Source organism: Callorhinchus milii, unplaced genomic scaffold (assembly GCF_018977255.1).
Source record: "Callorhinchus milii isolate IMCB2004 unplaced genomic scaffold, IMCB_Cmil_1.0 Scaffold25, whole genome shotgun sequence".
Lineage (NCBI taxonomy): Eukaryota > Metazoa > Chordata > Chondrichthyes > Chimaeriformes > Callorhinchidae > Callorhinchus > Callorhinchus milii.
In genome coordinates, this window is record NW_024704766.1 from 1,374,088 (window position 1) to 2,523,135 (window position 1,149,048).

The 1,149,048-nt window shown below is 44.5% G+C and overlaps 19 protein-coding genes, 1 long non-coding RNA gene and 1 other non-coding gene across 40 annotated transcripts; 10 read left to right on the top strand and 11 right to left on the bottom strand.

The window, feature by feature from the left end:
- The first annotated feature begins 2,506 nt into the window (after positions 1-2,506).
- On the top strand, positions 2,507-548,650 carry LOC103180278 (opioid-binding protein/cell adhesion molecule homolog). 6 transcript variants are annotated; one of them, XM_042343963.1, is made up of 10 exons: positions 2,507-2,545; positions 309,229-309,325; positions 449,111-449,343; positions 494,558-494,683; positions 533,024-533,158; positions 535,809-535,929; positions 536,571-536,722; positions 537,438-537,473; positions 543,254-543,289; positions 547,568-548,650. In XM_042343963.1, the coding sequence occupies exons 1-10, from the start codon at positions 2,512-2,514 to the stop codon at positions 547,666-547,668; spliced, it is 1,071 nt and encodes a 356-aa protein (XP_042199897.1). In that variant the 5' UTR covers positions 2,507-2,511; the 3' UTR covers positions 547,669-548,650. The 6 variants fall into 6 exon arrangements, with proteins under 6 accessions (XP_042199897.1, XP_007894231.1, XP_042199895.1 ...); XM_007896040.2 differs by lacking the exon at positions 2,507-2,545 and having other exon boundaries at positions 308,970-309,325; XM_042343961.1 differs by lacking the exons at positions 2,507-2,545; positions 543,254-543,289 and having other exon boundaries at positions 308,970-309,325.
- On the bottom strand, positions 231,751-237,653 carry LOC103180279. Its single transcript, XR_006085773.1, has 3 exons — positions 237,634-237,653; positions 233,248-233,318; positions 231,751-231,884 (listed from the first exon to the last, which is right to left on the bottom strand). It is a non-coding gene; the product is annotated as an uncharacterized LOC103180279 (long non-coding RNA).
- A 13,429-nt stretch (positions 548,651-562,079) lies between the features above and the next one.
- On the top strand, positions 562,080-580,102 carry LOC103180280 (otoancorin). The gene is made up of 25 exons (XM_007896041.2): positions 562,080-562,158; positions 566,323-566,439; positions 567,728-567,756; positions 568,285-568,451; positions 568,863-569,026; positions 569,485-569,606; positions 569,888-570,024; positions 570,301-570,412; positions 570,881-571,096; positions 572,076-572,246; positions 572,525-572,674; positions 572,863-572,918; positions 573,242-573,347; positions 573,504-573,622; positions 573,935-574,073; positions 574,227-574,420; positions 574,817-574,910; positions 575,358-575,523; positions 575,945-576,126; positions 576,454-576,606; positions 577,015-577,163; positions 577,607-577,746; positions 578,252-578,349; positions 578,864-578,996; positions 579,615-580,102. Exons 2-25 carry the CDS (start codon positions 566,373-566,375, stop codon positions 579,674-579,676), a joined length of 3,126 nt encoding a protein of 1,041 aa, XP_007894232.2. The 5' UTR covers positions 562,080-562,158; positions 566,323-566,372; the 3' UTR covers positions 579,677-580,102.
- A 22,605-nt stretch (positions 580,103-602,707) lies between these two features.
- Positions 602,708-602,779, top strand: trnav-uac. The gene has a single exon. It is a non-coding gene; the product is annotated as a tRNA-Val (tRNA).
- Positions 602,780-603,509: 730 nt separating this feature from the next.
- LOC103180281 (sialic acid-binding Ig-like lectin 6) lies at positions 603,510-614,976 on the top strand. The gene is made up of 10 exons (XM_007896043.2): positions 603,510-603,862; positions 604,741-605,073; positions 605,973-606,263; positions 606,538-606,846; positions 608,239-608,334; positions 610,104-610,131; positions 612,624-612,664; positions 613,677-613,736; positions 613,824-613,930; positions 614,293-614,976. Exons 1-10 carry the CDS (start codon positions 603,814-603,816, stop codon positions 614,446-614,448), a joined length of 1,470 nt encoding a protein of 489 aa, XP_007894234.2. The 5' UTR covers positions 603,510-603,813; the 3' UTR covers positions 614,449-614,976.
- Positions 614,977-647,774: 32,798 nt separating this feature from the next.
- On the top strand, positions 647,775-651,253 carry lim2.1 (lens intrinsic membrane protein 2.1). Its single transcript, XM_007896044.2, has 5 exons — positions 647,775-647,833; positions 649,029-649,222; positions 650,120-650,269; positions 650,438-650,572; positions 651,000-651,253. Exons 2-5 carry the CDS (start codon positions 649,048-649,050, stop codon positions 651,059-651,061), a joined length of 522 nt encoding a protein of 173 aa, XP_007894235.1. The 5' UTR covers positions 647,775-647,833; positions 649,029-649,047; the 3' UTR covers positions 651,062-651,253.
- Positions 651,254-657,588: 6,335 nt separating this feature from the next.
- Positions 657,589-664,077, top strand: bsx (brain-specific homeobox). Its single transcript, XM_007896139.2, has 3 exons — positions 657,589-657,853; positions 661,856-662,046; positions 663,808-664,077. Exons 1-3 carry the CDS (start codon positions 657,589-657,591, stop codon positions 664,075-664,077), a joined length of 726 nt encoding a protein of 241 aa, XP_007894330.2.
- Positions 664,078-671,435: 7,358 nt separating this feature from the next.
- jhy (junctional cadherin complex regulator) lies at positions 671,436-689,784 on the bottom strand. 4 transcript variants are annotated; one of them, XM_042343929.1, is made up of 10 exons: positions 689,754-689,779; positions 686,812-686,938; positions 685,031-685,570; positions 681,530-682,283; positions 677,261-677,380; positions 675,609-676,378; positions 674,823-675,114; positions 672,964-673,050; positions 672,370-672,507; positions 671,436-671,837 (listed from the first exon to the last, which is right to left on the bottom strand). In XM_042343929.1, the coding sequence occupies exons 3-10, from the start codon at positions 685,372-685,374 to the stop codon at positions 671,634-671,636; spliced, it is 2,709 nt and encodes a 902-aa protein (XP_042199863.1). In that variant the 5' UTR covers positions 685,375-685,570; positions 686,812-686,938; positions 689,754-689,779; the 3' UTR covers positions 671,436-671,633. The 4 variants fall into 4 exon arrangements, with proteins under 4 accessions (XP_042199863.1, XP_042199862.1, XP_007894237.2 ...); XM_042343928.1 differs by lacking the exon at positions 686,812-686,938 and having other exon boundaries at positions 689,754-689,784; XM_007896046.2 differs by lacking the exons at positions 686,812-686,938; positions 689,754-689,779 and adding an exon at positions 686,321-686,347.
- Positions 688,639-689,358, bottom strand: LOC121850753 (vegetative cell wall protein gp1-like). Its single transcript, XM_042343824.1, has one exon. The coding sequence runs from the start codon at positions 689,356-689,358 to the stop codon at positions 688,639-688,641; it is 720 nt and encodes a 239-aa protein (XP_042199758.1).
- A 488-nt stretch (positions 689,785-690,272) lies between the features above and the next one.
- On the top strand, positions 690,273-704,859 carry LOC103180284 (beta-galactosidase-1-like protein 2). The gene is made up of 19 exons (XM_042343932.1): positions 690,273-690,430; positions 694,258-694,455; positions 694,827-694,895; positions 695,284-695,379; positions 695,685-695,793; positions 696,129-696,221; positions 696,583-696,664; positions 696,977-697,038; positions 697,478-697,559; positions 697,656-697,793; positions 698,068-698,148; positions 698,642-698,748; positions 699,378-699,524; positions 699,660-699,731; positions 700,055-700,133; positions 700,468-700,555; positions 701,303-701,414; positions 702,077-702,193; positions 702,771-704,859. Exons 1-19 carry the CDS (start codon positions 690,285-690,287, stop codon positions 702,843-702,845), a joined length of 1,953 nt encoding a protein of 650 aa, XP_042199866.1. The 5' UTR covers positions 690,273-690,284; the 3' UTR covers positions 702,846-704,859.
- A 2,880-nt stretch (positions 704,860-707,739) lies between these two features.
- Positions 707,740-713,314, bottom strand: LOC103180285 (galactosylgalactosylxylosylprotein 3-beta-glucuronosyltransferase 1). Its single transcript, XM_007896048.2, has 5 exons — positions 713,197-713,314; positions 712,426-712,940; positions 710,869-711,165; positions 709,599-709,707; positions 707,740-709,461 (listed from the first exon to the last, which is right to left on the bottom strand). The coding sequence occupies exons 1-4, from the start codon at positions 713,306-713,308 to the stop codon at positions 709,621-709,623; spliced, it is 1,011 nt and encodes a 336-aa protein (XP_007894239.1). The 5' UTR covers positions 713,309-713,314; the 3' UTR covers positions 707,740-709,461; positions 709,599-709,620.
- Positions 713,315-851,440: 138,126 nt separating this feature from the next.
- cdon (cell adhesion associated, oncogene regulated) lies at positions 851,441-919,453 on the top strand. 4 transcript variants are annotated; one of them, XM_042343851.1, is made up of 21 exons: positions 851,441-851,565; positions 856,516-856,664; positions 897,318-897,455; positions 897,643-897,918; positions 898,252-898,398; positions 898,915-899,058; positions 899,765-900,052; positions 900,199-900,468; positions 901,365-901,715; positions 903,039-903,325; positions 903,708-903,882; positions 904,684-904,818; positions 906,612-906,818; positions 907,426-907,607; positions 909,480-909,585; positions 911,573-911,695; positions 912,097-912,321; positions 913,057-913,331; positions 914,147-914,226; positions 915,254-915,510; positions 916,618-919,453. In XM_042343851.1, the coding sequence occupies exons 3-21, from the start codon at positions 897,380-897,382 to the stop codon at positions 916,785-916,787; spliced, it is 3,774 nt and encodes a 1,257-aa protein (XP_042199785.1). In that variant the 5' UTR covers positions 851,441-851,565; positions 856,516-856,664; positions 897,318-897,379; the 3' UTR covers positions 916,788-919,453. The 4 variants fall into 4 exon arrangements, with proteins under 4 accessions (XP_042199785.1, XP_042199784.1, XP_042199786.1 ...); XM_042343850.1 differs by lacking the exons at positions 851,441-851,565; positions 856,516-856,664 and adding an exon at positions 878,829-878,890; XM_042343852.1 differs by lacking the exons at positions 851,441-851,565; positions 856,516-856,664 and adding an exon at positions 878,829-878,890 and having other exon boundaries at positions 915,257-915,510.
- A 4,589-nt stretch (positions 919,454-924,042) lies between these two features.
- Positions 924,043-930,611, bottom strand: LOC103180288. The gene is made up of 8 exons (XM_007896051.2): positions 930,040-930,611; positions 928,876-928,937; positions 927,734-927,875; positions 926,934-927,190; positions 926,301-926,463; positions 925,629-925,712; positions 924,964-925,071; positions 924,043-924,337 (listed from the first exon to the last, which is right to left on the bottom strand). Exons 1-8 carry the CDS (start codon positions 930,238-930,240, stop codon positions 924,161-924,163), a joined length of 1,194 nt encoding a protein of 397 aa, XP_007894242.2. The 5' UTR covers positions 930,241-930,611; the 3' UTR covers positions 924,043-924,160.
- A 1,647-nt stretch (positions 930,612-932,258) lies between these two features.
- chek1 (checkpoint kinase 1) lies at positions 932,259-940,505 on the bottom strand. Of its 2 annotated transcripts, none has more exons than XM_042343982.1 (13): positions 940,406-940,505; positions 939,377-939,464; positions 939,031-939,254; positions 938,724-938,788; positions 938,406-938,475; positions 937,813-938,001; positions 937,133-937,237; positions 936,414-936,509; positions 935,994-936,105; positions 935,324-935,501; positions 934,610-934,741; positions 934,260-934,361; positions 932,259-934,118 (listed from the first exon to the last, which is right to left on the bottom strand). In XM_042343982.1, the coding sequence occupies exons 2-13, from the start codon at positions 939,439-939,441 to the stop codon at positions 934,023-934,025; spliced, it is 1,434 nt and encodes a 477-aa protein (XP_042199916.1). In that variant the 5' UTR covers positions 939,442-939,464; positions 940,406-940,505; the 3' UTR covers positions 932,259-934,022. The 2 variants fall into 2 exon arrangements, with proteins under 2 accessions (XP_042199916.1, XP_042199917.1); XM_042343983.1 differs by lacking the exon at positions 940,406-940,505 and adding an exon at positions 940,325-940,345.
- Positions 940,506-941,539: 1,034 nt separating this feature from the next.
- On the bottom strand, positions 941,540-953,379 carry stt3a (STT3 oligosaccharyltransferase complex catalytic subunit A). Its single transcript, XM_042343935.1, has 18 exons — positions 953,308-953,379; positions 951,271-951,393; positions 950,837-950,897; positions 950,218-950,339; positions 949,610-949,755; positions 948,879-948,969; positions 948,558-948,664; positions 947,692-947,856; positions 947,020-947,200; positions 946,431-946,586; positions 945,660-945,751; positions 945,082-945,237; positions 944,419-944,607; positions 944,089-944,205; positions 943,650-943,752; positions 942,964-943,152; positions 942,542-942,657; positions 941,540-941,830 (listed from the first exon to the last, which is right to left on the bottom strand). Exons 2-18 carry the CDS (start codon positions 951,356-951,358, stop codon positions 941,792-941,794), a joined length of 2,118 nt encoding a protein of 705 aa, XP_042199869.1. The 5' UTR covers positions 951,359-951,393; positions 953,308-953,379; the 3' UTR covers positions 941,540-941,791.
- A 769-nt stretch (positions 953,380-954,148) lies between these two features.
- Positions 954,149-963,858, bottom strand: ei24 (EI24 autophagy associated transmembrane protein). Of its 2 annotated transcripts, XM_042343955.1 has the most exons (12): positions 963,779-963,855; positions 963,073-963,105; positions 961,934-962,071; positions 961,122-961,273; positions 960,422-960,482; positions 959,791-959,857; positions 959,311-959,435; positions 958,393-958,512; positions 957,692-957,803; positions 957,266-957,377; positions 956,853-956,927; positions 954,149-956,258 (listed from the first exon to the last, which is right to left on the bottom strand). In XM_042343955.1, exons 3-12 carry the CDS (start codon positions 961,973-961,975, stop codon positions 956,093-956,095), a joined length of 1,032 nt encoding a protein of 343 aa, XP_042199889.1. In that variant the 5' UTR covers positions 961,976-962,071; positions 963,073-963,105; positions 963,779-963,855; the 3' UTR covers positions 954,149-956,092. The 2 variants fall into 2 exon arrangements, with proteins under 2 accessions (XP_042199889.1, XP_042199888.1); XM_042343954.1 differs by lacking the exon at positions 963,073-963,105 and having other exon boundaries at positions 963,779-963,858.
- Positions 963,859-1,003,447: 39,589 nt separating this feature from the next.
- On the top strand, positions 1,003,448-1,008,654 carry LOC103180294 (sodium channel, voltage-gated, type III, beta). 3 transcript variants are annotated; one of them, XM_007896057.2, is made up of 6 exons: positions 1,003,448-1,004,430; positions 1,005,446-1,005,609; positions 1,006,739-1,006,964; positions 1,007,471-1,007,609; positions 1,008,048-1,008,139; positions 1,008,314-1,008,654. In XM_007896057.2, the coding sequence occupies exons 1-5, from the start codon at positions 1,004,376-1,004,378 to the stop codon at positions 1,008,112-1,008,114; spliced, it is 651 nt and encodes a 216-aa protein (XP_007894248.2). In that variant the 5' UTR covers positions 1,003,448-1,004,375; the 3' UTR covers positions 1,008,115-1,008,139; positions 1,008,314-1,008,654. The 3 variants fall into 3 exon arrangements, with proteins under 3 accessions (XP_007894248.2, XP_007894247.2, XP_007894249.2); XM_007896056.2 differs by having other exon boundaries at positions 1,003,450-1,004,430; positions 1,008,310-1,008,654; XM_007896058.2 differs by lacking the exon at positions 1,003,448-1,004,430 and adding an exon at positions 1,004,459-1,004,597 and having other exon boundaries at positions 1,008,310-1,008,654.
- A 4,358-nt stretch (positions 1,008,655-1,013,012) lies between these two features.
- Positions 1,013,013-1,094,815, bottom strand: gramd1ba (GRAM domain containing 1Ba). Of its 4 annotated transcripts, XM_007896060.2 has the most exons (23): positions 1,094,363-1,094,815; positions 1,089,521-1,089,598; positions 1,082,920-1,082,946; positions 1,053,927-1,054,134; positions 1,042,324-1,042,344; positions 1,036,398-1,036,421; positions 1,026,315-1,026,399; positions 1,025,728-1,025,831; positions 1,023,812-1,023,907; positions 1,023,081-1,023,161; positions 1,022,564-1,022,679; positions 1,022,090-1,022,246; positions 1,020,961-1,021,138; positions 1,020,571-1,020,609; positions 1,019,714-1,019,857; positions 1,019,320-1,019,438; positions 1,018,727-1,018,869; positions 1,018,054-1,018,157; positions 1,017,508-1,017,711; positions 1,017,184-1,017,274; positions 1,016,054-1,016,161; positions 1,015,373-1,015,493; positions 1,013,013-1,014,708 (listed from the first exon to the last, which is right to left on the bottom strand). In XM_007896060.2, the coding sequence occupies exons 1-23, from the start codon at positions 1,094,683-1,094,685 to the stop codon at positions 1,014,622-1,014,624; spliced, it is 2,658 nt and encodes an 885-aa protein (XP_007894251.2). In that variant the 5' UTR covers positions 1,094,686-1,094,815; the 3' UTR covers positions 1,013,013-1,014,621. The 4 variants fall into 4 exon arrangements, with proteins under 4 accessions (XP_007894251.2, XP_007894252.2, XP_007894260.2 ...); XM_007896061.2 differs by lacking the exon at positions 1,036,398-1,036,421; XM_007896069.2 differs by lacking the exons at positions 1,082,920-1,082,946; positions 1,089,521-1,089,598; positions 1,094,363-1,094,815 and adding an exon at positions 1,062,710-1,062,871.
- Positions 1,094,816-1,107,701: 12,886 nt separating this feature from the next.
- LOC103180297 lies at positions 1,107,702-1,121,495 on the bottom strand. 2 transcript variants are annotated; one of them, XR_006085767.1, is made up of 4 exons: positions 1,121,445-1,121,495; positions 1,117,375-1,117,505; positions 1,114,280-1,114,469; positions 1,107,702-1,109,730 (listed from the first exon to the last, which is right to left on the bottom strand). XR_006085767.1 is itself a non-coding variant. In XM_042343950.1 (4 exons), exons 1-4 carry the CDS (start codon positions 1,118,012-1,118,014, stop codon positions 1,109,646-1,109,648), a joined length of 504 nt encoding a protein of 167 aa, XP_042199884.1. In that variant the 5' UTR covers positions 1,118,015-1,118,168; the 3' UTR covers positions 1,107,702-1,109,645. The 2 variants fall into 2 exon arrangements, 1 of the variants encoding a protein (XP_042199884.1); XM_042343950.1 differs by lacking the exon at positions 1,121,445-1,121,495 and adding an exon at positions 1,117,915-1,118,168 and having other exon boundaries at positions 1,114,280-1,114,467.
- Positions 1,119,038-1,142,871, top strand: LOC103180299 (CXADR-like membrane protein). Its single transcript, XM_007896072.2, has 7 exons — positions 1,119,038-1,119,400; positions 1,135,903-1,136,060; positions 1,137,071-1,137,275; positions 1,138,948-1,139,115; positions 1,139,413-1,139,535; positions 1,140,227-1,140,368; positions 1,140,841-1,142,871. Exons 1-7 carry the CDS (start codon positions 1,119,358-1,119,360, stop codon positions 1,141,136-1,141,138), a joined length of 1,137 nt encoding a protein of 378 aa, XP_007894263.1. The 5' UTR covers positions 1,119,038-1,119,357; the 3' UTR covers positions 1,141,139-1,142,871.
- An 811-nt stretch (positions 1,142,872-1,143,682) lies between these two features.
- On the bottom strand, positions 1,143,683-1,148,304 carry smfn (small fragment nuclease). Its single transcript, XM_042343947.1, has 7 exons — positions 1,147,970-1,148,304; positions 1,146,693-1,146,776; positions 1,146,529-1,146,606; positions 1,146,071-1,146,182; positions 1,145,446-1,145,554; positions 1,145,056-1,145,109; positions 1,143,683-1,144,192 (listed from the first exon to the last, which is right to left on the bottom strand). Exons 1-7 carry the CDS (start codon positions 1,148,258-1,148,260, stop codon positions 1,144,057-1,144,059), a joined length of 864 nt encoding a protein of 287 aa, XP_042199881.1. The 5' UTR covers positions 1,148,261-1,148,304; the 3' UTR covers positions 1,143,683-1,144,056.
- Between the last annotated feature and the right edge of the window lie 744 nt (positions 1,148,305-1,149,048).

Genomic DNA, 1,149,048 nt, shown 5'->3' on the forward strand with positions numbered 1-1,149,048 from the left:
TCATTCAGAGTATCGCCTTATTCTGTTGTGAACAAGTCTTTTTCTGCTTTAATAACGTAGGGAGGGACAAGCAGGAAAAAACTATAAAAGGGTAATAATAATATAATAATGATAATAACCCTTGCATTTGACATAGCGCCTTATCAAGTCTTCGAGACGTCTCACAGTGCTTCACAGAATACTGTAAAGTGAAATGACTGTATATTTTGTGGGCGAAACGCGGCAAGTGAACTAATAAAGTATTTATGCAGTTAAAGCTCCACATGCTAAATATGTGAGCACTTTGGTTACAAATATAGAAATAGGAAATCCCAGGCCACTTCCATCCACCAATTCTATTGAACTGTTAAGTGAATCTTCTTGAACTATAATTATAGATGTGTTGCATTGAAGGTCACATCAATCTGTTGTGTAAGAGGAGATATTCTCCTGTGTTATTTCGTTCTTTCGCTTACAGCATAAAAAAAACAGCCCCAAATACTGCTCTTAGCATAAATAAGGCTCTTAGCATCTGGAACTCTCTTCTACAAAAGGCTGAGGAGACTGAGGTGGATAGATTTTTGTTAGGTCATGTTATCAAGGTCTATGGGGCAAAGGTGGGGAATTCGAGTTGAGGTACAGATCAGTCATGATCTTATAGAATGGTGGAACAGGCACGAGGGGCTGAATGGCCTCCTCCTGTTCCTATGTTCTTAAAATAACTGGACTTACAGAGGATTTAAGAAGGATGAAACATTTTTTTTGGTGGGGGAGAAGATTCTTGTGTCTCCTGCCTTCCTCTCTGAAGTTGTGTCTTACCAATCCAAGGGCCATTCAATTGGAAGAGGGGTGGAAGGGTGGGGGGGGGTGCAATTGACTCAACCTGATCAGGACGTCTCTCAAGCCGACATCAGCCTACAACCCATCTGCGCACAAAAAAGGCTCCATTTAAATTTCTTTGGTTGGCCAACAAAATAATTGTTTCTTGATTGAACGGTTCTTCATTTACGGCACAAACCTACGCTATTTTGATATTTCTACGATTATTTTGTCGGTCAACACCCCCCCCACCCCCCAAAAAAAAACCAAAAAACAAGCCAACCCTCTCTGTTCTTCATTGCAATGGTGCTGGGGAGAGAACACGTTTCTATTTCACCATCGGATACTTCCAAGCCATCTCAGGAACCATCCCCTCTGCCCCGCACATCAGAAGGTTACCGCCTGCTGCCACACTCTGACACATTTCCCACATCTGAACATGTTCGTGGTCTCGCGGATGCAAGGCTGCCAATTAGAACCACACAGACGCTACTGGGAGCCGATTGCTGTCTCTCCGCCTCCACTCCATACAGGACCCCTACAGCCAGGAGTGAGAGGAGAGTTTCAACCCATCGCTGCATTGCAAGCCAGGAACCGGAGCTGAAATAGCGACTTGCATTGTGTGTACAGTCAAGGTAATTTGGTAGAGTAGGGGTTGGAACACTCGCCTGGCAAGCGAGAGGACTTTGGGTTTCGATTCCCCGGCCCAAACAAAACCTTTCCCTATTCCACACACCTCTTTGTACCGAGCAGTAAGTCAGAACTTGGTTGTTAGTCGATTGGCGGATCGTTTGCCGGGGGTAATAATCCCTCGAAAAACAAAATTTCGTCACTCAAGTCCCTGTTTGTGGGACGCTGCTGTGCGCAATTGGCTGCCGTGTTCCGCCCACAAAGTATACGGTCAATTCACTTTACGGTGTATTCTGGGAAAACGCTTTGAGACGTCTGAACGACACGAAAAGCCGTCATATCAAGTGGAAGGATTATTATTATTATCATTACTATCATGTGCAAATATAATCCTTGCATTTGATACGGTGCATTATCGCGGACATCTCAAAGTGCCCAGCAGGATTTTACTGTAAAGTGTGGTGACTGTGTATTTCTGGGCAAATGCAGTGGCCAATTTGCGTGCGGCGAAATCCCACAAACACTTCGTGGAGCGAGTGACCAATTTTATTTGGGGGGTGGTGGGCGGTGGGGGGGGATGGTCGGGCGGGACACTAAGAGAGAGAGAGAAAAAAAAACCCTTCTCTTTTCGAACAGCGCCAAGGGATCTTTGACATCCACCCGAGCAGGCAAAGAAATCCTGTCCGAAGAACCAATTTCCTCATTCCAATGATTGCAAAATGTTGGCTCTGGAAGATTGTCAGGGAAGATCAGGGAAACAGGACTTTAAACACAGGCACCAATCAGAGGGGATGAAGGCAGCAATGTGGTTGTGAGTGGAAGGGAGAGAGTGTCTATCTTGTAGTAACCCAATGAGATAGAGTGGGTGGAAGGGGTGGACGTGAATTGGATGCTTATGCACTCACTAGCCTGTGTGAGCTTGTTCAGACTGTATCTCTGGCTCTCTCTCTCTCTCTCTCTCTCATTGAATCTGCTGGATTTTTACGCTTCGAGGTCACTCCACAGCAAGTCTAGGGAAGGAAAAAAAAACATTAATAATAAAAAAAAAGAGGGAAAATGCACATTTCAGTCTGTTGGATCTCCATGGTGGCAATGGCATTGCTGCTGCTCTCACAAGGTACTGAAGGAGTGAATGAATGAATCGCTGTTAAATAAACTGATGCGTTTTAATTCACCCAGAATGGATCAGAGAGCTCGCTTGATATGTGTTGACACGTAGCAAATTGGATCCAACTTGCATTGAGCAATAACTCTCAGGGCTTCTAAAATGCATGTTGCAAATCAGTGTCATTTGTCTGTAGCATTGCTTTCCTTTTTTTTTCCCCAAAAAAAAACTCATTCCAATGCTGTGCAATTTCCTGCTGTTCGATGGGATATTGCGACTGAGAAATAATGTGTGGATTTATTTTTCTCCCTTCTGTTTTGAATGGCAAAAAAAAAAAGGTTGATGTTGAATGGCTTTATTTAACCTTGGAGGAGATCTGGAGTGAGAGGCACAAATCCATTGGCTTCAACTGAGCATTTTTTTTTATACGTTGCATTATTCTGGTGTTGGTTCAACGCATCGAATTGGCTGTTTGGGTGAATATTGGGGGTTGCGGTGGGACCCACAAGTCGTTAAAGTGCGCATTTGGGGGTTTTCTTTCGAAGTGGTAAACTTTTTTTTTATTTGATGACCTTTCTTTCCTCTTTCCTCCCTCCTGCCCACCCCACCCCACCCTGTGATATCCAGCTGGGAATGAGCATAGCTGTATTAAAGCTGCATTCGTTTTTTTTTTAAACTGTCCAAATGCAATTCCCCCCCTCCACCCCCTCTCTGACATAAAACTGGACTGTCAATGGGGAGTGGGTGAGAGGAGGTGCACTGAGTCAGGGGGCGAGGTTGCAGGATTTTGTGGTTGTGGGGAAAATGTATTGAAACCAGAGAGTACTTAATGCATCCTTTTACTGCACATCCCTCCATCACACACAGACACACAGAGCATCCCTCCTCCCTCTGACACACACTCCCCCTCTCCCTCTACCCATCACTTACACACACAATCATTGCCCCTCTCTCTCTCCCTCTGTCCCTTATGCACAATCCTTACACTGCAGACTTGAGCTGAATGGCTTGTTTTAGTGCAGGAGGGGTGGGGGGGGGACTGTTTCTGAGCCAACTTTATCTGCTGTGTAATAGTTAAAGGGACAACTGCCCTCTTACGTTTGCTGACTGTTAACACAGACCTTCAGATGCATTGTGTATTTCACCTTCAACGCTTTAAGTTTATCTGTTCTGTGCCATACACACAGACAGCGGTGTGTGTGTGTGTATGTGATCAAGTTTAGATGCTTTCCCCCCCTTTTTTTAAAAAAAACCCAGGATTTTGATCCACTTAAATGTGCAATGTATACAGGATTATTGCAAACCCCTCTCTGGCTAATCCCCAACAATTAGTTTAATTGCTAAACTAAACCTGATTTATTTGAGTGTGTGTTTTTTTATGCTTTTTTGGGGGGGAGTGAAATACAGGTGAACTGTGAATTCTAAGGGCTCAGCTATATTGGTTTGGGCGGTTGCAGTGTTTGGGGGATGTTTGATGAGACAATCACATTGATTTATAGGTAAATAATCAGTGCTGCTGATGATTTTAATCATTAAAACATGTCAACAGCTGCTGTGAATCTTAACCCACCACAGGAACTGTCTATTCAGCACCCATCTCTTGACCAGCCCAAGCTGGAGCTCACTTGCTTTCGATTCCCATTGCAAAGATTTTATTTGTCACCTGAAATGTGTGCATTTTTTCCTTCAATGCAAGAGGCAAAACGTTGATGTAAGATGCTTTAACCTTGCAGGAGATTTGCTGCACCACAGGCAGGGGCTATCATGTTGCAAACTGTTGTAATTGCAGGCAATTGCAATAAAATGGATGGGGGAAATTGCCTTCAACCCACATTGGGTCACTCAAAGCCAACAGACATGATTGGAACAGGGTGGCGTCAGTCAGTCAGTCAGTTAAATGCAACTGAATTGTATTGTGAAGTAATTACATGCTACCAGTTAGTGAAAGCTCACTTTCCCACTGCCTGTCTGATATCTGAAGAGTATCCGATGGGTTATTACTTGAGCTGCTAAAGTTTGGATCAATTGGTTTGTTTCAAAATGCTGAGGATTTTTGATCGAGTGGATAGGGAGAAGCTGTTTCCTCTGGTGGGCGGGTAACCAGAGGACACAGACTGGCGATAATTGGCAAAAGAACCAGAGGGGGAAACGAGGAGAATTTTTTTTTACACACTGCGAGTTGTTGCGGTCTGGAATACACTGCCTGAAAGGTTGGTGGAAGCAGATTTGATAGGAGCTATCAAAAGGTAATTGGATAGGTACTTGAAAAGGAAATAAATTTGCAAGGCCTATGGGGTAACAGTGGGACTAGATGGATAGCTCTATCATTTATCGGCACAGGCCTGATGGGCTGAATGGCTTCCTTCTGTGCTGTAAGATGCTCGGATGCTATGAAATGGTGTTTCGTTTAGTGGAATTTTCACTTACATTTGGTTTAGAGGGGTTTCTTTTCTGTGTTATTGATCTACAGATGTTTCTGTTGTTTGCTCAATGAGTCTGTGAGGTAGAATAAATGATGTCACTGCCCTTGTGGATTTATGGTGAGAGCGCTTTGCCTGTCGACTCGAATTTGGAATCAGTAGGCAACTTTGGAGCCCAAAGCTCTTCCATGCTTACCAGTATTTTTTTTAATATTTGAATTGCATCGATAAATTTTCAATTGCAATCCATTTTATCGGTATCAAAATGTGACAGACTTTATTTCAAGTTGAGCAATTCATAATTATAAATGTAAATTTGTATTGCATTATATCTGTTGTATATAATAAATCATGTATCCATCACCAGGTGCAGCTAATATGCACTCAAATAAATGATATTTATCTGTTCTCTCTCTCTACATATATACTATAACATGTTTCATTGATATCTGTTAATTATCCATTTCCTCCACATTGTAGCAAGACATTGAACCAAACACTGTGAAATGAGGTTAAGTCTATCTTTAGACATTGTCATGGGGTGGTTAGTAAATATAGGTTTATTCTGGATAGTATGTGGCTCAGTGTATACAGTGAAGGTCTCAACCTGGAGTTCACTGCTCTATTTCTACTGATGTTTGTGTGACACCCAGAATTATTATTGCACATCCACAAAAATTATGATGTCGATCTTTTATTACTTCCTGCGTAGGAAGAACACCAAGTTAATTGGTATTTTCTATTTTATTACATAAAAACAAAATAAAAGGAGAATTGGAAACGTTGAACATTATCTTAAATTGCTGAGTTTTTAATTGAACTTTTAACATGTTGAATCTTGATGGTCTCTAATTGCCGCTAATGTGAGAGTTTGCTGCAAATGAAGCAATCAGCCTCGCTCCAAAATCACTTGTGTTTTCCTCCAAGTGTTTTATTTGGTTTTAACACTCTGATATTCCACGTGAAAGAGCGCAACATTTTGTGTGTATAGTATTGTTTATTAGGAAGGAGATGACTTCTTAATTAGTTTTTTTTAATAAAAAAAATCTGGTTTCAAAGTGCAACTAAATCAAGAATCGCATCAATGTTCAATCGAGACAATATCTGTAACTGTTCCATTCCTCAGTATTATTCCTCCTACAGAGGGCAGAATGGTTTAGTTTGGGCTGAAATCTTCATAACTCCTACCATTAAAGCTTTGTCATCAACAGCAATGTGATAGAAAGTATTGAGTCAATGAATCCATTGATTCCACATGACTTATTCTGTATTGGACTCAAATAAGTGATTCTGTTTGGTTAGATGTTAATCCACAGATATACTTGTGAGTGTTTCCTGTACTGTTGAGTTGTCATTCAGCTCGTGAAGGGGTCACTGACCTCAGTCACTTTTATTCTGAGATGTTACATAGATTGTTATAGCTGATCAAACACACGATTGAGAGAGCATCTGCTCAAGGTGTTTAAGAATATGGATGGATTTTGATGGATGTTTCCACGTCTTAGTGAGACATAAACCAAGAGGGCGAAAGCATAAGGCAACCACTTGTAGACCTGATGGGGAGTTTAGGAGGGACTTCTTCACGCAGAGGGTGGTGAGAATGTGGTACCCGTTGCTGGAAGCAGTGGTTGAAGCAAAAACCTTGCAGCGTTAACAGGAGCTGAATGGGATGACTCCCTGCCCCCAGTGACTGGTCTGACTTTCCAACCCCCCCCCAGTCAGGAGCTGAATGACTGATTTGATCTGAAGGATAGTTGGACTGGACGCCAAGAGGAACTCCTTACTTTCTCTTTCCAAATAGTGTCATGGCGTTCACCAGAAGAGTGGCAGAACAGGACCTCAAGTTAATGATTCATTCAGGAAATGACCAATTGAGTGACACCGGGTTATTTATTCAGCACTCATGGGCAAGTTGCCATTGCAGGAAAATGGATGGAAAGGGAAAATTATTGGCAAGTGTTTTCGATGCATGCTAAACGATGCAATGTGCTTTCCCTAATTAGTGGAGATAGACTGAGTGTTGGAAAGCTGAATCAGGGGACTGGGAAGCTTGAATCAGGGGTTGAGAATAGACAGCAAGGCAATCAAAATTCGAGAGAAAAGGTTAGGTTAACACTCTGAACATGATCCCTTATACAAGTAAGAAAAGAGCAAATTCTGATTTAGAAACAGTTGCCCTTCAAACGAGTTTTCCTGTGTGTTTTTTTAAATCAATTACTCCGTACTTATCCCTTGTGTATAAGGGCGAAAGCTTCGGCAAGTTTCCTTACTCCTCGCACTTCTAACACAACCGACTAACAACCGGGTTCCTACTTATTGCTATAATCAGAAATCACACGTAAGGAAATTTGCCTAAGGTTTCTCCCCACCTGGAGATAGAACCCGGGTCCTCTCACTTGCGAGACAAGTGCTCTAACCACTACACTACAGAACTCCATAAAAGCAATGGGACCCAAACTCTTTAGGAACAGTGCAATGAGCTCCGGTTTTCTGTGAGTGTAAAGGGATCGGCTGACCTGAAGCAACTGTAATATGGGATTCCTGTATGTTATCTCCACAGTGCTTTGTCCCTGGGAGTCACAAAGTTAAGGCATAATTTGATTTTCCAGAAATGTGTGCTATACACCCAGTTGTGAGCAGGAGCAAAGCATTAGTAGCTTGTATACTGGTCTTTTTTTATACTGGGGAACCTAATGGATTACTGTACTTTCCAGGGATTACACTGTAGTGGATCATTGGATTTTGCCCCAGTAAAACGTCTTGCCGACAAGCAAAAATAGGTGAGTTCAATGGAACAGTGATTCACACGAGCAAGTTTTATAACAACATTCATCACTTTTTGGGGGTTTTCTCACTCGCTGGTTCCTCTGATCTCTCTTTTTCCCCTGAGTGAACTTATTCTTTGGTAACGCAAAAAGAAATATTACATTTGCTAACCAGACCATAGACTGGGCACTCGAGTGCTCACACAGTAAACCTCACGTAAGTTGTATCGGTTGGTACCAACCATTTAATGTGACTTATGCAAAGTATGAGTTATGTGTAACTTGCACAAGTCGTATCAAATAATAGTTAATAATTACAGTTGATATAGTGCCTTATCACTTTGTTCAGACGTCTGAAAGCGCTTCATGGGCTGTATAGGATAGACTGCAAAGTGGAATAGTTGTTTATTTTGTAGGTGAAATGCGGAGCCTTATGTGGGGTATGAACACCAGCAAAGTTAAGTTGGGCCGAATGGCCTGTGTCTGCGCTGTAACGTTCTCCATCCTGGAGGAAGTATGCTATGAAACAACTGATTGCCAGGTTCAGGCAAGGACTGGATCCATAACCCGGTATAAAACAGGTTGAGATTTTCTGCTCCAACACTTGTTCTGTCATAAATTCCTTTTTGGAGCAGTTCCAAGGCAGCAGTTAACATCTAAACAGACAAAAGCTGCCTCTGTGACTACAGAGTATTAAGAGAAAGAGTTATGTTTCTGAGAGGAGCGAGGGATATAGGAAGGAGCAGAGAGAATCGTGAGAGGGATGTTGATGTGTACCTTCTGCCGACGATAGTTTTTTATTGCCCGTTGACTTCGCGCATATTTCTTCTGGGCTTTAAATGTATTTTTTTTTAAAAAGTCACTTCTCATTCGTGTGCTATGTGTCTTCCTTCCAGGGAGAGTGAGCATTCCGGGCCAGACACGAGACTTTCCATGTGTGTGCGCAACTCTTGTCAAGTTTGAATAATCTTTAATAAGCACAGTGATGGAGCGCCACACCCAGCTGACCAAATGCACGCTTACAGTATTGGTGTCAACCTGGTTCAGCACTCTCACATTGCATGCCTCTGATTGAGAGCTGCAGGATCAAGCTTCTCGTTGACTAATTTAGCTCATAAACTAGGAGCAGGTGGTTGGGTGGGGGAGACCAGATTAAGTTGGTCATTCACTTCTTCTCTGTTTGCGGGACATTGCTGCCTACCAATCATTTGCTGTGTCCAACTGCAAGTACACAGTCGCTTACAGGAAAAATTCTGTGGAGCCACTTTGAGACGTATTGATGTTTTCAACTTTAAATCAATGGCAAGTATTGTTAACGTGCCCGTGTTTTATCTCAAAACGTCCCAGAGCGTTTGGAACAAGGTAAGTGCCAGCTGGTTATTCAAATTGGAGAGAGGGGTGTTCTTTGGTGATTTACCCAAGGGTGATCGGGCCAATTATAGCCCCCAAATGATACTATGACCGAGATCAGCGAAGATGGATTGATCATCCTAGTCTCTTTACTCAGCTGTTCTCTGAATAATCACTGGACTTCAAAGTAACTTGTTGTGTGGAGAGGTTTGAGACTCTTGGACCTGAAAAGGAAAAAGATCAAGCGCCAGGTATTTTAGTCAAATCCACTTTTCCCAGAGAGAAGCTTTGCTGATCTGTGACCTGTTTGCCTGAGCCGGAAAAGCCTCTGAATCTGTAATCTCACGTTTGCACATTTTTTGCAACTCTTCTGCAGTGTAAATACATGTCCCTATCTATAAATCTCTCTTGTTTTCCATTTCCATCCATCAATGTTCCTTTTCTTTGATGGTGCGCGTGTGTTGTGAATGACTGCATCTTCTTAATGGAAAGAGAACCCGAGTTGAATGGAATCTCTTTGATGGTGAACCTTTTTTTACGCACAGTTTAGTTGTTTGCTGAAACCCCGGTGCTGAGAAGATGAGAAGCTGTTCATATATTTGTAGATGGACACGGCAGCCAATTTGCACGCAGGACACCCCACAAATAACCTTGAAACGTGGACTTTGGTTGGGTGGGGGAAATGGGCTTTGAACTGCCAGTCTAAGATGGTACTCTAGCGCAATATGAAGGAAACATATCGGTGGTGCTGTCTTTTGGTTGAGACGTTAAAGCTGAGGTCTCGTCTGCCTGTTCAGACAGACACTAAAGATCCCATGACTATTTGAAAAGAAAAAGGGATTTTCTTCTGGTGTCTTGGCCAACAGTCTTTCAGATCAATTGATCATTCACTTCATGACTCTTTGCAAGACCTGCAGTGCGAAATTAACTGTGGTATTTACCTACAAATAGGCAATCAGTTCACTCTTTACCGCAATTAATTGTGAAGTGCTTTCAGTCTGTGTGCCTCTGTGGATGCAATATTAAAGGTAATGCTGTTAGAGTTATTATTTGCATAGGTAATATTTTTATAAATACATAATAATTTGAGTTGATATAGCACTTTTCATATTAGGAAGCTGTTCTGTTCAAGGGATATTACTGTCATGTCTTGGCTGTGTATTTGTAGGCGAAACTCAGCGGTTAATTTGTGTACAGCAATGTCTCGCAAACTGCCATGAAGTGAGAGCCCAATTCTATCTGGGGGATTGTCGGTCAGGACACCAGGAGAGAGAAACTCCCTTCTCTTTTCAAATAGCGCCGCGGGATCTTTAACGTCTACCTGAACGGGCGAACGGGACTGCAGTTTAATGATCAATATGAAGGACGGCACCTCCAAGAATGCAACGCTTCTCCAGCACTACACTGGAGCATCGCCTAAACCATGAGCTCAAAATCCCAATGTGGGGCTTGAAGCATAACTGCTGACTCTGAGGTGGGAAATGTGACCAATCTGAGCCAGGCTGACACCTCAAATACAGCACTGTAGTTTATTGGTTTATTAGATTGAATACCTCTTCACAATCCCTTCGTGTTCTGCCAACTCCCTACCTCTCCGACCTGCTTATCCCCCAACTCACGACCCGCTACCTCCGTTCAACTGGCTCCGGCCTCCTGCTTGTCCCTCGTGTCCTCCGTTCCACCATCAGTGGCCGAGCCTTCAGCCACTACGCCCCGAAACACTGGGACATTCTCCCTCAAACCCTTCACCTTGCCCCATCCTTCCTCATCTTCAGGTAACGCCTGAAGACCTTCCTCTGTGCCCGGCATACAGTCATTTCCTTTCCCACCCCCCCCCCCGTCTCCATGCTGTGCTCCTCCACTATCAAGCGCTCTGGGACGCTACTCTCTGTGAGGGGTGCTGTATAAATAAATGCAAGTCGATGTTGTTGTTGGACTCTGTCTGTTGTCGGCTCTTTGTGGAACCTGTGGGTGGGATTTATCGGTTGTGTAATTACAAACCTGGCAAAACTCTGAGTTTTATTAGACACAGAATAGCAAGTACTTGGGTTTGCGGCTGTTCTGTTCTCCCACGGGAGAGAAGGCGAGCACTGTATGGGTGGACTGAATGTTCTGTGTCGACAGAGCTATTCTACCTTGGGCAACTTTCCATACTCAACATGCCTCTGTTTACCTAGCAGTGAATAGGAACAAAGTGTGATTGATTGGTGGGTCACTTTCCAGGGTAATCCCCCACCCCCCCCAAAAAAATGGGGTCACTCAATCCGTGACTGTTTATGGGATGCTGCTGTGCACATTGGCTGCCATGTTTGGCCCCAAAAATATACAGTCAGTTCACTTTACAGCATATTCTGTGAAGTGCTTTGGGACGAGATAAGGCGCTACGTTAAATGCAAGTATTATTAGAGATAATCGCTCGGAAATGCTGAGTTCATTCACCTCAGCTTTCCCTTCTTGATCGGATTCTAACATGGATCCTTTACTGTGGCTGATACTCATTCTCTAGATCCAAGATTGTTTTCCAACAGCCTGGATGCTTGGCTAGGGAACTAATGATGAATGGGAGCGAAGGGAGATGAATCATTTTTTTTCTCTCTCTCTCTGGCTGCTAAATATTTTAGAAGATTTTTAAAGAAAAGGAACTTCGAAAAATAAAAGTGTTCTACCTTGCCGCACAGTTTTCTCATTCCTGCCATTGGACCGGCTCCAGGACCCAATGGGAGAGACAGCGGGTTCATTTACCATTGTATCTTAATCATAAATCTTCATGTTTTCAGTGTTACAGCCTCCACGCAACCTACATCTAAAAGCTCTGCATCTGAGAGGAACATGTTCTGCCCTCACCCTGCGCTCACGATAAAGGATGAGATTTCAACAAGAAAGCTCCTGTCAGTTTCAATCCGTTGCATGTACAGGATGTTTACTTTGAAATGAAGATCCAACTCGCAACTGAGGACAAGGACTCGCATTTGATAAACCGTTGCGTTTAATACAGCGCCTTTCTATGACCGAGTGTGTGGGCGGGGGACATCTTAAAGTGCTCCACAAGATTTTACTGTAAAGTGTAGTGACCTTGTGTCTCGTAGGCGAAGGTGGCAGACAATTTGCGCACAGCAATGTCTGCTTGGATTGGTGTATGTAACCAGTTGAAAGGAAATTCCAATCAACATTTAGTAGCGTTCCAGTTTGCCCATTAACCTCGCAGCTACAAAGTGTTTTGCATTTCAAAGTTGTTATGGGTCTATATCGCTGACCCAGACAGCAACGTTCGAGCAGAATCTAATGTTTTGTGATTGGAGATGCTGACTGGCTTTATTCCGTGGGATTGCTGTGATGAAAGTCGATCTGGGCCAAACGATCGATCAATGAACAGGAGCTGCCCTCGAAATGGATGTGCTGAAATTGAAAACAAATGTGGCTTCTGTTTATTCTGTTGACCAAGGTACCAGCAGTCGGGAACCGGGATTCCTCCCATGACGCTCCTGTTAACCCTCCAAGCCAAAGCCGTAACGGGTAAGGCGGTCCTAGCGGGAAAGCTTGCAAAACAGTGCTCTCAAAGGCAAGCTCTGTGGTTTTCGCTGGTTAGACTTCAGCAGTTACTGCAACTCACACCCTTTCTATTTTGCTAACTTGGATCCCATATACTTTGGGATTAGGTAAGCAGGATAATAATAATAGTAATCCTTGCATTTGATATAGCGCTTTTCACTCATTACTCACGGGAGATGGAGAGAGTGCACATTCCGTTCCAGACGCAGGGAAAGTGTAGGTGGGTTAGGGAACTTTGTCTGGTTTGAATACTCCTCAAGTATGGCGTTGATGAAAAAAACATCTGCGTAACCACTTCAAATTGCCAGATTGACGAGAGAGTTTTATCGGTAAAATGTCCAATCTTGCCATCCTATTTCTTGTGAGCGTTGCTATAAAAAAAATTCAGGGTATTTGCAGATATTTATGCTTATTTCTCAATGAGACAACAATAGACACAGGAGGACATTGTGCTTGTGCTGTCTCTCTGAAAATACCATCCAGTTGTTTCCCCTGCTACGCTCCCCCCACGACCTTTAATATTTTTTTCTATTCATTTGCTGAATTCCCTTTCAACTGCTTTAATGGATTGTGCGTCAGCTATCACTTTTCGCTGGCCAGTGCGTGTCCGTGTAAAAGAAAGAAAAAAAAGAATTACAACCTTTCTCCTTTTGCTTATTATTTGTTGGCGATCTTACATTTATGCCCATAGTTCATTTTTAATTTTGTTAAAACTTCGCTTGATGTCGCATTACTCCGGAACCTCACGGGCTGGCGAACCGGCTCAGTCGATAACGCTCTCGATTCTGAGTCGGAAGGTTGTGGGCTCAAACCACAATCTGTTAGCTCGGTATCGAGGCCGACATTCAAATCTAAACCTGGGGGGGAGCGCTGCTGTGTCAGAAGTGCCGTCTTTCTGATGAGGTCCCGTCTGCCTGTTCAGGTAGATGTTAATGATCCCATGACGCTATTCAAAAAGAGGAGTCTCTCCCTCTCTCTCCCCACCTTCCCCTCCCTACAAATAACCGCCAAATCACTTTGAGGTTATTTGTAGGGCATTGGAAAAACAGTCACTATGCTTTGCAGTAAAATCCTCCGACCTACTTTTTGGAGCAAGACAAGGCTCTGTGTAAATGCAATTATTGTATTAATAATAATCCTTCCATTTGATACAGCGCCTTATCACGTCGTCGAGCTGTCTCGAAGCACTTCACAGAATATACTGCAAAGTGAATTGACTGTATATTTTGTTGGCTATTATTGGTATTGGATATTTATAACTAAATTTTTGGTTGTGTGGATGACGTGCATCTTGCAACACGGTGGTTAATAATTGTATGAATCACCCGATGGCTTCCATTTTAAGTCATTTTTGTATCCGTCTCCTTTGCTTGGCATCTGAAATCCAAGCCTTCAATCTTCCATTTGGAGCTCGGAGCTGATGCTTTAACCTTTGTCGAGGTCTAATCACTCTAAGGAAGGATGTGCTGATGTGTATTTTTTTCCTCAACAAATGTCCTCAATAGCTGTCAGTCATGTTTGGTGATTTACAGACATTTAATGCAAATCTTGTCAGTCCAATAACTTTTGACTACCTGGACGTGCTTGATGATGCAGGACCCAAAGAGAACTATTGCATATGGATTAGTTTAAATGCTTTTAAATGTGCTGGCTTATGCATCTTGCGTTGAACTGCAAACCATCTAATACGATTTAATTGAACAATTATTGAATTTATTCATTTAATAACTTCATAACCAGAACTAATGGTTTGCCTGCAATATGAACTCCCAGTGGAGCGTGGAGTGTTTTTTTGCTACCCAAATAAAGTGAGATATTAAAAGCCAAATCTTTTATTAAGGAAGGTTGATAGCAATTCCCTGAACTAACGGGGGGGAAAAAAGGCTTTCTCTCCCCTGTGACCTTTTGTGAAAGTTTAATTCCTCTGGGTGTTGTGGACTGCGATTTGCTGGCAATTAATCCAGCACAGCATCTCGTTGAATGTGCTTACGTATTCTGTGGAGTCTTGCAGTGTGTTAGAGCACTTACTTCGCAAACAAGAGGACCCGGATTCAATTCCCGGGCGGGGCAAAACCTTTGGTAAGTTTCCTTACTCCGCTCACGCGTCTGTTTACCTCGCAGTAAGTAGGAACCCGGTTGTTAGTTCATTGGCAGGCGGATTGCTTTTCAGGGATAAAAATCCCTCAAAAAAAAATTGGGACACTCATTCCACAAGCATCTGTGGGACACTTCTGTGTGCAGTTGGCTGTTGCATTTTGCCCATAAAATAGTCAATCGACTTCATAATATATTCGGTGAAGCCCTTTGAGACATCTCATCGATGTGATAAGGCGCTATATCAAATGCAAGTATTATTATTATTATTAAAGGGTATTGCAGCACTCACCCATTTTGTTTCCATCTCCAGCTGTGAACGGTTCTGCAGCCTGCTTCGGTTTCGTTCAGGTGATGATAGTAGATCGTGTTTCACTAGCGTTGGCGGTCTCAAGTGGTTGACAGACTTTAACGAGTTTTACAGAGAATGTTATTTGGAAGAGGGAGAAAAATAAACCTGCTTCTCTTTTTATTTTCTCTCTCTCTCTATTCTGAGAACTCCCGACCTCTTGAATGTCAGAGAAAAGATGTCTAAAACAAAGCACAGCGAGAGGATAATTAACAAGCAGATCAGGTTAGGTTACCAGGAAGGGTGGTTGAGGCCAGAATACTGAACTTAAATGCCTCAAAAGCATTGAAAAGCATTTTGAGACGTGCTGTTTTCTAACATGAAAGGTGCTGCATTGATATAAATTATATTGGATTAAACAACACAGCTCAATGCCACAGTGGGAGGGAGGTAGGCTGGGTATTGTTGAAGGATGAGATCGAGTGGGCTGCAAGGTCTTCTTAATCGAAACCTCTCTTGTGATCTTGCACTACAACTACGCTGACACTGAGTGCGTGCGTTACGGTAACTTGCTTTGACTTTTCTTCAAATGCCCTGAAGATGCGACCTAGATTCCGAGCAGCGTTGACAATCGTGGGAACATCGCTTTGACCAGAGTTGGGCTTATCACAAGATTGGTTTTGGGTGAAGAAGACATCTGATCTCATCCCTTCAGAAAATTCAATCTACCGACCTCCCCGTCACAGCATCGAGCTGCTTTTCAAATGAATCCCAGTGGCCCGGCCTCAACTACCCTTCCCGGCAACGCTGTTCCTGTCATTAATTACACTCTGCGTAAAGAAAAACTTCCTGGTGTCTGACCTGAAATTTACAACTCTAAACCCAGAACCTCTTGTTCTAATGTCTCGGTGCATCCAAAAGTATTGTTCTTGGTTTATTTTTTCAGTCTGTTAATAACAATAATAATATCCCTTGCATTTGATATAGTGCCTAATCAAGTTTCAAAGCGCTTCACAGAATATACTCTAAAGTGTAATGACTGAACGATTTTGTGGGTGAAACACGGCAGCCAATTGCGCACAACTTTGTCCCACAAACAGTCATGGATTGAGTGACCAAATTATTATTGTATTTATTTTTTAGGGGAGGGATTATTACCCTTAATTGTTACCCCTTGATGATTGCTGCTGAGTGGGTCTTCTCTCAAGGCTCAAGAGCTCCAAGCAAATCACTACAAGTGGGTTTTCCTAATGGGCCTAAACATATAGAATTGGTTGCACAAGAGTGTGATAAACAGTATCTCAAGGAGTTAATGCCTTCTGGCACGTTTGCATGCATTTTTAAATGGCGTTTTCAATTTCCCGAACACAACTAATGGTTGAATTTAAGTGGAAGGTTTAAAACAATATGACTGGTAGTTTCAGAGGTATTACTTTGACAGGCGCTTTTTAATCTCTCTCGATTCTATTGCATGGCACACAGCCCACCACAATTGCTTTATAATGTGGGTTGTTTAGTAAAGTGTAATCTGAAAGGCTATTTCCAGCTTTTATTTCATTATAGAGTACATGCTTTAGAAATAAAATATTACCAGGCAATCACTAAAAAGCTGCATTCTCCTCTCTGTGCATTTTGTGCAGTAAGTTTTATGAGTGTAATATAAGTGTCAAAATGACTTGTCGCTTCAGAATCAAAGTCCTGTTTAGTGCATTTTGTTACTAACTCTACACCCGAGTATTCAGAGAGAGTATATCTTCTGCTATATTTAGGCTGCAGAGGAATATGAACTCTTCAATCGCACCCAGCCTTTGCCTGAGAGACCACTTTGTCTCCAATTTACTTTTTCCCATAGTCTAGTGATATTGTAAGTCCAGAGAGATACCTTAGGATGAACCAAGGCATTAGGTCTACTTGCAATCCTGCAGAGTAGGGATTAGAGCACTCGGCTCACCAGCAAGAAGACCTTAGGCACGTTTCCATACGCCTGTGTTTACCTAGCAATAGGTAGGAATCCGCTTGTTAGCCGATTGGTGGATCGCTTTCCAGGGTTAATAAGCCCTTAAAAACAAATTAAATAAAGTGATTTGACTGTATATTTTGTGGGCCAAATGCATCAGCCAATTGTGCTCAGCAGTATCGAACAAACAGTCGTACAGTGAGTGACCACTTTTTTTTGAGGGATTATTGTCTATTGGAGAAACTCGCTAACCACTTGAGTGAACAAGGCCTCGGCAGATTTGGTATACAGTAATATAATCTTTGCATTTGATGTAGTGCTTAGAACATCACAGCCCTGCACAGGTAAGTGTTGTCAAGTGTAGGTTTGCATGCAAGTCTCGGGAGAAACTCCCTTTGCTATTTGAATGGTTTAACTTCCACTAGAAGCAGGCAGACGGGACCTGGGTTTAATGTCTCATCCCAAAGATAATCAGCACTTACCCATAACTGCACCGCAGTATCAGCCTGGAATGTCAGCTCGCTCTACGCTATGATTTGGGACTTCAACTCGCAACCTTCTAACTCAAACACGAGTGCTATCAATGTAGTCGAGCTGACACCTACATTATGTAGAGTGCAGACACTCGTTCGTGATCTAATCTCGATCACAATAAAAACCCAAATAACAATTCTTCCAATTGGTACGGAACCTTTCACGTCAGGACGACATCTTAAAAATATTGCACTGCAGTGTCAGCCGAGACTGTGAGCTCAAAGTCCCGATGTAAAGCTTTGATCTCACATTCTGGATTGTTTTTTTTCCCCCCCAAAATTAAGACCAACAGCAACAAATTACATTTACACAGAGCCTTTCACCTCAGGAGGACGTCCCAAGGTGCTGGATAGTCCGAGGTTTGCACCCGAGCTGATGGTTGGGATCAGGAGGGGAAGAGGGTAGGGGTAGGAGGGTGACCGAAGGCATGGTCGAAGAGGAGGATCTTCAGAGGGGCTTTGCAGGAGGTAAGAGAGGGAACCAGAGATGAAGGGGCTGTCAGTCTGGTTTGGATACTCCTAAGCATGGGAAGCGTAGGGCTGGGCAGATGTTTGTAATATAAATTTTCTTGTTGTACGTTTCACCAACTGCCACATGCATAATAGGCTTTGAAAAATTAAACTTTTATTGGCTGAGAACAGGAAACCTTGTGATTTTTACATCAAAAAGTCCTTGTTTTGCCGCTCGGAAGGCATCTGTTTGTGAATTTCATAGGAAACCATTCGGTCCAGATGCCTCGTGACAACTGTTCATTTGTTCAAAGTATGTTTGACACAAACTGAACGGTTCAGAGGAATACTCTTACTGCTGTGTATTGGAGAGCAGATGTAATCTGTGCTACTCAGTGAATGTTTAATCTGTGCCGGTTCCCATTGCAGTCTGCCTTTGGTAGATATGAAAATGTCACTTTTATTTGATTGAACTGGGAAGCCACATTACTGCAAATTGCTGATGGGGGAATTCTGTTTATCAGCCGAGCACAGCTCTGGCGCTTCAGTACATAGTCCTGTAGCGTAGTGGTTAGAGCACTCGCCACGCAAACAAGAGTACCTGGGTTTGATTCCCGGGCAGGGCGAATGCCGAGGCAAGTTTCCTTACTCCACGCGCCTCTGTTTAACTGGCAGTATGTAGGAACCCAGTTGATAGGCGATTAGTGGATCGTTTTCCAGGGGTAAAAATCCCGCAAAAACGAATAAATTAATAAAAAGTTGGTCACTCAAAGCCCGACTGTTTGCCCGACGCTGCTGTGCGCAATTGGCTGCCGCGTTTTGCCCCTAAATACAGTTAATCCACTTCACAGTATATTCTGTGACGTGCTTTGAGTCTCATAAGGTCTTTTATTATTATTATTATAATAACTAGAGCTCTGTGATTATATGTGCGCCGCTTCTATTGTGACTCTGACTTCCAAAGTGCAGACGGCAATACACTTGAGTAGTCGCACTCTCTTCCAGAGAGAGAAAAGGTGTTTTGTAGCAGCTGGTTGACTCTGAGCTTTATGACCTTGCCAGTGTGGTTTTAGGTGTCAGTCTGGCTCAGCTGGTAATACTTGCTTCAGAGTCAGAAGGTTGTGGGTTCAAGCCCCCACGTCAGGACTTTGAATTCATAGTCTAGGCTGATGCTGCGCTTGGGGTTGTCGACTTGCTGGAAGTGCCGTGCTCTGGATGAAATATTAAACCGTGGTCTCGGCTACCTGTTCAGGTGGTGGCATACACATGTGGAACAGGCTGTCAGGAAAGGTGGTTGACGTCAGTTCACGGCAACTCTACGTTGAGCGGAGGGCAGGATGGATCTTCTTGAAGGATGAGATCAAATGGGCCGAGGATCCTTCTCCGTCTGAACCAGTCGTGTGATTCTTCTGATCTCAATCCTTTCGTGAAACTGAGTAAGGATTGTGGGTGTGTGTTCAATTACGTATAACATGCTTCTATTTTCCCTGCTGGTGAAGCTGACATAGCTGTAACAATAGCAGGCATATTAGTGGGCAGGTGATGATTTCTTTGCTTAAACACTGTGTGTGACAGGCGGACAAAGCGGTGGCTTAGTAATCCCTGATACATGAAGGGAAAGAGCACAATAGTCTTCTGGAGAGAAGCTCTTTGAATGCAAAACTGTGCATCAATCTCTCGCCAAGCCGAGGGATCTCTCTGAATCGTGGATTGGCAGTGTTGAGTCAGAATACTTCCCACAGTTTCCTTTCCATTTTCTGTGGTTCGAAGAACAGCAAAATCACACAAACAGCTAAGGAGTGATTGACCAATTTTATTTGGGGGAATTGTTGGCCAGGGTACCAGGAGAGAGAGAGAGACTCCCTTCTCTATTTGTCACTGCGCAACTATATGAAATGCAAATAATATTATAATTAAGCACTATTATGAATGCTAGATAGTAGGGAAAAATGGACCATTTGCCCATTTTTGGGTAGGATAGCATTTGAAAAGAACTGAGCCATTTGAACATCTGGGTTAATATTGACTGAAATGTATTCTGACCGTTCAACTCTATGCCGGAAAAGACAGCAGATGATTGCTTTGCAGTTTTTTTTTTAACACACCATTTAAAACGCATGAGCTGCTTTCGTGTATTGCCTGAGAAAGTGGAATGATTTCCTAGAGCCACAGAAATTTACAGTACAAAATAGGCCCATCAGTGTATCCTGTCTGTGCCGGTTCTCTCCAGAGTAATCCTTTCAGTCCCACTTACTTGCTCTTTTCCCGAACCCCTGCAGCTAATATTAATTCCTGGGCACGGCAAAACCTTGGGCAAGTTTCCTAACTCCACACACCACTCTTTGCCCAGCAGTAAGTAGGAACCTGATTGTTAGTCCATTGTGAATTATTTTCTGGGGTTAACAGTAGCCCCTAAAAAATATATATACACATATATATAATTTGGTCACTCAGTTGATGACTGTTTGTGCGACACTGGTTTGCGCAATTACCTGCTGCGTTTCGCCCACAAAATAGTCAATTCATTCCAAATATAATATATTCTGTGAAGCGCTTTGAGACGTCTCAATGACATGATAAGACGCTATGTCAAAGGCTGTTGTTATTAATTAATAATTGCACCAGGCAGGGCACTCGACATCCTAACAAACCTCTATGTATTTTTTTTAAAAAAACTCAATCTCCCACTTCCCTCCCTCATTATCTTATTCAGACGCTGTTTGTGGTCTTTTACTTTCGTACATCAGCTACAGCACTCATTGTGTTTCAGTCAACCCAAAAGTCCTCCTCCAAAGGTCAGGCTCCCTTCTAATGTCACAAGCAGTCGTGCAGAAATATTAGTACAGCATCAAAGCCTCTTTGGGAAGTGGGGATTGTGATGCATTGTGCTGTTAGAAACTCCAGCATAATAGCACGCTGCTTCAGGTGACATTAGACCCAGCGCGAATGAACGCCTGGGGCACAAATTACTGCATTGATTTTTATTCCAAGCAGAAGAGGCTTGTATGGATTTAGCTTTAGGGATGAATGTTTGGAAAGCTTTAAGCTTGTGTTGACGAGTGACCCCGGAACAGCACAGACGCAGAACGGAGCTTGCTTCCCTTGGTTAGGAATATCCTGCCCTTCGTTCAAGGCCCATCTCGAGATGTACCTCTTTGAAGGCATTTGGGGTTATTTTTCCACTCTCCCCGCCTGCCCCTCCCCACCTCCTCACCCAGCTCGGGTGCCCATCTAGCATGTAAAGATTCTCAATCTACAACAAGAATGTATTGAGTAAATAAAAGGCGAAATACTGCAGATGCTGGAAATCAGTAATAAGAACAGAAGTCGCTGGGAACACTCAGCAGTTCAGGCAACATCTGTGGAGAGAAGAGTTCTGACTTTCCTCTCTCCATAGACACTGCCTGACCTGCTGAGTGTTGCCAGCGACTTCTGTTTTTATTTGTATTAAGTAAATTGTTAATTGTAAGCTCAAAATCCTCCAGCCATAACCCCATACACATGGTCCCACTCTCAATATCCTTTTATAGATCCCGTCTTCTTTTGATTATGTCTTTGTTAATTGCTGTGACTTGGGGCAACAACGACAAATTACATTTGTAGAGCGCCTTTCATGTCGGGGTGCCGTGCCAACCCACAACCTTCTGACTCGAAGGTGAGAGTCCAACTAACTGAGCCACGCTGACACCCTGTAGAGTGCTGGACACATCCAGTCTTTTAGTCACTCGTTTCTTTTAACAACCTCCTCAAAGTGAGTTTGTTGTTTCCGTCTGAGATTACAGAATGGTGAACTGCAGTTCAGTCAGAGCTTTGCCTTGTGAATGTCCTGTCATCTGATAGACCAGGACAATTGCCAGAACCCAAATTTCATAAGAGCATTAATGGATTTGGGCTCAAATCTTTCTCTGGTAAAACTGATAGCCCAAAAAAAAAAAGCCTTCACGGGCTAATCCACAATACTTCAGTGTTATTGAGTAAAGTGGCGCTTGCTATTTTTAGCTCGCTTTGCATTCTGGCAATCTCTGTTTGTTCATGCGGTGATGGTACGAAAGGAAACCACACTGCTGCTATGTTTATCTCTGTCATCAAATTACTTTCGTGAATTGAGGTAATTCTTGAAGCAATAATCAGAAATTTAAGCAGAGTCCTGAAGTGGTTAAAGCACTCCCCTCGCAAAGGAGAGGAGCCAGGTTCAATTCCCGGGTGGGGCAAAACCTTAGGCAAGTTTCCTTACTCAACACACACCCTTTGCTTACCTGGCAGTAAATGGGAACCCTGGCTGTTAGTCAATTGGCGGATCACTTTCCGGAGGTGATAATCTTTTTTTAAAAAATTTGATCACTCAATCTATGGCTGTTTGTGGGACACTGCTGTGCGCAAATGGCTACCACGTTTCGCCCACAGTATGGTCACTCCACTTTACAGTACATTGTGTGAAGCACTTTGAGACATCTCAACAGCCCAAGTATTATTATTTATCATTATTATTATTAATGGGCCTATTGGTCTCATTCTGCACTGCAAGTGTCTGATTCTAGGGTACGGGGTAGAATTTTGCTTATTAACGCAAGGAATGGGTTCAGAGACAAGAGCACATACTGCTGCTGAATCCATTTCCATGTTGTGCTACCACAACATAGCTCTGGCACATTACTCATTGTCAGAACATCGACAAATGTCTTCTATTTTGTGAGCGGAGATGATGAGGGTTGTTTGGAGGAAGAACACGTGACCTTTAATCACATTCGCCAGCCCCATCTGAATGCCAGCCACAACACGTGTTGGTTCAAACCATTTAATTGCACCAATATTGCATTGATTGATGATTTGCATGGCTTCTCTCATCCTGAAGGGAAGCCAAGGGGATGTTTGGAGCCCCAACAGCACATGAGTTTCTGAAGTAGGAAACTAATGTGGAAAGGCATAAATCATTGAATGTTTACTGCACAGAAGGTTCCTCAACTCATCGACTAACAATAGAGTGCTTACTTACTGCTTGGTAAACAGAGACGTGTGGAGTAAGGAAACTTGCCTAAGGTTTCGCTCCGCCTGGGAATCGAACCTAGTCCTCTAGCTATAATAATCCTTACATTTGATATAAACCTTTAATCACGTCATCCAAACATCTCAAAGGACTTTGCAGGATTTATTTTAGAGGGGAGTGAGTTTTGTAGGTGTCATGCTGGCTCCCTCTCCGGAGATCTGCTCAAAAGCTTGGGAACTTGAGATGGACTCTTTAACGATGACTAAAGAGCTATGTTTACACAACTTATGATCTTGGTGCTCTGTGCACTGATGCTAAATGCTTCTGTCGGGCCAGTTGGCTCTGAGTCAAGGCGATTCGGAGCCAGAACTATTGATCGAGGTCCTGATCCACATCACTATCGCACCGGCATTGGAGACTTCCCAATTGACAGTGTGACTGTGGGGTAAGTGGATCTGTTTGGAAAAGTATGCCTGTGTCTCCTAGAGTTTATTCTCATCTGGCCATGACCTTCCCAGAATAGGTCGTAGAACCATAGACATTTACAGCACAGAAGACCATTCGGCCTGTCAAGTCTATGCAGGCTCCTTTACGCGCAATCCTTTCAGTGTCCTTTCCTGCCTGTTTTCCCCCCAATACCTCTGTATGGTTTGTCTCTTTTAAATTTGCGCTGCCTTATCTAGGATAATACTACCAATCCTTGCATTTGATATAGCCCCTTATCATGACTGTGAGACGTCTCAAAGCGCTTCACAGGAGAGACATACTGTGAATTGGAGCGACTGGCTATTTTGTGGGTGAAAAGGGATGTTGTTGGTTGCTTCCCAAATCACCTGCCTCCCTTCATTCTCATGTTGTTTACATGAATGCGGGTCCCCTTGGCCTGTGAGCTGCCGCTTCTCCTACCTCTGGTGACACGTCGCTGGGAGCAGGGCTTGGCTTGTGTGTGCCTTTTTTTGCTGGAATTATATTAAGTGCAAACATTGACATTCACAGGGGAGAAATCCAATCTCTGGCAGAGGCTGGATGTAAACAGGCTCTGGGGACATAGAGTTGCTGTTACAGAGTTGGCCTGATTTGTATCTATGAGATCACGGCTAAATAAGTACGGGTAAAATCCAAGTTCATCAGAATCTGTAACAGAAAACTGACTGGAGCTCAGCACTGTTACAAGGTGCAAATAGTAAAGCCACTTCATCAGAGATTAAGGGTTTTATTAACGTGTCCTGAGATTAAGATCGACAGAAAGTTCGTCTTGTTCTGGGATAATAGATGGTTGTCAGACACAGAGAAGGGATTTGTCCAGGGGTTCAGTTGCAAATCAGTCTGAAACAATAAAGCTTGAGTGGTTCAGTGTTCCCTGAACCCGAGCTTTCTCTCTGGCGGTTCTGTGTTTTGTGTAACGCAACCACTTAGTATTCTGATGGTTAAACTGTTTGGAAGTAATTTGGTGTTGCACTGCTGGGGTTGGTGATCAAAGCTTGTGGCGGAAAAAGGAATGGAGAAATCTTGACGCATTGTCATGTGACTTCTACTGTACCAGCAGTCTATGCAGGAAAGTCTTTTATATTGTTATAAAATCATTTATAACAATAATAATCCTTGCATTTAATATAGCGTCTTCTCGCGTCTTCGAGATGTCTCCAGCGTCTCAAGGAATATACATTAAAGCGAATTGACTGTATTTTGCGGGCGAATTGAGCACAGCAGTGTCCCACAAACAGACTTATTTTTGGGGTTGGGGAGGGGGAGGTCAGTGACCCGTGCATGCTCAAAACCCATCACCCTAGAAATTTATGGCGCAGAAGAAGCCCATTCGTCCCTGATATCTGGACCGCTCCCTCGAGCAGTCCTTTCAGTCTCACTTACCCACCCTTTTCCCCCCCACACCCCTGTAAGGTTTAAGGTATTTCTCCAGTCCCCTCTTGAAGGCCAACATGGATTTAGCTTCATCCCCTGTTGCTGGTAGAGCATTCCATATCCTGGACACATCCGGCTTACCTAATTCTTTGAGACATCCTCCTGACATGAATAGCGCTGCATCAAATGCATTTGTTTTTAATTATTTTTCACTCTTTCTTTCTCTTAGCTTTTTCCTGTTTCTCTCTGTTTTATCTCTTTTTCTCTCTATTTTGTTTCTTCTTTCGCTCCACTTTTAAATCGTTCTTTCTCTACATCTCTCCCCAGCAATGGGCTCCATCCTCTGAACTCGGGGGTTAAACTCCACTGAATTGTAGATGACAAGACACCGCAAACACATCCATTTGCATCTGTTTCTGACAGTGGAGCCTGGTGGAATACAATACATTTCCCCAGTACACAAAGCACCAGCTGTAATGTTGTGCCTACAATGCGTAATACTCACCAAGAGTTCAAGTTTGCTATTCATAAGGCTTTCTTTTTGTACAATGGATAATTTTGATGCATCTTTTATCGTATTACTGAAATAGTTTTTGACTAAAGGCCAGGCTCCAATGCGGTCTTGAGGGATCTCTGTCTTGTAGGAAATGCTGTCCTTGGCTAGGACTCTAATCGGAGCTCCCATCTGCCTGTTCTGGCTATTCAGATAGAGATTATATTATGAAATAAAGATAATAATTTCTTTCTAAAGCAAATTAGATAGATTTCTTTTAGGAAATAATTATCTTGGGATACAGAATGATTCATGACATGCGCATGCAACTGCCAGGATGGTGGAAGATGAATTGATTGGTCCTTGGTCCTTTTGTCGAGCAATTCTTACATATTTTTTTTCTGAAATGCTTCGCATGATTTTGCGCGAGTTTGTATTTCTGGGTGAACGCAGCAGCCAATTTAGGCACAGCAATATCCTACAAATAGCTGTAAAGTGAGTGACCAATTTTATCTGGACAGTTGACTGCCAGGACCGGGGGAGAGAGAAACTCCTTTATTTTTTTTCAATTCGTCTTGTGGGATCTTCATCATCCACCTGAACAGGCAGACGGGACCTCGGTTTAACGTCTCATTCAACTGGATGGCACCTCCAGCAATACAGGGGGCTCCCCCATCATTGCACTGGAACTTCAGCCCAGACTGTGAGATCAGAGTCCTGATGTGGGGCTCGATCGCACAGCCTTCTGGCTTTGAGTCTGCAGTGTTAACAGTGTGAACATACACGCTGCTTAACAGTGGCCGAGCCTGATGCCGAGTCGATGGGAGGGAGGAGATGAAAGTAAGCACGATCAAAGAGGAAGGTTTTCAGGCTTGATCTAAAAGAGGGGAAGGAAGAGGCAAGGCAGAGGGATTGGGAGAGAGACTTCCAATGCTTCAAGTTATAGTGGCTGAATGTGCGGTCGCCGATGGTGGCGGGGACGAGGGGCAAGCAGGAAGCCGGAGCCAGCCGAGTGAAGGCAGTGGGTAGTGGAGCGAGGAGAAAGCAGGTCAGAGAGGTAGGGCGATGCCCAGGATTTTATCATTAAATGGTCAATATAAGGCAGTATTGATCACTTCTGAACTACTGGAGTCAAGGTAGAACTGTTAGAATCAGTGAATGAGGACTGCTATCAATGCTATCATTTCTTCTCTAGAAATCCCAGTAATAATTGATTTACTGAATTCAACCAGACATAAGAATTGCTGCACGGAAGAAGACCAAGGTCCATCCAGTCTGCCTTGCACCATCCTTGCAGTCACTTGCACATTGAGGTCGTGTCCCAAAGCCAGGCAATGGACTAGTTAATGGAGATTTATAAAGATGAACCCTCAGTGTTTCGGCAATAGTTCTGAATCGATGGGCAATACCTTCCTCGCGTTGCAACAAGAAGTATTTTTAGTTGGATGAACAAAAGACGCTGCATTCTACGTGATTATTTCTGACAAATGGCATTACTGCTGTCTGGGGTGGTGTAATTATGACCTGTGAGTGACAATCTCGCAGTCCGTGAGCTTTAAAAGGTGAACACCAGCTGCATTCTCACTGCGATCAGCTTCTTATTGGTATCTTGCAAAGCAGCCGGTTTATTGATAAGCTCAATTCTTGTCTGTGGCAGAATACAATATGTACTTCAATGGGAATACCACAATCCCTCACCCTATCCAACCAATTTATTTGACCGCTCTTTTGGCCACCTTCTTCCCCCTTCATACTCCAACCCCCCCCCACCCCAAACTCGGGGGCCCAGTTAGCTACGTGAAGTGCTCTGAGATCTTCTCTTGATGTGAAAGCTATTGTATTCATGAAATTTTTCATAATAAGCCAAACATTCCCCCCCAAATATAAATAAACATAATTTGGTCGCTCAATCCACAATTGTTTGCGGGACACTGCTGTGCGCAATTGGCTGCCACGTTTTGCCCACAAAATATACAGTTAATCCACTTTACAGTCACTACATTCTTTGCGATGTCTCAATGACGCGATAGAGTGATATATCAAATGCAAGGATTATATTATTATTTATTATTATTGTTAGCCTACAAAGCAGATGCTATAAATTGGCAGTAATTACCTGCAGAAGCTTTGAGATGTTTTGTCCTCTGCGTTCTGTGTTGAGCTACGGTTATTATTTTATTAATATTTATCATCTCCCAGACAGAGTGTGGGATGGGAGAGAAGGTGCTTTGTAAAATCAGCAACATGCTGGTTCAGAAACATCGTTACCAGAGAGTGCCCATAGCACAATGTCATCTCTCATCCAGCAAGGCTGTGGATTGTTGGAACAGATTACAGGCAGTACAGTAATACTGTGGAAATCGATATGTGACGTGGTTTAATTGATGATCGGTGTCTGCATTGATGGTGCTTATCTCCCAGGGATCGCGAAGGCAGGTTCATAATGAAAGGATGGAGTTGATACACGGGTGAGAACACTCTCCGTGTAATGGTCTTTTTGCGAAACCATTAATCTTAACCTTCATATCTGCAGCCTGGTTTTCATAAACCTTAGCAACGTTCCGCAGGGAGTGGATGCACCAATGGAGCTTTCAATCCTGTTACCATTATATATAAAAAAAATCAAATACTCCTTGCATTATATGTCAGGAGGATGTCTCAAATCCCTTCTTACAGTTGATTGGAAACTCAATTTTGGGGGAGGGAGGATTGGGGAGTGGAAGTGAGATGACCGAAAGCGCTGTCAAAAAGACAGATTTAAAGACGGGTTTAAAGGTGGGGGAGGGAGGGAAAGGATGTATATTTATTCAACAAAATCCAGGATTCTCCAGTCTTTAGAGAAGACGTTTCAAAGGGGACCTCATGGAGGTGTGTAAAATTTTAAATTGGATTGAAAATGTGAATCCAGATCAATACTTTCCGAAGAACAATGTGGTCTGGTTAATTAGTGACCTGCGTAAACCTCCTCGCTCTCAGCAATGCGATCGACAGTCTGTGATAGTACGCAGCACTATCAGGAAGCGCTCACTTGTCAATAATAATAATCCTTGCATTTGATATTCCAGATGCCTTAAAGCACTTGACGGAATACACTGTAAAGTGAACTGACTATATATTGTAGAAAGTAAGCAGCAAGAGACACACCTCCCGCAATGCTGAACTACCCCAACACTGCACTGGAGTGTCCGTCTGGACTGTGTGAGTTTTATAAAGGGAAAGAGTATTTGAAGAACAACAACAACTTGGATTTATGTAGTGCCCTCCACACCGGACCGCATCTCAGAGCGCTTTACAGTAATGGATCCTGGGGCCGAGCCGGGGGAGAGGGGAGGAGCCAGGGGAGGGGGGGGGAAGTTGACCAAAGGCGCGGTTGAAAAGAAAGGTCTTCAGCAGAGACCTGAAAATAGGAAGAGAGGGAGTGAGACGAAGGGAGTGAGGAAGACAGTTCCAGAGCCTCGGGGCGTAGTGGCTGAAGGCACGGCCGCCGAGGGTGGAGCGGAGGACTCGGGGGGACGAGGAGGAGGCCAGATCCGGATAGGGCCAATTCCAGAGAGAGAGAGCATTAGAATTGGGATGAACGTAGATAGCAGCAATGAAGGATTTTCTACTAGCACATGCTGGATAGCAGGGAAGCTCTCCAACTGTGCTGTAATTTTATAGAGTGTTTGGAGTTCAGTTTTCTTTCTCCATCTTGCTGTGTTTAATGCAGTATCTCATATTAATCTTTGATTTGCTGTCTGCATTAAACTGCTTCTGTCATTTTGTTGTGACATTATAACATCTACTCCCGGCTCCGATCAACATCTCTGCACTTTGGAATTTCAGTGTATAAAACCTGAGTTCAGTGTGTGTGTGAGAGAAATCGATATGATAATTACTAAGGATCCTTGCATTTGATATAGCGCCTTATCAAGTCGTCTCAAAGTGCTTCACAGGATATACTGTAATGTGGATCGACTATATTTTGTGGTCGAAATGCAGCAGCCAGTTTGCACACAGCAATGTCCCACAAACCATCATGGAGTCAGTGACCAATTTTAATCATAATATTCGTTATGCAACACTTCACCTTGGGATGTCTCAAAGTGCTTCACGGGAACTGTCAACTTTTCTAACAATGTATTTTGTAGGCAACATTTCTTCACTCAGAGGATAGCGAATTTATGGAATTCACTACCCCAGAAGGCTGTAGAGGCTCTCAGTCCTTGAACATCTTCAAGGCTGAGACTGATAGATTGTTAAAAAATAGAGGGATTAGGGGATAGGGGGATAGGGCGGGTAATTAGAGTTAGGTCAGAAGATCAGCCATGATCTTATCAAATGGCGGGGCACAGGCTCGAGGGGCCGAATGGCCGACTCCTGCTCCTAATTCTTATGTTCTTAAACTCAGCAGCCAGTTTGCACATAGGGGGCTTTTAAAGATGGATCGAGTGTGGGTCAGGCAGAAGGATTTTGGGAGAGGGTGTCGATAACAACAGATTGTCACGTAAGGAACAAATAGCCGCACGTGTGTGTGACAGTGAATGCGAGTGAGAGTGTGTGTATGTGTGTGTGCATGTCTGTCTGTCTGTCTGTATCTCAGATCTGTGTGTGTGGGTGTGTATATATATGCTGTTGGCATCTCCCATGTTGTCTGCATAACCACCACTTCATTGTGAAGCTTTACTTAAAACAATCTTGCTTCGGGCAATTCGAAGACACAGTAAAACAAGACACTATTACAGCAATTTGTTCTAAATTCTCCTCTGCATCCAGGCAGCTCTCTGTACAGACCCGCTCTAATGACTGACCTATTGATTTCCACAGAATCTTCTCGTGAGTCACGTACATTTGCGCCTGCAAGCTTGCTAAAATATTTGCCCATTATTGAGCCTTTTTCTTTATCCATGTGAATAGGAATATGAGTCCACAGGAACAGGAGTAGGCCATTCAACCCCTCGGGCCTGTTCTGCCATTCTATTAGATCACAGCTGATCTGCACCTCGACTCCAAATCCAAATAAAAATTTAAATTTCAATAAAACTTTGAGTTTTCTATCACAGTGCGACAATAAATGTTTCTGACGCGCATTCAAAATGTACATTTTCTCTCCATCTCCACTCTTTAGTTCCCTTGTTTTAAGCAAATCTTGTGGGCAATGGCGGTAGTGCTGGCTTGGATATGTCCATCACTGGTTGCCCGTGAGAAGGGAATTCTTTAGAACTGCTGCGTTCACACTTCTGGTCGCAGTGATTTAAGGGGCTACTCAGACCCCAGAGGCAATGCGGGGGTCAATGAGGATGATCCCAAAGGTTGGAAGAATGAGCCAAATAGCAGCTTATTTATCAGACAAGACAGGACTTTGAGAAAATATGTATCAGAGGGTACCTCATAGAGATGTACGGAATTTTAAATTGGCTTGAGTTTCAGAAGAACCGAGGCAGTAGCACAAGAGGACGGAGGTTTAGAGTTGCAAAGGTGCAATTGTAGGACACATATCAGGATGCTTTCCTTCACTCTGAAGGCAATGAACGACTGGAACAGGGTTGCCTGGAAGGGGTGGTTGAGGCCAGGACACTGGGACTCGTTTAAAAAGCAGTTTGATGCCAGAATCAGAGGTCGGTGGTGTGGGTGGTTTTGGAGGGATGAGATTGGATGACAAACCGATTTTGTGAACCTATTGGGAAGATTGTTATGGAGCTTGTTGGTAAGCGAGTGCCTCCTGATAGCATTGTGGATGACTCCATCCATCATATTCCTGAGTGGGAGGTGGTTTATGTGGTTGTTAATTAGTCGGATCACATTGTTCTTCTGCAAGTATTGATCTGGGTTTACTTTTACAAGCCAATTTAAATTGGTAGACACCTCTATGAGGTCTCCTCTCAGAAATCTTCAAGACTGAAAAGCCTACTGAGCTTGTCCAATAAATACGCTGCTCATAGCTCATTCCTATAACCCTGGAGATCATCTCCTCTGCACCACCTCTAGCCGCCTTATATCACAGTGACCGGTACTATGATTGCAGGAAGTTAAACGCACGTTCTTGTGCGGAGGAGACATTGGGACAGGTTTCCACATTGTCTACGGATGCCAGTGTTACAGCTGCACTGAAACAGCCCGGCCGGGAGCAGCAAGCTCCGGGAGGGATGTTATCATGGTGTCTGCAGTGTTCAGTGTAGTCAACCAACACTCTACAGCACACGGAGCCAATGTGGCCACTCGCATCTGTGGTCACTGGGACCTTGAGGGAGGACGAATAAAATCATCCACTTGGAAAATCTTTGGCTGAAGATCCTGGCAAACACTTTGAGCCTTGTCCTTCTCCTTCGCTCTGGGGAGCTGCACTCCAGTGCGATTTAGAATGTTAATAGAGACTTCTATAATAATGACGATAATCCTAGCATTTGATACAGCACCGTATCACATCTTCGAGACGTCTCAAAGCGCATCACAGAACATATTGTAAAGTGGATTGAGTGTACGTATTTTGCGGAGAACAATTCTGCACAGCAGTGTCCCACAAAAAGTCGTGGATGGAGTGACCCCAATATTTTTTTTTAAGCGATTATTACCCCAGGAAAGCGATACGTCAATTATCTATCAACTGGGTTCCTACTTATTGCTAGGTAAACAGAGGTGTTGTAGAGTAAGGAAACTTGCCTAAGGTTTTGCCCTGCCCAGAAATTAAACTAGGTCCTCTCGTTTGCGAGGCGAGTGCTCTAACCACTACACTACGAGACGGCATTCTCTTCCTTATTATGTCTCAGTTTCTTGGTTGCTCTTTGGCATCGAGCAGCTGCCAATTTAACGTCCAGTTTTTGAACTTATAATTGGAAATTTAGATGAGCTGCAGTCCTCAACAATGGGAACCTTTGTCCTTGTGGATTTGCATACTAATGTACAGAGTTCGCATTTGAAATTGTGGTCCATTTTACCAACCACCACAACACAGCCCTCTCTCTGTCCAAGGTGAAAATAAACCTGCTAATCTAATTGAAAATTGATATTTTGCAAACACCTACTCCTGGCAAGAGCAGAACGATGGAATACTAATTATCTCATCAGTGCACACTTTGCAACTATAAATGTTGAATGGCACTTCCAAGAAAGATCCTTTGTAAAATGCACGTTTAACCCTTTTGTGAAGTTCTGTAGCGTATTGCTTACAGCAGTGTCCCACAAACAGCCATGAAGTAAGTGACCAATTTTATCTATCTATTTATTGGAGGCATTATTATCCCTGGAAAGATTATTATCCTCTGCCTATCGATTATCAAAATGTACAATTAATTCACTTGACAGTAAAGGGCTTTGGGACATCTCAAAGATGTGGTAAGACGCTGTATCAAATGCAAGGATTATTTTTTATTATCAAACATGTTCCTACTTACTGTTAGGCAAACCAAGGTGTGTGCCTAAGGTTTCTTCCCCCCCCCCCCCCCACCAGGAATCAAACGTGGGTCCTCTCGCTTGTGAGATGAAATACTCTTAAAAGGTGACGACAGGGTTGTTTGTGTCAAAAGTGAGTTTGTAGCCTTGATAACTTTTAGTTTTCTTGCCGGGGACAAAGTGCCTGATGTTGCACATCTGAACTTGGGCCGTTGCCATCTGAATGTGTTAGATAACATCAAAGACACTGGCAGCTCACTGTTGATATCAGCAGCCAGATCTGAAGTGTTGCTGTGTCGAGTGATCCCACCATAAATTTGCACAGAAATCTTTGGCTCTTTGTGGGGCATCGCTGTGCACAAATTGGCTGCCGTGTTCGCCTACAACATACCCAGGGACTGCATTTTACAGGGCATCCTGTGAAGCCATTGGAGATGCCCTCCTGGTGTGAGAAGCCAGCCTGGCTCATCAGCAGGACTCGAAGCCAAAGCCCGAGCCTGTAGGATGGTCCCAGATGGTCAGTTCAAGGCAATGGGGGAATGGGGAGGAACACTAACCAATAACTCAATGGAGAGCCATGACAATTGTGATGAATGGAATCGCCTCGGTCTGGTCTTTGTATCGTCAGTTTACTGTCCTTTATTTTTCTCTGACTCAATACTTTGCAGGCTTATTGAGTGCTGTTCGGGTCGATCAGCCCAGGTCTTTGCACGGAAAATCCTTCAACCATCATTCTTTCAAATTGCCCAAATAACAACAAATGGTCCAGAAAGAAACGGGGCAGGAATACAGAGAGCTCCTGCAATCTTAAGTGGCAGGGTTGAACGATGGGCCAAAGTACGCTAGCGAGAGAGAATATTGACCCAGGCTTTTTTAAATGCAACTTGGATAGTTTCAGAGTGGGAGAGGTTATATTTTGCTTACTGTGAGGCAAATCCAATTAACAAGTAATTCAACCTTTAGAAAGTAGATTCCTGGGCGGGGAGAAACCTTAGGCAAGTTTTCTTTCTCCACACGCACACCACTGTTTAACTAGCAGTAGGTAGGAATATGGTTGTCAATCGATTAACGGTTTGCTTTCCAGGGCTAATAATCCCTTCAAAAAATAATTTATAAAAATGCATAATCCCTGACTCTTTGTGGGACATTGCTCTGTGCCATCGGCTGCTGCGTTTTGCCCACAAACTAAATCAATACAGTATATTCTGTAAAGTGCTTTAAGACGTGATAAGGCTCTGTATCAAATACAAGGATTATTATAATTATGACCTCTTCAACTGCGCCAATGGTCAATTTTCCTCCTTGCTTCCCCCTTCCCCCTACCAGGAGCGGTAGGAGAGGACCTGAAACCACAGTTCAAGAGATAGGTCTTAAGGAATTTGTGTTGTCCAACCCCACCACTGTGTAAGTGCATGTTATTGTCATTGCTTATTCCTGGCATATCAAAATAAATCTGCAGAAAGACTATTATCGTGAGCAAGTCGTAAATGTATGGAACAGGCTCCTGAGGGAGTCAGTGGAAGCAGAAAGTGGCGATTCTTCCAAAAGCGAATTTGATAGATTTATTTTACAGTGTACGGTTGGGACGCGACAAGTACAGGCGACTGTTTAGGATGGCGGAAGGTGAACAAACTGGATGGACCTTGGTCTTCTTTTGTCCAGCAAGTTCTTGTGTTCTTGCGCATCGAAGTACAGATGGGAGCGACTGTCGATAGGTGACAGAGTTTTTGCTGTCCTGGTAAATTGAGCTTGGGTTCACCTTCAGCAAACTGGCTCGGAATCTCAGCCACGAAGGCAGTTCTCCCAGTCAGCATCCCGATGTAATCAGCCGGCAGCTAATCCAGTTAAACCTGGTTATGCCAAACCCAATTTAAATGTAAAATTGAATTGGCCGAGAAATTTAAATACGGAATTCAATATTCCAAAAGCTTTTCAATGAATCTTAAAACTGTGCTGATTATTCACCTTCAGGGATTTATTTATTTATTTATTTTGGTCAGCCGGATGCCTGACGCGTGCAGACAACTTAAGAGTGTCCAAACCAAACTGAGAACTCCAGGTGTCCCACCTACACCTGGAAATCCCAGAGATTGATTATTGGAACAGAAGGCGCACTCTCTCTCTCTCTCTCTCCCTGGAGGGCAGTGTCCTGCTTACTTAATTCCAGAAAGTATTAGGCGCAGGTTGGCAAGAGCCAAGGCTTGGGGGGAGCCCAGTGTGTGTGTGTGTGTGTGTGCATTGGGGTAACTGCTGGAGTCTAACCAGCTAAAACTGCATAGCTTGCCATTGATATCGCCAATCTGGCTAACCTTTCCTGATGCTCGGACCAACCTACCTGCTTGGGCTTTGGCTTGGAGGGTTAACAGGAGCTTAATTCAGTGACCTTCAGCGAACGAAGGTCATTGCTAAACAACTAATGCTCAACCTCCTTTATCGGTTCAACCTTCTCTGGTTGATCCTGGAGAGCTAAGGAAACAGGTAAGGCCTGAGAGAACGCGAGGGAAAATTACCAGCTCAGACATATTGGAATATGATGGTAATAATAATAATCTTTACATTTACAAGAGCGAATTTTAAATCGGGAAAAATCTCAAAGCCCTTCGCAAGATTTACTCTTATAGTGTAGTGACTGTGTTTTGTAGGGTTGCCGAGTCATACACAGCAGCGTCCCACAGACATCCCCAAAGTGGACAACCTTTCCTTGGCTCTTCTTCGGGGTCCCTTTCTAATAGGAAAGAAATCTAAATGGCAGAATTGTGCAATGGTAAATTCTGTATGAACAATGCCTCATTAAGTGAGAGTTAAAAGTATGTTTGGCGTGCTGCTGAGTGAACGCCCACTGAAAACTATTGTGTGTTTGTCTCTGTATGAAAATCCGTCTCTGGGGGATGGGGGCAATAGTCAGAAATCATGCAGTGTGAGGCAGCAGAAATTGAAATGGTGCAACGTGATGGATGAATAACAAGGCATTGTTATCTCCTGTGGTTTTCCGCAGTGATTTCAATCTACAATGTTTGTTTCACATTCGGGTGCTGTTACCTAGACAGCCTGTGGACGTGCATGGACGAGCAACGCATCCGTTCCTCAACCCAAGTGCCTTGAACTCTAAAAAGGTGATTATCGAGATCTTAAAGCAAAGAGAGCCGATCGATGCTTTTTAAGTGCACCAGAAACTGTCGAGCTTTATTTTTACTGCAATGAATCGGCGAGAACTTAAGACCTTTCAGAGCAGCGACCCGCCAACTCGCAAGGGCACAAGGAGCGCTTTGTACATCAACGAGAATAATATTCCTCGCATTTGATACAGCGCCTGCCTTATCAGGTTGTCATGACATCTCAAAGCGCTTCCTGGGATATACTGTCAACTGGATTGACTGTATTTTGCGCAGAGCAAATTTGTGCACAGCAGTGTCCAACAAGCATGTTGAAGTGAGTGGATAATTCTATTTAGGGGGTGGGGTGGTGGGTTGGGTGGAAAATCTGTTGGCCAGGACACCTCCCCTTATCTTTTCGGATAGTGTAGTGTTTTGCAGGCAAACGTGCAAGCACGTACCACAGACATATCATTGTCCAGAGATTTCTTGAAGCTCATTGCCACTGGAAAAAAAAACAACAGCTGCTCGGGAGACATGTGGAGCTAAACTGCGGAATGCAATTCCTGTCGGGGTGTGTCTGTGTGTTGCACTGGTCCTGACACTTTCACTGCCTTTCAGATACATCATCCAAGGCTTTATACACCTCAGTGTTGTTGCAGTCCAGTCTTTCTGGGACTTAAGCTATGACCTAGGTTGGAACATAGTCTCAGACAATAACACACAAAGGACTTCCTGTATTGGTCTTTGCTGTGACAACAAAGACAAACTAGCTTAACGTTCTTTAGCCCACAGATATATTACATGCTTGACGCTTATTCTCCTGCGAACTTGTATATGATGTGCAGTTGGATGGATTTCTCTGGAGCTTAATTTGGTTCTCCGCAGTTCTTAACAAGGAATCGGCTTCCAAATAAAGACTGAATTGTTGCACCGATAACAGAATAAATGTCCCTCACCCTGTATCAATCTGTTCTGATGCTTCATTTCATTGTTCCTAGTGTGAGGACGGATCGTATATCCAGCGCAGTATATACTTAGGCAATAGATTATTCATGGAGAACAGGAATTGATCGAGCAGAGAGCTTGAGTGGGGGAAAGAGCCCCAGCACAGACCATAATAATAATCCTTACGTTAGATATCATGCCTTTCACATTCGGAGGATGTCTCAAAGAGCTTCACAAAGTATAATGTAAAGTGCAGTGACTGTGTATTTTGTAGGTGAATGCGACAACCAATTTGTGCACAGCAGCGTCAGTCAAATTGCCAAGAGTTGGATGACTGATTTTATTTGTGGGGGGATTGATGGCCAAGGAATACTCCCTCTTCTCTTGACGAAGACCGCAGACTGAACAGGCAGACTGCGACTTGGTTTAACGTTCCATCCGCCGGACGGCACACCTGGAAAAGCAATGCAGCGTTGTCAGCGCTACATTGGAGTGTCGGCAAAGACTGTACGAATTCCAAGTCTCCCCAGCGAGCCTGTTCAAAGCATTTATTATCGCTCACTATTTCAGCGTATGGAACAGGCTCCTTCCCTCGGGAGACGGGCGGTAGAAGTAGAAAGTGTGGATTTTTTTCAAAAGCAAACGAGAGATATTTCTTTGTGGAAATAATATCTCGGAATACAGTGCGTTGTTTGGGACGTGACATGTGCAAGCGGCTGCCAGGATGAACCTTAGTCTTTATTCATCTAGCAGTTCTTATGTTATTATAATAATAATCCTCGCATTTGATACAGCGCCTGATCACATCTTCGCGACGTCTCAAAGAGCTTCACTGAATATTACTGTGAAGGGAATTGACTGTATATTTGGTGGGCGAAATGTTCTTAAGTCGATGTGGTGATTGAAGCCGCAGTGTGTGATTCAGAGGTGAGAGTGCTACCGGCTGAGCCAAGCTGACACACGATGGGGATAGGGGGCAGTAGGGGAATGGGATTAGAGTAGATTGTTCCAGTGGGACAGTCAGCATCAGCAAGTTTTTGATGGTTCTGAGGGTCTCCTTCTGTGTTGTAACCTTTCTTTGATTGACATTTCCAATATTCTGGTTTGCTTTCCTGTAGTGCCTTGGTAATCTCACCATCGTTGAGTTTGTGCTCATCACTGTTTAGATCTACGTCGCTCCCCAGCAGAAAAGCCAAATACATTTCACACCATCAAGCTTTCTCCCTGGTTGTCCAACCCCCTAGCAGAACCTTCTGCGTGTGGTCTTACAAACCTAACATGATATCTCCCCTGGGGTACAGTGCATCAATTGTATACCAGAATCCTGGTCATGTGAATAGCATCCTGACAGAAACACTGTACAAGTTCTGTCATCTCACAATTATCTCTGGGACGTTGTCCTGCACGAAGGATAAATTGTTGTCGGCGATGTCCTCGTGACTGTTTGGGGAAACATCAATTGTGCCAAGTGAAAGGGAATCGATTTCATCTGGTTTAACATGTAACTCAGCCTTTAAATGAAATTTCCCTACATTCGGACTGAAACTTTGAAACCTAAAATGTGTGAAAGTACCATTACCCAACGATAGACATCAGTGGGTTGTTGATTGTGCGGAGGCGATGTGAAGAGAGGCTCTGTTACAAAGCAATAAGATAAAACAGCAACAAGGCTAGGTCACGGTTTGTGGAGATTGCAGCCTCGCTTCCCCTCCCCACCCCCCCGCCCACGTGAGTCTTTTTAACAGAATAAAACTACAGGGAAAAAAAACACATCATGAAATCTTTTGATAATGCTCAATGAGTGCTGGAATCCAGATTGGCTGTTGACCGAAGCGGTTTGGGGAAATGGCAGTGTGATGGTCAATTTTGGCGAGACTTCCCTGTCCCCTGTGTGTTGAAGTCCTGTAGCGATTGTAGTTCGAGCACTCGCCTGGCAAGCGAGAGGACCCATGTTCGATTCCTGGGCAGAGCAAAATCTTAGGCAAGTTCCATTACTCCACTTTACAGTACATTCTGTGAAGCACTTTTTCTGTGAAGCACTTTGAGATGTCTCTACGATGTGAAAAGCTGTTGCATCAAATGGGCCAAAGGCCATTCTTCATCCAAACTTCTCTTGTGATCTTGAGAGACACACAAAGTCATGGAAACACCAGGACAGAAGGCTTCGCAGCCCATTGTGTCTACGCAGGTTTCTCGCTACATGGCTAGTACTATCTACCTTAATCCCAATTTGATTACTTCTCTCAAACTGCATTCCAGTTACCTTGCAATGCAACTCTTCTCTCTCTCTCTCTCTCTCTCTTTCTCTCTCCCTTTTCCTTTCTGTATCTGTTGCAAACCATTTTCCTGTGAAGCTCGCGATCGCTGCAGGAGTACAAAAAGCACAAATTGTTTCTCCAACATCTCCTCACCAAGCTCCAATTGCACCAACTGTTCACCAAAGGATGTTTTTTTGTCCGTCAGCCTGGCCCTTTGTTGATCGCTCTCTCTCTCTGGAGCCCTTGAGAAATGGGTTCCTGCTAACAGTCCTCAACCGCTGTCAATCTCCATGAGGTCAACTTTAAAAATTCAATCATGTGTGCTTGTTTCTATGAAACGTTTAGAGGCAGCTTCTGTAGAGTGTAGCAGACTGCATGTGTGTGTGCTGACTTGCCCTGTACTATAGGCTGAATTCTAAGATAATCTCCAATAATAATAATCCTTGCATTTGATTTAGCGCCTTATCACCTCTTGAAGCCGTCTCAATGCGCTTCACAGGATACAATGTAAAGTGGATTGACTGTATTTTGTGGGCGAAATGTGGCAGCCAATTGCGGACAGCAGCGTCCCCACAAACAGTCGTGGATTGAGTGACAATTTTATGCTTATTACTTTGTTTTCCACGATCGTGCAGAATTGTGCTGCATTAGCTGTGGCATCGCCCTTTGTATGACATGTTAAACTAAGGTCCCGTCTGCCTGTTCAGGTGGACGTTTAAGATCCCTTTCCGCTATTCAGGCAAGGAAGGGAGTTTCAACAGTGGCCAATAACACCCCCCCCCCACCCAAATAAAATTGGCCACTCACTTCATGGCTGTTTGTAGCACGATTCTGTGCACAATTGGCTGCTGTGTTTGCCTACAAATACACAGTTACTACCCTTCACAGTGAATACCGTGAAACACTTCGTGACGTCCTCCTGACATGAAAGGTGCTATATCATATGCATGGATAATATTTTTTTATCATCAATATGCCTCTCAAACATGCTACCTTAGCTCGATTAGGATGCTTTTAGACTCTGCGTGTAAATTGTAAGCTAGCTCTTTATCAAGACAAGCGTTCGACTTCCCAGAGCTTTCAAGGTTAGCTCCCCGACCGTTTTGCAGACACATAATTTCATAGGAAACAAGTTAAATAATGTAATGGGTATCTCGTAATGTGTGACAGGAACCTAAAGTGTACAAGTTAAATTTTGACAACAATGCCACTGATAATTTACTGGTGCTGGTTTTCCTCTGGTATGTTCCCTCTGGGCTGTGAGGAATGGAAGTTGCTCTATGAATAAATCTGCGGCTGAAAAGGAAAACGGTTTTGTCATGTTTCTTCTCCAATCGTGAGTGTCTAGAGAGTTGTGAAAGATGTTCCCTCTCTGCTTTCTGTTTTGTGCAAAATCTCACGGCTGAGAACAAACAGTTGTAATAAATACGGCAACATTTACCGCATGAGGCTGCTTAACATGGGAGACCTGTTGAAAAGTCTCTCTCTTCTTCGTCCAGTGCTCCCGTATTTGTGCGCACTCATGGCGAGATTCAGCTATTTGCTTCGAACAATCTTCTCTGTTGCCGCTCAACGACTTGATGAAACCGCTCGTGAAATCTTTGTCAATTTTTGTGCAGTTTCTCATTTTGGGACGTTTGCATTCCTCAAAGCCCCACGTGAAGTGTGGCTGTGAAGTGTGGCTGCCGTACAGTCCGTGGGTCTGTAAAAGCTCTGTAGACATTAACTTCTTTCTTCCTTAACCCGTGCCACAGGAGAGATTTGGGTGAGAATGTTCAAAATCCCAGGACATTGTTTCAAAGGAGAAAGGAGTTTCTCTGGAACTCTCTTCCTCTACCCTACCGCCTCCTTTTTCCCCCATCTTCAGGTCATACCTGAAATGCAAGTTGTTGTTGTTGATGTTGTTGCTCCAAGTGTCCCGGAACAACAAATCGCACAGATTAAAATTTACCATTGGCTTTATGGCTATTTGTGTGGACATTTCAGGGTGTAAATTGCCTGCCATGTTCACCTATAATAGTCGTCTCACTTTTGTGCACAATGCCAGAACAGCCTAGCACCACCTAAAATCATTTGAATATTGGGTGTTAATTAAGATTTCCTTCTTTCCAAAGAACTCAACTCCACCAGGTGACCCGTGTCTAAAGATCTCATTTCATGGTGACAGTTAGTTGTAAGAGAATGTCAAGTGATTGGCCTTTAACTGGAGTCCTGGTGGAAATGCTCTTTCTCAATCAAACATCCCACACAGGGCATTAAGCACTGATTCACCATGAAATGTGAAACGTCAGTGTCTCTCACTTGCCACTTACAAAATCATGTATTTGCTCCGGGTGTCTCAGAGCAGAGTACCGCTCCGAGTTCAATTCCCATCGGGTTCCTGGGAACTCCGGCTAGGACCATGAGGTTTGAGCCATTAAAGTCCAATGTGCTGCGATTTCTAATGGGATTCTTCAATAAGGATGTGTCTCGCACTGACTTGTGGAAACCTCTGCTCTGGCACTTTCAGAGAGCAATTCCCAGTTGTGCGCCCGCGTGTGTGTGACCCACTTTTGTATTCAGGAAGGAGCCCCTGCTTAGCTCCATTATTAAGGAAATCCTTTTGGGAATCAGCATATTATCCATCTCCGTGCCAGCCTGACTCATCGGTAGGACTTGGAGGGGCAGACCAGTCATTTAGAGGAAATACCGGAAATTGCGGTTGAAGGAAAAACCGCCAATGCATGAAAGAGAAAATTTGATGCAGACCTGAGGGAGCAGGGAATAGGAGTGATGGAGTCTAAGAGTTGGCACAGACAAGTTGGCCTGAATGGCCTGTTTCCGTGCTGTATCTCTCTCTGTGACTCCATATGCCTCTTTTAAGGGTTAAACATGGAACGATCACACAGTTAGCTGGGTTGAAATTCATTCTTGTGGCTCCAACATGCACACAATGTACCCGAAAAAAATAATCTTGCTACAAGCAGATCCAGATTACATCCCTGTGAGGCGCTGGGAACAGTCTCAGACTATTGTACTGAAGATATTATCTGTTTGCTTCAGCAGGTCAGCACATTTTCTCACACAGTGCCCGTGATTGTTCGCACGGCGATAAGGCAGGTCCATAATTAATGTGTTCACAGCATAATGATTGTATTCTGAATGCAACACAAGAATTGGAGTCAGATATTAAAAGCTCTACTTGATGGTGCAAATGGAGGCTGTGGGTGAGAGATAATGCATATTTGGCATTCTACGCCCAGGGTAATGTTTCTATCGCTGCACTCGTCATTTTTTTTTTCCTGAGCAAAGCTTATCTCGACCGCTGACATGTTAACTCAGAAACTGTTGGAGGAAACTGAGAGCTTCTATTTCGTACAGTCATCGCATGTAAAGAGTGCTTCACATCGGGATCAATCGACCCCAGTAAAGTGTGACCTACCTATACACTGTCCTACCCTTCACTCTTATAATAATAATCCTTGCATTTGATATAGCGCTTTTCACGTCTTCTCGACGTCTCAAAGCGCTTCACAGAATAGACTGTAAAGTGAATTGACTGTAGATTTGTGGGCGAAACGCGGCAGCCAATTGCGCACAGCAGCGTCCCCCACACACAGCCGTGGATTGAAAATGACCGATTTATTATTGTTTTTTTGTTTTGGATTTGATTATTAGGAGTGTGGAGCAAGGAAACTTGCCCAAGGTTTCGCCTCCTGCCTGGAATTGAACTCTTGGCTCATCTGATGGGTTAATGATCCAACACCAGTCACAGTGTTTGTCTAATTATCTAATGTGAAATTAACAATGGGAAACGAAGCAAAATAATGATGGGTGTCAGCCTGGCGCAGCTGGAGGCTCTCTCACCCCTGAGTCAGAAGATTGTGGGTTCAGGTCCCACATTGCGACTTGGATCGCGTAGTCCAGGCTGATGCTCCAATGCTGGGATAGAGATGTGCTGCATTGTTGGAGGTGCTGTCCTTTGGGTGAGATGTTAAACTGATGTGCCAAAGACTGTTAAAATTCCATGGCACCATTCAAAAAGAGACGCGAGCTTCTACCTTCCAGTGTCCTGGCTGACAATCCCCAGATAAAATTGGTCAATCTCTTCATGGCTGTTTGTGGTGAGATTGTTTGGGTGGAAATTGGCTGCTTTGTTTGCCTACAGAACGCACAGTAAATCCTGCGAAGGTCTTACGCAGTGTGAAAGGCACTGTAGTGAATGCAGAGATAATTGTAAATGACAGGATCTCACACAGGTGAGGGATCCACGGTGTTATGTCCCGACACCATAATTATGAGAGGCAGCAACAGTGCAACAAAAATAGAACGTAGGCAAACAGGAACCGGAGGAAGCCAGAGCAAGAGAGAAAAAGTACAGAGCATATCAGTGCCTCACACATCCATTCCTATATCTCAATAATAATAATAATAAAAAGAATAATCCTTGCATTTAATATAGCGCCTTATGTCACTGAGATGTCTCGAACCGCTTCAGAGAATATACTGTAAAGCCAATTGACTATTTTGTGGGTGAAACGCGGCAGCCAATTGCATACAGCAGTGTCCCACAAACAGTCATGGATCGAGTGACCAATTTTGTTTTGAGGGTTTATTACCCACGGATCTCCCGATTGACTAACAACCAGGTTCCTACTTACTGTGAGGTAAACAGAGGTATGTGGAATAAGGAAACTTGCGTAAGATTTCACATAGCCTGGGAATCAAACCTAGGTCCTCTCACTTGCGAGGCAAGTGCTCTAGCCACTATGCTATAGGACACCTTTCCTCTATTCCTGTATCCAATGGATTGAAAATAAAGATTTCTCAATGGGAGTAATGTGTCTCGATGCTTCAGAACTTGGAACGAAAGCAGTGAATGATAGAAACTGGCTGATGAACTCCATCGCTCTATGTTTAATAACCAAATATATCTTGTCTGAGAAGCTGACATTTATTTTTGCAGCTCGCTGGGTAAGGCTCATCTCAGGAGAGAATTATTTTACTGGTGAACTTGTCTGAAATCAAAGGGACTTTAGATTGGTAAAAGGGGAACTAAATCATGGTCTGTGTCACCCAACACGATGAGCTGATGAATGGGTTGCTTGAAATGAATTCAATATTGAAGGGTATGAGTAGCGAGAAGGAGCACGTGGGATTAGATTAGGTGACTCACGGAGAGAAAAGTACCATAAAGCTAGAGAAATGTACGAGACAGCAGGAGGCCATTCTACCCAGTGTGTTAGTGGGTGTTTGCTCCCCCAAGCAAGCTATCTGTCTTAATCCCAATTCCTCGCTATCTCTCCATATGCTCTGATACGGCCTCCACAACCAGTTATCAAATTACCTTTGAAATGCCCTCAATTGACTCTGTTAAAATAACCACTTCAATCCATGTTCTGCCGATCGTGCACAATGTTTGTTTTAGTGCCGCCAACATCAGAACGTCACAAAGGGCTTCTCAGATGATTATTGTTTAATGAGTGTGCATTTGTCTCAGTGCCTAGCAGTAAGTAGGAACCTTGTTGTTAGTCGATTGCTTTTAACTGATAATAACAATCCCTCCGAAAATAAATAAAATGATTTGGTTAATCAAGCCGTGGCTGTTTGTGGGACACTGGTGTGTGAAATTGATTGCTGCGTTTTTCCCACAAATTGCAGTTAATCCACTTTACAGTATATTCTGTGAAACGCTTTGAGGCATCTCGATGTAAATCCTTGCATTTTGATATAGCGCCTTTCATGTCGGGAGCACGCCTCAAAGCGCTTTGTGGGTTTAATTCAATTCATGACTCACTGAGCACAAATTGCCCCAATGTAACTGCTCCAACACACATCAGAACAACGCCTTGTGTGTTAGCTAACATAAACTGTCCTTTTTGCATCTCCCCCTGATTTCCCACATTGCCCAGAGAAATTTGGGTTACAGAATTGGACAATCTGAGCTGAAAACAATATTTCACGGGGGGGGGGGGAAATATCTGTGTAATGTCAAAAAGCAAGCTTTTTTTTGTTGTTTACTTTAGGCGAGGTAGCGTCTTCTGGGACTGAACTCCAGGGTGATATGAAACCTTATTTATGCCAGTTGAATCTATTTCATTCAATTAGATTCCAGTGGTGGCTGCAAGATTTGGTACAACACTTTGAAGCAGTGAGTCACCCAGTTATGTGTAGCCCAGAGCGTTCAGCTCAGAGCGTTTGCGTGCGTGTGTGTCTGTGCGGGATCTGGTTCTTCAGGCTTAATATTCCACCCAGGCTTATTAATAATCCCTTGTTTTGTCTCATCATAATTTGATGATCACACAGAGCTGTGGGAAGTTCTCCAATCCATTCTTAATTTGGAAGCTGTTTTTCCACATTTATAAGAAATAATCCTTACATTTGGTACATTGACTAATCAGGTCATCGAATCGACTCAAAGCGCCGTCAGGATTTTACTCCAACTGTACTTTGTGGGTGAACACAGCAGCCTATTTGCAAACAGCAATGTCCAACAAACAGCCGTGAAGAGAGCGTTCAATTTTTTATCTGGAGGATTCTTGGCCAGGACACTGGGAGAATTTTTTTATGATTGAATATGACCTTTCAACACTGCAGTTCTTCCACAAAAAATATACGGTCAATTCACTTTACAGTATATTCTGTGACGCTCTGAGATACCTCAATAATCAAATGCAAGTATTATTAATCTCGATCGTAAAAGTTAAGTTACGATGGGCTTGTAAGCTAAGGCATGGCGAAATTGTATGGAATCTTGAAGTGTATTGGTAGACCATTTGCCTTGCAAGTGAGAGGACCTGGGTTTAATTCCCGAATGGGTGAAACCTTAGGCAAGTTTCCTTAGTCCATACGCCTCTGTTTACCTAGCAGCAAGTACAAACCCAGGTATTAGTCGATTGGTAGATCTCTTTCTGGGGGGAATAATCAATTTAAAAAAAATGTAATAATTTGGTCACTCATTCCACAGCTGAAGTATTTTGAGGCATCTCAATGACATAAGGCGAGGTCATGTCAAATGCAAGGATTATTGTTATTATAAATTTGGGGCTTGGATGTGGGTGTATAACAGGTGCATTCAGTTCCCTTCATTTTCTTTCTCAACTCCAGCTTCCATGGAACCCATCAGTGCTGAGCTTTGGTCCATGGCAAAATGCAATGTGTTTTGACATTGCATAAAAGCAATTTAATGTTTTGTGAGTTGTATCTAGTTTTACATTTGTTGACCTGTGTTTACAAACTCCCAACTGACTCGATTACGAACATCTTTGACATGAGTTGAAACACTTGGAATTCATTCGAAGGGAAAATTTTCTCATTGCCGAATGCTTTTTGGATAGAACCTCAGCCCTGATAGTTGCGCACTACTCACCATCATTGAGAGGTAACTCAAGGATGAATTACTCAGCCTGTAGGCCATAAAATAATAATTATATCATCCTTGCATTTGATATAGTGCCTTATGTCGCTGAGACTTTGCAAAGTGCTTCACATAATGTGTTGTAAAGTTAATTGACTGCATATTTTGTGGACAAAACCTGGCAGCCAATTGCATACAGCAGTGTCCAACAAACAGTCATGGATCGAGTGATCAAATTTTTTTTTTGGAAGGGATTGTTGAGCTCAGAAAAGCGATCTGCCAATCGACTAATAACTAGGTTCCTTCTTACTGTTAGGTAAACAAGTCAAATGCAAGGATGATTAGTATTATAATTGTTGAGACATCACAGAATATACTGTAAGTTGGGTGTACATTTGGGTGGATGGGACGTGTGTGGAGTATAAACACTGTCGGGGACTAGTTGGGCCAAACGGCCTATCCCTGTGCTGTATCTCTGTATGCAACTCATGTAAATATTTAAGGTTCCACAGACCCATTTGTGCACCAATGCCCAGGGAGTGAATCCTTACTCGGCTGCTATTTCAGCTTGATTTACTCCGATTTGAGAGCACCACAGATGAGCTGTTAGATGTAACATCTGCTGGCATTGGGGAGCTGTGCCTCTCATGGTGAAGGGGGATTGATCGAGAAACACGAAAACAGAAGGTCGAAGCAAAAAGAAAGGATCGACTCAGTGGAATTCACAGAATGATTGTGCCGTACGTCTTTCCATTCTATCTTTCCACCATCCTTCTTTCCACTCTTTATCTAGCAGCCATCTTTCTTTCTCTTACACTCTTTTCCATGTGCCTCCCTGACACCAATCCGTTTGTGGAACTCTGTAGCTCACTGGTTACAGCGCTCGCCTCGCAAATGAGAGGACCTGGGTTCGATTTCCGGGCAGGGGGCGAAACCTTCGGCAAGTTTCCTCACTCCACACGCCTCTGTTTACCCGAGCAGTAAGTGGTTGTCAGTCGATTGGTGCATTGCTTTTCTGGGAGTAATAATCCCTTCAAGATTTAAAAAAAAACCTAAATAATAAATACATTTTGGTCACTCAGTCCACGACGGTCTGTGGGGACGCTGCTGTGTGCAATTGGCTGCCGCATTTCACCCACAATATACACAGTCCATCCACTTTACAGTGTATTCTGTGATGCGCTTTAAGACGTCTCGAAGACGCGATAATGTGCTGTATCAAATGCAAGGATTATTATTAGTATGTTTACAGTCTGTCACTGAAAAGTAGACACTTTGTCCAAGTAAAGGAATCAGCTGCATCTAGTACTTTGGCTATTCTCAGATGAACATCAAATGGTCACTGGAACGAAAGCCTTTGGGGCTTTCAATCAACTGGGTGCACAGCCTTTACTTGCTAATGGTTTATTCACTGTTAATTCAGTCAGAAAATTGAAAATTGCCTACAAGCGTCAAACACATTCCTTTTATGCTAATAGACCTATCTCCACACGACAGCAATCTCCAGGGAAATGGAGTCTGATGTACCTCGGGGGAGTCAGACCGGCTTGTTGACTGTAGTGGGTAAAGTTGGTATAATTGCTTTATTTTCTTTGGAATGCGTCACAAATCCTTGGGGTGGAAACATAATAGACTGTATTGTGTGTATGTTGTCGCTCCTAACATAATAGTTTGTTAGGTCACTTCCCTGAGGACCTCTCCTCCTGCAGAGACAATGACATTGTCTTCAGGGTCCAGATCTGAACAGTTATTATTATTATTGGCAATAATAATAATATTGCCAACAATAATTATAATAATCTATGGATTTGATACAGCTCCTTGCATTTGATAGTAGTGTGCCAGCTGCTGCTGCTGATTAATAATTATTAAGAATATTATCCTGCTGCACCAGATCACAGGATATTCTGTGAAGCGCATTGAGACGTCTCAAACAACATCAAGGATTATTATTTCAGAAGTCGAATCAATTAACTGTCACAAAGTAATGAGCATATATATCCCTAGTGACTGATTCCTGCCATTAACCTCAATTGCTTTCCCCCTTCAAACTGGAACGTCAGTCAACTTCCGAGTTGCAATTTTTCTTCGCGAAAAAAGGTGTAAAAACTGATTTGAGAAAAGAGATTGTTTTTCAGATGAACTGGAAACTGTTTTATTTGCGTAGCCCATCCAGGTAAACCCCAGCCAGGTCCAGCAATCAATTCTCCTCACGCTAACTTCAACTCTTCACCAATCTACACAGGCCATTTCAGACTTCCTCGAACGTTTTGTGTGACACTTGTTTGATTGCTAAGTGTTGTGGCTGTAAACGTACCTGGGACCGAGCGACAGTCTGCATCTGGAATCCGAATCTTTCAATCATTGCACTGGAAAAGTGTGACTCCTGTTTGATTCCTCCCGAATGTTTTTCATTCGCTTCACGGCTGTTTGTTAGACGTGACTGTGTGCAAATCGGCTTCCACCATCGCTCAAGAAACACAGTCACTGCACTTACAGTAAATTCTTTGAAGCGCTTTGAGGCTTCCGCCCAAAGTGAAAGGCGCTGTATCAAATGCAATAATCATTATTCTTTTTAAATCGAGAGAAATGGAACAGTGCCTGATGGAGTCCAAAGGCTTATGCAAAACAATTTAATGGAAAAGAATATAGTTTTCGCTTTCGAATTTGTAAAGAAGCCAAACTCAACTGCGGGGTTGTAATTTGCATGTAATGCATTTTAATTCTCCCTAATAACTTTTGTTTTTAAATTATTCATACCAAAGTTTCGGCTAACTGCATACACGGATATTGCCAGTGCTAATGGCACATCGCGTCTTGTTTCTTTTTACATTTTATCCACCTTTTCCGCCCGCCCCACCCCCACAGTGTTTGTTATTAATGACCTGGAGCCTGGTCCGGTGCAGGTTATGAAGTGTTTAGTGCGGTCACAGCTTAATTAGATTTCAATCCGTTTTGAGAAGTTTCCATTTTACGAATCAACCCACAAAGTATCATTCAGTGAATTGCTGTGGTTGGGGAATAGTTAGATGCTGGTTGAGAAGATTATTGGAGACCTGACAGAGGTCCTCAGGTGATGAATATGTAACCCATTAGCTCCCCTGGTCGGTGAGTCAGTAACGAGAGGGCAATAATGTAAGCTAATCACGGTATGAATTAAAGAGAGGTTAGAAAACGATTGTTTACACAGAGGGTGGGTGGCTGTAATATGTAATCTGTGCCAAACCCCATCTTAGTCATTAATTAGTTAGGCTGCAGTTCCGTGTCCAGTTTTGGGCACCCTACAATAGGAAGGATAACTGGGTCTGTTTTCACTGGACCAGAGAAGGTTGGAGAGAGATTGTATCGAGGTCTTCAAATTGATGAGGGGTTTTGATAGTCAATGGGGGGAAATTGTTGCCCAAATTGGGCAGCCTCGTTCATCTACAAAATGCAATCGCTGCCTTTCACAGTAAATCTTGTGAGGCTCTTCGAGATGTCTTTTTGATTCGAAAAGCACTGTATCAAATGAAAGGATTATTTATCGTTTTAAGATTGTGTGGCATTTTAACAGTGATTGCAATGTTGGAAAAACACCTACAGAGAGAGTCTCACACACACACACACACACAGACAGAGATAAACAGTGTGTGTTTTCAGCCTCACCACATTTCTGAGATAAAAGATGTGATTCTCGGGAGAGGTACTTTCATTTTTATTTTGAAGCGCAGTGTGAGCTGCAGTGGCATGAAGCCAAATCGATCCCCTCCACTTCCCGATGGGCGAATTATTGATTATAACAAGGGATACTGAACATTATTGATTAGTGCGGGATTCAGGGATTTAAACCAGTGATGCACCTTATAGTGAAACCTATTTCAAGTTCTCAACACCTCTTGTGAAATGGACTATTAAAAGATTCTTTCTTGGGGAGTATTGGAATTGCTGATATCTGTGACTTGGGACAAGGATTGAATAATAATCATAATCCGGATACATTATAAAGTGCCTTTCACTTTGGGAGGGCATTTCAAAGCACAAAAACAAGCACAAAAAAAACTCGGCTAAGTTTCCTGACTCCACGCACCTCCGTTTACCTGGAGGTACGTAGGAGGTACCTGGTTATTAGTCGATTTGTAGATTACTTTTCAAGGGGTCCCTTCAAAAAAATAAATAATTTGGTCACTCAATCCGCGACTGTTTGGCTGCCGCATTTCGCCCACGGTCACTTCACTTTACAGTATATTCTGGAAAGCACTTTGAGACAACGCGATAAAGCACTGTATCAAATATAAGGATTACTATTCCTCTTATAGAACCGTAGATGTGCTAATCGGCCCCCCCCCAAAAAAAAAGCCTGAGCGAAAAGCAATCTCACCCATGCCTGCAGAAGATTAGTTCCTCTTGCTGTTTAATAATTCTAAACGATTCATTTAATCTTGCCTAGAAGTTGGCAAAAGACCTTATTTTTTTTCTTTGGCACATCCATTACCTCAGCACTGAGTTAGAGATGTGACTTCAATCTTAGTTAAGTGGGGGAGAGAATCTATCTCCCAGGTCCCTCATTTATAACTTATATCATCTACAACATGGATGGAATCAAATGAGCTGAGTGTAGAATCTATTTGAATTTAATTACAATAAACCATTGCTATAATATGCTCATTGCGAGTGCACCAAATAATTCATCAATGTGAGGTTAGCATGTAGTAATAAAAACCCTTATCAAACAGACTCAGAAATGTACTCTTTCATGGACTTTTTAAAGATCTAATGTTGTGCAGGTTGGTCTGTGGTTAACGGAGTAATGCAACTTAAGGCTGGTAAACGATTCTGAGGCTTTCAATGAGATTTCACTCTGGGAGAAGGGGGAAGAAGAGGTGAAGTGCTTCACAAAATATGCTGTAAAGTGAATTGACTGTTCAATTTGTAGGTGAAACACGACAGCCAACTTTGCCCAGCAGTGTCCCACAAACAGCCGTGGATTGAGTGACCAAATTATTATTAGTAATTTTTTTTTAAAAGAGATTATTGCCCCTGGAAAGAAATCCGGCAATTGACTAACAACCTACTGCTAGGTAAACAGATGCAATTGATGGTGTCAGTAAGGCAACGTGCCTAAGGTTTCGCCCTGCCCGGGAATGGAACCTGAGTCCTCTTGCTTGCGAGCGAGCTCACTAATCACTAAGCTAAAAGAGTCCACTGGAAATGCATATTAATCATTGACAGGCCTTCCATCATGAACTAGGCTCCCTGGCCAATGTACCGATAGACCCACTGTCTGCCTGGTCTGGTGCCTTGATTATTCTTGAAAGAGAGATCAAAGGTTTCATTATTGACTTTGATCATTTTAAAAAGGACGATCGAAGAGTATGGAGTATTGATCTAAGGCAGTTTCTCCCAACGAGCTCTTACAGTGTTACTCAGTGACTTGCAGTCCCTTTTATGTGGGAGAATAACTTAAATTTGGCCCCTCTCAGGAACCCAAAGATTCCTTCAACACATCAACACTAAATCTCTTTAATTTGGGCATCTTCAGTGCCAAGCCAGTAACACAAAGGTGCTATATAAATGTATATTGTATTATAATTTTCAATAACTGGTCAAAACCTTTCATCCTGGGCCTGCAATTTATAATAATAATAATCTTTGCATTTGATATTGATACGTTATCACATTTCACCCACAAAATACACAATCCACTTTACAATCTATTCCATGAAGCGCTTTGAGATGCCTCAGCGAGGTGATAAGCCGCTTTTCCAAATGCAGGTGTTATCATCATCCTGTGAAGCGCTTTGAGATGTCTTTCTGACGTGAAAAGCACTGTCGCAAATAGAAGGAATATCATCAAATTGTCAGTGTGCTGTTAGCTTCGTCCACATCCTAATCTCACTTTTATTAAAACAATTTTTCCTGAACTTTCTGTATCATTCTGTCTGGGATATTGAAGCTGTGTTGTGTTGAGGTGTTTTGAAAAGTGTGTTTTATTGCACTTGTTGAAAAAAAAACATATTATGCTGCAGTTATTTTTTTTATCAACACCGAAGATAAATGAGAATATTCCCTGATCTGATGATGGACACAGTCTTCTTAGCAAACACTGGACTAGTGTTTGTAGAACGGGTGCTGCTTTCTCAGCCTGCAGATGTGATTGGGATAAGTCTATTTCTTTACTTTTAAAATGCCTCCTGGCTCTGGACTCTCTGTGATTTCCTACATCATCAGTCCCCATCTCTGCCCTCCCAATTGTGACCCCTGTCCAATCTACAAACACATAGTCAAAAGGGGTTGGTGTTTAGAGAGAGGTGTTTTGAAAGCAATTGGGAGATACGGACAGTGTAAGATGCAAGGATTCATAGATCCGCAGAATGGAGGCAAGTTGACTTAAGACTCACTCACCAATGGTGCTCATCTCCCTCCAACACCCTGACCTCTCGTTCCATTTCCGTAAAGTGCTTTAACATGTTAAACCACATGAATGGTGCAATATACGAGCATATATTGTTGTTCGAACCTTTAAGTGAAATATGAGATATTTACCGTTGTTAGATAATGGACCAAATCAGTTGAACCTCAGCCAAGGTTTGAAGTAGATGGATCCATTTCCCTTGATCTTTGTCTCCTTTCATTTCCCAGCAGATTGCATTGCCCTTTTCTCTCTGTGTTTAATCTTGTATAGAACCAATGGTTGACGCAAGCACTTCATAATCTCAATTGGCATTAATTTAGTGTAGGAGGAAATCTGATGAAAATGAGTTTGGCGTGTAATTGCAATATTTTGAATTTACATCATACATCGTCCACCTAACCCACATGTGCTGTAGTTATTTGACTGATAAATGAAGGATTTGAAGAGATAAGAATCAGACCTTGTGGACCTTTTAATAATACTTGTATTTACTATAATGCCTTTCACTTCAGGGGGCTGTCTCAAAGCACAGGTTTTCCATAGAATAGGGGTCCCACAAGCGAGAGGACCCGGGTTCGGCTCTCGGGCAGGGAGAAACCTTAGGCAAGTTTCCTTACTCCACACGCTTATGTTCACTTAACAGTAAGTAGGAACCCCGTTGTTAGTCAATTGGTGGTTAGCTTTTTGGGTAATAATCCCTACAAAGAAAAATGGTCACTCAATCCACGACTGTTTGTGGGAAACATCTGCGCGCAATTGGCTGCCGCGTTTCGCCCACAGTCCGTACACTTTAGAATATATTCTGTGAAGCGCTTTGAGACATCTTAACAACATGATAAGGTGCTATATCAAACACAAGGCTTATTGTATTGAAACCAACACCCACTTTCAACCAGAAAGGAATGGGTTTGTGTTTGTAGCTTAAAGGGCTGTTTTTTTTTAAAAACACCAAAGGGAAGTGATGAATTGATTGGAGAATACCAGTGCTGTCTGGATTTAACAGGAGCTGTCTTTTTGGCCAGACTGATGAACAGTAATTGTTCCAAAATAATGGTGCTTCAGTGAATTCCAATGATTAGATTTCATGGGATTGATTAAAAGTATGAATTCATCAGGAACGGCTGAGAATTAATCTTGAGACTCTACTCAATTACGATTTTTTTTCTGTAAACACAACCGTGTGAACATTTTACCTTGGACATAAAATAGTTTTCATTTCATCATTAATATTCGGTGTTTGTTACAGACCGGGATCGCTGGAGAGAACCAATAAAACCGACGTGTTGTTTTTATCGCTTGTTACTCGTTGGTATTTCAGAAATCACATTGATATGGCACCTCACATGTCAGGAGGATATCTCAAAGTGCTTCACAGGCTTTACTTTGAGACATCGGGACTTGGAACTCAAGTTCTGGTTCCTGAGCCGCGCAGTTCCAGTGTTGTTTCAAAAGAGTAGGGCATTCCTCTCTCCAGGTGTCCAGCCAAACAATCCCTCAAATAAAATTGACTGCTTGAAAGTAATTATTCACATTGATGCTTAGTATTAATTAATAGCGTTGGTTAGCAGAACACAAAGTGCATGTTGCTGTTAGATCAAAGCACAGCAAATAAAATTGGTTTGGGGACCCTGGATGGTTTTGGTACCTGTGAAGATTGCTGCTTGGTGCAAACCAGTTTAGGTCTGCGGACAGTGCTGAGGTCTCAGTAGCAGTATTTCTTAACTGATTTCTTAATGTGAAACAATGAAATGTGCAAAATTATCAGATTCCTAGAAGGTGCGATGTTTGAAAACTCTGTTTGTGGATGTTAGGAGATCAGACTTGGCTCTTTTACCCTTTTACCCTCTTTCCCACCTCCAAAGGTGGTTATAGTTAGAATAATTTGCCCACAAAATATACGGTCAATTCCCTCTACAGTATAATCTGTGAAGCGCTTTGAAACGTCACAACAACGTGATAAGGCGCTGTATCAAATGCAAGGATTATTATTATATAACAGGTTTTTGGTTAATTCTTTCTGCCAAAATGATCACTCAGACTGTTGGGAAGAGGACATGAAGGTTAAGTGGATTACACCTGGAATTTAACTTCGGATGTCTAATCCTTTTTCATCAGGCAAACTCCACTACTCAGATGGAGCTGAATAGATTCGGGCCGGTTTAATTTGGAGTTGGTCTCTCAAACAATGGAAGGTGTTTTATGGGCACACAAGCGTAATGGCACATGTTAATTGAGATGAGGAGGAAAAGCAAAAGCTGTCAATAGACACTGCACGCAGCCCAAGCTGAACTGTGTTCAGTAAACCAAATTGGGAACAAGTACACTCAGCACGATCAAAATGGTTCTTCTTAGAGATGCAGGAAATCTTGGAACATCCACCAAACAGCCTTGAACTTGGCTTACAAGACACCGTCATTGGTGGTGCAACTGGGAGAGAGTGTGAGGGAGGGAGGGAGGGAGGTATGACTGATCTCTGAGCTAGGAAAGAGAAAATAAAATAATTCCCACCCCCTCACTGTCTCACAAGCACAAACCTCAACAATAAACCTTATCCTCAATTATAGCTGCATCCGACAGCTGTAAAGCGCATTATTCTAAACGTGCAAAATATAAGTAGATTTTGTGGGAATCCAACAAGAGTAATGCGGTGCTACACTGCCTTCCCTGGTAATCCAATGTTCCTCGAGGAAGTTTGCCAGAAAGTGAAATATTCTGTTTGCGACCACAATACAGAGGAATATTATCTTCAGAACAGCACTGCGGAGGTTCTGTGCTTCATATGGTTAGCTTTACAAGAGCAAGCAAATGGATTCTGAAAACCCTAATTTAACCACCTTGATGACGTGCAAAGCATAACGGATACCTTCAAGTGAATTTCAAGGACATAATCCAATCTCAGGGTTCAGGTGCCGCCTGTCAATAGCCTTGGCATCACGCAAGGTTTCCATGTCATGTGAGTCTCTCGATTGGATTATTGCCGTGAAATTCTCCTGAGAATATTCATTGTTCTGCGGAACTCGGAGCAGAAGAATCCAGTTTGCATCGCCACATTTACAATGTGACTGGAGTGTATGACTCCCAAGTGGAGTCCTGTAGCTCAGTGGTTAGAGCACTCGCTTTGCAAGTGAGAGACCCGAGTTCAATTCCAGGCAGAGGGCTAAACCTTGGGCAAGTTTCCTTACTCCACACAGAGCCTAATAATAATCCCTCCAAAAAAAAACAATAATAAATTGGTCATTTTCAATCTACGACTGTTTGTGGGACATTGCTGTGCGCAATTGGCCGCCGCGGTCGCCCACAAATATACAGTCAATTCACTTTACAGTGTGTTCTGTGAAGCGCTTTTGGACGTCGTCCTGACTTGAAAAGCGCTATATCAAATGTAAGGATTATTATTATTGTAAGACCCAGTTCAGAATTTACGACGACTTGCATTTATTGGGTGCCCTTTCATGCAGGACACCACCTCCGAGCGCTTAAGAGACCCAAACCTTGCCTCTCGTGTGTTGTGAGTTATAGGGTGCTAAGTAACACTAAGGTGCTTTGGATGCAACAATTAATAATATTTAATAATAATAATCCTTATATTTGATGTAACACCTTGTCACGTCAAAGTGCTTCACAGAATATACTCTAAAGTGAATTGACTTTATAGACACAGCCATGTCCTACAAACAGTTGTGGATTGTGTGACAAAATTCTTACCAAAACAAAATTGGAAGGATTATTGCCCCTGGACTAGTTTCCTACTTATTGATACGTAAACAGAGGCATGTGGAGTAAGGAAACTTGCCTAAGGTTTCGCCCCATCTGGGAATTGAACCTGGGTCCTCTCGCTTTCGAGGCAACTGTTCAGTTGCTTCTTGGTGCCAGTCTGCCAATAGGCAGTTATTTTCCTGAATAAACCAGCTGTTCCTCTGGGCGCATGAGCAATTTCTTTTCAGTTGAGGTTTAAGGTTAGCTGATCTAGAGATCTTCACTGGCAGTAACATCCCTTTGTATATTCTGGCCCGTTGGAAGACTCTTTTATTTGGGAGAAGAAAAGATTAGCCTAGGGGGTTCATAATGTGTCAGTAAACTTTGACTAACGCCGTTTTTTTTTAATTGAATTGTGAACTTATGACAGAAGTGCCAAGTATTTACAGAGAAACCTCAAATAAAAATCTTTTGAATTTTTTTTGATTTACAGTGAAAACAACCGCGTGTGTGTGTGTGTGTGTGTGGGGGGGGGGGGGGTGGGTGGTTCAGTATGACTAAGTGTAATGCTATATCTTCTCAATGTCAGCCTGGCTCAGTTTGTAGTAGCACTCTTTCCTCTGAGTTCGTAGTTTGAGGGTCTAAGCCCCACTTCGTGACTTTGAGCTCACGGTCGAGGCTGGCTCAGTGTTGAATATTAAAAAAAAATTAGATGCATTAAATTTATAATAAAAACGCAGCAATAATTGGGTCTAAGTTATGGTCTATCTTAACTGTATTCCTTATTGAGGAATTCCAGTGGACTCGAGAACTGTCTCCAGAAATAAATAAGTTGGAGGGCATTTCTCACAGATGCAGCGTTTCTGCTTACTAATTATCTACCTATCTGTCGCCCTCTCTTAAACATTCCCATTGATGGTACCTTATCAGTTTCCGAGGCAGTGGCTCCCATGTATTCACAACCCTGTGTGTGTGTGAGTGAGTGAATGCTTTGTGCATTCACCTCCAACTGTCCTCAACCTAATTTCGATTATCATCTCCTCGTTTTGGTTCCACTATTTCTCTCGTCGGTTCCTTGCGTCATGTTAAACACGTCAATCACGCAGCACCTTCACCTCCGCAGCTCAAAAGGAATATAACCTGAGTCCACCCAGCCTCTTGATCATCACCAAGGATTTCTTGTCCCCAGGTATTAATCTAGTGAATTGCTGCTGGAAGCCCTCCAGGTCGAGTGTATCTTTCCTAAGATTGGGTCGGCCCCTCATTCATCACACGTGACTTTCCAGTGAGACTTGCAACAAGCTCGGGGTAGAAGTGTGCTCGCTCAAGACTGAAGCGGTCTTCTTTCCGCCACCATCTCTAAGGGAATGTGAACTGATACCCCGTGGTGTGTGATGAATTGCTTGATGAATTATTAGCAAGTTTTGCCATCGGAGTTGTTGGCAATTGCTGTACTCTTTGTTAGGAGGGAACATCTTCCACTGGATGGATGGCACCTTGCCATTTCATGTTTTCCGAGTCTTTCTTCACCATTTCCCTGCCTCCTATTAAATTTTTTATTTTGGTCAGCCAGGTGTCTGACATGTACCGAAACCGTCGCTATATTTAAGAGTTTCCAAACCAAATTAACAGTTCCATATATGCACGGCACCTACACAGGGACATTTTTTTCTGGATCTGGAACACAATGTGCATTCCCTATCTGGAGGGAAGCATCAGACGCAAGAGTTATCAGAATATAAAACAGGCAAATCTACTTCTGACCTGGGGGCAAATTCAGTCCACATTCTAGGTGCTGGGACCTGTGAGTGTCTGTGTGTTTCGGCTCTGTGATGCCAAGTTGCTGTGATCGGAACATTTCAACTCCAAACGCAATCACACCAAGTTAATCTTCTCGGTGGAGCACTGAGCCGGGACCTGATGAATTTTGCTTCCTATTCCTCATGGAAATTGTACAAACCCTCCCAGCGTTGCATCCTAATGAAAGGCTAATGATTTGTGAGCTGCGCTGGGATCTCGGCTGCACTCCAAGCTACATAAGCACTACAGTGCTTTTATAACTGACTATCGCAATACTTTATGACCTGTGTTGAGGAGAATTACAGGTTTTACAGATCGAGCGCATGTTCTGCTGCAAATGCAGGCATAGATCATCGCAAAGAGTGAATCAAAGCTTCGCTTGGACTGTAATCGGTGGGATTAGAGGAGCAGAGATACCGTGGGCTGGGGGGGAAAGGGATGGACAGGCATATATTGTGCCCACAGATTCTTCTTTACTTCTTTCCCCCTCCCCAATTACGATCAGTGATGTGAGACTATGGAGAAGCTAGAAACAAGTAGTCAGAAATACATTTCGCCTGCTGCTCCCTCCATCCATGTTACGGAAGATGTGCTGAACATGGCGACGGGTCATTATCTGCCATGAAAATGATGGTACTCTCGCACTCACACACACGCCGACACACACTCAACACCCGCCCCCCCCCCCACCACCCAAACCTCTGGACGTCTAAATGCACTTTGTACTAAATACAAGGCATCGTATCTAACGCAACAATTGGGATCTTCAACGTCCACTTGAACAGGCAGAGGGAGCTTAGTTTAACGTTTCACCTGAAGGACGGCACCTCTGACAATGAAGTCCTCTGCCTGTCTCCCCCTCCCTTCCAATTCAACGGCTGAATTGCACCAGAATAAAATAGCGATGCAGAGTATTCGGCCACACTTGGTCGCTTATCACCTACTGAAATGACGAGTGGGAAAAAGACATTGTGGGACAATCAAATGTACATGTTCGACAACGGAGAGTGAAACTGTGTAAATGTTCACATTATTCTGCTGTGTATAAGTATTGGCGCTGAAGACTATTTAATATTGGAACGATTTGTCAGTAAATATCTCAGGTTTGCCTTTCACTAACCGCAGCGGAAAGCCATCTTCGCTGGAGAGCAATGTACTCTGAGCAGCTCTGCTTGCCGCAGCTGAAATCTCGATGGCTTCAAGTGAAGCCGGCGTAAGATTGAAACTCTGAATGATTGATGATGAGTGCTTTGAGTCCCCTGGTGAGACTGCAGTCTTCCCTCGCTCCCGGGATATCTTACTGTTTTCAGGATGTTGATGGGAAAATTTCCTGTGTGGATTTAGCTGAGTCAATTCCGTGCAGTTGTCCTGTTTTATGTTCTTTCAGACGAAATGTGTAACGTTGACACTTCATGTTTACCAAAATAACTAGTTAAAAAAAAATTTGGCCGCAGAAATCAAGCAGTGTGTAATGTAGAGGTGTCCACACGCCTTTGTTTAAATAGCAGTAAGTAGGAGCCCGGTTGTTAGTCGATTGACGGATCACTTTCCGGGGGTAATAATCCCTTTTAAAAAAAACGATTTGGTCCCTCATTCTGTGAAAATTTTCAAGACTAAACTGGATAGACTTTTGTTAGGTCACGGTATTCAGGGATATGGGCAAAGGCGGATAATTGGAGTTGAGTTACAGATCAGCATGATCTAATAAAATGGCGGAACAGGCTCTAGGGGCTGAATGGCCTCCTCCTGTTCCTATGAGGTACATTAGCTCCAAGGAGACCTCACTTATCTCCCCCTTTAAGAGATTGTCTAATCTTCCAGTCCATCTCCTTCCCCACATCCCCTTAATATTCCTCCACTTCAAGTATCAATCGAATTCCCTATTGAAGGAATGTGTGGAGGCTGTTTCACTAACAAGTGTGGAAGAGAATTACACATCCCAACCATTCCCTGTGCAAAAAATAATCTAACCTCCCCTTTGTTCCTTTTTTGTGATCATCGTGAGTTTCTGTTCTCTCGTTACTAACTCACTGACCAGTAGAGGGAAACATATCTATTACCTATTTCCATTGTTGTAACCCTTGTGATTCTTGAAGACCTTGAATCAGTTCATCTCTTAACCCTCTTGTGTGTCAAGAAAAATGCTAACTTGTCAGGCTGTTTAATGGCTAATCTGCATGTTTTCAAATTAATCCATCCTCCGCGCTTGCTTAAATAGTCGTGTACCATTTGCTTAATGCCGGCTAAATTAATAATATTCTCGGATAACGTTTATTAATAAGGGAGACTTTGCCTTTTAACCAGATTACAGTGTCCAAGAAACAAAGGGAAAGTTTAATATACTTTATTCATTCAGAAGCTTCACAGGTTGATGTTGAAGTCTAACTATATTCTGTGAAGCGTTTTGAAATGTCTGAACGACACATGCAAGGATTATTATTATTAATAATAGTGCTTTCAGCCCCGATGCCCCAAAGCTTTGGAACTCTCTCTCCGAGTCGCTGTGCCTTGCCCCCTCCTTACCCTCTTTTAGGGGAAGGACTGAAGACCTTACTCTTTGGACAATTGGACAATTTAAAATGTAAATTAACAGTGTGGCATGATTTGATAAGATAGTTATGAAATGTCGCAAATTTCATTCCCGATTTGGTACGCTGATTAGGAAACGTCACAAATTTACCCCTTGTAGTGTTTTTCTCTCTCCCTCTCTATCATGAATTGCAAGTTGTTGTACTGGAACAAACATGCCAAGATAAATCATTTGACCGTGGGAGAGAGAGAAAGGGGGACTCAAGGTCCAAGATGGGAAAATTGGCGAGTCTTTCCAGCTCGTCATATCTAAGGGGTTGTCTTTTCTGGCAGATAAAAGGAGGAATTTTGAATTTTAATATCCGACAAGTAAACTAATGAGAATATTTTCATTGAGGAGCTTTCTGGTTAGTTTTGACCAATGAGTTTTCTTTCTCTCCTCCCCGCAGAATATTACACTGTTTTCAATTGGAATTCACAGCTGTTGTTAGCTCCTGTGGGTGGACTGAGTCTAATGTCTGGGCCTTCGTTAAATACATGATCCCTTAAAAAGAATGGGGTCACCGAATCCATGACTATTTGTGGGACATTGCTGTGTGCAAGTGGCTGCTGCATTTTGCCCACAAAATATACAGTCAATTCCCTTTACAGTATGTTCTGTGAAGCTCTTGGCGCCTTATCACGTCGTTGAGAGGTTGCAATCTCAAATGCAAGGAATATTATTATTTTATCCGGACATGAGTTCACATCCATAATTCAACCCCAACCTTTGATTGTGCCCATGAGGTCCGGACACGGTCAATTTCCTTTCCAACCACCATCTCTTTCTTCAAAGATCCGCAAAAGACGAACAGTCACAAATTTGCGTTAGCATTTATTTATTTGTATCTTTAATTGCCATTTTGAACAGCAGATGTGCACAGTGAGAGTGTACATATGCTAAAATGACAGCGCGGCTATTCTGTTGCAAATACATGAGCCAAATCTAGTCTCTTTAATGGCTTCGGTGCCTGCCATGCCTTTTTGCATATTAACGCGAGGTACACCGAGAGTTTGTGTGATATTGATGTAATTATTTTTAATTATTAACCATCAAAAAGTTGTTCTAATCTGTAGCAAGTCATGTTGAACCTGATGTAAATTGATGCTGGTGAGGTGGGACTTGTTTAAGAAACAGTCTGTCGTTGTAATGGGCAGTTGATTAATTGGATAATAATAATTGATTGGATGGATGTTCTGGAAAGATGAGAGAAAAAGGCCCAAATCGCTTTGTTCATCCGTACTTCTCTTATGATCAGGTGGAGTCTTGAAAGGAATTGGATAAAGCACTCACCTCGCAAGAGAGAGGACCCAGGTTCGATTCCTGGGCAAGGCGAAACCTTAGACAAGTATCCTTACTCCACACACGCCTCTGTTTACCGAGCAATGTGATAAGGCACTATATCAAATGAAAGGATTATTATTATTATTGCTCGTCGCTAATCAGTTTGCCCATCTCACAAATTATTGCCTGGGTGTGGTGGTAAGCTGGTAGCAGTCTGGCTTCTGCATATTTTCCTTTCATCATTAAACTGAAGTTTATTCTGACACAATGAGCGATGTCGTCCTTCTCCGCTGGCTGTGACGGAGCTATCAAAGGAACCATTCTTCACGATCTGACACTGGAAAACTTCTAAAATTCAGCCTTAATTGGCAGTCGCAGTCAATAACAGTGGATGAGATAGAAAATCAGGGAAGAATCACAAACACGCAGTCACTCTGATTCACAGTAAATCCTGTAAGAAGCGCTTTGGGATGTCTTTCTATCTCGAATGGGTGTATCAAATGCAAGGATGATGATGGTGATTATTAATAATTTCATTATTATTTATTAATATTATTACTAATATTATTGATGAAATTATTCTTCTTATTCTTAATATTATTCATAATATTATTACCAAGTTCATCCATACGTGAGCTCCAGACTATCCAGAACTCTGTAGCCCATGTCCTCTCCCGCACTAGACTCTGAGCCCTTCCTTGCTCAGTCCACTGTCTTCTCAAGACGTCAAGACCCTCCTCTTCGACCGTGCTTTTGATCTCCCTGCTTCCCCCCCTTGCCCTCCACCCTCCCCCACCCTGACCCTCAGCTCGGGTCTGTAGCTGTCTGTCCAGTGTCTTGGGACGTCCTCCCGACATGAAAGGCGCTACACAAATGCAATTTTGTTGTTGTTGTTCTCGTCTTCCAGTGAATCAAATACACGATCCTCGTCCCTCACTTTCAGATCCCTCCATGGCTTCTTCCCCACCTTACGCGCGTGTAAAATGCACAAACACTCCCTGGAATGATGCGCCCATCTTACATAATCATCAAAGGTATTACATGAGAGGAGAAAAGGGGAAGATATCTAAAGGCGTGGTTAAAGCGATAGGGTTTAATGGGATTTAAAGACCAAGACACAGGGCGAGATAATAATCCTTACATTTGATATAGCGCCATATCACATCATCGAGATGTCTCAAAGTGCTTCACAGGATTCACTGTAAAGTGACTGTATTTCGTCCGGTGGAAGGAATGGAGTTGCAGAGATGTGGAGTGTAAGGTCTGAAAGCTCACTGAAGGTCCCGCAGATAAGGTGGAGGACGGGATAAATCGGACACTCTCGGCTGTTTGCAGGACGTTGCTGTGAGCAAATTGACTGCCACATTTGCCGACTGACACCCAGTCACTACAGTTGACAGCAGTTCGCTGTGAAATCCGTTGACGTGTTTCAAATCAGATGCGAAGATGAATATTAAACGGATGCTGTGTCTGTTTTCCAAATCTATGACTGACTTACTTGCTTCGGCGACCTCAGCGTTCGCTTGTATACACGTTACCTCAACGTTTGCTATCAATCTGTGTCTTGTCACCGAGAGTAAAACAACCGGGCCTCTCCCTCTCCGAGGAAAACTAAATTCAGTTTGTGAACTAATTCCAGCCATTACATTAATTTCCCTGTTAATTATTGTGCTCTTCTCTTGGCTGTTCCCACTGGGAATTCTCACAGAGGGATTTGCTCTCTGCCTCTGCCTCACCAGCCCACCGAGATAATTGGATAAATGTGTCAGAAGCTGTATTGAAATTCTTTTTTGTGCGATTAGCACAGAATCTCTTATCATTTCCTACACCCTCTTTGTCCGTCCTGAGTCACCGCTGTCACCTCCAGTGCACGGGCGTGTTTGTGGAGTCCTGTAGCGTAGTGGTTAGCGAGCTCGTCTCGCAAGTGAGAGAACCCATTTGGAGCTAACCTGAGGCAAGTTTTTTTTGAGGGATTATTACCTCCAGAAAGCGATCGACCAATCGACTAACAACCGGGTTCCTACTTACTCTTAGGTAAACAGAGGTGTGTGGAGTGAGGAACCTTGCCTGAGGTTTCGCCCTGCCCGGGAATCGAACCCAGGTCCTCTCGCTTGTGAGGCGAGTGGTCTAACCACTGCGCTACAGGACTCAACAACTGGATAGGAATGTACAGATACAAAGCTGGTGAACTGTGAGGCAAATGGAGTGGTGCTATAGTTGCGAACAGGAATGTTTCTTCCCTGGCTAATGATCTTCGGTAATGAAGAGGAAGGAATGCTGACCCTTGCTGTAGGTAATGAAGCCGACATGAATAGTGCTTGGATTTCTCAGAGGGTGAAAGCGAGCAGCTTTGTAGCTAGCAAGGCTGCCTTCAATGGGGGAAAAAGAGCAGGAGTAATGGAATGGGACCATGTACAATTAGTATTCTTCATTAGTTTTCTATTTTTGTTGGGAAGTGAAAGGCCGAGAGAGAGAAAGAGACGCGTGAGNAAAAAAACCTTGACATAAATTAATCATATTCTGACATATTGTAGAATTGAATTAGTTTGTGATTTATTGCCTGTAATGGTGATATTCCTCTGTGCTTGTCTATCTGCCCTGATTTATTGAGCACCGTGTTATGCAAACTAATGTCTTCGTTTCCAATGTAAAGCTATTGGGAATATCTCGGAACCAGCTCCGCCACAAAACATGGAAAAGGACGAGGAGATAGTCCTCTCAAATGTAAATTAAAAAATAATAATTCTAATAATAATAATCCTTGCATTTGGTACAGCTCCTTATCACGCCTCGCAAGCGAGAGGACCTGGGTTCGATTCCCGGGCGGGCTGGAACCTTAAGCAAGTTCCCTTACTCCTCACGCCTCTGTTTAACTAGCAGTTAAACAGGAACCCAGTTGCTAGTTGGTTAGCAGATCACTTTCCGAAGGGTAATAATCCCTTCCAAACATAAATAAATAAATTTTAAAAATTGTTCGCTCAATCCACGACTGTTTGTGGGACACAGCTGTGCGCAATTGGTTGCCACATTTCACCCACAAAAAAATACACTACAGTATATTCTGAGAAGTGCTTTGAGATGACTGAACGACGTCTCAAAGCACTTCAGAGAATATACTGTGAAGTGTATAAGTATATATCCTGTCAACGATGTGATAAGGTGCTGTATCAAATGCAAGGATTATTATTATTAGTGATGAATTTCCCTCTTGGGAACAGAAAAATTGATCTACCGAGGAATGGTACATGGCAGTGCGGGTCAGGCAGAGAGTAATGTACAATATTGGCATAGAGTTCCCATATTGAGCGAGTTCGCCATTTTCTGTTGGGTTACATTAAACAAAGTTGAGTTGTAATAACTTGTCATTGATATGTATAAGACTATCAGAAAACAAAAAAGAAACTTTAGCTTTGCATAAACCCCGTGCTCACTTCATCTCCATCAGACAGATACTTTGGGTTTGTTAATAACAAAAGCTTTTTTTTACTGTAATTTGCAAAACTGTGCAAGAGATGCCATCAATCACACCACTGATATGATCACATCAACTACCAGTAAGGAAATTAGTTTATAATGAATTTCGCATTGGCTAAGGTCACCGTTTCAAAGCCTCCCCATCTCAATGTACAATCCACATGTGTGCAGGATACACCCCAATCTACGTCCTCCTCCTCCAACTGCGACTCCAGATCTGATGATGTTTTCTCAGCTTGTCTGGCAGACATCAGAAGCCTGGATGACCACAAACTTCCTGCTGCTGAATGTTAACCAGCGGAAACCATACCCCTTGGTTCTCCACCTCCCCAACCTCCCCGGCCTATCCCTCAGATTCACTGAACCCAGCAACCCAGGTTCAGTGTCCTTCCTCCGCCGCATCCGGTCCCAGTTGTTTTCGTTGTTGTCGCGTAAAACTCTTGTCTGTGAATCAGAAAGTTGTGGGTTGAAGCCCCGAGTTGGAACTTTTAGCTCATAGTCCAGGCTGACGCTCCATTGCAATCCTTGGGGGAGTAATTGTTGGAGGTGCTGTTCTTCAAGTGAAACTTTAAACCAAGCTCCCTATCTGCCTGTTCTGGTGGACGTTAAAGATCCCACATCACGACCCGATAAGAGAAGGGAGTTTCCCTCTCCCGGTGACCAAACCAACAATTCCTCAATTAAAATTGATCAATCACTTCCTGCCTTTATGTGGGATGTTGCTGTGTGCAAATTAGCTGCTGCGTTAGGCCTATAAAATGCAGTCACTACACTTCGCAAGAAATCCTGTCAAATGCTCTGAGAAGGTTTAACAATATGATAAGGCGCCGTGACAAATGCAAGAATTGTTATATAGTTTGCCTTTGGGGGAATGTGATATAACTTCAGATCAATCGCACTTATTAAACTGCAATTGTCATAAATTCAATTGAGGAACCTTTTGTTATATTTCTCTCAAATAACGTCAGCTTCGGTCATTTTGCTTTGAAGCTTAATTCGGTTATGTGTGCGCGTGTTTGTTGAATTGCAAGCTGTGCTCTCTTGTCCAATATCCTTGTCCAAGTAATGAGGTTGGGTGAGAGAAGTGTCAATTAAGGAATGTGTGGGCTTGTGGACAGAAGGCTACTTCTTGGGGGAAGAAAAATGCAACACTAGACTTGATTAAACCTGACACTTTCCTCCGTTATTGTAACACGCTAGGAATTTTCACAGCAACTCTGGCTTCCACACTTCATATGTATTTCATATTAAATATCTTAGGACACAGTGTATAGTTTGGGACATGACATGTACAAGCAACTGCCAGGAAGGTGGAAGTCAAACTCTTATGCTCTTATGTTCATGTCTCGAATAGCGATAATAATATTAATAATCATTGCATTTGACGTAAAATCTTTCAAGCCCAGAGCACATCTCAAAGCGCTGCACGGGATATACTGTAAATCGGTGTATTTTGTATGCAAATGCAGCAGCCAGTTTGCGCTCACAGCAATGTTCCACAAACAGCCGTGATGTACATCTTCAGTTTCATCGGGGGAATCGTTGGCCAGGACACAGCGAGAGAGAGAGAGAGAGACTACCTTCTCATTTTGACTAGTGCCATGGAATGTTTAACATAAGCACCATCCTGGCAATCACATGCAAATGTTATGTCCCAAACTATATACCGCATCCCGGGATAATTTGCTAAAAGAAATTGACCTAAATTGAACATTCGCCTGGACAGGGACCTCGGTTGAACATCTCATCCAAAGGATGGATTGATGGAATAACATCAAGTGATGAGTGACACTCAATATATATACCGTGCATTCGGCTCAATCACTTAGATTGCTGGTACTGACGAGAGTCTATTAGCTTGATGACTTTGTTTCTCTTAAAAATCAAGGCTTTCAGAATTGATATTAAGCATAAATTGAATAATGACCTCCTTTTCCCAACAAAGGGGTTTGTTTTTATGCATTCAGCAACTTTTCAAACACAGTATCCCAAGATATAAATCATGTCAAGTTCTCCCTGATTTTCATTTCACACATCCACACCTTTTCCCTCCCGTCTGTGTTTTATTAATGTTTACTAAGTAACTTGGTTAATGAATAAGTAAATTATTAATTCAGCTCATTGAAGCGGGAATATTTGCTTCAAAGTCGTGCACAACTTTGCTAAGTGTCTCAATGGTTCATAGACTCTCAACTTGTCACTGCTTGAGGTATCAGCCTCGTTCAGTTGGTCACACTCTCGCCTCCGAGACCTGCCTCTTCGACCGCACTTACTATCATGATCCCAGGGGTAATAATTCCTCCAACAAAATAATAATAATAATTTGGTCAATGAATCCACAAACTGTTCGTGGGACACTCCTGTGCTCAATTGGCTGCCGCGTTTCGCCCACAAAACATACAAGCTATTCACTTCAAAATATATTCTGTGAAGCGCTTCGAAACGTCCCAGATGGGTGATAAGGCGCTATATTAAAGCAGTTTATTATTATTATCGTCTTGTTGCCTACACTATATCAATTGCACTCACCATCACAGCCCTACAGTATTACAAATGGTCTTATGCTGCTCAATATCCAATCGTTTTGCATTCCTGGCATCAGTAATTCTTAATACTCAGTCAAACAAGCTTTCGAATATTAATATTGACGATAAGTTCGAAAGATCAGGAAGGGCATTTTTCTCCAATTCCCCCGGTGTGCTTGTTCATTATTCTCAGCAGCAGATTAATATAGGTCGTGTTTAAGTCTATTGAGCTCCCTGTATAATGATCTTCACAAAAGAATTTAGTATTCCAACAGTATCGTGAATGTTATTCACTAAAAATGCTGAAACCTTGCATTAACTTATTATTTGTAATTCGGTTGTATGAGTCTCTCAAGTCCTTATGCATTGGATTTACTCTGACTCAAATATCTTAGCTGTGATTAAATTGACTTGAGGAAAATTGACATAAATATTTGCTCAATGCCAACTGACAATGTTAATATTGTGGATTTGATATAATTTGATGCAACATCGTATAGTGCAGGAAATGAAGACTGTTAGTCAACGGAAGACTTTGTCTAACTGAGCTTGATGGTAAATATTAGCTCCGTCACCAGTAGTAGTAGTAATAATAATAACAATCCTTGTATTTGATACAGCGCCTTATAACATCGTCGAGATGTCTCAAAGCGCTTCACAGGATATAATGTGAAGTGGAGTGTCTGTTTTTTGGGGCAAAACACGTCAGCGTCCCACAGGCAGTCGTGGAGTGAGTGACCAATTCAATTTGGGGGATTGCTGGCCAGGAGACCAGGAGAGCGCTTTTCATTTAGAATGAAACTATGGGATCTTTAACGTCCACCTGAATAGGCAGATGGGTCCTCGGTTTAACGTCTCATCTGAAGAACGACACCTCCAACAATGCCGTGCTCTCCCTGGCATTGCACTGGAGCATCAGCCTGGACCGCGAGCTCAAAGTCCCTTCGTTGGGTTTTGCACCCACGACCTTCTGAGAATGCTACCAACCGAGTAATTGGTACTACTAGTTGAGCTTCCCCAATTCTCTGCTCTTTCCCCACTCCCTTTAATACCCATCATCTGCACGAGCTGTCCAGTGCTTTTTTAAATCCCCATTCCTGATAGGATTCACACTTTAAGAATCCTGGATTATGTTAATCTGTCTCTATCCTCTTAGTCCGGTATTGGTTTAATTTCAATCTTTCCACCTCATTCTCACTAATACGTGTCAGGCCCCAAATTCCACTTCGTCTTCGCCTGAAAAACTACTTGGTCTTAAAATCTAAGATTTAAAATTTTAATTGAAAATTTAACAGAATTGTGGAAAAATTCTGTCCACAAAATAGCCGGTCGATTCACTTAATAGTGTAGGCTGTGAAGTGCTTTGAGACATCTCAACAACATAAGGTGCTATATAATAATAATAATAATAATCATTGCATTTGATATAGCATCTTATCACATCATCGAGATGTCTCAAAGCACTTCACAGAATATACTGTAAAGTGAATTGACTGTATATTTTGTGGCCAAAATACTGTATCAAATGCAAGGATTATTATTATTATAATTTTATTCTGTTCTGGTTATGAGCAAAATAATAGATCGCCTCCTTCCAGCGATGAGCAAGAAATAATATCCAATCTGAATACTTCAGAAAGTTACACAATGTCCTTAGTTCACAGCCAGAATATTCCTAATTACCAGTAAAGGTACTTAGCCGAGCAAATTTACTTCGATGCTCATAAATTCCAGTGCCAATAGCTGGTATGAAATTTAAATAAACAAAACACTTGGGATGTCAAAAATGAATTTACCACTCCAAATATCCATAAAATAAATGCACTGATGTGTAAATTCAGAATAATATGGACCATCAATTTCATAAGGTAGCCGTTATTTGTAATGAACCCAATAATGGGATTGCCCTCTATTGAAATATCTATGGTCCTATCAGTGGTGAATGAACACATTTTCCTCATAAAGTGTTTGTGCTCCTTTTTTTTTCTGTTTATCATCAGCAAATGTTAATGTTAGATGTAGTCATGCAACGGATTCTTTCAGCAAAGAATCTGCCCAGCCATCGCTTCTCTTTGCTTTGCTTTCCTTCCCCTCCACGTCTGTTTGTGGGACACTGCTCTGTGCGCAATTTGGCTGCTGTGTTTCGTCCACAAAATACACTCGATAGTGCATTCTGTCAAGCGCTTTGAGACGTCTCGATGACATGGAGACGATGGCACGGAGTAGCAGAATGTCGCAGAGATAGGTTGCTGCCAGAGTGAACGGATGCACAGGCGAGGATGGAGACTTTGAAATCCGTCCATTGGGAGCTAGGGAACCAGTGTCCATGGAGCCTGACAACAACAACAACAGATTAGACTTGAATAGCACCTTTCACATCAGGAGGGCATCCCAAAGTGCTGGACGGTCAAGAATGGGCACAAGGACTGGTCACATTGTTTATTTTCCAGCGCTCTGAAATTGCGATGCGTCTAAATAAACCCGCGCCCCTCCCTCATTTTTTGTTTCCAATAAAAATCTCCTCCCTCCGTAAAACCTCTTCTGCCTCAACCACTGTTTTTTTGCTTTATATAATGTTTTTTTTTAATGAGAACTAGCAAAGTCTGCAGCTCCCGGCAGATTAATCTGTAAAATCATGAAATGAGATAATGCCAAATCACTGAATTTTTAAACTGATCTCTCGCTAATTAATTTGGGTTTTGAATGTCAGCCTGGCTCCGTCTCTAGCACTCTTGTACTCTTGTCTCTGAGGGGTTTTATTTTGTTCAGCCGGGTGTCTGACATGCGGGAACCCATCAACGTGCTTAAGAGTCTCCAAACGAAGCTGAGACTTCCGTGTCTCCCACCTCCACGTGGGAATGCCCATGTATTGAAATCGAATGCGCACTCTCTCCCTGGAGGGATGGACCCTGTTTACCTAATTATAGAAAGATTAATAGGAGGGGATGATGCAAGGGATAAAAGGTTCTGCTTTGTTCACGAGGATGCGAAAGATTAGATCAGAAACTAAGGGAAGAATTTTAGAAGGCATCGAGGGACATCTAAATCCAAGGTAGAGAAAGGTATCGGATGAAACATAATGAAAGTTTGTCATCATTGGGCAGCAAGTGAAACACGGTATGATTGAGTCTGGGAGATTGTTTATTGTGTGTCTGGGGGATGGTTTAAGATACAGTCTCAGCCCTATACACGCCCTCTGTTTACCTAGCAGTGAGTAGGAACATGGTTCTTAGTCGAATGGCGGGTCACTTTCCATGGGATAATAATCCCATCGGGGGAAAAAAAAATGTTTCACTCAATCCACAACTGTGCGCAATTAGCTGCCGCGTTTCGCCCACAAAATACCCAGTCAATTCACTTTACAGTGTAGACCGTGAAGTGCATTGAGGCAGCTCGACACGTGATCAGGAGCTATATCAAATGCAAGGATCATCATTATTATTATTATTAAGGAACAGTGCAAAATTTAACCCCAAGTCTCAATAGGCAAGGCACGTGTAACATTACTTTGTTCCCGACAACGATTATTTCTGTGAAAACAGGAATAAATATAATGTGTACAGCGAGACCACAGGGTACTCTGCAACGTGATGCTTCATTCTGTGCGTTTGCTCATTAATCAGTGCCCGCACTCTCCTTTCTTTTAAGCCGTCACGTTTTGCTCAGCCTGTGAGGTTCATTTAGGCCTGCGTCTACTTAAGCGCAATGCACGCAGCTTCTCTCGCTATTAAACCACAAAAAAGCATCTGCTCTGCTGTTTAGGAAAGCCTGATCTAAATCTCGGCTTAGCCCTCTCTGCAGCAATGTGAAACCTGTGTGATACCGGGAGCCACATCCTTGATTGGCGAATTCTATCCCTTTTCTGCATATTTAAGTTTCATCGAGTTCTCTTTGAGTTTTCTTTTATCTTTCTCCTCGCTTTCTCTCCAAAACGCTGCACCCCCCAACACCCTCACCCCACCCCAAGGCCCCGGACTTTTACCAGCAATAATGATAATAATCCTTGCATTTGATACAGCGCCTTATCACGCCGTTGAGACGTCTCAAAGCGCTTCCCAGAACATATTGCAAGAGCGGAGCGACTGTATCTTGTGGGTGAAATGCGGCAACCGGTTTGCATACAGCAATAAGTTTCACGTTTAGATGTGTCAGAGGACGTCCTCCCGAGGTGAAAGGCGCTCTATAAATGTCATTATTTTGTTGTTGTTGCGCACAACTGCCATGAAAGTGATCCGGTAACGGCTGGACCTTTTAACCAGTTATTTCTGGGTCCCCGAATGATGTTGCGAAATGCACAGTCACTGCACTTAACAGCAACACCCTTCTATCTCTTCGTTTCCCAGTACTGAACCAGGCAGTTCTGCGGAGCTTGCGTTGGCTCAGGGCTGGGAGACGACGGGACGAGCGAGAGGAACCCCTAATGTCAGAGGAAATAAAATTGTCCGGCAGCTGTAGATTTCCATAATATTCATTAATACGTAAACGAGGGCAGATGTTGGGTTGTGTGGCAGATGACTGGTGTTCCAGAAGGTGTTGGAGGTGGAGGAATTATAATAATGATTATAATAACAGTCCTTACATTTGATGTAGAGCCTTCATCTCGTCGTTGAGACGTTCTCAAAGCGCTTCGCAGAATATTCTCGATTGGCGGATTTCTTTTCCGGGGGTAATAATTCCTTCAAAAAAATATAATGACAATAAATTGGTCACTTCAATCGACGACTGTTTATGGGACGCTGCTGTGCGCAATTGGCTGCTAAGTTTCGCCCACCAAAATACAGTCAATTAACTTTACAGTATATTCTGTGAAGCGCGTTGAGACGTCTCGAAGACGTGATATGGCGCTATACCAAATGCAAGGATTATTATTATCTGTCTAGTTCCCTCTTGAAGGCCAGTATGGATTCTGCCTTAATCACATGGAATATGGTACCACAAAAAAGTGTTAACGGGCAAGAAATGGGTTAAGAGTATATCATAAATCTGACTCCTGTAATCCTTCCTCAGACTTTTCCAGGTTAGAAATATAACGGCTCTTGGATTTGAACCTAATCCGTGTTCAAAGTTTAATCATTGTTGAGTTATATTCGATGTGCTAACTCATCCAACACCCTGTGGCCTCACTGACATGACTGTTTCTAAGTGGGATAAATATTATTAATAATCTGTACGTGTGATATAGCATTGATCACATTCAGAATTCCCCCAAGTGCTTCACAGCTAATTGCTATCGAGTGTATCCAGAGATTTGCTGGCCCGGACACCAGGAGAAACTCTCTTCCCTTGGGATCTTTGACATTCAAGCAGCTGGGATGTGGGTTAAACATCTCATCGAAACAATGCTGTCTCCATCAATCCAGAACTCCCCCAGCACTATAATAACAATGATTATTATGCTTATATTTGACACAGCACTTTTCATGCGCAAATGATGTCTCAAACACGCCACAGGATTTATTGTAAAGTTTGTGAGTGTATAATAATAAAAATAATAATAATCCGTGCGTTGATATAGCACCTTATCACGTTGTTGAGACATCTCAAAGCTCTTCACAGAATATACCGTAGCGACATTGCACTCTACAGCAAATGTGACAACCGATTTGTGCACAGTGATGTAGCGCCTTTACAGTATATTCTGTGACGAGCTTTGAGACGTCTCAACAACGTGATAAGGCGCTAAATCAAACACAAAAAATATTATTATTATTATTATTCATCTGACACCATTCATTGCTGCATTGGAGTGCCCAGCCTAGACTGTGGGGGCGTGAACCCGTAACCTACTGACACAGAGTTGAGAGTGCTATCAGACTGCTATCTGCTGCAGTTTATAGCACGCTGACTTTCGGGTCAAGTTTGTTTGCAATCTGGACCCCATTTGGTTGATCAGCTTTTACAGCTGTTGAAGGTTTCTTTTTCACACCCTAGTGAGAAACTGATTACTTTTTCGCACGGAACAAAAGCTCCCAGTGAATGCAAATTAATATTGCCCGCGTGAGGCAGAGTTCAGTGTAAATGAGGCAGTTGATATCGCATCCAGTTGTAAAACGAACACTTGTACTTTATGTCACGTCTTATTGCGTTGAAATGCCTCGCTTAATGAGATATGTAGGCATCTCCGACGCAGTGCTGTGGGTGTGCTGTATTGTCAGATGAGACGCCTCTCCCGGCATCCTGGCCAACAATCCCCCAGATAAAATTGAGACATCTCGAAGACGTGATAAGGCGCTATATATATCAAATGTAAGCAGTATTATCGTTACTAAAATCGGTCACTCACTTTGTGGCTCTTTGAGGGACGTTGCTGTGTTGAAAATTGGCTGCTGCGTTCACCTACAAAATACACAGTTGCTACACTTCGTTATGAATTCTGTGAAGCGCTTTGAGACATCTCAATGACATGATAAGGCGCTATATCAAATGCAAGTATTATTATCATTTATCTGCAGAGCTAACGTGCACTAGTGAAGTCTAGTATTGCACTGGAGCATTTTTGTGTCATTCCAGAGACAGAGGTCAAGGACTTATATATTGAAACCAAAAACTATTATAAGATGAGCAAGTGCTACCGATTGAGCTAAAATATTGTCACTGCACATCACCTTTTATCTAAATCTTTTAGTCGGGGAAAGACTGACCTAATGATGTCTCCAAACATCATAAGTGATGGCTCAACGATTGATTTCACGCTTACAAAATCATTTCAGACACTCTCGTCCCTAATAAATGCAAAGCAGATTTCTCAAGAAACAGGCAAATTGAGACTCTCCTCTCTCCTTAGTGAGAGCAATGGGTCTCAGGGGATTGGGGAATCTTGGTTTAATGGGGATTGAATGTAGAGCTCAGAGCAATCACAGAGTTTGTGTTAAGGTGAGCGAATGAGGACTGAAGTCATCAGTGAGATAGGTGTTCAGTGACTTTGGTGCTGGGAGTTATTAGCAATAGCTCAAACCATTTCAAATAGTTGTACAAGGGCAGTCAGGTTAGAACGCACAATGGTTAAGCATTGGGATTGCTTAGGTTTCTGGCTGTTTAAGTTCTTGTAAGATCGGCAGAAAACACGACTTGAAAGCGAAGACTGAATTTGACACATTCTGGAGGCTCCGAACGTAAAATGTTATCCTTGTGTTTGACACAGCGCCTTTCACATCGGGAGGACGCTTCACAGCATTTTACTGAGATGTCAAGTGGAATCCTGTGGCGTTGTGGTTAGCGTGCTCATTTCGCAAGCGAGAGGACCTGGGTTCGATTCCCGGGCATGGCGAAACCTTCGGCAAGTTTCCGTACTCCACGCGCCACTGTTTGCCTAGCAATATGATTTGACCTATGGCTCATAACGTCCAGCACCAAAGCCACTGAACACCTATCTCACTGATGACTTCAATCCTCAATCGATTGTGAGTCGATTGGTGGATCGCTTTCCGGGGGTAATAATTCCTCCCCCAAATAATTTAATTTGCTCACTCTATCCACGACACCGCTTTGCGCAATTGGCTGCCGCGTTTTGCCCACCAAATACACGGTCAATCCATTTTACAATATATTCTGTGAAGCTCTTTGAGACACCTCAATAAGGCTCTGTATCAAATGCAAAGATTATTATTATGTAGTGACTGTGTTTTGCAGGTGTACACGGCAGCCAATTTGCACATAACAACATCCCACAAACAGCCACAAAGTGAACGATCAATATTCCTAATGAGGCTATGAGGAGGATTAATTATGAAGATGTGAGAAGCTGGGATTTTTTGCCCATTATTATTTATATCTGCTGATAGTTTCCTTTGCTCGCTGTTTGCCAAAGGGATTTGAATGAACATTCTTTTTTAGACAAACGGATAAAGGGTAATTATTCCAATCATATAATTGTGCCACCGTTTACCTCTCTTACCCAGAATAGTTCTCATGTCACTGCGCTGCTCAGAAGATGTATGTTGTGATTGTGCATTGACAGTTTGAGGACTAAATGAGCTCCAAAAGTATTATACATTTAAATATAAACCCTTGTTATTCTCAACCCGACGCAGTAACCTCACAGTGATGGAAGTGGGATGTCAAAACGAATATCCTCAAGGTGTCAGCTTGGCTCGGATGGTAGCGTTCTCACCTCTGAGTCAGAAGGTTGTGGTTGTGAAGAATTTCTTCACTCAAAGGGCGGTGAATGTATGGAACTCACTACCCCAAAGGGCTGTTGACGCTCAGTCCTTGGACATATTCAAGACTGAGATAGATAGCTTTCTTATTGCAAAAGGGATTAAGGGATATGGGGTAAGGCAGGGGGTCAGGTTATTAGCTGGAGTTAGATTAGAAGATCAGCCATGATTGAATGGCGGGGCAGGCTCGAAGGGCCGAATGGCCTCCTCCTGCTCCTACATGTTACGTTATGTTCAAGCCCTCCCTGTGTTGGGACTTTGAAATCATAGTCCAAGCTGACGATCCAATGCAATGCTGGGGGGGGGTTGCTCTGTGTTTCAGGAGGTGCCATCCTTTGGATGGAATGTTAAACCCAGGATCTCATCTGCCTGTTCAGGTGGATGTTAAAGATGGTTAAAGGTGGTGCTACTCAAAAAAAAAGGGAAGTTTCTCTCTCTCGGTGTTCCGACTCACAATCACCTTCAAAATACACAGTTCCTACACTTTACAGTAAATCCTGTGAAGTGTTTGAGACGTCCTTCTTGTATATGAAAGGCGGGGCACTCCGAGCCGGGAGGGAGTGGGAGGGGGGGAGGTGCCCGTAGGCACGGTCAAAGAGGAAGGTCTTTAGGCGCGGCTTGAAGATGGGGAAGGAGGGGGCAAGGCAGAGGGATGGAGGAAGTGTTCCAGAGTTTCGGGGCGTAGTGGCTGAAAGTGTGGCTTTAGCTCACAGCTAACCTGATCAAGGAAAAGTTTGCCCTATCCTGGTTTGTTCTCATTCAGGCTCATCACTCTTCGATATATATATATGTTATCCTCAATTCTCTCTGCCTCGCCTTTCTTTTTTTCTTGTCTTCTTGTTTGAGCTGGCTACCTCTCTCTCTCTCTCTCTCTCTCTCTGTATACCACTCTCCTCTCCAGCTTCAGATCATCCATCTTCCCTGGTTTGTCACTGTTGAACGATGTTCAGTCAGATGTGTCCATCGCACTCAACGCTTATTGTCACCGGTGACAAATTGCTGATCGGACGGATATTTCCCATGTGAAACCAGTGCACTGGCATGCCTTGCCCTGCCAAGCCTTCCACATTCATGGCATATTAACACTCAGAATATTGTTCACAGTCCATGCCGAGACACTGATCAATGTACTGGAATGACTTTACACCTGGAGTGGTTCAGTGCCAAATGATTTGCTGTCTCTACCACTTGTCAGCCTGGCTCAGTCAGCCACACTCCCGATCTGAGTCAAGAAGGTTGTGGGTTTAAGCCCCATGTTGGGACTTTGAACTCCCAGTCTAGGATGATTGGTTTTAGCTGGTGAGATTAGAGCAGTTACCCCAACGCACACTGTGGGGTCCCCCCCCAAACCTGGGCTCTGGACAACCTGCGCCCTAATACTTTCTGGAATCAGGTAAGCAGGAGCGTGAGCCAACGCTGTGAGCTCAGCTCTTGTCACGGGGCTTGAACCAACGATCTTCATCAAAGCCTCACTTCTTATAATCTTAACGCTTAGCTTTAAACCTTCAACGTGAGTCTCCATACTTCCAGAATATGCTGATCTCCGTTGAACGGTCTCAAGAGCTGCCCCGGATGACTTGCGAATACAAAACTGCAACGAGCGGATGAATGCTAACCGGTTCGCGAAGGAGTCAGAAGTTCATTCCACAGTCACCAGAAACACTGAGATACTCTGCATTGTCTGTTTCAATCAGGATCATCGCTGGGTTCCTGCGGAGGCTTTGGAGTGCCTGCAGGGTCCATGATGATAGGAAATGGTGTTGACCAGGAGCAGAACAGACGAGGGAGAGACAGACAGAGAGAGAGTCTGGCTTTTAAGACTCGGAAGTCTGTCAGGTTCTATTTACAGTGTACTTGAAGCTTGTTCGCTCATTGCCTCCTTCCTACACATCCCGAACGCTGTTAACCCCTTTGGCGCCAATTGCAATAATGCAACTCAGGCATGATCTAACAGAATGGCAAAACAGGCTCGAGGGGCTGAATGGCCTCCCTCCAGTTCCTATGTTCCACCTGGATTGCAGACAGCATACACATCAATAGTTAAACGTTAAGGTTATCGATAACACATTTGATCGGTTGTGTTTTTCATTGACCGGTCTAATTTACTGTATTTCTCAACAACAACAAATTACATTTTGTACAGTGCCTTTCATGTCAGGAGGACATCCCAAGGTCCTGGACGGTCAGGGATCTGCACCCGAGCTGGTAGTTGGGACCAGAAGGGTGGAGGGTGAGGAGGGTAGGAGGGTGACCGAAGGCACGGTCAAAGAGGTGGGTCTTGATAACAGGATGCTCAATAAGCAAATCAAGTGGTGCAAATGTTAGACAGAAGTGCTTTACTCCCACTTGCAGGGATTTTCATTCCGATCCAAAACTGGGTTCGGAATTCAAATGGAATTTCTAATTCAGTAGCATTTAAGAAATACCGTAGGTTAGATCCCAGAGCCTTGCCCCGGGGCTCCCTTCCTTGTGAGACCTGGATTCACACGGATTTACAAACAAAACTGGATGAGTTCAATGAGTTCAATGGGTGACGGTGTTTTCGATCGAGATGCAGGTTGTCAATTTTTACGATAATAATAATCCTCGCATTTGACAAATCGCCTTATCGTGTTGTCGAGATGGCTCAAAGGATATCTCAGGATTGTACCGTAAGGTGGTGTGACTGTATTGTGTGGGTGTACGCGGCAAATAACACGCGCGCAGCCAGGTCCCACAAACAAGTATGGAGTGAGGGGCCAATTTTTAGTTGGTTGGGGGATTGTTGGGATCTTTAAACGCCACCCGAACAGGCAGACGGGATTTAACATCTCATTCGTAGGATGTCACCTCTGACGATGCGGCACAAAGCCCCCAGCGCTGCATTGAAGTGTTAACCTGGGCTCCGAGTCCCAGACCCGAGCGACTGAGCCAGTCCTGACACTTGTAAAGAGATGTAGATATTGAGAACGAGCGGAGTCCTCCTCCCATTCGCAGTCGTGTCAGAAGCTGCTACAATGCAGTAATTCATCAAGTAACTAATTTTCTTTGTCAACACAAATGTTAATATCGGTTCTTTGTGTTTGCCCTTCCAATATTTGCTCAGAGGATCCTTTGAGGTCGGATGGAATTCCTGCTGCTTGCATTAATTAAAACTTCTGCTGGTTGGAGCAGAGAGAGAGAGAGAGAGAGAGAAAGAGAGCAGTGATTAAGGAATGTGAAATAGATTTTGCGCATTGTGCATTTGTCAACTTCTTCTGCTCTTTTTTTTTTTAATTTTTTAAAATATTTTTTATATTTCGCCCACAAATGTACGGTCAATCCACTTTACAGTCTATTCTGTGAAGCGCTTTGAGACGTAGAGAAGACGTGGAAAGCGCCATATGAAATGCAAGGATTATTATTATTATTATTATCTCCCTTCCCTCCTCTCGTAGTGGCAAGCCAAGACTCCCCCCGTTCTGTCTGTGTCTGTTGTCTATCAAGACAGAATCCTATCCCCTTCTCAGGTTAGCCTTGACTGCTACCTTTCTCACAAAGGGAAAGATTCAAAATGGGTTTGAGACATGAAACAAGATCTTGTATTTATAGCTTCCCCCTTTATTTATTTATCTATTTATTGATTTATTTCGTGAAAGACTTACCTGGTTAACCACGCTTTCGGCCATTCTTGCCTTTGCTTCCACCCCCAGCCATTTCTGTTGATCCTCTTTGAATGTCCTTCCGACGTTGAAATTCAACTAGATCGAATTTATGGGCCCTCGACTGATCTGTGTCAATCATAATAACGCTTGCATTCGATATGTAGTGCAATATCATGTCATCAAAAAAATCAAATCGCCTCACAATACTTCACCATAAAGTGTAGTGACTGTGTGATGCTCTGCGCAAATTGGTTTGCCCACAAAATACACAGTCACACCATTTTACAGTATATCCTGTGAAGCGCTTTGAGATGTTTTGATGATGTGAGAAGGCACTCTATTGGGTGCAAGGATTTTTTAAAAAAAATTAGTAGCGAACAATTTACACACAGCGACGTCCCACAAATGGAAGTGAATACCTGATTTTATATGGAGGATTGTTGGCCGGGAAACCGGGGGAGAGAAACACCCTCCTCTTTTTCCAAATAGTGCCCTACGACATCGTTAACATCTCCTCGGGAAGGCGGACGGGACTTCAGTTTTAACGCCTCAACCGAACAGTGAGCACCGCCAAGAGTCCAGAGTCAGCAGAGGCGCAAATCCTTCTGCAGCTTCATAATTTCTCTTTTGAGTTAAAATCAGTCTCGTTAGCGTTGATAGTTGTAATATTTTCTTTAACAAGATGTTCTGCTGATCAAAGACCAGCTTGTACCAATTAGTGATTTACACATATACGAGATGCTCCCCATGTTTACAGTTTGTCCTCATCGTGTTGGGCGCCCGACACAATCACCTGCTGTTACTGTAATAATAATCCTTGCCTTTGATACGGGGCTGATCACGTCTTCTGTTATTTTTATTTGCTGTTATTTTGCAGCGAAAAATCTGTACAGACGCTCCAGTTGGTGCTGGGAAAACGCTATATTGTTCGAGGTGATGTCCTTCAAATGATGCATTAAAACCCAACTCCCATCTGCCTCTTCAGATGGACATTGTAGATAATAATAATAATAATAATAATCCTTGCAAAGGATAGAGCGCCTTATCACGTCGTCGAGACGTCTTACAACTCTTCACAGGATATACTGTAAAGTGAATTGACTGTGCATTTTGTGTACCATGTGTAAGGATTATTAAATCTACTTTTGTTTTTTGAGTAGGGTTAATAGAGAACCGATCGTGAATAGAAACGAAGGCAATTCGATCAGTTGCTGTCTCGTGTCACAGATTTATGAATGGAAGCAAGTCAGAGAGTAGATTGAATTGGAATCTATCGCTGAACTTTGCCACCAGCTATTTTCCAAGCACAGCGGCGTATCCATGGATCAGATAACTGACCGCTTCTGAAGCTGATTATATGACATTTGTAGCCTGTAGCTGTGTAGCCATATAAGACAGGTGCTTTATTATGGATGAGGTTTAGAGCTGGGTCCCGCCATTTAATAAACCCGATCGACGCACAGGAAGATTCGGTTTGACTTTCAAGATGTTAAAGTACGCTTTAGTTTAACTACAATTAGAACGCACACTCTGCCCCCCCCCCCCCCCCCCCACCAAGCCTTGACTCTTGCGAACCTGCTCCTAATACTCTCCGGAATTAGGTAAAGCAGGAGGCGTCCCTCCAGGGAGAGAGAGAGAGCGCATTCCATTCCGACAATCCAGGAATTTCCTCGTGTAAGTGGGATGCATGGAAATCTCAGTTTGGTTTGGATTCTCTCAAGCACGGTGATGGGTTTCCACCTCTTCTCACATCTTTCAGACACCCGGCTGACCTACAAAAAAAATTTGAACGCACATTTCCTGTAGCTGTTTGCTGTTTCCTCCAGCAACGGAGCTCTCTTTGATCGGGTTAAATCAATGAGTTGCTTTTTTGCAAAGTTTCCCAGTGGCCAGGCCAACATTCCTCTGGATAAACCTGCCACTCACTTCACAGTTTATGGGGATCTTGCTGTGCGTAAACGGATGACCGTGTCTGCCTACAAATTGTACAAACAATGGACATTTACTGTGCACCAATGCATTGCCCCATTCACCTACAAATACACAGTAAATCCTGTGCAGCGCTTTGAGCCATCCTTCCTCTACGTAAAATAATCCTTGCATTTGATGTAGCGCCTCATCACGTCTTCGAAACGTCTCAAAGCCCTTCGCAGAATATATTGTAAAGTGCAGTGACTTTGTATTTTGTGGGCAAGAGTGGAGGCTAATTTGCGCACAGCAGTGGATTGAGTGACCAAATTACTTTTTATTTTTTTGGAGGGATTATTATTCCCGAAAAGCGATCCACCAATTGGGTAACCACCAGGTTCATACTTACTGCTGGGTAAATAGAGGCATGTGGAGTAAGGAAACTTGCCTAAGACTTCACCCTGCCCGGGAATCAAACCCGGGTCCTCTCGCTTGCGAGGCAAGTGCACTAACCACTATGCTTCGTGACTCCATTTTATTATTGTTACAACTACACAATCGCTGCACTTGACAACAATTTTCTGTAAAGTACTTTAGGGCGTTTGATGTTTTAGAATCTGGAGCAAAAAGCCAGTGATGTTGTTTCGTGCCAATTCTGTTGCCGAGTTTATCCCTAAAGGACCGTTTCACAACGGTCAAAGGCCAATATTTGTGGGACGGATTTATTAAAGCCAAAGGAAAGGGCCACGTTTGCATTAGTTTTGTCCTTAGGGACGTCATTTCCATTGATTGAAAACTGTGGACGTGTCTAAGTGGCAAAAGACAAATGCTTGACATCTACTTTGTACCTAACACAGTGAAAGCTCCTTCTTCATTGATCCACAGCAAGGCAATCTGACAAGCCTTTCCATCTGCCTTGCAGACAGAAGCCATCTCTTCACTTTTATCTCTCAAGCACAAACTTGTGAGATCTGATAAGTTTCACGTCGACATTGACCGCTCTGCCACCCCCCAACCCCTCCGCACTCACACCCTTTGTGCTCCATGTCCATTGTGCAGCTGATGAAGATTGAGCTGAGCACTGCATTGAGAAAATTGAGAGCTCGTTCTGAGAACTGAAGGAGGGAGCTTGGAAAATAAATCTACTGAGTGATACTATTTGTGAGTGGTGCTTCATTTTTAGTTGCGAGCTAGCTAGAAATCACAGCACGGAGGGAGGCCATTTGGCTCATCAAGTCTCTGCCGGTGCCTACTACTTCACCTCAGCTAAGTATCCCGATTCCCTTTTTTTTCTGCCCTACGCAAACCCAATCCTCTCCTCGGATTGTTTCCGTCCAGCGCAATGCATATTTCCTTTTGAAGAGAGTTTTCGTTAACGCAGCCTAATCTGTGTTGAAGTACCCCCATCGCACAGTTTTGTTCTTCAATGAAAAATGTAATTGTAATTTTGAATTGCCGGCTCCCGCTGACACATGCTGCCTGGCTCGCCATGTGATTTGGTGGAGAGATAGCACCAACCAATAGCACCATGTCAATCAGGCGATTGAACAGCAGGCTGTGAGCACACAGCAAAAAAATAACATTCAGTCGAACAGTCATCTAACTGAGCTTCAATATCCCTTTGTATAATGTTATTGGATCTCGGGAATAAACAAGACCATTTTGGTGGATAATAAAGCGGGAGTGTTTGCGCTTATCGCATTTGCTTCCAGATATCAGGTTGGCTGAATCTCTATCTCGGGAAATTATGTTCTGACTCGCATTTGATTCATTGCCTTATCATGTCGTTCAGGCATCTCAATGTTCTTCACAGGATTTTATTGTGAAGTGCAGTGACTGTGTATTTGGAGACGAACCTGGCAGCCAATTTGCACTCAGCAATGTCATGGAGCCATGGAGTGAATGAACAGTTTTAATAATAATATAATAATCCTCGCATTTGATATAGCGCTTTTCACGTCGGGAAGACGTCCCAAAGCGCTTCACAGAACACACTGTAAAGTGAATTGACTGTATATTTGTGGGCGAACGCGGCAGCCAATTGCGCACAGCAATGTCCCACAAACAGTCGTGGATTGAAAATGACCAATTTATTATTGTTTTTGGTTTTGGAGAATTATTATTAGGCTCTGTGTGGAGTAAGGAAACTTGCCCAAGGTTTCGCCCTCTGCCTGGAATTGAACTCGGGTCTCTCGCTTGCAAAGCGAGTGCTCTAACCACTGAGCTACAGGAGTCCACATTATCTGATGAGGGATTGTTGGCCAGGACACTGGGAGAAACATTCTTCTGTTTTCAAACAGTGTTATAGGTTCTTTGTCGTCCACCTGAAGAGGCAGACAGGACACCAGATTACACCTCCTACAATGCAGCTGCGAAGCGAACACGCTAACCAATACGCTAGGGCACCATTATTATCGTGACAGTCCCATTTTGCATGCGGTTACGGTATAGACATCGACAGGCTTTGGTGACAAAGCGAGGCACAAACTGTCGCCCTGCAAACAGCGCTGGAGACCCATTCGTTTCCACGCTGTCCTTGCAAAGCTGGTGAGAGCCATTAGGTGGTGTTAGCTACAGTGACTAATGGAGCACATTCCAGTCCCTTTTGATTGTATTGTCCATTTGGAAACAGCTACACAAGGCCATCCTGGTGACAAATGATTCAGTAAAGTTCTGTTTACAGCCTGGATTTGATGGAGTAATAGCGGTTCTCCCCGGTTAGAAGCTGTTTATCGTTGTTCAGTTACACAATGTGTTCGCCTTGATCCCAATGCTTCCATATGTAATGTATCATTGAATTACATTTATCAATGTGGCTGCAATACATTCCCATTTGTTTTGAGCAGCTAAAACACTAGCAATTCCCTGCATAGTCGCTTCTCCGAACAGGGTTACGAACAATTTTTTTTTTAGGGGGGGGGAGGCTGGGGTTTTTTTTTCATTAAAAAAATCGTTTCAAATAAGGTTTCCCAAAACCCTAATTACTTTAAAATCCCAGTCATGAAATATTACACTGAGGCTCAACGGTAAGTAGCGTCTAATTAAATATGTCACTTAATACGCTTGTCAGTAATTAGCCTTCTTTGATCGGCTGGTTTTACTCCATCCTTTAAAGTGATATTAGCCAAATGGGGATTGCCTGACAAGGTTAGTTGCAGAAATGTTTCCTAAATTAATCCACTGTCCAGCTCCATGTCTTATTTCCCCACCGTGGCTAAGCAAAGCTACCTGGTAACTGTCTTGAAACTGCCTTTGCTGCCTCGATGAATGTCGTTCTGAATCCCATTCAATATCAGTATTGTAAGACTGGAGAGAGACCAACGTATTTAATAATATAATAATAATCCCTTAAAACATTTTTAAAAAATAATAAGAATTTAGTCGCTCAATCCACAACTGTTTGTAGGGACGCTGCTGTGCGCAATTGGCTGCCGCGTTTCGCCCACAAAATACACAATCACTCCACTTTACAGTATATCCTGTGAAGCGCTTTGAGACGCCTCAACATCGTGATAAAGTGCTGTATCAAATGCAAGGATTATTATTATTTTCAGCTGTTTGCGTAGTGTAGACATACAAGGCCTCGTAGCTTTATCCATCAGAGAACGAATCAATCTCACATGAAGAGCTAAAAGGAAATCTCATTCCACAGCCCATTCACATATTGATCCTTCAGTGATCATCAAAAAAAAATCCCTCTGGTTTGGTTTTCAATCTCTTGACTTTGGTTCAGGAGTATTGATCAGCGAGAGGAGGAGATAAGGACTTGGAGAGCTATTGGCACTGACTTGCTCAGCAACCAAAAAACAGGGGCTGGAATCCATTTGATTCGAGTTGTTTTGTGCACTTAAACCTGTGTTAGGATAAAGAATAAAGGACGATGGGGTCAAGCACTTCTGCTGAAAATCAGATTAAAGTGCACTTTCAAACGAAAGGCTTTCAAACACTCCCGCGTGCAATCAAAGCGGAATGTAAAGCCACTGTGCGATAGTGACAGTAGCAGAGCACGACGCTGAGCCGGGGGAAAGGTGATCGTAAGCACGATCGAAGAGGAAGGTCTTCAGGCGTGATCTGAAGAGAGGGCAAAGTGAGGGATTGAGGCCAGGGGTGTCGTGGCTGAAAGCACGGCTGCCGAGAGTGGAGTGGAGGGGGTCGAGGGATGTGCAGAAGGCCTGGAGCTGGCCGAGTGAAGAGAGTGGGCTATGAGCAGGTTGGAGAGGTAGGAAGGTACCAGGGCATGGAGTAATTTGTAGATGAGTGTGAGGATCTTGGAATCGATCCGTTCAACAGTTCAGTGGGTGAAAAGCAGTGCAAAGAAACAACAGAGTAAGTGAGATGGTTCTCCCTTGAGGTATTAATCTGGCAACAAGAGACACTAAAGTCATTGGTGACGGGCTTTCAGGAAAAAAAAATTGTATTTTCCAATTCACATTCAATTTAAATATCAGGATTAATCAGCCAAAGACGAAATTCATGTTGGCTCAGACTTCTTATCTCATTCACCCAGCCTTTTGCTCTTTGATCTCCCATTAAAAATAAATGGGAGAGAGGGAGAGAGAGAAAGAAATGTAAATGTATATTTCGAGTAACTGAATATCGGAAGTTGGATCAGTGGATTTAAGAATTATCACGGTAATTACATTGAATATTTAATCAAAAAATGCTTTGTTTCCAGAAATTAGCATGGGGCAGAAAAAAAATCTTAAAGAAATGAAATACGCTGTCATAAGTAATCATCGGCTGCGTTGAAACCAAATTTTCGCTAACCTTTCCTCGAGGTGTCAAATAGATTTCAAATTAAAGAATTTTTTTTATGGGTGTGATGATGTGCCAGCCTGGCTCTGTCGGTAGCCCTCTCCCCCCTGAATCACAAGGTTGTGGGCTCGGCTGACACCACCAACAAATTGAGTTCATGTAGCATCTTTTAGGTCGGTTGGATGTACCAACGCGCTGGACAGTGAAGGGTTTGTACCGAGCTGGGGGTCGGATTTTGGAGGGTGGGGGCCAAGGGTGTTGTGGGGGCGATGGGAGGATGACCGAAGGCACGGTCAAATTGGAAGGTATTGAGATAGGCCCTGAAGGGAAGGAGGGAGGGGGTGAGGTGAAGGGACTCTGGGATGGAATTCGAGCGGGTGGGGGCAGAAAGGCTGAAGTTGCTAAAATTCCAATCATTTAAAGTTTGTTCTTCCCCAATTTTGATGGAGACGCATCAAGAGAAATGGGCGTTTTGGTGATGTGGACATGGGGGGGAAAAAAAGTCAAAGTAAGGAATGGCATTATTGGGCTAATATTGTGGTATATCCTAAAGGAATTTCTTAATTAAGAAACGCAGACGTCCACGATTCTGACACTTGGGAATGAAATCCAACGCTTGCTTATTTTCAGAGCAGCCCTCCTTCGGACTGCAGCGACGTACATCTGATTTGTGAATTAAGAAAATCCTGCGAAGAACCGTCGCAAAAATTGACCGGAATATTTCTTTTTAAATGCCACAGCCGAGCGGTATTTAAAGAGAGCTTGAAATCGCTAAGTTAACCAAAAAAAACCGACAACAACTTGCATTGATATCGCGCCTCTCACTCAAGGGTAGAGTTCTAGAGCACAGATCCTAATCCTGATGGATCCTAAAAGAACTCGTCTCGTTCCCGTTTTACTTTGCACGTACGTACGTAGACAGTTGTCAAAACTAAATCGCAAAATCAGACTTCTGGGCAGTAAATAATTTAAGCGACTTCACTTTGAAACAAATTTGGAGCTCAAACATGAATCAAGTCAGGTAAATATTAATTAACTCTGTTAATTAATGGAGCTGAGTGAGTGGGGGTGAGGTGCGTGGGAGTGGGGGCAGCGTGGAATCGAATGTGGAGGGGAATTTACAGCAGAGAAAGTTAAGGGGAGATTTAATAGAGGCTTTCAAAATAACAAGGGGTTTTGATAGGGTAAACTGTCTCTGACGGGTGGGTCGGTAACCAGAGGACACAGATTTAACATGAATGGCAAAAGAACCAGAGGGGAGACGAGGAGAGCTATTTATTTATTTTATCCAGAGAGTTGTTATGATCTCGAACGCACTGCCTGAAAGGGGGGATGGAAGCAGATTCGATTGAAGCTTCAAAAAAGGGAATTGGATGTATACTCGAAAAGGGAAAATGTCCAGGGCTACAGGGTAAGAACGGGGGGGGGGGGGAGTGGGACTAGTCGGTGGCTCTTTCAAAGAGTCGGCGCAGACACGATGGGCCGAATGGCCTCCTTCTGTGCTGTAAGATTCTATGATTCTATGAGACAGTGTTGAGCGAGCGGACATAGGATATCCTGCTGCCAGCGAACACATTTGCTGCTGTTGGCTTCCTGTTTGCTTAAGACAGAGTAGGGAGATTCTGGCAGCGATGAGCTCCTCACACAGAGCTCCCACTGTTTGCTCTGCCGTTCCGAAAAGATTCAAACTCCGTCTCTTTTGACAAGTGGGGAACCGGTTGCCGTGGTGAATAAAGATGATGTATGGAGGCATTCGGACAACAAGAATCCAGTCAATTTGCGGAAATAAACACATCCCTCCCTCCCCCCCCCACCCACCACCACCTCCCCCCCACCCCCTCCCAAACTGCTTCTCTGTAGAGTGCATAAGAGCAGATTCCATCAGCTTTTAAGTAACGCCACTCACAATGGGAGCTTAAATTAAAAGGAAAAATTCAACCCTTTTCCTCAAAAAAGTCAAGCTGCGGAAGCTAACAATTTGACTTTCCATTAAAAATGGCTCCCGTGTGTTTGATTCGACTTTGAGAGGTCTGAAAAATACCTCGTACCTCAAGCTAATAGCTCTATCATTTGCCGTGATAGAATTTATTTATTTTTTGAGCGTGGGGAAGGAAGTGAAAACGAATCTATAAACACTTTACAGTATAGTCCGTTTCCATTTTCCACGTTTCGCCCACAAAACATACAGTCGATTCACTTTACAATATCTCCTGTCTCGAGACAGGATAAGGCACTATATCAAATGCAAGGATTATTATTATTATGGCTAATCTGAAAAGCGCTTTGAGACATCTCAACAGCACGATAAAGCATTATAGCGATTGCAAAGAATTATTATTAAAAAAAATCTCAAACTGTTTCACAGAAGACGTGTGCGCAACAATTGCAAATTAATTTGAATTCAGCGGAATGAGCCAACGGGAAGCTAATAGCTGTGCCCTCTTGTTTGCTTTCATGAGTTGTTGTTCTAATGAGGCTTGGGGATGTTGGCTGCATTGGATGAACTCGGGAGATGCACAAAGTCTTAAAGCTGCACAACAACAGCAGAGAAAGAAAGGGTTTGGGTCTTGGCTCCACTCTTTGGAGGTCTCTCTTCGTGCAAAGCAATCCCAGAGGAATTTGGAACCACTTCATGCGATTGGCAAGCAACACCACAGCTCTGCCATCCTGCCTCCACGTTAACCATTTTTACATTCACTCTGATCAGGACTTCTAACTGCAATACGAAGCAAATGCAGCGCAGTTTTACAATTACACAGCGCCTTTCGTGCCAGCAGAATGTCTCAAGCAATAATAATAATAAAAATAATTAGTGATCCTTGCATTTGACATAGCGCCTTATCATATTTCAGTCAATAGGAATCCAGATAATTCGCGGAATGACATCCCCCCCTCCTCCCCCCCAACTCCGCAAAAATAAACTGCCTCTCTGTTGTGCACACAAGAGCGGATTCGATCAGCTTTTACGTAAGCCGCACCACTCGCACTGGAGCTTAAGTTAAAAAGAAAAATTCAATTCCATCCTGCGCCTTGCCTCAAAAAACACAAGCTGCGGACACTAACAATTTGACTTTCCATTCCAAGTGACGCTTATCTTTTACGTTGGGATAGCCACATCAATAATACAACACATTCTATTATTATTATTAACAACACTCTCCTCCCTCAATCCCTACTCCTTGCCCCTTCCTTCCTCATCTTCAGGTCTAGCCTGAAGACCTTCCTTTTTGCCCGCGCTCACCGCTGCTCAGAGTAGCGCTCCGCCAATGTCAAGCGCTCTGGGACGTCGCTCTGCGTTGGACACTATACAAATGCGAGTTGTTGTTGTTATTGCCTGGTTCCATCCTAGTTAATACTTGCTCTCTCCTGTTCATCCTTAGATGGTCTTTCTGTTAGTTCCTTCCTGTATGTTCTTGTATTGCCTTTTTTATTGATATCGATGTTTAGGCAAAATATTTGTGCAACCCAATTCTGACCATCACAGCTCTTTATCTTCTCATTGATTTTAAATTAAACCCATTCAATCCTTCAGATACAGGGTTTCAGTACCTTAGACTGATTGTCTTTGCAAGTCCCAGGTGCACTGACCCATTAACTCTCCATCACTTGATTTTACGTTCCCTTGCGTGAGGCCCATTAATCCCTGACCAATGGGGCCGGCAGAAAAAAAATCACTTTGTGTAATTCACGGCTGATTACCTTTCTCCCTTAAGAGAAATCCCCCAAAAAAACCAACTTTGCCTGTGTCTCGTATGGCGTGATTGATATTTGCGATATATTTATATATCTTTGGAGTCCTTTAGTGTATCGGTTACCACTCCTGCCTCGCAAGCGAGAGGACCTGGGTTGGATTCCTGGGAAGGGAGAAACCTTACTCCACAAACGCGCCTCGGTTGACCTAGCAGTATGTTGGAACCCGGTTGTTATTCGATTGGCGGATCGCTTTCCCTGAAAAAATATATATTGGTTACTCAATCCACGACTGTTTGTGGCACACTGCTGTGCACGACTGGCTGCCGAGTATCGCCCACAAAATACACGGTCAATCCGCTTCACAAAATGCTCCGTGAAGAGCTTTGAGACGTCTCAGTAACGCGATGAGGAACTGTATCAAATGCAACGATCATTAGGGATGGGGAAGGAAGGGATAAGGCGGGGGGATAGAGAGCGAGAGAGTGTTCTAGAGATTGGGGTGGGGTAGTGGCTGAAATTAAAATGTACTTAACGGCAATATGTTGCCCAGCGGATCCTCGCGCATTGCAGTTATTCACGTGTCCAATATAATTGCTGACACTCTGCGGGTTGTCACTTGTAATTGTGGCCTGCTTTCACAAGTTGCCTCACTTTGGAGAAGTGGCAGCTGTGGACCGTTGCTGAGAGCGCTGGTGACAGTAAACGGGTTTGAAATGCACCAGGCGGACGACTTTTCCTTCGGTTAATCAATACTAAAAGCTTTCAAGGAAACGCAATTGTCCTCACAGTGTGAAAGCCAGCATCACCTGGACGGACTGCGAGGGCTTTGAAGCCAATGAGGAGCCTCAGCTCTCTCACGTCCGAGGCTCTGCATCGGTTTTCGTGACGTCCTCTGTCAGGTCTGAACGCCTGACTGGAATCAACTCGCCTCGCGAGTGAGAGAACCTGGGTTCATTTCCCAAACAGGGTGAAACCTTAGGCAAGTTTCCTTACACCACACGCCTCTGTTTACCCAGCAGTAAGAAGGAACCTGGTTGTTAGACGATTGCGGGGTAATAATGGCTTCTAAAAAAAAATGTGGTTACCGAATCAACGATTGTTTGTGTGCAATTGCCTGCAGTGCTTCGCCCAGAACATATACAAGCAATTCACTTTACAGTATACCCTGTGAAACGTTTTGAGACATCTTGAAGATGTGATAAGGTGCTATATCAAATGCAAGGATTATAATATACATTCAATGTAACCCCTTATCACGTCGTTGAGACGTCTCAAAGTGCTTGACAGAATGTACTGGAGAGTGGATTGACTGCGTGTTTGTAGGCGATACAAATGTACTTCATGATGTGAAAGCTGCTGTATCAATGCAGGAGTTTTTTTTTAAAACTAGAAATCCTCTCTGACAATATTTTGAGCATCGCTCTCCAGGCAGAAGAGAGATAGGTAGCAAGGTTGGATTTCATGAAAAATTCATCCGCTTGCAGGTCCATTTGTAAATAAATATTTTATTGGTAAAATAAGTGCACTCGTCATTCTGTCCCTCAGCAGAGCTGCCTCTTACCAGTAATTATATCTGCGTACCCTTTGGAGAGAGAGAGAGAAAAAAAAGCGCGATGCTGGTTTTCAATTTATAAATATTGTCCAATTTGTGATGTTTTGCGAGTCCTGGGTGATTGAATTGTTGAGTAGGTGTTGAATTTGTTATGTGTAAATGACTGCCTATCAAGCTAGGTCATTAGGTGCCGCGCTTGTGCTGAATACCCAATGACGGTGGGTGGTGGGAGAGAGATGGACAATGCACTGTGGGTCTTTGGCTCGGTTGCGGTGAAGTCCTTGAAGCCGGGAAATGGAACGAGCGCTGAGAGTAGACAGAACAAAGCCCTCGCTGGATCCAAGTAGAGCCATAGAAATTTACAGCACACAGGAACCTTTCAGTCCTACTTATCTGTCCTTTCCCCAAACCCCTGTAGCTTACTCCTTGTTAGGTGTTGATCTAGTTCACTTTTGAAATCTGATATGGCAGATCACTCCACATCCTCAGTCCTCTGTGCACGAACAAGATTTCTCCTCACCTCCCCACAAGCTAATAATAATAATGATTGCATTAGATATTTCTCTTTAACACATGGTTAAGACGTCTCAAAGCGCTTCCCAGAATAGACGGTAAAGTGAATTGACTATATTTTGTGAGTGAAACGCCGCAGCCAATTGCGCACAGCAGCGTCCCCACAAACAGTCGTGGATTGAGTGACCAAATTGTCATTATTATTTATTTTATAGGGATTATTTCAGAGGCATGTGTGTGAAGTCAGGAAACCTGCATAAGGTTTCGCCCTGCCCGGGAATCGAACCCAGGTCCTCCCGCTTGCGAGGCGAGTGCTCTGACCACTGAGCTACAGGGGTTGAGGTTGATTACCAGGCAACAATGCTGTGTAGAGAATGGCACTTAAAATATTGGGCAAGGAGGAGGCAAGGCGGAGGGACTGAGGTAGTGAGTTCCAGAGACTATACTTTACAGCATATCCTGCAAAGCAGTTTGAGATGTCCTCATGATATGATGAGATCTATACCAAATGTAAGGATTTTATTATTGTTATTTATTCATAGCAGTAGCATTATTATTAAATTAGCCCTTTAAATCTCTGAACCTCTGCTCTCTTGGCTGCCAAAGTGCCTTGAAAAACATCTCTGAGGAGACCTCATAAAAGGACGCAAGACACTAAATAGTTATCTTCTCATTCCTTGTAGCCTATTTCTCTGAGAATGGGATCAGACCAGTGATGGGTTTGATGATATTTTGTTCCCAGTCGTAATTTTGCTGCCAATTTTTATTTTGTTTTATTAGAGATATAAAGAACAGTGCATTTGTCAGGAGTCGATACTGACGGACAATTTGATGCTATGTGAAGTGAATTTTCAGAGTCTAATTTCCACAGGAAATAAACCTGACTCAAATTCCCCTTGAAGGACACGAAGGAAATGGAAAAAAATCTCAAAAGGAGATTTGATGGTAACAATTTTGAGCACGAGTTGACCATTGGTCAATCTCACACACGATCCAAATTCCCATATGGTTCATTCAATAAATCTCCATTCCTGCAAACCCTGAATCCTGTTAGAAATTGAATCGTATCAACGCCTTGGGATGTCCTCCCGATATCTTTCCTTTCAAAAACTTTTAAATGGCCCAAAAGTACCATCCAGGCTCTGCCTGTCGGACCAATTTGTATTCAAATTTAAGATTGTCCGGAATTGTGCGAGTTCTTCACATTAATTTAGAAACCGGTTCTTTTTAAGAACTGTGGAAAACCAACTTCCAAATTATTATTTTTAATAATAATACTCCATTTGCCTTAACACATCGGTGGTAAGCACTCTGAGACGCTACCCCGCATGAGGGCTGCTACACAAGTGCAAGTTGTTGTAGTTGTTACCACATCAGTGCAGTGCATTTACTCCATTTTGTGGGCGAAATGTGGCAGTCTTGAACGTGAACACCCAAGTTTTTCGAGGCGAGTGCACCAGCCACTGGACTTCAGGACTCTGAAGTAGTATCTTCTGTTGCTTTTATGGAAGCACAAATATATCGGCATCATCCCCTGGTGTTTGAGGATGCTGACGAACATCTGGCACAGTAATGACAGTGAAGAACTGAGCCACTGGCGATGTTGTTTGCTCGGATTGATACAGATCTCACTGCTTTAATATACAGCTGCTCAGAAAGGTCTTGAATGTCTGCATCAGATCAATAATATTTATACAATTAACAAAAACTATGGGGCTCTTGCAGTTGCCATAAATGCTAACTAATAATAATAATACTCGCATTTGATGTAGCGCCTTATCACGTCTTCGAGACGTCTCAAAGCGCTTCACAGAATAAATTGCAAAGTGAATTGACTGTGTATTTTTTGGGTGAAACGGGGCAGCCAATTGCGCGCAGCAGCGTCCCACAAACAGTCGTGGATTGAGTGACCAAATTATTATTATTATTCATTATTTTGAAGGGATTGTTACCCCCGGAAAGGCGATCCGCCAACCAACTAATAAAGAAACAGGTTCCCACTTACTGCAAGGTAAACAGAGGTGTGCGGAGTAAGGAAACTTGCCTTGTCTTAGTTTTGCCTTGCCAGGGAATCAAACCAAATCCTCTCACTTGCGAGGCGAGTGCTCTAACCACTATGCTATAGGGCTCCACAAATCCCATTGGTACTACAAGGCGTTAAATTCATCTCTTACTTTAGAGGCTGATTAAATTCCCCCGCTGTTACGCCAACTTCTTGAGGACTCTACTGCTGTCATTTTTCTCTCGTCCGCCACTTTCACTATTGCCTGCGTCGGGATTGCAAGCTCCTTCAAAGCGGTTGTATCATTAGGCATAGTTTCCGGCCTCAGCGTGTTTCAAACCTTTGAAGAAATAAATAATCATCGTAATGCGATTCAGCTTTTTTTTTTTACCAACTTACCTAAATTATTCCCCGTTCAAGAGGAAAGCTTCAAATATATATAACAAAAAGAGTCTGCTTCAGAGGTTTACGCTGCCATGTGAGAGGGCTGATGGTTTGCTCGCGATTCACAAAGACTCCACTTTACACTGCAATCAATTCTAAAGCACTCAATTGTGGGGCTCATCATCCTGTAGAGCAACAAATCCCATTTATCTTCAATCAAATGTGGACTTCAACTCAGAGTGGTATTAGAGAAAGTTTATAACACAGAATGAAGCCATTTAACACAACTTGGCTGTGCTGATGCTTGCTCCATCACTACATTTTCCCGACCTGTTCCCTTTATGTCTTTTGATACTATTTTTCCTGCATATTTGACCCATTGGCTTTATCATACCAATATGAACTCAGCTTAATCCTCCTTCAAGGCCCATTTCAAGACCGTTGTCTTCGACTGCGCTTACGATCAACCCCCTACCCCTATCCTGCCTGCCCTCCACCCCTCTTGATTCCAACTCTCAGCTCGGATACAAACCTTTGACTATTTTTGCTCAAGTATTTGGCCAATTGCCTTCATAATACCATCATGAACTCAGCTTAATCAATAATTTGCGGTAAGATTTTCCCTCTTTGAACAATCTCTCTGCCCCCAAAGCATTTTTTTTCGAAACTTCCATTATTTTTTCTCTTGGTGATAACTGATCAGTTCAAGGCCCAACTGCAGATGTGAATGGAACCGGCATCCACTGCCTTTTGTTGTCGTGTAGAATTTGGTAAATTGTTGAATTTAGCGTTAAGTTTGCCAGTTTTCTTTTTAAAAAAGCATACCGGCTCCGAAATTAAGGCTGCAGTTAATAATCTGTCGCTGTAAAATGTGACACAAGTCTGCAATCCAGAAATTACTCCCTTCAGAGTCTGTAGTAGTCTACAGGTTTTTTTTTAATTGCAAATAATTAATTGTGGAATCCAGAATCCTGACCTTTACTTGACGGTCACCTTTTCAAAGCGCAGAGTTTTACGCTAATTATTTCTGAATCTTTCACGGAGATTTATTCCGTAACATTTTCACACTTTGTCGCATGGTAAATTTACTTGTTGACAGAGTTCCACCATTCAATTAATGCAAACTGAAAGACTGTATCTTCATGGTCATAAACAAAATCCAGTGATAAGCCCATTCCCCAGTGTGAGTGGAATGAGCTATGATCAGGCTGAATAACAATAATCTCTGTAATTGGAGATCGTGGAGTCCTGTAGCTCAGTGGTTACAGACTCGCCTCGCAAGCGAGAGGACCCAGGTTCGATTCCCGGGCAGGGTGAAACCTTAGGCTTACCAAGTTTCTTTACTCCACACGCCTCTGTTTACCGAGCAGTAACTGGGAACCCGGTTGTTAGTCGATGGGCGGATCGCTTTCGGTGTGTAACACTTCCTTAAAAACAAATGATTATTACTCAATCCACGACTGTTTGTGGAACACCGCTGTGAGTAATTGGCTACGGCGTTTCGCCCGCAAAACACACAGTCAATTCGCTTTACAATATATTCTGGGATTCGGTTTGAGACTTCTTAATGATGCGACGAGGATTTGAATTTGATATAAATGGCCTAATGTTTTGCCCCGCTTCTCGTTTCTTCTCGCTTGCCAGGCGAGCGCTCCCAACACTACGCCACAGGACTCCATAACGAGAAAGACAATAATCATCTCACTGCACATCACACTGTCCACCCATCATTCGGTACCAAGCATTAACGTAGAATGCCACTGTGATCTCAATCACTGCTCGTACCTAGCACAGAATGATGGGTGCTCGATTTCAAATAAGGCAACTTGATTATCCCCGTTTTATTTCTCTCCGCGGAAAGTAGGGGTCTCTCCAGAACATCTATTTATCTTGTTTGTACGCAGTTCATTTACATTGGGGCCCCGACATCGCTATCTTATATCGGCAGCTGCTGACAAGATGGATGAGTACAATTATATCTTGCAAAAGAGGAGCCCTCTGCACAGAGGAACGTGAGTTATTACAAGGTGCGGAGGGGGCTGAAATGGACTTGGAGTTCAGAGCTGAGGAGATAGCATCTGGGAACCAGATGTGATAGGTTATTTCAAGTATGCAGGCAACTAATTATTACTTCATTAACCTGACAACTGGAAGCTAAAGATTGCTGCCCCGTGGAGCGATGGTCGGGTTATGTACGAGACGCTGAGAGCTATGTTTCTGCAGGTGTCGGAGGAGGGAGGGAGGGAGTCAGATGAAAGCTGAATTCTGTAGCATGGTGGATAGTGTGCTCACCTCGCGTAGGGCGAGACTTTAGGCAAGTTTCCTTACTCCACAAGTCTCTGTTTATCTAGGAGCTCGGTTGTTAGTCGATCGGCGGATCGCTTTCTGGGGGTAACAATTCCTCCAAAAAAAAATTATAATTTTGTCACTGAATCCCACGACTGTTCGTGGGACGCTGCTGTGCCCACAAAATGCACAATCACTCCAATTCACAATATATTCTGTGATAAGATGCTAATAGCAAATGCAAAGATTATTATTATCATTATGATTATTATTATAAAGCCATTGTTTCCTCTGTTACCACGGGATTGGACTGCCAAGGCTTTCCTTCAAGCTGAGAATTCCATGCAAATCCCAGAGATAAATTTGGGAATGCAATGCGCTCTCGCTCTCGCTCTCCCTGGAGGGACACATCCTGCTTACTTAATTCCAGACAGTATTAGGCAAGTTGGCAAGAGGAGCCAAGACTTAGGGGGAGCCCAGAATGTGTGTTGGAGGTAACTGCTGGAGTCTAACCAGCTAAAACCTTACAGCTTACCATCGATATTGCAGCCCACTGAGACAGGCTGACAGCCAACCATTAAGTCATGCATGTTTCCAGTTTCTAACACTGGTAATGAAAATGAGTTTTTATTTTCTCATTAGCCACTGGATTTACAATGTAACGTTGATACGAAAAGTGCTTAATGTGAGATAATAGATCCTGAGATATCTTGGGAAAGTACAGGGAGGAAGCGAAGATGGATGTAGCAAGAGTCAAACAACATTAAAAAAAATGCTCAAAGCAGTTTAGCAAAAAAAAACTGCATTAACTCAGAATTAATTCAGTCAAAATCAATAGTACTTACCAAATCAAGGAGCATCGTTTAATAACAGCTTTAAATCTTTTGGAGAGTTTTTGAATCTTAAAAGTTGATTTACGGTGAAGGAAATGTTAATTCACCTGAATTTCTACTGTCAAGTCCTTGCATTTGATACAGCGCCTTATCACATGGTTGAGACGTCTCAAAGGGCTTCACAGAACATATTTTGAAGTGACTTGACTGTGTGTTTCGTGGGCGATCTGCGGCAGCCGCTTTCACGTCGGGAGGACGTCCCAAGGCGATGGACAGTGACAGCATTTCAGACCCGAGCTGGGGTCGGTGGGAGGGAGGGGAGGGGAAGGGGGATGGCCGATGGCATGGTTGAAGAGGAGGGTTTTGAGGCGGGACTTGAAGGTGGCTAAGGAGGGGGAGAGGCGGAGTGACTGGGGGATGGAATTCCAGAGGTTGGGGTCAGAGTGGCTGAAGGCTCTCCCGCCAATGGTGGGGCGGGTGGGTCAGGGGACGTGGAGCAGCCGGAGCCGGCTGAGCGGAGGGAGCGGGCGGGTTAGGCAGGGGGTTAGGAGGTCGCAGAGGTAGGGTGGGGTTTGAGTGACCAAATTTTTTTTATTATCCCGGGAAAGCGATCTGCCACACTATATGTTATGAACCATCAATGCAGCGCTCCCCGAGCACTGTTTTGTCCTGGCCAACAGTCCCCCGACATAAAATTGGTCAGTCCCTCCATGGCTGTTTGTGGGACATGGCTATCCACAACTTGCTTCTGCCTTTAGCCCACAAAATACACAGTCACTACACTTAACAGCATATCCTTTGAAGCTATTTGAGACGTCTCAACAAGAAACTATATCAAATGCAAGGATTCTTATTCCTCTTATTATTATTACATCATCGTTTCAGCCAAGACTGTGTGAGTTCAAGGTTCTGAGGTGGGGCTTGAACCCACAAACCGTTGACTCCGAGGTGAGAGTGGGACCGACTGGAGCCCAGGCCGACAACACCCAGGAACAAGTCAATGCGCAGTTCGCTAGACGCTGCAGAGGCTCTGTACGGCTTGAGGAGCAACCGGATGTGTCCGGATCACATTCATCTCAATGGAATGTACTGCACGGATCATAATTTCTAACCTTAGTGTAAACCAACCGTCAGCTGGTTGTCTGACTGCATTGTGCCGCTCCACTGACTCCAAAGCTTGACTGAGGGAAGAGCAAAGGACCGTTGGAGTAACACTGAGCCTGTTCCTGGGAACAGTTAAAGGCATCAGTTAACCCCATTGATGATACGGAAGGTACAATCAGCCAGGGTTTCTGCTCTTAATTGCTCGTCCGCTGGTCTTTGCTGGAAAGTCAGAGTATTTGGACATCGGAGATCCAAAATTCCACTTGGTTTTATAAATGATGATAATAATCCTTGGGTTTGATGTTGCGCCTCCTCATGTCGTTGAGACGTCTCAAAGCGCTTCACAGGAGATTCAGTTATATGGGTTGACTGTGGGCAAAGCGCGGCAGCCAATTGCGTACAGAAGTGTCCCACAGACAGTCGTGGAGCGAGATATCGATTTTTATCTTATTCTGCGGAATTTTAAAATGGAGGGTTTTTAGCAGAAAGAGAGAGTGAGAGTGATAGAGAGAGAACGAGAGAGTTTGGGGAAGGGGGGGGCGGGGGGGTGGAAACATTCCCCTGAAGGAAAGCTGAGATGGACAAGGTGCAGCTGAGCTGCGTGTTTTACTGTGAATGAACGCAGAAACTCACAATCCCCACTGACCACAGGGCACTGAAGCAAACTAATTACATTTGCCAGTGGAATCAACTTAAGTATATCCAAAGCGCTTGGCGGAGGTCTGAAAGTGACCTTCGTTGCTTGGCTCTGCTTTGGGTTACTGTACAAATCGTTCTTTTCCTTCCCCCTCGATATCCACCTTGGGCTAGGAGCACTGAGTCCACCATTAATTACATTTAATAACAGAATTATGAAGTTAAATGGACGGGGATTGCAGCTGAATCAATATTCCTTCTTTCCCCAAACCCAAGTCTCTCCCAAGTTTCGTGAAATAAAATTACACACGTTATGCAGTTTGGGGCACGACATTCGAGGATGGTGCACGGAGAACTGGATCGATCTTGGTCTTCTGTCACCTAGCATGTTCTTATGTTCTTATGCACGTTCGAGCTTTTACTTTTGAGCGCTCTGGGACACTGCCCTACATGAGGGGCGCTGAATAAATGCAAGTTATTGTTGTTAGTTTAACCAAGTTTGCAAACACCGCGTCTTTAATATTTAAGTCCATTGGCGGATTGCTTTCAAGGGGTAATAATAAAACAAAACAATGTAAAAAAACCGAATAAATGAATAAATTATTTGGTCACTCAATCCACGACTGTTTGTGGGGACGCTGCTGTGCGCAATCGGCTGCCGTGTTCCACCCGCAAATTCACTTTACATCGCTTTGCGATGTCTTAACAATGCGGTGAGGCGCTGCATCAAACGCAAGGATTATTATTATGAATTTCTTTTGCATTTGCTCACACTTCTCTGTTCCGTTATCTCAACAACTTAACTGCTGCGTTTCGGGCTCCCCTTTTATCCTTCTGAAGATGAACAATGTTAAGGTAAAGTTCGAGAGAGACGGTCAGTCTCTGCTCACTCGCAGAAGCAGCGGACCTTGGTGTGAAAGATGTCCTGCATGTTGTTGTTGTTGTTAACTCTCGCGCTCTGGATTACTGCACACAAATCTGGTCGCTGCAACATGAGGGGATTAGGACTTAGAGGGGTGAACAGGATGATCCGTTAGTGTTAGAGGAAAGAGCTGTGATCAGCGATTAGACAAGCTGGTGCTCTTCAGCTTTGCACGGAGGTGTCTCAGAGGATCTGACAGTGGCAGAGAAGATTTTAAATGGGTTTGAGAAAGTTATGGCAGTACTTCGTTATGCACAAATAAGGACAACGAAGGACACAGAATTCAGGGTTGCAAAGGGCAATTTCAGGACTGACCCCAGGAAGTGTTTCTATATTTCTGGTCTCCTGTAGCTCAGTGGTTGGAGCGCTCGCCTCACAAGCGAGAGGACCCGGGTTCGATTCCCAGGCAGGATGAAAGGCAAGTTTCCTTACTCCGCACACAAGCCCCTATTTACCCAGCAGTAAGTAGGAACCCGGTTGTTAGTCGATTGGCGGATTGCTTTTCTGGGGTTAATAATCCCTTCAAAAAATAATAATTTGTCATTCAACCCACGACTGTTTGTGGGACGCTGCTGTGCGCAATTGGCTGCCGTGTTTCACCCACAAAATATGCAGTGAATTCACTTTACAGTGTATTCTGTGAAGTGCTTTGAGACGTCTCAATTGTTGTTGTTGATACTAAACACCATGTTGTACTAAACATCAGCCTTGCCGAGGTGGACGGTAAAGATCCCGAGGTACTATTCGAAACGAAAAGACAGTTTCTCCCCGTGTCGAGGCCAACTGAGTAAATTGATTATTCACGGCTGGTTTTGAGACCTTGTCGTGGTGCAAATTGACTGCTGTGTGTTTTGACAAATATATCACAGAATTTAAAGTAATTGTAGAGAAGCATTTTGAGTTGTTTTGACGTTACATGTGCTATATCAAAGGCAAGGATTATTATTATTATTATTTATTTATCATTTCTTTTCTTGTGTAACCTTGATGACAACAGCTCTTGTTTTGCACTTGAATTGCAAGCTGTCTACCCCGCTATCCTTCAGAACTGAAAGACAGGAGTTTTATTGTGCGGAGTACAAACCTAACGTGGCTGGTTTTGTTGTAGCTTTTCGCTCCTACAAAGACATTGGAAACCATAGTAAACCATTGAGGTCTGAGTGAATCCGACGAATTCTCTTACTCAGCTGTAGGAAACACCTTCAGCTGCAATTGTTTGCTGTTGATGTGAAGAATTAAATCTTCCTTTCTACTCGCTTTGAATTAAGCAACCTTACCATTGCGTTCAAGAAAGCAATAAAAAAGAGGCCCCGATTGTATGGCCATTTTTTATTTTGCAGGGCAATTATTATTTTGGACAAACACCCAACACCCTTACCACTTAAAAAAAAAGCTTTTCCAATGAGTTCAGCTATTTCTATTACCTTGCAATGTATCACACTTTTTTTATGCTAACTTGGACCGTTTGATTTTGAAAGAAAAGGCAAGTAAACGAAACTGAAATACACAGTGAATAATTTCTGTAATTTTATGGCCACATAATGGGCTTTTGAAATGTGTTTTATGAGACTATTTTTGCTTCTTTAACAGCGCGGTGATTAATGTGGTTTAATTACAGTCCCATAACTTTTTTTTTACTCACATCACCACATCTTGGCATATTGTGACACGTTCATGGTCTCAGGAACTATCTGAATCTAACCACAAGCCACTCGACCGAACAAAATATATACAATTTAGCTGTCTGTCTTTTGGATGGTTTCACAATTAGATATAAAAAAAGATGTCACAAAGAAAAAAAGTCAAAAGAATCGTTTGCTTCCTGTCATTGTAGACAGGCTGCGTGTTCTAACAAGGTGACAGCCTGGCTTGGTCGGTAGCATTGCACTCTCGTCCCCAAGACGGAGCGATGTGGGTTCACGCCCCTCCTCCTCCAGGACAGATGTTGAGCTCACAGACTTGGTTGGTGCTCCAGTACAGGCCTGAGGGAGGTGATGTTTTTCCAGAGGTGATTTTGGAATCGGCCAGACCCACCTTCTGGGACTCCATCCCATAGTCCCTCAGCCTTGCCCCCTCTCTTGTCTCCTTCAAGGCCTAATTTCAAGACCCTCCTCTTTGACCGTGCCTTCAGTCACCCTCCTACCTCCACGCTCCCTGCCCTCCACCCTTCCTGATCCCAACCCCCAGTTCGGTTCCAAATCACTGACTGTCCAGCACCTTGGGACGTCCTCCTGTCTTGTAAGGTTAACAGATGCTGAGTGGGGATGAGTCCCTGCTCCCAGTGACTGATGTGGAAAGTGACCTGTTTGTGATCTGTAATGAGATTGTTACTCCTCAACTCACTGCTGGCTCTTAAAATACCTTGCAAAGTTTCCAAAGGTCATTGCCAAGCTAAACAAGTGGAGAGAGAGTTTTAATTAGTTTATAATCAGATGAGCTGGTTTAATTATCTCATGCCAATGCGTTTAATTGTAATATTCCTTTTAGCAAGCATGAGCAGATCTTTCAACTTGGAGAAAGAGGGGCATTTTCACATTGAGGCACGATGGATAATTTGCTCTTGCATATAAACATTAGTGTAAATGAGAGCTGACAGGATTGATTGGTGAATGCAATAAGCTCTGTGTTACACAGACTGTTAATCCTGATACTCTGTTGATATTGAGCTGGCTGACTCTTTGCCTAGTGTTTGGTTTGCAACTGCAGATTACAGTAAATTATGTTTCAGATGAAAATCATCTGCTCTCAATAATTGGATATGTGCTCAAATTTGCGGGGACTTGCAAATAGGAAGACGCGATACAATATGCACCTTTCACATCAGGAGGACAGTCTCAAAGCGCTTGACACCACGGTTTGTGGGGTCGCTGCTGTGTGCAATTGGCTTCCGCGTTTCGCCCACAAAATGCACTTTGAGACATCTCAACGCAGTGGTAAGGCGCTGCGTCAAATCAAGGATTATTATTGTTGTTGTTATTCACTCTGTTGCGAGCATTGAAATCATTGGTCACTGAAGACAGCTGAGAGGAGACCTGAAGCTCTCAAACAGCTCAACGCAACTCAAGTCTTTAAAGACCCGAATACGTGAGATGAAAGCAGTGTGTTTTACTTGAATGGGCATCGCACCAACAAGTGAAGACAAAGTTAATGAGCTTTAAATGAGAGGTGAGTCAGAAACGAGTGGGCATAAATTTGCGTATGATCAGTGAAGGAAAAGGGGAGGATAGTATGATTTATTCTTGCATACAGAGATGTCAATCACTCTACATAATGTCATGATCCTTGCATTCGAAATAGTTCCAATCACGTCAAAACCACTTCACTGTTTTTTTCCTGTAATGTGTAATGACCGTGTATTTAGGTGAACGTAGCTATTTGTACACAGCGATGTTCTATGATAGTAATAATCTTTGCATTTGATATAGCACCTTATCATTTCATGGAGTCGCCTCAAAGAGCTCCACAGAATATACTGTCAAGTGAATTTGCTGCATATTTTGAGGGCGAAACGAATAGTGAATGATCAGTTTTATATGGAGAACGGGTGGATTACGGAGAGAAACTTCCTTCTCTTTTCCAATAGTGCCACGGTGACCTTTAACTTTAACGCCAACCTCAACAGGAGGATAAGACCTGGGTTGAACGACTCAGCCAAAGAAAGGCACCTCTAACAATCAGCACAACCCGCAACCCCCTCCCCCCCTCCCACCCCCAGCACTGCACTAGAGCATCAGTTTTTACAGTGAGCTTGAGGACCCAAATGTGGGGCTTAATCGCAGGCAGGGATCGATTCTTCGGATGAGACACACTGAGGTCCTGTCTGCCTGTTCGGCTGGATGTGGACGATTCCCTGGCCCTGTTGAAAAATAATCTTGGTGGGGCCAAAAAGAATTTCGAACGAGAGTGAGCAGAGCTGGTGTGGAACTTGCCATATACAAACACAGTCATTGCAACAGGTAAGCGCTCGGTATTAGCTCAGGGCTCTTTGCATTGATTGTAAAAACATGTAGCGCAAAGTAATCCAGTCCCCGGTGGGCAAAGTAAAAAGGTAAATATTGTTGGGGGGTGAATACCCTGAGGCCTTATCTTTGTGCTGTGGGCAGGCACAAGACTGTCAGTCAGAAATTGAAGCATTGCGTTATCTGAGTACTTGCACATTGCAATACCTTTGGTAAGTTTTACAGAGCAGCGCTGTTGAAATCACTATCAGGACTGACGTAGCAGTACACAGAACCCAAAAATCTGCAACACGTTCAGACTCCATTCGATCCAATGTACTTGCGTCGGTGTTTGCTCCTGCAATGAAGTTACCCACTCTCATCCCAACTCCATGCTCTTGCCCCTTACCCTTCTCTCCATGTGTCTATCTGATTCCTTTGTTAATGATTGCAATCACCTCTGCCCTCTCGCTGTCCCCTGTCGAATCATTCCATATTCTGATAACCCTTCAGCAGAAAGAAAGTTTTGTAATTTCCACCTTCACGTTAAGGTTAAGCCTGGCTCAGTGGGGACACTCTCACGCCTGGAGTCAGAAGGTTGTGGGTTCAAACCTCACAGTGGGACTTTGAACTCACACAGTTTTGGCTGATACCCCAAGTTTGGTGTTGAGAGAGCACTGCATTGTCAGAGGTGCCGTCCTTCGGGTGAGATATTAAATCGTGGTCCCACCTGCCTGTTCAGGTGAATGTTAAACATCCCATGGCACTATATGGAAAGAGAAAGGAGTTTCTCCCGCTGTCCTGGGACAACAATTCCCCAAACGGACACGGTGATTCATTTCATGGTTTGTTGTTGTTGTTTATTATTATTATTTATTATTATTATCATCCTGTTTTAAACCAAAAGAACAGACCATTCGATTCAAATCTGCATTGTTGTTTTTCTCCACAAAGTCTAGATTCTACCTTTTATATCAGTCCAAAAATGTAAATATTATTTGGACTGTTTATGAAAAAAAAATGATGTGTTAATCTTTATCTCTGTGGTATTTAGATTCACATTTAATTAACTAGAAGCTTGGTTTTGTCAATAATTATCCTTCCCAGTTTCTCTCTCAATGGGGTTCCACGACCTATCTAGTGACTTCAGTTCCCTTTAATCTATTTAACATCATCCGGCATTCATCCAAACTTTTATTCATGTAAATTATCCTTCTTCTCGTTCAGACTTATTGTTTAATTCAGGCTTCAACTGCAAATGTTCTGTTGCAATATCTTCATTAGCAAATAATAATAATCCTTACGTTTTACATAGAGCCTTATCGCATCGTTGAAATGTCAACTTTGGGGTTTGAGCTCACAACAACCCTTTGATCCAGAGGCGAGAGCTCTACCAAGAAAAAAAGTGAATCTCTCCGTGTTGGCTTTCAATGGTGAATGCCATTCTTTAGGATTGAAAGAAGGGCAATTTGTTTAATGAAGAACTTTAATTGTACCGAGAAAGAAAGGATGGCGTCGTTGAGCTGGTTGGATGTATCGTGTCTCTAGTGGAGCACTTGTGAACGAGTTACTTGATACTGACCCAATCGAGTCCGTGATCACGTACACTTTTTGGGGGGAATCAGCCGGGTGTCTGACACACGCGCACACCCACCACCATGCTTAAGAGTCTCCAAACCAACCTGAGATCATGGCCACAAGCAGACCAGGGGAATAGCGACTGGTTTTGCATTGGCTTCACACATTGTCGTAAATGTCAGATTTTAATGAGATTTTACAATTTGACAAAGAGCTCAGTGTTCAGACGGTACATCTCCATTAAAAACTTTGCCATTTAATTAGAGGGGATGAAAACGGCAATTGTCAATGCCTAATCTGATCACCTTTTAATTGGAGATAGCCGGCAGGTGTAAGTCAATACAAACGGCACAGCGACTCTGAGATTAGAAAACCACCTGGATTCCTCAGGGTATGAATCATTCAGGCGTAGAAAAATATTATCGTATTGCATGGAGCGCCTTATCATTTCATCAGAAGGCTTCATGGGATTCCTACTGTAAAGTGCAATGATTTTGTAAGCCAGACAATTTATAATAATAATAGTCCTTGGATTTAATATAGCGCCTTATCACGTCGTTCAAGAAGTCTCAAAGCTTGCAAGCTTAAGATGGTTAGGCTTCAGCAAGTACCCCAACGCACAATCTGGGTTCCCCCAAGCCTTGGATCTCGGCAACCTGCGCTTGATACTCTCTGGAATTAGGTAAACAAGATTACTTTGCTGAGTTAAGAGAGAAAGTACATCCTATTCCAGGCACAGGTCCATTTCCGTGTGTGGACGGCATGCATATGTGGAACTCTCGGTCTGCTCAGAACGATGGGTTTCCGCATTTGCTCGGCACCCGTCTGACTGAAATCATAACTGAAATGGATGAATACCTTCAAGGACAAAACGTAGTGCAGTTTTAGGACATGTGAGCCTCGAACATCAATTTTCGCCCACAAAACAGGCAGTCAATTCAGTTTACAGTATACAACAGCAAAATTACATTTGTAAAGCGCCTTTCACATCGGGTGTACGTCCCAAGGCACTGGTATATTCGGCGAAGAGGTTTGAGACGTCTAGAAGACACGATCAGCCGCTATTGCCCACTGCAAGGATTGTTTTTATTACATATATGTATATATCGTTTAAAAAGTAATTGACGAAACAACCAAAAGATAAAATCTGAATACAGAGTGTGCCAATCTACATCCCCTGTGCAGTGAGTCTCAGCTTCACACAGCTTCCAGTTGCTATTGATTGTGTTTCTCTTTGTTTTCACCTTGCCAGAAGCATCCAGTCTGTGCCAGAGAAAGCAGTAAATCAGCCGTATTCACCACCTCCATCTCTCAGAGCCTAAGTATGAGACACACAGTAGTCAGAAACTGGCTCCTGTATAAAGTTCTACACGACGTGTACACGTACACTTAACGATGGCAGGTTTAACAGCTTCCTGGAAGCAACATAGTCTAATGTGGGCAATTGGCTGCCGCGTTTCGCCCACAAAATATACAGTCACTCCACTTTACAGTATATTCTCTGAAGCGCTTTGAGACGTTTCGAAGACATGATGAGGGGCTGTATCAAATGCCTGGATTATTATGTTATTATTATATTATTAGAATGCGTTTGCTGAGACCTTTGGGACAACTGACACTGTCTCAAGCCAGTGACTTTCATCATAATAATAACCCTTGCATTTGATATCGCGCCTTACCACGTTTTCGAGACGTCTCAAAGGGCTTCACAGAATATAGCGTGAGGCAAATTGACTGTGCATTTCGCGGGCGAAACGAGGAGGAAGAACAATTTCATGAGGCGGGAGAACGATCGAGAAGCCGAGTTTAGAAAAATCTGCCAGGATTACTTTGCCTAAACTATCCTCTGAACAGGCAGACATTTTCTCGGCAAGTTAACAAGCAGCTGAAATATTGGATGTGATTCAATGCTCTCCTTCATTACCTCTGTTGTTGCTGGCTGGCACACTGTTACCCATAAGCAATCTTTTTTTTTTTTAATTTGAAAAATGGCTTTTCAGTGGAATTCAGTAATTTGATTGAAAAGTGCATATGGAGGCATTATCTGACATGGTTGGAATCTATTTTGAGACATCTGTTACATAATTTCTTCCTGCTTCTATGTTGAAAGGAACATTGCCATCAGAATTCTGGCTTGGAAGCCAGGAATCCCTTCGCTGTGAACGCAGACAGATTGTTATTCACTGTGCCTTGGGTTCGCTTAATGCTGATTTAGAAGCATGACCTCATCATTCAAAGTGCCCAAGTCCCCGATGGTTCGTCCGTCATGAGAGAATAGGATTAAGACTGTTTAAACACAGCTATCTTGCTTTGAAACTCAGTCACCAAAACTGCTGTGCCTGACCGCTTACTCCATTTCAAGATCCACGCGCCTCGACTTCAAATCCCTTCGTGCCCTGACACCCCCCTCCCCGTCCAACCTGCTTATCCCGCAACCCACTGCCCGCTGCCTCCGCTCGACTGGCTCCGGCCTCCTGCCTGTGCCTTGTGCTCTGCATTCCACCACCGCACGTTCAGCCCCTATGCCCCTGGACCACTCTCCCTCAGTCCCTCCGCCATGTCCCTTTCCCTCTATCAGTTCCCCATTGTCAGATCGAGCATGAAGATCTTCGTATTTCGACCGTGCCTACGGTGGCCTCCCCCTCTCCCCCTCCCACCCCTCCGCCCAGGCTCGGTGTCGTGCTCCACCACTGTCAAGCGCTCTGCGACGCTCGCTACCCCGTGTGAGGAGTTGCTGTGTAAATGTAAGTCGTTGAGGTGGGAGGTACTCGAGGTCACCCCGATTTGGTGGAACAACAACAACAACATTCCATTTATAGAGCGCCTTTCACGTCGGGAGGACGTCCCAAGGCGCTGTACAGTTGGGTCAGGACCCGAGCAGGGGGGAAACGGTCAGGGAGAGGGGAGGGAAGGGAGGGGGTGAGGAGGGAGTAGAGAGTTGAGAGGGGAGCTGAAGGCACGGTCAAAGAGAAAGGTATTGAAGGAGGAAAGGGAGGAAGCGGCGAAGGCACTGGGGGATAGAGTTCCAGAGCCTCGGGGCTGAGAGGCTGAAGGCCACCGATGGTAGGGCGGTTGGGGCGGGGAATGTGGAGCAGACCGGAGCCAGAGGAACGGAGGGTACGGGCAGGTAAGTAGGGGGATAGTAGGTCAGAGAGGTAGGAGGGAGCGAGGCCGTGAATGGCCTTGTATGTGAGGATGAGGATCTTGACTTCGATCCTCTGGGGGATGGGGAGCCAGTGGAGGCGAGGGTGAGGGCGAGGGTGAGGGCGAGGGTGAGGGCGAGGGTGAGGGTGAGGGCGAGGGCGAGGGTGGGAGTGATGTGGACAGTACACGAGCTGCAGAGTTCTGAATGACCTGCAGTGTGGAGGGAGGGCCGGGAAGTCCGGTGAGGAGAGAGTTCCCATAGCCAGACTTGAGGCGATAAAGGTGTGGACCAGAGTTTCAGCCGCGTGAGGGGTGAGGTAGTGCTGTAGTCTGGTGATGTTCCGGAGGTGATGGAAGGCGGTGCCAGTTGTGGTGCGGATGTGAGGGAGAAAGGACAGCTCAGGGTCGAACAGAACCCCGAGGTTCCTGATGGCTTTGAGAGGTGGAGAGTGCGGCCTTGGAGCTGATGGTGTCGGCGCCTGAGGTGCGGAGGCGCTGACGTGAGCCAATCAGGAGGGCCTCAGTTTTGCGCACGTTGAGCTAAAGAAAGTTGTCTCTCGTCCAGGACTCGATGTCAGACAGACAGCTGTCAGGACATCGGGGGTCGTGGAGTTGAGGGTAGAGGAGGAAAGGTAGAGTTGGGTGTCATCCGCGTACATGTGGAAGTTAACCCCATGTCTGCGGATGATGTCACCACAGGGGGAGCATATAGAGGGTGAAGAGGAGGGGACCGAGGACAGAGCCCTGAGGGACACCGCACGAGTTAGTGGATGAGATCGTTGATGACCAGGGCCTCGTTACAGAGCGGACGTTTTGCAGTCCGATGTGGAGGGAGCGGTTGAGAGAAGGGTGTGCGGGGAGGGAGGGGGGTCCAGGTTGTGAGGCAGGGGTGGGGGGATGGGGATGAGGGAGGAGAGGTTGGCTCCCCGGGTCTTTGTCCGGGATTGAGGCAGAGAGATCCAGAGGTTTGCGACATAGTGGCTGAAAGCACGGCCGCCGATGTCGGGGCAGGTAGATGGGTCGAGGGACACACAGATAACTGAGCGAAGGGGGCAGGTAGAGGAGTGGGTTGTGAGCAGGTAAGGAGGTGATAGGGGGTGCATCACTTCAATTGAGACGTCTCAAAGGTCTTCATGGAACGTATTGTAAAGCGAATTGCGAATTTTGTGGGCGAAACCCGGCAACCAATTGCGCACAGCAGCGTCCCACGACAAACAGTCGCGGATTGTGCGACCAAATTTTAAAAAAATGTGCTTGAAGGGATTATTACCCCCGGAAAAGCGATCCGCCGATTGACTAACAACCGGGTTCCTGCTTACGCCTAGGTAAACAGAGGCGTGGGGTGTAAGGAAACTTGCCTAAGGTTTCGCCCCAACCCGCTCCGGAATCGAACCCAGGTCCTCTCGCTTGCGAGGCGATATCAGACGTTATGTACCCGTTGTGTCCTGCTTACTGCTAGGGAAACCGAGGCTGTGAAAGTTCTCCATCTCAGGATGAGTTTCGGGAGGGAAGGGGCATCCACACAAGCTGGCAACAACTGTACGTTAAATGTGCAGCTGGCAGGGTTCCTGACAGTGACGTGTTGTTTCGGGAGTGAACTGCTGAACGGTGCAATCCTTCAGTGGAGCAGTAGAGCGAGCGGATATTTGAATAATCGCTCATTTCTCAGTTTCTCAGCATGTTTCACCTGTGCTTAGCCTCACGGAAGTCTCTGGGTAGCTCACACCTGCATCATTGACCGAGCGTTCAAGGTGAATGGTATTAGTCAATGGATCTCTGCCAGACTCTCGCATCTAACTCCAGCCAACTCGACTCACTAAACTTTTCCTCTTCTTCTTGTGATGTTTTCGGTGCTAAAACAAAAATCTCCATTCAGGTTACCACAACTTGCATTTACACGGCGTCCCTCACGCAAGGAGAGCGTCCCAGAGCGCTTGACAGTGGCGGAGCACAAAGCCCAGCTCGGGAAAGGGGGGGGTGTGAGAGGTGACCGTAAGCGCAGTTGAAGTGGAAGGTCTCCAGGTGAAGACCTGAAGATGGGCGATAATTACAACATCATTACAATTGACATTTTTACAGCGGTCCTGATGTTGGGGGGTGGGGGGGCGGGGGGATGATGCCTCAAAGCACTTCACAGTGTTGGCTGTGCACCCAAATTTTGAGGGTGAGTTTTGAGATGCGTCTTGAAAGACGAGAGATAGGGAGCGAGTCAGAGGGACTCGGATGGAGTTCCAGCGACCAGCAGCAAAACAATACTTCTAATTTATAATCCTTGCATTTGATACAGCGCCTCATCATGTCTTCGAGACGTGTCAAAGCGCTTCAGAGAATATACCGTAAAGTGGAGTGACTGAATATTTTGTGGGCGAAACGCAGCAGCCAATTGCGCACAGCAGTCTCGCACAAGCAGTCGAGGATTGAGCGACCACATGTTTTAGAAATCGATTTAGCAATCGACTAACAGCCGGGCTTACCGCGAAGTAAACAGAGGCGTAGGGACGGGTAGGGAGTTAGGAAACGTGCCTAAGGTTTCGCACCGCCTGGAAATCGAGCCCGGGTCCTCTCGCTTGCCAGGTGAGCGCTCTAACCGCTCTGCTACACAACTCCACAAAATGCTCATTGAATTTATTGATGGAGATTTAATATGCCTTTCTGTGGGCGTGTGACTGTTCTACAGCAACGCTACTGTTCAGGTCGCATCTCTCAATACCCTCGGATTGTTCTGCTTCACTGCTACGCCACATTCTCCTCCTCCTCTTAGGTATTAATATTTTCAGCCGTGCTTTCGTGAGTGCTAGTTTGGGCTCGGCTGAATGGCACTAAAATACGAGTGTGTGCTGTGTACATCTGGTGGCCTCAATGGGCATTCAATCCCCTTTCAAACCTCGGCGCTCATTTGCTTTCGACGTGGAATAAAATAAAAATGTGATTAGTTTTTTGAGCACGAGCAACACTTCGGTGTGTGCAGCAGAAACCACCGCTGCTGCCGTGGCCATCGAAGTTCAACTTCAAATCCAAACCTGTTCTCCAATTACAGTTCGGGCATTAATCGGCACCTCCGCAACTGTCAAATCGTGCCATCGCCTTGAGTAGCGGTTAGAGAGCACTCGCCTTGCAAGAGAGAGGACTCGGGTTCGATTCTCTTAAAATAAAAGTTTGGTCACTCAATCCACAACTGTTTGTGGGACGCCGCTCTGCACACTCGGCTACCACTTTTTGCCCACAAAATACACAGTTAATTCGCTTTACAGTACATTCTGTTTAGCGTTTTGAGACATCTCGAAGATGTGATAAGGCGCTGTATCAAATGCAAAGGATTATGATTACTACCGCAGATATCTATTTGGGTAAATTTGCCTGCAGTCAGATTTGCCAAGACTGTAGATTGACCCAGCAATGCTCTGATATGCCAATCGCGTTTCTCGAAATCAGGTTTCTTTACACCACTCAAGAAGGGAAATCTGAATTATTATTGACCCAGTCCAGAGGGCTGACTTACAAACCAGATTTGACAGACACACGGAGAGGCTCTCGCATTTAAACAACTATTATTCACCTTCCGGTAAAGTGAGGCCTTGCATTTTAGACTTCACGTTCCTGAAATTCTCCATAAATAACAATAAATGCGTTGGATACTGTACTAAGAGTGTCAAAACACCTCAAAGTGCTTCACAGGTAATTGCTGTTAAGTATACTGACTGACTGGTTGATTCACCGGGGAACCATTTTGCACACGGCAAAGTCTCACAACAGCCATGAAGTGAACGATCAAATGCAATAAAAATACTAAAGCTTGCATGTGAAGTAGCACCTTGTCATGCCGTCGAGATGTCTCAAAGCGACTGTGTAATTGTAGCTGAACACAGCAGCTGATTTGCACACACACAACGAACATCCCACAAACAGCCACAAAGTGAATGACGTGACCAGTTTTATCCGAGGTGCTCGTTGGCCAGGACACAGCCAACAACCAATGTGGGACATTGTGCTGCTGTGTTTGCCTACAAGTACACAGTCACTCCATTTCACAGTAGGTTCCTGTGAAGTGCTTTGAGATGTCCTTCTGACGTGAATGGGCACCATACCAAACGCAAAGATCATTATTTTTATTATTATTGTTAATAGACTGGCTAACAACGTGCACGTACAAAATACACAGTCATATGCTTGGGAGTATATCACCGTGAGGTGCTTTGAGACGTCCTCCTGATGTGAAAGATGCCGTATGAAATGCAAGGATCGTTAATGTTGCTTTAAAGCTGTTGCCTTGGGGAGTAAAATAACACGTGGGAAACAGCTAACTTTGTGCCAGCAATTATCCTGGTCAATTGAACGCAGCCACAATGGTGAGGTGTTTGACTTGCAGTGTAAGTCCCTAACCACAGGTCCATCTTGTAATATTTGCATTGAACAGATTTTAGTAAAGAGGCATTTTGGTCTCAGGTTTCCTTCCAGTGAAGCAGGCAAATGGATGCGGGGTAGTTTTACTCAGAGTGAAATCTTCTTGCGGTCTAGGTTTTTCTCGCGCGCGTGTGTGTGTGTGTCGCAGGAAAAAGCTAAACAGGAAACTCCAAATTGATTCGACATTTCGCTACTCGGTTTCTGAAACAGAGATCACGTTTCAGAACTTATTGCCTTCCCGGTGTCGGAGTCAGTTCTGGCATTGACGACCTGAAGCTCAGAGGTTTTGTATGAAAACAATTTAACTATGTCGCTTTGTATCTTGATTGTTCAACTCTGAAATCGAGCACCTTGGCTATGTCTGTCAGTGACTCCAATACAACTACAACAACAACTTGCATTTGTATAATGATAATAATCCTCGCATTTGATACAGCGCCTCATCATGTCTTCGAGACGTCTCAATGCGCTTCACAGAATACACTGTAAAGCGAATTGATTGTATACTTTGTGGACGAAACACGGCAGCCGATTGCGCACAGCAAAGCCCCACAAACAGTCGTGGATTGAGTGACCAAATTATTATTATTTCTTTATCTATTAATTATTACTGATAGCTCCCTTCATGAGGAGTAGTGTCTCAGGGTGTAGTAATTGAGCCCTTAATATCAAGTTCAGGACCGTGTTTTGTCAATAATTTGTAGTAAAAACAAATGATCTAAGGCATTTGTAACATCTCTGAACAGGATCTCTTAATAAGGAATAAAACTGGGGTAAATGAGGATTCCCCTCCCCTTCCCACCCCCGGAATGTCAGAATAAATCATTTTATTAATAACAATGGTAATTATCCTTGAATTTGATGCAGCGCAGATGTCTGAAAGTGCTTCCTTCACATGAAGCTTTTATTGTAGGCTGAGGGTTTCTGATGTAGCTAAAGGCAGCATTAATTAGCGATATTTCTTAAAAGCGCCCTTAACATTTCTTCACTGCCCTGGGATGTCTTTCCGACATGAAGGGCGCAATACAACTGTTATTTGTTGTTGTTGTTGGTGGTATTGTAGTAGCTGTCAGCCTGGCTCAGTTGGTAGTGCTCTCGCCTCTGTGTTAGAAGGTTGTGGGTTCAAACCCCACGTTGGGAAGTTCAGCTCGTAGCCTGGTCTGACGGTGCACGCTGTGCGCGGAGAGGCTGGGGAGGCTCCGATTCTTTCCATTGGACCAAAAAGAACAAGTTGGGATATGATCAGTGATTAGGAGAGGGATAAATGGTGAGGAATTATTTCCGGTGTTTGGGAGAGGTTCACTGCCACCTAGGGTTTACTTATACAAGTACAACCTGGGTTGAGGATTTGGCACGGGATTTTCTGTCACAAAATCACGGAGCGGTGGGAATTGGATAGGAACTTAAAAGGAAAAAGTGTGCAGGGCTGTGAGGTAAGAGTGGGGGGGCAGTGAGTGGGACTAGTCGGTGGCACAGGCACGATGGGCCGAATGACCTCCTTCTGTGCTGTAAGATTCTACGATTCTTACGGTCACCATAAATTTGGTGAGCGTCTCGCGGGTTTAGGGAGAAATGTTGGGAGAGAAAAACTATTTGAGTCATGCTCGTGGGACCATTATCGTCCACCTGATCGGGCAGATGGGACCTTGGTTTAACATCTCATTCTGATGGATTGGTCACACCTTGAATAATATAGCCATAGATAGCCACAGTAGTGGTGGCAGATGACCATACTGAATCCTGGCTGTATGTTTGACGTGCAACTCATGATGCTTCCTGCTTCAGAGTTTTGAAGAGCATTTAAAGATTCGTCCATATGGCTCCCCTTCTGCTTTCACAGCCATATTCAACCTTGGGCAGATGGCAAATTTGATGGCGTCTTCCGAAGGCCCAGATGAAATTGGTGACTGATTCCAATTAGACCTGTGAATTCTGGAGAATCCCGTCCTCTCCGATCCGCTGCCGCGTCTGTGGATTTGCAGGGCCGTCCAACAAGCTGTCAGTGTGCCGGCTGCAAGGCACACAGCGCTACGCTGATTCAGTATCGCAGCCAAGTAGCTGCACATGACCTTCTAGTCACCTTCCAACTCTACATCTCCTTTAACACTCCTGTAACATCTCTACCACAGATACGGAGGGTCTGATTAATAATAATAATAATAATAATCCTTGCAATTGATATGGCGCCTTGTCACGTCTTCGAGACATCTCAAAACTCGTAATATACAGTCACTCAGATGAGCCCTGCCTGGGCTGATTTGAACCTGTAGCATAGCGCTTAGAGCCCTTGCCTCGCAAGCGAGAGGACCCAGCTTCGATTCCCAGACAGGGCGAAACATTAGGCAAGTTTCTTTCCTCCACACGCCTCTGTTTACCAACAGTAAGTAGGGACCCGGTTGTTAGTCGATTGGTGGATCGCTTTTCCGCGGTTAATAATCCCTTAAAAAAATAATAATAATTTGGTCACTCAATCCACGGCTGTTTGTGGGGACGCTGCTGTGCGCAGTTGGCTGCTGCCATTCGCCCACAAAATATACAGTCAATTCATTTTACAGTACATTCTTTGAAGCGCTTTGAGACGTCTCAAACAGGTGATCAGGCGCTGTATCAAATGCAAGGATTATTATTATTTGGCTAATCTCAATGGGACTTGAAATTCTCAGCATTGAGGGAGGTTATTCAACCGGGGTTATCTGTTGCATTATTATCATTGTACTGCATTATCATATAAATTGTATTGTAGTATCACTGTCCTGTATTATCACAGTGTAATGCAATTTATATTTATATTGTTTTTCATGTCGGGAGGACGTGAAATCATTCCATATTGTCAATCCCAATTTTCCAGCTTTGTCCACATGATAATAATAATAATATTCCTTGCATTTATTGTCAAGAACAACTTGTATTTTGTATAGCAAGCTTCACGTTGGGTAACATCTCGTAGCACTTTAAAGAATGTCGGAACACGTTAGCAAGATGTCTCAGAGCCCTTTACAAGATATTACTGTCAAATGCAGTGACTGTGCATTTTGTAGGTGAACGGGGCCAACAATTTGCACATAGTAACAGCCCACAAACAGCCGTGACGTGAATGACCAATTTAATCTGGAGGATTGTTGTCCAGGAGCGAGAAACTTCCTTCTCTTTTTGAAAGTGCCTTGGGCTCTTTAACATCCACCAGAACAGGCAGAGACAGGTTTAAGGTCTCTTATGCCTCTGACATTGCAGTGCAACCCCCCCAACCCCCCCCCCCCACATTGCACTGGAGCATCAGCAAAGCCACCAAAGAGACAAAGTTCGGAGGAGTAATGAGCAATGGCAGAGCTTAACAGTAGCGGAGTCGGTGGTGGGGGGACGGTCAAAGAGCAACGAAATCAAGCGAGACCTGAAAGTGGAGAGAGAAGGGGAGTAATTGAACAGAGGAAGTCATTGTAGAGCACAGAGAGATTATTTCTGAGAACTTCTGAATAGAGAGAGAGAGAGAGGTTAATGAGTAGAGCAGAGCCATTTTTAAAAAAAAAAAAATATGTTTTTTCGAACCTCCCCCCACGAAAGAATCGTCGTGATCGCAAAAACCTTTTTTTGTGTAATAAGGAAAAAAAACCCCGCGGGCTTCGATAGCGCTACCTTGCACGTTATTTCAGGTGACTCACACGCTCTCTCTCTCTCTCTCTCTCTCTCTCTCCTCTCCCTCTTGCTTCCTCTCCTGCCTCTCTTGCTGCCTGTGTTTACTGCGGCACAGGTAACAGGGTCTGCAATCATTTTCTGTTAGTGATAGCTGGGAAAATCTTGCGCTAATGTTCTGTGGGTTAATCTGGGTGCAGTGGTAACAGGTGGCCGGCTGTTATTTTAAGATCCGACCAGATGGCCAGTGGCTCCAATGGTGCGTTTCCATCTCTCTCTCTCTCCAGTGTAAAAAAAGCATCATTCTTCTTCCCTGCGGTGTTTAATATTGCATTTGCTCATTTCTATGCGTTTCAGGATGGACTGAAAACTGTCAGTCAGCGCCTTCTGTCTTCATTCCCAACACACGAGAGAGAGAGGGAAAGAGAGGCAAAGGTATCCAGTCTCTCTCTCTCTCTCTCTCTGCCTTTCCCTCTCATCAGCACCAACCAAAAGAGCAGCTTAACGTGAAGCAGAGGGGCACCGATCTGCAGGTTTCACTCACGCTGTGGGAGCATCTGCCACCGAACAGCCATTTCAGTCTCTCCCTCAAAGCTTACATTTATTCCACGATAATAATAATAATAATCCTTGCATTTGATATAGCGTTTTCACGTCGGGAGGACGTCCCGAAGCGCTTCACAGAATATACTGTAAAGTGAATTGACTGTATATTTGTGGGCGAACGCGGCAGCCAATTGCGCACAGCAATGTCCGACAAACAGTCGTAGATTGAAAATGGCCAATTTAATTATTGTTTTGGGTTTTGGAGGGATTGTTATTAGGCTCTGTGTGGAGTAAGGAAACTTGCCCAAGGTTTCACCCTCTGCCTGGAATTGAACTCAGGTGCCGTTGTCCACGACAGGGAAATAGTCACTTGAGCTGGAATGGGGTCGGGATGACACGACTGCTTCACTGAACAAATTTGCACTTTCCAGTCTGTTAACCTTAATCATAAACCACAGGGAGGGAGGGAAGAATCGTCTCGCGAAAATGATCGCGCACAGAGAGAGAGAGAGAGAGAGAGAGAGGGGGAGAGAAAGAAAAAAAAAGGACAAATCATCAGTGCCTCAAGCATAATGTTTTTTTTTCATCCGAGCTTTTTATTCCCTCCACTGTAAAGGAAACGCACGTACGCGTTTGCAAACTCCAGTGGTTGCTGTGAATTTCTGAGCTCTCCTGTGTGTAATAAGAGCTTTGTCATCTCATTGTCGGTGCAGCGTTCAAACTCATGAACCCGGGGGGGGATGAGGGAGGCCATTCAGCCCATCGAGTCTGTTCCAACCATTTATTAGATCTTCAATGGTAATAATAATGATATTTACATTTGACATTGATCCTTAACACGACGTTGAGATGTCTCAACGTGCTTCACGGAATATACTGTAAAGTGAATTAACTGTACATTTTAACACATATTTTAATATATTTTAATATATGACATGTTGTATATTAATATATAAAATATATATTTTTAATATTTTTCATTTAATATATTTTAATAAATAATATTTTTAAATCACTGTTTCTCTGCCTATTACCCACTTACCTGCCTGAACTAATTATTTCACGCATTCCAGATTAAAACTGGATTTGAGGGATCCCAAACCCACTATTCTACTATCATAAGCTTTAAGACAAACATGGGTTAAGACGAGGTGGAATGCGAGTCCTACAGTGTCTTTGCCTATTGATTTTTCGTTCTGAGAACTTCTATTTTTAAAAAAACGTAATGACTTAATTATTAAGAAATAAACTCCTGATAGCTTGTCACTGCAAGTGGCGAGTCAGGCATATGCGTGAATAGATAAATAAATGTGTCTGGGATATCGACAGCGCAATGATTTAAGTGGTAGTGTTTTGCGCCCAATCCTACCATCAGCGGCCGGGCTTTCAGCCTTTCCGCACCCTCCCTTTGGAACTCCATCCCACAATCCCTTCACCTTGCTCCCTCCATTGCCTCCTTCAAGGCACGACTCAAGATCCCCCTCTTCAACTGTGCCTTCGGCCGCCCTCCTGCCTCTCTGCCCTCCCTCATCCCAACCCCACCCCTCCCCACGCTCGGGTCCTGATCCCCAACTGTTCAGTCCTCCCAACGTGAAAGAGCACTTACAAATGTAATTTTGTTGTTGTTGTGGTGACAAGTTAAGCCAGGGTCAAGTTTTCTCTGGTTTCAATGATCTCTCAGATAAAGATTAGTCCTTCATTTTGTTGCTGTGCACAAATTGGCTGTGGTGTTCACCCACAAAACACACAGCGCATCTCCATTTGGCAGCAAATATCACTCAAGCACTTTGTAACATTTTGATTTGATCAGGTGCTGTATCCAACACAAGATTTATTGTTATAAATAAAATAAAAGGCTGTGGCCTGGCTTCCAATCTCCTGGAGATTCGGGTTAGATTTGATCGCCAACGCAATTGCCTTGCAGTTCTTTCTTTCCTTATTGGATTATGTGAACGACACAGCCCACACGACTGGGTCAGCCAACTTCTCCTCATTCCTGTCTCATCTGACGAGTATCAGTCTGTTCAATCGCTTGTCTCTGCCATTTGTCAGACCCTCAACAATCCCATCACTGGTTCCGTCCAACAAAGTGCCTCTGCCTTGCTCTCTCTCTGTCTTCCTCTCTCCTGTTTAACCCACCTCTCTGGAACCTCCCTCTACCCCACATTTATCAATGTATCACCTGAATCATCGGTCTAAGGTTTCAAACTTAAGAAAGGCCATTTAAAAAATTCACTCTCAATTTTGAAATTGATTTTTATTCCCCGGGCACAGTTCTTCTTTAAAAACGGTCCTAAGGCTCGGACCGGGAGGAATTGCGGGCCTCTGAATCCTACGGGGTTTTATTATCTACTAAGTCAGGCACCAAATTGACTCTCTGCTTTACGTCCTGCCACTTCATTCAGAGAAAGCATTTATATCTGCTGAATGCACTTACTCTGGGCCTATGATCTGCTAAAGACTCCGATGCTAAGCTAAATGAAAGGAAATGGGAAGAAAGTGAAAACCCATTATCTTCCTCAACAGAACCCAGTAGCGCAAAAAAGGGTGAGAGGAGGATTGTTCCAACCTCGGCTTTATCTCTCCTCTGTGTTTCTGGCGAGAAGCATCGATTCGCCCAAATGGGCTGGATTATCAATAATTTTCCTGGCAGTGTGATGAGGTGTGAGATACAGGGTTAATTTTATGCAAATTTTATTTGAATTGCTGTTGGAATTGGATTGATTCTCAAGTTTGCGCAGTGTCCTGAGACAATACTGGTGCAGCGTGTTTCCCTGTTCTGGCCTTTTACACCTTTTCCTCTTAAGATTTCCTAATACCACACCGACTGTTGCAGGGAGAAGGTTAGAATGAATGAATCAATGAATTGCAGAATGCGTCCCTCCAGGGAGAGAAAGGGCATTTCCATCCCAACAATCTATCTCTGGAATTCCCATGTGTAGGTGGGAATTCACGGATTAACATCTCATCTGAAGCACAGCACCTCTATATTGGAGTGTCAGCTTAGACCGCGTGAGTTCAATGTCCCAACGTGGGGCTCAAACCCACAACCTTCTGGCTCCGAAGTGAGAGCGCTACCAACCGAGCTAAGCTGACATTCAACGACCTTAAGCCATGTTGTTTCTTGTAAAGTTATTTGGAAAATGGGAACAACCGACTTGAAAACACTTCAGTTTAAACAACACTGTCAGTTAACGTAGTACAATGTTCGTGTCACCCCCACTAACTCAAATCTGCTTGACGTCGGTGGAGAAACTGAAGGTTAACATGATGCCAGTAAACAACTGCAATTTGAAAGCAGGTTTCTGATCAGCGGTTTCAGCCTTGGGGTCACTGAGCCGTGAGAAATCTGGGAATATTTACTCTACATTTCCTCACCTTGACTCTTGCCAGCAATATTTGTTCATCAGCCTCGGGGAGCAGTAATACTATTACTGGTGAAATTATTATAATAATCCTTGCATTTGTTATAGAAACTTATCACTTTGTTGAGACATCTCAAAGCGCTTCATAGAATAGACTGGAAAATGAATTGATTGTATATTTTGTGGGCAAAATGAGGGTATCCAATTGCACACAGCAATAATGTAATTGCAAACAGTTATGGATTGAGTGACATTTTTTTGGAGGGTTTATTACCCCTGGAAAGCGATCCGCCAATCGACTGATAACCGGGTTCCTACTCACTGTTAGGTAAACAAGGCGTGTGGAGTAAAGAAACTTGCCTAAGGTTTTGTCTCACCAGGGAATCCAACTTACCTCTTATATCAGTCATAGGTCTCAGTCAGCCTGGCTCAGTCAGTAGTAATCCCACTTCCGAATCCGAAAATTGTGGGTTTCAAGTCCTACATCAGACGTTTGAATTTACACCCTCGGCTGACACTGCAATATAGTGTTATCAGATCTGTAATGTATACAGGTTTAATGTCTAATCTGATAGACATATAACAACACAGCACACCTGCAGCATTGTATTGGAGTGTCAGCCTAGACCGTGAATTCGAAGTCCCTTTGTGGGACTTAAACCCACAACCTTCTAACTCTGCGGTGAAAGTGCTACCAACTGAGGCAAGCTGACGCTGTTATTACGATCATTATTATAATTATAATATCCGTCAATGGAGTGAGCTCAAAATTCACCAAAAGAAATGAATAGTCAACAAAGAGCTTTGAACCAGTTATGTCCCCGATAGACTGACTTCTGAAGGAAATGGTGAATCTCTCTTCCAAGTAAAATGTGACATTTTAGTGATTATAATATCCACTTTAAACTTGAAAGAGGGATTTGAATAGCTTCCTTCTTTGAAATGTTTGATTTCTGTTTTTTATTTAACCTCCCTTTTCACCTTTATTATTTTTTACCACTTTCAATCTCATCTGCAGTTGAAGATATTTCAGAGTGGGAGGTAACGTATATAAAAAAAACACCCATCAGTACTTTTTAACGGAGGCGCGAAGCTAAGTTTTCTTGAGGTTAAATATTTAAGCACCCATTGATTTTCTTTTAGATATAGAAGGAATAGCAACAATTTTGGATTATTTGTTTTTCCCTGGTAAACACAGAATGTCCGTCCATCGATATATCAGCAGCAGTAGGATTGGTAGAGCAGGGAAGGAGGAATGGAGATGAAGGAAAAGGAAGAGTAAGGGAGCAGTAATGAAGGAAGAGGAGTGATGGAGGAAGAGTGATGAATAATAAAAATAACAACCCTTGCATTTGGACCAGCGCCTTATCACGTCGTTGAGTTGTCTCAAAGAGCTTCACAGAATATATTGCAAAGTGAATTGACTACAATTTATGAGTGAAACGCCGCAGCCAATTGTGCACAAATGGCCAATTATATCAAATGAGATGGAGAAAGTAAAACAAGAAAACAAGAGGATGAGTTCAGAGTTGTGAGCGGCAAGTTTAGGGCAGAAACCAGGAAGCATTTATTTAAATGAAGGACAGTTGAATGGCTGGAATAGGTTCGGAGCTGTAATTTCCCCTCCATCCCATGTTCTCTCCACACCCCCCCCACACACACATAACATACAACAATTCATTGGAAGAGGCCAACATAAGAAAGACGTTGAATGTTTTGATCTATGATTTTTAGGTTTTCAGCAACAACAACAACAACAACAAGATTCCATTTATAAAGCGCCTTTCACGTCAGGAGGACGTCCCAAATGTGGCTCTCACTGCGTTTACAAAGTCAATGAACCTGACCTCAATCTGCACAGTCTGTAATCAATGCTGCTTTGCACCAAATCAAATTAGAAATCCCAATTCCCTGAATTCAGACCTATTCCCTTCTCTTCTCTGATGTAGAAGATGAAAGGGGGGCGCGGGAAGGTTTACTGCATTGATCAAATGCTGATCCCATTAGTGTCATGTCCAAACTTGCCATAAATTACAAATCGCCCATTTTATAATTATGCACGTCTTTGCAAATGAAGCAGAACATGAGTCATCACATCCCCAAATGAGCAATGATTTTTTCAATTAGTGTCATTTTTTATTTTGGACCTTTAATGAAATAAAAATGAAATTCTGGGGTTTATATATTGTCGCATTGGATGGTACGTTTCTGAAAAGACTTTGGTTAGGCTGTGGCTGGAATGATGTGTCCAATTTTGAGCATCATATTCTAGAAAGGATATCGCAGCCATGGAGAAGGCATCCCACCCATACATGGAAATTCCAGAGATAGATTGTTGGAATGGAATTGCTTACCTAATTCCAGAGAGTTATAGGTGCAGGTTTGGCAAGAGCCAAGGTTTGGGGACCCTTATATTACATCAGTGAAATGTCTCAGTCAATCCTGTTTGACAGGATTTACTGTAGAGCATTGTGACTGTGTATTTTGTAACTGAATGGAGCAGCCAGTGATCCGCAAACAGACATGAAGTGAATGATCAATTATATTTGGATGCTAGTTAGCCAGGACACCAGGAGAGAGCAGCTCCCTTCCAAAGGACGGCACCTCTGACAATGATGTAACGCACCCCTAGCACTGCCCTGGAGTGTCAGACAAGACTGTGAGCTCAAAGTCCTGACATGGGGCATGAGCCCACAACCTTGTGACTCGGAGAAAAGAGAGCGAGACAGCGACTGAGCCAGGCTGACTTTCAATTGAATTGAATTTGAACCTATTTGAAAATCGGACCTGCGTAACTACGCTTTATATGCAACCAGAGATTGTTGAAGCCTATTCATCTTGATATGATGCGCAGTTGAAAATTCAATCATCCAATTTGTCAAATTCTGCCCATTAAACAAAACCCATCCGCACTGAGGTATTAGGAATCAATTTGGTTTCTGGGACAATGTCCATTTGAAAATGATGTTCGCGTTAACTCGAGTAAATCTTCATAGTTTGTCATATCTACTGTGAATGGGAAAGTCTTCACGAGGAATCGTAGAACCACTGCAGCATTTTTTTTCTCACAAACTAAATAATAATAATAAGCCTTGCATTTGATATATCACTTGTTTGAGAAGCCTCAAAGCGCTTGATAGAATATTCTGTAAAGTGAATCGACTGAATATTTTGTGGGTGAAATTGTGGACTCCACTGAAAGCAACTGAAAGACTGCATTGCAAATAGGGTGACGGATAGAGCAGGGGACATTGAGTAGGTCAGTATCAGCCGATCAAAGGGAACGCGTTTCAATGATACAAATGCTTAGCTCCGGATTCCCGCTTGGGTTGAGCCTGTGTGTGTTGTAACGGGAACCTGTCAGGAGGAATTTATGGAAGCTTTGAGAGAAACTTGGGTTTTACATCAGGAGGGACGTGGTGATCAACCACAGGCTGACAAAGAACTCCGGTTCAGGAGAAATTGGAGCGCGCTACAGATTAAATGCTTAATCATTCACTCCAATGAATAGGCCTTCACTGAATGGATTTACAGCCGCACAGTGTATGCTGAGAGCTGCAGCGAGGGAATTAAATTGGAACCGGAGTAGAGTCTTAGTAAAGTGTGTGGGGGGGTGGGGGTGGGGCATGGGGGCTTCAGCAAATGTGTTTGTTACGTGGCTTAAACGTTATGAATTGTAGACTAAGCCACCACATTACAGTGACATTTGCAATTGCGATTGAGGTGCCCATCTCGCGGGCTAGTGTCTCGGAGAGTTTAACACAGGTGAAGATGACACCGAGTTGGGGAGAAAGAGAGAGAGAGAGAGAGAGAGAGAGAGTGCAGTGATGGACGTGTGCTGCACTGTTGGATGAGATGTTGAGCCAACGTCATCTCTGCCTGTTAAGGCGGGCATTGAAAGAAAATCTCGTGGCGCTACTCGAACAGAGAAGGGCATTTCTCCCGGTGTACTGGCGGACAATTCCCTAAGACGAAAATGATCGTTCAAAAACATAGTCAATTCACTTTACAGTATATTCTGTGAAGCGCTTTGAGACGTCTCGAAGATGTGATAAGGAGCTGTATCAAATGCGAGGATTATTATTATTATTCGCTTCACGGCTGTTCGTGGGATATAATTGTGTGCAAATTGGTTACTGTGTCCGCCTACAAAATACAGTCTGAAAACAGGTTGAGGTGGGTGGGGGGCGCGGGGAAGAAGAGAATAGTGTGGCAGGAAGATTGAGAAGATCAAAGGATGTATACATTTTTTCCCATTTTCCAGGCTTAGTTATCTGATTTTCCTATTGATTTTCACACCGAAACAATTTAAACCTGAAAACCTAATTGGGTAACTTGCTCTTTTGTCAAAATGGCCACACGGAATGTAACAAACCCTGACGCGCATTGCTTTGAGAGTGACTGAGGAAGTCTTCTTATTGACTGTATTAGAGATGAAGGTAGAAGACGCGGACAATGTATCCTGAATTGTGTTTGCTCCGCGTTTCCAAATGGAACCATTAGATCATATTCAACTCGTCTTCAATGCAAAAGGTTAGTCATTTAGGTCGAGAAATTGCCTCAATGGAATTCGAAAATGAGAATCATTATGTTTTCACACTTTCAGATTATCTTCTTAACAATAGGCAGTTTTCATAGAAACTGAGATTCCTGAAGGGAGTTGATAAGACATCTCAGAGAATCGAAGAAATGGACCCAAACATTTACTCTATTTCGATTCACCCCTTAACTACCTCACAGTTTGAAATATAATTGGTTGGATTTCATTGGACCCTCTCCCTGGCCCACTCTGCCTGAGAGTGTGTTCCCAACCAGCCTAAAATCAAATTCACCTGCGTTCAATTATGCTAATAATAATCCTTGCATTTGATAGAGCGCCTTATCATATCGGTGAGATGCTTCAAAGCGTAAATGGGACTGAAAGGATTGCCCTTTAAAAGGGCCAGCACGGATACGATGGGCCGAATGGCTGGTGGTGTAAATGTCTCTAGTTCTGTTGTTCTTGCCTGGAATCTACCTGAGCCGGTCTCCATGTTCAATCATTACAGTGACCAATTTAATAAGGTTCCAGGGCATTCGGGTTAAATGGTTTAAGGAAACAGAGAGAAAAAGGAAGGGATGGACGTATTGGAGACTCAGCACATGACAGCATACGAGTGTTTTTCAACCTTGGAGATGAGCAGGGTCAGACACGGAAATCCCTTTCCTCATTTTAAACTACTCAGCTATGATGAGCTGTAGCTTAGAGTAAAGCCCTTATAAACTGATGGGATGTGACTTTGCACTGAATGCTCTGTGCCCACACAGAAATGAATAGCCTCGTTTAATCTGTTCATTATTCCCACAGTGTGACCGAAAATTATTAATGCCTATTAACACGTTTCCGTGCTCACGTGAGGAAACTGGATACTTAGCGACGGCTCTTGATCATCATCAAAAAGCCAAAAAGCATTCAAGTGTATTGGTTTCTCGACTCAAGATTTCTCACCCAGATTGCCTATGCTTTGTAGCACATCACAATTCATCGATTTTGATTCAGGATAAGTGACTTCTGGTTGGGGGTGAGGTGGCGGATTCCGTAGCCGAATGACTTTGGTGGACAGCTCACAAAAAAAAACCACATGCCCAGGAGTATAGAGAGCACAAAGTGCCAATAGAGGAAAGGGTTGTGTGCATTATTCCTGAACTTCCCACTTGATACAACGCCTTTCACGTCCGGAGGACATCTATAATAACAATAATCCTTGCAGTTGATAAGGTGCCTTATCACATCTTCGGCACATCTCGAAGTGCTTCACGGAATATATTGTAAAGTGGATTTTGAGGGCGAAACGCGGCAGCCAAATGGCTTGCAGCAGTATCACACAGACAGTCGTGGATTGAGTTTTATAGCAGCCAGGAGCAAATAGTCTTTCCCCACCATTTGTGAAGAGGGGAAAAAGGAAAATAAATCATCATTTTTAGTTGCGCAGTGAAGTGTTTCAGGAGCATTGTCAACCCAGATGGTGAAGGGAAAGGTTCATAAGTTGATATTTTTCCCAACTTATTCTGTGAGTCATTTTGAGACATCTCAGTGATGTGATAAAGCACTATCTCAAACCCAAGGATTATCATTATTATTATTGTAAAAGTGCTCGTCGCAAAGAGAGGATGTGTACTTAATCACTCTTCAATCAGAGTTGAACTTTTCGCGTTGACCTCTTTTTGTAGAATGAAATTAAAACAATCTCATATCTGGCGCTTCAGTCATTCTGATTATTCCACCTAAGTCCCTCTGGTGAGTGAAGAGATATAAAGATTGAGCGAGGCATTGGATGGAGCAGCTATGTGATAGTGCTTAGTTATAAAATCTTGCTAATTGCTTTTTGCTTGACAATAAAAGTCTTGTTAAATTGCTGAAGATTTACACTATCTGGAGTTGTGTAAACATTCTTAATTAATTCATTAATACCTCAAGTGTGTTGAGAGGCGTCTTGTGTTTTGACGGTAATTCCAGAGAGATTTGTGTTGCACATTCTGGAAAGTTAAGACTCTATTGCTGTGTGCAAATTGGCTGCCATTTTTGCCCACAAAATACAGTCAAAAAACACTTTACACTGTATCCTGTGAAGCACATTGATGACATGATGAGGTGCTTTATCAATTGCAAGGATTATTATTATTATTATTTATCACATCATCAAGACTTCTCAAAGTTCTTTACAGGATTTTCCTATAAAGTTTAGTGACTGTGCGTTTGCGGCAACCAATTTGCACACAGCAATGTCCCACTAAACAGCCATGAAGTGACTGCCCAATATTATACAGGAGATTGTGGACCAGGACACTGGGAGAGAGAAATTCCCTTCTCTTTTTGAATAGTGCTATGGGATCTTTAACATTCGCCTGAAGAGACATAGAAGGAACCTCACCCGAAGGATGACTTAAATGATGAGATCAAAGTCCTGACACAAGGCTTGAACCCACAACCTTTTGACTCAGAGACACAAGTGTCGGAGTCTGACACCTGCTCTAACAATGTTAACACTGGTGGAACAATTTCATGTTAAATCAAATTAATGGCGGAATAGAGTGTTGGGTGTCCTGACGGGCTGTGTGTTGTGGCTCGTCTTGTCAGCCAGTGGTGTACAGGCTGTCGTACAAATGGGCATGAAAAGACCAATCTGACAGCAATTACCCTTTCACATGCACATTATTAGTCATTATTAATTCACCAGTAGACACATTACAGAGACAATGGTGCTCAGCAGTCACAGGGAGACAGCAGGAGGTAAAGGTGAATCGTGGTTCTGTTCACCCAATTCTCAGCTTCATCACTGAACACCTTGTTCAACAGATGTGCTGCATATTAGTCATGTGCTCAAAGCGTCGCAGTTGAACGGTATCATCACTCGGTTTTCTCCCAGTCCCACATGTTTTCCCCCCATAATAAATCTCTCATTACAACACATCGGGGTCTAATGTGCCGTGATTTGGAGCAGGAATTCTTAATAAGCGAACAAACAAACAACTTCCATTTACAGAACAGTTTGCCATGAAGGGTGGTAGAGGCCTGGACACTGGGACTAATGTAAAAAGCAGCTTCGTGCTGTAATGGGGGAAGGGTAGAGACATCTCAAAGTTCTTCACACAATGTACTGTAAAATGGATTGACTGTATATTTTTGGGGCCAAGGTGGCAAACAATTAACACACAGCAATGTCTCACAAACAGCCATGAAATAAATGAAAGACCAATTATATTTGAGAGATTCTTGGCCATGATAGTGGGAGAGAAACGTCCTTCTCTTATGACTGGACAAATGGCTTCACTCTGTCCTGAAAACGTCTTATCATTTCTATCTTGAAGCCTGAAGGAAATCACCTGACATTAGCACATTGACAAAACATCAGCGGTTTTGTTAATATAAAGGACAGTTCTCATTGATGGATGGATATTAGACACCAATATTAATGATGCAAGGCTTGATTGATGGGAAGGACAGGGAGATACATCAGCCACCATCCTACTGCGTGGGATTCATTAAAACAGACCTGGGCTGCTCCCAAATATTCAGCGGAGAAAAGGAAACAAGTTTAATTGAATTTGGATGAGGCAGCAGATGGCAGCTGGCAAGTGTGGTGTGGTTCAGCACCATTAGGAGAGGAGCAGAATATTTGGAGCTAAAGCTCTTGTCATTTCTGGCATTCTACGATCGGAACAACAGCATGAAATTCGTCATGTTTTAGAATGATAGTTGTGACAAGGCCTCATTAATAATCATAATCCGTACATTTGATACAGTGCCTTTTCACGCCATTGAAATGTCTCAGACGTACTTCACAGGATATGTTGTAGAGTACATTGACAGCGTAGTTTGTGGGCGAAATTATGAAAATTCACAAGTTTCGCCGAAATAATAATATTAATGATAATTTGCGCATTTCACAATCAGGAAGAAATCTTGAAACAATTCACAGGAGTTTAACTGTAAAGTGTAGTGACTGTGTATTTCCTCGGTGAACACAACAGGCAATTTGCACATAGCAGTGCCCCACAAACAACACATTTTATTTAGAGGGGATGCTGGCCAGGATGTCGGGAGAAACTCTCTTCTTTTTTCAAATAACCCCATGACATCTTTAATGTCCACCTGAACAGGCAGTCAGGCGTTTGGTTTTTTAACGCTGCATCCGAAGCACAGAACCTCCGAAAATGCAGCATCTCCCCAGCACCGCATTGGAGTGTCAGCATTTCAAGGCTGAAGAGCACCAAATTGGCAAATCACTGCTCGCAGCTCATCTCTAGAAACACTGGAGTATATCCTAACTCTCTCTAGCTTCATATCTTTCGCCCACAAATATACGGTCAATTCACTTTACAGTCTGTTCCGTGAAGCGCTTTGAGACGTCGAGAAGACGTAAAAAGCGCCCTATCAAATGCAAGGATTATTATATTATTATATATTAGAAGTGCAGGCAGTGGTCCAGATGTGGGCTGACGAAAGCACTGAACAGATGTGGTATGACCTCTGGAGATCTCGGCTCAACTGATTTTCCAGCGTCCACACAGAGCTCAGTATTCTGCGTAGAAAAAAATAAGATGTGTTATAACCGATTTGAAAGGATAATGATCACATGAAATCCGGTGTCAAATGTGTAATTTTCTGCCCTTGTAGTGAAGGTCACATCATCCTTAAAGCATCACTTTTCCCATTAGCTTCCCATTAAGGGTTCTGAGATGCCGTCCGGCGTGAAAGGCGCTGTATAAATTCAAGTTGTTGTTGTAGCTTTCCCAAAGCGATTCTGTTGGGGAGAAAACAGAAATTACAAAGCTCCAACAGAATGTAATCACTGCGCACGCAAAATAGTAATTAGTGTTTGCAAAGGCAGCAAAGGAGTCTCGAATGTGAGAGACGGAGGGAATTGAGTGAGATGTTCAAGAAAGTGCAGCTGTGGGTTCTATATCTAATGGATCACAAGTGGGTAAGATTGCGAGACAAGTGATGAAGGCAATAACTCGCAAATTGTGTTGTTGGGAAATGGGGCAAATGTACTTTCATTCTGTCCTTGGCCCACGCCCAAAACCCAACGCAAGTTAAAAGCCACAAAAATAAATTAGACTCAGGCTATTGATAAAGCCAGACTGGGATATTAACTAATTTGTCACCAAACTTTGTTGTCATAGCTGTTGAAATTGTTTGCGTTTTTTTAAACCATTTTATCCGTTTTGCTGCTCACCGAAGTGATGTGTCAATTACAAGGTCTAATTTCGTAACAGTAGGGTAAATATTGCAATCTGTGACGGGTGATAATTATCCCTTGATAATTATCACTCGTCGAGAGTCGGAAGGTGGGGCAAACGCTCTTTAATTGTGTCGCTGGATAAAACCCAACGCAAGCTAAATACAGGTACTTCAAAATTAATGAAGTACATGCAGTCTTTTTTTCCTAGCGATTAATGACAGGGTTGAGACTACAGTTCTGGTCACCCCAACACAAGGTTATTTCCAAGGCCCCAGAGGCAGCATAGAAGAGAGCAATGAGGTTGATCCCCAGTCTTAGAGGAATGAGATATGACTTGATAAGCTAATGTTTCTTCAGTCTTCCAGCGAAGACGTCATGTAGACGTGTATAACATATTAAATAGGATTGAAAAAGTAAACCCAGATCAATATGCAAAAAAGACAGTAGAACAGGAGGACATGGTATCAGAGTCACAAAGAGCAATTTCAGACAGATGGACAGACGCACACACTCCCGCCAGGAACTTTTTCTTTACTCAGCGGATAATTAACGACAGGAACAGGCCACCAGAAAGGGTGGTGGAGGCCAGGACACCGGAATCCTTTCGAGAACAACTTGATGCTGTGATCGGGGGACGTTGGGCAGATGTTCTGGAGAGATTGGTATTGACATACAACAATGTCCCACAAACAGCCTCGACGTGAACAATCAATGTTTAACTGGTTGGTCAGGACACCGGGAAAGGGGACATTCCTTTCTCCTCTCAAGTGGATCAACGTCAACGACATGTCAAGCGACTGCCAGGTTGGTGGAAGGCGAACTAGATGACCTTGAGCCCTCTTTCGCCGAGCAAACTCTTACGTTCTTATCTCACCCTTGGTTGAATATCTCATCTGAAGGATATCACGCAGCTCCAACGATGCAGTGTCTCCCAACAACACAATGGAGTGTCGATCGAGGCTATATGAGTGCCCTATAGCTCTGTGGGCTCGATTATAGCATGAGACTTGCTTAGTGTGAGTCTGGATAGTGAGGGTATTCAACCTGCGCTTCCAGTGTGCCTTTTATGAGTGTTACATTGATCCATTCTGCCACTAAAGCAGCTTGCCTCAACATGTAACTTATTTAGTTCTTCATCAATCTATCGACCCGATTCATCAATTTCATAAAGTGCTCTACAAATGAGATTATTCTTGCAATAATCTTCCAAGTCCAATCAAGCACCAGATTATTTATTCACTGAATCTAGTTTCTTGGCCAGAAAAAACATTCTTCCGAGCAACCCAGCTTTTAATTGTCCGCCCTATCAACAAATTGCCTTAGTGTGATCATCCCTTGCTTTAGGGAATAGAGGGATAAAGATCAGAGACAAATAGGAGGGGAGGCGGCTCGTAGAATATAAAAACACCGGCACAGACAAGTTGGGCCAAATGTTCCTGTTCTATATCATGTAGTGCTGAGATCATTTACCTCGCAAGTGATTGGACCCAGTTTCAATTCCCGGGCAGGGCAAAACCTTAGGCAAGTTTCCTTACTCCACACTCCTCTGTTTACCCCGCAGTAAGTAGGAACCCGGTTGTTAGTCGATTGGCGGATCGTTTTTCCGAGGGTAATAATCCCTTCCAAAATAAATAAATAATTGGGGATTACTTGTGGGACAGTGCTATGTGCAAATGGCTGCCGTGTTTCGCCCACAAAATACTCAAGTAACTTTACAGTATATTCTATGAAGCGCTTTGAGGCGCAATAAGGCGCTGATTCAAATGGAAGGATTATTATTATAAATAGCACGAATAAAAAGGACGATTTATAGAAACTGGCAGCGTTGGCACAGACAACTCTCGCTCCCTTCCTACTACGATGCAGAAAAACAGTCTTGATGAAAATTCGGCTGTCAGATTTCAAAAATGTTCAGGATGTTAACGACACAAAACTCACAAGGAACACTCATTAATAATGTAAATGACGTATGGTCTTTTTGTGTAGCTTGAATAATGCATGTATGGGATAGCTTCAACAGAATACTATGTTACACGCTGAAATCCATCTCAACTGAGACTCTACTCTCCATTCCAATCCCAGTGTTGGGTCTATATTTGTCAATGTTGAAGTAGAGCTCATCAACTGATCAAACTATAAGGCAGCATCTACAAACCAGTCATTTTGTTCCCCTACACTACGCTTTACAGGATTTCCTGTGAACTGCTACGAGACATCTTGGCAATGTATAGAAGACGTGAAAAGCGCTATATCAAATGCAAGGATCATCATTATTATTAATGTGTAAGGCTCTATATCAAATACATAGTTTACTATTATATGGAGCATTGCAGCACGGAGACAGGCCTTTTAGCCCAACTAGTACTTGCTGGAGTTTAGAATATACACAAGCTTCCTTCCCTCTTATTCCCCTCTTTTTATATCCATCTATAAAATTTCTCCAGCATGTCTATGTCAAATTTCATCAGAGTAATAGATAATGGAGTCCTGTCGTGTTGTGGTTAATGCACTTGCCTCACATGAGAGAGGATCTGGGTTTGATTTCCAGGCCAAGAAATATCTTAGGCACTTTTCCTTACTCCGTAAAGCCTCTGTTTACCTAGCAGTAAGTATCTGGTTGATAGTCGATTGGCGGAAAACTTTCTGGGGAAATAATCCCTTTAAAAAAAATCGGGTCACTCAATCCATGATGGTTTGTGGGGGACGCTGCTGTGCGTAATTGGCTGCCGCGTTTCGCCCATAAAATATACGCAGCCAATCCACTTTACAATATATTCTGTGAAACACTTTGTTGAGGCGTCTGAACAACGTGATGAGGTGCTTTGTTAAATGCACAGATTATTTATTATGAATATATTGATGCTTTATTCTTCAACCAAAGCTTCGGGCAGCGAGTTCCACATCCACATTCTACCACACTCTGCGTAAACAAGTTCCTCCTAAACAACCTTGCAGATCTGCTGGAGGCTATCTTTTGTTTGTAGTTCCTCATTTTAGACTCACTAACAAGCAGAAATAATCCATTAATGTCCATCTATTGAATCCTTTCATGATTTTAAACCTCCCTATCAGGCCTGCTCTCAAACATCTCATCTCCAGAGAGAGAAGCTCGAAGCTGCCCAATCTTTCTTGATATCTAAATCCACTCATCCCTGGTAACCTCCGAGCAAATGTTCTATTTGAACTGCATCACTTTTGCTTTGAATGAAGAAGGTTTCCCGGTCTGTTTGATCTCATCTTTCTGGCTCAAAGAATTGTGTCCTGGCCAACAATTTCCCCAAATAAAAATTGGTCATTGACTTCATGGCTATTTGTGGGTTCATCACTGTGCGCAAATTGACTGCCTCATTTCACCCACAAAAAACACAGTGTCTCTCTACTTTCCAGTGTGTCCTGTTTGGCATTTTGAGACAACCTCCGGTAATGAAAGGCAGTATATCAAATGTAACTGGTGTTTGTCTTTAGTTTGTCCTCCAACAAGGACATAAGTATTTGCTAAGCGAAAAAAGACCGAGTTTCATCCAGTTTGCCTTCCACCATCCTGACAGTCGCACGGCACGATATGTCGTGTCCCAAACTATATATTATACCCCGAGATATTATTTCCTAACAAAAATCTATCTAATTTGTTCTTGAATGAATCAACACTCCTGGTTCTACCATCTCCCTCAGGAACCTGTTCCATACGTTTACTGCTCGCCGCAGTGAAGTAGTGTTTCCGCAGACTTGTTTTGAATTTTCTCCCTTCAATCGCAGGTCGTGTCCTCTGGTTCTAGATAACTGAGCAAGTGTTAGATACAAACCAGCTGCTTCTCTCCCTTCATTTCTGGAGACTAATTAGTGGAAGCACATTTTCCAATAATTACTGAACCTAGGATGAAATACACTCGAAGGATTTAAGGATGTTTGAAACCGCTGATAAGAATATTATCGCTGGGAGACAGAGAGCTAGGCTGGATTATTTTGTTCTAATTTGAGCTCAATCTTTGAAATCTGCGGTCGAATATTGATTCTGTTACATTTAACAAATGTGATCGCGATAACAACCACATCAAATTAACCAGCTTGCGTTAGTGTTAATTTTGCTGGTTAACCTCGGGTGTCTCCCAGCTCTGTTTATTGAGATGTACTCAGGATATATAAAAGGAATTGGGTGAGCAGGATGCATCCCTCCGGGGAGAGAGAGAGCGCCTTCCATTCCAACCATCTTATCTCTGGGATTCCCACGTGCAGGTGGGACGCATGGAATTCTCAGCTTGGTTTGGATGTTCTTAAGCAACGGCGATGGGTTTCCGCGTGGGTCAGACACCCACCCGGCTGACACCTCAAAACATTATACAACGTTAAGACCTGTTAGGACCACTGTGTCTTTAAATGTGAAATGCAGCGTCTTATCACGTCATCGAGATGTCTCAATGGGCATCACAGATTATATTGTAAAGTGAATTGGCTGTGCATTTCGTGGGCGAAACACAGCAGACAATTGCGCACAGCAGTGGCTGAATCTGTTGCTCTGTATTTACTGCTTAGCCGCACTGATTGCATTTTCACAGCTCACCAAGCTGAAAAGAACAGCATCTGGTATCAGTGCCGAACAACTGCTCAAACTTTAGAAGGAATAAACACAGTGCGTGGAGCTCACACGTTTAGATAATCAGCAGCGATCTGACACATTCACCTCTGCAGTTTTGCAATGAGATTCCAGCTCTGACTGAGAAGGTCTATGAAACGGAACCCAATGCTGTCCAGCGAATGTGTGTATTATTCCCTTCAGATATCGCTAGGGACCGACAAAGGAATATAATAGCGACAGCTTCCATTTTAATGGCTACTTTCACAAAACAGTGACCAGTTTTCATCTCACTCAGCTCCTGTTAACCCTGTAAGCCAAAGCCCTTATGGGAAGGGTGGTCCTTGCTGGAGAAGCAGCGGGAAAGCTTGACATACAGCGATACTAAAGCCTTCAGACTTGGAGTCGAGAGCGTCTGACTGAGCCAGGCTGACACACCTGGTTTATTTAAACCCTGTGGAGCGATAGGACAGTGAGCAGCTGGTATCATTCTGTATTACACACCCCTAAGTTGGGCATGTTGATTACAACCGAGGAACAAGTTTCTGGCAGATTAATAGAAACAAGGTCAATGGGACATTTGATTCTGTTGCAGTCAGTGAGATGAACAAAGATAATAACAATAATAATCCTTGCATTTGATACAGCGCCTCATTCACATCTTCGAGACGTCTCAAAGCGCTTCACAGAACATAGCGTTTGACTGCATATTTTGTGGGCAAAAAAATGTAAGTGTCCACAGTCGATGATTTATCGTGTGGTTCTGGCTCAGCCTGTGCATTGGTAGTTTGAAGCCTGCACTAATTCCCTGTTCTCACAAACCACAGCAGGCATCCTGCTGAGGTGTTCAATTTAAGGTCCTGCAGAATGATGCTAAAAATACTAAGAGCATGTACTCCTTGGATGGGAAAGAGAACGAAAGAGAGAGAGAGAGAACACGGGTGATGTTTAGAAGTCACGAGAGGCATTAGTTGACTTTTTGCTGACTTTCCCACACCTTACTACATTGCCAAATGAGTTCAAACTCCATAAATCTTGCTCGAGCTATTTCGTGCTCTGGCCAGAACGTACTGCAATACTGAGAGCTAATAGGAGGTCCCTGGCCCTTGGGACAGTGCAGAGGCGAGTAATGAGACGATTTGTTACTCGCTGTCGGGATGACAAGTGCTGAACCATGAGATAAGGCAGAGCGAGGGGCAATATGGAGCTGTATTATCTGCTTAGCGGGTGGAGAGATTGGAAGGGAAAAGTATATCGTTCGACAAATATATCCCCAAATTCAAAAAATGAGAACAAACTGACACGGGTTCAGACTTGTAAAGGGCATTTTAAAGACAGGCACAGGAAGTATTTCTGTACCCAGAGGGTATTTAACAGTTTACCAGGAAGTTTGGTTGAGGCCAGGACCCTGGACTCATTTAACAAAACAGCTTGATGTGGTGGGAGGATGATAGGGTGGGTGTCGTGGAAGGATGAGATCAGACGGGCCAAAAGGTCCTCTACATCCAAACCAATCCTGTGAACTTGTGATCTAGTTCCAATAGACCAAGTCTGTTTTCCCAGGTCTATTTTTCTGGTAATGGGATGGAGTCCCCACATGTGTCTCGGAGTTGTTATTAAGGAATTGCTTACTAAGGAAGAACACTGTGTGTTTTGTAGGTTAAGAAACTACTACAAACTACTGGAAAATGTACCATCTGTTACATGATCCCAGGTCATAAGTGAGTCAGTCAAACAAGGTCTGTATCTGTAAACCTGGTTCGTACAATCAAAGCTGAGGAGCCCTGACAAATTTTTCCTTCGCTTATTCATCAGTCTCCAGCAAGTTCCTAACAGAACAGGGAGTGTGGCTTGGAGCTACACGTTCCCAGCTGTCAATTTCAAGCACTCTCCGAACCAGCATAAAAGCTTGTGGTATCAAACACTCAGCGCAAACGGCAGGCTAATAAATAACCGAAAATCCCCTTTTCAGAGCACAATTTTTTGATTAAAAAATCCCAAATAGTGACTATTTGTCAATGAATATAAATGCGTCTGACACTTGCACCCTGCTTTTTATTAGATTTAGTGCGGAAATGTTTGCAGATGGAATAATATGGTTTGCCGCGTGCCTTTGCCTTCACAGCATTACGGGAATTTGACTCAAATTCCATTTCGGTCCAATATCTGACCACTTACTCAAGATTGCTTCGATGATTGAAAGTATCTTACATCCATTTAGAGGATTCCGTGTGACAGTGCTAAATTCCATCTGAAATATTTTACCTGCATCCCCAACAGCTCCGTGCTGTCGAGCTTGGGCAGGTTGTAATTTCATGCCTTGTTTATCACTTGCAGAAAAATGTTCTGCTAAAGATACAGTTCTCCTTCCACTCCAGCGAGCTCCAGTCACTTATCACTGCATCGCAAATTGGTCTGATTGTCTTTGTGAGCGAACTCAGACCATTGAAGAAAGTGAGGAGACACTGGGAGCTGAAACCCCCCGAGCTCAGCCGCGAGCACTCTCGTCTCTGAGTCAGACACTTGTGGATTGCAGCCCCACGTCACGACCTTGAGCTCGCTACCTTGGCTGACAAACAACCCTGCGCTGTGCTGGGAGAGTGTTGCATTAGTCAGAGGTGCTGTCCTTCAGATAAGACCTTAATTCGAAGCCCTGTCTGTTCAGGTGAATGTTAAAGATCCCATGAAGCTATTCGAAAAGCAAAGAGAGTTTCTCTCTCCTGGTGCCCCGGCAAACACTCCTCACAGATAAAATTGGTCACTCAACTTCACGGCTGTTTGTGGAAAATTGCTGTGTTGTAAATTGGCTGCCAAGTTTGCCAACACTTCAGAGTAACTTCTGTGAAGCGTTTTGAGATGTATTTTATATTTAATCAAGAAAATGTATTTTGTTGGCCGACCATATGTTGCAATGGTAGGGCTTTGGTATTAAACGACTCGCCAGGATCTAAAACTGGCCCCGCACCTCTCAATTGGCTGAATGGCCTCATCCTGTTCCTGTTTTTATACATTCCTAAAATGAAACACAGGAAAACAACTTTATATTCTACGTTTAGATGAATCTAAGGCACAAGATTTTTAATCCATTAAAAAATGACCGGAATTAATTTTTTTCAATTTACTTTATTTAGTTCATTTCTTGATGAACTGTGCGGACAAACCTAAATGTTTTTTTTTCTTCTTCTCAATTCTAGGTAAGTTCAAATCGTTAATCCTCCCAGCATTGTGGACGGACGGCTTATGGGATGTGGGTTGGCTGGTAAGGTAAGAGTGGAATCACGAACAACGAAAGCAGCTCATAGCATTGCAGTTGTTGAGACGTTGTGGTAGAACGGGTTGGACAGCAGGTACAAGGCTTTACTGTGTTGAAACAATACATTGGGAAAATTGTGCGTGTGTGCGCGCGGTTTGCTTTTGATCAACCGTTGTATTTCTTTCTGCTGTAGAGCGCAAATATTTTGAGGAAGCACCTTGAAAGAGATGTTATCTCGGGGTCCTTAAATGGAGCTGTTTCTTCAAATTGACATGAATTTAATCTTAACGTCAAACTGCACCGCGTGCCCTTAACAACAATGAAGACAACGACAACGTGCATTTATATCATGAGCTTCCCACAGGATAGTGTCTCGCAGTGCTGAAACAACGGGCTCAGTTAGATACATTGGATATTTATTACAGCGAATATAGAGTTGTGTAGCTAGTAGAGCACTAGCCTTGCCAGCGAGAGACCTGGGTTCGATTCCCAGCAAGGCAAAATGTTGGGCAAGTTTCCTCACTCCACACACCTCGGTTTACTTAGCAGTAAGTAGGATCGCTTTTCCAAGGGTAATAATCCCTTGAAAAAAAATACATAAATAAAAATGATTTGGTCACTCAACGCACGACTGTCTTGTGGGACACCTCTGTGCGCAATTAGCTGCTGCGTTTCGCCCACAAAGTATAGAAGTGCATTCACTTTACAATATATTCTGTGAAGCGCTTTGAGACGTCTGAATGACGTGATAAGGAGCTATATCAAGTGCAAGGATTATTATATTGCTACTTGATGAAACAATGTCAATGGTAAAGTCCTTGAAAGCCTGGAATGAAATCGACTGGGTCATGGATCATAGCATGTCGGTGGGAGGGGAGAGGGGTGGGTGGGGGGAAAGAGGGGAATCAATCCCTCTTGCACATTGCAAGTCTGTTCACTGTGATGAATTTACCTTTGAACATACCGCAGTTCATCATCTGCCTAAACTTCACACAATAGGTTTCCTTGCTTCTCCCGATCATTGGTGATTCTTTCAGATCCATTGCTATGCCCTGCAGCAGTAAACAGCGATACATAAAGAGAGAATGGGAGATCAATTCCAATTACCAGCAGGTTACAATTCCCTTTTCTTTCGGCAAATATAGAAGACGGGGAAAAAAAAGCTCGCGCTTGAATACAATTAGCCTCTTCAGCAATTCACTTCAGCACAGTACCTAACAACTCAAAACTTCACAAGTCGAACTGTATCACAATCTGGCTCTTTTCATTTTAAGAGGTGAGCCACCAATGTAATGCACGGCTCCAGACTCACTGAACCTGAGCTGTGCGAAAGGACGTTCAGAAGAATTAGCGTTCGGTAGGTACGCACTATAGACACTCTCTATTTTCCTCCCCGTGATACATTCTCCTATCTGACTGTGGGTTAGTCATACAATATATCACAGGAAACAGTAATGGAGATGTTGATAGCAATTAATTCTGTATGGATTTAGTCTATCACAAACGCAGTGGAAAACTTTGGGAACCTCAGATCCAAAGTTGCCTCATTCTTCCACACATACTACACGGCCTATATTTCTGCGAAGTGTCTTCCAAGTTATTCCGAACCAATTTTTCTTCATTAAAACCGAGGGCACAATCTACACACCAGGTGGAAAACATACATAAAGGCACGGCTCTCTGGGAAGGGCAAACACTGCAGTTATTTTATTTCAAAGTATCGTGAATTGTTGAACAAATAATTGTGCTGTTCACGAGATTACAAAGTCAGGATAAAGTACAGCCCATTTGAACTGTTGATGGTCTCTCTTTGAAGGTTAATCTGAAGTCGGAAAGACGAGTCTGTCAGACTCCTCGTCACTGTAGTAATATTTTGAGTCTATTTAATTTGAAAGTTGTCCGTTTCTAGGCTTTTTTTTTAACGTGCGTGTTGAGAAATTCCTCTTAGGTTTCCAATCAACCTATTCGTGAAGCATTTTTAGAACTTGGAAAATTCGACAAGATCTTCATTACGAATCTTGTCTTCTGGAAGCATCTCATAAGAATTGCAGGAGTGAGGGCTGAATTCAGTAAGCTGCCAAATTCTGATCGTCTTAAAATACTGCACAAATAGAGTAAATTTCACCCCGTTATTTGCTTGTTTGTAGATGTTTGGGTGGTTGCGGTTATGTTGGCTTGACAGTGGTCAGTCAGAGATGCCTACAGCAGTTTGGGTGTCCAATGGTTGATGTGTTGAAAATATGTACGATACTAAGTTTGCGGAAACTCATATCCGTTTCGATGTGCTAATTCAAATCTGTTACTAAACGACACGAATATCATCCCATGTTACGCCATATTTGCAAAGTACTTTGTAGATATTGGCAGGTGGGTCATTAACCAGGGGACACGGACTTAAAGGCAATTGGCAAAGCACCCGGAGGTGCTTCAATAGTAGCTTTCCAAAGGGAATTGGATAGATATTTGAAAAGGAAAAATTCACAGGGCTATGGGGTAAGAGCGGTGGAGTGGAACTAGTCGGTAGCTCTTTCAAAGAGCCAGCACAGGCACGATGGGCCGAATGGCCTCCTTCTGTGCTGTAAGATTCTGTGATGCTAAGAAGGAAAGAGGGATGACTGACTGGGTATTGAAGTTAGTGCTTCTCACCTGTGTGTACAAAAACGAGAGACCAATGTGAGCATGTGTTTCAGTGAGTTTCCTGTGACTGACAGGTTTGTTGTGTTGTGGTTTGATTGTAATGGCTCTGAGCTCACCATCAAGTCAACCGACCACATCTCATCTCTTCCAACTGTGCGGTTCAAGCCCCTTGGCGTCTGTGGTCAGTTGAGCCAGGCCGCACTTGCAGGCAACAAATTGAGTTGTGTCTCAGCTGGTGGGGCAAGTTGTCCAGAGGGAAAACCTCGACCGTAGCAATTGACTCCAGGAAAACAGAGGGCAATCGGTGTCCATGTAACCGTACTCAAGTGACATGAGTGAAGTCAGACCAGGAGCAGCTATTATCAACCGTTTCGATTTTCACCATAAGGCTGAAGAAAGAGGATGTCTCGACATGTGGTGTAAAATATGACATTAGAGGTATTTAAATCCATCCAGCACGTAGCTAACAGCATTAATATAATTCATTATTCACAGTATTTTGACCTATTTGCGTGGAAATGTGTGAAGGGACCTGGAGACCTTCAGTCTAGTCTAGAATATTGATTCGAGAAGAGTTAGAGGGTAGGTTGGCTCTGGGGAGGAGAGTGAAGCACACAGAAGAAAACATTGACGTGGTAAGAGATTTTTACTTCCTCCTGAATGGAAGAGTGAGCTGAGAGCAGGTTATATAATATAGTGTGTCAAGCTGGATCAGTTAGTAGCGCTCTTGCCTCTGAGTCAGAAGATTGTGGGTTCAAACCTCCACGTCAAGGGCTTTGAACTCATAGTCTAGGCTGACACTGAAATACAGGGCGGGGGAGAGTGACATATTGCTGGATAAGGTGTTACACCAAGATACTGTCTGCCTGTTCAGGTGAATGCTTAACATACCACGGCGCTAATCGGAAAGAGAAAGGAGTTTCTCCCAGTGTCCTGGCCGACAATATTCCCAGAGGTTAAAAAAAAAATCTGACATTCACTTTATGACAGTGTGGCGACTGTGCAAAAAATGTCGCAGCCAATTTGTCCACAAACAACTGTGGAACCTTGGGGCAAGAGTATGCTTTGGGGTATCTGCTGGAGTCTAACCGGCTAAAACTGCATAGCTTGCCATCGAACGCACTGTCTGGCGAGCTTTCCCGCTGCTGGTCCCGCTAGGACCCACCCTATCCATTAGGGCTTTGGCTTGCAGGGTTAACAGGAGCTGAGCAGACAGTTCCCTGCTTTCAAATAAAAAAGAAATGTGTTTCATTTGATTAATGAGGAATCGCTTTACATTGCTGTGACCTTCGTTGTGTAATAAAGTTGGTGAAAGTGAAGAAGGAACTATTGGGCAGGTTTGATTTCTGTGAGTTAGAAAACAGCCCATTGAAGCTTGAAACAAATGTCTGTCTCCTCGAGTAGCGATTAGTTAACCGTGCTTGAGTGTTCGTTGACTGTTATTGACTGCAAAGTCCTTGAGACGCCAAAACACAGAATTTTGGTCATTAATCATTCATTATTCCTGCATAGATTTATTGACTGCTTTTGTTGTGGTTCTCAGCACCACACACAGATAAAACCCAATGTTTTCTGATGCTAAAGCCGGAAATGATTGCCTTTGAAATGAAGAACATAATGCTCTTTTATCTTGGATAATTGAAGGGATTATGTGTACCGCCGAACATTAGCGTAATACGTAGTGCCCACGGAAATCCCCATTAAAATATCAAAATAATAATCTGTGCCTTTAATACAATGCCTTACACTTCACAGGGATGCCTCACTTCGCTTCTAACGTGTAGTGACTGTATTTTTCAGGTGAACACAGCAGTTACATTTGCACACAACAATGTCATGCAAACAAACACGGGGTGAATAATTGATTTATCCAAGAGATCGTTGGCCAGGGAGAGAGAAACTCTCTTCTCTTTCTATATTGTATCACTGGGCTTTAACACCTCCGAACAGGGTGAGTTGGTGAGCAGATCATATATAATATTGTATAATAATTGACACAGTGCTGTATCATGTCATTGAGACGTCTCAAAGCTTCACAGAATACACAGAATACTACTTCCTACTAACACAACCTTCGGCTGTGTCTCCCTCTGGCACAAAGTGGAGACAACCGCGCTGGGCAACAACTTGCATTTATACAGCGCTTTTCACAGAGGAGAAGCTTGAGCGCGAGATTCCTGTTTCTCTTGTCCCTGTCCTTGTCAATCTTCACTGGTTCTCCAATTCCCAGCAGATCGATTTCAAGGTTCTCAACCTTAACTACAAACCAATCCGCTCCCTAGTACCGTCAAGGCTGTTCTGACATTAAATAGCATTCACGTCACATCTTTATTTATATAGACATGCTGTTAACCTTCTCCTCGCTATGTCTCCGTACCCTGCCTTGATGACAGATAAAGGACAATTTTGAGGTCAGACACCAGGAATTATTTATTTACCCAGAGAGCAATTAACAACTGGAACAGATTTACCAGGAAGGGTGGTTGAGACTTGGACCTTTATCTCTCTGGCCTTGTCTTAGCCTATTCATCGAATCATCTTCTCCTCACCACTGCATATCCCAACCCTCTCCACGCCAACATCTTCCTATAACCCCAACCACTGGAAATCCCTCCCTTTAGCACGCTGCCTCGCCCGTTCTTTCTGTGTTTGAGTCCAACCTTAAATCCTATCTCTTCGACTGTTTGTGGGACGCTGCTGTGTGCAATTGGAAGGACCGTTGTTAATATTATCATCCCTGTGAAGTCCTCTGAGACATTACCCTACACGAAGGGAGCTGTATATGGAAAGCAAGTTTGGGACAGACCAGATAGATCTTTTTCTGCTCCTACATATTCCTATCTTTCTACCTTCCTGTTCAACAACAGCCTTCCCGCTGTGCCAGACTTATATTGTTCAATTCATGCAAACCGGTTCTCTTCCAGTCCCCGTTGAGCGAGCTCGCTAATTAAAGGAGGGTTTGCGTTAATGCTCACACAACACCTGGAAACAAATTCAAACAGCCAAGTCGCTCTACATTCAAGACTCCAGTTGTTCACTGCCCACCCACAGCCTCCAGCCAGCATCAATTACATCCAACCAATGGCGATGAGGTTTCAGAAGGAACATGTTCTGTTACTTTGATCGCTTTTTCTCGCCCTCTATAAATAATAAGAAAGAGTGTGCCGTGCTTAACCCTGGAGATTGAATAATTTTAATTAGTTCTGTTTCTTCGCAGTGGTGTGAAGCGATGGTGAACTATATGCTGCCCACTGCGACAAAGTCACTTTGAACGCACGCTTTGCCTAATTAGAGGTGTTGAAGGGAGTATAGATAGTTCTCCAAGGCTTGAGTATGTGATGGTTCCATTGGTACCTCCAAGTGACCGTTCATCTTGTGCCAACGACGACGACAAGTTGCATTTACACAGAGCCCTTCACACAGGATGACATCCCAGAGTGCTTAACAGTGACAGTGGCACGATTACGAGCCAGGGGGAGGAGGGAGGTGACTGTAGGCACTGTCGAAGAGAAAAGTCTTCAGGCGCGATCTGACTATGGGGAAGGAGGGGGCAAGGCGGAGGGAAAGAAGGAGAATGTTCCAGATAGACAATATACAAATTACATTTGTAGAGCACCTTTCACGTCAGGAGGACATCCCAAGGCGCTGGACAGTTAGGGATCCTCTCCTGAGCTGCTAGTTGGGATGAGGAGGTGTGGAGGGTGGGGAGGGTAGTGGTCGAAGAGGAAGGTCTTGAGACGGGTCTTGAAGGTATAGGTACATCAGGGCATGGAACTCAACTAGCTATGTGTGGGGAAGGGAAACATGACCAAAAGCGAGGTCAAAGGTAAGTCCTTGAGATGGACTGTGAACGAGAGAGTGATGGACTGACTTTGGGATGGGAGTTTCAGAGAGCGGGGGCAGAAAGGCTGAAAGACCGTCCATTAATGGTGAAACGGGTAAGGTGGGGACGAGAAGCAGGCTGGTGCCCGCTGTTCGGCTAAGTCGGTAGGGTTTGAGAAGGTCCCAGTAGTGGTGCGGTTTTAGGGCTGCTCAAGTTAGTGGTGACGATAACAGTCACTTTCCCATTACGTGACCTCTCGGGTTTCTGACACCCTTTAGTAATAATAATCCTTGCATTTGACGTAGCGCCTTATCAAGTCATCCGAGACATCTCAAAGCACCTCACAGAGTATACTGTAAAGGGAATTTTTGGGTGAAACGCCACACACAGTTGTGCATAATTGTCCTTTGATCGTGAAGTGCTTGCACTGTTGAGTTTGTGTCGGTCGGGATAAAGAAAAGGGTGAGTGTTGAATCCGACAGTCATAGAATCGCTCATTATCACAGATTTTCCTCACTCCAACAGACAGCAGTAAGATCCCAATGGAAGAGAGGAGATTAAACTGTGTGTTGCGGAGGGAGAGAGGGATTGATGTTTGTTGGCACACATGCAGTCGTATTAATGGAGAGCAGCGATCCAGAACACACCCAACAGTACATTGTGGTGGAGATAAAGATTCATAGCAGCAATGATATGGAGCAGAACTCTGATTCGTTTCATTGTAATTACAGCCGATACCTCTCCACAGTTTCTCTCCATTTCATTCCCGTCTCCATCAACTAACTGTCCTTTGTGGAGTCCTGTAGCATATTGGTTAGAGAGCTCTCGCCTCGCAAGCGAGAGGACCCGGGTTCGATTCCCAGACCAGGGCGAAACATCAGGCAAGTTTCCTTACTCCACACACACGCACACACACGCACACCTCTGTTTATCTAGCAGTAAGTAGCAACCTGGTTGTTAGTCGATTGGCGAATCGCTTTCTTTGGTATTAATCCCTCAATAAACAAACGTGGGACGCTGCTGTACACAGTTGGCTGGCTGTGTTTTGTCCACAAATTATACAGTCAATCCACTTCACCCTGTATTCCGTGAAACAATATGTTTTGAGACGTTGATTCACCAAAACAAAAGCAAGGAACAAAATCTCCCTGTCCTGTTCTATCCCAAAACATCTATTTATCGATCGTCGGGCTGATAAAAGGTTGTGCAGAAAGCAAGCTGTCAGCAAAATGGGAGCTTTAAGCGAAAATCTGGTGAGAAACTCATCTCTGTGAATCACACACCCAAGTCTGACATAACAAGACAATTGAAAGCATTTCTCAAACGCTGGTTAATGATTATTCATTTATATCTCAGTAAAACAAAAAGGTTTGTACTTCCAAATTTAGTGTGCTTCACCCCCCCAGCTGTCAACTTTGAATACCAAGGCTTTTTCTGATCATCTCTTTTTTTCACCCTTCAGCGTGTTAAAATGATTACGCTCTTTACTGGTGTTTTATTCAGCTGTCGTTCGTCTGCGTTGGGGGAGAGAAAGAGAGAGAGAGAGAGAGAACAGCTTTGTGTGGTGTAACCTATGGGGGGGATGGGAGAGAGGGGGTTGGGTTGGGAGAGGGGTTGTGGGGGCGGGAGGGGGCGCGAGGCGAAGACACGAGACAGCCTCGGAGAGAGGGCGTTCATCTGGGAACTGATTTACAGCGATATCAATTTGAAACAGATTGGAAGAAGCTTAAAATTATGCATTAGACAGGAGAAGTCGAGTTCTCCTGAAAGCGTGGCTGGAATCTTAATGCCCCGTGTCCCACGCTCAGCCCTGGAGGGGCTGAGTCACACGGGGTCGAACCTCGGCATGTTCTGACCATTTCCCAATCTCTAAATCTCTTAAAACTCCCGGCACTCGACGGGGGAGATAAACATTAAGTAATAATTGTGATAATATAACAATGATTTTCCTCCCATTTGATACAGAGCCTCATCGCGTTGTCGAGGCATCTCGATGTGCTTCACAGAATATACCGCAGAGCGAATTGCCTGTGTATTTTGCGAGCGAAACTTGGCAGCCAATTGAGCACAGCGGTGTCCCATAAACAGGCGTGGATTGATTAGTATTTTTTTTAAGGGCTTATGACCCCCGAGAAAAACAATCGGCCAATCAACTAACAGCCGGGTTCCTGCTCACTGCTAGTAAACAGAGGCGTGTGGAGTAAGGAAACTCACTCGAGGCTTTGCCCGGGAATCGGAAACCCTTCATTGCGAGGCGAGTGCTCTAACCAATACCCTACAGGACTCTACAGGAATACTTAAATGTAGAGACTTCAAACCCCAACGGATCACATTCCAACACAGGGCCTCATAATGCTCAGGCCAGAGTGAGGCTCAGACCTGTGTCTAAGCAGATTAATGGGGGTTTTGTTTAATTGGGTTTATGATAAAGGACATGTCCCAGAAGTGCCCCTGAGGAGGGAGCAACCCCAGAGCGTGCAGAGAAAGATTGCTGCGGGAAATTGCTCTGTCGGGGGAAAAATAAGATTATGTGTGTCTTCCAACTCAGTGATGCNTTTTTTTCGCAAAGTGCTGTCAAAAACCAGTCAGTCTGTCACAATAGGGTTCCTCAGGTAATAAGACCGCACTCTTGGGTTTATTGTGCAAGTCTTTTGGATTTGCACAGCAAACCTGCATTAGATGCTGTCCTGTCATGTTTGTTTTTCAAGAGAAACCTCTAAACAGGAATTTTCTCTCACCGGGTTGTAGGAAACCCGTTATCCCCTCATAGAACGGTAGAAATGTACTGTGCGGAAGGAGAGAATTCAGCCCATCGAGTCCGTAGGTGTATGTTAAAGATCCCGTGGGTAGTATCTGATCGAAGAGGAAGGAGTTTCTCTCTCCCAGTCTCCTCGATAGAATAAAACTTCCTTCCATCTGATGTGAAATTGCCCTGCACAACCGTAAACCTGTGTGCTCTTGTTCTCCTGGCCTGATGCAGTGAATCTCTGTTGAAATATTTGGTATGTATAGCTTTGTGATGTTCTTCATCCTCTGGGCAGAATATTCACATGGATTAGTGCCAAGGCTTCGTGGAAAATCAGCAGTGAATTAACACATGTGGATTAGCATCAATTTACAAGTGGCCCAAAGCAGACAATCATGTTTTCTTGTCTGCTTTCCAGAGACAATCTCCAGGTTTTACAATCACATGTTAATAATAATAAATAAAAATCCTTGCCTTTGATACAGAACCTTATCAAGCTTCCCCGCTGCTTGTTCAGCTAGGACCACGCTTTCTCTTAGGGCTTCGGTTTGCAGGGTTAACAGGAGCCGAGTGGGAAGAATCTCAGTCCCAATCTTCCCCCTCTAAATCCTGCCACCAAGCCAGACTACCTTGCCTTGTCTTGCCATGGGCAACACCAAATTATGTTTGTACAAAGTTCGGAGGACATCCCAAGGCGCTGAACAGTCAGGGATTTGGACCCGAGCTGGGGGTTGGGATCAGAAGTGATGGAGGGCAGGGAGGTAGGGATAAGAGGGTGACCGAAGGCATAGTCAAAGAGGAGGGTCTTGAGATGGGTCTTGAAGGAAGTAAGAGAGGAAGCGAGACGAAGGAACTGTGGGATGTAGTTCCAAAGGGTGGAAGCAGAGAGGCTGAAGGCCCGACCATGGATCAGGAGCTGAATTGGTGATGATCGAGCAGGCAGCCTGGAGCTTGCCAGGTTAGACCAGTCCATGTAGGAAAGAGAGGAAGAGTGAATGCGTGTGCATCTGGTCAGTGATGTTTGAAGTGTAATGTATGGTAGTTATCCAAGCTGTCCACGGCATCAATCGACCTTATGTACATGAAATCAATGTGAAAAAATGATTCCTTCACTGGATTGTGACTAATGATTTCATTTCTATGCAATAAACAGCAATAAGTGACAGATTAAGTCAATGAATCACCAGCCCAGCATTTAGTCACTCCACATGCCCTCTGAACATCTGACAGATGATGCAGTTTTTAATTATGTCCCCAGTATCCAGGGACCACATGTTGCCTTCGGATCTCGAGAGAAATTAATCAGTGGCAGAAAAAAAAAGTTTCTTAATATTTTCTTTTTGAAACGAAGACTTTATTTGTGTTCTCTCCAAACCCTAATTCGTTTTGGTTTTGGGTGGTCGCTCATCAGTAAGACAGTCGATGAGAATTACACCTCAACAATTTATCCGTGTCTCGGGGCCTGGATGGTGGTGGGAGACACTTTGCAGTTGATCCGTTCATTTCCATTAATCATGTTGGTTGGTGCTAAGTTTCTTGTGCAACCAATTCATCCTGACTATTGTTCTTTTCCAATCTGCCGTGTTAATTGATGCCTTACGGTTCCATTGACGCTCAAAGATTCATTGTGGAGTCCTGTAGGGTAGTGGTGAGAGCGCTTGCCTCGCAAGCGGAAAAGGACTGCCGTGCGCAATTGGCTGCTGCGTTTCGCCCACAAAGTACGCAGTGAATTCACTTTACGGTATATCCTGTGAAGCGTCTTGAGAAGTCTCCACGACGTGATAAGGCGCTATATCAAGCGCAAGGATTATTATTAATAATAATAATAATAACTGCGCAGTGTTACAGTTGCGTTGGCAAAGCTGGATTCCTCGGCTGCAGTAACCGGGTCGATTTATTCATATAAAGGTCACTGGGGGAGTACAGGTACGTCTTGTCTTTGACCTGAGGTGGGAGTCAGTTGCCGGAGCACGGAACCTCGACCCAACATACCCAACCACAGGCGGCTGGAAGGCTGACGAGCGCTGATGTCTGTACCTCTGGCCCTGTCCGTCCTCGCTCGTTCCTTGTCGCTGACGTTATCAGCTTCCGGTGTCAAGCTGTGAAATCAATAGGGAAAACGGGGAGAGAGACTTGACATATGCCGAGTCTGTCTGTCTTCTTCCCCTATTGGGGGTGTGTTTGGTGAGGCATTGCCCAGCTGCCTCCATGTCCCTCTTCTCGGGATGGTCAGGCTGTGGTCACTCAATCCACCGACTGTTTGCGGGGACGCTGCCGGGCGCAATCGACCGCCGCGTTTCGCCCCCAAAATTAAATGCAGTCAGTTTGCTTTTACGGTATATTCTGTGAAGCGCTTTAAGACGTCTTCAACGATGTGTTAAGGCGGTATATCGGGCGCAAGGATTGTAGGATGATTAGTACCGTTGCTTAAGAGTCTCCAAACCAAGCTGAGAATTCCATGCATCCCGTCTACACATGGAAATCCCACAGAGAGATTGTTGGGATGGAATACGCTCTCCTTTTCTCTCTCTCTCTCCCTGGAGGGACACATCTTGCTTACCTAATTGCGGTGAGTATTAGGCGCAGGTTGGCCAGAGCCGATTGATATTATCAATGGATAAAGATCGTTTCGTTTGGGTTTTATTTCTTACGGTTGAATCTCTCATTCCGGAGCCGAGGATTCCTTAAATGATCTCTTCCGGTTAATGGAGGGAGAGAGAGAGAGAGAGAGAGAGAAAGAGAGAGAGAGAATATTCTTCCGCAGTTTCTGCAGGCAAGCCTCCTGCCTTTCCGCACGTGACACTCTGACAGTACACGTTCTGGAGGGATTTAGTAGCGCAGTCCCTTTAATGTAACCAGTAGATTCCATAGCGTGTCAAGGGTTTGACTGCAATCTCACACACAGAGAGCGAGAGAGTGCGAGTAGGTGTGTGCTTTGCAATTTATTGCCGTCGTAATAGCATAAAATAAAAAAATAGGACATGTAATTTCATGTAATGTCAGTTTTTTTTATATATCCTTTATCTACTGATGTAATCGAGCCCGTGTTGATTCAGAAGCCTCACTGGAATTAATTTAGAACCGAGTGTGGTGGTGGAAATTGAAAGCGAGCGATCTCATCAGCATTTAGAGTGCAGGCATTGGGTATCTCACACACGTGTTACACAACGTCAGGCTGAAGGCTGTATCTCAAGAGCCGAGTGACAGTGTGCGAGTCAATCGCGGAGTACGTACAATGCACATTATCTTATTACACATTACATTACGTCCAGGCTGTAATACGTCTGGACGATCGACCGATACGACCAATTTCGCCCACAAAACGCACAGTCAATTCACTTTACGGTATATTCTGTGAAGCGCTTTGATACTTCTGGAAGACGTGATCAGGCGCTGTATCAAACTCCAGGCTTAATCATTATTATTATTGTTATTCTAATACAAGTAACGGGGTCACATTGAAGGTAAATAGAATTTTTTTTTAATCACTCACTCGCTCACTCCTTTCGCTTTCGGAGAGATAAAAAAAACACCAAAGGGTGAAAAATGCATCGTTCGGTGAACCCCGTTCCTGGCACGTTTCCCCAGGGACACGGGCGCTGGGAGCAGAAAGTGTTGATTCCTTCGAGAACAAATTAGATGGCTTTCTGTTTGGAAACAGTATCTCGGGATAATGGTGTATAGACTGGGACGTGGCATGTGCGAGCGACTGCCAGGATGGTGGAAGGAGAACTGGATGGACTTTGGTCTTTCGTTCGTCCAACAAATCATTATGTTCTTATTTCTGAAGCGTCCCTCGTGCTAATTAGCACAAGCAACGCATTATGAAATGATGCATGTTTCACCCCATAGTTCTTTGTCTACAATTCAGGAAGCAGATAGGTGTCTCTTGTTGTGTGACAGTGTGTGTGTGACAGTGTGTGTGTGTGTGTGTGACTGTGTGTGTGTGTGTGCGCACGTGAGAGACACTGTGTGTGGGTGGTGTGTTACTGCGTGACAGTGTGTGTGACAGTGTGTGTGTGACGTGTGTGTGTGTGAGAGGTACTGTGTGTTGGTGGTGTGTTACTGTGTGATGGTGTGTGTGACAGTGTGTGTGACTGTATGTGTGTGTGAGAGAGACGCTGTGTGTTGGTGGTGTGTTACTGTGTGACAGTGTGTGTGACAATGTGTGTGTGTGTGTGTGTGTGTGTGACTGTGTGTCAATGCCTGTGAGCCGTTGGCTTCGCAGCTAACAAAAACCTTCCAATTAAAAGTCAACTCCATTTACGTCACATTCCCACCCTGTGGGACCATTCCCTCAGCAACAATATAAAGCTGCTTTATATTTTTTTGCCCCATTTTCCATCGCTTCTGGCCCGAGCTGATGCTCTGCGTTGGATGAAGCCGACTCCAGAATTTCCCACGTTGGCTCGGGAAAGCAGAGGAAACGAAAACCCGAATCAGTTGGTCCTGAACGCCCGTATAGCGCTGTTCCACAGCCCCAGTCTCTGCTCTCACGGCTGAAAACTATCACAACGCAACACACATCTCGCCTTCGGCGATGGCTATCACTGACATCTGGTGGTGAGAAGTGGATCTGGAAATGATACGCACACAACACACGCAATAGTAACCAGCTTTATTCACAAGATCACACCAGACGAAGAAAGCCCACCGCAGCCTCCCCTTCCCCAAAACCCATCCCGCTCTCCTCTCATTACAGTTTAAGTGTCGTGACTGTGTATTTCGTAGGCAAATTCCAGCGCTGTGCTGGGAGGGAGAATTGGGTGGGAGGTGGGTGGCGGTGGTGGTGGTGGAGGTGGTGGGGTGGAGGGGTGAGCACTGCAATGTTGGAGATGCCGTACTTTGGACGAAGTGTTTAACTGAGGCCCCGTCTGCCTGTTCAGGTGGACGTTAAAGATCCCGTGGCGCGATTCAAAAGAGAAAGGAGTTTCTCTCTCCCGACGTCCTGGCCGACAAATCCTCCAGATAAGCTTGGTCACCCGGTCCATGGCTGTCTGTGGCTCATTCTCCTAAAAAAGTAACTCCACCTTACTGTATGACCATTGAAATGCTTTGAGACAGACACACCCTCCTGATGTGAAAGGCGCTATAAAAATGCAAGGGGCGTTATTCTAACTGCTGTTTTCTCTCGCGCACAGTGGCAGAGATTAAAATAACCCACAATTTGTTTACCCGCCTTCGCTAGAAATCATTTTTCTTTGTGTAGTTGTGGATTATAAATTCAAAATTCCTCTACGCAGCAGCGATAGAAAGGCCAAGGAGCCACATGTTTACCGTCAGAGAGACATCACACTGCTAATCCCATTGCAGGAACGCCAACCGAATTTTACTTACAACTGTGTCGGGGATAAATCTGTCACGTTATTTTGCTCAACTCAATTGAGCAGAACTTCAGTCCCGATCGACATTTAACCTCAAGCCCGGTTTGTATATTTTGTGGCCCAAATTCTAACTCAAAAGCGAAACTGCTTTTCTGCTACCAACTGAGCCAGGCTGACACACTGTCAATGGGCTTTGAGTTGCCAAGCCTGACACCTTCCCGACATTAAAGGTGCTATATAAATGTTAATGTGTATTGGATGTGTCGAAATGGCCGCGAGTCATTCCATGACAATAATCTCGCTGAAAGACAGCTGTGGAATCCCAAAGTGCAGGAGCACACATCTCACACAGTTTGCTGAAGGAGCAAATAAATAAACCAAGGACTCCTTCAGGCCCACAACAGGCACAGACGTCTCACACAGGACCTCTGTGGTGATGTGCAACTTGCTGAAGTCAACCCAGAAAACGCAGGCACGAGAGGCAGTGCAGAGGAGAGCAACGAAGCTGATCGCCGGGGGTTAGGGGTGGGGGGAAACGTGTTACGAGCAACGATTCGACAAGCTCAGGCTCTTCAGTCTTGAGAGAAGACATCTCGGAGGGGACTCGAGGGATGCGCAGAAGATTCTAAATGAGATTGAAAAAGCGAAACCCGGATCAATGCTGCAGGACGTGCCAACACAGTAGAACAAGAGGACGCTGGTTCAGATTCTCACAGGGTGGTTTCAGGTCAGACACCAGGAAGTATTTTTCTTTACCCAGAGGCAGCCAATTGAGGCACAAAGGTGTCCCACCAATAGTCGTGGGTCGAGTGACCAAATTATCATTATTTTTCTTACTTATTTTTTGGGGGAGGGGTTATTACCCCCAGAAAATGATCCGCCAATCGGGGTTCCTACCTCCTGCGAGGTAAACAGAGGCGTGTGCTTGGAGTAGGGAATCTTTCCTAAGGTTTTGTTCCGCCCGGGAATCAAAGCCAGGTCTTCTCGCGTGCGAGGCGAGTGCTCAATAACCACTGCGCTACAGTAAAGGGTTACAGGATGCGGAGGGCTGCTGCATCAACGAAGGTGTTGTCAGGTGTTTCGTTCCAGATTTCCGGCATCTGCAGCACGTTTGCGTTTTGAGGCTGTTTGTCATTGTTTGATTCACGAGTGCAATCCGTGTTAATTCTTGCTCTTTGCGGCTTTGATGTTCAACCGTTCCCAAATAAGGAGAACAAATCTGAGTCTTCTCTCAATGTCGATGCTGTTGACGCGCCTTTGAATCCGTAAGAAAGCAATTACGCACAGTAAGCATTATGGCAAACACACGCACACACACACACACTCTCTCTCTGCTTCCACAGGCTGGAAATGAAGCTAATTAAATGTGATGAGATTATAATGGTTAAAGGCAAGGAGAATATCAGTCATTTCAATGTCTGCACTCCATCCTGTACTGAGCAAATAAAAGATTGCTTCATATTCATCTCCAAGTGGGTTAGGAGCGAAGGAAGAGAGCTTATTACAAAGATACACGTTTCGTTCACGAAACACGCAGTCAATTCACTTTACAGTGCATCCCGTGAAGCGCTTTGAGACGTCTCGAAGACGTGATAAGGCGCTATATCAAATGCGAGGATTATTATTGTTTGTTACTACAAGGTGCTCAAAGGGAGTACAATAAACAGCAATCTTTACGTTTAATATCGCGCCTTTCGTACCAAAACTTTCAAGACACAAGGATGATGGGATCGAACCCGGGTCCTCTTGCTTGCGAGGCGAGCACTCTAACCAGGACGGCACAGGCCCTTTTTTACAGACCAAGTAATCCCAGTTCTTTGACGTGACAATTAGGAAACATGGCACTTGATCAGTCTGCGTACGACACAAGAGAGAGAGCCAACTGCGTCCGCTGGAAAGGTTCCTGGCGTTGGATTGACTTGAGACCCAACGCCAAATCCTGTGCAGGTGCTGCCCTCCGGTGGATCGCCCCTGTAAAACGCTACATCTTTGGGGGCCACAATTTTTCCTCTCTGTTTTGGGGTAAACCGAACTACAGTTCTCAGTTTCATTTTTATTTCCGAAGCGGAGTCCTGGAAGCTCAGCGGTCAGAGCCCTCGCCTCGCGGGCCAGAGACCCGGGTTCGATTCCCGGGCAGGGCGAGATGTCGAGCAAGTTTCTTTCTTTACTCCACAAGCCTCTGCTTACCTCGCTGTTGGCGTTAATCGATTGGTGGATCGCTTTTCGGGGGGGGGGGGGGGGGGTGGGGGGTAATAATACCCCTAAAACAAAATTGTGGTCGCTCAATCCGTGACTCGATTGGTTGGCTACAGCGTTTCAGCCACAAACGACACAGTCACTTCGCTTTGTGAAGTGCTTTGAGACATCTCAGTGTCATGATCTGCCAATCAACTAACAACCGGGTTCCTCCTCACTGCCGGGTAAGCAGGGGCGTGCGGAGCAAGGAGACCTAACGATTTAAGGTTGATAAGCGGTCATACCGTTGTCTGAGAGCCCGAGATCAAGTGTCTGTCTGAGATGCAGTTTTAATTAAAGTTCTCAAGCCACACGCGAGGTGAATCTTGCGATATTTGTTTACAGAATTTCTTAATTAAGAAATCTATAAAATCTGTCTCTCAAGCTCGAGGAGGCCGCTGCAACTCTTAAGTATTTTTCAAGCCGAGCTGACTTGATGTCCTACCGCAATCCGATTTCCTTTGGGATTTCTTAATTAAGAAACGCCATTAAGAAACGTCGCAGCATTGACCTGACCGACGCTTAACAGAACTATTGCAGGGAACCAAATAAAAAGTGAAAATTGAGAGTCTGTAAAATAGCATTACAACGTAAAGCGCATCAGTCCTCTGCGATAATAATAATGATCGTAATAATCTTTGCATTTGATAAAGCGCCTTACACATTGCCAAAACGTCTCAAGGCGCTTTACAGAATGTATTGTTTTGTGCCGGTAAACATGGCAGCCAATTTACCTACTTTTTTTAATTAAAGAAATCATTTCCAATGATGCCAATAGTGCCAGCGCTCATCACCGTGATGGGCTGAAGAGTCGTCGCAATTGGAACTCAGATCAAATTGCACAACAGTGATGTTTACGGCTACAAATCCCTTCACGCCCTGGCACCTCCCAACCCCTCTGACCTCCTTTCTCCCCTCTCCACTACCCGCTGCCTCCTGCTTGTCCCTCGCCCCCTCCGCCCCACATCACTGGCCGTGCTTTCGGTCACTACACTCCGCAGCTCGGGAACTCTCTCCCTCAATCCCTCCGCCTCACCCCCTCCTTCCCCTCTTTTTAGATCACGACTGAAGACCTTCCTCTTTAGCCGTACCTACAGTCACCTCCTTCCTCCCTCTCCCCAGCTCAGCATCAGGCTCCGCCACTGTTAAGAGCTCAGAGACACTGGCCTGCGTGATGGACGCTGTTGTTGTTAATCCGTTTAGCCCCAATCATGTGAAGCCCTTTGAGACGTCTGCCTGGTTTGAAAGGCGCTGTATTAAATGCAGAGATTATTAATCCTCGCAAGAGTTCTATGGCACTGGGTCGCATTAAGTGGCGAACCGGCGGAGATTAATTCCTGTGAAATGTAGATTTCGATATTTTTTTTAGTACAGAGAGGTACAGATGTTCGATTTTTGCTGCGAACTGAATCCTCGAGCATTTTGTCGGCATTAAACAGGCCCCGAAGTATACAACTAGACTTGTTCAGAAATTATTGACTCTCAAGATTGCACTTCAGAACCCTGTCCCTTGTTACTCATCAGAGAAGCCGCCTTTCACAGCATTCCCAAGGTCAGTGCAGACTGCCTAACCCTTCACTGCAGAATGAGATGCAAGATACTGGGAACTCACGGTGAGCACGGTCCGAATGATTGACCAAGTTAATATTAATCCTCGCATTTGATGCAGCGCCTTATCACGTCTCAAAGCGATTCACGGGATATGCCGTAAAGCGGAGTGACTGTGTATTTAGTGGGCGAAAAGCGGCAGCCGATTTTGCGCACAGCGACGTCCCCATAAACAGTCGTGGATTGAGTGACCAAATTATTATCATTTTGAGTGGGGGGGTGGGGGGGTGGAGGCGGGGGGGGTTGGGGTGTGGTGGGATTATTATCTATGGAAAGTAATTCACCAATCAACTAACAACTGGGTTCCTACTGACTGTTCGATAAACAGAGGTGTGTGGAGCAAGGAAACTTGCCTTAGGTTTCAGCCCTTCGGGGAAATGAATAAGAGTCCTCTCGCTTGCGAGGCGAGCGTGCTGACCGCCAAGCTACGGGTTCGGGGTAAGTGCCGAGAGTGTGGTGGTGGGGGTTTGGGTAATCAACTGGAGTGCGAGAGAGAGTGCGAAAGATTCACAGGGGTATGTATTGGCGTATGAACCCCTGACAAAGCTCGATCCAGTAACAAATAACAGAGGGTCCCGCTGTGTGAGAGTGAGTGAGAATGAACTCTCTATTTATAACCCCACGTGAATTTGTTGAGATGGGATTTGACGGGCTTTTACCTCGCGGGTGGGGGGGAGCAATGAGCTGCCGTGTTTCGCCCACAAAATACATTGTCAAATCAACTTTCCAATATATCCCGTGAAGCGCTTTGAGACGCCTCGAAGACGTGATAAGGCCTGACATGAAATGCAAAGATTATTATTATTATTATTATTATCATTATTACTACAGTGTTCGTAAACAGGGATTAACAATCCGGGGTCTGACCAATCTACTGAGCAATGACGTGCAGTTGATTGTCACGAAGCAGCTGCATCTGGATAACCCCCGAAGAATGTTAAAGCAGGAATATCAGAGCCTCAGATGTTTCAATCTTTATTCCGGGGGAGGTGACACGAATGCTGATTGCCGGTGAGCACCGGGTTCAAAAGAGAGACGCACAAAGTTCATTTCTTTGGTGGAGGCATAAGCGGAAACCGTTTCCCTTATTAGCTCACTCGCACGTCCACGACATCGGAAATCAGAATAGATTTGTAACCCTGCAGCCGAACAGCTGTTGGGAGTAATGAAATCACCGCTGTGAGAGGGGAAGGGAGCCACGAGCAGAGTTTACTCATGTATGTGCCCTGGGAGGTCAATTCACTGCATCTCCGTAATTCATTGAGAAGAGTTGCTGCGAAGAGCTAGGCTTCAATTTGTCCCTGTTTATCGACTTGTCTTGAGCTGCCTACCCCCCTTGCCGCGTGTGGAGTCCGTTGCTTTACGGTATGCCGCGTGTGCTGCGAGGAGCTTTGAGACATAGGAACGTTAGGAACACAGGAACGGGAGGAGGCCATTCAGCCCCTCGAGCCTGTTCAGCCATTCTATTAGATCATGGCTGAACGGTACCTCGAGGCCAATTCGTCAGCCTTTGCTCCAGTCACTGAACAGTCAAACCAAGAGAAATCACAGTGACCTGAACAGGCGGAGTATCAAATGTAAAGATTATTCTCTCTCTCTCTCTCTATATATATATACACACATTTGAAAACAAGAAGGAAAAAAAGCCGTCTTTCTTTTTCGAACCCCTTTCTCCCACCTCCGAATCCGCGAGCTTTTTAATCTGCTTTGCGTAATGTTGCAGCGTTGCGTGCAGAAGCTGTGAAGGGCCTGAGAGACATCCTGCGGTAGATTAATCGCTGCTCGTTGTTTTTGATGGATAAATTTGTGAACCAAAATATGACTGGGTTATGTTTTTATACATAATACATGCGTATATATATATACATATATATTTACACACACATACACACACTCACGCACCACTGGCGCTTCACTAAGGGGATTCCGTTAATTCTCTCGCAAGCTCTCATCACGGATGTGCTCTGTAATCTGCTCGGATAGATTCCCTTCCCGTCGCTGCTGTTCAGAGCTCTCCCCCCGCAGCAGCTGAAGGCCCCAGTACTCACACCGGGTGCCTGTCTGTCCCGCGTTCCCAGACACCGGATCAGCTACGAAAACCTTCATTTACATTAACATCTTAATTTTCTCTGGCTCGCTGACGAGCTTGGCTCTGAGTCTCAGGGCCCGAGGGCCTCATTAGCTGAGATACAGCCTCTCCTGCTAGACTCTACAGCAGGAACGTCTTACTTGATGGAACTGGGAACTGCCTCAAATGAAGGACACTCAAACGGCTTGAGGGCTCCATTGCCCATTTCTATGTGTGTGTGTGTGTGCGTGTGTGTGGAGAGGAGGCACAGGGGGAGGGGGGGGAAAGGATCTTGTCAGTTCATCTCTCACTGTCCAAGACCTACCTCTTCATCAATACCCTCCTCTTCGACCGAGCCTTCGGCCACCCTCCTAACCCTCCCCTCCCCGCCCTCCACCTTTCCTGATGCCAAACCACACCCCCACAAACCCCACCACCACCCCGCTCGGGTCAAATCCCTGACAGCCCTGGGCATTGGATTTGGGACATCCTCCCGGCGTGAAAGGCGCTGTGCAAATGCAATCTTGTGTTGCATTTTGTATCGTGCGGAAATTGGCAACCTTCCGATCCAGAGTTTTGTTCGATAATGCGTCACTGAAGCAGTGTCGGTCAAACTGCGCTCCACTTGCCCGACTCCGGTGAGAGCTCGCGTATCAACAGACTTGTTAGACTGCCGCAACTCTGAAAGCGGAACCTCATGGCTGAGAGCGAGTTAGAGTGAGCAGCGATGAAATGCGTTATCTTCAAAGTGAAGAGCCATTGAGATGATAGGAGGGAGACAGCGCATCGGGACAGTCTTAATTTGACCCCCGAGTGGATTGAAATACAATGTAAATTTCTGTTTGCGGGGAAGCTGCCGTGCGAAACTGGCTCCTCTCTATGGCCTTAACCTCTTTTTTTGGTCTTATTAAGGAAACCCAGTAAGAAACACCGCAAATTCGACCCTAGTAATGTCACGTTGTAAGGGATGAAAGTGGTGCAGTGGCAAGGAGCGCCCTGGTTTATTTATGAGGCCATTAGGAAGAGAGAATTCGACACAGACGTTAGGAAGATTTCTCCCCACGGGGCAGAGCACTGTAATAAGGTTTTGCCGAGCGCGTGTTCTTCTGCGGGTGATGGCTCCAGACTCCATCGCCTACCGACCAATAGGTGGGCGTGGGGGAGAGCAGGGTCTTAAGCGTGGAGTTTCGTGCTAATGCCGTTCCCGAGGGCTGAGCTATTACGGAGACGTCATTTCGCTGTGAAGGTTACAACTCGCAGCCGGGGCTGCGGAATTCATTTCAAGTCTCGGTACTTTCCAATTCGCATCCCGGAGTCTCCTCTCACTCCGCCTCTGTCTCCAGCTCCCACCGCTGCAAGTGATAGATTGATTAATCTGCCAGACTGCCGCTCTGCGCTTACAAAAGCGAACAAAAGTGCTGGCCGGCGCTTTTGCTAACAGCCCCCGGGTCATTATTAGGCGGCAGGCACTGGGCCGGGCAGAGCACAGGCACTGGGCCGGGCAGAGCACGGGCACTGGGCCGGGCAGAGCACAGGCACTGGGCCGGGCAGGTGGTAGTTAACAGGGTTTGCTCGGAGCTGAACTATCTCCAAGGTGACATCTCTGGCAGCACAATGTCAGAGTTGAGTCAGTCCTCTGTTGGGGTGAGATGCTGCCTGAGCCACGTGGCTTCACAGTATTCCAGGGCACTCACTGCTGATGGCAGCCCAGCCCGGCCCAGCTCATCGGCAGGACCTGGAAGGGCCGACCAGTCACTGGGGGCAGGGAATCCTCCCCCTCAGCTCCTGTTAACCCCACAGCCAAAGCCCTAACGGGGAGGGTGGCCCTAGCTGGACAAGCAGCGGGAAAGCTTGGCCAGACAGGGCTCTCAATGCAAACTACTCAGTTACCCCTGAAGCACACTCCGAGGGCTGACCAACATGCTACGGGACTCCACAATGAAGGCACAGAAGGTGTTCGTTCAGTCACTTGACTTCCCAGCCAAACCAGAGAGCCAGCCAAACCAGCAGCGGCTTTTTCCCCACACACAAGCAAACACTCTATCTCATCTTATAGTCTTTTCTTTTATAATTAAACTTTAGCAGACTTTTAGCTGCGCTTTCTTTTTACAATTTATCTTTACCGGTCTTAAAGTTAATAAAAGATGGAGATGCAGGCGTCAGTCTACTAAGAGGGGCTGTCACTCTGTGTTTGTAGCAGGAAGTTGGTTGGCAGTAATGTAATGGATGATTGACTGAACAGATTGCATCAGATCATTCTTAATCACCCCTGGAGCACAGCACAGGAATCCCAGAGTATTAACCCATCAGTGAACTAGTTAACCACCGAAGCATTGGAGGCTTCTAGAGTTATAGAAAACACAGGAGGCGGCTGTTGAGCCTAACGAAACAGTTTGCCTTATTTTTGTGCAGTTTTTTTTTAAGCCGTTATCACTCCTTCCTACTGTACGTGCCCTCGAACCATTTAAAGAGTCGTCCCATTCGGAACCCCCTTACCTCTCAGTCACCACCGTCGCGAAAAAATATTTAAAAAAACAATAGCAATCCTTGCACTTTGTGCAGCGGCCTTTCACGTCAGGACGACATCCCAAAGCGCTTCGCAGGATATGCCGTAAAGTGTAGTGGCTGCGTAGTTTGCGGGCAAACACGACAGCCAATTTGCACACAGCAGTGTCCTGCAAACAGCCATGGCATGAGTGACCCATCGTATCTCGGGGATTGTCAGCCAGGACACTGGGAGAAAGGAACTCCCACTGGGAGAAAGGAACTCCCTTCTCCTTTCGATTAGCACCGTGGGATCTTTTAGCGTCCACCTGGACAGATAGACAGGACCTGGGTTTAACGTCTCATCCAAAGTACAGCACCACCAACAATGCAGCGCTCCCACTCACCCCCGACCTCCTGCTCTCTTTTATTTTCTGTTGCCAAGGGTTACACGTCTCTGAATCAAGTGAAGGAAAGGTGAACCACAGCAACGCACAACACAGTGGAAAGAGGGTTGTTCAGCACATTTTTTAGCGGGTCTGAGCATTCGCTCTCCCAGGAAACCTCATCCCGATTCCCCCGTTCATGCCAAATTGAGGTTGGTTGAGAGATGGGACGTAATTCCCATCCTGGCTGTAAAACCAGGAATCAGGGGCGATGGGTGGCCGGGGAGGAAGGTACCGGTAACTCAAGGATTAAAGAAGCCAGCCTTACTGAGTCCTGGTGTCACTGTAAAATGCCTGCGGAGAGGCAGGGCGCTTGCTGTGTCTGATGAGGTGCAGTGCTCCAGGGCAGTCAAAAGACACACGTTAAATTGTTGACAGCAATAATTGTGTTACAGCTTCAGGAAAGTAAATACAAAACACTTGAGAAGGATGGCAAACCACAACAAACACAACAGCTGGTCCCAGGTTTGTTTGCTCTGCTTCTGCCAGGCCAATAAGTGACTGATAATGACCATCTCTCCCCCCCCCACCCCCACACACACGCGCACTCAGTTGACGTTGGAACCGATGTAAATTGCCACTGGTACAAAGCGGTCCTTCCTTCCTCCAACCTGTCCGCCCCAGCGTGAGAGAGAGAGTTTTCAGCCGATCTACCGCACTCTCTGGAGCTCCATCCCAATAATAGCCCCTCCTCGCCCCCCCCCCCCTCCCACCCCTCTCCATCTTCAGGTCACGCCTGAAGACCTTCTTGTTACTTACCGCTGGGCAAACAGATGGTGTGTGGAGTCAGGAAATTACGTAAGGTTTCGATCTGCCCGGGAATCAAACCCGAGTCCACCCGCTTGTGAGCCAAGAGCGCTCTAACCACTGTGCTTCTGGACTTCACAAGCGAACACACGTGCGGACTGGGTTCCAGCGCTGCTGAGGCATAAAGAAAGAGAACGCCGTAGAGACGGCGTGGAATGCGAACGCGTTTGGCGTGTGCCCTGTTAGCCAGCGAGCATTAAACTGGAACTGTGATTTATGGCGTGTCAGGAGACTGAAGGAAACGACACTAATGGACTCATTTGCGCTGCTCGCACACTGAGCTGAACCATAGGATCAGATCCCACCGACGAAGGGAGAGGTATCGGGGGATTCCAGGGAAACGCAGTGAAGAAAATGACGCCATTTAATTTGCATCCGTCAGGGAACCTGCTCTCACTGTTCTTCCTCTCGGTTATTTTTCTTGCAGTCTTCCCCCGCTCCATTTCCTCCCTCCGCCCCCACCCCACTCCCCTGGGGAGAATGTTGTTAAAGAGCTTCTCTGCGTACCGTTCAGAATCCTGGCTTTCGAGTTGTTCCCAATGACTTAAGAGACAACCTGCTCCTCGACCGTGTTACCAACCCCCGCCCCATGGAACTGAGTCCTGCCACCGTCATGTGTTCTGAGACATTATTTTGCGCTCTGAGGGGCGCTATAGAAATGCAAGTTGTTGTTGTTTTCCAAAGATCTTTGACGTCCACCCGAACAGACACGTAGAGGGCTTTGTCTTATTGTCTCATCAGAAGGACTCTGACAATGCAAACCCTTCCCCCAGGACTGCGTCAGCAAAGTGTTAGCCTTTGTGAGCTCAAAGTCCTTGACGTGGGACTTGAACCGACTTGTGAGAGCGCTGCCCAACTGAGCCAATCTGGCAAGTTGCAGCAACCTCTTAAATTTTGACTTAATTTGAAAGTTCGCCCACAAATACACAGTCAACTGACTTTACAGCATATTCTGTGAAGCGCTTTGAGACGTCCAGAAGACATGAAAGAGCTCTATATCAAATGCAAGGATTATTATTATTATTATTATTACTAGTTCGCTTCTTTTTATGAACTGCAGAAAATCATCTCCCAATAGAGACTGAGTTTAAGACTTTTCTGGAATTTCGTCCCCATCTAAAAACTTTAAGGCAAAATAATGGTGTTGAGGAGGACAAGATAAGATCTTGTCTCTCACCGACTGGTTGGCGGGGATGGAATTGGACCATGTAGTGCTGAACCCGACCACGAGATGGCAGGCAATCCATGTCTGCCGGCTTTAAATGGCGTCTGCAGGCCCCTGGAAGCTCGCTGGAATCTGGATCGTTTCATTATCCATAACCTTTCTGATTGAGGTGATAGGGACACCGAGCCCTGATAGCACCAGCTGACATTTGCCAGCCAGTTTCAAAGTGAAATCTTTGTTAACGCTGCCTTTTCAACCTAATTGATTGTAACACTCAGTTTGAAGCGGTCAGCTTCTTCTGCCTGAACCTTCCCATTGAGGGTCCGTTTGCACCGGAGTCAGACTGCACAGTAAGCATTGCCTGGACAGCTAATTCCCACGTCGGCTGTGTCAGCTTGGCTCAGTTGGTTGCACTCTCCCGTCGGTGCCAGAAGGTTATAGATTCAGGCCTCACGTCAGGGAGTTTGAGCAAAACTGACACTCCAGCGCAGTGTTGGGAGAGCACAACATTGTCAGACATGCTTTCCCTTCTGTTTGAGTCCATGGCACTGTTAGAAAAGGGACATATTCCCCAGTCTCCCGGCTGACAATCTTCCAGATCAATCGATCATTCACTTACTGGCTGTTTGCGGAATGTTGCTCTGCATAAACCAGCTTCCACGTTCATCTACAAATACACAGACACTACACACTTTACATAATAAAAATAATAGTAATAATAATAACGATAATAAGCCTTGCATTTGATATAGCCCCTCATCACATCGTCTCAAAGCGCTTCACGGAATATACTGTAAAGTGGATTGACTGTGTATTTTGTGGGCAAACCTCGGCAGCCAATTGCGCACAGCAGCGTCCCCACAAACAGCCGTGGATTGAGTGTCCAATTTTTTTTTTGGAAGGTATTTATTACCCCAAACAGTGTTCCACAAATCTAACAGCAGGGTTCCTACTTGCTGCTGGGTAAACAGTGGTGTGTGGATTAAGGAAACTTGCCTAAGGTTTTGCCCTTACAAAGGTTACAAAGGCATCGAAATATTCTATTGTAAATGAGTCCCGTGTCCTTGGCTCATACACTATTCCTGGCAAACTGTCTCAGTTGTTAATTGCCGAAATACTTCCCGGTGTCTTTCCTAAAATTGCTGTGGAAACCTTTTGGAGCAGTTGCAGCGATTTCGAGCCCCAGAGCTGATGTTGATTTGTGAATTGTTGTTCCTTCTTCTGTGTCATTGTACAACCCGCCTCTTCCATAATTCATTGCAAAAGCCAAGCAATTATTAGGGAGGAAGTTGTTTCGGAGCTGCTGATTTTCCATTGTTTTCAAACTGCATCAATTATTGATGTGCCTACGGTGCTCGATAAGGTAGCTTAAGAACGTAACTCTACTGTTACTGCTCAAGGGACTGTACGCTGTCTCTCTGATACTGTTGTTGGCGTAGAGAGGGTTTTGCTTGCTCCGTAAATGCACTAATACATTTAACACCGTTCCAGCAGTGTCTGTGTGCAAGAGGAAATCTGTTTAATCTTCTGGTTTACGCGATGCTTTCATGTTAAACTGCGTTGAAAGCATCTCTCTCGTTTTCCACAGACAATAGGAAAGTCCCTCTGTCATTCGGTTGGCCAGACTCCTGTCGTTTGGATGAGACGTTAAACTGAGGTCCCTTCTGTCTGGTCAGGTGGACGTTATGAAGGAAGCTTCTTTACAGGAGGGGGTTTCAAACTGGTGGGGGAGTNGGGGGGCGGTGGGGTGCGAATAGTAACTGAGTAAGAATTGTCTCTTGTCTCACTGGCATTTTGCCCAGGTCGGGGTGTGGGTTGGAGGAGAGAAGCCATGAGGATTATTTCTTATTACATCAATGTAAGTTGTGGCACATGCAAGTTACTTATCTTTTCAAGCAATGCTTTGGAGGCAATTGGTAACGTTTAAAGGACCTTGGAACTTGTTGAATTTACAGTGATCGTTGTACTGAATGCTCACTGTATCATTGTACTGAAAACTCCATCTTGTGATCCTGTGATAATGGGTACAGTTTGCCCTCATCGAGAGGAAACTAACCTCAGGTTGAGAGGACTGGATACGTACATCTGGCATTGACACATAAAGCACATTTTCTCGTTTGTGCTGTGATGTCTTGATTTCCATTACCTTGAAACTCGCAACATCTGTGCCATGACTGAAGCTCCCGGGTTTTGATACAGAGAGATATAAAGCCTGTTCTCCTGTTCAATTTTTTCTCCCCCTGAAATATCCTCCTGGGGATTTTCCTAACCTTGTGCGATTTAAAATAGAGCCTATCGCGGGCAACTTCTTAATGACTATTTAGGTCTCCCGAGATGAGCGAACTTACCAGGAATTCGCGAAAGGTTATGGATTCGAGATAATTATCTCCATTTTTGGAGCTCTCACACCACACGCGCGCGAGAGAGAGAGAGAGAGAGAGTGAGGCAGGCAGGCAGGAGAAAGTGCAGAGCACAAAGGGAAACGAGAATGAGCACAGGGAGGTGCGTGACACAAATGGGCAAATGTATTGCGTGCCAGACTGTACAGCAGTCTGTGATCTCGGGTCCTTACTTGAAATGAGATGTGACAGGAAAATGCACCGGGTGAAAAAAACAGGAGCGGATCATTTATCTTTATCAGCCTGGTAGCTCTCTCGGCTCGGAGTCAGACGTTTGTGGGTTTAAGCCCCCACGTCGCGACTTTGAACTCACCTCGTCCAGGCTGATGCTCCAACGCAGCATTGAGAGCGGGGTCATGAGAAGCGAGACACCCTTCGGAGGAGACGTTAAAACGAGGTCCCGTCTGCCTGTTCGGACGGACGCTTTGCATCCTTGAGTCTGTGCAATTTAGAGAGAGGTACAGCCCCTTTTCGTGTCTGGAGGATGTCCCAAAGTGCTCCGTAGGATATTCTGTACCGCGGAGTAATTATGTCGTAAAGTGAAGTGATTGTGTGTTTGTCGGCGAACCGAGGAGCCAATTTTGCACCCAGCGACCTTCCCCCCTCATTGAACACTATCAATTATTATAACTATGAAACGCTTATGCGTCAAGCAAAATCTGCAGTGTATAAAGAGCCACAGATGTGAATAATTCCGTAACTGCAACATCTGTCTGCGCGCAGTGTGGATTGCGAACGCTGACAGCTGTTGAAGGGTGTTTGTAATTGAGTTGTATCTCTCTCTCTCTCTCTCTCTACTCTCTTACAGCAGAGATTCTGGTGCTGGCTCCCAGGTGACACCGCAGTCCCTGAATGTTTTTCCTTCGCCATATGTTGGCACTTCTTACTGGAGGATTTAAAAGCACACCTCGCTTTTTTTTAACTCGACCAGCAAACTCCGCACAGCGCCCGAGTGGGTGAGCAGGTGCCAGTTAGCGAGGCTTCCTAACCCCATTTAACAAGTGGACTTAACCCTTTCGGTCTCTCTCTTTCCTTTTGCGACGTCCCAGTCACCAGAATGAGCCGATCGTTCCATTCCATTCCCGCGTCTGTAATGCGGAGGAGGTGTCGAAGGAGAAGTCCTGTAGCGTAGTGGTCAGAGCCCTTGCCTTGCAAGCAAGAGCGAGGGCCTGGGTTCAATTCCCGGGCAAGGGCGAAACCTTTGGCAAGTTTCCTTATTCCACGCGCCCGGGTTTACCCAACAGTAAGTAGGAACCCGGTTGTTAGTCGATTGGCAGATCGCTTTCTGGGGTTTAATAATCCCTCCAAAAAAAAAAAAATAGTTGGCCACTCAGTCCACGACTGTTTCTGGGGACGCTGCTGTGCGCAATGGGCTGCCTCGTTTCGCCCACAAAATATACAGTCAATTCGCTTTACAGTATATTCTGTGAGGCGCTTTGAGACGTCTCGACTACGTGATAAGGCGCTGTATCAAATGCAGGGATTATTATTATTATGTGATGTTAGCTGTTTTCCGCTTCACCTCTGCACTGACATTGTTCCAGTGGAGCTAAAAAGGTGAAAAGTATTTCAAAATAGTTCAGTGGTTAGAGCACTCGCCTGGCAAGCGAGACATCTGGGTTCAATTCCAGGCAGAGGGCGAAACCTCGGGAAACTTTCCTTACTCCACACAGAACCTAATAATAATCCCTCCAAAACAAAACAATAATAAATTGGTCATTTTCAATCCACGGCTGTTTGTGGGACACCGCTGTGCGCAATTGGCTGCCGGGTTTCGTCCATAAATATACGGTCAATTCACTTTACAGTCTATTCTGTGCAGCGCTTTGAGACGTCGAGAAGACGTGAAGAGCGCTATGTCAAATGCAAGGATTATTATATAAAATGGATAAATAATAAAATTCCTAACTTTTGATGCAGCACCTTTCAAGGCAGAAGGATCGATGTCTCAAAGCATTTCACAGGATTTTCTGCAAAGCGAAGTGACTGTGTGTTTGTAAGCAAATGCAGCAGTTAGTTTGCACACAGCAACGTCCCACAAATAGCCATGACGTGAGTGACAATTTTATCTGGGGGGATTGATGGCCAGGACACCAGGAGAGAGAAACTCACTTCTCTTTGGAATTGTGATGATATGGCTAAACTATATCTTGGATGTTATCAACAATAATGGAGAACAAGCTGTGGTTTTAAGGATGTCATTCAATCTGCAGCATCTGCTCATATTTATAAACGTTGTAAAGCGTCAGGCTTTATCAGATCGCAATCATTGTATTTTGACCTTGTACGCTTCAAAGGGAAATTTGATAGGTATTTGGAGAGGAACCAATATAGAGGGGGATGTTGAAAGAGCAGGTTCCTGGGATCGGTGTAGATATCACCAGAAGTGCTAACATCAGCCTTGTCTTCATTGGCTCAGTGCTGCCTATTATTCATTTGCCTTTAATAAATTTGTTCAATTACTTGTTTTTGACGTAGCGCCTTATCACATTGTTGAGACATCTCAAAGCCCTTCACAAAATATACTGGAAAGTGGATTGACCGTGTATCTTGATGCCAAAACGCGGCAGCCAATTGCACACAGTCGTGTCCCACAAAGAGTCGTGAACTGAGTGAGCACTTTTTTTTATCAGAAAGATTATTACACCTGGAAAGCGATGTGCCAATTATTAATAATGGAGTTCCTACTTACTGCTAGATAAACAGAGACATGTGATGTAAGGAAACTTGCCTAAGGTTTCTCGCTGCTCGGGAATCGAACCCAGGTCATCTCGGTTGTGAGGCGAACACACTAACCTTTACGCTGCAGGGGGACAAACTGAGTACAGTAACGGTCGACTTAAGAAGTATTTGCATTTCATTTTTCCAAACCTCTCCGATCACACACACACTCACATACACACGTGCCTGACATGTCCACTATGAGCTTTAGCTGACGGAGTTCAATTAGCAAAACCTTTGACAAGTCAATGAAGAGGTGAGTTTTTTAATGAAACATCACCAAGATGTACATCTTCAGTCATTGCTCTGATTTTTAACACTGAACCCTACAAAGCTTCAAGCAAAGTTATGCAAGAATCAAGCAGCATTGATGTTTAATTTAAGAGATTGAAGTATGTTGGCAGACATCTTGTGCAGCCCATGTATAATTAATTGGAGAAGAAGCCTCTGTAAGCCAATGAAAAGAACGCCGTTGAGATGTAATATTCCGCTCGCAAAGTTTAAATGCCCAGGTTCCTTTCATGTTCCACATTCACAATGATTTCGCTTTCTCCCTCTGGATTTCCACTGTCGGAACGAGTGTTGGGCTATGAAATTTAAAATAACAATAATAATAATAATAATAATTCTTGCATCTCATACAGTGCCTTTCACATCGGGAATACATCTCACAACTTCACACGATGTACTGTGAAGCGTAGTGACTGTGTTTATAGGTGACTGCAGCAGTCCGGTCTTGCTTGACCAATTTTAGCTGTTGGCCGCGACACCTTGGGACATCCTCCCGACATGAAAGGGCGCTGTACAAACATAATTTTGTTGTTGTAGTTTGTTGTTGTGGTGGTGGTGGTGGTGGTATCCTTGTCGTCTGTCTGACCCAACCCAGACAGGACCCTGGGTTAAATGTTGAACGACGGCTTACATTTATACAGCGCCCTTCACATGGGTAGTGTCCCGGATTCCTTATGCGACGGACAGCACATCCAACAATGCAGTGCTCTGTCCAGCACAGCACCGGAATGTCAGCGTAGCATAGCAGTAGCAGTCCTTCGATACGGTGCCTGCAATGTCTCAGAGAGCTGTAAAGTGTGAAGATCGTAAGGTCACACCTTCAACTTGCAATCCAGTCGCACCGAACACCAGCCAGGCCGCAAATCACCATCTCCAGCTCCCTGGGTCTCTTGATTAAGTTCAGCTTCTCTCAGACAGGAACATGGCAGTTTAACCATCAATGATCCCCGCAGCTCTTGGCCCGGAATCCTGGAAGCTATTGGGAGTGAAAGTGCAATTAATTTTTAATACTTTTTACCTCTGACGCCGTCTCTATTTGGCGGACTTCATCTTGGCAGGGAAGCGAAAGTCGAATTCAAATGTCTGTTTGGATGTTTAGATCCTGTGCGGTGAGGGGTGGCAGGAACACGAGAGTTTAAAGCATCTCTTAAGTGATGCACTCTTTCCCTTTTCAGCCATCCCAATCCAATCCGCATCAGGACTGTGAACTTGCACAGTCTCGGCTGACACTACAGAGAGCTGCATTGCTGTAGGTGCTGTCCTTCGGATAAGACGTTAAACCAAGCTCCCATCCGCCTGTTTAGGAGGACTTTAAAGATCTCATGGCACTGGTCGATAAGAGAAGGGAGTTTCTCCTGGTATCCTGACCAACAATTCCCCTGATAAAATTGATCTGTTTGCGAGAAATTGCTGTGCGCGAATTGACTGCTGCGTTCGCCTACAAAATACGCAGTCACTACACGTTACAGAGCATCCCACGAAGGGCTTGGAGATGTCCTCTTCGCCGTAAAAGGTGCCATATCAAATGCGAGCATTATTCTATTGTTATTCCCGGTTTACCTCCTGCAGGAAATCCCACCCTGCACTAAAACGTACAGTTAAAATATCCAAGTCCACAATCCACGAATTCACTCGGTTCAAAATGTTCGTTGGTGCTTTTTCGATCTGCACCATTTTGTGCAGAATGCTCTGACTCAAGATTGCCGATGGCACCTCTTCACGTAGCTGATGTCCGCTCGCTCTCTGTTTCTGTCAGAAATGCCTTGACAGAGAAGGTTAGAGAATAACGTTGGTATAGCACTGCTTGCTATTTTTAGCAACACTCTTTGCCGACCAGCTTGTGTTCTTAATATGTTTCACGAACGGGTCCAAAAAGATATCCCACTCAGAGGATGGGCAGTGTGTGTTTGTGTGCGCGCATCCCAGCACTGACTCAAATAGGTTTTGTGGAGCAATCTGATGATGTGAGCCGCTATCTTACTTTTGTTTGATCTCTAGTTCGTTCTGCCTTGCCTTTTCGGGAGACACCCACATTCTGATCACTCCCTTTTCTGAAGCTAAGTTTTCTTTATTTGGGGGGATAGGGTTATGGTAGGAAGTCCTGTAGCTCAGTGGTTAGACCCCACACCTCGCAAGCCAGAGGACCCAGGTTCAATTCCCGGCAGGGCGAAACGTTAGGCAAGTTTCCTTACTCCACACACCTCTGTTTGCCTAACAATAACTTGGAATCCGGTTGTTAGTCGATTGGCGGATTGCTTTTCCGGGGGTAATAATCTCTAATAATAATTTGGTCACTCAATCCATGACTGTCTGTGGGACACTGCTGTGCGCAATTGGCTGCCGACGTGAAAGGCGCTGTCCAAGTGTGATTTGCTGTTGTCGTAAATTTCTAAAAGAGAAGACAGGGAAGACCCTAACAACAAAACAACAGAAGAATTTACAAGATGAAAAAGCCCAAGGTCCATCTGTTTCGCCTTCCACCATCCTGGCAGTCGCTTCACGCTGAGCTATTATTTTCTAATGGTAGGGATCGAAATGGAAACGGATTGAGTACCATTTTGATCAACACCGACACCACCAATAACCACAACAACAAATTGCATTTATAATCGCTCTCGCCTTTCAAGTCAGAAAAAGGTGCTGGAACCAAACTGGGGCCTGGAGTCAAGAGGGTTGGGAGACAAGAGCAGGTGGGAAGATGACCGAAGGCACGGTCGAAGAGGAAGGTCTTGAGATGGACCTTGAAGGAGGCGAGGGAGGCCAAGCGACCTACTCTCTCGTTGTGTGCTATTGTGGCTCCTGAACTCTCTCTCTCTCCCGCTGCCGTTCCTGCTCTCTCACTATGAGTGAACATAGTGGCAAAGCAAAAACAGCAGCAGACAGGGAGGGATGTGAGTGCAGACTGACTGCGTGGCAGATAGCAGGCCGTGCCTTAATGGGCATCTCTGTGATTTCTTAATTACCTCCCCAGACAGTCAACAGGATTTGCCTGATCGGATCAAATGGATAAAGAGATTGTTCTTTTTTTTCTTTTACACTCACCTCACTAACGTTCCTATTAAAAGGATTTTGATGTTACGCTTCCCCTCTTAACAGTCATTGAATTTCTATCCAATAAAAAGACAATCGCGCACACACACACACACAGATACACGCACACACACATACACACACACACACGTGTACACACGCACATATTCATGTTGTGCTGGAACCCTTCCACACAGCTGTGAAACAATTTTCAAAGCTCGTTAGAAAAATGCACCCAACATCTGATTACGTATTGCACTTGTTTCAGATCTTATTATGCCTGTGATCTTAAGCAGTGAGTCATATACTCTCCCATCAGGCTGTGTCCGTGCATACACGTAGCTGTGCATTTGAGTATAAGTATGTCAGAGTGCGCTGGTGTGTGTGTGTGTGTGCGCGCGCGAGTGTGAGAATGAATGTGTTCATTTGTGTGTGTGTGTCAGTGTTTGCGTGTGTGTGTGTATGTGTGTGTGAATAAATGTGTCAGCATAGTTGTATGTTTCGGTGCATTAAGTGTATCTATATGTATGAGTGCTGGTGTGTTAGTATATATGTTTGTGTGTATGTGTGAGAGTGGATGGAGGAAGCGAGAAGAGGGGCTGTTGCCAATTGCCACAGGCTTTGCCTGTTCATTGAGTGACTGTGAGCCGCGCTGGGTGATGTGGCAGAGAGGCTGTGTATGAGTTTCCACGTCAGTGATTTGCTGACGGATGGCTGGAGTCCACTGACTGTCTTGGGCCTGCGCTTAGACAAAGTGCTGGTGACGGGACTTCTTTCAGGGTGACACGAATCGTCAAAGTTCAAGAAGCAGCCATTAATCCATTGTGAAGTTTTGACAGATTGTGCCCGGTACATCCTCACTGGCTTTCTTTATTTGTTTCAAAGGGTCCGTCAATAGGGTCCCTTCTTTTGTGTACATTGTCATTTTCCATTACTCCAGCCAGTAAAGCTGTTCGTTGCGATGCCTTCACACCCCCAACCATCACATTACTACAGATTATCCCTAGTCAGTTTGTGTTATGACTTGGGGCAGATTGATCCTGGGATGGAGAGCAGAATCACACTGCAGACAGTAAAGATGGATTTAACAGGCAGCTCGAGGGGTGTCAGCCTGGCTCAGTTGGTACCACTCTCACCTCTGAGGCAGAAGATTGTGGGTTCAAGCCCCCACGTCAGGCCAGGCCTTGGAGCTCACATCGTCGAGAACAATGCTGGCCAACCAAATAGATGTCCTTGTTTGAATATTTCTTGATTGATAGCCGCACCATGGTAATCGGTAGCTAATCGAAACAAGGCATTGATTTGGAAACTATTTCTAAGCTGGCGTTCCGGTGTAGTGCTGGGGGTTGGGTATTGCTTTGTCAGAGGGACCGTCCTTCAGAGGAGATGTTAAACAGAGGCCCTGTCTGCTTCTTCAGGTGGATGTTAAAAATCCCATGGCACCTCTTGAAAAGAGAAGGGAGTTTCTTTCTCATGGTGTCCTGACCAACAATTCCCCCAAATACATAATCCCTCAAGAAAAAAACCAATAATAATTTGGTCACTCAAACCACGACCGTTTGTGGGGACGCAGCTGTGAGCAATCGGCTGCCGCCTTTCACCCATAAAATATACAGTCGATTCACTTCACGGTATATTCTGTGAAGCGCTTTGAGACGTCTCGCACACGTGATAAGTTGCTATATCAAAATGCCAGGATTATTATTATATTGATTTGGAAACAAAAAAGGCCATAGATGCTGGCAGTCTGAATCTAAAACCCGTCCCATCACAGAGACAAGGCATCAGACATATTTATAGGTTAATGCTTTCAAAGGAATGATCATTGCATTTCTAATGTCCGAGTCAGAGAAGCTCATCACATCTTCTGCAGAAATTGTATTCAATTTTCCTTGAACTTCACGGTTTGTGTTGCACAGTGAAGCAGTGATTGAATTAGCAGCCGAAATTGTGTAACAGTGCCTCAGAGATTGGATCTGCAAACACCAAACACATTGTGAGCCTTATTTAGCTCAACCCTTCATGAAGTATTCATCTTATTCTTTTGCTTATCAAATACATTTTGATTCTCGTTGCTTTGGGAATCCCATTGTAACATGGATGTCAACACTGGGAGCTGGTCGAAGCAGCCTATAGAGAGATTCACGTCAGGATTCGCAACTCATATAAGTCCAGGCTGACACACCGATGCGCTTCTGGGGGGGAACACTGCATTGTCAGCGATGCCATCGTTCGGATGAGATACTGAACCGTGAAGTTTCCTTACTCCACACACGCGCCTCTGTTTACTTAGCAGTCAGTATGACCCCAGTTGTTAGTCAGTCGATTGGAGGATCGCTTTTCCGGGGGTAATAATAATCCCTCCAAAAAAAAAATTTGCCGTTCAATCCATGACTGTTTGCGGGACGCTGCTATGTGCAATTCGCTGCCGTGTTTGGCCCAGAAAACACACAGTCACTTCACTTTTTTCAGCATATATTGTGTGAAACGCTTTGAGACGTCTCAATTCAAGGATTATTATTATTATTATTACATTAGTATTGTGGTCAGGCGGAGGTGACACAGGAAGTTGCAGGAAATCGCAACGTGGTCACCGTGGAGAGGTGAATGTCACGGAGATAAAGATCAGCCTGTAAATTGGGCAACAGGCGGCTGGTTGGTTTCCATGGCACCGTAACCAATTTCAGCCACAAATTTTCTCTCTCTCCCGCTTCAGGTACAGTGCAGCAAGATTCAAAGCAAAGTTCTCTTCACTGAAAAGTGGTAGCTTGCCTTCATTGGTAATACTCTCATCTCCGGGTCGGAAGGTAGTGGAGTAAAGCTTGATCTCCTTGCTCACACTCCAGGGCAGGACTGTATGTAGGGTTTTGTTGACGGAGGTGCAAGACATTATACCTAAGTACCGTAATAACATAATAATCCTTGCATTTGATATAGCGCATTATCCCGTTGGTGAGAGGCAGGACCGGAATTCGGAATAAGCCAACACCGTCAGGCAAGGAAGGGAGAACTTCCATTGGAGATGATTGGTAAAGTGATCCGAGTGAGAATTGGGGGGTAGGATAACATTTGTGACGTCCTGGCCTACAATCTTCTGAATAAATTGATCATTCGCTTCCAAGTTTGCGGACTCTGATGTGTGCAAATTGGCTGTCACAGATAAATGCACAGTAACTACTCTCAACAGTAATTATCCGTGAAGTGCTTTGAGATGTTTTGACGTTAGAGTCGCGTTTCAAACGGAAGAATTATTATTACTATTTTGATTATTATTATTATCAAAGGGAATAAATAGGAAATGTGAAAGGCAACAAGCAACGCCATAAAAACACAGCGACTCTAAGAGTGCCGTGAACGGATTGCTAAAAATTGACAACAAAATGATCTATTTATCATAAAGAACTTCAGGAAACGAAGCTACATCCATTATCCCATCTCTACATTTTGCACGTATGGCAATAGCTTGACTGAACTATTTAAAATTCGGTAATTAAGTTCTCAAAAGCTGTGTAGAATGAAAATCCGAGCGTCGGTTCCAATCATCAGCAAAAAGATTTCTCGTATCAGAATAAGTACAAATGAGACTAGTTTCCCTGTTGAAAACCCACAGCCAGAGGGTGATGCAAAGATTGTATCTGAATTATATTCATCATTATGCAGACCAGGGAAAAGATATTTAATAATCGCACAAAACAGACAGTTGTTCCACATTACAATGGATCCTGTGAAGCGCTTTAAGACGGCCACCCCACATGAAAGATGCTGTACTAAATATAAAGATTATGTTTATATTAAGGTAAACATAATAAATAAATCTGACTCCGAAATTCTATACTCGGTAAATAAAATTTAACGTCAACTACAACTTCCACGGTGAATTCCACGTTCTCACCATCCTCTGTTCCTCCTAAACTCCCTATTCAATCTGGTATTCGCAGTCTTTATATTCATCAAATAAATGACAAATTGGTCACTCAACCCACGACTGTTTGTGGGGGACCCTGCTGTGTGCAATTGGCTGCTACGTTTTGCCCACAAAATATACAGTCGATTCACTCTACAGTGAGTGCTGTGAAGCACTTTGAGATGTCTCGAAGATGTGATAAAGCGCTGGAACAAACGCAAGGATTATTATTATTTAGTCTGTTGGAAAAAAAAGGGCTGCAGGGTTCTACGATTCCTCACGAGGACTCATTATGATGTTGTCTTGTTACGGGTTCCACCGCCAAGTGAATGCTTACGCTTTGTGTCGTTTTTGTGTCGTTCCTAACTTTTGTTTTTCGTCGCATACTTCGAGTCGCTCAGGGTACCACAAGCGTCGAAACAGGCTGCGCGCTAACCTTGTCAATCAGAGCACATTGTCCTCTCAGCAATAAGTTTGAGTGTTTCACAGAACACTTCACCCCGAAAATAATGCCTCTTCAAATCACTCCACAGTCAGCTCCATCCTGAAAAACACAGATGAATTGTGAGTTCCAATCATAGTAATTTACAGTCGAGTTTTGTTTTTGTTGTTCAATTTACGTCCCTCCTCTTCTAACTTCTGCAAGATGATTCAAGGGCCCTTTGGTTTCTGGCAGTTTGGCACTTGTGGTGTGGGTTGGTGTCAGCAAGCCAGTGTTAGAGCTTGATTCTTTCCTCACTCATGTTTAACACTGGTTCTTGGAGGCCTGCAGCTCAGCGGTCAGAGCACTGGCCTTGCACTCGCCTGGGCTCGATTCTCAGCAGGGCGAAATGTTGGGCGAGTTTCCTTATCCCACACGCCTCTGTTTACCGAGCAGTAAGTAGGAACTCGGTTGTTAGTCGACGGGCGTATCGCTTTCCTGGGAAAATAATCCCTCAAAAAAGAACCAATATTAATTTGGTCACTCAATCCACGCCCAAAAATATACAGTATATTCTGTGAAGCGCTTTGAGCCGTCTAGAAGACCTGAAAAGCGCTATATCAAACGCAAGGATTATTATTATTATTATTATTCTTTACTGCTGCAATTGCTGAAAAGCAGGAGGGGCAGGTGTCAGGGGAGAAAGGGGAGGTGAGCGTAGGGGCACGGTCGAAGAGGAAAATCTTCAGGTGAATTCTGAAAATGGACAAAAAGGGGCGAGGTGGAAGGAGGCAGGGATTGAGGGACATGCATATGACCCAGATCAGCTTGAACGAAGCTGGCGCTCTTTGGTTCTGAAGACTGTGGGTTCAAGTTTGGCTTTGGGAACTTGAGTTCGCAGTCCAGTCTGAGCTTCCAGTCCAGTACCAGGAGAGAGCTTTATTGCTGGAGGTGCTGTCTTTTGGGTGAGACGCTTTGCCTGCCTGTTTGGGTGGACATTACAGATACTGTGACACTCGTCTCCTGGTGTCCCGGTCAACAAACCGCCAGAGAACAATTCTCTGTGAAGCACTTTGAGATGCTTTAATGCAAGGATTATTATTTATAAGAGTGAATTCAGTGCAGGCTTCGAATGTGTTTGTTTCAAACATATCCTCAATCTTACCAAACTCCGCACACCCATCACGCCAGGCTCCGTTGATTTCAAGATCCTCACACTCACCTCCAAATCACTCCATGCCCTGCCATCTTCTTGCCTCCCTAACCGCCACCTTTGCTTGGCTGGCACGGGCTTCCGCATGAGCCTTTTGTGGGACATCTCTTTGTGCAATTGGCTGCTGCGTTTCGCCCACAAAATATGTCCAGTCAATGTACTTTACAGTAAATTAGCAGCTCTGTTACAACTTCATCCCCAATAATTGCTTGGCTTTTGCCATGAATTATGGAAGAGGCAGGTCAGACATTGACACAGAAGAAGGAACAAACATTCGCAAATCAACATCGGCTTTAGCTCTGGGGCTCAAAATCGCTGTAACTATTCTAAAAGGTTTTCGCAGCAATTTCGGGGTAGACACCAGGAATTGTTTGCTAGGAATAGTGTTTGAGCCTAAGAGACAGGACTCATTTAAAATAAAATGACTTGATGCCTTTGCAATCTGTTTAAGGGCGGAACCTTAGGCAAGTTTCCTTACACCACACACCTCTGTTTACCCACAGTAACTAGGAATCTGGTTGTTAGTCGATTGGTGGATCACTTTCTGGGGGTAATAATACCTTCAAAAAAATATGTGGTCACTCAATCCGCAAATGTTTGTGGGTCATCACTGCTGTGTGCAATTGGCTGCCATGTTTCACCAACAAAATGCAGTCAATTGACTTTTGCAGTATATAATGTGAAATGCTTTGAAATGCCTCAATGACTGGATAATGCAAGGATTATTAATGGTATTGAACGCAGCAGCCCCAATTTGCCCACAGCCACAAACAGCCACGAAGTGAATGGAAGATCGTTGGCCAGGACGCTGGCAGAAACTCTCTTCTCTTTTCAGATCATGAACCGTAAAGACGCTTTTATAAGGCGGAATAGTTCACCGGCAGAAATGTTTGGAATTCTTTTATTGATGACTACTCGAGTTTTAGATGAAACTTGCGCAAAGAGAGGAAGGTTAACGCACAGTGAAGCAAAACTATTTACATGCCTACATATAAAGGAGAACAGTTTTCAATTTATTCTTAGACTCAACAATTGTGCTTGTGTCTGTTCCACTTGGCAATAATTGATATTTGACAGCCAGCTGGCATTCAGGAGGCGAAGGAGTGGAGCTTTATAATCAACTGAGGATAATTCAGAGAGAGTGCCAACATCCCATTAAAAAATCAAGAAACCTGCTACAAGGGAGGCAGCGTAAGTACATGAGAAAGTTCCCACTACACCCCATCTCAGTGTCTCCAAATTCAAATTGATTCTAAATACGATGCGCTTCTAAAGCATAATGCGCCATCTTAACAATGCAAATATGCTCACATCAGTGTCATTTTATATGAAAATGTAATCTGATTTGCCACCTGCTTATACTCCCTGCTGTGCCCTGCGTGGAATATGTAATTAAACTTTCATTTTCTTCACCTGAGAGTTATTTCCGTTTGCAACTTCTATCTATTCGTGTCATGTTGCCTTAGAGTGGGGCGAGATGGAAGCGGGGGAGGGGGTCAGGTGTGGGGGGGGGTGGGTGTCGGAAGGGAGAGAGATTGATGGAACTGCTTCCAAGGCCCACAAGATGGTTGTCGGGTACAACTTTCACGTTGGAAGGAGTAGGAGACGGAGGGGGAAGGCATTCTCCACAGACCCCAGAGACAGCGTTAGGAGCTAGCAATGAGGATGATCCCCAGTATTAGTGGAATATGCTTTGAGCAATGTCTATCATGAGCAAACAACTACAACAAATTACATTTATATTGCGCCTTTCACCCCAGGGAGGACATCCCGGGGACCTCATAGAGGTGTCTACAATTTTAAATGGGATTTGAAAAGCTAAATCCAGATCAATACTTTAGGGCGCACCGAGACAGGAGAACAAGAGAGACGGGAGCTCACACCAAGACAACTCCCATGCTATCAGCAGAAAATGGACATTATGGTGAGTGCTGATCTCTTGCTCAGGAAAACCTCAACTGTTTTTGCCTTGTTCAGCCACCTGCTACTCTTCGCCCTTGTGGACTGTTCTGTTCCTGGAGTGGGGCCTGGGTTTATTTGGAATCGTATCTCTGTTTTGTCCCACTTGAAGGAGTCGGGGAGGATGTGCAGTGAATCGTGACAAATACAGCTCCACAGTTTGGCCATTTTTGGACACAGGGAGAAGGTCACTCACTCACTTATACATAATAGGTTGCATTCTATACGCAGATACATATATACGTGCATGTGCACACACACATACATATATTCATACATACATACATGCATAAACATACATACACACATACATAAACACATTCACATGCATACAGATACACAAATACATTTGCATCCACACAGATACATACATGTACAAACACACACAGATTCATATGTAAACACACACACACACGTATGCTTACACATGCATTCATCCACCTACACACATGCACACACAGGCACACTGACAAAAATGCTTATGCTCATGCAAGGAAGCGGTAGTGCGAGAAGAGAGATGCTAATGAGTGTGAAACTTCCGTTGGGCCCACACGGTTGTGGATCTGAACTAATACGTAATAATATCTCGCTTGTGTATGAATCTTGGTCGCTCCTCAGTAAGAGTGACTCCCCTGTCTGGCCTTTAAGTGCTGCACTATCACTGTTCTTGGTCGAGTTCAGAACAACTGTCTGACCTGGGTAACAGGTTTGACGTAACAGGTCTCAGCACATCAATGTCAGGAGTTGCTATGAGGCTGACAGCTCCTGCTTCCTTCAGCTCAGGGGCTCTGTGACTCACAGCTGATCTGGGTGAGAAGGTTTTGCCAGGATCAGGCACCTCACCCATGGCTGATCCTGGGAGGAAAACACAGGCAGGGAGTGAACGTAGACAAAATGGCATTTAACTCTTTGAATGTACACAATCCTTTGTAAGATCAACATCGTAATGTCTATTCGTATAATATTGGAAATAATAATAATCATCATCACTTTCTCAATTAGTATAGCATCTCAAATGTCAAAACTGTGTTTTGCATCAAAAATACACAGTCGATTCAGTTTATAGTATATTCTGTGAAGCACTTTGAGACGTCTCGATGGTGTGATAAGGCGCTGTACCAAATGAAAGGATTATTATAGGATTACTATCATAGATGAAGTCTTTCTTACAAGAACGGCTAGATTGCATTGCCAGGAAGGGTGGTAGAGGCCAAGTTGCTAGAAATTATTTAAGAATCAGTTTGACGTTGCGATGGGAGGATGGTAAGGGCGGGGATGCTGAAAGCGTGAGATAAAATGGGCCGAGGGGGCTCATTCTCTTCATGTGCGCCTCTCTTGTGATCTTGTGAACTGGTTTACCGAAAGGGATGTGGGAATTCCTTAATTGAATTTGGATGAAACTGGAATAAAATAAGATTTCAATTAATATTGCCGAAGGAGCATTGTTGAAGTTGAGCGAGTACAGTAATGATTTGCTGGAGTCTCACCGCTGGGAACAACACTCCCAGCAAAGCTACACGTCCAATTCGCTCTGTTGCTGAAGCATTCCGACTCACTCCACATACCGTGTGATCCGTACAGTTTCTATCACTGTTTTTCTTGAAGACACACACTCCAGTAATCAGTCCAAGGCGGCAAATAGTGTGGGATACATCTCACGTGGGTTTCGGAGTCGTGTAGCGGTTAGAAAGCTTACAAGCGAGAGGACCTGGGTTCGATACCGGGCAGGATGAAACCGTAGGCAAGTTTACTTACTCCACACGCCGCTGTTTACCGAGCACTGAATAGGAAGCAAAGGGATAATTAGTAAACAAGCAAATGGGGAGGTTAGGAGAAGTTCTTTCACGCACAGAGTAGTTAGGATATGAAATGCTCTGCTAGGAGCAGTGGTTGAGGCAGGATCCATATTGGCCTTCAAGAGGGATCCAGATATGTACGTTAAAAAGAGTTAGCTACAGGGGTGTGGGGAAAGGGTGGATAAGTGGGACTGAAATGATCGTTCTTGAGGGAGCCGATGGGCCGAATGACTTTCTTGTGGGCCGTAATTTGTTAGGGTTCTGTGGTCCTAAGCTGACACATCAATTACCATGATCCCATAGGCAATGTGCTACAACAGTAAAGTATGTTGTTTTCACATGGGGCAAGAGGATTTTTCACATATAACTCATTTACTGCACAACAATTGAGTCGACGACAGGATCATTCGGCTCAAATCTCTGCTGTGCGTTTGGTGGAACACCGAGGAGTCCTGCACTTCAGGATAACTGTCAGTCAGGCAATAAATAACAACGCGTAGTATATAAGCACATTGCATGGATGTCCTCTCGGAGCACCTTACCTGCTCCACGTTCCCTCCTTTCAAACTCTTTTATTTAGGCGGCGCAATCATCACAGAGCAAGACACGACCCATCAGGTGTCTGTACTGTTACGGCCTACATTCAACCGTTTTTTTTGTATTGAGAGAAATATGCACATCTCTGCATGAAACTCAAGACTTCCTAAACAGAAGTGACATGTTTGTTTGGGCTCCAATGCAGTTTATTCCAATTTACAGAAAACATAATATGTATACATGTGTGAGGATAACATTATGTTTTCTATCTATATGTATATATACATATAGGTAGATAGAGTTATTCTCACACATGTGGAGTCCTGTTGCTCAGTGGTTAGAGCACTCGCTTCGCAAGCCAGAGGACCTGGGTTCGGTTCCCGGGCAGAGGAAAATGTTAGGCAAGTTTCCTTACTCCACATGCCTCTGTTTACCTAGGTATAAGTAGGAACCAAGTTGTTAGTCGATTGGTGGACACTTTCCTGGTGTAATAATCCCTCCAAAAAAAATGGTCACTCAATCCATGACTGTGTGTGGGACACTGCTGTGCGCAATTGGCGATACGTCAAATATAACGACTATTAATATTAATTGTCCTTGAAATACATTTTGATATGATAGGCGCTCTATCAAGTGAAAGAATTAGTGTTAGAACAATTTTGAGAGCCCAAATAACAGGACCTTAGCCACTTTCCTCCAAAAAGAGAACATATCCAGTTGATTGAGAAGCAATGTGTCTCAGAGTCGCTGAGCATGGGCTCACTGGGGAAATATCCCGCGTTCCTATGTTAGTGTGCGACCTGTTCTTTTCACACCAGCACACACTTTATCAAAAGCCAGTGCTGAACCAGTTGTATAATGATTGCTACAAGCATTGTGTCACCGTAATCAAAGAAACCTGACTGCAATCTGCAGGCTCAGGTTCTGATCAAATATTTATAATTAATTCCACAGAGAAATATCCTGGCTGTGATGCATTGTTCCATTTATTTTTCATTTTGTACCGTAAACAAGTTGAGCTTCCTGAATTGTCAACAGCTGTAACACAGCATGTTTCTTCTGCACCATATTGAACTGATCCACTACATCATGCGAACATTTGTGATTCTGTTTTTCCGCCTTTCTCTTGTCAGGTATTCGTCTCAATGCTCTCTGCACCTGTATTACTAACGACAACAACTTGCATTTAACTAGCGCCTTTCATGTGGGGCAGTGTCTCGGAGCGCTTAACAGTGGAGGAGCCTGACGCCAAGCCAGGGCTGTGGGGTAAGAGTGGCGGAGTGGAACTAGTTGGGTGGTTCTTTCAAAGAGCCGGCACAGGCACGATGGGCTGAATGGCCTCCTTCTGTGCTATACGATTCCACGTGTCTCTGAGCTTTGTGTCAGCCTGTGATCCATTACACATTAGTGATCCATTAGACCTGCAGAAAGTGATCTTATGGAGAGTGCAGTCAGCTGGATTCAGTACTTGCCAACGTGATGGAGAGGCTGAAAAATACAACGGAAACAGAAAGGGACTTTATTTCTGTACCAACATAAAGACCGAGGGTAAACATTAAGGCAGTGATTTTGATTAAATAGATTAGCAACTACTAGATTTAATTGTCTAGGAAGCTGTGGAGTCCTGTAGTGTATTGGTTAGAGCACTCGCCTCGCAAGCGAGAGGACCCGGGTTTGATTCCCGGGCTGGGCGCAACGTTGGGCATGTTTCCTTACAGTATATTCGCTTGTTAGTCGATTGGCGGATTGCTTTTCCGGGGGGTAGTAATCCCTTCAAAAATCAAATTTAAACAAATGTGGTCACTCAATCCACGACTGTTTGTGGGGACGCTGCTGTGTGCAATTGGCTGCCGCATTTCGCCCACAAAATACACAGACAATTCACTTCATAATGTATTCTGTGAAGTGCTTTGAGAGGTCTTGAAGACACGATAAGACGCTATATCAAATCATTATTATTATTATCTAATTCACTGAGATGTTCTGTGTAAGGTCAAGTCCCAACGAACATTCAAGACTTTCAGAGTCTTTGTCGCAGACGGATAAACTGGATTCTTATAATATCTCACGCCCAGTGCTAATTGTCAGGGCTAATGAAAGCTGCCATTAGCCTTTTTATCTGTTAAACCACAGAATATTCAGAATGTCATAGCTTTGATGTATATTCTTGTTGCAGATCATTAAGGAAAAAGCTAACAGCTGTATTGAATAAATGCAACAGTGGATACAGGCTGTCTCGAATTAAGACTTGATAATGAACAACAAACGATACATAATTCTCCAGAGCATTAACAATAAAAACACACTTGCTCACTTCCAAATATTTTGACAAAGACTCGGAGAAAAAAGGCATTTGACTGTGAAATGCTTCGTGACATCTGGTTCCTTCCTCTTTCTTACCCACGTGCAACTCGGTGCAAGAACAAAGTCTTACTCCATCCCACTGCGGAGCTCCATCCCACAGTCCCTTCGCCTCGCTCCCTCTCTCCCTTGCCTCCTTCGAGGCCCGTCCCGAGACCTTCCTCTTCGATCGTGCCTTCGGTCACCCTACCCCCACCCTCCCTGCCCTCCACCTTTCCTGATCCCAACCGGGGAATGTGGAATCCCGTAGCGTATTGGTTACGCTAGCGAGAGGACCTGTGCTTGTTTCCCACCCTGGGCGAAACCATACACAAGTTTGCTTACTCCACAAAGTCAATTCCCTTTACAATATATTCTGTGGTTTACAGGATGACAGAGATGTCCCAACGACGTGATAAGTCGCTGTATCAAATGCATAAGCCCCAAATTCCTGACTGTCCAGCACCTTCGGACGTCTTCCTGACATGATAGGCACTGTACACATGTGATTTGTTGTTGTTTGTTGTTAAGAATGATAATGACAGGGCGCTGAGCGCAGTTGAAGAGAGAGAGAGAGTTTAATTTGATTAATACTAAACCGGCTATTAAACTCACAAAACTCCTTTGATCGTCTGTGAGCGTGATGAATGTCCCATCCTTTCTACTGCAGCAGGGAAAGTGTGAAATCCGCAGCCAATACCAATCTAAGTGAGATGCCTTGTTGCTTTCACAAGCTAAGTGGTGCGTTTGATAAATTGGCTTTGGGTTGCTAAAATATGATCCCCAGAGTCCAGCGCCTATCGTACTCAGAGTTTCTGAGTTTCTGAAGCTTAAGCCTGACATCCCTCTGCTTCTTTGCAAGTCAAATGAGCGGTGGCGGGAGCACAATGATTAATGGCGGGATGATCAATCCTTTGTAATGCACGAAGATGCCTTAAATACTTAACCCGAGTACTTCAGCGAGGATAACCCCTCCATCAGCACAAGATTACGAGCACTGAACTCACAATAAACTTCTGACGCTATTGCCATTTCCTTGGGTAATCTGTAATCATTTTTTATTCAATTGGTATTCGTGAGGCTGAAAACATTTTAATTAATACTCACAAATGCACTTAGAATGGGGCTGCTCCCACCGTTGCAGTCGATACATAAAATGGGAAAGAACTTTACAGCCACTTATCATGTCGGCCTTACCAAAATATTGAAAGACCTGTATCTCAATGCTCTTCGCAACAAATACTGTCAAGCGTAGTGACCGTTTTCATATCGTAGCGCAGTGGTTAGCGATCTCGCTTCATAAGCAAGAGGACCCAGGTTAGAATCCCGAACGAAGCAATAAAGCGCCCTATCGCGTCGTCGAGACGTCTCAAAGCGCTTCACAGAATATATTGTAAAGTGACTTGACTGAGTGTTTGTGGGTGAAACTTGGCAGCCAATGGCACACAGCAGTGTCCCACAAACAGTCATGGATTGAGTGACCACATTTTTTTTTTGGAGGGATCATTACCCAGGAAAGCGATCCGCCGATTGACTAAGAACAGGGTTGCTGCTTACTGCTGGGTAAACAGAGGGTTGTGGAGTGAGGAAACTTGCCTCAGGTTTCGGTCTGCCCGGGAATCGAACCTGGGTCCTCTCGCTTGCGAGGCGAGTGCTCTACCCAGCACGCTACTGAACACTCTGAAGGCAGGGAGGAAAGTGACAGATGGGGTAGTAATGAGAGGAAAGATCCAGAGAGCGGGGACACAGTAACTGAGAGCTGGGCCACTGATGGTGGGACGGAGTGTGTGAGATACACGCACCAGGCCGGTCTGATGTAGCAATGGGAACAGAGTGGAAAATCAGGATAGAGTGTGTGCGGTGCTGATATCCAAGCCTTCGAAATCCGTCAGTGTGCTCCTGAAATGTTTGGTTAGTAAATGATATTTTCACAGCTGCTTGAATGCGACAATGTTCCTTTCTCTTTTTGGGGAATGAAATGGCTCGCCGCCTCCTTGCTCAGACAGTGGTTTGCAAAGCAGCGCGTGAGAGCAACTCAATCTGAATCCCTTTCAACCAGTTTCCGATGATTTAATAAATGGTTTTGCTGAAGCAGCGTCGCGGAATTGGTAGTGATTGATACGTTTTTTTATTGCACGTTGCCTGCGGAAGGAATTCCACGCCGTGCAGCCCAGGACCTTTGGCCTTTGCGTGTTTGGGCTGGCATTAAGCAGAGTGTGAGAAAGCGGACGGCTGGCATTGCATTAAACGGCAAAATCTGCATCAGAAAAGGCAGAGATCTGGTCGGTATGTGGTAGGGCATTTGTGCTGGATAAATCAATCCACTCTTGTTCTGGATGAAACGAATACAAACTCATTTCGTGGAATTCCCATAGCGCAGTGGTTAGAGCACTCGCCTCGCGAGCAAGAGGACCCGGATCAATTCCTGGGCCAGGCGAAACATTAGACAAGCTTCCTTACTCCACACACACTCGCCTCTGTTTACCTGGCAGCAGTAAGTAGGAACCCGGTTGTTAGTTGATTGGCAGATTGCTTCTCCGGAGATAATAATCCCCTCAAACCAAATCAATAAATCAAAAAGTCATAATTTGGTAACTCAGTCCACGACTGTTTGTGGATACACTGCTGTGCGCAGTTGACCACTGCATTTCGCCCACAAAATACACAGTCAATCCATTTTGCAGTTAATCCTGTAAAGTGTTTGGAGATGTCCTGTATCAAATGCAATGATTATTATTATCATCATCATCACAAGGCTGCGGTGTACGTGTGCAATTAGATGCCTGATATATCTTTTTTTCCCTGAGTGCCACATTTCTGTGTGGTGGTATGAGTCAAGCTGTTGTGAATCATTTTGCAAGCCAAGCATAAATTGCATGAGCAACGACTGGATAAAGGACAGTGGTGCATTGTCTCGTCATTTGGCACATGTGAGCCCCACTGAAGTGCTCGCCCTCTCTGACAATGATCAATGCTGATCCCTTAGACCTCCTGCAATCAGCACACAGGACTGAGTCAACTTGTTCCATTAGGATTTAGGAGCACAAAGCAATCGCCAGCAGTTGCGATGAGCAGCCGATGACTTCTGCTGGATAATTAAAACCTTTTTCAAATACGTCAGACCCTTGGTGCTGATACCCGATATTTTGATTCATAAAGTCATCCTGCGCTTTTCATGAAATCGGGAGTATAATTAAGACGGCAAATTAAATTGCTGAAATCAATAGGCAACCAGCTTAGGACAATAGTTATGCCCAGTTAATTCCATATTTTCAGAGTGTCCCTTAAATCATTGTCGTCTTTATATAATAGTAATGTAATAATCTTTGCATTTGATACAGCGAGTTATCAAGTCGCTGAGATGTCCCAAAGCGCTTCACAGAATACACTGTAAAGTGGATTGACTGGATTCACTGTGTATTTTGTGGGAGAAACATGGCAGCCAATGTCCCACAAACAGTTGTAGATTGTAGGTTGTTGGAGACCATTTGGCATTTCGTGACTGCTGGTGGTAATTCCCCCCATTGGAGCTATGAGCCTTTATTGCCATTCTCCAACACATTCCACGTACCCTTTGATATTTATTCATCCAAATTTTTTTTTACAAAAAAAAAAGCAGCTATGGAGTTGGCTACAACAACTATTTGTGGCTAGGCATTCCACATTCCAACATCTCTCTGTCTAACAAAGATTCTTTTGACTTCCTTTTCATCAGACAGAGGATTGTGAAGTGTGGAATGTCTGTGGAGAGAACCCTTTAAGAGATGACGACAATTAATTGAGTGGAGTCCTCTAGCTTCGCGGTTAGCGCGCTCGCCTTGCAAGCAAGAGGGCCCGGGTAAGTAGGAAGCTTACCCGGCAGTAAGTAGGAACCCGGTTGAGGATTGGTGGCCAGGACAACAGGAGAAATTCTCTTCTCTTTTTGAGAAGCGCCACAGGATCTTTAACGCCCACCTGGACAGGCAGACAGAACCTTAATTCAACATCTCATCGAAAGGACGGCACCTCAGACAATGTGCCGCACACTCAGCAATGCACAGGAGTGTCAGCCTGGAGGGTGAGCTCAAAGTCCCTTCATTGAGCTTGAATCCATTCTGACTCAGAGGGAAGAGTGCGATCAATTGAGCCAGGCTGTCACCTACAAATAAACCCTTTTGTTCCTATTTTCCTATAATTCCCGGTCTCTGTTATTGGATGAATTCGGTACCACCTTATTTCATATTCCTTCTTATAAGTTTCAAATGAACCAACGATAGAACATCAATAGATTTGCCCCATGGTTTGAGTTTCCAATTAAACCTTTCAAATGTAATTGTGAATTCCGATCAGACTGTCACCTGATCGGAAGGTTGTACAAGGGAATATCACCCTGTCAATGTAAGGTTCTGTTGATTGAATTTAAGAAGAAGAGAGGTTATATTGACTGAGTTTACACTGGGCAGAGAAATTAACAGGTTTCATGATGTCAAAATATTCAGGGAAGCTCCAAGTAATTCAATCCTATATTATTGGTGACACCTATTAACCTCTTGTTTGCCTAATCTTTTGCTCAGCGTATTCCATTAATCTTTGTTAATGCAGCATAAAGGTAAATCGACAGGTGCGTGAAAAATAGAGGTTGGAAGGGGAATGGGACAGAACAATGGGATTGAATAAACATTTCAGAGGGGAGACGAGGATAAATGTGTTTTACCCAGCAAGATGTTGGTCTGGAATGCATGGCCTGAAAGGGAGGTGGAAGCAGATCCGATACTAGCTTTCAAAAGGAAATTGGATTGGTACATGAAAAGAAAACATGTGCAGGGCTATGGAGTAAGAGCGGGGGAGTGCTGTAAGATTCTATGATTCTATGAATACCTCGATGTTTCCTCTCAGAGAGGATTCAGCATCACTGAGGCACAGAGATGAAAGCAGTTAAACACTTGATCGTCAATCTAGGAGAACCAACAATTCAAAATGTTTGGAGATTCATTACCACAATGTAAACTGCTCTGCTGAGTTGAAGTTTTTTTTTTTCCCCGCTAGTGTTAAAATGGGAACCATTGCATTGTTTTTGATTTCCAACTCCCTCACTCATCAAAATGAGGTGCAACAAACAGTCTTTGATTTATTCATCAACATCTGGGCTAAATGGGGTTATGAGAGCAATTTGAGAGGCAAGAGCATACAGAGCCATTTGAAAAATATTTTCTCCTTGATTTTTTGTCAGCTTTATCCAGAAGAGTAATTACTTTGCTCCTTTTCTGCTCAATCCTCTTTGTGGGAATGTCTCTGATCATCACCACAGATTACGCGGAGAAAGATTAGTTTGTGTCCAGTTTGTCGGCCGACACTGAAGTTTCACAATTAGAAAAACACCAAGCGATTTATCTAAGCGATCACTAAGCGATCTCCGAGACTGAGACATCACTCTTCCTGCCTGGAAGGAATGCCGGAGGGAAGCTCAGAACTGGATTGTAAGGTTTTTGAAATAAAATCCAGATTTTTTGTCTTAATGAATCTCCAGAGCATTCAACTTCAGAGAATAATTATTAGCGACTCAAATCGCACACAGCTTTTTTTTTTGGATAACTTAAGTTGTACATCATTTATGGAAAGCGAGCAATAAGGGGTTCATATTTGATCAGTTGTTTTCTCATTTGGAACGGTATTGCAAAGTGGATTGACTGTGTATTATTTGTAGGTGAAAAAATTAAGAACAAAACCCCACTGGTTGAAAAAGATGTGATCTTCAGTAAATTCCACAATAGTCTGGAGTTCTGTGAGATATTTTGATGATATATATTTACTGTTGATATGAGATATGTGCCAGAGAAGATCACAAGATTGGTTCAAATACAGGAAGCCCTTCGAACCATTTGATCTCATCCTTCAAGAATAACCAGCCTCACATCCTCCCATCACTGCATGAAGCTGTTTTGAAAATAAGTCACATTCTGCTCTCATTCACTCTTTCCTGGCATCCTGCTCAGTTGTTAATTAATCTCTGGGTTAAAAAAAATACTTATTGGTGTCTATCCTGAAATTGCACCTTGTAAGTCTAACTCTGCGTCCTCTTGTGCTTTCTATTTGTAGGACCGATAGTGAGCAAAATCCACTTGATGTGCCCTTTCATACTCCATTATTCAGAAAGGGATTGAAAAGCATTACTTAGAGATTCATCATTGATCCGAAAGGCTTATTGTGCACATCCGTCCACTGCACTGAGAACTTAAACCAGGAGAGTTGGAATTTATCTTTAATTTCACACAAATATGAAGTTCCTCTTTGACCTCATTTCACCTAGTCTGTGCCATTGAAGACAGTTTGACAACCTTGAACTGGGTTTGGGGCTTTCGAGTGCTTTGAGTCAACCTATTTCCTGGTCTGTCACCTGCCAGTTCCTGTCACGCGTTAAACCCGGCAAAGATAATATGACACTCCTGACATACATTCTGTCACAGTTGTCCACAATTATACTCTTCTTGTCGGTCACATTCAGAGGAAATTTCTGATGAAATTAGATTAATACATTTTGAAACCCATTTTAAAGCATGCCCTTGGCTAAATTGCTCTGAAGGGGGACAACTGAAATAATGTCCCAGTAAATCTGTATTTAAGGAAATCAACTGGAGTCATTTGACTGAAGATTCAGGCTGGGACAATCCTTGCATTTGATATAGAGCCTTATCACGTCGTCGACACGAAACAGTGACCCAAAAAGAGCAAGAGATTAAAATGGAAATGTTTTATTAAAAAAATCTTGGTGTCCACCCCTATCTTTGATGTTGGGTCCTCTCCTGCACCAGGCGCTGTGACCCCATCACACCCATCCACGCTTGGCTGCATTGGCTCCGAAGACAACTGTGAGAAGTGTCACAAAGTTCGACACTTTACCAAATTTTCCGGCAACTTAAATAGGGTCAGGGTTTTCCGCTCGACCATGAGATGGCACTCAGCTTTGAAGTCTCACACAAATACCCAAGAGGTTGAGTATGGTACAAACATCACAACGTTTTATTTGGCTGCGGCTTTAGCTGGTTAGACTCCAGCAGTTATCCCAACCCACAGTCTGGGGTCCCCAAGCCATGGCTCTTTCCAACCTGTGGCTAACGTGATAAGGCGGTGCATCAAATGCAAGGATTAATATTGTAAGAAAAGCTTAAAACAACCTGACCATTCCATCCCTGTGATTTCTATGGATCTTATAGACCAGTTTCCACTCGCTCCAGTTCAGACGTAACATAAGATGCTGGAGGAAAAGAATACTGCATTGGTTAGAGATACACATGGGGCACTTTAAACGTAGCGCTTTTACATAATCACTCACACCAGCAGAATCGTTCAGAAACTATTGTACAGCAAACAGAAATTTAAGACAAACACAAAGCCATTAGCAAGACACCAAAAATAGCAGCACAGCTTGCATCCATTACAGGCCTTTTCAAATCAACTGGGATCAATGATAAACACATCTTCTCACTGGCCTAGAAATGTTGGCACAACTTGAAGGATAGTTTCATGTATTTATCTTGGTGCAGGTGGTAAGATGGATCTCTATAACCACAACATTCCCGCCTTCTCAGCCTAATTTTCTCAAAATGTCAGCGTGGCTTGGTTTGTAGCACTCTCCCATCTGAGTCAGAGGGTTGCGGGTTCCAAGTCCCAAGAAGGGAAATTGAACTTACAGTCTAAGGTGACACTCCACTGAGGTGTTGAATATTGGGGGTTGGGGGGCAGGCTTTAGGGGTTTTCTCTCTGTGTCCTGGCCAACAATCCTCCACATAAAATTGGTCACTCACTCCATGGCTATTTGTGGGATGCTGCTGTATGCAATTGGCTGCCTTGTTTCATTGGCATAATACAGTCACTCCACTTTACAGTATTTCCTGTGAAACGCTTTGAGACAACTCAACGATGTGATAAGGTGCTATATCAAACGCAAGTATTATTATTATCAAGATATAGTAAAAATAAATAATTTTTATGTGGCGTAAATTTCAATTGTAAATGGGTCTCCGCCTGGAGTCTTAAGTTAACTACAGTCGACGATTGTTTGGATGGTAATCGCGTATTCGCTCGATCTCTCTGGATAACCATCGAACGATCCAAATAAAGTTCCAAGCGCACTCAAGTAATGAAAATTGAAATCGTAATTCGCGGATATTAATTATTAAATAATTGTGTTCGTGCAGAATGATTTATGCCTTGCCTTTTGCAAAGCGCAGAATCCCTGTCAGATGCCATTACATCGCCAAGCCCTGAGAGGAAATCCTTAATTTCCAAGGAGTTTTTTTTTTAATGTTGACCAGATGCAGCGAAGCACATTAAAGTTTGGGAACTAATGATGTGTGCATAGGCCACTAGCTACAGCACAATTTGAACCCCTGAATGGGTAACGACACGCTCTGTGAAAGTCTGAAAGAATGTTGTGTACATTTGTAAGTGGTGCACTGGGCTACCAGTGCTGGTGTGAAGGCAAAATTAAAGAGCCCGTGGGGTAGAGAAGATTAAAGAGTCTACTTGTAAGCGAGATACATCATCACACTAACAATTTACACTTCGGTTTCTCCTCTAATCCCACACACAGTGTCTGCAGNTTTTTATTCTCTCTGTGTGATTTGAGCGCTTGAAAACAGCGACGCNAAAAAAAATCAGAACCCAAAGCATTTAAAATAATCCCCTCACATCCCATTGAATATTTGAGAGATGGAGTTCTGGAGGTCAGAGGGGTGTAGTATTGGGGAACTCGGCTCCCGATGGTGCTGTGGGAAGGTAGGGAACGCGACCAATGCAGCAAACCTGAGTTGTCAACCCGGAAGAGCAAGCAGAGGAGTGGAGTCAAAGGAGATCAGAGAGATAGAGAGCTGTTGGCTCTGTGAAGGGATTTCTAGATGAGAGATACATTTCTCCAATGCATTTCGCGGTTTTGTTCATCGCTTCTTATTCTTAACTGATAGGACTCTTTCATCCACTGTGAGCAGAGAACAACAACAAGTGCCTTTCACGTGGGATGGATATCCCAAGGCACTGAAGATGTTGAACTGAGTCACAATATAAAGTAATGAAGCAACTTTGAACTTTTCCTTAACTTGCATTTCATCCAATGCCAATAACTTTGAAATATCTCAAAGCATTTCCCAGGTAATTGCTGGCAATCGTAACGGCTGCACAGTTGTAGGCAGTCACGACAGCCAATTTGTGCATAACAGGTGACATAAGCAGCCATCAAAGGTCACCAATTAATTTGGAGATTTGTTGCCCATGATATGGGAGAAGCTCTGTTCTCTTCTACAGTTTTATTGGATCCTTAACGTCCAACTGATCTGCCACCTAGTCATAGGCTGCAAGACGATTTTATCATCAAACTTATGATTGTGAGGTCTGTGGAAAAGCGGTTTATTTTAAGAACTGTGGAAAACTGGCTTCTAAATTAATACTGAGTTTAAGATTTTTCCAACAATCCTTTGCTATTATAAATTTTAAGACAGAATGATCTACTAGGCTGAAGCCCGGTGGAATTTTGGAACTGTATGGATCGAACCCAAGTATTTTACTCTCAGGACTCTGCTCTCAGATTAAAACTGTTTTTTGGCTTATTGAGCAGGGTGGCCTAACTGGCAGCCCGCGGGCCAAATCCGGCCAGGGTGATGATTCGATCTGGCTCGCGAATTATTTGCACCTTCGCTGTCCGATGAGCAAGCACAGGCGACACTCAGGAGACAGTCACCAGGGTGTCAGACACTGCCCAGCTACGGGACCAGCCAGCAGGTGTTTCTCAAATCCGGCCCCTGGCCCTCAGCAGCCAAAAGGTTTGACCAGCGTGCCTTATTCCAATTGACCCAAGGAAACAGCCTGTTGTGTCTATCTGTCCATCATATTCCTCCTCAGATCTGTGCAATCGCTGAAGAGCACTTTGCTACTGACTCAGTCTCACAATGATGGGAGGGCTTCTTACTCTGCCTTCCTCATGGCACCAGAGGATGATGCAGCCATTAAGTGTCGGGGGCTTTGTGTAAGTCATGTGGATAACCCATCTCTATACTGCTCAGAGGAAGGAAATTGCTTTTCAACTCCAGAAGCCTGGATAATGATCCAGCAGTGAAGTTCACACCAAGAGCATATAGTGAACATATGGCCCAACAGTATATAGTGTGTAGACACCATGGTCCCAGATGTTTCTGTATAGACAGCGAGAAAGAGCATTATTAGTGGGGATATTGTGTTTCATCCAATTTATATGAGACATGGCACTGTTAACCAAAACTAATGTGATTGAGTTGCACAGAAGCAACATCAATCTTCTTTTCGTGCTTGTGGCATTAACTTGTGAAAGTCTATCTGAAGAGATGCAATAGCTAGCGGTGATTGTTTCCTAGTAGATTTTGGACTCCTGTTCCCCATATCTGAAGCATATAATTACTCTTTGTGTCAGTCAGGCCTGATAATCCCATGTGTAGTTTACGTTATTTCAAGTCTTACAGCGACTCACATTTCTTCGAAAAAACATATTGCAGTTTCAGATGAAAGATTCTCCTAAAAAACCGGGGTGACATGTGGAAGGAACAGCACAATGTCACGTTCTGGAGTTTACAGCAGATCCCGGGTTAAAAAAAATAAGTCACCTGAACCTAAATTTACACCAGTTTCAAAGCATTTTCACAGTGTCCGGAATTCAGCATTTTTTTAATTACAGTCTTAATTTTCCAACATAATTTTCGGCCGTTTCTTTTGAGATTTTGTTTCACCCACAAAAGACACATCAGCAGAGTTGATCTATCATTGCCTCGTCAGTGATCAAAGCATACAGAAGCACCAAGGTAAAGATTAGTCTAATTAGCTAAACCCATAACAACTTCATGAACCATCACATTTGCACGTTAATTCATTGTAGTGTAACATTTAGCCGTCTCGATAAAATGTTGCCTTCACCCGGTTGTGTGTTTGAGCAACAGCTGTATAATGCTGCATTTTCCCTGCTCCGGATGTTTCCAGCTACCTTTTGGGTGAGCTGGGGGCGCCTCTGGGTCTGTTTCCTACTATGGGAGACACCAATTTGTCGCAATAACACGTGCGGCCCCTATTACACCAGCAATTATGAATAACAACGATATTTTATAAGCAGGGTCTCTTTGGGATTGAGTTGGCTCCAATTTATTGCACCTGACAATGGAAGGTTAGAGTTGAGTCAATCCTATGTATGGGTAGTCCGACACGCGAGCCAGACAGCACTCGGAGACACTATTGATGGAATGGCCAGCCTGGATGATTGGCAAACCTAGACACTGGGGAATTCAAATTTATACCACTCGCTTCTCGATGACCCTGCAAATCAATAGGTGGCCCCAGCTGGACAAGCAGTTTTCCACTTTACCGATGGAAAGTTGTGCAGTTGTAGCTGATTGAAGTCCAGCACTGCCCCCATATTCACTCCGTTTAGGTGCCAACCCACACTTTTGAAGATTATTTTGCAAGGAACAGCACAAATTGGAGCTCCATCAGTTCTGTTCAAGACTGCGGCCTTCCTCCCATTTCCCCATCCCTCCACCGTTCCCATGGCTAGTACCGCAGCTGATGAATGATCCAGAGGAACTTTAATTAATTACCACGAATAGAATTCCTCAACTTGCTTAATGTTACCAACTCTCGGAGTTTGAAAATACACTTTAAACGTCTCTCGAGTCATTACCCAAACGCGCACTAGGAAATTAAACTTCAAATTAGGTACTGTACTTAATAATAAGTTTAAACAGAAAACAATTTACATCTAACAATAACTTTCATCACATTCTTACAGTTGTTATTTAAATCTAATAATATAATATACTTCATAATATAATCCTTGCATTTGATAGAGTGCCTTATCACGTCATTGAGACGTCTCAAAACCCTTCACAGAATATTTTGTAAAGTGAATTGAACATTTTATGGGCAAAATGTGGCTGCCAATTGCACAAAGCAGTGTCTTGGATTGGGTGGCCAGCTTCTTTTTTGAGGGACTATTGCCTCCTCCCCCGAATGCGGTCGACCAATTAATCGACTAACAACCGGGTTTCTGATTACTGCGAGGTAAACAGAGGTGTGTGGGAATATGGTTTCGCTCTGCCCGGGAATCAAAGCCAAGGGCCTCTTGCTTGCGAGGTGAGTACCCTGACCACTGAGCTACAGCACTACCAAGACTATCGCAGAGGCTTGACTCAGACAGTCTGGTATGTTACCAACGGAGCCCGCTCTGGCTTAAAGAGCACCTGCTTACCAGCCTCCCAGTCACCAGTTGGTCATTAGACATAATAATATAAATAATAATAACCCTTGCATTTGATATAGCGCCTTATCGTAAAATGCTTCACGGAATACGCTGTAAAATGAATTGATAACTGATAAGCACATGAATTGAGTTGAGAACTTTGCGCTCTTGGAAAATATATGTTGCGCAGTGACTCTTTATCACTTCCCAGATTTTGATCCTCATTAAAAGTAAGGAACTCTGACTGAGAACATTGATTATCATGTTTTAATGCCTGGTGCATACCAGATGGAATCTGGTAATGATCCCCTATTTTACGACTTCATTGCATTAAATTGCTCTCCACTTAATATGCGTTTAATGGATTTTTGACTGATGTCAACGTTAGGTGATGTTCCATTGTTCGAAACAAATACTCAGAATGAACACTTCAAAAGTTTCAACCCTCAGAGTAAATTGTAAGTGGCTTTGTCAGCAAGTTGTAGCTTTGTTCACTACATGCTTATTTGAATTTAATACCGAGTTGCTTCAATAATCCACCCACGTTATTGTTGGGCGAGCTATTAGACATTCTAATAATAATATTAATAAACCTTGCATTTGATATAGCGCCTTATCACATCTTCGAGACGTCGTAAAGCCCTTCACGGAATATACTGTGAAGTGAATTTTGTGGACGAAACGGGTCAGCCAATTATTCAGAGCAGTGTCCCACGAACGGTCGTGGATTGAGTGCCTAAATTATTATTAGCATTTATTTTTTGGAAGGGATTATTACCCCCGGAAAAACGATCCGTCCGCCAATTGACTTAACAACCATTCCGTTGGGCTCTTCTGAATTCCATCCCAGAGTCCCTTCATCTCTCACCTCTCCTCCCAAGCTCATCACCTCATCTTTCGTACAGCACTTCCCCCACATTCCACACTCCTCAGCTTGTCTTCCCCTCCCTGTTTCAGGCTCCCACCAAGCTGTGTGAAGGGTGTTTGTCGGCCAGGAGACTGGGAGACACTCCTTTCTCTTCTAAGTAGTGCCATGCGATCTTTAATGCCTCTTAACAGACAGATGGAGCCTTGGTTTAACATCTCATCTGAAGGATGACACCTTCAACAATGTAACACACCCCCAGCACTGCACTGGACCGTCAGCTAAGACTATGTGAGTTCAAAGCCCTGATGCGGGTTAATCTCCTGACTCAGAGGCAAGCATGCTCCGAACTGAGTTGGGCTAACGCACTAAATAAAGGCCTTGCCTTTTTGTCTGCTGCAGTGACCTAAAGTAATACAGGCACGTGAAAAATATTAACTTTGCTGATGTAAAACTGTAAATGTGGCTCTCAGGAAATCAACCGGCATGCACTTGTCAAGCTCTTGTTGGTCAATTGCTACTTCCAATCCCATTGCTTGGTCAATGGTAGCTGTAAGTATCATTCTGGTAATTGGACAACGAGATGGTTCGCTGGTAATCTCTAGCACACTTCATTGATCGGCAAAGCTTGACTGAAGTGCTCTGGATTCAGTAAACGAGAAAGAAAAATCAATGTCGGAGTTCAACAAATAATTCGAACCTTCATTATCCTTCCACAGAGAAAAAAAGGAACTGATACACATTCATCATTTCAGACAATCGTAACATTTTATATACAGATATACTGAGACCACGGTTTAATAAATGGTTGTATCACAAAAGGGCATACAAATGAACACATGAACGAATGCAACAATTGTCCCAACATTAAACATAATTAAGATCTTTAACAACCGTACAGATTGCTTTTATACAACACCTTTCAAGTAAATAAATATCTCAAGGTGCTTCACAGAGATAGAGTGAGACGCTGAACTGGGTGGTGGTGGTGGGGAATAGGAAGCAGGTATACTAATAATAATAATAATCCTTGCATTTAATGTAGCGCCTTATCACATCTTCGAGACGTCTCAAAGCGCTTCACAGAATATACTGTAAAGTGAATTGACTGTTTTTTTGTGGGAGAAACGCGGAGGCCAGATTGCGCACAGCAGCGTCCCACAAACAGTCGTGGATTGGCTCCCTATCAACGAATGGATCAGTTTCACGATCCTCACACTTGTCTCAAAATCCCTTTCTGCCCTGGCACTCTCCGTACCGCCCCGACCTGCTTACTCCCCAAGCCAACCTGGTGCCTCCGCTCGACTGGCTCCGTTCCACTGCTTGTCCCTCATGCCATCGGTGGCCGCGCTTTCTATCCCTCCGTCTCGCCCACCCTTCCGCATCTTCAGACGCTCATCTCCCCCAGTCCCCCAGCTCGGCTGCCTTTACCGCCACTGTCAAGCGCTCCCTGACGCTACTTCCCCAAAGGTAATGTACGAGGAGAGTGATGTTGCCCTAACTCTTGTAACTGTAACAGATGTTTCTCCCCTTACCCCGTCCCCTTTCTGTTACATTTCATTAGACAACTCATCGGCTGCTCAGGACTGTGACAGAACTGTCAGTTGCACAAATCTAGCCTACACCTGTCAGCGATCCATCAGATTGCAGATTTATTTCAGAATGTATTTTTTATTAATAGAGGCAGCTTAGCTTATTACTTTTCGATGGACCATACGGTATCTAGGCGACAGCTGTGACTCATTCAGGATTCAAGAGATATTAGACTCCTGACAAACTCTATACCAAACAGCAAATAAAGGCAGATTTGATGGAAAGGGTTAACCCTTTGCTGAAATATACTGACTCGAGGACCTTCTTTTCGAACGGTACTGTACCTTGTGAAGCGTACAGATTTGCTGCTGCAATAATAAACTGAGTGTTAATGCTTCAGTTGGTTTTACCCATTCAATCTTGTTTTAATCCAAGCTTGAACACTCATCCACTGAAGCTGTTTAAGAGTTGGCACCCACGCTATTACTTAAAATATAAAGCTTAAAGCTTGAATAATAATCCTTACATTTGATAGAGGGTCTTTCACGTCGTGGGGACATCCATCTTAAAGTGCTTCGCAGGACACAGCGTAAAGTGGAGTGACTATATTTTGTGGGCGAATACGGCACTCCACACCACCATCAAGAACTGTCACATCTGCGATGGTGGGGAACTCAATCACAGAGTGTCTCTGCCTCCACACTCCCTGCTTTCGAAACTCCCGACCTGACCATCCGTGTTTCCTCCCAATTTCCCCCTCACCCCCCCGTGCAGCTGCGTAAAATGTTTTGAGTCTCATTCCAATGCTTTCGCCCATAAAATATTCAGTCAATTCGCTTTACAGTATATTCTGTGAAGCGCTTTGAGACGTCTCGAAGACGTGATAAGGCGCTATATCAAATGCAAGGATTATTATTAGAAGGTGAAAGCTACAACATAAGTTACTGCTGTTTACTCACTGACCAGTGAAAACGCTTTCTACCTATCGACCATCAAATCCCCTCATCATTTTAAAGATCTCAAACATCTCTGTTCCAGTGAAAATAGACTCAGTTTCTTGCTCCAGTCTATCGCTGATAGGTCAAACCAATCATTCCTGCTATCATATTTATCCAACAAGCAAAGTAGGCGCGAAATAATGGGTCAAAGTTTGGAATGATTCAGAGCAGAGAACGTCATTAGATTCATGAACAAATTGGATAGATTTCTGCTGGAAAATAATATATCGGGATACAGTGGATAGTTTGGGCCACAACATGTCAAGCAACTGCCAGGATAGTGGAAGGCAAACTAGATGGACCTTGGTCTTCTTTCGCCTGGAAAATTGTTATGTTCTGATGAATTTACTGGGAAAAGGCATAACAGTATTGGTAGGTTCAAGGCAAGTGTTGCCAAAACAGCAGCACATCAGCCTCTCTGAACACAGCCTAACTCCACAACCAGATGTTTTTCAAACCTGAAAGGCATTTGTGTGTGTGAGTGTGTGTGTGTAGACATTGTGACATCCAGCTTCCTCCTTAGCAAATATAAACTATTTACTCATAGAATAGCAATGAAAATTGAGGAGGGAAACAATCAAACAACATCTGCTTCCGTCAGTGGGCTTTTTGTGTGCGCGCTTACTCGAGCTATTTTGTGAAACGACAACGAAAGGCATCAATCGTTGTCTGGCTGACATCGGGAGCGCATCTGATTGTGGGGATTGTGGACTGTGATAGGGAGCGTGCTACAATGCGTCCTTCAGTAACCTAGAAGTGGATCATCATATTGTGAAGCAAGAGGACCTGGGTTCAATTCCCGGCCAGGGAGAAATGTTAGGCAAGTTTCCTTACTCCACACACACGCCTCTGTCTACCCAACAGAAAGTAGGTCGTTAGTCGATCGGCGGATCGCTTTTTCCGGGGGTAATAAATCCCCTCAAAACCCCCCCAAAAAATTGGGTCAGTCAATCCATAACTGTTTGTGACTGCTGCTTTTCGGCCACAAAATACACAGTCAATCCACTTCATCGTGGACTTGTCTTGTCTTCAGGCAGATGTATGATTGTGGCGGTACTCATGGAGTTGATCCTGCCTGGGGTCTTGTCTGTGGTATCAGATTTTGCCGTTAGGGTAATTCATTCTCATGCAACACTGTGTGCATTTCCAGGGACACATTCCATTTGCACAATCATTGCTTCGCTCCCTGTCCTTGATCGGAGCAGGTTCCCCAGCGAGTGTCATCAGCGTGGAATCTCTGTGCATAATCACTGCGGACACTTCCAGTTTCCTCCACCATAGTCTCTGTATCCGATTAACCTCCTTTTCCTTGAGAATCGCAATAATCTACGGTTGTCTTTTCAGCTGTAGAATCATTAAAATTCCTGACATTCTTTGTTTTAGACATCCAGCAAACTCCGGATAACTTCTTTCAATGTTAACGATTTTAATTCAATTTTAACTGCTTCAGTGAGCGAGTAATACATGTATGGAACAGACTCCCTAGGGAGACGGTGGAAACAGAAAGTGTTAATTCTTTCAAGAACAAATCAGATAGATTTCTTTCAGGGAATAATATCTGAAGACAGTATATAGTTTGGGATATGACATGTCAAGCGACTGCCAAGATGGTGGAAGGTGAGCTGGATGGACCTTGCTCTTCTTTCGTCTAGAAAATACTTATGTTATGTTCTCGTCACTCTGAGGAAAAAGGGCTCAGTGATGAGATATCTGGAGTGGTGAGTTAGGCTTGTGTATCAATACATGAATAAATGCTAGGTAAGCAGAAGCGTGTGGAGTAAGGAAACTTGCCTAAGATATCGCCCGGCCTGGGAAACAAACCTGGGTCCTCTCGCTTGTGAGGCGAGCGGTCTAACCACTACACTACAGGACTCCATGTTACTTTCTAAATCCTTACTTGTTTTAGGGATATCCTGTTCATTTTTTGCCATAACAGGAAGACGGACGGTCTATGTTTGTCATTAATACCATATAGCTGTCCCTACAGATGTACTTTCCATTGCTTTTGCACAATAGTAACCCGATCGTCTGGGCATCAGCTTAAACAATACAGCTTGCCATTTGGACCTCTACTAGGTTAATAGCGACACTGCTCGCTACCCCTGGAGAACCAGCAGAGAAATGTAAAAGCCAATTGTAAGGTCAAGAGAAAAACTGCCATTGAGGGTATGAACAGGGAGAGGAACAAGATTGATTTGATGTGCTGTGAATGCAAGAGGTGCCATTGCCGGCTCAAACACACTGAAGTGTAGGCAGCTCGGAGTTACACTTAAGCTCTCCGGCAGGGTCTAAGGTCCCTGGGCAGGTGGGCAGGCAAATTTATTTGATTGGATGTTTCTCTCGGTGTCACGGCCGATAATCCCCCAAGTAAACTCGGACAGTCACTTCACTGGCTGTTTGTGGACATAGCCATGTTCAAATTGGCTGCTGCTGCTAATACTTGTGAGGTTATGTCATAGTTTGTCGATAGTTCAATTTCTCTGATTTGAAAATAATCTTTTCCATTTGATACCTCCCTGCTTGTCCCACATGTCCTCTGTTCCACCATTGGTGGCCGTGCTTTCAGCCACTACGTACCCAAACTCTGGAACACTCTCCATCTATCCTTCCACCTTGCCCCCTCCTTCCCCATCTTCAGGTCACGCCTGAAGATCTTATTCTTTGACGGCGCCTTAGGGCACCTCTCCCAGCTCAGGGTCGTGCTCTGCCACTGTCAAGCACTCTGGGATGCTATCCCGCATGAGGGACACTATGTTAATGTAAGTTATTCTTGTTGCTTTCATCTACAAAATATTTGGTGACTCCATTTCACAGTGAAATCTTGTGAAGAGCTTTGGGACGTCCTCTTGATGTGAAAGACGCTGAATCAAATGCGAGGATCATTATTATTATTTATTATGAACAAGGCACGTTTTTATTTAATTCCACTTCCTCCCAGATCACTGCACTTCATATAATGCCTTGAGGCAAGAAGGTGGAATTATTCCACTCAGTGTCGCTGTCAATATTCTTTTGTCATCCGCCAAGATAGACAATTCATTTCAAGTCAAGCCCTCTGGATAGTGTCCATCGTTCTTGTCTCCCAGAGAGATTGCTTTCCTATCACACAGCACTCCGTACAGTGGCAAAAGCCATTAAGCTGATGGAACCAAGTCTGAGTGACAGAGCTCCAAGAAACAGCCTCTTAATCTTCACTGAAGAGTTGAGTCTGCATTCACTCACTTTACCAGGCCATGAATATTTCATCGAGATTATCCCCTGAGCTTTGTTTTCTGATTAAGGACGTTGAGATCCTTCACGACTCAATATTGATTATTGCACGAAACAATGGAACATTTTATAACTGATGGTGGCTCGATTTCCTCCAAGCTCTCTATGGTCTATCCCGAGATCTCTGCAGAAAAGATGTGCACTTTACAGTGAATCCCCTGAAGCGCTTTGAAATGCCCTCTAATGGGAGAGGCGCTATATCAAATGCAAGGATTATTAGGATTAGTATGTTATTGCTCGGCGAGGACAGAATTGGGGCTCGTCATACGATGCTTCCCAGTCAGATCCCTTGACAACCAATCTTTGTCAAAGCTTACAAATGAATACCAATCATCCTGGTGAGGTAAAGGAGAACATTGTAAAACAGTACTGTTTTATATTAACAGTGATGTCTCAAAATGCTTTAGAGGGTTTACTGTAAACTGTGGTGACTGTGTTTGTAGTCAAACACAGCAGCTAATTTGCACACAGCAGTGTCCCACATAGAGCCGTGAAATGATTGACCAATTTTATCTGAGGAATTGTTGGCCAGGGCAACGGGAGAGGGAAACTCGCTTCTCTATTTGATTAGTGCTGATTTTTTAAAGATCACTTGAACAGGAACGGACGAGATCTTGGTTTAATGTCTCATCCGAAGGACGGCACCTCCATCAAAGTGCACTCCCCCAACAAAGCACTGGCGTGTCAGCCTAGACTGTGACCTCAAAGTCTTGAACCACAACCTTCTACCTCAGAGGCGAGATTGGACACGTTTCCTTCAGGGAATTGACTTGAACTCTGAGAGTTAAAGATCCTGGTTATCTTTGGTCGACTGCAAAAGAATTTCAAAGCATTTCTGTCACCAGCCATAGCTTGAGCTTACATTTTGAATGATGTTCTTCAGGCTGCACCTAATATTTGGTTTAATACTCATCTGTCACAGCAGTGCTGCTCAGACTTTTATAACTTGAGGATATGAACTTCCGAGCTCAGAAGCTTGATATTTACTAGGGATTATTTGTCTTGAATAGCTGACAGCTCTGGCTAAAATTGGAGAAATTCAGAAAATATACCAATTGCGAGGAGTGCATTGATTTTGCTCAATATGTCAAACCCTGCTCTGACCTACGTGACTCCACAAGCATCTGGGTAAAGGAAACTGGATAGAATAATAATAATAATAATAATCCTTGCATTTGACATAGCGCCTTATCACAATGTCGACACGTCTCATAGCGCTTGACAGAATATACTGTGAAGTGCAGTGACTGTGTATTTTGTGGGCCAAACATAGCAGTGAATTGCGTACAGCAGGGTCCCACAAACAGTCGTGGATTGAGTGACCAAATTATTATTATTATTTTTTTGGAAGGGATTATTATCCCGAGTTGTTAGTCGATTGGAGGATCGCTTTCCGGGAGTAATACAGGTTTAGAGTTATAAAGGGCAGTTTCAGGACAGATACCATGGTGAGTGTGCTGGAGGGATGAGATTTTCTACATCCAAACCAATCTTGTGATCTTGTGCATGTCCTGTGAAGGACTTTGAGATGTCCTCCCGAAGGCATTGGGTCATAATAAAATGAAAGGGTTTGAGAGGATAAACAGAGAGGAACTATTTCTGCTCGTAGGTGATTCAAGGATAAGAGGGCGTGAAGTGAAGATTATAACTAGAAGCGTGAAAGGAAAAATCAGGATAATATTTTTCTCTCTCCCAGAGGGTTTCCAGAGTGCGGAATGAATTGCCTGGGGTGTCTGTGGGAGCAGAGTTGATTGTGACATTGAAAAGGGAATTAAATAAGCAGATGTAGTGGAAGGGTATTAGAGGGTGTGGAGAAAGAGCAGGGAATTGGGAATTAGCGTAGATGAACTTCACTGAAGGAGCAAACGCCAACACAAATACAATGGCTCAAGTGGCCTCCTGCTGTGCTTTCATTTGCATAGCTCTTTGCCCAGTTCTGTCGTTAACAACAATAATAGTCCTGGCATTTGATATAGCGCCTGAGACGTCTCAAAGCGCTTCACAGAATATACTGTAAAGTGAATTGTGAATTGACTGTATTTTTTAGGCAAAACACGGCAGCCAATTACGTACAACAGTGTCCCACAAACAGTTGTGGATTGTGCGACCAAATTATTATTATTATTATTATTTTGAAGGGAATTATTACCCCCAGGAAAGCGATCTGCCCATCGACAGGATCTTACTTACTACTAGGTAAACAGAGGAGTGTGGAGTAGGGAAAGTTGCCTTTTTGCCCTGCCTGGGAATCGAACTCGAGTCCTCTCGCTTGCGAGGCGCGCGCTCTAACAACTACACTATCGTTCTTCCTGTGTCTGGAAAGAGAATGGGCCGTCTCACCCTGGGGGCACCTGATCAACGTCAACACCACTGGCTGGGATACCCTTCGCGATCATTATTGTGTGATCCAATACTCTGGACTAGTGTGGTCCAACCTTTTGGCTGCTGAGGCCCGGATTCCCTATTTGAGATGCAGTTGGACCATTCTGCTCAAGGCTGTGAGCAGAGGAGGAGGATTGAGATTGCTTGAGACACAACACCTCCCTACACAAGGAAGAAGTGAGGGCCTACCTTACTTCAGAGCTTCGCTGTGGAGCGGCATCGAGTCATTTCATTGTGTAAGTTGCACGTATTTAGTTTCATCAATCACGAAAGGGAGGTAGGATGGGGGGTGGGGAGCAAAGGAATCATGGTGGAAGGTAGGAAATCAGACTAAGTGCATCCACATAAATCCATTGTTAACAATAATTATTGACTCTAATGCCTACAGCAATTCAGGAAAAACACTTGCACTGACGCTGTTTGAAATATGTCCCCTTTTGGTGCCAGTATTACATCTTTTTTTTCTTCTATGCTAATGCATTACATAATTAGTTAGATTAATTTTCTGTAAGAACTAATTAGATTTGCTGCCAAAACGCTTGTCGTGCACATACTGCACTTCCCCAAACAACATTTAGTCTTTTCGCAACCCTTTTTTAAACAGTAACTGTGATCCTTATTAATTTTTAATTGCTCGTGCGCAGCTACAAGTGTATGCTTTGTAGCCCCTTTCTTCCTTTCTTTCTTTCTTTCTTTCTTTCTTTCTTGCTTCCTTCCTTCCTTCCTTCCTTCCTTCCTTCCATTTGTCAACACTTTTAAGTGTTTTATTGCCACTTTAAGTAACGCGCGGCGCACAAGATGAGTTTCCAGACTGTACACGTATTAACCCGCAGACAAATTGTCCCCCATTAGGCCAGATGCCACCGACATTTACAATGAGTCAATCACAGCAGAGGTCAGGCACAAAATAACTGTACAACAAGTGAGCTCGAAGGGGTCTCAACTCCTTCCAAAATACAAAGATTCAAAAGTCGAGTGAAGAGTCATTTTCTTTTCATGTTTTAAGGAAAAGTTGGGAATGCACTAAAATCTTCTAATTAAATGGTGCCACCAATTGCAATTAAACTCTTCTAACTAACGAACAAATGAACCAACCAACCAACTAACTAGTTAACTAACCACCGAACTAATCCTTGCATTCCGTGCAAAGGATTCAAATTGTTGGGCTGATGAACATTGCTGTGTTGTGATGTGTTAAACATACAGTCAATTCACTTTGCAGTATATTCTGTGAAGCTCTTTGAGACGTCTCGAAGACACGATAAGGTTCTATATCAAATGCAAGGATTATTATTATTCTATTAATTAACACTACAGTCCCAATTAACACATGTCAGTTGTGCCTCTGGCTCAGTTGGTAGCACTCTTGCCCCTACACCTGAAGGATTTGAGAAGTTCACATCCCGCATTTGGACTTTGAGCTCACAGTAGGTTGACACACAACACAGTGTTGGAGGAACGCTGCATCGGATGAGATGTTAAACTGAGCCCCCGTCTGCCTGTTCAGGTGGACAATAAAGATCCCGTCGCGCTATTTAAAAAGCAAAGACAGTTTCTCCCGGTGCCCAGGCCAACTATCCTTCACTTCATGACTGTGTGAGATATTGCTGGGTGCTCGCAAAATCACGTTCACCAGTTTTGATCAAGTCGATAGGGAGAAATTATTTGCACTGGGCAATGAGTCAGTGATCAGACTCCAGCAATTTAAAGCCATCACCAAAGGAGAAAAAGGGGGAGATTTTAGAAGGAACTTTTTTTTCCCCAGAGTGAGGGGTGTGGAATGGCCTGCTGGATGCGATGGTCGAAGCAGAATCCAGATTAACTTTGAGTTCCTCTCTAAAGTCCTGTTGTTTCTAAGGGAAGACCAATAAATCGGGTAAAGCTCTTTCCTTTTGTTGGGAAGTTAGCGATGTGGAAATCGGTGACAAGTAGCATAGACTCAGGATTGTTAACAGGGCGATTTTCGAGTTGTAAAGGGCAGAGTTGTAGAAGGAATCTCTTAACTATGTGTAATTATACACCACCACAGGCAGCCATTGAGGGCCTGGTCAATGGAATCATTCAAAAGGGAATCTGACAAGTTTCGGAGCAGCGAAAACATTTGAGGGGGAAAGTGGGATTAATGAAACGATTAATAAAAGGAACAACAACAACTTGGATTTATATAGCGCCCTCCACGCCGGACGGCTTCTCAGAGCACTTTACAGTTTCGGATCCCGGGGCCAAGCCCAGGGGGAGGGGGGGGAGGTGACCAAAGGCGCGGTCGAAAAGAAAGGTCTTCAGCAGAGACCTGAAAATGGGCAGGGAGGGAGCGAGACGAAGGGAGTGAGAAAGGCAGGTCCAGAGCCTCGGGGCGTAGTGGCTAAAGGCACGTCCACCGAGCGTGGAGCGGAGGACTCGGGGGACGAGGAGGAGGCCAGACCCGGAGGAACGAAGGCAACGGGTACTGTGCTGAGGAGTGTTACTGGATGATTAAGTCAATAATAATATTTATAAGTGATTAACAACTTATACACTTATACAACACCCTCCACAACACAGGGTAGTGTCTCAGAGCGCTTAACAGTGGCGGAGCCTGACCATTAGTTTCACAATTCCCTGTGATCAGGACCATGGAGATCTTAGGCGCCCTCTGCCCCCACTCTTCTTGATAACTGGTGATAATATCACACGGCGCATGTTAACACCAAAGACATTTATTTCATTAAAGGAATGTGATGGCCCCTAGGCACAGAGTGTTCTTTAACGATCTTGCCCGCCTCCATATCTCACCCCACCCATTAGCACGGTCACTTTCAGAAAGACAGACAATTAACATTGAATTATGGACAGCTTTGCACCCTGACCTGCCCAATGGGAACTGGCAGCCCTCCAAGATTCTGCTGGAATGTTGTTAAAGTGCTTTGAGATGTTACCCTGCATCAAAAATGTTCCAAGTGTCAGTTTCTATAAAATCCAGACACAAGCAGACCTGCAAGATTCAATGACTTCATTCCTCCGTCATGAAGTCCTGTAGCCTAGTGGTTAGAGCACTCGCCTCGCAAACCAGAGAACCTCGTTCCGGGCAGGGCGAAACCTTAGACAAGTTTCCTTACCCCTCTAGCAGTAAATATGAAACCGGTTGCTAGTCGATTGGTAGGTCACTTTCCGCGGGTAATAATCCCTTCAAAAAATAAATAAATAATGATAAGAACTTGGCCAATCAATCCACCAATATTTGTGGGACATTGCTGTGCGCAATTGGTTGACGCGTTTTGCCCACAAAGTACAGAATCAATCCACATTACAATATATTCTGTGCAGTGCTTTGAGATGTCTATAAGCAGAAAAATTAAGGGGAATTTCTTCACTCAGTGACATTCGAGCTTTGGGGTGAGCGGAGGGAGTCAGCATTCCTGTTTCCGATTCACAAAAGACTTTATAACAATCTATCGCTGGAATTTCCACGTGCGGAATTTTCTGGATTTTCTCAGTTTGGTTTGGATTCTCTTAAGCCTGGCGATGTGTTTCCGCACGTGTCTAAGACAGCCGGCTGACCAAAAGAAAAGAAACATTGAGAGCTGTTTATAAACTCTTGAGAAGCACCGAACAGTGATGATATTAAAGGATGAGTCACACATCTCAATTGTGTGAAGGAGCTGATTCTGATATCCTGTGCGTGTGTCGTTAATCCTGATCTTGCAATGATTCACGCGCTACTGAATGTAGGTGTCTTGCTATAAATAGCCCTAAGAATATTAGTATTTTTATTAAAAATGCTAAAACCATGCTAACAAGTAAACAATTGAACTTGTGAGCACGTAGCATAATCTTTTCTCTATTAACGTGCTTACCGAATTGTGGAAGGTAGTGCTAGAGGTTTTCTTACCCAGTTGCTGTTTATACCCTTCACTCTCCGCCGATCTGTTGCTAGCTTTGGTGTTAGCTTGCCTTTGTTGGTAGCTTTCTCATCTCTCGGTCAAAAGTTTGCAGGTTAGAACCCCACGCAGTCTGTGGTGACTCTCTAGTGCATTATTTTAGGAGCGCTGCATGGTTGGAGGTGGCATCCTATGGATGAAATGTTAAACCATCTGTCTGTCTGTCTGTGGCTCGAACCTTCAACCTTCTACGAGGCGAGAGTGTTAAACCAACTGTGCGAGGCTGACACTAATGAGCCTTAAGCTTCGCATGTTGCTTGGAGGAGCTCAATAAGATCAAAGCTACTTGTCTACTCTCAATGAGAGCCCAACAGATCGCTTCCAGGGTTGTCCAGTCTCTCTTCATTATTGTTATTTCAAAAAGATATTAGGCTTCACTTGCAACGGTGAACGTTTCCTTATTCGGGGATGAGTCTCGCAGAGTTGACTGCCAGAAGACAGCCTGATTTTTACAGATGTATTTAAACGCCTTACATGGACATAATAGAACGGTCTGATCATTAAATTTCACTCGCTGTTTGCTCTTCATCAGCAAACTCCAGAAACAGAGACGTGAAATGTCCGACACTATTTATTCCCCTGGTAACTGCCAGTGAATGAGAGAACTCAGAAAGCCAACCGAGCAGCTGTGACACATACGCATACGCTCACGCACACATGCACTCACACTCGCACACATGCTCACACACGCACAATCATACATAAATACACATGTGCAGACACACATGAAAAAGACTATCTGTTAGCAAATATGAGCTACTGTTAGGTTAGTGAATCTTATTGCGAACCATGTTCTCATCTCATTCTGCTCTTGTGTAGGGAGAGGGTAAAGAAGAGAGAGAAATGCTGAGAGAGAACCGAGCGACCATGTTCTCTTGCTTCTCCTTCTGCTCTGCTATAGGGAGAGGGCAAAGGAGAGAGAGAAAAGGTGATAGATAAGTGTGAGAGAGAGTGAGAGAGAGAAACAGAGAGAGACCAAAGGTAAACCCATGGAGAGAGCTGCTTAATAAGAGTCCGAATGCTGTACCCGGCAGAGTTGCTCAGCTTTCAAGATAATTGCTTCTCTACTTGAGAAAAGTTCACTGATGTTGGCAGCTGGTCAAACGTCCAACTTCAAACAGCTTGTTACTTTAAGGGGCGAGTTCAGGCTGAGATGATGCACCCTTCTCTTCGCTTTGTTCACAGTTAAATGGGTCTCACAGAGCACAAGACTATTGATGCAACGCGGCAAAGGAAGAGTTTATGCACTGAGAAATAATAATAATAATAATATGTGCATTTGATATAGCTGCTTTTCACATCTTCGAGAAGTCTCGAAGCCCTTCACAGACTATACTGCTATTATTGTCTGCACAGATGCACAAAAGACCACTCCATCCTCATACACCGCCTCTCCGCTTTACTCAATCTTCACGGATTTCCCTAATAATAATCCCTCCAAAACCAAAAACAATAATAAATTGGTCATTTTCAATCCACGACTGTTTGTGGGACATTGCTGTGCGCAATTGGCTGCCGCGTTCGCCCACAAATATACAGTCAATTCACTTTACAGTGTGTTCTGTGAAGCGCTTTGGGACGTCCTCCCGACGTGAAAAGCGCTATATCAAATGCAAGGATTATTATTATTATTATTATTATTATTATTATCTGCCTTTGCCTGGTTCAAATCCTATCTCTCTCACCGTCCCCACTTTGTTGCCTCTAACGGTTTCTCCTCCAGCCCCCGCACTGTCACGTCTGGCGTCCCCCAGGGCTCTGTCCTTATCTCCTCTTTAATATCTACATGCTCCCCCTCGGTGACATCATCCGCAGACATGGGGTCAACTTCCACATATATGCGGATGACACCCAACTCTATCTTTCTGCCTCCATCCTGATCTCCAGGACCACTGCTGTCCTGACAGACTGTCTGTCTGCCCCTACCCTCAACTCCAGGACCACTCCTGACAGACTGTCTGTCGGACATCAAATCCTGGATGAGGGCAAATTTCCTACAGTTGAATGTGAACAAGTCTGAGGCCCTCCAGATTAGCTCTCATCAGCACCTCAGCACCTCAGGCTCCGGCAACATCAACCTCCATGGTTGCACACTACAACTCACCAGTCAGTCAGGAACCTCGGTGTCTTGTTCGACCCTCAACTGTCTTTTCTCCCCCATAATCAAGCCATGACCCGCTCTGCCTTCCCTCACCTCTGTAATATCGTCTGACTCCGCTACTACCTCACCCTTCAGGTCACTGAGACTCTTGTTCATGCCTTCATCACCTCCAGGCTCGACTATGCAAACGCTCTGCTTGTTGGCCTTCCCAACTCCTCCCTCCACAGGCTGCAGATAATCCAGAACCAAATCCTCTCCCGCACCAAACTCCATGACCCCATCTCCCCTAAGATCCTGGTCTTACATACAAAGCTCTCCATGGCCTCGCCCCACCCTACCTCTGCGACCTGCTAACCCCCTACCAACCCGCCCGCTCAGCCGGCTCTGGCCTGCTCCATGTCCCCTGACCCACTCGCCCCACCATTGGCGGGAGAGCCTTCAGCCACTCTGCCCCCAACCTCTGGAACTCCATCCCCCAATTACTCCACCTCGCCCCCTCCTTAGCCTCTTTCAAGTCCCACCTCAAGACCCTCCTCTTCGACCGTGCCATCAGCCACCCCCTTCCCCCCCCCCGACCCTACTCAGGTCTGAAATGCTGTACTCTGTCCAGCACTTTGGGAAGTCCTCCCAACGTGAAAGGCGCTGTACAAATGTAATCTTGTTGTGGTTCCTCTTCGACCGTGCCTTCGGTCACCTCCTTCCTTCCCTGGGCTCCGCCACTGCCACGGGCTCTGGGACGTTACGCTGCGTGAGGCGTGCTACATAAATGCAAGTTGTTGTTGGTGTTGTTTATAGGCAGCATCTTTCAAGTAGGATAGCGGCTCGGAGAGCTTTACAGTGGTGAAGTTGGACTCCAAGCAACGGAGAAACAGGAGGGTTAGGAAGACTGAAGAAATAGCGAAAGTCTTGACCTGGGTAGGCCTTGTTGTGGTGTCTCTGCAGACTCCCATCACCGAATGAGATGGACAGTAGAAATTGGTACAGAGCCAATGCCAAACAAGTGAGCTCTCTGGCCCAAGTCTACTAAAAGTTTGAACACATTTCTTTTGTTTTTCCGCTGCCTGATTCTCTTTCTGTCGAGAAACTCGGATGGGATGGAGGGCTTGAAGCACGAGTGAACTGTCAGCCAGTATTCTTCATTAATATGTAACTATTTCCTGCAGTGATTCCCAATAAATTATCATGTCACTGCAACCAGGAAGGCTGCAGGGAAGCAAATCAGTGACAGATCAACTGAACCCATTGTTGTGACTGGTAGAGTGAGGTTTATCAGAACGTTTTGCTAATAGTTGATATAGGATATGATTAATCAGCTTGTGGGAGTTTGAGGGATGAACTACAGCAAGATTAGTTTCCTGTTAACACACAGCAATCCTGAAATTCCACAGAGTTTTAGCCTGGAAGTCCAATTCTTCTTAAAACTTAGGATCACTTAGAATCGAGGAACAGTTTTAGACTCAATCATAATTTTTTCCAACTTCCCAAATTAACAACAACAACAACAACAACAGCAAGATTACATTTGTTTCATGTTGGGAGGACGTCCCAAGGCGCTGGAAAATTAAGGTCAAATTTGAGAATTTTCCATAGTTCTTCATGGCCTACATTTTAAGACAGCATTGTTTTAAGGGTAAAAGTATGTGGAATTTCAGGTTTAGCCTACGCAGAAAAGTTAATAGCATAGATAAAGAATGCCTTCATACATATTTTTTGTAGGATTATTACCCCCAGAAAGTGATCAGCCAGTCAACTAAGATGCGGGTTCCTACTTACCGCTCGGTAAACAGGCGTGTAGAGTAAGGAAACTTGCCTAAGGTTTCGCCCTACCCAGGAATCGAACCTAGGTCCTCTCGCTTGCGAGGCGAGTGCTCTAACCACTAAGCAATAGGACTCCACATCTGTTCTCATCCTTCCTGATCACCCATCCTACCGTCCTCTCATTATAGCATCAAGCTGTTAGTGAAACTTCCCTGGATTCATTCTATTCCATTGAGCAATTGGGAAGGGAAGAGTTGTGACTGTGCCACACAAATCTGCTGGAAGAGATAAATAAATGAGATCAGGAGAACAGAATTTATTTGCATTTTCAAAAGGCATTTGATACATTGGTTCAAAAGCACCTGACAAGAGGTAAGATTAAACTTGTCAGACATTTCCGAGATTCTCGGCTCTTCAAACCTTTGATAAATGATGTGAAGACAGGAATAATTGCTAATAGTGCAAGCACTGTCGATGGTAACATACTCCCTACTCCTAGTACATCAAAGATTGATAGCATTGAAAAGAGATTTGGACCAATTAAACAAATGGCCTAAAACAGGTGTATCTTTATTAATGTACAATATAAAAACACTGTAAGCTCACACATATCGAACAGAAAACATGAAACATAGAGGACCTGAAAGAGGTGTACACAATTATGAAGGGTTTTGACAGGGCAAATAGGGAGAAGTTATTTCTACTCATTGGGGACTCAGTGATTGGAGGACAGTGATGTAGGATTGTCACAAGGCTGAAAGCAAGGAGACTTTAGGGGACTTTTTCATGCAACAAAAACTTGCATTTATATAGCACCCTTCATCCAGGGCGGGGTCTTGGAATGCTTAGAGTTGTTAGGACGTGTTGAGTGACGTGATAGAGGCAGAGCTCATTGTGGGCTTCAAAAGGGATTCAGAGAGGAGTATATGAGAGATAACGGCTTGAAGGAGTGTAGGGATAGGGTGGGGCATTGGGATTGAATGAACAGCTTACTCTGAGACCTGGTACAGACTCGATAGGCCAAACGGCCTCCGTTTGGACTGTGAATTTCTATGGTCTATGACTTACAAGATGAAGGGATGTCTTATTTCCAAATATGAAAAGGATTGAGGGTGTATCTGTTGACCATTCACAGAATATGGCGAGTCAATGTGAAGCACGAGTCATGTGCTGGGAACTGGGACCCGTCTCAGCGACACTTGATTGTCTTGTAGACGCAGCCTTTGCTGAGGCGCATCGAAACACCGGCTGGTGTGAAATTCATGACAAGTCATGTCTAATTATCACTGGTGATTCGTGGCATTTCATGACTTGTTTGCTGCGATAGTGTCTCAGATGTCATCCCGTTGAGTTCCACTGATTCATCTTTGTGGTTGAACTGTGATTCAAAGTTATTACGATTTGTAATACCGAGGTTCTGCCTGTTCTGTGTTGATTTGCTCCGTGCTGACAGTCACTTTGGGGCAGGGAATCATCCCACTCAACTCCTGTTAACCCTGTAAGACAAAGCCCTCACGGGGAGGGTGGTCCTAGCTAGACCAGCAGTGGGAAAACTTGCCGGGTAGTGTTATCAATGGCAAATTATAGGGTTTTAGCTGGTTCGACTCCAGCAGTTACCCTAACCCACACACTGCAGTCCCCAAGCCTTGGCTCTTGCCAACCTGTGCCAAATTACGTTCCGGAATTAGGATGCATCTCTCTGGGGAGAGAGAGCGCATTCCATTCCCACAATCTATCTCTGGAATTTCCATGTGTAGGTGGGGGGTGCATGGGGAAGTCTCAGTTTGGTTTGGATGCTCTTAGGCAACGGTGATGGGTTTCTGCATGTGTCAGACACCCGGCTGACACCCCTCCTCACTCTCCCCCCCCCCTGCAGTGGGTGAGCAGGCACATTGAGAATGACATCTGCCGTAAACACAATCTTCGTACGTTTATAAATAGTGAACGTATCCCGACACAGGAAGAGAGCACTTTGCGAGCTGCAGTCTCTCTTATTTGTGATTCCGTCCTTAACTGTCTGACAATTAAAACCACAATTACATTATTTTCTATTATTATTGATTTCCAGCAGAGCAACACGCTTGCTAACCTGTGAAGGTCATCATTCGCTAGGCAGGGAGTTGAAGTTGATTCCTGACTGCTGCTGTGTGTTCTCTCCCACCCGTGGTTACCCCTATTTTCTCTGCTCCCCAAGGTACCGTCTCAGAGACAATAGGCTCTCGTTGTCGCACTGTCTCTCCTGTTCATTAGCGGTAACATGATAGGAGGCTAACAGTATTTTTGCAGCAATTACCCTCTAGAGAAATTTGTGTGTTGCCTTCATTTAAAGAAGAAAATATAGTCTTGGTTGGAAAATGATTTAAACTGCAACAACAACAACAAATTACATTTATCCAGCGCCTTTCATGTCCGGAGGATGTCCTGAGGTGCTGGAAAGTCAAGAATTTGGACCCAAGCTGGGGGGTTGGGATCAGGAGGGGTGGAGGGCGGGGATGGAAGGGGTAGGAGTGTGGCCGAAGGCACAGTCAAAGAGCAAGGTCTTGAGACGGGCCTTGAAGGAGGCGAGGGAGGGGGAGAGGTGAAGGGATTGTGGGATGGAGTTCCAAAGAGTGGGGGCAAACAGACTATGATCCTTCCACTCTCTCGCTCAACCTCCCTTACCTCCATGGGTTGACACTTTCCATTATCTGTCTGAAAGTCTTCAAGACAATGAAAGGCAGCTTTGAGCTCCAAGTCGAGGACGACAGTCCATTGCAATGGTGGGGCGAGAACTGCTTTTTCAGAGATGCTATCCTTTGTAAAAGACTTTAAACCAAACCAGGGGGATGCTAAACAATATGAAGACATTCACATTGGAAAGAAAAGGGAGTTTCTCTGGTGTCCTGGTATTTTTAATTTATTATTTATTTAATCCACTTTACAATATATTCTGTGAAGCACTTTGAGATGATGATTCAATGACGTGATAATATATCAAATGCAAGGATTATTATTATTAGTAGTAGTAGTTGGTTATAAATACCCAGTCATTAAACCTGACAGCAATTCCCTTTGAGATGTTTTGGTATTATAAACGCCGGGGATTAATATTTATTTTTATTCTCAAATGTGCAAGTTGCTACTGCTGTGAAAATGATAGAGAGATTTTAAGATCTATGTCTCCAATCTATGGTCTGGTTATAACAGAGATCCTGCTTAACCGATGTGAGTTTAACATATCATTTTAAAATAAGTCTTCCTTCCTATATGAGGAATGGCAACATTAATTCATCCAATCTCTTGTGGGTAAGGAATGATTAGTGAATTGGAGATAGCTGACTATATTATCACTGATGAGGTTATTCCTATCGTTGCAGTAATGGATGAGGAAGATTCATTGCATACCATGTTGTTAACTCTGATTTCACATTTGCCTGTTAAATGTCATTGAAATGATTGTCATCAATTTTGAAGGTCGGATTCACTGTGTATCGTCAGGAAGATTGATTGACAGAGATACTCCTAGTTTATCTTTTTATGCTCATCAATTGTTCTGAGATTTCCTGCCATACATAGGCAAGGTCAAAGCACTTAAGGTTGCAAACTCGGTTTAGCTGGATATTCTCTGGAACCGCAGTAGATTTAGGGTATGTTACACGATATTGTGGGCAGCGCTCGTTTCTCTGAATATTATTTTTTGTAGAATAAAATAGATCATCAAACCTTCGGGATGAGCTTCTCAGTAGCAATTTGTTACTCGTGGTCTCTGAGTGTTGGTGTCAATGCTGCTGTTGAACCCGTCTCAGCCATAAGAGAACATCTCTCATGCTCTCTCCTTCCTTTGCATCTCTGGATTTCAACCATTTGCCCATTCCTTCTCATTTTAGCTTCTGACACCTCCAGAGATTAAACAACTGTTTGCGGGATGAACAGAGACCGGGTCGCTTTGGAGAAGGCTTGTCGGGTCGAAAGGCCTTCACCTCATTCCAGGATACGTTCCTTTTCTTCACCTCTCTTGAAATTTGCAAGTAGCAGCAATAATAAAACTATAATAATAATTATAATAACCATCCTTGCATTTGACACAGCCACATATCACAGCGTTGAGACATCTCAAAGGGCTTCACAGAATATACTATCAAGTGAATTGACTTCTGTGGGCCAAAGCAATGCAGTTGCGCACAGCAGTGTCCCACGAACAGCCGTGGATTGAGTATCCAAATGATCATTTTTATTCACTTATATATTTTTGGAATGGATTATTACCCCAGTCAGCGATCTGTCAATTGACTAATAACCGGGTTCCTATTTACTGTGAGGTAAACAAAGCCTCGTGGAGTATGGAATGGATTATTACCCCAGTCAGCGATCTGTCAATTGACTAATAACCGGGTTCCTATTTACTGTGAGGTAAACAAAGCCTCGTGGAGTAAGGAAAGTTGCATAAGGTTTCGCCCAACCCGGAAATCAAACCTGGGTCCTCTCACTTGCGAGGTGAGTGCTGTAACCACGATGTTACAGAACTAAAAGGTTGATTGCCTATTTCAGGACTAAAAATATTCAACGTTCACATTTTTTTAAAAAAGAAAGCACCAAGATTCGTAAGAAGTATGAGCGAAACGGATGAAAAACAATCCATGAGACAGGCCAACCCTATAACTCACCTCAGGAATGGTCCTGAATTCACTGCCTGTGCCTATTCAGGAATTATTTTCCACAACTCATCACTTCCCAACATATATTTATTACTCACTTGTAGAGAGAAAGAAAGAGAGAGCAGCGAAAATAAAATTAGATCCACCGACGCTGCAATAAATCCCACGAGTATCCTTGCGGCTACTTGCATTTTTTATGCTGCCTGTTAAATAATAATATTATTATTAATAATAGTATGTGATCATTCCTACATTTTATACAGCGCCTATCGCTTTGGGAACATGTCTCAAAGCGCTTCACAGGATTTGCATTTTACCCAAATAGAAACTCAGGTACCTTTGGATTTGTAAGAAAAGCATTGGTACTGTAAACGGAGCTGAAAAATTGAAAGATGTAGCAGTAAAAACTGTCTTGATCTGAGCATCTCTCACTTCCTCACTGGCATTGTGTCACTGAAAAGCACTGTGCTTATAGGCAGAGTATTTCTCCATTACTAAATCAGAAGTGGCATAAAGTGATGGGCTTTCTGAGGCCAAGGCCCATTGATTGAAAGATTTGGTCACCGATGGTGGCACAGAGGGAATGAACGTGTGGTGTTTCATGGCCTATGTCACTCTCTGACTGGGAGCAGTGAAATGCAGCACACTGTGGGACGGTTTACATTATTAGCCTGTTAGAGCAACACGCTACATGTTTATTTCAAAGCAGTGTCATTGCACAAGTTTCCTACTGGATGAAAATCCATCCTGTTTAGTATCTCCAAACACACTGCGCTCGACACATCTGTACCTCTTCAAAGCCACGGGAGGTTTCCGAGAGGGTTGGATGCCAGAAACTCCCCAATGCCAACGACCCTGAAATGACTATTTAAAATGTTGTATTGAAGAGATAATGTGCGTGATTCGACGGTGCTTTGGCTTTGTCAGTCCTAATCCCTGACTGTTCAGTGCCTTGGGACGTCCTCCCGATACGAAAGGTGCTTTACAAATGTAATTTTGTGTTGTATATTTGTCATATCAAGGTTCTCTCTTGATTCGGAGATTGAGACATCAACTCAGTAGCAGGAAAGTGCTCAAGGGAATCGAATGAATAGCCTCCAAGTAAACACGTTACAAATCTCCAATTGGACGTACAAATTTGTATCACTAAAAAAACAATCACTCTCCTCCAAAGGACGAAGCTAGGACTCGTATTTGTTTTATCGAGTGGTGAAGAGGCATTGTTTAGAAAGGATATCAGACCGAAAAAAAATATTCGTTTGAGTTTCTAATGGCTCTGTCATTTTTAACGACTCACTAATTGAAGCAGAATGAGACGGGTTTGAGTGATGACACTCATTTCGAGAAGCTCGTGACATTGTTGCTGGAAATAACGCAAAGGAAAATGACTGCAGCTAATTATTTGCTGCTGCTTTTTCCTCTGGATCTGTGTGCACAAAGGAATTTATTAATGTGTGGGAAGAAGGAAAGAAGGAAGGAAGGAAGGAAGGAAGGAAGGAAGGAAGGAAGGAAGGAAGGAAGGAGGGAGGGAGGGAGGGAAGGAGGGAAGGAAGGAAGGAAGGAAGGAAGGAAGGTATATTTTATGATAATAATCGTTGCATTTGATATAACCCCTTATCAGGTCGTCGAGACGCTTCACAGGATGTAATGTAAATTGATTTGATTGTATTTTGTGGGTGAACGCAGCAGTCATTTGCACATAGCCATGTCCCACAAACAGCCGTAAAGTAAACGACCAAATGAATCTGGAAGATTGTTGGCCAGGAAACCAGGAGAAGCTCCTTTCTTTTTTTCCAGTATCGTAGTGGGATCTTTAAACGGTCACTTTAAGCGCTCCGTTACGCTACCCTGGGCGAAGGGCGCTGTATAAATGCAAGTTGTCGTTGCATCGGCCACTGGAACAGGCAGACAGCTGCTTTGCGTGAAAGCCTCATCCAAAGAACGGCACCTCTGACAATGCAGCGTTCCCCCAGGACCGTACTGGAGCGTCGGTTTCGACGGAGAACTCAAGTCTTGGCGTGCAATTCGGAACTCAACAAGCTCCTGACCCGGGAGGGGCTGATTGCCGCCAAACCGAACCAAGCCGAGACGTTAGCAGTGCCATGTTCTGTACTCTGCCATCTCCTCAAGAGCTGTGCATGGTCACACTTGGCGGAGCAGGCACGAAATAGAGGACATATGGTACAGACCTAAATTGACAGAGTTACAATGGCGTGACGAACACAGGTAAAGCGTTACTATATCTTTGAATAATGAGTGCAGCTCCCAGCAGAAAGTATTTTTAGTTTCAGTCTCACTCACTCAGCACTTTCCTGCCTTCTGTTTTCATGTATAAATATAGTTTTGCCTCTTTTCGTTTCTGGGTCTCTGTAGGACTGTTTTCCAGCCAAGATGCTGATCAAACACTGACACTCAGGGTCCTTGCACTCTGTGACCTGCCAGAGGTATCTCACTTGTCAATGCCCTCATCTTCCCTGTGGTGGAGCTCCGTGCTTGAGATTGCTACCTCTCTCCCCTCCTTTGCTGACTGTTGTGATCAGGTGTTTTTCCCCAGGAAAGCACAGAACATAGAAAGGATATTCAAGCCAGTTCCTTGTAAGACCCCCATTGCTGATGTGAACTCCACCACACCAACTGTTCCTTGATGTCTCGTATTGTGGTACCACATCTGAGTAGGTGAAATGCTTCAATTTGATATATTGCCTGGAAGATCTACACATCTCGATGTGCTCCACGGAGAATTGCTATCATATAATATATATTGTGCACAGCCTGCTCCCACAAACAACTGTGAAGTGAATGACAACTATTTGAAGGATTGATTGTTGGCCAAGGCAATGGGAGTTACAAAATCTCCTCTCTCTTCATCAAGAAATATTACAGGATCTTTAATTTCCTCTTGAACAGGCAGATGGGACCTTGCTGTGGCTTCTCATCTGAAGGACACCACCTCTAACAATAATACGCTGGAAGTCCAGCCTAGACTGCGAACTCAAGCGCCATTATTGGGCTTGAACCTTTGGAAAAGACATTAAACGGAAATCAGGTCTGCCCATTCAGGAGAACATCAAAGATCCCATTAAAATTGATCATTCACTTTGTGGCTGTTTGTGTGACCCAAACTGCTGTACCCAATTGGCTGCCACGTTTCGCCCACAAAATTATACGGTCAATTCACTTTACAGTATATTCTGTGAAGCGCTTTGGGACATCTCAAAGACGTGATAAGGCGCTATATCAAATGCAAGGAGTATAACTATTATTATCTAATTTTAAAGGTTCGCACAGATTTTGTTTTGATGGTTTCAACCTTTTCTTCCCCCTCGTTTGCTGTTCAGTTAATTTCCTCTCAATAAATCTGCAGTCTTCCTCAGCTCTGGCATTCATTTCGCCCATCCCCCTTCCTTCCTCTCTCTTTTTTGAACGAATGCTTGCACACGCCTCCAATCCCTTCAGCGCATATTTAATAAATCTCAGCTTTCTCCAAGGTGAAAGATGCAGAACCGCTTACATTGAGCTCCCCTGAAGCTTTCCTAATTTGTCTTCCGGAGCCTTACGTCAAGACATTGAGGCAACTCTCTGAATGCTGGCTTGGATCAACACCTGCTTCACATTTTTCAAACTCTCAGCAAATCGACACAATCTGTGGGGCTCCATGTTCCAGACGTACTGAAACTTAGCATAAGTCGGTGATCAAAAGCACGTTCGAAGAGGAAGGTCTTCAGTCGTGATCTAAAAGAGGTGGAGGAGGGGGCCATGGCGGAGAGATTGAGTCACAAAGCTTTGGGGTGTAGGGAGGAAGGGAGTGTAGGCAGCGATTGAAACCCGTGTCCTCTAGGGCTTGTCTACTCACCAAACAAACTGTACCACCGGAGAAGCCACACATCAGAATATTTAACCAGAAGATTGGATTGACCAGATTGTCAGACAAATCTTTCCAACTGATACGGTCGCATACAAGAGTAGGATGAAACAGAGTTCAATTGGACACACGGTGTCTAACGGGGCAGTTTATTCTGCTGGAAGCAAAGCGATATTGCCTGGATAGTCTGCATTTTAACAACAGTTTCTCAGGGATGTAATACTTTAATGTACACTCATTGGAGTAATTAGTATCAAAGCAATAAAAGATGCAAATCTAGATGGAGATTGGGGACTTTGCTGAGGGAGATTGTTTCAACGAACACACCATGCTTTGTGATTCGAGTTGCTAAATGTCACACTGAACCTGATTTTAATAATGCAATTCTTTCAGGATGTGACAAGACAAGTTGTCGAAACGCCTCGAGGGCACGAGACCTTAAATCTCAAGCAAAGTTATTACCGGATTAAAAATTAATATTGGCTCCGATTCCACTGTGTAAGAAGGGTGAGATCAATAAGGAGGCAATGCTTCCCAACTAAAGCGTTGGTGCACTTTAACGCATCAAATCAACCAAATAATAATAATACTTGCATTTGATACAGCTCCTTACCATGTTGTTGAGACATCTCCAAGGAGCTTTATAAAAGCCAGCACAGGCAAGATGGGATGAATGACTTCCTTCTGTGCATTTCTGAGGTTCTATGTTTTCACACCATACAGAGGAGTTAATGACTTGCCTGCGATTAGTTCCAATGTATCTGTTAATTTAATATCTAAAAAAATGTTTCCGTCTATAAATACTTTGAATCACACTTTTCACGTCTCTGTGACGCACATATTCATGCCGCACTTAAAAGGGCCACGAGTTCAAGATGCTCGCACAAAGAATTAAATTGCGATGTTAAAAATATTTCTTTCAATGCAATTTACATTTACACAGCGGCATTCACTTCAGGAGGAATTCTCAAAGTGTTTGACACAGAGGGTGGCGGGAATGTGGAATTCTCTGCCATAAATAGTTTTAGAAACAAATCTGATCCATGAATTCTTTCAAAGGGGTACTTGAATCTTCAGGTACTTGTACCTATTGGAGGAACCAACCACAGGAAGAATATTAATTATTATAATAATAATCCTTGCATTTGATCATCATGCCGTTGAGGCATCTCAAAGAGCTTCACAGAAGATACTGTCAAGTGAATTGACTGTATATTTTGTGGGCGAAACATGGCAGCCAATTGTATACAGCATCGTCCCATAAACATTCATGGATTGAGTGACCAAATTATTGCTATTATTTACTCATTTATTTATTTTAAGGGATTCTTACCTTCAGAAAAGTCATCCGGCAATCGACTAACGACCGAGTTCCTACTTACTGCTCGGTAAACAGAGCCGTGAGGAATAAGGAAACAGCTCTATTAAATCTCCTGTTAACCTTCTCTGCTCTGAGGAGAACAATCCCAGCGTCTCTAGTCTCTCTACATAATTGAAGTCCCTCATCCCCTGGTATCATTCTGGTAAATTTCATTTGCACTTTATCCAAGGCCCTAATACCTTCCTAAAGTGTGGAGTGCAGAGTTGGACACAATGCTGCAGGTAAGGCCTAACCAGCGATTGTCAGGGTTTAGTATAGTTTCGTCATATCTCTAGCGAACAAGGTTCCGTTTCTGCCCCATAGAAAGCGTTCGAGTGACGCTATTGATTTCTTCAACTGATTTTAAAGGAGACAACGGTAACAGAGAAAAAAAAAACAAGTGCGGTCCATACCCAATAGGGAATAGCGACAGGCATTTAGAGTATGATGGCTGGCAGCGAGCCCAAAACTGTGATGTTAAAATAATGTCGGAGTATTGGCAGAGGACAGGAGCTAGATTCTCGTAACACTTTAGGCATTAAAAATTTATCCGAGTGTTCACTCATCTACGTTGACACTCATCATTTGCTTGTTGACAGGCTGTATAACTTGAAATAATCTGTGAGTTGAAAGCACTTGTATTTTGGTGTGGAAATGGGAGAGACACAGACCGCTCAATACCAAAGGTGAGAGCACAGACACAATGATGGAAACACGACCACGCCTCAGGTCTTTATTTCTTCTTCATTCTTTCACCCTTTGCAATTAGCTGAGTAAAAGCGTAGGAATGGGGGGAATAAAATAGAACACTGTAAATAAAATATACCATCAATAAAAAATAACCGTTACTTACTGGGGACTTTGAAACAAATGTAAAAAGCAACGAAAGCATTGAGCACGTGGACTGTGAATTTTTAATGCCCCAACTATAGTTTGGGGCCATTAGATAGATTGAATGGTGCACTTGTACCTTTGTGCGGGAATATGAGATACCAACACCTGACATTAATACATAGTTTTCAAAAGTAAACTATGGAGTCTTACAGCGTAGTGGTTAGAGCACTCGCCTCGCAAGCGAGAGGACCCGGGTTCGATTCCGGGGAGGGGGGGGGGGTTGAAACCTTAGGCACGTTTCCTTGCTCCACACTCCCCTGGTTACCTAGCAGTAAGTAGCAACTCAGTTGTTTGTTGATTGACAGATCACTTTCCGGGGATAATAATCCCTTCAAAAAGAAAATCCCTCCATTCAATCCAGGACTGTTTGTGGGACAGTCCTGCGGCAAATGGCTGCTGCGTTCTGCCCACAAAATATACAGTGTATCCTGTGAAGCGCTTTGAGACGTCTCAACATCATGATAAGGCGCTATATCAAATGCAAGGATAACTATTATTGTGGTTTCCAATGGCCTGGTGATATATTAGTTGGGAAGCCATCCTGAGCTTCAGTATCGCACAGCAAAGCAATGTTGAGTTGTGGATGTTTTAACTCCAGGTCCTAGTGCCACTTATTGCGATGGGAACCACAGCAGGTTTCATGCCACGAGGAGAAATAACAATTACATGTCACGCCTTCGAATTAGTTAACTGCACCCAATCCAGATCGGTGGGCCTTTAACGGTAACATTTTAAGAGTAAAGAACTATGAATTCCCGCAATCGCTTCAAAACCAGCATAAGATGAATTCCAGGTGCCCCCAATGTTCCAATGTTCCACACTCAGAATTTATGATTTATAATAAGGACCCGTTAATAAATCATTCCCCTAAATTAAAATGCGACCGAATCCACAGAGGGCTTTAGAGTTACTCTAAAGTAGATTTATAGACATGTGGAGAGCATTTGCTCATAATCCCAGTTACCGAACATTAATCATTGTGCATGCGATGGGTGTGCTGAATCACCTCCATTTTCTCAAAGTGCACTGTGAACCCACACACCGCAGCGGGAAAGCTCATTTTGGAGTCAGGCAACGTAGTGGTTAGAGCGCTCACCCTCGCAAGCGAGAGGACCCGGGTTCGATACCCGGGCGGGGCGAAACCTTAAGCCAGTTTCCTTACTCCACACGCTTTCTGTTTGCCTAACGGTAAGTAGGAAGTCAGTTGTTAGTCAATTGGCGACTTGCTTTCCGAGGGTTTTAATCCCTCCAAAATGAACAAAAAAATGTGGTTTGATGTGATAAGTCACTATATAAAATGCGAGAATTATTATTATTGTTGTTATCACAATATTATACTTTTGTATAAATCCTGTGAAGCTCTCTGAGACCTCCTACTAATGTCAAGGGTATTGTATCAAATGCACAAATTATTATTATAGCTGTAAAGATGGATATTTCTCTACAAACGGAGTCTCTGCTTGACAGCAATTGCCAGTGCAAGTGTTCCAAGATGCTCCAAGGTGGAAGAGGCTCGGTACAAAATGCAAACTCTTTGTTTTGTGCATTGTTACTGCAGCAAATCCTTGTTTTCTGGAGAGGTTAACCTGTAAAGTGTTGCTGGAAATGAAGCTGGAGGCTTGGATCAGGCACAAAGGACGTTTAGGTATGTGCTGTGCTGGAATCAGAACTCGGAGCTGATCATATTACTCGTTGCGGCTCTTGTTGGAGTACCATTGCTGACCTCTGCTCCAGCTTGCTGCAGATTGGTTGTCCTAGTAATAAACACAGTTGATCTGCCACCTGCTGTCAATAACAGACAACGTTTGGCCAGCACCCACCTCTGATCCCATGGGAATAGCGCGCAAACTTTTTTTCAAATGGATAAAGACGTCTGAAATGATTGCATCCAGACTCGCAGCCACTTATATCGGACGTTGCTCTATTACTGAGAGCCCAGAATTCACCTCACCTGTGTGACCTCTGATGGGATCGTATTTTACAGCCCAGAAGAAGGTCATTTGCTGCCCATTGTGTCTGTACAGATCAGCCACGATCTTACAGAACGTCGGAACAGGCTCGCAGGGGCTGAATAGCCGACTCCTGTTTCTGTGTTTCTACGTTGGCTCTCCGAAAGAGTTCTCCATTTAATCCTATTCTGCATCTCTTCCTCCCAACGTACCGTAAAGATGGGTATTTCTCTACAAACACAGTCTCTGTGGTTGACGGTAATTGCCGTCGCAACACGCTGACATGGTTCAAGCAAAATGTACAACCAGCAAGCAGTAAAATTGTTTGTGGGCATCCTCTCGACATGACTGGGATCGTTATCTACCCCGCCTTAGCCTGCAAAACCTTTGTGCCTTCAAATTCTGCAGAACTGTGCAAAATTCTTAAAACCGAATTTGAAAGAAAGTACTTTTTGAGGACGACGGAACACCAAGCTTTCAAATTGTGATTGGATTTGAGAATTTTCACAGTCCGGCGCGCTTTGAAGCTGAGACTGAGAGCGATAATAATAATAATAATAATAAATAATCATAACCCTTGCATTTGATACAGCGTCTCAAAGCGCTTCACAGCATATACTGTAAAGTGAATTGACTGAGTATTTTGTGGGCGAAACGTAGAGTAGAAATTGCTAATTGCGAGGCCAGATAACTTGCAGATAGTTCCCGTAATCCCAATAGTGATGACTTTATTAATGATGACAATATGATTTAATAGTTTAATTTAATGTTCCTATCTCTTCAGGCCGTGGCGAAATGCTGTGACATTTACTGGCTGTGTAGCAGCAGTGCTGAGAATGTCGCGGGTGATTTGGTGTGCAAGGCTCCTCAGCAAAATATTATTCTGCTGTGTGAAACAGCTTTTAACAATGAATCAATAAGTGTAATTGACTTGGAGGTATAACTCTGCCACTTTTCCATGGTGTTGTAACATGCAGCTCGCGGGTTCAAGCCAACATTTCCTCTTGTTTTGCCTCACCATTCCGTTAATACGAGGGCTGTTTCTCTTTAATGAAATTCAGAAAGTGTTAAGAGGCGACCCTTTCCAAACTGGCAAGCTGCTCCCTGAATAAACACAAGCCGATCCCTTCGGATCGATGGATGCGGCAGGATTGAAGGGTTCCTGTGATTTTATTGTGGGGCAAACAATCCTTCCAATTGATACAGCACCTATCACGTTGTAACATCTCCAAACGATTCACGGGTAAATTAGGGTCAAGTTTCGTGGCTTTGTAGTTATAGGAAAAGGTGACAGCCAATTGTGCACACTAGCAATGCCTGACAAACAGCCATGAAGTGAATGACAAACGCATCTGGAGGATTATTGCTGATTTTGGAAATTAGGACTGATGCGCTTTGGAAAGAAGAATAAAGAAGTCGACGATGGGCAAGTGCTCTAACCCATACACCGCAATAGAGTCCTGCGGCATATTGGTTAAAGCGATCGCCTTGCAAACGAGAGGACCTGGGCTTGATTCCCGGGCAGCGCAAAACCTTAGGCAAGTTTCCTTGCTCCACACGCTTCACAAAATATACAGTCAATTCATTTTACAGTATATTCTGTAAAGCATTTTGAGACGTCTCAATGACGAGGTTCTACCATCTAGAGTATAATAATAATTATAATACTTGTATTTGATCTCCACATCATTGGGTCTCGGTGTCTATCATTCATTCCCTGGTTAAAATTAATTAACCCATTTAAAATCCTATGTTTTTATTTTTTCTAAATTTTTAAAAAAATCTTTTTTGGTGCCATGTCGTTGACAGTGAAATCTTTAAAGGAAACCTTCTTCGGTGTGTACAAGTTCCTCACCGTGATTTTCACGAAGAAGCTTGTAGACGATTGACAGTCTTTCCATTTCAGGTGAAGAATAAGGATACCATTGTCATGTATAAACAGCGCAAAGTGCTTGTCACATCTCCAAGAGATTATGGTGATGCGTTCAGGATATTGAGTGAAGGAAGAGTTTTAAATATTCAGAAAGCCTCATGAAAACTTGATGACGGACAAGCACTACAAAAGGTGGCGGGGAAGGGAAGGGTGAATCAGAAAAAAAAAACATAGTTATTTACTTTCAAATACATTCGCGGTAAGGGTGAAATCAGAATATTGCTTATGCTGCGTATAAAATTGGAATAATATTAATGTTAGAAGTTAGCAGCTGCCTCTACATCAATCCTTTACAGTGTCTAATAAGCTGTCTCCGATATCTCTGGTGTGCCTGACTCAAGCCTTTAAATCTCTTTGCATGGCTGGCATCTTGCCAAGTGCCCTGACCCCCATCCTCTCCACCTTCTCACCACCAGGTACTTTCTCCCTTTTAAGCACCACCATCTATTCAGTTCCACCCCACAAAATACAGAGTCGCTTCACTTCTCAGTATATTCTGTGAAGCGCTTTGAGACGTCTCAACGATGTCAAAGTGTCATGCCCCGTCAATTCAGTGTTGGGCTCCGTCTTTGAAACCAAAGAAGTGGTTTGAGCCCAAAGTGCCTTCTTTCTGAGATCATGTAACAATGAGCCAGTTGCTATGACCAGCTCGATGATCAAACAGACACAGCACGGTTTAAACCTTCAATCCATCTACCGCACGACCCAATGAATCGCCTTACAGCTCTATCAATGTCAAACAGGGACCTAAATCAGATGGGGCACAAACATGAGTGTATTGATGAACGCTAATCTCAGATCAGAACAAAAGCACTGACGGTCGTTCTCTCAATCAACCTTATCCAAAAGAGGTTTCAATTTCCGAAAAGGTCCCGTCGCTAGATTTTTATCTCCGCAGGTTCTGTGATGTGGAATGTCTGTGTGCAATTATTTCTTCTGAACGCTATCAGAAATGGGAAGGCTAAATTGATATTTATATTGCTCGGGCTAATCGTTGATAAGCAGAGAGGTTTGCTTGTGTCTTGTGCAATAATGGACCCATCACTTCCCATTTTATAGCGGAACTGCAGGCTGTCACTGCACAGGAACATTTGAAATGATGCCGCCTTATCTCTGGCTTTCCCTCACAATTAGATGTTGGTGCATCAAGTGCCTCTCTTCTCTGAAGTTTGCGGAATTATTTAAATTCCTTTCCTGGGCCTTGTGAGTGAGATAAAAAAGGCTCAAAGCCGAATCAGAGAAAGGGGGAAAAAAAAGGCAAAGAGATAGATCTTCGCTGTGTTGGTGAATCACAGTTCGCTGAAGCGAAAATAACATGGATTTTGTAGCTTGTTACTTAGCAACAGTGAAGTAGTTCTGGTATCCTCAGGGGTCTGGATGTATTCAATGGGTAAGGAAGCTCCTGAAATTAGTTAGAGGGGCAGAAGATGTCCAGCAATGATTTATCTTAATATGTAAATCGATATGCAGCATCACATACCTCACAAGATCAGAGAAAGATTGGTTTGAATGAAGAAAGCTATTTAGCCCATTTGATTTCATCCTTCCAGAACACCCACCCTACCATCTTCCATTCAAAGCATGTTTTGCCCATAAAATATACAGTCAATTCACCTTACAGTATATTCTGTGAAGCACGTTGAGACATTGTGAAGACCTGAAAAGGCGCTGTAACAAATGCAAGGATTATTATTATTATTATTATTGTTATTATTATTGTTATTATTATTAAGCTGTATTTTAAATGAGTCCAGTATTCCGGCCTCAACCACTCTTCCCATCATCCCTGTTCCAATTGTTAATTACATTCTGGTGAACGAAAAAACGCGCGATGAGGCGCTATGTCAAATGCAAGAATTATTATTATTATTATTATTTTATTATTATTATTATTATGACCGTGATCTGGGTTTACCTTTTCAATTCTGTTTAAAATGTTATACACTTTCATGAAGTCTCCTCCACGACTTATAATAATAATAATAATAATCCTTGCATTTGATATAGTGCTTTTCACGTCGGGAGGACGTCCCAAAGCGCTTCACAGAACACACTGTAAAGTGAATTGACTGTATATTTGTGGGCGAACGCGGGAGCCAATTGCGCAGAGCAATGTCCCACAAACAGTCGTAGATTAAAAATGACCAATTTATTATTGTTTTTGGTTTTTGGAGGGATTATTATTAGGCTCTGTGCGGAGTAAGGAAACTTGCCCGAGGTTTCGCCCTCTGCCTGGAATTGAACTCAGGTCTCTCGCTTGCAAAGCGAGTGCTCTAACCACTGAGCTACAGGACTCCACAAGACTGAAGGAACATCTTGATTCATTGCTCATAGCTTACTCCTCTAACACTAGGGATCAACCTTGTTGCTCTCCGCTCAGGTCTGGGCAGCCCGCTTATATCACAGTGACCAGAGCAATATGTGCCTTGAGTATGAATTCTGAGGATACGAATCCAACTGCTTTGGCAATATAGCTCAGCATTTCTGTTTGCCTTGTTTATTGCTGGCTCTCCCTGTTTTGACATAGTGAGCAATGAGTCAACTAAACAACTCTTAGATCAATTTGAGCTCCCCCCTTGGCAAAGGGTACGTGTGTCTTATCCTTATTTCCTGTCTGTAGCACCTTGCTTGCATCTGTTTCTTAACAGGCATCTGAAGAAGAAATGTGGGACTATCCAATTTCTGAAGTCGTGGAGGAGACTTCAAATGAGCTAAAGAATCTTTTCCTGCAAAAAGAATCACTACAACAGGCACTAATTACCGTGATGAGCTTTGAGAAGGTTTGATGTGATCATATGCTTCTACAAGGACTTCAGTACTTTCTTTCCTCTCATTTATAATAATCCCTGCATTTGATGTAGAGCCTTATCCCGTTGTCAAGACTTCTCAAAGCGCTTCACAGGGTATGCCGTAAAGTGTAATGACTGTGTATTTTGTAGGGAATATGTGAAAGAACATTTTCACTTTGCCTGAAGAGTGCCGTCTCAGGAATCGGCAGCAGAGTTGTTGAAAAAAAGCAGAAGAATTTTGCATTCTCTGCAATGCTCCTTGATCCCACGAGGGACAAGAACAAGGAGAGAAGCCCAGGACTTGAAGGCTCAGATCTTGTTTTACTTGTGGGAACTATCGATTGACCAAAGTTTATTCTGTTAAAATGTTTGTTTAGTTGTATCAGATTATTTCATTTATCTTGCTTAGAAATTGATTGAAAAAATAGTTTTAATCTCAATGCAGATTCTTGGGAGGAAGGAATCACTGATAATAGTAGACAGTGTTTCATGTGATTTTCATGACTCATATTTTGTTATAAGTGATATAGAGTATACCTGTCAGCCTGGCTCAATTGGTAGCACTCTTGTCTCTGAGCCAGAGAAGGGCATGCTTTCAAGTCCCTACCATCCTGTACGCTCCCTCTGCTCAGCGGGCTCTGGCCTGCTTCACATCCCCCGCCTCGCTCACCCCACTATCGGCGGGCGGGCCTTCTGCCACCCACCCCATTGGAACTCCGTCCCGCAGGCCCTCCATCTCGCCCCCTCCTTCGCCACCTTCAAGACCTACCTCAAGAGCCTCCTCTTCGACCGTGTTTTCAATCTCCCTGCCTTCTGCTTTTTTCTTTTTCTTTTCTTTTTATATGATCTTCTCTTCCAGGTGCCAGATGTATTGAGCTCCACCCATTACTCTCAACTCTCCGCAGAAAGTTCCTGCTTCGCCAGTCCCTGATATCGGAAAAAATAATCAAAGGAAGAGTTCAGGAATATTCCTCTGTTCCTTTCAAAGCAAGTGCTGCAATTTTCATTCCTACCACCCAACAGAGCATCTGGAATGAGCAAAGGCCTTGCATTCACCCAAGATCACAAGATGGGTTCAGATGAAAAAGGCCTTCTCATTCCAGGTTACCCACCCTCCTATCTTCCCATCAAAAAAGTTGTCTTTCACATGAGTCCAGCAGCCTATTGTCGTGTATTTGTGAAGCAGTCTCCAGTGGTACTCTGTCAAATGCAAGCGAGAGGACCCAGGTTCGATTCCCGAGCAGGGCGAAACCTTAGGCCACTTTCCATATTCCACACCCCTCGGTTTACCAAGCAGTAAGCAGGAACCCAGTTATTAATTGATTGGCGGATTGCTTTCCATGGGTAATAATCCCTCCCCCCTCCCCCAAAAAATGTGTGCGCTCAATCCTTGGCTGTTTGTGGGACACGGCTGTGCGTAATTCGCTGCTGCGTTTCGCCCACAGAATGCACATTCACAACAGTCAATACATTTTACAATATAATAAGTGAAGCGCTTTGAGATGTCTCAATGGCGTGATAAGGAGCTATATCAAATGCAGGGATTATTATCACTATTATAGATGTCTTTTAGAAGTCTGGATACATCATGTCAAATGGCTTCCCTCAAATCAATAGTGAGATGTGACCTCCACAAAAAGCCTAAAAAGTTGGTCAAATGAGGTCTAACCTCTCTGAACCCATATTGCCTGTCATTTATTAGATTATTTTATGCGGGGCAATTTTTGATCTTCTTTCGCATGATTGATTTGTTGAATTTCCCAATTATTGAAATCTTGTCCAGAGCTGCTAGATATGATTCTATCAGGTTTCTTGAATATGGAAGCCATATTTCCTCGGTTCCACTCAATTGGAGACTTCACCAGCAATGCTTGAGTCACTCATAATGTCTGTCAATGCAACACAAATCTCTCGCCTAGTCTCCTTAAGTATCTTGTATTCAGCCCAATAGTCACAATTCCTTTCTTGTTACAAGCCATGTAAATCTTCCTTTTTTTTATTCGTAATTTGCCTTTTTATTTTCCGGTTGATCTGTATGGCTACGTTTCCGTTTAATTTGCCCTGCTGCACTTGAGATTTGCGCTGCTTGCTCCTTGAAATGTTTTTGAAAGATGTCTACAATGAGAGGATGGTAGGATCGGTATTCAGGAAGCATGAGAACAAAAGTAGTGGCTCGTAGCATAGTGATTAGAGCACTCTCCTCGCAAACAAGAGGAACCGGGTTCGATTCCCAGGTGGGGGCCGAAACCTTAGGCAAGTTTCCTAACTCCACACACACACACACACTCACCTTTGTTTACCAGCAGTAAGTAGACCCGGTTGTTAGTTGCTTGGTGGAGGGCTTTCCAGAGCTAATAATACCTTAAAAAAAATTTGGGTCCTTCAATCCATGACATATGTGGGACATCGCTTTGCACTATTGGCTGCCACGTTTCGCCCACAAAATAGTTCGATCCACTTTACAATATATTCTGTGAAGCACTTTGAGTCTCAGCATCGTGATTAGGCGCTACATCAAACGCAAGGAATATTATTTAGAATACTAGTAATTATTATTATTACTATTATCTGAGTCACTGAATAGCGCTGTGGCATGCAGCAAGTTAGTGTTACCCCACTGGTGATGTGTTGTTACCATAATAATCGGATCAGAGTGGGAAGGAGGAGGTGACCGTAGGTACGGGCGAAGGGGAAGATCTTCAGGCGCGACCTAAAGATGGGGAAGGAGGAGAGGGGGGCAAGATGGACGGAAAGATTAAGAGTCTTCCAGGGTTTCGGGGCGTAGTGGCTGAAAGTATACTAGTTGAAAGCGGATAAATACAATGTCACATAGGAACTAACCTGCAGACCAGTGGACGTCTGACACAGACGTCCATCAAAAGGTTATTATTTTCTTGATTAACGTGCCTAGACAACCAAGGCTAGCCTCTTGTCTTTTATCCACCAGACCATCTTTCTAAAGATGTCCGTACAGAATAAAGAAAGGGGTGAGAGCGAGCGTGAGCTGGTTCATCTGTCACAGTCAGACGGTTCGGTCTTTGATGGCTCTTTGATGATTTAAACCTCTCCGACTCAGAACAGAAATGGCATCAATCTTGCCCTGCACAATCCTGTGTTAATAATGAATTATTTTTGGCTACGCTTTCCGCAGCTAATTACAAAGCCCTTAAAATAGAGAATTGACTGCAAAATACTAGAGGTTGTGGGCTTGGGTTATATCTCTCTCTTCTCCCTACGCATCTCTAAGCTGAAAACTCTTTAAATTCATGAAAAACTCACACTGAATAATGCATAACAGTGTGATAAAGTCAATGTGCTCATTGATTTTTATTTTGCTTCAGTGTTACATGATAATACCACCGCTATTAATGTTAAGCCACTGTAGTGTGATGATTGAACGATGTATGTATGTGAGCGCGGCTACATGACCAGCAATTGAAAATTGATCCTTCCATTTAGCCCATAGAGTATGCAAAGCAACGATGCATGTATCATAATTCTGCCGTTCAGATACAAGCGAAGTGTTTATGCAAAGCATTTCTCACCTTGCAACATTTAGACCCTTTTCTTGAAATAAATAGTCTCTGGGGACCAGCAAGTGCGTGGAAGCTGACTTTTATTAATGAACAAGGCAATGCTCCACATATATTTGTCTCTAAGGGGGTTACTGTACTTTATTCTTTAAGCATCTCACCTCCTTCTCTGTGTGTGTGTGTGTGGTGTGTGTCTGTGTGTGTGATGTTAAACCTCATTACAAAGCGTCAGCCCAAATCAGTTGGTAGACTCTCGCCCTGAGGTTGGAAGGTTATGGGTTCAAACAACATGTCAGGGCCTTTGAACTCATAGTCTAGGCTGATGTTCCAGTCCAGTGCTGGACGAGTGCCACATTGCCGTCAGAGGTGCCGTGCTTCGGCTGAGACGTTAAACCTGAGTCCGGTCTGTCTGTTCAGGTGAAGAGCTCATGCGATTACACAGCAAAACAACAACAACATTATTCAAAAACAGAAGGCAATTTCTCCCAGTGTCCTGATAAAATTGGTCATTCACTTCATGACTGTTTGTGGGACACTGCTGCGTGCAAACTGTGCGCAAGCTGCCTCATTCGCCAACAAAATTCACAGTCTCTACACTTTACAATAAAAATCCGGTCAAGGGCTTTGAAACATTTGTTGGAAACATTTCAAAATGCAACGATTATTATTATTATTATTATTAATAGACCGAGCAATTACACATAGTTTGTGCAACTCGCATAATTCCACCCACGAAAATAATATACAGCCAATCCACTTTACAGTCTATCCTTTGAAGCACTTTGAGCTGTCTCGATGACGTGAAAAGGCAATATATCAAATCCAAAGATTATTATTATTATAATAATTAACCACAAGGTCATGTGCGTCGGGAAAATAATTCTGTGTACTTCAGTTGCAAATGCAGTTGTGCACCTACTGCATTAAACCTAAATTTGTAGGTCCTTTCAAGAGCAGAGCCGGTAATGGAGTTAGTGCAATAGAGTTAATATATTCCAACGTAAAACAATCAGTGTTATTATGGGAACAGTATCTTGCCTGTAACTACTGGGTGATAAAAAAATTTGTATCAATTTTCCTCGTAAATTCTGTAATCAAAACAGCGATTTACTAATGCGGCAAAAAAATGTTTTGACAACTTAACGGCAGTGGAAACAATGAAGTGCTCTGAAGCCTTTCCTAGCGGTGCAGCGTGTGCCGATGCACGAGGAGGAATATTGAGACGCAGGCAAATCCAATACCTTGGACATCGCGGCGAGATTCTTCTGCTAACCCGCTGCAGAGCCTCTGAAAGGCCGCAGGAATCTCAGCGTGTAATTTACTCCAGGGGTAATATGTAAGCTTTAACCACTTTTGGTTTTCAATGGGTTTTTGCCCACTTCTCTGTCTGGGGCTCGCCCAGTCCAAGGGACACCACGTCCGAAAGCTGCCGAAACGAAGCCACTGAAATCAAGCTGATAGTAATAATATTAATCCTCCAATTCGATGCAACGCCTGAAAGCACTTCACAGACTATACTGTGAAGTGTGTATTTTGCGGGCGAAACCTGCGACTGTGGGATGGAGTTCCTAAGGGTGGGGCAGAGAGGTAATAATAATAATAATAATAATAATAAAAGCCAATAGGCCTATTTAAGAAGTAGTATGGTACTGCGATGGGAAGATGCTAGAGGGTGAGATGAAATGAGCCGCATTGTGACCTCCAATTTGACTCAATTCCAATCTTCCACTGCCAAGCATTCCGCCTCGCAACCAGTTCAGCTCCAAGGAGACCTCATTTACCTTTCTGAGCTAAACATCCACTCAGTGGGTTTTATACAAAAAAAAATCCAGGAAAGCTGGGACTCAGGATTCAAGCATTCAGCAGCTTAACTAAGCAGATTGCTCTCTCAATAGAGTGATGTATGAAATGAGATTTCAGCTAATGCAATCACATAGCTGGAGCTCACTGCTTGCAACAAGAGCAACAAATTCTGCACATAACTAATGGCTCTTTTGTTTGTTGTTTTGACACCGAACAGCAATAAGCATCGCTGATGGAATATTAATGTCAGAATGAGAATTAATTAACATAAAATACAGAGACACATTAAGTAGTATGCATACAAACGATAAGGGGATTAAAGATTTCCATAGGGACGCTACCAGGAATATATCTTGAAACAGGGAAATTCGGGCAAAAGTCTTCCGAAAAAGTGCTGAAATCTAGGACAAGGGAAACATATTCCTTTTGGGGAAGGCATGGATGTAATGTTAAACCAAAATCCCGTCTGCCTGTTCAGATGGATGTTTAAAAATAGCAGGTAGTATTCACAAAGAGGAGGGAATTTCTCCTGGTGTCCAAAACTTCTGATGAAACCGATCGTTCACGTCTTGACTGTTTGTGCGACTGAGCGGTGCGCAAGTTGCATTGCTATTTTCACCTTCGACAATGGGGTAAGAGAGGTGCCGGGTACAAAGTAATTTGTAGGTGAGTGTGAGGATCTTGTGATCGACCTGTTCTGCGATAGGGAACCGGTGGAGCCTGGCAAGGACTGGGGTGATGGGGTTGTCGAGTTTGGTTCGGGTGAGGATATGGGCGGCACAGGTTTCAATTAATTGAATTCGCTGCACTTCACAATAACAACCCTGTGAAGCGATTTGAGTATTTTGATTTGATTTTGATGACAAGGATTATTATCGTGCTGAAATTGGTTGACAGTTGTCAGGGAGGCCTAATTTGCGATGCACACTGAAGAGTGAACTGTTGATTTGCAAATGTCAACCGAGTGCCAAAGGGAGTGGAGGGAGGAATGCAGTGATAGAGGTTTCAATCTCCTTCCCTGCAATTTTTCAGGTTCTGAAAACATTGCAATTTAGACAGCAAAACACAAGTAAATAAGTTTCAAAAATATATTATTAATAATAGTAGTAATCCTTGCATTTGATATAGCACCTTATCACACCGTTGAGATGTTTCAAAACACTTTACAGAATACGATATAAAGTGGATTGACTGTGTATTTTGTGGGCGAAATGTGGCAGCAGCGTCCCCACAAACAGCAGTGGACTGAGTGACGGAAAGCGAACTGCTAATCAACTAACAACCTGATTCCTACCACTGCTCGGTAAACAGAGGCGGGTGTGTGGAGTAAAGGAACTTACCAAACTCTCGACCCGCCCGGGAATCTAACTCAGGTCCTCTCACTTGCGAGACGAGAGCCCTAACCACTATGCTATGGGACTCCCAATATGTTCCCAATACATTCAGTGAAAGATACTGATGTATTTTACAAATCGGAATAACACTATCTGATACAGCTCTGAGCGTCAATGCAGGAACAATGTCTAAATAAAGAACATGATGTAAGCGCTCGTATATCTTGGCTGACAAAGTCCCAAAGACAAATTTAGTTTTGCTGACCCAGTAATTGCTAATAATAAAAATAATCCTTGTGTTTGATGCAACCATATGCCACCATGTCAAAACGTCTCAAAGTGCTTCACAGAATTTACTGACGAGTGCGATTACCATTAACACAGCAGCCAGTTTGTCCCACAAACAGCCGTGAAGTGACTGACCAATGTTATCTGGATGATTGTTGGCCAAGGCACTGGGAGAGAGAAACTTCCTTCTCTTTTCAAATAGTGCCACGGAAATATTCAATGCCAAACTGAATAGGCAGGTGGGGCCTCTATTTAATGTCTTGTCCAAAGGACAGCACCTCCAACACCCGATTGGAGTGTCAGCCGAGACTTTGAGCTCAAAAGTCCGATATGAGGCTTGGACCCACAGCCTTATGACAGAGAAAGAAAAGTGCTACCAACTGAGCCAGGCAGTGTTTATGTTTATTTTTATTCTGCTGCATAAATCTGTACTGTTTGATTTAGGAACCTTTTTGAGATCTGCTTTGAACACTTCCTGGCACAGACTATCACACCCCAGACCATGGCAGAACACCAACAACTCACAGAGACTCACGCTCAAAGCCTTCGCTCAAAAGGCTGTGAACAGTAGGATGTCTTAATGGTCATCCCACTCCGCTCCTGTTAATCCTGCTAGCCAATTCCCTAATGTGTAGGGTGGTCTTAGCTGGTTAAACAGTGGGAAAGCTTGCCAGACAGATTGGCAAGCTATGTGATTTTAGCTAATTAGACTCCAGCAGTTACCCCTACACATATTCTAGGGTATTAGGTAAGCAAGATGCATCTCTCCAAGGAGAGAGTGCGCATCCCATTCCAACAATCTATCGCTTTACATGTTTAGGTGAGGGTCATGGAAACCTCAGTTTGGTTTGGATACTCTTAAACACGGTGATGGGTTTCCTCGTGTGTTAGCCACTCGGCTGACTGCAAAAAAAATTATGATAATAATAATAATAGTCCTTGCATTTGATATAGCGCTTTTCACGTCTTCTCGACGTCCCAAAGCGCTTCACAGAACACACTGCAAAGTGAATTGACTGTATATTTGTGGGCGAACGCGGCAGCCAATGGCGCACAGCAATGCCCCACAAACAGTCATGGATTGAAAATGACCAATTTATTATTGTTTTTGGTTTTGGAGGGATTATTATTAGGCTCTGTGTGGAGTAAGGAAACTTGCCCAAGGTTTCGCCCTCTGCCTGGAATTGAACTCAGGTCTCTCACTTGCAAAGCGAGTGCTCTAACCACTGAGCTACAGGACTCCCCAATGATCTGGATTGAAAAGGGTTAACAGTTTAATTGATCAAATCCTCACAAATTCCAACACTTTGAGAAACTAACAACGATGCAAAAGACTAATTAACGGTATCCAGGCACCAATGCCTGATGTCCACGTTGCTATGGAGATTGTTTTCTCTATCAAACCCTTCCCCACTCTCCTCCCTTCAGAAAATCACTCAATCCCCAGACTGGGTCACTGATATTGCACAGTAACAATCTCCTCATTAAAAGTGATTGCAATTTTGAGAGGTTTTGTTTGTTGTTGCATGCGGGAGATCATCATTGACATGTCCAACAATTAAGCAAAAGAAGAAATCAACTTGTTAATTTTCCCTCTGTTATTTTTATCCCGACACTTTGGATGTTTGCTTGTTGTGTTTCTATACTTTCTTTGGACTAAACTCTAATTCAGGAGAATAATAATAATAATAATAATAAATAATAATCCTCGCATTTGATACAGAGCTTTTCAAGTCAGGAGGATGTCTCAAGATGCTTCACATGATTTACTTTAAGGGGCAGTGACTGTTTATTTTCTAGGCAAATGTGTAGAGTTATCAGTTATAATGCAATACAAATTTACATTTATATCGCGCCTTTCATGTCGGAAAGATGTCCCACATAGCTTAATAGTACCCCTGGGTAAATAACCAAGCTGGTTATTATTTATTAATTTTAAAGGGGGAGTGGGGGGGGGGAGTGTGGTTAAAGCTGCCTGGAGGTAATGGCAGGTAGGGCATTGAGGTAAGGGACAAGGCACTGGGGAAGTGACAAATAGGATTTTTTGGGTAACAAGTTAGCTGTTAAAGACTGGTGCCCGAGAGCTCTTGAATGGAATTATTCGGAGCAGTGTGTCCTTTAGAGAAGGACGTCATTCCGATCGGCATCTGAACTCACTGAACCCATATCGAGCCAGCGCAGAAGCAGCAAAGAGCTGTGCAACTGACTCAAGGTATTTGTGCAAGTGCGTAAATGAATGTTAGTGTGGTTAATGGCTGGACTGTGCTGTAGTGAAGGTGCATTAGTTACAGGGCTCAGAGGGATTATTTATAGAGTGCGGCTAAAGCCATTGAATGGGTTCCGAATGAAAATGCATTGCACTGAAGTTGAGGGAGGGAGGGGGGATTCCAAGCTCTGGAATATAATACAAAAAGGAAGTGTTAAAGTGAGAGATGGGGTGGGTGCGTGAGACAAAATGGACGTCTCAGTCTGCCTTACATTCACTGGGATCAAATCCAGGAGGGATGAGTCTATCAACTCAGAAATGCTGCTTTCTCAACACAGCCCGTCTATGAGCCAAAATCACTCTTGAGGAAAAATTCCGTCGCGTTCCATACTTGCGCCATTTATTTAGCATTTCAGAGCATTCCGCATCTCAAATACAATCCTAATTTTGGAGCCGGTTAAAGCCAGGGCAAGATGCTAAAGTTGATCCCAAGGGAGAGGTGGGGGAAGCTTAAAGTCTGTCTGGACTGGTGAGGAAAGAGAACACAGATGTATTTGTATTAAGCCACGTTCTCTGACCTAAGTATAATTGTACGGAGCTACCTTTTTTTTTCATTAATTGCCTCCCATCTCTCTCCTCGGCTTAAAGAGTTTTGACTCCTGCACTCCTGTAGGTGTCAGCTTGGTTCAGTTGGTAAAGGTGCACATTTTGTCAGAAGGAACACGGGAGAGCTCTGTTTATCGTCTCATTCGAAGGACGGCACCTCTGATAATGCAGCGTTTCCCCCAGCTCTGCACTGGAATGTCAGCCGAGACTGCGTGAGTTCAAAGTCCCGATGCAGAGCTTCAACCCACGAGCTTCTGATTCAGAAGCGAGAGCGCTAATAACTGAGTCAGTCTGACACTCAAACATTTGGCATTTAATATTTATTTCCTAACGATCATCCCATTTGTTGTTTGTGTTATTAACTTAGATTCTGTCGGCCTTGTGATCAAGGGAGACATGAACGGTTTCCTTTGTCGTCATAAAGTCCCTCTCGCAATTATCCTGATTTACATTAAACTACAATCCCAAATTTACCCCAAATTTCAAATTAATTGGCTGCTCAATGCATCGATGCTTAGGGGTGTTTATGCCGTGTTTATAAGTGTAACAACATCCACTTCATTTCAAATCAATTATATTTGGTGAAAAGCTTTGTGAAAGGTGCTATATATACCTGAAAGTTATTATTATTATTCATGCTTGACAACCACTATTGACATTGTATTAAATCTGCTGAGCCATAGTGAGAGAAGCTGTCTTTTTAAGTATGGAAAGATCACATTTAATCTTGTGAGGACCTATTGAATTTAGACATGTGGTTTGAATAGTGTCAGAATAAAACGCTGAGCCAATTTGATCACTTGCAGAAAATCTTGTTCTACTGACTGTGACTTTGCTAATAATAATAACAATAATTCTTGCATTTGCATTTCAAGAATGAGGTTGATAGACATTTGTTGTGTAAGGATATCGAGGGTATACATAGAAACGGTGGGTAAATGGAGGTGAGGTACAGATCAGCCACGATCTAATAATAATAATCTTCACATTATCATGTTGTTGAGATGTCTCAAAGCACTTCACAGAATATACTGTAAAATAGATTGACTATGTATTTTTGGGGCAAAACGCAGCAGTTATTCCCACAAACAGTCACAGATTGAGCGAACAAATCATTATAATTATTTATGGAGATATAACATTATTGAGGGGTGTGCGACTAAATGATTAAACTGAAAAATATGTGAATTCTTTGAAAATATTCGGCTTCTTAAACAGCTGCTAATGTTTTTCCTCGGTTATTAGTTTAGTGATTTCAGAAACATCTTTTCTAAACATAAGTTATAATTACTTCTCTAGTTTCTAATCGCCCGTGTCGAGGGCATCACAGCCAAGCCTGACTTCTCCCCCACCCATCTGCCGCGCACGCGCACACACACACACACACACACAAGCGCACACACACACACGTACACACAGAATTAGAGGAAGGTCTTATCGATGGACCAGGAGCAGGAATTCTTGCTGATTTTCCCTTCCCTAAGCCAGCGAAGACCGGCACCAATTTAGCCTCTCATGCGTAAAATGTTAATTGATCAAACTGATAGGGTTTATTAACGAATACCATTAGATTGGACACATACAATATTCGTTGCGATCCTTGCTTTTGATACATAGCCTTGTCTTTGAAACATCTCAAATTGCTTTAGAGGATTTTCTTTAAAGTGCTTTGTCAGTGTAAATTGAGACTGATGCGGCAGCCAATTTGCGCATCGTGATGTCCCACAAACAGCCATGTCCAATTTTATTTGGGGGATTGTTAGCCAGGACACCTCCCTTCTCTTAAATAGTGCCACAGGTTCTTTAACTCCCACCTGAACAGGCAGGTGGACCGCATTCAACAGCTCATCTGAAGGACCGTAAATTGGCAAAATTAGCAGCACTTCGTAATTAGCACATCAAACGAGTTGTAATATTTCAGTGGGGTAGGTCTAGGTTTGGTTCAGAATCTTTGCCGGGTTACATTTCTTTGAGGTGAGGTCGCGATATTCAAATCGCAGAATGAGACTCCAATCTGTTCTGATCCTCAGTGATTAGCAGAGTAATTGGAGCTGTAATGAATACTGAGGAAATCCAGGAGGTTGATTCAGCTTGACAACATTTTGGTTCATGAGCCATCAAATAGACATTTAACCAGGAGGTGCTCATTTTTATGATAGTTTAATGTATTCCAATATTCAATTAGTCGTTTCAATAATTGATTATATATTCAAATTGCCAATCAGATTAGTTGGTCCCGACCCTAATATGAATCTGATGTGCTCGTGGCAATTAAGGCGTTGTGATTTTCTAAACTATCGTCAGGTTTGTTTTGTTTGCTGTTCTTGTGGATTGGTGGAGTCCTGTAGTGTAATTGGTCAGAGCACTCGCCTCGCAAGCGCGAGAACCTGGGTTGGATTTCCGGGCAGGGTGAAACGTTAGGCAAGTTTCCACACTCCGCACACCTTTGTTAACCTAGCAGTAAGTAGTAAAGCTGTTTGTCGATTGGCGGATCACTTTTCCTGAAATAATAATCCCTTCAAAAAGAAATGTCGTCACTCAATCCGCGACTGTCTGTGGAACACTGCCGTGCTCAATTGGCTGCCGTGTTTCGCCCTCAAAAAACACAGTGAATCCACTTGACAGTGTATTCTGTGAAGAGCTTTGAGACGGTTGAATGATGTGATAAGCCGCTACGTCAAATGAAACGATTATTATTATTATTAAAGTAGAGAGAGAGATTCATTTCTGAATTGGAGAATGGTGTCCAGCAGCGAGAGATGAGAGATGATGCGAGAAGATGATGTTAATAAGCCTGATTATTGTTTTAAGGACAGCATTGTACAATCAGTTCGGAGATAAACAGTGCACATTGTGTTGTTTTCGCTCTGGTGTGTGACCTCCACCTCATCAGCAGTTCTTGCTCTACCTCAGGTCATCACAATTTGATACTGGAGATCAAATTAATCTCACAACCACAAAAAAATGAGAGAAGTGTTTCTCTCTTTGGAGTCAAATGCCCTCGAAAAACAGCAGGGAACTGTGAAATACTGCAGAGCTCAGAGTCCTCTGGCTTTATATACTGCAGTAATAAAATCCGTGTCAGCTTCAGCACCCAACCAGGGAGAAACTCATCCTATTTTGACACCTTGTTGAAAATCTTCCATAAATCTTCGGCAAGTTTCCTTACTTCACACACCTCTATTTACCGAGCTGGAACTGGGAACCCGGATGCTGGAAAGTATGAAAACAATTGGCAAATTGTTTCCTGGGTGTAATAATCCCTTAAAAAATAATTGGCCACTTCATCCACGAATGTTTGTGGGACATTTGCTGTGCGCAGTTGGCTGCTGGGTTCCTGCCGCAGAATACACAGTCAATAATACTACTATTAATAATTCTTGTATTTGAGATAGCGCCTTATCACGTTGTTGAGATGCCTCAAAGTGCTTCACAGAGTATATTGTAAATTAGCTTCACTGTATTTTGTGGGCGAAATGCGGCAGCCAATTGAGCACTGCAGTGTCTCCCAAACAGTCGTGGATTGATTCACCAAATTATTTATCTTTTTTTTTAGGAATTATTACTCCCGGAAAGCTTTCTGCCAATCGACTAACATCCCGAATGAGAATTAAACCCGGGACATTTCGCTTGCGAGGCGAACGTGCTAACACTACACTACGGGACTCCACTTGAAAGGAACAGCTCAAAATCTTCAAATTAAGAGTGAACTTAAGACTGTTTTCCTAATTTCTGCACAATCTTAAATGTTGAGGCAATCGTCTCAATCGTTAATTGTTTGGTGCTCTCCATTAGGTCAGTTTGTAGGGTGAGAAGTTCTGACCATATCCTACTCTTGAAAAAAAAATAAGTTAACATTTTTTTTCCATGAGGCATTATTAATAAATCAAGAGAATATTTTATTCATGTGCTAATTTTATTTTTGTTATCCTTTGTAATACCTTACATTACTCTTGTACAAATATATTGATGTTCTGCCTACTCAGCTGTGAGGATCTGCGTTGCCTGCAGCTTTGATAAGATATAATTATTTGCCAGAGCTGCTCATGAGATCGGAATCAATGGAAATGGTCATAAATGAGCTGCTCAGTCTGTGTTTGTTAGTATACCTTGATGGTTTAATCATAGCAAAGTAAAGAACCTGCATTTGCCTTCTCTCAACACATCACGTCTGTGTTCTGCTAAATAATTTACTTTGAAAACGATTAACTCCTTCAGTTGAGTTAGACTCAAACCGTCTCTGAACCTGTCACAAGGAAATGGCAGATCAAATAAAAGGCCCTTTAGTTATTTTTCCTCTCTGTCAACTGCTCATATAAGAACACGAGAAGGCTATATCTTCAGTTGAAATTGTTTCGCCATTTTTATTCAATTGAATGTTGATCTTGTTGTATTTAGATGCCAACCTGGCTTAGTGGATGCATGGACCATTCTAAGGCAATTCCACCATATTACCTGGGTTCATTGACTTGGGACATCCTTCCGACTTGAAAGGCAAGATACAAAAATGTGGGAATCTGGATTTAAAACTGACCAAGGAATTCTGAATGACTTATTTCTTCTTTTCCGGTAATCATCCTCAGTCTGGTCTTGGAAGAGGGATAACATGAATTGGTTCAGCCCTTAGTATTTCCAAAAGGCATCCCTTGCAGAGGACATCAGTTGCGAAGGCCCTGTCCTCCTTTGCTGGGGAGATACATTGAGAGATCCTTCCTATGGTCCCCACTTGTTCTCTGGAGGATTTCCAAATTCCGCACATTTGAAATTCATGGGATTCATGAGTTCCCAATAAGAATGCACTGTCAGAGAATTACTGACACTTACTATCTGTGGAAGATAGTGGATTTTGAAAGCTCACTTGCAATCTAGTGTTTAGAGCGCCAGCACTTACATTAGAGCGGTGCCGAAGCATTTCAATATTTGATGTAGCAGCGGAATTGAAGCGACGGAGCAATATTATTTATGCTGGCCCATCTTTTTTTATCTGAGTTTTTGGAAAAAGAAAAATCTTTGCCAATTTCTCTGGAAAGGGTGATTGTGAAAAGTGGAACTTGCATTCATCCTGTCCACTCTTAACTGCTACAGGTGATGATTGGGACTCCTACTTTGGTAACAGGGTTAAGGCAACATTTTGCTCAGGACATGTCACATCTCAGAGCCAATTATATGAGCCAAGTGAAAATTAACACGCGTGTGTGAAAATGATCTACCAACTGGGCATAACGGCAGTGTCTGAAATAAAATGTCTCGCAATTAAAGGGGAGATTACCCAGTCAATGGTAACAGTGTCTAATCCGCTGCCACACATATTATTTGAAACAGAGCCCGTATGTTTGGCGTTTTACATCGGGAGGACATCTGAAAGTGCTTCATAGGATATGCAATTGGCTGCCGCGTTTTGCCCACAAAGTACACAGTCACTCCACTTGACAGTATTTTCTACAAAGCATAAAGAGACGTCTCAACAGCATAAGTTGCTACATCAATTGCAAGGATTAATATATTATTATATGGCAAAGTGGATGACTAAAATAGCAGCCCAAGTTGCGCTCAGCAATATCCAATGGAAATTGTCAACTGGGGCACTGGGAGAAATTCCTATCAATTGGTTCGAAAGGGAATTAGATGAATATTTGAGGAGCCAGGATGTCAAAGAGTTGGGGAAAAGATCAGGAGAATGGAATTGGACCAGATGTCTCATGAAGAGGAAAAAATACTGATTCAGACGTGGTGTGTTGAACGATGGTTTCTGAGCTGAAATATTCCATGAATCTCTGGTGTGAATCTATGAACTCAATGGTGTTTGAACATCTGCTTAACTGAGTCTATTCTTGGCCAAAGCTGTTACAGTGGAATCAGCACCTACCATATCTGTTCTCAGAAGGTGAGAGGGACTAATCTCGATACGAACTTCAATTATGTGGTGAGACTAGAGACTTGGGGTTTAATATGTAGCAACTTCAGAAAACAGGAACAGGAGGAGGCCATTCAGCCCATCATGTCTGTTCCACCAGTTTATTAGATCTTGACAGTCCTTTTAATCCTCAAATACCGTGCCATTTTGCCAACTGCCTTAATTCCTCTCCTAACCAAGTCTCTGTCCGTCCATCTATTAAACATCATTATTGATTCCATCTCTACAGCTTTCTGGGGCAGAGTGTTCCCTTGCAGAGGACATCAGCTGTGAAGGTCCTGGCCTCCTTTGCTGGGGAGATACACCTTCTGTTCTGTTCTGTTTAAGGAAATGCTTCCTGACCTCAGTTCGGATTGTCTGGATTGTGAACTAAAGCTTTGCCCTTGTAATAAATATGTCTTGCTTAGCTGAAGAGCAGAGAAACCTGCACTATCCTTGGCACAGTAATAACTTTAAGGTGATCCCAAGCCGGGACCAGTCCTGTGCAGCATTGTTTGGCTGTGACAGGCAGCTCCTGTCCACAGAAAATAGTTCATAGAACCACAGAGTCTTGCAGCACAGACGGAGGCTATTCAGCCCATCATCCCTGCGCCAGCTCTTTGTAAGAGCTTCCGACTATTCCCACTCCCCGGTTCTTACCCCGTAGCCCTGCAAATGTTTCCTTTCTATTACCTATCCAATTCCCTTTTGACAGCTACTATCGAATCTGCTTCCACCACCCTTTCACGGAGCTGAGTCTATATTTAACAGGAGCTGGGGCTGGGTTGGGAGAGGGGGGCGGAAAGGAATGGAGGAACCGAGGATGATTTCTGCTCAACAAAGGGTGAAGTAATTTGATGAAGATCTGCTATTTTTATTCCCCTGATGGCTCCATGCTGGCGCTATTGCGTGTTCAGTTAATGATTTTAGCCCAGTGTTGGGGGAAAAAAAATTGGCTGGATCAATGAAATTAACTGGAAATTACCGTATAAATCCTGCAAAGCCAAGGTAAATTGAGATCTGAAATTGAACGGCACTAATTATAACAGATGAAGATGATTTAAAAAGTGTTGGTCTATGAAATTAGGTTTTTAATCACACTGATGATTTGCTCCAAAGAGGAGGTGGTAGATCATTCAGGTAGGGAAAGGAAAAGGAAAATGCATTAATTTGCATTCTTCCCAGCCAAAATCCCAATTATATTCCAACAGTGTACAGATCCAAATGGTAGTGGCTTTTATCCACATCCCTTGGGCTGCTTTGGCTTCACTTAATTCCAAGAGAAGAATGTAGGTTCCCCAATGGCTCAACTCATAATAATACAGTAATAACGTTATAATAATAATCCTTGCATTTGACATTGTGACTTACCACGTCTCAAAGTGCGTCACAGAATGTCAAGTGAACTGACTGTATAGTTTGTGGGCGAAATCCCCAGAAAGTGATCCGCTAATCAACTAACAACCGGGTTCCTACTTACCGCTAGGTAAACAGAGGCGTGTGAAGCAAGGAAACTTGCTCAAGGTTTAGCCCTGCCCGAGTATCGAACCCGGATCTTCTCGCTTGCTTAGGTGAGCGCTCTAACCATTATGCTACACGCCATGTGTGTGTAAATTGTAAAGCCTTATCACATTGTTGAGACATCTCAAAGCGCTTCACAAAATGTATTGTGAAGTGGATTGACTGAGTATTTAGTGGGCGAAATGCGGCAGCCAATTATTTTATGAACAGCAAGCACCAGTACTTTGGGTTCAATAGCCTGTATAGCAGATATCTTCAGACTTACATTTAATTAGGAAGAATTCTATTCCATTTGCGCACTATCCTCCCTATTTCCCATTACTATCTCTGCCTTTGCCAAACATCTCAATGAGCATCAGGACAAATCAACAGCAGCCCTGTGTTCCCACTAACAATTTTCAGTTCACTTGTTGGAAGCACTTAATGTTATTTGGATCTTTATTTTGAGGAAAGGAAGAATTATAAGCTCGCACAGCTGCCACGGTGACAGGTTTCCTCACAAGGAGCCCTGGACTCCCCCTGGGAAACCATATGTGCACTCAGAAGTAAGCCAGAGAGATGCACTGGGGAGGATTGTAGAGATATTATCAGCCACAGTTGCCAGCATGGATCTATTGCAAAAACCACAACCCAGGAATTTTGTCGTGATGTTTCATTGCCAGTGAAATCAAGTGCTTTTCGTGTCACTCGTTGACCACAGAGACGCTCGAGGTGTAAGTAACAGGGCACACACCAAGCAGGTTTTGCTTAAAAGACAACAACAACTTGCATTTAAACTGCACCCTTGATTTAGGGCAGTGGTGGCCCAACCTTTCCAGTCGGCCAACAAAATAAATGTTATCGATTGAATATTTCTTGATTTGTGCCATAAATCAAGCAAAATTCAATCGAGNAAAAAACTGGAAACAAAACATTGATTTTTTAAAACCCATAACATCAACAAATTACATTTGCGGCGAGGATCACGTCAGGAGGACGTCCCAAGGCTCTGGGCAGTCAGGGATATACGCACCCGAGCTGGTGGTTGGGATCAGGAGGGGTGAAGGGCGGGGAGGGTAGGGGTAGGAGGGTGACCGAAGGCGCGGTCAAAGAGGAGGGGCTTGAGATGGGTCTTGATGGAGGCAAGGGAGGAGGGGGCGAGGGGGAGTCACTGAGGGATGGAGTTCCAGAGGGTGGAGGGAAGCCAGGCTGAAGGAACCCCCGCCAATAGTGGGGCGGACAAGGCGGGGGATGTGAAGCAGGCTGGAGCCCTGGTTCACCTAGACTAGTCTGAATGTTCAGCACGCCACTTCTTGACGGTTCCTACCTACTGCTAGATAAACAGAGGCGTGTGGAGCGAGGCTCCCTTTTGCCGAGTAAATTTCTAAACGAAATATTCCGAGTAGCAGAGGACTAAATAGGGAAAGGGAATATTATATACATGTCCAAAGGCTTGAATGTGAAATTTATCTCTGATCAGTTCTCATTAGAGCTGTCCGCTCCCATCTTTCTAACGATGGTTTTCCACCCGCAAGTATTAATCTCTTAGGAACAGAAATCAGGATTAGGCTGTTCAGTCTATTTTATTGTTCTGCCTTTTTTGTTTGAGATCACAGCAGATCTTGAAGTCTCAATTCCCTGCTTTTTTTTCATATCATTTAATCCCTCACTTCCCATATATCTATCGCATTCCCTTTAAATCTCCCAATACTTAATACAATAAAATGCTTTGAGACGTCTCAACGACACGAATAGCTCTATATCAAATGCAAGGATTATTATAATACAGTTTGCATCTTCTGACCAATGCATTCTGGGCTCTCGCCACCTTTTTATGTAAAGAAATATTTTATGATCTAATTTCGAACCCGTTTAGCTGTAATTCGAAGGATATTCCTCTTCCCTTTCGATTCCTACAGCAGAATGCATACACGTCCCCTATCGAGCTTGTGGAGCTGTGGAGCACCTGGTTAGAGCACTCGCCTCGCAAGTGAGAGGACCTGGGTTCGATTCCTGGGTGGGGCTAATCTTTAGGCAAGTTTCCTTAATCCACACCTCTGTTTACCTAGCAGTAAGTAAGTACCGGGTTGTTAATCGATTGGCAGATTGCCTTTCCGTTCAAAATCCCTTAAAAAGATTTTTTTAAATAATATTAATTTGTTCACTCAATCCACGACTGTTTATGGGGCACTGCTGTGTGCAATTGGCTCCCGTATTTCACCCACAAAACATACATTCAATCCACTTTACAGTATATTCTGTGAAGCGCTCTGAGACATCCCGAAGACGTGATAAGGCGCTTTATCAAATGCGAGGAATATTGTTATTATACTCTATTGTGGCTTGTCAGTTCTCCTCGACATTTTATTTTGCCCGGCATTTAACAGGGATTTAATTTTGTAAGGGAGGGGAATGGTAGATTGAAACATTGCGGGGAGAAAATAATTGCAAAGCCAAATATTTCAGCCACTAATTTCAAGCGGAATTATTCATTACCTTGCGTGGAAATTGGGGCCAGTAGAGAACCATATAGAGAGCTCCTCAAGTCCTTACTGTCTGTTGAAAGCATTGGTCTTCTCCTCTCCAGCTATGTATTGCTGATTAAATCCTGCTGCTATTTGGCATTGATCTTTTATTTTCCCTATTGGTTTTGATTGTAGGGAATGGATGGCTTATTCATATAAATATATGATGCTAATAAGAGGTAATTACATCCCTTTGAAGGGAGTCTTCTTGATACTCTGCCCATTCCATTAGAATTGGTAGACAATTGAGGATGAGCCAAAAAAGCCCACGTTCCACACACACAGTCATAAAATAACTCTTCAGAGGAGCATCCTACACCTTACTTCAATGACTGTACAAACATTTTATAGATTGAGAGCAAATTTAAAACTACAATTACCATTTACGTTTAGCCTTTCGCATCGGGAGGATATCTCAAAGAGCTTTATACAGCTGACTGAATCATAGAATCATAGAATCCTACAGCACACAAGAAGGCCATTCATCCCATCGTACCTGTGCCAGCTCTTTGAAAGAGCTATCCAACACAATCCAATCACCCTCTCTTACACCATAACCCTGCACATGTTTCCTTTATAGTACCTATCCAATTCCCTTTTGAAAGCTACTATTGACTGGGAGAACAAGCTGGGGGCAGGGGAGGGGGAACTAAAGGAAGAGGGGGAGTGGAAAAAATGTGTGTAAATGCAATCTAAAGGATAGACCTTAAGATGGGTTCTGAAGGTGGAGAGGGAGGGGGCTGGGCAGAGCAACTCCGGGAAGGTGTTCTAGAGAGAAGAGGCAGAATGGATGAAAGCTCTCCTACTGGTGTGGAACAGATCAAATGGGGTCACAAAGCAGGCTGGAGCTCGCTGAGTGGAGGCATTTGAGGCAGTTTGTCTGTGCGAGATAGCAGAGGATAAGGTGGTCAAGGCCACTGAACGTGAGAACAAGGACCTTGAATGCGATCGGCTGAGGAATGGGGAGCCAGTGGAGCTGAGTGAGGTTGGGAGTGATGAGTACGAGATGCCTAATGAGGGAGAGGACACGGGCTGCAGAGTTCTGGATGGTCTGCAGCTTGTGTTGGGAGGAGCTGAGGAATCTGGTAAGCAGGATGTGCAAATAATCAAAGGGAGAGAAAGTTATTCAACTTTCCCAATGAGAAAGTATTTGCTGTTTGATTTTTCTGAACAGATGACAAGGATGGATGCGGAACAGTTGGCATGAGTTTTGTCTCAACGTTAGATAATGGGGTCAAATTTGCAATATTTCCCGCTAGATTTAATTGGTAAGATTAAGTGTTCTGAATAATATATTCAGTAATTTGTTAGACATTCCTATAAGTTATTCTGCGGCACCGTGTTTTAGGAAGTTGAACGTTTTAGTGACAGTGCAAATTAATGCAGACCTTAATCCCGGCTTCACAAAGGGTTTGAAGAAGTGTTGCAATGTTGAAGGCATCTTTGGATGACGCGTTAAACCGAGTTCCTGTCTGCCTGTTCAGGCGGACGTTAAAGATCCCGTTACACTATTTAAAAAGAAGAAGGGAGTTTCTTTCTCCTGGTGTCCTGGATAAAAGCTACCCCCCCCCCCCCCCAGATAAAAGTAGTCATTTGCTTCACTGCTGTTTTTGAGACGATACTGTATGCAAATTGGCTGCTGCTTCTGCCTACAAAGTACATTACAATAAATCTTGTGAAGTCTTTGAGACATGTTGATGCTGTGATAACACCAGATATCAAAAGCAAGGATTATTATGATAAAAGTTCTCACATTATCACTAGGCTGATGATTGCTCTCACTTTGTAGCTCTCTATTTATTTTTTGAGTTCCATGCTGCTTTTTATATACCCTTTAGCATTACATTCCCTCAAATATTTATCAAATTCCCTTTTAAATGGTGGTATAGATTTCTCAAAGTGGCCCATGCGATAAAGCATAACAACCCTCAGACAACCGGCTGTCTGCGTGAAAAAAAAATCCCTGGCCTCTATGTTATTTGCAGAAGTTAAACAACATCCATGTTCCTTTTTTGTCAAGCGATACCAGGTATTAACTTAAGTTTTGTTGTTCTGTTTTCATTGCATTCAGCAGCGAACAAACTAATGGAAGTGTTTGCTGGAAAGGCAGTCAGGCACCATGTGATGTTAAGGGCTTAATCCCAGCTGCAAAGTCGAAGGGCGGATTGTGGTGAGGAGTTTCCTGTCACAGCTGAGTGAATTTCATCAATTTATTTTTCAGGAAAGGCAGAGGAGCCATGGCAAGGTTGACCCTAATGATCCTCCGGGTATATCACGGAGCAGAATTAATAATAGGTGTCTCAGCCCTGCATTGTCACCTCTCCTGGACTAGTGGAGAATTTCACTGGTGATAGATGAATTGCCAGTGGGGAGCAAATAGAGAGAGGGAATTGGAAATTAGTCTTGCTGCTTCTCCAGTGGAAGGGGAAGAAAAAAAAACAGTTTGCTATCCAACGGCTCAAAGCAAGTTCAAGAAATGGAACTGATTCTCGATGTGCGGCCGAGCAGAGCAAGTTTCTTTTGTGGCGTTCTGGAGAGTAGTGGCTAGCACGCTCGCCCTCGCCACGCCAGCGAGAGGACTTGGCTTTGATTCCCGGGCGGGGTGAAACCTTAGGCAAGTTTCCTTACTCCAAAAAACACCCCTGTTTACCTAGCAGCTAGTTAATCGATTGTTAGTCGATTGGCGGATTGCTTTCCCGGGGTAATAATCCCCTAAATTCATAACAGTTCATGGGACACTGGCTGTGCGCAAGTTGCTGCAGCGTTTTGGCCACAAAATACGCAGTCAAATTAAATTTAGAGTATGTGCTGTGAAGTGCTTTAAAACGTCTCAACGACATATTAAGGCGCTATATCAAATGCAAGGATTATTATTGTTTTATTATTATTTTGTGAGCTGTTTTCTGAAGCGGCTTTGTTTTTTTTTGTAAGGATCTGGATGAAGTTTGTTAATCAACTAAGAGTTTCTCTGTTATTCCATTTAGTGGTAATGTTATCTCTGGAACATTACAAAACCAGCTAACTAGGAGTTGTCGTTTTTTCTTATGTTATTTGTTCAAGAGCTATTCCCGGGAAAATCTTCATTAGACAACTGTCGAATTGTTGGTGTATATTTGATACAAAACATCTAAAGACTCATTAAAATGCATTGAGCTCTCACCAGCATTTAATTAAGCAATAAGGTTCACAGTGGGAGGCAATAGACAACAATATTAATATAGATTGGTAGAGTACAGCGAGAGTATAGGTTCTTACTTAAAGGGTCAAAAGGGTCGAATAGGACTGTCTCCTTCAAAGCAGTAGTAACTTTCCTCTAGAAGAACTGGGCTGGATTATTGTTCTCTTTGTCCTCTTTCTCATCTGTCCATCAGTCCATCTCCCCTGCCATTCATTCATCTCTCCATCCATTCGCGCATCATTCATCTATCTGTCTCTCTCTGTCCATTGAAAGTCCACTTGGCTATTCATCCCTCGCCCGTAAACAGAGGTGCACGGAGTAAAGAAACTTGCCTAAGATTTCGCTCTGTCCGGGAATCGAACCCGGGCCCTCTCACTTGTGAGGCGAGTGCTCTAACTAATACGCTACTAATACTGTCGATGATATAGCTCCTGTTGTGTCAAAACATGTCAGAGAGCTTTACAGTAATTGTACAGTAATTGTTTTAACGTGTTTTGACATTATATGAACTCTTATCAATTGTAAGGATTATTATAAACTTGCTGCCCAATCCAGACAGTAGCTTGAGGGGTTAGTGTGTCCTGCTTGTTGGGAGACCATCAATCAGATGGATTAACGTCTTTGAGACAATTGCAGATCTTATTACAGACTCGGTAGAGTATCTTATAAGCCAGTGACTGTGCTCCATGTAAACTAGTAATATGTCAGCATAGAGCACTGCTGCTCACAGAGATCGTCCCTTTCCAATCAATTTTAAACCAGAATAGAGCCCTGTCAGTCCTACTCACATAAGATCCGGATGTATCACACTCTGGTTGAATTTCAGCAACTTGATTATAGTTCAGGATAGAGAGGGAGGGTTTCTTTGAAATGCCCGTATTCTTTCCATCTCTACAGCTTTCTGGGGGAGAGCATTGCACAAGCCTCTGTTCTTACTGGTGGTTCAAACTGTCTGGGTTCTGATTTCAAGACTATGCCCTATTTTGTAATCTGCCTTCACAACTGTAAGCCTTCCTGGTGTCTGACACACACTGGGCAATGGATAAAATAATGAACTGGCAATCCAAATCTGCTCAGAGGACAAATGGGCGAAAGCAAGTTGTCAGAACGAAGTATGTAAAAGGCACTATCAAAGCTCAAACCCCAGTGTTACAGCTATGAGAAATGACTAGATTAGTAAGGGCTCTTCAGGGTTAAATAGAGATGTCTCCTAGGGGAATCTTGTAGAGGAAAACAAGATGTTAAATGGATTGATAAGATAAACCTAGAATGATTGCTTTCAGGTTTGCTGATATTAGGAAATATTAATACTAATCAGCACATGGTTTAGACAACACGCAGTTACCAATCCCAAATTGATGTGAATTGAGCAGCACATTCCCAATTGAGCACATTGACCCCTCTTGACTCTATTGCCGATAACCAGGAATCCAGGCATGTGACTGGAACAGGTTATCAAGAGAGATGGTTGGCGCCAGGATAAGGATTTAACTAAGATACAGTTTCCGTATACATTTTGTAATTGGAAGGGGAGTGTGAGCTTTGCGGAAAGATGAGTACAAAGGGACCTTCTTCATCTGTATCTATCTTGCAATCTTCTGACCTGGGACTGACTTGATGTAGAGACACGGTGAAAGATGTAATCAAGTTCAATTTGTGACATGCGTTACATTGATGAGTGCAAATTATCTTCAGAAATGTTAAAAATAAATGCTCTCTGGCCAATAAAGCGATGATTGATGGGCCTTTTTTAATTGGATACTTTGTGATCCGCCTTCTAAAAAAAAATGTTTTTTTGGACAAATACCGAAATGTTTCGACGAGATTAACTGACTACGTTCGAGTCATAATCTCTTGCTTGAGGTCACATAATTAGTTGCCAGTGTCATCTTAGCAAGACGATGATGAAATTTGGGATTCTGAAGATCCAGAGAGGTTAAGAGAGAGGGGAAAAAGTAATGTTTAGCAGCATATATAATGCTCAAAGAAGAAAAAAAATGTGAATTTAGAGCATTTAGAGCATCCGGGTAAGAGAAATCTGGAACTCTCTCCCCCAGAAGGCTATGGATGCTGGATCCATTCAACTCAAAGACTGAGGTGGATAAATGTCCGTTTGGTTAGGGTACCAAAGGATATGGGGCAAAGGTGGGTGATTGGAGTTGAGGTACAGATCAGCCATGATCTAATAGAGTGACGGAACAGGCTCGAGGGGCTGAATGGCCTCCTCCTGTTCCATTATAATTGCTGTCGAGTTCTTGTAAGCAGTTACAACACAGCAATCTACACTACTCAGCGTCACGTGCATTTCACTGGTTCTGTAACAGCTATGAGCCATCTTTGTTCTTTCTGTCTGAGCATTGTTCTGTAGAAATGGGGTCAATTTATACCCCATTGCACGACGTGATGGATTCAGCGTGATAGTCAACCTGCCTCAGAGGGTTTTCAGGGTGGTCTAACTCACCCAATCATGGTGACTCCAGAGTAGGACTTGGCCAACATTTCACACAGAAACAAACAAATATCTGTCAGAATGGGGAAGCTCACATTGGCCTGAGAGCGGCTCAAGGTACCTTTATGTGTCCTCGCCCGCATTCAGTTCTGACCTTCGTAAGATGCTTCCTGACAGCCGCGAATTACAATGTTGGAACCAAACGCGACCCGTAATTATTGCTTTTAAATTCAAGTGATTTGGTAATTGCACAGTTCCTCAGTTTCTTCCCTAAAAGCAAACAAGGCAGGAAATCCTGAAAGACATTGCAGTTGTGTGGTGCGTTGTGTTATATTGTGTTGCGCTAATTTATTTGAGTTCCTCCCTTATTTATTCTCTTTCTGACTCCTTTTTTTCTACTTTCGTTCTTTTCTTCTTTCTTTCTTCCTTTTCTTTCTCTTTCTCCATCCGTCCCCTATATCGAGCAGCATTCAAAGAGCCGGCACAAACTCGATGGGCGGAATGGCCTCTTTTTGTGCTGTACGATTCTATGATTCTATGAACAGCACTAACACGCATTGATGGACCAAATAGCTTGTGTCCGCGCTGTAACATTCTGGTGCTACGACTTTGTAACACTAACACTTCAACCCTAGCCCTCCGGCTGTAATCTGTCAACCCTAAACCTTGAAAGCAAACTGGATGTTGCTCTTTATTTACCAAATCAGTTGAGTCCAGAGACCCAGAAGTCATTCTCATGGTTTACAGTGCTTGATTTAGGTCTCAAAGGAGGTATTTCATACCTTACTTGTGGCCATATCATAAGGGGGGGGCACCACAGGCACGAGTGGTTGTGCAGAGAAGAGCATTGAAGATAATAATAATAATTATAATAATAATTATAATCCTTGCATTTGATATACAGCCTTACACATCTCAAAGGACTCCGTAGAATATACTGTAAACCGAATAGCCTGCATATTTTGTGGGCGAAACGTGGCAGCCAATTGCACACAGCAGCGTCCCACAAACAGTCGTGGATTGAGAAAATGTGCTACGTCTCTTTGTTTACACCCGCACTGTCCTCTCCCTTCACCTCCTCCCCCAGTCAGTGAGCTAAAGCAATGAAGCATGTTATTATAAGACAGCATTTCTTCTGGGAGCACATCCTGGATGAACGAGATGGTTTCGGAGACGTTGAAATGTGCTGTGAGGAGCTTTGAATTGGTTTTGAGGCATCTGAGCCTATAACACTGGCTGAAAACGGAAAGGGAAAGCTCTTTTGTATTTCTGCTTGGTGCTGCCTCCCTACATTACAGTTCTGTCTCCCTTCTGAACGTCCCATTTCACACCAAAATGAATTCTTAAGAAACGGTTGACAGTGGAGAGAGAATTGTGGGGAGCCTAGACGATCGCTGTGCTCACCCACAGAATCAGACAACTCTTTCTGCAAGCTATTTGTTTTCTTGCTGCTAAATTGTTTTTCTATATGCAACTCGGTCGATCGTGCAGCACCTCGGGTCGCTACGATCCAGAGAGCAGGTCTCAAAGCACATTTGGAAGCAATGGAACAAACGCAGAAGGACAGGGAAGCAAACTCCCTTTCATGTCATTGTCTTGAAAGAACAGTCTTCACCTCATAGTTCTCGCATTGTGCGACACGAGATGTTTCCAGGGCTGTCATGTCACGTCTCTCTTTATTGGTGTGGACAGGCAACAGAGTGGGAATTTGACTGCAAATGGAGCTATTGGAGACCACGTTTGCCTTTGAACAAAGATTCCGAGCCTCCTTCCTGCTAAATAATAAATCTACGAATTTCATGTGTATTCCGTTTGATTTGTGTTGATGCTGGAGTTGAAGATTCCTCGCCTCCGACTCCCTACCACCTCCCCGGTTGCTTGTTTTGACTAACTGAGCTATGCTCAAGCTTGGTGTTTTAGATTTACGTGGAAATTTACAGCCCGGTATTGCGCATCACACTGCTCCAGGGCACTGCTGATCATAAACCAGCCAGCCTGGCTTATCAGCAAGACTCGGAGGGACTGGTACTGGGACTGGGAGCAGGAATTCTTCCCACTCAGCCTCTGTTAGCGCTGCAAGCCAAAGCCCTAATTGACAAATAGCAGGAAACTTGCAACTACCTCTCCCTTCCAGGCTGCTGAGATCCTAGTTCACGAGCGTAACACCTCCAGGCTTCATTATTCAAAATACTCTGCTATAAAAACTCCCCAACTCATCCCTACACAAACTGTAGACCATCAAGGCCATGCAGTCCATGACCTACTAAGCCCCAAAATCCAGAACACACTTCCTCTATCCTTCCATCTCGCCTCTTCCTTCCCCATACCTTCCACTTCGACAGTACCTAAGGTCACCTTTCATTTTCCTCCGGATCAGGGTCATGCTCTGCCACTGTCAAGCGCTCTGGAACGCTATCCTGTGTGATGGGTGGAATATAAATGAAAGTTGTTGGTGTTGTCCTCTCCTTCAACAAGTTCCCATGAGCCTATCACCCCCAATCCTCGCTCAGCTCCACTGACTCCCCCGCCTCATTTTATTCTACCGCTGTGACCTCCTGTATCCCTACCAGCCATTCCTTGCGCTCATCAAACACCAGCTTGCTGCATGTGCCCATCCTCTCTGCCCCACCATCGCTGGCCGAGCTTTCAGCCATTCCCTCTCTGAAACTCCATCTCCTTGATTCCCTTCAATTCACCCCCCCACTCCTCCCCCACTCAGGCTCCCAGCCATCTGCCTGAAGCATTTTTTGAGATATCCTTGCGACTTGAAAAGGCGCTATATAAATGTAAATTATTGTTTGGATAGGTTGTAGAATTTTCCAATAAGTTTGGAGTTAACCACTCGCGAGGCAGTGCGAAATTAATATTATGTGAAAGCCTGAGCTCATTACCGTTATCAGGATTGAAGCATTAGTCCTCGGCCAGTCAGCAGATATGTGTCTGCGAGCTCAGAAGCCAGAGCGAGAGAGATTCAAGGCTAACAGCACAGGTTCCGAGTCAGTTACAGCGCAAATGGTGTCTGTCTGTCATACAACCGAAGCATCAGTTTATTTCCAAGTAATAAATTGATATTTTGGCAAGGTTTATGTTGGTAATTTCCTCTCGCCTCTGAGACTAGTGAGGAACAGGGAAGGTTCTGTGCTGAGTAAATGGGAGAGGGAAAAAAACGTGAGGCTTTTATTGGTGATAAAATGCTACACCACAGCAATGTTTCCCAGGGTAGATTATCAGTGCATGAGTCAAGCTATCATGTTTTTGAGCTTGACAGTAAAAATATGGCTGAAAATGAGCGGATGCCTTTCCTCCTCTCGCTAAATGGACTCTTTTCATTTTGGTCTATTGTTATGGTTTTGTTTTTATTCTGTGCTCAGCAAGTCGAGGGTCTCAGTACTGGAGGTTAGGGAATGATCCCTTTGAGCAACTGACTGATCATGCAGAAGGGTGGATCCAAGGGGAGATTCTCACCTGGGTCCAGAATTATTATTATCGGCTTTGTTTATTTGTTTGCTTATTGATTTATTGATCTATTAATTAATTAACAAGATTTATTCTATTGATGGAATCACAGAATGTCCAAAATTTGGCAAATTCTTAAATACGGCCTTCATTTCAATGCCGTTTTTCCGAACGTTATACAAGAACTTACTGATAAAAATAATAATCCTTGCATTTTGAGAAAGCGCCTTAACCACACCTTCGAGACTTCTCAAAGCGCTTCACAGGAAAGTGAATCAACCGTATATTTTGTGGGCGAAACGCGGAAGCTAATTGCACACAGTAGTGCCCCAATAGATTAATTTAACAATTTTTTTTAAATTTTACATTAAGCAGGTTAAACTATTAAACAATTTGCCAAATTCTGCATACTGAAATACTAGATACATTGAGCAAATCTATACCCAGGGGAATTTCTCCCTAACAGACTATATTTATCTCCATACTTCCCAAATAATAAACCTCAACACTATTCTCGGAAGAGTGTTATCTGCTGGAATAGTGCAAATAGTTCTATTTAATGCTTTAAGTCCTCATGGCATGAGTGAGACTGACAATTTAGAGAGAATTAACTTGAATTTTTATAGTACCTAAGCATTGAAAGCACTTCAAAATAATTACTCTTGTGCTTTCATAGGTAAACCCGGCAGCTATTTTATGCCCTGCATTTTTCAACCTCAAAGCATTCTCTCAACACTTCATTGGGATGTTCTTTGAAGGTAGCTTTTGTCTGCTGGTGAGAAATTCCAACTGGGACTAGTTTTACTCAATGTTTAAGTGCTTTGGGAAGTTCTCATGACATGAAAGGCATTCTAGATGGAGTCCTGGAGTGCAGTGGTCAGCATGTTCACCTCGTAAGCGAGAGGACCCAAGTTTAATTTCTGGATGGGGCGAAACTTTCCTTACACCACACGCCTCTGTTTACCAAGCAGTACATAAGAACCCGGTTGTTAGTCATTTGGCGAATCGCTTTCTGGGGGTAATAATCCATTCAAAGATAAATAAAAACAATTAAATAATAATAATTTGGTCACTCAATGCACAACTGTTTGTAGGACACTGCTGTATGCAATTGGCTGCCGTGTTTCGCCTACAAAATACACAGTTGATTCTCTTTACAGTATATTCTGTGAAGCACTTTGAGACGTCTCAAAGGCATGTTGAGGCGCTATATCAAATGTAAGGATTACTATTATTATAAATGAAGAATAGAAGCAGAGGCCAGATGGTTGAGAGGTTTGTCCTGTCACCTCTGAGACCTGGTTTGAATCCAGCTATTTATTATCTATCCTCTGCAACAACATCATGAAAATGCTTTGCTTGCTGTGTTCGAACCAATAGACGTATAATGGAAATGAAAAGCTGCTTAGCTTAATGAAATAGAATGTGCTACGTGGATCATTGGCTCAGTGTGTTCGCGTGACATTGTCTCCTCTAGATAATGGAAGTGTTTGCAAGCAGAAAGACGGCCTTATTCTAGAGGACATGGAAGAAGACAAATGACTCAATAAAAGGAGTGTAATATGTATATCACTGGCTATAATTATCCAATTAGCGCTCCATAACTTCTACAATTATATTGGAAGCGAATGAACTCCAGTTAGCAGCTGTATGGCCATTTATAGGAGGTGTTTCGGGGCAGGAGCTTGCTTTGCTCTGGGCTACTGCAGATTTTGTTATTAGCTCGCTGTCAAATTATTGCAGCGTATCACTGTGCTGTTTGACTCTGTCATTAACCGTATCGCTCATGTTCTTCCGAAGAGTGACTGTAACATTTGTACCTCCCTTGGGAGAGGAGGGGGAAGATAAGTAGGCCCCAAGGTGACATGCTTGGCAATGTCGGAAACGAGTCAATCCTCTGTGGTAGGCTTGGCTGTCTGGTTCCTGAGCCAGGCGCGTCTGCAGGACTCCAGGGCACTGCTGGTGACAGCTTAGCCCAACCTGGCTCGTCAGCAGGACTTGGAGAAACAAACCACTCACTGCAAGCAGGGATTCTTCCCACTTGGCTCCTGTTAACCCTGCAAGCCAAAGCCCTAATCGGTAGGATGGTCCGAGCTTGAACAAACAGCCTTTACTAGATAATGCTTTTAATGGCAAGCTACGAGGTTTTAGCTGGTTAGACACCAGCAGTACCCCAACACACTCTGGACTCCCCCAAACCTTGGCTCTTGCTAACCTGTGCCTAATACTCTCTGGAATTAGATGAGCAGGGTTCATACATATCAGCAGACAAAGCTTCAGACATCATCCATTCGTTAACTGCAGTTGTCTGTTTAACCTTGAGGTTTTTGATTAAGCTTTCGTCTTGTCATTTATTATCAATAATAACAAGCATTGCTCTTAATGTTGATTCTTATAATGCCAAAACATCCCAAAGCGTTTCACAGTGATTTGCTGTCAAATGTACACACGGTTTACAAATGGTGCACAATGCAATTATATTTGCACATGGTTTGCACATTGTACACAAATAGACTCTGTTATAACAATCTCCATCTATAAAAAAAGAAAACAACAATAATGCGGTCTCTCAATCCACGACTGTTTGTGGGACATGGCTGTGCGCAATTGGCTGTCACGGTTCGCCCACAAAATATAGAGAATTCACTTTACAGTGTATCTTGTGAAGCGTTTTGAGACATCCCAATGATGTGATAAGGCCTTATATCAAAAGCAAGGATTCTTAGTAGTAGTAGTAGTATTATTATCCATCTAAGTCCCAACGGTCTTCTCATGTCCTGTAATTCTGTCGCACACCATTGTGTCCATCTGAACACAAAAGAAATGTCTTCACAAGATAACATGAGAATATTGCCTTTTAATCAAACACTCAAAGCGCACAGCTTACTTCTTTCTCCGTGCTTTTCGTTCCGTGATCTCCAGTATTAAGCAAAGTTATTTGGTGAGTCTTTACACCTGAGTTACGCTCCACAATAGATGTGGATTGGAGAACCATGGCCCTTTCACACCAGCCGACGCTCAGACAATAGCTGAATTGCTTCAGCAAACACTCTGCCTGAAGAAGTTTCGATCCTCATTTTCCACACTTCTGGTTTGCCATCTGTGGGCTCTGTTGGAATAATGTGCTTCAGAAATGAGATGAGATAGTTTCTGTTTGACAGTCAGAGCAATATGTTTGTTCAATCCCTTCCTCCTTCTAGCTGAATCATCAGTAGAATACCAAAGCAACCTCACATCACTGAGCTTTTTCATGTGACATTTGTCCCAAGGCTGTTTCGAATGCATTTGGTTGGGCAGTGAGTCTTTCCTCAAATAATATGCTTCATAGAAAAATACAGTGAAAAGGCTTTGAGACATCACAATGATGTAATAAGGCCTTATGACGCCTTTAAGCTTTCCGAGGTGCCTTTATCACCTTTAAGCACTCCGAGATGCCTGCCTGAAGGGCACCGTATAAATGCTTGTTGTTGTTGCTGTATAAAAGTTGTTGTTGAAAGCAAAGGCAAGGATTATTATTAATAATTATTATGATGATTATTATTAAGAATAAAACATGTGATATATCCCTTTTCATGTCTAGTGGGTGTCTAGATTCTACGGTTCTTTCCCATTACCGTACAGTACCTGAAAGACGTTTTTCTGGGTATAATTTCTCAATCCCAATCTAGTGTGTTAGATACCTCTATAAGGTCCCCTCTAAAGTAAGGCTGAAGAGCCCACTTAGTTCTTGACAAATCCTTGCCACTTACACAGAGCTGCTGTGATGCCTAAGTGATATATAACGGAGAATATGCAGAGCATCACATAAACAGATCTTGCACTGAAACCAATAAAACAAAGAATTAAAACCGTCTACAAGACACTAACATGCTTTGAAACTCATTCTGCACACAGCCCAGGGCTGAGAGCGTCATTCAGTGACATACATTATCACTTACGCGTTTCTAAGTGAAAAGGTGACAGCCTGGGTCACCTGTTGCCATTCTCAACTCTGTGGCAGAATATTATTCATAATAATGATATTATTCATAGCCTGGCTCAGTGATAGCTCGCTCATCTCTGAGTCAGAAGGTTGTGGGTTCAAGCCCCATGTCAGGACTAGGAATCACATAGTCTAAGCTGGTGCTCCAATGCATTGCTGGGGGTGTACTGCATTGTTGGAGGTGCTGTCCCTTGGATGAGACATTAAAGCAAAGTCCCTTCTGCCCGTTCAGGTGAACGTTAAAGATCCCACGGCACTATTCAAAAAGAGAAGAGAGCTTCTCTCTCCTGGTGTCTTGGCCAACAATCTCCCAGGCAAATCGATCAATCACCTCACGGCTGTTTTTGTGGGATCTTGCTCAATCTAAAATCACTGCTGTGTTTGCCTAAAATACACAGTCACTGCAATTAGCTGTGAAGTACTGTATTTAGTAATTAATTTTGTCGGAGGTACCGTCCTTTATAGAAGATATCAAATCAAAGTCCTGCTGTTTAAGTGCATGTTAATATTGAACAACACTATTTGAAAAGAGTTTTCAAAGATGTAAAACTGATTTAAATCCATCTTTATAGTTAGACACGATGAAGCCTTATATCAAAAGCAAGGATTATTCTTCATAGGATTTTCAGTACATCTCTTCTCAGATCACAGTTAACATTAATGCTAAAAAATATAAAATGAATCACCTGGATTGAGAACATTGAGAACAAGCAGTGTATGGAGAGAAATTCCACATGGATCTAGATTCACTTCATTTGCAAAGCTTTTCAGAGGGTCCAGAACAGCAAATTCTTAAATATTGAGTCAATTTGGAAGTCGGTTTTGTGTACGTTACTTTTAAGAGCAATAGAAAAAACTGCAGGACTCTACAATGTTAAGATTAAGGAAGGAGCACATCTGGTTTATTCCTCTGCCATCCAGGATGAAGGATGTGGGCAAACAATTCCATCGCATCTCTTCTCTACCCACCTTGGCCGGTGAAGTATCAAATTATTTTGTTCCCAATTGTGCACGGAAGTTATCATTTCCTTAACACAATACTTGCTGACTTCTATTCCCTCCCACGTCAAACAATCTATCAAATAGTATTCCTACAGAATCTACCACCTCGATTTTATTGGATTCAAATGCTTCCTGACTGTTTGATTCACTTGAGCATTGAGCCAGCGGAGCTAATTATGGTTCCTCCTTGCTGTAAACCTCAATGTATTTATTGCAATACATCTCGGTCGGTCCCTTTGAAGTCATAATTACTTGTTTTTCCATGATTAATCTGTTGTGGCACCTGAACAAATGTGAGCCTGAATGGTTGACGCAGTGGTGAACCTGTGATTCCAACCCGTTCACTAACCTGCAATCGCTCAATCCAACTCAATCCGCACCTCCAACCAATTGCTCACCAGAGTGTTACGACATGAGTGACAAACACCCCATTCACTTCCATTCACCTGAAGGATACACAGTCACTACCTTTGCGATTGATAATTATTAGAATAATAATAATCCTTGCATTTGATATAGCACCTTATCACGTCTTTGAGATGCCTCAAAGAGCCTCACAGAATATATTGTAAAGCGAATCGACTGTGCATTTTGTCAGGGAAACACAATGCCAATGAAGCACTTTGAGACGTCCTCCCAAGTGGAAAGGATATTATCAAGTGCAAAGATGACTTCTTACTCTGAGTTCCTTTTCTGGAAGAGCAGGCATCATGAGTTGAGAAATAATTCGAACACTATGCTTTCACCTCTGGGATCTGGGTTCAAATCCATCTCAAGCAAGTATCCCCTGTACAGGAAACCTCAAGCTTGTTCGGTAGTATGTGTTCGGACAGCCCAAGACACCTACCGTACCAGAGACAACTAATTATTCAAGACTTTAGATGGAAATTCTCTAGTATCAGAGGATCCAGTGATGAAGTTACATTCATAACTGAAGAGCTCCTCAAAGGCTAGTCAATAATAATAACACTAATAAATAACAACTATAATAGTATTAATCCTTGCATTTGCTATAGCGCCCTATCATGTCATTGATATGAAGTTATCAGTCATATTAAAATGATTAATAAGATTATTTATCTCATCAATCTTCTTATGAAAGACATTTTGCTTCTCCGCAATTGGAGAATGCTAAAAGGTTATGTCAGGGTCAGTTATATGATTTTTGTAAAATAGGCTAATACAGGGAATTGCAGAAGCTTTTAATTACAGGATTAATGACCAGTGCTTTGTGTTAGACGTTAATTACATAAGTAGGGACACCTGTAAATCTTTCTGTGTACATACACATTATAGACTGGATTATTTCCGATAATGGTTCACAATTTGGAAACTCGAGATTAGGGCGTTAATCAGTGTTTTACCAAAGAAAAGGTCAAAAGAAGGCAAGATTGGCGTCGGGAATACAAATGTTGCCCAGGAGAGGTGTTCAAAGTTAACGAATAATAATTTACTGTTTCAATGACCCAATCTAACCCTGTTAGTCCAGGCTGATGCTCCAGCACAGAACTGGGGGGAGTGTTTCTTTGTCAGAGGATAAGATGAGGTCTCGTCTGCCTGTTCAGATGCACATTAATGGTCCACTAACACTATTCTAAAAGAGAAGCGAGTCTCTCCCGGTGTCTTGGCCAACAATCCCCTAAGTAAATCGATCATTCGCTGCTTCATGGCTGTTTGCAGGATATGGCTGGGCGCAAATTCAACTGAGAATACTCGATTCTTCCACAAATCCCTTCACATTCTGGCACCTCCCGACCCCTCCAACCTGCTTACCTCCCACTCCACTACCCGCTGCCTCCGGCTGGCGCCAGTCTCCTGTCCGACCCTCAGCGGACGTGCTTTCAGCCACTACACCCCCAAAGCTTTGGATCTCACTCCCTCAATCCCTCTGCCTTGCTCCCTCCTACCCCTCTTTTAGATCAGGACTGAAGTCCTTCCTCTTTGACCATGTTTACGGTCACCTCCCCACCCCTCCATCTTGGCGTAAGGCTCCGCCATTGATAAATGCCCTGAGACACTGCCCTCCATGAAGGGTGCTATATAAATATGTTATTGTTGTTGCTTACGTACATGTCTAGGTAAATTAGGGAATTAGCATTGGTATATTTAGCTCCAGTGGGGCGGTAAGCAGTAGCATAGTTTTGAAGAGGCAAACAGTCTCTTTTTTTGTGTATGAATTTATGGTTCTTATTGATGCTAATTACAATTCTTTGTAATGTACTGTCTTACATTTAAGGTAACGAGACAGGTTGAGATTGCCTGCGGTATTCTGCTTGCATTGCAGTGACAGTAGAAATTGGTAACCAGCGTAGACATGGACATGCAGCAGGAAATATGATTAATGTTCTCAAATGAAAAACAGAACAGCTTGCCTCTTATTTGTGCACTTGAGGCCCCCATATTTCACCTCGTCCTCGCTGTAAGGTCATTCAATCCACAACTGGAACACTACTGTGCACAATTGGCTGCTGCGTTTTTCACCCATAAAATACACAGTCACTACACTTTACAATATACATTCTGCGAAGCGCTTTGAGACGTCTCAACGACGTGATAAGGCACTATATCGAATGCAAGAATTTCTATTAGTAATATTTATCAACAGGAACAGGACTGAGACCGAGAGTCAGGCAGCCACTCCAGTAAATCGCTCCAAAAAGTTCTCAAAAGTTTGCAACTACTTTTTCTTTCTCCGATTTTTTTAAAATTTCCGAGAGGCTGAAACTCGCGCCTAACGATTCCCCTTCGGGGAGCAGGTGTTCCAGAAAGGCTTCACTAATACTCAACTCCGTGACAATCCTCAGCGCTGTCACAGGCTCCGTCTCAGTCAATGTTCAGTCTGCACTGAATTTACGTCCGAGTTTATTGAGGGGCAATGCTGTACGGAAACAAATAATGCATTTTTAAAAGCATCCTGGTTTTCACAGCTGTTGCCTGTGGTCTGTGTGTGTGCACATGTGAGAGATTTTCAAATGTCATTTGTATCAGTCTCCTCTCGGCCCTTTGTACAAAATGCCACTTGAACCCAGGTGCAAGAGCTGTGGTTTGGTAATGGATTAATCGCCAGGCATTCCCTACATCCCCGTCCACATAAAAGAGCTTGATTATTATTCCCCTGTCATGACTGACCACCCCAGGATGACCTGCGAGATAGATGAATACCTTTACATGATCGCTCCAATAAGCAGTCACCTGGATGACCTGTACAGTAATTGATTGTTTGTATCTCGTGGGTTTGGGTAATGTGCTGTAAATGTAGACTGCAAGTCAAGAGAGTGCAGTGTTTAGTATCGCTATCCACAATCCTGTGCTGTGAGGCAGTCAATTGTCTGTGTGTTTTTTTTTATCGTTGAAGTTGGTGCAAGCTGTTGTGTATGTAAGTATGCNTTTTTTTGGTCAACCAGGTGTCTGACACGTGCTATAGCACCTTCGTCGAGATGTCTCAAAGTGCTTTACATGGTTTTCTCCGGTGGTGTAGTGAGTGAATTTGGAGGCAAACATGCCAGTCAATTTGCCCACAGAGATGTTCCACAAACAGCCATGAGGTGAATCTTCTCGCAGGCAGGCACCTTGTTTGAGTGTGTGTTAGGGTAACTACTTGAGTCTAACCAGCTAAAACCCAACAGCTTGCTAATAAGAGCCCTGTTTGATAGGTAGGACCACCCAACCCATTAGGACCCACCCAGCCGTTACAAAGTTAACATAAGCTAGGTGGGAAGAATCCTGAGTCCAGTGAATAGTTTTCCTCTTCAAGTCTTGCTGATGAGTCAGGCTGTGCTGTGGAGTACTGTGGATCCACCCAGGATCCGAACCAGACCAGAGATCGCCATAGGGAGTTAACGCGATTCCGACATTCTGTTGTCAAGTGCGTCATCTTGGAGCCAGTTTAGCTCTCTGGAGAATCTGCTCACCTCCACCCTAAAGGAGGATAGTCAATGAGTATAGATCAACTGAACCCTAATAATGTACCCTAAACATGCTTCGAAACTCCACAACAAAGTATAGGCTCCAGTTCAGAGCCTAAAATTTCACTTATTAAGCCTATAAAATTATTTTGACTTAAATCTGTTCAACTCTAAATTAAGACCGATTTTAAGAATTTCTCCCAAACCTGCGCTGCCTTCAATTTTTTTTAAGACAAAATTGTCCTTCGGGTAAAATTGGATAGAATTTCAAGCCCCTGGCATGCAATTAAATACAAGCAGAAAATGAAAGAATTATAATTAGATTGAGTATCTCGAGCTGTTTTCCTGGTGGTTGTGTTTAAGTTTGTAATCTTTCAAACGGAATAGATTTCTTGTTGTCTATCATTATCACCAGAGGGACGTTTATGAAATACAGTAGAGCCGAGGATAGTGGTTTTTGAACAAGATGAGGAACAGGACTATGCTTTTTAAAAAAAAAGTAATATTATGTTTTTCCAGTTTCTTACAACAGCATTTGATAACACGCCTTATCACTTTGATAAAGTCTTCGTCTTTTCTCGAAGGTGTGAAAAGCGCTGTATCAAATGCAAGAATTATTATTGTCACAGCATCGAGACGTCTCAAAGGATCTTACTGTGAACAGTACTAACTGTGTATTTGTAGGTGACACCTTGCATTTGATAAATGGAGGGTAATGCCAATATTTTAAGTCATAATTTGACATAGATTTACACAAACTACTGCACGGAAACGGGCCCTTACTTCCTCTCGTACCTTTCTATTCCCCTCTCTCTCACGTGAAGCTTAGCTTCCTCTTAACCTCCTGAATAGGCGAGGAACAGGGGCCTGACATTCTAAGGCAGCACTTGGAAACGTGCTTGGAGACATCTCAATAATGAATAAAATAGAATACGAAATGAAAAACACTCAGTAACGATTTTTTTTCCCTCTCTGATGTTACTGAAGACTATATATATATATAAAAAAGAGAGAGAGGCAGAATGGGACCAGCTTATTATCATCAACAGGGATTGGCTAGAGAGAGCCTTTGGGTACCAGGCAGGCAGGGGCAAACTTATCAACAGAAGATTTCTGACATCAAATGGTCTCGTTGGGCATCAACCTCGCAATCAGAGACACATGAAGAGGAATAAGACTTTCTTAATGATCACAAAACGCTTTAGTCATTGGATAGGGTCTCGGTGCTTGTCACATGAAGACACGCAATCTGTGTTCGGGACGGAATGAGAGCAAGGAAGGAGGGCTGAGGCGTTAAGTGAATGTCAAGGTTACGCACTACTGCCTGCTCCTTGTTACAGTGTCTGAACATAACCACCGAGGGGCAAAGTAGCTTTAATACCTGCGCGCAGAGAGAGAGAAGCTAAATTCATTTTGCAAAGAATCATTTGAGATCGACGCAGAGGCTAATGACTTCCCAGGGGCATTGTAGGCAAAGCCACAGAAAGGTTTGTTTTGGCAAAAGGGTTAATGCAATGACAGCACGCGATTTCTTCTGGAAGTGAATGGCACTGAGCCAAGGATATAAATATCAATACGTTTACAGTTAAAGGGTATCTTGACTTGACTTTGAAACTGACATGTCTTCGCTGACATTAAAACATTACTTACACACAAGGTTGTACAACAACTTGACATGAAGTCTATTGTGAGGGCATACGTCTGTATCTTGCACAGCGTATCCTTCTTCGGAATGCGGGGCGGCGGGGGGGGAGTAGGTAAGCGGGGTCTCCCTGGGGCTGAATTGGCCCCAAGATGACACGCCTGACAATGGAATGTCAGAATGGAGCCTGTCCTCTGCGGTGGTCTCCAGTCAGGTTCCCAACCCAGATGGGTCCGTCCGCAGTCCTCTTCGGCACTGCTTACGACAGACAAAGCCCAGACTGACTCATTGCAGCATGTGGAGGGGCAAAGAATCTTCCCACTCAGCTCCTGTTAACCCTTGCAAGCTGAAGCCCTTAATGTTCCCAGCTGGACAAGCAGAGGGAAAGCCTGACAGTGTTATCTACGGCAAAGTGCGAGGGTTTAGCTGGGTAAGTCCCTCCAGAGAGAGAGAGGGTGTCAGCACTCCATTCCAGTTACAGAGAATTCTCCATCTGTAGGTGGCTTTACAGATGTAGAACTCTCAGTCTGGTTTAGATATTCTTTAGCATGGAGATGGGTTTCAACATGTGTTACACACCCAGCTGACCAATTAAAACTGGTGTATTGGGGCATATTAAGGTGTTTATATAAAGTGCAGATGGTACTGATAAGATTTTATTCCCTGTCAACCAAGGCAAAATAAAATTGTTGGCAGGGAAAGTATTTTTCTGCACTGTGCGCTTTTTACATTGCATTCATTGATGTGGCTTAGCGCTCTTCAGTCATTGTCCCCGTGCACTTATAAATAATTCTTCCTGTAATTTAATGCTTAAATAACGTGACATTAAAGATTAAAATTGAATTGTGCTTTTCAAAATCTCACTCGATAAATTGCACGAGGGACAAACTTGTTTTAATGTCACAGGAATGATTGGGCCACACAGAATGTTCATAGCAGAGTTGACACAGTCACTACACTTTGCAGTGAATGTTTGAGATGTTTTGACAATGTGATAGGACACTATAACATTGTTAACATCCACCCAAACAGGCAGATAAGACCTTTAATATCTCATCTGAAAGACGGCATCTCCAACAATGCAACACCACCTCCAGCACTGCACTGGAGCATAGTCAACATGGACTATGTGAGTTCAGAGTCCATACGTGGGGCTTGAACCCACAATCTTCTGCCTCAGGGCCGAGAGTGTTTCCAACTGAGTTAGGCTGACATCCTACTCCTCTCTCAGATTTTAGCTGCTGTTGCGACAGTACTTTCGTGTGAAGGGATTAGGCCGACAGCGACAGTCAAGAGATTATTCACAATCAAAAAGATGCTTCAGGTCACCAGAAAGGTTTCAGATTTTATTGGTCCAAAATTAATAAAAAGACGGTCAATGAAAGGATTGTAGATGGTTTCCGACAAGGTACATGGTTTGAAGTCAGTGAAATGCAAATACCAAACCTCACTGTGTTTCCATGACCCACAGCCCCCCACAGCCCCCATGCTACTGTGTTACTTTCCATATTATTTGTTTTGTGCTCTCTCCCCCCCCCCCCCCGAGAGGATTCGTATGAAGCTGCAAATCATTCATTGCGGAGGCTATTTTAGTGAAGTCAGTGTTGCTTTTGGGTAAACAGGAATTGGCAGGAAATGTAATTAAAAAATTCATTGAGCGTCTCCCACTGCCCCTCGAGCTCTCAAGTACTTTTGCTTCCAGTATGAACACATCAACAGCAAACACCATTACCTGCAGGCTCTGCCCCGTGGTGTGCCGGTGTCCGGGCCTCAACCACCCGTTCTGGCAACCGGTTCCATTCGTGGATTAACCTCTGGGTATAGAAAACCTTCCTGACGCCTGTCCTAAAATTGCTCTTTGCCACTCGAAATAATAATAATAGTTCTCATAATAATCCTTGCATTTGATATAGCGCCTTATCGCGTCTTCGAGACGTCTCAAAGCGCTTCACAGAACACACTGTAAATTGAATTGACTGTATATGTTGTGGGCGAAATGTGAGAAGAGTTTTTCTCCCAATATGCTGATATATAAATCTCCCAAAAATATATGAACCCAGATCCTCTTGTGCCACTGTCTCGCTCAGCGCATCCTAAAATATACAGTGCGAAAAAAAATTCTTCATTAACACTGGATATGGAGGCTATTCATCACAGCGATGTGAACATGCATCACCAACAAAGACCTACATACATGGGTCTGTGTAAACATATACGCCAGACTGGCATTTGGCCCAAACAGATGGCAGCTGGCCCATAAAGATGCATATTAATCCTAACCTTGCTCTACCATTAATTCTGCACAACAGTCTGTTTACCTATTGCACCTTAGCTATAACAATTGCCATTAAAAAGGAGACCTTTTTTAAACAAAAATTAGATTTTACACAGAATTGTGCTCCCCGCTTCTTCTCTAATCAACAACAATCCAATGTATAGCACCCTTCATGTGGGACGGATTAACAGTGGCGGAGCCTGACACCAAGCTGCGGGGGGGGAGGAGGAGACCGTAAGCACGGTTGAAGAGAAAGGTCTTCAGTCGTGGTCTAAAAGAGAAGGAGGGGTCAAGACTGAGGGATAGAGTGCCAAAGCTTTGGGACCTACTGGCTTCAAGTGAGATGATAATGGAGGGTAACAGTTAGTTCCATGTTATGTTGATACGGAGGAATGGACCTGCTAAAAACAGAGCTGCACATATTGATTGGAAAAGTGGTAGAACTTTCAACTTTCAATTGATTTTGACATATATATTTTCAATAGTTAGAGCTATTATCAAAGTTCTAGTGATTTCCTCCACCAACAAATGTTCTCTCAGACAACCACACTCCTCGAAGCAAACGTACTCAGAGATGAAAGTAGATCTGCTTGGATCAATACCCCCTTTTGATAACAAGGCTGATTATCAGTTGATCAATTGATCACAGCTGTCTCAACGTTTACCATTTTCCCCAGTCTTCCTTTGATCTGATTGTGGCAGGGAGTCTGTTACCGTAACTTCGCTTTAATGTAATTTCTGTCAGACCCTCTTTGAGTCCTTGAGACGTCATCAGAAGCGACATTTAATCAAACAGCGCTTAACTTTCGCTTCAATGTTTTTAACAGATTTCAAAGCAAACCCTGGAAGCTGAATCGCATGTTTGTTACAATTAACGGTGTCTAACAAGCAGTGATTTCCAGTGGGATTTTGTGGAGTCCTGTAGAGTAGTGGTTAGAGCACTCGCCTCGCAGGCGAGAGGACCCAGGTTTGATTCCCGAGCAGGGTGAAAACTTAGGCAAGTTTCCTTACTCCACACTCCTCTGTTTACCCAGTGGCAAGTACGAACCCTGGTGTTAGTCAATTTTTTCAGGGGGTAATAATCCTTTAAAAAAAATTGGTCACTCAATCCACAACTGTTTGTGGGACACTGCTGTGCGCAATTGGCTGCTCCGCTTCGCCCACAGATATACAGTCACTTTACTTTACAGTATATTCTGGGAAGCGCTTTGAGACGTCTCAATGACATGATCAGGTGCTATATCAATTGCAAGGATTATCATTATATTATTATTATATTTCTTAGTAATTTCTTAAACAGGATAACCTTGCAGTGCAAAACGCCCTTTGCATTTACCTATAAATATACAGTCACTACACTTGGCAGCAATTATCCTGGAAGGGCTTTTGAGATGGATCAGACTTCTAGGCACTACATCGAGTGCAAAAGAATATTATTCCATTTATTTTTATTGGTTGGGACATAGAAGCACAATACAACACAAAGCTGCCTCAGACAAAGCAATAACACGGACTGAATGGTGGACAAGAGGGGAGACTTTAGATTGAAAAGCCCATGACTCGCACAAGGCAAATGTATTGAATAAGGATTGCAGAAAGAGAGCTTTATGGATTAGAGAATAGTTTATACGCAGAGTCCTTATGGATAATTCACAGGGGAGAAATATGGACTAAATTTTGTGTTACAGAAAGGAGTCGCATGGGCTTAATAGTCTGTGGAAAAGCGATGATCGAAGGTGAGAAGGCATTGCTTAAGGTGCTTAAACTAACATGACATCCTTTAGTGAGAGATTTCTATTACAATAGCTGACTTGTGAATGTTACTCACATTGGTGCAAGTACAAAAACAATCCCAGCAACATTGTCCGAGCAAAGAGCAAACAGACTCTTGGCAAGCAGCGAAGGGAAAAGAATGTGTGGGGGAAATTCAAAAATCTTCAGGTAACAGAGAAGCTCTCATTCACTGCTAGAATTTTCAGATAGTAAAATGACAGATGTGTGCGTGTGAGGATCTTGAAATCCTTCCGTTTGGTGATGGGGAACCAGTTGAGCCTGGCTAGAACTGGTGCGATGGCGGTCTCGGAGTTCAGTGCCGGTGTTTTGGACTAACTGGATTGTGTGGATGGTGGAGCGAGGGAGACCAGCGAAGGGGGCATTTGAGCAGTGAGGCTCGCAGCACGTGTCCGCTCATGCAGTTAATTCCTAGAGTGTCCTGATTTGCTTCTGGTTATCAGACCATTGACTTGAGTCAGCGGAAGACTGAGTACAAAAGCGCACACAAAGCCTATTGTTAAACATAATATCATTGTCGCAATTAACGTCAGCCACAAAACTGGGGTGGGAAAGTTTGCTTTCCTGACGAATGCAGAGTTTGTTCTTGTGCATTGTTAGGGGTGCATTTCGTGCACAAAATATACAGTCAATTCACTTTACAGTATATTCTGTGAAGCGCTTTGAGACCCTCGAATACGTGATAAGGCGCTGTATCAAATGCCAGGATTATTATTATTATTATTATTATCATTATTTTTATTACAGACAAATAGAGGAGTCACTCTCTCAAGTGCTTCCAGTTTTACTTCAATGAACAACTTTGGTTGCTGTGTGCTCCATTGGCGGGAGGGGGAGAAATTCAGAGAGCCTTTCTTTACTGCCTTTCCCACCCCCGCTTCACAGTAAATCTGTCCGCCGTGTTAGTAAATTTCATTTTCTGTGAAATCTCATTTGCCTGCTGCACTGATGATGGACTGCAGTGGCTTAGCAGCTATGAGCGTAAATTCTGTCTATCTCTCTGGCCAACTTCATCAAGCTGAACCGACAGATTTAATCAGCTGCACTCCAAACGCTGACTGACAGATCTTTTACTACCTACAACAGGTCAAATAATTGAGTGGGGCACCGTGAGGTGTTTAATGTTATAAAAAAAGGACAATGTATATATATATCTACATATAAATTAAGACAGTTGCCCATAAACTGGATTATATCAGTATGAACTTCGAACAAGGTAACATTGTGAATGATGTTGATTGTGCAATCTTCCTGATTGCAGTTTTAAATATTAATCCTGATTTGATTTCCCTTTCCTTTTTTTTCTCTCTCTCTGCCCGTTATCACAGCCCGAAGCTAGTGGGAATTCATATAGACATCTGTTCCTCTATGTGATTGTTTCCTCCTATCTCGGATCAAATTAAATCTCCCTCTTTAGCTTTTCCCAATGGTTCCGATGTGAAACAGGGCCAAGAATTAGGCACCACATTCGATCGTGGTCTGATCTTCAAGACTCTTGATTCAGATCCTCACTCACTCGCTCACTCAGATTTTGCTCACTCATACTCACCTATACAACATCACCCACTGCTACCTCTCCTCCTCCTCTCGCCACCGTGCGGCCAAGACCCTCATCCATGCCTTCATTACGTCCAGAATTGATGGCTCCAGTATTGAACGGTCTGCTTGCCAAACTCCCCATCTCCTCCCTACACAAGCTGCAGAGATACATACAGAACTCAGACACCCACCCTACATCTGAGACTTCCTACGACAGTACTATAGGGCTGTTCCCTGCTTCGTGTCCCCCACCAACTCCCTCTCCACCATCGATATGCGAGCATTCGCTATTTGCCTCCACTCTCTGGGACTCTATCCCAGAGTCACCTCCACCTCACACCCCCCCCTCTGCCTCCCCATCAATAGAGCCCACCTTAAGACCTAGCTTTGGGTGAAGACAGGATAGGAAGAAGCTAAGAATGATGTGAGGACCTTCAGGAGATAGGAAAGTGTACGAGGTAAAAGAGTGGGAAGAATGTCCGTATCTGCCAATGTACCACACTCCAATACAGAAGGGAAGGCTGAGCAATGCAGCCACTGAATACAATAATAATAGTTAACTATATTAAGTGAGCCTGCAGAAAGCGAATGTGGCTGTACCTCAAATCTGTTCCACTTTAAATGTAGAAAAACACAACAATTATAGGAACAGAAGGAGGCCATTCAGTCCGTTGAGGCCTGTTCCGCTATTTTTTTTTAGATCATGGGAGATCTCTAATTCCCACTTCACTGTCGATTCTCCACAACTCGCAATACCATGAATTTTCAAGTCTCTCTCTTTTGGGCACTCTAATCTTTCATAATAATGATAATAATAATCCTTGCATTTGATATTGCTCCTCATCACGCCATTGAGACGTCTCAAAGCGCTTCGCAGGATATTCTGTAAAGTTTCATCCTGTCCAGGAATTGAACCCAGGTCCTCTCGGTTGCGAGGCGCGCCTACTAACCTCTACACTACAGGATTCCATCTTACAGCTCTCTGTCCTAGGCAAACACAGCAGTCAATTTGCACGACAATGTTACGCATACACAAGTGCAGATTGTCAGTCAGATACAATATATAACAGGGTAGGGGTCAAGTAAGGAATGAGTGAAGATTTGTGTGGAGTATAAACCTTGGCACAGCCTATTTCAGTGCTGTACAGTCTTTGTAAACCTTTGCAGTCTGGCTGGAAACTCCACAGTGATGTCAAGTATAAGAAAATCAACTGCTTGACAAGTATCAGTCCTGGAAAAGCATCAATAACAGGAAGTTTGGATCGAGTAGAGAGCAGCCCATTTTCCAAGGGATTTGTAAAACTCCGTCAGAAAATCAATGCTGGCTTCGCATGAGCAGCTGCTACAGCATAGAGCTTAACTCCTTCACTGCTTAGCATGCACGGTACATCCTCTCCAATGGATATTCTGGTTCTTAGAAGAGTTTGATGCAATTGGGTGAAGTGTATTTATGTTCCGATATCACAGTACAGAGTGACAGGGCGAGCTGCTTTTGAAATCTGAGGTGCCTCAGAGAGTAACTTAAAAAAATATATGAACTTAAAAAGATCAATTGGCAGATTGCTTCCTTGGCGAGTTAATAATCCCTTCAAAAAAAAATAATGAATTTGGTCACTCAATCCACAACTGTTTGTGGGACACTACTGTACGCAATTGGCTGCCGCGTTTCGCCCACCAAATAGTCATTTTTTTAATAAGGGATTATTACCCGCAGAAAAGCCATCCACCAATCGACTAACAACTAGGTTCCTACTTACTGCAAGGTAAACAGAGGCATGTGGAGTAAGGAAACTTTTCTCAGGTTTCGCCCTGCTCGGGAATCGAACCCGGGTCCTCTCGCTTGTGTGGCGAGAGCTCTAACCTATATGATACAGGACTCCACATAGGATAGAACCAAAGCAGGACGGTCTCGAGCAGGAATTGGTGGAAGAAATGAGAGCATAGCAACAACAGTGACGCATTCCGACATTTCAGAGAGGAGAGACAGGCTGGAGATCAGAAAGTAATTGGTGTGGCTCCCATGATGGCATTCTTGCTGAGACCCAACTATAGCCCACATCTCATTAGACATTCAAAGAACTGTGTTGCTTTTCCATATACAAATTCTCCTTTTAAAGGGGATTGAGGAAAACAACAGGCAGCTCATTACTAAAGATCCCAAGTCTCTGCTAAGCCTAGGGTAAAGGTTCGCTGATGTGCCAGAGGAAAGTGATCTCTGACCTTCTCAAACCATTCCCGTTCCACGCAGAGAGAGAGTGACATTTGTAGCATGATTCTGTCTGTGACTTAATTAAGCAGCGATGACGTAAACAAGCCAGCTAAGTGATAAACCTCACTGTGCCATAAATCTGGAGAAGTTTTTAACACTGTGGGAGGTCATTGTGTTGTAACAATGTCAGTCCTTGCGCCTCCAACAAAGCCATTTACCTAAATGCCAATTACCTGTTCATTCCCTGTATCCTCTAACACCTGGTCTCTGCGTGTGCCTAACTAATTCCTCTTTATAATGACCCCAATCAACTCTGCTCCAACAAGCACATGTGCTGCAATTGTGTTCCTGGGCTTTGACAAAATAAAACCTATATTTACATAGTGTGTTCATGTCAGGAGGAAGTGAGGGTAACACCTCGCTAGTCTGATATTGAGGTGCACGTTAACCTTCTCCATGATACCTTTTTGCCCATTGATTCTGTAAAATCTGTCGCGGTCACACTGAGGGGACAAGTGACAGTCAAACGAGAGATTTCCACGCTCTGTGCTGTCGTTTCAAAGCTGAGACTTTCATCTGCTGAACGTGGACATTCCCTGATCTGCAGGATAGGGTAGGTAGTGTGGAGGCCTGACCCATTCAGTGAAGCCTAAGGTATCTCTCCCTCTCTCTTCCCTTCCTCTCTCTCTCCTGTCAATATTTTTCTGCTTCATGTATCCGAGTGTGAGAGAAGATCCTCTCAATGCTAAGTGTCGTGACTTTGATGATGTGCCTTCTTACTCTTTACCCCCCCCCCCAACCCCACATCTCCCAAGACACCCCAACCCCCAGGTGTCCTTTGATCTATTTGGGAATGGAAATCAAGCCACTGCGCTGAAGGTAGTACAGAAGTGATTGCTGTCTGCTCACATTAAACGACTTGCATTAGAATTAATAGATAAACAATTACAAGTTGTAAACATGCCTGTCAGTCACACAAATTGGGAGGCAATTAGGTTTCTGGACCTTATCTACATGCCTTGCAGCCATTTCCCCTGAGGTGCTGTGACCAACGTTGTAGTCTGCATTCTAATGAACTCTCAGTACTGTCTGATTCCACTCGCGCTGCAAGCCCTCTGTGTGTTTAACAAACAACTTGGATTTTCATAGCATCTTATTGTACCAAAATATCTGAAGATGCTTTACAGCACTGAAGTAATGATGATTAGTATCATTTTTACAGCACTGAAGTGTGACGATTGTTTTCATGGGTAAGGGCGGAGATTATTTTGCACGCAGCAGTGTCCTGCACACATCCATGAAAGGAATGATTTCAATTTCAAGATCCTCACACTAGTGTTCAAATCTCTTCACTCCCTGGCACCTCTCTGCCTCTCCGACCTCCTCACTGCCCAGTCCACCACCCGGCACCTCCGCTCGACTGGCACCGGCCTCCTGCTCGTCCCTCTCTCTTCCCTTCCTATCTCTCCTGTCAATATTTTTCTGCTTCACGTGCATTAGAGGGACTACATACATTGTTTGGGACATGATATGTGCATGCCAGGATGATGGAAGCCGAACCAGATGGACCCCGGTCTTCCTTCATCCAGCAATTCTCATGTTCACTCTATGAAATGCAAGGGTGTTCTCCTGCCAGTACAAGGGGAGTTTATTCTGAGGTTGACAATTCGGGGTGAAAGTGAAGGAGCATTGAGTTGCACAGGAGAACACATCACGCTGCCAATCCTTACAGAGTGGGCCAAACGGTCCATCTGTCAGTGACACTGTTCATCCCAAAGGGGAAGATTGGGTGAAAAATGACTGAATGTTGGCCATGAAGCCTGACAGTGAAAGTGCTGACATCAACACCGTGTGCTACAGAGAGTAGAATTGACGTTCAATCTTCAGAGAATAAACGGCCCAGATATTTATTGGTCTTGCAATTACTAGACCCCAAAGTAGTGTAAGTGTATATTTACTGTCCTATATTACTTGCCCACAATGTCCACAGGGAACTGTAGCTCTTTTTCTTTGTCAATACCTGTAGTTAATCCTCAGACGCTATTATTCTTTTGGTAGAACAAAGACCTCCGTGGTCTCACAATTTAACGAACAGGAGTTTGCAGATATCACTATTGACTGAGGCCACAATGCACAAAAGTCCACCTGAGTCCAGATTTACTCTTGCTTTTCTTAGCTATTTATTGCTATTTGATTTTCTTAGTGGTTCAATAATTGTCAGCAATAATTTGGTCAATCCACGACCCTTTGTGGGACACTGCGGTACGCAGTTGGCCGCCATGTTTCACCCACAAAATATACAGTCAATTAGTGATCTGGGTTTCCATTTTCAATCCCATTTAAAATTTTCTACACCTTTATTACGTGCCCTCTGAGTCATCTTCTCCCAAGACTGAAGAGCCTGAGCTTGTCTAATTGTTGCTCATAACTCTAGCGAAAGGAGGCCAGACCGGGAACATATACCAGTGGGGAGGAAACTAGAAACATAATAAGCCTAAATTTAGGCTTGAGCTGCCCAAATTCGCCCATCCACGGGATAAAAAACATGACCAACTAAACTTACTGAACTCCTAGCATAATTGAGCGGAAATGTTGTGAGATCTGTGGCAGTCGGACTCTCACACTTGCATGTTACATTTGAAGTACGGATGTTTCTGGAGATGTATTTTTCCGTCTCGACAATGTTATAAAAATAATAATCCTTGCATTTGATATAGCGCTTTTCACGTCGGGAGGACGTCCCAAAGCGCTTCACAGAACACACTGTAAAGTGAATTGACTGTATATTTGTGGGCGAACGCGGCAGCCAATTGCGCACAGCAATGTCCCACAAACAGTCGTAGATTGAAAATGACCAATTTATTATTGTTTTTGGTTTTGGAGGATTATTATTAGGCTCTGTGGAGTAAGGAAACTTGCCCAAGGTTTCGCCCTCTGCCTGGAATTGAACTCAGGTCTCTCACTTGCAAAGCGAGTGCTCTAACCACTGAGCTACAGGGTTCCGTTATCTGCAGTAGTTCCACGTGACCGAATGCTCACGTAGTCGGAAAACAAAATGTGTGCACACGTGAGTGAGCTTGCGCTGAGGTGAACTTTGTTTATCACACATTTATAGATGGATTGCTTCTTTACCAGGAATTGATTAGCTGAGAAAACGGATATTACAGCCTTGTAAAAGGACGCACATTTTGAGCAAATTTAACAGATAAACAAGTCAAGTGAACCCACTCCAAGCGCCGTAATTGGTTCACGTTTAATCCGTGTCAACTCCGCTAATGCTCGTAATGAACATTGCGAGTGTTTATCGTGGAACAGGGAAGCTTTTGAGCACTTCATGCATTAATTAGTTCTTCCCCCCTCTCTCTTTCTGTGTCCTCCCCATTCCAGATTAACGCAGACTGCAATGTATAGTTTATGCATAGTCACAAGAGTGCAATGAACCAATCTATTACTGTAATTTAACTGACAGAAATAATATATGTTTTTTTCACTCTATTAATTTCACATTAGGGATGAACGTTTGCGTTCATTCAGCTTTGAAGCTTTGATTTCTGTAACGGCATAGAAGAGCTGAAGGCAAGATGGTATTGTCATACACACTTCCAAATCAGATCCCATTATCCCTTCCCCAATGTCCCTCCGGAACTCTTTAGCCTTAGGACGGTTGTGTCTTCTCTCACTGGGCCACCAAGAGTTGGACATAGTCTTGTCAGCCCTCCGAGGCATTGCCCCTTGTGAAAGGTATAAAGGTACTATATAATAATAATAATAATAATAATAATAATAATACTTGCATTTGATATAGTGCCTTATCAAGTCTTTGAGATGTTTTAAAGTGCTTCACAGAATATAATGTAAAGTGAATTGACTGTATATTTGGTATAAATGCGGATGTCCTGTAGCTTAATGGTTAGAGCACTCGCCTCGCAAAAGAAAGCATCTGGACTTGATTCCCAGCAGCTGTTTTACTTCTAGAAACCTTGTGTGTTGTGGCAACAATTGTGATTATTATTGTGAGAAGCATGCAGAGGCCAAGGGTGCAATGATTTATCACAAGAGAAATTCAGAGATAAAAATGCAATACAATTTGCATTTGTGTTGGGAGGATGATCTCAAAGTGCTTTGTTACACAGCAGCCTGGGTACCCGAGCCAGACGATGGGAGGTGAAGAGGGTGGGGAGGGGGTAAAGACCATTCTTCCCAGCGCTTTGGGACATCCTCCCGATGTGAAAAGCGCTCTAAAAATTGTTGTGTTGATATACAAATGTCCCAGTACCGTCGCCTACTTTATTCCAACCTACATATATTTATATTTAATAATCTACTGGGAATCTGCTCCAGCTGTCAATTGCTCGCTGTGCATAGAAATACTACCTGGTGTCTGCTCTAAATTTAGGAATAGGAGGAAGGACATTCACAGTCACTAACTTATCCCTTCCAGATCCCTCGTTCTCTAGTTGAACAGAGTTCCCTTTCATTCTTATTAGCATCTTATATACCTCTATCGAGCCTCCTTTGAGATGTCCCTTTGTCAAGGCTTTGTCAAGAACCCTAGCTTATCGAGAGATGATTCCACATTGGCCAACCTATTAATAATGGGAATCAGCTCTATTGCTTTCTTCTGCACTGTTTCGAGGACCTCAGTGGCTCCCTTATCTCTTAATGACATCTGCTGTATGCAGCACTCCAGGCTTGGACGACATAAGTAGAAGAACGTCAAATCCCTTTTGCTCCTATTTTTGCCAGCAGTAGTTTTTTTTTTAACATTGACCAACTCATTGGAATCTGAACTTGTCTAAATTAAATCTTATTTAGATACAGTTGAATAAAAATTGAAATGTTTAGGAATCAGGCCCTGGGGGTTCTTTCAACACAAGGATTGCGTTCACACACCATCAGTTACCTACACGCCACATACACTAATCCTTGTGGGATCACAGCTCGGTTTGCACAGATATTTCACGTGTTATCATCTTGTTTCTCTGTTTTGACACCTGCAGTGGAGTCCTGTGGCATCGTGGTTAGAGAACTCGCCTCGCAAGCGAGAGGACCCAGGTTCGAATCCCGGAGCAGGGCAAAATCTTAGACAAGTTTCCTTACTCCACACGCCTCTGTTTGCCTTGCAATAAGTAGGAACCTGGTTGTTAGTCAATCACTTTCAGGGGTAATAATCTGTTCAAAAATAAAAAAGAAACAATATGGTCATTCAATCCACAACTGCTTGTGGGGACGCTGCTGTGCGCAATTTGTTGCCGCATTTTGCCCACAAAATATACAGTCAATTCACTTTATAGTATATCCTGTGAAGCGCTTTGAGACGTCTCAACGATGTGATAAGGCTCCCTATCAAATGCAAGGACTATTATATTATTATTATAGTTCCAAAGTCTCAACCGGATGTTGCATGGAGATATCCTAAGATCTAAAGAGGTATTTTGACTGTCGACTGCTGATTGAATCAACTGCCTGAACAGAAAAGGATTGGCTGCACAAGTACTAAGTTGGAACTGCCTGTCCAGATGGTTAAGAGCCTTGACTCCCAGCGCTGCCTATCACTTCGATGATGCTGCCAATGTCACACTATCCAGTTCTGCACTATCTGGGCTGAGAGCACTCACTGTGCTAAAGTACAACCATCAGTGAGGCTGAAACATATATTTGGCTTTTCTTTCACTGTTCTGATCATCAAACAATACAACTGGAAGCCAGAAATATATCCTCAATACGACCTCAGGTGCCTTGTGGAAAAGCTCTTGAAATCTTGCATTTAGAAATACGAGCTTGTAGCTTGAAATCCAATAAATGTAGATTCATTTTTGATTCTACTTTCAATGCTGAATTAATGGTGCCCTCCCTTGCTTTTGCCAGCATATTTATTACAGACCGAATGCTACTTTTATTTTCTCCAATAATTAACAATTTGATCACCCCATTGCCTGTTTCTGAGCCAAACTCCATGACACATGCATCGGAACCCAATGACAGCATAATAATAATATTAATAATAGTCCTTGCATTTGACATAGCGCCTTATCACATCGCTGAGATGTCTCAAAACTCTTCGCAGAACACGCCGTAAAGGGAATTAACTGTGTATTTTGTGGCCAATCGCGCAATGCAGCGTCCCACAAACAGTCGTGGATTGAGTGATCACATTTTTTTGATTTGGAGGGATTATTAACCCCGGAAAGTGATCCGCCAATTGGCTAACAACTAGGTTCCTACTCACTGATGGGTAAACAGGACATGGAGCTGGATTCACAAGATCACAAGGTTCGATTGGATGAAGAAAGCCCTTCGACCCATCTGATCTCATCCCTCCAGGATACCCACCTTATCACAGCAGCTTGATATTCTTTTGCAGTCAGCTCACCCCAGCCAGGATACAAAAGAAAATCCCCAACAATGCAACTCCATTCTTTTGCTAGTTAGCAGATTGCTGGTGACAGACTTGCACAGATTAGCAATTCTATTACCGGTGACAATCTAGACGTGCAATTTCCTTAAGGGATTCACGGGAGCACGAAAAAAAGACTACCAAAATAATCAGTGTGTAGGTGTCAAGTCATGCTGTGCCTCTTACTCCTCCACCTTCCCAAACATCATCTCAAAGCTTTGTACAAATCCATAGCTCCATGGTTTAAAGTGAAGCAGACCAATTTATTCACCGATAAACAAAAGGCAAAATACTGCAGATGCTGGAAATCTGAAATACAAACAGGAAGTGTGGGTGAAAGCAAGACACTGGGACTCCTATAAAAGCAACTTGGTGCTGTGATGGGTGGGCAGGACAGTTGGTATTTTGCAGGGATGGCTTTCCGATGAGGTCCCATCTGCCTGTTCAGGTGCTGGCTCAGAATCTCCCAAACAACATTGGTCATTAATGTTTCATGCTGTTTGTGGGACATTGCTTGTGTGTTATTGAGCTGCCATGTTTACCTACAAACACACAGTTCTACCTCACAGTGAATCCTGTGAAGCATTTTGGGATGTCCTTCCGACATCAAATCCAAATACCAAATGCAAGGATGAAACCATGTGGGTCAAAAGGCCTTCTTCATCCAAACCTATCTTATGGTCTCGTGAATTATTCAGGCTTTTGCGTCCTTGGCCTGTAACATTGCCTAACCAGTAAGATAGACCTCACTGAATAAAGCAGCGGGAAAGCTTGCCAGACAGCGACATTAATGGCAAGTTATGCAGTTTTAGCTGTTCGACTCTGGCAGTTTCCCCAACACACACTCAGGGGTTCCCAAGCTTTGGCTGTTGCCAACCTGCGCCTAATAATTTCCAGAATTAGGTAAACAGGGTACGTCCTTCCAGGGAGAGAGAGAGAGAGAGCGAGAGAGTGTGCACTTTCCAATTCCAACAATCTACCTCTAGGATTTCCACGTGTAGGTGGGAGGCATGGAATTCTCAGCTTGGTTTGGAGACTCTTAAAGAACGGTGATGGGTTTCCGCGTGCGCCAGACACCTGGTTGACAAAGAAAACCATTGCCAGGTGTATATCACCAGCCGAGGCACACTGTCCAATCAATACAGGGAAACAAAACACTTTCATCTTTGGAACAATAACACAAAGCTGTTACAAACGTCGGTTTCCATGTTATGTTATGAAAAAAGTAAGCAATTCCCCCGAATGTCATAATTACACAGACGTCTCGCGGAGACAGATAATAGGATGATGAGTGGGTATTTTATTTTTGTGACCGTCATTCACATCTGCTGGACCCTTGCGGTGAAGGTTTTTTTTTATATAACACAACATTACTGGCTCTCGGAGATTGGTTTCACCATTCACCTTACTTCCAATTGTTTGACAGCAACATGCAGCATTCTCCAACTCTTGAATGTTCTGTCTTCTGAGCATTCACCTCACGAGTGAGCGTTACACTAAAATGCTGAATACATTATACTTGAATTCTATCTACCGTGCATATTGAATCGTGTTTGTGATCTACAGAACAGGGGATTGATTGTTACAGAAGAAGAAATAGGTTAGAGCAATCTGCAGGACTATTTCTGTTTTTTTTGAGGCAATCGTTTTGGAAAATGATTGAAATGTGAAAAAAACTGGCAGCTTTCATTTATTCAGATAATAACGTCTGGTATTCGGGGGGAGAGGGGGTGGGTGGCTCTCTAATGGGCATTTCTGTGACATTATATAGCAGAAACCCTGCTTTGATAGCGTAAAATGTAACAAAAAAACCAAAATACTTCAAAATGTAAAACGAAAGTACGTTTATCTGGTGGAGAGCAAATGTGTTAACGTCCGTGCAGATAAGAAACAGTCCGTTTCTTCTGATATTGCCACTTCAAAAGATAATAATAATAATCCATGCATTTGATATAGCGCCTTATCACGTCATTGAGACGTCTCAAAGCGCTTCACAGAATATACCGTAAAGTGAATTAAATGTATGTTTTTCGGCGAAACGCGGCAGCCAATTGCACACTACAGTGTCCCACACACGGTCGTGGATTGAGTGGCCTAATTATTATTATGCCAATCGACTAACAACCGGGTTCCTACTTACTGCTCGCAGGTAAACAGAGGCGTGTGGAGAAAGGAAAGGGAATCGAACCCCGGCCCTCTCGTTTGCGAAGCGAGCGCTCTAACCAATTCACTACGGCGCTCCATGGGACTCCAAAGCTATGAAAAATGCATCTTTTTCCTTTTCAAGTACATATCCGATTCCCTTTCGAAAACTACTATCGAATCTGCTCCCACCACCCTTTCAGGCAGCGCATTCTGGATCGTAACAACTCTGGTACTTTTGCCAATTATGTTGAATCTGTGTCCTCTGAGTACCGACCCAGCCGCCCGCCAGAGGAAGCACTTTCTCCCTGTTTATTCTATCCAAACCCTTCGTAATTCTGAACACCTCTATTAAATCTCCACTCAACCTTCTCTGCTCCAAGGAGAACAATCCCAGCCTCTCTCGTCTCTCCACGTAACTGAAGTCCCTCTTCCCTGGTATCATTCTGGTAAATCTCCTCTTCACCCTCTTGACATCCTTATCCCCAAGGCACTGACTTGTTCGATTGAACATACACATTGAGGCTTTGCCTCTGAGTTAATCTGATGGTTGAATCTGATGAGCATTATAGGGTAAAAGTGACATTCTCGGCTTTGTGCTCCACAACAGACCGCAACAGAGCAGCATTGAGAGCAACCAAATGTAAGCCACAGACACCCTGGTCTGCACCAGTGGGGGGCATAATTATATAGAAAAAAAGATATACAGTGAAACCCTTATGTTGTGAAAACATTTTAATTTCCTAGTCAGTTACCATGGTACTGAATGCAAGGGACTTGATTGTTTCAGCTAAATTGCATCCCATTTACTGCAAATCTGGCTGCTAATCTGCTGCTCTTTAGCCAAAAGAAAGATGAGATACACTGGGATGTATCTCATAACTGGGAGCAGCTCCCATACTTCCGATCATAAAGACGCTCCTGTTCTGTGCAGAAAATGATTTGTGAGTCCCTTGTATCTGACTCAGAGTGAGTTGGCCTTTCTCTTTGGCTCAGGATCCATTCTCGGTTGAGGGGCAAAGGCGACAGTCGCTATCCAATCTGCACTGTTTCTTAACTGTTTCCTCGTTTATAAAACGTGTAATGTTCACGCGCATTTCCAAAATGTTGAACGCGAAAAATAAAAACAGCACTCAGTGTTTTAGAAATTCTGGAGTCCTGTGGCGTAGTGGTTAGAGCACCCGCCTCACGAGCGAGAGGACTCTGGTTCGAATCCCAGGCGGAGCGAAATCTTGGGCAAGTTTTCTTACTCCACACGCCTCTGTTTATCTAGCAGTGAGTAGGAACCTAGTTGTTAGTCAATTGCCGGATCATTTTATGGGGGTAATAGTCCCTTAAAAGAATCCACGATGGTTTATGGGACACTACTGTGCGCAATTGGCTGCCACGTTTCACCCACAAAATACACAGTCAATCCACTTTACAGTATATTCTGTGAAGCGCTTTGAGACGTCTCAACGACGTGATACGGTGCAATATCAAATGCAAGGATTATTATTATTATCATTACAAACTCTTAAGCATGGTGATGGGTTTCCCCATGTGTCAGACACCAGGCCAACCAAAGAAAAATCTTACACAGAGAACAAAATGAATCACTGTTAACCGCCAACCTTCGCCATTGAGCATTCATACCCGGCTGAAATTGATATAGAAATTTTACAGAGTCAGGCCCCAGGTTAAATATGCAATATATTATAATAAATATGGTGATTTGTTTTCATTTTTCTTGTGCATAGTCTTGAGTTGTCAGTTTTAGCGAAACAGAAGACTACTGTGCGATAAAAATGCTGATCCATTACAGCAAAATGGTTCCTAACGTTTACTTAATCTTTTCATTAGCTCAATCATTATATATTAAGATCAGAACAAGTGTGCCTCAGGCTTGCCAATGACCTCTGAGGTTTGCACCATTTCTTTCATTGGGTTTTTTCTCACTCCACACGAAGCGGTGTGGAGTAGAACTCGAGAAAGGTGGATTCTACGGAAGTGTTCGATTATTTTAAAATGCCCTCTGGAACACTCACTCCCCCACCTCCACCTCAGAATCCCTTTGCCCTCACCCCTTCCCTCGCCTTCTTCAAGGTCCACCTCATGATCTTCTTCTTTGACCACGCCTTCGGTCACCTTCCTACGTTTCACACAAAGGCTCGTGAAAATCTGGAACTCTCTGTCTCCCCCAAAAGGCTGTGGATTCTGGATCCATTCAATTTTTTAAGATTAAGGTAAATCGATGTTTGGTAGGTCAGGATAATTGGAGTTGAGATACAGATCAGCCATGATCTAATAGAATGGTAGAACAGGCTCGAGGGACTGAATGACCTCCTCCTGTTCCTATGTTCCAATTCTATCCCCATTGCCCTTGGCCCCCAACTTTCTCAAATCCAACCCCCAGTTTGGGTGCAGACCCACGACTGTCCAGCACCTTAGGACGTCCTCCCGACGTGAAAGGCGCTATATATATATATATATACAGTTTGTTGTTGTTGCAAAACATGTAAAAGGAACAGAGAGGTACAGGTGACAGTAAAAGATGGAATTGAGACTCGCGTGGACTGTAATCACTAGCACAGGCTCGTCAGTCAATCGACCCGTTTCTGTGCAGCATTACTTTAAGTAGCTCTATGTAAAAGCAAATACAACCAACTACAAGAACAACTACAACAAATTACATTTGTATAGCGCCGTTCACGTCGAGAGGACTTCCCAAGGCAGTGTTTTTAGATTCCCCACCTCCCTCCCCTCTCGATGTCACACTGGTCACAAGTTCACTGCATTGCACTTTGGCTAAACTCTATGAAGAATAGATGTGGCATCCAAAGTGCTTTGCATCATAACTTGCCGTGCGAAGAGACTTTCAGTGAGGCTCTGCCATGGTAGCCTGCTAATCCCAGGATAGTGCAATTGCATGCTATCTTAGGGCAAACGTAAGACAGAAGATAAAGTGCCCTTAATTGGTTCTTTGGAGCACGTTCCTTCTTATGTTGCCTTCCACAAAGCGTATGATAAGAAGCAGGAGGGCCTTGAATTTGTGATGGGTTTTGACACAGTAGATTGGAGAAATTGTTTCCACTGGTCAGCAAGGCAATGACTGGAGGGTATCAATTTCAGATAATTAGCAAAGAAGCAAAGAGTGTGCGCGTGTGTGTGAGTGAGTGCGCGTGTGTGTGCGTGTGTGCGTGTGGAGGGTTTCTTTACACAGTGTGCTGTTAAGCTGTGCAATGACCTACCAGGTGCAGTGGTCAAAATGAAATCCATTATCGATCCCCACTTTTAGATCTTCCTCTTCAACCATGCTTACGGTTTCCTCCTCACTCCCCGTCTACTCTGGCTCGGCGTCAGGCTCTGCCGCTGATAAGCGCTCTGAGACACTGCTCTGTGTGAAGGTCGCTGCGCAAGTCCAAGTTCTGGTTGTAGCTTTAAACCGGAAACTGGAGTGATAAGGAATAAGGAATCATTTGCAGGGGTGTGAGATAAAGGCAGGTGAATGGGAGTGAAATGGATTCCTCTTTCAAAGAACTGACACAGACACAATGGGGGTGAATAGCCTTCTGTACTGTAAATTGTTATGGTTCTATTTACATGGAACTTGAGGATTTGCACTTGGTTAGCATTGGATTTTTTACAGAGGTGGAGAGGAGATTAGACGGAAAGGCAAAGCCCTTGAACTAGTTTCTTGCGTATGGTTGGAGGACAACAGAATCAGGAACCTCCTCCCCCGGTCTCCCCACCGCCCCCCTACCCCCCCCTCCCACACACCACCAAAAGTGATGTGTGAGATAGCGGGGTTGAGAATGCGAACATAAACTCCCAGGTTTTTTTCTCCTGTCATCTTCCCTCAGAGACGAACAATGTTTTCAGGTGCTGATTGAACCATGGGGGTGCTCAGTGAAGCATAAGGCTCTGATGTGTGTTATTTTTTTCATCCAGGAGTTGAAAAAAAAAACTGCTTTACGTGCTTTGTTCAATCATTATTCGTTTAATAATATGCAGTGCATTTCAATGCTGCGAAAATCTTGCTGGCATGGGTATGACTGTGCTTTCAGGTCCCTGCGTCATTGGGCAATCAGTCAAAGATTTATCTCTAAGACGCAGTGCGTTTGCACATTTCAGACCTTTATGAAGTGCCTCACAGGGGCTGGATCTGCAGCAGAACACCCAAACACCTCGTCATCCCCTCCATATGTGTCTCAGCCCTTTCAGTCATTTGCACTCTCGCTCGACTCAGGAAGGCGTGGGTTCAAATCCCATTTTGCTCACAAAATACACAGTCAAAAGTATTTTACAGTATATCCTGTGAGCCATGTTGGACGTCTCGACGACGTGATCGAGTGCTATATCAAATGCAAGGAATATTATCATAAACTTCATGTTCCGTGCAGTGCTGGGGTTGCGCTACATTATCAGAGGTGAAACTGAGGTCTTTTCAGGTGTTCAGGTGGAAATTCAAGGGATTATTCAAAAAAGAGAAGGGAGATTCTCCCATTTCACAATGCCCCGCAATAAAATTGGCCATTCACTTCATGGCTGTTTGTGGGACATTGTTGTGCACAAATTGGCTGCCGTGTTCAACTACAAATACACACAGTCACTGCACTTTACAGGATATCCTGTAAAGCGCTTTGAGGATCAAATATTAGTATTATTATCATAATTCAACCCAAGCAAGGTTGCTTTAGAATTTCTTGTTTAGTTTTTACGTGTTCAAGTTAGTGAAAACTCAAAGTTGTCACAAAGTTGTCACACCTAAATGGAGCCAGTTCTCAGAATCTGGTTGGCAGGACATCAACAAAATGGTGTTCTATCAAAGCAAGAATTACGCTGTCATTTCAGGAAGAAATAATTGAGAAATGCCATGAGTCATAAATCTCTCACGGCTGTGATCTGATGGCAGTGTTCGACTCCCGTTAGTTACACGTTGAGGTCACTCACAACAATTATTACCGTTATTAAAACCAATAATAATAATCTTCGCAACCGATGATCTCATTAATTACATCAGGTGTCCCAAAGCTCTTCGCACATTAATATCACTGTCACGTCTTACCGGCACTGTTTTTGTAAGCCAACTTGGCAGCCAATTTGTACACAGAAATTTGCACCCTCTCACACCCATGAAGTGAATGACCGATTTATCTATCTGAAGGTTTGTTGACCAGGACATCAAGTGCAATTCCCTTCCTTTGGAGAATACAGTAAACTCCTGATAACTCAACCCTGGGTTAACTTGTCACTACCAATCAATCAATTAATAATAATTAATGATTACTAATTAATACAATGTGATAAATTGCTAAATTAAATGCAAGGATTATTACTATTACCACTTGTCTTGCATCATCACGCAGCCTATGGTAAAGTATGAGTTGAAAGTCCCAACGTAGGGCTAACTCCGAGACGAGAGTGCTACCGAATGAGCCGGACTATCACACAATATCATATGTGCAGAAGACTATACAGTGAGGAGCGATGAAACATCATTGAAGCTGCAGTTTTGAGGGGGAGAGAGAAAAATAGTTGGGCAGAGTAGGTTTCACTGTTCTAGGAACAAGTGTTATTTTCCTAATAATATTCTGGTTACATATTTGACTTGCTCCCTGTGAGATAGAAAGAACTTTTGACGTCTCATCAAAGCCTTACATCAGAAATCTATTAACCCCAATTAAGAGTTACACAATAGCGAGGATGGGAAGGCAAAGTAATTATTTTACAAAATATTTTTTTAAGAAAACAACAAATCCATTCAATTCAGCAACGAGAAATCCAAACTCCTCAAAAGTGCTTCACAGGTATTTACGGTCAAGTCTAATGATGGCGTATATGCAGGTCATTTTAATAATAATAATAATCACCCTTTTGTTTCATATAGCACCTTATCAGGCCATTAAGACGTCTCAAGACGCTTCACAGAATTCACTGTATTTTGTGGGTGAAACGCGGCAGCCAATTGCACACAGCAGCGCCCCCACAAACAGTCGTGGTTTAAGTGACCAAATTACTATTTACTTTAAGGGACTATTAACCCCAGAAGGTGATTTGTCAATCCACTAACAACCGGGTTCCTACTTACTGCTGGGCAAACAGAGGCGTGCGGAGGAAGGAAATTCGCCTAAGGTTTTGCCCCGGGCCCCAGGAATTGAACCCGAGTCCTCTCGCTTGCGAGGCGAGCGCTCTAACCGCTAAGCTATCGAACTCCAAACTCCCCGGCCTCATCAGGCAATGCAGGTCCACTGACTGTGAGCTGGAAGCATTTCCGATTGGGGCTGCAGGGACCCTACAGCGACCTAGTGTCTGCTCAACCTCCTGAGGAATTCACTGCCCCCAAAAAAACACCTCATTGATTGAGGCATCTGGAAAGCATTTGGAGGCTGTGAGAGGTGAATTTGTTCAGGCGCCGGCTCCAAGCACGTTCCTTTCTGTCCCACGTCGGTGACTGGAGTCATTAAGGAGTTTATTAAGAGAAGCAGGAATTCTCTCGCTGTGGCTTCAGAATCCATTCACTGCTCCAAATGCAAACGAAAATCCTTTCTCGAGTCTCTCCGGCTATGGATTCAGATCGTCGTAATAGGAGATTAAAAGCTGAATAAAAACAGAATGTAATAATATAATAATAATCCTTGCATTTGATGTAGCACCTTATCTCCACGTTGAGATGTCATAAAGCGCTTCACAGAGTTTATTGTAAAGTGGATTGACCGTGTGTTTTGCTTATTATCCTGCCTGAATATTGTCATGATTCAAATAGTGTCCCAGAGCTTTACTTTATATAGTCTTTAAGATTCTTCTTCTTATTATTATTCTTAGTCTGAATGACTGAGATGCAGGTCTATTTTTGGAAAGGAGATGAACAGTGCAAACTCCAGGCAACGGGCAAAGTTTGAGACGGGGCCTTAAATTACTGCTTTGTGATGAGTTCAATCATCAGCAAAGCCCTGCAGTGCGAATGCCTCTGTTTGTACCAAACACCTTATACAAACCCTCTGATTGTGAGTGCGAGGGATCAGATCATTGAGGTTGTAAATCTTTTTGAGAGCTTGGGGGTGATGGCGTGCCAGGAGATTTCGCTGATTGACAACAAAAACTGGGGACAAAAACAAGAGGTACAATTGCAGCATTCTGCTTCGCGTTGACAGTGACTGACTCTGTGCTGGCATCTGGCTGACAGATGGAGCATTGTTGTGAGGAGGGCCTGTTGGAACACCAGAGATACAGAGATACCAATGGGTCCTTGATAGTCACAGACAGGCGGCTGTGGAAGCTTATCCAGCCTCTGATATTCTGCTCTGGCCTCGCGCGCTCTCTCTCTCCCTCTCTCTCTCTCCCTCTCTCTTTACTTCTCTCTCGCTCCCCTCTTTCTTTTTACAAAAACGAACCTCCAAAATGAAACTCACTTTCCTTACGGACAGCGATGGGAAAAGTTGTAACCTTCACTCATTTATATATAATATTTCACCCCCCCCCCACCCCACCACCAATGAAATCAGACCATCCTTTATTTCACAGCTGTTTGTGGGACATTGCTGTGTGCAAATTGGCCTCTTGTGTTTGCCTACAAATACGCAGTCACTTCACTTTATATTAAATCTCGTAAGACATGAAAGCCCGCCTGACTTGGATTATTTCAAATGCAAGGATTATTTATGTATGATTTATTATTTGTTTGCTTTACGTGAATAATATTTGACTGATGTTATTTTTGCCTAGAGAGCAGCGAGTACATGATGCTCTTATCTCCTCTCTTCCCTCGCCCTGAATTGCCGCTAACACGCTGTAAGGTTTTATATAAACAATCAAGACTTTACAGGCATGCGTTTGAGGGGCTCTGCTTCAATAACTCGCACGAGGCAAGTATTAGCACCATTCTGCAACCCACAAGACCCACATCAGGACCTTGAGCTCACAGTCCAGGCTGACATTGCAAAACAGTACTTGGGAAGCACTGTATTGTCAGAGGTGACATCCTTTGGATGAGATGTTAAAGCAAGGTCCCATTTGCGTGTTGAGATGGACATTTCAGATCCTGTGGGGCGATTCGAAAAAAAGAAGGGAAGATTTCGAAAACCTGACAAAAAATTTCCCAGATAACACTGGTCACTCCCCCCATAAAGATCTGCAACTGTGTCTTTTGTAGGCAAACGGCAGCAGGCAATTTGTGCACAGCAATGTCCCACAAACTGCCGCGAGGTGAATGCGCAGTTGTAGGTGTGGGATCGTTGGTTGGTTGCCCAGGACACCGGGAGAGAGAATCTCCCTTCTCCTACAGAACCGCAAGCTAAACAAACAGCTCACGTGCAGCCAGACTGACGGACTCTGGCTCGATCGATAGGCCAAAAGTTTGTAAGCTTTGGAACTCAATGGCTTGCGGTACATTTGCTGTCAATCGCAGATGTAAGCCAAAGCCCAGCACATTCAGCCCGTTGGTAATTTAATGACATGATCAGACGTGAAGAAGTCGTCAAAAAAACCTCGGGAGACCACATTCAGTTCAGCGTAGCATGGCCTCGCACTGCATATGGTTCCTTTGGGAGCATTAGTTACACCTGGAAACACTTTTAACCTCCCCGAGATATTTCTGATTAACACGCATCCCATTTCCATTCTGTTTTGCTACCGGCACCGAATTGTTTGAACATTTGCTTTGAATATTTTGTGCTTCAACTCTCTGACTATCTTTTTTTAAAAACAATTTTAATATATTATTGTATATATATATATATATATATCTATGAAAAAAAACATTATGACCAGCGGGATCCATTTGCCAGGAATTGTACTCGCAGATTGTCGCAGAGATGTGAAATGTAATTTGTCACTTAAAAGCGTCATGTGAAATGAAACGACATATAAAGAATTCCTTTGCCATTTCGTACCTCACAAAATGTAGCCTTGTGTCATGGAATAGGCTTAAATGTCCTCAATGGGTCATTGTAAACCAAACTCCCATCTACCTGTTCAGGAGGACATATAAGATCCTACGAACATTATTGGGAAAATGTTTCTCCCCATGTCCTGGTCAACAGTCCACCAGTTTAATTATTAATTAACTTGCAGACTGTTGTGGGACTTGGCTGTATACAGTATACAAAATGACTGCCTTGTTTACCACTAATGAAACACCAATGACACATGAGGCTCTTTGAGACCTTAATAATAATAATAATAATAATAATGCTTGCATTTGATAAAGCACCTTATCATGTCGTTGAGACGTCTCAATGCGCTTCATAGAATATAGTGTAAAGTTACTGACTGTAAATTTTGAGGGCGGAAACGTGGCAGAAAATTCAATACCAACTTTCAAACGGAAATTGGAAAGGTATTTGAAAAGAAAAAAGTCACAGGGCTATGGGGAAAGAGCGGGGGAGTGGGACTAGTTGGGTAGCTCTTTCAGCACAGGCACGAACGATGGGCCGAATGGCCTCCTTCTGTGCTGTAGGAGTCGATGATTCTATGATCAAAACAACAGAGGTCACTGAAAACTCGTTGAGAGATGAGACTGTGTGACTATAACAGATGTGTGGTGTTATTACAGAATTATTATGAAAGACTATAAAATTATTGGATCACTAAGCAGCCAGATTTCAACAGCTATTGTAAATCACAGAACCCATTTCTAAGCGGGTCTATAATCCTAGTGTAGTTCAGAGCATGGGATTAGACAGAGAGGCTTTATAAATTGGAAATGGAATAAAAGCAGTTTGTTGTTAAAATATCATTATACCATGATACAGGTTACAAAACTATTAACAGGCTGATGTTTTGTTTGAAAGGCTTAAATCCTATTTCAAGGGGCAGAATTAGCTTGATCCATATTGTGACCGACATATGTTGTTAATTAATTGTGCCCATTGTTCCCTGTTTATTCAAGTGCGCTCAGTAATGTGTTGCTCTGGTTCACGACGCTCACTTTCAGCTTCCAGCCCTTTATGTTTCTTTATTTGTTTTGTTATTCGCGGAGTCCCATACCGTAGTGGTTAGCACGCTCGCCTCGCGAACGAGAGGTCCCGGGTTCATTTCCTGGGCGGTGCGAAACCTTAGGCAACTTTCCTTACCCTACACACCTCTGTTTACCCAGCAGTAAGTAAGAACCTTGGTCGATTGGCGGACTGCTCTCCGAGGGTTATAATCCCTCCAAGGAAAAGCACCTAAATCACTCGATCCACGATTTGTTTGTGGGATACTGGTGCGTGCAATTGGAGAAAATCGCTTCTCTTTAACTCCCACCGTTCTGGGGAATATCAAATAAATTTGCTAAAAGCTCTTATCATGGCTATCTGACCCATTAGCCTTTTTGGTTCACGTTTCTTGCAAAGACTTGGTTGGCTTTAGCTAACTCCCTCATTGATCCTACAAATGTACACAAGGTAAAGTAATGCAGAACACCAGGAGGAGAAGTTTTTCTAAATATTTATGATAATAATAATAATCCTTGCATTTGATATAGCGCCTAATCACGTCTTCGAGACGCCTCAAAGCGCTTCACAGAATATATTTCACCATTGGAAATATCCCAGATTGGAACTGATTTGAACTAACTGTTTCATTTTCTGGTGGGCATCCAGAGTGCTGTGCGTAAACCAACTAACAGCGTGACGGAAATGATTCAGCACCAATTTCCCGCCTCCTGCCTCACATTTCCACATATCCAGAAAAAGTCTCTGTAATCTGAGATAAGGTCAGCCAGATCAAGCTAATGAAGGCAGAACAAATACAACTTGGAGCGCGCCATAATAATTGAACAAAGCTGAATCGTTGCAAATCCGTCAAGTATAAAATAATTAATTTGGAAGGCATTTCGATGGATCCTGAAGGATAAAGCTGCAAATCTCCGTGGCAAACTACCTGCCAACCTTCAGTTCCCACCTTGGCTGTTACCTTTCCCTGCTGTTAGTTCAAGCCGCCAGCTTTCATAGCAACTTAGAGAAACTTAATGGTTAATTCTTACAGTAAAGTGTCAGAGTCCTTGTGAGAACATTCTTTTCCTGGAATGTCATTATCACACCACTTAAAAGAAAATGTTAATAGGCTACTAATTAAAATTAAGGCTCGAGACCGCCTAGACATTTTCATTACCAGAAATACTCTACAAGTGCCTTCTCACCTCATTGTGAAAGCAGGGAATGCTTATTTACTGCCCACAATCATACTCCATAGCTGCCATGAAAAAGACACCAATCATGTTAAATCCAAGACAAATGATACAAAGAGGGTTTTCTTATCCTATAAATTCCCGAGAACTATTGCGCAATCGATTTACCTCTTCAATCGCCACCGCATCAGCTGAGTGGTTCATTGATAAATAACAGCAGAATTTCCCATTGACTTTGGACAGGACTATAAATAGATGTGAGTTCTCTCAGTGGCATGCTTTTGCCCTTCTATTTACATCGTGGTGTGAAGAACTATATCCTTACAGGTGAGGGGTTATAATAATAATAGTACCAAAAGCTAAAACTGGTATCTGTGTTTGTCTACAAAACGCACAGTCACTGCACTAGAGAGGAAACTTTTGTGGAGCGCTTTGAGACGTTCTCACAGTGTATTTTTGAAATGCAACGATTATTATTATTATTGTTGTGTTAAAAAATTGTCCTTGAGAATTCAGCAACCAATCAATTGCTGTGCGCAATTGGCTGCCATATTTCACCCATAATATACACAGCGACTTCACTTTACAGTAATTCTGTGAAACGCTCTGAGACGTGTCAACGATGTGATAAGGCACGATATCAAATGCAAGGATTATTATTATTAACAAGTCACCGCAACCCAAACCTATCCATTACCAAGTTCCAATCACTACGGAGATCCTGTCTCCTGTTCAGGTGAATGTTAAGGATTCCATAGAACCATTCGGAAAGAGAAAGGAATTTCTCTCTCCTGGTGTCTTAAAAAAATTTAAAAATATTTTGAATGTTCTTTTATATCTGCATTGTTTGCTAATAATTTGAGTTAATTTCTGTGCCTGATAGTTCTGGAGGGATAAAACATATTGCTGAGTGTATTTTACTAATCTTACCAAATTTAATGTTACGTAACCCACAGATAATAATAATAATAATCCTTGCATTTGATACAGCGTCTTATCACATCGTTGCGACGTCTCAAATCGCTTCACAGAATATACTGTAAGGTGAATTCACTGTGTATTTTGTGTGTGAAACGCGGGCAGCCAATTGCGCACAGCAGCGGCCCACAAACAGTCGTGGATTGAGCGACCAAATTATACCGATGGCGATCCATGTTCTATTTGCCAATCTCTGCCTGTCAGTGATAGGTTGGCCAAAATGGTAGCAGTCTATGTGTGTGTGTGTAGTAATGAAACTTGCCAAAGGTTTCGCTCAGCCTGGTAATCGAACCCAGGTCCTCTCGCTTGCTAGGCGAGTGCTCTCACCAATACACTACAGACTGTGCATTTCTATTTCTTTACGTAGAAGGTAATTAACAGTTGGAACAAGTTACCAGGGAGAGCGGTAGAAGCCAGGACACTGAATTCATTTAAGAAATGCTGGTTTAATGGGAGGGTAGCGAGGCTGTAAAGGAAGATTGGAATCAAATAGGCTTAAGGGCCTTCTGCGTTCGAACATTTTGTCCTGGTCAACCATAACGTTAACACTAGATCCAAAAGTGGGAAATATTGATTCCCTATCACAGATATCTCTTCACCTTACTGCGTCTCTGCCTTCAAAATCCATTTATAAACATTACAATTCGACCAAGCAAGATACTTAATTCACCCTTCTTTATCTCTGCTCCGGGCTCCCTGTTGTATTGGTGTTTATCCAGCCTGACAGTAGTTATGTAAGAGCAAGTTCTTGTAGGACGTTTGTAGGGCATGTGTGTTCAGGAAGGACTGGAATCAGATGGGCTGAAGAGACTTCTTTATTCTAACCTCTCTTTCCTGGCGTGTGTGTGATTAATGCCCCAAATAATGTCTTGCAGCCTAGCCTCAACCTCGCCCCTCAGTGAATGGGGGTCTGAGTGCATCATCAGTGAGCATTGTGAATAAGCCTTGTTTCCTTTTGATCTCCGTAGCTAAAGTACAGCGAGCTGCTCTTGTGGAAATGATGGGTTATGAACCAACCAAACGGTTCCTGGCGAACAATCCCCCAAATAAAACTCTTACTTCGTGGTTGTTAGGTAGGACGTTTGCTGTGTGCAAATTGGCTGCCCTGTTTGCCGACAAAGCACATGTGATATAGCGCCTTATCACGTCGTCGAGACATCTCAAAGCGCTTCACAGAATACACTGTAAAGTGAATTGATTGTGTATTTTTGTGGGCGAAATGCGGCAGCCAATTGCGCACAGCAGCGTCCCACAACCAGTCAGTGAAGTATTATACCCAAACAGTATATGACCAACCCAACATATGTACAAGAAAAATAGAATAAAAAGCTGCCAACTGGGGAACCATCAGATATTAACATTGAAAAGCTGAACATTGAGTGATAGATGACCTATTTTGCAGTGTTGTGTGCGAGCAGAAGGGGTGGGGGGTAGCTTTTTAGTGGCAAATGTATTGCCGAGATACTAGGAATAGATACGCATTTTAATATTAAAGTAGAAAATATTCCTTGCAATGGGCTTTGGGTCTCAGCCTGGCTCGGTTGGTGGCACTCTCACCTCTGAGTCAGAAGGTTGTGAGTTCAAAACTATTAAGGCTATGTTTAGTCCCTTGATACCACTAATTCATCAGACATTATATATAGCGTCCTTAATGCAGGATAGCATCCTGGAGCGCTTTATGAGGCTGGATGAGCATCGAGCTGGGGGTTGCAGCCAAGTAAAGCACTGTGAGACGTCCTCCTGATGTGAAAGGCACTGTTTCAAATGCAAGAATTATTATGGGAAAAATATTGCAGATGCTGGAAATCTGAAATAAAAACAGAAGTCGCCGGGAAAACTCAGCAGGTCAGGCAGCATCTATGTAGAGATGTATCTCGCTGCCATAGATACTGCCTGACCAGCTGAGTGTTCCCAGTGACTTCTGCTTTTCATTGCAACGATTAATATTATTACCATTATTAACCTCGGGAACCATGGTGGGAGCACATTGTGTCTCAAGGTAATGCTGTGGTCACCGTACCTTCAGCTCAGCTCAGCCACTGCTAGACTTGCTGCAGGCTCCGGGGATGCTATTTCATGCACTTTAACTGTCATCGTGAACAGCTGTAACAGCTGTCTATAAGAAAGGACGAGCCTCTCGGGGGGCACTTAATTCTCCCAGCAGCAAGTTCTCGGGAAGATAAAGTGAGGTTCCCCCCTCCCCCACCACCCCCGCACAACGCTTTACTATCGCTTTACTGCTCCACATCTCTCTGCCAGTTGTACCTCTCCACTTCTCGTTATACCCTTTATTGGGGATCACGTCGGAATCGTACCTCTCCACCGTGCCCTTTCCCCCACAAATACACAGTCAATCCACTTCAGAGTATGTTCCGTGAAGGGCAACAACTTGATAAGGCGCTATATCAAATGCAAGGATTATTATTATTATTATTAGTTTGAATATTTTGAGTTGATTGCAATGGAGGAGCTATGAGCACCTTGAGTTACCATATGCGGAAGGCTTACTGAGGCTGATGGTGTGAGGCAGCTGAATTAACATGTACAATTGATTGTGAATCGCTCTTGCCTTTATCTGTACTAATGATAATTCTGCTACCATCTGGTGCTCCCCTCTCCCCCCCCCCGCCCCACTCCCCCCCCCCATGATCCCATTGGCACTCACAACCCAATGAAAACGAAGAGAGAAAAGCGAAGGATGTTAATCTAATCCATTGCAATTGTTAACTACCGTCTCGATACCGATCTGTACACTGTTGGAATTAAATCCTTTGTAGAAGCTAAACGTGGCAAGCACACAATATTAGGATAATAATAGCAATAATTCTTGCATTTGATGTAGTGCCTTATCACGTCCTCGAGACGTCTCAAGTCAAAGCGCTTTACAGAATATATTGTAAAGTGGATTGACTGGGTATTTCGTGGGCGAAACGCGGCAGCCAATTGCGACAGGGGATTGAGTGACCAAATGTTTGTTTTGTTGAGGGATTATTATCCCCAGAAACTGATCCGCAAATCGACTGACAGCCACGTTCCTACTCACTGCTCGGTAAGCAGAGGCGTGTGGAGAAATTCAAATTGCCTAAGGTTTCGATCCGCCCGGGAATCAAACCCAGGTCCTCTCGCTTGCGAGGCAATGGTGCTAACCGTTCCACTAGAGGCACCACTTAAAACTAGCACCAACCCTCGACTTTTGCCTCATTGCAGTTTGTGGGACTTTGCTGCTGCCTTTGAAATCATAGACACTTACACAGCAGAAGCAAAATATCTTAAATGGAGTAATATCAGTGGCACAGGGACAACACCGGTCAATGGGCCCGAATGGATCACTCTTAAAAGGGCCAGAATGCACAGAATGGTCTCCTTCTGTGCTGTAAGTTTCTACGTTACTGAGAAAGTCATTTGGCCCATTTTTGATGTTGTGAAAGAACGATACATTCAGTCCTATATATTTCTACCTACCTTTTCCCCATACCCCTGAAAATTGCTCTTCAAAACACCCAGTCATTACAGTAAATTACCGATGAAAGGCTTTGAGCCATCGTGACATTAGAGATGCTATGTCAAATAATACCGCAGGAAACAGCAGTTAAGTGAGCAGGGTTGAGGGTAGGATAAAGTAACGGGCTGATGATAATCAATAAGATGTTTTTAAAAGAGATAAATGGAAAAACCTTGCTCACCTGTCAAGTGTGTTATATTTTATACATTTTACCGTAGTCAGCACTTGAGCGGAGCTTTAAAGAGCGCTGTAGTGTTTTGTTTGAGAGGCTTGTATTTCATAGTTATAATGGGACAGTTTAAGCAAAGCTTGGAGTGTGCTACTTACAATGCATTGTCTGCAATACTATCTTTAAACGATTAACCGAATACGACTTGTCGGGCTAAGATATACACTTAAAGTAAATACCCTTTATTTACCGTACATTATGGGGCAGAGATTGGTTTTAAGAAAAAGAATCTGCATTGGTTCCTATGTGATGAAGCACTATGTCGTAGAATCCCACGCAACAGTGATTAGCACACTCGCCTTGCAAATGACAGGACCCGAGTTCAGCAAGTTTCTTTACTCCGCACGCCTCTGCTTACCTAGCGGTAAGTAGGAACCCACTTGTTAGTCCATTGGCGAATTGCCTTCCGTGGGTATTAATACCTGCAAATAAATAAATAAATAAATAAATAAGCTTGGTAATTCAATCCATGGCTGTTTGTGGGACACTGCTGTTTGCAATTGGTTGTCGCATTTCGGCCACAAAATGTGCAGTCAATTCACTTCACAGTATATCAAATGCAAGGATTAATACCATCATGATTCTTTCAAATAGGAAATGCTGAATTGAAAGCAGAATCGAACGGGCTTTCGGGTGATGGTAACGGTCAGGAGAATCCAGCACACTTGTTTTATTTGTTTGTAGCCGTGACCTTAGGTGGTTCAAAATAATTAATTGGGAATGTTTGAAAGGATGAGCCAATCTATCTAATAGAATGATTAACCCTCTGCGTCCCAAGGATTTAAGCCAAGCGAGGCTCCATCTGTCTGGATCGGGTACCATTCACTCTGCTCCTCGATCAATCTTATTGACCGGGCTATTGGCTGTGGGTCGTGAAGTATGGAGTAGATGTTTGGACTTGACAACCCGCTTACGGACATCAAAACACAGCCTCGGACATAGGCTCGCAAGGCATTCTTCATGTCGGTCCTGGATTGCGTTCTCAGGAAACCCCACACACGACAACCAACAACTTGTATTTCTATAGCGCCCCCCCGCCCGCCCCCTCAGGTCCCAGTGGCGGAGCCTAACACTGAACCAGGGGGTGGGAGGGAGGTGACCGTAAGCGTGGTCGAAGTTGACAATCAGGCGTGACAATGAGAATGAGGGGGTTGGAGCGAGAGTGGGAGTGGGGAGGGGTGTGGGGGGGTGTAGAAGACATGTGTCGGCACAAAGTCGAGGTAATCACCAGCCACATATCATATTTCTTCGCCCTGAGCTGCGGGTTTCACAGTAACAGAGCACTGGGTGCAGACTGGAGTAAACCGGCGCTCTTTTAACTCGCTCCCCATGTAACCCTAACCTTAACCCTCCTACTTCTGAGGATTGAATAGTACCAGTCACAGACAGGTAAACCATTACTCCATCACACTTCCCGCGCAACCCCCCAACCCCGCTGCAACTAAGTATACGATTCCTTTCTCACTACTGTCCCCTGACAGCTTCCAAGAACTTGCCCTGGTTCTTCATGAATAGTTCCGTGTCCCCTCGATTGATCATCCCACTTTGGGAAGGACATCAGAATCGCAGAGAGGAGATTTACTAGGATTATACGTCGACTTGCCCTCTGAGCAGAGACCAGAGGAACTGGGCCTATCTTCACGAAGAAAATCAGAACTGGAGGAACAGGGAATGTTGAGGGGAGTACCTGCTTGAAGTCTTTAACATTATGGTTTTATAGAGTCAATAGTGAGACATTAATTCCACTGGGCAGTGAGTCAGTGACTGGAAGACATCAATTTAAGATAATTAGCAAGGGAGTAAAAGGGGAAATTAGGATGAATTTTTCATAGAGATGTGGCTTGCTTTCTTCCCTTCTTTCTTTTTACTCTGTCTGTCTTTCTGTCTCTCCCTCTCTCTCTCTCTCTCGCCGTTAAACCACTGCCCCTTTGTGCATTCATTTATCCCTCTTACCCAGCCCCTCTCTCAGGGCGTGTAAAAAATAGCCCCTGAAAGTCTCTGCCTGGCTCGATTACATGTGTGGGTCCCACGATGACTCATGACTGGCCGGGAGAGCGTTTCCTCAGCAGTTCTGTCCTGGGGGCAGATCAGATTGAGATGCTCAAATTACGATAATTCGAAGCTGTGGTCATGTTGGGAATTAACAACAACCGTTCTGTTCATTCAGGACAGCTCAACAGCTGTCAAGCATATAATAAACCCGTGATGATCGAGGTGATTTGAGGTGGGAGGGGGAAAGAAACTCTCCTTCGAAAAACCCTCAAAGTATTTTTTTTTCCTGAAGTATTTATGCATTGGCAGAAACTCAAAAATCTGAGAATCCGGTTTTAAGTACATATTCCTGAAATGCTTTGGGAAGTGAGTATTAGACGGGCCTTGGACGGATCACATTGCGGTCTCCAGAGGTAGCTGTAATGGCTAGGTCCTTTAACTATTCCCAGATTGTTATTACTATTATTATTTAATAAGTGTTCGATTTCAAGACTCCAATTTCGCCCTTTCCTCCCCCGTTTCGATGTACGTCTGACATTGCCTGCAAAGGGCTAGGTTTTAAGCCCAGCCCCACGACACGCAGAGGTTAGGGACTGTGCGGCTAATGTAAAAATACCCCTCTCCTGGGATTGCTAGAACTATGGTGCGCAGCTCCATTTCACAGCATTTTGTTGTCGTGTATGTAATCTTAGAAAGGCTCCTTCTGCACAAATAGCAAGGTAGCCATTCATTGTTTTCGATTGGGCGCCTTTCACACCGGGAGGATGTCTCGTGAAGAGCTTCGCAGGATTTCTCGCCGCGTATTTTGTAGGAGAAACGAGGCAGCCAATTTGCGCTCGGCAACACCCCATTGGGAACCCGCGAGGTGGTTTTAATAACAATAAAAAAATCCTTACGTTTGACACAGCGACTTATCAAATCGTCGAGAAGTGCCTCAAAGCGTTTCACAGGATATACTGTAAAGCGGTTTTGACTGTGTCTTTTGTGGGTCTGACTTAATCTTAATCGAAATCTTGAAGCTTTAAGACAGAATAGTGACACAAGCTAGGACTAAGTGGAATTTGGGGGCCTCAGAGGCAATCTCAGAGGCACCAAAGTTGCTGTAACTTTAGTCCTTTTTGGGTCAAGTATAAAGTTGCAGAGTTGACTTGCACTTGACTGACAACATTTCACAGAGCGAGACTGAAGAATGTAACATCTGTGCCTTTTGTTCGCTTCTCAGTGAATCACTTTGCAAAATCATAGGATTTTATAGCACAAAGGAGGTCATTTGGCCCTTTGTGCCTATGCTGGCTCTCTCTGAAGGAATTCCCCGTTTATTCCCACTTCCCTACCCTTTCCCCAGACCTTTTCAAATATTTGACTGGTTCCCTTTTAAGGTCATTATGGATATTCTCATTCAACCACCGTTCTTAAGAGGTCATTCCATTCCCTAATATTCCTCTAAGCACGATGTATCTCTTTGACCCTGCTTTCGGTCAAAGCTCTTTGAGACGAGCTCTCGATGTGAAATAACTGTAAATGGGATCGTATCATAAGCAACAGAAGAGATTCTTCCTCACTTTCTCCCTTTGATTTTTCTGTGGTAATAATCCCCAATTTATGTCCCACCCCTCGTTATCAACTCGCCAACCGTTGGAAACGGTTTCTCCCCATTTATCTGATCAAAAATCATGCTTTTATATCATGTTTACAGTTACACCCCCTCCCCCCACCCACCCCAAACTTGGGGTGATCTATGATCTTTAGCGAATTAGCCTCATGTTTGGTCACAGTATGGAGGAGTTCTACCAGGAAGGTCACCTGATAAGAAAAGAGGAAGACTTCCTTTGCTTCCCTGTCGGTTCTGCACACAGAATAACAACCTGACTGACACTTGCCTTACCTGATAGCACAGTGGTTTAATATTGGGTAACACCACACCTCGTGGTGCCCAGGCTTAAATTCACACAGTTCCTGATGTTGCACTGGAGGTCAGTGTAGGATGCATTAATGGGCCTCAAGGCCAAATGAAATAGATGCAGTGGGTTAGAAAATGAGAACCATAAAATAGTAAACATTTACAGCAGAAAAGAAGGCCGTTTGGGTCATCGTGTCAGTTATATCTCTTTGAAAGAGCAATCCATTAAGTCCCATTTCTCGGCTTTTTCCCCAGCATCTTGGTACACGACTAACTGTTAGATATCAATCTTGTTCTCTCTTAAAAGCTAATATGATTCCTGCCTTGGCCATCACACCAGGAAGAGTGCCACATCCTAACAACAACAAAAAATCCTCTTAGTTTGCTAATTATATTAAATCAGCGCACTTTCGCACAATGTTAAATTGACGCCCTCTAGTCACCGACTCACCGAGCAAAATAAATAATTTCTCTCCATCAATTTCATCAAAGCCCCTCTTAATATTTATGTCTTCGACCGGGTCTCCCCTCAACATTGCTCTGTTCCTGTGAAAATAGGGCAAGGTTCCTTCCTTCAGTCTATCCTCATCGGTCAAACTATTTATCACTGTTATCATCCAAATATATCTCCTGTACATCCTCTTTATGGTCCTGACATGCTTCCTAAAGTACAGTGACCAAAACAGAACACAATACACCAACTACAGTCTAACAATTTATTCACAATATAAGCATCACCTCATTGTTACTATATTCTCTGTCTCTATTTATAAAACCCTCTCATTGGTCTCATTAGTTTGTCCACGTGTCTTTCCATCTTTAAAAATGTATGTATGTATGTTAACCCTTTGGTCCCTCTGCTCTTCTCCTTTTCAAATTTTTACATCAAGAATACGTAAACTGTTCCTCTCCTTATTCTTCCTCCCGAAATTTATAACCCCGCACTTTCCTGCATTATTAATAATATTAGAGTATGTTGTCAACCTCGGTCGTAATATAAAGCGAAACTCAAAGTGACCGACGAGGCTTACTGTAACCTCCCCGCCGACTCGGTGTCGTGCTCCGGGACGCCACCCTGCGTGAGGGGCGCTGTGTAAATGCAAGTTGTTGTTGTCGTTGTAATTGCTTGCGGAGTAATCGGAGCTCCGTCAAACAGAACCATACACGTGTGGAACTCTCAGCAGTTTGGTTCGGAAGCTCTTGAACTCAGGTCTCTCACGCAAAGGCTCTAACCACTGAGCTACACGGATTTCAGCGCGTGTCCAACCCCCGGGTGACCCACCCACCCCACACAAAAGAAAATTGTTGCTGGTCAGTAAAGGGTTGGACATTTTCTCTTTTTTGGGGGGGGGGGGGCTGCTGCAGTATTTTAAATGGGAAGGGGGTTAACTTGTTATCTGCTGTCCAACCGTGTCAATGAAGAGTTAAAGCGAGGAAAGCTGTGCAGCTGCTGATCTGTGGGACTGTGTTAATGCCGGTGAACCTGCTGTCCAGGGGTAACGGCAAAGCGGAGTTTGCCAAATGAAAGAATTTTTCGCCTGTTTCTCCAACGATCACCACTTGCCCGGTCGGTTACAATGCTGGGCGGGGAAGGGGTTAACGTCCTCCGAATCAGACCGTGTGTCTCTTGTTATCTGTTGTTAACGCTTTTTCCTCCAAGACACACGCGCACACACACACACATAAACACACAGCAATCACACACAACACACACACACACGCACAGAGAGAGAGAGAGCGAGACGGACAGAGCAATGCTCGACATTGGGTTGGGAAGAGTTAAGGACCATTTTTTTAACCAAGCGCTCTTGTTGTGCAAGTCAGGCGAGGAGGGGGTTAATGGCTATTGATGCCCAGGCGAATGGTCCACTGTGTGTGTGTGTTGGAGAGAGGGAGAGAGGGAGAGAGGGTGGGAGAGAGAGCTGTGACGATGCTGAGATGGGAAGGGCTGTTGGATGGAGAACAGCTCACACACCAATCAGCTCACAATTGATTCCAACGAGCTCTGAGCCTCTCTCTCTCTCCTTCTCTCTCTCTTTCTCCTTCTCTCTCTCTCTCTGTTAACAGCTCAGGAGCTCCAGTGAGCAGTCTGAGAGCTGCTGGTGTATTGCATAGGGTTTGCTGCAGCTATTTTGCCTGTGTTTTTTTTATATATATATATATTACACACACACACACACACACCAGCCATCCAGAGGATCATTGAGCTGCCTCTCTCCATCAGCACAGTCCCCTGTTGGCTTTGGGACTTCTCCTTTGCTGTGTGTCTTTCTGTGGCCATTGAGAGAGAAAAAAAAAGGAACGACAGACAGGACACAACACTCAACATCTCCCCCTTCACCCCCACCCCCCTCCCCCCCCCTTTCCCCTCACCCCCTCCAACCCCAAACCCCCCCTTTTTTTTCCTGACTCAACACAAGAGAACCAGAAGACCAGAGACCTTTTTTTTTTTGAAAAAAATATTATCAATTCTCAATCGGAATAGTTTGGATGTAACCTTTTTTTGGGGGTTAGGGTTGGTTTGGTTATTGAGTTGTTTTTTGAAGGAGGAAGAAGAGAGAGAGGAGGGGAAGGGGGTTGTCAGGGTTTTTTTTTCCCCCCTCTTTCTTTTTTCTCTCTCTCTCACACACACATACACACATATATATATATATTTCTGGAGTGTGTGTGTGTGTGTGTTTTTTTTTCTTATTTGCCAACACCAACAAAAAAAAATATAAGGAGAGGCAAAGCAGATCTGCTGATTGGACTTGACTTCTCTTCCTTTGCTACCTGGAGACCTGAGCCATGGGGATGTGTGTGATGGATTTCCCCAGGAGGGGAGATTGGGGGTCCAGACCAGGGTCACCTGGCTGGAGGATGGGTTGTCCAGGGAGCAGGTGGCTGTGGCTGTGTACCCTGAGGTTACTCTGCATTGTACCTGCAGGAGAGCCAGTCCAGAGAGGAGACCGAGATACCAACGCCGGGTTCCCCAAAGCCATGGACAACGTGACGGTCAGACAGGGAGACAACGCTGTGCTCAGGTAGGAGGACCATTTATTATTTTGCTTTGGTGGTGGTGATGATGTGTGTGTGTTTTTTCTCTCTCTCTCTCTCTCTCCCTCTCTCCCTCTCTCCATCCTTTTTGTTTCGCGAACGAATTTTCAATGGTCCAAAGCAATTTCTCTTCCAGCTCTGGTCCCCCATCACTCACTCACCCACTCACCCACTCCACCGTTTGGTTCCTAAACTGAGCATTCGTTAAATTGTTCTTGTTCTTGTTCTTCTTGTTGTTGTTGTTGTTGTTACTATTGGAGGGTGAATGTTAATTGCTGACTTTCAGGACCACTTGTGTGTTGTGTTTCTCTCTCTTTTTTTTTTGTTGGTCCAAACTGTGTTGTGGTTGTGTCCCAATATGATTTCTCTTTCTGGCTTTACCCCCAACTCTGTTTCCTTTGGGGGAGAACACACACACATATATATTTTTATATATATATATAGAGAGAGAGAGCTAAAGGCAGATGTGGTTTGAGCCAGGTTACAGTCAGGTTAAAGGTGCTGCTGTTGTTATTTGCTGATCAATTTAAACACACACACAACTGGAGGGAGTTTCAACTCCCTTTTGCTTTGCTGCACACACGAACATGAAATGAATGGATGGATGAATGTGGGTCCTGACTGATGGTTGACACACTACAAGTGTTCCTGTTTACAAACTCACCCCCTTTATGTAATAATAATAATAATAGTAATAATACATTTCTGATAATAGTGATATGACCTCGCAGTTTTTATTACCAAATCACACCGTGCACAGAGCGGAATTGTTTTAAAACACATTATTTTGTTGTTGTTGTTGTTATTATTATTCTTGCCACGGTTCTGTGTCTTCCTTTTTCCCCTGTTAGAAATAAATACATCCATCCATCAATCGGAGTTATATAATATTAATAAGCGCGTTGCTATTACAATGGTAATAAAAAATAAAGGCACGAATCAATCGGAGCGATGTAATATTAATGAGCGCTTGTTATTATCATTAAAAATAACACTGTTGTATTAAAAATGCACGTGTATTATTCATCCCATGATAAACAAGGAAGACTGTACCAGGCGGAATACTGATGGCATCTCATAAAAGCAGCATTATTTGCGAAGCTGCTAGATTAATAACCTAAATAATTAAAATAAATGTAACGTGTTGTTTCGTTGCTGAACGGAACGATTAAGCATTGAGGGATTCAAAATTTTAGTTTGCTGATTGGGTTTTCTGTCGGTTAGGTTTTTTTTGGGGGGTGTGGGAGGGATGTGTGTAAATTTGAGGGTTTTTTTATTTGGTGTGGGAGGGGTGGTGGTGGGGGGGGGGGTGTTTAAGAGTTTTTGCCCTTCCCCCAAAACACAGTCTCCTGTTTTGCTTCGGGTGACTGCGAAATCTTGGAAAGCATTCGATTTTGTGGGAGCTCTTCCAAAGGCACGTTTGCATTTGTTGTGTATTTTTTTTCTCTCTCTCTCTCTCTCTCGTTGGTTTTTCTTCCCCTTGACTAATGTTTTTTTTAAAAAAAAATTTAAAAAATAAAAAAAAAATCCCCCTGATTGCACAGAGAGGCGTTTAAATTGTTGACGGTGGTGAATTTGTGTTGATTAGACAGGTTTCACTGCAAGAGGTGGGTTGGGGGAAAAGGGGAGAGACTGGAGAATCTGCATTAAAACAGTTTTGGTTCCTTTCTCGTTTGCTGAGCAATTTCCTACATATATGCATGACTTCATATATAGTTTTTTTTGTTTTATCAAAAAAGATATTATTCCATCTCCCCCTTTTATTTTTTGCAATGTGATTTCTGACCACCTCTCTTTGCAGGTTGACAGCTTATCACATTTCCTGAGCCCAAAGCTAACACCCTTTTGGTACCCTGGGCTTAATCATTGCTAATGGCATCAATAAAGAGCTTGACCAGCTCATCGTGTGATCTGGGAGTGGGTTGAGGGCATCGGCTTGGGGAGGGGTGCTGGAGAATTGGATGGAAATATTGATTTGCATGTGAGCCATGTATTTCAGGGCTCCACCTCTCTCTTTACTTGTCATTGCCTTAATCATCATCAATAGCACAAACTGGCTTTTATTTATATATATATATATATAATAGATATATATATATATATATATATATATAGTGGGGGGCTGAGAGGGGAGGGAGTGTTAGGGCACCAGTTAACATTATTGTTTCTCTGGCCAGTCTTGAAAATGAGCAAGGACAAATAACTCAAGCTGTTCGCAGTTGGGGTTGGGAAGGGATGTCTAACTGTGGTGGGTGGGAGAGAGAGAAGGCACAAGTACATTTGACATGCTGTGTTTCGCACAGCTTCGTTCTCTGCAGCTAAATGTCTTCATGTGTAAAATGAAGCCCACCACCTGCTCTCCAGACCCCATCCTTACCTCCCAGCTCCACCTCCTTGCCCCTCGATTAGCAGCCATCATCAACCTCTCCTTGTCCACTGGCACCGTTCCCACCCTTTTTTCTTAAGAAAGAAAACAGCTATGACAGCCAGTCTTATTGCACCAATGTTACATCTCCAGTCGGTCACACTAATGCAGTTATCGGGCTGCAAGTGTCAGTGGGGGGGTTAATTCATCTCTGGATTGAGAGCAGCCACATTTGCGTATTAAAAGGCACTTTGCATGGTTTTAGTTTAGGGTTGGGTAAGTTGGCTATGCCATTTGTTCATCTCAGAAGTGCCAGTGGTATTTAATCGGGACAAGAGATATGTGCTGACAAGGGATACAGAGAGAGGCACACTGTCTGGGAACAGTCTGTAGGGACATCACACACACTGACCGCACTCTACAGCACTTCTTCTCTTCAGCCTTGTGATAGACTGCATTAATGCACAGATCACATGTGCTGTTTTTTCTCCCAGATAGCAAAACAAAATTCACCCTTTGGTAAAACAGTGTCAGGGTGGATGATTCTCTCTCTCTCCCTCTCTCTCTCTCTCTCTCTCGCCTTGCTTTCCGAGCGATGCTGTGTTTGGCTATGGCCTGCCTCTTTGTCAATTGCTAAGGTTCTGAGTTGTTATTAAGGCGTGACTTTCCCGAGATGCTGTTGACCCGCTGAGGTCATAATTGAGGGAAGATTTCAGTTCACTTACTGTTCTGATATTGCTGTTTCCCCAAAGATGCACTTAAGAGTAATGTCTCTCCATGGACATGGAGTGGGCAGTTGCTTTCTCTGTAAGGCACAGGCAATGATTACCCCGTGATAAAACTGAGCCATACTCAGGTGGGCATAGTTACTGTAATTGGCGCTAATGCGCCCCAAATATGAGCCATGTTTGGTAAGCGATTTCTTACAAAGGAAACGTGCGATCGTCAGCGCCCGGGGATGGCAAACTGACGTGAAAGGCGCTATGCAAACGTAATTTGTTGTCGCTGCTGTCAATTATTTTTATCTCTAATCATTTGCAACATTTCTTAAGAGGTTCCTTCATACAACATGTATATTTAGTTATTAGGCTTTTTTTAATAAAAAACTGTGATACGCCACATTCTCCAGTTTAGGAGATTCAAAGTTCCCTCAGGAAATCTCGCAAATTAGGCTTCGGTGTTGAAATGCAACCCACTGAAGGAGGAATCGGCTGAGAAGCAGTGCTTGACATGGAGAATGTTTGGAAGAATGATTCTGAGGTCCTCATGAACAAGACACGTTTCAAATATAAAGCATCGGTTCTGAGTTCACAGCTAGTGTTTGGAGGTCAGTTTGGGGAGGGGGGGGAGTTTGCTAAAGCGACAACAAATTTACATTTACACAAGTCGGGAGGACATCCTGAAGCATTTGGACAGTCAAGGCTGTGCATCCGAGCTGGGAGTTGGGATCAGGAGGAGTGGAGGGCAGGGAGGGTGGGAGGTAGGAGGGTGACCAAAGGCGAGGTCAAAGAGGAAAGTCTTGAGACCTCTGTGTGTGTGTGTGTGTGTGTGTGTGTGTGTGTGTGTGTGAGTGACAGAAAGAATCCACCATTATTAAATATGCAATTGCAGATTCGCAGCTCTATATCAAGCACCAGTTTCCATTTGACAGCATTGTGTGAAAATTAAAATGCATTCATTCTCTGGATGAGATGTTCAGCTTTGCTCTGGGCGACAGCTCCAGAGGTGCTAATTTTACTTGTACAGGATATGGTTTCAATGCAAGACACCCCGTGAAGCAAAGCATCACTGATTCTCGTGAATCCCAAGGGCACAGGGAAAGGCTTACAGTTGCAGGCAGCCAGAGAGAACCTACTGAGACATTGAGCGCGCAAACATCTGTGAATTTAAGGAATCGCCCATTGAATGGGGAAATGAAACTGTAATCTGCCGTCGTAAGAAGGTCTTCCACACATCGTAATGTGTAGCTCACGGTCCAGATGTCGCGTGCGCTCAAGAGAAGGTACGGACACCGGTTTGCTTGTAGGTCAGTCTGCCTCATTTGGCAGCGCTCTCGCCTCTTGAGTTGCAAGGTTGTGGGTTCAAGCCCCAAGTCGGAACTTTGCATTGGCTGACTCTCCAATCCCTCGGCACAGTTCAACAAGAGAAGGGAGTTTTCTCCTGTGTCCTGGTCAAAAAGCGTCCAGGGAAAAATCGGTCGTTCACTTCATGGGCTGTTGCCTGTGTGCAAATTGGCTGCTACGTTTGCTCACCCATATACCATCACTCCACTTTAGGGTTTGTCCAGTGAGGTGCCAATGGTCTCGTCTGAAGAATGGGACATCTTTCATGGACAGTCCTTCTCCACCCCCGAGGACTCCGCTGTCAGCGTAATGTTGCTAAACTGAGCGGGGCCGTGACACGAAGCGCGCCACAGGAAGTGGTGCAAGTGAACCGCACAGCTGGCAGGAAAAGAGGAATCAAAAGGACTTCTTAGAAATCTTCGCTAAGAGTTTTCCGATTTTTTTTTTTCCCCCCCACTTCTGTTGACTCGATATTTTGTGCGTTCCACAGAATTTTGGTTTCTTTCTCAGATGTTTCCTCCCAACAGTCAGCTGACACCTCGGTTTAACATCTCATCAGCAGACCGGCACCTCTGCTTACGATAGTGTTCCCTCGCGCTATATTGTGAAGTGTAGTGACTGTATACGTTGTGGGTGAAACGCAGCAGCCAATTGGGTACAGCAGTGTCCCACGGATTGAGTAGATTGAGTGCCCACTTTTTTTTGAGGGATTATTACCTCCGGAAAGCGCTCTGCCAATCAACTAACCACCAGGTTCCTACTCACTGCTTGGTAAACAGAGGAGTGTGGAGTAAGGGTACCGACCTAAGGTTTAAAATACACAGTCACTACACGTATATGTCACCTGGTTTAATGGAAACATTTCAATGTGATAAGATGGTTTATCAGATGTAAGGATTGTTATTTATTGTCGCAGTAATTATAAATGGAGTGAGCAAATTGCAGTCGACCGTGCCTTCAGCTCCCCTCTCGACTCTCTACTCCTCCCCTCTCGCTCCCTTCCCTTCCCTCCCCCTGACCATTTCCCCCCAATGCTCGGGTCCCGACCCAACTGTCCAGCGCCTTAGGACGTCCTCCCGACGTGAAAGGCGCTTTATAAATGAAATCTTGTTGTTGTCATGGTTTGCCGTGCGGAACTCATAGGGTTATGCGTGTCGTCTCTGACTCGAGTTGGTTTACAGGAAGGTTTCTCACTCTGAGGAGAAACCTGCAAATGTTCCCTCGAGATCCCTCAACATGTGATGTTCACTGTCATTTACTCACTTCAGATTTCAACGTTTTACCTTTAATTTGATTTCGAACGAATCTTGCTCAGAGCCAAAAGGCCAGGAACACTGTACCATTAGTGCTGTGCTGAATAACAACTGTGTAATGTGCAAAACCGCTGCAAATACCAGCTTCAGCAAGTTGTGAGTGAGCGTTTGATTTGTGATTCCTTGACCAATATACTCACGTACACGTACTCATTGTTTCTAGACCACAACAGCTTACATTTATATAGCGCCCTTCACGTGAAGCAGTGTCTCGGAGTGCCGAGACCGGTTATAAAATCTGAACAATAATATGTTCGATGTCGCATCTCATCGCATCGTCAAAACGACTCAAAGCGCTCCACAGGATTTTACCGTAAGGTGCAGTGACTGTATTCTGTTGATGCACAGCAGCGACCCACAATCAGCTTCGAAGTGAATAATTTCTGGGCTGTCGTTGGCCAGGGAAGAGTCTGAATTCAACCATTTGACGAATTCGGCCAATTTGTCAAACTCTGAAATGCTGGAGCCAGGCAGTAAACTCTGCGTGCTCAGACCCAGGTGGAATCATACCCCAATTGTAAGCGTAAAGCACTGTTGTTCGGGTTAATGTGGGGTTGATGTGATGGCGAAGTTGTAGAGGTATTATCTAGTTCAGGCTTTGAGCTTCATGAGGTATCAAGGTTGAGGAAGAAACAGCGGGTAATTGGGTTGAGGTACAGACCAGCCAGCGATCAAATGGAATGGTGGAACAGGCCCACTCCTGTTCCTGTGTGACCGAAGCTGCTGTCGAAGAGGAAGGTCTTCAGGTGGACCTCGAAGAAGGTGAGGGAGTGAGTGAGCCGAAGGGATGCCTAGATGGAGTTCCAGAGAGTGGGGGCAGGTAGGCTGAAAGCCAGACTGCTGATAGTGAGGCCGGCAGGGCGAGTTTTCGCTGCCATCGCGCTCTGCAAATTTTGAAGAGCCGTTTCCTTACCTGGGATAAATTGCCTTTCAGATGAACAAATAATAGATCTGACGTAAGGAGCTCACAGCAGCACGGGTTCAGTTCTAAAACTTCTTTTCCGGGAGAACATCACAGGCGGTGATCAGAAAGCCAACATGAAAGGATTTATATTTTTTTTGCTCTCAGAAGTGCTCCGTATTAGCAAGAGTTTTCTTCCTTAGAGGAAGCAAAACCTGGTTAACAAACATTACACAAAACGCTGCAGTTGATTTAGAGACGCATTTAGCAGCAGGGAGCATATGGCAATGCAGTGATTTGGGCTTGGAGTCGCTTTTCAAATACCTCTCACGTTGAACGAGCTCGGCTATTGAGAATTATGATTTTAAGTTTACGATCTGGCCTTGGCTTTGTATTAACTTCCACTGCCGTGACTGTCAGCAAGACGCTACCAGCAATGACTAGCGTCAAAGCTGGAGAAACCTCCCCTCGTGGTTGATTGTCAACTGTCTGGAGGGAGCACTGTGCAGCCCAGACATTTTACATTCTCGAGGCATCGCTATTCAAACAGTGTAGACTCGACTCACCGTGAAAAATGGTCAAGTGTTTCATCCTTTTCCAAGCGAAATGTATTACCCACGGACAGAGGCCAGAAATTCTATCTAATCCAGTCAGACCGAGCTTTACCTTAAAATTTAAGATGGTGCAGAACTGTTATAATAATAACAAGACTTGCATTTGATACAGCGCCTCATCACATCATCGATGTCACAAAAGTGCTTCACGGGCTTTCCTGTGAAGTGCAGTGACTGCATTTTTGTGGGCGAGACGCAGCAGCCAGTCTGACATTCCACCTTGCCTTAGCTGAACACCATTTTGTCTTTGTATTTAAATTTAACCATTGTTACAATGCAATACCATTTCCATTCAGGCAGCGCTTTTTCACAGAGAGAGGGCATCTCAAAGCACTCCCAGGATATCATAATTGTAAGAAATAATAATATATATATATATATGATAATCCTTCTATTTGGTAGAAATTTCACATTAGGAGGATGATCCGAAGTGCTTCACAGGACTTACGGTAAAGTGGAGCATTTGTGGGTGAAATGTGGTGCCAATTTGCGCTCAGCATTGTCCCATGAACAGCCATATGGAGTGAGTGACCAATGGCCAGGACACTAGTTGCAGTGAATGAGTTGATGCAGAGCCCATACTGTTGCTTTTCATGCTTTGTCCTTTCCTTTTGCAAGCTGAGTTAAGTCCGTGAGTGAGGATGCAAAGTACTTGTCTGTAAATCGTACCTGCGTTGGTCTTGTTCTTCAACCATCCATTGGCTGCCCAACGTTCAGCAGTAAGTGCAATGTCCTCTCGCAGCACAATTCATTTGAGAGTAGGAGGGAAAGATGGGCCCCAGTGAGAGTGCTCTCTGATGTAAATTCGTCCAAAGTCCTGTAGTGTAGTGGTTAGAGCACTTACTTTATAATAATAATAATAATAATAATAATCCTTGCATTTGATATAGCGCTTTTCACGTCGGGAGGACGTCCCAAAGCGCTTCACAGAACACACTGTAAAGTGAATTGACTGTATATTTGTGGGCGAACGCGGCAGCCAATTGCGCACAGCAATGTCCCACAAACAGTCGTAGATTGAAAATGACCAATTTATTATTGTTTTTGGTTTTGGAGGGATTATTATTTGCGAGTGAGAGGATCCAGGTTCAATTTCTGGGCGGTGCAAAACCTTAGGCAAGTTTCCTTACTCCACACGCCTCTGTTTACCTAGCAGCATGTAGGAACTTGGTTGTTAGTCGAACGACAGATCAGTTTCTAGGGGTAATAATCACTGCAAAAAAAATAATTGGTCACTCAATCCACAACTGTTTGTGGAAACCCGGGTGTGTACAATTGGCTGCCGCGTTTCGCCCACAAAATATTACAGTTGAGTCACTTTACGCCACATTGACTGATTTTTCTGAGCGCTTTACAGTGGCCTTATACATTTAGATTTTTCTGATCTTACGATGAGATCAATTTGCCATGATGTCTGGTTGCGATTAGCTCACTTTCTCTGTGGTATTCTAGATTCGCCCTAATATGACTTTGCTCATTTGTGAAGCAAATTGATTGTCAGCTTGGCTCCGTCAGACTCGCAGAGCACTTGCCTCAGGGTTAGAAAGCGCTGGGTTCAAATCCCACGTCAGGACTTGACCTCGCAGTTTAAGATGACAGTTGTGTAGAGGAATACATTGTCATACTGTCAGAGGTACTGACTGTCCTTGGTTTGAGATGGTGGATTGAGGTCCCAATCTTGTGGCATTTTTAGCAAAGGGGAGTTTTTTACCTGGTGTTCTGCCCAACACGACCACAGATAAAATTTGGTCATTTTCATGACTGTTTTATGGTTTCTTGCTTGGTGCAAAATGCATATGATATTGGCCTAAAAATCGTCATTAATATTTTTTAATTTTGTTAGCAATATTATTGCAATTAGTATTGATAACATTTGTTTGCTCAGGTGACCATTAAAGATCTCATAGCGCTATTCGAAAAGAGTTTCTCTCTCGGTGTCCTGGCCAACAAAATCCCCCCCCAATATAATTGGTCACTCATTTCAAGGCACCTACAAAATACAGTCACTACACTTTACAGATATCCTGTGAAGGGCTTTGAGACTTCCTCATGACATGAAAGGCGTTGTATCAAATGCAAGGATTGTTGTCGTATTAATCCCTGCCTTTTCAGGTAGACGTGAAAGATGAATCAAGTCCAACTGTCTGAGGTTGTGTTTCACTCCCAGCTTTGCCCTTCACCACTGTGACTTTTCCAGCGCTTACAAGATGTTTCAAGTCAAGAGTTTTTCTGCAAACTTTCCATTTACGATGGTTTATCCTAAACTCCAGAGCTGTCTGGAGGAATGGATGCAGATTCATTGCTTTGATAAATGACAAATCTCTTGTTGTGCGCCCCGCTCGCTCTCTCTCTCTCTCTCCGACGCAATCTGTGCTGTGACGATGCCAGACTTCCGAATTCTCACCTTGTTATAAATAGAGCGCTAATGCATTCCGAGACTTTAATATGTTCGCTTCGATCGTTAATGGCTGATTAATGAAGCACAAGCCACAGGATAAAACAGTGCCAGGTCACTTTGCAATGCTGTGCGATGTGGACTGTGTAGGCATTAAAATAAGAGGAAATACTGAATTCTTAAATTAAGCAGCAGACACTTAAGGGAGAAGTGTCTCTTGCAGCATAAGTGTGAGATCACGAATATTAAAATAGGAACGCTAACATTCTGCTAAATAAATGTCAAGCTGATAGTTTCGCTGTTATACAATCATTTTCCAGCAGCTGAGAGTGTTGTTTCTGGACAAGGTACAAGAAATGGTTTGTCCTCTGATTGGTGACACTTTCCACCGTATTTCGACTCAGAATCCTACAGCACAGAAGGAGGCCATTCGGCCCATCGTGCCTGCACCTGCTATTGAAAGAGCTACCCAACTAGTCCCACTCCCCTGCTGTTACCCCATATAGCGTTACCCCTGAAATGTTTATTTCCTTTTCAAGTACCTACCCTATGCTCTTTTGAAAGCTACTATTAAGTCTGCTCCACCACTCTTTCAGGCAGTGCCTTCCAAACCGTAGCAACTCTCTGGGCAAAGACATAATTCTCCTCGTGTCTCCTCTGGACAATCCCAACTTCACTAGTTTCTCAACATGATTGAAGTCCCTCATCCCTGGTATCATTCTGGCATTTGATGCCATCCTTATGCCTCTCCCTTTCTCTCTTCCTCTCCCTCATCTCCTCTCCCCCTCTCGTCCTTTCCCACTCTCTCCTCTCTTCCCTCCTTCCTATAAGCTCTGCAGTAACTCCTGTGAAGCTTTGGGATGTTTGAATGACGTGTCATATCAAATGTAAGAATTATTATTTTGATGATATCGAATATAAAGGTTATTGTTGTTGTTGCTCTGTGAGCACAAAGCAGCTCATTTACCTCTCGGTGACACCATCAGTGAGACAATAGCAGTTATTGTTTTGCATAAACTAACTGCGTTTTCCAGTGACCTACTTGTCATTTCCAATTCTTTTCACCCCCCTCCCCCTCCCCCCCCCTCCAAGACTGACTCAAGCGGTGCTAAATGCGACGGAGAGATTTTACAAAGAAAAATTGCAATATTCTGCAGTTTACTCGCATCTCAATTCGTTGCTGGGACAGTGTCAGAGGCTGACGTGAGGAATAGGAAGGGTGGTGGGCGGGCGGGGGGGGAGAGAGGGTGAAGGAAATGAGCATTTTAGCCAAACCAAGCTGCAGTTTGACTGGCTGGCTAAGCTACAATCCTAACGCATTGTTAATCTCCAGCTACACAGACCATTTCAAAGCTCTTAACTGGAGCTGTGTCCTCCGAGGGCTGACTCCGAGTTTCCCGACACACTGGGCTTTGTTTAGCATCATTATCAACTGGTAATTTGAGGCAGGGCATAACCCCAATTGTACAGCTATTCTGGAATTGTCATAATATTACTGCAGAATCGTTTGCAGAATCCAGAACTTCTCTGCGTCTCGTTCAGATTTGTTCTCGCTATAATAAATGCTGAGTAGCTTGCGGAGGTGTAATCACAGGCCTGAAATTTCACCCACTTCATAGCCTGGTGGCATTTGCTTAAATGTTTTAGATGGGTGGAAATGTGGACAATTCTTCAATCTGATTCCAATCTAGAAGCCAGTTCCTCTTTATATATACACGCGGGTCTATCAACTGACACTCCAATTGCTTTGAGCGTGAGTGAGTGTGTGGTGTGGTGGGGAAAAGTACTCCATTCTCGGAGGTGCCATCCTTCAGTTGAAAGGATAAACTGAGATTCTATCTGCCTTTCAGGTGAATGTTGATGGCGCTAGTCACTCCTGGTGTCCTGGCTAACAATCCCTCAGAGAAAATTGCTTTTTCACCTCATGCCTGTTTACAGGACGTTGATGTGGGCTAATAATAGGGAAAAGATGGGGAACTATAGGCCAGTTAGTCTCACATAAGTGATAGGAAAAATTTTAGAATCATTGATTAAGGATGTGGTAGTGCGGTATTTAGGGCACAATGTAATTAGGCCGAGTCAACACGGCTTTACAAAAGGGAAGTAATGTTTGACAAATCTCATAGAGTTTTTTGAGGATATTTCCAGTGAACTAGATAAGGGTGAATCAGTGGATGTGGTCTATTTGGACTTTCAGAAGGCATTCGATAAGGTGCCGCATAAAAGGTTAGTCCAAAAGATAAGGGCCCATGGAATTGGGGGGAGCATCTAGATGAGAGCATTGAAGTAAACATATCTAAATTGGCGGATGACACAAAACTAGGAGAAAGTGTCAGCACAGAGGGCGACATTAAAAAAAAAATGCAGCGAGACATAGATAGGTTAGGTGACTGTGGGACAAAGCAATGTCCCACAAACAGTCGTAGATTGAGTGACCAATTTTCTTTTGGGGAGGTGGATTATTATCCCCGGAAAGCGATCTGCCAATCAACTGATAACCGGGTTCCTACTTACTGTTAGATAAACAGAGGCACGTGGAGTAAGGAAACTTGCCCAAGGTGTTGCCCTATCAGGGAATCGAATCTGGGTCCTCTCGCTTGCGAGGCGAGTGTGCTAACCACTATGCATTGGGCCTCCATGAATTGGCTGTCGTGCTTGCCTACAAAACACACAGTCAATCCTGTGACTCCTGAGTGCTTGCTGACATGTCAGCCGCAGTATCACTCGAGCAGTACAATAAAAGGAATGTACCCGCTCATTCTGGAGAGAGAGAGAAAGAGAGAGATAGATAGAGGGGAAAACAGCCCTTTTGCTGGTGCCTTCTTGCTCCACAATGAGCTGATGGCATTTCTGAATGACTGTAAGTGGAGCTGGAACTGACAGAAAGTGTCCTGAATAGCAATCTGCATAAAATGGGGGCTTTGTTGCTTGATTGTCTGTGTTGAGCTGAATGGTCGACGTACTGTAGATTAAGTAACTAAAACCGAAGTCGCTTCTGCCCTCTGGCGCTTCGGCTGAATGGCCATTCTTCAGCTGCCGGGATCTCACCCACTGCTGTCTCTTTGTCCGGTCGTGCATCACCAATGTTCTCCATACTGCTCGGAAGGACAGAACCCCGGGGCGAGTTGGAGCCTTGTCAGCCCGGATCAGTTGGGCCACGGATGGAACAGATGGGGATACAGGAACAACAGAAAATGACAGTTGCACAGCCCGTTTTCACGTCCGGAGGACGTTCCAGGGCGCTAGACAGTCAGGGATTTGGACCCGAGTTGGGGGTCGGGGTCAGGAGGGGTGGAGGGCGGGGAGGGTAGGAGGGTGACCGTCAAAGAGGAGGGTCTTGAGATGGGCCTTGAAGGAGGCGAGAGAAACTGGGGGTGGGGGAACTGACCTGGGGTAGATGGTGAGGTGAGGCTAGTGCAAGGGAGTGGAGGGCGGTGAAAGTCATGGCAAGGCTGGTGAATGAATGAATGAATGACTGCGTCGATTTGAACGCGATCAAAATAGTCGTAGGGAATGGAAATGAAAAGACACAATAGCGATTCCGTTTTCGCTGTGAAAGCTCGCCTTGCACTCATCTGTCATTAACATGCAGTCTCACTCCATTCACATTAACTCAAGCCGCGAGTTTGTCGTCTTTAAGGGTGACTGATTCCAGATGAACACATCACCAATCCAAACACGGCATTGCCGTGTATTAAATCACTTTCTATTCTCTCCTATTTTATAGCGTTTCTGATTAAAGCTTAACACTTAAATGATAATCTGATTCAAACCTCTTCTCTTTCTTCCCCCCCCACCAACCCCCCCCCCAAAAAAAAAATACTATCTCGTATTTCATTGCTTACAGCACAGAATGTTATCCTTCATACTGATGCTTTTTTCATAATGGATTATATTTTGTATTATAATAAAGAATTTTCATTTAGATAAAGGTGAAGCTTGAGTGATCAAATAGGCCCGAGTGCTGATGCTATAAATTTGGCCTTTTTCATAAGCTTTCCATAGAAATTCAGCTCAAAGCATAACCTTTACTTGGTGAATTCGATTGTTGGAGCTTGCCTGCGTTGACTGGATACCATTTTGTAGAATAATAAGTTTGCTCGCTTAACAAAAAAAAAAACCTTTAAACTGCTTCATGAGAAGTTCAGCGTTTGGACCAATTTGATTCTTAATATCCCTGGCGATGAGGGTATGGTTGGCCTTCAGCGTCTCTGCCCCCAACCCTTTGGAACTCCATCCCACAGTCCCTTTACCTCGCTCCCTCCCTCACCTCCTTCAAGGCACATCTCAGGACCCATCCCCTTCGACTGCCCTCCACCCCTCCTGATCCCAGCCTCCAGCTCGGGTCCAAATCCCTGTCTTGGGACGTCCTCTCGACGTGAAAAGCGCTATAGAAATGTTATTTGTTGTTAAATCAAATGCAAGGATTGTTATTACAATAATTAAATAGTGCCTTATCACTTTAGCAAGAGGTCTCGCAATAGACAAGGAAAAGTAACGTGACTGTATTTTGTGGGCAAATCTCTGAGTTAGTGTCTTGTCTGTCAGGTGAGCGTGTTTCTAGGTGAGGTGAGGCCATTGATGGGGTTTACATTAACTGCTGCTGTAAAAGGTCACACAGTCAATTAAGCTGTTCAAATGACCGGTGTACACTGATCCCTTGTTCAACAAACACTCTGAGCTGCTCTTGTGTGACAGAAGGCCAAGGACGACACATTTCAAGTGCTGTTATTTTAAGGGCTGAAAAGCGTGTCAAGGGTAACACACCCCGGTGACTGTATCTCCACACTGTGTGCGTCACTGATTGTGCGTCTGCATCACTGGTTGTGCATGTGTGTCGCTGTGTGGAAAGGAAACTTGCCTAAAGTTTCGTCACGCCGGGGAATCGAACCCGGGTCCTCTTGCGAGGCGAGCGCTCTAACCACTGAGCCACAGGACTCCGCAAGCTTTATTATATCTTACAGAAGCTATAACTGATGATGTGCACCCTGCACTGGTATACATGTTGAATCAGCTAATGGTTGCACTGCCTGCGGGGGCGAGGGGGTGGGGGGTTGGCTGAGAGGGGAAGGTTTGTGGAGGTGGGCAAGGTCCATGGAGACAGCAGTTGAGATGTTTAGGCAGGTGTTAAACTCTTGAGTCTTGCTTTTTTTTTCTGTGTTTTGAGGCACAAATCAATCCATGTTGACCGTTGCTCAGGGGGCAAGAGAAATGCTTTGAGGCACCAATTTATTATCTGGCCACCAGGGTCAGGTTGCAGGCTACGACATTGTTGTAATATGCGTCGCACCTCAGGTTTCACAGTTTGGATGCCCCTGGGGTGAAATCTCAGATGAGACACCAAGACAAGCAATTGCAAGCTTAGCAACTTCTCTTTTCCTCTCGCATCCCGTTGACTCCGCTTGGCTAAAACCATCCTCGGTCACTGCTTTTGCGGAAGTATTGGTTCTGCTGATGCATGGGAAAGCTTTCTCACTGTAACCACAACACGTTTATCCTCCAGTTGTAAGGGTTAATTTATTTTCATGACCCCGTGGAGAAGTAAGGACCGACACAAATGTTGTACAATTAATCACGGTGTATTAATTTCAGATTAACGATGGTTAATAATACTCTGATTGTCCAGCGCCTTGGGATGTCCTCCTCATGTGAAAGGCGCTCTACAAATGTAATTTGGTTGTTGTTGTTCTAAGTAATTAAAAGAATACAACTAAGTATGCTCATATATCCACGTACACTTTAGTTCACGACCATTTAAGTTGACCAAACCAAATGCTGTGGGAGAGAGAGTGAGGAGCAATGTCCAATTTCATGTCCCATTTGAATCCAAATATAAGTCCTCGAAAGGTATCCAAGTATTGTTGTGTGGTTTCCTGTTCGATATCACTCAAAAGTATCCAGGTATTTTGTACGTTTAGTGTTGTTTAAATCGTCGTCTTGATCTTCCTGCTTTAGAAGCTGAAATATGGTTTCCGACTCCCAAGTACCAATTTCTTCCTTCTCCCTTTCTCTTTCGAACCGATCTCCGTTTACACCGTTGATTGGGTGACCACTCACCTATTGTCTTTCTCAAGATGGTTCCCGTGTGAAAACAAATGCATCACAGCTCTCTCTCCGGCTGCAGACCATTTGTTTTTCCATGACAAAATGGCTGATGAGAAGTGAAAACAGTTTGTGGTTTGTAAACGGCCTTTTGCAAATTCTGAGATAAAATTTGAGATATTGTTTAACACGTTAATTACAGAAATCCTACCCAATGGACGATTGTCCCTCCAGACTCTATCTCTGTGAATTGGAGGCCCACACTTTGTTTTGCTCGGATAACCTGGGGCAATTGGTTGGTATAGAGAGAGAGAGAGACGAGGCTGAGATGACATTGGAGCAAAGGCTGAAGAGACCCATTTGGTCTCATGATCGCCCACAATTTAATTTGTTTTATCGATCCAGATCCCCTTTAAAATACCAAGATCTGTAAATAATCCCTGCGTTTGATAAATCAGCTGTCGAATAGGAGGTGCCGTGCTTAAGATAAGTCGTTGACTAAGGTCCTCTCTGCCTGTCCAAGTCGATCTCAAAGAACGGGGGGTGACATTATTGGGCTAGAAACTTAACAGATGTTTTGGTCGTTTGCGCGATGGCTGTTTGTGAGACTTTGCTGTGTGCAGATTGGCTGCAAGCTTACAAATCATTACACTGCGTGCGTGTGTGTGTGTTTATGTGGTGCGAGTGAGAGTGGTATACAGTGTAGGGAAGGTGAACGGAATGACAGATTTATAGGCAAAGAAAGGTGCAATATGCACTCTGAGCTGTGACAATGCAAATCAATTCAGTCAGTGACTCGCTTATTACGACACTATAAGGCTGAAAAGTGTGTCTATAATATAGTCTTCAATAAAATACAGTATTATAGAAGGATTTCCTCGGCCTCTTATCTCCAATATTGCATTGTTGTTTATTGCGACAGGATACATTACTATTTATGAAGGATACGATGTTAGTCCAGTCTACCTACGCGCTATATCTGTGCCCCCGCAATCCTCAAAGTTTGAGGATTTAGCTGAGGATTTACTGGGTACGGTTGAAGGACATGGAGATATTATCACTTTCGTATCATAACCCCATTTATTTCAGTGTGGAAATGAAAACCTGGCCTGTTAAGTCTCTTCCATCTCAGGCTGCTTTCATTGCAATTGCTATATTTCATCCTTTTTTTTTTACCTTTATTATTCTTGCGCCGAGAAACTCAATATGTTTCATATTGTCGTCTCATTTTGTCTGCGGATTTTATCGTCCGGGACTGAATCTATTGTTTGCGGAAGGATGGTTTGCCCTGCAGTTTGGAGTCATTTTGAAGCAGGATTTGATTAAAAGTAAGGAAGCTGGTAAGATTTGTTGATGCATTCTAAGCAGCAGCCTGCGTCCTTCTGTCTAAAGGACATCACAACAAGCACAATACCACATCACGCCAAGCTACCCCCACCATCTCACATTACACCGGTCACTCGGGTCAGAGAGTCATCCCACTCAGCTCCTGTTAACCCTGAAAGCCCAAGCGCTAACCGGGTAGGGTGGTCCTAACTGGACAAGCAGTGGGACAAGACTGCAGTATCGATGGCAGGCTATGTGGTTTTAGTTGGTTGGACTCCAGCAGTTACCCCCACGCACACTCTAGGGTCCACAAGACCTGACTCTTGCCAACCTGCGCCTAATACTTACCGGAATTAAATAAGCAGGATGTGTCCCTCCAGGGGGAGAGAGAGAGAGCATTCCATTCCAGCAATCTATCTCTGGTAATCCCCTGTGTAGGTGGGATGCAGGGAATTCTCAGCTTGGTTTGGCTAATCTTAAGTATCTTAAGATGGGTTTCAGAGTGTGTTGGACACCCGGCTGACCAAACAAATCACGCGAACCACACCGTAATGGACCACTCCATTCTCACAAAGTGTTCGAGCGTCTCACAAGCTCCTGAACACTTGAGCTGTGTACGTTCTCTTGTTAGTTTATCGAATCTAATTGCTGTCCGCTTGAATCAACCTTTTAAACGGCTTTTCAACGATACTCTCTCCATATCTTTCCACACGTCGTAATTCTAAACTTATTTTGGTTTCCAGTGTCGTGTCATAATTCTCACAATACCCCTCTGTGGTGCCTTGTTTTCTCTTTCATTTTTTTCAATAAAGAGCTGCAAATACTTCCTAGGAAATGGGGGGAAAAAATTGGTTTGGATCGTTAGACTACTCTGACCCTATCTTGAGAAATATAATAGTCGTTCAGTTTAATGTCTGTGTGTTTTTCAATTTGCTCGTTATTAGTATGACACACATGTTCAGAGGCTGTGGGGCTTTCAGTAAGAACCTCTGCTGTAATCTTGGGATAATAAAAACATAATAATGTAAACAGCTATAGTGTTGAGGAGAGGGAATGTCGAGACTAGCCGAAATATTGGTTGGTTGTCTCCAGAGGTTTTCATTTTAATAAACTGTCTAACATGAATCATTCACCTTATAAACTTCACAGTCACTGCACTTTACAGTATAGCTTGAAGTGATTTGAGATATCCTGCTGATGTAAAAAGTGCTACATTAATTGCAAGGATTATTATTATTTCACCCTTTGATAATTATGTCTGGCGAATTTATTTCTCTTTCCTGGGAGGCTCTCTCCCTGTTTTGAAGCTCGGACAGTTTCATCTGTTTACCTGGCGGTAAGTAGGAACCCGTTTGTTAGCTGATTGGCAGATCGCTTTTCCGGGGGTAATAATCCCTCCAAAAAATAAATTGAAAGAAAAAAATAATAATTTGGTCACTCAATCCACGACTGTTTGTGGGGCGCTGCTGTGCGCATTTGGCTCCCGCGTTTCACCCACGAAATATCCAGTCCATTCACTTTACAGTATATCCTGTGAAGCGCTTTGATACTACTATCAAATGCAAGGAATATTATTATTATAATAATAATAATGATAATCCTCGCATTTGATATAGCGCCCTATCGCGTCTTTGAGACATCTCAAAGCGCTTCACAGAATTTACTGTGAAGCGAATTGAATGTATAGTTCGTGGGCGAAACCCAACCACAGAACATTATCAACAGCAAAGTACACACCTGTCTAATGCTTCACCTCGAAATCCTATTACCAGAGCCTGTTGTTGTTGGGTGGAGGTTGTTTGCTAAACTGGGATCAGCCTTTTCTTAAGACCACAGTCTGCTCTCAACTCTGAGCTGCAGAAACACACTCCCCATTTACTAATGACTGAGATGTGGTCATCAGGTTTATCTCTCCGGGCAGACTCGAGGGTTAACAGCCAACGAAGTGGAGTCCTGCAGCTCAGTGGTTAGACCACTCACTCGCTTTGCAAGCGAGACATCTGGGTTCAATTCCCGGCAAGGCGAAACCTTGGGCAAGTATCGTTACTCCACACGCCTAATAATAATCCCTCCAAAAACAATAATAAACTGGTCATTTCAATCCACGACTGTTTGTGGGGACGCTGCTGTGCGCAATTGACTGCCGCGTTTCGCCCACAAATATACGGTCAATTCACTTTACGGTCTATTTCTGTGAAGCGCTTTGAGACGTCGAGAAGACGTGAAAAGCGCTGTATCAAATGCAAGGATTATTATTATTAATGTTAAATCTTAACAGTTGCTGTGTTTGATTTAGCTCCTTATCACACCAACGAGATGTTTTCGAAGCACTTCACAGGATTTAAATAACAATGATGATCCTTGCATCTGATAGAACACCTTTCACGTCAGGGGGAATGCCCCATAGCACTCCACGGGATTCACTGTAAAGCGTAGTGTCTGCGCATATCTGTAGGCGAATGCTGGAGCCAGCTTGCACACACAACGTCCCACGAAGAGCCGGGGGGAGCCTTGGCCAGGACACCGGGAGAGAGAAAATCCCTTCCGTTTTGGAATATTGTCGTGGGATTCTTTAACGTTCACCTGAATTGAACCAGAAAAGGCGACACCTCCAGCAATGCAGTGCTCCCGTCAGCACTACATTGGAGAGTCAGTCTAGACTAGGGGCTAAAAGCCCTGACGGGTGTCTTGAACCCACAACGTACTGACTCAGAGGTGAGAGTGCTACCAACTGAGCCAGGTTGACACTCCGCAAACCACTGGCAAGCAGTTTTAATATATGTGTCCCTCCTCGGATAGATTTAGGCGGTCTAAACCAGCTTTTTTTTTCTCTCCCCCTTCACTAAATATTGACAGTTGTTGTACAAATTAACTGGAGAAAAGCATCAGTTATGAATTGAGGTGTCAGCTTGGCTCAGTCGGTGACGTGTTTACCTCTGGGTCAGGAGGTTGTGGGTAGAAGCTCTATGTTGTGTTTGAGCTCACAGTCCAGGCAAATCCTCCAGCGCAGGTCTGCATTGTGAGAAACCGTGTCCTTCAATTGACTGTCTGGTCATGTGGACAATGAAAATTGCATAGCCCGCAACATTCGCTTGCAAAATACACAGTCACTACACTTTCCAGCAGCTGTGTATCTCCCGTGAAGCCCTTTAAGATGCCCTCCTGACATAAAGGGTGCTGTATCATATGCAAGGATTATCATTATTATGTTATGAGTTTGAATCTTTCTGTAAAGGTCATTTCTAAATGGTTTCCAGTGATGGGTCAGCCAGACCAATGACACTGCCATTTGAATGAACTTTTCTCAATATACACGGTGACCAAAAAGGCATTATACCATTACGATGTCCAATAAGTCTTAAAGAAACTACGACATTTTTATTTTTTCCTGTACCCGAATTGACTACTGTGTTTGCCTACAAAATACAGAGTCGCTATGCTTTACATTATGTTCCATGAAACACGTTGAAAAGTCCATCTGACTTGAAAGGTGCTTTATCAAATATAAGGATTATTCTATATTCTCAAGTTTTGATTGAAATCTATGTACATTAATTTCCCAAGGTTTTCCCTAAATTGCCACACTCCATCCTCCCAAAAGCTCCACACTTATCTTGGCTTCTGCTGAATAGAAGGCACACTATATTAAATGCATAACATTAAAATTGAATGAGAATCTCCATCCCTTTGATAGGATTATTTATACATTTTGCATTTCTTAAAACGAATGTCAACTTACTGAAAAGCAGAGAGAATATTTAACCAAGTGAGTTAAAGATCAGGAGCACAGGGTAATGTTGCCTTGATGCTAATTTCAAAGAGAGGAATTAAAATTTTTCACCAACGCTCTTTACTGCCAGACTCCTTATCCTTCTCAAATCTCAGTGGTGAATCCATCTCACATTGATTTTCCCTGCCGCTCCAAGGAGAAGAACTTTAACCAACTTATTCCTACGTGCAGCCGGGTGTCTGACACACACGGAAACCCATCACCACACTCAAGGGTATCCAAACCAGACTGAGAATTCCATATATGAATGAGGATTATAAGTGGGGACACCTTTGTAACCAGAAGTAAATCACATCGCTGCAAGTTTAACTTCCCGACAGTTGTCACGGTATACTCCTGTTTTCCTTATTGTGGAAAGTGTAGTGACTGTGTATTTTGTAGGCAAATGTGGTGGCCAATTTGCACACAGCAGCATTCAATAAATAGCCATGAAGTGAACGATCAACGAACAGGGTGATGGGACCCGAGTTTAATAATATTAATCTTTGCATTTGATATAGCGCCTGATCAGGTCATTGAGACGTCCCAAAGCATTTCACACTGTAAAGTGAATTGACTGTATATTTTGTGGGCGAAACACGGCAGCCAATTGCGCACAGCAGCGTCCCCACAAACAGTCGTGGATTGATTGACCAAATTATTGTTTTTTTTGATAAGTAATATCTCATCCGAAGGTCTGCACTGGAGAGTCACTCCGGTGTACGTTAAGTTCACAGTCCTGACACGAGGCTTGAACCCACGATGTTCTGAATAGGAGTCGAGCACGTTACCAGCTGAGCCAGACTTGCTGGAAGTCACTGAACATTGTTCGGTGTGAATAGACTGGTAGTTGGGATTAACGGATCAAGGCAGCTCGGCACAAAGGCCCAATGGTCCTTTCTGTTGCTGAATGTTGTTGCGATAATGTCGGCAACGCTGTCTGTGCTTTGACAGTAGTTGCTGTTCTGCGCATTTGGATTAATTGCTGTGGATGCATTTTATGCAATGGGATCGGCTAATTATAATGGTACATCCGAGGCTTGTAAAGATGAGAATCTGACTTACACCAGACTCCTGTTGTTTTCCACGTTATTGCCTTCTGCTTTTTCTCTTTGTCACTTTGTAACTTTTAAACTCCTCTTATCGTTAGCCCCTAATTCGGGTAATTTCAATACATTCTCTTCCTGTTGAGTGGATTCTAATTTGGCTTCAATCCAGTCCTGTTCCTCGTCAGGGAATGTTAGTTCCAGAAAGACCTTCCTTTAAAATGTATTTGTATATGTCTAAGGAGCGATGTTATCCATTTTAACATTTTGTCCATGTATGAACTTGATGAAAAGACTCAATGTATGATAACAATAAATGAACTTGCAATCATTTAGTGTCCTTTAAACAGATTAATATCTTGGAGCATTTTACAAGGGAGAGGGAAAGTGGTGGGGAAAGATAACTACAGGCATAATCAAAGAAGTAGTTTATAATATTAATGCTTGCATTTGATGCGGCGTCTTAACACCTCGTCGAGTCGTCTCAAAGCGCTTCAGAGAATATATTGTAAGGTGTAGTGACTGTGTATTGTGGGGGTGAAACGTGGCAGCCAATTGCGCACAGCAGCGTCCCCACAAACAGTTGGGGATTGAGGGATTGCCAAGGAGGTTAAATCTCCCTTATGTTTGTCTCAACATTTAAATCTCTGACCTATAATTGCTTATGGTAGCCGGTTGATCGGAGACAGATGTGATGGTGAGTGTGTAGCTTTATCCCCAGATAATTCTACAGTCACTCTCTGCCAATAACTAATGCATATCTTCGGTAAATGGTAACATTAATGAACGTACAGCTTTCAGAAGGGCTTTGGATAAACACCTAAAATGGAGTAAACTGCAGTAATATTTGGGGACAGGGCAGGTAAGTGGAACTGATAGTCCTCAATTCCTCCATTCTTCCTCCCACAGTCTTCCCTTCCATTTCCTCCGCTCTGCAGGTTTTTAAATCCAAGCTCGAAGTCTCCTCGCCACATCATTGCAATTAGTTGTCTTCGTGAAGACTTCTTCATAGCCTCTGTGGTTTTCCTGCACTGTGGTTCTTGGCTCAACTCCAGAATTCTTAATATCTATAAAACATCTGTATGTAAAAAAAAGTCTCTGTCTCCATGGCATCTCTGATGAAAGAAAGTCATCTCCTGTGAATCGATAGATTACGTCACCCGATTCTCCAATTCTAGCAATAGTCATGGAAAGACGAGAATGTTTTTTTGGTGCCAACATGCAGTTGGGTAGCTGTGTTTCTAATGAGGATTAATTCTGTTATTCGCCTTTATTTTTGCATCATGCTTAAACTGCGGACTGCGGTTTAACTGCATGACACAGTGCTGGGCCGGGCCATTAATTAATATAAATGGCCCAACCGTGCAGTTTTTGTCAACTAAATGTCTGTCTGTCTGTCATGGCAATGATTTAGGAGACGCAATTGAGATGCATCAAGGTGATTCCTTTGAAATAATTGGATGTTGTGTTGTGAATTGCTGGAGTAACGACAGAGCGACGAGAACTATCTGTGCAATGGATCTGTTGTGTGTCAGCTCTGATATGGAATGCATTATGCAAGCAATGAGCACAAAGCGCTGACAAATGGAAGGTAAATATGGGGACAGTTCCGATCTGCTTACTGCTGTAATCGAGATATTAGAGCGAAGTAAGTCACCTGGAAGTAGGGGGAAAGAGGAAAAAAAAAACTGGCAGCAAACACAGCAGCGCCAGCCAAAAACTGTGGCGTGTGACCTTGTGTAAGAATTAAGTACCCGGCCGGCGTTCAGTTAGACTGAGAAAGTTCCACCATTATGTCATTGGCCATCTCATCCTGCGCTGCCTCACATCATCCTGTATCGTACACCTGAACCCTGGAGTTCCACCCCAGCCTGGGCTGTGTCCTAGCTTGTACGCCTCCGAGTCAAAAGACTGCGGGGTCGAGCCAGGCCTTTGAACCCGGAGTTCGTTCGCTTTCGGTCGCTTTCAGAAGGCGATGAGATAAACGCCTAGAATGGAGTGAGGAATGCAGGACTATGCGGGGAAAAGGGCAGGTAACTGGGACTGAAAGGATTGCTCTTAAAAGGGCTATCACGGACACAAATGGCCTTCTTCTGCACTGTAAGTTTCTATGGTTCTGGTCTGAGATAGCACTCAGATGCAGCGCTGGGAAGGGCTGTGCTGTCTGACAAAATGCAGCCGTCCGGTCAAACAGAGTCACTGAACTGAAAGATTCAGTTCCACTTTTCCTGTACAGTATTCCTCAACAGCCTGGCTCAGTTGAGAGCATTCTTGCCTCCGAGTCAGAAGGTTGTTTAAACTCCTGGTTAGGACTTTAAACTCACTCACTCACTCACAGTCCAGCCTGACACTTCATTGCAGTGTTGTTGGGGGGGGGGGTGGGGGGTGGGGGGGCGGTTGTTAGAGGTTCCGTCCTTTGAAATGTTAAATCAAGGTCCTGTCTGCTTGCTCAGCTGGATGCTATAAATCCCTTGGCACTATCAATAAATATGTACAAAAAAAAATAGTATATACAGTTTACTAATTTCTCCTTGGATGTGAAAGAGAGAGACAGCGATGATCAATGTTAAGATGGAAACAGCCGAGTTGATAGTATTCTGTGATGAGGTCAAAGCAAGGAGATCCTAAGATAGTCAACGCACGTAACATACCCAACTTGCTTTCACTTTAAGCCAACGGAGTTGAGATGATAAAAGGAATGATGGTCATCTGTCCATGCATTATAGCTAGGGAGACAGTGGAAGCAGAAACTGTTGTTTCTTTCAAGAACAAACGAGATAGATTTCTGTTGGACAATAACATCTCAGGAGACAGTATGTAGTTTGGGACACGATATGTGAAGCGACGGCCCGGATGGTGGAAGGCGAACTGGATCAGACCTTGGTCTTCTTTCGTCCAGCAAATTCTTATGTTCTTCTCTGTTTACCATGTAATGAGTCGCTGCGAGACTAATAGACGTTCCCCACTGGGCAAACGAGTCTCAGATCATTCCAGGGTCTCTCTCTTTCTCATGTACGTGCGCTCCCTGCTATCAGTAATTCTCACTCCTCTCCTTCCTATTATAAACGGCTCACTCGCCTCGATGACTCCCTGTCGGGTTGTTGTAATGATTCATTATGCCGAGTATAATTTATCTTTGACATTAGTTGCCTGGGTTACTTAATTGAGCTGTTCTTGTGATACAGTGTTTAGTTGCTCTGTGACACAGGTTGGTATTAAGGCAAATTGTCCTGACATTGCAGTTATTTAATGGGAACGTATTTATTCCCCATACATTTCAGGGTTATTTAATTGCGAGAGGGTTCATAATAGTATTTATTTCTCAGTTGCAGGACTATCTGCTGAACTAAGGGTGAGGTTAATGCATAAAAGTGAAAATGAAGTTGTCTTTCATTCTCACACAGTTTGCTCATTCCCTCGGATCCCGGTTTCTAAAGCCACAGAACGTGGTGAAAGTTGACTATTTACGTGTTTATTTTGTGCATCTTGTTAATTACTGCTTTGTATACTCGCTGTAAACTGGCCCAAGTAGTACATCAAAGCGGAAGATGTGGTGGTTACGAGCTATTTTCTAGGCCAGCAATCCCCCAAAAAATAAAAAAAATATTCATCGCTTCATCGCTGTTCGTGGGACATTTGCTGCTCAAATTGGTTGCTGCGTTCGCCTACAAATACACAATCACTACGCTTTACTGTAAATTCTGTGAAGTGCCTTGAGACTTTGACAATGTGAAACAGCACTATAATAAATATCAGCCTTAGATTACTTCCAGTGTCTTTCACATCAGAAGAACATCTCAAAGCACCTCACATGACATATTGTGAAGCGTAGTGACTCCATGTTTTGCATTGGGATTGGCAGCCCAATTTGCAGCCATTTTATCCCAGAAACAACCATGCTAAAGACTGATTAAAAACAAGGAATTATTATTATTTTACGAAAAGAAAAGCATTGCCAATTAGGGATCCACTATTGGGACTAATCAGGACAGCAAAACTATAAACCTATTTGTTTTCTGTCCGTATTGTCAGTGGCGGGGTCAGGTGTTAATAAAGGTATAAATAATTGAATCCTTTGTGTAAGGACATTAAAAGTTACAGGAAGATTGCTATAAATATTTATACAGTGCAAGTGGATATCAATTAGATTTGTGTTTTTTTAAAAAATTATATAGCGCATATGAAATTGAACATTTGTGTAAATGTTAATATTTCCAGTTGGTACAATTCAGTTCTATTTGGGGAAATGCTTTGAGACTTTTTTAGATGAATGGAACTAGTTAAATACTATTTATACGTTTGTCATTTACTATTCTGCACGAGGCTATTTCTCAGAATCTCTCGCTAATGTAACCTGCAAAGGCCTGAAATTTTACCTGGTCTTAGCCTGTCTTAACTATGATAATAATAATAATCCTCGCGTTTGATGTATAGCACCTTATCACATCTTCAGGACGTCTCAAAGAGCTTCGCAGAATAGGCTGTAAAGTGGATTGACTGTATATTTTGTGGGCGAAACTCGGCAGCCAATTGCGCACAGCGACGTCCCCACAAACAGTCGTATAGCCCTGCCCCCTCACCACCCCCCTTTATGTACGGGAGTGAGAAGCACAGCTCATTTCGGAAAGAAATGAGGCTTTTCTGAGATTGAAATGAGCTCAGTGCCAAAGGCCCTCGCGTACAGCAGAAACTCTGAGCACCGCACGTGCCAGAACGCTTGAGGTCGTTGCCTCCAGTGGGAAATATCCCAGCGCTGTTAATTTACTGTGTGCATGGAAGCGAGCATTTCTCGTGGTGTCAGTCATCTTTTCCTCGTCGTCAACAAATATTTGATGACGCTTGTGACTGCGCTCTCCCCACAGGACTCTCTTGGTTCCCTGTGCTGTCTGTCAGAGGGTTGCTTGTGTGAGCGTTGCCAACCTCCCACTCTCCCGAGCACAGAGAGAGAGAGCACATTGAAGGTCAAGGCCACCCGATCTCACCTCATGCACCTTCATTGATGAGTTACACGTAACCACTCACAGAGACCTGAGAGAGATTGCCTTTGCTTCCCGTTGACTGTGGAGTAATATTAAGAGTCTTCATTAAGAGGCGACGAAATGTATCACAGAATATACCTTGACTCGCAATTGGATCCAAAGCTCCCCACATTAGGACTTGAATTAATTCGGGTGAGACGTTAAGCCAAGCTGCTTGTGTGCCTGTTCGGTGTGGATGTAAAACATCCTATGTCACTGTTGGTCCTAGCGTTCTGGCCAACAATCTTCCAGATTTTTTTTTTTGGGTCAGTCGAGTGTCTGATATCAACTTACTTAAGAGTCTCCAAAACCAAACAGAGAATGCCGTGCATCCCACCTACACGTGGAAATAAGAGCCAAGGCTTGAGGACCACAGAGTGTGGATTTGCGTAACTGCTGGAGTCTAACCAGCTAAAAATACACAGCTTGTCATCGATATCGCCATCTGGCAAGCTTTCCTGCTAAGACCACCCTACCTGTTAACACCTTCCAGCTTAATGCTGGTTCAGTCTATAGTTGTGTGCGGGACTTTGCTGTGTGACAATATGGCTGCTGAGTTTGCCAGTCATTACAGCCCCAATACACAGTCAGTGCACTTACCATCAAAGCAATCGCTTGTGTCGCATATTGAGATGAAAGGTACAATATCCAAAACAAAGATTATTATTAATCATAATATTAGTACTACCAGATTCAAAGTGACTTTGCTCCTGGCAAAATAACTCAACAGAACAGTGCTGAACGTAGTTTGATTTGACTAAGGCTGTGTTGGATTGGACTGAACATTGTGCCAATGAATGCACTTAAAATTAATAAAAGTCAAAAGCTTTTTCAGAAACCGAGCAGCGGATCCAAGATGCAGTATTTGGAAGAGATTGAGGAAGAACACGTGACAACTTTATCCCTGCTTTATGATGCAGTAAAGGTTGATTCTCGCAGAAAGCTGCAACATATATATTTATTCTGTGTTATTCACCAATCTAACAGCTTCCTTTAACAGATACCCCGTAGACACTCCGCAAATAGTATCATATTAGGGTTTCCTGATGATTTCACTCTCTTTCTCTTTACCGGCAGTTTCTCAAATAAACCTAACTGCCCACGTAATGAGCACAGTGCGGCTCTGGAAACAAAAAATAAAAAGATAATCGTAACCTCAGCCCGCTTGCGATCGTCAGGTAGTTACAACAAATGCGTGCTCCTCCGAGTGCTTTGATGGTGAGACGGGAAGATTCCCGTGTAATGTGAGCCCGCCATTAGGAAGGGTCATGTTATCCATTGCTGGTGGTTTGTAGGGGTCAACTGGATAGTTCTTCGGAAATGCATCTATTTTGTTTTGTTGACGGAGCTAGATAGATATTTGTTAGGTCAGGGTATTAAGGGATTCGGGGCAAGGAAGGGTAATTGGACTTGAGGTACGGATCAGCCACAATATTGTAAAATGGCGGAACAGGCTCCAGGGGATGAATGGCCTCCTCCTGTTTTTATGTTCTGTGTCCACGACTTCCCTCTTTAAATGCCGCACCGATTTTGCTCTTCATCGCTTTGCTGTTACCATACTCATTACCAAAATGAAACCATAAAGGTTCTTTAGTCTAATAATAATAATAATAGTGCTTGCATTTAATATAGCACCTTGTTACTTCTTCAAGCCGTCTCAAAGCGCTTCACAGAATACACTGTAAAGTGAAGTGACTGTATACACTGTGTGCACAAACTGCCTTCCACGTGAAATATACAGTCACTGCACTTCGCAGCAAATACCCTGCGAAGCGCTTTGAGATTTCTCGACGTGATCTAAGACGCTACATCAAATGCAAGGGCTACTAATATAAATTCCGTATCGCGATTCAAAGCACACCTGATGAGGGCTGACATCAAGCGTAAATCCAGCAGAAACGTAGACCATCGCAGTTCAAAAGGCTTGTCAGAGTGTGCTCGGAGCTGATGTTATTTCATGAACAGCAAGGTGCTTAAACAGCGGCAACAAGAATAAAGAGGAACACCAGGATTATTCATCACCCCGAGCACTTGATAATTTTCTTTCAATGAAAAGAAGGTCAGCCCAATCAGACTGAGATGAGAGAAGGCTCTCAGCTATCACCACTAACCCATTAGGTCACTGCATAATAATCAATAATAATACCGGTACCGTGCAGAAAGTTTTGCATTCATGGTTAATCTGAACTCGAGGACTGATTATAGCCTTTCACCGCTCATAAATAAATGGCTTTAGAGTTAGAGCATTTTTTTTTCCCAAAACGGCCAATTATTGCAATGGTTCTGAAAGTGAGTGCGTTTCAATTTTCTTTGATCTGTTGTCTCAAAGTAAGTGCCTGTCTTTGTGCTGATTCGATTGTCTTGCTGGTTGGAAACACAACTGAATTTACATAGCGTACGCAGGCCTGCGGGTATCCAGGCAAATAAGACCTCACTCTTGCCTGTGAAACAACAACAACAGATGACACTCGTACAGCGCCTTTCACGTCGGGAGGATGTCCCAGTTCAAGGATTTGCACCCGAGCTCGGATTGGTGGGATTAACTATATAAATGCAAGCGGCTATTTTCTGTTTTGTTGCTGTCTGTACGACTGCTTATCCTCATAGCTCTCTGATGAGGAATGGCCCTGGAGATAGCAGCGTGAAAAACAAATCGCCGCTGTCACTTTCTGTGCTGTAGCTTGATTCTGTGAATTTCAGTTCCATACTTTGACTTGTCTGAGGAGGATTCAGTTTCAGATGTTGGAGTGTACAATCACACGAGTGTTTGGGAATAGTCTTTGGTGTGTGTGTGTGCGTGACTGTAGTTGTGGTGTGTATCTGTGACTCTAGTGTGTATGTGTGTGCGTTACTGGTTGTGTGTGTGTACGACTGTGTGCATGTGCACAGTAACATGCGTGTAAGGTGGGTGTTTGGATGGGAAAGCGGCTGAGAAGACATGGTCGATGAATGTGTTAGTGAGTGTTAGTGAACTCACTGACATTTACCGATTTAATTTAAAAATAAATAGGTGCCAGTTCTCCCCCAATATGGCACCCGATGAGTGCCTCAGATTCTTTTTACTTTCCTCCGAGGGCGACGTAAGCGGCAGTGCCTGGCAACTGAGTTGCCTCTCCCGCTCACTCTTGCCTTGCTCAGGTGCCCTGCCGGCATTGTCAGGTGCTTTGAGACACCTCCCAATGTGAAAACTGCCGTATCAATTCTGGAGTGCCGTAGTGCAGTGAGTGGTTCGAGCACTCGCCTCGCAAGCGAGAGGACCTGGGTTCAATTCCCGGGCAGTACGAAACCTTAGGCAAGTTTCCTCACTCCACACACCTGTTTACCAAGCAGTAAGCGGGAACCCGGTTGTTAGTCGATTGGCAGCTTTCAGGGAGTGATACCTTTTTTTTAAAAAAAATAATAATTTGGTCATTCAATCCAGGACTGCTTGTGGGACACTGCTGTGTGCAATTGGCTGCTGCATTTCACCCACAAAATATAGTCAATTCACTTTTTTGCAGTATATTCTGTGAAGCGCTTCGAGATGTCTCAATGACTGTATCAAATGCAAGGATTATTATATTATCATTAAATGCAAGTTGTAAAGTGCAGCGCATTGCGTCAAGCAACAGAACCTGGATAGAGCTTAAGCCCTTAAACAGATGGGATTTGTGGAGGCAGTAATTCAGCTTGAAAAAAAACTACCCCCGTAAATCAGTGAGAGAGAATTTGGAGTTAGCAAGCTCCCCGGTTTAACCAATGTCGGTAATATAATCACAGCAAGCCTTGCAGCTATGCTCAAATGGGTGGCTATCATCTAATATTAATGGAAATTGCAAAGAACAATCAATTTTTATTTTTCCAAATGGCTTTTTTGATATGGTTGAAGAACATCAATATGAATTTCAGATTCCAGGGTATTTATAGCTCAGAGTCACAGTTTCCTTTGGAGTCTGCGTGCGTCTCCTTATTAGTTCCCACTCCCATCAATTCCACAAGGTAATACTCGTTCTGTCTGCTCTGCTCCCCCTTTTTTTGCTGCTCCTACTTTTGATTGATTGCCCACGAGGAGGCCGACTGAAAAATGTCTTAATATTCCTTGCATTTGAAACGGCACCTTATCAGGCCCTCGAGATGTCCCAAAGCACTTTGCGGGATTTTCGATGCAAAGCGTAGTGACTGTATTTTTTGACAGGACACTGGGAGAAACTCCCTCATCGTTTCAAGCAGTGCGACGACATCTTGAATCCCCATCGATGTATGCAGTCTTTTATACAATGTCTTTCGCTTTGAAGGATGTCTGAAAGCACTTGACAAATATAATGGTGGACGCCAAGCAGTGAAATGAGAGATTGATGTTTCGAGGTTAGGGCGGAGCAAGACCATGGAGGGATTTGAAGACAAACACTTTAACTAGATTGTTTGAGGTTCCGGGAGACCGTGGGAACTTGGCAAGCATGGGGATGATGATGATGATGATAATAATAATAATAATAATATAGCATTCGATACAGCGGTTTATCACGTAGTTGAGACGCCTCAAGGTGCTTCATAGGATATAACTGCAAAGTATATTTTGTGGGTGAAATGCGGCAGTAATGGTGGTTCACATTGCACACTCGTCAAGAAAAACATCTCAGCTGAATCACTGTTAAGCCAGGCTTCTTCTGTGCAGTAGTTTCCATTAACCAAATGGAATTAAAAGTGCACGGATCAATCGACATTCATGGAACCTTGTAAGTCTCGAGGGCTAATGCCATTCTCCCCGTCTCTGCCAGAACAGCCTCCTACACGAGCATATTATTGAAGTGCAATTTTATGCAAAATCCACTTAAACAATTGTGTCAGCTCCACTTTCTGAATATTGTGTCATTTGCAAAGTAAACGGGAACATCGAGCCAGGCTCTCTGCTCCCTGAAATCTTAGCTTCCATCTTCGTCAGAGTCCAGGAGTAATAATCCTTGCATTTGATATAGCGCCTTATCATGGCTTTGCGATGTCTCAAAGTGCTTCACAGAATATATTGTAAAGTGGATTGATTGATCGCATATTTTATGGGTGAAACAGGGCTAAAAAGTACGTTTTCTCAGATGCTGAAATTCTCTCCGTGGCACCGACGAGGAAATCACTAAAAACAGCTATTGGCATCGCATTGTAATTACCGCTGTTGTCGTAGCAAGTCAGAGAGCAAGACTCCCAGAGGGGACGTTGCATTTCAAATGTCCCTTTGCAGCACTGAGGAAGACAGGCCGTCAATCAGCAGCTAAATCAACAGCAAACATGATCAACTCTGTCCTCCTTGGCTTCTAACCCGATGTCCTGGAAAAGGGATGCAGGAATGCTCTCACAGCAACACCTTTGGATCATCCATCTCCTCCAATTTCCTTGAATAATGATCGCTTGGCAGGTTGCAATCCAGTTATGCCATAAACCACGTTTATTGCCTCTTCTACAGCTCCTTAAGTAATTTGAACTTGGTGGATTCTTTGATGGTTAGAACGGAAGGTAAAATTCTTCGCGGTTTAAGAGGGTTGATGGAGAGGGGCCAAATCCCTTGGGACTGCAGTCACTCGGTAATGGTAACTTGATGAACATTTTATTAATTGTGTTCAACACAATTACACTCCACTCCACGCAGGTTAACTGAAGTGGTTCCCTGGAGAGTGGTTTCAAGCCAAGCACACGTGAAGATACAGAGAGAGAGAGAGAGGGGGGAAAAAAAGGCAAAATACTTTCTGCAGATGCTGGAAACCTGAAATGAAAGCAAAACGGACTCGGCAGATCAGGCAGCGTCTATGGAGAGAGGAAAGTGGGTTAGGCTAGACTGTGACCTCCAAAACCCCCATTGTGTCCTGAACCCATAAACATCTAACCCAGAGCGCTACTAACTGAGCCAAGCCACCACCTCTACTATGTCTCTGGCTAAGGTGAAACTGGTTCCATTTCTCCCATCGTGCCCTTGCTATTTCGCTCACTAACTAGTTGCCCAACTGCTTCCACGTTTCAAACTCTTTGTGTGATGCATTGAAAGAGATGTGTTAATTGCCGGTACCTTCGCAAATCAAAACAATGGAAACCATTATTTTAGTGATCAGTGGAGGAGGGAAAAAAAAACACCTTTATTTATGTTGTAGTTATTTGTGAAAATTAATTTCAACCCACAGATGCAGTTTACAATGAAATCTATTGTAATGGAGTCCTGGAGTGTATTGCTTTATAGCACTTGCTTCGCAAGCGAGAGGATCTGGGTGAATGGTGAAACCTTAGGCAAGTTTCCTTTCTCCATAAAACCACTGCTAACCTAGGAACAGGGTTATTAGTTGATTGGCAGATTGCTTTCCAGGGGTAATAATCCTTTAAAAAAAATAATAATTTGGTCACTGAATCTACGACTATTTGTGGGACGGTGCTGTGGGCAATTGGCTGTCGTGTTTCGCCCACGAAATGTAGAATCAATTCACTTTACAATATATTCAGTGAAGCGCTCCTGATAAGGCATCGCATCAAATGCAAGGATTATTATTATTAGCTATTATTATTATATAACAACTTGCATTGCCTAAGGTATCAAAATGGCTGAAAGTGGTGCACAATAATTGTGATCAAGTGTGGAGACCTTGTATTTGTAGGTGAACCCAACAGCCCAATTTGAACACAGACCGACCGCCGAGGTTCATTTTAATCGAACTTAAAGCCCACTTAAACTGAACTCAATCCATCCTTGTGTCCGTCTGTCTTTCGCTGTGGCTCCTTTGTTGAATTTTCGCTATACGTTCCAGACAGCTTCGCGCAGATGAATATGGGTGAGATTTGTAATGTCTCCCAGGAAATCTCAAACATCCAGACAACAAATATTAACTCCGGGATCGCCCATTGTCCTGTATGTGACCTGTCATTGCTTTGTCGTCACAGACCACTCACGCTGTTAATTCCTACGAGTCCAATAACATTTCAGGAGTCCCCACAAAGTCTCCGCATTGCCCACCTAGAGAATGATTAACAAACATGTCACGAGTGGGATTTATTTGATTCGCTGAAAGAAACTCAAATCAGATGTAGGAGCAGTGAGGAAAGTGGGAAACTTGGGAAGAAAAACATTGTCATTTCAGCTTTTCATTCCAACTGTAGTTTACCTTTTATTTCGGAAAACCAGTTCTGCGAAGGGCAAGTCATTCTTGGCAGGGAGGACAGAAGCCTCTGTCGGGATTACTTTTATAGAAAATTCCTTCTATTTGATACAGCTGCTTATCACCTGGTTCAAACTTCTCAAACCGCTTCACATGATTCATTGGAGGGTGCGGTGACTGGATTTGAACCTGCTGTTCAAATGGACGGGTCCTTATGGGGTTAGCAGGCCATAGAGGTAGGGAGGAGCAAAGCTGTTGAGGGCTTTGAAAAGAAGAACTGGAGAGAGAGAGAGAGAGAGAGAGAGTGCGTATGGGAATGACTAACCTAATTAATCTCGACTCTAAATAACTCCAAAAGCTCGGTGTGCAGTCAGCACAACAGTTAACAAAGCCAGTCAGCGCCTTGTAAGTGAACGTACATTATCCTCACTGAGGTTCATAAACAAACTCGTGCATCTTTGTCAGTGCAGAAATATGTTCTGCTAATTTTCTGCTGAGAGTGTTGAAGTGCAATATGCTGCATTGCAGCCCCTCCTTTCACCTTTGCAAGAGGCTAATGTTAATTTATTCCTCTGCTGGCGTCTTACTGAGGTCAACGTGGCTCAGTAAGCCCTTTAACTGGCTTATGTCTTCTTGCCGTAAACATAACACGTTATCAGAGGAGACAATTGTGATGAGGGATGTGAGAATAGCTCTGATGAAAATAATCGCATCACTTTTGCAATTGTCGTCCCAGCCTTTACTACGTCTGCCACCCGACAGCCTGGCTCAGCTGGTAGCACTCTCACCTCTGAGTCAGAAGGTTGTGGGTTCAAACCCCACGTCGGGGTTTGGAATCACAGTCAAAGCCGACGCTCCAATGCAGTGGGGGGACGTTGCATTTTCCGAAGGGCCGTCCTTCCTAATGAGGCATTAAAGCCGAGGTCCCTTCTGCCTGTTTGGGTTGACGTTAAAGATCCCACGGCGCCCTTTGAAAAGAGAAGGAAATTTCTCTCTCCCGCTGTCCTGGCCAACAGTCCCCCAAATAAAATTGGCCACTCACTCCGTGGCTGTTTGTGGGATATCGCTGTGTGGCAAAACCAGTTGCCGTGTTTCGCCCACAAAATTTTGCAGTTATTCCACTTTGCAGTGTATCCTGTGAAGCGCTCTGAGACGTAGTGATGCTGCGTTAAGGCGCTACGTTAAATACGAGATGTTTGTTGCTAATGCGCTGCCTTACACGTTAGTCTGCCGGGGCAAGATCAAGCCATAGCCAGTCAGTGAGCATTCACATGACGCCCAGGGAGCCACAGTTCACTGCATCCGTCCGCAAACCGAGACAGAAGGCAAACTCTTCTCTGTTAGCTGGCAGCTGCTCGGGTGAAGATAGGTGGACATGGCTGTGCAACTTGTTAATATGCTGCCTCCTCCATCTGTGTGATGGGTTGTCATGGTGACCTGATCTCAAGGCTCAAACAATGTCCTTTCCACAAACTTGGGTCTGTTTGGATTCTAGGCTGTGCCTATGGCAATATTTTAGTGGGTGACACGGGTGCTCGCAGGGAGAAATCTTGTTCAACCTCGGCTCATTTGGTAGCACGTTTCGCCTGTGTGTGAGACGGTTGTGGGTTCAAGCCCCTACGCTGGTAACAGAGCTAAGCTGTCTCGGGCAGAACTGGGGAGGAAGTGCTGCCTTGTTGAAGGGTCTGTTCTTCCGATAATAATAATAATTCTTGCATTTGACACAGGGCCTTGTCACGCCTTTGTGACGTCTCAAAGCACTTCACAGGATAGACTGTAAAATGAATTGGCTGCATATTTAGTGGGTGAAATGCAATGACTGTTTTTGTATGAAAACTGGACAGGTTTGCAAAACAGCAAGGTCCAGCCTATCATACAGTGAATGACAAATCCATGTGGAGGATTGTTGATCAGGTCATTGGGAGAAACTGCTTTCTCTTTGGAAATGACATCACGGGTTCTTCAATGTCCACCCAAACAGGCAGATGAGAGTTCTGTGTTGTTAATGGCTCAGTGGTTGTTAGTCGATTGGCGGATCTCTTTTCCAGGGGTAATAATTCCTTGCAAAGCTAAATAAATAGGTGAGTTATGACTCAATCCATGACTGTTTGTGGGACGCTGCAGTGCACAACTGTCCAGCCCGAAATGCAGAGGATTATTGTTACTAATGCACTGCCTTAGGTGCTAGGATTTGTGGCAGTGTCCTGCCTCTCCTTCTGTGGCACTGTCCTCCACTCTCTTGTTATGGCTGTCGAAGGTCTCCCTCCTTTACCATCCCTTGTCGGTGTGTGTGGAACCCCTGCATTGTGCGTTTCGCCCACAAAATACACAGTTCACTCCACATCACAGTGTATCCCGTGAAGCGCTTTGAGAAGTCTCGAAGAAGCGATAAGGCGCTGGATCAAATGCAAGGATGATAATAATGATGATGATTATTATTATCAAGTGCTCTGGGATGCTATCCTGCACGAGGGGTGCTATATAAATGCAAGTTGTTGTTGTCGTATTGAGTGGAGCACAGTATTCCTGCGTGGAGGGAGTGGGGGTGGGGGTGGTGTGGAGTTTGCTGTACTGCCAGGGGAGATTTAAGAAAAGGAGCTGACACCAATTCCAAAACTCCCAAATTATGTTCGTTTCCATTCTGTATGAACTGCGATGCGTGTGCGGTTTTTTTCTTCAGGAATGTGCCTGTGGACAGAGCATGTGATGCCTGGTGATAATAGCAAATCCTGGCGTGTCTGTGTTGCTCCCGGCTGATTACTGGAATCCCGTTCCGCAGCACAAAAGGGCTGCTAAACTCTGATACCAAGTGCCCCAACGGCACGGGATTCGGAGCGGCTTTCAGCATGTCGCAGATTGGCCGGGGGTGGGGTGGGGGGGGTCGTGCGGGCAAACAACAAAAAAAAAGAAAAGTCGTTTTATTAGAATTCCACTTGTTCCATTATTAACATCGCAGAGTCTTTGAGCCTTGCACTGTTAATGAAACGACTTGCTGCTCAGGCAAGCGAGCCTCGAGTTTCGTGCCTTTCCTGGGGAACAGCTACAGTATTGCTGTGCTACACCTCTCTCTCTCTCACTCACTAACCAGGCTTCCTGTCTGTTCAGCCCGCGCACACATACACACGCACACACACGCGCGCACACACACGCGCTCAGAAATCCAGCCAGCCGTGCAAAGCTCTTTGAGGTGCCCTCTCGACGTGAAAGTTGCTGTACGCACATAAAGCGCGGTATATTGCGTAAACTGCTGGGATCGTGACGGTTTTCCTCATTTGCCAGGTCGAGGATCGAGCAACGAGAGAAACGGTGTGAGTTTGAGGGTGAGCGCGGGTGGATAGATTTGCGGCAAACGGGGGAAGGGGCTTCAGGGAGGGAGTGCGGGCTCCAGCCAGCACTGACCCGCAAGCAGAGTTAGCTTCTCAATGGACCAGTCTATTTGCCAAAAGCCGTCCCATGAGGACGTGGGTCAAACAGTTGGTGCTGAGTAAGATCAGCTACTATAACGGGCCACCTTCTGTGCGTAAATTTTTCTGTTTCTACGCATAGCAATCAGGTAATTGATGTCAATTATTCAAAATACTCTAAAAAGGAAGCCATTAATCAGTCCGGTAATTAGAAAAGCTGCAGAGGACATTGAGAATAGCTCTCGCATTAGCAATAGCGCGAAAGCTGCCGACTGCGACATGTGCATTCCAGTGAATTTCCGTGGTGCGGGCGGGCGAGCTGTGTGTCCTCAAACCTCTCTCAAAGCGTTTCGCAGGATTTACTGTAAAAGTGTCGTGGCCGCGTATTTTGTGGGCGGCCAATTCTGCGCGTAGCAACGTCCCACGAGCATGGAGTGAGCGACTCATTTTATCTGGGGGCCGTTGTCGGCCAGGTCACCGGGAGAGAGAAACTCTCTTCTCTTTTCCAGCAGCCCTGCGGGATCCTTAACGTCCACCTGAACAGGCAGGCGGGGCCTCAGTTTTACGTCTTAGCCGTGAGATGGCATGTCTGGCAATGCACGGCTCCCTCAACACTGCATTAGAGCGTCAGCCTAGACTGAGTTCAAAGTCCCGATGTGGAGCTTGCACCCACAACCTCCGACTCTGGTGCAGGGTCTGTGGGATGGCGTTCCAAAGGGTGGGGGGAGAGAGGCTGATGGCGGAGGAGACCAGACTCTGCCAAGCGGAGGGAGCGGACAGGGCTGGTATGGGGTTAGCAGGTCGCAGAGTAGGGAGGAGCATGGCCGAAGAAGGCGACAGACTGAGGTTATGCAAACCGATGGACTAGACTCTCGGACTTCTGTCTCTGTCTACTCTACCCCTGCGGTTTCCCACAGATGTACAACTTTTCCGCCTTTGGCGTCTACTGAATATTCCCCTTGTGTTCTCCACTAGGAAATGATGGCTTTTTTCCAAAAGCTTTCATTAAGAAAAATTAATGTTTTCACTGGCCAATTCTGTGGAAATAAATCAAATCGGGCTCCAATTCAATTGGTATGGATTTATCATTGTTCCACATCAACAACCTCGAAAGCATGTTGGAATATTTGCTGTGTCACGTGAAAGCTGGGTGGAATATTTTTCTTTTTCCCCCAATCCCCCTCCACAAAAAATCTCCCATCTCCCAAGCATGAGCTCCAAATGGAAAATTAGTCAGATGTGGATTGGTTGCTGACCTGAAACCCTTAATATTTTGACAATGTTTTGCAGAAGTCTTTTATTACTCTCCCAGAGAGATTTGTCAGAAGCATCTGTCATGTGGAGAGATCCACGGGAACTCTTAATATTTTGTCATTTTTAAGGTTTCGTGATCATTACTTGTGAAATGGGAAATATTTCTGATTCGTGACAAGTCAGAATTCTGAACACATTGCACGCGTGCGGGAGAAAGGAATGGAGGGGGTACTTATTTGAAAGGCGTATAAAGTTATTCAACCCTTCTGCCCACACCCTTTGGAACTCCATTCCAAAGTCCCTTCGCCTTGCCCACTCCCTTGCCTCCTTCAAGGACCGTCTTAAGATACACCTGAACTTGGACTGGCATTTGGTCACCCTCCCTGCCCTCCACCCCTCCTAATCCCAACCCCCAGCTCAAGTGCAAATTCTTGCCTTGCCCAGTGCCTTGGGACATCCTCCCAAATAGAAAGGCACTGTACAAATGTCATTTGCTGTTGTTGTTTTGTGAGAAATGTGAAGCGAATCGATAATCCGTAAGGCTGCGGTCAAATGTGTCACAGTGGGCTTCACCCAAACCCCTGTGAACGTAAGAGCGTAACTATCAGGGAAAACGAGTGACTTTGAACGAATGCAGAAGATTGATAAGGAGCAGGAACGTGTGAAGAGAAGAATTGCTCCTGAAAATTAGTCACACTGATCACCAGTGGCAAAAGTTGCTTGGAAGGCCTGGACTATCCTTTGCTATATTGTGCGTCAACAGAAACCAGCTAAGTAAACAGACTAGGAAATAAATGTGCACAGATGTAGCATTCTGAGCGGCACAAGGGTATTGAAAACCAATTGTAAGTCATGTGTATACGGGCTGACATTGCAAGCCGACTGTGAAGTTAAATATTGACCTGAATGTGTCTGCAGTGAATTCTCCAACTCTGCTCAGTTTCAGTGAAAGCGTGGAGGCATTTTATTAGGAATCGAGACCAATTGGGGCCCATTTTAGTCATGATCCACATTGTGTCTTGCACAACAATGTGTCTGTTACTGGGAAACTCTTGAGACGTGCACAGATGTAGACATCGCCAGCCAGCAACGAATGCTCTATTGTTGGGGGAATCTTGGTTGGTTGGTCATAATTGTATTTTGCAGACGTTAGAAAAGTAATTATTGAAAGGATTTCTCTCCCAAGGGAACACGTTCAGCTGTAGGAGAGAGTGAGATTGGAAATATTGACTCCAAGAGATTGTCAACTGTGCAACTCTGAAGCGTTGCAACTGGGGCATTAGCTCAGCTTAAAACACGAAGTAAATTCTTGAGTTTATTTTTTTTTCACATCCTGAGTTAAATGAAAGCCAAATTCCCATTGTTTCCAATTTTCTTTCCCTGTATCGAGGATAATGTAGTTTCGGAATGAATCCAAATTCATACCACATTTCACAAACCAGCTCGTTCCAAATCCAATGTTTTTTTTTTCTTCTTTCAGAGCGTACGCCAAGTTCAATCTTAACAAAGCTATCAAATTGCCGAGAGAAGTGGCGGTCTCCCTAAAGGATAATGCCATTTGATTTGCCATTGTTCTTATTGCGATAAGGATTCCAGTGAATTACCTCGCGGGTTAACGGAAGGTGCTTACATTCCAGGAAAGCAAATACGAAGCAGAAGTAGTCATAATGATTTCTGCATTTGATATGGCGCCTCATCGCACCGTCGAAAGGTCTCTATTAGCTTCACATGACGTTGCTGTAAAATATTGCAACTGTTTATTTGCCGTTCAATGCAGCAACCAGTTTGCTCACAGCAATGTCGTGCAAACAGCCGTGAATTGTGTGGTCAATTTTATCTAGGGGGATCTTTGCCAGGACACCGGGAGAGATTCCCTTCTCTTTACAAATCGTGCTACAGGATTGATCACCTGGGCAGGGAGACAGGACCTTTAACGTCTCGTCCGAATGACAGTGTGAAGGTCGCCCACAGCACTGCCTTGGAAGTGAACCCCTTTTTGGGGGTGGAAGGAGGGAGAAAGGGGTCTTATAATGGGGTTCTCCTGTAGGTCTACTTGTGGCGTGAGTGAAGAACATTGAGCAAAGCTGTGGAGAACTTCATGAATTATTTGTTGGTTTTCTTTTATAAGAGCTGCTGATTGTGAAACTGTCACCAATTGTCGACCTCGATTGCGGTGTGAGTTGAAGGGAAGCTAAGTTACAGAGACGTGTTTCAGGCTCCAGTTTTAACTTGGCTTAAATATTAAGTAGCTTTTGATGACTTTGACAGTCCTGATGCATATTTTTTCCTTTTTTTTCCCTCTCCGCGCTCTGTTATGTGCAGTCAGGAGTTATACGGCAGCTTGGATTACAGTACCGTGTTTGAATTCACCAGTGCAGAAAAGGGGTACTAACCTCACACACTGAGCTTCACAAACCTGTTTGTAGTCTGTTACTGTGTGCAAATTGCCTGCGAACTATGTACAAACACACAGTTACTACACCTTACAGTAAATCTTGTTAACAGTGCCTTGAGATGTTTTGACAACTTGATAAGGCGCTATACCAAATGCAAGAATTATTATGTTATAACTAGTCACATACAAAATATATTATTGTATAGTAATACTATAACCAGGGTTATAATAATTCTTGCATTTGATATAGCAGCTCATCTCTTTGTTGAGACATCTCAAAGGGTTTCACAGAATATACTGTAAAGCAGATTGAATGCATTTTGTGAGCAAATGTAACACAGTGCTGAACAGGGAATGTGTCAGACGTTTAAAACATCCCATTTTCTTATTAACTCTGGGCACCGGGTCACTCCATTTCCTTCAGATTGCTGGGGTTGCTGCTATTCCTCTCTGGGTTTGAGATTTCTGTGCAAAACACACCGCAAGATTAGTGTATTTATCCTCTTGTAAGGAAGGAATTGTTGGCGATGTGAACATTGCAAAAAAAAAAATGGCGCAACCAAGAAAGAATAGAGATATTTCCATAATCGCAGGCAGAAATTACAGTTGGATTGAACAAATTACTTTGTCACAAGCTTTCAGTCCAGTTTTTCGAGCGCAAGCTCATTCCGATCAGATAAATGCCAGATAAAACATCTGGCTTTCCCGCTAACAGAAATCTGAAACATTTTTCAGTTCTCTCTGGGGAGGAAATAAAGTTCAGTGATGTTCTTTAGGGAGCGGAGACTTGAATCTCTCTTACAAACCATTGCATTAATATGATGTACAGTGTACCTCACATACGTTGGTATCAGTTGGGGCCATATATTTAATAAGACTTATACGAAGTATGAGTTATGTGAAACTTATTAAATAATAGGAAATTCAATGAGACTTGGGCAGATGTACGACTTAGACGAGTATACAATTTACACAGATTAGATTTACGTGAGTTTTGCTGTAATGTAGGATTGGCTATCTGCGCTAATTTAGACTGATCCCAATTATGGCTGTTCAAGCGAGAGTGTGGATATCAGATACCGGTGTGTGTGTGTGTGGATATCTCTATCCAGTAGGACATCGACAACAAGAACTTGTATTTATTTAGCGCCCTTTGAAGCACCAGTTACCATATGCCAACTCCAGTGGAGCCTTGTTATAAAGCAGTGGTTGGAATCCATAACATTATTCTTTAATACAGAAAGCTAAATCGTCCAACTTGCAGGTTGTCGGGTCATTGCTGACAACTTATTGTCCCAATGAGGGTGGATAATTGGCTTCCTGCCCTCCAGAACTACACTGGAATGTTAGTCTGACTGTGGGCTCATGTGCCAACGTGCAGTTTAAATTCATCAACTTCTGACCCAAAATTGAGAGAGCTGCTAAGTGAACCAAGCTGACATAATATTCCACCCTATTTAAGGAGTCTGAGAGGTTCAATGTGTTTGCCATTAAAAAAAAACTGCACATTGCAAATCACCCGCTAGGAACTGCAGAAGATCATTAATTTCATCCCACGAGAGTTAAGTTTGCAGCAATGGAAGGTTACAGGGAAATGAAGTATGTGGAGAGAGTTCAAGAGTTCTGTTCAAACAGGAAAGAAGGACGATTAAAAAAAATTGGTCAAATGGCGATCTCTTCATAGCCGCACTGAGTAGGGCTAGACTTGTGAAGATCAATTATGTGAATGCAATTTGCGTCCCCCTCTTCGCATGCCTACAAGCGAGATCCATCTTCTCAAGGCAGCATGGAAAGGAGTGTGGTTTACAGTGATTTGTGCTCGAGTGATACGCTTAAGTGTGTCAGACATAAGTGCGCGGGACAATTAATCAAAACGAACCTTTTGGAAATACGATAGTTGGGACGAAACACTTTAACTCTGTCAAAGTGTAAAAGTTGGTCGTTAAGTGAATTTCCACTGCTTTTCCCAATGCTCCTTCACATCTCAACCTCTCTGGTTTTAACCTTGGCTTCTACCCACTAATTAATAGCATCGGTAATTACCGAGTTATTTATTCTCACAAGCCTCTGGAGAGATGAGAGTAGCATTTATTATCTATAATCCTGTTGAGCTTATGACTACACAAGACAATCTCCTGTTCCCTGGAGGTGCAACTGTGAGGTGGGGTGGGGGGGTGGCAGTGGTGGGGGGAAGTCTATCTCCAAATTATTAACAATCAAGGATCTCTCCAATTTACCTTATCTAATTATGGTTTTGTTGACTGTGAAGTCAACAAAATGGAAGTGATTGGAACTGCCATGACCCAAAATAAATTGCTTTATAAATCTTTAAGTGCGATCTGACTTCATATTGACTCTTTGAGAACTTTCTTTTTGCACTAAACGTGCAGTGTTAACCTGTCCTCAGATAATCCAATCGCGTTGTTGCTCTGTCATTGACACACCCGAGAGACGAAGTGGACTGATTAGATTTCTACTCAAAGCAAATGCCACTGGCCTCATTCCTCAAATGCCAAGCTTTTAAGGTGCTGACTTAGAATCCTCTAATGTGTTGGTTAGAGCGCTCGCCTCCCAATCGAGAGGACCTGGGTTTGATTCCTGGCAGGGCGAAACCTTAGGCAAGTTTCCTTACTCCACACGCCTCTGTTTACCCACCAATTGGATGAGTTTTGGCCCACAAAATATACAGTTAATTCACTTTACAGTATATTTGGCGAAATGCTCTGAGATGTTTAAACAACGGGATAAGGCAGGAGCTGTATCAAATGGAAGGATTATTATTAGGTGGAACACTCGCTTCTGGGTCAGAAAATTGTGGGTTGAAGCCCACATCAAGACTTTGAGCTCACAGTCAAGCCCGACACTCCAGCACAGTGTAGGACGGGGGTAGCAACCAGTGCATTGTTGGAGGTGCAGTCCTCCAGATGAGACGTTTTAAAAGTTCTGTCTGCCTGTTACGTACGATAAGCTTCCTGCCAAGCTATTGGGAAAGAGAAGGGAGTTTTTCCCAGGATTTTGGCCAGCAGTCCGAATAAATTGGTCAATCACATCAGGACTGCTTGTGGAATCTTGCTATGTACAAATTGTTTATCTGGGTCAACTACAGATAGGCAGTCATTAGACTGAGCCACAACAATCTACAAAGTGTTGTGACATTGTCGGTCGTTACAATTAAACACAAGGATTGGTGTTATCATTTGTAGAGAAGACCAAAAATTACGGACAGACCTACGTGTGGATTCTGTGGCACTTGAATTAAAAAAGAAGTAGATATATTTTAATGTTTTAGAAACGGAGGAAAAAGGCACCTTATTATTTTAAGAGGTTGATTTTCCTGCTTGGCATGCGTGAGACAAGACCACGTAAATTCAGCTCCAAGGTCAGAGACAGCCATATAGGATCAGGCTATTTCAGAGATTATTTGGGATAAGGTTGTATCATTACATTGTGGCAGTACAGAGAAGAATACTGTGTCCAGTGAGCAAGGTTAAATAAAATTATTTTGAAACCTCCGCTAAAATAAGCTGGTAGCTTTATCACGGGCAGGGGACAACCAAAACTGCAGGTTGTCACAAAAGGAGAGAGGGATTATATTCCTATTCACACACGCACCGTTGCACAGAAATAGGTTACCTCTTTTTCTTTGCTTAAATCAAGCAGCTCCTCGCGAGTTGGAGCTTATTAGGTACACGTTCTGACTTTGGGTTCAGAAAGACCCAATGGCCACATTGCTGGGAAGTTCCTGAGACGTGGTATAAATTTAATTCCCTGCTTCTGTCTGTATTTTCCGACACTGATCGTTCCCTCTCTGCAGCAGGAAATATTTCTTTACATAGAAGAAAATTAATGACTGGAGCCCGTTGCCACGAAAGGCAGCTGAAGTCATGATGCTGGACTTGTTAAAGAAACTGACGGGTTGCGGATCAGTTTGTAGCACTTTCGTTTCTGAGATAGAAGGTTACGTGAGCTCGAATCGTAGGTCAGAAATTTGAATTTACTTTGTCTGGCCTGACCCTCCAATGTGGAGCTGGGGTTGAGCTGCATAAATGGAGGTGCCATCCTTCAAATGAGACATTAAATATTTGCTCCCATCTGCCTGTTCAGGTGGACATTCGCAGGTCCCCTGCAACTGCTTGAAAAGAGTAGGGAGTTTCTTCCGACGTCTGGGCCAACAATCCCCAAAATAAAATTAGTTATTCACTTCATGGCTGTTTGCAGGACACTGCTGTGCACAAATTGGATGATATGTTTTATCAACGAATAGATGGATAGTCACTCCACGTTACTGTGAAATAAATCCTGTGAGGTAGCAATAGTAATAATCCTTGCGTTTGATCCAGCGCCTTATCATGTCGTCAAGTGTGCTGAGATGTTCTGTCAAATTATTATTATGATGAGGTGAGATGAGGAATTGTGTGCTCCAGGCCATACCATCCACTCTTTCAACCCATGCCCAGTACTCCTCTCTCTCCTTCAATCCCAAGTGGTTAAGCCTTCAGACACCATTTCCCACTCTTTCCCTTCCTCTGCTCAGTCATACTTGAAACATTGTCCTACGCGAAGGGCATTATTATCCAGGTGCAGTCGCTGTTGTTCTCCGTGGATGTATCTCACTTCATAGATTTCCGTGGGTTTGGAGATTAATTGTTTGCTGCACATTAAATCTGATGCAGATTTTCATGTCAATACGCCTATGTAAAGAAACAGCTCTGTGTCTGGTTTCAGCAAGTTCGTCTCACGTATAATAGCTGGAAACGCATCTCATTAACAGAAGTTATTCAACTGTTGAGCATGCAGTTCTTAAATTCCTAAGCATCTAGACATGCTTCCCCCATAGACATACTTAAAGCAAGACCTAACACATCTGGTTGGTTGCTCGCTCTACCCTCCAATCCCTTCGATTTCTCTCTGCTATTTCTCTTCCAAAATAATTGCTATTCCGCTGGGAGTTTCACTATTTTTAGATTTAACAGAATATGGTGTTAGCTTGTTTATTTTCTTTCCCCCAAAAAATTAGCTCCTCCGCTTTGCAATTAGCTGTGAGACCGAGTTATTGAGGTTGACTTACAGTGTAACATGTGGTTAGCTATTTTGCAACCCAGTCTGACTCGATTGAGGTCCATCGCTGTTCTGATTGCCTGCCTGTCTGATAAGCCCTGGACAAACCTTGACTTCTTTCAGCTGAACATAGACAAAACTGAAGCCATTTTTTTTTTTCTGGCTCTGACCAGAGCCTCCTTGTCCCTTCTCTTTGCTTCTTCTTGACCTCTTTTAAAAACGTATTGTTTTGACTCAAGCTTTTGGTTAAATCCTCCCTCCTCTGTTCGCTTTCCATCGGACATGAAAAACACGATGTAAGTGCAGGTTTCTTTGCTGCTGTATTCTGTTCCTAAATCTCGTCATAATGATATTCAAGAGTGACCTTCATAAAAATTTATATAAAATGTCCTCTTTCTGTCATCTACCCCATAGATGGTTATGGGGGAAAATGCAATAGAATGGGACTAAACACATAGTTGCTTCAAAGAATGAGCACAGGCATGATGGGCTGAATGGCCTCCTTGCATACCACAACTTTCCATGTTTCGATGTTCTCAAGGTCCCACGGTCCTTTTTACGTCACACAGAATATCCCATTTTACCATCTTCCTTTTACAGCATTGAGCTATTTATTAAATGAGTCCAATGTTTGAAATAGAGAAGCTATTTCCTCTGGTGGGGAACCAGAACAAGGGGGCATGTTCTTAAAATTACAGTTAGACCATTTTAAGAGTGATATCAGGAGGCAGTTTCTCACGCAGAGGGCAGTGAAAATCTGGAACTCTTCCTCCCCCAAAGAGCTGTGGTTGGTGGATCCATTCACATTTTCAAGACTGAGGTGGATAGCTATTTGTTAGGTCGGAGTATTAAGGGATACAGGGTAAGGGCTGGTAATTGGACTTGAGATACAGTTCAGCCATGATCTTATAGAATGGCGGAACAGACTCGAAGGGCTGAATGCCCTCCTCCTGTTTCTATGTTCCTGACGCCAATCACTCTTCCTGGTAACGCATTCCATTCGTCTCAGTAATTAATTACTTTGTGGTATCTCAGGCTGTGATCTTTCGGCTGGTTTGGCATCTCTGAAAGTGTTCCTGCAGATTTGACATCCTTCTCTATTGAGGTTAAAATCTGTGTGAAAAGTTCAGATGAACCGAACACAAGACAATTATCTTCCGAGGCGCAATGCAATTAGTTTGTTCAACAAGCGGAGTGACAAAAGCAATATGAATCCATTGCCTATACCTTACTGAAGATGTTCTACAGCTCAAGACATTTCCATTACAATAGAAGATTTCTACCGACATCTGTAAAGTAGTCTAGTACAATGGGAGTTGGTCGGTCCTCAAGGATTGCAAAACAAACTCAGAAAATCAACCTTTATGCTGTAAATCCCTTCTGTGCTCATCTAAGTGGGTCAGATATTACATTTGCTGCAGTTGATTATCACGAAAGATTAAACATAATGAGCACTTTACGTAATATAATATTTGATCTGACTGCTGAACCTTTCATTAGCAGTAAAAATATCACAGCAAAGGCTTATTTTTTACAGGAGGTAATTAACGACGGGTTTGGGTTACCAGCTAGGATGGTTGAAGCCAGTTTCATTTACCAAACAGTTTGATATTGTGACGGGAAGAGGGTTGGGTGAGATATTCTGATGGGATCAAAGATGTCCAAAGGGTCTTCTTCATACGCACCTCTCTTCTGATCTTGGGTACTTGCCAGTTATATGTGGAGTCCTTTGGTGCAGTGGTTAGAGCACTCGTCTCACAAGCAAGTAGACCTGGGTTTGATTCCCGGGAGAGGCCAAACCTTAGGCAAGATTCCTGACTGCACGCGCCTCTGTTTACCTCGCAGTAACTGGGAACCTGGTTGTTACTCGATTGGCAGATCGCTTTCTTGGGGGTAATTATCTGTTAAAAAATAAATAAATAATTTGGTCACTCAATCCACGACTGTGTGTGGGGCTCTGCTGTGCGCAATTGGCTGCCGCGTTTCGCCCGTGAAATATACAGTCAATCCACTTTACAGTGTATCCACGAATAAAGCTTTGAGACATCCCGACTGCGTGATAAGGCACTATATCAAACGCAAGGATTATTATGCTATTATATTGTGCCGAATAAAGTAATAAGAGATAAACATGATGAGATTCATGAATTGAGATGTATTGTCGTGATCTGTTTGTTCTGTGATTCCTTGTGTACGTTTTTGGTGGGTGGATCATTATCATACAGTTTGAATGGTTGGATTGGATTGAAGGCATTCCTGCCATCTAATTACTCAATTTTGAAATGATTCTGTTCCTAAATGGTGTTTGGCAGTTAGTTTACCAGATGTAGACACATCTCACCGTATATGCCTAATTGACCGTCTTTTAATCATAAAGATGCCGGATTGAAAATACAATATCTTTCCTACACAGTGGCACTTCCTCATCATTCTGCCTTCTCAAGGGTAATGAATTCCTGTCTCGCTTTGCTGTGACACTAAAGGAGTGTTGTGCGACATTACAGAAGGGGATTGTGATGAGATTTTTAGATACAAATAGCTCTTCAGTTTTAAGATGAAAGATTGGCTTGTTATTTGCAGATTTGTCGAATTACTGGGGCCTCAGTAATGCTCTCCGCTCATTGCTTTGGGGGGTGGGGAAGAATGCCTCTCTCTCAGAGCCCTGAAGGCATTGATGGAGGACTGTCTATGGCTCTCGCGACCGCACGCTGAGCGACGACTTGTGAGGGAGGACGTGGAGAAACGAGGCAGAGTGTCTTAAGTCAAATAATTTGGTAATGAGGCTTACAATAACACAGGGAAGCAGCCCCGATTATCATCAGCCCCATTAGGATGGACGTCCGCCGACTGCAATTTTGCAAGCACGCCGTACGCTTGAGCGAGCAACCTTTCTTTAAAGGGAATGTTAGCTCTATCCTCTCCTGTTGGCTCTTAACTCGAGCACCCGAGCGTGCAGCACACATTACTCTCGGTGCGCTGAGAATGGACGACGGGTTGATGGACAGAGGGCTTTGACTGCAGCTGTGTATCTTCTTTTTTTTCTAATGACCCATCTCCGGCTGCGGAAATTCAGCCCGGCCCTGCGGAGATCGAACCCCGTTGCGCACCAATAATGGCCAGCTGGGGTTTACACGGCGTACCCCCACCCCCCCACACAAGTCCCACGGTGCTTGAGAGTGGCGGAGCACGACACTGAGCCGGGGTGGGGGCAGAGAGAGTAAGAGGTGATTGTAGGCGCAGTCGAAGAGGAAATTCTTGCTTCGGGCGCCACCTGAAGATGGGGGAAGGATGGGCCAAGACGGAGGGATAGAGGAAGAATGTTTTGGGACGTAGTGGCTGAAAGTGCGGCTGCCGATGGTGGAATGGAGGGCACGAGGGCCAAGCAGGGGAGAGAGCGAACGAGGGGGGAGTGATATAAGCCAAGGAATGAGAGGCTCTGCTGAAAAGCACAGTGTAGACAAAAAAGCGGATAACCATTAGGCTTAATGTAGCGTGTCAGTGCTCAACTGGGTAAAAGAAAGAAATGACAACTTCATTGTAGATTTAAATGGCCTCCAAATATTTTCCTATTAAAATTAAATTAAGGATATTTTTTTAAAATGGTTGTGAAGTGGTTCTATTAAAAAAAAATCTCACGAGGTCAGCCATTTCACTTCCCACATCTGTGGAAATACCATTGTCAGGGAACAATTTTCAGAAGTGCTGAGTGTGTGTGTTGTACTTGTATGAAACAGCTCCTTCTTACTCCCCACTCCATCACCCATCGCCTCCGCTCGACTGGCTCCGGCCTCCTGCTTGTCCCTCGTGCCCTCCACTCCACCATCGCTGGCCGCTCTTTCAACCACTATACCCCGAAAATCTACACTACACTCTCCCTCGATCCCCCGCCTTGCCTCCTCCTTCCCCATCTTCAGATCGCACCTGAAGACCATCCTCGTTGACCGTGCCTATGGAGGTTAAGATCTCATTGTATCATTCATAAAGAGAAGGAAGTTTCTACCTGTGTCCTGGCCAATGATGTTCCAAGTTATAATTGGCCATTCACTTCATGGCTGTTTGCGGGACATTGCTGCGCTCAAATTGGCTGCTGCATTCTCTCACAAAATCGAGTCACTATTTTACAGAAGTTCCTATGAGGCGCTTTGAAACATCCTCCCGATGTGAAAGGCACTCTACCAATGTAAGGGTTATTACCAGCCATTACAATCTCGTTCACAATAAGGGCGGTAACCAGGCTAATTTGTTCAAAATAGTTTGCTGCAGTCAAACCAATGAGATTTCCATTCATCCCACCTACACATGGAAATCCCAGAGATAGATTGTTGGATTGTAAAGTGCATTCTCTCCCTGGAGGGACCATCCCGTGCTTCCCTGATTCTGGAAAGTATTAGGCACAGGTTGGCAAGAGCCAAGGCTTGGGGGGAGTCCAGAGTGTGTGTTGGGATAACTGGTGGAGTCTAACCAGCTAAAACCACATAGCTTGCCATTGATATCGCTGTCTTGCAAGCTTGCCCGCTACTTGTCCAGCTAGGACCACTCTACCCATTATGGCTTTGGCTTGCAGGGTTAACAGATGCTGAGTGGGATGATTCCCTGTTGATACTGAGAGTGTGGAGATAGTTAGAGAGAGAGAGCATCCTGTGACAAAGAAGTCTGTGTTTTATCAAAGATATGAAACTACTCCGAGGAATTTGCTAATCGTCATGTTCGGCTTCCTTTATTTTCAAATTGGTCTCTTACTTATCCTTTTGAGCTCTGTGCTGCCGAGCAAGCGTTTTGTCTTCAGTAATTTATTCATTGAACTATTATTGGTCAACACTCAGGTAGTTGAGAGATCATTGATTTATTTTCACTTGCTACAAACGAGAAACTATGAACCAAAATACAGTTTGTGATTGCACCTCCCTGGGTCAGTCTGTGCTGGTTCATACCTGCGGAAAACCGGGGCTTGAGACGACACAAGTGACTAGGAGACACTCCTTTCTCTTTGCCAATAGTGCCACAGGATCTATAACTTCCACCGGAACAGGCAGACGGGACCTTGGCTTAACGCGTCATCCCGACCGTGCAACACACGCGCTAGCACTGCGTTAGAGCGTCAGCCGCGACTGAGTGGTGGGGCTGGAACCCACAGCCTTCTGACTCGGAGGCAAGAGTGCTACTACGTGAGGCAGACCTTTGGCGCTGAATGGGTGTGACAAGAGAGAATGTGTGTTGGGGGGGAGCAAAGAGTCTGAATATTCTTTCTCAATGCAAGTGGGAGGGAGGGGTCAGTGTGAGGAGCGATTGAGAGAAGGAGAGGGAAAGGGGGCTTCGGTGAATCAAAAAGTAACATGGAAACTGTTCCCCACCCCACCCCACCCCCCCCCCCCCCACACACACACACACACAAAAGTGCTGCAATTTTTCAATAACTCAATCTTTAAAGTGAGGAGTAATTGTAATCTCGGGCAATATTCAGAAATCTTGGAGAGATGATACAATTAGTCTCGCAATCAGTCCCCATTAATTGGGTGTCCTGGAATTGTCTAATTGCAAAGCATTTAGAAAATTGCATTTATACACATTTCAATTCCTGATTCGGAATGAATCTCGGGTAGCGTGTGCTCAAATAATAACTGGCAGATGTGAGATAAAAAAAAATTACCCTTTTGATCTGCCGTGGTTTTTATATGTCAGACTGATGTTGTTTCAATTGTACAGTAATTTCTTCGACACAAACAGGATTTGGCTGGAACCAATGCTACAAAATGGTAGTGTGCGTCTCTCTCAATAACAGGCAAATGGAAAGTCTCGCTCGAAATTGAGGTAAACGTCAAAAAATGTTTAATCAGATTTTAATTAAAGCATTAAACAAATCTCCCACACAGTGAAATCACTCACAAAATACATCGATTGGCAGATTGGGCAATAATCTCTGTAAGAAAGAAATAATATAATAATAATGTGGTCACAACTGTTCGTTTGATACAGCCGTGTGCAATCGGCTGCCGCGGTTCCCTCCCACAAGACATACAATCGATTCACTTTTGCAGTATATTTTGTGAAAGCCTTTGACGCGTCACAATGATGTGATAAGGTGCTATATCAAATGGTAATTTTATTGTTAAAAGTTTGCAAAATAGTCTTGGGTAGCAAAGGCACTTAGCGAGATGGACAAAGGGTGGAAAGTGGGATTAATATAAATGGACTGTGTGTATATAAAAAAAAGTGACAGTAATGATTTATATTTACGCAGCACCTTTCATGTCGCGAGGATTTTGCAAAGGGCTGAAAGCACAGTTAATTAGCGCAAGGAAACACTCCAAAAAAAATACCCCCACTGCAAATAATACTCCCAATACTTTTACTTGCCTCTCCAGCAAATTGAATTTTTTTTCTGCCAACAAAGTACACAGGACTTTACTTTCACGCCGGATTACTAATTGAAAAGTAATCCCACAAAGTGCAAGTTTGAAGTTACAATGTTGAGCAGGGTGCGATCCTGGAGATCTCATTATCGCTGTGAGGAGTTTAACCTTGCGTTAATTTCAGCGCATGAACTTTGTCTTAGGTTTCAGAAACTGAATGCGTTAGCAGCAAATCAGCTCAAGATCCGCAGTGACTTGCCGTTGCAGCTCATTTCATGCTCACAGATTGATTTGCTGAACTTACCAGCTTTGTCCACAAATTTCCTGTTCGTGCTCTCTCACCCACACTCGCCTCCCCCCACCCCCACCCCCACCAACGTCCATCTCATTATATGCAACAGATTACATTAAAACAAAAACGATAGTTGAAGCAGAATCCATTAGAGCTTTTAAAACAGAATTGGACAGATATTCTGAAAAATTTAAATCCGGCATCAGGGGAACGAGCAGGGCAAAGGACTGAAATGGACGGCTCTTCCAGAAAGAGCTAATGAATAATACATAATCCTTGCAACTTATTGCAGCGCCTTTCACGGCAGGAGGACGTCCCAAAGTGCCTCACGGGAAACACTGTCAAATGTAGTGACTGTGTATTTTGTAGGTGTAACGGCAGCCAATTCAGACGGGCGTTATAGTCGAAAAGACTATGGCACTATTCGAAAAGAAAATGGCACTATTCGAAAAGAAAATGTAGTTTCTTCCGGTGTCGTGGCCAACAAATAAAATTGGTCATTTGTATCATGGCTGTTTGTAGGTCATTGCCGGGTGCAATTGTGCTGCAGTGTTTGACTACAAATAATGCACAGCCGCTCCATTTCACAGCAAACCTCGTGAAGAGTTTGTGACATCCTTCCGACGTGATAAGGTGCTCTACCAAATGAAAGGATCATTTTTCTCTAATAGCTCCAGGAACAGAAGGATAAGACTTGGTTTAATGTCTCATCTGAAGGGCGACATTACAGCATTGCACTGGAGCGTCAGCTTGGACTGTGATCTCTGGACCCAAGATAGGGCTTGTACCTTCTGACCCAGAAGCGAGGACTGAGCCAGAGCAAATCGCCTTCTTGTGGGCTGTGAAATCCTGTTGACTCCATGAGAAAGTGATGTGATGTGTATAAAAGCATCCTGTGGTGAAAGCACTTTGTCTATAAATACAACTGCATAAGCGCAAATGGTTTCCTTCCAAGAATGTTCTGAACTCACAGGATTCCAACCTTAAGTCCATCAGATACAGCCTCAGTGCTAAAGTGCTAAATCCCTTTCCTCTGTCACCTTACCTCACTTTGTGTTGTAGTTACCCAGTGCGCCTGCCTATCACTAATTAATCTATCTTTCCTCATCCATTTCTGCATTTAGGTCCCAAGGCAAGTGTTCTGGGATGTTACCATGCATGAGGGGCGGTGTCTAAATGCAAATTATTGTTGTTGTTATGACCTGGGGTAGTCCTTTAGTTGATCCTTATCGTTTGCCTTTCTCCATATCTCTTAAAATAACCCTAGCTATTCATTGTACTGCCTGCATTTCTGGTTGCTGTGACATAACGGTGGAGTCTTGTAGTGTAAGTGGTTAGCAGGCTTGCCTCGCAAGCGAGAAGGACCTGGGTTCAGTTCAAAAAAAACTTAAACAATGGAAATTGATTGTAATGCAAATGAATGTAATAATACTGATAAGCAGCAATTCACCCAAAATACTATGTCCAACAGAATCCTACATTGATAAAAACATGCATAGAATGTGCACCCACCCCCACCAGTAAGTTTCTATAATTATAATACTTAAAGCCAATGCATTTTGAAATCGGCAAGTTAAATTATTTTATTTATCGTCAAACCCCTGACTGTCCCACGCCTTGAGACGTCCTCCTGACGTGAAGTATAAGTTGTTGTTTGTGCCCGCGTACAAACCCTCCCAGGGCTGATTACTTTGCGAGAGCTTCTTATTGAAGGTCTGTGGTTATGAAGGCAGAGAAACATTGCATTTGTCATGTAGAGACTTCAACGGGGCCTGCAAAGCCAGGCAAGGGAATAGAACGAACTTGAACATAGTATTGCGAAAGCATCTTAGCAACTGCACTGATGTGCGGCAGGCAGGACAACGAACAATAAACAATTAAACATGTTTGCAGTTAGCTTGTGGCAACTCACCCGGCATTCATCTGTTTCCTTTGTTGGAAAATAAATGTTCTCAGCGCAAGGCTCTTAGGTCATCTGTTCATAAAAGAGGCAATGTGATTTTTTTTTTTGTCCTCGTTTGTGGAGGCACTTGTGTGCAGACAAATTGCTTTGCCAAACTTTGTTTGTTGCCCTACATTGGGCAGCCCAATGCTTGGTGTCACAGGCCAAGGATCTGAGTTGGGGAAACTGGGAGAATGCCAAAGACTAGAGAGGACAGAAACACAATGAAAAGAAAGCTAACAACAGAGCAACCTGTCGAATGCACATGTCAGAACTCATTGGCTTTAAGGTTTTCACAACGGGGCTTGTTTTTTTGATAGTTTTCTTTTATCGCTCTGGTTTTATTGGTTGCTGCAATATTGTCGAATAATTCTGTACATTTTCTAAGGCATTCTATAATGATTATACTTCGTAGAAAGTTGCTTGTTGTTTTTCCCAAAGTAAAAAAAAAAACAACTTTTTTTTTCTCTATCCAGTTACCAGAATGTTTGAATGATTGTTGTTTGTTTCTGAATAGGAGGTGTGTAATTGTTCGCTGAAACATAGGCGTCTGTAGACAAACTCTTACCGTGTGCGGAGTTTGATGGAGGCACTTCTAGACCAGAGCAGTGAAGCATACAATAATCCTTCCACTTTGTGAGGGGGTTGGGTGGGGAGATAGAGGAGTAGTGTGGAAGCCACATTCCAATATTGAGTATTTTTATTGACCGAGAAAGAAAAATCTTTTCACATCACAATGTCTCAGAGCATTTCACAAGTAACTTCTGCCAAGTGCAGTTAGTGACTGCTATTTTTTTTAGATAAATGTGGCAAGTATCCTCAGCAAAGCGAGTTCTCATGAACAGGCATGAAGCGAAGCACGTTTTATCTGGAGCATTGTTGGCCAGGACACTGGGAAAAATTCACTTATTTTCGAATGGTGTCCGTTATTCTCACTGGAATAATCAGAGAGATAGAGATCTCAGTTGACTGTGTATCACAAGAGTATTCCTTGCATTTGACATAGCACCTGATCACGTCGTTGAGACGTCTCGAAGCGCTTCACAGAATATATTGTAAAGTGGGTTGGCTGTGCGTTTTGTGGACGAAACACGATCACCAGTTGTGCATAGCAGTGTCCCACAAACAGTCGTGGATTGAGTGACCCAATTTATTTATTTATTTTGGAGAGATTATTACTAACGGGAAATAAAATATAAGTCGGTCACTCAAGGAGGGTAAGAATTATTATTAGCTCGTGCTCGAATATTCTATTCTATTTGGTTTTTTTGAACAGTGGGTCTGTTTCACAAATAATACGTAGCCTCACTGTACTGTACAAGCCTTTGGTTTATCCCTTCCTTAGATCTCTACAAGATTTTGTTTCAAATTAATCCCAAACATTTGGTTTGTTGAGTTCATGGGAAGTCCATACATTTTGGATGGAGGAATCTTTTGGAAAGCCACCTGTTATTTCCAGGAAGCCTTTGATATACCCGCACATTTTTTTTTGTTCACGTTTCTGAACGGATCAATAATTGATGTTTAGAGCGCAAAGACTCCTTAGGAGGTTTGTGAGAAGCGGAGAGAGAGAGAGGATGCAGCTCGTGAACTGATCTTTAATGCAAGCTCATTTGGTGTCCAAGTCGGCTACTCGATTTAAATTCGATGAAAATGCTTTGTTGTTTGGCAAGAGCCAGCTATCTGTGCTGTCATCGTGAGCTTTCATCTGTGGAGCTGAAGCTAAAATCTCCCAGTTGTTCACTCGCTCCAGATAAACTGTACATTTGACATGATTTGGAGGAAGTGATTATCTCTAATACTATTTATATCTGGGGTTTGGCAGCTCCTTGTTGCAACTCATCAAAAGAGTGCATCATTGAATATTCGAATGACATTTTTCAACTTGGCTTTGCTGGTGGATTGTACATTCATGGAAGATGTAACACTGATTCTGATAAGACTTCTTTTTCGGGGTTGCGAGTGGCGGGTGGGGGGTGGGGGGGGTCTTAATTTGCCGCTTTTCTTAAAAGAGGTTCCTTCACAAGAAATCCGCATCACATAATTCAGGATTCCCAGCAACTAATCGGACTTTGCTCCCACCACATGGGAAACCTGACAGCAAAATAATCTGCTTTGAAGAGTGTTAGGAATCTTTTAAGAAACGGCACAAATTAGACTGCCAATATCTGGGGAAGGGGGCACAGCTCCTGATTTTCCTAATACCTTCAGCGGTGCGGAGGAGTTGGGTGAATTATTCTATTTCTTTTCAATTATATTTTATCTTATGCACCAGCTTTTCTCCTCTCTATCTCCCTTTGTACTTTCCTGTCCATAATAATAATAATTTGGTCACTCAGCCCATGACTGTTTGTGGGATATTGCTGTGCGCAATTGGCTGCCGTGTTTTGCCCACAAAATATGCGGTCAATTCATTTTACAGTCAATCCTGTGAAGCTCTTTTAGATGTTGTGAAGACCTGATAAGGCACTATATCAAATGCAAGGATCATTATTATTTTTATCACTAAGTACAACAGGTGAGCAGAAGATCCCTGTTAGCAACTCAATATGCCTTGGCCTCTCTTTAACCTTGGAGCTGATGCATTGCCCATGAATTTCTTTGGCCGAGACATCAAACCACAGAGAAAAATCAGAAACCATTGCTTGATTTTTTTGATTTCCTCTCTATTGTGCAACAAAAAAAACTATTTCCGAATATCCTCACAACAACGATTCTCTTCAAGTGCTTCAATCCATCATCTGTTCACATGACTCGGACTCCCTGGCTGCTGTTGCCAACGTTTACAGCTCTGCTTTGTTTACCACTTAATAGCCTTCCTTCCCAGGTATCCATCCATCTCGCTTTTAAACGTCCTAATTGATTTTTTGCCTCTACGCCCCTTTGTGACAGTGTTGGAGTTAGATTTCTCACCATTACCTTTGTCTCTCAAAGCACTGACTGACTGGGGACCAATATGTGACGACAACAGCAACAAATTCCTACTGAGGGTATGCTTGTGTGTCTCGCTCTCTCAGAAATCCTCTCCCTGATGCAGGTCAGGCTGCTGTGGTCTAACCTGGTTTCAACAGAAGCCCGAATAAATGGAAGCAAATGGAACTGGATCAAATTCAATAATAACCCATGCATTTGATATGGCACATTTTTACAGTCGGGAGCATGTCTCAAAGTGCTTCAGTGGATTTACTGTAACGTGCAGCGATTGTGTTAGGCCAACGCAGCAGCCAATTTGCCCACTGCAGCGACCTACAAACAGACATGAAGTGAATGGCCAATTTTAATTAGGAGGAACGTTGGCCAGGACACTGGGAGAAACTCCCTTCTCTTTTCCAATAGCACCATGGGATCTTTGACTTCCACTGGAACAGGCACCTTGGTTTAACGTCTCATCTGAACAACGGCAGCTCCAACAGTCCAATGCTTTCCCAGTGATGTATTGGAGCATCAACATGGACTGTGAGCTCAAAGTCCCGATGGGGGCCTTGAACCCGCAACTTTCTGAATTAGAGGCGTGAGTGGCATTGACCAAGCCAATCTGACGCAGGTTGCTGTGAAGGCCTCAAGTTGCCTTGTTTTGTCTCAGTAAACCAAAGAGTGATAATTCTCAATGAAAACAATTAGCCTTTCAAGAGCCTGTCTGCTAGAGAAAGGAAGAATCATTACTGCTCTCGCTAAGTGTCAGACATCGATGTAATAACTCCGGCAAATGTTGAATTCAATGACGACCAGAATGTTTCTCGAAAAATGAATTAACAGAAGATGAAAAGGAAATGAAGCTTTGTGGTTGGATCATTTTTCCCACAGGTCTCCTGAAACCAATTCAGCTACTTGATTCTTGTCACCAATCCAATGAGTCTGAAGTTCTCACGCAAATACAATTTGCCTGGATGTGTTGGCGGCACAATTGAACACGGCTTCTGTGATGTATGAAATTGCGCTTGAAATAAAAAAAAAGTCCAATTTGCAGTAATTTCTTCAAGAGATTTCTTTGTGGAAGAGTCCTGGAGCATAGTAGTTAGCATGCTCACCTTGCAAGCGACAGGACTCGGGTTCGATTCCCGGGTAGGACAAAATCTTAGGCAAATTTCCTTACTCCGCTCGCCTTTGTTTACTTAGCAGTAAGTAGGCAGCCAGATGTTAGTCGATCGGCGGATCGCTTTATAGGGATAATAATCCCTCAAAAAAAAATGTGATCTTTCAATCCACGACTGGTTGTGGGATACAGCTGTGCGCAATTGGCTGCCACGTTTCGGGAGCTGAGCGGGATGACTCCGTGCCCAGAGTGACTGGCCTGCCCTTCCAGGTCCTGGGGATGAGCCAGGCTGGCTATGCCCTGGAATACAGCGGACCTGCCAGGATCAGAAACTGGACCGACAAATAACACCATCGATCTGGTTTACCCATTTTGAGATTTTCATCCTATAATTCGCTTTGCTGGGTCCAGATGTTACAGCGATGACTCAAGCTGCTACAGTGTCCTGGGACGGGTTGTCGAGCATCAAAATGGGAAATTAATAATAACGTGATAATATTGTAATAAGAATAATAATCCTTGCATTTGATATGGCACTTTATCAAGTAGTTGAGACATCTCAAAGCCCTTCATGGGATTTACGGTAAAGAGGATTGAATGTATTTTGTGGGCGAAATGCGGCAACCAATTACACACAGCAATGTCCCACAAACAGTCGTGGATTGAGTGACCAATCTCTTTTTTGAGGGATTATTATGTGAGTGAGTAACCAGTCTTATTTGGGGGATTGTTGGCCAGGACATTACCTGGAGATAATTAACCCATTCTAAAGTGAAAGGAATGTATCTTTAGCAGGGAAGACTCATGTTTAGGGGGTTTTATCAACGTTAAGCCAGGAATAATTGACACAGTGGGGCAATCACAACTGGAACAGCGAGTTTACCAGTAATGGCGATTGAGGTTTTAAGAAGATTTTGATGCTGTGAAGGGGAGACAAATGGTTCAAAGGATTTTCCTCATCCAAACCTCCACAGAAAAGTAGACCTGTAAGGTGTCAGCCTGGCTCTGTCACTGTTACTCTCCCCTCTGAGTTGGAAGGGCGTGGGTTCAAGCGACAAGTTGGTACTTTTGAGTTCATCCATAGGCTGACACTCCAGTGCAGTGCTGGGGGAGTGTTACGTGATTAGAAGCACCGTCCTGCAGACCAGATGTTAAACCAAGGTCCCATCTGCCTCATTAGATGGACATGAAAGATCCTGTGGCCCTGTTCGGGAAGAAAAGGGAGTTTCTGCTGCTTTCCTGATCTAACTCGAGAGGAGGGAGTACTCCCAGATGGCCAGTCTGACTCATTGTCGAGGTTATTGGGAGAGAGAAACAGAACCAGCCACGCAAGGTTACTACGGGTCACATTCTTTCTGCTTCGAGTTTGTTTCTTTGTTGATAATAATTGCTTGCAAGCGATTTTTCGCTATCCGCATCGGAAAAGATACCGTGTAAAATGTTTATGGTACAGCCCAGCATATCGTGTTCCTTGTATAATCAGCGTTAGATTAGAGTACCATTGCAGTAAATACTACATAGCAAAGGCAGTTCATGTAGCAATCCAATTGTCACAGAGTGATGGTCTGACTTAATCAGTTTCTCTGGAGTTTGTAACTTAATAATTAGTGTGGGCTTTCAAAAATAAGTGTTGTTCATCTGTGGTTCAGAAGAGACATTAAACCGAGTCCTGTTTTGATGGATGTTAAGTGTTTCACCCATAATATATACAGTCAATTCACTTTACAGTATATCCTGTGAAGCGCTTTGAGATGTCTCAAAGACGTAATAAGGCACTATATCAAATGCAAGGATTATTTTTTTATTGTAACGTCCCATAGAACTATTCAAAAAGAGAAGGGAGTTTCTCTCTCCTGGTTTCCTGGCTAACAATCCCCCAAATAAAATTGGCCACTCGCCCCATGGCTGTCTGTGGGACATTGCTGTATGCACACTGGCTGTTTTACCCACACGTTTCTCAAGTGTGGCATCCCGCCCTCGACACCCACTCTGGTCTAGGCCAATACTCCAGTGCGGTGCAGGGGGGAGCACTGCATTGCTGGAGGCACCATCCTTCGGATGAGATATTAAACCAAGGTCCCGTCTGCCGGTTCAGGTGGATGTCAAAGATTCCACGGTATTACTAGTTGTCAGGAACTCCAACTCAGTAAAGGAAACGGCGTAGATTCTACTGGTTTCCACAGAGGTTGGGATCGTGTGGGGTAGACAGACCATCTTAGCTGTGCTGCCGATTTCAAGAGGAAATTAGACAGGTACAGGATGGAAGATAGCAAGCAGCGATACTATACAAAGCAGGCCCAGCCAGAGAGTCGGTGACGCTATTTGCAAGTCTTATAAATTTCCTAATACACCAAGCTTTTGTTTGCAAAGATTGCATCTACACAAAGGAATTTCTCTTTCAAAACCTCAATGGAACGTCAAGTCATTTTCTTTTGAATTATTGCTATCTCTTCACCAGTGAGCATCTGAGTCTGTGTCTGTGCCTGTAAAGTGCCTGTTTATGTGTGTCTGTGAGTGAGCAGGTGCTTATGTATACGTGTACTTGTATGTGTGTGTGCGCGCATGTGTGGTATTTCTGTGAGTGTGGTGTGTTTATATGTGTGTATGTGCATGCGTGTGTGTTTGTGACTGTTTATTAATGTATGTGTGTGTGTGTATGTTTGGGTTCGTGTGACACAGAGATGTAAATGAGAGGTTTCTATTTCAGTCCTCATCAATGATAAACATTCAAAACATCCTCATGTTTTTTCAGTGAAGGAGAACACAACTCCCATGGAAACCTCCCAAAACAGGTCTCTTTTCTGTGATGGGAAAAGGGGTTTGATAGGCTCGGGGCTGTTTGTCTGGTTCACTGCATGCGTATATTTCTGACTGACTCAACAACAGCAGCAAAATGACATTTGTTTCGCGCCTTTCACGTCGGGAGGACGACTCAAGCCAAGTTGTCAGAGACACCGTCCTTCAGATAAGACATTAAGCTGAGATCTCATCTATCTGCTCAAGTAGGCGTAAAATAAATAAATCCTGATGCTATTTGAAAAGGGAAGGGGTTTCCTCTCTCCTGGTGTCCTGGCCAACAATCCCCACCCCACACCCCCAAGTGAAACTGGTCACTTCCTGACTGTGTGTGAGACATTGCTGTGTGCAAATTGGGTACCCACAAAGACACAGTCACTTTACAGTACACCCTGTGAAGCACTTTTGAGGCTTCACTCCCCGACGTGAAGGACCCCGGACCAAATGCGAGGATCATGACATTGGTTATTAACGTTTCGTTTGGTTAATACATGAAAATGTCATCGCCTCACAGGTCCGTGCGTCGCTGATTTGGAATCGGGGTTTTTTTTAATGGAAAAATGTAGCTGTTGGTAACAATTTGAAAGAATTTCAGAAATAAGATTAATGGTCAGAGCGTGAGTGTGGGCTTAGGTCATATTTGCACTGACACGGACAATAACGTCTCCTGATCAGCCAGCATTGTGTAATTGTGGTATTAATATCTAATGTGCTGTGGATTCGTTATATTTTGTATCGTCCTACAGCCAGTTTAAAGTTATTAAAGGAATATTTACCCTTGTACCTGTGGAACAAATATATTTGAGTATTATAACACTGTGACATTAATAGCTGAGGACAGCATGCTGTTAAACATTAATATCAGCAGCCCCATGTGTACAGTAATGCTCCACAAACTGATGCTTGGAGGAACAAGTCTGCTGTTGTGAATTAGTTGCCTGGTAACGACTTTATCCGCGGTAATAAATACAAGCACAGGGTTGCCAATTACCAGCTGATGTGCTGGAGAGTACAGTGCGTCTGTGCGGAGTTTCGGGATCCTTGATTTCCACATGACCATCAATCCTCGGTTATGATAGAAGCAGCAAATGGACCCCTGACACTCTGACGTGGTGACTGGTGGGTGGGGATGTGAGCTGGGGACACAGGAACGCAAAGGCACAACTGTTCATTCTGTCCCCCCTTCAGCCTGTCTGCCCCCACCCTTTGGAACTCCATCCCCCAGTCCGCTGCCTCGCCCCCCTTCCCTCGCCTCCTTCAAGGTTCATCTCGAGACCCTCTTCTTCAACTGCGCCTTCTGTCACCCTCCCTGCCCTCTACCCTCACTGCCCTCCACCCCACCCTGATTGTCCAGCGCCTTGGGACGTCCTCCCAATTTGAAAGGCGCCGTGTAAATGTGAGTTGTTGTTTTCTATTCGAACAGTGCCACGGGATCTTTAACGTCCGCCTGAACGGGTAGATGGGACCTCCGTTTAACAGCTCAACTGAAGGACTCCCCCCAGTCCTCCCCCAAACACTGCGTTCGAGTGTCAGCCTAGATTATGTTAGTTCAAATTCCCGATGTGAGGCTTGAACCCACAGCCTTCTCAGTCTGAGGGCAGAGTGACATTGAGCCAGACTGATCAGTGTGTTGGATTCACGATATGGTGAGGGACCGTGTTTAACGATTTGCCCTGTTCTGTTTACCGCAGCAGCCTGTGTCGTGCTGCGCGTGTCCATTCTTCTACAGTAATGTTCCAGGCAACAAACTTTAATTACTTTTCATTTGGAAAAATTAGCGGTTCAATTTGCTGATAACATTTCGTTGGTGATCTCGACGTTTTGTGTTTGGAGGAGAAGCAAACTGCGTAGTCAAATTAACACTGATTAAACAGCCATTTCAGCACGGAATGATTTATCTCTCCTGACCAGACCAGGCTTTTTTACGGAACGCATTACAGTCACCCGGTTAGCAGATTGATAACCACATTATACAAGGCTGAGAGTATTGAATGCCTTGCAGGCCCTTGTTCTCTCACGCAGGCCCCTTCGGATAAGAGTTGGGTTAAAACGGCAGGCCTGTTTCAGTCGGTTTGTGTTCTAGTTCCTGGTGTAATTGTTCACGTCTGTTGGAGTGGCTTTACAATTGCACCGAGTCATGTTAAACTCCTCATTAGACAAAGGAGTGAATCACTCAAATAGGCAACCTATTGCAGTTATTGAGTGCTCGCTGTGCCATTTCATGCAGATGTGGTAAGATTGCCCACTGTAATGACTCAGATGCTAATGGACTTTTCAAAACAAGTGCTTTCCTCACTTAGTTAATTTCTCTTTCATTACAGAAATCCTATCTTCTCTCCGCTTCGGGTGATGATGTGTTGATGATAGCGATTGCGGATAATGGCGAAATGATCTTGTTCAGCCGTTCGGAATGATGCCTAATGTGTGCAGCCACCGTATCGGGAGTGCATAAATGTCTGACCAGCGACTTGGTTTAGAGCTGCATTGCTTTCTGTCCAAGCACCTTGGGCTCTCAGTGAAGTCCCCAGCCTTCAGGGTCGGTAAAACTCTCGCCTCTGAATCAGATGGTTGTTGGGTCTTTGAGCTCATGCTCCAAGCTGATACATTCCAGTGCGGTGCCGGAGGAGTGCTGTATTGTCAGCAGTGCCATCCTTCAGATGAAAAATTTAACTAAATTCCTGTCTGCCTGTTCAGGGGGATGTTAAAGATCCCATCGCATATTCTGATGCTGGTGAAGGGGGTGCACTGCACTGTTCGAGGCGCAGTCCTTGAGAGGTGACAGTAAACCGAGTCCACGTCTGTCTGTTCAGGTGGGCCTTAAAGATCTCTTAACGCTATCGAAAAAAGAGAAGGGAGTTACTCCTCTTTCTCTCTGGTGTCCTGGCCAACAATCCCCCAGATAAAATTGGTCATTCACTTCATGGCTGTTTGTGGGACAACGCTTTGTGCAACTTAGCTGCCGCCCTCACCCACAGACTACGCAGTCGCCAGACTTTACAATATTTTATGATATGTTTTACAATATATCCTTTAAAACACTTGAAAACATTTCGACGATCTAAAAAGACAGACACCACATCAAACGTGAGGATTATCTTATTATTGCACGCGTTATTCCAGACGCGTTATTCATTTCATTTTGCGACGATTAATGAACCGAGCATTATGTGGGGCAGCGACATTAACCGTCTAATTATTTCCCTTATCAATTGGCTTTTCATTTTGGAAGACCCCCTGTACAGCCGGTCGATTCCCAGAAAACTTTAATGTGGACGATTTCATAAATGAGAATGGAGCATAATCTGATTTAGCGAATGGGAGATTAGTCGAAACTGGAAGATTAATATTCAGGAACGTTTCAATTTTTTTTTGATCGGAAAAAAAAAAGTCGCCCAGATTTTCCATTTGGAATTAGGACATTTGAAACCTTTTAGATGAATGAAAGATTTTGGTTAAACCCGGAACAGTCTGCTGTAATTTAGCAGGATGCTTCTCACATTTTTTTTTTTGCCTTCTGTCGTGCCTCGGAACGAGAGTGGTTTGAGACGGTTTGACCCAAAGTGAGTGAATTGTGAATTTTTTTCCAATAACCGTTTTCGACGAAGAATTAAGTGTTTATTTCAACTCTTTTCAAGTCTGCCTTTTTTTGGTGGGGGGGGGGGTGTTCAGTGCAAATAATAACGATAATAATAATAATAACCAAAATGCAAAATACCGCTGGAAATCTGAAACAAAAACAGAAGTGGCTGGGAACACTCAGCAGGTCAGGCAGCATCTATGGAGAGAGGAAAGTGAGTCAACTTTTCAGGTCCACGACCCTTCGTCAGAACTTGCAACTGTCTCTGCCTCTCTCTGCATCTGTGCGTAGACTGAGTTAGAGAACAGGCTAAAGCGATGCAACCCACTCTTCTCTTGGGCGACTCCTGGTTTAATGCTTCAGAGCGCGAAATCAATGGGTTCCATGGGACACTTTTGTGCATCTCAATTCTATGAAAAGAACAACGGACAGAGACAGAGTTCCAACTGTCAACGTGTGTAGTTGTGTACTGATGCCTTTCAGCGATTTCTGTTCTCTTTAAGGCCTTTCTTTTTTTTTTTACTTTGTGTTCTGCATCTATGAATCAACCTCGTGGCAAATATTGAGCGGGTTCAGGACACAAAGAAGGAATTGAACACATGTTCTTGTAAAGGCATCCTTCATCATTCAGTCCCACTTAACTGACAAGCATTGGCACAGTACCCTCACGCAAATCGTTAATCACACACGAGGCGCACACCGCCAGCCCACTGTGAATCAAGTCATTTACATAGAAATATATTGCATATTCCAGGTGGAACTGTGATACGTATGCGAAAGTCACAGTCTGGTTCGGAGTGTCATATGGGTGGTGTTGGGTTTCCGCATATGTCAGATATCAGGATGGCCAAAGCACTGAAACAGGCTATTCAACCTAACCAGTCTGGGTTACAGTGATAAATGATAATTCTTGCATTTGATGCAGCTCCTTATCACGTCGTTGAGACGTCTCAAAGCGCTTCACAGAATATACTGTAAACTACATTGACTGTGTATTTTACGGGCGAAAAGGAACAGCCATTTGCAGTGTTCCTTAAGGAATAATAATCCTCACCACCGTTTACAACAGCAGCGTGTTTCATGACAGGAGGACGTCTCGAAGCAGGATATACTGTGAGATGCAGTGACTGTGTAGGTGCAATTTGTAGGTGAATGCAGCAGCTAATTTGTGCACAACGAAAGTCCTACAAACAGCGGTGAAGCAACCGACCAATTTTATTTGTGTTCTTGTTGGTGTTAATACTCCACGCAAGCTTCCACCCTTCCTAATCCCCTCTCCCTATCCCTCTCCTGTACCTCTCTGTCCCCTTCTCCCTCGTGGATACAGGTTTCTTCTTAAATTAACTGATATTTTCTGCTTCAACCATAACCATTGGCAAACCACTCACACATTCTCATCACCCTCCCTGTGAAATTCCTGCTAAACTCTCTGTTGATTCGGCTGCTGGCCATTTTATATTTATGGCCCTTGTTATAAACTCACCAACAAGTGGAAACTGCCGACCGACCGTAACAGTCTTTCTAGATATCTGTATCCATTCATGCCTGACAACAACCAAGTCAATTTGTGCTGCATTCTCTCCATTGCCACAATATCCTTTATAATCCTTCCATTTGATGTAGTGCCTTATCACATCATCAAGACGTCTCAAAGGCCTCCGCAGGCGTTAACTGTGCCGTGGTGATCAGAGCTACACGCACACAGCCCTCCACATGTGGTCTGACCAAGGATTTTTATAAATTTGACAATCTCCTTACGTCACACAGATGTTTGTTACCCTCTGGTGACCCTTCTGCCCCAAGTGGCCATCGATTGTGCTCGAGCACCAGCAGTGAGTCTTGGTACGTCACAGCCATGCCTTCCGTCTCTAAAGATGGGCAAGGAGCGGGCGAAGCGGAGGGATTGAGGCAGAGGGTTCCAGAGTTGAGGCATCGTAACGATAATAATAATAATCGTTGCATTTGATATAGCGTCTTATCACGTCGTTGAAGCGCCTCAAAGTGCTTCACGGTATATATTGCAAAGTGAATTGACTGCAGTGTCCCACAAACAGTCGTGGAACGAGTGACCCCATTTTATTTTAGAGCGGCTAAAAGCACGGCTGCCGATGGTAGAGCGGAGGGGGTGAGGGATGGGTCAGGGAGGGTTCCTGTGAGCTGGGAGCTCTCTAGACCGAAGACCCGAGACTTGCCTAGAATAAACTGCAGTTTGGTTCCATTGACTTGAGCACCCATTTACAAATTCCGCTCACAATATCGAGTGCTAAAAGTTTACAGGAAATCATTTGGTGCTGATGTGCGATAAGAACACTTTGCATTCGAAAGCTCTAATGGATTTTGGGAAACCAGAGAGTTTGGAAATCTGATATTTTTCTCTTAGTCTGTCACCAGCTGAAGGAACTGGACAGAAGGTGTGATCCGATCCGGGACTGTACCCCGTCTGAGGGACGCTATATAAATCCAGTCTTAGTGTGAGTGTGTGTGTGTTGGGGGTTGGGGGGGGTGGGGGGTGGTTAGGTGTCCAGAGCTGCGGAAAATTCTTAAATTCAGCCCTTACTGTTAATTAATCCTTGCCTTTAACGATTTGGAATTAATTTGGGACGTTGTTTTCCTGATAGTTCTGCCCGATTTTCGTTCTATATTAATAACAAATAATAACCCTTGCATTCGTTATAGGGCTCGATCGAGACGTCTCAAAGCGCTTCACAGAGTATACTGCAAAGTGAATTGACTATGTGTTTTGTGGGCGAAACGCAGCAGCCAATTACGCACAGCAGCGTCCCCACAAACAGTCGTGGATTGAGTGACCAAATAATTTTTTTTTGGAGGTGGCGGGGGGAGGATTTTATTGAGGGATTATTATCCCCGGAAAAGCCTCCTGCTCCAATTTGTGGTTTGAATAATCTTGCGAGGACTTCGAGTGCCCAAAGGGGGCCTGTGTCCCAGTCGCCAACCTGAAAGCCAGTCCAGCTCAATCAGGCGGTCACAACGACAAGACCGACAGCGCAAAGCTTCGCCTTTGGTTGACGAGGGGGAAAGTGGTCTTCCTACGTTTGCGGGCCGCAGGAGCAATGTGTAGCCACGAGAGGGAGCTCTATCTACAGCGCTCACCAAGTCTGAGTTCCAAAACCCCACCGACTGTGGGCCAATGATGCTGAGGTCCTCAGGTACGCAGAAGGCTTCAAACCCGCACGATCCACAGCATCACTGCGGCTCGATCTCTCTGAACATCTGCCAATCAAAGCCTCAATTAAGCTGGGTATGGGCAAGCTGTAGCTGTTGTTGTTGGAGTTCCAGGCCGGAGAGAATCCTTTATCCGCAGTGAGGAATAGGCTTCGATGACAATTGAGTGGTACAGTGAGGCTCGGGCAGACACACCAGCGAGTTGGCTGTGAATGGCCTCCTTCAGTGCTGTGATTTCTATCAGCCCGATGTGAATCATGCTGTGAATCTAGGGAGTCACACGGTGTGCAGCGTTCAACAAGGAACTGAATCAGTTCTTGGTCGAGCTAAATGCAGTTGTTTGTTCCACCAGTTTGGGCGGAACGAACATGAAAAGCAGTGAAATTGATATTTCGAACAGGTCCCTCTCACTTGCTCCCTCCCCCTCTCCCCTCTTTCGAGGCCCGTCTCAAAACGTACCTCTTGATCCATGCTTTGGGTCATCTTTCCCCCTCTCCCGTCGCTCTCACCCTCAGCTCGGATACCCAGCCAACACTGTGCAGCCTTTTGAGATGTCCTCCTGACATGAAAGGTCTTGTAACAAATCAAGGATTATTATGTGAGTACTTTACACAGAAGAGCCCATAGGCTAAAACTGGGTGGAATTTCTGACCTGTTTCTCTCTTATTGAGGGTTTAGTGAGCGGAGTCCTGAAGAGTAGTGGTTAGAGCGCTCGCCTCGCAAGCGAGAGGACCTGGGTTCGATTCCTGGATAGGGAGAAACCTTGGGCAACTTTCCTTACTCCACACACTTATGTTTTCCTCGCAGTAAGTAGTTGTTTAGTCGACTGATGGATCACTTTCTGGGGGTAATTATCCCGTCAAAATAAATAAACAAGCAAACAAATCAATAAAATAATAACAGTGTTCTGCCTCGATTCACAACTGTTTGTGGGGACACTGCTGTGGGTAATTGGCTGACAGGTTTTGCCCACAAAATATAAGAGGAATTTTTACCCCCGTATCTCCACGCAGTTCTCAAACTGTTAAAGAGCCATATGTGCAAGTGAGTTTGCCAATTGAGGGAAAGATTTGTACCAGTTGGACTTTTTTTTTTAAATCGCTGGCATCACGCCAGAGCCATCTACATCAACAAATGTCAAGTTATTCAATCATGACTGAATTATGACCGCTTAGAGGTAAAAAATGTATTCTTTTCCATTTGATAATTGCGCGAAGTTTAGGTTTCGGGGTGAGGCGAGGAAGGAGGATGGAGTCGATTGTTTTTTCGCGCGTACAGGCAGATGAGCTGATTATTTCCAAACAGGGACATGGTTTCATGGAATGTTCAGAGATTGAAGTGGAACAGTGTGAGCATTGCAATCTCCTTCCGAGCTTTGCTTTCCATCTGTCGCTTGCCTGTGCCTTGCAGTTACTGCGCTCCCGATTCTGTGCGGTTGATGCATTTCTCTGTCTGCGTTGGAACGCAGTTTGAGGTCAGACTCGAACTGAGATCTCGATAGTTTTCCTTTCATTGTGATTTCGTTATATCGCTTTAGAATTTAGGGGGCTAAACCCCCCCCCCAGTGTCTAGGGACTTGTTTTCCGTTGGATGTGTGTCAGCCTGGCTCTGTCGTTCTCGCTCTCACCTCTGACTCAGAAGGCTAGAACTGTAGAACCATGGGTTCAACCTAAATGTTAGGGACCTTGAGCGTACAATCCAGGCTTGTGTCCCTGTACTGTGAGGAACATTGTATTGTCGGAGGGCTTGTCCTTTGGATGAGACGTTGAACAACATCCCATCTGCTTGTCCGGAACCCACGGCATTATCCGAAAGAGAAAGGGAGATTCTCTTTGTTTCTAGGCCAATCCCACTCCCCCACCACCCGCCGCCCTTCCAAAAAAAATTGGCTATTCACCTCACGGCTGTTTGTGGGATGTCGCTCTGCGCCAATCACCTGCTGCGTTTCCTCAACAAAGCACACAGGCACTACACTTTATAGTAAACCCTGTGATGCACTTTGAAATGTTGGGTTATACGGCGCTATATCAAATGCAGAGTATGATTGTCATTAATATTACTATTATTACTGCAAACCTACCACTTCGCCAGTACCTTGAGTCACTCTGCTCCTGCCCCCTGTGGCTCTTTGCTCACTGTCCCCACACGGGAAAACGAAAAGCACTTGGAGACATTTTCCGAGGCGAAAGCCGCTGAAACTCTGGTCCATGTCTTTGTCACCTCTCGGCTGGACTACTCCAACGCCCTCCTCGCCGGTCTCCCATCCACTGCCATCCATAAAATCCAACTCATTCAGAACTCTGCCGCCCACATTCTCACCCGCACCAAACTGCGCTCCCTGATCCCCCCAGTCCTGGCCCTCCCCCCACCCCCACACCCAAACCCCACTCCCCGATCACCCGTCCTGGCCAGACTGCACCGGCTGCCTATCCCAGAGAGGATCGATTTCAAGATCATATTCAAGTCCCTGCACTCCTCTGCACCCCCCGACCTCTCTGACCTCTCCTCAAAACAGTACCCGTTTCCTTCGTTCCTCCGGGTCTGGCCTTCTCCTCGTCCCCCGAGTCCGCCGCTCCACCCTCGGCGGCCGTGCCTTCAGGCACTACGCCCCGAGGCTCTGGAGCTACCTTCCTCACTCCCTTCGTCTCGCTCCCTCCCTTCCCATTTTCAGGTCTCTGCTGAAGACCTTTCTTTTCGACCGCACCTTTGGTCACCTTCCCCCCCCTCCCCCCCTGGGCTCGGTCCCGGGATCCGTTGCTGTAAAGCGCTCTGAGACGCGTGGAGGGCGCTATATAAATCCGAGTTGCTGCTGCTGTTGTTGTGTGAGTGCCAGGTGCTTCTCGTAGGCAACTCAGTGGAACAGGGTAAACTGACAGTGAATTGAACGGATGGAATGGATTGTATTTCTGTCAGGCCTCCAACATTAGAAATGAAATACTTTCCAGTGATAGCCAATCAATCTGGTGATGCTGGTGGATGGAGAAGGCGGGAGGCAATCGAGTTTGGGGAAAGCTTTATGAAAATGAAGTGGAGTGTTTGTCAAGTTAAGTGCTTGCACCGTGAAGGGTTCAAGGGAGTTTCCATCTTTCTCGGAGCGTCTTAACGTTTTGTGCAATGCATTGTTCCTTTTGAGGAAACCGGTATAAAGGGAGTTGCTCCTGACATCCCGGATAACAGTCCTTCAGATGAATTAGTCAACAATCCTTGCATTTGAGAACATCTCAAAGTGCTTCATAGCCCTTACTGTAAACTGTTGTGACTGTATTTTGTAGGCAGCCAATTCACGTACAGCAATGGGCCACAGACAGTCATGAAGCAAGTGACCAATTTTATCTGGAGGAGGATAATAATAATAAGATAATATTATTATTGTCGGACAGAGAACCAGGATCCCTTCCCTTTTCACGGCCACGGGCTTCATTTACGTGTACCTGAGCAGGCTGACAGGACCTTGGTTCAGTGTCGTGGTGGCCAAGCCTTTTGATCAACCTTTGTGTCTTATCACGTCTTTGAGACGTCTCGAAGCACTTCGCAGAATACACTGTAAAGTGGATTGACTGTGTATATTGTGGGCGAAATACGACATCCAATTACGCACAGCAGCGTCCCCACAAACAGTCACGGCTTTAATGACTCCAATTTGTTTTGGTTGCTGTGTTTGTCTACAAGTTATTCAGTTTCTACGCTGGACAACAATTACCAGTGAAGTATTTTAAGATGTTTTAACTCTATTGGTGGTGATGTGAAGTGGATTATTTTTAAAAACATGATTAAGTATTGCTCTTAGCTTCCAGCAGTAAGAAGAGAGACAACATAGTGAGGTTTAGGAGACAAATGGAACGCCCACCTCTTTTCTGCATCAGTCGGCTTGTTTCAAATTTAATTTCTCATCGTCTTTTCCATTACTGTCAAGCCTTCACTTTCCGTGTAATTATGTTCCTGTCAGCGGACAGAGTTTTCCTATTCTAATTCCAAATTGTTGTTATGGGACATCGGGCAATGGTTGCAAAATTTAGAGCAATAAAGAAAGAGTGAAATTAACTTTTACGAGAGGAAGGGACTGTGAAATTAAAGGTTATCCGAAATGTCTGAGCAAAGTCATTTCGTCAGATCTGTGCACTTCATCACAAAATCCAGGATGTCAGGCCAGGTCAGCGCTGGGGGCGGTGGGTGTGTGTTGCTGGATTGTCGGAGGTGTTGTCCTTCAGATGATATGTTAAACCGAGGTCCCCTCTGCCTGATCGAAGATCCCGTTACTCTAATGAGAAGCGAAGGGAGTTTCTTTCCATTGACCTCGCCAGCAGCTCTCCAGATACATTGGTCATTTGCTCCCATTAACCGCAGCCCCACCGTCGTCCACTGGCTCCGAATTCCCAAGTGGATTGGACTTTAATTTTTTTAAATGAACTTTGTATTGTTGCGCCCACAAAATACAGTCAATTCACTTTCCAGTATATTCCGTGAAGCGCTTTGAGACGTCGCAACGACGTGATATGGCGCTGCATCAAATGCAAGGATTATTCTTATACTTCGATGAACTGGCAGGACTGGCTCAGTGGGCTGAATGGCCTCCTCCTGTTCCTATCTTTCGCAATCCAGATGAATAGAAAGTACAATCAACAAGCCAGAATTTAAGGTCGTTAATAGAAGGTGCCTGTGAAAGGAGAAAATGTGATATCACGTGATATCAAATCTAAATATTTATATATCAGATATCAACTGCAAGGACTATTATATCAAATTGCCAGATAATATAATACTTTACTGTTTAACGGTTACAAGAAATGGTTCCAAAGAAATAACTAATGGCCGTAAATTTTTATTGGATAGTTTTACATGTACAGCCCTTGTGTGAGTTATATTTCTTTGTCTGTCCATATACAAATACAGATAGATTTTGGTAGTCTGTTGGTGCTTACTGGTATCTGGCAACCTGGACAGGAGATGTCACTCTTCCTCGTAGACTCTTTACAACTCGCATGAGTCTGACGCTCACAAGAACAAAAGGCTGCAGATGCTGGAAATCTGAAATAAAAGCAGAAGCCAGTGGGAGCGCTCAGCAGGTCAGGCAGCATCTATGGAGAGAGGAAAGTGGGTTAACACTTCAGATCAATGACCTTTCATCAAGAACAGACGTGCCTCAGCCCCCGTCCTGTACTGTAAACCACTTTGTGAGTTCCAGTTTTTAGCTGTTTGTGTTTTCACTCAACGGCATGAAAGGCGTTGCATCAAATGCGAGGATTACTATTATTACTATCGCTCCACACGCCTCTGTTTACCGAGCAGTAAGTAGCAACCTGGTTGTTAGTCGATTGGCGGATCGCTTTTCCGGGGGTAATAATTCCTTCAGAAAAATAATAATAATAAATTGTTCACTTCAATCCACGACTGTTTGTGGGGACGCTGCTGTGCGCAATTGGCTGCCCGGTTTCGCCCACAAATATACAGTCAATTCACTTCACAATATATTCTGTGAAGCGCTTGGAGAGGTCTCGAAGACGTGATAAGGCGCTATATCAAAATGCCAGGATTATTATGCTGTGTGCTCCGTGCTTACACGGAAGCCAACTCATCTGCCCTGTGAGCTATCATCCTTGGTCAGCATCCTGTCCCAACTGTGATTCACTTCTGGTGTGCAGGGAATGTCTCTTACTTCAGTATCATCAAACCTCAGCCAGAAAAGGAACATGAAAGCTTCTGGCTTTAAACCAGTGAAAAAAAATATTGTTGGAGGTGCCTTCTTTCAGATGAGGTCCTGTCTGCTTGGTTTGGTGTTCATTATTCGCACTACATCGTTGTTTAAACCCCACAATGTTATTAGAAAAGGGAAGAGAGTTTCTCATGGTGGTTTCTGACCAACAATCCTCCATATAATTCCGTCAATATCAATGTGGCCAGTTTGCCAACAAAAGAAACAGTCACTACACTTGCGAATGAGGACTTGGAAAGTGCTTCGAGGCATTTCGACGCACAAGGAGCAATGGTGTGAACACTCTCTTCTCGCTGAGAGTGATTGCTTTGCGTCAAGCTCGGCTGGTAAGCATTCTGTTGCCTTACGCCAACACAAAAGCATCAGTTTGTTGTGGAATGGGTTTGTCAGCTGCTGGGAGAGAACGGATGTGCTGGACTTGATCAGATTCACTGCGCCGAGCAATTAAGGGATGAATAATTGACGAGCTCTGTCCCATTTGCATCAGAATTATATACTTTAGTGTTAATTGGCTCAGAGTTTCTGACATAATGAGAGGGAACCGATGGTGATGCCTTGACCCTCTGCACTAACCTGCAAACTGGACTTGGAAAAGCTCTGTGCTCCAGTGACTGGAGCCTGACTGTATTACCAGGGATTACATCCCAGTTTGCGTCACCGAGAAATGAACTTGGTTTCCCGAGTCAAAGACCCTCTCTTCCTAAAAAAAAAGACACACACACACAGAACGTTTTTTTAATCTACAGTGGGGGTGAATCTGTAACTTTTCATAATTCTCACAAGGAACCTGTTAGGAAATGTCGCAGAAATTCACCATTGCATTCCATATTCCATTAAAAAAACATTGGTCACTCACTCCACGACTGTTTGTGGGACGCTGCTGTGCGCAACCGACTGCCGGGTTTCCCCCACAAAATACGCAGTCAGTCCATTTTACAACATATTCTGTGAGTTTTTTTGAGACATCCCAATGACATGATAAGGCACGATATCAGATGCAAGTATTATTTTGATATTCAGTGTATAAAAGTGAGGTTGGTTTGGTTTCTGCCCCCACCTCAGAACATAAAGTAGGCGTTCACCTGCTAAATACACAGTCACTACACTTTTCAGTAAATCCTGTGAATCACTTATTAGATGTTCTCCTGCTGTGCCCAATGCAAGGATTATTGTAATACAGTCACTGTAGTGACACACACTGATCAATGGGAATCATATTGGGTTTGATTGCATGTAATATAGATAAGAGATGAAATTTCCTCAGCTGTTCTACGACGACCAAGTCTAACAGAATAATAATTCTTGCATTTGATATAGTGCCTTATCATGTCAGAGCGCTTCACAGCAATGACTGTGTATTGAGGTGATTGTGCATTAGCTGCCGAATGTAATGTAATTTTCATGCAGACTATCTCATGGAGACACGGGCAACTCTTGAGCAATCGGCTTGATTTATTCTTACTCGGTTAATTGCTTGTTAAATCAGAAGAATGAAATGGCCAGCGATCAGGTTTTTATTTACCGCAGCTTCAATCGAGAACCGCTTTTGGAACGTGCAGCGGGAAACACTGCACAGTGTGCGTGGCGAACCAGGGCACTGCGGAATCAGTTAAGAAGCTCATTGCTGTATTAGTACTAATTATTAGAAGCACAGTCATTTTAAAGAGAACTTTCTAAACAGTAAAGGTTTGGGGAGCAGAGGTGTCGAGGAGTTCATTTGCTTCCTACCCTAGATAATTATCTTTGAGTTTCATACGTCTCAGCTCTGACACAGAACGAGTTTCAAGACATTTACTGAGCTCGTGAGATAAGAGAGAGAATTCTGTAGAGCAGTGGTTGGAGCGCTCACCTCTGGGCGAGAGAACCAGGGTTTGATTCCCTGGCAGGTCAAAACCTTGGGCGTATTTCCTCGCTCCACACGGAGTTGGGTCACTCAATCCACGACTGTTTGTGAGACGCCGCTGTGCGCAATTGGCTGCCGCGTTTCGCCCACAAAATCCACAGTCAATCCACTTTACAGAATGTTCTGCGAAGCGCTTTGAGACGTCTTAACGATGCGATAATGCGCCATATCAAATGCAAGGATTGTTATTACAGTTATCTTTGCATTTCATACGTTGTTATCATGTGATGTCTCAAAGCACGTCGCAAGATTAACCGTAAAGTGTAGTGACTGTGTATTTGACCGCGGCAGCCAGTTTTGCGCACAGCAACGTCCCACTAGCAGCCATCAAGTGAATGAGCAATTTTATCTGGTTCTCGATTTCGTGCCTCGCTCTCCTCCCTCCTAACCACACAACATTTTATATATTTTTTTTCCTTTGCAAATACCAGTCTTGACAAATCCCTTTAACAATGGCAGTGCGGAGGGTGTGGGGGAAGAGGAGGCAGACATTGAAATCTTGAGTACATTTGCTCCTGGTTTCTTCTGTTTATGCTGCTGATTTCTTTTGGATTTACAAAAGAAGTGGCATGCTGTTTCTCCCCAGCACAGGGAAGCAGATGGCTGTTTTACTGCAAATGTGATTATATAACAATATAATTTCCACATGCATAATGCGAGGCCTAACTAATTGTCATATCCATTATTCTGCGTTTTCATCTGCCAACTCAAAATTACTGACATCTGCAGTGAGTAAAGCAAAAATAAACAGCAGACGGTGAAACCCAGCCTCTGATCAACTCCTTCCGTGTAACCGTGGTTGGCAGCTGTGCGCAACTCACCTTTTTGTTTGGACACAGTTGTCAGTGCCTCGCACGTTGGGAGGATCTTAGTGTCAGGAATGCAGAGAGGATAGAAGAGTGTTTTGGTTTGTGTTATTATCGTGCGGGCTGTGTGGTTGTTCAGTCCGCTATTCTGTGCGCTGCCTTAAACTTGCCTTAAACAACAGCAGTCCTGTAGGGTAGCTGTTAGAGCACTCGCCTCGCAAGCGAGAGGAAACGAGTTCGATTCCCGGACAGGGAGCAAGCAACCTTAGGCAAGTTTCCTTACTCCACACGCCTCTGTTTACCTAGCAGTAAGTAAGGAACCTGGTTGTTAGTCTATTGGTGGATCGCTTTCCAGGGGTAACCATCCATTAAAAAAATATATATGTAAAGATGTGGTCACTCATTCCACGACTGTGTGTGGGACAGACGCTGCCATGCGCAATTGGCTGCCGCATTTCCCCCCCAAAGTACACAGTCAATTCACTTTGCAGTGTATCCCGTGAAGCGCTTTGAGACGTCTCAACGATGTGATAAGGCGCCGTATCACATGCAAGGCTTATAACGCTTACCAAAGAAGCTCTGTGGATCCTGTCAGATAACTCCTGCGGGGAAGCATAAGCCATGGTGAAGCACAGGTACATACGTGAAACGCGGGGTTTAGAGAACTCTCTACTCGGGGAAGCTTGCCAGAAACACAGAAGGGAAGGTGTGAACAGATAATAAATAATCCTTGGCATTTGATATAGCGCCTTATCACGTCAGTGAGACATCTCAAAGCTTCTCACAGTATATACTGTAAAGTGGATTGACTGTGTATTTTGTATGTTGTGGGCGAATTGAATTTTGAGAAGTGCATATGATTTGGTCGTTGAAATGATTTCCTTGTTGATGCCTGTACATGTAAACACATGCCAGCAATCTCAGTCCTACTGGAGAACCATTTCACAACCAGTTTGCAAGCCAATGCCAGCTTGGACTGGAAGCACGCAGTAATAATAATCCTTGCATTTGATACAGCGCTCTATCAAGTCTTCGAGACATCTCAAAGCGCTTCACTGGATACACCGTAAAGTGTACTGACTGTATAATTTGTGGGCGAAACGCGGCAGCCAATTGCGCACAGCAGCGTCCCAGAAATTTAGCGTGTATCTCCGAGGAACCCGCACCTGAGCACAAGAGGACTTTGGTAGAAGATAAGAGAAGGAAACTAGGAGACTGAGATGTAGGCCAAAGGCAGGTTAGAAAACAGCCCAGGGGGGAGATAGTGAGATAGTGAAGCTCTTCTTATGAGAAAGTCAGGATTAATTGCTTGTTTTATCACACAGCTACACCCCTCGTCTGTGACGCATCTGGTAAAAGACTGACTGATAGGAGTGTCGAAGTGAGCCATTAGGTATTAGGAACTCGCTGGAGCATAGGCGGACAGATCGATGCTTTGTGCATTGAGCAACTCCGCTCGCTTCTGTCTCCAGTCTCTCATTTGAACCCATTGAATTGAACTCCCGCCCCCCCTTCCCCCTTCCCCCCAGCCAACCGCAGAACGATATTACCAACAATAGCAACAGCTTGCGCTCATATAGCACCCTCCGTGCAGGATAGCGTCTCAGAGCGCTTAATTAACCACAGAATCACTCAGAGGCCAGGCGGACAAACATCAAGATATGCTAGTACTCCCGATAAATTAAAGATGCAAGCAGTTCCCAGTAACACACGTCACTTTACATTAAAATATTCAGCATTGAATGCAAGGATTGTTATATTATTATTTCCACTAGTCAAGTTCAACCATCAGAGTTAATGGGCAGGTCAGAAAACATTTCCTTACACAGACTGGTTGAAATGCGGAATTCTCTGCCACAAATCATAGGCGAAGCACAATCCATAAATGATGTAAAAAGAAAGTATATTTGAAATACAACTCAATGAAGAGGAATATTAACGGGTTTTAGGAGCGAGGGATTAAATGTAAGTGGATCATGTGCAGAAAACCACCAGTGCAGATTTGTTGACTCTCTGCTGTAGCGATGATTTATATAACAACATCACCCAGTCCTGGAGTTCAGCTTAGACCATGAGCTCAAGTGTGACTTGAACCCCACAGTAATAAGAATAATAATCCTTGCATTTGATATAGCGCCTTATCACCTCTTTGAGATGTCTCAGAGCACTTCATAGAATACATTGTGAAGTGAATTGATTGTATATTTTGTGGGCAAAATGCTCATTATATTATATTATGTTATAGTATACTTAATGTGTGTATATATAATACTATATGTAATGTATATACTGTATATACAATGTTCAACTAGTCCCACTCCCCCACTATTACCCCATAGTCCTGGGATTTGTTCTAGTTTTCAAGTACATATCCAATTCCCTTTTGAAAGCTATTTTCTTTTGATCAAGTCTTGATCCCTGGCCTCGGAGCGAGTGTTAATACCTGCAGATTCCAGGAATTTTCATTCCAACTGATTGAAGCCTGCCCACTCGGTCATTACCACATATTGATCTGAAACCTTGAGAGACATGTAAGTGCATCACTCTTCCAAATCACCCCGTAAGGCCATCGGTTACAGGTTAACTTTGGAGTAAAGTTTTTCAACATTTGCTAAACCCTTCCTCGTGCTGGAAACCTTGCGTATATAATGTTTAAGGACTTGTTTCTCTCTCCGCATTTGTCCACGTTCCCGCTTCTCTCCTGCAAATACTAAATACACGGTCAATCCACTTAACAGTATATTCTGTGAAGCGCTTTGGCTTTTTTAACCTCTTACAAGCTACTGTCAACAGTCTGGGGTCTATTGCGCTTGTCAGGAATACATTGTCTCTTCAGAATGAAAATAGTAAATGTGGCCCCTGGTACTTGCCAGAATTCTGACAATCACCGTGTTTATTGGTACCAGAGATGACAGGACTTCTCCGAGGGGTGAGGTGAGCAGGCAAACACATGCAGAAACCCATCACCGCTGCTTAAGAGTCCCTAAGCCAAGATGAGAATTCCATGCTCCTACCTACACCTAGAAATCCCAGAGATAGATCGTTGGAATTGAATGCGCTCTCTCTCTCTCTCCCCCTCCCTGTAGGGACATATCCTGCTTAACTTATCCTGGAAAGTATTAGTTTCAATATTTGTCTTGGTTTATATTTAACATCAGGATATATTGGTTTATATTGCTTTGGTGAGGCCAGAGGTAATGCCGTTCCACATTACTTTAAAGCAACAAAGCCAGACTAACACCTAGGCTTACCAGCCTTTCCCAAGTAAAGCTCTTAAGATAGGTCCGTTACAATGACAATTATTTGGCTGGGTTCGTACTATCTGGTTTAGGGAAAGTTGTCTTTGATTAACATTCAATGGGAATCAAAGGGAGATTAGATGGGCAGGCAGACAGCGACGTGACGTAAAGTATTTAGGCCAATGGATTTAATATTTAAGAAGATTTACAGAGTTTCTGATGTTCATTTTTGCTCTCTCCTCCTAGAATCTCTAGGGATGAAAGTTCCTCAGATCCCAGCTTGATTTAAAATGTTCAGCATATACCTAGACCAACACTGGTCGAGACACAATGACTCGAGTTGTATAAGGTGGGATAAGAAAGAAAATCCTTGGAAAAGGTCAGACAAAATCCAAATCCTGATTTAATATCAGAGTCATCTCTCCTTCTAATGCTGTGATAATGTGGCTGCAGTGCGATTAGGGACTGTAGATAAACTCGGATAATCCTGTATTGGAAGCTGGGTGGTGGAGGTGAGGAGAGGGGGAAGGAGTTTTGGCCAAGAAAACATTTTGGCAATGTTCCTGCTTGAAGATTATTAACTTAATAATAATAATCCTTACAGTTAGTATAGGGTCTTTCATGTCGGACGTGTGTATTCGCTGGGCAGCTGCAAGCCGTTTGAATTCATTCCTCCATCACTCACTATCTGGCTGAGTTAATGAGCTGGCTTACAGACCGAGGCTTGTGTAATTCCGCAGTTTGGAGAGGCAATTTGTTCTCCAGCTAATAACTCCTTGGCCCATCTTTCCCAGCTTTGCAGTCCTTCAATGAGGTTAGACATCCAAAAGCCGGTGACAGGACTCCTGCAATGAGTAATGCTTATGAAACCTATTTCATCCTTCCTGAGACCAGCCTCTCTGCACACTTTCCAGTGGCTGTTAACGACAGGTTTGTGGGGAAGTACGTGATGTGCGATGTGATATTATCATACACTGCATATTGCTGCCCCTTTTCAAATACCACCTCGCTAGGTCAATAGAGGCGTGTGGAGTAAGGAAACCTGCCTAAGGTTTCGCCCCGACCGGGAATCGAACCCGGGTCCTCTCGAGGCGAGCGCTCTAACCACTGAGCTACGGGACTGAATGAGATAGAGGAGAGTTGCCACAGCTCTCTCTTCACCTCCTGAATCTCAGTCTGAGCCCAAGCCGAGCAGGTGAATGCTGCTGTTTTGGCTTGTGGGCTGCCAGTGCGAAATGAGAGTGCGAGTATCACAATTTAGCAAGCGTGGGCACGGAGCCCAGAAGTAATGGGGAGATGCATGCATTTCTGTGCGGCTGAAGCCGGGGCTTGCCATTACGGAGCAAGCATCACCCTACATTGTAACCAAACAACACTGATTTGTTTTGTACAAAGCAAGAGAAAAGGAATCCAATTTGCCATATCTATTCCGGGACCGAGAAGACTTGTGAAAACAAGACTCGAGGTAGCAGCCGTGACGACTGTAGAAAATGCATTCACATAAATGAAGCTTCCGCAGAAACGACTGCGTCTGGAAGCTATTTGCCACTCGGTCTGCCTGCGTGCCGAAGGATAACTCACACGAGACGTGCACTTTGGGTCTCTGCGAGATTAATCCCCGAGCCTGGAACGAGCCCGACTTCAGACTGATCGGGAAGAGTTGCAGCAAATGAATAATCGCCCGGCAAGCTTGGCTCAGTCGGTAGCACGCTCACTTCTGAGTCAGATGCTTGTGTGTTAAAGCCCAAGTCAGGACTTTAAAATCATGTCGTGACTGAAGCACCAAATGATGGGGTGCACTGTATTGTCAGAGGTGCCGTCCTTTGGCTGAGATGTTAAAACAAGGTCTTAGTTTCTGGCTGTCCAGGTGGATGTTAACGATTCCATGGCATTATTCAAAGAAAGAGAAGGCAGTTTCTCCCAATAATAATAATAATCCTTGCATTTGATACAGTGCCTTATCAAGTTAGTGCGACATCTCAAAGCGCTTCACAGAATATATTGTAAAGTGGATTAACTGCGTATTTTGTAGGTGAAACACGGCAGCCAATTAATTGCGCACAGCAGTGTCCCCACAAACTATTGTGGATTGAGTGACCAAATTATTATTGTTTGGAGTGATTACTACTATTGGAGGAAAGCGATCTGCCAGTCGAACAACAACCGGGTTCCTACTTACTGCTCGGTAAACAGTGGTGTGCGGAGTAAGGAAACTTGCCTTTGAGGCATCCTCCCAATGTGAAAGGCGCCATATAAATATAAAGCATAGTACTGCCTCAGTACTGCACTGGCTCAGTATGACATTGTGCTGCGAGACAAGAGTGTGAACTTAGGTCATGACATTAAATTTGCAATTTTCTGATCCGGAGGTGAGAATACTACCAACTGAGTCAAGTCTATAATTTTTGGTGTGTGGTTCCCAGCAAGATAAAGTTGCCACGTAAGTACTAGATGGTGGAGAAAATCCCCTGTTAATGATATAACAAGTCAAACTGGATTGTTTTTGGAAGATGAGTGAGAGTGGAGGTGACTCAGTCGTTTCACTGTTGACAGATCAGAAGGTGAAGGTTCCGCAGCGCACTCCTCCAATGTTCCTGCTTAAACATTCATTCATTTAAATGGTTTCGTTCTGAAGCTCTCTCTCTCTCTCGCTCGTCCCCTTTTCTCCATTCAGCTGGCGAGGAGTTTTGATGTGCTAGAGGGACACATGAAACATTTCATCCAAACATGAAGGAATTACAATGTGTGAGTGGCATACCTGAAGCTGGTGCGCAACTAACTGGCTGCCGCATTTTTCCCACAATTTACAGTCTATCCTGTGAAGCGCTTTGAGACGTCTCAATGGCATGAGAAGGCGCCGTATCAAATGCGAGGATGATTATTATCACAAGGCTCACGAAACCCTGCGGATTTCACTCTTGATATTTTGCTTTCCAATGAAAAGAAGTCTCTCTTGCGGAAATAACAGGCAGGAGGCCATATTCCTGGGTGGGGGGTGGGTGGGAGCAGGGGTTGGAAGCAAAGAAAAAAGGGGGCGGGTGGGGATGTGGGGGCATTGGAATAGGAACGTACCCAAATCAATTCCAAGTGTTGACATTAAATCTTGGTTGACGTGCCTGGACCATCCTGCTTGGCTGTAATTTCTGGATTGTTTCTCAGTCGTACGCACGACTCAACCCAGCTCCTGTTGACATTTAATTTTGCAACGAACGCTGTCTGATATGACAGCACTTTTGTGCAGCTGTAGAGAAGCCTGGCCAGCCAGCCCCCTCCAGCTTAATTGTGCCTATCGGAGCGGATAGTACTTTTAACACTGCATTTGCAGCTGTCACGAGAACTCTCCCTCGCTGGACTTCAAAGAGGATCTCACAGTCCTGCCCAGACTCCGATGGGAACAGTCCATAGACTAAATGGATCTGTTTAGTTTATATCTGGTGCGTTTCACCCGCAAAATACAGTCAATTCACTCAACCGTACTTTCCGTGAAGCCCTTTGAGATGTCTCAACGACGTGATGACTACATCAAATGCAAAGATTATTAGTGTTGTTATTATTTGATCCACTACACGTTTGAATAATCTCTACAAACAAACCTTATGTCAGATGTCACTGTCTTCCCACATCCCCATGAAACTCCGCAGCCTCTGCTCTTCTCATCCAGACTCCTTGTTAATTCACAAGAGATGGGAACGTGATTTTCTGCTGCAACATGATCTTTCCGATTAGCATAATTGATTATTATTTCTCGCCAGATGATTCACCAGTCATATCTGCTGTTAATTCCTATCAATTCATCCCCAGCCTTGTTGTATTCTGTCATTTTGCATTTGATTAATGCAGCATTTCATCATTGTCGTCGAAACATCTCAAAGCGCTTCACAGGATCTTAGTGTGAAGTGTAGTGACTGTGTTTTTTGCAGGAGCACGCAGCAGCCAACTTACGCAGAGCAACGCGGCAGAAATCAAATGAATGATTAATTTTATCTGCGGTTTTGTTGAACGGTCCATGGGATGTCTCTTTTCAAAGAGTGCTGCTATAACAATAATAATTAATGATAATCCTTGCATTTGGATATAGCGCGTTATCACGTCGTTGAGATGGCTCGAAACGCTTTACACTGTAAAGTGAATTGACTGTATATTTAGCGGGCGAATCGCGGCAGCCAATTGCACATAGCAGCGTCCCACAAACAGTTGTGGGAAGCATCTTCAAGAGCTTCCCAAGATTTTGTAAACAGGATCTTTAACATCCACTAGAACAGGCAAACAGGACCTTGATTTAATGCTTAACATTACATTCAGTGGATTTAACATGGGGCCTCTATTTATCTAGTGCAACCAACCCAGATCCTTTCCGTTACTTTATTTTCAGAACTGATAATCTCTCCCTTTCGAGCCACGGTTATCAAGTGTTAGAATTAGAGTTAGAATAGAGTTTCAGCTCTTTGCTGTCCATGGCAACTGTTGGAAACTATCAGTGAGAAACAGAGATGATTTTATTGAACCTGGCTCTGAAAATCAATAGTTTCCACTCTCTCCAGCAACTGTGACGGCCGTTATACTTGAGGAATGACTCACGAGTGGAAGAGCAGTGATGTGAGCTTTGCAGAGGAACTGTCTTAGCTTCTCTGCCTTCGGGGCTTGGAACCCAATTCAGATCTCCTCTGCAAAGCTCATGCTCACAGTCTTCTACATTCCGCAAAATCACGAAAATATCTGCCTCGCTCATTTGGTATCACTCTTACCTCTGAGTCAGAAGGTTGTGGGTTCAAGCCCCATAGCAAGGTCCGAGCTCACATGGTCTAGGCTTACACTCCAGTGCAGGGCTGAATGGGCCCTGCGTTGTTGCACGTGTGACTTTGGATGAGACGTTAAACCTGGGTCCCGTTTGCCTGTTCAGGCGCTATTCAAAAGAAAAGGGAGATTCTCTCTCCTGTCGTTCTGACCAACAATCCCTCGAATAAAATTGATCACTAAAAATGGCTGTTTACAGTAAAATCCTGTGAAGCGCTTTGAGATGTCTCGATGACGTGTTAAGGTGCTTTATCAAATGCAAGCATCATTATTATAGAATCATAGAGTCCTGGAGCACAAAAGGAGGCCATTCGGCCCATCATGTCTGTGCCGGCTCTTTGAAAGAGCTATTCAATTAGTCCCACTCTCCCGCTCTGTCCCCATAGCCCATGAACATGTTTCATTTCCAGTAAATATCCAATTCCCTTTTGAAAGTGATAATTGAATCTGCTTTCGGCGCCCTTTCAGGCAGTAACAACTCTCTGGGTTAAAAAAAAACTATTATAAATGAAATCTTTCCTGTAATAAAAACGACAGAAAGGCTGAAAAGTCGGAACCAGTAGGAAGACTTTTCAGGCTTTCAGGTGAGAGATCAGTGACTGGAATAATAATAAATAATAATAAACCTTGCATTGGAGATAGCGCCTTATCACGTCTTCAAGGCGTCTCAAAGCGCTTCACAGAATATACTTAAAGTAAATTGAATGTGTATTTTGCGGGTGAAACGCCTGCTTTGACTTGAAACCAGGTGCGGTTGAGCGGGAGGTCTCTGGAACCCCAGTTATTCGGTGTAATGTACATTGTGGCTAAGCTTTATTGATTTCCGAGGTGACTTGCTGTAACTCGGGGGTGATTTACGGCTTGACTTGTATTTTTTTTAAGGGAATCTGTCAAGATTCTTTGGCGAGGTACTTTGTCTCGATGTTCTCTCCCGCACAATATAATGACATTTGAAATACCTCTCAACGGCAGATCTTACGCTGGCTAAGTCGTGATCTTTGAACCCTGTTTGTATTCACTGAAGCTGTTTCACCGAGTGGGATCACAGTCAAAACCAGCGGCTTTTTGGAGGATGACAATTGATCACAGCGTAACATGAAATGGCTTCCGTTCTATATTTGGAAATAACATTGAACAAACACACGACCTTTAGTGTTGTCCTAATCACGTCACCTTAACCTTGGAAGGACATTTTCTTCTCTGCTAGCGCTCCATTCGCTTTGTAACCTTGAATGAGCTGTGATTGCTGGAGGGATAAATCTAGGTTTTTCTGAAAAAATCTACATTTTTTTTTCTACTGTACATTTCTGCTAAAGGTCACGCCTGTGGAGTGAGGGTTTGCTGCTGCTGTTTTGAGCTCATGGTTTAGGCTGATGTTCCAGCACAGTGCTGAGGGGTGTAGTGATGTGCTGTGAGAGGTGCTGTCATACGGGTGAAGCATTGAACCAAGCTCTTGTCTCTCCGTTCGCGTAGATATTGCAGATCCCCTGGCACTGTTCCAAAAGAGAAAGTTTCTTTTTTTCCCGGTGTCCTGACCAACAATGCTCCGGATAAAATTGGTCATCCATTTCATGGCTGTTTGTGTTTGTGAGACGTCGCTTGTGCGAATCAGCTGCCCCGTCCACCTATAAACGGTCACCACACTTTACAGTGAATTCTTTGAAGCACATCGAGACGTCCTCCTAACGTGAAAGACGCTGTATCAGATGCGAAAGTATAGTTTGTAACAGGCAGGTCAGATGTGTAATGTCCCGAAATTTGTGGAGTATTAGGATCCATTGGAAAGATTGCAGGCAGTATTTTTTTTTCCACTGTCTAATTGGAACCCACTGAGGTTCTCGCAAGTTCCTCACCATCTCAGTCACAAAATCAGCAGCTTTGTGGACTGCAGCCCCCGACCTCGTGATATTCACATGCCAGGTACGGAAAGCGAGCTGGATAATTGAAGACTGCAGATGCCGAGGCTTTGGATCAGTGACGCTGAGAAACATTATTGTTGTAAGTCGAACCTACGCAGACGTTAACTCTATCCCCCACACCCCCCCCCTCCCACTGCCCCCTCGGCCAACTCTTATTTCCCGCAAGAGTAAATTGCTTTTGCCAGGAATTCCATCTTCCTTGAGTTAATAATCCAGCTCCGGAAGCCTGCAAACAGCGGCAAGAAAGATGCTGCACGGATTACCAAAGGGTATTGCAATATCACAGAATTAGAGCAGTAGAAAGCAGAACATTTTTTAATACCCGGCCTCTTACTTGAATAAAGAAATTGTGTGCGTAGTGATACCCCCGTTCAGTCTGTCCTAAGCTCGTAACACATTGATTCGGGGGGTGGGGGGGGGGTGGTGAGATGTGGGGGGAGGGAGCGTGGATCTTAAATTGGTTTATCAACTGAATCCCAAGCTGTCGCGTTTGATGAAGACGCCTACAGCCTGTGTTTCGTAGACAGGACGAGTTTGTTTTGGGTTGATTCTGTTTGGTGCTGAGCTTTCGGCCTCTGACTGATGAGGCAGTGAGCCACGGTGAAGGGCTCCTAACTCATAGCGCTCAACTCTACATCCAGACTCTCCACAAAAGCAATCACACGCTCTGTGTGTGTGGTGTGTGTGTGTGTGCGTGCGTGTGTGTGCTTGTGTATGGTTGTGTGTATCTGTGTATGGTTGAAGCACTCATGCTCTTCCACTGGTAGGTCCTCTAGGGTGTGAGGGGGTGGGGGCTGTATAAATGCAAATTGTTGTTGTTCCAAAATTAAGACTCATCGCATCGTCATCAAGACCCCACATCGGGCCTTTGAGCTCACCGTCTCGGCTGACGCTCCAGTGTAGCGCTGGGGGAACGCTGCATTGTTGAAGGTGCCGTCCTTGGATGAAAGGTTAAACCGAGGTCCTCTCTGCCCCTACAGCTGGATTAGAAAGACTCCACAGCCCTCTTTGAGTTTGGACTTGGAGGCTCTTGTCAAGAAAAACATAGCACAGACTGGAACAGTCGTACAATAATGATAGTAATAATAATAATGCTGAAAATGTTAAAGCACTTAGCAGCATTCACTGTGAAGTAGTTTGTAGGTGAATGCAGGGGCCAATTTGTTCAAAGTATTGACACAAAAACAGCTCTGCAATGAGTGATCTTTTAATCCGGGGAGACTGTTAGCCAGGAGACTGTCAGAAACTCCCTTCTCCTTTCTAATAGCGCCACAGGATCTTGAACATCCACCTGAACAGGGGTCATCCATTTCACATCTCATCTGAAGAACAGCATCTCTACCAACGCTGTGTTAGAGCGTCAGCCTTGACTGTGAGTCTAAAGTCTCAACATGGGGTTCGAACCTACATCTTTCTGACTCAAGAGTGAGAGTGCTAACGACTGAGCCAGGCTGACACCTGGTTTATACAAGCAGTTTGGGACCCCGCGTGAGTTGCTGTTGGTGATGTTTGCAGCTTGTTCATGTGCTGTAACATTGGATGATTCTATTTATTTTCTGAAGAAGGTGTGCGCGTGTGAATGCGTGTGCCCGCCCACGAGTGCGTGCGCGTGTGTGTGTGCTGTAAGACATTGATTGCGGTGTTAGTTCCTCGAAGCTTACGATTCCAGTCCCTTTGAGTTAAAAAGAAACGTTCCCTCCCCGAGTGCAGGTATTATTGTGACATTCAAATATGAATTAAATGTGGTTCGAGATAAGGTGAACACGTTTCTTTTTGGGTGTGTATTGTCTCCCGTTTTTCTTTTCTTCCCCCTACGCGGATTAGAATTTGTAATCTCCGCAACATCCTCTGAATAAATATGAAACGAAAAGCAGTCAGCATTGAACCTGTCAGTCACATTGAAGACCGCTTCTCTTAGACAGAGCTGAATATTTCTCTGAACTTCGCAGTGAATGCAAGAAGGTACTGGAGGGTTAAAGGCTCAGAATTAACAAGCATCTGTGTGCTTTTCAAACTCTCTTCTATTCAGTAGCAATGCCTCCTTTGTTCAACGTTGCATGACAACAGAATCCTATATGGTTTTAACAAAATGCTCGTTCTTCCTCTTTCTTCCTGTGAAGATTCAAGAGACGATTCCAAAATCGTTCTCAAAGCTGTCGGACTGCGGTTAGCAAATTGACACCATTCCCCCCACGCCCCCGGTCGATGCTTTTATTTTTTTTTGATGACTGTGTGTGTTGCCGATCGCTTGTCTGGGCGCCTGTTGGTCATTTGCAGCATTCTCACCTCTTGAGTCAGAAGGTTGTGGAGTCAAGTCCTAATATTGGGACTTTGAAGTCATATCATCCAGGCTGTCACTCTAATGTAGCGCTGGGGGTACATTGTATTATTGAAGATGTTGTCCCTTGGACGAGACATTAAACCAAACAAAATAGTTTTAACAGCCCCTGAAAATGGGACAAAGTCAGGCCACTTAGTAAGGACTTTGATGTGATTTGTGTGTCAGCCTATGTTTGACATGTTGACTTGTATTGCGTGTAAGCCCATATGGTTAGTTCACGGCATATTTTAATAATATAACAATAATAATCCTTGCATTTGATACAGCGCCTTATCACGACTTCGAGACGTCTCAAAGCGCTTCGCAGATTGTATTGTAAAGTGTAGTGACTGTGTATTTTGCGGGCGAAACGCGGCAGCCAATTGCTCACAGCAGCGTCCCCACAAACAGTCGTGGATTTCGTGTGTACAGTTCTCGCCAGTGAGAAGTGGTCCCGTTTTCGCGTACCTCCAGAGCGCTGCGCTGTCTGAGACCCGTTCGTTCCTCTTTCCAAACAGCCAGAGTTGGCGAATTTGCCTTTTGTTTGTTTCTGGTAGTTTACTCTCCCAAGACATCTGAGGCAATGAGAATTGTCAGATCGGAGAGTTTTTCGTGGCATAAAATCAATATTTACAGGCGCCACTTTCAACTTTATCACTGCAGAGGGAAATGCAGAGCGCTGGAGTCTTGGAATACATTATCACTGGCGTTCTGTGTTTTTTTTCCCCCGTATGAAGACCAAGCGCAGAGCAATACACTATCTGTTGCTTTTCAAGGTCCCTCTACTCAGTACCAAGGACAGCTCCTGTGGGTTTATTGAACTGATGGCCCACGTGACTCGCTGCAGCTTTGCTTCAATTAAATGTATTTGCCGGCTTACTTTACACATTTATGTGTGAAAGGCTGTCTGAACGTGGATACAAACCATTCCTTCAACTAACTGAGCTCCAGGATTTCGTGTTTAACGAAAGACTGGTTTGAAGAATTTTCCACAGTCCTGCACAATCTTAAATTTTAATCCGAATCGATCTCACAGGCTAAGACTAGGGACAATTTTTCACTTTCAATGTCAAGATCTAATGAATGACCGTGCCTCCTGCCAGTGTGTTTGTCAAGGAATGCAGTAAAATGACCTGAAAACTTGCTGTGAGATGGCTCAAATTTATTCCCCACACACGGTAAGTCACAGGGACTTTTTTTTTTAAACTCGGCAAAATTAATTGTTACACGAACTTCAAAAAGGGAGGAAATTAATCTTTCAAAAGGGGGAGAAAATGTAGCTTTAGAATAAACTATGGAGAGATAGCAGCTGCAGACAAACAGACGGAGGTCTGAAATACCACTTATGAATAATAATAATAATACATTTTGTACAGCGCCTTTCACATCAGAGGGACGTCTCAAAGCGCTTCACGGGGGATTTACTGTAAAGCGTAGAGACTGTGTATTTTGTGGGCCAATGCAGGCACCAAACTGCGCACAGCAGTGACCCACACACAGCCATGAAGTGAAGGTCCAATTTTGTTTTGGTGAATCAGGAAATTTGGGAGAAACTCTCTTCTTTTTCAAATAACGCCATTGGATCTTCAATGTCTACCTGAACAGACAGACTAGACCGGGCCGTGGCTTAAGGCCTCATCCAAAGGACGGCAGCTACGAAAGTGCAGCAAACCCCCACCCCAGCCCTGCATTGGAGCGTCAGCCTTGACAATGCGAGTGCCATGTCAGGCAGTGAGGCTTGAACCTTCTGGCTCAGAGGCGAGATTGCACACGGCAGTGCCCCACAAACAGTGGCGAATTGAGTCACCAAGTTATTTATTTATTTTGAAGGGATTATTACCCCGGGAAAATGATCCACCAATCGACTAGCAACCGGGTCCCTACTTTACTGCTGGGTAAACGGAGGCGTGTGTGTGTGTGGAGTGAGGAAACTTGCCTAAGGTTCTGCCCATCCCGGGAATCGAACCTGGTTCTTCTCACTTGCTCTTACCACTACGATGCAAGACTGCGTAAAATAGCAGGTAGCGCCATTGCATTCACATCCAGGTGAAATTGGGGGCAGCAATTCACTTTGTACGTGGAACGGCAGTGTGTTGTGTATCCTGTTGTTTTCCAATGGTTTAATGTAGCAGCTTCTCTGCTGAAGCCGGGCTCCGTCAGAGAACTGGAGTTTCTATTTTTACTAATTGACAGAATATGCAAATGAAAGCACCCAATCAGATAATTTGGCAGCCGGCATTTGAAAGTCAAGTGACGTTGCTTTAAGCGGCTGCACAAAATCTGCAAGAAAGCTGGGCCCTAATGTGCAGAACAGATTAATTAAACCTGTTTAATTAAAACCTGTGGTTGTTTTCAGCTGAGGCTGCAATTCCGGTTCCAGATACCTCCCTCTTTCCAGCTGTGAAACATCCAACTGCTTGGCTCCTCTCTTGTTATTTGCAATGCACAGCGCCAGCTACCATCCCCAGCCTGGTCTTAGATGGTGAAAGTATTTATATAGGTGGTCAACTTACCTTAGTGATCGTGATCTTGTCTCTGGGTTAAGAAGGTTGTGGGCTGTATCCCCACCTTTAATCATAATAATCCTTGCATTTGGTACAGCACCTTTCACATCGTTGAGACGTCTCTAAACGCTTCGCGGGATATACTGTAAAATGGATTGACTGGGGGCGAAGGCAACAGACAATTTGCACACAGCAACGTCCTACAAACAGCCGCGGAGTGAGTGACCAGTTTTAATGTGGGGCGTTGTTGGCCAGGACAGGGGCGGAGAGAGAGAGAGAGAAACTCCCTTTTCTTTTCCAATAGGGCCGCGGGTTCTTTAGCATTCACCTGAACAGACTTATATATATATATATATATCCCCTCTTAATCTCAAGAAGAAAAAGTGTGAATGGATCTCATCCTCTTTGACGGTATTTTTACGATCAGTCAGAAGACAAAAACACAGCCCAGAAAGGTTGACATGTCTGGAATGTGTTGTTGTTGACTCCATTTACAATTTGACTTGATACACTCGTCCCATTTCCGCAACAGTTCGGAGAGATGGGGACCTTTCACAAATCCCTGGAGCTTCCATTATGTACTCTGGGCTGCTGACATTTCTCCCAGGCTCAGCCTGACCGAGAGCGGTGGTGACCTATTGATCGGGTGATCAGATCAGCAGGTGATTGACATCTCCGACAGACAGGCTGGGCTGTGAATCGCCAGTGACGGAAACCGCTTTTGCAGGTAGTGCAGTCAGCGGGTTTGATTTCAAAATACAATAAATGCAAAGCAGGAAATGGCGGCCACTGATACGAGCGAAAGACGAGGTGACATTTAAAGAACACATTTACATAGTGAAACGGCGACAGAATCACCATGCGAATCGTTCCATTTCCTTTCACCTCTTATCTAATAAAAGCTTGAATTTACCTTATATAGTGGTGAAATTTGCATAGCTTTATAGCAGTCACGTTTCTTGTGATAATAATGGTAATAATAATCCTGGCATTTGATATAGCGCCTCATCACGTCATTGAGACGTCTCAAAGCGCTTCACAGAATGCGATGTAAAGTGAATTGACTGTGTTTTTCATGGGCGAAACATGTTGGCAAATTTGCCGTCCTTCAGATGAGACGTTAAATCGAGGTCCTGCCTACCTGTTCAGGTGGACGTTAAAGATCCCATGACACTATTCCAAAATTGAAGGGAATTTTCCCCTCCAACAATCCCCCCGCCCCCCACCACCACCCCTCAAAAAAAATGGTCACTCGTTTCATAGCCGTTAGTGGACATTGCTGTGCTCAGTTGTTCTGGTAGTTTGCCAACAAATAACACAGTTAAGTCGCAGTAAACCCTGTGAAGTGCTTTGAGATGTCGTTTCAATGTGATGAAGCGCTTTCCCAAGCACAAGGTTTATTGATTGTCTCTTGTCTTGCCCCCTCTTTATGCGTCTTTAAAATCTTCTCAATTTGACCATTCCTACAGTCGCTTCCCTCCCCTTCCACACTCTATCTCTCCCACACTCTCCCTCTCTCCAGGCTGCCTCAGGGACTTGAGTGAGGGATGTGTACTTTGCGTCAGAGATGTACAGAGCCTGACCACTGCTGAAGGGGGTTTGTTTGGTTTGAGACGTTCACAATGGCTATGGGAAGTCACAGCCTATTTACTCTTTCCCAGTCTCTGTCCTTGAGTTTCCTCAGTGACCTCACTGCCAGTCACTCTCAGGCCCACCTCCGTGTAACACCGAAGTAGGAGCCCAGCAGACACATGGACACATGGGCCAGTGTTAATTACAGACACTGTCATCATTTGTAGCAACCAGGTTAATGTCAATATCCTGTGGATGTCTCTGTGGGAAGCCTGTAGGGAACGAGCAGGAAACACACTAACAATTACCTGCACCCACACACGGACACACGCGCATACCCACAAAGCTGTGATCAGTTCCTGTGGGTAATGGTGGCACAGACGGGGAAAGATGGAGTATGGTCAACACGCTCTCGTGCAATCAGTGCCAGGGGTTTGGTCAGTGTCAGGGGTGTGTGGTCAGCGGTCAGTTCATCATCTCATCCTCTACCTTACCCAAGTGGTGATTTGTTGTGGTGGATGTGGATGGTGTGTATGTGGGGGAGGTGTGTGTGGGTGGGTGGGTGCGTGTGTGGCGGAGGGGGAGTCGAATCTTCTATAATAATCATTTCACTCCACACAAGTGTTTAGTGTTTTATTAGCGTTAAGAGAGAACGGTTGCTCAGATAGACTGACTAAAGTGCAGGATTGACATTGACAGTGGCCCGGTGTAATTGGAGGCTGTGAAATGTTACACGCCCCAGTTCAGATGGAACAATTAACAGATTAACATTAATAAAAGGTGAGAATCGTTGGGTCATTAATATCCTCTTCAGCACAAGTAGAATAGCAAATACCCATTTCTGTTTTACAGGATCGGTGATTGATTAATTGATTGACATTTTTGCACTTTTGTTAGCTTCTTTTTGTATAAAACCTGTATCCTGTGCTGTGTAATGATAATCATCCTTACATTTGATAAGGCACTTACCAAGTGGTCAAACAGTTCACAGGATTTACTGAACAGTGTAGTGACTGGATATTTTATGGGCAAACGCAGCAATTAATCCGGGAATTGAACCTGGGGCCTCTCACTTGCGAGGCGAGTGCTTTAACCACAACTCTACAACAACAACAACACGATTACATTTGTAAAGCGCCTTTCACGTCGGGAGGACGTCCCAAGGTGCTGGACAGAGTACAGCATTTCAGATCCGAGCTGGGGTTGGGGGGTAAGGGAGCGGAGGGGAAGGGGGGGCGGCCGATGGCATGACTCCATGAACTGTGTCACATACTCTATCCAGCGTTGGCTAAGGTGGTCATTCGAATGGGATGCAAATCCTTGACCTCCTCCCGACGTGAAAGGTGCTGTACAAATATAATTTGTTGTTGTTGAGAAATGGAGAGAGGGAGGGAGAGAAAGTAGAAGGTGGGGGGAAGGGGGAGGGAGATAAATAAGGCAGGGAGGGTATAGAGCAGAATTTACTCTAACAAATGACGAATGTGCCACGAGCTGCTCTCTCCGAGCAGAAGTTTCACGCTATATGCAGTAAAATATCGAGTAAAAAGTAAAATAAATGGAGCAGTGGTTAGCGTGTTAGCCTCGCAAGCGAGAGGACCCGGGTTCGATTCCCAGGTGGGTTCACGGCGGCTGAAGAAACTAACTGATTGCTACACGTCCCTCCCACACAGCGGCTGTTTGTTTGTTTTCCAGGGTGAATCTTGCCTCTGGGTCCCTGAGCACAAACCTCAGGTGCCAGCCCAGTCTTTGGAGGTTTGGAGCTTCCAGCTGGAGTGCCAGGCATGATGTATGTTTATGCGTCGCCCGGGTGCCAATTAGCCTGGAGATGTCACTGTGGGGAGAATTGCAGTAGGTGTGCGAGGGCACGGTGTAAGCATGTTTCCAGGTTTGGGGAAAAGATTCTCTGATACCAGGAGGAGCTGCAGAAGGAGACACTGTCCTTGTCTCGTTGCTAGCCTGCGTCATGACGAGGTGTATCAATTACCGAGGTGTGTTTACTGAGAGAGAGAAAAGCCAACTCTGCTCTCAGGCTGCAACAAATGGCCGGGTTGGGGTTTGATCACCACATTATTAATAATAATACTAATAATAATCCTTTTATAAGCCATTTGATCTAGCGCCTTGTCGCATCGTTGCGATGTCTCAAAGCGCTTCACGGGATGCAGCGTAAAGTGGATTTGACCGTGTACTTTGTGGGTGAATCGCGGCAGCCAATTGCGCACAGCAGCGTCCCCCCACAAACAGCCGTGGATTGGGTGAACAAATTATTTACTTTTTTCGAGGCTTGTAAAACCCCTGGAAAACGCAGTAAACAGAGTTGCGTGGAGTAAAGGGAAGTTGCCTACGGTTTCGACCCAACCGGGAATCGAACCCGGGTCCTCTCGCTTGCGAGACTAAGGCGCTAACCACGACGCAAGTGGACTCCATTTATTTTACTTTTTACTCAATATTTTACTAAATATACTTTATTGTGACACCCCCCTTCACCCCCCCCCCGGAAATTGACCTGTTAATGTTGGATTGCTTTTGCGCCAATTAGGGCTGAGGAGGGAATCGTTTCATTGAGAAGTCTCAGCATTCACACTGATCTTTGGAGCATTAAGTGTGAGTAATGAGCTGTACGTCCTTCTCCCCCTTTCTCCTCACCTGGTGTGCAGCGATGTGCAGAGGGAACCCAGCCCTATTCCGCAGCTCCCCAGTTGATGAATAGCCTTGCAACACCACGGGATAGCGCAGATTTTCTCCTCTGAATCCTGGGTAGGTCGGTGGAGTCACACACACTCCTGCTGGTGTCAGCAAAGCACAGCAACCATAACTCACCAGGGTCACAGTTAAAAATATATATTCAGGTGTCTTCACAAATAACGCTGTGCTGGCAAGTCTTTGCCTCCCTGCCGTCTGCTTTACGCTCGTAACCTGCACCAGACGAGATGCGTAATGAATAAAGCCATATGAATCTGCGTTCTATTTCTCCTGTGCGTATGAAGACCACATTGCTCTGACCCGAGAGGGTTAGCCTGAGATGAGATAAAATTGATTGTTCACTTCAGCGCCGTTTGCTGCGCGCAAATTGGCTGCCGCGTCCGTCTACAAACACACGCACACTTTGCTTTACAGTATATAAATACAGTACATTTTTATCATATATCTACAAATACATTTATATAGCCGTGCGAGACGAAACCTTGGGCAAGTTTCCTTACTCCACACGCCTCTGTTTGCCTAGCAGTAAGTAGGAACCCGGTTGTTAGTTGATCGGCGGGATCCCTTTCCGGTGGTAATAATCCCTTCAGGAAAAATAAATGCGGTCACTCAATCCACAACAGTTTGTGGGACGTTGCTGTGCGCATTGGTTGCAGTGTTTCACCTACAAAATACACAGTTAATCCACTTTACAATATGTTCTGAGAAGTGTTTTGAGACGTTTCAATGACGTGATGAGGTGTCATATCAAATGCAAGGAATATCATTATAACCCGTGAAGTGCTTTGAGGCATTTTACCAACACGATAAAGTGCTAAATCAAACTCAAGGATTATGATTATTCATATTATTATAACTTTCTTTGGAATATTAAAACGTTTTATATTTTCTCGCACTTACCTCTCTGCTCGAGATTGCCTTTGCTCGTGCATTTAGCACAGAGAAATGGCAGAGATTGCTTAGCGAGATGATAAAATAACTTAATTGCGATGGCAATTGAACGCTGCGGAACACGAACACGACGGTGCCCGAGATTTTAATCTTGGAGCTGGATTCAGGCACGTGACCGGCGAGGGGAAAGAGAAAAAACATGGTTTGTAAAATTTGCACCTCAGCCCATTTAATCACGGAGCTGTGATGAGATTAAACTGAAATGGCTTTATTATACAAGCGCTATCTTTCCAAGATGCTGTTAGGGCTTTGAAAAATGAACTGGCAGCGCTCAATGACAAAGTGAATAATTGGGGGAACAAATTCGGCTTGGTTCAGGAATTCTGCAGTAACATGGCACAGAAGAATTCTAGGATAGATCCTGCATGTGTGCGGATAGGAGTTCTTCGAAGCAGTGGGTGGGAGCGAGAGAGTGAGTGAGGGAGGGAAGGAGGGAGGGAGGGAAGGAGGGAGGGAGGGAGAAGGATGAACAAAGGATGGAAGGACACAGGAAGGGATAACGATCGAGAAGGTGAGGAGAAGGCATGTGAAAAGGGCAGAATCTTCATAAAGCACTTACAGTGGTCTCTTCAAGGTCGCGTTGAAATTTGAGTGAGGTCAGCTCTTGACCCAATGCTGCTCATAAGGCAGAAGTCTCCCCACATCTATCTGTGTGTGTTCCTTAGACAGAGCGCAGCCTAGTGAACACTCACACGTACACTCACAACGACGACGAGATTATATTTGTATAGCGCCTTTCACGTCGGGAGGACGTCCCAAAGGCGCTGGACAGAGGACAGCATTTCAGACGCGAGCTGAGTCTCTCTCCAGGGAGAGAGAGAACGCATTCCATTCCATCAATCTATCTGTGAAACTTTCACGTGTCGGTGGGATGCATGGAATTCTCAGTTTGGTTTGGACGCTCTTACCCGCGGTGTTGGGATTAAACACGTGAAAAAAAAAAAAACATTTGAATCTCTCAGAGAAAAAAATAATCATCCGCACCTCTCTTTAAATGAGGTGATTGAGGCAGACACTTTGGGGATCAATTTAACCACCAATCAATTAACCTCAATCCCCCCCACTCCTGGTACGAGAGCATTTGGTTCATGGCCTCGATGTGGCTTTGAGAGCAGGAATTCAACGGACGAAAGACGGCAGGTACAAAATGGTGCTATCAGTGCTGCTAAACTGAACACAATGTCACAGAACCTTGTTCGGCAAAGGAGCTAAGTATAAACATTGAACAGAGAAAGCTGTATATATGTTGTGCTGCTGGTGTTGCTGTTAGTAGAGACTGTGTGTTTACCTGACCTCTAAATACATAGGAGTCACTTACACAGAAATACAATCCGTAACCTGTGCTCCCCAACACCGAATCAAAATGGGTTCTTTAGGAATTTGGCTCGGTTATTGAGTTATGACTGCAAGTCATTGAGAGAATGAAAGAAGAATTCTCTCTCAGCCGTCTTCTGGAGCAGCTGGTGCTCGGCAGAATCTAGTTAATAGTTCACTGTGACATAAAGCCTTTTTAGATGGAAAAGTCCCGATGATGTGATGTGTGCTTAGCTCACGTACGGTCATGACATCCCACTGGCAGAACCCCGATGCCTTCTCCGGCAACAGGAATCGTTGAGTTAAAAGCAATAATGAACCTTTTATTTCGGACAGCACACCTTTCTGTGTCAGCCTGGCGCAGTGATAGCACTCTCCCCTCTGAGTAAGAGGGTTGTGGGTTCAAATCCCATCTTGGTTCCCATCCACAACTCGGATGACCAGCCAGCAATGTCAAACAGTTTGAGATGTCCTCCTGATGCGAAAGGTGCTGCATAATTGTGTTGTATTGCTCTCCTAAACAGGCTACAAGCCTAAATTGCAGTATTTCTTAACGGACTTTTTAAATAAGGAATCCAACTTGTGCAAATAGGGTCTCATCCAGGTAACCCGAATGTCCGATATGATTTCACACAGTCTGTTGTCAGAGTAGTGTTCCCACAGGTTGATGAGAATTCTGACGGGATTTCTCGTTACTGAATCACTTTAAGACACCACAAACTGACCCACGACTGTGTGTGTAAGTGGTTGTACAACAACAACAGCTTGGATTCATAGAGCGCCTCCCCGCCAGACGGCGTCTCGGAGCGCTTCACAGCAACGGATCCCGGACCGAGCCCAGGGGGAGGGAGGGGGGGGAAGGTGACCAAAGGCGCGGTCGAAGGGAAAATGGGAAGGGAGGGAGCGAGGCGAAGGGAGTGAGGAAGGGAGTTCCAGAGCCTCGGGGCGTAGTGGCTGTAGCAGTTGTTCTGTATATTTCGATCTATAGATCCTGCCAACTGCGACAAAGTGACATCGATCAACCAGAATTTGCTCTTCTTCACTAAACAGATTCACAACTGGCTGTGAATTCAGGTTTTATGCTAAGAATCACTGGATATAGTGCCTACAACATCAAAACGCCTCAAAGTGCTTCACAGGTAATTAGTGTCAAGTTTAACATGCAATGATTATATGTAGGCAGCCATATTTGCGCACAGCTCGGTCTCTTAAACAGCGGCCTACTGCACGCAAAGTAACTGCTGCATTTGGCCTTTAAACACACAGTCACTTTGGGTGACAGCAATTAAATGGGAAATGCTCCGAAATGTTCTGTGTTGTTTGAGATCTGTGGTTATCCTTATTATTTTACCTCTCACGTGGCAAGTCAGTTGGTGACAGAGGCAGATGTTCAGTGCGTCTCAAGCCGTTGTACGTTGAAGGCTCTCGGATATTTAATCCAACCATCAAACACGCCATTAGCATTCAGTGGAGCGTCAGCAAGATTAACATATACATTTGAGGACATTTTGAACGGTTTTCAAATTAACATTTCCTTACAAAATGTCTACAAAAACAAGCACTTGTATTTATTTCGAGCTAAAACCCACCATAACATTCTAACCTTTCCAGATTCCTCCGTCAAGTATTTGTTTACCCCTCAAAACCCAACCGGTAGCGTTAAGTGTTAGCTGTACGTATAAGGTTAGGCTCTGTAATCATGATGAACCCACGTTCCTGGGAACCACCAAAGCCATTTGAAGGTGAGATTAGTTGAACTTTTATAAGCAAAGGTAGTGGCTGTGAGACAACAATAGCAACAGCAGTAAATTGGGAGTATCTGTGTACTTGTGTGGGGGTTGAATGATTGTAGGACACTGCTGTGCGCAATTGGCTGCCACGTTTCGCCCATAAAATACTCAAAGACAATCCACTTTCTAGTATAAATGCTGTGAAGCTCTCTGAGATGTCTCAATGACGTGATAAGGTGCTATATCAAATGCAAGGATTATTATTATAATTAATTCTATGCGCCATATCATTGCTCTGTATTGTCACCTCACTGGTGTGGATCGAAATTAACCACTGATCGCCTCTGACAACCTAATACAGAAGAGTGCTGAATTAGTCCAAACCGCTCACTATTGTATGAACTAATTATTGGGAAGTTTCATTTCAAGGGAAGGTTTTCTCTGCCAGCGATCGATTCCTTGTACATTTCACAAGCACAGGATATAATTAAATAAAAAGAAGTGTTTGCTCATTGCGGACCCGGTCCCAATAAGATGCTCTCTATTAGATGATTAATGAGGCATGGAAACCCAGGCTTTGCTAATATGCCTTGACCATGTTGCGGTTTCTCAGTGACGGAAGCTATGAGACTTAGCAATGGATGTAGCAGCAGAGATTGGAGCTGGTGTGGTGAGGCAGAGGCACAAGACATCACAGGAAGAACTGTGCCAGTGTCATCATCCTGCCCAGAGTCAAACGAATTTGCGTTGGACCTTAAAACCCAATAATTTTGTGAAAATCAAAAAAATAAGCGATTCAGAAAAGAAAGGAAAATCACAACCGTCATTTTGCACATAACAAAGTCTCGAAACCGTCCGTGCAGTGAATGATCAAATGGTTGGGACGGTTGTTTTTCCTGGGAGTGGATTGGCGGATGTTCTTTCTGGGAGTACAAATCCCTCAAAAAGATAATCATTCGGCGATACAATCCATGACTGCTTGTGGGAGGGACACCGCTGTGAGCAGTTGGCTACCGCATTTCGCCCACAAAATATACAGTCAATTCATTTTATAATATGTTCTGTGCAGAGCTTTGAGCGTCTTAATGACGTGATAAGTTGCTAAATCAAATGCAAGAATATTAATTGTTATTATAAGGACGTCACCTCCTACAATGCAGTGATTTCCTTTCACTGCATTGGAGTGTCAGCCTGGACTGTGAGCTCGTTGCTTAACATGGAGCTTGAACGCTGACACATAACTGGGCACATCTAATCTGTCCAGTCAACCTTTCACTCTGAGTTGGAGAACATAAGGCCTTATTGTGGACCTCTTGACCCAATTCACTTGGGTGTAGGAGACTTCAAATTCCAGCTAATCTTAGCCTGCAAGACCAAAATTATTATAATAACAATAATAATCCTTGCATTTGATACAGCGCCTTATTACGTCTTCGAGACGTCTCAAAGGGCCTCACAGAATGTACTGTAAAGTGAATTGACTGTACATTTTGTGGGTGAAAAATTGTGGGCAATTCTTCAATCAATCTGAATTTGAAAGTTTCTTTTTCTCTGCAAGAACTGTGAAAACAGCAGCTTCCAAATTAAGAGTGGAATGAAGAATTTTTGCGCCATTTCGCGTGATCTTGAGTTTCAAAATAAAATAGCCTTAGAGGCTTACGGGGTGAGATTTCAGATTGAGAAACTCAACCGCAGAAAACTTTTAAGCGGGGAGGTGATAAACGTTAAGCTGCCTTCGCTGGGCGTGAAGGGGATCTTGGATCACACCAGGGAATTGACTCTTGATTTATTTACTGTTTGCAAAATCGCCTTTTTGTTCTCAGGAGGGAAAAAAAAAGCGGCACTGGGAGAAAGGTATTGATTAATTTCCCACTCGTTTCTCAGCTTTCTCTTAATAGGTGCACTAGCACGATGCAACACTTGCTCTGAGCCCAGGAGTCTTGCTTGGTTGAGTTGCTAAAGGAGGCATTGGTGCTGTTTGACAAGTCACTCACTCACATGTGAGCTCTCCACTGCACTTCTTAGGAGGAATACACTTCCGAATTAAGACTGAATTGAAGAATTTTCCACAATTTTCCACTGCTACATTTTGTTAAAAGTCCCACAGGCTAAGATTAAGTGAAATTTCAACCCTCAGGTTTGATTTTCCTCTTAACCTAACTGTGTGTGTGTGTGTGTGTGTTGGGGGGATAGTTAAGTCCATTATTGCTTCAAAGTGTGCGAGGTGCCGTTCTTCGGATGTGACGTTAAACGAGGTCCCGTCTGCCTATTTAGTTGGACGTTAAAGATCCCATGACACAATTTGAAAAGAGAAGGGAGTTTCGCCCCCACATCCTGGCCAACAATCCCCCAAACAAAATTGGTCGCTCACTCCATGGCTGGTTGTCGGATATTGCTGGGTGCAAATTGTCTGCCGAGTTTGCCTACAAAGAACACAGTCACTGCAGCTGACTAACCTACGAAGTATATCATGTAACGCAATCGTAATTATTCTAAGTTGGCGAAGTTTGCCTCTCGGCTACTAGAGGAAAGTTCACCACTAATTAGTGAAGGAAATGTTATTGGATAGACCAAGGCGGCAGGACACGAGGAATCAGGTTGAGGACACTGAGGGGATTTTGAAGACAGACACCAGCGAGTAGTTTGGAAACTCTGTGAGAAAAACGAAGGAGTCAGCACCACAAAGCTCCCACTCAGCACATATTACTTTTCCAGAGCAGCTTGAAGGCAGATCCCAATAAAGTGCTTAGCGAGAGGGGGAAGAGAAGCAGGAGCTGTATCAAAACGCTTCACAGAACATATTGTAAAATGGATTGTCTGTGTATTGTGTGGGCGAAACGACTGATGGATGATTTATCTGATGGATTGTTCGCCATACACCGGGAGAAACTCCTCTTTTCCATGTTTCTTGGTTTGATGAGCATCAACATGAACATGCAGATGTGTCATTCGCACTGCCCAGAGAACCGTAGGATGTGAGCTCGAGTCCGACCACTTGAGCTCACGTTAAGCCCACAAACTTGTGACCGAGAGAAAGGACTGAGCTAGGGCTGGATTGGCCGACCCCTCTGGAGTGGGGTCGAAAGAAAGATGCAAAGCAAAGACAAATTGTAAAAGCTAAATTGTGTAAAGCTCACATTGACGCCAGCTGGGAAGGTGCTGGCTTGTTAAGGATGCGAGGCATTACTCTGACATTTGTGAAACCTGCTTGCTTCGTCCTTTTACATTGGGAGCTGTTACGGTGATGTCTAAATTGCTTTGAGATTCATTGATGTTGTGGAGTCCTGTAGCTCAGCGGTTAGAGTGCTCGCTTCGCAAGCGAGAGATCTGGGTTCGATTCCCGGCAGGGTGAAATGTTAGGCAAGTTTCCTTGCTTCGCAGGCCTCTGTTGACCCAGCAGTAAGTAGGAATCTGGTTGTTAATAATAATCCTTGAAAAAAGAACAATAATCACTCAGTCCACGACTGTTTGTGGGAACGCTGCTGTGCGCAATTAGTCGCCGCGTTTTACCCACAAATATACAGTTAATTCGCTTTGCAGTATATTCCGTGAAGCGCTTTGAGACGTATAGAAGACGTGAAAACCACCATACCAAATGAAAGGATTATTGTCATTATTAACGACTGAGAGAACGACCAGCTCAGGATTGTGGTCAGCGCTTCCTCCCTCGTAGGTGACCCACATTAAACACCTTGTTGATGACATGCCCCCAGCGCTTCTGTGTATCTCCCAAAAATATGATTAAAGAGAGGGTGTCATTGCAGTTGGGATGAATGCTGTGACTTTCCTGCTGCCTGTGTGGGACTGTTGAAGTGTTGGCATTCATTGTTCTATGCAGAATCGAATCAGTGCTGTTTGCGTAACTCTGGATCATGTTAAAATACCTGCGATTAGCCCGTTTGTGGGTACATTGCTGTGGACAAATTGATCACCATGTTTACCTACATATACATAGTCACTACATTCGATTGCAGCTGCCTATGAAGTACTTTGAGACATTGTGACATAATTGGAGCTGGATTCAATGAAAGGATTGTTATGATTATTATTATTTGAAAAAAAGAAAGAAAGAAAGAAAGAAAGAAATTAGTTTGGGCATTTCAGTAGCTTGCCACTTGGGAATTCTCTCTGATGTGATCTATATGCAGAGCATTTGATGGAAATACTAATACAGTATTCAACAACCTACAACAGCTGGCATTCATGCAGCGTACTTCATGTGGGGTAGAATCTCGGAGAGCTTGACAGTAGCGGAGCTGGACTCCAAGGCAGAGGAAGAGGAGAGGTGACTGTAGAGGAAGGACTACTGATGCGATTTGAAGTCAAACAAGGCAGAGGGATTGAGGCCGAGAATTCCAGAATTTCAGGGCATAGTTTCTGCCGCCGATGGTGGATTGGAGGGGAGGAAAGTTCCACAAAATGGGCCACGTCGAAGGCTTAACATCAAGTTCAAAGCAGCGAATGCTTCTGGGTCCCACACCGTCCAAAGAGAACTCAAATCAGAGACAACGTTTGTTCACAAAAATAAAGAGATCTCTTACCACAACATGTTGTTATGCATGTCAACTATATAAACCCGCGCAGCACTGAATTCCCAGTCCATTAAACCTTGTGGGAAGAGAGAAGCATTTTCGGAGTCTGGAGATGTAGGAATGTGAGCCATTAACATTCTTCATGTGGTGAAGCTCCAATTATGTTAATTGCTCACAATCTAATTCCCTCTCAAACTACCATCCCATCTCCAACCTCCCTTTCCTCTCCAAGGTCCTCGAATGAGTCGTTGCTTCCCAGCTTCGCTCCTTCTTCTCCCGCCACTCCCTTCATGAACCCCTCCAGTCGGGTTTCCGTGCCGTCCACAGCACAGAATCAGCCCTATTCAAAGTGACAAATGATTTTCTGTCCATCTGGGACCAGGGCTCCCTCTGCCGCCTCGTCCTCCTTGACCTCTCTGCTGCCTTCGACACTGTTCACCACTCTATCCTCATCTACTGCCTCTCCTCTCACCTCAACCTCCATGGCTCTGTCATCCAGTACCTTGGGACGTCTCCCCAATGTGAAAGAAGCTATACAAATGTAACTTTGTTGTTGTTGTGATGGGAGCCCAGTGACGAGGAGGAAATGACTAATGCTCGCTTCCCACGCTCGCTTTGAAGTCAAGATCTTCCTTGCCACGCCGCCTCTCCTTTGAAGTTCCATGCACAGATTCTCAGAGATTAGAAATCTCGGATGTAAAGCTAAGTACTGTACGTCCAGTTTGATTTCTAAACAAATGAATATGCATGGGGTTTATTTGTGATTGCTGTGCTTTGTGCTGTTTCCCTTTGAAGCCTCGCACATGTGGAATAGCACACGTGCTGGGGGAGACGGAGACAGTGCTGATCGATCCACGGGAGATGTCAAAGGCAAAGACACCCACGTCGGCAATCACTTGTGTGGCTACAACTCATCATATTCCAGCCTCTGAATGCTGTTTAATTCTATTTCTGGGGACAGTTCACTCAAGATACAGTCCTCCCGCCCGGGCGGTTCACGGTGAAACCTTAGCCAGGTTTCCTTACTCCACACGCCTCTGTTTACCTAGCAGTCATTTTAGTCAATTGGTGGATCGCTGTCCGGGGATAATAATCCCTTCAAAAAAATAATAATAAGCTGGTCACTCAATCCACGTATTTGTGGGACGCTGCTGTGCGCAATCGGCTGCTGCATTTCGCCCACAATGTACATAGTGAATCCACTTTACGGTATATTCTGTGAAGCGCTATGAGACGTCTCGATGACGTGATAAGGCGCTGTATCAACTGTAACGATCATTATTATTATTTGCAACAGATCACTGGACATTGGTCAGGGATCGGAATCACAGCGGATTTTCCTCACTCATCCACTCCCAGTAACACAGGGACATTGATGCCAATTACAGTCCTAGCTTCTGCAGCCAACTAACTCAGGACAAACCAGGCCTGAATGTGAGAGCTTCCCAATCTGTGTCTCTGAACTCTTCACTGAACCGACTACTTGAGTCAGCAGGGATGCGGGAGGGAGGGATGGAGGGAGGGTAGCTTTAATCCATCGACGTGTCTGAGCCATTGTTCATTTCCACCACAATGTATTGTCGGTCCAAAGACTTGACGCAGCTTATTCTTTAAATAGACAGAAAGAAAAGCCACGTTTGCACCAGAATTGGCTTCAGTTCCCCAAAGGCTGCAGTGATAGAAAAATGACCCGAATAAGATTGTGTGTGACCGCATGCCCTACATACAGGAGTCTCCGAATCCTCTCACCCCCACCCCCACCCCCAGGCTAGCACACAGCAATGGTACATTAGTTCTGAGTCAGAAGATTGCGAGTTCAAAGCCCACATTGGAACTTGAGCTCCCAGTCTAGACTGACGTTCCAGCACAGCGCTGAGGGGAGAGCTGCATTGTTGGAAGTGCCGTACCTTCAGATGAGACGTTAGACATGTCTACCTGTTCAGGTGGGCTTGAAAGATCCTGAGACACTATTCCAAAGAGAATAGGGTTTCTCCGGGTGTCATAGCCACTCAGCTGCAGACAATCCCAGTCATTCACTTCGTGGCTGTTTGTGGGAGCACAAGTCAGTTCCCATGTTTGGTCACAAATACAGTCACTACACTTAACAGCAATCGCCTATGAAGTTCTTTCAGGATTTTCACTCTGAATCCGTTTACTGAAGTAAGGACAATCTCTCCAAACCTTTTCCCCTGATAGATACGGTAGATTCCAGGATGAAACAGCGAGAAACAGCCTTGACAACCGAACGTCCTTTTTTCCCAATCCTGTGTTGTTTATTCAGGGGATTAAAAAGATTCGCTCTCAGATTAAAATGGTGGATCAATCCCTTCGTATCATGAACTATTATATAAAAGTCAATGTCGGCCTATTTGACGTAGAGAGAATTCCTTTGAAAAACAAGTAAAAATTCCGAAAATATACGGGATTATTATTATTTTGAATCTTTCTTCCTAGAAAAACAATCAGAACAGATCCGCACTATCATGTTGTCTCTCAAATCTTTAAACAGGGTTAAAATAATTACGCAACTCTGAAATGTATTTTCTTCAACCTTTGATCCTGTGCCTCCTGAATAATAGTAATAATAACACTTGCATTTGATATAGCGTCTTATGGGGTTCGGTTGAGAGGTCTCAAAGCGCTTCACAGAATATACTGTAGAGTGAATTGACTGCATTTTACGAAGAAGCTGGAAGTTATGCGAACATAGGGCCAATGTTGGATTTTGTCTGAAATATGTATTGTAGCACCAGAGTCTGTGAAAGGTTTGATGGTGGTCTCTCCAAGCTTATCCCTCTTGAACAGGGAGTAACAGCAAGTCTGTCACCCACTCTATTCAATGGGTTTGTTATTCATTGAGAGGGATTAACTTGGTGAACCTGTTCCAGGTATTTCTGACAGGGTTCGGGACGCTACCTTGTGCGAGGGGCAACAAGTTGCTGTTGATTTTGTCGTTGATGCTTCTGATATTCTGCCGTTGGTTATCTCGCCTGGGGGGGACCTTTTGTGCTTCACTCACTGTCTACAACACTGAGCCATCCAATGGGACGTGATGGCGGTTGCCCCAAGTGTGGTATTGAATCCTGGGCAACGATTCCCCCGGATAAAATTGGCCGTCCACTTCATAATATTAAAAAAAATCCTTGTATTTGATATAATGCCCCATCACGTCTTTGAGACGTCTCACAGTGGCTTTGGCTGTTTGTGGGACATTGGCGTGTGCAAATCGGCTGCTGAGTTTGCCCCTAATTACACAGTCTCGACACTTCACAGTAAAAATCCTGTGAAGCACTTTGAGACATTAATCATCATTATTATTTTGATTGTTAGGGACTCAGTCAGTGTTGACTTCCTGGGAGCTTCTGGTGCAATTTGGCTCAATGTCAGGCCTGCCACAAGTAAGTTTTATTCCTCCGTATTTGGGGTGAAAATTACGAGCCGTGATGTGATAATGAGCACGAGGTGGGACATTCTGCCCTGTGAGACGAGCGACTACTTGAAGCGAGTTGAGCCCCAAACCTTCTGCTTTAATTAGTCTGGACAGCGCAGGCACTGGGGGTTTTGCATTTCACGAGGAGCGATAGACAATTTAGGCAGATGTCTAATTAAAAGGGGGGAGAAGAGTTGAGAGCAGCTACAGCTAGTTATTTGATGAATAGCTGACATGGGCACATCGCAAGATGTCCGTCAATCCCTTAATAAAGTTATAACACTCGGGCGCAGTAATTACTTCATTGCAAATGACACAAGCGGCGAAGGGAATGAGTGCGGATTTTACAAGCGCTAAATGGGACATATTTTATCGTGGAATATTTTTATTCTGCTTAACCAATTTATTAAGAGTTGCGTTTTCAGAGTTTGCCAGGCGTTCTAAGGTGACTGCTCAATTCACCGCAATGTCTGAAGTGGATGACTGAGTGATAGGCGCTCTAAGTGCTTGGCAAATGTAATTAACAGCCTGACTTCTCTCTCTCTCTCCCGCATCTGTGCCCAAGTTAAGACGTTCAGTGTGAGACATTCAGACCATGATGTCACAGCACTCGTCTATAAGTGCCCTCTGATTGTTGATTCCCAGTCTAGGGTCACTTGCCAGCTTCACCAGGTCTACAACTGTGTAATTAGAATTATTTTTCACCTCCAGTTTCCTCCCCTGTTGTCCCAACTGACCAGTTGTGGGGTTCAGTGTTAGAGGTGACAGTGAGACCAGTCCTCGGGTGTGAATCAAGCGGTGGGTGTGAGAGACATGGCAGCTAAGGACAAAGACTAACCTGACCCACTTAGGAGCACAATCCAACAGGTGTGAGTGGAGTAGGAACTTTCATTGATTTTCTCTCCTTCGCACAGCAGCACTGAGGCTACATGGCTTAGACCAGTCTCACAGACATTTTAACTCTCTGCGGCGTCTGCAGTTCTGTTGCTTAGTGGTTCGAGCACTCGCGGTTCGATGTAAAGTCAATTCCCTTTACGGTGTATCCTATGGAGCGCTTTGAGTCGTCTTGAAGACGTGATAAGGCGCTGTATCAAATGCAAGGATTTATTATTATTATATTGGGAACAATGTTTACCGATGTGACCTTATCTTTGTTCTGAATATTATGGAGCGTTTCAATAAAAATAATTCTTGCATTTGAGGATATCAGGAGGATAACAATTGCAATTTTCTTATTAAAAAAAAATGTCGTCAAATGACCAGAAATTGGACCCCAATGTTGCAGCAGGAGAGAGAGAGATAGAGACAAGCCAATGTCTCCAATGTCAACGATGCTTCTTCCTGCTACTGCTATTGCAGGTAACACCTCTTCAGAAGTGGATGAGCTGCTTCACTGTCTCCAGAGTGTTTCCGTTTACAGACCCATGTCATATCCACCACCTCATATCCTCACAAAATCACATCGGATCACATTGGATCAGAGGAAGAAAGCCCTTTGGCCCATTCGATCTCATCCTTCAAGAACACCCACCTCACCATCCTCCCATTGCAGTGTCCTATCCTCCCACACTCTTCGTGGTAACCTGTTCTGGCTGGTAATTGCCCTCTGGGTAAATAAATAACAATCTGTGCCGTTTCTCTCCATATTTTAACAGCCATCATGATTTTATGTTGATTGAGGCATCAACACTTTGCAATATATCCTGTGAAGCACTATGGGATGTCCTCCCGATGTGAAAGGCCCTCTACCATATGTGAGGGTTGTTATTATTATTATTATTATCTAATACTATAATAAAGGGAGGGTACAAAGTTGGCACAAAGGACATTTAAACCAGGTTTGTCCATTGACAGCCGCGTCTAAAGTCACAACACCTCGTGACTCTATCCCTCTATCCCTCCGTCTTGCCCCTTCTTTCCCCATTTTCAGGACCTGCCTGAATACCTTCCTATTCGACCGTGCCCACGGTCACCTCCCCCTCTGCCCCTGCCCCCGGCTTGGAGTTGTGTGCCGCCAACGTCAAGTGCTCTCTGCGATGCTACGTTGCGGTTGTCGTTTGTCTGAATTCCAGGCAAACATTTCGGAAAGCTCGTATTAAAAACCAATGCAGGTGAATTACCGAGAAGCTTCCAACGGCGAAGCATAGAGAAGAGTCGATGTGTGCGCGCGCTTGTTTATTTACTCCCTTGTGCCTGTTCAACGTGACTCCGTTGCATTCCTGCGTGTTTGTTGCATTCCTGCAGTTTCTGGTTAACTCAGGATTAATCGATGCGGCAAGCATTGATCTGGAGCACTGAAAAGTCCTCCCGGGTTAGTTAACCTTGTCGCGGAGTTAGCTGAATAATTGCCATTCCCAAATCAATGACAGGCCTTTGAATGGGACTAATTAAACTCTGTCAGAAAGGAGTGAGGTTCCAGCATTCACGGTGTATGATGGATAATGCCATCGAAACAGAGAACCGTTAGTGCACAGTGTCAGGCAGGTCTGAGCCTTGACTGTCTGCAATGTGGCCACTGATTGATGGAGATAAGATGTCCTCTGTTATTGAGTGTGTACTTTTTCATAGCCGTTGTCTCTTGTTCACTGTGTGTGTGTATGTGTGTGTGGGTGGGTGGGGGAACAACATGCTGAATTAGTGTGCACACACATCCCATTTGAAGGTTGGGGGCAAGGGGACTCCTTGTGTTGACAAACTCCCGAGAGGGGAGTACAGTTCCAAGACGGATTGCTTAGAGTCAGGGCAGTGTTGAATGAGACCGCTCGTTCATCGCTGTAAGTGATGCTTCAGCTCCAGCTGTCTCTGCGTCCAACTGTGCCAGACATACAGGGGAGATGCTGCTTATGACCCAAACTGCAGAATCTGCGGAAACACTGCCCCGCTGAGCGAGTAGTAAAACGTATGGAACAGGCTCTCCGGGGAGGCGGTAGAAGCAGAAAGTGTGGACTTTTCTCAAGAACAAATCAGATAGATTTCTGTTAGGAAATAACATCTCGGGGATACAGTGCGTAGTTCGGGACATGACGTGCCAAGCGACTGCCAGGAGGGTGGAAGGCGAACTGGATGGAGCTCAGTCTTCTTTGGTCCAAACTGCCTGTAGAATTAGCAATTTGTTTAATAATCCATTGAAGGCTAAGAATCTGTCTCACAATTCTCTCTCTTTCTCTCTCCTCTCTCAAGCTGAATGCATTTTGTTTTTTCCAAGTGCATTTAAAAATCAATTTTCATTCATTTTTATCTTCAGAAGCATCCAGGTCACCATCAGACGGTTCCTGCAGACCGATCATTGATTTCACCACTAGTTATTCCCAATGTCGTCAGATTCCCTTTACACCTGTAATACGGCCAGCGCCGTGAGGTGCTGAAACTGCGAAGATAAATCCTGATGAGATATGCCAGCTCGGACCTGGCTGTCCTTGTCTCGGGCAAATCCTATTAACTAGTCAGTAACTGTTCCAAGAGGGAGTTTGGAATCTGGAATGAGTCCAGTTCTGGGCGGCCCATCTGACAAAAGGCATCAGAAAAGGTGCAACAAAGACTAGGCTGAATACAGATTGTTTTCATGCGTATTATTCTGTGTAATTAACTAGAATATCTTTCTGACATGCTTTCTTTCCACTACGCTATCATTTTCGCCCATAAAATACGCAGTCAATTTGCTTTACAGTATATCCTGCGAAGCGCTTTGAGATGTCTCAATGACGTGATAAGACGCTTTAACAAATGCAAGGATTATTGAAGGGGGGGGGTGGGGTGGTGGAAGGGGGAAGGCAGGTAAATGGAACCCAATGGATTGCTCTTTCAAAGAGCCAGCACGGACATAATAGCCTGAATGGTCTTCTTCTGTGCCGTAAGTTTCTAGAGTTGAATAGAGATAGTTGGGACTAAAATAGTGCCTTTAAATCCGTTCAAAGTAGTCACAGAACACACGGAGATCCAAGAGGCTGGCAAAGACTGTCTTAAGGCTGGTGTTTAGTGGCAGGCATTTTGCATTATTTCCTTCTGTGCTGCGAGGTTCTATAGTTCTCTGATTCCACAGTACTTTATCCCCTGACATTGGACAATAGGATATCTCTCTCTTTCATTCCCTCGGCGATCGCTGGGAACAGAACGAATGTTTATTGCTGAATACAAAGTATACCGACTGAATAATTCATTGTGCTCGGGACAATCTGTGGATCAAGATTAGAGTTGAGCAGTCACAAACACAAGTCGTTGAAGGCGGTAAAGGTTCTGGACGGCGGCAGGGAGCTTGCAACAGAGATGATTTTAATGTGAGACTTCACTTCAGAAACTCACAATTCCACCCAGACCTCTGTTTGCAAAAACATTTTGTCTTAAGATTAAGTATTATTGTTAACACTAATACGATGACTTCGCCCACGAAAACATTGGTCAATTTTTTTACAGCAGATTCTGTGAAGCGCTTTGAGACGTCTAGAAGACGTGATCAGGCGCTGTATCAAATGCAACGATTATTATGGTAATAAACAACAATGATCCTTGAATTTGATCCAACGCCTCATCACATTGTGGAGAGGTCTCAAAGTGCATCAGAGGTATATTGTGAAGTGGATTGACTGTATATTTTGTGGCAAAATACGACAGTCAGTTGCACGCAGTCAGTAGCATCCCACAAATTTGAATTGATTGACCAACTTTTCTTCTTCAATTTTTGATCCTTTGGGGATAATCCAACCATTGCGGCCCACCGGGTCAATTTAGCGTTATTCCTTGGCAGATTCCTTAATTAAGAAACACCTCCAGAGAGTCGTACACATCTGTCGAAAACCCGGCTTCCAAAACCGATTGATTCCCTCCCGAGACGAGCTCCCGTCAGGATTTCTTAATTAAGAAAAATGGAAAGAAATGCCGCAAAACTGACCCCTGCCCTTTCAACTGAGGTGGTAAACTGAGCAGATTGATTCACTCCAGAGTGTGAGTGAGTAGACACAGGAACGAGGTGAGAGGGAGCAGGGAGCGAGACCTTTTTGAGGATGTGTGGATGAGGGAGCAATAAATCCCAAATCTGTGACACTCTTGTCCCACCAGTGGTAGAGATAATGGGGGTCAGGAGTTCTATCATCGGCTTCTAAGTGTACAAATGATAATGATCTTCGTATTTTGATACAGAGCCTTATCACGTCTTCAAGACGTCTCAAAGCGCTTCACAGAATATACTGTGAATTGAATTGACTGTGTATCCTGTGGCTCTCATTTCCGACTCTCTTCCCGTCGATCTCAGCGCTCTCTCGGGTCTCCTACAACCTCGGGAAACACCTCAAAATCAGAGCGCAGAAAATACCACAGAATTTCCGCTGGTTGCACAGCGGAGAGAGCTACCCCTCACGAGGTACACCGATCAGCCATGGTCTAATAGAATGGCGGAACAGGCTCGAGGGGCTGAATGGCTTACTCCTATTCCTGTGTTCCTAACAGAGGCGGTGCGGGAGTTAAGAGGCTGTGCGGAGAGCGAAGGGAAGCTAGTGCTATTAATGACCCATCAGTTTCTCCCCTCCCTCCCTTTACCCCAGTTGCATAACCTGACTCCGCCATTGCTTCTGCCTCTCACCAGCAGACACGCTACACAAGAGGGAGCTTTTAATCTCTCAAACCGCCGGCCCCACGCACACGGGGCTTGATATGTTGCCCCTGATCTGTTCTGTCACAGTCCCCTTTGCAGGTAAAGGCTGTAGAGCGTGGAACCCGTTCATTATGTGGAACTGCGCCGCTCTCCGACTCGACTTAAAAGTTTATAATTGCTTTTCAGAAGCCGGATTTGTTTAATGCTTGAAGTTACTCAGCGACACGAGATGGTATTGTCTGTCAAAACTCGAATTTAATTTGCGCTGAGATTTTTGACGGAAAACAGAGGCAGAGGTTGCTCGCGTCCTTTCTCTCGCAGCCTCTGATTTGACTGTGAGCCTGACAGCTCCAAATTACTTCTTGGCATTGTGTTCTCCCTTCAATGTAATACAAGGCTCACAAACTGATGTGCGTTTCAGGAAACTCCGGTTTGAAAATTTCATTCAAATGTTCGGTCACATCACCCCAGGGTTTTGTGTAGCTTATTGCACAGTTTGAACTTGATGAGAAGCAAAGTAACCCAGAGGCACCTCTGACACTTTGGAGTCGTCGGTTTACAAGGAAGGAATTCGATTCGTTAACAGACATCAGCCACGCCAACAGTGCTGACTCAGGCAAAAAAAGAAAAAAAATTGGGTTAGTCAGGTTTCCGTGTCGGTTCTCTCAAGAATAAATTAGATAGATTTCTGTAAGGAAATTATATCTTGGGATACAGGATATAGTTTGGGACACCACATGTGCAAGTGACTGCCAGGACCTTGGTCTCCTTTTGATATACCGCCTTATCAGGTCGTTAAGGTGTCTCAAAGAGCTTCACAGAATATAGTGTAAAGTGGAGTGACTGTATGTTTTGTGGGTGAAACGCGGCAGCCAATCGCGCACAGCAGCGCCCCCACAAACGGCGGTGGATTGAGTGGCCGATTTTGATCCGACGATCGACCAGGTTCCTACTTATTGCTGGGTAAACAGAGGTGTGTGGAGCAAGAAAAGCCGCCGAAGGTTTCAGCCCGCTCGGTGAGTGTAGGTCCCTTCACTTGCGAGGCGAGCGCACAAACCAATATAGTCTCCATCAATGGTTACCTTCCTAAACTTTGAGCTGCCCCGGTTTTGTGCTCAGACAGTGTTCCCAATATAACTTAGTTATTGTGTTCACAAGTTGGGAACACTTCCCAGTGACTCTGACACGTTGCCTGTCTCTCTCTCTCCCTCTCTCTCTGGAACTCTCGGAGCTCCACTGTGCAGCCAGATGGAAATGTGCCCAATGTATGTGCGTATCTCGGTGTGACACTGTGTGGAGGGGGGAACCAGCTGACGGGCTCATCCTCACAAGGTGCTTATCTCTCTTGGCTTTGGTGTTTCGATGAGGCGGGCCCCGCAATGAAACATTTCTCTTTTGCAAGACAGCGTGTCGTGATGTAAAGAGAGCAGCTCTTCACTGGTACTCATCTCCTCGTAGACTACAAATGTGCTTCTGTCCTTTCATGACTCAATTTGTAAGGAATCTTAAACCGTGTTATCTTCACGTAATTCCAGACGTTTCTATAATAATAATAATCCCTGCAATTAATATAACGCCTTTCACATTGGGAGGACATCTCACAGCGCTCGCAGGATATAATGTAAAGTGTAGTGACTGTGTGTTTTGTAGGCAAACACAGGAACCAATTCGCACACTTCAATTTCCCATAGACAGCCATGAAGTGAGTGACCAATTTTATTTGAGGGATTGTTGGCCAGGACACCAGGAGAAACTCTCTTCTCCTTTCAAATTGTGTCAAGGGATCTTTAACGTCCACCTGAACAGGTAGATGAGACTTTAGTTTAACGTCCTGGCCAAAGAACATTATCAGCATAGGAGTGTCAGCCTGAACTACCCGAGTTCAAAATGCTGAGGTGCAGTTTAAACCCACACTTTCTGACTTGGAGTTGAAAGTCCTAATAAATGTAGTTGGTCACTTCCCCACAACTGTTTGTGAGACACTGCTGCGCGCAACTGGCTGCTGCATCCACAACCCACACAATCGATCCACACCGCAGTATATTCTGTGAAGCGCTTTGAGACGTCTCAACGACGTGATAAGGCGCTGTATCAAATGCCAGGATTATTGTTATTACCGACTGAGCCGGGTTGACACTCACTAACGTTCCTCGAATGTTATCACAAGGACAGAGGAGGAGACTGATAATGAACACACACACACACACACGCGCCAGAGGAAGTAAATGAGAGCCAGAGTTAACGAGAATAGGAAATCAATGGGCTGTAGCTACAGAATCAAAGCAGTGGTTAAAAGAGCAACAAACTGGAAGCTGAGTGCCCTATAACTGCATTGTGACTGTTTACACTCAAATTAATTCTAATTTCCTCCCTGGTGTCAGATACTAATGCGAGTGAAATGTTGGACAGAAACTCGCACTGTCCACCGGAAATCTGTGTGATGTTTGTGCCCATGAATGCATCTGCCGAGGGAATTAACTGAGACTCCGTAACTTCGAGAAGTTAGTTCAATTTCCTGGCACGGTTGCAATTGCGTTTAATGGAGTTGTAAGGGGAAAAAAAATGCATAAAACAAAGTTGATTTTTCTGGCATTTTACAACCATAATTGGCTTGATCACTTATGTATTTTGATAGTTTTTTTGTCTTTTATGAGGGGAAATTAATCTTTTATTGCAATAAAAAGGGGCTTTATTATTTCCGTTTCGTTTTGCATTTTGATTGTAATTGTTTGCTTTGTTCAGCACATTCCGTGAGCAGAGGAGCATCAAAGGGAGATGGTAAATTTCTCATTACTTTAACCAACTGGCAATTCAAAGAGAATAAAATACAGTGTAATAAAATATAAAAGCCTGTCGGAAAAGAGTAGGGAATTGGGACTAGAGCAGTGAACCAATGCTGGAGACACCATCAGTACAGACACAGTGGGTCAAATGGTCTCCTTGTGTGCTATAATATCTATGATTCACTAGCGACAATATGCCATTTATACTCCGTTAATGTTATATTTCAGAACGTCTACAATTGGCAAATTGTTGAATTCAGTCTTAACTTTCAAGCCAGTCCATTTTTTTGCAGTTCCTAAAAGAAAATCAACCTATTTTCTCGGTTCGGGGCGAAACCTTGGGCAACACGGGGCAAAGGTGGGTAATTGGAGTCGAGGTACAGATCAGCCGTGATCTAATAGAACGGCGGAACAGGCTCGAGGGGCTGAACGGCCTCCGGCTGTTCCTACCTTCCCGTGTTCCTAAATGGAGAGCACTTTCAGTGAGTGAGCCAGCACGGATGCGATGGGCCAAATGGCCTCTTTCTGCGCTGTAACTTATTCGCGCTTAATCGTGCTGCTCGCACAGAGTAGGTCGGCCTGCGACTTTGGCTGCTCGTTGATCAAATTGTTCCAGGGAGAGAGAGAGACAGAGAGAGTTAGAGAGAGAGAGAGAGAGAGAAAGCACATTCCAATTCCAACAATCTATCTCCGGGATTTCCACGTGTGGGTGCGATGCATGGCATTCTCAGCTCAGTTTGGAGACTCTCGAAGCACGGTGATGGGTCTTCGCGTGTGGCGCCGGCCAAAAAAAAACGATCAGCTTGGAAGCTGGGTGTGGGGCACACACAGTGAAATTCATGTCTCGCTCGGTTCGTTTCGCTCGTTCGCCCCCTCGACGCCTTGTAGCGTACGGGTACCTGCGTGAAGGGCGCTATATAAATGCAAGTTGTTGCTGTTGACCTTACTCTACGCTAGCCAGAGTCCTGGAGCGGAGGAACACAGGACAGAGAGCTAACACAGAGACCAGAAATGATGGTCTGATGGCCTTCTTCTGTACTGAAATTTTCCATAATTCCATGCTTCCAAGAGTCACCCAGCATGACCGGCCATGATCTGCACAATGTATGTGAGACCAGGCTTTAAAGTCTTTTGCTCCGTACCACTGATATTGGCCAGTTGGTAAAGCACAGCTGTGTGTGTCTGATATTAAAACCCATCTTCATGTCCTAACAACATTTGCTATCTCTGCCTAATGAAATATGCAGAGCTTTTTTCCTGTATTAATGTAGCGTCACATTCACTCACAGGTGAATTACAACCTTTCATTTCATGTCCCACTTCTGTTAACACCTCAGGTTAGCGATGTGCCACAGAACAATCACGGGGGGGGGGGGGGGGGGCACGGAGTTAATTACGAGCAGCAATGGTTTATCGTTAGAGTGTGCCAAATACTGTTTACGCCCTGAAGTTGAACCGCCCCACTTATTGTTCTAATTAGTATTGCATTCCTGCGCTCCTGATCTTTGTATTTAATGTGACTTTTATTTTGTTTATTTTGGCTCCTGACGATACGAACTCTAATATTGGAATAATAATGCTCTCATTTGGCGCAGTGCCTTATCGCGTCGTCGAGACGTCTCAGAGCGCTTCGCAGGATTTCACTGCATATTGAGTGCGTGTTCGTAGGCAACCACAGCAGCCAATTTGCACACAGCGATGTCCCACAAACCAATTGGGAATTGGACAGGTACTTAAAACAAGTAATTTTGCAGGGCTATGGGGTAAGAACGGGACGAGCGGCACTGCCTTCCTTACACCCTTTGTCTCGCTCCTTCCCTTCCCATTTTCAGGTCTCTGCTGAAGACCTTTCTTTTCGACCGCGCCTTTGGTCACCTTCCCCCCCCCCTCCCCCCTGGGCTCGGTCCCGGGATCCGTTACTGTAAAGCGCTCTGAGACGCCATCCAGCGCGGAGGGCGCTATATAAATCCAAGTTGTTGTTGTTGTTGTGTCCGAGTCAATGTCAAATGTGTCGTCACTGTACTTCAAGCAAATGTCATTAAGAATATTTCAACGAATATTTTGGCTGCCTCCGGAGACAAACTGGAAATATAAAAGCAATCTAAAAGCTTTGCACACATTTCAAAAAACATTAAGGAATTCAACAGGTGTAAATTGCGATTAACATGGTGCTAATTAACACACTCATTCTGGCCACATCATGACGGTTAGCGCACTAACAGGTCTCCCAAGTGAGCTGAATCTCCCAACGCTTTCCACAGAGATGTGCTGAGGCAGTGGTCTATATCTCTGTGACCTGCAAAGATCGGATGTGAGCCTCCTGTGATACACTTTTACCATGTCGTCAAAACATCTGAAAGTGCTTCACAGGATTTACTGCAAGGTGTAGTGACTGTCTGCTTAGAGGCACATTCAGCCTCCAGTGTTCCTCAAACATTCATGAAGTCAAGTAAGTGAATAAATCAATAAAAATAATAATAATTTGTCCATTTAATCCACGACTGTTTGTGGAACACTGCAATTGGCTTCCGCATTTCACTCACAAAATATACAGTCAGTTCATTTTACAGTATATTCTGTGAAACGCTTTGAGATATCTCAACGACGTGATAAGGCACTATATCAAATGTAAGGATTATTATATGATTATGACAATAAATATTTATGCATTCATGACATATGCTTCCTGATTGTCACACTCTGGTTCTCTGCAGTATGCTGCGATTTGATTTTTGCGTAAAGGATTGGCATTTAAAGTTCACCCCAACTCAGAGAATAGGTTATTTCAAAACCTCCTAAATCCACATCTGTGCTTGTGGTGAATTTCTATGTCAAAATCTTCCCGTCTGAGCTCCCAAACCGAAGTGAAAAGGATTTTTTTTCCCCCCTGGCCACGCTGTTTAACATCTGTGTCTAATAACATTGACAGATAATACCGTGTCCCAGTGTTTATTTTCCGCTCGTTCCGACAACAGAGGCAAAAAGGTTGCACTTGCCACTAATTTACCTCGTCTTGCTAATTGGTTCCCTCAATTTCACTCCATTAAAAGGCTGCTGAACCATCGAGGATAGAGCTCATCTCGAAACCATTATATTGTCATAATACTTTCATACCGTTTATGTAATGCATTGGTGCATCTCCCATACAGCTCAGAAGGACATCAGCCTAGCAGTACTGACCACCCCCCTCACCACCACCTCCCACCCCCCCCATTGCCTGCCACAATAACACTTCAGTTGACTTGTCTAAGTGAGACCAAAAGGTCAACATCTCACCAATAGCAATCTTGTTCCCTCGAGTTAACACGTCTTCAAAAAATTAACCTGTCAAATGGTTCAAGTGTCAAAGAACTAACTGCTCAAGATACTACCTGCACACTTAACGACTAGAACAGGTTGCCAGGAAAAGTAATTTAAGAACCAGCTTGATGTTGTGATGGGGGAAATTATATGGTGGGTGGTCCTGGAAGGATGAAATAAAATTGGCCAAAGAACCTTCTAAAGAGAAATGTATGACGCAACGAGAAGCCATTTGTCTCAAACCTATGTCCTAAGCGCTCTGGGACACTACCCCTGTGTGAAGAAGCGCCATATAAATGCAAGTTGTTATTGTTGTTGTTTGTGTCGTCTGCGTTTAATCAGCAATGAATGGTAAATACTGCAGTGAAGGGAATGTGTTTGAGCTCTGAATTGACACGAGACACTGTTTGGGGGAAAGAAAAGACAGAAAATCTTGCAATCCAAAGAGTGGGCTGGATACGCTTTACCCTGCGCGTATTTTGATGGTGGATTGTCAGTCAGTAGGAGCATCGCTGGAGGTACAGATGTTCTGCGTGACATGTTCTGTGGCCATTAATTGAAGTAATTGGACGGATACTCCAGAGTGTGCTGTACAGTAGATTTACCAATTTTCCTTGGCTGCGGATGTGCCTGGGGAGATCACGCTGTTGTGAATATCTACATCTAGAGGATTTTCAATCTTTGATGCTCTGATTATTGCAAAAGAGGTTATGGTAATTCGCTGGAAATTACAACATCACCACTTTCCCCCGTGTGGGATTTGACTCGGCCTCACGCACAATCGGACACTCAAACGCACTCAGACACACGCACTCCCCTCGCACGCACTCAGACGCTCGCACACAGATGCACACACACACGCGCGCACACACACTCACACCCATGCTCACACACAAACGCATTCACACGAACACACGTTCCCAACAGCGTTAGACTCTAACCTCAGCCAAATGCGCGCCATTGCGATGCAGTGATGAGTTTGCGCGCTCTCCGCACCAGCTCTCTGCGAGTATCCATCACAGTCCTTTATCGCTGGGAACCGAAGCGAGTTCCCAAAGACACTTGACGAAGTAGCCAGAACAGCCAATGCACAGCATCATTAATAAGAAGCTCTTTCAATCCCACTGTTCCATCCAGGCTCCATCCAAAAATCCAGCTGTTAAGCTAGCCAGCTTTTAAAATATTGAAATCGCATTGGGAACCAACAGCAATAAATAATTCAGTGCATTAAATATAAAACCAGGCTTACGTATGTCTTGTTTGAGAAGAATCTTTCAGCCCTTCACAGCTCCATAAACATGACATTTAAATTTAACCTGTCGTTGATGTGTGTGTGTGTGCTTCGCTTATGTGAATACAGAACCTTCTTTATATTCCTGCAGCTGTTATTCTGCCTTCGCTCTGCTCCCCAGCCTGACACTAGGAGTTTATAATAATAATAATAGTCCTTGCGTTTGATAGATCACCTTACCACATTGATGAGGCATCTCAAAGCGCTTCACCGAATGTACTGTAAAGTGAATTAACTCTGTGTTTGGTGGGCCAAACGCGGGCAGCCAACTGCGCACAGCAGCGTCCCACAAACAGTCGTGGATTGAATGAACAAATTATTATTATTTTTTTGGGAAGGGCTTACCACCTCCAGAAATGACTCCAATTACCTCCAATTGACTAGCAACTGGGTTCCTACTTATTGCTGGGTAAACAGAAGGGGAAACCCATCACCAGGCTCAAGCCTATCCAAACCAAACTGAGAATTCCTTGCATCCCACCTACACATTCAAACCAGTCTAAGGCGCAGATTTGGTGTGTGTGTGTGTGTGTATGTGCGTGTGTGTTTGTGCAGGACATTAAACCATGGGGTGAAAAATGCGTTGTTTCATACGTGCTATTTGTCAGCTCTTCTCTGCTCTCCTCTCCGAACAGTCACGTTTTCCGCTGCTGTAGCGACTGTTTGCTCTTCCAGGTGTGCTGTCTCCTCTTCCCACTGTGCGAGATGCATCAACCTTACGAAGCTCAGAGAGAGAACAGCTCTGGTGACTCGAGAGTAGATTTAAGGATCTCCGAAGTTTGTAGGATTCCCCTCTGGCTGAGGCTGGTTCAGTGTGGAGCCCGAAGTCAGACAGGGACCCAGCCAGAATGCATGGCGTCTCGACAGCCACGATTTGCATCAATTCATTTTTTTATTTGAAAAAAAAATCAGATGGGTGAAAAAATTGCAGTTTTAATCCAAAGCAAATGTGCTCCGAGGACCTTGTGAAAGTACTTCCAATTCAAAAATTCGCGTGAAAGTAACAATAAAGTGATTGAATGTTTGCATAGGATTATTATTAATATTATTATTATTTGGCTGCCGCCTCTCGCCCACAAAATACACAGTCATTCTACTTTACAGTGTAGTGCTTTGAGACGTCTCAGCGACATGATAAAGTGCTATATCGAATGAGAGGCGTATTATTATCCAAACGCTGCTCTCTCCCAAAGGCAACACCATTGCAGTCCATCTGGCTAATCCCAGAGCACAACATTAAATCATTCACTATTCTCTCTCCATCTTTCTCTCTCTCTCTTTCTCCCTCGTGCACCCACCCACAATCAATCTCTTTGTCAGAGAAGGATCTGATTGCTCTTGAGTTTACAAACACAATCTGCCGGCAACGCCTTCCCGTGTAATCCATCCCATAGAAATAATGATTGCGTTCCACGAGCCACCTGGGCTGTGGAAACACCACAGAGCTCTTTCGAACACACGCGCAGATAATCAAAGTCATCCGCACAATCGGCTGCCGTGTTTCGCCCCCAAAATATTACAGTCACTCCACTTTACCGTCTGTTCTGTGAAGCGCTTTGAGACGCCTCGAAGGTGGGATGAAGGCGCTGTATCAAATGCAAGGATTATTATTATTTTTATTATAGTGACCAACTGCTCAAGTAAACTCTGCGTTCCGTTATCTCCGTCTCCTCTGTGTGAGGGCATGTCACACTTGTGGGACCTGAGTTCTACCTTGTTGGTCCCAGAGTGAGAGACTCACCACAGGAGCCAATCATTCATTCCCACATAATAATAATCCTTGCATTTGATACAGAGCTTTTCACATCTTCTCGACGTCTCACAGCGCTTCACAGAATGGACTGTAAAGTGAATTGCCTGTACGTTTGTGGGCGAAACGCGGCAGCCAATTGTGCACAGCAGCGTCTGTCCCACAAACAGCCGTGGATTGAAATGACCAATTTTTTCTTATTGCTTTTTTTCTTACGTAGAGCAACTGTATCTAAACTTCCCTCTTAACTATACGTGTGTGTCTGTGCTCCTTTTAAAAGTAGGTTTTCATGTTATTACTGCTCCTGTCAAACGCTGCTAAGTGTACATAATCGTCCACTTAATAAAGGTCAGTGTACGTTTAACTCTCTCCCATTAGAAGAAAGCTCAAAATAGTCTGTGTACCATTCCCCGACTGGCTACAAGAGACTCTGAACACTCAGATACACTTCCTCTTGTAATTTGTGCAATTAATTATGCAGCCAATTCCAGCTTTGCATCGACGAAAACTGCAGTTAGGTTTATTAAAAATTCATATTTTGGGAGTTACGGCAGATATGAAGTTGGCTTTTGTCTTTGGCTCCAGTGATCTCTGCATATTTCTGGGTCATTTGGCAAAACCCATTCAGAAATGTTTCAATCCAGAAAGCCACAGGAAGGAACAGAGTTTCTAAAAACTTAGTGGAGTAATAATAATAATAATAATCTGCCAATCGACTAACAACCGGGCTCCTACTCACTGCCAAGTAAACAGAGGAGTGTGGAGTGAGGAAACTTGCCCAGTCTTTCGGGAATCGAACCCGGTTCCTCTCGCTTGCGAGGTCAGTGCTCGAAGCAATGCACGACAGGACTCCACATCTTGGAAGAAGAGCAGACGATTTTTTTATTTATAGCCCCTTATCTGATGCGTGCGTGCTGATTGTTCCGAAAACAATGCTGTAGCCTGAAATAAAACCGGAGAGCACTGGAGAGGCTAAGCAGTTTCTGATCGAACTGCTGTGCATTTTTCAGCACTTGATATGTTTGGCCATGCACGAGCTGTTTGAAGCTTTAATTCCCAGGGAAATGGCGGGTGTTACATTGATCCACATGTGCGAGCCGAGGTTTTAATTCGGAGCCAGACATCTTGCGAAGATTCTAACAAATTGGGACCTTTTTCCCTATAATCTGTGGTCGGTTAATTAGTGAGATTTGTCAAGTCTGGAAGAAGAAAGAAAAATAAAAGCGAAGGCGATCCTTGGATCAGATAATGTAAATGTGTGAACTAGAGTAAAGACAAGTACAAATTAAAGCTCTAATTATGGAAACTCATTGAATTACAGAGAGGCGGCCTACACGGTGACACAGACACTCCTGAAAATGACTAATTTTATTCGGTGAAGTCCATCATCTATGTCTCACTCCATCCAGCTCTCTCTGATAAGACAGGCGTAGACGTGAATGCTTTTCTTAAATTTATTAGGACTGGTGTATTCGAATGGCTGCAAGTGACGATGTAAACTATATTTTCGCCCACAACATATACGGTCAATTCACTTTACAGTGTATTCTGTGAAGCGCTTTGAGCCGTCTCAATGCTAAGACATGATAAGGCACTACATCAAATGCAAGGATTATTATTATTATTATCGTATAGTAATAACCTTTACATTTGACACAGCGCCTTCAAGACTTCTTGAAGCACTCCATAGGGTTTTTTGGAGGCAATCCGGAAGCCAATTTAACACAGCATTGTCCCACTAATGGCCATAAAACGAATGATCAATTTTATTGGAGGAATCGGTAGCTGGGAAGCTAGGAGAAACCGTTCTCTTTTTGAAGAGTGCCGTGGGATCTTGCGACATCCATCTGAACAACGCCTTTGGACATGAAAGGCGCCATACAAATATAACTTGTTGTTGCTTTGTTGTTGAACCAGCAGACAGGACCTCGGGTTAATGTATCATCCAAGGGACGGCACCTCCAACAACGCAGCACACCCATAGCGTCTGCTCAGACAATATGAGTTCAAAATCCCCAATGCGGGGCTTGAATCCACAACCTTCTGCCTCTGAGCCAGGCTGACACCTCATAAAGTATTGCGTTCAGTGCGGGTAAAGTTTTCTGGTGCCATCATTCAATGTGATAGCTGAATGGAGTGAGGCGCAGACTTCGAGCCAACGCCTGCGTTTGCAAACTAGGGCAATGCTGTGCTTTTGTTTTGTTTTCTTTCCAAGCTTCCGAACCACAGGAATTTAAAGCTGTTTCTGTTTCCAGCTTGTAACTGTGCCAGAAAGTTCCTGGATGCCAACCACAGTTACATGCTCACAACCCCTGACAGGTTATTTCTCCTACCGCTCCCTAGTCCTCGGAGCACATCATAAACCCACTTGTCTGAAATTGTCTGCCGTCTTCGTCACCAAATGATTCCAATGGTTTCCTTTTCCCTCTTTGACATGCAGGAGCCATTTTTGAAGTATTACAGAAAGCTGAGGGCTGTGCAATCCGAGATCATTGCAGTTCATTGAGGAGCAGTTTATTGATACTTAATGGAGTAATTGGCTCCATCTTTATTAGTTGCAATAAAATGTTGTAAAAGATTGGAAGTTTATGAAGGGGGAGACGGTTAAGTTGTATTTAATATGAATCGATTTCATAAACTAATGGTTTGAGTGACCATTTGAACGTGAGAGATAGTGGAGGAGCCAGAGCTGATTGGAAAGATGCACAGAGCTCGCTTCCTTCTTCAATCAGATCTCTTTCCTTTTCCATCGGAAAATATCGTACCTCAGGGATTCTCATCGCTTTATGTGCTAGGATCGTTCAGGTACCTGATTGCTACTCAGCACCATGAGACACACCCCACTGATTGCTTCAATTACGCATCCTGAAATTGACCAAGAAATGAACTGTTTGCCCAGCAGTAAGTAGGAGCCCGGTTGATGGTCGATTGGCAGATCGCTTTCCAGGGCTAATAATCCCTTCAAATAAATAAATTGGTCACTCAACCCACGACTGTTTGTGAGACACTGCTGCGTGCAATTGGCTGCCGCGTTTTAGCCACAAAATACACACACTACAGTGTATCCTGTGAAGCGCTTTGAGACGTTTCAATGACATGATAAAGGCGCTGTATCAAATGCACGGATTATTATTATTATTATTATTTACTCACCTCCGCCTGCGGAAAAATGATATCCCATGTGTCCATAGTCATAACCATTCGCTAAAGATGACAGTTGTACAAGACTTTCTGTTCTTAGTGTCACATTGTCAGCCTGACCCCATCGATAGTACTCTCACTTCTGAGTCAGAAGCTTGAGGGTTCAAGCCCCACATCGGGACTTTGAACTCACAGTCTTGGCTGACAATCCAACACAGTGTTGTGGGAGCACTGCATTATCAGAGGGACAGTCCTTCAGATGAGATGTTAAACGAATGTCACGTTTGCCTGTTCAGATGGATGTTAAAGATCCCAAGGCACGATTCAAAAAGGGAAGAGAGTTTCTCTCTCCCGGTGTCTTGGCCAACAATCTGCCAGATAAAATTGATCATTCAGTTCAAAGCTGTTTGTGTGACATTGTTGTGTGCAAATTGGCGTCCGTGTTTGCCCACTAATACACGGACAGTACCATAAAGCCCTGTGAAACTCTTTGAGGTGTCCTCCCGCCATTGCACTATTACCAAGTGCCGGGTTTATTATTGTTGTTATTCATCAGAGAAATGACAAATGTACTGAATGAGCTGAGTAGACATCAGGGACAATATGGAGAGCTGACCTTACATAACAGTAAGCAATTGGAAACCTGTTAATGGTGCAGAGATTACATAGAATGTATTAGTTTTGGGATTGAAGAATGAGGATTGTTGAGTCAGATGATCAAACTGGTCAAATGTTTTGATCTCTTCAATCCGAATTAATGGGAGAGGCTGAGAGTCAATCTCTGCAGACTGAGCTGAGTAGCTCACACGATTGACAAAAGCATTGTTATATCCAAGGCAATTAAATATCAGGGAACTGGAATCAATAGCAATCCTCCAGATCCACAGCGAGGAGTTAAACCTGAATCCGAACCCACCCACAACATGGTGAATTGTAGACTACAGATGTTTATTGATATTCAGATGAAAAGGAAAAGTTATAAAGGTAACTAATGATCTGGACAGTCAGGGATTTGAACCCGAGCTGGGGGTTGGGATCAGGAAGGGCGGGAGGCAGGTGGGGTTAGGGGTAGGAGGTTGATTGAAGGCTCGGTCGAAGAGGAAGACATGCTTTGAAGGAGACCAGGGAGGGAGCGAGGCGAAGGGACTGTCGGATGGAGTTCCAAAGGACGGGGGCAAAAAAAGGTTAGCAGGAGGCGTGCAGGAATCCAACGTGAGTTTGAATTTCTTTCTTAATTCTTTCGGGCTGAAGAGAGCTGGTTATTTGAACACGCAGATACGCTAACGGTGCTGTCAGAACAGAATTGATTTCCAGGAAAGCACCACCGGAGTTGCTTTGCGCAGCTCAGCACTGCTGTTGCACTTAATTGGAAATTCTCAATACTCAATGCCCCGTTCCTTCTGGCAAAGCCGACTGTGTAGTCAGTGTAGCGACAGGTGAAGCAATTTCTCCCCTTATTTCTTTGATTATGTTAAGCTGTGCTCTCTGCTGTTTAAATCCCCACTGTGCCCCAGATTGCCAACGCCATCGCCATAACAAAGGATTCACAACGAGTGTCTGAAACTGATTTAATCTGATAATGAGCGTTTTTTTCAACACGGCCGATTTCAAATGGAAAACATCAACACTCATTGAGCGTTACTGGGATTTATACCCCGTCGGGAGATATCTGCTGTTATTTCTTCTGTGTCTTGTGCTCTTTGGCCTCTCTGCTTCTTTCAGTTTATTGGTTTCTTCTTTGACATTTTTGTTTTGGCCTGGTTTGAAAATGTACCATTTCAATTACCCACATTTCCTTTTTCTCTCTCTCTCTCTCTCTCTCTCTCTGCCTTGTACTGTTTGTCCTTTTCAGTATCACTATTGTGGTTTGATTGCACAAAATGGAAGTCACTTATTCGGAAACAAGGGAAGAGAATGAAAGGGCAGCATTAATTCCTTTCAATTCCTCACTGTCCCACAGCATCAGGTCCCGAACAGCATTAAAGACTTGTTTCGACACCACTTATGCCGGCAGTGGTGCCCTCTTAAACGGCTATTTTTTTCACTTACATGACGATTTCGGTAAAGAATCAATGGAATTTTCGTAAATAAGGTTAATGCAAATACCTGTAAGTAAATGGCTCAGGAATTTTAAGAATAAGAATAAGAATAATCCTGGCTTTTGATATAGCGCCTCATCACGTCATTGAGACGTCTCAAAGCGCTTCACAGAATATGCTGTCAAGTGAGATGTCTGTACATTTTGTGGGCGAATCGCGGCAGCCGATTGCACACGGCAGCGTCCCCACAAACAGTGGCCAAATTATAATTATTCTCAGTATACGTCTTACTCTTTTTTAAAAGTATGAAAATACAAGTGAATATACGGTTGAACAATTTTAATCACAGAATAACTATTGTGCACTCATGATCGCCTCTGTCGACAAACTGCCTAATCTCAAATAGTCCCTGACATGTCGACATAAGTGGGTAGGGCTGTATTAATACTTCCCCCCCAGGAAGATAGTCCTGCTCATTGTAATGTGTTCACTCTATCACCGTTCTACCTACCATTTAATAAAAAAAAGCAATTAGCAAGTGTTACTGGTACATCGTTATCTGATCGTTCATCTCCTCACTTCCCGTGCCACAGCTCCAAATCACTTCATCTCCCCTCGTGTCCTTTCCTTTCACATTTAACACAAATACTCAGCGACAACAGAGAAAAATTACAGTCAGAATAAGATAAGGGCTTTCTTTACCAGGTCCAAACACTTCCCAAGTAATTACTGTCAAGTGACTCCTTTTGTAGGCAAATGTGGCAGCTATTTGCACGTAGCAAGGTCCCGCGTCCAGCCTTGAGGTAAATGGCTATTTAATGCGTACCATGAGCGGTGGCCAACCTTTTTGGTCGGCCAACAAAATAAATGCGCCTGATTGAACGTCGCTTGATTCATCAAGAAAAACCTGGAAATGGAAACCCACTACTGATAGACCATGGACTTATCCGGACCATGGACAAGGTTGCATTTATATATTTAACACCCCTCGCACAGGGGGGGGGTAGCATCCCAGAAATGCTTCTCATTTTCTATTGTACCACAGGTCATTAAAAACTAGCTGTGCAGGCAGACCGGGAGCTGAGCTCAACATCTGATCTGAAGGACGGCACCTCTGACGAGGCAGTGTTCCCTCCAGCATTGCACTGGAGTGTTAACGTGACCTGTGCGCTCACAGCTCAACTCTCATCATTCTGACACAGAGGCCTGAGCATCAGTGAGGCAAACTGAGGGGGGGGGGTGGGGGGAGAAATTCTACCGGGAATAAGATTTACTCTCTTTACGTAGCATTTTCGGAGCAACTGGAAAATTGTCAAATCGTTAAATTCTGTCTCAACTTTGAAGTTGTTATTTTTTCTGTAGTTTTTAAAGAAAACTCAGAGGAAACTGGTTTCAAAATTATGTCTTGCAGTTCAAGAATTTGACAAATTCTAAAATGCTGCACAAATCAGGCAAACCTCCAGCCAAGTAGAACATTCATTCTCGTTGGTCATTTTTTTTAAACAGAAATAAAAAAGAAAATGGATCCTTCGCTAAACATATATTTATTTGCCTCTGACGATCATTGACGAATTCGACTGTCTGTGGAATATCTGCTCCCATAAGCGATAGAGATGTTGGAATAATTCATTTAGCAAAAAACATTTTCTGTGAACTAATGGGTACATAATTAGCCCGAGATGTCCTTTCCCATCTGTATTCGGCTGTGTTTTTTTGCACGTCATAAAAAGGATTTAGTCTTGCGATTCCCTTTATGTCCATTCTGGTAGTGAGCGTTGGTACGGTACATTCCTTGGCTTCCTTGGTGATCAGGGTGTGGTTTATGCGGATGATTCCCGGAGTGAGTGATTCTTAAGATCGAATGAAAAAGGCAGTTCACCTGCCTCCAAAACCTCCGAAGTTTCTGGAACATTCTGCATTCTCAAATGACAACAGTGACAGATATCAATAGTTTTTTCTTTTGTCCGATATTAATATTTTCCAATGATGATTCCATTTTATTTTACCCTGTCACCTTCAGAGCCTTTGACTTTCCTTTTTCGTTCAATCCGCGGCTGTTTGTGGGACACTGCTGGTGCGCAATCGGCTGCCGCATTTCGCTCACAAAACACACAGTCACCGCACTATAGCATATTCTGTGAAGCGCTTTGAGACGACTCGAAGATGCGATAAGGCGCTATATAAAAATGCAATGACTGTTAAGGGTTATTATCATTATTCCGCCGCCTCCCGCCCCCATACTGTATTAATGGTTTCCAGAGTAAAATGACTTGGTAGAAATATGTACCATTGAGAGCTGGATAACAGCAGGTTTACAGTACTAAATTACAGCAATGTCAGCTCTAGAGTGCTGCTGCTAGTTATTATTTGCACTTAATTTATACTTAAAAAGGCCACGGCTCCTTTCTGGGCAGCTTTTAGTTCGCAAGTTGATTGCAGAGAGAAAGTGAGCAGCACTTTGAGCAGCGAGAGCCCAGAAGCAAATGGCAGCCACGTATAGATAGCTCTCTCTCCCTGCTACACCTACTCAGTGGAACGTACGCATGTATTCCGAGTTGATAGCACACGTAGAGACATTCTGTTATACAAGGCAAACAGCTAGCAGGCTGCAGAGAACCATGATCAAGGAGGCTGCGGTGCAGAGAGAGAGGCAGGTGGCTCGGGATAGGGGAAATAAGCTGCAGAAGAATGTAAGGAGAGAGGCAGACAACTTGCCCCAGGCACAGAGTGGAGTGGACAGTGAGGTGTAAATTGGTGCCACTTCTGCGCCTAGAAGGTGGAAGATCTGGAAAGTTATCGCTCATAATGGGGCAGTAATAACACAGAGAGAGAGAGAGTCATAGAACCACAGAATCCTGCATAAAAAAAGGAGGCCATTCAGCCCTTCGTGTCTGTGCTGGCCCTTTGAAAAGAGCTATCCAATTAGTCCCACTCCCCTGCTTTTTCCCCAAAGCCCTCTGATTTTTTTTCTTTTCACATATCTTTCAATTTCTTTTTGGAAAGTTATTATTGAATCTGCTTCCACCACCTTCCAGACATCTCAAAACGCTTCGCAGGATATACGGCAGTGATTGTATTTTGTAGGCGAGTGCAGCATTGGGGTGTCAGTCTAGACTGTGATATCAAAGCCAACAGTCCTGCAGACAAAACCGGTCACTCACCTCCTGGCTGTTACATAGCTGCGCGCAAATTGGCTGCCTCATTCACCCACAAAATATACAATAATAATACTCCTTGCATTTGAGACATCTTCGAGCTGTCTCAAAGCGATTCACAGAGCATACTGTGGATTGACTGTATATTTTGTGGGTGAACCAATTAGCACACTGCACAGTAACTGCTTTAAAGCAGTTAGAGTTGTCTCGTTGACAACGATAAAGCACTATATTAACTGCATGGGTTACTACTAAATTATAAAATGCTCTTTGAAAGGACGGTGTATGAAATTTCAAAAATGTTCCTAAAGAAATCCAATTGCTTCTCCCAAAGTTTGTTTTAAAGAAGCTGAACTTCATTCAGCCTTTTACTGCTGGCCCCGAAGAATAATTAACACGCCTTATTACAGATATTATTCCTTCATAAAATATTAATATCATTGTTCTTCAGAGTATGTCATTACTAGCAAACCCCTCAGAAATTGCTGGCACTTTGATCTGTAGATTAATACACAGAGCCTCATTTCATCTGAAATTGGATTTAGTTTTTAACTTAAACCAGCACTGTTCTGAGCAAAACATCTTATGAATTTTTTTTTTATCTGGCGATTGTTATGAGTTCATTGCCTGAAAGTTTGGTAGAAGCACATTTGATCGTAGCTTTCACAATGGAATTGGATGGGTATTTGTAAAGGAAAAAAAATGTCAGGGATATGGGGTAAGAGAAGGGCTAAGTGGTAGCTCTTTCAAAGTGCCGGGCACAGGCACGATGGGCCGAATGGCCTCCTTCTGTGCTATAAGCTACTATAAATTTCTTGTCGAGTTGATAAGTGAGCAGAGTGCTACCATGACTTGCTCACTCCATTGATTGCCGCAAAAGTAATTTAAAGTTCAGTGGGTTTGTGTTCTATTACGGGGAATGCTGATTCACCCAGTAACCCAAGGGACCATCTGAATAGTATCTGATCATTGTGTATCGACATTTTCCAATGTTTCCTCTGGTTTGGAAAAACGACATGAGGTCCAGCCCCTCTCCTGACCCGACTAGCGTACCCCACACTCCTCTACTTGCCCCTTCCTTCAGCTGACTCTGGCATTCTGCGTGACCCTTGTTCCCTCTGCTCCATCATCAGAAGATGTGCTTCCAACTCCTACACCTGAAATCTGTGGAACTCTGCCGTGTGAACATGTGAGCGCTGTGTGACTGAGTGCCAGCGGGTTGCCTGAGCTCAGGAGGCTTGGCAGCCAAACTCCAAGCAATCCACACCTGATGTGCACACAGTGAGATAGGCTGGCACCACAGGAGCCTTAGCTCAGGTTGACAGAAAGGTTTTCGGAGTCTAGATTCGCAGACGTGATAAGGCGCTATATCAAATGCAAGGATTATTATTATTAGTAGTAGTACCATCATTTACGTCGATGTCAAGCCTTCATCATAAACACATACATTGAATTGTTTTCCATTGCGAGGAGAGCTTGTTCAAATGACCTGTTGTCACTGTGCTGGGAAGTTTCTAAGAGGCGTCATCGACAAATTTAACAGTGTTGGCTTGGCTGAACTGGAACGTCTTTTGGACTCTGAGACAGAAGGTTGTGGGTTCGAACCCCGCGTCAGAATTTGCCCTCCTAGGTTCGGCTCCCAATGCTTACAGCTGAGCCATGCCTCAGTCTGATTTGTGATAGAAAAAGAACATAAGAATTTTCTGGGTGAAAGAAGTCCAAGGTCCATCCACTTTGCCTTCCACCATCGGGGCAGTTGCTTGACATATCTTGTCCCGAACAATACACTGTATCCTGAGATGTGACTTTCCCACAGAAATCTATATGATTCGTTCTTGAAACAAACAGGGCTGAGCCAAGAGAGGGCAGAGCTTAAGCTATGCATTTTGCCTACAAATTACACAGTCAATTCACTTTACGGTATACTCTGTGAAGCGCTTTGAGACGTCTCAAAGACATGAAAAGGTGCTACATCAAGGACAAGGATTGTTTTTATTGCTGCACAGCAGGATGTTGGGAAGCCCTCTACTCGATAAATCATAGAAAAAGTACCTCTAATCTCAAGACCTCTTCCATTGTACAGTGATTTGTTCGGTGGTGAAATGAACACAGCTTTACATTGCAGACGTGGCCTTTGAGCTCAGTTGTGACCTGGATTAAATGAAACAATGTGCGATTTAGGACGTTTCGACCCACCACCTGGGAGCTGCCGCTTTATGGCGTTGGCCTTTGACCGTTAGCCACGTAAGCCACTTGACCTCGGAGCGCTTTCCTAAATCAAACAGATTGGGTCAATCATTGTATTATATTAATAGCTGCTGAGTGATAGCGTGGCTGGTGCAAATGAAGGGAGCCTCACTGACTGGCTTCTCTCATCCATAATTAAAAAGGTCAATGCAGGTGGACTTGGTGAAGTTCTGCTTCCAGTGCCTGTCATCTTGCGCTGTTTAACAAGCTTCCATTCTTGCAATGAGCCTTGCAGTGATTACACGGTAGGCAAGTTTCCTTACTCCACACGCCTCTGTTGACCCAGCTGTAAGTAGGATCCCGGTTGTTAGTCGATTGGCGGATCACTTTCCAGTCGGTAAAAATCCTTTAGAAAAAGAGTAATAATAATAAATTGGTCACTTCAATCCATAGCTGTTTGTGGGGACGCTGCTGTGCGCAATTGGCTGCCATGTTTCGCCCACAAAATACACAGTCAATTCACTTCACAGTATATTCCATGAAGAGTTTTGAGACATCTCAACGAAGTGATCAGGCGCAATATCAAGTGTAAGGATTATTATTTTTATTATGTCTGCCCCTATTGAAGCAAGATTTGAGATTAACTACTGAACCACAGTCCTTTTTTTGACAGCTGCNTTTTTCGTTCCATTCAAAATTCCGAAGTCACTTCATCATCAATCCTATAAACCAGTCTTAAAGAAATATATATGTATTTCTTTTCCCCCAGTTGTTACAGTTTAATCAATCAGTGGAGATTTCAGCACACCGAGCCACAGATAAGGCTCTCATCGTCAACCACTGTTCCTTTTGTCAGTAGTAGAATAGTTCGCGTGATGCACTGTGTGAGAAAAACAGGAGAATGGAACAAATTGGGAACAGTAGCGTTCCTTTAATAGCTGGGAAAATTGCATTCACTATTCAAAATATAGTCTAATTATCAGGCAGAAATCAAAATTCATTTCGATAGAGATAAAGGATGAACAGGCTAATGTGCAAGAGCCCTGATGAAATGTGGATCCAAATTTGTATTTTAATGGAAGCAGCATTATTTAATCTCCCTTGGGCTTTTCCATTGTACATTACACATTTTTTTTTATTAAAACTGATATTGTCAGCTGTTTGCGAGCATTAAATTGCCGAATGTCTGCAGCGGGGATGATAAGCAATAGATCAGAGCTAAAGGAGGCAGCGATTTCTCTTATTAATGGGTTTAAATGGGGGGTTGTTGTTGATGATTTATCTGTACGTACAGTAATAGCATGACGAGGCCATCAATGGCCACTGGTGTTCATTACCCAACTTGAGCACTGTCAAATAGGGCTGCTTAATGGTCCCCCACAGCTAGAGGTGACCACGTTCAACTCCCTTAAATGGCTCCGTTGCTAAGCTTACCATCGCAGTGTGTGGAATACCTTGTTGCTTTTAATGAGAAGCATTTAAAAATGGAAGACACTCACTGACGCTGGGAAATATCAGCACCGGTAGGGAATGGAGCAATCTGTCAGGCTCACAAAGCCTATTGCATTCAGGAGCAGCCGATATTCTGACTCCCGCACTCTGTGTAGTAAATGTGCGGACTTTTGTATTCCTGCGCTCTATTGGCTGCCGCCGTGGCCCCCAAAACATACAGTCACTTCACAGTGTATCCAGTGAAGCGCTTTGAGATGGCTCAACGATGTGATAAGGCTCTGTACGAAATGCAAGGATTACTGCCCTGGTGACTCTTGCTCTGTGCCCTCTCTTCGGCCCTTGACATCTGGGCTGAATTGGGGCGCCCGGTGCATGTGGTGATTAGGATGAATTTTGCATGGGGCGGGAGAGAGAGAGAGAGCGAGAGCGCGAGCTCTGTTTAGCTTTTGAGCCGAACAATTGCAGTCATGCGGTTGGCAGCAGCCGCTCTGGTTTATTTACCCTCTGCCTGACTGCTCGTCCATCTGCGGCTTGACTTCCACCCGATCAACGGAATGCTTTCGCGTGCAGCTGCCTGCCGACGAATTCGGCCAACGACCTCGCCGTAAGAGTTAAGCATTCCCTTTGGAGTGGACTCAAAAGGACGGGGAAGAGGCTAGACGATGTGTTTCATTGTCCCCCAGTGTTGCGTCAGCCGGGCTCGGTCAGTGACGCTCCCTCCGCCGAGTCAGAAGGTTGTGGGTTCAGAAGTCCCACGTCAGGATGTCGAGCTCACATTATCGGCTGACGTTCCAACGCAGTGCTTGAGGGGAGTGCCCTGCATTGCTGGAGGTGCCGCTAATTGATTGCTGTCCTTGGGATGATTCGTGAAACCGAGGTTCTATCTGCCGGTTACGGGCGGACTTTAAAGTCATGGCTCTGCATTAAAAGGGAAGGGAGTGTTTCCTGGTGTCTTCCTCAGCAGTGCCTCCTGATAAATTGCTTGTTCAATTTACACCTGTTTAAGTGTGAAACCGAGCAGTGTGCAAATTAGCTGACACCGTTGCCCACGAGCACACTTTGCTTCACACCGAAGGTGTTATGGACACTTTATCAAATGCAAGCGCGGTTAATTAGCACTGACTTTGCAGTGGAGAGAGTGTGTGGCTTTAAGATACGGTCCCTCAAAGAAATGTGATAAGTTGGTTAGAAAAAACAAATGGCCAATTCGGTGACGGACTGGACTACAGGCCAGGATGAGATACATTTGGCTTTGATGCTCCCCATGGCTCACACGTTAAGAGTGGTTCTTCAAGCCAAGTATCAGAGAGCAGGATGTTTGCAGAGCTGGACAACTCGGGGGAATTAGTGGCTTCAGACGATGAAGGGGAGGAGAGAAAATTGACAAGGATAGAAATTGGAGGATTATAAAAGTTACTTTTAAAACATTGCAAATCCTCATTTGCATTGTGAAGGCACAATCGGTTTTCTAAACCTTTACAAAAAAAAGTAATAATAATTTTATCACGTCGTTAAGACGTCTCAACACTCTTCATGGAATATATTGCAAAGTGAATTGACTGTATATTTTGTGGGTGAAATGCTCAGAGTCCCAGAAACAGTTGCGGATTGAGTGACCAATTATTCTTTTTCCTTTTTTTGGAGGAATTATTATCACCGGAAAAACCATCTGCAGCTGATTTTTTTTTTAAAAATTAAAAATTATTTGGTTTATTAAATGTATCTACATTTAGACTATTATCAGTATTTTTTGGTTGAATTCCTAATTTTATATAATTTTTTTTTAGAATTCGCATGTTTTCCACTTTGGTTTGCAATGCGACGCGACAGGATCATGAGAGTTAGGCGAGGCAGACTCATGATAGTGAATGAGGTTGAGTATATTGAGAGCAGACATCTCGCCGTCTGGTTTGTAGATGCTTGGAAATAATGATAGAGGCTGAGTTAAAGAGGATAGATATTCCAGTTGCTCGTTCTCTTAATAAATGGGTCTACATTACAATCACAGCGATAACAGTTCTGTTAAGTGACGGAATGAGAAGTACATTTCCCTTTGTAATGTAAAAACGTTATCATTTCCCATCCACGGTGAAACGCGATCTAACCCTTTCAGAACAATGTGAGTTTGCATTCCGGCTGCATCGTGCGTTAACTGATAAAATCATAGGATGTTATTGCAGAGCAATAGGTAGATTGGATTTGAGTAATAGACAACTGGAGCCCTTCGCTCTGGAAATTATGTGAGGCTGATCTGGTGAATATTTAAGAGCAGTAACTCACAGCGCTCTCATCTGTGGGTTTAAGCCCCATATCACGGGACATAGGAGTCCCTTAGTGTTCTTGTTAGAGCGCTCGCCTCACATGTGAGGGAACCCAGGTTTGATTCCCATAGGCACGGTTCCTTACTCCACACGCCTCGGTAATTAATAGCTTTGATTGGAACTCCTGACAGAGGAAGCTAAATGTCACTCGTTCCAGACCCGCCTGCTGTCCAGTAAAATCCAAAACCCGGGCAAAATCAGACCATCCGCCCCAAAAGTCTCCACTGGATTCTTTCTCCTCTCTTCCCTCTGCTGTGCGCAACTGAAGACTTTCCTCTTCCACCGTGGCTACGGTCACCTCCCCTCTCTCCCAACGTGAAACCACGTGCTAGTCAAGTGCTAGCCGCAGCGAAGAGCACCGTATAACTAACTGCAAGTTGCTGCTGCTGCTGCTGCTGTTGTTGATGTTTCCAAATGGGAGAAAAGAAAGATTCCCATTAAACATTTCCCCACCGCCGAGGAAAAAAATGGAGGCAGATTCCAGCTGTCAAGAATTAGGCTTCCTATCATTACTCACTTCTCTCGCTCTGCTAATTACTGCGAACATTCTCCTCCGCTTCCGTATTCCTGTGCGTTTCCATGACAATCTTTTTTTTTCCCCCCTCTCTTTCTCTCTCTCTCTCTCCCCCTTGCCAAGAGTTTGAGGTAAGCCACATTATCTTGGATTAGCAGTTCCTGCTGCAAGCCTCCCTCCCAATGGCATCTGTCTCGGTGCCTAATTGAGAATGACATCCGAAGGGTAACTCCACACAGGAAACGCACACGCACGATAAAACAACACTTGTAAATAATTCTCTGATGGAAAATGAACGGGAGGGACCACTCATCGCAAACACAATGCCCGGCCACAGCAATAAGGAACGGACGGGAACTCGATTACACTCATTAAAATAAATGAACCAAACACAGCGAGCAAAATAATGACAAGGATTTACTAGCGCAGTCGAGCTTCACTTAAAAAGAAACAGGCAAACGGCATCGTGCCTTTTCCTTCCGGCCTTCTTTGATACAACCGGGCACTAAATGCCGTCGATTGGGAGATTGATTTCAATCTGACTTGTGATGTCCTGTAGGGTATTGGTTAGAGCACTCGCCTCGTAAATAACAATAATAATCCTTGCATTTGATACAGTGCTTTTCACGTCTTCTCGACGTCTCAAAGCGCTTCACAGGATATACTGGAATGCTGGAATACAGGAATGCTTTAAGGAACGGCCGCCAATTGGGCACAGCAGAGTCCCACAAACAGTCCTGGATTGAAAATGACCAATTTTATTATTGTTTTGTCTTTTGGAGGGATTATTATTATTAGGCTGTGTGTGGAGTAAGGAAACTTGCCCAAGGTTTCGCCCCCTGCCTGGAATTGAACCCAGGTGTTTCGTTTGCAAGAAGCGAGAGGACCCGGGTTCGATTCCCCGGGTGGGGACGAAACCGTAGGCAATTCTCCTTACTCCACACGACTCTGTTTACATAGCAGTACAATACAAAATTACATTTGAATAGCGCCTTTCACATCGGAGCCAGACTCACAAAGCAATTTCACAGCATCCTCTCAAGAGGACCATTTGGTGTGACCCTGAAGTGGGAGTAATTTTGTTTGGGTAAAGTTGAATCTCTGCATGATTCTGCGTTTTCTTGATTTTTAATATTGTTTTTCCGGGGCATGAGCTGGCTCGAGAGGCTGAAATCCACCTGGTTAAATAAATAAGATAAGGAATGCTTTAAGGAACGCTGCAGATCTCAGCCCTGTCTTTCTGTAACTAGACTTGACAGGGAGAGGCTGCGCAATTCTGTGGTTTTATTCATGAATTGCATCAAATTAATCAAAATAAAGATCATTTTGGTGAGGAAATGGCAGAGAGAGCAAGTCCTGTAAAACAGGACCTCGCTGCTGCTGTATGTTAAGGTAAAAATAGCATAATAAGTGAAACCTAATAATAATTATTATTACTATTACAATAATCCTTGCATTTGATATATGGCCTTATCACGTCATTGAGACGTCTCAAAGCGCTTCACAGAATGTACAGTAAAGTGAATTGATTGTGTATTTTGTGAGCAAAACATGATGTAGTGGTGATGGCTGGTATTTTTAGCAGTAAAAATGTACTAAGCAGCTTAAGGAAGCAGCTTATAATGCGGTAATGCCTGATGACTTTAGGGATATCAGTGAGGTTGGAATTGTGTTTGTGCATGGATGCCAAAGGAAAATGAACTGCTCATTGGTATTACATGAGATAATTGCTCCGCACAAGGCAGACTGAATGGAATTGTGGGTTTGTTCTGGGACGTGGCTTTAATGGAAGAACAGAAAATGAAATTAGCCTTGAGTTTTTTTTCTCCCCCGACAGAATATCAGTCATTGTTGGGTGATGTTTTACAATTGGAACGGAAGAAATGTGGTGCGATTTTCCTGCTTGTCAACCAGGATTGTTGTTGATGATGGTGATAATAATAATAATAATAATAATAATAATAATAATAATAATAATAATAATAATAATAATAAAAGTGTTTTACAAACTGATACTGATTAAAAATGAAATGATGGTCCTTCATGTAATTTATAACAATAATCCTTGCATTTGATGTAGCGCCTCATCACGTCATCGAACTGTCTTCAAAACGCTTCACAAACATCACTGTCAATTATTCTGTAAGTGGCTGTGCATTTTGTGGGCGAACACAGCAGCCAATTTGCACAGAGCAATGTACCACAAACAGCCGTGAAGTGAATGATCAATTCTATCTTCCGGGATTGTCGGTCAGGACAAACATGGAGAAACTATTATGTCAGTTAATCTGTGAAGCGCTTTGAATCGTCTCTACGACGGGCGAAGGCACTATATTAATATTATTATTATGAATTATCATTATTAAACTCCCTTTCTCTGTGCCATGGGATTCGTCACGGAAGTGTGTCAGACTCGGCTACACAAATATATGCGTATAAAATATACATAGAGTCAGTATTGTTTTGATGGTTTAATATCCTGATAGTTCAAGCGCGCCCGGACGCTAGCCTGCGTGAAGGGCGCTATATAAATGCAAGCTGTTGTTGTTGTCGTCTGACGGGCTGCTTCTCTTCCTCTCGTTTCAGGTGTGCCATCGACAGCGGAGTGACGAGGGTGGCCTGGTTGAATCGCTCCAGCATTCTCTACGCAGGGAAAGATAAGTGGGCGACCGATCCGCGAGTGGTGCTTTTGACCAACAGCAAAACCGAGTACAGCATCGAGATACAGGGCGTGGACGTGTATGATGAGGGTGCTTACACATGCTCGGTCCAAACACACAATCACCCTAAGACATCTCAGGTGCATGTGATAGTACAAGGTATGGACACTGTGGGCTGACCATCTGCATGCCTGTGTGAGTTGCATATAGAGAAAGAAGAGCTATAAAGTTTCTCGGAACCCAAAACTTTTCTCCTAAAGAACTAACGGCAGCAAAGGCCCCCGTCCATTAAAAGACGCGGCAGATAACATAAATCATCTGACACGCGCAGCGTGTGCCTGTTTTACCTTAAAACGTAACACTGGTTGGAAGTTCTTAAAGTCAGATTTTAGAAATCATTTTTCTGCAGTTCTTTAAAACAAACTGTCTTCCAAATCAGGACTGAATTGAAGATTTTTTCCACCTCTCTGAATCCTCTTGAGTTTTAAACCAACATTGTCTTACAGACTAAGACTAGGTAGGGTTTCAGGTTTCTGCGAGCAGTGTTAATCCTTAAGGAATAGCCACACACCTCATCCCAAGTCCATGACACAGCTTGAGAATAGTGTTATTCTGAAAAAAAAAGGGAAAATAGATATAAATTTGCCATGTTGTCATATGCTATTTAACACAAAGAACCTGTTATGAAATCCGCAGATAAAACGAACATAAAACTGAATGATAAACATAATTTAATACATCTTCGCAGCTGGATTCTCCCCATGAATTTAATATTGTCCTCTTAAGATGCTCGTGGTCTAAGATTTAAACAGATATGAAGTTGAACCAATCAGTGACCTAAAAAAGGACCTCAGGGTCCTTGCCTTAAGGCCATCGCCTTGAACACCCAGATTGGATGTGGTTTACATCTAATACCTGGTTGGTTGCTTTCCTGGGCATTGACCAAACCCAAACACTTTCTAAAATATTTAGAGAGATGTGGGGGTGGGGGCTGGGGGGTGGGGGTGGTGAGGAAGGCTAGCTCCAAGGTGCCATGTCAGAATTGAGCCAGTCCTCTGTGATAGTCTCCTGTCCGGTTCCTGAGCCAGGCGAGTCCAAAATACTCCAGGGCACAGCTACTGGGGCAAAGACTTATCCCACTCAGCTCCTGTTAATCCTGCAAACCAAAGCCCCAACAACAACAACAACAACAAGATTCCATTTATAGAGCGCCTTTCACGTCGGGAGGACGTCCCAACGGGTAGGGTGGTCTTTGCTGGACAAGCAGCGGGAACACTTGCCAGACAGCTTTAGAGGGGATGAACCAGTAAAGTGAATTACAGTAATATGGTTGTGTGAGTGTGTGGGTGGGGGGGAGGGGGTGGGGGGGGGGAGGCAGAATGCAAGGAAATCTTGGTCCCCTGATAGCTGAAGTTAATAAAAAATTTACAACCCACTTAAAGCAAAGACTAGAGCGAATCGCTGTAAGATTTCAGAACATGACAAGGAGAGTAATTATTTAATAAAATAGTATCTAATCTTGGTTTAATCTTGAAACACCCAACGATTATTGATTCAGACGCAAGGTAAAATGAGCTATCTGTACTTTTTGTACAGGTGACATTATATGAACATCTGTAACATTGGCAATTAACATTATTAGTAGTAGTATTAATTGGCACACACTGAGCACAGGACTCATTTGCTAGTCACCGAGACATCGTCTACACAAGACAATTCCAGCTCTACAACTAATCATGACCATTATTGTACTTTAATGGACATAAAAACCATAAGAATTTCCAAGGTCCGTCCAGTTCGTCTTCCAGCATCCTGGCAGTCGCGTGCACATTTCTAAATATATTTTTTTATATAAGTTATATTTTTTTTGCATTCTTTTTTTTTAAAAGAAACGATTGGGTGACGGTCGAGCCGAGCATGACTGGCTGAAAATTTCACTGCTCAATCGCAGTAGTGCATTGCTCTACTCCACCCACTCCCTGTACTATTGCCCATCTCAAGACCTTCCTCTTGATCCGTACCTTTGGTCACCCTCCTACCCCCACCCTCCCTGCCCTCCACAACCCCTCTTGATCCCAGCCCCCAGCTCGGGTGCTCATCCTGAACAGCCCAGCGCTTTGGGACATCCTCCCGACGTTAAAGGCCCTTTACAGATGCAACTTGTTGCTGTTCTCGTTGACTCAGCATTTGGTTGCTGCTATTTGCTATTTGCCCCCTCCTCTCCCCTTTCAAATCGATTTCCCCTCCCAACATGATAAGGAAGCCAGAGTTTTGATTATCAATCATTTAGGAATCTTGGCAACACCAAACAGTGAGCTGCAAAGCTCATAACCTGTAAAACACACCTCCCACTGGAGCACCTGAGGCCAAGACGTCAATACAATAATTGCCCTTGGCTGTGCAGGATTCTAGTCAGTGAGAAACATGAGCTGCCGTAGTAAACCAGAGACACAAAACTTTCTTTTCATAAACAAAAAAAGAAAATACATTTTCGACAAACCTTTTCTGACCTTCTCTGACCAAACACACGGACACTCTCGCTCTCTCCCACACATTTAATTTAAGGTTCACTTAATTAGTCATCTTCCATAACCAGTTCCTCGTGCAAATTATGAAACGGCGCAAATTTCCAACCCCTTTTTCTGCCAGAAATGGTAAACTTTCTGCCGTGGAGAGGCTTTTGAATCTTGAACGTTTTATTTGACAGCTTAGGCCTAAATGATATATTTAAAAACAAAAAAGACGGCTCTGTAGATCAGGACAGAAATGCAACTTCACATGCACGCGTGTTGTACTTCTCATGCCTTGCTTACTAACATCGAGCACCCGAGATTCGGGTGCAAAGTGGAGCATCTCAACGGCAACCAACCCTCTTTTGTGCCGAGATGTGATGACTGTTTATGTACCGCAAAAGGACTCTCTGAAGCACCGTGAGAGCGAGTGATTTAAGTGGCTGAGCAAGTGGATCTTTCAGCTCCAGGCTGCGTTACAATGCCATTCATTTCCAGTTACTTAAATCATTTTCCACTCACATTCAGGACCCATTTAAGTGGCGCTCCAGGGAAACTTCATCAAACACGTTTCTGTGAGCCCCGGTTGCCAGTTTCTCCCAGTTTCTTCAGCACGAATATCAAACTCGCTCATCTTCCCCAAAATGCATGATTAAATCAGCAAACAAGAGAGTCGTTCGTTGAAGTAACAGCTTGACACTGCAATGGGAGGAGGACCGGGTGGGGATTTGGGAAGGATGAGATCAAATGGGCTGAAATGCCTTCATCCTGTCTTAAGCAGAAGTCTTGTGTGATGTGCACCGAGGCTGTTAGTGCTGGGAGGGCAACGGTGGAATGAGGAATCAGCTGCTTGCACTTTGGGTCGAGAGTGCTGTGAGTCATCGGTTTGACATTGTGCTGATCGGAGACTGGGAGAGCGCAGAGCAAAGCTCACAATATGAGCCTTCCGCGGAGCGTTGCTTTACACTGTGGCGGGAAAGAGGAGCCAAGCCTTGGTTTTTCATCCTGTTTCGTGCGTTGAATGTTTGCATCAACAGCAAGAGTTTGCGCTATCGGTGTTCTCTGTGGGCCCGGGAGAGTGACACGACTGGGTTGTTCCTTTCACTCCGTAATTAAACATTTAATTTGACTTAAGTGTGAATTCAAATGTACTATGGGATGCTCCATCTCCTGACTTCAGAATAATGGGAGTCAGTTTTGTGAATGGCCTCCTCCTGTTCCTGTATTCCTATTTCTTGCAGTGGGACGAGAAATGACCAACAATTAGCAGAAATTGTCAGGGGGAGGACGCTGATTGCCTTTCATTGTCAGCTATTTGCAAAGAATATTTACCAGGATGGTACTAGGGATGAGGGATGTCAGTTATGTGATTCTGTTCGCTGTTTGATAGGAGTTCGGTTGGTAAGATTTACCCTTCACATCGCGTTAGGGCATCAATAACAATTGTCCAACATCACGTTGAGTTTTGTCAACTTCCTGTGCTCTTCCTGAGGAATAGGATGGAGTAAATAAGTGAACGGTTCTGACGTGATTTGAATAATTGATACAGTCTTGTATCACGTGAGTTTTTTTTTATCAAATCCAGAAATGAATTAATATCTCCAGGAAGGATGTGAGAATCTCAGGTTTCTCCCTTTGAGCTTGTTATCAGTGAATTTCTCTGAAACCCATGGCTGATAACTTGTGACACATTGTCCCTGATGATTCCACACGTACCCTGGGCCTTTTTCCTCACCGTATATATATCTTCCTCCCACCTTTTTATGAAACGTTGCATTTTGGATTCTCCTGTGCTTTATTGGCCCCTGATGTATTGTGAGCTGAATCTCGTATGACAAAAGTATTTACACCAAGGAGGATAATTTATTCTGCAGCAAACTGGTTAGAGCACTTGCTTCACAAGCAAGAGGACCAGGTTTTGATTCCCGGGCAAGGCGAAACCTTTGGCAGGTTTGCTGAGTCCACACGCCACTGTTTACCTAGCAATAAGTAGGAACCCAGTTGTTAGTTGATTGGCGGATCTCCTTCTGGAGGTGATAATCCCTTTAAAAAAAATCTAAAATAATAATTTAGTCACAAATCTATAATTGTAGGCTCCTACTTTCAGCGCACGTGTGCTGGGCTGGGGTTCTGCCAAAGCTTCCTGTTAGTACTGAGCCAATCAGTCGACCTTCAACTGTGGAGGGGATAACTGAGAGGGTAAGTTTGAGACACTGCGATTCCTGTGTGCGTTCTTCACACAGCACTGACTAATGCGTTGAGATAGTTAATGTGACAGCTCAAGCCAGTGTCTCTCTGATAAGAGGCTTCTCTCGATCTTTGTCTGAGTTGCTGTGATGAGAGTTTCTCTCCCTCCCCCCCACCACCGCCCACACAAAAAAAAAACACACATACATTGGGGCAGTTTTTCATTTACTCTTAAAAGGACAATGGTAAATTGTTTGGGGGGAAAGTTCTCATAGAGAGCCGGCAGAGACATGATGGGCCGAATTGGGCCGAATGGCCTCCTTCTGTGCTGTTAACGTGTATTAATAATCCTTGCATTTGATATAGCGCCTCAGCACATCGTCGAGATGTCTCAAAGCGCTTCACAGAAATATACTATAAAGTGAATTGACCGCATATTTTGTGGGCGGAACGTGTAATTGGAGAGGTATAATTAGATTGCTCTTTGTTTCAAGATCTGCAACCGATCTCGCTCTGGCTGTGGAGCATTGTGTCATGGAGATGGATTAGTTTCATGGATTTATTTTTTTTCACATCCATTCCAGAAAATCCGCCCTCTGTTTGCTTTAGAAGATTGTTACCGAGTGAAAGAACCGCGACCGGCTTGCAGCTTCCTCTCGCTTCGTTTTTCTGTTGGAACTGAATCGATGCTCACCATTGGAACGAGTAGATCAGTATAAGTTCCCAGGTTTATGACCGTCTCTCTCTGGATGATAATTCAGGTCTCTGTTGTTTCATTCAACCACTTGTTTAAAGTCAATTCACTCCACGGTACTGATGCTCGCGACAGTGCGAGAAGGGATCAATAAAGGGCGTTCCATCATCAGAATGACTTGACCTGTGAAAGAAACTCCCAATAGCCTCTTCAAATACGAACCTCATTCACGGTGAAGTATTTTGGAGCCCATTCACGTTCACTGCGTTTCACCCTCTGTCTCCTTCATTCGCTGCACATAACCCTGTGTCGACTTTGACCAATGATTTAATTTGCTCTGAAGTTGGCAAAGTTCTGCTTAAACCCACATCTACCCCCTTTGAAATCTAATTAAAAAAGGGGTCCCTGATTATGTACAAAGTTTGTCTCCACAAGTTGAGCCTGTAGTGTATTTATTAGTTGAACACTGGCCTCGCATGCGAGAGGACCCGGGTTCGATTCCCAGGCAAGACAAAACCTTAGGCAAGTCCTTACTCCACATGCCTCTGTTTACCTAGCAGTAAGCAGGAACCCAGTTATTAAAAAAAAATTTGGTCACTCAATCCACGACTGTTTGTGGGGACGCTGCTGCGCGCAATTGGCTGCCGCACTTCACCCACAAAATACGCAGTCAATTCACTTTACAGTATATTCTGTGAAGCGCTTTGAGACGTCTCAATGACGTGATACGGTGCTCTATTAAATGCAAGGATCATTATTATTATTATTTATTATAAAAAAGGAAGAGCCCAGAAGGGCTCGGAGAATCCCAACCAAGTCCCCTCCATCACAGGCCGAGCATCAAACATCTGGGAGCATCAAGGAGACAAAACAAGTTCAATTCTACTTTCCACGAATGAGATCCTCGCTGTAAGGCTAAACAAATCCAGACATTTAATGAAATCACATTCTCGCAACAACTCGGCGACCTGGCTTCCATCGCTTTTGTTTTTATGTCGCCCATAAGTCACAGAACGCCCAGGGTTAGTTTTTATGTATTAATCTCCCACCTCGCTCACCAAAGCCTCTCCAGATCTGTGAGTCTATCCTTACTGATTGTTGCTGCTACTCTCTGTCCCTTTGGGCTTCATTTGTCACTTCTCAAGGTCTGAGAGCCAGAGAAATGTAACGTAGAGAGAGCACAAGGTTGCGGAGTCTAAGCAAAAGAACTCACATCTATTACTCAGCTGATAAAATATAGGTTTTAAACAGGGAAGGCTGAACAATTTACCTCTGGGTTGAGAAGAAGTGTAAAATATAACAATGATTTTTCCATTACTAAAGTCGGGCTTTTAGACGCTTCAATATGACCGATGGGTTGTGGAATCTTAACATATTTTTTTGTCGGAGGATATTCATAATCACCTGTCAGCCAAGATCCCAAGGTCACTCGTCTCATTCGTCGTCGTAGTTTCTCTCTGTTGACTTTGTTCAGTGTTGCACAGGCTCGGCCCCACTCGCTGCTATAACCCAGGTCCATATTGACCTGTCCGCTCCCCTGTTCCATGTCCCCCGCCCAGCCAGCCTCACCATCAGCGGTCAAACCTTTAGCCTCTCTGCTCCCACTACCTTCGCCTCGCTCCCTCCCTTGCCTCCTTCAAGGCCCATCTTCGTCTGAGCTTTCGGTTATTCTCCTACCACCACCCTCCCTGCCCTCCACCCCTCCTGATCCAAACCCCCTGCTGGAGTCCGAATGCGCCTCAGGACGTCCTCCTGACGTGAAAGGCACAATACAAGTGTATTTTGTTATCGGCGTCGTTACTGCTGGGTAAACAGAAGAGTCTGGATTTAAGAACACTTGCTTGAGGTTTCACCCTTGCCAGGAATCGAATCCGTATTCCTCTCGCTTGCTCTAACCAATATGCCACAGGTCTCCATAGCACATCAACCAATTAGCTTGCAAACCGAGAGCCAGAAACAAATCCCCCCCCCAAAATTGTGGAGAAATGAAACGTTGTGAGTGTAAATCCCAGGCACATGGGATCCGATGATGGGAGACAGTGTCCGTGGAGGAGGAAAGAGGAGGAGAGCCGGGTGTCCACTCTGTTAACAAGCCTTGCAGTGGTAACCGTGCCAGGTTGTGAGCTGTGAAGTCTGCGGCAGATTTCTCCTGACAGTTCCAGGTACGCAGTCTGGTTATACTCGGGGCGTTTTCCAAGCAAGAGGAGGTCTTTTTCCAAAGAGAGTGTGAAAACTCTGAGCGACTGACTGCTTGACTGACTGTGCTGTAGCGCTGGTTAGGGCTCAGTGGTTCAGGCACAGCGCTGAGGAGCAAAAGCAGAAGGTTCTGCCTCCAGATTCCCGACACATTTCTCTGATGCCACCTGGCAAACCCAGCCTGGCAAGCATGTGAGGCTACAGTGAATATATTGAAGCTTGCCTTCTCAGGTAGTCACCTACGGCTCGTGCCTTATGGTGTTGCCTGCTGCCGAGGCGTATTCTGAGACCATTGACACCTCCGCGACTGTGAGATGACCTGGGAACCGATAATTATTGGGCAAAATTCCTGGAATGCGCTGTTTGTTCGTAGCTGCGGCCCCGCCGGTTTGTCAGTTTAAAGCCGATCCTTGCATGACAGCCCTTGAATTTGATATCACATCTTATCACGTCGTTAAGACATCTTATAGCGCTTCATAGAACATACGGTAAAGTGAATTGACTGTGTATTTTGCGGACAAAACTCAACAGCCAATTGTGGACTGAGCGACCAAATTATCATTTATTTATTTATTTATTTATTGAAGGTATTATTACCCCTGGGAAGCAATCCATCAATCGACTAACAACCTATTCACTGCTTGGTAAACAGAGGCGTGCGGAGGAAGGAAACTTCCCTGCCTGGGAATCAAACCCAGGTCCTCTCACTTGCGAGGCGGGTGATCTAACCAATACGCCACAGGACTCTGCATAATCTTCGCCTCTTTTTTCCTGCTCCACACTGTCCCTCTGCTCTCTTTACCGATCCTCACCGGAACTCAAATGCAAGGATTAATTATGATTGTCCGACTGCTTCTGACTTTTAGGAATTGAAATAATAGAGACAGACGATCAGTACAACGCTGCTCTGTGTCCAATGTGGTGACACGGGGGTGAAAATTGAGATGCTAATGCAATGTGTTAATCGACGCTGACATTGCTAATTAAAACAATTGTTGAATTTAATGACCTCATGGTCATTCACACATGGACTGCTCCCAGGTGTACTGACAGCTCCCCTCAGTGCTGGGAGGGGAGTAAACTAAATAATAAAATTAAACTTTACATTTCGTACGTGTCGGGAGAATGCTTCACAGGATTTTGGAGTCCTTAGAGAACTCGCCTCGCAAGCGAGAAGAGCCAGGTTCAATTCCCGGGCAAGGCAAAACCTTAGGCAAGTTTCCTTACTCCACACACACACACACACGCGCCTCCGTTTACCCAGCAGGAAGTAGGAATCCGGTTGTTAGTCGATTGGCGGATCGCTTTCCGGAGGTAACACTACCTTAAAAAAAATTTGGTCACTCAATCCACGACTGTTCGCGAGACCCCGCTGTGTGCTGTTGGCTGCTGCTTTTCGCCCACAAACTACACAGTCAGTTCAATTTGCAGTATCTTCTGTGACGAGCTTTGAGACGTCTCAGTAACGTGCTAAGGCGCTAGATTAAATGCAAGGATAATTATATTATTATTTACTGTAAAGTGCAGTGCATGTTGTACCTGCAAAGAACAGTCACTCCGCCTTACAGTACATCCTGCAAAGTGATTTAAGACATCCTCTGGATGTGAAAGCCCCAACATTAAATGCAAGGATTATTGTAATTATTACTGGAGCTGTGACTCATGTACTGTGGAGTCCCAGTGAGTGAGACACATGTGTTGTTTTGGTTCATAAAACACTCGTCAGTCACAGGGTTGGATTACGCACAGTTGTTGCTAAAAGTTGTTAGTGAAATGTAAAAACCTGTTTTGTCTCAGCGATTGGAGATGAGCGTGGTACATGTTCTGGCTTGTGTTTCCTGTGTGCGGGTGTATTGTATTAGATGTGTTTTCCTCGCTTGGCTCCAATATAGTGACTGTCACTTTCAATCACTGGCTTCAGCGTCGGGGCTCTTTTGCTCGGTGTGTGCAGGTTTCGATGGCTGTGGAGAGGAGAGGATTACTTTGCAATTGATTGGCTAATTAGAACATTTGCTGTGACAAGCGAGAGATCTGTCGTCATGTCTGGGCTTGAAATCAGCGAAGAACTGAGTGTCGTGTAAGGCAAATACATCCCAGCATCAACCTGGAGAACATTGTGGGAACTGGCAGCGCCACACTGGTCTGTACCTGACGCACACCTTCAAGTATAGCCTCACACGAACCCTCACATACACCCTCACACACACCCACACCCACACACACCCTCACACACATCCTCACACACACTCACCACAACCAGAGGGGAGATGAGGAGAANTTTTTTTTCACGCAGCGAGTTTGTTACGATCTAGAATGCATTCCAGACCATAGCAACTCTCTGTGTGTGTAAAAAAATGTCACCTCATCTCCCCTCTGGTTCTCTTATACATTGTACGTTACACTAATACTCTCCCAGAACAAGTCAGGGGCCAGAGTGTGACTCGATGGTGTAGCCAAGCATTCTGTTTATTGTCTATTGGAAATGCAACCTAACTTTAGCTCAAATAATCTGCAATCAATGGGTGCGTTGTGTGTCAGGTCAGACACTGACCCACATCTCAGCAAATGAACTAAAGTGGATCGAGAACACAGCCAAATATATACAGTCACTCTCTCTCCGGAGGAGCAAGAGCTGGAGAGAGATCAATCTCTGGTGTAAAACTGCTGACAATCGGAAGCTTCAAACAACAATATTATAGATCAAATTAACTTGAATAGAGAGAGAGAGAGCTCTGATACTCAGAGCAAAGTAGTCACTTCTAACCGAGGAGCGCGATTGTTACTGGAAGCATAAATGCAGAGGTTAAAAGAACATAGCACAAAGGGTGAGGACCATTATCTCAATTGCTTGGTTGACACCAAGGAAAGGGGATTAGAGGAGAGAGCGCCAGTGGAGGAGCGAACACCAGCATAGATGCTTTAGAATGGCAGGTACACAGGGCTCCACAACAACAACAACAAATGACATTGGTATAGCAGTATCCTGGAGGCCATCCCCAGCTTAGTCAGGGATTTAGACCCGAGATGGGGGTTGGGATCAGGAGGGGCAGAAGGCAGGTGGGGTTCGGGGTAGGAGGGTGACCGAAGGCATGGACGAAGAGGAGGATCTTGAGATGGACCTTGAGACGGACCTTGAAGGAGGCTCGGGAGGTAGCTTCTTGTTGCAGTCAGAACAGATCAGAGGTTTGAGTCGCTCCTGCAAAGCTGCGTCTGTCTTCCTGTGTCGGTTTGTCTATTTCGGGTTTAAGCAGTTCATTATCTGAACAAGCAGACGGCTTTGTTTGGGGTGGAGTGCACCACACCATTGACTCTGAAGCCTTAGTGTTCATTACTGTATGATTGGATTTCGAGGAATTGAAAGTCAATGAGAGGCTCCGTAAACAAGACGGAAAGTCAGCGGTGTTAAGGCAGCTCACGCTGATGGAATGTTTAACCCTTTAAACTCTAGCCAAGTGGGTAGTGGGAATCACACACCGTGCAGCAATGGCCACCTAATCCAGAAGGTCGAGGTTTCCGAGGTCACAGACACCCAGAACAATGCTGGGCGGAAGCACTCCATTGTCAGAGGTGCTAACCCTAAAGATAAGACATTTCTTCCTGTTCAAGTGACCTTTTGTGTTGTGAGATGAGGCAGAAACATTGATAAATCCTCGCTGATTATCGCCTAAGGTTTTGCCCCACCTGGGAATCGCACCCGGGTCTACTCGCCTGCGAGGCAAGTGCACCAACCACTACGCTAAGTGGCTGCATCTTCCCCAAGCCAGGGGCAAGAAGACCAGATATGAAGCCTTCCTTGGTGCTGTCCTGGCTGAAGTCAACTAGTTCCGCACACACCGAGGACAGGACCAGGGACATTCCAGGACTATATGGCCCAAATCCACATTGGAACTGACCTTGATCAATAGGAGGCTCCACTGCGCATGAGATACTACATTAAAAAGGTTTAGCCAAAGAGAACTGAAATTCGCAGCTTTAAGATAAGGGTTAAGAAAAACACAGCTGTGAAAATGGGGCTGATCAGTGTGATCAGTCCTCACGACTGCGGTTGAATATATCAACGCCAGGTTGAGCTGGTTAAGTTAGGCAAACAAGTCTTTGCCCTTGAGTGTGAAGGAGAGCGGGAGATCACAGCTGGAGCACACCAGCACAAAGTCAAGTTGAAGCACGTCAGCGAGTGTCAGGCTCAAAGCCAGGTCCTCGGTTTCATGTTCCATCTGCACAATGTCATTCACTGTCAATATCAATATCAATATCAGAGTGTGTTTGCCAATGTGTCTGTGAATGGTATTAGCTTAGCTTCTCATCCCCCAGCAGAAAGGTTGTGGGTTCAAACCCCATGTTGGTGGGTTGGAAGGAGTGAGGAATGAATAGAACCCCCCCAAAAAAATACAGCACCGTACCACCGGAAAGCAATCCGCCAATCGACTAACAACCGAGTTCCTACTTACTGCGGGGTAAACGGGGGCGCGTGTGCGTGGAGTAAGGAAACTTGCCAAAGGTTTCTCCCCGCCCGGGAATCGAACCCAGTTCTTCTCGCTTGCGAGGCGAACGCTCTAACCGCTGCAATACAAGACTCCATTGAGAACGAGCAAAGGCCTTGTCAGTAGCGGTTACTCAGGTATGGAATGTAGTGTGGAATTGTGATCTGATGACAGGGGTGGATTAAGGATCGAGCGAGAGGATATTAGCTCTGTAACAGAACATTACATATCCTTCTTCTCTCTGCCGTGAACAGCATAAAGTCCATTTACCTTCAATAACACATAGCAAACGGCAGTTGAAGTCAGTAAACACCATTAATAAAACACCATTAATACAGGGCTCCCATGAAATATTAACAGCGGTGTAATCAGTATTTTTGTTTAATCGAAGTGTGGAATTCACAGAAGCAGAGCTTTGGTTTGTCAGGTAGTTAGCAGGAAATGCACAATCACACAGTCCGTATCCTGTGCACCTGATTGCATCCTTTAATCGTGACTTTCGGGCAAAACCCCAAGGTTTATTGGAATGGTCTGATAGGGAAAAAATAGTTTAATTTAACTGTCGTCCAGCCTGCTTGTCCCGGGTAAATGATCGCGTCCCTACAGGCCATGTGAAAACCACTCACGTGTTTGAATTAAACATATAGCTTTTGATTATTTATAAGGAAAAGGATCGGAGGGAGACCAGAGAGAGAGAGAGAGAGAGAGAGAGAGACTGGACCACTGGTTGCTATTTAATTGCTGTTGTTGAGATAATTCATTACACGGAGTCAGCCTGTCGCACGTAACCAGCTTCCAGCAGCGAAAAGCACCATTTTAGTTCTATTTCCATCTCATCCAATTACACTGACTCCCAGTGCAGGAGTCTCACAGAAAACCTCCATCACAGGAACAACACCATTCAAACAGGGAATAACAGCAATGTGTCATTCCCCCTCACAGGGATCCTTGGTCAGATGTCACTCTGTTCGTCTCTCTCTCTATCTTACTTGTTTCACTCTCACTTTTTGTCACACTCGTCCTCTCTTTCTCTGTTTCTCTCTGTCTGTCTCTCTCCATCTTACTGTTTCACTCTCAGTTTCTGTCACTCTCTCCATCTCTATCACTCTGACTCTGACACTTGCCTTCGCACTCTGTTTCTGCTTCTCTATCTCTCTCTCTCTCTCTCTAATTTTCCCGGTCTCTCTGACTCTCTCACCTCGTCTCTCGTTCTCTGTTATTCCTCTCTGTCTCTCTCACTCATTCTCTCACTCTCCATGCTTCTCTCCGTCTCTCTTGCACTCTTTCTGTCATTCGCTCCGTCACTCTCTGGCGTTTGTCCAGCTAAAGTTGAGTTTGGTTGAGTACCGGTGCTGTTTCCCAAGTCAAACTGAAGGTTACTGAGCTGTGGTCACTGTCCCCTAGTGGATCAATAACTTCCATCTGTGGGTCACTGACTATAAATAACTAAGTCAAGAAAGAAACTGGCCTTTGTGGGCTCCCAGGGGGTGATCATGTACTACATTTTCAAGCTCCGAGTCTTTCACATTCGGACATTCTCAGTTTACGTTGGGCTGATTGAAGTCCCCCATCAGTACTGCCTTCTTGAGAGTCACAGCTTGATACAATAAACTGAATGCTCACTTCACACCTATCAGGTGTCCTTAGATTAGTAACTGACTCCATGAGTATCAGATGAATGCTCTGGCACTTTGATGTGGTTTGTATTTTTACCCTTTTTTGATGGACTAAATTGATGGTGTCTGAAAACCCAAATCATTGTCCGTTAATTGGTGGCTTAACCTGGTTTCCACCAATTCAGAGCTTTCTGCCTGACAGAAGCAAGCCTTTTAATTGAGGGGAAATTGCAAGTAATTTATCTCACTCGGCTTTGAGTAATGCCCCTCAGAGATGAGAGTCTGTAAAAGCCAGGCTTGTTGCCATCATCCAAAATACAGTCAAAAGCAAACCCGTCATTTCTTCTTTAAACGGACTTTTGAAAAAAAATGATAATAACCTTGCATTTGGTATAGTGCCTTTCACTTCAGGACATCGTCTCAAAATGCTTTGCAGGATTTTCTGTGAAGTGCAGTGACTGTATTCCGAGTGAACAGCCAAATAGGTCCTCAGTTTTACGTCTTATCCAAATAACGGCACCTCCGACAGTACAACACTCCCCCAGTGTCATCTTAGACTGCGAGTTCAAAGTCCCGATGTGGGGCTTGAACCCACAACCCGCTGACTCAGTGGTGCTACAGACTGAGGCAGGGCGACGCACAAAATACATTATCAGGCAAGTTAGAGTTAAATATTTAATTTATGCTGTTTTTGATGGATTTAATGATTGTTATTTGGTGTCTGAGACGATTATTGGTGTCTCCGGTGCACTTTATTAAACCCACGAGCAGCGAGGGAGAGGTTGAAGGAATCTATTGACTCCGAAGGGGTGGGTTTCATCACCACAAGTGGCTGTTCAGACCGGAAGGATAGAATCACTCAAAATGGAACTGACTGTGTTTCTGAGCAGTGCAGACGTTCAGGGATGTGAGGAGAGAGCTGTAAAATTGGCTTGATAATAAGAGTAGAAATGTTATGTACTGTTAATTGTTTTCTTTATTAGGATACCCATTCACACAAGGCTTAATAAGGTCAGCGATATTGCTCTTTCTGCTATGTAAAGCGCTTTGAGACATCTTCCCGACTGCGAAAGGCGCTGTATAAATATAAACAGTTGTTGAAATTGTAATAAAAAGGGCAATTTAGAGAAACGTGCAGCATTGGGACAGACATGATGGGCTGAAAGATGCTCTATTTGCATTTGATAAAGCACCTCGCGTGCCAGGCAAAGGTCTCAAAACGCTGCACAGGAATTTACTGTAAAGAGCAACGACTGTATTTGTGGATGAAGCCAGCAGCCAATTTGCAATTAGTAATGTCCCCAAAACAGGCCGTGGAAATGAACAACCAATTTTATTCGGGGGATTGTTGGCCAATACTCCCTTGTCTTTTTGGAATAGTGCCGTGGTCTATTATGGTACCCTTTGGTGAGCCTTGTGTCTGTTGGACATCAATGCAGTATGAAAATCATTCACGTGATAGAGTACAGGCTGCTAAACACCCCATTAACTGACCTCCTCAGGGCTCCAAAGCCGAGCCAGACTGCACCATTGGCTACCACGTCCGTGTTTTTTTCCAGCAAAATTAAAATGAGGATTTACTGTAGCATTCGGAGTTTGTTTACTTGAACTGTTGTCATGATAGCCTCAGCCTTTACAGTTCCAGTGCATTGTGAGTGATTCTATTAGCCCTTGTGTCAATGGCCATCCCAATAAAAGCAAGCCAATCAATAGTAAATGACTTTTGTGCTCCATAAAACCGGAGATGAAGGGTGGAAATAAACAAGAAAATCCCCTTGCTCAAACCCAGGTCGTTTTATTGCATATTACAGGATCAGTTTTGCCTGCGTTTCGGGGGTAAGATGTGAGTTTTATTTGGGTGGAGATGGCACAGACCTGATTGTGACAAATTGCGCTGAGTGTGTTCCAATTTCAGCTTTCAAACTCTGCTTAAATTTGTATTGATTGTGTGTGCGCGTAAGTCCACTCAGCAACAGAGCGATGCAACCACACAAAGGAGACAGAACGCTGGGAAAGCAAACAGCTTAATGTCGTTCGCCACGGAGGGTGCCTGTGGGATTAAACGGGTGTTGCATTCAGCACTGACATATCACAAGTTTACAGACTCTGTTAGTTTCTTTGCCTGTTGTAACGTTTACTTAGTGGAGTCGTGTAGCGCAGTGGTTGGAACCCTCGCCTCGCAAGCGAGAGGACCTGGGTTCGATTCCCGGGTGGGGTGAAACCTTAGGCAAGTTTCCTTACTCAACAACAGCAAATTATATTTGTGTAATGCCTTTCACGTCACGAGGACATCCCAAGGTCACCACTCCACATGCTTCTGTTTATCCAGTCTGTGAGCTCAAAGCCTCGGAGCATCTCACAAGTGGAATGAATGCTCGTCATGTTCCGTTGCTGCCTAATGGATATTCTATTCCATGCCGCAATCTAATTTAGACATAAACTGGGATTGAATGAAAGAAAATGTGCCTTTCAATTACTTGGGAACATCTGGACTGCAAGCAATCGGTTGAACGCATTCGAAGGAATGGACAACTGTGTGAAGGCTTGAGAAAACAAACTGTAATGATGTGTCTCCGGAGAGACAGGAGTAGCTGTCTCCAGGACGCACACTCTTCAAGCTTTCCTCGTTCTCAGGTCATGGGAAGTTTTCTAAAACATCTCACTGCTACGTAATATGATCTGATGGTTCTCTAAGACCCAGTGTCCACTGAATGTCTCCTATGAGGCTTTACTCTCTGTTTACACCAACATCATGAGCTCAATCTCCGTAGAAGAGCGAGCAGGTGAAGATAACTTTTAAGTGTTTTGTCAGCTAATATTTTACTGCAAACATAAATCTATCAATGTTTGTTGTTGGTTTACTTCTGGATTAATATGCTCTTCACGATCGTTAGCTCGACAATCAGTAAGAATGTGATGCAGACAATCCTCGCTCCCATCTGTTTTCCGTTCTTTGCAAGTGAGTAAGTCCAGTGTCAGAATGTTTCCCTCGTCCTTCGCTCAGAGGTTGGGCAGGGCTGGTCGGTGCGAGTTAGATTCAAGGTTGATTCTGCATCGCTTAACATCCTTTAACCGAGAGTGTTTGAGAGCTGTAATAATAATAATCCTTGCATTTCAGACATCTCAAAGCCCTTCACAGAATATTCTGCAAAGTGAATTGTCTGTATATATATATATTTGTGCAAGAAACACGGTAGCCAATCGCGCACAGCAGCGTCCCACAAAACAGTTGTGGATTGAGTGACCAAATTATTCTTATTTTTTTTAATGAAGGATGGAATACTTCACAGAGGCCCATTCACACGGTTCAGATTGATTATTAAGAGATCTCATACATTGAACCACTAGGTGTCAGAGTGTGTGTACCTGAAGTCTTGATGCTTTGCTGAAAGCCTAGCAGGGTGTTTAGAATCATGTCTCCGCTAATATAGTGATGGAGAGAGTGACCGAGCCATCACCAACACCCTGGACAGGCCAGCGAGTGGAGTCTTTACTCTATATCAATATCTTCAAATGAATTCATAGTCCAATGCTCTGTAAAGTCTAATCCACTTGGGCCTGACATCAGAATGAATGGGGCCCTTTCCTCTCCTCGGACTTGTTAATTGCGAGATATTGTGGCCGTTTCTCAGAAGATAATCTGCGAGCGCTGTTCTGCGGGTGACAGACTAATATGTTCGAGGAGTGGAATGTGAAACGTTAAAGGCAGAACATATAAGAATGAATGACTGATATTATTCTTTTGTCATGTCCCTAATGCAACATTTCTTCCCCCTCTCCCACCCGCTTCAAGGAAAAAATCCACGAATGTTTAGATGTGCGAGCCAATTTTAGATTGCGTGTTTTTAATACAGTACGTATTCTACCACGGGCTGAAATCCTCTTCAAAGCTCCGAGCGCCAGTGACCAGGGCTTGTTATTAAACCGCAATTCACTTAATTCTGCCACAAAACCTTTTGTTTCCAACGTTAAATGGCTGTGCCTTTAGGAGGAAATTCAGGGGCAACAAGGTGGAAAGCCTCCTTCAGATGAGATTTGTTCTGCCCACAAAACACACAGTCAATTTCACTTCACAGTATATTCTGTGAAGCGCTTTGAGGCGCCTCGAAGATAAGGCGTGACATCAAATGCAAGGATTATTATTACTCTGATTGTTTGCTGTTACGAAAGCTTGTGTTTTTCCATTCGTTACTGACGATTGGTATGAAACTCGCCCTCTTCCCCCTGTCCAAACCCTTTGACTTTCCCGGAGTATTTGGTCTCGTAGGCTTCCCAGGATTTTCTGGGCTGCCATCTTTGTTAGTGCTTGTGGCCACGTTTAATGTAACTGGACTGATGTCTCAGTAACAACACGTTGGATGCCACAGAGAGGAACTCAAGCTCAGGACATCTTAGTCCTTTTTCACACTGAAATGAGCCAACAATGAATGACGGAGAGATATCATTGAGCCCACTTGAGAGTGTAGAGAGGCCTTACACTAGCAGCCAAGTTATGAACAGAAGGAAAAAAGTGTGGTTGCTTCATAGATTTTATAGTTCAATACGTTCGACCAACAAATTGTAACGGGGAGTTGGTTGGTTGAGAAAGGGATGAGATCAGATGGGTTAACCGGTCTTGTTCATCCTCACCTCTGCTGTGATCTTGTTTAGGATGTGACGCAGATACCGAACCAGCAACAACGACAACACGATTACATGTGTATAGCGTCTTTCACGTTGGGAGGATGTCCCAAGGCCCTGGACAATCATTGTTCCGATTTAACTTCTCCAACTCCTGGGAGCCGTGTAGCGTGAGCTACAATTAGCTGTAAATGTATTTATTACCGAACAGTATAAATGAATTAAAGATGTAACAATCTTGCCCTCCCGTATTTAATGATCTGCGGCCCTTTCTATTTCTCTTACTTTGGAAGAACAGAGAATCTTGTCTTTTTTTGCGCCCAGGTTTTAATACATTATACAATAACCAGAGGGACTCATTAAATCTCGGAGATTCATTGTCCCTCTCCCGTATAGACTGCAACCCAGAGTAATGAGCTGTTAAAATATTCAGCTGCATTAATATTGAGGAAAATGGGAGAAACCTGGAAAGATTAATATGTTTAACAGATTAATAAGTGTTTCATTAGGCATGTCGTGATCTTTTCCAGAACTGTGTGAACTTCAGAGACCTTACACTCTAATTATAAAGGATGGGACAAGGACAGTACTGGTGCACTTAACGGTTTGATACAGTCTGCTTCTCTCTGATGGTTCTCGGGGGCATGGGGGGGACTGAGGGGTGGCGCGGGAGGGGGAACAAGCGGAGTTATATCAGCGACTAATGTGATCTGTTTAGCCTTAAGTAGGTTAGATTTGATAAATTACCTATAATATGGTCCAGGAGAGAGGAGGAACATTGCTGGTCATTAACCTCTTGAGACTCAGATTCAAATCCAGTCCTGCAATAGTTAAGTGAAAGGTCACAGATCTCTTGATACTACTACTACTACTAATAATAATCTGTCATTTTGATAGAGCGCCTCGTTCCAGCATCAAGATGTCTGAAAGCGCTTCGCAGGATTTTTACTGTGAAGCGCAGTGACTGCGTCTTTGTGGGCAAACACAGCAGCCAATTTGTTCTCACAAACAGCCATGAAGTGGATGAGCAATTTTAATAACAATAATCCTTGCATTTGATGCACCGCCTTATCACGCCTTCGCGACGTCTCAAAGCGCTTCACGGAATATCCTGTCAAGTGAATTGACTGTAAATTTTGTGGGCGAAACGCGGCAGCCAATTGCGCACAGCAGCGTCCCCCACAAACAGTCGTGGATTGAGTGACCGAATTTAACTGAGGGATTGATAATCAGAACACGAGGAGGAACTCCACTCTCATTTTGAAGAGCGCTATGAGATCTTTAACATCCCCCTGAATTCCTTTCCCACTGGGAGTTTGAAGCCCTCTCTCTCTCTCTCTCTCTCTCTCTCTCGTCTACTCCACTGGTTCAATGGCTTCTCTGAGCTTGGATTGTTGGCCACAAATATCTGAACCAGGAACTTAATGCGACGCCACTGGTCATCAAGGACAAGCTGGGAGAAATGTTGTTAGACCGTTACTTTAGGATAACTGTTACATCTGCTGGTCTGCCAGAAACAGGAGCTGGGGGTATTTATCATCAGTTTATAGAACAGAATGCAGCCAAATGCACTGGGTTTATTTAACATGCGCGTTGTGTGAGAGCCGAGAAAGTGCTTGGTGATTGTGACTAATGGCTGTGCACGCCCTTTGATTGATTGTCAAATGTGTTAAATTATTCCACCAGAGTAGCTTCAGAGGCTAGGAATGGTGAACAGCAATTGCGTCCAGTTTGGATGACGATTCTCAAGTGCGTCTCAACACCAGATCGGGGTAGAATTCTCACGTGGACACAGACTGAGAAATGAGAGCCTTGTTCTTTGGTTTCAGACCATCTTCTGGGGCGAGAAAAATACTGAGACAAGTTTCAGTTCCCAATTGAACTCCTTCTGTAAGTGCGCATATGTCTTGCTTAGCGTCACAGTCTATCTGTCATCTTAAATCCACAGATAACTTGCAAAGGGTGTTAGTTTGGTCACAATTTTTTTTAGCTATTTGTCCAGTTGTATTGTTGATAAGACGTGGTATAAACATCTATTTATTTAACAAACCACTTTGAATTCAGACACAAAATTCGGAGCTCTCAGATTAGAGCCTTGCTCCTCTTGCACCGTTCGCCTTTTTGTACAAGAAGCATTTGTCGTCGTAATTGCCAATAATCAGTTATTGACCGACGCTCAACGATTGGAGCTTCAGTAATTCACGATGTCTCCGGCCATCAATGGCTTGCAGTCACTCTCAGGGCAAAGCAACCCAACCCAACGCAGTTACCAATCCAGTAAGTGTACAGTAACAATTCATCCCAGACTACCTGAACAGGCATATTTGTTTGACATCTCACCTGAAAGACGGCAGCTCTGACATTATACCCTCCACTCCTCCCCAGTGCTGCACCGGAGCAGACAGCCTGGATCGTGAACTCAAAATCCACACGTGTAGCTTCAACCCAAGAACTATCGAGGGCTGAGCAAATGATGTGTAGTATTGCTCTCACTCGCATCACTTGCTGTCGTTCTACTTAACAGCAGTTATTGTAAAGTACTTTGAGGGGTTTTGAACTGATAAGGCTGTATAAAAATCTAAGATCTTAATTCTAAGCTGTGGAGTCCCGTAGCTCAGTGGTTAGAGCACTCGCCTCGCAAGCGAGAGACCTGGGCTCTCGGTTCCCAGCAGGGCGAAACCTTGGGCAAGTTTCCTTTCTCCGCACGGCTGATAACAATCCCTCAAGAAAAAAAAAGCAAAAATAATTTGGTCGCTCAATCCACGACTGTTTTACGGGGACGCTGCTGTGCGCGATTGGCTGCCGCATTTCGCCCACAAAATATAGTCAATTCACTTCACAGTAAGTTCTGCGAAGCGCTTTGAGACGTCTCGAAGACTTGAAAACCCTCGATCAAATGCAAGGATTATTATTATTTATTATTAATGTTATGAGGTGGATATGAAGTGTTAAATGTGAAAGTGCGTGTTATTGCAGGATGATGTGGTTGCAGCTGTTGGGATTACAAGGTGCCATTGGTTTTACACCGTCAGTTTTGTGAAATCATCTCCACCTCTCACAGGTGTTAATGTTAATTGAAACATTTCACCTCTCAATTTGTCATTAATTGAGGCTGAACCAAAGTTACAATTAAAGGTTATGGATGTGAGCTTGGCAGGGTGGCACTGAGTACACTCCAGGCTCTCTCACAATGTCATCAAACCTCTCTCTTTCTCTCTCTCTTTCTGTAGTTTCCAGCAGCTCTCAACAAACTTATTCATTTATTCTTTCTTTTGTTCTTGCTTTTTTTCCTCTCTTTCTCTCTCTCTCTTTCTTTCTCCCTTCTCTCTCTCTCTCTCTCTCTCTTCCTTTTTCTCTCCGATGAGATCTGAGGTGCTGAGGGGACTTCTCCGTGGCCCAGACCAACCTTGCGATCTTGTGAATCTGTTCCAGTCGTGGAGTCCTGTAGATCAGCGGTTAGAGCGCTCGCCTCGCAAGCGAGAGACCTGGGTTCGATTCCCGGGCAGGGCGAAACGTTGGGCCAGTTTCCTTAGGCCACACTGGTTACCCAGCAGTAAGTAGGAACCCAGTTATAGTCATTTGGCGGATTACTTTTCTCGGGGTAATAATCCCTTCAAAAAATTAATAATAATAATTTGGTCACTTGATCCGCGACTGTTTGTGGGACGCTGCTGTGCGCAATTGCCTGCTGCGTTTTGCCCACAAAATATACAATCAATCCACTTAACAGTAAGTTCTGTGAAGCCCTTTGAGATGTTTCAACGACATGATAAGGCGCTGTATCAAATGCAAGGGTTATTGTTATCACGAACCTCTCCAACGCGGACGCACTTTCAGCCTACGGACACAGGGTGGCGTTCAAAGCCTCACATATTTCCTCCGAAGGGAGGTCGTAGCTGGATTATTTATTCAAGAGATTTTGCTGAAGCAAGAAGCAATCCAACATTGTTAAATTCCCACTCGATAATAATTAGCTTTAGAAACACCCAGTAATGGATTCTTCAAAACGTGTGGACGTAAAGATACCAAATTGATTTTTGCAAGGCAATCACAATGAATTTAACCTGATTAATGGGGTCTAAAATGCTTATTGGCTCATGGGTTTAAATCAGTTGGAGACCATTAATATTGGGACAGTAAGACAGACACAAATGGCTCAGTCGATGGCAAATCTCGCCTCTGAGTCAGAAGGTTCGAGCCCCGTTGGGATTGCTATCCAAAGTTTAGGCTGACACTGCGATAGACTGTTGGGGGTGTCGTCATGGATAGGATGTTAAGTTGGGGGACATTGCTGTGTGTGTAATTGGCTGCCTACTTTGCCTACACAAATTACATTGTACAGTGGGAATTGAGTTTAAGATTCATAGGAGGGGGCAATCGCAGACACTGATGACAAAAAATCTATCTGAATGGCTTCCCACTGTATTGTGTTCATTACATTTAATTAAATAATTAATTAATTACAATCAATCCACTTTACAATGCATTCTGTGAAGCGCTTTGAGATGTCTCTCAACGATGTGATAAGGTGCTATATTCAAATGCAAGGATTGTTGTTAAATCCATAGCACAGCAGGAGGCCCTGTGACCCATTGCACAAATGGGATTGGAAAAACAAACCCAGAGCAATCCTTTAGGATGCACCAAAGGATAATAATAATCCTTGCATTCAACATAGCCCCCGATCGTGTCTTCGTGACGTCTCAAAGCGCTTCACAGAATATACCGCAAAGTGAATTGACTGTATATTTGTGGGGGAGTGCGGGTGATAGACCTGCGGAGGCCAGTGTGAGAAAGGAAACAGTTGGGGGGGTTCTAGATGGCTACACTGGGTGTATTAGCACTGTTCGCTGCACAGGGCCACCCAGATGTAGTTATTTCTGTTTCGAGCTGCAGCGCTGAGTTGAAAAGTGGGGCAGGAGATGTCAAGGGAATAACTGACAGCTTCTCCCCATCACCCAGCGCCTTTACCATTGATTGCTGCGCTGGGGAAGTGGGGAAGAAAAAAAAAACCAAAAAGCACAGAACTAATTTCAGCCGTTAGACGGTGCAGGAATCAAAGCAATATCTTGACTGAAAGGAAGGAGTAAGTATGTAACTGTCCTTTTGATAGGAGTCAGAGTGTGAGCGACAGACTTGAATCAGAACAAGTGGTTAGTCAGAGATGCCCTCTCTTATCATACTGTCTGGCAACTTGTGGATACCCCGAATATGTTTGGGGAATTATGACTGGGGAGATTGCATTGTGGACCAAATAGCTTGTAGCAATGTTAAGGAGCGCAGAGAAGGTTATCAGTGGTCGCCGCTCAGTAAACGGCTTTAAGTGAAGCAATTTAGGCCATTTGAAGCCATTTCATCTTCCAAGGGCCACAGACTAATAGGAAACAGCTAAGTGTTTGTGAGGGGAGAGCAGCGTGTGAGGAGCTTGTGTTTTGTTGGTGGAACTGTCTTCGAGGTTGATGTTTCCTGGGGTATAAAAGGTGTCGTGGAGTGTGGTCACTGGACGTCTCCGCGTCATCCCTGTACAGGCACCCGATATGTGTCTCAGTGTGTCCCTGCTGTGACTTGTGGTTTACCCTGATGTTAGTGCAGGAAAATATTTACACATTTTCATCCTCATCCCCAACTCATCTCTGCTGTCATTCTCTCTCTCCCTCTCCCCCCCCCCCCCCCCACCCCACCCCTCCCTCTCTCTCTCTGATCCCCGGCTGGAATCATCTCTCCGCGCCCCCCGCCGCGTGCAACACTCCGCCCCTTCCAATCACCGAGGGATGAGACCCTATGTCCTTCTGCTCAGCGGTGCACTCGTGCGGCCGAGTGTGTAAGAGCTTTACACAATCCCCTACGCGAGCGAGTGCGTAACAGCGTTACACAATCGTCCGTGTGTGCACGAGTGAGTGTGTAAGGCTGCTACAAGTGTGTCGCACAAGCAACGGTGTAAAGCCGTTAACACTCGCCTGCGCGAACGGACGTGTAGCGGTTTTGTACGTCCGCCTGGGTGAACGAGTGTGTAAGCGTGTGCTGGCTGGTGACCCGCGGTGCGAGTGGAAATTCCAGCGTCCGCACCTTCCGTTCCCCCGAGAGCGCTTCTGACTAGTGACGGCAAAGTGAATTTTTTTGTTACTCAGGGATTCGGTAAAAAAGCACGAATTGCACATATTACAACGCTGACAGCACTGCCTGCGTCTGGCACTGCCTGCGAGCTTTCACTCCGCTCCTAATGTTTACTGAATTTGTCAAAATGAATGGAATAAATCTTGTCTGTAGATGAGCGAATAGTTTCAATCAAAGACGCGCACACGCCCGCAGTCGCTTAACTACACTCAACCACTCTCACACATTCACGCAACACACACACACACACACACTCACACGCGCGCACACATTTAAGAACAAATGAGATGGATTTCTGTTAGGAAATAATATCTGGGGGTACAGTATGGAGTTTGGGACATGACTGCCAGGATGGTGGAAGGTGAACTAGAGAGACCTCGGTATTCTTTCGTCCAGTAAACCCTTACGTTCTTACACTCTCAGTCCCACGCTCATTCGGGCACACCCTCCACCCGCACACAAACACACACTGTAATAACAATAAACCTTGCATATGATACAGCGCCTTATCATGTCATGGACACTAACTGGCAGCCGTGAGTTGTTCAGTAAGCGGATTATTAACTGAACGGTGAAAGTGGATTGAAGTGTGGACCTGTGGGCCAATAGCCAGTGAGGGAGTGACTCTATTTATAGCGGGAAGGGCTGCGCAGTATTAGTTTGTACTTAGCTTAATGCGTTTCCTAGTCTCTGTTCTGTTGTTTGCGTAACGTGGCGCTCTTTTCAATCCATCAACGGTAACAAGGGAATTCTATTTCCAGCCAGTGTGTGTACGCTAGGCAGTTTCTGGATGGAGTAAGGAGCTGAGCTGGGATTATTCTAAAATGCTGCGCAGTGAGTTTCTGATTAACTAATCATTTTCTGCACGGCTTTAGACTCTGGAGGATTTTAGTTTAATTCTTACGAAAGCCAAATATTAGTGTTGGAGAAGCCGGCGAAGATTTTCCGTTCGGCTCGGAGTCGGAAGGGATGTTGAGCCGCAGGGTTGAGGGCGATAATGGCAACTTGCATTTATGTAGTGCTCCCCCCAACCCCCCACCACCCACCAGGCGGATAGCATCCCAGAGCACTTAAAGCGCCAATCTCCAGTGCAGGGTTGGGCAGAGGGTACAACACAGTGGTAGAGACAGGATTTGCAACTGGGGCGGGGAGGGGGAGAGGAGTGGAGGGTGCAATGGACCGTTAGTGACATTATCTCCCCCTCATCCCCCACACCCCGCCTCTCTACTCGTCGCTCTCCACACTGCCCCTCATGACCTCTCTGATCCGTTGACTCCCTACCAATCTGCCCGCTCCATGTCTCCCGCCCGACCCGCCCTACCATCAGTGGCCGGGCTTTCATCCCACTCTCTGGAACTCCATCCCGCGGTCCCTTCGCCTCTCTTCCTCCCTCGCCTCCTTCAAGGCCGATCTCAAGACCCTTCTCTTCTACCGTGCCTTTGGTCTCCCTCCCACCTCTCTGCCTTCCCTCCCCGCTACACCACCCCTCCCCCACTCTCGGGCCCCGACACCTGACTGTTTAGCGCTTTGGGACGTCCTCCCGACGTGAAAGGCGCTCTATAAATGTCATTTTGGTGGTGTTGTTGTATAACGCAAACACGGACAGTGATGGGAAGTCAAAATACACAGTCAATTCACTTTACAGTATATTCCGTGAGGGGCTTTGAGACGTCTCGAGGATGTGATGAGGCGCTATAGTCAAATGCAAGGTATATTTTTTTTATTATTACTACTTTTATTACTTCTCTTGAGAACCACAATGGCCTCCGCCTCCACCACTCTCCTCGGACGGTGTACTCCATCCCAACAACTCTGATTATTAGTAAATCTGCAAAATTATGTCCTATACTTTTGCCGTGTGGCCAATATCCTCCTTAGACTCTGCTGGGTTTGTATCAATGACTACGTTGCTGATGGCAAAAAGTTAATTGTTTGGTCTGGACGAGGGAGATAAACAAAAGGAAAGCAAAACGGGAGACAAAAAATTGCTTGACGCAGGCCAGAACATTAAGTCTTTGCTAATACAACAGGGAAAACGACACCTGAAGCATTCAGCTTTAATGATTTGGCTGAGGAAAACGAGCGCTTGTGATGATAATAATAATAATCCTTGTATTTTTGATACAATAATAATATAACGATAGGAATAATCCTTGCATTTGATATAGCGCCTTATCACGTCTTCGCGACGTCTCAAAGCGCTTCGCAGAATACTCTCTGTCAAGTGAATTGACTGTGTATTTTGTGGGTGAAATTTGATATGGTGCCTTTCGCATCGGGAGGGCTTTATCAAAGGGTACGACAAGTCTTGTGCGTTTTGTAGGCGAACGTTGGTTATTCAGAGAGTTGATGTGAGAGAGATTGTCGCAGTGAGGTAAGCATTTGGCTACTCTAGCCTTACGTGTATTTGCTGTCTCTGCTCGAAACCTTGCTGGAGGCACCAAGTTAGCAGCTCCACTAACCTCCAACTCTGACCGACAAACAAGATAAAACACATTCCCATCAAATCTATTTCCAATTGTGCTGTGCTGAAACTCACAGCGTTATTTTCAGTTTGATACTGAAAGGCAATTCAATAATCAATCTCGCAGAATGGAACCAATCTTATGGGTTACTCCATGGCGATTGGTAGATTTCCTGATATCATAGTCCCTTGTTTATTACGGGAAGCTCTGGTAGGCAGACTTAACGACAATTGCAAAATTACGACAACTGTAGGAAAACGTAGCCGCATTCTGTGTGGGTCTCAAACAGTAACTCACTGGCTGTGATTTACAGTCAATCACAAAGCAATCATCACCTAACTCATCATTTCCTCGACGACGACAACAGTCACGCTGGGCAGATTTCAGGAGCTCTTCGCAGTGACGGAGCACGATGCCCAGCCCGGGGAGGTGTCCGTAGAAAAGGAAGGTCTTCAGGCGAGACCTGATGATGGGGCGAAGGGGGAGAGGGATCGAGGGAGAGTGTACCGGAGTTTCAGGGCGTAGTGGCTGAAAGTGAGGCCACCGATGGTGGAACGGAGGGCACGAGGGACAAGCAGGAGACAGGATCCAGTCGAGCTGAGGCACCAGGTAGTGGGTTGTGGAGTAAACAGGTCAGAGTGGTGGGAGGTGCCAGGGTATGAAGGCACTTGTAGACGTCTAGAAATTATGTGCTTCTACTAAGACGTTTACTTCACAATTTCTTTAACAGTTGTACTTTATTGGCTTTCCACAGTTGCATTAATATTTTAGCCCATGCAATATATATTAACATAAAATATTCAGGTACAGTGTTCAAGTAATTAATGTTTAGTGTAATCAGTAGTTTAATATTGCATTGCACTCTGCATATTGATGAAGGCTAATTTGTGGCATTTCTTAAGGCATTCCTTGATAAGATATCCAAGTTGTGCAAGAGGTGACTCTTTCTACTAACTGGAAGTATATCACCTCACACGGCTATCATTCTTATCTGTGTGTCGGAATGTTGTTGGGGATTGTAGGTTATAATAATAATAATCCTTGCACTTGATACAGCGCCTCATCACGTCGTTGAGACGTCTCAAAGAGCTTCACAGAATATACGGTAAGGTGGATTGACCTTTGCGGGCGAAAAGCAGCAGCCAATTGCGTATGGCAGCGTCCCACAAACAGTCATGGGTTGAGCGGAGGCATTTTATATTCATATTAAGCGATCAGGCGTAACGACCATTAAACTGGAGGTCTCGTTTCCCTGCAAAATGTTCGCAAAAAGTGAAGAGAGTTTCTCCCCAGAGAGCTGCCTCCTTCTAAATTGGATATACGGTTCATGTGTATGTGTGGGGCATTACTGTGCGGGAATCAGCGGTTGCGTCTGCCTACAGGAATCACTGCTCATGTCATTTCAGGAAGGAAGTGATGTCAGTGCTGCATCTTGCACGTAGTTGTTGTTGTTGTTGTTGTTGTCGGCAGCTTAACAACAACAACTTGCATTTCTGTAGCGCCCCTCGGGCGGGGCAACGTCCCAGAGCGCTTGACAATGGCGGAGCACGACTCCGAGCCGGGGGAAGGGGAGGTGACCGTAGCCAAAGTCGAACAGGAAGGTCTTCAGGCGCAACTTGAAAATGAGGGAGGAAGGAAGGAAGGAAGGAAGGAAGGAAGGAAGGAAGGAAGGAAGAGGAAGGGAGGAAGGAAGGGAGGGAGGGAGGGAGTATGTTACGGTGTTTCTGGGCGTAGTGGCTGAAAGCAATGGTGGAACGGAATTACTTAACCTCGATAACTGCTCAATTTGTTTCCTGTGCCCAGATGTTGTGAAGCACTCAGTCAGACACAGTTCCACAGCGATGAATATCCGCAATGACTCTTACATTCCTGGCTCCATTTTGGCCTGGAGTCAATGTCCTGGGTGGATTATCAGGGGATGTGCTTCTGTGATTAATGAACTGCTAATCTGCAGAAACAAATCACGGTCAGGCATGACCTTACACTGATGAATGTGGAGGAGTTACCACCTCCAAGCATTAGGAGTGGCTTAATGTTCTACAGAGTCTGATTAACATGTGATTTGGGATATCTCTTTGTTACACCACGGCTTCAGGACTCCCAGCGCTCTCATTGGAACCTTCCTTCCCGCAGTTTGCGGTCAATTCGCCAGGACTTTGGTTTCAATGTCAGAGCATCCACAGATAGCTTGTTGGCTCGGTTCACAGGTCAAAAGATTGTGGGTTCAAGCCCTAGGTCCTGACAAGCTCGCAGTCCAGATCTCCATACAACACAATACAAAATTACATTTGTATAGCGCCTTTCACGTTGGGAGAACATCCCAAGGTTCTGTTTTGGGAAGTTGTGCTATTTTTCAGATAAGGTGTCATTCAAACTGAGGTCAGGCTTCCTGTTGGGGTGGACGTTAAAGATCCCACAGCACTATTTGAAAAAGAGAGAAGGGAGTTAGTACTGGCCAACAATCCTCCCGATAAATTGATCTCCCGATCTCGTCGGCTGCTTGTGGGAACTAGCAGTGTGCGCAGAAGGTTTGCTGCATTTGCCTCCCAATACACAGTCACTGTAGCTTGACAGTAATTCCCTGTGAAGTGCCTTGAGGGCGTTTTAGACCCTGTATCAAAGGCAAGGATTGTGGTGGGTTTTTATCTGTTGTGAAACTCTTCCACGTTTTCGAGTCGGTGTCGGCAGGGGGGAGCAGCGAGACTGTGGGCCTGAAAGAGTTAACGTGGAAACCGGCTCATTAATACTGGAGTAAAGATTCCTTATCATTTGAAACGAGCAGTGCTCTGCGAAAACATCCACCCGGGTGCATCACACCCAATATTTTGGAGGCTAAAATAATAGATATCAAACACAGAGCATCACATCCTAGAAGATAAGGCTTCGGTCGAGGGTCAGGGCAGAGTAGCAACACTGTAAATAATGCAGCTCCATTTTATTTGGTCATCCCCAGTGCCTGACGCATGGAAACCCACGACCATATCCTTGCGAGTAGCCAAACTGAACCACTGAAAGTTTTCAGTTTTGTACTGAATTTTTTCCTATGTCTGGTATGGAGTATGCAGTCTCTCCCCAAGGCCTCCCCAAGGCACTCCTTTGCTCCCCCCCACCCGTCCCCCAGAGAGTTTAGACACAGATTAGTGAAAGTCCGATTTGATCCCAGAGTGCACATTGAGCCACTGCTGGAGTTTACCCGGCAGAAATAATAATTAGAAATAATTCAAACTTAAGGTAGCAGGTATACTGGCCTCAAAGCCATTTTAATATTAGCAAATTGGATATTCTTTTAGACATTAATACTCAATAAAAAATTGGGTCCCTCAATCCACGCCTGTTTGTCAGACACCGCAGTTTCACCCACAAAATGTACGGTTGATTCACTTTGCAGTACAGTGACAAAGACACGATAAGACGCTATATCAAATGCAAGGATTATGCTTAACATTAAAATGTAATCTTGAGAGAGCGCTCCGCGGAGGATTTTACATGGAGATGCCGCGCTGCTGGTAACGTAGCCTGGTTGAGATTCTTGACAGCGACTAGCCGGCAACAGCACTGCATTACGAGCGAACGTTATTTGCGAGGGCGCCAATGGAGGCGCGATGGAAAAATGAACGATTTTTTGCGAATGTAAATCGAGGACGTCCGGAAAGGCTGAGAAGTGGGGCCCGGAGATCTATACCGAGCTTATTAACAGGCGACAAGTTTAGTGACGGATTATAGCACCAGGTTCGCTGCAGATAGCGAATGTGTTGATCATCCGAATTTCTCCGGCCCATTGAAACACGCTGCACACGTAGCAAATAAGTAGTGTGAGCAGCCATCTGCCCCTGGTGGATGTGTTCACACCATCACAGAGAGTTAGAGAGAGAGAGAGAGTGAGAGGTTTGGATGAAGAAGGACTTTAGAGAATTAATAATAAAATCCTTGCATTTGATATAGCTCGAAGAGGAGGTCTCATTTCAACGCCCTGGTCTCTAATGTCAAAGATCCTCATAATAAAATAAATGTGGAGTCCGGTAGCTCAGTGGTTTGAGCTCTCGCCTGGCAAGCGAGACACCTGGGTTCAATTCCAGGCAGGGGTGGCGAAACCTTGGGCAAGTTTTCTCACCCCACACATCTAATAATAATCCCTCCAATAAACAAAAAGTAATAATAAATTGGTTATTTTCAATCCATGGCTGTTTGTGGGGACGCTGCAGTGTGCAATTGGCGGCCGCGTTTCGCCCACAAATATACGGTCAATTCACTTTACAGTATATTCTGCGAAGCGCTTTGAGAAGTCTAGAAGACGTGAAAAAGCACTATATCAAATGCAAGGATTATTATTATTATTATAATAGGATAAAAGTAAAGTGAGTTTCTTCTGGTGTCAGGGCTAACAATCACACAGAAAATAATTGTCATTTGCCTCATGGCTGTTTGTGGCATTTTGTTCCTGGGTTTGCATTCGAGGAACAGGAACTGAATGAGGATGGGCTCAGATTGGTCTCCGGTGCCCTTGACAATAATTACCTGTGAGGCCACAATGTTTTAGGCTGCAGGCATTATTGTTTATTAACACGGATTTATTAAAGTGAATTTATTTTTTTATTACGATATTCATTATTCAACAACAAGGGAGGGAGCGAGGAGGGGGGAAATGGTCAGGGTGAGGGGAGGGAAGGGAGGGAGGTGGGGGTAGAGAGTCGAGAGGGGAGCTGAAGACACGGTCGAAGAGAAAGGTCTTGAGACCGGCCTTGAAGGAGGAAAGGGAGGAAGTGGCGAAGGCACTGGGGGATGGAGTTCCACAGGTAATCATGCAATTGTTAATATCCCCAATGCATTCTCCGCGGCCAAGGACAGATACCTGGGGTTAAAGCTACATCTGTGCAGCATGCAGATGAGTTTCTTGCTTGAACTCCCTCCGCTTTCTTGCCCTCTCTTCCCTCTATCTTGCTCTCTATTTGCCATCGTCAGCTCGCATCTGTGCGATGGGCCAATTGGCCTTCTTCTCTGCTTTTAAATTTCTATGATCCAGAGAGGATTGGATGTCATCCTGCACAGGTGGAGCCCACAGGAGTGTGTGTTGGGACTGTTTCTTCCTCCATAACCGTAACTGCCTCCGTTTATTTCTTGTAAGTTCGATTTTCATAGAATCCTACAGCACAGACGGAGGCCTTTGGGCCCATTGTGCTGGCTCTTTGAAAGAGCTATTTTTAGTTATGTTTTCCAACAAAAAGAAAAATGAAACATATTTCTCAGTTTGAGGAATCTATATGTTCTTTCGTGACTGCAATTACTTTACCTGAAAGATGGTGAGTTCTTACAGCAGGAACAGCTGACTGTGAATTCTCAGATATTTCCTAACTCTTTTGAACCATGTTCTTTATTATTCTCCTGCGGATCCATTATAAAAAGAAGTAACATCTGTTGTGATGGTAATAATAATGTTTGCAATTGGTATAGCGTCTTATCACATCATCGAGACGTCTCAAAGTACTTCACAGGATCCACTGTAAAGTGGATTGACTGCGGGTACTTTGTGGGCGAATGCAGAAGTCAATTTGCACACAGCAATGTCACACAAACAGCCATGATCTGAATGACAAATTTATCTGGGGGATTGTTGGCCAGGACATTGGGAGAGAGAAACTCGCTCCTCTTTTTGAACAGCGCCATGGAATGTTTAACATCCACCCGAACCAGGAGGACAGGGAGGCAGAGGGAGGCCTGGTCACTTCGTAGCTGTTCGTGGGATGTTGCTGTGCGTATGTTGGCTGCTGCGTTTACCTGCAAATTGCACAGTCACTACACTGTACAGTGACTCTCACGCAGCGCTTTGAGTTGTTTTGACACGGTAAGGCGCTGTGTCAAAGATTGTACTTATTTTTATTTAAACTCGGCAATCTCCAGCATCGGCCCGATCAGCCTTTGGGGAATTTAAACCACGTCTGTGCAGGAATCTAATTGGAATCTCATCCCCGCAGTTTGATCAGATTGTAATGAGGGCAGAGCTGCTTACATCACGAGCAACGGTTTGTAATGAGACTCTGTTTCTCCCCCCTCCTCACCCCGTTTCATTCCATTTCTACGGGAGGATGTTGAAGCTGTGACCCCTCCTGTTCGAACAGGTCTTTTAATATTCCCATCTTAAGTGGGTGAAGTATTGAGCAGAGGGGAGTTTATGCTGCAAATAAGGTTGATGTTGCTATTAATAACCCAGCGAGGATTTCATCTCTGAGCACTATTGATCCCAAGAAATAGCTGCTCGCTCAGTGTAATGAAATCTGCTCATCCACTTGACTCCTCACTTACACACACGCAGTCCTTTGCCTTATAACTGGGGGGGAAGAGTGTAGAAATGGATACAGGACGAGGATTTTGAACTCTATTCTCCGGGGGAGAATGGGGAGCCAGTGGAGGTGGGGGTGATAGAGTCACGGAGCTGGATTTCATTAAGACTGGATTTAAGAACTTTGCACAGTCTTAAATTTGAAGGCAAAGTGGTCTCGCAGGTTAAGCCTGGGTGTAATGTCATGCCTCGGGTATCTAACTCTCGCTGTTTGAAGTGGTGCGGTACGTTTGATGATGTCTCAATTTTCTCAGATGAAATTGAAGCTGCACCAGAGCAGGGCTCACAGTGAGAGGAAATCAATAGCAGGGACCTGACCAGCAGGGGTATATGTGAGAGGATGTGTTCCTTCAGAGCAGCTGAATGAAAACACAGATAATCCAGAGTTGATCCACAATATTAATTAAATTACTTCATGCACTGGAACCTCCCTACCTCTCCGACCTGCTTACTCCCCAACCCGCTACCCACTGCCTCCGCCTGACTAGCTCCAGCTTCCCGCTTGTCCCTCGAGCCCTACAGCGCCTTTGACAATGTAGGGCACCTTCCAACACTGGGATGGGGTGGCAACTTTTACTTGTGTGTTCAAAGCTCTGAAACGGGGCCTAACTGCTCACCCTTCTGACTCCGCCACCAGCTGCTCACTGACTGATGTCGGAGGATAGCTCACGGGAGGTTTGAATGCAGTTGTAATCTTTCTTGGGCTGAGTCTGTGATTTGTTTTGAAGTATTTATTGATCTGAAAATTGTTTTCATGGTGATGAACCGTCTTGATGGCTTCATGCGTATGCATTAGTACTGATCAAACGGACAGGACAGGGTGAAATGCTGTCAGCACTTTTCAAAATGCATTCCACACCAAATGATTGTTCCTAATGACATGAGTGAGTAATTACATTGAGGAAAACTGATCATAGATCTCTAACTCTCTCTCTCTCTCTCTCTCTCTCTCTCTCGTGAGCTAGCCTTAGGTCAATTTGAATTATGCATCCCATTTGGAAGCCAAAGGCAACGGGATCTAACATTGATGTGAAACTTATCACCCTGCACATTTGTTTTCAATTATGGGATGAAATGAAGAGTGGGGAAACCTGAATAAAGACGAGATTTTGTTGGAAACATTAGTCATGATTCATAGACTATCCATAGAATGATAGGTTATTGAATCTACCTGGAATTTATATAGAATATCTATCTGTCTATTTCGAAACAAGAATAAGGTGTCAGCCTGATTCAATAAACCCTCAATAAAAAAGGAAAAAAAAAATGTGGTCATTCAATCCATGACTGTTTGTGGAATGCTGCTGTGCGCAATTGGCTGCCAAGCTTCGCGCACAAAATACAGAGTCAATTCACTTTACAATATATTCTGTGAAGCTTTTTGAGACATCTCAACAACATCATCAGGCTCTATATCGAATGCATGTCTTATTAAATGGGATTATAAATATGGAGATACGAATACTTCACGTCCTCTTGGAGTCTGGTTTCCCGAAATGCCCCTTTAAGTTGAATTGAGGGGGGGATTGAGATTCACAAGAAAGTGAGTTAGTTGCATTGTGCCTCTGGCCTGGACGTGAAGCATTGTATTGAGATGCTCCATTTGCCAGCCCTTCAATTTCCCACCTTACTGAGCAGATGCCCAGAAACATTAAAAGGGTAATTGTAAGAGGGAGAAAGTGATAGAATCAATGGGGAGGGGAAAGGACACAACTTTGAGCAGAATATGGAGCATGAAGAGTACAATAATAGGACAGGGGCTGTCATCCATCTTCATGTCTGCAGCCCAGAATGTGTTGGCTGTAGTGAAGGAGCTGCTGTAAAGTGCGGAGGTTGCAGTGTGATGAGGAATATGTGGTGTCACACATTCTGAAATGTATCACAGTCCAGTGAAATCTCACTGACCCACGATAGACATTTAATAGGGAAACGAGGAAGAGAAATATCGAAAATAAAGATGTAAAGTGGCACCGGGAATGGGCAATAGACGAGACAGACACTCAGGTTGGGGAGGCATTAAGGGGTATTGGCAAAAAGGGCGAGGGATTAGGATTAAAAGATTCTGAAAATATCTCAAATAAGATATCTGAAAATAAGTAGACAGAGAGCATTTACAGACTGTTCATCTGCAGGGTGCAGAGAGGAAAGGGGCTGGAGGAGGAAGGATGACCGAAGGCAGGGCAGAGGGAGTGGACAGGTTGGTATGGTTTTAGGTGATCACAGAGGTAAAGCGGAACAAACCTGTGTAGGGCTCTAAGGTGAGGACAAGGATTTCAACTTGTTCCTCTGGAGATGGAAGAAATATATAAATAAATATAGATAGTTGAAATATAGATCATGATTTAATAGAATGGCAGAACAGGATCAAGGGACTGAATGGCCTACTCCTGTTCCTATTGAGTGACTCTGTAGTGAACACCTCTTCAGTATTCGTATTACTCTTAACTGAGCACTCCTCTGTAAGTGACAATGCTTTTCATCCAAGACCAAAGGGATGAGGACAGATTTGCAGAGCTATGGGGACAGAGTGGGGGGAGTGGGACTAGTTGGTAGTTCTTTCAAAGATCCGACACAGGTACAATGGGCTGAATGGCCTCCTTCTGTGCTGTATAATTGTATGAAAGATTGGTCTAACATTAGGTGTCAGCGAGGCATACTTGTTAGCACTCTCGGCTCTGAGTCTGAAGGTTCATTCCCTATGTTAGGACTTTGAACTCGCATATTCCAGGCTGACACTTTAATACACGGCTGGGAATGTCAAGGCTGCCACGCTGTGGATCAGACTGGGTTAAAGTGACATCCAATCCTTCTTTTCAGATGGACATTAATTATCTCGAGACAAGACACTGTTTGAAAAGAGAACAAGAGTTTTCCCAGGGTTGTAGCCATCAATCTCCTGGATAAATTGGTCACTCGCTTCCTGGCTGTTTGTGGGCCATTGCTGTGCACAAATTGGCTGCTGAATTCACCTAAAAATGCAAAGCGATTGAAACGCTTTGAGACGCTTTGCCGTCATAGGCACTAATGGAATGGAACCTGCCATTTTGGGGCAGACACATGTTGTCACCATGCATTCAGGATGGGGAACTAGATATCTGATTACACCAAAGTTTATATATCACCTCACTCCTCAGAGTGGGCGAATGTTGTCTGGTGTAATGTTGGTAGAGGGGAACATCCTCTTAATGTTAGAGCTAAGGTTAGATGTGAGATCAGGAGCCAATCTTCACACTGAGGCCATGAGAATGTGGAACGCACAATCCAAAGGGTCCATAGAGACAGGATTAATTGAGATGACAGATGGACAGACATACAGAGAGGGGCAGGAAGACAGAGGGACAGGATGACAGAGACGGACAGGTTGACAGAGGCGGACAGGTTGACAGAGTGGACAGGTTGACAGAGAGGGACAGGTTGACAGAGAGGGACAGGTTGATAGAGAGGGACAGGTTGACAGAGAGGTAGATAGATAGAGAGAGACAGGTAGATAAATAGACAGACAGAGAGAGAGAGAGAGAGAGAGAAATAAGAGTATTAATGTGGAGAAAAGATGTAATCTAATAAATTGGTGGAAAAGGCTGAGTGGCCTCTTTGTGTTCTTATGTTGTTAGACTTTTAACCAACTTGTGATTGTTCCGTGTGTGTGCGGGTGGGTGTGGGTGTGTGTGTTGGTGGGGGTGTGGGTAGTTGGGGAGGGAAAGTGAGGTCTCTCAGGGGTTGAACTGGCTCCATGGTGTCCGGCCTGGCAAAGGAGAGCACAGCCAAATTTTGAAAGGTGACCAGAAACCGAACACACGTTCCCAACAAGAATGGAACGAAGCCATCTGTGTGTGTTGTGTGTGTGTGTGTGTGTGTGTTGTATGTGTATACGTGTGTTGTGCGTGTGTGCGCACGTGTGAAGAACATTGACTCTTTGAGAGCTCAGGCATTATAATAGAATCGATGTGAAGAGCCCAGAGATGGATGAGTCCAGGCAGTAATTGGGCTTATTGAGTGCAAGAGGTAATGAAGCAAAGTCATGTCTCCTTGCTGACTGTAAGGTGGAATATACCGAGCTAAACGTTAATCACCTTTTGATTAAATGGGTTGAGCTTGCCTTAGCAAGCCAATGAGGCTCGTGCCTCTTTCTAGCAGACTTGTTGTATTAAGTTAGACATTCGAATATAATTTGCCGCCGTGTCTTAAAATCACTGTATTTTACAGGACACAGGCAGGCTCTCACACTTGTTCTGTCTCTGAAAGAGCTGTCCGTTCGGCACCCCTGCCCTGCCCGGTTCCCCACACCCTATTATTGCCACCCGTTCTTTGCCCGTTTTCAATTCTTTACCTAAAACCCTTTCAAAAGCTGTTATAGAATCCACTTCAAACACTGTGTTTGGTCATGTTAATGACCCTCTGTTTAAATCATGTAACTTCACACTTTGTCTAACAATAATAATAGTCCTTGCGTTTGCTATGAGCAAATTTGCGATTTGCCCACAAATACAGTCACTACAGTTTTAAACCAACCAGGGTGTTGAGCCTCTACTGTTGGATGTGGTGAAATTCAGAGTCAGGGGAGAAGGGAATGGATCTGTGCATAAGCAGTGGTCAAGATGGAGGCTTAAATAATAATAATTATTAATAATAATAATCAATAAAAATTGAGTTTTGAGCAACAATGATTGTGTTGAATTAAGGAGCTGTTGAATTTCATGGCTTAGTCTTCATCAACTAAAGGAAAATTGCTATGTTTCATAGGGACATCGCATGGAATGTGAACTGAAAGGTGAATGATTTCCTGCCAATGTGAGCTGCGGTTTCACGGTTAAATTCACGGTAGATTTGAGAGAAGGAGGTTTACGCGCCGTTAAAGAGGATTTAACCGGCTGATAAGACACCAAAAAGGAGCACTTTGATCGTAATAATTGTCTTGTAATTATTTCGCCCACAAACACACAGTCAATCCACTTGGCCCCTCCGCTTCCTATCGCCGAACACGGAGAATTGTGAACACTCCCATCCCAAGGCTACTGTCTACCTTGTGGGATGTGTGGGAGAACGAAACACTTCAACTGAACCGCTTTGCCGTAAAAATTCCTTTTCTATGAATAAATTGTGCAGAAGTCAGACCAGAAGCCAAATGTTATGGATCAGTTGCTGCAAAGGCTTAGACAGCACCTCGCCTGGATTTCAGGACACTTGTCAAGAGGAACTTTGTTGTGCCCGGCTTGGCTCCTCTTGAGGAGCATTCAGAGGCTGCTGGAGGTTTGCAGCATGTTCTCTTAAAATTAAATCTTTCCCCTTCTCTGTCGAGGCACTGAGCACCAGCAGGAAGCGTTTGGGTCTGTGTTTATTTCTCCGAGTTTTCACAGGAAAAGGTTGGAATTAACAGACGGCTGATAGAAAAGTCCCACTCGCTATTTACTGCTGGTTTTACCGAGTAAATTGGATTTTGAGTGGAAGTGAGCTGGTCAGTCTGTGTTCACCTCGCTCTTCAGAACTCTTTCACAGCAATTCCTAGACATCAATTGGCCTCGCTCCCTTCCCTGTCTGTGAGGTATTAGAGACGGTTTTATTCTGTCTGTTCTCCTCTTCAAAACCTTCTTGAAAAAATCCTATTTCCTTGGCCGTGCCTTTGGTCAATGCTTTTAAATTCTCCTTCCATTGCTATCACGATACTCCCTGTTGTCTCTGTGAAGCTTATCCTATGCGAAAGGCACCATATAAATGTCAATTTTATTCCATCATTTCACAGCCCACTCTCACGATTGAAGCCTGTGAAGTAGAGCAATCTTCTCAGCCCTGGTCCTTGTGTCTGTTGGTATATGGACTCTGACAGTTTGGTCATTCAATTCATGACCGAGATCCCGTCTGCCTCGACTTGAAAGATCCCCAGGCACTAATCGGAAAACAGAAGGGACTTTCTCTTTCTCTCCCGGTCTCCTGGCCAACAAATCCTCCAAATAAAATTGATCACTCACTTCATTGCTGGTTTGCACGATGTTGTTGTGCACAAATTGGCTGCTATGTTTGTCGACAAAGTACAGTCACTGCACTTTACATTTTATCCTGCAAAGTGCTTAGATATGTCCTCCTGACATGTGAAAGGCGCTGTATTAAATCCGAGGCTTATTATACAGTGAGAAGTAAGGGATGTGAAGGCCACTTTTGTACTTAGTGCTGTTTGTACACGGTTTTTTGTGGAGAGTTTCCATGACGGTGACACTACTTGTAACTCAGACAGTGCAATTATGATGAACCTTTATAAAACACTGGTGAGGCCTCAGAGACTGTGTTCACTTCTGGGCCCCACACGTGAGGAAGAATGTCAGGGCATTGGACAGGGTGCAAAGGAGATTGACCAGGATGGTACCAGGAATGAGAGACTTCAGTTATCAGGAGAGGCGAGAGAAGACGGGATTATTCTCCTTGGAGCAGAGAAGGTTAAGAGGAACTTAATAGAAGTTTTCAAAGATGAGGGGATTCGATAGGGTGAACAAGGAGAAACTATTCCCACTGGCGGGTGGGTCGGTAACCCGAGGACACCAATTTAAAATAGTTGATAAAAGAAATGGAGGGGAGGGGAGGAGAAATTTTGTCACACGGCGAGTTGTTTGGATCTGGAATGCATTGCCTGAAAGGGCAGTGGAAGCCGATTTGATAACAACTTTTAAGAGAGGAGTAGATAATTATTTGGTGAGGACAAGTTTGCAGGGCTATGGGGAGAGAGCGGGGGAGAGGGATTGAATTGGATCAATCTTTGCAAAGAGCCGGCACACACACAACGGGCCGAATGACCTCCTTCTGTGCTGTATAATTCTGTGATTCTATGAATTACTAGGAAAGGTCAACAGACACATCACAGACCTCCAATTGGAGGCTGCCTTAATAAAAGCTCCTGCCGTATTCTCGGTATTTGGAGTCTATAATCAGTCAGCTTGGGCGAATCTCGTAAAAGATTTCTTAAGCCCGTGGCTGAAAGCCTGAGGGCCACTGGAAATTTAATGGCCTATAGTCTACACCGAGCAGCAGGAAGCTCAGTGAATGTCCTCAACCGTGAATTTCAGTAAAAGTTAGTGTGTTTTTTCATTCAATCCAAAGGAGACTTGTGGTTCATTTTGATCTCCAAATTAAGTGTAAAGTGACTGGGTTCTCAAACGGAGACCAGACTAACAGCCCACGGACGAACCATGTTCAGATCTATACAGGTTTCCTCAATTATGTGCTTAAAATTAATTATACACTTCAAAAATAAGATAAAGAAATAAAAATGTGGTCACTCAATCCACGACTGTTTGTGGGGACGCTGCGGTGCGCAATTGGCTGCTGCGTTTCGCCCACAAAATATACAGTCAATTCACTTTACAGTATATCCTGGGGAGGGCTTTGAGACGTCTCGACGATGCGATAAGCCGTTATATCAAATGCAAGGATTATTATTATATTTACGCAGTATTTCTGAGAGACCAAAATTTGGCAAAATTCAGACTCAACTTCGAAGCTACTTCTCTGCCATTGTTAAAAAAGAGGCTCTGAAATGTACAGGTAATAATGATAATAATACTTATTCTTACATTTTGTCACTGCGACTTTTCATGTCTTCGAGACGACTCCAAGCACTTCACAGAATACACCATAAAGTGATTTACTGATTGTACATTTTGTGGGCGAAATACGGCAGCCAATTGCGCACAGCAGTGCCCCACAAATTATTATTATTGTTGTTTAATAATGGAGTAAATCTTGACCCAAGAGGAATTGCTACTCTTGTAAGTTCACTCAAACCCCCGTCAGAACTAACTTTGACTGAGGTTTCATAACTCCGAAATTAAAGTTGGCAAAAGTTAGCTGTCAATGTGGTATTTAAACCTTTGATCAATCTGATGGGCCAGGTAGAGGGAGGATTTGAGAGGTGGCTTTGTCATGATCCAAGGCTGTTATTACAATGACACAGGTCCTTCACAGACATTCACACTGGCTGCGCTATTTGAAAACTGAACGCTGAACAGATTACAATCCCACAATGGAGAGAATGGACAGCACAGAAAATTACCCTTAATCGCTACTCCGGTTACCATAGGAATGAATAGGAGGACATTCTGACCCGAGAAAATACATTATCTCCTCTGTCTCGAGCAGATAATGTATGGTATTCACTTAAAAGCAAAGGTGGTCATTTATTGTATGTTGCTGTCAGTAATGGAGACTGGGGAAGAAACACTCACTTTCAGTTGTTTGCATTGTGCGGATCAGCGGTGGATCCAGTGTTGACGTGCAATAAGGCATTATTCGAGGGACGGAGGCCTGGTTCTTCAACCAACAGCAAATCTCCATCTCCCACCCTCACCCATTGAGTCTCTCACCCGTTGTGTGTGGCAAAAAAAAATCCTTGCCGTCTTGTGCCACCTTTCATGTCAAGAAGCCATCTCAAAGCTTTTCACAGGATTTACTGTAAAGAACAGTGAATAGTAGGTAAACGCGACAGCCAATTCGCACACAGCAAAGTCCCACTGAGTGAAAGAACAATTTAACCTGAGGGATTCTCGGCCAGGACACCAGGAGAGAGAAACTCCGCAACACTTCCTGTCCCCTGCTGCCAGGTTTTATTTTGAAGATTNAAAAAAAAGTGCCTTTTAAAGATCATTATCCATCGGTTATTTCCCAACCCGGACAGTGTGGGTCTCGTTTGCCGTGAGATTGTCGTCCATACTCCTGCGGCTTCCCCTCGTGGGGTGAAGTCTCACCTCGCTCTCAACACACAGCCTTGTCCTCTCTCGCCGAAGAGTCCAAGGCCATCTCCGGGAAAGGTCGGTGCTCACAACCTTATCACCTTCAAAAGATATGAAGCAACAACTCATACATATTTAATTATTGTTTGCCAGAATCATGATATTTATGGGTTCAGGGAGAAAACAAAAAAGGTGTGCCAACTTATTTAACAAGGTGGGGGTGGGGGGGAGACAATAGTAAATTATTCATCCTAGGAGAAATGTGCCTGAGGAGCTTAATAAAGGACATATGAAATATGAGGCCTGTCAGCAATTGTAATGAGTGTATGTTATCAGCGGCTTTATCAGTTCTTCAGAGGAAATAAAAATATAGCTGCAGATAGGACCGAGCAGCATTTTGTTATTGAGAGTTAATTAAAAAGTGCATTACCGTTGTGAGTGTGGCTTATTGAAAATCGTGGCTCGATGTCTGGTTCGGAGACGGGGAAAATAAGAGCATATAGAATCTGCTGGGCGCAAGGAGTCCAAGGTCCATCCAGTTCACCTTCCACCAACCTGGCAGTCATCTTGCACATGGCATGTCCCAAACTATTTACCGTATCCCCAGATATCATTTCCTGTAAGAAATAGTGTCTCGGGTTGAAAATAGATCATTTGGGACATGACACGTGTATGTTTCTCGCCCGAGGTCCACGGGTCTCTTGCCTACGAACTGCGTTTGCACAGTATTGGAGGAAGAGCAAAGAGCAAGCGAGAGGACCCGGGTTCGATTCTAAGGCAGGACAAAACCTTAGGCAAGTTTCCGAAACTCCACACACCTCTGTTTACCGAGCGGGAAGAAGAAACCGGGTTTCAGCTCGGGTCCGGAACCCTGACTGTCCAGCGCCTTGGGACGTCCTCCTGATGTGAAAGGCGTTATACAAATATAATGTGCTGCTGTTTGCGGATTGCTTTCCAAGGAGCTCTCTAATCCCAATCCTTGCTGTGTTCCTGCACCCTTTAACACTATTTTTTTCCGCAAATATTGATCCAATTCCCTGTTAAATGCTGTCATAGCCTCGGCTTTAACAGCCGTTGTGATAAAGCGCCCACATTCTCATGCTTTTCACTGAGAGTATTAGATGAAGGAGAGATTTGTGTAACTGAGCGGGACAGACTCTGACTATTATTATACACACACGCCAGATTGAACACTTGCTGCTCCCTGTAGTTATTAATAACCATTTATTTATTTATTTATTTGTGTTTCTATTTCTTCACATTCTGGGCGATTACCTCATTATCTATCTATTTGCTGGGAACACAGAGATTTTCTTTCATTTTCTCCTCTGTCATGTTTCGCTGTGTGACTGACTGACTCACTCACTGACTCATTCGGAGCCCAGCAGAGCCGTAAACCAGTCTGCGGCCATTATAGAAATTTCTTATCGAAAATAACATCTCTGGATACAGTATATAGTTTGGACACGACATGTCCAACGACTGCCAAGATGGACCTTGGTCTTCTTTCGCCAGCAAATTCGTAGGTTCTTAACTCCTCTCTCGGTATCCTGCCCCGGGGGGAGGTGAGGCTGGGGGGAGAATCGAGAGCGAGCGGATAGCACTGTGCACAGTAACTGCCAGATGACACGTGGCTGATTGCGATCTCTGTTCCGTTAACAGCAGCACAATGATGAAACATTCGCTGTGGGTCTTGAAACTCACACATCAATTCAGATCTGCTGTTGGAAGCTTGGCAGATAAATCAGCGTTGGCTCTGTGACCCTTTCATTTGATGCTTACGTTTAAGGATGAAAGTACAGACTCGGAGAACCTCTCTCGGACCATTTTCTCTTCACTTCAAGACAAAGATTGTTTTGCCCGACATAAGTGTGAACATCAGCCAGATAACCACCTACTCTCAGCCCATGGGCAGATTTTGCCTTAACGTTCAAGAATCTGCGGTATTGTGGCGAATTCTGAATTTGGGTCTTTGATTTGGAACATCAGGGAATCCACCAATCGACGAGCAACCGGGTTCCTGCTCGCTGCTAGGTTAACAGAGACGAGCAAGGAAACTTGCCTAAGGTTTTGCCCCGCTCGGGAAACAAACCCGGGTCCCCTCGCTTGCGAGGCGGGCGCTCTAAGTGCAGAGCCACGTGCCTGCCTTGCGCGGGAACATTCTCGGATGGCTCCCAAAATTGAAGCCTGGTCCGAAGAACGTCCCAACAATTTCGAGCGGTCTGAGATTTGTAACGGTGGGATCGCGGGGCCCACTCCAGCGCCTGCGAAGTGCAGCACGTCTGAATAAGCTGGTGCCTTTTAGCAGCTCCGGCTAAAAATAGCCACCATAGCTGTGGATGGCTGGTGGTATGAAATGAGGTGGGAGTAATAGAGAGAGCCTGAAAACATCTCCTCACCCACCATTCACAATAGAGAGGTGCTGCAGCACACCAGCAAGCACGAACATCGTTGGCAGGCGGCGGTGTTATCCATTGAACTCAACAAATAATTGACTATTATCTGCTGTTCATTCTGTTCGGTGTCACTGTCGTTTGCGCGCAGACTGGGGATGAAATCTTAATACACTGCAGAAGCCAAATAAAGCGACGACTTCCTTTCCTCGTTGAATAGATCAACTGAGGTTTCAAATTCATCGGGGAGGGAGAGGGAGAGTTCACGAACAGATTGGATTCATACAATGGGAAGAAATTGCACCCACTCGTAGATTTACTCTATTTCTTTCGTGTTTGCTTAAACTTAGCGTTAGTTTTACCCACGAAATACACAGTCAATCCATTTTACAACATATTCTTTGATGCACTCTTTGACGTCTCAACCGTGTGATAAGGCGCTATATCAAACACAAGGATTATTATTTCAGAGTATAATAACAATATATAATTATTATTATTATTTCAGAACATAATAACGATACGCGATTATTATTATTTCAGAATGTTTTGGCGAATTCTTAAATTTAATCTTGATTTCGAAGCCGCTTTTCTTGACGTTTCTCTTAAGAAAAAAAAACCAGAAGAACAACTTCAAAGTTCAGAATAAATTCAGCAATTTGCCAAAAACGCTGCAAAACTGGAATAAATCTGGCGGAACTTCCCCCCGCACCCCACAGAGATTGCGTCCGAAAACTTTGATATTCCTTCGCGATTGGACTGTAAATAAAGATTAAGGTGCTGCAGATTTGATGGTATTTCTACAGTTCAAGATAAAAAGGCTGTACGTGCGGCAGAATCTAATTAGGTTTTAAAGACTTCCATTTGTCTGAGAAGCTGTGAGATGAAATGATATTACTAATCTCTGACAAATGCGAATAAATTATTATTTCAGGACAAAGGCAGATCCTACCAAGGTGGCGCCCGGCTGACGAACGGAGGGACTGGCCTATCCGAACCGAACGGGAACGTTAATCCTCGTGTCTTTTTCTCTCTCTTTTGACCCCTGTTAGTGCCGCCCCAGATCGTCAATATCTCCAACAGCATCTCTGTGAACGAGGGAAGCAATGTGACCCTACTCTGCCTCGCCATCGGACGCCCGGAACCTGTCGTCACATGGAGGCACCTCTCTCCCCCAGGTAGGGTTGTCCTGCCTAAGCCAGGACACCGGAAGAGGTATGGGGTGGGGGTGGGAGGTGGGTGGGTTGGGGTGTTGGTGGGGGGGTGGGGATTGAGGAGGAATGAAGGAGGAATGAAGATTTCAGGTGCTCCAATCCATTTGGGTTGAAGGGTAATTGTCTCTGTGCTCCTGCATTGGACGTGTTCTACTCGACTGAGACATTCGCCTTGGGGGACGTCCTTCCGACCTGAAAGGCGCTATATAAATGTAATTCGTTGTTGTTGTTGTTGATGACTGTCTTGCTCAGCTCCGCCACCCATGCAGTCAGTGTTAAGGGCCTCGAGCCCTTTCTCATCAAGGAGTCACGCTTCCAGTCTAATTCTGATGCGATTGCAATGGCGCAGACCGAATCGGTGGGTGTGTTTTCCACGGGATTTTAATTAACAGGGTCCACACACGTATTCGCGGAGATGGTAGATTTTACACAGCGCCCTTGATACAGAAGCTTGACCGGACAAGAATAACCGTTGCAGTCATTTGGAAAGAAGCCAACTCGATGTGGGTTCGCGCGTGTATGTCCGGAGAAGGTAGAATTTTCCCCCAAATTGTTCCTTGTAGCGGTTAATTTGGTTACAAGCAAAACGTCCTCAGTGAGAAGGACTTGGTGGGATTGCGGGTCGGAGCTGGCGAGATGCAGAGCAGAGCTTCTCCTCGTTGCGTGTGTGTGTGTGTGTGTGGGAGAGGGAGAGTGACCGGAATATACGTTCACTGCTACTGTTCCTCAAAGGCCGATTTGTATTTGCTGAAGGTTTATTGCTGCTATTTGTACTATCGTGTTTTCCATCCGGAACAAAGTACAAACCTGAGTTGAGGTCATGGGTTCAACGGCATCGTGGGGCTGGGGTGACCTGCTGGTATTATATTATGGCAGGTTACGTAGCTCCAATAAGGTGTGGATGAGTGTCGATGTACCCTCTGGTTTCTGGCAGCATTAAACCGAGGCCCTGAGATGTGAAAGACAGTAAATCAAATGTAAGGATCTGTGCCATTACCTCAGACGCCCACTGTTTCCACTGAGTCAGACACCAGACACACGACGTCATTGGCATTGAACTAAAACACCAAATAAAAACTTCCTCAAGCGCCGATTTGCACCGGACTTGAAGCCGAAAAAGCGGTTCAACGAAGACATCCGTCTGACTCATTAACTACCACATTATTATTCCTTATCAAACAAAAGCGTTGACACAATTCCCGAGCACAATTCATTAACATGGGAGCCGTTAGTTCACTTATTTTTTATTGTATGAATCAAATTGGAAGATAAGAAAGGGTGAGGAGTGCTTTGCAAGGCTGCCTTTTATCTCGAAGCATTGTGAATTAGTGCTCCGTGCAGCAGGTGTCTACTCAGGAACCTATATTTAGTCTTAAATTAAATGCTTGATAGACATCGTTGCCTGTACTTATGTCTGAGCAAAGTGTTTTCTTGACAGGAGAAACCTATGGTAGTCTACCACCTCCCTTTGTGCAGCTCATGGCCTATGGTGCGCAAGTTCCTCTCTGATACTGAGTTGGTGTCAAACCCCAGGACTTGCCACAAGGAAAAGTTGAATAAAATGAACAGGGAGCTTTGTGTTACTTGGATTCTGAGCACCGTTTTGCTCACTAAAATACAGTCAAATCCACTTGAAGGCATATCCTGTGAAGCGCTTTGAGAGAAATCAACGAGGAGATAATAATAATAACATTAATAATAACAATCCTTGCCTGTGATATTGCGCCTTACCACGTCTTTGAGACGTCTCAAAGCGCTTCACAGAAGATATTGTAAAGTGAATTGACTGTATATTTTGTGGGCGAAATGCAGCAGCCGTTTGCGCACAGCAGCCTCCCCACAAACAGTCGTGGATTGAAGTGACCAAATTATTATTCTTTGTTTCTTCTTGAGGGCTTATTATCGGGCGGGTGGAGTAAGGAAACTGAGCCATCGTTTCGCCCTGCCCGGGAATCGAACCCAGGTCTCTCGCTTGCGAGGCGAGCGCTCTAACCACTGAGTTACAGGACTCCACGACCTTCTGAATCAGAGGCGAGAACACTACCGACTGAGCCAGGCTGACACCCACACTCCGGGTGAAATTTGCAGCGTTTCAAAGCAGGTTAGATGCGATAATTATGAGATGTCGCAAAATTAGCCCCAGTTATTTGCCGGCCTGGTCTCCCTGGTTAACTTCTCCTCTCTCTGCTTTCCCTAATTACATTTCCCTTTGATTCTTGACTCCCGCGAACATCACTGAAAGCTGAAATGAACCTACTTCCCGCGGTCGCTGTTAATTAATTGCATTATGTGGGTCAGAGGTTGTGTGTGTTTGAACGTCTCAACGAGACTTGGGCTAATATTCCAGGACTCTAATCTGCGTTCACTGTTTCAACATTAAGTCTTTGCATGACTACAGAACCATAGAAATAGTTAGGACTGAAAGAGGCTATTTAGCTACCGTACCTGTGCTGGCTCTCTTAATACCATACTCCTCCTGCCTTTTCTTTCCCCTAAACCTTTCTCTAATTCCTTGAACCAGGCTGAGTCCTGAAGCCCAGCAAAGATAAATTGCTCACTCATAATAATCCTTGCATTTTTGATGACGCGCCTTATCATGTCATCGAGAGGCCTCAAAGTGTTTCACATGATTTAACGTAGAGCGCATTCACTGTGTACTTTGTGGGCGAAACGTTCGTAGAATGCGGCACCTTTCTGTACGATAACGGTGGCTCGATTTGCCATCAAAAAAAGCAGTCACTACGCTTAACAATAATTACCGTGAAGCAGCGAAACTTCACATGAAATGGATCCAGCTTTTCTCTTCCCCCATCTCCGCACGCCAAGGATAAGTAGGCGCAGCACTTGTAACTCTAAGCGTTTAGAGCATTGATTGCTGGGCTCGGGGCAAGCTTGTCAAGGTTATTGATCGGAGGAGTTGTAGGCCTCGGCGTGGTGTGTCATGCACAGAGTGAGCATCCCTCCTTACAGAGCGTGGCTTTGCTCTCTCATCATTTTACATGAAAGTGACTGCCTGCGACGAGCTTTGAACTCCCGACACCCCGCAGCCTTCTCTCGTCCCCCCCCGCCGCCCGCGCTCTCGCTCGCTCCAATTTAAGCTCACCGGGGTTTAACGACTGCCTTCTGCTTGTCCCTCGTGCCCTCCTTTCCACCATCAGCGGCAGCACTTCCAGCCATTACGCCCCCGAAACTCTGGAACACTCTCCCTCAATCCTTCCGGCTTGCCCCCTTTCCTTCCCCATCTTCAGGTCCCCGCCTGAAGACCTTCTTCTTCGACCGCGCCTACAGTCACCTCCTCCCCTCCCCGGCCCGGTGTCATGCTCCGCCAGGTTTGTTGCAGGCTGCGAACAGCTGAGTTTGCGGTGGCGCGTGGGGTACAATTCCTTTAGGTTAGGGCGATGGTTAATTTCACGACAAAGGGAGTCCAGTTTCTGGCCATAATTATGCCGGCTTTCACATGCTAATCGGCCTGATTCGTTAATCTGTTTCTCCGACCGGGAGAGTAATTAGTTTCAGGTTTGGCGAGATAGGGATTGTGGTTTTGAATATCGGCATTTGTTTGTAATTAATCTCGTTTCCATAATTACTGTTGGCGTTGTGATTAAGCTCTCACCCCTCGCTACTCCTTTGTATAGTCAGGTGGCATTTGCTCCACCTTCAACTTGATAACATAAAACCTACTTGCACATGATAAACACCTACAAACAATGACAAACACCCAGTGACAGTAAGCACACCCACACCCGCTCACAGTGATCACCCACTCACATGAACACCCATTCACAATAGCACTCAATAAACGCCCGCTCACAGTAAACACCCGCCCGCACACATCAGTTCTATCAAATAATTAGCAGGGAGCCTGTGCCTGACTGCGTGTGTAGCAGACGCACGGACATTAGCCCTCCTCGCTCCCTCCCTTCCCTCCCCTCACCCTGACCATCACCCCCAATGCTCGGGTCCTGACCCAACTGTACAGCGCCTTGGGAGGTCCTCCCGACGTGAAAGGCGCTCTATAAATGGAATCTTGTTGTTGTTGTGGTGCAGTTGTTTGTGGGGACGCTGCTGTGCGCAATTGGCTGCCGCGTTTCGCCCACAAAACACACAGTCAATTCACTTGTCAGTGCATTCTGTGAAGCGCTTTGAGACGTCTCGAAAGACGTGATAAGGCGCCATATCAAATGCGAGGATTATTATTATTATTATTACTACCTTAAAGGATATACTCCGGCGTCTCACAAAGATGCTTTAAGTACACATGTTTGGTCTGAAGATACAAGCCAACATTACTTTGACTGCTTTGTCGTGTAAGTGCTTTGTAAACACAACATAAATATAATTTATCGCAGCCCAGACTGAATAAATCTTTTCAGTAATCCTTGAACTGTAATCTTGCTTAATTAACTGGAGCTGGAGGAAGCCAGGAGAGAAAGAGAGAGAGAGAGAGTGTATGCGTGTGTGTCTGCCGTGTGTGGGAGAGACCGAGGAGCTGTGATCTATTGGCTCTAATAAATAGAATCTATCATGAAGAAACCAATTTTAAATATTCCAGCTGCATCCCTGTTTCAAGGTCCCTTAAAGATTCAGTGCGGCCCATTAAACCTCCACGTTTCAACAACTGGGCTGGAAATTGATGTTCAGATTGAAACTCGGAGCCTGAGACACGCTGATGTTTGGAGACAACTCCGGAATAAGTTATACAGGATAAAAAGTTTGTTGTCGTCTATATATATATATATGTGTATATATATATTTCTTTTAAAAAAATCCGGAAATGTTCACATCCTTCCTGCCTCCCTGGCAAGGTCAGCAAGTCACTAAGGGACTGAAGTTCCTCCGTGTCTGTTCGAGTCAATGCCTCGCCCGCTAACGCAGAGAGGGGTTGGGGCCACGCAGGGGGTTTTGTGGCGCTGGGGGAAACTGGCACTGCCCCACTTCGAAGGGGGCTACGCTCTGCGAATACACGTTGTTGTTGTTGTTGTTGTTGTTGCTGTGCAGTTTGGGGCACCGCATTGTGGAAGGGTAGGGTTCTATTATTACGTAGCGTACCATCCGCTACACGGACTGCAATGCCAACGAGGTGGAAAGTCTCGCCCGCTGCACAGAGAGTAAACCCGCTCTCGCTCGCTGTCCCTGACCTCCACGCAGCGAAGGCGGTTCCTAAACCCACGCCAAAGCAATGGTTTTCTCTCTCTCTCTCTCTCTCTCTCTCTCGGCACCTTGAAATCGCGCTCGGGCGCCCCGAACAAAGGGAAGATACGAGGAAGACAATTAATTTTCAGGCTGCCTGGAGCTCCGGGGCCAGAGATAATGGATGTACCTGCCAGGGAAACAAAGGGGCCCGTTCTCCCGGCAATTACAATCACAATAAGCCGCCTTATCAGGACCTTCAGATTGAACAACCTGAGTCGAAGGCAGCTGCCGCGTTTATCTCTCTCTGCCCACATGTCGCGCAGAGAAGGTTAGTATTGTATTGGGGTAAAACAAATTTAACTTCACACGAGCAAACTGAGGCCCTGGGTAAAGTGGTCTCTCTCTCTCTCTCTCTCTATAGACCCTATGAATACAATTGCTTCCAGTTAATTACGTACAGACGGAAATCTGGTTCGCGCAGGTATCCCTTCAAGCACCCACCTCCTCTCTCCTCTCCCCCCACCCCCTCTGCTCCCTCCTCTCTGCTCCTCCCTCTCCTCTCTCCTCCTCCGATCTGTACACAGCTCCTAACGACAACGGATATACGTCTCTTCTATCATAAAGTTCCAGATAAAGAGGAGACCAGAAAGAGAGCAGAGGAGATAAGGCCCGGCGTTCGTCTCTTTCCTCGGGAAGCAGCGCTGCCGAGATCTGATTGAAATGTTTGCTGGATGAGATAGCTAATGGAGTTCAAGTATCACGGGAGCAGGATTAGCAACTTGGCGGAGTGCGGGGCTATTAAAAGTGGAACTTCAAGAAGATTGAGCGTCCAGCAGCAACCTTTGAAGTGCATCCCTCAGACAGCCCCGAGCAGGCAGTTCCTCTCTCGCCAGCCTGGGGCGAAGAATCAAAGACCGTCGCACTGTGCGGAAAAAAAAACTGATCGAAACCATTTGGCAGATTCACAATTAGCCCGGCTCGGTCAGCAATAACAACAATAATAATAATCCTTGCATATGATATCGCGCTTTTCACGTCTTCTCGACGTCTCAAAGCGCTTCACAGGATACACTGTAAAGTGAATTGGCTGTATATATTTTGTGGGCGGAACGAGGCAGCCAATTGCGTCCAGCAGCGTCCCCCACAAACAGCCGTGTTTGGTTTGGAGGGATTATTACAACCGGAGAGCGATGTGCCAATCCACTAACAACCAGGTTCCGACCTACTGCTTGGTAAACAGATGCAGGCGGAGGGAGTGAGGAAACTTGCCGAAGGCTTTGCCCCGTCTGCTCTGATAGGGTCTGATCACTTGTACACCTTGGTTTGGAAAGGCTTTAGTAAAGAGGAGGAGGTGGCATTGGCTGGAAGCAGGTCACCTCCTCACGGCACTTGAGATGAATTTAATATCGGCTGTACATGAAAGTTCACATTTAATGCAGCCGTTTGAACTCTAACCCTTAAGCTGAAAGCACATTGGTGAAGTTGGCTAATTTCTCTCTCTCTCTCTCTCTCTCTCTCTCTCTGTCTCTCTCTCCCTCTATCTGTCTCTCAGTAGTAGAGAACCATTTTCGCTGTGAAGTTCTATTCTCGGTTCTGCGTAATCTGATGTTCCCAAAGTGGAAATTTGGGGATTTGACAGAAGCCATTTAACGGCTGATATTTCGCGATTCTCTGGTACAGAGCCTTTCACGTCAGGTGGACTTCCCAAAGCGCTTCATCACAGGATATATTGTAAAGTGCGGTGACTGTGTATTTTGTGGGCAGCAGTCAAGTTACACACAGCAGTGACCCACAAACAGCCATGAAATGATCGACCAATCTTATTGGGGGTGGGGGTGGGTGGGGAAGAGGATGAATTGTTGACCAGGACGGCAGGAGAGAATCCTATGTATTATTCCACACCATTCACATACATCTTTCCCCTCAGGTCTTCAGTGTAATAAATCTGCAGGAACCTTTGTGTGAAGACCAGACCACCCAAATAATGACCAGACCACCCGAATAAGCGCTGAATAATGGCGGATTGAAAGGAAATTTGCAAAGTAAAATCGATGGTGTGGTGTTAATTAAGAAAGGCGTCCGCTGCGGTAGGACGTTCCCATCCGCTTTCTCGACCGCTGCCTTCTGATCCGCGCGGGTTCTGCCTTTCGTGGAACGGCGTGCAAATTCCGCTCTCCGAATATGTATCTTCCCGGGCTACGGGGGGGAGGGAGGGGGGAGGGAGGGGAAAAAAAGAGTGTCAATGCGAAGCTCAGAGAAAGATGCTCACTCAGCTGAGCGCGTCCTATTGATGAGGCTTCTGCTTTGTGAACCTTTCACGTGCCCTGTGCAGTTCAGACCACGTGCACGAGTGGAGCGAGGCCTGAAAGGACTGTGTACGTCTGTGGTTGTGTCGCTCACTGACTAAAGCAAGTCAGGGGTTCGATTTCCCGGGCAGGTGGAAACCTTAGGCAGGTTGTCTAGCTCCACGTGCCTCTGCTTACCCAGCAGTAAGTAGGAACCCGGATTGGGGGATCGCTTTCCGAAACTTGCCTAATATTTAGCCCTGCCCCAATAATCGAACCCAGGTACCCCCACCCCCACTCGCGTGCGAGGCGAGTGCTCTAACCAATACACTACAGCGCAAGGTTTCTCGCGCACGCATGTTTTCACGGTTGAATTTGCCGTGTTCCTCGGCAGTCCCGGGATCCTCGCGCTGTCTCTGACACTGTGTGTCGTCTCTGAGGCACTTTCCTCTCCTCGCCTCAACCTCGCCCCTCCTCTCCTACTCAGAGCCCTCATTAAATCCACCTCCTTCGAAAGCAAGACCATCTGACTTGGACGCAATAAAAGTGTCTCCCTGTGCCCCCGTGCGCCCCCCCACCCCCAGGTGTCTGACTGCGGGATGAATTGCTAACGTGAACACGTAGGAAACATTACCCGAGGTGGCCCTGCCTGTCTCTCTGAGATTTTTCTGAAAGCCTCCATTTGTTCTGACTTGACTTCTCCATTGCCACCAGACTTTATTATGAGGCTCATTACCCAGCTCACAGACGTGCCCCTCGTTTTGCACAGATCCGAGCTTCCGACTGAGAGCAAGAACAAGTGAAGGACAACATCTTGCGCTGCTGTAATTCACTCCTTATCTGCTTTCCTACCTGTGTTTCGGCCCATGATGGATGGTTTCATTTCTGATTCTCTTTCCTTCTTGACATTCTTTTATCTCCTGATTTTCTCCCTGCGGATTTCAGGAGTTTTGTAGCTTTTCTTTTGCTTTGTTCTTTGCTAAGTCTTCTTTCTCTCTCTCTCTCTCTCTCTCTCTCTCACTTGTCTGCCCACTCCCAGCCCTGTGCTGCTGCCAGACACTGGGAGAGCGATGCGGTGCCTGTCTCACTGTTGTCCTCGTATTCACTGTGGTCCATATTTCGGGAGGTTTAAATTTATCATTCTGTGACAGATTTAGACTTCTCTGTCATCACTCCTTGGTAGGTGTCAGCCTGACTCAGTTGGTAACTCTCTTGGCACTGGGCTCAGAAAATTACCAGTCCTACAATTGCCATTCCTACAACCAATTATATCGTTTCGTTCGTTACGTAATTAGCGTCTGCGCACGTGACGTTCACACACCACACAGACACGCGGAGAAACGCACAAATGCACACACGTACGTACGTATAATACAAACACAGACGGACGGACACACACACACATACACACAGATTAACCTCCCACCCAACAGATACACACAGACAAACACAGGCCCGCAGATGGACACGCATTCCACACACATCCCACGGACGAATCCCATTCTGCCTGAAGGAGTAACAAAACGATTGCTAGTTTTTAGCGCCTGGTGTCAGTCAGACGGGTTGAGGTTCAGCGAAGATTGGTTTTAGTTTCGATTCAAAAAATTGACCACCTGCCGGAAAGGCTGACATTGTCTGAGCTAACACGGAAACCACGCCAGAATTCCCAGGACAAACTCCTCGTGTCCGGGTAATAATTAATCCGTGTATCGATAGTGTTCACAAGTGATTGATGACGGATTTTTCAGAAGAAATTGCCTTTCACCTAAGTTTATTGTTGCGTTAATGATAGTATTTGAAGGGGCTCTGTGTTATCACTGCCAGAGACAGAGCCTTGTCAATCCCGCAAGTCAAGTGATCCACTCTAATATTAATAATAATAATAATCCTTGCATTTGACGCAGCGCCTCATCACGTCGTTGAGACGTCTCAAAGCGCTTCACAGAATACATTGTAAAGTGGACTGACTGTGTATTTTCTGGACGAAATATAGTTACATATTTTACATTTTTTCTCAGTTCATAGATTTTATTGCAGCGAACAGTTTTGTCAACAGCCCCCCCCTCATTATAATAATAATAATAATAATAATAATCCTCGCGTTCAATACAGTGCCCTATCATGCCATCAAAACGCAAGGATTTTACTGGAAAGTGTAGTGACTGTGTCCAGCTCGGCTTCGGGCTCCCCCGCTGCCAAGCAGTTCGAGACGCTCTGTACGTGCGTTGTATGTGAGTTGCTGTTGCTGTTGCGTCTTCGCAGACGAACCCGGCAGACGGTTTGCGGGCAGCAGTACAGCCATTCTTATGAAGAGAGACTTGAGGAGGTGTTGTGCTGCTGACTGACGAGGATAAGATGGATATTGAACCAGGAGTTGCTAATGACTTCTGTTGCAGGATGAAGTTCCTCGACAGTCTGTTGCCCCCATCATTGACGCATTCGATCAATGGCTCCGTATCTCGATCGCGGCCTCTGGGTTAATCATTTTTTGTTGTTTTGTTGTTTTTTTTAAGCTAATTAAGAGTCGATCGAAATATCCTTTCTCAGTGAGTAGCTAATCTTTGCAGAGAATGGGGGAACTCGCATCACAATTTATTGCGACCAGCGTTCATTGGTGTTCACGTCGTCCATCATTCTCTTGGTCGTTGAGCTGGGATCTATATTGTGGTTGAGGGGAGAGTTTGCTCCCCTATGCGGAGTTCAAGCATTGCACCGTTGACTGGTGTTGAGCTCCACAGTAGCGATGCGTCATAGTCCCAAAAGTGGAGGCAATTGGGCTGAGTATAAGCCTTGCAAATTGCTATTTATTAAATAGCTTTGCAGTATGTGAGCTCTGTGTGTACAGCGGCTGAGCTTCCTGTGCATCTTTGGGTTCTGATGTTCATCCCACTCAGCTCCTGTTTAACCCTGTAAGCCAAAGCCCTAACAGTAGGTTGGTTGGTTCCTGGCTGGACAAGCAGCGGGAAAGCTTGGCCAGACAGCGCTACGGATGGCAAGCTCTGCGGTTTTAGCTCAGACTCCAGCAGATACCCCAAAGCGTACTCTGGGCTCCCCCCAAGCCTTGGCTCTTGCCAAACTGCGCCTATAACTATCCGCAATTAGGTAAACAGGATTGGTCGCTCCAGGGAGAGAGAGAGAGAGAGAGGGAGAGAAAGAGAGGGGAGAGAGAGCGTATTCCAGTCCAACAATCCATCGCTGTGATTTCCGTATGTAAGTGGGATGCACAGAAATTCTGTTTGGTCTGGAGACTCTTAAGCAGCGGTGATGGGTTTCTGCGTGCGTCGAACACTCAGCTGACCAGAAAGATATAGCGCCTTATCACATCGTGAGGCATCGTCTCGAAGCGCTTCGCAGGATATACTGTCAAGTCAACTGACTGTATAATTCGTGGGCGGAACGCGGCAGCCAATTGCGCACAGCAGCGTCCCCGCAAACAGTCGTATGGCTTGAGTGACCAAATTAGTATCGTTGTTAAATGTGGTCGAAACCACAAAGCTTCGTGTTACTCGTTCCGCTGAAGTGTGCTGTCAAGTCACGCTAGCCGCAGCTCGCTGAAACAACGAGCCGTCTATCTTTAGACGGAAGAAACAAGCAGCCGAACAGCGGGAGCAGCAGGAGAGGGTCAGCGATTAAAATCTTGAAGTATGACACTGTAAAAGAAAAACTGTAAGTGGATTGAGAAAAAAAAAAATCAATGAAAATGCGGGTCAGTCATACCTCAAGCCGATAAAAATAATTAGCTTCGAGAGGGAAACTGTGAGCTGCGGAGCCCAGTGTGTGTGCTGTCGCTGTGCTTTTTCTCCTTCTGTTAATGTCGGTTTTCATTCACAATTAGGAGTGAAAGTTCTGGAAAATCGTCTTTTTTTTCCCCCCACGTATCAATGGAGAACAGCTGTCTTTTCGTGAGCCCTGACTTCTCTCTCCGACCTGGATCAGGCCAAAGCCGTTCAGCCCTTTGAGCCTTTTCCGCCAATTGGATGACCTGTACCTCAAGTCCAATTAATCGGCCTTTCCATGTCCCGTAATACGGGGCAAGTGGAATCCTGTAGCTCAGTGGTTACAGCACTTGCTTCACAAGCGAGAGGTTTGATTCCCGGCAGGACGAACGAAACGGTGGGCACGTTCCCTTACTCCGCACACCTGTTTACCGGGCAGTAAGGAGGAACCCGGTTGTTAGTCGACTGGCGGATCGCTTTTCCGGGGTTAATAGTCCCTTCCAAAATAAATAAGTAAATAAATAAATTGGTCACTCAATCCACGACTGTTTGTGTGGGGACGCTGCTGTGCGCAATGGGCTGCTGCGTTTGGCCCACAAAATATACAGTCACTCCACTTAACACTATGTCCTGTGAAGCTCCTTGAGACATCTTAACCACGCGATGAGGCGCTTTATCAAATGCAAGGGTTATTATTATTATTATTATTATTATTATTATTATACCCTTGGAGCAGATTACTGCCTCTCCCGATCATGTCAACAACAACACAAAGATCAACAGCACCTGCACCCACATGTATTAAAAGGCTCGAGAGAGAGAGGAGCCGAGCGATGCTCCCAATCACCAATACTTTGAGACGTCTCAGTGACGTGGATAAGGCACGAGCTGCAATGCAAGGATCGCTATCAAATATTCTAATTCTGCACCGCCTTCGGTTTTAAAATGAAAACCTCGTCACAGTGTGGGGACGAGGTGGAGTTCCAGGCCTCGGTGTCTATCAAAGCGATGGGTCCCTGGCGTTAATTAGAGAGAAGGGATACATCTCCGTAGCTGCTCACAGCGTTTTATTCACCAAACGACCGCAACTTGCATTTATCCCGCGCCCTTCACGCGGGGTAGAGTGCCGGGAGCTCAAACAGAGCCGGGAATGCGCTTTCCCACAAAAATAGAAGGTGCGGAGAGGGAAAAAAAACAAAAGAAAAATCACCTGCAAAAAAAAAACCTCTGAATTATTTTCCCCCCAAAATCCTGCCCATTGCATTGGAATGGGAACCTCGTCTGCTCTCTGGCGGCCGCGGCGGGTTACTGCAGCGGTGGTGTCCTCGACTGAAATGACGGGTCAAATCCCTGTGTCGCCCACCCACCCACGCATCCACGCACCCACCCACGCATCCACGCACCCACCCACACCCCCACCCACCCATCCACGCACCCACCCACGCATCCACGCACCCACCCACACCCCCACCCACCCATCCACGCACCCACCCACCCACCATCCACGCACCCACCACCACCCCCCCACCCCACCCACCCCCACCCCACCCACCCACGCATCCACGCACCCACCCACCCCACCACCCATCCACGCATCCACCCACCCACCCACGCACCCACCACCCACCCATCCATGCACCCACCCACCCACACAGTCACCCACCCACCTGTCCAAGAGTCGTTCGACTTGTTGGTTTGCAAGCGAGCAAATGTTTTACTCCGATTAAAAAAAAAAAGTAAACCACCTGTAATCACCCAGCGGGACATTCAGCTTCTCGATCGCCTGCGCTGCTCCCTTTTTCTGTTTACTAAATATGTGACGCTGTACATAATAATAATAACAATAATAACAATAATAATAATAATAATCCTTGCCTTTGACACAGTGCCTTATCACGTCATCGGGACGTCCCAAAGCTCTTCGCTGCGTCTACTGCAAAGTGGAGTGGCTGTGTATCTTTTGTGGGCGAAACGAGGCCGGCCCTCGTTGCATAAATGTTACGCAGTATCGCAGCCGTACGGGGTAAAGGGATGCGGTGTGGGTATTGATCACCGCTGAGCCTGGCTGACACACAATAGCGCCACGCGACCATCTAAGGCTCAAAGGCCTCTGATGTAGGGGGTTTGAACCCACACACTTGTCTGACTCGGCGACTGGAGAGCGTTAGCGAGCGAGCCAGGCTGGCACCTCGCTGGGCTAATTGGCCCAAAGCTTCTCTGGGGGCATTGGACGAACGAAGAGAGACTGGCGTTAACCGGTAACTAAGGCCATCACCAGTCTGATCACATTAAACGCCTCATGACTGGGGAGCAGCAGAGTTCAAGCAGAAAAAAAATCTACCCTCGCTGTAATTATTGTAATCAGCCCTTTCCTTTTGCGGCAAATTACTTATAATTCCATAATGATAATGACTCTTTAGCAAATTCCCGGCTAAAACTGCTTATGAATGCACCAATGGCCCATTTGCCATTTGTTCCTGATTGAAAAATTAAGTTCACTTCAGTAATAATTGATGAAAATGGCTCCCGTTCCATCTCAGCTGAATTAGCTTTGTAATTTAATAATGTAAACATCGTTTGTTTAGTTGGTTTGATAAATTGCACTCGCTCGCACTCGCTGTGCGGTGGGCTGACTGCTCTGAGATGACTCGAGTTGTTCAGGTTGTTGAGGATTTTAAAAGGATGCTGTGGGCAAATAAGCCGAACTTCCCATCGGATTGCTCCCTCGCCTATCCTCTCTCCCTTTGCTCGCTCTCTCGGATCACTGAGCAGCTCGGGAGCTGGAGAGACTGGGTTGCTTCAGCCACGTTCTCTCTCTCTCTCTCTCTCTCATTCCCACTTCCTCTCCTTCCCCCTCCCCTCCTCTTCTCTCACCGTCACAGCTCCAGCCTTGGCGCACTGCGTGAAAGAGAGGGAGCGAGAGGGAGGGAGGGAGACAGAGTTTGTGTGTGTGTGTGTGCGTGCGGGAGAGAAAGAGAGTGTGTGTTAGAGAGAGAGGGAGTGTGTGAGAGAGAGAGAGAGAGAGAGAGGGATGGGCAGGGAAAGACGGAGAGAGACAGATGGAGTATGTGTGTGTGTGCGTAAGAGAGAGAGAAAGAGAGAGAGGGCAGACAGAGAGAGTGAGAAGGATGACATCGTGTGTGTGGGTGTATCTGAGAAAGGGAAAGAGAGAGTGTGTGTGTGAAAGAGAGGGAGAGAGAGCGCTTTACAGTGATGGGGTTAGACACAGAGCAAGGGAGCACGAGGTGGGGGGGTGCAAAGCAGGATCAAAGCGGTGGGTTTTAAGGTGCGACTTAAAGGTAAAGGGGGCAGAGCGCTGGAGGCAGTGGTGGGGAGGCACAGCCTGTGTTAGCTGAGCGGAGTGGGTGGCAGAAGATTGTGGTACAAGCAGTTCGGAGAGATGAAGATTTAGTGATGGGATTTCTTGTTTATGTGTGAAGGTGAGACTTGTCAAAGTCAATCTGTTGGTGGGACCGAGGAAGATGGGTTTCCATCATTGTTTCCATTAAACTGCAGAGAGTCAGCACTCAGTCAGGCTTTGATGTCTGACATCGCAGGGCGTGGGAATGTGACTAGAAGTGGAACAGTAGATTTGGGTGTCAAGACACTGACAATACAGGGCTCCCCCCAGCACCGCAATGGAGTGTCAGCCTGGACTGTGAGGCTCAAATAATAATAATAATAATAATCCTTGCATTTGATATCGCGCTTTTCACGTCTTCTCGACGTCTCAAAGCGCTGCACAGAATGTGCTGCAAAGTGGATTGATTGTATATTTGTGGGCGAAACGCGGCAGCCAATGGCGCACAGCAGCGTCCCCCGCAAACAGCCCTGGATTGAAACTGACCAATTTATTATTGTTTTTGTTTTTTCGGAGGGATTATTATTAGGCGAGTGGAGTGAGGAAACTTGCCCCAGGAATTAACACTCTTACTTCCACTGCATTTATCTATAGTAACATAGGAAATTTAATGTAATGGATGAACAAAATAGCTATGAAAACACTGTCTATTTGGTAACATTTCCCATCAAATGTATACCTTCCTATATGGTTAAAATCCTGACGGGGAGTTTGAACCCACAACCTTCTTCTCTCCAGAGGCGAGAGTGACCCAGCCTGAAAGGAGACAGACTCGCCCTGTGTGTCATGTCAATGCATTTCCTCTGCAACTAAATAGTTTTGATGTAATTCATTCGTTTCGGGGAAGCTGCAGTGTTTAGTGCGTGCGGGAGCTTTGGTAATTAACCTGAACAAGCCTTCGAGACCCTTCAGTGCAGGTGATGTAGGGGACCCTGTTATTTGGGGGGCAGACCTGCAGCCAGAAAGGTTGGCACCTCGATGCCTGGCACCGGTTCATTAATACTCTTCTGTTAACTTCTCCTCACTGCCAGTGGGCACCGCCTTCAGTCTCACCCACTGCCGCTCGTTTAAAACAACCATTTGAAACAAAATGCATTTATAATACGAATCCTTGCATTGGATGCAGCGCCTTATCACGTCTTCGAGACGTCTCAAAGCGCTTCACAGGATACACTGCAAAGCGGGTGGACTGTATGTTTCGTGGGCGATTAAAGGAAGCTTTGATAAGTCCCAGTAAAGCCTGTCTGCCTTGGCGAAGGGAGGCTGGAACAATACTGATTTGCAAAACGTCAATAGAATAAATCTCACCTGCCCCGCTTTCAATTATTGCAAGTGTCGGGTCCCTGAACGATCTTGCAAAGTGCAAACATAATAAAAAGCAGCTTTAGCAGCTTTGGGGCTGCTTCTCTCAATCAGTTGTTTTATTCCGGGCACCCAGGCTGGGAGTCAGCCGCACGCAATCCACGGAGACTACAGAGGCTCACAGGATAAGCAGATCACAGCAATAACACCCAGTGCCTCTCGGCAGCTGACCTCTTAACAGTAATATTCTGTACAGTTTCATTCAGCACAGCCGTAGCCTGCGAGGCCACTTTTGTCTTCAAATGTATGGTGTTTTTTTTAAGGGAGGATTGGGACGTCCTCCTGACGGGAAAAGGCGTTACGGGTACGCAAACGTGACTTGTTCTTGTTGACGGTGCGAAATTCAGTTTGTTCCACAAACAGCCATGAAGGTGAGGGACCAGTTTTATTTGAGGGATTGTTTGCCAGGAACCGGGGGAGAGAGAGAGAAGAGAGAGAAATTGCCTTCTGTTTTGGAACAGTGCCGTTAATGGAGAGTCCAGGAGCAGGCGAACACACAGGGACCTCCCTCTACCCCACCCCAAGGTGATCACGGTATACAAATCAGCTTCCAGCTACCGGTCCCTTTACTGCTGGGGGGGTGGGGGGTGGGTGAACATCTCATCAGTTCCACCAGCACCAAAGTGGGTGTGAAACGAAGAGGTTACGAACACTTTCAACGAGGTCCTCACTGATGAAATCGAACTGTTGCCTTCCTCTGGGACTCACAAAATATACAGTCACTCCACTTCTGTGAAGCGCTTTGCGACGTCTCGAAGGCGTGATAAGTCTCTATGTCAAATGCTCAAATGCAAGGATTATTATTATTATTATTAGAAATGTCATGTGGAGTTCCTTGCGACAATTATCGCCCGCTGTAAATTTCACCCTAAATATTCCCACTGTGTACTTTGCAATTGAAACGCAGCAGCCAATTGCACACAGCAGTGTCCCCACAACCAGCCCTGGAGCGAGCGAGCGACCAATTTTATTTGGGGGGGGTTGTTGGCCAGGACACCAGGAGAGAGAAACTCCTTTCTCTTTTTGAGTAGGGCCATGGGATCTTTCGCGTTCACCTGAACAGGCAGACCGGACCTCAGTTTAACGTCTCATCAGAAAGACATTGATGCTTTCTGCTTCAACCGAAGCCTCCAGCAATGAGCTCCACCCTCTGTGAGCAGACGGTCCTCTTACACATCCGTTCAGATCTGCTCTGAGGCAGAGCAATCTTATATTGAAGTCTTCTCATTTTGGCCTCATCGACAAGTGGAAACAACCTATTAAAGTCCACCTTATTGAATCCTTTCCTAATCGAAAGCACTCTATCGGGTAATGAAAAGTACTTCTGACCAAAGATGATTGGGCGGTGACAATCTGTACAGCAATTGGGAGAGTTATCAGAGAGTGTGCGGATGATAATGCCAGGCCGAGTGTGTGTGTGAATTTAAACAGCTGGATTGCGGGTTCATTTGAAGCTCCCTTGTTGGGGAACTGAGCTCGCGGTTGAAGGCTGATAATTAACTTAACGTCAAAAAATCCTCCCACCCCCCCAAAAAAAATATGCATCGCTGTCTGTCAAGCTTTGCGACTCTTTGTAAACAAACACGGAGTCGTTTTGCACTCAGCAAAGTCCTGCAACACACCAATAAGGAAAATGATTGATTAATCTGGAGGACACTGAGAAAAACTCCCTCTTCCTTTCCGATAGTGTCATGGGATCGTTACCTGGAAAGACAGCTGTGACCTTAGTTTAAAGACTCACTCTGTACCGCACTTTGAGCGCAAATCCAGACTGAGAATGTGAAGCCACTATCGTGCTGTATAGCCAACAGGACAGAGTGCTCCCAGCTGAGTGAGGTTGATATTTGAGTGGGAGAGCACTGAGTTGTCGGAGGTCCTGTCCTTCGGAATGAGACGTACTCCTGGTGTCCTGGCCAACAATCCCCCAGATAAAAATTGGTCATTCACTTCACGCTGTTTGGGGGACACTGCCGTCAGCACATTGGCTGCTGGGTTTGCTTCAACATACAGTCACTATTCTTTACCCTCGACTCCACAACCACTGCTGTCCTGACGGGCTGTTGGTCACACATCAGGTCCTATATGAGAGCTGATGTTCTCCAATGGAGCGTCAACAAGCCCGAGGCACTCCTGCTTGGCTCCTGTCATCGCTTTCTCACCTAAGTCGCTGACAGCATTAATATTCATAGGTACAGTCTCCACCTCACTGAGCCAGTGTGGAACCTTGGTGTCTCGTTCGACCCTCAACTGCCTTTTTGAAGGGATTATTACCCCAGGATCGCTTTCCGGGGGTAATAGTCCCTTCAAAAACAAATAATAATAATCATTTCATCAATCAACCCACGACCGCTTGTGTGGACGCTGCTGTGCTCAATTGGCTGCCGGGTTTCGCCCACAAAATACATCCTGTGTATTCCGTGAAGCGCTTCGAGACGTCTCAATGACGTGATAAGGCGGGCGCTATATCAAATGCGAGGATTATTACTATTGATACTATTATTAAATTCACAGTTGGCCCGAGTCAGTAGAACGGGGTCAGCCTGGCTCATTCGATAGCACGGATGGAGCCAGTCTGACGCTGACAGAAGGTCATTTGTAACAACAGAAAGAAAGTTAGCCACAAGATTGATGCACCATCCAGCCCCCCTCTTCCAACAACAACAACAACTTGCATTTACATAGCGCGCCCTCACACAGCCTAGGTCCCAGAGCATTTCCCGTTTACATTTAGCTTTTTTTTTGTTGCTTTGAAAGAGCAAACGCATTAGAGCTAACAAGTTTCTGGGGTTGGGAGCTAATGACACGATTAAGAGCTGCGGGCATCAATCACGGAAGATTGTTTATGACCGGTGAGGTGGAACCTCGCAGACACGCACAGGTCCCGATGAATGATCTGAGGTAATTTAGCGGCAAGTTCAAGTTGTTTGTCTTGCCGTTTGGAAGTCTCGGAGCTCCAGAAACCTGGTGCCTCCTGACTCCCGATTCCTCGCAAATTAAAAGCCACGCAAACTTATAAATGGGTCGTTTGCTGAACCCTTAACGTTTTTTTTTAATAAAAGCGCATCAACGGAATCATTATTTATCCCACAGATAAATGTCGTCCGCACAGAACCCAACCAACCCCGTTCTCCTGCCCTTGACTACACCTGTTCCTTTCCTCTGGCACTGCCCACATGTGAAATCTGTATTTATTATAATAATAATCCTTGTATGTGATACAGCACCTCATCACGTCGTTGAGACGTCTCAAAGCGCTTCACAGAATATACTGTGAAGTGAATTGATTGTATAGTTTTAGACAAAACTCAGCAGCCAATTGCACACAGCAGTGGGTTGAGTAACCAAATTATTATTTTTTTTAAATCCGCTAATCGACTTAACCACTGGGTTCCTACTTACTGCAAGGTAAACGGAGGCATGTGGAATAAGGAAGTGCGCCTAAGGGTGATCAATACTTGATATAGTATTCTAACTGTGTGTAACTAACAATTTATATAAGCTTAGCACAACCTCTTTGCTTTTATACTCTTTACCTCTATTTATAAAACCTAGGATTCAATTTGCTTTCTTGATAGCTTTATTCACTTGCCTTTAAGGATTGATGCATGTTAACTCTTACACTGCTTTTAATATTTTAGCAGCCAACATATGTATGTTCTTACTCTTCCTCACATACGTCGGCATTAAATTTCATTTGCCATTTCTCTGCCCAATCGGCTAATCTGTCGGTGTTCCGCTGAAGCTGCTTACAATCCTCTTCACTGTTATTTATTTTTGCATTATGCAGAATATATTGTAAAGTGGATTGACTGTGTATTTTGTGGGCGAAAAGCGGCAGCCGATTGCGCCAGCAGCGTCCCCCACAAACAGTCGTGGATTGAGGGACCCCATTTTTTTTGGAGGGATTATCACAATCCACTAATTGGTTAAACGATCGGGTTCCGACTTACTCCTGGTGTGTGGAGTAAGGAAACTTGCCTGAGTTTTCGCCCCGCCCGGGAATCGAACCCGGGCGGGTCCTCTTGCTGGCGAGGCGAACGGGCTTTCATATAATAAGTCAACAGCGAAGGGTGTCAAACTGTTGGTAGAGGGAAGGGTGACGATGTTAAGAACAGGGTAATTACCCCTCTCTCTCTCTCTCTCTCTCTCGGGTTTAATGTAAAGCACATTCCAAGAGAAGCGTTTGTCGCCAGTTTGTTTTGTGGGTTAATGTTCTGGGTATTGTTTCTCTGGTTGCAGGTGTAACCCTGACGGTTAGCTTGACTGGCGCCTGAGTCTGCATTTCCCGCTGCCCGTCTAAGTATGATTGATGACTCGCCTGCTGTTGGACAGACTGTTGGAATGAAAGTATCTATTATTGTTTGTGTAGATGCTAATCTGACTAATGTAACAGATGCACCTTATCTTCCCGGCGCTGCTTGAGGGGAATATCGTCATTATGCATACCACTTGTTTTCTAGCGCTGCTGAAGTCAATTCATTGCAGCTCCAATCATCTTCCGTAGCTGTTTCTGAGGACAGGAGAGTTCAGGTAGCAGATTAAGTCCATTACATGGGCTGCATCTGCACCAGAGTTTCTTTATTGCCGTGGCATTTTACTTCCTATTTATTTTCGATTTCTAACCGCACAGCAAGATTGTTCTCGACACTCTCCCCGCACGGCACCCACTCTCTATGCAGGCCTTTGATGTTGGCAATAATTGAATCAGCATTTGCTCCACCTGCGCATTTGTGTCTTGTGTCTTTCTCGTCGTTCAAGCGTGTAATCGGATCAGACGCACAACTGGGCAACAACCAACAGCGATGCTGTCCTTGCTGTGTGCTGCTCATACTCTGTAATGACCATCACCAGGCAGAACAAGTTACTGGATTGTGTGCTTTGAATGCGGTTCTTATTTAAAGATTATTGTTCCGGGGGAGCATCCAATCTTCAGATGAAGTAGGACACCTGTATCTTAAGCCGAGACCTCTTTCTCTGCTCCTCTGCGTGAAAGGAGCCTCAGTTGAAAGCTGGAGAGTTTGCTTTGTGATTGTCAGACGATACCGTTTGTTACCTCCATCTTTGACCGCGCCTTAGGACATCTTCCCTGCCCCAACTCCCACCCGAATCCAACCCTATGTTCCTAACCCTCCAGCTCCCCGAATGCCCGATCCACGACTGTTTGTGGGACACTGCTGTGTGCTGAGTTTCACCCACAAATATCCAGTCAATCCACTTTGCAGTATATTCTGTGAAGCGCTTTGAGACGTCTCGAAGACGTGATGAGGCGCTGCATCAATTGCAAGGATTATTATCATTATGGTGTCCAGTAACCTGGGAGGTCCTCCCAATGTGAAAGGTGCTATATAAATGCAGTGTGTTGTTGTTGTTGTTGAAAGGATTTGAATTAGGTAGAGGCATTTCTGTACCAGTAAAGTCTCTTAGTTCTTAAAAAAAGAGAGGAGGGAGTTTCTCCTGAAGTCCCAGCCAACAATCCCGTGTTTAATATCTAATCCTACGATCGTAACATTGAGCTGTTTCTTAAACGAGGCCTGCATCCTGCCGTCATTTGAGAAACAGCGTTAATCACCCTCTGGATATAGAGATACTTTCTGGTCTCTGTCCTGAAATTGCCCTTCAAAACCCTGAACCCTATTTTGCTGCCCGTACACACACCTGAAATTATTTTTGTGGAGTTTATTATCTCAACCTATCTCCTGTCAGCACTCGTTCCCTTATAGAGTTCCCGACTGATGAAATGTTGCTGTGCGGTTCAACCACCTGCACTGAACCTGTGCCCATTCTGACACTACAATGACACTCTCGCACTCTTTCACTCATCCCTCCCATGACAAGATATCGCTCTTGTTTCAGCTGCTCGGGATTTGGAGAATTTGTTGTAACTCACTGGGGAGACGCGGGCAGCTGTGGCAGATTACCGATTCATAACGTCAGGATAAACAAGGGCTTTTGTTTAATGAATTTCGACCCATTGGGGAATCTGCTTCTGACACAACCTGCGGCTGAATCTGCCACAACGTCAGCGCAGCAAATTTTGGGGCTGTGCCATTTCGTGAATGTTTGTTTCAAATTGGCTGTTGCATTCACCTACAAAATACGCAGTCGCTACCCTTCACAGTAAGTCCTGGTGAGGTGCTTCAAGATGTCCCCCTGACGTGAAACGATAACAAAAACACAGCAGAAACAACAACAACAAATAACGTTTACAAATTTCACGTCGGGAGGACGTCCCAAGGCGCTGGACAGTCAAGGATTTGGGCCCGAGCTGGTGGTTGGAATCGGGTGGAATGGAGGGCAGGGAGGCTGGTGGGGGGTAGGAGGGTGACCGAAGGCTCGATCAAAGAGGAAGGACTTGAGATGGGCCTTGAGGGAGTCGAGGGAGGGGGCGAGGTGAAGGGACTGTGGGATGGAATTCCAAAGGGTGGGGGCAGAAAGCCTGAAAGCCTTCCTGGCAAAGGCGGTAGAGGTTGCCAGGAAGGGTGGTTGAGGCTCGGACACTGCGCATTTGAAAAACAGCTTGACGCTGTGATGGAAAGTCCGTAAAAAGGTGGGGTATCATGGACGGATGAGAAAATAAGCAAGGGTAACAGGACTCTGTGAACGCCCTGTACTTCTCTAGGTCTAAGCTCAACTGGGTATTAGACTCACCGGTTCTCTGAAGCTCTTCTGGCAGAACTACGCAGGAGCGTGAGCATGGCTATTTGACAGTCAGGTTCCCCTCCCGCCGTGCGTGGCTCACACTTCAACAAATCAATACAGCGCGATTCAGTTAAGAGAAGTGAGAGAGAACCGGAAAGGTTACGGTGCTGCTCAAAATTGTCTGGCGAGTGTCTGGACAGGGATGGTGTGATTTTGCACCAGAGACGAACTGCTCTGGTACAAATCGCAGCTTGCAAAGAAAAAAGATAACTCACAAAGCACCGGGTGGGGTGGGTTTCAAATTGAATTGGCATTGAATAGGATGGTGATGCCAACCAGGCAGTCAAACCACTTGCTAACTTTTTTTGTATTCCTCATTCCACCCTACGCAGATTTTGTTTCACAGCAGCATTTCAATAGCACATTACCCATGCACCACACGCGCCCACTATCCTTGAAGGAACGTTGCTTGGTTTCCACGGATCTTTCACTTGTTACTGTCTTGTTTCTCTGCATTGACATCTGCAGTGGAGTGCTGCAGTGTAGAGCGCTAGCCTGGCAAGCGAGAGGACCCGGGTTCGATTCCCGAGCGGGGCAAAAGCTTAGGCAAGTTTCCTTACTCCGCACACCTCCGCCCAGCAGTAACTAGGAACACGGGTGTTAGTCGATTGGCGGATCGTAATAATACCTCAAGTCACGACTGTTTGTGGACCACCGCTGTGCGCGATTGGCTGACGCATTTCGCCCACAAAAATATCCTGTGAAGCGCTCTGAGACGTCTCAAGGAGAGGTGATGATGCGCTATATCAAATGCAAGGATTATTTGCATTGACGCTAGACAAAGCACGCGTGACACAGAGCAGTGAGAATCAGGCTCGGGAGAGGAGAGAGGTACTTCGAGCCGTGGCGATGCTGTCTCATTCATCAAACGGTTACGTTCGGTTTAAAAGCGATAGGGTATCAATTATACATTTATCAGTGATTGACACCTCCCAATTAAAGCAGCATCAATGGTCATTACCCATCAAAGATGCACTAATGACCAATAAACACTAATTAAGCTTGCAGTGGTGATCATTATTTCTAATTAAGCAGGTGTCAAAGTATAACCCCTTTGCCCCCCATCATTACACCCACAACGGACGAGCAAGAAATGATTTATGCTGGAAAATAATATCTCGGGATACAGTATGTAGTTCAGGACGCGACATGTCAAGAGACTGCCCTGATGGTGGAAGGCGAAATAGATGGACCTCGGTCTTCTTTTCGCCCAGCAAATTCTTTGATGTTCTATGAAACCCGTCTTGTTTTATACCGGCAACAGGAGCAGAGGAACAAAGGGAGCCATTGAGACTGTCCAGTTAGTTTGTACTGATACCAGTCTCTGCGGCAGCACCTGTCACCTCGGGACAACAGCTGCAAAGTGTTCATTGTCTACTTAAAGGAGAGACTCTCTTCTCTTTTCGAATGGAGCCGCACGATCTTTCACATCCGCCTGAATGGGCAGACGAGACCTTGGTTTAATGTCTCTTCTGAAGGATGGCATCTCCTTCGATGGAGCACTCCCCCCAGTACTGGATTTGAGTGTCATCCTAGACACTAATAATAATAATAATCCTTGCTATTGATATAGCGCTTTTCACGTCTTCTATACGTCCCAAAGCGCTTCACAGAATACACTGTAAAGTGAATTGACTGTATATTTGTGGGCGAACATATGGATTCACACTGTATGGATTCAAAGTTTCACAAAATATAGTCAATTCACTTTACGGTATATTCTGTGTCGAACTTTGAGACGTCTCAAGGACGTGATAAGGCACTATATCAAATGGAAACATTATTATTACGAATAACAAAGTTCCAATCCTTGCACCCACGACCTTCTGACTCGACCCAGTCAGTTTATTAAATCGTGGCAGATGATTTAATTTCACATCCTCAAACAGATTGAAATGCGTCTCGCCAGCCCTGACACAGGGTCACACAGGTCGAGTCAGAGAAGGCAATCCAAGGGCGTTCACTCAAACACCTTCCGTCCAGCACCTTTTAATGAGGTATTGCAGTGCGCGGACTGGGTCTCTCTCGACCTCACACACTGGCTAACAATAATCAGTCAGCCTTCCCGTAATGAATGGCAAGGTTTGTGTAGCCGATTTAATTATCTCTGCTATCTGTAAAGGTCAGCTCAGCACCCGTCTGCCTCCCAGCCACCATCACCCCACAAGCCAATCCCTCAGCTTTCTAATTAAGAATGGTGATGCGCTAAACTTAACTCTTTGAAGTCTATGTTCAAGCCGGATACCTGGAATGGAAAACACTGCAACAAACAGACCTGAAGCTTGTGAGAGGCTGTCTTAAAATCTTTTCCCCCGTAGTTGTTCCTTCCCACTGATGGCTTGCGCTCACTCCCATTCCCATCGCCTCAGCTCCTCAAAGGCAAAGACTTCCTACCAATTCCTCGCCACTTCCACCCAACCAACAGCAGCTGAGCTTCCAGGCCACAACGTCCCTCACTTTCTCAACCTCTCTGCCCAAATCTCTCTGCCTCCCCCCACTCTATTATTATCGTTTTGCCCAGAAATATTCGGTCACTCGACGTTACCGTATATCCTGCGAAGCGCTTTGAGACGTCTCGAAGAAGTGATAAGGCGCTGTATCAAATGCAAGGAATATTATTCTGTTATTATTGTCCACTGCACTGTAAAGCTTCTCATTTCGAGTCCCAATTTTGAAGCTATTACATTGTAAAACTCTGTTCTGTCACACGTTCAACGTTCAACACACTGACATCAAATAAACCGTGTTGTTTTAAAGATCTGGATCATTGGAACATAAGAAATGCAGACGAAAGAAAGACCAAGGTCTGTTTAGCTCACCTTCCTGACGGTCACAAGCACATGTGTCCCGAACTACCTATGTACTGTATCCCATAATGTTCCCCTAATCGTGTCCCCAAATTCCTCTGCCCCCTCTTCAATGCTTTTTTTTTTAACCCTCAATGAAAACAAATTCAGTTTGGTGAGCTCGAGCTTAGAATTGTCCTGTGAATCTCCTTGGCACATCAATGCTCTTGTGAAGCTGGGCATTCAGGGTAGATGAGAAAATGAGGGTGTTAAAGGAACTTTGCATGTTCCAATTTTATGTGTTTCTAAAATATATATATAAGAGGAAACTTACAGTTACTGGGAGGATCTATTTATAAAACTTAGTTAATATCGAATGAAGCCCCTTTGAAAGTTATTCACACAGGAATTCATGGCCAGAAGTCAGAGCAATAAAAAGTTTAGCAGCAAATGGATAAAGTCAGCATGTTATAGCTGGTGCAGAAATATCACTGTGGCGAAGAGGATTAACTGTGTGTCCTGTGTGCCCTATACTACTGTAATTGGTACTTAAATTATACCGTTTCAAAACGCCACAAATAAGTGGGCCTGGGTTTAAAACTCTTTAAATAATCGTGGGCCTGGGTTGAAAACTCTTTAATTGCACCAATCGACCAAGAAGAAATGAATAGTTTTGTGGTGGGGGGTGGGGGGGGGTTTATAGCACGAGAGACACTGGTTCTGAAATTAATTTAATTTCTGGAGGTATCGGAAATTGGATTTATTTATTGCTAACGAGCATTTATGTCTATAAAACCCAGCCGACTCACAGCCCCATCTTAAAAGCCGCTTGTCACAGCACCATTAGAGAGGCAGCCGTCATTCAGAACAACATTAAATCCTGCTCAGCCCGTCCACAGTTAACGTTAACTGATATGAAGTCAATAGAGATTTTACCATGAGTTGCACAAACTTCCCAGGAGATTGCCAAAGCTTTTTTCTGTCAGACCCTTTGCCGTTCAATTGTGTTAGTATATTTGCACTCTCTCTGTTTCTCCCCACGGTGTTCTGCTGAACACAACACTCTGTGACCCGTCCCCTTCGCCTCGCTATCTGTTTCATATCTCTCTCCTTGCCTCTCCTCCCTGTCACAGTGGCTACCTTATCCTTCCGTGCAAATCACCCAGGCAGAATACACAGTCACTACCCTTTGCAGTAAAACAGTGCTTTGAGACGTCCTCCCGACATCCAATGTAAGTATAATAATCCTTGCATTCGATATAGCGCCTTAGCACGTTCTCGAGACGTCTCAGAGCGCTTCACAGAATATACTGTAAAGTGTGACGACTGTTTATTTTGTAGGCGAAAAATGACAGCCGATTGCGCACAGCAGCGTCCCACAAACAGGCGTGGATATGAGAGAATTATTTTTTTTTAGGGATTATTACCCCCGAAAGCAATCCCACAAACGTCTGACAACCGGGTTCCTACTTGCTGCTCCGAAAACAGAGGCGTGTGGAGCGAGGTAACTTGCCTAAGGTATTTCCCCCACCGGGAAACGAACCCGGTTCCTCTCACTTGTGAGGCGAGCGCTCTAACTACTATGTTACAACGACTCCCAAGGATTATTGTAAGGTTTTTAGAAAATCTCTCAAATTTAGCCCAGGTTGGTTATGCGATGCCCTTTCTGTGGCCGGTGTCTGAGAGGTGGGCCAAATGTATTTAATGGTGAACATTAAATTACTGTGATGGTTCGTTGTTCAATGCTGTTTTATTATCAGCCTAAGTATCTGCAGCAAAATATTTCAGGGCATTCGGGAGGGGGATTTACCTTGTAAATGTTCTCTCGCTGCTGGGAAAGTTAACAATGTGCCTTTCAGCGTATTTCTGGTTTGCAAATCTGTTGTGTACGTTTACAAGCTCTTAAATCAAGAGGTAACGGTATTGCGGTGAATATGCTGAGGCTGATTAAAAGCTCCCTCTTTCTCTCTCCGTCCCTGTCTCTCTCTCTCCCACTCTGGCTCCTCTCCTCCGAGTTCAGTCGCTGTGAATGCAAGTCTAGCTCTCCTCTCCGCCACTTCATTTATTACCCAGGCAACATGAGTTATCATCCCAATCATTGACTGAGAACACTGACCATCAGCACTGCTGAATCAGCAGAACTTTGCTGCGTGGGTCTCTCCTGACATTCCCGGAGAGCCACTGAACCAGGTCCAAGGAACAAACTCTCATCCGTCACTGACTGGCATCAAGGCAACTCCAAGTGAGCTGTCTTCCTTTTTTTAAGGGAGTGGGGTGGGTGGGCGAGGGGCGGGGGAGACTGAGAAGGAGCGAAAAAGACTGAGAGTTTCCTTACTGTGAGTGGCTGCCCTTGTTGTTAGTCGATTGGCGGATCGCTTGTCCAGGGGGTAATAATCCCTCCGAAAACAATAAGAACAATAATAATAATTTGGTCATTCACTCAATCCATGACTGTTTGTGGGAGGCCGCTGTGCGCAATTGGCTGCTGCGTTTCGCCCAAAAAAACACACAGTCGCAACACTGTACAGTATACCACGTGAAGGGTTTTGAGGCATTCAACAAGGGGATAAGGTGCTCTATCAAATGCAAGGGTTATTATTATTATTAGTTCTCTGTCCCTTCTGCCCGAGACACTCGGTCCCATCGCACTGACTATAGCAAGTGCCTACATGAGAGCGAATCCCGAGAGATATACCAGAGGAAGCAATTGCTCGAATATCTGTGTGTAATGAGCCTATTGTTTCACGCTTCTGTGGTTGCAGAATTGAATCTTTCTCCGCTAATGAGCCACCAGTTTTTGTTCCCAACTTACATCCACAACACGCTAATAATAGCTAAGTGTCCTTTGTGGGGGAAACAAAAGCAATACCTGAACCTCAGGAATATTAATTACCAGCTTGTGAATATGTACATTATCTGAGTTGTGTAAGAAACTCATCAGTCTTTCATACTGTGAGTCAACTGCGAATACAGATTTTTCTTTAACCCTGAACAACGCTTTGTTAAACAACATTTGAATAAGCAGGTGCTAAGTCTTGCTCCCCGGGCCCTGGAATATCAATCAGTTGTGTATCTATAGGATGATTCTACAAAGATTTGCAGGGCTATGGGGTATGAGCGGGGGGTGGGGGGGGAGTGGGACTAGTTGGGCACCTCTTTCAAAAAGCCGGCACGGGCACCATGGGCCGAATGTCCTACTTCTACTTCTGTAAAATTCTCTGATTCATTTCTGTGTTGAACTCCAAGATCTCACAAATTAATGGCATTTTTGTTAACTTTGATCCGAACTTACAAGCGAGGTTTCTGCAGTTTACGGATCGGGTCTGAATAAGTGTCAGACCTGGAGTCTGAACAAAGAAAAAGACGATTCCTGGACTGGGGAGAGAGTGGAGTTTCATATAGTTTGAGCTGACACTCTAATGCAGTGCTGGTGGGGGTGGGGGGTGGGGGTTTGCATTGTCAGAGGTGCCGTCTTTCGGATGAGACGTTATACCGAGGTTCCGTCTGCCCATTCAACTGGACGTTAAAGATGGTGCTGGCCAACAATTCCCGAAATAAAATTTGCCACGAGGCCGTTTGTGGGACGCTGCTGCGTGCAGCTGCTGCGTTTCGCCCACAAGATACACAATCAATCCATTTTACGATATATTCTGTGAATTGAGACGTCTCCGCGAAGCGATAAGGAGCTATATCAAATGCAAGGGTTATTATTATTAATGTGGGCAAAGGGACATATAATTTACTCCCCCTTTCACAATATGGACAAGGCTCTGCATCAAACACAAGTCTCTCTCTGTGACTGAGCAAAGGGGGAAAGATCCACCTTGCAGTTATTGTACGTCTCGCACTGTGTCTCTGCTTAACCTGCAACTGCACGCATGCATGTTGAAGATACACTTGTCAAAGCCCTTAATATGTTTTCACGCTCTGTGTTGGACCAGTGTTTCAGGCAAACTCATTTCACCAGCACTGCTTGAGATGCAGGGAGCTTAAGATTCACTCGGACTGAGTTCTGCGGATAATACCCTGGAGAAACACAGAGATGGAGAGAGAGAGAGCGCAGCACTCAATGTCTGAGCTTATTAATAAATATGTGGACAGCTCTATCACCCTGACAGAAACCGAGCGAAAGCTATTCCAACCGCAGCTCAGTGTGACACCCGGTTTGCATGCAGGATGTTGCAATCTGGATTCAATCTCCATAGCTTTCAGACTAAGACGTCATCCCCAGCAATATAGTTACCTGGGTTCCGCCCTATTCCCGATCTCCGGTTTGCTTTCCCAGGAAAGATAAAGTGACAGAGGTCTCAAAGGCCTTATCTCCCTGGTCCATTTAGTTATCCCTGGTCTCGGTCTGGTCAGTATTATAAGACATATAAAAAAAACTTCCAAACGGAAGACTGGGTTTCACGTAGAGAAATCTCAATATTTATATTCCTGATTACAGTAATAATAATAATAATCCTTGCATTTGACATACACTTTTCAAGTCTTCGAGACTTCTCAAAGCGCTTCACAGAGTATACTGTAAAGTGAATTGACTGTATACTTGTGAGCGAAACGCGGAAGACAATTGCTCACTTGTGGATTGTTTGACCAATTTATTATTCTTTTTTGCTTGAGGGATTATTATCAAGCATGTGGAATAAGGAAACTTGCCCAAGGTGTTTCCCTGCCGGGAATCGAACACAGGTTTCTCGCTTGCGAGGCGAGTGCTCTAACCACTCTAATTGTGGAGTTAGACTCTCATTTTGGTGGCCTGGATCAGAAAGAAACTTTCTAATCAGTTTCCTATGTTTGTTTTAATGGTAACTGGACTGTAGGAGGTCACTACAGGGGTAGGTAAGACTTAATGCTGGTAATAATTAGTTAAGGGATAAATGTGCAGTGCTCCTGAAAACGTTAATTAAGATACGGAAAGCGTTATGTAAGGAACGCAGCAAATGTTACCCAAGTTTTCCTCTATCTCCATTCACAAGGGGCTTCTCTCAGTGGGGCTTTGACTGAGCAAGAGAACATCCTATTTTCTCCAAGATTAAAAGCCTGACTGACGGAAACAGATATCTGCTAAAAAAGCAAAGCAAACAACAGGGTTCTTAAATGTGCTGCAACTGAATAGAGATTAGAGCACCTCAGATAAGACGTTCAGTGGCTTAGTGAGCACGGTTTGTACTTCTGATTCGTCGTTGTTGTTGATTGTTTTTGGGAGAACTTGAACCTTTCGCGAAAAACTCCTCAAAGTGTTCTACTTCATCCCAACGCCACCAACCCACCACCCCCCCACTCCCAACCCCCCCCACCACCGCCTGCGCTCGACGCTTCTCAAAAATAAATCTGCATTAAACGGGATCTTATTACAAGCACGATGTAAAGACTTTGGAAACTCAAGAGTGTATTTCAGTTCGCAATAAATAAAGAGATTAATGGCTCAGTTCCAATAAGCACTTTAATCCTCCCAGTATTGATGAGTGTTTTCCCCTCTCAGTCGCGAGGTAATGGGACCGAGTCTGTGCATTAAGCCAACAGCAATGAGCTCTGTGCCCTGGTATCATTTATTGATCGGACGCATCACTTCACCGGTGTAATTATGAGGAAGTTAATACTTGGTCCAAAGAATAAACTTCAAGCACCTCGAGGCAACAGCAGGGAAAGCAGAGCCATCAGGTTGTTGGTAAAGAGAATTAAGGTTTGGGCAGATTCAAGCGATGGGCATCATCTCCTAATCAAATCACATGTGGATTTTACAGCGGCAGCCCACGGGTCAGCCTGTCACGGTTGGTAGCACTCTCAGCTGTGAGTCGGAAGGCTGTGGGTTCAAGCCCCAAGTCGGGAGGCTTTGAGCTCACGCTCCAGTGCAGTGCCGTCTGTCGGACGAAATAGGTCATGTCTGTCCTGTTCCTGTTGAGGTGACCACTAAAGATCCCACGGCACGATTTGTAAAGAGAAGGTGTCCTGGTCGACAATCCCCCGGATAAAATTGGTCACTCGCTCCATTGGCTGTTTGTGGGGACGCTGCTGTCTGCCACATTTGCCTAAAAAATAACGCAGTCACGACACTTTACAGTGACTCTTGCGAAGCGCTTTGAGACATCCTCCCGACGTGATGAGCGCAAAACAAATACAAGTTGTACTGTGTTGTTATATCATGACGTGCGCAGTAAGCAGTAACAGCTTCCTGCACCTAACCTGTCCTGACAGAATATTTTCCGCCATGCTCACCCCCACCTCAAGGCTCTGCCCGCGCTCTCTCTCTCCCTCTCTCTCGCTCTCTATCTCTCTCTCTCTCTCCGTTAGCTACGGTTACACCTTCGTGCTCAGCTTGCTGCCATCCATTTCCTCCTGCTTTCACTTACCAGTGATCGCGCAATATCCCTGGAGCTGCTTCTCGTTTCCACATCCGTGCCTGACACCTAGTGGCAAGTCCATTAGAGAAAAACAGCGGCTCTGTACAATTCAGCAGAGTGTCACTGCTTAACTGTGCGTCTCTGAACAAAACAGCGACACGAGTCAAGTTCACGAAGGAGAATAGAATTGTGCGGTGCCGCAGTGTAGTGATTAGCCCGCTCTGGCCTCGCAAGCAAGAGGACTCGCGTTCGATCGCGAAATAAAGGCAATCATTTTGCACACGTCTAGCAAACAGCCGTGGAGCGAGTGACTAATTTTATCCGGGGGATTGTCGACCTGGACACCGAGGGAGAGAAGCTCCCTTCTCTTTTCGAATAGTCTCACGGGAGCTTTAATGCCCACCTGAGCAGGCAGACGAGAACTTGGTTTAACGTCTCCTCCGAAGGGCGGCGCCTTCAATGATACTGAACGCCCCCAGAACTCTACTGGAGCCTAGAGTATGACCTTAGAGGCTTGACCCACAAACTACTGACTCAGAGGCGAGAGCGCTATCGATTGAGCCAGGCTGATAGCATTGTTCAAGTATACCCACTGTTTTGTAAGCATTAACACACACACGCAATAAACTGTTTCGGAAGCAATAAACTCCCAACGCAGACAGACCCATTTTTCTGGGCTCAGTTGAATGGAAGGATTGATTCTCTATGGTGTAGACGGCGGAGTACATCTGTGGGAAATAGTTATACAAACCACGAGAGAATAATAATAACAATAATCCTTGCATTTGATGTAGCACCTTATCACATCTTTGAGACATCTCAAAGCCCTTCGCAGGATATGCTGTAAAGTGAATTGACTGTATATTTTGTGAGAGAACACAGTTTAATGCATTCGAACACATGATTGGTATGTATGCACCCCTTCCCTGAGCCCTCTTTGAAAGAGGGGGGGTGTCCTGTTGAGTGATTTTGGTGGGATTGATTGACGGCTTAATCAGACATCGACCGAGTTGCCTGGGAGACGTCAGCCCACGATTTACAAAGAGCATCTCTCGGAGGCAGGGCCGAGGCGAGATGTTTTGAGCAAATATAATTTATTTATCGGCGGTATTTTGAAAAGAGCCAGCAGTTTCTCTCTCGCAGGAGAATAATACGGCCTCTGACAATCAGCAGTAAATGTGAGTTCAGAGCAGTAAGTAGTTTGTCTACAAATGGTGAGTGCGTTTCAGATGAGGTTAGCCGGGAACGAGAGTAAATGAGAACGGGGCATTGCAATGTTATGCTTCATCACATTTAATTACATTTGAACACAGCGTGTATTTATCTTGGCTACGCTGAGGGAAGAGCTGGGAATTCTAGGAACGGAACGCTTGCCACAGAGGGCCGTGTGTTTAATGCTGCACCTTGTGTTTCATTGTGTCTGACTCAGGAGCTCGTCAGCTCCGAGCTATTGTCAGTGATCATTTTGTGGCCTGTTTCCCTCCCCGGTGGCTGATCAATGCAATTAATACCGGGGACAGGAGCGAGAGCGTTAAAACGCGTGACTCACTCTCTCCAGAGATAGACGGCTTCCTGTTCCATCAGGCTCCTCAGCGGGATGCTACGCACAGACTATAAATAAGTCCCGCGCAGAAAAAAAATTCCTGGTGTACAACCCAATCTTCTTGTTAATTAATGATCCATTTAAATGTTATTTACACTAAGGGTTTGTGTCTGTCTCTAGACTGGAGCTGATAATCCCCATGCGCCTCACTCTGCTCTTGCCCATGTTAAATGGGTGCATGTAATGATGTATTATTATTATTATTATTATGTAATAGTTGTGCGCTGGATCCATTCAAATTTTCAAGACTGAGTCGTGTGCTCCACCAACTTCAAAACGCTCTGGGACGCTACCCTGTGTGAAGGGCGCCATATAAATCCAAGTTGTTGTTGTTGTTGGTGGTGGTGGTGGTGGTGGTTAGACTTCTGTTAGGTCAGGGTATCAAGGGATCTGGGGCAAAGGCGGGCAATTGGAGTTGAGGTACAGATCAGCCGTGATCTAACAAAATGGAATGGGGATCGGGCTCGAGGGGCTGCATGACCTCCTTCTGTTCCTGTGTTCCTATCATGGCCGATGGCTCTCAACGGGCCAGGGCAATGCCGGCCATTTCTTCGCACAAGGCAGAGGGGGGGAGTGGGGAAGAGAGAAGGATACCAGCTGTGAAGTTTCCTAACCTGTTTGATGTGATGATTAACACGAGGCACACGGCAGAGTTCCTCCGCAACATTACACTGATCTGTCAGTCAATCACCCGACTGATGGGTCAGACACCTGGCTGACCAAAACAGAGATAATGGTTTGCTGGTGAAGTTGATTTTCCTGGTGACAAATATCAGCCAGTCCTGCTCCCCAGTGTTTGTTACACATTACTGTAAGGAGGGAATAAATAATGTAACACGCATTACATTGGGTGACAACATACAGTGAGTGCAATGTGCTCTATGCTTTCACACAGTGTGTGTGTGTGTGTGTGTTTGGGTTTGTGTGTGTTTATGTCTACGTGCGTTCACAAGATCACAAGATTGATCTGGATGAAGAAGGCCCTTCGGCCCATCTGATCTCATCCATCCAGGACACTATCCTCCCATCGCAGCATCGGGCAGCCTTTTCAATTGTTTGTCCAGGTTTGCGGGCGTGCTGTTTGTTTGGTTGTACTGTGCGTGTCCGCACACTTGTTTGTTTGGGTTTGTGTGCGGGCGTGTGTTTGCCTATGTGTGGGCGGGCGTATTTGTTTTCGCGTCTGTGTTTGTGAAGTACGACTGGTGTCACTTCCTGCTGCCCGAGAGTGTGCCCAAGTCACAACGATGACTTGGAAGTCAGCAACTTTTTGCACTTCACCTAAAAGATGACCTTTGATCTACTGGACACAGGGGCCGTGTTATAATGAGGTTCCCTTACATTAGAGGACACAAGGACAGATACCGTTTCATCAGAGGAGCAAAGACCAAGACTAGTACAATGGATTCCTTTTACTGTCCTACGGAATTCAGAATGAAAGAGGCTGAGTATTCGGGACAGACTCTTGTGCGTTCAGTTGGCCTGAACCTTCATTAAACTTTCGAAAAGCCAATTGGGAAATATGGAACCTGATTTGAGAGTCGTCATCATGACCAGAGACCCAGTCGTGCAGACTGATGGTAGAACCACTGAGATTGAGAATCACTGAGTTGTTTTGTCGGTTTGATAGATCTGTCAGCTGTTTCCATCTTGGGAACCAATTTAATTAAACTTACCACAGAACCGAAATAGGTTGTGGCTTACTGTTACTACCAAACATAATTCGCTCTCCTCGCCTTCACCTTGTTTCATTGCCTTAGAAACAGTGTGTGGGGAAAGGGAAAATTGCAACGCAATTTACAATTGTACATAATGCCTTTCGAGTCGGAGCTTGACACTGCTGGCCGGAGGTGGGAGCCCAGGGGAGTGGGGAGGGGAAGGATGACCGAAATAATAATAATAATAATAATCCTTGCATTTGATATTCCGCTTTATCACGGCGTTGAGACGTCTCAAAGCGCTTCACAGAATATGTTGTACAGTGGGACTGTGTGTTTTGTGGGAGAAACGCAGCAGCCAATTGCGCACAGCAGCGTCCCCACAAACAGTCGATTGACAACATATTTTTTTTTAGGAATTATTTCCTCTGAAAAGCGAACCACCAATCGACCAACAACTGGGTTCCTACTTGCTGCTAGGTAAACGGAGGCGTGTGGAATAAGGAGACTTGCCCAACGTTTCTCCACAAATTGGAAATCCAGTAAAGCCCTCGGGTTGAAGTTGTATCACTTACGCACAGGAGGAAGGCAGAATCGGTGATTATTCTTTCAACAGAATAACCCAATCCTCATGATTAAGAATCCAGATCGAACACAGGGTATGTGTGTTTCTGCATGGAAATATATAATCCCTCCGCACGCTTCATTAAATGAAGGTGTTTAATTTAGCAGGAATAAACATTGCTGTGATGGGTACAGTCTCGGAGAGCAGTGATGCTGCCAACCTCTCCAGTGACTGAATATTGTGAGAGCATTAATTAGCTTGTTTTGAAGGGCCAGAGTCCTGTTTGTCAATCTGCCAAAGGGCTTAATGGCTGAAACAGGTAATTGGCTCATTGAAGAGCTGTACTCTGTCTGTAAGATGATGAGCTGCGCAGCATTTCAAGATCCTCGCACTTGCCTTCAAATCCCTTCGTGTCCTGGCACCCCCCTAACTCTCCAACCTGCGTACTCCCCAACCCACTACCTGACTCCTACTCCCCCGAGTCTTCCGCTCCACCCTCGGCGGCCGTGCCTTCAGCCACTATGCCCCAAAGCTCTGGAACTCCCTTCCTCTCTCCCTTCCCCTCGCTCCCTCCCTTCCCATTTTCAGGTCTCTGCTGAAGACCCTTTCTTTTCGACCGCGCCTTTGGTCACCTCCCCCTGGACTCGGTCCCGGGATCCGTTGCTGTGAAGCGCTCTGAGACGCCGTCCGGCGTGGAGGGCGCCATATAAATCCAAGTTGTTGTTGTTACTTTACTGTACTGTGCTGCGTTCTGCAGCTATAGTTTTAAATTGCTGCAGGGCCGCTAGGCTCGGAGAGGCTAAGACCGGGTGCAATGATACGCCTCGCAAGCCCCTCAGCCCTTCCTTTCCCCTCAAACCATTCTGCGTGAGAAGTGGGTGAAGAATATTGCTTGCTCAGGCGCGCGAGCATGTGTGTGTGTGTGTTTGCGCGCGCGCTGCTGATTGACAGCCATTGCACATTGTTTCACCGTTAACTTTGAGGCCCACTGCTTGGAGATGTTATCTGTTCTGTTGCTTCATGAAATATTTAACAGTGTCCGAGCTAAAGGAAACACAGCGTGTTTTATTCATGTTGGAGGGAGCGTTGGAGACAGCCTGAAATCTATTCTGCCCAGTCTTTCAGTTCATTACCCACTTTACTGCAGATACGATGTCTCACTTTGCCTTATCTCCAACTCTTCCTTTCAAGCTCCCTTCCATCAAAGTTCTCAAGGTTTGAACGTGGAGACCTGTAGCTCAGTGGTTAGAGCACTCGCCTCGCAAGCGAGAGGACCCGGGTTCGATTCCAGGGCGGGGAGAAACCTTAGGCAAGTTTCCTTACTCCACACTCCCCTGTTTAGTAAGTACGAACCCGGTCACTAGTCGACTGGCGGATCGCTTTTCCGGGATTAATAATCTCTTCAAAAATAAAATGTAAAAAAAGTAATTAGGTCACTTCAATCCACGGCTGTTTGTGGGACACTGCTGTGCAGATATTGGCTGCCAGGTTTCTCGCCCCAAAATATACATCTTTAAGACATGATAAGACGCTATATCAAATGCAAGGATTATTATAATAATTATTATAACGTAATAAGACTTTGTCTCCCCGGTATCCCAGCATTGGCCCAATTTACCAGTATTCCACAGCAATAACTGGGCAATTTCGATAGCGTTTTTATGGTGATGGGTTGAACCGGCTGAACCAAAACAAGAGTCACCGGTTCCTGATCACTGAAAGCCTCCGTCAAACTCTTCCTAGGCTCGGTGCCGGCTGCACCCTGGGCCTCTCCTGACTCTTACTCAATGGTATAAAAATACTGAGCGCGTGCGACCCGCAAACTTACCAGCGAAAAGGCAGCCAAGCCAATCCAGGGGCTGTGAAGCGATCATTTGTTATAGTCTCTCTCTCTCTCTCTCCCTGACCGTACGCTTACATTGCATGTGTGTGCACGGACGGAGGAAATGCGCGTGTGCAAATTGTGACCGTGACAGCTGTGGTGACTCATGACTTGCCCGAGGGTTTCGAAGCAGAGTTAAAGTTCAAGTCACTCGACAATCTGCGCTCGATAAAGCGGTTTAGCTGCTGATTGAGCTCCGCTGCCTCTCAGCTACAGCTTGGGTTGGGTCAGGCCCCACGCAACACACACCTCACAGACTGACTGAGAACTGGGCAACAACAACAACAACAACAACAACAGCAGCAACAACAACTTGGATGGCTGCACCTTTCACCTGCTCTCTGGTGCTATCTCTGCCACTCGGTGCCTTGGCTATTACTGCACAGAGACAGAATGGGTTTATTATGCGCTTAATGTGTAAATCACGTGCAAATGGCGATTGAACTGCAGAATCTTCCACCATTCTCTGCGTCTTAGAAACAAAGGTAACAATAACAACTTGCATTTACGTAGCACCTTCGAGCCGGGCAGTGTCTTGGAGCGCTTTGACTCCATATAGACCCATCTGCTCCCTCCACTCAGCTGGCTCCAAAGAGGAGGGTCTTCAAGAGGGGAAGGAGGGGGGAAGGGGGGCGAGGCGGAGGGATTGAGGGAGAGAGTTCCAAAGCTTCGGGGAGTAGTGGCTTAAAGCGCAGCCACCGATGATGGAGCGGAGGGGACGCGGGTACAAGCGGGAGGCGAGAGCCAGCCGAGCGGAGGCAGCGAGTCGTGGGGTGGGGGGGAAACCACAGACAAAAGGGTCTCGCAGGCCAATATGAACTAGAGGATTGCAGGACTGACCGGACTAGACGTGAGTAGAGTTTGATGCCCGTCAGGTGTTGTGCTTCACGTCTGTCTCTTCTTGCTTTTTCAGTCCGAGGTTTCGCCAGCGAAGACGAGTATTTGGAAATCACAGGAATCAGCAAGGAGCAGGCGGGAGATTATGAGTGCCAGGCGGTGAATGAGGTGTCATCTCCTGATGTACGGAAAGTCCAAATAATAGTCAACTGTAAGTCAAACAACTTCTTCCCGGGAGTTTTGTTGATCTCATTAAGCTGAGCAAAGCCGGGCCTGACAGTATAATGCAATGCTATTTACAGTGCAGTCTCGTAGCGTAGTGGTTAGAGCACTCGCCTCGCAAGCGAGAGGAACCGGGTTCGATCCCCGAATGGGACGAAGCAATAGGCAAGTTTCCTCGCTCCGCACACCTCTGTTTACCTCGCAGTTTGTTAGTCGATTGGAGGATCGCTTTCCGGGGCTAACGCTCAAAAGCCATAAAAGGTCTGTGTGAACCTGAGCAAAAGAAATTTTTTTATTTAGCGTCGACGACAGAACACTTTGCCCACCTCTGGCTCTCGTGACTGCAGCATCACTCTCAGTACCTGACCCCACGACAGCCATTTCCCCTCCCTTGCCTGCCGACACTGCCCTCGATGCCATGGGAACAGCAAGTCCCAGAGAAAGCCGAGAAGGAGAGGGGTATTTTGCAGAGGAGCAGATCATAGCATCGTAGAATATTACAGCACAGAAAGAGGCCATTAGGTTATCCTGCCTGTCCCAGCTCTTTGGAAGAGCTATCCAATCAGTCCCACTTCCCCACATTTTCTCCACACCGCTGCAAATTTTTCCTTTTCAAGTACCTGTCTAATTCCCTTTTGGAAGTTGTCAATGGATCTGTTTCCACCCACCACCCGTTCAGGCAGATTTAAGATGTTCTGAGAGAATGAACTGTGCTATTAGTCTCCTCCCCTTCTCACAAGATGTACAAGGTGACCAAAACGTCATGATAACTACCCTATTATCTAAAGAAAAACATTTCTTTAAGACTTATTGGACATTGCAGTGGCATCACGAATTTTTGGTCTCTCTCTGTATAAACCAAGAGAGCACAACAATGGAGGGCTCACAAACTAATTAAAGCGTAAATCCCCTTAATCCTAAATTTACCAGCCTCGACCTACATCTTATAAACAAGTCGGAAAGTTTCCTTATTATCAACCTGACAAGTTTCCCCATTAAAAACAGTGACATTGGTCTGGAATGCACTGCCTGAAAGGGTGGTGGGCGGAAAGAGATTCAATGACAACTTTCAAAAGGGAATCAGATAGCTACATGAAAAGGAAAAATCGGCAGGAGTATTGGGAAGGAGCGGGACTTATTGGGTTGCACTTCCAAAGAGCACGATGGGCTGGCTGGCCTCCTATCTGTGCTGTAAGATTCTACGATTTCTCCCTGTGTGGTCTCGAGGTGAAGATAAGTCTCCAACTTAATCTTCAGAAAAAACAGTTGAACCCAGGTTCATCTGGGCCCTGAATCTGTGGTGGTCCTATGTCAATGGGGGTCTTTTCTTGCGAATCTCTATAACCCCACTCCCCCTGAAGGGTGGAAATATTACTCCCAGAAACCAAATCGACTAACAACCGGGTTCCGACTTACTGCTATGTAAACAGAGGTATGTGGAGTAAGGAACCTTGCCTAAGGTTTCAGCCCGCCCAGGAATCAAACTCGAGTCCTTTCTCTATAGCATTGCCTTTAATGGGGGTGAGTGCACTTTCTGTTCATTCAAACGACCATTAAAATCGGGAGATTGACTGATGTCTGAACTATTGATTGTGAGCTCGTCATTAGCGCTGAAGTCAAATTGTCATTTTAGACCTAGTTCAATAATAACATGAAAACCTCAGCCCTTTTTTGAGATGCTTAATTTGCCTTCGCTTTCAAATTGGTCGTCACAAAGCTCTTAAAGCATAGAGGATTCATCTCTCTCGCTCAAGGGGCCGACTTTATTCGCAAACAATTCGGGCAAAAAACATTTGGCTTTGTGGTATCAAAGGAATATGATTGGCACAGGCGTGAAGTCTGTAATTACCGCCCATCAGCAATGACAGCTTGGACTTTCGCACAGGAAAATGTCTCACAAAGAGCTTGCAGTGAAGACTCAATGACTGTGTATTTGCGGGCAAACACAACAGCCAATTTGCTCTCTGATGTTTTTTTTCTGGCCAGCCGAGTGTCTGTCTGTCTGTCACCCGCGGAAACCCGACCCCGTGCTTAAGAGCATTCAAACCAAACTGAGAATTCCCTGCTTCCTGTGTGTTAAGGAACTATACCAAAAGCAAGGGTGACTGTTATCGAGTCCCCTCGGCCAGACTGTCCACCGATACGCACTGGCACTTGTCTCACGTTCCCGTCTGCCTTTTCCTCTAACATTTTGCATCCCCAAATTCCACCTCTCTCTCTCTCTCTCTCTCTCGAATCGACCAACGTTTGCTTCGCTCTGCGGTGTCGTTGGGAGGAACCGTCGCCCGGTTCATGGCAAAATTCTGATTTCTCTCAGCGAGATCCTGTCTCGAGTCCCAGCCGCTGCGTCTGAATTAACGGCGACCGATTAATACGCGATGTTCCCCAGGTTGGCTGCTCCCCTCATTCCTGAGTTGAATCCGCGGCTGTTTGTGGGGAACGCTGCTGTGCGCAATTGGCTGCCGTGTTTCGCCCGCAAAGCAGTGAAATATACCGAGCGCTTTGAGACGTCTCGAAGACGTGATAAGGCGCTACATCAAATGAAAGGATTTACTAGTATTATTATTACTTAATCTGTGTAATGAATCAGCGGGACTCAGTGCTGTCGCACTCACGGTGCTTGTCTCTGGTCTGCGCAGACGCGCCTTACATGTCGGACGGCAGGAGTGTGGGGGCAGCAGTCGGCCAGAAGGGAATCCTGAGGTGTGAGGCTTTCGCTGTTCCCTTGGCGGAATTCGAATGGTACAAGGAAGAGCAGAGGTACTTCGCGTCATTGCAGATCTCATTACAGCCACTGGAGGACAGGGACAGGGCCCCTTGCTAGCCCGGGGCTCGACCGTTCACCGTGGACGGAGCATCTCAGTGTTTTCACAGGAGGGCGGGGAGAGTTTTAGCTTCAGGTTTGCCCATTGCTCCGTCCCCCCGAACCGTCTGATTATCAGGGATGCACACGCCCCGAGCTCAGCGGCTGGCAGCTCACTGCCACCCTGGCGAGAACATTGGCCACGTGGAGCCCTGTAGTGCAACGGGTTAGAGCACTCGTCTCGCCAGCCATACGATTCCCCGGTTGGGGGGGGGAGGAGGGGGGGGTGGGGGCGAAACCGGGGACGAGTTTCCTCGCTCCACGCAAGCGCACACCTCTGTTTGACTAGCAGTAAAGTAGGGACGCCTAACACGAGTGTTTTTGTAAGCGAGCGCGGCTGGACAGTTTACACAGAGCCGTGAGGTGATTGATTGATTGATTGATTAGTTGGTTGGTTGGTTGGTTGGTTGATTGATTGGTTGGTTGGTTGGTTGGTTGAGCGAGGATAGTTGGGCGGGACAGGTTAGTGAACGCTCGCCACGGGAGGATTTATGATCGGCGAAAATCAAGCTGAGAGCTTCTCTCTTGTGCCCGGCAGACTCTCCAATGGACTGAACGGAGTGCAGATTAAGAACATAGACGGCAAGTCTATGCTAACCTTCTTCAATGTCTCGGAAGAGGACTACGGGAACTACACCTGTGTGGCCATCAACAAGCTGGGATTCTCTAACACCAGCGTGCTGCTCTTTGGTAGGTGACCCCCCCCCCCCCCACCTTAACCTGGTGACACCGAAAATCGAGCAAGAGCTGTGGTTAAGCAGCTGAGGACCGTTGTTAGGGAGAGAGGGTGGGAGACACACATCAAATGCTTCGTCCCGACGGGTCATGGCTCAGAGATTTCCTCTCCTCGTCCACAGTCAGCCCCCCCACTCTCACCCTCGTTCGTGCCGTGACCGGCCACAGCTCTAATCAGCGAAGCATGTTTGTCCGCATTCGTTCCCGCTGAGGTCATGCGGTATCACGTCAGGCTCCCAGCGTGACACGCCGAGACCGCAGAGTAACACGCTAACCAGGCCGAGGTCACACTGTAACACGCCGGGACCAAAGTGTGACACGCTAAGATGGCAGAGTAACATGTCGGCAATGTAACACGCTCAGATCACGGTCTAACCCGCCTCGTCACAATTAAGAGCAGGTGGATTGATTCCCCCCCCCACCCTCCTCCTTCCGCTCAGTCCCATGTTGCACCACCATGAACAGACTAACCTCATCACATTTCTAATCCATGTTATTGCATGTGTGTTGTCACGCCTTCACTTATGTTGAGTACCCTGACTGTAACGGATTGTGTAAACTGTATTTTTTGCATTTCTTTTCTTCCCAACAACCCCCCCACCCCCACCACCTCCCACACACTCTCCCCACCCACCCACACCCACCCCACCCTATTTTTTCCGGTTTGTAGAAGTAAGTGAGCCAACAAGCTCATCTCAGAATCAAGGTCAGTACGGACACTCTCCTCTCTGGCTTCATTGCAGCTTCTTCTCAGCTTCTCTCCCTGCACGGGTGGGGGGGTGTGATGGGGAGGGGTGGGGATGTGGGGGAGTGGGGGGGTGGGGGGGGGGGGGTCACCACACACCTCTCTCCGCACTGCCAGGGCTCCGTTTCATTAATCTATATCGCCCACAAGCTATACACGGTCACTCCACTCGCACTGTTGTATCCCGTGAAGCCCTGTGCGTCGTTTTGATGACGTGATGAGGAGCCGTGCCAAAGGCGAGGATTATTGTAGGGTTCCTAAATAGAACCAAACAGACGCAGGCAAGGGCTTGAGTGCCAAAAGCAGGCAGGCGGCCCTCTGAATTATCGTATCAGAAATATGATCATTCCCTCCGTCATAATTCTGTCGCAGGAACTATCGAATCAAAAGTCTCCGAGCTCGTCCAGAGAGCGCCACAGCATGGTGCTAGCCGTCCCAGCCCTCAACTGGTCATGTTAACAGCCGGTTAATAAATGGGCAGTGCTTGGTTCGGACAAACTACATCTAGAATAGAGTGAAGAGGCCAGAGAGAGAGAGCTTGTCCCGTTGACGTCGGCTGTCATCTCCCTTTTAGTTACAACAGCAACAACAAATTGCACTTACACAGCGCCTTTCATGTCAGGAGGACGTCCCAAGCCGCTGGGCAGTCAGGGATATATGCAGCCGAGATGGTGGTTGGGATCGGGAGGGGTGGAGGGCGGGGAGGGTAGGAGTCGGGGGGTGACCGAAGCCACGGTCAAAGAGGAGATGGGTTTTGAAGGAGGCAAATGGGGGGGAGGAGTGGGAGGAGTGGGGGAGTGGCGAGGCAGTAACAGTTACAGCAGTAAGGTCCTCTCTGTGTTGTCCACACACACCAGACCTGCACAAACCCAGGCCTGCCGTTTGGTTGCCCATCGGTTTGCTGTAAAAGAAATGAAAAATCAATAGTATTTCATCTTCGCTGTCAGCGGCCAGCAAAGAGGTCTTATTTATCACCATCCTGCCGCGTAATACTTTAAAATATTAAATTGATTGATAACAGTGTACAAACAGTGGCATAAATCACCGTAAACGGCAGCTTTAGAGAGCCAGGGAACTGGACTTGCTTCAGGAGGATAAGCTTTCAAGTTCCTGAGGTTTTGCACCAAATATGATTGCTCCATGTTACACAATGTCATCCTTAACTTTTTGTTTATCACGCATTAATCATGTTCCTCATCATCACCCAAGATCTATTAACCAGTAATTGGTTTTTGTATTCATAACTTGGCCTGAAATATTTCCAAATCGTTCCACGAGTAGAACAAATTTTTCGAATTAATCTCGAGTTAACGGTTAATGACATGATTGGGGACCTTAAGTGAGTTAATTGCCTCCGTGGCAACGTGCAAGGAGCCCGGAGATAACGAGAATAAAAAGTCTTGACAAATGTTCTGACTGCTGAAAAGCTGTGCGTCAGTTAGATGAGGTGGGGGGGTGGGGGGGGGGGGTGGGGTGGAAAGCTAATCAGTGGTGTACCTGTCAAACAGCACTGCGTATCACTGCTTAAGAAGCGATTACTGCTGACAGTGAGAGTGCCCGAGCTCGGACAACAACAACAAATTACATTTGTATAGTGCCTTCCATGTTGGGAGGATGTCTCAAGACAGTGGAGGGTGGAAGTCTGGTGAAGCGACTGACACCACCTGCGCAGACTGAGAGCAAGTCCACTTTAGGGTTTAGCTCGACAAACACGGAGAGCAGTCGAGCAAAAGAATAATGCCTCGTTAAGCAATGTACGGAGAGGGGAAAGCTCTCCCGGGGAAGGGGGGTAGAGGTGTGGGGATGGTGGTAAACGAGCGAGGAATAACAGTTGGAAATAATAAAATAATAACCGGTTCTAAAAGATAAAACAAAAGGCAATTGGACAGAGAAGCTCTGGCTTCTGACTTCACGATGATGAGTCGCGTTTATTGCGAGCAAGAGAGAAGACGTGAGTTTGATTCCCGGGCGGGTCAGAGCAAAACCTTAGGCAAGTTTCCTCACTCCACACGCCTCTGTTTAGCCAGCAGTAAGTAGGAACCCGGTTTTTAGTCGATTGGCGGGTCACTTTCGGGGGTAATAATCCCTCCCCTAAAAAAAGTAATAATTATTTGATCGCTCAATGCACGACTGTTTGTGGGACACTGCAATTGTCTGCCACATTTCGCCATAAAATACAGTCACTCCACTTTACAGTGCATCCTGTGAAGCGCTTTGAGACGTCTCGACGACATGATAAGGCGCTATGTCAAATGCAAGGCTTATTATTACGATAATATTACCTGTTTGGGGTTGGTGTTTCTGATAGTCCTGTCAGTGCGGGTCCTGGCATACTACGCATGTTCGTTGCTGTCTAACTAACCTCTTATTTTCTTTGTTCCTTTTGTTTTTTTTACCTTTTTCTGTCCATCTCATGGGCCTGGCATATTCTGCTTTTTAACTTCTTTTATTTTCACCATGTAAGTAATCATCACGCTAACAGTAACACGTGTGTTGTTTCCGCCTCACTCATAAGCAAAGCTAACTTCCGAGCACAGAAACCTTCCTAGTGTTAACGAGTCTTTGTGAACTCTCAGGCCGAGTGTAGTTTAGTCTCTAAAATGGTTAGAAACAGAAACGAGAATAATAATGATTATTATTTTAGTAACTGCCCTTGTTTCTGACCTGGTTCCTCTGACCTCCCACTTGTTCCCAATAACCTTTGCCCTCCAGGACCACTTTCTCTGTGACGTTTTCGAGGCTGTTAATTTTTTGGCTGTGTATTTTGCTTTCATTTGCAAAGCGAGAGACAGCATCGCCTTCGCCAGTCATTCACGCGGTGGAGAGAAGCACGGACCTCAGCGTGTGCCAGGATAAATCCGACCGTTTATCCAAAACCCAGTCATTTTCTCTGAGTATGAAAATCTTCTTAACACACTGCAGTCTCCTTCTCTCACAGGGAAACTGGAGTGGCCTCAAATTGAGAAATGATCGCTGAAAAATGTGAAGGAGAATGCAATCACATACATGGGTTTTCGGTGACCAGAGGATGGAATGGGATGCTGTCTCTACATGCGCTATTGCTGTTGCTGCCCTGTGTGGTTGTGTTGATCGATGCAATGATTCAGATGCCTCATCATGTTAACTCCTTCACTTCTCACTTCACCCAGCTTTGCCAACAGCCAGCACTCAAACCCATCCCCCCCCCTCACCCCACCTCTCCCGCCAACACCCCACAGACCCACACAAACACGTCCCTGTTGAAAGTAATGGAAGTTCCTATTGTTTCCTTTGGACCGATGCCTTCTGCTAACAGTGAAAGGTGACAGGAAATGGCTGACAGTATCGGTCCACTCACTATCTCCTTGATTTCTATTGAGGAAACGTTAGGTGAGAGCGCAACCCAGACATGAATGAAATAAAGACAGAAGTCGTTGGGAACACGTTAGCAGGTCAGGCAGCATCTATGGAGAGAGAGGAAACGATTCAGGTCGATGACCTTTCGTCAGAGCTCAGACAAAAATTATGCTGGTTACCTAAAGACAACAGCAAATTACATTTACACACGGCAGGAGGATGGCTCAAAGCTCTTCATATGACTGGGAATGTGAGCTGGGGGGGAGGGGGAGGGAAGCAAAAATCTGGTCATAAGTGCTGTTGAAGAGAGAGGTCTTGACACAGGTTTTGAAGGCGAGGAGGGAGGGTGAGGCCGAGGGGCCTCCTGGATGGAGTTTCAGAGAGCAGGGGGCAGGGTTGCCTTGAAAGTTCATCTCGCAGGCCAGTGGTGAGGTGGAGTAGATGAGGGACAATTGTCTGCCGCGTTTTGCCCACAACATACAGTCGATTCACTTCACAGTACATTCTGTGTTTAGGCTTTAAGATGTCTTACGACATGATAAGGCACTAGATCGAAATGCAAGGATTATTATTATTAATAATTACCACAACCACAACAAAATTAAATTTGTGAAGCGTCTTTCACATCAGGAGGACTTCCCAGGGCCCTGGGCAGTCAGTGTTTCTACACTCGGGCAGTCTGGTCAAACGCACACGGAGGCTTGTTCTGGGCAGGGTTTGAAACTTACTGCGTGACACTCATGATTATGGGGTGAAACTAGTGGCATTTTATCACACATCGCCTGTGATAATTATGCAAAGGGCTGTGGATGTGATGCACATGCTTTTTTTTGAGGAGGCTTTTCAAAATGTTTGCTGCAAAACGAGATGTAAAGTTTGCTAACGACATAAAAATAGGGAGTGTGGCTAATGGTGAGGAAAATTGCAAGCAACTGTAGGAGGACACAGATCGACTGGTAGATTGGGCAGAGAGGTGGCAGATAAGATTTAATGCAGAAAAGCGTGAGGTTATACATGTTGGGAGGAAGACATTTCTATGGTCATTTCACCCCATTAAGTACAAACTAGACGGAGCTCGAAGATAGAGGAATATTACAGAACAGTCAAACTAACAGCTCATGATATTGCTAGCGACTGCCATCAATTTGCTCGTCCTCACACTTTGCACTGATTATGTTTCTCTCCTTTTGGGGGTCGGGGCAAATATTCTCCTCGAATTAATTATCAACAACATTCTTTCTAACAAATTTAGTAACTGCACAAATCTCAAGACCTTCTAAGACGATGCATTTCAGTTTACCTCCAGATTCCATACTCCCGGCATCAATATAGCATCCAGGTCATTAGATAAACCTGCCCAACGAGGTATATGTCTACTGGAACTCGCCCCTTGTACCAAGGGATTAGCCACTCAGGACAAAGGATTCTTCAACAGTCATAATTTATATGGAGAGAGGAAGCCTAAAACATTGCCCCACTCCAGACAGTGGCATTGTTTATGAAATGTTCCATCCACGGGAAGATTACCCGACTCTATCTGAATTGTTCTCTGAAGCTGGTGAAGTCCTGGCCTCAGTGTCTACTGTAGGAAACCCCGCCTGTGTTACAGTTCTCCGAAGGGAAGTATTAACAGTATTCTATTAACAGAAAAGCCCCAGGTAAACCCAACACTGCCCGTGGCACTGCCTGACCTGTGCTGTTCCCACTCCTGGAGCCGGGAGGGTGTAAAGTCAAGACCAACAACACAACAACAAATTACATTTGTATAGTGCCTTTTACGTCAGGGGGAGGACGTCCCAGAGTGCTGGGGAACCCCTGCACAAATCCTCAAGCACTTCTGTGCTGACGCACTTCCGTTTAGGTCCCGATTCTGTTAAAACGCCTGCCATCAACAGAGGTCCAGCCTCTACCAGGAGCAAACGCAGCTGGGCTGCTGAACCATGTAGGGAGGACGGGAAAGTGTTTGAAACAGGGGAGGCATCTCCACCCAGGACAGTGCCAGCTTTCCTGACAGCAGCCGAGGGCAAGTTAACGTGCCGACGACAACAACAGCTTGCACTTATATAACGCTAGCATATCCTGATATCACAGCCCATCAGTCAGTCTGACTCCATTGCGAGTGTTACCCTCTCCCCTTGGCAGGGAATCATTCACTCCTGTTTTCCCCGGTGCTCCAGGGAGTAACGGGACTGGTTTCACATGAAGTCACTCCTGTTACGCACTCCCCCACCGCCCAGTTCAGCAGCGCATGCGGTTTCCGCCACCATTCGCCTCCCTTCACAGAACTAACACTGAAACTTCTCTCCTGCAATCTCCTTCACATTTGTTGTTTGCGAACTTAATTTTTTGACGTTTAAATTGTTGGTCATGAGTTTTTGCGCTTTCTTTGATTTTTTTTTCTTTAGAAGAGAAAACTTCCACAATTCTTGCAAATTGGAAAGGTTTGTGAAATAGATTAAAAAAAAGTTTCTTTTGTTTTTTTTTCGAAAAAGTGCATGAAAGAAAAATGATAACCGCACTACAACTTAACAGTCGTCGTGTCCCTTGAACATGCAAAACTAGACACTGGTGCCTAACATATTGAATTAACCTATTAACGCAGAGAAATTGGTCTGTGGTACCACCATTGGTTCCTTTTTTTCGACTAAATTTGTTCTAGAAAATCGATTCCTGAAATCCCAACCCCATAAATTCTCTGTTGCTTTGTAGTGTTTCCATTGTGTAGTATTTAGCCTAGTCCTAGCAATCTGCTTTCAGTGTTTTAGTTGCTGTGCCGAATGCCTTTGTCTACATATGCATGTGTGTGAAATTCTGTGGTCGTAGTGTTTAGATTTCATTTCAAAACTGTTAGCCGTGATTCTCAAGTGTTTGCGTGAAAGGCTTGAAAAGGGNTTTTTTTGCGGAGTGATGTGTCCAGGGAAACAGGGTGAAGCCGAATCCTGCTAAAAAAAACAAAAAAATACGACTTGGATCTGACCCACCGAGTGGGAAATCCTGCAGAGACAAATGATCTCACCAGAGTTGGCATGTGCTTTGGAAGCTAATCGTTTTTTTTCCCCTCCCTCCAGATGTGGTTATGTGGTTTGAAATCATGTATTTATTTAACACAAATGTTTGCTGGCAAATTAATTTCTCCCTGTGCTGACTTAGCAAAGCTTGTAATGTGGTTAATGTGTGGTTAGCACAAAAGTCGTTCGAAGGATTTGTTGCTTCTTCCTGTTTTATTCAAAAGTGGGGCAACATCTAGTGTATTCCTTAAGCCTGTACCCTTTAATTAATTATCACTGGTTTTAATTAGCATCGCTATTGTGTGGATCATTATGAGCTAGAAAAGTGAGCTGGCTCACACAAACCCTGTTGTAATCCCCTGACTAACTAGTGTCCTGCCTTGCTCTGATTTTCAAACGGATCTTGGATTCTAGCCAAGAGCGAGAGATTAGAGTTTTAGTTTTTCGAGCCTTAGAAAGTCGGGTAAGTATAATCTTTATTTTTTAATACTGATCTTCTGGGTGTGTGTTTAGGTGAGCGGTGAAAATTGCGCTCAACACGGCCCAGATTTTTTTTTTTTATTTATGATTGGTGCCGAGGCCAAATAGAGCCAGCACTTTCGGCTGAGAGGGCGGGGAGAGGGGTAGAGGAGGATGCTGGATATCGTCGCACTATTACAACGGGTTTAATGTGAGGCTTAAAAAAAAACTAGCTGACATTCTAGCCCATAATAATGATCTCAACAATCAGTGGTGTTAATTAAAGCTGCATTAATTAAGTCAAGGAAGGTATTAAAGAATACCGCAAATTTTGCCCCATCTTGTGTTAAACAGTAAAACACGGTGGGAAGCTTTGTGAATGTTGAAGGTTACCTGGTGTTAATTAACACAGATGACAGCTCATCCCTCCTGCGCAGTCGACTCGCCTTCTTTCAGATGTTGTCACCAGCAGTTTTGATTTCAATCGGGCGGAGACCAAATGTGTTGTACTGTGCATTTCTGGCCGCAGTGGGGAGCTGTAACATTTTGTGGTTTATTTTCCAGCAGCGATTTGTTAAAGAGAAGCGAATGCAAACTTCTCCTGACCAAAACATTTTTTTTCCCTTCCCTCTGATCGATCACAAAGCCTTGAGCCTAAGGCTGCCAGATCTGGAGACTCTTATATTTTTGGGAACGTGAATTTCACTGCGTATTTCTTGATGGTTTTGGGGGAATAAATAAATATATGTGTGGTGAAAGGGGTGAAAGGGGTCAGGAGCCAAGTGAGGGTATAAAGAGATGAGGGGAAGTGAGTTCCCCTTTGGCATTCCACAATTTGGCATCACACAGCAAGTCAACTCTTTTCATTCTTGTCACATATCCCAAATAATTACTTACGACCCCACCTCAATAGCTCGAATTTACAAGAGTTAAAATGGTATACAACAACCGGCAGCTTACATTCATATAACGCCCCTCACGCAGGGTAGAGTCCCAGAGCGCTTGACAGTGGCGGAGGACGATGCCAAGCCGGGAGAGAGGGGAGGTGACCGTAGGCACGGTAGAAGACGAAGAAGGTCTTCGAGCGCCACCTGAAGATGGGGAAGGAGGGGGCAAGGCAGAGGGTTAGGGTGTTCCAGAGTTTCGGGACATATTGGCTAAAAGCACGGCTATCAATGGTGGAACGGAGGGCACCGGGGACAAACCGTATTGGATTCTTAAATGAGGAACAGACAGACAGTCTGTGCAGTACAGGCACAAGGGCCGATAGAGATTAAAAGATCCACCAAGCTCTAATAAACTGGTGCAACAGGTTCAATGGGCTGAATGGCCTCTTTCTGTCTCTGCACTGTTTTCCTCTGTTCCTATACTTGTCGCAATGAAATCAAAGATGGTGATGACGGCTTCTAAAAAGGGGAGAGCTGACTGCACTGGAACCAAGGGGTCGGTGTTCCTGGTGTTAATTAACACAAGAAAACTCTTTAGAAAATGCAAACTTTAGCCCCAGAGTAACTTTCATTGCCTACTGAGTGTTAACAGGTGATGTCGGATTAATAGCGAGACGCTCTTCAAAGAGTGATCAGCGTAATGAGGAGGAAGAGAGTACGTCAGAACAGGAAACGTGTAGCCTGAGTTCCCCGGGCATTTCCAGCGGGTTTGTCTTCTTGCGAAGGCAGTGGTTTGAACAAATGTGCGGTGACTGGGGCAAGGCTGAGATTAGGATTAAAGAGACTGGATCCCCTTGTGTTGGGCTGTGGTACATGAGAGGGTACCAGCTGTGTAGGCAACGGACGCTGTAACAGCAGACATCCCTCTTGACATTCGATTCGCCACAAAACACACAGTCAATTGGACAACAACTTGCATTTACACAGCGCCCCCTCACGCAGGGTGGCGTTCCAGAGCGCTTGACAGTGGCGGAGCACAACACCGAGCCAGGGGGAAGGGGGGGAGGTGATGGTGAAGGAGGGAGCAAGGCGGAGGGATTAGAGTAAGAGTGTTCCAGAGTTTTGGGGCGTTCACTTCACAGTATGTCCTGTGAAGCTCTTTGAGACATCTCAACAACGCGATAAGGCGCTGTATCAAATGCAAGGATTATTATTTGTCGTTATCTGCACCTCCTGCCACCCGCCCTTCCTCCTGGCAGGTCTTTGAAGCCACATCAAAGCTTCAGAACAGGAGGCTGTTCGGCCCATCATATTTGTATTGTCACCGTTCAATATTAACCCCACTTTTTGCTCTCTCTGTCTTCGCATCTTTTCTTTTTTTTATCGTTTCGATGCTTTCCCGGTTCCCCTTTGAATGATTCCTCACACTTCTAGTAATGAATGCCACACCCTGAGTGAAGAAAGTCCCATCGACCTCTCCCTGCTTCCTTTGCTGACAGTAATGACTGCTCACTCTTGCCACCAAATTCCCCAATGAAAGGAAACAGTTTTTCCTCTATTTACTTACATACTCATAGTCTACGCTCTGACGTGGTAGGAAGGTTCAGCACTGTAACAGACAGGGCAAAGTTGGTAAGCATTTCATGTGCTAGCCCAATATACCCCACACGCAGTATAATAATAATAATTTGGTCACTCAATCCACGATTAGTTTGTGGGACACTGCTGTGCGCAATTGGCTGCTGTGTTTCACCTACAAAATACACAGTTAATCCACTTTACCCTCATCAGTCAGACTTTTACCAGATGTGTCACGGACGAGGGGTGAAGCTGCATGATAAAACGAGCAGTTAATCTTGACTGTCCCCTTAGAAGAGCCTCACTATCTCTTCCCTGGGCTGCTTCTCGCCTGCCTTTGGCCTATATCTCAGTCTCCTAGTTTCCCTCCTCGCTTCCAAAGTCCTCTTGTGCTCAGGTGCAGGTTCCTCGGAGACCCACGCTAAATTTCTGGGACGCTGCTGTGCACATTTGGCTGCTGCGTTTCGCCCACAAAATGTACAGTCAGTACACTTTACGGTGGATCCCGTGAAGCGCTTTGAGACGTCTCGAAGACGTGATAAGGCGCTGTATCAAATGCAAGGGTTATTATTGTATATTATAACCCGATACACCACACATACGGTGTACGCAGGGGATTCAGTCTCTTAGAAGATGGGGACTGATGAACGAGGCAGTGCACAGGCATCTAACAGATGTATTTCAGAAAGAGAGAGAGAGAGAACAGGGTGCAGAGTGTCTCTCTGTGATTCAGAAGCAATGCGGCTCGCTGATGATGATGATGGCTACCTGGTTGGTTTCTCCTCAGGACCCGGAGCAGTCCAGGACCACAACAACGCACCTGCGGGGATGACCTCTTCTCTCTGGCTGCTGGTGATAATCTTCGTTCACTTCCTCTTCAAGTTTTGACCTGGTGTCCGTGCCATTTGAACAGCGCACTGCCTCTAACCCGAACAGAACGAAATAAACTCTTATCCTGCACAGGTTACGTACAGGCTACGAAAACATCGCCGATAGATTTGATTCTGTGCTGACAAGTACTTGTTTTTTTTTTCCCGTGACTCCATAACTGGTATGTTTTCCCCTCTGTTGGCTGCAGGGTGCTAGTGCGTAATCATTCTCAGAATCCTTAGCTCAGTGACAGGTTCCCTTCTAACCTCCCATCTTTTAGCTGATGTAACGTCCGCAGGGTTTTAATGCTTTCCAATGATGCTTATTTATGCGGTATTCCTTTACCAGTCTCGACCTCCCATACAGTGAAGCTTGTCTGTGGTTTTATCACATCAACCATATACTACACCCCACCTACAGTGTTTCAAGGCTACCAGACAAACCAATGTAATATCGCCTGTAGCCGAAAAAAAAAACACACAAAAAAAAATACGGGGCAGTTTTACATTAAATATCAGAATCTTTATCTTAAAAGCAAATATATTCCAGAAATATATCTCACTAATGTCTAGGCCCATATCAGCTATCACTATAATATATAAAGTGTGGAGAAACTAATACGATTGTATCCGTCACGTACGTTAAAGTAACTGTAGAAGTCTTTAGCTTCACATCCCATCGTGTAATTCTATTCACACGAACCGCAGTCGGTCGGTGCAAAAAAGGCGCGCGTGTGTGTGATTCCTGTTGAGATCTTCCTTGAAACTTGCAGTTGAAATTGGCCAAAAATTATCAGTGTGCGAGAGAGAGTGATAGCCGTATGAAATACATCCCCCGCCCAGCACTCTGTGTATTTGGGATCTTTGCTGACTAAGCTTTATAACCCGCAACGAAAGTCGTGTGATTGCTTAAAGACGCGGCATTCCTCTCATTCTGTTTGGCATTTGATGCGTTTCGGTCAAGAACCAATTATTAAATGTGCACAGTGTTACCCTTTAAACTCCGGCTGCCTATGTGAGAGTTTTGTGTCTAATCGCTATCTCCCCCCCCCCCCCCCCGAGCCGGGACGCTGACCAACACAGCGCTCTCGCTGATGGTTTGGTGATGATGGCTGTGCTTTTCAAGCCAGGGTGTCCGACACCTGGACGGAGGCGGGGATGGAGGAGGTTGGAGGGAGTGGAGTTGGCTGAGATACCCCAGAGGAGTTGTGAAACGCAAGGCAGGTGACTGGAAAGGTGACTGTGGTTTAGCCGCTGATGAGAATATGGAATTGAGTGAATGAGTAACTGGGATTGAGTTCCTGTGTGCGCTGTAGTCTGACATCTTATCGCACGATCAACCCACAAGACCTTCTGCCAACACTGTCCCAACATCAGCCATCAGGACCCACACAGAGGTCATACAACCCTCTTAACGTTCTCGTAAACTTCTAGTGTTACTGTCTCCCTTGTTGGGTTTCCAGCCCCGGGTGGGAGACACGCGGAAACGGTTTGACTTTCTGGAAGTGGGAAGGGATACGGTGGGGGTGAAAAGGTGCAGGAGGTTTCGGGGGTGGGGGGGGGTGGGGTCGCAAGTTGTATCCTCAAGTGTTTTGGGGGGTAAAAGATTCCGGTTGATAATAATAATAATCCTTGCATTTGATATAGCGCTTTTCACGTCAGGAGGACGTCCCAAAGCGCTACACAGAACACACTGTAAAGTGAATTGATTGTATATTTGTGGGCGAACGCGGCAGCCAATTGCGCACAGCAATGTCCCACAAACAGTCGTAGATTGAAAATGACCAATTTATTATTGTTTTTGGTTTTGGAGGATTATTATTAGGCTCTGTGTGGAGTAAGGAAACTTGCCCAAGGTTTCGCCGGGAATTGAACTCGGGTCTCTCACTTGCAAAGCGAGTGCTCTAACCATTGAGCTACAGGACTCCACGATCATCAAACGCCCAGAGTAGCTGAACAGTCAGAGTTTTAATATTGACACTGATACACGTCGCTGTGGCTGAAAGTCTGGGAACAGTAATCCGAGGGAGATGTTTTTTTTTGCTGCCTGCCCCATCTTGTTTGAAATGAAGCTACAGAATTTCCAGGTTAAATTCTAACCGCTTTGAGTCTACAGCTCTTGACTTGCTTCTTTTTTTTTCTCGGGGGCAGGCGCGGGGCGGGGGTGGGGGTGGGGGAGGGTAGGGGAGGCGGGGGGCCGGTGGGGAAAGGTGGTGGAAGGGTGGAGGTTACTAATTACCTTTTCGGCCATTACCTAAGCAAAGAGACGCCAAACACAGACTCTTCCCGTGCCCTTTCTCTCCCGCCTCCTGGCTGCCGTCTTGAGGCTGGGCGAGGCCGGGTTGATGAGGGTTCTTATCCGTATTTTTGTATTTTTCCCTGATTTTGTTTCTATAACGCGCAGCAGTTTAGTTAGATGTGGCCGTGTCGCGTACTGAGAGTGCGGGTTGGCATTTCCACGCGGCTCAGGGCTGCAGAACTTTTTTGGTGAATTTGAGGCTTTGCTGCATAAATCACCCCCAAAAGAAACAAACCCACATTATTCCTAAAAGGGTCTCAGGTCCACGATCCTTTCTTTAACCCGACCGACCTATAGGGATGAGCGCAAACCTGACACCTGAAGTTTGGCTCCAGTGACTGGGATTTGGAGGACTTTTTTTTATATTCATGTTAGCCCAATGGATATTGTTGTCATTAGCTGTCAGCTCAGAACATGGACTCAGCTCATTGGCAACAACACAGTGAAAGTTCTCACCCCCACCTCATCCACCTCACCCATCATCCACCTCACCCCCCCAACTTATCTTTGGTGGCCTATTTTCGCCCACAAAAGACACAGTCACTCCACTTTACAATATAGTCTGTGAAGAGCTTTGAGACGTCTCAATGATGTTACGAGGCGCTGTGTCAAATGCAAGGATTATTATTCATAGTGTTATCATTATTATGCCACACTCTAGGATTTAATTGAAAGCGAAAACATTCTTAACAGCATAAAGAGTGTCAGTGTAATCTGTCTGCAACTCAATCTTGATTCTGTTGAAGGCACTGCACGGAATAATTGTTATATAGTGAAGGTAAGCACAGCTTATAGCCTGATGGGGGCTGTGGATCTCTCACCAAGTAATCGTGTACCTGACTGCCAAGTGATCACTCACTTCACCACCTAACACTAAAAGCATAAATTCCCCCAAATTTCCGTATCTGTCAGTGATAACGCGTTCAGTGTTACTGCCTCTGGAACAGAGGAGCTCTCATTAGTTTTGAAACATACAAGCTTCAAAACTAATGAGTAAGTCACACAGAGAAAGCCTTGGAGAGAGAGAGAGAGAGAGAGAGTCACGGACAGAATGAGAGAGAGAAAGTCACAGAGAGATGTTTCTCATTAGAAACATACACGTTTCAGCTACAGAATCTGGATGAGTTGCCAGTGTCAGAACCAGAATTACGGGGAATCTGTGCTTTCTTTCGAATCCTTTCTTTCTCTCTCTTGCTCTCTCTCTCTCCCTCGAAACCAGTGAAGCCCTCTGCACTGACGACTGCGTCAAATGGCGTTTCATTCAAAGTAATACCCAGGCCGTTGCATATGAGCTGTAGATATCAACTGTACATACGAAGATCTATTGTTATATTTTGTGAAGATGTGCTGTGAGTTGTCGTCTGACCTGGTCTCTTTTTCGGTTGCACTGGTCTCCTTAAATGCTCGGCTTTACGAGAAGACTGTTTGCACTCTCTGTCTTGGCGCAGTACTAACCCACAGAGGCTAGGAGCTTGCTCCCCTCAGGCTGCTGAGCTGCTCTCGTGTCAGTCAGTGTGCATTACCATCATCACGCCAGTCAGTCCCCGCCAGGCTCCACTGGCTCCCTATCACCGAACGGATCGATTTCCAGATCCTCACACTCGTCTCCGAATCCCCTCCGGCCCTGGCACCCCTCCCCCTCCCCACCATTCTCCCCACCCCCTCCCACACACCTCCCCGACCTGCGTACTTCCCAACCCCACTACCCGTTGCCTCCGATCGACTGGCTCCAGCCTCCGGCTTCTCCCCGGTGCCCTCCGTTCCGCCAGCGGTGGCCGCTCTACCCTTGAAATCCGGAACTCTCTCCGGCTTTGGGGGGGTCGTGCTCCCGCCACTGTCGAGCGCTCTGGGGCATTACCCTGCATGAGGGGCGCTGAGTAAGTGCGAGTTGTTGGTTGGTTTGTTGGTGGTCACGACCGGCTGTAGCAGCAGTAACATCAAGTTCAGTTCCGATCTGTATCTTTCCCATTCGTACCCTGCACCTGACTGCCTGTGGGAAACCTTAGGGTCGGGACCATGTCAGGTTGCCTTTTGCCCACCACCCCCCCCAAAAAAAATGGTGTTACTTTAAAAATTCAAGCTGTAAAAAAAAATGTCACTCATTCCCTCGATGCTGTGTTGGCTTCTGTTGTGTTTATACACCAGAACGATTGGCCTTTTCAGCAGGAAAGTGGCTCAGCTCAAGCCCAGAGGAGAGGTCAGACTTTAATATTGTCAAATAAATGAATAGACCTGTCGCTAATAATTGTTAGCAATAAAACAAGGGCTCGTAGGGCCTGTCTGGTGATCGTGCGGTGATCCGATGTGGGATCGGAGAGGGAGAGCTACAGAGAGAGAGAGTTACAGAGAGAGAGGTACAGAGAGAGAGGTACAGAGGGAGAGTTACAGAGAGAGAGTTACAGAGAGGGAGTCACGGGGAGAAAATCACGGGGTGAGAGTGACACAGTGGCTGCTCTCTGGCCTCCGATCCGTTAAATAACGTGGGTCTCAGACCACAGCCCCTCTCACGGCACCGCGTGTGATGACACCTGGACAGGTGATGCCAGTGTCCTGAACACAGCGCGAGCTCCGCAAACCACGTCTTTTATTTCTTCTCGGGGGGAGGAATTATTTCCCGGGCTATGTTCAGCCCCCGTCCTCTCCCTCTTGTGGCTATTTCAGAAAACGACAAGTTCGGGGAAAAAAAATACTATTTCTCTTTGACGTGACCTCTGAATAATCTTAGGCGCGGCGATGGGTTTCCGCGTGCGTCAGACACCCGGCTGGGTCGAAGAAAAACACACGCTGCTGTGTGTTGAGTTGCGGGAGGGCTGTGCGATGCTGAGCCTTTTTTAATAAGAAAAGTTCCTGTACAATCCTAACATAGTCCCATCTCATTCGACTGCTGTTTCACACAGGGTTGGCCCTGGGAGCCTTGGCCTCAGCTCAGGGGTGGCTTATGGGTGCGGTGGGGGGGGTCCAGCCGTGACCCTTCCCGTTGCAAAGCCCCGACCTTCGTCCCGTTAAACGGGCCCTTTGTTTGAAGGTGAGCCGCGGGCGTGAGCAGCCCTGTTGGTGTCGAGGGCTCACCATTAGCGTGTAGTCGAGTGTGAGACTGGACAAAGGGCTAAACGTTCTCGAAAGGAACCTCGTTGGCCAAACTGGCAATATTCTCATTACATTTCGGCCACATGCTCCTCTCCCTCCCCCCCCCCCCCAACCCCCCACCACACAGACACACACACAAACCCTAGCTCGGTGTCAGGCTCCGCCACTGTCCCAGACCCTACCCTGCTCGAAGGGTGCTACGTAAGTGCAAGTTGTCGTTGCTGCTGCTGTACATTTCTGGCGGCCGTTAGACAACAACAACAAGATTCCATTTATAGAGCGCCTTTCACGTCGGGAGGACGTCCCAAGGCGCTGTACAGTTGGGTCAGGACCCGAGCATTGGGGGGAGATGATCAGGGTGAGGGGAGGGAAGGGAGGGGGCGAGGAGGGGGTAGAGAGTCGAGAGAGGACATTGATTCGCAGCAGCCAAACGGCTTACAGATCAGCAGCGCGTCCTCTCAGCTGCCACGAGGTGAGACCACTAACCTGCTTTGTCCTCGCCACGTTTTTGAGCTCAGCGTTTAAAGCGATGTTTGGTGCAGAGAGAGACGTCAGTTCAGCCTCTGGCTGCTTACAGTCTCTGCAGCCAACCTGGCTTTAAAATAATCCTTATTATTATTATTATAAACACAAATTCTGATCAGCGCGTTCAGCTAAGGGAGCTGCAACCTAAATATTGCACATAATAATAATAATAATAATTTGGTCACTCAATCCATGACGTTTGGGCTGTGCAATTGGCTGCCGCGTATTGCCCACAAAACACACAGTGGCTACTTTTAAGAGTTTATTCTCTGAAGCACTTTGAGAAGCACTTTGAGCTGTCTCCACGACGAGAGACCTTAGTGCTGCATCGAATGCAGGGATTGTTATTAGCACTACTCCCACACGGAATAACTGCTCGCCCCACGGTCTCCATCAAGTCTGTACAGTTTGCGAGCAGTGAGTCACGCTGGGTGATTCATTGGGAGTTGCTCTCACAGAAATAAACACTGTCAGTTCTCGATTGCAGACAGAAACTTGCAACATGGAGGTTAGACTTGCTGGGGCATGTTGCAGTTCTCTCGATAGGGGGGGGGAAAAAAATCGACAGCTTCCCATCAATCCTAAATATATGCAGGCACAATGGCGCAATGTAAGGGACCGGGGAATCATAACTTCGTAATATCAATACTTCTTTAGGATATCGGAAATCTCAAAAGAGCCCACGATACCCGAAGGGATCGTCACTCTACAGAATCTTAGAAGGTTCACAGCAAAAAGGCCCCATTCGCTCTCACAATGGAGCCATCTACTTGAATCTCATTCCCCTTTGCTCTCTTTCTCTCTCGCTCGCTCGTTCGCTCTCCCTCTCTCCCCTCAGTAAAAGACAGCTGCTTGTAAACCCGGACCTAGGTAAAGGGGGGATTCGTCGCTGCGGGGGAGAGAGTGCGCATTCCAATGCATTCCATTCCCGACAAATCGTATCTCTGGAATTTCCACGTCTCCGCTTGGTTTCGCTACCCTTGAGCAGGGTCACGCGTGCGGCAAGACGCCCGGCTGACCCAAAAGAATTGTGTCCCATTCCCCCCCGCCCCCCTCTTTCCTCACATCATTTTGGTGGGGGTCACTTTGAAAATTCCTGGTGGGTGGGGTGGCGGCGGCGGGGTGGTGGTGGGGTGGGGGGGGGGGGTGCGGTGGTGGCTGCCGCTAATTATTTTGCCAGCCGTCGCTGTCGTGCGAAGCTCGCCAGTCCGATCCCACGGGTAGGATTCCCCAAGGTGCGCAGTCAGCTGAATTCAGGAGCAGTCACACGTTGCGAGGGAGGGTCACCCCAAAATCCATCCCCGTCACATTGAATTGGGGCCGAGCGTTGAGCCTAGTCTGCGTCACAGAGTTGGGGGGCGGGGTGGGGGGGCTGTTACCGCGGTTCGAGACGGTCTTCTTGTTATCTGTTTAAGCAAGTCCGAGAATGTTTTCTGGTTGCTGAAGTGTTCTACTTAAAAAGACTTTGCCTCTGTAAAATAATGCTTTCCTTGTCTCCTCTCTGGTGTGACTGATTAATGTACCACTGTTAACATTACTGTACCTTGTGATGGTCTATGTTTTATTAATAAGGATGCAGTGTAATTGCTATACAGTAAAACACCTTCTAACACACGTCATTCTCTGATGGGATGCGCTTTGCTATTTTTTTCTTAATTTTTTTTAAACAGAACTCAGGAGACTCATTTAATGCTCATTACCCCCCACACCCCCACTTCCCCCTGCCCCCCCCCCAACCCCCCACACCGTGGACCCCACCCCCCCCACACACACACACACACTGTCGCCACCCCCCTCCCCCCCACACACACCCTCCCCCACCACCACCACCAACACCCCCCCCACCCCTGCCCTGGGTGACGAGGAGGGGGTGGGGGGGAAATCACCAACCCGCTTTGTGACAGAGAGAAGGGAGGCCTCGAGCCCCACTTCCCGGTGTGTCGCACCAGTTAACGGGGCGGGGAAAAAAAAATCCCCACAGTGTTTCACGGCGGATACAGCCGGATAATTATCCCGGGTCAGGTCCGCTGTGAAACATTGGGGTTTTTTTTTGTTGTTTTCGGAGCCCCCTTTTTTGGTCTTTATAACGCACTCGGTTTCGAGATCGTGACTGATTTTCCTTTCGGTGTCCGCTATTGTCTGTCGTACCCGCTTAAACAAAAGTGCTGTCCAGTAGGTGGTTCTTGGTGGCTGTGCTGTTCTTTACATGGAGACGTGAAAGCTGGGTGTGTTATCAATGGGAATTCAGTGCGGTTCCTCTTTTAAGTGGATGTGGCGCACCTTCACACTCACCCGCACGCACCCACCCACGCACGCACGCACGCACGCACGCACACTCACTCGCACAGGCACTCACACGCGTGTGCCCTCGCACGCCCCTTTGATCTCGTACAAATTTGTAAAATGCTACTTTCTGCGTCTCACCCGTAATCGGTAAGATTATAGTGAAAAAGAATTCTCAACGTGTCTCTCGTCTCTCTCCTCTTCTCACCTCCCCTCTCCACCCCCCCACCCACCGACCCCCCAGCCCCACCCCCCCCCCAGATCCCTGCGACTGCTATACCCTAGTTGCTGCTCTAATGTATGAAATGACTTGAAATTGTGTACAAATTTTAAAATATGTACGAAATAAAATGGAAAAAATTTCTTCATGACATTTACCTCGTGTGAGGTGTGTGTGTTTTCCTGGGGGGTTGGGGGGGTGGGTGTTCCCTGCGAAGCGGGGGTGTGGGTGGGTGAGGGAAGCGCGGGGCTGGCACACGGCGAGCTGCTCAGGGTGTGGTATTCCCTGTTTCCAAATGCTTTTTTCCCACATGACAAGAAAGTGCAGTTTTCACCAGAGTTTATCACAGTATCAGGGTAATAATCCTCGCATTTCACATAGTGGCTGTCATGTCTTAAGGATGTCTCAAAGGATGGGTTAACAGGATTCACTATGAAGTGTAGTGATGGTGATGGATATCTTAGATGATAGATAGCTATTTTGTAGAGGGAAATGGCAGACTACTTGCGCACAGCAAAGTCACACAACAACGTTTATATTCCACTTATACTCACTCCTTTGTCCCTCTCATACCCTTCTATTCCCCTTTCCCTCATGTGAAGATCTAGCTTGCTCTTAAACGCAGCTGAACTATCTGCTTCAACCACGACTTTTGGTGTCTGGTATCTGTCCTGAAATTGCCCTTTGCAACTCTAAACTCTAGCCGTTTGCCGTGCTGCGGGAACCTGCCCTGCGCGAAGGGTGCTACACAGACCCAAGTTGTTGTTGTACTTTGGGCATCGAGGTCCACATTCTCACTATTCTCTGCGTGAAATAGATCTTTCTAAATTCTCTTTTAGATTCCCCCCTCGCTAGTCGCTATCTTATACTTGTGTCCCCTGGTTATGGACTGCCCAACAAATGGGAACACCCTATTTATGCTAAACTTATCTTTAATAGCTTTAAACACCTCTATATGGTCACTTCTTAAATGCCCCTAATCTGTCGACCAAAGGCCGAACTTATCCAGTCTATCCCGACAGCAGTAACTTGCCTGTCCTGGTATCATGCTGATGAATCTACACTGTACTCTTTCCATCACTGCTGTTTTAGGGGGAAGACCAGAATTGGACACAGTGCTCCAGATGTGCTCAAACCAGGGCTCTATGCAAATTCAAAATCACCTCCTCGCTTTTATACTCAGAAACCATAGAAATTTATAGCACAGAAAAAGACCTTTTACCTCATTTTGTATGTGAAAAAGCAATGCACTTATTGTACAATTACCTGCCATTTGCCCATACCTCGGCAGATCTTTCCTCCTTAGACATCGATTTACTTCCTTATTGAAAGCTACTATTTATTCCGCTTCAATCACTGCTTGTGGCAACGCATTCCACATGTCTCGGTGTAAACAAATCCGCCAATCTCGCTTGCTAGTTACCATAAATCGATGCCCTCCAGTCATATGTCCATCGGTCCTGGTGCAGAAATACAAAGTAATGTCACAGCTCCGAGTCACAACATACCAGCTTTCTCTATTAATGTTATTGAGTTAAAAATAATAATAATTCTTGCATTTCACATAGCGCTTTGTCACATCTACATGACCAAATTATTACTGCTGTTTTTTTTTGAAGGGATTATTATCCCCGGGAAAGCGATCCGCCAATTGATTAACAATCTGGTTTCTACTTACCGTTTGGTAAACGGAGGGGTGTGGAGTAAGGAACTTGCCTGAGGTTTCAACCCGTCCGGGAATCAAACCCAGGTCCTCTTGCTTGCGAGGCGAGTGCTCTAACCACTACGCTACAGGATGCATGTGGTGCAGCCTGACAACATGATTTAACTGAATCTTATGTGGTATTCTTGTTTCATCTACAGGATCACGTAATGGGTGACAGGACAGTGCTCACCAGGGAGAATGAGGAGCCAACTGTTCCGGGCTCCCACACCATGTGTTGTGGGTCTGTCTCTCCCTCTTTGCACAATTACCTGTGCAGGGCTTTGTGACGGTATTAACGATACTTGGAGAGTGAGTGTGTCTTGAGAGACAGAGATGGAAAAAGGAGATGTAGGTTGTGCAGTGCGTGTGACAGGCCCAGACACGTACAGTGGCACTCTCTTAACAACTCATTTTATAGTGACCGCAGGGTTAAATATTCAGTCTTTTACAAAGAGAGAAACTGTATACATTAACATATAGTCTTTTTGTGCACCCAACTGTGTTGGTATCATAAAGGTTTTACATGCTTTTACATGGATGTAACAGCATGGAAACAGGCCATTCAGACCAAATAGTCAATCCGTTTTACAGTATCCAATCCGTGAAGCGCTTTGAGACGTCTCGATGACGTGATAAGGTGCTGTATTAAGCGCAATTATTATTATTGTTGTAGAAAGAGCCTTAAATTGTAACAGACAGCTCAGCCTTCAACTGATGGCAATGATCTGACTTCCAGATTGCAAGACTTAGATTGAGAACCCACCTCATGCTTTACATCATAATAATAGTAGTAATAATAATCCTTGCATTTGATATAGCGCCTTATCATGTCAGTGAGACGTCTCAAAGCGCTTCACAGGGTCTGTTGTAAAGTGTAGTGACTGTATATTTTGTGGGCAAAGCGCACATGATGCAAATATGAGGTTTTTATATATTTCAACAGACTGGGAGTTTCCTTGTCTGTTCAGCGCTTATGGTACACAGAGCCAGAGATAGGCGTGACACAGCAAGAGGTTATTCAGCCCATTTTTTTCATGTGGGTGTTTGCTGCTCAAATAAACTACTGTCCTCATCCCTCTAATACTTCCTCACCATTTGCTGATCCAATTCTTTTTAAAGGTTCCCAATTGATTCCACTCTAGCAGATATCCCTGATAAAGTGTTCCAACCCAACTCTCTGGGAGAAGAAATCTTCTTCAGAACCTCTCCATTTACTACCTCTTCACAATCTTAATATCTCAATCAAGGCCCATCTCAAGACTTACTTCTTTGACCACACAGTCATCTTTCTCCGACCCATCCCCCTCAGCTCCCACCCCAAGCTCAGATGCCAAACTAGAATTGGTAAGGGCCGTGTGATGTCCTCCGGACATGAAAGTCACTGTATAAATGTAAATTTATATCTACTCTATCCTGGCAGCACATGTAAATGTAAATGTGATAAGGCACTGTATCAAATGCAAGGATTATTTATAAACCCCAATATTCAACGCCCAGCAAGTTGGTTATACAGAGCACGTCAGCTCTGCTTCGCTCTCTCTTTGGCTAGGAAAGCAAGGCTGTAATGAGAGAAGGTTCACGTAAGGTGATCCAGTCTAATCTGTTACAAACAGACCATTAGCTGCAGCGAACAAACCTGACAGTGAAGCTCATTTACATACTACTGAACTGTAACATCTTTGATTGTGTTTTAATTGCTTGAAATAACCAGTTATTATGCTCAGTTCCGTTTATTGTGTCCTAACTGTATGATGGATGAAAAACAATTATCTCCATAATATTATTCGAGTGAAGTTCATTTCCATATTAACGAGGCTACACTTTGAAGACACAAAATTAATGTAATTGATGGCGGGAAAGTGGAATTTTTTCTAAATAAATCCTAATTCACGTAAATGTGTACATGGAATAGGAAGTACCTGTAATGAGATAGCTCCGGAACTCTATCCCATGTGAAAGGTGCTATATAAATGGAGGTTGTTACTATCCCCCTACTCACCTACCCGTACCCTCCGTTCCTCTGGCTCCGGTCTGCTCCACATCCCCCGCCCCAACCGCCCTACCATCGGTGGCCGGGCCTTCAGCCTCTCAGCCCCGAGGCTCTGGAACTCCATCCCCCAGTGCCTTCGCCGCTTCCTCCCTTTCCTCCTTCAAGGCCGGTCTCAAGACCTTTCTCTTTGACCTTCAGCCTTCAGCTCCCCTCTCGACTCTCTACCCCCTCCCTCCTTTCCCTCCCGTCACCCTGACCATTTCCCCCCCAGTGCTCGGGTCCTGATCCAACTGTCCAGCGCCTTAGGAAGTCCTCCCGATGTGAAAGGCGCTCTATAAATGCAATCTTGTTGTTGTTGTTGCTGTTGCTCCAAATTAAGTTAGATCCCCAATTAAGAGTTGCTTGTGGTTCCTTCCCCCTAAGTCTCCTGTAGCAGCAGCAGCGACAACAACAACAACAACAAATTGCACTTACGTAGCACCTGTCACTTCAAGGGAATTCCCAAGGTGTTGGACAGTTGAGGGTTTCTAGCTGGACTTGGGGATGTGAGGGCCAAGGTGGTGGGGGTGACCTGTGGTTGATATCATGAGCGGGAGATATTAAAGAGGAGAGGACTGAGGGAGAGATCAGGAAGAACAAGGCGGCAGAGAAAGCCCAGGTCACAGATAGCGACTCATTCCTTGGAGTACCTTGGAGAGGAAAGGGAGGTTGGAGATAAGATAATAGTTAGAGAACAGTTATGGGTCAAGGGAAGGTTGTTTGAGGAGTGGGGTGGGGGTGATGACAGCTATTTTGAAGGAGGTGGAAACTGTGTTGGTAGTCGGAGAGGTTGATGATGTCTATTAACAGGAGGGGGCAAAGAGGTGCAGCTTGGGATTCAGGAAAAGGAGAGGGATGAGGTTGAGGAAATACTGCAGTCAACAACAGCTTGCTTTATGTAGTGCCATTCATGCGGGATAGTGTCCCAGAGCACTTATATCTGAGGCTCCTCTCACTCTTAACATTCAGGTTTGACTCTGCACCTGACCTCATCGTTGCTCGAACACACACACAAAAAAAAACATGTTTAATCTCTCTTGGAAATCCGCATTGTGCTCTGTGTACAAAAGAATTGAGGCAAAGAGAGAAAGGACAGGGCAGGGCATTGGAATCCACTAAGATCTAATGACTCCCAGAACAGACTCGATGAGCTCTTGTTTTGCTACGTTCCTATGTTAAAGGGAATATCTAGTTTCGCCCACAAAATATACTGTCAATTCACTTTACAGCATATTCTGTGAAGCGCTTTGAGACGTCTCGAAGAGGGGATAAGTCGCTATATATCAAATGCAAGGATTATTATTATTATTATCACAAAAAACAAGTTTATTGTCTCACAGACAAGCGCTTTGTGCCTGTGGCTGTCTTACAACATTTGATCAAACAAACTAGAACAAATGTTTGTTTTTCTGAAAACCCAGGCAACGGACTGAACGCTCATGAGCGCTGCGCTGTCTGGTAAAGCCTCTCAGATCCATCCCAGCACTATTGCTATCGGTCTGCCTCAGTCTCACCTCTGGATAATAATAATCCTTGCATTAGATCTGCACAAACCGACTGTTTGTGGGACACTGCTGTGCGCAATCAGCTGCCACGTTTCGCCCACGCAAAATACAGTCAATTTACTTTACAGCGTATACTGTGAAGCGCTTTGAGACGTCGCAACGATGTGATAAGGCGCTGTATCAAATGCAAGGCTTATCATCGTATATTATTATTATTATCGCAGGGTCTGCTTCACCGGATTTACTGTAGAGGATAGTGACTGTATTTGTAAGCGTACGTTTGCTCTCACGAAGCACTTTTGAGATATTATCCAACGCGAAAGGTGCTGCAGAGATGCAGTTTGTTGGTGTTGTGATATGTTGTGCGTCTGGTGGGATCAGTCTCTCGGCTACAGGCAGATGGTAGAGCCTACAAGCTCACTGTTTACTCGTGACCTGCATTGTGTCTCCCTGACGTGAATCCCTGAGGGAGCCTTGGGTAGGTTCTGTTGTATCGCCTTTTAGATTATTGAGTATCAAGCATGTGTTGTCCACAAAACCCTGGGAGGGAGGAAGAAGCACAGCCTCGGTGAAAGGACACAGAGTGGGCTTAGATTGTGGGATTGCTTAATGTGAAACCAGAATTATCCTCCTCATTGAAGAGGAATTGTGTAACTCAAACCCACCTGGAACAGCGAACGTCGAAGGTAAATCATCTGATCGTACCTCATTTGCTGGGAGCAGCTTCACCAGGTGAGGCTGAGAGAGAGAGAGAGAGATAGGATTAAAAGCATTCTTTCCCCGCCCTGAATCCTTACAGGTAGATACAGGTGAGTATTGAGCTGAACACAGAGGAGAAGACACCTTCCAGACAGAGGTAAGTCTCACCCGCTGCTCAGTGTCTAACGTGAGACAAAGGGTTTTACTCTTAATGTTCATACAAATTTAAATTGTTCATGAATTTAACAAGTTGCAGTGGAGCAGATAGAATAATAATAATAATAATCTTTGAATTTGATACAGCGCCTAGTGGAGTCCTGCAAGTGAGAGACCTGAGTTCAATTCCAGGCAGAGGGCGAAACCTCGGGCAAGTTTCCTTACTCCACACAGAGCCTAATAATAATCCCTCCAAAAACAATAATAAAATTGGTCATTTTCAATCCACGACTGTTTGTGCGCAATTGGCTGCCGCGTTCGCCCACAAATATACAGTCAATTCACTTTACAGTGTGTTCTGTGAAGCGCTTTGGGACGTCCTCCCGACGTGAAAAGCGCTATATCAAATGCAAGGATTATTATTATTATTACGTTAAACTGAGGTCTTATCTCTTTGTTCTCTGGGCTGCTACCTTGCATGAGGGGTGCTATATAAATGCAAATTGTTGTTGTTTGTTTGTTTGTTCAGGTGGATGTTAAAGACACCTTGAACACCGGTTTCCGCATCAATAATCCTTCATTGATCCAAAGCCAAGTCAGGCCCTTAATGTTCAAAGCACGAGTTTTGAGTCAAGACAGCTGTGTGTGAAACCAGATACTTCGGGGAGAATTCCTACCCAGTTGCAGATTTACTTGGTTTACGCAACACTTCAGTGTGTCTGAAATTTGACAAATTCTGAAATATTTTCTTAATTTTGAAGCCAGTTTTCTGTTCGCTCTTTTGAGAAAAAGAGCAACGGAGTTAACATTGAAATTCAACAAACTGCCAACTTCTGGACAACGTTACACAAACAGAATAACTTTGTAGTTTAAAATGAATAAACTGTCTTGCCCCCTGACTGAATTTGGGATCTAAATTTGGAATACAGAGCTAAAATCAATTTATTTTCCTCTGTGCTCCTTGGAAAGAGAAGGGAGTTGTCTCTCTCTCTCTCTCTCTCCCAGAATCCTGGCCAACCATTCCCTCAGATAAAGTCAGTCGCTCCATCCACGGCTGTTTGTGGGTCATTGCTGTGACTCACGACAAACACACTCCTAACAGGTTGAGATCAGGTGGAATTTTGGTCTCAAAAAGGGGGTTTTTTTTCACCTCGGGCAGAGACCAATTGTGCCAATGGTCTTGCCTGTTACAAAACATAAATGGTTGTAAGTATAATCATTTACATTACTCATATAAAAACAATTCTTCCCAAACTTCCACCCTATTCCTCGAATGAATTGTGACACAATTTTTTTTTATCTCTAATAATGTCGGGATTATTCATTTTGCAATTTGGGTATTACAAAGTGAGATTATCAGATCATAACTTCTCTGCTGACTCAATCCCTTACATCTAACACCCAAAGGCAAAGGGTTAGATATTGACGGCAGCCGATCATTTTTAAGCACCTATATCATCAAAATGTCTCAGTGTTTCAGGGGAAATGCTGCATTTTATATTTGTAGTAAAACGGTCGCCAGTTTGCTCACAGTAAAGTGCCACAAATATCTTGTGAAGCAAAGGATCAATTTGTTGACTATTTTTTAGTGATGTTGCTAGTTCTACACGGCTCTCCTCCTCCCTCCAATCATTGTGTTGAAATTTGCTTATTTCTCCATAGATTTAATGTGAGTCACTCGCCCAGTATTTGGTGTTTCGGTAAAATACTTACTCAACTTCATTGTTTAAATTTCGTCAGTCTTCTAAATATTCCTGACATGTAAGAGCCAATCTCCCGTCCATTTGAATTGATGACTATTGGAAGACAAATTCATAGCTTATATCATTCATATCATACATTTCACTCACAAGATATTCCACTTACGATATTCTCTGTGAAGTGCTTTCAGGCGTCTCAATGACGTGATAAGGCGTTATATCAAATGCAATGTTAGAGATTTATAAAAAACAATTCTTTGTACATCATATCCTGCATTTTTACTAATACTACTTTGGTAGAGCTTTTGTTTTGGTCAGCCGGGTGTCTGACACGTGCGGAAACCCTTTGACCCGGGCTTAAGAGACTCCAAACCAAACTGACAATTCCACACATCCCATCAACACATGGAAATCCCAGAGATAGATTGTTGGAATGGAATGCGCTCTCTCGAAGGGTTGCATCCTCCGGGAAATATTATAATAATAATATTAATAAATAATAATCCTTGCGTTTGATGTAGCGCTTTTCACGTCCTCTGGACGTCTCAAAGCGCTTCACAGAATATACTGTAAGGTGAATTGACCGTATATTTGTGGGCGCAGGTTGGCAAGAGCCAAGGCTGGCGGGGGGGGGGAGCCCAGAGTGTGCCTTGGGTCTAACCAGCATTGGTAGTGATTTGACAGCGAGTACTGACAATGTTGGCCTTTCAGTTCAGATCCACATCATCCCATTGGAAAGTTATGAAATACGTACAGGGATAAAAAATATAACGGCATCTCATAGCATGTTTGATGTCGTCGCGAAGAGACAGAAACATTTCAAGTGCTGACACCTCTATGCCTTTCCTTCAGGGTTAACAGTTGCTGAGTGGGCGGATCTCCCCCCCCTCCTCAAAATGTCTTCTGCGCAAAAAATACTTTTCTTTCAAAAAATTATTTCGTTGTGGCTTTAGATTCGTGCCTTGGGTGTGCGTGACAGAGATGTCCTTTTGCGAGCCGTGAGGCACTGTTGGAAGCTGCTTCATTCATAGACTTAGTTAGTGGCTGTGTTAACTGGCATTCCATTGCTCAAAAACACTATTTCTCAGTAATTGGTGCGTCAGAGCTGAAACATGTCAATAATTACTGACTGAAATTCTGCTGCTACTTTATCAAACTTAACAACAGGTTTTTACTTTGTTTGACTATCTTTATTTATTCGCCAGAGGAGTAATCTATCAGATCCGCGTGTATCTGTCTGCACGAAGTTGTGTGTATGCGTGTGTGTGATTTTTGCATATCTTTGTATATGATTGTCTGTATCTATTATCATCTCTGTGTGTGTGTGTGTCTCTGTGAGCATCTGTGTGTGATTTTGTCTTTCTGTGGGTTTGTATCTGTGTGGGTGAATCTGACTGTGAATTTGCGTAAGGTGAATTTGCGTAAATTATGACGTAAGAAGAAAAGCGTTTAAAAATACAAGTTACTCAATATGTGTTTATCTTAAACCCCGGTCAGCGAAGGTAGGCGAGAAGTGATAATAATAATAATAATCCTTGCATTTGATATAATGCTTTTCACGTCTTCTAGACGTCTCTAAGCGCTTCACAGAATATACTGTAAAGCGAATTGACTGTATATTCGTGGGCCAAACGCAGCAGCCAATTGCGCACAGCAGTGTCCCACAAACAGTCGTGGACTGAGTGACTAAATTATTATTGGCTTTTTTGAAGGATTATTATCCCTGGAAAAGCGATCTGTGCCAATCGACTAACAACCGGGTTCCTACTTACTGCTGGGTAAACAGAGGCGTGGGGAGTAAGGAAACTTGGCCAACATTTCACCCGGCCGGCCGGGAATAGAACCCCGGTCTCTGGCTTGTGAGGCGAGTGCTGTAACCACTGGAGCTACAGGACTTTACAATGATGACTGTTAAGGGAATAAACATTGTGTGAGACTTGACAGAGAGGGTTTGAGTTTTACGCAGGCCATCTCACTAAAGCTGACACAAACCGAGTCACCCAGCGACCAGTTTGGTCGGTTCCCTAAATCGGAAATCTGCCAGATCGCAAGAATGCATTGCAGGACTGAACACATTCAGACACATCGCTCACTCTTGTTTACCTACAGAGCCTTTCCATTAGCTCATTTTCCCATTCAGAGTTCATACTTTTTTGTCCCCGGTCCACCTGTTTTTTTGTTTTAACCATTAAAGCTGAAGTCAGCTCTTATATCATTTAACAGGAAAAGGTTATTTCATATTATCAACCAGTAGCCAATAACAGACCGCACTGTAAAAGACATAATACTTTTCATGTCCTCAATTCATCTCTGATTAATTTAGAATCAATTCATCCTAAAGTTGATATTGCCGTCCGATTTAACAGCTCTGTTTACTTTTAAGGATCACTTTTAATTGCTTTGCACAATTGCGCACATGATCCCAGGCGCTGGATGTAACCTTGAATGTCTTTCATTTGTTGAAGGTTTGAATCCTGTTTATCGAGCAGCAGTAAAGAGTGGATATCCGGCTAACATGGGGTTGACATCTCACCCTGTTCTCCTCTGCCTCTTCTGCGTGAGCCTGGTCAGCCTGGCAACAGGTAAGCCTTGTCACAGATGCCAAAACAGGAGGCAGAGGGTTGCTTTCCTTGACCTCCAACACATCAGCCTCCTGCGCCATTCCCTTACACCTACCACCGAAAACCTGCTGACTCTCTCATTCTGGTGCACACTTCAGTAAAGGTTGATGTCCTGATGTTCCAAGGCGGTGCAGATAAGCGAAATTTTAGATGTTGGAATTGGGAAGGGCGCTGTTACACCACTGGTCACGTGCCCCAGGATGCTACCCTGGCGTGAGGGCTGCTACATCAATGCAAGTTGTCGTTGTCGCTATTGGTCACCTCCCTGCCCTTCCTCCTAACCCGGCAACAAATCCGTCAACGTGAAGCACTCCATTGAAGAGCACTGTATCAATTAAAGTGTTGTTGTTATGTCTGGGTTTCTCAGAGTTGATGAACTGTCTCATGAACGGTCCTTAGAGACACAGACCTAATTAAACAAGGAGCAAGGCAGACGCCTCGTCATCCAGAGCAATCCAGACCTGTGTAAGAGGCATTGGGGGTGCGTTTTGGAAGCATAGTGAGACTCCAGGGTCATGGAGTGGGTGTCGGACTGAGTAAAACGACATATTTTGTGTTATTGAATGTGATCTTAAAACAACTTGCCTTTATACAGCATCCTTCATGCAAAATAGGGTCTCGAAGTGATGAACAATGGGGTGTTTGAAGCCTATCCAGAGAGTTGGATCTTAATAAATGGTGGACTTGGGAGACTGGTGAGGAAGGCATTCGAGAAGTCCAGGTGGGAGGTAACACAAGAGTAGATGAGGATTTGAGCAGTGTTGGGTTTGAGGTATGGTGCTTGAAGGAGTCGCTGCAAACATTTGTACCATTACTGACTGAATTTAGCCCAAAATCCTGGCTGAATTCCAAAGGTCTCTTTTCCAACAATAAAGCAAAGTGAAAACCTTAATTTGTCCCAATTGACTGATTAGTCACAGACCTGACTTACACCTTACTCTGGGTTTCCCATCACTGCTGTAATAGATTTATGAGGACAATAGCAGAAGTGAGTGCTCGGAGGAGAGGTTGTAGAGGTTGGGACTCTTAACATTGGAGCAGGGAAGGCTGAGGAGTGAAAATGAGAAGTCTTTTAAGAAGAGAAATGATGAGGAACTATTTCAAGACAAGAGGGTGTGAATTTAAGATTCTAACTCAGAGCGTGAAAGGATATGTTATGAGAAGCAATATCCTGACTCCATGGATAATCTTTTGATGAATAACATCTACAGAATCCAGAAATTAACATTCGTGTTTTTTTTTCTGACAGGTAAACACAATAATGAAGACCACAATGAGGTAATCAATTTTAATGAACTATTCGGAGGTCAAACATCCAATAGTCCTGAAAGGCATTCAAGGGGAGAGACTTTGGGGCTCAATTATTTACTGCCCCTTTGCAATACCTATTCTCTCTAGGATCTAGGGCTTGGGAGCTCTTTCCATCCCGCAGTCTTTCCTTCCTCCCATATGCTGTTGTACACAACCTTAATAAATAATAATAATCCTTACATTTTATGTAGGACCTTATCACATCATTGAGATATCTCAAAACGCTTCACAGCATATACTCTAAAGTGGATTGACTGTGTTTTTTGTAGGCGAGTGAGTCAATTACGCACAGCAATATTATTATTATTATTATTATCAGGGACACTGTTGGCCAGGATACTGGGAGAAAATCCTTTCCTTTTCAGTGAATATGGGAGCAGTGTTAATTCTTACAGTAACATGGGGTAAAGGGCTTTCTGCTTTAGCTCTCATTAAAAGATTCCTATAGACAGACATAAATGATCGCTAGATGTATTCCCGTTGTTTGAATTGCAGATGTCAGGCAAGTGCCATGGATGGGAAGTGGATCTGAGACTCAACCTGAGTGATTCAGGAAACATCAGTGAATGCCTTCGAGATCTGGGGGACAAACTCAATCTCCTGAGTCCAGGCTGTGTCAAATCCTTCAGCCTGAATATCACTCTTTCGAATCTGAAGTACCTGTAAGTGGCAGATGTGCTCCGTTTTAATTTGTTATTCAACAGGAGGTTTGTTTTGTTTTCCTTTCTTTACACCTCAGTATAACGGAGAGGATTGGTTTGTGGTAACATAATACAATACAAAATTACATTTATATGGCTGCTTTCACGTCGGATGTCCCGAGGCGCTGAAATTCTCTCAAATCTTTCCATGACCTTGTACGCTGCAATCTTTTCCGTTTTGCCCACAAAATATGCAGTCAATTCACTGTACAGTATATTCTGTGAGGCGCTTTGAGACGTCTCAAAAGGATGTGATAAGGCGCTATATCAAATGCAAGTATTATTATTATTACAGTCTTGCTCTAGTATGTTGAGTGTTTAGAAAAGCTCTGGTTGGAGAAAGCTCTCTCTGAGAGTTTCCATCTCTTTCAGGATGAAGGCTTTGGTTGAAAGATATGATGACCTAATCCCTGGTACCAGGAAACAAGTTTACAACTGGGTGAAGTCTATCTACCAGGAAGAAAATGGTCCCTCTAGACCTGTTGAGCATGGGAAACCAGAGGAAACTGACAAATCCAAAAAGAACAAGGACAAAGGTGAGATAACTAAAATAGGAATTCAAATGACTTATGCATCTGGTACAAATATTTATCAACGATTCGCCAACAAAGTATACAGTTAATTCACTTTACAGTGTATTCTGTGAAGCATTTCAAGACATCTCGAAGATGTGATAAGTTGCTAAATCAAATGCAAGGATTATTATTATTATTATCTCCAACATTGGTGGATATTACATTGCTTACCAAAAGTTGTGGTCCTTACAACCATAGAAATTTACAGCACAGAAGAAGTCCATTCGGCCTATCGTGTCTGTGCTGGCTCTTTTAAAGAGCAATCCTTTCAGTCCCGTTGACCTGTAGTAATAATAATAATCCTTGCATTTGATATCATGCCTTATCAAGTCTTCAAGATGTCTCAGTTTCCCACCAATGATACTCAGGCTTTAATTTCCAATCAAGTGACTGCCTTGTCTGGGTTTTCTTCTCTTCAGGTCAAGGTGGAAAAGATAAAGGCAACTGGATCACTTTGGAAGTTCTTCTGCTACTCGATCGCTTCATTATCCAAGCTCCGAGCTCCACCTTGAAGGGCCTGGGAGGAGATCATAACAGCACGGTAAGAGTCTAACACGGAACAGATTTCAGCAGGATGTCCCTTCTCAGGGAGATGAAAATTTAAGACTGAAATCTCTCCCTTGCCATTTCGGGAGCTTCTTTATTTTAAGATGTTTGTTTTTTTGAACCCAATTCAAAACATCATCAATAACACCACCAAAATAGGGCTCACATGGCCTTTGCACTTTATAGTATATCCTATGAAGCACTTTGGGACGTCCTCCCAAATGCAAGGACTATTTTTATTATTATTATTACTATTATTTTGTTTTTCCCCTACAGATTTGTCAGTTTTTCAACAGCTCCTCTGACCTGTTGGACAGGCTGCATCACCTCACACCAGTGCAAGCCCAAATACTGCTGAAAGGACTTAATCAATGCACCAATGTGGACATCAAGGATCCTAAATTTTTCGATAGGTATGCATATCACTCAGCCTGATTACAGCAACAACTTGAACTTATACTTCCTTGAAGTATTCCTTAACTTATTGAATGAATGGGTGGTTGAGGCCAGCACAGTGGATTCCTTTTAAAAGCAGCTTGATTTTGTGATGGGAGGGCGGTAGGATGGATGTTCTGGAGTGGTGAGATCAGAGAGGCCGAAGGGCCTTTTTTATTTTATTTTAGCCTCTCTTGTGATCTTGTCATGAAGTGTGGCATCGAATGTAATTCAGATCATTCTTTTATCTGCAGGCTCGGTCAGTTGGTGTGTTTTTATCCTAAAAAAGACTTGAAATCTCCTAACGATAACTTCATGTTCGCTTTAGTGAAATCGCTGGAGAACTGCAGCAATAATGTGCAGGGGGTGAGTGCATGATATATCAATCCTACACAGTTTGGGTCCTTAGGCCATCATTGGAAGGCAGTGAATTCTCTGGAGTTGTCATTCTCATTTTTTGTTCTTCGTTTGGATTTCATAGAATTCTACAGCGTAGAAGGAGGCCATTTAGCCCATCCTATCTACACCGGCTCTCTGAAAAACCTATCCAATTAGTCCTGCTCTTTCCCCATAGCCCTGCAATTTTTTTTTTCCCCTTTCAGCTATATATCCAATTCCCTCCTGAAAGTTATTATTGAATTTGTTTCCACCGCCCTTTCGTTGCTCTGAGGAAATCGGTTGCCACTTCCCCCCTACAAACTGCACAGTGAATCTCGTGAAGGGCTTTGAGGCATTCCAGTGATGTGATAGGGTGCTTTATTGAGAGGATTGATTAGTACTCACTGACTTAGTCCCAATTCTTTGTTGAGTTACTACCGCAGACTGTTTCCACAGATCTTACAGAGACTGGTGAAGGACACAAATGTTGAGACGCTGACCCCGGAGAAAATAGACAAACTGGGAGAAGCCTTGACCGAATTAACAGTCAGCCAAGTGTCCAGTATGAGCAATGATACTGTGAATCAAACCGTTCTTTCTCTGGGTAAAATCAAAAAGTGGTCTCGTGGTCAACGCAAAATTCTGATCAGAAAGATCAAGTCACTTCACGATGTGAGTGTAAATCACTGGAATGTTGTTTGTATGACTTTGTAATTTTGTCCAAGGGAATCGTAACATTCGCTTTAGAATAGTGTCAAACTTTACGACAGACTTCACAAGATCTCAATAGGAGTCCTGTAGGGTATTGGTTAGAACATTGGTCTCGGAAGCCAGAGGACCTCGGTTTGATTTCTTGACAGAGCAAAGCAGAGCAAGTTTCCTTACTTCACACGCCTCTGTTACCTAGCAGTACGTAGGAAGCCGATTGTGAGTAGGTTGGTGGACCGCTTTCTGGGAGTAATAAACCCTTCAAAAAAATAGTTAATAATAATAAGTTGGTCACTCAGTCCACGACTGTTTGTGGGACACTGCTGTGCGCAATTGGCTGCCACTTTTCGCCAACATAATAATAATAATAATAATGCTTGCATTTGATAAAGCGCTTTTCACGTCTTTTAAACGTCTCAAAGCGCTTGACAAAATAAAGTGAATTGACTGTATATTTGTGGGCGAAACGCGACAGCCAATTGCGCACAGCAGCGTCCCACAAACAGTCGTGGGTTGAAGTGACTAATTTATCATTGCTTTTTTTCTTGAGGGATTATTCTCAGGCGCGTGGAGTAAGGAAACTTGCATAAGGTTTCGCCCTGCCAGGAATCGAACCCAAGTCTCTCGCTTGCGACTGAACTACAGGACTCCTAATACACAGTCAATTCACTATACAGTAGATCCTGTGAAGAGATTTAAAACATCTCAATGTCACGATGAGGCGATATATCAAATGCAAGGATTATTATTAGTAGTAGTAATCTTACGAAGAGGTGTATTAAAATAAGTGTACGTTAAGTCCAGTGTCTTGTCCTCTCTTCCATCGGTTATTTTTTCCCTTTGTTTTAAGGTCACTTCAGAAGTTGTAACTTCTTTGAGCTGCTCTGTGTACCAACCTGCACACTAACATCTCTGCTTTGTGTTTCTTCCTACGCGCTAACAGACGTTCACAGCCAAGGATTTGAAGCAACTGAACTCCTTGATGGCCGGCCTCAACACAATGGATTTTGAGAAAATGAACGGGAGCGAACTACTGGATACCATGGAAGATAAAGCTGTGGCTGAGTCATCCAAGGAGCTGGAATCATTGCAGAAGCGGTCGATCGTGAACTCTGTAAGTCATTGCATTATCATAGGATCATAGAAACTTACAGCACAGAAGGAGGGCATTTGGCCCAATGTGCCTTTACCGGCTCTTTGAAAAAGCTACCGACCAGTCCCACTCCCCCCCCGTTCTTACTCCATAAACCTGCAAAAAAAAAATCCTTTTCATATCCAATTCCCTTTGGAAAACTGCTATCAAATCTACTTCCGCCACCCTTTCTTTCAGGCAGTGCATTTCCAGATCGACTGAACTCTCAGATGCAAACAGAATTTATTTTAATCACACAGATCTTGAGGTCCGTAAAAGTCAGCTCGGCTCTGCAGAAACTTCCCGAGTCTCTCATTTCTGAGGTGCCACTCAACGAACTGCAAAACGCTGGTGACGATGTCGTCACGTTGGACTTCCTGAGTCAGAGCAAACCGTGGAAAACTGGCCAGGTCAGCGATGGGCGTCGATTGGGGAGGGGGCCAGCACTGCGGAGGAGGGGCAGTACTGCAGGGGACGGGCATTACTGCCAGAGCGGGGCTGAGTGTCAGACTGCGTTACACTGTGTATCAGGCTGTTCTGATTGAGTAATTGAAATATTTCCTAACTTTGTACTGATGCATTTTCTGTGTTTCTCCAGGCCATCGCACTGATTAGTCATATTAAGGACAAACTCAATAACATGGAGAACATTGGGTGAGACAAAGTTATCTTGTATTTTACGGTTGAAAACCTTCCTTCAAGTGATGTGTCATTTGTCCCTTGGGAGCCACAGATAGACAAGGCTGACCCTATTGGGCTTTGGCTTGCCGGGTTAACAGGAGTTGACTGGGAGGATTCCCTACTTCCACTGACCGGTCTGTCCTTCCAGGTCCTGCCGATGTGCTGTCATTAGTGGAATACTATGGACCCTCCCTCCCTGGGAGGACGGTCAGTCGGTGAAGCTTGTGCTTGCTACTTCGCTCTGAAGTCGGGCTTTTTCTCGCCTCTGTTAAACGTCTCTTTGTTCATCATTACAGTAAACTGAAGGATGCAGTGAAAGGAATTGGGTGCAAGCTGATCAGCTCGCTGAAGGCTGAGGTGGTGAGGAGTCTGGCAAGGAATCCACGAGCAATGGCTGAGCAGGTACAGAGTGAGGAGAGCGCACAGTGAGTGTACAGGGTGTGAGTGAGTGCGTGTGAGAGAGAGTGAAAGTGCGGATGCAGTTAGTGTGAAAGGGCAGACGGGGCAGTTGGTCCCACACATTCTAAGGTTTGTTGTAATGGCCTCTGCCTCTCACAGATCCGATGCTCTGCTGCCAGGTTCTTCAAGGTTCAGAAGTCGGCAAATCCAGATTATTTCAGCAGTTTGACTGCGGACAAAATCGAACAGTTGCCTGCCCCCTACCTGCTCTTTGAGCCGTAAGTGTGTCCTGAAATTTGTTTTGAGATGTTCTCTGGACGGAAAAAGACACTCTCTCTCAAATACATGTGGCCAAAATGTCTTATTTTTCAGCTATCCTTTTATCTATTTAAAAAAAACTATCATAATATCTTTAGGACTTATTAGACATTGTAACGGTGTCACAACATTTTGCTCACCCTGTATAAGGCTTATTATGTATTATCTGGCTGTGAGCAGGTGTGCAAGTGCTCCAGGTCGTGAAGGGCACTATGTAAATGCAAGTTGTTGTCGCGTGTGACCGACTGTTTCCGAACATGTATATTTTTCAGGTCTATAGATGACTTGAACCTTATCCCACAAGCTTTATGCTCGAATGTGTTGGAGCTGCTGAGCCAGACTAACATCACAGTGCTTCCCCGTGTCGCAGCGAGGCGCACAGCTCTCCTCGGTTATGCCAAGGATTGCTTGGTACGTTTTCCAGATCTTATTGTTTTGGGGTCAGCCGGGCGCTGAGATACACGGGAATCGCCCATCAAATACACGGACGCGATGGGGCCAAACGGCCTCCTTCTGTGCTGTGCAATTCTATGATTCTACTGATCGGGTCTTTGCATTGAACAGAAAATGACAGCCTCCTCACTGACGGAGGATCAGGGCAACAGCCTAGGACCCCTGGTCTGTGCGTTCTCCGCGGATGAGGTCAAGAACATTAATGACGCAGTCTTCCCAGAGATCATGGACCAGCTCCGCCAATGTGGCCGGTTTGAGGGGAAGAAGAAAGAGGCACTTAGAAACAAGATCATCTCAATCTATTCGTAAGCATGGCACAAGTGTGAGAAATAATTAACACCAATAGTCGTGTGTTGTCAGTCTTTGCTGTGTACAAAATGGGTATCGCGTTACCCTGCAACTAGTAAGTCATTCTACTTGAGAGCCATTCTATGTCAGGCCCTTAGCGCTACCTCAACATTCTAAGAATTAGAATAATTATCAAATTATTGACACGATGCTAATTGCTGTGCGCAAATTGGCTGCCGCGATTCGGTCCAAAAATAAACTTGACAGTATATTCTGTGAAGTGCTTTGAGACCTCTCGAAGGCTGATAAAATCCTATTATCAAATGCAAACATTATTATTATTATTATTATAAACGCAATGTAAAATACAAGGATTATCACGAGCAAGGTGTCAAATCATTTTTTTTTTTCAGATCTCCCGCGGATTGGACGGTTGATACCCTGAGCCAGCTGGGCAGTCTGCTCGAGGTGCTAAACAAGGATGACATCAAATTGATCCCCAACAATGTGAGTACACAAAAACCAGGGCAGCTAAACTGTGTGTTAGTCTTGCTCCGGGATAGCACTCCCACTTCTGAGTCAGAAGGCTTGTGGGTTCAAGCCCCACGTCAGAGCTTGGAATCAGACATAGTTTGGGGGTGAAACGCAGTAGCCAGTTTGCGCTCAACAGTGTCTCACAAATAGCCACGGAGCGAGTGACCGATCTTATTTGAGGGATTGTCAGCCAAGACACTCGGAGAAAGAAGCTGCCTTCTCTCTTCGAATAGCACCATGGGATGTTTAACGTCTATCTAAACAGGCAACGTAGAGACCTCGGTTTAACATCTCATCCGAAGGATTATTGTTAGTTATTCCAAAAGATTAAATTCAAATAGTACAGCGCTGCATTTAGGACCTATTAATACATTATAAATCTTCAGAAGCATCTAACACAGGGTCTTTTTTCTCCTCTAGGAGTATACCACAGCTGTATTTCAGCAGCTCCTTGACTCTCACACCCCACCTCAGGGATTTATAATTTCCGACTTTAACAATACCGCTGACTTCTCTCTACTTTACGAGAAGTTCTTCATTCTTCAGAAGGATTCCCAGGATAGCAAGAGGAGGCGCAGGGAGACAGGTAGGTGACCATGAGGTTACAAAGGCAATAAGAGTGACTGGCACCTTGAGCTCAGTGACACGCGAGTCCAATAATAAGCCGTATTTACCCACCGCATCTTGTTGTGAGCAAACTGCCGAGGAGAAACAAATAGCCTTTTATCGGACTTTCCCAACTCATGATTTGAATATTGACATTTGTGAATCTTGCGATCCAGAAGTGATGATTAACACAAGTCCAGTTTGTGAATATTGTTTTTGTTATTCGACACTATTCCGTGAAGGTGAAGGTGGGTAATCACATTCACTACCGGAGAGAGGGGGTGGGTGGGGTGGGGTGGCAATGTACTACAAAATCACATTTTAAAAAGACGCCCAGACATTTATCTTTCTTGCGCACAAAGGGACGATGGGTAAAATCTCTCATACATGTTTTATTTCAGAATGTGCTTATCGCCCGACCGTAGAGCAGATACTGAACCTTGGCCAGTCAAACAGCTTCTGGACTGCTGAGCAGCTGGCTTGTATGAAACCTCAGACCTTCATAGACTCAGTAGAAATGCTGACGGACATTCCAACCCTCAGCGATGAGCAGCTGAAAGCTTTAAAATCCATAGCTGTGAAGGTGAGGGGCTGAACGCACTCAGCAACCACTTGCACCCACGGTAGCATCATAGATCTCAGCTGCAGGTTGGGCTCAGGTACATGGGGAATCTCTACCCGAAGACTCGGAGGCTGTTTCCAAGACTTTATATTTTAAATACACGGTCAATTCACTTTGCAGTATATTCCTCTGAAGCGCTTTGAGACGTCTCAAGAAATGACTTGCGCAATGCTCTAATGCCTACAATTTCCACACGCAACGTAAAAAGATAGTTTCGCAATAGGGTGGGAACATGCCCATCCTGCCAACCCCACCTCGCCCTCACCTGCCTTGTCCTTCTCTCCTCAGGCTTACGGCTCAAGCCTCACAAACGACCAGCTTGCCTCCCTGAAGAAGATCACACTGTTCTTCACTGAAGATGAAGTCAAGCAACATTTCAAAAACATTGACACTGACACCATTGGAGCAATTTCGGAGTACAAGGAATGGGCGACTGACAATGTAAGGAACCCCCTTCCAACCACCAGTAGATTTGGGGCCAAATCTCCGACGGCTCCTCTGGTTACACCAGAGAAATTATTTAAGTGGTTCGCCCAACCACCACATTGTGCTTTATTCTCCCACTGCTCCTCTTCCACTCACCTATACCCACTGTTCTCTTCCACCTCATGTACGCATCCCAAACTATATACTATATCCCGAGATACTGTTTCCTAACCGAAATCTATCTAATTTGTTCTTGAAGCAAACATTTTCTTTTCCACCGTCTGCCTACCTCGGGAGCCTGTTCCATAAGTTTACTACTCGCTCACTGAAGTAGTGTTTCGTAGGAGAAATCTGTGGAGAAAGAAGCACATTACATTTTGAAACACACCGGTAATGATTTACTAACTTTCTTTTGTAAAACAGTATTCGTCTCGAGCCAAGTTTATTGTGGAGGAGCTGTTGGCTGGTCAAGGAGTGGAGACTCTGAGCAGCACTCAGCTGAGCAGCCTGGGCTATTTCATCTGTACCTTGAACCTGACCCAAATCCGCAAAATTAATGTGACATCTTTCAGGTAAAATGCCCTGAACGTGTAGTATGTTCCCTGTAGTCTGTCTGTGTGTGTGTGTCTAGACTCCAGTGTGTTTCCATACATAAGTTTAACGTGTATCTAAGCTTTGGAACTGGAGTTTAAGGAACCGACTACATTAATCTCCTGATAAGTCGTCACTCCACGGGAAAGTTCGAAGAGACGGAACAGGCTCGAAGGACTGAATGGCCTACTCCTGTTCCTATATTCCTATGAATGGGGCTCTGCGATTAGTTATCAGGATAAAAAGCTATCAGCAAAGCTTGATACATTGAGATGAAAGTTAGCATGAGGAGAGAGGAAACAGAAAAGTCTAGTATTTTGGTTTAGTGAGAACACCAGAACCAGTATTGTGGTGGGTTGAATACAAACTCTGTTGCTGATTACCAGACTGCCGCCAGTGCTAGCTTTTGCTTCACGTTCCACAGGTCTTCTGCCAGGGACATTGGGGAGAACATGTGCCCCAACGTAATCACACTTTCTGCTTTGAAGGACAAGGCAGTGGAGGCATTTATCCCTGTGAAAGAGTGGACGGGTGCTGAGCTTCAGGAGATTGGAACAATAGCAGGTAAGAGCGTTGAGAGCCATTGAGTATTCAATACCATATCCACTCAATACCCAACACCCAGTCAATACTGTTTACTGTAATAATAGATTTTGCATTTGATGTGCCGCTAACATCAAAACTGTCCCAAACAGCTGGGAGGTGAATGAGCCATAAATATGGAGGATTGTTGGCCTGGATATGTCCAGGAGAAATTCCCTTCTCTTTTAGAATACTACTATGGGATCTTTAATGTCCACCTGAATAGATTGACGGGATCTCGGTTCAACATCTCTTCTGAAAGACAGTCCTACATTTCGTCTGGCCCGCCTGCTCGCTCCATAACCTGTAAATATTATGTTACTGGGAGGGAATCGCAAAAGTATTGCTTATATGGTCCGTGGACATTTCTCAAATAGGGCATCCGGTCCTAAGCCGGCAAAAGGTTGGAAGACTGCGATGGTTTAGGATATGTGTAATTTACGCTTATTGTCAATCTCATCAACCTTTGCTTCCTTTTTATCTGCAGCCGGAGTCAGTGCCGAAGAAATGGCTGAACTTTCAACCTCGTCGGTGATGTTCCTGACACCACAGTCCATTGTCCTCATGCCTCCCAAGGTGTTATCAGTAAGTGATCAGTGACACAGTACAAAATAATTACATTTGTATGGCACCTTTCACGTCGGGATGTCCCAACACTGGTGGAAAGCTGTGCCCAGACCTGTGCTCAGCACCGAGAATCTCCCAGCACAGAGGGAAGCCATTCACCTATCATGCCTGTGTTGGCTCTCACAAGGACCTCTCCGTTTGTCTCACTGCCCGGACAATTTCCCGCACCGTGTTATATTTCTCCCTTTTTCCAATATTTGTCTAATTCCCTTTTTAAAATCCATTATGGATTCAGTTCAACCCCTAGTGTTTGATCGGGTGTTCCAATAGCATATTTCACCCACAAAATACATTTTACAGCATATCCTGTGAAGCGCTTTGAGACGTCTGAACAACGTGATGAGGTGCTACGTCAAATCCAAGGATTTATTGTTACCTCCCCTCTCTACCTGGGTTCGCGTCAAGCTCCATCACTGTTAAGCACTCCGTGTGAAGGGCGCTGTGTGAACTCAAGTTGTTATTGTTGTTTTAGGCAATGTCAGTGGAGCAAATCAAAAACTTGGGAGTACGAAACTCTGCCAGTGTGACTGCAGCCCAGAAGCGGGCGCTTTCATCGAATCAGCTGAAAGCCTTGAATGAGAATATTCAAATTAAAGGAGGTGCAGGTGAGCAGTGATTGCCCATCACCTGGTCTCCAGGTGTACGTGAGGTGCTCTTTTACATGAATGGAGTTGTCTCACATACACTGTTATTTACTTCTGATTCTTCCTTTTCTCCCTCAGTCTTCCCTTCCTCACTGTCTTCCTCAGCCCGCTCTGTGTCTCGGAGTTGTATGGCGCGTGTTTGGCTTAGGATGTATTATTTCAGGGATTTAATCATTTTGTTGTAGCATAATTTCCACCCTTCATACAAACTTGTTGCTATCCTGGCTTTTGATCCTATTGAATTTATACAATGCCGCATCTTTAGTCGCCGAGTGTTTAGCTGAGTAAATGTGTATCTGACTGAGTGAGTGTGTGACGGAGTGTTTGATGGAGTGAGTATCTGTCTCACTGAGTGAGTGAGTTGTGTGTATGTCTGACCGTGTTGAGTATCTGGCTCACAAAGTGAGTGTCTTGACTGCGTGAGTATGTAACTAAGTGCGTATTTGACTGAGTGACTGGCTGGCTGACTTATTATTGTTATTACATGTGTGGCTCGCAATGGCAAACTGCTTTTATGTTGTAAATCTCGCTCACTGTTGTTTGAGATTGCTCACCACTTCTCCTCTGTGTCCCGTGCAGGTTCTGTTCAGCCTTTGTTGGCGACTCTCTTAGCGTTAGTCCTGACTGGTGTATTTTATTAGAAGGTCCAAAGGGGGAAATCAGAAGAGACACAGATGTCACACACAGCACTGGATGACGTTTACTGGTGGGGTTGAAATGATGGTATAAAACTGTGTAAATCTATGTGTCTAGTAAGACTGAAACAGTGAACTGCAAAGTAAAAATTGCCAATAAGGCATTTTGCCACATCCCTTTAATGCCTCTAACTATTCAACTCTCTTGTCTATCTGCGGCAAAGCAGAAATGGGGAAGCTAATGGATCGTGTGTGAGACCTTGAGTTCTGTTAAATGGAAATTAATTTGGGAAAAGAGACAAGAATTGGGACCAGGAAAGTTGGTATAATTGGAGTCAATACGAATGGTGCCGGACATGTATATTTCTATGGTTCTTTTCTGTTTGCAATGTAACAAATTTACAGTAAAGTTTTTCTTGTGGGATGTTTTAATACGCTCCTCGAGTCCTCGAATATCACCAGGTGAGGTACACTGCTGACCATGTTCCTCTGCCTCAACCTTTTACACCTCGATTGGGAACTCAAACGCCTTATGGCTTTGGTCTTATCTTTTCTTGCTCTCTGCTGGCAGTACGTTTCCAGAGTGTTGCGAATCAGTTGCAAACAACAAAATCAGCTTATTTCAAATAATACCTCTTTGAATTCGTCCCCACCACACCCTCTCCTCTCCCCTCCGCCAGTTGCAGTTCCACCGGTTTGAAGTGATTAACACCAACGTGACAGCACAAGTCAGAAAGAGGTGAAATTCAATGAGAAAACAGCCCTTGTTTGAATTGTGTATGTGTGGAGGCTTGAGATTCACTGTGAGAACGTGTCTTACTGGGTGGCTTAAATAAACAAGAGGCCCGAAGAGCAATGGCACAAAACGCATTGTACAAGACATCAAAAGAGAGATTGACAGATCTCAAAGGGAAGAGAAACAATAGCGCAATAATAATCCGTGCATTTGATATATCACGTCTTTGAGATGTAGGTTTCGAGTTAACATCCTCAACAAAACTGAACAAGTATTTTAATCCGCGTGATGTCAATTCTCGTATCACTCTTTTGTGGGTGTATGGTTTAATATTGGGATATAGGAACAGGAGGAGTCCATTCAGCACATCGAGCCTTGAGATGTCCTCCCGACGTGAAAGGCGCTTTTAAAAATATAATTTTGTTGTTGTTGTTCTACCAGTTTATTAGATCTCATTGAACTGCCTCCCGGTCTTATTCTGAAATCTCTGGAGTATGACTGTAGATGACTCTCTCTGCCTTTTACATAATTTTTTATGTAAGATTTTTAAAATAAATGACTAGACAACGTAGACCACGATAAACTCCTTTATCTTCTGCGGAAACACTATTTGAGTGAGCGAGTAGTAAATGTATGGAACAGGCTCCTTGGGCGACGGTGAAAACAGAAAGTGTTGATTCCTTCAAGAACAAATGAGATAGTGTTGGGAAAAGCGGTGAGGTGAAGATTTCAACCTGGTTTTGCACCAGGTAAAACACACCCAGTAACCAACAGGGATCTGTTGAATGGAAATCTTTCCCAATCTGTACTGAGAGTTGTTTTTTTTTATCCAGTATAACAAAGAGAAGTGTGGGTTGGATCTAATTGCAGAGGAACAGCAAGGATAGAGACATGCGGGCGTGGGAAAGGACTCAAAACTGCTCCAACTCACGAGAAAGAAAGGATTTGTCACCACCTCCCACACTGTTCTCCATCTTTCCCAACTTGTGAAACTCTCCGAAAGTGTCAGGGGCCACAAGTGCGAATTGTGACATTAATCATATCACTTTGAAATCCATGTCCGATAAAACTTTGAATCAAAATTATTCTTTCACTTGATGATGCAACATCTTAAAGAAGGACGCCTTGGGATGTCCTCCTGACGTGAAAGGCACTATACAAATGTAAATTAGCGTTGTAAAATGTCACAAAGCGCTTCACGTAATTAGTTACCTTGAAGGGCAATGACTGTGTGGCAAATGCATCAACAAATCAGTGCCAATACGTAAGGAAAGAGTTAATACCAAACCGTCTGAAAGTGAGTGAAAATAAGATACTGAAAATACATCTGGTGACGACGTATCATTTGTTATTTTGTTATTGTACAAGGAACAGAACGGGATGAGCAATGTGGGTTTCCCACATTCATTTATGCACGGAAATAGGCCATTAAACTTGACAGACAATTGTGCACAGTAGTGTCCCACAAACAGTCGTGGATTGAGTAATAATAATAATAATCCTTGCATTTGATATAGCGCTTTTCACGTCAGGAAGACGTCCCAAAGCGCTTCACAGAACATACTATAAAGTGAATTGACTGTATATTTGTGGGCGAACGCGGCAGCCAATTGCGCACAGCAATGTCCCACAAACAGTCGTAGATTGAAAATGACCAATTTATTATTGTTTTTGGAGGAATCATTATCCCCGGCAAAATGATCCACCAATCGACTTACAACTGGCTTCCTACTTATTGCTAGGTAAACAGAGGTGTGAGGAACTTGCCCAATGTTTACCGTACCGGGAATAGAAACCAAGTCGCTTGCTTGTGAGGCAAGCGCTCTAACCACTGAGCTTTAGGACTCCACATTTCACCCACAAAATACACAGTCAATCCACTTTACAGTATATTCTGTGAAGCTCTCTGAGACGTCTTGAAGATGTGATAAGGTGCTATGTCAAATGCAAGGATTATTATTATTATATAGTCCTCTGATGTAGGCAAACCAGAGAGCACAAACCATCTGTAGTATCACGTTTGTGTCTGGAGATGGCGTTGCTGAAATGGAAAGTCTGTTGGTCCAACACTGCTCTCTGTTGTTGGCAAAGGTTATGAGCGCTCAATGCATCCACCTTGTTTTGGGTGGGTTCGTTCTTCACCAACTTGTTAGAGCTCTCTCCCCACCTCCTTTTTGTTTATCAGGACAATATCTACTGGGTCAGGGGAAGGGGATGAAATTGAAAGTAATTATTTGGTTTAAAGTCCAATAATTGACCATCTGGCAGTTTGAACACAACTAAATGTTTGAGCCTCACAGCATTGAGCCTATGAGTTCTAATCAAGGCGTGTTACACCTTTTGATTGGTTTGGGCTTCACAATTACCAATAATCAATCAGATATAAAAATAGAGAGTTCAATGAGATGCAAATCTGATGACACCCCCGGCTGTCTACTGCACCCCCAGGCTTTAAGACGTCTCGAAAACGTGTTAAGGCGCTATATCAAATGCAAGGATTATTATTATATTATTATTATTATTATAGGTAATCAGGATCATTGCCTAAATTCTCTGATCACCTAGTTCCTCTCATTATCATGTATCAAGGTTGTTGGTATTTGCTCTTTGTATAATCATTGAGTGGGGAATTATAATAATGGAAACAACTGTTTGACATCCAAACTGCGCGTACGCTATTTCGTCATTAAGAAAGTAAAGCTTACTCACTTACGCGTAGGGTGCCATATGAATTCAATTTGTTTTTTTGCGGGTAAGCGATCTGGTATCCCACATCCTCCTCTTTAAATATTCTGCCTTTATGTTGTTTTTAGCTCTGGAGAAGACGGGAAATTCCCTGCAGGTTTTAAACCTCTGATCAGAGAGCAGATTCTCCAATTAAGCAAACTGGGAGCCCAGGGCAAGTCTCAGTAATTATAAATTTGTGTCACGCTGAAACTTTGTCATCAGCTGATTTGCTCAAAGAGTCCTATGTATTATTGAGCACAGATTTACCTTCACAACAACAACTATTTATATTTGCCTTTTCTCCACACCCAAGAATCTCCTCCCTCCCAATACCCTCCATTCAGTGCTACAGGATTAATTCTTCTCCCGGGACAATTAATCCTTCCTTGATCCATGCGCAATTAGCAAATATAACAGCATTTCACCCACAAATGCTGTTATATTCCGTAAAACGCTTTGATAAGGCTCTATATCAAATGCAAGGATTAATCTTATTATTGTTGTTATTATTATTAAATGCACAAATCTGTTGCATCATCACAACCAGAAGAATCCCCTCTTTGTTTCACATCCTCTTCTCCTTCCTCAGCCCAACCTGACTCCCACTGCTATCAGGCTTTTATCAGGCATTTACTGCCTTCCTTTCTCTCACCCTGGGAGAATCCTTTCACTGACTTTCTTATATCCCTATATTTATTTGGTGATCTCTCTGGGCTGTGGTCAGCCTCTGTTCAGCTGTTAACCTCGCAGGGCCTCTCTCAAATCTTGTATTTTATCTGTAATATTCCGAATGTTCAGTGTTGTAACAATAATAATAACAATACTAATCCTTGAATTTGATATAGCGCCTTATCGCATCTTTGAGCACGTCCCAGAATATATTTCAAAGCGAATTGACTGTATATTTTGTGGGCGAAACGCGGCAGCCAATTGCGCACAGCAGCGTCCCACACACAGTCGTGGATTGAGTGCTCGCGCTCTCACTAGAATGCTTTTATTATTATCATCATTATTATTACTGTCATCCCATCTTTTTCCCTGTTGTGTCTACGGTGGGATGCATGGAATTCTCAGTTCAGTTGGATACTCTTAAGCACGGTGATGGGTTTCCACATGGGTCAGACATCCGGATGACCCCCCCAAAAAATCAAAGCTCAGCAATACAATATACATACATGTCAGCCTGGCTTGTGCTTTTGGCCACACTCCCACTGCCCCTATCCTCCATCCCTCCTGGTTCCAACCCCTAACTCGGGTGCCAACCCTCAACTGTCCAGCCCCTTGCTAACAACCTTTTGATGTGAAAGACACCGAGTCAATGTAATTTTGTTGTTTTGTTGTTGATTGAACTCTCGCCTGAGTCGGAAGTGTGTGGGTTATCACCACGTGTTGGAAATTTGAACTCACACAGTGTAGGGCGGGCTGCAAGTCCAATTTAGTGCTTGTGGGTGCGTTGCATTGATGGAGGTGAGCCTTACTTCTTGATTACAAAATAAACAGTCACCACACCTGACAGCAGTTACCTGAGAAGCGTTTTAATATTATAGGCACTGTATGAAACATGAGGATTATTATGATCACTTTGGCTGTGATACAGCCAGACATCAATACAGCATCTCACACTGTGTTCTGATACGAATTACATTTTGAAGGCAAAATGTGCAAAACTAATACACAAAAGAAGTGTGAATTTAGTAACCACAAGATCCTGTTTGTTTGGTTACCTGCGTTCTAACTTGTAGAAGTTAGTAACTCGCCCCACCCTACCTCTGCGACCTTCCACCAACCCGCCCGCTCCCTCCGCTCAGCCGGCTCTGACTGCTCCACGGCCTCCGACCCACCATTGGAGGGAGAGCCTTCAGCCACTCTGCCCCCAACCTCTGGAATTGCATCCCCCAATCACTCCGCCTCGCCCCCTCCTTATCCTCCTTCAAGTCCCATCTCAAGACCCTCCTCTTCGACCATGCCATCGGCCACCCCCCTTCCCCTCCCCTCCCTTCTTCCCCCTGACCCCAGCTCGGGTTTGAAATGCTGTCACTGTCCAGCGCCTTGGGACGTCCGCCCGACGTGAAAGGCGCTGTACAAATATAATCTTGTTGTTGTTGCTCTTGTAGTGACAGGTATAATAGTACCTCAGACAAAATGGCTTCTCCAATCTAACGTACAAAGTGTTGAAACTTAAAGTTTATATATTTGAGACACTTCAGTTCATGCAATTAACAAATATCTCACTGGTACACTATCATTCAACCTACCGAAGGGAACTCAGTGAGCACTGACTTATTTCAGACTGCATTAAAACTAGAACTCAGATGGTACATAGGCTCAGTTGGCAGGTTAATAATAATAATAATCCTTGCATTTGATATTGCGCCCTATCACGTCATTGAGACATCTCAAAGCGCTTCACAGAATATATTATCCCCCCTCTCCCCCACACCACCCTCCCGCCCCACACCCTTCCGACCCTTTAGGGGGAGTGCGGATAGGTTAACAACACACAAATGTGCACAGGTTTTGAGGGGGGATCACTCCCTTTAAACACAATCCAGAAACGTCCCCCAGCGTGCACAACATACAACCTCTCGAGAGCTTGAACAGATAAGTTTCCACAATGCAGCAGGAAGTCCTGAATTCAACTCCTCCCATACAGAAGGCACTGTCTGCCATTGCCTCCTCCCTCTAGCAGCGCAGCTAACAGTTTTGCGTGAGTCAAAGCCTGTCTCAGTCGCCTTGACTCACAGCTTCTGGTAAGTTGAGCCTTTTATCGTTTGAATCATTTGCGTGTCACCTGTACTTCTCTCTCTTTCTCTCTCTCTCTCTCCTCCTCACTTCAACTCTCCTTTGTGTCTAACCCATCCGAGAAATTTGGATGGTTTCCAATTTGCTTCTCCCCCTTTCTTTGCTTTGTGTGTCCTAATAATAATGATAATAATCCTCGCATTTGACGCAGCCCCTTATCACGTCGTAGAGATGTCATTTTCATTTTTTTATGATTTACTCTCTGTATTTGTTTCCCGAGCTACCCTCTGCGAATCTTTCCTACTCTGTAAGCAGCTTTTGTGTATCTCAGTGTATGAATGAAATAACAAAACAAAATTCAAAACAACAAAAGAAGTCTGCTCGAGGGATAAAAGTCACTGAGTGATGTAAAATGAAGCTTAAGGGACTGCTAAGCATCCAAACAATGAGATGGTAAAATGGATCAACAACTTGAACGCTGCGTGTCAGGAGGATGTTCCCGTGGTGCTGAACAGTGGTGGTTGGGGGGATGGTGTGGAGGAGGGAATCAAAAATAGTTCCCTATCAGGAAAGACTTCGAGGTTAATGGTCGTGTCTATTTCCAGTTCTTCTTGTTAACGCTGTTATTATGAATAACATTTGATGTAAGATTAAAAACACGAACCAGCAGTTCGCATAAGCCGGACATTTCAAAGTCACAGAATACAGCGTCAGGTTCAGTGACCGGATTTTGTGAAAGCAGCAGCAGCAGATTTGGCACAGAAACCCGCCACAAACAACCTGAAAGGGGGGGTGGGGGGGAAGAGTTCGGTATCTTTCTTGTCCTTCACCTTTGCGTTGGAACACAGGAGAAAGAAGTCTGGCTTCAGAGTGCGCGTCTGAGGGTTGGTCTGAGTCGCAACACGTAATCTGAGCGCAGGGGATGGAGGAGAAGGTGGGGGGAGATTGAGCTCTAGGGGCTGGGGGATTCCAGAAACCTTCATAATCCTTCGCACGGATTTAGTGCATGTAACTTTGAAATGCCACAAAGTGCTCCACAGGGAAATGCTATCGAGTATAGACAAGAGCACGTTGTTAGTGTTAACAGAGCAGATAATAACATTTAATAATCCTTGCATTTGATACAGCGCCTTATCGGGTCTTTCAGTTCCATACATTCACTGCCCTTTGAGTGAAGAAGTTTTTTCCTCAACTCAGTGCGAAAGGGCTGCCTCTGATTTTAAGGTTGTGACCCCTGGTTTTAGTTTCTCCAACCGGGGAAACAATCTCCCACTATCTACTCTATCATTGCCCTTTGATGATCTGATAGGTTTCTATAAGATCCCCTCTAATTCTTCTATATTCCAGAGAATTATAGGCACAAATATGTAAAAAGGGACAACATGAGTATGGGTGAGATTGGCAAATCTTCAGTATAATAATAAATATCCTTGTAATGTTAATAAAGATAATAATTATTTCATTTGATATAGCGCAGTATCGCGTCTTCGAAACGTCTCAAAGCGCTTCGCAGAATATACTGTATGTTTTGTGGGCGAAACACAGCAAGCAATTGCGCACAGCAGCGTCCATCAAACAGTCGTGGATTGAGTGACCCATTTATAAGTGTTTTTGAGATATAAGAATGAGGTTACAGTTACTGTCAGAAGTGAGGCTAACAACGGAAAACGATGCTGGCAGTCTGTGAAGGGAGTTTCCAGATGCATTTATTGTGATTTTCACTTTGGTTACCTCAACTTTGCAGAAGTTGTTTTCCAGTACGAATTTTCTCTTGGGATTGTACTGAACTGCAGATGTTCCTCAGTCTTTTAACGTCTGTCAGCTTAGTGGTGGAAAATGATATAATATTAATAATAATCCTGGTATGTAATGAGGCAATGACTGTGGAATTGTCGGAAAACATACACCCACACAATAATTTTGGGGTCAGCCGTGTGTCCGACACATGTAGAAACACAACACCGTGCTTTAGAAATAATAATAAATCCTGCATTTGATATCGCGCATTATCACTTCGTTGAGAAGTCTCAAAGCGCTTCACAGGATATATTGTAAAATGGATTGACTGTGTATTTCGTGGCACAAACACACACGGCAGTGCCCCACGAACAGTCATGGATTGAGAGGCCAATTCTTTTTGTTTTACTTTGGAGGGATTATTATTATCATTAAAGCACGATGGGTTCTGAGAGCAGCAAACACCAAGAGAAAATGGATTGAATGGCCTCCTAAGACGTCGTACAGTTTCTATGGCTCTAAAAGCATGAAACTTGTTACTGAGATCACTGTCTGGCAAGCTTTCTGCTAATTCTATCTGTTATAGTGTCATTTGTGGGTTTTAACAGGAGTCATATGGAAAAAACCTTGTGATCCAACCACCCAAGTATTGCTTATGAGCCAAACTGGATGAGCTGTCATCAACAGTCACTTAGAGGCGTGGACCTGCCTGACTCAAGCCCAAGGCTATTTATTGTCACTTGCTACAGAGAACCTACTTAATTCTAGTATTTCATTGCTGGGAACACGACAGTGGAGCCAGTTCAGCCCTGATTGTCTTCTGCCCAGGAGAACAGTCACGAGTTGTCCATATGTCATCGCAATAATTTCAGTCCAGATTTGAGCCCTCATGAGGCAGGTAGCAGATACTCCTTCCAAACCTCTTGATTGGCAGCTCACCTCGGCATTAACTGTGCGAGAGGATAACCGCCATTATCCGGGCGCAACCCGGACACACACACATGCCTACCCATTGAGCGATGTTCCCATCAGTTGGATGTGCAGGGTTTCAGTTACAATTGGTGACCTCTCCGCAAATCTATCAAGGTAGACACCAAGCCCATGATATACAAGCGAATGATCGTGAGCTCCCCACTGCAGGTAATCTTACTGCAGGTGACACCCCAAGAAATGAAAGTGATATATAACTGAGTGTGCCTCGCAGCTAAAAGTGTGTTGTGGCAGGTTGTGATGCAGTTTGTCAGACTGGTTTCTTTTCTGGGGTTAGGCAGGTGTGTAGGCAATCCCTGATTTAGGACTAGCTTTAAACTAAGTTCCTCAGAACTATTTACTCAGGATGTTTACTGATGGGAGAAATCCATTGGCAGGGAACCTGTTCTGTTCTGAATACCCTATAATGAGAGAGTCGGAGGGTGGCAGGAGGCAGGAAGAGGGTCTGTGCGCAATAGGGTAGGTCTTTGTCGATGAGAGTCAGGAGCTTGTGCGCTCGCTTCACAAGCGAGAGGTCACGGTTCGATTCCAGGGCGGGGTGAAAACTTAGGCAAGTTTCCTTCATCCACACGCTCGAGCAGTAAGTAGGAACCCAATTGCTATTCGTTTGGTGGATCGCTTTGCTGAGAGTCAGGGAGCCTGGAGAGGGTGGGGTGATGGCTTTACTAAGCTCAGTGTAGGTAAGGATGTGAGAGGATGAACTGTGGGTGAGTGGAGCGGGGTACGTGGTCAAGGAGGGTCAGGCATCAGAGAAAGAATTCTGGAGGCAACAAAGGCGTGGATCAAGGAGAACCAATATGGAGTTGTGCTTTTTGGCGTGGGCGAGACTGTGAATTAAATGAGATGTGTTTACCATCGGTTGATTGATGAGGAGTTATTTGCAAGCAGAGACTTGAAGAGAACATTCTTCTTGGAATCTAGCCCCAACTGTGGGGCTGGACAATTACCAGGGATTTTTCCTCCCAATGTTTGTATCAGAAATCCAAGCTCTTGTGTTTGTTCAATGAGGCTGCTCTCGCTTCTCCTGAGCTCGGTATCTAGACAAACAGTGGACTCAGTCATCAGTTACTTGAAAAGGAAAAAATCATATACTTGAAAAGGAAAAAAATTCCAAGGCTATGGGGAAAGAGCGGGGGAGTGATACTAGTTGGGTAAGCACAGGCACGATGGGCCGAATGGCCTCCTTCTGTGCTGCAAGATCCTATGATTCCAAGTTCAGAAAGAACCTTCAATATTATCTCTCTGCTGTGTAAGGATTATTCTTTTTACTAAACCTGTTCATGCCCCAACCCTTATTTGCCTGAAGAACTCCAGGCTGTCTGGAAGCCGGCTTGTTTTTGTTGGCAATCTTCTCATTACTTACCTTCACTCTGTGTTTGTATTCCGAGATCCTAGCGTTAGATCTTAAAGTAGTTTTGCGAATGTGCCCACATTCAGGCCTATGCTTGCTTTACAGCTTTCCTCATCTGATCTTCAATCATGCTCAACATAGCTCTAGCCATCTTTGTCGTCTTCATGAGACATGTGTCACAAGAGGGAAGAGCCGCTGGTAAGTTTGACTAAATTAACAAGGTTAGACAAGTCCCTTACTCCACTCGCTCCTGTTTACCCGGCAGTAAGTAGGAACCCAATTACTAGTCAATTGGAGGATCGCTTTTCCAGCAGTAATAATCCCTTCAAAAAAAAATTATAATCATTTGGTCACTAAATCCACGACTGTTTGTGGGGACGCTGCTGTGCGCATTTGGCTGCCGCGTTTCGCCCACATAATATCCGATCAATTCACTCTACAGTATATTCCGTGAAGCGCTTCGAAACGTCTCGCGGATGGGATAAGGCGCTGTATCAAATGCAAGGATTATCATTTTTATAATTGTAATGGTTCTATCAGAGGAACCTGCACCAGAAGCATTCTCAGAACAAAGGCTTGAAGTTCACTTAGTTCTTAGCCTGAGACCCTTTTAACCTCCCAAATTAATAATGGCTCAAAGTTTTTGAAATGTATTTTATTTATTTAGTCTTTATTTATTTAGACTAAGTACTTTTTAGACTTTTTCATTGAAAAAGGAAAGGTCTTTAGGCAGGATACCCGACGTCAAAGTGACTGTCAAGTGACAGAATTTAGACGTCTTTATTCAGAATACGTTTCCTCTGGCGAGCCGAAGCTAAAATTAACTCTTTGAGTTGACTAATCTGCTACACATCCACAACATCTCGACGTTGTGAGTTAAACAAGTTAGATAATGTACCACATCCTGTGAGAAACAGGGTTCAGACCATGAGACTAAAGGATAAAAAGTTTGGACGGTTCCGCACAGCCCTCAGTCTCTGGCTATATCAACTTGATCAATTGTGTAGGAACAAACAACATTTGATTTGACTAACCTGCAACTACCATCCGAACCTCCCACTCTTGACAAATCAGAATGGGTGGATGGCAGTTGTACAAGTGTGAATGTGGTATGTCCTACACAAATGCCAAGGCGATGATTTCTGGTTATCGTCAGCGATTCATAAGAAATTGAGAAGGTTAACGTACGAGGAAGGTTACCGTAAAACGTGAAGTGTAACTGAACACCTCGTGATTACAGAGGTGATGAAGGGCTTGTTTGACATATGTTAAGCATAACAACAACACGTTGAATTTATGGAGGAACTTTCACTTCATGAGGATGACCCAGGCGCTGGACAGTTGAGAGTTTGCTCCCGAGCTGGGGGTTGAATTCAGGAGGGGTGGGGGCCAAAGGCTGGTGGTGGGTGGAGGGGGTTAAGATGACCGAAGGTGTGGTCAAAGAGGAAGGTCTTGAGATGGACCTTGAAGAAGGCAAGGGAAGGGTCGAGGCAGAAGGACTCCGGGATGCAGTTCCAGGGAGTTGGGCAGATAGGTTGAAAGCCTGACCACCAATGGTGGCATAGTTAATGGAGGGGTAGAGTGAAAGAGGTCAAGAGAGAGGAGGGCTGAGCAATGGAGTGGGGTTGGATCAGGGAGATGGGGAGGTGCTTCGACGTCATTTATCCCGCCTAAAGACTTTCCTTTTTAATCGTGCTTACAGTCACCTCCTCCCTCCCTCTCCCCGTGCCTCGGGGTCAGACTCCGACATTGTCAAGCGCTCTGGGACACTACCCAGCGTGAAAGGCGCCAGGCAATACAAGTTGGCGTTGAAGCTGTCGTTGCGGATAGGCTTGGTGCAACTGTTCTGGAATGTTCGACGCTTCTGAGAGGAATGTTGGGTAGCTGAGGAAAGCAATTAATATCAATTTGTTTTCTTTCTTAAGCGGACACCTCCACCGTTAAACATGTATATATCGGTGAGAAAGTGATGCTGTCTTGTGAGAATCCTTTAATGTATAGTGAAGAGGAAACCACCGTGCAGTGGAAACTTGGTGAGAAAGAAATTTGTTACGTATACCATGGGCAGGTAAAACGTTGTGATGGATACAAGCCATCGTCCACCAACATACAAGTGTCCTTGATGATCCCCGAAGCAACCATTTCAGCTTCTGGCCAGTATTCTTGCCGTGTGTTTTACAAAAAGAAATCCATCAATTGCTTCATTGAATTGAATGTGACTGGTAAGTAACCCTAAATATTCCCTATGTCCCTTGTTCTCCCTTTCTCTCCCTCACTCTCTCTGTCTGTCTGCCTATCTCTAATGTGTGTGAGTCTCTCCCTCTCTGTAGTTATCTGTCCGTTTCTGTTTCATTCTCTCTTCCGCCCCCGACCCCTCCCCCCCTGATCCTCCCTTTCCTTCCCCCCTCTCTCTATCCGAAGGCTCAGCTGGCTCCAACGTGACATGCTTGGTAACAGAATGTCAGCATCAAGTGTGATAGTCTCTATGGTGTAATTCTTGAACCAGGCAAGTCCGTCCTCAGTACTCCTGGGTACTGCTGATGTCAGACCAGTCAGCCTGGCTCATCAGCAGGACTTGGGAGAAGCTCCTACAAAGCCAAAGCCCCAAGAGGTAGGGTAGTCTTAACTGGACAAGCCAAGGGAAACTTTCCCGACACACTCTCAGTCGGCAAGCTATGCAGTTACATTCCAACAGCGCCATGCCACACAATCTGGAGTCCTTAAGCCTGTCTCTAAAACCTGCACTTAATACTCTCTGAAATTAGCTAAACAGGATGTATCCCTCTGGGGAGAGAGTGCGCATTCAATTCCAGACATAGGGAAATTTCATTGTGGAAGTGATATGTATGATATGTGGAATTCTCAGTCTGGTTTACACACTCGTAAGCCACATTGATGGGTTTTTACACGTGTCCCAACTGGCTGGCAAAAAAAATTCTTACTCTTTACCTCTCCTTTCTTTTAAAAAAAAGCAATCACAACAAAGACACACTAAACAAAAAACACATCACAATGGATCTACGGGAAAAAGAAAAGGGAGATAAAGAAGACAGTGAACATTTATGAAGCTTGTAGTGAGAAAGGCAAAGTCGACAATTAGGCTGAACGTACACAAAGAGATTTGTAAAAAGAGATTAGGGAACCCAATGGAGAACTGAAATTGCCAGAGCAGCAAATTCAAAACATAACTACCAAAAATGCTTTCAATATTACAACAATCAGGGAACCTATTACAGTCGTAAGGGATTCAAAGTGTGTGTGGGGGGAGGGTGGGGAGGGATTGAGAAACAGTATGAATAGGAGAGAGCAAACGTATGACTACTGGCCAGAAGTTTTTACCAGGAAACACACTAAAAATATATCCAGGTGGTTAATATATACGAGAAACAGTACAGACCCCTGAGGCACCTCCGCTTAATACCTCCCCCCCATTTTGACCTAACTCCCCTAGCAATGACCCGCTGCTTCTTTGCCTTCAGAAATGAGCGCTATCCCTCTCACCAGTCTTGAGAGTTTTGAATGTTCTGCATTTGATCCATTGGAAGGTTTGTCCCTCCATGAAGAAAGCATTAAAGCAGAAAGCTTAGCGTTTTGTGGCTTGTGACCTTGTGAAATGAAACTGCAGTAATTCCTCTCTGACCAAATAGCAGTCAGCCGATACTTTACAAAGTTAAAGCAAAAACAGATGGCTAAATATTTCCAACACCACATTCAATCTTTAATGCCACATTACATTCATTGCTTGGTTGTTCTGCAGACAGTTTGTGGTTTTACAAGACTAGTGCCTTCCTGTCGAAAGTCTCCTTCAAATATTTAGCTTGTTCTATTATGAACAAAGTAAATATTGTTTACGACTGTTTGTGGGAAACTGCAATTGGCCTCCATGTGGAAATAATTTCTCTCCATTGCCTCTCGACATCCCTTATCAGGTCACCCCTCAACCATCTTTGTTCCATGGAAACAGTATCAGCTCCTGATTCAGTTCAGTGCTCAACCCAGTCCTATCTTGAGCTGTGACATTAAACCGAGCTGAAACCCCGTGACAGATACATTTGCAATTCAAACAGTGTGAGATAGTGTTTCTCACCTCTGCCACGCTCAATAAGTAATCTGCTAATCTGCTAATAAACCATTCTCGGGTTCGGTTTCTATAGGAGTGAAAGGGCAACCCCTTCCCTGTGCTGACTGTGACTTCCAGTTTCTGCTTGAATTTGTACAATTCGCGGCAACTGCCTTTTTGCAAACGCCTTCGATTTCAATTGCTTTGCGTCAGGTTTGCTGAAGCGGGATAAAGTGGAGGGGAAAAGCCTGAGGCGGAGCTTGTTATCTGTAAATACGCTGCTCAGCAAATATCTAATCACAGATCATGAGGTTTCTTGTGTTTTTTTCTCATTCAAAACGCCAGTTGCTATAGTGTCGCTTCGGATGTGGGCACAACACTTACTGGCACCAGCACATAGCGTGTGCAAATAAATGACACACAATCTATTATCACCTCTGCTGAATGTCTATTCCAGGCTGCTTGAAATAGTTCAAAGAAAATTCAATTTGCGAAGACTTTGAAATGATGGAGAAAAGAAAACTAGATAAATATCTCAAGAGATTTTGCCCCCTCACTTGCCTCCTTCAAGCAAAGGGCCTGTCTCAGGATCCTTCTCTTTGACCTTGCTTTCGGTCACCCTCCTACCCCAACCCTCCTACCCCAACCCTCCTACCCCAACCCTCCTACCCTCTGTCTCCTGATCCCAGCTCCCAGCCCGGGTCCAAACCCCGACTATCCAGCGCCTTGGGACGTCCTCCCAACGCAAAAGGCACTGTGTAAATGTCATTTGTTGTTGTCGTTGCTGTTGTTTGCGGCTCACACTCAAACCGTGCCTTTGTGTTTGTGACAGAAATGGCACGTTCAAGAAATGGAGGGAGCTCACTAACAGGTGAGGCACAGGAGCGGAAGGAACTTGTTCACCCACCAACCAGCTTGTTGATCAGGCATCGAGTGCAAGGATTAGTGTTCAGACTATTATCATGTCAGATCTTTTCGTTTCCCTAGGTTTTTTCAATATGCCTTTATAATGCCCGTAATCCTGCGAAGCGCTTTGAAAAATCTCGGCAACATGAAAGGAGTTGTATCAAATGCCAGGATTATTATTTTTATTATTATTATGATGATTGCCAAAGGTGACGCAGTAATTAAGTGCCTTGTTAGAGAGTGGGTTAAGCGGGGTCCTGGGGCCTTGCTGTTATATAGGGGGGAACTCGTTAATTTCATTCAGCTCACAAGCTGGTTCCCTGCGCTAAATATAACCGCCTTACAACACATCATACAATTGATAAAGCGCTTTTGGTCTGGGAAAGACGATGAGGTGTGCTTTGTGTGGTGTTGGGTTAAACGTTCATGAAACTATTCAGTCTAGTTTTACAGCTGTGAACTGGTGACGAATCCGGGGACTCAGGAACAGGGAACCGGTTTTGTTCCATTTTTTTTCCTTTTCACGAATCATCAAAGATATCCGATTTAGGCAAAGCAGCCTGAGCAATCCCCTCTAAACTACACCCCGTGGAGCTGAGAGAGGGTTGTAGTACAATTGCTCACTGTTCATTCAGTCTAAACACAGACAGTTCCTCAGGGTGGGTTTAGACAACAAATGTTGATGTCTCGTATCTTCACCTGGTTCATTTATCACTACATTTTATTCCCCTTAATCACCGAATCGTACAACTTTACAGCGCAGAAACAAGCAGCTTGGCCCAGCAAACCACAACTGGTGTTTTCTCTTTACCAGGGGATATCTGATCCCATTCTACTGTTCGTTAATGTTTCCCCACTTCAAACATCCATCGAGTTCCCTGTTAAAAGAATTCAAAATTAAGAGGTGATGAAGAGTCCGTGGGCAGCCATCTCGCCTCTGAGTCAGAAGGTTGCGGGTTCAAGCACACACATCAGTCACATCAGTCTAAACCAGTGGGGGCCAAACTTTACGTTTGTGAAAGAACCTTTACGCTACATTTTCTTGATTCAGTATTTTTTGGATCGCGGCTAAATCAAGAAATATTCAATCAAGAAAATTCGGGAAAGGCACCAACGATCAGACGCAGATTTACCCAGTGGGGGCCAAGCACTTCTTGATGAGTCGTGGGCCACAAGTTGGCCACACATGGTCTTAAATGACATTCCAATGCAGTGCTACGGGTCGGTTGCATTGTCCGTTGTGGGGCATTGTGCACAGCAATGTCCCACAAACAGCCATGATTGTTGGCCAGGACACCAGGAGAAACTCCCTTCTCTTTTCGAATAGTGCCATGGGATCTTGTAACATCCACCTGAACAGGCAGACGGGACCTCGGCTTAACATCTGATCCAAAGGATGGCACCTCCGACGTGCTTCGCACTTGCAGCACTGCACTCGACTGTTGAATTTAAGGTCCCGATATGGGGGGGTTTGAACCCACAGCCTTCTGACTCAGAGGTAAGAGTTCTTCCGACTGAGGCAGGCAGACACGCGATTGATGCTGTGATGTAGGGCCTTCTACATCCAACCAATCTTGAAATCTTGCGGTTTATATTAATGTTTTCCTAATTGATTTTTTCCCTCTCCATTAGCTTCTAGCTTCCTGTGGTTCCTCACTGTCCTGTTAGTGACCTGGAACCTCCTGATACCTAGAACATGGCTTTACAACATGTCAAGACTGGACTATGCCATTCGAATGGGATTCGGACTGTAGTCCCTGACTCGAGGGGAAGAGGGAATGATTTATGAACTGTGGCACAGCAACTTACAAGAGAAAACCTCCCCAAAAACAGTGCGTGTAATGTGGGGACATCCGCGGCCTGTGACGCGATGGGACAATTATCATCACCGACTTAGGAATTTTCTGATCCAATCTGGAAAACTTGCATCGGGAGATTGGGAATATTTTCCACGTTCCTTTGAAGGATAGCGACTCAACAATAAATCTACCACTAAACATTTCATTCAACGTCCGTTCGCGCAGCTAGGACTAAAAAAAAAGTTCAATTTTGTTTTGGAAAAAAGATGGGGGGCATTACACTAAAGAACGGCCAGATGAACAGAAACCCTTCTCCGCCAACCGCCCTACCATCGGTGGTCGGGCCTTCAGCCTCTCAGCCCCGAGGCTCTGGAACTCCATCCCCCAGTGCCTTCGCCGCTTCTTCCCTTTCCTCCTTCAAGGCCGGTCTCAAAACCTTTCTCTTTGACCGTGCCTTCAGCTCCCCTCTCGACTCTCTTCCCCCTCCTCGCTCCCTCCCTTCCCTCCCCTCACCCTGACCATTTCCCCCCTGCTCGGGTCATGACCCAACTGTGCAGCGCCTTGGGACGTCCTCCTGACGTGAAAGGCGCTTTATAAATGGAATCTTGTTGTTGTTGTTGTTGTTGTGTGTGTCTTCCTTCCTCTTAAATGCATCAATTTGTTCCATTTCAATCACTTCTGAACTGGAGAATGTTTCCGTTCCTGCCGCTGGTTTCCGCAGAGAGAAATCGGACGTAAAGTTCCACTGACTCGTAAAGTCAGCACTTTCCTGTACGATTCAGAAGGTGATTTTGATGGGTAAGTGCTGAAGGGCGGGGTGGGCGATCAGGACTTGTTATCCTCCACAACGCACGGCAGATCTGGCTCCTGCTCTTAATACTTCCTGAGGAGGCCAGATTATCGGTGCGGAATCCCGGACTGAAACGTTGAAGCAAATGAAAGCGACACTTCCTTCTGCAACGCGGAATCTCTCCGTTTCGCCCACAAAACGCACAGCCAATCCACCTTACAGTATACTGTCTGAAGCGCTTTGAGACATCTCAACAGCGTGATAATAAATAATCCTTTCATTGCATCCGCATCATTGAGACGTCTCAAAGCGCTTCACAGGCATGTATTGTAAAATGAAGTGATAAGGCGCCATAATCAAATACAACAATTATTATAATAATAATCATTATTATCATTATTATTATGCACTTAACTAGTTTGTCTGTTTTTTTAACATTATTTCCACGGCCATTCACTGCAAAAAAAAAGGTCCATTATAAACTAGGATTCAGCAGTGCGGTTCTCAGGAAGTTTTCCTGGAAACTAAGGACCGAGAGCAGACAATTCACCATCAACCGGGAACCCAACTCAGGGGTTTCTGCGGCCCTACCTCTGCAGTGCCCTTTCCTGTCTGTTGCAACAGGTTAGAAGCCTCAAATGTGGTTCACATCTTCAAGAAAGGTGACAGAGGTGGTGACTATAGCCCCATAAATGGTGCTGCTTTGCCAAGCATAGTAGTGTTATGGTGTTAGCTGTTGGTAGATTAGAAGATCAGCCATGATTGAATGGCGGGGCAGAGGCTCGAAGGGCCAAATGACCTACTCCTGCTCCGACATGTTATGTATTACAATAAATAAACTTTACCGTAAACACGTAACCGAGTTCCTCCACCTATTTTCTCCACAGTCCCGTTTTCCGCGATCACGGTGACCTCACAGTAATACGTTTAAGCAGATTGCCCAAGAGAAACATTTGGAATCTCCCCTCTGGTTCTTCCGTTTCGTTCTTTGACAGTGACAGGTTAGGGTATAAAGACGGCACCATTTTCCGATTCACTGAGTGGGTATCTGTCACCAGCCTTTTCAACACACAATGTAATGAGAGTCGGGTCATATACAATTAATATTTACACTGATGCCAATTATCTTCTCAATGTTGTTCTACAAACGTGAACCAATATAGATAGGTGTCCGCCTGGTTCAGCTTCTAGCACACCTGCCTCCGAGTCACAAGTTGTGGGTTCGAGCCTCGCTTCGGGACTTTGAACTCACAGTCCAGACAGACACTTCAACTCGGTGTTGGGGGAACACAGATTTGTTTTGAATTCAGCCCCTTTCAGTCACAGGCTGTGTCCAATGGTTCTACCGTAATGTGCAGGATGAAACAATGGTCTACATCATCTAGTTGCTTTGGAGTCTTAAAGAACGCAATTATATCGCCTCTCAATAACTCCAAAAACCCTCTCAGGCTCTCATAGAATAAGGCGGCATTTTAAATAGGCCATTTGGCCCAACTAGTCCGCGCCAGTGTTTATCCTTCACAAGAGCTTCGTCCCTCCTATTCTCCACTCTCAGTCACCTCTATTCCCTCTCTGTCATGTGGACGTATTTTCACGCTGTCTCATTCGATAAAAAACTCTCTTAGAATCATAGGATCTTAGTACAGAAGGAGGCCATTTGAAAGAGCTAACAAACTAGTTCCACTCCCCCGCTCTTACCCTCATTGCTCTCTCTCTCGCTTGAAATAGATACCTGAGCATCCTGCAGGTCACAGACCCACCACGCTCACATCAGCCCTGCCTCACACGGGCCAAAGTCAGCCTGAGTTTGAGCTTCCACCAATTCTGCCCAACGTCGATTTGTAAGACAGAGACGAGGTGCAATTTCTGATATCTCCTGTGTGGTGCATGTGGAGTGCATTGGCTACTTACCATCATGCGCTGGAGTACGATGGTGATCAGTGGGGGGGGGGGGAGGGGGCCATGGACAAGTTTGGGTGGGGAGCAACAGGCTGGCTCCATCATCAGGGAAATTCTTTTACCCGTCACCTTGACCTGACCATCTGGTGTGGAAACTCCAGGCACACACACAGACCAGTAACAGCTGTTTCTGGAGTGTTTTTTATTTACTGACTGGTGAAGTGGTTCACTCCAGCAGGGCAATAGGCAGGAAGTTTTTTCCTTTGGGACGTCTCGAAGATGTGATAAGGCGCTGTGTCAAATGCGAGGATTATTATTGTTATTATTATTAGTGTACCTTATGTTTTTCAATGAATCTCTGTGTCTCTCTCTCTCTGCCTTTCGCTCCATCACTTGCTGTCTCTGTCGTCCTCTCTATCCTGACCTTGTCTCTACATGGGTTTGAAAGATTTATTTTCATCCATCCTTGTGAGCTCGATTGTCTCGATTGTGGTCACGAACCACATAAAGACTCACAAATTTTCGGTCAACCATTTGATTCAAACTAAATACAGTTAAATAGAGAATTGAATTGCATCCAACGGCAGTCAAGTATGGCAACAAAGTTAGTACAACCCTCCGAGTGAAGAACGTCCCATTGACCTCTCTCAGCGATTCTGTTAACAAACTTCGGCCATCTAGTTACTGACCTCACCTAAAGGAAACAGTATTGACCCGGTAAAGCCCTCTACCACATCTCCTCTCCCTCAGTGGATAAAGCCCCAATGGTTTATTACCACCTGCACTGAGTCAGTGTTAAGATTCTCCTGATAGTACAGTCTTCAGCTCATGTTTATACCTGCCTCAGAGAGGAATCATTCTTATCGTATTAATATCTTTGATTCCACGCACTAGAGTCAGAACTCCAGGTAGTTAGACCGCAATAAAAAGGCTCGATCACTGAGCTCTGTGCTATAAGTTACTCACAAGAGCTTTTAGCGGTGTGGACAGCTGGCATCCTGAGTTACATTTCCTACCCACAGTTATGCTAATTGTCTGCAGTAAGCTGGTGAGAAGATCCAGCAATGGGCACCTCACACGGAGTGTAATAATAATAATAATTCTTCCATTTGATATAGCGCATTATCACATCTTCGAGACGTCCCAAAGCGCTTCACAGAATACACTGTAAAGTGAATTGACTGTGCACTTTGTAGACAAAACGAGGCAGCTAATTGCGCACAGCAGTTGAATACTTTAATACTTTTATGACCTTAAATAGTATCAGTGCTGAGAAACAAGCTCCGGTCTGCAGCATCCACCCTGGAGCTGAGCTTCCAGACGTAACTCTATACTCTGCAGGATTTTTACCCTGTCCACATCCATACAAACACTGGGGTTAGCTTGTGACATGTTGGCATTCCTCAACCTGTTAATCATGTTAAAAAAGTAATCATGTTAGATGTGAGAAAGAGATTTACCTAAGAACATAAAAATTTGCTCGGAGAAAGATCAAGGTCCATCCAGTTTGTCTTCCACCACATCCTGGCAATCGCTTGACATGTCCCAAACTATATACTGTATGCGCGAGATATTATTTTCTAATAGAAATCTAATTGGTTCTTGAAAGAACCAACACTTTCTGCTCGTCTCCCTAGGGATCTGTTCCGTACGTTTACTACTCGTTCAATGGAGTAGTGTTTGCGCAGATTTGTTTTGAATTTACCCCCCACTTCACCCGCAGGCCGTTCCACTGTTGGACAAGATAAAACGTCTAGCGCTCGTAAACCACTGAACCCATCGCCCGGCCTGAGTCGTAGTCACCAATCGCTTGGGAATGAACAGTTTTGGACACTTGGTGGCAGAACAGCCTGACACAGTGTTTGCTGAACGACACTCTCACCACCAGATGGTGTAAATCAGCCGCAAACTGAAGCTGAGCCAGCGTCTGAGGCTCACGAGCTCAAAGCTGTCTCTCGACAGGAACTGAACTCACTGAGAGATACTGCCTAGATCTTATACACCATGGGTGGACCACGCCTGGCTGATCATTGCCTGGGCCACACGTGAGGAGCTAAGAGAAGGTGCAGATCAGCATCCTGTCGCCCAGACAAGGGGCAATAACCGAGACAGAGGAACAATCAATACAAAATAAATCTGTAAACCAGGCTCCCTAAGGGAGATGCCGGCAGCAGCAAGTGTTGATTCAAATGCAAATTAGATCGATTTCTTTTCGGAAATAATATTTCGGGATTAAACCGTGTGAGTAGTTCAGAACGTTGACATGTGCAAGCGACCGCCAGGATGGTGGAAGGTGAAATGGATAGACCTTGGTCTTTTATTGTCTGGTATTTCCTATGTCGCATTTGGCCCACAAAATACGCAGTCAATTCACCTTACAGTATATCCCGTGAAGCACTTTGAGACGTCTCGAAGACGTGACGAGGCGCTGTATCAAATGCGAGGATTATTATTATCAAGTGTGAATGCTGGGCGCTGTAATTCGCTGAGTTAAACGGATCAGTGTTTGTGCACAGTAACACTTCAGATCCACCAGGTGCCACTGGAACAGAAGCACTTGGCCTAACAGGGTTGCGTGAGGTGTTGAGAATTTGGGGCTCTGTGGTCTGTCCTGCCAATCAAAGCGATTCTGCGTGTTGTACTTCTGATGTTATTGAGATGGCTCAACAACTACTTGTGGAGTCCTGTAGCTCAGTGGTTAGAGCACTCGCTTTGCAAGCGAGAGACCTGAGTTCAATTCCAGGCAGAGGGCGAAACCTCGGGCAAGTTTCCTTACTCCACACAGAGTCTAATAATAATCCCTTCAAAAAAAAAACAATAATAAATTGGTCATTTTCAATCTACGACTGTTTGTGGGACATTGCTGTGCGCAATTGGCTGCCGCGTTCGCCCACAAATATACAGTCAATTCACTTTACAGTGTGTTCTGTGAAGCGCTTTGGGACGTTCTCCCGACGTGAAAAGCGCTATATCAAATGCAAGGATTATTATTATTATTATTATTATTATTATAACTACTTGCACTTACGCAGCACCCTTCACACAGGGTAGCATCTCGGAGAGCTCAACAGTGACGGAGCTTGATGCCGAGCCAGAGAGGGTCGGGGTGGGCGGGGGGGTTGGAGGTTGGTGAGGGGGTTGGGTGGGGGTGGGGGAGTGCGGGTGACAGTAGCCACGGTCAAAGAGGAAAGTGTTGCAAAGGTACAAAGGTGGGGGTATTGTCTCTACAGCTTTTTTGTCTCGACAACTGGTTTCTCCTCCTGTCCCCTACATGGTGACGTGCGTGTACTGTAGTTGTGGAGACCTGTAGTTCAGTGGTTAGAGCACTCGCCTTACAAGCGAGAGACCTGGGTTCAATTCCCAGCAGGGCAAAGCAATGGCTAAGTTTCCTTACTCCACACGCCTGATAATAATCCCTCAAGAAAACAGAACAACNAAAAAAACAATAATTACTGATCACTCAATCCACGACTGTTTGTGGGGACGCTGCTGTGCGCAATTGGCCGCTGCGTTTTACCCACAAATATACAGTAACTCACTTTACAGTATATTCTGTGAAGCGCTTTGAGACGCCTGGAAGACGGGAAAACGCTGTATGAAATGCAAGGGTTATTATATATTATTATAGAAAGTGCAGTGACTGTGTGCTTTACAGGCCAACGTGGCAGTCAATTTGCGTGCAGCAATGTCTCAGAAAAAAAATAGCAGTGACCTATTTTAGGAGTACCTGAGGGATTGTTGACCAGTTTTCAGGGAATAACTCTCTCACTTTCTGAAGATAAGATCTTTAACGTCAACTTTAACGCAGAGATGGAACCTCAGTTAAGGTCTATTCAACAAGAACAACTTACATTTGCAGAGCACCCTTTAGGCAAAGTAATGTCTCTGGATTCTCCCCAACACTGCATTAAAGCGTCAGTCTAGTCTGTGAGTTCAAAGCCCTATGTCGACTTCCACCCACAATTTTCTGACTCAGAAAAAAAAGTGGGACAGACCGAAGCAGGTGACATTTGGCGTTGCAACTTAGATTACGTGGTAACATTGGCTACTTTTGGCCTTTGGGAGATTGTGAACCTCCTGTGCGTGCGTGCGTGCGCGCGCGTGTGTGTGTGTGTGTGCAACTGCTACCAGATTTGGATCAGTACTCTGTACAGGTTCAATCACATCCTGACAGAAAGCATTGCACCGAAGAAGAAGAAAAAAAAAAGCTCCTTCCTTATTCACGCAACTTCCTCCTAATCTGGGTCGGAAACAATGGCATTCAGTCGAATTTGCACTTCGAGGCTTCCTCCAGACTGAGATGTGGGCTTCTTGTCTGGCCAAGCTTGCGTGCCGTGCCATGCAACACACTGAGACATTCTGAGGAACGCCAGGAATAAAGGATTGACGGCAGAGTTGCCACTGGGATGTTGCTATTTCCAAGCCTGCTCTTTACTCTGCTTGCTGGGGCACATGGTGAGTTAGTTACTCTTTCTCGGTAGAGATTCATCCGTGTGACTGCTCATGATTCAACAATGATTCAAATGCTCCACCGCTGTTTGTGGGGCATCGCAGTGCTGGTGTTTCATCCACCAAATCCACTTTACGGTAAATCCTGGAAGCACTTTTGGACGCCTTGGCAAAGTAATGAGGCGCCGTATCAAATACCAGGGTTTACTGTTGTTGTCTATAACAATGTGAGTGTGTAATACGGATGTCCTAAAAATCCTTTATAACTTTACTCGATGTGTCGATTTCACCGTTTAAATTTTTTATTTGCTGAAACGTTCAGCTTTCTGTTTTGTTCCGGGATGGGCTGGCACTCCCGGGTACGGCCGGAGATGATTTCTGAACGATTCGATCCTCATCTTGTGACACCCGAAGGCTTTTTCGTTGCAATTAAATCTTCCTAACGTGACATCAGGGAGACGGAGACAGGGGGAACCGACTTGGGCGAAATTGTGTGTGATTTGGCTGGGAATAAGGAGCAGTGTGTGCCAAGCGAGAGGTTCACGGTTTCATTAAAAAGTTTAATAAAAACAAGTTGAATAACATTACAGAAAATCCTACCCGAAAATGTCTCATTGATCTGAAACAGACAAATCAACGTTTTGTAATTTAATTTGCATTTCATTAGAGCCCAAAATAGTGTTTGATATAAATTACTGTCGTTCCTTATTAGTTTACATTAAATCTTGGTACTTTTATTTTGCTGAGATCCTGACAGACTTTATTTCGCCCTCAAAATACAGTCTATAGTATATTCTGTGAAGCGCTTTGAGACGTCTCAACGACATGATAAGGCGCTGTATCAAATGCAAGGAATATTCTTATTATTCTTATTGTCTCACCAGGTGGACGGATCCTGGAGGTGACTCAGCCTCGCGAGGTCAACGTAAGGAGAGGGGAATCGGTCACTTTAAACTGTACCTATAATTGCACTGGAATACAAAGCAATCAGGTTTATGCAGCGTGGTATCGGGGCTTTCAGAAACCTCCTGTTATCCTGGAGAAGAATAATGAGAACTGCAGTGAACACAAAGGGGTCGTTAGCTGTTGGACATCAGTGAAGATTGCAAATGTTTCTCCTGGAGAATCTGCTTATACGTATTACTGTGAGGTTATCGTGACCGCAGAAAACGGGACTGTGGAGAAAATCGGTGGAGGAACTCGGTTACGTATTTACGGTAAAGTATATTTATGTTAGGAAGTGGGTAAATCAGGGTTATGCTTAGCACACCAGAACTAAAGTTTCACCTGGTTTTAGCCTGAAGGCCATTGTCTTAATTTTTTTTTTTGGGGGGGGGAAATATTTAGAAATTCAATCTTATTTCTGTTTCTTTTTTTTTAAAAGAACTACAGTCGGATAGTTTTCAAAAACTGAATTTAAGAATTGACCACGATTCTGCGCAAGGAGAAGCTTGAGGTGAATGGTCTGACGGCTGAAACTAGTTGGAATTTGGGACCCCCGGAGTTCTTGTTTTGATAGGATTCATGTTGGTGGGTCGTATTTTCAGCCATTCCGCCTCCCGCTGACTGGAACTCCATCCCCGAGCCCCTCCAACTCGTGCTCTCTCTCCGCATGTTGAAAGCTTGCAACGTACCTCTGCCAAATACACGTCAGTCGGCCCGGGCAGTTGATAGCACTCTTGCCTCTGAATCAGAAGGTTGTGGGTTCAAGCCCCGCGTCGAGCCTTACACTCACTGTCTCGGCTGATGCTCCAACTCCAGTGCTGTGCTGAGATGTGTTCCATTGTCCTTCATATGAGATGTTAAACCGAGGTCCTTGTCTATGTGTTCAGGTGGAATTTAAGATCCCCTGGCACTATTCGAAATGAGAAGAGAGCTTCTCCATTTCAGGACTGTTGGTGGGAAATTGTTCTACGAAATTGGGCTGCCGTGTCTTCTTACAAACAGACAGTCCCTTCAATAAATCCTGCAAAGCACTTTGAGATGTCCTCTCTATGTGAAAGGCACTACACCTAATGCAATGATTACTATTATGCATTGCTGTAAAGTGACGGCATTATCACCACTAACATCGACCCACTCTTGTACGTTCATACCTGAACTTTCTCTTCTCCAGAAACTCCACGCATCTCTCCATCTGTCCTGGTGAAAGGACGCGAGTCTACCCTAAACTGCTCTGCTCTAGTATATCGTTCCTTCAGTCTCTCCTTCATCTGTGTACTTCATGGAAAGAATGTCAATGGCACAGTCCCCACGGACTCTGGAAGAAACGAAAGCACAAAATTTATCACCAGCCATCTCAAGATTACTGCTGAGCTCAGAGATAATAGGAGTGTGTGTGTGTGTCAGATCAACCCCGACATTCACACAGCTGCAGCTCGGGCTGAGGTCAGACTGAATATTGAGTGTAAGTGTCATTATTTCCATGTTAAAATTTCTTCCTGTAACCTTGAAGAGTATTTATTCCTATTAATTCCTGTTGCCATCTGTCATTGTCTAACAGAACCTTTTGTTTTATCGTTTCACCCACAAAATATACACTCAATTCACTTTACAGTATATCTAGTGAAGTGTCTTGAGACGCCTCGAAGACCTAATAATTAAATGCAAGGATTTTTATTATTATTATTATTATTGTCTGATTGTTATGTATAACAATTCTTGTTCCGTTTCCCCGTTAGATGGTCCCCAGGATCCCATCATAAAGTACAGGACAAAGGAACAAGCCAAATACCTGCCTGTGACCACCTCCATCCCTGTCCCTATGGGCTCCTTCCTGGAACTGACCTGCTTTGTGGACAGTAACCCACAGGCCTCAGTAAAGTGGAAGAAGGGTGAAGAGACACTTGCGGAGACGAACCAAACTCAGGGCACACTTACCATAAACTCAACCAGCTTCAAGCTTCTGCAACACGGAATATATGTGTGCGAGGCAACCAACAAGCACGGCCACAACAAGACAGAAATTTCGATAACATTACAACCTCACAGTGAGTAAAATGAAACGCAATAGGTTTCACTGCCAAATCGTTCAGACAAAATTCGTGGCTTTACTTCTCACTTCCTGAGTCTCAGAAAGGGTTGCTTAGAATATCTGGTTTATTTGAAAATAGTCATGTTAATGAAAATACATTCGGTAAAAGCGTCTTTCGAGTCGGGAGGACGGTCTCAAAGGAATATAAAGTGTGGTCACTGTGTTTTGTGGGCAAACGGGGCAGCATATTGGCTTGTTCCTTCTTCCTGTACATTATTATGGGGCGTCTGAACGAGTTGATAAGGTGCTACATCAAATGCAAGGATTATTATTATTATTATAATTATCCCCTATCCAATATCTCTCTATTCCCTTCTCCCTCATGTATACATTAAGTTGCCTTTGCCTCTTACAGGCTTACAGAATGCCCCAGTTTATTAGTGCAAGTGCTGGCAGGAAAGAGCGCGGGCTGTGAGGGGGACACAGCTAACGGTCACTCTCTAGACTTGCACGTGGTTGAGGTATTGGAGGCTGACTTGTGCTAAAAGTAACTATATAAACATGGCTCAACCCCTTGTGTGAGAGAAGAGGAAATTAAATTGTTTTTCATCAAATGAAGCAAAACGCCAACAGATTTCACAGGAGATTGTAATTTACAACCTCACAACTTTGACAACTTTTCTGCAACGGTCGTCAAGAACAACCCGTGTGTGTTTATATTCCCCCTTCGCGCCTGACAGAGACACAGAGCGCTGCTGGTGAGACTGTAACCAGATCTTTGCCTATCTGTGACATACGAAGCCCCGGATAAGATTCAATTAATTCTCCATTTACAAAGCTTTTGAACTGAGTTGGTTTAATATTCTGTGCGCTCAACAGTTTTGAAACAAATAGATTTGTTGATCATAATAGAACTGCAAACTATTGCGATTAACACTCTTAATAATAATAATAATAATAATAACAATAATAATAATAACTCTTGCATTTGATATAGCGCCTTATCACATCTTCGAGATGTCCCAAAGTGCTTCACAGGATATTCTGTGAAGTGTCTGTGAAGTGAGTCAATCGTATATTTCGTAGGCAAAATATATTGTGAAGTGTATTTGTATTTGTACATGGTATATTTTGTGGGCAAAATGCGGCAGCCAAACACAAACATCCAGTCTTGGTAGGGGTTACTAACCCCGGAAAGCGATCCACCAATCGAACTAATAAACGGGTTCCTACTTACTGTTGGCTACACTGCATGTGGAGCGAGGAAACGTGACGAAGGTTTCATCCTGCCTGGGAATTGAACCCGGCTCCTCTCGCATGCGAGGCAAGGGTGCTAACCACTACGCTGCAGGACTCCTGTTTGTAAGCAAGTGGCAAGGCTGTGACTTTGCTGCGTTCTCGTTCACAGACCAGAAGCTGATTTGTGTGTGGCTGCCTGTGACGGTGATAGCTGTGGTGTGTGCGCTGACAATCGCCTGCTGGGTGATGAAACGGCGACTGAAAGGTGAGACAAAGCAATCGCCTTGGGCAGAGGTGTTAACCTCGGCTCCAACATCACTCGTGAGCTGTAAAAAGCTGTGGTTGGCACAAAGTAACACATTTATGCCGTGTCCTGTTTTGACAATGGCTTATTCCATCCACAAAACGCACAGTCAATTCACTTTCCACTGTATCTGTCGCCCAAAACATTCACAGTCAATTGACTTTGCAGTATATCCTTCAAAACACTTTGAGACGTCCTAACAAGGTGATAAGGCGCAACATCAAATGCAAAGGATTATTATTAAACATAATAATATCTTTTCCCTTCTGAAATTTTCTTATATACTGCATTAAGTTTCCTCTTCAGTACATTAGTACCATTTACTTCAACCACAGCTTACAGCAGTGAGTTCCACATTTTCACCACACTCTGCTTGAGGAATTTCCTCCCTAAAGTCTGATTTAGATCTGTTGATGACTATCGTAAATGTATATCTCCTTGGTGTTGCACTCAACAATAAGTGGAAACTACCATTAGTGTCCCCTTTACTGAATCCTTTCACAGTTTTAAACGCCGCATCAGGTCCCCCTTTCAATCATCCCATCTCCAGAGAATAAAACTATAATCTGTTCAGCCTTTCTTGTTAGTTTTATCCACTCGCAAAGCTATGGTGGAACTCTCTCCAATGCTACCAGATCCTGTGTATATCTATATTCTTTGCTCCGAGGTAGAAACAGCGACACTTTTAACTGTACAACATGGGGGGAGGGAGTCTTGGTTTTCAGTCCGTTTCTGGTGTGAAAGTTATGTGAGCATTTTGTGAGCATCTCCTCACTCGGAGGCTTGAGCAGATATGGATTGCTTGGACCCAGAAATCTGTAGAGGATGAATCATTAGTGATGTTTAACGAGACAGACAGGCAGACAGAGTTTGGTATTAACGGGTAAAGTGAAAGGACAGGGCATTGAGATTGAGATCTGCTCAAACAGCTGCCGCATTTCGCCCACGACATACACACAGTCCCTCCAGTTTACAGTGTATTCTGCGAAGGGCTTTGAGGTGTCTCAATGACGTGATGAGGCGCTATGTCAAATGCGAGGATTATTATTATCATTGAGTTGAAATCAATTATCATTTTAAATCGTTTCCGTTTACTGCGTTTAGGGTACCTTTTCGAAAAAATTGTTCAAAGCGCGATAGTCGATATCACCAACTAGGATGTGAGAGGAGTTATCACAGGGCGGGCAGTAATCACACTTTAATCAGTCAGATTTGTGATCCATCTTGAACCAAAACAACCGCAGTAAAACATTCAGCACTTTCACAAGGTCAGGAAGGCTGGTCAACCGTGGCATCGGTTCTCACTGCTTCAACCAGAAAAGGACAGAAAGCAGAAGAGAAACCAATTAAAATCAATTGCAAGCACTCTTGGCTCTTCCTCTTTGCTTGGTGCGTGTGAAGCGCTTTCGGTTGGAACCTAAGACAACATGTTGAAATAGTGTGCGCGGGAATGACTTCCCAGGGTAAGATGTGCCTCTTTACTTTGCTCCACTTTTAAGCTCAATCAGCTTTGCCGGCACTGCGAAGAGAAAAGCAGAAGTGAACACAAACGCCTACAGCTTTCCTGTGAATACAATACTGTACGGCAATTCTGGTAAAGGGTTACAGCGCTGCTACGATGTATGGTATGCAGATAACTCCACGTCATGTTGACCTGGGAATCAAATGTTATTCACTTGTACTTAGTTGGGCTCTAAATGTGTCCTCCGTAAAAGTCTTTCTCTTTTCAGAGCCGGGTGCTGAGGCCATCGAGCTGAGGTAAGAATCTCTGGGAACCTTCATCATTATTCTTCCTGCAGCTCTTGTCGAGTGCGCTGTTGCTAGCAAATTGCGTCAGCAAGGAAACTGCCTTTTATTGCGCTGCCTAAAGAAATTAAGCGCAACAAAGCGTGTTGGGATCATTGATTGTGTCGGCTTGGCTCAGTGGTGACACAACACTCTCACCCTTTAGTCAGAAGTTTGTGGGTTGACAACCCACATCGGGCTGTGAGCTCGCTACCTGAGATTCCAGTGCAGTACTGGGAGAGCTGTAAAATATCACAGGTGTCATCTTTCTCTTACTCTCGTCTTTCGGATGAGAGAAAGCCCCTGTCAGACTATTCAGATCGATGTTCAACCATCCTCCAGGTAAATATACCTTAACTTCATGGCTATTTGTGGGACCAAACCATGGGCAAGTTGCCTACAAACATACAATCACTACGCTTGAGAGTAATTACCAACGATCGTTGGGTTGAACTGTGCAAATTTCGATGGCCGGTTGCTATGTTTATTAACGTTAAGGTCCACCCCTACCTCTGTGACCTACTAACTCCTCACCCACCTGTCCGCTCCCTCCACTCAGCGGGCTCTGTGTGTCCCCTGCCCTTTCCTGCTCCAACATCAGCCTCTCAGCCCCGAGGCTCTGGAACTCCATCCCCCAGTGCCTTCGCCGCTTCCTCCCTTTCCTCCTTCAAGGCCGGTCTCAAGATTTTTCTCTTCGACCGTGCCTTCAGCTCCCCTCTCAACTCTCTACCCCCTCTTCGCTCCCTCCCTTCCCTCCCCTCACCCTGACCATTTCCCCCCTGCTTGGGTCCCGAGCCAACGGTCTAGCGCCTTGGGACGTCCTCCCGACGTGAAAGGCGCTCTATGAATGAAATCTTATTGCTGTTGTTGTTTTTGTCTCAAGACCTTCCTCGTCGACCGGTCCTTCAGTCACGCCCCTCCCCTTACCCTTCACCCCTCCTGATCCCAATCCCCAGCTCAAGTACAAATCCTTGACTGTCCAGCGCCTTGGGACATCCTCCCGACGTGAAAGGCGCCATGGAAATGTAACTTGTTGTTGTTGTTGTTGTTGTTGCAGCAATCGCCCTGTGTCAGTAACGCTATGTCTCCTCCGCTGACAAGCTTTGGCCAGTTATTACTGGATTGTCTCCTCTTGGGGAGTTGCTCTGCAGCCAGTGTGCCTTCTCTACACAATCTGCAACAGACAGAAGAGAGAGCGAAATGCCCACGTCTCCAAACCACAACTTATATAAGTCATAGCAAGTGAGGTTTAGAAGCGGATAACACATATTATCAGTACAAATCTGTACTCAGTTGCCATTTCATTAGCTTTAAACACCAAAGCGCTTTGCACAATCTATTTCTTGTTGTCGAAAAGCTGCTAAATTAATTAAATTAGATTAAATTAATTTAGCAGCCGATTCAATGACAGGAATTAGTGATGTGTTGGGCTCCCCCCTCACTTGGTTGTCAGCAAAAATGTTCTGTACATTTTTTGAGCACTTTTGTAACGTGAACGGAGAAACAGAAGTGTGTACAGAGAATGCTGGAATGCTCATAAAGCGATAGTGCAGTACAGTTAACCTCACATAAGTCGTATCAGTTGGGTACGAACATTTAATATGGTTTATGCAAAGTATAAGATACGTGAAACTTGGATAGAATATAAATTCTTGAATGGGACTTGGGCAGATGTACGACGACTTAGGCGATTGTACAACTTCTACAGATCAGACTTAGGTGAGTTTTACTGGACTCTCTTCTTCCGATTTCAAGTTGAGGAAAAGGCAATCGCTTTTAATCGATCGGAGCACAGAAAAGCAGCCCCCCGCGTGAAGCGTTGGAAGATTTCAAAGCAAAGCTGTGCACAATACGACTGTTGCGGTGGTTAATGGTTCGAAGTGTACCAGCTCACAAAGTATTACCTTCACAAAACCGCACAGTAAAACACTGACAGATCGTTGCACTTTGCCCATCGCTTAACCAAGATAAGGTGACCTCATCGACTGGCGGTAAATTGGTAAATTACCTTTGCAGAACCTGTTGCATTTTGCTTTGCATTGAATACAGATTTGTACTATTTATTTATTTAATACCCTCTGTGAAATCTCACAAGCAGTGACGATTATACAACTTGTGGTTTGGCTATGTGGGCCTTTCATTTCTCGCTTTTCTGCTCATAAAAGGACGCCTACAAGTTGTTCACAAATTCCTATTACCTGCCCCATCCCCCCACTCACACCCCCCCCACACCCCCACCTCACATGTTTTCTTTCCAACAGCGCACGGACCAACCACTGACCCAGGTGGAAGAATGATGATAATTGTATTTAGAAGTGCTTTAGTTGTATTCAGTTACAAGCGTTTAACTGTATTTAGATGTCGAGAGGCTCAGTGTGTGTGTGAGAGAGAGTGTGAGTCACACCGTAGTAAGGCGTGGTCTATATGTCACCAGAATAACAGGACTGTGTTTTGCTCTCTTTCAGTCCAGAAAGCAATGAGCATCCAAGCCACATCAATGAAACCGGTACGTGTGTCACTGAATGATATGCTTCTGAACGAACGTTCATTGGTGCAGTAAGAAATCGTACTCCTCTGCTCAGCCCCAAATGTTCTCATGGTCTTAGCCTTTGGATTAGTAGGTCCAATTTAGGTCACCCCACTTTAGGAAGGATTTCAGAGCCATAGAAATGGTGCAGAGGAGATTTACCAGGATGAGTGTTTCGCCCACAAAACAACACACGGTCAATTCGCTTTACAATATATTCTACGAAGCACTTTGAGACATTTCAAACACGTGATAAGGAGCCCTATCAAACACAAGTATTATTATTATTATGAGTGGTTTGACACGAAGGCAGAGACTAGAAGAACTCGACCTATTTTCATTGGAACAGAGAAGATTGAGGCCTTTACGAGGGGTTTTATTTCCACTGCTTTGTGAGTCAGTGCCTTGAGGGTATCATTTCACAATAGTTAGCCCAGGAAAAAAGGGGAAGATTAGGTGAATTTGTTTTACACAGAGGCTAATATTCCATGGGGGAGCAGCATTTTCTGAGGTGCTGTCCTGCAGATAAGACATTAAATCAAAGGTCCCATCTGCCTGTTCAGGGGGACAATAAAGATTCCTTGGCACTGTTTGAAGAAATAAGGGAGTTTCTCCCTGTGTTCTGACCAACCGTCCAACAGAGAAAAAGAATGGTGATTAACTTCATAGCTGTTCGTGGGATATTTCTGGGCACAAATTGAATGCTGCATTCGCCTACAAATTCAGTCACTTTACAGTAAATCCTGTGAAGTATGTTTCAACATTATTAGGCGCTGTGTATCAACTGTGTTTCGCCCACAAAATATCCGGTCAATTCACTTTACAGTATATTCTGCAAAAGCGCTTTGAGGCGTTTCGAAGACGCGATACTGCGCTATATCAAATGGAAGAATTATTACCTTTATTAATATTATAAGGATATTTATTATTATACTGGAAATTTGCCAATCTCACCCTTACTCATGTTGTCCTTTTTTGCTGGAACTTTCAGATACAATATATGCAGAGGTGCAGAAGAAAGCTCTTCCCAAACACCAGACACCTGCACAGTGTAAGTCAAACACCATTCAATCTCAAGACACATAGCTTGTTTTAAAGCGGAATGAATGACTGAAAGTGTTAGGTTTTTTTCCCTTAGGTTCCCTTTCCATTGACGACCATAAACCAGAGGAAGAGAATGAAGTGTCCTACGCGGACATCATGATTCGGAGACCAAAACCCCGAGGTCACACACACAAGCCCGAGGTACAATCTCACAATACAAAGACTTACCTTTATCCAGTGCCTCATTTTGTTCACAAAAGCCACAGTCACTACACTTTACGGGATATTCCTTTAAGCGCTTTGGGAAGTCTCAATGACGTGATTAGCTGTACAATACAAAATTACATTTGTATAGCGCCTTTCACGTCAGAAGGACATCCCTGTATCAAATGCAACCATTATTATTATTATTATTATTATTATTATTATTATTATCAAAGTGTCTCATAAGCACTTCACATGTTCAGGTGTTGGGGTGGGGGTGGGATGAGGGAAGCGAAATCAACCATATCTTTTGGAAGGATTGAGCATTAAATAACCTGTTCTGTTCCCCAACATTGCAGCATCGCCCGTATATTGCAGCCAGAGAAAACAAGACAAGGTCTAAAGACGCGAGCGGTTCACCTTACCACAACCAAGCGGTAGCTGAGGAAACAGAGTACGCTGCAGTCCATGTCTCAAGCCAGAACCTGAGAAATAAATTCACCGCTAGAATGTAAGCATCCGAGAGAGGAACCGACTTGTCTTGCTTTCCGTTCCTCTCAAAACGTATTGAAGCTACTTCACTAATGGGACAAATCAAATCGACTGGACCAGGCTGGAGAGGCAGCAAGAGATAAATTACAGGAGATTTGCCTCGTTGTGTGTTGCCGGTGTTTCTGTGCTGACTGTTCAGCCCTCTCTCGTGCGAACTGTCCAGACTTCAAACTTGTGCATTATAACTATAATTCAGACGTGTCTAACCATGGTTTTCCTTTTCTGTCCTTTTCATATCTTTTAACCTGCGTGGACATTGAAAAAGAGCAATAAAAACCAGATTTTCTTTTTGGAGAGTTAACCCTTTAAATTGATCATTGGTGCAAAATAATACTATTTACATTTCACGCAGGGCCTTTTGTGCTGGGAGGACGTTTCAAAAGGATTTACCGTAAATTGTAGTAACTGTGTGTTTTGTTGGGGGACACGACTGACAATTTGTACGTTCACAGCCATGAAGTGAAAGATTGATTTTGTTTTGGGGGGATCGTTGGCCAGGACAACGGGAGAAATGCCTTTCTCTTTTTAAATAGTGCCACGGGGTCTTTATCATCCACCCGAACAGGCAGACAGGACCTCGGTTTAATATCTTATTCAAAGGACATCACCTCCGACAATACACCTCTGCCCCCAGCACTGCATTGGAGCGCCAGTCTGGACTATGTGAGTTCAAAGTCCCGATATATCTCAAGCGCTTCACCGAATATACTGTAAAGTGAATCGACTGTGTATTTTTGTGGGTGAGGCAGAGGAAAGCTCTTCAACAATGCAATTCAAATCCACGTAATGCTCAGAGTTAATAAGAAATGGCGGGTTTCCCTTTTCCCTTCGGAAATTGCAGCCTAGAGCAATAACAACGTGCTTTTATATAGCGCCCTACAGGCCGGGTAGAATCTCGGAGAGCATTTAACATTGGCGGAGTTTGACATTGTTTGGGGAGAGAGGGGAGGTGTCTGTCGTTCAGAACCAATGAAGGTGGTTCAAATGTGATGTTACATTTAAAATGAGCCAATTTAAATCTCCCATCGCGGCAATCTTCATCCGCCCCAGATGTACAAAACAGACATCTTCTTTGATCTGATTCCTTTGCTCTTTCAGCAGAGAGAAGATGTTGATTTTATCAGTCTTGCACTCGCTCGTTCTTGTTGCAATGATTAAGTTTTTAAGTGGTGCCAGCCGAGCCCTGTGGGTAGCGCAGTCACCTCTAAGTCAGAAGCTTGTGAGTTCAATGGAGTTGGAACCCTTGAAGACGTGATAAGGCGCTATATCAAATGCAAGGGATTATGTTATAATGTTATCATTATTTAGTCTCTGCTGACACTCCAATGCAGTTGCAGCATTGTCAAAAGTGTCCGGGGATGTCTTTCCGATGTGAAGCATGCTATACAAGTGTAACTTGTTGTTGTAGTGTGCCTGTAATATATGTATGTATGTATATATGTCGCATGTAATATGCATACATGTATGTATGTATGAGTGTGTGCGTGTTTCTCTATTCATGTACATTGTTGAATCAAATTCCCCCACCACACACACGCGCGCGCGCGCACACACACACACACACACACACACACACCACCCATCCACTTGCGCAGAATGCCACTGACAAATCCTCATCAAGACCAAAGGTAGAATATCTACCTATTCAATCAGTTCTCGTTAAGAATCCATCTCCGGCAGATGCTGAATCAATTGTTTTGCAGAGGTGTGATTTACATAGTTCCCCACTTGCCAGAGTATCTGATCGTTTGATGTAAATGCTCGGAACGTATTCAGTTCAACCTTTCGATGTATCACATTCTGTGGAAAAATAAAGGTGATTTTGATCTACTTTGCTGTAAGAAGTTTTTCTGACTCACTTGTTTCTCGGTGTCTGATCGCTCGCTGAGAGCGATTGAAGCTGAAACTCTGCTGGAAGAAACATTGACGCAGCATCAGGAGAATAACATTGGGTAGAAAAATACGTTTCAACCTCTAACCAATGAGGCCAAGACTGGAGCTGGGGTTCAAAGGTAAATGTTAAGTGAAGCTATTCATCAGTGCTATTTCCTGAGGCAGCTTTCTGTCAGGGCACGGCAGTAAGGCAGCCATTAGTTGCCAGACCACAGGACGTGGTAAAGTGGTACAGGAAGAGGAAACAAGATTGCTTGAATGCTGCATTGTAGACTGTGCTGTTGACCGTATGTCACCTCCTGTCACACTGTGACTGAGTAAAGAAAGCTTGCGTTTGCGGAGTCCTGTAGCTCAGTGGTTTAGAGCACTTGCCTCGCCAGCAAGAGGACCTGGGTTCGATTCCCGGGGCCGGGCGAAACGTTGAGCAAGTTTCCTTACGCCACACCCACACCCACACACACACCGCTGTTTACCTCGCAGCAAGTAGGAACCCAGTTGTTAGTCGATCAGCGGATCGCTTTTCTAGAGGTAATAATTCCTTCAAAATAAACAAAAATAATTTGGTCACTAATCAGCGATGTGGGACGCTGCTGTGCGTAATTAATTGGCTGCCGCATTTCGCCCACAAAAATACACAATCAATTCACTTTACAGTATATCCTGTGAGGTGCTTTGAGATGTCTTGAAGGCATGATAAGACGCTATATCAAATGCGAGGATTATTATTATTATTACTTGCTGACTGAGGCATGCCCACACCCTGAGAGAGGGTGCTGTGTGCGTGTGACCCAACGGTGGCATCACAATTAATGGGAATCTCTGAAGATTCGCAAGGTTTGACTGGAAGTGGCCAGAGAATACCTGTGCTGATGGTGATCAGCCTCTGGTGAGTCCAGACCCGTGGTTCAACTTGTTCACAAACAAGAAACTCACAGTAATGTTCGTTGACTTGTTTACCCGCCTAAAGTGTGAGAAAGTGAAAACCCTGTGAGAGGTGAGAAATTCTTGTCAGACGGATGCTCAAAGTGAGCATTACAAAAACATATGACAAGGTTTTTGAGGTCAAGCTCCGTTGCTAGTTGTTTGCGAGTGCCAATTTTTTCGCTAACCTCAGGAGCACCATCACCTCTCCACCACACAGCAGATCAATGGCTATGTTTACCTTTCACCTCTGTCCACATCTGAATACCTGTAAAACAAGTGATTGATCTCTGGGCTGCGCTGAGTCAGTGGATTTGATTCATATCCCATTTTTTTGGTCAGCCGATCGTCTGACACGCGCGGAAGCCCATCACCGTGCTGAAGAGTCTCCAAACCCAGCTGAGAATTTCATGCATCCCACCTACACATGGAAATCCCAGAGATAGATTGTTATCTCTCTCTCTCGCGCTCTCTCTCTCTCTCTCCCCCGCTGGAGGGACGCATTCTGCTTACCTAATTCTGGAAGTATTAGACGCAGCTTGGCATCAGCCAAGGCTTGGAAACCCCCGAGTGTGTGTTGGGGAAATTGCTGGAGTCGGACCAGCCAAAACCACAGAGCTTGCCTTTATGCTGCTGTCCGGCAAGCTTTCCCTCTGCTTGTCCAGCCAGGACCACCTTACCTGTGAGGGCTTTGGCTTGCTGGGTTAACGGGAGCTGAGTGGGATGATTCCCTGCCCCCCAGTGACTGGTCTGCCCTTCCGAGTATCGTACAAATTCACCACCGCCTCCTCACTTTTATACTTCTCACTTTTATATCCTTGTCCCTGAGCAGAGCCCTCCAGATGAATAGATCGTTCCCATTTTTTGATTCATATCGGTTAGCTGGAGGTTGTGGTGGACATCAACTTTGGCATCTGAACTGAGATCCGTTGGATGGTTCGTTGGCGAAGGGGAGGGCGAGGGCGAGAACTAATGGTTGCTTTTATATCATAATAATATATATATAATAATAATATTTATATTCAGATGCAAACGGTGGAAACGTGACGTGGGAGGTGTCACTGGGGTTTTTGCTATTGCGTTAGTTTCGGTGTGAATGTTATACATAAAAGAGGTGGACAGGTGAGCAGCAATTCAGCAATGTGTACAAGAGTTAGCACTTGCGCTTAGCAGGTGTGACTTTACAGGAAGCTCTGTCCTCTGATACAGTGAGAGAGTTTCAGACCAAGGAGAAATGCTGCGGTCGTGCTACTTGCTTAAGAAGCCTTGACTTTACTGTAAGTCAGTGCTCCATCTATGAGTGTGACTCACGAGGCAACACAGCCTTGTTGCATCTCACTCAGTGCAGCGCAGCACAGTGCAGTCCATTTGCATGAAAGCAACTGGTGTCTAAGAGTCCTATAAGGTTAGAGTGTGAAATGTCCGTTAAAATACCCTTAACCAGAATCGTATTCGCTCAAACCACAAGTCAGTGCTCATTCGAGACCTGAAATGACACCCATTGATAGCTGGTAAGAAGGTTTTTGCCATAACGCTTGAGATCAGGCAGGATTGCAGAGAATTATTTCGCTCAGTCTTCCCTTGACCTCTAGTTATTTGTAAGATCTGCAAAAGAAACAGGTTCCAAACGAAACGTGAATTAAATTGCCACAATTCGGTACAACCTGAAACGTAATAGTAATAGTAATAATAATTATCCTTGAATTTGATACAGGTCCCCCTCCGGTCGCTGAGACGTCTCAAAGCACTTCACAGGATATACTGCAAAGTGGATTGACTGCATAGTTTGGGGGCGAAATGCGGAAGTCGATTGCACAAAGCAGCGTCCCAGAGACAGTCGTGGATTGAATGACCAAACCATTATTTTTTTCTGGAAGGGTGTCTCAGGAACCCTACCGAGACCTCCACAGAGGGCTGGATCGATTCCAGCATGTCACCTCGGTGTCAGCTCAGCTCCAAGGAGACCCCCCCCACCCCACCACCACCCCCCACCACTTACTCCCTCCTCCCACCAAGGAGGGTAACCTATTATTGTTTCAACCACTGTTTTGCTTCATCAGTGGAAATTCTTCAAAGTCACTTTACCTCGTCTCAGCAGAACATCCAGCACACCGAGTCCTCATAAACTGCTTAGGTTTTTTTGTTGTTGACATCTGTACGGCGTGGAAAATCACCTTGCCCACCTGCAAAAACTAAACCCAGTCTCGACACAACGTTTTAAAGTTCATTATTTTAACCCTGTGATGTTATCTCTGTTATTTGTTGAGATCTGGGGCACGATAGAGGGAACGAGAATTAATCAGGGTTCGGAACCGAGAGCGCTGACAAAACAAATCCGATCTTGTAGATTGGTGAAGCCAGTGTCAGATGTGCAGTCGACCCAGTTGCAATCTCTCTCTTCCCAAAGCAGATGTAAGGAATCGGCTGCCGAGTTTCCCCCACAAAATATACAGTCAATTCACTTCACAGTGTATTCTGTGACGCGCTTTAAGACGTCTCAAAGACGTACGTGATAAGGCGCTATGTCAATCGCAAGGGTTATTATTATTATAAGAGTGGTCCGCTGCCTCAGCTATCAATTCTTTTCATTATTTTTAAATACTGGTTCTCAAACAGGTCACCACTTAACCTCCTCTTGAACTGATTGCCCATAACTGAAGCCAGTACACTCCAAATGAAGTCTGATGTAACTGGAGTAACATCTCCTTGCTCTTAGATTCCATTCATCCTAAGTGCAAATTGTTCTGTCCAGTACAGATGTATATATATATATATATATGTACATTTTATCAATTGAATAAAATATTACTGCTGCAGTGGCGCCCTCTGCTAGCACTGAATAAAATCGCCGATGCTTTCCTGAGTATTGACAGAGTTCAAAGAGAAACCAGATGAAACGATTCGGCAATTAGTTAATACTTGAAAAGCTCCATTGCTATTTACTTTGCAAAATGAGACGCAATCGGATTACTGATCCGAACTTGTCAGAAAGAAGTCTCAGAGACGTCCTTCGCTCACTCTGAACTCTGCTGTTGCTCTGCGTTAAGTGATGTATTTTGGGTTCCCTGTTTCTGGCCATTCCTGTAACCTCTCGAAATATTAACAGATTAAAGAGCAAAGAGAGAGAGAGAGAGAAAGAGGGTCAGAGCAATCGTGGCGAAGATGTGGAACATCATTAGAATGTAAGACGATTTTCAAAGAGTCCAGATCAATCCTTAATCTGCCGCTTCAGGGAATTTGCCATCAGAATTTTCTCCAATTTAAAACGCTTTCATCTTTTTCATTACTGAAAATGTTCCCTCAATAGAAGACCCGTCAGCCTCATACAGCTCTGTAGAGAAGGAGAATATCTTTCCCTCTTTCATCTCCTCGAGAAATCCAGGCAATCAGATGGCGTCCTCTGGAACTCCCTCCCTCAATCCCTCCGCCTCGCCCCCTCCCGACCCTCTTTCAAATCCTGCCTAAAGACCTTCCTTTTTGATCGTGCGTATGGCCTCCTCCCCCCCATCCCTCTCCCCCTACTGCCTCGTCATCAGACTCCACCACTGTCAAGCTCTCCAGGACGCTACGCCGTGTGAAGGACGGACGGACGCTGTATAAATGCATGTTGTTGATTTTGACTCCTCGAACTCTCTGTTTGGTTTGGTTTGGACGTTCTTAAGCACGGCGACGGGTTTCCACATGTGTCAGACATCCGGCTGACCCCCTAAAATACACACTAGGCTGTCGTGTCGTACTTGCCGCTGAGCATGACCCACGCGCCCGCATTCTTACATATCCGTAACACTTTAATAAGATGTCCACAAAGTCTGTTTTATGTTGGAAAGATTTCGTAAGCCGGCTGAATTCAGTCGGGTTATTTTTAGCTTGGCGGAGAGCGAACTTCCTGCTCATTAAAGCCATGAAGATGAATACGACAATGAAACATTTCATCTCCCGCTCAGCGTCGCACAAACAGCCGTGAAGTGAACGATCGCTTTTCATCCGGAAACTCTTTTCTCTGTTTGAACAGAGGGCTGTGCTATCCTTAACGTACACCTGAATAGGCAGAGAGAGAAGCTCAATTTAACGTCTCAGCTGAAGTACAATGCAGCTCAATGTACAAAGTATAATCATGGCTCAATGGGAAGGGGCCAAACGAACGCCCTGATGGGTAGGGTGGTCCTAACTGGGCAAGCAGCGGGAAAGCTTGACAGACAGCGCTCTCAACGTCAACCTATGTGGTTTTAGCTGGTTATATTCTCTGTTTGGCTTGGATACACATATAACACACTAACAATAATACACTAATAACAGACATATTCTGAAATATTTCAATCAATGACACTCAACCATTTGTTATCATTTTTATTTTAATATTTTTAATCAGACTTTGATTTGTCTTTGTCTTTTGTCTTTGCCAAATACAAATTGGAGGTTTTGGGGCGGAAATTCCAGTTGATGTTCCATGAAGGTCAGCGTTGGCCGCTAATGAGATGTCGTCATTATAATGTCGCCATTGCCAAAGTCACGATGGGTAACTGGGACCGGAACTTCAGCCCCTTTATCAGTAAACTACCCCCCTTTCTAACCTTCAGCGACAGAGCAGCCCTCTATGATGCTGCCTGTCACTAACACCTGAAAAGCCACATGATAAGTTGTTAATAAGCAGATTTGGAGCCCTGTAGCGTAACGGTTAGAGTGCTCGCTTTGCAAGCGAGAGGACCTGGGTTCGATTCCCGGCTGGGGCAAAACATTAGGCAAGTTTCGTTACTCCACACTCCTCTGTTTATCTCGCAGTAAATAGGAACCCAATTGTTAATCGATCAGCGAATCACTTTTCCGGGGGTAATAATCCCTCCCCCCCCCCAAAAAAATAAGAAGAATAATTTAGTCACTCAATCCACGACTGTTTGTGGGGACGCTGCTGAGTTTCACCCACAAAAGATACAGTCAATTCACTTTGCAGTAGATGCTGGGAAGCGCATTGAGAAGTCTCAGCAACGTGATAAGGCGCTGTGTCAAACGCGAGGATTATTATTATTATTATTATTATTATTTGCTCGTGCTGCTGGATGAATAACAGGACCAAGCGACAGAGCGAGGGCTCTCAAGCGAAATCTTTGGGTGTTGAAATCGCACACCGGGGTTGAGCTGCCGTTATCTCTCTCTGCACGTGCCGGGAGCGTTGTATTTCAGCCGGTGTCCCAGGGCGGACTCCAGGCACTCCCTCACGCAGCCTTGGTTCAGGATTTCGGGACGCACAGGGTACCACTTGCAGTAGAGCTTGTTCTGGTCCGTGCCGCTTGGGTGCCAGATGAAATGGTGGATGTCGGCGCACGAGTGACCATCCTGGATCGTGGCCCCGGGCCGCTGCAGAAGCTTCACCAGAAACTCTCGGATGTTGATCGTCACCACCTCAACGTAGCAGTAATTGACCTGGTTCATCCCGCCGATCTCAGCATCTCGCTCTGTGTCAGACTCCGGGGACATGGCTTGCTCCTCGCTCGTTCCCTCAGCCCAGTCTTCACTCCCATCCAGTGCTGACACATCCAGTCTCACCTGAAGCGAGAGACGTTTCAATGAAGACTATTCAATTAAAAACTAAATGCCAAAGAGCTGTTATTATATTATTCCAGATTTGGGGTAATTTGTTTTAAAACAATTGGTCACTCAATGCACGGCTGTTTGCGAGAGCCCGTCGTGCGCGATTGGCTGACTGATGCCTTTGACCCATAAAATACAGTGAATCCACTTCGCAAAAGACTCCGTGAAATGCTTTGATGCAGCGCCTTATCACGTCATTGAGACGTCTCCGAGCGCTTCACAGGAAATGCGATGTAAAGCGCCTGTGACTGTGTATTTCGGGGTCCTCTGCGGTCCAATCGCTCCTTGCCTGTGTCGGGTTACTGCATTGCGCTCGCTCTCTGCCTGAACTCGCTGACAAACAACAACAACAACAACAACAAAACAAAAACAGCAGAAACAACAACTTGCATGATATAGCGCCCCTCACTCAGGGTAGCGTCCCAGAGCCCTCCACGAGCTGAGTCAAGGCGCAGCACATGGCGGACAGTGACTGACCTCGGTGCCGTGTCCGCTGTAACCCAACGCCAGGAGCCCGCTCTCCTCCGTGATGCGCGAGAGGACGTCCTCCGAAGTGCAGTGACGGAGTGGCATCCACTTGACTCTCTGCAGCAGCTGCAGACACTCCATCTCGCTGGCCGTCATTTCCACGTACTTGTAGAACACGCTCTTCCATTTCTTCGCCTGCACTTTCTTCTCGACCGCCTTCTGACCCTTCCCCTCCGGGGTGAAGAAGGACTCGAGGAGCTTCGACCCTCGGCTGCTCAGTTTGGTCATGTAGTAACGGACCTTGGGGTTCCACCGGGTGTTGTATCCGATGGCATACAGCCCGAACCCCGACAGGTCAGGCAACTGGTCCTGGGATTCTGGGGTCAGGGGTGACCAGGTAGGACAGGCAACTTCCACCAGCCTGATGTGGCAACGTACCGTCATGTATTTCTTTCTGTAACACAAGCACACTGACTGGGCGCAAGGGAATTACAGAGCTACAGAGAGACATTGTAGTTCCTCAACTTCATCACAAAGTGTCACAACTTGGGTAAGCGGCGATATAATCGCCCTCGGGATTGATATAACCCCCAGCTCTTGGGCTTTGATAGCAAATCTTCGCCACAAACGTCTCTTTCCACGCAGTCAGTGTCTAGTTTGTCCATCAGTAGCTCAGTGGGTGACTGGGTGCTTTCTAAATAGTTAATTGTTTGTTTGTTCGTGTGTTTCGTGGTTTTGTCGCTGGTCACCTACCTCGGGAAAACAATGACGTCTCCGCATATGGATCTACGGTTACTGCCAAATCCTGCCGGAGAGAGAGGGAGAGGGAGAGCAAGGGAGAGGAAACACATTTACAATGTGCCTTACTTGTTGGCGGACAATTTTTCAGCGAATAGTAGAGTCAAAGCTGCTTGGTGTTAGAATGCAACAAGGAACCCGTTAATATCTCAATAGTTAGTTGAGTGTTTATAATAGCGAAGGTAGTATATCAGTCACGACTGTTCGTGGGACACTGCTGTGGGCAATTGGCTGCCATATTTGGCCACAAAATATACAGCCACTACATAGAGTATATTCTGTGAAGCGCTTTGAGACGTCTCGAAGATGTGCTAAGGCGCCGTATCAAATGGATTATTATTATTATTAAGGTAAGTCCGAGCCTCCGAAGTAAGAGTGTGAGTCTCTTGCTCTCACTATGTTTGACTCGCTCCCCCGGCAAAATGCCTCCAATCAAACACAGTGGAAAAGGGGGCCAGGGAACCGTGCCCGAGACAAAATCCCGCCGAGGGAAGGGAAGGGATGTGAGGTACGGTCAGTGTTACTCACCAGCCCTCGCCATGCTGTGTGGGGACCACTTTACCTGCAGCGCCCTCACACACGCCAGCTTTAAGAAGAGTTGCGACTCGCTGCCCTTTACGATACGTTTCTCGAGCTCTTTGCGTTCCGTTCTCCTCCCGTTAACCCAACGAGTGCCGTTCCCAATTCAAGACTCCGCTCCAGAGTGCTGTCGTAGAGAGGAGAACAGAAGACAAATTTATTTCCGCCTCTTTTTCTGAAAAGGAGCAAAACGTTCCGAAACGTGCCCTTTAAAAGAATTTCGGAACAAAAACCTCCAATTTCCACGTCCTCAAAGACCCCCCACCACCCACCCGCCTGTTCCTCTATCCTACCCTCAACCCTCCCACCTCCCCCCTTCCCTCTCCCCCTCCCCAACCCCCACTGGCCCAGCATCAGTAAATCACATGGATTATTCGTGACTGAATGCAGCCTGTGTGTCAGAGGAAAGTTGGACTATATAAGTCACAGGACATACAGCGCAGAATAATTCACACAAATAAAGGATTCCTTGTTTTGCACAGACTAGTCACTGTCTCCAAGACGTTTAACCCGAGAGCAGTCTCTGAAGTGGCCGAATGCTTTCAGTTGATATGTTAACACAATTCAGAGGCAGCTTCGTGGTGACGGATTATCTTGTTAGAGCATGGATTTTACAATCTTTCTCTTTATATATCTAAGGCGAGATATGTCTTCCTTCAATGAACCCAATAATCTTGTTTGCCAAATCATATCCCCTGCGAACTTCATTTCCGTCACTGATTTCCACCGACTGAAACGTTCCAAGAGTGCAGGAATTTTTTTCTCTCTCTCCCCAGCGCGACAGCTGCCACTGTGCAGTGTTCAGGGTAAAAAAAAATGATCCTGGTGTTCCTTGTGTAGTTCCTGAAGCATCAAGATGTGGGCGAAACGCGGAAGCCAATTGCCCACAGCAAGCAGTTGTGGATTGAATCACCACATTTTTTTGGGAGGGGACGGGGGGGGGAGGCATTATTATTACCCCAGGAAAATAATGCTCCAATCGACTAACAACCGGGTTCCTAATTACTGCTCAGTAAACAAAGGCAAGTGGAAACTTATTTAGGGTTTTGCCCTGCCTGGGAATTGAACCCAGAACCTCTCGCACGCGAGGCGAGTGCTCTAATCACTACGCTACGGGGACTGCAGATCGGCTGTTGAGCATCTGCTGACTGAACGTCAGGCTCGCTCATTGCCAGGCTCTTTCGGTGTTGGCCAGGTTCGATCTCGGCCCTGCATGCTCAGCCATTTGCTGAGCTGTCAGCTCCGTGGACGTGCTGTGCTGTCTGCTCTAACCTGGAAATGTGTGCGTCAGCCAAAAATCGAATTAATAATAATAATAATAATAACAATAACGATTCTCTCCCGCAGCCCGGCGTGCACTCACTCCCCCAGCGCAGTGTCACGTGTAGCAATCGTGGGCGAGGCGGATGGGTGGCACTGTATTGGCTCTCATTCCCTTTCATGTTTGGTGCAATCAACGGTGTCAATAACGCAGTGAATCAAAGCTGCAGCCCAGTGTTTCGCCACAGAAGTGCCACTCACTTGCCTAAGTGACTGATGGCTCTCTGCAAAAAGTGTAAAAGTGTTTTAAAACGATCATTTGACATTGTTTAAAAAAAGGGACAAAAGAATCAGCTTGTCTTTCCCCGTAATGATATGATGAGGAAGCCGTTCAGTCTGCGAATGTGCAGGAAGCAATGAAGACGAGTGATGGCAGGTTACGCCTGTGACATTATCTGAATAAGCCTCTAACTCCTATTCTTGCTTGAAGTTGTTACCCTGATCTGTTTTCCTTCGCTCCTCTCATCAGAACCATCAGACCGTATCTCAGTAATCTTCGTAACAGAATAGGATTGACGGAGGAACAAGTTTTTTTGGCGATTATCTCCCATCCTTGTCTCTCCCCGGCTGGTTTCCAGCATCTGCCCACAGATCCTGACAAAGATCTGCTCTGTTCTGCCTCGGATTAAGGCCGTTAATCCCGGATTTAGTGGAGCGCCATAATCAGCCCTAATAGGGCCTGGGGCCTCTTCCCAAACTCTGCTGCAACATGCAATTATGAAGCAGCATGAGCTTGGGGGGACTGGGGAGGGGTGGGGGCGAGGGTGGGGGGGGAGGGAGAGGCCACGGTGGGTAGAAAGGGAGAGGGAGTGGGGGGGGGGGGGGTGTCTGTCTGACAACTCCGAGCTTCGCTGTGCGAGCAGCTCAATCAGTTCAGTGAATGTCTGTGCAAGCGCTGACTTCAGTATCTGCACCGCCTGCCTAAACCGGAGCCCTGTAGCGTATTGGTGAGCACGACTCGCCTCGCAAGCGGGAGGGCCTGGGTTCGATTCCCGGGCAGGTCGAAACCTTATGCAAGTTTCCTCACTCGACACACACGCCTCTGTTTACCCAGCATTGAGTAGGATCCCGGATGGCTTTTCTAAGGTTAATAATTCCTTCCAAATAAACAAAAATAATTTGGTCACTCAGTCCGTGACCGTGGGACGCCGCCGTGCGCGATTGGCTGCTGTATTTCTCCCGCAAAGTTCTCCCATCAAACACAACGACAGAGAACTAGTTTTATGCTTTCTTTATCTTATACAAACCGATTGAGCTAAAGGGTTTAGATTCCTGCTGCTGAGAGAGACAGCCATCAAGCCAAGCTCAGCTCACACTAAACCTATCACACTCGTGCAAAGGGCTTTAATTGAAGCTGGAGGCAGATAAAGCACCGAATCCCTGGCTCATCCCTTCCCATGAAGTGGCATTAAAGACAGAGGGAACTACAGTCGTTTCTCATCTGAAAGGGGGAAACAGCAACAGATGTTCTTTCTTTAACACTCGCCCAGTGTCCGTCACAGACTCTCTCACCTTGTCACGTGCGGCTCAGAGGCTGACAGACTCCTGACGAGTCCCGGCAAAATTGGAAATTGCTGGGGAATTCTGTCCACCGGAAAAGTTCGAAAGCTTAAAAGCAAGTTACAAGATACTTCAAAAGGAAATGTTAAACTTGTGCGAGCCGTTAAATAGGCCACAGCTGGAGTATTACTATTATTATTATTATTAATAATCTTTACACTTGACAAGGCGCCTTATCACGTCAGAAGGATGTATTGTGTACAATTTCAGGCATCTCATTATAGGATCCGTACAAAGCAAAAGGAAAAGGTGTCTAATAATAATAATAGTAATAATAATATTCCTTGCATTTCTTACAGTACGATTCACAACAAGAGGAGGTCTCAAAGTGCCTCACTGGAAGTGGCCGTGTCTGCCACGAAGTGAATGAATTTCCGGCTTCAGTAAATAAACAGAAAACAACTTTTTTTTTTAATCACTTGCTAAAATAGCAGCGGCGTCCGGATATCGCAGACGCTCGACTGCGGTAAAGTGCTTTTGATCCCGAGAAGTGACAACAAATTGCAGTGACATATAGCGGCCCTCACGTAGCCCGACGTCTCAGAGCGCTTTACAAAGGTGGGATTGGATCCAAGGAAAGGGGGGGGTGGGTGGGGGATCACACCGTACTCACTACCTCTCATGGCCTTTGGAGGGCATTAGGCTGCCACGGAACTGAATGACTGTGAGCTGAACTGAACGCAACCTGCGACTGTTTAGATTTGCTGCTTTATCTCAGGAGTGGGTCACGTCTGTGTTCTCCGCGGCGGTTGAGACTGGGCATCGTACCTTGTAACACTCCTATCAAATACCCACTGAAGCACCTGCAACCGGTGCTGGAATACAGAGGCACGCCCTAAGAGCCCCCCCCCCCCCCGTGACTCCACATCGGCCGTTACACTATGTGAATGGTGGGCACATAAATGCAACTTGCTGTCGTCGTCAATGGTTTTGGCGTCTGCCCAGTTGTGAGTGACACGTCGCTCAACAGCCTTGGCGTTGGCTTCGTTTAGAACTGTGCCGTGTCACACCTTTGGTTTCTACGTGGAAGGAAGTCACGCACAAGTGGATTTCCATTTGGCGCGGAATTCGCGTCGCTTTCAATGAGGTGCGCACAGATAACGTTACTAATAATAACCCTCGTCTCCGATACAGCGCTGTTTTGAGATGTCTCAAAGCGCTGGCTTCACAGAATATACAGTAAAGTGCAGTGACTGCATTTTGTGGGCGAAACGCAACAGCCAATCGCACACGGCAGTGTCCCACACAAACAGCTTATAGTTATGGGGATAAGTTCAAAAAACTGGATCACTTTTCATTGGAATGGAAAAGATCGTAAAGGGGTCAAAATTGGGAAAGGTTTTGAAGGGATAAATAGAAAATAACGGCGCCCTTTGTGCTTTGCAATGACAAAAAGGGAGTGAAGGGTTAGGGAGGATTGTTTCCGCACAAAATTTTTTCAGGTGAGTGGCAAACCTCACCGTTGAGGATCGGTGCCGTGAGTTTGAAGCAAGGTCCGATCTTACTTTCGTCTCTCGAGCAGCGAAGCAAGACTTGGTCAGCCAAACACACAGGGATCCAGGTTACCTCAGTGCCTGTCTCCATCCTCCAACAAAAATCTCCTTCAAGCTCCGTGTCTCTCGGGAGGGCCCACATGCCCACCTTTATACTGATTCGCCACAATGCCTAATTCTATTAATCAGCGCAATTTCCCAGTGGATAGTGGTTTATTTCTGTCATCAACGGGCTGATGAAATCTTTAGACACAGTGTATTAAGGCCAATCACAACAAATAGCTGATAGTGTTAACATGTCACAAGCTGTGAGGAGGCAGCATTACGCTCTAATTTGAAAGGGAGTGAAGTGAGAAAGCAATGTGTGGTCTTTTTGTGAGCCTGCATTAATGTAGCTGTCTGAGACAGCAATTGACAGCAAATCGACTCCTCCTAATGGTCTGTGAAGAAGATGAAACAAGGTTTATGCAGCAAAATAAAGAATATTGACTGGGAAACTAGCTCCACGGCGGCCTTTATTCCATTATTGCCCTTGATGGGAAGGTTTAATGCAACTTCAGTGTCAATGACATTTGCATCCCTCGCTCACTCACTGCCTCGAGTTGGGAGTGCTTCAACACGGAAACATATTCTGTAACACTCTTGTGTGCGAGCATAAATCATGTAACAAATCATTGTTATACACGACTCACCTCCTTCGACGTTTGAATGCGATTATTTCTAAGAGACGGAGCCCAAAGGGAGTTTTTGCCATCCGTGGCTCAGTGAGGTGTCTGCCGTCGTTATTTCTAATAAGACCCACCGTGTACCTAAACCACTGACACCGGAATATGTTCCTTCAACTCCTTTTTTGGGTGTCAGTTGGGAGCGTTCTCGCCTCTGAGCCGCAAGGTTATGGGTTCAAGGGATGTGCTGCAGTATTGGAGGTGCAGAGTCTTAAAGATCCTATGGCTCTATTTGAAAAGAGAAGGGAGTTTCTCTCTCTCGGTGTCCTGGCCAACAAATTCCCCCAAGTAAAAAAATCTGTGACTCACTGTGGGTCAACAGATTGCTGCGTGCAAATTAATTTGCTTAAATTTTCAGATGAAATGCTCTTGCGGGCTGAGACTAAGGTAGAACTGGGGGAGTCTGAGGGTTTTATTGTCCGTCACGAGGCAACATTTAACGTAACGCAGATACAGCACAGTGCACTCTGCCCGTCTGCCTGTGTACTAAGGCCTTGCCTTGTAGTGAGCTTACAGCCCCCCCCCCATTAAGCAACATCTCAGCGTTACTATGAAACTCTGAGCTGCTGCGGCAGTGATGGGGATGTGTCTGTCGTTCGATAAAAACGCAGATTGATCATGACCTCTTGCTGATATTATTGGAATTGGTCAAGTGCTAACTTGTCGCACGAATTAACCTGTATTGAATTTCAGACTGTTCTGACTCGGTTACTGTAAACTACATTGAACGTAGGGCGTGTGTGAACGCTACCACACCATGAGAAAAGAGGATTGTTTTGTTATGAACCGTTGTGAAGGGCTGAGAGTTGCTGCTGCTGTCAGTCTCTCAACCCCTTCATTGATGGCCAAACATTCAGGCGCTCCGCCTTAGTCCTTCTCCCATGTCTCTTCGACCGCCCTTCCAGTTGTGAGCGCACTGTGCGGTGAAAAGCACCACTAATTTGCGCAAATTGTTGTTGCTTGCGGTTGTTTATGTTTGCCAAACAACAGAACCTAGCAGATCTAATCAGTAGAGGAGGAACGTTTTACGCAGAGGGCGTTGAGAGAGTGGAACTCACTGCTGGAAGCTGTGGTTGAAGCTAAATAGGGTCAACGTATTTAAGAGGAAGCTCGACGGAGGGAGAAGGGAATAGAGATATATTCAGGAGGGTATAGGAGTGGGGAATAAGAAGGATGGAGGATTGTGTGGTATGGACTGGTTGGACCTAATGGCCTATTTTTGTGCTGTTTCACCCCATGTAAGTCTACGCAACCTCTCATCAGAATGTTGTGGCTTAACCGGTCCACCAATTGAAAGAATTTAAGACTTGATTTCCATCTTAAAAAATAGCATTAGGGGAAACGTCTGCCACAGGTAGCAAACCATTCTCCACCATCAAACATCCCGACACACAAACCCCTTCAGTCAATTTCCACAAATGACTCATTTCCTATTGTTCAACTATTAATTCCAATAAACATCGGAACATTTACATTCCCTTCTTAAGCTCTTAAAATAAAATACCACCAAAAATTATTATTCAGTATGTAGCGAGGATATTGGGATCACGTTCAAACATACATATCAAATTCACGGAATAGGAAAATTAAATAAAAAAATGCACCGTGTTTCTATGAAGATATATATATTTCCAATTTTAAAAATATTAACATTCGGTCTACTCTGTTTTCCCCGAGCTTGGATTTCTGTATTCCCCGACGCTGAGAGACAGCTGCTCATTTTGTGTTCTCTCAACCTGTGCTGACCCTATCTTCCTCCAGGAAATAGCGGAGATGTGATAGAAATTAGTTTTAATACTCTGTTCTGCCGCAGTCAGCCTACTTGTGATTTGACAAATATTTCAGGCATTATCTTGCCCCTGTCTCTTATCAGCGCTAACACAGTCACTAAAATGCTAAATCATTGCTTCATTTACAAGGTTGGTACTCCAGAATGCAGTGGGTATGAAAACAAGTAATGTTTCCATTATGTTCAGTCTATCAGTGCTAACAATATGAATGGCTTTGTACTGAGACAATAGTTTTAAACAAATATGTGCCTTGTTTTTGCAATGCACCATACTTACTGTCCTTCCTCATTAACCTAAAACAAGGTCACAAATGAGTCTTGCGACACTCGGATATAGTTTGTATACTTCACAGCAAACAACCTCACACTCAATCTTTACATAAACATGCAACATTGCCGAAGCAATCAAAGCGTCTAATCAAACATTCCTACAAACCTCAGTCGGTGTCCTTTCGAGGTTTAACTCTGAGGATAAATGTAGACAGGAGATAGATCAGTTGTTTGTCATATATTCTGGTGTGTGAGTTGTAATTTGATCATCCAGTGAATTACACAATACTGTATAATCAGATTTAATAGGACAGAACTACATTCCTGTGTAACGTAGATGATCTTTGAGTTACATGAGATTTGCATGTGTGCAAAGGTTCCTGTGTGATATATTGTGCTTAAATGCGCTTGATAATTGTCAATTAATTGGCGAATGTTGTGAAATCAAGGATACAGAGCAAGGACTTCAGTGATCTAAATAAGAGGAAGGAGGGGGGTGGAGGGGGGGGCAAGGCAGAGGGATTGGGGGAGATGTTCCAAAGCTTTGGGGCGTAGTGGCTGAAAGCACGGCCGCCAATGGTGGAGCGGAGGGGACGAGGGATAAACAGGAGGCCGGAGCTAGTGGAGTGGGGAGAATGCAGGTCAGGAAAATAACCTGTTCCAGGCCCATCTGTGCTAAAATAGTATTTAATTCTACCTTTGATGGTAATATTAGATCAAATTGATTTTTCTGTCACCAAACACTTTCGACAGTTTACTATAGATCTCTAATTAAAAATCGCCTCTTCATTTCAATTGTCCTATTCTAATGCACGACGCGAAAGAAATCGACTCTTCTATAGGTGCCGGTCAATTATCCCCGGAGAGTACGTCCAGCCCGACCTAACCCTGCTGAGCCGGTGACTATTTGTGCCTCAGTTTCCTAGTTTCCATCACGCAGTAATTGCTCTCCCGCTGGGGGGGATTCACGGGCTCCAGAGCAGGTATTTTATCAGCTGGTTTCGGTCGTTTCTTCCAATCTTTATTTTGGAACAGTTCAAACCGGCTAATTGCTGTTGGATTTTCTTTGCGAACAGCGAGGAGCCCGGGTTAAGTGATTGCTTGGCTTTTATTGGCAATTCCCCTTTCCACTGCGCCTCAGGCAGCTTAAAGAGCCCAGGTAGATGCTCCGCACAGCCGGGTCTCGTTGAGTTCACAGTAATCACGTCTGCTAATCATTCTGAACAATTAATAATAATATTAATAATGGTAGAGTCCTGTGGTGTACTGGTTAGAGCACTCCTCGACATGACCCGCGTTCGATTCCCGGGAGAGGCAAAACCTTAGGCCTTACTCCACATGCCTCTGTTTAGCGCTTCACAGGATATGCTCTAAAGTGTAGTCACTGAGTGTTTTGTGGATGAAATGCAGCAGCCAACTGTGCAGGGCAGCGTCGCGGATTGAGTGACCACATTATTATTATTTTTTTTTTGAAGGGATCAGATGTGAAACCCGAGGACAGTTTCCCAGTTCAGGTGGACGTTAAGGATCCCATTGTATATTCAAAAAGCAAAGGGACTTTCTTCTGGTGTCTCGTTGACAATCCCCCGATAAAATTGTTCATTCACGACAGGGCTGTTTGTGGGACATTGCGGTATGTAAATTGGCCGACTAATTCGCCCATAAAATGTGTGGTTACTATACTTTAACGTAAAATCCTGTGAAAAGCTTTGACACGTCCTGCCAAAGTGAAAAGGGCTGAATCAAATGGAAGGATTGTTATTTCAAAGAAATGCCGAAGACTTATATTCTTGTGTTTGATACGGCTCCTTATCATGTCGTTGAGACGTCTCAAAGCGCTTTACAGAATATACTGTAAAGTGAATTGACTGGGCAAAATTTGTGGGCAAAACTCTCCCGGTTAACTCAGTCTGTTTTTTATCTCTCTTCATTCAAATTTAACTTCAAATTCAAATGAAATTGGGCTGCTCATCTCCTTGTTGTTTACTAGACGTAGCGAGTGCTGATTAGCTCCTGTACAACAGCGGTCAATTCAGTTCAGATCAATTATATTTTATAAATTGCTGGGAGACGCTTATTTCTATGTGAAAGCCGCTGTGTAAATACTAATTATGATCAGTAAAGGTAGTCAGGTAATATTCTCTCTGTTATTGGTGATCAAGCGTATAGCTGCTCTCTACAACTCCCTCCCAAACGTCTTTCGATTTGCTCCTTCAGTCTATAGCTTGAAAGCTTCCTTGAAAACCTAACGCTGCGACTGAGCCTTTGGGCAACATTCGTAAAGTCTCCTTCCTCCCCTCCCCGCTGCTTTGTATCGCCTCCGAGAAGCACTTCAATACGTTCATCCTATGCGAAAGGCACTGTGTAAACGCAAGGTGTCATTGTCTGGGGGGGGGGGGGAAAGCTGTTTCACTGCCTTCTGAGGAGGTTGGGGAAGGTTGTTGGCTGAGAGAGTGAAAATAAATTAGACTTTACAAAGAAAACGATTCTCATTTCAAGCAACGAGGTAGAAACGTGTATTTACTCCGTGTGAGGCCTCAATTAGGAGTTACATTGAAATGTAGTAAGCGTGTAATAAGGAAGTCCAGGTATCGTGTGTAACATTCTGAAGGGTCTAATTGAAAAGACCGACTAATAAAGGCAATAATTACTAGCAGTTGGCCCCTAATTATCACCGAAGTGGAAGATTTGTGCTTTAGCCAGACAGCGGCAATCACGATGGAGAGTTGAATTTGGAATAAAAGCAAAATATTAAGGCTATTATGAATTAACAGCAGGTTACAGGGACAAACCGGGAGGAAAGAATGGCTAATGTGCACCTAATTTGAGGTATTATGTACACACTGCCTCAGAGAAAATGAAACTCGTCGCCGAAGAGAGGTAAAGCTGAAAAACAAATTACAGAGAGGGAGGCAATGGCTGTCAGCCTTACACTTAAACCTCAGAGCATAATTCACTGTGTGTTTAACAGCAATGCGAGCGAGACGGAAACGAGGGGAGGAGAATTCATTGACACTAAAGATGATCCGGTATAAACACATGTTTTATACCAGAGAAAATTTAACCTGTTGTTAAAATAACCTGCCTGTGGATAGGGGGGAGGAGAGAGGAGTGGGGGGGGAGAGAGTGAGGTGAGATGACACGTTGACATGTATGCAATTGCCTCACATTTACTCTCTCACACACTCAGGCCAGCGGCAGTCATACTCACCATAGTTTTTTGAAGGGATAATTATCTCCAGAAAGCGATCCACCAATTGATAAACAACCGGGTTCCTACTTGCTGCTCAGTAAACAGAGGCGCGCAGCGTAAGGAAACTCGCCTGAGGTTTCGCCCTGCCCGGGAATGAAACCCAGATTCTCTTGCTTGTGAGACGAGCGCTCTGACCACCGAGCTACAGGACTCGATAGAAATCCTTGCATTCAATGCAGCACCTTGATGCATCATCGAGGCATCTCAAAACATCTCAAGAGTAGGAGACGCTGCAAGATAAATCAGAAAGTCAGGGTAAGTGAGGTCAAACTTGGAATTTAAGTGTGTAGCAAGAAGGGAATCTGAAAGAGAAAAGGAATTTCGCAATCTTTAGGTTCTGGGAAAGAATGAATTTGAGTAGGAGGTGATGAGTCCTGATTCAGCCAAGGGAAGAGGTAAAGGATGTGGGATGGAGCAGTGAGATGATGACTGATTACCATATTGGTTTTGATACAACAAAGAAAGTCCAGGCACATTGAGCTGGAGAAAGAGAGGTAGAGAGAGAAAGAGGCTAATCCTATGGATTATGACTACAGACAGTAATAGCATTGATCACATGTGGACCATTCACACTTTGATGGTGTCACTGCAATGAAGTTGAAGAAATCTCCAGTCTATAAATTTGCTGTTGAAAAAAAAACCCATTGTGCAGAATAAACGGCGACTGCATGGATAATCAATAACATCTCTCATCTCCATTCTCCGGCATGCTCTTTATACACTTTGCGTTGAAATAACTCACCTGGAGATGTTAGCTGACACATAAAGGAGCCGGTTTGCTCTCCGAGGCAATTAATGGACCTCTCAGCTGAAGCGACCACTAAAGGCTCGATCTTTGCCTTTACAACATGGGACCAAGAACTGAGCTCAACAGAGGACCACCTGCCTCTCATTACACCAGCCGTCTTGTACCACTGCCTTTAATTGGATGCCCCATTGTTTTGGAACCGGAGCAGATTGCTGTTGGTTTTGGGAAGTAAAATAAATTTCCTTTCAAACTCGCTTCTATTGAATTGTATTCAATGTGCGAAAGCTGGACCTCCTCTGTTCTTCCCGTTGATCGGAAGTGTTGCTGTCACTCTTGGCTTTTATACATATCGCTATGAGAGTGAGTCTATAAAAATCTTTCCTCCAAGCCGCAAACCCTGGGCAAACGGAATTTTGCTGTTTGGAAAGAATGACACAGACGGCGCAATAAAGGGCTGAAATGTCACCGTTTTATCGCATCGAAAGCGATGTGAAACATCCACAAATTTCACCCACGAAACCTACGGTCAATTCACGTTACAGTAAATTCTGTGAAGCACTTTCAGACGTCCGGAAGATGCGCTAAAGCGCTATATCAAATGCAAGGATTATTAGGATTATTCTAATTTTATGCCATAGATTTTGCCAAAACACAAAATGAAAAAAAATGTGTACATTAGAATCGTACTTCATGCCATAAATCAAGCGATAACGTCTCGGATGTGGGTTCAAGACTCATGCCCGGACTTTGAATGCATAGACACTTCAATGCTAGTGGAGTGCTACATTCTTGGAGAGGACATTCTTCAGATGATATGAGAGATTGAGGTTCCTCCTGCTTGTTCAGGTGAACATTAAAAATCCATGGCACTGTACAAAAGGAGAAGGGAGTTTTTCCCTTGACCAATAATCCCACAGATAAAAATTGTCCAGCTAGGACCACTCTACCCAACAGGGCTTTGGTTTGCAGGATTAACAAGAGCTGAATGGGAGGATTCCCTGTCCCCAATTGCTGAGACTCAGAAGAATCCAAATAAAAACATTGTGTACCTGATCCAAAGAGGCCAAGGGAGCTTCAACACACAAATCCCCAATCTAGCTTTTTGGGGAATACGTGACTTGAATCACAGGGTCATTTGCAGTGTTCCACAACTCTCGTTACCAATAACTATCACTCACATGGTGGCAGCACACCCATCCCATTGAGTGGTTTCTTCCTTCTGAATTTCCGACGTCCAGCATGTATTTATTTATACACGGGAGTTGTATATTTTGTAAATTCTCCGGTCCACGTTGGTGCGTTTAATATTTACTTTCCACGTTTGGTTAATGTTTCACTGATTGCTCTGGTGATCTCAGGCCCAGCCTGTTTGCTCAAGGAAATGTTATTTTTTTTGTCTGGGAGAGGGTAGATTTCCCCCTCCTTAATATTTACCTGCCCAGATTTCTCCCAATATCCTGGCCAACAAATCCCCCAATATTTGTGGAACATTTTTGCTTGGAAAACTGGCTGCCGCATTCGTCTACTTTATGGTCACTGCAGCTTTACAGTGTATATCCTGTGAATCGCTTGGGTACGTTTCAGCAATGTGATAAGATGCCAAAATCAAATGCAAGGATTATTATTATTATTAGAAATATGTTAGCAAAAGAAATAAAACAATTATTTAAATTAAAGAATAACGTCTTGCTCTAAGTTGACCTTACAATAGCATCGTTGAAATACACCAACAAAAAAAGGTTGAACAAACCAGCCTGTGAAACACGCATTCACATGGCAATAACTACTGTGAAACATGATGAGACATATTGCTATTATAGCCCCTATACAAATCTCTCTTGCATTGCTTTAAGCCACGCTTTATTTTCAACATGTTGTCTCCAACGCTTTTCGAATATCCCTGATAGTCTTCACAACAAAGATAGAAAAGTTTGACACCAGCATCTCTTTTGACTATTTTGACTATTGGGGTTTGAGCTGTGTTCAAACTCTGTCATGTGTTGAGTCTAGAATTAGCTGTGAATAATGGATTGGCGGGGGAGAGAGGAGGAGAGCTGGTGATTGCTCTTCCATACGGTTTCCCTACGGTTGATCCACCCAGCAGGACGCATTGTTCTCCCTAGACCTTGTGTTTGAATATACATGTCAGGGAAATGTTCGGGGAATAGCTGGGAGCAATCTTCTCCCAGCACTGTCTGAGTCTAGTGGGATCATCATGCCATTGAGTACATCACAACTGACCCAGAAACTCCCCTCTCTATTCAACCGCGGTGATGTTCTGACCGGATCAATGGGAACCCAGCAGCTGCTTGTTACAAACTGAGCTGGAAGGTTTCCCCATTGCTTTGAAATGATATTAATTCACTCGGGATGAAGGAACGCAATGTGTTCCTGTTGATGAGGTTACATCATTTCACGTCGCTGGAAGCGGGTTAAGTGACAATGTAACCCTGCGTTAATATCTTGGCTTGGATTACATCACCAAGGTTGTAATCTGAACAACTACCGGAGGCCAAGTAAGACATATATATTAGTCTTAGAAAATTGACAAATTGCTGTGCAATAAGCCCCTCTCATTTCCATGCATCTTTTATCTGTGTGTGCGTCTCCTCGTGCCACACATCTTTGCCGTACTATGGCACAGTTTTGCTAAATTATTTTACAAATGTGTTAAAATTGCCAAAATATTTGTTTTTGTGCAAGGCGTAGTGTTGCTATACAAATTACAACTTGCTATACTAATAAAACCTTCGACATCACCTTAAGGTTTTCGCATTGGATGTTTCTCCTTACACTTTGTTGATTAAGCTATCTCCTTCTCTCAATGGCAGTCTGTTCAATGGCATTTGTTAACCTGTTGCTTAAAAGACTCAAATGCTCTCATGTCCGTGACACTACAGAGTGCTGTAGAGAGCAACGCAGAGTGATACCACAGAGTGCTTCTGAATAACACACGGTGGATACACAGGCAAAGGAAGTTTTAGCAGACAAATCCCCAATCCCCGGAAAAGCGATCCACCAATTGACTAACAACCGAGTTCCTACTTACTGCTGGGTAACCAGAGGCGTGTGGAGTAAGGAAACTTGCCCAAGGTTTCGCCCTGCCGGGAATTGAACCCGGGTCCTCTCGGTTGTAAGACAAGTGCTCTCACCACTAAGCTGCAGGACTGCACGATGAAGGCAGCATTTCTGTCGCGCATAAGAATCAGAATCCCAGGCAGTCTACGCTGTGAGGCTGCGTTCAGAGAAGCAACAATCATATTAGCAGTGTTGGACCTTCACTGCGACGATCACCACAGCGCACCATGTTGTGGGTCTGAGTCCCGGTTGACCTCCCCAGGGGATTATGCTGCAGATCCACTGCTCTGGGCACATTTTCCCCCTCAGCGCCCAGGCAGATGAAGCTGTAAGATGTCATTTTCTTTGCTCACTTAGGAGTCGAAAATTACCAGCGAGAACTCAATTAGCTTGGTGTAAACTCAGCGTGGCCCGGTGCGAGGACATTTTCAGCCTTCGCTCCTCCCTACGCAACTTGCCCTGAAGTGGCATCTGCCTTGTGCAGATAGAGTAATTGATTCTGACTTCCACATTTATTACACGCTAACAAGGTGGCTGCGATGAATAGAACCAATGCTTAGCCCAGACGTCCTGCTGTCCTTCAAAAAGCGCCTCCTATTCTTCTCGGAAAGGAAAGTTGTTTCAAACTACACTCCAGCTCATTTCAAACAATAGCAGCCAAGACATCGAAAGCTAAATATCTCTTGTGTTGCATTGTAACTGATAGGAAGACAGACAGCGAGACTACAGAGCAGTCAATACTTGAGACCCACCACCAGCCTACGAGTTTTTAAAGCTATGCAACGTTTATTGGTTTAGGTCAAATCATGCGCTTATCTCTATCCCAGCTCACACAGAAAGGACTGATCAGCAAATAGAGAAACATTAATTAATTCGGGGCGATTGTCTTCAGCGATAACGGTCGCACTTTTCCATCACAGGTTAGAAACACAACTCGTTGATAGGTCAACCTTCTTTTGTGTGTCAGCGGTAGCACTCTCTCTCTCGCCTCAGTCAGAAGGCTGTGGATTCACGTCCCACCTTAGTCGTGGATCAAGTGACCAAATTATTATTCATTTATTTATTTATTTGGTGAAGGGATTATTACTCCCGGAAAAGCGATCCGCCAATCGACTAACAACAGGGTTCCTACTTACTGCTGGGTAAACAGAGGCGAGTGTAGTAAGGAAACTTGACTAAGGTATTGCCCTGCCCCGGGACCGAACCTGGGTATCTCGCTTCCGAGGCGAGTGCTCTAACCACTGGAGCTACAGGACTCCACGCTACAGCAAAAAAAAAAATGATCTTTCCTTAGTTTTTCTAAGGGGAAAACAGACCAATTTTTATTTCCAAATTTATTTATTTCCAAATTTATTTATTTCCAAATTTATCCATTTCCAAATTTATCTATTTCCAAATGTATTTATTTATCAATTTCTGCCAGAAAAAAATGCACACACTTGGAGAATTTCGCGAGGACTGCACTCTCCTTCCTTCTTTTCGCATGAAGCTTTCTGGAGCCTTTCAGAGCTTTGTAGATTACGGCTCCCGCGACTGAGTGAATCACCCTAAAGAAAAGACAAATCAGCTCTCACAAAGGGGATTCAAATTGTTATGGCAACAGGAATCATATATAAAAGAGCAAGGCAACTTCTATCAAGATACGTTACGGGACTGTGAAAGAAAACAGAAAATAAAAATAGTACAAGGTGAGCTATCTTTTAGAGGCAGATAATGGAAGATTTCAAAGGTGCAGTAGTAATGGACTGCAGTAGCATTGAAGAAAATGGGATACAAGTGGTTGGGTTCCATTTCCGCCAAGCATTAGGCAAAGCAATCACCTTCCAAGAGCTGTAAAGATGTCTCCCATCATTTCTCCAAGCAGGCAGTTAATGGCCACAGTACATCTCTGACAGACAGATGAGTAAAGTGTTCTGCCAGCCATCGACGAAATAAACCTGGCTTCCTCTCGAAAGTAAAAAGGCAATTTTTACCATCAGTCCCAGCATTTGTGTGGCGTTAAAGCTCCAGCGCTGACAAGAATTTCAATTATTTAATTACGGGGGAAATGAAAGGACTTAAGTGTGGCAATTTCAGTGCGCCTTTCCACACAGCAATCTCGCCTGTGCTCAAATTGCAAATGAAGCAAAATGGGGAGAAAATTAAAGAGGCTTCTACTTAAATCATGGGATCACAAATGATGAATTAGTTTCTTGATATATTCATTTAAGTGTTTAAGTGGATGGTTTTATTGCTAATGTAGTAGAGCAACATGGCAACAAAGCTTGTCTGGCTTGCCATTTTTATTAGTTCGACAGCAGAGATATTGAAATTGCTGGTTTGTTGAATGTCACTAAATGAATTTCAATAGAGACGTGAGACTCGCTTCATCTTGAACTCTGGGCAGGGCAAAACAGCCAACAAACATATCATTATTACACTCCTGTTTGGAAGCGTTGATATAACTGAAGCAACGCCAGAGAGCGAGAGAGAAAAAATGATAAGTTCTGTCAATGAATCAGTGAATAAATGTACTGAAAAACAACGACAATAACACGATTGCATTTATAGAGCGCCTTTCACGTCGGGAGGACGTCCCAAGGCGCTGGACAGTTGGGTCGGGACCCGAGCAGGGGGGAGATGGTCAGGGTGAGAGGAGGGAAGGGAGGGAGCGAGGAGGGGGGAGATGGTCAGGGTAGGGGAGGGAAGGAGGAGCGAGGAGGGGGGAAATGGTCAGGGGAGGGGTGGGAAGGGAGGGAGGGAGGAGGGGGGAGATGGTCAGGGTAGGGGAGGGAAGGAAGGGAGCGAGGAGGGGGGAATGGTCAGGGTGAGGGGAGGGAAGGGAGGGAGCGAGGAGGGGGGAAATGGTCAGGGTGAGGGGCGGGAAGGGAGGGAGCGAGGAGGGTGTAGAGAGTAGAGAGGGAAGGTGAAGGCACGGTAGAGGGCTCGCCTCGCAAGGAGAGGACCCCGGTTCGATTCCCGGGCAAGGCGAAACTTTAGGCTAGTTTCCTCACTCTGCTCGTCTCTGTTTACCTAGCAGCAAGTTGGAACCTATTTGTTAGGGTAATAATCCCTCCACAAAATAAATAAATAAATAAAACAAGGTTACTCATCCCCGACTGTTTGTGGGACACTGCCGTGCGCAATTGGCTGCCGCGTTTTGCCCGCAATACACCGCAGTCGATTCGCTTTACAATACGTTCTGCGAAAGCTTTGAGATGACCTGATAAGGCGCTCTAACTACTTGCATGCAAGTATTATTATTATTATTATTATTATTATTGAGTCAATTGGTCTGTCGACATTCACTGTTGAGGCTGAGATGTAAAGAGGAGGTGCTTGGTGACTGCCAGAGCATGTAGACCTGTACCTCAACAATTTCAGCAGCATTGTGGAGGAATAAAAGGGGAAAGAATTGGAGCAAAAACAGATGTGCTCAACAGCTGTGCCTTGCAGATACACCTTCCCAGCTCCCATCGAACACAAGTTTCCGCAATTGCCTCCCTCTCCCGAATGCTACGCACTCTATCAATAACATAGAGCTGAACGTGCGGTGATGATGAACAGGAATACATAAATATTGAAAAAGTTAAATGATTGTCTCACCAATAGTTCTTACCAACCGCCGTGACAGAAGAGGCTGGAGCATCTGTATGATTTTAATGCAATGGTTTCAATGCATCCTGCAATAAAATGAGGCTTGCACAGAATCTAGCAATTGTGCCAATCTCCTACAGATGATGATTAGATCCTATTATCTGATCTGAGATAAAAGGGGATGCAGCCAAATTACCTCCCCTCCAAACCAACTGAGGACCCTTTGACTATAGGAACCCGTGTCAATGATCAAAGAAGTTACTGGGGGAAAAAAAATCGCTGGATTGAAAATAAAATTGGTCCATGAAATACATGAAAAAAGTCCACGCAACGAGATTGTTCCCACAGTAACTGCATCTGATACTTTCACCTTCCACTGCTTGTTTCTGAATTGTTTCAAGCAGGAGAAAGTTGGACTAAAATAATACAGGATGTGAGTTTCAGGACTATCTAATATCCTACTGCTTAGTTGGTGTTTTAAAGGTGGGAGAGTTTTATAATTACTCTCATGGCTGTTTTCCTTCCTAAACTGTATGATCATCAAAACTACCTCTGAAATCGTCACTCAAGACAAGACTCAAACAACAAGAATTCTGTTTGAAGCCCAGGGAAAGGTGAAGATCACCTCTTGAGTTTGGTCCATCTACAAAGATTTACAAAGACTGGACATCACAGAGACAGGCCCAAGTAGTCCGTGCTGGTGTTTACTCTCCACGCAAGTCTCCACCCATTCTTTTACTCTCATGTGAAGATTTAGCTTCCGCTTGAATGCATCTCATTATCTGATTCAACCACCGCTTCAGGTAATGAGTTCCACAGTCTCACTACCCTCTGGGTGAAATAGTTCCCCCTAAATGCTCATCTAAACCTTCCTAGTCAGTATCGTATACTTGTCTCCCCGGTAAAGGATTGTCCAACCAGGGAAACAGCCTTTTATTGCTAACCGTATGAAACCCTTCTTTACATCCCCCCCTTAAATAGCCTCTTCTCGCGTGGAAAAAAAAAGGCATAGCCTACCCAGGTTCATCTATCCTGGAGCAGATCTGAACAGGTTAGACAGGAAATTGGTTCAGTGTAGGCCTGCTCCAGATCTTCGTGTTATTGACCAGAGCCAGTTGGATGCTGAGGACTCAATTTAATTGACGCTGTCTCGCTAGGGAGCCTGTTAAGACACAGTTGTCCTACAAGCTGAGACCATGTGAATTTCCAATCCTCAGATGCGCAGACCTCAAGCACAGCACTGAGAAGTTACATCTGATATTATAGATTATTCAAATGTCAATGCCTATCATAGTATTCCATCATTAAATTTCAACAGAGTATCCGAATGGAATCCCGCTGACTAAGATATTACAGTGCTATGTAAATTAATTGACTACATTGTCGGAACAGACCTGTTCAATGTTTAAAGAATTATTTAACATAAAAACAATCTGAACCTTCCAGCCTTGGTACAGAGCGCCACGCTAAGCAAACATGCANTTTTTTTGATTCTTAACTGTAAGCTGAGATTCAAAATATTTATTTGAAGATGCATTTGTCAAATGGAGAAATACTTTATTTCGCTGTAAGTGCCACTTAAGGGTTGGTCGGCCTGGAATCTGTGGTTTCAGTTAGAATTGAGTTAAATAAAGGTCATAGAATGTAATATAAAATATCCTGCTTTTTTCTTTATCGCCCTCTCTCTGAGGCAAGGTCTGTCTCTGCTTCACTGTCTAATGCAAGAAATAACCCAGATACCATCCTTTCATCTTAGAGGCAGTTAAATGGTGAAAAATAAATGTCCATTTGGTACCAGGGTCCAACATGAAAGAGAGAACAAGACTCCTTAATTCTGAGACCGAGTGAAGTGTTTTTTTTAAATTAAACAAACATATGGAATCCTACACCCTTCACTTGAATCCCATATCCCGCCCGAGGAATTGTTCAATTGTGCCTTTCACTCAGAAGCTCTCAGCTCAGCCCTTTGAGACCCAACTCGTTGAATGAATCTTTACTTTATACATTATATGTGTAAAAAAATCGATTAAACATTTCGCTGCTCAATAAATAATGCAGTAAAATACAAATTTTGCAATTCAATATGGTTTAGAACATTTCCCAGCCTTTATCCCCCAGATAATAATAATCATAATAATAGTAATAATAATCCTTGAATTTGATATAGTGCCTCATCACATTTTCGAGACGTTTCAAAGTACTTCACAGAATACACTGTAAAGCGAATTGGCTGTATATTTTCTGGGTGAAACATGGGAGCCAATTGCACACAGCTAATGCATATAATATATACATATAGGAACAGGAGATGACCCTCAAGCCTGTTCCGCCATTCTATTAGATAATGGCTGATCTGTACCTCAACTCCAAATAATCAGGTTTGACTCCACTTCCTGAAATATGTTAGAAACCGATGGAATATCTTTGGATCTTTCTCTTCGCGACTCGAAAATGATCATTGAATCACAGCGCAAGTGCGATAAACCCGAATGGCCTCTTATCTGGAGGCCTGATTCCATTTGATGCCATGTCAATAACTGTCACTTTGGTGTGGGTGAGTGTAATCACACGAGGGTGGACAGGAAAGCGAGGCCGGTGTTTCAGCAAGGACAGGGGTCGAGCAAAATGTGTCTGTGTGTATAGAGATAGGAGTACTTGTAAATATACATTTGGATTGCTTACTTTACCTGTTGCCAGCTTACATCGATTTGTGCATCCCTTATCCTGGGGGTGTGCAGGAGAAGCTCATTGCCCACTTATTTTCTAGAGGCAACAATCTCCAAGTGTCTGTGGCTAGCACTTGATGTGTGATTTGGTAATAAAGCCATAACGCCAGCAATATGCAGCTAAATGGAACAACTGTGTGTCCGAGTTTCCTGAGCAAAGGCTTGTTCGCTGTGCGTGAGACGTTGGCCTAAGCTTGAAGGAAACTAAAACTCACAAGGGAGAGAAAGATTTGGGAACGAGAACGGGCCATAAAGCTCATCTTTGCCGTGGCGACTCCGAACGTTACCTTGTTTTATACTCCGGGCGAATAATGGAAGGCAAAGTTGGGCAATATTGTGTCGCGTTCAGGAAATTGGGAGCAAAGAGTCAGTAACAAAGGGAGCAATGAGAATTAATGTTCCCCAAGGATTGGAGCTGGGACCCCAACTCGGGTACACACACACACACACACACACACACACATACACACACCCACACGCAAACTGACCCACACAGCTTCATACACGTACACAGTCACTATTCCCTGTCTTGTAACAGCAAAGAGAGGATTTGGGAAGCGAATGCAGTGTCCACATTCCATCCCTAATTCCCGTTACTCCAGCCTTTTGATGACTTTACTGACAGTGTGATTGTGTAGCTAGATTTCCAGTGGCTTATACGCCTGTTTATGTATTTCATGATAATAATGACAAACCCCAGACTTCTTTCTTTGCGTCTCTGTTTCTGTTTGCGTATCAATTGGTTGGTGAGGGCAAATCCGGCCGGAATCATGAATAATTACCCCTTGAATATTTTAACAACGTGAAAAACATGTTGACGATAATAATCAGCCGCTTAACTTGAATTTCCATTTTTGTTCACTGAAAGAACAGTCGGAGAAACACATTATTGTTATAAAACTTGATTTAAAAATATAATTAGCGGGAATACAATAGAGGTTTGCACTTACTTTGCTGTTGGATCATCTCCCGTCACTGCACCTTTGAAGATGGCAGTGGTTGAAGCTAATTAGTGAAACTAAAACAAAATAATTTCCCTGTGTAATAGCGAATAAGCGATGCAGCTATTGAGATGCCCTGAGCATTGAGGTGGGACACAGAGAGAGAGATGGTGAAAGCACTTGTCAGCCTTTGATCCAGAAACAAGACAGATCTCCCGCACACAAAGACATGTACTTGGGGATTGGAAAAGACGTTGAATTTCATTCTCAAGCCAGAGCTGCGGGTGAGGGGGGGGGGAAGCTGTAATATCAATCAATAATAATAATAATAATCCTTGCATTTGATTTCGCCCCTTCGAGACGTTTCAAAGCGCTTCACAGGATATACTGTAAAGTGAATTGACTATGTATTTTGTGGGCGAAACGTTATTAGTAACATCGTTCTTGTCAAAACCTTCACTGTGTACGATTACAATATTTTAAAGGTGGATTTTACTCTTGATCAGGGGCGTAACAAAGCCCCCCGATTCCTAAAGCTAAATCGTTGCTCGTGTACCGTACCAGTCCATACCAGCCCACCCCGAGCACAGGAGACAGGGAAGTATTTCTGAAATGCACTCAAATATTTTTTGGTGGTGGGGGCGGGCAGTGATATGTTTCCGCTGCTCCCCAATGGGTTCCGCTGCCGATGGGTTGCTGTGACTGCACCAGTTACACAATTGTACTCACGCCGTTGTTTTCCATCCATAATATTTGGTCTTGCACAACAAGGCACGCTCCCTCCACGTTGTCTAAGCTATCACTGCAATGCAGCGATGGGGGCTGTTGCATTTTCGGAGACGCCACCTTTCGGATGAGACGTTAAAACCGAAAACCAAAGGTATTCGAAAACCAAAGGGAGTTTCTCTCTCTCTCCCGGTGTATCCCGGCCAAACAATCCCACAAATAAAATTGATGACTCAATCCACGACTGTTCGTGGGACGCTGCCGTGCGCATTTGGCCGCCGCGTTTCGCCCACAAAATTCACGGTCATTGCGCTTTACAATACACCCTGTGAAGCGCTTTGGGGCGTCTCTCGATGACGTGATAAGGCCCGACGCCAAATGCAAGGATTATTTATTTTTATAATTATTATCATGACGACTGGTTCAAAGACTTCTGCAGCGAAGCAATGAAGCAAGGCTAGAGGCCGGGGTGCAGATATCTGAGCCGTGTGTAGTATTTGTGGACTAAATAAACAATCTGTTGATAGAACAGTTTGACATTGCACAGCAGGGCTGGGCTATTATTTACGAAGCATACACCTGATTACCTCTGCAATCGCTGTGAATAGAAACTGTGGCCATCATCAGCTTAGTAAACGCAGATGCTGCAAGTTTCTCTCCATGTCGGTTTGTGCTCAGCACATTCCGGGCTTCACAAACACAGCTCAGGGTAATCATCTGTTTTGTGCCCACTTATTGTGGCAACACAATGCTTTCGTGCAATGCTGGGCTTTTTTTTTGCCACCTCTGACAAAACAGTGTGGGGAGAGTGACTGGACTGTGTGTTGTGCGGCTGGAGCCTGCAGACTGCTGAGAGAGTGAGTGAGTGAGTAAGTGACCACAAACAGGGGAGCCCAGGGTAAGAAAGATTATTTTTTTATTGATCTACATTTATCTGTATAAAAAGTCACGACTGTGGGTGCTATGATCTTTGTTACGCGGGTTCGTATTTTTCATCCTGCCTTTAACTTTAAAACTCTCAAACGCTTTGTCGAAGGGGAGGACGTGAATTTACTTAACGTGTGATTCCGTTGCTGGGGCGAACGCCTCTCCAGTGCAAAGCCTTGCTCTATTCTATGTGTCTCGTGGTGTGTAAAATGTCAAACTGTGCTGCAAACCATAACCATACTTGCAATTTAATATAGAGTGTAATGTCATAGTGTTGCACCCTGTTGCATTCATTTAACAGTCAACCCTAATCTACACACTTTACTGGTAATTATACCTGTTCACTTAAAGTCCAACCCTCAACTTGTTTGCGCCTGTCCTGACTATAGCTTATCCCATCACGGTGAGGTTATGGACAGTGAAGCTAACATTGATCACATTGTAATCCGGGGTGAGACTGAGTGAGTGTAAGTGAGAATTTGCTATCATTTGCCCTGTTGCTGTAACGCTCAGTTCCTCCCCGTTTGGCAAAGCTCCTCCTCTGCATTTATACCCCTTGAGACTTGCCAAACTGCGGCAGGAACCAATCCGTGGAAACGCCCGAAAAAACAGGCAAAAAACGTTTCCCTTAGAAGGTGTTTCGATTTATTCTATAACCCATCATTGTAATTTTTTTCAAGTTGCAGTTATCAAAGTGTGTGTGCGCGCGCGCGCGCGCGTGTGCGTGTGTATGTGTGCGTGTGCGCGTGTGTACCTTAGGTAAGTTTCCTTACTCCACTCGCCTCTGTTTACTTGGCAGTAAGTAAGGCGCCCGGTTGCTCGTGAATGGACGGATCACTTTCCGGGGATAATAATCCCTTCAAAAAAACAACACAATAATTTGGTCACTCGATCCTCGACTGTGTGCCCGGACACTGCGAGACGCGATTGGCTGCCGCGCTTCACCCGCAACATGCGCAGCCGATTCGCTTCGCGGCATATTCTGCGAAGCGCTTCGAGGGGTCTCAGCCACGCGACGAGGCGCCGAATCGAGCGCCAGGGTCATTATGAGAAGGAGGACGCGGGTGGCAATCAGGTGGTGAAGCGACGATCGGGCGCTCACCGATGTGTCCGAGTCCGTCGCTGGGTGTGGGGACGGTGCTAACTCGCGCCTTTCCTCTTCGCAGCGAGAATCTCGGCAACAAGATGTACAGTTTCATGGGAGGAGGCCTGTTCTGTGCCGGCGTGGGCAACATACTGCTCGTCGTTTCCACGGCGACGGATTACTGGATGCAATACCGTCACTCCGGCAATTTCATGCACCAGGGCCTCTGGAGATACTGCGTGCCGGGCAAATGTTACATACACACTGACAGTGTCGGTAAGCGCACCGTCTGCCCAGCGAATCAGCCGTACATCAATGCGGAGGGTGGTGGTGGGGGGTGAACCAATGCCAGCCTGACCCATGCGGAAACCCATCGCCATGCTTAAGGGCGCCCAACTCACAGCAGCCCGAGAGCTCCACGTACGCACGCCACCCCCCACACGTGGAAATTTTCCCCCCCCCCCGCCCCCACACGCCAACAACGTCCAGTTTAACCGCAAAAATCCGACTGGACGTGAGCGCGTGAGCAGATAGCGTGTTATCAATGACCAGGGACGTATCAAATCGCGTAGCACATACGATCTGGTAACAGGAACATGAGAGGCTCTGCACCAAATGTAAAGATTATTATTATTACTGTTATTATTATTATTATTATTATTATTATTATATAAAGGACTTCACCATCAGGAAAGGCAGCTGCTAGCCTCATGTGATTCATCAAAATTGGAAAGATTGGGCTGAGAAAGACCCTTTTAAATGGGAGGGAGATTACGGAGAAGTATTAATGTATGTTTTCAATACAGACTGGTTGAATTATTTTCTTCTTGCTGTGGTTTGACATAAATAACGGAAACGAACAGGATCGTGCTCTTGCCTTCAAGGCCAGCGACAATTCTGTTTGACCTTAAATAATAATCAATAATAATTAGCATTAATTAATTAATCATAATAATAAATTGGTCACTTCAAATCCACGACTGAGACTACTGTGCGCAATTGGCTGCCACGTTTCATCCACAAAATATACAGTCACTGCACTTTACAGTCTATCCTGTGAAACGCTTTGAGACGTCTCGAAGACGTGATAAGGCGCTGTATCAAATGCGAGGATTATTATTATTATTATTATTATTATTATCATCATCTCACGCTTCTGTTCTCTCTTTCCAGCGTATTGGGATGCCACACGAGCGTTCATGATCCTTTCCCTCCTTGCATGTTTCATTGGCATAGTCATTGGCATCATGGCTTTCACCCATTACTCCTCCTTCAACAGATTTGATAAAACGTTTGCGGCGGGCATCCTGTACTTCACTTCATGTGAGTTGGGGGAAACCTAACAGCAGCGCCTTGGGACGTCCTCCCGACGTGGAAAGGCGCTGTGTGCCAATGCGATTTGTAGTCGAAACCAATTCGCAAACCGTCGCGACCGATGACCGGAGCGGATGCTGGGCTTTTCCTGCGCTAACGGCGGGCTTTGCGTTGCAGGTATCTTTGTGTTACTGGCCATGGCTATATACACCGGGGTGACGGTAAATTATTACGGCAAGCGCTATGGCAATTGGCGCTTCTCCTGGTCCTACATCATAGGCTGGGTGGCTGTGGTCCTCACCTTCTTTGCAGGTAAGAACCAGAACGACTCTGGAAAACACCGAAACACACCCCCCCCCCCACTTTGCCGGATCAGCTCTGCCTAAATGCTCAGGCGTTAGGGTGGAAATTGTGACGTGCGACATGATTATTCGCTTGCTAGATGGTTGGGATGGAATGTGAACGCTCTCTCTCTCTCTCTGCCTGTCATCCGCTGTGTACGAGTGGCTGCACTTTTTCTTTCGCCCGCAAAACCCACGGTCACTCCACTTTACAGCGTATCCCCGTGAAGCGCTTCGAGACGCCTCAACGACGTGATAAGGCGCTGTGTCAAATGCAAGGATTATTATTATTATTAACCCCTGGCCTTGCAAAAAAAAAAAAATCGGTTTATCTTCAGCGTTGCCCCTCAGCGTGGGTCAACTGACGTAACCGAATCCAACGCTATGTTCTCTTCCAGGAATTTTCTACATGTGCGCTTACCGCATGCACGAGAGCCCACGAAGTCCAGCTCCTCGTTAGAATCAAGAAGACATTTAAACAGTGGAAAACTACGGAGGACAGACAATAAGTATTTAATGTCCAGTATTATCAAGCGGTACTTTTCCATTCTCTTTGAAACGGCTAATGACTTTAGAGAGTTAATTAGTGAGACTGTAGACACAAACTGAAAGAAATTGAGGCTGAATTCCTGAAGCTAACGATTATACTGTACTTTCCCAATTACCCCATTCTGAGGAATAAAGTTTTTAAAGAGGCTTTGGACGCATGTTTAACTTTTTTCGGGAACATAGTGTGGAATTTCTCTACCAGGTAATAAAGTGATGCACAGGTCATTGCTTAACGTATGTCTTTATTTATGAGACGGCATTTATTTCTATTTACTCATATTTTTAGTGTACTGAGCCAAAAAGTGAGATTAAATTGAAGTCATGGTTTTTCTTAGTTCTGCCTAATATGGACTTTTTTATTACTACTAATAAAAGTGAATCTATGTTCCAGAAAAGAGCTGTCTTATTCTTAAATAGTCTTGATGAAGTATTCTAGAAAGTAGAACTGTTTACCTCGCAGTGAGTAGGAACCCGGTTGTTAGTCAATTGGCAGATTGTTTTCCGGGGGGTAATAGACCCCTCAAAAAAAAATACTAATAATTTAGTCACTCAATCCACGACTGCTTGTGGGACACTGCTGTGCGCAATTGGCTGCCGTGTTTCGGTCTCAAAAACACACAGTTAATCCACTTTTCAGTATATACTGTGAAGGGCTTTGAGACGTCTCAATGACGTGATGCGGTGCAATATCAAATGCAAATATTATTATTATTATTATTATTAGGTAATGGAAATGAACATCAGATGTGAAGGAAAGTGTAAGGCCTACAGCACAAATATAGAGGCTTAACACCGAGTCAGCAATAAAGGGCATTGATGTGAAATGTACAACTAGAACCTCATTCTAATCTAAATAGGTGTCAAACCTTTGTGCGAAGCGGTTCATACACAAGATGCAGTGAGGCAGATAATAAAGCACTTACCTCTCGGTATCCTCGTCTGAAAGCTTTTTCACAGTGGGCGTTCATTAAAAATAAGTGAAGCACAAAAAAAAACCCACACTTTTGAAAGCTGGGTTATTTGATTTAAAAGCTAAATATTTCTGGTCTGGAATTCAACAACAGTGTTTGCCTTCCAGAGCGTTACCGTAAATTGGACGTAACATTGTTCTGCATTATTAAAAAGTAACTTTTATTTAAGAAAAAAAGACTGCTTTTTTTTTAAAAAAAAAGAATTTTACATTTTTTTTTATTAGGGGAATATTTCACCCGTTCCAGCCAGGTGTTCTTTTATGTTCATTATTAATGATGTGAGGTGAAAGCCAAATACCCTTTGTGTAGGACATGATTAGCCCTGAGAGCCTCGTGGGTTCTGGCGTCGTGTGATTGTTCTGGGACCGTACTACGCTCTATAGATTGGATCCGTTGTGATACGCCCACACCAACCGCGGTCAAACACTCATTCACTATCGCACAGAAAACTCCTGATAACTCGACCCTGCCTGAACTTGTCAATGCCACTGAAGTCATCTTGTTGTCAATACCCAGACACATTCATTTACGTATTTATGTGCCCGCCTAACTCCTGGTAACTCGTCACTGTGCCCTTTTCCCTTGAGTTGATGAGTTACTGTAGCTCATGAATGAAGAATAAGATTACACAGTCAATTCGTTTCACAGTAAATTCTATGAAGCGCATTGAGACGTCTCGACGTGATAAGGTGCTATATCAAATGCAAGGATTATTATTATTATAAGAATGACCGCTTGGTTGAGATACAGAACCGTCTGTTACGGGATTAATGTTAACGTGCGCGACTGTATCTGTCAATTTGCGTGTCTGTATCTTTGTGTTTACATTCATTCTCTGACGTGATATGAATATGATAGTTTCAGTGAGAAAACATGAAACCGGACATCAAACTCATAACGAGAATAAGAATAATCCTTGCATTTGATATAGCTACTTATTCACGTCATCGAAACGTCTCAAAGCGCTTCACAGGCTATGCTGTAGAGTGGATTTTGTGGGCAAAACGTATCGTTGCTATTTAAAAAGCCAAACACTTATCTTAATTAGTTGCTTCTTAATCCTGACGTGACAAATCAAAACAAGCAGATTATGACAAGCGCTGAGCAATTTATAAATCGCTCTTTTCTGATAAAGAGCTAAGCAATTCTGTCCGAAAATAATGGGAAAAGGACGGTGTAAAATAAATCAAGCGCCTCGAGGCCTTGATTCCAAGCCGCGGTGACACTGTTTCCTTCTCTGCTCTGGCCTCTTAAACCTTTCCAAAGTCTCAAAATAACTTTCCGGCAAGAACTTCCAGTATAAAACGCTGCAAATCCGAGGTAAATGAGTCAGCGCCTGAGAGAGCCACAGAGAGAAAACAGCACTTTGGGCCTTTCAGACACTGACGCATTTCCAACATTCTCATTTTCTTTTCTTTTTAACAGCACCACCTAGAATGATTAGGCAGTATAACAAGCTGTCGCCTCGACATTCCCATTACGACCCTCCCCCCCCCCCACAAAAAAAACATTATAATAATAATAATTTGGTCACCCAATCCACGGCTGTTTTGTGGGGCACTGCTTTGCGCAATTGGCTGCTGCGTCTCATCCGCAAAATACGCAGTGCTCGTCCCCTGAGTTGGACCAATATTTACCAGAGGAAAAAACATTCCAAATATCCAATGTAAATATTTCCGAAATATAGTTTGCATGCGACTCGGAGAGAGGAGTTTGACGCTCCCCGTTAATAATAAGGACACCCCAGGCGGGAGAGAACTCACCTTTGCAGTTTGCAATCAACCCCACAAGTAGAGGGTTAAATGCATCTGGATTCTGCTTCAACTTTACATTATTGTCTCATTTAGTGACAGCCTTTTACACTCTCAATCGTGTTTTCAGTGAGTTCAGAGTTGACGGCGACCTTGCCTCTTGATACTGTCATTCCGATTGTCTGCACATCAAGTCTTTCCATTCACAGCTCAAACCTCTGCTATTAATATCAGAGAAGAGTGGGGAGGGAGCAAAAGCGAGACTTCCACATTGGGGGAAAGACACATTATTTGGGTCTCTTGCCCAGTAGCATAGTCTGACGTTACAAGAAGCTTCAACCTGTGAGTTCACCATTTACCAAACACAGCAAATCTTTAACTCAAATTTTACTGTAAAATTAACGGTAAAATAAAAATTACTCTCTCAACGTTGGGTTCCGTTTCCCATTAATATTCACCCAACATTAAAAAAAAAGGATTTCATGATAATTTGAAAATAGCAGGGTAACTATGGTCACATAATTAATCCCACAGTGTGGAATATTAAACCAAATCATAACTTTGGTTGAAACAGTAGTTGAATGTGGTGAAAGGGCACTATACAAATACAAAAGTATTGTTATAATAATAATAATAATAATCCTTGCATTTAATATATCTTTGAGACGTCTCAAAGCGCTTCACGGAATATATTCTATTGAAGTACTTAAAGTCTGTGCATTTTGCGCGAAAATGCTGCTGTTGTTGTCAGGCGACAAAATCAAATCCAAAATGGACTTTAATCTTCCCAGAAGCTGCTTAGAAACAGGTGCCTCTTAAGAACGCTGGAGCCGGGCCGCGGGATCCCAACAGCAGACCATTCGCTTGATGAAATTGGGTGCAAAGCAGCTTCGCCTTATTCCCCGGCACTGACGCCACTGACAAGCTGAACATTAACCCAGTTTCCATCGCCATTAATTCATTTCCATTCCCATTCGCGCCCCTAACAACAGCGAGTTACCCTGTTGTGTTTCTAATCAGTCTCAGTCCGGCTAACGTTCAAAGTACGAACAGTGGGTTGTCGCTCAGGCCCAGGAATGGGAGGGAGAGAGAGAAAGCGAGAGACAGAGAGAGAGAGAGAGAGAGATATGGAGAGTGAGATGGAGAGAGGGGACAGGTTGATGAATTTAAAAATTGATGGAGAAAATGGAGGGAAATGCAAAGCTTGTAAACAGGAATATTTTAATGTACATATACATATATCACGCTGCAAAAATGGCAACCATATTAGCCCCGTCGCAGTCTCAGACCTTCATCTTGAATCTGGTTTATATATTTTTTTGCAGAGTCGCACGTTTATCAAAATAAATAAATAAAATATGGTTCAAATATACATATAATATATAATTTCGATCCTTTGCAAAGTCACACATTCATTCAAATGTATAAAAAGAGGCGAAGTGACGTATATTTTAAAATGTAGAAAACAGCATTTACATTTTTGCAAAGTCACACATTTATCCAAATATATAAAGTATGTTTTGCATGCTTTGCCAAGTGACATATTTATTTATCAATATATACACATATACATATATATATACCAATAAGGTTTAGATGTCTTGCAAAGTCGCATATTTATTCAAATATTCCTGTTTGCCAGGGCCAGATTTCCCCTCATGCATATGTAAGACAAAAAAAACCTGGCACTTGGGAAAGTGATGTTCTTTTAAGAACTAATTGATTCTAGAAATTAATTTGTTGTTGGTTTTTTTTTTTACCTGCCTGATCGGATGGAAATCCAGTCTCGGTGGCGCAAGGATTAGCATTCTCCTCTCTCTTAACATCTTCCCTAATTATCTAATAGCATGGCTGCCAGAATCCTGCCTCTATTGAGCCACTTTGCACATTAATAACATGATTGGAACTGTGATGGCAACTCGATTTCAACAAATTAGGCCCGGGCAAGGAGGAGAGCTGCAGAGGAGCGTCTTGTCATTTCCCGAGTTTAATGTCAATAATTACGGCAATTTGATGGAAAATGAGCTGAAATTATCTTCCGCCGCAGTTTCTGCTGCGTTTCCGAATAAACAGGAGAGGGTGGGGGGGGGGGAGAGTGGGGCGTGGGAGGATGGGTGGGGGGGGGTAAGAAAAAGATTCAGGTGAGATGAAACAAGCTGGGTTAATGGCTGAATTTTGCTAAGAGTAATCCCTGCATCCGATGCAGCGTCTTATCGCGTCTCCGAGACGTCTCAAAGCGCTTAAAGCACAAAATACACCGTAAAATGGAGTGACTGTCCATTTTGTGGGTGAAACTCAGCAGCCAATCAATGGCACACAGCGGTGTCCCACCCACGGTCGTGGATTCAGCGACCAAATTATTATTAATAGTCATTTTTTTTAAGGTGCAATCATATTTTCTTCGCTGGCGGAAGAGCATGTAACTGTAGACATTTAGGACAAGAGTTTAAAGTCCGCACGATTTTGTGCAGGAAAGCAAACGGACAGAAATCTGCCACATTAACAGGACATTTGGGAAGGATATGCACAGAAAGACACACAGGTGAGTGGCGGTCTGTCACTCTAACCAAGGAAACAAACAAAAATAACAATAATAATAATAATAATAATGTTTATCTCAAATAAGTCGTGGCAGTTGGGATCCTAACCTTTAATATGACTCATGCAAAGATTGAATTGGGCCAAACTTGAACACAAGTGGTATCATATGTAACTTGTGTGAAGCTGTGTATTGTACGAGGAGTTGTTGCTTCCAAGGGTTGGATATTATTTTTTTGACCCTCCACACTGTCCTGCGAATTAAATGATGACATTTCCATCTTGTGGAGTGTCCTTATTTTTCTTTCAGCAACTTTCCCTTTGATATTTCCGAAGGGTTAAACTGGTCAATTTCTTAACTTCGTTTCTATATATGTGTATATATATATATATAATATTTATATATATATACAGTATATTGGAGAAAAGACTGGGTGAGTTCTGAGAAGATTGAACAAATTATCATTGAATTATAAACCCAAACATCAGTAGGGATCGAATCACAAACTACTTGTAACTTTGATCACACCTGTTGAGGAGGAGGTATCTCCTGAATTTGGGCCATTGGGGGCAGATGATCTGGATGTGCATATGGTGTTGATTGTAAATCAGTGAGAGCAGCAATCAATGGGCTCGAATTCATTGAGGAAAACCACTGCACAAAGTGTGGGTGTAGAGACCAGAGTATGGGGGGAAAAAAGTTGGTTCAACTCCTTGTGATATGCTTTCAGCACCAGGACAGCTCCACTCACCTCCTCCCAAACAGCTGATCCCTCTCCTAATTAATCCCTCTTCTTCTCTCCCTCCCTCCTTCCCTCTCTCCCTCCCTCCCTCCTTCCCCAATGCCTCTCATTGGCTGATCATTGGCCTATTTCATCCTGAGCTGCAGTTCTTCAGTTCACTGAATTGACGTGTTGAGATCCCTTTCCAAATCTGTGACACCCCCTAATAAAGCCATTGGCCACCAATTTCCCGACAATAAAGGAAGGAACAAAAACATACACACACAGAGAGAGAGAGAGACACACACACACACACACACATACATACATACATACATACAGAGAGAGGGGGCTTGACTGTCACTTATCTTGAGACCTTCAGCACAGTGCACAAGAGTCAACGACACCCCTCACCCCAACCTCTGGATCCAACATCTGTTCCAGTGAAAGTCTAAGATGAACCTGAATTTCACCTCCCAGGTGCACCAGGTGTCTGCCCAACACCGACCCACCTCCTTCTTCATCGAAGATATTCTGCTGCACAAGCCCAAGCCTCTGAGAGACCTGCCTCCAGTCTCCTTTGCCAGTTCCTTGGCTTCTCGAGTCCCTTTGCTGGAGTATGGGTACCCTCTGATGCCAACACCCACCATCCTGGCCCCTCACCCCCACCACCCTCTACACAAGCCTGAGCACCATCACCCTTACTTCCTCACCTCCCCAGGTAAGCCTACCCACACTCTGGAAAGGGTGGTGGGGTGGGGGGACACCCACTCTACATGGATGCTAAGGAACTAAAGAGGTCATCTGTATTGGTTCCCTGCTGGAGTGGGGGTGTGTGTGGGTGTGGGGGTGTGTGTGTGTGGGTGTGTGAGTGTGTGGGTGTGTGAGTGTGTGGGTGTGTGAGTGTGTGGGTGTGTGTGTGTCTGTTGGTGTCTGTGTGTATGTGTGTCTATGTGTGTCTGTGTGAGTGTGTGTATGTATGTGTGTGTGTGTATGGGTGTGTGTGTGTCTGTGTGGGTGTGGGTGTGGGGGTGGGGGTTGTGTGTGTATGTGTGTCTGTGTGAGTGTGTGGGTGTGTGTGGGTGTGTATCTGTCTGTGTGTGAGTGTGTGTGGGTGTGTGTGTGTCTGTTGGTGTCTGTGTGTATGTGTGTCTGTGTGAGTGTGTGGTGTGTGTGGGTGTGTATCTGTCTGTGTGTGAGTGTGTGTGGGTGTGTGTGTATGTGTTTCTCTCCCCTCTCTCTGTGCAGAAGGCACTGGTTTTTCAGGTCGCAATTAACCTGTAGAAACAGCCACAGAAAGTGGAGTTTGATATATTGCTTTCAATGCATATTTTTTAAAGATATATATCTATATATAATATTATACGTTACGCCAAAGGAATATATTATTATTTTTAGTATTATAGCTTTCGATCGCGTTAAAGCAATTTTAAATAGTTTGATGTTAAATTTAAGGGATTTTTAAATAGTTTGGTTATGTATAATAAGATATAATATGTGTAATATCTATCTGTTCTACAACACTTTTCCGTTGTGCAGTGAAACGACCTTTCGGGGCCGTTATTCTTTATTGTGCAGATGTTTATCAGTTGTGTTTCACTCAATCTGTTGTGGTTATTATTTTATTTCCCCAATATTTGTCGTATATTATTTTATTTCTCCAATATTTGGTTCTGAGCCGCACTGAGAGGGAATAGAGTAAAACAAAACAAAACCAAACAAAACGAAATAAAACAAAATGAAATGAAATTAAATGGAATAAAATAATAATCTTTTGCGAAGGCGACGTTTGGGAATTACGACGCAAAAGAAAATAGTATCTGTGAATGAAATCCGATCGGAAGGGAAAGTGCTTCTGTGTAAAACTTTTATTTCACGTAAATCTTCTATTTTTTTTCTCCCCTTTCGCATCGATGCAAAACTTTCCCAATTCAAACGGTTTGTGTCTCACCATTTGCGGCTCTGATCGGTATTTCTACTTTATTGGAATAAATGTTTCGGGTCCTTTTCTTTTCTTCTTTTCTTTTAAATCGTTTTATTTCGAAGTTAAGTCACATCAGATCGTTTCTACACCGAACCTCAGCGAATTTAAAACGGTTGTACTCGAAATGTAAGTCACTTCGAACAGTTAGATTTCGGGTTTAAACCGTTTTAAACAGTCAAAGGCTTGAGTTACCTTTCGATCTGAGCTCTCAGCTCTGGTGACATGAATTATAAGCCGTTATTTGTATGAAATGTGTATATATATTATTATTATTTCACTCCGTAGCCACAACTTTGGGGCTATTTTGGCAGAAATGGGCTGTTTTTTGAGGGGATCTGAATTGAAACGCTCAGAGGTCTCACATTCAATCCGCTTTGCATCCCCAGTGTTTAAGGAATTGTTTGCACATATATATGTGTATAAATGTAAATATAAATATATGTGTATTGTGCAATATATAATTCGGTAATTAGAGAGCGATTTTCCGACAGTGCAAAGATTTCGAAATGATCGGATTTTTTTTAATGCAAATAACATTCTTCGGAAACGTTTTATTTCTGGAGCGTTATTTTTTTTTGTTGAAAAAAAACGAACAAACAACCAAACAAACAAACAAACAAACAAACAAACAAACAAACCCCCCAATTGTTTTATTAATGTTTTAACGTTAATATTCCGACTGAAATGTCTGAGCCGCCGAAGTCGGCTCTGAGCGGTGGGAGTTGTGTCTGAGCTCTGCAGCCGAGGAACCGTCTTGAGTTTGGGCTTTAAAGAAAGGGAGGAAAAAAAAAATATATATATATATCATTCCCACCACTATTTAACAATGCATTTCACATGTATTAAGCCCTTGTGATCCCATCGAAAAAGCCCACAACCATCACCACAGCACTTGCGTTTGACGAGGCGCCTTTTATCGAATGATGGAGGCGACTCAAAGCGACTCAGAGAAAATAATATCCCGTGAAGTGAACCGTCTGTGTACTCTGTGAGCCAAATTATATGGAGGTTTGGGAGGTCCTCTGGGGGTGTCTAAGCCCCTGCTGTTAAACGGCAGGATTTGCCACCTTGTTGGGTAGGTGTGTGTGTGTGTGTCAGAGAGTGAAAGCAACTGATGGAGGATTTTATTGGTGATTTAAGAAGGACAAAATACTTTCCCCTGGAAAAAAAAACACCCCCCCCCCCCTCCCTGCAAACTCCAAATGGAAGCCCACCCCAAGTCCCTGAGCCCAGAGATATCTCACTGATTATTACAACACACACACACAAAAAAAAAATGACAAGACCACCAGTCCATCCAGTTCAGCTTCCCCCACCCTGGACATGTCCTGTCCCAAACCACATCCCAGTCTCCCCAGATATTATTTCCAACAAGGAATCCGTCTGACTTGTTCTTGGAAGAAGCGACGCCGTCTGCTTCCGCCGTCTCCCGAGGAAACCTGGTCCGTCTATTTACTACCAGATAGTTTCCACACATTTGTTCCGAGTTTCCCACCTGAAATTACCCCCTTTTTTATTACCCCCCCCCCACCCCCACCCCACCCCCTTTCAACTGTAGAACCAGAGGACTCTTGTCTATATTGGGTTGTGTGGTCCCACTGTTCAGTACAAAATAAAACAGTTTATCCTGGTCTACAGGTTATCCAGTCCCTTTAGAATAATAATAATAATAATAATAATCCTTGCATTTGATATAGCGCTTTACAGGTCTTCTCGACACCCCAAAGCGCTTCACAGAATAATAATAATAATAATCCTTGCATTTGATATAGCGCTTTTCACGTCAGGAGGACGTCCCAAAGCGCTTCACAGAATAGACTCTAAAGTGAACTGACTGTATGTTTGTGGGCGAACGCGGCAGCCAATTGGGCACAGCAATGTCCCACAAACAGTCGTAGATTGAAAATGACCAATTTATTATTGTTTTTTTGCTTTTAATCTTAAAGACCTCGAACATATTGCCCCTTAAGGGTAATAACTGAAGGCTAAACGCTGTGTTTTGTCTTTTACTGATCTTTATTCGTTGCCACGTTAGCTGTGGGCAGAGACACCCTAACGTGGCAACGAATAAAGATCAGTAAAAGAATCGTGAAGAGTGCGATAAATATTGACAGCAAAACCTGTTCACACAGGGTTTAAATCTGTTAAATATTCGCACGTTGGCAGGTGGATGTGAACGTTTGTTGTGCAAGGGAATTAATGCCATAAATATACGTCGCCAATTTTAGGTCAATGAACTGGATTTGTTCTGAGAGCAGACAGGCAATTCTGGACATTTTAACAATTGTAACACAACAATAATTACAGTATTATTATTATTTAGAGATATAAGGACAATTACGGGGCAGATACCACGAGGTACTATATTACACAGCAAATAATTAATAGCTGGAATTGTTTGCTAGGAAGGACTGAGGTGAAAGCGCGGATAAGAGATTTATTATTATTATTAATACGCAGTCAATTCACTTTGCAGTATATTCTGTGAAGCGCCTCGAAGACGTGACAAGGCGCTGTATCAAATGCCGGGATTTTTATTATTAAGTATTATTATTAATTAATGTTCTTATTACAACAGAAAAGGGACAGATAATGAAGTTGGATCAGTGAGTGTGATCCAGTTATTGTTGTGCAGGTTGAGTGTGAGCTTCCATGCGCAGGTTTAGGGTGTAATTGGATTACGATTGGAAGTTCTTCTTTTAGGACATTCTGTTGTGTTCTCTCTCTCTCTCTCAGTAGGAATGCACGTCCCGGCCCTGTTCCCACACCCCCCCGAGCTGCCGGGTAAACACTGCCGGAGGCGTAAAGCCAGGACTGTCTTCTCCGATTCCCAGCTCTCGGGCTTGGAGAAGCGCTTTGAGGTACAACGCTACCTGTCAACGCCCGAGAGAGTGGAGCTGGCAACAGTACTCAGCCTGTCCGAGACACAGGTAGGGCCTGGCGGTGTGGGCTGGTGGGTGAGGGGGAGGTGGGGGTGGGGGGAAAGCCACACAGGGAAGCTTTGCCACTCAACACCCCATCACCCACTCAACCCCCCCATCGCCAGTCAACGATGGGTCGAATCTCACACCCAAACTTGATTCAAAAGTTGTTGAGTGAAGGAAGCGTAGACCGGAGGTCATTGTTAGAGACAGGAACCAGTTGCCCACTCTGGGCTGCCCTCTCTGCCAGGCATCCATCCTCAACCCCCTCCCCCCCACCCCCCCCATTAAACATATAACATCACAGCCAGTCAGGTTGAAGTGAAGATTCTCATTGTCTACTGATTTTATGGGTCACAGGGTACGTGTGTGTTTCTCTCTCTTGCACCAGCAGCACTGTAGTCCAGACTGACCAAAAGGAAATCTAAACTCTCTTTGAATCAAACTTAATTGTGTTGCAAACGAGCAAAAGAGATTGAGAACTCTATATATATTTGGTCGAATCTGACACCCAAAAAACTGGCCTCACAATTTAGTGAGCGAACAGAGCAAAGAACTGGGAGTCAATGTTGGTTGAATTATTGCAGGGGAGGATGGTTTTGGAAGAGAGTTTAGATGCTGTGTTGATCAGCTTCACATTTCCACCATCACATCTCATGTGCTCCCTTTCAAATACTATATCAAATGTATGGATTTTTATACTTATTAATCTTATTATACTTTATTATGCTTATTATTTCGTTTGCCCTCGCCAACTGCTTGGGAAATTTAATTTCAAATCCCTTTTTTTTTGTTGCCATTTTGGTTTTTAACCCGGGTTAAAAAAAAATCTTACCACATAATGTCGATGTAATATACATTTGAAAAAAATGTCAAATTCGATCATTATCCGGGAAGTGATTTTTTTTTTTTCTTTTTACCGTTTCTTTAACGAGAAAAAAAACGGTTCCAAATCGAGACCGAACGTGAAAGAAAAATCCACTTTTCAAAGAAAATTAAGGCTGGCGGTGGGGGGGGGAAATTTTCGGCGTTAAAGCAGCTTTCACTGTCAGCATTGCCCACTATTTTCAGTCCTTCGATGGGCATTCGTTTATTGCTAATAAATCCTTCCATTATTAATACATTGACTGGGTTCGGATGCAGTATTTTCAACAGAAATAGTCACTTTCAAACGCGCTGCAAATGGGTCTGTTTCTGTTTCTGTCCTCAGTGGTGAAAGGTTAAAAAAAAAACGTTAAATTCTGGTGAATTGAATTAACTTGAAACGCTCCGCCACAGATTTGAATTGGCATTTTCTTTTGGAGCAAAGTATTTCTCGTTGGGGTTGTCATTTCTGCAAAGAACATCACCCAGGCTGATGCTTTTGCGTTGAGGTCTTAATGAATACACTGGATTTTCATTGAAAAAAGACAATTGTGTTGAGTTCTAATTGAATATTTTGTTCATACAACTTTGTGCTGAATCTAAACGAATACATTTTCATGACATTTGTGTTGAGTGTAAATTAATAAGTATGTATTAAATACTTTAATATTAATTGGGTTTATAATACTCACTTATATGAGTGTTAAATAATAATAATAATAATCTTTGCATTTGATATAGCCCCTTATCACGTCGGTGAGACGTCTCAAAGCGCTTCACAGAATACATCAACGTGTGTTGAGTTTAAACGATTAAGTTTTCAACAGAATGGTGTGGAGTCTGAATGAATAAGTTGGTCTGTCACACTGTGTGTGTGTGTGTGTGTGCGTCCTTTTTTTTTTACAGGTTAAAACGTGGTTTCAGAACCGAAGAATGAAACACAAAAAGCAGTTAAGGAAAAGTCAGGAAGATTTGGGACAGAAACACTCTCCCAGCGACAAGCACTGTGTGGAGACGAGTCCCGGTGAAGCAGAATTCAGTCAGAAAAGCACTCCAGAGGCTAAACCCATCACCCCCCAGAACACATTCATTCTGGACAACGAGGATGATGTGGATATCATCGAAGACGACGACATTTGTTCTGCTGAAAACGAACCGCTCACGTCTGGTTATTAAAGCCATTAACAGATGATGTTTTAAAAGAAAAGGCAAAATTTATCAAAGATTTTCTTTCTCTGGCTGTGGTGTGTGGGCCAGAGAGTTTATCCTGTTTAACAACTGATCATCCTGAGATGATAATAATAATAATAATAATAATAATTCTAATAGTAATAATGATCCTTGCATTTGATATAGCGCCTTACTTATCACTTCGTTGAGACGTCTCAAAGGGCTTCGCAGAATATATTGTAAAGTGAATTGACTGTGTATTTTGTGGGGGACACAAGGCAGACAATTATCACTATCCTTCCCCCCCCCCCCCACTCCCACCCCAGAAATATTTAATTCTGAATTCTGAAAGTCTTTAAATCTGATTTTCTCTCATGTATATTTGTCGATTGATGCAAATTTAATGTTTATATCTGTCAGGTAATTTCTGCAGGAAAAAATATGTATTATTTGGTACGGATTTCTGTCCATCTGTAGCACTTGTTGGGTCTCGCAAACAATCTCAAATGTTATTCCTGTGAATAAAATATGAATTCCTTTAAAAGTGTAAAACGTAAGCATTAATTTCCACGTTAGATTTCTCTCCAAAACTACTTGGTTTTTTTTTAAAGGCGTGGTTTTTTTTCGTTTAAAACTGCCCGTGTCAATGTTCAAATTGCTTATTACTTCTGAACTCACTTACGTTAGTATACGCAGTCTATCAAGTTGTGTTGAATTTTTCAACCGTCGCTTACGATTGCTGAACTTGTTTCTGTACCATTTCGGATCAAATAAATATGTAGACAAAATGAAAACGCAACGTGCCGGAGAACGGATGGAAACCCATTCGCAGGAAAGTGTTGTCTAGTCTGTATATTTAGCATCTCACTAAAATAACCCTCGTTTTCCTCAAACGCCACACCACCCTCCCGACAAGCTTTCCCTTCTCTCTGCGCTCTCTGTGTCAAACGTCAAACCGAAACTGATTGCACTCTCTCGGGTTGTCTCGAGGCTTTTTTGCTGCTGCTCCATTGGGTTCTGGAATCCCTAGCGTTTCTTATTCGAGGTGTTTTTCACGTCGAATCTCCGCCATTTGCATCCCTTTTCTCCAAGCTCACCGGCAGGAAATGGTCGTGGAATGGGACATTTCAGTGTTGGCAACGGTATCAATCTCTGCCACACTGCAGTCAAGTTGAGGCGTGACTGTAAAATGTATCGACAGTCCAAAAATCTTTAATTATTAGCTTGTTAAATATTATCAAAGAGCCACGTATTCTTGTTTGTGGGTCATTGCTGTCTCTTGGCTGGACAGTTTTGCCTATATAACATCCACTTATATTTTTATACACACACATATATATAATTTATCTCCAGATCAACATGCTTTTTTCAGTCGAGTCATGAATTTGATTGATTGATTGATTGATTGATTGATTGATTGATTGATTGATTAATCATCAAGTCCCTCTGATCCAAAGAGGAGTTGTCCTCCCGATTTATTTTGATTCTATATTTAGTTCTAACCTAAAAATTCGCCTTTTTTAAAAAAAAAATGTAATGAAGTGGCGATTCATCTGATTTTCGCTTATGGGCCATCCGTTGCATTCACTTAAATTCCAGTGAATCTCGTGCTGTAGAGCTCTCCAAGATGTGCCTTTCAGTGAACGGTGCTAAATTATTGTTTACCAGTTGCTCTGATGAGCCAATGATGACTGGATGATGACTAGACCATACACACACTCTTTTCTCCTATGGTCTCCCAGGTTGACTGATGACAGCAATTGGGGTTACACATGTTCTCAGTCCTGGTTTGAGGCAGACAAAGAGTCCCTCCACACACACACACACACTCCCACCCCAGATGGCTATTCACAAAGACTATTTGCTGGAGAATGTGAATGACTGGACGCTGGTGGAGACCAGATTCGGTTGGCTGTATTCAGATACCCTGCCGACACTCGCTCCCTCTCCATCTCCCACACGAATGGCCTCCTGGAATGAGGTCCCAGATGGCGCAACTTTACTCCCAGGTAAGAGTCTCTCCCTTTTCAGAGAGAAGGTGGCTAGGAAATTAGTTACAGAGCCCATTGCCACTTACTCACAATGTTTAATAACACTGGATCGGTAACCAGGTCTTGGTCACAGTTGGTCAGAGAGGCTGTGTTGGACACATGATGTCACACTACAATTATAACAACAATATTATAGTATAACTGATGCATGAGGTTACACACACACACTGCACCAGGTAACTGTTTCTCACTGCACTGATAAGCCATTAGCAAGTTGCTCTAAGTTTTCCTCTTGCTTCTCTTCCACAGACAAGCCTGCAATTGCCCAACCCTAGACCCGCCTGAACATCAGTTCTAGGCTTATATCTCCTCCTGTTTCATCTTTGCTCCTTTCTGCTCAATGTTTCGCTTGGTTTCCCAAGCTGATTCTTTCGATGAATCCTGAATTGGCTGAATTAGCTTGACGTTGATGTGTGGGCACTATGACACACGCATTTACCGGTCAGGAGCTTGGGGAGCCCAGAGTTTGCTTTGGGGGGGGTAACTGCTGGCGTCTAACCAGCTGAATAATCGCAGTGGAGTTCCTGCCATTACTTTCTGCTCCACATTAACACTCGCAACCCACATTCAATCCCAAAAGATGAGGAAAACCTGAGATGTCCCTCTGGTGTTTTTCCTAAAGCTTGCTGTGCAACGGGAGGCTAGAGGGTGAGTGAGTGAGTGAATGAACGGAGAGACAGGTCAATAATCCTAGCGCTTGATATGGCGCCTTATCACCTCTTCGAGACGTCTCAAAGCGCTTCGCAGGATACTGTAAAGTGAATTGATTGTGCATTCACTTTAGGGGTTGACATTTAGATTTTCTGCCAAGTCTCCCTACGTAAATTGCCTGGTCTGTTCCAGTCTGTTGAAATGGTCATTCACCTCAAAAACCAGCCCCACCATCGGCTTCCCCTTGTTTTCTGTACAGTATAAACACATCTTTCTTTGTGTCAGTCTGTGGTTGCAGAACCATTGACCTGCAGATTAATCCCCTGCTGTTTCTGCACCATGGTTGGTTACATCTTCTGATGCATCAGACAGTAGTCAGACTCTTGAGTAGTGTAAGCGTCAGGACAGCAGGAGCTTGCTCCGTGACATGCCGCTGTGATAATGAAACCAATTCACAGCTAAAGTGGCTTCCTTTCCTTTTCTGTCCTAGCCGTTGCTTCCCTGACAATTTAAAAAAATAGCCCAGATACAGAAATATATTAATAATAATAATCCTTGCGTTTGATACAGCACCTGGTCAAGTCGTTGAGACCTCTCAAAGCGCTTCGCAGGATATAGGGTAAAGTGACTGTATTTTGTTGGGCGATTGCAGTGTCCCACAAACAGTGTCCCACAAACAGTCGTGGATTAAGTGCCAATGTTTTTTTTTACTATGTTTCACAGAAAAAATGTGAAATGGTTTGCACGATAAGGCACTAAATCACGTAGGAGGCAATGACTGTTATATATTCAACAGTACATTTTGAATATTTCCCTTCTAGTATTTTATTCTCGATTAAGTGTTGCTCATGTCAACCCTGTCAGTCTATTGCTGCTGTTCATTGTGTGCTGAACTATGGGCTGTGTGTGTTGTTCAAGCAGAATTTGGCACAACATTGTGATTTAATATCAGAAAACATTGCAATTTTGTGGGACTGATGATGAGTAATTCAGTGATCTTTGTGGTTTTAACCACTTACTCAGTAATCATAGCTAATGAGATTTCATTTCCTAATTATTACAGGCTAGTTACGATAGAGGAAACAAGTGGTTGATGCACCTGGCTGCGAAGTGAGTGCTAGGACACGACACGGTACACATGTCGGTGTATAATATGTGCGTTATGGTGAGCTCCAAGAGAAAAAAGCTAAGATATACTTTACACCACACACCGATTGTTGGTTATTTAAATTAGCTGTGGGTGACTTTTCTGTTAATAATCATAAAACGTGTTTCAGGAATAAATTAGATAGATTGATTTGAACCTTATCAAACCCTTTTATAATTTTAAAACTTCTATGAGGTTCCCCGGCCCACCCACCCCCCTTTAAACGTCTCTTCTCTAACGAACAAAGGCCTAACCTATCCATTCTACCCTGATCGCAGCAACCTACCAGCTCTGGTATCATCCTGTGTGAACCTCACTGGACTCTTTCCATCGCTGCTACTGTATATCCTTCTTATCCTTCTTGAAGTGTGGAGACCAGAATTGGACATGCTATTCCAGTACACACGGTTTAACCAAAGTTTTGTTGAAATTTAACATAACCTCCTCATTTTTATATTCTATTCTACTGGATATAAAGCCCAAACCCCAATGTTTTTTTTTATATAGCCTTACCTACCTGTGTAGTTACTTTCAGATTTACGTTTACTTTGAATTTGTGCCCTCTCATTAACAACTCTATTTCTAACTCTATTATTAATTACCGTATAGTTTGCTCTCTACCAGAACTCACTCACCTTCACCCAACAGTTCTAATACAATGGCTTTCTTCGGCAGAACCGCCCGTGTTACGGATTACTATAAATACCAAATTATCACACTTGCTTTCCTTGAAATCGACTCACATTTACTCCAAAGTCACCAGTCACCAGATGAACAACTGTGCAATCTGCAGATTTTGCCCTTACTCAATACAGTACCCAATCAACCAGAAAAGCATTTGCATTCTCATTTATTAGCAAAGAAGATTAAAACAATTCCTTTTAGTACGAGGTACAGTCATAGCAAAAATGGTCGGTACCTTTGAAATGTCACCCATCGAGAAAAGGCACGAATGGTCTTGTTCTGAGTGGTGCCGTCTTTACATTCATATCACAAAGAAACTGCATATTAAAATGAAATCTCACAACCCTACAAATTAGCCTTGCAGTCTCAAGCGAAGGAGATAAAAATCAAGCCCGGTTGCATTCTTGATCACTATTCAGTCATCGCTTGCTGTATAGTGCACTCATGTGTATGGTAGGTAAGGAAGAGGCTCTTCCGTGATAGCCTTCAATGTTGACTCTCACTGTCTAGGGGCTACACATGAATAGTCTACTTGGGTGAGATATTGGAGGGTGACTGGCATCCATGGAACAGAACTCTGGTGCAAGTTCTAGAGAAAGGAGAAGAGCAAGGGGCAGTAAACTGGCCGAACAAATAATAAAGCTGGAAAGAAAGGGAATTGGTTTGTGTCGCAAGTGACTACTATTTTTCTCAAATGCGATTCTGATATACAGTATTAAGCAAACATCCTTTAAAAGATGGTCGAGGGAACTAGGCAGTGTGGAAGGTGATCAATTAAGAGATTAAGCATTTTGCAACACATGGGCGCATCTGCATTTTATCCTCATAACAAGCCCATCAGCTCATTTTCAGAGGACTGCTGTCTGCTTCAGTCCAGGCTACACATCAAAGAGACAACCCTGTCTATGCTTTCTAATCAGAAAAGGGATGCTAATTCATCCTCCTTAATGTGTGGTGGTAAGAGACTCCTTCAATTAACTGAATTCTATAGTCGGGGAATAAAAGGATGCAAACAGAGTCGAACTGGAAAGGCAGATCTCTCATTAAATCAAAAGGTCCAGTATTCATTACCTCACGCATCTGAGGCTAAACACTAAACACACACAGAGCATCAAAGAGTCTGTGATGGGTTAAATGGGAATGCAATCTAATTAAAATATTACATACGAGTAAATAGCTCTTTGATATTCATCTAAAGGTTCCATTAAAGAAATAGGTGCTTCAAATTTGGATTACGGGGGGATTATCACTTTTAAGTACAGAGAACAAGTTTATGCCTAATGAGAATCACTTCAAAGTGTCATCATTTTATGACCCATTTGCAGAACCAGCCGTGAATGAGGATATATGCTGATATTCAGGGCTTGAAAGGCCATTTAATTCTGGCTGAATATAGCAGCAGGTGCACAAACTGCACGACGGAGTGAGAGGAGGAGGAGGAGAGGAGAGACGGAAAGAGAAAGGGACGAGCGATTCTGAAAGGGAAGAGGACACAGGGCATTCATTATCATTCTCTACAAACATTTGCAGCATTTTACAGAACTTGTGATTCCCACTACAGTGGTTGTTCAGCCTGGCTCAGCTGCTAGCACTCTCCCCTCTGGGTGAGAAGGTTATGGGTTGAAGACCTAAGTTGGGACTTTGAGCTCACTCCAGAGAAGTATGGGGGAGCACTGCACTGTTGGAGATGCTGTCGATCTGTTGGAGGTATTTCAAAGTTATAGGCATTGTATCAAATAATATCAGTAAAAATATACTGTCCGAACAGCTAGGGAACTGCATAACTCTGGGTTGTGATGGTATAAATGATGCACTCGCTTGATCAGCAATAACATTTTTTATAAATGGTTCATTTTACTTCAATGCGCACTTTACTAAGCTAATCAGAAAAAACACAAATGTTGTTAATGCTTCTAGAACTAACAAATGTCAACGTTTAATTTAAAACTCAAGGTAAAACAGCCAATAATTTATTAAAAGAAAATTTTTAACACCTCAAAGGCACCCTATTTCCAGTTTCGTTCGGCTGATTTTTGCCTGCTTCAGTTGCTTTTGTTGGAAGACAGTGGGCTTTCTTTGACCTTATGATAAATTGAGAATCATGTGTATTATTCACATCTATTTTACAGATAATTCACGACATTTCGTGACTAAATCACAATGCGTAGTGAATTATGGAGATTGGTCTGGTGAGTTCTTCTGCAGGGTCTTCAGTGAAAATTAGTTGAGGTTTTGGACAGCGTGTGTAACAAGATAAATTGCATGAGAGTATTTTTAACATTGCTCAGGAGCAGTTCCATTTGTCTCTGAAGGGAAAGTATGCTGCCATTTACCAGTAACGGAGCATGGGAAGTGCTGGACACAAAATGGACACACAAATATTAATACATGCGTATATTACAAATAATTGCAATTATTGGTGGACTTCTAATCTTCATTTAGAATTTCAGAGGGTGATCAAAAGCCTCAACATTCTGCACCTCCACAAACCTCCGGAGTGAATGCATTTGTGGCTTTTGCCGATTGTACAGCCATTGCAGCTACACACTGGAAAAAACAAAACAGCGAAAATACTAATTTTATAAATCTCTAACTCATTTTGTTAGATTCAAGGATTTCAGGTTCGTGCCCCCAGCACTAATAACGTAAGTCATCGACTTGTGATCTTCATAAAGCTTATAAGCCTGAAAGGGAAGACTGAAATGTTCAGAACAGACTTGCATGTTTTCATCGGCTGCTATTATGCATAATAATAATCCTTGCATTTGATATGGCGCCTTATCACGTCTTTGAGACTTCTTCAAGCGCTTCACAGAATACACTGTAAAGTAAACTGACTGTGTATTTTGTGGCCGAAACGCTCTTTATGTACCACTGTAAGACTGGCATTACTGCCCTACCCGGTGATTGTGAGTGCATAAAAGATAAAAGTAGCGTGTGATTCTCATTCGTTAGAAGTGCAGCTTCAGGACACCAGTTTAATTGTCAGAGTCTGACCTTTCTCTTGTGTTACACAAGCCACGTGCCTATCAGCTTACATGCATTGCTTTGAAAGCAGCCACCATTTGCTTCTCTGCTTCGTGCCTTTTCTGCAGCATGTCCAGCAGCACGCTGTGCGACGGGTCCAGTTCCACCTGCTTACCGAATACACCCCTTCCTGCCTTCTCGTTGCTGCTCTTTGCTTTTGCTGGCGCAGGTTTGGGTTTCGGAACCGTTTTAGCATATTCCATGGCCTTGGTAGTTTACAAAAGCAAAGGAAAGAGTGTAAGTTAATATACAGTGTCATTCAATGTATGTCAGTTGATTGTCGCAATTATGTAGGTGTACTAAATAAGCACAGGAAAACACTGCTGATTGATAGCAGGAAAGCCCTAAATTTTCTATTACAATGGTTAACACATCTATCTCTCAAAGTCCACAATCTAGTTGATTAATAATTACGCAAACTATTGCGGTAACTGCAGGCAGAGGAGGAGGAGGAACTATCTTGCTCCACGGAACCTTCCCTCTGTGGATGAAGGCAACACACAGACTGCACTGGGCATGAGTTCATTCTATAAGATCATGGCTGATCTGTACCTCAATTCCAAATGCCCGCCTTTGCCCCAAATCCCTTGACAAATCCACCTGTCCTACAGATGGAAAGAAAACTGTGACTGACGATGGATTTCGTATACAATTACATCGACCTCAATGAAGATCAACTCCCCCCCCAAAACAAACCAGCTGTGAGATTGACATACAGTACTTTTCTCCCATACACACCATTTTCCGCCGTAGGTTTGCCTCCTTGTTTTCAGCATCAGATACTGCTTTAAGTAGAGACCCTTGCTTAAATGTCACTTTCCAATTCTGTTCCTTAATCTGCTTTGCATATTCCTTCTGTCGTTTCATCTTCTCTGCCTTTGTACACAGAAAAATATTAGCATCAGGTACAGCATTGGATGTAGTAATAATAATAATCCTTGCATTTGATTTAGCGCCTAATCACGTCATTGAGAAGTCTCAAAGTGCTTCACAGAATATGTTGTAAAGTGAATTGACTGCAGTGGAGCTCTATCATAAGGCGGTCACTAAATGTGTATTTTGTGTATTTTGTAGGTGTACCCGGCAGCCAATTTGCACACAGCAGTGTCCCACAAACAGTGAGAAGTGGGAAATGGCTCAGGCAGGAACACTTGACATTTAGGACAAGTTCTCCCTGCTTGGGAGAGCGTCTTTACTTCAATCCCATTATTCTACAGCAAGAATACAAACCAACAAGGTGCGAAAGAAACATGAGAAGCGAGCAATTTGGTTTGAGGCTGCGGACAGCTCCGTGACCACTGCTCTGCGTTAGTGAAAGGTAGTAACGCTTGCCTTTTCCTGAGCAGCCTGATAGTCTGGTCCCAAGCCTCCGAGTTTGATATCCTGTTTTAGCTCCTTGTAACTCTTCAGTGAGTAAGGCTGCACAGAAAGCAAAATAAAAGTCAGTAACTGCTCGAGGGGTTACGGTTCCGTGAGCAATGATGGGTCTCTGATAGGCATGAAAGAAGACAATGAATGTCAGGAGGCTATTCTGCTGCGGGGGTGTTGAGCTGTGGGGGCGACACCAAGACGCATAAAAAATTTTGTCGGGCTGAAATGAAACTAGGCTGCACAGGGTGGTAAGTATCAGGAGCCCTTCACAGGAAATTTATAATAAACAATAATCTTTGTATTTCGTATAGCGCCTTATCACATCTTTGAGATAATAAGTTTCCCAATTTCCAATATACTCAGCTCGCTCATGGCCATCAGAGCTGAACCCAGTATTTCACACATGCTCATCTTCCAGCAGGGGGTCTTTCAATAACATTTAGACATCTGAAATTCCACCTAGTCTTACCCTAATCTGTTTTACAATTTAAGATCATCTAGTATTGTGAACAAAATGAACTTGCAGGTTACGACCAGCTGAAGGTTTGGTCGACAGGACCGAAAACACTGACAAATATTCCCTGCCATAACCTGGGGAACAAGAACATTTATTACCTACCCCCAACAACTCACTCAGCTGAGATCAACTACCTTAGCGCTGAAGGGGATCTAATGTGGGAACTTCCTGGTTTGTACAGCTCAACTCATCAGGCAGCGCTATGAAACCCATACCCGTACGTGAACCATTTAACACGATTGTCACATTTTCCTTAGAAAAGGAATACCTCAGAGGCACAGGACTGACAAATTTAAGTAAATACAAAAGAAAACAATTCTTACAGCGCCAGGGGATGGGAGAATCAGACAGATTTGCCCCGCAGTCGGTGGGGCTAATCCCCAAATCCAGTCAAGTGACAATACACAAAATGCCTCGTTCAGAACCACAAAGACAATTACTTCAGTTTACCATGTCTGATTTGGAGCTTGAAGTTAACTTTTTAGGGATGCATTTGCCTGTGGTTCTATTTAACTCTTTTATAACCTGCTCCCTGGATGGTAATTTCGGCATGTCACATCAATGTGCTCCAGGAGTATGAGAAGTCGTGCTGGATAATCTAATTGGCCTTCAGCATGATCCGCACAACCCTCAGCTGTACAAAGCTTGTTCCCCGTAACCCCTAAATAATGTTTAATGTTTATAAATATTTTGAATCAACTAGCACATAAACACCATCTAGTGGCTATTTTGTGCATAGTAGTTTCCAGTTTCCCTGTTCCAAATTGACATATACATTTCATTGCATAATAAAGTTCAATGTAAGCTCACTGGGACACACTGCAGGTATGATACACACTCTACAAGCAGCTGAATATAAATCGCATCCTTGAGTCTGTAAAATGTTTGTGGTGTATGATATGGAAAATTATATACAACAATCTGATTTTAGGTGCGTTTATCCTGTACTGTTATAGCATTATGGGCACAATTCAGAGATCATGGTTTAATGAAGACCATTGAAGAATGTACACTGTGAATATTCTTGTCTCAGAATATATTGTACAGATGAACTCACAGTGGAAGCAACTGCAGGAATAATATATCCTCACATGATATGGAGAATGCTTCACAGTCATGAGATAATAATATAATACTAATCCTTGCACTTGTTATAGCCCCTTATCACGTCTTCGATACCTCAGAGTGCTTCAGAGTAGATTGTAAAGTGAACTGACTGTATACCTTTGGGGGCAAAACGTTGAGATTGTTGACTGAAATCACCAGGTACATCAGCTATTTAGCTTGTGCTGCGTGTATTCACCTTGTACTTTGGTTTTTCCTTGAGGTTCTTGATTTTCTCCATCTGAGCAAGGTATCCCTCGGAGTTGCTGCGAGGTATTGTGGCTGCTTGCCTCCTGTTTGCTCTGGTGTCCAGTTCCGATTCGCTCCCCGCTACGCGACCAATAGATGGCAGCACGAGCTGGGAGCTGAGCTGCGTGCGTGCCAGCCTTGGTGTGTCTTCACAAATCTGCTCCATTTGCTGAATGAGTCGTGAGCTGGGAGACTGCACCAGTTGCTGCCGACACTGGGGCAGGAAGGGGAGAGACGTCATCCTAGAAACAATTCAAACCCATTCAATCCCATCGCAGCACTCCAAGATGCACGGAGGACGTTACATAATAATAATAATAATAATAATCCTTGAACTTGATATAAAGCGCCTTATCGAGTCTTCGAGACGTCTCAAAGCGCTTCAAAGAATATACTGTAAAGTGAATTAATTGTATATTTTGCGGGCAAAGTGCCCGCAAAAAGCAGGTTGTTGTTGTCATTGGGTTTGGATGGCTGAGAACAAGAAGTAAGAAAGAATACATGCATTAACATATATATTGTACATGCACATAGTCTGGTGCACACGCGCACACTCATACAAATAACACATACACAGACTATGCAAGACTATGGACAATGCGAGCATGGTGAACCCCAGATGGATTTACAAATTAAAATTTGCAAATCTATCCTCCCAATCGCGATAAACATCGCACTTAATCTCTTCACCCACAGTTCACCGAGATCTACCATGACACACACATTTGCAACTCACCCTGCACTCCACTGCTCCATCCCGAACTGGTCACGTGGCATCTTTGGTGATTTCTCCTGGTTCACGGAGCAAACCTTTGGCCCTGCAGCAGCAAGAGTGGCCCTTGGCTGGTAGGAGTGATTGTACGAGGCTGGTGCCAATGGGCCAGTGTGAGCAGCCTGGTGGAACTTCGGGTTGTGTTGGGTTTGGCCAGGGTGTTGGTAGGGAGGGAGGAACGTGTGCCATGGTGGCTGACCCTGGACACTTCCAGGTACATATAAAATTGGTGTAAACTGGACCGGGTGAGGATAGTGACGGGTCATCGGTTCGGTGGTTTTGTGTGGCAGGTTGTAGGGAGGTGGTGCCCCATAAACACCATGGTTTCGGTAAAGTGAAGCAGGCTGTCCCATTGGAGGGCAGGAAGGGACAAAGTCAATGGAAGTTTGTGTATAATCCTCGGATACGGTTGAGGTATAATCAGACAAGGTTGTGAGGTTAATGTTCAGGTGGACTGTTGGCTGGAAATTGTGCATTAAGCCTGAGTCGGTGTGACTAATTGGCGAGGAAACATTTGCCTGGCCAGCGCTTGGAATTCCTGCAGTATTGTCCTCACTTCTTTGAATGAGCACCTCAGACATCTCTTTCTTCAGGTCAACTGGGTTTGGATGATGGGATGGTTTCTCCAAATAAGGCAGAGCTTTCTGCACTAACCGCTCAGGGCAGGGCTTATCCAGAGGTCGAGGGGGGCGTCCTCTCACTCCATTTATCACTTGTTTTTTCGTTATATGTTCCTAGAAAAGACAGACAATGCAAAAATACTGGATTTTAACATACGCAAGTGGAATTAAATCAGATTGTATTCATGGGTGGAGAAACATATGTTACTTTAATCTGTATCTTGCAGAGTGGAAGACATTTTGTCAGCCTCCAGCCAGCAGATCTCAACATTCCCAATTATGGAGAATGACAGATTTCATCAACTAAAAAACGCTGGGTTGAGCAAATTGCAAATTTCGTCCATTCGCTCAAACCTAAGATTGTGCCCAAAATGTTTTTAAAAACTTCTACGGAGCAAACTATTGTTCCAAAGCTACAGGGTTATTTATCTCTCTTATGTCTCTTAACAGCAAAACCAGGGGCCATAAATATAAAATAGTCACCGGTAAACCAAATAATAATAATAATAATAATAAACCTAATAGAGAAGTCAGAAGAAACTTCTTTACCCAGAGAGTGGTAGGAATGTGGAACTTGCTACCACAAGTAGTTGCATGTAAGGGGAAGCTAGATACGTACATGAGGAAGAAAGGAATAGAAGGTTTTGGGAAGCTTGGTGTCTTGTTCAACCCTCGACTGTCTTTCAAACCTCACATCTGTGCCATGACCCGATCTGCCTTCTCCCACCTTCGCAACATTGCCCGTCTCCACCACTCTCTCCTCCCACAGACTACTGAAACCCTCATCCACTATTTCATTAGGTCCAAGGCTTGACTACCCTAACCCCCTGTTCCCAACACGTCCCTCTACAAACTGCAGATTCAGAACTCTGAAGGGTGAGGAAATTCACACGTCATGCTGTACTTGCCAAACAGTGCTTACATAAAATGATAGCCTGGGTTATTGATAGTCTCTATACAATAATTTACTGGGTGCAACATTTAAAGTGGTATAACCTGCAACCTCTGTGCTCTTAGCTTCCATTTCCTCTCTGGATCGCAGCTCTGATCATCCAACTCATTCTGGTTAGATTCTGCAGCAGCCTTTGCTGTCCTAGTGCTTTTAGGAGTAGAGTCCTGTGAAAGTGAGTAGCAGCCAGTTTCATTGACCAGATTTCACAGAAAAGTGTTCCTGTCACAGCCAGAACACCTACAAATACAGTCACTACTCCCCAGTAAATCATGCAAAGTACCTTGAAACATTTCAATGATGTGATAAGTCGCTAGATCGAATGCAAGTATTATTAATAATGCAAATAATAAATATAATTATAATCTTTTGCCTTCTCGGCACCTGCTCCATTGCTCCCCTTCCCTCCCCACCACTCCCAGTGACTTCATCTCTGACCGAGAACTTCCGCTCATCTTTCCCTTCCCCACTTTCAGGAGGACACCTTCCTCCAACACCACTCTCTTCCTTCAATCACTCGCACTTCCTCTTTTCCTTCCCCCATCTTTCAAATTCAAATTCCTCTCTCGCTTTGTTTGCTTACCAATACAGGCATCCAGTTCGGCTCCCACCATCCTGGCAGTTGGGTGCACATTTCATGTCCCAAACTATATATACTGTACCCAGAGATATTACTTCCTAACTGAAATCTATCTAATTTGTTAACCAAAGCCAATATTTTCTCCTCCCTAGCCCGGTTGAATTAGAAACCACTGCTGCTTGACCTGACATCAAGTGATTCATATAACAAATTTTAAATCATAAGGATCAGTCAGCAGAACACTTGAACTGTACATGTTACAGCTGAGTACTTATACGGCTTGACTGAAATAAATCATCTGGTCAAAGCAGATGTATTGCAGTTTGACTACAATATACCTCAAATGCAGATTGATATTTAAAATCAGAACTTTCCTGGATACCTTTATAATCAGCATTGTATTGAAATTTAATGGCAATTGAATATTTGAAGACAATTATTTTTGTGGGTAATTTAGATGACCCTATTGTGCAGATACTATATTATTCACAAGACATGTTTACTGGGTAATACAGGCAAGGGAAATTAATTGAGTTAGAGATCATGGGGAAATTCAATTTGATGGATCAAAAGGTCCTTCAAAAAGCACTTGAGGAATGAAGCAACAATAATGTACCTTTAGTTCACATTCAGTGACTCATGCTCGCAAAGATAAATGATGTATGTCGCACTGATGTCTAACTGAAGCAAATCATCGCTTTATTATGAAGATCCCACCACAAATCTCTTTTCAATACAAATACGAGTTGCACCTGTGATTCCCATTAGATTTATCAATTGGAGGATGTTTAAAATACAATTTACTAGAAATCAGCCGCCAAGCTTTGAATACTGTGTCCCCGCTCTCAGGAACTCTTCCCCAAATCACTCTGCCTCGCCCTCCTTTTTCAAAACCCTCTAAAAGAGGGAAGAGGGTTCAGACAAGGCTAGAAAGCACGGAAACAGGCTCGCCTGTCCAATTAGTCTGGTTTACAGCAAGCGAGAAACTGAAAGGCTCAATTATGGACAGAAACATAGAAATGGATGAACTAATGGTTCTGAAGCGAAAAAGAATCTCCAATCCCAGATGATTTCCACTCCAGGGGAATAAACTAAATAAGGGAAGAAATAATAGTTTTTAATTATTATTTTCTAAAGTTCAACAGATTTGGGAATTGCAGCAAAGGACTGGGGAACGGCAAATATAACTCCGCTCGTCTTTTAAAATAGTGGTATGGGATCTTTAGCTTTCACCCGAACGGTAGGTTTAATGTCTCTTCCAAAGGATAGCACTCCAACGACGCAGCACATCCCAGTACTATTTTCAGTGGCAGATCAACAAAAGTGCCTTGGTGCTAGGCTCACACTCAGAAGGTGCGAAATCAGCAGATCCTAGTAAAGATTGATTGTGGTGAGGAGGGAGAGGTGTGTGGAAAAAGGGAGGCTGGGGACTACTGGATGGGGGAAGGGGGGGGAAGAAGAATATCACATCGAGACACATTTTTGAAGTTGTTATCTGCGTTCATGCCAGAAGCAACAAAACACCAGGTCTGTCCACAAATCACTAGGTGCACAAATAAGCAAGATATACAAGTTTCCTTCAGACTTGAAAGATGAATCAAAACTCACAACCTTGTATCATCGTGGTTTGAGAAAAACAATTTGATTTGAACTTCTTATCACCAGCCTTTGATTAGCTGTAATACCAATTATCTAGAGCACATCAAAATAATACAGCACTCAAAGGGGCGTTTTACCAGCTGATTGATTTAAAGTTAAATTCCAACTAATAATTACTGAAATAGATAACAAGTCTAAATGTTGAAATAATTTTGTTACTGCTTTAATGGATGTCTCTCATTTAATTCTTGATCCCTTGGCTATGAAGCACTTTGATGCTTGTCAATATATCGACATAGTGGAGAGCTCTTCATTCCATCTAACTAATACTAAAAGCTTTTTCAAATAACTCATGGTTACACAACATCAAACCCTCGTTGCTTGCTCTTTGTCATTTTAAAAAGTCTAAAATCCTGAAACGTACACAAATTAAAATGATACTGTTTGAAAGGGAAAGGGAGTTACTCCTGGTGTCGTGGCCTACAATTCCCCACATAAAATTGGTCATAAAATTCACTTCATGGCTGTTTGCAGGACAATACTGTGTGCAAATTGGCTGCTTCGTTCGCCTACAAGCTATAGTCACTACATTTTAGAATAATCCCTGAGAAGCACTTGGAGACAGCTCGACAATCTGATATGACGCTATATCAAATGCAAGAATTATTATTTCGTTTAGAAGTCGATCTGGAAATGAGAAATTAATATTTTTTAAAAAACAAGCAATCATGTTTTAACTTTCTTGGTGTTAAAAGATTTGCCTGTTTGGTTACAAGGTCAATCAAAATACTGAAGATTTTTAAGCATTTTGCTGCACTGGCTACGAGCCACGAGTGATGAAGTGCTATATTGTATATGGTATGACTAAATGGTAAAACAAAAGGCAATTTCCCAAGCAACATCTGAGCTGGTGTGCCTAAGAGAATACAACCATCTGCACTTGTAGGATTCAATTGTCAGAAGTCTCAATAGCTGCATATAAAAAACATTGTGAATCAATGTAGTGCGTTTTTTGTACAGCGAACAGATCAATTAGATATTATCATCCAGCAATCCCAATATTCCAAAAAATTCATCTATCAACAATGCAAAGTACTGTTTGTGCTGCAAATAACTGAAGTTAGACTGAAAGTCTGTGTTTAAAGGCCTGAATGGTGCTGGTTCTGGTAGGAAATGATGGTTTGTGCATGAGTTAATATATGCCAAACCACAGGAACACAACAATGTTTGTGTAAGAGTACAGGGCATAATTAGTGCTTGAATATGTAAATAAAAATGATCCGGGATATTAACACACTACTGCCACAGCTAGAGACTGCGAACAGTAGCTCAGCTTTTCAGCAATATGAATAAATTAAAATATTCTCCTGTTGCTTCATCTTTCATCCTTCCCATGTTAAAAGGAAACGCAAGGATTATTGTTAATGAGACTAGAAATATAGAAAGCATGTAGAAAAGGGGCCTTATAGGCCTGAGTTGATTTAAAAAGGCAGATTTTCAAGAGATCTTTTAAAAGGCTTTAATCTTTTGTTGGCTTTTTTTGAATTTATAATAATAACCCTTGAATTTGATTCAGCTCCTTTTCAAGTATTCGAGACGTCTCAAAGCGCTTCAAAGAATATACCGTAAAGTTAATTAACTGTATATCTTGTGGGTGAAACGCGGCAGCCAATTGCGTGCATCAGTGTCCCACAAACAGTTGTGGATTGAGTGACCAAATTATTATTATTTTCTATATTTTTTTGGAAGAGATTATTACACCCGGAAAAGCGATTCACCAACCGACTAACAACTGGGTTTCATCCTAAAGTATTGTTCTGGGTTTACTTTTGCAACTCCACTTAAAATTTTATACACCACTACGAAATTCCCTCTGAATCGTCTTCTCTCAAGACCGCAGTCCAAGCTTAAGATTGAATAGCCTCCTTGTGCTGTAAATCTTCTACAGTTTCCAATCAAAACTAACACAAAATAGAAATGAACAAAGGAAAGAAAGTAAAAGCTTATCCACCTCAACATCAGTGTTAATCAGTTTTCACAGATGAATACTAAAACTAAGGACGTTTCTGCCATCCTGAACAAGTTAGATATACAAGTTTGATCTCGTCACACTGTATATTTAAACTATGAGGCCTACCTGCTGTAACCTGTTAGTCTCCTTCTTTCGGTTGTGTAACTGTTGATAGGTGGATATTTTTCTTGAGCCCAGAGTGTCTTTATTACGTTCCACAATATTCTCTTCTGGTCTAGTTTTCTTTTCCAATTTCCTGTCATGAATGATTTCAACGTCCACGTTGTGTTGTCTCCTGTTATCCGTGTTATGATTGATACTTACACCGCTATGAGCTGACTCGTGTTCCTGGTACCGCTGATACTCTTTCTTGTATTGATCGTTTAGTGTCCCATACTCACTATGATCACCATTAGCTTTATCCCGAGGTGCTGGGTCTGGTATTTTCCTTGTTCTGTTTGTCCTGCAGTTTCGCCAATTACCTTTATCGGTCTCATTATGAGATCGCTGGGAGTTGAGAGAATCAGAAAATTCTTCATCATTATCTTCATGCATGTAATAGGGAGAAGGCGGTCTTTTCCTTTCCGTCTGTGTTCCTGTGTTATACTTTCCTTTCAAATTCAATCTAACTGCTTGAGGTTTATATTTTGGTTGTTTCTGTTCCAATGCATCGCTGTGTTCGTTTTCAGATTCATTGGAGTTTCCAGATGTCTTTTCTAAGATATCATTTGAATCATCAAATGAGTTTTCCAATGAATCAGGAGAGTACGGTGTTTGAGGCTGATGCCTATGCTTGGATACAAGAACCTGTGTTCCTACACAATTCTCCTTCCAATTGGGATTGTACCGCAGGTTGGCATATCTATCACTGGAATTAGAGCTGGAGGGAAAAAATTGAAACATGGATTATAGCAAAAACAAAATCTGTGGCTCATGATTCTGCCAAAGTTCTAACTTTTAATCTGAGCTTTGTATGTGGTAATAAAACAAGAGATTTTTTAAAAATACTGTTCAATTGATTGTGCGATTAAAAATAGCAAAACACCAGTGACTAAACTGATTGTTAGCAAGTGTTAAATATTCAACATTTCATCGTTATGTTTTTACTTTTAAGTAGATTACTTTCATAAATCTTGGACAAGAAACTGCTTTGAGGGTTTATTAATCTCATTGTAATCGAGGCATTTTCATTCAAGAAGGTTCAAATGCAGTTTAAATCGGAATGGAATGTATATAGTTAAACTGACCATGTACTTAAAATAAAATATCAATTGACTGCAAAACAAAGAAGCAAATGAAAGCTAAATGGTTAATAATGTGAATTCATTTAAGGCGTTCAAAGAGAAAAGCGAGTCCATTTATTAAGTCGGTAACCTAATGTATGGTTGTAATTAGAGGGGAAACATCCCCAATTTTAGTTGGACCTTGTCTGAGTAGAGCAGTGATTGTGAGTCTATTATGTTATAAATGGATATTTTATTTTATTTTGTGTGATCAAGCACTTATAATGTAGTCCATTAACCTGCGGAAATGTTACTGAATGTGTATATGAGACACACACCCCAACCCCCCCCACCTCAGTAACTCCATTAGTCATCCAAGAATTTGAAGTACTTGCCCATCATCTGTTGTATATCCATCAACAAAAGTGCTGTGTAACTATCATCTGCCTAACCTTTTATTCCACTGGAAACAAAAAAAAACTTTTTTTTCCATGGTATGACTATCAAGGAGCACTTCACACTCATTTTGTTTCAACACTGGGGCCGAGGTCAGAGCGAACAACAGGACCCGTTTGCACATCACGCAGCAAAATAGACCGCTTGAGATTCATATTCAGATGGCTCAATGGTTCAGATCATTTGAAACGATCCTTTCTGGCTGTTAGCTGTCTTCACGAGCAGGGCTTCAAGCATTGGGGTGTTTGCAACACTTGCATTTCACATATTGTTATTGAGTCATGAGTTCAGCTGCCGGACCCCACTACTTTGTCACCTTTTACAATACACGTCTCTCTGAACAGATTGATCCTCATACTTCTGAGCACCTCAATGGCATAAAGCCAGCTTGCTGCAGAAATAGAGCATACATGCATATTTAAACTGATTGTGTGGAAACGGTATCCGTTCAAACAGAGGATGTAGCAAAAGCAACTTTTTTAAAAAATGGTGCATTGATTTGGACAAATTATCTTTTTCACCAATATAGCTTTTCACGTGCGTTGCCCATTGGAGTAACAGCTGCCTAGCGTGATACAGGTTTACAAACTTTCCCAGCCATGACAACATCTGCAGCCAGAGTATGTGACATATCCCAGGCATCATATGACAGTCTCAATCTCTTGGGTTTAAGGAAGAGTTGCACTGACTGCCCTGAATCAGTGCCAGTGTTTTGGGCTTTCAATCTATGCAACTGTCATATTCTACCAGTCTGTAGCAGGTCCCGAGGTAAATAATTGTGTGCTATTATAGAAGTATCTATACTTTATTATTATAAATTAATCCCTCCAAAAAACAAAACCAATAATAAATTGGTCATTTTCAATCTACTGCTGTGTGCAATTGGCTGCCGCGTTCACCCACAAATATAAAGTAAATTCACTTTACAGTGTGTTCTGTGAAGCGCTTTGGGACGTCCTCCCGACGTGAAAAGCGCTATATCAAATGCAAGGATTATTATTATATTATTATATCTCTCTTGTGGTCTAACTGTCTGAAAGTGACGGAAGCAGCTGGAGTTGAAAATGGACCGACTCTAACCTGTGAAACACTTTCATTTTTGTGCTCTTTCAGTCTTTGGTGAAAGCTGACATAAAGCTTGCTCCAGTGAGCGAATTGAGTGCAATATAATGAAAACACAGCGATGCTGCACTCTGTCGAAGCACAAGCCATAGTGCCACACTCAGGGCTGGACAGGTACTGTGGGGTAGCCAAATGGCCTACTGCTTTATAATGTTCTTTATCCCACTGTTAAATCGGTCATTATTCAGTTCATGGCTGTTTTGGGACACTGCTGTTAAAATGGCTACTGCGTTCGCCTATAAATACACTCACTTTATAATAAATCCTGGAAAGTGCTTTACGACAATTTGACTATGTGATTAAGCTAGATTCCTTTAGGAGCCAATGGAGCCTGGGGAGAACTGGGGTGATGGACATGTGGAGTTTGGTGCTGCTGAGAATGCGGCATAGGTCTGAAGCGCTTTGGGACGTCTAGAAGACGTGAAAAGCGCTATATCAAATGCAAGGATTATTATTATTAGTAGTAGTTTTGATTCAGCTGGATCGTATGCATAGAGGAATGAGGGAGAATAAGGAGTGTGTTTGGAAAGTGGCTATTGAGACCATTTCTAATGGAAATACAAAAAACGCCCAGAAATGTAAGGTGTTAGAGACCAAATATGCTGCTGAAGGTTCGATTGATATTGTTTCTCTTGAATTCAGTATCATTAAAGCTTATTTTCCCATTAACTCCACAACTACCGCAACTGTTTAAATTGATATAAGTTATTTCAGGATTTAATGGAGGGCCCTGTATGTAGAACTGCCCTTTGCTGCATTTCTCAAGCTTGAAATTCAAGATTTTCTCTGATTTAATTAGATTTCCTCAAGAGAAAAAAATAAATACCTTGTTTCATCATTGCTGTTGTACTCAGATTCAATCTTCCACCTCAACTGCTTATATTCATCTGGTGTTTCGTCCAGACTGTCAAAGGAACTGCATCCCTCCTCACCCTCACACTCGGTGTCACACTCAGTGTCCTCCAAAGTCCGAGTTACAAACTCTTGGTTCTCTCGAATACGCTGGTGAAGCTTCAATTGGTACTGTTTCTCTTGAATTAAACTCTTTGAATCGGATTCCGGAGACTCATGCAAACTCCAGTGCAAATTCTCGGGTAATTCGTGCTGTTTGGTGTGAGCCTGCGGATTGATCGAGTTTCTCCTGGGTGGGGTACTTTCTTTCTTTATCATTATTCCAAAATTCTAGATGCTACAGTAAGCTTTTATTGACTGATCATTGTCCAGGAATAGTTGGCACTGAAGATTATGTTGATGTCAATAGCATTCTCTCGATTTCACTCCATTCATGAAAGGTTCAGTCCTGCTTGATGTCACGGTCTTTCAATTCAACTGCACTTCTAATGCCTTTGACTTATTCATTCACCATCTTAAAACAAAAGCAAACAAAATATTACAAAAGGACCATAGAAATGGTCTCAAAGATCAGTATGATGCCATACAATATGATTGTTCTTTAAACACAAGCCTTTTGTCAGCTATTATAAGTCTTTGCAAATTAAACTCTTCAATAGAATAGATAAAACTGGATTTGATAACACTCAAGGACTATTAAAGCTGATTTTTGTTCCCCAAATAAAAACTTGGGTATTCATCTGGTATTTTGGGGTCACAAAACCAGGAGATAAATGGGGGAGGGCGGGAATAACACAAAAAAGGGAAATTTGGTAAAAATTGGGATTTATTTTGCAACACTATAAAAACAGATAAATCACACCAGATACTTTTGTTTTTGGTCAGCTGCGTATCCAAACTAGACTGAATGTGCCATATTTCATGTCGCATACATATGGAAAATTTCATTTCTGGAATAAATTGCTCACTTTTCCCTAGAGGGATGCACTCTGTTTACCTTATTCCAAAGCATTTGGCCCTTGTTGGAAAGAGCCAAGGTATAGGGATCCCAGAGTGTGCGTTTGGGTACTGCTGGAGTTTAACTGCATATTTGCAGTTGCATTGCAAGTATCATCAAACTTCCCGCTGATTGTTCAGTTTAAAACAACAACATCCATTAGGGCTTTGGCTCGTCATGTTACAAGAACCAAGAGCGAAGAATTCCTGCCTCCATTAATTGTTAACCATCACCATGATTAAGTGTCTTAAAACCAGACCTGCTTACCTAATTCTGTCGCAGATTGGCATCTTGGGGACCCCAGAGTATGTGCTTGGATATAGTTTAACCAGCTAAAGCCTTATACCTTACAGTATTGTAGGCAAGTTTCCGTTGCTTGTCCAGCTTGGACCACCTTACTAATTATGGCTTTGCAAAGTTAACACAACCTGAGTGGGTACAATCGTTCCTCCCAGATAGGTCCTCAGTCTTGATGTTGGAAGGATGTCTCAAAACCCTTCAAAGGAATTACTGTTAAATAAATCTGTTACTGTAACTGTAAATGAGGCAGACAATTTACACACAGCAATGTCCCAAAAAAAAGGCATAAGATAAATGACTAATTTTTTTCCAGCCACGCAGCATTCCCCCAGCAATGCATTGGAGTCTCAGCTTCGATTCTGCGTTCAAAATCCTGGTCTGCGTATGTGTGGCCGCCAATTTTTGAATAGACAAAGGTTCCACAAATAGGCAACTCAAAATATCGAGAAATTGCTCACCAACTCCACTGTAATTGTTGACATTTTACCAGACTGCTGTGTCATCAATCACCCTATACCCGGTAGATTTCTGATTTGAAGTGGGCCAGCAACACTGTTTGCATGATGACGGCTTTTGAAGCATTTTCTTTGGCCCAATAACAGATAACTGGAGTGATGTGATCTCGAGGCGGTAACCTCATCACAGGTTGTGGGGTAAGAGAGGCAGAGTGGGAGGGGCAGAGCGGGGGGAGCAGAAACTATGCGTTGAGGCAGGCAGAGTGGTAGGGGCAGAGGTCACAGGTGGGCAGGTTATCGTGGGATGGGTAGAGGTCACAGGTGGGCAGGTTATCGTGGGATGGGTAGAGATCACAGGTGGGCAGGTTATTGTGGGATGGGTAAAGTTCACAAGTGGGCAGGTTATTGTGGGATGGGTTGAGGTCACAGGTGAGCAGGTTATTGTGGGATGGGTAGAGATCACAGGTGGGCAGGTTGTTGTGGGATGCGTAAAGGTCACAAATGGGCAGGTTATTGTGGGATGGGTTGAGGTCACAGGTGAGTAGGTTATTGTGGGATGGGTAGAGGTCACAGGTGAGCAGGTTATTGTGGGATGGGTAGAGCTCACAGGTGGGCAGGTTGTTGTGGGATGGGTAGAGGGGGTGAGACAGAAGCGACAGCGTGAAACAGGTAGAGTGATAGGAGAAGAGGGTGCAGATGCAAGGGGCAGAGTGAGAGGCGGAGAAATGGAGGAGCAACGTGAAAAATTTAGATTCTGAGGGGAGGTTCTGCGTTGAGAACAAAGACAGCGCAGTGGAAGGGACAGAGGCCATGAAGTCAAAGGAATAGGGTTTTGGGGTAAGTTAGGTGGGGATTCCTGAGTGAGAGAAGAGTTTGGAGCCAAAAGAAGCTGAGCAAGAGGGGTAGAGGGTGCAACACAAGAGAGAGGTTGAGTTTGCTGGTGGCAAGCTGCAGGAGATCTTTTTGAAGAATGAGGGTGACAGGGATGGAGTCCACAGCGACTCCGGGGTGAGACAGGCAGAGGCCGCTGATTACTAGTGGGGCAGAGTGAGCTGGTCACAGGATCTGTGGTGAAGGGGGAGTCTTCAGAAACGAATGGTGTGTTGAAAGTGGCTGACTGAGAGGGGGTAATAGGGATGGGTGGGAGAAAAAGGTATGTGGGAAAGGGGAGAAGCATTGGAGGCGTGATAGAGCGGGGAGACGAGGAAGAGTGGGGAGGTGAGGCGGTTGGAGGAGTGGCTGGGCGAGGGGAGGATGGGGATGCTTTTTGGGAGGACTGAGGCTGAGTTTTAGGTGAGGTTACGGTTGTGGCAGAGGATACCACTGTGAGTGAGGGTTTGGAGGAGGTTACAGATTTGTGGGTGGTTTGGGGTGAGGGGTTAGTTATGGACAGAAGAGGAACAGGAGGGGGAGTGGTGGGAAGATCAGGTTGGAGGTCAGAGGGGGGGGTGATGGGAATTGGATCAGGTTTGGGGACAGGTTTGAGGGCACTTTTGGAAGCAGGTTTGGGGGCAGGGGGGAGTTTGGTGGGAAGTGGATCAGGTTGGGGGGCAGGCGAGACGGTGGCGGGAGGAGGTTTAGGTTGGGGGGCAGGTTGGGGGGTAGGCTGGCGGGCGGCGGGAGGCGGTTCAGGTTGGGGGGCAGGTTGGGGGTAGGCGGGCGGGCGGCGGGAGGCGGTTCAGGTTGGGGGGCAGGTTGGGGGGTAGGCGGGCGGGCGGCGGGAGGCGGTTCAGGTTGGGGGGCAGGTTGGGGGTAGGCGGGCGGGCGACGGGAGGCGGTTCAGGTTGGGGGGCAGGTTGGGGGGTAGGCGGGCGGTCGGCGGGAGGCGGATCAGGTTGGGGGCAGGTTGGGGGGTAGGTGGGCTGTTGGCGGGAGGCGGTTCAGGTTGGGGGGCAGGTTGGGGGGTAAGCAGGGGGGTGGCGGGAGGCGATTCAGGTTCGGGGGCAGGAGAGGGGGGGAGGCGTCGGGAGGCGGTTCAGGCTTGGGGGCAGGTTGCTGGGCGGGGGGGTTGGTGGCGGAGCCGCCGTGGTGAAAGAGCCGGGTTTTAGAGGTGGGGAAGCCGTGGAAGGACCTCTTCTTCGGGGTGGTGGGCGGGGGGACGAGTTCGGTGGTGAGGGTGGGAGACGAAGCCGAGGGGAGGCGCTGCGAGCCGGGAGGCGAGGTCTTGCTCTGGCTCGAGGACTTAAACGTGGGGAAGGTGGTGAGCGACTTGGGCTGGGGCGGGGCGGACTCGTACACGGGCGCCTGGGCGGGGATGCTGAAGTCGGGGAAGCTGGTGAGGGTGCCCAGCACCATGTTGGACGACATGCCGGGGGCCACGGACGACATGGAGGAAGGCGGGGCCAGCGGCGGGCTCTGCGGCGGGGCCCGGCTCGGGGAGCCCCTGGCCGGCCGGGCGGTGGAGGAGGCGTGGAGCTTGCGGGGGGAGCTCGCCATCTGGCGGGAGGAGGTGGGCATCAGGCTGGAGAAGTCGGAGGGGTCGGAGGTGATCGGGATGGGGGGGAAGTAGGGGAGAGGGTCAGGGGTCGAGGACCCCTCCTTGCTGGACATCAATCACCCTGCGGCTGACCCCACTCCCCACTCCCCCACCCCAACCCCCCCCTCCCCACCCACCACACACAGACACACACACACACACACGCTCTGCTCTGACGACCACCCCCTCCCCCCACCACCCCACCCCCGCTCCCCCCACCCACACACACACACACACTCACTCACAGACACCCTCAACCCCCGGTTGCTAAGGGCCCGTGTGGAGGGAGAAGGGGGGGAGGAGAGAGGAAAACAGTACGCGGTTGCGAGGGACCGGAGAACCGTTGCTAAGGGGGGGGGCGGCCGGTCGGCGGGCGCGCGGGCGGGCGGGCCGGGCGGGGGGGGAAGGGGAAGGGGGGTGGAGAGGCGGTATGCGGTTGCTAAGGCCCGGGACCGGGAGCTGGACTTACCCGCTTTTTTGTCGCGCCCCCCCCACCCCTACCCACGCCGCACACCCCCCGCCCCCCTCACTTTTTCCGCCGTTGCTAGGCTGTGCGGCGGCGTCGTCGGCGTCGCCGTGGCAACGATTCCCGTGACCTCACGGCGCACGTCGGTCGGCGCGCGACGTGCCGACGCGGGGCGGAGGGGGCGGGGCGGAGGGTGGGAGGGAGGAGGGAGACGCGGAATACGTTGGTGGATGACGGAGCAAAGGACGTGGGTTTCGCGCCGGAGGTGGGGGCACGGAGCATGCGCGGGGTTGGCAGGGTGGGCGGGGCTGCGCGCGTGGGGGTGAGGGGGGCGTCACGGAGCATGCGCGGGGTTGGCAGGGTGGGCGGGGCTGCGCGCGTGGGGGTGAGGGGGGGCGTCACGGAGCATGCGCGGGGTTGGCAGGCTGGGCGGGGCTGCGCGCGTGGGGGTGAGGGGGGGCGTCACGGAGCATGCGCGGGGTTGGCAGGGTGGGCGGGGCTGCGCGCGTGAGCTGAGGGGGGGCGACACGGAGCATGCGCGGGGCGAGGGCTGGAGGAGGAGGAGGAGGAGCGAAGAAGATTATGGCGAAGGTGACGCCGCCTCGGAGCGGTTACTGGCGGCGGAGGCGGCTCGGGCTCCTGGTGCTGCTCCTGGGGCTGCTCCTGCTGTACAGGCTGAGGTAGGGGCCGCCTGCGGGGGTCGGCGCGGGGGACGCCATCAGCCTCGGGGGTGGGGAGGGAGGGAGGGAGGAGGGGGGCGCCGTGTACACGTGACGGCGGCGGCGGATTGTTGTTGTTTGTCGTCGTTCATGGCGTCTCTCTCCCGCCCAACACTGACACACTGACACACACACTGACACCCACACTCACTGACACACACACACACACTGACACACACACACACTCACTGACACACACACACACTGACACACACAGACACACTGACACACACACTGACACTGACACACACACTGACACACACACTCACTGACATACAAACACACTCACACTGACACACACACATACTGACACACACACACACTGACACACACACACACACACACTGACACTGACACACACACACACTGACACACACACACACTGACACACACTCACACTGACACACACTGACACACACACACACTGACACACACACACACTGACACACACTGACACACACACTGACACACACACACACTGACACACACACTGACACACACACACACACACAGACTGCCACATAAACATTGACTGAGACACAAACACTGACTGAGACACACACACACGCATACTAACACGCCCACACTCACTGACACACTGACGTGTGCGATCCGTGGCTGACCGGAGCAGTTAAGGGAAAGCATCAAATTAAAAGAAAAGGCCTATAAAACTGCCAAGAAAAGCAGCAAATCTGAAGATTGCGAGAGTTTTAGAAACCAGCAAAAAAAAACTAAAAAACTCATTAAGAGCGAGAAAAAGGGGTGTGAGGGAAAGCGAGCGACGAGCATTAAGTCTGATTGTAAAAGTTTTTACAAATATATTAAGAGGAATAGGCCGATGAGGGTAAATGTAGGTCCACTACAGTCATGGACGGCAGAAGTTGTAATGGCGGACAAGGACATGGCAGAGTCCAGTCCCTAAATCTGTACTTGGCATCTGTCTTCACCCATAAAGACACAACAAGTCCACCAACAATAGGGATACACCAAACGGATAAGGACAGGGAGCAACTTAGCGAAATTTTCATTAGTAGTGAAATGGTGCTCGGGAAACTGTTAGCACTAAAAAGTGACAAATCCCCTGGTCCGGATGGCTTGCATCCCAGGGTTTTAAAAGGAAAAGATGGGGATCTTCCTTTGGAAAGGAAAAGATGGGGAACTATCGACCAGTTAGTCTCACATCAGCGATAGAAAAATTTTAGAATCATTGATTAAGGATGTGGTAGTGCGGCATTTAGGGCACAATATAACTAGGCCGAGTCAACACGGCTTTACAAAAGGGAAGTAATGTTTGACAAATCTCATAGAGTTTTTTGAGGATATTTCCTGTAAACGAGTTGAGGGTGAATCAGTGGTTGTGGTCTATTGGACTTCCAGAAGGCATTCGATAAGGTGCCGCATAAAAGGTTCGTCCAAAAGATAAGGGCCCATGGAATTGGGAGCATACTAACGTGGATTGGGGAATGGTTAACGGGTAGGAAACAAAGAGTAGGGATAAACGGGTCCTTTTCAGATTGGCGGGATGTGACTAGTGGAGTGCCACAAGGATCAGTCCTTGGGCCTCAACCATTTACCATCTACATCAACGATCTTGATGAGGACATCGAAGCTAATATATCTAAATTCGCGGATGACACAATACTAGGAGGAAGTGTCAACACAGAGGACGACATTAAAAAACTGCAGCGAGGCATAGATAGATTAGGTGATTGGGCAGGTGGGTGGGACATGAAGTATAATGTAGGGAAGTGCGAAGTCATCCACCTCGGGAGCAAAAACCGTAGAGCGGGTTANTTTTTTAGAAGGGGAGAGATTGGAATGTGTTAGTGTCCAGAGGGACTCGGGTGTCCTTGTACACCAATCACAGAAAGTTAGTTTGCAGGTGCAGCAGCAATTAGGAAGGCGAACGGTATGTTAGCATTCATTGCAAAAGGATTAGAGTATAAGAGTAGGGAAGTCTTGCTGCAACTGTATAGGGCCCTGTGAGACCGCACCTGGAATACTGTGTGAAGTTTTGGTCTCCTTATTTAAGGAAGGATGTACTTGCCGTGGAGGGGGTGCAGCGTAGATTTACTCGGTTAGTACCAGGGATGAAGGGGTTGAGTTACGAGGATAGGCTGACCAATTTGGGCCTATATTCTCTAGAATATAGAAGAATTAGAGGGGATCTTATAGAAACCTATCAGATCATCAAAGGGCAATGATAGAGTAGATAGTGGGAGATTGTTTCCCCGGTTGGAAAAACTAAAACCAGGGGTCACAACCTTAAAATCAGAGGCCAACCCTTTCACACTGAGTTGAGGAAGAACTTCTTCACTCAAAGGGCAGTGAATGTATGGAACTCACTACCCCAAAGGGCTGTTGACGCTCAGTCCTTGAACATATTCAAAACTGAGATAGATAGATTTCTTATTGCAAAAGGGATTAAGGGATGCGGGGATAAGGCANGGGTCAGGTTACTAGCTCAAGTTAGATTAGAAGATCAGCCATGATTGAATGGCGGGGCAGGCTCGAAAGGCCGAATGGCCTCCTCCTGCTCCCACATGTTATGTTATGGCTGAGACACCAATTACTGTAAGATAAGACAATTTATATCCTGATCCTCCCAGAACTGCACCATGGATTGTACATTTCTCTGATGCAGATCAAATCTCACTGGATTAACTCTCGCTGGATTAACTATTAAGCTGTAGGGTAATAAACACATGCGGAATATTCAAAAGTCTTAGAGGTGGCAAAACAGTGGCTTCTGCTTCTATTATGTTGGCACAAGTTCTCTACCCTCCAGAGCTCATTGAAGCCCTTTACAAAGAGAGCTAATGTCATGGTTCATGAACAATAGGATATGCAATAGCTCTAATTGTTTAGCAGCTTGCCAGGATTTGTGTAATATTAAACCGCGTGTGTACTCTGCCAAATTGATGGTAGTTTGATTGAACAAATGTCTGGCTGGCTCTTCCATAAACTCAACGGTTTACTAGACTGAGTTATACTCAGTCACTAGATTGAATTCTGTTCGATTGTAACAGCACCTTGGGACTTCCTCCCGAAGTGAAAGGTGCTGTATAAATGTAAATTTGTTTGTTGTAGACCTCAGTTTGTTGTAGATTTTTTTTTCCCCGATGTACATCCCTGGGAGCCGCTGTTTGAGCAGTATACGCTGCAATTTAATAATATAGTAATAATAATCCTTGGATTTGCTGTAGTGCCTTATCGTGATATCCAGACGCTTCAAAGAACGTGACAGGAATCTTTACTGTAAAGTGGTAACTATTTGCAGGCGAACCTGGCAGCCAGTTTGTCCCACAAACAGCCGTAAAGAGAGTGGCTAATTTTATCTGGGGGATTGTTGGGCAGGACGCTGGAAATAAAATCCCTTTTCTTTTCAAATAGAGACACAGGAGTTTTAACGTTCACCTGAACAGGTTTAATGTCTCGTCTCTCCTGACGTAAGGGACTTGAACCCACAACCTTCTGATTCAAAGGCGAGAGTGCTACCACTGAGCCAGGCTAACACACACGCATCCCAATTGTCTGCTCTTTCCTGTGGCCTTTTAAATTCTTCCTCTTGAAATATTTATCCTGTTCCTTTCAAATCTTGTTGTGGTCTCAGCTGCAGAGCCACTTGTGATTTAGAATATCATGCTTCCTTGCCTGAAAGTTTTTTTTTTCCCCTCCGATCTGCCTCTCAACTCTTCCAGTGACTATCCTGAACTCGTGCTTCATCAATAAATACTTGACTCACAGCCACCATCACACAGTGTACTGAAGACGTACTCTCGTTCCAGGTACCACTGGGGTGCCTTGACGCCAGGACAGTTGTCCACCAGAGTCCTAGGTCTGCAGGCGGAGAAGGAATACTTCCAGCTGGAGGGATACAAATTTGTCATCCTCGGAGGCTCCCTGCACTATTTCCGGGTCCCACGGGAATACTGGGCTGACCGAATGCTGAAGATGAAAGCGTTAGGGTTAAACACATTAACAACGTGAGTCCATACAGTGTCTCTGTCTTTGTGACCATTTGTCTTGCAATGTGAGGAAACTGGCATCATGAGAGTGCATCTTAGATATGTAGTGAGTGTGTACAGTGACAATCTTATCCAAGCCTTACTTGGACCTTCGCTAATTTGAATTTTTGCCATTTGGGGGCCGTTTCTATTGTGATAACTGTTTTATCTAATTATTCGGCCAGTTTGCACAGAGGGATATGCTCTGTAAAGGTGAATAAAGTTAAGTGGGATTATTATTTTGAATTGTGTTCAATCGCATGGGGAGGGTGGTCTTTTTTTGGTCAGCTGGCAGATGCAGAAACCCACCACCTCTTAAGGTCACCGTCTTAGTATTCTCCCTGTTGTAGGTATGTTCCGTGGAATCTTCATGAACTACAGATCGGAGTGTATAACTTCAAGAGTGAACTTGATCTTGAGTGAGTAGAAACTTGTTCAACACAGGGTGTTTGACACAGAGGATGAATGAACAAAGGGGCTTGAGGAATAGACTTTGTATGGTCAAGTAGAATTTCCTTTGGTGACGAACAATTTAAAACCATATGAGTGCTTCCCCCTTGTGCTAGTTGCTTATGATTTAGTTCACTGTGTCGTGGGAATGATCTGTGCGTTTTAGCATTGCTTCTTGATTGAGCATCCATTTTATAGGGAGGGGGAGGGAGGTGAATGTCCATGACTTAAAGGTGAATGTAAAAGATCTAATCCTACATGTGAATGGCATTCTCTCAAGGTAATGTCTTACTCTGAGCACACACGTCTGGTCCCTCTTTCAGTTGTCCTGTGTTAAAATTAATATTTCTTTCACAGAGACTACCTTACGCTCGCGAAAGATCTCGATTTGTGGGTAATACTCCGCCCAGGGCCATACATCTGCTCAGAGTTGGATCTTGGAGGTTTACCTAGGTAACAGCACTACTCTGAATTTCTGAATTAAATTGAATAAAAATAATAATGATTATTATTATTATTCTCCCTCTCAATATCCTCTCCACAACCCCCTCATGTGCCCCTGCTGATCCACCCCTCATGTACTCTAACTTAGCCCTTCCAAATACCCTTGCCGACATCCCCTCCAGTGTACTCTCACTGATATCTCTCTCCGCCGCCCGCGCCCCCACATACATACAGCACAGAATCTTTATGTATTTGCTGATAACCCACCTGCAATCTGTGTATTTCATTAATGTTTGAAATTTGCTCCTACGCAGTTGGTTGCTCCGTGACCCGAACATGCGTCTCCGTACCACATACTCTCGCTTTACTCAGGCTGTGGACAAGTACTTTGATGTACTGATGCCTAAAGTTATTCCACACCAGGTAAGGCTGACTTATCATCATAATAATAATAATACTTGCATTTGATATATAGCGCCGTGTCCCGTCGTTGAGACGTCTCACAGAATGTATTTTAAAGTGAATTGAGTGTGTATTTTGCGGGCAAAACTAGCATCATTCCTGCCATTTAACTGGAATTGTGTGTTTTGTGACATTTGTGACATGCCTCTTTATCCTTTCCTTTCGAACACAGAGGAAGGGACTGCTCGGGGAGAGGGGAGGGGGCTCAGGGAGCTCCCAGACTGTGATCTGGGACGGGCAGCAGTAACGGTCATGGTTTCAACCTTGACATTTCTCCCCACGGTTTGTGGTTACAGTACAAGAACGGTGGCCCAATCATCGCAGTGCAGGTGGAGAACGAATACGGTGGCTATAACGAGGATCCTAGTTACATGCTGTATGTAAAGGAGGTCAGTCTGCACGCTCAGAGGCTGCTGGCACATAGATAAGCTGCCTACCCCTGGCACCTCTCAAGTCCTGGAGTAGGCAGAGGTATCCAAATTCTTTATTTAAAGGCATCCTCCCTCCAATGACCTATGAAATCATAGAGTTGTCTAGAGCAATGCAACACAAAAACATGCCAGACCACACTGCGCCAACTAGTCGATTGGCCTTCTGGCAAAGTGTGTAGACATAACTCATTTGTATCACTAATATGCCTATATCTGTCAAACTCTCGTCTGCTTGCATTTTGACGCACTCGTGCCCGCCTTCATCTGTCGATCTAGCTCAGTTGGAGGTGATTAATGCTATTCCTGTTTATTCCAAAAGGCACTGTTGAGCAGAGGAATAGTGGAATTATTGATGACATCAGATAACACGCACGGGCTGCGCCAGGGATCTGTAGCCGGAGGTACGTGCCAGCGGTGTCGGTTACTCTGCTGAATGACCGGAATTAATATAACGAGCTGAGGTTAGCCAGGATGCCATCAGCTGTTCTGGCGAGGACCTGCGGCAGTGTATCCCACGTCACCTTCAACCTGCACATGAAGCAGCCGACCTGGCTGCTTCATGTGCCTCCGCCCTATCTATCGGCGAATGGGCTTTTGGCCATTCTGACTCCCCTCTTTCAAGACACCTCAAGACCTTGAACTGTGCTTTCAGTCATAATCAGGAGTAAGTCTCTTCTTGTCCGTGTGCCCCAATTCTGTTTCTTTGCCTACAGCTTTGGTGACGGTCAACTTTCAGAAGGCAGATTCAGGGCTCGCTCTGCTAAGCGAGCTGCCGGTAAGGTTCTCTATATCAACTGCGACGAATCGGTTAAGTTCATACAGTCGTTCGGACTCGAGCTGTGTAGGGCTCTGGTCAGGCTGCACCACAGACGGGTGGGGGGGAGGGTGTGAGACACTGCATTCTGGGCTCTCCATCTACAGTCCTCTTTGTGATGGTGAATAATTCCAAATGGAAGATGGAATAGACATGTGTGGTGCTTGTCCTCAAGACACAAAGCAAAACATGGGTTTGTCACACGCCAGACTAATAGCCTCATGTATGACACAGTGTTGCTGTTAGAGATTGGCTTGTCTTAAATACCACAGCCGCTGGTGACTTGCCCGGCATTTATGGACACTGCTGCTCGTGGTAATTTGTTCTAATGGGATTATTGCTTTACCCTGAGTCAACAGTCAAGTCAGTAAGATTTATCTCCTCTTCCTATTGTATTTAGGCTGACAAGCCCAAGATGGTGATGGAGTACTGGACGGGTTGGTTCGATCATTGGGGTGACCATCACCATGTCTTCAGTGAAGGTGAATGTATGATCGTCACACCGATTCACTATTTTCTCTCCGGCTAATGATGATTCAGGTGATTTAGCAGTTTGTTCCATTCTCTCACTGTTGCAGGATTAATAGATATCATCACAGCGCTCCTGCTTAAAGACGTCTCTCTCAATCTCTATATGTTCCACGGGGGCACTAACTTTGGGTTTATAAACGGAGCTCAAGATTTCGAAACCTATATTGCTGACGTGACTAGCTATGGTGAGTGTCTGCTCGGTGCTCAATACTCATACGCAGTGAGTTTGTATCAAAATAATATTGTATTGGATAGCATGTCTGATTGAGTAGAAATGTCTGTGTCTGATTGAGGTTCTTGACTGTATTTTGAACACATCAGCAGCCATTTTTCCACAGTTTATTCGCACATACTTGCTCTGCAGTCAGACTCTCCTGGACTCAGTGTTTCAGTGCTGTTCATGTCTCTGTTGAACTGCTGCAGTCTACAAGTGGGGTTGACTGACTGTTTGTGTTGCAGACTATGATGCACCTTTGTCAGAAGCGGGAGACTACACCGAAAAGTACTTCAATCTTCGACAGATCTTCACCACGTATCTCGGTAATCTACAGCGAGAGAATAACAGGCTGGCAGGGAACCCCCCCACACCCTCCCCCCACTCCCCCAGTGTAGGAGGCTTCTAATTCTCCCCTCTTTGGGGGTGGTGGGGGTTGGGGTTGTGGTGGATGGGGATAAGCAGGGTCTAGAGGCTGAGCTGGCTCCAAAGTGGAATCTTGGGAATCAAGTCTACTCTCAGTGGTTCTCTTGGTCATTCGGTTCCTGAACTCGGCAGGTCTGCAAGACTCCGGATGCTGATGACAGCTGTTAGCCTGGCTTGTTGGCAGGACTTAGAGGGTCAGGCACGTCACTGGGGGTAGGGATTCTTCCCACTCGGCTTCTCTTAATCCTGCAACTCAAAGCCCTGATAGATAGCCAGTGTGGTCCTTGTAGACAAGGTTCTGTCTGTTCTTCAAGCGTTAAAGCTCCTTGCTCAGAAGGTTGTGGGTTCGTAGTTTCGGTTTGTTCTAATTGTTCAAATCATTTTCCTACGCAGGTCAAACCTTGCCTAAGGTTCCCGTTGTCACGTTCAAAATGGCCTATGGCACCGTACACCTGAAGGAGTACATCTCACTGTGGGACGCACTCAAGTTCTTACAGATGGTACATAGCAGATATCGGGCAGCACTCACACACGGTAGCCTCAAAGTCTTGCTTCCGAGGCGCATGGAGCACCTGTTCACGACAGTGAATAGCTCTTCCCGGTTTCCCCCTCCCTGCCCACCCCAGCATATGCACAAGACTGCCCCACTCCCAATCGCTCCTTCTCCACCAAACATCCACATACAGCTGCCACTTCCCCATAAACCTCTCACCCGAAACAAAAACAGCCCCCACCCACCCCCCCCATTGTTTACACACGTATCACGCACTCGCGCACACATACAACAAGAGAAGAGAGGTTTTCCCAGGGGGCCTGGCCTACAAACTCTCAAATAAAATTGGTCATTCCATGACTGTTGCCATTTGTCTTTGCCTACAAATACAGTCACTGCATATCACAGTATATCCTTTGAAGTGCTTTGTGATGTCTCAATGATATGATAAGGCACTGAATTCAAATGCAAGTATTATTAGACACAGTGTCCCCAGGCTCTACGATTGTGTGTATTAACTCTCCTGAAAGAATAATAATAGTACTTGCATTTGATGCAGCGCCTTATCACGTCTTCCACGATGTCTCAAAATTGTCGGAATGTTTAGTGTTAAATATCCTAACTGTGTGCTTACAGCCAATTACCAGTGATACGCCCATCAACATGGAGAACCTGCCCATTAACTCAGGCTCTGGCCAGGCCTTCGGCTACACCTTGTACAGCACAGTCATAACCAGCGGAGGAACCCTGGCATCTGAAAACCATGTCCGGGACAGAGCGCAGGTCAAGCAGGAAATCCTTATATTAAAGCAGCTTTCACCCGCAAAATATACCGTCAATTCACTTTACAGCATATTTCCGTGAAGCGCTTTTGAGACGTCCCTAAGACGAGGATTATTATTATTACTGTTTCCGCAGGTGTTTGTTGACGGCAAATCTGTGGGATTCCTGGACTATGACAACTTGGAGCTTAACATCCCTGAGGCTGAGGTAGGTACCAGGAGTGTTATTCTACATCGGTCACTGCCGACAATATTTAATAATGTCCAGCAAAGCTGAGTGTGGCTGGCATGGCGGCTTGTGCTTGTGCCTTAGCCAGCGAGCTTCACATCAGGCACCTACAAGGTCTCTGGTGCTGGCTCCCTAACAATGGAAGAATAAGAGCAGCCCCACCCGGTCTCTGATGTTACATTTCTATGCGACGGATACGATGAGGGTGCTTGTCGTTCGGCATTTCTCTGGGGTGCAGGTTTGTGTCATTCACTGTGAACATGTCAACACCCCCTGCCCCTGTGTCTCTGCTCGCACCCCAGGGGAAACGCAAGCTGAGCTTGCTGGTGGAGAATCGCGGCCGAGTGAACTACGGCCTGAAACTCGATCAGCAGCGAAAAGGTACAGTGTCACGAGATACTGATACACCCTTACACACTACACACTACCTCCTACACACACTACACACACACAGTGAAACAAGGGACTGATACTAACACACACACGCTATCTGCCACACACAGCACTGCCTCCTGCACACTCACACAGCGTAACGAAAGACTGTACACAACACTGCCTTCTACGCAAACATTCACACTCACGCTGCAGTAGTTGTCAGCGCGATCGATATCTGTTCAGGCTGTATGTTTGACGTGAACGCACAGCCCAAACTGTGCCTGATGCACAGACCAAACACAGAGTGAAGCTGCTTCATTTCGACCCAATCCTGTTGCAGGTATAACGGGAGACATCTTTCTGAATGACAAGCCTCTGAGGGGCTTCACCATCCACCCCTTGGAGATGAAAACCAATTTCATCGAAAGGTAAAACCCTATATCTGCACTTTCTGCTCCATGTGCAGGAGATTTGATCTAAGCAACACAACTCGTCTGTTTCGTAGGTTAGATGTGGAACTCACTTCCTCCCTTTCCTCCTTCAAAGCCGGTCTCAAGACTCTTCTTTTCAATTGCGCCTTCGGTCGCCCTCCCACCTCTCTGCCTCCCTCACCCCTACCCTACCCCTCCCCCATGCTCGGGTCCAGCCCCCTGAGTGAGCAGGGCTTTGGGACATCCTCCCGACGTGAAAGGCGCTCTATAAATGTCATTTTGTTGTTGTTGTAGATCAAATCTCCACCATTGGTGGGTGGGCCTTTAGTCTCTCTGCCCCCACCCTCTGGAACTCCATCCTACAGTCCCTCCATCACTCCCCCTCCATTGCATCCTTCAAGACCCGTCTCAAAACCCTCCTCTTCGAACCGTGCCTTTGGTCACCCTCTTATGCTTACCCTCTCCCTCCTCCACCCCTCCTAATCCCAACCACCAGCTCAGGTGCGGATCTCTGACTATCCAGCACCTTGAGAAGTCCTTCTGACGTGAAAGGCCTGCACAAATGTAATTTGTTGTTGTTTCTGCTGATTTTGCTTCCTGTAGAAGTCAAGTCACACTCCTCCTCCAGTCCCCCCCCACCCACCACCCCAGTCCTCCCCCACCACTCTCACCATAGCTTTTGGTGTTGACAATGCGTAACTCCTGACCTTTGGTTCTCTACCTTTCTTTCTCTCACTGCTGAAGGCTCTCTGCTGTTGACTGGGCTGTAACCCCTCAAACTCCCACAGTGCCTGGATTTTTCTGTGGGCTTCTGAGAGTGGATTCATTGCCGTATGATACATTTATAAAATTCCCGGTAAGGAAATGCCGTTTTCCCCCAATGTAGATTTTTCTTGTGATCCGCTGGGTGTCCGACACTAAAGGAAGCCCTGTTTCCAAAAAAAAGTCACTCAGTCCATGACTGTTTGTAGGGACACTGCTGTCCGCAATTGGCTGCCGCGTTTCTCCCACAAAATATACAGTCAATTCACTTTACAGTATGTTCTGTGAAGCATATTGAGACGTCTCGAAGACGTGATAAGGGGCTTTATCAAATGTGAGGATTATTATTATTGTTAGGAGCCTCAAAACTAAATGATCACAAGTTTCACTCGCTTATATATTCTTTTTGCTGAGGACTGTACACTCTCTCCCAATACGGACAGACCCTGTTTACCTAGTCCAGTAGAATTTTAGCAAGAGCCAATGCTTGGGGAGACCAAAGTGTACTGATGATGTATACCCTACCATAGCAGATCACTAGGAAAGTTCTTATCATAGATACACCAGGGTAGTGGACATCCAGTGACAATTCACTAGATCAGTGCCTAGGCTGATGCTCTGTTTTCCCAGTGAGGAAGTCCTTTGCATCCGATCTTCCTTCGGGTGTAGATGTCAGCAGCTGTTAATAGCCCGAGAAAGCGAGTGGATTTGCCATCAGACACCCCAGAGCAATGATATTGCTCCTCAATCTTTCAGGGCTGGGGGAAAGGCGTGGTCTTTGTGAACGGACTCAATCTCGGCCGGTATTGGACGGTGGGACCCCAGCAGACGCTGTACCTGCCAGCACCCTGGCTACATCATGGCACTAATGAGGTGAGAGCAGACTTAAGTATATGTGCATTCGGTGAAACCCTGGCTCCCCACTAGGGCACAGTGTCAGTGATGGTGCAGCCTAACCCGCTCTCACTGACTACAAACCATTTCGTAAGGATTGCTCGCTGCTCTTTCACACACAGAGAGCCATACGAGGAGTAGCCTGTGAGGCTGTTCCCTGTATTGGCACCAGTTTCCCGTGCTGTGGAGCCCCTCGGTTTAGTATCAGAATCTCTCTGTGGTGCGTGTGATGTGAAGGACAAGGAGCAGAGACTTTCACTGCTGATGGTGTGAACATGTGACAGTCATTGTCAGCAGCACTGAGATGGTGACCAGAAGGCAAAATGCCCGCAGATGCTGGAAATCTGAAATAAAAAAAGAAATGGCTGGGAACGCTCAGCAGGTCAGGCAGAAACTATGGAGAGAGGAAAATGGGTTAACGTTTTAGGTCGATGACCTTCGTCAGAACATTCTGACATTTTATTTCTTGTATCAGTGATGTTCTCTATGGTTTAATCGATATAGAAACTGAGCCCTCTGCATTGATGTTGTGGCATTTGTCACTTTTCCCCTTTAGATTGTAATTTTTGAGGAGAGCAAAGCAGGAACCATCGCAGAGTTTTCTGATACCCCAGATTTGGGTGGTGTTTGACCATCAGGATGGACTTTTCCTGGATTGAACCGTCAACCTTTTAACTAATGAAGATTTCGATGTAAGAAACCTCGGATGTACAGTCAATCATATGTTGGAAATTGATCTTCAGTTGTAAAGTTTCTGGAAATATTGCTGGTTGCATTCTCTTTTGTAAAAATTCTCTATTACACTAGTTGAAGGTTTTGTGTAAATTTATAACGGTAGTGCTTTAATTTGATAGAGAGCCATTGATACATCTCAAAGTGCTTCAGAGTTTTCTTTGTAAAACAGTGTTAAAGTACAGTAAAAGTATGTCGGCAAATGTAGCAGCCAACTTGCCGCAGCAGTGTCTCACAAACGGCCACAAAGTGAATAATTAATTTCATATAGTTAACGTGTTTAAGCAGGTTACAGGGGAGGTTGTAGATCACTGAGTGAGATCGGGACGAGCTAGGGGGGGGGACAACAGTAGTTCACCAAACGCACGATCAACAGGCTTTCAAGAAGGGATTTGAAATTAAATTAAGAAAAATTAAAACTGTGAAGAGAGGATGTAAAGGGAAGGAATTTTAGGAGGGCGTCCCAGAGAGCAGGGGTGACAGCTTGGCTGGTGATCAGATGGAGGGGGCGAGGGACATGAAGCAGACACTTGATTGAGTGGAGGGAGCTGTCGGGGAGTGGGACTGACTGAAATGACAGGAGTCAGTGGAGCAGGGCTTTGGTCAATGCAAGGGACCTGGGAGTCGACTCTGTTCTGTGAGCACACAATGTGGGTTCCCTCACTCAGTCTGACCCCAGGAACCTTTCTGCTGATCTTACACAGCTAAGCCCCTTACCCAAAAGAGCATTGCCAGCATTAGAGGTTTACCTTGTGTGGTGCGGAGGATGTTACAGGTGGACAAGAGCGCAGTGGCCCTGTCATGCTCGTCCCCATGAGGTGGGGAATGACGGAGCATCAGTCCAAGCTGCTGTGACGCACGTACTAGTGGCTGGAGCTCTTTGTCTCCTCGGTAGATTCCCTCACCAAGTGAGCAGTGAGCATAAAGTAAATTTTACACCTTTATGCTCAGGTCTACATTGAGCCACTGTGCCTGCGAGTGAGTGAGCGAGCGAGCGAGTAAGCGAGCTGCATGTGGAAGCAATGCAAGTATGTATGTGAGGTATCACGTGTGTGTGTGTGAGAGAGGGTGCCTGTGTGTGTATGTGTGAGAGGTTCCCTGTGTGTGTGTATGCAGGGTACCAGTGTGCATGTGTGAGGGGGTGCCTGTGTGTGTGTGTGCGTGTATGTGAGAGCGTGTGTGTATGTGTGAGAGGGTGCCAGTATGAGTATGTGTGAGAGGGTGCCAGTGTGCGCACAGCCACTACAGAGCCACATGGCTTTGTCAGTCTTTTATTTTTGGATTTTTAATTTACTAAAACATCAGAGATTGTTGAGCACTGAACAGAACATTAACATGCAGAAAGGTTGCAGGCGCGAAAGACAAAGAAAAAGGAAATCTATTCCTAGTCGTGTAGTGTGAGAAACAAATCATTAAGAGCGTTTTTTTTTATCAGCAATTTCTCTTTATCCGGTCGAGACTTATAATGACATTGAAACGGACTAAAAGAACTTCTTAATTGTGACCAATTCTCTCCGCATCGAGCACAAACTGCAGGGGCTGCCCGTGGCGTTACGACCAGAAGCCTCCGATTGCTGCTGAGCTGTCTGTCTCTCGAGCTTCATTCGTTCATATTCCCTTTGTGTTTGCTGGATGCAGATTTCTGTCTAAGCTCAATACATTCCATCCCCATTGCCCCATCTACTGGTGCGGCCGAGAACCTCACAGACTCCCAGCACTGTTTCTACTCAGATGAAAAGGCAAACCAGCCGAAAGGCTTGATATTTGAGAGACTTGCAATGATAGACCCCCAACTGCTTAATTCACTACGTGTTATTTCGCCGCCTCTGATAAATGTAGTGGATTTTATTTCAGCCCCAACGATGGCACGGAATGTAATTTTACATTAAATTGTTTTAAGTGTTATTTAATAATTTAAGTTGTGTTCCTTTTTTTTTCACATGTATAACTTGCACTGGGGGGGGGCGGGGGGGTCACCTTCTACCAAGGATAGCACTCTGTCCTTTGAGCGCGAGGAGCAAATTAATCCGCAATGCTTTATCCGGAGTGTTGCAGTTTCCTTTCGCTTAACTCTCGTGGGGAGAAATTCGACCTGGGTTTAGACTTGTTCGATTAGAGTCGCATTTCAGAGCAGCCAGACGATGGCAAATTATTCAACCCATAGAAACAGGAGGAGGCCATTCAGTCCCTCGAGCCTGTTCCACCATTCTATAAGATCATGGCTGGTCTGTACCTCAAGTCCAATTACCCGGCCTTGCCCCATATCCCTTGATAGCCTGGACCTAATAAATATCTATCCACTTCAGTCTTGAAGATGTGAATGGATCTGCCATCCACTGCCTTTTTGGGGGAGGGAGAGTTCCAGATTTCCACTACCCTTTGGGTCCAGTATCTAGTCTCGGCTTAGAATTCAGTTCGCTATTGCTCTTAAGGATCTTAACGGAAAAAAACGGCTTCAGAATGAAAGCTGTATTTTAAGAATTAGCCTTCATTCTCGAACGCTCTGAAGCGCTCCCAATCAATAAGAGAAAATCTCGGCTGGGGCTGAATTTCTCCCTCGGCCTTCCTTAATTTCACGCTCTACGATTGAAACCGAGACCAGAGACGACGTACAACTTCAGCAAAAAGTAATCAGAATCTACCTCGCGACGTACCCAGGGTCAGGACGGGATTGAGTTCAGGCCTTGTGGAGGACAGTGGTTAAATTGCCTGATCTCAGTTTGTATGTGCACCGGCTTATCAAAGGTCCCCATTTCCCCCCACGACATGGTGACGTTCTGTACGCTGTGCCCGTCTCCCCACACAGTACCTGTCTGTACGCTGCGCTCCCCGAGCCCTGTCACTGCTCCCCAAGTGCTGGTGGTGAAGTTAGATGTTAATGTAAGAGTTGGGGAAAAAAAATAAAAGAACTTATTAGACTTTTCTACCGGCGTATGTTAACGTCTCGACGCACTTTGTCGTCGTGCATAGTGGGGGACACGATGCAAGGAAGGCAGGGGGAGCTGTCTGCCTGGAAGAAGACTCATTGGTGGGGGGGGGTTGGGGGGGAAAGCTCTGTGGTATGGTGGTTCGTTCAGTTTGACCGTTAAGCGCTCCGAGGCGCCGCCTGGGGTGAAGGGCGCTCTATCAATGCAAGCTGTTGTGGTTGACGTCAAGTGCAATCTGATTTTAGTGCAAACAGGAAGTCTCGGAAGTGCTGGTGTTGGAATGAACGTGATGATTATTAACCAGTGTAATCCCAGAAGTCGCTGACGAGTGAAGTCAGAACCTGACGGGGTGAGGTGAAGGCGGGGAGGGGGTGGGGGTGGGAGTGGGGGGGGGGGGGTTCAGCGAAGCTCAACTTATCTGCCAAAATCGGATCTTTTCAAAAAAAAAAAATACTTTTGAAAAAGATCCAACTCTGGGAGAATCAATAGTTCACCGGGTGCCATTGATGCATTCCAGCCCGAGCTGGGAATAAATAGTGTTTATAAGCAGCTGAGGGACGCTGGCACGTTCTCCCAATTTGGTCCCTTTCCTCTTTTATCAATGACCACGTGCGCACAAAAGCTGAATTGTTACAATCCGTCGCAAGTCGTGGTCTCTCGCACACGAAAAACATTTCCCCGCAGAGCTCTGGAAGTTCCTTGAACCACATTTCTTAACCAATAAATAGAAATAAAAACTAAGCAGCGGCACGTGGACAGGACGGAGCGATGGTTTTTTTGGGGGGGGATAACTCGGGTTAAGTTCGATGGGAACGTAAAAAGGGGAAGCTGTTTCAGCCCCGGGATGTGCCGTTGGGAAACCGAAAGGACAGAATAAGAAGTTCTCCTTGCCAGGACTTGTGTCTTAGATTTTCCCAACAAAATTGTGCTTCGTATTTTCAGTGTTAGGAGGCAGGTATCCTAACGTGTTGAGTGTGACCAGATCCGCCATGGCTCCCACCACGTGTAAACATCTCCGTCCCGAATCGTGTCCACATCAGATGGTTTTATTACCGGAAAGGTCAACTTGGGTCAAATGTTGGAGTCAGTCTCAGGCTCACAATCTGTTGCTCACAGCGTGCATCTAGGAACACACCTTGGACAGTGATAATGACTCACTCACTGCTCCTTGTTATACGACAAGAAACCAGTGTGGAGAGATTTGCTGTTAGCGCAAACATTTCAATCATGACCGACAGTGATCAGGTCCACAACGGCCTGGACTTTATCACAAAATGCGGACGGAGCTTGGCTTTGGCACTGGGACCATTCTCACATTACAGTTTCGAACCAACATCTCAGCCAGTTAGTCCATCCCTTCTCAATGTCCACCTCCCACGTGTTCTCTCTCCTCTCTCTTCTGTCTCACTCTTCTCTCTCAGCGAATGAGCACGTGAATGACTTGCAGAACGTTGTACGTCAATCTGGCCGTTGAAAGTTGGTCCAATTTGGTGTTAAGTTTACCCCCCACATCTGTTGTGTTGTGTGCAGATAGAGTGCGCGCACCCATCTCACTCCACCTCCACTTTCTGGCAACCTGAAACAGTCATTAATTACCATATGGCTGAAGAAAACCTTCCTGGTGTCTGTCTTGAAATTACCCTTTTACAACTCTAAACCCGTGGCCTCTTGTTCTACTGTCTTGGGTGCATCCTAAAGTATCGGTCTGGGCTTGCTTTTTCAATCCCATTTAAAATGTTATAAACCTCTACAAGGTCCTGTCTGCGACGCCTCCTTTCAAGACTGAAGCTTGTCTAAACAACGCTCAAAGCTCATTCCTCTAACGCGAGGGCCCATGTCGTTGCTCTCCTCTGCTCTACTGGGACGTTACTCTGCATGAAAGGCGCTATACGAGTGCCCGTTGTTGTTGTTGTTGCACCGCCTCTGGGGTCTGAGCCTTTATCGTCACAGTGACCAGTATTGAAAGTCAAGAGTATGGAAGTCTGAACTCAACTGAATTAGTAATCTAGCCCAGCATCCTGTCCGCCTTGTTTGTTGGTGCCTCACGCTGTTTTGACACAGTGAGTGAGTGATGAATCAAATAACACCCCCAGATTTCTTTCAGTGTCGCCTCTTGGCAAGTTCAGTCCCATCCACGGAGGACTTGTGCTTCTAATTCTTCTTTACGGGGAGCAGCCTGCATTTATCTGTATTTGGGACGTCCATTCTGACGTGAAAGGCGTTGTATGAATGCGGTGGTGGCGGCGGTTGCTGTATTGAACTACATTTGCCCGTTCTCAGCCCATGTGCATGCAGAGAGAGAGAGAGAGAGAGAGAGAAAAAGGGTGGGGGAAGGGGAAAGAGAGAGAGGAACATCCCCTCTGTGGGCTAAATGTCAGCTGCAGATAACAGGCAGCGTTTAAATCACTTCATCCAGTGCAACATTTTTGTTTCGTTCCATTATTCACGTCATAATTCAAACCGACAGCTCTGCCCACAGTGAGCAGAAACACAGCTCCTCCGCCGGGCTCAGTCTATTTACCAAGTCATATCATTGCTGGTATCTGTCTGGCAATCTGTGTGTGGTCACCTGGCTTTGAGTCTGACCTTGTGTGTGTCCACCCCTCTATGTGCGTGTCTGTTAGTGTGTGTACGTGTGTGTCTGGTCTGCCTGTCCGTGTGAGAGTGCAAGTGTCGCCGTCCACCACCTGTGTGTGTGTCTGTGTGTCTCCATGTGTACACACTTGTCTGTGTGACTGTGTCAGTGCTTGTGCGAGCGTGTGATAGACTTGTGTGTCTGTCTGTGTGTGTGTGTGGTGTGTGTGTGTGCGCGTCTGCCTGTCTGACTGTCTCCTGTGAACGTGTGACAGATTGCGTGTCTGCCTGAGTGCGCGTGTGTTGCGTGCTTGTCTGTCTGTGCGTGTGTGTAGCATGTGCATGTGTGTGAGCGGCGTTTCCATGTCCCTGCTGTGGATATGAAATGAATTTGCTCAGTGCCACCCGCTCCCTGCGGTGAGGGTCGAGCAGACATGCCGCGTTTGCGCTGAAGTAAGTAAATAACTGCTGTTTAGTGGGAGCGATGGACTGCACCGTAGCTGTTTCAGACGGAGAGAGACATGAGGTGGGATCCCCGGGGAGGTGAAGCTCCTCGTTCAAACCATGTGGACCACAGGCTTCCGGGCAAGTTGAACCGGACATTCAATCAATCTTTCATCGCTTGCGTAAACGACGGTGCGATAACTCACTATTGCTCACTTGGCCTCATCACATGAGTCCACACTGACCCCAGTACACGCGCTCTTCTCTTCCCAAAACACAGTCCGCATCGCCATGGAGCTGTACCTCTGCCTGTGTCCTCTGCAGGGGGTGGGGGCGGTGGGGGGGTGGGAGAGGAATGCCAAGCACCAGGACGCGGCTTCCTGCCGCACCTCAAAGGTTTGGCAACGCAGCTCCGATAGGCCATTTCATTCTGTTTAGCCACGTTCCGTCACACAGTCCGTCCTTTCGTGCTCACAGAACCGTGAGCTACATAATCTGGAAATGGTGGTGGGCAGTTCAATTCCATTCTGCGTAAAGTGAAGGGACAGACAGGGCTCTCCAGACATTCGCCTGCCGTTGAGAGAAAAGAAAAATAACGTCAGTACGTTGAGTGCAAAGCTCACCTGACGGTTATCGAAGATCGGGGCAGAGGAACGAAAGGCTTGGCAGCTGATGGTGGGGGTGGAGAGGGCTCAGGGCTGTGTTACCTGCGCAATCAGTTCGCTTATTTTATATCTCCAGGTTTGGATCGGTAAAGCCCTTCTTGCCCTCATTGACCAGCACAGGTTTCTCAGTCCGTGTGTGCCACACAAGTATCTGTAAGAGATGAAGGCTTCACGTGAAGTCCGCAAGATACGCGGGTTTAGATTATCACCAGTTCCTTAAAGAAATCTCCGCAAAGGGAGATGGGCTCAGCCACAGCCCTGAAGCACCAGGTGCAGTGATGGGGCAGATTACAAATTGCTAAAATATAATATAATAACAATCCTCGCCTTCGTCATGGCCCTCGCCTTATCGGGACATTTGAGGCATCTCAAAGCGCTTCACAGAATATTTTATAAAGGGTAGTGACTGTGTATTTTGCGGGCGAAACGCGGCAGCCAATTGCGCACAGCAGCGTCCCACAAACAGTCGTGGGTTGAGCGAACAAAATTTTTTTTGTGGGTGGGGGGGGAAGGGAGGGAGAGTATTATTACCCCCGGAAAGCGATCCGTCAATCGCCCAACAACCAGGTTCCTACTCAATGCAAGGTAAACAGAGGTGGGGTGGAGTAAGGAAACTTGTCTGACGTTTCGCCCCCATTCGGGAATCAAACCCAGTTTGCCAGGCGAGCGGATAACTCCGGGAAAAGACAAGTCTCCCCAGTGACCGGCGCACACTGCCCGTCTCTGTCGAGAAAACGTTGACGACAGCCTGTGGGAACTGGTGACTGCCCGAGCGCACTGAGGAGGTGTTGCAGTGATTTATGTTGTATATTTAAGGCTGTAAAGTGGCAGAATTAATCACTGTATTTCTGTTGGAAATTACACTGTACATGTGACCTGCTGGAGCTGAACTTAACAGACAGTGTTTTACATAAATCCTTAAATCGATAATTGTTTTTTCTTATACAGCTGGAGCTCAAACACATTGCAAGCTCGTTCCTGTCTCCATCCTTCAGTAGTTTTATATTGAGTGGAAGTCATAGCTAACATCAGCATCTGCCTCATCACGGTCTAACGCCTCATGACAACAATCAGACATTATTATAACTATATGTACATTGCGCCTACAAAATATACAGTCAATCCACTTTACAGTATATTCTGTGAAGCGCTTTGATGGGATAAGGCGCTATATCAAATGCCAGGATTATTATTATTATGATATTCTGTGAAGCGCTTTGAGACGTCTCAAAGACATGATGAGGCGCTGCTTCAAATGCAAGGATTATTATAATTACTATTATTTATTAAACGTTTCGCCCACGAGACGTACCTTAGTGCAATTGGCTGCTTTGGGCTCCAGATCATTGAGTGTGACCAGCTCCCGCAGGAGGCTGCTCTCCTGATAGCCGCCTTTGACCCCACGCAGCTTGAAGTAGGCCTGAGGTCTCTGAAGGACCAGGTGCAGGTTGATAGCGAAACCCGCCATGTCTATGGCGAACGGTCGATGTGGATCGAACACCGTTTTCCAGCCGTAAACCTTTCCGGCGGCGTTCACCTTCGGAGACTCATAGCGCAATCCCCCCACGAAGGCCACGGGCCAGACTGAGACTTTCCTGGTGCTGCGCATCTGAAGTGAGAGAAGGAACTACATAAGAACATAAGAAACAGGAGCAGGAGTAGGCCATTCGGCCCCTCGAACCTGTGCCCCGCCATTTAATAAGATCGTGGCTGACCTTCAAGCTCGTCACGTTCTGCCAATGCTGAGAAGATGAAACCTCGTGCACTTCTGCGAAGGGATTAACATTCCCATCTAGGGCTGGGCTTGCGCTCTGTGCTCAGAGCCACAGGTCTAAGCGGTGGTTAGTTGACTCATTGCTTCCAATGTCAAAGCAGTGTGAGGCAGCAATAAAGAAAGCAGATGCTGTGAGCACGGAAACCCAGCGGGCAACTAAAGACTAGAACAGGGTACCAGATGGGTTGGTTGAGGCCAGGACTCAGTTGAGGGAGGTTGAGGCCAGGACGTTGAGAATCATTTAAAAACACAGCTTGATGTTATGATGGAAGATGATAAGTGTGTGGGAGTTCTGGAAGAATGATATCAAATGGGCCAAAGGGCCTTCTTCATCCGAACAACCTCGCGTCCTTGAAAGGACTAAATTGCCCTTCGTTGCTCTCTTGTATGGTTAATGACGGTTGGAAACTATTCTCTGCATTGTTAGAATCTTAATGGGACCCACGTTGTTCTCAAAGTTGAGGCATGATCGCTCTTATTAAGTTAACTTGTAAATTAAAGCGTCCAGATATCAAGCGTAGGTATTGCTGCTTCAGCTATTCTTTGGAGATCAAGTGCGGATATTCAAATAGCATCACTTAAGTGGCAGTAATGAATCTTTGGGTAACTATTCCACACGGGGCTTCCTGGGGACCACTCAGAATTAGAACTGCAAAGTATCTGGGAGCCGGGCTTACGATGTGCAATGGAGGAAACTGTTCCGGGAAGCGTGTTAGCGAGGGGATATGATACCGAGTTTGAATTCTCTCCCCATCATCCCCTCTCGTTTCGAAATCGACTTAAGCCGACGTGTCAGCGAGCTTGTCACAGCAGGCGCCACCAACACCATTCACGCCGACGCACGTCCCCAGGGGCTGTAAATATTACAGGCGAACACGCACGAAGTACATCTGCCTGTAACATTTGCCTGTGTTGTGCGAGCCGGTCAAATTAGTGCCCGTGGCTGGTTCTATCGGACGCTCTGCCTTGCGACTCGCAGATGGTGACCAGCCATCAGGCACATCACGCGGACGCCGTAACACGGGAGACTCTAGGCGTTATACCCTGTGGACACCGTAAGACACGCGCGCGCACCAGAAGCCACAGCCTTGTTACCTCCTCGAACAGCTCCAAGCTGTAGGTGTTGTCGTCGTCCCCGAAGTACACGACCCCGGGCCGGGACCTGTTCGGGTGGAAGGTCTCCCGCAGCCAGCGCAGGGCCAGGTTCCGCTGCATGGTGCCCCGCGGGAAGCGCGGGTTGCGGACGTCCCCCCGCAGCTTGTAGCTGCGCGGCGTCTCCACGTTCAGGTGCGTGTAGTTGAGGCCCGTCTCGCGCAGGAGCCGGGTGACCAGGGCCGTCCTCCTCTGGGCGTCCTCCACCAGGATCCAGTGCAGGTTGGGCACGTGGAGCAGGGTGTTGGTCAGGCGGGTAAGCTCCGCTTTCTGGACGGGCCGGTTGTAGGTGGGGGTGACGACGTGGATGGCGGGAAGGGCGTCGGACCAAGGCGGAGGCCGCGTGTACACGTACTCGGTCCTGAGCACCTCCACGATGCCCCTGTCGGACGGGCAGGACTCCTTCCAGTCCGAGGTCTGGACTGCGTCTCTGCGGACGCTGATCTCGCTACCATCATCTGCCGGGGGGTGGGGAACAGGGAAATCAACCCACGTTAAAAGCCACGTTGATGCTGGATTAATGTCCCCCACCCCACCCCCACCCCCCCCCCGCCAATTAATCAGTCGCCGAGTGTGTAATACTCTTAATTCTTACCCCCGGCTGAAGGGCCCTACGTAAGCGAAAGCTGTCGCGGCGGCTGTCGAGGCATCGCAGAGCGCTTCACGGGATTACCCCGTCAAGTGTAGTGACTGTGCACGAAACCGGCAACTCACCCCTCCGAAGGGTGAGGAGGGGAGACAGCGTGTTCTGGTGCCAAACGGTAATGAGCAGCGTCCAGGGCAAGACGATCAGTACAATGGCGAGGACGTCTCGTCTCTTCGGCATCTCCAGGGCTGGTCCCGAGCCTCTTCATCACCTGCAACGAACCCACGGTCACCCTCCCCCTCGCTCACAGCGACATCGCTCCGCGCAACCCGGCAGCAGCACAGAGAGCCAGACGTTCGACGACCACAACAACAACAAATGATTTACACGGCGCCTTCGCACAAGAGAGGATGTCCGCAAGGTGCCGGACAGTCAGGGGTTGGATTAAGTAGGGGCGGAGGGCGGGCAGGGAGGGTTCGGGGTAGGAGTTGGCCAAAGGCGCGGTCGGAGAGGAGGGTCTTAAGACGGGCGTAGCGGGGCAGAGCTGTGTCCTGGGCTCACCTCTCACACGCACTACAGCCTCGGTAAGAGTCGGCAGAGGTGGTTGGGGACAGCAGTCTGAAATCTGGAGCGGAACACAACACAAGATGTCATCGCCACACAATAAAACACCGTCCGTCTCAAGCTTCGTTCAGCGCCCAAGCGCAAACAAACCAATAGAGACGTGAGCCTGATTCTCAGCGGTGTTTGGAAAGCGCGGAGCGAAGCCTCTCGCTCGGCACCAGATTCTGCCTGAACGTTTGCAGAGTTTTAATGACCGAAACTTACAACAATTTGATATTATTATAAATAACATAAACGATAGAAACCCCTGATCGCAGCGCCGATGTGTCTCGAACTGCTTCGCAGAATTTGACTGCAGCATTTCTCGGCAATATCGCGCTAAAGTGACCGATTTTACTTTGGGCGTTGCTGGCCACCAGACCCCGGGAGACACCTTGCCTCCTCCATATCCTCCTACGCGTGCGTGACTTTATATAAAGCAAGTTATAATAATAATAATCCTTGCATTTGATATAGCGCTTTTCACATCTTCTCGACGTCTCAAAGCGCTTCACAGAACACACTGTAAAGTGAATTGACCGTATATTTGTGGGCGAACGCGGCAGCCAATGGCGCACAGCAATGTCCCACAAACAGTCGTAGATTGAAAACGACCAATTTATTATTGTTTGGTTTTGGAGGGATTATTATTAGGCTCTGTGTGGAGTAAGGAAACTTGCCCAAGGTTTCGCCCTCTGCCTGGAATTGAACCCAGGTGTCTCGCTTGCCAGGCGAGTGGAACTCTATCCCCCAGTGCCTCCTCCCTTTCCTCCTTCAAGGCCGGTCTCAAGACCTTTCTCTTTGACCGTACCTTCAGCTCCCCTCTCGACTCTCTAACCCCTCCTCGCTCCCTCCCTTCCCTCCCCTCACCCTGACCATTTCCCCCCAATGCTCGGGTCCTGACCCAACTGTACAGCGCCTTGGGACGTCCTCCCGACGTGAAAGGCGCTCAATAAATGGAATCTTGTTGTTGTTGTTGAGTGCTCTACTCACTGAGCTACAGGACTCCACAAAAAGTTGTTCTTTGTTCAAGCTCCATTCGCTTGTACCCACCTCCCTTCGCTGCTCATCGGCTTCACGACGCGAACGGCTTCGATGCCCGTCCCAGCTGCCGGCTACTCGCTGGGAACGCTACGTCCTCTGGGCAGACATTTGCTCTCGTGTCTCGGGCCGGGCGCTCTCGTTCGATGGCAGTCGCGCACGGGGGTGTCCCGCGTGGCGGTGCGTGCTCCTGCGGGTGGGCGCGTTGCTGTCACGCAATCGGGCGCGCTTCCGCGCGGTGTCGCGTGCTCGGCCGCGGTAACCTGGGCTCGCGCGCAGCAGCGCGGGCTCTTGCGTGATGGGTGAGCGCAGGTGGCACAATCCCCCTTCTGGCGTCTCAGGAGGCAGGGCTTAGCCGGCTGGTGCTCCGAGTTCATCTGCGGAGAGAACGTTAACCATCAGCATCTAATGCAAACCCCCCCAACCCCTCTCCCCCACCCCCTCAGCCACAGTTCCGCTCAAGCCATGGGTTGGGAGTAATATTTTTTTATTTATTGATTGATTGATTTATTTTGGAGGGATTATTAGCCCCCGATAAGCAGTCCGACCAATCAACTGGGGGGTTGCTCTCCTTACTGCTGGGTTAAACAGAGGCACGTGTTCGGAGTAAGGAAACTTGCCTGAGGTCTCGTCCTGCCCGGGAATCGAACCCGGGTCCTCTCGCTCGCGAGGGGCGAGCGCTCTAACCACTGAGCTACAGGGCTCCACGATGAAGTGCTGGCCATATTTTTCTCCTCTTGCACACACACACACACACACACAGAGGCAGAGTGCCTAATTAAGCGCCGGATTATCTCGGAAGCAGCCCTTTCCAGGAACGAGATCCCCTGTGTGATATCGGAGCTGAAGCGAGGTGCGCCCTTCATCCTGCCAAAAAATGCCCTGCGTCGTAAACCGTGCATCTTAAAGGATTAGCCGCGTCGGGTCTCCGTGGTAACGTGACGCGGCAAAATCTAAACCTGCCCGAGGAAGGAACCTTCTCGCCAACAAATGCGACGAGTAATTCAAAGGCTTCCAGTGTTCGCAGTGTGCGCTCCAGCCAACCTTGCCGTTTCTAGGACCACACTAATGGATGTGCTGGCACGCTGAAGGGTTTACAGTCCGCGGGATGCAGTGCGCGTGATCTCCAGAGCGAAGGTTTCACCTCTAATGGTTTCAACTTCCACAGAGCAATGACCAGCCCTTTCTCTCCTGATACATTAGCCCCCGGGACTCATAGAAAATCTATGGACGGCAGCGATGCAAACGTCAATCACTTAAGAATTAATACAATCAACCAGTGAAGCATGAATGAATAAATGAACGAATGAACGAATGAATGGCATCGCACATCCTATCCTATTCTCCAGCGACAAGAATTTGGTCGATCTTAGCCAGGGCAGGATTCAGGGATTGTGTTTTAGGGAGGAAGGGTGTTGGTGGTGGCGCGGGGGGGTGGGGGGGGTGGCATGTCGACATTGTGTGAGGTCAGGGTGGTGTTCTTTTAGTCGATTGGCAATTGGCTGCCGCGTTTCGCCCACAGAACACACAGTCACTACGCTTTGCAGTATATTCTGTTAAATTTTGAGACATCTCAACGACGTGATAAGGCACTATATCAAATGCAATTATTATTATTATTATTATTATTAAGCACCAACTATTGTGCAGAACCTGGAGTGAAAACACAGAGAGAACTCATTTATCGAGAAGTTCCAGATCAAGGACACTCTTTCTCTCACTGACTCCCAACTCAACAGTAAAAAGATATCTTTCATTTGCTTTAACGTCCATTTGATTCATTAGTCTCAGTGAAAAGACTTAACTTAACGGATAAAATTAGAACCCAGTCATGAAAACGACTCCCATCCTTTGAGGATGAGTCTCAACTGGAACTTTTATCTTCTGGGGATGAAAAGAAAAAAAAGATTCCGAAGGATTAAATTGGAAGGTGTTTGGTATCCCGGAGTCACAGCCATCAAGAGATTCCGACTGAAATGAGGTCGATATCTAATACTTTTTATGCAAAGTAATCTCTTTCTTTCTTGTTCACTGCAGCGCTCAGTAGTGCTCTGTGCAATAAATGTTGAATGAAAAACCGACTACAAACAGATTCGCCATCGTTCCAACTTTCAGCTAATTCTTAACTGATTCTGCACCTGGTACCGAACTGGCCATCAGCTTTTTCTTTAAAGACTGAGGATAAATCGCTCTCTCAAGCTCACTGTGTGTTGTGACCGTACAGGATAAGCAATGAACCTTTGATGACAGTGAGAAGAGTCCACACAGTAAACTCCGGGTTTACCGGACTCCGGGATCCGGTGTTGAGACCGAGACAGACTGGACCCCGAACCCGAAAGCATTTTAAAAAGGGCATTTACCGTCATTTTTCGAAACAGAGTAGTGGTTAGCGTGCTCGCCTCGCAGGCGAGAGTTCCCGAGTTCGATTCCCGGGCAGGGCGAAACCTTAGACCCGTTTCCTTTTACCGCATCTGTTTGCCTGGCAGTCAGCAGGAAACCCCGCTTTTTTAGTTGAATGACGGATCGCTTTCCGTGGCTGGTAAGCCTTCAAAAAAAAGTGGGGGTCAATCAATCCGCGACCGTTTGTGGGACGCCGCTGTGCGCAATTGGCTGCCGCGTTTTGCCCACGAAATACTCAGTCAAATCCACTCTGCGGTATATTCCGTGAGGCGCTTTGTGACGTCTCAATGAAGCAATAATGAGCTATAGCAAATACAAGAATTATTATTATTATAATTCTTATTAAATAATAATAATTACACACAGTTGTAAATACACTTGGCTGGAAATTCTGGCTCGCTGGATCGACTGCTCTAACCACTGAGCTACGGGATGGGCCACTAGTTGCAGTGTATGGACTATGTGCCCGGGTTCTCAATAATAAGGAAGATTTATTGCCCCTGTAACTACCACCCACAATCAGCCCAAACATCTGTGGTGTCAGTATGGCTGAGAGAGCAGATTTGGTGCTGAGACGTATTAAAGAGGTACAAAACTACTGATCGATCGCTGATGGAATTCTAATATCCAGCTCTGTGCACAACCAAATAAAATCTTTAATCAGTATATCTGACGGGCAAAGCGCACGGAAGGGGACTGCTGCAACGCCTCCCCTACCAACCCCACCCCACCGGCCCCTCGCACCCCCCCCACCACCCCCACCACCCGCAATAAATGAGGAGTACAAAAACTGGGAGACGTTAAGCAGCCAGCGGAAGGGGGAGAAGAGAGTCTGGGACCATCTGCCTTTGCCGGAGAGGGCAAACTGGCGTTTTCTGGCCCGAAGGACAATGCGTCAATTCTTCGTGCGTGTGTCATGAAAGAAATCTTTCTTTCAATAAGCGGCGGATTAAATGCACCGAAAGAGCTGCAAGTCGATGTGGAATATCGTGACTCAGCGGATTAAACGGATTCTTTGACATCTTTTTCGTTGGGCAGACTTAACGCCGCTGCTATCTTTTGTTCCCCCCCCACCCGCCCCACCCTCCCACCGCCCTGTGACTCCGCATTTGCTCCTGGCTTGAAAATGAAGTCAAACAGAACCTGCGGCTGTTTTGTGGTTTCGCTGAGGGTCCAAAGTGTAAAGGTACAATAACAACATAATACCGCATTGGTTTTATGGAATAGCCTTTCAATTTGATTTTAACCCCCTGGAATCCGGGTGGCCTGACTGAGTGACTTGATGATCGCGAGGACCCCGGCCTCAAGCCAGACCAGGAACGCTCACAGTCAGAGCAGCAGATAGACGGTGTGAGCTGGGACAGAGGAACATAGGATCAGGAGTAGACCATTCAGCCCCTCGAGTCTGTTCCGACGCCGTTCTACTAAATCGTGGCTGATCTGTACCTCTACTCCAAGTACCCGCCTTTGCTTCGCATCCCTCGATACCCCGACCCAACAAAAATCCATCCACCTCACTCTTCTTCGCATCTGATGTTCATTTCCATTACCTAATAATAATAAAAACGCCCTCGCACTTGATATAGTGCATCATCACGTCTTCGAGACGTCTCAAAGAGCTTCACAGGATATACTGTAAAGTGAATTGACTGTGTATTTTGTGGGCGAAACACAGCAGCCAATTGCGCACAGCAGCGTCCCCCACAAACTGTCGTGGATTGAGTGACCAAACTTTTTTTTTGGAGGGTTTATTAACCCTAGAGAGTGATCCGCCAATCGACTAACAACCGGGTTCCTACCTACTGCCAGGTCAACAGAGGCGGGTGGAGTGAGGAAACTTGCCTAAGGTTCTGGGCCGCTCAGGAGTTGAATCCAGGTCCTCTTGGTTGCGCTCTAACCACCTCGCCACAGAGATTCTGGTACAAGATGGATATAGCAGCAGCTGACGATGAGACGTGATGTAAAGCTGGTGCTGTCTAGCTCACCTTCCGCTTCTTATTGAATCTCGGTGGGAAAAAAATGAAAAATTGAACGCCATTATTTCAAAATAAACTTAAAAGTGTATCAAATAAACATCGCAGAGCATGGCAGGGCACTGCAGGGCAGTCACTCAATCACTCGGAGCTTTGTTGCTGTTACGAACCGTGATTTATGACTTGCCTAGAACAGCTCAATTGAATTATCGGCCAGTAACTCGCTGCCAACCGTTTCTTCCTGAAGTATTTATTTATAACTGCCCCCACCACTGGGGAAAGCATCCAATACAATGAAGCTAAGTCACAGAGCTGTTTGTGTATCGCTCCCGAACATATGCAGCATCAAGGGGGCATTGTCCACAGAACCATCAGGTCGCCTCGAACCACTTACTTTTCCTGATTTTGTTCCTGTTTTTTTTCTCCCAACAGAAAGGAGCACATTTTTTCCCCCCAGAGACGTCTCCTCTATTCGAGAAGCAATAGATGCACCATGCAGACAATAGCCGGGGTTTTAACGGCAAATACTCAACAACACCGTCTTGTCCTTTGGTTTCCATGTTGAATGTCGATGTTGCTGATCTCTCCTTTCAGATGCTAACTCAGGACAGATGTCCCAGGAGATAAGGACACAAAGAAGTTTCTCTTAATGAATATACCTATTGAAACTGGTACTTCCGCAAAGCCTGCAACTTTTTTCTTCGACTCAGTATCAGGAATAAACCCCACAAACTAAACTCCTTGATTTCCTCCAAGCCCACTGCTCTGTTAGATGTCAGGGTATTCCATTTCTGTTCAGGCCTTTGAGATCGCTACCAGCCTAACGGACTTTACGCCACCACAAGTATTCAGTAACTCCACTCAACGGTAAATCGTGAAGCACTTTTTGAGACGTTTCGTCCGTATGATAAGGCCCTTTATCAAATGCAAGGATTATTATTATCGTTATGTACGAAATTTTGGCAACATCCATTGTATATAAAAGGTCCCAGGACCTAATAATAATCCTTGCATTTGATAATAGCGCCTTATCACGCCTTCGAGACATCTCAAAGTGCTTCACCTTTGTAAAGCGTGTAGAGACTGTGTAAAGCGTGTCAGCCAATTGATCACAGATTTTGTACCTCAACCAGCTATCGATAAAAGACAATTCGCCCTTGGACAAAGCCCAGGTCAGCGGGTTTTGATATTGATCAGTGCGTGTGCAAACTAAAGCGATCAGCAAATCAGTCAAATGGCAGATCTCACACTGCTGATGAAGGAGGATCTGATGAGTTTTTGAGCAGTAAAATCCCTCGGAGACATATTACCTTATATTTACCAAAACCAATCGAGAGGCGAAGACGGCAAAACTCTTCCCCTCATTCCCTCTACAGGTGTCAGTCTGGCACGGTTGGTAGCACTCAATTCTCTGAGTCAGACTCTTGTTGATTCAAGCCCCACGTAGAGTCTCTGAGTTGATAGGGGCTGACCAACTACAACAACAACTTGCATTTATATAGCGCCCTTCACACATTTATACAGCGTCCTGGAGCACTTAACAGACCGTACAGAGGAGAGTGACAGTGACAAACGGAGTGTACCAGAGGAGGATGTGTGGCAATTAGAAGCGATAACTAGAGGAGAGGAAATGGTACAAAAAACAATTGATTGAACTCCCAGGTGGACAAATTACTGCTGTCTAATGAGATTGCTGAGGAGTGTCAGGGAGGAAATGCAATGTAGCCCCATCAGAGCACAATTCTTTGCAGCACAAATCTGTGTATAATAGTTATACAGCGCTTTAGAGCTGTAAAAGGCAATTTCTGGAAGTTGCCCTTTACTCAGAGGTTAATTAATGAGTGTAACAGGTCGTTAATATTAATAATAATAATCATCCTTGTATTTGATATAGTGCCTTATCAGATCGTTGAGACAACTCAAGCACTCAACAGAACATACTGTGAAGGGAATTGACTGTATATTGCCAGAAAAGGTGGTAGAAGTCAAGAAACTGGACTCATTTAAGCAGCGGCTTGATGTTGGACGATAGGAGGATGTCCCAGAGGGATGAGGTTCAATGGGCCGAAGGGCCTTCTTCATCCAGACCAGTATTTTGACCTTATAAGTGGAAGAAACCTCAATAAAGATTTCCTTCACTTTTTGGACTGTGGATCCGATTGCCTGCCCAAGCACACAGCTGGCCTGATGCTTCCCATGCTCTCGTACTAAAATAGCCGATTTCCAGGTCGTCAGGTCACTACCAATGTCACTTCCCGCTTTGCGTATGCACAGCAAACAGGAAGTAACGTCAGCCACGAACTGATGCCCTGATCTCTGCCCACAACCTGTCAGACACCCATGAGCTTTGTGTCAGAGGCCGGAGGTTTGCTAATGTAACCCATGTGTTCACAAAGGAAGATCAAGGAAGGAAAAGACACACTGAGCGAACGTTTAGAGACGATAATATGAAGAAGGACCATAGTGATATCAGTACCCACATAGAAAGATATAGTTCTAATTAAAGGCAACCAGCATGGATTTGTTAAAGGCAATTCTTGCTTGATGAAACAATAATAATCCTTGTATTTGATATAGCGGCTGATCACACCGTTGAGACGTCTCAAAGCGCTTCACAGAATAAGCTGTAAAGTGAATTGACCGCGTACTTTGTGGGCGAAACGTAATCCAGATCACGTCTGGTGCTGCTCACTTACTCAGGGACTGCAAATCCAGTCATTTAGAAATGCTGGAGTCGAGGAGTTTGGATGTTGCAATCGTAAATTATTTGCATGAGTGAACAAGAGGACGAATATTCCCTTGTGACTGTTAAGTCTCTGACTCAGAAGTCATCGTTCACAGAGTAGTCAATGGGAAGACAGATTCAGAATCACCGCCATTGAGTGTTTGAGCGAGCACACAACAAGGTGATTATTGATGGCTCTGTATGTCCGTAGTATATCTACGCTGATTTGAATGGGAAATGGCAACACAGTCATTGCTGGCAGAGGATCCGAGGAGACAGGTGTTGGCCAAGGGTGTCACTGAACCCTTCGAAAACTGAACTATTGTCAATCTGCCAACGCCTGTTCTGACCCTCGACAGGGCGACAGAGGGTTGGGCTTGTGGGACGAGATTAAAACAACAACAACAACAACTTGCACTTATACAGCGCCCTCCACCCAGGGTAGAGTCTCAGAGCAATTAAGTGTAACCCCGTATCTCCTGAGACTGATCAGGATTTGCAACCTGCAAATACAGTATCACCTTTCCTCCAGGACGTTGGTTTGGTTTTTGCTGAGCCTCCCAACCCCAAAACCCCAGCATCATCGCAAGGCAGGTAATGGTGACAACGGGTTTCTTCCCCTCCAATACACCATTGCCGCACCACACATACACACACACACACTCACATACACAACGCAAACAACACACACACAGCAACAAACATCTCATCGTATCAAAGCGAGTAGAGAAGTTACCCTCCTGTGTGCTGGGGAAGAGCAGATTTCAGCAGAAGTCCCTTCGCTGAGCGCCTTGGAAGAGTTGGAGTAAATCACCACATCCTCCGAGAAAGAAAGAAAGAAAGAAAGAAAGAAAGAAAGAAAGAAAGAAAGAAAGAAAGAAAGAAAGAAAGAAAGAAAGAAAGAAAGAAAGAAAGAAAGAAAGAAAGAAAGAAAGAAGGAAAGAAGGAAAGAAAGAAAGAAACTAAAACCTCTCAACCGTAGGGATTTGCCGAGAACCTTCTGCAGACTGTAAGAATGAACACTACCTGGTGTGACCTCCAGCCCCCGAACGTAGCTTCTCATGTTGAGTAAGCACCGACTTCCCAGTTCACTGCCTTCTTGATACACCATCCACTTCGGAGTAATTATTAAAGCGCTTTAGCTTCCAAAAGAATCTCCAAACTACCACCACGGTTTGTGGACTGTTACAGAACTAGACTTGCGAACCGGTCGTATCAGGGCTAACTAACCCGGTTGGTAATGAAGCTAATTCTTAATTACAGAAGTATTTCTCATAACCTCTTTTTCTTTGGTTACATTTTGGGGAATGTTTGTACGTGGCTATTATTAACTTGATAAAGGCTGTAGTTAGGAAATAAATATAACTACTTTTCGTTTGGCGCAGTAAAACAACGTATGTACTTTTTAAATTCGTTTGCAACAAACTCTATATTAAACTTGAATGTCTCCTGCCTACGCACGTCAAACAATGCTAAAATACTGTATGTCATATTTATTCCTCCTAACCTCTCTTTGAGATGAAGCCTTAGGCAAGTTTCCTTACTCCACACAGCCGGTGGTTAGTCAATTGGCGGATCGCTTTCTGGGGATAAAAAAACACCTTAAAAGAAAAAATGTAATTACTCAATCCCCGACTGTTTGTGGGACACTGCTGTGCACTATTGGCTGTCCTCAGGTGAATAGGTTTTTGTTAAGTATGTCAAGGGATATGGAGCAAAATTTCAACTGAAATTTTCATGTGACATGTTTATGTTCAACGAGGTATCAGAAGTGAGACACAAATCAGACACCGTGGCTTTACTCTCTCTCTCTCTCTCTCGTGCCCTTCTTCATTCTCGAACACACAAGCCAGTGTTTTAAATGGGTATAGAGACCGAGCAGTCATGCCACACAGCAAGCGATCAAATAGCTTCTGAGAGCTCAGCTCTTTCCCAGATCCTCGCGGGTCACACACAGGTTAAAGAAATACTTCTCATGTGAAAACTCGAGCGAGCTGAAGAATATCTGGGCCACACAGATGTTTTGCGTTGTGGAAAATGTGCTTTCTGATAACATAAGTCAGTTCTGTTCCTACATCTTACAAGGAAGGGGACACAACACTGAATCTGTCTGACCGGGTTAATGGGTGTCCACAGTGGCAATTGACACCAGGCAATAAACTATTTCCCAAGAGTCCAAATGCATTAAAGTCTCACGTTTCACATCTAGAGTTACACAAATGAGGCGAGCATTTGATTTACAAACGCTCAAATATGCCACCCAGGTTCACCTCCATCTCCTTCAGTGGAAGTCATGCCCACAGATCAACCCTTTTCTGATCACTCAAACTCTCCTGTCTATGAGGCACCAATGAATTTCACCGAACAGGAACAATGAATTGCATTTATATGGGCTGCTCTTTCATCCACCGCACATACGCCCCGAAACACTGGAACCCTCTCCCTCAATCCCTCCGCCTTGCCCCGTCCTTCCCCATCTTCAGGTTGTGCATGAGGACCTTCCTCCTTGTCCTCCCCCACCCCCCACCCACCACGTGAGACTCCAACACCGATCGAAGGTGGAATCTTTTTGCGTTTGCAACGATTGACATCAGGAGGGTGGGAATATTTGGGAGGACGAAAAGATCCCAGGGGATCGGAGAAGGCTGGAGTTTAGGGAAGATACGTAAAAGCTTAATTATAAACAGCAAAACAGGAAATGGATGTAAACCAGTGGTTCAGAAGGCAGACATCAACGCCCATGACTAAAATAAATGCAGGAAGATATTATGTTTGGCCTCAGTAATAAAATAATACTCTGTCCTCGGTAAGAATAATCTCAGCAACAATAATACTGTGGCTTCAACAACATAATAATAACAATAATGATATTCTAGGCTCAATATTATTATTTTATTATTATGGGACTGTTTATAAGACTATTCAGAAATGGTTTGACAACATACCCCGTGAACAAAATATCAATCTCCTGCAAAACGTAAGTAGTTATTTTAGGAAGCTCAAACATACTCGGGAAAGTAAGATCTATCTATTCATAGGTAAAGTGGTAGTGTTATTGGTCTGAAAAAGCATCAGTGAAAATAATTTGAAACTACCTCTACAGAGTGATTTAACCTGTAGTAACATAATAATAATAATAATAATAATAATAATAATATTACTGTGCTCTCAGTAACAGGTAACAGTGGCTTCGGACAGCATTAAGATATCCGAGCTGTACACCACAGTAAACCTGGGAAGGTCAGACGACGAGACCACACTATGGGAATTGGTTCCCAGCACCAGAGAGCTAAAGTGGATCAAAGTCCTTCCATTTGTACAAAACTGGAGTAAGTGAAGGATGCAAATTAATCATTCAGCTTTGCTCCAGTATCTTACTGTCTCTGAAGCCACTGTTGTTCACCAACTGACTTCTGGCGATTCTGAAAAACTCAGTTACTTGATACGGATTAAATGCTATGAGACACGATCGCCGGGTGGCTTCCAGGTCACTGAGAGAGGTACCTAAATGCAAAATGTTACTGGGATGCGCATTGTTCAAAGCAGTCAATTCTCTTGGTATTACAAAGATGAGTGGATGGATTTCTGCTGAATCTGCTTCTGTTACCTGATGCAGAACGGAGACAAATGAGGATCTTATAAAGAACTCGTATCTCTGCTTGTTATTTAATCTCTGTTGGGCAACAGATTAAATAGCGAGCAGAGATACAAGTTCAGAAGTCAAATCAGACAGTGCCTCATTGAAGGGCTTAAATTCCAAATAGCAACGTTCGTTCTCTGTGATTGCGCAAGTGATTAACCCCAAAAGGATTGCGTTTGTGATTGAATAATGGTGAAACTGGAACAGGCGGATTGCCTTATTATTCTCTGCATGCTAACAAGCGATCGCTGTGTAGGGGTCCTGTAGCTCAGTGGTTAGAGCACTCGCTTTGCAAGTGAGAGACCTGAGTTCAATTCCGGGCAGAGGGCGAAACCTCGGGCAAGTTTCCTTACTCCACACAGAGCCTAATAATATTCCCTCCAAAAAACCAAAAACAATAATAAATTGGTCATTTTCAATCTACGACTGTTTGTGGGACATTGCTGTGCGCAATTGGCTGCCGCGTTCGCCCACAAATATACAGTCAATTCACTTTACAGTGTGTTCTGTGAAGCGCTTTGGGACGTCCTCCCGACGTGAAAAGCGCTATATCAAATGTAAGGATTATTATTATTATTAGGGGTGGGAGGGTGACTGAACGCGTGGTTGAAGAGGAGGGTCTTGAGACAGGTCTTGAAGAAGGCAAGGGAGGGGGTGAGGAGGAGGGACTGCGGGAGTGAGTTCCAGAGGGTGGGGGCAGAGAGGCTGATATTTTCTAAATAGAAAGGTCCATTTGACCCATCAAGTCCGTGCCACGCTATTACTTCCGTATTTGTCTACACAAAAAAAGTCACTACACTTGAGAATAATTACCGTGAATTGGTGTGATACGTTCAACATACAAAGCATTCTAAACCTGCTAGTTCATGTGTGTGACTGTCTACGTGTGTATATTTGCACGCGGTGTCCGTCCGTGTGTGGTTATTTCTTTGTGTGGTGTTTGCCTTCCTCACTCCCTTCGTCTCGCTCCCTCCCTTCCCATTTTCAGATCTTTTCGGATCCGTTACTGTTAAGCACTCTGAGACGCTGTCCAGTGTGGAGGGCGCTATATAAATCCAAGTTGTTGTTGTTATTGTTGTGGTTGTTTCTGTGTGTGTGTGTGTAGGATTCTGAGCTCACACTGAGCTGACGCACCGGTGCATTGCTTGGGAAGAGCGGCATTGTCAAAAGGACTTCGTCCATCAGATTAGGTGTTAAACTGAGGTGTGATCGCCTGTTCAGGTGGATGTTAAAGATCCCATGGCACGTCACATACTCACAAACACAAATACACACACATATAAACACAGACACACACACGCACAATCACAGACACGGACCAACACAGACACGCATCCAATCACAGACACACATACAAACGTAGACACACATGCAAACACAGACACACACACACACACAAGCACAGACACGCATGCACACGCAAACACAGACACACATACAAAGATAGACACACACACACAAACACAGACACACACACACACATACAAACACAGACACACATAGAAACACACACACACACACCGTGGCACAAACGCACACACGTAAACACACACGCATCCCTTAAGCACGGAAAGCCTCAGCAACACACCAGCTCTGCGAGACGGCAAACCTTCAACAAAAGTCCAGCTCAGGACAGAGCTCCTTTGTCTAACGGCAGCTCCGCTGAATGCAAGAATAGACGGACGTTTCATCTGCCTGCTATTGAGATTCAAACTCTGAAGCAAACGAGAGGCCCCGACACCTGCTCAGATCAGCTCTGCTCAGCTGCCAGGGTCCCTGCCACTGGATCCAGCCGTTCCCTTCTCCTGCATTCATCGGCAGATCTCAGTAACAGAGACAGGAGGAGAAGCTTTGTCTCTCTCTCTCTCTCTCTCTCTCTCCTCCCATCTGGTGTATTAAAAGGTTCGCAATTGCGTAATCGGCTACCGCTTTTCGCCCACCAAAGCACAGTCACTACGCTTTACGGTATGTTCTGCAAAGCGCTTTGAGACGCCTCAGAGACGCGGTGTCAAACGCAAGGATTATCATCATTATGAAAGAGGTGATTGGGAGGGAGACATGCCACTCTTTTTCAATCAGGGCTTTTTTTAAGATGTTAAGGTTCACGTTCAACTCCACAGTGTTTTTTCGGATAACTCAATCACTTTGAAGGACTAGGAATCAGCACTTGCCTCCTAGTCTCACCGCTGGTCTCATAGTCTCTGGTTTAAAGATTAATGTTCCCCTGTGCCTGTACACGAGCAAAATGATAAGACGGTGACTTTTTTTCCTGCAAGTTCTCATGAATTTCACACTGGCCAACAATCCTCCTACTTCTCGACTGCGTGTGGTAAGTCGTTATTGGCAAATTAAAACTTCTCGGTCAGTCCGCCAAATACACTCCACATTACAGTATACCCTGTGAAGGGCTTCGAGATGTCCTCTTAACATGAAAGGCACTACAATAATAGTAATCTTTGCAATTCATATAGCGCCTTATCACGTCTTTGGGAAGTCTGAGCTCAGAGCTTCTGCTAATCGCACTACAAGTTGAGTGTAGACAAAATCCTGCCCTTGTTGCGATACTGAACCAGGTTGAATCGTGCACTCTGTCTGTTCTACGCTGATTGGAGCTGAATACTAAATCAGCATTCATTCCTGTTAGGTGCCGTCTGATCCTGGGAGATTCCCAGCTCGCTGTTCGGAGGTCTCCTATCTTACCAGCCGTGCAGCTGCACACCATTCCTCTCCGTCATGAAACCGGCACAGTCGCACTCAATCATCCCCCCGGTTCCCCGCAAGATGAACTCATCAAACCGTTCGATGTGCATCAGGCAGGTCATTATTTAAGTGTAAAACATGTTCAGTTTATGTGAAACATGAGAATATGCAAAGAATTTTACAAACGAATTGCAGACTGAACCTGGTCTCACCCACACCCACATATAAATAATAACAGCCACGCTCGCATTTGAGCGCATATAAACACAGTAAAATGCCTCAAAGCACATCACGGGATCTACTGTAAAGTGTAGTCATTTTTATTTTGTAAGTGAACGCAGCAGCCAATTTACGCAGAGCAGTGTCCCACCAGCAGTCACTGACTGAATGACCATGTGTTTTTATTTTGGAGGGTGAATTACAACACGCCATTTAAATACAGCATCTTTCACCAAGCGCAGCCCACAAAGCACTTAGCAGCCGAGCTGGGAGGTGGTGGGTGGGTGGTGTGGGGAGAGAGAGCGGAGGGGAAAGATGGCCATAGATGACTTTGTTCGCAAAGGGAAAGCGATCAAAGAGAAAGCTCTTGAGATGGACCTTGAACAAGGTGAGGCGAAGGCACTCCAGGATAAAGTTCCAGCGAGTGGGGCAGTGGGGGAGGGTGGGGGTGGGGGGGGGGCAGATATTATCACGGGATTTTTAAAGTCCACCTGAAAAGGTTTAATGGCGTGATGTTGCAGGAATCCACATCAGTGGATTTGAGTACGAGGTCAAAGTCCCGACATATGGCTTGAACCCACAACCTTTGACTCAGGGGAGAGAGTGCGAGCCAACAGCTGAGCCAAGCTGTCAACTCTGTGGCCGTGGGGGGGTGTGTGTGGTGATGGGAGGCTTCAGCTTTCAATCGATTCCGATCAGAGTAATTTACAAACCGAGGAGTATTTCAGTTGTAAATAGTGTTGCTAATGGACTGAAAGCCTTCGCTACAATTTCAATACTGATAATAATAATCATAATAATCCTTGCCTTTGACATAGATAGAGTCTTATCACATCTTCGAGACGTCTCAAAGCGCTTCACGGAGTATGTGCTGTTAAGCGGATTGACTGTGAATTTTGTGGGTGCCTTTGATATCAGAATAGCATTCAACTGGGAACGAAGTAAGCCGAGAGAGAGGGGCTGTCACACTGCGGCGCTGATGCCGTTCTGGACTCAGGTTTATGAATTATTAAGTTGCTGGAGGCAGAGGTAACCTGCTCCCTGACACACGCACACACACACACACACACACACACACCCCTCTCTCTCTGTCTCCACCTTCCTTACTGCGTCACTGTATACATGTTGCATGCAACATACAATCACCCTTGCTGCCTGCATCGATATCGCACATAACTGCACCCGGTAATGCGCGCACACACGCGCACACACACCGCACGCACACACTTACACACGCGCGTGCACGATATTAGATTTGCCGAGCGTGCGAATGCGGCGGTCGTGCTGATTCCAGTCTCAACAACGACAACAACTTGCATTTATAGCGCCCCTCGCGCAGTGTAGGGTCCCACTGTCTATTGGGTGGCAGCGTCAATGTTAAGACAACATGAACACCTGACCTGCCACCCACCCGCTCACTCAGCCGCTGGCTCCAATGCCAAGTGGCTGGGTGGTTGGTTGAGTTAAGGGCAGTTGAGTTGTTCAGCCCGAAAGAGATCCCTGGTCCCCAGGAAGAGAAGATAAATCCCCACACACTCCCACACCCTCACACTCCCCCATCCTCACCACTCACCCTCCAGCAAGGAGAAGGAGGTGGGGGGTGGTGGGGGGGGAATGGTTTTATGTTTGCGTCGAAGGAAATCTCACGAAAGCCACAGGGAACAGAAATCTTTTTAATGAAAAAGGCAATCAATACAAGACCTTACACCGGGGCAGAATTTGCAATGGTCAATGGCGTTCTCTCCGACTGAGTACAGAATTTGCGCCAACAACAACAAATCACATTTATGCAGTGCTTTCCACGTCAGGAGGACGTCCCAAGGCGCTGAAGGACAGGGCTGAGCGCTCACACACCCCGAGGTGTGTGAAGCGAACCCGCGTACAGTGCAGTGAGGCGGGCTGCATGATATTTCTTCGCTCACAATTCACGTCACTGTTTTGGCACGAAAACTCAATGTCAGAGTTCCAACCTCCAGAAGCAACACTCACGCACACGCTCAGCTTCACCTCACCGGTCCAGTAAAGCATCTTTAACCTAACCACTGACAGTACAGCAACAGTAAAGCGCCCCGGGACGCCACCCCATGAAAAGGCGCTGTATAAATGCAAGCGGAGGCTCCACCCGTTAATGTGTAAGTCACCAACATACCAATGAGTTAAGTCTCCTTTGATGCACGCACTGCGCATCTGTTAAACTAACAGTTAGACAATAAAAATGCACTTAGCGCGCAAACGTCCCTCGTGCAAATGGTAACTCTTAATCACACTGGCAGGTAATGGCAGGTTTTATACAGGTTTCGTAACCGTGCCCCTGATTGATGGCTGCTTACTGCTATGATTGCGTGTGGATGTTCATTTCTGGTGTAGTGCGTGTGTATACACATGTGTCTGGTGTGTGTGTGTGTGTGTGTGTGTGGCTGCATGTGACGTGGGAAGTAAATATCAGTCAGGTGGTAAGTAAAAGGCACTATTACTGATAACAATGCTTGCATTTGATTTAATACAGTGCTTGATCATGTCATCGAGACGTCTCACAGTGCTTCACAGCCTTTTACTGTAAAGTGGTGTGACTGTGTATCTTGAGGGTGAACCGCAGCAACCACTTTGCTCTGTTACCCTATCGTCGAGACGTCTCAAAGCGCTTCACAGAATATACCTCTTTGGGGCCAGGCGGGTGTCTGACCCGTGCGGAAACCCATCACCGTGCTCAAGAGTATCTCAAAGCAAACTGAGAATTCCATGCCATTCCATGGAAATCCCAGAGAGAGATTGTTGGAACGGAATGCGCTCTCTCTCTCTCTCTCTTTCTGTCGCTCTCTCTCTGGAGAGACACATCCTGCTTACTTAATTCCAGAAAGTATTAGGCGCAGGTTGGCAAGAGCCAAGGCTTGAGAACCCCCAGAGCGTGCGTTGGGGTAACCGATGGACTCTAACCAGCTAAGAGCGCATAGTTTGCCATCGAGAGCAAGTTTTACCCGTTAGGACTTTGGCTGCGGGGTTAACAGGAGGTGAGTGGGATGATTCCCTGCCCCCAGTGACTGGTCGGCCCTTCTAGGTCCTGCCGATCCTCCTGTCATCAGCAGTGAGTGCCCTGGAATACTGTGGACCCTTCTGGCTCAGGAACAGGAATACCGAGACCTCCACAGAAGGGCTGTAAAGTGAATTGACTGCATATTTTGTGGGTGACATGTGGCAGCCGATCGCACACAGCAGCGTCCCCACAAACAGTCACTGACTGAGGGTCCAAATTATTCTTACCATCATTCTGCTTGAAGGGATTATCACCCCCCCCTCCACAGAATTTTAAAATCCCCCTCACCCCCGTCTGCCCGCACAATAAAGGTAATTCATTCCCTCTCCCACCAGGATCCCGTTCCGGCTGCAAACACCAACCAAGACAACGGCAACTGGCAAAACGTGGGTTTCGTTTAACATTTTACAGCCTCGAAACCTGCTCGGAAACCTAACCGCTGTTTGCATTTCCCCCCCAACCTCCCCCCCCCCCACCCCCCAACCCCCCCGCCTTGCAATTTTTCCGGACTGCAAATGCAACGACAGATGAGAGGGGTCGGAACAAGAAAAAGGCAGGCAAGGCTCTGAAGGGGTTAAAACCCGGCTGATATCCCCGCCGGCTGGCAGTCTGTGCTTTCTTTGAAAGCGTGTCCGAAGCTGCTTTGTGGCCTGTGTTGAGGCAGCGGATTGGAAAAGACCCTCATCCTAAAGCCCCCAGAGCTGGACACGGGTTTCAAGCTCAGGAGGGAGGGAGGATGCTTTGAATTCAGTTGATTTCTCCGTCTCTCCTCTTCCTCTCTCTGTCTCTCTTTCTCTCTCTCCAGAAAATCTCACCCTCGGCTCGCCATCCCATCTGTGCAAGACGCTGATCGCTCGGAGCCCCCCACCCCCACCCCCACCCGCTCTCCTCCCCTCTCCTCTCCTCTCTCACTGCGGCATCCACAGCTCTTGCCCTCTACACAGCCAATTCCACAACACGACAATAATAATAATAATAATCCTTGCATTTGATAAAGATCCTTATCACGTCTTTTCGATTCATGCCACATTTTTGTCACTGGGGGAGAGGTGGTGGGGGGGGGGGGGGAGGGAAATGCACATGGAATCACTTTTCATTTCCATTTTCATTTCTTCCTTTCGCATTCCCACCTCGGATAATGAAGGGAGAAGGGTCAAGCTGTGGCTTCTCGGGAAGATGCGGGAGAGAGGAAGATGCGGGAGAGAGGGAGAGAGAGGGAGAGAGAGGGTTGCAGGCAGGACAGTGGAGGGGGGAAGAAAATGGGATAAAAGAGAGAGAGAGAGAGAGAAAGAGGGAGAGATGGCTGGTTGCAGGCAAGGGCAGAGCAGGGAGGATGGGAGGCTGCAACATTTGGGTACCTCAGGTCTGAAGGATGATGGGGCTGAGATTCCACCACATGCTGCTGCTGCTGTTGCTGCTGCTTCTGCTGCTGGTTGTCTCTGTTGTCTCTGTTCTCTCACAATCCTTTCTCTGAGCAGTGATCCCAGGTTGAGTTTGGAAGCATCGTTTTCTCCTTAAGAGCTGAGGAAAGGCTGGGGCTGAGTTTGAGAGACCCCCCAGATTAATGCAGATGATGATAATGATGATGATGATGATGATGGGGAGAGATGCTGCATGCAACCCAGCCCTGCAGAAGCCAACACCAACTGATGTGTCTCTCTGTACAGTCCCATTTGTGGTGAGTGAGTGAGAGTGAGTGAGTGGATGGAGTGCTGTGGACCTGGAGCTGGTCTGTACCAAAGCTGTAGAGCAGCCAGGGTGGTCCCAGGTTCCTGTCAGCCACCACTGTTGCCTGTAAATCACTCAAGTGTTTCCTAATTATCCCCCAGAAAGAAGAGAATGGTTGCTGCCAGCCTAACAGGAAATGGCACAGTAGCTGAATAAAATATCAATTCACCAGTGAGCTTCATCCCTGATTGTGGGGAAAGGCAAAGGAGGTTCAGTGAGCACAGCACATACATTTATCCTAGACTAGGGTTCCTTTAATGTGCTCAGTGCCTTGGCTACACATTACACACAAAGCCCAAAGGAATAGGATTTTCACCCTGGATTTGGGTCTGAATTACAGATGCAATGATTTCAATATCTAACAATAACATTGAATGTTTGAACAGTATTTCTCTTTTTAATAAAAAAGAATGCGGAACCGATGCACGGTTAATGTTTTCCTTCTCTAACGGTCCGGGCTTCTGGCCAAAAGACCCTGTGATGCGGATCATCATAATAATCATCATAATAATAATGATAATTGTCACATTTGAGATAGCACCTTATCATGTCCTTCAGACATCTCAAAGTGCTTCGTATTAAAGTGAATTGACTCTGTATTTTGTGGGTGAAACATGGTAGCCAATTGCACACGGCAGCGTCCCGCAAATAGTCGTGGATTGAATGACCAAATCATAATTTTTTTCCGAAGGATTATTACCCCTGGAAATCGATCCGCCAATCGACTAACAAACGGGTTCCTACTTACTGCTCGGTAAACCGAGCTGCGTGTAGTAAAGAAACTTGCCTAAAGTTTTGCACCATTCAAGAATCGAACGCAGGTCCTCTCGCTTGTGAGAGAGGGTGCGAATCAGTACGCTGTGGGACTCCACTTATCTATCTGGGGAAATAGGCAGGTAGGTAGATACTGTTAATTTATAAATTTTCCATGTCTTCAACATTTTGCTTTGCTGTACATTCATTTTTGTCGTTCACAATCTGTAACTTTGAGCCAACGTGATCATTCTGATCAGCTGAATGGTGAGTCGCTGACCTTGGCTTCTGTGTCGTCTGTTGTGCAGTAGTGTCTGTGGCGAATAGCTGTTTGGAAATTGGACGCTATAACCTGTGCGCTGAGACAATTATCGAGAGGCACAAGCTGCAGGAACGTTGATAGCCACAGACACAGGAACCACAAGCTTTGGCCTGGATCCCTGTCACTCTCTCCTGCACTTGGCAAAGGTGAGGCCACTCGGTCCTCCAGAGATTACAGCTTGAGCTTTGGATTTCATATGTCAGCCTGAGACGTGTGCAGTAAGGAAACTTGCCTGAGGTTTTGCCCTGCCAGGAATTTTGCCCTCCCGGGCTAAGCGGTCTGAGAGGCTCCTCTGCGGGGAGGCCCCTATATAAGCGCATGTTGTTGTTGTTGTCGAATCAAACCCAAGTCCTCTCCCTTGCAAGGTGAGCGCTCTAGCCAGTACGCTACAGCACTCCACAGGCGATTTTATCTGAGGAAAGAGATAAAAGCAGCGACAGACATCCTTAAAAGCGGTGGTCTTCATTATCATGAATCACGTACAAATCCCACGGCGCAAAAATAGGCTACAATTCTGGCAGAGAAGGATAGTATCACACAGGAGACAGCAGCAAAAGTGTCTGTCTGAATAGCACACGATCTTGCAGACCTACTGAGTACGCAGCCATCTTGCCCCATGGGAGTTTCTTGCAGGAATGTTCTCATTGATTAGTTGAGTGGGTATAAATATGGCAAATCGAATTCAATGCAGCCAAATGCATTCTGTCTATAAAAACAGTGATTGAAATATGAGTTAAACAGAGAATTTTGTGGGGGAGTCAGAGGAATAAAGAGACTTGCTGGAAAATAAATTGCTGGAGGCGAGTTCACAGGGGTAGAGAGCACCAATGGTAAGGGATTTGTGATTCTGGGTTCATCGACAGAATAATAATAATAAGAAGAATATTGGGTACCTCAAAACAGACAAGAATAAAACAAATCTTTGCTCTGAAGAGAGTTGCAGCAGAGATGCAGAAAAATGAAAGCAGGGATTGATTGGGAGGAAATGATTTAAACTTAGTGAACGACTGAAGAGGTTATAGTAGTGGAACGGCACCCTAAAAGGGGTCGGGGTTGCGAAGTAAAAGGGGGATTATACATTGTCGTTTGGTGGGGGGGGGCACCAATTTGTGTGCGTGTGTGTGGGGGGGTGGTGGTGGGGGGGGGGGGTAAAAAGCATTCAGCCTGCGTTGGCTGAAGAATGTATTGAGCTCAGCTGTGATGCCTACAGCCAAATAACTTGCTGACTTTCACTGTCTAGTCTCACAATCACACCCATAGATGCAATATTTATAGGTATCCTTGCAAACGTTGGACTGTCCAGCGCCTTTGGGACGTCCTCCTGACGGTGGATGTTAAAGATCTTTGAAAAGAAAAGGGAGTTTCTCTCTCTTGATGTCCTGGCCAACAATCCCTCGAGATAACAATAGTCATTCACATCATGGCTGTTTGTGGGACATTGCTGTGCGCAAATTGGTTGCCACGTTTGCCTACAAATACACCATCACTGCAGTTCACAGTAAAGCATCGCCCACGAAACATACAGTCAATTCACTCTACAGTATATTCTGTGAGGTGCCTTGAGAAGATGTCTAGAAGATGTGATGAGGCGTTACATCAACTGCAAGGATTATTATTATTATTCTTAAGTGTCTCTGCGACGTGCCTTGAGACGTCTTGACGATTTGCGATAAGACGCGATTATTATAACTATAAAAGCTAATGCTCGGGTCTAGATGTGATTTGATGTCTGGGAAACCGTTCACTTTGCTCACATCTGCCAATGGCCCCCGTTTCACTGTCAAAGCACCAGCTCTTTGATGAAAAGGCTGGACATATCTTTCTTGCAAACTTGCAGCATTGGATATTCCTTTGAACGGAGTTGCTCTTTCACGCGTGGTTGACACTGGCACTGCCTCATTGCCACCCTTCCTCCCTAATCAGACAGTTACTCTCAAAGGAACATTACAGAAGGTGAGTTTATTCCAATAAAAGAGTGAAACAAAGATCTTATTTTTAGGCAACATACTGCAGTGGTATTTAAAGATTAATGTCATGGCTTTTATCATTACCAACCCTGTCTCCCTCGTGGAACGTATTTGCCTCTTAATTCACAGTTAATGAGTCTAGCCGGCTGCTTGGGAAATTGGTTGACTATTTTTGCTGTTAAATGTGGCTAATCACAGTTTAGGAAAGAAAGGAAATTCTCAATTTGATAGAAATAGCAGGAAATTAATCACCACATCCTATACCACGTTCCCACCTCCCCTGCCTATCTCTAAGCATTTCCAAATTGCTGAGAGTTGGAATGACTCTCGCCACTGGACCTGCGATCTGAGGCTTTTATGGCCAGATTGGAACAACATAATAATAATAATCCTTGCATTTGATATTGCACCGTTGAGACGTCTCAAAGCGCTTCACGGAAAGTACTGCAAAGTGAATTGACTGTGTATCTCGTAGGATACACACAGCAGTGTCCCACAAACAGTCGTGGACTGAGTGATCAAATTATTATTATTTTTTTAAGGGGTTATTACCACCGTAAAGTAATCTAAATCGACCAACAACCAATTCCTACTTACTGCTGGTAAACAGAGGACGAGTGGAGTAAATAAACTTTCCTGAGGTTCCACCCTGCCCAGGAATCATAAGAACTTGCAGAACTAAAGAGTATTGGGGTGCAGTTGGCTGTACCAACAATTAAACAAATAAAAATAATCCGACGCTACTCTCTGCCCCTCTCAATTGATTTCTCCAACAGATTGATGTCTAATTCCACCGTGACATTGCTGTCACAATTAGCTTCCACTGCCGTCCGCTCCCTGGATGCTTCAAGCCTTGCAGTGCACGTAACATGATGAATTCTGAAGTTCCCATTCGTCTTTCCCCTCCGCAGCTCGGGTTAATGCCCTGTTCTGGTAATTTTTTTGACCTTGGTCTGCACAAGCAATCGGTCTTTGCCTTCTAAGATCTCGAGTGTCTGAATAAGATCTCCCCCGAAGCTTGTCTCCTGCAAACGTGCTTTGAGATTTTCTTTCACGTGAAAGGCAGCAGAAGGTGACACCCCAACAACAACAACTTGCATTTATAAAGTGCCCCTCACGTCGGGTGGCGTCCCGGAGCACTTTACACAGCAAGTGCATACCAAGGGCTGTAATATGGCTGCATTCTGAACCCCCCCACCCCACCGCCCCCGCACTCTCCCACCTACAACAAGCAGCACCTTGAGTTATAATAAAAATAATCCTTGCATTTGACACACAGCGCCTCATCACATCTTCGATTGCACGATTGCACACAGCAGCGTCCCACAAACAAACAGTCGCAAGTTGAGACCAAATTAGTATTATAATTTTTTCAAAGGGATTATTAATTACTCCCAGAAAACGATCCGCCAATTGACTAACAGACGGGTTCTCACTTACTGCTCGGAAACAGAGGCGTGTGTTGAGTAAGGAAACTTGCCTAAGGTTTCGCCCTGCCCAAGTTTAGCTATTTCCTGCAGATTCCTGCGTTGCTCAGGGGTGAGGGTGTTGCTCAGTGTGACTTTCACCAAAGCAGGTCCATCATTAAAATGCTGATACTTTGCCAGTGGAAAGGATTTAGCATATTTCTTCCCTCTTCAGTGGATCAACCCCAGAAATAAGAGGCAAAAGCCTTAGACAAGTTACCTCTGTCGGTAATATTGAAAGGAACCTGGAGTATTGATCCGTATCCTAAATATTTATGGTCAATCAATATTGTTTGTACTTTGGCTCACGTACAATATCCACGCTTCTCTGATTAAATTGTCTAGGCCAAAGATTCTGGCTATTAATGAGAAGTCCATTCGGAAGAGTTTCTCCATGGTCTGGGCCAAAAGTGCTTTGAGGTTTTTAGATGGCATAATGTTGAGCTACATCAAATGTAAGAATTATTAATATTACTTATTACCATTATCTGAATCGGTCAATCCCTTCTTGGCTGCTTGTGGGGTTTTGCAGTCTACAAATTGGTTGCTGTGTTTGCCTACAGGCAGGTCTACTCCAGGTTACTGCTGATAATAATAATATCAATAATAATAATAATAATGATCTTTAAATTTGCTGCTACGCTTTCACACCGGGAGGATGTCTCCGAGAGCTTCACGGAGTCTATTATAAAGTGCAGTGACTGTACCTTGTGGGAACACGGCAGTCACTTTGCACGCAGCAATGTCCCACAAACAGCCACGCAGTTAACAAACCTAACGCGACTGTTCACAAAGCTGAAACGTTCGGGAGCTTTACTAAACCGTATCAAAGCCTAGAGGATACGTTCAAACCCTGCCGAGCCGTACAGTAAGGGGTGTCCCCCTTTATTACCGTGAACTCAAAGGAAGATTCCGAGTTTAGACTTCACAAGTCAGCCTGAAAAAAAAATGGTTTATGTTTGAAAGAACCTCCGGCTTTCAAATCTCAAATCCCTGGTGGTTTCTGTTCTGTCTGTCTCTAATCCAGCCGTGACACTGTATAAGTAAGGATGTTCTGAATTGCACTCAGTATTGATGTTCTCTTCAGTTTGAAGCGGTGCAGAATTGGTGTACGTATCGTAACTTCCAGTGTTTCGCAGCGAGTATGAAATGTCAGTGACTGATGTAAGCTTGCGTGTTAAAGCAGCTCAGCAAGATTAAGGAGAAAGCAAGCAAGCTTTAGGCATGAGTCTCAGAGACAGACAGATGGTCATTTTATTCCTCCAGTGCTATAATTCTGTTCTCTTTATGTGAAAATTCCTCAAATCCTGGATAATGCAGGTTTATCGTGCGATATTCAAAGCTTTGGTGATGTTTGCTCCTCCAGCTCCATATGCTCGTGATGTTTTGCTGGGTGCAAAAATGTGGGTTACACTTTGTACATTGAATGGCAATTATTGCTGCTCTGCTCAGACTCCACAAACCGCCTTATAATAAGCATGAATAATAATAATAATAATCCTTGCATTTGATATAGTGCCTTATCACGTCTTCGAGCCGTCTCAAACTGCTTCACACGATATACTGTAAAGTTAATTGACTGTGTATTTTGTGGGCGACAGTAACATATAATAGGTGACTGGATGAATGTTCGTAAAAGGCTCTATGTGTCCCAATATTTCAGCATTTAAAATTTGCTGGAATTTGCGCTAAATTAGGAAAGAATTAGCAGTTCACTCAATAACTGTGCTGTTGCCTTCACTTCTACATCTTACAATTAAAGCAAATAGGTTGTAGCATCTCAGCGATGTATTGACTGCCGAGGAAATCTGTGCTACTTCCAGTCCCTGAACATGTTGCCAGGAGCCCTCACCGCCCCTTCCCCCGTTAAGACCTCCTTCATTCAGATCCTCTTTACCAAGAAGATTAATCTCTGACATCCTCAAAGGAATCAATGTTTGGAATCCGGATCAGCTTCAAACATTCATCGTGTCGGAGAGAGAGAGATCCTGCGTCTGGGGTCACATCGGAACTTGACCAGAAAGTCGTCCCAATTTTCATTCTGTGGATGATAACACTCCTTTGATTCAGTGCCTTTCACCCTCAAAACGCTTCACAGGATTTACTGTAAAATGCAGTGACTGTGTATTTTTATAGACAAGTGCAGCAGTCAATTTGACAAACGTGAACGTTGTCACGGTTCTCAGAGGCACAACGGCAACTTTGCCTTTCCAGAGCTCTCGTCACGTGGGGTAGCGTCCCGGAGAGCTTGACAGCGGTGTAGTCTGACCCCGGGCCACGGGGAGAGGGAGGTGGGGGAGTTGATCCTAAGAACAATCAAAAAGGAAGGTCTTTAGGTGGGATTTGAAAGTGGGGCGGGAGGGCGGGGGCAACGCGGGGGGATTGAAAGAGAGAGAGAGAGTTCCAAAGCTTCGGTTCGCAGTGGCTGAAGGCACGGCCGCCAATGGTGGAGCGGAGGCGTGAGGCTAAGGTCTGGGTCAGACATTGTCCGAGTCACTGTCTCGGTCGTTCCTGCAGTTGCTGATTCTATCAGGTTGTAAGTTCGTTGCTTAAAGGTTGAACTGGACAAAACTGCAGTTATCTGCCCGCCATCTGGCCGAGAGCAAGAACAGGAGCATCCTCAAGAGACTCGCTCACACGTTCCCCAACAGCTTCGCCCCGGCTGTTAATTGTATCTGATTAAATGGCGGAGCGAGCAGTGTGAGCCGCGCTGGGTGACTGGCTGCTCTGACATAGGAGAGTTCTAGTCTCCGCAGCAGATGGTTTTATGACGTGAGGAAGAAATTCCGGTCAGGATCCTCCACCGACAGCTGTGAGGCCTCAGGAACGGGATCACTGTGCAGTGCAAGGATCGCACTTTCAGCTCTTATTCCGATGTCTCATCTTTATCCCTGAATAATCGCACTCCTTCTCAACAATTATATCTAATATATATATATAATCCTTGCATTTGATGCAGCGCCTTATCAAGTCGTTGAGACATCTCAAAGCGCTTCACAGAATAGACTGTAAAGTGAATTGACTGTGTATTTTGTGGGCGAAACGCAAAATACTTAAATTTAGATTTTGTGTCTCAGAATCTCATTCTCTAAATCTCTGTCTTAATCACTCTCTCTGTCTCTCTTTCCTACTCTGGTCTTTCTCACGCTGCGGTTGTCTGCCTGACTCTCCCTCTCTCTGTCTCTCTCCCCCCCCACCCACCCCCAATCTCTGTCTATCTGTGTGTCTCTTTCTCAGTCCGTGTCGGTCTCGCTAACAGCAAGGTCCTAGCAAGGTTACCGGATGACGCGTGTCAGAAACAGTCTCTTCTGGTGGTCGGTTCTGAGCTGGAAACGCAGGAGAAAGGATTCCTTGTGAAATCCAGGAATTAGTCTTCGGGTGAGTTTGTGATAAAAAGAGGAAGCGGTGACAGGGATTGAGGGCTCGAGTCTAGACAGTCCCTACAACGTACAGGTGGGGGATGCAACTTCACAGCGAGCATGTTTATTTCCCAAAGCCCCTTACACGAGGACCCCAGTGAAGCAGCTGGTGTGTGCGTGTGTGCGTGTGTGTCTTTCTCAGTGTCCTTCCCCGTCTCTAACCTATCGCTGTGTCTGTACACAAATATACAACAACAACAAATGGCATTTGCGCGGCGCCTTTCGCTTCAGGAGGATGTCCCAAGGCCCCGACCCCTCGTGGCTGGTTCGCAATCGTGTTAACATGGCGTACAGCCTTTGGGCAAACTCACCTGTTTCTCTGCACCTCCCAACGGGTCGGTGAACCTTATTGTCGGAGGTGTGGACGTTGGAGTAAATTTAAGGTGCGGGCATCGACTGATTCTGAAAGGCCCTCCCTCCTCTTGGAGTTTTTTACAACGAAAAAAAAATCCCTGCCCTGAATAGTAAACCCACCCAGTCCGCACCGTCTCACCATTGTTGTCGTGTCGATAATTCCACCGGCCAATATATCCTGCTGTAAAATCGCTGGGTAATTTGTGTTCGTTTTTGGCTGCTCTGCGTTTTCAGCCGAGGTAACCCTCGACACTGTACCACTGTCGCATCCATCAGTCATTCACATCACAATGTGCTCTCGCGTCGTGAAATGGCTCAGAACAAAAGCCAAGTCAATCTGTGTCTGCAGTTCCTTATTTACGTTTGATATTGGAAGCAAATGCTGACAGAAGAGGTTTTTAACTATTCAAATGATTTACGACACGAGCTCAGACACCTCCAGCATTCAAAAGCAAACACCACCGCTGCTGTGCGCAGTGATTCTACCCCTCACACAACAAGCACGACGACAACGACGACAAAACAAACAACCAATGACAACAACAACAACAACTGCAAAAACCACACGACGCCAAGCGCGAAGGTACAATAACAAATTTACGTTCAGCGTCTTCACTTTGGGAGGAGCTTACAGTACTGGATGGTTCAGGGTTTGCACCCAAGCTAGAGTTGGAGGCTGAGAGGCTGGGGGCTGGGGGGGGTGGGGGAAAGGGGGTGATGGAGGAACGATGGCCGAAATGCGTGGTCAAAAGGGAAGGTCTTCAGCTGGACCTTGAAGAAAGCGAGGGAGGCGGCCAAAGGGACACCGGTTTGGAGTCCCGACTGTGAGGGCAGAACGCTGAAGGCCTGGCCACCTCCTGTGTGATACCCCCACCACCCCCGCGCCCCAACACCCCCGTGGGGCTTTGCTCTCAGATATCAAACCTCACGAGGCCACACAAGATCGGAACTGTTACGTTACGTTAAAAAAAAACGGATTAATGTGAAAAGTAAATCGGGTTAATCACTTCAACCTCCAGGTTTCTCTCTGTCAGAATGCTCAAGTCTGGGAATCTAATTTCTGAAACTAATGAGGATGGAAGTTAGATCAGGTCGTGCCCCCATTAGATGGCAAGTGTGTTCAGAATCTACGTCAATCAGAACCTTCCTTAGCTACACACGACGGCCGCTGCCACTTTGCGATTCCAGCCTTCTACAAGGCTCAACCTGATAATCCAATTCCTGGAGCGAATATTAATTAATTGCAAGTGACTGCGTGTGACATTGGAGCAAATTTTGTAAGCGTTTATAATGGTGGGTCTGACAGGGAATGGTAGAGCTAACCCAGCTGCGTCGGAAGTCACATCGCTCTCCTCTCCTGTGCTTCTCCATGCTTCAATGTGTGCATCAAGCAGACTCCCATCGAGACATCATGTGAGAACTAATCAAAACGTTGTGTGTGGGAGTTGTGTGTGCGTTCTCATGTTTTCTCTCTTCCCTGGATGGGGTGAACCGATAACTGATTGAAACATAGGAACGGGAGGAGGCCATTCAGCCCCTCGAGCCTGTTCTGCTATCCTATAAGCTCACGGCTGATTTGTACCTCAAGTCCAATTACCCCCCTCTGCCCCATGCTTAAATAACACTTTGCAAATGGTCTGTTTACAGTTTTATAGCATCACAAGCAGGTCCACTGCCAACTATTGTCAGGCTGTGAAATGTTTAGCCTGAGGCGATGCCACAGCCGAGTCCATTGGAGCATTTGGGAAAGAATTGGACAAGTACGTGCAGAGATAGGGCATTAGAGGGCACAGGGAGTCAGAGGGAATTGGGATTAGACTGGAAGGCGTCTTGGAGGAGCAAACACCTACACAAAACAGATGTCCTCACGCCCCATTGCACACTCTGTCTCATACTATCATTACACATTTGCTCTGTGTTTCTCTCTATCACACTCTGTGTCTATGTACTATTCCCTCTGTGTCTCTATCGCACTTGTTCTACGTCTCTCTGAATCACCCTCACTGTGTGTGTCAGTCTCACATTATCAATGTCCCTGTATCACACTGCTTGTGCCTTTCTCTGACTGGTATTTACTCCGTGTCTCTCTCTGCATCATACCTTTAGCAAATACGCATGTGCTCTCGGCAAGCTCCAGACTGGAGAACTGGACACTGAGAGAGAATAATGGGCAGAATAATAAATTGCAGAATTATTGGAACCTAAATCGTGATCTCAGGCATTAGTGGTGAGATCACCACAGTGACGCTCAGTTTCCCCATTTGTGCAGCGCAGGTTTCTATAAACAAGGTGATTAATTGGTAAAGAAAAAAGTTACATTCCAGTGAGAATAAGAGAGAGAGAGAGTAGTGTGTGTGAAAGAGAGAGAGAGTAAAAGCGAAGAGTGAAGGGTGAGAACCGCGCAGTTGAGCTCTTGATAAACATAATTGGTAAAACTGCTCAGTTTCCAAGACAACACCAAATTGGAGAAAAAGTGCACATGTGACAGAAGCTGATCTCCAGGCACTGAGGAGAAGCAAATACTGCGCGTTACAGTGAGCATCAGGATTCAGACACAAGGTGCAGACCTTAGGCACGTTTCCTTACTCCAGACGCGCGCCTCTGTTTACCCAGCAGGAACCCGGTGTTAGCCGATTGGCGGGTCACTTTACCGGAGGGTTAATAATCCCTCCAAAAAAATAATTTGGTCACTCAATCCACGATTGTTTGTGGGACAACGCTGGGTGCGCAGTCGGCTGCCGCGTTTCGCCCACAATATACACAGTCAATCCACTTTGCAGTGCATCCCTTGAGACGTCACAATGACGTGATAAGGCAATGACGTGATATCAACTGCGAGGATTGAGCGACCAGATTTTTTTGGTGTGGGATCTTGATTATGCAAATGCTGCTGCAAAGCATTGACAATAATTACATGTGAAGCACAGCAAAATGTTACAGCGTGTTAAGGTCATCCAGCACCTTGAGAGGTCCTCCCGACATGAAAGGCGTTCAGCTCTGTAGAATTAAAATTGCACTGTAACGTAAGGTGCTCCGAGAACTCTCTCTTAAGTTTTGCTTCTTGTGATGCGCAATACGAAAACCTGCAAAACCAGGCAGTCCGGAGAGACTGTGAGGCTAACTTTGGCTCTAACTTTATTGCATCAAAAAATGATAAGGCGCTCCATCAAATGCATTACGTCTTCTTCCCTGAGCAGCCAGAGTGTTTAAACACACACTGACTGCAGACCAAGTGGGACTTGGTGTCAGCACATTGTAAATCGTACAGATGGTTATGCCGGCAGCTGGAATTTATTATAATAATAATAATAATAATAGTAAGAATCCTAATCCCTGCATTTGATATCGACCCATATCGGGCCAATTCTTCGCAACAGCCGTGCCCCACAAACAGCCCTGAAGTCGGTTTTATTCGGCGGGAGAGGACACCGGGAGAGAGAAACTCTCTTGTCTTTTCGAATAGCTCCAGCTTTAACATCTCCAGTGTCAGGGCTGGCGTTAGCTACATTCCGCAAAGCTCGTTAAACCGGCATCTACAGCCAATAAAGTAACCTTACAGATGAACTTCAACCCAGTGTTATTCCACAGCCCGGAGCCACAGGAACAGAAGGCAATTGATCTTTCTATTTTACGATCAATATGGCAAATAGGATGACGTAAAAGAATCGAATCGTCCGTGTCACATTGAAACAGCCGATCCAAAGTCGTTGCTTAATGGGTTGTGTTCCTGAGCCATTGGTCACAGGAAGCAGCAGCAGCCGCTGACATATCAGTAACTGCCTGAAACTATCCTGTTCGTGTTACGAGGTGCCAACGATTGCCCTTCCTGTCACTTCCACTTAGAGCGCAGTTTGAGATTGTGTTGGGGGTCACATCCAGGACACGCATAGCACTCCTGTCTCTCTGGATCGCTTTTTCCCCCGGGGGAAATAATCCCTTTCAAAATAAATAAATAAATAAATACATACATCAGTAAGCGATAATAATAATTTGGTCGCGCAATCCGCGACCACTTGTGGGACGCTGCTGTGCACGATTGGGTGGCGCGTTTGGCCCCCCAAAATGTACAGTCAATTGACTTTACAGCGTTTCTGTGAGGCGCTTTGAGACGTCTGGAAGATGGGATAAGACGCCCTATCAAACGCAAGGATTATTACTGCTACTATTATTAGTACCAACAGGATCTTTACAGACGTCAAATAAATCGTGCTGCTTGTTGCCAGCATCAAGAAGGAAGACGTTCTCAAGGTTTTCACCAAGCGTATAGCTCAAGAATATACATGTTCTGAGGCTGGAACTTTCGGAACAAATTAATCCTCTTCTCACTTTCAGCGATGTAATTTGTGCAGAGCATAATCAATGGGAAGCCTGGCTTTTTCCCTGTGTAATACACAGATTAGAGACCCATCAAGCCATCAGGTAATTGAGCTCCCTGGTGGATTGGAGTTAGCTGGCTAATGTGTCTCACTCAGTCCTGTTGCTGTGATGCACTGGAGTCCTGTAGCTCAGTGGTTAGAGCACTCGCCTCGCAAACAAGAGGACCCGGGTTCGATTCCCGGGCCGGGCGAAACCTTGGGCAAGTTTCCTTACTCCACACGCCTCTGTTTACCCAGCAGCAAGTAGGAACCCGGTTGATAATCGATGGGCGGATCGCTTTTCCGGGGGTAATAATTCCGTCCAAAAAATAATAATCAATAAATTGTTCACTCAATTCACGACTGTTTGTGGGGGACGCTGCTGTGCGCAATTGGCTGCCACATTTCGCCCACAAAATATACAGTCAATTCACTTTACAGTATATTCTGTGGAGCTCTTTGAGACGTCTCGAAGACGTGATAAGGCGCCGATCAAATGCAAGGATTAGTATTATTACTGTAGTCACAGAGACCGGATGGTAGGAGCTGCCAAGGCTTCCATTTGAAATTCAGCTTCTGATGGCACCCAGAAATGATTGACAGTTATCAGTGCTTTCGTGCTGATAGATTGACGTTTTATTGGTACGTTTAGCGGAGTTCCAGAGTGACCACACTCAGTATAGTCACAGAAGGAATGTAGCTGCTCAAGACAGAAACACACACACGCACACACACGCACTGATTTATTTTGTGTCAGTCTCCTGCGATACAATGCCCTTAACTCGTTCCTGATAGCGAGTTGGAGGTGCACACCCACACACATGCACACGTGCGCACACAAACACGGACGCACACGCACAAACACGTACACACACATGCATGTGCGAACAGTCACTCTCAGGAACGAGTTAATGTCAGAAAGGGCTCAATGGGCTGAACGCAGTGGTTCTAACTTTGAGGCATCTCTTAATAATTCGACAGTTGTGATGATGAGGTATCTGATTTAATTCTCAGTATAAAGTCAGCGAAAAACATCAATAGATTTTTTTTTACAATGGATTAAAAAAAAACATTTTATTTCGCTCCTGGGACTCATTTTACCCTCAGCACTGTCCTGAGAACACCTCGGTAAATCTGCTTTTTACTATCACTCAAACAGAGTGCAAAAAATCTCATTGATTTGTTTTCTTACAAATCTCCGCACGTATTCCACAAGGAATAATTCAAAAGCGATCCGGGATTAATGGGTGTCTTGCTAACAGCTCTTTTTCATTTAGCCTGCGAGGAGGAAAGATCTGCCATGTGTCACCGCCACCACAACAACAACAAATTACATTTGTGTAGCGCCGTTCATGTCAGGAGGACGTCCCAAGTCGCTGACCAGATCAATATCCCTGCTGTGTGTGTGTGTGTGTGTGTGAGTGTGTGTTGGTCTGTGGCATTTATGAATTTTCCAAGTTCGACTCGATAATAATTCTTAAGGCAATGAGAAATTCTGAGCTTTGGCGTTCCTGAGCCTGTGCGTCAACTTGGCTCAGTTGGTAGCACTCTCCCCTCTTGAGACAGAAGGTCGTGGGTTCGAATCCCTAAATCGGGAATTGAACTCACATAGTCTAAGGTGACACTCCAGTGCAGGGCTGGGGATGCGCTGCATTGACGGAGGCGGTGTCTTTCGGATGAGACCTTATACTGAGATCTTGACTACCTGTTCAGGTTGGCAGTAGAGATCCAATGGCACTGTTCGAAAAGAGAAGAGAGTTTCTCTCTCCCGGTGTCTTGGCCAACAAACCCCTCCCCCCCCACCCCAAATAAAATTGGTAATTTGTTTCATGGCTGCTTGTGGGAGTTTGCTGTGAGCAATTGTGCTGCCCCGTTTGCTTACAAATACACAGTCATTCCATATCACAGTAATTCTTGTGAAGAGTTTTGAGACATCCTTCCAAAGTGATGAGGCGCGCTAGATCAAATGCAAGGATTATTATTATTCCCAGGAATGTCGGTGGAGTACGAAGCTGCTGTTCAGGTACCCATTTTAAGTTTGCTGAATCTTGTCGTGATGACGTTTAACAGCGACGGCTTTTGCTGGACTGCGACCCCCTCTGTGTCGTCTGGAACCATCAACTCAGATGCAGTTGGCTGCAGCTGACACTTCTACATAATGCACAAACTGAGCGCAGCAATGTGAATGCAGTACTCAGACTGCGTACGTTTCGCACACTATTATCCATATTTTTATCCAGCAATAAATCTCCAAATGGATAATCGCTTCCCAAACTCTCTCCAGGGTCCTGAAAACGCAACACTACCTCTCCTGCCGCTCCGCAGTCTGGAATCGCTCTGAGGCGTTGGGTGTGTGTGGACACACAGCGAGGGCACAGGTGGTGCCTTCATTGCAAGCTCACATTTCGCCCACAAAATATACAGTCAATCCACTTCACAGTCTATCCTGTGAAGCGCTTTGAGACGTGTGTGAGGACTTTAGAATGAAATGATTGAAACGTTCACAAGGGTCACAACAAGATGTGTCCGAACTTGGTTAAAAGGCTGGTTAGGCCAGGCAATAGCTCAGGAAAGTGGGCGAGGCTGGAATTTGGTGCGGGGCTTGGCAGGGTTGGGTGGGGCCAGGGTGAGGACTGGGTGGACCAGGGTGAGACTGGGATGGCATGTATCAATGTAAGTGGAGGATTATTTGATCTATTTGCTGTGCAGTCTTGCAGATTTCCAATTGATTGCCTCAAACCAACACGGTTCAATAGTTGCCGAGTAATTAAAGTGTGGCAGCCAAATGCTGACTTTCTCAGAATTTCTAATCTATCCCAAGCCCTGACCCCATCAACAAGCTCCAGAGAAAACATCGCGAAGGGAAGGTGATAGGGAGAGAGAGAACCAACAGCCTCTGGGATGGGAAGAGTGTCGGAGAACGGGGATTGAAGGCGGATTTTCTGGGATAGAATAATTGCCACAAATCATGACTGTGCTTTGCCAGTCGTGTTGAGGAGGGGTTGGGGCTAAGAGTTCCAGAGGTTTCAGGGAGGATAGTAGCGGGTGAAGGCTCTTATGGCGCTGGTAAGATTCTGAAATTAGTCGAGTTGCAGTCGTAACCCGTTCTTGGGTTTCAGTGTCTGTGTGCGCGCGCGTGTGTGTGTGTTTGCCCAAACTGTTCTGCGTGCGCTTGGATGAACCGTTCAGTTTCACTGCGCAACAGCAGCAGGGAGAAAGCAAAGGCTGACGGTTCAGATTGAGTTCAGGTTCAGCTCTGAGGTCGGTCTACTTATTGGGCAACAGCGGTGTTTTAATGAACGATCCTTAACAATAAGCTACAAGCCAACAGACTCTGCAGCCTCCGCCGCAGTGATGTGCCTCTGTTAGCCCATTTTCTCTCCATTCTGCTCCGCGTCGCCTTACAATTCTGACAGAACTAATCACGCAACGGGGTCAAAAGATTAATGGAAAATTCGATTTCACTCTTGTCAGGTTCATTCTAATAAAAGTACGATTCTGCCTTAGAGTTGCACGCTGTTAAGCAGCTGCAGGAACATGTGAACCTTCTTATAAGAATCACAGAAATCACAGCACAGAGCAAGTGGCCACCTCGACCATCAAGTCTCTCGTTTGTTAGATATTAAGATAGCTTCACCCACAAAATACAGTCAATTTTTTTTTTAAATTGCTTCTCGTGGCTTGTGATCGTTCTCCATTGTTATCTGTATCATTTAATAATCCTTACATTTGATATAGCGCCTTATCACGCCTTCGAGACGTCTCAAAGCGCTTCACAGTAATATTCTGCCTGTTTCTGTGCTGTATATTCTACGTAATTCCTCTGTAAAGCTAACTTTTAAAGAGATATAAATAATGCTGCCCGTGGATGTAGCTTAATTAATAGAGATCCTTTAATGAGAATTGATTTTCGTGTTTGCATTCACGAAGAGGAGAGCGCAGCTGTACCTATCGTGACAGCTATTAATTCGGTCGGTTACAGCTTTATGGAGATTCAGAACTGCAAATCGCAGTCAGAATCACAGCAAGAATCCATGCTGCGGTGAATAAAGATCCATGTCCCATTGTTGGTAACCTTCCATAATTTTCCTCAACGTCTTGTGATTATTACCTACCCGATCCTTGGCAATTTAGTGTGAGTATATGCAACAACTTAAGTTATTTACTGCTAGATAGACAGAGGTGTGCGGAGTAAGGAAACTCCCCTAAGGTTTCGCCCTGCCCGGGAATCGAACCCGGCTCCTCTCGCTTGCGAGGCGAATGCTCTCACCACTGTACGCTACAGGACTCCACTAGTTCATGCTTGTTCACCATCAGGAAGAGACGGGAAAGGACGAAGTTAGGAATGAAAAGGGAAAACCAACAAAATAGACCCCCGCCCCCCCAAAAAAAAGGGGGAAATACCTGAATCAAGAGCAGAAGGATCTCCGAAACCTCCAGGTAGCAAGACCAGGAAACCAGACAGGAAGGTTAAGGGGATAAAAGAGTGAAACTAAATTGTGCACATAAATAAAAGAAATATTCACAATAGAACTAGAGACACTGGGGACAACGAATAATGATGATGTGATAGGAATTACAGAGACGTGGCTAAATCGGATGATGGATTTTTTTAATATATGTATATCCTCAAATGCAGCTGGGTGTTTATATCGCTGACAGGCATTTTAAGGGAGTCAGTCATCACTAATAAAATATTATCATCCATTTGATGTAGTATCTTCCATGTTGAAAGGACATCTGAAAGCACTTCACAGGATTTTCCTGTAAAGTGGAGTGACTGTATTTTGCAGCAATCTATTGGCACAAAACCATGTCCCCAAAACTGCAATGTTTAATTTTATTTGACGCCAAGCCGGAGGGAGGGAGCAGGTGATGGTAAGCACGGTCAAAGAGGAAGGAAGGTCTCTGGTCACGACCTTAATAGAGGGGAAGAAGGGAGCAAGGAGGAGGGATCGAGGGAGAGAGTTCCAAAGCTTTGGGGCGTAGTGGCTGAAAGTGTGGCCGCCCACGTTGGACGGAGGAAGGGACGAGGGATGAGGGACGAGCATTAGGCCAGAGCCAGCCGAGTGGAGGCAGTGGTTAGCAGGTTGGGGAGTAAACAGATCAGAGGGATAAGAAGGTGCCAGGACGTGAAGCCAATTGAAGCCGAGTGAGAGGATCTTGAAATCGATCCGTTCTGTGATAGGGAGCCAGTCGAGCCTGGCGAGGACTGGTGTGATGGGGGTTCGGAGTTTAGTGTGGGTGATTATACGGGTGGCAAGAGTTCTGAGTCAATTGGAGTGCAACTGTACAGTTTCGGTAAAGTTTCTTAGGCAACTTCCAATACCTCGTGACAGTAACTTTCTTCACAAACGATCCCAGCTCGATCGTGTCTCCGTCTGAGATGAAGATTGAGGATTTCTGGATCGTAACTTTCAGGGATTGATCAAGGGTTTTTGCTGTGTTTTCCTCAGGAGAAGAAAGGATTTGCCCCAAAGTCCAGGATGAAGGTAAATTACATCGACTCTATGAAAAAGTAGGCTTGAGGGATGTCTGGTGTTTGTATGGATCAGCCCCTGTTGCAATGTTTGGTGACGGAGGCTAGTGTTGGTGTGCGTTCTGTGAGACTGGGGAAATTCAAGCAGAGGGATCGAAGAGGAAAACGCAGTAAGTTTACATTTCCTCACACGGCTCTCAGCCACAGGAACGGAGACCGTGGTGTAGGTGAGAGATTTGAGATGTCAGGCCAATATGACAAGGCATTATATCCAATGCAAGAATTATTAATAACAGAGAGAGAGGTGGGGGGAGATCTTCAAGAAGTAAAAAATCATGAGACGTTCTTTCTTTGCTATGATGGGAGAGGAACAGCTTCGGGAATGAATCATTATGATGGAGCACATGTGCCACATTGGACGTGAAGATACGATTGCAGTGTAGAGAATCCCACAGATTTCCTTCATGATTGGTTGCGTTCTTGTGGCTTCATGAAGTCACCGAAAGAGAACGTTGTCGCAAACAAATCCCGTTCGGAGTTCTGCAAACAGTGACCCAGAAGTGTCAAGAAAATTACGTTTTGCTCAAGCAGAAAGAATTGTCATCGCATCGATCCATTTCAGAATATCAAACCGCGAACGGCAGCCCACACTTTTTCATAAAAAAACTTCATGCAATTTATTGATTCCTCGTGCATCTCCATCTCACCCCCTGTTCTGCCCTGCAAGTAACTTTCACCGGACGCAATGGCAACGATCATTAGTTTCATTGATCTTGTCCAAGAGTCAGGCTGGGTTTGATTGACAAGGTGCTTGCAATGGCATGAGGATCTCTGGCAGCATGAGGTGGTGCATCAGGTACAGAAACCAGGCTGGATTAGAAACTATATCTAATAATAATCCTTGCACTTGATATAGCGCCTTAGACATCTCAACGTGCTTCACACAACATATTGTGAAGTGGATTCACTGTGTATTTCGTGGGCAAAACGCAGCAGCCAATTGCACACAGTCGTGGATTGAGTGACCAAATTACTATTATTTTTGGAGGGATTGTTACCCCCAGAAAGTGATCCACCGATCGACCAACAACCAGGTTTCTACTTACTGCTGGGTAAACAGAGGCGTGTGGAGTAAAGAAACTTGCCTAAGGTTTTGCCCCGTCCAGGAATCGAACCCGGGTCCTTTTGCTTGCGAGGTGAGCGCTCTAACCACTGAGCTACGGGACTAAAAAGCCACCGTTCAAGATCCTTTCTAGGCTCTGAATCTTTCACATTGCAGCAACTTTGAAGTTGATGTCAGGTTCTGCAGCTAAGCTGCAATATGTATGTATATTTATAATGCATAAGCATTAGCTGAAATAACTGATGGTGAAATTCCCAGATTATATATCATAACAGGACATTTGGCCTCATCGCAATTGTTAATTAACATTAAACATGCATTAATTTCAGACCATGATAGATTTAACCCTGATTTAAAAGACAGTTTGTACCCAATTAAATCTAAGCATCAATTCATTTTTCTTATTGTACACTTTCTATGAATTTAGCCACGAAGGGGCTGTGTAATTCAATTTACAACTGGTGTATTAACCGATGACGTCCAAACTGAGAATTATTTTGCTGCTAAATTCTTCAATAATTAATAACACATCTGTTATCTGTCATACTTCGTCTCAATCTCTCTCCACAAAATGTTCAGGTTCGAAGCTCTGTTTAACGGTATGAAGGGTCTCAGGTTCCCATAAGCACGAATACAGTTACTACTTGGGAATCACATTATGGTACAGAGGTTAAGGGTGAAAGGACTTTGAATGGCCTCCTCGTAGCTCCTACGCCATGATAATTCAGAGCACATTTTGGCACAAAGGCTGAAGGCCCGACCGCCAGAGCCAGAGCCTGAGCGGAGGGAGTGGACAGGTTGATATGGGGTTAGCAGATCACAGAGATAGGAAGGAGCAAGACCGTGGGTCCCTTGTGTGAGTGTATCTCTCACTGCGTTTGGGTGTTCCAATCCTGTCGTGAAGCTGGGCTAATGCGCTGGATTTGGATGGAGTCCTGAGCGCTGTACAGTAAACGCTGTTCTCCCTGAACTCCAGATTTAGTTTTCTGTCTCGGACACCAACTTTAAAAGAAAACGTGATGCCTGGCAGGGTGTCCAGGGATTTTCTCAATCCGATCAGGTAGTGTGATCGGGAGAATCGAGAGAGTGAGGGGGAATAGAGAAGAGAGGACATCACAGTAACACGCATTCTTCCAGTCTGATGAACATGCAGATCGTACACACGATGACTTTGATCCTTCTCGCAAACAGCTCCTTGGCATTTAGGTCAAGTCTTCTGAGATAACAAGATCCATCAGGGCGGCTGACAGCATCTCAGATACTTTGCGAGAGCACAGCTATTCCCTGAGCCTGCAAAACCTGAGGAAATTAGCAGCATAATTAAATGGATGGAAGCTGGCAAGCTTGATAGGTGAATCTAATTTATTCTCACAGGAAAGGAATTGGTTTCATTTACAGCTTTATGCAATTACACAACTACAAAGTTGCCCCCACGACCCACAACCCGACAGTATATGGGTGTATGTGACACTGACTGATCGGGCTCACGCTCAATGGATAGAGAAGCGTAGATACATTTGAGAAAGAGACATAGAGAAACTAAACGTGATCAAAGTATAATTCTCAATGAAGTGGAGCACAGAGGGATTTGGCGTTTCAAATACTCGGATCAATAAATGTGGGAGAACAGATTTAAAGGGTAAAGAGCACATGGTTTTCTTGCAGAACCAATTGATTCGAAAGTAAGCACGTGATTATAAATCTTTACCAATGATTAGGCTGTAGCTGCAATATTGGATGTCTCACTTTGGAAAGGACGCACTGACTGACACACGTGATTGAGGGGAGGAGGGTCTGGTAAAGTAACTTACTTTAAGCCCACGTGTTGAAATGCAGCATATTACACCAGGAATGCTTTTGGTTGAGGGGGAACTAAAGATGGGAGTCAAGGTTGGGAATAGTTCTCTGCCTTGTTCAGTGCAGTCACAGACGATGTTCCTGATGCAGGTCTGTAATCAACTGACACTCAGTAATGGATGGAAGGAAAGAACGATTTTGAGTGTGTGAGCGTAAGTACTTCTATAACAATAGACCGACATCAACAGTGGAATACATTTACTGCAGGTCTTTAGACAGTTATATTGTGACAGCCATTCAGCCCCTGAATACTAAAACACCTGTTTCAGTTTTCACAAAATACAATGCACCCTTTTATACATCTGAAAGAACTCTTCATCTTCTGTTCAAAATGGTAAAGGGTTATTAAATAAAAGTGGAGAGACGCAAAACATGTCATAACTCTCTAGAGTTTGCCACACAATCTGCTCTCCAAAGCAGCAGACTACCCAATCCATGCAAGATAATAATAATAATAATCCTTGCATTTGATATAGCGTCTTACCACGTCTTTGAGACATCTCAAAGCACTTCACACGTGCAGCAATCAGTATTCACCACATTATTATGCTTTTTATAATGATTATCAAAACTGTGCATAAATGCCCCTCTGAATCGCAGGGATGATTCATTTCCTGGCTGACGGCTGAATTCTCTGTATTGTCGATCCAAACCACTTCTCTGTTGGTTTTTATGAGGAGTTTTCATTCATTGGCGGCATCTGCTGCCTCCAGCCGTCAGCATGACGGACATGTTACGATCGGAGACTTTCAGATGCATGAAATGACAAAGGAGCCTGATCTGAAGGAGTAAATAAAATATCTTGTGACAAAGTAATTATTGGTTTATTTTTTCGTGTTACGTGGGGATTGGGAACAACTGGAAACCTGACGACAGAACAGCACCAGAATCAGCCTTCAATCACTGCTCTCTCAAATGGCATCTTATTGCAACCTCATTGAATCCATGCAACACGATTGAAGATGAAGATTCTTCTCTGTATTATTGGAGTCCTGTGGCTCAGTGGTTAGAGCGCTCGCCTCGCAAGCGACAGGATCTGGGTTCAGTTCCCGAGCAGGGAGACACGCTGTGCGTGTTGCTCCAGAGCAGAGCAGTGCAGGCAATAACGAGGGAAGGTTGTTATTCTAAATGAAAAAGTAATTATATTATTTATTATTATTAAGGTGTAAAGCACAGCGGTTAATTCGTCTGGTTGGCAATCAGTCAAACCAAGGATCAGAAACGCAGCAGCTATTCACAATTTTACACGTGGCTACGTTTTAATATTGAACCGAACACAAGCTCCACACAGCAGTAATTAGGCCAGGTAGGCAGTCAGAACAAAGCAACTACTCAATAGCACCTGCTTTGACATGACCCTCTGTGAAAATTGATCTAATTGATGGCCCTGTGGATAATGAGTCTGTCAGAAATTAGCAGCGGATGGGAAACAGCTGGAGTAATTGGTACCAGGGTGCAGTCAAGCAATGGACATGGCTATACCAGGGATCAGTGGTGAGAGGGAGCACGTGTGTGTTCTCTGGTAGGTGGGACCTTAGTTTAACCTTCTAAAAGACGGCACCTCTTACAATGTTTGGGGGACGTTGCTGCAAATGGGCTGCCACATTCAACTGCAAACTGCCGCAAAAACATATGGTAAGTCCTCCTGACGTGAAAGGTACTCTATAAATGTAATTTGCTGTTGCGTTGGAGTCAGTAGGCAAAGGAAACGTTGCTCGACGCTGGAACTTATTACGCATTCACATCAGGTGCCCGGGTTTGCGAGATCTGTTAAGGATGCACCGTTCTTTTCCGGACTCGCAACAGACACGTCTCAAAGGATCACATATTCTCAGCAACAAAGAGCAGTTTATTTTCAAAGTTTCTTCTTTTTTCCGAATTTCTCTCTTTTAGAAGAACATTAAATGGGATCTGAGATCAGGTCAGAGAGCAGATAAAAAGAATATTTGCATTTGATATCCATAATAATAATAAAGCATCTACAATATCTCAAAGTGCTTCACATCGTTTCTGTTAAGTATAGTTGATGTGTATTTTGTGGGCAAATGTGGCAGCCTATTTGCACACATCAATTTGCTGAGTGAGTGAGCAATTTTATTTGAGGGATTGTTGGCCAGGACACCGGGGGAGAGAGAGTAACTCCCTTTTCTTTTCGAATAGCGCCGCGGGATCTTTAACGTCCACTCGAACGGACAAACAGGACCTCGGTTTAACGTCTCGTCGAAGGGCGGCATCTCCGACAATGCAAGACACACACCCCAGCATCGAATTGGAGAGCCAGCATAGACTATGTGATTCCCAGTCCCAATGTGGGGCTTGAACCCACAACCTTGTGACTCAGAGGCGAGAGTGCCACCACTGAGCCACCACCATGCATATTGATGTCTAAGGTGAGATCATTAACATATGTGGGGGAAAAAAGAAAGACGCCTCATCACAGACCCCTGCACAACAACAGCAAACAACTTCCGTTTACATAGCACCCTTCGGCCTCTCTGCTCTTCCCTTTGGAAGTCCATCCCACATTCCCTTCACGTGGCTCCCTCCCTTGCCTCTTTCAAGGCGCATCTCAAGACCTTCCTCTTCGGCCGTGACTTCGACCACCCTCCTACCCCCATCCTCCCCAATCCCAGCCCCCCAGCTCGGGTCCAAATCCTTTGACTGTCCAGTCTCTTGGGATGTCCTTCTGACGCGAAAGGCGCAGTTTCAATGTAATTTCTTGTTGTTGCTGTATTTCAGAGCGCTTGAAATAAGAGCACACATACAACAACAACAAGATTCCATTTATAAAGCGCCTTTCACGTCAGGAGGACGTCCCAAGGCGCTGTAGAGTTGGGTCAGGACCCGAGCAGGGGGAAATGGTCAGGGTGAGGGGAGGGAAGGGAAGGGAGGGAGCGAGGAGGGGGGAAATGGTCAGGGTGAGGGGAGGGAAGGGAGGGAGCGAGGAGGGGGAAGAGAGTCGAGAGGGGAGCTGAAGGCTCGGTCAAAGAGAAACTGTCAGATGGTTTAACATTATTAATACTTGAGGAGAATTATTCTTTATCAATGTTTCTGTGTAATATTAAGCTGCGTGTGTGTTTGGTGGGGGTGGGGGTGGGGGGGGAGGGTTAGGGGAGGTTATTCAGGGATTTCTGCTACTTGTGGCATAGACCCAATCACACCAGGACTGGGGTTTCTCTGAATATAAATTGAATCTATTTGTACAGCATCTTTTTGGCTGTTTCATCCTGAGAAAATGGGCGCAATTCCTATTGGCTCTGTGTAAGTGTGACTAATAATAGTGCTGGAACAAAGCCTCCGAGGCTCAAAGTGTTCTGCGTTCTGCTTTGTCAGGGATTCAAAGCTTTGTTTTCCTCCAATTGCTCCATTTGCCATGGCAACCATTTCATTTCTTTAAGCGCTGAATTTGCTTCCCCCTGCTCCTGGTCTTCTTCCTTTCCTGCCCAGCATTACACCTCCCTCTCCGGGATTGTACTCTTTTTTTTTTCCCCCCCCACCCCCCCGTCTCGAGCGTCGGAAAATTGTTAATCGAGGAAATGTTGTGGCCACGTTTCGGCCTCAAAATGTACAGTCGGTTCACTTTACAGTATGTTCTGTGAAGCGCTTTGAGACGTCTTGAAGGCGTGATAGGGCGCTGTATCAAATGCAGGGATTATTATTATTATTCTCTCGTTCAACTGACGTTTCGAAACACAGACAGACTCCCTGTACATCCCGAGCCTCCGAGATGAGGTCAGAGTGAAGGATGCTATATAAATGCAAGTTGTTGTTGTTGTTGTCTCTTGGCTTCCATTGCCTGACTGTGAACAGCTTCCGCTGTCCCTATCAAAGCTTAACCCCTGTGCTTTCACCGGTAGACCGCTTTCCGAGGATAATAATCCCTTTTTTTTAAAAAAAATGTCGTCAATCATTCTACAACTGTTTCTGAGACGTTGCTGTGTGCAATTGGCTGCCGTGTTTAACCCACAAAATGTAGTCAGTTCACTTTGCAGTATATTCTGTGATGAGCGTTGAGACATCTCAACGACGTGCGTGATAAGGTGCCATATCAAGTGCAATTATTATTATTGTTGTTGTCATGATTCATCCTGAAACTCACGTGGCATAAAATTGCACATAAACACCTCAAATTGTGGGATTTATATTGTGAACGTGGAAAGGGCAGAATTGATCATTGAGAAACTGAGAGAATGGTTCAAACAGGAATCTAATCCCCACTGCTTTCAGCTAACGTCGATCAATGCAATCTACACAGAAACAGTGGCTCCAAGTCGCATGATTTATGAGACAAACATCTTGCACTATCCCGTATCTGAACCATTGCCATGGAAACAGGCGATTACTATTCTGCGTCTAAATAATTCCAAAGTCTCACAAGTTCCAAATGCTCCTCACCGAAGCTTTGGTTGACCCAGCCTCGATGTGTCAACAAAATGACATCCGCTTGGCCCATGTGTCCAACTGACTGACATTGCACATTCTCAGTGATGGCCGAGTCGAAACAATTCTGCACAATTTTTATCTGCAATAATAATAATCCTTGCGTTTGATATAGTGCCTTATCACGTCTTCGAGACCTCTCAAAGCGCTTCACATACGCTGTAAAGTGAACTGACGGTATAATTAGTATTAAAAAATATACATGTGAATTTCAGCACAGAAACCAGCCATTTGGCCCATCACATCTGTGATGGCGTTTTGTCGGTAAGAGCCATCTATTAATGATAATAATAATAATCCTTGCATTTGATATAGCGCCTAATCACATCGATGAGACGTCTCAAAGGGCTTCACAGAATATACTGTAATATTAATAATAATCCTTGCATTTGCTATAGCGCTTTTCACGTCGGGAGGATGTCCCAAAGCGCTTCACAGAACACACTGTAAAGTGAATTGACTGTATATTTGTGGGCGAACACGGCAGCCAATTGCGCACAGCAATGTCCCACAAACAGTCGTAGATTGAAAATGACCAATTTATTATTGTTTGGTTTTGGAGGATTATTATTAGGCTCTGTGTGGAGTAAGGAAACTTGCCCAAGGTTTAGCCCTCTGCCTGGAATTGAACTCAGGTCTCTCACTTGCAAAGCGAGTGTTCTAACCACTGAGCTACAGGACTCCACAATGTGGACTGACTGTGTACTTTGACGTTCCAGTCTCCTGCTCCCTCCCCGTGCTGGGTGTCTGACACTCGTAGAAGTTCATCGTCGTGTCTAAGAGTATCCAAACAGATAACAACAAGTTTCATTTACATCGCGCCCTTCACATAGGACAATGGATTGAGAGTTACACATATCCATGCCACCCATGCAATGGAAATTTTCTTCTCCGTAGAGAGACACACCCTAGTTCCAGAAAGTATTAGGCGTAAGTAGGCAAGAGCCAAGGCTTGGGGTTCTTAGAGTATGTGTTGGATACTGCTTAATGATACCAGCTAAAAGCACAGTTTCTGATAAATTCAATCGACTAACAACCGGGTTCCTACTTACTGCGAGTAAACAGAGGGGTGCGGAGTAAAGAAACTCGCCTATGGTTTCGCCCTGCCAGGAAATCAAACCCAGGTCCTCTCGCTTGTGAGGGGAGCGCTCTGACCACTGAGCTACATGACTCCACAGCATGGGTGCGAATCTATCCGAGCATTAGATATCCTCACCAAATTAAACGCAGGATGGAAGATCACAATCCCGTGCAATTGAAATAAATTGATTCACAAAGTGTGCATTTAAAATGCATCAACACAACAATAACAGCAGTAATCCTGGCATGTACTGAACCTGTGGTTGAGAATTATAGTGCCCTTGAGGTTCATAATGCAATCTCGTTGTATAAATTTAACGTAAAGAGATGCCTGGCCTCACACCCATCATTAAACTGCTCTTCTCAATACAGCAATGAGCAGTGACTCTGGCATATCCATCACTCGTGCTCAGCATTAGTCACATCGAATTAACGTGGCTTCAGGATAATCACAACAAATTAAAAAACAATTACTAAAGAGTTACATCGAGCAATTTAATAATAATAATAATAATAATCCTTGCATTTGATATAGCGCTTTTCACGTCTTCTAGACTTCCCAAAGCGCTGCACAGAATAGACTCTAAAGTGAATTGACTGTATATTTGTGGGCGAACCCGGCAGCCAATCGCGCACAGCAATGTCGCACAAACAGTCGTAGATTGAAAATGACCAATTTATTATTGTTTTTGGTTTTGGAGGGATTATTATCAGGCTCTGTGTGGAGTAAGGAACTTGCCCAAGGTTTCGCCCTGCCCGGGAATCGAACCTGCGTCCTCTCACTTGTGAGGCGAGCGATCTAACCACTGCGCTACACGACTAGACCAGAAATATCCACCAATCAACCAACAACTGTTAGGTTGCTAGTCACTGCTAGGTAACCAGAGACGTGTGTGTGTGTGGAGTAAGGAAACTTGCCCAACCTTTCGCTCTGCCCGGGAATCTAAAGCCAGGTCCTCTCGCTTGCGAGGCGAGCGCTCGAACCATTAACCAGTTTCACCATTTCAGGGATTTCGTGAAATTCCTGGTTCCACAACTTTATGAAACGCTGTAATGATGCCCTGCGGGACTTGGCTTTGATGTGGGAGATGCTGCTTCTGTTCATTGTCTTTCTGCTGCTCCATTTCCTATAACATTCGAACATGTCAGTTCAAACAGACATGTCTCCCTCTCAGCAGGTCTGTCTGTCATGGTGTCACAATCTGAGATCTTTGCCTGATTTCAGTTGATTGAAACCTTATCATGTTGTTGAGATGTCTCAAAAAGCTTCGCAGGACGTACTGCAAAGTGCAGTGACTGTGTATTTGTGGGCGAAACGTGGCAGCGAATTGTGCACAGCAGTGTCCCACATAACAGTCATGGATTGAGTGACCAAAAATATATTTTTTTTGTACCAATTAGTACAAGCTACTGCATCTGGGAAATCTAACTGGAAGCCACTCCATGGATGAAATGGAACTTGCCAAGGAAGCAAGAGAGCTGATCCCAGTGTTACTAACTGAGGTCATGTCAACGTTATGATTCAGGTAAGCTGTTTAAGGGAGGAACGTTCTATGTTAAGCATCAGTTTCAGACACTTACATGCTATAGTTGGATAGTCATTGGATGCTACATCATTCATCATCGCGTAGAGCGTCAATCTTTGGGAGATAACACCGTGGGCCTCATACAATGACCCAAGTGATTTACTGGCCCAATTAGCGGGTATTGGAGGATTTAATATGGGGTTTGAAGGGGAGATGAGGATCGCTGAGCCTCCAGACTGCTCAGATTGCTACGGAAGACAGCTTGAAAATTGTGTTCGATTGTCAACCCTTGGAGCCAGCTCAGCCTCCAAAAGACCCCACTCGCCTTCCCCCACCCATGAGGATAATTCTTAGACGTTTATACGATGACAACAACAACAACTGGCATTTAAATAGCACCTTTCACGCAGGGTAGCGTTCCATAGCATTTGACAACGGCAGAGGGCGGAGGGAAATGGGGGAGTTGACCGTAAGCCCGGTCGATGAAGGTCTTCAGGCGTGATGTGAGGATCGGGAAGGGGGCTACCGATGGTGGGAACGGAGGGCACGAGGGACAAGCAGGAGGCCAGAGCTGGTCGAGCGGAGGCAACTCGTAGTGGGTTGGGGAGTGACAATAATAATCCTTGCATTTGATACAGCGCCTTATCACGTCTTCGAAGCACCTCAAAGCGCTTCACAGAATGTACTGTAAAGTGAATTGACTGTATAATTTGCGGGTGAAATTTGACTTTTTAATACAGGATGAACGTTACCATGTTTGGGCCCGCAGAAACAGTGGTGACTGTTACGATTCAATGCAAATTGACACTTATACAGCGGCTTGTAATTTGCCCACTGGGTTCCACAATAAATGAAAGGCGTAAATTCGGTTTTCTGCTATTCCATATTCTAGCAGTAGATGGTACCCTTACACTGTAGCCATAGAGTCAGCACTAGTTTTACCCTCCAGGTGAAACTTAAACTGGGGGGGGGAGAAAATAAACCTTTCTGAACCATTTTGCAGTGTCTTTCCAATTAGAGGTTTCGTCCACAAAAGACACAGTCAATTCACTTTGCAGTATATTCTGTGAAGCGCTTTGAAACGACTCGAAGATGTGTCAAATGCAAAGATTATTATGTGTAGTTACAGCAAAATTCGCATAAATCTGATCTGTGTCAATCTGTTTTGCTCCGCCACCGTCAAGTACTCTGGGACTGCCCTGTGTGTGAGGAGCGTTGTATAAATACAAGTTGTTCTTGTTATAAATCAGATCACGTGGGGAAGTGAAAGGTTAGGAGACTGGGAAGGCTGACCCTACTTTAAAATATTCGTTCGAATCGTTATGAATCGTCACTGAGAAAGAAAGCCATTGAGGAGGTGCATTCTCATCAAAGATCTCCTCAACAGCTTTTCACCTCAAGAAGACTCAATGGTAGAGTATCCACTAATCCTTGCATTTGATACAGCGCCTTATCACGTCTTTGCAACGTCTCAAAGCCCCTCACAGAATATGATGAACAGGTTTGTCGCTGGTCGAGTGTTGTCCACGTAGGCTGAAGCTGGATTCATTTGGTAACAGCTGACACGTCGCAAGTTTCTGAGGGAACTCGATCTATCTCTATATCAGGAGTCGACCATGATTGCAAGTGTTTTTTTTTCCCCCCTAAAATGTTAGATTTGAGCAGGAACATCTGTCAGACGTGTCAAGCACTCGCATCAGCAATCTGCATCTCTTCACTCCTTTTTTTTCTTACACACACAATACTAAGCCAACAGAATACCACAAAGTCCATGCTGTCTGACTCCCGGGATCAGTATCGGAGACTGAGAGAAGAAAGGGGGATGATTCCTGTGCATTCTCTCTTCTCAGACAGCTGTCCAGTATTGAGCCCTTTTCATATTGATTTGTGTCTTGGAGTAGCCTCCGTCATTTCCCAGCCTCTCAAACCTCTATATATATAAATAATTATATATACACACACACTCCGGTTCAGCCAAGAGTCGTGTGGGAGCAAGGTCCACTCATTTAATGGCACTCTCTAACGAGCCCTCGAGAGCGACTGAAACTGGCTGAGGTTTGGGCACCTCTGAGAGTAGGCTACGCATGTGCGAGTGGAAATGCCTCCAGCGGCAGAAACGAGTTACCAGAGAGAGAAGCCGAGAGCGGAGAAACGCGAAACCTACTCAGCCCAAATGGTTCACTTTGCAACTCGGCACTCGCGCAGACATTTACTTCAATCCCCCTTCTATCCTGGCCCAAAGCCACATCCACTTTGGATTTCTTATAGAATCTGGAGTCTATTCCCATTCATTTGTGTAATATCTGACAGGCCGAGCTGGACTAGATGGCAGTTCATCCCTTAACTCGTGTTTGAACTCAACAACTCCCAAGGCACAGAATTCACTGAGTCGCGGTCTGTTCGATCGTTTTTGTCTTAAAATGTAGAACTACACAGAATTGTACAACATTCTTCAGTTTCGACTCGTGGCAATAAACCCTTGCGTTTGATACCGCACCTTATCAAGATGTCGAGGCGTCTCAAAGCGCTCCACAGGAGACGCTGTAAAGTGAATCGGCTGTGTATCTTTGTCTGTGAAACGTTCTTTTTTTTCTCTCTCTGAATTGGAAGTTGGGTTTTCACAGTTCTTAAAATGAACCGGCTCGAAATTAACACTGAAGGGTAAGACTTGTGCCGCCTGTATTTGCCCGCACAGAGCTGGACGCAGTTACATTCTGGAGAGGGTCTGATTCGCAGGTTGTGCTAGCCGTTTGCAAGCAAATGTGTCGGTGGTTTAATTACAGGTGCCCTGCAATGAACAACAAATAAAAAGAATTAGAGACTGGCTCAGTTGCTGGCGCTCTCACCCCCGAGTCAACAGTGGCTTACGGCCTCGAGCCTCAACCACTTGGCCCTTGAACTGACAGACTGACGCTCGCCTGAGTGATTGTGGGGGGGAAGAGCTGAACTTTCAGTGGTGCCATCAATCGGACGAGATGTTAAACCGAGATCCGGTTTGTGCCTCGTTCAGGTGGCCATTAAAGGTCCCGTGATACTGTTCGAAAGGAGTTCCTTCCGGTGTCCTGGCCAACAATCCCGCAAATTAAAAATGGATTGCAGCGCTGTTTCAGCTCAGATGTAAGAATGGCTCTCTGTTGAAGGAAGGATATATATTACATATACATATATTTACACTGAGTAATAAAAAAAACAACAACTGGTGCAGATGAAAACAATGAACTTTTGCCGGATTTTGAGGCTGTGAGAAACTCTTTCATGTACATAGCTCGGTTTTGCCTTGTTGCATATGTCAGGCTTGATAACGGATTGCTGATAGATTCCAAGATAAACAGAGGCATAAAACGGCTTATTTAAGACATTAATGTCGGCATCAGTCAGCGCTTCTGTGGATGAAAGAAAACTGGTTGATCCTTCTGTCAGTGCAGATATGTCTTCAGTTATCAGTGTGAGTAACTGCAGCCATTCTGCTCCCCGCTCCCAATACAATGATCGAGCAACAGAGAAGTGATGGTCTGCAGAGAGAACTGCCTAGAAATGTCTCGGGTTAATAATAATAATAATCCTTGTATTTGATACAATGCCTTATCACGTCTTCGAGACGTCTTAAAGCGCTTCACAGAATACACTGTAAAGTGAATTAACTGTATATTTTGTCTGCTCGTTGCACACAGCAGCGTCTCCCCAAAAGTCGTGGATTGAGTGACCAAGTTCGTATTGTTTAGATTTTTTTGAAGGGATTTATGACCCGCGGAAAAGCAATCCGCCAATCGACTAATAAGTGGGTTCTTATTTACCGCTAGTTAAACGGAGTGGAGTAAGGAAACTTGCCTAAGCTTTTGGCCCATCCAGGGATATTCAGAATCAAAGAGTCTGGGTATCTCCTCTCCCCCCCCCACACCCACCCATCAGTACTCGCCTCTTCCCCACCCAGAACCAGATGGAAACTGTGATCCCAAGAACTTAAGATAAACTGGAGGAGAACTGCTTAGTGGAGGCACTTCAGTTGCACACAGGCTTAATGATAAGAGTAAATCCTATGACTTGAGGAGTCCTGTAGTTTAGTGGTCAGATCACTCGCCTCACAACCAAGAGAATCCGAGATCGATTCCCGGGCAGGACAAAACAAGACGCTAGACAAGTGTCCTTACTCCAAACCATCGGCTAAAGCCATGAAGCGAATGACAATTAATGTGGAGGATTGTTGCCCAGGTCGTGTCTCCATTTGATTCCTTTTTTGGAAATATTTATTATTCGGACTTGAGGATAATGCAACGATTAGCACACGTGGGACTGAAGGCCTTATGATCTGTGCCCTACTGGGCAGTAACTTACTATTGTCTTACTGTACCGCTCTCAAACTGAGTCTAGAACCTCGGCTTTAAGCATTGCCAGTTCAGCATCTCCCCACGTCACTCTTCATACAGCTTCAATCCCAAACCCCTGATTGTCCAGCGCCCTGGGATGTCTTTCCGACGTGAAGGGCACTATACGCGTATAAGTTGTTGTTGTTGGCTGACTTCCTGAGGTGCTCAAACAGAGACGTTTCCAAATGCTAACCACCTATAACCAGAAGCGTCCTGACCAGAAAACAATTCACACTACATCACTCCCTGTGAGAGACTGCAAAGGAGGAGAAGAAAAGAGCGGAGAGAGGGAGCGATCTTGGACAGAAACGATTGGTAACGCAGTTCGCGCGGTCTCAGATATCCTCTCGCAGTTTACATCCAAACAGATAAGACAGACGTCTGGGAATGTACAGAGGAGAATCTGGAACCGATGATGTTCTGAGGAAACGCCTCTCCTTCTGGCAGAAAGCGAGCCAAGGGGAGTGCATTCCTGCCCCAGCAGAACATGGGGAATATGTTAAGAGTGTGACTGGCAAACAGATGTTACCTCTCTCTGCATTGACCTTTCCCTGCTCAAAACCTTTCTTCTGCAGATAATAAAATGATGTGCTTGTGAGGGGAGCTGGTGGTGGTTGAGGCACACATGGGGTTTGTCTGGGGGCAGCTTTGATCAGATCTCTCGCCCTTGGCTTTTTTTTTCTCTCTCGGAGATAAGGATACACATTGTCTGAGAGCAAATCTGAGCTGTGGTTTGACATAGGAACATTTTCCTGGTCTCTGTTTCTGCTTTAGTCGTTCATGGAAAAAGCATAACTGATATCTTATCATGACTCCCAAAAGCCAGACTTATCCATCTCACAATTACATTATGTCTGATTGATACCACCCTCTTGTGAAGCAACGCACCTTTCTCTCTGGCTTGGGCTCCAAAATATCAGTGCGCAAGGAAAAATTCTACTTCCATTTTGTTGACACTTCACACTCTGGTTCAGTCCTCTCACGGCAGATGCCAATCGATAGCAAGTGATATCAGTATCAGAAGTGTTTTGGTAACAATGATATTCAGAGCTGGGAGCTTGGCTCGTCTGTCTCTCTCTCGCTCTCTCCCTCAGTGACTCTCGCTTCTCAACATCTCTTCCTGTCTCTGTGCCTGTGGTGCATATATATTTCAAAGAGATATAAATATTCCATAATATTTCAAAGAGAAACTCCATAATTCTACCACTGTGTCCCAGCAGTGCTGCCAGGACATCAAAATGCATTAAAAAAATTCACATTACATTATTGAAAACTGTTCATTTATGTATTTAGTGTGAAACACAGTACTTATAATAATAATCCTTGCATTTGATATAGCAATTTATCACGTCTTCGAGACGTCTGAAAGCATTTCACAGAATATACTGTACAGTGAATTGACTGTATATTTGTGGGCGAAACACGGCAGCCAATTGCACACAACAGCGTCCCACAAACAGCTGTGGATTGAGTGACCAAATTATTATTATGGTTTTTTTAATGATTATTATCCCCGTTATACTTCACCCAATGGAACAAAACATGCAAACGTGAGACTGTTAACAAGCAGCTCCTGGACATTCACACACGTCTCGGTAAGTCCGTGTTTCAAGACAGAAGGGGATGGATATCTGTTAGGTCAGGGTATCGAGGGCAATTATACTTGAGGTACAGATCAGCCACGATCTTATAGAATGGCGGAAACAGGCTCGATGGGCTGAATGGCCTCCTCCTGTTCCTATATGTTTTTACGTGTTGATCGTTTGTGTGTTTTCAGGTTTTCTTAATCGAATATTTCTTGATGCGGTGTAATGTCGTCTGCAAATGTCAACTCTCCACACAAGCCACTACCCTCGGGCATGTGTGGTGAACCAAACTCCTTTTATTTTATGTCTTCTTCGACATAAAATGTCCAAATCTCTACCCGCTGCCGGTAATCAATTCTAATGCATTTCAGTTCAGAGTCGGCGGGTGTGTAACTCTCAGTGTCAGTTTGAGTAGTGTCCGGCCACTGGGTCAGAAACCTCACTCTAGGAATTGAGCTCATAGTTTAGCGCATACTGAGCGAGCTTTGAGACGTCTCTAATGGGTTGTATCAAATGCAAGCATTATTATTATTATAGGAACATAAGAATTTGCTCAGCGAAAGAAGACCAAGGTCCATCCAGTTCGCCTTCCACCGTCCCGGCAATCGCTTGCAATGTCGTGCGTGTCTCAAACTACATGCTGTCTCCCCAAGATATTATTTTCTAGCAGAAATCTATCTAATTTGTTCTTGAAACAAACAACATTTTCTGCTTCCACAGTCTCCCGAGGGAGCCTGTCCAATTAGTTTATCACTCGTTCACTGAAGTAGTATTATTATTCTAAGATGTTAAACCAAAGGTCCTGTCTCCATGTTCAGGGAAGCATCAATAATTCCCTTACACTCATTTCAACAGCAGTTCTCCCGGCAATCCGCATAATATTCTTGCTTCACCAAATTAACAACAGATGAAAGGATTACCCATCTCAATGCCATTTGGGGGACATTGCTGGGATCGATTAGCATTCAATATACATAGCAAGAATCACTCGTTTATTTTGTGACGTGGTTTATAATAATATCCTCGCATTGCATTTTTTTTCCCCCCCCGTTTCCTTGCATTTCATGTAGCGCCTGATCGCGTCTGCAAAATACACGGTATCTGCGCTTCACGGGACATTCTGTGAAGCACTTTGAGACCTCTGAAGGACGTGATAAGGCGCTATATCAAATGCAAGGATTATTGTCATCCTTTCAGTCCCATTACGGCTACAGAAAGATTGACTGTCGGAACTCAAGTGTGTAGAGCGACCCTCCTCTTCGACCGTGCCTTCGGTCACCCTCCTACCCCAAGCCTCGCTGCCCTCAAACCCTCCTGATCCCAACCGCCAGCTCGGGCGCAGATCCCTGACTACTTCGATCGCAGTTCAAGCTGTCAGGGTTGGGTGACCAGAGGGATGAGATGTAACTGACCCTTTCGGGCACCTTTGTTCTCCGTCACATTTGCGTGGCAGCTGTGAGACACAGTAAACATAAACCTGGGTTACATTATATAACACTCTAAGCCTCCAGTAGATGGCATGTGCTGCACACAAATCTGTGACTGTTTCAGAAACAAGAATATGTACAAGGCCTTCAGGAAAGAGCAAAGCTTTAGATTATGCACCAATTATTACCCCCAGAAAGCGATCTACCAATCGACTAACAACCAGGTTCCTTACTTACTGCTCGGTAAACAGAGCCGTGTTGGCTAAGGTTTCTTCCCGTCCAGCAATCGGGTTCTCTCGCTTGCGAGGCGAGCGAGTAAACCATTACGCTACGGGACTCCAAAAATGAAAGAAACCTCAATTTCAGAATTTTCCAAAGTTCTGCCTTATCTTCCACTTTAAGCATGGATTGATAATGCTGATGCTAATAATAATAATAGTAATAATAATGCTTGCATTTGATATGGTGCCTCACCACGTCTTCGAGGCAATAACAACCCGCATTTATATAGTGCCCTTCATGCGGGGTAGAGTCCTGGAGCACTTCACAAAGCACTTCATAGAATAAATTGTAAAGACCATATTACTATAATATATATTAAGGTTTTGTCCCGTCCTGGGCAGGGTGAAACCTTAATATATTAATATAGTGTAAAGATGAGGCTAAAACCATCAGCAATTTTGGATCTGGGATCCGGGTTAAAGTCGTCGATGTTGTTGTGTCTGTGATAGCAGATCTTGACGCTGTTCGGGTGCAATTTTATACCGTGTGATGATGTAATGTCAGGGGCTTGTTTTATGATGGCAATCTCACATTCCGATTACTGGAATGGGATTTTCCTTTGAAGAAAATGCTCCGACTATAAATGTCCAAAACCCACATCACAGAAACGAAGATTAACAGCATTCACCGCAGCTCACAGACAGAACGATGCTGAACTCTCAGCCTCCCTGACTCAGTCCGTGTAAATCACATCCCGTAAGATCCCAGATGCATTTGCTGCTTATCCAAAGGGCCGACCCGTACCAAGCAAGGTGTGGCCTGCCTATCAGATGCCTGTCGTGTTGAGCAGGCCCCGAGGTGCTGTCTGTCTTCTGTCTTCGTCTCCTTTTTATTTTGTTTTGATGAATCTTGTGCTCTTTAAGACGTGGGGTGTCACTGCTGGGGAATGGAATGCTCTCCGATGGCTCCCCCTTGGTCGGCTACAGCAGAGTAAAGCTCAACCTCAGCCCTGCCCCAACCTCAGGAATTCACCAATAACCCATCCGGGTGACACTTTATACAAAATTACATCTGTATGGCGCCTTTCACCTCGGGAGGACGTCCCGATATTTTATATTTCCTAAACCAGTCATTCCTGTGGCCCTCCGGAGCGCGATTGCCAATTTATTGCCAATAGTCATCATCTCGTGATCCCATACCCGCTGACCCCACTCAGCAGGTAGGTCCGCGCCTGATGTCTAGCGGTGTTGAAGCAGTGGCAGCACCACTCTGTGATGGGGGCGCATGGCTGGCCGGTGTTCGATGGTGGATTGATGACCGCTTCAGGATTCCTCACCACCATCCGAAGAGTCTGACAGAGATAAACAACCCCGAAGCAACAGGAGCTGCTGTTTCACTTGAGGTGACACATTCCAGGCATTGAGCTCCAGCCCCTGCCCAGATCAGTGTGCTGACACTCACTGATCCCACAGTCAGCTCCATTACCTCAACATTCAAAGAATGCAACAACATGTAACAGAGCTCTCCGCCAGTTAAAGGGAAAACCGTACCCTTTTCTTTTGGCTTTCCTGTTGTTTTGAGGCAAAGGCTAGTGGACATCTGGATCTCTCTCTCTCTCTCTCTCTCTCCTCCTCCAAAAGGCTGTGGATAGTCACAATAATAATCCCGGCATTTGATACAGCGCCTCATCACGTCTTCGAGACGTCTCAAAGCGCTTCACAGAAAGTGACTGCACATTTTGAGGGCGAGACGCGGCAGCCAATCGCGCGCAGCAGTGTCCCACAAACAGTCGCGGATTGAGCGATCCCATTACTATCGTTCATTTTCTTTTCCAAAGGATTACCCCCGGAAAAGCGATCCGTTCAAATTTTCACGGCCGAGGTGGATGAATGTTTGTTAGGTCAGGGTATCAAGGGATACAGGGCAAAGGTGGGTAATTGGAGTTGAGGTACGGATCGGCCATGATCTAACAGAATGCGGAGCAGGCTCGAGGGGCTGGATGGCCTCCTCCTGTTCCTATCTGAGCTGGAATCCCGCCTCCTGTTCGTGAGTTCCCGCAGGAAGAGGCAGCTTTCTTCCGATTCTTTATCAATTATGATTTATTCGGAGGTTGAACAGGCCGCTTGTAGCACCACAACAATTTTGGAAGATTGCTTAAAAGCTTCTTTCTTCCCCAGTAATGCAGGAGGGAACATTTTATGAAAATGATGATGAGGAGATGGATATCTACAAATTACATGGAAATATCGTCATTTTTCTGCACAAACAAAGCCACCTTAACCCGTCTTATTCTCTACGTCATTTTTTTTGTAATCATTCCCACTTTCCGGGTGTTTCCTCACATGCCCTAATATCTTCACTTGCTGATCAGATGCTTATCTGGTTCCCTTTTGATTTATTTTTTTGATCGTGCTTACAGTCACCCCTCCCCCCCCCCCCCCTTCCTCTCCCCTTGGCTCGTACCCCACTTGAAGGGCGCTATATAAATGCAAGTTGTTGTTGCTGATGGGCTAAATGGCCTCCGTCTGTGCTGTAAGATTCCACGCTTCCACTCTAGAAAGCCTAATTTTTCCGCTGACAATTCTGAGGCAGTTCTGCAGCAAATTCACCCGAGTCCCTGTGCAGAGTCTCGTTGAGAAACGCAATAAACTCCAATCGCAGCTGGCCTGGCCTCGGGATAAAACACCTTCACGTGATGGTTCTGTTCTGGTCGGGGCTGCCGGGTCAGGCTGGGACAATGCTTCATGTAAAACCGGGCTGGGTTTCAGCGAAACTCCTCTGTCCTCTTTATCCCTTTTCATCCGCTTGGACATTTGTTGGCAGCTGTGTCCACATTTCATGGAACATTTGTCAACAAGAGTGCGCCAGGGGATAGATATCTGATTGTCGTGGAACCTTTACTCACTTGTGTGTCTGAGACAATGCCAACCCTAGTTACAAACTCTAATGTTACCCCCATTTTACTGCTGTTGATATCGATAGGAATTAAATGGTCAGTTTAAGCCTCTTCAAGTTACAGCGAGCCAGACAGGGGAGGGATGAATGATTCACGGCTCCTGCTTGCAGTTGAAGCCGGACATTCGGGGCAGTTACTCAGTCAGAATGATGGATGAGCTGGATTCTCGTTGTCAGCTTGTCAGCACAAAGGACTCGCTTTCAACCCCCAACCCCCCCCCACCCCCCACCACCCTCGACCCTCCACCCCCTTCCCCAGACTGAGCGCTTAGACAGTATCAGCTCGTGACAGGTCAGCATCCAGAGGAGCCCTTTATCCAGGGGCACAGGGGACTGAAGTGAGATACCCTGATGTTAGCCGTCAAGCTCCGAAGTTGTGCTTAAAGGAAGGCAGAGTCGCAGGTGCAGCTCGCGCTCTGGTTTCTGTGTGTCGAAGCCGGTGAAGTCACAATGTCAGTTGACTCAGTTGACTCGGTCTTTTGCCTCCTGAGGTGCAAAGGTTTCTCATTCAAAACCCAGGTCGGGACTTTAAGCTCACCGTTTAAGCAACGATAAGAGTGTTGCTAAGAGTGTGGTCATAGGAACAGGAGGAGGCCATTCAGCCCCTCGAGCCTGTTCCACCATTCTATTCGATCAGGGCTGATCTGTACCACTCCAATTACCCACCTTTGCCCCATATCCCTTGATACCCGGACCTAACAAACGTGTCAATTTTATCGTTTGGGTGAGACCTTAAACCAAGGTTCCTGTCTTAAAGATCCTATGATGTGTGGAAAGAGAAGAGAATTTCTCCTGCCTAACTACCACACTACAGGATTCCACTTTATTATTATTATTATTATTACAACAGCGTTAGCTTTCACTTATCTAGTGTCCCGCTTGGTGCACTTAAATGTGGCGGAGCTTGACTCCAAGCCACAGGACTTCAGGTGTGCTCTAAAGAGGGGCAAGGAGGTGGCAAGGCGGAGGGACTGAGCCAGATAATTCAAGAGCTTAAGTGCGTAGTGGCTGAAGGCACGGCTGTCGATGGTGGAGTGGAGGGGATGAGAGAGCTCATGAGGTGAGAGCCAGCTGAGCGGAAGGGGCGTGGAGTGGGCCGTAAGCAGGTCAGAGAGGTAGAGAGTGAAGTGATCTGTACGCCAGTGAGAGCGTTAATGTGAGGAGCTTTATCAAGCGTTATCATAAAACCTACAATTCAGATTTCTCTTCAACGTTTCGCAAGAGGGAGTTGTAATCTCTCTCTCTGTCTCTCTCTCTCTCTCTCTCTCTCTGTGTCTCTCTCTCTCTCCAGGATCAGGGAAAAAGCCACTTCTCACACTGTCATCCCGTGCAGCTGAATGAGTGTGGCTCAGAAATAACGAGTTCTTGTCACAGGGACAGCCTTAATGAGGACGCTCATCGAAAGAGAATGTTTACTGAGGCACCGGCCTGTACCCCAGGCATTCAAGAATGTTTGTTGCGCGAAACAATAGGACAAAGAAGGAATAATAACCACAATCTTTAAGAGTACAACATACATGTCCACTACAGATATAGTGCACATGCCGGGTTACGGTACACTGGAACTATAATAATAGTTGGGGAGTAACAATAATATCCCTCTATTTGATATAGCGCCTTATCACATCTTTGAGACGTCTTCGAGAATATACTGTAAAGGGAATTGACTGTATGTCTTGTGGGTGAAAATATATAGCACCGTATACAAAGTTTTACGCAACAGACACAGTTTGGCTCATGTGTAGGGATTCTGATTTTTGGTTCTAATAACAATATTAATAATCCTTGTGTTTGATAGAGTGCATTATCACCTCTTCCGGCTGCTGCTTTTTGCCTTGAAACACGAACGCAGTAACATAGTAAGAAGTATTTTGACATTATAAACACTTTCTCTATGCGAGGCGAGGAACTCTATTGTATTACCCATTATGTGCTACTGTAAAGTATATGCCTGGGATCTGATGGGGGAAATTTACGGCTTCTGGTGTGATAATCATCACGGAGGACAATTATTACTTTGTGATGGTTTGGTTTTGTTTTGAATCCAAGCTGTTAGTTCAGCTCAACGACTTTTTTTTTTGCTGATTTTTTTTATTTATGGAATTCCCTGTAACCGACCATCCAGTGAAGAAGGAGAAAATCTGCCTGGCCCCAATTCAAGCCCGTCTTGATGCATGAAAGAATATAAAAGAAACTGTTAAATTGTCTCCCTCTATCTCCCCACACTCCTGTGAAAACTCGCAGACACAGATCTCTTGTGTTTTAACTGCCTCAAACTATTTCAAGACGGGGCTACCATTAAGCTTTCAGAATTGCTTTGAACGTTGCGCTATTTTTTTCAAAACAAGTTCCCAATGAAGGCTAACAGCTGTCCCGTGTTTAATATTTCTCCCAACTTTGATTAAAATTTCTGAAATGCTCCGAGCCTGTGGAATTTCAAAACACGGTTTTGTTGGAGTTGGGGCTCCGGCTGCGTGTGTGTGTGTGGGTGTGTGTGTGTGCGTGTGTGGGTGTGTGTTACCATACGCGTATCTCACCGTGTCCTCAACCCACACAATCGTCTGAGTCACGCACTGCCTTGGTTCTGTACTGGTGTAGACTCGGCTCTTAACAAGCGTACAGCGTAGTGGCGGGCAGCATGGATTGAATGACCCAATTATTACTAATTTTTTTTAAAAATTGTTATTAAAGACAAGGATTTTAATCATTTCCTTTGATTCCATAACTTTGAACTTCCACAACGGTTTCAGACTTCCCCGGGGATGGGTAAGGGTTAAAATAATCTGAGCACGAAGCCATCCTGAATGTGGGATTGTTTTTTAATCTCGACGAAAACCAACAGTCCCAGACTGGTTTCCCCTCCCAGATATTTCCAGATGTGTCCTTGCCTTTGTAGTGCGGCCCGTTAAGTCAAGGTTCCCACCTGATCTCTGACCTGGCTCATGGTGCTCACTTGAGCAGACAGATGTCTTGCTGTCTTTCTGCTGTTCAATGAAGGCAGCAACGAGACTTCATGACACCCAGCACTGTAGAGATTGGAGATCTCCAACTTGTGGAGATCTGTGGAGTCCTATAGCTCAGTGGTTCGAGCACTCGCCTCGCAAGCCAGAGACCTGGGTTCGATTCCCGTCAGGGCGAAATGTGGGGCAAGTTTCCTTACTCCACGCACACACACGCCTCTGTTTACCGAGCAGTAAGTGGGAACCCGGTTGATAGTCGAGTGGCGGATCGCTTTTCCAAGGGTAATAATTCCTTCAAAATAAATAAAAAGAATTTGGTCACTCAATCCACCGCTGTATCTGGGACACTGCTGTGCACAATTGGCTGCCGTGTTTCAGTCAATTCACTCCACTGTATATCCTGTGAAGCACTTTGAGATGTCTCGAAGATGTGATAAGGCACTATATCAAATGCAAGGATTATTCTTATAGTCCTTATATTTGATAAAACTCTTTGCACATCTCAAAGCACTTGAAATGGAATTGGACAGAAATACGGGGAAAGTGGACTTAATAACAGTGACTTGGGGGTTCCCTGGGCCGTGGGCTTCGGTGGGACATGGTTGTGTCCTGTCAGTGAGATCTGTTTCCCATTACTCTCCGGACTGATCACGCCTCGAGTCGCTGTTGCCAGAATATTTGGAGCCCGGCAGCTAAAAGCAGCTTGAAGCACAGAAAAAATGCTAATGCAAATCAGGAGTGTTGGCCAGGGAGCGGAACGGAGAAATGTTGCAGGAGAGAGGAGAGGTTTGGAAGAAGCGGGCATTAAATTAAACCCGTCTGTTTCTGTCCCACTGATGTATTGATACCAGCCCAGGGCTTTCATCTGTATAGAGCTTCCTTCCCACAACATTTCCTGTAGATTTATCCATTTGAGTGAAATTTCCCAGGCGTATCTACAGAGAATTGCTATTTATTAACTCAATAAATGAAAGCACGGATATTAAGGAAGGATTCTTTGCCTTCCAGAAATTCCACCGAGTCTGCGTCTGTGGCAAACCGGTTATGCATTTTCCGCAATTCTGCCTGATCTGAAATTTGAAGACGAAACGGCCTCACAGTTAGGCTACGGTTAGGAGGAACTCGAAAATAATAAATAATCCTTGCATTTACATTGCATTAAAAAATACACAGTCAATTCACTTTCCTGTGAATTGGCTTTACTCAGCGCCTTGGGAAGTCCTCCCGATGTGAAAGGTGCTATTCAAATGTAATTTTTACAATATATTCTGTGAAGCCCTTTGAGACGTCTCGAAGATGTGATAAAGCGCTGTATCAAATGCCAGGATTATTATTATTATTATTGTCGTCATTATTATTATTCTCCTGACCAATTGTCTTCCTGGCTGTTTGCTTGAGCAAAGAGTACCGACTGGCAAAGTCACTCCCTGGCATCTATTACACATGCACTTTCCAGCAACCACCAATAAGACAGCGATCAGGAGCAGGAACCTTATTGATATTGTCTCAGATCAGCGAGAGGCCGACATCACCATCCCTGAGAATCCCAATTGACAACAGCAACAGAATGACATTCGTATAGCAAGATCGAACTTGGAATCTGCCTGGTATGTCTGGCTCAGTCTCCCACAGGGCTGCTCACACTACCACACGCGTATGTCCCTGTAATACTTAATAATAATCCTTGTATTTGGTAAAGTCCCTTTCCTGTCGGGTGTGGACAACCCAAAGCGTTTACCATTGAGCTCTCAAGAGAAGCCTCTCGGTGACAGCTCTTCTGCACAATTTCCCTCGATACCCTGACCTAACAAAAATCTACCCACCTCTGTCTTGGAAAATTTCAATGGATCCAGCAACCGCAGCCTTTTGGGGGAAGAGAATTCCAGGTCTTCGCAAACCCAGGAAATCTGGAACTCTCTCCCCCCAAAAAAGGCTGTGGATGAGCCCTGTGCTCATTCCCACTTGTATGTGAGGTCATGTTCATCACAGAGTACAAGCTTCCCACTATTTCTCTCTTGTCTTTCATGTGATTGTCTAAAGGAGAAGGTTAATTGAGGTTTATTAGCTGCAGCTATGACAGTTCTTGTCATCACTCGGAGGATGGGAACCAAGAAGATGCAAGTGATGACCGGAGGGATTTAGGCTGCACCAATCAGACCTGTGATGTGCGAATGGCTGGCTCATTGCGACGTCGTTCTGATCTGAGCCCTAGTGATTTCCTTTCTGTTTGACATTGGTTAAGGAGATCCTTGATGTGTCTGGATAGAAGCTCATTCCACTTAGATTCAAGATAATCTCCAAAGTCTTTGAACTCGCTGTTCCTCTTCAGCTTTCCCACTCCAAGCTTCACATTGATTTTATAATATAATAATATTAATAATAATCCTTGCATTTGATACAGCGCCTTATCACGTCGTTGAGACGTCTCATTTTAAATTAAAGTGTGCCAAACCCAGCCAACTGATCTTATTGCCAATGAAAGTCAATGAGAGTGTCAATAGCTTGTCACACTCAACAATAGGTCTTGGCAAAATAAGGAGCAAAACACAACATTTCATAGCAGATTCCATGTGATGATTATTGCACCGAATCAGCCACGGAACTTTGCAATTTTCACACAAATAAATCAACCTCGCAGCTCGGCTGTTGATCGAAAGCCATTTGTGACAACAACATCAGATCTGCGTGATTGAATTACCGCCCTGTGACTTTCTGTCTGCTCAGTAATCCTGCACATACCCTCTGTCCAAATATACACTTTCCTTAAAACCTCTTACTTTCATAGACCTGGAAAGAACTGTTTGCCCAGAGGAATGTGCCAAAATTTCCATGTACAGTTTCTTTCTATGGCTCTTTTTACTTGGCCCCATCCTCCAGTGTAGTTTACACAAACACACGGTGACAAAACCTCAGACTAACTGTATCAGTACAAATTAGAGAAGTGGATAATGATGGGAATGAAGGATTTGAGCGGACGCTAAAGGCGTATTAAGGGCTTATTAGGGCCCGCGAGTCTTTTGATGTGGCCCCTTTCTCCTCTCAACCCATAAATCCCCACGTCCCATCAGGCTCTTGTTAGCCTTTGACCCTGTGGAGACGTGTTATTGCAGTTTGGCGATGGACTGACAGTATCTAATGGCCATAACCACAGCTTGACTTGGATAAGTGAAGCCCTCAGCCCTCACAATCTAAAACAGATTTCTCCACCTCTGAGGTCTGGGAGCCATATGAAGGTTTAACCCTGTGATGCCGGGTGCCATTGTGTGGTTCAGCATTGGTTCGTTCGGTGGGGCTGATGGACTGGGGAAGAATTCCGTATGAACTGCAAACACGAGGGAGAAGGGAACAGAGCCGAATGAGGGAAGGTTAGGGAGAGGGGGATAAGGATAGGTGGAGACTCGAGGAGTGTATTAACACCAATGCGGACTAGTTGGACCCGATGGGTTCGAGCCAGGCTTGATTTGGTGCTGTAGATTCTGTGCAATTCTATATAAAAAGGGTCATTGGTCTATGTAAAAATAAGATGCACTGTTTGCTTGAAAACACACAGTCAGTGATTACCACACTTAAGAGCAATTACTTGTGAAGCACTTTGAGAACATAGGAACAGGAGTAGGACATTCAGCCCCTCGAGCCTGTTCTGCTATTCTGTTAGATCATGGGTGATCTGTACCTCAACCCCAAAAATGTTTTGAAGATCCAAATCCGATATGAAGATTATTATTGTGTTATTAAATGGTGTTTGAGTGTGCGATAAAAGGATTTTAACTGATGGAGAAAGATGAGGGAAAGATGTCATGCTGCTATCTGGGGGAGGAGAGAGGGAGAGGCTGGAGCGAACTCTACATTTTGCGCTTCAAAACATGAGGAATGTTCCTGATAGTAACATGTTCCCAGGATAAACCAGAGCGAACTCCTAACACCGCTTCTCTGGGCAGCTTGTGAGGATGGCCGTGGCTGAAGATAGATGATGTGACCTTGGCTGAGAAGTGGAGGAGAGGCAATGCCTGTGAAGCAGACCTGCACGGTGTGCTCAGGTAACAGGTTGTAGGGTCACTGAGCAAATATCAGTCTGGTAGCAACTGTTTGCTATGTCGTGTCTCTGAATGAGGGCGGCCGGGGTGTGGAGTGTTCTGTGCTGTCCCTGATTTCCAAGCTGATAATGAAGGTATCATTTAGTTGACTGTTGTAGACATTTTCACAGCGGTTCAATTTGACATCTGGAAAAACTCTCCAGATTTCGGTAATTGTCTCATTATTCGAGTGGCCGAGGCCATTGAGGGCAGTCACAGAAGGAGTTCAGATATATGGCTGGATTCAATCATTCGTGGCTTCCAGCAGCTTTGGGTAAAGCGTTCCCTTTTCCCCCCCAGATTGGAAACAGGCCTTGTTTATTGGGTAATAAATGCAGGATGCGGAGCCTAGCTGTAAATAGCTCTGCTGGTAACGCAAACCCTTCTGATTTCAGCTCATTATTGGTTAAAAACCCAGGCAGTAACTACCTAATAAAACACGGCCCAAGTGAGAGATGGACGTGTGGATGGGTGTGTTTATTTGGTACCATTCAGAAGGCAAAGGGATTAATTTGGAAGTTGGGCCTGATTCTGCCTTAGGCGGCACGGAGACCAAACAACAACCACAACAACTTGCATTTATGTAGTGCCCCTCACGCAGGGTTGCGAGCCGGACCGAGAGGACGGAGTCTCGGGGCTGGGAAGGGATCAGTGAGACGGCCCCTCAAGCGAGACAGCTATAATGTCCCCATTGTCGGATAGCCTGGCTACACTCACTGCCTCAACTCACAATCAAAATGGCCCCTTGTGGGAGCGACTGGAGGGAAACTGGATTCTACGACCGTCACTGACTTCAGAAAAGGAAGAGAGAAGATTGGGGGGAAAGGATTTGTCTCACTCTTTGTTGTCTCGCGATTCCCACTCCTCACCTAAACAATTCTGCATTGTTGGAGGCTGTGGGAATGAAGGCAGACAGATAAACAGACAGATATTACTCAGGCTAGAGAGCACTTTGTTTTTTCCATCTTCGCTAGACCTGCAGATTAACTCATCATGGGCTGCCTGCCAAGTGGAATTTTTCAGTCTCAACCCACAGCATAATATGAACTGTTAGATCCTGAGGGCTCAAAGGCTCCATTATCCGAGAACCCTTTACTAACTACCCTTCACCCNTTTTTAGATCATTAAAATTAGTATCGCGTCCAAAAACAATATTCTGTGTGGAGGCAGGGAGGTAAGCAGGTCTGAATTGGCTCCAATGAGACACACCTAGTGATCGCCTTGGCAGGTCTGCAGTCATTCGAGGCAAACTGGGAGATGTGGGCATGTTCTGAGCTGTGACCCAAAAATTCTGAGAGCTCGCTGGACAAATGCGATGTTGTGCGTTGACCTATTTATTTCATTTCCTCTGCTGATGAACACTCCGGTGATAGCGCGCCTGAAAGTACACTTCTACCCCCAGGGCATAAAGTAATAATAATAAATTGCAATTGTACAGCGCCTCGTAATAAACACGCAATTATTGTCTTCATGAAACAACAAATATCTTAAAGCGTTTCACAAAATACATTTGAAAGTAAATTTTGCTGTGAATGTTGTGGAGGAGCTAATCTGCGCCATAAACAATGAGATAAGCAGCCAAGTCACTTGATTTTGGGAGTAAATTCGGATTAAAGGGGAATTCGGATTAAAGGGGGAATATAAACCAGATAATAGAGAGACTCCCTATGTCTTTGAACCAGTAGAATGGATTGTTACATCTACTTGGATCACAAGGAAACCAGAAACTAATATTAGTAACACAGTTAACTTAAAGACTGGGATGATGGTTTGGGAATAAATAATGAGATTGTATTGAATATAGTATGTAAACAACCTGTCAGATAATCTGTGTCAGTGATGTTTCACAAGCAAAGCGTGAAATTGAATGCAAGGAGGAAAGAAAAGAAGAAAGCAAAAAGAAAGGGGAAAAAATTAGTAAAAACAGGGAAGAATAAAGTGGAGAGTGGAGGTAGGAAGTTCGAGTCAGGGAGGGAGGAAACACACACACCTGGAGAGGGTTAGAGGTCTAGGTCAAAGAGATTTATATATAAAGAGAGATCAATGCCTGCTCTACTCTCTTTATCTCTCTTTCTGTCTCCCTCCCTCTCTCGCCCCCTCTACCCACCCCAGCTCGAGTGCAAATCTTGACAGTCCAGTGCCTTGGGATGTCCTCCTGACCTGAAGGAAGCTATACAAATGTAATTTGTTTTCGTTGTTGTTGTTTGGATGAGTTCGAGCTTGTGGATAATAAAACTGGGAAGGCCGATGAGGAAGGTGTTAGAAAAGTCAAGTCTGGAGGTGCTAAAGGCACAGAAAGGTTTGGGGCCGTATTGGCTGAGAGATAGGGTCAGGGCGGGTGATGTGGTGAAGGTGAAGAAACCAAACCTTGACCAGATACGAGGAAGGAAAAGAGTGGAACAAGCAGAAAGCCAAGGGTTGTGCAGTGGTTTCAGTGTGGTGTAGAGAGTGCAGAAGGAGGTTGAGGTAATCAGACCCGGTGCCAAGAAGACATTGTGGGAGGCGAGGAGAACGGTTTTAATTTTGTTGGCGTTTAAGATGAAGGAAGTTGAGACTCCTCTAAGGACCCGAAACAAACAAACCAATTTCACATATGTCCTGAAAAATATAGAAATTACCCAACTCGGATTCAAGCCTCGACACCAGGACCGCTCCAAAGACGCTTTTCTCAATCCAACAAACTGTCATTGCATCCTGTGCCTCATGGTATAGCACACACTTACTGACTGGAGACTTGAATCCAGTTTTTGCTTCAGTCAGCAAACCCTGGGGAGAAAGACATGCTTTGTGTCCACACAAACACTTTCCTGTCCAGAATAAATAGCAACCACTGCCACCCAGCAATAGAGTAAGTTACCATTGCCATAGAACCATGGAAATGTATTGCAGTCATGTGTATTGGCCCTTGTTTTTGTGTGGGTGTTCCTCCTTCAAAGAAGCCATCCATCTTAATCCCTATTCCTCCCCCTCTTCCTCCTCGTTCTCTAATACGCTTTCTCCACATGTATTTGCTTATTCTCTCTCTTGCATGCCCCAGCATCGATAGCAAGCGATGCGGTTTTAGCTGGTTAGACTCCAGCCAGTACTCCGACGCACATCAAGCCTTGGCTCTTGCCAACCCTGCGCCTAATACTTTCTGGATTTAGGCAATCAGGATGCATCCCTTCGGGGGGGGAGAGAGAGAAAGAGAGAGAGAGAGAGAGAGAGTGAAGCGCATTCCGGTCCAGCAATCTGTCTCTGGGATTTCCATGTGTAGGTGGGGCGCAAGGAATTCTCAGCTTGGTTTGGATACTCTTGAGCACAGTGGTGGATTTCTGCATGTGTCAGACAACCGGCTGACCAAAAAAAACAGAACAAATCCTGGCAAATGGTTCTGTACTCTTGACAACCCCCTGGGAGAAATCGTTCTTCCAACCCTCTCCTAATATTTCCTCGTCACAATCTTGAATTCATGCCCTTGTGTCCTCGGATCACTTTCCCGTGGAAAGTTTTTCACAATTAATTCTTTCATTCTGATGGAAAATAAATAAAATAAAACACAGCACAGTTACACAGCAAGTCAAACCCCTGTTTAATAGTAACCTGCGCCTGAAGTTAATGTTAATACAGTATTATAGTTAATATTAATCATGGCCAAACCTGGAAAAGCGCACAAAAATCATTGTCAGAATGGGCTTTTCATAAGAATTTGTGCTCACCATCACAGACACCAAAGGAAATCAGCAATTTCAAGTTTTAAGAATGAAGTTCAGGAGAATATTGCTTTTTACCGATTCACCTTTCCTGAAAAAATATTGGTGAAACGTTTTAATAATAATATAATAATTTGCATTTGATATGGCGCTTTACCACATCTTCAAGGCGTCTTAAAGAAGGATGAAGGACCTACTCCTATTCCTATTTCCTATCTTGGAGGTTTGGATGATTTATTACGTTGAATAATTGATCCCTGGTCATAAAGCCAGAATCTGATTGAGGGATTTGTGTCGTTTATGCACAGAAATAACCAATTCCTGGGAGTGAGCTGCAGGTTGGAATCTGACTGAAGGATTTTAGTACTTTTTACAGTACATCGAAATAACAAATCTCCAGCAATAAGTTACATGCTGGAATTTAATCGAGGGGTGGAACTGGTTTATATATCCCATGACTGTTCGTGGGACGTTGCTGTTGACTGCCACGTTTCGCCAACAAACTATATATTCACTTTACAATGTATTCAATTCACTTTACAGTGTATTCGAAGACGTGCTAAGGGGCTATATCAAAAGCAAGGATGATTATTATTATTATGTAGAGGCACAACCTGCGGTTTGAAGCTGAAGCTTATAGGCTGAAGGGGGCCAGAGTGACGGAGAACAGACTGTAAATGGACTGTAAACTGAGTTTGAACCCAGTATGAAAAGTTCTGCCATGAACTTGCTGTCTGGTGTCTGTTTTTTGTAACATGAGGCGCAGTTTATATTCCAAAAGATAAAAACGATAGCGTCTGTTTCTCCCTTTCAACAGGAAGGTTTCTGGATCTCAGCGTTCCCAGGAGACTGCTAATATCCAAAGTGATATCATTAATACACGTTTAACACAGAACAGGTCATAGCACTTTACAGAGAATCCTATAGAATGCTTACTGTCTGTTAGCTTGGCTCACTCGATACCACTCCCATTCGTGGGCAGAAAGCCACACATCACGACTTGGCCAGTACTCCTCTGTGGGACACTATCCTGTAGCTGAGATGTTAAATGGAGGTCAATGTGGGCAGACGTTAAAGATCCCAAGACGCTATTCCAAAAGGGAATCAAGAGAGAGTTTCGCCCGGTGAATTACCCAAATAAATTGGTGATACCCTTCGTGGCTGTTTGTGGGACTTGGCTATGCGCAAATTGCCTATAAGTGTTTGCCTACAAATGACACAGTCACTACATTCAACAGCAATTATCTGTGTAGTGCCCTGAGACATTTCAATGGTACACATTGTACACAGTCGCAAATGCAGAAAGTAATATTTTTAGTGTTGAGCCCCGCGGTTATGGAATATTATATGACTGTCGAGATTTACAGGGGGAGAATGTGAGTTGCGGCGCAAGTCGGATTTTTCACTGCAAACCACGTCTCGTTGCGGTTTACACGCGTGTGTGTGCTAATTCGCCTACGTTTACCAGCTCCAACACACCCCCCAGCATTGCACTGGAGTGTCAGCATACCTTGGGAACACAAGAGTCTCAACAGGGGCTTGAACTCGCAGCCTCTGCACCAGAGTGCTGCCAACCGAGCCAGATGTGGATGGCGTATCTCGATTTGAACTCGTTTTACGACAAAGCTTGCGGTTCGCAGTTTTAGCATTTGATGGTGATTTGATGTTGAGTGAGAGTATGGCCTCATCACCTGGTGTGTGAGGTAAATTGTCAACCGCGCTCTGCTTTGGGCAGGGCAGCGTCTGAGAGGCTGCGAGCTGTCAGGCCCTGGGCTTGAGTGTGTTCTCGAGAGGAGATGATGATCTGATCGCTGAGGAATGCCGTTCCACCAGAAGCAAATCAGCATCAGAAAGGAGCTCTTCAACATGACCTCCGGCTCTCAGTTAAGAAGGCCCCATGTGGTCCTTTTGTACTAAATTAATGTCGGTGCAGGATGATCCTTCAGCTCTGCTGCCTATTGTGCCTCCGAGCTTAAACCTCTTCATAATATAATGGATGGAAAAGGGGGGATCACACAGGCCGATTGTGAATTCCTCTTGAACATCCATGGACGACAAACCGCAGACAGGAGACGTTATAATATATATATATGTGTGTATATAATAATCCTTGCATTTGTTATAGCGCCTTATCCCATCTTCGAGACTTCTCAAAGCGCTTCACAGAATATACCCTCAAGTGAATTGACTGTATATTTTGTGGGGGAAACCCGGCAGCCAATTGCGCACAGCAGCGTCCCCACAAACAGTCGTGGATTGAGGTGACCAATTTATTATTATTATTTTTTTTGAAGGGATTATTACCCTCGGAAAAGCGATCTGCCAATCGACCAACAACCGGGTTCCTACTTACTGCTGGGTAAACAGAGGCGTGTGGAGTAAGGAAACTTGCCCAACGTTTCGCCCTGCTGGTCCTCACGCTTGCGAGGCGAGTGCTCTGACCACTGAGCTACCGCACTCTACAAGTTCAGATCCCAAAGAGTAGAGCCTTTGTGGCGTTCTATCCCAGAAGTTAGTACTTAATTAATACTTCTCCCGAGATAACGGTGTTCCTCTTAATTCTGATGAATTCCCAAGATTATTGCACCTGTGAATCGGTAAGTGGGAGCCAGTGGGAGAGCTGGTGGGAGAGGGGGGGAAAGCGAAGAGTTCTCAACGATTTATCTCTGGAATTTCCATACGTAGGTGGGATGCAGGGAATCCTCAGCTTGGTTCGGAGACTCTTAAGCAACGGTGATGGGTTTCCGTGTGTGTCAGACACCCGGCCGACCAAATAAATAAATAGATACATGAACACATGAATAAATAAATACATAAATAAATACATTGAGCAGGTTTCTCCTCCCTCGGGCCACACACTGTGAGAGCAGCCAAGCCTGGGCTGGGGTGGAGCTGTCATGACATGGACTGTCTGATTAGTAGACACTCCCAGTTCAAGCCCCGCATCACAAAAAAAAATTCAGTCTCTTTAAATGATCCGAGACTATTACAGCACAGAAGGAGGCCATTGGGCCCATCGTGTCTGGGCCGACTCTTTGGAAGAAACTTATTTGTTTTGCTCCTGGGGCTCTGGGGTGAAACGTTGTTACCCACTTACTCGCAGAGTCGACTCGAACAGAGCAGAGCAGCCAGGCAGCGGAGTGGCTTTTGTGCCTGTGGGAGAGAGAGGGGTGGGGGGGAGGGGGCGAGGGTCGTGGGTTCTGCACTCTGACCCAGCCTGCCCCCCTCGGCCTTTTTTTTATGCGCAAACGTTATTTGCCGAGTGTCATCCTCCCGCTTGCCCTACCGCAACGATGCTCCATCTCGCTCTCCGGCACCGAAACCCGGGACACAGGAACGCAGCGGCGGAAGAGACAATGGCCGTGTTAATCTTAAATTATTATTGTCCCTCGAACGCTGTTGTTCCTCCCAGTTTTCCCTGATTTGACTCCGCGTCCCTGGAAGATGAGTTATTCCCGTGAACCATTAATCTTTCCCAGCCGACGGGCCGTGTGAGACTGTTACAGGCAGCCTGACCTTTCGGCTCCCTTGGTGGATCCATCCCTCCATTCTCAGTGGCCTCATTATGGGAAGTCACTTAAAGGGACTAAACAAATATTTTTGTCCCCACACAAAGGCTTATAAGCCTTGTAAAGCCTTGTTCATGAATCAATTGAGTGCAGCCCTCGCACTGGAAGCATGTAGGTCGGAGTTCCTCTTAAAGGAGCAGGCGAAGGAGGCTATCCCTCAACGCCAGCCAATCCACAAATTTGGGGTTTTGACTATTCTGCCCATCAAAGCGATTTTGTTTTCCATTTCAGACGCCTAATGTCTGACACACACAACCTGCACAGTCGATTAATTCACTTTACAGTGTATGCTGTGAAGCGCTTTGAGACAGCTCATCGATGTGATAAGGTGCTCTATCAAATGCAAGGATTATTATTATTGTTATTATCAAGCACTCGTAAGGCTATATAATGGCCTTATTGTGGTAAGGCTACAGCCAAGTTGGCCTCCCTGCAGCTCTGCCTGAGACCAGCAAACATACCACGTGTCTGACCAGAAAGCTCCTGGTCTCTAAGCTGCAGCTCCAGCCACTCCGCCAATGTAGACCAAACGTTTGGGTGCCTATATTTTAGAAATGTGATATTTACACATTTCTTAACACAAAACCTATCGTGGGGGCAGCCTTAGATGACCAATGGGCTGCATGGACGCTGCTGTGCGCAATCGGCTGCCGCATTTCGCCCACGAAATACACGGTCAATTCACTTTACAGTATATTCCGTGAAGCGCTTTGAGACGTCTCAAAGACATGGTAAGGCACTATATCAAATGCAAAGATTATGACTATTATTGGTTTGCAAGTAAAAGCTTTTTAAGGCTGAACTTATAACGTTCGACAATTAATAACAATAATAATATTCTGGGCGACCATGTAAAATCCTCTTACATAAGCTTAAAACTAGGTGGAATTCCAGACCTCTTGTTTCTTGACGTATAACTGCCTCTAATGCTAAACCACAGCCATAGAAACAACATCTGCGCAATATCATCCCGTGTGCTGCACGTGAAGGGGTGCAACAAGCATTAATTCACGTTCGGCAGACATCTGGGCTGCTTATTTGCAACTTTTTTTTTAAACAAAAGTGATTTTGAGGCGGTTTTGAAAGTGCGTAAAGAAAGCGGAACCCTGAACACCGAGCAGTAAGTCGTAACCTGGTTGTGAGTCGATTGGTTAATCGCTTTTCCAGGGCAATGATCCCTTCAAATTTTTTTAAAAAAAATAACGGCAATTTGGTCACTCAATCCACGACTGTTTGTGAGACGTCGCTGTGCGCAATTCGTTCCTGCTTTCCACCCACAAAATGTACGTCTCGAAGACGTGATAAAGCGCTGTATCAAGTGCGAGGATTACTAGTAGTGGTATTAGTTTTACTTGTACCCGTGACAGCAGCTTAGCCAAGAGACGGCAGCAAAAAAAATTGCGCATGTAAGTTTCTGGCTTACGGGATAGATTTATTGGTGACCACACATTAAGATTCTCTGACGCTTTCAGCCCCTCTCTCTACGTTCCTCATGTTACTACGGTACATGCAGTTATTAATTATTATTCAGCAAAGGGTGAGGCTCACTGTGTAACTGTACATTCACATAGTTTCCAGGAGGGGACACTCCACAGCAATCTTAATTAGTTGCTCTTTCCTGAGACTCACTGTGATTGAAACACCTCTGAGATCAGCCAACGCAGCGATCAAATTTCCCTGGTCTCTGCGGCTTAGTTTCAGTCTCAGTGCTTTTACAATCAAAGGGAGCTGTGAAAATCGGATTTTACTGAGAGTGGCAATTACTTTTCCAAATGCAGCTTCTTTTCCGGATCTCCTCATTCCTTCTTTCCAGTGGAATCTTCGGTTACATTGAAACAGCGAAGCAGTGAATGTGACACTGACCCTGTGTAGGAAGGAGTGGATATCGGTACACACCACCCTCTGTAACTCCATCCCAGAGTCCCTCTGACTTGCTGTCTCCCTCACCTCATTTCAGGTCCATCTCAAGACCCAATCCTGTCGGTCATTATCCCCCTCCCTCCCCCTCTCCGTTCCCATCCCCGGTTCTGGTGTCAAGTCAGTATTGTAAAGCCTCCAATGATGTCCTCCTGACGTGAAAAGCGCAACATAAAGGTTAAATTTGTATGGTAGACAAGTTAGGGCTTTTCAGCCTTGAAACGAGACATCCGAGAGAGAATCTTATAGAGATAAATAAGAATGGGATTGAGAAAGTAAACTTTCGTACCCCAGGGCTCCATCCTTAACCCCTCACCCTCTGGAACTCCATCCCGCAGCCCTCTGCCTCGGCCTGTCCCTTGCCTCCTTCAAGACCCATTTCAAGACCCTCCTCTTCGAACCGTGCCTTCGGTCACCTTTCCCCCCCACTGTCCGCCACCCTCCCCGATCCCGACCCCCCCAGCTCGGGTCCCTGATGGTCCAGGGGCCTTGGGACGTCCTCCCGACGTGAGAGGTGCTGTACGAATGTCATTTTATTGTTGTTGTTGCTGTTGGGCTCCTCTTCCTCATCCTCATCCACACGCCCCCTCTTGGTGACGTCCTCCGCGGACACGCAAGTCCAGGTGGCAGCGGCAAACCATTTGAGGATGTGCGTTCAGCCAATAATAGTGTCCCCGATGCAAACCCTCACCTTAACTGCAAATGGTTTCGAACAAAGCGGGGAGGGCAGTATTGCAGCAAATTCCTTCGGGAGAGAAAGCATTCGGAAAATTTCCGGAGCAGGTGTTTGATGGCAAACACTGGCCTCTGTTACAGTCCGCCGTATTGTTGTGCGTGACGTAGACAGCGGTGCACAAACGAACACATAATTTCCATAATTCAGCTTTGGAGAGCCTTGGATTCCACAGCCTTTTGTGAGGTGCACTCAATCCCTTTCACACACACCCCTGCTGTTTGAGGTCAGATCATTTTTCACACTGGCTGCCAGCGAGGACCGAAGGCACGGCCACTGACTGTGAGAAGGGACAGCCGCGCTCACACACACTTCAAAAAAATTATTAATGGTGCAAGGCAAAAGCATGGGTTTAATCTGCCTGTTAACTCTCTCTCTCTCTCTCCGTGACTGCACTGAGAGGAGAAGCTGCCAATCGGGGCAAAGGGGGCCTTTTAGCCATCTGCAACCTGATTTATTAAGCCGTAAGGTGCCAGTGTGCCAGCGGTTAGGAAAGGACAACGGGACAGCCCAGGGTGGGGCTCGTGCAATTTACGCTAAAATAATAATAATAATCCTTGCGTTTGATATCGTGGCTTATCACGTCTTCCGGATGCCTCAAAGCGCTTCACTGAACAGACTGTAAAGTGAATTGACTGTGTGTTTTGTGGGCGAAACGCGGCAGCCAATTGCGCACAGCAGCGTCCCCACAAACAGCCGTGGATTGAGCGACCACATTCTTTTTATTACCCCTGGAAAGTGATCCACCAATCGACCGGTAACTGCTTATTGCTGGGGAAACAGAGGCGTGTGCGTGGAGTAAGGAAACTTGCCTATGGTTTCGCCCCGCCCGGGAATCGAACCCGGGTCCTCTCGGTTGCGAGGCGAGTGCTCTAACCATTGAGCTACGGGACTCCACAGTGTTGAAGACTTCACAGGGAATTGCCAACACGTGTAGTTACTGTGTATTTCTAGGTCACCGTGGCAGCCCATTTGCACGCAGCAAAATTCCACAAACAGCCATGAGGTGAACGGGCAATTAATCAATCTGCAGGACTCTTGGCCAAGGTATCGGGTGAAACTCCCTTCTTTTTCCAAATAGCATCACAGTATCTAGCGTCCTGTGATGTCCAACTGGAAGACAGTCAGCTGAGACCTCAGTTTAATTCCATCGAAGGTCGTTGTGTAGAGCAGCTTTGCTCAGTACGGTCACAGTGGTAGCTGACTCTTTCCTAACGTGTTCGTGACTGTGGTTATCAAGAGGGCGGGGGGGGGGCGGGGGATTGTGTTCCTCGCTCAACCCCTCCGCACATCTGCCAAAGTGATTTTCTCTCGATTTGTGCCTCAGCCCCGTTGCAGATGTGAGAACGAGCTAAGATCTGAGCACATCTGGGAGGAACCTGGGAAAAGCTGCTTCTGGAATGCCAGTGTTTATTTTTAAAACCGTAAGAATTTGAGATTTTAGCACATCAGGACACGAGAAACTCGTCCACAGACAAAATTGGATTTAGCTCAAAAACATTCCACAATATAAAATATTTCCCTGTTGAGGAGGCCAATAATAATAATAATAATAATAATAATAATAATAATAATAATAACCCTTGCATTTTGGTGATTGCAGTGCACTGCAGGAGTATAATAAATAAGAATAATGTCTTGTGTTTGATATAGCGTCTTCGAGACGTCTTCACAGAACATACTGTAAAGTGAATTGACTGTATATTTTGTGGGCGAAACACGACACGGACGTGTGTTGGAGTAACTGATGGAGTTAAGGAGTAATGGAGCTAAAACCACATAGTTTGCCAAGTCTCGGAGCTCAAGTCAGAATTGAAAACAATTCAAGCTTTCTTTCTCCCTTTTGAATTAGCTTCCCGGGTTGTTGAGTCCACGTACAATATTCTCCACATAACATAATTCTTGAATGACTGAACTGCTCCTGTGTTTGCTTCCCCATCCCTTGCCTTAGGTTGTTTTGACCATCTTAAACATATTATCGTGGTTTGCCTTATCTTTATCCATGAGGATCTTGAATTACTTCAGCGAAATGTGCTTTGTGGTACATTTTTTTTCTCCACAAATCATTCATTTTTTTCATACTTCAGCTCACACAATGTCAAGGTTTGAAGTTCGCGTTTGGCAGATGTTGGGGGAAAAAAAGCATTGTCCAGTGAATTCAACATCAATGCGGGTTAAAGTTTAGTGTTTCATATAATGCGTTGCTGGTATTCATTAACATGAAGCACCCTAACCTTTACCCTATATTAGTTTGTGTAGAGGAAGGCATTGACAATGTAAGGACACCAGTTACTGAACTGCCGGATGGAGTCTCGGGGCGGCTTCACCTCTTGGAGACCACAGTACTCAGAGAAACTGTGGGAAGTTTCAGCAGCTTCAGCCCAGGAATCTGTGTGACTCCAGGAAAGGCTCTCCGACAAGGACACCTATTCAAAGGCACAGACGCGTCTGCATAGCTGTTACGTCACCTGCAAACCTTTTGAATTAGAGTCCTCAGTTACTACACTCCAGGAGTCCCGCAGCTCAGCGGTTAGAGCAAGCGGGAGACCTGGGTTCGATTCCCGGGCAGGACAAAACCTTAGGCGATTTTCCTTACTCCACACGAGGCAGTAAGTAGGAACCCGGTTGTAAGTCGATTGGCCGATCGCTTTCTGAAGGGTAACTATCCCTTAACAAATATATATTTTTTTAAAATAATAATCTGGTCACCCAATCCATGACTTGTGGGACACTGCTGTACGCAATTGGCTGCCATGTTTCGCCTACAAAATACACAGTCGGTCCACTTTAGAGTATATTCTGTAAAGCGCTTTGAGACGTCTTAGTGACGTGACATCAAATGCAAGTCATTGTTATCATTTATTATTATCAACGTGTCCTTCTGCAGCGCGATACCAGCACCAGGAATGGAAACCTGTTGTGAAATCTTGAAATAAAATCGGGGATTACATTTCCGGTTTCATTAAGCTTTCAATGCGGTCATTATCACAAAATTTCACCCCGTAAAAAGTAAGGGAAACCTCAAGTGGACACTTACAAGGGACTATTCACCTGACCTCATAGCCACTTTTGTAAGAAAAAAAAACATCAAAAACTTCCAGGGAAGGGAAAGGGAAAAGTATTTATGATTCTCCAGGGAACGGAAAGTAAACGGATTAAAGAGCCAGTCTCTGCACTGGCACATTGTTACACCATTCCTGCTGAGCGATAAAGAGACAGACGGGGATCAAAACACAGGCTCTAGGAGTCCTGTAGCGTATTGGTTAGAGCGTTCGCCTCGCAAGCGAGAGGACCTGGCTTCGACTCCCGGGCAGGGCAAAATCCTTGGCAAGTGGCCTGCCCGATCACGTCATCACTGAAACGTCTCAAAGCGCTTCACGGAACACACCGCAAAGTGAATCGACTGCGTGTTTTGTGGGCCAAACGCGGCAGCCGATTGCGCACAGCAGCGAGTGTCCCACGATCAGTCGTGGGTTGAGTTGCCCACATTTTTTTTTGAGGCGGAGGGATCATTACCCCCTGGAAAGTGATCCACTCGTCGAGTTGTCAGACTTTCGCCGCATCTGCATGTTATGGAGAAAAGGTAGGAAAATGGAAATAATCGATCGGCCGTGACATGACAACATGTAGACGAGGTTTGATGGGCTGAATGGCTCCTCCTTTTCCTCTTTTCCTCGATTCTGAGCACACCCAATGCCTTGTTCTGCTAAATATCTCATCACCAGGCACGGCTGCATGTTAAACCTGTCATCGTCAATAACAAGGATGTGCTAACATTAAGCAGTGCAAACGTTGGTGTTTATGGCATCTTTTAAAGAGATGGAAAATTGGCCCAATCTTTCTGCTACTCGAGGATTTGCTATCTCACCTGCTAACATTTAAATCGACGTAAGAACTCAGGCCTTTCCTTGAGACATTAGAACTAAATAGGTTGAACTGTGGATGGTAACCTCAACATTTGGGGGAAGGAAAGACCAACAGAGGCTGTATTCCCTCGGTGTGAAAACGACTGTATATCAGTGACAGAGCCACCTGCGACACAGTTACAGAACATGTCCAACCTTGGAGGATCATTGGCCAACCGCGATGGAGCTCTGGTCCTGGAGACAACAACAACAACAACAGCAAATTACATTTGTATATACATTTGTTTCACGTCAGGAGGACGTCCCAAATCACTGGGACCACCTTGTCCCCCGTGAATGAGTTGCCTTGGGTATCTCCTGTGGAGAAACACAAAGGTAATAATATTGTCTCTTGAACAAACTTCCATTCCAGACACCACTCTGTGCTCAATTGGCTGTCGCGTTTCACCCACAAAATACACAGTCAGCGTACACTTTCCGGCATATTCTGTCGAGCGCTTTGAAAGCTCTCTTGGACGCTACCCCCGCGCGAGGAGCGCAATGTAACTGCAAGTTGTTGTTGTTGTCGTCTCAAAGACACGATGAGGCGCTATATCAAGTGCAAGGATTATTATTATTTATTATTATTATTATTTCCGAAAGCTTCGGCCTGTCCCGGTCCACTCTCCATCTCTGAAGAAAACACCTGAGCCTATACCTACGCTCACGGTCCCTAAGCTCTCCGTTTGTTTAAGCTGCACGTCGGGCGTGAGGTCTCAGCCACAGGAGCACGTCTCTGTCGGTTCCTCTAACCTCTCGACGGTGTGAGAGCCACGCTGCACAGGAGGAGAGGATGTGGGGGAAGGGAGGGAGGGAGAGAGGGAGGGAGGAACCATGCGTGTCTCACTCACTAACTTGTGTAAGCCGTGGCTATGACCTGCCTTCGCGTAGCTGAGTGAACTTTAAATAAACAGAGCCAAGTGCTGAACCCGTGATGCTAAGTGGGAGGCAGTGAAGCTCGTGCTCTGTGGATGGCTCCTCTGGAGAGTTGCTGGTTCTGGCTCTTGTGTTGCGAATACGATTTGTTTCACAGCTTTAACACTAAATAAAAGCTCTCACGCAGAGAATCACGTGGACTCGCAGAGGAGAGGAACTGAAAGGTATCGCGTTACAAATAATGTACTGTTACTTTGATGAGTTTGGCTTCGACTGTATTTGGAGAAGGATAAGAAAGATTCTGTGTTGAACCCAATGCCATTTATTCCATATTCTGAGCAGGGAGATTTGGGACTGTGGAATGGGTAGAAGCCGTGGGCTGAAATGTCCACCTCCCTTTCAGCTCTCAGATCAGGTCCAACCCAGACACTGGGGATGAATGTCTCCTCTCACAGATTAGATACTGCAATGCTATGCTTTTAACTCTGGCATTGGCTTACACAGTGTTTTGGAACAATGTCCTTCCGTCTCTGGGTTTGAGCGAAGAGAGATACGCACAAAGTTATCGCTGTCCTTTTTAACTCCGAGATAATGGGTTTGAAACAAGCTCCAATGGAGAGATGAATGCTCTTCAAGGCTTTCATCCTTCTTTACGTTCCCTTATCTTTTTTTCTTTTTTCTTCGAAGTTGTTATCCTCTTCTTCTGCTGGGGACATGGTTCCACAAGCAACGACCGCCCTCAGCCAAGTCATGCTCATATGATGTACAATCAAGTGATAGTGAGCTTGATAGTGTGCGTCTGCAAGTTATCTGTCTGTGGGAGGGGATTATATCCAAGCCTTAGGGTTAGGGTTAGGGTTAACTGTCTTCACTACAATCTCACACCAACGTATTGTCTTGCGAGGTGAAGGGTTGTCTCCAGATAAAGATCAGGTAACCTGACTGTTTTTTCCTGCCAACCTCCTACATAGTGAGTGCAAGTGCTCTGGGACCCTACCCTGTGTGAGGGACACTGTGTAAATGCAAGTTGTTGTTGTTGGCACAGAAGTCGATGCACTCCCCCAGTTCCTCTTGGCACATGAGAGTGATTTATCTTTCCATGCCTCTTCTTTGACATTTGTAATGGCCGTTTCATCCAGTTTGTTTGGTGAGGATGCTGCATTGAAGTACTGCTGGAGTCTAGCACTGATGAGCTTCTTGCTGCCTGTCAGTAGGATCATCCTGACCCATTGGAACATCACGGTTATTACCCGCACGTCTGATAATAATCCCTCAAGAAAGAAAACATTGATGAATTGGTCAGTTCAACCCGCGACTGTTTGTGGGACGCTGCGGTACGCATATTGGCTGCTGCGTTTCACCCACAAATATACAGTCAATTCACTTTACAGTATATTCCGTTGAAGCGCTTTGAGACGCCTGGAAGACGTGATAAGGGGCTATATCAAATGCAAGGATTATTATTGTTATAAATTCAAGCTTTACCGAGAGTACGGCTCCTTTTCCTCTCAGCTTCTCTGTCAACATTGAAATACACACAGCGACGTATTTTTTTTTCACATTTAATAACTAAAGACCACCTATGTTGATATACAGTTTCCAACGCTTAGTATCCGAGCAACAAGACTCTCGGGACAAACCAGTCTGTTAATGTTATCAAACTATTAAACGAATGACATTACCTTTAAAGGCATTTTTGAGGGGAAATTAGTAACATTCTTTCTCGATAGCTCAAACTGAACTATGGATCCCTGAAGATAATAATAATAATAATAATCTTTGCATTTGCTATCGAGCCTTATCACATCTTCGAGACGTCTCAAAGCGCTTCACACAATATACTGTAAAGTGAATTGACTGCATGTTTTGTGGGCGAAACTCGGCAGCCAATTGCGCTCCGAAGTGTCCCATAAACTGTCATGGAATGGGTGACCAAATTATTATTATTTTTAAGGGATTATTACCTCCGGAAAAGTGATCCGCCAATCGGACTAACAACCGGGTTCCTACTTACTGTCCTACAGGACTCCTCCCAGATACTGGGACGCGCTGACTCAGCTGATTCCAACAATTGGATCAATTGGAACTGTAATCGTCCTGATATAGGGAGGAAAATAAATCGGCCACAGTTATCACTCCTGATTACTCTCACGTCTCCCACCCACTCCCCCACCAAAAATTCTCGTTCTGCCTCAATGCAACGAAGGGCTGTGTCTTTAAACTGGGGGTGGGGGGGGCGGGGGGGAGTCACTTGAGGTTTGATGCTTTTAGGGAATGTGAAAGAAACGTTCTGCGTTATTCCCATTCCGACACTGCCAAGAAATAAGAGGAGCGTACATTGGGAAGTGACCACACACGCACTCAGCTTGGGGGCCAGTTCCGAACTGGAGTCTAATTGTGCAAGATTATAGCCAGGGAAGGCTCCTTGTGTTCTGTTGTCAGAGTGAGAGAGAGCACTTGTGAGTACGCTCCAACAACAAAGTAATGCTTCCAAAGCAGCTCATTGAAGGGCGGATTAAACCCCTGGGAGAGCCTTCACTTTCTACTGGATGCACTTGGCTCCACCAATCTTCCATCCCTCTCTCTCGACTCCCATTACCTTGGTTCCATTCCAGCCTTTGCCTTTTCTGTGGAATTCCCACGTCCCTCAGCAACGCAGTGTTTGTGTACTGAGCGGGATCACAGCAAAGGTCCTTAAACGTTTTGAGGCACCATTAAAGTGGAATTTGAGAGAAGAAATGCCTCAGAACTAATGGGTGAAGTGTGCAGCTTAGCTAAGCAAGGAACGAAACACATTTCAGCTCGGACTTGGGGGTGATAAGCGTCAAATCGGTTAACCATCATTGCAATTTTCCACCCAAATTGAAAAGGGAGTGAGTGCGAAGGACATGGAGTTGGTATGGAAAGGAGAGAGGGTGAGGGAATAGGATTGGTGGAGGAAAACTCCTGATAGAACAAGTTGGGCCAAATGGGCTTTCAGTGCTGTGCAGTCCATGTGGTCCATCACCCAAGGCAGGTGACCAGCTACACATGAGCTTCTGGAGATAATCTTGTCAAATGTTGAATGGCTTCAACAGTGTATATTACGTATCTCCTTAAACCAGCGCCTCCACAACACAGTAGATCTAGCCACGTCCTCTGTGTTTTTAAGACGTTCTCAGATAATGCTCCTACTTTACTTCTGGAGCAGTTCTTTTGGCAATTACGCAAGAAACCCAGAAAGTCAGGTGTTTAAATGCCTTGAACTTTATGAGCAGAAGGCTCCAGGGGTTAAGGTACTTTGATATCTGGTTTGATTTCAACTCTGTAAAAGCCGCCGTGAAAGACGTGGTGAAAAGCAGCAACGGTTTAACATCAGGATGGTTGTTCTCCGGCCAGAGATGGCAGAGGTTTAGAAACTAAAATGCTGTGCCAGCGAAAGAGAGCGACAGACGGTACTGAGGCTCAATGCGTTATTCTTCGTGTGGAAACCGGGACAAAAACCAAACAAACAAATGTGTTTCGTCAGTGTTTGTGGAGTGGCTACTGTGGTCCTTGATATAGAGTTATTAGGGATGACTGAGAAGGTGAGGTCACCTTCATTTGATGGAGGCGGGTCTATGGGCTGGTTGATGTGTGTTTGGAGGGGTGGGAGGGGGGCAGAGCTGTGTTTCTTGTATGAGTTGAATCACCTGCCAATGACTCCTATCGAGACTGACCCATGGAATAACAGTCACTTGTGGGCAACTGGGACCCAGTGAAAAGGGAAAAAGTGATCCACAACCTGATGGTGGCACAGGGGGAGGGGAGAACGTTGATGAAGGAAAAAAATGGTGAGTGAAAGAGTCAAATGTGAGTAATTTAATGAGAGCAATTACTTCATCACTGGGGTTTAGGCTTGAATTTCAGGCCACAATTTTAATCCTGAATGAAGGGAGCGAGCTCACATCTCACAGAGCTCCCAGTCACCTTTAGTTTCGGTTTCTCATGTTTTCGCAAACTTTCGCTACGGCTGAAACACTAACAGAGAGATGAATGTGGCTCCCAAACATTCAACCCTTTCCCATCGTTCTGAGGTCACTGTGCCACCAAATGAGTAATGAAGACCTCAGCTTGCACGCTCTGTAAAAACATATCTCGCTGGCTTGGTTAGATCACGTTCAAGCCATACCAGGCACACACCGCCCAGCCTGGCTCCTCACTCTATCACCCATGCACCGAGCACAACAGAGAAAGGCCGACACTGTTCACAGAGCTTTAGGATTCTAATCCAAACACTGTGGCAGTGTGCATTGGGAGCAAGAAAGGCCCATTGTACAATGGCATTTCTTGCAATTGGTTCAAAACCAGCAAAGTCTGCACCGGGTAATTCTGACAGCGCCTCATCCATCCAACATTTCGCCCACAAGATACACAGTCACTACACTTTACAGTATATTCTGTGAGACGACGTATATTCTGTGGCTTTGAGACGTCTTGAAGACTTGATCAAGCACCTGATCGAATGCAAGGATTCTCATTATTATTATCCATCCATCCATCAGTGAGTGTGTAGTGAACCTGAGGAACAGGCTTCCTCGAAACAGGAAGTGTCGATTCCTTCAAACACAAATTAGTTTTCTTTTAGAAGATAACATTATGGGATACAGTACATAGGTAGTTCTGGACATATGTACGAGAGACCGCCAGGAAGGTGGAAGGCGAACTAGATGGATCTCGGTCACTTCTTGGGTCTAGCATTTCTTATGTTCTTATTGCACCTCAGGGCACTAGGCTCTGTCTTAATGTGCGTCTCTGTCACCAATTCTCCTTAAAACTGGGATTGTGGGAAAAGGAAACAGAAAAAGTTGCATTTTTATGGAATGTTTAACAATAACAAGAATAAGAATAATCCTTGCATTTGATATAGAACTCACTTACTCAGGAGCCAGTTTCACAACAACTTATATTTACATAGGGGCCTTCGCCCAGGGGAGTGTATAGGAGCACTTATATTTTTAGCGACGTTACTGCAACTAACTCAGAGCAGACCAGGGATTCAAACCCAGTACCTCAATCCTCATACTAGCCTTCCAACAATAATTGAGCCCTCACCCTCTTGAAGTGGACGCTCTCGCAACAGAGCGTGATCACTATTTCAGCCGCTGCTGGGACTATGAGGCATCTTGATGCTATTTTCTACACTGGAGGTCCTGGCAAACAGGATTTTATTTCCAACCGTATCTTGCAGGAAGAATTTGTTTGTGGGTGAAAAATAATGAAATAGGGACCAGGCTAACGGAAAGCACATCTGAGACCTGTAGCTCACTGGTTGGAGCGCTCGCCTCGCAAACGAGAGGACCTGGGTTCGATTCCCAGGCAAAGCGAAACATTCCTTACCCCACACACCTCTGTTTACCTTAGCAGTAAGTAGGAACCTGGTTATTAGTCGATTGGTAGGTCACTTTTCCGGGGGTAATAATTCCTTCAAATTAAATAAATTGGTCACTCAATCCTCCACGACCGTTTGTGGGGGACGCTGCTGTGCACAATTGGCTGCCGCGTTTCACCCACAAAATATACAGTCAAGTCACTTTACAGTATATTGTGTGAAGCGCTTTGAGACGTCTCGAAGACGCGAGAAGGCGCTGTATCAAACGCAAGTATTATTATTGTTATCTTCAGATCTTTAGCACAGTTCGTTCAGGTAGATTTTTCCCATCTACTGTACTTCGGGGAACATCTGGAGAGGATATTAGCTTTTGCGGGTTCGATTACCAGCCACAAGCAGAATTTTTATTCTCTATAACCTCTGACACTAAGAGCTGTTGATCATCTTTGAAATCAGTCACAAACAGTCGCAAACTACTGCATGTTCACAGCCCACAGCAATGTTCCCGTTGTTTAATTATTTTAGTTAATTTCTTAACACACACGTACACACACACAAACACTCTGCTAACCAAGAACACTCCTCTGTTGTCTAGGACTCCATCTAGCGCCCGACAGAACTAATCATGATTTATTTATTTATTTTAACTCAAAGTCATTTTAACCTTTACTTTCAATAACATTTTGACTTCCCTGTCAGACTCACTCCCCCTTCACTGTCCGCAAGTCGCTGCAAAGATGGACCACAGATGTATGCCCCAGCACTGCTAACCCTTTGCTTCCAAGAGGCACCGGCAGCTGTGGTATGATGATGATAATAATAATAATAATCCTTCCATTTGATATACCGCCTTATCACGTCTTTGAGACGTCTCAAGGCTCTTCGTAGAAGATACTGTAAAGTGATTTGACTGTATATTTTGTGGGCGAAACGCAGCAGCCAATTGCGCACAGCAGCGTTCCCACAAACAGGACATAAGAACATCAGACAACCAGATCAAGCTCCAAGTTCTGGAACACAAGAATTGCTCTTAACTTTTTTATTTCCACTCTTTGCTCCACAAAGCACAAACACTCACTGATGTACTAACTCAGAAGCTGCCATCAACAGCAAAATCATTGCTGTACCACCTCCAGGGATGAATTGGGGCCAGGGAAGGAGCTTCGGAACGGGAGAGAGGCGGAAATCACGTGAGCAGTTCTCGGATGTCACTAAAGCAGAATATACTGTAAAGTGTAGTGACTTGTGCGTATTTTGTGGGCGAAACACGGCAGCCAATTGCGCACAGCAGCGTCCCCACAAAATTGTTGTTATTATTGGCTCTCTCCAACCTGTATCTAATGCTTTCCCACATTAAGGGAGGCACTATTAGTTCCAGTCCACACACAGTCAGGGGCATTTCTATGCGTAGGTGGCGTACATATGTGAACCTCTCTCTCTCTCTCTCTCTCTCGGTCTAGTTTGGATTTGGATAGTCTTAAGCATTGAAGCCTGGGTTTCGGCAATGTGTCGGACACCTGGCTGCCCACAAGAAAAACAAAACCAGTGGGGTTTGTGCAGCGATTTTGTAGACTTTTGCGTAAAAGTTTGGAGAAGGGAGACAGTCCTCATTAAAATCTCTCCTGGAAACCTGGATGAGGTTCAAGAACAGGGGGCTTTCGCTGAAACAATTAAATGTTTGTGCCCCATTAAACTGAGGAATTCAGTGCCGACTATACAAGCAGGGATAACACACAATCGTCAGGGAAATACGCCAAGAAGCCGTGGCTTTCCTTAACTACCTGATTAATTTCAGATGATTTTAATGACTTACGGTGGAGAAGGAGGAGGAGGAGGGGGGGGGGAAATATTGTAGAAAGATTAGTTAATTAGCTGTGCTGGCTGGCAGGGCGATTTGCTGAGCCAGGCAGTTTTGTTGGCAAGAAAGCCAGGTTTGACTCCAGCGAAATCTGTCCGTTTTACTGTAAAACAGAGTTAGACATAACTGGGTGTCAAGCTCTTGATTTTTAATGCGTTGTTGCTGGAAAGCAGGGTTCCTGTTTCCTGAGTAGGGTGTGCAATGAACGCTGGCAGCATGTGATTGCTGTTAAGTCTGGATGAGCTGCTTTGTCCTGAGTGTGAGCCTGATTCACAACGATAATTCGTACAAGTTTCAGTGAAACCCGCATGTGATTTCATCACAGGCTGCACACACGTGTGGCATACTGTATACAGAATAAAGTACAGGATGGAGTGTGCTGCGTACTGTTATTTCCGAGACCACAGACAATTCACAGCTGACCTTGTGCCGTGAGCTAACGTCCTCCCGTTTGCTAAGTGTGTGTGTGGTGGGGGGTTGGGAGGGATAAGTGAGGTTCTTTTTGGAACTAAGCTTCAACTGATATGCTTGTCAACTGAAGGCCAGAATCGAGTCAACCCTGTGCAGTGCTCTCGCTTAGTGTCTGGTTCCTTGAGCCCAGGCAGGTTTGTATTACTTTAGGTCACTGTTTATCACAGACCAGCCAACCCGGCTCATCAGCAGGACTCAGGAGGGACAGACAGACCAGACACTGTGGCAAGGATTCCTCTTGCTCAGCTCCTGTTAATGTAGACACCCACTGGCCTCGCTGGGCAAGAACCGTCAGATAGTGCGGTTCAATGGCAAATTCTGTTGGTCATAATATTTCAGCAATAAAATACAATAAGGCGCAGAATTTTGACCCTTACATCTTGCAAGTGGAGCAGGCCCCGAATAATAATAACAATAATCCTCGCATTTGATATAGCGCCATATCAAGTCTTCGAGACGTCTCAAAGCGCTTTCTTTAACACACTGTAAAAGGGAATCGACTGTGTGTTTTGTCGGCGAAACAAGTGGTACGGTGTAAAAGAAGAAAAATCGCTGAAAATCTTTACCCAACAGCTGCTGCTCATTTTGACAACTCCAACGTTGTTGCAGTTGGCAAGGGCCTGTGCCTTGGTTTGAGGAGAAGCAGACTGCAGTTTGCATCGATTAAAAAACAACTTGCCTCAGGCATCCGGGAAATAAAAAACAGTTTGTGAACCAGTCCTGTGTGTCTGTGCGTGTGTGAGGGAGGGAGGGAGGGTATATTTGCTTTATTTAATTTACTTTTCCAACAGTTCCAAATGGGATTTGAAGGTGTCCTTGTTCCCAAATAGGTTCAGGTCCAAAGTGTGGTTTTATTTCTCTTCAAATACACTCAATCTCAAGGTTCAGAACAGGTCTCGGACGCCTTATTTGGGCCGACTTAGCACGAATGCTCTGAAACACTTTAGAATTCGGTGCCAAGTAACCCGGGTTTGGGGTTATTTGTGCTGCATCGTTGCTTCAGATAGATTTTAAGGTGGAAATACGGACAGAGAGCAGAATGAAGGGGAACTGAGCATAATTCTGTCTCCAGTTATGCCTTCACTGTGTGGAAAAAGATTGCTGTGAGATGAATGAAACACAGGATGCATTTAGGGTGAATCTTACAGTCTAGACACAGGTAAGAGCTGATATAGGCAGCAAAAGTGTGATTGACTGGATGAGCACCATTACAGGACCTGGGCGTGTCAGTCCGCCTCAGTCGGTAGTGCTCTCACCTCTGATTCTGAAGATTATGGGTTCAAACCCCACAACATCAGGACTTTGTAATCATGAAGTCTCGGCTGATACTCCAGTGCTGTGCTGGGGAGGGGTGTGTGTGTGTGTGTTGGGGGTTCCCTTCTTTAGATCAGACCTGAAGCTGAGGTGCCCTCCGCCAGTTCAGCAGCTATCGTTCTGCCCCTGACTGTCCAGCGCCTTGGGAAGTCCACCTGATGTGAAATGCGCTATACGAATATAATTTGCTGTTGTTGTGTGGATGATGTTGGTGACCTCACCCCTCATTCATGGGAACCCACCAGGATTTTGCCATGAGGATCGGCGAATTCACAAAACACCCAAGCGTGAACCTAGACATTCTTAGTCCGTATTGGCGATACAGACTAGCAAAGCCTACTGAATGAGCGCACGCTCGCTCGCGCACACACACAGACACACACACACACACACACACCGTCAGCGAATTTATCAATTGACACCGAACACTGCGGGTCTGTGACTTGGAGTTTGCAAGTGGGTCCCACCTGCCACCTGGAATGCGTATGTGTGTGTGTCTCTCTCTCTCTCTCTGTCGCCCTCTGATTCCGCAAACACAGAGTTAAAAATATCAGGGGAAAGAAAAAGGAGCTAAATTTAGCAAAGAGGCTGATTGTTGGCAGCTGTGCTAAATTGCAGCTCTATTCTTTAACCGTTTGTAACCGTTCGAAGCTTGACATGCAATGGGCTTAATAGCAGTTGTGTGGCGAGGCCAAGCTGAAACCCAGTCAGTCGGAGTTGGGGAGGGGAAATGAGGCAGTAAAATGCTGTTTGAATTTAACAGACCTTGGGGAGAGAGAGAGAGAGAGAGGGAGGGGAGGGAGGGAGGCGGGGAGTGGGGCGGGGGTGTGTGAAGCGGTGTGGATCTGAAACGAGGAAATTTGCCCTTACCCCGATGTCATTCTGGGCTGACCGGCTTGAGCGGTGATGACTGTAAATAGTTTTGTTTCAGGCAGGCCTGTGGTGTGGGTGGTCGCTCTATAAAATACAGTCACGGTTAAAAAAGCGGTGCTCGCAGAGAGAGGGCGATGGGTTCCAGTCGTTGCCAACGTCAATTAGTTTTCGATTGGTGCCCAAATGTAATAAGCGCATCGAGACACCATCCGGTGCGAAGGGTGCTGTATAAATGCAAGTGGTCGTTATTGTTGTTGCGCGACGGTGGGTGGGTGGGGGGGGGGGAAAGGGGACACTTCTGTGCAGTGGATTCACATCTAGTCTAGTCAGCAAAGGTTAAGCAAACCACAATCATTACTACAATCATTGCTGGAATTATTGCTGGAATTATTATTGTAATCACTGCACGTTCCAAGCACATATTGGCTGCTGCATTCGCCCACAGAACCCACAGTCACTACTCTTTACAGTATATCCTGCAAAGCACTTTGAGATGTCCTCCCCACGTGAAAAGAACTAGGTAAGCCAAATGTAAGGATTGTTCTATTATTATCATTGCTCCAATCATTACTGCAATCATCAATGGAGTCATTATTGCAATCGTTACTAAAATCCCTGCAATGTGACCTCAGGTTAAGGAATTTGATTGACTTAAGTAACACTTCAACAACAACAGCAATGTTTTATTATTAAAGAAATGGGGGATGAAGAATTTGTATTTTGGTCCGACACATGTGGAAACCCCTTCACAGTGCTTCAGAGCATCCAAACCAGATGGAGAGTTCCATACATCCCACCTACACGAGGAAATTTCCTTGCGTCTGGAATGGAACACTCACTCTCTCCCCAGAGGGACGCCCCATGTTAATAGTAAGACTATGTTGGCTTCAAATTCAAGATTATCCTTTGCGGGGGGGGTGGGACTAGTTGGACAGCTCTTTCAAAGAGTTTGCACAGGCACGATGGGCCGAATGGCCTCCTTCCGTGCTGTAAGACTCTTTGATTCTATTCTATTCCCAAGGCTTATCTTAAAGTCCGCAACCAACAGTGGGTCTTAGATTGGCTGTACAGACAGCGCTTGGCTTCAGGGAGTTCAGCTCCCGGTTTCTCTGCCACAGTTTGTGAGTTGACCGTTTACCAGACAAAAGAAACATGAATCATCCGTTTGGTCTGTGTTGCTGTCTCGATCATTACTGCCATTATTTGGTGAACCGTCACTGACTATCGAGGTTGATAATGAACACTGAGTTGCCAGGTGCAATTAGACTGTAGGTGAAAGAGGTCGGGCAGAGTCTGATCCACTTGTCAGAGAAGGTTATGATTATGATTTTGAGGGAGTGGGGAGGGCTGCCGTGTGCAAGATGGGTTTCACACTCACTGCCTCGGTCCAGTGGCTCCACTGGGCATCGGGACAAACACAGAGATTTAGGATTACAGCAGATTATTATTATTATTATTGTTATTATTCCACGTGCTCTGCCTCTCCATCGCAGTCGCTTTCAGTTGCTCGGACGTTTTCCTTAAGGGCTCCTCGCCTGTGGAAAAAGCGTTTGAACACTGTTTCTCATCAATGCCTGTCTCACTGAGATAACTGCATCACGGGGACCCCTGGGTTGTGAGGGAGGTTGCACTGCCCACTGTAACATTTCCAGAATTTTGCATTTTAATTTTTAAGCTTCTTAAGCTTCCGCGTCTTCTATTCGTAATAATCCTTGCGTCCGATATAGCGCCTTATCACGTCGTCGCGGCTTCTCAAAGCGCTTCACGGGATTTTACGGTGAAGTGCAGTGACTGTGTATTTTGCAGGCGAGCGCAGCAGCCATTTTACACGCGACTACGTCCCGCAAACAGCCACAGAGCGCATGACCAATTTTATTTGGAAGATTGTTGGCCAGGAGACCAGGAGAAATTTCTGTCTCTTTTCGAATAGCGCCGAGGGATCTTTATTTATGGCCACCTCTCATCTTCTGATGCATCTGATTTTGTCCCAGAGATGTCAGGAACCTTCTGCCTTCCTTTACAACAGCCACAAACTCCAACTACAATTCGTTGGCAAAGTTCAGAGGCACGAAAGGCCAAGGCACAGGTTCCTAAAGACCGATTCCGAAAAAAAAAATTCCTCAAATTGGGCAAGGAATATACTGCTGAATAATTAAGAACAAAGATTCAAGTTTCACAAGAAGCCAATTAAATGCTTTGATTTTAATTGAAAGGAAAACAAGTCAAGTTCCCTTTAATCAGCGATCTCTACGCAACCCAAATATTCCTTAAACCAAATCTGAAGCTCTTGCTGTGTGTACATTAATTGGCTCATCCACGGACTCCAGTGGCCAAATTTAAATTGAATTTGTTTTTAATAATGAGCTGGGATCTGGAGGTTTACAATGGGAATTAATTACCGGAGCATTTAATAAGAGCGCCATCAAGTTACGCGCTACAGTATTAGGCGGTACCTGAACGAGATCATGTGCGATTTTTAAAAAAGAATTGTGCCTACTCATTCCGCTGATTAGAGGGGCACAGCAGCCCTGTTTAATGGGCCGTTGTCACTGACTGCAAACGAGCAAACGGAGCGAACAATGATTCGCTGGAGCAGAGGAGGTTGAGGGTGATCGAGTGTGCCTCACCTCTGAGGCAGAAAGTTGTGGGTTCGAGCCCCACATGAGGACTCGGAACTCGTGTAAGTTTACGCTGGCATTCCAATTCATTCTGGGGTGTGCTTCAATGATGGGCACGTCCTTTGAATGAGACATTAATCAATGTCCCATTTGCCTGTCCAGGTGGATTTTGAAGATCCCGTGGCGCTAGTCCGAAAGAGAAGAGAGTGATTGCCAGGGTCCTGGTCAATAAAATTGGTCACTCACTGCACAGTCCATTGAGGGGTTAATCTCACGTAGCCCTAATCCTTTGCTGAGTGTCATGGATTTCTTTTACCTGATTTACCCCAAACAGCAGGTCAGGAAATGAGACAGCTCATTGTCTGCACACACAGCTAATCACATGAAACAGCTTGCACTTTTCTGAAGATTAGTGTGTATCTCCTCTCGATAGCTGCGGGGGTTTGTGTGTGGAATCTCTGACTCGATCTTTGTTTGAGGTTCAACATCATTTCCATGCATTAACCCTCTCACACTCAGTTTCCAATGTGGCTACCGTGCAATGCACAGGACACTCCCCCCAGCACCGCACCGGAGTATCAGCCTACACTAGGAGTTCAAAGTCCAGACGCTGGGCTTAAACCCACAACCTTATCACACGGAGGTCAAAGTATGGGAGACTGTGCCAGGTTGCCATCTGACAATCTTTACACCTAATCCCTCACCCTGCCCTACAGCTCTTACAGATATGAACCAATCAATTCTGATTAAAATCCATTTTAACCCGTGACCGGTTAGACTACGTGTCACTGGTAATATTTCTGCGGATGCCTGGCCGATTCAGTTGTCAATCGTCACAGAGCGCTAAAGGCCAGCGACCATTTGCTTTCCGTCGCAAACCCTCGCTCTGAAGGTTCTCCAACTCCTGCAGCATTCAAAGTTGCAAAGGAATGCCTCTCAAATGTACCTGAGAGTTAATCCTTTCCGTTCAGGACCCGGACCGCTACTCGTAGCTACCTATACAAGTCAACTGATGACAACCTGGACTCAGATGAACACAAAGAAAGTTTGTTCAATTGTAGTTGTTCAGCCTGATAAAATTCCAAGCGTGCAAACCTTATTCCTTAATCTATTTAGTCCTAAAGGTACAAGTCTCCTATTGGAGATAGGTTTAGTCCAAAGTACTGTGCAGAGTAAAGAAAAGTGACCCGATTTCCTATGGAAATAATGCTTGATAATATATTTTACAATATGAATTACTTGCCGAATGTATTGCCACTTATATTGTGCCCTTCATGTAGGTTAGCATTTCGGAGCGTTTCAAAGTGGTAATGTTGGACACCGAGCTGGGGGGGTGGGAGGGGGTTGAGATGACTGTAAATGTGCTCGTCCACTGAATTAAAGAGCAATGGATAAAAGCAATGGGCTTTGTAGACGTTAGCTTTCGCTCCTCGGACTGCACAGATGCTTCAGATTGATAGTGTTGTTGAGACGCAGCTGGAGAGACTCCTGTGTCACAGCATAAACACTGAGGTCTGGGTTAAACTCGCACAGCGCTGCTCTCGTTTTCTCGTGCAGCTCCTCGGACACATCTCTTCAGGGTTGGAGGAGATCTCTGGAACAAAGTAGCACGTTCTCCTTTGGACGGGAATAAGTCAAGGGGCGAGCAGTCAATTCCGTAAAAGTTACCCTGAGGGCACATGAGCAGAAGAGTCTGAATGATCTCAGACTACCTCATTTTATTAAAAAAAATGTACAGGTCCCTTTTTGGTATATTAGAACAATTTTGAAGTTAACTCAGACCATTCAGATATAAGGATTTTCATTTGTGGTATATCCCGACTACGTCCCTTAATAAAGGTTCCCTATTTGCACAATTCGGATTCCTTATCAAGGAATCAAATGAACAAATGCTGCAGATTAGACCCCAATACCATCAATCATAATTGTCTGATTATGTCTCAAAAGAAAAACAGCAGCAACAACAAATTGCATTCGCATAGCGCCTTTCATGGTGGGAGGATGTCCAAGGTGGCTGGACAAGGAAGGGTTCTCACCTGAGCTATGGATTCAGATTTGAGAGAGAGAGAGAGAGAGGTGGGGGTGGGAAGATGACCGAAGGCACAGTCAAACAGGTCCTTTTGTTGTCCGCAGACACACACGCGTGGTGTGTCCCAGGCCAGAGATCAGAAGGGCAGTCAATCTCCTTGGATCCATGCGAGAGGGGGGCGAGACATTTTCGAGAGTAGAAGAAAAGTAAAATGTGAAACCCTTAGGCGTCAGGTGAAAATATACTTGGTGGGGGAGGAGCCGAGTAAAACTGGGCAGGGTGGGGTTGGGGGTGCGTGGCTGAGGTGAAGCCGAGTGATGATAAACTGGATCGCAGTCCAGGGAAACTCCTTTGCAAAAAAAAAAATACTGTTTCAATAACAAAAGAGTGGTTTGTGTAGCAAAGGGACTATTTCAATCAAAGGGACCTGGTCCAATATGAAAGATTGGATCTGAACAGGTCCCCATCACTGCTGAGCCGGGAGGTAAAGTGAGTTTCAGCAAAGCAGCGGGTTAGGAAGGCAGTGCTCTTTCCAGTAAACAGAGAAGGTGTCTTTAGAAGCCAATATTCCCAGGGAGATGAAGAAACATCCATCTGTGTCTCATTTCAGAGAATGGAATTAGCCTTGTGGATTTGACCTTCTGTAGGAATCTACCGGGAGCTTATGGAGCATAGGCCGTGCCCCTTGACCTGCCAGTCTTGTGGTTCCTGCAGTTGCAAGCAGTAATTCATCAATGTCAAACAGACCTTGGGGATCATATTATCCGTTTTAGTCCTTCCTCCCCGTGTATTCCTCCCTCCTACCTCTCCGACCTCTTATCCCCCTACCTACCTGCCCATACCCTCCATTCCTCTGGCTCCTGTCTGCTCCACATTCCCCGCCCCAACCGCCCTACCATCGGTGGTCGGGCCTTCAGCCTCTCAGCCCTGAGGCTCTGGAACTCCATCCCCAGTGCCTTCGCTGCTTCCTCCCTTTCCTCCTTCAAGGCCGGTCTCAAAACCTTTCTCTTTGACCTTCAGCCTTCAGCTCCCCTCTCGACTCTCTACCCCCTCCCTCCCTTCCCTCCCCTCACCCTGACCATTTCCCCCCCAGTGCTCGGATCCTGACCCAACTGTCCAGTGCCTTGGGACGTCCTCCCGACGTGAAAGGCGCTCTATAAATGGAATCTTGTTGTTGTTGTTGTGTTAATAAGAGATTAGGCTGAATACCTGGCTCCCTCAGACCCTTTTGTTTCTAATGTGGTGCCGGGTAGAATGGTAAAATTTACTGGAAGATTCACGATGGTTACAGAAAGGATTATGGGCCGACATTGCCACGGCCCAACCAAACATACACACGTTTAACCCAACGGCAACAACATCCGACTCCTGGTGTGAAATGAGATGTTCAGATGCTTTAACGCAAAACAGTCCGGTTGCCTGACGAATTCTGGGAGCAGAAATTTTATACAAGTTAGATTGGTGAAGTAATTTAGGGAAGAAAGGAACGTGTGGGGGTGGGAAAATGTATCCGTTGTACGTTTGAAACAGCGTTGGGTGGACATTGAGTTGGTGATGGACAATTGTGGCCTGGAGAAAGATTTAATCGTGGAACAAAATCAAGCTCTTTCATATCAACAATGTCTTTTCTATCACTGGAATGATGTAAAAGATTGGGTCCCAAATTACAGTGTGATTTAAAGCCTTTGACTCAATCAACTGTCAGATAATTTGGTATTTCCCATTTAATCTTTTTTTAATATAAGAAAACTGAGTGCGCAGAGTGAATAGGATGGTTTCATCTGTTTCCTGCACGAACAAAAAAAAAAAGAAGTAAAGTAATGATGGGAAACGCGAAGCCTAATTTAAATCTAACCCACAGTTATTCACAGTTCCTTGATTAATCAGGGATTCACGAGCAGAGCTACATCAAACTGAACAATATTAAAGCAAATTCCAAACGTTTCGCTGCAGATTAATAAGCTTGCCACATTGACAGGTGCGATCCCACCACCTACCGTTTTTCACTACCACCGCCACAACGGATTGTTGTCAAAAAACTGAAAGGTTATTCCCGATGCTCAGTGAATCAGTGACAAGGGAGCAAGAGAGCATGGCATGTCACTGGAAAGGTTAAGACTATAACAACATTTGGAAGGGAATTGGATAAACATGTGAAGGCGTTAGCGCTAGCCTAGGATTGATGAACGGTCTCCTCTTAGGCTACGAGTTTCTACGATTCTGACTCAGAGCCGGATCAGCTACTTGCCACTCTCCCTGTTTGATCCACAGGTGCCGAGACCTTCAGGAAAAGAATTCTGAAGGAAAATGCAAGGATTATTGTTATTATTATTCTCATGACTGAAGACCTTCCTCTTCGACCGTGCTTACGGCCGCCTGTTTGCATCACTCGTCGCTTAGCTTTTTAGAGTTCAAACTAAAAGTGGTCGGTATAAGATGACCCATGTAAGTCTGATCGTAGTTCTGGCCAAATTGGATTCAGAGATTGTCAGAGGGGGCAATGGGGTCCAAGAGGGAAATGGATCGTGAGAAATACCTTCCCAGCCTGACTCTCAGCTTGTTTTTCCGATCCAAATTGACCTGGTTCTTTCTTTGTCTCTTGCCCTCTTTCTCTCTCTCTCTCTCTCTCGCTTTTTCCACATGTGTGTCATAGATCGGCTTGTGAAATATTTTTAGTGAGCGTAACAAAGCGAGGCCTGAGGCTTCAGTCTTGAGCCGGGCTGAAGCATCTTTCCCAATATCCTGTGAAGCCATGTGTAGCTCTTGCAAGTAAATTGTCTGCAGAGCGCTGCTCCATGCATTCTGTACAGACAGTGATTTTTTTTTTACCACAACATCTGGTTTGATTAATAACCATGGTCTATAAAATATCTGTTTGGACTCCGATTGAACTGAGGAAGTTCAGCATTTTGTTGAATCTGAATCTCAGCAAAACATTGCCTTTCACGTCCCACTCCCCCCTCACTATCTATCTTCGAAAGCCACCTAAAAACCTACCTCTTTAACCGTGCCTCTCATCACCTCCCTCTCTACCCGACCTTCCCCACTCACTGTCTGTCACTATTGCGCCCACAAGATATACAGTAATTTCACTTTACAGTATATTCTGTGAAGCGCTTCGAGAGCGCTCCAACAATTGGGAAAGGTTGCCAGGAAAGGTGGTAGAGGCCAGGACTCATTTAAAAAGCAACTTACTGCTGAGATGGGATGATGGTAGGGTTGGTGCTCTGTAAGGATGAGATCAAATAAGATAAAGAGCTTTCGTCATCCACAAGGCCTTTGTGATCTTGTATCCAGGAAATCTCGCGAAATCTTTCTGAACTGCGTGGCCAACGTATCCTGCAGATCACACGAGATACACGGATTACACAGTGGATTAAAGGATTACCTGAAAGGTCAACGATGTGAGCAATTATACTAATGACTTGTCTCCTCAGTTTTACTGTCTGCAATCAGGACTGTGGTCAAGCATCGAGGCTATGTTAATGACATTAGATAGCTATTTATTAAAGTAAACCAGGTGTTAAAATGTCAAGTGTTGAGCCAATGAGGTAGATCATCTCCTTTGCTCTCTGATACAGATAAACAACAGCAACAACTTGCATTTACATAGTGCCCCTCATGCAGGAGAGCATCCCAGAGCGCTCGACAGTGGCTCAGTATGACGCTGAGCCAGGGGGAGGGGGAGGTGACTGTAGGCACGGTGGAATAGATAAATAGCAAAGGACGATAGGTGAGCAGTGAAGATTAGGTAGATACGATTCTTAATGGATTGAACATGTCAATCGTTTAGGACGCACCTGGACAATAGGACAAGATGACATGGGTTGAGAATTTGTAAAGGGCAAATTTCAGGACAGGCGCCGGAGAATTTTTCTTTACACAGAGGGTAATTACAATTGGAAAAGGTTGCCAGGGAAGGTGGTAGAGGCCAGGACACTGGGACTCATTTAAAAAGCAACTTAACACTGGGATGGGATGACAGTGGGGTGGGTGTTCTGGAAGGGCCTTCTTCATCCAATCCAGTCTTGAGGTGCAATGCACACTCTGGGATCCCCAAGCCTTGTCTTTTGCGTTACATCAAATGCAAGGATTATTAGCGTTGTTATTTATTATTATGATTGGGCTCATTGTACAGCGGTAAAGGAGCACAAGGGAGCTACACAAGTGCCGGGAACCTACGTGCATGCTTGTAGTCTTAGCTATCAGCTTTGTTCAGCTGGTAAAATGCTGGAGTAGGAGATTTGTGGGTTCAAGCGCCTTATCAGGAAAATAAACTCAGAGTCTGAGCTGGCAATTCATGTGCAGCAGTGGGGCAGATATGAACGGAGGTGCTGTCATTCACATGAAACATCTGCACGTTCAGGTAGACGATAAAGATCCCACGATGATAGCCTTCCGCCCTGACCAACAAGCCTCCAGATAATCTGATTATTCACTTCAAGGCACTTCCTGAGCAAAAAATGGCTGCTGCGTTTTACCTTCAAAAAAAAACCATTGAGTTTTACAAGAAGTGTCGAGACATTTCAATGGGCTATAAACACGTCTCCTTCTTTTGTTTGTAACTTTCAATTCCGTACTAATCCAGTGTTTTGCCCAGGTTCGTCCTGAAGGAGTTAATTGATGCAGCTTTAAACTGCTTTTGAAGTGCATCTGGTCCAAATAGTTGTCGGGATCACATCAGTCGGACAGGGTTGTTCTTCACTAGAGAGTTCCCCAGAGCAGCAGGTGCTTCTCCAGCTTGAGGCAGAATGGCATTGCTTTTCAAACAACAATCTGATGTGATGGGAAGAGGACAGGGCAATCTCGCACACCCCTGGCTGGAACAGGAAATTCCTGTCGGATGATGTGATCAGCGCCGTTTGATGTTCTAAACAAAACATCACTCGGAGCGATGAAGAGAGAGAGAGAGAGAGAGAGAGGGAGAGAGAGAGAGCAACTGATAGGGAATACGAGGGCTTGGCATCACTGAAACGACAATCCTCTACCAAAAATCATTCACGGAGATTTTAACATTACACAATATAGTTCATGCTCCAGTAAACCCTGCATCTGCGAGATGGGAGCTGGTTACAGAAGTAGGCTTGTTACCACGCTGTTTCTGATATCTCCTGAGCCAGGCGAGTCCGCAGGACTCCAGGGCACTCCTGATGGCAGCACAGCCCAGCCTGGCTCATCAGCAGGACTTGAAGAGCAAGTGTAGTCACTAGGGGCAGAGATTATTCCCAATCAGCTCCTGTTAACCCTATTACAATAATAATAATAATCCTTGCATTTTCATATAGCGCCTTATCACGTCTCTGAGGCAGAATATACTGTAAAGTGAATTGACTGTATATTTGTGGGCAAAATCCTTATAAGCCAAAGCCCTAACCAGTAAGGTTGTGGAAAGCAGCGAAATCAGGCAGTATCTGTAAAAACAAGGAACTTGGTTTCAGTTGGTTAAGCTCCAACAAACACATGCCAAGCCTTGACTTGTTAACCTGAGCATTATTAAGCATTGATATTAAGCATCAATCGATAAGTGTGATAAATGCTTCCCTGCTCCGAGAACAAGATCCGAGATGTGAACAAGCTGGTGTAAAAACAGAAGCACTCAGCAGGTCAGGCAGCATCTATGGAGGGAGGAATGTGAGTTAACATTTCAGGTCGATGGCCTTTGGACAGAACTCAAGCTGGTGTATGTGGATGATAGGAACGACCTACAGAGACCCCCAGTGATCACCAGAAGTTGTGGTATCATTGGGAGCAAAGTGTGTGAAATGCCTCATATCAATTTCCACATAACAGACAGTCCAGGATCATGTTACTGAACCAATCAGCAAGAGATTGCCAAATTGACAAACTGAGCATTATTCAGCATCGATGCAAGTTTTTTTTTAACTTCTGTCTCGCACAAAAAACCGTGGAAACCCCACTTCAGCGAGCGAGTAGCAAACTTATGGAACAGGCTCCCTAGGGAGACAGCGGAAGCAGAAAATGTTGTTTGTGTCAAGAACAAACTAGAGAGATGGTGGAAGGCAAACTAAATGGACCCTGGTTTTCTTTTGCCTCGCAAATTCTTATGTTCTTAAGCCACTGACGACCTCGTCTGATCAAACAATATAAAGAGACAACTGCCCGAATTCTAAGTCACAATCCTTTAGGAACAGATCAAACTCAAACCGCTTCACAGGATATAATGTAAAGTGGATTGACTGTATATTTTGTAGGTGAAATCACAGTTGCGCACAGCAATGTACCACAAATAGTCATGAAGTGAGTGACCAATTTTATTCGAGGGATTGTTGGCCAGGACACTGAAGGAGAGAAACTCCCTTTCCTTTTCGAATAGTGTCGTGGGATCCTTAACTTTCACATGAACAGGCAGACGGGACCTTGTTGTAACATCTCATCCGAAAGACGGCACCTCCTGCATTGGAGTGTGAGCCTATACTCCGTGAGTTCACGTAAAAATTAAGTAATCTGAATTGTGCAAGGGGTGGTGGGGGGGGAATGGTAATTACAAATACATCACACCGGCCCACGGATACTCTTCTCTGACCTAATCAACTCCCACAAGTAAAGGGTATTTTTTTTTTAAAAAAAACTCAGAGATATTACATTTATGTCTTTCATGGAGAAGTATTTAGCAGAGGTGTATAGTCGCTCAGAATATAACGAGAAGAATATACACTCTGGGTCACGGTACATATAATCCTTGCCTCAAGACACTTGAGTTTTATCAAAAACAAGGCCATGGGGTATCATTAGAAGCTGAACACGTCAGTCTAATGCTATAAAGAAGGTATAATAATCCCTTAGGAATAATTCCTGTCAGACTGGCTCGCGACCGGCATCACCCTAACAATACACTCCCCGACACAGAACTCAGTGCGAGTCTCACCCACTACCATTGCGATTGAATTGTCAGTGTAAGGGTTATATTTTTCTGTGCGAGACTCAAGCTCTGCAGTGCAGCTGGGAGGAAATCTCCAGTGACTGTCCCATCTGAGTGTGTTTATCTATTGGGAACTTCACATCTGTTTTTATACAAACTCATTAGTTCCCAAATCATCTGCCCTAACCAGACAGAGTTGCAGTGCAAGCCAGACTACGGAGATAAAGACTATCTGCCCGGAGTCTGGTGTAAATATACAACAGCGGAAAAGTCAAAAGGTTGTTATTACAAACATTGAAACGAGACAAATTGGATAATTGATTTACTTCCTCACTCTGAGAGATTTATTTTGAATGGTTCGAAATCATTCACTTTCACAGGATCCTGTGATGCTTGGCGGGGGGGGGGGGGGGGGAGAAATGTAAGTGATAGAGTCTGCACCCGCGTCTCAGATTGATTTATTATTTTTCCAGCCTCCAGATTTGCTGATTTGAAGGACAGCGCTTCTAATAATGCAACGCACAACTCCAGCACTGCAATGGAGCGTTAGCCTCGACTAGGTGAGTACAAATAAAAATGAAGGAATCTGAATTGTGCAAAGGGCGGGAGGGGGTGGGTCGTGGTGGGTGGGGGGTGTGGGGGGGGGGGTTGTGTGGGGGCATTGGATGGTTAACTACAAATGCATTCACACCAGCCCGTGGAAACCCTTCTCTGACCAAATCAACTCCTGGAGTTCCCACACGTAAGGGGCTATTTGATGGCACAGACTGAAACTGGGTTGATGGATGCACCAGTACTGGTCACCTCTAGTATCCAGGTGTCAGGTGTGTTTGGCCATAACACTGTCCGTTGTCAAGGAGAGGATTGTGCATAAGGTTAAAAGGCAGTTAATAATAATAACACATTTTGCTGGCCAAGCATCCAAGGGCGAGGGTGAAGGGAGCAGGTCTGAGATGGAGAAGTTGGCACTGCTCGTGGGTGGGGGGGGGAGTGGGTATGGAGGAAGTCACAGAGGTTAGGTCAACCAAAAGCATGGAGAGATTTCAAGAACCAGGGTACAGTTGGAGGAAGAGCTGGAATGAAACATTACGGTTGCAGCCTGGCTTGGTTGGGATAGTAACACAGGGTGAAAATCTGCCTCGTTTCATATTAGCTTTGACATAATAATTCTTTATCACACCAGATCTGCTCTGAAGTGCCACAACATCTACCTCCGCAGTATCAATTTCAGGCAGGTGTAGACTATGGGACAATCTGACTCGCCATCAAATGTTTCACAAGAATTCCATCAATATATCTGTCTCTTAAATTAAATACTCCTGAATCTTTAAATTGACAAGAACACATCTGAGTTCTTTTTGAAACCCTTTGTAGTGTCTTGTGCCATCATCTGCCCTGATCTGTTGCACATGCCTATCGACCTTTCACTGAAGCAGTTTCCTGCATTCCCTATTTTCTGACTATTTTCTTACTCGTACTTTACTTGTACCCTGGTTTATCTCAGCAATTGTTTAAGTACCAGCCAGTTCACGTATAATCAACTGCTATTGTCTGGCTTCCTCGCGCATTGATTTATGGTTCCCCCCCCACTGCAGTACCAACAAGATTCTGCGTTGCTTATTTTACAAGAGTCCTGGGTGCTATGGATTGCACACATGTGCTTTCTGCACTGAATAACATTTCCATAACAGGAAAGGGTCCTGCTCAGCAATGTGCAGGTAGTTTCCAATTCTGGGAATATCATCAGCGCCTTGGCTGTATTCCCAGATTTTAGCAATAACTAATCCATCACCCAGGGGCCTGAATCAGACCCAAATCCTCAGGAATGGTGAGCAAGTCACATTGTTATTTTTGCCCATTTGACTACAATTGCAAGTGATACTCTACGTTAGGAGTGTTGGATGATGTGTATTTCTGCTTGAGGTTGGTTACTGAGGTGTCTGAATCCCTGCTGTCCAGCAACTCGGGACATCCTCCCAACGCGAAAGGTGCTACGCACATGCAATGTGTTGTTGTTCTGTGTGCATTCTGATAGTCTTTAACAATTACTTAATTTCATGAATATTAAGGCAGCCTATATACCGTTGCTTTTAGCCCCGTAGCAGCTCAGCATATCGAGAATGACAAAGCTGTAATACTGTCTATATAATAAGCCTAACATTTGATATTGCATCATTAACATTAACACTCCTCAAAGGCGTCAGTGTAGTGACTATGCATTTGCAGGTAAACGGGGCAGCCAATTATGTGCGTATCAATGTCCCACAAATATCTATGATGTCAATGATCAATTTATTTAAAGCATTATCTGCCAGGACACTCAAAGACACTCCCTTCTCCTTTCAAGTAAGTGTCCTGGGATCCTTAACATCCAGCTGAACATGTGGTTTGGACTTCGGTTTAACGTTGGGTCTACAATGGACAACACCTTGTGCATTCAGTGCTCCCCAATACTGTAATAAAAATAGAAGTTGCTGGGGACGCTCAGCAGGTCAGGCAGCATCTATGGAGAGAGGAAAGTGAATTCATGTTTCAGGTCGATGAATTTTTGTCAGAACTGACGAATATTGCACTGGACCGGAGAGTTAACATGGCCTAAATGTACTTAAAAGTCCTGATGTGAGACTTGAGCTCATTACTTTCAGATCCAGAGGGGAGTTAACTAAGCTGATACTTAATACTGACCTAATTCATCAACCCTGACTGATGTTCCCTTTCATAACCTAAGGGGCCTGAAGCTAATGGCAACTCTGTCACACATCAGTTATTTTAGGAAAGACTGCGTTTGGAACCTGTGATCTTCTGGTCTGTACGGCTCCACCCTACACTGGGAGGGTGCCGGTACTGGAGTCCGGGTTAAACATAAGTCATATTGTTTTTATTTCACCCGTCGCCAAGAGCTGAGGGTACAGGGCGGCGGAGTTTGGCAGCCCGGCTTCAAAGGTAGCGTAACTGTGCGAGTGGAGGCCACGGAGACATTAAGGTGGCATCACACTGGTCTGCAGCCTACTCCAGGCATGTTCCTGGTTGTGTGCCTCAGAGCCGTCGAGCCTCAAGGCAGGAATGGTTCTAATTTCGCTGATGTGCACACAGGCCGAACGTCTTGTGTAAAGTTATTCTTAACAATTAAATATGATTTGGAGCAAAGGCTAAAACCTGAGAGAGCTGTGATTTGTGTTTGTTATTAAACCAGTAAATTGAAACAAGGGGGCAAAGAGAGAGAGAGAGAGAGAGAGAGAGAGAAAAAAAAGTTTCCATCTTAAACTTCGTTTCTTTTTTCAGCTTCGCGCAGAAATGAATCGCGCCGGCTCCACCGACAGAGTGACGTCTGTGCAGCCCGGGAATTGATTTAGTTTGAGGAGATAATCGGATGATTCCGCAACGAGTGGTCGTAGAACTCCACCGCTGTCTGTGGGGACGCTGGTGCCGTGCGCAATTGGCTGTCGCGTTGCGCCCGCAAAATACACGGTCAATCCACTTTACAGTGCATTCTGTGAAGCGCGTAGAGACGGCTCAACAGACCGTGAAGAGGAAGATAAAAGGTCCAAACCTGCACCCACACCCCTACATCATTACCCCCACCATCTACACACACACACATACTTACACATGCACACACTCACAAATATACACGAGGACACACACACACGCCCACACACACACACTCGTCCACACACACACACACACGCACCCACACACACACGCCCACACACACGCACACACACACACGCCTACACACACTCGCCCACACACACACACGCCCACACACACACACGCGCCCACACACACGCACACACACACACGCCCACACACACACACGCCCACACACACGCACACACACACGCGCCCACACACACACACACGCGCACACACACAAGCCCACGCACACAAACCCATGTGCATAAAAATCAAGCGCTCCGGGATGCCACCCAGGGTGAGGGGGGGGGGGGGGGGGTGGGGCTGTGTAAATGCAAGTTGTTGTCGTCGTGGTATGGAGAACACATACAGTAAGTGGAGCAGAGTGAGGAAAGGTGAAACCTTCTCGTTAGTACCACAGGGACTGTCCAGCAGGGGGCACTGTGCAACAATTGGATGGGAAGACAGACTCATTGGGGCAACCAATGTGCTGTGATAATCATCACAGGCGATAATTATCAGTGGAGGACTTTATCACGAGAATCATTTACGTTTTCAGACAACGACTTCAAGGTTATTAAGACCAGGCAGAGTACGGTTGACGGTTCAGAGAGCTCTATCGCATCGCGATCTTCACCTCATCGTATCTCACTTCTGTGCCCGGTTGCTGAACAAATAATAATAATAATAATCCTCGCATTTGATGGAGCGCCTTATCAGGTTTTCAAGACGTCTCAAAACCCTTCACAGGATATACTGTGAAGTGAATGGATTGTATATTTTGTGGGTGAAACACGGCAGCTAATGGCGCAGAGCAGTGTCCCACATACAGTCGTAGATTGAGTGACCAAATTAGTATTATTATTTTTTTTTGAATAGACTATTACCCCCAGAAAGCGATCTGCCAATTGACTAACCACTGGGTTCCTACTTACTTCTATACAGAGGCGTGTGGTGTAAGGAAACTTTCCTAAGGTTTTGCCCGGGAATCGAACCCCTCGCCCACTCGCTTGTGAGGCGAGTGTTCTAATCAATACCCTACAAATAATCTGAGAATAAAAGATGTGAAAAGGAGATAAATGAAGTGAGAGCCCTGCGTGTGTGGAATGTAGAACCCAGAGAGGCGGATTATTATGAATTTATTGTCGTTAAGCGAGATATTGGACTAATTTGTGACATTTGTACTCTGGATTAATTGTGCTAATTGGCATTTGGTTTTCAGTGCCACCTGTTTTTTGTCTGCGTGGACTTTTCAGGTACACAATTAAAATGCTTCAAACATTCACAAACTGGAAGGAAGTCACAATTAGCACATCAAATGTGGTTTCTGAATGCTCCAAATCTGACCACAGACTGGGGTTAGGGGTTACCTTTGTTACGTTTTGACTTTGAGATCAGCCAGATGCACTGTAATGTTTTTTCTTCCCATACATTCCTGTGTATCGGCCTTTAAAAGGACTTTCCACTTAAAACCCGGAGTATAGCGTTAAAGGGGCTAAAATACTGAGCTGTTTCCCAGAGGATGAAGTTCCCTACACGCAGCGTTCTCAGTGATTTCTTTAATGTGTTCCGATGTAGATGTGACAATGATCCAATTCAATGTACGTAAAAATTCTTTGATCAGTGATAATAATTAATCATCATAATAATTGGCAATTGGCTGCCACGTTTGGCCCACAAAAGTATACAGTCGATTCACTTTACAGTATATTCTGTGAAGTGCTTTGAGACGTCTCGAAGGTGCGATATCAAATGCAAGGATTATTTTTTATTACGAATGAGCATCTACTCTGTACAATAATCGCCATTTGATAAGAGTTTGGTGTTGAGACTCCATAATCCAGTATAACCCCTCAGGGCTGTATGTTATCTGTTTGCCAGCTACATGTTGGCTGTATGTCTGCTGCGTGTCATCTATGTGTCGGCCGCTTGTTACCCTCACATCGGCCGGGCACATTACAGCTTGATAGCCAGTCCGTCGCAAGTGACGATCAAAGGGAAAACAAAGAGAAGATATGATCAGTGGCAAATCAGAGCAAAGCGGGATGCGGCACTGGGCTGGATTGTTTGTTGGCTCAGACTTCCAGACATTCAACAAACCGATTAACTGTGCTGTGCCGGTTGCTAAGATATCCATCAGATAGGATCTGCCCTTCGGAACAAGGCAAAGCTGAGTCTTCCGAGCGCTCCAGCCCCGGGTTTACAATGTGGCTCGATGCCCTGAGCTGCTCGGCTGCCATCTGCTCCTACTTTCCTGTAATCAACTGTTCTCCTGTGAGCTCGGGCGCTGGCATCTCACTCGGGAAGGAGCAGAGAATAACTATTCAAATCGTTCCCCAGCTATTGGCAGCCACTGCGTCTGAGCCTTCTTTAATTTATGCTCCGTGTTCAGCTTTATCTGCCCGGTCGTAAAATGCTCAATTGAGTTCCTTTTACCCTTTGCAATAATCCCTTCAAAACAATAATAATAATAATAATAATCTGGCCGCTCAATCCACGGCTGTTTGTGGGACGCTGCCGTGGGGTGCCATGTTTCGCCCGCAAAACGCACAATCAATTTGCGTTGCAGTATGTTCTGTGAAGCGCTCTGCGATGCCTCGAAGCCCGGATGAGGCGTTCTATCAAATGCAAGGATTATTATGATTATTATTATTATATAGCTTGAGTATGCCATCTGGATGGATCTGAAATTACACTGATTCAGCAACAACAGCCCAGCATCCTGTTTGCCTTGTTTATCGCCGCCTCACACTGTTTTGACATCGTGAGCGATCAGTCCCTCCTGTTCGGTGATCCCTATCATCTCTGTGAAGCACTTCAAGATGTGCGTCCTATCTGATATCCCTGGATAAGTGCAAGTTGTTGTTCTCTGACAGCCTCGCCTGATACCGCAAGTCAAGAGGTTAAGCACTGCACCTGCTCCAGGCTGCTCTCGATGCCCATGTTGTTAAGCGCTGGAATGTGTGAGGGACTGCCCAGTTCAGCCATAGCTGTTGTGTCAACCGACGCAGTGCTAATCCTTGCGTTTGATATCCTAACGGAATATTACCGCAAAGCGTAGTGACTGTGTGTTTTGGGGGAGGTACGCGGCAGCCAATTGCGCACAGCGGCGTCCCACAAACAGCCGATGATGGAGCGGCCGCATTATTAATTTTTTTTTCGAAGGGGATTATTAACCCCGGAAAAGCGATCCGACAATCGACTGACAACCGGTTTACCTCACTTCCTTGCTAAGTAAACGGGGGAGTGAGCGTGGAATAAGGAAACTTGCCTCAGATTTCGGGAATCGAACCCAGTTCCTCTCGCTTGCGAGGCGAGCGCTCTAACCACTGCGCCACAGGACTCCACAACTTTCTAGAACGTTCTATTCGGGTCTTTTGGCAGGCGGCGGGAGAGACGGGGGGGGGGGGGGAAGTGGGGGGCGGCGGGTTTCTGGAGCAAAACGGGAACAGCGTGAAAATCCACCTTGCTTTCCTCCCACTGAAATATCGTTTCCTCCGGCCGCGAGATACGAATCTGAGGCAGAAAAAAAAAGTTGCCTCAAAAGAAGATTGAAACCATCTTTGTGCTTCGCACAGCTGCCTCTGCCTCCTGCAGTGCAATAAGCTGGAACCCTTGTTTACGTTCCATTAACTGGAATCAGATGGTGCAGATCAAGCATCACAGCTACTTTGGCCGAAGTACCTGCAGGGAGATCATTCCCACCTCTTACTGCGAGCGCGATAATTACTGTCGACCGGTGTTAAGATGACGAGAATCATTTCCAATCATTTAACTCCGACTTTTCGGGCTCGGGGATATACTTTCCCGCAGAAAAATCTTATCCTTTCTCGGGGCAGAGCGAAGAGAGCTCGGTTAGTGTTGACAGCATGTGTGGATTTGGGTCCCACGCAGGGACATTGGGGTGAAATCGAGATGGGTGACGTCAGTGTCAGGCGCTGTGGCTGTCAGTCACTGCAATTACATCATTAATAAATAAATGTGGCCAACAAGACTCTCTATACCAAGATTAACCCCTCCCTGACTCCATTGCGCTGTTTGGGCCTGAAGTTGGCTCCCAGCAGATTAGATTTGCTGGCCTGAGGATTCTGACGTTGACGTTCTGGGTAAAGGATAACGGCTTAAACAACAACCTGCTGTTACATAAGTGTCTTAGATCGCTTTAGAGCGGTGAAGCGCGATGCTGAGTGGTGGGGGAGGTGACCGTAAGCACGGTCGAAGAGGAAGGTCTTCAGGCGCGACTAGAAAATGGGGGAAGGAGGGGCAAAGCGGTGGGATAGAGGGCAGAGAGTTCCAGATTTTTGGGAAGTAGTGGCTGAAAGTGTGGTCACCGATGGGGAAGCGGAGGCCACGAGGGACAAGCAGCAGGCCGAGCAGAGGCAACGGGGAGTGGGTTGGGGAGTAAACTCCAATGGTATCCTCTAATGGAACCCGTGGGCAGCTTTCGCTTATAATAATAATCCTTGCATTTCATACAGCGCCTTATCACATCTTCCAGATGTCTCAAAGCGCTTCACAGAATAGACTGTAAAGTGAATTGACTGTATATTTTGTGGGCGAAACACGGCATCCAATTGCGTACAGCAGCGTCCCCACAAACAGTCGTGGATGGAAGTGATCAATTTCTTATTCTTATTTTTTTGAAGGGATTATTACCCCCGGAAAAGCGATCCGCCAATCAACTAACAACCAGGTTCCTACTTACTGCTCGGTAAACAGAGGCGTGTGGAGTAAGGAAACTTGCCCAACATTTCACCCCGCCCGGGAATCCAAACCAGGTCTCTAACCATTGAGCTACAGGAGTCCACTTCCCTTGTAGAAGGTACCACAATTATGGTTTTTAATCAGGTTTCTAATCTCAGTGAGAAGGCTGGATCCCTGCAGATTGTGACCTATGTGAAAGCTCAGAGGAAACCAGTTCTGCTCAGAGAGAACCTTGTCCCTCTACTGGAGGAGGCTCACACTGGGCCAAAGAGCCTATGATTGATGGCTTTGACAGAACTGCGGTAGGTAAGGTACTAATGACCAATTTCATTGCTTCTCTCCTGCGCATGGTAATCAGGAAGGGAGAGAGAGAGAGAGAGAGAGGGGCAGGGCTGGAGGGCCAAGGGCCATGCTGAACCTTGAGCACAGACTGAAATCATTGTGTTAATGAAGCAATCTCACAAGGAGAGAACAGGAGGGGGCAAGATAACAGTTCAGAGTGGGAAAAATTACCCAAAGCTTTCGGCGTTGTTAGTGGAAACTAATGAGGCGTCACAGCAGGTATTTATTTAAAAGTTTATCATATATAAAAAAAAGAGAGGGAGCACGAGACAAAGGGAATAACTGAATTCCAACAGTCCACACCAGAGCTCATTACGAAGACAAGGGACTTGGCCTGAAAGGGGCAAAGCATTGGGATTGTCTCTCTCTCACACTGTATGTTTGATGGAAATGGGATGGAGGTCAGTAGAGCAGTCACTGACTGAAAGATGTGGCAACTGGAGTCATCATCGGCCTCCTCGCATGTCAGCTTCGCAGAAGGGAGACAGGTTGTGGCACCAACGTGGGATTTTTGTTGTGTGGCGGTGGGGCTTAGATAAAAGAAAGCGTTAGATAAAATAAGCACCCCAGCTCTTTAGCCACCAGAAATGGAGTAAATGCAACAGCAACTTGCGTTTACAGAGCAAATTTTCTGAAGGGATTATTACCCCCAGAGAAGTGATCCGCCATTCCGCTAACAACCGGGGTTCCTACTTACTGCTCGGTAACGAGAGGCGTGTGGAGTAAAGAAACGTGCCCAACATTTCGCCCTGCCCCGGGAGTCGAGCCCAGGTCTATTCGCTTGCGAGGCGAGTGCTCTTAACCACTGAGCTACAGGACTCCACGACCTGATACCTGATTCCAATGGCCTGATACACTTAGCAGGTAACAGACTCGAACACAACAGCGCATTTTATTCGTGTTAACATCATTTTTCAAGTGTCACCTAAGCATTCAGAGGCCTCTCGGCAGAAATACGATCGGTTTCTTCGCGAAAAAAAAAAACAATCTCCTCAGTTTGTGAAATGAATATGAATTGTAATCGCTTCTCGCTGTCTGTACCAGGAACCAAATCCCTTTAGCCGTGAGCTCTGCATGTGGTGCCTCTGGCTCAGATATAATGTGTCAGTGAGGTGCCTTGTCTGGTCTAGATATTGGAAAATTAGCTTTGAATTATGGAAAGAAAGAAAGGAAGAATTTTCACAGTGCCTGTCACAGCAAAAAGAAAGTGTGGAAAATGCTTCACGAATAATTACCGACTGGTAAAGTGACTGTCATGCGTGAGCACATTATACATTATCACAATCCGCGCTGATGTTCCAGTGCAGGGCCGGGAGAGTGCAACACTCTCACAAGCTCCACTCGTACGTATCGTAATCCTCGCACTTGACGTAGCATTTTATTACGTGGCCAGATGTCTCAAAGCTCTTGACGGGTCTTTACTGTAACGTGTAGTGACTGTATTTGCCACCGGACATGGCTGCCAATTTTGTGCGCACAGCAATGTTCCACAAACAGCCAAACAGGTGAGGGACCAGTTTTATTTGGGGGATTGTTGGCCAGGACACAGGGGAACAAACTCCCTTCGCTTGTCAAATAGTTCCACTGGATCCTTCACCATCTCCTAAATGGGCAGAGACAGGTAAGGACCAAAAACTGAGAGAGAGAGAACTGCAGCGACACTGGGATCAGTTAGTGCGGAGTGTGTGGGTCAGTCGGGGAAGAGAGAACCTGCGAAAGATTCCCCAGCCAGAGCCAGTGAAGCCTAGGGGGGAGGGGAGGGAAGTGGGAGGTAACGGGAGGGGAAAGATCCCTCTAATAATGAGGCCCCAGTGAAATATAAACATAATCGTTATGCTTCAAGCCTAAGCGAGCGGAGCAGCAAAAGATTATGGGAATGAACCACATAACCTCGTTACAAACAATCCAACCGCAAGAGTACAGAATGCCTTTAATACCCCAAAACTCTTACATTAAGTACATATTATGAGGAACCCAAACCTGCTGTTCCTGCTAATTAAATAATATCAGGACATCGCTAGCTGGACAGGACAGGACAGTTTTAAAGTCAACCTTAAACCAAACCAATTTTGTATAATTAATGGTTGCTGAAGAAATGGTTGTAATCTGCATCTTATGCTGAGTGGCTTCAATTCCCGGGCAAAGCGAAACTCTCGGCAAGTCTCCTTACTCCCCACGCCTCTGTTTACTCAGCAGTAAGTAAGAACCCGGTTGTTAGTCGATTGGTGGATCGCTTTTCCGGGGCTAATAAATCTTTCTAAAAAAAAATTGTTCACTTGATCCACGACTGTTTGTGGGGACGCTGCTGTGTGCAATTGGCTGCCGCGTTTCGCCCACAAAATACACAGTCAATTCACTCTACAGTGTATTCTGTGAAGCGCTTTGAGACGTCTCGAAGACGTGATGAGGCGCCGTATCAAATGCCAGGATTAATATTATTACAGAATACACTGTGAAGCGAATTGACTGCATACTTTGTGGGCGAAACGCGGGCAGCCAATTGCACACAGTAGAGTCCCTCAAACAGTCGTGGATTGAGTGACCAAAATATTACTTTAATTGAAGTGACCAATTTATTATTATTATTTTTTTGAAGAGATTATTAGCCCCCGGTAAAGCGATCCCCAACACAACGAACAACCAGGCTCCTACTTACTGCTGGGTAAACAGAGGCGGGTGGAGTAAGGAAACTTGCCTAAGGTTTCATCTGCCGGGATTCAAACCCGGGTCCTCTCGCTGGCGAGGCGAGTGCTCTAACCACTGAGCTACAGGACTCCAGCTCTGTGCTTCGCAACCGCCGCACGCTCGCTGGCGTCTGGGTTGGCAGTGGTCACTTCTCATGCCCTATGAACTTCTAATGACTCTTTTGGAGGCAGCAGAGAGGAAACAAAGGGAGCCAGAGAGAGATTTCCATCCAGCTCCCAGTCTGCAACGGTCCCGGCCTTGCAATTTCCCATCATTTTTCCCATCATTTTGTTTCCTGATTTTTCATTAGCATCGAAGGCATTATTCAATTATGTATTCCCAATCTGTTCCAAACATCTGTTGTAAAGCTTTTTTTTTTGCATGTTCCTAACGGTGGCTAATAATTGCCTCCTGAAAGCACTTTATTGCAGTTTGCTCTTTGTTTGAGGAGTTTGCTTTTAATTTTTACCAAATGGAGAGTGAACAGCCCTCAGCCATTAACATTCCAAAGACACCTGTGGACAGTTAGCCGTGGAGGAGCGGAAAACCTTTGGGGTTTTTTTTTTCTTGTCCGAGTTTATTCACAGAAGAACCAAAAGTTTGGCTTCAATTAAGCCACGGCCAAACTTTTAGATAATTGCAGGAATTGCGAAGGGGATTCCAAGGCTCCTCTGTGAGGTGAAAGGAATTTTCTGCTACCCTTCCTGCGCACAGGATACAGCAAATAGCAAATGTGTTTTACAAACAGCAAAAAAAAAACAAGAGCCGGACTTCACTGGAAAGAGTGTTTTAAAATGCTTTAAGTGGATTGATTCATTGAGGTGATTTGTGAGGCCATATTGGGATTGACGACTGATATGGGTTTGGGAACTAGTTGAGATAATAATAATACTTGCATTTTTGATACAGCGCCTTAACATGTTGTTGAGAGGTCTCAAAGCGCTTCACAGAATATACTGTAAAGTGAATTGATTGTATATTTTGTGGGCAATGTGCAATAGCCAATGGCACACAACAGTGTCCCACAAACAGTCGTGGATTGAAGTGACCAAATTCTTTTTATTATATGCTGCTTCAATTCTTGAATTGGAAGCTGATAGAAACCTGAACTTTACTCCCAAAGGTATTCCACTTTGTCTTCACTTTATCCAGATCAAAATTTATCATTTTTTTCTGTTTGTAGGACCCTGCCGTGCGCAATTGGCTGTCGCGGTTCACCCGCAAAACGTGCAGTCAATTTACTTTACAGTATAATCTGTGAGGAGCTTGGAGGTCTCAACGACGTGATGAGGCGCTATATCAAATGCAAGGATCATTATTATTGTTTTCTCATCATCTTTCTCGTGTTCGTACGTATAGAGTTCTCTTGATCAAAGCATAAATTAGCTCCTGTTTATCAGATGTATGGCACTCGACTCACAAATAGCAGTTAATCCACAACCAAACAGCGGACAGAGCTGCAGCACGTTGTGGAAATAGGAGCAGTTCTGCGGAGAGGATCTGTTTATGTTCTGCTCTGGGTGTTGTTGTTTAGACTGATCGCTGGATGAAGGAATAAACGGGTCACGGCACAGAGCATTGCAAATTGCCTATTTTAATACTCAGTTTAAGTGAATCTTGATCCACGCAGAACATTTCTTGGCAGAGTGGCATTTTGTGGGTTTAAATTAAACATAGTCCTGGCTGTTGCCTCATATGTTTTGCTTACACTGCACGGCACAGAGACCTCAGAACAGCATAGCACCTGCACTGTTTATTTACCGTAAATGTTTTGAGATTTCATGTGTCATTTACCAGCACTGTTAGTTTGTACAACACAGTAATCAACCCACAGTGCACTGTAGTTCATGCACTTGAAAGCGTTGCAATATCCAATGTCAGTAACGCTCAAAGGCCTAATAATCCACCAATGATAATTATCACATTTTACGCCTCGGTTTCACAACTTAGACCCAGCTATCATAACCCACTAATAGTCAATTAAAAAATAATATCTGTACAGCAAATTTCAAGTGAAATTAAAGGTCTCAAAGTACATTAAATGATATAATCCTTGCACTTGATATAGCGCCTTTTCACGTCGATAAGACGTCTCAAAGCGCTTCACAGAATATACTGTAAAGTGAATTGTCTGTATGTTTTGTGGGTGAAACGTGGCAGCCAATTGCACACAGCAGCGCCCCCACAAACTTGTGGTGGATTGAGTGACCAAAGTATTATTTATTATTATTTTTATTTGGAGGGGTTATTACCCCCGGAAAGACTATCCGCCAATCGACCAACGATCGGGCTCCTATATGTCGCTAGGTAAACAGAGGCGTGCGGAGTAAGGGAACTTGCCCAAGGAAATCGAGTCTCGCTTGCGAAACTGAGGGATATGATGTTGAACATCTTCAACATGATTTTTGGTCGCTGTGATAATCATCACAGGTGTCAACATCACATGTCACAGTTTTGACCCCTTGGGTTCCTGCTGCAGCCGTACGGACCCTCAGCCTCCTCACACCCCGTTTAGAGGGCTCACAGGGTTTTGTTCCAGTTTGGGCAAAGATGAGCAGCTGCCTTTTAGAGCCAGCAGTCGCCTGAAGCTCAAACTCACTGAGTAAGAGAACAAAAGAGGAAAGGCAAGACCGCAGGCAGGAGAAACCCACAGGTGAGAGTTCACAAGGAACCTCAGCCTAATGCAGGAACAGTGCCTGAGGACATCACGGCTGCCACGAGAGGCTGTGACAGGGTTGTTGCTGAGGTTGTCTCGGAGGATTCTCCGCTTGCTTTACAGCTTTGACAGCCAGCGGCGATGAGATTGACAGCTGTTCCCAACTTTTTGCATCACGGATCCTTCAGGGAAACACTGGGAGACTTCAGAGACCTAAAGTTCCACCTTGTCTTAGCTAATCAGACTGGCCATTTGGTCTTAAGGTTTAAAGTTGTACAGAATTCTTTAAAAAGAATCTTATTTTGAGAAATGCAGTCAATCCACTTTACGGTGTATCCTGTGAGCGCTTTGAGACGTCTTGACGAATTGATGAAGCACTATATCAAATTGCAAGGATTAGTATTATTATTATCTCTCTCTCACTCTGTCTCTCTGTCTCTTAAGCGGTAAGCAGAGGGTTATTAACATGTACCCCATGAAATGCTTTGAGATGGTCTCCTGTTGTGAAAGGTGCTACCCAACATGGAAGGATAATTATTATTATTATTATTATTACTTCTAGATCTGAGGAAAGCACTGTTTTTACCCTTATTCCAATAATGGTAATCATTGCATTTGATGCAGCACCTTATCGCGTATTCGAGACGTCTCAAAGCGCTTCACAGAATATACTGTAAAGTGAATTGACTGTACATTTTGTGTGAGAATCACCGTATAACTTGGGATGAAAATTGCATGTACGACATGCACGTTTCCCTGGATGTTCAGAGGAATGCTCGGGATAAGGTTTGCGAGGTTTCGTTGACAGATTTCTCGTGTCAGTTAAAATGCTGAAACTTCGGGTGTAAGTAAGCGCTGAGAATGTTTCAGATCACGTTGAATCATTCTCCTCCGCTTTCCTTTGTCACTGTGGCTCACTGGTTTTCCAGGCAGTAGAGGGAGACACTTGCTAATCGCACATTTACATTTACCAGCAGCCAGTTATTTATTTGCTCTCACAAGGCATGAGAAGCAATGATTTCTTTGGAACTGGTAAACAAAACAAACAACGTCAGAATTACACAAACTCTGCGCTGTTCGTAGACACAAGTGTTGGCTTTTCTCTACTGCTGCCCTTCGGATTCATGTCGAGTTGGTAATCTGGGGTTTCCTGGCCCTTGTGCTGTGCATAATGCCTCCGTCTGTCTGCCCGGTGACGCGAGGTGGAGCCTCTGGTGTACCACTGCAAGCTCCTGAGGTGGGCACCTCACTGTGCCCTGCTGTGCCATTCACCAGGATGTGATGGGCAGTACACTGTACACTTGCTGTCTCAGTGATCAACTTTGCCCAGTTTGAAACCTGACAACAACAACAACAACAACAACAACACATGACATTTGCACGGCGCCTTTCACGTCGAGAGGACGTCCCAAGGCGCTGGACGGTCAGGGATTTGCACCCGAGCTGGTGGTTGGGATCAGGAAGGGCGGAGGCCGTGGACTGTGGGGGTGGGAGGGTGACCGAAGGCTCGGTCGAAGAGGAAAGTCTTGAGGTGGGCCTTGAAGGAGGCGAGGGAGAGTGCGGGGAGTGTGGGGGGGGGCGGGGGGGGGCAGAGAGACTGAAGGTCCGACAAGCGGGCGACTTGGAGGGAAGTGGGATTATGGTTTGGATTTTAAGATTTGCATTCTTGCTGAAGTTTATTTAGCAAAAACGCAAATCTTAAAATACAAACAAAACTGCTTAAAGCTCTGCCCATCATAAATAATATGTGTGTGTGTGTGTGTGGAATGGGCTTTCAGTTTATAAGGTTTTAGTTTCCTTACCCCACACAGAGCCTAATAATAATCCCTCCAAAAAAACAAAAACAATAATAAATTGGTCATTCTCAGTCCACGAATGTTTGTGGGGCACCGCTGTGCGCAATTGGCCGCCGCGTTTCGCCCACAAATATACAGTCAATTCACTTTGCAGTCTATTCTGTGAAGCGCTTTGAGACGTCGAGAAGACGCTGTATCAAATACAAGGATTATTATTATTAAAAAGGAAACTGTCCAATTTAGAAGTTGATGGAAAGTGAACAACAACTCGGTCTTTCACGGAGGAAAACGCCTCAAAGCCCTGGCAGAGATGGCAGCCCGATCAGAGTGAGAGAAGGACTCTCCCATAAGTTAATAACCGCACCTCGCTCACAAAGCACCTTCACATCATCTCGGGATCGATCAACAAGATCGATCATTCCTAAACAAAACCAATTCCCCGCGTGGCTATTCATTTTTTTAAAAAAAATTCCAGATCAGTAAAGGTGTGACATATCTCAACGGTTTAACGAGGACCTTCATCTCTCATTCTACCTGCTCTTTCTCGCTGCAGGGGTTGAGTAAATCATGTTCCAGGGCTGGGACATGATGGATAACCCTCAATGGTTACAGCAATCCCTCAATTCATCACAATTAATCCAAGATTCTTCCTTTCGTCTCAAGAATCTACTCCTCGTGAAAGAAACGTGAATAAATCACACAGTAAAACTCCGGACGCTTCCAGCCCAAGGCAAGAAAATCTCTGGTCTATTAAAACGTTACAGTTAAAGAGGATCTATGGCAGGGATTTCTCACTGAGAGAGGATCCAGCGCTGTCCTGTGTGTGACTGGAGGGGAGCAATGCTTTACTCCTTCATCTGTTTACAGGCTCCTGCTTGCTAGGCGCTGCTGCTGAAGAGAGGAATGATGTGATTTATCATCCCAGCACCTGGCGAGCTGCGGCCCGAGGGACCTGACCATGTTAAACAAACCCATTGGGTTGTGGTCTCGGTATTTTAACCAACGCGATCACCTTTCCCTTTCCGAACCATCTCACTCCAAAGAGTGGACAGAGGCCGGAAGCTGCGGGTTAAAATTACGGAGGGGTGTGAGGGGTTCAATAAAGACCCCCCCCCCCCCACCTTGTGTGTGCTGGCGCGAAGACAGTCCAGCTATCCTGGATCGGGAAGGGTTTCTGCTTTAGAATGTCAGTTGAGTTCCTGACTTCCGTTGGGTTAAAGCATAGCAGCTAAGAATGAGCCTTTTCATGTGCCTCGTACAAGTGCCTTTTCATATCAAAACGTCCCAAAGCATTTTGGGATGGGACCTCAGTTTACCTGAAGGCCAATGCTTACGATAATGCAGCTCTCCTTAGTACTGACCTGGAGTGTCATCCTGCACTGTGTGTTCAAGTCCCAACATGGATCTTGGGACTAGAATTCCCCCCCACCCAAAAAAAACCAGTCCTTAGTAACAATCTCTAAACTATCTACGTTTGTAATTGATTTCACATTGAAATAGACCCCAGGGTCCAACCCAGGTTGTGATGGAAAGTTAAGTAGAGCATGAAATGGCTGGAGGATTTTGGCAGCATTTCTCACCCGGTGGAACTGAACAAGGTAGATACTGTACATGATTCCAGGTGCTGGCACACCTCCGCCCTACAGTAAGCTGTCACTGGAGAGTGTTCTGGTCGGGTTTGTGCGTTTTCGATGAATTGACCCCTGGAAGCTGAGTATTCACACCATCCGTTGGGTTTCCGTGTCTCTACAACAATACAATACAAAATTACAGTCGTGTACTGTGGCGGCTTTCACGTAGGGAGGATGTCCCAGGGTTGGCTTGGCCGAGTGAGGTTGCTCGTTCGTGGAATATGTCAGAATTCATTGCTGAATGTGAGCTTGGCCTGTTCCTGAGGATTACATCAGGATGTCTCCAATACAGGCGTGTTATTTTGGTGCACACCATGCTACATTTTATTGGTAAAATTACCGAGCAATTGGAATCCAAAAATTCCTCAGTGAAAATTCTTAATAATAGTATAATAATCCTTGCATTTGATGTGCTTCACAGAATTCACTGTCAAGTGAATTGTCAAGTGAATTGACTGTGAATTTTGTGCCACTTAAAATGTGCCCCATCTGCTACAAACCAACTGCTTGCAACCCATTCCCGCCATTAATTACCCATTAATTACCCTCAATGTAAAGGTGGTGTCTCTCCTGAATTTGCCCTGGGTGACCCTGAGTTAATGGGCACGAACCGAAAAACAAACCAACCAACGGGGGCTGAAAGTACGGATTTTCTTGCCTGTTGGATCGACAGCGTTGTTGAGAACTGAATCACAAGCAAAGCACTCGTTCTCATGTGTTTGATTGAAAGCCGCAGATGTCCCCTGGTACAGTGAGGCCGCAGCTGAAAGCCAGCCATTTGGGCTACGTCTCTCCTCACAGGGGCAGCTGCGAAATTCCACGTTTGATTTTATTACACAGACTTGGGATTCAGTTGCATTTTCCCACCGGGTGCAGCAGCTGGAGTTTTCTTTTACTGTATATTCAGGGTTTGGTTGGGGTTGCTGTGATGAAGTGGGGTTTCTAAGGCCATCGCTTTGCTTCCTGCAGTGAGGCTCAGTATCTCCGGCCCCCAGGTATACAGTAACTGCAGCTGTGAGGCGAGTGTATTCACTGCGAACAGGTGGACCACAGCTCTGCTGGGACAACCGAGCCAGAGTCAGACTCCACAGGGATTCCCTTGTGTGTTCAGCCAACCCAGCTTAGAATCTGCTCCACTTAGACAGAGAGTGGCACTGAGTGCAAAATAAATCCGGTCAATTAATAATGATAATAATAATAATAATAATCTTTGCATTTGATACTACATCTTTGACACATCTCAAGGAGCTTCACAGAATATACTGTGAAGTGAATTAACTGCATTTTTGCGGGCGAAACGTGGCAGCCAATTGCACACAGCAGCGTCCCCACAAACAGTCGTGGATTGAGAGTCCACATTTTTTTTGAAAGGTTTATTACCCCCGCAAAGCGATCCGCCAATCGACTAACAACCGGGTTCCTACTTACTGCGCGGTAAACAGAGGTGTGTGGAGTAAGGAAACTTGCCCAAGGTTTCGCCCTGCCGGAAATCGAACCCGGGTCCTCACGCTTGTGAGGCGAGTGCTCTAACCACTGAGCTACAGGCCTCCACAAAGGCTAAAACCATGAGAAATTCCCTTCTCCAACCCTGACTGTTGCCCTGGCGGAGATCGGCTAACGTTACACTGAAAACTTCCTCATCCAGTGAACCACTGCTTTCAGCAGCTGAGCCACAAGGAGAGGCTTAGACTAACTCTGTAAATTACTGTTAATGTTATGTTAGGTGTGAGAAGAAAAACAGAAGCTTTGGTAAATGATCCTCTATAACCCAATATTTTCACACCAATTAATCAGCCTGCCAGTTGTTCCAGGGTTTCTGATTATATCCTTCTTCTTTCTGAATGACATACTAATTACTGTTCTGCCCCTCAATTGAAAACTGTTAGTACATTGTGCACAGCTGAATCCAGCAGAATTGAATCTGCTTGCGGCCAAAGCCAGGGGAAAAAAAATGAGTTCCCATCACTTAATCAACTAATTAGCTCTCTTCCTGGTACCTTCCTAACTCAACTCTGTCCATTCCGCACATTATCCGGTCATAATAATCACAAATAATAATCCTTTCGTTTGATGCAGCACCTCATCACGTCTTCGAGACGTCTCAGAGCGCTGCACAGAATGTACCGTAAAGTGGAATGACTGCGTGATTGCACAGAAATGCGTATGTCACCTCCTTCCCAAAAAAATGGATCGCGTGGAACAGATGTAATGGGATGCAACGTATTCTTGTAAAATGGGGGCGAATTTCTGAGCAGTACATTAATCGTGTAAGATGCCTGCATGATTTAGGGAGATAATTGTTGGGAACGCAGGCTCTGCGACAGTGAGCTTCAGGACTCTTCCCCATTGACAGTCTTAAACAGAATTAGCAGGTTGATTCTATCATGTCTCACGCAGATATCAGTTGACACGGCTGAATGATGATTTTACAGGTCTCCAGAACCCTCAACCAAGTGATCATGCTTCAGGTTCGAGTCTTGAGAAGAAGTGAATCCTTTGACAAGGGCATCGACAACAGCAACTTGCATTTATATAAGCCCTCCTTCCTGACATTTCCTCACATCTTTTTATGCCTTCTCAGATATAATATTAATTAACAATCCCTACATTTGATACAGTGTCTTATCAGGTCATTGAGACGTCTCAAAGCGCTTCACAGAATATATTCTAAAGTGAATTGACTGTGTAGGTCGTGGGCGAACCACGGCAGGTAATTGTGCACAGAGGTATCCCACAAACAGTCATGGATTGAGTGATTGAGTAATCCTTTTTTTTAGGGAGTATTACTAATCGACCAACAAACTACTGGGTTCCTACTTACTGCTAAATAAACAGAGGCATATGGAGCAAGGACACTTGCCTAAAGTTTTTCTCCTCTGGGAATCGAACCCGGGTCCTCTCGCTTGCACTACAGGACTCCACAATATAGTTAACGCAACCAATAGCTTTGAGATGGTTTGACGTTACAGGTGCGATATCAAATGCAATGTATTTTTCTCTTATGATACGTTCGCAACACTGGGGCTTTGAAAGCCACTGGATTATATATAGCTCCTGTGATGCACTTTTCAGAGGGCTTGGGGTTAGGGAAGGGATCTTTACATGTTGTTCCCTTTCCTGCTTCAGATGCACTTATTGGCTTCCAGGCAAGAGTTAAAAATGAAGGGATTGTTAGTCAGTTACCAGGATGGTGCACATCTGGAATGCATAGTCTCGGATTCAAGGTCAGAGTGAGTGAGTTTAATTGCAGGCAGGTGTAGCTTTGATAGAAGGCTTTGCTTAAAATGCAGAAAATGAATTTGAAGGTAATGAGCTGTCATCTGACTGCAAGGTCACCTCCCGTCCTAATGACCCCTTCAGAGGTCAGATACAGCGGCCGCCAACGACCCTGTTGAAACTCTAGCCAGGAGGGGGCTGAAACCCACCGAGTTCTGATCCTGCATCTCATTAGCCCCCTTTTTTGCGCAGTTGGCTTCAGCCGGAGAGGGTGCGAGTGATACGATACCTCCAGTTAGAAGCATAGAAGCTTACAGCACAGAAGGAGGCCATTCGGCCCATCGTGCCTGTGCTGGCTCTTTGAAAGAGCTACTAGTCCTACTCCCCCTCTCCTATCCCATAGCACATTTTTTTCCTTTTTAAGTACCTCATCCAAATGTACTTTCAAACGTTCAAATGAATTGTCTGATCAGCTCACTGTTGTTCATGGTGATGTTGCTGGCACAGATTAGGCAGGATAGCAACCTTCACTTGATCTTTAATCAATTATATTTTGTAAAGCACTTTAAGAAGCTTATTTTTATGTAGAAGATGCCATGTAAATGCAACTGATTATTCATGTGGGCTGAGTCCTAAGGTGCTTGATAGGATATACCGTCAAGTGAATTGACTGTATATTTTGTGGGCGAAACGCAGCAGCCAATTACGCACAGCAGCTTGCCTCAGAAAGCCACGGATCCGGTGCAGATTGAGGAATTGTAAAGAGAGATAATAGCTATTAAGGACATGAAGGGATTGTGGGGAAAAGATGGTCAAATGGAATTTAAAAGAGTTGCCACAAACTTAATGTCAGAGAAGGCTCGGGGGTTGAATGGTCTACTCCTGATACCAAACATGAGACTGCATTTAATTCTCCTGTTCCTATGAACGCTCCCAAGGTTTTTCACGGTTCTGCTGTTATCAATGCGCTGATACACCCAGAAACGCCGCAACACAAGTGCGTATTAACTATTGAGAAAGGGCTTGTCGGTGCACAGATGGTTGAAGATTGCCTTATGAATGAGCCAGGACTCTCTTCCTCCCGGGGCAGCTGGCTCTCCACAACAGGAAGATTCTTTTCCATGGGCAATTACACGAAGCATTGCATTTCAAGCTCACAACTCAACAGACATTCCCGGACAGAGTGGTGCCTGTGCTGAGTGGCGCTGACGTGGGATGGTGAGGCTGATTGTACGAGGCTACGTGTGGTGTTGAGCCGAACTGTGGAATCAGAGGAATTAGCCCTGGAACTTGTCGGTCAAATTGTCCACTTCGTACCAAGCATGGGACATGATTTAATTTTCCTGTGAAAAGGCAACGTGATTATATAGAAAAAAAACACAAGGCAGACTGTAAGGAGCACTCAAGCCATTTCTATGAATGTTCCACCAATGGTCAAATGCCACTTCAAGTGCCACTGGGTGAAGATCTCAATAATGTTAATTTCAGTCACTTTACGTGGTTGAATGGATCACTGAGGAGATGTGGTCTTTGGACTATCCTCCACAACAGGGGCTTTGCTATCTGCTAAGGCTGGACAGAGTCCTCACAATGGAGGCTTTCAGGGAAATTTAACTCTGTGTGAAATATTTGTTCGTCAGAGAGATCTCAAGTCTGAGCCAAGCTCTCCTCCCTCCACCAACCCCCACCCCCAACCCGTGTGAAACCCTGCTCTCTCTCTCCCACTCAAACACTCACAATGACAGCTGGGAAATCCAGCAGTAAATAGATATACAAAGTGGTTATTCAATTAAATTATGAAGCAGAGCTTGCTTAAGGGAACAGTCTTGTATGTGTTCCGCAGCCTGCTGGCTATATGTAAGGACAAATGAGTTAGGCAAATATTTATACAGTGCACTCTGCACTGAATGGGTCTGTTAGAAACACATTACTCTCATTCTCAGTTTGGATCAAGCTCTCCGCTTCCTGATTTCAGCACATTTACTTTTCGGTTAGTCCGCAAGTCCAGCTCAAACAGTGATCCGGTCGATTTTTGTTTGTGAAATTTACACTTAAGTGTGTTTTGAGGCCAGAGCGTAGACGCCGAGACTTTTGAGGAACGGAGAGAGATTCACACAGTGCGGGTGATGGAATGAATAACAAAATGCTAAAAATGAACAAAAGGTCAATTGTCACAAAGAGAAAGGCAGGTGAATGTTTTCGGGTGTAACTCTACATCAGAAAGCAAGGTGACCTTGAAATATAAACCTACCTTTGTCTTATCACAAGCAATCCCAGGTCAGGTATCTCAGTTTGGCAGCAGAACATTTGCCTTGATAATAGGACTGGAAGTGGGCAGGTCACTAAAGCCATCAGTAGTTAAGAAAGCCAGACTATGTGGCCTATATATAATAAATAATAATAATCCTTGTCTTTGGATACAAAGCACTATCGCATCATCCGGGCATCTCAAACTTCAAAAGATTTCACTGGAAAGTAGAGTGACTGTGTATTTGTAGGTGAACACAGCCACCAATTCGCCCACAGCATTGTCCCACAAACAGCCTTGAAATGAGTGATCAATGTTTATTTGGGGGCATTATTGACCAGGATACCAGGAAAAACTCTCTTCTCTCTTTGGATAGTGCCAAGGGATTGTTAACGTCCACCTGAATAAGTAGATGGGACCTCAGTTAATGTCTCATCCAAAGGATGGCACCTCTAAAAGCATAGCACGCCCCTAGCACCACATTGGAGCGTTAGTCCAGACTGTGAGGTTGAAGTCCCAGAATGGGGTTTGAACCAAAGTGGGTCTGAAACTCAGAATCTTCAAAGGCAAGAGTGCTCCCAACTGAGCCCGGCTGTATGAAAAGCATTAATTATACTTTTGCAGGGAACTTCCGAGCTCGTAACAATTGCAGTGCACATGAAACACATTGATGGGAAGTTTGTTCCTCATAGTCCTTAGTGTTCTGCAAGGTTTAGCCATGAACTTGCAGCCTGGCTGTTGCTGATGACAGATTGAGATGACTGACCTGTCTGGGAAATAGCACCGACTCCTAGCAACAGTAACAGTGATATTACTTGGGACACTTCCACATTTGGAATGTAAATCTCTTCCCACGCTGCGCACTGAAGAATAAGATACGCCGTGACTCCTTGGAGAATTCATTCCACGTTCTGAAGATTTAGCCAGATCCTCTCCAAGGGGAAACCTCAATCCCAAGACAGGAGCATCATGTAAACCCGGCAGATCAGGCCAAGCCATCAAGATGTAGAAGGGAAATAATGATCTACTGAATCTGTACAAGACATTGATTTGGCTACAGCTGGAGTAACAGTAATATAATAATAATAATCCTTGCATTTGATATAGCGCCTCATCACATCTTCAAGACTTCTTAAAGCGCTTCACAGAATACACTGTAAAGTGAATTGACTCTATGTTTTGTGGGCGAAAAGATACTCTCGCCGTTACTGTAAATACATGGCTTTTCATTGGCTTCACTTCCCACCTACATGACATGACTAACAGCAAATTCACTCTAACTCAAATAATAATGGTTACAGACCTTTGACTCGCGATGTCTTCATCTGAGTCTCATTATCGCTTTGGCACATTATCCAGTGCAATTTGCTATTGACAGAGAGGTACAGCAGATTCATTTAGCCAATAAAATCAGGGTACCTTTCAGGAAGTTGACCTTCACCACAAGTGCAGGTCTTTGCAGCGTGCTTTCAGCACTGCTGTTTATATCAACCGTATGTTGTAATATATTCAGTTTGAACTAATAAAGTGTAAAACAAATAAGCATTGGATCAGGTGACTGAGCTGCTCCCTCAAGGGGACAGAATGTTTGTCTTGGCCAAACACCATCACATACACTCAACCTGTGCCTCTGGTCTAAGGGGTTTGAGTGGGGGCATAAGGGGAGCCCAGCCTGACTTTCAGACCCCTGCTTGATGATCAAGAACTGGTTAAAGAGTCCGAAACCACTTGTTGATTTTCCGTAGGCATCACTTAAGAATATCTGAGGCTCAAAATTTCTCCTGGTCTTAGCCTTCGTTGCCTTAAGATGTAGGGGGATTATGCAGGAATTTGGTACCTTCTCAAATTCAGTCTTGATTTGGAAACAGACTCTTTAAGAACCACCTTCCAAACTAAGACTGAATTTAAGAAATTTCCCAAATCCCAGATGATGTTAGACTTCAGGACAATGATCTCAGTCGACAGTCCAATGCTTTATGAAAGCTGATTTAGTGTCCTGTGACTTAATGCTCTACCTCTCACGCTAATTTTATGCTCTAGAATCTTTCTTTGCCACTAACATACAATGTGTTGATAGTTTGCATGACCTACATGTGGGCGATTTTGTGTCATTATGCGAAGATAAAGCATCCAGTTTGGGGTGTTCGTTTGTGTCCAATAAAACATAGCTGTGAATTTATAGGCCATAGATTGGATGGGGAGTGGAGGAGGGGGGGTGATGGGAAAAACTCTCACTGGTAGTATACAAAAGGCTTAATTAATTAGATGTGTCTGAGTGCAGTTAATTGGTTAGTTTTTGTTTGTGCTGAACTTGTGATGAAGTAGAGGTTTGTGCTCCACATGAAGTTACAGCAGCCTCAGCTTTCATCCACACTGTCCCAGAGAACATACCATAAAGCTCCCATTATCGCTGCAACTTTGACACTGTCATTTTAACTCACGGCCAGACACAGATCGACCCCTTGATATTTCCCAGCCGTCTTGTGAATCGCTCCTTGCCAGTGTGCACTCCCTCTCCTCATGTCTTGGACGGACAGTGGTAAAGCTGAGAGGGAAGGAAGTCTTGGAAAGAAATATTGTTAGGGACAGTATCAAGTGGAGTTTGGTGACAGATTCGATGAGAACAAATGGTTCTTCTGCATTAATAATATTAATAATAATAAGAAGAATAAAACGAATATTCCTTGCATTTGATACAGCGCCTTATCACGTCATTAAGAATACACTGTAAAGTGAATTGACTTTATTTTGTATTAACACAATAGTTAAAGTGGTCTGAGTCCCACTGGAAATGCTGAGACATCCCCCTTCAACCTATGCCCCATGAACATCTTATTCCAGTATTATGGCATCACCTGGACCAAGGCACACACAGGTATGTCAGCAGGTACTGCTAACAGTACAGGTCAACTCCAATCCCGGATCCAGCTCAACACCAGGTCTCCGCCAACAGAGGGTGAAATGCAGACGCAACTTGCTAAAGTATGAAGCCCACTCCTGCCTCCTGTGCTGGTGCTCGAGATCACGTAGCGGGAGTTTGTGAAGGATGAGAACTGCTCTGTCCAAGAAGCTGCGCCTAAGCAACTGTCCGACCATGCTGGGCCGACACTCCCAGTAATGCAAGCAAAGGGTCTCCTTGTCATCTGGCATTGATGGATGATCTCACATCTTAGGTGGTTTTTTCCCCTGTTATGAACAAGGGCATCACCAAGCTGTGAATTATGAGGACCGTAATTGTATCCGAGTGACTCTTAAGTGAACTCGACTTCTCAACCACCGCTGTTGGGCTCGTCTTCTGCTTTGAAAGTTTCCCGACCGTGCGGACGGACCTCAAGAGATGTTTAGATTTGAATTTTATTTTGCACTCCACGATGCTGGGGCTTCCTTTGGTATGTGTAACGGCGCTGATTTTTGCTTTGTTTATGATGTTTATGATGCTGCACGTAAAGCAACTCTACAGCCTGTCAACATGCGTGGAAATGGCTTCCACTGCACGCACCTAACCCACACGTGTTTTGGGTTGAATCTTGAAAGGTGTTCGAAACGCCAATTTGTGCTGAGAAACTGCAGCTACGGTGTGGTGTACCGGGCCATCAGATCCCATTTACTCTAGATTTCTAAACCCGTTTAATCTCTTTATCCTCTCCTATAGAGAAACGTTCGTGGCATTTTCCGTGCTGAGATGAGTTATGTTTGACGCATTCGACACATTTGACACGATACCGTTTACATGGTTTGTGGGGACGGTGACACTGTGACAGAACATCCCAAAACCCAAAGAGCACAGCGATAGTTGGCGGAATTACTTGATTAACGTTCATGCATGTTGTAATAACAGATTGTGTTGTTGCACTTTTCCAGGTTGTTATCTGGAATAACAGATCCAGATAACAACCTGGAAAAGTTGGGTCCTGCCTGATTTGTATAAGGGGGGGGTAGGGTCTTGGAACGTATGGGCACCAGGAATCATAACAGAGAGGTCCCAATCCATTCGGTGTCAGGACGAGTGCCAACCTGGGCTAGACGCCACTCCAGGCCATCGCTAAAGAAATCATTGCCTTCAGCGCTTTTCAGCTCCTCTGTTTTTGCCCTCTGGTTGGTTTTGTAACCAGCCACCTGCTGGTGAACAACAACATCAACAACAACTTGCATTTATTATTGCGCCCCTCAAGCAGGGCTGTGTCCCAGAGCGCTTTCAACGTTGGACAGAGAGAATGACACAGAATGCACAGTCCACAAAAAAACGTCTACAATGGAATCTCACTCAGATAAACCTCAAACACATTGTGAGTGTTTAATCTATCCAACTTTCTCTCTCTGGTACTTTCCATTCCCTTCCCGCTCCAGTGCCAGTGACTAGTGCTGGAACGCTGGTCCCTCACCCAGTTTGCTATTGAACAGTGAGCGTCCAAGTCACACCTGTATTGCTCAGCGGGGGATCAGAAACAGGAAACTGACTGGTTTTCCCATTCCTGCCCCAAAGGCAGTGAGGCCACAGGTAGTGGCTCAGCTGTCACTGTGTCACAAGAATTCCTTCTTTGGATTATGTTGAAATTGACAGGTTTGATTTGTACACTTTGGCCTGTGTTTCAGCTGCAGCCCAGAGTAATCCGCAGATGAAATTCCCATTTCACTCTAAGGCACGGCAGCCATGGAATTGATTGATGAAATCCAGCTCGTTATGGAGCATTATGTTAATTGGTGCCTCAGGCTCTGTGCATGAATTAACTCAGTTGGGATAAGAGTAAGACTAAACTGCTGGGGGGAATACAAGAGAAAGACAGAGAGAGAGAGAGAGAGAGAGAGAAAGTGAGTATATATGTATGTGAAAGAGAGGAGAAATAAGAGAGAGGCAGAAGGTGGGACCAGGGTAAATGAAGGGAAGAACAACAGAAAGAGAAAGGGTAAAGAGAAGATTATAGGGTGACTCAGAGAGACACGTGTAGAGAGAGAGAGAGAAAGAGAGAGGCAGGCAAATTGAGATAGAGAGTGAGGATGGATAGCGAAAGGGAGAGAAAGAGAAAGAAGGGTCGATGTTGGATGAGGACATCAGGACTGTGATGTCCTCTGTGGTTAAATAACCGCCAGTGTTTGTGTGAAGACAGATTACTGGGGCCAAGGTACCCGTGTCCATGGCTCAATAGCCCGGCACAGACTCAGTGCTTTCAGGAGAGGAGGAGGAAGAAGAAGAAAAGCGAGAGTACTCTTACACATGATGATGGATATCTACAGGCTGGCCAAAAAAAAATCTAAGAACATAAGAATTGCTAGACACAAGAATGCCAAGGACGATCCAGTTTGCCTTCCAACCCCTGACAGTCACTTGCACATGTCATGTCGTGTTGTAAACTGTATACTGTATCCCAAGATATTATTTCCTTACCGAAATTATCTAATTCTGGCCTCAATGGAACAATGTAAACCGACCTCTGCTGTGTCTCTACCACGTGCTGTAAATGATCTGGGAGTGTTGGATGAAACAGCGCAGAGGGAGCTTCGCTACGTGTCTAATCTGTTTCGCTGTCCAGTATTAAAGCGACACCATCGTTCGGATGATTTACGAGCTGTGTAAGCAGCCAGTGCGGTGATGTCAGCCGTAATCCTGTCACCATTCGTCAAGTGAGAAGAATCGAGTGTGTGAAATTCCCTCCGCAGACAGTAAGCGTTTAGAGAAAGATGAAATCCAGGAACGGACACGGCTGCCACTTCCGCCAAAAGGACAATAGAAAAATCCACGAGAGGGACGCGGGTGTTCAGTGCAAAATCTCGCTGTGCAAGCTGCCCACTTCCCACTGTTGCTGCCCTCGGCTTTTCTTCTCAAAGGTGGAGAAACAGGATTGAAATTTCCGTCAAGGGGAAGAGCCCATGGTGTGGCTACGGTGACCTCCTCCGGCTTGGTGTCATGCTTCGCCACCGTCAAGCGCTCGAGGACCCTACGTGAGAGGCGCTATATACATGCAAGTTGTTGCACTAGTCATTGCCGTTCTGAGCCTGCTGGAGTCAACACTTTCCTTTTTTTGGTAATTAAGGACGATATTGATTTTAAACCCAAAGGGAATCCCGGGCATCAGAATCAAAACAAGTTAAATAATACAGAACACAAAATCGCACGTACATACCTCATCACTAAACGGCTCTCCAGTTCTTCTCTGTTACAGGCACAGAAAAGCCACAAAGGTTGCAGAAACAAAATGTAATCTTAGCAGCTCTCCTGCATGAGGATTAGATTATAATCATGGCTGGGGAAAGCATTAACACTATCAAGCAAGAATCTCTTTGGGTTAATTGGGGGAAGGGGAGAAACGGAGCCTTGAAAGACCTGTACTTATTTTCTGATAGTCTATCACTAGCTTTCGAATACCAGCTCTTATTTTAGGATTAAGACGCAACTAAAGTTTCACTGCGTGATTGTTAGTTGCAAAGAATGAGTAAGTCTCCTACCGCACTTCCAGAGAACGGTTCCGTGTTCAGTGTTCTGACTGGTTTATAACTGTTTATTGTCATTCTCCCCACCACATGCCACAAGATATATTTTGGATGTGGTATAGCCCATGGGAGGAAATTTATGGTGTGTTAATAACCATCATTGAGATTGTTGATCAATGATACCTTATGAATTGATCGATTGATGTTTTAAAGGGAGATAATAATAGTACAACAACTAATAATAATAATAAAATAATAATAATCCTTGCATTTGATAATAATCCTCACAATCCTTCCATTTGATATAGCGCCTTATCACGACGTTGAGAGCAGATACGGGCGCTGGAGAGATACTTACTGGAGAAAGAATGATGAGAAAGAATGATGAGATATCGAATGGTACTTTTTGATCTGTGGAATTAGCTGCATTCCACACTAGCGACCGCTGTCCCTGTAAAGGAATAACCGAGGGTTGTTATAGCACCTTATCACATTGAAACATCTCACAGGGCTTCACTAACAATCACTGTCAAGTGCGGTGAGGGCTTCTGCGGGCGAGCTGGGGAATGTGGTTGCGTGGCGTTTGGAAATGGTACCCCACTGTGAGACGCGATCTCCGAGACGGAAAGACAGAAGACGAGAGAGAAAACAGATGGCGAGATGAAAACTTTCGCCGAATCTGGAAAACAAAAGATTGTTTTTTCATCTCCTTAAAATATGTATTTTATCCAGTGCCGTGATGTCATATAGACAGCTGTGCCTTTAGACACGGGTTTGTCCGATTCGCGGGCAGAGCGTGAAGTCCTTTGAACATTGCCACTGTGGTATGTGATCTACGATAGCAGATTACGCCAGTCCGGCCTGCTTTTTTGCGAGTAAAGGAGTTAAAAGGCTTATTTCGTTTTGTTACTGTGGCGGAGGCAGCGGATGAGAGCAGGTTGCTAGCTGCTCGTGAGTCTGTGCCTGGCGCTAGTCGGGCCTCAATGATGTTCTCCCTCGCTCTCTCTCCCACGTGCTGTAACCTGAGCAAGCAACACAACCTGCTCTCTCTCTCTCTCTCTTTATCCCCACTTTCTTCCCTGAAAAACACTCGCCAGACCACTGCAGGGTTTGGCAGTGCTTCACCGAACTCACTGCTATGCACAGCTGCACTGCCCTGTCACAGGAGATTGTAATGGAAACTCTTAAGAGAGAGCGAGAGAGAGAGAGCTGGCATTAAACAGAGGAAGGAGGTGGGCTGATTAGAAGACCGAGAAAGAAAAATTCCAACGAGCTAGGAAACTCAAATCTTTATCAGCTCCGAATCGGGAGTGCTGTAACCATCGTAAGCCACTCGTTAAAGCCGTCCTTTTGATTGCTCCTTGGATTCCAAGAGCAAAGTGTGAGATTCTGACCCACGGGAAACCGAGGCCTCTGAAGACGCAACGTCTAAGGCCTTCCCCTCCGCTCTTGTTGGAAGGTTGGGTTGTGTTCGGTTCCTCTGCCTCTGCAGGCCACCGGTGCTCTGTAAGTGGTTGCTGGAACACTATTAAACTGCATTCCCGATCTGGAGAGAGCATTAATGCATATAGCATGGCAGCTTTTCCAAATTCCGGTCTCCAGGGGCAGGTTTCTGGCACAGGAAGGCCCTGGACTCAACATACTTGGCAGCCATTTAGAGACAGTGATGGAAACTTCACAGTAATCGGTTTAATGAGGACCATCTGAGCATTTTATACTTCTCTCTCCACTATACGGTTCACTCTATCTGTTCAGTCGCTGTTAGCATTTTTCCTTTGTCCGCCTTTCTTTCCAATCTTTGTCCATCTGCCTCTCTCCCTGTTTGCTCCTCTGTCTCTATCTCTGTCTTTCTGTCTATGTATATTTCTCTTTTTTTCTCTGTGTCTCTGTCTTTCGTGTTCCTCTACTCCTGTATCTCAGTTGTTTTGTGTGTGTGTGTGTGTGTGTGGTGGTGTGTCCTGTATCTCTCTCTCTTTCTTTCTCTCTCTCTCTCTCTCTCTCTGTCTCTCTCTCTCGGCATTTCTCTCTCTCCCTCTGGCAGTTATGGATGTCCCGCTTTTTAAGGCTTCGCTGATATAAGAAAACAAAAAGAAAGTACAAGAAGATGTACGATTCGAGGTAATTAGAGTTCGTGTCTCTCAGCCCTTTCACAGCAGTATTTACACAGTGAGCGACTGGCAGCTCTTTGATCTCCGGTACCAGTAAGCTGGTATGGTAATTGGGCTGTTTTGGTTTGACAAATACCAAATGGGCTCTGAGCTCAACTCCTCACTCACACAGCTCCTGACTCGTTCCACTGATTATTAAGGCGCCTTTAGAGGAGAAATCACAAGGACAAGGGGAGCTACACACTTTGAGAAAGGGAAAAAAAAACCCACGGTTTTCTGTTACTGTTTTGTGGGCTTCTGTCCAACCCATTTTACAGAGGCAACATCTTCTTCACAAGAAAGCACCGTATTTGATCGAATCATTTTCTTGTCCAAGGATGATCAGTGCCCTATTCTCTCAGTGATAGAATAAAGTTGATTATGTGGAGAGACCGGTAGAGGCTGTGATTGTTCTCCTTAAAACAGAGAAGGTTAAGGGGAGATTTAACAGAAGTGTTCAAAATGATGAGGGGTTTTGATAGAGTAAATAGGGAGAAACAGTTTTCCCCGGTGGGTGGGTGGGTCGGTAACCAGAGGAAAACAGATTTAAAATAAGTGGCAAAAGAACCAGAGGGGAGATGAGGAGACATTTTTTGGATCCAGAGAGTTGTTACTGTCTGGAATGCACTGCCTGAAAGGCTGGTGGAAGCAGGTTTGATTTCAAAGGGGAATTGGATAGGTACTCAAAAAGAAAACATGTGTAGGGCTATGGGGTAAGAACGGGACTAGTTGGACAGCCAGCACAGGCACGATGGGCCGAATGTCCTCCTCCTGTGCTGTAAGATTCTATGATTCTAATGAGATTTATGCCCTGAACAAATGAAAGCAAAGTTCACCCAAAATTTCTTGATCAAAGAATTGTGCCCTTTAAAACCGCACTGTCCTTCGCTTGCGAGGTGAGCGCTCTAACCAAGTAGGCGGGAGAGTAGAGTAGAGCTGAAGAGATTGCAGTGGTGAGATGGCACATGGCGGTAGAGGAATTCAAAGGTCGGCTCGAGAATCTCGATGTTGATCTGGTGCAGGGCGGATGGAGCCAGGCGAGACGGGAGTGATCACCCTATTATCTTCGGGGATGTCATCGATCGAAGCTCCCCCCCCCACCCACCCCCGCATTAGATCTGCAAACTTACGGTCAGTGAAACACTGGACAGATCCCTCCTGCCTGACCGCAGAATGCAAACTGATTGTGAGTTGCTGACAGATGGTCTGTAAAGTGATGTCTCCCTCCCTCTTCAAATGCTGTGCGCTCCACAGGTCCAATTGCTTTCAATGTAAGATGTTCAGTTTCAATCTCAATGACCAGGAGGGAAAGGGTTATTAGGCTGGCGTGAAAAGCCCATTACCCCATCCACTGACAAGGTTATCAGTCCTGATATACTTGAGTGCTGACAACCTCCAGTCCTGATAACCTTCCCGACTGGTTGATAAGGGAGCCTTCTTCGGATAAAAGCTCTCCTTTCATCAAACGTTAGACTGGTTCAAACAGCTCAAGCAGCCTGCTTCCTTACACACACACCCCCACCCTTCATAACTTTGACCCCCAATCCCTCTTATCCCTCTCCACTGTCCTCCCTACTCTCTTACACTAAACCCATCATCCGCTCCCTTAATCCCATCCTCACACAGAAAGCACTGTTTTTACACTTATTCCAATGATAATAATCCTTGCATTTGGTGTAGCGCCTTGTCACGTCGTCGAGACGTCTCAAAGCGCTTAACAGAGTATACTGTAAAGTGAACTGACTGTGGATTATGTGGGCGAAACCCAGGTGGCCAAGTGAATACCATAAAGAGAATAAAATAAACAACTTGCATTTTGATAGCATTTTCCTGCTTTGAAACAATCAGCGACTATTTACTAAATGTATTAGTAATACCTACTGGCGATTTGACCACCGTGCTTACGAGTGTCCAATCTAGACTGAGAGTTCTACAGACGTTTGCCGCCGACACACCATGGAAATGCTCCCTGTGTCTGGAATGCAAGATTCACTCTTTCCCCAGAAGGACCACATACTGCTCACCTAATCCCAGAAGGTATGAGTTGTAGGTTGGTGAGATATTTCCATAATGAAAACGTAGCAAAAAATCTATCCTTAACTTGGCCCCATGGTATAGTGGATAGACCTGCAGCTAACTGGATCAGGAGCTGACTGGCTTCAATAATTGGAAGCATTATTTTTTTCAAAAAAAAAGAAAAACAAATTGGCCAGAGAATTGGCAGTCTTGCAGAGAGACCACAATGATGACCCTGAGATGCAGAACGTAGAACTTTTCACACTCGTTCATCAGTGGCCATCCTCCAGGGATGGAGCCAGAAGACTTTACTCTGGGATATTAATATTAAGTGGCCACAATGAGAAAAATATTCTATTTCCCAGCACTAACCACTCTCAGTTTAAGCACAGTATCCACCCAATGTATAGGTTAGAAATAGTGTATGGCTTCAGATATAAAATATTCTTCAACCGAAATGTGAAGAGACTACTAAAAGATTAGGACTTAGTTATTTCGAACAAAACAGTTGATCGGATGAAAATATTTTATAGAAACTCACAAACTCCCATCACCCAGGCTCAAGTTGTATTTCGCCAATGCTGTTAAATACACCTCCCCTCCACCCTCTCCCTCGCTCTAACCCCGTCTCTCCCCCGTCCCCGCTCTTCCTGCCCCCCCTCTCCTCCCCAGGTGCCCGAGTAAACGTTAGAGCCAAGGAGGTATTAGTTAACCAGGAGCGAACGTTTACCCTCAGGCTTTGCTGAGGAGAAACCCAGGTGTTGTTGCTAAAATGGAAAGATGAGCTGAGGTCGGAGGTCGAGCTGTGTGATGGAGCACTGAGCAGGTGAGCACAGAAGCTCAGGTAATGGAGGAGAATTTGAAACTGCCCTATTGTTAGGCACCGGGGCCCCTGCTCATCTCTCTCTTGGTTAAAAACAACAAATACGCTTATTATTCGGAGCACAAAGCCTTCAGTGCTGAAACCTTTGCAAACTGACTCCCAATGGGTTTCGATGCACGAGAGAGAGAGAGAGAGAGAGAGAGAGAGAGAGAGAAAATGAACAGAAGGGTTGAGAAAAGAACTGCCCTTGGAATGGTTCCTCTGCTGTAGGTGACTGTATCACTGCTCAGACCCTCCTCACCAAGGCTGACCTTTTGGAAGGAGCTGCAGGATCGAGCATACATTTCCTATTCTCTGTTGCTAATCTTTCACCGGCCAAATCTAGACCTGTAGATGCTTTTAGGCCATCACTGAGACTCGCAGAACTGAATTTACCTTTCAGTGTTTCACCTCTAACTGGGCTCATAGTCTTCAGGGTCGCCCTCTAACCTTTTGGCTGCTGTTTGAGAAATGTCCGCGGGCCACGTAAATAATATTTGTGGGTTTCCCTTGAAGTAACGTGACATAACTTTTACGGGTTGTGGAGGGAGCGGGTGGGACAGATGTCATGGAGGGAGGGAGGGCCGGATGCGGCCCGCGGGCCGACAGTTGGACCGTCCTGGGCTGACACTCCATTGCAGTACTGGGGAGACCTGCATTGCTCGGGGTGTCATTTCCTTTGAATCAGACTGGAATCGCTCTTCAGGTTCCACCCGTCTTCTTTTCAGGTGGATATGAAAGATCTCAAGACACGATCTACAAAGAGAAAGGAATTTCTCTTGGTTTCCTGACCAACAAAAATCTTTTAGATAAACTGATCGCTCGCTAAACAAATATTGCCAGGGTGGTAGGAAGAAAGACATAACGTAGAGGAAAAGGAAACATCACAAGATTGGTTTGGCTGAAGAAAGCCCTTCAGCCCATCCAATGCCAGCCATCCAGAACACCCATCCTTTCGTCCTCACCATCTCATCATTAAGCCGCTCTTTAAATAACACCACCAACAACAACAGCAACTTGCATTTATATAGCGCCCGTTAAGCAGGGTAGTGTCCCAGAGCGCTTATAGTACCTTTCATGTCGGGAGGACATCTCAAAGCGCTTCACAGGATACACCGTAGAGTGGTGACCGTGTGTTTTGGAGGCAAGGTCTTGATCTTGCGGTGGGAGATGAAGTGCAGGACGTTGAGGGTTGGAGAGCGTGCAGTGACCACAACATACATCATTAGATTTCACACAGGCTAAAGGTATACCTACAATAATAATAATCCTTGCACTTGAGATAGAGCCTGATCACGTCTTCGAGACGCTTCAAAGCGCTTCACAGGACATACTGCAAAATGAATTGACTTATATCTTGTGGGCAAAACATGTCGTTATTATTGGACACTGTATTCTTTTGTCTCTAAGTAATAAGACAGGTTCATCTGTATGGCCTTTGAGTCAGGCCCAGTGACCCCTTTCCCCGAGACTGATGTGAAATAAGTGTCCATCTAAAAATCGAGCTTCTAAAAGAAAGATAAATGACCCGCTGCCAAACTTTATCCAAAACATATGTTTTTTCCACTATTCCTGTTATCTGGGATATTTCCTGAATGTATGTTGCCAGGGCGACCGGCCCAGCATGAAAGAGCTATTTACCAGTTTGCAATGAAGAAGCGAGGCATGTGTTGTCAATCTTGAAGGGCCTGTAAATACATTTTTTTTTCTCTCCGAGGTTCTGTAATGAGCTCAGTGGGGAAAAAAAACACAAGCGATCCCAGCAAACACAGACAGTCTCCTCAGCCCCATTGCCAGAGTTCCTGCTCTCTTCGCTTACTTAATTGACTTGAGATTCCTTTTTTTTTTCTACTTGGCCGTGATAGTAGGGAGTCTGGGCAGCGAGCCATTGTGGTGCAGTTTTATAACTTTGAACAAATTCTTCAAAAAAAAAACTGTCTGGCATTCGGGAGGATTCTTAGACGAGGCAAAGCAGACTCGTCGGTTTAGAGAAGAGGTAAGTAGAATAACTGAGGGGAGAGAAAGCTAAACAAAGTCTCCATTAATAGACTGAGTTCATATTATTCATGTTTTGTTGTTTTCGCAGGCTGCGTTAACAGACACGTGGGGCTTGACTAAGAGGGAATATTTCAGTTCCCCCCCCCCCCCCCTCCTTTTCCCGAGGCTGCTTTGCACAGGCTGGAGAGAGCGAGAGCGAGAGAGAGAGAGAGAGAGAGAGGGATAGAGAGAGAAACACAGTCTATTCTGCAGACGTTGCTGGTAAGTCCGTATTGCACTGTACATTCATTGCCATGTAACAGTTACTCACGTAATTCAGCCCACAGGCTCCCATTGATGTCATTGCCTTCTCAGATTGCTTGAGTTTAACCTTTTCTACATTGCAGGATAATAGATGCATTTAGGTGGGGGAGGTACTGAGCACAGGGGCACTCTTTGGCTAAATACACAGCAATTTGTGTGTCAGGAGGAAAATTGGTGAATGCTATGCAAGTGGATTGCAAGCACGTGCAGTGGAAGAGCATTAGAGGGTCCGGGGAAGGAGGAAATTAGCATTAGGATGGAGGCCTTCTTGGAAGAGCAAACGCCAACACTCAGTAATGGGCTGAATGGCCTCCAATAAATACAACCAGTCTCCTTACCCCATTCAGTTATTCAGATACGTGGCTGACAAAGGCTCTCCCTCACGTTCGGTTATTGTCACAAATCTAGCAAATCAGCCGTAATATTTTGGTCAGCCGGGGGGGGGATCTGACACATGCGGAAACCCATCATCATGTTTAAGAGTATCCAAACCAACTGAGAATTCCATGTGTGCCACCCAGCCATGGACATCTTCCTCAGTCTGGAATGGAATGTGTACTCCCTCTCTCCCCGGAGGGCATATCCTGCTTACTTAAGTCCGAGTGTATTAGGTACAGGTTGGCAAGAGTCAAGCCTTGAAGCCCCATGGAATACTGTAGACTAACAACCTCAGGAATGGACAAAGGAGGTCGCCACAGAGGGTCAACTTGATTCTAACATCCATTGCTAAGCATGTCACCTTGGAGCCAGTTCGGTTCCAGGGAGACGACGACGACGACAACAACAACTTGCATTTATATAAGCGCCCTTCCTGCCGGAAGGCATCTCAGAGACTCCTCTTATCTCTTCCCCCGTGGAGGAATCACACCCCCACCATAAAGGATCTCTCTAACGAACAGCTGAAGTCTGGAGTCCACAAACTGACAGATCTGCTCCTGAGCCAGGCTGTCACCATTGATTATGACAATAGGGGGAGAAGAGGGAAGGAAGACATCCAGGTCCACTCGATGGCTAAATATGAAACGCTTCATTATATTAACCCTAATGTCAGCTGGTGAGAATGCTGGCCTTGACGCTGTTGTTTAGCTGCTTGAAAGCAGCACACGTTTACAGGCAGAGAGCCGGCGGAAGCAGAAAATGTTTGATTCAAGAACAAATGAGATAGATTTCTGCTGGAAAATAATACCGGGGGATACAGGACATAGTTTGGGACACGACATGTCAAGTCACTGCCAGGATGGTGGAAGGCAAACCGGCTGTGCAAAGCAGAGGTGAAGTAACGGCAGCTAATTACCAAACACTGACTGCTCAGAGAGCAAGCACACAGCCAGTCAACGTAAGCTGGTAATCTATCCCGAGATCTGACCGAACTGAGAGCCAGAGTTCAGAGATGGCAGTGTTGGGCTCTGGTTACCCTACGATTGCAGCCGCCCTGTGATCTCCATCCAGCACTTGGGGAAAGGGTTAACACAACAAAAGGATAAATTAGATTTACGAGCTGCTGCTTTTCCAAAGTATTTTCGGCTTGAGTCCGTGCCAACATTGCCAGGCGCACCTGACAGACTGTGTGTTTGTGTTAAGAGTTTGAAGGCTTCCATATTAGGTAACGAGGGTTGCAGGCAGGGTCAGAATCTTCCACCAACTCATCTCACCTCCTTTCTCTGTCATCCCGGGAGTACAGCACAATCTGCTCAGCAGACCAAGCGTTTCACCCAGAAAATATACGGTCAATTCACTTCAGAGCCTCAACGGGGAGCGAGATCAATATTAACAGTCATAATAATTCTAATAATCCTTGCATTTGATAGGGGGCCTTATCTCGCATTGAGATGGCTCGCACGTTCACCTACAAAAATGTACAGTCACTACACGTCACAGTAAGCACTTTGCGATGTCCCCCTCCCCTGTGAAAGGCACTAGATGCAAGGATTAGTAGTATGTATCTATCTACTGAGTTAGCTGCTCTCAGCCAGGGAAGCAAATGAGAGAATCATCCAATGTTCTCATCTCTGATCACTTGTCCAGCGATTCCTTCTGCCCGTGTTTTCAGCCACTATCCCCCAAATCCCTGGAACTCCTTGTCTCAATCCCTCCATCTTGTCCCTTCTTTGCCCGTCCTCAAATCGCACCTGAAGATTACCCTCTTCGGTCGTGCCCTCGGTCACCTCCCTTCCCTTTCCAGCTCGACTTCAAACCACTCCCCCGTGAAGCGCTCTGAGACGCTACCCATACGAGGGGCACGATATCAGGGCAAGTTGTTGTTGTAAGAGTTTGCTTGCAAAAATATACTCAGTGCACTTGTCAATAAATCGCTGCAAAGCGCTCGAAGGTGCTTTGATGTTATAGATGTGATGGATTGTACGTACATTTGATGCTGTGTCAAATACAAGGGTCACTTATTGTTAATTTTCTATGATACAAGATCAAGCAGTTCGCACACACACACACGCGCCCGAGTTAGGCTCTGTGAACAAGACACATTGCCGTTGTTATTACATTACAGCGAGACCCAAAACATATGTTTGTTTTTGTGAAACAGATTTGGATTGAGATATAGCGCTCTATGATTCAGGACGGCCAAAGAGGTCTTGTGGAAACACGTATTTTACAAGAAAGCCTCGCAGTAACACCGGCAGCTAAGAGAGGATGATATTTGTCATGCCCTGTGACCCCCCCCCCTACCCCCCGCCCCCACTCGCTGAGCGGAGAGTGAAGAGTAACAGTGAGTCCCAAACCAATTGGTTTAGCATCAGGAGAAAGTGCCACGGGCCAGCTCTTTCTCTCTCTCTCTCTCTCTTTCGCTCCGTCTTTATTAGGGATTTATTGTGCTGTGTATTTTTACTGGCTCCAAGTGATTAGCCGTGGGCTTGTTTGTTATGACAAGGCCTTGTGTATAGAAGCTCGTACAGAATGCAGAAACTTTATACACAGAAAGATATTCGCCGGCGTTACATCATACAGTGGGCGTGGAATATCGGCTGCTGAGCTCAGATAGGAAAACAGTGAAATCTTTGCTCCCACTCTCTCCCTTCCACCTACTCTCTCTCACACCATCGCTCCCTTCCAAACTCTCTCTCCCTCACAACCCTCTCTCTCATCCTCTCACCATCTCTCTCTCACCCCCTCTTTCCCTCACACCTACTCTCCCCGACACAGCCCCTCTCACTATGGTCACCTCCTCTTTCTCCCCAGCTCGGACTCAAACCTGCTCCGTAGATAAACTCTCCCTGTGTGAAGGGCGCTATATGAATGCAAGTTGTTGATCTTTATCTTCATCTGAGCCTTTCGTGTGACCTTACGATGTAAGACAAGCCCTGATCACATCAAACTTCCAGTGAGGGTCATTCATAATAGTAATAGTAATTAGAAGTGAGAATCACGGCTGATTGATTTCCTCTCTGTAGCCCAAGGACACCGATGGTAATAGTCAGGTTCCCCTCCGCTGTGGCTAAGATGGTGTAACGCAGCACAGTACAAACCCTGAACCCAGGACATGAGGTGCTGGGCTCAATGCCACGCTACTTGCTCTGTGTAACCACCGAGCCGGTGGGATTTGGAATTTCCTGTTCCAGAATCTTTCCCTTTTAAGATCAAAAATATTTCTCTGATATTATACAATTATTTTAAAATTATTTACAGCTGTATAGTTTGCTGAAATTAATAATTCTTATGGAAAAGTCAACTAAAATCCTTAACTACGCCCATTAGCTTCAAATGTCCCGCCACGTCTCTGAAGCAGATCTGATCGGAGAAGTGACGTACTTTTGTACAACTTGGACTCCTTATTCACGGGATCACAAGAGAAGTTCACATGATACCTTCTGTCCATATGATCTCACGTTCCAGAATTCCCTCTGTACCATCCTCCCGTTTCAACAACAACAACAACAACAACTTGCATTTATACAGCATCCTTCACACAGGGTAGATTCCCGTAGCACTTGACAGTGGTGGAATCTGACCCAAACTTATTTATCCCTTGAATACAGTCTCACCAAATGCACTTCCAGTAGAAACACTCAACAATTGACGAACTGTTTCCTCAAAATCCATTCCCCTCCCTGATCTCACAATAGACGTCGGAATCACCGGCATCTACAACTCTCCTGGACTTCATTTTTTATTTATTGTTTGTAGTTTCAAGTCGTGCAAATAAAACTGTGCTTTAATCAGCAGTTTTGAAGGCAATGTGTGCTTTTAATTATTTATCCTATTTTTTTTGTTCAGGTAGTTTTACTGTTAAATTTCAGGCTAAAGGGTTGCAGCGATAGGTGCGAGAGAGAGAGAGAGAGACTGTGTGTGAGGTGGAGTGAATTAATCACGGAGTAACAGGTAAACAGGACAGGACTTGGGATCTGACTGATTCTGAGGCGGAGAGAGTGACAGAGAAAGAAAGAAAAAGAAAAACAGAGGTAGCATCCTGGAGCGCTTGACAGTGGTGCAGTCTGACACCGAGCCAGGGGGGAGAGGGAGGGGGGGAGGGAGGTGGGCCATAAGCACGATCAAAAAGAAAGGTCTTCAGGCAGGATTTGAAGGGAGGGAGGGAAGGAGGGGGCAATGCGGAGGAATTGAAGGAGACAGACACTGAGATAGTCTCTGCTTCGAGCACAGTGAGTGAGCCTTGAGCCTTTAGACAGGCAGCAAGCAGCAGCCTGTAAACCCGCTAATGATGACTTTACTGCGAGGCTGACTGTATGTAGTCTTTGTTGAAGCCCTTTTGCCGACATCTGGTTTCTCTTAGAGCAGAGGAGAGACTGAAATAATGTTTTTCACCCCTCCGTCTCGGATCGCTATAAATTATGGCATCGCCACCGTTAGTTTGCCAGCGTGAAGCGCCTGTTGCTGTTTAAGCTGCTGCCTGTGTTGGTCAGTGTGCATTACAGTACTCACACGCCGCTTGTTTAACAGTGACAGCAGCTGCGAGCGAGAGCAAGGCACAGAGGCTCAGAAACACACTCACCAACTCGTACACTCGCAGCCGAACACAGGCTGGGGACCTGGACTAGCTCTACTGGAAACGTGCAAAGTCATCGGGAACTCGCTGTCTCCATTGTACGGTAAGTGCCTATTTATCTCATTATATATACTGTATATTATATATATATATATATATATACAGGGTAACCAAAAAGTCATGTTATCTAAACTATTATCTAAAAAAAAATCATTGTTTCTTTAAGACTTATTAGACATTGTAATAGTATCATGACTTTTTGGACACCCCGTGTGTATATAGCCTGACATAAGGCTCTGAGTCAAAACATCTGGACATTGTATGACTATATCTGACCAGACCCGGGTTATCAGTGAGTGAGTGAGTGAGTGAGTGAGTGAGTGAGTGAGTGAGTGGGTGGGTGAGTGGGTGGGTGGGTGGGTGCGTGGGTGGGTGAGTGGGTGGGTGGGTGGGTGGGTGAGTGAGCGAGCGAGCAGCCTGCCCTGTTAATAGGCTGTATCTTAAGGTGTGTACAGTATTTATTCAGGCACCACTGAATCCCTTTGGCATTTGGCTATGTCGGGAGGATGAAGCAAGGGCTTGTTTATTTGTTTTTATGTATATTGATTGTGTTCCTGGGATGGGATGGGATATTCCCAGTAGGAAGCCCGGTGTTGGGAGCTGGTGTGTGTGTGTGTGACACAGCTCAGGCAGGGGTGGGGGTGCAGGCAGAGCACTGGGCACTCACATACACACAGGCTGGACATCGCTGAGAGTCAGCTTATGTGTCGCTCAACAAAAAGGAATTGAAATTTAGCCGCATTTTCCTCCAAATAATATGCTCCCCATAAACCCCCCCACCCCACACACACACATACACACACACCCCACACACGCGCACGCACACCAAACCCGGAAAGTTAAATCTTTCTGGATTAACTTTGAATTAGATCAGTCTCTGCTGACAGTTTCAGGGTCTCACTGTAAAGCGTTACAGAATATAAACCGCGGGATTTTTTTTCAACCGCAACTCCCTCTACTGTATCCCTTTCTGATTTGCCTGCAGATTATGTGTGTTTCATCGTAATGTTCATTCTGTTAGGTTTAAACCGTGCAGTGGTTAGCGTGTTCGCCTAGCAAACGAGCGGACCTGATTTCAGTTCCCGGGCGGGAGGGTGAAACCTTAAGCAAGTTTCCTTACTTCACCCGCCTCTGTTTATCAAGTCGGAACCCGGTGTTTTGGTCGATTGGCCGATCGCTTTCTGTGGGTAATAATCCCTCCAAAAAAAAAAAAGAGAATTTAGTCACTCAATCCACGACTGTTTGCGGGACGCCGCTGTGGGTGCAGTCGTTTCGCCTGCCTTAAGTGATCCCGTTCAAAAATCGTGCACATTCCACTTCATGCAAATGTGTGGCATTGCAAACGCTATGTGGGTCTGGGTCACAAAATACACAGTCAAATCCACTTGACAATGTATTCCGTGAAGCGCTTTGAGACGCCTCAATGACGTGATGAGGCGCTCTATCCAACGCAAGGATTATTATTATTTTTAATATACCATACAGCATGATAGGATTAACGATGGAAGGCTGGATGTCCTGGTTGCTCTCGGTCACACACACAGCAGTGTCACGTGTCTGTCTGTCTTTGCCCCTGTGCTACTGACCTTTCACACAATACCTGGCTTCTCCACTAAGAATGATTAACTGGTCACAAGGGAAATTATGGGCAAAGCACAAGCTTATTTGAATGACTTTCTGATGGCTTATTTCCACCCACAATATACACAGTCAACTCACTTTACAATATATCCTGTGAAGCGCTTTGAGACGCCTGAACAACGTGATAAGGCGCTATATCAAATGCAAGGATTATTATTATTATTATTATTTCAGCAGGACTGTGTGCTTTGTCACCCCAAATCTCTCTGTAAAATAAAATGCAAAACTACTGCATATTCACTGGTAGGTGAGTCAGAGGGCCATTTTTGAAAATTGTTTCCAAAAAAAAACAAAGGGAAAAGTTAGGAGAAATATTTTGCACTGAGAATCATGAGGATGCGTAGAACCAAAAGCAGTGGTCGAAGCAGATTCCGTACTTGGTTTTAAAAGACAAGTATTTTAAGGATACACTGTATGTGTTAAGGGGTGTGAGAAAAGAGCAGGTGGGTGGAATTCTCCCTCAGAGAGCTGGAGTAGACTTCATAGGCCAAGTCACCTGCCTCCTGAGCGTAAAAAGGCTATGATTCTATATAAATCAATTTCATATCAGATTTTCTCCACTCCTCTCTTTCTCATGCGGAAGGTGCAGACTTGTACTAGAGTTTGGTTCTACTAGTGCCAGGTACCTTCCAACACCTTGCCCAACACTTGAGTGTTAGCTAGCCTCTCCCTAGTTAGAAATGTCAGGCTTTTATAATTAATAATAAAATAATCCTTGCATTTGATACAGCGCCTTATCACATCTTCGAGACGTCTCAAAGCTCTTCACTGCACCCAATGCCTACTGTATACAGTGAATTGACTGTATACTTTGTGGGCGAAATATGAATAAGAATTCATAACGCGGAAACAAAAAAAAAGGGGAAACACAAGAGGACGTCTTCGAAGAAAAAAAAAACATGGAATCGGTTATACGTTTGAATTTTGGACAAAAGATTTCATGACCTTCGGAACATTTTACTGGAGAAAGGTAAACCAGCTGTAATAAGCTGTTCTTCCAGTCAGTGTAGTGCGTTTCGATATGCTTTTGTCCCCCAACCGGTAATTTATTTTAAAAAAAACAACGGCAACGACTTGCATTTCTATAGCCCCCTCCACACAGGGTAGCGTCTCGGAAAGCTTTGAATTTCTCATTTAAATTCAACAAAAAGGGAGCTGGCACATGCTTCTTGCTGGGTGTGGGCTGTTGCTGGTGCAGATCAGCTGCTGTGTTAAAGCACATCAGAGCAACTGCACTTCAAAGGTGTTGTGCCAAAGTCTTTTGAGGCATTTCGCTGCGATAAGGTGATGTGTCGAGTACACAGAGTATTACATCAGGCTGTAAGCTGGCATCTTGTGCCCGCTGGGTGTGGGCAGGGCGAGGAGACATGGTGAAATGGTATTTACCAAATGAGAGCAAAGCAGGGTGTCCTGACACTACCGTGCCCTGTGGCTATAATGCAGACACGGTTTCCATCTTCATCGTATCTAAACAAGTAGAAAGACATGAATGAAGTGGCTTTTCAGTGAATGCCTGTGTGACCCATCCAGTGATGTGGCGAGCACTCGGTACAGGTTTGCGTTGGTAAACTGAGCTACAGCCGAATGGTGTTGTGGGTGTCAAAGAGCAAGGGCAGCATCAAAGAGAACGAGAACCATAGCTGTAAACTGCAGTAATCAGTGGCGAACCTTTAGGGGAGTACAAAACAGAGAGTCTAAATGCCAATAAATAGAGAGAGAGAGACGGTGAAGGGAGGAGAGGGGAGAGAGAAAGAAAAGGGAGAGAGAAAGAGAGAGACGGTAGAAAAAGAAGCCAAACTGAGGAACCGGAGAAGGAGGGAAATCAGAAGAAAAATGTGATGGAGAACGTTGAGATGACGTTCCAAAACAAATCAGAGCAGGAGAAGGAAAGAGAGATAGAGAGCAGTAAGAACATTCACAGCGGAACGGAGAGAGATAGAGGACAGAGAGGCCGACTGCAGTGTGAGCAGGGCACACATTCCAGCTCCCAGCAGTAGGTAACATATCAATGAGTGTGTCAGCAATTGCTCTGACTGCTGCTACGCATCAATACAATGGAAACCAGCCAAACCCAGTGAAAATCACTCTCTTCTGAGGATGAAAATGTACAGCTCCTGAACTCAGCAATATCAGCCGCCAGACGCTTACCAATCGCTCACCAATACAGGCAAGTTGTTCCTTTGCTTTTTAAGATACAGGGTGACCAAAAATTTGTGATACCATCACAATGTCTCATCAAGGGGAACCCGGTTGTTAGACGACTGGTGGATCGCTTTTCCAGGGGTTAATACTCCCTTCAAAATAAATAAAAGCAATAGTTTGCTTACTCAATCCACGACTGTTTGTGGGGACGCTGCTGTGCGCAATTGTGGCTGCTGCGTTTCGCCCACAAAATATACATTCAGTTCACTTTACAGTATATTCCGTGAAGCGCTTTGAGATGTCTCAAAAAAAACGTGATAAGGTGCTATATCAAATGCAAGGATTATTATTGTTATTATCATCCTGCATTTTGTATGATTCAGATGTTGTATGTGCATTTAAATGAATTTTAAGCAACTAAGAGCTGAGGGTTATATTCTTTATATAATGCTGTCGCAGCTTGACATAATTATGATAATTATGCTTGCATTCGACACAGGATCAAAATGTGTCCCAAGCGCTTCACTGGAAATTGCTGTCAAGTGTAGTGACTGCGTTTGTAGAAGAATCGGGAGGGATAGAGAATAGAGAGGACGGCACTGTGTTAGGCTGTAAACTGCTGTGCCCTGAAATGGCAGCAAATAAACCTCAATTGCCATTCACCACACAGCAGGCACCAAATCTCAGCTGGACTTTACAACAGAGTGGAGTAAGAATTAGGAAAGTTGCCCCTTCCGCTGCCACTCTTCTGCACTTCCTGGGGTTTACTTGTAGAGCAGGGTTGATAGGGAACAACACCCTTCAGTCCTGCCAACGTGGAGACAACAAGAAGTGCGATAGCCGTCGGCAGAAATCAATCGCGGAATTTCAGCTTCTTTTCCACTCGACAATACTGTTTCGCTTCTCAAGTATTGGCTCAAATGGAAACTGACTGCGCCGAGTTTGGGAGATTTAATACAGTCTGACTGTCTGTCTCGCAAAGAGCTGTGAGAAGCGAGATATTATGTCAAGGCATCCCGGAGATGTGGAGAGATGAAATACAGCTGGCCTCCGCTTGCTTGGCTGATCAGCTTTTACTAACTGGATTTGAGCAGTGCGCCCACTGACTTAGCTCCGAGTCTCATTCTTCTTTAATCGGCTGCTCTGTCCCATGACAGAACCTGACAAGGTGCAGTTCAATTCCCTCATTCAACTGGCTTTCTCTGGTCAGATGGCTGGAGCGAGGAATCAGAAGATTAGCAGCAGATCTCATAAGGCCTATAAAAATGAGGCAGTTACTGTACCAGAACACAATTGGACTCTCCTCGTTTGATCCTCGCCTGAAAGGTTCACAAAGAAGACATACATGCCTTTTGGACAAGTTAATAAACCACTCTTCCCCTCCCTCTCCCCCTCCTCCCAAACCCAGCAGAAGCTTCACACTATTAATGTTCTTACGTTTCCAGCAGAATGTTTCAAATACTCAGGTGCCTGCTTTCTTTTACATGCGCACATACTTATTTTCTCATTAAAACGCTCATTTTGTCAGTGGCTCAGTGTTGATGTTGTGGCACTGAGCTGTACACATCCAGAACATAACATACAGACCGGTTATGTACAGGAAATGGCAATTAGACAAAGTGAATCTATCCTTCTGCTCCCGAATAGCTCATATTTTCACTATTTTCGCCAATTCTTCTGGTACGAGAATGTATTTTGTTGCCTTTTGAACTCATTTTCTAACAATTCTATTGCTTTCCTCCTGTGTTTTGCCCATAAAATACACTCAATCCACTTCACAGTATATCTCATGAAGCGCTTTGAGCTGACTCAGTGATGTGATAAGACGCTATCACAAATGCAAGGATTATTACGATTATTATTATTATTATCTAATAGGTGACCAGACACCTTGTGTTAACCAACAGTAGGGGACCGGATTTTCCCGATGGAGACTTGGTGCTGGAGAGAATGATAATTATAATAGGTGGAATTTCAAAAGAAATATTTTTGGATTCCTGCCCAGGGCCCTCACTATCCCAGAGCCAACAATCAAAAAGGGTGCAGGTACCCGCAGACACCAGAGAGGGGAATGATAGGCACAATCCGGAGCTGGAGCTCACCTGCTGCCGCGTGGAGAGTTTTCCCAATCAAACAAAATAAATAATGATGAGAATAAATAATAATAATAACCCTTGCGTTTGAAGTAGCGCCTTATCGTGTTTTCGAGACATCTCAAAGCGCTTCACAAATAAATAAACAAACAAACAAACACGGCTTTGAACCCCAGCGCACACTCTGGGTCGGCAAATCTTGGCTTTTGCCAACCTGCAAGCTTCCCAAGATGCTCCCGAATTGGTTAAGCAGCATGTGTCCCTCCAGAGAAAGTTTGCCTATTCCATACCTCTCCATGTGTAAGTGGCATTCACACACACACACACACAAACACACACACACACAAACACACACACACACACACACACAGAGAGATACATACAACTCTCAGTCTGGTTTCAATACTCGGTCTGTGATGGGTTTCCGCAGATGTCAAAGATGTCCAATCTGATGAAAGAAACAGATTCATTGCGTTATTCTGATTCCTGGTTGAAAATAGCCGATCGCAAAATTCGAAGCTGGAAATTTGTGGATCCCAAGGTGGCAAAGTCTGGGCAAAGGTGGCAAGCTCACCGTGAGGTCCATACTTGTGTATTGGAGGTGGCAATAAATCTGGTTGTCAAACATTGCAAATTAACCCCTATGATATCTGAGGAGCTAAGGGAAAGATTGGCCAAGGGTTCTTTCTACTCATGATGGTTGATTGTTATCAAGTGACTCCTGCTGGAAAGCACTTGTGTGTAGAATTCAAGTGAGGACAGGACAGGATTGGACTTGGATGGGATGCCCCCATAGTTAAGTGACTTGTCGACACTCGCCATCCAGGCTCCCAGGAAAACAATGGCTTTGGATCAGATTACACATGGTGTCCGTAGAATCTTGCCCCAGCAAGAAAGAAAAAAACATTTCTAGCACTCTTTCAAGTTGCAACCTCTCAAAGCGCTGTATAGTTACTATCAAGTGTAGTAACTATTTCTGGAGCAAAAGGGCCCACTCTCCGGAAAGATGGGAGATCATGAGCAACAAACGAGAGAGAAAAAAAAAACATCTATTCATGACCGTTGCACTGAAACCGAGTAGTAGCGAGGAGAGCTCAGGGTTAAAGTGCTTTTATTCCGAGACACTTCAGAAAGCATGCTCCGTCAGTCTCTGTGTGTCACACCTCCTCACAGAGAGGTATTAATCACAGAATCGCTTTCACAGATCGCACATGACAGAATGCTGGCAAGCCTTGCTCGTGTTTAACTCAGATCATTTGACTTTGTCGCTTTAACCCTGTAGAACCCGCTGGATCTGTTCGCAGTGCACAGGAGAAGCAGTGAGAAATTTTGCCAGAGATTTTCAATGAAATCCAGTAACTAAACACAACGGATCTTGTGTTTAGTTACTGGATTTTCGCCCACAAGACACAGTCACTACACTTTACAGTGTATCTTGTGAAGCGCCTTGGAGACCTCTCGAAGACGTAATAAGGCGCTGGATCAAACGCAAGGATAATTATTGTTACCTTTCGGTTGATAGTGGCGACAATAAGCAGCCTGTGAACACGTTACCTTTCAAACCCAGCAGCGGGGGAACGTTAGTGAACACGAAGGCAGGAAGGAGTAGTCTTGGGTGCAGTGGGAATGAGATTCAGATCAAATCCCTCTCACAACGTGGTTCTTGGGAGCTGATCACTGTGCGTATTAGATTGTATCCCTCTTATTATGCGTCTGCTTTGGAGATTGGCAGCGAGTGCACTTAGCCGAGTAGGTTTTATCACGACTTACTTGTCAAGCGACTGCCAAGATGGAGAAAGGCGAATCAGATGGCCCTCGGTCTTCTCTCGCCGAGCAAATTAATAATAATAATAATAATAATAATAAAATTCTCATGTTCTTATGCAACCTTTGCTCGTTCCAGCACCTCAGACAGCCAATGTCCACATAATTCAAAGTAGTAGCAAACACAGAAGGAGGCCATTTAGCCCATCTTGCCTGAGCCATTATTGCTCTCTGCTTCAACCATATCATCAATCCACGACTCTTTATTGAAAAAGTATTTAAACCTGCCATGTCGGCTCACTTTGCTTTTCTAAATTAGAGTTCTTTCTTCTTGCGTAGACTATAATTATTGCGAAACATGTTATTCGGCTTGGCTCTTGAAATCGTGACACATTTTAAATGAACATCGAGCATTCTTTCCTGTGGTGGATGGTGGCAATTTCATGCTGAGTTGTGTTGCTTGCCATGAAGCTCGGAAGGAGTTCCTGGTACCAGCTCTCCAACTAACAAGGGCTCACTCAGCCTGTACTTGTCAGATGAGTAATGAACATCTAATTATCCTCCTTTGAGCGGAGATAAGACAATCTCTTTGGGGCTGAGCTGGTTCCAAGGTGGCATCTGTCGCAATGGAATATTGCGATCCTCTACAGTGATCTCTGTCATCTGATTCCTGAGCCAAATGGGTCAACAGTACTCTATCTGTAGATGATAGACTAATCCATTTGGTTTGTCAGCAGGAATTGGAAGAGCAGACCAGTCAATGGGGGTAAGGATTCTTTCTGTTTAGCTCCTGATAAAACCCTGACAGGTATAGTGGTGTAAATTGGATAGGATGCAGGAGGTTTACCAGATACTGCTTCACAATGGGAAGCTGTGCATTTTTTTTCTCTCTGGTTAAACTCCAGTGCGTAATCTGGGGCCCCCAAGTCTTGGCTCCTGGTGACCTGCACGGGATCAGGTGAGTGGGGCGTGTTCCCTCCGGGGAGAGAGTGCGCATTGCACATCAGGCAGACATTTCCACAGGTTTGAGGAACTCTTGAGTAGTTTGGTTTGGATACACTTTAAGCCTGGCAATGGGTTACCACAGGTATCAGACACCCGGCTGACCAAAAAAACAGGGATAGCTACAGCTGATAGCTGTATCACTGTAGCCGTACAAAAACAGTGTAACTTTTGTAATAATAATAATAATAATCCTTATACTCTTATTCTGCGCTTAAAGGGGCTCGGGGTTATCGGGAGTAGATGTTAAATGTAGCAATAACAATAATTGGTGCATCTGATATAGTCCATGATGCTGAAATGTTCGAAAAGCTTCACAGATAATAATAATCCTGGCATTTGATACAGCGCCTCATCACGTCTTCGAGACGTCTCGAAGCGCTTCACAGAATATACTGTAAAGTGAACTGACTGTATATTTTGTGGGCGAAACACCACAGTAAGGGACATAAGCAGCCGAGGAACTTTGCACTTTTCAAGCCCATGGGAAAACTCTCGCTCTGGTGTCCAATATCCTTACTGTAGCACATGATCAGATTGCACTCAGTAATCCTTGTAGAGCCAGACTGCTCTGTGTAAGATGACTTTGACTCCTTGGAGGCTCTGAACATGCCTGAACTATACATGGGTAAATGGACAGGACACTGGACTCATTAAACACGCGGTTTAATGGAATACCGGGACAACACCAGGACGGGCAGTCTACAGGTTGAGGTCATCTGAACTTCTCTTTGGGATCTTGACAGTGAAATGGAAGTGATGATTCGTTAAATGGTTCCGTTCAAAAAAATCGTATACGTTCCGTTTCGTGTGTGGAACGGAATTACAAATTCTACGTGGTCCGCGTCACAAAATACACAGTCAGTTCGCTTTCCAGTACATTCCGTGAAGAGCTTTGAGACGTCTCGAAAACGTGATAAGGCGCTGTATCAAATGCAAGGATTATTATCATTATCAGCATTTTACAAAACCAAGCTAAACACTGTAGATTGATGGTCGGATCGTGCCTGAGCCATACATTTTTTTATTTGTAAGGAGAGATGAGCTGGATGGTACTAATGATTAATGACCTCAGGTGCCACCTCAAGACTCACTGCTCTCCCTCCGAACCACAATGACCGCACACACACAGCGACCGCTGTTCACGGGGCTGTTGAGATGGTCATCATCGGCGTATTAAGTTGCATTCTTGTAGACGTGGAGAGAGGTGATGAGAAACAGACCCGTGTTGTGAGAAGAGCAGTGGAATTTCAGAACTCTTTAGGTTGAAATAAAGGTCACAAACCGTAACTTAAACTTCATGGTAAAGTATGAACAAGTCCCGTCATTATTCTCATTGATCACAAGTGGGGGAAGGAAGTTTACGACTTGTTTCAAAGTGTCTTCTTCTTTCCTCACCTGTTCCCCCGGCAATGCCAGTTAACCAGAGAAGTTGGATTGGCTGCTTTGCACGTCCAGGTGTCAGCTTGGCTCATTGGGTTAGCACTCTCTCACCTGTGTCAGAAGGTCCTGAGTTCAAGCACTGGGTTAGGTCTTGAGCGCGGAGCCCAGGCTGACACTCCAGTTCTGTTTTGTTAAAGGTGCTGCCCTTCAGATAAGATTTCAAACCCAGGTTTCTTCGGGTGTGTGGTAAAGATCACTATTTGAATAAAGAAGGCAATTTTCCCGATGTTTTAGCCAATAATCTTACAGGAAAGAATGATTGCGTGAAAGTCGAGGACTTTATGTGCAGGATGGCTGCCACAGTATATACTTCTGATTTTTGTCACATCTTCAGTCATTCTCAGAGACACTGGTTCCAGTGGGAACCAATCCTAATGGGTAAAGGAACCATCAAGTTCGGGAATGGAGTAAAGACATTGCAAGTTCAAATATTTTCTAAGCTAAATTTAAACCAATTTTTCTACTGGGATTCCACTCACCCAGCCTGTGTCTGAGATCACTTTCAGGTTGCTGAATGATGACATTTTTCTCAGGTCTTCTATCCATTAACAGCCTTCAGTGCAATCATTAAATGAAAGGAGATAAGATGCAGCTGCTGTGATGTTTCAGGAGTCCAGGCCGACTGTTTTATGAGACAAACAGCCTCGTGTACAGTACATCGAAGGGAACAAGCTTCCTCTGTATCACAGATCTTCCATTTGATTCAAATGATTGGTCTTTGAGCCTTTAACTGTTCATCAGCTGTCAACACAATCTGTTCTTTGGGGACTAGGATTTTCTCCTTTCAAAGTAACTTTGTACTTGCTTCTATTCCTAAGGTGCCTCTCTCTCTCATCTCAGATGTCTGAAAGCTCTCAACATTCAGCCTTTTTCTTTGGAACAGCCCATCTGTGCTTATGTTATGCGTTTAGTATATGGTAAGCTATTCTGAATTCGTTCTAGAGGTCAACCAAGTCAAGGACAGAAGCAACACAACAGTTTTTTTCAATTGCTTAAAAAATGGGACGCAAATATGTGGCCACGTTATCAAACATACTCCTCTGAAGACTCCGTTGATGAATGGCAGTTTGTAAGAGATTTTTGCCAAACTAGGAAGTACAGATATGTGGACATTAGATCCTTGAAATTCCACCTGGTCTTTAAGGTGATTAAGTCCGTATTTTAAAATTAAGATTGTGCAGAGTTTGGGAAAGTTCTTAAACGCAGTCTTAATTTAGAAATCAGTTTTCAACTTGTATTTATATAGTGCACGTCAGGGAGGATGTCCCAAGGTGTTGGACAGTGAAGGGTTTGCAACCTGAGATGGGGGCTAGGGTCAAGAGAGGTGGAGGACAAGGAGGTGGAGGTGGGAAGCTGATTGAAAGCATGGAGCAAGAGGGCTTTAAAGGTGAATCAGGCTCAGCTGCGATGTCTCTTTCATTTGGGTTGCTATCTGCAATTGGTCCTGCAGTTTCTCTACACTACCAAGACCCAAAATAGCCTCAGGACTCTGTGCATCTTTATGAATGTCTCCCAGAAACATCCATCATCATTCAGGACGCATAAGAACAATTTTCCCACCTCCTCCCTCCTACCCGGTGGTCTGCACCTGCAGACCTTTCAGTCGGAGGGCAATTGGAAGCCATCATAAATCTTTGTCAGCCACTGGGGACACCAGCATATGTGAGGTGTTAGGGTCAGGAGTAGGTGAGCATTACTGTCACAACACAGATCAAAGGAAAGTGATTTTTTTTTTGCAAGCGTTCGACATTCCTGAGCACAGTTGTCAATAACAATTAGATTTCTGATGAAATTAACCCAAAAGGCATAGTCGTGTTGGAAATGCAACTGATCAACATCATCCTTTGAGTTTAATAGATATTACCAGGGAATGAGGAATGTCAGTTATGAAGAGGGACTTGAGAAGTTGAGGTTTTTTTCCACTAGAGATGAGGAGGTCAAAGAGTAACTACAGAGCAACTCATGGATGTGTTGATCCAATATCTCAGATGGGACGTCAACAGAGAGCCTCCCAAAATAGACGAATTCCAGGTTGTCAGATTGCTTCTTACATCACTCGCTGTCCAAGTGCACCGTGCACAAGAGCATCGCCAACATCACTTCCGTCGCGAAGGAAATATGTCGGAAGTGACGCCGATGGCAACCAAATGACCTGAAAGTCTACCACTGTTTAGCTGATCGGTGTAACGATTGTCAATCCACAATACTGGTGTATGAAATAATTCCTTTATCCTCAATTCACAACAATCCAACGATCCCAACAAACAACAACTCGCAGGATTCCCTTTTATACTTCCTGCCTGTATTTCATTGGCTTTTTTCTTAATTGCCTTTTACAAAGGATGGCCACTTACTTGCCTGTGGACTGTAGTTCAGCACAAGTTAATAACTTCGGAAGAGGAGCGATAACTTCAAATATCTGCTATGATGGAGCAGATTGTCTTTGTAATTTCTGAATTTGTTGCATTTCATTTTCTTTTCCTGTTTCCGCGCTGTAACCGTCTGTAATTCTATGTAAGGAAATTCTATGCAATTCTTACTACACCCCCATACGCGCACACACATACCCCCACACACACACACACGCAGACAGAGTTCCATATACATTACTCCCTCATACAGACAGATACACATAACAGACTCCCCCCACCACCCCCTCCAAACTCCTGCCACAAAACACTCACATACATAGATCACACAAAGATGATTACTATTTAAACAGGTGTTTAAGAAAGAGCCCCACAAAGATTGCTGGTGTGTAGTGAACCTTATTTGGTTTGCTTGCTGGACTGGAGGAGGAGGGCCGGTTAATACTGTAGTATACAGTCTGTCACACAGCCTGTGCCAGCTGTATTGTGTTATCAGGAGAGAAGAAAGCCTTGCATGCATTGTGATCCTTGCACACATATTTCAAATAACACCGCACGTGAATGGACAGTCGTGACCAGATGTCGCTGCCCAGGTGCTGTCCCGGCCTGTCTCTCCTGATTTACAGCAAGCGACCCGCTATATATCGCAGCCCTTCAGAGAACGAGCAGCGCATTGACGGGTTTCAATTTATTGGCTAAAGTGGGGACAGGAGGGGAGTCAATTGTGCAGCAGCATCTGGGATTTGCATCATTAAAAATACCCAGAAAAGCTTTCTGGTAAAGTAATACCTTCTTGGAGGTGTCCAGTTATACGTGTCCAGGGCGCGAATCCTGACCCAATAACAGTGTCGGTGGCTGACTTAAAGCTGGTCACGACAATCCATCTGAAAAGTAGCGCCTTAGAAGCGGAACTTACCTCTCTGTTGGTAAGTTGGAATCATTCTGTTTGTCATCAATGGGAGCCGCTCAGAGGGACCTCTGATGCCTTGCACATTGCTTACCTCACTTATAGAGGGATCGTATAAAACACTCTCCCTGTAACGTACCCTTCACTGTAACCCTCTTGTTACAACACACATGGCTCCCTCGCCAATAGAGGAAACCTATAATAAAACACCTTGTTTACCGCGGCACATAGCACAGTCCCAGCCAGCATCTATTCTTAGTTTAATCCATGGTAAGTGGGTAATTGGGAATAGATTGCAGCACATGTAATCTAAACTCTAGACTCCAGACAAACATGTACAACCTTCTCCCCCCCCCCCAACGCTCTGGGCTGACTCTCCATCACCAGCAAAGCCTGAGCTTGTAGTGTTTGAGCTGAGTTTCTAAGGTACGAGGTTTAATCTGTGCCGAATCAACTGATTACGAACCAGGGCAGTGGTAGAGGTGCTACATTTGGCCTCAGTGTCTGTGGACCAGAAAAGTTTGTCAGCAATCCTCTCCTGATTTTCATCCAGTGACCTCCTGCTCGAAAGGGCAAGAGTCAACGGAGGGCAAGATTGAACTGGGTGGGATGTTCTCTGTAATCACATTACCTGTCGATACTCGGTGTCTCGTCGAACACAACTGGGGTATGAGAGGATGGGCTGTAATTAACAATAGGCAGCACCGTACAGAGAGAAAATTAAACAGCAAAAAAGACAGACACAAGTTTTGCCAGGATCTAACGCAAGCAAATTGTTCCCTTAGCTCTGCTAAGATGCTGAACTGGAATAATGTAGAAAATCACAGCTCTATTCCAATCCATACTTTATTCACAATTCGTGAATGTGAAACATTCGTTTGTGAAACATAAAAATAGTTTTTTTGACAATTATTTGTCGGAGGCTCATCCGCATATCTCTCTTCAGCCCTAAGTAAAGCTAACAGCAGGTGATTGTTAGGTGAGGAAAGGTAAGTTGGAGGGACCATGTTCGGCAGACTGTGTCTGGGCAGAACGAGAGGAGGGGAGGGAGATGGAGGATGATAGCGGAGAGGAACGCGCACGCGCAGGAGCTCTCAACCCCAGAGGCTCAGGCAGGCTGTGGGATGTATCAGAAGTTGGAATAGACAGAGAAAATGGATGGTAAATGGTGGCTTAGATGACCACTGACCACTGTTGTGAAGTAAAAATTAAATCAATTAAATAAAAAGCAAAGCCAACGCTGACAGGTAGGGTGGACGGTGATCAGTTGGACAGAGAGTGTACCTGGGATACTGGGCGATGTGCAATGCAGGAGCCATATTCGTACAGCTCTACAGCTGAAGAATAATAACCCAGTGAAGAGCGCTTTGAGACGTCTCAATCAGGTGGTAAGGCGCTATATCAAATGCAAGGATTATTATTGTTATTATTGCTATTTTGTGAATTAGCATTGCCGTCGACTTCCTGCCCCAGAAATAGATCGAGTGTGAAAGTACTTGCCCCTGGGTCAGTGTGGCACACTTCCAGCTGTGGAAGGACTCTGCCCGCTTGTGCGAATGGGATTACTATATACATTAATTAGTACAGCACATTAGCACCCGCAACCCCATCGCTAGATCTGAATCGAATGTCTGAGAACTGTAAGAGGAGACCGTCCAGCAATTACTAACTGTTCGCACGGTGAGGCGTCTTTTTTGAAAAAAATGATTTGTACCTGTGGATAGAATTACAAGCGTGATCCTGTGCCTGACTTGTCCTCGCACTCCTGCAGGTAGCAACAGCAACATCTAATCTCCTGGCTCTTTGATGTCCCGGAACTATTTCGAACTCAAATCCCAGAGCTGTTCTAAGTGTGCATTTTTGGAGGACGGGACTAATAGGCGAGAGAGGCTGGAGTTAAGGAGGTCAGGGAAGAGTGACTGATAATCTTTCATTCGAGGCTGGCCTCAGCCTGCTTCAATTGGATGGAACTCAGGGCCCCAGGATAGCAGGCTTCAATCCCCTGAAGCGAACGCAGGAGCTGTCAGTCTTTCCGAATACCTCAGCATCTTCAAAAGCAAAGGCTTGGCTTCATGCTGTTGCCTCTTGTCTGCCTCCCAGAAGGCAATGTTCAGACAAGAGAAAAGTCATTAAACGCAAAGAAAAAAGAAAAAAAAAATAGGTCATTTGAAGACTTGACAAGAGCGAGCACGGCATCCTCAAGGCACTCAGGCCAGAACCTTAATAATAATAATCCTTGCATTTGATCCGGTGCTTCATCACGACTCCCAGACATCTCGAAGTGCTTCGCAGAATGTACTGTACAGTTAATCTGACTGTATATTTTGCGGGCAGCCAACTGCGCACAGCAACGTCCCACAAGATTGAGTGACCAAATTGTTATTGTTGAAATATTGGACAGATATTTATACCTTAAATAGTAGAACGCCAGAATAACATTCCCCCCCCACCCACCCACCACCCCCCATAAGGTATCACTGTTACTGCCCTGATACTAACTCTGCTTCTCCAGTGCCCAGTACTACACCCACAGTGACAAGCGATAGGTGTTACCTTGGTTGAGTTACTAACCGTCTCGCCTCCGAGTCAAAAGATTATCCAGGCTGCCATTTAATTGCAATATTGGGAAAATACTTCTCTGTTGGAAATACCGTCCTTCAGATGAGATAGACTTTAAATACAGACCATACAGCCAATTCACTTTACAGTATGTTCTGTGAAGCGCTTTGAGACGTCTCGAAAACATGATAAGACGCTGTATCAAATGCGAGGATTATAATTATCTGTGAAGCTTTTTGAAACACTTCAAAAATCATAGATTATAACAGATGCACCGATTATTGTTATTGCTAAATTTACTCCTGATAACACTGAGCCCTTTTAAGTGCAGAATAGGAATATATTACCCACTTTATTTCTTGCAATGCTGTGCTGTATATAGAATAAGCAAATGTTACTTTATCCCTTCATTTACTTTGATGTCTTTTAGAGCTAAGAGCCTGTATCGCAGTCCTGTCGCTTGGTTTAATTCCACTGAAACCTGATAAGATTCATTAATGGCAAAAGCCTTAAAAAACAGGCAGTATTCATACTCATTCCCGGAGTAAACACCCCCTTTGTCAGCACAGTGATGCATAAAGATTTTTTTCTATGACAAACAGATGATGGGGATGGGGAAAGATTCCTGACACTTCCTGCTGTCGTGGAAACGGTTTTAAATCGTTTAACTTTCTGGCGGGGATGGGATGGTGGTGGGGGTGGGGGGGGGATTTGTGGGTGTGTGTGTGTGGTGGGGCGCAAAGTGATAGATCCTCTCAAATGTCGAGGGAAAAGCTGCTCACTGTCTGCAGGCAGCGAGACAGCTTTGGATACACAAATTCTCATAGCACGATGGGCTTTGGTGATCGTTCCGTTGTTGTGTTGCTGCTTATAAGACAGTTCTACGGCTGTTTTCCCTGTCTCATCTGCAATACAGTGTCGGCCTGCCTCCCTATTGTCAGGAGGCTATCCCGCAGGCCCCATCTAGTGCTGCCGGAGTCAATATTCTGATGTTCATTATGCAGTGAATGCAGTGTGTGTCCAATCGACATGGTGACCCATGGAAGATGCGTGGCACAGGAGTGTGTGAACAGGGAGCTCTCCGCACTGCTGAGCACTGGGAATCGTCTGACTGCTAAAATAAGGCCTGAGGGACCTTTGAAGAGAAACTATTTACAAATGTCTACCGTGCCTCACAAAGCAGAGACCGGACGGTTTGTGCTGTTCTGTTTCAAACCCACGCAGTCTATTGTCCCCTTAAAAAAAAAATGCGGTCACTTTTTTTTTAATATAAATTCACCTCCTCTTCGGGAAGGAGCTGACGCATGCTGGGGTGCCGTTCCTCAGACGCCAGTCACCCTCTGGTATCTCACCCAAGCGGCCATTCTTCTTGTGTGAGTCCAGACAGTGAGTGTCGACGGGCTATTCAGCTGGGAACGAGGGGGATGAAACAGGCGAGGCCGGTTCTGCTCTCACCCGGTCCACTCGCCCGCTCTTTCCAATTAGGAAAGCAGCCCCTCCTTAAGCAAGGCTGCCCCCCCACCCAAGATCAGCCAAATGAGATTTGTACAGTGCCTTTCATTTGTACGTCGCGAGGACATCCCAAGCCACTGGACAGTCAGGGATTGGGATGAAAGGTGCGACTTTACCTGTGAGGGTTTTTGCCTTGCAGGGTTAACAAGAGCTGAGTGGGAAGAATCCTTGCCCCAGTCTGCCCCTGCGAGTCCGGCCCATGAGCCTGGCTTGCTGGGCTGTCATCAATGGTGTGCTATGCTACAGCGCTGCACTGTTGGAGTTGCCGTCATTTGAATGAGAGGTTAAAATCAGAGTCACAACCGCACGTTCAGATGGAAGTTAAAGATGCCATAATAGCATAACATAACATAACAACATGCAGGAGAACATATCAAAGTGGTTCGCAAAGTTTCTGTGAGGTGTAATAATAATAATAATAATAATCCTTGCATTTGACTCCATAGCATATTAGATTCCATGAGTCGCTGACTTGAAGCTTAATGCCATTTAAGTTATCTCGAAGACATGATAAGGCGTTATATCAAATGCAAGGATTATTATTATTATTATTTATATCTCCTTTCTCCTCAGTCCTTCTAGTCCCACATGATGCAACGGGGCTGTTTTCAGTGCATCAGTGTTTATTTTGTGCAGTTTTTATCTCTGTGTTTATCCTCTGTCCACTTAACCTCCCAGCCTGTATATTGTGCACTTGAGAAAAACTTCCTTAGTCTATTGGGTTTAAATTAAATTCTCACTAACGGATCCAAAATATTATTGTTTTCAGTTTGTTGCTTTGACAGAACCTCGTTCTTAGCAGTCGAAAATTCAAAGATTGTGGAGAAGGGGTAGCCTGAAGCCACACGGTTTGTTAATCAGGTTTCGCAGGTTCTTTCACAGGTCCTGATGAAACCGGAGGGCGAATTCATCGGATGTGGGTTGATTTTAATTGTCTGTTTGCTGAGCTCTTGGCAAAGCCCATTGAGACAAAACAGCGTGGAGGAAGAGCATTGCCAGGAATTTGGCATAGTTGCTTTAAGAAATAACTGTTGGTCAATGGTTTAGCAATAGGTCTTGCAGGTACTGAGATCTAAGTCGTGGACCTAATCCAGAAGCGTAGTTACTGGCATTGTGGAAGCTTTCCAAGACTGGGTTTTAGTTGGATTTGTAGTGGGATTACCCTCTCTCTAGGATGGAGAGAATGCACCATGCTGTTCACTTGGAGAAGAGGAATCAGAACACTCCCACAGCTTCTTCCCAGTCCGACTGCTTCAAGAAGACGTTCAATCACTTCTGGACCTGGAAAGAGAATCCTTGCGGAAATGAGCTAACAGATTCTAATCTCTGAAAACGCACAAAGCAGCTTTAAAAACTGTATGTGGTTTAACGACATGGATCACAGGAAACAAAGAGCTGTGCCTCAGCGCAGAGCTACAGGATAAAGACACATTCAAATAAAGTATTAAAACATAAAGAGCCAGACCACAAAAAGCACTTGTTTAAACCAATCTTAAATCTCCAAACAAAATAATAGTTTGGTCACTCGATCCATGACCGTTTGTGGTACATGGCTGTGTGCAATTGGCTGCCCCATTGGCCTACAAAAATACCCAGTCACTACACTTTGCGGTGTATTCTGTGAAGCGCTTTGAGATGTCTTGAAGCTTGATAAGGAGTTAACTCAAATGCCAGGATTATTATTATTATTACCTTTTGAGTTCTTTCCTTGCTGATGCCTGCCAACCCAGCATATAAGCTGGAGTCAGATGTTATGAAAACAAATACAATACAATTTATGTTTGCGGAGCGCCTTCCACATCGGGAGGTATATCAAAGCACTTAACAACGTGACTGGGCACCCGAGCCGGGGGTGGGAGCCAAGAGGGTAGGGGAGGGGAAGCAGATCGCAATTTTGGGCTCATTTGATTTGATTGCTACCCGAACAGCCGTCAGACAGACCGCTCTGCTCACTTCCTATCAGCCATCGTAGTAAGCAGCCTGAGAGCTCACCTTCGAGTGGATTAACACCAGAATAAGTTTTAGCCGCCTGCTATTTTGCCACCAGACTTTGGAAAGTGAAAGTATTTTCAATGTAACTAAAGCTGACGCATTCCTGGTTTGTGAGCCAAAACAACAGTAAAAAAAATACTGATTTAATCGGTTTAAATCCGGCATCGACTCAATTCTGACATTCTATTGCCAAGCAAGTCACCCTGACGCCCGCTCCGCTTCGAGGAGACACCACTCAACCCGCCTCAACTGTAGCGCTAAAACAAGATAGTTTCAGGCCAGCGAATGATTTCTTTGCTCAATAAGGATCAAATTAAAACAGAACCTCTTAGAAGTTAAGTAAAAGTGGTGGCAGGGTGGCTCAATTGACTAATTCAGAAAGCTTGTGAGCTCAAGCCCCACGTCAGAGCTTTGATTTTGGGTCGTCAAGTCTTGACAGTGATGGGAATGCGTTGCATTGTTGAAGGTGATATCTTTCAGAAGAAACTGAAAACCCATCTGCCTGTCCGTTCGGGTGGATGTTAAAGATCCCAGGGCACCAAAAAAAAAACACAAAGGGAGTTTCTCCCAGGGTCTTGGCCAACCATCCCGCAAATAAAATTCGGCATTCACTTTGTGGATTTTTGTGGGACGTAGCCGTGCACAGACTCTGCCGCGCTCACCTGAAAATGTACAGTCACTGGATTTTGAGGAACTCCCCCTGATGTGCAAGTCGCTAAATCAAATGCAACGATCATTATTTATTAAAAATCTGATTTTCTTTAGCAAAGTTGCTATCACAGGTGGATGGGCAGAGGCAGAGCATCCTCCCAACAACTACCCCCCCCTCGCCCTCCCCCTTAGTCAGTGAATAGCATCGGGAACGGGAGAGAAAACAGTATAAGCATTTGAAGAGTGGAAAGCTTGGAATGAGCAGCAGCCTATCCGCAAACGTTTGCTTTCCCTTCAAGTCTTAACACAGTTAGTAGAGGAATTCGAGCTGAAGTCAGGTCGTAATCTCTTTCATGACTAATCTTTTCTGTCTGAATGAGTCAAACTGAATTTAGAAAACATAGTCCATGCCTCATCACATTAAAATGTCTTCTGTAAATCGTAGCGATTGTGGATTTGTAGATGAAAGCAGCCGCCCATTTGTGCATCGCGATATCCACAAATAGTCATGAGGAGAATAACCAATTTTATCTGAGGAATTGTTGATGAGGACACTGGGAGAAACACCACTTGCTTTTTTTTTCGCGCTGGCGATAGTAGGGTGACTGACACATGCAGAAAACCATCATCATGCCAAGAGTATGAAAAACAGCCAGTTTCATGCATCGCGGCTTTCTGTGTCGGGAATGGAATGCACACTCTCTGCCCAGGAACGCACCCATCTTCCCAAGTTCCCAAATCTATGGGGTGCAGGTTGGCCAGAGTCGAGACTCGGGGGCCCCAGCGTGTGTTGGGATTCTACTGGAGCGTAACCATTGGAAAGCTTCGCCGGACAGCGATATCGATGGCAAACTCTGCGGTTTTAGCTGGTTAGACTCCAGCAGTTACCCCCAACGCACACTCTGGGCTCCCCCCCCCACCCACCCACCCATCCGCCCACCCCCTCCGCCTAAGCCTTGGGTCTTGCCAACCCTGGGACTAATACACTTTCCGGGATTAGGTAAGCAGGGAGCGGCCCTCCAGGGAGCGAGAGAGAGAGGGAGCGAGAGAGAGCGAGAGAGGGAGCGAGGGAGCGAGAGAGGGAGCGAGAGAGGGAGCGAGGGAGCGAGAGAGGGAGCGAGGGAGCGAGAGAGGGAGCGAGCGAGCGCGAGAGAGAGAGGGGGAGCGAGAGAGGGAGCGAGGGAGCGAGAGCGAGAGAGGGAGCGCGAGAGGGAGCGAGGGAGCGAGAGAGGGAGCGAGGGAGCGAGAGAGGGAGCGAGGGAGCGAGAGAGGGAGCGAGAGAGGGAGCGAGAGCGAGAGAGGGAGCGAGGGAGCGAGAGAGGGAGCGAGAGCGAGAGAGGGAGCGAGGGAGCGAGAGAGGGAGCGAGAGCGAGAGAGGGAGCGCTCATTCCATCCCAACAATCCCCCCCCCTGGGATTCCCAGGTCTGGGGTGGGATGCTTGGAATTCTCAGCCCGGTTTGGAGACTCGCGGAGCACGGTGATGGGTTTCCGCACGGGTCAGACACTCGGCTGACCCCCACCCCCACCCTAAAAAAAAGTTGCCCAGGTAGGACCACCCTAACCCCCCCCCCCACCCCTCCCACCCCCAAGCGCTTTGGCTCACAGTGTACACAGGGGTAGTGCTCCCAAGTGATTGACATCCCACCTGCACATGGTCAGGGGCTGGGGGCGGGGCTCCGGTGACGATTGGGGGCGGGGCTCCGGTGACGATGAGGGGGGGCGGGGCGGACTCCGGTGACGTTTGGGGGGGGCGTGGCGCGGCTTGAGCTCTGGTGACGTTTTTTGGGGGGGGGCAGGGCTGGGGCTCTGATAACGGTTAAGGTGGGAGGGAGGCGGGGTTCTGGTGACGGTTAGAAGGGGGCGGGGCTCTGATGACGTTTTGGAGGGGCGGGGCTGGGGCTCTGATAACGGTTAAGGTGGGAAGGGGAGGGGCGGGGCTCTGGTGACGGTTAGGTGGGGGGGCGGGGCTCTGGTGACGGTTAGGTGCGGGGGGGGGGTGGAGGGGCGGGGCTGGCGCCGCTCGCTGAGCGTTGAGAGTGGGGCCCCGCCCTCCCGCCCTCCGCCCTCGCGACCCGGGCGCAGGCGCAGTGCGGCACCGCGCTCGAGCCCCCGGGCAGCCTCGCGCCGCAGTCCATGGAGCGGGGAGATGCGGCCGCTCGGAGCCCGGCTCCTGGGCAGCGACTGCACTGAGCGGTAAGGAAAGGGGGGAGAGAGAGGGAGAGGGAGCGGGGAGGGAGGGAGGGCCGCCCGTCTGAGGCGGCGGTGTGGTGGGGGGGGGGGGAGGGAGGGAGGGCAGCGAGAGCGCGCGCGGCGGAGGCGGCGGCTGCGGCTGAGGGGGGAAAGTCAGTCGGTGCTGGAGCTCAGGTTGCGGTAGGCCCCGGCTTTTTGCTTCAAATTCTCTCTCTCCCCCCCCCCCCACCCCCACCCAGTCCTATTCCACCCCCCCCCACACACACACACACACACACTCCTACGCTCACACACTCCAATGCCCCCCCCCCACACACACACACACACACACCGACCCCCCCACACACACACTCCTATCCCCCCCCACACACACACACACTCCTATCCCCCCCCCACACACACACTCCTATCCCCCCCCACACATACACTCCTATTCCCCCCACACACACTCATATCCCCCCCCACACACACACACTCCTATCCCCCCCACACACCTACCCCCACACATACACTCCTATCCCCCCCACACACACTCATATCCCCCCCCACACACACTCATATCCCCCCCCCACACACACACACTCCTATCCCCCCACACACCTACCCCCACACATACACTCCTTCCCCCCCCCACACACACACACCGACCCCCCCACACACTCACTCCTATCCCCCACACACACACATCCACATACCTTCTCCCCCCACACACACCACCACCCCCCCCCTCGGCTTTCTTTAATGAATGTGCGAGACAAAACTAAATGTTTCTCTCTCCCCCCCACACACACACACACACTCCTCCTTCCCTCGAGAGATAGAGAGAGAGTTTGTTTGCGTTCATTTTGTACTCGCTTTATTTTGGGGGTGGGGGGGGGGGTGCGCGTGGGTCGTATCGGTCTCTTGTCTCGCTTCCTCACAACACAACAAAGCCAGAGGGGGGGGGGAGAGAGAGAGAGAGAGAAAGAAGACCCCAGTTTCTTACCCAACCTCTCAAACAGGGAGAGAAAGAGAGAGGAGATTTAGTCTCCCCGCCCCCCCCATTCCCCCGGGTTCATGCCTGGCCCCTGCCAGGCAGAGAGGGAGGGTATGTGGGTACTGTTGACAGACGTTTTGCTGTATGACATGCCAGACCTGGTGGTAGTAGTTGGAGGCACAGCCGGAAAAAAAGCCCTTTGAGTTTTCCAGGGACCGTCTGCACAAGACCATCATGGGGGTTATATTACAGTCTGACAGCATTGCTCACTCTTCATTCAAGTCTCCTTCAGGAGGAAAGTTTACTTACTGTTTCCAGCACAGTCTTAACCCCGGCCTGCATGAATGTTAACATTTTTTTCCCCTGTTAATTATTCGATTTTACTGTTAATCATTAAATTAACAGAGCCCAAATCTGTGTTTTTTTTTAAAAAGGCGTTACGTCTACAATCACTTTATACCAGATTCGAGGGAGAATTTTTTAATGTATATTTTAATATGCGTGTAAAAAAAAATTATATTTTAATATATAACATATATATTTTAAAAGTTTTTAATTCGGTATCTTTCTCCAAAGGCTGAGGAATGTTTTGGAATGTGTGGGTTGGAAAGTGGTGTGGGTTTGAATTGGTTGCTGTACCAAGAAACTGGTGGCTGTCCGTTTAATTAAATGTCACGCTTTAATCCATCCAAATGAGTACACTGGATGGCTTGAGATGTACTGTGGTGGTCTTAATTCTCTAAGCTTTCTCGATGCATGCATAATTATTCAATGCAAATGTACCAGAAGACTCTTTGAGGTGAATATTTCATTGCGAATTAAAATTGTTTTTCTTGTAAATCTGTAGTTAATGTTGACGAGCACTGTGTTTTTGTGTGTGGCTCAGTAGGTATTATTACAAGGCATGTTCTTTCTGTGTTTTCCTCTTGTGCCAGTCTGCTGCAATTGTTGCAATAATGTGGGCTTTAAAGTTTGCGATCCATAATTGTGAGCGAACAAATAGTGTTTTCTTTATGCGGCTGGGGAAAAGTCATGCAATCAATTGTACAATTGCACTGTATTTAGTGTGTGGAATCCTTCCCATATTACTATTTGCATTGGTTTCTGCTTGGGTCTGACCATTAATGTTACACATCCTCATGGAAAATGCACATCATTGCTGGTGACTCCTGCACTCTTCAAGGATGAGCTCAAATAAGCAAATATCAGTCTTTTTTTTTAAGTTCGTCCTTTGAAAACCAGGAGCTGAGCAATATGTGGCCAATCTGGTGTATGCAAAGATAATTCTGTAAGTGACTGTTTAATATTTTTATAATAATAATAACCCTTACGTTTGATATAACATGTTGGAAGGATGTCTCCAAAGGCTTTTTGTGATCGCAGTATGTGAGTTTTGAATCCGTTACTCAAAATACAAAATTCCTGGGAGCTCTTATTTTTTTCTTAGATATTGGGAAAGAAATTCCGGCAAAGTGTGCTGAGTTTGACTATATGGGGAAAATCCCACTCTTAGTTTAATTTGCCACAGTTAATGGAAGGGGTTTGTTTAACAATTTGTTGTTTGGTTCTAAAAGTGTTTAGGGGGTGAGGTAGAAGTAGTTGTTTCTAACTTCAAGGCTGTAACAAATATTTTTTATTTTGCTGCAACATCCAATGCCGATTCTCAAAAAAAAAAATTGTTGAAGATATCTGATCCTCCCACAGGCAGGATTAACACTGTTTCGTGTCCAACGTCCATTCCTCTTGTTCAAATACACCTTCCACCTTTATATCTCTGCATTAGACAAATTTTAAACTGTAAAGTAGAATCTTGCAAGTTTAGAAAGCGGAGGAGGAGGAGGAGGAGAGAGAATTGCCATGAGAACCTCTTAAAGACACATTCATCACCTCGGTAGGAGTTCCATACGAGCCCAGCCCCCCAAGCTAACTATAATGCCAGCGCCTAGCTGTGACCCATCCACTCTGAGCTCAGCAGGCACTGTGGCGTAGTACAAACCTCTACAAGTTATGTGTGTACATTATTTTTTTTTACTGAAACAAAGATTAGAAATAAAATGGGTTTTATAGAGTTCGGAATGTTGGATTTGAAGTGATGGGGTACAGCAGAGCACCAGTCTGATGACTTATTATGAATTTTACGGCCATCAGTTTCCAAATTAAGTTTGGCAGTTTATCCCTAATCTTGGGCCTGGGTTTCCTTCATCACAGCAAGAATCCTGCTGATGACCATGCCCCACCTCCTAAATGTCGGAGGATGTGAAGCTGAATCACTCGTTCGAGTGACACAAACTGGGAACATGTAGATCCATTGCCTGTGAGATGAAGGCTGGTGTTTAGCATTTTGGTGAGGGCAAAGGAATGCTGAAAATGTACCAATAACTGAGTCTGTTTGAAACAACACAAGATTGGTAGTGGTTCTACTTTCTTCTCTGGCATCCTTCTAAACACTCTGGGCCACTACCTCACGTGAAGGGCACTATATAACAACAAAAACAACTTGCATTTACATATTTATTCCAGTAAATGTCCTCTACAGAACTCTGGAAGTCATGGAGTTGCTTTTCATGGCAACTTAATTATTTTTATTATTAATTTATTGTTAGTAGTAGTATATTATTATTATGAAAATTCCTGTGTTGGAATTTTTGTGTTTATTGGAATGTAATACGCACTCTATCTCTAGAGGGACGCATCCTGCTTACCTAATTCCAGAGAGTACAGATGCAGATTGGCAAGAGCTAAGGCTTGGGTACGCCAAAATGTGGGTTGGGAGTACTGCCGGAGTTTTAACAAGCTAAAACTAAGCAACTTGCAATGGAAAACACTGTCTGGAAAGCTTCCTACTGCTTGTTTAGCTAAGCCACCCTAACCTTTAGGGCTTTGGCTTACAGGGTTAACAGGAGCTGGGGAGGATGTCAGATGATGTGAAGCTGAATTGCTCATTAGAGTGACACAAACTATACTTGGGAGAGGCTCAGGCCTTATCTGCACTGCCTGCAATATTCAATGATTGAATATGTTGTTGGTACTTATTGTCTGCGAAATGAAGAATCAGTGTCTGCTTTTTTTCTTCAGCTGAATGTCCTACGTTTGTAGAAACCCATGCAACTAAAATTGCATAGCTTGCCGCTGCTTGTCCAACTTGGACTACTAGTTGGGGCTTTGGCTTTCAGGGTTAATTGAATCCGAGTAGAAAGAATCCCTGCCACTGACATGATTCAGCACCACCAGTAGAGAGGAGCTAAGGTGAAGATTTGGGAGGAAGATAGATTTTGGTTAATTGTCTCACTGTGGTCGAAGTCATAATGGATAGTAAGTTTTCAGAAAGTAAGATTCTTTTCTTTTTAAGTGTCAGTCAATCATTTGAATGGTTGGTCAGGTATAAAAGCGTATTCGGTTGCGTACTCTGGTAAAAGCTGGTGGAGCACAACGTGATTTGTACCTGGGGGTTGTGGTGGACACTAACTTTTGCTTTGACAACGTCCTGAAGGACCGCGCAGAGAAGAGGCGAAGGGCACTCTGGTCGTGCTTGTCTCCAAGAACAGCAATGTCCCAATACAGGTCAAGCTTGTGACATATATGATCTGTGCAAACTGTTTTCCTTTATGGTTCTGTGCTCCTGGGGATGCAGCAGAGAGGATCAAGCAGTGAGGTGGATTTGTGGCAAGGCAGGGAGGTGGCTGCAGAAGGGGAAAGCTCTGGCCTACGCTGATCTGTCACTGAACATCCTGGAAGTATCTTCACAGCGGCTACCACTTCCCAAAGCCCCTCACATGAGGATCTGGATTAAGCAGGTGGTGCTGAGTTATTGGATTTGGACCTCGAGAACATCAAACTGCCTTTCAAACCACCCTGACCTGATGTCAGATAACTGATGAGGAATCTCTGAGGCTTGGGTAAGCCATTACCTGGAGTCCAAGCTTATGAACTCCCATTCGTACATCCAGTACTTGGGATCTACCTTGATTGGTTTGCAGGGAGGTAAGCAGCCATTGCTCAAGCTAAGGACCTCCAACTGGTGGAACCATCTCTCAATGGGAAGGGATGTGTACCCGAGCAAGAAGATGGTGGCAGTGCTCTCAGGCATTTCATGAGGAGCTGTGTTATCCACTTGGAAGCTTGAAGGGAATTCCTGGTACTTGCCATGTACCAAGTGAGCTAAACTAGCCCCAAGGTGGCATGTTTCGTAAGTGAATTGAACCAACCCTCTGTGACGGTCTCGGCAGTCTGTTCCTGATCCAGGTGGGTGTACAGTACTCCAGGGCACTGCTTATAATAGCCCTGTCAGTCTGGCTTATTGGCAGGACCTGGAGGGGCAGGGATTCTTCATACTCAGCTCTTGTTTACCCTTCAAGCCATAGCAGGATGGCCAAACATGACTATTTATATTCATATAGCACTGTGATGGAGGGAGTACATCTTACATTTGTCCTCCCTCCATTGGTTGGATACCTTGGTGGAGGGTGGGGGAAGTTAACCAAATCGGGGTATTAAGGCAGGCTTTTAATAGTGGGAGGGTGGGGGGGGGGGGGCAGTGGTTGAGGTAGAGGGCCTCTGGAATAGAGTTCCACAGAGTAAGGGCAGATATGTGAAACTTTACCTACCTATAGTGAGTAGGAGATATGATTCAGGCCAGTGGCTGCCGAGTAGCCCTTCTGCCAATGCACCAAACCCCATCACTGTGTTGACATGTTATCCAGGATTTTAGGAGTTCAAAGACCTGACCATGGTTTCCTGAAGCCAGTCTGATCCTGTGTGTACCAGATACACTTCAGAGGTATGAGGGCTGAGCTAAATGATATAGACTGCAATTCATTATTTGTGGATAATTTAGTTAAGGATAAGTAAGGCATCCTTGAACATTATGCAGAGCATGCATGACAAGTACATACCCAATTGCAGTAGGACAAATTAAATAAATACATCAAAATTGATAAATGCAAGTTGTTGTAAATGTTTTTGTCTTTTTCTTTGACTGCCTCAAAAAACAGTAATAGTCACCATTAGCACTCGGAGACCTCAAGAAGGTGCTGTATAAATGCAAGTTGTTGTGTTTAGTTTTATTGAGTATAGTAGGCCTCGTTAATTAATTTTTCTCAGGCTATTATTGAGTATGCCAGATAATAAAACACATTAGGATAAAATGTTTGGGAAATTGTATTAAATTGCTTAAATATTCCTCTGTTTCTGATTATAATCCCTTTCCACATATATGAAAATTGCAAAAAACTGATATAATGTTAACGCTACATAGACTACAGCACTTACCCCTTTAGGACTCGCCTATACACTGGCCTAGCATTATGGCTTTGCCTTGAAGGCTCACCATCAATGTCTCCTTGAATTATTGTGATCCTGTTTGGCTTTGGCACATGTTTGTCCTCTGATCTGTTTCAACCCCAGGAGACTCTGCTTACCTACTTTGTACATTCATGCAATTTCCAGATGGGGATCACTTAGAGAATGATGAGGAGCAGCAACTCTGTCCATTTTCTTCTCTACATTAGCCCTAGGGAGGTGAAGCCAACCATGGTGTCATAACTGTTGCGATGGCTAAAAGGAATGGGGTGGGACAGAAAACCTCCTGATTTGAAAGGTGCTGTATCAAATATAATTTTTAGACGGTGAGAGAAGAAAGAAAGTGACATATTGTGTAAGGGGAAAGAAAGAAAATATGAGAAGAAGAGACAAAAGGGAAAGAGACATGGGCAGAGGGAGAGAAAGACAGAGAAAAGGACAGATGAGAAAAGGGAAGAGACATCCTCCAGACGGGCAGTATATAATGCAAGTTGTTGTTGTAAGGATTGTTATACAGAGAAAAAAGAATAGAGATGGTGAGAGGAAAAATGACGCAATGGCAGAGAAATTCAGGCAGGGGAGAAAGGAGGGGAGGGGCAGAGAAATCCGGAGAGAGGATGGAAATGGTGTGTGCGGTGGGGAAGGAAGAGTGACTGGTGGACCAGGGCATAGATGGACAGAAGGGGGAGAAGGCAAAGGGAGAGGTATTGAAATGACTAGTTTCATAATTGATAACTATGAAGATCTGAAGAGGATAGTTCGATGTATGAGACTAGGTTGAGCAGAGCCTAATCCAGATTGGATGCATTCCAGTAAGTCCCTTCTTTTCATGGCTCTTGATCTTTTTAACTTGTAATTTGACCCATCAAGCAGGTACCTCCATAGGCCTTGTCTAATTTACCTTGTCCAATTTACCATCACTGGTTCTGTCAACTTGCTCAATCCTCAGAAGGAGTCAAGCTGCCAAATCTGAAACCTCTAAAGATGAAATTTATCACTGACCGTAATCAATCCAAGCTAGAAAATATTATTCCAACCATTCAAGCCATGCTTAGAACATTTGGCAAGAAGAATGACCTATTGGTCAAGGGTTTGGAGGACAACTGACACTCTAGCAGTAAAGAGAAATATTATTGTTTAAAAAGTACCTTTAGAAGGGTAGAGGAGAAGTGTAATGTACTCTAGTTCTCACCTATTTACACAAAAGGATATTCCTATTTTTGTGTCAATGGAAAGTGGTAGTGAGATTGGACTTTGTCTGCAAGTTAATTTGTTAAATATCACCATTTATGAACTTTCTGTCAAATGTGAATGCATGCCATGTCTATTGTGTCTGTAGAGCCATCTAAGCTTTGATGTTGTGAAATCATGTCCATTCTTGTCTTAACTTGGTCTACTTGGGCTAGCAACATTTTCATTGTTCGGACGAAGAGAGTGTTTTGAAATCATTGGCTAGAATGTGCATGAAAACAGTCTTTCCCGTTCTGTGGCTTTCATTTGGCATTTCCCTACTGTATAGTAGAGCCATGTTATAATGTGATGGCTGGTTCAGGCTTATAAAATTCCAATTCGTATTATAATGCGGCATTATTTCATTGACATGTCCACCATGCATGCAACCAGGCAGTTTACTTCTCACACACACACACACACACACATATGTGAAAAAGACTTCTGGGTCATAAGTTGCTGTTGTCGTCACTTTCTGTGTGCCATGCATGCTTATGGCACAGGAAATTATGTCAGTGATCTATTGACCCCGGCATGACCATCACACAGTGGGCTAGCAGCATCGCACGCTCAGTAACTGAGAATCCACATAAAATTAACCTGTTTTATAATTAACTTGTACTATACTCAGAATTGACGTCTTGTGGGCATCAATAAACATCCCAGAACTCTGGTGCACTTTAATTAACCAAGGTTTGGGAAGTTATCTGAACCAGAACTTCTGTTCAAGCTTGGTGAGAGAAGCCATAGAGTGCCTTGTAATCAGACCTCAACTTACTTCCTGCTCGTTACCTCCTCAGCTTTTCCTTAATAACACATCATGGTGTGAACTCCATCCACAGACTTCTCCTACCAGGAACTTTGTGCTGTCAGCCAGTTGTGTTGATTGGGCTTGCTTGCAGTGCTTTCACTAAAGACCCCAACACAACAGCGAGGGAAGACTTTCATTGCCTCTGTCTGGGCTGTATTTGTGCCCCATTTCCTAAAGGTGAAAGGGTAGTGTGCAAACCTGGTGCTTCTCTGTCCTTAAATGTTGCTTCTTGATTACAGTTAAGTGTTTTATTTACCCAGTTTTTGAGTAGAGACTCATCTCAGATAATCCTTACTGACACTTATCGTATTAAAGAAGTTAGTTGGGCAGGCAATATCAGTGTGTGTTTGGCTGCTGGAGCCAGGCAGTCTGTCTGAAATAGGGAGGAAATGAAAAAAAAGGGAGGGAAGAGACATTCATTTGGGTCCCCTGACATTCCATCAATCAGACCATGTGGAACCAGGATTATTAAACTCACCGGGAAGAAGTAATGAAAAAACCCACATTAAAGTTTCTCAGAGGGGGACAAACATTGCAAGGCAACCTGTAAATTGCAGTCAGTCCTCTTGAGATTAAAGCAGCACAGTTATTCTACTCAATGCAAGTGTTTTAAAAGTGAATTTATGCAAGGTTTCTTTATTTTTATTTGTTGAGAATACGTAAATCTGTATAATGACTTGGATTAAACAGTATTGCACTTAACTCTCTTGGAACCCATAATTTATTTTGTTTAGAGCCCTTGTTAACCATGAAGAGAGTAGTTATTAATTTAGCTAAGATTTATCTATACATATAATTAGCTATACATACATAATCAGCCTAGAAGATTTTTCAGGATTGGGTGGGAAGGAGAGTTCATCTAACAATGCTCATTTGATATCCCTTAAATATCATAAACACTAAAACTTGATTTAAAAAAAAACTTTTGTGCTGTTTACTCTGACCGTAGTTTGGAGCAAAGCAGGGATGGGGGCATCAGTCCAACTATGCTGAAATAACTATTTATCAATACAGTTTACAGTCAATACAAGAATAATGTATGTATCTCAATCTCTTAATTGCAACCTGATATCTATTGAGCCAAGTGCCTCCTTCATGCTCAAATGCATTTCATGCTTAATGAAGTACTACTAAAGATTGAAAACTAAATTCTGCTTGGATTTCTGTGTAATAACATACTAATGCTTGTAGTTGTTATTGCACATTATATCATCAAGACATCTTGAAGCTCTTCACAGGATTTATTGTAAAATGTATACTGTATGTGTAGTTGATTGTGGCAGCCAATTTGCAGATAACAGTATCCCACAAATAGTCATGCAGTGAATAACCATTTTTTTTAATCTGGGGGATTGCTGTCCAGAGTGCAGGGAGAAACTCTTCTTATTTCAAGTGGTGCTGCGGGATCTTTAACGTCCACATGAAGAGGCAGACTTGACCTCAGTTTAACATTTCATCTGAAGGACAACACCTCTGACAATACAGCACTCCCCCAGCACTGCAGTGGAGTGTCACCCTAGACTGTAAGATGAGAGTTTTTACTTGGGCTTTGAACCCATAACCTTCTGACTCAGAAGTGAGAGTGCTACTGACCCAAGCTAACACTTATATATCTAGTGCACCATAGTGACTGGTAATTATGCACTTAAGATATTTGTGTCAGGCCTGCAAGTGAGCGACGCATCTTTTGCAGACCTGTGGTTATCTTTCTTTTTAAAAAAATGAATGAGAACTTGTAATGTGGATTTGTGATTCTGTGAATGTCTTGCAAATGAGTTAGTAACTGGATGCTGCTGCCGGATGCTCTTCCATTTGTTTGTTTTGTGATTAAGTGTTGATGCACCATTGCCTCCAATATACCTAATCTTATTTAATCCTCTGATATATCCTATCCCATTCATTGCAACGCACCCTGATGTCTTTCACTGTAATGTTTTCTGTACACTGGAACATTATCAGTTGACCAGTGCTCTTTACATGCTCCACCCTTTTAACCCTTCGCTGACACCTGCCCCATACCTTGTAGCCCTTCGCCGTGACATAATAATCTTTGCATTTGATATAGGAGGTTGGGTCGAAGGTGCAGTCAACAAGGAAGGTCTTGAGATGGTCCTTGATGGAGGGGAGGGAAGGGGCAAATCGTAGGGATTCCAGGAAGTGGTGTGACTGGGGCTGTGCTGCATTGTTAGAAGTGCTGTCCTTATAAACCAGACTGAGCCCAAAATGGGAAAAATTATAAATAAAAGGCAGGCCCGTGGTGCCGGCATTAAAATTATACTTAGCCAGAAATTCTGACTCGTCGGACCAGATTATCTATTCCACCCCCCCACAATTGGTCCAGCTAGATGGTTTTAATGTATTATTACAACAACAGCTTGCATCTATATAGCGACCTTCACCCAGGGTAGCGTCCCGGAACGCTTAATTATTATTATTCTCTTCACTCCACTAGAAGTACTTTTAACTTTTTATTTTAAATGATTAACATTTATTGATAACAATGTAATGTGTAGTGCATGTGCTGAATTATATGTAAAGCACTGTAGCATGACAGCAGTAATCCTTTACAGGCGCAACCACACACTCAAGTCGCATGAAAGGCTCTTCCTCTCTCCCCCCCCACCCCCCCAAAAAAAAAATCCATACTTGCTCTTCCAGAAACAAATTTATTTTCGATCATTTCTAACAGTTGATTAAATCTGTTGAATTAAAATCCCAGAGTGTAAAGTCTAGAGGGCTGGAAAGGCTGTTAATTTTACATCTTTTAGTATTCATCAGTGGAAGGTGCCATGCTGGTATAGTGTTCAGAGTTGAGGCACATCCTTGAATCTAATTAAGAACACATTGACTGTTATTGTAACTGGCAGCCACTCAATATTGCCTTATCTGTGACTAACCTCCGACCCAGGCAGTGACCTCTCCCAGGTTACCAGGAGGTCGAGAGGCTGCCATTGTGCAGACAGAAGTGGATCATGCGGAGTTGATTATTTTCTGTTTCCCTGCCTTTGGTACAATTTATCCGAGTCACTTCCATTTTCTTCCCACTTAGCTGGCTGGCATGAAAAGAAATGCTTTTGTTGGCATTTGGATGAGTTTGCATGCTTGATTGGTTCCACCAATGGGGGTGGGGGGTGGGTGGGTGGGGGGGGGGGGGGGTGTGGGGGGAGTTTGTGAAATACAACGAGACTGTGGACAGCAAGCAACACTCGCTAGCCAGCCCACAGCTGCTCTGCTCATTGTCCTGGACCCCAGGAATAAGAGCAAAGGAGAAGAAAAAAAGGCACTGCAGCTTGGAATGATGGCATTGATCAAAGACTGCCAAGCAGACAAAAAGGGGAAGCAGTAATCCCAGTTTCTCTATCCCCAGGGCCTAGCGTGTGGCTTCGAAAAGCCACTCTTAAACATCATACAACTAGTTGTTGGGTGTCAGATGCAAAGATTCCTACTTAGCAGTGGGAGATGGACGGTCTGGCAACAGTTTCTCACTCTCTGGTTAAAAATAATAGATTTGAATTTCCTCTCATGCTCCTTTCTGAATTGTTTTATCAAGCACATTTTTTTGAATCTGATACCAACAACTGGTCACTAACTTTGACACCTCCTTTTCGTTACCACACATCAATTTTGAAATAATGGGTGGGGGTTGGGGCAGTGATTCAGGTATAATGCGCTCTCAAGTGAGGGCGTTACATTAGATTATGTTCGTCTCTTCACAGCAAACTGATATAGAAAGGTGAATCTTCATAAACAAGGTTTGGTGCCTGCAGGGATCAAAATTGAGTCGCTAAGTATATTTAGGATTTTTCTGTATTCTTATGGCCACCGTGGGACGGATTTTAAGCAAAGAATAAAGAGCAAGAAAAGAGGCAACTACAAAGTAACATACAAAGAGAAGTAAATAACAATACAATTTACATATTGCCTTCCACATTAGGAGAATATCTCAAAGCGTTTGACACTGCTGGCTGGGTACCTGAGGCCTGGGGGTCGTAGCTGATGGGGGGGTGGGGAAGGGAATGATGGCCAAAAGTGCAGTCAAAGGGGTATGTCTTGTAGGCATTAAATGAGGGGAGCGATGGGATAATGGTGGAGGTGAGCAATATTAGGAGGTGAGGGAAAGCTGAGCATGTAAGAGCATGGAGCTGAGGTTTGAACAACCATTTGGGAGTCAAAACAAGACACCATAGTTCTGCACTGGTTCTGCTAAGTGGAGTGCGCATCTACAGTCCCTGAAGTGAGCGTGTGCTCACAGGAGCCAAGCAGGAGAGCTTCATTCTTGACTACATTTAACTGAAGAAAGCTAAAGCTCATGGAGGACTTGATGTCTTGACAGTCAGTCAGAACAGCAGGTGTCCTAGAGTAAAGGGTAAAGGCAGAGACAAAGGTGCATCTTATCTGTGTATATGTGCCAGTAAACTCCATGTCTATGAAGGATGAAGAGGGGAGGACCAAGGATAGAGCCCTGCGGAATGCAGCATGTGACTGTGGGGGGGGGGGGCGGCGAGAGGAAAAGCTATTTGATGAGACATAATAGAGATACAAGTTAGAGATGGGTCGGTGACTTGAGAGCATAGAAGAGTCGAGGGAGACTTCCTAGGTGGGGCATGGAAGTGTGACACAATGGTTTCGAAGGAAGGAGAGGTTTGCGATGTCCACTAGCAGAGGATAAGGAGGGAAAGCTGATTGGTCAGGAGAGAAGTGGAGATGGTCAAGAGAGCAGTTGGTGGGTTTCGTGCAAGAGGTGAGGGAGGAGGGGAATGCCGGAGAGACAGGGTCAGAGATGTGGAGCAAGGAGTAGATGGAGACCGGAGGGAAGGAGGATGGAGGAGAGACGGAGACAGCAGATAAAATCCTCTTGATTTTGTAGCCAAGGAAGTTCATCATCTTCTTGCATTTAGAATTGGAAGTGAGGATTGACGGTGCATGGGAAAGTGGGCAAAGAGATGCATAGGAGAAAGTGGAGTAAGAGACATTAGGAAGCAAAACTGTCAGGGAACACTAAGTAATATTTTTATCAGTAATAAAACAATCCTAATTTGATAAGAATTTGATAGGCATTAGTACATTCAAAACTCTGCTGCCTGTATATTTATCCACTCTAAACCTCCATCACACCAGTCCTCGACAGGTTCTACTGGCTCCCTATCATAGAACAGATTGACTTCAAGATTCTCACACTCACCTACTAACCCCTGACATCTCCCTACCTCTCCAACCTACTTAGTCCCCACTCACCGCCCACTGCTTCCGCTCAGCTAGCTTCGGCCTCCTGTTTGTCCCTAGTCCCCTCCGCTTCACTATCAGTGGCTGTGCTTTCAGCGACTACAATTTCTTCGCCTTGGCCTCTCCTTCCCCTTTTTGCAAATCATGCCTGAAGATCTTCGTGCTTATGATCACTTCCCTACCTAGCTCGGCATCAGATTCCACCACTATTAAACACTCCGAGACACTGGCCTGTGTGTAGGATGCTATATAAATGCTGTTCTTGAATCAAATAAATCTTCAGGTCCCTATGGAATGTGTCAAAAAATACTGATGGAAGTCAAGAGACTCTGACTACCATTTTCCAGAAGTGTGTAGACACAAGGGTTGTCACAGAGGACTGGAGAGTGGCAAATATTTTATTTATTTTATTTTCACTTTATTTGAGAAAGTGGAAAACTACAGACTGATGTCAGAAGTAGGGAAGCTGCTTGAAGTCATAATAAAGGATGTCGTTGTGAATATTTGGAAAAGATGGAACTGATAAAAGATAACCAGCATGGTTTTCTAAAAGAAAGATCGTATCTGACTAATTGAATTCTTTGAAGAGGTAACCAAAAATGTGAATAAGCGAGATGAAGTAGATGTTGTTTGTTTGGATTTTAGGAAAGAGTTCAATAACGTGCCACATACAAGACTTACGATCAAAATTAAGGTACATGGAATAAGGGAAAGTTACTAAAGTGGGTAGAGGAATGAGTACAAATAATAATAATCTTTGCATTTGGTATAACGCCTTATCACGTCTTCTAGACGTCTCAAAGCGCTTCACAGAATATATTGTAAAGTGAATTGACTGTATATTTGTGGACGAAAGCGGTAGAGAGTGAGAATAAAAGTAGACCCAGAATAGTAAACAAAAGATTTTTCTACCAAACTTACAGTGGTGTAGGAATATGTTATAGATTTCCCTTTAACCTATTAGAATGAGCGAGTAGGTAAAATATTTCTATCCTTTACCTGCTAAAAAGATACTAATCAGAAATTTCCGGTATAATTGTTTGGGTTATCTGAGTGTCGTAGCGCTACACATTAGGTATTTCCCACCAGATATGTCACCCACATGTGAAGATTTCCCTGTCTCTGGAAAAGATTACACACTCTGACCCTGGAGGGACACATCTATATGTGTGTGTATGTGTATATATATATATATATAAACTATTGAAATGTGCAAGTAAGAAACTGATAAAGAATTTGCACAGGACATTGCTGGAATATTGTGTGCAGGTTTGGGCACCACATTGTAGAAAGGATATTAAATTTATCGAGAGGGAGCATTTTTAGTTCAAACTACAGGAGATCAAAGAATTTAGCTACAAGGCGAGGTTAGAGAGGTAGAACTCTTCCTGTTAAAACAGAAAATGAGGTGATATGATGGAGTTATTTTAAGATGATAATCCTTGCATTTGATATAGTGACTTTTACTTTGTGTGGATGTCCCAAAGCAGCTCACAGATTTACTGTAACGTGTAGTGTCTGTAATTTGTCGTGAATTTGACAACCAATTTGTGCACAGCAATGAATGAAAGGCAATGAATGAAGAAGAATGAGATATTTTGAGAGAATTAATTGTGGAAAAACTCTTTCCACTAGTAGGGGATTCGGGTACAAAAGGGCATGAATTCAAGCTCGTGACGATGGGAAATAAAAGAAGAGTTTCAGGAGAACTTCTTCCCAAGGGCTTTTTACTTTATATACTGATGTTTTAAAACAGAAAATCACATCATCATAAAAATGATTAGCTTCTGTATCTGTTAAATTTTACTGTCCATTTCGAGGGTAAAGTAATGGATGTGAATAGTTTTTTTTTAGATCTGGTGACGTCACTGTTACCGGACAGGTGGATTTACTGAGTTGAAGGGTATGAGGGAAAAAGAGCTTATACTACAGTTACAGCGAACACAGAAACTGAAAGAATAAAGCTTGAGTCCTTTAACTTGAATACAAACACTGACTGACGCTTATGTTTTTCAATCCCTCCCCCTCCAAATATTTCCCTTCTCCTTGAAGGCAGTGATTCATGGTGAACTCGCGGTCTTGAACTCCATCCTGGAATCCATCCGTCTTGTCCCAGCTCACGTTCAAAGTCAGCCTCAAGGCGTACCTCTTTGAGTGCTCTTTCGGTCACCTTTCCTTCCCCACCCTCTTCAGCTTCTCCCCCCTCCAGCTTGGGTGCCCAACCAGCAGCAACGTGAAGCGCTTTAAGACTCCTCTGTGTGCCTCCTGAATTGTATGCTGATTGTGGAACACTGCTCACGCAAATTGGCTGCCATGTTTGCGAACAAAAAAAAAACACACACGCCACTGCACTTTACTGTAAATCTAGTGAAGCACTTCGAAGCAGCTCCACTCAGCATAAAGTGCATGTGTTCATGGCGTGGTTCATATTGATCTGAGAGTTCCCGAGGTAGGAAGTGCTGCAGTTAGTTGCACCTCAATGCAAGTTCAATATTGCCACAGAGTACCCGAAAGCTTCACGTAGTGCTTTATGCCAAACAGGGCCCACATCTCCATATTCTATTTTTGTCTGGGATTTTCCCAGGCAGTAAATGCACATGCGGTTAGTTCTCTTTGTTAACCAGTATTTGCCAAACACGGGTTGCTGGAGCATGCATTAGACTGTGAGAAAACTGTTACCTGTTGGTGACCCCAGCAAAATTTCTCAATCTTTCTGCCCTCCCAGCAACCAGCAGAACCAAATTCAAGGGCCATCTGTCCTTGCTACAGTTAGTTCCGACTGCACCCTGTTGTTACTACGCTCTGGTATTGCAAGAAAGAAATCCTGTAGTTACATGAGCTCTTGAGGAGTGTGCGAGCACACAACCAGCCAATAGAATGACTGTACAGTCAGACCACTATTATAAGGTAGCTGATCAGTCTCCGCATTGAAGCGGTGTTTGCTTTGTAACATTGCAGAGCTCCATGCTGACTCTGGTGAGCAGTGCTTTGTGTTAACGGGTTGGAGTGTTTGCTTTCCTTTCAGTGCGGGTTGGCACTGACTCCTGATGGATAGCCCTTCCTCCAGCAAAGGCCCTGAGTGTTTAAGCAAATGTAGCACTTCACACACAGCGGGGCCTTCCTGACAGCTGAGACAAATGAACAGAACCAGCTCTTGTACAGTGTTGATGGGGAAATGTACCTGGGTCAAGATTTCACTGATGATTTTTGCGGTGGAGGGTGGGGAAACATTACATACACAGAATAATGGTTACCTGAGAGGGAATTTTGGAGAGAAGTTGTTATTGAGAGACCAAAGTCAAAGACCAAAACCCAGAAAAGATGGGCTTTGGTCTTTAAAAGGTGATTTACTTACAACAAAATAGGGCTTTTAAACATGTATAAAATATAGGGGGAAGGGAAGACTTAAGAAAGGTGACGTTCAACAGTCTTTGCAGGCATGGGAGGAAATAAATACCTTAAAAGTTTCCATTTTTTTTTTATATGCCCACACATTTTAAGGTACCGCTCCATATAGTTTATATTATACTGATCCTGTCTCCACTTTTATATTTTCTTAGATTTATGAACTAAAATGTAGGTGGATTAATTATTTGAAACACAAAAGGATGGCAATCAGGATTTGAGGGAGAAAAATTGGATTGAAAATTGCAGGGAATGATGCTTCCATCAGAACTGGGATTATGATTTACATTCAGGGAATTTCTGACATTTATAGGCTCTTGCGAAGACCGCGATGCAGTCCATTGCAGTAGATAATGGGGTTGGCTAAAACTGCAGCTCAGCAGTGAGTTTCACATTGTTGTAGCTGTTCCTGGAAAAGTCTTTGAAAATGGCAATGTTGATCCACAGTAGATCTACAGTATTGTAAGGTCATATAACCTGTAGGAAGGCCTAAATGATACCAGCAATACAGGCTTTCAGCTACATTGGGGTAAAGTGGACTTCCTGTCATGTTGAGGCTTGTATTGGTACAAATCTTAATTGTCACAGGGAAATACTATCGGACAATCCTGTTGTAACATCTCGCTATAGAGTGGGTTCCCTTCTCATGCTGAAATTCTTTGGAAGTTCACTGTGATTCAGTTCAGTTCCTACAAACCTGCAAGCCAAGCCCCAGCATGCAGGGTGGCGCTAGCTGGACCAAGCAGGAGAAAGCTTACCTCAATGATTCTCTCAATGGCAAGGTTTAAGCTGGTTAAACTCCAGCACTGCTGCGATTCGCACTCTGGGAGCTCCCTTCTCTACCTGTGCCTTCAGCGCTTCAGGACGCTACCCCGCATCAAGGGCGCTATATAAATGCAAGTTGTTGTAATACTCTCTGGTGCTTTGATCCAGAGAGAAAGCACATTCCATTCCAGGCATGGAAATTTCCTTGCACAAGTGGCGTGTACATGTGGAGCTCTCAATCTGATTTGGATTACGGTGATGGGTTTGCGCATGTGACAGACACTCAGCTGATCAAAAACGTCCCTAGCTTGAACTCAGAAAGTTCTGACTTTATGGTACTAAAACAGATAGAAGTACTATAGTTTGTTGTCTATCCTGACACAAGGGGATGGTTGGGCACACAAGGGTGAGTGTGCGTGTATGTTTTTGTAATCATTTTAGAGTGTCATTAACATTTCTTACGATCTTAAGGACAGAACAAGTCGTACAATTCATAAAACACAAATGTGTTTCTTCTTTCACCACTTATCTTCAGAAATCAAGAAGCAGAGATTTATTTGGACAAAATTGTTTGACTAAAGAATTTTTTTCTGGCTGCTGGATCTCACTTATATGACATGTCATCATATTCAGCAATCATTTTCAGCACAGATTCATGTTTTTCTGCCCACTCAGAGAGGACATTTGTTTATGCTGGTTTCTTTCTCTCTCGCTCTGTTTAGATTGTGCTGGCCATTGTGCCTCGCTGTGAAACTCTTTAGTTTTACTTCCTTGCGGCTGTGCAATGGATCCAGAGCCAAGACATTTGCAGTCCGTATTCTACATGTGGCTCACCGTGCTTCTTTCCTCCGTCACAGCAGGTAAGATGTGGAACCTTTGCTTCAATCTGTGTTTTGTTGAGCAGGAGATTTGGGAACAAGCAGGTGGGTTGGTAAACTTGTGTGAAAAGTGACAAATGTTAGTTCTGGGAGGTAGAACACCGTCTGTAGGATAATGCCTATGAAAATTTGCCTGTTAAATATCTAAATCTGATCTACTCCTCCACAGACTTAGTACCTCGGTTCTCAACGGAGCCTTTCTCAGCTCTCCAGAAACTAGGGGGACGAGTTCAGCTACACTGCAGTGCAGAACCCGTCTCAGCACAAGTTACATGGCTTTTCTGTGGTCAGAAATTAACGGACAGTGGGCAGAATGGAATAGAAATGCAATCAGGATACTTAACGATCTCAAATCTACAGACATCCCATGTTGGAAGGTACCAGTGTGTGGTGAGCAGTCCTATTGGTGCAATAGTCAGCAGTCCTTCCTCCGTCACCATTGCAAGTGAGTATTTAATAATAGTAGTAATAATTTAACTAGAAGTGGGTAGGTGGGGTGTAAATTTATGTTTTACATAACAGAGTATAGCCAAAGACAACACTCACCGGAAAACACACAAAGAAATTATCTGTGTGGATGGGAGGCACCAATTCAAAACTTTATATAATGTAAAGTAACAAGTTATTTGTAGAACCAACTGTAGCATTCAGTGAGTCTGTCTGTAGAAAAACCCCAGAATACAAAAGTAACTTGTAAAATTCACCCTCATTATGACAGTGTCATATTGGTGGTTGTGCTTTTTTCAAATTTGTTAAAACTGTTTCTTAATTTTTTCAGGTGTAAGTGACTTTCAGCCACATAACCAGCGTGTAGTTACAATAGGTGAAGGAAGCACAGGAGTCATAGAGTGCCATTTACCTGACAGCAAACCCGCTGCATTAATCCGCTATCGAGTGAGAGGCAAATGGCTGGAGCAGTCTACAAGTGAGTGATCTCTCAGCCTTGTAACGAGGCTGGACCAGGCAATTCATATTCACACAGTTTCCATTCAGTGAACACTGTCCTGCTTCACGTACCTCTTTTGATCTAGCCCACCATCAGTAAACAAGTTTTCGCTCATTTCTGACCATGCCCTATGGAGTTCCTCCATATCGACCCTCCCTCCTACCTTTAAAGTCGGCCTTAAGATCTATCTTTTCGGTCACACTTCTGGTCACATTTCCCCACCCTCCTCAGCCCCATCCCTTTCCCCAAAGGGCAGGCTCCCAAGTCAGCTGTATGAAATATCAGCACGTGATACCTATATTTTAAACAGCTTTTAGGCAACAATAGCTTGCACTTATATAGCGCCCTCCACACAAAGCGTTATTTCAGTTCCCTGAAACCACAGTGGCTGATTTGTGTTCATTACTCTTTGAACTGATACTTGTTTAGCGAACGTCTATAGCTTCAGAAGGTTTGTTGTCGTGGTCTGCTGCTCACTTTTTTCACTGCTTCCAGAAAACTATTTAATCCTACCATCGGGTAACCTGCATATATTGAATGCCACGCAGCAGGATAAAGGAGCATACAAGTGTGGAGCATACAATCCTGTCACTCATGAGATGAAGATGGAGCCTTCAGTTCACAAAGTGCTCGTCAAACGTAAGTGTGTAACTGGGATGTGTTTCCAGGATATTCTTTTCCTATTACTGTCCAAGTCAGTACTTCTGCTTCAGGAATCAAGTGCTCCACAGAATGCTTGTAAAACCTTGTCAAAGTGAAGTCCATTTGCTCAATCGCACATTTGTGATCTCCCCTCACTCTCAAATCACTGTAGAGTGCATTAAACATTACCATAAACAGCCATGAAGTGAATGACCAGTTTTATCCAGAGAATTGTTGGCAGGACACAGGGAGACATTCAAATAAGACTCTTTTCAAAAGACTCTTTTCAAATAGTTTCATGGAATCTTTTTATATCCATCTGAACAGACACAGACAGGACTTTGGTTTAACATCTCAGGACGGCATCTCTGGGAAGTGATAGAATCACTGACACTATTTGTGTATGTGCAGTTGCGTATTGTAGCTATGTCCCAGCACCTTGGAACGTCCTCCCGACATGAAATACGCTATAAAAATGTAATTTTGTATAGTATTGTATATTCTCGTTTTGAATTCATGGACTTTCAAGGCAGTCCCACTGGTATATCGATTTCAGTTTCATTAGATTTGTCAATGAAATGATAAAAATATGGATGTGTTAAGCTCAAAGTGCCTTTCCTCTGTACAGGTGTGTACATTTTATAGATTTTGCTGTCTGTATCTAACCCACTGTTCATCTTCACTTATCTACCTTAACCCACAGGCTTTTCAAACAATCCTGCACACATTGTTTACCCCACAACCCCACAAAATGTTACCGTAATTCAGCATAGTCCTCTGACCCTGGAATGTGTGGTAAGCGGAAGTCCGACCCCCAACGTCCGATGGCTAAAAGATGGAGTGGATGCATTTGAAAGTGGAAGAAGACGATTGTTTCGTACTAACCTGATAGTGGATCGAGCTGTGGAAATGGATACAGGAAACTATTTATGTATAGCGGAGAATGAAGCTGGAGTGCTGGTATCTTCCAACTACACAGTGACAGTTCACGGTAAGTGAAACCGTCTTCGTTAACACATACTTGATGTTGGTCAACTTTTTCCCCTCTATGGCTTTCCAGCAGATTATTTCCTATTGCTGATAAGCTAAATACTTTTATTCACCACTCCTGTTAACTTCTGATGTTTTTTCCTCTAGAACCAGCTGCAATTGTCAAAGGTCTGCGCGATGTGACTGTACCATTGGGATCCACAGTACGCTTCACTTGCAATCCACGTGGAAACCCAAAGCCTAATGTTACCTGGTTCCACAACGCTGCCCCTGTACAGTTGGGCCTTCGGCATCTGATCGTGGGAAGCAGATTAAAGATCGTGGCACTGATTGCTGAAGATGCCGGGATGTATCAATGCATCGTAGAAAATGGAATCGGCTCTGCTCAATCCTCAGCAAGACTAGCAATCCAGTCAGGTACGTAATCAAGGTGTGAATTACATCGGATAGAGATCTTAAGGATTTCTAAACGGGTTTGATGCACAAAAGTTAAACAGCGATTCACCACACGGCATGAAGAGATATGGTTTCAAATTTATCTCCGCCTTATTCTGCTGACTGTCTGATCTCGGGCACACTTTTATGGGTCGATGGCTAAGGCTAGAAATCACCCTGAGACAGCAGAGGGATGAGCAAATCCTGTGCGTGTTCTGGAATATGTCTGAAAGCAGAATTAGTAGCAGTGTGGGAGAGGCTACCTTGGTATTCCAGCTGTAGGTGGCGCTTGCCTTTTGAGAGACAAGTAGAGCAAAAAATCAGCCAAAGGAACTTCAGTTGTATAACTTTCATTTTAACCCTGGGGAAAACCCTAACCTTAATGCTTGCCTCAGCCAACAAATGTTTGGTTATTACGAGAAGTCTACCTTCTGGCCTCTGAATAGGTGAGAAAGAGAGGACTTAATGCCAGATACTCAATTTAAGGATGCACATGCACCACACAATTAAATGTTGTTGTGTTTTTAAAGCATAATGTGCAGAGAAGTGCAGTGGATATATTTTGCAATGATATAACTGAGCTCACAAAGTGAGTTGGCTAGCTGGTGCTAAAGTTGGTTTGCCCACAGGGGAAAGAAATGTGTACCTGATTATAACGGAGCAGGGAAAACAAAATGTTTGTAAGGGTTTTTTAGTTAAGCTGCACAGGTTAGGAAGAGCCTGAACAGGTTAGGAGGAGTCTGAACATCCTCAGGAACTGCTGTGTCGACACGGCTGTATTTTTCCAAAGAACATGTGTGAACATGTGTTGAATCTTGTTAATTCATAAGCATATTTCTTTCAGAAAGTGACACTTTTTTTTGTTCCATTCTTCACAGACCGAGGCACGAAACCTGTAATCATTTCTCCGCCCATAGATGCCAGAGTGTTTGAAGGAGAATTTGTTGTACTGACATGTAATGCCACCGGCCAGCCTGCACCAGTTATTCGCTGGTTGGATAGCAATGGACCAATAACTAGTCATCCATCCCAGATTCTCCGACCAAAACTGCGACCTTCTCAATTATCCGGGATGGGCAGTGCCACTTCCGGTAGTCCCCTCACCATGTCCAGAGCGGGATCAAGTTCTTTGTACATACGCAAGGCCACTGTGGAACATTCCGGGCAATACATCTGCATGGCCTCCAACAATCTGGGCACAGTACAAGCAGAGGCCGTTTTGTCAGTAGGTGAGTTCTTTTGTATTTTTGTTTCTTTTACCGAGCAAGTGCTTGGTGTGGAGAGATGTCTTAACCATCAGTGGTTGTCATTTTTTGAAGCTTGTTACTGGAAGAGCAGCTTCCATGTTGTATTGGGATGGATCCAGAATACATTTTCAAAGGATGCATGAAGCATACGTAAGAAGGAAATAATGACAAGCTAGAGCAGAATTGATGGTGTGGAGAATTTGTGGTTGTGCAACTCTAAATTGAGGTTGATGCATAGATGCAAGTGTATGCATCATCATTGTATTATCTTGGTTTGAAACTCTTCTGTAATTACAACTGTGGACCTTTTTTTGTTCGGCCATATAAATTCTTGCTTAATATAGAAATCTTTGCACATTATATAGCGTCTTGATCACATCTTCGAGACGTCTCGAAGCGTTTCATAGAATATACTGCAAAGTGAATCAACTGTCGTGGATTTTTTATATTAAATTTTTTAAAAGATTGTATGACAGTCTAGTACTTTAGAAATCAACAGTTGTCATAGTGTAAGAAATGTTGGACAGTGTAGCTTATTATTTATTAACAGGTGTGTCGTTATTTGTTCCCTTGTAATTGCCATGGCCTATACCATGGGTGCTTGCCCTTTAGGGCTGATCGACAATGCTGTCGAAAGCACACAAAACAAATGTACTCAGCCACGCTTATGTAGCCGTTTAAACCCTTCCAATGCTCCTAAGGCAATGAATTCCTTGACGGCCATCGGAACTCCAGGCTCTGCAAAAGACTAGCTCAGTGAAGTGTAGAACGTAAGTCAGTGGGCCTTGAGTTAAGTAATTGAATGTTTGCGACTGAATGCTCCACGGTATAAATGCTAATAAAGCAGCTGAGAGTTGCTGGCAGCTCCTCACAATTGATAGCTTCTTTGTTGTTGAAAACTGTGCCAGTTTCAACAAGTGCAGCCCATCTCTTCTATCCTGCTGCTGCCTGTGGTAACCTAAATAAATAAACCAGAGCAAACTCCGTCTGGCTTCAATTAGAAGAGAAGCTCTTGATAGTTTTCCTCGGTTTTCACACAAGAGGCTGAGCATTTAACATCTGGGATCGTAAGTAGGTTTCTTCTGGCACAGAATAAGAAGCCTATGACTTTGCATTGATGGTATTTTAATTGGGACAAGAAAGAACGTGAAGGGAGCCCAGCCTATGTTCTATGTGTTTGCGGTTCCGTGAAATTGGCAAAAGTGGCTTTACTTTTGAGCCAAAAGCGCTTTGAGACGTCTTGAAGATGTGATAAGACACTATATCAAATGCAAGGATTATTATTACTTTCTTCTGTCTTGGCAGAAACGAGGAGCAGGGTCGATGAGCAAAGTCCCACGCCCCTCGGGAGAGGCTCCGACATCATTCAGAGTGACGAAGGGGCAGATTATGATAAGACGGGCCTATTGCACCGACAGCCAACAAAAACAGCTGTACCCGAAACTGAGAAGGTCAACATCCACTCCCTACCCGATGCTCCCATCATTCTCAGCCCCCCACAGACCATCAAGCCAGACACCTATGACTTAGTGTGGCGCCCAGGGAAAGATGGCGGCACACCCATCAATGCCTATTTTGTCAAGTATCGAAAGGTACATTCGGGTGCATAAACGTACCATTCGATCGTATCTTCGGTCACCTACCTCCCCTCGCTTTCTAGCTCGGCATCAAACACTACACTTAACTGTCTAAGATACTACCTGCCCGAAGAGCGCTGTATAAACTCAAGTTGCTGGTCATTCCCACTGGTCCTGATTGTTATGGTCTCTGTAATTGGCCTTTTTGTCTTGTGTGTGGAACAGATAACTCAAAAAGGGATCACAGGGAAAAGACGATTAGACAATTTTGATTTAATTTCTTTACGCACAGTAGTGAATGCATGGAATAAATCGGGTATCAGCCTGACTCGGTTGGCAACACTCTCGCCTCACAGGACAGACGAGGATTTTTTTTATTTTAACTTCTTTCTTGTAGCTGGATGACGGTGGAAATATGGTGGGAAGCTGGCATACAATCCGTGTTCCTGGAAGTGAGAATGAACTGCGACTCAGCGAGCTGGAATCCTCTAGTCTGTATGAGGTGCTGATGGTCGCACGGAGTGCTTCAGGGGAGGGCCAACCTGCCATGCTGACATTCCGAACCAGTAAAGGTACTGATGATGAACATTTTGCTGTAACCCACAGTAGCTCTTTTATATCTACTGTTCAGTTAAAATGCGACTGAACTTCTGATTTAGGTGTACAGTTCTATGTATCGTAACGTATTTCAGCAAATCAGACTGAACAAGTTTATTGAACACTGATAATCGGCAAATTACTCATTGAACTATTTGCAGTGATAATTAAAATTGTTCAATTTTACATCATTGAGTCGACATAAATGCACACGCACACAGACGGATATAAACACACAGTTTATATACACAAGAAGGTTAGAGGTCAGTATTTGTTGAAATCAGTTCAAGCTCAACCATGGTTGCCATTAAGTTGCAGCTACAATTGGTTTCACTGAGCCCTGGTCTATCAGAGAGAGGAAGTTTCAGCAGAGGTTTGTAGCCTGATCGCTCTCCATTGATCCTTGCTGGAAAGTCCGGGTTGTAGTCCACCTCAGCCTGAACACACTTACGCTATTGATAGTCTGTTAGCTCATGCTTACAAGTGAAGGATGTGCCTCTTGTGTAAGATATCAAATGGTGCCCAGTGCTCACGGAACAGTACCTGACCAACAATCAGTACCTTTAGAACCTCATTGGACTCTTATCTGTGTAGAAACGTAAAAAAAGGATCTTCATAAGATCAGCCCTTTCAAAATGGCAAACTGTTACCTCATCTTTAATGTACATCTACTTGAGGGAGAAAAAAGAAAAGGCTGTAAGAGCCGTTTCAGTGACCGTTTGCAACAGCTAAGCAGCGAACGGTCTCTTGAGAAATATTTCTCTTTTGTTCGAAAGAGCGAGCGTCCGCCCCGAAGAAAAATACGCAGACGCCATCACAACCGTTGGGAGTTCCCAAACAACCAGCACTGGAGGATAACAACGGCAGTCGATTCGGTGTAGTAATGGCCGATCCTTCACGGCACAGTGGAGGTACATATCCACCTGCAGTCCCTTCCCAGCTCCCTCCCATCTCAATCTCTTTATTTTCTTCTCTTTCTCGTCTCCCTGAACGGCCTTAATCCTAGTATCAACCCTCCCTCCTCCTCAACTCTTCCCCCTTTGTAACCTTTGAATCTACAGTTTCTGATTTAATCTAAATTGTTTACATGCTTTTCTGATGTTTGACATTCTACCTTCAAATTCAAATTGCCCGTTCCTGTTTAGAGTGACTTTGCTGATATAGATTAGCTGCTTGATGTTCACTTCATTTCTGAGATAGTATTTTCTAGTACATATAGATTTTTTTCACATGGAAGGTATCTTTATCATATGTGTTAGTGATATCTAGTGGCAGAACACTAGTATTGCATCATCTTTTTATTGCAGTAGATTAATAGTGTCTAATTTGGAGATCTCGGATCCTTTCTGAAGTGTTTAGATAGAATGTCAACTGTCCGTTGCCCTGTGCAATCGACTACCTTTCTGTTAATTAATGCTTTGAGTAAATGCTGTTACTAACACTCTCTTCTTCTGTCTTCTTTGCTCTCTAAAGTTCCTCTGAGTTCAGTAAGTATTGTATTGATAAACTCCTAAACTGTGGAATATTGTCATGTTCAAATTGTAAAATGTATTTAACAGTTTGAGGATAATTGTGAATATGTTGATGCCAACGTTTTTTAAAAAAAAACTTATGTTGATGGAGTGGCTAAGCATTAGTCTCTTATTTCTGGGATTTCAGTTCAAATTTCACTCAAGTCAGTGGGGTAAAGTCTGTAAGGGACTAAAATGATTTTAAAAAAAGTTTCTAGTAGGCATGAATCTACAGCACAAAACTACTTCTACTTGGACGCTAAATTGGGAATCTCACTCAGCAAGGCTGGAGGATAGTTGGTGTGAATGAAAAGAGCACTTTTGTGAAGTTAGTGGTGCTCTTTTGGGTTTCACTCATTTTGAGCAGAAAAGATGGTGTTTTACTTTAGCATTAAGCTTTTATCTATGAACCTGATCTGGACGCACAGTGCCTAAAATTAGAAAATGTTATGTTCTCCTTACCTTGAAAAGAGGCCAAAAGTTTTTAGACCAAAAGTATTGGGGTCTGATGCTTTCTGTTTATTCATTTTACTGCGAGTAAAAGTGTTCTCTTAATTCTGAATGTTTTTACAATTCCAATTTATGACCTTGAGAAAATTAGTTTATATTTTTGTTGTATTGTGGAAAATTACAGTCATATATTTGGCGAACAAGGCACAAATTCCAGTACTCATGGGGTTAATGTATATGTTGCTTTTTATAAAAAGGATAAAAGGAGTAGCTTAAAATTAGGCTTTTTGTTTGGAAATGTTATAATTCATTTGGTTATAGAATTCGACTTCTGATTAATGATTGCTTAACTGTCGTGTGCCACAATTGCCAAGAATTGCCATTCCTGTCTGTTTGATTGGCACATGTTGAACTGTGAACACGGTAGTTTCACAAACCATCCTACTACTTTGCAGAAAGTTCCTGCTATACTGAGTGCTGCAAGCATTCTCAGTGCGGAACCGTATCTCTCCAAGTGCCACTATAGCACTTTAACAAAAGCTACGAAAGAACAAGAAAGAGGACAGTTCCTAAAACATGGGGACTGACCACACATTTTAGGAACCATCTGTATATTTCATTTTTTTCTTGCGTCCTGGAACTCAAATCAAGATTTATTATCCTGTGGCTAAGAGGCTCTGTGACTTATGTTTTATTGAGCCAGTGGTAAACAGAATAATGACCATGTCGTTTTCTCTGTTTAGTCCCTGAAGCGCCAGATCGTCCAACCATCTCAACTGCGTCTGAGACTTCTGTGTATGTGACTTGGATTCCAAGAGCAAACGGTGGCTCCCCCATCACCTCATTTAAAGTGGAATACAAACGAATGGGGAGGAACAGTGACTGGCTCGTGGCAGCAGAGAACATCTCTCCATCAAAACTCTCCGTGGAAGTACGCAACCTCGAACCAGGTAAGAGCTTAATGATAGTAAGAATCTTTGCACTTGATATTGCTCTTGATCACATTGTTGAGACTTGGAGAAGAACAGGATTAGACGAGTGCACCACCTGAACAGGAAATTATCGCAGTCTGGGAGAAAATGTATTTCACAAAGACATATTAAAATGTTCTGCAGAAAAGGAGGCCATTTGACCCATTCCCGTTTTTCTAAATTGCCTTTCATCCTATTAATCTAAAATGACTCATTTAGATGCATTGTTGACCACACTGTTCACAAGAGAGGTTTGGATAAGGATCATTCAGCATTTTAGGTCTCATTTTCCCTTATAAATCCTGGCTCGGGAATTGGTTCTTTTGGAGGTACATATGGGCAACCTGATTCTTTGAGTCATTCTCTCTCTTTCCCAGGGAATCATTAACATTTTAGAGAATCCACCTGCTGGGTAATAACCAAGCTCATCAATGTAGTTGTACAAACTTCTCTGGAACAGGAAGACATTAGGTTTCATCAATGACAACAACAATTTGCATTTATATAGCACCCTTCATGCCAGACACTTATCCCTGCACGTCCAATTGGCACTTACGGTTCCNTTTTTTTTCCCCCTGTGTCCTAGGTGCCACTTACAAGTTTCGTGTGATTGCCATTAATGCCCACGGTGAGAGCCCCAGGAGCGCTGGCTCCCGACCTTATCAGGTGGCCGGATTCAGCAGTCGCTTTTCAACACGGCCAATCACAGGTCCTCACATTGCCTACACAGAGGCGATCAGTGCCACAGACATTATGCTGAAATGGACGGTAAGATACGTGCTCCCAGCTAAGCCAAGCTCACACATGTGCTGTTTTGCTCCTTGTTGAGCATAACAAAGGATGGATGAGGGAGATGGGGGATGGGAGCACTTATTAGTTGCAAAACCCTGCATGCTGTGACCTCACACTTCATTCATGCAATCATTAAATACAAAAATTACAATCAGTCCTTTCCTGGCAGAGTAGAAGAGGCTGTGCTCCAACTGACAGAACCTTTATTTACCAGACAAATCTGTTTCATTCTTGGTGGGGTTGATAAGATCACTCAAGATTGGCGGGAGGCACGCAAGGCTACAGACAAATGTTTTCCCCCTTATGTCATGTTTCCCTCCCGCACAGCGCTGATGGATTGATAGTGCAGCCATCAGATTGGCCATTATTTTAATTGTAGCTTGATTATCTTGGAGGCTTTCCAGTGTTGAGTGCATTAACTCTGGAAGGAATGGAATACAATTTAGACAATTAGAAGCTGGAAGTGTAACCAGACCCAGTGTCCGATGTTGAAAGCAAGAAGAGTAAACTTGTGCAGCATTATACTTCTTCTCAGTGTTTCTAACATATATTTTAATTTACATAACATTAATTATTTATAATAATACATTAAGTATTTATAATAATGCCCCTAGCATTTGATAGAATGCTTTTCACATTGAAAGGACGTTTCCAAGTGCTTCCCGGCATTTAATGTAAAATGCTGTCACTGTATGTTTGTTGCCAAACACAGCAGGTAATTTATGCACAGCAGTGTCTCACAAACAGCCATGGGATTGACCATTTTTATCTGGAGAATTTGTTGGCCAGGACACCGGGGGAAACTCCCTTTTATAGTGTAGTACTGTAGGGTCTTTAAAGTCCACCTGAACAAACAGGAGTGACCTTGGTTTAATAAAGGACAATACCTCCCAACAGTGTAGTGCAACCCCAGCACTGTATTGGAATGTCAGCCTCGAGTAGGTGAGTTCACAGTCCTGTCTTGGGGCTTGAGCCTATAAACTTTCTGACTCGTTAGAGTGCTACCAACTGAGCCAGATTGACTCCCTATTTACCTTGTCAAAAATACCTCATAATTTTGTACCCTCTATCAGCCGTCTCTGCTCCAATCGTCTCATAACTGTAGTCCTTCATCCTCGGGATCATTCTTGTAAACCTCCTCTGCACCCCCTCTAAATCCACATCTACTATTTCAGTAACTTCCTCAATGGATTCCGGTAGATTTGTGAGGAATGAACTATTAATTTTAAATGTATGCCTTCCAGATAAGAATCAATAGCATCCTGTATAATGCTTTTGAGCATTTGCTTCACTGTATTCGGCTAAGTGATCTGTAATTTCCAGCTTAATGCCTCATTTCCAGGCTTAGGGTAACATGTTATCTTGAACACTTCAAGAAAAGTAGTAAGGGTAATATTATACATTTAATAAAGGACATCATTCTCAGGTCAAGATGTGAAATTAGCATTTATTTGGACAAAGGATTTTTGGGGGATCAAACACCTGAGGAAACCTATCAGCGTGATCTTGTCTGCCTGGATCAGTTAGTAGTACTCTCACATCTGAGTTAGATGGTTGTGGGTTCAAGCCCCACATCGGGATTTGAACTTGCAGTCTAGGTGGGCACACCAGTACAGTACTGGAGCACTGGGGGAGTGCTGTATTGACGAGATACTGTTCTTCGGATGAGATGTTGAACCAAGTTTCTATTCCCCACATCCCCCAAGATTCAGGCAGTCTAATTTTGAACTCTCAGCTGTTTCCTCATTTAAAAAAAAATTCAACAATTTGATGTAGCGAGACGGTCTGGAAGACCGGTTGCTTTGTACTTTTTGCTGATTTCTCCTTCCGTTTTGTTTGTATCCACAGTATATTCCATCCAGTAACAACAACACTCCCATCCAGGGGTTTTACATCTATTACCGGCCAACTGATAGTGATAATGACAGCGATTACAAGCGAGATGTAGTGGAAGGTACGCAAAGGAAATGGTGACCTACTGTAGCTTTAGTCATATATTTACAGGTTAATGAGACATTTGTCTCCCTATGTGATCGGTTTTAGAATTTTATTGTTCTTGCTCAGTTTGTTACTGAACTCAAGAACTTTTGACTGATGCATTTTGAACATCTATACTGTGGTCCTGTCTAAGCCAAATCAATTAAAGACCATCGATCCAACCGTTGATCTTGTTCCCCGACTGGCTAGTGCCTTTATAGACTGAACCACTCAGGGAAGCTGCTAAAATCACTCCCATTAGCATAAAATACCTGAAACAAATTCTTAGTATTCGTCACATTTATACGTCTCCAATTCCGAGGACAATCCCCGGATGAGGTATTGTGTCCCTGGGGCCAAATTTGCCCTGTCTTGAGTTCAGCAAGAAACTGAGCAAGAACAATACCATTCTAAAACAGACACTCATCAGGACAAATACAGCCACTAATCCAACAAGCTTCTCCAGTAGCTGCTAGCATCTGCAATTGTGGTGAGTTCAGTTTCTTTTATATATGTGTCCCCAGATTTGGTTTACACAATATGGTCACCCTATATTACTGACTGTCACCATCTGCTTATGTTTGAACAAACTCCAGTCAGGATGGCAGTAGAAAAAGAAATTAATCTCCTCTCACAGAGACATAATAATAAGTATACATTCCTGGCCGTTGGTTGCCACTGTCTTTCTGTCCAAACCTGCACAAGTTCCAGTTCTGAAGTTTGCTTTGCTGCTGGAAACAGTTAACTGATGCCTACACATCCCGAGACACAGAAGCAAATAGTCTTGCGTTTTCTAATCAGGCCTAATGATATCCAGATTACATTTTAGAAACTTCAAAAACCTAGACAGGAGGCATTCCTGCTGCACCCTGCCTTGCACAACTGAGCAACTCTTTTTTAAAAAAAAGGAATCTCAAATGTTTTATATTTGTATTTCCCTTTTCCACTCGACTAGATGCCGTCAACATAAAACAACATCACCATTGCAATAAAGATTGTTACAGATGATAAAGACAACTGAGGTTACTCACTCAGAGCAAAGTGTGTCAGTGTGAGAACAGGCCTGACTGATAGAGCAACAGGCGGGAGGGAGGCCTCTGCTCTCTGTTACCATGGTGAACCCTCAGGAGGAATTTCTGCCAGGGACATTGTTCGACAGTTGCTTTCTCTCCCGCACCCCCACCCCAAAAAAAAGTTTAATTAAAGTACACTACAAATCAGTACAATCTTGTTGTCGTCCTCTCTCTCTCTCCCTCCTGCCCCCTCCCCCGCCACCTTCAATAAATTGCTTTCCAAAGAGAAGTGTTTGGGAGGGTTTAGCAGCCTGGGTACAGGCCAGAAAAAATAACACTAATTGGATCGTAGTGACTGCCGTGTTTGGATTGGTGCACTGACCGAAGGCAGAAGCAGTCTGTGGCCGGGAGACAGCAGGAACCCATTCACTTGCTTTCACTTTTCCTCTGGGATCTCCCCCTGAGGAATGCAGCAACAAGCTGTAAGAAGCTTTGCTCAAGTCGTAACAGTGGATTTTGCTATTGTGGTAGGGGGATGGGGGAGAGAGAGAGAGAGAGAGATTTGTATCAGCCTAATCTAGAACTCGATGCTTCTCATTTAATTTCAGTAAAGGTCTGGAAAAAATTCTGCATTTTACAACTGACTGTTTGTATGTCTGCATTGGATTATTGACTGCTAGAAATTTAAACTTGTCATTTTTTTTTAAAAAATCCTCCTGCCTTCATATGGAGGACGAGACACTTAATCTGGAAACGTGAAGCCAACGCCACATGTGCCCAATTCAAGGCACTGCTCCTGTTCAGTTTAGAGAGTCAGATCCTTGCAGTTCATACAGTATTATTGCATTCAGTTTTGAGATCACTATTGGGTTGTCAGAGATAGAATGTGCAGCGCGATTCACTTCCCAGTTCTCTTGCCCTGAACCCTGCTGACTAGTTTCTTTAACCTAGGCAACAAACAATGGCACCAGATCAGTCATCTTCAACCCGAGACCTCGTACGACATCAAGATGCAGTGCTTCAATGAGGGTGGAGAGAGCGAATTCAGCAATGTCATGATCTGTGAGACCAAAGGTAGGAGGAGTTTTACAGATCTTCCAATCAACCCTATCAAACATTCTCAACTCTTACCTCTCTAGTACATAGAGCTCCTGTTACAATGCAAAGGTAGTGTGTTGTCATTTGTGTGACAGTCTGGCTCAGTTGGTAGCACTATCGTCGCTGAGTTAGATGGTTATGAGTTCAGGCATTACATTGGGACTTGGAACTCATATAGTCTAAACTGATATTCAAACGTTCATGCAAATTGGCTGCCTCTCTCATACAAACGAATAGTCCGTGCCCAGTAACTGTTATAAACCACTTTGAGACGTTTCATAGGCATTGAATCAAATACATTGGTTATTAGTATTTATTCTATAAATAGTCTTGAGAAAGCTGAGTTTCCACTTATTCTCTTTTCTTACTCTTATCAGCTCGAAGGCACTCGGGATCTTCTGAAGTGTGGAGAGATGGATTGAGCACCCAGTCCAATCTGGCAGAACCCCCGGGCAATGGTTATGGAGCCTCTCCCTCTAGCACACGCAGCAGCGACATGTTGTACTTGATTGTGGGGTCAGTGCTGGGGATCATGGTCCTCATCCTCATCATCTTTATCGCCATGTGCCTTTGGAAGAACCGCCAGCAGACCACTATGCAGAGTAAGTTGGAACACAAAATGCATACCGATGCACCACACCACTTTACAGGACATCTACAGCTGTGAAGCGCTTTGAGATGTCTCGACTATGTGATAAGGTGCAAATACCAAATGCAAGGATTATTATTGCACATGATTAGATGATTATTTGTGCGGATTAATAGTTTACATCAGCATCAAATCTAATGCTGGGTAGAAGCCCAGGTATTGAGGCCTCCCTTCCCCATGTTCAACCAATATTTTCTCTCACCCCCATTTCAGCTACCCTTTCACCTCCTCCCCTCCCCCCTCCCCATGTTCAGCTAAGCCATTCTTCCCCTCCCCCCATGTTCAGGATCACATATGAAGGATGACCAATTGGATGAGGTGTCAGAATATTTCATGACCTCAAATCATATTGGTATTAAGATGGAGACTTATCATTTAAAAGCATTTATACCTGCGATTATCATGATCTCACACAGTAAGAGTGAAGTTGAGATGTGAGAGGTATCAAAGATGTCCCGTGGCTGTAATCTGTTGCAGGAATGAAGCTCCAGAATGTCACTCTAAATCTGATGCCAGAAGCATCTTGTAGCATTGAATGATGCTGGAAAGTGCTCAGAGGAGCCATTCAACAACCATCAATAACTCTTACCTGCAATTCTCCTGAAGGAAGGTGCTGTTCTGGGTTGAATGGTTGAAGTTCACAGCCAAAAATAGGTTCAGATTCATCCTGAAATAATTTTTTTTTCAGAATACGATCCTCCTAACTACCACTACCAAGGCCAAGAAGTCAATGGCCAGATAATGGAATACACTACACTCCCAGGGACCAGTCGGATCAATGGTAGCATTCACGGCAGCTTTATTGGCAACGGAAACCTCAGCAATGGCTGCCCACATCTACACCATAAAGTATCAAATGGGATGAACGGATTAATGAATGGAGGGACAGGGCTGTACCCCAACCACACTAACTCTCTACCAAGGTCTCACATAGACTACGATCATTCTCATCACATCATGAATGTAAGTAAGAGTCTGAACGTTCTGATGGTATTTTGGCACGGCCTGCCATTGAACATTCAAATCATTCCTGCAGTTTTCAACATAAAGATGTGCGTCAAACAGGATTTACAAAATCTGCACAATGTATTTCTCCCTGGGGAAAAGATGGTGTGAGTGGGGTGGTGGGGGAGAGAGATAAATGGAAGTTGGATGGAGGAGGATGGAGTGGGGGAAGGGAGCAAGAACAAGAATAGGATGGAGGGGCCAGAGGGGAGAAGGCGAATGACATGACGTCTTAAGTCTTCTTAGTTCATTTGCCAGTTCTCGCTGTTTAGTCTGATTTAATAAATAAACAGCTTTTCTGAGGTCAAACGTTTACTTCGAGGCCACAGTACAATAAATGTTCTCATACATCTGGCTGTAGTTTGAACTGACTTCATCTTGTTAACAAACAAAAAGATGATATAAAATTTTAAATAAATTTACAGAACAGTTATTTTGCAGAATATAGGAGCACTTATTTAGACCTTGGGAGGAAAGTTTATTTTAAAGGCAGGATGGAGGGAGTACAGAAAGTAGTTCCAGCCTATTCTTCTCTCTTGTCCCGTCTGCATCACATGTGTACAGCAGTTAGGAACATCAATTAGGAATGCTATTCATATTTCACAAAGATAATAAACTTCTTCTTGCTACCAAATACATTATAATACCACTCCAATGATGCTCATTTTTTGTTATGTGTCGATGTTCTGTCATGTCAGCATTTTGCTTAGTGTCTCGAGCTGTGCCTGTTGATGCCCATTGCTGAACCCTGCCTGTGAATTTTGTATCGACAGGGAGGTGGGATCTACACTGCGCTTCCGCAGACGGAACAATCCGAGTGCATCAACTGCCGTAACTGCAGGAACAACAATAGGTCAGTGTGCAGTTGTGTGGCTCGTTCATAGGGGCTGCTCCTGTTTGAGTTATCTACGTTTACCGTGCTGCTCAATGGGAAAATATCCTTTAAGTAAGAGGACGATGTGGTCTGCCCTAATGACTCAAAAGGGATTTCCTACAGAGTTGTGGTTATGTTATATCTATTATTTGGGCTGACTTCACAGAAGCAGCAGTCTTGTCGTGCTGACGGTTGTACACAACCCTGCTCCGAGGTCCCAGAGCAAAACAAAGCCCCTCTGCCAAATATTTTCTCGTGGAGGTAACCCTGACGCTTTTAAATTATTTAAAATACTCGGCTCGGAACAGATTTGTAATTAATGCCAAATAATCTTGCAAAACACAAAATACTGCAGATACTGAAAAACTGAAAACAAAAACAGAAGCCACTGGGAACACTCAGCAGGTCAGGCAGCATCTATGGAGAAAGGAAAGTGTTTTTGTTTCCAAATGATCTTGCGTTTGCTCAACTGCAACCGAGAGCGTCCGCAAAAATGATCAGTTTTGTGCTGAAAATACAGCCCATTGAAGGATTACATTGTATATTTGTGTCCGATGCTGATGCAATTGGCTGAATTGGCAACTATGGCTTTGCCAGCGAGATTGATTCGGTTCTTTGGAGTTGGCAATGCAGAGACCCCAAATCCCAGTTAGATACCAAGAGAAACTCTATCCTTTGCTGGGTCTGTCCAGGCTGAAATTAAGAATCCGCAGTTACTCGCCAAATTTTTCCGAGATGTTGGAATGCCTGTCTGATTGTTTAGACAAAACTGACTTGCGCGGAACGTGGGTTAAATGATCTTGGCAATCGTTGACTTACATGACAGCTGATCAGCATCTGAATAAGAGATGCAGTTAGATCCAAATTGTCTCTAGTGATTCTTCCATTTGATATAGCGCCTTATAGCATCTCAGAGACGTCTCAAAGTGCTCCTGTACATCGCATCATTTGAGCACAATTGTGTAGGTTGTAGTCTACAAGTTAAATCCTGGTCTTCCCCTTTTAGCAGATGTTTCACCAAAACCAACGGCACGTTTCCGAGCAACAGTTTGCCATTAATGCATCGGGTTCCGTCCTGCCACCAGGACAGCATGGAGATGGTGTCCCTCAGTCACACCCTGGCTCCGATGTGTTCCGACTCCGTCCCTGAAGATACTAAAGAAGAAGATTGTGACCATCCAAACAAAAATACAGAGCAGTCTCTTTCACAACATTCCTGCTGCCAGGACCATGTGGACCATTTGTGCCTGGACAATACGGAAGGTAATAATAATCCTCGCATTTGATGTCGCGTCTCATCACGTCTTCGAGATGTCTCAAAAGCGCTTCACAGAATACATTGTAAAGTGAATTGACTGTGTATTTTGTGGATGATAATCATTAATGCTCTTTGGTTCACTTTCTTTACCACAATGAATTTATTTACATGATTTATTTTTGTTTAAACCCAAATTGTACATTTTTCTAGCTTCATTCTTCAATCAGGGTATCACCGAAACATGAATTCCCCATCAGTCTTGAACAGTTTGGTTAAATGTCAAAAGGGTCACATCCTCCCCACAACTGATCTCACATGATGTGCTTGTTAATAGACATGATCAATGCCAGTAATGCCTGTACTCAAACGTCATTCCTCGAACTCAGAAGAATGAATTGTTTGAGGTCTTTAAAATAATGAAGAAAATTGACAAGTTAGATAGGCAACTCTTCCCTCTGGTAGAAAGGAGACATAATCATAAAATTAGAGCTAAACAAGTTAGAAATGGTGAGAAATAAAATAACACACAAATGGGTGTGATTCTTTTGGGGGTGGGGGGGTCAACAACAAATTACATTTCTATAGCGCTCTTCACGCAGGGTAGGGTCTCGGACTTCCGCGTGGTAAACTTGTTCTTCAGATAATTCTCAAATAAGAGTTGTTTGTGGGAGGTTAATGGAAGGTACAAGTAAAATACAGGAAATTGGAATTAGGGTAAATTGCCTCATTGGAGGAGCAAACACTAATACAATGGGTCGGTCGAATTAGCTTCCTACTGTGTTGGTAATTTGTATGGTTCTTAATCTTACCTTCTAATTGTTATAATCTTGACTTCAATAGTCACTTGTCTAAACTCTCTGCACAGAAACGTTTCTTCTAATTTCCCACTTAACTCTCCTAATCCTGAGCCCCGTTGGTGCCAATTCATCCACCACCGGGAATAACAGGGAAAAATGGCCACTTATCCGAAGTTCCAGAACACCTCATTACCCAGCATGAGTGAACCGATTCATCAAGAGGATAAATGCTGTTTCCAAGTAATAGTTGTCAATGGTAACATAGATCTATTTTCGAAATGCTCATCTTTTGTTAAATCTTCTGTTTCCTCGCAGGTAAAGAATATCCTGAATTGGAGACTGAGAACCAGGCGCTGAGCTGTGTTCCTTCCTCTCTCGTTGCTGCTCCAATAGACTGTTATAGTGTAACAGCTGAGAGTCCAACACAACCCACTGAGGACAACCCTTCTAATAATCCATCACACGCAGAACTACAGGAAGCCTAAAGAGTCGATTCCTGTTTATCTGAAGCCAGTAATTGTCGCTGAGAGGACCAAGGAGGGAAATCAGAAATCGATACTATTTATTTTTCTGTAGTACTAAAATATTATTCCATATGAATGTATCTGGTTTAAAGATTTCGTTGCTTTTTAATTATTTATGCCTTCAGATGAGAAATTCCTTCTCTGCAGAACTTGAAGTTTTAGCCTTGTTTTGTATAAAGTCTTGTAATAATATAAAAAGAGGAAGCTATAGAAAGTGTTAATAATGAACCACGACAATTGTGGTGGAATGGAATGAGGAGCACTTCAAATAATGGACTTTATGAGACTTGATACACCGCATGAAAGCACAGAACCTAATGCCAAGGTTGACTCGAACAGTAGATAATGGAAGTGGAGGATGGAGTCATAACTAACATGATGTGTGACACATCAACACAGTTATTAAACACTAAACATGGTATTGATGCCTTTGGTAGTAAGACTGAGCTAAGGAGCTGATGAACTGTCTTGTTCAATGCAGCCCTGCACTCTAGCAAGTGGCTGACTCGATTCACATTGATCATTGCAGTTCAGGTTTCTGTCCCACCACCTCATTCACCTCTATTGTAGGGCATATCTTCCCACCCCCAACCCGTCACATTATTCTGTGGAGTTGCTAGGGGTTGTGTATGGATACTTGGCTTTTTGATCCCTCCACAAACAATGGCACTCTGAGCATTTGGCGGTTCAGTTAAAGCAAGCACATGTGGCTGATGGATTTTTTTTCTTTAACAAACGTGAGCACGGTACTGTATTTCCACACGATGCTTTACCTTGTGCCTGTTAGCAGCAGCTCAAGAAACTAGGGCAAAAGGCAATTCCCCCAGCACATAAGTATGTGGCTCATTGGAACAGTAATGTTCACTGTCACTCGTGCTAAATGTGCAGCCTGGATGTTATCCATCTAAACCTGAGAATCCTTTTTTGCGCATATAATCTGGCTAATGGGTTGACGAAACCAAGCAGCTCGATTTTGTTTCCAAGTGGATAAGTCTTTGAGGTCCAAGTCAGTGGAGTTGAGGAGCTGACCACCCACAGCCCCACGTCTTGTCTTAATTCACGGACAAATGAGGCAAGCTGCTGTTCCATGTGCAACAGCTAAACAAGTCAATGTTGCGGTAATGCTTCATGTAATAGGACTGAGGACAGCTACGTAAGAGGTGCGGTGTCGCTGCACGTTTTGGATGCGGTTACAGTTGCTATTAATGTCATAACATGTTTGAGAGAGGCAAAAATGTGGCTTCATTACACTACGCAAAAATTGTTTGAACACTTCAGCCATATTAATATATTGCAGGTTGGGTCGTCTGGATTTGTGGAGCCGGTGTCGTTGTGGTAAATTATATTTTTGTGGATTGAATGCATTGCATCGGCTTCAGATACCTTGAGTCACAGACTGTGTGCCTTTCGAGCGTATTCTGATCAATGCATAGAGCCGTAAAATGGCTCGCAGCACACACTGCCGTTTTTGTGACTGGTTTTGATTCATCAGTAAGTTTTCACTGTTGGTTATGCTGGAGAAAAGGGGCAACTTTCCATCCCCGTCCCCCCAGGCGGGGCTAACTCATTGCGAAATGCTTCTTTGCCGTCCCGAAGAGGTTGTGAAACTCGCTTATTGAGGGCGTTTCGAGTTGACATCAAGACTTGACGATTCCAACTTGTAACCCTCTGTCCAGGTGCAATATTTCAGCTACGTTTAGTCGGATCATTTGTAAAGTTAAAATCGTAAAACTTCCGAAACCCTGTCTCAAAAGTAACCCATCTTGAGAGAGGATCACTGTGACCGTGGGGCATCGGACCTTCTTAATCTGTTTTGAAAGCAACTCCTCAAATAGATTTTGGATAATCACAAACCAGTTTGCACTGAACTGCTCACATTTCATAAATGACAGTAAGAACTCAGTCAATTTCAGCTCTTCAAAATCCGACCGTTGTAAATTCCCTTTTGAAAAGGAAGTAAAAATTAACCATTTCTGTTTTTAACGAAAAACAGAAATATTATGGCCTTTTTCCCCCATGTGTGATACTTGGGGTAATATTCAACACTACACAGCACACACTAATCTCCAAAAGCCATAACTGGGTCGTGTTTGGAAACCATTTATACGACTTTAAAGGTGCAATTGGCAAATGTATTCAGTTTTTCACTTGAAACCTACATCCAACTGTTGAAAAGGGTCCTGAGAGATGGACACCAAATCCTGTTACTCCAGTATTGGTTAGAGAGCTTCAAGTAGTTGCTCCAGCTGTGAATCTTCATGTACCACCAATGTGTATCGTCTCATTTCAATCCTTTTGTCAGTAATGGCTCGTTCACAAGAATTTCAAACTGCCTNAAAAAAGAATTTCTATATTTTGGTGTTTTTTTTTAATGACCTGTCGTCGCTCTATATGGAAATGCAAAGTAGCATTGCCTTTCAAAAATGCATGTTTTTGTACTATATAGAAAATATGCTATATTTTCATAAAAGGTTGTAATATTCTTGTTGAAATTGTACATACTTTTAATATGGTAGGTCCGCGAGATGCTATGTGTTTGTAAGATAATGTTAATATTAAAGTTGATGCTGCTGCCTGCAGCAGTGATCGGTACTGCCTCGGTGCCACGCAGCACTCTGAACTTCTCATTCTGTATTTATTGTGTCCGCTTGTCTCTCTCGCTCTCCGGCCCCGCCAGCGCTTCAACAGCAACAACAACTTGGGTTTATATAGTGCCCTCCACGCCGGACGGCATCTCAGAGCACTTAAAGATACCCCCAACGTCCCTGCGACTGCCTCCCACTCCCCTTCAGGTCATTTTGTTTGGGTTATACTTACTATTTGGTATAATTGCATGTACCCTAGAATTAATGTAATTCCTCACCGAGCAAGAGTTTCAAGTGAACATTATTAGGAGGAAACCCATGAAGACTGAAATCTGAAACAATCCACGTAGCTGCTCCTGTTACTGTGACTGATTCCAGATGTATTTCCATTCCATGTCCAGGATTATCACTCTACAGTATTTAATAGCGCAGCAATTGTGTTGTCTTCTTACTCGTCAATAACAACGTCGCTTGTGATTTCCAATTAATTTTATTCTGTGAAACACTTGAGAGATGTCTATTTGAAGTGAAATCATCTGATGATCACACTGACTCACATTCACACTGACTCGCACTCATTGACGCACTTAAAACACTCACACGCTCAAATATTCCCTCGCAAAATGCAGTACAGATTAAATTACATTTGTTCAGGGCCTTTCACGTCGGGAGGATGTCCCAACAGAATATTTACTCGTTCGTTCGTTCGTTCGCTTGCTCTTCAGAAAATGTTTCGGGAAGTCTGCAAACTCGATTCGGAGCACCAACACGGACGTTAGGGACTGTCCTATCATTAATGTGTGTGCGGGGTGGGGGGCGGGGGGTGGGGGGGCAACGCCAACACTTCAGTGCCATCCTCACTGTTCTTGTGGAGAGAAGATTGCAGGGGAAGAGGCAAGAGAAAGGAACAGAAATGAACACGAGCAGTCATCTGTTAAATAGAGCTGCTTTTAGCGGCGCAGCTCATTGGCCTGAGAATGCTTTGAGTTCGCATTCCCTGTTAACAATGAGCGGCATTGTGATCGGATGTGGGCCCCGTTCCTGGCTTGTCCCCGTTTGCTAAGGAATTCTAGGTTGCTGTCAACTGCTGTTAACATCTCGTGCTATGTGATAAAACGCAGTTATTAGTTAATAAGCGGATCATTGTGAACAAACAAGCTCTTCGCTGGAGACTGAGCCGCTATTATTCTCCATTCTGGGCTTTGATTTGAGATCCTCACTGTGATAATATGCTTTTAAATGGTTTTCATTGCCCAGCTGCAAATCCTTTTCTATGTCGCCGAACATGCTATAAACTCCACGGAGGCAGTTCCGGGCGTAAAATCAAACCGACTTGAATGTTTTCGGTAAAGAAAATAAAGGAATCCCTCGCGTACAGGACCGACTCGGGTAAAAACTGGAAAGAAGTGTACGTGCTTTAAGCGCACAATGTTTCAGGCAAATTTTACTCAATGTCCTTTTCTTTTTCTCTCTCCTCCTTTTGAAAGCAAAGCTTGTCCTCCGGCTCCTCTCCTGAGTGACCTCCCTCACGTCTAAGGATCAAGAACGAGCTCCCGATTCCCATCTTCAACTGGAATCGGCACACGCACATATACACACACACACCACACATACACCACACCAACACATGTACACCACACATACACACACACCACACATATACACACCATACAAACACACACACGTACACCACACATACACACACCACTCACGTACACCTTCCAACAGCTCAGTCACAACAACAACTTGTATATATAGATATCTGGAGGTGCCGCTGTCTATTGGTTGTCCGTTGAAGGGCTGCAAAGGGGAGAGGACATGAGGGGCTGATCTGGGATGTACAGGTAGATCAGAAGAGGAGAGCAGCTTCACATTGTTGGTGTTGAGTATCTTCCCAAACGTATATCCACCACTAACCTCCCAGAGCTTCCTTTCTGTCTGTAAATTCGTGTTGCTCTTTCATTCGTTTTTCAAAAAAGATTAAATAATAATAGGGAATGAGGGCCTTGATGTCTCTCTGGTTTTATTATACTGACTTTATTATTCAATTTTTTTTTGAATGAAAGAACCACAAGAATTTACAGACAGAAAGGAAGCACAATTCCCTCTCTCCCACCACGTGTCACTGAGCCTCCTGTACAGGCGCTGGCATTACAGGGACAAAAAAATACACTTCAAAAATAAATCATAATAATTATGCATTTGATACAGCGCCTCATCACGTCGTTGAGACGTCTCAAAGCGCTTCACGGAATATACCGTAAAGTGAATTGACTGTGTATTTTGTGGGCGACAGAATGGCAACGGGCAATTTCAGGACAGGTGTCAGAGTTTTTGTTTCTTTACTCAGAGGATAATTAACGAACGGAAGAGGTGGTCGGGAGAGGTGGTGGAGGGCTTGGACGCCGGGACTCAGAAAATACCTGGACGCTGTGGCCGTGCGGTGCTCTTGGAGGGAAGAAATCAGAGAGGCAAAGAGGGCTTTCTTCTTCCTCCGAAAAAAAAGTGCTGTGATCTTGTGGAAACACTGTCGAGCGACAGATTCACCAGCGTGCGCAGAACGTACAGTCAGCCGCTCGCCTCACAGTGGCAGCAACTATCGCAGGTCGATGAGAGTGCTGTGATTTAAGTTGTGCTTTGCGCTCACCGTTTCAATGGGCTTCTCAAGAAACCTGAGCGCGTCTGTAGGATTCCGGTTACTATTGGAACAACAGTACCCTCTGGTGTTTAAGTACCCGAAGAGCGGTCCCTATAATGCCGGGCGTCTAAAATGAGCTGCAAAAGCACTTTATTTGCAGTAACAGGCTATCGGCGAAAGAACCTCCAGCAGAAATGATTTCTCGTCAAGAGTTAAAACGATTAAAAAAAAATAAATCCTCGCGATCGGTCTGGCACCTTTCACGTCAGGAGGACGTCTCAGGGTTCTCCGTAAATTTTGAATGAAACCGAATGGTTTCGATACAGAATGAATGCACTGTAACACCCAAACAATCAGAAAGTAAAAATAGTGAGAATTATCGGAGATCGGAGGAATCCGTTCAGGGCTTTATTCTGGCGATGGAGTGATAGTGTAACTTGTGGAAGCGGAGATCTGTGAGGCTGTTCAGGAATGATATTTCAGCGCTTATATCGACAGTAAGTGGTCAAAAGTGTTCTCCGAGTCCCTGCCTTTGTCCCGCAGTTCTTTTCAGAAAATTCTTCTTTTCAGAATTGCTACGTGGCGTTTCCTAATTTAGGATCGTTTTGCGTTTCATTCCTGAAAACTCGGCCGATTTATAGCCCAGAGAGGGATTTTCCAGGTGTGGAAAGAGCTGCCTGAAGCAAACAAGGGAGGGGGAGCGGAGGCTGGTCAACCCCAGTGACTGTGTCGGGCTGACGCGCTACGTAGGGCACATTAGCATTACACTGTGCGACTGGATGTAATAATAACAATCCTTACCATTGATACAGCGCCTTATCACGTCTTCAAGACGTCTCGAAGCGCTTCACAGGATATACTGCAAAACAGTGACTGCGTATCATGCATCAAGTTACATCGTTCAATGTTTATTTTGTTCATCTGCGCTAATAAGTGTTACCATAAACAATTCAATCATTGACAATCATGCATCCAAATACTTTAGAATAGATATTGAATATAGATATTTCCCATAATCAACAGTAATCGGTCTCGTTATAAACCGTATCCTTCACAAATTATCCCTCTCTCACCTTCCGACCTCTCTTTGTTGGAACCGACCTTGAGTTTCTCCATTTGTGGAGTCCTGTAGCTCAGTGGTTAGAACACTCGCTTTGCAAGTGAGAGACCCGAGTTCAATTCCAGGCAGAGGGCGAAACCTTGGGCAAGTTTCCTTACTCCACACAGAGCCTAATAATAATCCCTCCAAAACCCAAAACAATAATAAATTGGTCATTTTCAATCCACGACTATTTGTGGGACATTGCTGTGCGCAATTGGCTGCCGCGTTCGCCCACAAATATACAGTCAATTCACTTTACAGTATATTCTGTGAAGCGCTTTGGGACGTCCTCCCGACGTGAAAAACGCTATATCAAATGCGAGGATTATTATTAGTATTATTTAATCAATACGAGTGCAGTTGCTCCACACATTCGCACATTCTACCTTCCAAAATACCCACCCAAGTGTCTTCTAATTAGAGCGTCAAGCTATGACTTATCTCCCTACAAAAGACAGGTTTTAATCCTGTGAGTGACGACACAGGCCATCGATCATGTGTGAGTGATCCGGGCTGGTTCCTGCTTTCATCGCTTCCCTTCTTCTGAAGTTGGGATCGGAACGATATCCGTCAATTTTCGGTCTTTGATTGAGTCGTGAACCTGACCTAAAGCAGCGGAGCCAACGGAGAGAACTTTTGACAAGCTTCTGCTTCCAGTTTTCAGTCGGAAGTCTTACGTTTTAAGTTTTAAATTTTACGTTTTAAGTGTGAACGTAAATGCAAAATAATAATAATAACAATAATCTGGTCACTCACTCCACGACTTGTTTGTGGGACACGGCAATCGGCCGCCGTGTTTCACCCACAAAATATACAGTCAATTCAGTTCACAGTCTATTCTGTGGAGCGCTTTGAGACGTCTCGAAGATATAATGAGGCGTCAATCAAATGCGAGGATTATTATTATCATTATTAATATTATTTTCTGATCTCCCACCATAGCTGAAATGTTAAGGTAACGGTGCGATGAATCTGATCTGAGAGGCTGCGGAGATTTTTTTTTTTTTTGCTAATGGCGTTTTCCTTTGAGGAATGTCTTCAATCCGCTTCTTTCCTTCGGATGTTCCGGCTCTCTCTTGACGAAGGCATTGTTTCCGCGCTTCAGTCTCAGCAGGTCTCGCAGGTGTATCACATAGCATTGCGTGAGCTTCACCAACAGAAGAAACTGCTGCTTCGTATCAAAAAACTGGAAACAATTAAAACAGTTTTAAACGTAAAGCAAACCGTACGCTCACGAGGAATGCGCGTTCGCGATATTAATTGATTGATTCATTATCTTCTAAATTGCCGCACGGCTTCAGAACCGGGAGCTGGGCTCTGAACGTGAGGTAAAGCGGGGTGTCTTTGGGGCTGAACTCTTTCCGAGGTGACGTTCCTGGCAATTGGAAAACCCCCAACGTCGCTTCCCGAGCCAGGCGGGTCTGCAGGTCTCGAAGGAACGAGAAACACTTATCTGACGGACACTTCGAGAAAGCCGCAAAGACACTCGAGAGGCCCCAAATTCCTGAGAACGGTTTCGCGACAAGACTGGATCGAAGAATTTTCCGATAAGACGCACAATCACAAATGTTAAGCTATAATGGTCTTAACACTAACCCTCGGGAGGATTTCAGGCCTCACCCTCTTGTCCAGTCAGGGTGCTATTCGGAGGTTGGTGTTGAGGGAAATTAAGAGGATGATTCTCCATCTCACCCGCCCGCACCTGATGTGGGACTTGACTATCCTCATCGTGAGGAGCGTCCAAAGGATTCACCTCATAGCACAGATTTCAAAATAAACGCTAATGAGCCATAAAACGTAGAACCTGGATACCTCTCGCTGGAACGAGTCCAAGATGCCGGCTTGCTGTGGGATCTCACCAGGAGTACCTCCATCCGGTTTAATCTTCAGATGAAAGGTCACAGCTTGGGCCTGGATTTCCTACAATAATATTAATAAATAATAACGATAAATAAATGCTAATAATGATAATAACAATACTACTACTACTAATAATAATAAATCACAAAACCCTTCAGTTGATAAAGCATCTGTATTGTCAAACATCTCAAAACACTTTACAGATAATTACTGTTAGCACAGGGATGTTTGCAGACTAACACAACCAACCAATTTGCAGCCATGACTGATTTACTTGGCCTTTTTTGGAACGAATAATAAAAGCATCAAATAACGAGCAAATAGTGAATGCATATGAAGGTAAAAATCACTGACAAGACTTTGGGGTGTCCAACCTGGACACAATACTCTCTAAGCCCAGTCTGGCTCCCCAATCCACCAAATCGGTTCACACTGATAACTCCACTTGAGCACCAAGAAAAGCAACGGAAACAACTATGACGTTAATTTGTTAGTGGGCGGCTCATGGGCCGTATGGCCTCCTTCCGCGCTGTAAGATTCTTTGACTCTTCACACGAGGCACAGTCCGCAAGGACTTCAAGAGCAAAGAACGACAGGTGACCTTATTTATCATTTACCTTCGAGATTCGAGTGCATTCGTTCAGAGTCTGCAAGCAGTCGTTAAACCGGGGAAGTTTCTCTTCAATTTCTCGTGCAATTCTCTAAATGAAACAAAAGTGGTGAGAAAGATTTCTCTCCTGATTGGGCCTTAAAGTATTCAGGGCCCAACTTGTGATAGTCATTGCGCTCACAGCCAAACCTGTGAAGTGTTTCGAAGCGTTTCGTTGATAGGGTAAAGTGTGTACGAAACCTGTCCTGTTCGCCTCGCGCTGCACTCAAACATTCACAGCGGTGTTTATGTGTTTGGAGAGGTCCAATCGCTGTGGTCTGGGATAGTTGCCAAAGGGAGTGGAGTGGAGAGGAACAATACTGATGCTCAGTGCTGGAGGGCAGAGCTATACGAGCAACAACTAAATAAGACGCAGCCTAATTATCCTCAACAGAGGAGATCTTGTACAACAACAGCAAATGACACTTTCACTGCGCCTTTCAGGTCTGGAGGACGTCCCTAAGGCGTTGGACAGTCAGGGATTTGGACCCGAGCGGGGGATTGGGATCAAGAGGGGCGAAACGCGGCGGCCGATTGCGCACAGCAGCGTCCCCCACAAACAGCCGTGGATTGAGTGACCGATTTGTTATTATTATTATTTTTGTAGGTATATCTGAGTTGCCACAGAAACCATCTGCACCTTCTGGTGACCGAGGCTCTTCACAATCAGGAAGTCGCTGTCGCAGTCCATGGAATGAATCCACTCCTGAAACTGGTAGGTGCTGGTGACCCAACTGCGCAGCGGACGGTAGCCCATCCGATAGCTTTCCAAATAATCCGAGAAGGTCTTCAACAGCTGGAGCCTGAAATCGAATCAAAGTAAAAGGCAGCACGCTGGAGAGGCCGGCAAAACTGAAGCGAGGACGGAAGTCGCTGCCAGCGCTCAGCAGGTCAGGCAGCGTCTGCGGAGAGAGGGAGAGAGAGAGAGAGAGAGAGAGAGAGAGAGAAAGAGAGGAAAAATGGGCTCGCGTTTTTCCGGGTCGATGACCTGTCGTCAGAACCGGTTGACTCACGTCCTGAAACGTTCACTCGCTTTCCTCTCTCTCTCTTCCCCTCCCTCCTTTCTCTCTCTCTCTCTCTCTCTCTCTCTCCGTAGATGCTGCCTGACCTGCTGAGTGTTCCCAGCGGCTTCTGTTTTTATTTCAAGCTCTCCGAGACACCGTCCAGCTTGAAGGGCGCTTATATAAATGCGAGCTGCTATTGTTGTTGTTTCCATCTTTCCCCTTATTTCCCTGTGTTATTTACGTCGCCCCCTCTCTCAATGACTCCTCACCTTTCTTCCACGTAGGTCCTCATGGGCTGAAGTCTGTTTCTTAGCAGTTGAATCTTCTGGGCGTGTCTCCCGGCCGTAGGTTCTTTCTCCATCGTTGTGTCTTTCTGTACCGCAGCATCCCCCTCGCTCGCTGGCGAATGGGGGGCGCTCTTGGTGTCAGGCACGAGCTCACGCGTTTGAGTCACTTTGACTGGCAGGTCCTCGCCCCCAAGTCGTAGCAGCACATTATCCACTTGGTTCAGATCCCTCCATAGCGTCTGTAACATACCAGGCGTACGTAAGTGAGAAGCTTTACTCTCTATTTCCCAACACATCGGAAAAAAGAAGTCCTCAAACCCAAATATCTTCATTCTGATGGTTGGTCGGTGAATGTCTTGGCTAAATCAGTCCAATCTTTCACCCGCAAATTACACAGTCCATCGGTTTGACGGTATATCCTGTGCAGCGCTGTGAGACGTCGCAACAAAGTGATGGGGCGCTCTATCAAATGCAACAATTATTATTGTTGAGAACTGTCTAAAATCACTTCAAATCAAAGAGAATCGATGAACGACATTTACTGACCCGGATGCTTAGGATGTGTCCAGACAATAATAACATAATAATAATAATAATAACCTTTGCATTTGATATAGCGCTTTTTCACGTTTTCGAGACGTCTCAAAGCGCTTCACAGCGTATACTGTAAAGTGAATTGACTGAATATTTTGTGGGCGAAATACGATGGCAGAATACCAGGGAAAAAGGTTATCCCAATCACAGCGTTCCCCTCAGAGAGAGTACATGAGCCGACAACTTACGTCGCATTTCTTCCTACACAAGTCAACATTCTGCTGATGAAAATCATCCATACACAGGTCAGCCTCCAGCAGCCTCACCCTCTGGGCAGCTGATAAAACATTGTGGACAGTAGCTGGTGCTGTGGACACGGCAAGAGAACATCTGCAGTGAAGGTGGAAGATTGTTAGAATCAACTCCAAATAAATAATCATAATTGTAATGATCATTTCACTTGATACAGCGCCTTATTCAGGTCTTCTGGACGTCTCAAAGCGCTTGATAGAATTTACCGTGAAGGGAATCGACTGTGTATTTTATGGGCGGAACGTGGCAGCCGATTGCACACAGCGGCGTCACCCGCAAACAGTCGTGGATTGATGAAATTTAGACCAGAAGAAAAATTCACACGAACACACACACACACACACATATATATATATATATATATAAAATCTTGGATCGATTTTCTCTATACACTTCAGTGAGAAACTAATAAACTAAAAGACTCTGCAAATATTTCTCCAGCAACAAATGTTTTCTTTCGATTTTATTTTTTTTCCCTCTTGCTTTGTAGAAAATAAGTCAGAATGAACAGCCAACGACAAAAGGTGAGGTTTACGCACACTGGGAGTGGGAAGGCTTAGGAGTTACGTACAATGGATGAGGCGTATAACCACCTTCGGTGCGAAACTGAGCGCAGGAATGTGCACTTCAGCCAACGAACGCTTCACACAAATAGTCGCCTCCTCGCATTCTCATCAACTAACTCACACACAGGGAGGAACCTGTCAGCTGCACCTGTTAAAAGCCTAATTGCAAAATGCAGGCCAGGCTTTTGTAAAGGTACCTTTTCTACATTTCTTCCCAAAATACACCATTGAGGCAAACCCCACCCTCACCGCATCACTTTCTGACGTGCACGAGCCGCGCCCGCAGACGGTCAAACAGCCGCAAACCGGGGCAATTGATCTAATTTCCTCCCCGAGAGTGACGCCTTCAAAACACGGGTGAAATTGTGATCGGGGACGTGGTGATCAGCCCCGTTCCGAAATAATAATAATAATAATAATAATAAAATAATAATAATCCTTGCATTCGATATAGCGCCTCATCACATCCTCAATGCGCGTAAAGTTTTTTTATGTACAGGTTCGGTACTTACTCTTCTTCCGCCTTCACGAGGCAGTTGTCACCGTAGCTCCTTCCTAATCCTAAACTGCGCTTCTGCGTGAAAAAACACACGGGGGTCTTACTAAAACACAAGCAATTTCTCCTCGACTCAACCCGCCGCCGCCGCCGACAACTTGCATTTACACCGCGCCCTTCACGCGGGGTAGCGTCCCAGAGCGCCCGTGAGCGGCGGAGCGCGCGGCCGAAGGCGGGGAAGGAAGGGACAAGGCAGAGGGATAGAGGAAGAGTGTTCCAGAGTTTCGGGGTGAAAGTGGCTTGAAAGTGCGGCCACAGATGGTGGAACGGACGGGCACGAGGCTGACCCTGAAGCCGACCTTAAGCTGCACGACGGAACCACAGGTGACGGTACCTGTGGTCTCAGCCTTTCAACACTATTGGTCTTACGATTTAAGACGGCGTCAGATTTTTAAAACAAATTCTTAAACCCCAGTTTTAATTCGGGAGCCAGTGTCACGTGGTGCGTTTCGCCCACAGGATACACAATATATCCCGTGAAGTGCTTTAACGATCCTTGTATTTGATGCAGCATCTCAACGACCTGATAAGGCGCTAAATCAAAATGCCAGGATTATCATTAAAACGAGTGTGAAAAAAGACGGCCCCCGCGTTCTTGCAGAATTTAAGAATATTCCAAAATTCTCACAGTAACTGGAACAACATAAATGTAACTTTGAGATGGCAAAAATTACGACATTTAGACGACCCAATGTATTTCATAAGTTGTTAGAGTATTTTGCATTGCCCCAGCTCGTCTAATCGTTGCTTATAGCTCCAGTAATAATAATAATAATAATAATACTGTCAGTCTGCTTTACATTACAAAGTAATATTCTTTCAGATAAGTCATAAAACATTGGATGCTGAGCAGGAGAAAGTGGGGGGAAAAGAGGGACTGAATAGATGCAGTTGAAGAAGTAGGTTTTAAGACAGGACTTTAAACAATTCTCAGAATTTAACTCGCGTTACACGTCATTCAGAGAGCGATGTGAAGCTGCGAGTCGCGTCCGACCGAGCTACAGCAGAAAAATAGCTTTAAAAACGCAACGCTTCCAACTTACTCTGGCTGAAAGACGCACGTTAATGTTCGATGGCAACCGGCTGACTTCTTAACGGTTAACAAATAAAGTGACTTTACCTTCTGCAGCGCCCCTGCCTTGTCGAGCCAGTGGAAGAAAGGGAAGCTCTCGAGAACATCGAAGTAGGTTAGGAGGCTGATGACTGACAACAGACTGACAGTGAAGGCAGGCATACAGAAATCAGCTAAGCCGACTAAGACATTTTGTTGGGCGGCAATAGGAACCAACTGCTCCGCGGTGAGTAGATTGGAAGCATTCATCGTCACCTGAAACTACTTGCACCACAGACTGATGGGTTAACACTAAGAAGCCAATCAGTCAAACCTCAACTCTATCTCCTTTGTGGTTTATCTTCAAACGGTCATCGTAATTTTTGCTTGTACCCACATTCTTTTTTATCTTTCTTTCTTGGTCAAAGTCTGCATCTCACTCTATCCATCGTTAGCTCTCACTGATTTCCGCAGACGAACTCATTCTCTCTTCCTCCGCCTCTCCCGGCCTCGATCATTCCGTCTCGGTGTCTTCCCTCTCCCCCTCTTGAGCCGCTCTGTCCTTTTTTTCTCCAAACTGCATTGATTTTTCTGGCGCAGCGACGTTTAAGTTCCTGTCCTGTCGGTTTCCTGTTGAGATCGTGCCCACATTCCGACCTCGTGAATTCAGAGATCATCTCTCTGGCATGAAGTGGCTGAGCCGGTCGGGCAGGTTTTCTTTTTTTTCCGAAGCGCGGAACACGAGCCTTCACAGGATTAGCTCCAGTCCATCTCTTCCCTCCAGAATACCCGCCCTGCTCAGCGCAAAGATTTAAGTTATTTTAAAACGAGTCATGTTCTGACCTCAACCCACTCTCACCTGACAAGCTGCTCCGGTCATTAATTACCCTCTGGGAAATTTCCCTCTGCAGCTCTTAAGTAAATCTTGTTCCGAAGAAGCTTTGTTCTGGGTTTACTTTTTCAATCCCATTTAGAGGTTCACACACCTCTGTCAGGTCCCCCCGCAAGAGGACTTCTCTCAAGACCCAAAAGCCCCAGTTTGTTGTTAGCTCATTCCCCTTAACACTGGGGATCAAACCTCGTGGCCCTCGTCTGCGCCGTCTGTTTTGCCCGGGAAGCCCCCGTATAATAATAATAATAATAATACTCCTTGGATTTGATACAGTCTTCGAGACGTCTCAAAGCGCTTCACAGGATACACCGTGAAGTGAATTGACTGTATGTTCTGTGGGTGCAATGTGTTGTACCGGTCAGCACTCTGTGTAATGCTCTGCGCGTGGAGCAATGATAAGATTACTGTGCAGTGTGGTTCTGGGTTTACTTTTTCAATCCCATTTAGAGGGAACATCGCAACCGGAGATCAACGCTCAACTCATTTAGCAATAAGACTCGACATCGTTTTTGACGTGTTTGTTGCCTCACACTGTTTGACGTGGTCGGGGCGATGCCTTCTTGAGGTCGGGCCGGTAAAAATGTGAGGTGGAGTGACCTTTTGTTTTGACAAAAAAAGGTAAAACTCTGTATCTTGTTTAAGGAGTGTGGGTAACAAACCCGTACGCATTCCAATGTGGTGAATTCAGAGGTTTCAGTTACATCAATTTTTTTCAGGCCAACTGTGCGCCCGAAACACGCAGAAAACCTCTTCGAGCATAAAGAGGGTCCAAAACCGACTGAGGTTCCATAATAATGCCATCGACACGTGGAAATCCCTGTGTCTGGAATGCAGATACTCTCTCTCCCCGAGGTGCCGATTGGCAAGTTGGGGGGGTAATCCCAGTTTTATAATATATAATAATAATCATTGCGTTGGATACAGCGCCTTAACACGTCCTCGGGACGTCGCAAAGCACTTCACGGAATGTTTTGTGAAGCGGATCGACTGTGTATCCCGCACACAGCGTTGCCCCGCGAAACAGCGTGGATTGAGCCATCCAATTGATTTCGTTTTGGGTGAAGGACTTAATAAATCTGGAAAGCGATCCACAAATCGACTGACAACCGGGTTCTTACCTACTGTACGTGGAGTAAGGAAACCTGCCTAAGGCTTTGCCTCACCCGGGTCGAACCCCAGGTCCTCGCGCTTGCGAGGCGAGTGCTCCAACCAACACGTTACCGGACTCCACAATAATATCCGACACAGACGAAGCGAACAACCTATTTTATCTGAAAGACCGATGGTCAGCATTACGTGGAAGCGTCAGCCGCACAACCTTCTGACCCGAAGGCAAGTGGCGCTACTCTAACTGCGCCCACACTTTGTACGAGATTAATGAAAGAAAACTATCGTCTATTCAAAAGGTGACTTTTATTTTTTTTAATCTTTCAAACAAGTCGTTACGTTAAATAAGCAATGACTTCTCTCCCCCCGAAACACCCAGCCCGAGGCTCCGAGCACAGTCGGCAAAACATCTAAACAGAAATAAATGACAAATCTATGTGAAATCTATGGAACGCTATGTGAATGCTAAAAAAAAGAAAATAACCAGTTTCGTTGGCAGTTGCAGGTTAGGTGTAGCTGTGTGGTTCGTGGACGTTTCGAGCCCACGTTCCCGTCGTCGTGTAGGTATGCAGTTTGGTTTGCGAAATGCGTTGGAAGTGTCAGTCAGTTCCCTGCACAGCAGTCGGGCGGTTCCACGCAAATACACCTGTAACGCATTACCTCCAACACGCAACGAAGCGCAAGCGGAGTCTGTAACGGGCACAGAAAAGGCTTCGCCCTTTTGGTAAATAATGAATTGTTCATCCGGCAAATTTCGATTCACATTTTTAGAGAAGGAAACGTACTCCCAAACGCTAAGACCAAACCGTCGAGCTCGGGCAACGCACGATACAGCGCACACGCAAATCCAAGCGAGATCGCGCACGGGAGGACGGCAACGAGGGAGAAAGAAAACTACAATTCAGCTTAACAACGAAACTGGAATATGTGCAGAAAAGAGCAACGAAACTTGACCTTTCCCATTATTCACTTAAAAGTAACTTGGTTTGAGTGAGTGTTTTTTTTATATAAAAGAAGTAATATTGATACCAATGCAAACAAACTGAACCCCTGTAACACACATAGAGCAAGTATAAATATTATACGTGCGCACACACAGATAAATCACACACGACTATATCTGAATGGTTGCATATTTCCTGGCATTTTGCTCCTCGACACCAATGGGCTACAGTTGAAGTTATAATAATAATCCTGGCATTTGATACAGCGTCTCATCGCGTCTTTTTGAGACGTCTCAGAGCGCTGCACAGAACATACTGTAAAGTGAATTGACTGTATACAGAAAATATATAGTCAATTCACTTCACAGTATATTCTGTGAAGCGTTTTGAGACGTCTCAACGACGCGACGAGGTTTATCGAATGCAAGATTTATTATTAGTTTACTCTTACTACAGATCCAGACTATATAAATAGGTGTTCTAGTGATAACCAGCAATGTACATTGTCAGTTCCTGCAAACGCATGATTTGTTTTCGTACGTAAAAAAGAGTTTCAAAGTTTGTGAGGTATCCAGGTAAAAAGGTCTAATCTGATTAGAAAATGGCGAGTCTGATATTGTTTCACGGATTGCAACCGATCTGTGTAATTTTAACGGATGATTCTGTGGTGTGTGTGTGTTTGGAACGCTACTGCTAAGCGTGAAGACATGATTTAGCAGTAATCTGGATCTGCCCACTCTACACAATCTGTACTCTTAATCGTCAGGGTTTCACAATCTGCTGAAAGGAAAACCTTCCTCGTCCAACCTGATCTGGCTCAGCAACGTATGCAAAGAAAATACTGATTTAATAACGCATGTACTAATGCCAGGAGCCCGGCACAACACAGACTGGACGTGGCCGAGTGGCACAGTGAGATTTGGAGAGCACTACAGCATGTGACAAAAAGAATTGAAGGGGACTCCGAACATTAATTTCAGTGTATGATCAAACGTGATCGAAGATTCATTCGTGGGCTGGAAAGAAAGTTTGTACAGAAAAGGCTATTATCCCACGCAATTCCGACCAACAAGCAGCCTGAATCGTGGCAGACACTCCGCGCTGTAAGCTCAGGTGACAGCCAGCGGAGCTCTCTGAGTGTAGATGATGTCATTCACTTTGTGCTTGATGTTCAGGAAGTGCCTTTTAAACTCCAGCCCGTCTCCCTGCCAGAAGAAAGAAATTTGTGAGTGAAAAGAAAACTCGAAAGACTGGACTTAAAACTTTCAGCCCGACGAGGGCAAAGCTGTTTAAATATGTTGGTGCACTGAAAGGACGAAAGGAAACACGGCAGAAAGAATTTGCACCTTGGATAATCTGAAGTCCACCAGAATCTTCTCATTCATCTCGATCAGATTCACCTTGAAGATCAGCTTGTTATTCCGTCTGTCCATTGTTGATACAGTAACCTGGAAAGCCAGGAATGTTATACGTTACCCGTTTAATGTCTAGGCCTGAACATTCAATCAGATTAATAGGTTTGACACGGTCACTAAGTCTTTAAAATTGTATTCATTTGTACCTTTAATGTAATTTAGTTTGTCAATTAATTAATCAGTCGACTCTTCAACAACAACAACAAATTGTTAGTCATATGTAGTGCCTTCCGCACCAGGAGGATTTCCCGAGGAGCTGGGAGATTAATTCACAATCGTACCTGATTGTTGCAGTTCTTCTTCCAGGAGTAGCCCAACTTCTCACAAATCTCCTTCAGGCTCGAGTAAGACTGGTCAGCACCCAGCTTTGTGAAGAAGCGAGTCATTCTCTTCACCAGGGGCTGCCAGGGATTCTGTGCAACAGTAAAGGATGTGTTTTTTTTTAAAGCAAACATACCAATATATTATTTAATTAATTTCTTGAGGGGTGGGATTTTCAGCCATTACAATCTCAGGACTAAATAATAATAATCCTTGCATTTGATTATAGCGTCTTATTACGTCGTTGAGACGTCTCAAAGCGCTTCACGGGATACCGTAAAGTGGAGCGACTACGTATTTTGGGGGCGAAATAAGAGTACTGGAATCGGGCCAGAACATAAATAGCTTTGTTTTCCGCGTTCCCAAACAGATTTATCAAAGCTCCGGCCTTTGTGTCAGGCAAACAATAGAGATCTGTACTTTCCTTGTGTGGTCGATGACAACAGAGAATAAAGGGTAACAGAACATGAAAGGTTTATCCCAGAAGAGAGACTCATACACGAGGTCAGAGAATCTGCTCATAGCAACGTTCTCCCAGGAAACATATGCCCTCTGTTATGGATGATCTTATTGCAGCTATTGTACCAGTTAAACAAATGTAGAACACACATTTCAGGGCTTGTTTCAAGTACAAGTTTCCTTTGTCGCAGAATGCTCTCCCTGTTTTTTTTTACCTGTGATGATCCAGGTGTGCTTTGTAATTGACTGCTAAGCAGCATGTGTTCGGTGCAGACAGGCTGGGAAAAGCTGATGCCCTGGACGAGATTGTCAATCTCGGAGTGATTCGAATCCCATGACGATGTCCCCATGCGAGGTTCCGGCTGAGAGCTTGAGTACCTGGTCCGGTCCTCGCTGCAATAACACGCAAATGTCAAAAAGTGGCAGAGAATATATACCGGCGATTAAAGGCTTTTTTTCTCTCTCTCTCTCCCTCGACAGTACTACTTTTTTTATTAAAAAAAATTAACGAACAAAACCTGTGTAAACGCGAGATTTTTCTTTAGAAAAGAGAAGAAAATCGAGAACCCCCAATTTGTCAAAGCAGATGATGACTGGAATCAATTTCTGACTGCGATCAGAAAATGTCAGCACAGTTCAGTTGGTCGTCCAGTCATCTCTGAGGCAGAAGCTTACAACCCTATATCAGGTCTTTGAACTCACATACTCAGGTTCGCTAACACTCCAACGCAGTGCCGGGCGTGCTGTGTTGCTGGGGAGGTGCTATCCTTCGGATGGAAAGTTAAACCGAGGTCCTGTCTCTGTTCAGACGGGCATTAAAGATCCCATGGCACAGAGAAACTCCCTTCACTAACCAGTCAGTATAATCCTAGAAGGTTTGCTTACCTCCAAAGTTCACTACTGACAGGAGACAGACCCATCGCAGAATGAATGTGTTTAGAAAACGGTCCCTGGGAGTCATTCTGACTGCCTGAAGACACACAAGGTCTCTTCACACCTACAAGAAAGAACAACAGATGCTCACAACACTGCAATCAAACCACAGAACGTATGAACGTGATCGACACAAAAAAATACACCCATCCAAAATGTTCTTCTGTTGTTCCTCCCAAAAGTGTTACGAGTCAGGAGGTGATTAATATGACTAGTGCAAAGAAATCTAAGTTGTTTTGATAGGAAACTGAATGAGATGTGGGTGAATGTACGACTTAGACGATTTTATGATTTATAAAGATAAGACTTATGAGATTTCCAGTGTATTAAAAGAAATTCCTCAACTGTGTGAATGTAACAAAGCCAACTTACCCCTTTTAAACTGCTTGCTGAACCACTTCTCCTTTTTAATGCTTGAAATTGTAGCTCTGCTCTTGGTACTTTCAACCAGAATCTTGTTCAAAAGAGCTGCACTTCCCAAAGACAGAAACGTCAAAAGGCAAAAGTTCTTACAGTTACAGAAATTGAGCTAATTGCATCTGTAACTATTTAAAAATCTGCTTCATCTTTTAAAAAACAAACCGCAGAGGCATTTTAAAACACCAATATCTTTGTTACTCTCCAAAGTCTGATTCCCAACAAAGTGTGAATGAGACTGCTTTGTTTATATTGGATTTTGCTGTAATTAAAATATCAGTTTCACCCCCAAAAAAGTCAACTAATTTTACAGTGTATTCTATGAAGCGCTTTGAGACGTCTTGAAGACGTGATAAGGCACCATATCAAATGCAAAGATTATTATTAGTTGAGAAATGTTGAGGGTTAGCTCAAATTGAATAGGTCCACAGACTGATTGGCTTCAGAGAGAATTAATGCACATTGGTGGTGTGAAATCTATCTGGGAAGAGGCGCTAATTGTCAGGAAAGGACAAAGGCACAAGTCTGATAGAGGGACTGAAGTATGTAATCTAATGTGATGCCTACGTTTCAAAGATTTGTTGGCTGTGACATTCTGACAGCATAATTTTAAGTTAATACAGTAGCAGTAAATTCCTTTAGGACATCTGAAAGAATGAATAATAAAACCTTACTCAGGGGTATGGGATCGATTTTCTTCCAAGGCGTCAGGTACAGTTTCTTCTCCTTCCAGTCACAATATTCCTGGCAATTGTCAGTTGCTTGGTCCCATGGTAACTCTGCAACAAAAAAGCAGCCATCCTTAAGTAACATGGGGGGGAACCCAAACTGTAGGCCAACAAACAGCAATTTTACATTTATACAGCTCCTTTCAGGTCAGGAGGGCGTCCCAAGGAACTGATCAGTCCAGGGTTTGCATACGAGCTGGAGGTTGGGAGCTGAGGGGAGTGGGGATGGTGGTGGTGGGGGTTGAGCGAAAAAAGAAAAAGATTGCCAAAGCCGCGATCAAAGAGGAAGGCGTAACTCGAACAGCTGAACAGAGGAAGAATCTGGCTTTACCTTAAAAAACACCATTATAACCAAAGCATACCTAGTGTGCAGGAAGCAGCCAGTCAGGCAATTTGTTCGATCCCTCCCTCCCTCACCACTCAACAGCTCAAGTGAAAGCCGACACCTCTGATAACACCTTTGGTTACAGAATGTTGGCTTTCGGTTGTAATCAGACTCTCGCATTGTTCAGCTCCAATAAGCAAACTTTCCTGAATAAAGCAGTTGCCCTGTAATTACCTGTGAAGTGTTTCGATGTGGGAGACCCAATAGAAATTACAAGTCTTTTTTTCTAACAACAACAAACCTCCAGCCAGCATGGCAGTGAGAACGATTCCACACGACCAGACATCCACAGGTTCTGCGTGGAACTCCTTCCTCTTCAGTAACTCGGGAGCCACGTAGGGGAGCGTGCCGCACATTTTGTTCAGCAATCGCTCGCGGTTGTTGTGCCTGAAGACCGTAGCCAAACCAAAGTCTGAGATCTTCAGGTTATCTACAGAAACAAAATACAGCAGAATATCAGTACAGTAGTTACAAAAAAGCAAGCATGAAAATAATAATCCTTGCGTTTGATACAGCGTCTTATCACGTCTTTGAGAGGTCTCAAAACGCTTCGCAGAATGTGCTGTCAAGTAAATTGACTGTATGTTTTGTGGGTGAAAGAGTAATTGGTGCAGGATTATCAATATGTGAGCCACGCAGTTTGGGTTCTACATCATCTCCAGCCTTGCGTGAGAAAGGCGTATTATGTGCCAGCAATGTTTTTAGGAGAAGACGAAGAAAATAAACTGCGCAGGACCTAATTCTAGAGGCCACTTTAAGACACTGAGAGCTGCCCGTCAAAAGGAATGTCGGTTTAACACTGAGAATCGGTGAATTCCGAATCATTTCCAGTACCTCTCTCATCAAGGAGGAGATTCTCCGGCTTGATGTCCCGGTGTGTGATTCCAAGGCTGTGAAGATACTCCTGGAAGAGGGCAAAGGCCGACCATGAGAAGCAGTTTGCATTGTCTATCCACCTATAAACATTTCCTTCCACAAGCTGCAGAATTATAGTTTGATATATCGGTTTGTGACCCTGACCTACACTATTGTACCCAAAAATGTTAACTCTACGCATAAAAGTCTCGAAGATGTGAAAAGCGCTATATCAAATATTGATTATGTATTGACTTACAAACCAGGTGCGAAACACGGATCACTGTCTTTACTCACCACGCCTCCTATCAGCTGTTGGAAAAACCTCTGAGCGTCCACTTCTGACATCCCCACATCGGGCTCTGCAGGAACATAAATCGTATAATAATAGCATTTGACATAGCGCCTTATCTCGTCTTCGCGACGTCTCGAAGCTCTTCACAGAATACACCGTAAAGTGAATTGACTGTTTATTTTGTGGGGGTATATTTTATCATCATAACAGGTGACACCTCTTACCTTAATATCAACCTCTATTTTATTAACACTATTATGGTCATCTCGACACAAAAAAAAATCTGTAGGAGCTGAATGAATTCCTCACCTATTCTGTCGAACAGCTCCCCTCCGCTGCAGTACTCCAGGAACAGGTACTGAATAGTCCCCTCACGCCGATACCCGTAAAACCTCACAATGTTTTTGTGGGTTAACATCTTATTGATGCAGATCTCCTTCTTGATGTTTTCGGGGCAGTCCAGAGCCCGTGTGGTATCCACTTTCTTCACTGCCACCGCTTCCTCCGTCCGCCTATTTACAGCCAATTGTACTCTAAAGGCAAAACAAAAACCATCCCAATGAAGTCTGAACAATCCTTCGGAAAAAAAAAAACTTTGAAGAGGGCCGTGACTTCAAACAGCATTTAACAACACTGATAAACAGCGAAGACTCACTCCCCATAGGCTCCTTCACCCAAAGTCTGCACCAGGTCCCAGTCCTCCACAAATGGAACAGCCATCGTTCCAGTCAATCAGCACAGAACTGAAAAGCACAACCCTCCTCGTGAACACAATCTCATTGTAATAATATAATAATAATAATAATAATCCTTGCATTTGATGCAGCGCCTTATCACGTCTTCTGGACGTCTCAAAGCGCTTATCATTGCACATCGGACGAGAAATCCAGAATGCTCTTCTTATCGTGAAGGATATCCTTTGCTCGTCGATTATTAAATGTCCATTTTGTGACCGGAGTGGTGGTGGTGGGGGAGGGGGGGGGGGGGGGTGAGTGGGGGGTGGAGAGAGAGAAGGGGGCAAAAGAGAGTGCCTGGCATTGTTGGAACCAAGTCAGCTCTTGGTAGTCCGGTTCCTGAGGCCAGGGAGGTCCACACACCCCCCCCCCACACACCCCCACACACACAAACCCACACACACACACAAACAAACTCCAGGGCATACGGGGAGCAGGGATTCCTCCCGCTCGACTCCTGCGAACCCCGATAGCCGCCGTAAGACTGCGGTGGGTGAAGGGAGACCGAGGTTCGCCTTCCGCCATCCTGGCAGTGGCAGTGGCAGTGGTCGTGTCCCAAACCCGATCGCGTCTGTTATCCCCGGATGTTATTTTCGAGCAGAAATCGATCTGATTTGCTCTTCAAACAAATGACATTTTCTGTTCCACACACAAACCCACACACACAAACCCCCCACACACCCCCCCCCTACACACACACAAACCCCCACACACACACACACCCCTCCCACCCACACCCCCACCCTACACACACAAACCCCACCCCCCTACGCACACCCCCACACCCCCCACCACACACACAGCCCCCCCCCCTCTGTACCCGGAGCCCCGGTGAGGCCCCGCCCCCCCCCCACCCGCCCCCCCCCCACCCGCCGGAGGGCAATTAATCCCAAACTCCGGACCATCGAGAAGACCTCAAACAAACGTGAGAACGGGAGCCGCGGCCTCACCCGCCGCTGCACCGCCGGTGTCCCCGGGCCCCGGGGGGTGGGGGTCAGTGTCTCTGTCTCTGTCTCTCGGCGACGCTCTCAGAGACGGGTTTGAGTTTTGGCGCCAAGAAAAAAAAGCAAAGCGGCTCCGCGTCGCAGGAAGATGACGTCAGACTCATCGTCATCCTCCCGTCATCCGTCACCTCTGGCGGGGAATTCAAACCGTCCACAACACCAACACCAACGCCCCCCCCCCCCACCAGGCACCAGCCACTGCACCCCCACCCCACCAGGGCACCAGCCACTGCCACCCCCCAGGGCACCAGCCACTGCCACCCCCACCCCACCCAGGGCACCAGACACTGCCCCCCCCCCACCCCACCCAGGGCACCAGCCACTGCCCACCCCACCCAGGGCACCAGCCACTGCCACCCCCACCCCACCAGGGCACCAGCCACTGCCCACCCCACCCAGGGCACCAGCCACTGCCACCCCCACCCACCAGGGCACCAGCCACTGCCCACCCCACCCAGGGCACCAGCCACTGCCGCCCCCACCCCACCCAGGGCACCAGCCACTGCCACCCCCCAGGGCACCAGCCACTGCCACCCCCACCCCACCCAGGGCACCAGCCACTGCCACCCCCCAAACCCCACCAAGGGCCACAGCTACTGACACCCCATCCCAGGGTCACGGCCGCCGACACCAGGGTCACAGGGAGAGGGAAGAGATTCAGCCCATTCAAACCTTGTCCTGGGACATTTACTTGACACCAGCACGGTCGAAAAGGGGGGGGTCCTGAAGGAGGCAAGCGAGGGGGCGAGGCAGAGCGACTGTGGGATGGAGTTCCAAAGAGTGGGGGCAGAGAGGCTGAAGGCAATGGTGGGGCAGGCAAGGTATGGGACACCCACTAACAGGGACCGTGAGCTGGGTTTACAGTTTAGACCATTGCGAGGCACGTTAGTGTTACCTGACTGATGATGTGTCGATGCAATAGGAATCTTTCTCCAGTAAATTAGGCTTTCCCTTAAGAATCCAATTTTTTTCCCCCCAACAATATTTGCACTACAAATCCACCAAACACTTTACAGCAAAGCTCATTCCCTCTGCCTCTCACCAACCCCAAGAGGAACAAAACCACACATCACAGCCTAATTCCCAGTGTCCATTGGAACCCTTTATTTTCGCACTGTGGAACTTAAAACAGCGCAATTTTGTTTTGGATACTTGCCAGCAATTGTACAAATCATTGATCACTGAAACAGTTGGCCAGACACAACGCAACATGTAAAACTCTTGATTTCTTCTTTTATTCCCAAACTAGCGTATAAAAAAAACCCAAATACAACTCTCTTCCCAGGACAAGGCATCAGTCAGTGCTGTTTTCCGTCGAGCTGTTTTGTGCTTTTACGTTCTTGAGAGGCCACGGTTATCCAAATCTTTAACCTGAAGACAAAAACATGGATGAGTAGAAGAAAACCCTTCCAAGTACTGAATCTCGTTGTAAGCTATCAAATAAATAGCACTATTTCTTGTATCTCGTACAACAGTGCAAAATCTATTTGCCCAGAACTACATATACTATATTTAGACAAACAGACTTTGTAAAGCAGTAGAAATGTGAACTATGTACAACGGTGTGCTGTTATGGAAAATAATCTCAGGATACAATATTATAGTTTGGGACACATGTCAAGTGACTGTCAGGATAGTGGAAGGTGAACTAGATGGACCTCGGTCTTCTTTCGCCTAGCAACTTCTTATGTATTCTTTTCAATATACCATAACCCTTGATTAACAACCTCTCCTCCTACTCTCTCTTGCTGCTCTTATTTTGAAGATATTACTGCGGATGTGGTGTATAAGATACATGGATTTTCAAAAAGCTTTCGACAAGTTAAAAAAAAAAATTGGGTACATGGTATTAATGAAAATAATGGAGGCAGCATGGATACAAAGTTAGTTAAAGGATGGGAAACAGAGGGCAGATAAATGGGACTGAAAGGAATTATGCTTGAGGGAGCCAACACAGTACGATGGCCTGAATGGCCTCCTGTGCCGTAAATTTCTGTTGTTCCACCTAAGATTGTCCTGCGTTATCGACCCATTTCGGTTTCCAACATGAACTGGGTTGGTCGCTTCCTGTACGGCACTCACCTTGTATATACGCACCAACCAGTGCTCAGTGGTGTAAGCCTCTTCTAGAACGTCCAGCTCAAAGTCTTTGTTTCCAATCTCCGCATTTCTTACCCTGTCGTAGCCAGGTGGGCGTTCTGCGTCGGGAGAAATCAAAGCGCTAGTTAAGAAATAATCGTACAATTTGAAGCCAGGATTACAATTTTGCCCAATGGGAATCTCAGCAGAGTTCCTATTACGTGAGTCCTGAGCATATTTGAGCCACGGATCTGGCACTACCAGTCGGCAGTCAGAGCTGGCGTGGAAATCCATATAAAAAAAATGCAAAACTATTGGCTTGAATATCAGACTATCCTCGCCAATGAACTAAATACGAAATGAATCTTTAATGCAATTCGCTATGTACTCAGGTGGGTGGTACGCGCACACTCCCCCTCACTCACTTGCTTCTGTGTAGACCTGGCCGAAGCGATAGTAGCACATTTTGTACATCAGGCAGTTGAGTAGGACTGGAGATCCCTCTCGGTCCACGCGGAATTCTCCTGTCGGTGTGTAATAATCATGCTCCTTGATATGTCTGCCTGTGTCTGTGCTGCCTCCAATTCTTACCATCCACAAAAACTTGTTGATATCTAAAGACAAAATCATTTTTTCCACACATCTTATAAAGAGAATTATATCACAGAACGAGTTTAAACATCAAACTGCTTCTCCTCTGCATCTCGAGTCTCTAGAATTCCACAACCCAGCAAAGCGGCAAATTGAAATCCATTCGAAAGTCACGGAAGAGCGTGAGATGTTTCAGCTTTTCCCACGTGGGGGGGGGGGGGGAAATAAGTTGATTTTCCAAAATAAAAATTGTACAAGTACTGTACATTACAAAGAATTAGGGAGTAAAAGTAAAAGGATGAAACGCGTATTAATTGGAACTTCAAAAAGAAAACATTGATTTGTAAACTTTCATTCTCCTCTCACACGGTGTACAGTATTTATTTGTGTTCAGATCGACAGTGCTTTACGAGCCTGGAACCTTCTGGTCCAGTTGAAGAGGAATTATCCCTGCCGTTAACAAAGTGTGTTCTTAACATTTTATAAGTGTATTCACCTCATTATACAGTAACAATCTTACCATCGGAGGAATATCCTGTTAGACCTCCAAAAATTACCAGCACGTAGCTGACATCCAACTCTCTCATGATTTCATAGGCTTTCTCTTCTGGAGAGGCCATGGCCTGCAAAATAAACATACTCAATATAAATGGAAGTTGTCGATGCGTTGCATTGTAAACCGCGGGGTTTACTGGATGTCTGCTTCTCTGCATCAGGCATGAGGTGCTGGTGTAACAAAATGGTTGAAATGTTGGTAAAATTCTTACTTGTCTGCATTCGACCAACTACACATTTTTCTCAAGTTTAAACCTGTAGCGCAAGATAAGCAAGAACATGCAGCCAGCTGTTTGGTACAAGTACGGTGAGAGACATGTGGAACTGGAACCTGCAAATGCTCTAACAGGAGTGAGCCACTTTAGTTTCTACTGAGATGTTGAGGCACCGAGAGGCTCGCTCACCTGTCCGACTCTGGAAATATGAGTGTTATTCCAGGTGTTGTTGTCCACGAGGATGGTTCGATTTGCCATTGCCGTGATCTGATAGCCATAATCCCACCAAGACATCACTTTGGCATCCTGTAAGAGAACAGGATAATAATAATAATAATAATCATGAATTAGGACAAAGACAAGACCAAGAGAGTTCCATCCGTATTTATAGATCTTCCTCATACAAAAACGCCCTCAACTGCTGACAGCCTTAAAGAGGTAATAGGAACACATTCCAAGATAATTCTCCCACTCCATTGTTACCATTTCTAAACACAGTGGCGCGGAAATCACTCTTACCTCGGGTGTATTGTGTCTTAGCCAGTAATAAGCCTCTCTGAAGTCGTCAAAGATAATCCTACTTCCATCTCCTCCGCGGGCAGACAGGACAATGGAGGGAGAAGAATACGCCTCACTGGTCACCCACGTGGAATGAAAGGTGTACGTGATGAGAAAGAATGTCATCACGAAGACCATTCCACTCGCCACCTGTATTACAGCAGAGTACAGAAGAGAATTTAACAAACTTTCTGCAATGGAAACAGTTGTATTAATCCCCTCTCTCTCTCTCTCTCTCTCTGTCTGCCTCAGACACAATCACCTAAGTGCAATTATGTTTGAACCCAATTTTGGATCCTCGATTTCAAGTTTCTCCTGTAAAGCAGTGTTGAGTGAAAACAGGTTCAATGGAGACAGCACACGACAGGATCTTGGTTTTACTCCATATAAAGCACCTCCAACAATGTAGTACAAGAGATGTCACTCATCCTTCCAACACAAACGTAGTCCCATAGTTAATAAACGTTCTCGTCAAATTTAACCCTCGAGTGTCTCTAAAAATGGTTGCCCATAGAAACATATTAGCACTTTACCGTGTCAGTTTGAAATATCTCTGATTGCAACTTTAGGGCAGTAAAGCATAGCTAAGTTTTGAATCCCAAGGCAGTCAAGACTGAGTCTTACTTCATTTTTAATCGGGTAGGTAGAATCCTGCTGCTTTTTTGACTTCTTATCTGGGCGGCTGATATCCAGGTTCTTTATATAAGTTGACAGAACTTGAGATACACCGATCCCTGACAGGATACACATTACAGGGGCTAACACCAGCATAAGTCGAACCTGTAGAGTTAATAAAAAAATAAAACAAGAGAATTAATAAAACACAAGGTTAGAATAAACATGTTTTGCTAGTTTCAAGACCATTAACACCGAGGACAAGGGGGCCCTTTGTCTTGAGGAATGAGGAGAGAAGTGGGAAACATCTAGTTTGGGGGAAATCAGAAAGAACTGAACAATAACTTTTCACTGAGTAAATTTACACTCAGGCCACGTGTTGTGGAGTAAAAGCAGGTTGAAAAATTGTAACAAAAAATAGAGTCTATTGACATAGAGAGTGATTGGCTGTAATGCTCTAAGGACATCACAAGTCGTGGGATTGAAAATTGGATCAAAATAAACCTCAGGAGAAGTAATCTGGGAAACTATGATCATAAAGAACAATGGACAGTTGTGAGACCGATGGCCTATGTATATACGCTTACCATCACAGCGGAAAAGTACATACTGGTGACACCGTACATGATGATGAAAATCCTGGCATCTGACAGGTTGTTGAAGCAGTAGTACAAACCGACTGTAGGAGAAACAGATACTGTAGTCAGAGTAGCACTTAGAAGGAATCCCACCCAATTTACATGTCTTTTATATGTTTAAATCTAGTCTTCTATAAATCCCGGGATTTCGGGACCACCATTATATGGGATCGGGATTCCCGGGATTGCACCCCCAGTCCCATTAGAGTCAGACAGGCTACAACAATGTGGTTATACTCTTACTTGCTATACCTCTTCTGCTCAAAGCAGATTTTAACATACTGAAGTTATATGTTTCCAAGACATGTTAACTCGGTGAAGACTGCTGCAATTTGTTAAAGTATAGCTTTAGTAAACTTAGTATAAAGGAAGATAGGAAATATACATTCAAAACAGCCCGTGAAGTCCACAAACAGCTAGTTAGCATTGATGGGAACTCCAAACTTCCCCACTTTTTAATCTTTATATAGATCTTGAATATGTTTAGGTTCAGTCAGATATAAAGTAAACAGAATCCACTTTTCCAATTCTTTGAAGGAAAACGATACGGGTGAGCACACGGCTGAAACAGTCAAAACACACAGCTTGCTTAACAGCCACAAGTCCACTTGTCAGATGAAACCAGATGCAAATCTCGACATCTCAAACAGCCTTTTCTAAGAATCCGTGCATAGGAAGTAGCGTGCTTGTGTTACTTTCCCACACTCTTGGTTACAGTACCTGGGAACATGAAAACAAGGAGCTGTAGATCAAAGTAATACGATGACCAGGTGGTGGGCTGGTGCTCAGAGACGGAGGCAATGATTGGAATATTGTTTTTCGCATACGACGGATCCAGCAATGAGTAGAAACGCCCAGTCCATGGGGAAATTTTACCTGCAACAAAGCCAACAGGCAAACAGAATCAGTGCTACAGGAGCTAAACAAAAGTATCTGGGGGTTCCAGAATTCCATGACAGAAAATATACAGTCAATTCACTTCACAGTATATTCTGTGAAGCGCTTTGGGATGTCTCAAGCAGTAATGCCTGTTTTTGAGACATTGACTCGACCAATGTAAATTCCGGAGGCTCCCAAAAAACTATACATTTCTTCCCTGTGTTATTTTGGTAAATTGTTAGCAGCTTTAGCCACAAAGGCATTTCTACAATTTCCTGAATAATTTCCAAACCGATTGCTTCCTAATACTGTCACCTCATTTTAAAATACGATCCCCAAACGGTTTCTAAATAAGCGACGAGTGACTCCCAACAAATCCACCTTTGCTGTACCATAAGCAATGATGTACGCATCTACATATTTATAGTACCTGTCAGAACCAGCACGGTTCCTGCAGCTAGCACAACCAACCCAACCAGAGAGATGACGCTCTTAAACAGGACCTCAAACTGTTGTGTGCTGAGTTTGCTGCGCAGGTAATCAACAAAGGCGTGGATCTGGCACAAGCCAAACACACCCAGGGCAGCCATATGCTCTGAAGACTGGACAGGCTGCGGGGAAGAAAGAAACCAACAGTTAATTTCAGCGCATCACTGTACCTTTTATCTCAGAGGCGCATTGTACACTAACGGCATTGGAGATTATGACGTTTTTTTTCCCAGCGTTCAAAATTCGCGAGCATTCAAGCCAGAGTCTTGCAGTGACTTACAATACAATAAAAGTTTGCACTTGTACAGCGCCTTTCACATCCGCAGGAAGGCCAGCTTTTGCAGCCGAGCTGGGGGTGGGGGGGCCGAGGGCATAACTCACGACAGTTATGGAACTCTCTGCCTCAATCCTTCTGGCTTGCAGCACCCCACTCCCTCCCTGTCCTTCCTCTTTGACCGTATCTGTGGCCATCTTCCCCCTCTCCCTGGCTTGGCATCAAGCTCCGCGACTGTTAAGCACTCTGAGACACTACCCCACGAGAAGGGCACTATATAAATGAGAGTTGTTGTTGCTGTTACAACAAAACTCCTGCAATAAAAGGAACTTCACGAACCTGGAATCCCACAAAGGAAATCTGCATGGAGAGGATGGTTCCCAGGCAATAGACAGTACAGTAGGCAACATAGATGCGGTGCGAAAACCGACCAGTCAACATCAGGATGAGAACATGAAGTGGAATCAGATTGATCAGGAACACGTAACCACCCCACGAGGAAACCTGAAAGAGTTCAAACAAGGTTAGAAGAAACAGCAAAATAATAATTCCTCATTTAATACAGTGCCTTATCACGTCTTCGAGACATCTTAAAGCTCTTCACAGAATATACTGTAAAGTGAATTGACTGTATACTTTGTGGGAAAAACGCAGCAGCCAATTGCGGACAACAGCGTCCCACAAACAGTCTGGATTGAGGGATCAATTTTTTTTTGAAGCATACAGAAAGTTGGCCAGACATCCAATTCATCCTTTGGACTTTGCACATCTCAATATGTTCACATTACCTTTAAGTTGCACTGGAAGTGAGTTCTCAACACAGTTCTACTTATTGATCAGAGAGAGAGACAATGAAACAGAGTGCAGGCACACCCACAACAGGAACACTTTGCCGAAGCCCTGAAACACTTCCTCTAAACCCATTGTCCTCTTTTCTGCTTTCTTCCTTGACTGCACATTCGGTGACCTCCCTCCTAACCCCTATCTCCCACTGTGTGTCAGCCTGCCTCTCTGGCAGCACTCTCGTCTGCGTCAGAAGGTTGTGGGTTCAAGCCCCACATCAGAACTTGGAATCATGCATTCTAAGCTGATGCTCCAGTGCAGCGCTGGGTTTGTGTGTTGCGCTGTCCGAGGTGTCCCCGAGTTTCTATTGTATAAACAGGTTTACAGAATAACCATTAAAAGAAACCGAAGTCAGCACTTACCATATAAAAGTACGCTAAGGCACACATAGATGACCAGTAGATGGAGCCAGTCTTTACGGCCTTAATCCACATATAGTATGTGAGCAGCATGCAGAAGATAGCAATACCTGCAGATATATGTATCATAAATAAAATGCACAAAGATAGGGCTTTAGGCACGGGAAATGTTTCAAAGCGCTACGCAGAGATGCTTGGGTGCCCAAGCAGGATAGGAAATAGAGGAGGAGTAGGAGAGAGGTGGGTTTACAGAAGGATTCTGAAAGCAGACCGAGAAGAAATGTAAGGCAAGTGTTACAAGGTTATTCCAGGTTGTACTCTCACCTTCGTTATCATAGGAGCCAGCCACGGAACGTGAAATGTATCCAGGTACCACAGCGATCATGGCAGCAGCTAACAAGCCAGCACCTGCGTCCTGAAACACAAATAGTATCGTCACGATCTGTCACAGTCACAGACTAGACAACGATTTAGAGACAGAAGTCGCTGAGAACATTCAGCGGGTCAGGCAGCATCTAATGGAGAGGAAAGTGAGTTAACGTTTCAGGTCGATGACCTATCGTTAGACGATGACGTTTCGTCAGAACTTTCTGACGAAAGGTCAGAGACCTAAAACGTTAACTCACTTTCCTCTCTCCATAGATGCTGCCTGACCTGCTGAGTGCTCCCAGCGACTTGTGTTTTTTCCTCCAGATTTCTAACATCTGCAGGATTTTCATTTTGTTCAAAGATTTATAGAGGTGGAGGACTACTTTCACTTTTAAAGATGCCGAACCCACAGTAACGGCAATTACAGGCAGTAATGGACTTGTACTAAGCACTGAATTTAAGTGAGATTCCCTCAAACTCATTACTTTGCTATTTCTACATTTCCATGTCTCTTTCTGCTTGATACAAAAAGGCAAGTGTTGTAAGTCATAGATTTAGCCCGCAGAAGAAGGGTCGTCTTGTGTGACTCTGCACAGACCTTAAAGCAAGGAAAGTTTTCAAAGACCTTTTGAATTTAAGAAACGCAGACTGCCAAACCTAGCTTCTTGTGTTATTTTACTTCTTACCTTCAGCTCTCTTGTTAAATGGTACGTCACAATGGTGGTAAAGGAGGAGAAAAGCGGAGCCAGAAACACACACACATTCCTGATGTCAACTGTGATGTGAAAGAAGTGTAGGACATGGTAGAGGGTGGCTGAGGTTATCATGAGACCTGGAAATTTTAAACAAGCGGTTTTGAGTTTCTGGAAAACAATATTCCTGCCCTCAAAAACACATCAGATCTATCTCATCTGTGCCATATATCGATTTAATTACTATGTCTAGGTTGACACCCAAAGCAGTGAGGATGTATTGTCCTTCGGATGAGACATTAAACAAGAGTCTTGTCTGCCTGATCAGGTGGACATTATAAGAGAAGGGAGTTTCTTGTTGTCCTGGCCAATAATCACCCAAAATAAAAGTTATTTACTTTACTTTATGGCTGTTTGTGGAACATTGTTGTGCACAAATTGGTTTCTGAATAGTAAAGTTACCCACAAGCATTAAATTTCGCCCACAAAATATACAGTAAATTTACAGTATATTCTGTGAAGCTCTTTGCGACGTCTCAAAGACGTGATAAGGCGCTACATCAAATGCAAGGATTATTATTGTCATTAGGTTGTGTACCAACCCGGGTAGATTGTTCCTCCAATAATTCTTCCCAGTGGATACCAAGCTCTGTCATCAAACCAGTTATGAAATTTGTAGAAACCCTCTTCAGTAAGAAAGCGAGTGGTCCTGTAGTTGAAGTACCTATAATACATTGAGAGGGGAAAGAAACAAAGTTCTCTATAAACATTCTTTTTTAAGAACAGTAATATACAATATATTGTGGGATCCACTGCATTCAATAAATAAATAAATCTTGGCATCCACTGCTCATCAACATGTACATTGCAATTACGGGGCTTATTGTCCATCAAATACTCCAGCAAAAAAACACAGAAAATGATGAGAAATCACAATTTTATTTATTATGCCTAACATACAAATGTATCCAAAATTAACGGCTGAGATAGCGTTACTGATTCACAATTCACCCACAAAATACACAGACATCTCAACTACATGATAAGGTCCTATGTCAAATGCAAGGATTATTATTATTATTCCAGACCGAGATTCTATCTTTAATATCAATGTATCAGTTACTGTAATGCAGATTACCAGTTCCCTTCTATAAAATAAATGTTAACTCATTACTGGCAGAATTTGGTTAAGTTTTACTTGCGAAGCCAAAACATACTTACGGGTCAAACTCATGGATAACACTTTCAAACCTCAGGACAGAGAATAACCTGGTGGAAAAAGCTGTAGACAAAAAAGAGTGTTTCAGGACATAGTATTTTTCCATTAAAGTAAGATGTACTATCTTATAGATCTAATTCCACGACTGTTTGTGGGACACTGCTGTGCGCAATTGGCTGCAGCGTTTCACCCACAAAATATACAGTCAATTCAATTCACTTTACACTATATTCTGTGAAGCACTTTGAGACGTCTCGAAGACGTGATAAGGCGCTGTATCAAACGCAAGGATTATAGGATTATTATTAATACGAGATGCATTTCTGGTTTTACTCTTCGCTGCCTCCCACAAACATTGCCAAACCCTGGTTGTGACACGAGGCTACAGGAGAATTTCCAGCCTTTTGGTGTAAAGAGACGCTCATTCGGGACTCACAGAGCACTGCTGCCATGGACAGAATGAGCAACTTCAGCAGTGTGTCTTGCTTCTCATAAGACAACCGCAGGAATCCTAGTTTCGTCATCTTTGGTCTGGTATCAACAGCAGACAATCAATTGCCTAGACAATTATAACAGAAAAAAAACACATTAAATATTAAGCCAGTAACAGCAAAAAGACAACCATGTTTGGATAAAATATGTTCTTTTTTGAATTCATGCTTTGATAACTGATCACGATAAGAGATATCGCTGCTAGAAATGGAGTAAATAGGAGAGAGGATGGGGAAGAGAGAAAAGGGAGAGGGGCAGAGGCAGCTATGGATGTGCTTCAATTCCTACAACTATTATTCAAATAAATAAGAGGTCAGGTTGGTGGAACCAAACACTTTGAGACATCGTTCCAACGTAAAACGCACTTTATAAATGTACATGGTAAGGCATTTGTCAACGTGTGCAGAGAATAGCTACGAAATGCCGATTGCGGGAACTCGTAGCAGTTGCAATAATAGTTACGCTGCAATTTACACTTAATTGGCGCCTTTCGTAGCAGGACGTCCCAAAGGAAAGGAGGGAAGAAAGGTGACCGAAAGCATGGTCACAAGGGAAGATCTTAATAGGGGTTAATAGGATGTAGCGTTCGTCCGCTGCGCACTCATCATATCAGCTGCTGTGTTCAGACATAAACACACAGTCACTACACTCCGCAGCGAAGAATCCTGCCCGAACTGAGGCTGGAAAGGCTGGACCGAATAGCACGACGTGTCAATGGTTCCAACCGGCAACTTGACGAGAGAGAAAAGTTTTTCTTTTTCTTTTCAAGAGCGAGTGAGAGAGAGAGAGAGAGAGAGAGAGAGGGGGAGAGGGAGCGGTTTCACGAGGATAAACGGTAACAAACATAAACCCCTGCGGAAAATAAATAAATATATAAACAATACGAATAATTTGGGCGCTTCCGACCCACGACTGTGCGCGTGTGTGGGGTTTGGGGGGGGACGCGGACGCCGTTGTGCCTTTCGTTCCCCCCCACCCCCACCCCAAACCCTCAAAACGCACGGTCCCCGCGCTTAACGGCGCGCCCCGCGGAGCGCTTCGGGACGTGTCTCGGCGGACGCGCCGGGGGGGAGGGGTGAGGGGGGGGTTCAGGCATTGTGGGGGTTATTGATAATAATCGATCGTTAATCGTGTATAGAATGAGACAGGCGGCGACTGTGACTGACTGTGATGGTCTGACCCAAGGCTACAGCAGTGAAGGGGCCGGACTCCCCTCTGACGGGGGGGGGGAGAGAGGGGGGAGAGAGGGGGGAGAGAGGGAGAGAGGGGGGAGAGAGGGGGGGGGGAGAGAGGGGGAGAGAGTGGGGGAGAGAGTGGGGGAGAGAGGGGGAGAGAGTGGGGGAGGGGGGAGAGAGAGGGGGGAGAGAGAGGGGGAGAGAGAGGGGGAGAGGGAGAGAGAGGGGGAGAGAGAGAGAGGGGGAGAGGGAGAGAGAGGGGGGGAGAGAGGGGGAGGGGGAGAGAGTGGGGGAGAGAGAGGGGGAGAGAGTGGGGGAGGGGGAGAGGGGGGGAGAGAGAGAGGGGGGAGAGAGAGGGGGAGAGAGAGAGAGGGAGGGAGAGAGAGGGGGGGAGGGGGAGAGGGGGAGAGAGAGGGGGGAGAGAGGGGGAGAGAGTGGGGGAGAGAGGGGGTAGGGGAGAGAGAGAGGGAGAAGGGGAGAGAGGGGGAGAGAGAGAGGGGGGAAGAGAGTGGGGGGGAGAGAGGGGGAGGGGAGAGGGGGGGGAGGGGGAGAGAGAGGGGGGAGAGAGTGGGGAGAGAGAGAGAGAGGGAGAGAGGGGGAGGGAGAGAGGGGGGTAAAGAGAGAGGGGGAGAGAAGGGGGGGGGGGGGGGAGGGGAGAGTGACTCCTCAGGGCCTCCCCACCCACCCGGGGCTCGGACAGAGCCGCTCCTCTCCTTCACCCACACCCCCCGCTGGCGCTCTCTCTCTCTCCCCCTCCTCTCTCTCTGTGTGTGTGACTCCCCCTCCCCCCGAGGCCTAGGCTTTACCTGCTCTCCTCAGCGCCGCGTCTCTCCCGCTCATCCTACAACCTACCCCTGCTGGCCGGAAGCACCCGCCCTCCCGCCGCTGTCCCCCACCACTCCCCGCCTCCCCGGCCGGGCAGGCCGTCACCTGATTGGGCCGCGGCCGCTGTCAGTCACCGCCCCGCCCGCCCACCCCCGCTTCCGGTCCGGCGCCCTGCCAGCCAGCCAGCAAGTTAGGTCGAGAGCGCAAAGTGGTACGTGTCACTTCCCCGACGTCAGCGCGGGTTGGGCGGGTTTCGCGCCCAATCGGGCGGGTTTCGCGCCCAATCGGGCGGTTTTTTTTTTGCCTTGTGCTTTGGGCAAGGCTGGAGGTGATTAGGAGGTGGGGGAGGGGGGGGGGAGGGGGTTCATGGAGCCTACACTTGTGGGTATATTCTCCAGAGAGAGAGAGAGAGAGAGAGAAAAAAAGAACCCCAATAATAAAATCGGTCACTTCAATCCACGGCTGTTGCGCGCAATTGGCCCACAAAATGCACAGTCACTTCGCTCTACAGTCCATTCCGTGAAGCGCTTTGAGACATCCAGAAGACGTGAAAAGCGCTATATCAAATGCAAGGATTATTATTATTATACCCCACATGAACTCCCACAACCTCCCGCTCCCCTCCCCTCCCCACCTCTCTCTCCTGCCTCAATTTTTTTCAACCAACGACCACCCCCCCCCCACCCCTCTCCCACCCGCTGGTCTTCCAATTCACTCAAAACTTCCGCTTACGTTTTTCAGAGAACGACAGTCTCGTAAGGTTTCGATTCGGATTCTGACCGGTACGTCTCATCGCTTAGGCAATAAGTCAATTCATTTGAATCAATTGATCAAAAGTCGATTCATTTATTAAAAAAAAACTATAACAGGACAATTTGATGAGATGCCACAGTTCACTTACAACCCGGAGAGCCATAATGGGTGGGACAGTATTGGCTGAACAACTGCAGTGTGCTACGTTTACAATTACTATATATTGGAGACAGGTTTGAGCTACCTATATACATCTGTCCCTGTGTTCCGATGACATTAAACAGGTCCTAAGTATCCAAATTGAACTGTTGGGTCAATAATAAAGATTTGTACAGTTGTCTTGTATTGGTACAGGGCTGTTGTGCTGCTGGATGATATCAGCAGATTTAATAAATACCAAATAGCAGGACACGTTTACAAAAGCATGCTAAAGATATTAAAGGCAGAAATCTGTCACTACACCAACGTTTGACTGGTAATTCTTAATGTTTCGGGAACTTGATGAAGAATCTAAATACAGGTGTTTCGGAAAACAGGAATAGGAGAAGGTTATTTCAGGTCATCAAATCTGTCCTACCAATTTATTAGATCATGGCAAATCTTTTAATCCCTTTTTCTGTAACCTTTAATACCACTACGAAACTCAGAATTTGTCGGTCTCTCGTTTTAACATTCCTCTAACAGCTTTCGGGGAGGGGGGGGGGGGGGCAGAGCGTTGCATAGGGCCACAACCCTCTTTGTGAAGAAATGCTTTGTGCCTTCAGTTCTAATTGTCTTAGTTCTGGTTTTGCAGCCGTGCCCCTTGTAAAGAAGAAATACTGCTAGTTTCAGAACTGTTGATACATCTGAGCAGTTGAAATAACAAAGGGGCAATGCCCATTTTCTTGGGAACTCCTGGTCAAGACATTACAGTAACCCTTTCGGTGGGTAGTTAATGGCATTCAATCATCTGTTGGAAAAGGTCGGCAGAACTTCAGCAAAGGCTAGATACAGTCTGTTGCAGAAGTAACTAATCCTCTTTGCCACATAGTCCACAGAAGCAGCATCATGTAAGATATTTGGGGATTGGGAAATGCTATAACATTTAAAACTCCTTTCCCTAAATATAAATTTAGGAACAATTGTGCAACCAAGTTTACTTTTAGTGACACTTAAACCAGCGTCAACCTTCCCCATTCAGCGCTATGAGCATATTCAGACGAAGCTCAGAGTAGTTCTGGAGCAGAACCAAACCAGTTGTTGGGCCCAGTTTGAACAAAATAATTTTATAGCAAAATCAGGTTCATACGATTAATTGATCCATTGGTTCTTAAGGTACAAGATTTTGCAAAGTCCTCATCATATTACCCCATCCCTCCATTTTCAATGGGTCTGCCTTCACAAACAATCACTGGATTTTCAAAAACAATCATGTTTCTTCATTATCTCAGTGGGATCATAAATACATTTATCATAATTAATATTGGTTTAATATTGTACAATAATACAAGCTACCTTTTCATCATGACATTCCCTGATGGTCATCTGGATTGAGACTAATACTGACCCAAACATTGTGGTAATTCAACATCCTCCGCCTGTTACCCCCTCAAAACGATGAATAGCATTGATGCGTTCTGAAATTCACATACTTGGCACACGTATACAGAAAGTAACATTTAGGCACAAGTTAGCTAATGCTTTGCTGTGAAGTCTAGTCTCTCACACAGATACATGCGCTCTCTATAAAATGCTATTCACATAAAAATGTACCACTTTGAAAATCACACGAAATTTAAAATCCTCTATTCTCCCAGGACTGTAAAACGGAAGGCTGCATGTATTCCATGGCGAGTCAGACGGATGTGGATAGGTACAAGGCAGGTATGGAGGAACAGACACAATCTGCGTTCGGAAACATATGTGAATCACGGCTAATTATCAACCACTTTTCCAGTAGGACTAGCCTGCCTTCTTTTTTAACGAATGTACCTTGGACAGAATGACAGATAACACATTGTCCTCAACCGTTGTTTACTGAGCTGATGCGGATCTCTGTTTGGCAGGGGATGGATGAGGAGATGATGATAGCTGCTCAGATGAGCCCATCGTTGTCATGGCAGATTGAATGTGAACCGTCTTGTGAAAGAGTTTATTGCTGAGCATGATCACAAAGGAAAAGAGGTGCAGCTGGAAATGACTGGAAAGAGGAAGAATGGAGCTCGCATTATAATTGGTTCACGCACATTCTTTTCCATTTGTCGAATAACAAAGAAATTCAAACTTTTATCAGAGAATCATAGAATCTTAACAGCACAACAGGAGACCATTCGGCTCATCATGCCTATGCCGGCTCTTTGAAACAGCTATCCAATGAATTCCACTTCCCCACTCTTACCCCATAGCCTTGCAATATGTTTCCTTTTCAACTACATATCCATTTTTCTTTTGAAACCTACTATCGAATCTGCTTTTAAAGACACACAAATGTCTAATTTTCCCCTGCATGGGCGCTTGTCCCATATAACCTCCTTCAGATGGGAGATATAGTACAGCTGAATACCTATACTCATCGTACTTTCAGTCTCTTTCTTCTCACCCCTCTGGGCTCACCCTCAGTTCAGGAGTCCAGCTAGCATCTTCAGGTGCTTTGAGCCAACCTCCAATAACGCTATGTAAATGTTATATTGTACGGTAATTGGGACATTGGGGATATGGAAACCATGTCACAGAACCACACAACACATTTCCAATTTAAGAACCACACTGAAGATCAGATTTGAAAGGTACTTACAACAGCTTCACTGGACTCTTTGCTTCATTTGCACTTATTATAAACAAAGGAAAGAGAATGGAGAACAAGCAGCCGCTGCAAAACAGAAGAGAAACAGGATTATTCTCCACTATCTACAATTATTCAATACACAGGGATATGTCAATACAGTTATTTGCATATCAAATTTTTGTACTGCATCAATTTGAACCATGAAACCCTCACGTTCTATTCAATGCTAAGCCACTCACAACCAACACCAACTAGTATTTACATAGCGCCCTCCATGCAGGTAGCGACTTGGGAGCATTTGATAGTGGCAAAGCTTGACTCCAAGCCGGGGAGATAGGAAACGTGAGCACAATCACAGTACGTACAAAAAGCAGAATAACAATGAAGATTTAATATATATTGATAAGAGGATTACTGCAAACCTGATCACATAGGATGATGGTAGGGCAGTGAGGATAGCCAAAGGTAATCCAAAACCGAAGTAATAAGGCCAATTCCTTTCTATGTTGGATAAACGCTGGTGCATTTCCACCCCTGCAAAACACAAAAAAACAAAATATGTTCAGAAATGACTCATTCCTGACATAAACCTTGTTTTAACAGCGTAAATGTTGTACTTGGATGACATTCTCTGATGCTTTTGACATATTATAATAATCCTTACATTTGATATAGCGCCTTGTCACCTCAGAGACGTTTTAAAGCTTTATACTGTGTGAATTTTACTGTGAGATGCAGTGACTGCATATTTTATAGGCAACTTGTACAGTCAACAGTTGTCACTTGAAATGTAGTTGTTGCTGGGCACATTGCTGCTGCCCGGTCTAACACATTTCCCATTTACTTACCATTGTTGAACCATTTGTACTCGAAGCAGTAGAGAGAATACAACATTGACATATGAAATAGACTGCCCAGTTGTCCGATGATTTCAATAGGAAAGTGACTCACTATCATTCCCTGGGGAAAAGGCAACCGAGAAAATTAGATCAGACACCAAGTCCTTCGTCAAATATGATCAAAGAAACCAACACACAAAACTGATGATATTCTGCAAAATAATGAATGTACTGATGGGAGCCAAGCAGAAGAACCTCAGTCTTGTCAATAGTGTTAGATGTCTGACAGGTAATCGATCAGAATAGCAGAAGTCCTGTAATTAAGGGTAGAGGTAGCGAGATAGAATTGGGTATCATCCACAAACATGTGGAAAGTAGACCCATGCCTACAGGATGCTGTACTTCCGGATACCTCGGCATGCATGTGAAAAGAAGAGGACTGAGGACAGAGCGAGGACTGAGGAAGTGTGCAGGAATCGGAGGAGAAGCCAATAGAAGAAACAAAGTGAAGATGCTGGGACAGGTAGGAGTGAAACCCGGGAAAGGACGGTGGAGCAGGGAGCAGAAACGGTGGAGAAAGATGGGAGTGGTTGGGCAGTATTGAAGGCAGAGGAGAGATCAAGAAGTACGGGGAGGTAGTGGAAGCCCTGGTCAGACAGAGTGAACATTTTATGAGTTAGTTTATGACTATAAACCCAATACGATCATACCTGAATGAGGAACAAGGCTTGGAGGAGCAGGTTGAACAACATGTCGGCGATAATCTTACTGATGCTGGGGAAGGGCTGTGCTTTCCTACCGGATACCTTAAATGCCAAGTCAGCAATGTCCTGTAAATAAGAAACACAATTATAACGGAGTCGAATCAGTCGGATTCAAATACTAATTCGGACTTCTTGCAATTTCATTTAAGGAAGTATTCAAGTAAAAGCTATTGTATTTTCCTGTGAATAAGATCCTTTCCGCAATCTTACTTCACGATCTCTTGATAGATACCGTAGATGAACAAACACGTTCCGATGCACCGCCAAGTGGAACTTTGAACGGATTACTGTGCAGTGCTTTCGAGGAGCCTGAGTAAGACTCTCTTCCCTGTGGGAAAAGTGCCCACTCTCCCTCTTCATAATGACAGGGTTAAGATTAAGAATTGACCAGTAAGTAATGATTAGCTGGTAGTTGCTGGCACGCCTCAACTATTCGAGCATACTGCACCACACATCACACTGAGGAACGTCCTCAGTCAGTCCTTTATTTGGTGACTTGCACCATGGCACAAGAAGGGACCAGGATTGAGGTACAGACATTAACGGCAGTCGGTAAAAACCTTTTGGGTTAAGGGATAAACGGTACCCTTACCCTTTACCCTGGTGCACCTGAGCCTGGTTGCGGAAATGATGGGGATTGTAGGTCTGACGGGTGCTTAGGACGTCCTCCCGACGCAAAAGGCACTATACAAAGGTCATTTTGTATTGTATTGAATATTCTCAAGCGTGGTGATGGGCTTCCGTCCATGAGTCAGGCACCCAGCAGTTGTACTAGACATTTTACAATTGACTAAATCCCAGTTACTTGAATTTCCGGCAGTTTTGAGACAAACAGCTTTGGCTTTATCAGTGACCTTAACTTACCTGGAACCAGATGGCATTAACTATCTTACTGAGGACGAAGAGAGGAAGTATCCACAACGCACTGAATGTAGAGTTCAGGATAAATTCCAACCAAGACCAGACATCCCCGTGCAATGATGGGTCACCTGCACATGACAAAGACAGCATTTCACACAAGTACAATCCCATAAAGGGAGCAGTATGGAGAATTAAATATACTACTTTTGTTCTGTCTGTTCAAGTGGATGTTAAACATCCTACAGTATTCAAAGAAATGGGAGTTTCTCGCGGTGTCCTGGCCATTAATCCTCCAGATAAAAATGATTCACTTCATCGCTGTTTGTGGGACATTGTTTGTGGGACATTGTCACGATACTTACAAGGGTATAATTCGCCATGCTCTGTGAAGCACTTTGTCGGGTTTCAATGAGATAAGGCGCTATATCAAATGGAAGGGTTATTACTTATCCCTATTCCCTTTAGTCCCCAACCTCTACTTACCAATAATGCGTGCAGTGATGGCTTGAAGCAGAGGGATAAAAATTCGATAAAAGACAAAGATGCTCAGCTGTGAGGAGAAGCAGAAACAAGCATTATTAAAAGCAAAGAGGAGGCGCAATCTTCTGTAGAGTTTTCCTTATAATGACATTCCAATAACATTCCTGGAGTGTGCAAACCATACAGGTACGGTCGCTCAGCCTCTCTCTCCCCGCAGGTGACTATTCAGGGCCGGAGGAGATACTGTTTGTGAAGACAAAGCGATGCCGGTGGATGAAGTAGGATTCGAACTAGGAGTGTGGAGTCCCAGTGAGGTGGATGAAGGAGGAGAGATGGTGGAGGAGGATGTCGTGGTCGACTCTGTCGAAGGCAGCGGAGAGACCCAGGAGGACAGGGAGACAGAGGGAGCCCTGGTCACAGAAAGAAAGCACGTAATTTCTGACACTGACGAGGGCTGCCTCAGCTCTTTGCCCCGCACTAACAACTCATCACTGCATACCTCCATTCGCAGGTAAGACCTACTCCCTTATATCCAATTCTGGGGCAGGCAACTTCCCACTAGTTTGAAAATAACTATCATTTTAAAGGCTGAGCAGTGAGAACATTTTAAATTTGAGAAAAAAGCAAGCTTTACCCAAAATATTCCTCCATTCCATGCACAGCACTGCAGGATCCGGCTTGCTATCCGAGGCTCACTGAAAAACATTGGAAATTCACAATACAATATTTCATATTATAGCAGTTCCAAGTGATCCAGGTTGAAGAAAAGCTTCAACTGGACAGATTACAGAAGATTCCAGAGCATGAGAGAGGACATTTAGATAAGCCTTCAATTGTATAATTTATTAAGGAATAGGGAATGGGGTTAATCACCTTCACTCAGTGTCCAGACTTGATCCAAAAATAAATGTGTTTTTGTTAAAGCCATAGTATCGGTTTCTGCTCCTTTGGCTTCGTAAATCACAGAATCATAGAATTATACAGCACAGAAGGAGGCCATTCGGCCCACAGTGTCTGTGTCGGCTTTTTGAAAGAGCTGTCCAAATGAATCCTATTCTCCCGCTCTCTCCCCATAGCCCTGCAAATCTGTCCTCCCCAAATATCTATCAACTTTTCTCTTGGAAGTGGTTATCGAATCGGCTTCCACCACCCTTTCAGGCAATGCATTCCTGATCCACTCGCTGCGTGAAAATATAGTTACACTAAACATTATTTTTTATTTTTCTAGCTTTCTTGATGCGACAGCAGTGATACAGTGGAACCCGTCCAGCAGCGAAGTGACCAGTTTGGAGGCTTATTCAATGCCTCGGGATGTTAAGGCACAATTTACTCACTTCTCATCTCTTTTCTCCTCAATGTGTGCTCTCCGATGCGCCAGAGCTCCGCGCTGCTGTTCCTTCTTTCTCCTTTGTTCCTCCCTCTTCTGGTGAATACGCTCATCGAGCTGAGATATCGTCCGTATCCCAAAAATGGAATCCTTTATCCCCTGAAATAAAAGCGTGCGGATGCATTAAAATTGAATGACTTTCAAAAACATGAGGTGCACGTCTTTCATTAGCAAAAGATAAACAACTCCAATGCTGGTTCAGTAGATCGCCCACAAAACACACAGTCAATTCACTTCACAGTATATTCCGTGAAGCACTTTGAAACGTCACGTAATGCCAGGATTACTATTATTAGTATCGTTCCCTCCTGTGCTACTGAGCCATTGTGTTTATTTATATCTGCATCACCAGCTCACCTCAGCCAGAGCTGAGGTGTATTTTCGTTATCTTATTTGATTGGAAAACAGGCAAATCCAACCGAAAATCGGGGTTCGCAATTCCACATCATTGAGTGTTTAAAACGACTTCTCCGGGGAATTTTCCTTTGGATTCAATGACTCAAAATGGTTCAAGGCAAATGTAAGGGGATCGCTTTTCCAGGGGTAATAATTCCTTCCAAAAAAATAATTTGGTCACTCAATCCACGACTGTTTGTGGGGACGCTGCTGTGCGCAATTGGCTGCTGCGTTTCTCCCACAAAATATACAATCAATCCACTTTACAGTATGTTCTGTGAAGCGCTTTGAGACGTCTCGAAGATGTGATGAGGCGCTGTATCAAACGCAAGGATTATTATTATTATTATGTAGAGCATTTACCTTTGCCACATCGAGAAGGAACGTTCTAACACTCTCAGCCATTGTAAGAGCAGCGCCAACGACATCAACTGCACACCATAGCAACAGCAACCTCACAGCACCATCTCATCCTGGGAGGACAACATCCAGTTCAGAAATCTAAGCAGCAAAGAGACAGAGACATGGACAGATCAGTCACAGCCAAGTAGCTGTGGAGCTTCATCCTTTAGGTTGTGACGGGAACAATAGCTACGGGGAAGAATTATATGTTTCGTAGCAGGTAAGCGATGAATATCACTCAGCATGACTCACAGTTTAGGCTACGAATGAGTCAGATTTCTGCGATTATATGCTTCAGAGAACTAACTTCCATGTCAGCACAGTGACTCACCAAAACTTGTTGAATTTCAAATAATTCCCTCTATGAGCAGGGATTAAACCTCAGTTCAAATTAAATCAGGATAGAAATCATAGGCATTTGATGCAGTGTCTTTCACATCGGGAGGACATCTCAAAGTGTGTCACAGGATTTACTATTAAAGTATAGTGACTATGTATCTGGAGGCCAACTCAGCAGCCAATTTGCGCACAGCAATGTCTCACAAATGAATGATCGTTTATATTTATCCAGGGGCACCGGGGGAAAAACTCTTCTCTTTTCGAATAGTACCACGGAATGCATAACATCCATCCCAACAGGTAGATGGGACCTCAGTTTAACGACTCAACTGAGTGTCAACCTTCCACCATCCTGGGAGTCGCCTGACATGTCGTGTTCCGAACAATATATGTATGAATATACACATATACACACACACTGTATCCCAGATATTATTTTACTGTATTATTTTCTAGCTTTGAGGCGTACATTTTACATGAAAGCGGCCACGTGAACCCGGACGATGAACGCGATTGTAATCGTGGATAGGACTGTAATTATGGATAACAATTTGGTCGCTCAACCCATGGACTGTTTGCGGGACGCTGCCTGCGCGCGACTGACTGCTGTGTTTCGCACCCCCCGCCACCCCCCCCAAAAAAAAAATCAGGTTAGTTCGCTTTACAGTATGTTCCGTGAAGCGCTTCGAGACGTCTCGAAGACGTGATAAGGCACTGTATCAAATCCAATGATTATTATTATTATTATTATAATAAAGTACCTTTGTCCCTCACGGGTCAGAGAAGAGTTATTTCTGTGTGGACAATAAGGCAGAAACTTCAGCTCCTACTTATACACACACACACAGACACACAGAGACACACACACACAGACACACACAGACACACAGAGACACACACACACACTGACACACACACAGACACACAGAGACACACACACTGACACACACACAGACACACAGAGACACACACACACACTGACACACACACACAGACACACAGAGACACACACACACACTGACACACACACAGACACACAGAGACACACACACACACTGACACACAGAGACACACACACACTGACACACACACAGACACACAGAGACACACACACACTGACACACACACAGACACACAGAGACACACACCCACAGACGTATACCCACACAAAGACACTGAGACACACGCGCACAGACACACCCACACACCCAGAGTCACACACCCACAGAGACACCCAACCACAGAGACACACAGACACCCACAGAGACACACACCCACAGAGACACACACCCACACAGACACCCACACAGACAGCCACACACAGAGACACACACACCCCCACAGACCCACCCACAGAGACACACACCCACAGAGACACCCACACAGATACCCCCCACAGAGACACCCCCCCACAGACAGGGAGATGGACACACCCCCAGACACAGCCCCACAGACACTATAACTCACCCTCGGGGCTGAGGCTGTGACGCTCTCTCCCGCTGCTCAGGCCCCAAAGGCAGCGCCGCTCAACGCGCATGCGCCGCACGGGGCCCCGCCCCGAAAGGGACGCTGGGAAACGCAGCCGTGCGTCGGGCGAGAGAAACTACGTTTCCCAGGCTGCAACGCGCGCCAGCCATGGAGCATGCGCAAGCTGTGAACACTGGTGGGGGAGGATGATGGACAACTTTTGTGCCACTTTATCAAATGCAAGGATTATTATTATTATTATTGCATATTAGTAATAAATAACAACAATCATATCAATAGTATATCAATATTATTATGAATAATATTAATATTATATATTCATATGTTATTATATGTTACAATGGAATATTAATAATAACAATTAATAACAATTAATAATAATACTATTAATAGTACTATTAATAATACTATTAATAGTATTGTATTAATATTATGAATAATATTATTTATATTATGAATAATATTATTTATATTATTATCAGTAATAATACTATTAATAGTATTGTTATTATACTAATATTATGAATACTATTATTATTATTCTTTTGCTTCCTAAAATGAAAATGATCAGTAATTGTCCTTCCTCCTAAATTCTCTCTTTACTTTTTTTAAAAATCATCTTCAATGTGACATTGCTGTGTGTAACACTGATCTGCTTTAGTGCTGTCCTGATCTAAAACGAGACAACTCCGCTGCCTGAATATCAGTCAGCTAATTGCTCTGTAGAGTGTACATCATACAGACATACGTACAAACAAACATGCTTACATATATTTAATTACTATTTTTGCGTTAGATTTTAATTATAAATAGGGATATCATGTTTGCGGCCACTTTACATGCATTACAAAGTTTTATGTACTATTCTTTGCCTCCATTGCTTTCAACACTCTCTATTTTTTTGCTTTTAAGTGGCTTCCGTTTTCTGAAGTTTACTAATGCAAGTGTCAATTTCACAAGCGCATTCGTTTCAGCGGGTGTTTATTTCACTCTGATCTCAGGTAACACTAAGATACTAAAAGCTGTGTATACCCTGATCTACAGCATATCTGGATTCTCACCAATTGCTCATGACCGCATAACTGTAAAATCTATGCTGTGAATTTAATGGCGAGCCTTCGCTTAAGTATTTTTATGCTGAGTGGAACAGGCTCCCTTGGGAGAGACGGCGGAAGCAGACAATGTTGTTTGTTTCAAGAACCAATTAGACAGATTTTTGCTGGAAAATAACATACAATACAAAATTACAGTTGTACGGCACCTTTCACGTCAGGAGGACGTCCCAAAATGCTGCTACAGGAGACTGTGTATAGTTTGGGGCACGACATGTCGAGCAACTGCCACGATGGTGGAAGACGAACTGGGTCGACCTCGCGCTTCTTTCGCCAGCAAATTCTTATGTTTTTATGTTGATCAAAGCCATGTCTATCTTTGTAAGCCTTTCGTTTCTCCTTGCTTCTGGTAAGTCAAATATTCACTCTGTTTTTGGGGTCCAGCTGTTGATCCAGTGCAGTGTAGTCCCTTCAGTGCTTTCCTACTTCAAGTCTCCCTTTTCTTTCAAAATGTGAAACATCGCAAAGGTGTTCGACCAAAGTGAAACCTTGGATCGAGTCACTTTATTTTTGGTCATTTCAAAATTGTCGTGGGCATCAAGTAGTACTGCCATTTCATTGTTTTAAGACTGAATTGTTTGGCACATTAGGGAATGTTCTGCCTTGGCGGAGCTTGCTGTCAAAGCTTAACGCCAGGCATTATATCTGGTGCAATGTGGTGCCAGGAGTTGAGTTGCGATGTGAATTGAGCACTCGCTTTGGCTTCACGTTTGGCGGTGAACTGCTGCTAAAATGATGTAGATGCGGCAGTTGGTGTATTATTGCATTTTATGTACTGCAGAGTTTATTTTGAAAATATGGGCTGCAAAAGCTTCGAGATGCTACATAATAATTTGCGAGCAGCGTGGATTTTATCGTTGGCTTTATTTTATGTAGGTTTTGTAGTAGCTTTGTCCTCTGCTGATCACTCTGCAACAAACTGTACTGCAGACTCTCTTATCAACTGTACAAAAGGACAATACTACACATCTGGTCACTGCCTTGAATGTCCACCTGGATTCTAGTGAGTACAGCGTTGTGTTTTGTTCTGATATTTAGCTGTTATTGGTTGCACGTATTGGATTTAAGGTACTACCAGCCTCTGGCTACCAGAGAAATAATGTTTCTGTACGAATTCATGACCAACTAGTCTGTACGTTAACCTGGTCTCAAAGTAAAAAAGAAAATTATAAGCTGTTTCAAACTAACCAAGGACCAGTCTGATGAAACACAATGGTCTTCTCCAGTAGTCTGGGAATTTCCTGTGTTTCTAAGAAGAGTTTGAATCTTGCGTAGCTCTGTTTAAATGAATAAATTATATATTAAAATTAAATGTGTGCACAGAGCCTATGTTAAGGGAGTTGACGCGTGCTGCAGTCTGTGGGGTGAGCATACCAATCGATCTTGTCTTGTTCTTTGTTTTCTAATAATAATAATGATCGTTGCATTTGAGATAGCGCTTTATCACGTCGTTGAGACGTCTCAAAGCGCTTCAGGGGTTGTACTGTAAAGTGAATTAACTGTGTATTTTGTGGGTGAGTCTCACTTTTGACGTGGATTTAAAACCTTTGTATTGATTGTTTCCCGCGTTGTAGCTGCCCAGGGAGAGGAGCAGACCCAAGGAGATGCTGTCCCGGCCCACGCATTGATTCTGCTGAGAAAAATAACGTTACAGAATGTCAGGTGAGCACATCGCCTCCATTTTATCTCTTTCAATGGCTTCTCCTTTTTCCTGCCACGAGGCATTGCTGAGGCAAAGTCCTTTTACTCTCAACTATTGAACTGCACGACTCAGAAAACAAGCGCAGTATAAATATTGTGTCCAATGTTTACTGAGTGATTAAAATAATGGCAACAGGAACGTGAAAGACAATGTATATACCTATTGTTCATTACCTTTGCTTTGTGTCAACAACAGCAAAAGGACATTGTAAGCAGATAGTAGCGTTGAAATTAAAGTGGCAGTCAGTTAAACAATAAAGCAGGATGATAGAAAAGGGAAAGTATACCGGTCTTCGAATGTGTTGCTTGGGAATCCAATTTAGTCGAGTAGAGTCTGATTTCTGTCATGTAAAACCCATCAATTAATAATGTCCATTGACCTGTGCCTCCTGATTGCAAAGTTTCCTCATTTGAGTTATGTTTGCTCTTGCATTTTAATTGAGGTGAATAATTTATAGTTGAACCACTCAGTGCTCAATCGGCAAGAAATCAGAGTAGCATTAAAACCTACAGTGAAATAGTAGCTCACGATCCTACAGTGACAGCTTTACTGAAGTACAGTACATTAATATTTGGCTTTTATCATGAATTTTGACTGTTGAATGATATCGATTGTGGAACCTGATAGAGGTGAGCAGTACTGACTGGTGTCATCCTCCTAACACTACCCTCCCTGTCCTGCACCGTTTCTGATTCCAAACCCCAACTCAGGTCCAGAACCCTGACTGTCCAAGGCCTTGGGATGTCCTTCCGACGTGAAAGGTGTCGTACAAATGTAATTTGTCGTCGGCGTTGTTGTTGTTGGTGGTGGTGTAAATATAATCCTGAAAGTATTTTGTTGAAAATGATATAAATATATCAATTGGCTTAAATTGTTTGAACTGAAATTGTTTGAACGGCTATCTTTAAGACCTTTTAGCACTCTCGGTTCTCCTTTTTTCTCCGCAGGAGTCTACCCCCAAGCCGTGTCCAAATGGTACTTACAGCAATCTACACGGACTAGAAAGTGTGTCCCAATGTGCTCTCTGTCCCGCTGGAAAATACTGTTTCAGTGAAGGGACCGAACCTGCGGCGATCACCTGGCCTGTGAGTAATCAAGCATTGCAGACACGGCTGAAAAGTGTTAACAGACATTAGGGTATTTTCTGTGAGGTCTCATTACATTAGAGACTGCTGTTATGATAGTATGATAGGAAGGACTTTAGAGCCTGTGGAGATTTAACACGTCTTCTTAAAACAGTGGTGTGGATCCCAAAATGTGAAACTCCCCTCCGAAAAAAGTTTCGAACTTTTAAATAACTAATGTTAAAGGTACACTAACAGAGGAAGGTCTTTAGATGGGACGATGGGACAAGACGCTACTAAAGAGCAAATAGCAAATAGCTCACGTCCTTTGGTTGTAGAGCGTCTCAGAGAGTTTTGTTAAGCGCTCTGAGACGCTACCTGTGTGGAGGGCGCTATATAAGTGCAAGTTGTTGTTTGTTGTTGTTGTTATAGACTGGACACTGCCCCAGAGGACACTACTGCCCACTGGGGACGGGGAACCCATACTCTTTCCCATGTAAACCTGGCTTCTACCTGAACACATCTGGAGCAGAGACAGAGGAGAGCTGCTTCCGGTGCCCACATGGCTTCTACTGCAACCATTACGGTTCCAAAGAGCCAAACCTCTGCCAGAAAGTGAGTATTTTCTAAACAACGGAACACATTTGGATTCTTCCTGTGCTTTTTGATGATGCGGCAAAAGCACAATATCAAACGCAAAAGGATTACTATTATTATTATTCTCTTACTATGTTTCAAATATTCTTCATACCAGCTCGGTGTGTTCCCTCCGCAGGGCTTTTACTGTGTGAGTGGCAGCGTGAACCCACACTCCTGTGGCCTTGGAACATACAGCAGCAGAAGTGGCCGTCGGACAGTGTCTGAGTGCCTGCCTTGTGGAGGTGGGCAATACTGTGCTGATGTAGCTCTGACTAAACCAACTGGCTACTGCAAGGCTGGGTTCTATTGCAGGGAAAGAGCGACTACAGCGGTAAGAGTCAAATATAGGTCCCGAGTTTCTAATTTACAACCCGCAAATCCCCGCCAAGCCATCATAATCCCTTTAGTCATTAGTTACGCTGTGACCTACACAATAAGTGTAAGGATTACACCGGCAACTCTCCAAAAAAAAGGTCTGAAGCAAAAGACTCACAGGAATTATCATAGTGCCAGATGATCATATCTGTAACCCAAAGTCATATCTGCCTGATATTTAGTTATAGTTTTGTTCTATTAATGTCCAGATCTGTATTCTCACCGTAGACAAACAGAGTGGACTCTTGGTAACTAGTCAGATATTGCCAGAGGAGGCAGAACGTGTTTCTGACCTGCAGAAGAACCGTTGGCAACAAGACAGAGCTGTAGGTAGAAAATAGTATTTATAACATGTTGAACACAAACTAGTCCTGTGTGTCTTTGCTTTCTAGACCCCGTCTGATGGGATCACTGGGGATATCTGTACAGCTGGGGGTTACTGTCCCTTTGGTTCAGCGTTCCCCAAGCCCTGCCCAGCAGGTACCTTCAGCAATAGCAGTGGTCTGAGGAGCTCGAAAGACTGCGAGACCTGTCCCCCAGGGTACGATGCTCTACTATCATGTCTTCCAAAAGTTCTCTCATATGAAGGTGTGCACTAAGAATTGTGGGCTCAGTCCCCACTTGGGGTCAGGGTAGATTAACATTCCATAGCAGGAATGGGAAGCCCTGTGGAGTTGGACATATTGCCCGAAGTCTCTCTGACTCATTCCTCTCCCTCTCTTTCAATGCAAGTCTCAAAACTCTCTGTGATCTCTTTGACTGTGTTTTTTGGTCATTTTCTCCTCACTGGGTGAGCTTTAGGACATCCTCCTGACATGAAAGGCGCTATAAAATGTAAATTGTATTGTATTTTAATTTTTTTTAGTATAAAGATATAATAACAGTAATCCTTGCATATGATAATAGCACCTTATCACGTCTTCGAAATGACTCAAAACGCCTCACAGAATATATTGTAAAGTGAAGTGACTTACATTTCTGTGGGCGACACACACGGCAGACAATTGCACATAAGGGTATAGTCCAAAACATTCAGATGCGGTACAATGAGTGGGGAATAGGAGTCCTGTAGCTCAGTGGTTAGAGCACTCGCTTTGCAAGTGAGAGACCTGAGTTCAATTCCAAGCAGAGGGCGAAACCTCGGGCAAGTTTCCTTACTCCACACAGAGCCTAATAATAATCCTCCAAAACCAAAAACAATAATAAATTGGTCATTTTCAATCCACGACTGTTTGTGGGACATTGCTGTGCGCAATTGGCTGCCGCCTTCGCCCACAAATATACAGTCAATTCACTTTACAGTGTGTTCTGTGAAGCGCTTTGGGACGTCCTCCCGACGTGAAAAGCGCTTTATCAAATGCAAGGATTATTATTATTATTAATAATAAGATGGATAGCCCTGAGCAAACATGAAATGTGAAGACTCAATTTCACTCCAGCATTCTTACTCGATTGATCTAACCATGTTGACCACTTAACCAGTAGCCTTATTTTAACAGTCTTGCTCTGTTGCAGGTTCTATTGCGCTGGATTAAGTAACCGAGCTGTGTCGGGTCTCTGTAAACCAGGATACTTCTGTACAGGTGGTGCCTCATCTCCAGCTCAGCGTGGGGTGAGAGAGGGACACTATTCTCTCGCTGGAGCTGACAAACCAGAGCCCTGTCCATTGGGCACTTATCAATCAGTATGTGTCGTTTAATCTATTGAGAATTTGTTCTGGAATGAAATGATTCAGGCGTGTTTTGTAATCTTGTGCCGTACTTGCAAAGCACTGGTGTGTTACTGATTCTGTTTGAGTCTTGAGCACAATCCAATATAGTCCAAAACCCACTCCAGTCCCGTACGCTGTGTCCCTTTCGCCCACAAAACACACAGTCAATTCGCTTTACAGTATATTCTGTGAAGCGCTTTGAGACGTCTCGAAGGCGTGATAAGGCGCTGTATCAAATGCAAGGATTATAATCTTTGTTGTGCCTCTCAGAGACATATTTTGTGTAATATTGTTGTGCTTTGGAAACGTGAGGCAGCAGATGGTTATTCTGCACCATCCTCTGGTGGGTGGGTTTGGCCATTACAGGAAAGTGGATTGAGAATGCACAAACTCTTTTCTCGTCGGGGATTCACAGTTAAATTAAAAAAAAGGCTAAAAAGGTGTGAATATCACATTCTGGGGCGAATTTTGGGACTTGTACGATCCTGATCTTTGTGCAATTCTAATAATGTAGTTGTTTTCAAACTGCTTTCTAATACTTACAAAGCTTTTCTGTCTGTGATAAGTACTGTACTTGCAAAGTACTGGTGTGTTGCTAAGTTTATTTGAGTCTCGATCACAATCCAATATATTCTAAATCTACTCCAATCCCATACGCTGCGTTCCCTTTCCAAGTCTTCCTTTGACGTTTCAAAGTCAGTTCATCATGATTGATGTTGCCTCTTTGAGGGATTTCTCCACGTGGTCTATAACCACAAACTGGTCAGTTTGTATGAAGTAGAAATTGCTCAATAGTGTTAAAATATAAAATTCTTTCTCTGTAATATGAATCTGATTTTTATATCTTTGCTTTTGGATCTGACAGGCGCCTCTCCAATCATCTTGTCAGGATTGTTTGCGGGGATGGTTCTGTAACCAAACTGGTTTGGCCAATCCACTGCTGTGCCTCACAGGTCACTACTGCACCTCCGGAAATGTTTTACCAATTCCGTGCCCTGTGGTAAGCCAACAATAATCTTTGCAAATGATATACCCCGGATAACATCTCAAAGCACGTTAAAATAATTCCCATTGCAGGCAACGGTGTGAGGCAACTTGCAATGTCCCACAGATAATTGATTCAGTTTGTGATGATTGGCCAGAACAGTAAAGAAGTTCCTATTCATTTTAAATAATATCATTAGATTATTTAATACCCATTTTAACAGGTAAAGGACCAGGACTGCACTTGAGCTAAAAGACACAATTTAGGACGTGAACTCACAACCTTTTGTTGCAGTGACAAGAGTTCTACCAAGTGAGGCAAACTGAAACATGATTGGGATGAGTGGGTGTTTTGTGAAGGGAAAAGGGTAATAGCTCTTATGTCATAGTAATCTAAATAATTAGACAAACTCGGGCTCCTCAGTCTTGAGAGAAGACAACTCAGAGGGGACCTCATATAGAGGTGGTTGACATTGGAAATGGGATTGAAAACGTAAACCCAGATTAATACTTTAGGATGCGATGAGACAGTACAGCAAGAGGGCATAGGTTTAGAATTATAGAGGGCAATTTTAGGACAAATACCAGGAAGATTTTCTTTACTCAGAGGGTAATTAGCAACTGCAACAGGTTGCCAGGAAAGGTGATTGAGGCCAGGACACTGGGACTTCTTTAAAAAGTAATTTGATGCAGTGATGGTTGGAGGAGAGGGAGTTATGGAAATATGAGATTGGATGGGCCAAAAGGCCTTCTTCACGCAAACAATCTTGTGGATAGAGTGGTTAACGGATATCAATATTCTTTGCTAAAGTAGCTTAGCCAGTATGATGGCTCAAAGTGTATTGCAAAGACGAGCTGAGCTGCATGAGTCATTAATTCCTCTTGTACCTATTCTTTCAGGGATACTACCTGGATCAGATGGGAGCAGAGGACGTTAGTTCCTGTAAGCTTTGTGATATAGGCATGTACTGCGGTCGAGGAGGCCTGACTGCTCCAGAAGGACCCTGTCAAGCTGGATATTACTGCACAGGAGGCTCCAACACTTCCTTACCTGTATGTTCACAAAAACAGAATTCAACCGAAGAGCAAAGTATCTCACAATTAGAATCCCTTCGCCTGGCCCCTTCCCTCGCCTCCTTTCAAAGTCCGTCTCAACACCCTTCTCTTTGACCGTGCCTTCGGTCATCTCCCCGCCCCCCCACAACCCTCCCGAATCCAACCCACAGCTTCAAAAAGTAATAATAATGATTGGGTCACTGGGGTGATTGGTGTATAGAGTTTGGTTTGAGTGAGGAGTTTTGGATGAGTTGCAGCTTGTGAATGGTGGAACTAGGGAGACCAGTGAGGAACTGGTTGGAAAAAAAAGTCTGTTCAAGTCTGAACATCCACAACTTACTTACCATAATTGTTAAAAAAAAACTCACACCTTACGGACTTCAGGTTCCTTTGAAGATGATTCATTCTCATTTTATTTTCTAGTTGGGGATGTCCTTTGGTAACATTTGCCCAGCTGGCTACTATTGTCCTTCAGGGAGCAAACATGCTTTTGAACACCCCTGCCCAATAGGGACATGGAATAATTTTACAGGCGCCCAAGATATTGCCTCGTGTCTCCCATGTACTCCTGGATTAGTCTGCAATGGTGTTGCCTTGAGGGAACCCAATGGATTGTGTGCATCAGGTATGCTCATCTTATTACAACTGATGAGAATCTGTTCAGCAAGGTGGGGATGGAAAAACAAAGGCACAGATTAGTCGGAGCTAATTGAATGTTTCTTATACTGCAACGCGCCAATTTTTTTTTGACAGTTTTAAGAAGTCTACAAATTGTGTTATGAACTTGAATGGACTACAACTGGAATGTTTAGTGTCAGGCTGACTGAGGTGATACCACTTTCACCTCTGAGTCAGAAGGTTGTGGGTTCAAGCGACAGGTCGGGACTTTGAACTCTTAGTTTACTCTAACATTTTAGTATCATAGCCTGCATCATCGTTGTGCCATCCTGTCTGAGCTGTAGTGGGGAGGTGCTGCAATGCTGAAGGCGTTATTCTTCAGATGAGACGTTAAACCTATTATTTATTTATTTTCAAAGGAAGTGAACATGTGAGGATCTCCCAGATTTTATGCACTTAGCAACTCTATGCATTGGAACCGGGTTAACTGTCTTCTGCTTTATTTAGGATTTTATTGTACAACGGGAGCTAAAACACCAATGCCTCTGGATGGAGTAACAGGTAATGTGTGCCCAGAGAGTCACTATTGTCCAGAAGCTACAGCAGTACCGTTACAATGTGGTGACGGATTTTACAACAATATCAAAGGTGAGCAGATAGCTTCGGTTTTGTGTCGTTTACACTATTTCTGGCAATAGGCCTAACGTCAGAGGCAACGTGTAAACTCAACGAGCTGCTTCTGAAGGTTACTGCTATCTCCCGAGACTCTTTTGAGAGATCAGGCTTTTCTTGCTCTAGTACTGTGTGTTTTTCCTTTACCTTGGGTCAAGCCACATAGCGTATAGTCATCTTTTCCAGTCCAGTAGAATTTCTTGTTTCTTTGTCATATGTGGTTTCATGTTATTTAAGAGTATTCAACCAATAAACCAATTGATTGTTCCATGTTTATGCTCAATTTAGGTCAAGAGAAGTGCTTTGATTGTCCTGCTGGGTTTTACTGCGTCAAAGGGCATCCATTAAGACCCTGTCCACGAGGGCATTACTGCATAAGGAACACTGGAAAAAACTATCTCCGTTGTCCACCGGGAACTTACAATCCAGTTGCAGGACTAACCAACATCAAACAGTGTCTTCCATGTTCTCCTGGTCAGTCAAAGCAATCAGGTTTAATGATTATCTTCCATCAAATCTGGTTGGCATTTTCCAGTCTATCACTTCTGAGGCACAAATAAGGTAGAGTTAGACTCCAGGAGTCTTTTCTCTACAATTTCCATCCTTTCAGACCTGCAAAGGCAGCAGAACAAGAGGACAGAAGTTTAAGGCCACAAAGGGTAATTTTATTTTAGTTGGTTTCAAATTCCATTAAGCATTAGGTGTGGGGCCTTAGTAGCTTTGAATTTCTATTACATAAACACATGGATCTGCTAGTCACTATCATATTGATATCCCCTTGTTATGAATTCCCCAATACAAGGAAGTATTTCTTTGCACAGAGGGTTGATAACAGTTGGAATGGATTTTCAGGAAAGCTGCTGGAAATCACTTAATGATGACAAGACTCATTTGATGGTGTAATGAGAAGTAGTGCGGTGGATGATAGTAAGGGAAGATCAAATGGGCCACAAGGTACTTTAGGGAGATTTTGTGAAGTGAAGGCATCATTCCCAGACTGCAGATATATACTCAATCTCATATTCATGATAAATATCTTTGAAACTGCTTTATGTATAACAAATACCTGGTTTTATACATGTTTTGAGCAAATTTACTGTTCTGCGTCTTTATTTTGAAGGGAGATTTTGTGGCGAGTGGGGATTAAAAACTCCATCTGGATCCTGCCAGCGGGGATATTTCTGCTCAACAGGTTCAGTATTTGTACTCTCGTTAATTCCAGCTCTAACTGATTAGCCAGATATCCGGTAGAATGTGCACAAATTAAATTCTTGGATCAATTTAACCCAGAACAGAGAACACGCTTTCTGTCTATTTGTCCACATTTATTCCATTTTGAATTAACTAATAATAATAGTAGTAGTAATCTTGCATTTGATATAGCACCTTGTCACGTCATTGAGAATTAACTTTGGACCTCTTAATGTCAATTAGGTGTGAATATTGAGAATCCAGATGGTAACATCAGCGTTGGAATAGGAGGGCCCTGTCCAATAGGTTATTATTGTCCATCTGCTACAGCTGTGCCCCTGCCTTGCCCATTGGGCACCTATTCAGAGAGGTAAGTGAACTCCATGGTTCCCAGTGACTATCCTCCTTGGGGAAGGGGAAAAGAGAATCAGAACCTTCTCGGGACTGCGCTGGATCTGAGATGACATGTCAGGCAATGGAATATCACAATCAAATTGGTCCTCTGTGGTAATCTCAGTAGTTCGGCTCATTTAGCAGGTTCACAGGACTCCCAAAGGCACCACTGGTGGCAGACCAGCGAGCCTGGTTCATTGGCAGGACAATGAGGACTTGTAATTGCAGAACAGAAGATCTTATCGGAGTTGTAGAGTTAACAGGAGCCAAGTGGCACAGGAACAACTATTAACCCTGCAACCTCCTAAATCCTTTTATTGACTCCCCTTAGTCGCTATATTATATTTGAATCCCCTGGTTACGGACTCCCCAACAAGTATAGTAATTGCTGAAATTTCATTTGCAGCTTTGCATTCTTTTTAATGTCATTTGGCTATTAGCCAGATATTTTGATTTGCTGCTGTGAGAAGAGGGTTTGGAGCATTGTTTATCCTCTAACTTAAGGTTTTGAACCTTGTTTCTGCAAACCATTTGGAGCCGTTATGTGCAGCTGATGGTTGTTGCTCTCTGTGTGTGTCACAGACTGGGTTTGGCAATTGCTTCTAATTGCACTGCTTGTCGGGCAGGAATGTATTGTGGGTCACCAGGTCTGACCCGACCCTCAGGAAACTGTGATCCAGGATTCTACTGCTTCTCCAGTGCCACAACGCCAGCTCCTTGGGGTAAGTATGTTCCGAAACTTCTTAAAAAGTTGCTTGATCTTAATGGCAAGTTTAGGTGCGTAAGATGTTTTCATTTATGGCTTTGGATAATGAGAAGAAACAAAACAGTATGAAGAAATCGTTGTCATTATTTCAAAAGATCTTTCAATTTGAATCGAGATGAACTGTTGGCTCGGCCACTGTCAGTGTAACGCTATGTAGTTGCAGAACAGACGATCTTAGCTGAGTTAGTTGACTTGGGCTGAGGAAAATCAGCCAGGGTTTCTACTCCAAAGGACTAAACTTTCTTATGGGTTTTTGTCTTGCCTTACAATGTAATCGTGCAGGATTTTTGATTAGTTTTAAGTTCAGTCTTAATTCGGAGGCTGATTTTCTGCAGTTCTTGTTATTACAACAGGTGATGTCTCATATTGTTCTAGATCGTAAAACAAGGCATTGCAGGCACTAGTTCGGAACCATAATGTATTTTTTCGGGAGTGGGGATGTATTTAAAGAACCACTTCAATTCCCTATTGGTAAATATCTTGGATCTCCAGAAAAGAAAGAATATACCGAAAGATCTACAGAAAAGAAAATGTATCTGAAAAGTGTTACGCTTTCTAACAATGATCTCGTACAATGTTGTTGCGTCGTCCTCCTGACGTGAAAGGCGCTGTACAAATGTATGTTGTTGGTGTTATTCTGCTTCTAGCTCTGGGTGACATTGGAGGACCCTGCCCCGTGAGCCATTTTTGCCCAGCAGGCACTGCACAGCCCATCCCGTGTCCAGCCGGCACCTATAATAACCTCTCTAGACAAGCCAGCTGCTCTACCTGTGCCGCAGGATATTACTGTCCAGAGAACTCCACCACATACCTTGCTTATCCCTGCCCCCCAGGATTCTACTGCCCCAACGGTAAGAACGTAGACCCAGACCTCAAAGCGTTTCACTAGATTCGTTTCACACTATATCCTGTGAAGCGCTTGGAGACGTCTCGAGCACGTGATGAGGCGCTATATCAAATGCAAGGGTTCCTTTTTATCATTCACTGCTTTTATTGGTGCCGAGGATAGATCATTAAATGGGCTGCTTGCACATCAGAATTTTATGCACAAATCAAAACCAATCTGAGCACGGAAATCTGAGGTAACCGCAAGACCCCCTAACTCCTAAGGTCTCGAGACGGGCCGTGAAGGAGGCAGTGAGGTTTCGGAGTTCCAGAGGGTGGGGGCAAAAAGGCTGACAGGCCCGGCTGCTGATGGTGGGGTGGACAGGGTGGGGGCGGATGGACGTGTCAGTGCCAGTGCCCGCCGAGCGGAGGGAGCGAACATGTTGGTAAGATTTATAAATTGCTTTGTTTGATTCTGTGCCTAAATGACTCTAGTCTGGCCGTGTAACATTCAGCTTTGCGTTCACAGGAACAAAACACGCCACCGAGTTCCCCTGCCCAAGGGGATACTACAATCCAGAGCCAATGACCCAGAGTGTGGACAGCTGCCTGCCCTGCCCTCCAGGGCACTACTGTGAGAAAGAGAAGCTGACGACTTTATCAGGAAAGTGCAAAGCTGGTAGGTACCTCTCGATACTTGGGTTACTGAAATACTACAGTATAATAATAATACAATATAATTCTTGCCTCTGAGTTCCAAGGTAATGGGTGAAAGCTTCACTGAGGACCTGAGCACATAACGGACAGTGTACTTTGTGGGCAAATGCGGCAGCCAAGTTGGACACAGCAGCACCCACAAACCACTATGAAATTGTGTTCAGTGCATTGCTGGTGGAATGCTGCAGTTGAAAGTAATTTTACGGAGGCGTTTAAACAATCCTGGGTTTGCTTTGGCTTAAATCGTATTATCTGGAAAGGCTATAGCTTTGCATGTGGCATCTTCTGATGTGTTCGGTTTACCTTAGGATGGTTTTGTGTATCCGCTGCCTGGACATCCCAGCCATTTGACCTCGATAACTACACAAATGCAAACTGTCTCTGCCCAGCCACGGCCACAGGAGGTAAATGCCAGCCTGGCTATTACTGCCCCGAGGGAAGTGTTGGACCTGTGTCCTGCCCACCGGGGGCTTATTGTAACGATTCAGGTTTGTTAAACATTTTATCATCTACTTTTCCATTTGACATAGCTGGAGTTACTCTCAGCTCTGCAGTACAAGGCTGTGGATTTAATCCCTGCGTCAGGACTGGTAGAACCTCCTTTTGAAGCTTGAATTGGAGATGGGATCAGGGTTTGAAAAAAGCAATGCTCCAACCCAAGCGAGGAGAGAAGGGACAGATGCAATACAATATAAGAAAGATAGACTGAAAGCCTGGCTGCCGATGGTGTGGGAGGGGTTTGGACATGAACCAGGCTGATGCCCGCTGAGTGAAAGGAGTGGCTCAGTTGGGTAGAGGTAAAGTGGGGTTAAGACCGTGGAGGGAATTGAAAATGAGGGCCAGGATCTTGAAGTCAATCCACTGGGCTGTGGAGAGCAAATGGAGACGGGCAAGTTTTGAACTCCAAATCCTTGACAGGGGGACTTGAACTCACAATCCTCTGATCCAGAGGTGAGAGGGCTACCAACTGAGCCACGCTGATATGCGAAAAAAAGTAAATGGACCTCTGGGTTGTATTTCAGGGGCATTGGAAGCAAAAGCAAGGAGGTAACGTTACGTGTTTACAAGATGTTGTTTGGAACATAGTCTCTGGGCTGTTCTGGGCAACACATAACGGGCATCAGGTTCCTCAGCTGATAGCAGTTTGTGTTGTACATGTCATTAATATAACTGGCTCATGTTCTCCTCATTCGCACCATCCCTACGCTGTAGGTTTGGCAGTGCCCAGTGGAAAATGCAGTGCTGGCTATTACTGTACAGGAGAGGCCACTCATCCACAGACCACCGATGGTGTCACTGGTAATATATGTCCCCGAGGGTCATATTGTGGTACGTACATTTGACGGATCAGATGGATAGACATATGATTTTGACGCAACATCTTAGGCCTGAGATTTCTCCTGGTTGTCTTAAAATTTGCTGGAAAGAATCCAGAATTTTGTAAAATTCTTCACTTAGAAGCAGGTTTTCCACAGTGCCCCGAATGAAATTCGCGGAAAACCGGATTCTAAATTAAAACTGAATCTTAAATCGATCTTAAATCCGAAGGCAATTTCGGATCTGATAACGCATGAGCAGACAAGAAAGGGGCGAGTCATTGTCAGTGATGTGAATGCAATTTAGGAGAAGGTACGGTCCCCTCTTGGATGATTTAAATAATAATATTTGCAAATGAAATGCACTGATGAGCCAACCCAATGGCACTTTGAATTGGTTTTGAGTGAAAGGGAGAACTGACCTGATTTTCATGTTGATTGTGAGGACTTTTGTGCTGTCGCTAAAGACTGCCGGTGACTTGTTTCCTTTTTGACACGGCGAGTAACTATTTTTATGATTACTGAAGCAGCGTCCGCCTTATGAAAGAGATTTTGTCACTGATGCATGAAAGCACCAATCTGCAAGCAAAGGGTTTTACAAACATTCAGTTATATTATGATATAATAATTATTATTATAGTTCAGTAACACTATTGTAAATGTTCCGATCTGAATTCTCAGGTCCTGGGTCAGACAAACCATCATTATGTCCTTCTGGCACTTTCTCCAACGTTCAAGGTCTAAGTGATATTTCGGAGTGTTTACTCTGCACACCTGGATTTTATTGTGAGATCCCTGGCCTCACCACTCCGACTGGTGTCTGCTCTGAGGGTAAGATCATACCCTCATTGTGCTAAACTATTATCCATTTCAATCGGCAGAACTTTTCACATTGGGTTCAGTTGGCGATTGTGTTGTCCGGTGTAACCTAATTAGAATTTGCTGGATCATCGATGAATGTTGCTGGTGTTAGCTCCCTACTGGGTTATCTATTCGAATCCCATTCCCCCTGCTCTTTTGCCCTAACCCTTTAATGGTACTTTTTTTTACTTAAGTTATTTATCAATTTTCCTTTTAAATGTTGTTTTGCCCAGATGTGATCAAATAATCTATATTCCAACAAGATGTAGGGTTTGAAGACACGTGAGAGTTGAACAGATTCTAATTGATATGAGCGAACAAACCCTAAAACATTACTTTAGGACCACAAGGCCTGCAGAACAAGAATGACAGAGAATCAAGCTTGTGAAGGATAAGTTTGGGATAGACACCAGGAAATAATTCTTTGCACAGAGGTGGAACAGATTACCAAGAAGGATGGAAGCTGCTTGTTAAATGTGCTTGAATTTATAATTCATATTAATTATTGCAGTGACATTAATTATACTCTGCCTTCCTGATCTGCTATTTTTAAATGCTAATCTGATATATACATATATTTATTGCTCCTAGGATATTACTGCCCACCAGGCTATAGTGTGAGTAAGGCTGTTGAATGTCCCATAGGACACTATTGCCCAGAGGGATGTCATAGTCCTTTACTGTGTGAATCAGGCTCATGGCAAAACTTGATGGGCCAGGGTGGATGTAAATCATGCGAAGCAGGTATCTTATCTCCCTTTTTAATACAAAATGTTTTTTGTTACTATAGTGAATTTGTCGCAGGGCTCATTTGTGGTGAAATAGTTGGGCTGGATCTTTGTCTATTAATCTACTAGATACTGTTTAACAAGAAAACATTTCCGGAGTTCTTCAAGATAATTAAGGGAAATTAAAACTGAGGGATCTATCATTTTCCCCATTCAGTAAATGCATGTTCTTTAGTCATCTCATCACACACATTGACTATCTGTCACTTATGTTGCCCGTCTCCAACTATAAAACAAAATTACAATTCTTCAAATATTGATAGGTTTCCATTTTTATAGCCTCTCCTCATTAGCCAAATGGCAAAGTCTTCCATGTTCCAACAACTTGACATGAAATTAATTCTTAATCTAAGATAAATGAGCAGCATCATTGTCACATTGCAATTTTTCCTTCGACACAGGCTACTATTGTGACAACAGTAATGGGCCTGTTCTTGATTTAAAATTATTCTGGTGCCCAGAAGGATATTACTGTCCTATGGCAACTCGTTTTCCTACTCAATATGGGTGCCCACCAGGGACTTTCAGTCCCAATGTAAGACTACAGAACAGTAGTGACTGCCAGCCATGCCTTCCTGGGATGTACTGTGCCTCATTTGGACTGAAAGCACCTTCAGGTAAGTTCAGTATCAACGTCTAACAATTTACAAGGTAAAATTCCTCTTTTTGTTGAACATACAACATTGACTATTGAGGTAGATGATAAACATTTCTCAATCATATGCTGATTATCTGCACGCCAGTTATCCACGTGTCTGTTTAACTACAGAGCCTGGCCAGGCTTCATTTGGAGTATTGAACACAACTACTCCTACTACAACAACTTGCATTTATCTGGGTTTACTCTGTCAATCCCCTCTAACATTTGTACATCTCTAAGTCGTCTTCTCTCAAAACTGAAGAGCCCTCGCTTGTCTAATCGCTGCTCATTCCTCTAACACTGGGAATCGTCCACGTCGCACTTGAACGTAAAGTAAAATGTTTTTAAGTAAAACGTTTTGAAGTCAACCTTTCTTTATTCTGATTTCCTGTCAGGAAACTGTTCGGCTGGCTATTGGTGTAAACACGGGGCTGTTATTGAAACTCCGGTTGATGAGAAGACGGGGAGCATTTGTCCTGCTGGCAACTACTGCCCATCAGGTACGTGTCGTCATCAAGTTAGGTGATAAGAGTTTATGAGCTGTCTGTGTGTATGATTGACTGTAGTGAGTCTTCCTTCCGCACTGTCCAGCCCACCACAGTTGTGCCCGTGACCTTGCATCTTTTTTTGTGGAAGAATTAGCACATAATTCGCATTGAAATGATACTGAACAGACACGGATAGTGCAGCACTATTGGTGGATGAGCCTTCAGCACTTTGCCCCTAACCTCCCACGCCATCCACCTCTCACCCCCCTCTCTCTCTCTATCTTTGAATCCCACCTTAAAACCTCTTTAGCTACACCCATGATCACCTCTCCCTCTCTTCTCCCTTCCTCAGTGTCTGACCCTGCCAACTGTGAAGCACTTTGAGACGTCGTACTATGTTAAATTCACTTTACAAATGCAAGTTGTTGTTCGTGTAACTTATTGTTAATTCAGCAGAAGTGAGAATGTGTCACTCGAGGGTTGTAAATCAATGGAACATTTTGACTCTGTCAGGATCCGCTCTTCCTATTCCATGTCCATCTGGCTCCTGGACGGACAGAAAAGGTGGTACAACTGAAGATGATTGTCACCTGTGTCCAGGGGGCTTATTCTGTGACCGTGCTGGATTAAAGTCACCATCAGGAGCTTGTGCACCTGGGTAAGTCAGAACAATTTGTGAATTAATACAGCTGTTTCCCTTCACCTTTGGGCCCGAACTCCATGAAATCGGGGGCTCCATGTGGTGGGGGAACTTCTGGCCTCTTGTGAAAACACTGCTTGCAATCGTATCCTCAAAAAAAAAAGATAGCGAATAAGGGGAGTGTAGACTAAGCGTTCCGAGAGGCTGCCCCGCGTGAAGGGTGCTACATAAATGCAAGTTGTTGTTGTTGTAGCCTCTGCATCGCTTTCTTCCTGTTGACAGTTATTTCTGTACTGGAGGAGCTGCTTCCCCCAAACCGACCAACGGGATAACCGGAGGCCCATGTGAGGCTGGCCACTTCTGTCCAGAGGGAACTGCTGATCCTATTCCTTGTTCGCCTGGGACCTACACGACAGCTACACACGCAACCGTGTGTTTGGTTTGCCCCGGGGGCAGGTTCTGCGTGACTGGGCTAGAACCACAACCTTGCCCTGAAGGTGAGGAACACAACCGATAGATTTTTTTTTAATATATATTTCGCCCCAGACTTACTGTCGGTAACTTGGACGCACATTTATGATTGGTTTAATGCTTGCGTATGCAAACGCAAGAATCAAAGATGATATTAATTCTAAGTAACAAATGAATCTGCCGAATCATATCAAGGTTTGTAATTTATCTTGCAGGATTCTACTGCCCAGAAGGAACCAGCTATTATTGGCAACCTTGCCCCGTTGGTACCTACAGCCCCGTGGGAGGCTTGGTGCACATCTCTGAGTGTAGGCTGTGTGATGGAGGAAAATACTGTTCAATTCAGAACTCAACGGAAGTTACGGGAGAATGCTGGGAGAGGTACTACTGCAGGCAAGGATCTGATTCACCCTCCCCGGAGTTCAATGCAAGAGGTAAACTCCAAAGGCGCTTGGCCGCGATAATCTACACAACAATAATAATCCTTGCATTTGACATGGTGACTTATCACGTCTTCGAGACGTCTCAAAGCGCTTCGCGGAATACACTGAAGTGAATTGACTGTTTTGTGGGCGAAACGCGGCAGCCAATTGCACACCGCAGTGTCCCACAAACAGTCGTGGATTGATTGACCCTATTATTAATTTTAAATTTTTTGAAGGGTTTATTAACCAAATGACCTCATTTTTTCAGGTGATTAGGACTGCCTTGGCTTCTTGTTATTAACAAATCCGATAAATAATTTTGCATTTGCTTTTTACAACTCAGTCACTCAATGTGTAATGTTCCACTTGAAATGTATCACTGTATTTCAGGGAAAGCTGGCCCTTGTCCACTGGGACATTATTGCCCCGTTGGGACTTCCATCCCCCTGCCCTGTCCGCCAGGAACCTTCAGTAACTCCACAAAAATGGCTTCACAGGTACTGTATTAAACATTAAAAGTACATTTTTGAATAGGAAATGCAGTGTTCATTCACACAAAAGTGTGTAAAAGTTTATTTGTGTGCCAGCTTGGCCCAGTGGGTAGCGCTCTCACCTCTGAGTCAGAAGGTTGTGGGTTCAAGCCCCACTTGGATCACGCATAGTCTAAGCTGACACTCCAGCGTTGCATTATTGGAGATGCCGTTCTTTGGACGAGACGTTAAACCGAGGTCCCATCTGCCTGTTCAGGTGGACGTTGAAGATCCCGTGGTGCTGTTCGAAAAGACAAGGGAGTTTCTCCCGGTGTCCTGGCCAACAAATCTCCCAATACAAATACACAGTAACTCCGTTTCACAGTAAATCCTGTGAAGCGCTTTGAGTCGTCTTTCTGGCGTGAAAGACATTATACTACATGCGAAAGATGAGATGATGAATTAACATTACTATGAGGATAAATTTTATCCAGCCACAAGACGCACAGTTTTGGCACTGTTCATGTGTTCGCTTTGGTGATAAGTGTCGAGAGACGAATCGACTGTAGAGGGCATCACAGTCGAATGTTAGCTGACATCACCCAGTTGTCACACACATATACATCCTGTGGTGGATGCTGTGGAGCAAGAATTCTGACTTGTTTCTCCCTCTTTAACCCTGGAAAAGCCAGGATGCATTTAAACCTTCCCAGGAAAGGGAAGCAAAGCGCTATTTTTTGCTCTTTTCCCCCCCGCACCCCCATTTTCAATGCTTTGTCCAAAGTTTATTCGAAAAAGGTGAACCAAACAGTATTTTATAATCCACTGCTCTCCTATTCGTCCGGCTCTCTTTTAGAATGACTGCACCCCATGTAATTATGGCCATTATTGTGGTTCGGAGGGACTTGCTGTACCTTCAGGGGAATGTTGGGAAGGCTTCTACTGCTTACAAGGAGCCAAACTTCCTAATAATCCATTTAAAGATGACACTGGAGGGCCCTGTTACTCAGGTACTGAGAATATTCTGAAATCGACATGTTATGCGTTGGAACTTCCCTAGAAACGATGAGCCCATCTTTCTGCCCATTTCTCTTGTCAGACTCTTTAGACTTCATTCTGCTCTGATTGCTCTTTCAGATACGTTTACCATGTCCCACATGTACTCATCCACGTGTACACCAATATGAATGTTGTTCATTTCGACGCTTACATCATTCTGTATTGATGGTAAATGTCCAGTGTGTGTAGCTCTGTGGTATCTAATTGTACGCATGATATATTGCAGGTCATTTTTGTCCACGAGGCACAACGTTTCCAATTGGATGTCCTGCTGGAAGCTACAATGATCGTGAAGCTGCAAGTAGCTGCACTCCATGTGTTGAAGGGTAATTTACATTCAGGATCCAAGCGGGACAAACCCCAGCCCTTATTAGCTCTTATTTTTGCTCAGTCGTTGTCTGACATATGTCCGTCATTTGTACCCAAACCCATGCTAATCAAGTGTACGCTGAATAATATTAGGCTAAGTATTTTGGCCATTCATTTCACTGTAAGATTCGGATTATTTCTGTTGAATTCCTACAGGCATTTCTGCCCTTCAAACTCTTCATCATACAGAGGCAACGTCTGTGTTCCCGGGTATTACTGTCCCCAAGGAACCACATCCAAGTATCAATTCCCTTGTCCTAAAGGGACGTACAGCAATCAGTCGGGATGCAGGAATGTCCTGGATTGTTTGCCGTGTGATCCAGGTAAAAAGTTATTGAACTAAAGATATCCAGGCTCTAATTTCTGACACTTGTATTAAACGTATGACAGAAGTTAAGGATCGATGCAATACCAATACGTCTTACTAATCAAAAGGCTCTTACATTTGTTAATTTTTCATTTCCGCAACTCGTGTAGATGATGTTTTGTATTCTACTGTTATTGAATTCCTACCATTCATCGGACGTGGGAATGAGAGGGTACTTTTGGACATGGTTTTTATAAAATGATCATTAAGAGGAAATGTACCTCAGCACATCTATACCTCGCCCGGCTTCACTGGCTCCCCATCCCCCAGAGAATCGAGCTTAACATCCTCGTCATCACTTTTAAAGCCCTCTATGGTCTTGCCCCTCCCTACCTCTGTGACAATTTTAAGACAGATTGAACGTGTTTTGAAAGGGAATTGGATAGATGCTTGAAAAGAAGAAATTTAAGGGGAAGGATCAGGAGAGTGAAATGAGATTAGGTGGCTCATGTGGAGATAAACACCAATACATATAATTCTCTGACTCTACAAGGATGAAATCATTATTCTCTCTTCTTAGGTTACTACTGTGAGCAAGCAGGGCAAAGAGATGTCACAGGTCTTTGTGTTGCTGGTTATCATTGTACTGTAAAAGCTACAACTCCAGCTCCAACTGATGGGATATCTGGGAATGTGTGTCCTCGAGGACATTTCTGTATCAGTGGAACAGTTATCCCTCAGCCATGCCCAGCTGGTTACTACAGTAATCGCTCACAGAACACTGGCGTGGGGGACTGCCTTCCTTGCCCAGCAGGTACAAGCGCTCTGGGATGCTGCCCTACCAAAGGGACCCTATATAAATGCAAGTTGTTGTAGTACTCACTGCATCTCATACTTTCAAGAAAGAAGCTGAACGTAAGAATGATGCAATCCTTCTTTACTCCCTCATCATGATGATGATGATGATGATGATAGTAATCCTCACATTTGATACAACGCATTATCACGCCATCGAGACCTCTCAAAGAGTTTCACAGAATACACTAAATTCACTGTATATTTGTGAGCGAAACTCGGCAGCCAATTGCACACAGCAGCGTCCCACAAGCAGTCGTGGATTGAAGTAACCAATGTATTATTATTATTATAATCGAAACTGTATCCCCGGGTCAATATTAGGTGGATGGTATTTCGTGCCTGAGCAGAATGGATGAATTGCTTTCATACACCTTCATACATCTCCTTGGGACATCCTCCTGACGTGAAAGCTGCTTATAAAATGTAATTTTGTAATTGTACCCCAAAGATGCAAAGCCTTGGTTTATTTTTAAAAAAAACAAAACAAATTCAGGGTCCAATTATTTTTCTAATTGACTCACCACTGACCTATTGCCTCTCTGCTCCTGGTCTGGTCACCTCTTCCTGGGATGTAGTTCCATGCGTATTACTTGCCCACAAGGGTTATTGTTCATCGGAGAGCAGAGCCACAGTTCAATGCGTCTTTAAATCCTGCTTTGACATCTGTTGTATAAGTTTAGATGTGAAACAGGTGATTGTAGTGTGGGTAATCAGAGATAAAACATGTGACCGGGATTACAAATCCATTCGAAGGACACAAAGCCGGTTAAAAAAGGGGATTGATAGTGGGGGGAGAGAGAGAGAAGGTTGTGGGTTTACAATAAAGTTGAAAAGTAATTTAATTGTTATTTGAGAGATGTCCACACAACAAAATTTACCTCTCCAACTGTGCTTATCCTTCCTTTCCTCCTCCCCTCTATTTTGCTTGGAAATTAACCCCATCGCTGTACATTGCTGACACGTTACCTTGGTTTGGGCATGGTGTAAAAGCAACTTGTTGTGGTTGATTGAGGATCTCTGATTTTAGACCCATCGCAAGTTTGAACTCAGTATATTTCCGCTCCATTGTAATGCATTGAGATTGACCCTTTTCAGAGGTTTTAATGGTTGGATCTGTGAAATGTTCCGCATTGTGTGCTTCCCCCACGAGGCTGGTTTTGCAAAGACTTCGCCCAAACGAGGCCGAGTGGAAAATGTTCACCCGGCTATTACTGCATCCTGCGAGCAAAATCACCAACACCTCAGCGGGAAAATAGCACAGGTGGAATGTGTCCTCGAGGTAATGTTTGAGTGCCATATTTATCATTAAGTTATACTGTACCACCACCGATGTGTGTTGTCTGCTACTCGTTCATTAATAGAAATGTTACTGCATTTTCTGTGAAGCGCTTTGAAACATCTTGGAGTCTATATCAGATGCAAGGATTATAATTATTAAACAGAGTCCGTTCAGCAGTATAGATTTGCCCGTGATTTTTCAAAATGATTCTTTAGGTTACTACTGTCCTAAGGGGACTGAGATTCCCATAGCCTGCCCCGCAAACACGATCAGATTGTGGCCAGGTGCTCAACAACAGGAAGATTGCCTGCCTTGCCCTCCTGGGCACTGGTGTAAAGAAGGTAGGAAACCAGCTTAAACGATGACTGTATCATAGAAGTAAAGTAGGAGCCCAGTTGTTAGTCTGCTGGTGGATCGCTTTCCAGGGGGTAATAATCGCGTTAAAAAAAAAAAATAATTTGTTCACTTAATCCATGACTGTTTGTGGGGACGTCGCTGTGCGCAATTGGCTGCCGCGTTTCGCTCACAAAATACAGTCACTACACTTTCCAGTATATTCCCGTGAAGCGCATTGAGATGTCTTGAGGACGTGATAAGACGCGAGGATTATTATTATTAATATTATACCTTTTCAAAGATTGTTGTGATTTTGCATGAAAATCCATTGGGCCAACTATTAAAATGTTTTCCAATTAAAATCATTACCTATTGAACATCTGATGATCACAAGCAGTCAGGGTGAAAAAGAGCTAATCTTATCTAATATTTCTCTGAATTCAGGTGACCCCATCCTTCACCTGTGTCCTGCGGGACATTACTGTGATGGCGTCACTCAGATTCCCTTTAAATTCCCCGGTGGACCTCACCTGTGTCCTGAACAAACCTATTTAACTGCGAGAGGAGCAACAAGTCAGGGACATTGCCAAACCTGCCCTCCAGGATACTACTGCAATCGGACAGGTACGTTGTCAGTCCTAGCGATAAAACCAGAACTTTGTAGCATGATTCAATGAGCAACCTTCATATTTTATTGCCTGACGAACAAGCAAATAGGGAGATTGAGAGAATGTTTTGAGGCGCAGAGCTGTTAAGATATGAAATGCCGTGCTGGGTGGGGGTATGTGGAAAAGGCAGGATAAATGTCACTGCTGTGAAAAGAGGCAGCACAGTCACGATGGGCCACATGGCCCTCAAAATACATTGCCTGCATCCAATGTTTAATAATGATGCCGATTTGCTGGTGTTCCAAGAATGATAGTGTATAAAAGAAACGTAGGAACAGGAGGAGGCCATTCAGCCCCTCGAGCCTTATCCGCCGTTCTATAAGATCATGGCTGATCTGTACCTCAAGTCATCTCACCCGCCCTTTCCCCGTAAACCTGACCTAAGAAATACCAATCCAAGTAGGTCCTTTGTCGTTTTACTAGGGCTAACCACGTATGAGCATTACTTGTGCCCAGTGGGTTACTGGTGTCCTGGGAATGCCGAGCCTATCCTCTGCGCTGGAGGAACGATGAGAAGTGAGCCTGGTGGGGCCTCGATCAAGGAATGTAAACCGTGCCATTCTGGCCACTACTGCCCTGATCCGAGGGAAACTGGACAACCAAATATTAACGGAGTGCCTTGCCGAGCTGGGTTTGAATGCCCTAAAGGTAGGGCAAAGCAACATATCCAGTAGAATAATTCACTATCAGTTTATCAATATGATGATGATAAGAATAAGAATAATCCTTGCATTCGATACAGCGCCTTATCACGTCATTGAGGCCTCTCAAAACGCTTCACAGGATATAGTGTAAAGTGGATTGACCGTGTATTTTGCGGGGCGAAACGCGGCAGGCAGTCAATCACGCACCGCAGCGTCCCACAGACCGTCTTCAGCCTCTCTGCCCCCACCCTTTGGAACTCCATCCCACAGTTCCACATGTGGCGAGTTATGTCACCGATTGCTTGGCTCAAGAATTCAGGTTGAATTTCAGATGAAGGGGAAAAGGCACGTTAATGTGAATACTTTTTTTTTTAAAAAAACTCGCAGGTTCAGTGAACGAGCTGGTGTGCAGAGCAGGCTCCTACTGTAGAGAGAGAACTAATGTTCCAACCGTCTGTCCTGGAGGATATTTATGTCCATTCGGCTCTCACGCCTACAACACTCCAGAACAGCTGTAAGAACCTTTTTGTTGTGTGTTAAAAGGCAATGCTAACAAAATGCACTTAAAAAAAAATAATAACATGGGAAGAAGTAACAAAGGTACAGACATATCCAGTCACATCAAATCTATAATTTCAGCTTGCACTTGCTTGAGGATTCACTCTATAAGTTAATGCAGTTTTTTTTTTCATATGCTTAGATCTTCTTTATCGTAATATAGCCACTTGTCCAGGTTTGGTATGAGCTGTCTGGGAATTTCTAATACTGACAAATGCTGAACTCTACTTTTTAATTTTCATCATTATTTTGGAGTGATTCGTAGGTGATGCTTTAGGAGAGGTGAGGAAAGAACTTTGTTTGAAGTGTTGCAAGAAGCCACACAAGGCATTGCAACTTAATAATAATAATAATATTGCATTTCATATAGCGCCTTATCACGTCTTTGAGATAAACTTCTGAGTTCAGTTACTTCCACAGCCCAGTAATCTTACAGGTTAGGAAAAATGTTCATTCGAAAAGAGAGTGAAAAGGTAACCGAACAAATATTTCATGTCATTTTCCAGGTGTGTCTTCCCATATTTTTGTCCTGTAAATAGTTCCCAGATGTTGTCCTGTGTTGGAGGCTCCAGGCCAGTCAATGTGACAGGACTGAGAGACAGTCTGGACAAGGCCTGTCTGATCTGTGAGGTTGGGACATATCGGAGAAGCATATCGACTGAATTCCACTGTAGTCCATGTCCACCAGGCTTCCACTGCCCACAGGGTAGGTGAGCGTTGGACACTGTAGGATTGCTGGCTTTGTTCAGCAGATTTGCGAAACCTTTTGACGTTCTTTCTTTGCTTCCTCAGGTACTGACAACTACCTTGCCAGTCCCTGTCCAGCTGGATATTACTGCTCTGAACTGACCCACATCCCCGTGCCCTGTCCTCCCGGCTCATATGGGAATACTAGTCACGCTAAACATCGCAGTGAATGCTATCCTTGTCCAATAAACACGTTTAACCATCGATATGCTCAGAGTGCTTGTTTCCCATGTGGAAGTACTTCTTATGCAGCACCAGGTCAGTTTCTTACTGGGAATCCCTCCTGTTCCGTGTGTTTGTGTGTGTGTGTGTGTATATTATTGACCCAAATTTGCAAACGACACCAGGTTTGGGGAAACCGTGGAATCGGAGGATTTTTTTTTCCTTTATCAAGAAGGTAATTAACAATCAAAGCAGATTATCTGGACGGGCATTTAAGGTCACTTATAAAAGGAGGTTAAGATTAGATGGGCCAAAGGGACCTTCTCCGTCCGAACAAATCTTGCGATCTTTTTTTATTTTTTCTTCTTGCCTCTTCCAGGCTCTTCGACGTGCAGGTGTCGTGGTCTGAACCGTGCATTCCAACAATCGGATGGATCGTGCATATGCAAGACCAGATATATCTACTACAATGAAGCCGATCAGAAAAGTTCAAACAGCAACAGTGACATGGATTGTGAGCCTGAGGTAAGAGGAGCTTCGCGTTCGATCATCCAGACACTCAGGAAATCATAGCCACAGGAGTAGGGCTGTAGATCTATCTGGAAAATTTAGTGGTGTTTCATAACCCGGTCAATATTACTAGGACCAGGTGATAACTACACTTATAACACCTCTTCTGATCACCCAGCTCCCGTTCCTTGCCCATCTCACTAAATGACATTGCCACCCTCTCCTTGCTCTGTTACAGTTCTCGCATCTTTCGAAATCGCTGTCATCATCCCCTTTTCCCCCAAAACCTTCTGGGTCAAGTGTCTTCCACATGATTAGTGTGAAGTACAGTAACCGCACTAGCACTCAGCGTCTTTTTTTAATCGTATCGCAAGGCCTGGGTGGGTGAAGCCATTAGTTGAATGAAAATCAATGATAGCAGGCGTTCGTTACACGTATCCGGTGCCTTGGGATCGTCCTCCCGTCGTGAAAGGCGCTATACAAATGTAATTTGGTATTGTATTATTTTTAAGACACATTTTACTCGTCTGGTGCTTCTGCAGGTAGATGATCGCTGTGGTGCAAGTCGTGTTCGATTGGCTTCGACCAGAAGATGTGTTGACCCAGAGCGCTATGACTGCACTCCTGTGTGTGGGGACTCCGGGGGCAAACTGAGCGTGGAGTTTGGAATGTCAGTGGTTTATAACCTGGAAATAACACAGCGACCCACAGCATCACACGCATTGATAGTGGCGGCGTGATCAGTTAGTGGCATGCGCTTTGACGTTTGATAGAGAGAGCACCAAATGAAGCAGTTTAAGATAATAAATAATTCTATTTATGAAGCTTAGCTGAAGTCCTGAAGCTTATGTGGAGTCCTGCAGTGTATTTGGGTCAGATCACCTGTCGACTACTTTTTAACGTGAATTGACGATATGTTTTGTGGGGAAAACGTAAAACGTACAAAATGTACAATCTGTTTGATGGTAAATCCGGGATTTAAGGAATTTCTCTCTTATTTCAGGTGCCATTGTAATAAATACATCTCCGCTGAAGAACAATGCAACATATTTTGTCTGTCCAGAGCACTGAATATCTCTGCAAAGATTGGTTTTGCTGGACAACTTACATTAATCATTCAAAGCAGACTACCAAATGACAGGAGGAGATGGGTGAGACAACTCTAATAATTTATTTTGTTTCCACTGTCACTCCACTTGGCGCCATTGCTGAGAGGATGGGTGTATAATCCGCTCACTTTCCATCTAACAATACAAGAACCAATCGTGTGGTCTTAACGTAGTCTGAGGTGATGTACTTCATTGTACACCAATGTGGAGTCCTGTAGCTTAGTGATTAGAGCACTCGCCTCGCAAGCGAGAGGATCTGGGTTTGAATCCCTGGCAGGGCAACACATTGGGCAGGTTTCCTTACTCCAGTTCACCAGTTGTCAGTCGATCGGAGGGTCGCTTTTCCAGACGATAATAATCCCTTCAAAAAAAACCAAATAAATTAATAGTATTAGTTCGGTCATTCAATCCACGACCATTTGTGGGGACGCTGCTGTGCACAATTGGCTGCCGTGTTTCGCCCACAAAATATACAGTCAGTTCGTTGTACAGTATATTCTGTGAAGCGCTTTGAGACGTCTCAATGATGTGATGAGGCGCTATATCAAATACAAGGATTAGTATTATTATTATTAATGCTGTTTTTCTGCATCTCAGAGCATTGCTGATGTCCTTGGACCAGAGAGACACATTACCACTAGCCCTCGAGTCCTGTTTACTCACTTTGAGTCTGCCGGAGTGTTTGGTCTTATTTTGACCTCTGACATATTCCTCACAGGTCAGTGCTCAAAGTACTTTAGAAATATAGGGCAGATTTTTTTGGGTTGGTCAGCCGGGTGAGTGACATACAGAAGCACATCACCGTACCATAATTTCAACCCTTTTCATTTTCGTTCAACAAATCCCCTGTTGTTTTGACATTAGCCCAGTGATAAACCAACAAACAACATTTGAATAGCTTTGTGTAGCTCCGGGAGGACGTCCCAAGTAGCAAAGTTTCAAAAGAAGTTCTAAGGAGGCAGATGTGTTGAAAGAATCTTTTGGGAGGTTCACGGTCAGTTACACAGAACATATTCGAGCGCTGGAAACCGTTGCTGTTGTTATAAGGCGATACAGTAGTCGGTGAGTTGGAAGGTGTCAGCAGGACAAAAGCAGCAGCATCTGAAGAGAGAAAAGAAGCAGTAAATTTTCTTTTAGTAATACTGTGTCTAACGACTCAGCAAACGGAAAGAAGTCTTGTTATGTTCAGAAATCCGTATTCCGGTTTCATGATCCCAACAGAAGTACCAACTATTGTTCATCAGCGTCTCCTGACTCTCAGTGATTTTTCACACAATCCAATCTTGACTTTTTTTTTCTGCAGAGTATGGGTTTTTCTATGTGCCTGAAACTTCGGAGTTCTCGTCAAGATCACAGAGCCGTCCGGAAAGGATTATTTCCACTACAATCAATAGTTCTCTTCCAAAAATTGCTAACCCTATTATTTGCCTGAGACCAAACGATATGATCCTCTTCCAGCTCAGCATCAACCCAAGCAGTGAGTGTCGGTTCCACAGTCGATTCACTTTACAGTACATTCTGTGAAGCACATTAAGATGTCTTGAAGACGTGATAAGGTGCTATATCAGATGCAAGGATTACATTGCTGGACATTTCACAGTCGATTTAGAGTTCCTTAATTTAGCAGTATTGTTAAATATGGTACTTTGGTGATATGAGATTGAATATCTAACTGCCATAATCCTCACCGATATTAATAATCCTATTGTTTATTGCATCCCTCCAAGGAGAGAGTGTGCATTACACTTCAGACGCAGGGAAATTTCCGTGTTTGAGAGGCATACGTATGTAGAATTTTCAGGGCTGATGATGGGCTTCTGCACGTGTCAGACACGGCGAGATCAGCAAACCTTGTGGCCGTCAACAGCTCCCTATTCTGTTTTACAGATCGGAACTCCAGTCACTATCCCGTCTACCAGAAAGACCACCTGTTCAACACAAACCCACACTGGGACTTTGGATCTTTCAGGAAACTGGATTATTTTATCAGAGAAACTAACATCAACATCACCAGGTGCTAAAATGTGAAATATACAATACAAAGACGTGATAAGCCGCTATATCAAATGCAAGGATTGCTATTAATAACATACATTTGTGTTGTAAGACGGTACTAAACATCGTGTCAATTATTTGTGAAATTAGGTTTGCCCATGTTTTTGTTGAACCTGGAAAATATGTTTTTGCCGATAATGTGAAGCTGGATCGGATTGCGATTGTGAGCGTCAGTGCTTTTGGGTGTGATTCACTGTTCCAGCCCTCCTCACCCATCCAACTGCTGAGGCACGGGATTCAAAAATGGCAGATACTCAACCTGGCACCCGATTGGGCCGTCATTTCAGGTAAAGGTACTTTGTTTTAACTCGTACGGTAAAATCTCCGCCAAAATACATTGATTTACATCTTAATCAGTGAGTACCTTTATTAGTGAGTATCGTTTTGCCCTCAACATACACAGTAAATTCACTTAACAGTATATTCTGTGAAGCGCTTTGAGACGTTTCGAAGACATGATAAGGCTCTATATCAAATGCCAGGATTATTATATTGTTGTTACATGAAACTGATTTGGGCGGTTTATCCCACGCAGGTATCCTCTACCTGATCAGCCTGATCACCGCACTGTTTACAGTGGCCATTCTGGTGCTGAAGCCTATTCAGGTCGCCTTAAACCCTCTTAAGGCTTGGAAACCAAAATGGCGTAGCTTGGGGGAGCCTTACGTACCACCCGAGTACATCATAGTAAAAGACAGGTGAGCTCGGATAAATAAACCGTTGTATTGTTTAATAATAGCAAAGGGATTGGTGCGTCCATCAAACAGTTGGAAAAGTAATTCCTGATAAAGGTGTACAATAAATATTGTCTGGCAATATATTTCATGGTGCAAAGGAGGTTTTACGTTTCGCCCCAAATAAACAGTCACTACACTTTACAGTGTACCCTGTGAAGCGCTTTGAGACACCTCGAAGACCTGATGAGGCGCTGTATCAGGCAAACGGTTACCGTCTCAGGCAAACGGTGGTATGGAATTCTCAGTTTGGCTACTCTTAAGCATAGTGATGGGTCAGACACCTGTTTGACCACTTCCCCCCTCTCCGCCCACCCCAAAAATTGTAAGAACATTCCAAAGCACTTGACAGGATATACCGTAGAGTAACTGTATATCTTTGTGGGTGGACGCGACAGCCAGTTGTGCACATCAGTGTCCCACAAATAGCCACGGAGTGAGTGATCAGTTTTAAATTCCCTTCAGCTCGGGTTCCCACCCAGCATTTTTAGGGACATTGAAACGTCCTCCCAACACGAACTATGAATTGTGTTGATCTTTTTTTTATTCTCCTTAGTCTGGAATTTTACGAGACGTTCGGGCTTCGAGGTTCCAATGGAAGGGCGGAGGATAAAGAGGAGTTTGCGTTCATGACAGGTAAGCCCACAAGGCTTTACGATTCTCTCGCCTCCTTTGCATCAGTTAACGGGTTCATTTGCTCCTGAAAATATTTTCTATTTCACCAGCTACGTCTGCACGCGGATTTTCCAGCCTCAGACTTCTGTGTTTGTGAGCGTCTCTCAACCCACGTGTGAGACATTCGATTCATTTTCATCCAAGTGCAAGAAATTTATATATTTTTTTATATTCTGTTAGGTAAAAAACAAGGATACCTGGAGGATTTTAATGTCCGCACCTTGTATGATAAACTTGAGGATCAGAATCTTCATCTCGCTTCCCAGCTGGCTAAACACAAGAGTGATGTACAAATGTTTTACCGACACATCAGTCAACAGACTCAGGAACTGAAGGTTGGAAATGCATACATTGTGCTGAATTTTAACCTCATGCTTTACACATTCTTACCCCATCAACGCAATCGGCTGCCGCATTTCGCCCACAAAACATACGGTCAATTCACTTTACAGTATATCCTGTGAAGCGCTTTGAGACACTTCGAAGATGTGATAAGGCGCTGTATCAAATGCCAGGATTATTATTATTGATCATTATTATCCAGTATTGTTTGAAGAAATAGTAAAATAGAAATTCTACAACTACGGTAACAATCAAATCCAGTAGGACGCCCGCCTTCAATTAAGATTGTACCTTTTTACACAGGAGATGATCCAGTGCCTGGGTCCTCGCCAAGACCGTGAGGTGATAAGAAAGTGGGTAAGAGTGGAGGAATTGAAGACTATCACCAGTCCAAAGGCTGAGGCTCCCAGTTTAACACACAGCAATGGAGTGGACAACCGTGGCACTGCAAGGCTACCACCACAGAGTAAGCCAGGTCGAGGAGATCCAATCGCATTTCATTCACTTTAGTATTGCTTGTCCCCGCGTGTCGTATGTACTAAGAGAGAATCTCCTACACCAATTAATTTCCCTTTCTTCTCATTCTGGAGGGAGGCCGAGACACGGCCTGGAAGAGGTCGTTAGAGCTCTCCAGGTCCTGGTGGACAAGTTCAACTGCGGACAAGCCACTGTTGTCAAGGATACGATTGAAAAGGCACGTCGGTCTTCAAGTCGTCTGAGCACAACCAGTCGAGATGGAACTGCGACAGAGTCTCGGAAGGTAAAGATTATCAGCTGGATCTTGTGGAGGGTGGGGTTGTTTTTTCATCTGAATCTCTCTTGCGATCTATAGAATAGATCTTAACAGTTAGAACTATAGGACTCCTACAAACGCAAGGCACAGGCGAGTTTAAATCCGCTGTTCAAAAGACTTTCTTTACATTTTTTTTTTTTTTTGCCGTCCGCAGCAGGTGCGTTGCACTGAGCAGTTTCGCCCCATGTTGACGTGATTTCAGGCAGTTTTGAAAACAGACAACAGAGAGCTACTTCATCTCCAGTGCTGGGTGAGTGCGGGCAACATGCTTTGATATTACAACGTGCCTCAGGAAAGGGGCTGTGTTCGATCTCGATCCTAACCCGAACGACTGCGTCACACAGTTTAAAACACTTATCTCCAGAAACGGGATCCGCGAAGTTCTGTTCTGAAAACTATAAACCGAGGGGGTTGAGTACAAAAGCAAGGCATTTTTGCAGAGATTTATATTTTAGACTAAATAAATCCTCTTAGAACTCCCAGGCAAATCCGAATAGTTTTGACGTACTTCGCCAGCAATTCCTCCCGGTGTCCTGGCGAACAATTCCCCGGATAAAACTGGTCATTCACTTCACAGCTGTTGGGTTTTTTTTTTTTTTTTGGACGTTGCTGTGTGCGACGTGCAGCAAGCAGCTATAATTGAAATAAATTCTGAGACGAGACAAAAAAAAAAAAAAGAGTTCCTTCCGAATTGCCTCTTGTGCTACGAGGTGTTACGATTTGGGTCGGTAAATGTGACAGCAGAAAAAAATCTCGCAAAATTGTACAATTCTGCAATTGCTTCTATCGTTTGAGTACGTGCCCAGTTTGTCTTATTGATCCTTGTTTCTCTTCAGAAAGCCGTGCAAGGGTTCGGTGCAAAGGCAATCTGGTTCCAACTGATATTCTCCACCTTCCGCCACACCACTTTGTTGTCTACCGGTTTGGGGATTACATTGTCCGCTTGCTTCGGAGTAGACGCGGTTGTTCTCTCGTCACTCTCCTCCTGGCTGACAGTCTTCCCACGGGAACGGGTCTCGGGTGTCAGGACGGTTCGTACAAGAGGGACTTTTACTACGACAATCGCAACAGAATTTTATACATCAAGTCAAAGTGGCTGGAAAGCATTGGGGGTTTCACTGTGATTATTCTGCATGCACTGACGCACATTAAAGCAGGTAAATAAATAATAATAATAATAATCCTTGCATTTGATATAGCGCTTTTCACGTCAGGACGTCCCAAAGCGCTTCACAGAACACACTGTAAAGTGAATTGACTGTATATTTGTGGGCGAACGCGGCAGCCAATTGCGCACAGCAATGTCCCACAAACAGTCGTAGATTGAAAATGACCAATTTATTATTGTTTTTGGTTTTTTGGAGGGATTATTATTAGGCGTGTGGAGTAAGGAAACTTGCCCAAGGTTAAATAAAATAAAGCTACTCTCCTAGTGCTGTCTTTATCATACAGTACATTAATATATACACACTGCACTCACTATAACACTAGAACTCCATCCCACGCTCACTCACTTGCCATTTTACAGTATATCCTGTGAAGTGCTTTGTGATAAGGTGCTGTATCAAGTGCAAAGATTAGTAGCAGTGTTCAATTTTAAGCCAATATAATTTGGGGGCTCAGATGAGAGGAGATATTTTAAAGATCAGACCTTTTCATCATTCAGAAATGCCCCAAACTATTTCATGCATTGAAAATACTTCCGGTTATTTAATATATTATGTATCAATGGAAACTTACTGACGTAATTGAGTGTGTCTGAAATGAAGTTCGTCCATGTCTTTACATCTGGGACGTCCTCCCGATGTGGAAGGCGCTATATATATAATATATATATGTAATTTTATTGTTGTTCCATCTGATTGTCTTCAGGTTTTCAGGTCAATGATGATCATCCTGTTTTCACTGAAGAGTTTCACCATGTGATCGCTGCTGTGTACACTGCTCTGTTCACTTTATACCGTGACCATCCTGATCACACGACAACAGAATGCAGAGATAATCAAATAACGGTAAATAGAACTAAACAGAAAATAGAAGCTTTCGTTTCTGGGGTGACGTTCAGCAATGTTTAACTCAGCATCAAGCAGATATCTACGGGAAATAAAAAGGAACAAGGGCTGCACATTCTTATCAGTGACTGCTGCTTTCATATTAAAGGGCCTAAACACTTGGAATGAAGCTTCTCCGGCTCCATCAATCTTTGAAGACCTGATCAGTATCAGAGTGCCGCCAGATACAAAGTTTGCAGACGAAATCCTACAGGAAAGGTTCGTATTGGGCAAAAGAAATGTACTAAATAAAAGTGCAGAATGCTTTCAGAGCCTCTTGAAATTCAGTAGATAATGCATATTGAAGTATGAATTCATCTGCGCAGTCACAAACGAGGCTGAAACCAGCAAAACTAATCCAGAGATTTGCCTTTCGTTTTGACCACCGGCTTTGAAAGTTTAGTGGATTTCAAATAAACGACAGTATTTATTGGTTCCTGCACACGCGAGTCAAAGGTTTGATCATGTGATTTATGCCACTTGAAACCATGTCATATAATGATGATGGTTATTATCATTTGTAATTATTTGTCTGGTTTGTAATTTCCAGACTCAAACAATACAAGCAATTTATGCTGCATGATGTGCTGGAGAGAGTCCCGAGATCTGCCGGCTTAAATTCTTCCAAACCCGTGAAGAGAAATGTTCCATGGATCGTCGATGTCAGCAAAGGTAACTGATGGGAATCGTAAAAGAAAATATCCCTCAATTCACGTACAATTTTCTTTCCTCGGTCGGATGTTTGACACACGCAAAGAACCTCGGGCCAGGCTTAATAGTGTGCAAACCACACGGAGGTTCACGTATTTCGACACGTGGAAATTCCCGTGTGTGGAATGGTATGCACGCGGCCTCTCCTAAGAGATAATGAACATGTTGCTTACTGTACGCCAGAGAGTACTACTGGGTGCGGATTGGCGAGAGCCAAGACTTGGGGATCCCAGAGTAGTGCTTCAGTGACCTCTGAAACATAACCAGCTAAACCATGGAACCAGTTCAGCTTCAAGGAGACCCTGTTGACCAGCTCATCCCCCCCACCTTCCCAAAAAGGATAGCCGCACATGAGCCAATGCGTTAGAAACATGCTGTGTGAAGCATCTTTGTAGATTTTAGGAGCAAGATTCAGGAGGCCCCCTCGATAGGGGTTAATCTCAAGATTATTTCATGATATCGACTTCTTTCATTGTCAGAGTCTGAAGAGGAAGCTGAAAATCCTGCAACCTCAAACCAGGTACTCTAGCAATGGCGTAGATCATAAAGAACCTTGTCCTCTCCTAAACCTCCATCTTTGCCCAGCTCCATTGGCTCCCCCTTTCCCAGCAGATTGTGCCAATGATCCTCTTTCTCACCTTCACATCCCTTGAACCTGTTCCGCCATTCTATAAGATCATGACTGATCTGTACCTCGACTCCAATTACCCTGTATCCCTTAATCCCCTGACCTAACAAACATATAACCACCTCAGTCTTGAAGATGTGAATGGATCCAGCATCCACAGCCTTTTGGGGGAGGGCGAGTGTTCCAGATTTCCACTATTTTTGGGGGGTGAACAATTGCCTCCTAATTTCATTCCTAAATGACTGAGCTCTAATTTTAAGATTATGCCCCCACCGCCTCCCCACCGTTCTGGATTCCACCACCATAGGAAATAGTTCCTCTGTAGTTATCCTATTGAGTCACGCCCTGACTCCCTTCAACCCATCTGCTCCCTCTTTTGTCCACGCTTTCAGTTACCTTTTCCACACCACCTCCCCACCCCACACCGCCCCTTTGAGACATCCTCCCAACGTGAAAGGAGTGATTATAAATGTAAATTGCATTGCGTACGCCTGTGTAAATTAACCCTTCAGTGAAATCGGGTCCGATTTCTAAAATAGCTTAATATTTATTGGGTTCTAGTTCAGAATTGCAGAAATTGAACATGAACTGGATGGAATGAACGAAGAGTACTCTCGGTACACAACCAGGATTGCAGAGTACAGTCGGGGGGTTGAGCGACTGCAGCAGGAGCTAAGGAGACGGGATGAGTTGGCACAGGTATGGCCCATCCAGTGTCATCGTTATCAAAGCACTTCGGATGTTATCTTGTGGCCAGAAACACGTTGTATCTTCGCGATGAAGCTACGGGAACACATTCTGTGGATGTGTTGGAATGTTTAACTCGTTAACTATTCAATGGATCTGGAACTCAATCCCTCAGCCTTGCTCCCTCCCTCCCTTCCCCCCCCCTCCCTCCCCACCTTCAAAAATCCCACCTAAAGACCTTCCTTTTTGACGGTGTCAGCGACGAGCACTGTATAAATGCAAGTTGTTGCTGTTGTATCTCAACCAGCGGTTGAATAATGAGGGGGGGGGGGATATTCTCTAAGGTAATGAAACTTGTGCGTTTGTGTTTTGATGTCTCCCGCCTTAGGAGCCTGGTGGTAAAAAGGTGGAAAGTTCCAGTCGTTTGTTGCAAGAACTCTCAACAGCAAAAGATGCCGTCCTGATGCTGTGCCTCCAAAGGCGCTGTGTGATGGGCAGAGTGGCTGAGCTGGAATCTGAACTACTGTTGTGTCAGTAGACCCTGAACTTAATTCTTTTCACAATACTGACCACCAGCATTCGTTAACTAATTAGTCCTGCCGTCTTCATGTTTACCGAGCAGTATGTCGTTAGTCGATTGGCGCGTCGCTTTTCCCGGGATAATAGTCCCTTCAAAAAATATTTAATAACAATAATAATTTGGTCACTCAATCCACGGCTGTTTGTGGGACACTGCTATGTGCAATTGGCTGCCACTTAGCGCCCATAAAATATACATTTAATTCACTTTACAGTATATGCTGTGAAATGCTTTGAGACTTCTCAATGACACAAAGCGCTATATCAAATGCAGGGATTATCATTATTATTCTAAGACAGGGCAGGAGGCTGGTGAGAGGCTGTGGACTCGATGGGTCAAATGAGCGGGTTTCAGTTTCTCTGGAAGCATTTCTAACAATGATGTTGGATTGACTATTAACTCTTCTAATTAAAACTGCATAACAGATCCTACGCTCATCATTCTAATCTCTAGTTATCCACAGATACTTTTTGTGTCATTGGATTGTACACAGCATTTCATTTGTAGCCTCGCCAATGTATTGTATCAGTTTAGCTAATCTTTTGTATTCAATTGTTTAATGCCTTTGCAATGAAATTTAGAATTGACCTTCTGTTTTTACGTCCTTTTCCACCTCCATTTATACCTATTAGGCTTTCCTGGAGCTACTGGCTATATTCTAAAATTAAACCGACAGCTGTGTCCGACTCCAGAGCCTGTGGTGTCGCAAAAATAACCTGATGGTGATTTCCACATATTCTCTTACTGAGCCTGTGTGGTGTCATTTGTGTTTTAGAACACAGTAATTGACGACCGTAACAAAGTCACGTACATTTCCCTCACAAAATACAATGTACTGCACAGTACATTCTGTGAAGTGCTTTGAGAACGTCTCGAAGACGTGATAAGGCACCATCTCAAACGCAAGCATCACTATTATTATTAGTCAGAGGCAGAGTGATGAGAGCAATTTGTAGTACAATGCCTCATTCGGGTCAAGTTCAAGATTCTTGACCTCACTTTTAAATTTCTCCACTACCTTCAGCCTTTCTGCCTCCAACCTCTGGTACTCCATCCCGAACTCCCGTCACTTAGCCTTCCTTTAGGGACTGTCTCAAGACAGAGTGGCACAGGGAATGAAGGTAAAACACTCTGTGTTACAAGGCAAGTAAACAAGGGAGCAGGTGCAATGGTGACACAACATTTCAAGTCTAGAATAACATCTACCAGTAGGCAGATTAACAGGGAGCTCCAGCAATTAGCATTAGTGAGTGCTGTAATTACCGGTGTCAAGTGTAGTAACTGAATTTGTAAGTTAAACCTTAGCACTCTGTGGCTTGTGCACCAATGCAGATCTTAGCATTTCTCTGATTTCTCGAAGAACAAGTGTGACCGAGTCGCTCTCTCTGCTCGTCGCTGAGGGCTCAGGCGATGGCTGAGGGGTTTAACGACATGTTTTTCAGGCTCCGGGAGCTCGCACGCTGATCGGCTCTCCTCACTCTCTGTCACTACATTCCATGCAGTTCAACATCATGGAACTTGGCCCAACATCAGGCGTCCCNAAAAAATACCGAGTCCATATACAGCGTCTCTCGGAATCGGTGGGATGCTATCCTGAACTTGCCTCAGTCTGTGTAAGCTCTCTGTCTGCGGGCAAAAGAACATACTGTACTTCACACACGTTATCAAAGGGCAAAACGCGTAGCAGTAGCATAATTACGCACACATTAACGCATTCCCTCCACCCACTGCTCACTATCTGCCAGTGAGTTTAGCTCTTGAGAAAACTTCACTCTGCAATGCATGGTTCAAATTGCTTTCTATTGTCATTTAAAAATAGCTCGGAGTTATCATTTTACAGCTTAGTGATCACACGCTCGTGGCATTGGGTTTTTTTTAAAAAAGAAAACACAACTGGTAACGTGCAATGTGTTAGATAACTATCTGCTTAGAAATTCGGTAACAGTTTAGAGCTACAATTGCTAATTCCGTCGGGAATGTTTCAGGGCAGATTTAACCTTTTTCTTTTTTTTTTAAAAAAAAATCAAATCCTTGTACTGAACCGAGTTGATGTTTTTCATATGTATGGACACCCTTTACCAACGCACTAATTGCAATGATAGAATTATAGCGTAGAATACAGCGCCTTTCACGCGGGATAGAGTCCCGGAGCTACACCAGTCCGCGTGCTCCCACGCCCTGGATTGAGTGAGAAAGGGAACGTGAGACCCAGTGGTCTCCAAAACACTGTGAACACTGCAATTTCTCAAGAAGTAAGAGTGTGAAGAAAGTAGAGTTTAAAGAGTGTCGAGATTAAACTATACAGAACTGTAGCGGTTTAAAAATAATGGTTGATTCGCACCTGTCCGGAAACAGATCGGTCATATTTAGGACTGATATCATTGCACGTTGCAACATATTGGGTTTCAACGACTATATTTCACCGCGTTTGGCTGCCACGGGGGTAAGTATTAAGAGTGCAATGTGAAAAGGGATTCGCGCATTTTGTCTCCAGTGTATTTTCATGTGACATTCGCGTCTGAGGTGCTGAAATCCTGAGTGTATTGTGTACTCGATCTCCAAAACAACACAAAGAAATGAGTCGGCGGCAAGAGTAAGGTTGCTCAGGCAGTGTGACAATCCGAGATTGGGAAAAATCAACCGCTGGACCATTTATTATGGACCTTCTCCTGAGAGGCTGTGCCTGGATCAGCAGCAGCAACAAGTCCTGACTTCTCAACGAAGCAACAACAAGTGGATTCGGCATTTCAACTCGCATCGAAACCGCGTCTGCTTCACCTATCGCTACTTATGGCTCCTTTGAACGCGAGGATTTATTCTGTTCCACTGGCGTTCATCCTAATGGGTAAGGACGTTAACTAAAGTGCTACGTGTGTCCGCTTAACGGGCGTTAGTTAGATCAACTGCCGTTTTCTAAATTCAAGCTGTAAGGAGGGGGGTGGAGGGGGAAATACAGGCAGTGCTTTTGATGGCAGGCGATGACGGTTAAGGTGCAGCAGTATTTTCTTTGTTGTAAGTTCGTGTGGTTTGGATATGAAGAGGCTTTACCCAATTGTCGCAGTGTTTACTGGGAACAGGAAAATAGTACAGCTATAAGCCTTGGATGGATGATTTAACCTTCAATTTAAAGCTTGAAACCAAACAGAACACAGGTGTTTGACAGGCAGATTGGGTGCAGGATGAGTTTTGTCAGTCAGGTAACCAACCACTGCGCTTAAGAGTTTCCGAACCAGACTAAGAGTTTCGGGCATCCCAGCTGAGCATTGGAAATTCCCGTGTAATGGAATGGAGGGAACTCATCCTATTTAAATAAGGTGGACAGCAGGTTAATAATAATAATAATCCTTGCATTTGATATAGCGCTTTTCACGTCGGGAGGACGTCTCAAAGCGCTTCACAGAACACACTGTAAAGTGAATTGACTGTATATTTGTGGGCGAACGCGGCAGCCAATTGCGCACAGCAATGTCCCACAAACAGTCGTAGATTGAAAATGACCGATTTATTATTGTTTTTGGTTTTGGAGGGATTATTATTAGGCTCTGTGTGGAGTAAGGAAACTTGCCCAAGGTTTCGCCCTCTGCCTGGGATTGAACTCCGGTCTGTCGCTTGCAAAGCGAGTGCTCTAACCACTGAGCTACAGGACTCCACTGAGCTACAGGTTGGCAAGAGCCCAAGGATTAAGGACCCCGGAATATGCAACAAAGAAAATTAAATAAAGTTAAATCAAATAATGGTTAAAAAAAATAAAATGTTCTGAGGCGCGAAGGGCAGCGAATAGGTGCAAGTTGTTGTAACTAGCGAGAGAGAGATTGGTCATTAAATGAGCGGACATCAATAGTCTCTTTCTGTCTCTTAAGTACATTGCTGCTGGTCGGTTTGCGTTGAGGTTGATTCAGATACAGAAGCCGAGCTTCAAACCAATATGAAACTCACCTGTATTTCATGTACGAAGAGGGAGGAGACAGAAACCGATACTATTGTTGAGTGGTCGTACGTCGACGCGGATGGAAAAGACACTCTAGTAAGTAGATTTTCAAAGCCGGCGAAAACCACTACGTGGATTGAGTGACCGAATTATTATTATTATTATTTTTAAAATTTATGCTTTTAGGGATTATCACCCCCGGGAAAGCGATCTGCCAATCGCCAATCAAATACTTGTAGATGCTTGTCAATGATTGTACATCATCATCATTTTGAGTTAAGTTAAGGTAAATGGTGCATCTAATTTTAGTTAAGGGCTCCGAGACCCTTCAGGTGTGAATGCACTTATAATAATAATAATCCTTGCATTTGATATAGCCCCTTATCGCGCGGTCGAGACGTCTTGAAGCGCTTTGCAGAATATACTGTAAAGTGAATTGACTGTATAATAATAATCCTTGCATTTGATATAGCGCTTTTCACGTCGAGAGGACGTCCCAAAGCGCTTCACAGAACACACTGTAAAGTGAATTGACTGTATATTTGTGGGCGAACGCGGCAGCCAATTGCGCACAGCAATGTCCCACAAACAGTCGTAGATTGAAAATGACCAATTTATTATTGTTGTTTTTTTTTTCTTGAGGGATGATTAGCAAACGCCTGGAGTAAGGAAAATTGAACCCAGATCTCTCGCTTGCGAGGCGAGTGCTCTAACCACTGAGCTACAGGATAAGCGCAAGTTGGTGGTGGTGGTGGTGGTGGTGTGACATGTGATGTAATATTGATGCAATTGGGATTATCGCGTCGGAGAAAGTTCCACTTCGTCAATGTCTGGCCACTTGGGTCAAAAATTTTGGGTCACCCATTGCTGCCATTGACGGTTTCAGCCCGTGGCATTTAGTGTCACCTCCTGTGATAAAATTCAACCAAATACAAATCCCTCCTGGGAACCAGCAAGTTCAGTGACGGAGGCAGGTTTCAGGCTGAACTGTTTTGATGGAAGTCTTGGGGTTGAGGAGGCGATTCCTTCAAGGTTCTGTCTCAAGATCCTACTCTTGAACCGTGCATTCGACCATCCTCCTACCCCTACCCTCCTCTCCACCCTCCCTGATCCCAACCTGCCCTCCCCCACAATTTTGACTCCAGTTCTGCTGAAAACTCTTTTGAATCGGGGGGGGCGGAGGGGAGAAATTAATTGGCTCACGAACTCTGTGTCTTTGCGACAGATTTACAAGTACGACAAAGAGCCCCAAGAACTAGAGGGGCCCTTTCACGGCCGGCTTCTGTGGAACGGAAGTAAAGACCTCCAAGATGTGTCCATCTTCATACTGAACGTCACGTTCAACGACAGCGGTCTGTACCGGTGTAGGGTCACCCGCTATTTCAACTACAAGATGCACAGACCTTGTATAACGGCTGTCAAAGACGTGCAACTCACAGTGCACGAGGACGGTGAGGAGACCAAGTAAATGATAACAAAATAAAAATCGCGCAAATTAACTCGCAACGATGTCATTCCAAACGATTGCATTTCATTTAAGGTTTTCTTTTTTAAAAAAAATATAAAAGGAGTGAAGTGGCAGTGAATGTGGTCCTCGTGGCCACAAACATGTTTTATTTTGTTCACACAGACAGACCAATTCTCTTAAATATTTTTTAACAAACTTCACTGCCCTGATAATCTCAACACCCTATAGTGCCTTGAATCCAGCAGTTCTCAATCCAACTGACAAGTAACAGGAGAGGTAATACTATATCAGTTAATATTATTCGGGTAATCATTTTTCTGCCCAAACTAACACGTGCACAGGATGCTTGGGAGTCTGAAAACTAAATAGTTTTAAAAATCGCCCACAAAATATGGTCAAAATTCGCTTGATAATATATTCCGTGAAGCTCTTTGAGACGTCTTGAAATGTATTATGATTTTAAACATTTTATTTTCTATCTTACTCCAGTCCTTGAAGATTTCGTCTCCTACATCTCACAAATCCTGATGTACGTTGTCCTGATTTCTTTCACTGGGTGGCTTGTGATAGAGATGATATATTGCTATCGGAGGATACTGAGATCAGAAAAAGCAGCAAGAGACAAAGCGTAAGTCATTCCATTGATTTGTTTTGACACGAGTGAGTGTGTGTGGGAGAGAGAGCGAATGTGTACGATAACCACTGAGACTCCGTGAATGTGTTTTATAGAATGTTTGAGCACAAGTGACACCCTGCAACGCAGTGGGTAGAGCACTCGCCTCTCAAGCGAGAGGACCTGGGTTCGATTCCCGGGCAGGGTGAAACCTTAGGCAAGTTTCTTTACTCCGCACGCCTCTGGTTGCTCAGCAGTAAGAACCCGGTCGTTAGTCGATTGGCGGATCGCTTTTCCGGGAGTATTAATCNTTTTTTTAAAAAAATGGTTATTATAATTTGGTCACTCAGAAGTCGATATGCTTAGCGTACTGTTTACCATGTGAATGGATTTCTGTTGATCAAAAACAAATATTTTACGACTGATGATTTGTATTTTTGGCTCTAATCACAGTTCCAGAACCTACTTGGCCATACCCTCTGAAAACACAGACCATTGCACACTCCTGGTGGAGGAGTAGAAAAGCTTTAACGCTGGACAACTTGGTAAGAACCAGAACTTACGTTATATGTTTCATGCATGTTGGATGATGAATCGAAGAGAAGAAAGAATATTTTTAGCCTATATCTACATATACACATTCTATATATATATTTGTATTTACTGCATTTTGTAGCTTCCTCCTTCTGGGTCACAATTTTCTCTGTTTGTCTAGACAGCCACTTAAATACACCAGACAGGGAGAGACTGGAATAGAAGCAGGAACATTGATTGGCCTCGATTGCTTGTGACTTTCATTCTTCTTCTTCGCTGTTATCAAGTCATAAACGAGAATCTGAACTCTCCGGTTGTGCAGCACGTCTTTACGAATCTTTCAGCTTTAGTCTGCCTCGGTTTGGCCGCTGCTTTTCGCCCACAGAATATACGGTCAGTTCACTTTGCAGTGTATTCTGTGAAGCCGAAAAGCCAGTTTGTGCGAACTTTGTGATTGTGTGATCAGATCAGCCGTCAGGCGCTCTGAGACGCCGTCCGGCGCGGAGGGCGCAATATAAATCCAAGTTGTTGTTGTAGCCGTGATCTTATGGAATGGTGGAACAGGGCTGGAGGGGCTGAATGGCCTTCTCCCGTTTCTGGGTTTCCTCGCCACTCTATGTACAACAGGAAAGACAGTTAGATATACTGTACACTATATTCACGTCTGCGAGTTTCATAAATTTTGTTCATTTCATCTCCGGTGTCTTTTTAAAGAAAATGAATAGTACGTGTTGAGGCGTTAAGGATAATAAAAAAAAGGCGCAAGTCTTGGAACTGTAATTTGTCAACACATTTTATTCATACTCTTGTTTCTACTTTACATTAGCTTACATGTGGGTTGCCAATAGTCACCTAAACTCTAGTATTTAAGCAAGGTTATTTAAAACTAAACCCGCGCACAGCGCAGGGTTTACAGTTCGAGTTTGATACACACAGATCAAAACAGATCTAAAAAAAGTACTTATTCTTGAATGCACATTGTGATACTTTATTACATAATGCCATGGCAAAGTCAGCCAAACACACCAATTTTATCTCATCTGGAAAAGGTCGCACACACCCGCCCACCCCCCCACCCCTCCCCAAGGCTAACGTTAGATAGCATGCATTATGTCTATAAAGATAATGTCTGCCTCAGTTGGTGAGGATTAGCTTCATTTCAACAGGAGTACATGACAGTACAGCTCAGTCAACAGGCACTCTATTTAATGGGAACATTTGATTTCAAGGGGAACTTTTTCCTCAGGCACCAATTCATTCTATTCCTTTAATAAGAACAAATTAAAGAGAGTTTTGTATACAGCTGGATGTTCCCGATAAGGTTTTCACTGTACAAACTGCAACCGAATTGCATTCCAGCACTACTTTGTGCGGTATTTTTGCCCAATTGTAATTATTCCTATCGTACGCCCAAGAGGGGAAAGGTTTTGCACATTTCTGAATTGATTAAAAACATTGTGCGGTCGGTTGGTTGGTTGCAAAACCCTCCCAATCAATCCAGCAAACATACTTGGTATTACACTCATCTACAAATTTAATGCACATCATTTTACAGCATGCACTGGATCAACAGTGTGGAAATGTTAATGCAACGTAGGTAATCCCAACTAATTATGTTTTCTTACATTACTTTAGGAAACACACAATTTCTCAGCCCAGCTGAGGCAGACATTAGACCTTTCACATCATAGTCACATCATCAAATCCTGTGTACAATACAGTGATCATCGTGTGCTGCCCTGTCACACTACAGCAATCAATTTAATATAAATCTTATCACACAGGCCCCAACAGCCTCAACAGAAAATTCCTCTATGGGTTGAATAATAATCTTATTAGTACCGCACACTTTGGGTAGTCGACAGAGTTTAACATTTAAACTGGGCTTAAATGTTATCCAGGTAGTTTCGTTACAAAAAAAAAAGGGTAAAGATGACTCTGCAAGACTTTTTTTTTTCGGAAGTAATACTTTATTTTTAAGAAGGAAAGGAAAATTCTGTTTTTTAAAAAAAAAAACTCTTTGAAATGGATGGAATACAACTAGTTTGTATTTCTTTAGCTCACTGCTCGCGTGGATTGACAAAGGGTGACTGCAAAAAAAAAAAAAAGTTACACAAACTCCGCAGGAATGAACTCGGCAACCAATACACGCAATCTGATTTGGCTTACAATACAGCTCCATCAGTAGTTGGTTAGGAGGGGAGAGGGTTCAATGCCTATAATTGCAGCGCCTTGGGACGTCCTCCCGCCGTGAAAGGCGCTATACAAATGCTGTTTGTTGTAGATTTGAATTACGCTGATTTATGGAATGACCAACAGAAACAGAACCAAAAGACAAGTGCATTAGCCCAAGAACTCGAGTGTCAGTACAATCTGAACAAAGAAGCTATTTCACATAAGCAAGTTCCCGTGCTTCATAGGATTATATTTAGACAAGGCAGCATTTTTGGGGAAATACATTTTTGTTTTAGAAATACCAGTATGCTGATATGGATCTTTCCCTAATACCATTCCAATACAAAATGATCAGTAACAATTGATCTAAAAAGAGACTCTAGACTTACTCTGTGTCCTTCATTCCATTGCTTTGTAGTTTTTAATTACTTTTGTTTGATCAGAATTTATGTTCAGGCACAAGAGATACTTTTCTACATCTGTGGCAACGAGATCAAATGCTAGAAATGCTACGTTTTTTTTAAAAAAAAATTATGAAATTGCAAGAATTCTTGTACAAAATCCTTCTTCACAGTATTACTCAATTCACAGATAAAGAGTAAGGGATGAAGCCAATGGACAAGCAGGTAAATTTCACGAAATAAATTTAGTTTCCTACACTTACAAACCAAAATCTTTTGTGTATTTTGTAATTTATCTGTAGGAGCCTATTTTGAGTATAAATTTCTCCTATCGGATATTTGTCCTAAAAATCTGGAAGAACTAAATCAGTCGCTGCAATGATGCTTAGGATAGACAGTGTTGTAGTTAAGGTAACACACTGAAACGTCTATATCTTAAGCATTGCAACAATCTCACTCTGGAGAATACATTTTCATTCCCATTTGTGCAACAGCATCCGAAGTGAAACTCAAATTTATATCTGGGTTACTCACCAATGGTTGGTGTAGAAATTTACATTTAATCTCTCAACTCCCCCTCCACCCCACAAATACACACACAAACCTATTCTGAGGCTTATACACATACTCTTCAGACCACAGAAAAATCTTTTGCTCCCGACACTATTCTCAAACTCGACTCATCGTGTTAAATCGTAAAAGAACTCTAGTCCACTGTGGGGAATTTGACGGGATTTAGACTAACTCAAATGGCTTCCTACTATGCCGTGGGCTTCTACGGTTCAGTGGATTTCTAACGAGTTTCCTAATTTAAGAAATCCAAGTGAGGTACATCCTACAAAGTAGTTGAAATCGTGCCCATCAATTCGATTAAGAGAGTTGTAAATACAATGCAAGGATTCCTCAGTAAAATAATCCAACGTTTCGGACCCCATTCGTTATCTGCTTTTTTTAAAAAAAACAACTCAATGTGGTGGTATAACGTAATCTGTCTGTGTTTTTGAAACAGTGCAAATCTATTTTCGGAATTTGGGGTTTGCATTGATCAGCTGAAAACATTAACCCCATTTTAAAAGGCAGAACTGAAATTCTGAGCGGTAGTAAGTAGTGTGTAAGTAACAGTAAGAGCTCTGAATTAAAACAAAGCACATTAATTATCACTTCAGCTCATCAACGCGTTGCCACCTAAGGAATTCATGAGCGGCCGGTCAAAACGTACAGCATCTCAAATAGTATCACCGCAAAGCATCTTTGAAAGTGGAGTGTTGCAAAAAGCAAAGAGAGAGCAAAATGTGGATGCAACGATGCAGTTGGAAATGGGTTGCGTTGCATTCAGAAAAACAACTAAACAACATTACTCAAAATGGTTGAATGTCTTGGCTAATTCAACGCCTATGTCACTATGTAATACAGGTCTGTGTGGGCACTGGTTGTAAACGTCTACATGGCTGAAATATTGCTAATCGACCAGAGCTTTCTGTTTTCCTCTGCTCCTATCAGGAAGCTCAAGTCCATGAAAGGACTCACAACGAGTTGGTTCTGTCCATCAGACAAGCGAGAGAGAGAGAGAGGGCATTATGAGATCTAACAGTGTATTGCTATGTAGCTTGGATGCATTCGGAAACCTGTACAATACAAGACAGCCAATTGATCACACAAACTTCAACGGAGCCGTTTAAAATATTCTAATCAACAAACTTACGAATAAATAGTTTTTTTTTAAGAAAGCTTTTTTTTAAAAAAAAAAGTCATATTAAAAGCACCTTGTAAACCAGTAATTGACATCAAACCTGGTATCTGAATCGAACAGGGTACACACTGGCAGTGTGTGTAATGCACCCAATAAGTGTCCGCTTGGAAATCCTCATCAGATAAGGTTCTGCTCATCACTAGAATTGGTGTAGGCAATGGAAGACACATCCATTCTAAACCCTGAAAAGAAGAGGGTTTTGCCAGAATTCATGGCAAGTTTGAATTTGAGAGCAATAGTCAACCTCTACCAAGTGAAAAGATCAGGATTCTGTGAGGTTTGGAGCTATGGTAACTGTAGCTAAATCACCACTAGATTGGCTTTTGGCTTCTGAAATATCAGTTTTTTTTTTCCTCTTTTAACCCCCTTCATAAAATCCCAAAGCCCTGGTTTGTAAACACACCCTCGGGGTTTCCTACTGCAATGGAAGGTCAAAATACTGGTCAGTATTTAACAAAATGGACATCCATAACTAATTCAGCACGCAACCGCAGTGCGCACCGTCAATCGCATCACATTCCAACACTGTCACATCAGAAACAAAAATTGCTTCACAACTTTTTAATCAATAGAATTGATTTTTAATTTACGGGCTGAAGGTGTTAGCGGATCAATTATTTAAATGCAGATTGCTGGCCAGTTTCCAGCTGTATCCTATGTTCCGAGATAGTTTAGGGTGGGGTCAAATGCCCTGGAATCCATTCTGAATTTTAGTTACTTGTCCATCAACTGATGTAACTATTTATTAATGATCGAAGAATCAGAATATATAAGTTCTGAAATGAAATAGAAGTCACTATGAGTGTTTGGCTTTTGCCACATACTTTTACTGCCTCCCTCCCATATCCCACCACAGAATCTGTGTCTCGAACACAACACTTATATTAAATAAATTGGTCTCTGGTTTGAAGATGTCAATCTCATTGAAATTTGGTCACTAAATAACTCCATCCTACCTGCTCCATACACTGTATTACCAACAATACAAGAAGCCTCGGCAAAATCTTGGAAACAATCTCACTGAAACAAAGTTTGTGGATCAAATTGCACAGAAAACTTATTTAAGACAAACATTCATTGAAGGAGTGTGGTTTCAAATCACGGCTCACTATAAATCAGGTCCTACTGCAGAGAAACCTTACATCTTACTTGACATTTTAGGAGGGGGCAATGTACACAAATATTTTTTTAAAAAATTACGCAAATCTATAGCTTTTCATACTGTAAAAACTGTAGATCTGAAACCAAAAAGACTGGAATGTCACACACCTGCAGAACACCCAAACCTGCGTCTCATTTTCAGCTGCCTCACACTACCCCAGAGATGCCAGAAAACAGAAATGGTGCTGACTCCGTAACCACATCAGCACAAACATAAGAGTGTTTACCGCAAGCATCGAACAAGCAATCGGTAGACATGCTACAATGCCAGAATGCAAACACAGGCTCCCTTTCCCTTAAATATTCTCCAACCTGCCTATGATAGATTGCTCGGGTCATATATATATATATATATATACACACATATATATACATATATATACACACACATATACACACAATAAATAAGTCAGTCACATCAGATTTCCAGTTACTTTTACCTGTAACGTAGAATGTCTTCAAGCTTTATCAATAAAGTTATTCACAGTTTCTTTATTGGAGCCGTAGCCAACACATCCGATTAATTCTCTTCCTATTAACCAGATGTAGAAGTGCTGCATTTCGAGTTCAAGGGGCAATGGTTTGCAACAGCTCAAGATCCTTCCCCCTACTATTGTGTTGCATACGTCATTATACACAGAGTACATTAGCACTTCAGTTACACATCTTCAGCAACAGAGACAGAGACAGAATATTACATGCTATTGTTACTTGTTAAGCGTACAGTACGACATCCTAGGATTTACAACAGGAGTGTGTAGGCAGATTAGTGTAGCTGCTGTCTTTCCCATGATGTTTCAGTGCTGTCAGAACCTCGTTCTGTTTTGTAATCAATAAGGATTCGTGTTTTGTAAATTCTTAAATAGCGATGCTGCAGGCTGGGCAGCAGCCTAGAGTCCAACTCACCTGTGGTTCCAGTTTTCTTTTAATATATATTATATATATTTATATTTTATATACATAACTATATTGCACACTATTCCCTCTTCAGCCTTGGTGATGCCCGTCAGTGAAACCTTTCGTGCTTGTCTGTTTCAGAGCTGTAATCGCGTAAACCGATGGCTTTTTGAAGAGTTACTAAGGAGTCTCTCATCTGTGGAGATGAATCAGAAAAACAAAGCGCGTCGTTTGTGTGAGCACAGCCGTTTAAAAAGCGTAATTGTTTTAGAAGGCTTTTTTCAAATGAAAAAGAGATGAAATAAAAGCTTAGGTTTGGAAACACATCTGGCGTTTGGAAAAATATAAAAGGAAGCAACGTTGAAAGCGTTTTCAGTTGTTAAGGAACAAAATGTCTGTGAAAAATAAGAACATTTGCTAGGCGAAAGAATAATAAGCTTTGCATTTGATACAGCGCCTTATCAAGTCTTCGAGACGTCTCAAAGCGCTTTGCGGAATATACTGCAAAGTCAATTGACTGTTTATTTTGTGGAGGAAACGCGGCAGCCAATTGCACACAGCAGCGTCCCAACAAACAGCCGTGGATTGAAGTGACCATCTTTTTTAAGGAATTATTACCCTCGGAAAAAGTGATCGGCCAATCGACTGTCAACCGGGTTCCTGCTTACTGCTAGGTAAACAGAGGCGTGTGGAGTAACTAAGGAAACTTGCCCAACATTTCGCCCGGCCCGGGAATCAAGCCCAGGTCCTCTCACTTGCGAGGCGAGCGCTCTGACCACTGAACTACAGGGCTCCACATTATGGCTGAGGTCAGTGGTAGATATATCTCACAATTCTGCATGAATAGGATATCGGTTTACCTGATCTAGAAGCACTACTGATGATTTTAAAATCTCTCTCCATTTGTGTAGCTCAGCGTCGTGGTAACGCTGTTGTGACTCCAACAGTTGGGCCCATTCCATCTGTGACTGGGGGAGTTTGCTGTAAAATATACACGTTTAAAAGTGTTACGAAGAGTTTCATCGTTATTCAGAAAACAGAAGATGTTCTGTCCCTTGGCGTGTGGAGGTGGCTTATATTAAATTGAAAAACAGAGTGAGCAAGAAAATAATAACTGGGGATATAGCATATAATTTTTTGTGGGACGCTGCTGTGCGCAATTGGCTGCCGCGTTTCGCCCACAAAAATGCAGTCAATTCGCTTTTACAGTATATTCTGTGAAGCGCTTTGAGACGTCTCGATGTCGTGAAAAAGCACTCCATCAAATTCAAGAATTATTATTATTATTATAATTTGTGACCCGATATTTCAAGCAACTGCCAGGATGCCGTAACGCGAACTAGGTGGACCTTGGTCTTGCGCCGAGCACATTCTTATGTAGTACGGGAAGAGAGGAGAATTTCATGCTGTGTTACAAGAATATTCAATAGCTTGTGTGTGTACAAAAGGTTACACTGTGGTACCTGTTGGTGTCAATTGTTAGTTAGCCTGGTTTTGCTAACCTCTGACTAATAATAAGAGGTAAAATACAATGTACCAACCTCTCCTGGAGCCTGATCCCCTGCCAGGACGTGAGACTCTGTGTTGTATATTCCAACATCCACAGCTTGTAAAAGAGCATCATATTAAGGAACACTAATAATACCAGGCTGCAGTAAAAAGGAGAGAGAGAGCGTATCACCATATTGACGATCATGTTGGAAAGATGTGGATTATGAGGCAACAGTAAGATGCTTTGATATTTAAACAATACAATAATTAATAGCATTTTTTAAAAAAATTTACATTTGCTAGTCCGCTCTAGCACCAGTCCAGTTTGGTGCAATAGTAGGTTGACCATATGTTGCAAGATCACATTATTATCAGTTATTATCAACTGACTTGTTTTTAATATTACATGAATTACAAAACATGGAAGAGGTGCGCTGCCACCACATTCAGCACAGAAGAACTATGTTGCCTGGAACAAAATATTCAGGAGACTTTAGAACACACTCCCTTGCCCAACAACACTCCTACCTCCCAATATGATGCAGTAGTTCTTCATAATAGATATTTAGTGATTTGCTTCCTTAGAAACATGTATGTACCACCAAATTAGAAACTCAGAGATGCTTAGCATCCAAACCGGTTTGTTGTTTCACTCGGAATCTGAGTGTTTTACAGAAAGTAGGGGAGAAATAGAAGAGCAACGAACCTTAAACAGATCCTAGAGGAAGCAGTGCAGAGAAAAGGAAAATGCTGATCAGAAAGAGGCTAAAACAAGAGGTAAGAGCACTGAATCCTACAGGACAGAAACAGGCCACTTGGAGAGGCCATTACGTGTACATTGGTGTTTTCTCCTCCATGAGTCGCCTCATCGAATCCTACTGTTTGGTCAAATTAATATATTTAATAATAATTATAAATAATAATATTTGCATTTGATATAGTGCCTATGTCTTTGAAATGTCGTTGAATACAGGTGAATTTTCCAAAGCATGCTTTGATGCCGTTTAGTTTATTATTTGATAATGATTATGTATAGATATAGAAGCCAATAAATGATCTTCCTCACAGCCATCAACACACCCCATTGGCGTATGGTAATCATTCATAGGATTCCCAATGTCCCTGAATGTGGGTGAAAAGTTTCAGCAGTAGAAATGGTAGCAGGTAGGGAATCACTTACACCAAGCTTATGATCAGCAGCAATTTAGAAACACTGTAAAGCTGAATTCCTCCAGTAATTTGCTCTGGGATGTGTCTTGTCTGAGTGGAACCTGATGGAAAAAACATAATAATAATAAAATAATACTCCTCGCATTTGACATAGCGCTTTTCACATCTCCTAGGCTCCTCAAACATTATAGGAGGAACGATACGTCATTCACTATATAAGGATTTCTTTAAAAAAACACACCAATAAATGACATTGTATATCGCGCCTCGCACGGGGAGGGACGACCTACAGGCCCCTTATCAGAGACGTGCCATTGAATCAACTTATTTTTACCTGCCACGTGTTTAATTCTCTGTACTACTTCTTCATCAGTCGGGGTAGTGACAGGGCTGACTGTTTCGTCGAGGTGCTGACTTCGCACGTGCGTGTGAGGTCGTTTTCTCCGCCGAAGTGTGGAAGATTTGTTGGGTTTTTCTTTCGGGGATTGCCTATGTAGTTCAGTGGTCGACTGTTTCTCTACTTTGGCAAGTTCAATATCTGAGGGGGTCAAAAGCGAGAAGGTTTCAAAGATGGGAGTGCACCTTCTAAACCAGGCTCGGTGTATTTTGCTGCACAATAACGCTGGAGAAGACAATTCATTGGAATAATAATCTTTGCATTTGATACAGGGCCTTATCACATCTTTAGACGTCTCAAAGCGCTTCACTGAATACACTATAAAGTGAATTGACTGCATTTTTGTGGGCGAAACGCGGCAGCCAATTGCGCACAACAGTGCCCCACGAACAATCGTGGATTGAAGTGACCGATTTATTATTATTAACAACTTGACAAATTCACTCACAAATGCCACAGCTGCTTCAGCGCAATGTTTCTTACCTAAATGTCTAAAGTAGTCGTCTAAACCACTCCAGAAATTCTTCTCAATAAAGGATTTCACCAAACCCCAGGGCTGTTTTCTGTATTTCAGTTCTGTTGATACCCTATATGCATGGAAACAGTTACATAAGAACAGGAGTAGACCATTCAGCTCTTTGGAGTCTGTTCCCCCATTTTGTTAAATTATGGCTAATCTACAAGTTAATGTAATCCGTCTCTTTTACCCCTGCCTACCAAATATCAATCTACTTCCCTCTTAAACATTTCAATTAACCTGATATCCTGATCCTTTAGCAATTTTCTGCTCCCATCTTCACAACTTATGATGCCTCCTCTGCAAATTTGTACATGCTCTCCTTCACCCAGGTCATTATCAATATATACACATATATATAATAATCATCCTTGCATTTGATACGACGCCTCATCACGTTTTCAAGACAACTCAAAGCGCTTCACAGAATCTATTCTAAAGTGAATTTTCGTATGTTTTGTGGGTGAGACGCGGCAGCCAATTGTTGATTGGGTGACTAAATTATTACAGTGAGGTTGACAAAGAATGGAACCACATTGCCACTGAACAGACCCCGGTACCAGCAAAGCAATAGAGAGATATAAAGTTCCTCCTCCAGGGAATCCCACATATAAACACAGTCTGAGTTCATTTCCTCACCTCAACCTGCTCTTGNTTTTTGCTACTCGTGTCAGGCTGTATCTGTTGATTGTATAGAAGTAATCATGATATGGAACATCATGGGTAAGCACCTCTGCATCGATTACATAGCACTCACTCTCCTGGCTTGCTTTGTATAAGGTCTGTCAATAGGTACAAATTGCATTAATCAAAAGGAAACAGAACTAAGATCTTACGGGATTTGAACTCTCCAATTTCAACAGCAGCAACAACAACAACAAAATTACACGTGTAAAGCGCTTTTCACATCGGGAGGACGTCCCAAGGCGCTGGACAGACAGAGTTTCGGCCCCGAGAGGGTCGGGATCGGGGCGGGTGGAGAGGAAGCAGGGAATACGAAATATAAGCAACAATATCTTTTTTTTCCCCCGGGACTTAATAGTTATAAATGTTCAACTGCATGATTGAAACGTAGCGCACGTGTCAAATCGTGCTCAACAGACACGATGGTGGGTGCATTCAATCTATTCCCCCCCCTCCCTCACGTACCTTAGTTATAAGGTTACCCGCCTGGTATTAGTCTCCAAAAGACAAGCCCAATTGTTACGCTATTACAGCCGGTTAAGTCTCACCTGGGTCTCGGTGACCGTGGCAGTTTTTGGCGCGAGTGGGTTTGTGAGAGTGATGGTGTAAAGCATCACCCGGGTCTGATTGCCATTGTCTTCCTTTTTCCAGGGATGACACACCATGTCTGAAGAGAAAGGAAAGGCACCTCGTCTGATCAACTGGTCACTGAAGCTGGCAAACAGAACCCACTGCCCGTCACTCTACATCGCTTGCATTTCGCTCCGGCAGCTCAGCAGTGGAGAATGTGCAATCTGATTTATGTTATCCCATTCCGCGTCAAACAGTCGATTTCCTAACGGTTTGCACACGCCTAGAACCCGGAGTCAATCAATTGATGCGTCAACGTTAGAGAAACAAACAAAAAAGGCCTTTGCCAAGCGATGATAAAGACCAACTTACCAGAAAACCTCCGCTGTTCAAAGAAATCTTGGAGAAATTGGGACTGAGTGAAGAGCAGATCAAACAGCTTGTCCACATTGAAGTGAAAAACCTCATTGATGTACTGCCTGCCATTCAGATCATCATAGAATGCTTGTACTTCTCCTGCAGTGAGGGAAGGGGGGAGAGGGAGGGGAGACCGCAGATGTAATAAAATGATACAAAAATTCCCTTGCTCGGAAAACGAGGAACTACATACAACTGAACCAACAATGAAACAAAAGCTTTGAGGTTTAGGTGGAAAAACTACCTAAATTCCCCGCAATGATGACAGCCACCTTCTGAATACTCGAATTGTAATCAGTATAAACAACTTCATTACACAGTCTACGGTTAAAAGTCGATTTAAACACAATAAGAGAGCTTCCCTCTTGCTGCTGGTATGCTTAATAGTGTATTTTATAACGGGTCGGCATAATTGACCCAAAGCATTTTACTGTCATGTGCATTTGACCGTATATTTTGTGGGCGAAACGTGGCGGCCAATTGCGCACAGCAGCGTCCCACACAAGGGACTTCCAACTCTGCTCATATTCCCTTTGCTCGATATCTGCCAGGCTCAGTTGGTAGCATTCTCGCCCGAGTCAGAAGGTTGTTGTTTCGCAGACATATTTTGGGACTCTGAGGCCTATCACTGCAATGCAGTCCTGAGGAAACCAGTACTGTTGAAGGTGCCTTGGCACTATCCAAAAAGCTTTCTCCTCTTGTCCTGGCCAATAATACCCCCCAAAAAATATTGAAGCACAATACGATGAAGTGATGTGTGTTAAATAATCTTAAATGTATTTAAAGTTCACTTTTAAACACTGTTTCCATACCTGTTCTCAGTTTTTTAAAATCAGCTGTAGTTAGTCCCACTGAAATGAATGGAGACAGGAAAATCTCATGAAAAGATTTGATATAGCGCCTTATCACGTCTTCGAGACGTCTCAAAGCGCTTCACAGAATATACCGTAAAGTGAATTGACTGTATATTTTGTGGGCGAAACACAGCAGCCGATTGCGCACAGCAGCGTCCCCCACAAACAGCCGTGGATTGAGCGACCACTTTTTTTTTGTTGAAGGGATTATTATAACGGAATGATAAAGATTGCTAATCTGGTTTTACTGCCCCCTCCCCCACCCTCACCCCTAACCCGCTCTTTCTGATACAGATTGCCTACCTTTGAAGCGAGTGTGACAGCAGAGGTGCCAGGTCAATGACATACCTTCATCATGGGTTTCGGAGGAGTCACTCAGCTCCGTTGGAATGTCCTCGTTATCGTTGAAGTCCAGTGAGGGCGAGCTCGCTGGTAAGGCGTTTTCATTCTTGTCAATGACCTCAAGTGCAGCAATTTCACCTTCTATGTGGAATTCGGTCTCCTCCTCAGTTGGAATACCATCAAACTGCCACGTCAGAAATAAAAACTGTCATATCGGGCAGTTAAACAAACATTTATTTACAAAGGACGCCAAAAATGCAAGAGGTCAGATAACAATCTTTCACTAAAAAGTCTACTTTGCACTAAAGCCAAAGCTGGGTGGGGGGGGGACAAACAAAGCAATTATCAAGGTCTGTCTAACTAACTAGGGAAGAACTAGGAATGGGTTACTAGGGGAAGATGAAGTGTTTTGAAGCGAAAGATAGATCGATTCTATCGCTAGGTGCAGTAGAAGGAGGCAAATTATTAACTAAAGTAAAGCCACAGATTTGTTTTAAAAACAGATGCACAGTCCCCTTCAAAGGAGTCAGGCACAGCAGCTGATGAAATCAGGACCAAATGGTATCTTAAGAGGTCACGGTAATATTTGGGGGAGAAGTTTGTCACGTAGTCTCGAACTCTGGAAAAGCCTGCACTAAAATGCCAATAAGGATGATTGCTCCGAACACTTTAATCTGCTTGAAATTGAGGTTTGTTTTTCTCCCCCATTAGAGTATTTTAGGACCCACTGTGGTTATTGTTGAATCACTGTATATCCCTCAAAGCTGTAAGTTTATCAGGAGCTCGGATTTCAAATCTTTGATTTGACTTTCAATCATAATTAAGTTGGGGGGTGGGGGAGGGGGTGGGGGGCAAGAGAATAAGTCCAATCAAGTTGTAAAGAAATTGTGCCGGCAGAGAAGAGAACTGGAGTTTTCTTTCCCAACCAACGTTAATTATCGCTCGTGCTGAATTTCAGGATCCTCGTGTAATTGTACTCATCTCCTCGGCTTTGCTAAACCGTCAGAAACGACTGCGAGTGTGTCTGACACCGGGATGATTGATGGTCAGGGACAGAGTTTTTAAACGCTCCAATCTTATCAGTGTGTTGGCTTTGCCGTGCGGTAAATTGAAAATGTCCAAGTTATTCACATACTGAGGCAGGAACCTCACTGTTCCCTGTGGAGGCTACAGTGCTGTTTATGACTGACTTCTTGTGCATCTGTGGACTGGCATCAGTCTTTGCTTCCATGCTGCTTTTAGATGAGTTATCATTCACCTCTACCTCTTCCACTGGGATCTCTTCACAGAACCTGTCAGGAGCAGAATGTACACTATTCAACAACAACAACAACAAAATGACATTTTATACAGCGCCTTTGGTTTGGATTTACTTGCTAATTTGCCCCAAGGTATTTCTTTTTTTAAACCTTTATGACATGATTGTGAGGCAGTAAATTTTTCTGTAATTCAATCTGCAAATTCATGACAATTATACCTTTCCCACCACTAACACCAGCAACAACTTGTATTTATGAAGCGCCTTTCGTGTTGGGTAGTGTCATCACATGCAAGAGCTCTTCTTACTACAACAATTTGTACTTAACCTCAGTAAAGGAAGGTATCTCACCCCATTGTGTTGAAATCGTCATCTGGAGGAACGTAGTCTTCATCATCGCTGGTCAGACCAAGTTCATTTCCATAACACTGGTGAACAAAGTGCCACAGCTCTTTGGGACAAAGAGGCTGTAAAACAATGGGTGACATCCACACAGATGCATTACATTTCATTTATATACACAAATACACATTTTTATACAAACTTCTGAAACAAGGACAACACTCCGCCCCATTAATCTGAGATTACATTACAAATAAAATGCCGGCTGGAGTCACGTTGGGGTGGAGGGCAAGGCGGGAATGGGTAATCACTGGTCTGGAACTAACATTCCCGTCAATGCTCCTATTCTCTCTGAGGGTGCGTGCCTAAAAGCTGCACAGACTGAGAATTTAGGAAGGTCACGGGAATCGATCTGTAACCTCACGACTCCAAAATGGCTCTTAATGCCTTAGGTGCCGTGTTACTTCATCAGCTACAGACACACTGTTATACATACACCTTCAGTCTCCGTGCTTTTGAAAATTACCTTTTCAAGGAGTGCGTTCTGCCAGAGTCTGAACATCATCATGAAGGTTCTGTCCCGAGCTCCAAATGAAGTAAAAAAGTGCTACAAAAATTATAAAAGGTAAAAATCACTCGCTGCAATACAACGCAAAATTACACGTGTATAGCGCCTTTCACGTTTTCGGGAGGAGGTCCAACTGCACACAGTACGAAGGAGCTTTCGGGTATATGGAAGGGTCAGAGAAGAGAACACACTATCTACACTTGGACTACCTACGTTGCAGATTTGCAACAGGAATAAGAGATAACGAACTGCGGATGATTTAATAAGAGGAGAGAGATAGCACAGAAAATCGCTGCAGACCCACAGTGGCACAGACAATCCCGTTGCTGATTAAAATTTGGAACGATTTCAAAGCAAGTGAGAAGTATAACGCGACAGAATCCTACTGCTGGGTCGACTTATCACTGTCTTCGGAGCCCTGTGTCGAGACGTCAACTCACACAGTCCAAGCTGACACTTACACCCAGATCCCGTTTGCCTGTTCAGGTGGATGTTAAAGATCCCATGGCACGATTCAAAAAGAGAAGGGAGTTTCTCCCCAAATAAAATGTCTTCCCTTCATGCTGGGTTTGTGGGACATTGCTGTGCGCAAATGGGCTAACAAACAGGTAAAACTCGTGTGGAAATCCCGTGAAGCACTTTGCGACTTCATCTCTCTCTCTTTTCTGGAGATTCAAAGGGGATCTTACCTTTTCAGTGTCAGTGCAAATTTGTATGGCATTTGGAATGAGACGTGCTGTCTTCTCCTTTGTCATTGAAGAAACATCCTTTAGACGTACTGTGAGCTGCACAACCACAAGAAAAAGGTCAAAGATTCAGTTAGTTTGTTGGAACAGTCCCACCCGGTTAAGAAGGTCCAGTTTGCTGAAACCAGCTGAGGATTTGGTTTGATTGATTGAATGCAGATTTGAAAGGAGTGTTGCCACGAAACACCGACGTCCTGTTGAGGATTGAGATCGGATTGCACAGAATGTTGTCATTCCCCATAGAATTTTGTAACATTTGCCAATCAAGTCTTCCAAAATTACACGCCATAAATAAATAATATATCTGAAAATAAAACCAGCCTTTATGAGGAACAAATAGATAAACCTGTGTGGAATTCTACGGACCCACAGTCTATTCCTGCCTGAAATTGTTACGTAATGTAGATATCTGCAACCAAAAAAAAAAAACGTTTTCACTTATAAGAACATAAGAATTTGCTGGCGAAAGAAGACCAAGGTCCTTCTTCCACCATCCTGGCAGTCGCTTGACATTTCTTGTTCCAAACTCTACACTGTCTCCCGAGATATTATTTTCTTATATAGTGGCTTTCACGTAGGATGAATGTCACAAACACCGACCAGACATGAGAGGGAGCAGGGAGCTACGGGACAATTAAGGGTGTTGACAACATGCGCGGTCAAAGAGTTGTGATTTTCAGACAATTTAGAGGGCAACAACAACAACAACAACAACAAGATTCCATTTATAGAGCGCCTTTCACGTCAGGAGGACGTCCCAAGGCGCTGCACAGTTGGGTCATGACCCGAGCAGGGGGGAAATGGTCAGGGTGTGGGGATGGAAGGGAGGGAGAGAGGAGGGAGGAAATGGTCAGGGTGAGGGGAGTGAAGGGAGGGAGCGAGGAGGAGGAAGAGAGTCGAGAGGGGAGCTGAAGGCACGGTCAAAGAGAAAGGTCTTGAGACCGGCCTTGAAGGAGGAAAGGGAGGAAGCAAGGCGAAGGCACTGGGGGATGGAGTTCCAGAGCCTGGGGCTGAGAGGCTGAAGGCCCGACCACCGATGGTAGGGCGGTTGGGGCGGGGGACGTGGAGCAGACCGGAGCCAGAGGAACGGAGGGTACGGGCAGGTAGGTAGGGGGATAGTAGGTTGGAGAGGTAGGAGGAAGCAAGGCCGTGAATGGCCTTGTAGGTGAGGATGAGGATCTTGAAATCAATCCTCTGGGGGATGGGGAGCCAGTGGAGGCGAGCGAGGGTGGGAGTGATGTGATCGCGAAGCCTGGTGCGGGACAGTACACGAGCTGCAGAGTTCTGAATGACCTGCAGCTTGTGGAGGGAGGTGGCGGGAAGGCCGGCGAGGAGAGAGTTCCCATAGTCCAGCCTTGAGGTGACAAAGGCGTGAACCAGGGTTTCAGCGGCGTGAGGGGTGAGGTAGTGCCGTAGTCTGGCGATATTCCGGAGGTGATGGAAGGCGGTGCCAGTTGTGGTGCGGATGTGAGGGAGAAAGGACAGGGGAGAGGGGAGGGGAGGTAAAGCAAGGAGGTTTAGGAAGAGCGCTCCAGAGGTAGAGAGAGTACAGTGGCAGCTGAATGCTTGGTTGGATAGAGGGAGTGAGAAACAAGCAACCAGACCAGAACGAGGAGGCAAAGAGCACCTGGGATGGAAGAAATGCCAAAGTTAGTGACTTCAACCAGGGCAAATCTCGGTGCTGTGGACTAGATTGAAGGGAGGGAGTGTTGGGGAAGGAAAGAGCGAAGCCGGGAGGCAGTGACTTGTTCCAGCACTTTGGAGAGGAAAGTCAGAGAATGCGTCACTCGCCCTGAGAGCGTAGAAGGGTTGAGGGAGCTACTACTTGAAATGATTAGTAACAGTTCCAGAATGCTTACCAGTGTTTCCCATCTGAAGATGTTGCTATAGAAACAAATCCAGTTTTCCGAGAGGTAGAGTCGGCCTTGAAGAAGGATGTCCCTTTGCAGGGCACAGGAGTAATCTGGTTAAGGTCAAGTGACAACAGAGAACAACGGTTGAAGGACATTGCCACACACAATGTGTACACCAGTATCACAGTCCTGCCCAGCATGTTGTCATTATTATATCTCCGAACACACATGAACTATGAGCCTTTCCCTAAAACACTTGAGGGCGATGGCTCAAAGCCGTGACAGGGTTTACTGTACACTGCAGTGACTGTTTATTTTGTAATCGAAACGCAAGCGCTGTTGCAATTGCTCGTGTTTAGTCATAGAATGAACAATGTAGAATAAGTTCATGTTTTTTTTTAAAAGCTTTAGTTAACGGGTGGAAACAGATCACAACAGAAGTGCCAACTGAGCTCTTATCAAGTGCCGCATGTACCTAGTTTTAATAACTTATTAAGTATCTTGTTTTGATCTAAAACCTTTCTTTTCCCCCTCTCACATCGATCCGCAAGAGAGCACATGCTTCGAAAGGCAAGCCGAACGTGCTTCCTTACCAACAATGAGCCTCTCAGTGTCTGGCAACTGCTTAAACAGCTTTCTGAAGTCTTCGTTCCGCTGTTTGTAGGTTGGACTCAAAACCTGAATTAAAAAAAATAAGAAGAATATCGAACACAATTTTTTTCCCAAAACGGACAGGGATTATTTCAGCATTCAAAAATAATAAGTGACTCACTTGTAAAGCACATAGTTTAGCACAAGTCCCTGTACTATGGACTAAAAGCATAATATATTGATCTTCAATGCTGACGAGCCAGCTTCCTGAGCTAAAAACGTCAGCCTTCTCTGTTGTCAGGTCACCGATGGCATCATGTCCTGTGTATTCATTATACACATTGATGATCTAATTTCTGCCTGAGCTGAGCGCACAGACCACCGCTAATGGCACTTTGTAAACAGAGCGACCTTAGAGGCTTCACAGGGTGACAACAGCAGCGACCTGATAACTCAGAAGGTCCCGAAAACAATATACGAGACAAAACTTATTCAACCTGTTGGTTTGAGTATATGAACTCAAACCACTATATAATCTCGGAGTTGCCCGGCAATAAGCTTTGGGGGCAACATAAGTGAGGAGCAAATGTTTGTGGTTTCTTAATGAATATATTATTCATCACAAAGGACCGTATGGAAGTCACAATCACACAGTAGAGTAAAGCAAGAAAACAAAAAAGTCCCGTTAGGTACAGCACACTCAGAAAACTTCTGCTCTGAAATATTGTTTGTCCTGTTAGCCTTAGACAATTAAATTCCGATTAAAAACAATGTACGGGCCAAAACTCGACTTACGTAAATAGAATTACTAAACATCTAAGATGACAGTGGAGGCAGCCCTGACGATTTGAAAGTTAGTCATTGTTTTGCGCAAAACGTTAGCCAGTGTTTTGAAGTCAGCTGCCTGCGCCCGCTCTGGATTTGATCCTTTGCAAAGCAAATATGGTGGTCGATGCCGCAACGAAATAGAAGGTAAGCTAATTTGTGTTAGAATGAAGCAAGTTATAACAGGGTTCTGCTGTGCTATCGAGGGGGTAGCTTCTGGTCGAGAGATGCCTTCTTGCTAAGGCTAATGCTCCCCGAGAGGTGTTACGTGTAGAAATTGACATTTGCTGCGGAAACAAATAATAATAATAATATAATAATGATGATAAGATACTGTTTGGAAGACGTCCCTTTTCTAAAATAATAGCTCGACCACAAACTGCACGTTGGATTTTGCGAAGCAACAAACTAATTCGCAGATTCATAATGTCGCCATTTGAAATTCATAAATAAGTGATGGAGTCTCTGATTGGAGCACGTCTTAATTCAGCCTCCATAGACTACTGCAGTTCTACCACATCAACACAATAATACGTTTGTACCTTAAGGCCTTAATATCCTTTCAACATAATGAAACAGCAAAAACAACTGAGCTACAGCAAGGATCGAAAACGCAGTAGCTCTGACACCTGACCAATCATTGCACGATTATGATCGAAGAGTTTTTATTGTTTAAAGTGGGAAACATCAAGATGCTGTTGTTAGTCAGCATCCACGGTTCATTGAGCTGCTTCTGTTATAAGTTAAACACTCAACTTATTTTGACCAAATAGTCTTTTTTTGGTGCGAAAAATATAAAATTGTGGTGTGCCAATAATTTGCAGCGTGTTTTTGACATATTTGGATGGTATGCAACACTGTACGTCTAATATACAGCCACCCACCCCACCGTTAGATGAGACAACCGCAACTTACCCAATATATTTCATGAGTTTGCTTGAATTCTTAAAATCATTTAGAAAGATGGTTGGAGATATTGCAATACAGTGCCCTCAAGAGATACTGTGTAGGTTTGAATGCTGTACGTCGCCAGAACATAGCCTTGTATTCATCACTTGAAAACTGGTGAATATGTTCAACCCGTGAACAAACTCCAACCATCTTTTCCAATCAAAAGTTATCATTTTTCTTAATTTGTGAGCCTCCGTTCTGAAAGTTATTGTGATCTTTGAATTATCCTTTACTGCCGCAAACCAGGAACATTTTACTCCTAGCTTTTATTGTCCAGCTTCACGTCTATCTGATGGGGACGAGGGATTTTGATTTGACCAAATATTGTGCTCAACAAGATGAGAGACATTGACACCGGAAAACTGAGCAACTTCTCATGTCAAGTACACTAAGATCAAGCTTTTTCTGGTCAACTGGGTGTCTAACACGTGTGGAAAACTATCACCGTACTTAAGGCATCCAAAGCAGTCAGAGTTCCACCTATATATGCCATTTACACTTTTCCCTGGAATGGATTTCGTTTCGTTTTTTTGGTCAGCCAGGTGTCTTGACACGTGCGGAAACCCATCACCGTTGCTTAAGAGTCTCCAAACCAAACTGAGAATTCCATGCATCCTATCTACACATGAAAATCCAGAGATAGATTGCTGGAATGTAAAGTGCAATGGAGTGATGTATTAGACGCAAGAGCCAAGGCTTGGGGGGACCCCGGAGTGTGCATTGGGGTAACTGCAGGAGTCTAACCAGCTAAAACCACAGAGCTTGCCAATGTCTGGCCAAGGTTGACCAACCTTATCGGATTCTTTGAAGATACAAACGATAAAGTAGATGAGGGAAATGCAGCGCATCCGAAATATTAAAGGCCTTCTAGAAAAAGTGCCCACAGCGAGGCTCATAAAATAGGGGCATGTGGAACTGTGGGAGAGGTAGCAGAAAGAATGATTAGCAAACCAAAAGCAAATGACACGAGGTAAGGGTATCTTTCAGGCTGGCGAGAGGTACCAAGTGGTGTTCCACAGGGATACGACAGCTACTCACCAAAAATATAAATGACTTGGATTCGGGTATAGGAGGAATGGCGTCAACATTTGCAATGACAGTGAAAGGGACTGAAGAGAACAACATAAGACGACAAGCAGGCTGGCAGAATGGGCAGGCAAATGGGAAAAGAATAATGCACATCTCAAAACATAGCTATTTGACCACGCGTTCCGCCATCTTTGCCCTTTGGCTCCAAACCCCAGGATCGTCAAGGAATAGAGAATAATAATAATCCTTGTATTTGATATAGCACCTTATCGCGTCTTCAAAACATCTCAAAGCGCTTCTCAGAATACCCTGTAAAGTGCCGTGACTGTATATTTTGTGGGCGAAAGCAAAATTTTCCCAAGACTATTGGTATCATTGAAACCAAGATGGTCAGAAGAGTCTTGTGTGCAATAGCAGAGTTGACTACAACTAAGATTTAAGTATGAGTGGCCCAGAAGAGAGGTTTTGCTTTGGCACTTGTGGATTAAGAGTCCCAGCATCTGCTGCCACTGCAATATGTCAGCAACATATGTGACAGTTTTAGTCAAGTTCTCAACTTGGCCGTTAAGTGGGACGGTGAAAAGACTGACATCGTCCAACTCACCCCACAGCAAGCGCATGTCCTATCAACTGAACATGAGGCACCATCAGCGATAGTCGTCATAGAGAAGTCTGCAGCCCCGACCGGCCTGCCCTCCCGGCTGAAGGAGGATGCATTGGGGTGAGTGGACTTGGGAGGGTGAAGGGGAGGGAAAGGGTAGGAAAGGAAAGGAAGAAAATAGAGGGCAAAAAGATACATTTCAATTGAATTATTACGACTGATCCATATATAAAAAAAGTGCAGAAGTTAAGAGAGTTGAACAATTTCAAGAGTGAGATTTACCATTAATTAAGTTTTTTTTTTAAAAAATCTAACTTTTTTTAATATTGTGTTTCTTTCAGTCTGATTCTTTCATTGTATCTGAATTTTTTTTCGTTCAGACTGTAAATACTGGCAACAACATTGTGGGGACTGAATTTAATAGTGAGAGAAAGTGGAGTTTCTATCAATTCAGTCATTAAACAGGGATGAGTTGCCAATCTTCCGATTTCAAGTGTCTATTTTCTCAGAGCGATGATCAGGTGAATATCTGTTCCGCTCCAATGTTTGAAAACTTATAGTTCACTGATAGTTCCCACATGTGGACATGGAAAACAAATGCCTCCAAGTGACTGAAGAATACATTCAATGCTAATAATCCACCTCTACCTATGTTTATGATGGGGAGATGATACTTAATATATCAGAATTTACTTTTATGTAGAAATAAACCAACCCAACTGAAAAATGCCAGTAAATGCCGGGACCGGCCTTGTAATGCTTTGAATCCCGCGAGCAGAAGTTAGTGAATAAGCTGAAGTCGCTGGGAACGCTCAGCAGGTCAGGCAGCAACGATGGAGAGCGGAAAGTGAGTTAACGAAAGGTCATCGACCTGAAACGTTAACTAACTGACCTCTCTCCATAGATGCTGCCTGCCCTGCCGAGTGTTCCCAGCGACTTCCGATTTTATTCATCATAAATAATAATAAGTTTTTTTTTAATTGTTTTGGTTTGGGGCCTGACCCAGCAAGGTCCGAATACCAGATACCCAGAGCCTTGCAAAACGGGGGGTTATTACTTCAATAATCTTCAATGTCCCGGAAGTCAATAATCTTCGAATCAACAGAATGTCAGTATCAAGCCAACCCTCTGCGGCAGTTTCTGACAAGCAGCAGAAAAGCTCGCCCGGCAGTGCTCTCAATGGGGTTGTTTCTTAGCTGGTTAGACGCCAGCAGTACCCCAACACACACTCTCGGGGTCCCCAAGCCTCGGTTCTTGCCAACCTGCGCCTCACCTTTCCTTGAATTAGGTCGGCGGGACATGGTCCCTCTCGAGACAGTGCGGGCATTCCATTCCGACAAACATCTCTGGGATTTCCATGTGTGGGTGAGATGCACGGCACTCGGTCCGGTTTGGATATTCTTGAGCACGGTGATGGGTTTCCGTGTGCATCAGGCACCCGGCTGCCACCACCCAGAAAAGATAGTAGTGCAGGTGGTGAGCTGCACTGTTGGCCCTGTCTGCCTGTTCAAGTGGATGTTAAAGATCCCACGGCACTATCCCCCCAAAATAGGCGGCTTCTCCTGTTGTCCTGGACAATAATCTCTCAAATAGAAATTGGTCATTCACTTCACGGCTGTTTGTCGTCCATTGCTGTGTGCAAATTGGCTGCCGTATTCACCTACAAGATGTGCAGTCACATTACTTTACAGTACATCTTTTGAAAGGCTTTGAGACATCCTCCCCACTTTGAAAGGCACTGAATCAACTTAGAAGTATTTTATTTGCTGTTTAACCCAAATTAAAAGGTGCCCCCATTCCACACAGCACTGGAATGATTGGCAAATAAATTAAATCTACTGCCCTTTACGTCCCTTTGACAACTGAACTAAGATCAAATGCAAGCACTCACAGACGCCTCTTGTGTTAACATCACCTCCCACTCTCTTCGCTCAGCGAAATGGGCTTCAGGTTCCCCCTCACTCTTCACCCCACGATCGGCAAGCAGGCATTCAGCCAATCTGCCCTCGCTCTCTGGGACTCCACCACTGGAGCCCCTCCAACTTGCTGTCTCCCTCACTTTGTTTAAGGTGTGTTTCAAGGCCATATCCACCTACAAAATTCACCTCTTTAATTGCACTGTTAGTGATCCTTCTCCTACCCAATTCCTTTGGCTTCCCCTCCAGCTTGGCTGCCAAGCCAGCAGTGATAAGCACTTTGAGACGCCTTTCTTGTGAAAAGTCCTATATAAATGCAAGTTAGATTTCATCTCCATATTTGTTTTTAATCAGGCAATATTAACGGCGATTTTGTTTCCTGGAATAAATTAACGGATTCAACTTCTATAAATTAATACATTTCTAAACAGAATTCAATTAATGCCCACAATCTTGTTTCGTATAACATGACGTATTAGAAAAGCTGAAGTCGGACACTTGTCCCAATTACAAATCTATTAAATATAAGACAGCATTTAACTCACTGCTGGGATTTCTTCTGTATCCACATTCAGGTCAATCCAGGTCTCAACATCTTGCAGATACTGCATGTTCAGCAAATATCCAGCCTCAGACACCTGATCAGAATGATACTCAATCTCTCGTTCAGAATACAACTTACTCCTTTTCCAACACTGGGCTAATGACTCTCGTAAATCTGGTCTAAAACTTGCACCGGGTGGTTAACACTGACTGCTCTCCTCACTTTTAGACGAGTTGCTTACTATTCTCCAGTTTGAAAAGCTATAAAATTTGATTAGCTCGACACCCACGTGAAACAAATTAAGCATCCAACTGTCTCGATTCTGTGGGTCCCCCACAATCTGACAGTAACCTCAACTCTCTTAAATACAGATGTTGCCTCAAAGCAGAAGGAGAAACACATGTGTTCCAAGAAGCTAAACCACCAAGCTCAAGGAACGAAAATTCACAGCAGCTGACAAGCGGCTCCCTCCGCAAACATTTGACCACCCTCGGTCTTTAGCAATATTAAAATTGGCTTGGATTCTCTCACAATTAAACATTGCGCAAACAGTAAACCCTGGGACGTATCGGTACGTAAACAGAACCTCCCTTTGTTCACAAAGAGCTGGCTGGACAGACAGTATCTCAGATAAACTCAACCAACCCCTTGTGGAAAAACAGTAGATGTAAAGCTTTTCCCCCACAGAAAACTTTTCTTGGAGGAGGACACAAGGCACCACAAAACAGTCAATGGGAGGTTGGACTCTCAGATGAAATGAGAAACAAATGTGATATTTATTGCCGGGAAGAAGATGCACTAATTTCATCTGGTGAATGAACTCTAGGTTTCACTGTGCTGTAATCCTGATAAAATGCAGAGCACACCACACTGACAGATGGGAAATCTGTGCGAAACTTTACCAGCAATATAGATAGAGGGCTTTTATCTTCCCTTGGAGCACTTTAACACCAACCATCATCCACCCATCCTCATCCATCATCCACCAGTCAACAATAATTGGGACACTATATCGGTAGAAGAGGACTTTTTGGGAGGGACGGTTTGTACTATTTAAAGAGAATAGAGTTTACTCTAGTTTCCAGCCAACAATCCCCCAAATAAAATTTGTGGCTCATTCCATTGATGCGGGCCAACTGGCTGTGCATTCACCCACAAAATACACAGTGACACCACTTTACAGTATATTCTGTGAAGCTCTTCGAGACACCTCGACATGTGATCAGGTGCTAAATCAAATGTAAGGATTATTACTAATTTAAGATACTTAAATTAATCATCATTACTTAAGCCATCGTGTCAATAATTCAGCTCACCAGAAATAATAATAATAATAATAAGTCTGACGAAAGGTCATCGACCTTAAATGTTAACTCTCTCCATAGACGCTGCCTTTCCTGACACCATTGTTCCCAGTGACTTGTTTTTATTTATTTATCATAATAATAATGATGTACAACATTTCTGTACAACATCTCTGGTGTTTGGAGCTCAGACCAAGTTCACCAATGGCCGTTAACCAAGAGATCGGAACAGTTGGGGGGGGGGGGGGGAAAAATATATTTTCTCTGGCACGTACAAATTAATAAATGATTGCAATTCAACTGGTTGCCTGGGGAGCCCGGATTCCTGGTAGAGCCTCAGTTTCAAAGAATGTACTCTAGCGGCTGCATCTGGTACCATTTAGTAACCTATTGAAACTACCGATGTACACAGCAGGCATTCCAATACAAACATCCTGGAACGTTACAGGGTTGAATATGCAGCTCCGTTCCCTGAATGATTCCAAAAAAAAAGATTTCTCTAAATATTAATCGCTTTATTTCTATCATTTCATTGCATCACGATCAACTCAATTGAGGCATTAAAGAACCTCTAGGTTCCAATGTTCAGCCTGGTCTTTCCAAAGTACTTTTCGGTCAATCGGGCCATTGGCACGAGCAGAGAGAGAGAGAAAAAGAAAATCGTCGTGCAAACACTGAGGGAGTTCCATGTACAAGTTTCCTTTGGCTGGTATGGAGTGTGCAATCTCTGCTTTCCTAATCTCGGAGAGTTAGCAGAAGGTTGGCAAATGTGAAGGGGTAGTGTGGTCTGTAGCAAGTGTAACTGGAGTGTGTGGAGGGGGTGGGGGTAGAACTCAGAAGGAGAAATAAAAGGAAATCTGATTGCAGAGGCTTGGATTCACTGTATTAGATTCTCTGTCAATGTACAAGTAACTCGGGTGGATAGCCAGAGGCGCCTGCAGCAATGTCTAGGGTTTTGTTCAGCTGTTCAGAATTTAGAACTGAAATCACTGTGCAGTCATTGCCATGGAAACTCATCACCACAGAGCACAAAACACCATTGCTTGGTGGGTGAAGTCTAGAGATTTAACCCAGTTGTCCTATAATCTAGCAAGACCACATAAACCGAATAGTGTATGCACTGTATAATATTTCAAAAAGCTGACTTTCTACGTAAGAAATGTTTGGTGAACGCAGTTGTTTGGCAAGTACACGAGGAGTACCAACAAATGTTTACAAACCACTGGCGTTAAAATCCCTTTCTTCCAAGCGATCTGGATTGCTAATGGCTGTGCAGGACATTGCGCGAGGCAAGTCGGCAGAGATGGAACAGGCAGGGGTGAGGTGGGAAAGGGAGGTGAATGCTGAAAAGATTGGGGAAGGGAAAAAGAAAGGTTTTGAGCCAGGGCAGAAAACATGGTATGGGTATGCGCTGCTCAAGAGTGGACCTTGAAGATATTGATTGGGAATATACAAGGGGGACCCTCATCTCAACTGCCATTGTTGAAGCGCGATGAGAATGACCGGAGTTCCCTTGGTCCCTGTTTACCATGGTCCTGAAGGACAGTGCTCAAGGAAATCTTGTCCACGACAACCTCCAGATACCAATATGAAACACCTGGGACAGACGTCTTTGCACCTTCCAGGTAATGCCTTCTTGAGCTGCATCTTACCAATGCGTGGAAGCCCAGCATCAAGGGCCACTCAGTAACCAGGTATTCGAGATGGCGAGTGCAGTGCCCAAGTTCCCTAGGTCAGTCTGCCAACAATATTATCTGCCAATAGCAGAGCTGCAACTCTGTCAGACACGGACACACCAAATCCATCCCTCTCGGTGTAAACTAATCAGTTATTGAATATGTTGGACCTCGAACATTCCACATAAATATTACAAAGCCATAACCTGTCCCCCCACGCTCATGATAATGGAATTCAGCCTGTTCCTTCCTCGTGAAACAGTGGACTTCCAATGCATCCAATATACACGTGCCTTAATTATCTGAAATACCAACTTAAGAGCTCCTGAAATCAGTCAGATTCCTCCATAATTCTCAGTCTCACATTGGTACCCTTCTTCTGTATCAATATTACAATTGCGTTTTTGGACGCTGATGGTGTGTGTCTGGATAAAGTACTCCTGACATGTTAACTCTACCTGAATGACGCCGTATAAATCTAAGTTGTTCTTCAACTGGGAAAGAACAAGTGAGATTGATGGAAAGTGTTGCAGAGAGAAAGAAAAAAAAAACCGACAAACACAAGAGGGAGACAGAGTGACACAAAAAATTAAGTAACACTCACAGAAAACAAATCCGCAGGGACAGTCGATAGAGGGACAGGGACAGGAAGTGTGGGACAGGAATCACAGACACAAACAGACTCATTCACAAATTATACTTACACTAGCTACCAAAGACTCGCTCCTACAGACCTGCGTTCCCGGGAAAGCCTTCTCTCTATTGTCTGTACTGAGCTGAGCCACTTGACTAGTATTAGTGTACATTTTTTAAAAAAAAAATTGCTAGACATTGAGAACGGAGAAGAATAACTCCCAACGGTCTTGAGCAAGGTTTCAATTTTACTGAGGTAACAACATGCATTGCAAAAACATAACATGTGGCAGAAAGTGACTGATGGCTGGGTGCGAGAGAAGACAAAGCTAGAGCATTAAAACAAATTATAAACCATCGGAGCTTTACTCTTGTGGTTCATGTGATCTGAACCCTATAATTAAACTAGGTCTTAATTCGATACCGAACATGTAGAATGCCATAAGTTGAAATACTTCCAAAACATGCAGCATTTAATGTTTAAGGGGATCACAAACGACTTGAAACCCACTATTCTAGGTTTACGGTAACATTCTGGCTTTCAATACTACTACTCAGAAGCACATAATCTTAACATAATGTGATTATAAAAGAGGTGATGCTTACTCTCATGATGTGCTGCCTTTCGTGCTAATGGAAGGAGAGTTAGGGGAGAAAAGAGAAAGGAGACATAAGATAGATACGATTCAACAACACGGCTGAACTTTTTTTTTCCAAAAATGAAGAAAGATAAAATGAAAAGCAAACACAACCACATGAAGTTGATCGGACACACATTCTTGCCAGTGCAGACCCCTTGCTGGGTGAGAGAGAGAGACCACCTCACTTGCTGGCGGGTGGAGAAAACAACACGGAAATCAGAATTTGTGATCGTTTAATGTCAGTATTGTAAAATATAGTCGCTTAATCTAAAGTGAACTCTTTTGCAGTGAAGCAGAGGTTGGAAACCTAGACTCTTTTAAAGGGGCCGAGAGTGTGGTCAAAGAGGTCTTGGGCGCCTTGAAGGGGTGAGTTGGGAGTGAAATTCCGGCTGCTAGTAGTGGGGAGGGCAGAAAACAGCCTGTTGCCTGCTGAGCAGAGGGAGAGAACGGGTTTGAAAGGTTTGAGGAGATCTCAGAGGTAAGGGGAGGGTAGGGCAAGTCTGCAAAGGGGTTTAAAGGTTAGGACGAGGAACTTGAACTCCAATCTGATGGGGGAACGGGAAGCCAGGTGAGGATGAGGGTGATAGGTTTGCTGAGTCCAGTGCGGGAAAGGACACGACCTGCGAGTTCTGGATCTTGTGACGGGAAGAGGCTGGTAATCTGGCAAGCAGAGAGTCCGTGGAGTAATCTAGGCTGAAGGTAATGAATGCACGGATGAGGGTCACTGTGGCCCGAGAGGAGAAGCAGTGGCACAGGCGGGCAATGTTATAGAGGTGGAGGAAAGCGGAGCCAGTCAAGACAGTTGAGAATGAAACAGGATTCAGGTTCTGCACAGGTGGAGTGTGCATCCAAGTAGTTTGAGGTTCTCACCACAGGCGCTGACAGCAACAACCACCACCACCAACAAATTGCATTTACATAGACCTTCCAAGTTCCAAGGCATTGGACAGTTGAGAGTTTTGATTCAGCAGAGGAGGGTGCCAAGGCGTGTGGGGGGGGGAGATGGAGAAAAGACGGCCAAAGGAACAGTCAAAGAGGAAGGTCTTGAGATAGATTTTGAAGGAAGCCAAGGGAAAAGGCCCTGACGGGAGCCAAGCAGGACAGCCTCTATCTTGTCGGTGTTCAGTTGAAGAAAGTTAAGAGTTATCCAGGACTTGATGTCCAACAACAACAACAACAACAACAAAACTACATTTGTATAGCGCCTTTCTCGTCGGGAGGACGTCCCAAGGCGCTGGACAATCAGTGTTTCGGACCCTAGGTCATTGGTCAGAATTGCAGGGGTGGGGAATCTGATATACGAGTTGAATGTCAACCACAAGTTAGCCACATGCCTGCAGATGACTTCACCTCGCAGGAGCATGTAGGAGAGGCAGTGGAGAAGGATAGCGTGATTGACAGTGAGATGAAGAAGAAGAAGAAGAATGAGGAGGTAGTGAACGCCATGGCCACAGATAGAGAATATTGTTGGTAACTTCCACGAGGGCAGTCATGGTACTGTGGGTAAGGAAGAAATCAGATTGGAAGTGTTCATGCAGGGAAAGGAGAGAGCAAAACTGGAAAGCTACCACTCGTTCTAAGACCTTGGACAGAAAAGGCAGGTTCGAGATGGGATGATAGTTAGGAGAATAAGGATGGGTCAACACAAGGTTTTTTAGGAATGGGGTAATGACTCTCGAGAGTTAGGTAAGAATGAAGCACCTGTGCATGTGGACAAAGAAAGGTTGAGGATGTCCCTGAACAGGGGGAGTTCGGAGGTCAGGAAAGGGCTGGGATGGCGAAATGAAGAGTTTTCAAAATTCATGCTGAAATACTGTATCTAGAGTTCTCATCACAAGAATCCATCCCAGTCCTAGTTATCTGCAGTTTGCATCAAACAAACTGATTTGCATCGCGTCAGCATAATAAGCCATTAATCCTGGCCCAATAAACAACATTTATCAGCCATTTCACCTTTCACATACTTCAATGCTAACGCTGTTTAACCTTTTTTCATTTTCCCTTTTCCCAATCTTTGTCAAGTGTTTTAACCTCGAGTTCTTTGGTTAACATTTCCATCATATAATATTTTCTTTGGACACAGAGTTAGAGTACTGTGTTTTTACCCCCAACACCTGGGTTTCAACAAAGTTCAGACTGACTCTCTCTCTCACGCGCGCTCTCTCCTGTCTTGCTAACAGAGCAGAGATCCACTTGAAATAAAGCTTTGCCGAGACGCAGTCATGTGTGACCAATACAGGTGCATACACTGTCAGCATAATGTCAGCTATCATTGCTCTCACTCCATTTCTCCTTCCTTTCTCCCTCCTGCAAGACACGACCCTCCTCTTCGACCGCATCTTTGGGCACCTTCCCCTTCCCCACCCAGATGGGGTCCAAATTTTCATCAAAATAAAGGTTCTAACAGCCAGGAAACATACATAAAACAAACTATAGTAAAACTCGATCTTTATAGTAATAATAATAAAAATCCTTGCAGTTGATATAGCGCCTAATCACGTTGAGACGTCTCCAAAAAGCGCTTCACACAATGTATTGTAAATTGACAATATTTTGTGAATGAAACGCGGCAGCCAATTGCACACAGCAGTGTCCCACAAACAGTTGTGCATTGAGTGACCAAAGTATTAGTATTATTTTTTTTAAAAATTTGGAGGGATTATGACCCCCAGTAAAAGCGATCCCCCAATCGACTAAAAACCGGGTTCCTATTTACTGCCCAGTAAACAGAGGCGCGTGGAGTAAGGAAACTTGCCCAATGTTTCGCCCTGCCGGGAATCAAACCCAGGTCCTCTCGCTTGCGAGGCGAGTTTAACCAAAGCGCTACAGGACTGCATGTATAAATCGTATAATCACCTAAATCGGATATTCAACTGAGTTCCATTCACTTTCCTCTCAAATCAACTTAGATTTTTCAGCTCCTAACCCCTAACTCTGCTCCCCTACCCTCCATTACTCCCGCACTTACCGGCTGCATTGAATCGCGGGAAACGTTGTCTTAATCCGTCGACCCATGAGCAGAAGGACTTCATTTCCCGCAACTCAATGCGATTCCAACGCTTGCCAGTAAGTGGGCACACGAATTGCATGCAGCGATGGGTCAAGACGCAATGAATCGCAGGAGATGTAGTCTTGACCAGTTCCCACACTCACACTTACCAAGGACAGTCAACTTGAATATGCAAAGACAGATTGTGTTTGACCAATTATACAGTCTTTGAGCTAAGATAGAATAATGATAATCCTTACAATGTGATACAGCATCTTTCCCTTCACCAGGGCGTACACTCGGACGAATTCAATTACAAGCCAAGTTGGAATTCAAAAAATATTGGTTCGGTCACAATTATAATTAATAATAGTCCTTGCATTTGATATAGCGTCTCATCACATAGTCTCATCCCTCCGCTCACGGGCTCCAGCCTGCTTCATGTCTCCCGCCACACCCGCCCCACAATTGGCGGGGGGGGGACCTTCAACCACTCTGCTCCCAACCTCTGGAACTCCATCCCGCAGACCCTCCGCCTCGCCCCCTCCCTTGCCTCCGTAAAGACCCGTCTCAAGACCCTCCTCTACGATCGTGCCTTCGGTCAACCTCCTTTCCCCCCGCCTCCCCACCCTCCCCGATCCTCAGCTCAGGTCCAAAACAAGGATTGTCCAGCGCCTCAGGACGTCCTCCTGACGTGAAAGGCGCTGTGCAAACATAATTTTGCTGCTGTTGTAGTCGAAACCACTCAAAAGGTGCTTCACAAGATTTACTGCACAAGACAGATCGACTTGATTCAATGCCTCATCTGAACCCTGACACCTCAACACAACGCAGCACATCCCTCGGACCTCAATTGAGTATCCGCCTAGATGGCGGGTTCTGCACTGCCTCAAGAGCTCAGGTGTTTCCATTATGTCAGGCTGACCAGAGCTGTCTGCAGCGCTCTTGGAGCTGTCTGACCGCAGCAGTATTGTAGCTCGAGTCTGACTTCTGAGGATCTGAACTCAACTATTCTGACCTGGTACGTTGGGGTGAAATTAATTGAAAGAGTGCGTGAACTTTTACAGGACTAAGACAGAGCAACGCAAAAGCAGATTGCTGGAATGCTCTCCCTACAGCCTCGAGCAAACCAAAGCCTAACGTGATGATTTCAGGCCGCAAATGACAAACGTAGCATTCAGAGTGAGACTGAGCGATTTATAGCAACAAACACCAATACCACTAATGCCACCGACAACTTGGATTATATAGCGCCCTTCACGTGGGTAGTCTCTCGGAGTGCTTAGCACTGGCAGAGCTCGCCACCCAAGCCTGGGAGAGAGGGGGAGGTGACTGGAGGCAATGTCGATGAGGAAGGTATTCAGGTGATCTGAAGATGGACAAGGTGGAGGGATTGAAGCAGAGAGTTCCAGAGTTCGGGTTGTCGTGGCTGAAACGGCTGCCGATGACGTAGCGGAGGGGGATGAAGGACATGTAGAGGGCTGGAGCCAGCTGAGGGAAGTGGGCTGGAGGTGGAGCAGGGTGTAAGCAGGTCATGCAGGCAAAGATGTAAGGAGGTGCTCAAGTGGGATTTGAAGGTAAGTGTGAGGATCTTGAAATTGATCTGTTAGGGAGCCAGCGGAGTCTGCAAGGACTGGGGTGATGGGAGTGCGGAGTTTGGTATGGGTGAGAATATGAATGGCGGAGTTTTTAATCAGTTGCATTTTATGGGTGGTGGAGCTGGGAAGACATTGGAAAATATCGAGGCAGGTGGTAAGAAATGTGTGAATAAGGGTTTCAGCAGTGTTGGATTGGAAGAGTAAGGTCTGGATCGAACCCCACACCTAGATTGGGCGCAGGTTGAGTGAGTCTCAGGGATAGGCTGGAGAGATTAAGAAAGTTGGAGCCACATTGATGGGAGGGACCCGAGGAAGATGGCTTCCATCTTGTCAACATTCAGCTGCAGAAAGTTGTGATGGTGGTGGATCAAAAACATTGTAATCGCTACGCTTTTTCCTGTCGTGATATAACCACATCAAGATCAGTCATGTTTACTACAAGAACAACAGCAAGCAGCGACTACCATCACCACCGAGCATTTATACAGCACCCTTCATGTAGGATAATATCTCGGAGCACTTGATAAAGTTTGGGATGGTGTGGGAAGGGAGATGGTCAAGGAGGAAAGAGCGAAGGGGCAAAAGAGAGACAGACCATAGGCGCTATCGATGAGGTAGATTTTAAGGCGGATTTTAAACGAAGATGGCAGAAGAGATGAGACGGAAGGATAGAGGAAGTAAGTTCGGAAATTAGTGGCAAACTATCTCAAGGCTTGGCCATTGATAACAATGTGGATTGGGTGAGTGGTAAGCCCATGTTATCTGAGCAGAGATGGCAAACAGAGGAGTGGGGAACGAGGAGATCAGAAAGATAGGCAGGTGCTGGGTGTGAAGGGATTTATAGACGAAGGCAAGCACCTTGAAATTGCTGGGAAATAAAGGAAATTAACTTGGCCTTAGGTGATGAGGGTATGGAGTTTGGTGTGGGTATGTGCAGTTACTGCTCTAATTAGTACTCAAACTATACAACAAGCTCTCATTTCCCAGCAAGACTTCCTGTAAGGAGATAAAGTTTTCATCAGAATTAATTCGGAAGGTGCATGCCTCGATATAATGGGAAAAATTTCTGTACAAAGAAATCTCGTGTCCGAGATTGGTCTTCAGTTGATCCCAGGAAACAAATTCCAGGATTTCAATGCATTTGATGCAAATTATCCACTCATTATAAACACAGTCAATTAGACCCAAACACATGAGATAATTATGAGAAAATGTGACCAAAATAATTGCCAATTGAATCACGTTTGTTCTGATGGATGAGTAACACAAAGAGAGTAAGTAGAGATGTTAAACAGGACACTTACGTTGTACCAGCTCTGGCTTTTCTGTAAAACAACAAAATGGAAAAATAATGTAAGTATTAAGAATCACAAGCAAGGTACCGAAGGAGACACAGTAATCAACAGAGCAATTCACATACATATCTGTTTGGCAGAAACTCAAGTGTCACAAACAAGATTTAAGTTCGGTCTATTGACCTTAGTAACATGCTGGTGCACAAATCATATGTATCCAGGGTGCAAGGTGGGTTTTATTTACTAAATCGAATACCAATCTACTGTATAATGTCCAACATGGTACAAACTAACATGATTTGCACGCTAAGATGTGTATAAAATGGGACTCAGTAGATGTGTCATTTTCAATATCATCCAAGCTTATGACAATTGACGATTGCCAATGATTATTCCCCCCTCAACCCAAGTCGCTTTTTCCCCCCGCATTATCTTAACATGGTTACCTAGCATGATGTTGCACGGAAACAGGCCAACTCCCTTGTGCTGGTGTTGCACAAGTTCCCACTCCTTCTGTTCACCTCTATTTCCTTTACCCTCAGGTATGGAGTAAATTCTCCTGAGAATAAATTGATGTTTCCAGCAGTGACTTCCACATTCAACACCACCCTCCCCATAAAGAAGTTTCTCCTATTAGAGACAATGGCAGTAAACTTATAATGATGCCCTTTAGCTGTGAGTAAGTGGAAACATCCCATTTACATCCACTCTATCAAATCCTTTCACAATCTTAGAAAAACTTCTTTCAGGTCCACCCTCAATCATCTCGACTCTAAGAGAGAAAAAGCTGCAACTTGTCCAAACTTTCTTGAAAGCTGTATCCACTCAACCTTGGTAACATCCTTGTAATTCTACACTGTTCTCCCTCTAAAACTGTAAGTTTCTTGTAACGTGACAACCAGAACTGTACACAGTACTCGAAATGTCGTTCTGACCCAAAACATTGATCCACTTTCCTTTCTCCACAGACGCTGCCTGACCTGCTGAGTGCTCCCAGCGACTTCTGTTTCTGGTTCAGAATTCCAGCATCTGCAGTATTTGGGGTTTTATGAAGGGATTTTATTGGGTTAGCCAGTATGGGTATCCTTGATGCTGGCACAAGAGAAGTGTAATCAGAGTGGAAGCTGGTTAAGTCGGACACGGCTGCTTTGTCCGGCTTAAGCGGCGTCCGAGGATAACAGAAGTTTCATTACCTCTTCCCGCCCAGCCAAGGACGTACAGAGGTGCTGGGGCACAAAGGATATGCAAGGATGCCGATCTGAGATTTTTAATAACAGAAGATTCTGTAATATTTGCTGTCGTCCAGTTATACAAAATGTGAGGACAGTAGAATCCCTCGAGGGAATTAACAACCCCATTGGTTACAGTAAGGCAGGAGAACGATGCTTTGACTATACTTTTCTGAGTATGTCTACTTAATTTGCAAAGACAAAAAGTTAGGTGGAGTCTGTCTGTCTGGAGGTAATCTAAGATCCCTATTCTCTACCAGGCATTAGTGTAAAGTGCAGTAAATCCCTTTCTATTCAAGGCACATATCCACATAATATAATTCCCTTGAACAAACCGTAAATGGCATTTAAACTTGAGTGAAGTTTACAATACTGTGAGGGAACAAGCTGGTAATATCATATAACGTGAGCTAGGATTGAAAACTTTAATGTAGCCTGAAGATGGCACCCTTCCCTTAAAATCTGTAACTACCTGGATAATAAGATCACAAGATTGGTTTGCATGAAGAAGGCCCAGAGGCCCATCTGATCTCATCCCTCCAGAACCCCCACGCATCCTACTGTTCCCCACCAACGCACTTTAAATGAGTCCAGTGTCCTGGCCTCCTACCACCTTTCCTGGCAACCTGTTTCAGTTGTTGATTACTATTTGCCCGTATTAACTTCGGGAAGCCATACAAAGTAGTATATCTAGGCTTTCAAAAGACGTTTGACAAAGTATTTCATGAAGGAGTCCTTCACACACTGGGTGACAAGGGCAAGACATTGACATTGAATCAGAATTGGTTGAAGGGTAGGCAGCAAAGTGTCTTTGGGAGGGGAACAATGTCAGAATGGAGAGAGGTATTAAGCAGAGGGCCTTGGGGTATCCCCTCCTATTCCTCGTATGAACCAATGACCTGGGATTCACAGACTCAGTGTAAAATAGTTATATTTGCAGAGGACATGAAGGTCGGAGAATGCTTGGAATCAGGAGGCAGTAAAGGTGCTACAAAGACAACTGGACAGAGTCTGCACATGGGCTGATAACTGGCAAATGAAGTTTAAAACTTTATAAACAAAAGTTGCTACAACAACAACAACTTGCGGCTTGTGAAGGGTGTCAATGTGGCTCATGGTCGCTTCAGCGGAAAGCATGTGCCTCGGGAAAACACCTGCTGACAATTTCCTTACAGAGAGACCTGTGAACGGCTATTTAAGCTCGTTACGTGTACGCAGTAAAGAAAAAAAATCAGATCGGGCTCAGTATAAATCTGGGTTCGACAACTCTGCTCTCTCTAGTGGATCAACTATTTCCTGAATAGTGTCTGGCTCACCGACCATAAAACAAGAAGGGAACAGCGGTTTGTGGGCTTGTTGACACACTGAGTCAGGAATCAGTCATTCACGACATTTAAAAGCTCAGTCTTTTGCACAGGGACATTCCCAGTTGAAGTCCCCCCATCGTACAATCTAATTTTTCTCACACACACTCCGCCGCAATACGGTGCCGAGTCGAATAATAATCCTTGCATTCTATATCATATTATAGCGCCCTAGAGCGTCTCAAAGCGCTTCACCAAGTTTCAGTAAAGTGGAGGGACCCAGCAGCCAAATTGCACATCCTCCATCCGTATCCCACAACAGCTCCCGGAAAGTGAATGACCAATTTTATCTGGACATCAGGAGAAACTCCTTCACTTTTTCCAATAGTACCATGAGATCTTAAAAAGGCACGTGGCATTTCAGTTAAACATTTCATTCTGATGATGATGTGCTTTTCCCCCAGCGCTGCGTTCAAATTTGAGTTCACAATCGTGGAGCTTGAATCCATTAGCTTCTGACCCAAAGTGGACTATGTTAACACTTTTTTTTCCTGATGTACATCATGCATGGCCACAGCCGCAGAATCAATTGCGACAATTAAATATGTGGGAAAGATGGAGAGATGGAATGGTTGGAAATATAGAAATCTAGCTGGACAAACAGGAGGAAAGCTTTCATTGGCAGGCTTGTTGCTTCAGCAGGTTAAACTCCGGCAGCAATCTACACACTCTGGGATCCATAAGCCTTGGCTCTTGCCAAACCGTAGCTAATACGCTCCAGAATTAGGTGGGGAGGGAGTAGGAGGTAGGGAGGGAGGCGAAACAGGGTCAAATGCAGTTTTCCCGATGACACGTTTAAACACTGAATTCTAATGAGACAAGTTGGATTCCGAGGATTCCAGCTCGTCTCATTCAGGAACGCTCATTAAATTGGTCTGGACGTTCATCTTGGGGAAGTTAATCACTAAACCACCCCAGGTTAATTATATAATCGTCACCCCCCCCCACCCCCACCCCTTCCACCATGTAATGCAGGAAGTCACTGCAAGAAGTCAATTTCCCCCAAAGAGATCAAAACATCCACTGTTTAGCCAGTAGGGCCAATGTCCTGCTCCATTACCATTTTTCTCCATTTCCACATAACTGATCTCTAGCCCCCAACGATACTTATTTTAGAATATAAAGTAAGAGTCACACGGACAATGGATTATCTGTCTCCTTCTTCTAACTCTTTTGCACAGTGGGTCTTATAAGATTGGACGGTCAAGTGGCTTAGGATACTTCCTAAGGGATACTCAGGGATCCGGCCTTCTGCCCAAACTGGTGAAGAAAGTCTGTTTAGTCGGACTTAAAAATGAGTAATGAGTAACTGTAATGACATTAGGCTTGAGGAAGTTGTTGAGCCTGGCAGCATAAAGACGCTGAATTATCGTAGATACAGTAAATAGAAGAGCGTATGTAAGCAGTTTTCAGTTCAAGTAAAATCAACATTAAGGGGAAAATTTGACATGAAAAGCAAAGCATCATAACCACATTCATAGCTCTTTGCCCTAATTGTTTTGGGAAGAGATGCTGCTAATATACGATTAATGTTTACATTAAGACTACATTCTACGTGGCTCTATTCATTCTACACTGATTCAGTGGTACAAAGAACACAGAAATATGTCATCATAAATGATCCCCCTCCACACCCCCAAAAAAACAGGGAATGTTTTTTTTAAAGCATGTGAATATGGACCATTTATTTAGGCTGTGCCACTGCTCAAACCTTTTGGGGGTTGGGGGAGGGTTTAAGAATCAGATTCAATGTGTACTTTACAAAATAGGAGCATGGGAAGACAAGGCAGCCATTCGACCCATCCACCAGCATTGCAGATCAGCGAACATCTCAATCCCATTTTGCGAAGGTCTTTGAGACGTCTCAAAGATGTGATAAGGCGCTATATCAAATGCAAGGATTAATTTTATTATTTTCTTAACTTTCCTCCATACCTCTTGATCCCCTTCCTTCCTAAATATCTTTCTCTCTCCCAAACATGCCAAATCGACCTTGCCTTTAAGGCATTTTGGGCAATGCCTCCCACATTTCTGAGTGAATAAGTATTTCACTTTTAACTAGCTAACATTAATCATTGGCATATACTTTTTTAAGTGCTTTGATTAACCATAAAGTACTGTGTACAATTCTTGTCGTTATGATACAAGTGGCCTCCTCGGACCTAGGGGCAGTGCAGGGAACAAAAACTTTGATTTATATAGTGCCGTTCATGTGGGGTAACTTAAATAGAGAAGTAAGCCAAGCAAATATTTCTTTACTCAGATGTAATTAAAGGCTGAAACATTCCATTGCCAGGAAAGGTAATTGCACTCATTTAATTAGCAGCTTGATATTGTTATGGGGCAGGAGGGTGGGTATTCTGGAGGGATGAGATCAGATGGGCCTTCATCCAAACCAATCGTGTGATTTTGTGACTATTTCTATTTGAGGAGAGTTAGCATTAATTTACATACAATTAATGCTAACTCTCCTAAGTAATTAATGTCTGGAACCCGATACCAAGAAATGTGCACGAGACCTGAACCCTAGTCGTATTTTTTTTAAAAAAACCTTGATGCTATAATAATATCATTGTAAACGTTGGTATTTTGGGGAAGACAAATGAATGTTTCTGGTAAATCCCATCCAATTTGGACATTGTTTATTGATGCTTATCAAGATTGATTGGAAGATAAAGAGACACCAGTCTCAATTGCAGATTCTTATCCCAGCCCAATGCACACTGCGACATCCCCAAGCCTGTCTTGCCAAACTGCCCTATCAGCTCAATAAGAAGGGCTGTGTGTCTGAGCTGTGGGTAGAAAATGGTGGCAACACTCTCACACTTTTCAGGTTGAGGTTTGGATACACTTTGGCGGTGAATTCCCACGTGTCAGACACCAGGACAACTCCACAAAAAAATAAATTGCAACGCGGAAAACAAAACCGCTGAATAAATTCTAAAGCCCCCTATCCAAGGTTGGCATAATCCTGGCAATGTAATAAGCCCGTTATTATCTGATGTGTGGAGTTAATGAACATTGACGTCGTAGAATGCAGTTCTGCTATACGAGAATCCAGATTGGTTTCTGTAAAAAGACCGTGTACTTCAGACAAAGTTAACTGCTGACCCTGAACTCGTGTATGTGGCTGGTATGTATCCTGTTGTGAGAAGAGTCTGCAATCCACACCAGTAATTAGAATAAATACAGAACAGAGAACCAAACTAAGGCTTGGACTCGATTTCGAAGTCACGTCAAGGGATGAGGCATAGAGATATTTGAGTGGTTTATACAGCAAAGTCTCACCTAAGCTGACGTTTTTCGTGTGTCAGCCTAGTCAAAGTGTTGAAAGGCATTTGACCATGGGCATATCACAGCTGAGCTCTGTCCCATATTTACCCAACCTTATCACAGATGCATACCAATTCTTTGTTTCCAGGAGGTATGAATGACTGGGGATGATGGGGACTGGAAACCTTTTCAACCCAGGGCACACCCAGTAAATTGGAGATAGATTAACAAGAGAGTCGGGGCATTGATTCAAAGCTGTGACTTGCAGGACCGTTGAGCAATGTCACATTCTGCAGTTGTAATGCAGTTACGTGGATAGAATATATAACCCCCCAAAAAAGGACTCAATGTTTACATACTTCTATCTATCCCTTGTACTTTAGGGTTTATTCAGTACGGTCATAGCGGTAATAATAATTCTTACATTTGATGTGTAATCCCGTCACACATAGTTTAATCGCATGGTTCATTCACAAAAAAAAAGTTGCTATTTGCCGTTTAATTGGTTCTGTTTATACATTTCATTCAAAAGGAAATGTATCAGATTTTGGGTTGTAATCTGTTGCCTACCTGGAGAGCAGGATAGCTTTAAAGGATTCCTTCTCACAATCACCAGGGGTGGCCAATACATATGAAGCAGTTGCCAATTATACACTGATTAAAAGGTAAATGACAAATGAGGTAAGGTTTGCGTGGCTAAATATGGCAATAGAAGAATGGACATAATGTACAAGCCAGCAGCATGGGGTGGGGAATGGATAGCAAGGAAATAAAATAGACGCACAAAAGAAAACACTGTTTTTTTTAAAAAAAAAGCAAATTAATAGCTATCCACTTAATTTGATCTGCATTTTACAGGAGGACCAAAAAAAAAAGGAGAGAGAGAGAGAGAGAGAGAGAGAAAAAGCAAACGTGAGCTGGCCTTACTTTTATCAGGTTTAGGTGGTCACACTGAAAAAAGAAACAGATAAATGCGAATAATAAAAATGAGAAAGCAAAGAGTTAGAAAGAAAAGAAATAGCTACAGTTCATGTGAGTCGCCTGCCTTTTGGTCATGTGCATTTTGCTTTGATTCACTTAATAAGTCTGAATACGACAATAACACTGAAAACGCTAGTATCTTTGAACCAAACTGTACACGTGCTGATTGAGGAAGCCCAAATAGCGGAACCTGTGCAAGTGGAAGACAACTTTACAATGTGCACTCGCTCAATATTGTCGGTGGAAATCCAACTGGTGGAACTATCGCTCAATGGGAAGGGATGTGGGTCCCACTCTTAGGCGAGCAGCTGGCAGAGATGCTCTCATAGATTCCATGCCCGGCTTTGCTGCCCACCAGGAAGCTCACAGGGAGGTTCCCTGGTACCCGCCAAACACCTAGTGGGGGCTCAAACATGTGCTTGTCGGATGTCAAGTGACCATCTAGTCACGATGGTCCTTGGGGGGGTGAGATAAGCTCCAAGATGACATGTTCGGCAAGCCAATGTCAGAATCGAGTCAGCCCTCACGTGACGATCTCTGTTGTCCAGTTTCTGAGCCGGGCAGGTCCGTAGTACTTCAGTGCCCTGCTGATTGCAACACAGCGAGCCTGGCACATCAGCAGGGCGTGGAAGGTCAGACAAGTCACTGAGGGCAGGGACTCTTCTCACTCAGTTACCATAAACCCTGCAAGTCAAAGCCCTAAACAGTCATGCGCTCCTCGCTGGACAAGCAACAGGAAAGCTTGCCAGACAGCGCTTTCAATGGCAAGGTATTTGAGTTTAGCTGGTTACACACCAGCAGTGTCCTCTTATCAACTTGGGACTAATACTCTCTGGCGTTAGGTAAGCAGGTTGCATCCCTCCAGGGAGAGAGAGTGCTCATCTCATTGGTGGTGACAAGTTAAGCCAAGAGTTGAGTTATCAGGAGTTTACAGTAGATCCCTTCTTTCAACCGATACGATTGCCTTTTATTAGTAATTCTACTCATCTTCCTTTCTCACATCTCAAGTTGGGACTTTGAACTCAGTCTAGGCTGACACTCAAAGCAGAGCTGGGCAGTTGAGGTGTTGTCCTTTGGTTGGGACATGACACTGAGGTCCAGTCTGACTGTTCAGGTGGACGTTAAAGATCCCAAAGCACTATTCAAACAGAGAAGGGATTTCTCCCCACAAACCTAAACCCATCTGGGTTTCACCTACAAAATATGCAATCAATTCACTTTACAGTATATTCTGTGAAGCGCTTTGAGACGTCTCAAAGACGTGATAAGACGCTGTATCAAATGCAAGGATTATTATTATTACCCGCACTTTTGTCACTTCCAATGCAACTCCCTAACAATCTATCACAAGGTTTAAATTGCCCAGAACTCTGCAGCCCTTTTGCTTTCCCAGACCTTTCACATACTCTGCGAGTCCACCATTCTCACTGCTTTCCAAGGTCAGAACAAAGACTTAGATCTTGGTTCTGACCTTCAAATGCCTCCATGATCATTCCTCACTCTACCTCTGATCTCCTTCGGTTCGATTCCCTCGATTGAAGTGATGACTCGGATTTGCTGTGTATCCCCTGCCACACAATTGGTGAGCAAGCTTTCATCTTCTTTGACCTTTCTCTCTAGAAGTCTCTCTTTAAGTCTCTCCACCTCACAATGCTCCCGCTCGGTTTTCAAAGATCCTTAACCTTCCGACCCCATGTAAAAGACGCTATTATAAGTGGAAAACATTATTGTTGTTGGTTTCCGCAGTATTTTAGAAAACAAAAGCGACTGCAGTGTCAGAATATATACTGTCAATTCCAGGTCCTAACCTGATTGATAAGCAAAGTGATTAATGCTATATCACAGCTGTACATGGCAACACTGGAACTCACCACTCATTACCCAGGAAAAGACTCAACTGGAATAGAAGACTACACAAAAGAGTATTTTATACACTGTATGGAGACATAAATGATAGATGGAAATGAATTCAAGGATATAATTTCACCTCAAATTTCAGATAATGCTTGAAAAACTACTTAAATAGCATGGATTGAATCCCTCAGTTAAGTCACTACCTGGAATTACTGTCTAGTACTTTGCACAGTGTCATTTTTTTACTTGAATTCATTATACTCAACATAAACACTATTGGAACATTGGGTCAGAACTTCCAAATGGTGACTCGGGTTCCTGGAAACTTTATACAAAATCACCAACAAGATATGGTGACAGTTCACCCCAATCATCCCTAGTTACATCTGTTGACGACCAGGGCAGGTACTGAGGGAAAGAAAAAAGACCAGGGAAGATTAAACATAAATCATATAGTAAACTAGTGAGAATACTGTTCTGTATATTTTTAGTAGACCGTGCTGACACGAGCAGTGAACAGTTTACACAGGTGCACTTTAGACTTATTCACTAAAATCTCACTGGTGTATGAAATTCGCAGATTGTCCGATTCGACACACAGCAGCATCGTCAGTCCAAACCTATGCCCGGAGAGAACATTATGAAGTGACGTACGTACGCTGGGTAGAAGTGGTGATGGCTGAAACTCTGTCACTCGTGGTGTTGGTGTTCGAGAAGATTAATCACACCGGAAGCATCTCAATAATGGATTGCCTTTGGTTTAATTTTTCCAATAATAAATAAAACTAGCAAGAACACGGTCAAATCATCGTGAAAGTGTACTCGCTTTACAAATACCCCCAACTTTGGATGCTACTACGGAGTATGGAGATTCAAAAGCCCCCGTAGCATTTTTAAAAGAATTGTTTGAAGTTTTTTGTACATTTTACTGTATTTCTGTACTTATTGCATTGTTATCTGTAGGAGAGGCACACTGAAAGGCATCAGGACAGAAACACAATTCAACAAATCAAATTTGAAGGTATCAATCCTCAAGTCTCTCTGAGTTTAGGTGGTAATTACCTTAGATTTGCAGCCTGCCTGAGTTGACTTTAATGCCTAAAGTACCGTTCTTGCATACCTCAGGGTACGTTAGTCCTTAGAGCTCTCAGTACATAAGAGATGAAATACGACCCATAGACTGAGTATTTTGGCTGATTGATGGGTGATAGTTAACAGTACAGAGAATGGACACACTGAGAAACACGTACTTTAGTTACTTAAATGTAAGGCACATTTATGTACTTTAAAAATTAGGCTGTGCCTTAGAATTGACAGCATCTTAGAATTGCAGGAAAGTTTTACTCCCCCTTCCTCATGCCCCCCCCCCCACCCTCCTTCCCCGAAACCCACCAAAATCAATCTGCGCCTTAGATTTGAGAAAATATGGTATTTTATTAGAAAACAGAAATGAAAATGCTTACTTTTGAAAGTCGCTTGTGAGACTAGCAGAGACAGAGCATGCACGGAGAGAAGAAATCACAACATAAAACTGGTTGAAATTATGTTCAGAAGCAAAAAACAACACTCAGAATTGTTTTCAAAACTAAAGTGCCAGTGGTTTAATAATGTTAAAAGAAACAGCACTGATGTACACTATCCACTTGCGATCAAGGCAGGTGTTAAGCTACGCTTTTGTAGGGCCAGTACATCATATTCGTGCAAAATGGACCCAATCCTTGCAAAACTGATTGCTATCCATACATAAAATTGATAAAACATATCCTGACACATAAATAAAATATCCTGACTAAACCATTCTTCCCTCTGTGTTATTGCATACTACAAACTGTTAGAGATTGTATTTGTGCCAATGTGGCTTTTTCCTGCAGTGTCTGTGGGTGCAATTTTTTAGTGTGTGTCTGTGTGTGCGCACAAGAGAGAGGGAGAGAGAGACAGTATAGTCATGTGCCAACAAAAGTGCAGAAACCTTTGCCAATTCATCTTTTTTTTCGCCCATCAATTAGACTTTTTTTAAAAAAATAAACAATTTAAAAGAATACATCAATCGAGATAGGAGAGAAGTGTTCCCTTAATTCACCTTCCCTATCTAGCACTGTTCCTGGGTGAGTCGGGATGTTTTTACCCAAATATTATCCACATTAATTGCAGATAGAGAGTAAAGCCTGTAGAACATCCCATCTGAGCAGTAACCGAGTTTAAATTTGAGGACAAAATAGGCAAAAGGCTTGTTTACAAGAGCTCAGCATTAATGTACACGTAAACCCGATAGGAGTTCCGTTAATTTACATAGTTAAGATCCATCCCAGTTGGATCAATTATCAATCCCACGATGTAACAGTATCTCTAAGGCAACATCTCACTTATACAGTGCAAAGGTTCAGGGGCAAGTGATATGTTGAGCTGAGTGTCTGTCCATTCTGCATTGTGACATGAAGCAGATAAGGCGCGAAGCAAACCAGACCTGCTAAGGAGATCGTGCCAGTACTAGTGCGCAATTTGTCCTGCTTCGCCCCACAAAATACTCAGTCGCTCCACTTTACAGTACATCCTGTGAAGCGCTTTGAGACGTCTCAACGACGTGATGAGGCGCCGGATCAAACGCAAGCTTTCTTTTTACAACTAAGCAGGCCAGGCATCAGGAAAACGGTTTGCTAACTGAGCATTCCTTTGGAGCCACACACAAAAAAAAAAACGTGGCCTTTCACATCACGGGTTTGTAAAATGTCTAATTACTTCAGTTATGTTCGTTCAAAGTATTGAGCGTGCCTTTCCTCAGAATGACTACTAAGAAAACTCCTAGCAGCCCCTCAAGGGAACAGACCAACTGGTTATGCAACGACCCTACAGCCCAGCCATACAGGATCCCTATCAAGTGTCCCGATTCTCCTCCTCACCAGCCTCCGCTCACCTTGTTGTTCTTGCTGCTTCGGCCAGACTGGGAGGAGTAGCTCCGTTGGATGCCCTGCTCGGGTGTCGAAGGAGACTTGTCTGAAGAATGGTCGGAGCCCTTCTCCACCATGTTCTCACCCTCTAGGTTCTGAGGGGTAGGGGATCGTGAACGTTTCCGCAGGATGGGCGAGCAGGCTGGAGTGCTCCGGGCAGAATTACTTGCAGTGCTGGTGAGAAAGGAAGGGGGAGATGGATGACAAAGCCTCTCGAGTGCATTATTTTCTTAAAAGACATCAAAGCAATCCCCTGGCATTAGGTCTCAAGGGGAATATGGCAACTTAAACACTAAGCAGCAGTGTACAGTTCCTTCCGTTCTTCATCTCAGCGTACAAACAAGTTTCTTTTCAAGTTTTTCTATTTCCCCCCCACAACGTTTCATTTCCAACCAGCATTTATGTTGGGAGTAGGGATTCTTCCCTCTTTAACCTTTAAGGTTCCGTTCTGGCTCAGTGAGGTGCATTCGTGAATAGTGATGCTGTCAGTGGCTGCAGTGAGGAGGTGCTGAGGGGAGACAGGCAAGGCAGGTCTTGCCAGCATTCAACTGGAGGAAATTAGCTCTCATCCAGGACTTAATGCTCTGACAGACATTCTGTCAGGACAGCAGTGGGTCCTGGAGTCGAGGGTGGAGGCAGAGAGATGTAAAGTTGGGCGTCATCCGCACACATCTGGAAGTGAAACCTGCGGATGATATGACTGAGCGGGAGCTAAAGAGAGGATTAAAGAGAGGATCGAGGAAAGACCTGAGGAAGGCTGCTCGTGACGGTGCGAGGGCAGGAGGGCAAGCCGTTAGCGGTCACAAAATGGAGCCCTTCGAGACACAGAAGCCGCGAGTGAGTAGACTCCGCAGTGACCAACACGGTGTTCGGTCCGGATTAACCGGTATATTTAAAACGAATAAGAACACAAATGAATTGGGGCTGGGACGATCTGTCCAATTCACTCAGCGTCTGGGCTTAACTATTGCCCATGTATAGATGGTTTATAATAATAATAATCCTTGCATTTGATACAGCGCCTTATCACGTCTTCGAGACGTCTCTAAGCGCTTCACAGAATACACTGTAAAGTGAACTGACTGTATATTTTGTGGTTGGATTTTCCACTGCAGAAAAACAAAATGTATGGCCCTGTTCGTGCTACAAGCCACAACACACATTCTCAATGAAAATATACAGTCTAATGCATCCTTAATTGTGAAACTGCTCTGAAATTGCCTGTGATCCATTGTGGATCTTCCACATCACATCACAGCCCAGCCATCTGCCGTTTGAAGCTTGATGCCACATTAAAATTATTTTTGCTAATAAATTCCCTCAGGAAATGTTTGTTTCTTTTTTTTTAAAAAAAAAACTGGGCACATTTGGAAATTGCCTCGAAGTCTAAATTTGGTTTACTCAAAACAGGTCAGAGCCCCTCTCACCTATATGACGGTGGAATCCTGACACGCACTTGAACATTTTAATTGGCAACATCCAACACAGCATCAGCTCAAGCTCCATAAAGAGCGAGGGCATAAAGTAGGACATTGGTGGCTGATGCAGCTTTTCTTTCCCACTCATCGTCTTCGGGAGGAGGGGGAGGGAGGAGGAGGAGAGTAAGTGCCTGACGTCATTTTACAGTGAGTAAGCAGAACACTCACGTGGTCCCAGCCTTCTACCAGCAACACAACTGCTATTGCGTCGCAATATCCTCTCCAGTGAAGTTTCTCCCCTCCTCCCTCCCTCCTCCCTCCCGCCCACCCACCCACTGACCCTTCTGCATTCCTCTGGAGACCGGATAAATTACAATTCAACGCATTTCCAGCTCCTCGGAAAGTACCGCACTCCAGCGGACCTGAGTTTTTGGGGTTCTGGTTCTAACGGCGAGAGGAAACACCATTCCATTGGCTGAGACTGCTCTACCGCCAGATCCCAAAATGGCAGCTCTTTGAAATCATTCACCTAAGTTTTCTCCCCCCCCCGCACCCCTTTTAAAATATCCCCAGTTGATTTTGTAGCTATATTATTCTCGGCTCGTGCATTGCGCATTCTCACAACCAGATATTCATCTTTTCCAAAGGTAATAATAATAATAATAATAATCCTTGCATTTGATTTAGCGGCTGATCACATCTTCAAGACGCCACAAAGCGCATCACAGAATATACTGTAAACTGTAGTGACTGTATTCTGTGGGCGAAACGTGGCAACCAATTGCTTAGGTACAGTGAACTCCTGATACATTGCCACTCCAATGGAAGGGGTGACTGCGAAGGCATGCGTCCTCCGGGCTCACTAGGGGGGGTGCCATGGTCAGGAGTACCTACACCAACACATCGCAGAGCGAGCAATTGTCAGTGTGACAGAGCAGCCTCAACCCCCCACAAGTGTCAATTTATTTGTTAAAAATATCTTAAGTACGGAACAAGCTTATGTGTCTATAAGTCCCATTTCCTATCGCTTTGCGCTCAATTTGCCTGGAACACAACACAACTGCAGTTTCCACATGACAAAATGTGGCAGACAGTCAGATATTACTCAATCGTCCTACAAATACACAAGTCAAGGCGAGTATAACCAACTTGCCGTTCTGTCATCCTAGCAGCACAAATTACATGTGCGCAGCGCCTTTCACGTCAGGAGGGGCTTCCCATCAAACTATTAAGGGCGTTATTTGGATCTACCTTCCCGAAACCTGGGAGCACAAGAGGAATTCTTTCCGACCTCAAGCCTTGCTGGCGAGCAGTTGATTTATACCCGTGCCGTGTAGGGTCTGTGCTGAGTAGAAGTTCATAGAGTGTTACAGCACAGAAGGCAGCCATTCAGCACCCAGTGCCTGTACTAACGCACTCAAAGAGCTGTTTGTTTAATACTATTCCATTCCTCTGCTCCTTCCAAACCCTTTCCTATTTCTCGGTGTCCCAAGTTATTTGTCCAATCGATTTTCGAAAGCTAATATGGGTCCTGCTTCAATGATAACAACCGTAATCCTTGACATTTGATGCAGCGCCTCATGGCGTCTTCGAGACGTCCCAAAGCTGCTTCACGGGATACACCGCAAAGTGGATCCGGCTGTACGTTTTCTGGGCGAAATGTTAACTGGCCAAACGGGGCACCAAGTATTTTAACCTCGGAGTTTCAAGTTAAAATCCTGGACTCGCACAGAATTCAGTAAAATATAATTACCTTTGTTTGGCTGTAAAATACCTAGCGGAGGAGGAGTGGCGGCGGTGTTTCCTCCCTCCCATTGCCGTTCCCATTGGACGGGAAGGGGACCAATTAGCGGCGGGGCTGAGGTGATTGACAACAACAAGAACAACAACAACAACAACACATTACATTTACACGGCGCCTTTCACGTCGGGAGGACGTCCCAAGGCGCTGGGGGTTTGGACTCGAGCGAGCAGGGGGTTGGGATCAGGAGGGGCGGAGGGCAGGGGAGGGGAGGGACAGGACAGCGCCTTGGGAACGGATGAGCCCGCCACCCATTTACAAACGGCTCCGGTCGTCAATCAATTGCAATTTGACTCCGCCTGTTCCCCCGCTGTCCCCCCACCCACCCACCCACCTCGCTGATTGAGCATCACCTGATCACGTAGGGAGGGAATGGGATCCTTCACCCCCTGTGCAATTAACGGCTGCAATATCAGAAGCCCCCCCCCATGCGCAGAACAAGACCAGTCATCATGGCATCAGGCAATGCAGATACTCCAGCTAAACCCAAATTACGTTTAGATTCTATTGCGGTTGTTATGAAACCCTTCCGGCTGTACAGTATATGTTCACTGCACCCGAGGCACAATACTGTGCAGCATTGTATATGGAAAGAATGGGCTCCTACAGCTTTAGTAGGCATGGGGTTAAACATGGTATAGGATCCTTGCTTTAAGAAGAAGATGCTGCCAATGTCACAGTTACGGAGGCAGAGAACAAAAATAAAAAGAGAGGAGCGACTAAAAATTTCATCCGGTCCGGATGGGAAGCATCCTAGATTACCGAGGGTGGAAATAGTGGAGGTTCTGGCCAATCCTCCTTGGATATAGGAGTGGTGCCAGAGGACTGGAGGGTTGCAAATGTTACACCCCTGTTCAAAAAAAAAAGGGGAGAGGGATAAACCCGGTCACTACAGGTCAGTCAGCCTAATGTCAGTCGTGGGGAAACCACTAGAGACCATAACCATGGACAAAATAAATTTTCATGGGTTAATAGATGACAGCCAGCACGGATCTGGTGAAGGCAAATCGGGAGTGACAAACATGATTGAGATCTTCGATGAAATAACAGAGAGGGTTAATAAAGCTAATGTGGTTGATGTTGGTGTGTATGGACGTTCAAAAGGCGTTTGATAAAGTGCCACATAATAGACTTGTTAGCAAAATTGAAGCCCATGGGATTAAAGGGAACAGTGGCAGCACAGATATGAAATTGGCTGGGAGACAGAAAGCAAGAGAATTATGGTGAACATGTGTTTTTCAGGTTGGAGGGAAGTATACAGTGGTGTCCCCCAGGGATCGGTATTAGGACCACTGCTCTTTTTGACATGCAGTGGAAGCCGGATAAGCCTGCAAACGCTTGTGGTTGGATGAGCCCTCCACCCATTTACAAGTGTCTCAACTGTCAATCTCCACTCGTACTTCCCGGTTACTCTGCCCCCCCCCCCCACCGATTGACAGCCCAACTTAACCCGATTGTCATCCGAATTAACAGGCATATTTACGGCAGGTCAGAATACAAATGAATCAGGGCCGGGCCTTTTGTTCAATTTTCCCTACTGTTTACTACTAATAATAATCCTCGCATTCGATACAGCGCTTTAATCTCGTCTTCGAGATGTCTCACAGCGCTTCACAGAATATACTGTAAAAGGAATGACTGTATATTTTGTGGGCGAAACGCGACAGCCAATTGCGCACAGCAGCGTCCCCACAAACAGCCGTGGATTGAAGTGACCAATGTTATTATTATTATTGTTTTGAAGGAATTATTATTCCTGGAAAAGCGATCCGCCAATTGACTAACAAGCAGGTTCCTACTTACTGCTGGGTAAACAGAGGCGTGTGGGGTAAGGAAACTTGGCCAACATTTCACCCCGCCCGGGAATCCAACCCAGGTTTCTCGCTTGCGAGGCGAGTGCTGTAACCCTAAGCTACAGGGCTCCATCACTACCTTAATCACCTGGACTTGGGTGTAGGGAGCACAATTTTAAAGTTCACAGATGACGCAAAACTTGGAAACGTAGTAAACAGTGAGGAGGACTGTAGCAGACAGCAGGAGGACATGGACAGATCGATAAAATGGGCAGACACATGGCAGATGAAATTTAATGCAGTGAAAGTGTGAAATGATGAATTTTGGGAGGAAGAATGAGGAGAGGCAATATAAGATAAATGGTATAATTTTAAAGGCGGTGCAGGAACAGGGAGACCTGGGGGTTCACCTACACAAATCTTTGAAGGTGGCAATGGACTGGTTGATAAAGTTGTTTAAAAAAAAAACATGTGGGATCCTTGGCTTTATAAATAGAGGCATAGAGTACAAAAGCAAAGAAGTTATGCTAAACTTTTATAAATCACTGGTTAGGCATCAGCTGGAGCATTGTGTCCAATTCTGGGCACCACACTATAGAAAGGATGTCAAGGCCTTGGAGAGGATGCAAAGCAGATTTACCAAAATGCAGTGAAATGGAAATCAAGCTTATAATAATACTAATCCTTGCATTTCATATCACGCCTTATCACGTCTTTGAGACGTCTCAAAGTGCTTCACAGAATATACTGTAAAGTGTAGTGATTGNTTTTTTTGTGGCCGAAATGCGGCAGGCAATTGGGCACAGCAGCGTCCCACAAACAGTCGTGACTTGAGTGAACGAATTTTGATTTTTTGGAGGGATTATTACCCCCGGAAAGCGATCCGACAATTGACAACCAAGCGGGTTCCTACTTACTGCAAGGTAAACATAGGCGTGTGTGTGCAGTAAGGAAACTGGCCTAAGGTTTCACCCCACCCCACCTCCCCTACATAGAGAGCTCACTACTAAAAGTATGAGCCCAATATAAAACTCCCTTTTCTTTTCACACTAAACTGCTTCAGCCAATTCAGAAGAAACGGCAATGCAAATATGAAATTCTCCATTTCCAATGCAAGGATTATTATTATTAATAATCAGTTAGTGCAGATATGTAGTAGAATAACAGTACAAAGGTTAGATCTGTTCAAAAATGGAAGACAAAGTATGCTACTCTATCTATGTTGGTTAATCTACCCAGAAGGTTAAGTAAATCTCAATTTAATTCACATTTTTAGGCTGACAGTTAATAACTTCAGCAATAATTTTTTTGTGGAGGGAGCACAGAATTAAATTCTAAATGAACTCCTGAGGACAACAAGTCAAGTGTGATAATACTGTATTTGGACGCATAAATTTCCCCTACGCATAAATTTAAGAAACTGCAAAGCAGTCATTCACTTGTGTGGTTCTCAAGAGCTGTCTCTGCATGAACACTTCTGAGACGGGAACAAAACAGTCAGGAAAAGACTCACTGAGAAGAAATTATATAAAGAATTAAATTGATAAATATGTCACTGTTCAAGATCATACGAAACAGTTCCCCTCATTTAGAATATATGGGTCCGTTTACAGTGCAAGTGATTTGAATACAACGCATTTCTCGTGTATATAGCACAGTGATGGCAACTGTGAATATTATAAGTCCTCCATCACTTCCATCCTTATTTCGTTCCACTGGCTCTCGATCCACCAACGAATTCAATTCAAAATTCTTGTCCTCATTTTCAAATCCTTCCATGCCTCGTTGCACCCTACCTCCGCAACCTCCTGGAACCTTAAGTGTCCCAGTTACTCCCTCCGCTCAGCAAACGGCTGGGTTCATTCTCCATCCCACCGCTGGTGAGCAAACCTTCGGCCACTCAAGTCCCACTCCATCCCAGAGTCTCCTCTGCCTTACCTCCTCCGTCAACGCCTTCAAAAATACATCCTAAGATCCATCTCTTCAACCACGCTCTCAGCCACTTCCCCCCTCCCCCCCCACTCCGCCCAATCAGTGGGTGTGAAGAACTTTGAGGCGTCGACGGACACTGGATGAACATGAATTGTTATTGAATCTTATCACTCAAGACCACTCGGCACCTCCACCTGCAAACCCCACCCCCCCACAGCACTATGCTAGTTCAAAACCTCGTGTGGGGCTTGAACCCACAACAGCAACTTACATCTGTATAGCGCCTTTCACGTCGAGAGGAATGACCCAAAGCGCTGGACAGTCATGGATTTGGACCCGACTGTCGATCCAATCCTCAACCACAACTGCTTGTGGGGACACTGCTGTGCGCAATCGGCTGCCACGTTTCGCCCACAAAAATATAGTCACTTCACTTTACAATATATTCTGTGAAGCGCCTTGAGACGTCTCAACGACATGATAAGGCAACTATATCAAATGCAAGGATTATTATATTATTTATAACCTTCTGAATGCGAGGTTAGGGTCCTATTAACTGAACCCGGCAGGTACACATTAATAATAATAATAATCCTTGCATTTGATGTAGCACCTTGTTTTACTCTGAAGTATAGTGACTGTGTATTTGTAAGTGAACGTAGCAGCCGATTTGCACACCATAATCGCAGGACACGATTCAAAGAGAAGCGAGCGCGTACTGGTGTCTTGGGACAATAATGCCCCACATCCCTCCCCCATCCCAATTAAAATGTGGTCATTCATGTTATGGGTGTGGAACACTGCTGTGCGTAAATTGGCTGCCGTGTTTTCTTACAGAATCACCACACCTTACGGGGTGGGGGGGGTGGGGGAAAACCTCTGTGAAAGCGCTTCGAGACGTCGATGCGATAAAAAAAACTGCATCGAATGTTACGCATTATCATCATCGACTGTTTGTTTACCGGTAGGAACGCGTCACAACAAAGCATCCGTGTAAATTAAGGACAATCTAGCAAAGGCGTGTGGAAGTCTCGAGAGGTTAAGGCGGCAGTGGAGAATTCTAAGAAGGACAGGAAGCGATTTCCTACATGTATCAAGCAAGAGTGAACAAGCACGTATAACAATGACGTGCTGAACACAGGCGCTATTTTATCTCTCAGGATTAAACATTGTGCCGCACACTCAAAGAGAGTGAACACGGACAATCACTGACAGTCCCCGGAGAGTGCACTTGGACAATCACTGACAGTCCCTTCCACCCACAATGACGCATTCAGAAATCCATTTTTGAATAGGATGGATATTTCATTTGAAAACGTGAAGGCAAATAAATCATTCATTAAATCATTGTGTGTGTGGGGGGGGTGTGGGGGAGAGGGGGAAGGGAGGGGGTGGGGGGGCGAGGGGATGGGGGAAGGAGGAAGGAAAGAGAATAAAGCAAATTATATAACAGCCTCAAGATGACAAATTCTTTTATCTCGCCTCCCTTTTTAAAGACCTCAGCATTAAATTGCCTTGATGGGGGGGGAGAGGCCGGGCAAAGAAAAGAGCAATGATTGCATTGACATCACCAACAATTCGCACAACCCTCACGTCTGTTGCCTTTCAACAACAATACTAGAATCATTTTCCCAGCTGCTTGCTCTTGCTCACGCAGAAAGCTAAAGGCATAATAAAACATGGAATGGCTAAACGACAGAACTAACCTGGAAGCCATGAAGGACTGTACCACATTGATAAGCACCTACAGCTTCATTCATACATTCAGGGGTCTGTGAGGAGGAGGAGGAGGGAGGGGTACTCACCTCCACTACCATCTCAAGACCTGGAATAAAGCTGTCACAGCTTGTCTGAATAGAAGTGGCTGGATCTCGGGCAGCTGTGTCTGATTAGCTTCAAGCATTGCTATAGTGTGTGGCTTTTCAGTGCTGTTCCTCCCTTCCTCCCTCACTCACTCCCTCACTCACTTCCCTCCCTCCCTCACAATCCCACACACAGGTTCGCACAGTTCCGCGAAACGCTGCCTGTTTGGTGCAATCCGCCCGTCGTTGAATTATTTATGTTCCTCATGAATGGAGGTGACATCATTCGGTTCGGATTAATTTACATCCCCTCTCGCTGGTTTGGTTGGGCTTGGCGTCCGGATCCCTGTCTGCTCAGCCAATCTGCCTCATCACTGGCAAAGCTGCAAAGCCTTCAGCAGCCAATCTATCCCATTACTGATAGTACTGCAAGACCGCCCTTCCCTGCCTTTAACCATGGCTGCTCCGAGGAGAGCAGCACAATACAGTTTCTGGAAATTTCCGATGGAAAAATCTATTTCTGCGTGGGAAAAAAAAAAAGCACATTTTGGCAGTACATGTCATATAATGTATTTACAGTGAAAAATGTTATACGCTGTGTTTCAGAACCGTACAACGGCAAAGGAAGTCTTAATAGTATCAGAACAATAATAACAACAATACAGCCTTTCAATAAAATATTCTCCTCTTGGGACATCCGCATTTTTTTCCAGCCCTATTTATTTTTACTTTCACACAATAATTATTCCCATCGTGTTCTACACGATAACAGACTCGGGTTAAAATGCAACGGCTAAGCAAATCATCAACCTCTTTCGATGAAACTGCTCGCTGGAGAAGAGTTTTCAGGAATGTGTCATGAGGCTCGTAACTCAATTACAAGGGTTAAATGTCGCTGAGGAGCTATTTAAGTGTTGCTCTGATATTTCCTGCCTTGCATGCACTCCCAGCCTCCTGCCATTCTCCCGGCGAATGTATTATTCTATCAACAACAACAGCAGCAAATTACACTTGTACAGCGCCTTCCTTTTAACGACGGGACTTGAAGGAGAGGGGCTGAGGGGGACGGATTGCCGGATAGAGTTTCCAGAGTGTGGGGGCAGAGATGCTGAATGTCCGACCGCCAACGGTGGGGCGGGAGGCGTGGAGGAACCTGAAGCAGCCGGTGTCCGCCGAGCAGAAGGCATGGACAGGCTGATATAGGGTTAGGAGGTCACAGAGGTTTGGGTGGGGGGTGGGAGCAAGACCATGGAGGGCTTTCAAGATGAGAACGGGGGTTTGGAACTCGATTCTCTGAGGGACGAGGAGCCAGCGAAGCCGGGCAAGGGTAGGGATGATCCGCCAACATAAAGGGAATTTTCAAGGTCGCTAAGGAATGTCCCTTCTCTCCAGCAAGCAGTGTGTTTTTTTTTTAGCAACGGGGGGAATTTAATCTTAAAATTATTGCTGAACAGGTTCTAAAAGTCACAAAAGAGGTTTAGATGAAGAAAGTCTAGAACACCCCCTATCACGTTTCGCCCACAAAATACGGTCAATTCACTTTACAGTGCAGCCCGGGAAGCGCTTTGAGACGTCTCGAAGACGTGATAAGGCGCTGCATCAAATGCGAGGATTATTATTATTATATGTAAATAACGTATAGTTACACAATAGTTCAAGATAGGACAAAATATGGAAGTCAACACCTGTCCATAACTGTAATCAAACTCAGGAGTTTTGTTATATTCTCTCAAGTGCTGCAGATCATGAACTTGTTTTGTTCCCACCATTAAATGTTTCTGTGGTGCATTCCCTGCACTGACTCATTATTTCTAAAATGGTAGTTTCGGAGTGAAGCCCCAGTTTAAATGAAAGCAAATCGTGTCCTTCACGGTTTGTTTTTCTCTTTTGTCATCTCCTGGTAAAAGTAGAGAGACCTTATTTTACACCATTGCTCTCTCTACAATCCATCATCCTGAAAAAAATAAGATAACATTTGACTTCTCAAGAACAGTATGGTGTGTCCTTTGTGTTCCGTTCAGTTACTTTAGCTGACTAGCTCATAACAAACCCTGTGCTGTTGTGTGGCTGTCCTATATTTAATAATAATAATAAAATAATCCTTACTTTTCACGCCAGGATATCCCAAAGTGCTTCACAGGATGTACTGTGAAGTGGCGTTACTGGGTATTTGTAGATGAACGTGAAAGCCCAATTGCGCACAGCAATGTCCCACAAACAGCCGAGCCACAAATGACCAATTTATATTTATTTTGGGGAACTGTTGGCCCCGACACCAGGAGAAACTGATCCACCTGATGAACAGGCAGCGGGGCTGTGACTTAATGTCTCAACAGCAACAAAAAAAAAAGTTGGGAAGATCGCTGAGCAGGGAGTTGGCATTGTCAAGCCTGGATGTTGCGGAAGTATGGATGAGGGTCTCATTTCGCCCCCAAAATACAGTCTACACATACGGTCACAACACTTAGCAGCGAAACCTTATTGTCCATACTGAAATGCATTTTCCAATCCACAGCCTCAGTTTCCTTCCAAATCTGGCTGCGTTGTTCCTCGCAATTTGTGCTCCTTCCCAATGTTACATCGAAACAAAACAGGGCTGCTATTTTGTAGGTCACATTCACAACCCTCTTAATCCAGCATTTTGGACCATTGAGACATGCCTCCCTCCCACCCCCCCCCCACCACCTCTCAAAGAAAGAGGGAGAAAAAATTGGGCCACAGCACAAAACATAACATAACTTACCAGAAACTCCCCCACGGCTCCCCAAAAAAGCATTTATTACTGTAAATCACATAGCTCTGAGTGAGACAGTCAGACACCCCACCGCTTTAGAAAAGATGACTCTTTCCACGCTGACAATTTTACAGTCCCACTGGAACCTGCGAAATTATAATGGATATAACCTTCCAAAAGTCCAGCTGCCAACAGTAGCGAGAGCAATTCACTTTGGCATTGCCTGGAGGGATATTCCTGAGTGGTGGCATTGTTGGTGCTGTGAAATAGAAGTGAGCACTGGCCCAGATGGACTAAAGGATTAAACGTTGGTCTCATGACTCATTTAGGCCTCTTGAGTACGTTGGCTATTCCTTGCATAAAATATTCAAAATTGTCCTCCCACTATAAAATCCGCCCTGCTCCTATCAGTAGTCAGTTCTTGTGCAATGTTTCTAAGGTTTACAAATTAAAGGCGAAGCTTCTCACTCTATATAATAACAATAATAATCTTCGCATTTGATACAGAGCCTTATCTTCTCCTTCGAGACGTCTCAAGGCGCTTCACAGAATATACTGCGAAGCGAATCTACTGCACATGTCTTGGGGGAAACTATGAATGTAAACAGGGTTGGGTCTCATCAGGGGCAAAAAAAAAATGAACCGTCTAAAGAGAAGTCATTATAATTGCCACCAACGTAAACTGAGCCTCAAACTGCAGGCCGCCAATAAAGTGTGCTCAAAATACAACCATCTTTGCATGTAATTTTGGCAGAGGCCACACTCATTTAGCCCTTTCGTCATCAGGCATTCAAAGTATAATAAGTGACAATTATAGAACATAGCTTATTTTGTAAGAATTTGAAGCACTGAAGAAGACCCTTTTGGCCACTTGATCTCATCTTTTCAGATGACCCGCCCTGACATTCTTCCCTTCACAGTATCAAGTTATTTTTTTAAATGAGTCCGGTGTCCTGGCCTCAATTACCCTTCTTGGCAAACTGGTCCAATCGCTGATTATCCTCCCAAGTCAAGAAATACTTCCGAGTATCCTGAAGCTGGAGGCACTCGGTACTGTGCGGTGACCCTCGAAGACTGCGCTGTTTGACTATAAAGTGGCTAAATTGGTAGCAGTCTCTCTAGATCAACATTAGCGATCGCGTATTCAGCTCTGCACGAGACTCTGGAACTTTGCCTCAATCCCCCCCACACACCCACAGCCACCCTCCTCCTTGTCCGACTTCCGATCTTACCTGAAGACCTTTTTTTTTTAAACCGTGTCTGCATTCATCTCCACTCTCCCTCTCCCTCTCTGGCTCGGCATCAAGCTCCACCACTGTAACGCTCTGAGACACTATCCCGTGTGAAGAGTGCAATATAAATGCAAGGTGTTGTAGCAGGGGAACCCTATTTGTGCCATGAATCAAGTGTTACTTGAACATACTGCTCTCATGGGGAGCCTCGGTTGGTTGTTACTGATGAGATTGGAGGAACTCATTGTTAAATAAAATAAATGCATTATCAAATACCACTGTATAGTTATTAATAATAATAATAATGCGGTCACTCAATCCAGGATTGTGGGACGCTGCTGTGTGCAATTGACTGCCGCGTTTCGCCCACAAAATACACAGTCACTACACTTTACACTATATCCTGTGAAGCGCTTTGAGACGTCTCAAAGATGTGATAAGGCACTATATCAATGCAAGGATTATTATTATTATCATAGATAATCAATATCAATATGTTTAATGTAGAAAGGTTACTGCAGTCATCGGGAAGCTCCCTGAATAAAACTTACCTAAATTGTGCCTTCAGTGAGACGACGTACAGCACCATATTGCTTCATGTTTTGTTTGGGCAAAATGTGCTTCCAGCATCCTAACAACCAGGGCTGAGCTGGTTAATCATTTACATCACACTTGCCAGCAACAGTTTTACTGACTGCATCAATTTACTAAATGTATTCCCCGCCCGCCCACCGAAACAATTGACTAAATCTCCTCCTCCTCATCCCATACATTTGGGAGGGGGGAGCCATCAGAATTGTGAATAATGGGCTACTCAAGCTCAAACGAGGGCAAAACATTCACAGAGCATTTGATTCACCGCCCAAATTCCTCTGCTCCCGATAAATAACGTAATGAAAAAGAATCCTCGTTTTGTTTGGATACCGACTGTGGAACTGCACCTATTTAGCAGAACAGAAAGGAGAGAATATTCTATTTTAATAATAATGATAATAAGCCTTGCATTTGATATAGCACCTCATCACGTCTTTGAGCCGTCTCAAAGCGCTTCACAGAATATACTGTAAAAGTGAAATGACTGTATATTTTGTGGGCGAAACAGTTTTAATGCTAAACCTAGCAGTGTTTTATTAAGAATAAATCATAAACGTACGGAATAAAAGGAGAAATTTACACAACAGTTGTTGCAATAGCACATTGAACACTGCGGACAGACTGGGGTTTGATGGATGAATGACCAGAAGGAGAGCTTCAGCAGCCTGGTGAGAACTGGAACATTTTATTATTCTATCAAGGTCACCAGAGGAGACTAAGTGGCATTAAATGATATTGATGTGTCGCTTACGCAACCACTTCCATACAGCAGCCTGCAAAATACATGTCAACAGTCACTTGCCATGCACCTTCCTTATATGACTTTACAGGCGAGAAAGACATGAAGGACAAAGATCGGATGAGAACATTCTGACCGACTGGCAGGGGGTTTGACTGAGCGTTGGCTAAATAGATGTGAAAATTCTTCGTTCAGGTTTTATAAGTGTTTTTGTTAACTCTTATTCCAGATGCTTTACTTTAACAAGTGAAAATGTAACTAGAATATAATAGTTTCAGATATGCCGAGGGAGCAGAACAAGACAGTATTTTTTGAAACGTCTTTGAGACGTCCCAAAGCGCTTCACAGAATACACTGCGAAATAAATTGACTGTATATTTTGTGGGCAAAACGCAGCAGCCAATTGCGCACCGCAGCGTCCCACAAGCAGTCGTGGATTGAGTGACCAAATTATTATTATTATTTTTAAGGGATTATTCCCCCCGGAAAAGCAATCCGCCAATCGACTAACAACCGGGTTCCTACTTACTGCCGGGTAAACAGAGGTGTGTGGAGTAAGGAAACTCGCCTGAGGTTTTGCCCTGCCCGGGGAATCGAACCCGGGTCCTCTCGCTCGCGAGAGGTTAGTGCTCTAACCACTGAGCTACAAGAACTCTATTTGCAGTTTGTAATTTTAAGTGTTCCAAAGACTGCCGGATACTGTCAGCACTGACTGAAAGGGAAACCACTGCATTCTGTGCTCGCTCCCGGGTATCCCAGAACATCGGGTATTTTATATACGATAACACACGACAGAACACTTCTATCCAACAGAAAAATGTAATTCAACGTGATCACCAGACACTGATGACATTTGTTTTGAAGCGTTCCCGGTGAAGTACACACAAGCCACTCCTCGGGTTAATACATTCTACTAATCCAGATTTATGGGTTTAAAGATTCTCCGTGGCCTAGTTAAGACGCTGACATGTTGCAGTGCTCTGGGAATTCAGTCCCGCAGGCAGTTAGAACACATGACTTTGCTCCCTTCACTGCAACAACTACGAGCTTTTGGCAATTACTGCTCTCTGCATAAAAAGCCATTGTGAACTCTTCCTGGAAATTTTAATGGGACAATTGTCCAGAAAGCTACCCACGTACTACTGGAAATGCAGCACTTTTTGCAGCGCTGTAGTTACCCCACAGATCGAGTTAAAACGCCGGATTTGACAAGATTATTTGTTTTTAAAAAAAATACTAATTCATAAAGACGTTTCCGAAAATTATTTGGAACGATGCTTTTTTGTTTAGTGGAACGACTCTGCGAACAGACCATATTTGATTTTGTTCACACAAAGCCCGTGGGAAGCTTGACGTCTTAGTGGTTTAAGTCCAATACCACGTACCAGGAAAACTTAGCACCAAGTGCTTAATTGGGGTTCTCGTGACTAAAACCAATTGACTAAATGTCGCTAGTTTACAGATTACCAGGGTTACAAATATTCCCCACCCACCCACCCACCAATTGACTAGATCCCCTCCTCATCCCATACAATAGCAACAACTTGCATTTATATAGCGTTCTTCACGCAGGGCAGAGTCCCAGAGCACTTGCATTTTTTAATTTAAGGGGGAGGGGGCATCAGAACTGTGAATAGTGGGGCTTTGGCAAACAGGGAGGGAACCAGCCATGAAGCTGATTCTCTCTCTCTCTCTCTCTCTCTCCCTGCAGCCACCTCAGCAGTTTACCACAAATTCACCCCATTGCTTCTTCCCAGACATCACAAGTAAACGCAGGCCCGGAGGAACAAATGGGCCTATAGGAACTTCGACTCCACCGCATTCCTGGGAGCTCACAATCTTGACGGAGAACTGTTTGGACTTGTTGCCTTGCACACCATAGGCTTAAACTGCGTTGGGACCTTTCCGTCCTTCAAGAGAGATGAGGAGGCTCAGTGTTGAACCATTAGATAGTTGTGTTCCGATTGCTTTTTTCTTTGCAGAAATGAAAACCCTTAAACCGATCCTGCAGGAAATTCGGAAACAATAAATGTCTCATCTATATTGAATGATTAACATTCCATCCAAATCACTTTGGGATAATATGGATTACGTGAGGTTCTGGGACATTGGCCCCGTCAGGCTGAGGGATTCTATGGAAATGGCTCGAGTTATACCTTCTTACAAAAGAGAAGTGGAATTGGCCTCAACTGATCCCAGTGATCCTACAATAAGGGCATCATTCATCAGCCAGACTTCAGTACTTCAGTATTACCCCATCATTTCTTCCAGGGAGAAAATACATCGGCTGACATTTAACAGAACGCCGAATCGGCTCAACAACAACTTGCACGTATATATAGCGCCCTCCACGCAGGGCGGTGTCTCGGAAACAGTGGCGGAGCCTGACTCCGAGCCGGGAGAGAGGTGGCCATAAGCACGCTCAAAGAGGAAAATTTTCACCGAGTGAAAGGCGCTACACAAATGCAATTTGTTGTTGTTGTTGCAGATCATCTGAGTCAAAATTTACCTCTTTGAATTCACCTATGGCCACCTTACCGCCTCCCTTACTACTCCTCCTCTAACCTCTCCGCTGCTCTGCGTCTAATCCTGTTTTGGAAAATTCTCCGAAACGACATCCTCTGTAAAGGGCACTACACAAACGCAAGTTATTTTTGCCGGTTGCCAACTTGAAATCACTCAATATATTGCAACAGGAATTTGTATTCAAAATATTTCAGTATAAAGAGGTCAGACACAAGGAACGAGAACTTGAGAAGAACGGCAGAAGTCTACGGTCTTAAAATGAACCCAAGGTTATAAGATTATGTGTGCTTTTTAAGCCTCAGGAGTCACACTGTTCCTCGCTCGCTGGGATTTTAATTATAAATGAAGTTTCTGCTGATTAAACACTCAATCCACTCCCAGTTGTGTGACAATCTCACAGGTGGCAGGTGTGTGAACTGTCATAGCCTAAGGCACAATGCAAAGGGATAGCGGTGGGAATTTTACTCTATATCTCGCTGATCTGCACCTGATCTGGAAATGACTGATGTTGGCACTCGGCAACAAAGATGTTCCAACACTGAAATCCTCAGAACACAAACATTCACCCCCCAAAAAATGCAAGTATAAATCAGCCTCACATCACCAGTAAAAACATTAACGATATCTATCCATATATTAAGCTTTGCCTTTTTTTAACATAGTGGATCATCATGTTGTTGAATTGTCTCCAAGAACAGCACTCATTGGAGAATATCGAATGAAAGGATTATTATTCACAGCGCTATCTGCAAACATGGATGTACTCTTTGTTTTATCCTATATTATGGTAATTTATATATACCCATAAAGCTAGATTAGGACTTTTGACCGTTTTCAACCAATTTTCGCAGTGATACAATTTCTTTTGGTGGAAGTCCTAATCCACAAGAACACAATTTTTCCTGAATATATTCCGGGTTTCTGGCAACGCACACCCGGAGATTGCAATTCCAGTCAGGCACATGTCCGAAGTTCCCTCAAGGTTACTAGGGATACGATTTAGTATGCAAGAATATCTCGTCCTTAGCAGCCTGGCAAGCAGGCGAGGATCTGGATTTCTTGCCGGAAGCAAGAACACTCGTGCTGTTTGGGTAAGTGCAAGACAGAGATAGACAATGTCAAAGAGAATAGGGAGGAGAAAGGCGCACGGGACAGGGCATGGAGGAGGGCAGAGAGGATGGGGCAGAGGGAAAGAGAGGGGAGGGGGTCAGGCAGGAAGTGAGAGAAGGAAGCAGAGAGAGAGAGAGAGGGGGGGGATGGCAGACAGAGAGAGAGAGAGAGAGCGAGAGTTCAGAGAACAGGCAGGAAGAGAGAGATAAAGAGACAGACAGATGCAGACTTGTCTGTACTTCTGGCATCAAATCCACCTCTCTTTCGACCGTGAAAACTGGAGCAAAAGATGCATTCGACACCTCTGACCTGTGCCTCTCTGCTGTCTATGTTAAATAATCCTTTCTGTTATTCGGATTGTATTTCAGCAACTTTACAGGAACCAGAACAATTACAGTCTGGGCTGAAACCATTTGAAAACAGTAGCTAGGATTAGTCATTTACCTTTCACAGGGTCTAGAGTTCCGTTGAAGCATCAATGACTATCTTCACTCTTTACACTGTTCCCAGCAACAACAGTGGAACCAGCAAGTTAATACTAATAATCCTTGCGTTTGATACAACGCCTTATCGCGTCTTCGAGACGTCTCAAAGCGCTTCAAACAATATACTGTGAAGTGAATTGACCGTATGTTTTGTGGGCGAAACGCAGCAGCCAATTACGCACAGCAGCGTCCCCACAAACAGTCGTGGATCGTGGTAATGGTATACGGGATGTGCAGAAGGCGTCCCAGGAAATGCTAGAAATGCTTGCAGTAACCGATGCCAGCTTCCTGTAGACATTCCCGGTTCAGTCAACTCAGCGAGGACGGTAATTGGCAACCTGACAAGCCAGATGTACTGACCAGCAGCTGCTCGCTCGACAACATAACTCATTGTAACACAGTGCAAACCACCGCTTTATAACCGACTGTACAGACCAGTAAGTCTGATCGCTTAAGAACCTCCAGTCTTGCACTGGATCCAACAAACAATACAATACATATTCTTTGTGACAAGGTAGAAAACCTTCCTTGTGAAGCAAAACTGATTTGCAAGCTACTAAACCTAATAATAATCCTCGCATTTGATACAGCGCCTTATCACGTCTTTGAGACGTCTCAAAGCGCTTCACAGAATATACTGTAAAGTGAATTGACTGTGTATATTAAGCTTTTAAAATGCAGGAGGCCATTCTAACCATGGTCAGTGTAATGTCAGGGCTGCTCTTCCAATGAAGCTATGAATCCTTATCTCAATTCCCTGCTCTCTCCTGATTTCTAATAATAATAATAATAATAATAATAATAATAATAATCCTTGCATTTGATATAGCGCTTTTCACGTCAGGAGGACGTCCCAAAGCGCTTCACAGAACACACTGTAAAGTGAATTGACTGTATATTTGTGGGCGAACGCGGCAGCCAATTGCGCACAGCAATGTCCCACAAACAGTCGTAGATTGAAAATGACCAATTTATTATTGTTTTTGGATTTGGAGGGATTATTATTAGGCGTGTGGAGTAAGGAAACTTGCCCAAGGTTTCGCCCTGTCTGGAATTGAACTCAGGTCTCTCGCTTGCAAAGCGAGTGCTCTAACCACTGAGCTACAGGACTCCGCCTCCCAGAACTCCTATTTACCTCTCAAGTTCTTAGAAAAAGCCATAGAGTGAATGATCAATTTTATTTAGGGGGATTGTTAGCCAAGACACTGGGAAAGGTAGGAGTGAAACCAGCTAAAATTGCATAGTTTGCCTTGGAAAGCACTTGTCATGCAAACTTTCCTGTTGCTTTTCTAGCTAAGATCACCTTACCCGGTTGGGCTTTGGCTTGCGGGGTTGAATGGGAAGAATCCCTGTCCTAAGCGATTGGTCTGTCCTTCCGAGTCCTGACGATGAGCCGGGCTCGGGTGGGCTGCCATCAGCAGCCTGGAGTACTGCAGACCCGCTCGGCTCAGGAACTGGACTCCCAAGACCGCCACAGAGAGTGAACTCAATCCTGACGTTCTGTTCCAAAGATGTCACCACGGAGCCAGTTCAGCTCCACCGAGACACTCCAAGAAAATACCCCCCAAAAAATTCTGGCAAACATTATTCAGGATGCCCTTCAGTCAACAGGTAAACTATAAAAAGCTGCTTCATAAACCATTCCTTGTGACATGGCAGCTGTGAGTCGCTTGGCACACACAGACACTTCTTGTGCAGAAATATCAAGTTACGTCTAAATAACAAAAAAAAATCAGAAAGACGATAACAAACAGTATGACGATGAAAATATTCACAAACAGAACTTTTTCCTTGTTACTAAGACTTTGTTAGTTATCTGACCAAAGCCATGCAACCACTGTATTCGACAAGAAGATGAGTTTCAGCTTCGTACTTGGCTATTATTATTATTATTATTATTATTATTATTGATATTCAATCTGAAATCACATCCTCATACAGACATGATTTTGCTTTGACTTTCTGTGAAATGCATTGTCACAAATACATTCATAAAATAAGATCCATTGCACTCTGCATAATTTGCCCAGAGTCTGACAACGACAACATATAATAAATTACCCTCGTAACCTATTTTTCCTTCTTTGATCCGGCAAGCGGGTTGAGAGTTCTCGCACCACCCACCGGCCATTAACATTTTGCGACAATAATGCAAACAGCGGGAAGCCATTCCATTACGTGCCACAATTTCCCGGGTTAATGGAACGGCTTCTAATAGAGAGGCAGTGCTGACTTAATGGTTTCAGACTGCTCTCGGTGTAGGTTGGGTTAACAGCTGAGGGACGCTGGCATTTCTGCTTACCAGGCAAGCTTGAAGCCTTTCATCAGTGCAGACAGTATCGGGCGCCCATAGCCTCTTCTCCCCACTCTTTCGGATGAGCACTCCACAGCATGTTAGCGCAGTCTTAGGAGATATTCGCAGATGTGCATGGAGTCTTCTTGTGGTCTATGTTGTGAGGAGGAGACAGATAGGTGTTCTCACTTCTCTCTCTCTCTCTCGCCACTTCACTACTGCTGATACTTCTCTGCACACGGAAACACACGCGCACTGCACTCAGCCTGCAGCTCCACATTCTGCTACCGACATCGCACACTGAGCACGTCTGTTGTAGTTCGACTGAAGCAGGCTGGTCATCACAAACAGAGAGAGAGAGGAAAAAAACTTCCCTTGCTGAGAATGTCCTCAAAGAAGTAAAGGATTAGAAGGACCTTATCGAGACATCTGAACCACACGTCACTGCAAATCGCTAGTGGCAGCTGTGAGCGTAATCTCTTAATCAGGACCGAATCACTGTGTTGGGAGGGGGATCAGTACTGATCCCTGGAGCCCGGCTGCTATCACTTGTCGTCGGATTTTAACTCTCAAACTCCCAAACGCAGGAACTTATAAATAGAAATGTCGTATCCACGTGACGACGCGAAACACAAAATACTACATTATTAGGACTATAGAAGTAGACCATTCGGCCCATCGAGCCTGTACAACTGTCTTCCAGGATTGTGGTCGATCCCCTATCAATTCCACCTCCTCGCCCTCTCTCCACATCCCCTGATATCCCGTCTATCAAGGATTTATCTCGTTGCTTTTTAAATTCTTCAATGGACTCTGCTCTGCTTGCACTTCCCTCTGGGGGAGTGAATTCCACGCTCCGCTACGTGGAATAAATACTTCCTTGCTTCCCCTTTTAAACGGGGGTTTAGCCTCAAGTTTAAGCCTATGGCCTCCAGCTCTCAATTCTCTCGCCAGGGAAAACCTTTGCTCACTATTCACTGTCAAAACCCTTTATAATTGTATACCCCACCCACCGATCAGACCACCCCTCAACCTCCTGAACTCGAGAGAATATAATCTAAGTATTTTCACCCTTTCATCATAATTGAGGGCCCTCGACCCCAGGAATTGTTCTGGTAAATCAACGCTACACACTCTCTGACGGCCAATATACTCTCGTCTACTTATCGGTTACATCTTCAAAGAATTCAATAAGGTTGGTCAAGCATGATCTCCCTTTCATAAATCCATGCTGGCTGTTCTTAATTATATTCTCCTGCTCCAGTTATTAGTGTGGCCTTAGTTTCTCTCCTTATTCTTTGCAGTTTCTAGCTTTCCCAGTACTTGGACCTCACAGTCTAAGCCGAGACTCCTGTGCAGTGCAGTGCTGGGGGGGGGGGGTGGGGGGGAGTGCTGCACTGTCAGAGATGCCGTCCTTCAGATGAGATGTTAACCCGAGGTCTCCCATCTGCCTGTTCGGGACACTCAAGATCCCACGGCTTGATTCGGAAAGAGAAAGGAGTTTGTCCTGGCCGATAATCCGTTTTCAAACAGAGTGGAATTCTCTGCCACCGTTCGTAGTTGGGATGTCAACCGTGTGCACATTCAAAACAGACTGGACATGTGGTTAAGAGAGAATAAAGGTGAGGGATATGGGGGACCGGTGGGATATGGGACTAGGGGTGGGATCTCGGACAAGTAATCGGGCCATGTAGGCCAGTGGTGTATTTTCTAACCGTCACCTTTGACCCACCCATGATGTAAAACCCCAGGGCAGTGAACTTCACTGATACAGAAATCTCGGTTCCCTTTGTGATAAATACCTTAAACACTATTTTCCTGAACATGTTCGAAAACGCAAACAATAATTAGCTTCCTAACGGCTCGTATGGTAAAGCATAATGACCAGTGTTAGTATTATTTCAATGTGTGTGTGTGTGTGTGCGTGTGTGTGCGTGCGTGTGTGATCTTAGCTGAGGCAGCCGGGGAGGAAATGCGCTCATGCTCCTGTTATACACACCACGTGTTTTGTTCTGAATTTCCCATCGCTAAGTACAGCGCACTGGAGCCAGCTCAGCTCCAAGGAGACTCAATTTACTTTCCCCCCAGGAGAATACTTGCTGGTTGGTCATTTCACATCTGACAAGCACATGTTGGAGCCCTCGTTAGGTGAATAGCAAGGTACCAGGAACCTGATTAGCAGCATAGAACAACTTAAGATGTGTAAGAGCCCACGCTGCTGCGTGTAATTGGCTGCCGTGTTTAGCCCACAAAATATACAGTATTTACAGCATATATTCTACAAAGCGCTTTGAGACGTCTCCAAGACGTGACAGGGCACGACATCAAATGCAAGGATTATTATTCACTATTATCCTCCTGCCAATGTTCCGGGCGCTTATCCTTAGCAACGAGCATTAATTACTCTCTGGGTAAAGACAAACATCTCGAAGGGGTCTCTCATGCAGTACTTTATCACCCCATTTTGAAGCCTACATACGCTACGTGACATGAGTTTTCACGCTCAGATTGTGCTGTCAGCTCCCCAGAAACGTACATGAGGTTGGTCAGAAAAGATCTACCTTTTCCGAACCCATTTTACCTGTCATTTATTAGGTTAATTGGCATTGAAAAATGATTCCATGATTTTTCCAATATTGAGGTCAGGCTAAATGGGTCTGAAATTATCAGATTATGCTGTCGCTTTTCTTGAATATGGAAACATCTGCTTGATTCCAATTTGTTGAAATCTCATCAGTGTTGATAAACTCCTTCATAACGTCTGTCAGTTCCACACAAACCTTGTGCCTCGTCCCCCGCTACAGGTAAGAAAAAAAGCCAGAACCTATTTTATTGCAAGGCCACACACACACACACACAATGAAAATGATTTTATAATCATGATCCTTTCATTTCATACTGCACTTAAAGTGTCAAAACATCTCAAAATGTTTCACAGGTAATTGCCATCAAACTATCTGTGGGCAAACACAGCTGCCAATTTGTACACAACAAGGTCCCACAAACAGCCACGAAATCCGTTACCAATTTAGCTGGAACATTGTTGGTCAGGATGCAGGGAACAATTTCCTTCTCTTTGTGAAGGTGTAATAGGATCAACCGAGGCTAATGGATTCAAACGAGTCTAGGTAATTGATCACTGATCAACATATCAGGTGACAAATTCATTTAAAAAAATACAGTAGATTCAAATACTCAATTCTCCCCTCAAGCTGTACATGTCAAAGTAAAGAAACAAGTCTGTAATGAAACTGCCCCTTACAATTCTAAAGCCCCGCTTCCCTTTACCTCCGTCACATTGCCCACCTCCGACCATATCTTACCCCAAACACACCTGCTTTTAACGCTGGAAGTTGAAATGCCACTTCAACATCAACAAAATTACATTTGTAGAGCGCCTTTCACTTCGGGAGGATGTCCAAAGCGCTGGACAGACAGAGTTACGGACCTGAGCTGAGGGCAGGGAGGGGTTGGTGGGGGAAACAGGGAGATCGAAAGCACGGTCGAAGAGGAGGGTCTTGAGGTGGGTCTTGAAGCTGGTGAGGGAGGGGGCGAGACGGAAGGACTGCGGGATGCCTCCCATACTATATGAACAATTAGTATGAGGGTCCTTATCCCACATGAATTGAGTTTCCAAAGTGTGCTGTGGGTAGGCATTAGCCTTTTTCTAAGATGGATTTGAAGTTCAAAAATCATGCAAAACCCAGTACTCATCTCAAAAGTTGTTCACAAGATCAGTTTGGATGAAGAAGGCCCTTCGGCCCATATGATCTCATCCTTCCAGAATACCTGCCCTTGTAACAATATTCCATGTGTTTTTAAAACGCAAACAGTGTCCTGGTCTCAACCGCCCTTCCTGACAACCTATTTCAGTCAGTAATTACCCTTCAGGTAAAGAAACAAGACTGTAATGAAATTGCCCTTTGCAACTCTAAACCCCCCCTTCCCTCCACCTCAGTCACATTGCCCAACTTCGACTGTATCTTGCCCCGAATACACTTGCTCTTAACACTGGAAGTTGACATGCCACCTCGCATATCATACAAACAATTAGTAAGCAGGAAAAGGCAACCACTGATCTCTTCACAGCGCTATGGAGCCGGGTAACGGAGCTCTCCCTCGGTGCAACACAATGCAAACGGAATGAAACATAACCCTGATCAAATGCAGTATTTGGACAGGACAATGCCTCACTTCAAATAGAACGGGAAACAAAAAGTTAAGTCTTCTGACCTACCGGGAGTTTACAAAGCAGACAATGGCAGATGTCACACTGCTGCACCGCATACAATGGGGATTGTCAATCAGGAGGCCAGGAGAAACTCCCTTTTCCTATTTAAATGGCATTCACCTGAATTGGCCTTGGTTTAATGTCTCTCGCAAAGGATGGCACCTGCAGCTCAAGTCATGGGACTAAAACCCACATAGTTCTGACTCTTCTGAGGCAAGAGGCCTACCAAATGAGCCGGGATAATCTACTTCTGCAGACAACGACGCTAAAGATTCAATAACGCTCTGCAGCATTTAAGGCATTGGATTGACGAAAATCTCAATGCAATGCTCATACTATTAATACAAGAGATAAACTATGTTAGTGGCTGTCTCTACCAACGTTGGTGGCAGCCCTTAATATGGTCGAGACGCAGCAAAGTAGAAGTTACTATCCTCCAGTAAGGTCACCGAGACTATTTTGTGAGCAACAATACTTCAACGAAAACAAGTCAACAAAAATGATTTCTGAGATTACATTTTGGAGTTCAACATCATGTTACAATTACTGAAGTCGCGTCTGGGGAAGGTTAATTAATTAAAAATAAATCCAGAGGCAATCATGCGAACGGAATCTCGGTTCAGACAATCATGCAGTGAACCAAGCAGATTGCTGTGGGAAGCTTTGCTGTATGGGCACATCTGTCAACCGCACAGAATAATAATAATAATCCTTGCATTTGATATAGCGCTTTTCAGGAAAGAACCTCAATTGTCATCTACGGCGTGAAACCATTCAAAACTTCAACTCATGACACGGATGTCCCAAGCACCTTGGGACATCCTCCCGACGTGAAAGGCGCTTACGCAAACGACCTTGTTGTTGCTGAATGGAACAATATCCTTGAGACAGTCCCGGTTTTGTCAGATTCAGAACACAATGGGAAGGTCACCTTAATTCTAGCGATTGTAAGAACACCTGAACTTGTGCATTGTGTTGGAGGTGACTGCTCAGTGACCTCAGCCACGCATCACTGGAGAAGAGAAATATCTTGAAACCATTTGATTGTGCGGCATGTTATCCTCCAGATATGCGACACATTAGCCTCCAGGAATGTGTTGGCCTCCCCTGGCAAATTCTACTTGTTAAGCTCAGTAACTTAACAAGTGCAGTCGTCAGTAAGGTTCAGCATCGTTGAGGATTTGTTGTTCCAAGTGCCACCTAGAGGTCAGCAGATGTTGGAAAGTGCCTCCCATGTCGATAGGGGGCTTCGGGGGGGGGGGGGGGAGTGATGGGTGGGGAGTGGGGGGGGGGGGGTGTCCTTGAAATTCCAGCAGTTGTAGATAAGCTAAAAGTTCTGGATTCCGCACACGCTTTGAAGTGGACCATCGCCCTCGGGGAGGGAACGGCGGGTCGAGTTTTGAAAAAAAATACATTAGTGCAGACTTCCAGCAATGCTGGTGTTTTTTTTTAAACAAACATCATCTTAAAATTAGAGCGAGGCCATTTAGGAGTGACGCAGTTTTTCACCCAAACGGCAGTGGAAATCTGGAACTCTCTCCCTACCCCAAAAAGCCTATAAATGCTGCATCCATTCACATCTTCAAGACTGAGGTGGATAGATATTTGTTGGGTCCAGGGTACAACAACAACAACATTACATTTGTGTAGCGCCTTTCATGTCGGGAGGACGTCCCAAGGCGCTGGACAGTGACAGCATTTCAGACCCGAGCTGGGGTTGGGAGGGGAGGGGAAGGGGGTGGCCGATGGCACGGTTGAAGAGGAGGGTCTTGAGGCGGGACTTGAAGGAGGATAAGGAGGGAGTGAGGTGGAGTGATTGGGGGATGGATTTCCAGAGGTTGGGGGCAGAGTGGCTGAAGGCCACGGAGGGCTTTGTAGGTGAGGACCAGGATCTTCAACTGGATCCTCTGAAGGATAGGGAGCCGGTGGAGTCGGGCGAGAATGGGGGAGATGGGGTCACGGAGTTTGGTGCGGGAGAGGACCCGGGCTGCAGAGTTCTGGATTATCTGCAGCCTGCGGAGGGAGGAGTTGGGAAGGCCGACAAGCAGAGCGTTTGCATAGCCGTTTGCATTATCAAGGGATAAGGGGCAAAGGCGGGTAATTGGAGTTGAGGTACAGCTCAGACATGAATTTATAGAATGGCGGAACAGGCTCGGGGGGCTGAATGGCCTCCTCCTGTTTCTATGTTTCTACTCTGTTGATAATATAAAATGCTTGAAATCACCAAGTTCAGACATACCACTAATTCTCCCCAAAGATATGCAAATCAGACTAATTTGCCAATCAACACGCAAAAGCTCTAATCCGCACACAGCCGCAGGAATCAGTCTTTGCATTGCATAACTTCCTGTGGCTCCACAGTGCGAGAGGAAAACTCCAGCGATACAATTACGCCTAATTTCTACAAGATATTGTTTTTGTTGTTGCATTATATTAACTAAACCAGGAAACCTGTAAAGATACTTCAAGTCAGACCATTCCGATTTAATCTGTGAAGCCCGAGGAATACAGCAATCGTAATACTTTTCATTCACCCGTTCAAATTCTCTGGCTTCAGAGCACGATTTCAGTGCAGGTGTCCTTGCGCACAGCTTTTTGTCAATGTTCTATATATAAACTCAGAATCATTCAGCATTCCTGGGATAAATAAGAGCAGTGTCGAGCCCCTCAGTGATTCATCTGTTCAAGTCCTGGCCTCGAAAAACAACACAACCCCCAGAATCATGTCGGTGACCGGAGCAGAATCTTTCTTTTAATAAAAACAACAATCCTTGCATTTGATTCAGCTCCTTATCACGTCGTCGAGACGTCTCAAAGTGCTTCACGGAATATACTGTAAAGTGGATGGACTGCGTGTTTTGTGGGCGAAACGCGGCAGCTAATTGCGCACAGCGGCGTCTCCCACAATCAGTCGTGGATTGGCCCTGGGGTGGCTTGCGTTTCTGGCCGAGGTAAAGGACGCAAATGACTGGGGAAAGGTGGTGTCCGGCGTCTCCGCAATGTGCTCTGTGCTGACATCCGAGGCATCAAAAACCTGCCACCCAAGATGGGGTCAAGCAGAACTCTGCCTGGTCTACGAGCAGACCCACGGGGGGACTGAAGAATGGGATCAAGGATTTCGGTCACCTACACTGAGCAAGCCAAAGGCAAGGCTGTCAAAGTTCCATGAGTACGTGTGGCACGTTTGTCTGGTTTTGATCCTTCAGCACAGGCAAATGGTTTGTGTGTGTCAGCCGCCCAGTTGATTAAAATATATATTGGATGTTCTATACATTATTTTATAGATTTCAAAGTACAATTGGGAGGCCTCCTCCTTTCTTCCCAGCTGTGAGGAATTGGCCCAAGCATCATTACTGAGAAATAAGATGGTGGGTGGAGCAGCCCTGACCTCTGAAGAGTTATCAGTTTACAATGCATCTCTGCCTGACAGAACAGGACACTACCAGAAGAGAAGATCAATAGAACCATCTTTAGACCAGACAATTCTTCCTGCCTTAATCTTCCATTAGCATCTCTTCATCACCTGGAAATGAGCCATGTGCAGAGGAAGACAAAAGCTGCAATGTAAATTTAGCCACAATAATTACCGAGTTTATAGCGATCAGGTTAGAAGCCAATGCAGTCATTGCACGATTTACCAATTAGAAAAGATTTCTATTTAATTGAGGTGCATCTTTAAGCGACATTGATGTTTAACTGAACGACGCATGTTGTAAATATCTAGTCTGGCATTTAAATGTGAGCGCTGTAACTCAATACGATGCAATACTTCTGGCAGATTATGGATTGCGAAATAATCTTAGTAGGCAGAGATTAAATTTATTTTGCTGAATTGTATCGCTGCCACGAGTTAATACAGTCCTCATCCTTAGACTGCAGCTGCTTTCTGTAGGCAAACATGGCAGTCAATTTGCACCCGTATAATAATGTATAATATATCAACACTAACTGGTGATGTTGCCTCTGTACAACTGTCTTACCGAGCAACAATAAATTGCATTGTTTAGTGCCTTTTACATCAAGGCGCTGGACAGTCAAGGGTTTGCACCTGAGCTGAAGCTGGGATTCGGTAGGTGACGGTGCGTGCGTGTGTGTGTATGTTTGTGTGTGAAAGATGACCAAAGTGTGGCCAAAAAGAAGGCTTTGAGATGGACCTCGAAACAAACACAAATCTTCTGAATAGCTCATTACAATTGTTAACCAACAATATTCAAAGCGCCATCTAGAATCTCACTCCGGATCAGACTGACATAATCCAAAATCACTCACCCAACCCTCTCTGCAGCGCTGTCGGACCTGAAATTGAAACGAGAAATATTTTAAAAATATGAAGATACACAGATCTCAACTAGTTTGAACTTTCGGGTTTATATTGATGCACTGATGTTTCTGAATCATTCAAGCAATAATGACTAACGTGATTAGTAATGCTAGTGCGATCACTGGGAGAGCTGCCAACAGGGTTGGATTAAGCCCGATGGGGCCCAAGGCTATTACACAATACAAAATTACATTTACTCAGCGCTTTTCACGCCAGGAGGATGTCTCAAGACGCTGGACAGTCAGGGATTTGGACCCAAGTGGGGGTGGTGGGGGGGCGGTGGGATCAGGGAGGGTGGCTGAAGGCACGGTCGAAAAGAGTCTGGTCTTGAGACGTGCCTTGAAGGAGGCGAAGGAGTGGGACGAAGGGACTGTGGGGGCAGAGAGGCCGACCGCTGGTGGTGGGGCAGGTTGGTCCAGGGACGTACAAATATTATAGTCTTGGGGGCCCCTCTTTGCATGTTCAATTCCATCTCTTTAGTGTTTGACCACCCCCGGGCCCGCGACGATCCCAAACACTATTGTTAATTTACTTTAGTTGTTTCAGATCTGTGTGCTTTTTTAAAATGTGGTATAACAATTGTAAAGTTGAATCAAAGTCAAAACAAACAAAACAATATTCATTTCACCCCAAAATCTGGTTGTCCTAATACAATTGGTGATGTCCAAGGTAAAATCAACGAAGGGGCTTACATTAGAACAGTTGTTAAATCAGTTTCGTCCTAATTTTTAAAGCCCGAGAAACCTTCAATGACTTCATTGAAATCAAAGCAAATCACACTCGATTTTAACAATAATTTCAAAATAGTCACTCTTGGTTGATCCATAGTTGACCTGAATGGATGATTGATTAGCGCCAGGTTTGAAATGAACATTTGCCTCTAGTGTCAGTTACCGGCAGTGTCAAAAACATTCGTAAAGTGACATCTACATCGGCAAATACAAACTGCAAACTCTTTTGTCGTAAAAGCACAATATCGTCCGCAAACAGAAGAGCCACAATCTTGTCAGAAAGACCCGGATGGTGATGCCATCCAACAGGTCATTGATGAATACATCAAATAGGGTGGGTGACAATGGGCAACCTTCCCGATCAAACAATGAGCCTCCGAAGAGTGTGATACAGGTTCAGTGGCTATCCGAAGCACAACTTTAAGAGCTACTGTAATTAGTGAGATTCCTCTTGGTCTCACTAGGGTCACGTGCTGATGGATAAGAACCACAATTGCACTCTGGAACGTTGACGGAGTGCGTGCCTCACAGAGAATCCTGTTGACCGAGGACAGGAAGGAAGCTCCAAGGCAAGTTGGAAGTTTTGGCTGATATCTGTGAGATCCACACTGTTTTCCATCCCCTCTCTCTGAGCAGCTTTTAGAAACTCAGCAATATTGCCGTCGCACCTGCTGCCTTGCCATCGCAGTGGGCTGTCCACCTCCTCCCAGCGGAGTGAGTCACTAAGGCTTTCAATCTGTCCCATGCCTCCCGCCAGCTCTTCCATCCTCCATGCAGATGGATCTCTGTTGGGTCAGAAGCGAACTCCGCATAAGGCTCCCTCCAGGGTTTCCCTCATTATTGTAGAACTTGTAGAAATTGCTTGAAGGTTAAGCTTGAAGGCTTTGCTGAGGAAGGGCAGGAGGAGGCTCACATGGAGCATAAACACCGGCATAGACCAGTTGGGCCGAACGGCCTGTTTCTGTGCTGTATATTCTAATGTAACTCTGGACTTGACCAAACACCGGTACAAACCCAGAGGCCCCCTCCAGCCATGACCGACCACAGACTTCAACCAGCGCAAGAAAGATTTTGAGGTTGTTCTTGTGTGGTTGCGCTCTTTTGTGCAGCGAAGCAACCCATTGAGGCGGCTTCATTTCAGGGCGGTGAGCACTTTAAAAGACTGCCTGCAGTCCCCCTCCACCCAAAAAAAATCCTCACCAGCTCCAAACTCCGGTGCTCGCCAGGCTCCACTGTCTCCCTGTCTCATAACAGATTGATTTCAAGGTTCTCACCCTCACCTAATATTCCTTCACATCCTTGCACTGCTCTCTCTCTCTCTCTCTCTCTCTCTGATGTCTCCCTAACCCACTTCCTCTGCTCAACCCTCTTGACTCGGTCAACTCTCTCTGCACAGAATGATGCCGAGCTTTCGGTGAAGTTGAAACATGAACCGCAGGCTTTAATGTTCAGTACAACTTCAAGCACCGATTCGCAGCTTAGTTTATTTTCAAAGAATGATCCAACACAAAATGTCAGCGAGTGCAACGTGACTGTTTGTGTGTACAGTGGCTGTATCTAATCACACTCAATCATGTCCTGTCCTATCTCTAGTGACTATAAAACATCCTCTCTTTTTAACAATTTATTTCCTTTATGAAGATGGCATTTTTTTGGTCGCATACCTAGGCAATCAGATTACAGTAGGAAAAAGACACTACATTATTTTTGCTAAATATTCTCTTTTGCTGAAAGCACAATGCAATGTCCAGTTTCACAGACTCCAACATCTCTGCTCTATGCCTTAATGACAATCTTTCCTGTGTGAGCCTGGACTTGGTGTATCAATAAATATAAATTTGATTAACCGGTGATATTGCACTGAATCATTCCAGGCATCACAGATTTAAAAACATAATAACTAACTCAATCCACGACTGCTGTGCGCAATTGGCTGCCGCGTTTCCCCCACAAAACATATAGTCAATTCACCTTACAGTATATTCTGTGAAGTGCTTCGAAACGTCTGAAAGACGTAATAAGGCGCTATATGAAATGCGAGGATTATTATTATTATTATTATAAAAACAAAGCAAAAGCCTGATGACTTATGAAACTACACGGATCTATTTTAATAGACATACAATTTTTATTTCTTAAAACCTTTTTTAAAAAAAAACTTCCACTTCTTTCCCGGGCTGCCCAATTCCCTGCCCTCGCCTTTCTCAAAATACCTAGCAGGCACTTTGCAGTGGGCAATGAGTGACACAGTGACTCATCTGTGGAGGCGTTGTGAAAGGACTGCTTCCCGAGGGAAGCATGTTAATAAAAAATGTTTTATTTCAGCTCAGCACTGAAGCTGGGAGGGGATGAACTCACCATCCTCCACTCCATCTTTCTGGGTCACTTCCTAAAATAAGCAGCAGAATAGGTAAAGCTATTCGAGACCTAAAACAAAAAAAAAACAGTCAAGACAACTGGATGCCTCAATTGTTTTTTAAGCAAGCAATCAGGAACACACTGGAATAAGACTCACGGACTATGATTTGGGTGACTTTTCTATTAATTATCCGTTTAAAATACAGATTAGGGGGAGGGCGCAAGGAAATGCTCTCTCCTTCTCCCCAGCAGGCAGATTTGTTCAGTTATTATCTCTCTCTCTCTCTCTCTCTCTCTCTAAGGCCGCTGGCATTTTCGTAAGTAAATTCTGAATCATCTGCTGAACTGCTGCGAGTGAGTAAAGTGAAACGGTGCAGCGCGAGCCAAAACTTACTTGGATCTTCTGAAAGACAGTCGTTTTCTGAGAGAAGAGACACGGAAGTGACAGCCCTGCTTTACAGCTGACGTGCAAGAAGTTGGCTCCGACTTTTCACTCTCTGTTTGAACCATCATCAATCAACACTAACCTCCAAGCTGCTGAAACGAACCCGGCAGGCTTTAAAAGGCATATTTCCTATGTAGCTATAAACGGGACGGAACGCAATGAGAAGACCATCAGATGTCCCTCGCACCTTCGGCATGGTGTCCCATCACATCCATCGGCACAGCTGCGTCGGTTTGCAAGCAGCACAGGTGTTTTTTTTTTTTCCGGGTACCCGGACTCAGGTTGCAGTTTGCAGGACGCCAGCATCCATTACTAACTGCCGGACCAGCAGGAATATACTCTTTCAATCATCCCAGTCATACCTGACCTCAGAACTAAATTAAAACGTTCCTGCTCCAATTATTCTACAATGCAACGCTGATGAGCTAGATAAGGACAGGCAGGAAGCCATTTCGTCCTGCAGAATTAAAGCTAAGGTGAGTCTTGAGTGCAGTTTCCTGCTGGGCCCATTGTGCGGGAGCTGTTTTTTTGTTCTATTAACAGCAAGCAGCCTGCAATGCTCTTTCAGAGGCTAAGCCAACTGTCACGTGCTTTGTGTAGTTAGCTCAAAGAATCAGAGGTTCCTCTTAACGATTTACTGCTGTTTCCATTCATTAAAGCGAGGCAATTTTTTTCTTCAACAAGAATTTAAAAATAAAACCACTGGAGGCCAATCCCTTGGGAAAGCATTCATTGCGGCTCTGATTCATGAACTTTGAACACACAAATTATCCAAAGATTATCCAAAGACCTTGGACTGTTTTGAACACAGACACAAAACAAATTGATTGTTGTTGTGTGTTGGGTGGTGGTGGTGGTGGGGAGGGGGGGAAAAGAGAAAGGAAGAGGTAGGAGAAGAAAATTCTTTTAATTTCATAATGGGAATCATCCAGTCTTTCCAAATAGAAGCTGAAATGTCTCTTTTGAAAGAGAAAGAGAGAAGGTGGAGAGAGATAAACAGGCCGAGAAAGAGCGTAGAGGGCACAGAGAGGTAGGTAGGGAGGGAGAGAGAGGGCAATATGAGAGACGGAGGGCAATGAGAAGGGCACAGATAGAGGGGGAGGTGGGGGGGCACAAAGAGAGGGAGAGAGAGGGGACGGACAATGAGAGGGAAAAGGTGGTGAGGGAGAAACAGAGGGAGATGAGAGAGAGGGAGATGAGAGAGAGGGAGCGAGGGTGATGAGAGAGAGAAAGAGGGCAGCACAGAGAGAGGGGGGAACAGCACGGGGGTGCTGGGGGGCGGGGGGGTGCGGGGGGGGGAGAAGGGAGACAGAGGGGAAGCACGCTGAGATGTCTCGATGACGCGATAGAGGCACAATATCAAATGCAAAGATTATTGCTGCAACTTCTGGAATGAAATAAGTTTATACGGTTCCATTGCTCAGTGTTAGCACCGTGTGAGGAACTGAGCAGTCTGCCGAAGCTTGCAATGGTTTTACAGCACCACCATCTTGTGGCCCAATAGGGTAATCTGTGTTACCCAACCACAAAGTTCAGGCACACTATAAGCAAATTATAATTTATGACAGTACCGTACCATTTTATAAGTGGGTGTCAAACTGGACCTATAACAAATACTGCAGCTCTCTACCCCTCCATCTCACCCCTGTCTAGTAATAATAATAATAATAATAATAAATTCTTGCCTTAAATCCCACCTAAACGTCCAGCGCCTCGGGACGTCCTCCCGACGTGAAAGGCGCCATACAAATGTAATCTTCTTGTTGTTGTTGTACTTCTTTAACTGTGTCTTTCCCCTTCTCCTCCGTTCGTCATCAGAGATCATCCCTACCAAGTAGTGAGCATAGTGTTCCAGGAAATTCTTAAAGTACCCTCTGCATTTCCATTCTTACCCTGTTATTCCGACAAGCTTTTCTACATTGCTTAAGAGTCATTTCTATCTCAATTTCCCTACCCACAATCTGGAGTCTATCACGGCTGCCTTACACAGGTTATAATTTCCTCACTTTTATGGAGGAAAAAAAGAGTTGTATTCGCTTCTCCGATATCCCTCCTCATCACTGTGAGAGTCTTTTAACAAACAGCCGCTTATCCCTCCCCAACTCTCTCTCCCCCCCCCACCACCCCCATCGCTCCTAAAGATTCTAAATCTATTTAGTTTGCCTTCTCCCAGCTGTAGCCAGGTTTCCGTGAGGGCAATTTCTCTTCCACACCTCCGGAGTAATCAATGCTTGAAGATGTCCCATTTTACTTTTATCCTTTCGCCCATCAGTAAATATATCAAACAAGTCCAGCTTTTCTGCTCTACCCCCAACTCTAAGTTGACTCTACGCAATGTCCTTAAACGGACCTTCATTTCCTCAAACCACCGAATCCGTTTCAGTTCTGAATCCCGCAACATTGAATAAACGCGGCGCGTTTTTTAGTGTTCGATTTTCGACTAATCGTAGAAAAGGAGTTACATATAATTCATAATATTATCAATTTGAAAATACTGCAGGTTTCAACGAGGGAAGCGAGCAAAGTCATAAAACCACACGTGATTTTCCCACATGATTGTCTCCAGCGAGTCACAATAAATACTAAATCTGGTAACATTCACAAAACACTCTCGTAGAGAGGATTATTTTTATTTCAGTCCCATATTATCCATCTCTGGATCTTAGCAAGATGATGATCTGGTATTTGACACAGGTTTCATGAGGCGGCTGCAAAATCTTTGGGAATCACAACAGCAACACATTTATATAGTGCCCTTCAAACCGGACGGTTTCTCGGCAATATCACCTTTTCTTTTCTATTTTTTTCAAAAATAAACAAACGCACAAACAGAAGAGACACTTTGCCATATTGTCTGCTGTACAGATTTACGTAACATTGATGTACCATCACTCCTCAGATCGCAGAGCTATTTTCCATTTTTTTTCTACACCAACATTCCTCAACTCACCTGAACAACAGAATATAACCGGAGTGTTTGGGGATATTAGAAACCGTTAGAGGATCAGTACGTACCTTTCCTCTCGTACGTTCGGAGTCAGGAATCGTGAAGAGTCATCTTCGTGAACGCTTTGTGGGCTATTCTGTTGACTACTGAAGATTTAAAAAAAAATCATTAGTAGATCTATGAAGCTAAAGGAATAGCTTAAAAATAATTTTTAATTTAATTAAAATTTACTAGTTCTGCACTTCCATCTCCTCCAATCCCCTTTTTACCATCATTACTCTCAATACGCACAAATACTCGCTTAACATGGAGAAATCACATACAATGCAATTGACATCAGCGCAGTGCCTTTCACACTGACTGGGAGGATGTCTCAAAAGAGCCTTGAAAAACGAAGGGAGGGAATGTGTCAGAGGGAGACTCGGAATGTCTAAAAGCCCATCAGTCGAAGGTGGGATGGATAGAGCGAGGGATATGAAGCAGTCCAGTGTCTGCTGAGCGAAGAGAGTGACCAGTAAGCGAGTCCATGGAGGAATTGCAAGGCGAGAGCGAGGATCTTGAACCGCCGGGGGTGGGGAGCCAGCGCAGTGCGGCTGAGCGAGGACGGGATGATAGGCTCGCAGAGCTTGGTGCGAGAAGGGGCAACAGGCTGCAGAGTTCTGGACAATAATAATCATCATCTTTGACACAGCATTTGTTGAGACATCTCAAAGCGCTTCACAGAATATATATCGTCACTGGTGTATTTTGTGGATGAAACGCGGCAGCCAATTGCGCACAGAGGTGTCCCACAAACAGTCGTGGACTGAAGTGACCGCATTTCAGTCACAAGTGCAGTTATTACACTTTACAGTATGTCACGCGGTGCACTTGGAGACATCCTTCCAGGTGAAAGGCATTGAGTGAAATGGAAGGACATTTATTATTGTTCCTGATTAAATCAAATCAGAAGGGCTGGTAAACTAACTGGCAATGCAGAAGAATACAGGAGGTCAGAGACAAGTTAACAAAGCGGGTAAATTGGTGGATCCTGGAATTCAATGCAAAGGAATATGCCGTATTGAGTTTTGGGAGGACAATGAATGTACACAAACCCTACTTGGTATATAAGTGACGAGGCCCCAGCAATTTAAATATACAGGTCTTAAAAAAGAGATCTGATTACTCGCATTCACAAATCACATTTTAGGCTCCAAAATCTATTAGAAATAGAACAGCACCACGTTCAAATTTACAAATAATACAATGCCTCCGTATACGCATTCAGATTTCGACATTTAAAATTGAAGAATGTCAGTATATCATCATTTAGCGAAAGTAAATTTCATGACTTGTAAGAATAAACCTCCCACGTGAATTACTCAACTAAATTGTCCTTTCCACATTATAACTTATAACACATTTTAGAGCGATGATCTTCTTCCAAACCACTGTTATTTTCTTTGAAGGGTAACTTCATGGAACAAAACGCAAATCACATCATCACATCTTCAAACCCTTCTCAACAACAATAATAATCCTTGCATTTGGTATAACGTCTTATCACGTCAGAACAACATCTCAAAGTGTTGACTGTGAAATGGAGTGTCTGTGTATTCGCAAGCAATCGGACAGTATGATAATAATAATAATAATCCTTGCATTAGATACAGCGCTTTTCATGTCTTCTCGACGTCTCAAAGCCCTTCACAGAATAGACAGTAAAGTGAATTGACCGTATATTTGTGGGCGAAACGCGGCAGCCAATTGCGCACAGCAGCGTCCCACAGCCAGTCGTGGATTGAAAATGACCAATTTATTATGATTGCCTTTTGGTTTTGGAGGGATTATTACTGGAGGGATAACACGCAGCAGTGTTCCCACAAACAGCCATGAAACGAACGACCAATTTTATTTGGGGGATTTGTGGACCAGGACCACCGGGAGAAACTCCCTTCTCTTTTCAAATGCTCCCATGCGATCTTTAAGACAGGCAGACAGGACTTTGATTTAACGTCCAAGCCAAAGGATCGCTCAAAAACAATTTGAGCGAAGCTACCACATCCTGCAAGAGAGTAACCAGGTTGCACGGTTTGAAGGCTCTTCGAAGAGATGAAACAAATCATGAGATAAGTGCAACACCTTTCCAGATTCCAAGGTCCCGCTCGCAATTCAGAAACAAACGTATATAAAACAAGATTTGTATGAAAATACATTTCTGCTCGTTACCTTGTACTAGAAGGCATTTCTAAACGAGGCCAAAACACACAGTGACGTGCGATCCTCTCCGAATACAAATTCATACGTCCAAAGACAAAATACGAAAAGCAGTGATAGATTGTGTTGAAATAACTATTCACAATGTCGTTCGTTACCTGGACTTAGAAACACCAAACATGGCTTAATCAAGCTGCCTATTCTGTAGCAGTTTCCAGCACAATCAGCCGGTGCTATAATAGATGACAGCATAACTGGAGCAGGTTAGGCATTAAACCCATAAGCTGCGTACTCATTAACTCAAGTCCAATAGTTACAATACCTCACTAGAATTTATGTTAACCACGTGGGCCTTAAAATTCTAGCACAATTGGCCTCGGTTATACCACCAGCCGTATACTTAGCTGGATATGCTCATAGACTGCAGAGGGGGAAGAGAGAAATGAGGATGTAAAAAGAGGATTTTTTTCGTTTGTTTTTCAAACGCTTTGTCATATTACTCTGCTCTCCGCTCTCCCTCCCAACTCCCCCACTGAGCCCTGAAGGTGACGACTTATTTATTGCAGCTTCTCCATGCTCTGCAATTAGCAACTCATCCCCAGCCTGCCCTTGCCTCTATAACATAGTGGAACAAAATCGTCATAATAATAATAATAATAATCCTTGCGTTTGCTATAGCTCCTTATCACGTCTTCCAGATACGTCTCAAAGCGCTTCACAGAATATGCTGTAAAGTGAATTGACCGTATATTGTGGGCGAAATATATATATTTGTCATCTGCCAGGTTCACTCCCTCCTCTCACAACATTGCCTCAATCCAGTGTTGACGCTTCCCTTGGTTAAAGTTACCAACAAAGTTCTTTCAATCAACCTACCAGTGCTCCCGTTGCCTCCTCCTAACACGACCGTTAAAGTGGTTCAGACGAAGATCTTTCAGCTCAGTTGATCTCTTCATTCCAGAATACCATCCTATTATCTTTCCATTCATTTTCTTCATTTTGGGTCTTCCAATGTGACGTTATCCATAGACATAGGTTCCACATCCACACGTGGATATGTACATAGTGACACAAAACTCTCTCTCCCCCCCACCACCCTCAACCCTCTCTCTCTCTCACACACACACACACACACATTCTGTCTCTCTCGAGCGCTCTCTCTCACACACATTCTCTCGATCTCTTTTCTACTGAGTTTTATATACTATGGAGAAGATAGCTGAGGCACGACTGTATATACACACATACACACACAGCTCTCTTCTCCCTGATTGTTTGTCTAATTTACCTAGTCCCTTATTTCTCTGTATCCTTGTTGGATGAGACATTAAACCAAGGACCCATCTGCCTGTTGAAGTGGATGTTAAAGATCGGGCAGCGCTATTCAAAAAGAGGAGCGAGTTTCTCTCTCCTGGTGTCCTGCCCAACAAACTCCCAAATAGAGTTTGGTCATTCGTTTTATGGTTGTTTGTGGGCGAGTGCTACCCACAACTGGCTGCTGTGTTTCGCCACAAAATACACAGCAAATCCCGTTTACGGTTTATCCTAAGAAGCATTTTTTAGACGTCTCAACGAAGTGATGCTCCATCAAATTCAAAGATTATTATAATAATTATTATTGTTATTATTATCTTAGCTGCTGCCATTTCATTCCCTGCACCATCCATTATCCCTTTATTTCTTTTGTTAGTCTTCTTTGAGAAAATTGAGGCTAAGTATTTGCTCAGTATTTCAGCTATTACTTTATTATCTCTACGAGATTACCCTGTGCACCCGTTTGAGCTCCTATCCCTATCTTTGCGGTTCTATTACTAATATATTACTTATTACTTGTTACTAATTTAAATGGCAAATGCATTTCAATGTAGAACAGTGTGAAGCAGCGTGTTTTGGTAGAAGGAATAAGGAAGTCACACACATCCTGGAAAATAAAAACCGAAATGGGGTAGAGGAGCAAAGGGACCAAGGGGTACACATGCACAATTCACTAAAAGTGGCATCGCAGGTTAATAAGCCATAAAAAAAAGGCAAACCAGGCATTAGGGAAAGGCTGGAAAGGAAAGGCTGAACGTGTTTGGACTCTTCTCTTGAAAAGAGGAGGGTAAGGGGTGACCTGATTGAGGTCTTTAAAATGATGAAAGGTTTTGATAGGGTCGACATAGGGAAGATGTTTCCACTGGTGGGGTAGACCGAAACCAGGGGCCATCAATATAAAATAGTCACAAATAGATCAAATAGGGAAGTTAGAAGAAATTTCTTCTCACAGAGAGCAGTGGGAATGTGGAACATGCTGCCACAGGGAGTTGTTGAGTCAAATAGCATGGATGTATTTAAGGGGAAGCTCGAGAGGTACATGAGGGAGAAAGGAATAGAAGGTTATGCTTGAAGGCTTAGTTGAGGAAGGGCAGGAGAAAGCTCATGTGGAGCGTAAACACCGGCATAGACCAGTCGGGCCGAATGGTGTATTTCTGTGCTGTATATTCTGATGTATTCTATATCTATAGAACACCTTACTATCAACTTTTATGGTTCTTGATATTTTATTCTCATGCTATTCCAACAGCCGTTTTAATCTCTTTCCTAAGACTGTCGTGTTCACTCTTGTTTTCTTCTCTGTTATGTATTTTTACTTTGGTAGGTATGTACTTCACCTGTACCTTACCCAAGTCAATTTGAAATATTTCCCGCTGCTGATCTACCATCTTGATACCTACCTAGCCTCCCTCTTCTCTTGGACCTTCAGCCATTTTTTCAACAAAAAGCTTTTACTGCTTAGGGACGCGCTTGGCGTTGAGCACCTTGACCAAGGAGTGTCCTCGTCACTTGATGGGGTGACTTCAATGGACGGAGGCCGCAGGAATTCTTTCGCTGTGGAGTCCTGAACAAAGCTCTTGGCCAGCAGGTCATTCTCACTCCGAACCTTCTTCCAGCGTCTCATTTTGAAACGTTTCCTGCGATGTGTTGGCGTAGAGGATACCGAGTAGGCCCCGGTGCCAGAGGCGATGGGTGGAGCAGGAAGCTGCAGCATATCTGTCATCTCTTTAGGTTGCCCCCCTTACAGGGCAAGAAACGCCCAGCGATTACTAACCAGCGCTAGTTTCCATATATTGTAGCTGCTCAGCAAAAATCACACAACGGGAAAACAAAACACTGTCACAGCAGAGCGTCACAAATCATCAAGCTAGATTGCGGATGTACGTCAAGCTCCTGGAGAATGTGTGAGGATTTGTATGAGGATTCTCTCTATCCGCAGTCCAAGAATTTTGAAGCTTGGTCTTTCCCAGCTGTTCTCGCGCTGTTGGAAATATGAACACAGCAACTTCTCAGTGTCTTTTAGTTTCCAAAGGAGGTAAATGGTCAGCAGCATGCAGTGAGCGAGCAGGCTGGAGAGCTTGGTTTTATTTAAAGAAAACTTCAAACTGTACGCTAAACAAAAAGTTAAGAACCTACTAAATACCCACCCAAAACACTCTCGCTCTCACACAGCTAGAGTGACCCTGCCTATCTGACGGCAGCAATCTGACAGGTGAGGAGACACCCTGCCAATAGGAGAGCTGCAGCGCGGACTGGCTATGTGGAAAATCTGGGAAATTTCCTGATTATCCTCTTGAATGGTCCCCGTGAATGATTAACCCCCGGTTCGGAAGTTCTACTGTATCTGAGCCTCAACGTTTTTAAACACTCGGAGATTGAATGCCAATCGGGAACCCTCCCCCTGCAAATCGCCACTCCCACCTTACCCCCCCCCCCACCCCCGCCCGCCCGCCTGTTTTACCTGACAATCCTGAGCCCTTTCGGGGAGCCAGTCCATCACTGGCTGTGACATTGGGGGTTAACGTGGAAGATAAAAGGCAAATCGCGATTGTAGGACGTGCGATATGGTGACGTGTTGGTTGCAATCCATGTTCGATAGGAGCACGGTTGCATGACCAGCAGGGCGGAAACTTTCAACCTCTCTAGAGTTGGGGTGTCAAGACAAACGGTGGGGTGTTATTTGGCAGCCCGTCTATTTTAGTTTCTCAGATCGCACTGCAAAAAAAACTGCAACTCGTTCGCGTTGCTCTGCAGAGTGCTCACCTCCAATTAGCCGGTGGACCTGTTGTCCAGCCACATCGCCTGGTCTTTCTTAAAGGTGTGCGACCCTGTAGCTGAGTTTTACACAGCCCCCTCAAAGAATATTTTCACCTGCTTACCTATGCAACGATCTGACTTGTGCAGTAGGTATGAATGATTGCTGCTGACTGAGCCCAAAACACATGCTGGCTTGATTTTGCAGTACTGTTGATTCATTATTTTTAAATTAAGGAACCTGTCTGGTGACTCCTTCCAGTAACTGGATGTACGTTCTGGTTGTAGAGCCTTGTGACTTGGGGGGAATCTCACTTCGAAAATAGAGCGAGTTGGAATGGGCTTCTTGTGAGTTGCCGTCACGGGCTACTGGCTTTCTTATTTTTTTCTAATTTGGTAATTCGATAAAAGTACGTGACTGTCAGTACCCCTCTTAATACTTTCAAGCTAATCACTGTTTAGCATCTGTAAGAAACTCACTTCCCAGTAACAACATGGCAGCAAAAGTGAAACTAGTAATTTTGTGTGTGTGTGGGGGGGGGTTGTGAGTGAGGGGTGTGGGGCGGAGGCGAGAGAAAGCACTTACACCACACCATGGCACATGAGTCAAGTCTATTAGGCTATTAAAATTGACATTTTAGAACAGATCGCAGGAGGCATTGTAAGACCTTTTGAACAAGTACCAAATCAAGGATCAAAGTGGGTTGTCATGACCGCAGTATATATATATGGGGTAAGATGCAAATGTCATAGGAATGCAAATTCTTTTTTTTTTTTAAATCAGACTGACTGACGCCTTTATCTACAATACAAAGTACAGCAATACCAAGTCCTTTCTAAATGGATCACTTGCGGCAAAACCAAAAGTTCTACGTGCTCAAGGATAAATAGTTCTCTATGAATCATACATTTTACAATCCACGTTCTTGAGAACCTATCGCTGAGGGAAGAGTCGAGCGCCACTATTAGATGCCACTATGAGCACTACTCTGCAGTCAGGAAATATACATCAACTGCCCAAAGAGATGATTTATCTCAGAACCGCTGTTTTGAGAGAGGCCTGACCTGAACTTAAGACCTCGCATTAACAGACGTCCGTTAGCCAGGCACAGTTGGTAGAGCTCTTTCCTGCCTCCGAGTGAGAAAGTTGGAGGATTCAAGCCCCATGTCGGGAATTTGGAAACAAACATTGCTGGGGAATCCACAAGCACTGCTGGGGAATCCACTGCCTTGTTAGGCGTGTCGTCGCAAGGAGGAGACTTTAAACAGAGGTCCTGTCTGCCTGTTCAGGTGGACGTGAAAGTACAATCCGAAGAGAGACGCGAGTCTTCTCAACAACAGATTGCATTTGTGTAGCGCCTGATGAACATCTGGGACGTTCTTTCTCATCACGTGCCTGAGCAGAACGCAAGGTTTTCTTAGAACTAATAAATGCTCCATTAAACGGGAAACATTTTCTAAATAATGCAGGTGAACACCGGCATATGGAAAGACATCCAATCATCGCAGGTTTAAAAATATCCAGACATTCATCTGTGACATAAATTCTGCTTAGTACAGCATTTATTTACATAACAAAATAGCAGGTTGCAGTTGTATTTCTGCGTATCCATTTGGAGACGACACAAGTGGTTGCTGCGAAATAATCTCACCATTACACTAATGGTCAGGATGCACATCATTTGATGTTATTTGATTCCTCAGGAAAACCTCTGTGAATTTGCTGGTTAAAAGCAAATATTTCCATTGTATCTTTAATTTAATCTTTAATTGCGTTGCTGGCTGTTGGGATTTTCCTGGCACATCTGCACACACCGTCATTGTACGTCAAAGTAATTCACCACATAAAACACATATGACCGAAAAAGGAAATCAGAAGCTGAGCCTCCAAAAGTGGTTTGGTAGTGCATCTGTCTCAGGCTCAGAAGTTTTGTGGCATATTGTTTGTGCAAATCATGTTCACCTATGAATACACACTCACTACACTTTACAATTCCATCTGAAGCTCTTCGAGACATTTTAATGTTCCAGTTCCTACAACAAGTGCCTCACCAACGATACTGCTGCGACCTAACTCACTGAGACCATCCAATAGGAGATTGTGAACTAGAAGCGTGGATAGACTTCCAAATGCTCGAGCTCTAGAAAAACGTGGTCAGCTGTGACCAGTCATATCAGCCTCCATTTGCCTAACGCTTTGCGATGCCTGTGAATCGAAACCAGGTCTCTCGCTCGCGAGGCGAGTGCTCTAACCACTAAGGTGCAGAATGTCACAGTGCCCTACATTGGCACTTGGAATTCATATAGTCAATATAGTCTCTACTGACAATCCAATGCAGTCTGGGGGTATACTGCCTTCTCCTTCTCCGACGTCCCATTTACCCTGTTCAAGTAAACCTTAAGGTTTAAGGATTTCTCCTGATGTCTTGATCAAATAAAATTTCAGAGCTGCCTGTGGGACGCTGATACATGCAAACTGGCTGCTACGTTTGCCTACAAAACAGTCACTCCAACTTTACTCTGTATCCTGTGAAATGCTTTGAGGTATCCTCCTGTGGTGAAAGGCATGACATCAAGTGCAAGGATAATTTATTGATCTGCTCACCGTACAAAGAGCTGCATGGCTCAGGTCAGAATGCAGAGGGTGGAGTTTTCACAGTGGATCAGGCCTCGAGTGCCTTACTGCCCCGGCTAAATAACACTCTCTCGAATGGAAACTAGGCGTTCACAAGTCATTGCTTGCTTGCTGTTTGTCAGCACACGCTTGAATTAAAACCGTGTTGCTGCTGAACCCACTATCCCTCAGCTGCAGAGCTACTTCAAAGCAAACTTTTATTTCATTTAAATCCTGTTTCATAACAAAACTAAGGGGCCTCAAAAGAAAACCACAACAATATTATTATTGTAGAACTACATTATACAGTACATTATATCATAGATTAATGACTGTGCTATATTATAATGTGTGAATATATATAAATATATATATATGACTCCACTACTAAGGCATTACACATCTTGACATTAAGGAGGATATTATTTAACTTGGAAAGCCTGGTTTAGTACATGAGATCCTTATAAAATATTCAGCGAAATCAGATTTTTTTAAAAAAAATGAGGATATTTCTCAGTGGTGTTGCATTGCGTCTACTCCTCCGTGTGCATACACCACAGGATTGTGACAGAACGGTCTTGCAAGTCTTTTCAAATTGAGTTACAGCTGAACGGTTAAGGATCAGGGTGATTAGGCAACACCAAGATTCACTTTTGAAAGCTTACGGATTCTCCTGGCAAGGAAAAAAGACTGAAAAAAACATAGGAAATGATCATCAGTTCTAAGGGGAAAACTCTAGATTTTTAATAGATGTCAATTTCAAACTTACTGCATCGCTTAAAGCTCACACTTGAACCACGGCAAATCCAACTACTTTAGAAACAAATAACTTTCTTTCTTTTAAAAAAAAGCACAAGTAATGCATTACACAAAACAATTGGCACCTGTTGCATTTGTGGTTAAACACCACTTTTGTCTGGAATCAATTTATAGTCACTGTTAGTGCTACACCGGCTATTTTAAGCCCTGCACTGAAGTGCTTTTGCTCTCAAGCATACAACACATGATAGGTTCTGACAACAGAAAATACTCGGCCCTCTTAAGTGCTGCGGTGAATAATTTAAATCCAAGAAACTAAATAGCCAGAAACCACGAATATGTTTAACTGAATACAGTAACCTACTTCATGTTTGGGTACTGACACGTTACTTCTAAGAACTCTGCACTTCCCCATGTTATTTCCATGCACCACCGTTTGCTGCAACAGATCATCCTATTTTATGTTCCTGCAGTATTTAATTCCCAGCACTGCAGACGCTGTGACAAATTAATCAAACTTCCCGACGCCTGTCCAGCTAGGATCACTCTCCCCAATAGGGCTTTGGCTCTTAAGAGTTAACAGAAGCTGAGTAGGAATAAGTCTTGGTTTCAGTGACTGGTCTGTCTCCCCAAGATGATCTGCCATTAACACTTTCACCTCTGAGACATAGTGTTATGAATTCAAGTGTCACTTTCGGACTTGGAGCTCCCAGCGTAGGTTCAACTAGCGGCTCATGAGCAACAATGGCATTATATCAAATTCAAATATGATTATTATAAGTAAAATACATGAATATAATAGCGATGAATCCACAAACGTTTCACAATTTCACATTGCCATTAATGAGGTTTGGATCGAGGACATTTACCAACTTAACTTTAATTATGTTAAGTACATTCATCGTTATTCTGTCAGAACACCAGCCTTCCAGGATCAAGTTTTTTTTAAATATATAATTCACACAGTGCTCTAGACTCAATTATCCTCACTAATAACTCATTTCAAATGTCAATTATCATCTGCGCAAATAAAAGAAAAGTCCCGGTGTCCATCTGAAACTCGATTTCTCAATAGAACAATTAATTGTTTGACCGCTTCAACCAATTCAAAACATGTTGTTGATAAATATTTTATGTTTATACTAAGTATAACTTTTACTATCAGCAAGCAAAGGGAACCAAGGAGGATGTTTACTGAAACTTGTTTTCAATTAGTTTTAAGTGCTTTACAAGATGTTATTGATAATAAACGTATGTAAAGCGCATTACTCAATTGTTATTGAGTGAATGACAACTACTGCGGCAAACATTAAAGGCATAACAACAGCAATCCTTGCATTTGATACAGCGCCTTATCACGTCTTCGACACGTCTCAAAACGCTTCACGGAATATGCTGCAAAGTGAATTGACTGTATATTGTGTGGATGAAAGTGCCGGTGCGCGCCTGTGCCGGTGCGCGCCTGTGCCGGTGCGCGCCTGTGCCGGTGCGCGCCTGTGCCGGTGCGCGCCTGTGCCGGTGCGCGCCTCTGCCGGTGCGCGCCTCTGCCGGTGCGCGCGCCTGTGCCGGTGCGCGCGCCTGTGCCGGTGCGCGCGCCTGTGCCGGTGTGCGCCTGTGCCGGTGCGCGCCTCTGCCGGTGCGCGCCTCTGCCGGTGCGCGCCTCTGCCGGTGCGCGCCTCTGCCGGTGCGCGCCTGTGCCGGTGTGCGCCTGTGCCGGTGTGCGCGCCTGTGCCGGTGTGCGCGCCTGTGCCGGTGCGCGCCTGTGCCGGTGCGCGCCTGTGCCGGTGCGCGCCTGTGCCGGTGCGCGCCTGTGCCGGTGCGCGCCTGTGCCGGTGTGCGCGCCTGTGCCGGTGCGCGCCTGTGCCGGTGTGCGCGCCTGTGCCGGTGTGCGCGCCTGTGCCGGTGCGCGCCTGTGCCGGTGCGCGCCTGTGCCGGTGTGCGCGCCTGTGCCGGTGCGCGCCTGTGCCGGTGCGCGCCTGTGCCGGTGCGCGCCTGTGCCGGTGCGCGCGCCTGTGCCGGTGCGCGCCTGTGCCGGTGCGCGCGCCTGTGCCGGTGTGCGCGCCTGTGCCGGTGTGCGCGCCTGTGCCGGTGCGCGCCTGTGCCGGTGCGCGCCTGTGCCGGTGTCCTGGGGAAAGGCCACGCTGGGACAGGGTAGCTCCTTGCAGTTGGGAATCACTAATCCCAGTTGTAATTATTCTTCCTGATGTTGGAGGATGGAAGGTTCTCCCCCGCCCTGCCACCCCCACCCCCCCCCCCCCACCCCCACCCCCCCCCACCCCCCGACAGCTTGTGTTTGCTCACTTACCTCGAGCAGAGAGAGAGTGAGCGGTGTCTCAGAGAGAGTTACTTTGCTAAAGTGACGAAGACTCACTTTTACCCAAATGTCTCTTTTTTTGCTGAAACTCTTGAGGTTTCCTGTTAGAGCCTGCAGCAGCCTTTGCTGCTCTGCGGTCGGGGGGGGGGGGGGGGGGGGGACCCCTTAACCCACCGAACGCAACGTCTCTGGTTATTTTGCGTCAACTTGAAATACAACAGGATACACGTCTAGATAACTGCACCCTGCCTTGGTCGGACACGACAATATCTATTTCTGTGCCACTTACTGTTCCGGACTAAACTCTCTCCTCCCCTCCCTCTCCACACACGACAGTTTCCTCTATTCAAGTCTGTGGCAAGTCATCAGGGAGGATGAGCCAACGAGTAACGGGGAGCCAGTGAGCAACAGACATTTCCTAGGTGCGGCCATATCTAGCGGCCAGCCCCGTACGGCACCAATCGCAGGGCTGCGAGGCAAACCCTGGGTTGTCCCACCACATCCTGAGCAAATATAACAGGCCACTGTAGTCAACCTATCAGGCAGCACGCACAGGGTAAAGTGCTCGTAACTGGACCCAAAAAAAATCCAGCTTCAAGGCTCGTCACATCGCAGACATCAACCAACTTAACCTCTTACTGGATTGTTTTCCTGTGTGTGACTGTCCGCTCTTGTTTTCCAGGAAGGAGCCCTTTCGAATTGCTCCTGAAGACCTTCCCTTTTTGATCGCGCTGACTTACGATCACATCCTACCCCCTCCCTCCCTCCCCCCCCCCCCCCCCGACCCCCATCTCCCGGCTCGGTGTCAGATTCTGCCACCGTCTAGCGCTCCGGGAGGCTACCCGTCTGCTATCTGTATGCCCGCACTTCCAAGAAAGAAGATTGTTCTTAAAATACCTGGGGAAGTGCGCTATTCAGCACGGATGGCACGTGCAAAGAGCTGCGGAACGGTAGAGAAATGGAACAAAAAAGCAATTGTACCAATAACCAACGACAAATTCCATTTACACAGCGCTTTCACATCTGGAGGACCCAGTCGAGGGTTTACACCGAAGCTGGGGTTGGATTCGGGAGGGCTGGGGGCCAACAAGGGAGTGGGGGCGGCGGTGGAGTGGGGGGCGGCGGTGGTGCGGGGGGGGTGAAGGCACGGTTGGTCAAAGAAGGTCTTGAGACAGACCTTCAAGGAGGCGAGGGAAAGGGCGAGGGGATGGGATTCCAGGTTGGAGTTTCAGAGAAAGGGACACAAAGTTTTGAAAGTCCAACCGCTGACTGTGGGGCGGGAAGGCTGGGGATGCAGAATGTGGTGTGGGGGTGGGGTGGTGGGGTGGTGGGGTGGAACATAGCCTTTGGTATGCACTGGGAGTTTTCTTTTTAAGTTCGGAGGCTCCTCCAATGGCTTACCGTATTTCATGTTATAATGCTGCTGATCAAGTGATGTGTACAGGTAAGCCAAACGCTAGATTACAAAATCTATTCTTGCACCAGGGTCCCTGGGGGGGGGGGGGGTTTCACGCCACTGAGGGGATGTGAGGCAGGCCAGTGCCTGCCGAACAGAGGGGAGCTGGCGGGTTGGTAGGGTTAGGTCAGGGTATTAATGGATATGAGGCAAGGGTGGGTAACTGGACTTGAGGCACAGATCAGTCCATGATCGTATAGAAGGGCGCAACAGGCTCGAGGAGCTGAATCGCCTCCTCCTGTTTCTATGGTTTTAGGTCACAGAGGTACAGTAGTGGAAGTCTGTGGAGGGATTTAAAAGTGAACCCAATCCTTTGGGGGCGGGGAGCCAGTGGAGCCAGGTGAGCGTACGGGTGATGGGAGTTGATAGGCTTGTAGGAGAGGACCGAGTTTGTGGACTCGTGGGTTACAAAGAACGTTGCAACCACGGAGAGGGTACAGGAGATTCACTCGGATAATATCAGGGATGAGGGGTTCAAGTCATGTCAAGCATGATCCCATTCTCACCTGAAGAAGAATGCATGCTATCAGGGTTCACTTTCTTTATCGTGGGTGAGCATCCTGGTATGTGTCTAAGGAGAACTGCAGTGTTAAGTTGGTCACCTTTGCTGACCCCCTTGCTCCCCATTGGCGGGACATCATTTTGAAGTGCTCTGAAAGGCGTTCTACATAAATACAAGTTGTGCTACACTGCTATGAACAAATGGATTCTCTTGAGTTTTCTAGCCGGAGAACATTAATAAATAAGGTGATGCTCTCAGAATGTTGAGATGTTTATAAAAGCTGTCGAGAAGCTGTCGAGAAGCAGGCTTGGCAGTTTCCTCCAATGGCATTCACTTCTGAGAACTGTACAATATAACTCATCAGGCTCTTGAATCGGGGAACAAAACAAAAGCTGGGGATGGTCCCTGCCAAGTTTTACTTGTGTGAGTAGCTATTTCATAATGAAGAAAAACACCGCATCACAAGACCTGTCTGAAATAAAGAAGCCAGGCTCCTGTGCACGTCTCTTTGTCAGCCTGTTCTATCTTAATTCTTGCAGTTGAACCTATTCATTATGATTATATGGACCTGCTCCAAGGTTACGTGCTTGGCAATGGAATAGCGGAATTGAGTCGTACCTCTGCGGTGGTCTCAGTACCTGAGCCAGGAGGCTCCACAGTACTCCAAGGCACTGCTGGTAACAGATCAGTCAGTGTGGCTTGTCGGCAGGACCCAGGGAGTGGGGAACCTTCTGCCTGGGCCCCTCCAAGCCAAAGCCCTAATGGGGAAGCTTGCCAAACAGTGCTCTCAATGGCAAGCTACGTGGTTTTAGTTGGTTGAACTTCAGCAGTACTCAATGCAAACCCATTCCCCTTCAAAACTGCTGTCATCGTCACTTCCTCCTAAAAAGACACCCTTGATTTGTGAAACTTCACTCACTTCCTGCTTATCTCAAACCTGACCCTACTTTCTTAAGTCCTGGAGCATGTAGTTTCCACCCAACTTTACTCCTGCCTTTCCAAGGATCCCATACGCTTCTTTTTTTTAAAAAAAAACCAGCTTTATCAACTTATCCTGCCACCTTCAAAGATGTGTGACTGTGAACCTCCAAGTCTCTCTGTTCCTGCACCCTCTTTAAAATTGTACCGTATCGTTTATATTGACTCTCCTCATTCTTCTTCTTCCGAAATGCATCACTTCACACTTCTCTGCATTAAATTTTATCTGCCCATTTCACCAGTCAGTCTATGTCCTTCTGCAATCTACTCCTGTCCTCCTCACTATTTAACATGTTTTTAAGTTTTGTGTCATCTGCAAACTTAAAAATTGTTATATTATCAAAAAGAGTAGTGGTCCTGATACTAACTCCGGGGAAAACCACCGTATAACTTAAATCCAGTCTGACAAAATAACCATTCACCACTACTCTCTGCTCTCCGTCTCCATCCAATTTCATATCCATGCTGCCACTGTTCCTTTAATCCCACGGACTTCAATTGACCCTAAATTTATTAATTTAAGGTGCGTTAAATTAAACCAAGGTAAACGATGAATCACGAAAATGGTATGTCACTTGTCAGCTAGAACAATCCATCTAAATCAAGAGTAAAATGTACTCCAGAACATGTAAAGCATATGAAAATAAACTTAACACTGCTGAAGGTTATTTCTGATCACTGAAATGCGTAACCACTGGCATGCAGTTGTTTTTAATAACATTTGAATGCATCGTTCCAAAAAGATCAGCCTGCTGAATCAAACTCATAAGACTTCAGAGAAAACAATTTGTCAGTGAATAAACATTAAATAAACCATATTTCAGTCGGTGCTGAAAGAACAGCTCCCGACTGCCAGAAGGTCCAGACGAGGAAATATACAGAACCATTGAATATATATATTTAAAACGTTTCACTCGAATACAAGGCTCCCTGTCTCTGCAAACCTTCGCTCAGCACCAGCCCCATTCATGTCCCCTGTGCTGTCAATCTGCCATCGGTGGTTGGACTTTCAGCCTATGCGCCACCACTCTCTGGAACTCTTTCCCACTACGTCGCTCCCTCCCTCACTTTGTTCAAGGTCCATCTCCAGACCTACCTCTGTTGGTCATCTTTACCCTCCCCGCCCTCCTCGGCTCCCACCCGCAGCTATGCAAATGTAAATCTGTATCACAGAACTAACCCGAACCAACATCCCACCGTGCCAAATAATGTGAATATGTTAACCCGAGTCTAAATATCACGAAACAAGTCATTGTCAAAATTGCAACACCTAATTAATTAAATGTAGATTGGTTTGGAATACCCGGCTACCGGTGAAGATCAAAAAAATCAGCATCAGTCATTCATTTCAAAGCAAATGATAAATTTCCTGATTTGTGCAAACAACCCGTGCGTTCTGCTGGGTTTAATATCAGGTTAATCTCGCTGCTACTCGGACCTTGGAGTAGCTCGGACATTGAGATGAGATGTTCAACGTGGCAAAACCTGGGAAGCGACTGCAAGGAGGGGGGGGGGGTGGCACCTGGAGACAGAGTTGGATTTACACAGTCTATTTGTCAAAAACTCTGACATGAGCACCAGGATTACTGGCGTTGAGTAAGCCTGGCCTTGAACGTTCAATAAAGTGGAAGAATTACCGCAAATACCCCAGTATTTCTCTGATCAAAGACTCCTGCGGGGAATACGTTTAGACATTCGCGGCTTAAAAGTTTGCGCTTTAACATCAGTATGCAAAATCTCGAAGTACAACACCTTATCTTTTGTCAATTATGCCTTTCACAGGTTCTGAGAATTATACGAGAAGGGTGATGTGGTCTTTTTCTTCTCGGCGCAATGTCTTCGGGAAGAGTCTGATGCGTGCTGTCAAGCAACAAGGGAACGTTTGATAAAGCTGCTTTGAAATCAATTTCTATGATGTAAGTGGGAGGAGAAGAAAGGGTGCAGAGAGAGAAAGAGATAGAGGAAGGCAGGGCAACCACAGTAAATAAAAAGTGCAGCACGACACAAATACAGAACATAAAAGAAAAAAAAAAAGACTGTGGAAAAAGAACCGGTGACACAATGAACGATCGCACGACAATGAAGTTTTGAGAGCGCTCATCTTACACTTGCGTTTCATTTGTCGATTAAAGCTCTACGATCCGACCCTTCTTTACTCCTGTAGTTTTACTGAACAGCTCACTCTCCTTATTGCAGGAAATGTATTTCAGAGATTAAAATGCTGTTGGTAACTCATCTGAATTCAGAGGTCACAGCAGCTCCATTTTTGAAGCGTCTCCAGTTCACCCGCTGTACCTGTTGTTCTATCGCATCAATTAGATGAACAGCTTCAGTTCCCGTTGCCAATATTAACAAAAAAAATCCCAAACGAACAATATTGAAACCAAATAAGAGCAGATGGCACTGACATGTTTATGAATAAACTGCGCCTAATAGAATCACGGTGCAGCAAAAATTGAGAGTGTAGCAAGGAATACACCGGGGAATCCTAGGAGTACTACTAAACTAACAAGAGTTATTTAGATTATTGTAATACCACAACAGTATTTTGCCTAGTTTTACCAGATGAATGTAATGCTTTGAGCTGTTTCTAATAAAACTAGGCATTTACTGACTTTCAAAGGATATCTGTGTTTTGTTTTCACAACTAAAGAATGATTTCGTAAATAATCTTAGTTGAAGAGTAACGCGGCATGGCTTTCGTTTCAAAAGTTTTTAAAACATTGAAAACGTTTTAGGATTTATCAACCGACGAGTGAAGCGTCCCATTCCCGGTGGGAAGTCGGGGGGGAAGGCTTATCTGTATAACCCGTATTCACAAACTTACTGCATGGTTGTTAAATTTGCTGGTTTCCCAAATAGAGGGAGCTACCCAGTCAGCACAAGAAGCAGGAAGAGTATCACATGTTGGCACAAGTTCAGAGTGTGTCCACATTACAACCGAACCCGCAGTATAGTAGTTGGAGCTCACAAAAAACCTTTAAAATCATTGCATGGATCTGTGATTGCTGACATTGCTGGATCCTGCACTTTTATTACACGAGCCAAGTTCAGATCACTGGCACACTGTATGGTGTGAAACATCTAAAAGGACTTTGTTTAAAATGCTCGGAATGAAGCCTTCTGAACAAACAGTCCACAACAATTTGTTTAAGATGAATAATGTACAATGTAGATATATTTTTAATTCATCTAACTATCAATATGCTCATTGAGAAGGCAGTATATGGAGGATTCCATAAATTTTGCGGGAGTGTTTTTGCTTTAGCTGCCAACGTCATAACTTATACTACCAAGTTTTGGCACAAGTACAAAACTATGACTGATAATGAATGCATTATAGTCAAGAAAAGAGACGACGAAAGGGTAAATTACCTTTTATTGGAAAAGAAACAAAAATGTACGAAAAACAAATGCATCCAATACTAATTAAAATATGATATCGCATTTGCTGCATCACGTTTAACCAAACATTTATGCAAACATTTTTCATATGCAGTAAAATATGTAAAGCTGCATGCAGAACCGTGTTCATTTTGAAATATGAACCATCAAGCTGAAATATAAAGCTTACATTTTTTCATACATCTATTAGGGACGTTAGCACACTTTGCATTTCATGTATTTTGAAGATTTGTTTCAGGTAGACAAGTGTCTGAAACATGCATCATGCTTAAGAGTATTCAAAGCAAACAGAGTTCACATACAAAAGTCTATAAATGAAGTTTTTCCTGTGCCCGGAAAGTTTTTCTCTCTTCCTAGGGGACATACCCCGATTATCTAATTCCAGAGAGTATTAAGACAGGTTGGCAAGAGCCGATGTTTAGGAAACCCTAAAAATGTTAGGGTACTGGTGAAGCATAACCGAGTGTAGTCCAGGTTATGCTAATATATAGCTATAAGAACATACACGGTTTGAATCGGAGCAATCTAAAAAAACAATGCTTAGTTGAATTAATGGCAGTGGACATTAAGCAGTTATTTAATCCATTATTAGAATAGCTGAGCCACCATCAATTCTGTTTGTGTTTGTTCCTCTTTGGCCACATTTTTCAAAGCAGGTTGTTATTTGATTATCTGAAGAGTCATTTTATTTCGATTATTGATGAATAGTTTTTGAATGGTATCATTGGTGCTTTAGTGACGCTGCACACTTCCAACGGGTGAAACCATCACTTAATGGGGTAAGGATGAGTCGGATTGATGAGGAGAACAGTGCATTGTTCTCGCGCATTTCAAGCTGAGTTGTGCTATTTACCAAGAAGCCTGAAGGGAATTCCTGGCATATGCCAACCACCTAGTGAGGGTTCAATCCTACACTTGGCAATGGAATCACCTTCTGTGGTAATCTTGATAGTCTGGATCCTGAGCCAGGCAGGCCTGCAGTACAAACCAGATGGATTAGCCAGCCTGACTCGTCAGCAGGTTTTGGAAGAACATAAGATGAACAAATTCATCGCCCGTCTCCTGTTTAATCCTGAGAGTTAAAACCCTATTTTTTTTTGGAGTCGAAGTATAGTTCGGATACTCTTAAACATGGTAATGGGTTTCCGCGTGTACAGACATCAGGCTGACCAAACAATGCTGCTAACATGTATTCGGTGCTAACTGGGAAAGTATCCCAGACATAAAAAGTTGTAACCAGATCTCAGTGCCGAACTGCACTAACTGTAATCCGACATGAATATTTCATTGCAGGTCAGGACTGGTGGCAGTGGAACATTTTCAAACAGCATTCAATTTTTAAAAAAAAAAATATTGCTTTTAAGTGAAGCTTAATCCTCAATCTATTCCAAAATTTTAATCTGGCACAATACGAGTCATTCAAATTACTTCCCAACCCAATCTTAGTAGTGTTTTCGTGCACTATATTTTGTGGGTGATTTGCCCACAAAGTATACCGTATATTTACAGTATATTCTGTGAAGAGCTTTGAGACCTCTTGAAGACATGATAAGGCGCTATACCAAATGCAAGGATTATTATTACTAAATCGTTTCAGTAGCTAGAACTTGCAATTTAAAAAATACTCACTTTGAAATTCAAATGATTTTAACCCCAAATTGAAAATGATGGGAGACAGCACTGCCACCTAACAGTCATTTCAGAGCTGTACAATCCCAAATTCTGCCTATGCAACAATATCTACCATCGAACACCGACCAATTTTGTCAGTTCAAACACAAGCAATACTATTTAATGTGACAGTTTTCTAATTAATGGGAGTAAAGCTATGATTGACAACATAGATTTCCACCCAGTGGCAAAGATTAAGATGTACTCCTTCCAGGTTTCCATTCTTCCTTTCAACTCAATGCTGGGGGTATTTCTGACGAAACGGCCTTTGTTTGTCCAATGCTGCAATTGTTCCAATTTAGAGCACGATCTTCACTAGAAAAAGATTTCAGCAATTCTTAGTACACTGCCTTTCTCCTTTTTTTAAAAAAAATACCCCTTTCGTATTGTGTATAAACACACCTGATAAAGATTTCAGGTTTTTACACCCTAAGAAGTGTGTTTCAGTGACGGTTCCCCTTGAGATAATTTGTAATCTATTTTAACCAACACAGTATTGTTAAAGTGCAAAAGCAAATCTTTTCATAGAAAGAACCAAATACCAATTACACAGGTTAATCTTTTGTAGGAATTGTGCAGTTCTGCTCCAAGGAGATCCCACTTACACACCCCCACCTCCCCCCCACTCCCCTAAATAAAATCATTTGAGTGTTGTGTCCATAGCAACCTTAAAAACACAAAGGCAGCTGAAGCACAATTTGCAGTGGGTCTTTAACACTTCAGTCTTGAAACGGTGACAAATTATTTATATTAGACTACAAATAACGAGTACAGATACCGAACGATGTGCCGTACAGTTTCCTCGCAGAAAACTCCCTCTTTCCCCAGAGAGAAACTCCTCTTAATACTTCACCTCCCCCCCCCCCACCACCATTTCTATCCCACCGCGGCCTCCCTGGGAGCTTCGATCCCCGAGTTCCTCCGACTCGCTCCCTGCATCTCCTCTTTCAAGTCACGTCAAGACCCTCATCAAGATCTTTGAGCGCACTTTCAGTCATATTTTCACCTGCCCATCCCTCGGCTCCCACCCCAGCTCACGTGCCCAGCAGACAATGTCGAGCATTTGAGACTTCCTTCCGACGTGAAAAAGGCGTGCAGTGAACGTTGTTATGTTTCCGGAAAGGAAACGCAAAAATATTGCTCGTGTGCCCTGTGTATGTTTCTCAGATAGGGCTTGGACTATTTCATGCCAAGTTCCAACGTGAGGCTTAAACCCACACACAACGACAGAGGCGACAGTCCTACCGCTGATTCAGGCCGACTCATTAACAGGAAACAGAAAATAAACAAGAACAAATTAGCATAACATTTGCATAGGTATATAATGCACACTGAATACTTGCAGTTCATCCAAATTAACATAGAAAATACTGGCAGAGAAAACACTGCCACTGAATTTGGAGAGTGTAGGAATTCAGTGCAGAGTGGGAAGGAGGTGCTAAGTCAATTAACCGTAAATTAAATTGTTGCTGTTTGTATAATGTGCTGTTTCCTGCGCTCGCTTTAGGCTCTCTCACTCCCCTGCGCTGCTCTCCTCGGCCTGCCCATGCTAGTAGGTTGATCGTGACCCTGCTGGCTCTGATCGCCCGCTCCTCGTCTCGGATGCGTGTTTGGCTTACTGCCCCTGACCTAAGCTGCCATTTCCCCAAATGCCCCTCTCCTGTCCCTTATCCTCCATTACTCTTGCTTGCTTCTTCTCTCTCATCACCCTCCCCCCGCCTCCACTCTTGGATAGCCCCACAGCTTCCTTCTGTTCCAGCCTAGGAATCCTCCAACTGCTGTTGGCAGTCCAACAGCAGCCACCCTAATTGCCCCATTCCACCACAAAGCTCACCGGTTGGGATCCCTGGGAGCGAACCTCCTCTCTTATCCACATTCCCACCCTTCCTGTCAATCCCAGAGTCCCTCCGCCTCGCCCCCTCCCTTGCCTCCTCCAAGGCCCATCTCAAGACCTTCCTCTTAGACCGTGCCTCAGTCATCTTCCCACCACTGTCCCCTTACCCTCCACCCCCATCCCCTTGCCCTCCATCCCTCTCGACTTCAGCCCGCAGCTTGGGTGTAAACCCTTCACTGTTCAGCACCTTGGGACGTCCTCCCGATGTGAAAAGTGCTATATACATATGCATGTTGTTGTTGGCACGACTCAAAGAGTTTTTCCCAGTGTCCTGACCAACAATGACCTCATTACTGTGTAGGTCAATGCTGCAGGCAAGTTAGCTGTTGTGTTCATCTATAAAGTACAGTCACTCCACTTTACAGTATTTCTTCTGAAGCATTTCAAGACATCCTCCAAACATGAAAGGTGCAACTATCAAATCCAACTATCCTTATTATTACTACATGCAGGAGGAATTGTTCCAATCTTCCTGCAGATGCTTAGGATTACACTCCAGGCTAAATGATGCACCAAGAATTTCAAACGACTCCAGAACAGCTCTATTTGAACGAGTTCTGAAGGACCCTGTAAAATACGCCATTGAGTGTTTTTGTGCTGCTTTTATCAGAAGCTTGATTCATAGCGAAACAAAGCAAGATTTGTTACCGTCTGAAATGTGCTACCTGAAAAGGTGGTGGATAACAGCTTTCAGAAGGGAATTGGATAGAGGCTTAAAGAGGAAAATATTGCAGGGCTATGGGGTAACAGCGAGAGAGTGGGACTAGTTGGTAACTCTTTCAAAGAGCCCACACGCACATGACAGGCCAAATGGCCTCCTTCTGTGCTGTACAATTCTGTGAAGCAAGCATGCAGAAATTTGCCTACGGTGGTTACTGGAAGCCTGAAAACAAAACATTGCATCAACAGATAATGTAAATCACGAATTACAGGAACATTAATTGCAAATATATAACAGCAGCTGCTGACTTGAAGACCGTCAACATCATACCACAGGTATGTAATAATAATTGCATGCAATAGAAGACTTTATCTATTATAATATTACAATAGCCTCAAAACCCTCCTCTTCGACCATGCCATCGGTCACCCCCCTTTCCCCTCCCCTCCCTTCTCCCTCCCTGATCCCAGCTCGGGTCTAAAATGCTGTACGCTGTCCAGCGCCTTGGGACGTCCTCCCGACGTGAAAGGCGCTATACACATGTAATCTGGTTGTTGTTGTTATTGTTGTTATCATGTACGGCCGCAAAACATACCGGCAATTCACTTTACAGTATAGCCTGTGAAGCGCTTTGAGACGTCTCGAAGACGTGATAAGGCGCTATATCAAATGCAAGGATTATTATTATTATTATTATTATAAGCCCCACCGCTGATGGGTGAGCTGTCAGCCATCCCCTTGCCCCGCTATCTGCATCCCATCCCAGAAATACTTCCAACTCGCCCCTCCTTTCCCCCTCTTAGATCACTTCGAGGCTCGTCGCTTGGACAGCGCTCTCGGTCACCTTTCTTCCTCGCCCTCTTCAGTTCGCCCCCACCCACGCGTGAAGAGTTACGAGACGCCCCCCCAGACGCGAAAGATGCCAAAATAAACGCGAACGGCACCGTCATCGTTTCGTATCGGTCCGAAGCGAATCGTCACGAGTACGAAAGCCACCGACGAGGACAAGCCGACCAAACTAACACACAACACCCCCCCCCCAAACCCCACGCGCCCCCCCCACCCCTCTCGTCACCGACCAATTCACCAACCAATTCAACCTGAACTTACTTGACACATCAAAACCGTTTCTAAAATGAAAAACCTGAGCAGACGAGACGGTTTTAGCGCCTTCTTCTTCGTGTGTCCCCCCCACACACAACCACACCCCCCCCCCAAAAAAAAAACACACACACTAAACAAACCCAAACGCATCGAAAAACCTGGCGAACCAAATACCGTCAGGAACGGGGTAAACCGGGGGGGGGGGGGGTTCCTGCACCAATACTTGTTTTTAAAAATATATATATAATACACACACACACGTGCACATATATATGTACATATAAATAAATATACAGATGAATAAATAAAACAGTCGTCTCTTTTTTGTTGTTGTTGTCGTTATTGGGGGGGGGAGTGAGGGGGGGGAGTGTGTGTGGGGAGGGGGGAGTGTGTGTGTGGGAGTGTGTGTGGGGGGGGGGAGTGTGTGTTTGTGGGGGAGGGGGGGGATTGTGTGTGTGTGGGGAGGGCGGGGGGGGGGGGGGGGGGTGTGTGTGTGTGTGTGGGAGTGTGTGTGTGTGGGAGGGGAGTGTGTGTGTGGGGGGGAGTGTGTGTGTGTGTGTGGGAGTGTGTTGGGGAGAGAGGGAGTGTGTGTGTGTGTGGGAGTGTGTGTGGGGGGGGGGAGTGTGTGTGGGGGGGGGGTGTGTGGTGTGTGGGGGGGGAGTGTGTGTGGGGGGGGGGGGGAGTGTGTGTGGGGGGGGGGTGTGTGTGGGAGTGTGTGTGTGTGGGGGGGGGAGTGTGTGTGGGGGAGTGTGTGTGTGTGTGGGGAGGGGGGAGTGTGTGTGTGGGAGTGTGTGTGTGTGTGGGGGGGGAGTGTGTGTGTGGGGTGTGGGAGTGTGTGTGGGAGTGTGTGTGTGTGTGGGGGGGGGAGTGTGTGTGTGGGAGTGTGTGTGGGGGGGGGGGGGGGGGGGGGGGGGGGGGAGTGTGTGTGTGGGGTGTGGGAGTGTGTGGGTGTGTGGAGGGAGAGAGACAGAGAGACAGACATTGAAACCGGTCGTCATCGGTTGCCGTTATATCTATATCATATATATATATATATACACATATATCATTTTTTTTGCTTTTTGTGTTTGACGCCAAAAACCCCGGGGACACGATGGCAAACACCGAACAACAACAACAACAACATCACTCCCGGTAACCCCCCCAGACACAGACACAGACCCACACACTACACACTCGGTGTGTGGGCCCCCCCCCCACCTTACCCGGGGTGTCGGGGTCCGGCCGGGGACGGGGCTTTGCTCCTCGGGTGCTGGACCTGCTGCAGGGAGCGGAGCGACATGTTCTTGAACAAGTTGTCCTCGGCCGCGTCCTCCAGCTTCAGCTGCGGGATGAGGTGCCCGGGGTTGGCGAACGCCATGGCCTCTCCCTCCCTCCCTCTCCCTCTCTCTCTCTCTATATAATAATAATATATATATATAGAGAGAGAGAGAGACAACAACAACAACACACAACAACAACAACAACAACACACTCAGAGAGAGAGAAATTAAAATGATGATAATGTCGGTTTTTTTTTAAAAGAAACGCACCACACACCGCGCGAGCGCTCGTGACCGATGTCCCACCATCTCTCTCTCTCTCCCCCCACCCGCCCGCCCCCGCGGGGAAGGGGGGGAAACCCGGAGAGACAGAGAGAGAGAGAGAGAGAGAGCGCGACACACACAGAGAGAGAGAGAGAGAGAGAGGCCAACGTTCAGGAGGCGGTGATGGCGGCGGCGGTGGTGGTGGTGATGCCGCGCGCGTCAGGGGCTGCGGGAACGTTACGCGCGCCCCTCCCCCACTCCCCCCCCATTTCCTCTCTCCCCCACTCCCCACACCCCCTCCCTTCTCCCCCCACACCCACTCCCCCCATTTCCTCTCTCCCCCCCCACACCCACTCCCCCCATTTCCTCTCCCCCCCACACCCACTCCCCCCATTTCCTCTCTCCCCCCCACACCCACTCCCCCCATTTCCTCTCCCCCCCACACCCACTCCCCCATTTCCTCTCTCCCCCACACCCACTCCCCCATTTCCTCTCTCCCCCCACACCCACTCCCCCCATTTCCTCTCTCCCCCCACACCCACTCCCCCATTTCCTCTCCCCCCCCACCCACTCCCCCTTCCCCCCATTTCCTCTCCCCCACCCCCACTCCCCCCCCATTTCCTCTCCCCCACTCCCACACCCCCTCCCTTCTCCCCCACACCCACTCCCCCCATTTCCTCTCCCCCCCACACCCACTCCCCCATTTCCTCTCCCCCCACACCCACTCCCCCCATTTCCTCTCTCCCCCCCACACCCACTCCCCCATTCCTCTCCCCCCACACCCACTCCCCCATTTCCTCTCTCCCCCCACACCCACTCCCCCCATTTCCTCTCCCCCCCACACCCACTCCCCCCATTTCCTCTCTCCCCCCCACACCCACTCCCCCCATTTCCTCTCCCCCCCACACCCACTCCCCCTTCCCCCCATTTCCTCTCCCCCCACCCCCACTTTCCCCCCATTTCCTCTCCCCCCCCACACCCACTCCCCCCCCATTTCCTCTCCCCCCCCACACCCACTCCCCCCTCCCCAATTTCCTCTCTCTCTCCCCCCCTTTTCCTCTCTTCCCCCCCCCCCACATCCACATCCACTCGTCCCCCCACATTTCCTCTCCTCCTCCTCATCCACTCTCCCTCCCCATCTCCTCTCCCCCCCCCATCCCCTCTCTCTCCCCCCCTCCCCCCCATCTCCGGTGGGGTGGTGGGGGGGGGCACGAAAGATTCAAAGACTGTACGTTTATAGCCCAAAGCCGCCTAAATACGAGCCTCCAAAGTAGCCCAATACGGGGAGGTGGGGGGGGGGGGGGGGGGTTACATTTATTTTCAGCCCAACACTACGCTTTTTATTTTATAGATATTTTTAGCCCGAGGCTGTGTGTTTTTTTTTATTTCACGTATACTTTTAGCCCGAGAGAGTACGGGCGGCGAGCGGCGCGGAGCGGCCGATTGAAACCGGTGCTTTTCGAAACCGGGGGCAGAAAAAAAGTGTGATGTGTTGGTTTTTTTTTCTTTCGCGGGTTTCAAGTTTCGAGAAGAAACAACGATAATAATAATAATAATATTTGATATAGCGCTCTTCACGTCGGGAGGACGTCCCAAAGCGCTTCACAGAACACACTGCAAAGTGAATTGACTGTATATTTGTGGGCGAACGCGGCAGCCAATTGGCGCACAGCAATGTCCCACAAACAGTCGTAGATTGAAAATGACCAATTTATTATTGTTTTGGGTTTTGGAGGGAATATTATTAGGCTCTGTGTGGAGTAAGGAAACTTGCCCGAGGTTTCGCCCTCTGCCTGGAATTGAACTCAGGTCTCTCGCTTGCAAAGCGAGTGCTCTAACCACTGAGCTACAGGACTCCACGATGGCGGACCGATTGCCGCGCGAACGGCACGACGCGGGACGAACCCGTCCGAACGGGCTGGAAAACGCCCGATCCGGCAACGTCGCCCACACCCCCCACCCCCTCTCTCTCTCTCCCTCCCTCTCTCTCCACGGTGCGCGCTCGCCAGTGCTCGGACCCACCTCGGACAGGTTGAACATCCCAAACCGTTTAAACTTTTAACACGCTTCGGGGCTTTGAAGACGACGATTCCTGGGGGGGGGGGGGGTTGAAACGTGAACTGCACCCAAACCACTTTCCCAAACCAATTTAGTCCTTCCCTTGGATCCTCCCCCACCCCACCCCCCCGTTTCGCCCACAAATTGTACGGTCAATTCACTTTACGGTCTATTCTGTGAAGCGCTTTGAGATGTCGAGAAGACGTGAAAAGCGCTTTATCGAGTGCAAGTATTATTATTATTAATATTATATCCCCATCCCTCCCCTCCAGAGGATAGGATTCAAAATCCTCAGCCTCGCATTCAAAGCTCTCCGTGGCTTCGCTCCTTCCTACCTCTGTGACCTGCTAACTCCGACTGACCTGTCCTCTCAGTGAGCCCAGATTTCGTAGATTGAAAAATGAGCAATTTATTATCGTTTTTTTTTTGTTTTGGAGGGATTATTATCCAGAGGAAACTGGGTAGATACTTGGTCCCGATGCCCAGACCCTGCAACGGTACTTCCTGCAATGCACAGGTCCCCGGAAAAGAAAGATGGTTACAAACTGAACCAAATTTTGACCAACTGTTGATTCAGATCTTGCTTCTCGCAGCAGAGCAATCTGGAGTGGAGACGCTGATTTATAGGGAACAAATTCGGGAGCCGAACTGTAAAAGTAAAATGCATTTTTTAAGCTGTTTAAATAACATAAAATACTCTGTGGGCTAATACTCACCAGCAAGTGGGAAGATTCGCAATCGATCGCAGCTCTGGGATACGATAGATACAGGCAGCTTTCCTTGTTCCACACTTTAGGAAAGTTTCCGTACTCCACAGGTCTGTTTACCCAGTTGGTGAATCTATTTTCTGGGGTAAAAATCCCATCAAAAACATCATAATTTGGTCACTCAACCCACGACTGTTTGTGGCACTCTGCTGTGCGCAATCGGCCGCTACGTTTTGCCCACAAAATATACAGCCAATCGACTCTACAGTGCATTCTGTGAAGCGCTTTGAGACGTCTCAACGACGCGATAAGGGGCTTTATCAAATGCCAGGATTATTATTACTGTTGGTGTTTATCAGGATGGGGCTGGAACATAAAAATCAAGAAGTAGCATTTCTCACGGTGGTGGTAAGTGCGGTATTCACTCCACCAGAGGGCAGTGGAAGACGAACTAACTGAAAATTTCAAAAGGCAAATAGATATTTGATAGGCAGCGGTATCGGGGGATGTGGAGAGGGCAGAGATATCTACAGTCCAGTATGGAGTTACCTTCCACACGCATGCGGATGACACCCAACTCCATCTCCTTAACTCCAGGACCACTGGTGTCCTGATGAATTGTCTTGTCAGGCGCTGAGAGCATCACCATTCGTGGATGCTGTTCACGGTTCTCCAGCTCACCGAGCCAATCCTTGTGTTCTTTTGTACCCTCGACTGTCCTGTACACCGCACTTCCGTGCCATGATCCATTCTGCTTGGCCTCACCTCCGCAACATTGCCCACTTCTGCCACTATCCCTCCCCTCACTCAGAACTCTGCAGCTCATGTCCTCTCCCGCATCAGGGTCCATGGCCCTATCACCCCCGTCCTCGCCCAGCTCCACTGGCTCCGCATCCCCCAAAGGATAGAGTTCAAAATCCTCGTCCTCACCTCCAAAGCCTTGCTCCTTCCTTTCTGTGAACTGAATTAGATTGGAATTGTGATGTCTTTTTAAGAAGGATCTCAATCCTGTAGTGTTAATATCTTCCGTACAAGTGTCCGAGTTCAGCAAGACAGTAGGGTGGAACTCGTCTACACTTGACAGTTTGTGACACAAGCGGTACTGATGCTCTGGAGCCATCCCTGAAGAAAACTGCACACTTGATAATTGTCAATAAATGCGAAAAAATAGCCTTCTGTAATAATGAACACTTTACAGTCGACAATGACATGGATTTGCAGCAAAGTTTTATTTGGATTGGCTTAAAGCGAAAAGAAAAGATGAGCAGATTTGTCCCTTTGGCCAATTTTTCGTGGCAGTCATCTCATTAAATCCTAAAAATGTCCGAACAAAGTGAAATTCTCATGTCGCCTTTCGAAGTGAGGATTGAGCAAGCAGAAATTATCCACGTCTCTCCAAGTCAGCAAACTTTATCCTGATGTCGGTTTGAAAGAGAAGGACACTCTATACTTAAAACAGACTTGTGGCGAAGACTTGCGTTCAACAATTTCCAGACAGGAAAATGTGTGTAATGTCACCCCCCCCAACCCTCACTCCCCCACCCTCCTGACACACACACACACACACACAAACCATCATCATCGCTTCCCTTGGAGAGAAAAAAAAAGAGAGAAGCACTGCAATCAGTCACACAGACCTGTCACTCAACTCAACCAAAACTCGAGCGAAAGCAATCCCGAGACTGGTTTGCTTTGGGTCTGGCCATGTCGACTGCACGACTGGACCGTCGGTGGAATAGAGGGCATGTTCCAATGTTGGCGTTGGGATGATGTAAATATTTCACAATGGCATTCCTCTTCTGCTAACGTTTTTTGATGTGTTCAGGTCTGTCCCGGCATTCCAGTCCCACCAACCCAGGAGGCGGGGGGTGTGTGTGTGGTGGGGAGGGGGGGGGGGGGGGAGAGCAGCAGCTTCCAAGAAAAAGTGCCTCACGGAAAAAAAAAGAAGAAAAGAGAAGTCGGTGGTGGATTAGTGTCGAATTTTAAGTCACCATGAACTGGTCGTCGTTTGTCGTTACTTTTGTGCTGGTGTTGGGTGAGTGGATTTGGAAATCACTTGAGTTTTAATGCCAATTCACTCCTTTTTTTTTGGGTGGTGGTGGTGGTGGGGGGTTGTTTTATATATATATATGTATATATATAGGTATATATATCATGTTTTTGTGTGTTTTGTGTGTGTTTTTTTTAAAAAAAATCCCGAAACGAATAAGGTCTGGAGTTTTAATGAATGTGTGTGAGTGAGATGAATTAAACGGACTTTAAATCAAATTACATTTTTTTTAAAAGAAAAACCTTCGTGGAAATAAATGAATAAATACATAAATAAGTACCTGGGATCCAGTGGGTGGGTGGGTGTGTGTGTGTGTGTGGGGGGGGGGGGGGGTGGATATGCAATGTGCGAGTTTAAGAGGATTAGGAATTTGGGGTTCATTTCCTGAAATATATTTCTTGGGACGATTCTGGCTTTTCGACCTGTACCGTTTTTCTGCAATTTATTAATTTATTGTCGGGGTTTTCGTTTTTTTTTGCTGCTGCTTTTTTTTTAACAAAAATCGTTTTCGTTTCGTAAAACCCCCCAACAACCGTTCCTACCACCACCACCACAACCCCCCCCCCCTACTCCACACCCCCAACCCTTCCTACCCCCCCACCCCCCCCCCCGGCAAGATTTCACTGTTAAAAACACTGCAAACTCAACGTTGACAACGTGAATCGATGAGCATTTTGTATGGTGAGGAAATCGTGCAGAAGAACATGTTTTTTTTTGTAGTTGTGGAGGGGGCGTTATAAAAGAAAGACCCCCCCGCCCACCATTACCAGCAGCAACCCCCCCACCCCACCCACCTCCCCTACTGGCAAAACTTATTGAACAAAAACCAGCATTGTTCTCTCTCCCCCCCACACAAAAAAGTCCATGTAACTCGACCCAAATTGGAAACAGATGTGTGAGTGAGTGAGTGAGTGTGTGTGTTGTTTTCTTAACAGTTTCCAGACTGACTTGAGGTGGGGGGGGGGAGGGGGGGGGGGGGGAGAGAAAGAGAATGCGAAGAGATTTTTTTTGATTAAAATTAATTATTTTTCATATAAAAAAAAACGGAATTGTTTCTTATTATTATAGATACGTTTAGACACGTCTTAAAGACAAGGTGCCCCCCCCCCCAACCCACCCCCCCACCCCATCATCCCCCAGGGAGATTGATGTGAATGATAACTGGGGGACGATGACATTTGCCCTGTGTGTGTGTGTGTGTGTGTGTGTGTTGTGTGTGGGGGGGGGGGTTGTGTTGTGTGTCGGGTTTGACCCCCACCCCCCCCGGGGGGGAGAGAGGAATTGTCAACGCTGCTGTTGTCACTGGGTTGAGCAGAGCAGCAAAGCCCTTGACCTCGGCGCGTGTGTCAGTGTGTGTCTGAGCCGCCGCCGCGATGTATTCATTATTGTGCCTCGAGTTTCTTTGGGGGGGGAATAAAGTGGTGTGGGGGTGGGAGGGGGGGTCCTGGGGTGGAGGGGGTCCTGGGGTGTGGGGGGGGGGTCCTGGGGTGTGGGGGGGGGTTCCTGGGGTGTGGGGGTCCTGGGGTGTGGGGGTCCTGGTGTGGGAGGGGGGTCCTGGGGTGTGGGGGTCCTGGTGTGGGGGGGGGGTCCTGGTGTGGGAGGGGGGTCCTGGGGTGTGGGGGTCCTGGTGTGGGAGGGGGGTCCTGGGGTGTGGGGGTCCTGGTGTGGGAGGGGGGGTCCTGGGGTGTGGGGGTCCTGGTGTGGGAGGGGGTTCTGGGGTGTAGGGGGGTGGTGGGGGGGGGGGTCCTGGGGTGTGGGGGGGGCGCGGGGGGTACTGGGGTGGGGTGTGGGGGTGGGTCCGGGGGGGTGGGGGTGGAGCGGGGTTGTGTGGGGGGGGGAGCGGGGGTGGTGGGGGGGGTCCTGGGGTGGAGCGGGGGGTCCTGGGGTGGAGCGGGGGGGTGTGGGGGGGCGGGGGTCCTGGGGTGGTGGGGGGGGTCCTGGGGTGGAGCGGGGTTGTGTGGGAGAGGGTTGAAGGAATGTGTCGAAAATGATGATCCTCTTCAGAAGATTACGGGACTGAAGCGCTTACCTCCGTTTCCCCGTCTCCTCCCCCCGGGCGGGAGTGGATGGCGGGGGGGGGGGGGGGGGGGGGGTCTTCAAGAGCCTTTTGAACACGACGCGAACCGAGTCTTTTATCACCTGGAGAACGCGAGGAGAGTGGGGGGGAGATGGGGGGAGGGGGGGGAGATGGGGAGAGTGGGGGGGAGATGGGGGAGAGTGGGGGGGAGATGGGGAGAGTGGGGGGGAGATGGGGGGGGGGGGGGGGAAGAGACAGCCTCGACGGAGTGACTGACACTGACGGTGACGGACGGACGACGTCGCTTCGCGCTCGAACTGACCTGACCCGGCGGCACGTGACCCGCTCCCCCCCCCCCCCATCCCATCACCCCCCGCGCCCCCCCCACCACCACCACCAACGGTTCCGGCGCGAGGAGGCGATCGGTGGGCAGAAGGTTCTCGAAAAAAAAAGCTTCTCTCACGACCAATTCCTCCCCAACACCCCCCCACCCCCCCTGTGTTGAGCCTAAGAGGAGGGGGCGTGTGAGGGGGGAGGGGGGTGTCTGTGGGGGGGGGTTGTGGGTGGGGGGGAGGGGTGTGTTTGTCTGTGTGGGGGGGAGTCCTCCAATGCTCAGTGATGTTATTAATAATAATAATAATCCGAGGCTGCCCGAGGGTCAAAGGGGAGAGAGAGGGATGAGATGATCGCCACCCTTGCCTTGGACCCCCGCGCCCCCCACCGCCCCCCCAGCCCACCCTCGCCCCCACCACCCCCTCCCCACCACCCCACCCCTCCCACCGCGTCGTCGAGACGCCTGGAAGCGCTTCGCAGGGCGCGCCGCACAAGTCCAGTGGCCGCCGGGCGCAACGCGGCCTCCCCGCGCGCAAAACGGTCTCGCGGATTGAAGCCACCGAATGGTCACTATTTTTTTTGTAACCCCCCCCCACCCCCCCGAACCCCCCCCCACCCCCCAGAGGCGCGCGCGTGCGTGTGTGTGTGTGTGCGCGGAGTAAGGAAACTTGCCTAAGGTTTCGGCACCGCCTTGGAATCGAACCCGGGTCCTCTCGCTTGCGAGGCTAATTCCCCCCCACCCACCCCGCCACCGCCGCCCCCCCCCCCCAATAAATAACTGAGCTGAAGAGCCAGGGCATTTTTTTTTTCCACCAGCGCATGCTGCGGGAAAACCTTACACGACGACTTGTTCGGTGGCAAGCGTCCTCGAGGGGAACATCTGGAAGCGCTTAACATGAATTGGCGAACGAGACCCGGGCGGGCGGGGGCTGGTGGGGTAGGTAGGTAGGGCGGGTGCGGTTGGGGTTAGTGACCGAAGGCTTGAAAGGCGTAGGGAGTTTTGGGAGGGGGGCTTCCAGCGGGCTGGGGGGATAGATTTTTTCTTAACGAAACAATGTGAATCTATTGCACATTTGGAGGACATCTGGCCCTTCGTGTTCGTAATACGTGGGTGTTTGACTCCCAACTATCCAGCACAATTGTCTAATCTCAATCGTCTGAGGTAATGTTCTTTTGGCCAGACCACCATTGAACGTCGGTTCCATCATTACTCACTGTAAAAGTTGAACTTCTGCTGTGCTCTCCCGAATCACGTTAATCATTGCGTGGGATTTTGTCCCATTATTTGCACGTAAGTATCAGTTTTTCAGGTCGGGCCAGTTTTTTGTGGACATTCCTCCGCAAATAATTTGGCCCTGCCTTTGGACGCTGACCTTGATGCTAAATCAATAAGTGTACACCTATTCCATAGTACAAAATAAGAATCCACCAATCGCAAAGGGTGGAAAATAATTTGAATCAATAGAATCTTACAGCACAGAAATAGACTATAAATGGATAGTTATTATCTTTGTACCGTCCCTTCCCCATAATCTCTATATTTTCCTTTTTATAAATATTTGTTTAATTGCCTTTTAAAAGCCAGTAATGATTCCTTGGGAACCACCATTTTTGGTACATGTTGGCAAATAACTCTGGGTAAAAAAAAATCCTAACCTTTCCCTTTTTTTGGTAATTATCTTAAATTTATGCCCTCTAGATACCAACTCACCGACCAGTAGATTCTTCATGATTCTTCCTGTTTACCTTTTTTTTTTACTTACTCACCTTTGTATACTGGCACAATCATACTGGCATCTTAAAAAAACGTCCTGACCCATCCTTGTTCCCTAACTACGACCGATCACCAATCTGCCGAAGATACTGGAACAAATCGCTTCGTTCTTTCCTTTCGTAGCACTCCTCCTCAACCTGATTTCATTCCCAACCTACAGTGCTGACCGATACCGCCCTGGTGAAAGTCACCAACAACATTGTCTGTGACGAGGGCTCTCTCTGCCTCTTCATTCTTCTTCTAAATATTCCACAATGATTTGTGATTCTTATGATCTGAAGCAGTTTCCTTAAAATTGATATCAGGCACACAATATGCCACTAGTTCCTTGGTTCATCCTATTTCCCTTGTGTAATAATAATCTTATCACATTGAAACGTCTCCCAAGCTCTTCAAAGTTTTCTGTATTGTCTAGGGACTATTTCAGCAATGTCCCAAACAGCCCTAAAAGTGACAAAACGATTTTTTTTTTATCTGGGCGATTATTGGGCAGAAATTTTTTTCTTTTAGAACACCTAGTAGAACACTTTTAGAATTTGTAATGCCCATCTTGGACAGGTAGATGGGACCCGAGTTTAATATCTCGTCGCAAGTACAGCGCCTGCCGTTGCAGTGCTTTGTCGGGTCATTAGCCTAGATGATGAACTCAAAGACCCAGACATGGGGTTGAGCTCATAACAACAACAGATTCCACTTATAGAGCGCCTTTCACGTCGGGAGGACGTCCCAAGGCGCTGGACAGTTGGGTCAGGACCCGAGCATTGGGGGGAAATGGTCAGGTGAGGGGAGGGAAGGGAGGGAGCGAGGAGGGGGTAGACCTACTGATTCGAAGACAAGAGTGTTACCAACTAAGCCTAACATGGGTTCAGAAAGAGGTCTTGTCTGATCAATCTCATGAGGCAACGACAGCCTAAATTGACTTTGGGATGCCATCTGATAAAGTATATCTAGCATTCTAAAAGGCTTTTGACAAAATACCACCTGAAAGACTCCTTCACAAACTGGTCACTGGGTGTATCGAGGGCAAGACACGGACATGGAATCAGAATTGGCTGAAGGGAAGGAAGCGTCTTTGTTAGGGAAGCTAGGTCAAATTGGGGAGAGGTATTAAGCGGGGTTCCTCCGGGATCTGTGCTGGGATCCCTCCTATTCCTTGTATATGTATATGATCTGGACTCACAGATCAATTGTAAGACGCATTGTCTTAATTCTTAGGCCTCAAAGTGATTAATAAGTGTAGATTTTTAAGAGTTATTCACGTGTTAGTCACAGAATATGCTCCTGGGTCAGATTAAGACTGCTTGAACTTAATGTAACCCCAATTATAGTACTTGCCAGTAAAAATAAGTCGTTGCTGACTTCCCCTGCAGTAAATTCCAATCTGGGTCTGCAGAGATGTATTGCAGTGCTAAATAACAATGTTTCAATACGCTTTGACATCCAATTTCAATTGAAAGTGGGCCTTTTGAGTATCTAGGAAGCCAAAGTATAAACTGTACTGTATTGCACAATAGACCAGCGAACGTTTCTGAAGGAGTTATCCAGCTCTTAGAGTAGATATTGTCTCAACAAATTTTAATAAACATATTCTACTCCTTGGCATCACCCAAGATTAATAGTTAATTATTTGTTTAAACACTGGACCATATGTGAATAAAACATTTAATGTTTAAATACCATCGCAAGTTCAGTGCAGACTGTTTAGAGACGAGAACATTTTAGTCAATTAGAAACATATTTCCACCTTCAGTGACCCTAAACTTTAACAGATCTTGGATTGAGGATTATAGATATGGTTATTGGCATTCCAGAAATAGTTTGCACGTGAAGAACATAAGGAAATATTTAAAAAGAAAACGCAAAGGGAATTCTGCTATGTAATCAGCTATGCAGAATTGGGAGTAGTGTCAAGCAAAGATTTTAAAAAAGGGTCAGTTGAACAAAATCCATATTTATGGTTCCTTGCTAACATGGAGATATTTTAAAAAATTTAATTTTGTTTTAACACTGAGTCATTTTCTCAGTTTTCTTCTCTTTTCTCCTCCTCTGTCATAGAGGTGTCTCATGGTGACATTGGCTGCCATCTGGTGTATCACCTGTAAACCAAGATAGTAAGTGCTTTACTTAGATACCTAAGTAATCTTTATCACAGCAACAGTGAGGACGATTCAGATTGATTTACAAATTCCTGTCTAGGGAAGAGCAAAAGTAGCCAGAATTAGCATTCCTGATTATTATCAATTGATCCTTGCTGGAAAGTGCTCATTTAGATATACCAGGATCGGGCTCAAATTTGTTGCTCTATGGTGGAATGACCTGTTGCCATTCACAGTTTAATTTTATGCATGAAGAATCGCAACTTTGGTACCAATGGGCTGTCCATACCTGAGGAACCCTCAGGAAGAATCAGTGCCTTCAAAAAATTAGCAAAGAAAACGTGTGAAGCGCTTGAGACATCTCAATGATGTGATAAGCGCTATATCAAATGTAATGATTATTATTATATTCAAACCCTGATCTCATCGGTGAAAAAAAACGGCATTCAAATACCCTCTACCACCTAATTCCATGTCACACTATTAAAGGTCAGATAATATTATTCAGTTTTTCTGGAAGTTGAAAGATGGGCTTTTCATTACCGTTCAGTTATTTTATGAACACTACTATAACCGGTAAGATTTGTGAAAAAGATCCTTTCAGTAAGATTTTAATTGGATGAGACATCACTAAGAATATTGTTTCCATCTGCTTTTCAAATGGGAATTTTTTTTTGAAGACTTATGAGTAAGATATGGTTTTGCTTGAAATTATGGCCAACTACTTTGGGCGTTCTTCATATTTTTTGCAGCTGTGTTTGTTGGCACAGCTGCATTTGAGGGGCTTCATTATAAATAATTTCTGCTGTAGGCAAAATGAAAACAGACATAATTTGCAGTGAATACAGTGCAGAAGTATTGAAGAATTTGTGAACAGTAAAATGAATCTTTGAATAAAATTGTCTCAATGCTTTTACTTCCCCTGTTGTGTTTTACTAACTCTTATATCAAGGTACAGGTTTTCTCAATGTTTGTTTAGTTATTTTTCAAGTGGAATTCACTGGCTTTAAACTTGACTGTGTTCTGTATTGAATCAAATCTGTTTCATCCGTGTTTCATTATAATAATCCTTGCATTTGACATACCGCCTTTCAGATTGGGAGGATGTCTCAATAGGATTTATTGTAAACTAGCGATTGTCATTAATTATCCTGTTTTTGCCTACAAATCAGGATTTGTTTGTAGGGAAATGTGGCAGCACAATTGTCCCACAAACAGCCATGGAGTGAGTGGCCAATTTAATTTGGCGAATTGTTGGCCAGATACCATGTGAAACTCACTTCCCTTTTCGTATAGTGCCATGGGATCTTTAACATCCACCTAAACAGGCGGACAGTACCTCGGTTTAACATCTCATCCGAAGGACCGCACCTCCGACAATGCATCATCCTGCCCCCCAGCACTGTGTTTGAATGTCAGCTTGGACTATTACGTTCAAGTCCTGGCATGCGATTTGAACCCACAACTTCCTGACTCAGTACCACCACTAAGCCAATCTTACACATGTCTCCTTAATGACCCCATGAAACATATATTTTGGCAGTTTTACTTGCTGTTCAATGCTATTGAGAGATCAACACGAATGTTAGGGCTCGATGATGCAGGTCAGAGCGGAGGGAGGCACAACCTGAGAGAATAAAATCAGAAGGAAACAGCAGATCCGGCTTGCAGGCCAGGTCGCGATTGACTGCCCCACTTTCCACTTGCTGGATGATGCCGTTTGAAATATGTGTGTCTCCCCAGAATATCTCAGCGCAACTGAATCAGCACAATAATCTGTGATTAACTCTCAGAATATTTTGTCTACTGGAATATTGAACCTTACATTTGTAATAAAATTGATCCTCAAAGAATATAAAATTGTCACAAACCTGTTAATTTGGGTTGCTGTCACTATTTTTGCAATTGCAGAAATCAGCCTAACAGTGCTGGTTTCATAGAATGCTGACCTAATTCAGATTGAGTTCAATTTTTAAGACATTTTACTTGCAGTGGGGTCTTAAGATTTACATCCTATTCTCAGTCAGTTTGATTTTGAAACGTTCCTGCTGTGGGGAAAAAAAAGTACTTGTACATCTCAGCTGGCAATCTCGTGTAAAATACAAACTCTGCCTCTCCCCATTATTGTTTACATACTGATTATCGTTCTCCAACAAAGTGAGTATATGATGTTCAAGGTATCCACTATGTTCCTGGTCGCATAAAAAAGGAATGTCCTTTTATTTCAACTAAGCTATCTTTCTGTTCAACAGTTTTAATGATTAATTCAGTGTTTACACAGTAGTTTAATATATATGGCTTTCAAAGCACTGACATTCTTTGTCAGTCGATGGCGGTAAACTAAATATTTTGGAACAGACATTTGCTTACTTTAAATCTCTTTTTATTTAAGATATTTAGTCAACATTGTTACTGAATGAATTACAACATGTTTGATTGTTGATCACAAATGTAAATAGAGCATCTGCTTCACTAAAAAAACAAACTGGATTATAATGATGCTTTTTTTTGTGGTATTTGTGCTGACACTTTTTATCAGTTTATGTAATCCTCAGCGAATATATAATCGGACATCAGCAAACTAACAATTCATAATGCGTATTAGGTTAACAGGTATTGTCAGCTAATGAAATACGCTAATCTCAGAGACTACAGCTTTCAATAAATTTTTTGACTGTTTTAGAAAAATGACAACTGCATTGTTTGCTTATGTTACTTGCCATATGGATGCCCACAGAGGAGGGGGTAAAATCAGTCCTGTGATGATCGATGACCAGTGTTGTAAGCAATGGCTGTGGCTATTCTATTCAGTTCATTGCTTCTGGAACGGGAAAAGGCACGCCACATGACTTTTATCCTAGGTAGTGCTCTTTTCTATTTTTAAATAATTTTGTTTACAATATTCTTTTTTTTATAGTTTACTGTAGTCAGCCAGAGACAGCTTCTTTGTTTAAATAAAAGTCATTCTCAAGCAAAAGAGCCAACTGTTGGATTAAGACAGAAGAAAGTTATTGGAACCTTCCAACTAGCCACCAACTTTCAGTCTGGATAAAACAACAAATTGCATTCATATTGCGCTTTTCATGTCAGGAGGCCATTCAAAGCTGCTGGACAGTCAAGAGTTTGCACCCGGGCTGGAGGTTCGATTCAGGAGGAGCCAAGAGGTGTTGGGATGGGAAGTTGACCAAAGGAGTGGTCAAAGAAGGTCTTGATCTGGACCTTGAAGGAGGTGAGGGAAGGGATGACCCTTAGGACTCCAGGATGGAGTTCTAGAGAGAAGGGGTAAAAGGCTGAAGGTCCGACTCCCAATGATGGTGTAGGCAAAGTGGGAGATATGAAGCAGGCACTCTGCTGAGTGGAGAGAGTGGGATTTCACAGGTAGGGATTTAAAAGGGAATGAGGATCTTGAACGCGATCCAGTGGAGAAGGCAAGGATGTGGTGATAGACTTGTGGAGCCTATTGCAGGAGAGGACATGAGCTGCAAAGTTCTGAATGGTCGGAGCTTATGGAAGTAAGAGTTGGGAAGTCTAGCGAGCAGAGTTGGTGTAGTTGGCTAAATATCGCTAGCATCGGTAATGACTGATGCCGGGGATCCCTATGGAGGGCTTTAAAGTGAGGATGAGGATTTTAAAATTGATCCACTGGGGAATGGGGAGCCAGTGGAACCGGTTGAGGATGGGGATGCTTGGTATGGGAGAGGAGATGAGCTGCAGAGTTCTGGATAATCTACAGCTTGGGGAGGAAAGAGGTGGGGAGTCCGGCGAGCAGGGAGTTTGCGTAGTCGAGCCTGGATGTGATGAATGTGTGAATGAGGTTCTTGGTGGCCTTGGGGAGAGACAATGGCGGAGGCGGGCAATTTTGCAGAGGTGGGAGAAGGCAGAATAGGTCATGGCATGGATTGGGGTTTGAAGGACAGCTGAGGGTCGAACAGGACACCAAGGTTTCATACTGGCTCCGTGAGGTGCAGAGTGGATCCGTGAACATGATGCTGTCAGCATCTGAGTTGACGAGGTGCTGATTGGAGCCAAGCAGGAGGGTCATGGTCTTGTCAACGTTCAGCTGGAGAAAGTTGGCTCTCATCCAGAACTTGATGTCTGACAGATAATCTGCCAGGACATCGGTGGTCTTAAGAGTCCAGGGTGGAGGCAGAGAGATCGAGATGGGTGTCATCTGCATGCGTGTGGAAGTTAAGCCCGTACCTGAGGGTGACATTACCAAGCAGGAGCAATGTAAATGTTAAAGAGGAGGGGACCGAGGCCAGAGCCCTGAGGAACGCAGCACGTGACAGACAGTACGAGGGCCGGAGGAGAAGCCTTTGGTGGAAACAAATGGTAGTCGATGAGAAAGAGAAAGATTGAAATCGAGCAAGGACAGATCCGTTAAGGTGGAGAAATGCAATTTGTTGCATTTAAAATTTAAAAGTACTCAAGATTTAAAAGGGCTGTCACATAGTGTTTTGTTAAGCAAGTACGACTACAATCTGACACAGATGTTCCTTGACAGATGGAACTGTGTTTTCCAACAGTTTGTTCCGCTGCATATTTTACACTTTCTCTAATTGGAAAGAAAAAGGATCCGTGGGGTGTGCTGTAAAATAAGAGAACAGTCGTTACTAGTTAGTTAGATTGATTACTAGTATTTGAACCCTATTGAAAACATCACAGCATAAGATAGTTATTGCGCTGTGCTGCACTTTTTCGCAAAATTTACTGCACAAGATATTTGTTTGTGCATTTCTCTTCTCTACTTTTACTCAGCAAGTCACGATGATCTGTGCCTGTTGAACATTCTTTTGGCCTCAGCAATATCCACAGATGTTGGTTATTTATTATTTCAATCAGCGAGTGCCCTGGACATAACAAACCTCAGCAGTCAAGAAGTTCAGTAATTAGATTTCACAATGAAAGACACCTGGCCCACCCAAGTAGAAAATCAAATTTTATACATCAAAACCTGCCAAGTTGGTGCGGAATGCTTGTGCCTGGGGTTTGAGATCGAGTTTTTCTTAAAACAAAATGAGTGCAATAAAATTCAGTGCAAAATTCGCTTACTCCATGGCTGTTTGTTGGGAAGTCACTGATCGCAAACTGACTGCCACGTTTCACCCACAAAATACACAGTCGCTGTTTACAGTATACCGCTTTGAGATGTCTCGTGACACGATAAGGCTGTATTAAACGCAAGGCTTATTATTGTTGTTGGAAGTGTTATAACAGCAATTTAATACAGTATATTATGTTGTTCGCATACCCTTGATTAACTGTTTTTCACCGATTTAGTCTGACCTTCACCAGTCTTCTTTTAATATAAATTATCTAGTGTGTAACTGTGTTTAAAGCAAGTTCTACTTCAATTTGTTTAGTTTCTACGTACAAGGGCAAAGTTCCAAATGGCAACAGAGTCGACATTAATTAAAAACGTTGATCTTCTCACTATCTGTCCCAACTCTAAGCAGATAACGAAAAGATCACTATTTTCATATTGTTTATACACTGGCTGGTTCGCATGTTAGAGCATGGTCGGCTCAGCCACATGCCTCAGTGGCTGGATTATAAACCAGGTGCGATAGAATGGCTCACTTCAAGGCCGCCAGGTGACTTCAAGTGACTTCCTATGCCCAGGAAATGATAATAATAATAATAATAATCCTTGCATTTGATATAGCGCTTTTCACGTCAGGAGGACGTCCCAAAGCGCTTCACAGAACACACTGTAAAATGAATTGACTGTATATTTGTGGGCGAACGCGGCAGCCAATTGCGCGCAGCAATGTCCCACAAACAGTCGTAGATTGAAAATGACCAATTTATTATTGTTTTGGGTTTTGGAGGGATTATTAATGCTGGCGACGTTACTTCCAGTGCACTGGACGTGTACGCTGTGCAGAGGAAGCGCTGCTGATATTAAACATGCAGAGTTTTGAGTTACTTCATGAAGCTCCAAAGGACTGCTTCAGGAACCAATTTTGGAGAGACTGCTTTCTGTTTATCTGAACAGCATCACATTGTTTTCTTGAGGTTCGTCAGATTTGACCGACGGAATGCGAGTTGTTTCTGTTCTGGAGTTTTGTAAATGTCAAGCCTGTATACTTCTTGTCTGAATTTACAACCACTTAACAGTCTGTGTATGTAGTCCACACTCCAGTGTATTTCACATGGTGACCATGTATAGTAACAGTATGAAACTTAATGGGCGAAGGCAACAATAACATTTTTGGCACTGTCGTTATGGCAAGTCTGTAAAGTATTAGAGGCTGGAGGTATAACAGGTATTTGAGTGAACAGACAATGTTTAATATAACTTATTATTGTATTATTTTGACACTTTCTATGAGTCAGTGACATTATTCTGCCATCTCGAGTGATAATGAGAACTGGGAGAATAAAGGTCTTAGAAGAACTTGTATACTCAGCACTGTATGTACTGTGTATACAATAGATGCATAGACGGGAGAAATTGGGAAAAGAAAACTGACATCAAAAACAGATTAAAACGGTCAAAATATTTCTAAATTTCTGTCTCTGTAAATAGACGCTTACGTTTTTTTTCCTTAACAACTGCACGCAGGCACATAACTAGATTCATATTCCAGGAAGCTTATGTGGCGCACCTTCCCAAACCTTTTCATCAGCAATAATTTTAATTTATACAGAGTCCTTTATATAGGGCAATGTCTTGAAGCATTTTACAAGGATGGGGAGGAGTGCCAAGTAAGGGAGAGGAGGGGTGGGGAATTGGGAGGTTTTGAGTAAGGACTTAAAAGACCAAAAGAAAGAGGGTGAGGTGGAGGGATAAAAGGAGGGAGTGCTAGAGGTTAGTGTATAAGCTCTGAAGACTCGGTCACCAATAGTGGAGCAGAAAGGGGTTCGTTGAGTGCAAGGGAGTGTTCGGGCCGTGGGATGTCGTCCTGACTTGAAAACTGCTGCCTTTATCTACAGGGATCAGTTACACAGGTTGGCAAGTCCCGTGTCTGCCCACCTTTGATCTGCAGGACCGCGAGCCATTACATTACTCTCTGTTGCTCCCCCACTATATGGGGAGATAACAACAACTCGCGTTTATATAGCGTCCTTCACGTAGGGTAGCACCCCGGAGCACTTGACAGTGGCGAAGTCTGACCCTGAGCCAGACTTATATACATTTTTCGGGGCTCTTTGGTTATAAGTTGAGCAACATTAGAAAGACATTGTACGCACAAATAATAATTAGTAATAATCCTTGCATTTGGCCGAGTGCCTTATCACGTCATTGAGGTGTTTCAAAGTGCCTCACAGAGTATTCTGTATATAATCTTACATACATTTGCAGCGACAATCTTACACAAGGTGATCAAAAAGTCGGGATACCATTACACTGTCTAATAAGTTTTAAAAAAGTGATGATATATATATATTTTTAGATAATAGGGTAGATAGCACGACGTTTTGGTCACCTTACAATACAGGTGGAGTGGCCACTGGTGTCTCCCTCAGTGGGAACGGATGGATGGTGGTACCTGGGGATGTGACGCTGATGTGAGCGCTGCTAAAACAGGAGCAGCTCCGGCTGGGGTCAGGCCTCTGACCACCTTCACCGGGCTGAACGGAGCTTTTATAATCCGATAGAACAATATAAATGTCAGCACAGCAGAAAGCAATATGTGCCTGTTGCAACGCTGGCTTTCACAGCATCTACTCTTTCTCCCACTTTTTGAGTATTTTTAAAAATGCAACAATTTCATAAGAAAAACTCTTCAACTTTTATGGTTTTAGAGTTTGGTTGTGAGTAGTGGTATCTGTACATGTTTTTAAATGTTTTGCCATTTCCATGTTTCCTGTAGGACTCTTTCTTTAGTCAACAAGACTCGTAGATCAATCAAAGCTGAGAGATTTTAAAGCGCAAATGGGCCACCAGACAGGTCTGGATGTAATGAAATTATGTCATATGAGATAATCTGCATATTTTCCAGTTTAAATCATAGTGCAGGATACATGATTGCTAATTAAGGTACCTTCTTATATTTCATCACATTACTATTTCGAAATAATGACTTTTATGCCATCAATATTTGCAACTGCACTGAAAAAAAAACCCCAGCCCAGACAGACTGAAAAGCAGTCACTTTTGCGTTCAGCGTCTGTGTAAACAGTTTACTTCGACTTTAAAGACTGGCTTCATCTTCCTAAACATCTGGTTCTGGGATATAAAATATTTTATTTTCTTTGGAAAGCAAAAGGAAGTGCTTTCAGCCAAAACAGATCAAACCTCCTTCGCACAGACTCGCTGGTTGGGGGCACATTGCATTATGCCTCACAGCCCTGCACACACACCACAGTCAGTCATGCTGCTTTGCAATCTGAGTCATTTTTTTCAGAGAAACACTCACTCTGCTTTCATTTCTTTCCCTTGAGTATTGCTATTTGATGCCGCAAGATAAAAATCAAATGAGACAATGAAACATTTCTTGAAAATACGTTTCCGAAGCCACAGCATAATTCAACACATAAGCATATGCTATACACCGCGGAAGAAACTGAAAACATTTCATATTTCTGATACTAAATGTAGGCTACGGCTGAGCCTACTTTTTCTGGCAGGATATATTGCCATTATACGCAATATTTAATGAATGACAGCCAGCGTGGCTTCAGAAAGAGGAGCTGTTTGCTTTTCCTGATGTCACACAGCCTCTCTTTGTGTAGAGGTGGCTGTCATTTGTTATTTTATTTTCATCAAGATAACCTTCCTTTTTTCAAATAATCAACTCCATTATTTTCCTATTATTGAGGTCAGGCTAATGGGTTTGCAGTGCAGCGATGGCTTCTCACATCACATTTGCACCAACCAGTCCGTCCGTGCCATTGCTTATACTCCACATGAGTCTCCACCCGCTTCTTCCTTCAAATACTTTTTTTGTTCCCTTCTTCATGTGTATTTCTAGCTTCCTAATTCCATGCTACACTATCAATTAACAGGACAAACAGGATGCCGGGAGACATTGCCTAATCAAGTGAGTTCAGATCTGCAGAAGACTATTATATTAATATAAGACACATTCAACTTATTCAGCGCTCTCATCAGGGAAACCTGAAGTATCATAGGAGGGAGGCACTGCCTATGAGCTTGTTTTTAGCGATTTATGTACAATGAACACCCAAATTCCTTTGCTCCTCCACAGTTCTTGGTTTCTCACCATAAAAAACGTTAGGCTTTTGTATCCATAGTCGATGACCCCACACTTCCTCATATTGAACTCCATCTGCCACAGTTTTGCCCACTCCCTTAATCTGTCTAAATTCCTTTGCGACTTCCTGCTCCCATGTACACAATTTACCTCGCCTCCTAACGTTGTGTCATCTACAAATTTGGATATAAAACTCTATCCCTTCATCCCAGTCGTTTATATATATGGTGAAAATCTGAAGGCCCAATACAAGACCACTGGGGAACACCACTTGTCACATGCTGCCAATCGGAGAACGTTCCCTTTATCCCTACTCTCTGTTTCCTGCCTCACAGTCCATTTCCAAGCCACATCGCAAGGTTACCTCCGACTCCACGCGCTTTCATTTTTGCGAATAAGCTCTTGTGCAGAACCTTATCAAATGCCTTCTGGAAGTCCATGTAGACAACATCCATAGACTCTTATCCACCATTTGTGAGATAGATCTTTGCCATTCTCAATTCCCCTTATACTTCACTGCTATTATCAACTGTCTGTCTAAATTAGTTTTTGTGATAATCTTGAATTTTATAATATAATTTCACACTAGATTTTGGTAATGTTAGTTTTGTGTCCATTTTATAGGAGCTTAACATTCTTTTTCATAGATATTCAACAAAAATCAGACCATGGACACTGGGAGAAACTCCTTTCTCTTTTCAAATAGCACCATGGGAACCAAAATACAATTTGGATGTACTTTCGTGTCCTTCACACATATTTACAATTGTAGGTGAAAAATTATAATTATACTGGCATCTGCTGTGTGACTATTCAAGGGTGAATTATGAGGATTATATTACTTGTAGAGATTTCTCTCAATTGCCTTCACAGTTAGACAATCATTTGACAGAACAACCACTGAAATTGTGCAGCTCCCTCGGGAATTTGTTGGGAGTTTTGTGAAAGTAAATTGTAGCACAGACACATTACCCTTTTTTGTGCAGAAAATGTTTACTTCTATATACAGTAAACTGTTTTTGGAGCAATGGGACTATGAATCCAAACCATGTTTTCTTGCTGCTAATTTTCTAATGCCATTTTTTAAATTGTTTAACCCTTAGGCTGTGCTGGATTGCGGACTGTAGCGTCTGAGTCTGAAATAAAGAAGGTTGAGGAGCAGGACGTCATTTTACCATGTCGACATCGCTTCGATCACTCGGTTTCAGGAAACTTGGATATCGAGTGGCTTTTGCAAGACTCTGAGCCCGGTCAGAAAGTGGTGAGCATCCTTTTGCAGATAGTTTATATTACAGCCAATTATTGTTCTAACATTTGACGGTTCAACGGGATGATATGCTGACGTTTGGAGTCCAGTGCTCGTTTAATAACTTTAATGGTACTTTTGCCGTTTTTTTAAAATGTAAAACAAACAGCAATGCTCGTTGTAGTTAATCCCTATAATCATCAAACATGGACAAACATTGGAAACACCACTCACCAGTTTGTGTTTCTGTCACGAGGAAAATTTGCAATTGCTAACTAGCTATCGTACCACATTGTGTATTATTTTACAGTTTTTTTTTACCCCAATCTATTTTCCGTTTGTGGGTTTTCTCCCCTTCCCCTTCTCTAATTTCCCAGTAGCCGGGGGCTGAGCTGAAAACCTGCTCCCGCACTCTGCCAAAGTTCGGCTTTTGTCCCAGCTGCTGGCAGCTGTTTGAACTTGACTTATTGACTTCAGCTATGATCTTCTGCCCCTCTCTTTGTGCAAAGTCCTGACTTGCATTCAGCGCCCGTTCAACAAAATAATGTTTACAACCTAATGGTGCAAGCGAGCGTCATAAGTCTGCGTGATGGAGGTTTGTTTAACCACAATAAAATTGGAAAATAATGGGAAAGTCACAGTAAGAATCTGCATTGTAGTGCATGTTAACCAATGCAGGACAGGATTTGTTCAGGTTACATATGGAAGGCAATGTCACCAGGAGTTATAGAGAGAAACCCTAAACCTGTGTCCTCTTCATCTACTCTCCTGGAAAAGTTTTGATCTGATTTACTTTTTCAATCCGATTTAAAATTTGATGTAACTGTGAGGTCCTTTCGGAGTCAGGTTCTCCCAAGACTGCAAAGCCCTACTTGTCTAATCATTGCTCAGAAACACAGGGGATCATTCTTGTTGCTCTCGTCCGCACTACCTCTAGGGCCTAAGCAACAACAACAACATCTTGGATTTATAATAAAAGCAACCCCCTAAAAGGCTAATTTGATCACTTTCTGTTTGTTACACAGGTTATCACATATTCAGGAAGAACAGTGTACAACAATGTGAGCGATAAGCAGAAAGGAAGGGTCTCCTTTGCAGCAGATTATCTAACGGGAGATGCTTCTATAAAAATAACATCCCTACAGTCAACAGATTCTGGACTCTATACATGTAAAGTGAAAAATGAGGGCGTCTATGACCTGAAATCTCCTATTAATCTGATCGTTTTAGGTAAGTCCATGAGTGTCAAATAGAAAGCCATTTACACCTCAATAGATTTAGTGTAATTGCTGAAAATATTCACATAGAGAAAGCATTTGTATTTTATCCAACTTTATCATGACAAAATGCGTCAAAGCAATGTCAGGTATAGTGCATGTAGGAAAACACAGCAAGTCTCACAAACAGTTAGGAGGTGAATAACTAATTAATGTGGGAGATTGTTGATTTGGCCACCCAGGAAAAATTATTTTCTCTTTCAAATAATGTCACGGGATCTTTAATGTTGCCCCAAAAGCAAGCAGACTGCATTTCTGTTTGTCTCAAGATTGTGACTCCGGAGTACCGCATTCGACTGTCAGCCTGGAGTCTGGGGACGACGAGCTCACGTATTAGGACACATTGTAAAATACATAAACTTGGATCTAGTATTAAAAGAACAGAATAATACCACAAAGGTATTTTCAAGCCCCATTCCGAGACCTGAGCTCATAATCTCAGCTGCTACTCCAGCTCAGTCACCCTCCATCCCTCTTGATTCCAACCCTCAGCACATCCTTGACCGCCCAGCGCTTTGGGACTTCCTCCCGACGGTGAAAGGCGCTGCACAAATGCAATCTGTCGTCGTTCGATTCTGAAGGAGCGCTTGACCTTTGAAGTGAGTTTGAACAATAGCCCCGAATTACTTTCATGGGAAAAAAAATAGCTTTCCTTTCACTATTTGAACTCCCTCTTATAAAGTCAGAGAAAATGAGCATTAGTTTTTTAAGAAACCGTCAGGAGTGGGTCCACGTAAACCGGAGCGCCATCTGCTGTAACTACACGGAGTCACTTACCAACAACTTACAAACAAATGCTGCCCAAACAGTCAGAAGGATGGAGGGAGAAGGGGATCGAGTGTGATGTGGGGCATAAACGCAGGCACGGACTGGTTGGAACGAAAATCCTGTTTCTGTGCTGCACACTATGTAAATCTACGTAACTTGGAAAGCCATCAGGATCGTAGAGATCATCGCTGTTGCAACATAAATCATGAAATGGTGAAACAAATCCCGGTTCGCCCGTTCCCGACAGTTAAGAGTTTATTGTTTGCATCCGTGGAAGATGCAAACTCGCTGACCAGCTAGAGAGGAGTTTTCTTGGCGTAGCTGAAAGTGGCCTTCCCTCTGACATTGTCAGCAGGCGACTGAAGGCATTGAGCTGAACCAGTCAATATACAACATTTGTGATGTATAAATCGACTGTTTGATCTACAGACTTGTGGAGAGCACAATTTCCACCTGCTTACACAGCAACAATAATAATCCTCGCATTTGATTTAGCGATTTTCACGCCTTCTCGACGTCTCAAAGCGCTTCACAGAATATGCTGTAAAGTGAATTGACCGTATATTTGTGGGCGAAAAGCGGCAGCCAATTGCGCACAGCAGGGTCTGTCCCACCAACAGTCATGAATTGAAAATGACCAATTTATTATTGTTTTGATTCTGATTGGCATTTGAAGTTGTTTTCGACACGTACTAACCGCACAGCACACCGACATAGCTACAGGTTTCACATGTATATGAATTGTTAACCGTAACCCAATGTGCACTATAACTGGATGTAATTTAAGGATTTAACGATAATCAATTATTAAATTCCACAGCTCATTAGCATGTCAAAATACTTCTGTTGTATTTTAGTGAAACCTTCCAAACCTAAGTGTCGAATCCAAGGAAAATTACTGCAAGGGAATGACATCAAGCTTCAGTGTAAATCAGAGAAAGGCACTAACCCCATCCAGTACAGGTGGGAATGGGTTTCAGATGCCAATGGTCACCAAGCCAAATTTCCATCTAGTTCACACATAGGTAAGTGATTGACATTTCACTGAACACAGGAGCTTTTATCAAACGCAAAACCATTATCGGTTAGTTTTATTTGTGTTTATACAATGACGGCGTATGTGTTATAATGTGATGACAGATTGAGAATTCTGGTTTACACAGTAGTTGAAAGGGCAATAGATGCAATGTGATACAGGGGCTATATCTAAAGAGTTCTCGATACTGTAAGATGGTAATACATAGCACTTCTTGGGTCATTTTTGAACCACAGGCTTTTCCATCTAGAATTCACCGTCCAAATAACAGTGGTTTCACTTTCAGATTCAAGTATCCCAGAAGTGCTGATGATGAAGAACCTGAGCCAAGAGAGCACTGGCCTGTACCGGTGTATTGCATTCAACGAGGCAGGAGAAGACAGTTGTCATATCCGTGTAACAATTATGCGTGAGTTATATGCCTGAATAAATGGTACCAATAAGATTGAGGTGGGAGAGAGCCTACTCACCATAGCTAAAATTAAGTTTAACTAATTATCTTTTGTCCATCTTTATGGACTCTATATCAAACTACATCGTGGTTGAGAGGATGAGGAGTTAAATTGCTTAAAGTATCTCAGACTTACCGAGCCTCTACCCTAGGCTTGCCATCAAGCTCCATCACTGTTAAGTGCTTCGAGACAAGATGCTACATGAATGCGAATTGCTGTTGTTGTGTCTGTCAGCACCTTCCTGTCCCTCCCTCCTCTGGAAATTCCTGGTATCTCTTCTCATTGAAAAAAACAACTAAAATCCATGTAGAAAATTAAACATTTTCTCCACAGAAGGGGCTATTTGGCCCATTTGTCTCTGTGCCGCAATCAGCTGTTTTTTTTCCCCCAAACATAGTTTTGCAAAAGCAAATGCAACTGGGAGTAAGAACAGAATTGCAACGACGCGATTACTTTAGGAAATGCAGGCATCCTGTGGCAAATGTTTGTTAAACAAAAATATCAGTGCGTTCAAGAATATTAAAAAGAGGTTTGACTTTTACAGTGAAAGTCTTGGCTTAGTTTAAGCCTTTTTTAAAAAAAAACTCTTCAGATTTAGTTCCAGAATGTGACGCCATTAATTTGTTGTTATTTTTTTTTCGTTTGTAGAAGTGAAAGATTCCGGAGTTGTCGCTGGTGCTATTATTGGAGTAATAGTCGGCCTATTATTAATCTTTTTTATCGTATGGTTCATGCTACAGACCAAGAAAAAGCACAAGCACGAGGAAGTAGAAATACCAAATGAGATTAGGTGAGAGTTTCAATCAGCTTCTTAACACATGCAAAACAATCATGGAGGAATCCAATTGGTTTTGAAGACTTACGCATTAAGTGCGGTAAGTGCTCATGCAGCAACGGGTCAAGACGCATTGAATCTCGGGAAATGTAGTCTTGACCTGCCACCTCATGCGTGCTTTACCGGCTGCATTGAATTACGCACGAGCAGTGTAGATTATTGATTAAATCGGATTTTCTTTGACTTATAGTTTGCCTGCAACTCGAACTTCCTGCAAGTCATATTAAATATTATGGTCCCGACTGATAGAACTTGTCCGAGTTTTACTGTATAAGCACATGTCAGGAACTCCACATGTGCCTGCAATTATGGCTGCAAATCAAATCCAACTGAATTTTTCTGAAACAAGTTATAGAACGGGATGTGCTGATTGTAAGTTCTAATCTTAAATGAGCACAGTGTGCTTTTTCCTTTTTGTGTTGAACAGGGAAGACGCTGAAGCACCGAAGGTGAAGCTGGTTAACACACACTCCTCATCGGGAACAGGAAGCACTCTATCTGGCTCCTGTTCGGTCAAGTCCATCAGAAACGACAGCACATACTACCAGCAGCCTCGAACAGTAACACTAAGCGCTGACGAGGTCAGGCCGCACATTGCCTATGCACAAGTGCCAGCAAAAGAGGCTACATCTAACCAGAATGGACCAAGCCACGCAAACATAAAGAGAATGGGAGCGGTGCCAGTTATGATACCAGCCCAAACCAGGGCATTCCAGACTGTGTGAGCACGGCTTGCTTCTAAAGGGGAGATCTTTAAGGGAATTTCAGCAAGTAATAATTATTGTTCACCTACAAATTATCCAATCACTACACTTTACAGTAAAATTCTGTGAAATCTTAAGAGACGTTTCGAAGGCATTATGAGGAGCTGTTATCAAAGGTATTATTATAATTTTAAGGTTGGACAATCTTCCTTTTCCTGATTCTGCCATGAGCAAATGATGTCAAGTAAACAGGATGAAATTGTCTGTAAGCAGACGCAGTATGTTGGTTTGAAGAACTTCCACAAAAACAGGTACCCATTATTTGGAGCTTCATTTTCTTTCTAACTTTATTTGTTAAACTTTTAAACAATATTCCAATATTGGTTGAGAACAATTGAGAAATACTACAACACAGCTCAGAGTTGGGAGATGTCATTGGAAGAAAAATGGAAGCAGAGAGACAATCTTTTGTATTCTGGAGGAGGGACATTTTGTAAATGTTTTCATACAAATAGCACTGGTTTAATTTTTGCAAAATGTGGAGTGAATTCCTAATGTGTGAAGAATGCCATTCTGTTACCCCTATGGCAGCCACTCTGATCTATTCAAGTTTGCTTCCAAGTGTATTTTTGTCCAAGCTGCTGAACAAATTATTTTACATAAAAATGCATGAAATGATAAGAGCCATTTCCCTGTGTTTCCCCAACACTCATTGATTTGAAGGACACATTTTTCTTCTTTAAATCAATGTAATTTCTTTGCTGTGAATGTCTCATATTCACCTTTGAATATGTTGTCGCCATATGTGTATATACACACACTATATAGATAAATATTAATTTGTCACATAATCTTACCACGTTCTACAAATGGCTTGCAATATCATCACAAAGTATACTTCCTTGTTTTCCTCTATACACAACACAGCAGAGTGGGTATACATTGATAACACAGAAATGAGAATATGAGTTTGGTTAGACTGACACATGTGGAAACCGATCACCATATTTAAGAGTATCCAAACCAAACTACTGAGGTCCACGTCTGCAGAAAATTTCACTTGTCTGAATCGGAATATGCTCTCTTGCCCAGAGGAATGCATCCTGCTTGCCGTATTCCAGAAAGAGCCAAAGGGATCTAAACTCAACTGATTTAGCAATATAGCCCAGCATCTTGTTTGCCTCGTTTATTGCTGCCTCAGATAGTGAGCGACACATCAACTCAGACCCATAGATCGATTTCAACTTCTATCCCATCCATGGAGTACTTGGGACATCCTCCTGACGTGAAAGGGGTTTTACAAATGTAATTTTGTATTGTACTGGTGTTTTCTAAAGTTTTGACCAACGTGTGGAAATAAAAAAGGATGTGCAGAAAGGGAAGAAACAGAGCCTTAACTAAATGACAAGTAGAATCACTGCGAGAGTTTAAAGGGAAAAACAATCGGTAGTTATTGCACTCTGTGCTAATGTGCTGTTCTTTTCATTAGATGTAATCTTTTTATGAAGTTGCCTTCTGCTCTAAAATGCTTGAAGTCAGTAATATTGAAAGCACTTATGTCCTCAAAAGATCATCTGTGAATTGCCAAACACACATTTGAATACATATGACTTGAGCAAAAATGACACTGGTTTAGTACAATAATAATGTAAAAAAAGTGTCTCATTTCAAGTGCAAATGTATATTTTTGTAATTCAGTGTGTTCTGGGTTGAACCTTGTAACAATTCTCCAGTAAAATAATAATTTTAATTTATTGTTTATATTGCTTGTTTCTGTTTCCCAAAAGCGAATCAATGTCTGCAAAATTTCATCTGCAGTAAAAAAAAAGTTGCAATAAAGAAATAAAAACGTGTGACTGGGGCAATCAGAAACTAGACGCACATAAATGATACCCAAACTCCTTCTTCCAAATAATTAAGCAAATTATTACACCGGAGACTTAACAGCCTAGACAGCTTGTCATTTCATCTTTGCTTAAGGAATATAATCAGGCTGCTGAGTTATTATAACTTAGCTTTTTGAAATTTAGTGGTCAAGGGTGAAAATCAGTAGAAATACTAAGAATACAGGAACCAAGCTGGAATGAGAGCTAATTTTTGCCCAAAACAAGTTTGCCCACAAGCGGTAATGGAGCCTGCTAGCCTGGCTGTAGAACATCTATTGTTATATTACAATATATTTATCACATTGTGCAACACTTCATTTCCAGCTAGTCATTATCAACAAGAAACCACACTGCAGATTAAGACTTCTTATACACAGTATTATGGAAGATTCAGGACTGTGTTGATAAGGGGTGAAGGGTACTCCAGTCATTCTCATCCTTCTTCAGTGATAGCACATTCTCAGTGTAGATTAGGATTGTATTATAGAGTATATGCATTCTATCAGTTTTCATGCACTGCAAATTGGCTGCTGCATGTTTTTAATGACCAGAGTCAATGAAACTCTTCGTCCCTTCCTATGGTCTGACGTGCAACAATTAGAAATGAAATTCATGCCACAGAAATCCAGAGGAGGAAGAAATGCAGTCACTGTGCAAACAGTAATATAACTAAGTAGTATTTAGTGAAAGGAGATTTATTCCACCCCTTCCCAAAGAAACCACAGTAGAGAACAATAAATGCACTTAAGGTTAAAACAAAAGTAGTCAGATTTATTACACACCATAAATGCAAAAAATTGCATTCGTTCCTACTGTAGTTTAAATTAATACTGAAGTGCTAATTTGTAACCAAAATCCAACTAATAGTGAAAGTGACTCATTATCAATTGTGTTATTACAATTGTTTAGTCTTTGAAAAAGACAAACAAAATACAGAAAAAAAATTAATCTTTTTTGAATATTGAAACTACATTATCTTAGTCCTAAAGTATTCAAAACTATGCAAACAGACATTTCAAGTTTGTTAGACAATCTTCTGGATACGTAAGTTCCTTAGCTCTCCCGTTTCTCATTCTCGCCATTCTCCAAGTGAGTTTTTCTCTTTTTCTCATCAATTTTGTTTTCCTTAAATATGTGTTTTCTGTAAAACTTTAGTTCTTTGATGCTCTCACAAATATCATCCAATGCTCTGAAATATTAAAATTAAAACACTTACAATCCTTTTAAAAAGGTTGATATAATGTAGAAGCAGATTTTTTAACCAAACTCTTGTCCAAAACTTATTGGCTGATGGGAGCATTCAATTGGTACATTTAAAAGGGAATTGGATAGGCACATTTGGAGGAAAGATTTTAGACGGTACATGGGGAAAAAACATGGAATTAGAATTACGCTAGAATACTTTATTCAAGGCACTAATAAAAAGACCAAGAGATTTATAGTATTGTGCTATACTACCATTTCATGGATATTGTCAGCTCCCAAAAATCTATTCCAGAAGCCATTGTCCTACCTGAGCCATAATTTTAATAGTTTGCACTTGTCAAAGTCAGATAGCAATCTCTCTCTTTGACAGGGCTCCCTTTGCTTCCTTGCCCCTTGGCCCTTTCCACCGCCTTCGACACAGTTGAACATGCCATCTTCCTCGACTGCCTGTCCTCCCTCATCCACCTCAGCACTCTCCTGGTTCCAGTCCTACTTGACCCACCTCCTCTGCAAACAGTTTCTTCTCCCACCCCCGCACGGTAACCTGTGGCATACCCAAAGGCTCTATCCTTGGCTCCCTCCTTTTTCTCATTTACATGCTCCCTCTCAGCAATTTCACCCACAAATTTCACAACTTCCACATGAAAGCGGACACCACCTAAAATCGAACTTGGAACCCACAGAGTCTAAGGTGACACACCTATGCAGTGCTGGGGGTCTAACAGATTAAGAGGCTCCAGGTCATTTCACTTCAGATTATCGGGATGTAAAAGAACAGAGAGATTTCGCCCTTCCCCTATCTTTTTGTATCAGTGCTCCAAGCAAACAGAGTGTAGGTAGTCATACCTGTGTGATGCCCTCTTCTTTGGTGCCTCTTTATATTCTTCTGGATACCAGCGCCTGAAAGCATAAAAAAAATAAGTTCCATTTCTAGACTGCCTACTTTTAACTCACACTAATCCTCCTGCTCATCCCTCAACCCCATCAACACATATCAACAAAAACAAAGTGTACCAATCAGGAACCATGGATGATTTTCTTCTCCCAAGAGCAGGGATACTGAGCCAATTGTAGCAGCCTTACTGCTACCCAAGCTAATCAGCAGAGATAGTGTATCAAACTAGACACCCTCCGGGGTTCAATGAATAGTAGAGACTGAAGCCCTAATCGGTATTTTTGTTGTTTAATTTGGCAACAAACATCGGGTGCAAAAGACCAAACAGCAGCAATCTTTACCTGCATAATTCCTTAAGCGTGCTGACATCAATTATTCTGTAATGTAAATGTCTCATCAACTGTGGCATGAATTTGTCCAGGAACTTCTTATCAGCATGGACAGAATTTCCTAGAAATAAACAAAATGTATGGAACATTAATCTAATCTTCCTTCCCCCTCTGCCTACAAATAAAATACAAAGTCATACATAAACTGATGTGCTTTGAGATATTGAAGAAGCCATCCGTCCTAATGCAAATTATGTTCTTTCCCTCATACCCTCTCTCTGTATGCCCTTGTCCAATTATATTTTAGATGCACCAAACACCTGCTTCAGCCATCCCTGGCAAATCACTCCATACCTCAACAACCCTCTGGGAGAAGTTCTTGACCTTCTAAATCTCCCCTAGGGGATATTCGCCTAGTCACAATCTTAAAATCATATCCTCGATACCCCCAGCCGAAGATTTTCTTCGATTAATTCTCTTGACCTTTCAAAACAGGCTGCCTAATGAAAGCGTACAAATCACTTAAATCTAATCAAATTAGCTTAACCTCTTCTATTCCCATTGAGCACATAACCTTATACAAATAATTTGGAGGTAGTCATTTCTAAGCTCCACAAGACTCTCCTACCAAACCTACCTGCTAGAGGACAGAGGCCTGGTGGGGTCTGCTGGCGTACAAATGACAGAAACTCGTATTCTGCTTGTTGCAGGCTCATCTTGCTGTCCCGCACTGCCTGTGTGAGGCCAGACTACAAAGAGGAAACATTCATACAAACTCTGAGAAATAGGTCTAGATTAGATTCTTTCCCTAGATCATCGTAGAGATGATATACATTGCATCGCAGAAAGTTGAAGTTTGGGATCATCATATTAATAATCATGCTCTCAATATTGCTAAGATTGTTGTACCTTGTTACACAGATTCATACTTTAGAGCTGCTGTTTAAGTAAGCTTGGACACAAACACTGGATAGAGCGTTGGGGGCACCGTGAGCTAATCAAGGGGTGCTATAAGATTGCCATCCAGCAGATTTTAAACCAGATGGTTTTATATGCAGATGTAAACCGAAAGTAGGTAATCAAACATCACTTTACCTTTCCATGCTGCTCCCTACACCAATCTGACATACTGTCCAGCAATTCATCTGGTTGATTAATTATCAAATGTGGACCCTGATAAAAGAAAGTCAATTTTTTTAAAATTGATTTTTAAGAAACAAAAAACAGTAAGTCTTTAATTTGAAAAGGGTTTAACTTGCCTCTGCCAAAATATTCAAGTCTGAATCAGTTATAATGCAAGCCATTTCAATGATTTTATCTTTTTCTATGTCCAACCCAGTCATCTGTAAACGAAAAAAAATCAGATAAATATTTGAAAGCCTTTTACAGGTTAATGAACATTTTTCTCATGATCAGCAGTTCGAAAATGGAGGCCTCTTGTAATGCAATAAAATGGCTAAGTGGTGATTCTGTAGAGCTGACTCATCACCTTTCTCAGTTAAACAGTTCACTGACCACAGCACACAACCGACAGACCTAAAACTGACACGGTACAAAATTTACTCCCCTACAAGTAATAACGCACAACATAAACTACACAGCAATATCCACAAATCAATGTGTGCATTTTAATTCGCAAAACATAGCAACAGAAAACACACGTCCTGAGCAATTCATCAGGAAAACCTGGAAAGCTGCTTTAGGATTTTTTTTAAAAAAAAGGATATTTAAGATAATTCAATGCTTTGGAATTAGGGCACTTAGACCAGAACTTGTTCCCATTTTGAAGTTGCCTGCACCCAGTTTATTTAGATGCCGGAGGCTTAGCGGTTAGAGCGAGCGCTCGCCTGGCAAGCGAGAGGACTTGGGTTCGAATCCCGAGGGGGGGGGGGGGTGGGTGCAAAATGTTGGGCAAGTTTCCTTACTCCACACCCCCCCCCCCGCCCGCTTCTGTTTACCTATTGGTTCGGTCACTCGATCCGCCCAAAAAAAAAACACGCGCGTGAGTCAAGTCAATCCCCTACGCGGCGAAGCTCTTCGGAGACGTCTCGAAGGCGCGGTGTCAAATGCAAGGGCTTATTACTACAATTATAATTAGTATTATTATTATTACCACCAGCCTGGCAGGCCCGCCCCTGGATTACCCCAGGAGGGGGAGGGGGTAAGGGGGAGAGGGGGTGTGGGGGGAGGGGTGTAGGGGGGGGGGGGGGGTGCGGGGGGGGAGGGGGTGCGGGGGGGAGGGGGTGCGGGGGGGGAGAGGGGGTGCGGGGGGGGGGGAGAGGGGGTGCGTGGGGGGGAGGGGGTGCGTGGGGGGGAGGGGGTGCGTGGGGGGGGGAGGGGGTGCGTGGGGGGGAGGGGGTGCGGGGGGGAGGGGGTGCGGGGGGGAGGGGGTGCGGGGGGGAGGGGGTGTGGGTGGAGGGAAGGGCCTGCCATCCAGGGATCAATCCCCTGCCACGTTTCACCCACAAAAAGCCACTTGCGAGTTATATTAAACGCCGTTATCATCACCACCGCCGCCGCCGCCATCATCGTTTACCTCCAGGTCCACCCAGACCATCCTCTGGGCCATACCCTCCGTTGCCATGGTGACCAGGCGCCGGGCTGCCAGCGGCGGGGCGGCGGCGGCGGCGAGAGCCGAGCCGGAGAGGGAGAGGAGGAGGAGAGGAGGAGGAGGCGGCGCCGCCCTGCACGCGCGGTTCCCGGGCGGGTGAGGGTGAAGGAGGCGGCGGAGGGAGGTGGAGGGGGACGGGGGGGAGGCGAGCGGCGGCGGCGGTGGGCAGAGGGGCGACAAGCGACTCGCTGCTCTTTTAACCGTCGCGCTCAGCATCTCCCGCCGGCCGGCGCCAATCCCGTTTACGGCTCCTTTCCCCCCCCCACTCCCTGTCCTATCCCGTTCCAGGGCTCGCGTCGTCGCTGTCGCAAAAACAACGCAGCGATGCCGTAAAAAAAACACTCCAGACTTGACGGCACCCGCAGCTGCCCCAGAGTTGGCCCGGCGGGTTGGGGCGGGTTCCGGGGCGGGTTCCCGCCCAATTGGGCGGGTTCTGTGCCACTGTCACTGTGCGTGAAGTAAAACGTTTTTTTTTGGTGGGGGGGGGTCGCGCTGGTGGTGCCTATTTTTTAAATTTAAACCTAAAATTTAAGTTAACCCCCCCCCACCCTTCCCGCAGTGGCGCAGTTGGCTGCCGCCTTTCGCCGGCCCGCGAAAAAAAAAAACCCCGCAATGCACAGTCACTACACTTTCCCCGGTATTTTCCGCGAAGCGCTTCGAGACGTCTCGACGTGACGAGGCTCTGCTGGGTCAAAATGCCAGGATTAGAGTGCTCAGTGGTTAGAGCACTCGCTTTGCAAGTGAGAGACCTGAGTTCAATTCCAGGCAGAGGGCGAAACCTCGGGCAAGTTTCCTTACTCCACACAGAGCCTAATAATAATCCTCCAAAACCCAAAACAATAATAAAAATTGGTCTTTTTCAATCTACGACTGTTTGTGGGACATTGCTGTGCGCCATTGGCTGCCGCGTTCGCCCACAAATATACAGTCAATTCACTTTACAGTGTGTTCAGTGAAGCGCTTTGGGACGTCCTCCCGACGTGAAAAGCGCTATATCAAATGCA

What these genes read in the sequence shown, in the direction of transcription:
- LOC121850753 (XM_042343824.1), bottom strand. Translation starts at nt 689,358, where the DNA reads ATGTCCAGCAAGGAGGGGTCCTCGACCCCTGACCCTCTCCCCTACTTC.
- LOC103180297 (XM_042343950.1), bottom strand. Translation starts at nt 1,118,014, where the DNA reads ATGGTGATGCTCTCAGCGCCTGACAAGACAATTCATCAGGACACCAGT. An exon ending in CATCCGCATGCGTGTGGAAG is followed by an intron (nt 1,117,506 to 1,117,914) that starts GTAACTCCATAC and finishes TTTTTACCCCAG; the next exon opens with AAAATAGATTCACCAACTGG. An exon ending in GCGAATCTTCCCACTTGCTG is followed by an intron (nt 1,114,468 to 1,117,374) that starts GTGAGTATTAGC and finishes TATTATATAGAG; the next exon opens with AGAGAGAGAGGGAGAGGGAG.
- LOC103180294 (XM_007896057.2), top strand. Translation starts at nt 1,004,376, where the DNA reads ATGGCTCCTTTGAACGCGAGGATTTATTCTGTTCCACTGGCGTTCATC. An exon ending in ACTCACAGTGCACGAGGACG is followed by an intron (nt 1,006,965 to 1,007,470) that starts GTGAGGAGACCA and finishes ATCTTACTCCAG; the next exon opens with TCCTTGAAGATTTCGTCTCC. An exon ending in AAAGCAGCAAGAGACAAAGC is followed by an intron (nt 1,007,610 to 1,008,047) that starts GTAAGTCATTCC and finishes CTCTAATCACAG; the next exon opens with TTCCAGAACCTACTTGGCCA.
- LOC103180285 (XM_007896048.2), bottom strand. Translation starts at nt 713,308, where the DNA reads ATGCCGAAGAGACGAGACGTCCTCGCCATTGTACTGATCGTCTTGCCC. An exon ending in CCTCCTCACCCTTCGGAGGG is followed by an intron (nt 712,941 to 713,196) that starts GTGAGTTGCCGG and finishes ACCCCCCGGCAG; the next exon opens with ATGATGGTAGCGAGATCAGC. An exon ending in GCTTGGAGCTGTTCGAGGAG is followed by an intron (nt 711,166 to 712,425) that starts GTAACAAGGCTG and finishes CTCTCACTTCAG; the next exon opens with ATGCGCAGCACCAGGAAAGT.
- LOC103180281 (XM_007896043.2), top strand. Translation starts at nt 603,814, where the DNA reads ATGTTGCTATTTCCAAGCCTGCTCTTTACTCTGCTTGCTGGGGCACAT. An exon ending in GATGAAACGGCGACTGAAAG is followed by an intron (nt 608,335 to 610,103) that starts GTGAGACAAAGC and finishes TTCTCTTTTCAG; the next exon opens with AGCCGGGTGCTGAGGCCATC. An exon ending in GTCACACACACAAGCCCGAG is followed by an intron (nt 613,931 to 614,292) that starts GTACAATCTCAC and finishes CCAACATTGCAG; the next exon opens with CATCGCCCGTATATTGCAGC.
- LOC103180299 (XM_007896072.2), top strand. Translation starts at nt 1,119,358, where the DNA reads ATGAACTGGTCGTCGTTTGTCGTTACTTTTGTGCTGGTGTTGG. An exon ending in TCCATCTAGTTCACACATAG is followed by an intron (nt 1,139,116 to 1,139,412) that starts GTAAGTGATTGA and finishes TTTCACTTTCAG; the next exon opens with ATTCAAGTATCCCAGAAGTG. An exon ending in GAAATACCAAATGAGATTAG is followed by an intron (nt 1,140,369 to 1,140,840) that starts GTGAGAGTTTCA and finishes TGTGTTGAACAG; the next exon opens with GGAAGACGCTGAAGCACCGA.
- LOC103180280 (XM_007896041.2), top strand. Translation starts at nt 566,373, where the DNA reads ATGGGGTTGACATCTCACCCTGTTCTCCTCTGCCTCTTCTGCGTGAGC. An exon ending in CAAAAAGAACAAGGACAAAG is followed by an intron (nt 569,027 to 569,484) that starts GTGAGATAACTA and finishes TCTTCTCTTCAG; the next exon opens with GTCAAGGTGGAAAAGATAAA. An exon ending in GAGGAGGCGCAGGGAGACAG is followed by an intron (nt 575,524 to 575,944) that starts GTAGGTGACCAT and finishes GTTTTATTTCAG; the next exon opens with AATGTGCTTATCGCCCGACC.
- cdon (XM_042343851.1), top strand. Translation starts at nt 897,380, where the DNA reads ATGGATCCAGAGCCAAGACATTTGCAGTCCGTATTCTACATGTGGCTC. An exon ending in GACATTCCGAACCAGTAAAG is followed by an intron (nt 903,883 to 904,683) that starts GTACTGATGATG and finishes TTTGTTCGAAAG; the next exon opens with AGCGAGCGTCCGCCCCGAAG. An exon ending in CAAGCGAGATGTAGTGGAAG is followed by an intron (nt 909,586 to 911,572) that starts GTACGCAAAGGA and finishes TCTTTAACCTAG; the next exon opens with GCAACAAACAATGGCACCAG.
- lim2.1 (XM_007896044.2), top strand. Translation starts at nt 649,048, where the DNA reads ATGTACAGTTTCATGGGAGGAGGCCTGTTCTGTGCCGGCGTGGGCAAC. An exon ending in CATCCTGTACTTCACTTCAT is followed by an intron (nt 650,270 to 650,437) that starts GTGAGTTGGGGG and finishes TTTGCGTTGCAG; the next exon opens with GTATCTTTGTGTTACTGGCC. An exon ending in GGTCCTCACCTTCTTTGCAG is followed by an intron (nt 650,573 to 650,999) that starts GTAAGAACCAGA and finishes GTTCTCTTCCAG; the next exon opens with GAATTTTCTACATGTGCGCT.
- LOC103180284 (XM_042343932.1), top strand. Translation starts at nt 690,285, where the DNA reads ATGCGCGGGGCGAGGGCTGGAGGAGGAGGAGGAGGAGCGAAGAAGATT. An exon ending in ATGTCCGGGACAGAGCGCAG is followed by an intron (nt 699,525 to 699,659) that starts GTCAAGCAGGAA and finishes CTGTTTCCGCAG; the next exon opens with GTGTTTGTTGACGGCAAATC. An exon ending in ATACATTTATAAAATTCCCG is followed by an intron (nt 701,415 to 702,076) that starts GTAAGGAAATGC and finishes TCAATCTTTCAG; the next exon opens with GGCTGGGGGAAAGGCGTGGT.
- bsx (XM_007896139.2), top strand. Translation starts at nt 657,589, where the DNA reads ATGAACCTGAATTTCACCTCCCAGGTGCACCAGGTGTCTGCCCAACAC. An exon ending in TTACTTCCTCACCTCCCCAG is followed by an intron (nt 657,854 to 661,855) that starts GTAAGCCTACCC and finishes CTCTCTCAGTAG; the next exon opens with GAATGCACGTCCCGGCCCTG. An exon ending in TCAGCCTGTCCGAGACACAG is followed by an intron (nt 662,047 to 663,807) that starts GTAGGGCCTGGC and finishes TTTTTTTTACAG; the next exon opens with GTTAAAACGTGGTTTCAGAA.
- smfn (XM_042343947.1), bottom strand. Translation starts at nt 1,148,260, where the DNA reads ATGCTGAGCGCGACGGTTAAAAGAGCAGCGAGTCGCTTGTCGCCCCTC. An exon ending in TGGTCTGGGTGGACCTGGAG is followed by an intron (nt 1,146,777 to 1,147,969) that starts GTAAACGATGAT and finishes TTTCGTTTACAG; the next exon opens with ATGACTGGGTTGGACATAGA. An exon ending in ACTTGAATATTTTGGCAGAG is followed by an intron (nt 1,146,607 to 1,146,692) that starts GCAAGTTAAACC and finishes TTCTTTTATCAG; the next exon opens with GGTCCACATTTGATAATTAA.
- stt3a (XM_042343935.1), bottom strand. Translation starts at nt 951,358, where the DNA reads ATGACGAAACTAGGATTCCTGCGGTTGTCTTATGAGAAGCAAGACACA. An exon ending in TTTCCTTTGTGGGATTCCAG is followed by an intron (nt 947,201 to 947,691) that starts GTTCGTGAAGTT and finishes TCTTCCCCGCAG; the next exon opens with CCTGTCCAGTCTTCAGAGCA. An exon ending in AACAGGATATTCCTCCGATG is followed by an intron (nt 943,153 to 943,649) that starts GTAAGATTGTTA and finishes TTTTGTCTTTAG; the next exon opens with ATATCAACAAGTTTTTGTGG.
- jhy (XM_042343928.1), bottom strand. Translation starts at nt 685,374, where the DNA reads ATGATAAAGAAAGAAAGTACCCCACCCAGGAGAAACTCGATCAATCCG. An exon ending in TAAGAGCACAGAGGTTGCAG is followed by an intron (nt 676,379 to 677,260) that starts GTTATACCACTT and finishes TGTCTTTTCTAG; the next exon opens with GAACATATAACGAAAAAACA. An exon ending in ATCAGGCTGCTCAGGAAAAG is followed by an intron (nt 672,508 to 672,963) that starts GCAAGCGTTACT and finishes CTGTGTACAAAG; the next exon opens with GCAGAGAAGATGAAACGACA.
- LOC103180278 (XM_007896040.2), top strand. Translation starts at nt 309,090, where the DNA reads ATGGGGATGTGTGTGATGGATTTCCCCAGGAGGGGAGATTGGGGGTCC. An exon ending in GAGGCACCTCTCTCCCCCAG is followed by an intron (nt 494,684 to 533,023) that starts GTAGGGTTGTCC and finishes TTGCTTTTTCAG; the next exon opens with TCCGAGGTTTCGCCAGCGAA. An exon ending in AGTCCAAATAATAGTCAACT is followed by an intron (nt 533,159 to 535,808) that starts GTAAGTCAAACA and finishes TGGTCTGCGCAG; the next exon opens with ACGCGCCTTACATGTCGGAC.
- chek1 (XM_042343982.1), bottom strand. Translation starts at nt 939,441, where the DNA reads ATGGCTGTTCCATTTGTGGAGGACTGGGACCTGGTGCAGACTTTGGGT. An exon ending in GTCAGTAGTGAACTTTGGAG is followed by an intron (nt 935,502 to 935,993) that starts GTAAGCAAACCT and finishes GTGTTATTGCAG; the next exon opens with CGAGGACCGGACCAGGTACT. An exon ending in AGAAGAACTGCAACAATCAG is followed by an intron (nt 934,362 to 934,609) that starts GTACGATTGTGA and finishes CTGGCTTTCCAG; the next exon opens with GTTACTGTATCAACAATGGA.
- LOC103180288 (XM_007896051.2), bottom strand. Translation starts at nt 930,240, where the DNA reads ATGAATGCTTCCAATCTACTCACCGCGGAGCAGTTGGTTCCTATTGCC. An exon ending in TGTGTAGGAAGAAATGCGAC is followed by an intron (nt 927,191 to 927,733) that starts GTAAGTTGTCGG and finishes GGTATGTTACAG; the next exon opens with ACGCTATGGAGGGATCTGAA. An exon ending in AATGCACTCGAATCTCGAAG is followed by an intron (nt 925,072 to 925,628) that starts GTAAATGATAAA and finishes ATATTATTGTAG; the next exon opens with GAAATCCAGGCCCAAGCTGT.
- ei24 (XM_042343954.1), bottom strand. Translation starts at nt 961,975, where the DNA reads ATGGCTGAGAGTGTTAGAACGTTCCTTCTCGATGTGGCAAAG. An exon ending in GAGGAGAAAAGAGATGAGAA is followed by an intron (nt 960,483 to 961,121) that starts GTGAGTAAATTG and finishes AATGTTTTTCAG; the next exon opens with TGAGCCTCGGATAGCAAGCC. An exon ending in GGAATGGAGGAATATTTTGG is followed by an intron (nt 959,858 to 960,421) that starts GTAAAGCTTGCT and finishes TTCTCCTCACAG; the next exon opens with CTGAGCATCTTTGTCTTTTA.